The following is a 1,111,959-nucleotide window of genomic DNA, read 5'->3' on the forward strand; positions in this document are numbered from 1 at the left end:
CACTGTAATGCCACCGAATGGGGGACTTGGTTGAAACAGCCGAAATTCAGTCAAATCACCCATTCGTTTTTTTTTTTTAATGAATTGATACCCTGATGAAGAAAAATGCTTTTCGCATACAGTTTATTTATTTTACATTTTGAAAGCACTCACACAGCCCGCAGGCATCGAGGCGCTGTTACAGAAATTGTTTGTTTTTTTAGTTGCGTAATTGTGTTTTTGTGTCTTAGTTGCGTATTTATAACACGCATAAACACCCTCAGGTTACTAAGCGTGGACCCGGGATTGAACCTGTGTTGCTTCGTGTCGTCTTGCTTCCCAGGCGCGCACTTTGCCCCTGAGCCATCCTCCCGGGACTCTTATAAAAGGGGAATCTGATTAATTACCCTTTCTGCGATGGAATTACCTGCATCAAGCTGTCAAACCACCCCCTCTGTGAAAGCCTTTGCTACAACACTGACCACCTGCTGCCCCCCCACAAATACTTTAGTATTCTTTATTTCACTTATTGTAGAGGAACGATACATGGATCACAAATGCCATTGCCATGTGTGAGCTAAAAGGATGGTCAGCCTTTTAAAAGTAATATATGAATGGGAAATATTATTATATATACGGAGCAACAACCTTGCTTGAATAGTCCTTATGGAGAACTGATTGAATTCCTTGGGTTTACACTGATCAGTGACAGTGGAGAACTGCTGTATTTCTCCTGTGTAGTGCACACTTAAAAGAACCATTCCTAGGGATACCCAATGGTGACAGCTAAGTAAAATAAGGCTCACTGATGAAAAGGTATTTGCCCAGGATCATATAGTTTGGTCAAGTGGGAGATCTGGAATTTAACCCCAAATTTCTGATTCTACATTTGGTAATTTAGGTACTAGACTGCATCACATCCCGGCACACCTTTAGTTTTACAATAACCCACAAGGCATTCTGCATAGCTAAACTATTTCGTTGTTCAATAAAGCTGACTCGCAAAGCCCCAAATCACATGATAAATGAACCTGGCAATATGTATATATAAGCAGGGTAATTCATAGAATTCTCCGCACAAGTGGCACGCGCGGCTGGCGCACAGTGTGCGCTTGCGGCAGTCTGCACCATGCGTGCGCCAAAACCCATTTCAGCGTATTCATGGATTTCAACATCCATAACTAGCCGTGGCGCAGTGGCGCAGCGACCCTGCCGCAGCGCCAGTTACGCCCCCAACTCCGCCCCGTGCGCCATGAACAGCGCACAAATCCAGTACATGGCGCAAAGGCCAGTGGACCAGCACACAGCCCCCCAACCCACGAAAACGCGTGTAGAACTCCCTGCGCACACCCCAGAATACACGTACCCCGCTCGCGCTAGGCCAATAGCGTGTAAAAGTCCCCGTGCACACCCCAGAATACACGTACCCCGCTCGTGCCAGCGAAATCCTGTGTAAAACGTGGGAAAAGTCCACCCTGTGGAGTGGGCTGCCTGAGGGGCATGCCCAGGGGTGAAGGGTTGCCTGCGGGGTATAGGGAGGGTGGATGGGCTGCCTGCGGGGCATGCCCAGGGTGGATGGGCTGGCTGCGGGGCATGCCCAGGGGTGAAGGGCTGCCTGCGGGGAATGGGGAGGGTGGATGGGCTGCCTGCGCATTTTCTGGGGGTGCACGGGATGTGTTACACGCGATAGGCCTTGGCCGAGCGTGGTACGTGTATTTGGGGGTGCGTGGGGAGTTTCACACGCGATAGGCCTTGGCCGAGCGTGGTATGTGTATTTGAGGGGTGAGCGGGGAGTTTCACACTCAATACGCCTTGGCCGAGCGTGGTATGTGTAGTTTCACACGCGATAGGCCGAGTGGAGTACGTGTATTCCGAGGGGTGCGCGGGGAGAATCACACGCGATAGGCCCTGGGGAGTGGGGTACGTGTATTCCGAGAGGTGCGCGGGGAGAATCACACGCAATAGGCCTTGGGGAGTGGGGTACGTGGATTCCAAGGGGTGCGCGGGGAGAATCACACGCGATAGGCCTTGGGGAGCGGGGTACGTGTATTCCGAGAGGTGCACGGTTAGAATCACACGCGATAGGCCTTGGCCGAGCGTGGTACGTGTATTCCGAGGGGTGCGCGGGGAGAATCACACGCGATAGGCCTTGGTGAGTGGGGTACGTGTATTCCGAGGGGTGCGCGGGGAGAATCACACGCGATAGGCCTTGGGGAGCGGGGTACGTGTATTCCAAGGGGTGCGCGGGGAGAATCACACGCGATAGGCCTTGGGCAGCGGGGTAAGTGTACCCCTTGTGTGCCCCACCGCGAATTGGTAGTGTGTGTCCTCCCAGGTGTGCCCTCTCACCCCTCACCAGGCCCTGCAGGCAGCCCACAACACAGGGGACTACCCTGCACCCCTGGCCATGCCCCAAAGGCAGCCCACCCACCCTGGCCATGCCCCCCAGCCACCCCACATGACACCATGCACAAGTGAGCACCGACACATGTCCCCCTGCACCCCCGCCCACCCAGCAGTGAAAGGCACCTGCCAGCAGGCCCCGACTCATGTGCGCCCCCAACACGTCATCACAATCCACACTCATGGCCCTCATGCCCACCCAAATCCCACCCCACCCCAGTCCAAACAACCAAACAAGTATTCCATCCACTCCACATTGAAATCACCATGTCATGATAGATCCCAAATAAGAAGTATGCACATCAATACATGTCCGTCAGACACACACAATGGGGGCAAGTGAATGAGAAAAACGACATTGTGGCATACACAAACCAAATGAGAGAATACCACACAAATGAAGTATGAAATCAAAATGTATTACATACAAAATAAACGCAATGAAAGAAAATCACACAAGCAAAAAAGCAATCAAACAAAAGGCTGGATGTCCAAAATGTTTAAAATAAATATGAATGCAGAATACAAAAAATCCAAATGAAAATGGCTCCAAAGGGTACGTCCATCAAACAAAATCCAAAGGTAAAGAAAAAATGAAAAACCATTGCTCCATGGTAAAAAAATATTTGTAAAAAGTTAAATCCATTCCGGAACTATATACAATCAAAAAATTCAGGGTCCATGAGGCCAACAATCCAAAGGAAACCTACAAAATAGCCTACAGAATAAACAACTATTTACAAAAATGTGGGGCATAGTCCATGCGCCCCAAAGGAAAGAAAAAAAAGAAAGGAAACTTTACACTAATGAACTATATACAATGGCGGCGGGCAAGTCCAACAGCTCACTTCTTGATGTGCCAGGCCAGGGCATCATCAAACTCCTGTCCACTGGCCCCGAGGTCTCGCAGGAATGATGCCATGTTCTCCTCCAAATCCCTGCGAATTCCCTCGAGGCACTCAGCCCGCCTCAGCGCCCTGCGCGTGGAGTTCTCTGCCCTGACCATAGTGAGCCGTGCCTCTTCCGCCCGCTGCCGCTCCACATCTATGGCCTGGCTCAACCGCTGCCACACGGAAGACACTCCAAATCCAGGGTCCTCCTGCCCTTGGGCCGATGCCTGCACCTCTGATGTTGATGGCCCCGAGCCATCATCGCTCCCACCTTGAGCCTGCTGCTGCTGTGCATGTGTCCTGCCTTGCAGTGCCTGCACGTCCTCCTCCTGCTGGTGTCCAGTTGTTGGGGTGGCCACCCCTGCTGGACCTCCGACTCCCGACTGTGGCAGGGATGTCTCCTCCACCACCCGGCTGCTGGCTCAGGGGCAGCTCCACAGGGTTGCCTGGTGACATTTGGGCGGGTAGATGGCACAGAGGACGACTGGCGCATAGGGGGTTCAGTTGAGGAGGGGGTTGGCTGAAAACCCAACATACAGCGGAATCCAGTGGTGGTGGCCTATCCCAGTAGGTTGATGCGGTCAATGAGGCAAGCAAAATTACTTGCATTCTCCTCACGAGAACTCTGCAAGTCATCCTGCATGCCACGTTGACGCAACGTCATCCCAGATAGGACAGGCTCAACCCGTTCACGGACTGCCACGTCCGCAGGTAGAGGAAGGCCAGTTGTTGTCCGCGGATCCCCTCCCTGAGAACGGGTCTGGACGTAGGCATCCCTGGTGGAGCAGGATGATGCAGTCACAGGATCGGGGACAGTGCTGCCTCCTGTCCCTGCCCCTGGACTGCACCACTTGCACCACTGGAATCCCCACCTCCAGGCCATGTGCGGCCTCCTCCTCAACCAAAGCCTCCACCAACCTGGATGACTCTGTGCCCCTTCTGCTGCTGAGGAGTCCACCTCCGACCTCCCCCTCTTGGACCTCCCCTTGGCAGCTGCGGCCCCGGATGTGGCACCAGACTCCTCACTCCCCGAAGAGATAGAAACCTGGGAGGGGAGCTGGACCTTGCGTTTCTGGCTGGCACTGGGATCCCTGCAGCTTTGCTCCACAGCACCGTCTCCGCCCTCTTCATCAGTTGACGCTGCAGACAGGGAGAGACAGAACACAGGCATCAGGGCACTGTACAATGGTCTCATACACACATGACAGTTGCACATGTGGGCAGTCTCAAACTTCACACATAGCATCACAATACCCAACACATCTATCATCAGAACCCACACACATGCGCAAGTTAACAGGACTGTTGCATCTGGCAGCAGCATCCTGTTACGCTCACCTGGCTCCCACAGGGGCGTTGGTCGGACCCAGACTGCTGCGGCCTCCACCCACATGATGCATAGTGCAGCTGGACTGGATCTGCCCTCCTAATCTTGTCTGCTTTGCCCGTAGAAATATTCTTCTACAAGTGGAGAGATAGATTTAGCCACTTGTGGATTCAAGTGATAGCACCCCCACTGTCCTTCCCACTAATCACCTCTGAAGCGCCCTCAGCAATCTCACCTTATATTCTTGAAGGATGAGCCCTCCATCCTGCGAAGCACGCAGGGGCGCGTTGATGACCAGTTACTTCACTGGCCTGAAGATATTGGAAGAGTTGTAGACGAATCCTGACTCCAAAAGGTCCTGGCGAAGAGCCGTAAGTATATAGTTCGTAAGAGTTCAAAATGTCTGGAATTCACTCCTGTCCAATTCCTCTTTTATCTTGCAGCTTTAACCCAATAAGAAGATTGACAGCTGAAAGCGCTCCGGTAAAAGTCTGTGTTACCCAAAACTGTCTGGTAAATAATGCCAAGGGTTAAACTTGCTGCTTTCTACTTATCTTACAGGCGCGGTATTAGAAGATGTGGGGTGCTGATGAATTATACCTCCAGTGGTAAAATCAGGTAAGCATATGGCGGCTAAAGAGATTGTCCCTGTCTGTTCTCTCTGCTCACCTTGTTGTTTCTTGTCCCCCTTAGGTGCCGGGATTCGGCGATGTAAAGATGGAGACAGCGCCAGATCGAAGAGATGCTGCGTGGAACGGTGAGTATGGCGCGGCGCTGCTGCTGGCGATGCGACGCATTTAAAACAAAGTCTTTCCTCTGGTTTGAAGATGCGATGAATCCGGAATCCGGTAAGAAATCAGGTACTACTCGTTCTAATCTTTGCTTCTTTCCTTCTTTCTAGGTGCTCCAGGTTTGAGGCGGGCGTGGCAGAAGGCTGGATGCTGCTGCAGGCACGGTGAGTGTTACGCTGCTGGATGCAGAATAACGCGAAGCGTGTGCTGCTCTTCGGGCGTGGTCTAAATAGCCCCCAAAGTAGTCCCAGGTAGGTATTCCTGCCCGACCACAGCCGAATAACAAAATAGTCCCTAAGGTAAAGTAGTCCGTTCCAGGCCTCACATGGGCTTGGATCTTCTTGCAGCATGGTCTGCATCAGTTAAGTGTGCGCCTATCAGCCTGGCGCCTATGGCGCCAGGACTGATGTCCCATATGAGCCTGGCGCCATAGGCGCCAGGACTGAACCCAGACAGCCCCTAGCAGGGGTTGCTGGGTTTTCTCAAGGCGACATGATGCCTGCTCCCGGGGCTGATGGACGTGGTCTGGATGCCCGGGGGTATGCATCATGACACATCCATACACATACAACAGCATGAGCATCCGAAGGTAAACCTGACGTCACATGCAACACAGGGAGTGTCACACACATGCACACACGCCACCAGACATACATGCATCTGTACATCGGCACCACCTGTCGCAGTGAAATTATCCCCATCCATGTCACATCTGCCAATCAGCCTCCTACATGTCAGTGTCACATGCATCCATGACACATGTCAAATAAACGCAGAATGTACATTGTGCACATACATGACGGTGGAACCAGCATCCATGTGTCACACCACAACCATGCCACAGTACATACACAATTCCAAACATGTGTGTACCGACACATGTATTTGGCCACCATGCATTTTTTACACATACACCATTGATGTGCCTCACACATGACTGGACTCACAAGCGGCAGGCACCTGTCCCTGTACATACACATCCATACATGGGCCTTCCAAGACATATGTCCAACCTGCACACACCTGCCACACCTCAACATGCACAGCGTCCAATCAGTATGCATGTACACTTACCGCTCGACTCCGGACGGGTCTGCCTCTCAAGGACCTGGAGGTGGAGCGCTGGGCGTATGCGTTCCAGGACCCTCGTCTGCATGTTGGTCAGGCGGACCCGGAACCCCTCTGCCTTCAAGAGGCGCCAGGCCTTGGAGAGGGTCCTGGACCTGAAGTCCTCCCAGCACTTCCGGACGTGTTTCATGTCGCGGGCTGCCACCCCCTCCTCGTTGATGGCAGCCACAATGTCCTTCCAGATCCCCTTCCGTCCTTCATTGTTGGCACGTGAACTTCCATAGAGGGCATCATAATGCACCAGGACTTGCTCCAGCAGGATGCCAACTTCTTTGGCACTGAAGCTGGCAGCCCTCGCCTCTCTGCTGTGGGGTTGCCACTGGTGCCATATGGTGTTGTGTCGGACATGGCAACCCCCAAGACTGGTGTGGGTGGGAAACTGGGTCACAGTACTGGGCCGTGGAGCGATGGAATACCAGTCGGGAGTCTCTGTTCCATCAGGGGTGGTCAGAGCAACTGGACCGCTGCAGATGGCTGACGTGCAGGCACCAAAAAGCAGTGCAAGTGTTTTGCAGGCAGGCAGGCAGGCAGCAGCAGATGGCAGGTGGGAGCGTGCTCGGGGGTCTGGAGGGCAGGCAAATGGCCTTCAGGACAGGAGCGTCGTCTTCCGTGTGTTGTCGCATGGCCAGCTTGATACGGAGTGACTTGGCACGTGAAAAAAGTGCACGTCAGCGTGTAATTCGAGGAAAGGCCCTTAGCGCGTAAGCGCGTCTCTGACGTTACGCGCGCGGGTGTTTCCCTGGCACAGGTTGAGGGTCCCACGTGGGTTTCCATCGCTCTGTACGTGCTTTTCGTGGAAAGCAGTGTGTGTGTTTTCCAGGCATTGGGGTTCACACGCGATTACTTCACAGCGGGTGGGTGTTGGCTCCGCATTATTCTTCTACACGCAAGGCAGACGGTGAGTCGCACACACTATTTTTCCCTCTGCGGGTGTCCCTGTTTGTCGCGTACCCCATTTATTCTGGCCATACTAGCCTGCGTGTTGATCGTGTACGTATTTTTGGTGTTCCTGGCTGCCACAGCGTACTGCGTGTGTTTTTTTTTACACGCACGTGGGCTACAGGGGTCGCTTATCTGTTTTTATTGATTTTATGGGATGCCTGTGGGATGCGTGAGATGTCAATTCTCCTAGGGGGCCACAGAATGGTACATTCATGTAGCTGTATGTACGTGTTTGTTGTTTGCGCACACTTTTATAATGCGCGGGTACGCTACCGCCTGCCTTCGTGTGGCGGCCGTGTTTAGGCCTATGCGTGTATTTTGCCGTGCGCGGGTTTCCCGTTTTCAATTCCATGAATACATGTTGTTCGTGTGCGTGTGGGCGTTCTGTGTATTTCCCTGCAGTATTTCCCCAGTTACGCCTTCTTTTTCACGCGTTGTTGCCTATTCCCCGCGTTACGCCCCGTGTTCCGCCCACTTTTTGGTGTGTGCACTAAAGTTGTGCGCTTTCGCTGTGCGCATCGCGCACGGCGTTCAGGATGTTGCAATGGCGTGTGCGCCCGTGTGCGCCACGCAAGGGTTTGGCGCACATCCCGAGGAAAACACGCACAGGGACTTCCATGATTCACACGCGTGCGCGGTCACCTGTTTTTTCACGCTTGCGCCAAGATTTTCGGCGCACGTTTGTTCCATGAATCGGCCCCAAGATCTTTATAGAAATGTGTTAGGCAAAGTAAGTACAATACACTTTTAAAAGGCAAATGTGCACAACAGAGGACATAAATCAAAACTGCATGTGTATCATTCTTCATAATAGTTTATAATGACAATCATTAAAATATCTGTGTGAATGTTAAAATCACCAGAGTCCACTGATTTATCACAAGTAAATATTTGTAAAGCTGACAAACACGGTGTAAAAATAATGTCACATTTAATTATAAGTTGTGTGGTCAGATATGAGCTATACTTGAAGGGGGACCCATACTCTCACTAGGACCTTGGTAGAATCTTACATTTACAAAATAAAGTTCTACTGGGAGAATGATTGACACCTAATTTGAATAATTATTTCAAAATGTATGAAAAAAAGATTCATTTTGAATAAAACCTAAAACAATGATAGGCTGTATTGTGTACTAGATAGATGATTACATTATCTTTTTACTCTTAAGGATGAGTTTATGTTATTAATATGTTTGGTGTGCCAGATCATCACCATAGTAGTTTCAGAGCCCCAAGGCTTGTTCAAAAACAGGTGTACTGTGCCACCTGCCAGGGGTATTCAGATATGAGTCTGCTGGAGGAAAGAAATTAAGCAAGAGGATGGGAAAGTGTAAACCTGGTGCTACAAGCACAGCGAGGGGGGAGGGATGCAGGGGGGAACAATGTGTTGTGATTGCATGGGCGCATGTCAGTCATGTATATCATTGAGGATGTACATCAATACAAAATCTAAATCATGAAATGTATGAAAAAAAATATTTATTTATTGGTAAAATAAAATGTACTGTACAATATATACATTGAAAAATATAAGCATGGTATATAGAGAGAAGCTCTAATTCCCTATGAGCATATTATTCAATGTCACATGTAACAAAAGAAAAATATCGAATACAAAAAAAATCAATAAAAATTCTACGTATAAACACTTTACAAAACAGAACTATATATTTTGAATATACAATCCTACTATTATCAAATAGGTACAAAAACATACACCTTATTGTGCAAGACAATGATGGTAACGTAGCACACTGGATTGAGGCGTTGCTACGGAGAAGGTTTGAGTGTGCCATCTACTGGATCCAATCCCTCATGGCCCCGGACAGATCCCAGTCTACTTGGTATAATGAAGAACTGCTAGGTGCATATCTTAGCTATAACCTTTATCGTTTGTCATTTAATAATTAAGAGAATTCTCAACTAGCAATGTAGGGCAGAGGTGCCCTTTGTATTGTTTAGTCTAAAATAGTAGCCTAGTGTCATGATGCCTACCCCCGGGCATCAGGACCAAGCCCATCAGCTCCGGGAGCAGGCATCCAGATACTTATTAAAACCCCAACAGCCCCGGCTGGGGGCTGTTTGGGTTCAGTCCTGGCGCCTTAGGAGCCAGGCTCATCATAGAAATCAGTCCCGGCGCCATAGGCGCCAGGCTCATAGACTTTACTTACCTGATGCAGACCATGCTGCAAGTAAGTCCAAGCCAACGTGAGGCTTGGATGGGACTATTTTATTACAGGGAATATTTTTTACTCAGACGTGGTTCTGGGGAACTTCTTACCTGGAACTACTTTGGCGGCTATTTAAACCACGCCCGAACAGCAGCACACGCTTCGCGTTATTCTGCATCCAGCAGCGTAACGCTCACCGTGCCTGCAGTCTGCATCCAGTCTTCTGCCACGCCTGTCTCGAATCTGGAGCTCCTAAAACAAAGAGGAAAGAAAAGGACAAGGTTAGAAAACGAACTATTTTCGAATTCCTCACCTGATTCCGGATCCATCTCGCCTCCGGACCGGGAAAGAACATCATTTCTGTACGCTTCGCATCTCCAGCTGCTGCACCGCCGCGCCATACTCACCAGTCCTCGCAGCATCTTTCGATTCGGCGCTGCCTCCATCATTTCTTCGCCGAACTCCGGCACCTGGGGGACAAAAGAAAACAACAAGGTGAGCCGAGAAAACCAACAAATATAACTATTATCACCATAGACTTACCTGATTTACCACCAGAGGCATTATTCTATAACTCTCCACATCTTCATGTGCAGCACCTGCAAAGAGAGAGAAAACAACACGTTGAACACGTGCAACATTCACTGGACAGCGTCGGGTAATACAGACTCTAACCTGAGCGCCACCAGCTGCCACAGAGCATCTTCTCACGATCTCAGCTGCAAGACAAGGAAGGAAGGGGGGACAAGAGTGAAACATCGGACATATTGAACTCTTTGAACTTGATACTTACCGGACCCTGCCAGGAACCTCAGAGTCAATACTCTCCGGAACTCTCCCACGCCTTCAAACCAGTGAAGTAACTGGCATCAACGCGCCCCTGCAATCCATGCAGGATGGAGAGCTCATCTTTCAAGAATATAAGGTGAGATTGCTGAGAGGGCACTTCGGAGGTGATTAGTTGGGAGGACTGTCGGGGTGCCATCACTTGAATCCACGGGTGGCTAAATCAATCTCTCCACTAGGAGGGCCAGTCCAGTCAGTCATCTCTGCACTATGCATCACGTTGGTGGAGACCGCAGCCATCCGGATCCGACCGACGCTCCTGTGGGAGCCAGGTGAGCGTAACACCTAGATGCAAAGTAACTGCTGAGTAACAATATTGTGAAGGTCAGTGAAGCCCTGGCAAACTACTGGGCACTTTTGTCATCTACCATCACTCCCTCATTAACATCTATTTCACAGAAATGTGCAGAAACACAGCTCTTGTGGTGGCCCTTGCTTGATAGGTCAAGTTTGCCAGTCCTACTTTTTGGCTTATGCCATTTAGCTTTCTTTAACATTATTGAAGCGATTGTGGGGTTTAATCAGAGGCCCCAAACCAACAGTACTGAAGGGACCACTGGGAATATGACCTGCTAGCCTTCAAGAACCTTCACACTTAAAATGGTACTTTTTAGGCACACTATGTGGGTGTCTTTCTGCAGTTGAAATCCAGAAAAAGCTGAACAAAATGTGCAGACTGGATAGGCACATCACATTGCTGGCTGAGAGATAAATGCAGCATTATCACTGAAACTGCCACCCATCAAAAGGTGGTGGACTATGACAACTCAGACTCTCTTTTCAGCATAAAAACAAACCACTGATAATTAAAAATATATGTTATTAATGAATGAAATAAACTGCTCTGTACTTTAAGCTGTATTTAAAAACCAATGCTGTGTGAAAAGAAAGAAGAATTCCACCAATGCAAAAGTAAAGTGAACCCTGAGCAGTGAAATACACAGTATTTAAATAATAAAGGCTGATGTTAGGAAAGGCAATATGTGAGTTAATTCAGCCAAGGACAAGCTGTGGGTCTCTGGGCAGAATCTGCAAATGGCTTCCCTACTGCAAGCCTGTTGGCCTCTGGATCTGAAAAGGGAGTTCCTTTGAAGCTATTGCATTGCAGCTATTTTTACAACTGCAATAACGTGTGGCCTGTCCCTAAGGGTGTGGAAAACAAACTTCCCCCCAATGGCCAGACCTGTTGTTTTTGAAGGCACTTCTGTGCAGGGCATATGGCCCACCCAGAGCATGACTGGATTGTAGGACAGAGCTGTGAAAACAGGGGCTGCAATCAAGGGAAGCTGAACTCTGAAAAAAATACAAGAAAATAGAAGGTTCTCAGATTGAAATGGTGGTCACTTCAGATAACAGCACAGGATGCCATGTCACAAGGGCGTCATGACATCACAGGGCCAGCCTAGCTCACTGCAGTGGGGGATCTTTGTGTAGCTGATGCATCCCAATTATTTACGACCAGCAGCCTACAAACTTCAAACAAATGAATGGTAAATGGCCGGAAAGAAAGGAGAGGAGATGTGTATGCATATGAAGATTTCCCATTAGTTTAAATTGACTATCATAACTGATGCATTTTCCACAAGTTGCATTGCATTCACTTACTTACATGTTATTTATAAGATAATTACAAGGTGATTTTGTTGAAATAACATTTGTCCATATGCGACATAGCGAATTGTAATGGCAAGCTAAAATGTGTTCCTAGCTGCTCTGAACATGTCCCGAATTTAAGAATTGCCGTGCTGGTGGAGGGTACAATTTGGTATTCGGAGAGTAAATTGCATGTTCATAACTATTATACTTTTTGTTTAAACGGCAGGAAGTTGCCACACGCCCGTGCAACATGGGCGGAACCGGCTGTCATTTTATTGAATTTCCCATGATTAGCTGAGGCAGAATATATATACATTATGGCAGTTACTAGTAAATTACGAAGTTTTGCCATAAACTTTCTGGCTAAAGTTGACATAAGAAAAAAAGGGGAATTCCGAATGGGAATTGCAATATTTCTGCTCTAGACTCCTAAACCAATCCTTAAGAGAGAGGATGTAGTTGGGGGTTGGAGAGGAATGTGAAACACCAATCAAAGGCATGGGAATTCTTGCAGGACACTGCCCAATATTGAAATCTTGATGGTGTCATCACTAGTATATAAAGTTGGATGCACTATGAGAGAAGGGGTGAGCCGCTAAAAATTACTGACAGCCGCAAGGAAACACCAAAGGGTATTTACTGAAATTGCATATGGTTGGAGTTTGCTAGAGGGCTGGAGCCGTCTATTGCTGGGAGGACTAAAAGCTAACTGGGCCCTATTGTGAAGAGCGGGAGACTATCCTTGATAGTGGTGTAACCAGACCCCGGCACTGCCCTCAAAGAGGGCCTTGAAATGCAGCTGGCTTTCCTGAACTTTAAGCAGAGATTTAGAATGAAAGTTGAATTGAGCCTTTTGAAATCAAAAGGCGGGGGAATCTGCTTGCCTAAATCCTTTCTCTTTATAGAGGGTGGTGGGGTTGGACTGTGTAGATCCTTAGCCTATTTGACTGAATATTATTTTATTTAATTCCCCTTTAGCAACACACCAAGGTGTGTTTTTTGTTAACATTTGAAATTAACAAAGCTCATTCCCAGTCTATGCTAAAGACTGAAGCCTGTAATGTAATTTGGTAGTCCTTCTTTTATCCTGCTAACCCACATAGAGGGCGCTAGAAGGCCGACTAAGATAAGATGGCGGCTCCCTAAAGAGCTCTGTGCAGCTCCCAATTAATCCTGCAACATCAACGTTCTGTGGTGAACTTTTCGACTGCTTTTGCTGCCTGGAGTCTGCGGGAGACACCGCCATCCACACAGAGCCCACAACCATGGCTGACGGCCATGATTTTGCGCATCAGCGGTAAAGCCGACAGGGGCCTGCCCGCCCATGGTGCGTGGGAGTTCTCGATGGTGAAGGCCGTGCTGACGGCGCAGCCTGCGGGGGCTTGGACCGGCGTTGGAGGAAGGCGGCTGATGGATGCCGAGGACAACTTGCCGTGGACCTGGGAGACGAACGCGACCCAGGAGCACTCCTGTTGCTTGCAAGGAGCCCCGCCTGCCGGCCCATCGAGGAGTGTGGAGACGGCGTTGCTGTGCCCAGGAAGGCCCCGATGAAGTTGAGGTAGGAGCGCTCCAGGGCGTGCGCAGCTCCCCAGACATCCGCGCGCACTATCAGCCGGTCGGCAACCAATACGGCCGGCTCTGCAAACACCCCGGTCTGCCCGTATGGCATCTGCCCCTACCTGCAATTGCGAGGACGCGCTCCACCGTGGTCAGCGCTGACCCCCTGCCTGGGGTAAAAAGTACCATACGCAGGTCCCCTTCAGTGCACAACAGTGATACTGCCAACATCACACAAACTATACAGTGGCAGTGAACCGCCCTCTTCATCCATCCCTGACCGATGCGCACACCCAACCGTGCTCAACAAGCCATGTTGCCACTCCCCTGCCTCCTAGACTACAGAGGTGCATGCAGGCGGCAAGGCTAAACAGCACAACTGCGTCACAACAGGCTCCGTCCTCGCACGCATCACGGGGGTGGCCCCTTGCCCCAGGCAACAACCACAAACAGGCAAGACCGGCGTGGATTCACCTAAGCATTCTTCCTACCAAACGGGGTCAGAGGATAACAGTCCGTGCAAGAGCAGAGAGCCATACTCTCAGACACACCAGACCCTCCAAGAACTGAAGGTGGATCCCGGCTCTGCTTGGGAGCTACAACCTACACCCCATCGAAATCATTGCAAGCCCATATAAGTAATATTCGCTGACACAGCCAGACAACAGAGTTGCGACTCGCCCCAAATCCCCGGACGGCCACACTCTGAAGGCGCACATTTCTGGAATCAACTGCCCCAAGAGTCCCAACCCTGCCCCGTCCAGTGGCAATAGTCCTGCGCAATCTCCAGGCCTATCTCCAGGCCTATCCCAGGTACAGATTAACCAGAACACGCAACAACCGGAGACCAATCCTCACATCTCACCCACAACGCTGGTGCAAATCGCTATACGCTGGTGTCCACGCCAAGTCACTATCATCAGGACTATACTTAGCCGACAACCGCTTGCAAGCAGCAGTCACCTCAGAGCTGACCATGGGGAAGACCGACAAATCCCAAAGGAAACTAAATTTCGACTAAACCCAACAACAGACCACAGTCGCCTATACAAGAAGTCTCCCAGGTGGAGGAGGAATCGCAGAACTTTGACATCAGAGAACTCCTACTAGACCTGAAAGCTGGAATTGGGGGCCAGGGTAGCAAACTAGACACACTGTCCTCGAAGGCCTATCAACTCCAACATCGTCTGGACAAACATGCAGACAGGCTAGATGGTTGAACAGCGCGTGTCAGACCTAGACGATGGTGCAACATCCCTGACCTCCACGGTATCCTCGTTCTAGTCACAAATGAAAGCAGTGTGCGCCAAAAATGAAGATTAACAGGGGCGCTCTCCCAGAAATATTAGAATTGTCGGGGTCAGAGAGCAGCAGCTTCGAATCAAAAAGGAAGAGCATGTTGAAAAGATTTGCATGGAACTATTTGGAGCTGAGACCCTCTCCCTGTTGTTTGTCATTGAAAGTGCGCACAGGGTTCCCAATACTAGACCAATTCCAGGAGCAAATCCACACCCGATTATAGCGAAGCTCCTAAATTACAAGGACCGTGACACGAGACTCAGGGCGGCCAGAGAAAAAGGAGACCTCCAATATGAGGGAGACCAAATTCAATTCTTTCCAGACTTCTCCTCAGCTGTCCAGGCGCAAAGGAAGTCATACACAGCCGTCAAACACCAACTACAGGACAATCAAATACTGTACTCAATGCTCTTTCCCGCGAAACTTCGCATCCAGCATGAAGGTAATGCTCAATTTTTCAATACACCTGAGGAAGCCAATGATTACCTAGACCGAACCGGCTGCAGACCTGCCTCTAACAATGCGAGGCCACAGCGCAGAGACCGGATGAGGAGAGACCTGCCATAAACAACCCCGCAAGCAGCACATGGAGGGGGTACCAAGCCACCACCACTACTTAAAAACAATCACCACAGAATTACTATTCTATAAATCAAGGGAGCCCGTTCCCCTCTTGGAAGGCTACTAGCGCCCTGAGCGCAGAAATGTTAAATGTTTTGTTTACAAGGGAAGGTTCAGCGTGGGCCAGTTGGGGGTTGCCTACGCAGGGGAGGGGCAATAGTAACATGAATACGCCATCGACTACTCACCTACGCTCCATCACGGACACACCACAGACCCCCATCACGACGACGATAAGATCCAACAGATCCTCACACATGCCCAGGTTTCAGCCGAAACCTGCCGACCACGACAAGTCTGTCACCAACCATCCACCCATCCTCCTGTAGAACTGTTTAAAATAGCCACCTGGAATATTCATGGTGGCAATCAACCAGCAAAAACCAGGAGGATCCTCCAATACCTCAGAAGACACAAAATCAGCGTGGCCATGCTACAAGAGACCCATCTCCTACCAACCTCGGAACAACATTGGGCCAGGTCCTGGGGTTGTCATAGGTACTTTTCATCATACTCATCCTATGCAAGAGGGGTTGCAATCTTAATTGACAAGAGAGCCAATTTCAGTTTGATCGAATCGAAGAAAGACACAGAGGGAAGAGCCTTGCTGGTGAGATAGATCCTTGCGAGGAAAGAAATAGCCCTAGTGAACTTGTACGCCCCCAATACAGACGGACCGCACAATTTCAACTGGGTCATGTCACATCTGGGAGTGATCAATTCAGCGACGATCATTTGGGGAGCGGATCTTAACACACCAATGGACCCCAAGGCCGATAAATCACACAAAACAGCTGGAAAGCCCTCTAAAGCGAGTCTTCAGGTCAGGGAGATCTGCCATACATTTGATCTGTTTGACACGTGGAGACACTCCAACCAAAACGCAAGAGATTATACATTCCACTCAGCCGTCCACAACACCAGCCCTCGCATAGATTATATTTTGGCATCAGCTCGCAGCCCATTCTGCTGGGGGCCTGGTAAAATTCTCCCACGATCCTTTTCCGACCAATCCATGGTAACGCTTGAGTTAACTCTATCTAGCGCTAAGGCACCAGGGCTCAACTGGAGATTCAAGCCAGGATCACTATCAGACTCTGTGTTCGCAGCAGAGCTACAACAGGAAATTACGACATTCCTGGAGGCAAATCAAGACTCCGTCAGCTCTGCTGGCACCATGTGGGAAACACTAAAGTGCTACATACGTGGAGTGTGCATGGCAAAAGAGAGCAGTATCTTAAAACTGATAAGACGTGAACTGGCAAACAGTGAACAACGTCTGAAAGAGCACAAACTCAAGTGCACCACCTCTAACAAACCACAGACCCAAGCTGACCTAAAAGAAGAACTGCGAAAGTTTAAAGAAACGGCTGAGCGCGAGCTGAAGTTCCTGGGGCGCAGACATCAGATCTGTCAGTACGGTGAGGGCCAGAAACCTGGGGCGCTACCAGCCCGCTTAATAACAATCGACAAAAAACCTGCCCACGTGGAACACATTAGAGATACACAAGAAACCCTAGTCTACACAGAAAAAGAAATAGTTAACGTGTTCCGTAACTTCTATCAAGACCTATATAGCTCCAAAGGTACCACAAGTCCCGAGACACTGTAAAACGTCCTCAACGACACCAAACTGTATTGGGTACCCAACGAACTTCGTGAACCTCTAAATGCACCCATATCACAAGAAGAAATTCTGGAAGCAATCAAGCATCTACCGAACACCAAAGCACCAGGCCCGATGGTCTCACAGGAGAATTTTATAAAGCCTACGCAACCACCATATCCCCATTACTACTCCAAGTCTACGAAGAATCCATAGATCAGGGGATTCTCCCACCCACACTACGCAAAGCCAATGTGATACTACTACACAAAGCAGGTAAACCCCTCGAAGACTGCGCATCCTACAGACCGATCTTACGTTAGGACCTCATAAACTAGTGGTCTCCCTATATGCTGACAATGTCATTTTATTTGGTAACGATCCCCAAATTAACCTCAACCCAATAATGCGGGAAGTGATTAAGTTTAGTCATATCTCCGGCCTCAAAACCAATCATTCGAAATCAGTAATATTCCCCCTGACACTGAGTACCACTAAGTTTGCAGACGACCACGGCTTTAAGTGGGAAAGCTCACAGGTCCGGTACCTGGGTATTTACATGTCCCTTACTCATAACGACATATATAAAGATAACTATGAGACAACGTTAACCTCTCTCCACGAACACGTTCACAGGTGGAAGTCGCTCCCACTAACACTTTGGGGGAGAGCCTCACTGACCAAAATGGTTATTCTCCCCAAACTCCTTTATCTATTCACAAATATACCGCTACTCATGCCAACGTCCTTTTTCCAAAACGTCAAAAGCCTCATTCTGGAACTACTATGGGTGGGGAAACCAGCAAGGGTAGCCCACGCAACATTAATCCTACCAACGTCACGCGGCGGCCTCACACTCCCGATATAGGGAGATACTATTGGGCAGCCCAGGCACAATTTTTAAGTGACTGGTATACAACACACTTCATCCGCCCGCAAGTACAGGTTGAACGGGCCCTCGCATCCCCCAACTTGCTGAGAGCTGTCATTATTAGCCACATTCCAGTACCATACAACACTATTCACTTACGCCATCTGGAAGAAGATTGCACGGAAATACGATGCACACATAAGGTTCTCCCCCCTACTGCCAATCAAATGTATTCCAGGCATCCCCCTAACAGCTGAAAACGTATTTCTTTTATGGCTGGACAAAGTTAACTTCCAATCCCTTGGAGACCTCTTCCCCGAGGGCACATTTATAACTCTGCAGATGGCCAAAGAGAGAGGAGGTACTACACCACTCGACACGTTCCTCTACTTTAGGCTACGTTACACCCTGCAGTCTTGTTCCCATCATTCCCCAAACAGCCAGCGACATGGGACCTTTTGCATAATGCAATTCAGGCGAAAGGTGAGGGGAGATTAGTGTCAATGATATATAAGTCCTTATTAACAGACACGGTAACCACTGACTCCCGAGCTAAACTAAAATGGGAAGCAGCCATCCAAGCTACAATACCTGAAGAGGACTGGGCTTACATCCTCCGTCAAACTCAGAATGTTGCTATAAACACCCGTTTCAAGCAAATCCATTTTAATTTTGTGCACCAAACCTACTATACCCCTGCCAAAAAAGACAGACGCCATCCAGAACTATCGGCACAATGCAGAAGATGTGGCACCACAGCCTCAGACTTCTTCCACATCGCCTGGAACTGACCCGAGATATCCCAATTCTGGACTACAGTCCTACAAACAATTGCTGACATATTAGGAGAGGAGCTGTCCCCACTCCCGATGGCAGCGCTCTTAGGTCTGACCAAATATCTGCATCCCGCGTCAAGGAAACTCGCAACCCTTCTCCTGGTGTTGGCGCGCAGACGGATTGCTATGGCACGGAGTCACTGCCCAGTTCCCACTCTGGCAGCCTGGAAAAAAGACATTTCGTATTGTCAAGATATGGACACTGAATGTATACAGACACTACCACTGCATGCACGACCCCCCGACATCTGGGGTCCATATATAGCATACTTGCTAAACAGCTCTGATATCTCAGACTCGCAAACTCAGTCTACGCAAACACGGAGTGCGGACAAGAACTTTCCAGAAGAACCGCACGCGGCAGATTAAGATAACGGGGACAAGTAGACAATAAATAACCTTTAAGATGAGCGTCAGGGGTGGGGGAACTGGAGCAGAGAAGATTGAATGTCGAGATTGTTATGACTGCACCCGGTTGGTGCAAATGTGTTTGTTTGTGTATGTAAACTCCAAAAATAAAGTTTTGAAAAAATCCTGCTAACCCACACTTCTTTTTGGGTGTCCTTGATCCTAAACTCTTTATCTAACCAGACTTCCTACTTCTCTTACCCCTCTCTATATGACTCCAGCCTCAGCTCTACTAAACGCTCTTACTACTCTAACCTTCTAAACTCTCAAGCCTCTGATCCTCGTTGTATCTTTCAAACCCTCTCTCGCCTCCTCTCCCCCCTACTCATGAGCCCTCAACCTCATCTCCCTTATCCCCTTCTGACTTCTTCTCCTCGAAGATTCTCTCTCTTCGCCAAAACATCACTTCCTCCTCTTTCTGCTAAGATCCCCCCTTTTCCACCAGTCCCCCTACCTGTATCACTGACTTCTCTCCTGTCACTCCGTCTGAGGTTTCCATTCTCCTGTCCAAATCTCATCCCACTGCTGCCCCCTCTGATCCACTCCCTACCCTCCTTATTCCCAAGATCTACCCTCTCCTCATTCCTTACCTAACTTCCTTCTTCAATATCTGTCTCTCTTCTGCTACCTTCCCCTCTGCCTTCAAGCATGCTACCATCATCCCTATTCTGAAGAAACCTTCTGCTAATCCTCATCTTGTATCCAACTTCCATCCAATCTCTCTTCTACCATTCCTCTCTAAATTACTTGAATGTCTAGTCTACTCTCAGCTCTCTGCGTTTGTCCCAACTTTTCTCTCCTTCCCCCCCTTTCAATCTGGCTTTCGCCCTAAACACTCCCGAGACTGCCCTCACCCAGGTCCTCAACTCCCTCCTCACTGATCGCTACTCTAAGCAATCCTGTCCTTATCCTCCTTGATCTCTCTGCAGCCTTTGACACTGTTGATCACCCCTTACTGCTCAACACTCTTTCCTCTTTAGGTTTCAAAGGCTCTGTCCTCAACTGGCTCTCTTCTTACCTCTCCCACCGCTCTTTTACCGTCTCCTGGGGTGGTCGTACCTCTTCTATGCTCCCCTTGGACTATGGTGTACCCCAAGGCTCTGTCCTTGGCCCTTTTCTTTTCTCTCTTTACACCTCCCTTCTCGCCCCTATCATCTCTTCCTTCAGTATTTCTCACCACTTCTACGCTGATGACACCCAGCTTTTCCTCTCATTCTCTTTCTTCACTGCTGGCCTCCATCTTAAGCTCTCTTCTTGTCTTACTGCCATTAAAAACTGGATGTCATCCCACTTTCTATCTTTCAATACAGACAAGACTGAAGTCTTATTCTTTCCCTCCAACACTATTCCTCCTCCTTCTCCCCTCCTTCTATTCACTTTCCTCCTGCTAATCTTCCTCTCTCTGTCCATGCTCGTAATCTAGGCATTTACTTTGACTCCTCCCTCTCCTTCACCCACCATATTTCTCTCACTTCCTGTGCATGTCGCTACCACCTTTTCAATATTCGCAAAGTACGCTCCTCTCTAACCTTCAATGCCACTAAACTTTTAATCTCCTCCCTTTTCTTCTCTCGTCTTTTCTACTGTTCTTCTCTCCTCTTTGGACTCCCTGCTTCTCATCTTGCCCCCCTCAAATCCCTCTACAACTCTGCCATTCGCACCTCTGTCTTCTCTCTCCTCACGACTCCATCTCCTCCTCGCTCTCACAGCTTGGCTAGCTTTCCTTTCATTCACCAACTCAAATTTCACTTCCTCTGTTTTGTCTTTAAATCTCTTCATGATCTTGCTCCCCCAAATCTCTCCTCTCTCATCTCATTCTACACTCCCTCCCGTTCCCTCAGATCTGCAAATCACTTCCTTCTCCTTGTTCCCCAGTCCCCATGTGCCTCCTCTCGTTTTCGCTCCTTTCAGCTCCTTGCCCACCTCCACTGGAACTCCTTTCCCCTCTCTATCTGTTCCATCCCCACTTATTCCTCCTTTCGTGCCTCCTTAAAATCCCTTCTTCTACACTCTCCTCCCTGATACTCTCCCTCATCTTACCTCTCTCCCCCTGCCTTGTCTCCTCGTAAGTCCCCTCTCCTCCTCTCGCCTTCAGCTTATCTCACTTCCTGTTCCCCACCCCCTCCCCTCTCCACCCCTTCTTCCCTCATTTATCTCCACTGGCAAATTGTTCTAATTGCTGTATTCCTGGTTTGACTCATATTTTGTAATTGCTTCTACTGTTATTGTATTCTTGTTGTTATAATGTACAGCGCTTTGGCGTAAAGCGCAATATAAACACAATAAGCATAAACATAAACTAAAATCGCTAAAGTGTCAACTTCCCCCTAACACAGGCCTTTAAGTGGAGGGGGGATCAGAAAATCCAAAATTCCTTAAATCCCCATTTTCCTGCCCAACTTACCCCAGCAAGTGAGGGAGGTCGGAAAAACAAACCGCTAAATCACCCTGTGTTTATTTCAAAGCAAAAGTGTGGGTGAAATAATAATTGCCATATACATTTGTATAAATCTGTAAACCAAACTGCGAGCCATTTTAAGCCTGTAGGAAATTGAAATTGCTCAGCAGTGCATATGTAAATTGTGTTCATTGACCAGTGTTGATTATTCCTTGAATTGAAATCTGTATAAAGTAAAGTATTGTGATTTGAAATTTCCCCAACAAATATGTGTGATTTATGTATTTAAAAAGAAGTTAGTTGCGAGCCACGAAGAAAGTGGAGTGTATAGTTTTAGTACAATCTCTATTACCTATAATTCAAATAAATATAAATATATTTCCTGTACACCGGCCTGGTTCTTGGTCATCTTATCTTTGTTAAAGCGCTGCAGGTACTTGACCCCCTGAGTTCCAGGAGTGCCTATAGGTGAAAAATTAAGATTGAGTAAGAATTGATTTTGATTTGGCATTGTGGTGAGTGGACAAAGGCGGATGAAGGGAGCTGGCAAGCTAAAATGATGCAAGATGTTACATCAGACGGAATTGACATTTGGTGTGAAGGTGGGATATGGCACAAAGCATTAGAGGCATTTTATGTGACCCAAAATGCTCAAGAAGAACTGAGTCAAATGGCTCATCTCACAACCTATCTATACTTCCACTTGCAGTTAGTGGAAGAACGAGTGCAGATGAGTGAGGCGTGTGCACAGAGTCGAATGAGATTCTAAATGAGGCGCAGAAAGAACTTAAACAGTTAGAAGATCAAGCACAGCAGGGCCATATTTTCGAGATAAAACAAGAAATCATCATGGAACAACTAAAAAATGAGTTACAAACACAGCAGCAAGAGAGTGAAGAGCGTGGAACACAGTTTTCTGCACTGCAAGATGCACATAACGAGTGTGTGGAAAATGTGAGCACACTGCAACATAAGGTAAATGATCAGAATATTTAGAATAGAGAGCTGTTAGATGACGTCTTGCACTTTCAATTACAAATAAAGGAGTTAAAAAATGAAAACAGTCCGTTAACTATAAAAGGGGTTGATTCCCCAAATGACTTTGATCAAATATAACAGCAGATACATACTTTAAAACAGCAGAAAATACAACTGGTGAAGGAAAAAGACCTCTTGGACCAGGAGAATAGTGTCCTTGCACAGAAGGTGCATCAGTTGAAAATGGATGCAGAAAAGTGTCAGTTAGGATCTCAGGAACTGACTGGAAATAGGCAAGAATATATAGAAATCATGGAATGTGTGTGGCAAGCGGATACTGACCTGTTACAGGCAGCGCAGTGTAGACCCGCACAAGAGAAAGAGATTGGTCTTTTGAAAGCAAACCGCTTTGAATATGCGCGCACAATGCAGGCAGCACAAAATGAAAATGAGCCCATTCGGAATGAAATCTGGGAATTAAAAGATCGATTAATGGCCCATAGTAAAGTGCTCAAGGCCAATTGGGCCCTGTGATCTGATTTAAAAAGCCAGTTCTTTGAACACCATCCGCATATAAAGGCAGAGAGAAGTAGGTTTAAGAGTTTGACAAATTAAATTGAAAAATACAACAGGCATTGAGGCACCCTGACCAATCAGGGTATTGGGAAGAGCCCTCTTATCCAGGGGTGATGCCCGCCCCATCAGGAACCTCATGCCAGTTAACCACAACTTTCTATGGGCCAACTGCGATTGACCTCATGCCTTCCACCTACAAAGCAAAAGGAAACATGAGGCATTTAGACATACCCAGGCCTAACCAAACTGATCCAGAAGACCAGTCTTTATCTGAGATTGATGAGTGCTCACCTCTATCACACAGAAGGGAAGGTGGCCGGACCAGTGTGTCCTGAGAAGGTAAGAATAATCCTTTGAGTACTTCAGACCATGAAAACTCCCTTGAGGAGAAAATGAGGGAGTTGGACTTAAAAAAAATGAGATTGAAGAGAAATCACCTAGCTCACTTCGCTGGAGAAGAACATTCAATCCTTCAGCTCAGGAGGGCATATTAAATACCTCCTTACATTCAGGGGAACGGGTAAAATGTCCCTAGATCTGGAAGGGGGAAGACTATGCAGTTGAGTCAGTCTGAGGAGGGACTGAGTATTATCCTATGCCAAAAGATGACTACAGGGAAATGACCCTGAGAATTCACAGCGGCACAGGCAAGAGGAGTCCAGACCCTCTGGCTCTGCAAGGTATTCCCAGTCTCATGGAGATGGGGAGCGCCTAGAAGATAGGGAATGGAGTACCAAGAACGGCTCTAAGTCAGCAGGTGAATGGTCCTAGGTGCAGAGAAAAAGGTAGAGAGGGAAACAAAGAAAGGGTTTTGTCAGAGACCTAATTAGACAGATCAAGGTCCTAAAGATCTTCATGACCCCATATCATAAAGACGCTAAGTATTTGGTGTGGAAACATCTAGAATTGTATGAACAGATGATATCCTCATTGGAATTAAAAATGACATAAATGAAGTTTGTGAAATGGACATTCTCTCCTGAATACTCCAGTTTCTTTTCGGGATGGGAGGATGTTAGGCAGAAACCTGTGCAGTTCCCTCTGGGACCACTGCAAAAGATTTAGAACTACAGGTGTTTGGCAGTAAACCCACTTGGTAGCAGTCTGTACCACACACATTCACTTGGTAGCTGTGGCTGAGCAGTCAGACTTCCCACAAGAAGAGTTAGGCAGTATACAGAGTATTCACAATAGGTCAAAAGAACATAGTAGAACAAGTAAACATTGACCAGAGCTTGGTGTAAAAGAGATGTAATTATTTATTTAAAACCACATCTAGTAAAACACACAGGCACTAATGTTAAGCAGTTCAAAAACACGGTCACTAAAAGATATACACTCCCTTAAAAGAATATTAGACAATTCTTAAGTAAAGCCCCACTTATTTTCAGACAGCGGTGAGCGCTTAACGCAGATGGCACTCCAATAATTCGTTTTAAAAAGGGAGAGAAAGGTAGATATAAATTGAAACAGATCCCAACACTTCCACAAGAACACAACAAGAGAGGAAGGCAAAGTAAAACCGTGAAGTTAGAGTTACGAAGGCCGGATCCACTTTAAGAGGATCAGAACAAAATGTGTCCAAGATCACACGGTTGCTGTGCACAAAAATCTTGAAAAGGTTCAAAAACAGTTGGACCAAAGAAAGGGACCAGTTAGAGGGTCAAGGCGGCCAGCCCAGTCCAGAAGGTTAAGGGATTATTATTACCTTGTAGCAATCTTTAGAAAGGGAGGCCTGGCGGACACGGTACCTTATAGTGGTGAGAATACTCCAGCGGGGGCAGTTGTTCCTGGCAGCGGATGCAAGTCGGTGCTTCGTCCGGGGGAAGAGAGGATCTCGTCGGGGAGGCAGACAGGAGTCCGTTGCACTGCCAGGGAAGAAACCAGCCGCGGAGTTCTCAGGTAAAAGGAGCGGTCCTTTGATTCGCGGTCCAGTGGTAAGTGGCTATCCGGTTGCCGGCGTGCTTGGCACGGGCAATTCGACCACAAGACATCCTGGGATGCGAGGAAAAGAAGGTAAACTGGTTGTGCCCACCAGTCAGGGGAAGAAGACGCTCCGGCAGGGAGATCTTCTCTGTCGTCGGGAAGTGGTGAGTCGGTTCCGCAGGGCTCCACCGGAGGTGTCGTCGTAGCAGGTCGGCTCAGCTTCTCCCTCGTCGGATTCTCAGGTCCTGTGGCGACTTCTGAAGTTCCAGTCCCCAAAGCCCTGCTTTTATGCAGCACACCCCCATTCACTCAGCCTAGCTGTCAATCAAACATGCTAAGTGGTGAGCGGCTCACCACTTGGGCCAATCACACAAGAGTGCGACTTGAGTTACCAAAGTAACTCAGTCCAGGGTGCCTAAACCCCCTCCCACACTCCCTGTGGTACCCAGACAGATTGGCACCACTTTTGGAGGCTTCTGTGGAGAAGCCCGCCAAAAAGTGGAACAAAGGCTCGACTTGGGTTGGAGTCACAGAAGAGAACACAAACGCCATTTTAGAATCGAGTCCTGGCAAAAAATACCAACCGGCGAATTAATATTAATTAAATAAACCGGCGGTATGTTCGAGGCTATGAGAATTAAATAATTAAAGTTGGTAGCCTCAAACAATGGAAAAATCCCATAGGGATATATTCGCGGTCGGATATAAAAAGTAGTATCCACTGCCACCAGCCAAAACTCGATCAGGGGGGATGGAGACGTGCCCCCTCGACTAACAGACCCCGGGGCAATCGAATTGCCCCGACCAGTACGTCCACAATATGATGGTTTGTACCGGTTTCTGTTAATAATTTGGGACTAGTAAAGCCAATGGTGACTTTACATGCCCTGGGAGACAGTAGTCAGTCCCAGGGTATGGAGTCTATGGTGAGGTGTCACTATGACACCCCTGTGTCACTGCACGGAGGGTGCTGTGTAACACACATAGTAAAAACACATGAGACCCTATGGAGTAAAGGACCCCATAGCCCATAAAACACATACACAGTCAAAGGAAAACCATAAATCATGTCCAAGAGTGGGAGAAAAAGAGTCTCACTCTTGGCAGGAGAAAAGAAAACAAACTCCAGAAATCCAGCAAAGCTGCTGGGGGACTCACTAGGTTAGGAAATTCAGCCTAAAGAGAGAATTCTCCCTAACAGAGGACCAGAATCATTCTAAATGGTCCATATAAGGCGGCCATTTTGAAGCATTTTTCCAAACAGAAGAGGCCCGTAAGGCTGCATATAATTTGCAATGTGGGGGGGATCCGGTGCCTATGGAGTTTGTGCAGCAGTTCAATCTGGAATTTGCTCAGACTTCCCAGCAGGTGAACACAAATAGTAGGGAGTTCATAATACATATTTCCATGCGCTGCCCAAATACATAATGACTCAGTTGGTGCATGATTTTCACGAGCACAGGACGCTGAATTGGGTGATTGAACAGGCCACCAGGATCTATGAAGTCCAAAAGCCCACTGAGAGTAAAAACACCCCCAAACCATCTAACACCCCTGCTGCTGCGAAGTTGGCGGAGGTCAAAACTACATCTCCATTGTATCTGGAAACGGGGGGCCTAAAAGTAACCCTCCTGCCAACAAGTAAAATGGAAGACAGAAGGGACCCCCTGGCCCGGTCCAATAGAATGGTAGTCAGCAGGGGCCCAGAACAACGATCCTTGAGACCTGCCACCTATGTAAGCCCTAGGTACAAGGGTACCAAGCCAATCTTGGGGTATGTATACACTCCCCCGGACCAGGGGGGGAACCAATCAGGTAAATACTGCCCCGGTAAACTTCCCTCAAACCTTCCCTCAGGAGAGAAGTATCACTCCACCTCCCAATCTGAACTTTTTCCCCAGATACCCCCCGAACCAGAACTTCCAGAATAATCCTCCTTTCTCTCCCCGATTCCAGGACAATAGATCCCTGACCCGGGAGAAGGGCGATTCAGGATAGAAAATTATGTGGGAAATTTCCAGTACCCGAACTACACCAGGGGAAGGGACAGTTACCCTTTTTCGGGAGCAGCAGAGGTGTGACTTGGGACCTCCCTACCACCAAGAAAAAGTCTTGCAGATGGAGCTACAGTCCAGCAACTGACCCATGACCTAGGGCGCATGCTGAGGGCTCAGTCCAACCCTCAACCTAACCCTGCTTCCCAGAATTCCTCATCACCCAGGGCTGATGCCCCGAGGGGGAAATGACAGGAGGAAACCTCTGACAGCCCACAGGTTCCTCTCAGCCTGAAAGTGACTTTTCTACCCCGGGACAGTTAGTACCCAGTTAGTACCCAAAGAGCAAGGGGTAAGTGGGAGAGACCAAAGAAGAACCCACTTTGTGGAGGGGCTCAAGATTATTCCCTTTGAAAGAGAAGAGTCCCTGGAGGACTCAGGTAAACCAACCTTCTCTTTCAGAAACAGGAGGATCCCTCTCAAAGAAGCATGGGTTCTAAAAGACCCTGACTGGGACAGAGTAATTATGAAGACCGACACAGAACAAGAAACTATTCTACCACAAAAATGTGATTCAGACAGAATAGAAACTGAGGTCTCCTGCTGCCAAATAGGCTCCGAGTACTGCCTCCAGGTAAAGTGTGACAGCAAAGAATTGAGGGAGAAACAGGATTCCCCAAATCCACCCATTGTTCGTTTGACATTTTTTCTAACAGATTCCCGATCTCCGACATAGAAAATCACCCAAGATCACCCAGTGTCCGAGTTCAATATCAAGAAAATGACCACCGTGCTGTCAAATAATTCACACTTTCTCTGCACCTTGGAGGAGAAAAAAGAGGGTGGTGTCTCAGTAAACCGTTACACAGCAAACCCTGATGGTGGCTCATTACCGGGCCAGGCCAGTTAGAAGCCTGAGTGAAGCGAGGGCATTAACGATAGCCGGGGCATCACCTGCTCCGGTAATGCCCCCGCCAAGGGGGGGTTTATTGCTATTAGTATCCTGCTACATTGTACCGGGATGCTAATCCGTTTTTTTTTCAAGTTGAATAACAGCTTGTTTGCCGTTTCCCAGCTTGAAAAAAAAAATACAAAACAAGAAGGCCTCCAAGGATCAGGGAGAAGGGAACCACATGTAGTCCCTTCTCCCTTTGCATGGGGGTCATTGCCATCAGGGATGCCAGTGAGGAACTCTGGAGTGCCAGGTAAGTGGGACGGGGATCTAAATATGTGGAAAAGAGGGGTGTGGGGAAGAGGACCCGGGAGAGCACAGGGGCCACTTACCTTGGACCAGCGAGGGAAGATGCCAGCATTCAGCTCCAAGGAGGCTCGGAGCAGTGGTTTTACCATGTGGTAAATCCTCCATTCTGAGTCTCCAGATTGGCTGGGAGGCCAGGAGTAAAAGTAGAATATTTGCAGGGTGATATGAGCCAGGAGGATGGGTCTAGGTGAGTATTTTACGCTTGACATGGAATAGCCTGAGATATCTGAAGAGGGGGGTTTATTTCAACAAGGGTCTAAGTATCTCTGAGTCAGGGGTCTCCAGACGATTTGGACTACAGATTCCACCAGTTCTAGCCAGCATTGTCAATGGTGAGGGATCACGGGTGTCATAGTACAAAACATCTGGGGAGCCGCAGGTTGTACACCCCTGCTCTAAGTGTTTCCATGTCATGTCTGGCACCACCACCCGCCACTCCTTTTTTCATTCTACAGAAGTGTGCATTATGGGATTTGTAGTTTCTATCCACACATCATTACCTTAGGCCTACACATCTTCAAATGCAAGGTGCTGTTGGCTAAAGACTGACCACTTGTCACCTACTTTCATACTACGACCCACTCAGGCCATTTTAACCGTTTCTGGGGCCCAGACAGCCTTGGGGCCCCCCTCGAAACCCATGCCCCCTCCCAATGTGAAAAATAAAGGGATTACATACCTCTCCAAGAGGATGCTATATTAAGTTTCACCTCTCACCTTAGACTTGCAAAGTCCACTATTTCAGCCAGGCACTATAGGCAGGTGTGAGCATGCCTTGCCTTTAATGTTTGAGGTATTCAGCAGCTTACATGACTCCTTCACCACCTGGACTACGGCATCCCTAGAACCAGTAGGGGCGCCCTACCCAGGGACGGCCTGCCTCTTCTGCAGTGTATTCGCTGCATGTGCAGGAGGAGGGTGGAGATGGCAAACGGGTGGCGGGCCTCTATATCATAGACTTCTGTTGTGTGGGTACTCTGGGTTTATGTTCTCTGGCAGTCAACCCACCACCTTACTTCGACCTCTCCTCGACCCCGAAATTCATCTGAAGCAAAGAATGCGCTACAGTAAAGCTCCAGAAGTTATTGTTCACTAGAAACAAATATTTAGCTTTTTTTTGCAATGTATAACTACTTTTTAAGCTCTAAATAGCAATAAATGTGCTTTAAAATGTATGTTATTGACACGAGCTCCGACCTATGCCCCAATCAAAAACCGAGCGACTACAGAAAACTCACCGATCCGGGCAGACTTTGCGATTGGCAACCTTTCAGGGACCTATAGGTTGTCACTGAATATGTAACTACAGATGGAACAGGAAATGACGCTCATGCGATACTTCCATGACATCCTTTGAATCTTGAGCGAGGAAGACCTCATTGATTCACAAAGAATCTGTTCGACCAGGCCCCAAGACCACCGCCCACTCAGCACATTCTCCAAGTTACACCTGCCACTCCCATTACGCAGCCGACATACTCCTGGGACAGCAGAGCCATCTCTCATGTACTGGTAAAACTGCCTTACCTATGTCTTAGACATTAAAGAGCTACCACCAGGGCTTTAAGTGGGCCGGGGCCTGTAATCTCCACTGGCAGCCCAGACCACAAAAAAATGCCTTTAATCCATAATGGTGGCGCGGCACCTGCGAGGCATCACTTCAAGCAAGAGATGCCCGTGGTCCGGCCCCACCATTATGAGAAAACGTGAGGCCGCTGGAAGCAGAGGCTTTGTGTTCTAAACCCTGAAGCCCCCCGCATTCACAGGAGTTTCAGTCTTTAGGAAAAAGGCCTCAACTTCCAGCGGCTTCACCCTTTTAGCCTCAATGGTGACGCTGCCCCTCCCCAGCTGGCGAGGGGCAGAGCCACCATTAAGGCTGAATAGGCGCTGTCCCCTGCCAGGAAAGCCTATAGAAAATAAATGCAGAGATCAGCACCCTCTCCCGCATGGGCAGAGGGTGCTGATCTCTACAAAAGCCTGCCTGGCAGGGGTGCCAGTAGCCCATTGAGCCAGGGTCAAGGGGCGTGGCCTAATAAGCCAGTAGGTGACCCCCACCGTTAGGCAACGCGCCCTTGATGAGCCCCAGCTCATTTTGCAGTGCACTTAAGGCACTGGCTACCACTCGCAGTGCACAATATCCAAGGTAGGCAGCAAAGCTATCACCAAGTGACATGCCTTAGGCAGAAACCCCGATCTCTCTGTAAATCACTCCTCTGAGAGCAGAGCAAAAGCATCACCGAGCAGCCACCAGAGCGCACATCGGCAGTGCTATCAATTAGATGGAGAAAGAGAAGCCTACCTTGGACAGAAGCAGTATCGCTCACCCGGGATATAGCTCAGCTGGCCACTTGATGCTGATATGTGACCATGATCTGCAAGGTCGCAGGTTTGAATCCAGACTAGGCCTTTCAATCTTACCTTCGCAGGTCGATAAATGAGATGCAACTTTGGTTGGGTGATATTGAATGGAAATATGTTCTCTGTAAAGCGCTTAGGCGAAAGCGCTACATACATGATATATCACTATCATATGGAACGTCTCTAGCTCTTTCCTTGGTGGGATTCAAACTTCTCAGGGGACCCCTGTGCCCTGCACTATGTTCCATGTACAAATATGTATGTATTTTCATAGACAGCATATGTCCGAGGTACCCAGATGAGGGAGTTTTTTTTTTTTTTTACCGAAATGCGAGCTTGAAGCCTGCCGCCAGGGTGTGCCAGCTGCCCCCAGGCCGCAGCCCTCAGCGTGCACAGTGGGGCACTGGCTGTGCCCCCTCTGGTCCTGCTATATTGCCGCGCCACGCGCTCAAAAAGCAAGAAATACAGTTACCAACAACCACGGCCATGAGAATTCAAATTCCTATGAATAAACCACGCACATTGGGGGCTGTGGTGCTGCCCCGTGAGGGGATACGCACGCGGCGGCGTGACGTTGCACGTCGCCGCGTGCGCCTTAAATAAACGGGGCGTTCCCGGCCGCGTCAGAGCGACCGGGGAGCCCGAAGCGTACAGACGTGTTGGTGTCCAGTCTGTGCGTGCATGGGCTCGCGGGCACGCAGCGGGGGCACCCAGAGACCCCCAACAGGGGCCATGCAGTTACCGCGCAAGCAGCACAGCTCCCAGCCTCCCGGTTCAGCAGGGCTTCCGGGGGGGAGCGAGGGGGCGCCCTAGTTAGGCGGGGGGGCGCCCTAGTTAGGGGGGGGGGGCGCCCGGGTTAGGGGGGAGGGGGAGCGCCGGGTTGGGCCATTAGGCCGGGTGTGGGTGTTTAACGGCAGCAGCACGTGGGGCCTGGTGCAGAGCTTCACACTGCGCAGAAGCAAAAGAGGCGGGCCTCGAAGAAGCCACGCCCACAGGTTTCGACCAGACTTGCTGAGCATGGCAACAGGCTTTCGAGTCCTCATTGGTTGATGTGTTGTGGGGCAGAGGCAGAGCCAATCACAATTGTTTTATTCTTGTCAACAAAAGCCAAACACACTGGCACTAGGAGACCGATCACGTGGCTGTAAAGGCCTGTAAAATAAGAGCTGTAATTAATGCTGATGGGGTCGGGACACTGTTTGTGGCCACCTCATAGAATGCGTATTTTTCCAGTACATTACAAATCTAGTGCCGGATCCCTCATAGAGGGAAACAGAGGGTCATAAATCAAAAGACAAGATGTGAAGAATATAAAATATAAGTGAGGGATAGGGCTACATGTACAGGAGGAGCCACAACTGTTGAGTCAGGAACAACGCCACAAATGACTATAAAGTTATTTATTAATAAGTAAAGACGAACTAAACTGACAGCAGGCGTCCTCGTAGGAAGACTCCTCTAAACTGCCATCGACCACAAAAGTAAACAGTTCCATATTCTAAATGGAACTGACACACTCATCAAAACTCTACAAGGAAAACATTACATCATAGTGCATCATAATATTTGCTGAAAACATTTGCTGAGTTGCAGTAACATATATACAATTCAGAGACCAATCTCAACACATCTCCTTCCTTTAATAAACAAAAAATTCTAACCCACATAATAGTCATCTAACCTGATGGGTCTGTTCCTTACTCTGCTCACTTTCAGACCGGTGTTGTCACAACTGTTTCTGTCACATTCAACATCCACCACTCTGTCTGCACATGGTCCAAAGACTGAATTTTCTTCTGTTTCTAGATCCCTCTCACTACCCTCGGCAATGTCTATATTGCTTTTAGCTAATCTAGACATCGCCCAGCATTCACCACCCTCCATAATAACAACATTACCCCTTATGCTTGCAATCCTCTTGGGACCAATAAACTTACTAGTAATGCATTTGGGAGACGCTCTAGGATTTTTTACATAGACCCAATCCCCAACAGACCAAGTCGTCTCTCGTGCAGCTTTCTTGTCATCAAAACGAACCTTGTACTCGATCTGAGTTTCCTTAATTAAATCCATTATTTTCTTTCTGTCTACATTCACACTCCTAGCAAGATCCATCCATCCCGGACATAATTTTGTCCCCGGGTGTCTACCCTTGAGGGATGAAAAGGGAGAGACTCCAGTGATGGAATGTGGAGTTACACAGTAACTCCAAACCATTTCTCTTACAACTGTACGCCACTCAAGTCCCGATGCCATAGCCAACTGCAGACCACCTTTGATAAATCTATTCATCCTTTCAACCAAACCATTCGCTCTGGGTTGATACAACGCTGTCCTGTAATGTCTTATTCCGTACCTGTTCAAAAATTCCATCATTCTGTCCGAACAAAACTGGACACCGTTGTCTGAGACAAGCTCGGACGGGAACCCCTCCCTGTAAAACACTTCCTCAAGGAAAGTGATCATTTGGGACGTGGTCGCTTCCCTTATGGCTTTCCATTCAACCCATTTTGTGTGATAATCTACCAGTACAATGATATACTTGAACTCTTCTCCCAACTCCTGAATGGGTCCCATCAAATCTACTGCTAACTTCCTCCAAGGCTCTGTGGGAATACTAACAGGTCTTAACGGTGTTTCCCTGACACATTTGGACTTATCACTTCTCTCACACTCTTTACATTTCCTGACCGCTCTTTCTACTTCCCCATCAATACCAGGCCACCAAAACGATTGCCTTATATGTCTCTTAGTGCCTCCCATACCCAGATGACCCTGGTGAGCTATCTCCACAAGTTTAGCTCTCACAGCGGAGGGAGGTATAATCCTCAACCCTTTCCTAAGTTGAACCCCGTTCCCCGACAAGTTCAACTCCTCTTTGATATTATAGAATGTCTCAAATTTCTTTTCTACCAGATCCTTCCTGGGCCATCCCATTTTGACCCAGATCTTAACTTGGCCTAACATATCATCAATATTATCCGCCGACACCCACTCTTCTTCACATATGGCATTGTGCACCATTTCACAAATCCCTACAGAAGACTCTGTATCTGTATTATTGCATTCTTCACTTTGAATAGGCAATCTGGACAGACAGTCAGCAATAACATTATCCCCACCAGGAACATAGACCATTCTAAAATCATACCCCAAAAGATCCACCATCCACCGGGATATCCTGGGTGATCCTTTTGTCCAGTCGGCACTGCCTAACAACTGAACCAACGGTTTGTGATCCGTTTTGACCAGAAAGGATTGGCCCCAAAGAAAAAAATTAAAATGACTTACTGCCCATGAGACGGCTAACGCCTCTCTCTCAACTACAGAGTAATTGTTCTCTGCCCCCCTTAATGGGCGAGAGGCAAAGGCTATGACATTTTCAACGCTCCCTTCATATTGAAACAGGGCAGCTCCGAGCCCCAACATGCTTGCGTCTACAGCTAACACAGTCTTCCTTCCAGAAACAAACCCACCTAAGGAGGGAGCTCCAACTATGCCCTGCTTTATTTTAACAAAGGCTTCCTGGCATTGGTCTGACCACACATATCTGGAGCCCTTTTTCAATAATTCTCTCAAAGGAGACGAAATATTTGCAAACCCATCAACAAATTTGTGATAATATTCCGCCAACCCCATGAACGAACGTAACTGATCCTTATCATGGGGTTGTGGAGCATTCACAATGCTGTCCACCAAGGACTTCCTGGGAGAAATACCCTTATGAGAAATGTTGTGTCCCAAATAATCAACTTCTTTCATAGCGATTCTGCATTTACTTCTTTGTACTGTTAAACCGGCATTCCTAAGTCTAACCAAAACAGATCTTAACACATTGTCATGTTCGATCATGTCCTTAGCAAATATGAGAATGTCATCCTGAAATACGGTCACATTATTAAGACCTTTGAGGACCGTTTCCATCACTCTCTGGAAAACAGATGCTGCCGAAGCTAAACCAAAGGGCATGCGTTTATACATAAAAACCCCTTCCGGAGTGATAAACGCAGTTAAATGTTGACAATTTCCAGACAGTGGCACTTGGTGATACGCAGACGATAGGTCAATAATGGAGAACAGTTTGGGCTCTCCCAGAGTGGACAGGATCTCCGAAATGTTTGGCAATGGATGTCTCTCCACTACAATGTTCCTGCGTAAATCCACACACAACCTCAAGTTACCACTGGCCTTAGTAACTAACACCACAGGAGACAACCATTCTGTGGCTGCTACTGGCTCGATCACTCCCTTCTTCATCAGACAGTCAAGTTCTTCCTTGAGTTGTGCCCGCATCTTTAAAGGAACTTGACGAACCTTGTGTACAACAGATTGAGCATTTTTTTTTAATTTGATGTGATGTTCAAAATCCTTAAGTTTGCCAAGGTCCTCCGTAAACACCTCCGGAAACTCTTTGGTCCAGCAATCCTCCACTTCGGCAATCGATACAGGAACTGGTGCACTTCCTTGTACTATTATTCCCAATTTCTTCTGTTCTTCCCAGCCCAGCAACGATGCTCCCTTCTCTGCCACAAGGAACATGGCTTGACATGTTCTTCCTTTGTAACACACTTCTGAAGGAATTTGACCAACAATTTTTATGTCAGAGTTGGCATACCCGCATACTCTTATGCCAGTGGGAAGTATACTTGCATCATCTTTTTTGAGAACATTTCTAAAGGTTTCTCTTGATATAATGGACCACGGTGAGCAAGAGTCTACTTTCATAGACAGTTCAACTCCATCAATGCTGAACAGATCGACGGGGCCTTTATCATTAGCGGACACTTCCGATACTTGAAATACATGCTTAGGAGTCATCTCCTGCACGGCCAAATTTTGATGTGAGTAATACCCTGTTTTACTGTCAAGTTCTCCAGTATTGTCCGTTTTTTGTTCTACATAGTTGATCGACCTACTCCTGCAAACATTTGCAAAATGGCCTCTTCCCTTGCACTTGAAACAATCCGCGTTCTTGGCTGGACATGACGGATAGTTCATTCCATGCCTGAGGCTGCCACAACGAGGACACATATTCTTTGCAATCCAAGGCCCTTTCTTTGCCATGGGGTAATTACCCCTCTTCTTTTGATCCACAACACAAACCGGGGTTTGATCAACACTGAGCTTATCAATTTTGAGTTCCTTTACATATTCGGACGTTTGTTCAATGCTTCTTGCCATCTCGATAGCCTCTTGGAGAACCATATCTTTTGTCAATAGTTTCTCTTGAATTCTAGGGTTGTTTGTGCATCTGACAAGCTGATCCCTGATGAGCGAGTCTGTTAATTGCTCAAACTCGCACGTATAGCTTAGTGATCTGAGACAGGCAACATAAGATTCCACCGATTCTGATCTCTCTTGGACCCTCTGAAAGAACTTATGCCTTTCAAAACTGACATTCTTTTTGGGCTCAAAATGGTCTCGAGGTTGCTTTAGGGCAAATAAGTATTCATCCATATCCCCAGATCCTTGATCCCTATTTCTCGGAAGGCCATCATATATCCTGCGCCCTTCAGTGCCCAAGTTGTGAAGAAGTAATGCTTTTTTCCGTGCTGCAGGATACCTGTCTCCACCCATGGCCACTAGATAATTCTCAAAAATGTCTTTCCACCTATCCCATGGGATAACTGGGCGGCCTGGCTCGTTGACAAACGGCAGAGGAGGTGGTATGGAGGCCATGTCGAACAGGGGATGGGATGATTATGTTGTTAAAAGGAGAAATTTGAATTAAGCTCAGTAGTTGCTTTGAAACTACTATTTTGCATAAATAAAACAAAATTTTGCACCGTTTTGTCTTGATGGGAGTTATCAAAATTGAAGATCACCAATGGTTGACAGCAATATGTAAATTGTCACTTGGGAGACCAGGGTGTCCACTTGTACAGTTTTGTATAATGAGGCTGGCGAAGTCAGAAATAGATGTGAGACTTTGTGCACTTTATCTCATGAGGACACACACGGCTTGTTTGGTGTGCGTGTCCCTTTAAATATACTAGCACCAGTCTTCAACTCGCGCCTTCCTTTGATCTGATTGGCGCCGCGAGTGAAGCAAGACCGCCACTCCCCGCTCGCAAGCACACGTCTGCTCGCGAGCCTCCTTTGTCCATGGGCGGGGCTCGCGCTGTGAAGTATGCAGCACTGGCTTCGTTCGCGAGATCCAATCAGCTCGCGAGTCCCTTTCGCTCGAGCTGGGCTTGCGCTCGTTCACACTGTGGATGAGCGGCGCTGCTCGTTGTTTACATAAAAAAATGAGAGCGCTCTCCCACGCAGTACTTCCCCTTCAATCGGCTCACACATGCATCTGACCTGTTGGGGATGGCACCTCCCCGGTCTCCACTCCGACTCCCTCTCCTTCGGCGGCAGATGATCAAGCCTGCTGTCACGCCGCCGCAGGAATGCAACTTTGCTCTGGGTCTTCACTGCGAATCCTCGTCGCCAATGTTGAGTCAGGAACAACGCCACAAATGACTATAAAGTTATTTATTAATAAGTAAAGACGAACTAAACTGACAGCAGGCGTCCTCGTAGGAAGACTCCTCTAAACTGCCGTCGACCACAAAAGTAAACAGTTCCATATTCTAAATGGAACTGACACACTCATCAAAACTCTACAAGGAAAACATTACATCATAGTGCATCATAATATTTGCTGAAAACATTTGCTGAGTTGCAGTAACATATATACAATTCAGAGACCAATCTCAACAACAACATATGCATGAAATGCATGGATTATCAAGAGAAGAAGTCGTTGGCCATAATTGATTGGTACATGCTGATTCTGTTATGTGGTGTTAGTAAAAATAATGTCATTAGACTCTTTAATGAAGAGAACTGAATTTTTTGTTACAGAAGCATTCGATACATTGTTTATCTGTGCGGGGGGACACCAGTGTGTACCAAAGGTGGAGCATGCATTGCAGTGTAATGTTGCTACTGAGAAGAAGCAGAGTAAAGGGAATGGATGTGAAGAAAGAGGGAAAGTAAGAGTGGAATTGAAAGTAAGAGTGCAAAGGAAGGAAGGAGAAGGGAACTACTGGGTGGTTTACTATTGACTTTCAGAGGTTTCTTCTGAGGTCTGGCCATAGCTCTCGACCTTTCATGGCCCTTGGGCGGGTGAAAACACCTGATTTAGTATTTGGCGAGTGAAAGCCCATTGATTCCTATGGGCATGTAGGGAACTGGGCAGGTGAGTGAGCTGCTTAAATGGCGGGTGACACCCGCCAAAAGCGTGTGAGTTGAGAGGTATGGGCTGATGTGCCGGGGGAGCCGCTTTAGGAGGGATTATAGGGGGCGGGGGGAGCCCAGCCAGGAATGGTGATGATCTAGAATGAATTCGAGAAATAATTGAGTTATATGGAGTTGTCAGAAGCGCTCCGTAAAAGAGTTCTAATTAATGGAGGTTTGCAGATTTCTGGGGATGTGCAATTGGGCGTGGAGATGTGGGGGTCCGAGGGGGACTTGCAAAGGTACTTCTGCAAGGGGTTCCAGATTTCCAAGAATTTTATATTTTCGATGGTCTCTTTACATATTGTTTTTTTCTAAGCGGTGAGATAGACAGATGGAGTTCCACCAGAACGATGGGTGGGCGTGTCTTTTTGACCCAATTTGTGGTGATACCTTGAATGGCTGCAGCTAGAAAAGTATCAAGTAGGGAGATTTACCTAAGATTAAGAAGTCTATCTTTAGCGTTTGGTAGCTAATGAATTGGTGCGACGGTCTTTCAATGAGCGTATGGAGCCAATGTTGGTGACAAACTCACAGGTAGGTCCGAGGGCTACTACGAGTTTGCTGATTCTCGGAAGGCCCAACACCTTCCCCCAAAAGGAACATAGGCCCAGTCAGACAGCGGGCCTCATTACGAGGTTGGAGGTAATGGAAAAACGATGCCGGTAAAGGATTAACGGCATCGCTTACCGCTCCGGTGTATTATGACCAGGCAACCCGCTATTAGCCGCACCCTAAATAACGGTGCCTCTAATAGCGGCATGGGCGTGTACACGCGCCCCTTCGGGGAGCAAACGCCAGCATGCCGGTATTAGGAGGACATCCCAACCCACGCGGACATGCAAATACCGGCATCCAGAAGCCGGTAATCACGGGCTGCACGATGCCGGCCATACAGGCATCACAGACCACCCGCAAACAGCAATCAGCAATCAAGCCGACTGCCATAGGTGTACACAATCACCACAGGTGTAGTCAATGAAGGCTGGGCAAGTATAAAATGAGCACACCCACACACCACATCCCTTCCAACACTAAAATGCTACCACTAGCTGTTGCAATAATGGCGCTGGAGGACATGCCAATACTGCTACAACTACAGCAACAACACCAACAACAACAGCAGCAACAACAGGCAGCACAGAGGAGACGCAGGAGGAGAAGGAGGGTGAGACAGGCCCAGCAATTACCACCAGCGCAGCCAGCAGTGCCTCGTAGGCAGCCACCAATCCCTCGCATCAGACCCAGCCCATTCAACCTAACCCCTGAGCAGATCCACACCCTGTACCGGTTGGACCGGGACACCATCACCACCATAGTGGACATGATACACAACGACATTGCCAGCCTCATAGAAATACGAACTGCCATCCCCCCGCTACTAAAGGTGGTGTCCGTGCTCCACTTCCTGGCCACAGGCACCTATCAACACACAGTGGGGCAGCTGCATGGCATTTCACAACCACTTTTTTCACGCATGTTGAACCAAGTGCTGGATGCCCTCCTGAAGCACGCAAGCACCCACATATCCCTACCACGGACTGCCCAGGAGATAGCCGACACCAAAGTAGTTTTCCATGCACTGGCAGGCATGCCCAATTGTGTTGGTGGCCTGGACTGCACCAATGTTGAATTGGTAGTCCCCCATGCCATAGAGGCGGTGTACTGCAATCGCAAGCAATACCACTCCATCAATGTGCAGATGGTATGTGACTCCAGCAAGATCATCACATATTGCTGCGCCTGATATCCCGGATCAACATATGATGCCATGGTGCTGTGCAACTCCACGCTACCCCGTCACATGGAGCGACATGCTGGACCACGTGCCTGGCTTCTTGGTGAGTTGCCCAACTGGCTCATAGCAGTGCTTTGGGGCACTGATGTGTAGGGATGCATACTCCACCTGGGTGGGAAAGGGGATGGGGTGCATACTCCACCTGGGTGGGAAAGGGGCGGGATGCATACTCCACCTGGGTGGGAAAGGGGTGGGGATGCATACTCCACCTGGGTGGGAAAGGGGGGGGATGTATACTCCACCTGGGTGGGACATGTCAGTGATTGTAGAATACATGCGGAGCTAAACACTCCTGACCTGAACCTCCCAAACAGAACATGAGACATCACTGGCACACATTTTACCATCAATGCATATCCAACACAACAAGTAAGAGGCACGACCAGGCCACCATGGGTATGACAAGCAATGCATGACTGAACAGGATTGCAACTGTGCCAATGTGGCTAGTGTGATCATGCACAATGTAGAATGCACAACTTGAACGGGAGGCGAAACATTGGCGTACAACCACAGTACATCCACCTCAGCATGCATCATAACACCCTGCATCATCTATTGAACGCCATCCAGACTACCACACCTCATAACAGTATAGTATGCACCAACGTAACAATCTTGCATGCGTACAGGGACATGTGCATGTCCACACCGAATAGCTGCGGCCATGACTGTGCTTCCTGAAGGTGGCAGCTCAGAGTGACACACACGTATTTGTATTTGCTTGCAGGTGATGGAGGATATCCCTTGAGGCCGTGGCTACTTACCCCTGTGCGGAACCCGCAGAACACCCATGAAGAGGAGTACAAACTTGTTCACACCCGTACCCATGTTGTGATTGAGCAGACCTTTGGCCTGTTGAAGGCGCGTTTCCGCTGCCTAAGCAGGTCTGGTGGGGCATTCCTATTTAGTCTGAGAAGGTGGCAAAGATCACCATGGCCTGTGTCATGCTGCACAACATGTGCGTCCGGAGAAATGTACCACTGCCACCTGACATTGACATGCATGCACCGGGTGAGGATGATGAGGATGGAGACGGAGGTGAAGTAGCCCCCCTGCCAGTACATGATGCACGGGATGGGCATGCAGTACACCAAGCACTGATTCACGAATACCTCTGAACCACAGTGACTATGATAGACATGTGTCACAGACACACTGGGTCCATGTGGACATGCACACTGGGACTGTTTGGAGTTGGCCACTGAACAATGTCACACATTAAATGGATAAACACAAAGTGAACAATGTCCAGCCATTGAATTTTTTTAAACACAATGTGTGTATTTGTTCTAACAGAGAAAATGTTACCACTCCCCCCAACCCCCAGTGAACTCCCTAACCCACCCTACAAACCCCAAAAATCCCCAATGAACTCCCTAACCCACCCTACAAACCCCAATAATCCCCAGTGAACTCCCTAACCCACCCTACAAACCTCAAAAATCCCCAGTGAACTCCCTAACAAACCCTACAAACCCAAAAAGTCCCCAAATGTACTCCATGATATGGTTCACTTCACCCACAACCATGCGTCCCACTCCCATTGTCTGGGCACTCTACTTCCTGGGCTTTTTGTTGTCTGGGGGTGGCATCTCCGAGTGCCGTCCACTCCTCCGGGTCATCCGCACAGGGCTTGCGGGGACTGAGGATGCAGGTGTTGTGTCAGTGGATGTGTCCGAGGCAGGTCCCACGCCTGCTCCAAGGCGTGGCCGCTGCATATGGAGCAGGATGGAGGTTAGGACTTGGGTTACTGCCCCCAGACAGTCCTGCATGAGCACAGCCGACGCATTCACGGCAGATGTGTTCACTGCGATGGCCGCTGTGGTCCCCGCAATGGCAGTTGCAATGCCCCTCCTTCTTTCCTCCCCATCAGCAATATACTGCCGCAGGAGTTCCAGCATTGACTCCTGTCGTGCCTCTAACCTCGACAGGCATGACTCCAGGTTGTTGGTGGGAGCTGGAGTGGTGGAAGTTGTATCTGGAGTGGTGGATGGTTCATGCACGGGGCCTGCATTCTACATGAAGGCCAACTCGGAGGGGGTCAGGTCTGAGTTATGGAGGCAGGGATCGTCACTGCTGTAGGGCTCCATATGGGGGGGGGGAGAGGGCTTTGGGTGGGTGTAGAAGTCACAACTGTGACACCCTCGGGGTCCACATTGGCATCCACAACGTCCTTGGTGGTTGGTGGCGCAGGAAGGGATACCCCTCCGACTGTTGTGGGTGTGTGCTACTGGTCCTGATGTGTGTCGGCCACACTGGCGGCAGGTGTTGTTGGCTGGCTTTCCACCCGGTCAGGCATACTGCCTGCGGGTCTGGCCTGTTTGTCTGGCTGGTGGGTGGTGGCAGGGCCGGTCCTACAACAGATTGCACCCCAGACGGGAAGCATCGTTGGCGCCCTCCCTCCCCCGACCTGTGATCTCATGCATGTGTGATGGGCTGAGCAGCTGGAGTGGGGACTATGAGTTAACATAATTGTCAATGCTGGCATCTGCTGAATTTGATGAACCTCAGAAAAAAGCAATAAGAGGGGCAAACCCGAACAGGCCTGTTTATGTTAGTCATTCATTTTTAGTAACAATGACCAGTTTGCTGCTGTGACTCCGGTCAGAGAATCGACAATTTCAGATCTACACTAATGTCATTTGTATGACCTCAAACATTTAGCCACTCTTAAAAGGTGATGAACTGGTCTTGAACAGTGTTACTCGAACCTCCAAGTACAAGCCCCAGCAACTTACCCACCGATAGCTGTCCAAGCCCGTCTATCGCAGCATCAAAATACATGCATTTATGCAATATGTATTGTATCAAATATTTCACGGGAAGTTAAATATATTTAGGAGGGACACACGTAAACAATATCACTACTCCATGTGAGTGGTAAAGTCTACTTTAAACATATGCAGAGAGTTGACATGCATGTACAATTCAACATAGCTCCCAATGTTAATGTTGGAGAGGTGGCGTTCTAAAATGATGACATTACGATGTGGACTTTACATTGAAACACACTGCATTGCATTACCGCGGCAGAGAAATGGCAGTTCAAGTAATGGCGTTTTTTTTTCGCTTATGCTTGTGAACTCTCAAAATTCTTAAATGTTTCCTTCGTGATCACTCATTTTAGCTCCCGACATCACCATGAAAATGTAAGATCGCAAAGAAAAACAATGTCTACTATCCCAACATAAAAACAAAAACAATCAAATTCTTAAAGGGTGGAAGGCAACCTTTTCTTGGGACTCGTTAAGTTTACTTTTTGCAAATTACTAGTCGCGTGCTGCTTGAATAACAGCGGCCCTTTCATATTGTGCACTGTATAGACGAATTTCATTTCAAGGGACTTGGAGTACTGCGGGTATCAGGGGAAGCATCTCCAGTGTACCCCAAGCGTAGTGCGATTTTTCCTCCACCCTCACCCCCCCCAGCCTTGCAGCCCTGCGCTTTTTCACATTCTCCATTATGGTAAAAAACATTGTCCCCAGCTTGGGATTGAAATTGACTATTTAGAAGGAGCTGCCTCCCCAGGGTGTGTCTAGTTGCTGGCGTATCAAATGCAGAAAGGGGTGGCATCAAGAGCCCCACGCTCTGAAACATCTTTTGCACACTGGTTGGTCACACGACAGAAAGTGTGACCAGGTGATTCCCCAACACTTGAACCATTTTTTAGAGACCTGGCTTTGATTAATGTGGTGTTAGCTAGTCATGGCCATTTCCCAGCGTTAGTGTTAAAGGAGATCGGAAGCTGCACCGTGCGGGGTATTTTAAAGGCCATGAATTGATGCTACAGCATGTCGCCCCCAATGGAACAAAGAAAGTCTGGGTATTTGCATTATACGGAAGACAGGCCAACCGTCCACGGAGACGGTCTCTACTGTAATTGCTGAGTCACTTTCCCGAGCCAGCTGCTGTGCAGACTTCACTCAGCGTTTGGTCCAGCGCCTGCATCCATCCTTCACACCATCATTCACAAGGCGCGTTCGTGTAGGTGTTTGTTTATCTTGTTAGACTAGCGTGATTGCTATTCCAAACAGAAAAAGCACAACGACAAAGAAGAGTATAAGACAAGTCTGAGCGAACAGTGAAATGTATGAAACTCTTGCACTAAAATAAAGTCAGCAGTGCATGCCCAGGAAAGAGGGAACGATGAATAATATGCTCGGCAACTAGGGGGGCGTAGTAACCCCCAAACCGGCCCAAGCGTGGTACCGGCCCCCAGGGCCTCGCCCTCGAAGTGATTTTGGCCCGGCCACAGGCCGAATGGCCGACGGCAGACCAATCCAACCCCGCTGGAACGTGAAACTGTCTAAGATCTGCTGACGGTGACACTCTGCCCAGGTCTTCCAAGATCCGGCCTTTTGATCTCCCGAGGAGAGTCCACCCCCAGTGCTCGCTTCCTTTTTCATGAGTACTTGAGCCTTGACAAAAGTGTCTAGCTTTGTGGACTCCAGAGGCCGTTCTTGGTTGGTACAGTCATCTCTGCAATACCATTTAAAAATATATAAAACACCTATGCAGCAATAGGCCTCACCTGTGAGGACGGGAGCAGGAGGAAAGAAGTGTGCTTGCCTCGGCAGACTGTAGTTACTGCCTGATTTCCTGAAACAAGGCCCAATCAGCGAGGGCAGGATTCAGCAACGGTTTGTATTTGCTGATTCTGCTGCTGCTTGGCAGTGTGTGCTTGTGATGGGAAGAACTTCAGGATTTAGTGACCCAATCGCTCCTCTTTTCTGTTATGGCCGTGGCCGACAACACCAGCCAGCCCCAATCGATCCACACTTCAGTGTCAGTGCACGCCCATAGCTTGGAGGAGGGCACACCGCAAGTGTGCCCATGGGCCTGGCTGGCGCCAGTGGCACCAGTGCCACCTGGGGCCGAGGGAAGGTAATAAAGCAACAAATGTTGCTAATTTACTTGCCAATTGCCCTGCCCTGCCTGAGGGCCGAGGCCAGGCCCGTTTCTTGGCCCGGGCGAGGCAGGCAACTGCCCGGGGCGCAATAGCCCCACGGGTGCAATTGCCCCAGTCCCTGGAGCCTCTGGAGGGGATGGAATTCCCCAGTTTCTGGGGCGGCGCATTGACGTGGGGAAAGTCCCGCAGGTCAGGTGCTGGCGCTGCCCCTTCCGACTGTAATGTCACGTAGTACAAAAGTACTACGTGACATTACAGAAGTCAGAAGCTCCCACTGACCACTTTCGCGCCACTTGGGGTGGGGGGCATAAGCACACCAATAAAAACACTTTAGGTCCCCCTGCAGCTAAAACCAGCCCCTTCCATCGCAATGCCGGCAGGATACTGCTAATGGTGGCCCATTAGTCACTAAATGGTTTTGTGCTGGCATTGAGATGGGAGGGGAGGTGCAGTGGGCTGTGGGGAGTGGGCGTGCCTTGCAGGGATGCACCGTGGGCCCCGACACGGTACAAACGGAGACCCGTTTGGGCCCATGGTGTGTCCCTGCAAGCCCAGAAAATGGCCAAAATAATAGTTTAAAGCAGCGCTATTTCTTTCATGCCGCTTCTTTTCCAAGCTATATATCAATTACACTTTAAATCACTTCCGCGGCACTGGTGATGAGTTACTTCACTATGCGGATAATAGTTTTGACCAGTGTTGCCGAGTAAATATTCTTTAAGCCATGAACCAATTTATTTATTTATTTATGCAATGTTTGTCGGGTACATGGAGACAGATAATTTATTTATGCAATGTTTGTCGGATACCTGTATCCGACACACATTGCATAAATAAATAAATATGCAGGTACCCGGCAAACATTGCATGAATAAATAAATAATCCTGGTCCATGTATCCTTACAACAGTCAAGACTTACTGTATCAAAGCATACACTTGATTCCCATTCAAAGAATGTTAAAGTGATTGTTTATTGGGTTCAGGTGTCTCCTTGTCATTGCCCTTTTGGCTTAGGTTGCCTCCGAACCCCCTTCAGCATCTTGTCTTCTTTGTTGGTTGTATATACTGCATGCTGTGCCATATTCATGGTCTGTTGGTGTGCCCAGTCCTCATTATCTGCAGCCGAGGTGGGACTGGGGCATAAACTTGTCTTGGGTGACCAATGAAAAAGTGGCCCACCGTTGCAAATGTCAATTCATTCCTTGTGTGACGCACTGTTTGACTTTGGGTAGGAGTTCCTTAACGGTGTAGTTTGGGAATGGTGCGCAGGGTGCAGTGGGAGTGGTGCGCCGGGTGCGGTGGGAGTGGTGCGCGGGGTGCGGCGGGAGTGTCGCGCGGGGTGCGGTGGGAGTGGCGCATAGGACAGGGTGCGGGGGGGCGCATTCCTAGTGTTTCGCCCTGGGCAACAAATGGACTAGAAACTTCCCTGGCCGAGGCCACAGGCTGCAGCAGTGCCAGTGGTAGAATACACGTGTAACACGTTTGTTTCCTAACATTATAAAAATGAACAGGCACATTCATTTTTATAATGTTAGGAAACAAACGTGTTACACGTGTATTCTAGCACTGGCACTGTGGACTGCTGGTGCAGCGCCCCGTAGAGGCTGACTGATGTCAGGCAGCCGCCTGAGCTGCCTGACGCAAAGACCGGCCCTGGGTGGTGGTGGCGGTGGCCCTTGTCTCATAGCGTGATGTGGATGCCCTTGCGCACCTCTCCCGACTGGCATCTTCCTCATCGGTGCCTGGAGGTTAGAAGAGATGCAGGTCATCAGTGATGGTGTCACATGCCAGCGACATACAATTGTGCTGTTCAATATTCATACATTCATGCATCCATGTCTTACAGATGTGTGGCACTTGGTGTTCTGAGGGGGCATATTGGTAATCAATGCATAGCAGGTGGCATGCCGTTGATTTGGGGTTTGTGTGTTGGGTTACATGGACACGGTCCTGGTATGTTGCCCGTGTGTTGCTTATGGGATTGGCACTTAGCATGCATTTCTGTGTGGCAGGGTTTGGCCCGCAATGTTGACTTGGATATGTTGATGTGGGTGTAGGGACATGCATTGCCTTGCCTAGTCTCACTTCCACGTCACTTGTGCTACGTCATGGTTTCCCCTACAGGGATGTGCAGGATCACTCACCTCCTTCTGGGGATGATGCTGCACCCATCTCCATCTATCCGAATCCCTCTATTGACTCAGGATCGATGAATGTCCTGGCAGTCTCCTCCCAGGGCATCAGCTTTGCAGGTGAGTTGGGATCCCCGCCTGTCGCCATGGCCGCCTTCCTGTTGGTTGACAGGATGCTTCTCACCCTCAAGCGGAGGTCGTCCCACCTCTTGCGACAGTCACGCAGAGTACGTGGGGTGGTCCCCACGACCGACACCTTCCGGGCAAGCTCCTGCCAGATTTCCTTTTTCCTCATCTGGGCTTCACGCTTCATGTCATTGCCTTTCATTATCTCTGCATGTGCAGCCAGAGTGTCCGCCAGCATATTTAGCCCTGCGTCAGAGAAACGCTGTTTCCGCTGCCGGGGGGTCGTCTTCTGGGTGGCCTTGGACAACCTCAGGGTTTTCCAACACAGCACAACACGAATAGACTGGTGGTTAGGGAGGATGGCAATCGATTGTGTTTTTAAAAATGGCCGCCGGTCCATTTCCTGTTCCTGCGCGATGATGTTATTTCCGGGTCCGGTTTTACGAATCCGGTATTAGCATGGTGGTATTACCGGGTTGGTATTTAGGGGTTCCTCCTAGGTGGTGCCGGTATCGGCAGGTCCCGTGATGCCACTATCGGGGGGTTGGAGGGCCTTTAGCGGCATGCCAGTATGGCCATTACTGGCATGGAGGTTTGCGCGTGCTCGCGCACTCGTAATCACCCGCTATTAGCGGGTTCATACGAGCACGGACCCGCTCTTATCGGCATGCCGGTAATGACCCCGTTTTTACCGGGGTACTCATAATGAGTCCCAGCAAGTTCAAACTGTGGTTTATTACAGCCAAAACCAACAGGGGTCAGTACATGGATCAAAGAAATCCACAGACATCTCAAAGTCTCCTGGCTCGCAGGCCAGTTTTGTATCATAGTGACATCACAACCTGGGCCCTACTCCAGAAAATCTATCGGCCTACTGGTTTGGTCGTCAGGAGCCTAATAACCTATATAATTGCCTATATAAGTTACTCTACTGGCCCTCGCATGTCAGGTGGCTGGCCTGGTCCATCACCAAATTACTATCTCTAAACAATGTTGTAGTGTGAGGGTCTTACCATTGGTTCTTGCCAGTTGCTACCCACCCCTAGGATACGGAACTGTGGTTGGCTAGAGCTGTCATCCCCAGGCCTGGGATCCGCAATGGTTCTCAGCTCTTGGTGCACGATCTCAAGGTAATAAGAACGACTATGTGTCTGCATTGCAACTTGTGTGTACCACCATAGCCTATGAGAGTGCCTGTTCACTGTGGGTAATGACACAGGGGAGATAGTCAAGTCATGATCCCAATGTTTCTAAAAAGCTCCCCAACCACCACCACCAACACCATCTGGAGGGCCTGGAGAGGGGAATTTGTTCTGGCGCAAAAAGGGATTTAAGTGACCTAATCAGTCTCTAGGACCCAAAACTGGGGAAAGGGAGAAGTTAATGGTCAGTAATATCTTTTTGCGGTTCTTGGCGGTTCATCAGCATTGAACCTTGCTTCTTGGTGCTGTGTGAGCCGGTCAAGCCAAGTTCAGGTGCAGCGGTTGATGTAATGCAAGCAGGGCACGGGTATCGAGCTGTTTTGAAATGGTAGCTCAGAGCAGTTTGAGGGCAGTGTTTGAGCGATGCAGTTCAGATGGCTCACCAGGTCGGTTCGAAGATCGAGTCCAGTTTGAGACGTGGTAACTGCTGTTTAGGGTCAGCGAGTGACCCTCTAGTTATTCGGGTCAAGGTCTGGTGATGGTTCAAAGCTGTGAACCTGATAATCTGAGGTGCAGTTCAATGAGCCAAACAGGTGACAGGCTCTGCTAAGGATGCAATGGCGTCTAGTTGAATTTCGCTGCTGTTCGAAGAGATTCTCGATGGAGTGTAGGCGGGGATGGCTACCAGGGAGAGCTTGAGGCCAAGGATAAGTCTTGCAGTCCTATTCTGGATGAGATGAAGAGGGCGGAGGGAGGAAAGAGGTATATTAAGGAGGAGGCTGTTACAGTAATCATGCCTGGAGAGAACCAGAGCTTTCGAGACCTTGAGTTTCTGGGGTAAGGTGAGGAAAGATAATGCCTATGAGGAGGAGAAGTTGAAAGTGAGATTTCTTGACAAGGTGAGCGATGTGAGGTGAGAAGGAGAGAGAAGAGTCAGATATGACAGGTGAGGCAAGACCCAGGTTTTTGCCTCACAAGAGGGTGAGGGAGGGCGCCCAAGGAGAGCGGCTAGAGAGTAGGAGAGAGGGGGCAGGAGTTCCAGTGAGAAGGATTGCAGTCTTACTGGCATTAAGGCAGAGATTGTTGGAAGCACACCATGTCTGAATAGCAGTCAGACAGTCTGGAATGAGAGAGGAAGGAGAGAAGGCAGAGGAGGGAAAATTAAAGGAGAGCTGTGTCTCATCAGCATGAGGAGAGAAGGTGGAGATCAGGTGGGCTAGAGGGGCAAAGTAAATGTTGAAGAGCCACAGTGAGAGGATAGAGCCCTGAGGGATGCTGCAGGTGGAGAGTGAGATAGAGGAGAGAAGCGGACCAAGTTATACTTGGGAGGGCATATTTGAGAGGAAAGAAGTCAACTAATCCAGTGCCAGGTCAGTGATGCCAAGGGTATCACATAGCCAATTTATGAGGGTGAAATGATTGACTGTGTCAAAGGCGGAGGACAGATCGAGGAGGATGAGAACAGAAGGGGAGTTGGAATCAAGGTTTGAGAGCAGGCCATCACGGGTGTTCAGGAGAGCAGTTGCCGTGCCTCTTGCTGCTCTGAACCCAGAATGGTGGTCGTGGAGACAGCCAACGGATTCAGTTTGGTGAATTAGTTGGGAGATGACAAACGTCTCTAAAGGTTTGCCCAAGAAGGGGGTAGTGAAGATAGGGTGGTAGTTAGCCAGGCAGAAGGGTCAGCAGACAGCTTTGTTAGGAGGGGGTGTACAAGGGAGTGCTTGAGGGATGATGGAAAGGAGTGCTTACAGAACTCAGCCAAGGAGGGAGTGAGAGAAGTAATGTCCTTGATAGTTCTAGAGGAGCAGGGGAGCACCTGTTTGGATGAGACTTTCATAGAGCAGACTGCCTTGGTGACCTCATCTGGCACTATGGGTGAGAGGGAGGAGAGAAAGGGGAAAGTATAGAGGGGGGGGCCAAGGGAGGTCCGTGTACAGGAGGAGGAGAAGGGGGTAGAAGAGATAGAGCACAGAATGTCCTGAGTTTTGGTAGTGAAGTGGAGGGCCAAGGCCGTGCAGAGGGACCTGGGAAGGAAGAGGAGAAGTAGAGACAGAAGTAGGATTGGCAAGTTCCTTGCAGTTTTTGAAAAGTTCAGCCATGTTGTTTATGGCTCCAGAGATGCGGACTTGGATGTGGGCATGTTTCTTGAAGCGAATGGAGGGTCTGTATTGCCTTTGAAGCCAGGCGACAGGCAAATTTGTCAGAGGATGTGCTAGAAGCCAGACATTTTCATTCCGCGACTTTGCACTTGCGTTTAATCGAGGCTAGGTCAGAAACATACCAGCTATTGCACTAGGATGCAGGCTTCATGTGGATCCTCACGACAGAGGCAAGGATATCAAGAGTGTTAGAGATGGAGAGGTAAAGCTTATCAAGGGAAGAGTGAGTGTGGGATTCGATAGCCGGAATGGGGGAGGAATGAAGGAGGCAGCAAAAACAGCAACTGACACTCATTTCATTGGTCGATTGATGGACACAGAGACTTGCAGTGAAGGCAGAGGCTTAGCCGGGGAGCCAGGGAGCTTGAAATGGGAGGAGAGGAGGGCATGGTCAGACCAGGAAAGAGGGGTAGTGAGAGAAGGTTAGAGAGATATCAGCTGTTAATGAGCATATCCAGGGTGTTCCCGGCTGAATGGGTTGGACCAGAGGGAAGAATGGTGAGGGAAAGAGAGTCGTAAAAGTTGCAGAAGGGTAGAGTGGCTGCATCAGAAGAGTATAGGTGGATATTGAAGTCTCCAAGGATGAGAAGCTTAGAGGTAGAAGGCAGAAGAGAAGAGACAAGGTCGACCCACTCCCGGAGGAAGAGGGAGATCGACCCCGGGCTCCTGTAGATGGTAGCGAAAGTGAGCCAGACGGAATGAGAGACATAAAGCTTTCAAACAAGCCATTCAAATGAGCAGTATGATTGAGTGGGTATGACGGAGACAGGAGGGTATCAGGTAATAAAATTGCGGCAAAAATGTTGCAGTAAAAAAAAATCGCGACAAAAATGCTGTGGTTTGACCCGGTAAAGGTGTGCCCCATTATACCATTTAGGGGGAGCAGGGGTTGCGGGGGTGTCCCCCGATCCCCTTCAATGGTATAATGGGTCCAGGCGTTGCGGGGTCTCCCCCGCATGTTTTACATGTACCGCGGTGCAAAAACCACAGCATTTTTGCCGCGATATTTTGTTACCACAGCAATTTTTGCCTCGATTTTAGCACATGGAACCGACAGGAGCCCATTCAGGGAAGACAAGAGCCCCTCCGCCACCAGACCAAGTAGACCTGGGTTTGGAGAGGATCTTGTAGCCCTCGGGGGGAAGGAGAGTGTCAAAAGCAGTGGCAGGGAGGCCACCAGGGGGTGCAGGCAAGATGGCCGCCTGAGCCGATAGCTCTGCACCCAGCCCCGGGGGAATAGTGGAGTCGAGACGGAGTTAGGGACCCATCCTGCTGAAGAGCCGCAGATAATGCTGTTGGAAACTGTGGCCCCCGCAGGGTCCAACCCAGGAGTTCCTACGACACTCCAGTGCTGAGTTCGGCCATCTGAAAGCACCAGCGGCCCCTCCCCCACAGCCACGAGCAAGGCGCGGGTAAAGACCGCCAAAGTCGCGTTCTACGCGGGTCGCAGGGAACGCCTCAGCGGGTTGAGGCGAGCACCCGACCCGAGAAAGGAGAAGGCTACAGCCTCACATCGCGGAGGAACAACCACTGGCAGCCGGGACACTGAAGCCCCACGTCCTGGAACCCCGGGCGAGCACCTTGGAGGCACACCAATGCAGCCCCGCTTGCCGGGAGCAAACCGCCCTCCCCCGAGCCAAACACACGAGCTACACAGGTGGGGGCTGCCAACGAGAGGAGATCGCCGGGCCCTCTGTCCCAGGCAGTAAGGGGCAGCACGGGGCCGATGCGGGAGCGCGCCCCCCCTGCTACTGTGCTCATTGAAAGGGGGCACCTGGGGCACCAGAGGCAAACCCTCCATTGCCCCGGGAAGGCCAGAGGGACCGCGCCACACCACCCATGTACAGGCGGGACCTGAGCGGGCCCCCAATTCCACGGAGACACCACCAGCAAGTGGAGATTGCCGGGCCCTCATTGCCAGGCAGTAAGAAGCAGCACAAGGCCAACGCGGGAGCGCGCCTCCCCCCCGCTGCTGTGAACATTGGAAGGGGAGCGCCTGGGGCATCAGAGGCGGACCATCCAGTGCCTCGGGAAGGCCTGAGGCACCGCGCCACACCACTCATCCACAGGTTGGACCAGAGCAGGCCCCCAACCCTACGGAGACACCACAGTAAAAGGAGCCACAGAGGCCTCATCTGCCCCCACATCGGGGTTCCCCCCAGTCCGGGCCATCACGGGAGCGCACCCTCAACCGAATAGACTGGGGGACACACAAGGTCCCATGCTACAGGTGAGGGGCCCCCCAGGCCAAGACCCCTAACACCACCCCTCACGAGCGGGGCCCCCAGGGCAGTGCTATTTAGAGAGAGGCCTCGCCTCAAAGAACACCATAGAGGACACTGTGTCACGTGCCACGTTCGGCCCACGGACAGCCATCCAGCGCTCCCCCCCGACCCCCGGGGGCGAATCCACACCGCTACCACCATCTCAAGCCCAGAGCGGCCTCGGCCAAGCACCCAAAGACTGCAACCCCGGGGGGCCTGCACGCCCTAAGCAGATTTGATTCACCCCTGGAGCCAACGCTCACGAACATCACACCCCCCCCCATGAGCTCCAATACGGTTGCGGGCTATATAGTGGTCACTTTTGACATTCGTCCGGAACAGGCACCCCATGAGCTGGAAGGAGGCTCTCTCTAAATACCAATTTGCGGCCGACGAGGGAAACATGGCTGCCGGGGGCCCATCCACTCTGCCTCCCGACCTGGGCGCCATCCAGAACAATATCCAGATGATCCTGGAAGAGATTCGTGGGATAAGGACCGACATGGGTGCCAAACTGGCGGACCTTACAACTAAAGTCACCACCTTGGAGGACCGCATGGAGGGAGTAGAAAACAACCAACTTTCCACAGCGCTCCTGGAAACCCAAATGGAAGCTAGGTTCCAAGAGATGCAACGTCGTGAAGAAGAACTACGGCTCAAGGTGGACGACATGGAAAACAGGGAGAGGAGAAATAACCTGCACATTTTTGGCTTAGTAGAATCCGAGGGTGAAAGCCCACAAGGCCTCGAGGGCAAGGTACACGACATCATAAGGATTGTCATGGGGACAGATGCAGACGGTGAGATCAAATTTGACAGGTTCCACCGTGCGGGTGGGGGGGGCAGGGGCCCACGCTCAGTGCTGGCTCGCCTACACAATTACAAGGACAAAGCCAAGATCCTGGAAAACGCAAGGAACCTTGGTAATGTACAATATGGAGACTCCAAGGTGGCTATCTTTCAGGACCTCTCGGGCCTCACCCTGCTGATGAGGAAAAAGTGTGGCAACCTCACCAGATGGCTTCAGGGAAAGGGGGTTAGATATCGCTGGGGCCACCCCTTTTACCTGTCATTCGAATGGTCGGGGGAGAGACAGCACTTGGCGTCTGAGGAGGATATCTAACGGGTCACGGATGACCTAGTGGGCGACCGAGCTGGCTACTTCGGCAGCCGAGAAGGGGAAGCTCGGGACCCCCCACGGGGCCCTGACAGACAGGAAAAGCTTAGTGGTAAAGGTAAGGTAAAGGGAGCCTGCAAGTTTAAAAAAACTAGGCACCCATCAACGACCTCTGAGGGCCACCTGAAGTGACAACAAGACTACTTCTCTGGATTGGGACGAGGCTCTCTTGTGATCAACGACATCAGGCGGGGACACTGGTGGTCCGAGGGCCGGAGCCTTGAGGCATTATGGCCACGCGTCACGTTGGCGCCATGTTTAGCCCGCAAGGTTACAGGGCTGGTTGAAGTTTTCCAAGTGGTAACAAAATTGTTAAATGGATCCGCATACGGGGTCTCAGTTTGATGGCACAGGCAGAAGCAGGGGGTCACGGTTGAAAGATCCCACCTCGGACATTCGATCCGAGGCTAGCAGGGGATCATCCCACACAGAAAGACGATAATGGGAATCCCGATCACTTGAACTACCTGGGGCTGGGGTAGAGTCCTTGGTGGTTCGTTGACCAACCCCGACGAGCGTTGGGGGACGTAGACGAACGCCTTAAAATGAAGGGGAATGCGGGAGGGAGGGAACGGGGGTGGGGTTGGGGAGGGGTCGGGACAGGGGGGGAGGGCGGGGAAAGACTAATGAAAGGGATAAGATGGAGTCACTAGGAAAGGTTGTAGGGGGGGAGCCAGCCTGATCGAGGCGGAGCTCCATGTTTTCCAACGGGCTCCATATCAGAACCATACCAAGGAGCAGAAAGAGAACGATACCAAGGACGACAATGGTTGAAGGCAGTATAGGCACACCTAATGTCAAGGGCCTAAACTTCCAAAACAAAAGATCACTGACAAGCAACATGTTCCGCAAACAACAGCTAATGGTGCTCTTCTTACAGGAAACTCATTATAAACAGTGGAAAGAATCGCCCATCAGAGGAAACGAAATCGGGTCCAACTTTTGGGCCGCCCATAGAAGCTCAAAGAAGGAAGGGGTGGGTATTCTCCTGAATAAGACATTCCATCTCACAAACATAAAAACCAAGAGAGGCTTTGGGGGGCGGTTCCTGGGGATCAAAGGCACCTGTGAAGGCGAACGTGTCACTCTGGCCACCATATATGCACCTAATTCGGGCCAGATACGGTTTCTGACCCAGATCTTCGGGGTAATGGACGAGTGGGCAGAGGGATCCATGATACTAGGTGGTGATATTAATCTTATAATGGACCCCAAACTAGACTGGTGGACAGCGAGAGGGGTGGAGGCAAAAGGGATCACCAAAGATAACCTAGCGCTGCAGACCCTCCTAAAAGAACATTACTGGGTAGACGTCTGGCGTGCGGCATCTCCGGGCCCGGGGGGATACACCTTCTTCTCTCCCCCACACTACACCTACACGAGAATTGACTTGCTTTTGACCTCAGAGGAGGGGGGTGGGATGGCTACGATCCCAAAGGTGGAAACAATAACATGGTCCGATCACAAGCTATTGGTGGCAAGTTGGTCGCTGCCCCTGTCCCCGGGGGACAGGGGCACCGGCGGAGGAGGTAGAAGCAGCCATTAAGAGATTAAAAGTGGGAAAGGCCCCCGGGGGAGATCGGTATACGGCTGACTTTTACAAACAATTACAACCCACACTAATGGAGCCCCTAACTAAATTGTTCAACCAAATCAGAGATCAAGACACAATCCCGCCCACTTTCCTACAGGCCCTCATCACGGTAATCCCTAAGCCAGGTAGAGACCTGGCAGAGTGCGAATCGCACATACCCATTTCCCTCCTTAACCTCGACGCCAAGATCTTCGCCAGAGTTCTGGCAAGCTGCCTAGAGAAATGCCTAGCATGTCTGGTCCACCCAGATCAGGCGGGCTTCATACTTAACAGGCAGGCCTCTGACAGCATGCGTAAAACTCTCCACGTGTTAAACTCAAGGGTGACCCGAGACGAGGGGGCTCTATTGTTGGCTCTCGACGCAAAGAAGGCCTTCGATAGGGTTAGTTGGACATTCATGGAGGAGGTCTTCTCCGCGGTAGGGATGGGTCAGAGATGGCTGGGATGGATGTCAGCATTGTACTCTGCCCCCCTAGCCAGGGTAGTTGCGGATGGGACGGAATCGGAGACCTTCCTACTAGAGAGAGGTACAAGACAGGGCTGCCCGCTATCCCCCCTGATTTACGCCCTGGTCATGGAGCCCTGGCCGATCTCTGTGCGAAATGACGAAACGATTAACGGAGTGCGGATAGGCGATACCCACTGCAAGATCAGCCTTTTTGCCGATGACGCTCTCCTCTATGTCACTAAACCCTCACAAACGGTTCCCCATGTGCTCCGGGGTCTGGTGCGCTACGGGGATCTCTCGGGGTTCAAGATTAATCTGGGCAAATCGGTGGCATTTATAGGGGGTCATCTATCGGAAACGGGGACAAAATATGTGGAGGAACTCCCCCTCTGGCTTCAGTGAGATGGATTCACAAACCTTGGAGTCCAGATGACAGCCAACTCGATCAACCTCTTCCCTAATAACTTCACTCCACTACGGACAGAAATCAAGAGGGACATAGAGAGGTGGGCGGGCTCAGGGGTTTCTTGGATGGCACACCTTAATCTGATTATAATGGTAGTCCTCCCCAAATTCCTGTTTCCCTTCCAGATGCTGCCCATCCAGGTGCCCAAGACATTCTTACTTGCAACAAAGCGCACCCTGCTCAGGTTCCTCTGGGCGGGCAAGAAACACAGGATCTCATATGACGTACTAACAAGACCCAAGGAGGACGGAGGGGTGGGGTTGCCAGATCTTGAAACATACTACAAGGCGGCCCAGTTGAGGATCCTTGTGGATCACTTCAACCCCGGGACAGAAAAGCAATGGGTCGCATTGGACAATAGAGTACATGCCCCGGTCACGCTGGATGAGTGGTTATGGGTCCCGAGATCACGGGTTCCCAGACGGGTCTTAAACCACCCGGTGCTGGGAGTGTTCTGGTCTATCTGGAAGGAAGGAGGTTACTATAGATGGCTCACCACATGGCCCTCCCTGTTAAGCTGTATTTGGGCTCCCCCGTTTATAGACAAAGTGGCCGAACCAGCTGCCTATCAGCAGACGTACGAGGCGGGTCTAACCAGGGCGGGCCATCTGTGGGTTGGGGGGTCCTTTATGCCCCTATTGGACCTTGAGGAGGCCTTGGGGCTGGGAAAACTGTCACCGTTCCGTTACCTCCAGCTTAAGGGAGTCCTTACCGAGCCCACATGGGGTGACACCCTCAGGAGGGACCTAACAGACTTTGAGAAAATGATCATCTACACCCGGGGCTCCAAGGGGGTCATATCCCGCCTATACAAGCTCCTCCTGTTCTCGATCCCGAGGGAACCCCCAACAGCACGAACACAATGGGAAAAAGACTTGGGAGTGGCCATAGACGATAAAAGGTGGACAAAGATGTGCATCCGAGCCCATCGCTCAACGACCTCGCCTCAATATCGACACCAAGCCTTAAAAGTATTACACAGGTGGCACTACCCCCCACAGAGGATTGGCAGAATGAGGCCGGGCTATGACCCACACTGCTGGAAATGCCGCAAAACGAAAGGTGACTTTATACATATGTGATGGACATGCCCTAGGGTACAGTCATACTGGGGAGAGGTCCTATCCTGGATCAGGGGGGTGGATGGAGTGAGCAGGCCCCTGTGCCCTTGGCTGCTCCTCTTTGGGATTGAGGTGGGCTATAACCACGAGGATACCCAGGCCCACATGATACAGGTCATGTTGGTGGCGGCCAGGTGCTGCTTCGCCCAAAGATGGAAGAACCCACATATGCCGGGGGAGAAGGAATGGGTCACTAATGTTCGGGCCATTTATGACATGGAGTTCCTAACACATGTCCTCGATGAATCAAGGTCCAATAACGAAGAGCTCTGGCTCCCCTTTTTTGAAAAATACGAGCGCCCGACCTAAAGGGAGGAATCCAAATCTGAGGACCTACCCAACCATCAGGGAACAATGGGATTGAGGCCCCATAGACATGAGTTAAAGATCAGATGACCTTTCCAATGGGGTACCAACAAGCTGAGCCCAAGACATGTGTGCACAAGACCATTTGACAGTCTGGCTATAGGAAAGTTCTTTGCGGGTCTGTTGGACAAATCAGACATCAATGCTCGATCACTGGCTGAAGGGGGCGAGGGGGACAAGGGTTGTTGTTGAAATGTTCTTGGGAAATGTACATTGTTGAAACGGCAGACATGATGTAATAACCTAAAAATGTCAATAAAAAAGTATTTAAAAAAAAAAGCAGTGGCAGAGCTGGCCTTAAACCACATCTCAGTGAGAGCGAGGACGTTGAGGTCAAAGTGTTCAAGGAGGTGACAGATGTCAGAGGAATGTTTGACAGCAGAGCGAGAATAGAGGTTAGCGAAGTGAAGCAGGTTGCCACTTTTAAAGGTCTTCCGAGATAGGGTACAGGGGTGGGGTACAATTGTCGGTGGGGGCGAAGAGGCCCAGGGGGTGGCAGAAAGAGGAGTGGCAGGAGGAGGGAGGAAAGTTAATGAGAGAGCGAAGATGCCTGTCAAGAAGGAGGACGCTTGGCTGAGAGCCCTGTGCTATGATAGTGCCATTCTGGTAGACATTAATGATACACCTAGATGATAGGAAGTATGCCAAGCGAACTTCCCATCTGGTTCCACCATTAATGGTAGAGGAAGAAAAAGGAGAGAGCGCATCGATCATACATGGAATCCATTGGTCAGGAGAGGGTAAAGTAAAGAGGATGTCAGTAATAGTCTGCCTGAAGGAAGCATTGACATAGGTGTCAGCAGTGGGCAATCCTGGATTGGAGACCAGGAGTGCTTTCTTAAATGTTTTCCTTCCAGACTTTGAGAGAGGGGTAGGAAAGGCGATAGAGCAGCAGTTAGCATAGATGGGAGGGACAGAGAGCACCATAGTTATCGGGTGCGGGGTGGAGAGTACAAGAAGAGAATGCACAGTGCATGAGGAACTCACCAGGCAGCCTAGCAGGAAATCAGGTGAGGGAGAGTCACAAGCAACAAGTGAAACAGTACATCAAGGGTAATGAGGAATACAGGGCCTAGGTTGCAATACTGGATAAATGTGGGGCAGAGCCGTCAACAACGAGAGCATCCAGAAGAGATAATCAAGATAAAGTAAAAGGCCTAAAAATTGAACGGGAGTATTTTACAGATAGAACTTGAATTGAGTTCCACACACAGTAGATAAGCCATGCATATTGAACAGCCCGAGGAATTAGAGCAAAGGGATTTGATAGCAAGATGCAGCATTTGAGTAGGGCTAACTGTTATGAAGTGACTTCCAGACTTTCTTGTGTTACTTCTTAGGTTTATTACAGGAACTTAAGGACACAGTTACAGGAAGGATAAATACATGAGAGTATGGACTATATATCAGCACTGGCCCCATCACCCAGGCAGGGGAGCTCTAACTGCCTCAGTATGGAACCCTCAGATAAACATTCCACCATCCACACAGTGACATTCCATGTGACATCACAGGCTCACAGCAAGACAGCATTACACAGACAGCCACTACATAACACATCTCCTTTCCTTACCAGACACACACACAGAAGGTCACTACCCAACACATCTCCTTTCCTTACCAGACACCCACACAGAAGGTCACTACACAACACATCTCCTTTCCTTACCAGACACACACACAGAAGGTCATTACACAACACATCTCCTTCCCTTACCAAACACACCCACACACAGAGGCAAAACAATAAAGAGTTCCAAATAGACTCAGCCTATCAGGTGTAACCAGATTAGTCAATACGACCAAATACCACAGATCACCATGAGACACTGGCCAGACATCCCAAGTCCATCTGCGTACCAGTCATTTGACCACTGATGACCTAAAACAGCATTACAAGAGTACTATGCCAAACAGACTGTCTGGAGAAAACGCAGTCTTTGGCACAGCAAAATATAGGAAGAATATCGCAAAAAAAACGAAGGCGCTACCTCCTTTAAATATCTGTGGAAACAAACCAACGCGACACTAATCTACTAAGTTTCTAGCCCTACTCCATACTGGCAGAGGCGCTACCTCTCGCACAACAGAATGTTCCACACGCTTGAGGCGCTACCTCCCTCGCGTACACTAGGGTCCATGCTCACCAGAGGCGCTACCTCTCTTCAATACAATTCTTCGCATACGCACCGGAGGCGCTACCTCCTTCCAACACCCTGGTGACACGCACATCAGAGGCGCTACCTCACTTCAGCACTTATTTTGCCACATTAACTGGAGGCGCTACCTCCCTCTAATACCAATTGAGCCACACTCACCAGAGGCGCTACCTCTCTCACTCGTGACCCACATACCAGAGGCGCTACCTCTAAGTACTACTACAATGTCACTCAAACCAGAGGCGCTACCTCATCTTCATACCAATCGTGACACAGACACATCAGAGGCGCTACCTCTCATTATAACCACATCGGAGGCGCTACCTCCCTCAAATACCAATTGAGCCACACTCACCAGAGGCGCTACCTCTCTCACTCGTGACCCACATACCAGAGGCGCTACCTCTAAGTACTTACAAAATGCCATCCACATCAGAAGCGCTACTTCTTCAGTTACTGCCAGATCCATACCATCTACATGCCCACTATTGTGCAACTATTTTACTTCCAACTTAAACTGAATCAGGCAAAGACATTTTACAATTTACCATGTTATCACTGCAGTGTTATTAAGATAATCAACATTTTTGACCTAGAAGTCCATGGTCATCTCTTGACCTTAAGATAAATACTCTGCTCCTAAAAGTCCATGTTGCTTGTTAGCAACCTACACCTGAAAATCCTCAACAGGTTATTTTAGCTCAATCTTCCACACTTAATAAAAAGGATACATAACATGCAGCTTCGTGATGTACTGCACACTATTTCTATTCACCATCTCTCATTCTGCACCTTCCCAGCCAGGCAGAGACATACTCTCCACTCACTCATCACACATACTGAAATATCATTTCTCACCACCGTAAAACATCAACATATTTGAACCGGAGTAATATCATAGCCACAGTAAATCCTAGCACAATACATCTTATTATTATTATTTTTTTTTTTAACAAATACCGTATGACATTTGTTGCCATTGAACATGTTAAACAAAGTCATATCCAAAGTCCATAAATTACACATAGCTTTCTGTTTTACTTTTACCATAGTCATAAAAATACATCACTGAGATCACCCATTCCTTGTTAAAGCTTCAATGGCAAACATTCTGTGTAGATGCTTAAATGGCATTCCCTTTAAAAAACGTTGCAGCTACTCCTATTGCTGCCATACCGGAATAAAAAAACAGTACCTGTTTACTGAAAACAACCCTTTTTTTTTTTTCCGCCCACAATCCACACATCAGCATATGATGCTTTCTCTTTCATTACCGCCGTGTAAGCGATAACACTTCCATTCAATTGTTGCACGCAATGAATTCCTCATTGCAACCGCAGACCATTGCATCACTGCATCTAATATGTGAGGATAAACTCTTCTGGGAACGTCATCACGGTGTGGGCACGCCGATAGAGCCACTCCTCTAATGTATTCGCTTGTAATACGGCAAGGGAGAAGAAAAAAACGTTGCTCTGCATTCGTATCTTCATCAAACCCGTGCAGAATTCCATTACGTCATCATTAGCTTCTCCGCTCCTGATCCACACAGAACTCCTCAAAGGGGCATTTTCCCAACGGTCACACGATGCTCCAGTGAACTGCACTTCAGACCCTCAGCAGTTCAACACTCGCAAAACGAGCGCGCACATTTCCAAAACGCTATAACTAGGCAAAGATCATTAGGCTAAACAGCACAAGGCGATTTCACCATTTAAAAGTCTCATTAATGCAGAATAATTTCATTTCCTTTTTTTTTTAAAGTACCCATTTTACAGTGCTCTGCCGGACTTCATTTCACTGTAAGCTGGTAGCAGGAAAAAAAAACTTGCTGCATCTTCTTGGCTGCCATTCATCCTAGCAGTAATGCACACCATTTTTTACAGTACTTTAAACATCTTCTTCCTGTACTGCACTGCACTTGCTGCCCCCTTAATTCTGCTTACGACTTTCCTCTACTCTTCACATTTGCTCTTTTCAGTCATTCTTTCACAACATTACAGTACCTTATATTCCTTGTGAAAGGAAGGGGAAAGCAGGCATTTTCAGCTCACCACTTCTTTGGCTGCCTGCAAGGGCGAATGTGTCTTCCCATCCCCAACAGGACTTATGCCACGTCGAGTTCAGGGCATCATTTCCACAGCTTCCCTCACCAGCTTCACTTCTGTGGGCACTTTTCATAATTTCTGCTTCACCACAGGGCGCCATCACATCACTGGACTGCCAGCTGCCATCACTGGTCCTCTTCTAAAAGTATCACCTCTCAATTTGTTGATGCCTGAAGAAGTGGGTCTTCCTTGCTCCTCCCCACCTTGGCCCTGGGTGATGGGTCTCTTACTTGTATGTGGGGGCAGTGCTGACCACCACTTTGTCCTCCTCTCTCCTGCACCCCCAGCAGCAGGCTCCTGCAGACTTCAACTTCTTCTTATGTACGCAGGTTCTTCTTGAAAGATCCCATCCTCGTCGCCATTGTTATGAAGTGACTTCCAGACTTTCTTGTGTTACTTCTTAGGTTTATTACAGGAACTTAAGGACACAGTTACAGGAAGGATAAATACATGAGAGTATGGACTATATATCAGCACTGGCCCCATCACCCAGGCAGGGGAGCTCTAACTGCCTCAGTATGGAACCCTCAGATAAACATTCCACCATCCACACAGTGACATTCCATGTGACATCACAGGCTCACAGCAAGACAGCATTACACAGACAGCCACTACATAACACATCTCCTTTCCTTACCAGACACACACACAGAAGGTCACTACCCAACACTAACACCACTAGATTCAAATAATTTCTAGAAATATAGTAAAAATGCAGCAAAATGCAGTTTAAGGCAGACTAAAGCACATCTAGATTTTAATTTCCAGCAATACAGTAAAAATGCAACACAATTCAGTTGAAGGCAGATTAAAGAAAATCTTGATTCGATTTTCCAGCAACATAGTAAATGCAGCAATTAGGAAGGGCCAGCAGATACATAACGTAATCCAGCAGTCAGAAGGTGCAGGACATCATAAGAAGGTATAAGGCGAAAGAGGCCTCAGGTTACAAGCCATGACTGCAAGGGAGAGCGACACAGAAATCAGACTTACTTAGGACAGTCCACTAAGCAAAACAATGAGGGCAGATCCACAAAGGAACCCGTAGGAAAACAGAATAAGTGTCTGGTAGCTGCTAGTCTCTTTTGGGAGAAAAGGTTGATGGTGCGGCACATGGTAGGAGGCAGAAAGTATACTCACCTCTGGATTATGCAGGGTGAAAGAAAGAGACTGCCAACATTCTGTGTCTCTAATGGCGAAGTTGGGGGCGAGGAAGGCGGCAGTGAGAGCGTTGCGGCACCCATGGGGGGGGAGAATAAGAAGCACACAGAATGCTGAGGAAGGACTCAAGGACCGACAGTGCGAACCGTGGGGTGGGAGGGTGGAGGATAAATGCAGGTGCCAGATAGAGCAAAGAGCAAGGGGAGGGGTAGACCAGACCCAGCCACAGAGTTAGAGTGATGTATATAGGCCGCAAGGGCATCGGGTATAGAGTGCCAGCAACTGCTTTTTCCTACCAACAAAAGAACAATGAGGGCTGGCAGAGCATATAGGCAAAGTGGAAAGGCCCTGCGGCCATGGCCAGACAGGGGCCTTAGTAGTGGGCCATTGTCTGGGGCACGGCTCCCTGTATTAGCCTTAGGAAGAAGGCGGTGGCCAATCACAGCAGCGGTTGGGCGGGCTAACAAGGCACTCCAGTGCCTACGATGGCGGCAGCCATGTTTAAAGAAGGTTAAGGCCCCATGTTAAAACAGCTTTACTGGGCTAAACATTTGCTTTAGGTGTGATCGCTGCTTCATCAAAAGGGCAAGCCCATAAATAAAGATTTCTCACTCCTGTCGGTTCCATCTTTTCAATATTTGTAAATGTAGGGCTTTCCCTTACCTTCAGTGCTACTAAACATCTAATATATTCCCTAATTTTCTCACAACTATTCTATTGTTCTGCACTTCTCTTTGGCCTTCCTGCCTCTCGCTTAGCTCCTTTAAAGTCTGTCTTCAATTCTTTTATTCACCTCTTCTACCCTGTTCCTTTACGTAACTTTATTTCTACTTCTTTAGCCTATTTTCAATGGCTATCTTATTCTCGACTAAAATTCAACTTTCTCTGTATTGTTTTTGAGTCCCTCCATGGTCTTGTTCCTGTCTTTCTTTCATCCCTTGTCTCTTTCTATGCCCACTCTTGTGTTTTTCATTCCCCGTCTTATTTTTTAGTAACTGTACACCGTCCTCCTTGCGCGCAGTCGCGCTTTCGCTCTTTCTCTTTACATTGGAATGCTCTCCCTCTTTCTCTTTGATCTGTACATTCCTATTCTACCTTTCTTGTGGCTTTGAAAACCTTTCTACTTCAATTGTAATTGTGTATTTCAATTTTTTGTTACTGAAGCTATTTTTCTACTGTGTGTTGTACTATTCCTACTCTAATTATTGTACTGTATATTGGCATCTGTACAGCGCCATGGCTAAGGCGCTATCTAAATAACAAATAAAATACAAAATAAATGTGCATCTGGTGCCGTTCGGGTCGATGGTTCTCCCTGTGCTACACAGGCCCCCTCTCGTGCAGTAGATTCTGTATCAAATGTTACATTGCACCAGGTGTAACCAGCTGGATATGTTAGCCTCCCTTGCTGCAATGTGAGCTTCTATCCAATCCTCTTCCAGTGCACCCAGATCGATCTCCCATTTTCTTCTCAATGTTGTTAGTGGGGTTGGGGTGGAATTAATAATTATTTTTTATTTATTTATTTATATTTGTATAGCGCGCAAGCAGCCCAAGGGCATTGAGGCGATGTTACTTGCATGAGCTTAGTTACAGAGGTACAGACGTGGTAGCAGTAAATGGCACATTGCATACAAACACAGACATAGGTATCATTACAGCTTATTTGATTGGTCAATACAGATTAAGCAGTGGGTCCTATGCCTTGGGCTGCACGGAGAGCACTATTCTGGATGACTTGTAGCCTCTCCAGGTTTTTTTTTGATGTTCCTAGAAATAGTACATTGCAATAGTCTAGCCTGGAGCCGGTGATGGCTCTGGCTATGTTTGTGCAGTTCTCTTTGGAGAGAAAAGGCCTGACTGCGTTGATAAATTTAGCGTGATATGCAGCTGAGGAGGCAATTGCATTGACTTGTCTGTCCATGGATAGGTTGGAGTCCAAATAGACTCCAAGAGTTTTGACTGAGTCTGAGACAGGTATTTTGATGGTGTCGATGGTGTAGTGACTGAATTAGGAGTCAAGATTTTTTAGCGTGTCGGGGGAACCTACCAGTAGGAGTTCAGTCTTGTCAGAGTTGAGGCATAGTCCATTGTCTGCCATCCAGGCTTGGATGGTGTTGTAGAGATTGTTAAGGGTCAAAGAGTCAGTGTCATAGTTGCCGGTGAGGTTGAGGAGGATCTGGATCGCGTAGTTAGTGTAAGAGATACCCATAGCGTCGAGGATGAGGAAGAGGGGTCGTGTGAAGATGTTGTAGAGGGTGGGGGAGAGGCATGAGCCTTGGGGCACACCACATAGTATGATGGTGGTTGAGGCCGAAGCTAAGTCAGAGAATACTTGCATGGTTCTGTCTTGTAGGAAGGAGGTGATCCATGCTGTGGCGTCAGGGGAGAACTTGGCAGTGGAGGAGAGGTGATGGCATAGGACGTCATGATCAACGAGATAGATCGAACGCCACAGATAATTCAAGAAGTAGGAGAAGTGCTGGTTTGCCCATGACTCTAGCATCGTCCATCTGGTTTGTCAGATCAAGTAGGGCGGTTCCCATCCCATGTCTGGGGTGGAAGCCAGATTGGCGGAGTCCCAGGAGTTTGTTCTCTTCGATGAAGTGCTGAACCTGCAGGTAGGCTGCTTTGTCCAGTATTTTGAGGAGGAAAGGGACAGTGGTGATGGGTCTATAGTTGTTGGGGGAGGTGGGATCGAGAGTTGTTTTTTTTAAGAGGGGGCGGACCCATGCTTCCTTAAGGGAGGCGGGGGCTTCCCCTGTTGCAAAGGAGGCATTGACAAAGGCTGTCAGGAAAGGAGCAAGCGCTTCTGTGCAGTCCTTGATGAGAGTGGCTGGGCAGGCATCACCTTTACAGTTAGAGGGTTTGATATTCCTCATTATATTAATGATGTCTTTTTCCTGTATGGGTTTCAAGGAGAAGGGTTGAGGGGGGTCCGAGGTTGGTGGTGGGACAGGGATATGCATATTAGGCAGGGCTTGTTTAGTAGCTAGTATTTTGCTTTGGAGGCGGCTCAATTTGGTTTGCATGGCTATTTGAATTTCGTCGCACCAGGCTTTGTCTTTGTCAAGTTGGGAAGCACAAGAGGGCTGTGTACCTGGTTTCTTGGTCTTTGATCTTGCCGAGGTCGCCAGTCTGTATACAGTCGAAAGATGAGCTTGTGGCGCGAGAGACCAGCCTCTCCGCCACCCAAAAACTGATACTGGGTGGAGGATGGGCCGATTCCCAATGTCACGGAAAGCACTCACCTGATTAACGTGACGAAGGGACTGTGCAAGCACAGGCAGGAGAGGCTACGGTCTTGTTGCAGATCACGGGCAAGGATGGAGTCCGATGGAATAAAGTCCAAAGCACGTGAACTGAAGCGGAGGTCAAAGATTCCGGCGTGGCAGATATATTCTTGGTCCACAGGAACGGATGAAGAGGGTAAGGCCGGACAGGAAAGGAAGGAACCAAGGCTGAGCAGGAGACCAAACTGAAGGAGCCCGAAAGGTTACTCTAGGGCAGTAATCGCTGGGGACCTCGGTAAGTGTATGCTGGCAGACCCAGGGAGATCCAGGTAAAAGTATGCCGGCAGGTGCTGAGTTTATTCTGGTAAATTGCTGGCAGAGCCGGGGAATCCAGGTATGGTAAGCTGGCAGGCCCAGGGAGAACCCCGGTAAGGAATGCTGGCAGGCCCAGGGAGAACCCAGGTAAGGTATGCTGCAGGCCCAGGGAGGAACTCAGGTAAGGTATGCTGCAGGCCCCGGGAGAACCCAGGTAAGGTAAGCTGGCAGGCCCAGGGAGGAACTCAGGTAGGGAATACTGCAGGTCCAGGGAGGAATTCAGGTAAGGTATGCTGCAGGCCCAGGGAGGAACTCAGGTAAGATATGCTGCAGGCCCAGGGAGGAATTCAGGTAAGATATGCTGCAGGCCCAGGGAGGAATTCAGGTAAGGTATGCTGCAAGCCCAGGGAGGAACTCAGGTAAGATATACTGCAGGCCCAGGGAGGAATTCAGGTAAGGTATGCTGCAGGCCCAGGGAGGAATTCAGGTAAGGTAGCAGGCAGCCCAGAGCGGGCTCAGGTAAGTGGCAGGCAGCCCAGGTTGGAAAGCTCGCAGAACGAAGCAAACCGCGTTGAGACGCGGCTTGCCTCGATCTGCAGCTCCTTTTATGGGTCGCCGGCGCCCGTGAGGCTTGGAACGCAAGCCGCATCAACTCCGGGCGCCGGCGTACCCAAAGCGAGTCCTGGAAGGCCAGCCCTTCCTAGGACTCGAGCCCAGTCCACGGCGCAAGCGCGGAACCGAGACAGAGGTCTCACGCGCATGCGCCGTAGCCCTCTGGCCCCGACACCCAACGCTCTCCCTCTGGCGAGCCCCCAGGCGCGGAAGCGCGGGTAGACTCGCCAGGAGGTGAAGGGAAGAGCGGGTGCGGCGGACCCCGGTCTCGAATGTGGCGTGACAGTCTTTGGTGAAGTTTTGGGGGGTGGGCGTGGGAGTCTCTAGCTCCCTGAAAATGGCGAAGATTTATTTTGTGCTAGATTGGGCTTCCGAGATTCTGGATTCAAAAGATTTGGCTTTTGCTTGGGTGATTGCTTTTTTTGTAAACCGTAGAGCGGGCTTTAAAGATCAACTTATCTTTGTCAGTGTGGGATGTTTGCCACTGTGTAAGAGCTGCCTTTTTTTCATTTCGCAGTGTGTGCAAGTCTGGGGTGAACCAGGAGTTAGAGTGGGTGGTGGGTTTGGATTACGAGGAAGGTAAGCCGGGCAATGGAATTGATAGCTGCTTTGATGGCAACATCATAGGTTGATGCGAGAGTTTCTGGGTCTGAGGAGAAAGGCGGTGGTAGGGGTTGGGGTGGCAGAGTTGAGGAGCTGGTGGTGAGGATGCTAAAGGTGATGATATGGTGGTCAGACCGTGGGGTGGGAGTGTTTCCAGTGATGATGAGTGGGCAGTTGTGCTGAGCGATCCAGTCAAGTGTTCTGCCCTGGGTGTGAGTTGGGCTAAAGATGGTGTTCTTGTAGCCTAGTGTTTTGAGGGCTGAGTCAAGGGATTTGGCTGCTGGGTCTTTCCTGTCCAGGAGACCTAGGTTGACGTCCCCAAGGAGAATGGCTTTCGAGTGTTAGTGTTTTGTGGTAATCGCCTTCTCTGTCAATTCTTCAGCCAACAAGTTGACTTCTAGTGGTGTCTGTACAGGGATGTCCCAATTATCTTTCCCTCCCCATTTCTCGCGTTACATCTTTTCTTATCTCAATTGTTATTTGCCCTGCCGATGGTAGCACTTTCCTCCAGGGTCTTCCGTAAAGTATTTGTAGGTGGTGGGGGTGATCTTTCACCAGTTTCATCTCTAGTTTGGTACAGGCTATTTCCATTCCCCCGAAGACCCATTTGTTATCTGTCACCAGCTGGGCTGCCCAGTAATATTTTTATAGCTGCAGAATATACAGTGCAGACAGCCATCGGGTAGCTGAAAAGCTAATAATAGCTTTTTGCAGCCAGGTGCTAATTTGTGGGAATCCAGAGTAAAAAGTAAAAAGGCATTGAGTTGATAGGAACGTTGCTGATTACTTCAAGAGGCAAGAGGCTTGAGGTATAAAGTATGTTGCTGTGTCATAAGACTGTCAACATGGGACAGGTGCTCAGGGCCCACCTCAGGCCCTGTTTCAACTAAAATGGCTGAACGACTTTTGAAGTCGTCCCTATCTGCAGGGGAGATACATGTGTGTTTGTTTTTAGCATGTATTGTTTTTGCAGCTTCAAGAGATATTTGCAGTCACCATACTGGCATTTACTGTGTCTGCTTGTTCATGACAGTGATTTGGCAGTCCCCATACTGCCATACTGCCATAGATTGTGTCTGCAGCTTCATGAAATTTACTTACAGTGACCATTTCCTATCATAGAATTTCTCTTCAGTTTTTTTAGAGTTATTTGCTTTGCCCATTGCCGGCATATATGTTCTCTCCAGGTTTATGAGAGTTATTTACTGTGATCATTACTTGCATAGATTTTCTTTCCAGCTTTATGACAGTTATTTACATTGACCATTACTGGCATAGATTTTCCCTCCAGCTTTCTGGGAGTTATTTACTGTGACCATTGCTGGCATAGATGTTCTCTCCAGCTTCCTGAGAGTTATTTACTGTGACCATTACTGGCATAGATTTTCTCTCCAGCCTCCTGAGAGTTATTTACTGTCACCATTACTGCATAGATTTTCTCTCCAGCTTTCTGGGAGCTATTTACTGTGACCATCGCTGGCATAGATTTTCTCTCCAGTTTCCTGAGAGTTATTTACTGTGACCATTACTGGCATAGATTTTCTCTCCAGCTTCCTGAGAGTTATTTACTGTCACCATTAATGCATAGATTTTCTCTTCATCTTTGTGAAAGTTATTTACTGTCACCATTACTGGCATGGATAGATTGTTGTTGCAGCTTCATTGGCCTGACTTACAATGGCAGTGCTGGCATATCTTGTGGACACAGGCATCATGAAATTGTGGGGAAATACTCCCATGTACTGTTTGTGAAATAGCATCTACTGGATTTCTTATGTGTTAACCTAGAGAACTAATTGTATGGCTTTTTACCCAATTTTTCTCAAGCGTTTTGCAGTAAAAGGGACCATTTCAAAACATTATTTTTTTTGTTCATAGAGAACCCCCTGCCCCGACCCACATTCCTCCTACATTAATAGGGCACCTACACAATGCTTGTGTTGCTCAAACTAATTTGTGGGAGATGGTAATGCCCCTCCACTAAAACTATTCACTTGAAACCACTGACCTTAAATAGTTTATAATGCCAGTGCCCATCAGGACCCGTCCACGGACCCAGCACCAAAAAGTTGCCTCTACCATTAGCATGTGCTGTAAGGGAAGCATGGAATCACAAGTATGACACTGACACAAAAGGTACACTATGTAAAACCTTTATTCAATTTTCGGGGTTTGGAAAAACTCCTACTTTGCCCTATAGCTAGGATGGCAGAAGTCTCTACCATCAAATAATAAATAAAACAGTCATAGTTGAGTTTGCCAAAACAAAATGGCCTACACTAACAAAACCTAATGCCTGCCCTATTTCTTGTACATAAACATGTGTAAAGGAGAACATGGATGCAAAGGAAAATCAGTGTTAAAATATGAAGAATAAATGTGGCTGAGTCAGGTCTCCTCCCCACGTTAGACAGCACGGAGTAAGGCAGTCCCTGTAGACAGGATGACACACTCTGGCTCAGGTTCTAAAAAAAAAGGCAGTTGAAAATGTCGATTGAGGCCCGTCTGGCCTTCTGTGTTAAAGTCTCTCTTTCCATCTTTCAAAACACAGTTCAACAAAAAGTTCACGTTGGTCTCCCTCATTTGTGCTTGCACCTTTCAAAGTAAAATATTCACGCAGGTCTCCCTCGGTCAGGCTTGGCCCTTTCAAATACAACACTTGCAGGGAATCCCTTCTCCAAACTTAATTCACAGCCTTTAGGGGTTCCCCTAGCTCATCACAATTCCGGTCTCTCTCAGTCGAGCTCAGACCTTTTCCTGATGTTGAAGACTTTCGAATGTGTGTGGCCTTTACTATAGACCTCCACAGCACCACTTCTACTTTCACTTCAGCTCACACTCTTGTGTTATTTGCCCCAGTGTCTCTTGGTCTGGGTAGTTCATTGTCAAAAGCACAAATGTTTAATGTTCACCTTCCCCCGCCCCCCTTTTTCCCAGGGTTAATTTTGATCACTTCGCTTTTTATAGTTCATTCACTTTATCGCTTCATAACAAAAACATTTCACCTTTTACAGAGACTTTCGAGTGGGCTACTTCCTTTCACCGGACCACTCCGCTACTCAGCATCGCTGCTTTCACAGCTATCGTTAATTCAAAGTTCATCACAGGTCTGTCTTCTTTCGCGTCTCATCCACACGCGTGCAGCCTTCAACTGTGCTATATACTGTTGCAACTTTAATCATTCCCTAACACACACCAGTATTTCATGTCGCTTGCCAACTCACTGGCTGTGTGCATTTCTTTGTTCCCTTTGCAGTTTTTAATTCACAAGTCAAGGTTAATACCACAGGCTTATCCTCGCCTCCCCAACTGCCGTTCACCCGGGAGGGTCAATGGCGCCCTTGAAACACAATGCAGTCTTCTTGTCTGGGATTTGGCCTTCTCCACGTGTCTTTCACAGCCTTTTGGAGGCAACAACCCCCTGCAAGGAACTCTTGGGGTTCTCTACCCTTTGCTCTCGTCCCTCGGTCCGTCGCTCTGCTCCAGTAGGTTTGCCTTCGCCCCAGAAGTTCTGCTCTTGCTTGTGTTCCACCTTGAGTGTGTCTCTATGTTCCACCTTTTATCCAGGTGAGGAGAGCTAATTGGTATCCGACGTATGCACTTAAAGTCAAATGCCTGACTTTGCCTGACCCGATTAGCGGAACATGTCCAATGAGATATGTAAGGGTTAGGCTCTTCCTTGGCCCAGTGTTTGTGTAGAAAGGGGCGGGGGGAGCTGGGACATTGGAGAATCCTATAAAAGAGGATGGGTCATGTGTTTGGGAAAGGGGGGAATACTGCGTCTCACCATCGGTCACCTCACCCCCACGACCCGAAGACCCCTCACCCAGGTGATCCTCCCACACTGATCCAGCTCCAGGGTCTGGATCCAAAGGCAATGACTGTGCACTGGTCACCTGAGAGAGAGATCCCCGGGGATTAGTAGGTGAGACATCCTTTGGTTTCACACAGTGCATAATAATTTTACTGTTTAACGCACAGTGGTGGCTGTTACTTTTGGGTGCCAAAGACACCGCCACCCCCTTTTTCCTACGCATGAGGAAAGATGAAAGATTTGATTAAAAAAACATACATCTTTTATGTAGTGCAGTGCTCAGTGCCTTCCGCCGGCAGCATGGTCATCTGCACTTTGTGCATGCCTGATGGCCCAGTCGGCTCTTGGAGTCTGTGGTGAGGCCTGTGTTTCTTTAAGAAGCTTTGGGATCCCTCCTCAGCAAGATTCGCAGGGGGGGCACATTTTGTGCTATGCCACTGGTAGAGACTTGGCTGTCACTGCATCTCTCAAATGGGCCCTTGTGTTCTCTGAACCTGCTCTGTGACACTGTAGAGCAGGTGCTGCATATCAGACTACTGATGCAGGGATTACCGAGAAATGAACAAATCCGAAATGTCCGAAGGAGAAAAACGAAAGTTATTTTACCGAAAATAACTTTCATTTTTCTCTCCTGTGGACATTTCGGACTACCCCTTGCCCCCCCACACCCTTACTTACCTGTGGCCGACACACCTCTTTGTGTGCCGCCATGTCCTGCATCCCGCTGCAACGCTGGTTCCCTTCACTTGCGTGTATGCGAATCGGCGCCGCAGTGGCCTCTTTTTTATTTTAATTTTATTTTTTTAAAAACATTATTCTGATGGGTGCAGGGGTCACCCCTGCAGCACCCGCTGCCCTTGTTCACTGTAATGCCACCGAATGGGGGACTTGGTCAAAAAGGCCGACATTCAGCCAAATCTCCCATTCATTTTTTTTTGTTTTAATGTATGGATTCCCTGATGCAGCAAAAAGCTTTTGGCATAGAGTTTATGAGAGGTGAATCTGATTAGATTACCCTTTCTGAGATGGAATTACCCGCATCGAGCTGTCAAACCACCCGCTCTGTGAAAGCCCGTGCTTCAACACTGACCACCTGCTGCCCCCGCACCCCCGATAAACATTTTAGTGTTCTTTATTTCACTTATTGTAGAGGACTGCAACATGGATCACAAATGCCATTGCCATGTGTGAGCTAAAAGGATGGTCAGCCTTTTAAAAGTAATATATGAATGGGCAATATTATTATTATATATACGGAGCAACAACCTTGCTTGAATAGTCCTTGTGGAGGATTGATTGAATCCCTTGGGTTTACACTGATCAGTGACAGTGGAGAACTGCTGTATTTCTCCTGTGCAATGCACACTTAAAACAACCATTCCTAGGAATACCCAATGGTGACAGCGAAGTTAAATAAGGCTCACTGATGAAAAGTGATTTGCCTAGGATCACATAGTTTGGTCAAGTGGCAGAGCTATAATTTAACCCCAAATTTCTGATTCTACAGTTCGTAATGTAGGTATTAGACTGCATCACATTCCATTACACCTTTAGTTTTACAATAACCCACAAGGTATTCTGCATTTCTACACTAATTCTTTGTTCAATAAAGCTGACTCGCAAAGCCCCAAATCAAATGATAAATGAACCTGCCAATATTTATATTTATTTATTTTATTTATTTATTTAATACATTTGTTACTCGCCCAGACCCTGGGGTATCACGGCGAATGGATACAGAAGGTAGTCAATTAATACACAATGTTACAGTTTCAAGACAGTAATATTTTTACAGACGTTACAATGGAAAATATGGTCCTAAATCAGATTACAATTGGTGAGATAGTTCAATATTTATTGAATAACCAGGTTTTCAGAGCTTTTTTAAAGTTTTGTAAAGATTCCTCCTTTTTGATGCTTAGTGGAAGGGCGTTCCAATGCGAAGGGGCTAGAACTTTGAAACTACTTCCTCCTGCTCTGCTATATTTGAATGTGGGAACTTCTAAGAGGGCCAGATTGTTGGATCTCAGTGATCTGCAAGCCATTTTGTTTTTGATAGAGTTGTTGAGGTAGCTGGGCGCTTTGTTAGTGGTGCATTTGTAGACAATGCTAAGGGTTTTGAATATGATCCTTGCTTCAATAGGCAGCCAGTGATATATAAGATCTTTATAGAAATGTGTTAGGCAAAGTAAGTATGATACACTTTTAAAAGGCAAAAGTGTACAACAGGCAACATATATCAAAACTGTCATGTGTGTCATTCTTCATAATACAGTTTATAATGCAAATCATTAGAATACCTGTGTGAATGTTAAAATCACCAACGTCCACTGATGTATCACAAGTAAATATTTGAAAAGCTGACAATCATGGTGGAAAAATATTTTCACATTTAATGATAAGTTCATTAGAGTTGTGTGGTCAGATATGAACTATAATTGAAGGGGGACCCATAGTCTCACTAGGACCATGGGAGAATCTTTCATTTACAAAATAGTTTTCTACTGGGAGAATGATTGAGACCCAATTTGAATCATTATTTCAAAATGTATGAGAAAGAGGTTCATTTTGAATGAAACCTAAAACAATTAATGACAGGTTGTATTGTGTACTAGATAGATGATTATATCATCCTTTTTAATCTTTTTTTAACAATTTTTATTAACTTTTACAACATCCAAATCGAGAAAAACAAACCCAGCAGTGCATGTCAAACAGCTTTAAACATCATATACAATATCGAAAAAAATACACTGCCCTCCCCCTTAACTCGAGCCTACACCACTTCGCCCTCCACCGTTGTATCCTCTAGGATTACCTCCCCTTCTGTATTCCCAGTGGTATCATGTTCACTTGGCCAGGCCTGGGTGGATCCAGACAGTATGGCCACTAAGTGTCTCCAGGCCATCAGAGTTCCCGCGTCCTACTCCCCTCCCCTATTGGACGCTTCATTCCATACCGCCGTTTCCGCCTCTGCCCACTTCTGGAGAACATTCCACCAAACCTCTGCCTTTGGTCTGTTGCATGCTTTCCACCAAGCACTCCTGTGCTTGGCAAGTATATAAGCCAAGTCCTTAAGTTTTCTCACGTGTTTCAGTTTGCGTGGTCTAGGCAAACCCCCTACCATACATGCCCACACAGATTCCACGTCTAGCGTGATCCCTTTCTCAGTTAATAAGCGGGCTACTTCTCCCCATCATTTTCTAATTCCCGGGCATGCCCAGAACATATGTATCATCCCTGCATTCACTTCCCCACATTTGGGACATGTTTGTATTTCTGCGCTCTTGAATCGAGCAATACTCTGGGGGCTCCTGTACGCCCTGTGGGTTACATATAGCTGGATTTTTTGCAGCCTTGCATTCCTGGACACCTTTTTATGGTACCTCTGAACCCTCTCCCACAGTCCATCATACATGAGTTCCACTGCTTCCTCTTCCCAATCTCGCCTTAGCTGGGTCACTTCCTTTCCCACCCTGGACATCAGCAGTTCGTAGATTCAGGAAATCTCGTGCCCTCCCTCTGCGATATCATAAATTGTTTCTATGGCCGTATCGGGTTGATCTTCCAGCACTATTTCAGACCATGATTCTCTCACCCGCCGTACCAATCTGGTGTAAGTGATATACTGCCTTAGGTGTAGACCCGTTTCTTCTAACAGTGCATTAAATTCCATCACCTTCCCATCTTGCCATATGGTCTCCCATTGGTGCTATGTCCACCGGTTCCCAATGCTTACAGATCGTCTTCCTCAGTTGCCCATCCCCTCCGGTCAAAGCCACTAGCGGCACTTGCGGAGACCACGGGGTCGGGTTCTCCATGGCCTGGCAAGCCTTACGCCACATCCTCCACCCCAGTTCCAGCATCCCTGGGCGCCTTTTTAGCTCTGGTTTGGGCAGCCATATCCATTCTTTCAACAAAAAAAATGGAATACATTCAGACCTCAACAGTCTGGACTCCAATGTTGGGTCTTCCGTTAACCACTTAGCCACATACTGTAGTTGACTGGCCAAATGATAGATCTCAAAGTTGGGCAGTTTTATGCCCCCCTTGTCATACATGTTCTGTAGTTTCCACAGGGCTATTCTATTCCTGGTATTATTCCAAATGAAGCCTCTACATATGCTCTGAAGTTTAACAAAGAATTTCTTGGGTATCATGTATGGTATATTCCCAAAAAAGTATAACAGCCTCGGCAATATGACCATTGCCCAGAATCTCATGCTATTCTCAATGTTTGCCACTGCCTTCTCTGTGTTATATTTATATTCAGCCTCCACCGTGTGATAGATATCAATCCCCAGGTATCTAAAGGTTTTGGTCTCCGAGGGTATTTGTAGTATTGGTAGGTGTTCCAGCAGGATCCCTTTATATCTCCCCAGGGGGAATATACACGACTTCTTAGGATTAACTGCAATGCCTGAGAGCAACGCAAATCACTCCATTACTTCTAAGATGTACTGCAGGTTTTCCTCCGGATACCTCAAGTATAACAGCATATCATCGGCATACAATGATATTAAGTGTAGCCCTCCTTTCGTGTAGATCCCACCTCCTAATATTCTTGCCTCAGGTATACCGCTAAGGGTTCCAGTGCGAGAATGTACAGCATCGGGGATCAAGGGCATCCCTGTCTGGTGCCCCTACTGAGTTGCCACCTCTCTGAGATGATCGCTCCCGTCTTGACTCTGGCCAGTGTTGAGCTATACAGCAGTTTCACCCACTTCAGGTACCCAAGCCCTAGTCCATATTCTTTCAGGGCTGCCATCAGCCAAGGCCATTTGACAGAGTCGAAGGCCTTCACCGCGTCTAATGAAACAATTGCAACTTCGTGCAAGTCTCCTTCAGTTTGCTCTATGACACAGTGGAGCCTTCTGAGATTGTCGGATATGCTTCTGTGCGGAACATATCCGGTCTGATCAGGGTGTATAAGTCTGCTTATGACATGTCTCAGTCTATTTGCCAACACAGCCGAGAGTATCTTGCTGTCCTGGTTCAGCATGGATAGCGGTCTGTACGACCCGCAGCCCATGCTCGGCTTATTAGGTTTGAGAAGCAGAATAATGATCGCCTCTCTCAGGGATTCTGTCAATATCCCTGTTTCGAATGCTTCATTTAACATTGCCAGTAGCAGGTGAAGCACTTCCGTCCTATACGTTTTGTAAAACTCACTGTGGAGTCCGTCCGCTCCTGGGGCCTTACTAGTAGGTAATTGCTCAATCACTGCTTCTAGTTCCTCCAATGTGATTGGGGCATCTAGGTTCTCTCTCTCTTCAGCACTCAATTTAGGTCAGCCAATATCCCCTAGTGTTTCCACTATCTCGCTCCATTCACCCCCTTCTATGTCTCCATACAATTGTTTATAGAAATCGAGGAACCCTCCGTACACGCCCTCTTGGGTATCTAGTATTTGCCCACTCTCCCCCTGTATTGCTCTGATCGTTGATCTAGGTGTCTCATTTTTGTATAACCACGCTAGCAGACTCCCCAGCTTGTCTCCACCAGCGTGCTGCCTCTCTATGCATTTCTTGTAATATAAGTTACATAATCTCTCCCAGTGCCCTTCACACTCTTGTTGTAATTGGCTTATGGGTTCGGCCTCCTCCAGGGAGTTACCCCCTCATGACTGCCTCTAGTTTCGCCTCTGCCCTCTGTAGCTCCTGCAGTATGCCTCCTTGCAGCCTTTTAGATTTAGCTATAGCTGGTCCCCTCACTACCACCTTGAATGCCTCCCATTGGGTGCCGGCCGATTCTACACTTCCAGTGTTATTTTCAAAGTATTCTACAATTTCCTCCCTCAGGTCCCCTCTGAACACTGTGGCCCTCATTACGACCCTGGCGGAAAGTGACTGACCGGACCGCCACAGCGTAAATAGCGTTTCCGCCATTGCACGATGGAGCAAAGTGCGGCCCATTCCGACCCATCGGGCACGAGCACCACGCCATGGCGGAAGTGCAAAGTCCGCGATGGCGGAAATGACCCCAAAACGGCCCACACCGCCGCCGTACGGCGCCCTAGGTGCAATACAGCCACCCATCACAGCGGACACCGCAGTGAGCGCCAACCGGAAAGTACGGTGACCGTAAATATACGGAAACGGAAGTAAAAACATGGGCCCGGAACGGGAAACATCCCGCCGTACACCTATAAAACCACAAAATCCACACAACCACTAAAAACACTACCCTGAGACACACCCCAACCCGTCATCCACCCTAGCGAAACCAAGAAAAATGGGAAAAGTAGCGAAGAAAGCGTGCGACCGCAAGCGGCAGGTCCACTTCTCCCGTGAGGAACTCACCGTGCTAACAGAGACCCTCCAGGAGAATGCTGCCGTCGTCTTCTCCACGCAAATGACCAGGACGGCACTTGCGAACAAGAAGGCCATATGGGCTCTGGTGGCACAGCGTGTAAGTGCGGTGGGGACCGCACCTCGCAACCCACAGCAATGCAGAAAGCGATGGGACGACCTGCGGATACGCGTCCGCAGCATACTTTCTGCCAACCGCAACATTGCCACAGCCACCGGGGGAGGTCCTGAATCACCCATCAAGTTGACCCCCTGGGAAGAAATCTGTGCCTCCACCATCGGAATGGAGAGCATAGAGGGAGTCGGAGGGATGGAGAAAGGAGTGCAGACATCCGAAGATTCAGGTAGGTGGGCCAAATAAAACAATGCTAAATCCACAATGTCCAATCATGTGAAGTACCATGTGTCCACATAGTGCAACAGAAACACATGTCCAGGAGAACGTCCACACACATCGGCCTGATAGCGCACTTTAAAACTCACAATAAATACATAAATAATTAAAAACCCTTAAAACACCCACTACACGTGCAGCAGGCACACCCTAACTGCAGGCTGCCAAACAACTGCACCCTCACTCCACACACAAATGAAAGCACCTCCAAGGCCCCGACCCAAATCACCCTCAGGTACCACCCCAATGCATGAGATACAATGCCATTCCAATACCCACAGACCCATTAATAACCCTCGCCCTCCTTTACTCCACCACAGGGTCCGATCCAAACGACGAGCATCAGGACACCCCTACCAGCACACCTGCAAAGAGGGCCAAGACCAACGGCCAAAGACCCTCCACCTCAGCTGCACGCACCAAGACACGGCAGCAGCACAAATCAGGTGGCAGCACAGAGGAGGGAACATCAACAGGCACCCCAGCAGCCAGCATGCCCACAACACCACCACCACAGGTACCCCCAACGGATGCCACAGAAGGCACTGCCTCTGGTGGCAGCAGCACCATAGGTGACACCCCATTGATGGCAGCATGCTCCGACACAGAAGACGGGGATGTCGAAGTCAGATCCATCCATGACCTGTCCCAATCCCCCTGTCTGTCCCATCCCGTACAACATGAGGATACCACGCAGGGGCACCCACAAGACGACGACTGGCCATCCCCCACAAGCCCTGTGGCAAGGCAACATGAGGTCAACAGCCCCTCTGTGACACCCCCGCAAATGGCCATGGCCCAGCAGAGGCAACAGTCCCTCGACCAGTTAATCGTGCAACAGCAGCAACTGGCCACGCTCCTCAAGGACCATGCCGATGAATGTGGGGGCACTAAGGCAGACATAGAAACATCAACTGAGACACTTAGGGCAGAAATGGAGAGAAGTACAGAGACACTAAGGGCACAAATGGAGAGTAGCACCGAGAGCCTGAGAGTCCAAATGGAGAGTGGCACCGAGAGCCTGAGAGTCCAAATGGAGAGAAGCACCGAGAGCCTGAGGGGGGAACTGCATGCGACGTCCAAAGACGTATGTGCCGAACTTGCCGCAGTGCGCCGTGTGCTCACTGAGCTCTCACAAACACTTAGGGACATGCATGGACGTGAGCAGGCAGAGACATCATCCGTTGCAAGTTCCGTCCAGGGCAGCCCCCAACGTAGATCTGGGAGGAACCTGCGCTCCACAGGCAGGGGTGCCCCTGATACCCGCAGAGGGGGCTTGCAATAGCGACAGCCCACTGACAATGAGCATCTTTGGACACTGGTGTTCGGGGGGGAGGTAGGAGGGTGGAGGGGGTGTGTTGGGCTCACTTGGGTGGCGGGTCGATAGGGTGTTCAATATGATATCACATATGCCATAAACAGTGCACGATCAACCAATGAGATGTGTGGACAATGATCTTTGTGTACTAGGCCATCATAGGCGTACAGTCCATATTGTGCATGTACCAGACACACACAGTGCCACGAGTACCGTGTCCATGTATCAGCCACCAGGCGTGAGTGCTAGAAGCATGCATCAATGAGATGCTGACGAATGTCAGGGCCCTCCGGTGCCTCGCAGACTCCTTGAGGTGCTGCCACATCCCCACCCTCATCATGACCATCATCAGGTGCTTGCAGTTCTGCGTCAGGGGGCATGGGCACATTTCTACGTACGCACATGTTGTGGAGCATGACACATGCCATCACCATCTTTGCAACCTTCTCATGGCGGTACAGGAGTGCCCCGCCAGACCTGCTGAGGCAGCGGAAACGAGTCTTCAGTAGGCCGTTTGCCTGTTCAATGACTACACGGGTACGTGAGTGGGCATGGTTGTAGTCCTCCTCATGCTGGTCCCGTGGGTTCCGGACTGGTGTGAGGAGCCATCTCTTCAGTGGATATCCAGCATCACCTGTATGTGGACGATAAACGGATTATGTGGAATGCCATTGCTACGTACGCACACCCCCCCCTTCCTGCCAGGTCATTGCCGAATCACATACCCCACATTATCATGCATGTAATGAGACTCACCGAGTAGCCAGGATCTGTTCCCTGCGTGTCGCTCCATGTAGCGTGGTATTGTAGAGTTCCTCAAGACCATAGAATCATGGGTTGATCCAGGGAATCGGGCACAACAATGTGTAATGATCCTGTTGGAGTCACACACCATTTGTACATTCAGGGAATTAAATTGTTTTCGGTTGCGGTACTGGGCCTCCATGGCATGTGGGACGACCAATTCCACATGGGTGCAGTCGATGGCACCAATGCAACCCGGTATGCCGGCAAGTGCATGGAATCCCACTTTTGTGTTTGTAATTTCCTGCTCCGAGCGTGGTAGGGAGATGTAGTCGTCTGCGTGCTGCAGGAGGGCATCGAGCACTTGCAATAGTGTCCGTGAGAACAGTGGCTGAGAAATGCCATGCAACTGTCCGACTGTGTGCTGGTAGGTGCCTGTGGCCAGGAAGTGTAGTACAGACACCACCTTCAGTAGGGGTGGGATGGCGGTTGGGCTATCTATCATGCTGACAAGGTCAGCCTGTGTCATGTCCACAATGGCGGCTATGGTGTCCCGGTCCAAACGGTAGAGGGTGTGGATCTGCTCATCAGTGAGGTTGAACGGATGTGCTCGGAGGCGTGGGATTGCGGGCTGCCTGCGTGGTGGTAGTGGCTGTGCTGGCGGCCCTTGCTGGCCCTGCCTTGGCCTCCTCCTCCTCCTGCGTCCCCTCCGTGCGGCCGGTTGTAGTTGGTGTTCGTCTTCTTCTTGGAGTTGGAGTACTTGCAGTGCTATCAGGTCCCCCAGGGCCAACATCGCGAGTCCTGCCGGTAGCATTTCGGAGTGGGTGTGGTTGTGGGAGGAGACTGGGTGTGCAATTTATGTGTTTTCAGGCTGTATGGCCTCCACCTGTGGTGATTCATTCCACCTGTGCAAGCTGCTCTCCCCTTTGGCCGAGCACGTCCCGCACACAACGCTGCAATTCGAGTAATGGCATCTTGCTATTGCAATCATGTATTTGTACCCGATGGCCGTGTAACATTTGTTGATATGTACATTCGGCTATGGTCCCATTGTTTCACATACAATCTTTGCAGTCGCGAACAGACTTGTGAAGGGTCAGTGGAACGTAGTACTCGAGTAACGGTGGGCCCTCATGCATCACTGTACCGAGTTGCACTGACGGGCGGGGCGTCCCATTTGTGGGTGAAGGCAGTTGCCATTTTCACACACAGCCGCACTAGATGGATTAATTTGTGATTTCAAACGGCCACAGATGCCTTTTCGACGTGATGTTGCAAATGAGGAATTCGAAGGGCGGCGCTTTCGGTTTTCAGCTAGCGGCGAGGAGATGCCGACAGGTCTGACTGCAAATATAACGTTCTATTGTTCAATGTCCTTGAGACAGGGGCCATGGCGAGGATGCAATGATTGATATGAATAGTTTGGGATGCGCAATAGCGACGTGGGCGATGAGGCCGGACGTTCCCAAATACATGTTACTTCACAACACTGGAATTACGGGCTGGGGCACTGTGGATTTTGCAGGCTGCATAACGCACAGACTCAATGGATATTTCTAATGTTATGTGAGTAAATATTCAGGGGTTTTTATACCGGGATGAGGGAATGATGAATGGATGCATGGGCAGATGATTTGATACAGAGTTTGCCATGTACAGGGCTTCTTGGAATCTATCCGCCTCCCCTGCGCTATGTGATGCAGGGCTGCCATAGTGGGACCATCGTCTATCTGGCCTTGTTGAGCCCTCCCTTTCTCGACGCGCCTTCAGACACTTGTGTCCATGCACGTTAACATTCCCATCTGATGGATTCTGTTTTGACAGACGCATGCACAGGTACACTCGTTTGTGATGGTGTTTACACCTCGATATAGATGGTTATGAGTCGCAAGTGGTTTTGGGGTGGTGATGATCCTTTGGAGTGGGCTAGCATGCATATGGCTGTAGATTTAGTGTGATCATTGAAGTGAGTAGTTCGAATGTAGTTCTGATGGCCATTCTGTTCTTTTTCTTTTCTTTTGGTTGACAGGTATCTCCTCCCCTTTTGCCACTGCCATCTGTATGCCACTCCTGCAGATGGCTTTTACTCCCGACACCTGCTGCTTCGTGTTAATCAGTGGAGCAGCATTACGATCTTATGGGACGATCGCCAATGGGCCACATGCCCTTACGCAGTACTAGTGGCTCGGAGCAACATTTCGGCCTTTCAGCTGGACTAGTGTCTCCCCATTGGGACGGCCCTGCGGTTCTGTGCGCTTCCATGTTGCCTTTTCGTACGTGAATGTGGCTCTGTGTACCATGATGGAACAGGGCGTCACACAAGTAGTAGCTGGTCATTTCTTGCGGATGCAGCCCACAATGGTGAAATGTGTTTTGGAGTTCATGGCCTAATGGCTGTATGGGCTTGGTGATTTTGTTGTGCATTAAATTTCTATTCTGATATGGGCCGTGTAGCGTTCTTCTTTGCGAGTGATGTGGCATATTCCTATTTGGGGAGCGATGTATTGTGAGGAGATCTGCATTGGGTTCCAGCTTCGGAGTTTAGTTGCGTGGTACTGTGCTGGGCGCGTTTGCCTACGAAGCCCAGTGAGGTCAGGGATGGGGGCTGCCAATATGACAGTTTGAATGTTGTCATGCTCAGGGGCGGGGGATTGGGTTTTGTGTAACAGATGCCGGTCAGCCAGGTGGACTGGTGGAATGATGTGATTTTCGGAATATTGCTGGTCACAGGTGCCTGTGTTTGCGTGCGTTTCGGGGGGGGGGGACTGTGGTCATGTCCATTGGAATGGCTTCTGTATTCGTGCCATCTGTGCCCTGCAGCTCCCATTGGCCCCTCTTGTGAATCTTTTGTTCGTTGGCATGCATGGGTGACTTGTACATTTCACTGGTTGCATTGTGACTTCATTGCACCTACGGGGAGTTGTACTTTGTGGGCAGGGAGCGGTGTACAGGCACTCAGTGGGGCCGTTTACGGTTGATTCGCGATGCCGTACTTCTCACCATGGCGGAATGGTACTTTCCGCCATGCTTGATGGCGTTAGGTACATGTCCGCTAGGGTCGGAATTCGCGTACCCTTGCGCCATGGTGGTATTTACGGTTTGGCATGGCGCGCGCGCGTACTTGGTGCAGTTAGCGTTGGCGTTCACTACGGTGTCGCTAATGGCATCGTACTTTGCGGTGACGGGTCATAGTCGCACCGAGCGCTATTCGATGGTGGTATTGCATTTCCGCCATCGTTTTTCGATTTCCGCCAGGGTCGTAATGAGGGCCTGTGTCTTTCAATGCTTCGGCTCTGAGCCGCCACATTGGGATCCTAGCTCTATGAGGCAGATATTGCATGTTAAGACCAGTGGCGAGTGGTCCGAGAAAACCCTCGCTTTATATTCAGACCGCACTATCTCTCCCGTCATCTCTGGAGCAGCAAACATATAATCTAGCCGTGTATACAAATTATGTGGGGCCGAGTAGTGCGAGTAATGTCTATCATGTGGGTAATGTAGCCTCCATATATCCTCCAGTTTAAAGTCACCCAACAGGGTCCTCAAGGTTTTGGCTGCAGGGGCAGGTTTGTCTAATTTCCTGTCGGACCTATCCACCCTGGGGTCCAACAGTTAAAATCACTTCCCCATATAACCGCACTCCCCTTGTATGTTTCTAATTTTACTATATAAGGTTTTGAAATAAGCCACAGTAGCTTGGTTCGGGGCATATGTGTTGATAATACACAATTCTCTATTTTCTATTAATCCCTGTATCGCCACCATCCTCCCGTCAGACTCCACTGAGGACTGCAATAGCTGGAAGGGGACATGTGTTGCTACCCAGGTAATTAACCCTCTGTCGTATGCCGAATACATTGCCCCTATGGTGGATCCCTTCCATTTCTTCCTTATTATCAGTCAAATACACAGTATTTAAATAATAAAGGCTGCTGTTAGGAAAGGCAATATGTGAGTTAATTCAGCCAAGGATAAGCTGTGAGTCTCTGGGCAGAATCATCAAATGGCTTCCCTACTACAAGCCTGTTGGCCTCTGGATCTGAAGAGGGAATTCCTTTGAAACAATTACATCCAAGCTTTTTTTACAACTGCAGTAACGTGTGGCCTGGCCCTAAGGGGGTGGAAAGCAAACTTCCTCCAATGGCCAGACCTGTTGTTTCTGAAGGCATTTCTGTGCAGGGCAAAGGGCCTACCCAGTGCATGACTGGAATGTAGGAAGGAGCTGTGAAAACAGGAGCTGCAATCAAGGGAAACTGAACTCTGAAAAAAAACAAGAAAATAAAAGGTCCTCAGATCGAAATGGTATTCAACTTCAGATAACAGGACAGGATGCCACATGTCAGCAGGGCCTCATGACATCACATGGCCAGCCCAGCTCACTGCAGTGGGGGATCTCTGTGTAGCTGATGCATCCCAATTATTTATGACCAGCAGCCTACCAACTTCAAAAAACAGAATGGCAAATGGCCAAAAAGAAAGGAGAGAAGATTTGCAGGTAGATGAAGATGTCCCATTAATTTAAATGGACTATCATAACGGATGCATTTTCCACAAGTCGCATTGCATTCATTTACATGTCATGTATAAGATAATTTCAAGATGATTTTGTTGAAATAACATTTGTCCATATGCGATTTAGGGAATTGTAATGGCAAGCTAAAATGTGTTCTTGGCTGCTCTGAAAATATACCAAATTTAAGAATTGGCATGCTGGTGGAGCTTAAAATTAGGTATTCAGAGGGTAAATTGCAGGTTCATAACTATTATGCTTTTTGTATAAACTGCAGAAAATTGCCTCACGCCCGTGCAAGATGGTGCGGAACCAGCTGTCATTTTATTGAATTTCCCATGATTAGCTGCAGCGGAATATATATACATTATGGCAGTTACTAGAAAATTACAAAGTTTTGCCATATAACTACTTTCTGGCTAAAGTTGACATAAGAAAAAAAGGGGAATTTCAAATTGGAGTTGCAATATTTCTGCTCTAGACTCCTAAACCAATCCTTAGAGAGAGGCTGGACTTGGGGGTTGGAGAGGAATGTGAAAAACCAATCAAAAGCATGGGAATTCTTGCAGGGAACTGCCCAATATTGAAATCTTGATGGTGTCATCACTGGTATATACATTTGGATGCACTTTGAGAGAAGGGGAGAGCAGCAAAAAATTACTAACTGACAGCCGCAAGGAAACACCAAAGGGAATTTACTGAAATTGCATCTGGGTGGAGTTTGCAAGAGTGCTGGAGCCATCTATTTCTGTGGAGGCCTAAAAATGGACTGGGCCCTATTGTGAAGAGTGGGAGACCATCTGTGAGAGTGGTGTGACCATACGCCGGCCCTGTCCTCAAAGAGGGTTCTGAAATGCAGCTGGCTTTCTTGAACTTTAAACAGAGATTTAGAATGAAACTTGAATTGAGCCTTTTGAAAATATAAGGTGGTGGAATCTGCTTGCTTAAATTCTTTTTCTTTATGGTGGGTGGGGGATGGACTGCGTAGATCCTTAGCCTATTTGACTGAATATTAATTTAATTAATTCCTCTTTAGCAAGAGGTGATTTTTGTTAACATTCAAATTGACAGAGCTCATTCCCAATCTATGCTAAAAACTATAGCCTGTAATGTAATTGGGTAATCCTTTTTTTTCCTGCTAGCCTGACTTCTTTTTGGAAGAGGGTTGTCCTTGATCCTAAACTAACATCCTTAAAATGTCAACCTTCCCTAACACAGGCCTTTACGTGGAGGGGGGGGTCAGAAAAACCCAAATTCCATTTTCCTGTCCAACTTCCCCAAAACAGACCTTTAAGTGAGGGGGGTCTGAAAAACAAACCGCTAAATCACCCTGTGTTTATTTCAAAGCAAAAGTGTGGGTGGAATAATAATTGCCATATACATTTGTATAAATCTGTAAACCAAACTGCAAGCCTTTTTAAGCGTGTAGAAAATCGAAATTGCACAGCACTGCATTTGTAAATTGATTTTGTTCATTGACCAGTGTTGATTGTTCCTTGAATTGAAATCTGTATAAAGTAAAGTACTGTGATATGAGATTTCCCCAACAAATTTGTGTGATTTATGTATTTAAAAAGAAGTTAATTGTGAGCCACAAAGAAAGTGGAGTGTGTAGTTTTAGTGCGATCTCTATTACCTATAATTCAAATAAATATATTTCCTGTACACCGGCCTGGTTCTTGGTTCATTGGTGGCCCAGGGGAAGGGATCTAAGGGGCATGAGATGAATCTGAAATAGGGATGAGCAAAGAATTGACATTAAACAGTTTGTTGTATGACACCTTGATTGGGGAGGGAAGGAACTCCCTGTGTTGAGGGTGGCCTCTCAATAAACCGTTACATATTGGGGGCTCATCCGGGATTTGGCTGGCTATTTTTGGCTCATGACAAGTGCATTGTGGCAGACTATTCATTTTGATGAAATTGCATTAAGGTGGAGGGAAAGTCATATTTGCTTTATTAAAATGCCGTGAGTACTTGACTCCTGAGTTCCTGGGAGGTGCATAGGTGAAAAATTAAGAATGAGTACGAACTGATTTTGATTTGGCATTGTGAGTGGGAATTAAGCGGGCACAGGGTGATTGTTGCCCTTGTGCAAAGGAAATTCTACAAAAATTGCAAAAAGACACTTTTTAAAAATGGGTGCAGTTGAATTAGATGATGCCAGGAGACATTTCCTTACTAAGCTGTTCATTCGTGGTGAGTGAACAGAGGCGGATGAAGGGAGCTGGCAAGCTAAAATGATGCAAGATGTTACATCAGACGGAATTGATATTTGGTGTGAAGGTGGGATATGGCACAAAGCACTAGAGGCAATTTATATGATCCAAAATGCTCAGGAAATACTGACTCAAATGGCTCAGCTGACAACCTATTTATGCTTCCTCTTGCAGTTAGTGGAAGAACGTGTACAGAAGAATGAGGTTTGTGTAGAGAGTCAGATTGAGATTCTAAATGAGGTGCAGAAAGAACTTAAACAGTTAGAAGATTAAGCACAGCAGATCCATATTTTTGAGTTAAAACAAGAAAGACTTATGTAACAACTTAAATATTAGTTACAAACTTAGCAGCAAGAGAGTGCAGAGCATGAAACACAGTTTTCTGCACTGCAAGATGCACATAACTAGTGTGTGGAACATTTGAGCACACTGCAACATAAGTTAAATGATCAGACTATTTATAATAGAGGGCTGTTAGATGACATCTTGGACTTTCAATTACAAATAAAGGAGTTGAAAAATGAAAACAGTCAGTTAATTATATAAGGGGTTTATTCCCAAAATGACTTTGATCAGATATATAAGCGGATACATACTTTAAAAAAGCAGAAAATGCAACTGGTGAAGGAAAAGACCTCTTGAATCTGGAGAATAGCGTCCTTGCACAGGAGGTGCCTGAGTTGAAAATGGATGCAGAAAAGAGTCAGTCAGGTTCTCAGGAACTGGCTGGAAATAAGCAAACAAATTAAGAACTCATGGAGGGTGTGAGGCAAGCGGAAGCTGACCTGTTCCAGGGAGCGCAGTGTAGAAACCCACAAGAGAAAGAGATTAGTCTTTTGAAAGCAAACCGCAATGAATATGCCTGCACAGTGCAGGCCACACAAAATGAAAATATGTCAATTTGGAATTAAATCTGTGTATTGAAAAATCGATTAATGACCCAAAGTAAAGTGCTCGAGGCCAATCAGGCTCTGGTGTCCGAGTTAAAAAGCCAGCTCTCTGAACACCATTGGCAAATAAGGACAGAGAGAAGCAGGTGTAAGAGTTTGACAAATTGAATTGAAAAATACAACAGGCATTGAGGCACCCTGACCAATCACGTTATTGGGAAGGGCCCTCTTATCCAGGAGTGATGCCCTCCACATTACGAACCTCATGCCAGTTAACCACAACTTCCTATGGGCCGACTCTGACTGACCTCATGCCTTCCACCTATCAAGCAAAAGGAAACATGAGGCATGTAGACTTACCCAGGCCTAGCCAAATTGATCCTGAAGGCCAGTCCTTAACTGAGATTGATGAGTACTCACCTCTATTCACACAGAAGGGAAGGTGGCCAGACCAGTATGTCCTGGGAAGTCAGGAATAATCCTTTGAGTAAATCAGATCATGAAAACTCCCTTGATGAGAAAAGGAGATTGCAGAGAGATCACCTAGCTCGCTTCGCTGGAGAAGAACCTTCTACACTTCAGCCCAGAGGAGCATATTAAATACCTCCTTACATTCAGGGGAAGGGGTGAATTTCCCAAGATCTGGAAGGGGGAAGACTACACAGTTGAGTCAGTCTGAGGAAGAGACTGAGTATTATCCTGTGCCAAAAGTTGACTTCAGGGAAATTACCCTGAGAATTCACGGGGGCACAGGCAAGAGGAGCCCAGACCCTGTGGTTCTAGGAGGTATTCCCAGTCTCATAGAGATGGGGAGCGCCTAGAAGATGCCTCCTTACATTCAGGGGAAGGGGTGAATTTCCCTAGATCTAGAAGGGGGAAGACTACACAGTTGAGTCAGTCTGAGGAAGAGACTGAGTATTATCCTGTGCCAAAAGTTGACTTCAGGGAAATTACCCTGAGAATTCACGGGGGCACAGGCAAGAGGAGTCCGGACCCTGTGGTTCTGGGAGGTATTCCCAGTCTCATAGAGATGGGGAGCACCTAGAAGATGCCTCCTTACATTCAGGGGAAGGGGTGAATTTGCCTAGATCTGGAAGGGGGAAGACTACACAGTTGAGTCAGTCTGAGGAAGAGACTGAGTATTATCCTGTGCCAAAAGTTGACTTCAGGGAAATTACCCTGAGAATTCACGGGGGCACGGGCAAGAGGAGTCCAGACCCTGTGGTTCTGGGAGGTATTCCTAGTTTCATAGAGATGGGGAGCGCCTAGAAGATGCCTCCTTACATTCAGGGGAAGGGGTGAATTTCCCTAGATCTGGAAGGGGGAAGACTACACAGTTGAGTCAGTCTGAGGAAGAGACTGAGTATTATCCTGTGCCATAAGTTGACTTCAGGGAAATTATCCTGAGAATTCACAGGGGCACAGGCAAGAGGAGTCTGGACCCTGTGGTTCTGGGAGGTATTCCCAGTCTCATAGAGATGGGGAGCGCCTAGAAGATAGGAAATGGAGTACCACTAGCAGCTCTGAGTCAGCAGGTGAATGGTCTCAGGTGCAGAGACAAAGGTAGAGAGGGAAACAAAGAAAGGGTTTTGTCAAAGACCCAATTAGACAGCTCAAGGCCCTAAAGAGATTTGTGACCCTATACCATAAAAATGCTAAGTATTTGGTGTGGAAACATCTAGAATTGTATGAACAAATGATATCCTCATTGCAATTAAAAATTACGTAAATGGAGTTTGTGAAATGGACGTTCTCTCCTGAGTACTCCAGTTTCACTTCACGACGGGAGGACCAGAATCATTCTAAATGGTCTACCTATAAGGCAGCCATTTTGAAACATTTTTCCACATGGAGGAACCCACAAGAGGCCGTAAGGTTGCATATGATTTGCAATGTGTGGGGGGGAATCAGGTTCCTTGGGAGTTTGTGCAGGAGTTAAAGCGTGTATTTGCTCAGACTTCCCGGCGGGTGAACACAAATAGTAGGGAGTTCATAATGCATATTTCCATGTGCTCCCCAAATACATAATGGCTCAGTTGGTGCGTGATTTTCATGAGCACAGTACCCTGGATTGGGTGATTGACCTTGCTACCAGGATCTATAGTCCAGAAGCCCACTGAGAGTAAAAACACCACAAAACCATCCAACACCCCTGCTGCTGTGAGGGTGGCAGAGGTAAAACAACCTCTCCATTATATCTGGAGAAGGGGGGGCCTAAAGGTAACCCTCCTGCCAACAAGCAAAATGGAAGACAGACGGGGCCCCTTCCCCAGCCCAATCGAACGGTAGTCAGGCAGGGGCCCAGAACAATGATCCTTCAGGCCCTGCCACATATGTAAGGACTAGGTACTGTTGTGATGTTCATGTTTCAAACATCATATTAGAATGTTTATTTGTCATGGGTTGAGGGATTACATAATATTTGGAATGGGGAACGTGAGTTAATTCAGTTAAGAATATGTATTAAAAGATGTTGGCGTGATCGCGTTAGTCTCCTGGCTTAATGATTATATGATTATACAATACAAAACAATGGCGACGAGGATGAAGCAAGATAACAAGATTAATTAAATGAGCAGCGCGGAAGCGAAACGGAAAAACACGGAAGAAGAGCGCCGATAGTGAAGCTGAATAGGAATGAGAGAGGAGACGAAATCTTAAGAGGACTACACTTGGGCAGGTAAGTGAATGGTGGTAGAACGTGCATATTACTTAATGAAAATATATTACCACAGAACTTACAATATTGCAATTTGAAAGAAAGCGGAACAAACGTACTTAGAGCGAGATGCAGCTCGAGCAGAGCGCGAGCGACTTGTAGTCATTCTCTATGTGACGTATGCTTGCACACTCACGGGCACAGTTAGAGGAAGGCACCTACAGACGTGCTGGTGTGTACGCCCATTTTGGATAGCCCAAACGAAAACAGTAACGTTACTATGGCAACACAACACCGGAGCACTTAAACTGCTCGTCTGAATCACATACGGCAAAGAAACATTAACCATTTACAAAGGACGCTGAATTTTGCGAACTGAAACGTAAACAGACACATGATTGGGACAATCGTGATGAGAGAAAGCAAATGATTATATGCTTAGCGGTATATAATAAAACTGAAATTTCATAAACAGCACCGACAAGATACTAACATTGCTCAACCACAATTCTAGTCAAATAAAGGCATCATATATCTGATATTGAAAAAAATTAATTAAAAGATGTCTCATAACAATGAAAATAAAAGGGGTGATGCAAATGTGCCATCGCAAGCGACACCAGGAACATCAATTATATTGACTGATCCAACAAACTTTTTAAGAAAGCCCCCTCTGTTCATTTTAGAACCCCAAGACAACCAGGGACAGAGATGACAAGATAGGTTGGATGATTTTGAAGAGTTTCTGAGAGCTGTGGGCAGCCAAAATGCTGTGAATAAGCTGGACATCTTCACGAACCTAGTGGGAAGGGAGATGAAGAACGTCATCAGGACGATCCCTGAAGAAGAAAAGACCACATATACATTAGTGATAGCAGCAATAAATGCAAGAATAATTGTTCCACCGAATCGGGACTATGAAAGATATATTTTTAACCAGTGTACTCAGAGCCCAAGTGAGACATTTTCACAATTCGCATTGCGGCTGCAACGTAAAGCCATATATTGTGATTTTTCACATTACAACGACGATGTGGCAATCAGGTTAAGAATAATTGAGGGTTGTGTATCGTCACAATTCAGGAAACACCTGCTGAAGAAATCACTGCCTCTGAAGGAGGTGCTGGAACTAGCACGTATTTATGAGAGAATAGACACCCAGGCAGCCAGTATTGAGAATCCCAAAGGACTGGATACAATAGCAGCCATGGGTCAGAGGCAAAATATGCAGTGGCAGAGAAGGAGTCCAGGTGAGACACAGTGGCACAATGATCGTAGAAGCTATGGAGAAAGGCACTGCTACAGATGCGGATATGAGTTTCCGCATAGGGGCCAATGTCCGGCATTGGGACATATGTGTTCACGCTGTGGACAGGACAATCATTTTGATAACATGTGTCGAGAAAAACTGTTTTGGACACCTGCACAGAAGTTAAATGTACAAGGGACACAAAACAGAAGATACACAGAGCAGAGACAGTCTGATGAGGCAAGACCAAGGCTGAATCAGCCAAACTTGCGTTTGGGGCAGGCAAATTTGCGATCTGGTTTCGTGAGAACTATGGACATTCTAGGAACTGAGGAGAATGAACAAAGAGTCTCGGTGCAGATAAGATATAATGATCCTTATGAAAACCCCACTTTCACGGAAAACAATGAGAACATGAAGATGAGAGATAAAGATGAAGGAGTGGCCTATGACATGTATGGTAAATAATATGTGAGATTAATATATGAGACAACCGATGAAAAAAAGGCAATAAATGTAACCATAAGATTGGGCAATCGAAACATACCCTTTTTAGGGAGGCTGGGGCCACAGTGAATGTGATGAACAGCAGGATATATGAGGAGATAGCACATTTATATCCCTTGAAGTCGTCAAGAGCCAACATATTTCAATGGGGTGCAGACCATCCATTATCTGTGAAAGGGAAGTTTACATGTGATCTAATACACAAGGATATCCACATGCCCTCTGAGGTATTTGTCATTGATAGCCCAGTAGAAGGAAGATGTCTCATTAGTTGCAAGACCGCAACTGATTTAGAAATACTAAATGTGAACTACAACAAAAATGAAACGATAGAAGGTATTCCTCATCAAAAGCAAGAGACATTGAATATATTGAAGAGTGAAATGAACATTGATGTGATCAAAGGAAAGTTTCCTAGCTTATTCAAAGGAGTGGGGAAATTAAAAGGGGATACAATACATCTACACATTAATCCACAGGTCAAACCAACTCCACACAACATCCTAAGAAGATAGGTTTTTATCTTCAGGAGAAAGTGCCAAGAGAGCTAAAGCAATTAGTTGACAACGATATAATTGAAAAGGTAGAAGGTGGTCCGACGCCCTGGGTGTCTCCGTTAGTAGTAGTTCCAAAAGCAGATGGACGTATCCGCTTATGTGTGGACATGAGAATCCCTAACGTGGCAATACAAAGAGAAAGACATCCAGGACCCAGTTTAGAAGACATGATCATCAGACTAAACAGGGCAACAAGGTTTACAAAACTTGACTTGAATCAAGGATACCATCAACTAGAAATAGACCTTGACTCATGATCTATCACTACATTTGCAACTCATGAAGGATTATACAGGTATAAAGGCTGAGCTTTGGAGTGTCATCGGCGGCAGAGGTTTTCCAGGAAGCAATTAGAAAAGTAATATCTCCTGTGAAAAACACATTTAATTACAGTGACGACATATTGGTATATGGTGTAAATCAAAAGGAACATGATGAGGCGCTAATAGAAGTATGTCAAGCCTTACAAGATAGTGGTTTAACCCTAAATGAATGCAAATGTGAAGTGGGTAAAAGGAGTCTGAAATTTTTTGGGCACGTATTCTCTGAGAAAGGAATAAGAGCGGATTCCAGTAAAGTAAACACAATTATTGGCCTGAAACCGTCAAAGAATGTAACGGAAGTGAGGTAATTCCTGGGAATGACAGGGTATTGTGCCCGTTATGTGCCAAATTATGCGGTCTTAACAGACCCTTTACGACAATTATTGAAAAAGGAAACAATATTCACGTGGGATGATAAATGCATGACCAGCTTTGAGCTAATAAAAAAGGAGCTTGTAAATAGCAGACAATTGGCCTACTGCAATCCGGAATGGGAAACAGAAGTTATTGTAGATGTCAGTCCTGTAGGGCTGGGAGCAATTCTGGCACAAGTTGAGCCAATGAATCCGGAAAGGCATGTCATAATGTATGCTAGCCGTGCTTTGAACAGAATTGAAAAAGGATACTCGCAAGCAGAAAAAGAGAGTTTGGCTGTCGTATGGGCGTGTGAGAAGTTTCACCATTTCATAGCTCGGAGACCATTTGTGCTTATTACGAATCATCAGGCATTGATATCCCTTTTTGGGAACCCAAGGGTAAGGATGCCGCCACGGATAGAGAGGTGGGGCATACGACTACAAGAGTATGATTACACCATTGTGCATAAACCGGGTAAAGAGGCCAACCCCGCAGATTACTTATCTAGGCATCTGGAAATGGAGGAAGGAAATAAGATGCAAGTTGAAGCAGAAGATTATGTATCATATTTGTCTGCTAATGCCTTGCCACCAACGATTTTAAGGACACTGTTTATTGAGAAGAGTAAACATGATCTAACAATTCAAGAGGCAATACGTTTGACAACCACTGGTCAATGGAAAAAATTATCCGCACGACAAGAGATGAACAAGATTGATGGAAAAGTAGACATGAAGGAATTACAGAGATTGGCAAGGATCAGTGGAGAGTTAGTGTCAACAGGTGATGGCATGCTTTTGAGAGGCAACAGGTTGGTGGCACCTATGAGTCTGAGAAAAACGCTGGCACTGTTGGCACATAAAGGACATTACCAATACAAAGAAGATGTTAAGAAATCATGTCTGGTTCCCGTGGATGGATACAATGGTTGAAGAGACTGTAAAGAGATGTTTTGCATGTCAAGCATCCAAGTCGGATGATAGGGCATGCCCTCTCCAAATTGTGCCATTGCCAGATGCTCTGTGGAGTAGAGTGTCTATGGATTTTTATGGTCCCCTGGATGAGGGGGGATATCTGCTTGTAATAATAGACGAATATTCACGATTTCCATTGGTGAAACATGTCTTGTCAAGTGCATTTTCCGCATGTGGTCAGTGTGCTAGATGAGGTTTTCAGCGAATGGGGAATTCCCAAAATAGTCAAGACTAATAATGGGGCTCTTTTTCAGGGGCATCAATTTGTGAAGTTTGCTGCATATCTAGGATTCAAACATCAAACAATTACTCCATTGTAGCCGCAGGCAAACGGGATGGTTGAGAAATGTATGCTTAATTTGAAGAAAACAAGACAAAGGGCCTCATTACGACCCTGGCGGAAATGGAAAAATGATGGCGGAAATGCAATACCGCCATCGAACACCGCTCGTTGCGATTATGACCCGTCACCGTAAAGTACGATGCCATTAGCGACACCGCAGTGAACGGCAACGCTAACTGCACCAAGTACGCGCACGCGCGCCTTGCAAAACCGGAATCACCGCCATGGCGCAACGGTACGCGAATTCTGACCCTAGCGGACATGTACTGAACGCCATCAAGCACGTCGTAAAGTACCATTCCGCCATGGCGAGAAATACGGCATCGTGAACCAACCGTAAATGGCCCACTGAGTGCCTGTACTCCACTCCCTGGCCACATTGCACAACTCCTGGCAGGCGCAATGTACACACACTATGCAACCAGTGAAATCTACAATTCACCCATGCATGCCAACGTAGAAATGCCTGCAGGGGCTCAAAGCGCCCCGTGAGTGGGCATCCATGTACGGCATGTCACCATAGCCGTACTGATGCAGCACAGGCATGTGAAGGTACAATACATCAAAATGAAAATCAAGAACACATGACACAAAACAACAGTAGTCCCCCATCGCTTGCCACCAGGGCAAGGCAACATCCAAAACAGCATCCTGAGGGGGATTGCACCAGCCCTGTACTCTTGCCAGTAAACAAACCAACCATCAGCAGAAGCATGTACCACACAAGTTGGCAGAGTGACTGAGCAGCCAGGCTCATCCCAAGAGGGGCCGATGGGAGCTGCAGGGCACAGATGGCATGAATACAGAAGCTATTCCAATGGACATGACCCCAGTCCCCCTCCAACAAACGCACGCAAACACAGGCACCTGTGACCAGCCACATTCTGAACATCCCATCATTCCACCAATCGACCTGGCTGACAGGCACCAGTCGGCCAAAAGCCAATCCCCCGCCCCTGAACAGCACATCATGTAAACAGTCACAATGGCAGCCCCTATCCGTGACCATACTGTGCTACGTAGGCAAACGCGGCCAGTACTGTACCACACAACTCAACTCAGAAGGCGGAACACAATGCAGATCATCTCGCAATACATACCGCCACAAATCGAAAATCGCCACATCACCTGCAAAGAATAACGCAACACGCCAAATATCGGAATACAATTTAAATGCACATCCAAATGACAAAGGCCTCACAGCAATTTGCAAAATAACACCAAAACATCCATCATCACCGAGGGCTGCATCTGCAATAATTGACCAGCTTCCACTTGTGTGACGCCCTGTACCATCATGGCACACAGGGCCTACATCAACGTTCCAAAAGGCAACATGGAAGCGGCAAGAACCGCAGGTCCGTCCCATGAGGCAGGCACTAGTCGAGCTGAAAGGCCGAAATGTTGCACCTAGCCACCAGTACAGCGTAAGGGCATGTGGCCCATTGGCGATCGTCCCATAAGATCGTAATGGTGCTCCACTGATTCACCCGAAGCTGCAGGTGTCGAGAGTAAAACCCATCTGGAGGAGTGGCGTACAGATGGCATCTGCAATAGGGCAGGAGATACCTGTCACCCAAATGAAACACAAATTAACCGATTGCATTACGGGACTCATGATGCATTACAATCTTCATTCAACACACCAAATCCACACCCATATGCATGCTAGCCCACTCCAAAGGAATATACACACCCCTAAATCAGTATCGAATCATAACGAAATCAATCGAGGTAAATACACCATTGGCAACGTCGGTTACTGTGCATGCGTCCGTCAAGATAGAACCCATGACATGGGATTAGTAACGTGCCTAGACACAAGTGTATGAAGGCGCGTCGAGACAGGGAGGATCCGACAAGGGCAGATAGACGTAAGTCCCACTATAGCAGCCTTGCATCACATAGCGCAGGGGAAGGGGAGTGATTCAAAAAACCCATGTACATGGCAGACCCTAAATGGAATCATCTGTCCATGCATCCATTCATCATTCCCTCATCCCGCAATGAAAACGCATGAATATTCACTCACATAATATGTGAAACTTCCATCGCGTCTGTGCGTAATGCAGTCTGCAAAAACCACTGTGCTCCTGGCCGGATCTGTAGTGTTGTGAAGCAAGATGGATTTGGGAACGTCCTGCCTTATCGTCCACTACGCTATTGCGCATCCCATTCAATTCATATCATTCATTGCTTGCTCGTTATGGGCCATGTCCCAAGGACATTCTACAATAGAACGTTACATTTCCAGCCAGACCTGTGGGCGTATCCTCGCCGCTACTTCAAAACCAAAAATGCTGGCCTTCGAATTCCTCACTTGCAACATTACGTCGAAAAGGCTTCTGTGAACGCTTGCATTCACAATTACATCAATGTAGTGCGGCTGTGTGTCATAATGCTAACTGGCTGCAATCACAAATGGGACGCCACGCCCGTCGGTGAAGTACGTTACTGTGCTGCTTGAGGGTCGGCCATCGATCGAGCCCTACATACCACTGACTCTTCACAGGTATGTAAGCGGCTGCAATTATAGCATGTGTAACAATGGGAGCATAGCATGAAAATCAGTCAAAGTACATCACACTGCCATCGGGATTTGATACATGATTCCAATTCCAAGATGCCATGCGGCCAAATGCAGCCTTACGTGCGGGACGTGCTCGGCCAGAAGGGATTGCATCTGCCACAGATTCATTCAATCAGCACAGGTGGAGGCCATACAGGCCGACAGCACATATATAGCAGACCCAAACCCCTCCCACAACCACTCCCACTCCAAAATGCTACCGGCAGGACTAGCGATGTTGGGCCTGGGGGACCAGATAGCACTGCAAGTGCTACAACTACAAGAAGACGACGAACAACAACAGGTACAACAACCGGGCGCACAGGGGAGACGGAGGAGAAGGAGGAGGAGGAGGGCAAGGCAGGGTCAGCAAGGCCCACAAGCACTGCCACTACCACCACGCAGGCGGCCCGCAATCCCACGCCTCCGAGCTGATCCGTTCAACCTCACTGCTGAGCAGATCCACACCCTCTACCGTTTGGACCGGGACACCATAATCGCCATTGTGGACATGACACATGCTGACCTCGTGAGCATGATAGATAGCCCAACCGCCATCCCACCCCTACTGAAGGTGGTGTCTGTACTCCACTTCCTGGCCACAGGCACCTACCAGCACACAGTCGGACAGTTGCATGGCATTTCACAGCCACTGTTCTCACGGACACTCTTCCAAGTGCACGATGCCCTCCTGAAGCACGCCGACGACCACATCACACTACCACGCACGTACCAGGAGATTACCAACGCAAAAGTGGGATTCCATGCACTTGGCGGCATCCCGGGTTGCATTGGTGCCATCGACTGCACCCATGTTGAATTGGTTGTCCCACATGCCATGGAGGTCCAGTACCGCAACCGGAAACAATTTCATTCAATCAATGTGCAAATGGTGTGTGACTCCAACAAGATCTTTACGCATTGTTGTGCCAGATTTCCAGGATCTACCCATGATTCTATGGTCCTGAGGAACACAAGAATACCACGCTACATGGAGCGACACGCAGGGCACAGATCCTGGCTACTCGGTGAGTCTCATTCCATGCATGACATCGTGGCCCATTTGATGCGTCAATGACCTTGCAGGAGGGGGGGGGGGCTACTTAGCACTATCATTCCACTGACACCCTTTATTCGTCTCATACAGGTGATGCCGGGTATCCACTGAAGAGATGGCTCCTTACACCAATCCGGAACCCACAGAACGAGCATGAGGAGGACTACAACCATGCCCACTCACGTACCCGTGTGGTCATTGAACAGGCATTCGGCCTACTGAAGGCTCGTTTCCGCAGCCTCAGCAGGTCTGGCGGGGCACTCATGTACAGCCATGAGAAGGTTTCTAAGATGGTCATGGCATGTGTCATGCTGCACAACATGTGCATACGTAGGAATGTGCCCATGCCCCCTGACGCTGTACTGCATGCACCTGAAGATGATGATGATGAGGGTGGGGATGTGGAGGCACCTCAAGGAGTCCATGAGGCACAGGATGCACGTGCAATCCGACAGAGCATCATAGATGCATGCTTCTAGCAACCACGCATGGTGCCTATTACACGGAAAGGGGACCTGTGGCACTGTGTGTGTGTAGTACAGGCACATTGTGGACTGTACGCCTATGAAGGCCTCGTACGCAAATATCAATGTCCACACATGTCATTGGATGATAATGAGGTGCTGTATTGTTAATGTGATTTGATTTATACACCCTATGGACCCGCCACCCAGTGAAGCCCAACACACCCCCTCCACCCTACTACCTCCCCCCCCCAACACCAGTGTCCAAATATGCATGCTGTCCGTGGGTAGACGCTATTGCAAGCCCCCTCTACGGGTATCAGGGGCACCCCTGCCCGTGGAGCGCAGGTTCCTGCCAGATCTGCGTTGGGGGCTGCCCTGGACGGAACTTGCCACGGATGATGTCTCTGCCTGCTCGCGTCCATGCATGTCTCTGAGGGTTTGTGAGAGCTCCGAGAGCACACGGCGCACAGCAGCAAGTTCAGCACAAACGTCTTTGGACGTCGCATGCAGTTCCCCCCTCAGGCTCTCGGTGCTTTTCTCCATTTGTGCTCTCAGGCTCTCGGTGCTTCTCTCCATTTCTCCCCTGAGGCTCTCACTACTTTTCTCTATTTGTGCCCTGAGTGTCTCGGTGGATGTTTCCATGGCTGCCCTGGAACCCCCGCATTCATTTGCATGGTCCTTGAGTAGCGTGGACACTTCCTGCTGTTGCTCGATCAGCAGGTCGAGGGACTGTTGCCTCTGCTGGGCCATGGACATTTGCGGTGGTGTGACAGGGGGGCTGCTCAACACATGTTGCCTTGGCACAGGACTTGTGGGGGTTGGCCAGTCGTCGTCTTCAGGGTGCCCCTGCGTGGTTTCGTCATGGTGTAGGGGATGTAACATGCAGGGGGATTGGGAAAGGTCATGGATGGTACCTACGTCGCCAGCACTGTTTTCCGTGTCGGAGCATGCTGGCATGACAGCTGTGTCACCTATGGTGCTGCTACCACCAGAGGCAGTGCCATCAGATACGTTCTTTGGGGGGACCTGTGGTGCTGGGGTTGTGGACTTGCTGGCTGCTGGGGTGCCTGTTGCAGTCCCCTCCAGTGTGCTGCCACTTGATTCCTGCTGCTGCCGTGTCTTGATCCTTGCACCTGAGGTGGAGGCTCTTGGGACGTTGGTCCTGGCCCTCTTTGCAGGCGTGCTGGTAGGGGTGTCCTGCAGCTCGTCGTTGGTATCGGACCCTGTGGTGGAGTAAAGAGGGGCGAGCGTTAGTTATGGGTCTGTGGGATTTGGAATGGCAACGTATCAAATGCATTGGGGTGGTACATGAGGCTGATTTGGGACTGGGCCTTGGAGGTGGTCTCATTTTCGTGTGGATTGAGGATGCATTCATTTGGCTGCCTGCAGTTAGGGGGTGCATGCTGCACATGTAGGGGTTGTTTATGGCATCTTGATTAATTTGTTTATTCATTCTGACTTTTAGAGGGCGCTGTCAGGGCAAAGTATGTATTGCACTATGGGGTCACATGGTACTGCACATGTTCGTGCTTTGTGGATTTCGCATTGTTTCTCTTGGCCAACCTACCTGATTCTCCGGATGTCGGCACTCCTTTCTCCATCCCTCCGACTCCCTCTATGCTCTCCATTCCTATGGTGGAGGCGCAGATATCCTCCCAGGGGGTCAACTTGATGGGCGACTCTGATCCCCCCCCGGTAGCTGTGGCGATGTTCCTGTTCGCAGAAAGTATGCTGCGTACGCGGATCCGCAGGTCGTCCCACCGCTTGCGACATTGCTGTGGCGTGCGGGGTGTTGTCCCCACCGCACTTACGCGCTGTGCCACCAGGGCCCATATGGCCTTCTTGTTGGCAAGGGCCGTCCTGGTCATTTGACTGGAGAAGACGACGGCGGCATTTTCCTGGAGGGTCTCGGTGAGCACGGTCAGTTCCTCTCGGGAGAAGTGGACCTGCCGCTTGCGATCACACGCTTTCTTGGCTACCTTTCCCATATTTATTTTTTTAACTGGGGTTGCTTACGGGTTGGGATGTGTGTCAGGGTCGGATTTTTAATGGTTGTGTTGGGATTCGGATTTTATAGTTGTGCGGCGTGCTGTTTCCCGTTCCGGCCACATGCTTTTACTTCCGTTTCCGTATATTTACGGTGCCCGTAATTTGCGGTGCCCGCTCATTACGGTGACCGCTCATTACGGTGACCGCTAAGATGGGTGGCGGTATTGCACCTGGTGCAGCGTACGGCGGCGGTAAGGGCCGTTTTGGGGTCATTTCCGCCATCGCAGCCTTTCGGATTCCGCCATGGCGTAATGCTCGTGCCCGATGGGTCGTAATTAGCCGCACTTTGCTCCTTCGTGCAATGGCGGAAACGCTATTTACGCTGTTGCGGTCCGGTCAGTCACTTTCCGCAAGGGTCGTAATGAGGGCCAAAGGGCCAAAATGGATGATATGGCAATGAATCAAGCAGTGTCGCAAATGCTCAGGAGTTATCGAAATACTCCCAATGAGATAACAGGGCATACGCCGGCAGAATTGATGATTTGTTATAGACCTAAAACGAGAATGCTTCAAATGGAAGATTATACTTTGGAAGAGGATGGGGAAATAAGGAAACGTGATGAAGAAAAGAGAAAATAAATCAAAGACTGGACTGATCGCAAAAGGAGAGCCAGGGAAAGCGGCATTGGAGTGGGTGACAAGGTACTGGTTCATCAAAAAGAGCGATCTAAATTGGACACTAAATATAAACCAGTGGTTTGGAAAGTTAAGGAAGTAAAAGGACCAATGATCACTGCTGTGAATGAGGACAGTCATGAAGTTACACAGAATGCACTGTTTTTTAAGAGGATGTTCCAGGAAGACTCTCCTGATGATGAGCAGGGTACAAAGAGAGGTGGTCATGATGAACTGGATGATGACTCAATGTGGGTCCATATGTCAGTGGGGATCCGGGATAATGCAAAGATACAATACAAGTGGAAAATAGTGGTGGCCAAAGTGGTTTTGATGCTATAGCCAGTGATCAAATGTTACATCCGTGGGTTGGAGAAGATAATAGTGATGAATTTGATGATAATACCAGAGATAAAGCGGTAAGCAGTCGGCCTCATCAAGTAATACACAAGCCAGAGCGGCTTATTGAACAAATATAAGTTCAGGTCAAGTCAACGAACTGTACGTTATTTTATTCATGTAAATGTGTTATAATGGTAAAGTTGTAATAAGACAGTGGTAAGGTAAATTAGATGTTAAAAGATAAGTAAGGGGGGATTGTTGTGATGTTCATGTTTCAAAGGTCATATTAGAATGTTTATATTTGTCATGGGTTGAGGGATTACGTAAGATTTGGAATGGGGAACGTGAGTTAAGTCAGTTAAGAATATGTATTAAAAGATGTTGGTGTGATCGCATTAGTCTCCTGGCTAAATGATTATATGATTATACAATACAAAACAGTTACAAGGGTACCAAGCCAATCCTGGGGTATGTATACACTCCCCCTGCCCGGGGGAGGGGCGGTTATCAGGTAAATACTGCCCCGAGAAACTTCCCTCAAACCTTCCCTCAGGAGAGAAGTATCACTCCACCTCCCAATCTGAACTCTTTCCCCAGATACCCCCCAAACCAGAACTTCTAGAATAATCCTCCTCTCTCTCCCCGATTCCAGGACAATAGATCAGAAGGGAGATTCAGGATGGAAAATTATGGGGGAAATTTCCAGTACCCAAGCTACTCCGGGAGAAGGAACAGTTACCTTTTTCGGGAGCAGAAGAGGTATGACTCGAGACCACCCAGAAAAGGTCTCGCACTTGGAGCGACAGTCCAGCAACTGACCCACGATCTAGGGCACATGCTGAGGACTCAGTCCAACCCTCAACCTAACCCGGCTTCCCAGAATTACCCAACACACAGGGCTGATGCCCTGGGGGGGAAATGATAGGAGGAAATATCCGACAGCCCACAGGTTCCTGAGGAGGGGGCCCTGGTGGACAAAAGAGGCCAAGCCCTAGAGCAAGCTTCCTTTCTCATCCAGACAGAACCCCTAGAAACCTCTCAGCCTGAAAGTGACTCTTCTACCCCTGGAAAGTTAGAACCCACAGAGCAAAAGGTAAGTAATAATAATTTGGCATTTATATAGCGCTACGAACCCTCAGCTATCTGAGCACTGCTTATTATTACCCACGCGGTGTGGTGCTCATTTATCGACCTCGGAAGGATGAAAGGCTGAGTTTGGCCCTGCCGGGATTCGAACCTGCGTTAGCAAGCTCTGCACGGATGTCAAAGCGAGCGCTGTACTCGCTGTGCCACTTGACTGGCATAAGTGGGAGAGACCAAAGAAGAAACCACTTTTTGAAGGAGCTCAAGATTATTCCCTTTGAAAGAGAAGAGTCCCTGGAGGACTCAGGTAAGCCAACCTTCTCTTTCAGAAACAGGAGGATCGCTCTCAAAGAAGCATGGGTCCCAAAAGACCCTGACTGGGACAGGGTAATTATGGAGACGAACCCAGAACAAGAAACTATTCTACCCCAAAAATGTGAGTCAGACAGAATAGAAACTGAGGTGTCCTCCCCCCAAACAGGTTCTGAGAACTGCCTCCAGGTAAAGTGTGACAGCAAAGAATCGGGGGAGAAAGAGCATTCCCCAAAATCCACCCATTGTTAGTTTTCAATTTTTTCTTACAGATTCCTGATCTTCGACACAGAAAATCACCCAAGATCACCCAGTGTCGGAGTTCAATATCAAGAAAATGACCACCACAATAAACCCTATGATGCACATTTTTAGGGCACATTGAGAGGGGGTGATCTTCACAAGAGATTGCTCCAGAGGGAGATTGCTTGGATTGACCTTCTGGATTGCTTGAACCCAAGAGGAATGAACTGTGAATTTGACCTCATGTGTTTTCTTTAATGTTTTATTTTGTGGTTTTAATTGTTTGTGCTATGTTGCTTGCAGAATGTCATTATGAAAGTTGTGGTAATATTTCTCTCGCCTTTGTATCACCATACTCTCCACTCCGTATTGGCGTATAAGAGCACGTCTCTACGTTTGAGACCAGTATCAATGTGTATCCACATAACTAATAGATTGAATGCAATAATCTCTCTTCCCATTTTTCGACATCCAATTAATTTTGAACTCAACCTGAGCATTAATCTGGTGTAGTGATGACCAGATGCCTGTGGGAGGAGTACGCCGCGAGCCTTTCGTTACGGGCGGCCAGTCCCACACCAAGATGGAGGTCTGGAGTGGACACGAGTACGCGCGCCGACTCCATGACGACCATGTAAACAGAGCATTTTTGAGCAGCGCGTCTTGGCGACGGGCTGCTCGATCGTTCTCTGAGTTTTGTGGTCGCGAGAAAGTGAGTACCTTTGTTGAGATACCCTGTGTTTTGTACGCACGGTGACGGGCACGGTACACAGGGTGGACCCTGACTTTTAGAGAGCAGAGGTTTATGTCCTTAAACCCGATATCTCGTGCCAGCGTGCACGCTACGAGAATAGATTTTTCTAGATACCTGCACGATTGCCGTATCCCGCTGCAATTATGAACATCAATTAGTGGTCATATTAACTCACAACGGCAGTACTTCATTTATACCCTTATATCCTTTATGACAAACAGTATCTACTGCCAATACATTTATTCACACAGCATTAACGGTACACATCTGTTCTGTCTTTGCCTCCAGCCATTGCGCACTGGAAGTCACAGCCTATCACCATTCTTTCACCCGGGGAGAGATAGTTATCTTCCGTCCGGGTGAGTATGCCAAGAACGTATTTACATCATGTTACAAGCTCACTCATGTAATCAAAAAATAGGCGTCCCCGACCACATGAACCCAGGGGAGAACCAAATCAATATACACCAAGGGGAGAGAGAGGTTCACGTGTATTATACCAGAGAACAAATCAACGGAATAAACTGCAATTAGTACAAGAGTCAAATAAGGGGATAGATCAGGTCAAGGAGAGTAAGAATTCATCAATCTTTAATAAACACATATTCAATTACATCATACATAGTGCTGAAGTTACAATAAAAACAGCATAAAAACATACCATCAATACTACACATTTCCTATTAAAGTGCATATTAGTTTGATAGCGTTCCTAACATATTAGAGTGAATACACTGTGCAAAAATAGATAAAACTGCATGTTTGCATCAGAGCACAGCTTGGATCGCAATAGGATGCTAAATCTTTATCCAAATTCAACCTTGTGTAACCAAAATAAAGGAAAACATCAAAAAAAGAAGGAATTTTTTATAAATTGACAAATTATAATGATGATGTGAAATTAAATTAATGTAAAAGGAAAATAAGCAAAGAAATGAAAAAAGTAAAAAAGAAAAGAAAAAAAGGAAAACCGAAAAGAAGAGGGCACCCACCCAAGCAAGACAGAACACTCAGTGTTTCCTGCGGGGTGAATAAGGTTGTCCCCTGATCAAACCAATAAATTGTTATAGAAAACGGACAAGTGAAATTGCATCATGACTTGCTAGAACAGAAGCAATACTTGTCTCCAATCTGACCATGATAGTCAACAACCAGTACCTCGTACAGCAACCAACCGTCTCATGGGCTGTACTGGTATCTAACACAGGTGGTTTTGACGACTAATTAACACTGTCTAAGCAGTCTATCTCCTGACTTAGCAAGAGAGAGAAGGCCTGACAGTCGTCTCCCTCAGGACAGGACAGATTAGATAATTAATTGTACAGTATAGACATGTCATTTCTCCACATATCTCAAGACACAAAGCACTTAGTTACAAGCAATGTGAGAATGGTTTTAAAATTATTCCATGCAACCATTTTTCTTCATGTAGTTCTTCCGTAGTTCACAGAGATGATCAATATGTTCCATCTTAGTGGTACTCAAAACTAGCAATAACAAAAAAGGTATACATCGGAGAGAAAAGAAAAAAGGAAAAACAAATTAAGACAATATATGAATAAATTCAGTCATTAAAATTACTCACTACAATAATCCCTTGACCTGATCTAGCAGCCCCATACATAACTCTATCCATGCAGTTAAAAATCATATTCCCATATGTTTTGACTCAAGGAATAGCCCCACAATCTATTCTAAAAAAGAACTAGAGGTGAGCAGCTCCAGATCAATTTAGGGAGAATACCAGGAGACAGATCGTCCCTGCATATTATGCCGTGAATATGCAGTTAAGTCAATCCAACCAGGCAATAAGGGAGAGGGGAGCCTAAAGAAATCAGAGCTCCCACTGTCATCCCATTGGTCACAGAGCTAAGGAGCAGAGTGAATGACAGCCAAATAGTTCAATATAAAGAAATAAGACCCATACCTTCAATTCGAGGGTGAGCTCCTCTAGAATATATCCAAGGAAAAGAATGGGTCTTGACGATACAACCTCAAGTTCTTATCAGGGTGCAGTACACGGTCCAATCAGACGAAGAGAGATAGGACCACCTAGAGACCTTATGAGGTCCGTATCCTACAGGAAGGAAAAGGAAAGAAAACCACACAAGAGATGAAGGGAACAGGGGAAATGAGACAAATCCACGGACACTATACCATAGGGACCTGCACTCGAAAATCGAGTAACCAGCAGAAGAAAAATGTGTAGGAATACTACAGGAAATGAATAAGTAAAAGTCAAAAATTAAGAATTACTGCGTGATATATATAGAGAGGACTAGGGGGAGTCCCTATCAACACGGACTTCCCCCTGCTCTATGGTATTTCTCCCATTGCAAAGAAGGAGAGGTGGCAGAAAAAGACATCTGCTCACAATCAAAAGGCCATTGTATAGGAGCCTGCGCTCGACTAGCAAACGAACGCCAGACGAAACCGAAAGCAAAAAGGATAGAGCCTCCCACTCTTACCTGCCTACGGTGTGGTCATCCCCAGCTGTGAAGCTGTAGCCGCTGCGCAGGCCAAACTCGACTGACTGCTGCCGAGTACGTAAGTTCCTCCAGTGGCTTCGGCAGAATTGCCAGAAGTCAATGAGGGAGCTACTCGAACTTCCTGAAATACCGTCTCGACGTCCCATGTGACTAACGTCGATGATCACATGACGCCGACTAGCGGATCTCGTCCTTAAGGGGACAGTGCATGAAAAATAAATAAACTGCATGCAAAGGGATCCAAAAGTATCGATCCTAACTCGGTACATAAAAGAAAAGAGAACCCCAGAAAAAGAAAGGAAATGCTCAAATAGGCGCAGTGAAGGCAATAGCAGTCATGTGTGTCTAATTGCACTCTACAATAAAGACACTGATAACCCAAAGCTGGGGATTATCCACAAGTGACATAATCCTGTCATTAAGAGATAGATAAATGAAAAATGAAAAGCCTCCATTAACATATACGGCAAATGCCCATTCTCTAGGTACAATCGGAACAGAGATGAAAGCGATAGTCGCAGTCCCAGGATCGGCCCTCAGATAGCGCATTGGAGCCATTCCTCTTGATGGTTGAGTCCAGTGTGGTAGCTATCAGTGTGGTACATCCACCACTGCTCCCTTTGTGCTAGTTTAGATGCTGTGTTAAGGCGGTCAGTACCTTGGACTCGTTCCAATACCCACCATTTAAGCTCATCACAGCTGTGGCCCAGTTCCAAAAAGTGGGCCACTAGTAGAGCATTGTGAGTATTCGTCCGGATTCTAGATTTGTGCTCCGAAATTCTAGTTTTAATGGGTCTAGCTGTCTTCCCAATGTAAGATTTATTACATGGGCAGACAATAACATAGACCACATTGGAAGAGTTGCACGTAGTATGTTGTTTAAGCGACCAAACTCTACCATTGATGAATATGGTAGAGCATGCTGTAGTAAATTTGCAAGCATTGCAGAACCCGCATGGAAAATGTCCTACAATAGGAGGAATGCCCCACTGAGATGTCAATGTGGGTTGTCGAGGAGAAGGTTTAACTCGATCTGCCTGAGACAACCAATTTTTGAGATTTTTGGCTTTTTTGAACGCGAATAAAGGTCGTTCCAATTCTCGATTATTAAGTTGGAGGAGATGCCAGTGTTTATAAATCATTTTTGTTTTTTTTTTTGTTTTTCTTGGTGCATATTGACAAGCTCACTCATGCCACAGAACAAATTCTGATTTTGCACGTTTGCACATTTATTACACAGGTTGATACCGGTTTTTGACCATACACACAGGAATTAAGGTCAGTACTACCTACACCTCCTCTTAAGAGTTACTGGTGAAATCCCTTTATTTTCCCATAAGACTAACTAGTATATCCCTCCTTGTTGTAGGAGTTTATGGACATTCATGAAACTGTAACATACCCCGCCCTGAAGAAGGATTGTTTAATCCGAAACGCGTCGGCACACATGATTGACAGGAGTGTGTTTATAAAACTCTGAGCGGAAAGAATTGTATTGCTCAGAAGGACAATCAAACCAATGTTATTCAGCAATATATGAATTCCTTGTTTAACTGAAGATGTTACAATGTATATAATTTTCTGAATATACCTCTGTACCTGTGGGGACGGTTTTTCAACCCCATCTACTGCTAATATTTCTATATGCTATACGTTTTTGTTGTTGACAATGTTTTCCCACACTATTAGAAAATAGTGTGTTGTTAATTTAAATGGTTCTTAGTGAAACTGATATAAACAATACTTCTTCTGTTCAAATTCTGTCTCGTCTCAGTATTGTGGCGCCTGTTACGCTCACCTGGTTCCCACGGGGGCGTCGACCGGAACTGGGCCGCTGTTACTTCCACCAGCGTGACGTGTAGCGCCGAGATGACTGACTGGACTGGCCCGCTCAGCCTAGTTTGTCTGGCTTGCAAGAATATTCTTCTGCAAAGGAGAAGAGGAATTAACCACCCGTGGAATTGAGTGTCAACCCACCTTCCCCACTCCCGTTGTCTTCCCACTGATCACTCTTGCTGTCCCCTCCTTAGTCTCACCTGATGGTTTGGAAGGATGAGCTCTCCATCCTGCGTCGACCGCAGGGGCGCGTTGATGACCAGTTACTTCACTGGCGTAGAGGAATTGGTGAGTTCCAGTATTGACTCTAAAGTCCAATTGTTCATAAGAGTTCAAATGTCTGCTCTTCACTCTGTCCGATTCCTTGCAAGTTGCCGATTAATCCACTCGAAGATTTCCTAATGGCACTCGGTAAGATTCAGGTAAGTCTATTGTGTTTTTCCCCTTAGGGGCCGGGGTACGGCGATGAAGCAGAGTTGACTGCGACGACCCGAAATGAGGTGAGTACCTCCCGTGGTAAATCAGGTAAGTCCTTGGGGGTAGCTTGTATGGCCTTAGAGAGTCCCCTTGCTCATCTTGCTGTCTTTGTCTCCTTAGGTGTCGGAGGGCGGCCGCGAAAAGGAGAGAGCGTGATGGAATGCTGAAGTACCGCCAAGCAGGTGAGTTCAGCGCGGCGCCGTAGGAATGCGAAGCGATGCTTCAAAGACTTCTGTCTTTCAGTTCCGTGGCGAAATGGATTAGGATCCAGGTAAGGATTAAAGTTAAAACTCCTGTTCTAAACTTTATCCTTTTTGTCTTCTTGTTTCAGGAGTCCCTAGACTGAAGCGGGTGTGGCTGAAGACTGGAGCTGCTGAAAACACGGTGAGCGTTACGCTGCAGCAAGCAGAATAACGCGAAGCATGTGTGGCTGTCCGGGCGTGGTTTAAATAGCCTTGGAAGAAGATCCAGGTAAGTATTCTTCCACAGCCCCACCCAAGTAACAAAATAGTCCCTTCAGTAAAATAGTCCCTCCTAAGCCTCATTTGGCTTGCGCCTTCAAGCAGCATGGTCTGCCTCAGGTGAGTATGCAGCATGGTCTGCTTCAGGTAAGTTATCAATAATGAGCCTGGCGCCCATGGCGCCAGGACTGACTTTATCTTTATGAGCCTGGCGCCATAGGCGCCAGGACTGTACCCAAACAGCCCCTAACTGGGGCTTTTGGGCATGCTCCAAGTGGCATGATGCCTGCTTCCGGGGCTGCTGGGCCTGGTCTGGTCTTCCGGGGGCAGGCATCATGACAGCACTCCCCCTCAAGGCCCCTCCTAAAGTCGTTCTCTCCCTTGGCCGTGGTTTGTCTGGAAATTCCCGATGGAACCTCTTCACTAAACAAGGTGCATGCACGTGGTCACTAGGTTCTCAAGACCTTTCCTGTGGACCATAACCTTTCCAGTCAATTAGGTAAAAGAGTTTTGATCTCACTCTTTTTGAGTCCAAAATATTCTTGACTTCGAACTCGGGCTCCCCGTCTATGAGGATAGGTTCAGGTGGAGTGGTTAGCCTTGTTCCTGGTTGCACTGGCTTCAAAAGAGACATGTGGAAAACGGGATGGATTCGCATATGAGCAGGTAGGTCCAACTTGACGGCCACTGGGTTAATAATTGCCTTAACAGAAAAAGGTCCCAAATACCTGGGGTTAAAGGTCCGAGTCCCCTTGAGTGGTAAGTGCTTAGTGGCTAACCATACTTGGTCCCCTATTTGATATTGAGGAGCTTCACTTCTGTGCTGATCCGCATCCTTTTTGTATTTTTCCTTAGCCTTTTGCAAATGGATGGTTGCTTCTTTAAAGGCTTGTGTAATAACAGCGTGGAGATGGTCCACTGCGGGCATCTCTAAATGCTGAGGTGAGTCCAAATCCGAGGTTCGTGGATGGTGCCCATAATTGGTGAAAAAAGGACTTTGTCCAGTTCCTGAGTGTACGGAATTATTGTACGCATACTCTGCGATCCACAGAATGTCTTTCCAATTCCCCTCAGACTGATGTAGCATACAACGGAGGTACTGTTCAAGAGTCTGGTTGGTCCTCTCCATTTGACCGTCGGTCTGAGGGTGGTGACTGGTCGAAAGCCTAACATCAATTTGTGCCAGTTGGCAGCATTTCCTCCAAAAATGTGAAATGAATTGACTGCCCCGATCTGAAATTAACACTGAAGGAAAGCCATGCAGGCGGACAACATTTTCAAGGAATTCCTTGGCCAGGATTTAAGCTGAAGGTATCCCTTTTAAAGGAATGAAGTGGGCCATTTTAGAAAAAAAGATCTACAATAACTAGAATGGTATTGTAACCTTGGTACGGGGGTAAATCCGTGATGAAGTCTAATGACAAGGTATGCCAAGGGGTAGGTGGTATGTCTAATGGTTGCAATAATCCAGCAGGTTTTTTCTTTTGCCCTTTATTTTGTGCGCAAATGCCACAAGACATGACAAATGACTCGACATCCTTTCGCCAGGTAGGCCACCAAAATTGCTTCCTAATTTTAGCTTCGGTTTTTGCAATACCCGGATGCCCTTCTATTAAGGTGTCATGGTAATGGGAAATGACAAGTTCCTGTAGTTCCTTTTGCGGTAAAAATAGCCGGCCTTGGTAATAAGGTAAATCATCGATGACAGAGTACTCTGGACCTTTCTTTGCCCAGTCCTGTAGGGCAACGGAATCAAAGAGTTGGTGGATCTTGTTTTGAATGTTCTCCAGTGTCTGTATGGAAGTCAGGCCAAGGATTCTCTGTTGTGGAATTATGGGTACGGGTTCTAAAGTTTTTTCTGCTTCTCCCATTCCAATCCTGGACAAGGCGTCTGCTTTACCATTCTTACAACCTGGTCGATAGGTTATTATAAAATCAAACTCGGCGAAGAACAATGCCCAACGGAGTTGGTGCGAAGATTGGGCTTTGGCTGTCTTTAGGTATTGTAAGTTGTGGTGATCGGTGATGACCGTGATGGTATGTCTGGCACCCAGTAGATAGTGCCGCCAAGCCGACTTGATGGCCAGCAGCTCCTTGTCGGTTATGGCATAGTTTAATTCGGGGGCTGAAAATTTTCTTGACCAAAACGCCACTGGGTGAAGCTGGTTAGTTAAGGGATCCTTTTGGGAAAGGACGGCTCCCATGGCTGAACTGGATGCATATGTTTCCACTATTAGGGAAGCTCGGGGCGCGGGTGTCTTAATATGGGAGCAGATGTGAATTTAGCTTTTAACTCTTGGAAGGCGTTCTCGGCTTCCTCTGTCCACACAAAGCGTTTGTTTTTTCGCAATAGTGTTGTGATGGGATGTACAATGTGCGAGAAGTCCGGGATAAACCTGCGATAGAAATTGGCAGAGCCAAGCATGCTTTGAACTCCTTTGATTGAACTTGGCGAAGGCCAATTAAGAATGGCATCCACTTTTCGTGTATCCATCCGGATTCCTCTCGGGGTCAGAATAAATCCAAGGAATTCCACTTCCGTAGTGTGGAAGATGCATTTTTCCAGTTCAGCATATCATTTATGCTGGCGTAACTTCTCTAGGACTGCTCGGACGTGTTTTACATGCTCAGATTCTGATAAAGAGTATACTAAGATGTCGTCGATGTAAACAACCACACAAACGTCGATAAGCTCTCGGAGGACATCGTTCATGAAGAACTGGAAGGCTGCTGGTGCATTGCATAGTCCAAAGGGCATCACCTGGTACTCAAATAGTCCGTACTTGGTGCGAAAAGCAGTCTTCCATTCGTCACCCTCTTTGACACGTACCAGATGATATGCCCCCCGAAGGTCTAGTTTCGTGTATATACAAGCGTCCTTCACCTGGTCTAGTAGTTCTGGGATCAAAGGCAGTGGGTATCGATTCTTGATGGTTATCTGATTCAGTGCGCGGAAGTCTATACATGTTCTACGGTCGCCTTTCTTTTTCGGTACGAAGAACAAAGCTGAAGATGCAGGGGATTTGGACGAGCGAATGAAGCCATTAGCAAGGTACTGGTCTAGGTACTGGCGCAAATGAAGATTTTCGGGTTCCGTAAGGGCATAGATTCTGCTGCAAGGTGGTTGTGCTCCAGGTACAAGATCTACTTGACAATCATACGATCTGTGAGGTGGTAAGGTGTGTAGGGGAGGACTGGTCCAGGAGACCCCCCTCGCCTGCGCTTTCTCCCCAGGTGAGGGCTATGGCTCTTTTGTGTGTCCCCTCATGCCACCCGGGCCCAGGTGGTGGAGGGTTCACCCCCTGGAGACATTGCCCGCACGTATTAATTGCCCACATGTATTAAAAATTAGCTAGGCCCAGAAACCATTTTGTCTGGTAAAGATGGTGTGAGCTCAGCGCACTGTAGCGCGGCCCCCACCCTTGGAGGGTTTCAGTCATCCTTGTTGCCGCAGCACCCTGGCAGATCCGCTGCGAGCACGTTCCCACGAACAAGACGGACATGAGTTAGCGTAATACACTAACATTGTAACAGTTCACCTCCCGCAGTGTATCATCGCTCCCAGCATGACCCGGCCAGCAGGCCTGGGCAATGAAAAGAACAGTAAAATAGTCATCAGGTGGCAGACAGTCTTTATATATTAATGTTGAGACCACTTGCAAAGTATGCTTTCTTCTGCAAAATCCCTTATATTACAAAAACCTGTAAAATGTATAAACATAAGAAAGCATACTTCCATGATATAAGCAATGGCGAGCCCACACCATTGCAGTTGGGTGCTAATAATAAAGGAACGCACCAGGAATCTATTTTGTTACGTGTATCACTGGGAAACTTACACCCCATGGGCTTGCGCCATAACTGAACTAATGCTGCTAGAGGACACAAGAAGACGAATGTAACCATACAGAGGGCCCATGTGAAGGATGCACGAGAAGGCGCATGTTATGTGTGCATGTCTAGGCCCCACATGTGCCACCACCGTCACGAACAATGGCGGGTTACTTTCTATGTCCTCCACCAATCCTAATTCTACCTCACTTACTGCAAATATATATGCATATAACTAAATACTGTACTTGTTAAAACATAACGTATGAATAAGGTGCTCAGACTGGGTATAATCGAGACACATCCAGCAAAGTTTGAATGTATGTTTTGTATTGCCTTGAATAAGTATTATAGAGTGTTCAAATGTTTGTGATGTCTTTACCTAAATCGGCAACACACGAGGGAGATACCTTTGTGAAATACGTGCAAGGCCATTCCCCCTCCCACCCCGCGAAGGCTGCCAAGGCATGAGAGCAGAGGCCGCCCCGCGCTGCTTTACCTCCCCCAACCAGACTGGAGCCGCTTCAAAGATTCCTAACCCCCTCTGTAGCACCCAAGGCCGCCACCCGCCACCTGCATTATTTACAGCACAGCAGTAAACCTCTGCCTGAACACACGCGCCCCCTCGTAAACCTCACAACCCACCGGACCATCTCAGACTTATGGCCCTGTGCAATCAGGACACCTAACACTTTGACAACACACAGCGGAACATCTATAACAACTTCTAACAAGGCAGGAAGACCTGTACCGTCCGTCCCAGGCCCTGAAGCTTAGCCCCTTGACCTAAGGCCCCGGTCAACAGGACACTGGTAACCATGTCTTGACGTATTACCTCCAGACCCCTCACAAGGTGCATTCCTCCTGTGTTGCATTAACCTGCGGTATAACCTATTGAAAGATTTACTAAAGAAAATAATATTGAAATGACTGAATGACTGCGGTGTGCATGGCCTAGGGCAAATAAGTTAGGAAAAGACATTCATCTCTGACACTGGCCGCGATGGCACAACAACACCGCCCGGATGGACTCTGCCACCCTGCCAGGCCCAGCCCAACCCACGAGGCTGACCAGTGACGTCCTCCAGCCAAGGCCAACCACATCGCAGCAGCACCTATAGTTAGTCGTCGCCACCCAATCCCCGTGAACTTGTGCCCCCTATAGTGTGTAGGTTCTTATGACATTTTTTGTAAATATATACGCCTGTCTTTGCTATTGTCAGACAGAGCGCTCTCGGAGTTTGCAGAGTTCTTTGCATGCCCTATTCTGATTGATAAACTCCCATTTACGCTCACCCGCACTCTGTCTTGGCCTTATTCCCATTTTGGGAGAGTCCTTCATTGTCTCTCATTGCGGGGAGGATCGTGCTGTTTGGGGACGCTTGCTTTCAGTGGTGACCCCGATAGCGTGATTTTTATTTCTTCCTAACTCATTATAACCGTCCCCTTTTGGCACGAGAATCTCCGGTCGAAAAGGGATACGCACGGTGAGCCGGCTCCGGGAGGCTGCCCGCCAACGGCGACCGGTACACTAAGAAGTGCGCACTCAATCGAGAGAGGGTACGGGATCCCGGTTGAAAAATCCCCTTTGAGTACCGCTCGCCGGAGCCGGGGCTGACTGGTGAGCTGACGGCGACACTGCCTGGACGGACCCAGTTTCGGAGACTATCGGTTCAAGACGGGCACGTGAGTACTGAGTGTGAGCGATTGTAAAGCGAGCGGGGAGAGAAGTGTAGGACAGGGAACGAAGAGGGGGGTACGAAGATATACTAAGGATCATCCTAAAATTTCCTTGCTTTTCTTTGCATATGGCCATTAGGATTAAGAGGTGAATAAGAGATAAAAGTGACGGGAACCTAGCTCCGAAAGGGGGTGGAAGGCGGCGCCGCATAGTGCTATATTGACTAGTACTGGGAATATATGACGAAGTGAAATACAAGATAAAAGTGTTCAGCAAAAGGGGGCACTGAGAATATATTAGTGATCGCTATTACTTCTTTCTTTTCTTTTTCTTTAGGGGTAGGGGGGAATAAAAGAGCGAGATTAGCACGAACTTGGGAAGAAAGTAAGAGAAAAAGGGTCCTACTAGAAGGGGGAGAGGTTAAAACATATACATATATGCATATGCGCATCCATCTATCCAGATAAGACGGACAGGGACAGCCGGCTAGGGAGGAAAGGGAGGGCAGCTTGAATGGTGCATTGAGTGTTACCAAGAGGTGTGTGCACCTCGTATGTGTCAGGGGACAATTTGATGTTGTGAATGTGCATAACAGTTATAAATGTATAATAGTTAAATGGTCATGGTAAGTGTGACCGGATAAAATTTTTTTTTTGAAGGCAAAGTTGATACAGTGAAGTGAGTGTGTACCTTTTTTGATTTCCGGATTGATATTGTCGAAATAAATGATGGGTTGCCCTTGTATGTGCCCCCCCAAGAGAACAGAGTAGACGCTGTGTATAGCTAGTTTTGTATTGTGCAATCAGGGGAAGGGGGGAGAGCCCAAACGAGCCCAACATTGAATGTGAAGTAGCATAAAAAAAAATATATATATATTGATACTACATTTACATTGTAGTTGCAGACACACAGAGACGCACAAGCACTAGGAGGGCACAGAGATGGGGGCTGAAACACCCTTATCACATATTTGTAAGAATCTCCCAGGGTACGCGGAGCGGATTAAGAAATATCACGACCAATGGATAACTGAGTTGAAGGGAGAGGGGTTACCCCAGATATGGCCAGAGGGAGGGTCATTTGATAAAAGTGTTCTGGATATGGTGGCCACATGCATCTATTTGAAGTACAAAGGAAAGCAGTTGCAAAATAGGAGGGAAATATTAGATCTTTGGAGGTTATTTGAAGAGATACCACCGCCTAAAACACCAGTATTAAATCCTGATCTCCCATCCACCACAGACAATCCACTGATGATACAGAAAGATGTCAATGAATTGTCAAGTGTAGCGCCACCAGTAGAGGTAATAAGTTTGTACCCGATATTAAAAAAGCCTGTGCCCGCAGAAGGATACAGTGATCCGACGTATGTGCCTCCCCCGACAAACACTACACCCCACCGGCCCACTGCACCCCCACCATATGAAAGTACGAGAGAGCGAGGCCAGGAGAGTATACAAAGGGTGGACATAGAGAAACTCACAGATGATTTACAGTCAAGACTCTCAATAGCAAAAGATGAGCTCTCGAGGATAAAAGACATGTGCGGACAAACAGCACTTAATGCGACTAGATCAGGGCGCACGTCTAGAGCGCCAGGTGAGAATAGAAAACCTGAAGAAGGGTGGAAGAAAGGTGAGATACTGTTCAGAATTGAAGAAGAACCAACACGCATAATTGAAATAGAGACACGCGAGGGAGATACTGACAATGATGAAAGGCCTATGGGGGATAGAGAGGAATTACTATGCGACATAAGGGACGAGTTAGAAGAAAGTGACAGGTTGAGCATGGCAATGGGAGGGGGAAGCGAAGGGGGGGGTGGTACATGTTCAGTGAGAACACTGGATGATGAGTGGACGGGGCGACTAAGGAACAGAGTGGGGAAAATGGCATCACTGGGAACATCAGCAGCCAAAACGGGTCCGGATGCAACGACGAAAGGAAGGCTACAGCTCCCGTTGATACACAGGGGAGGAGGGAGGCCTAACTATATCCCATGGGCACAGATGGATAAAGCCAATTTATTAAAGCTATTGCCCCCATTATCAGGAGGGGGAAGTAAGTGGATATACGCCTTTGAGAAACATACTGCTGGGGTACCCCTAGCTATAGGAGATGTGAAAAGTCTGCTCGTATCAGCAGTGGGCGATCAGGCTGAAAGAGTATGGGTTAAAGCCGGTTTCCCGGGAGTAACGTTAGACTGTGACCGCCATGATGGGGCCTCCTTTAAAACAGTGCGTGCTAGGGTGTGGGATGCCTTACGCGAAACATTCCCAGACACACCGGACTTACAGTCAGTGATGCAGTGTACAATGAATGACGGGGAGGAGGCTATGGATTACATTTTTCGGGTCCAAGAGATGTGGAGAGCGGAAACGGGCACGCCCTGGTATCAATCGACATCTTTATTTTACTTCATTATAAAAAGAGGGCTCCCAAAGGAAGTGCAGAAAGCGCTCGACAAGATAGCAGGTATTGAAGCAAATGGATGGCCAGAAATTCAGAGCATAATAGTACACCATTGTAAACGAATAAAGGAGAGGGAGAAGGAGGTGGCGCAGAAAAGATTGGCAGACGAGGCGAAGTTAGTACAGACAAAGTTGGTGAAGGTCGCAGCAGCAGTAGCCGCGCTCCCACACAGTAGGGCGGGAGACGATGAGAAGGAGGGGCTGATAGCACTACAAGGAAGGGTGGCAACTAATTGGGCGGGAACAGGACAGCGGCAGTGGAATGAGCAGGAGCAAGGTGGAGGTCCGCAGTGGCAAGAGTGGACCCCTCGAGGGGGACGAGGTGGGTACAGGGGCCGAAGAGGAGGTGGAACGGGGTACGGGGGAATGGGAGGAAATGGATGGCAGGGTCCTAGAGGTGCACAAGGAAGTTGCTGGAACTGCGGGCGATGGGGGCATTATTCTAGAGAGTGCAGAAGCAGACCCAATAACGGGTTCCAAGAGGTAGAACAATATGGCCATCCCCACCCAGGAAGCCCATATGGCCTCCCAATGGGACAACAGCAACTAAGAAACCCAGGCCAAGGTAATGCTGGCCAGCAACAGGGACCCCAGTATAGAACACAGAACCACCCACAAAACAATGACAATATGCAATATATGCCAGGTAACCCTTTCGCGACAACAGCAAACGGGGCCCCTGCGCCAGCCCCTTACAACGGCATGTCAGTGGTTTCAGGAAATGTCTTTAATGAGGGGGGGGCGATGAGACACCCCGCATAGGACAGCCCACAGAGAACACTTGCGTGTCCAGTTCTATCTACCACCTACAATGCAGCAGAGGAACCATTGGTAGGGGCGCAGATAGGAGACAAGCAGTTTATATTCATGGTTGATTCGGGAGCGGAGAAATCATGTGTCAGAGAGGGCCGGTTCCCGTTATCTAACAGGAAGTTAGAGACGCAGGGGTTCTCTGGGGCTGTAATTGAAGTTCCTTACACAGAAGCTTTGGATGTAACAGTGGGGGGCAAGACTGTGAAGGCACCCTTACTGTATTACGAACAGTCCCCAATAAATTTGTTGGGGAGGGATCTTCTGAGTAAACTTAACATGACCATATCATTTACTGACAGAGGAATAGTGTGTTCTACACCCGGGATATGCCCCTTGCGTGCGATGTTGGTAGTGCAAGCCTACACAACCACACAGGAAATATGAGGGCTGCCACAAAATGAGGAAATGTTTATTGAAGGGCTAAAGACTTTGGCCCTCGTAATTCCAGAGCTAAGAAGCATGGACTGGATGATTCCAGCGGAGTTCCTCTTCCGCCCCATAGTGTGTCCCAACGCAGCACCAGGATCAGTGGTATCGTTGGACTTGCACGCTGTGCAGGTATCAGCGAAAAGGATCGCTGTGATTGGAGTGGACAGGGAAGGATGTGAGTGGCGCACCGTGCTGTGTACAAACGCCAACCTCGCCCTACGAAAGGTAACAGATGAGGATCTCTTTTCAGACACAGAAGGGGATGGTGAGATAGTAATGGAAATAGCGATGCCCTGTGACATTTTGATCCAAGCCAGGGAGATCCCCGTCCAATTGATAGCAGTGGTAGGAACACCACCGTCATTTTTTGATGACGACATGAGGCTCGTACCAAACAATTTATGGACAACAGGCCCCCATGATGTAGGGCTGTTGCAGGGAGTACACCCTGTGATAATAAAACTAAAGCAAGGAGCAATTTTACCCCGAGTTAAACAGTATCCATTGTCCCGTGAAGCTGAAGAAGGGATAAAAGAAACAATAAATGCACTACTAGCACAAGGAATAATAGTGCCTTCAAACTCCCCATGTAAAACATGTATTTATCCAATCAAAAAAGCGAAAGGAGGGTCTTGGAGGATGATACAGGACTTACGCCCCCTCAATGATGTAATTCAGAAAGAGTTCCCTCTAGTCCCGAACCCTGCATCAATACTATGCAGCATCCCAAAAGCGGCATCACATTTCACAGTAGTGGACTTGAAAAACGCATTTTCTCAATACCCCTGGCTGAAGAGAGTAGATACCTTACAGCCTTCACACTGGGGGGTAAGAGATATGAAAACTGCAGACTACCACAGGGATACTGTGAGAGCCCGAGCATATTCAACCGCATATTGCACGAAGACTTGGGAAACCTATCAGTTGAGAGTACGATTATTCAGTACGTAGATGATTTATTAGTGTGTGCACAAGACGAAGCAACATGTAGAAAAGATTCAACAACGCTCCTGACTTTACTGGCCAACAAGGGATACAAGGTAGACAAGGAGAAGCTACAGTACTGCCTGACTGAGGTCCTATACCTGGGACAGCTCATATCAAAAGATGGAAAAAGAATAATTCCTGACAGGGTAGAGGCAATAAGATCAGTAGTAGAACCCACAACAGTGAAAGATATGCAGAAATTCTTGGGGATGTGCAACTATTGCCGAGCATGGATACTAGACTATGCAGCATACACGAGGCCCCTCCTGCAAGCACTCAAGGAAGCACAACAGGAGAATGAAAAAATAAAATGGTCAGAAGAAATGAGCCTATCATTTCAATCATTGAAAGAGCTAATTTCAAGCGCTCCAGTACTAGCGAACCCTGATTATGGACGCGAATTTTACCTATTCTCACACTGCAAGGGAACACTCATGACAGCAGTACTGACACAAAAAACATCCTTAGGACACAAGCCATTGGCTTACTATAGTGGTACTTTAGATGCCGTGATGCAGGGTCATTTCGCGTGCGAACAATCACTCGCTGCAGCCGCATTCGCGATTGAGAAAAGTGCCACAATAGTAATGGGTTGCCCTGTGACATTGTTTGTGGAACATTCATTATTTGCAATACTTGAGAGATCAAAAAGCACACTGACCACACAGCGGGCAACAGCCTACGAGATTATATTGTCCAGCGCCAACATCCATATAGTGAGATGTAAGACAGTGAACCCCGCCACATTCATTACGGAAGCGTGCACATTAGAGGATATGCAGAACCACGATTGCGCAACATACACAGGAGAAGGAGGGGAGGACACAGTGGTGTGTGAGAACGCCCTGAGCGAGGGGGAAGTGTACTTTGTGGATGGGTCTGCGTCAATTGATGTGGACACGGGAGAAAAACACGTTGGCATGGCAGTAGTGAGGTTAGAAGACGGTGAGTATGAAACACTAGTACAGTACCGCCTCCCATCACATTACTCTGCACAGGCAGCAGAACTGATTGCGCTCGATGAAGCACTACATGCAGCAAAGGGTTGTGCAGTGACAATATACACAGACTCAGCTTACATGACGACGACAGTACATGGAGGTCTAGCAAGATGGGGGCGTAGGGGATTCAGACGGGCAGACGGAACACCAGTACAGCATGCAGAATTGTTGAAAGAGTTAATTGAGGCCCTACAAAACCCTACTGCAGTAGCAATAGTGAAGTGCCAAGCCCATACATCCAACACAGACGTTGTGTCTTTGGGGAACGCGGCAGCGGACGCTGCCGCCAAGGAGGCTTCCTATTTTCAGAAATATGACACAGGTGAGTACATGCTTAAGAACAAGAGAACGGAAGAGCCCCCAGAAGGGTACAGCATGTTGTCCATATCACAAATACTAGAATTGCAGGAAGGAGCTAGTGCAGAGGAAAAATTGACGTGGACAAAACGGGGGTGCAGCCAGTCGGGAACAGACCTACTGTGGCGGCAAAATAACTCAGGGAAAGTGGTAATGCCACTACAGTTACTAGAAGTTGCATTTCAACAGCTACACTTCCCTGCACATAATACCAAACAGCACATCGCAGCGGAAATACAGGAAGAATGGTTCGTGCCCTGTCTCCAGGAGCATGTGTCTCGATTGGCAATGGAGTGTACAACATGCCAAATATACAATTTGGGAATGACATTACGCACGCTCCGGGGAACAATTCCTAAACCCATTGGCCCATTCAGAGAACTGCATATAGATTACGCAGACATGGGAGAAAGGTGTAATGGCGCGCGGTACATGATCGTGGTTGTATGCCCATTCTCAAGGTGGGTGGAAGCAGGACCCTGTGCGCGACCTCACGCCAAAAGCACCGCCAAGTTCCTAGTAAGGGAAGTGTTCCCACGCTGGGGAATTTGTGACGTGATTCGCTCAGACAACGGCACTCATTTTGTGAATGAACTTTTCAAGGAAGTTACTACATTATTGGGAATAAAACATAAATTGTGTTCGATTTATCATCCCCAAAGTAATGGCGTAGTGGAAAAGATGAACGGACTGTTAAAGGGCAGGTTATCAAAACTATGCTTTTCATTGAAGAAGAATTGGATTTACTGTCTACCCCTGGCGCTATTTGAATTGAGAAATCAGCCAAGCAAAGACCACCATTTGTCCCCGCACGAGATCGTGACCGGGAGACGAATGAATACAGCACACTCTCCACTGCGCGAACACTCAGATGCTCACAGAAGCGCCGCAATATTGGGAGATGAGTTTACGGACTATTTAAGGAAATTGACAAGGGCAGCGCGCGCCATATCAAAGCAACTCTCCCCACCCTTCACTAGAGAAGAGGGAAATGTAACAGGATCTGTCACGGAGCCAGAGCAACAGCTACAGCTGATGCCAGGCGACTCAATTTATGTCAGGAGCTTTGTGCGTCGGTGGAATGCACCACGATTCCATGGCCCATACGAGGTAATATTTTGCACGCCCACGGCAGTGAAGGTGAAGGGCTTGAGGTACTGGGTGCACTTGACCGATGTACGGAAGGCATACAGCAATGTACAAGAGGAGATAGATGAGGAGGCACAGACAACAGCAAACGATGCAACTGAGTAGAATGTCTAAATATGAACTTGTGTGTGTGCGTTAGCACTGGACTTGAATGGGAGAATAACTGATAAGGATATTAAAAAAAAAAAAAAATGTTTTCTTTTTATCTTGTTGAGTTGTATGTAATTAATGAAATGATCAAATTATAGTCTGTATACACCCTTGTCTGTGAATACCCCTCCCCGCATCCCCACCCACTTCCATTCCCCGTCAAATATATATTGGCACCGATGGTGCTAGCAAAATGTTTACATGCATGCACTTAATGCACTTTTATATCTCAAACAGGAGCTTCCATGGCATCTAACGGACAGCCTGCAACGGATAGAATTAGTAGAATGAGAGAATTAGTACATGAGAGATGCAGATATTCGTATGAGTGTGGATTATCTGTATGCATCACATTGTTTTTTATGATAATGTTTGGCCTAGTTACATATTGGTTTATAGCGTTCATCTCTATCGAGATGAACGAGGGGGGAGGGAGTAACAGCACTACTGGGCGGATTAACAGCACTACCGGGCCAAATACAACTACAAGCGTCAATACTAGGGAAGGTGATTTTTTGATATGGGACGGAACTAAACTTGTATGGGGGTATCATACCACACCATCCAGTGTTGTCACCTTACAAAGAAAAAAGCCACAAGGTGGAATGCAGAACCACACAGTGTCTCCACCAGGGGTATCTAATTACAATGTCCACAGTCTAAATGACCGAAACCCGTCTGCCATATCATGGTTGTATAACACCCCCACCAGCCAGCCTGCCCCCATACTAAAAAACAACCTGCCAGATAACGTCAGGAAAGAAGACGAAAAGCTACTAGCAATGCACGAAATATTATATGATGAATGGGCCAAGGGGGGCGGGAATGAGAAAGGGGGGTCTAGTTTGTCCCTTGCCCAGGGAGTTGGGAAGTACATGAGGAACAAGAACAACAGACGGAAGAGGGAAGCAGGGAGGAGGAAGTATGATGAGTACTATGGGCTAGGTCTAGATAAGATGGAAGACCCACGACACCCCCATCAAACAAATAAGTGGTATGCAGATATGAGTGCCACAGCTAAACAGACAACAAACGAGAGCTGTTATGTCTGTTCCCTCATCCCTCACGCATCAGGTACACCCAAAGTATTGTTACCCAAAGAGTTGCCAATTGTAGATGCCCAGTGTCTCCTTCATCTCACGTTATGCAGGATTAAGAACACCTTCCAGGCACACGAAGTGACTTTTCAAATGCTGCAGAACGAGAAAACGTGTTACCCAAAAACGGCAGGGGTGGTATGTTTGAAAGAACCATTTTTTGTAATAGAAGGGACACTTTTTTCTGACAACAAGCGGAAGGATGAAGAAGTACTGTGCAAAGCGGAAGCACTGAGAGGTGTGGCACCGGAGAAATTGCAGTGGATAGAAGAAACATGTACACCAGTATGGAGAGAACACATTTCAAAACTAACTTGGGTGACTGCCATCGAAAAACCTTTCAAACTACAGAGCGAAATGGACTATGGACTGTGTTTTAAAGGAGAAGGGAGGACCCCCATGGGAACAAACAAGAACTGTAACAAGACCCTCACCATCCCAGATCTAAGAAAAGGGACTGCAGCCCTCATGGACACGTACTGGGTATGCGGCAACCAGGCATACCTACACCTCCCCCCGTCATGGAGTGGCAGCTGCTCAATGGCCACTCTGCACTCAGCCCTAATGGTGATACCAGAAAGCCACATCGATGGGAGCAAAAGGACACAGGAACGCATGCAACAGAGTGTGGCTCAACCAACTGCAGAGTCACAAATATATGTCCTGTCTTCCGGAAGCAAGGGAGAGGTGCTGACCCGTAACAGACGAGCATCAAATTACATATCAAAGGCATCATCAGAACTATTGGCTCAGATCCCAGACAAATATCGATTATTCAGCTCAGCAGAAACATTTTTTGCCTCGCTCGTCTCAAGTGTCCAAGCAAGGGCAAACGCAAAATGGCTCCAGATAACCCGCTGGGAATTGATTCAGCTGGCAAACGACACTGAAGAAGGATTCAATATAATAAAGGTGGAACTAAGAGCTTTACGACTGATGACCATGCAAAACAGGTATGTCCTAGACCTGTTGACGGCGATGGACGGCGGTGTTTGCCGAAAAATAGGAAGTGCCTGCTGCACTTTCGTACCTTCTGAGGACGCAGAGAACGGCTCCCTGTCCCATGTGATCGAAGCAGTCCACAACCTAGGAGAAAAAATGAAAATGGAAGGTGGAGCAGAAGACAGTACATGGTTCGACAACATCTTCTCCTGGGTCCCCTCATGGCTTGGAACAACTGTGAAATTTTTGATACCAGCTGTGGTGTTCCTCCTTTTAATTTTTTGCCTGTGCCAGGTGGGTCTTCGAGTTTGTGCTAACGCAGTACCAAATGGTGCAATGATGATGGTGACAATGGGCAACTCACACGGTACAATAAAAACGATGCAAGAAGCACAAGTACAAACAGGGATAGATAACACACCCAGGTACCAACTGGTGCCTATGTACCACGATAAGGATATTATAGATAAGTTGTGGCACACCACCATCAAAGAGCCCCGTATACTAGAATGGTATAAGGAAGTTTGGGTAGATTTGGAAGGAGATGGTGGATGTATATATCTAACGTGTACCCCAGATGAATACGCCCGGAGAGGTGAGAGTTTAAGGGGGGTGTGCAGAGCATGGATGCCCATCAAAGGAACTCCTGCATGGGATGAGGCGGTGATGGACGAAGCAGAATGTAGGAGGATAGAAGATTTAAAAAATTTGTTACTTTAGTAACGAAAGGGGGGAAATGTAGGGGAGGACTGGTCCAGGAGACCCCCCTCGCCTGCGCTTTCTCCCCAGGTGAGGGCTATGGCTCTTTTGTGTGTCCCCTCATGCCACCCGGGCCCAGGTGGTGGAGGGTTCACCCACTGGAGACATTGCCCGCACGTATTAATTGCCCACATGTATTAAAAATTAGCTAGGCCCAGAAACCATTTTGTCTGGTAAAGATGGTGTGAGCTCAGCGCACTGTAGCGCGGCCCCCACCCTTGGAGGGTTTCAGTCATCCTTGTTGCCGCAGCACCCTGGCAGATCCGCTGCGAGCACGTTCCCACGAACAAGACGGACATGAGTTAGCGTAATACACTAACATTGTAACAGTTCACCTCCCGCAGTGTATCATCGCTCCCAGCATGACCCGGCCAGCAGGCCTGGGCAATGAAAAGAACAGTAAAATAGTCATCAGGTGGCAGACAGTCTTTATATATTAATGTTAAGACCACTTGCAAAGTATGCTTTCTTCCACAAAATCCCTTATATTACAAAAACCTGTAAAATGTATAAACATAAGAAAGCATACTTCCATGATATAAGCAATGGCGAGCCCACACCATTGCAGTTGGGTGCTAATAATAAAGGAACGCACCAGGAATCTATTTTGTTACGTGTATCACTGGGAAACTTACACCCCATGGGCTTGCGCCATAACTGAACTAATGCTGCTAGAGGACACAAGAAGACGAATGTAACCATACAGAGGGCCCATGTGAAGGATGCACGAGAAGGCGCATGTTATGTGTGCATGTCTAGGCCCCACATGTGCCACCACCGTCACGAACAATGGCGGGTTACTTTCTATGTTCTCCACCAATCCTAATTCTACCTCACTTACTGCAAATATATATGCATATAACTAAATACTGTACTTGTTAAAACATAACGTATGAATAAGGTGCTCAGACTGGGTATAATCGAGACACATCCAGCAAAGTTTAAATGTATGTTTTGTATTGCCTTGAATAGGTATTATAGAGTGTTCAAATGTTTGTGATGTCTTTACCTAAATCGGCAACACACGAGGGAGCTACCTTTGTGAAATACGTGCAAGGCCATTCCCCCTCCCACCCTGCGAAGGCTGCCGAGGCATGAGAGCAGAGGCCGCGCCGCGCTGCTTTACCTCCCCCAACCAGACTGGAGCCGCTTCAAAGATTCCTAACCCCCTCTGTAGCACCCAAGGCCGCCACCCGCCACCTGCATTATTTACAGCACAGCAGTAAACCTCTGCCTGAACACACGCGCCCCCTCGTAAACCTCACAACCCACCGGACCATCTCAGACTTATGGCCCTGTGCAATCAGGACACCTAACACTTTGACAACACACAGCGGAACATCTATAACAACTTCTAACAAGGCAGGAAGACCTGTACCGTCCGTCCCAGGCCCTGAAGCTTAGCCCCTTGACCTAAGGCCCCGGTCAACAGGACACTGGTAACCATGTCTTGACGTATTACCTCCAGACCCCTCACAAGGTGCATTCCTCCTGTGTTGCATTAACCTGCGGTATAACCTATTGAAAGATTTACTAAAGAAAATAATATTGAAATGACTGAATGACTGCGGTGTGCATGGCCTAGGGCAAATAAGTCAGGAAAAGACATTCATCTCTGACACTGGCCGCGATGGCACAACAACACCGCCCGGATGGACTCTGCCACCCTGCCAGGCCCAGCCCAACCCACGAGGCTGACCAGTGACGTCCTCCAGCCAAGGCCAACCACATCGCAGCAGCACCTATAGTTAGTCGTCGCCACCCAATCCCCGTGAACTTGTGCCCCCTATAGTGTCTAGGTTCTTATGACGTTTTTTGTAAATATATACGCCTGTCTTTGCTATTGTCAGACAGAGCGCTCTCTGAGTTTGCAGAGTTCTTTGCATGCCCTATTCTGATTGATAAACTCCCATTTACGCTCACCCGCACTCTGTCTTGGCCTTATTCCCATTTTGGGAGGGTCTTTCATTGTCTCTCATTGCGGGGAGGATCGTGCTGTTTGGGGACGCTTGCTTTCAGGTGTTTGCCTGTTCCTTTTGGAAGACATCCTGAAAGTCTTGGTATTCAACAGGTAATTGCATGGCTACTGGAATTACTGGGGCCAGGACTGAGTTTTGAGTTTTCCTTGGGTAGCAGGTGTGAGCACATTCTGGGAAGGTTAGTCTCTTCTCTCGCCAATCAATACAGGGATTATGTTTTTCCAACCAAGGTATCCCCAGTATCAGCTGAAACTGTGGGGCCTTGATTAAGTCAAACATCATAGCCTCTCGATGCCCATCTTGACTCAGCAATGTCATCTCTGCAGTGGAATGAGTTACGGGTCCAGAGGCGATTTCCGTTCCATCTACAGTGGTGACAACATCGGCCGTGGTCTTGCGGGTGAGAGATAGATTCATCCTGGTAGCCAATTCCCAGTCCAAGTAATTTCCTATGGCTCCACTGTCTATGTACGCCTTTACCGCGTGCATGCGTGATGGCTGCTCTGGATCTACAAGGACCATGGGTATGGTGAAATGCGAGGTCAGAGTGTCCTTCTTTAAGCTCGGCAAGCGGACCTCTACGCTTGCCGGGCGTAGTCGTTTCCCGAGTCAGATTTCACATGGTTTTCGTCTGCTGCTCCTATAACTTTCTTGGGTGGTTTTACAGGGCAGTTCCGAAGAAAATGACCAGCAGTTCCGCAATATAAACATAATTGCAGTTGCCGTCTTCTATCTCTCTCCTTTTGGGTTAGGGGTCCTTTAACCCCCCCGATTTGCATTGGTTCTGAGACATCTACTCCCTTGGAGCTTACGTGGGTTTTAACCAACACCCTGTTCTCAAACATGGTTCGGTCAGCCTTCCTGGTTTGAAGTCTGTGATCGAGCTGGAACACTAGATCTATATATTCAGCACAGTCTTGAGGCGGGTTCACGATTTGGGCCAAAACATCTTTGAGTTCTCCTCGAAGTCCTCGATGGAATAATGTGATTCGCTTGGCTTCAGGCCATTCGGTTTCCACTACTAATCTATTGAAAGTTGCAATGTAAGATAAAAGATCTTGGTTACCTTGACGTAGGGATAAAAGTTTGTTGTCCAAAGCCTGTCCTCGGGAGTGTCGGGCGAATAGTCTTTCCATGCTTGTTCGAAAACCCTGGAAATCTCGAAGAATCGGGTCATCCTGGTTAACTAGTGGAATGGACCAATCCGCCGCCCTGCCGCTGAGATATGACAGTACAAAGGCTACCTTGGCCTGATCGTTTGGGAAAGCTCCAGGTCTACATAAAAAGTGCAAGCGGCATTGATTCATGAATGTTGCAAACCCTTTTGGGTCTCCAGCAAAGCGTTCAGGCGGAGTCAAAGGAACGGATCCAGGTAAATTTATCTGCACCGGGTTACTTGATGGTACAGGAGCTGGACTTGCCCCAAGTCCTGGTAGAGGTGTTTGTCCAGCCTGGCTCTGCAATAGTTGTCTGGCCAACTCATCAGTTTGTTCTTTTGACACTATCAGTTCCCTCCTGAGGGCATTGGTTTCTTGGCGGGCGGAATGCACTTTGGCCCTTAATTCCCCTAATAATTGGGCCAACTGATCAGTTTCCGAGGTCTCCATGACGCCCAGGTGGGTATTTGTGGGTAGTATTCGCGTTCTGTTACGCTCACCTGGTTCCCACGGGGGCGTCGACCGGAACTGGGCCGCTGTTACTTCCACCAGCGTGACGTTTAGCGCTGAGATGACTGACTGGACTGGCCCGCTCAGCCTAGTTTGTCTGGCTCGCAAGAATATTCTTCTGCAAAGGAGAAGAGGAATTAACCACCCGTGGAATTGAGTGTCAACCCACCTTCCCCACTCCCGTTGTCTTCCCACTGATCACTCTTGATGTCCCCTCCGTAGTCTCACCTGATGGTTTGGAAGGATGAGCTCTCCATCCTGCGTCGACCGCAGGGGCGCGTTGATGACCAGTTACTTCACTGGCGTAGAGGAATTGGTGAGTTCCAGTATTGACTCTAAAGTCCAATTGTTCATAAGAGTTCAAATGTCTGCTCTTCACTCTGTCCGATTCCTTGCAAGTTGCCGATTAATCCACTCGAAGATTTCCTAATGGCACTCGGCAAGATTCAGGTAAGTCTATTGTGTTTTTCCCCTTAGGGGCCGGGGTACGGCGATGAAGCAGAGTTGACTGCGGCGACCCGAAATGAGGTGAGTACCTCCCGTGGTAAATCAGGTAAGTCCTTGGGGGTAGCTTGTATGGCCTAAGAGAGTCCCCTTGCTCACCTTGCTGTCTTTGTCTCCTTAGGTGTCGGAGGGCAGCCGCGAGAAGGAGAGAGCGTGATGGAATGCTGAAGTACCGCCAAGCAGGTGAGTTCAGCGCGGCGCCGTAGGAATGCGAAGCAATGCTTCAAAGACTTCTGTCTTTCAGTTCCGTGGCGAAATGGATCAGGATCCAGGTGAGGATTAAAGTTAAAACTCCTGTTCTAACCTTTATCCTTTTTGTATTCTTGTTTCAGGATTCCCAGGACTGAAGCGGGCGTGGCTGAAGACTGGAGCTGCTGAAAACACGGTGAGCGTTACGCTGCAGCAAGCAGAATAACACGAAGCACGTGTGGCTGTCCGGGCGTGGTTTAAATAGCCTTGGAAGAAGATCCAGGTAAGTATTCTTCCACAGCCCCACCGAAGTAACAAAATAGTCCCTTCAGTAAAATAGTCCCTCCTAAGCCTCATTTGGCTTGAGCCTTCAAGCAGCATGGTCTGCCTCAGGTGAGTATGCAGCATGGTCTGCTTCAGGTAAGTTATCAATAATGAGCCTGGCGCCCATGGCGCCAGGACTGACTTTATCTTTATGAGCCTGGCGCCATAGGCGCCAGGACTGCACCCAAACAGCCCCTAACTGGGGCTTTTGGGCATGCTCCAAGTGGCATGATGCCTGCTTCCGGGGCTGCTGGGCCTGGTCTGGTCTTCTGGGGGCAGACATCATGACACCGCCTTGCTGGAGACGAGCTAATAGACAGAGATTTAAAACATCTTGATTAATGAATATATGATGTACTGAGTAAATGCTGATTGCATCGTAAGAATACTTACATTTCTGACTCTCGTGACCCAAAACCTCTCCGATAGGTAGTGGGATGAGACTCACGAGACTCTTCAAAATAACATTGGGGACTGTGTCCCATTAAGAGTGCAGCATAGGGCTACCAGCTGGCAACGGCTGGTGTGTGCCTAGCGCTTCCTTTTTCTGAATCCCGAGTGGCCTCGAGATTCTCCCTGCTGCACCAAAAATTCAGGAAACATCTCTGAGAATTATGAATATACCTCAACGTAACGGCCTAAACACGTATTATTGACACAGTTGTGCCTTCCACCTCTGCATATTTGAGTGATCATGGGAGTCATAGTACAAAACATCTGAGGAGCAGCAGGTTGTACACTCCTGCTCTAAGTGTTTCCATGTCATGTATGACACTTCCATCCGCCACTCTATTTTTCATTCTTCAGAAGTGTGCATTATGGGACTTGTAGTTTTTTTTCCAATGCATCATTACTTTAGGTCTACACATCTTCAAATGCAAGGTGCTGCTGTTGGCTAAAGACTGGCCACTTGTCAACTACGTTCAAACTACGACCCACTTTGTAATTTGTGAAGGAGAGATATGTTCCCTCACACCTTGTCAGGTGTCAGAGGTACACCTGCCCTGTTTCTGTCTCTCATTATTGTACATCTATGTCTATACTTTTGCGTTATACTTTTGTTATAACCAATGTAGAGCTGTAGGTACCAGAATGCAAATAAATAAGGTTCCATGTGATAATGTCGCTTGGAAAAGGTCACCAAGTAGGCAACTTGTTTTTCCTGACTGTTGTGTCTTGCGGACAGCAGATGCAGTGGGTTCTGGTGGGCAGCTATGCCGCACTGCTCAGTTTACGCAATGAAGACATGAACAAAGTTCCATCTTCATCAGTCCCCCACTCATGACTGCCTATACGGTGAGCGTGGGGCCGTCTTTATTTGGGAACGCAGTGACGTTCCTCTTCACTGCGTGTCTTTACGCAACATCAGACTCCTCCATTTTTATACAGAAACACAACTTGAACATTTGTTAACCGAATACATAACTGTTCACCAACTGGGCGACCTGTCCATTAATATTGTCGGATATGCTCAAGTGCTCGTATCATAGTCTTGCCGGTATGCCAGCTGGCACCTGGACTCACGCATAGGATATCGTCGCTCTCTTACCACCTCTGGCACCTCTCCCACCTGGTTGCTTGGGCATGGGTGTAATTATAGGGGGGGCAAGGGTGTTTGTCCCCCCCAAATTTCATTGTACACCAGTTTGTCCCTATTCATTTGGCAGGGGCATATTTGCTTGCAATGTCATGTTCCCCCCCCCAACAATTTCAGCAAAGCTACTCCACTGTGCTTGGGGCATCCATGTCCGGGTAATCCGCTCCATTCTGTGGTGGCCCTCCTTATTCATCATCGTCACCATCACTCATGTCCAGGCGTGGGGCGTGACCACTCGATCTCCTCCAGTGCTCTTCCTTTTTCTGGCTTGGTGATTCAGGCAGCTTATGGAAGAAACTTGAGTTCCTTGTAATTTGTCCTTGACTGACTTCCGCTGTCACTTTTGATCCGTGTACCTTTACCACCTGGCGTGGCATGGGCTTGTGGATGAGTGACATCTACCCTGCAGGGTTCCGGGTACGTACTAGGTCCAAGTCTCCTACAGATATCTTGTAGTCCCAGGGGTCTCTATGTACATTTTCCTGATCAATAAGCATCTGTCTATTTACACGTACTGCTTCATTGTCTATGGTGCCTGGGGTTCTCCCTTCTACCTTGGGGAGGAAGGTTCATGGGCACCATTGAAACAAGGCATCCGTAGGGGCCACCCCCGTTGAACAGTGTGGGGTGGTGCGGTATTCAAGTAGAAATTGGAAAAAGGGCCCTTTTCTGAAGGATTTGTTGAGGGTGGGCATTAGTCGCTCGGCCTGCCCATTTGACCGTGGCTACACAGGGGTGATGTTCCTGTGGCGTATTCATCGCTCTGTCAGAAATTCTTCCAGACCTGCGTTTTGGAAAGTGGGTCCGTTGTCTGAAAATATTTTCATTGGGAAACCATGCGTTGGTGAAGATTTTCTCAACACAGGCACTATGTGGTAGAGGGTCACAGAATTAATTAATAGTGTTCCGAAACACTTTGGCTACCAACGAGATTCCGAAGTTAAGCCTTTTGTACCAGAAAAGTCCGATATGGGTTGTAAATGTCGTTATGTAACTGGATTCTTGGTGGTTCACAAGCTGGTGATAGATCCATCATTGAAAATAAAGTAGCCCTTCCAGGTCAGCCATTCCGTCGATCATTGGCATTATATGGTGTTCTCTTTTGATTGCTTTTTTAGAAGCAACCACGTCGACACATATCCTTACACTGTCGGGTTGCTTTGGCTTCTGTGCAACGACTACCGGGGACACCCATGGTGTGGGTCCATCTACGGGCTCAATGACATCCAGATCAATGAGGTTCTGGATTTATTTCGCCACACGTTCTTGTAGGTGGAAAGGTACTCTCCTGTGTTACAGTGCCACGGGTTGCATCATTCAACTAGTGCTTCCACGTCTTCCACCAAGATTCTGTGTGCAAAATGAATTAGCTTGAGGGCCTCTGCCACTATACACCGTAGCATGGTTTGGTCACCTACTTTAGACACTAAAAATTGTGCTTTGAGGGTTTTGTCCTTGTACTGTACTGGGGTCACAAATACTCCTTCCAGAGGTAATGGAGTCTGGCTCCCAAATGTGAATATGTGTTCTGCAGTGGTTGGGGGGTCACGCAGTTTTCAGTAATGGGTTTCCGCCATTACGTTTACTGATGCCCCGGTGTCCATGAGTACGGGATGGTGGTGTTCAGTATCTTCACAAAGCACTTCGGCTGACGTTTCCTCTTTCTGCTGATGCTCAATACTGCCAATATGAGGACTATGTCTTCATCGTCCTCATCCCCCATTTGCCGTTCTTTCGCCTCCTCTGCGGATGCAGCATTTGCGTTTTGTGGTGCTTTGTCTGGCGCCGGTCCCCTGGGTCGTTCTTTTCCCCGGGGCACTATGGCTGGTGTCGGTGCCCTACACACTCGCGCAAAGTGATTTTGAGTGTCGCATCTGGTACACAAGTACCCTTTCATCAGACAGTCCTTGCTGTGAGGAAGGTCATAGCTGCATTGCAGGCATGGAGTTGGGGTGGCGCTATTTCTTTGCTTTCTTTGTCACCAAGTACCTCTGCCACCAGAGCTTCTTGTCGGGCGTTTTCCAGTGTGCACACCTCCTCTAGCTTGATGGACTTCAGTGCCGACTCCATACTGGATGCCCTGACGTCAGTCTGCTCATTCATGGGAGTGTCCCATCTCTAGGATTCTGGGTAGTGTGATCCTGGGTTCTCGAGGATCTGCCGGCGCAGTTTTACTGAAGAGCACCCAATAATGATTTGCAGTCTCACCTCCTCCTCTTCCTTAGTCCACGCGCAGGTAGATGCGAGTTGCCGTAGCTAGCAATGGTATGCATCCACACTCTCGTCACCTTTTTGTAATGTAGTTCTCATTACAGACTTGTCATAGTCCATGTTTACCATCGGCACGAAATATGCCGATAAGCCAGCAACTGCAGCTCCATATGATCCATCTGTTGGGCTCAACGTCTTGAATATTTTGTGTACAGCAGGGCCAGTTGAGTAGATCCGTGTGGACTTCTTGGCTCTGTCATGGCACTCACCAGTGGCATCAAAGTACATTTCTAGGCGTTTGTGGCAAAGTTCCCAGTGTGGGCCTAGACTAGCCAGGGCCCCATCGACATCAAATTCACTGAGTGGGGCCAAGGAGCCAAGATGACGGGATGATCTCACTCTGGGTGGTGGTGCTGGCGCACCTCCCTCTCCTTCGCACATGGCGAAATGCTATGACTTTACTTGGAGTTGAACAGCCACTATGTATACCCTTTACTGGTGGGCGCACCAGCACTCCAGGGGGGAGCCGCAGCCCTTTTTGCACCAGCCATGGTTGTCGGGTGTGTCCACAGGCAGTATACCTGTGCAGGTGGGCCCATGAGCACGCTTGCGAGAGAGCTGCACCCAATGCCCCTCTGGGGTGCATGGGGTGTTCCTACACCCAGCACTGAGGAAGAGCTGTGTCTTTATTCAACATCACACTGACCCCTCAAATACTTTCCCCAAATATTCTAGGAGGGGTATCATTATATATTATAAACTCCAATACTAGAATATTTACTGAGGGTGCATTTTTGGGGAAATGTCACCCCGTTGCAGCCATTTCCCAAGCGACTTTATCACTGGACACCATAAATAAGAGAATCTGACTGGGTGACAGAGGCGTTGCTAGGGGGGGGCTAAGGGGGCTATAGCCCCTGATCTTTTGGTTGTAGCCCCGGATAGAATCTCAGGAGGTACAGCCAAAAGACTAGATAGCCCCCAGTCCCAACAGTTCCGCCATCAGCTTAGCCCCGGGTCTTTTCCAGACCTAGCAACTCCCCTGCTGGGTGAGCTGCTCACACGTGATCATGGTGCAGGAGACAAGTTAAACCATGGTGTGTGCCACAGTTTGATAACGCCTGGATGTGCCCCATGCCAGGCCTGTGGGGAGAATCCTGGACAGTTCGTTTCCCTGCGTTCTGGTAGGCGTGGCTCTACTTCTCTATAAATGAGGGGCTATAGGTGAGAGGAAGCAAAGGCAGGACAGGGGCTCGATTCACTCTTTACACGTGACATGGGGTAGCCTGGCTAAGCAGTCTGCAAACTCTCCCCAGGGTTCTACAATGAAACCCACATGAACTGCTTGTATCAGGGTTCGAACCTGGCACTCAGATCGTTATTGCGAATGACAAGAATGAAATGTGCGGTTCCACAACAAAATGTAAAATATGTTTTGCTCATCAAACAAGCGTTTAGTCGTTAAACTATAAGAAATTAAACAACTCCCTGCTGTGGTGGCGATTGGGCTTTAAAATCCAGATGGGCAAAAACAGCGCTAACCTGAAAGTAGAGGAAGATAAGGCACTAGAAATGTGAGGGTCACCACACTGGATCCGTTCATTCATGAGTGTGACTCAGCTGCCTAGGACTGGGTCCTTGTGAGTTGGTGCCTTTCCATCTCGTTTCTTGGTTTAGACACTGTGGGTATTGAACCTGTGTCACAGTGGCGCTAGGTTGGTTGGTTGTTCACCTTTGATTACAGGGTTCTATAAAGTAGAAAAAGATTCAAATGTTTGACGTTTGTGATAGGAAACAGTGATAAGTAAACACGCTTAATGTTGTAATATATATTGGTGATTTTTAATTGCACAGTTTAGCCGACACATGTTTCGACCCAACAAGGGTCTTTTTCAAGGCTGTGGCAGACATACAGAGAATGCAATGTTAAACTACATGTTTATGTTAGCCCTGTAATCAAAGGGAAACTACCAACCAATCTAGCGCCACTATGACCCAGGTTCAATGCCCACACTGTCTAACTTGAAAGTAGCCCCTTTCATTAAGATTTAGAACTTTTCCCACTGAAGGGTCACTGAATATGAACTTGCGCTCGTGCCCCATGTCCCATTAATCGCTGCCTGCTGGGCAGCCCGGGCAGAGGAGAGAGCCATAGATTAAAGCAAAGCTGGGCGAATGGGTGCACCGAAGGAAGCTTCATGAACACCACTTCCATCCATAAAAGGCCCTCTACACCGGTCACCCAATAACATACCCCCACAAAGCTGCGCCCCTGGGTGCACATTATCAGTGCACTGCTACATAGAGAAAGACACGTTACACAAAAGTAATTGCGCGGCCAGCCAGATCCTGCAGTTCCAAGATGGCCGGAGACTTTGAGTGAGAAGTGAGTGGGGGGACAGGGACCAAAGGGCACATTTTGAATTTCTACGCTTCTTTCAATGCAGTGAGATCTAGAGGAGTCAATAAACTGCACTTAAACTGAAGAAGATGAGCGAGATGCAGTTCTAATCACTGGAAGAAGCAAAGGAATGAGTGAAATTCTGAAACGGCACTAACACCTGAACAAGGGAAAGGAAGGAGTGAGAAACTGCACAAACACCTAAAGAGCGAAGAAGAAGTCTGAAACTGCACTACCAACTGAACAAGGGAAAGGAAGGAGTGAGAAACTGCAAGAACACCAAGAACAGCAAGAACACCTAAAGAGGGAAGAAGTCTGAAACGGCACTAACACCTGAACAAGGGAAAGGAAGGAGTGAGAAACTGCACAAACACCTAAAGAGCGAAGAAGAAGTCTGAAACTGCACTACCAACTGAACAAGGGAAAGGAAGGAGTGAGAAACTGCAAGAACACCAAGAACAGCAAGAACACCTAAAGAGGGAAGAAGTCTGAAACGGCACTAACACCTGAACAAGGGAAAGGAAGGAGTGAGAAACTGCACAAACACCTAAAGAGGGAAGAAGTCTGAAACTGCACTAACACCTAAAGAAGGGAAAGGAAGGAGTGAGAAACTGCACAAACACCAAGTCTGAAACTGCACTAACACCTGAACAAGGTAAAGGAAGGAGTGAGAAACTGCACAAACACCTAAAGAGCGAAGAAGAAGTCTGAAACTGCACTACCAACTGAACAAGGGGAAGGAAGGAGTGAGAAACAGCAAGAACACCTAAAGAGGGAAGAAGTCTGAAACTGCACTACCAACTGAACAAGGGGAAGGAAGGAGCGAGAAACTGCACAAACACCTAAAGAGGGAAGAAGTCTCAAACTGCACTAACACCTGAACAAGGGAAATGAATGAGAGAGAAACTGCACAAACACCTAAAGAGGGAAGAAGTCTGAAACTGCACTAACACCTGAACAAGGGGAAGGAAGGCGTGAAAAACTGCAGGAACACCCAAAGAGGGAAGCAGAATGAGATACTAGTGTGACATGTCTGGAGCAGGAGGGTAGCTAGAGCAGAAACATGTTTTACCTGTTTCCTCCCAACACAACACGACCTGACACCTTTCAACGAATGGCACATCAAAGTTGAACACAATGACCAACACACCCTTTAAGGAACAGCACAACAAACCCTCAAAAACAAAGGAACATCACTGAACAGCTCTTACCATACGGCGCTCTGGAGCCTGGGGCGTATGGTAAGATCAATACATCTCCTCGACAAGAAGAGCCCAACACGAAGAGGCGGCCTGCACAGGCCTAGAGGCCATGCACAGGAAAGCCACCACTTATGTAGACATTTAAACAAGTCGCAGAACGAAAGTTCACCAAGCAAGCAACCAAGCAGAATCCTGGCAGGGTGGGCGGGCCTCAGAGCATTGCCGCAGTGGGTTGATAAGAGCAGCTGACCTGGCCCAATCCTTGCTGGCATCGAAACTTTCCTTTGGGTGCAAGGACGCCACTGGACCCAGCTCAGGTGCCTTGTGACTAGTGGGGCATCTGCCTGCTGCTAGAGCGCAGGGCTGGACTGCCCTACAGAGTACTCTGGAGATTTCCCAGTGGGCCTCTGCACCCTGGGCCGCTTTTGTATTTAATTTTCACATTCTGTCATAAGAAAAGGGTTGGGCTTGCTTAAAATCTGTAATATGGGACCACTTTGAAAATTATTTCCAGGGCCTCCTTTGGTTCCCAGTCCACCCCTGCTAGAGCGGCGGCAGTGGCCGGGGTCCATGGTGTGGGTGGCATTGGGTCTGGGGGAGAGACCCTCCTAGCAGTACTATTTGCAGGGTTCCCGCCAGGCTCTGCGGATACGACACTGCGAGGGGGCGGGAACTCTCTTGCTGCAACAAAGAAGGGGTTATTCACTTTGGACTTTTTCTGGGCCTCTTCTCGCCCATTCCTTGTTAGGCAGAAACCTGTGCAGTTCCCTTAGGGACCACTGCAAAAGGCTTAAGACTACAGGAGTTGGCAGTAAACCCAATTGGTAGCCGTCTGTACCACCCAGATTTACCTGTTAGCTGTGGCTGAGCAGCCAGACTTCTCTCAAGAAGAGTTAGACAGTATATAGAGTATACAAGGTAGGTACTAAAATACAGTAGCACACGCAAACACTGACCAGAGCTTGGGTATAAAAGTATATAATTAGTTATTTAAAAACACACTTTATAAAATACACTAACACTAATATGGCAAGCAAGTTCAATCACAGTCACTATTAATATATATACATCCCTGATTACTTATTGAACAAGTCTTAGTTAAAACACCACTTATTTGCAGACAGAGGTGAGCGCTTAACCTAAGATGGCACTCCAATAAGTTAGTTAAAAAGGGAGGGAAAAAGGCAGAATTAGGAAAATACACAATAACAACACTTTAAGAGAAACAGAGCAAGTCAAAAAAGCCAGAGTCTACTGAGGAACAAGAAGGTCATAGGCCAGGCCCACTCTTGGAGAGAGCAAGGTGGAATGTGTCCAAGATCACACAGTTGAATAGTACTTTAAAGAGTCTTTGCAGATAGTTCAAAAAAGGGTTGGATCAAGTCAGGAAAAGTTAGTTAGCAGGTCCCAGGTCACCCCAGGATAGAAAGTCAAGGATTTACGGGACACCTTGAACAGTCTGTTGCAAGGGCGACCAGGCGGGACACAGTACCTCAAATGGTGAGAAAGCTACAGCGGGGCCAGTTGTTCCTGGCAGCGGGTGCAAGTCGGTGCTCCGTTCAGGGGAAGAGAAGATCTCGACGTGGAGGAAAGATGGAGGTCGTTGCACTGCCAGGGAAGAAACCAGCCACAGAGTTTACCGGTTAAAAGGTACTACCCTATTATTCGCGGTAGTGGTGAAGCGTGGCTATCCGGCCGCCTGGGTGCTTGGCACGGGGGATTCGACCACAAGACGATCCAGGAAGGCAAAAAAGAGGGCAAACTGGTTATCCCCTCCAGTTCAGAGGAAGAAGACTCTCCGTGATGAAGATCTTCTCTGTCGTTGAGAAGTGGTGAGACGGTTCAGCAGGGCTCCACCGGTGGTGTCGTCATTGCAGGTCGGCTCAGCTTCTCCCTCTTCGGATTCTTTGGTCCTGTGGCGACTTCTGCAGTTCCAGTCCCCAAAGCCCTACTTTTATGCAGAAAACCCCCATTCATCAGTCCTACCTGCAGTGCTTAATTTGTAAAAAAATAAGTAGCAGTGCCCAAACAATATTGGCCCCATAATGGCGGGCGCCGCCATCAGTGCGGGCACAACATCACCCTCCGCACGGGCGTGCCGGCCGTGCCAGTTCAGTGCTAGACCTACCTAGGTCGGCCCACCACCAGCCCATCACACTGCTGCTGCTCCATGTCACATGTTTGACGCTGCAGCAACTGCTGGCACAGGCTAGTAGTAAATACGCAACTAATGCTCCGACTGTAACTGCGCCTCTATGCCTCCGGCTGTGTGAGCGCTTTAAAAATGCAAATAAATAAAAAAACATTCTGTTTCAGTCACTGTTGCATTGTATTTGTCTCCACCCCTTCTGCCCCATCTGACAGTCTGTTAAAGTACACCAAGTATTGTTAATCAGTTACCTCCAGGAAGGGCACCCTCCCCTCAGCCCGTTCTTCAGTCACCTCATCCAGGTGTTTTGTGTAATCAATTTACTCTCAAGCCCTTATCAGTCATCACATCTCATAAATGCATCCCCCTTCACCCTTCCTTCAAGCATGAGCATGGTGTGGTATAACTTGGAAAAAGTCATTTCTGCAAGACGTTGTGAAATCAAGGGCCTTTGCTACTTCTGCTTTAGGGCCTCTTTCCACCTTAACACACATTAAAAAAACTAAATATGTTTTGTCACCCAATATTAAGGAGCCAGAGGAGAATGCATATTCGGATTATCTCCTTCCCACTGACATGTTCTTGACATACTTCACTAAACTGTGGGGTGTAACAGACACCCACCTCCCTATCTGAGGATTGCATGTGCTCTCATTCGGAGCACATGCTCGGAGCATATTGTACCCAGGTTAAGGGGCCACATCTGGTGTATAAACCACACATCAGAATAGAAAACATGCGCTGCAATTATGTAAAAAAATGACAGCAAAAGACGGTTGAGAATTATACACGAATACCCAACTAGTGCTTTTATTTATGATGACAGGTTAGTGGGCACGTGCACCATGTTTATCCCCGTCTAGTTTCCCTGTGTGTATCTTTAAGCCTGAAATGGCATTTCAGAAGTTCGTCTTTGCATGGGCTTTTCTCGCGAAGTGCAGCCAGTTCGGTTTCGGCCCGTTACGTGCACCGCTCCGGGTACCCTCGCTGAAGCTCATTTGTGAACTAATGAGGCCGATAACATTAAAAGGAAGAACGGAAACACCCAGCCAAAAATTCACAGTTCATGTTTCGCTTAGATGAATGCTATCCAGAGTCGGGCTGGGGCATAAAATTGTCTCGAGTCGGGCTCGGCACCAATGAAAAAGTGGGCAAAGTTGCAAACGACAATTCATTCCTTTTGTGACAGACACTAGTTGGACCACGTTGCCACCCGTGTCCCGCCTGGTCCTGGGCTTTGCCCTGCCTTGCCTCAATCACGTAGGCTGCCTTCCGTGGGGCCATCACTGCCACGGCCATCCTGAGCCTGATGATGACAAAAATAGGTGCGTGGTGCAGCGGCCCTACGGAAGGTAAGATTTTAAAAGAAAAAACATATATTTGGGCGGCTGGGGCCCATCACTTTTGAAGTGATGGGCCACAGCCGCCACTCAAAATAAGTTATTTCTTTTAAAACCTACCTTCTGTGGGGCGGGGCCCTGGCCACCAGCCCCACAGAAGGTCAGGTTTTCAAAGAAAAAAGTAAAAAACATACTTTTGGGCACAATCCACAGGCCAGGCCGCCCGCAACAGAGTCATCCAACTCATCTGTGGCAGCTGGCAGCCCCTGATCACAGAAATTGGCCTGGGCATGGCACTGACTGCAGTCAGCAGCACACTGCACACAGGTCACACAGAAAGAAGCCTGGGCACGGACGGGCCCCTGGTGGGGTCCTGACTGCTAGGCAGTCAGGACACCACCTGGGGACTGTGCCGCGGCCCGGGCCCCGACCTGGGCCTTCCTTGCCTGATCACTTGACTGTGACAGGCTCAGGCTGCACCGCACGCAACAACAAGTGTTTTGCCTGCTTTGCCGGCTGGGGCTTGGTCTCCTGTCGGGCCTCGGGGGGGTGGGGGGGCGGCGGGTGTGCACACTGGCAAGCGCACAAATGAAAAAGCAGGCGGAGGGGGCCCCAGGAAGCAACTAGGCTGCACCACACAGTGCAGCAGGGCAGGCTCTCTCTCTCACAAGTCAGGACCGACGACGCCACGCCTCGACACCTTCACTTCACAGTAACTCGTGAAATGAAGGTGGCGCCGCGCTGCCTCCTGTGGCAACAACAACACGTCACCATGTAATTTCACTGGCTCAAAAGAACAGCCAATGAAAACTGCACATTCTGTGTTACTATACATAATGTATCAAATACTGCATAGTAACAACAGAATGGTAGTTTTCATTGGATGTTGTTTGTAACAGTTTGTTGTTCATTCCTATTGCTGGACCCTCCCAGGCCCAGCCAGCCATGGCCTGCAACCTGCACGCACGAGAGAGATTGAGATCAGAATGACAAATCCCAATGATTTATAATCGAAGCAAAGCGAAGTGGAAGAGCAAACAAAGCAATTGCACGTGCGCTGGCCCCGCATGAGTTCCGGTGCCCAAAAAAGAGTGCCGGTGTTGTGCACTGGCATCCACCCCCACAAATTAAGCACTGCCTAGCTGTCACTCAAACATGCTTAGTGGTGAGCCGGGCGGCTCACCACTGGGCCAATCAAGCAAGAGTGCAACTTGAGTTGCCGAGACAACTCAGTCCAGGGTGCCTAAACCCCCCCTCCCAGACATCCTGTAGACCCAGACAGAGTGGCATCACTTTTGGAGGCTTCTGTGTAGAAGCCCGCCAAAAAGTGAAACAAAGGGCTCGACTTGGGTTGGAGTTACAGAGGCGAACACAAACGCCATTTTAAAACCGAGTCCTGGCAAAAAGACCCAACCGGGGAATAAATATCAAATAAATAACCCGGCGGTATCTTTAACATTGCCCCAAAAAAGTGGTGCGTTTAAAATGAATGGGAAAATCCCATAGGAAATATTGCAGTGAAATATTTTGCGTGGTAACCACTGCCACCAGCCAGAAACTCGATGAGGGGGAACTGCACAGTGCCCCCTCGAAAAACAGATCCAGGGGCAATCTAATTACCCCTACCAGTACTTCCACAATATGATGGTTTGTACTGGTTCTGTTCACAATTTAAGACTAGTAAAGTCAATGGTGACTTTACATGCCCTGGGAGACAGTAGTCAGTCTCAGGGTATGGAGTCTATGTTTGGGGGTCACTATGACACCCCTGCGTTACTGCACTGAGGGTGCTGTGTAACACACTTACCAAAAATACATGAAACCCTATGGAGTAAAAGACCCCATAGCCCATAAAACACATTACAAAGTCAAAGGATATCTCAAATCATGTCTAAGAGTGGGAGAAAAAGAGTCTCACTCTTAGCAGGAGAAAAAAATAAACCCCAAAAATCCAGCAAAGCTGCTGGGGGACTCACTAGGTTTGGGAAATTAGCCTTAACAGAGAATTCTCGTTAACACTCGCCCCACCCCAGACTAAGGGACAGGAGAATTGTATCCACTCCTGGATGAATCTCATACCTCTAGTCGATGACATACATCCTAGAGAGATCATTAGCAATTTGGTGGTGACACCCTGACCTGTGCTCAATGGTGAAATCAAACCCTTGCAGGCAGATTGACCATCTCAATAGTTTTGGATTTTCCCCCTTCATTTGCATCAACCATCTCAAGGGTTGGTGGTCAGTCTGAATGACAAAAGTAGAACCATACAAGTATGGCCTAAAATTCTTCAGTGCCCACACAATAGCAAAACATTCTCTTTCAATTGTTGCCCACCTTGTCTCAGGATCCTTCAGCTTTCTGCTGATGAAGCAAATGGGGTGCCCCCTACCTTTATCATCCAGTTGGCTAAGGACTGCACCTATACCTACATTAGAAGCATCTGTCTGCACAATGAAAGTTTGGTGATAGTCAGGAGCTCTCAATACTGGTGCTTGGCAAAGAGCTTTCTTCAGGTTTTCAAAGGCCTGATTGCACTCCTCATTCCATTTCACCTTCTTAGGGAATTTTGAAGAGGAGATTACATTCAGTGGAGAAGCTATGGTCCCATAGTTCTCTATGAAATTCCTGTAATACCCAGTGAGGCCTGGGAAGGCTCTCACCTGGGTTTGAGTAGTAGGTGTTGTCCAATTTTGCACAGCTTCAATCTTACTGAGCAAAGGCCTTATTTCTCCACCTCCTACCTCATGCCCAAGGTAGACCACTTTACTCTGGCCAATCTGGCATTTACTTGCCTTTATGGTCAGATTGGCCTGTCCAAGAGCCTGCAAAACATGTCCTAGGTGGTTAACATGCTCTTCCCAGGATTGGCTGAATACTGCATTGTCATCCAAGGATGCCATGCAGATGTACTCCATCCCAGCCAGAACCTGATTTACCATCCTTTGGAATGTTGCAGGTGCATTCTTCAGTCCAAAAGGCATAACCTTAAATTGGTATAAGCCAACTGGGGTAGAAAATGCAGTTTTCTCTTTGGCATGGTCTGTCAGGGCTATTTGCCAATAGCCTGATGTAAGGTCAAATGTGCTGAGGAACTTGGCTGAACCAAGTCTATCCACCAACTAATCTGTCCTTGGCAAAGGGTGGGCATCAGTCTTGGTGACTGAATTAAGAGCTCTATAATCCACACAGAATCTCAATTCTTTGGATCCTGCCTTTGGTACTAACACAACTGGGCTAGACCATGGACTAGTAGAGGGCTCTATTACCCCGAGATCAAGCATCTTCTTGACCTCCCCTTTGATGTAGGTCCTTACATTTTCTGACATTCTATATCCTCTGCTTTTGACTGGCAGACAGTCACCAATGAGTATATCATGTTGGCCCTAAGGGGCAAGCCTGGTGAAAGTGAGAACAGAGAGGCAAACTGATTTAACATAGATTTGCACTCCTCTTGTTGCTCAGGTGTCAGATTTAAAGAGAGATTTACTCCTTCAATCTTTTCATCCAAGGGTAAGCCTCTGAGGAGATCAGGGAGAGCTTCACTCTCTTCTTCCTCTTCTGTTGAAGCTAGAAGCAAGGCTCCTACTTCAGGCCTGGAGACATACGCCTTTAGTCGGTTGGTGTGGAAGACTCTGGGCGCCTCCTTGGGATTGCCCAAGTCCACCAGATAGTTCACCTCTCCAAGTTTACCCACGACCTTGAAGGGTCCCATCCATTTATCTTGCAAGGCGCTCTGCGTTGTTGGGATCATAACTAGAACTAGCTGGTCTTGAGTGAAATCAACCATGTTAGCCTTTTGATCATGCCAATGCTTGACCAAAGCTTGCCCAGCTTTCAGGTTATCACTAGCTTCTGCCATCATGTGTGACATTCTCCTCCGGAGACCTATCACATAGTCAGTCACTGCGACTGGCTTGGGGGAAGGAGCACTCTCCAACCCCTCCTTAATCAGGGCCAATGGACCTCTGACTGGATGGCCATAAAGAAGTTCAAAGGGAGAATAACCTACTCCCTCCTGAGGGACTTCTCTATAAGCAAAGAGAAGGCATGGCAGTAGAAGGTCCCACTTTCTTTTAAGGGGATCTTCCAAAGCACCTATCATGCTCTTCATGGTTCTGTTGAACCTTTCTACCAACCCGTTTGTCTGAGGGTGGTAGGCGGTAGAGAACTTGTAAGTAACTCTGCAGGTTTTCCACATGGCTTTCATGTAGTGGGACATAAAATTTGACCCCCTGTCAGAGATTACTTCCTTAGGAAACCCAACCCTGGTAAAAATACCAAGGAGGGCCTTAGCCACAGCCTGAGCTGTAACAGTCCTCATAGGAATTGCCTCAGGGTATCTAGTAGCATGGTCTACTACAACAAGGATAAAACTGTTGCCTGAGGAGGTTGGAGGATCAAGGGGACCAACAATGTCAGTCCCTACCCTCTCAAATGGGACTCCCACAACTGAGAGAGGCACTAAAGGTGCCACATTCTTGGAACAAACCTTACCAGAAGTTTGGCAGGTGTGGCAGCTCTTGCAAAACTTATCTACCTCAGCCCCCATTTTTGGCCAATAAAAGTCGAGTGAGAGCCTTTCCTTGGTCTTCTTGAAACTCAAGTGACCAGGCAAAGGAATCTCGTGGGCCAGTTGCAAGAACTGTTGTCTGTTTTCTTGAGGTACTACAAGCCGCTTGTAGTCTCCAGGTGCAGACTCAGTCGGTTCACTGTAGAAGAGGCCATCTTCCCAGTGCAACCTATACTTCCCAGGCTCTTGCCCATCAGCAGAGAAGCTGCCTGTTGGCGAAGACCTTCCAGAGTTGGACATTCTCTCTGTCCCTTACTGAAGTCTGCCCTGTTGGATCCGCCTTCTGTCAGTAAAGACTGCAGCTCAGGATGGTCAACCGGATCCAGATCTCCAATGAGTTCTTGGCCTTCCACTAGCTCCTCTTCAGAGTCTAGCTCAACCACACAGGGTTGCACCTCCCTCTCAGCCTCAGCTGGAGGTGGAGTTACAGGTGTAACTTTGGACAACCTAGGGGAAGTCTTTGTTGGAAGCACTGGAGTGCTTGCTGCTGGCTGTTTCCCCTTTGCTTCTTGTTGTTCAGAGATAGCAAGTTGTAACTCCAGTGGAGTAGGAGTGATATCCTTCTTCATCATCTCCTTGGGAGTACCTCTCATGGTTCTCTCCCTTGCAGGTCTGGTGAGCTCCTGTAACCTTTTACTAGGGGGTATGAGGGTATGTGACACTACTCCAAGAGTCTTCAGGTCATTTCCCAACCGAGCCCTTACTGGTACCTCACTTTGTATGCTGACAGGTATCTTCACAGTCATGTCATTACACTGGATGAGAACTGGTAACTGGGGAAGCATCTGCACAGGCCCTCCAGCTAACTTGGTGAGGTGTTAGGGTGCCTTAGCAACATCCTCCGCCTGACAAAATGATTTATCCACCACAGTTTTGCTGGCCCCAGTGTCCCTAATGGCAGGAGTCTCCTGACCATTCACCTGGACACTGTCCTTATAATATTCTTTAGTATTGTCTGGGATAGAATTATATACATCTAAATTCTGTTGTTCCCACAACCCCAGAGACACTAAAGAAACACTAGCTGAGACTCCAATGGGTTCATCAGCTAGTAACAGAAAGTTTCCACTGGCCATCTGTACTTACTCCTCTGGAGCGAAGGCTAAGGAGACAGTGTGGACCCCTGAAGGTTTACCCTTGCATCTGGGATCCCCTTGCACATGGTCAAGCAAGCTACAAACATAGCATTTACCAAATGCTTTCTGGAATGGTAGCTTGCTCTGACCTCCTTCTGGTTTGGCACCAGAAGGTACACTAGCCTGATTCGGTTTCCCTTGTGGCTTACCCTTATTGTTTCTTTTGGGGCCCTCTTTGGGATTGGAATTATTAGAATTCTCTTTGGAGTCCTTTTTAGGCTGTTTCCCCTCATCCTTTTTCTGAGTTACACCAGAGTCCTTGTGAGTAGCCCTGTTGGCAACCCACAAGTCAGCAGCCTTAGCTAGCTTCCTGGAATCTAATTCCTTTGAATCAGCCAAGTGCTGTCTGAGCTCAGGAGAGCAGGCATCATAAATTGACTCCAACATCACAAGATTCTTCATTCCCTCATAAGTGTTCACCTTGTAACCCTTAATCCATCCCTCTAAGTTCTTCAATCTTTCACTCACCCAGGTAGCCCAAGGGGTACCATCATGCTTTTTGAGGGTCCTAAACCTCTTAAGGGACTGGGAAGGGGTCTTCCCAAATCTAGCTATCAAAGCTAGCTTCACACATTCATAATCCTTCTTATCCTCCTCCCCCAACTCCATTACCACATCAGTTGCAACAGGGGGGAGCCTAGAGAACAACCAGGAAAGTAACTAATTTCCTGTAATGTTCTGAAGCCCATGATTATACTCAAACAAACTCAACCAATCCAACACATCCAATTTAGGCTCATACATACCCACAAGCTCTTTAGGCATCCGGGGTCTTTTGGGACTGGAACTCCTAGAGAATCCGGAGAGAGAAGCATTTTCAACAGACATTTTCTTCATCTCTGACTCATGCTTGAGCTCCATTTCCCTGAGCCTTATTTCTTGATTCAGTTCTTGGTGTCTTTGTTCTGCTTGAGTATTAATTTTCTTAAAATCCAATTCCAGTTTCATTTTCTCTAGTTCCAGATATTGGGGACTAAATGTGGCACCTTGCAAAGGTCCAGTAGGTACAGCTGGCAGAGCAGATAGAGGCCTAGGGGGGACAACTTCACCATCTCACCCTCCTCTTCTGGTTCTGACTCAAGATTATCAATACTTGGATCAATATCAATCTCATTACTGTTATCTACATTTGCTGGAGTGGTAGGTTCCTCTGAACCACCATCCAGACTTTGGTTTGCTAACAATCTTTCTATTATCTCCATTTTCTTGCCTTTAGTCAGGAGATTCTTATGCTTACAGATAACTCTTAAACAATCAGCAGTTTTTGTAGCAAGGGACTCTTGACTACAACTTTCCATAGTTGACAGGTTAGAATATAAACTTTTTAGTGCTAAGCTTTGTGGTTAGTTGCACTAAGGTATCTATAAGCACACTAAAATGTATACTCAATACAAATCCCACCGCTGCCACCAGTGTTAGGCAGAAACCTGTGCAGTTCCCTTAGGGACCACTGCAAAAGGCTTAAGACTACAGGAGTTGGCATTAAACCCAATTGGTAGCAGTCTGTACCACCCAGATTTACCTGGTAGCTGTGGCTGAGCAGCCAGACTTCTCTCAAGAAGTGTTAGACAGTATATAGAGTATACAAGGTAGGAACTAAAATACATTAGCACAAGCAAACACTGACCAGAGCTTGGGTATAAAAGTATATAATTATTTATTTTAAAACACACTTTGTAAACTACACTAACATTAATATGGCAAGCAAGTTCAAACACAGTCACTATTAATATATATACATCCCTGATTACTTATTGAACAGAAACACCACTTTAAGTAGTTAAAACACCACTTATTTGCAGACAGAGGTGAGCGCTTAACCTAAGATGGCACTTCAATAAGTTAGTTAAAAAGGGAGGGAAAAAGGCAGAATTAGGAAAATACACAATACCAACACTTTAAGAGAACCAGAGCAAGTCAGAAAAGGCAGAGTATACTGAGGAGCAAGAAAGTCATAGGCCAGGCCCACTCTTGGAGAGAGCAAGGCGGAATGTGTCCAAGATCACATAGTTGAATAGTACTTTAAAGAGTCTTTGCAGATAGTTCAAAAAAAGGGTTGGATCAAGTCAGGAAACGTTAGTTAGCAGGTCCCAGGTCACCCCAGGATAGAAAGTCAAGGATTTACGGGACACCTTGAACATTCTGTTGCAAGGGAGACCAGGCGGGACACAGTACCTGAAATGGTGAGAAAGCTCCAGCGGGGCAGTTGTTCCTGGCAGCGAGTGCAAGTCAGTCCTTCGTCCAGGGGAAGAGAAGATCTCGACGTGGAGGAAAGCTGGAGGTCATTGCACTGCCAGGGAAGAAACCAGCCGCGGAGTTTCCCGGTTAAAAGGTACTACCCTTTTATTCGCGGTAGTGGTGAAGCGTGGCTATCCGGCCGCCGGGGTGCTTGGTACGGTCGATTCAACCACGAGACGATCCAGGAAGGCAAAAAAGAGGGCGAACTGGTTATCCCCACCAGTTCAGAGGAAGAAGACTCTCTGGGATGAAGATCTTCTCTGTCGTTGGGAAGTGGTGAGTTCATCAGGGCTCCACCGGTGGTGTCGTCGTTGCAGGTCGGCTCAGCTTCTCCCTCTTCGGATTCTTTGGTCCTGTGGCGACTTCTGCAGTTCCAGTCCCGAAAGCCCTGCTTTTATGCAGAAAACCCCCATTCATCAGTCCTAGCTGTCACTCAAACATGCTAAGTGGTGTGACGGGCGGCTCACCACTGGGCCAATCACACAAGAGTGCGACTTGAGTTGCCGAGGCAACTCAGTCCAGGGTGCCTAAACCCCCCTCCCACACATCCTGTAGACCCAGACAGAGTGGCACCACTTTTGGAGGCTTCTGTGTAGAAGCCCGCCAAAAAGTGGAAAAAGTTGAACAAAGGGCTCGACTTGGGTTGGAGTTACAGAGGCGAACACAACCGCCATTTTAAAGCTGAGACCTGGCAAAAAGACCCAACCGGGGAATAAATATTAAATAAAAAACCCGGCGGTATCTTTAACATTGCACCAAAAAAGTGGTGCTTTTAAAATGAATGGGAAAATCCCATAGGAAATATTCCGGTGGAATATTTCGCGTGGTAACCACTGCCACCAGCCAGAAACTCGACGAGGGGGGACTGCACAGTGCCCCCACAGAAAACAGACCCAGGGGCAATCTAATTACCCTTACCAGTACTTCCACAATGTGATGGTTTGTGCTGGTTCTGTTCACAATTTAAGACTAGTAAAGTCAATGGTGACTTTACATGCCCTGGGAGACAGTAGTCAGTCCTAGGGTATGGAGTCTATGTTTGGGGGTCACTATGACACCCCTGTGTTACTGCACTGAGTGGTGCTGTGTAACACACTTACCAAAAATACATGAAACCCTATGGAGTAAAAGACCCCATAGCCCATAAAGCACATTACAAAGTCAAAGGATATCTCAAATCATGTCTAAGAGTGGGAGAAAAAGAGTCTCACTCTTAGCAGGAGAAAATAATAAACCCCAAAAATCCAGCAAAGCTGCTGGGGGACTCACTAGGTTTGGGAAATTAGCCTTAACAGAGAATTCTCCCTAACACTCCTGCACCCACGTGTGATATGATATGATATAACGCACCTGTCCACAAGTGTTTCTAGGCGCGACAAGACAAGGATGGGAAACAAAGGGCGGACAAAAACAACGATCTTACTAGGCCTTGTGTCATTCAGATTACGCAAGTGCGGGGAAGAGGGAGGGGAGAAGTGCAGATAACTCAATAAGTGCAGCCAGCGGGTGGCTCATAAGTGCATTGAGAAGGGACTGTAGGGTTGCAGGTACAGACCCTTAAGTGCAGGGGAAGCCAGAGGCAGTGCAAGGGCAACTGGACATGCAGGAGCCTGCATGGGCCTGGCTTCAGAGGGTAGCTGGGCCATCATGATGACTGATGTCCTGCGGCTTTCTATTCTCATGCATTACTGAATAGTGTCAACGTGAGGAGTGTGACAGAGGCTCCATGTAAAAGTTAAAGGGGATCAGTGAGAGGGTTGAGCCTTGGGGGACTCTGCAGGAGACTGGGAGTCAGTTAGAATGCTGCACGCTCTTCTGGACGGCCTGGTGTCTGCCTGAGCAGTAGGAGGTAAACCAACTTAGGACAGTGCCAGTGAATGGTCGGCGAGGTGGGAGAAGAGGATGTGGTGCTTGACGGTGTCGAATGCAGATGAGAGGCCAAGGAGGGTGAGGGGTCTGGGTCACCCTTAACCGTGATTTGAAGGGCATCATCTACCACCTTAAGGGTGGCTGTTTCTTTGCTGAACATGGCGCAGCTCCCCGACTGAAAGTCGTGTAGGAGGTGTAGTTGTCGCTTAGAGAAATGAGGTTGGTGAGATCTCCTAGGTTACATTTTCTGTGCCACCATTTTCTGTGATTGAGCATTTGTTGGAAGCGAGCTCTGGAGTGTGCAAAGGGGCAGGTGGTTGGTCTGGTTTTTAGGGGGCATGAGTATCCACCAGTTGTATAGCAGAGTTGTTGAATAATTCTAGGAGGGCTAAGGCATTCCCTGTGGTCAGGAAGTCTGGAAGGTTTTCTCTTAGCTCATTGACCAAGAAGGTTTTGTATGAGCAGTGCTGAGTGAGGTGGTGTTTAACCCGATCTTTGTGGGCTGTGGTTGAGTAGGTGATCGACAGTGGGATGCTGGCGTGGTCAGACCTGTCGAGTGGAGTAGTTGTCTGTGCAGGGAGAATGATGTGAAAACTAGGTCTAAGGTTTTGTTTCTGTTTCGCTGGGGGGGAGAGCACAATTTTCTTATGGTCCACGGATCCAGTCACAAATAGCGCTCTTCGAGTGTGGTTATCAGCATGAGACTCAGGAGTTAAAAGCTCTGACAAAGACATTATTAGTGTTCGCTAATTTGGCAGAGAAGAGTAAGTTGGAGATTATATCAGTGAACGAGTCACTCAAGGGAGCTGGTCTGAAGATGAGCTGGAAGGTGATGGATGACTTGTGTAATAAAGGGAAATGGCAGGCGATTCATTCAAATGAGGGGATGATGGAGCATGACAATAGCTCCCGTGATTGACTGACACGCCCCCTCCTGCCCAGTCAGCAGATTGGATACAATAGCCAGGCAGTAGGGGGACGTTGCAAATGTGGTGGGGTGGAGTAAACCATTTTTTGGTGATGAAGAGGGCATCTAGATGTTTGTGTGAGATGAGGTCAGCAACCTCAGCGGTGTGAGCGACTGTTGAGTGAGCATTGGTCAGCATGAAGGGGTGTGGAGGTGTGGCCCTGGATGTTATATGGGCACAAGGGAGTTATTGATGAGGTTTGCTAGTGAGGGTGGAGGTGGGCTGTGGTGGGTGGAGACGCATGGTGATGTCTTTGGCGAGTAATTGCGTAGAGACTCATTTGTAGGTTAAAGTTCCTGCGCCTTCTGGCGCTCTCTAGCAATGTCAAGTGAGAAGGCAGGCAGTGAGCTGTGGGCATTACCAGCTGAGGTGGCCTTTAGAAATACTATGCCCAGCAGGTGTATTATGTTACTTCACACACAGATAACGATTGTGCTGCAAAGCACAGGCTTGCTAAGGGGTCCCGGGTATACAGGGTGGTACATGGGGATGTGGGCCTTGGTACATGAACGTATTTAAAGAAATCATTAAGATGACGCTTGTGGACACTCCTTGGTGGTCTTGGGTGGTCACTCAGAAGGCTCTTATAAGTTCTCCTCTAAGCCCCGCACCCTAAATGAATTGGTGAATGACTCTGCCTCCTGTCCATCAGCCTCTCACAAATGTAACGCTACTACATCTGAGATTTACAAAATATTCCATTCAAGATTTGGCCGGCCCTATTTTTGCTGGTTCGTCTTGTGTTTGCCTCTGAGGGTCAGCCCACACCCCTCTGGCTCGGCTCTGGCTCGGCTCTACCTTCTCTGGCCCCCTGACTTCTACTTGCAGTTGCAATGTTCAAGGAACCAATCATGGATCCCTCCATTCAGCCCTTTCTCGCCCTCTGAAGTTGCCCTCCTCCCGCTTCCCATACCAGCTCCTCTGCTAGCCCTGCACCCTAGCTGTCGTGCACTGGGTGCATCCCCTTTGCACAGTGCTCTGGGCAGCTCGGTTTCCGGCATTATAAATCCTACATGTGCCTACATGAAGTGACTCTCCATGAAGTAACCTGTTGGAGGAGCTCCTCTCTTACTGAAAGAAGAAGTACTTAATATGACGTGTAGCTGAGGCTGTCAATGCAAATTCCTAAATGTGGCCATCCTTCGGTGAGCAGGGAAATAAACCTGGCCCTGTGCTCCAGAATTCTGGCACTGAGAGCAGTTTTGCAGGAGCGCAGTGCATTATTCAACTGCTTAAAACATGACTATTTATAGTGATGCACATATACAACTGCCAGGGCTGGAATGCAATGAATGCAGTGCTAGAGACTAAATGATTTACTGTTGGATCCCACAAGAGATGAGGGGCTGGGGGTGCTCGGGAGATTTTTCTCAGCCCCCCCCCCATAAATAAACACTTGACACGTGCCTTTCAGGAGATTAATCAGTAACACTCGGTCAAATAACCCAAGATATGAGGAGCATTTCCTATAATGTTGTAAGTGATGTATAAAAGGTGCACACCTTTTAAACATGAAACGCTGTACTGAAAGGTAGCCCATACTTACAGGGGTACCCCTTAAATATGGGTACCCCTAATCACGCTCACACCAGATTAATAGTTCTCCCCTCTAGGGAATTAAGGACAAGAGTCTTTATCTTGCAAGGATAACAAATTTAATCTGTACAAAAATGAGGATGGGGGTGCAAAGGCATTCTGTCCTTCTTCCGAAGCCGGCTCCTCCTGACTGGTGCTAAGCAGGTGCCTTATATACTGTTTGACCTGGTCACTGGATACTGCCATACTCATCCAAAACTGTCCTGCTTCCTTACAAGGGATGCTGCAGTCTTCCTTCTTCCATGGCCGGGTTTCTATTTAGGCCAAACTACTTAGCATATTGCTAGCTATGCAAGAATAGATTGTAGCTCCTGTTTATCATCATTTTACTATCTTATAAACATTTATATATAAATACACCTTGCTGCCATACTCTCCACACTTCACTCAATATACTCATATTGTATCTTGTCCAGTATTTCCACTTAAAACCCTTGTTTTTCATACTTCTGCATTGTGTCCATTGTGCCTTTTAGCATGCATGGGCTTCTGATGGACAGGACACAGCTGCTGAGTTACTTCGTGTGCTCTGCCAGAGCTAGCAGACACCAGGCAATGCCTGTAGTCTATTTTTAGCACAGGCTGCATTCACCGTGCTTTGAGATTTTCACACTACATAGAATAAGACAATAACATTTACAAGTGTATTCGACTAATGGTTATTTTCACTCTATATTTAAATACTAACTTCATTTAGTGCCTGGCCATGCCAATGTGTGATTATTTGTGCATGAAAAAGCTTTCTCAGTGCTATAGTGCTTTGAGAATTCTTGCCTGATTGCAAAGTGCTTGGGGGTGCAGGAAGGAATTCATCCCCACCCGACATATCTACAATCCCAGAAATATTAGTTTGCGTTTCGCTGTTTATTGAATGGCAAGGTGTATTAGATCCCCCAATTGATACCATCATCTTTGCACTATTAAGGATTATATGAACACAACATCAGAGACCCAATTGGCATGGGCAGAAGAGGACCAAGAACACTACGATAACAGGGACCAGTATTTTTACTGCTGCCTTCAGCCATGACAGGACCCAATCAAAGGCAAGCGATAGCCAATCCGTGTTCTGAACTCCACCTTCTTTCTTCATTTGGACACCAAGATTGTGCACCGCCTTGATGAAATTGAAAAAAGATAAAAAAAGAAAAAACAATAAAAAATGAAAAAGAAAAGAAAGAAAAAAGAACAAATGAGGCATGTGCCAGTGCACACCACCCAGGCATGGATCCTTTAAAAAAAAAAAGAAAAAAAAAATCTTCTTTAGCTATGTCCTCACTTTTATAATTGAGCTTTGCCTTGTCTCAGGTGCTCTTCGGACATCCGAGAGATGCACCCAATTTCTAACTCCTTCATACAGATGGTGAGAGGAGTACAGAACACCACCTCACATGGACCTTTAAACCTGGGGCTGATCAGTTTCCCAGGTAATAATAGTCCAGTTGTAATATGGGCAATGCTGTAAATGGAACTATGGTCTCACGTTCTACAGGAGTGGTCACTATTTCTCCCCCGCTTTACCGTGCCCCACTACCATCCCTGTGTGCCTCCGTCCCGTCCTCTGGTCAATTATTTATGACCCATCAACATATAATATGTCTCCTTCTGTCAATGCATGAGCCATTTATCAGAGTGGAAAAATAAATAAAACTCCTGTATATAATCCGGGGTTGCTAAAATGGGCCGTGCAAATAGCTTCTTTTAAGGCCTCAAATTGTATAGTCATTTCTTCAGTCCATTCCAAGTCCTCTGTCCTTCCCTGAGACTTTGTAACTGTGGCCCTGTGTAGACTGTGTAGTTTAGGATCCATGCCCTACAATAATTACATAAGCCAAACAAACTGCTACATTTCCTTCACAGTACTGGGCCTAGGGGTGGCGCGTACTGCTGCCGCCCTATCTGGTAATATTTTTTCCCCATTGGAAAAATTATTTGTCCCAAGTATAGTACCTCCTGTTGTCTGTATTATAGCTTCTTTTTATCTGCCTTGTACCCTTCGTGAGCCAGCAATTTCAATAATGCAACAGAATCCCTCCTTTTTACTACATACCAACCGATCACCACATACTGAATGATTGTGTTAAGCACCAGACTTCAATGTAATCTGTACAGGGGTCACATCCCTCAGTATGATATGATATGATATGTTATTTATAATGCGCTTAATACCCAGAGGTTTCTAAGCGCGGACCCAGGGATCGAACCTATGTTGCTCCGTGTCGCCTTGCTTCCAAGACGAGCACCTTGCCCCTGAGCTATTGTCCCGAGATGACCCATCATTATGTGGATTAACAGTCAATACTTGTGCTGGAACATATCACATGTCCTCCTCAAAAAATAAAAATGACTAGGTCACCACTGCAGTCAGGGGGCACTGTACCTTCCTATACTGCACCATGATATCACAGCTGATCATCTGCCCCCAGGGAAGGGGCAAAATGAAAAAAAAAGTAATGAAAAAAACAAAACAAAATGGAGATTTGGGTGGGGAGGGGGGCACTAGCCACCAGGGATTTATTTTACGGAAAAGGGGGGTGGCCCTCTCCCCCTCACCCCAAAGGAAAACGGGGGCACCCCTTGTAGCCATTCCTGGGGGCAAATATCTGCTCCTAGGAAGGGGCATCTGAGCCAGGGAGGGCTGCATGAGAAGCCCCCCTCTTATCCACCCCCAGGGAGGGCTGATTGAGATGGCCCCCCTTTCATTTGATGTGAGGGGGAGAGGGACACCCCCCTTTACATTGGAAAATTTTCCAGAGGTTTAGGGTGCCCCTCAGCCCACCCATATTCCATGTTTTTCTTAGTTTACCAAACTTTCCTTGGTGGAGAGTGTAAAGACTGGAGGGGGGGTCTGTACCTCTGCTCTCTATATGGCAGAGGGGAGGCACAGAGGACCCCAGCCAAGATTCTCTATTATAGGTATCGAGCAATCAAGGCCTAGCTTCTCAGGAGGTGATGCAGGCTGGTTCTTAAGTACAGTGTAGTCCCCAAGCACCCACAAAGGAATGTCCACACACCGTATTAGTTAAAACACAGTCTTTATATAAATAATATTCAAGGTTATGTACATTATCACGATAACTCACTTTGTACTCTGTTATCTATAATGGCAAATCTATACAGTTCTACGTGGTACCACAATTACTATTCGATCTCTTTAAAGTGCATCAACTGTATGGTTAAATGTCACACAAATCAGTTTGTAAAGGAAACCAACAATAGATATAAGAGGAAAGCAGTTGGTTAGAACAATTGTCAGAATACTGGCCCCTACCGCTAGACACAGCTCTATGTGGAGATTCCCCCACCTGGGCAATCTGTAGAATAAAGATATATCACAAGCCCAGTCCATATATTGTTCACACAAGTCTTTCCAATAGTTCAGCAACCCCAAAGTACCTGGCGTTGTAGCGTTCCTTGTCAGGGAATCGACGGCCCTTCTTGAGTGTCCTCCCTTTAAGGCAGGAGTCACGGGTCGTCGAACATCCGGCAAAGAACAGGGTGAACTACGGCGGTGAAGTGGCAGCTTCTTTCCTAGCGGTGCTCGTATACAGGGAAGCGTAAACATCCTGCAAGGAAGAGGCGTGCGGGGATTCTCGATGTCGAATGTTCTGGACCGCAAAGAGTTTGAAGAACTGTGGCCCAGCAAGGGCATCGAGTCATCGGCGTCTCTGTGGACTTTGGGTGGTGGGAAACCCACCGGCAGATGCTCCTCGGCGCGTCGACGGCCTGGCCTTCTCCGACGGGATAAGGCGGGCGGCAGTGCGGAGGAGCGCGTCCGTGAATCAAAAGTTCTTAGGCAATAGGAGCATGGCGGCTCCGGTCGGCGATGGCGGTCGTCGATGGTGGCAGACAACAGTCCGGGAGCTTCTCTTTGGTATTCCGCAGCAGTCCCTGTCTCCGGTCATCAGCCTTTCGTAGGTCTGTCTACCAGGGAGATTTGGCAAAGATCGGCTGGTGCACGATGGTCCCTCGTAGCTCGGGAAGAGGGTGCCTTACCAGGTCCTCTCTGGGTCAGTCCTTGGAGACACAGCGGCTTCCAGATTGATGAAGAAGAGCAACAGCAATTCTTCTCTTCCAGCAGGGCTTCAAGGTCAAACTTCAGTTTCACTCCAGTTACTCTTCATATTTTGTAATCAGGTTATGAACACGATTCCTAGCAGTGAGAGGTCCCCAGATATACTGTTGATCTCCCATTCATTCTGCTGGGTCACACTCAGGCAGCCAATCACTTTGAAGGGCATTCAGCAGTCAGTCAGCCAATCAGGCACACAGTGTATTCAGGCCATTCTTCTCCATCCAGACACTCACAACTCAGAATATGGATTCGGACAAGTACCACGCCATTCAACACTACACACTGCATTCATACTAGTTTTGGGCAGTGCTGTCTCAGTCATTGTGTCAAACACCAGATACCAGACATCCACCACAAGAAGTGTAGATTCGTCACACGCTCCATTCACCCAGGTTTCACCCACAGGTGTACCCACAACATACGGTCGTTGGGAAGGCTCCAGCCAGTCTGGTCGGCACTTTCCCACACTACCATATATGGAACTTCCACCCAACAACCAGTCAGGGGGAAGGGACTGAGTCAGGGCTTCCCAGGACTTCGGGAAGATCAAGGTGACAGGCGATGGACGGCAAGAGGCCACGAGGGCCATCTTGTCTCCATCAGGAATCTACCGATTTCAATGACAGGGCCTGGGCATCCCAAAATGGAGGACGCTCAGGGCACCATTCACTTCAGCACGGAGCTGCCACCAGCCCGTACCCTGCTCTGTGGGCCACACACAGGTGCCCAAAAACATACACTAGGGGCAGAGGGTTGTACCCCCACCCATGGGTGCCATAAGGGTATCCCATGGGGCTGTACACCAAACCAAAAGAGAGAGCGGCACCACCAGGAGTCCTACATGAACGCCTGCATGGAAAACACAACAGAAAACACGATAAAAAGAAGTAAAGGACAAGGATACCGAGGCCCTTTCCCTCCGATGCATTTCCAGCATCACAGTAGCCCCCACCGAGATTGAGGTTTGGGTGCCTAGTCTCCCACGAGATAGACACCCTCATCCAGACGGTCAACATACCTCCTGGAAAGGCCATCTGCATTATCGTGACTCTTTGTTACGCTCGCCTGTTATCCACGGGGACGCCACCCAGCCCTGGTTGGATGATTTGCACTCTCAAACCCTCTCCCAGTTCCTTGGTAAGGCCTCTGGTTAAAGATGGGTCTGCAATATAGGAGAGCTGGATTCAATACCAGACTGTCTTTATGTTTTCTCACCTCCCTTGGCCTCAACTCCTTCCTCCCCATTGGGCCCTCTGCTCACCTTAATATTGTAGAAGGTGGATTCTCCGTCCTGCTCATTGTGGCAGGGGCGCGTAGATGTGGGGGCGAGCAGCCACCAAGTTACTTCACTGGTGCAAACCCCCACCTATGGGAATCCAGGCCTGCTTTACAGTCTTTATATGCAGCTCTTATGTTCCTCTTAGTTCGAATAATAATGTCTTGCTTCTTTCCTTTTAGGTATGGAAAGGTATTTTGGAGTTGTCATGCAGTTTGAAGATAAGCATGGGCCGGTAGGCGAAAGCGCGGTGTGTGCGATGCTGTCCGGTGAGTAATGCGCGATGCGCGGCGCTGTTTCGCCTTTTATATTGCTAACCTGTGTCTTTTCTCTCCTTGCAGGTTGCAATGTTCCTCGCCGAGTGCCGTAATGTTCCAGCAATGATACTGACCAGGAGATGACTACCCAGGTAAGAATTGTGTGGCTTTCTTCATTCGGAAGGAAACGTGAGTAAACACTTACTAATGCTGTCTTTCTTTCTCCTCTTTCCAGGTTATGGTATTCCAGGATTCATGCGGTGCCGGATGATGGAGTTCATACCTTCAGGTGAGTGGAACTGAAGTCAGCGATGGATTGAAGACAGGATACTGTTCCAGGTAAGTTTCGTAGTGTTCTTTTTCTATCTGCAGGTCCTTGGTTTCAGGTAAGCTGGCATCAAAGAACTGGACATTGTGAGCATTAGGCTGCCACAGCAGAATAAAGCAAAGCATGCTCTGCTGTTTGGGTGTGGTTTAATTAGACTCAGGTAAAGTAGTCCAGGTAAAATAGTCCCAGGCCTGCCACACCCAAAGTAGTTCAGGTAAAGTAGTCCCAGGCCTGCCACACCCAAATGACTAGACCGCATAGCTCAGTTCCTTGTAACTGAGCTATGTGTGTGCCTCCATGTTGGCTGAACCTACCGAAGTTAAATAGTCCCAAGTAAATTGTCCCATTCTAATGTTGGCCTTCATGATGGTTATGAGCTGACTCCAAGAGAGTCTTGGATGAGGTTTTAAGGCCTTTGACCTGGCCCTAACTGGAAGGCTGACTTGCCAGTGAGGGCCAGGAGCAAGGGTCATGACAGCACTCCCCCCCAAGGCCCCTCTCATGGTGGCACTTCTGCCTGGTCTTGGTTTGGCTGGGTAATTCTGATGGAACTTTTTAATTAAGCGAGGTGCATGGATGTATTCACTAGGTTCCCATGATCTGTCTTGAGGGCCGTATCCCTTCCAATCAACTAAGTAGTATAGTTTGGATCTGGTGTATTTTGAGTCTAGGATATCCTTTACTTCAAACTCTGGTTCTCTGTCAACTAATGCTGGTTTTGGTGGTGTTGTAACCCGAGTACTGGGTTGTACCGGTTTCAGGAGTGATACGTGAAACACAGGATGAATCTGCATAGTGGGTGGTAGGGCTAATTTAACTGCCACTGGATTATTTATGGATTCAATAGAATAAGGTCCCAGATATCGGGGACGAAAGGTCTGAGTCCCTTTTATGGGCACATATTTTGATGCTAACCAGACCTTGTCTTCAATTTGATAGTCGGGGGCTTTACTACGATGTTGGTCAGCAAATTTGTTTTGTCTGTTCTTGGTTTGGAGTAAATGTTCTGCTGCTTCTTTGAAGGCCTGGGAAATAGTCGTATGTAGGATCTTAACCACTGGCATTTCCAAAGGGTTTGGGAGATCCAATTCTGAAGTACGTGGATGTCTACCATATATAGTGTAGAAAGGGGTTTGTCCAGTGCTGGTGTGTAAAGAATTATTATAGGCATATTCAGCTATCCATAGCAAGTCCTTCCAATTTCTTTCCACTTGATGTAACATGCAACGTAAGTATTGCTGGAGGGTTTGGTTTGTTCTTTCTGTTTGGCCATCTGTTTGAGGATGGTGACTCGTGGATAGTCGAATGTCAATTTGGGCCATTGAACAGCATTTCCTCCAGAAGTTGGATACGAACTGACTACCTCGATCTGAGATCAAGACCGATGGAAAGCCATGTAGCCGTACGATATCCTCCAGGAATACTTTTGCTAAATTGGATGCATTTGGAAGACCCTTAAAAGGAATAAAGTGTGCCATTTTAGAGAACAAGTCTACAACTACTACGATGGTGTTGAACCCTTGACTGGGAGGTAGATCTGTAATGAAATAAAGGGACAGTGTGTGCCATGGTGTGGGAAGAATTTCCAATGGTTGGAGAAGACCAGCTGGTTTCTGCTTTTGGGACTTGCTTTGTGCACACACACCGCAAGATTGGATAAATTGTAAGATGTCTTTACGCCATGTGGGCCACCAATAATTTCGTTTTACTTTAGCTAGAGTTTTGGCAATTCCAGGATGACCTTCAATCAGGGAGTCGTGATAACCCGAAATAACCTGCTCTTGTAAATCTTTACTTGGCAAGTATAGACGGTTCCTAAAATATGGTAACTGGTCTTTAATGGTGTAATGTTCTCCTTGAGTACACCACTCTTGTGAGAAAGTGGGATCCATTAAGACTTGGATCTTGTTTTGGAGTTCACCCTCTGTCAATGTTGTCGTAAAACCCAGGAGTTTGTCTTCTGGAATGATGGCTACTGGATCTGGAGTTATGTATACCTTTCCATCAACACCCATGCGGGACAAGGCGTCAGCCTTTCCGTTTCAGACTCCTGGTCGGTAGGTGAACACATAGTCATATTCAGCGAAGAAAAGAGCGCACCGCAGTTGACGGGATGATTGAGGCTTTGCAGTTTTTAGGTATTGCAGGTTTCGATGATCAGTTATGACCGTGACAGTATGTCTAGTACCAAGGAGATAGTATCGCTATGCCTTGAAAGCTGATTTTATAGCCAAGAGGTCTTTGTCTGTGATAGCATAGTTGAGTTCGGGAGGTGAGAATTTTCGTGACCAGAAGGCCACAGGGTGTAACTGGCCAGTTCCTGGGTCCCTTTGCGAGAGAACAGCTCCCATAGCCATGCTAGAGGCATCTGTTTCAACTATATAAGGGAGGTCTGGGCGAGGATGCCGTAGAACTGGAGCAGACGTGAATTTTTTCTTAAGTTCTTGAAATACCTTCTCTGCTTCTTCAGTCTAATTGAACTTTTTATTGTTTTTTCTCAATAGTGATGTAATTGGATGCACTATTTGGGAAAAATCTGGGATGAATCGGCAGTAAAAGTTTGCAAAGCCCAACATACTCTGGATTCCTTTAAATGAAGTTGATGACGGCCAGTTAAGAATGGCATCTACCTTGTGCCTATCCATTCTGATACCTTTTGGTGTGAGGGTAAAACCGAGGAACTCCACTTCAGTGACATGAAAAGAGCATTTTTTGAGTTTAGCATACAGGTTATGTTGGCAGAGTTTAGTAAGTACGGAGCGGACATGCCTGACATGGTCTTCTTTTGTAGCAGAATACACTAAGATGTTATCAATGTAAACCAGGGCGCAAACGTCGATGAACTCCCGCAAAACATAATTCATACTGGACTGACGGACATAATTCATTCAGTACTGGAATGCAGCGGGAGCATTGCAAAGTGCAAAAGGCATTACCTGGTATTCATACAAGCCGTATTTGGTACAAAAGGCGGTTTTCCATTCGTCTCCTTTCTTCACTCGAACAAGATGGTACGCCCCCCTAAGGTCCAGTTTGGTATAGATTTGGACGTCTTTGACTTGATCCAATAATTCAGGAATAAGGGGCAGTGGATAACGTTTTTTTACTGTGATCTGGTTTAATGCGCGATAGTCGATGCAAGTCCTGAAATCTCCTTCCTTCTTAAGTACGAAGAATAAGGGACTGGCTGCCTGTGATTTAGACGGGCGAATAAATCCATTTGCCAGGTACATATCAAGATAAGATTTCAAATGGAGGTTTTCTGGTTCAGTAAGTGCATAGATTCGTCCACAAGGAATTTGTGCACCAGGTATGAGGTCGATCTGACAATTGTAGGGCCTGTGCGGTATTTGCATGTTCTTTCTGGAACACGTCTTGAAAATCTTGGTATTCATTTGGCAGAGTACTAGTCACACCTAGTACAATCGCCGCCGTACTGGGAGTAGCATATGTACATACGTCTGTTTTCCCCTTTTCTCGGTAATAACAGGTGCGAGCACAATCATCGGAAAAGGCCAACTTCTTGGCATGCCAATCTATTAGAGGGTTGTGATCTACCAACCATGGCATCCATAGGATTAGTGGAAACTGAGGAGCTTTGATGAGATCGAATGCAATAGATTCTCGGTGTCCATCCTGGCACGGTAGGGTTAGTGCTGCTGTACATTGGGTTACTGGTCCGGAAGCTATTTCTGTCCCATCAACAGTAGTAACTTTTTCAGTAGTCGACTTAGAGCATCTCTGCTGCCAGATCTTGGTCTACATAATTCCCAACTGCTCCGCTGTCTATGTACACTTCGACAGCATGCATCCGAGACGGTTGTTGGTGATTGATCAAAATTACTGGTAATGCAAAGTGTGAGGTCTGTGGCTCATCCTTCTTGCTCGACAAGCGGACCTCTACGCTTGCCGGGCTTGGTAGTTTTACGACTCCTTGTTATTATCTTCCTTCTCTGTGGCTCCAACAATTCTCCTTGGTGGTTTCACTGGACATTCTTTGAAGAAGTGGCCTGATTTTCTGCAATATAAGCATAATTGCTGTTGCCTTCTCTTGTCTCTTTCAGTTTTAGTTAAAGGGGGGCGTACACCTCCGATTTGAATGGGTTCTACCGTGTTTCCCAAAGTACATGGAACATTATCCTTTGACCGGACATACACAGCTCGAGTGTCTAACCTTATCCGGTCCGCTTTTCGGTCTTGTCATCTGTGATCTAATTGCACCACAAGGTTGATGAATTCTGCACAGTCTTTAGGTAGGTTAACCACTTGAGCAAGGACATCCTTTAGTTCACCTCGTAGACCCTGATGAAATAGTGTGGTCCTTTTTTCCTCAGGCCACCCAGCTACAACGACTAGTCTGTTAAATGTTGCTATATATGTAAGCAAGTCTTGACTTCCTTGACGGAGTGACAAAAGTTCGTTGTCTAATGCTTGGCCTTGAATATGACGAGCAAAGAGTTTTTCCATTTCCATCTGGAAACCCCCAAAGTCATGTAACAACGGGTCATCCTGACTTACCAATGGTACCGACCAATCTGCAGCGCTGCCGCTTAGATATGACAAAACAAATGCAACCCGCGCTTGGTTGTTGGGAAAAGCCCCAGGTCTGCAAAGGAAATGAAGACGCCACTGGTTCATGAACGTTGCATACTTTTTGTGGTCCCCTATAAATCGTTCAGGTGGAGCTAAAGTAACTGCTCCAGGAAGGGTTATTTGTACTGGATTGGTAGAAGTTGGTACAGGTGCTGGGGAATGTTACCAGGCAATGGGGTCTGTCCTGCCTGTGATTGGAGCAATTGTCTACTTATTTCGTCGGTATGATCCTTAAAACAATCAAATCCCTCCTAAGAGCATTGGTTTCTTGCCTGGCTGAATGTACTTCAGCGCGTAATTGTCCCAACAACTGAACTAACTGGTCAGTCTCTGAAGTCTCCAAGACGCCCAGGTGGATAATATTATTGAGGCTTTGCATTCTGTTACGCTCACCTGGTATCCACGGGGACACCACCCAGCCCTGGTTGGATGATTTGCACTCTCGAACCCTCTCCCTGTTCCTTGGTAAGGCCTCTGGTTAAAGATGGGTCTGCAATATAGGAGAGCTGGATTCAATACCAGATTGTCTTTATGTTTTCTCACCTCCATTGGCCTCAACTCCTTCCTCCCCCTTGGGCCCTCTCCTCACCTTAATATTGTAGAAGGTGGATTCTCCGTCCTACTCCTCGTGGCAGGGGCGCGTAGATGTGGGGCGTGAGCAGCGACCAAGTTACTTCACTGGTGCAAGCCCCACCTGTGGGAATCCAGGCCTGCTGCGACTCCCTAGGTTTACTGCTTTACAGTCTTTATATGCAGTTCTTATGTTCAAATAATAATGTCTTGCTTCTTTCCTTTTAGGTATGGAAAGGTATTTTGGAGTTGTCATACAGTTTGAAGATAAGCATGGGCCGGTAGGCGAAAGCGCGGTGTGCGCTATGCTGTCCGGTGAGTAATGCATGATGGACGTCGCTGTTTCCCCTTTTATGTTGCTAACCTGTGTCTTTTCTCTCCTTGCAGGTTGCGATGTTCCTCGCCGAGCACCGTAATGTTCCAGCAATGATACTGACCAGGAGATGACTACCCAGGTAAAAATTGTGCGGCTTTCTGCATTCGAAAGGAAGCGTGAGTAAACACTTACTAATGCTGTCTTTCTTTCTCCTCTTTCCAGGTTGCGGTATTCTAGGATGCATGGGGTGCCGGAGGATGGATTTCGCACCTTCAGGTGAGTGGAACTGAAGTCGGCGATGGATTGAAGACAGGATACTGTTCCAGGTAAGTTTCGTAGTGTTCTTTCTCTCTCTGCAGGGCCTTGGTTTCAGGTAAACTGGCATAAAAGAACTGGACACGGTGAGCGTTACGCTGCCCACAGCAGAATAACGCAAAGCATGTTATGCTGTTTGGGTGTAGTTTAAATAGTCTCAGGTAAAGTAGTCCAGGTAAAATAGTCCCAGGCCTGCCACACACAAAGTAGTCCAGGTAAATTAGTCCCAGGCCTGCCACACCCAAAAGACTAGACGGCATAGCTCAGTTCCTTGTAACTGAGCTATGTGTGTGCCTCCATGTTGGCTGAACCTACCGAAGTTAAATAGTCCCAAGTAAATTGTCCCATTCTAACGTTGGCCTTCATGATGGTTATGAGCCTGGCGCCAAAGGCACCAGGACTGACTCCAAGAGAGTCTTGGATGAGGTTTTAAGGCCTTTGACCTGGCTCTAACTGGAAGGCTGACTTGCCAGTGAGGGCCAGGAGCAAGGGTCATGACACTCCTCGCTGGTCTATGCTCTATGGTGAAGTCTAGCCCTTGCAGGCTAATGGACCACCTGAGCAGCTTCAGGTTTTCACCCTACATCTGCATAAACCACTTCAGGGGCTTATGATTTGTTTGGACCTTGAAGGTAGACCCGGTAAGGTAGGGTCTAAAATGCCTAAGGCTCCAAACTATACTAAAACATTCCTTTTCAACAGTAGCCCACCTAAGTTCTCTACCCTTGAGTTGTCTACTGATGAATATGATCGGATGTTCTCTTCCTTTGTCATCTAACTGGGATAAGACAGCTCCAATTCCTGTGTCGCAGGCGTCAGTTTGAACGATAAAGGGCTTGCTGTAATCAGGTGCACACAACACGGGTGCCCTACACAGACTTTCCTTCAAGCCATCAAAGGCCCTCTGACAGTCTCCAGTACAATTAACCTTCCTAGGCTGTTTGGGTGAAGTTAGAGCTGTCAGTGGTGCAGCTATGGTTCCATAGTCCGCCATGAAATTGCGATAATACCCAGTGAGGCCCAAACTTACTGGGGAGAGGTTGGATTTGACCCCCTCCTACCTCATGACCAAGATACGTGACTTTCCACTGAGCTATCTGGCACTTGGTGGCCTTGATAGTGAGGTTAGCCCTTTTCAAGGCCTGCAACACCTTATCCAGATGTATCAAATGCTCTTCCTAGGTGGAACTGTAGACGGCAATGTCGTCTAAGTAGGCCACACAAAGGTCCTCCAGCCCACTGAGCGCATGATTGACCAATCTCTGGAAGGTGGCAGGGGCATTCTTTAACCCAAAAGGCATGACCCTAAACTGGTAGAGTCCCTCAGGTGTTGAGAACGCTGTCTTTTCCTTGGCATGGTCCGTCAGAGCTATTTGCCAATAGCCTCAGGTAAGGTCAAAGGTGCTTACAAATTTGGCAGCACCTATGGTGTCCACGAGTTCATCAGCCCGGGGCAATGGGTGCGTGTCAGTTTTGGTGATGGCCTTGACACCTCGGTAGTCCAAACAGAACCTCCAATCCTTGGTGACTGCCTGGGAACCTGCCTTGTTGACAAGGACCACGGGACTGGACCAGGGACTGGTTGAGAGTTCAATAACACCCAGATCCAACATCTTGGCGACCTCAGCCAGGATTTGGTTCTTAACTGTATCTGACATACGGTAGCACCTGCTTTTGTCAGGCACACTGTCACCAGTGTCAATTTCGTGCCTACACCACGGTGTAAAGCCTGGTGTCAGTGAAAACAGAGAGGCATACTGGCGGAGCAAAGCCCTGCAGACCTTCTGCTGCTCTGTCAGATCTGGAGAGAGATGTACTCCCTCCACTGAGCCATCCTGAGGGTTGCTATGCAGCAAATCAGGAAGGGGCTCACTCTCATCCTCTTCTTGCTCGGAAGCTAGCAAGAGACATGAGACTTCTGGTCGCCGGTGGAAAGGCTTGAGCCTGTTGACATTGAATACCTGAGGGGCCATGTCAACCAGATAATTAACCTCGCCCATCTTGGAGATTATCCTGAAGGGTCCAGTCCATTTATCTGCCAAAGCTCGAGGCTTGGTAGGCTCCATCGCGAGGACCTGCTGTCCCGGAGTCCAATCCACTTTCGATGCTTTAAGGTCATGCCACTACTTATTCAATTCCTGGCTGGTCTTGAGATTTGCTGTCGCCTGACCCATCATCTGTGTCATCCTCCGTCTGAGGCCTAACACATAGTCCCCCACTTGCTTGGCGAGACCTGGAGGGGTGGATTCCAAACCTTCTCTGATCAAGGCAACGGGCCCCCTCACGGGATGTCCAAAGAGTAACTCAAAGGGGTGGAAACCAACACCCTCTTGAGGTACCTCTCTGTAAACGAACAGCAGGCATAGCAGGAGATCCCATTTCCTCCTTAGGGGCTCTTCCAAAGCGCCTAGCATGCCCTTGAGAGTTTTATTAAATCTCTCGACCAGACCGTTGGTCTGGATATGGTAAGAGGTGGGGGACTTGTAGGTTACTCCGTACTCTTTCCACATGGTTTTAATGTAACTAGACATGAAGTTGGATCCTCTGTCATAGACAACCTCGTTAGGGAATCCAACACGGGTGAAAATGCCCAGGACAGCCCTGGCAACCACCTTGGCAGTTACAGTCCGAATGGGTATAGCCTCAGGGTACCTGATGGCATGATCGACCAAGATCAGGATGATCTGAGGTCCACCTGAATTGGGAGGGTAAAGGGGACCGACAATGCCGATGCTCACCCTCTCAAACGGTATGCCAACCTCTGGCAATGGTTGCAGTGGGGCAATGACACTGCCTCCAGTCTTGCCAGACAACTGACAAGTTGGGCAGGTCCTGCAGTGGGACTCCACTGTCATGATCTCTGCTTCCAAAAGGTCAGGGTTTTCCCAACTCCCTTGGAAGCAAATCCATAACCCAGGTTCTGAGTGCCAACCAGTCCCAATTGGGACCTTTTGGACCCAGTCCTGGCGCCAGTGGCACCAGGCTCATAAATATGCCCAGTCCCAGCGCTGGAAGCGCCGGGCTCATAATGCTTGGGTGGACTTACCTGCAGCAGACGATGCTGCTTACTTGCCTGCCAGTTGAATCTCTGATCCTCTTCTGTTTGGAACTACTTTTCCTGTTGGGTGGGGCAGGAGCCACTCCCTAGATTCAGAACACTGGAACTCTTCTGGAAAGCAGGAACTCTTTTCTTACCTAGGCGTGGTTGTGGAAGGAGACACCTAAGCACTACAGGAGGCTATTTAAACCACACCCGATGGATGAATCTTGCTTTGCGTTATTCTGCATCCTCAGCAGCAGAACGCTCATCGTGTCTTCTGCATCTGATCCTGGGCCTAAGGAAAAAGGCTTACCATTCTGAATCCAGTCTTCAGCAACACCTATAAAGACAAGAAAGAACAGGTTAGCATTACGGTCTTCAGTGACAGCTCTTCACTTACCTGGTCCATCGGCTGTCACCAACGCCTCGCGCTGCATTCCGGCATCTGAAAGACAAAGGCTTACCTACTCTTCGTGCGCTCCGGAGGTCTTCACACTGCATTCCGGCATCTGAAAGACAAAAGCTTACCAACTCTTCGCACGCTCCGGAGGCCTTCGGCGCTGCATCCCGCATCTGAAAGACAAAACAAGGTGCGTTTAAAGACATTGGGGAACTTTAATACTCACGTGCCATTACTCCTTTCCACATCTAACCCAGTGGGTATTCCGGCACCCTGCAGCCGCCCCGAACTTGTATCTGCAAAATAAAAAGACAGTTAGAGCGCATCGTGAAGCAGGCAACAAGCGCTTACTTACGTGCTTCCAGGCGCTTCTATTCATCACACGGGCTCCATCTTCAACTCACTTCAGCCCACCATCCGCCATCGCCGGAACCCTGCAAAACAAGAGACATCATTACTAAAGACTTTAAAGACATTAGAATTACTCGAAACTTACCGTTCGTGCAGTAAACGACGGACAGCAGTCCTCTGAAGTCAAGAGGCCTGCTCCCCTTATCCAGTGAAGAAACTGGTTACAGCACCCTGCCTCGAGGCAGATGGAGAGCACGGCGTTCACTTACCTAAGGTGAGAGCGTTAACCTTTGGGGTTCTACAGGAGAAGAGAAAGGGAAGAAGAGAGAGACATTCAATAATCCAGGTCATTAATCCCACATTTTCTATCTGCAGACATCTTACCCTTCGAGCCAGACATACAGTGCACAGAGGTCCAGCCCAAAGAGCCAGCCGTGTGTTACACATCACCTTTGAAGATACGGTATACGCCCAGTCAAGACCGGCGCCTCTACGGGAATCAGGTGAGCGTTACAGAACGCAAAGCCTACCACAAAACTCCCGTCCAGGCGCTATTGAAACCTCGGATACCGACCAGCTAGCCCAGTTACTTGGGGAACTAAGGGCAGAAGTGCATGCAGCCCGTCAGGAAACGAACGCTCTAAGAAGGGAACTGATTATTTCCAAGGAGCGAACAGATGATCTCGCTAGACAATTGCTACAGTCACAAGCCGGACAGACCCCGTTACCCGCATCTGGGGGAAATCTTCCTTCTACATCCTCTATGAATCCAGTGCAGATCAACCTACCTGGGAATGTACCTCTGGCTCCGCCCGAACGATTTTCTGGTGACCCAAAGAGGTTTGCAGTATTTATCAATCAGTGCCGGTTGCATTTCTTATGCCGGCCAGCAGCCTTTCCAACTGATCAAGCTAAAGTAGCTTTCGTGCTTTCGTACCTTAGCGGCAATGCGGCAGACTGGTCGATCCCTCTAGTAAATCAAGATGATCCGGTCCTCCATGATTTTCAAGCTTTTCAGCTCAGTATGGAAAAACTGTTCGCAAGACATTCACAGGGGCAGGCCTTGGACAATGAGCTTCTTTCGTTGCGACAAGGTAATCAAGACCTTTTGGCTTATATTGCGTCTTTCAACAGACTGGTAGTGGAAACTCACTGGCCTGAGGACAAAAGGATTACGCTGTTTTATAGAGGTCTACGCGGAGAGCTCAAAGATGTGTTAGCCCAAGTAGTGAATCCCCCACAAGATTGTTCGGACTATATAGACTTAGTCGTTCAAATAGATCACAGACTGCAGAACAGGAAGGCCGATCGTTCCAAGTTTGATGCTCGAGTATTTTCCAAACCGCCAACTCCTTCCAAAGGAGTAGACTCCGGGGAACCCATGCAAATAGGCGGTCTGAAAGGTCCTCTAACACAAAAGGAGCGGGAAAGGAGAAAACAGTTGCAATTATGCCTCTATTGCGGAAACTCAGGGCACTTTCTTCGAGACTGTCCGGTGAAACCTGCCAAGAAGGCAGTAGGAGCTGCAGTTACCAAAGTTACAAACTCTGAGCAGGGAAACGACCTCGCCCGACAAGAATAGAGGTCCTCTTGCCGAGCGTGAAAACCAGTTCCGTGACCTCGCATTTCGTGATACCTATGGTCCTCATTAGCCCTGATAATCCGGATCGATTACATGCAATTGAAGCTTACGTCGACAGCGGTGCCATCGGCAATTATGTGGATCATGAAATGGTTTTGAGGATGAATCTAACTCTTTGTCCCAAGGCTGTAAAGGACGTCATTACTACGGTGGATGGTACGGAGATAGCCTCCGGGCCAGTAACGCATACCACTCAAGAAGTGACGCTAGTAAGTCAAGATGGACACCATGAGAAGATCGTGTTCGATGTGATCAAGGCCCCTCAGTTTCAGATTATTCTAGGAATACCTTGGTTAGAGAAACACAATCCTCTGATCGATTGGCGAGCAAGAACGGTCCAGTTTCCAGAATGTGTCTCTACTTGTCACCCTCCACCTGGTGTTGCACTGGCAGCAATTTCTTCAGAGACTCCCCAGTTACCTCCCGAATACCTAGAATACCAAGATGTTTTCCGGAAGGATCAGGCTAACTCTCTACCTCCTCATAGGTCTTATAACTGCCAGATCGACCTGATACCTGGATCTACTCCTCCTTGTAGTAGAATTTATGCCCTCACCGAGCCTGAGAACCTTCACCTTCGACAATACCTGGATCAATACCTGGCAAATGGGTTTATTCGTCCTTCCAAGTCCCCTGCTTCTTCAGCTTTGTTCTTCGTTCCAAAAAAGGAAGGAGACCTTAGAACTTGTATAGATTATCGCTCCCTGAACCAGATCACCGTTAAGAATAGATATCCGTTACCTTTGATCCCTGAACTCCTGGACCAAGTCAGAAAAGCATGCATATATACAAAGCTGGATCTTAGAGGAGCTTACCACTTGGTACGAGTAAAAGAGGGCGATGAATGGAAGACGGCCTTCCGCACCAAGTATGGGCTATTTGAATATCAGGTCATGCCCTTCGGACTTTGTAATGCCCCGGCCGCCTTTCAATATTTTATGAACGATGTCCTCAGAGAGCTCATAGATGTGTGTGTTGTTGTTTACATTGACGACATCCTCGTTTATTCTTCATCGGAATCTGAACATAGGAAACACGTGAAAATGGTCCTCGAAAGATTGCGTCAACACAAACTTTTCGCTAAGTTGGAAAAATGTGTTTTCAACGTGACTGAAGTTGAATTCTTGGGATTCATATTATCACCTGGCGGAGTGCGTATGGATTCAAAGAAGGTCGATGCAGTTCTCAAATGGCCATCACCATCCTCCGTAAAAGGTGTGCAAAGCATGTTAGGCTTCGCTAACTTTTACCGCAGGTTTATTCCCGAATTCTCTCGAATAGTCCAGCCCATCACTGCCTTGTTAAAGAAAAACAAACGTTTTGAATGGTCTACCGAGGCGGAACAAGCTTTCCAGGATTTGAAGACTAAATTTATCTCTGCACCAATTTTAAAACACCCTCGCCCCGAACTCCCCTACATCGTGGAAACTGATGCTTCAAGCCTTGCCATGGGGGGCAGTTCTATCACAAAAGGACCCGGTAACCAATCAGTTGCATCCCGTGGCATTTTGGTCCCGCAAATTCTCGCCTCCTGAAATCAATTACACGATTACTGACAAGGAACTTCTGGCTATCAAGTCTGCCTTTAAGGCTTGGCGGCATTATCTGCTGGGGGCCCGACACACCGTTACTGTGATTACGGATCACCGAAACCTGCAATATTTGAAAACCGCAAAAGCCCAATCCTCTAGACAACTCCGTTGGGCATTATTCTTTGCCGAGTTTGACTTCATAATTACCTATCGACCTGGTACAAAAAACGGTAAATCTGATGCCCTTTCTCGGATGGGAGTGGAAGAACACTTGATCAACCCTAAACCTGTACCAATCATTCCCGAACAAAGAATTCTGGGTGTAATCGCCACAGAATCCATAGAGGAAGTTAAGGATAAAGCCAGGCAACTTGTAACTCCAGCAGACATAGAGAATTGGCATCTGCAGGGAAAGGACTTTGCAGTAAAGGACAACTTATTGTATTTCCAAGAACGATTATACCTACCCAGCACAGATTTACAGAAAAAAGTAATCTCTTGTTATCACGATTCTTTAATGGAAGGACATCCCGGTATGGCCAAGACCTCAGAAAAGATCAAGCGCTACGTCTGGTGGCCGTCTTGGAAAAAAGATATCAGAGACTTTATAATGTCCTGTGGAGTATGCGCCCAAAACAAGAGTCAAAAGGAAAGACCAGCAGGCCTCTTACGCCCTATTGACATCCCACCTCGCCCTTGGCATACGCTTTCTATGGACTTCATCACCGATCTACCTCCATGCTCCGGATACAATACGATTCTAGTAATCGGGGACTTATTCTCCAAGATGGCGCATTTCATTCCGCTCAAAGGCTTGCCAACAGCAGCAACTCTGGCCCGAGAATTTCTCGAAAACATCGTCCGACTGCACGGTTTTCCTTCGGTTCTAATTTCGGATCGAGGTAGTCAATTTATTTCTCATTTTTGGCGAAGTTGCTGTCGGTCGGCTCAAATTGATGTGAGACTATCGACCAGTCACCACCCTCAGACCGACGGACAAACCGAGAGGACCAATCAAACTCTGGAACAGTATTTACGCTGCATGCTGCAACAAACTGAAAAAACTTCTAAAGACATCCTTTGGATAGCCGAATATGCCTACAATAACTCTGTCCATTCGGGAACTGGGAAAACCCCGTTTTTTCTTTTGTACGGCAGTCACCCTCGAACCTCGGAGTTGGATCCCCTCCAAGATCTTGAAACACCAGCAGTAGACGACCTGCATTCTACAATCACCCAAGCCTTTAAGGAAGCTGTTTCTCACCTTCAAAGGGCTAAAGAACAATACAAGAAAGGAGCAGATCAACATCGGAAGGAAGCCCCTCAATATCAAGTAGGGGATCAAGTCTGGTTATCCACCAAATATCTACCTCTAAAAGGGCCACGCACATTCAACCCAAGATACCTTGGTCCCTATTCCATCACTACCATAGTAAACACAGTAGCGGTCAAGTTGGACTTGCCCCCGCACATGAAGATACATCCGGTCTTCCACGTCTCTCTATTAAAACCCGTGCAACCTCAAACCCGACTAACCAAATCTCCAAAACCTATCCTAGTTGATGGAGAACTCGAGTTTGAAGTCAAAAGCATTCTGGACTCCAAGATCTCCAAATCTAAACTATTCTACCTAATTGACTGGAAAGGCTACGGCCCCCAAGAGAGATCCTGGGAACCTGCTGAATATGTCCACGCTCCTCGCCTAATCAAAAGATTTCACCGAACATTTCCTGACAAGCCAAAACCCCCGGAGAAGCCCGGTTTGGGAGGGGCCTTGAGGGGGGGTACTGTCATGATCTCTGCTTCCAAAAGGTCAGGGTTTTCCCAACTCCCTTGGAAGCAGATCCATAACCCAGGTTCCGAGTGCCAACCAGTCCCAATTGGGACCTTTTGGACCCAGTCCTGGCGCCAGTGGCACCAGGCTCATAAATATGCCCAGTCCCAGCGCTGGAAGCGCCGGGCTCATAATGCTTGGGTGGACTTACCTGCAGCAGACCATGCTGCTTACTTGCCTGCCAGTTGAGTCTCTGATCCTCTTCTGTTTGGAACTACTTTTCCTGTTGGGTGGGGCAGGAGCCACTCCCTAGATTCAGAACACTGGAACTCTTCTGGAAAGCAGGAACTCTTTTCTTACCTAGGCGTGGCTGTGGAAGGAGACACCTAAGCACTACAGGAGGCTATTTAAACCACACCCGATGGATGAATCTTGCTTTGCGTTATTCTGCATCCTCAGCAGCAGAACGCTCATCGTGTCTTCTGCATCTGATCCTGGGCCTAAGGAAAAAGGCTTACCATTCTGAATCCAGTCTTCAGCAACACCTATAAAGACAAGAAAGAACAGGTTAGCATTACGGTCTTCAGTGACAGCTCTTCACTTACCTGGTCCATCGGCTGTCACCAACGCCTCCGCTGCATTCCGGCATCTGAAAGACAAAGGCTTACCTACTCTTCGTGCGCTCCGGAGGTCTTCACACTGCATTCCGGCATCTGAAAGACAAAAGCTTACCAACTCTTCGCACGCTCCGGAGGCCTTCGGCGCTGCATCCCGCATCTGAAAGACAAAACAAGGTGCGTTTAAAGACATTGGGGAACTTTAATACTCACGTGCCATTACTCCTTTCCACATCTAACCCAGTGAGTATTCCGGCACCCTGCAGCCGCCCCGAACTTGTACCTGCAAAATAAAAAGACAGTTAGAGCGCATCGTGAAGCAGGCAACAAGCGCTTACTTACGTGCTTCCAGGCGCTTCTATTCATCACACGGGCTCCATCTTCAACTCACTTCAGCCCGCCATCCGCCATCGCCGGAACCCTGCAAAACAAGAGACATCATTACTAAAGACTTTAAAGACATTAGAATTGCTCGAAACTTACCGTTCGTGCAGTAAACGACGGACAGCAGTCCTCTGAAGTCAAGAGGCCTGCTCCCCTTATCCAGTGAAGAAACTGGTTACAGCACCCTGCCTCGAGGCAGATGGAGAGCACGGCGTTCACTTACCTAAGGTGAGAGCGTTAACCTTTGGGGTTCTACAGGAGAAGAGAAAGGGAAGAAGAGAGAGACATTCAATAACCCAGTTCATTAATCCCACATTTTCTATCTGCAGACATCTTACCCTTCGAGCCAGACATACAGTGCACAGAGGTCCAGCCCAAAGAGCCAGCCGTGTGTTACACATCACCTTTGAAGATACGGTATACCCCAGTCAAGACCGGCGCCTCTACGGGAATCAGGTGAGCGTTACATCCACTTCTACTCCCTTATGTGGCCAGTAGAAATGGGCAGAGAGCCTCTGCTTAGTCTTCTTGATACCAAGATAACCAGCTAAGGGCAACTCATGCGTCAACTGCAGCAGGAAGGGCCTGTAAACCTGGGGTACCACCAACATCTTGAGGGCAGCAGGTTCAGGCTAAGTGGGCTCACTAACAAGGAGGTCACCCTCGTAATAGATCCGGAATGTCCTAGGCACTTATCCTTGTGCCTGGGACAGGGCCTGTTTTCTCAGACCCTTTGAGAGAGTGGCACTCTCTCTGACCCTTACAAAAGTCCGCCCGGGAGGGTCCCCCTTCAGCTAACAAGCATTGAAGGTCGGGGTGGTCCTCCGGGTTGAGTACCTCTCCCACAGGAAAGCCTTCTGGCTCTTCTGCCACAGGAGTTGAGACAGGGTTCACCACTGGACCCAGCCTGTCCAGAGCTTGGATCCCAATGGGTGCTGTCGGAACAGCAGGAAGAGCAGGGGTCCCCTCCACAGTGGTAGCCTTCTTACTTTTCTGTTTCCTTCGTGCCTTGGGTTTCCCTGTCAGCGAGGGTACCGGGCTCGCAGCCAGACCCTGTGTGACCTGCCTGCGATCGGGTGACCGCCACAGTAGCCATGGGTAGACCATCCGTGATCACCCCCAACTCGACCAAATCGTTGCCTAAAAATGTTTTCGCGGGCACGTTGTCCTGAATCAGGACCGGAAGCTTTGCTGTCTTGTCTCCAATCGTGATGTGGACTAAGGCTACAGGCGATAATTTGGGAGGCCCACCAGCTAACCTGGTGGTTCTCAGAGGAGCACCTACATAGTCCTCTGGCTTGAGCAAGGTCCTGTCCACCACTGTCATGCTTGCCCCAGTGTCTTTCAAACCAGTAGAAGGCTGGCCATTCAAGAGGACACTTCTCAAAAACCTACGGGTGTTCTGTGGGATAGTTGCCAGTACTTCTGAGTACTGGTCCCAGGCCCCAAGGGACACTAAGGAAATCTCTACGGGAGCACCGAATGTGATCCCGGTAGAGGAGGGGAGGACAGTGGCCTCCACCTCAGTTACGGAGTAGGGGTAGGTCAGGCTGACAGCCTGGACTCCAAGTGCCTTACCCTTACACTTGGGGTCACCCCTTCGGTGTTCCAGAGCCCCACAATCCCAACAAGTGCCAGGAGTGTGGGGTGTGGTACTGGAACCACTGGTACCCTGCTTTGCAGCAGGCAGACCACTACTCTTACTCCCACCCACAACAGACTTATCCTCAAAAGGTTTTTGGGTCTTAGGAGAGGAAGGTTTTGGTTTACCCGACTGTGATTGCTTCTAGGACTCCTCAGCTTTCTGAGAGGTCCCATATTCTTTGTCCTTGTCCTTCCCACTGGAGTCCTTAGGGGACACCCTGTGGGAGACCCACTTGTAAGCCAACCTAGCCAGCTTAAAGGGGTCCAAAATGTTCTGGTCAGCAACATACTGATGCAGCTCCGGTGAACAGGCTTCCGGAAAATGCTCAAAAAACAAAAGGTGGGACAATTCAACAAACATTTTAACCTTGTATCCATCAATCCACCCCATCATGTTCATGTGCTCAGCACTCACCCAGTCAACCAAAGACACATTCTCTCTTTTCTTAAAATCCCTGAACCTTTTAAGGTATTGGGTAGGTGTCTTGCCAAACTTGGCAATTAAAGCAGACTTCATGCACTCATACTGACCCCTTTCTTCCACACTCAGTTTCAGAATACAGTCATATCCTGTCTGAGGCACTCTGCTTAACAAACACCTAGCCCACTTTCTTTTATCTACATCATGAATTGCGCAAGCCATCTCAAACACTTCAATCTATTGGAGGATATCAGAACCCTCCGCATACACACCAACCAAATCTTTCATAAACTTGGTTGCTGGGGACCTGACACTCTCAACTGGTTTAGCTGAAGTCTCCATTCAAGCTTTCTCTAACTGGATTCGCGGACATTCAGTGTCCCGGTTCTTGTGTTCAAGGTCCTTATCTTTGAGTTCAAGATCCCTATTCTTGAGATCCACTTGTTGTGCCAGCTCCTCTTTCTTAAGCTCAGCATCTATTTCCAACTTGCGATATTCTATGGCCAATTTCATCCTTAATAACTCAAGTTCCAAGGAATTGCTGGGGGTCGGAATAGAGGCAGCGGGAATGGTGACATTCCCAGAAACAGATTCAGTGACAACCCCCGGGGCAGAGTCCTCATTGGTTGCACCCCCCTCAAGACTTTCACCATCAATCTGGTAGTCCACTAGGGCAGCTATCAGCTCAGCCCTAGACTTATCCACAAAGTCTAAATCCCTGGCTTCACATGCACTCTGCAGAGCCTCTAAGCTTATCCGAGTCAATTTACCATTCGCAATAGATTCCATTGCTTGTAATGCTATTATCTTGTACACAACTAAACCTCAATTTAACAAAGTGCAGATATTTTGTAAGTGGCACGGTTATACACTGATTCTTAAAACCATAAGCATCCCACCGCTGCCACCAGTGTAAAGACTGGAGGGGTGGGGGTCTGTACTTCTGTTCTCTATATGGCAGAACAGAGGCACAGAGGACCCGAGCCAAGGTTCTCTATTATTGGTATCGTGGTCGAGCAATCAAGGCCTAGCTTCTCAGGAGGTGATGCGAGCTGGTTCTTAAGTACAGTGTAGTCCCCAAGCACCCACAAAGGAATGTCCACACCCTGTATTCGTTAAAACACAGTCTTTATATAATTAATATTCAAGGTTATGTACAATATCACGATAACTCACTTTGTACTCGATTATCTATAATGGCAAATCTTTACAGTTCTATGTGGACCACAATTACTATTCAATCTCTTTAAAGTGCATCAACTGTACGGTTAAATGTCACACAAATCAGTTTGTAAAGGAAACCAACAATAGATATAAGAAGAAAGCAGTTGGTGAGAACGATTGGCAGAATACTGGCCCCTACCGCTGGACACAGCTCTGTGTGGAGATTCCCACACCTGGGCAACCTGTAGAATAAAGATATATCACAAGCCCAGTCCATATATTGTTCACACAAGTCTTTCCAATAGTTCAGCAACCCCAAAGTACCTGGCATTGTAGCATTCCTCGTCGGGGAATCGACAGCCCTTCTTGAGTGTCCTCCCTTTAAGGCAGGAGTCATAGGTCGTCGAATGTCCGGCGAAGAACAGGGTGAACTACGGCAGTGAAGTGGAAGCTTCTTTCCCAGCGGTGCTCATCGACGGGGAAGCATAAACGTCCTGCAAGGAAGAGGCGTGCGGGGCACCTCAATTTCGAGTTCTGGACCGCAAAGAGTTTGAAGAACTGTGGCCCAGCAAGGGCGTCGAGTTGTCGGCATCTCTGTGGTCTTTGGGTGGCGGGAAACCCACCGGCGGATGCTCCTCGGCGCGTCGACGGCCTGGCCTTCTCTGACGGGATAAGGTGGGCAGTGGTGCAGACTAGCGTGTCCGTGAATCAAAAGTTCTTAGGCAACAGGAGCACAGCGGCTCTGGTCGGAGACGGCGGTCATCGACCGTGGCGGAAAACAGTCCGGGCGCTTCTCTTAGGGATTCCGCGGCAGTCCCCATCTCCGGTCGGCAGCCTTTCGTAGGTCTGTCTACCAGGGAGCTTTGGCAAAGATCGGCTGGTGCACGATGGTTCCTTGTAGCTCGGGAAGAGGGCGCCTTACCAGGTCCTCTCTGGGTCAGTCCTTGGAGACAAAGCGGCTTTCAGATTGATGAAGAAGAGCAACAACAATTCTTCTCTTCCAGCAGGGCTTCAAGGTCAAACTTCAGTTTCACTCCAGTTACTCTTCGTAGTTTGGACTTCAGCTTCTGAACACGATTCCTAGCAGTGAGAGGTCCCCAGATATACTGTTGATCACCCATTCATTCTGCTGGGCCACACTCAGGCAGCCAATCACTTCGGAGGGCATTCAGCAGTCAGTCAGCCAATCAGGCACACAGTGCATTCAGGCCATTCTTCTCCATCCAGACACTCACAACACAGAATTTGGATTCGGACAAGTACCACGCCATTCAACACTATACACTACATTCATACTAGTTTCGGGCAGGGCTGTCTCAGTCAGTGTGTCAAACGCCAGATACCAGACATCCACAACAAGAAGTGTAGATTCGTCACACACTCCATTCACCCAGGTCCCACCCACATAGGTACCCACAACATACGGTCGTTGGGAAGGCTCCAGCCAGAACTTCCCCACACTACCATGTATGGAACTTCCACCCAACAGCCAGTCAGGGGAAGGGACAGAGTCAGGGCTTCCCAGGACTTCGGGAAGATCAAGGTAACAGGCGATGGACGGCAAGAGGCCACGGGGGCCATCTTGTCTCCATCAGGAATCTACTGATTCCAATGACAGGGCCTGTGCATCACAAAATGGAGGACTCTCAGGGCACCAGTCAATTCAGCACGGAGCTACCACCAGCCAGTACCCTGCTCTGTGGGCCACACACAGGTGCCAAAAACATACACTAGGGGCACAGGGTTGTACCCCCAACCATGGGTGCCATAATGGTATCCCATGGGTCTGTACACCAAACCAAAAGAGAAAGCTGCACCACCAGGAGACCCACATGAACTCCTGCACAGAAAACACGACAGAACACACGATAAAAAGCAGTAAAGGACAAGGATACGGAGGCACTGTCCCTCCGATGCATTTCCGGCATCACACAGGGGGCACATTGGTGTGCCAATCTGGCCCCAGGGTGCCCAAACCTTACTAACTGCCCCACCCATTTGTTGGTGGCCCTCTCCTACCCCACCCCAAATGGAGGGGGGGTGTACTTCAAGCAGCCGTTTGTAGGAGGCCCAGGGAGGCCTGCATGAGGTGCCCCAGCCACCCATTTGGTGTGAGGGGGGAGAGGGCCACCACAAAATGTCGTACAGGCCCCCCAGTGAGTGGGGCAAAAAGGTCTGGGCACCCTGGGGCCAAATTGGCACACTATTGGGCCCATCTGCGCCAAGGGGAGTTGGGTTAGCAAAGGAAAAAAGTGAAAATGGTAGTCAGCATTTTGGGGGATGGGGGGCTGTGGGGCACCCCACACCGAGACACACCGACAGGGAAATTTCTAATGGGAAGGGGCGGTGGCCCCCTGCCCCCCACCCACAATGGAGTCGGGGCCATGTCATGCAGCCCTCCCTGGGGGCATATTGGTGTGCCAATCTGCCCCCAGGGTGCCCAAACCCTACTTCCCCATCCAAATGGAGTGTGGGGGGGCACCTCATGCAGCCCTCCCTGGGGGCAGATATCTGCCCGTAGGAAGGGGCAAATGGGTAATCACTTTGGGGGGGGTGAGGTTCAGTAGACCAGGGATGGCTTGCAAGGGGGGGCATGCTTGGAAAGTATTGATTTGTTTTTGCTGGTGTGACCGTAGGTCACACATGTTTTTTGTTTTGTTTACAGCTTTTTCTATGCGAGAAGCTGCAACGTTATGTGAGTACTGTTTTTCATTATTCTATGGTTAGGGCCCACTGTCAGTGGGGTGGGTGAGACTGGGGCTGGATTGTTGGTGGTGTGGGTGGGAATCGGTCATCTGGGCAGATATATTGGTGGGCTGGGACACAATTGCAGAGGCAGGTCACAAATTGCCCCCCATGCCAGCAGAACATTGGTGTTTCCCTGGGAGCGGATGCCTCCCATGTGGGTTGTCCATCTACAAGCCCAGGCTCCTGCTCTGGCTGTGCTATGTTACAGGTGTCACCTCCGGGGAGGAATTGGGATCCTGCCGGGGATCCCTGGAGCTGCCGCTGTGCTTAGGGGACGGTACACCCACATGGTGCATGGATGTCCAAGGCCGGGGACATCACCTCCAACCGTCCTGGAGTTGCGGCTGGGCTGCATTACAGCTTTTCCCTTCGGGGAGGTATTGGCACACTGCCGGGACTCCCTGGTGGGAGAAGCTGTAACGCAGGCCAGCCAGAGCTCCAGCAAAGTCAGCGGTAATATCCCTGGCCTTGGGCACCCTTCTCCCATGTGGGTCTTTGGTGGGTCTTGTGGGTAATACATTCTGGGGAGATTTGCGCAAGTCAGACATCTTTGGATTCCCACGGGTGTCTACTTTTCAGAAATGCATGGGGTTCCCTGTTTTCCTTGATGGCTTCGACACCCTAGGCCCAAATCTGTAGGTTGCCCACATGAACAAAATGTGCTGTGCCGAAAGGCTTTGGGTTACCAAAGGGTTACCCTTTTCCTTTTGCACCCCGCTAGGTGCACCCACACATGTGAGGTATCGTTTTCGTCGGGACGGCTTAGGGAACGCGGGAAGGTATGACATCTGTTGTTGGTGACGTGTTTCGGTGAGTGGTCAGAGGGAAATGTCTCTGAAATTGGCTGGAAATAAAGACAGTTCTCAGACATTTCGCTCTGGCCACCCACAAATTGCCTCTGTTTTTATTAGCCACAATCCCCGACAAAGTGTCATATTTGGTGGGGGAAAAACACAGTGTTCACTTTGTCTGGGGTTCTGGGTAATAAATTCTGGGCCGCTTCGTGCAAGTCAGACCTCTGTGGATTCCCACGGGTGTCCTCATTTGTTCCTATCTCTTACAAGGAAAAAACCACAGGCTTCTTTGTACATCATTTTATTGCCATTTTTTGAAAAAACGCAAAATGTTCCCCCTTTTTGCTTATTTTCTCTCACCCCCCTACAGCAACCTAGGATTCCTGGGTGGTGTTATGACCGACTACATATGGGGAAAAAAGGGGTCACATTTGGCTGAGATTTCTCATGTAACAAAAAAGTTACAAGGTATTGAATGGCGACATACCGAAATCACCAAAAAAGGCCTTGGCACTGGGGGAAAAACCCATGGCACTTAAAGGGTTAATTTATTATTTTAATATTCAATCAGAACACAAATATGACAGTAGCCACTAATGTTGTGGCAACACAATGCACAGGCTTCTAGAACATAACCAGGTTAAGAGAGACTTCAATGCCACACCAAATTTGTGTTGTGAAAAACAATGCCAAATACTTTCCCTCAACTGATTGCAGGAAGGTTAAGTGCTCCCTCCTGTGACAATGGAAAACTGAGTTTTAAATGATTCAATACTACTACCACAGAACAGCACACAAGAGACCTTTAGACTGCTTACACTAGAGAACAAATAGGGCTTCCAACCAAACTAGCTAGCACACATAGGAAATCTGATTTTTACACAGACAGCACATGAGAAAGAAAAATAAAAAAATAAAAGGGGATATAATTCGAATCCGTGATCAGGGTATGGTAGAGAAGGAAAGATAGAGTAGGAGAAACACATTTTTAAAGGTGAAAATAAAGACTTGGAAAAATGAAAATACAAATCCCACTACATTTAGCTGGAGCTGGAAATGACAGGCAAGCTCAAAACCATGAAAACGAAAGAAAGGCAATGCCAAATCCGAGTCCAGGACATGATAGAGGAAGGGGAATACTCTGGGGAAATCACTTGTTAAAGCATGAAAAGAAATATTTGGAAAAACGAAATTGGGAATTCCACCAAATTTGTCTGGGGCTGGAAATGACACACACGCTTTCAACAATGAGAAAGGCACATAGGGACCACGGTTTTCAGTGAAATGACAGGGGCAACTCACAGGTATGTTTTTGGCAAAGAGATTCTCACAGTGGGAATAACAGTTTGGGTTTAATATGACAGATGCAAAGGGGATTTGGTTTTAAACACAATTTAACACATGGACACATTCGGTTTTAGCTCATAATGGGAATAATTCTTTTGGGGCAACACTTTAATGACTATAACAATTAAATAACAACACTGGGCACAAGATGGTTGGTTTCGAATTGCAACAATCTTGATCCTTGAATTTCAATGGGGGAATTAATTGATTTACTAGGCAAAATACTAGGGGAAATAACTAACTTAACTATGCAAACAAACAAAGGACTTTTCAGGGGAAAGAGAACTATGATCGAAAAGGTACACAAGGGATGATTTTGTTCCATAGGAAAAATTACTTAAATGCACAGATGAACACAGTGGGCCTCATTAAGACCCTGGCGGTAGAGTGAAAACGGCGCCGGTAGTGCTGCCGGCGCCGTTATCACTCTACCGCCACATTACGAGTTCTGCTTGCGGGGCCGCTCTGTACGCCTGGTCAGACCAGAAGTACAGAGCGGCACCCGCTAGCAGAACAGGATGCTAACAACGACCCTGTTATTAACGGGACCGTTGTTAGCATCCTCCCCAATGGGAATGGGGACGTACTGGGTCCGAGTCCCGCGAATGGGAATTACCGGGCCCGCAAAGGTCGGAATGGCCCGATAATTCCTATTTTTCGGGACCCGGACCTGATTTTGGGGGCAGCCATGCCGCTAAAAACGGCATGGCTACCTCCAAACTCATAATGAGGCCCAGTATGTGTCAATGGGAGAGTTACCAAAATGCACAGACAAATAAAATACTTTGCAATAGAAAAATGACTAAATTTCACAAACAGATAGAATAGAGGACTTTCCTTATGGGGACACTCTAGGGTAGTGCTTAAATAGATAGGACTTGTTTCATCTATGGCTGCGGAGATCTATACTTACAGAAGAAAATGAATCTATAGTCATCAATGGCACCAGGGCTCCACTGCCAGGACCACCAAAGGGGTCAATTAAGGCCTCACTATGTCCTCCCAACCAGTTACTCCAGGTCCCTGCTTCACTCCAGGATGAGGCCCAATTTATGCAAGTATAGTTCCAGATTTCCAGTCAGCTGCCCACCTCAGATTTTGTAGAAAGAAGCCCCAGTTGAGGAGGAGTAACCTATTTATAAGCCAAATGGCATCACAGCTGTGTCATCCTCCTTGCACAACTGAGTGGGCAGTGGTAAAGGGTTCTCTCTCCCTCTGCAAGCTGGTAGGCCCAGAGAATGGAGGAGTGGTTTGAGCATCCAGAGGAGGATACCCCATCAATCATCTGGCAAAACAGGGGGTTGGATCTGGCTTTGGTACCTAGAAATCTCACATTTTAATAACTACCCTTTCTCATCATGTTATATCACCTATGGCCACATTTCTAGATACTATGTTTTTCAGGCAGTCACCTAACCTTTGTTTGATGACTGTGGGACCTACTGGTGCGAAGCTACAGTTTTCCCTCGTGTCCGCCCAAACAATATTACTGAAAAATCGGACATTCGATGGGCATAATACCTATCAACTGTTACACATTTCAACAAATTTGTATGATCGTCAACTCTATGCAGAGATCACGATACATTTTTTTCTAATAACATTTCTTATCTTGGGGCCACCAAGATCATTTTCGGGGAATTAGAGGCAACTTCCGTACAGCTTTCTAGAAATCGGCACATCAATATTCTGAGAGGGATTTGGGGGATTTTACAAGAAGAAAACAATATCTCTCAATTGTGTGCAATGGGACACCAACCCCCACCCTCTGCCTTGTGGTACTGTGATGTCACAAGGGTTGTTGTTCCTGCTTCAAAGGGCTGACCGCCAGCTGCGGCAGAGTTTATGATGTTCTTAAGTGCTTTTGGTTGTAAAACTGGGAAAGCAGAGAATTCCTCAACCCATCTCCCTGGCGATGGGGCTTGGACAGAGCCAGTATCAGACCTAATGAGCCCACAGCAGAAAGGAAAGTGAAACTCCAGCATTTACCCCCACTGCAAGCATTTTCTAAATCAACTATTAGAATGGCACAATTTCAATATGTAAAAACTCTCGCACAATGGTTGCCTGCAAACACTGATTCGAGACAGGTAACATGACGTATTTTACAAGACTTTGGGCCAAATCACGAGTTGGGTGGTAATCCCGGCGGTATTACCGCCGGAGCTATTAGTGTTACTGCCAAAGCCCGGGCGCTCTTAGCGCCGGATCACGGGTTTGGCGGAACGGTAAATTCCCATTCCCCATTGGGCCCATTCGGGTATTCCCCATTCACCATTGGGCCCAATGGTGAATGTTTGGCACTATTACTGCCGGTGCTATTACCGCAAGCAGTAATAGTGCCAAAAATCGGCAAAATCACAGCAGATTTGCCCCCAGCTCAGAGCTGGGGGTAAATCCGCCAAGCCCATGATTTGGCGGACCCTTAAATGCAGTGGTAATAGCGTTGCTAACGCATTTAAGGGTTACCGCCAAACCCGTGATGAGGCAGTTTAGCTGAACATGGGTTAACATTTAAAGCACCATTGCAATTTGACTGCAGAAAGTTCCAGTTTCACATTACTCCATGTGGATTCTGCGAATTATGTCTTTTCATGATGGGCTCATGATGCACACATGCACAGTTCCTTGATTTATACTTTTGCCCCCATTTTCCGGACATCTCTTTAATACGAAGGAAGGGACTTTAAAGGCGTTGCTTTTAGCCATAGGGAAAAACTCCATTCTGCAGTGCAAGTTTGTACAGAAATGTACATGCTGGATGCCACCGTTTTTCCCAAGATGGTCTCAGCCTTTCTGGATCTTTCTCAAAAGTGCCATGAGGTCTTCTCCTCATGTGTGGCAAGGAACATTTTCAGGCCTCACTAGGCTTAAATGCCTATATTTGCTCCTTCGTGTTTGGGCACGGGCCTCATTTTGCACATACTCATGTGCAGGCCTTTTGCTGAGGGGCATATCTCCCCCACTGGCTCCGGCCTGTAGTTATGTCATTTTAGGGCTATTTCACCCCACAGGGACCTTGCAATCCCTGCCCTGGAGGTGATGGCCCATAATTAAATCTCATCCCAGGCCTGTTCCTGCACTCCCTTGCGAAAATGCCCCCATTTCCCGCAATATTAGCACTGTGATGTTCCCAATCCTCCTCCCCGGGGCCTATCCTCCCAAAGCCTCCTGCTCGTGCTCCTCGAAATCCTCCTCTTCCCCTTGGTGCTCCTTCATACTGCCACTGTGGGTTGGGGTACTGTCCCCCCGACCCCATTGTCCCTGTCCTCCTTCACCACATAGTGACGCAATTGTGGCATTCCCGATTTGTTGAGTGTCTCCTGTGTTTTCCCCCTGAGCCGGTGCCGGCATTAGTGCTTGGACGACAACCTTATTTAGTTTCTTTTCCACTAGTTTTGCCTCGTCTGTTTGCTGCTTCTGGGCTGTCTCCCTGTCCTGCTCCTCGATTCTCTTTCAATTGTGGACTATTATACTTCGTATCTCTGCCCACCCTTTGGCTTCAATTCCCACAATTTTATCAAATGCCTTCTGGACCTCTTTTGGAAGTCCCCTCTTTACAATAAAATAGACAAATGGTACTGTCTCAACTCTCCACATTTCCCGTAACTTAAGAATAAACCTAACTGGGTCCTCATCCTCACCCATTGTGCACTGCATGTCAGGGGTATCTGGGTACATCCTTCATAGGGCATCCCATACCCTTGCCCTTACCTTATTAAAGGCTGTGCCATCATATTCATTAACTGCAAGACTCACCCCAGAGTAACCAGTCCTTGCCCATATGTCCCTAGCCTGCTCCTATGGTGACCAGTAGACTCTTAAAATCTAGTGCTAAGGCTACCCATGCTGTTTCTTTTCAAATTCATAGATCCATGTACTAGCTCTGGCTATAAGCTGGGGGAGAGCTTTAATCAAATTATTTTTGTCCATTTGAGGCAATGGCACATACTACGTTATCCCTACTCCTTAATGTATAAGAGGCATCTGCATATATATTTTGTCTTCTACCCCTCTTTTCTTCTAATCTTGTACTACCACCATTAAATCTGGTATATTTCTTGGTCTGTCCCTCCTCACTGCCTCTTGTGGAAGGGTTTCTCGCCACCTCCTCTCCTTGATCTCCTTCTTGTCCTGCCTCTTCATTATTCCTACCACCTTGATCTTCCCCTCCATTTTCCCTTGATTGTTCTACTTCTTGTCCCAGGACCGTCCATACCTTCTGCCCATCATCCTTTTCAACACAAACATTTCTTATTGCCCCAGGGTTTAATCTAACCAAAAACTCTCCTGACTTCCAATCCCCTATTTTCTGCACCGTTACCGTTATTTCTGGTGGTACTTCTTTGGGTTCTTGTAACCTGACCAAACCTTTCCCGCAATGCTCTTAACTCGTTGTCTATGTCTACTTGTGGACCCTCTGGGTACACCAATGCTACGGGCATATCAGCACTTGTGGATGAGTTATATGTAGGTGGAAAAGCTCTTGAGTTCCCCCCTAGTTGCTCATGCTGATATTCCTGTTGACACTCTCTCGACCACTGGAGGCTTATAGACTGGGTTTGTATACCCTACTGTAGGTTTAGGTGTTACGGGGTATATCCCCTTACATTGGATCTCTTTTTGACCTTCCTGATCTTCCATATGCTTGAATAATTCCCAGAGATCTAAAATCTCTTTTATTGTTTGGGACTTGTTCCCTTTATATTTTGGTGCTACAAAGATGGACATTTTGTCTTGCATGTTTCTGTTATGGGAGCCCAGCTCTGGCCAGGAGCAGGACGTCCCCCCTTCCTTTGTTTCTACTATCCATTGTTTATTTATTCTGTCACAATACAGTGGCAGAACCCTATGCATGTGTTTTATTGGCGTTTCTTCCTCCATAATGTTGCGCACGCCGTTAATCCTTCACTTAGACCCTACTGGTATGCTGCACACGCAACCATCTTTTACACAAAAATACAGATCAGCCCACTTTTTCCCCCACCCTTTTCTACTTTTTTCCACTTTGATTTCACACATTTTCCACTTTGATTTCACACATACACACCCACACCGCGACTCATCCACCTACCTTCCTTCCTTTTTTACCACAAAAGACAGCAAGATAAAATATACAAAAAATAATTGACTAAAAACCAGGCCCATTCCTTATACCGAGCCACTACTGTTTTTCCTTATATCATTTGTACTACCACCTATTGCTTCTATCGTCATAAAAGAATAATGCGTGGTACTAGCTTCTCAACCTGTCATGGCTGAGGATCCCTTACCTCCCAGTCCTTATAAGCTGGGGTTCCCTTCCATCTCAGTCTTTCATACGCTGTGGTTCCCTTTCATCTCAGTCTTTTATATGCTGAGGTTCCCTTTTCCATTATTAAAAGTAGAAAAACAGAAATACGTGACAACTTCAGTGAACGGAGAGGATTTCTTTTAAAATGGCTCCTACTAAAGTCGCTCAATATACTTGGGGTTTTTGATTAGGAGGACTGATCACTATAGATGGGCGTGGCTCTTTTCCTGGTGACTGGCCTAGGGCTTCGCAAAGTACGGGGGTGAAACTGACATCATGTCAAGGGGTCACTACTGAAAGGTAGCCCATACTTACAGGGGTACCCCTTAAATACAGGTACCACTAATCACACTCACACCGGATTAATAGTTCACCCCTCTAGGGAATTAAGGGCAAGAGTCTTTATCTTGCAAGGATAACAAAATGAATCTGTACAAAAATGAGGATACAGTGGGGCAAAGGACTCTGCTCCCCGACCTGCATTCTGTCCTTCTTCCGTGGCTGGCTCCTCCATACTGGTGCTAAGCAGGCACCTTATAAACTGATTGACTTGGTCACTAGATACTGCCATAGCTCATCCAAAACTGTCCTTCTTCCTTACAAGGGATTCTGCAGTCTTCCTTCCTGCTGGGCTGGGTTTCAGTTTGGGACAAACTACTTAACATATTGCTAGATATGCAAGAATGCATTGTAGGTCCTGTTTATAATCATTTTTCTATATTATAAACATTTATAAATAACACACCTTCCCGCCATACTCTCCACACTTCACTCAATATACTCATATTTTATCTGGTCCAGTAATTCCGCTTAAAACTCTTGTTTTTCATACTTCTGCATTGTGTGCATTGAGCCTTTTAGCCTGCATGGGCTTTTGATGGACAGGACACAGCTGCTGAGTTACTTTGTGTGGTCTGCCAGAGCTAGTGGACATCTGGCAATGCCTGTAGTCTATTTTTAGCACAGGCTGCATTCACTGTGCTTTGAGATTTTAAAACTACACAGCAGGGCCTCATCAAAAGTTGGGCGGTATCCCGGCGGTAATACCACCGGGGCTATAGCATTACCGCCAAACCCCCAGCACTATTAGCACCGGGTCACGGGTTTGGCGGAACAGTAATTCCCCATTCCCCATTGGGCCCATTCGGGAATTCCTCATTCCCCATTGGGCCCAATGAGGACATTTCGGCGCTACTACCACCGGCGGTATTAGCGCGCAGTAATAGCGCTGAAAATCGGCAAATTCACAGCAGATTTAAATCCTGCCAAACCTGTGATTTGGCAGACCCTTAAATGCGGCTGTAATAGCGTTACTGCCGCATTTAAGGATTACTGCCAAACTCGTGATGAGGCAGTAACTATCTTCATTTAGTGCCTGGCCACGGCTGTGTGTGATTATCTTTGCATGAAAAAAGCTTTCTCAGTGCTATAGTGCTTTAAGAAGTCTTACCTAATTGTAAGGCGCTTGGGGGGTGCAGGAAGGTGCTTGCCAAGGGGCTATCTCCTCCCAACAGTACCAACATATTTTCTGTGGCTTACAATCCTAACAAGCAATTTTACAGGCTTCCTGACCAGACGTTCAAGCTTGTGGGTAGTTGTCTTGACCCTGGACCTAACAACGTCTAAAGCCGATCAAAAACACTAGAAGCGTGCAGGTGGATTTCCTGGAGGTTGTTATGCCTGCCACTGTGATCACACGGTCCCGCCAGATCACTGTCGTGCTCACACAGGATTATTAGACACAGAGCTTTGAGCGCACAGCATTACCCAAAGTTTGAGATGGAGACGCGCTGTACAGTCATGCAGTCGGCAGACGTACTACTGCACGCGCCAAGCGCCGGCAATCTCAAGAAAGCCCCCCCACGCCTAGCCCCAGCATGCCGAACTCGGGCAGCCTTGTAGCTGAAGCTCTGCACAGTTACACGGACTGCCTGCAGGTGTTAAAACTTCCATAGTACTGACATCTGCAGACAGCCAGTGTAACCATGGCCTCAGCTACATACTGCCACGTGACTCTGAACTCCGAAACTGGAGGAGGGCTGTAGAGCACAGTCGCTACTTTTGTCTTTGAGCCATCACGCAGCCTGAAGACTCTGAAACGAGGCTTCATGATGCGTGATGACTCTTTACTCGGAAACAAAAGGAGAGACTGGGACCTCCATCCCTCCTCCTGTTTCAGAGTACAGAGTCATCACGCTACAGGCCACCCTTTCATTCAAGGAGCCCCTGGTTTTCAGCCATGCAGCGCCTTGAATGAAAGGGCTGCCTGCTGCGTGTGGGAGCTAGGGCACACTGGTGTCACACCTTTGGTGCTCTCAGCCGGAGGCACCAAAGGTAATGATGCCAGTGTCCCAGCTGCCCTGCTTTTACCAGTCCGCCTGCTCCCCATTGGCGAGGGGGGGCCCTTGTTAGGGGGTGTGGCCCATGCACACACATACTTAAGCCACGCCCCCTAATGAGAGTCACTCCCTCGATTTAGCATCCCACTTAATCCACTGACTTCATGACTCGCAGTTTTAATGGGGATATCACCACAGATGTGAGGATACAGGGAAATCCAGCAGTTGATCACGTGTTCGGACCTTCTCGCGAGATCTTCGAAGGCCTAGATTTATTTTGGCTGTCTGCTGATTTTCCCGGGACTGTCAAAATATCTTTTGTTTGATCAGAAAATCTGGCCCCCCACCCAGTGCTTTAAATTGTCCGGTCCTACCCGGCCCTCAGTACCTGCACTTCTCAACAGCTGAAAGAGAGTAACAGTACTAAACACTGTTGCAAAGTGAACATGAAAACGTTTAATTAAAGCATTAAGCTTCTGCAGCCTTTGCTGGGGAAAGCAGCGCCCTCTCCTTCCTCCCCCAGCCCCCCGTGCCCATAATGTTTCCTTCAGGCCCCACCTTCTAGAACAAAAGGAGAGTCCAACATGCTAAGTGGGCGTCACCTGTTACCATTGCTGTCCTTGGATGGAGCACGGATGCCTTCGGAAGTTTCCTTGTTATTAGCAGTGCCTGTTCTAACATGTAAATGTTTAAGTAATTGGAGTTGTGATGGAAGGTGTTGGACTGAAAATTCGCACACAGCTCCATTTACCCACCCAAGATCTTATTAGGCAATGGAACTCGGCAATAATACGATTTAGTTTACAGCTGTGATATCTGCTAGCTTGAAAGCAAAAAAGAAAGTCTAATTTAATATAGTCAAACTTTCTTAACACAAAGTATAAACTGGAAGTTGGTGTGAACAGATCTCAGATACACTGCTTTACCAAAGGGTGTACTCCTTGGCACATCATGTAATCTCACTGGGCATTGCCTGCAAACGACAGGCAGTGCCTAAAAGGGACTTGTGCCCAAGGTGCTGCGCTGAAAGTACTGCGCCGAAGACTGCGGCGGGATGGTTTGGTGAGTGCCTGCGCTTCTTTTTTCCATTTAAAGCACTGGTCTCCCTCATAACCAAAAAGCTGTGTATGGTGCCAACATGCGCGTGTGCCACGCCCTCCCGCCTACTCTCAAATGGTTAGCCTCCTGGAAAATGAGCCCCTCCTGTTCTATTGATATATCCAGTATTGGCTTTATTATAGCTGAGTTAATTTCTGGGACCTTTATTTTATGTTCATGTACTTTCAATCCTGCATTTCGGAAAATAACATCTATTATTACAGCACCTAGAAGCAAGAGGAATCCGGTATGGGACGCTATTTAAGAACGCAATGATGGTATCACATAGTATTGTTTTGGAATTAATCCCAAAAACAATTGATAGAGAAGAAACAGAGGGCTGTTGTGATTGGCCTTTCTTCCTGTGTATTCATCCTGCCTGGAGGAGGTATGTATGAGTGATGTCACATGTGGAATGTTTGCTTGTATGCCTGCAATGTCTGGGTCTGAATACAGTTCCACCCTAGGCAGTTGAGTTATGTGAGCCTGGGTGGTGGAAGCCAGTGGGTTCCTCTTATGAGTACCTCCTAATCTCCTGAGAAACCTGACTGCACCCCTCTCCCTCACCTTTTGTTTTTCTACCAGAAATGTCGTCAGGCCTAGTACGATAGTCGCCTGGTTGTTTCCATTTGCTTCCCACACTCCCCCTCCCTTCCTTTTCTATGTCTTAGCTCTTGCACTTTTGTTTTTCTACCAGAAATGTCGTCAGGCCTAGTACTGTAGTCGCCTGGTTGTTTCCATTTCCTTCCCACTCTCCCCCTCCCTTCCTTATCTATGTCTTAGCTCTTGCACTTTTGTTTTTCTACCAGAAATGTCGTCAGGCCTAGTACGATAGTCGCCTGGTTGTTTCCATTTCCTTCCCACTCTCCCCCTCCCTTCCTTATCTATGTCTTAGCTCTTGCACTTTTGTTTTTCTACCAGAAATGTCGTCAGGCCGAGTACGATAGTTAATTTCACATCCTTACTGTTCGTGGCCGGTAAGAATGTAATTGTATTTTCCCTTGTTCCCTCCCTTGCCTTGAAGCACTTTGAAACACCTTGTGTATAGGCGCTATATAAATAAACTATCATATCATATCGTATCATATCATATCGTATCATATCATATCGTATCATATCATATCATATCATATCATAAGGGGCGGAGTTCCTTCAGGCTAAATTCCTCTGCTATCAGCCTGAACGGTGTCTTTGCTCCTCCACCGCTGATCTTATTGCTGTCCCGAGGTTTCGCCTTACCAGGATAGGTGGCCGCGCTTTCTCCATAGTCGCTCCCAACCTATGGAATGGCCTGCCACCGCCAATGAGAAACATTTCTAATCATCAGGTCTTTCCCTGGCTAACATGGTCTCCCTCTCCAGCGCCATGATGCCTTCAGGCGACCGTGCGCTTTAGAAGTGAATATAACATAACTGAAGATTACTTTACAGCTTGACACCGTATCCTTTTAAGTATAAATACCTAAGAACCTGTCATAACAAGGGGGAAACTGGAGTCTATCTACTGGTGCCAGCAGCGAGCACAGAATCAGTGCTACGAAGCCTCGCATTGGCATCCTTGGCACCTGTGAGCACAGGGAGAGAGTGGTCGGAGGGATGAGTGGCTTGGGATGGCAGCAATGAGCTTGTAATCTTCTGGGCGAGTCCCGGTCCAAAAGTTGGGAAACCGGCTTCACTGGGTGTGTGCGGTGGGTAAGGTTCGGTGAAACGGAAAGAGTCCCCCAGCAGCGAGGGGAGGATTTGCGTACCTGTGTTGCTTCCTGCAGCCCAACATGGAGGTTGGGGGCGCCCTCCTCTTTCTCTTCTTCAGCTTTGCCTGTGAGTAGTGGACCCCCGCATCTGTCCTGCATGGGTTTCTCAGTGTACCCGCTTTGGAGGCTGAGTGATCGAGGTTGGGGAGGGAGAACCAGCCAGAAAGCGTGGGATGGGCTGGGCGGGTGGTAGGAGCGGCCGATTTAAGGGAAAGTGCCCCGGGTCGGAGAGCACAGTAGTGGGTAGGTAGGGCCTTTGCTTGGGTAAAGTGTGGGGAAGTCTTGAGTGTGACAGTGGCGTGTTCTAGGGGTAACCGTTTTAATCGGTTGGTTGTTCTAAGGCTTTTTGGTTTGGGCTATTAAGCCAAAACTATGGCATTGGAGAAGAGGTAGGGAGAAATTACATGTGAGGGACACAGAGTTTGTAGATGTTATTTGGTTGAATCTGCCCACCCATTGCCATGCTAATCTCTATGGCCATTCCCACCACTTCCTGCCCATCCCCCCACCCAAAACACCTAGGGTGGGCAACTTTACAGAAGGGCTTCACGTGGTACTTTAGGCGTGGTAGCCACCAGAAGCAGCCTGCAGTGCGCATCGTTTCATACTGTGTAAGTCGTGCCTTCTCCACCCCATCCACTTTTTGGGTACATTTGTGGTAGATGGCATTTTTAACACATACACAGCAATAAAAACCAGTAGGACCATTATAGAAGCAGGACACTTAAGGCGCTGCAAGAAGCATCTCCAGCCTTTGATACTTAGAAGGCGCCACGGGAAAGGACTTTAGAAGAAGGTGCCATGAGCAAGCCAAGTGGCGAATAACTTTGTGGCGTGAAATACATGAATGACACTATTATTATATATGAAGCAGCTCTCAAGTCATGAAACCTCGAGTGAGGATCTTTTTGGGTTCATATGTGCAGTTTGGGTTGCACTCGTGACATCTCTGTTACACATCTCTGTTACACACGTGCCGCTTTCCCGAAATGAGCTGATACAAATGTGTACCAAAAACATTTTTTGTTTTCCTGTGCATTTCTTTAACATTTGCAGATATACATTCAATGCAGCTTGTTCTAAAGCCACTGAATACAGTCTTTTTTTTTGCATTCAGTGCGTTTCTCACAAAACGTTTGAACATTTTTGCACTTTGCGTCACTGATGACACAGAGAGAAAAATGTATTTTTTCAGAATCATGTTCGGCTTTGGGCCAGTATGTTTTTATGATTTTCCATCTACCATCAACAAAATCCTTTGGAGGGCGCAAGCATCACATATGAGGCTCTCTGAAAAAATACACCCTCAATATTTTTTTACAAGCAAACTGGGGTTCAAATGAACGGCACTGTCCTAAAATATTAAAACACACTACTTATTTTTCTGGCCTTGAGTTGAAGGTCAGGCTATTAGGTTGACCTTGGGTTCATATGTGTAGGTTGGGTTGCACTCGTGACATCTCTGTTACACATGTGACGCTTTCCCGAAATGAGCTGATATACATGTGTATCAAAAACATTTTTTTTATTCCTGTACATTTTGAATGTAATAGTTTTCCTGCAAATCTGGCAATGCTATTCTTCTAGAACTGTCACGCCTATCACCGGTCTCTTTGTTTTATATGAATCATCAGCTGTACTGTGTAGCTGAAAAGGGGGCTAATGAGCAGCCCACTGCTTGAGTTGGTCAAATCCATTAGCCCCAGTGCCTTTGATGGATTTAGTTTCTGCGTCATTGATTCTAAAAGCCTGAGCCAATCACAGTGTCCGGGACCTCATCTTGATTCATGGGACTTTTCCAAGGGTCCTTGTATGCAATTGGTTGATTGATACAATTCCTTGGTCCTCCGACGCTTGAGTAAGTGACTCGTAGGCGGCTCTTTGACTACTGTACCAGTGAACTTTGAAACTCACAAAGCATTGTATGTCCTGTATCTTGAAGGTATCTTGTCATTTTAACCAATAATGTACTATTTGATGACGTTTTTCCTTTCTTAGAAGATTTGCATACTCATGGTTAATTACTTCGATCATTCGGAAGCAATCGCCAATGTCATGCTCATGTCCTTGCCATACTTCCTTCTTTGTTTTTATTCTACCCACCCTTGTCTCTTTGTCAAACCTTTCAGTTTAAATTCCACAATTTTGACCCTTTGAATTTAATCTGTAGGTTCCTTTGATACCAAATCATTATTTTTGATAAATAAATACATTCAAAATTGAAAAGTCATTAAATATCCTTAACATTCCATAAATGTCAGTGTCAACATATGCCTCACCATCCTCTACCCTTACGTACAAACAGGAATTTCATCTGTTAACTTTGTGTCATTTATCTTTTTGGTTTGGGTGTTTTTGATGCTGGTCGTTGACATGTTATCTATCGTTACCTCCCAATGTTCACTAAGTCCTTGTTTGAGTTTGCAGGACCCTTTTACCCAGAGGAGTGATAGTTTAATTAGATGTCACATTTATTTATTTATTTGCAACTTTTCTATGTACATTATTTTGTAGAATATTGTACTCCTCTTATTTATTGATTATTTATAGTAATATTGGGATATCATTTTTATTTACTGTATATTTTCACACCATTAGTTACAATGATTTTGTGGATAACAGTTTTTTTCTAGGTGCACAGTAGATGAGCCTGGTCACTACAATCCTTCTATTACACTAGCATGACAGATGCACTGGACTATACATCTGTTGACTTCAGGAGTCTGCAAAGGTGGTGAAAAAAGACAGGGCCCCCTCCAACCTATTTCTCCTACATTTCTTGGTCACATGGCCTGAAAATGAAAGTTACAAAAGCTGAATGCATGCACATACATTAGTGTCAAAACAAGTCTGAAGTCAATTAATTGCTGTATAGCCTGGTGCATAGGGAAACATAGTGACCTATCTGAGAAATGTATAATAGACATATGAATAATATTGACTTCTCATTTCTTAATATTAACACAAAGATTTAATGCATGCTAACAAATATATTTTTGACAAATATATATACAAATATATATTTATGTATACAGACTCCTATTTGGAAATCTATTGCAATCTTCACAACTCCATTTTGCCAACACGTGCTTTGACACAATTGCGCTTCTTCAGAAAAATTAGGTATAACAATTAAATTGTTACAGTAACCTCCCAATCAGCAAGCTAGCCCTTGTTTATTGTTTTCTTGTCTTTATGATTTTCCTTATAGTTAGATGTTTCTGCCTAAGTATTTTTAAAATAAATATATATTCTTATAGTAGCTATATCTTTTCTTTATGGGCCTTACATAAATTCAGCTTTGTAGTTGGTTACATAAAATTCGGAGTATTATCTGCCTCTAATCTTCTTTAAATATTTAGGTGCTTCTGATTGTCTTCAATTCTCTCCATGAGGTAAAAATCAGTTTATCACATGTTTGTGGCATTTTGGACATAATCGCCTATTTTTTGCAGACAGCTTGAAGAGGGATGGCCGAATTCGCCACCCTCCTATAAGGCACATGGCACGAAGGAAGAAACAGAGATATCATGACCACCCATACTATTTGGAACCCATTCCTAGTGCTCGACTCATTGATAATTACGTCGAGAGGTACCGACTAGGTCAGCTATATAGCCCAGGAGAAGTACGAACACTGCCCAGAGTGGATTAAGGACCTCAGGATGCAACCAAGGAGACCTCAGTTGACAGTATCGACTAAAGCGCCGAGAAGCAAAAACCACGGACGTCGTTAGAGACATCATGACATTGATGCATTAGACAGGAAGCACACGTGCCATCTGCACATCGGGACATAACCACACACCCGATTACATGAAGAACACATGCGTAACAGCTCTAAGTTGGAGGATGGTTACATATACATACAGTCATTGCTTTTATTATTTTGTCACTAGCTTAACGCAGCAGATGCAGAAACCACAAGCAGCAAGAGATCCTGAATGAGCTTTCAGATGCTTACGTGCAACTAACTCTATGGAGCTGCAGGAGCACCTTTGAGACCTGACAGAGCCAGTGTGACTAACATATGCAAAGTGTATAGTACAACCACGTAAGAGCCATGTTATGGCTTAGGAAAATTACAGAAGACCACAGACTCTCAGCAAGAGCTGAGCTGTGTTGAATTCAAGCGGAACAGGAGAAGGGAACATGTGGGACAGGGCCTGTAGCCAAGGCCACCAGATATAAGTGACATTCCATTCCCTGAACGGCACTAACCATCAGCAATAAAGATGAATAATTCTCCATAATTCAGAGTAATTCAGAGCTTCAGAGGCCAAAACACAGTCTCTGAACACGTGGTTCAGCCGACTCACATGATGAACCGAAACTGGCGCTGGGGGAAGAAGAGCGATCTCACGCTGCCAGACAAAGAAGCTTGCATCAAAGTTGTAACAATGGAGACAAGTGTTGCATGATGTGGACGGGCACTCTCATAGTCTATGGTGTTACACACAAGTTACAATGCAGACACATCATTGTTAGTATTACCTTGAGAAGGTACAGCGAGAGCTGAGAACCATTTCAGATCCCAGGCCTGGGGAACGTCAGCTCTAACCAATCACAGCCTAGTATCCTAGGGGAGGGTAGCAATAGGCAAAAACCAATGGTAGGACCCTCACACCACAAACATTGTAGAAGTAGTTACTTTTGGGGATCGGACAGGTCAGACACCTGACATGCGAGAGCCAGTGAACTAATATGTATAGGGTCCACTATAGGTGGACTATCATTCAGCGCCCAATCCCAGGGTGAGATAGGTTTGCTGGAGAAGGGCCCAGGTTGTGAGGTCACTCTGACGCATTGTGCCCACAAAACTATCCTGCGAGCCAGAGAACACTGAGATGGTCTTGGATCCTGTTCATCCCTGTACTGATCCCCGTTGGTTTTGGCTTTAATAAACCACAGTTTTGAACGTGCTGTCTGGCTGGGCTTGCGTTCCGTTGTTGTGTAACTAAGAGGCAAGGCTGCCATCAAACATGGAGAGGTCTTTGGGACGTGGTGTGTTGAAAATGTAAACCTTGTAATTATACATTTTTAGGGGATTGTGTTATAATGTATGTGTCCAATGAACTGTATGGGTTTTAGATTTTTCTGTACAGGACATGCATGGGTGCTATGTTTATTAGGCCAACTTTGTACAAATATCTTAATATTGCGGCAAATAGATGTGTACCTAATTCATTAAAACATTGTGAGCTGGTCTGCAGAGGTACTCCAGAACCCCATGCCCTCCATAGCTGGCCACAATGTTATGCAACCTGCTGTTCTGGTTCAGGTACCTCTCCACTTTGCTGGTGGGCTTTCGCCACGGATATATTCCTCATACACCTGGTCTCTACCCGTTCGTAGCAGACGTACTCCATCTGTAAATTTCCAGATTGTAGGATGGGTCATGCCAAACTTGGTCTGCACCCAGCGGTGGTCAGCTTCAGCAAAGTTATTTGTCCGTGCCTGGTCCTGGCAAGCTCTTTCATATACTGACCACATCTCTGGTGGGAACACACCACAGCGGTGGCTGCGGTCAGGGTTCTGGCGGCCCATGTAATTATGCTCAAACCAGCAAAGGACCGGCACCAAGGGCCTCATTACACAGAAGGCAGTAAGGGTTAACGCTCACCGGTAATGGTACCGGTGACCGTTTACCCATACCGCCTTACTAGGAGGTCCCTTTGCGGGTTGGTACTTTAACGCCTGCTTTTTAGCAGGCATTAAAAACCAACCCGCAAAGGGACCGGGGTGCTAATTACGGTACCGCAATTTGCAGTACCGTAATTAGCACCTTCCCCATTCCCATTATGCCTTATGGGGCAAAAATGGGAATGGGGAAGGGCAATGGGGGAAGGGGGAATTACCGCCCCGCCAACCTAGTAATAGGGCGGTAATTCCCCTTTCCTCCAAGGCAGTGCCGGTATTTTACCGGCATGGAGCAAGAAGCTAATAGCACCTTGGTCCACCGCCTACCGCGTAATGAGGTCCCAACTCATTTTGACCCCTGCTCTCTCTATGTCATGAAAAGGCATAAATGCAAGCGCAATGATCATGTGTGCTGCCATGGCAATTTCGGGATAACTATTGTACGTTGGGAGGAGACCTGCTGCAGCAAGCCTCTTGCAGACATTCTTGGCTAAATGAAATAGGCAGCCATACAATTGAGAGCCTGGACATGTTGCTCTTGCGGCCCCAATGACAGCCTGCTCAAAATCCATAGAAATGGGGGACGGATCAAGATTAGGCCACATGTCCTTGATCGCCTCAAACATGCGCTGCTAAGTGCTCCTTTCTATGTTGGGCACAAGACATAGAGGACCAGCAGCACAAATCCTCCCTGCACTGTCATCACCACATATCTGTGCTGAATGTTCAATCTACGTACAGCTTCTCCATTCCACCAGCCCATTCCCTTTGCGATTCACAGCCAAATATGAGAATGGGGTCCTGATGATTCTCCCCTGAATCCCAAACGAGAAAGCGCTCTGGCTGATTTGGTGTGGGATGGTAGATCCTGTAGGCTTCTGGTATAATGCTTGCTGCTCTGTGTTGTGGCTGGGGAGGTACTGCCTGGGCTGCATTGCGACATCTCTCGATCATCTTGTGGATTGCGTCCTTCCTTGGCATCTTCCCCTGCACAACTGCTGATGTCGCCTGTAGAGCTCCATTGATGATCGAAGCTGGCGACTCCACTGTCCTCACCACCCACCCCTTGATCCTCGACAGTACGAGGCATACTTGCCCATTTGCGGCATCACTCCCATGGCTATGCTCATGCCTCCGACTCAGCACCTGGTCATCCACTGTGGCCGTGTGGGGACGGGCTTTGTATTCTCCATTTTCCTTGCAGCGCTAGAATATCTTTGAGCGGTTGGCACTGTGCCTATCAAAGATGTACTGGTAACTCTCATGAAGAAACCTCTGCCTGCCATGTATATCATATGGCAATTGGTGGCTGGTTATGAACCTCTCTCTCCCTGGTCTTTGATGAGGATCCCTAGTGGGACAAAGACACACATTTCTTTAGTAAACTACACTGGGGGCCTCATTACGAATCTGGCAGTAACCCTGCCGATGCTTCCGGCGGGTTGCCACCGGACTCGCAACACTTTACCAGAGCCTGACTTCCCGGTGCCAATGGGACATTAAAAGTCCCGGCAGATCAGGAAGTTAACCACAGACAAAGGTAAATCCCCATTCCCATGGAGCTCCATAAGACTCCATGAAAGTGGGTAGACAGAAGCACTGGCAGCGTTGCTAATGGTGCCGGTGCTTCTGTGAAATCTCTGCGGGCGGGTGCCGTTGCGCCCGGTAGTTCAGACCTGCCAGGCGCAACGGCCCCCGGCCGCAATCATGAAGTGTGATGGTCCGGAATGGGTGCTGGCACATTGCTACCGGCACCCTTAATTCTGGACCGCTACACTTGTAATGAGGCCCCCTAGGGTCTAATTGCTAGACCTCCAAATTAACCCTTTCCCCAAGGTATACTCAACCATGATATATCTGAGTGGTTATCCTGAATATGCTTTAAAAAAAAACACCTGCAACCATTTGTGTTGCCATTAGCTGCCCTCCTGGTTCCAAAGGTAACAGCCTATCCTCCTCTTGCTATCTTGAAACATAGAAAATACAACCTTACTAGTTGTGTATTCATATATGACCTGCATATTCTCCCATATAAGTCCAACTCTTACCTCTCAGGGTAGCTGGAACTCACTTCAATGTTGTATCTTATCAGTGGTGAGAATTTTCTCTCTCAACTGTGTCTCAGTGTTAGCTAAAACACATGAGGAACATAAGATCAAAACGTATCCCCAAAATACTGGCTAGGAACCAACATCAGTCAGCCTAGAGACTGTGCATAACACCTACTTGTAGGAACAGGGAAATCCTCTTCTGATACAAAGGATTGTTGCTTTCCAAACCTTATAAGGGGGGAATGGCTGGAACCCAAAGTAGTAGTCCTTATAAACTGCTGGTATGGATTCTACAGGAATCGTCCTTGTTAGCCTCTGGGCCTTTTTTATTTTATAACCCAATGGGAAGACCCTATGGGGAAACCCAGAGGTAAGCTTGTCTCCGGGCCACCCCTTGCACTGGGGTCTGTATCTGTACCCATACAACCCCCACCCCTTTGTTTTGTTATTCCTGCACTTATCAGACCTACCCAGCCTGCTGCCTTAAACCCAGCACTGCCACTTGCAGGCTGCACTCCCTCTGTTTGTTGCCTTTTTATTTATTTATTTATTTATTTATTATTATTATTTATGTTTTTTTTCCTCCTTGCTCCGCACTCTCCTTTTGTTCCCCCTTCCATGCACTTCTCCCTCTCCCCCTCTACCATGCACTTGCGGGTTCTCAATGTCACTGGGCCTAGTAAGATCTTTGTTTTTGTTTCTCCTCTGTTCCCCTTCCCTTGCCTTGTTGCGCTCTGAAACACTTGTGTATGAGCACGATAGAAATAAAATATCAATATCAATATCAATATTGTGCATCTATAAATTATAATGAGATCTGTGGGCTTAAAGAGCATATTAGTTATCCACAAGGCTCTTACCACTTTCCTGGTGCTTCCGCTCTAAAATTCTGGACTCGCCAGTGGTCGCGCGGATGAAATGGACGACGCCTTAAAAGCACACTGTGATGTCATCACGGAACGCAATTACATCATCATGTAACATGGTGACATAATCTTGCACGCGTGACCGTAGAAACACTGACAGACTCTAATTAGATGTAAATATTTGTGCGAAAGCGAGGGTGCACACTTATTCTTAGTTCTTAATTATAAGAATGGACACAATGTACACAAAGAAATGCATAGTTACCATACTTAGATTAACTAAAGCCCTTGTGCTCAAGGGTGTCACCATGTTCCTAAATATATCACTCAATGTGCATCAGAGGTGATTTCAAGATAGACAAAGTTGCAAAAAACAGTAATGTCCTTACATGGGTAACATAGATTCTTACCACCATATGTTCTTACCAATAGTAACACAATAACTTAATATCTTATGACATGTTCAACCAGCTTATCTCAAATGGTGTTAGATAAACCATGAAGTGCTGTGATGTACGGTGGAGGAGAGCATTCCAGTGGTGAAAAGGAACAGGAGGCAGTGCAGAGAGGGTGGGACACAGCGAGCATGCTGCGAGCCCTGGAGCGGAGAGCCCAAGTAGGAGGAGAGGGGGATGCAATTGACCTGGTAAGAGCGAAGGCTAAGACAGGGCTAGATTTAAAGACTAGGAGTACGCATTTGAAGATGGATTTATTCTGCATCGGTAGCTACCTGGCTGGTCACAGTATGATCTAGCCAGGCTGCAGGGTGTGAGTGGCAAAGTTGAGCACTTTGTTAAGGGGAGCAACAGAGTAGAGTAAGAGTAGTCAGGCTGAAGAAGTAACCAGGTCTACCGAGGACCAAGGCAATGTATGGTCTTGTCAGCGTAGTGGGGTAGGATTCCATATATTGCCCAAGACAGAGGTGAAGAAACATCACCAAGCTCCAGGGGACCCTGCTGCCCTTTTGACTCCAGAGAGTTCAGCTTGACATGCATTATCATCATTGGCACCACCAGTGCCCTTTCCCCTCTTCCTCCTGCCGGGAATCCCTACAATGGGACAGTCTTGGGTGCAAGATATTTGCCTCTGGTAGCCTGGGGACCCACTCTGTTCATGCCACACGCACTTTGGCATGTTATAATCATATGCTGTATGCGGCATCCCCTAGAGCACATAGGTTGCTGATGGGAAGGAGGCAAGCACGTGCATTGTTAAGGCTGGCTTTGACACAGAGGTCTGTGTTGCAAGGTATCCGTCCACAGTGGTTCATAGGCACTCTTGTATGAAGTCATCTGGGGTTGCCAAAGATATGCTGACCCGGAAGTGCCCCGCAAGTGAAGGGCTGTTTGGCTGTTCGTGTGCGCGGAGCCCGGCGCAGGCAGACAGCGGAGGTGGTCTTATCATCAAGGTAATTGCTTATACAGTCTTAATTTAATGTTTGTTGGTCTATTGGGAAGCAGGAGAGTGATTTGGCTGCTTAATGGTGATGTGTTAAGAAATGAGTGTACGGCAGTGCTGTTTGGGAACATTCAATCCCATCTGTTTTCCCTTTGGATTTTAAACAAAACAACAGCAGCAACTCAACGCCGTTGTAGCAAGCTCTGCCGTGAGCACTAGCTTCCTAAGAAGCGGGAAATGTCTCCACAATTTGCCCCCAAAAATTCGAGCGGCCACTACTGTATCGGGGTCAGCTTTGCCGCAAACCCCAGTAAGGGGCAAACCCACAGACGCCAACATACAATTAGTACAGGATGTCCGAAGCGATAAACGTGTCTGTCTTCAAAGCCTCTAGCCCAGTGAACGCCTTAGATCAGATTGGATTTAGGGAAGGAGCCATCAACATCACCTAATCAATCTGCAAGTGTAATCTTGCCTCATATGCAGAAACTCTCAAACATCCCAATCAATGACCATTCTATGCTGGGGGCAGCAGTTGACGAAAGCTTCATGCCGATGGCGGACATTTCGCTAGTGGCTCCAGCTATTACAGCAGAATTACACAAACATGTACGGCTATCAACAGGGCCATCCACTCCTGCCTCAAAATCCGTGGGTATTTGTGAACAAGTACATTTTCATCAAACCCCCGGCATCACTCATGAAAATATAGATCATTGTGGGGCGACTGACATGTACAAAGACAATCCCCATGTGAAGGCAAGTTCTCCAACTGGGTTTCAACGGCAGTCCAATCATCCATTGTATCCACTTGAGGAATCATCGATTGATTTGAACGAACATGAATTACAACATTTTCCAGTTCTGACTCGTATCCTCAATCATTTGGATAGAGGACATGAACATACACATCTAGCCATCAATGCTCTTAACTTGTCTGCTTCCAACATGCTGGTTAAATTAAGCAGAATTGAAGGCTTCGTGCAATCATCTATCATAGCAAAATTAATACAGGAGCAACAATCGGATTTTGGGCTGTTAGGTTATCAATCACATGCATTTAAAACCCTCGAAGAAACCGTTTCTTTTATTGAATTCCAACCTCCCGTCTTATCACCGGTCAGTGTGCCAACTCTCTCTGATCAGCAGGCAGAAATAACACTAAATGCTCTAACGGAGCAATTAGACTCATTCTCAAGCATTATAAAGGGGATGGCTTGGCTTGAGGCTTTTATCAAAACATTATCTAGCGGTAATATGCAGATTGTCAATTCATAAAAGGCCGCCATTTCTATTTGCTCATGGAACTGTCGTGGGTTTAATAATCATTTTACATGGGACAAATGTCTTAGTGTGATAGACCAACCGGCAATTATACTTTTACAAGAAACAATGTCCTTATTTGATATTGTCTCGGATGGATTCATTTGTTATTCACAATGTGCAGAGAGAGGCAGCTTAGGGCGACCATACGGTGGCCTTGCCATATTGATTCAAAATAAATTAAAGGCCACCTCTCTGTTATTGTATTCCTCTCCTCAATTCATGATTGTGGAACTTATACTTACTTCCCTTCCCTCAGGGAGTAGACTTGTTATTTCATTATACTGGAATCCTGTATCAATATCAATTGAGTCAGTCATATACAACCTTTAATGCGTCTTTAACTGATGCTTTCATTAGTAACCCCAACTATGAAATCATAATTGGAGGTGACTCGAATTCATCTGTGAACACATTCAGCAAAGCCCTCACTTTACTGACTCATTCATAAGATGACCCCTGTGGTCTCTCTTTTTTGATGACTGGGACATTCAGACAATTCTGCCACAGCAACACACTTTCCAAATGACTTGGCAGAGGGGTAGTTCTAGTTCTTGTATTGATTATCTTGTACTCTCCGCTAATTTCTATAGGCGTTTTATCTCTGGGTTCTCGTCTCTAGTGGCGCCCCTTATTTCTTTGACGAGTCCTCGCACTCCTTTCCTGTGGACAGAGTCACACCAACGAGCCTTCGAGGCCCTCAAAACGGTCTTCACTACTGCCCCTATCCAACAACACCTGAACCTAGAACTGCCGTTCATCGTAGAGGCTGATGCCTCTTCCGTTGCCGAGTGTCGAACATCCGGGACATTTCCGTGACCAGTAAATCAAAATCATAAAGTGCTGGGTTGTCATTTTCCAGGAGCGGGTTAGCCCAGGCAACGGCTGTACCGGCTAGATGTGAGAGGGTGAATGCTGCTTTAGTGGTTGAGTCTGGAAAGGCTTGGGGCCTACACAAGAAATGCAGTTTGCATTGATTCAAGAAGGTTCTAAACTTACTAAGATCCCCATGAAACCTCTCGGGGGCAGCCAATGGAAAAGGAGAGGGGAGTACCACGGGTATGGGATTCGGAGGGGGTGGAATAGGAGGCTGGACAGGGTGTGGGGCTGGTGACACTGGTGAAGCATCCCCAAACTCAGCATCTGGAGGCAGGGGGTGTCTAGTGCTTTGGATGTTGTCTAAACGTTGGTGAATGGCAGTGTTTGCTGCGGCCATATCTGCACGTAACATGGTTATGGCTTGGACCATAGTGGCCAAGGGGTCATCCGCGGCTCCCTCCATTGACTACACGGCAGGATGGCTTCACAGTCTGTTGTGTCTTGACTGTTGTGTAGTCAGAAGAGTCCTCTGTCCACAAGTGCCGCACAGAGAGAATCTAAATCACTCACTGTACAACCTTTGAGGCCACAGGTGGGAGATGATCTTCCGGAACCGTGGATCTCTGGGAACCCCAAACCACTGTAAAGAAAGCACCGGTTAAGTAACAAGCGTAAGACAGCAATAACAAACCAGACAACAAGGAAGTGGAACAGTCTTACCAATAAGTGGTAGTGCTGTATCTGCTGCACCTATAGAGGAGGTTCCGGGACCCAGCAAGGCTATTTCCTTTTGTAGGGCAGTAGATGACACTGAGCTCCGTATGCCGGGCCCACCTGATGCCAAAATCCGGACAAGGAAGCTGAGCGGAACGTAGTACCAAAGGGTTAAGTAAGTAGAATGTCCAGAAGGCAGTCCGTGAATCGTAACAAGGAATCCAATGAAACAAAAGTCAGAAGCCAGGGGAAATCTGATAGCAGTCCGTAGTGTAATCCGAGGTCAGTGTCCAAGTAATCCGAAGGAATAAGTGTAGCGCCGAACAGGTGTCCAAATAAACAGCTGTGAAGCACTGAAGTGTTGCGATGCGTCTGTTTAAATACCAGCGCTGCCTATTACCTTCCGGTCACATGAGTCGCAAACGCATCACGTGAGCGTAACTTAGAAACACGTGAGCAGGAGATGCTGGTCATGTGACGCGGAAGAAGCGGGTCTCGCAATCGCCAAGGGACACGCCAATGGAACGGGCGTCTCCGCGAGTAGGCAGCATGTCGAACCATGCGTGATGGCACATGGGCACTCGGGGAAAGCACAAGTGAGTCCCGGAACCGGGCAAGAGGACGGGATGGGGTGGAGGTGGAAGGACAGGCAAGGGGAACACTAGGAACACTGAGGGGTGAGTGTGTGGAGTGTGTGACATATGGGCACTAATTAGAAATCCTTCTAGTAAGGATAATTCTGTGCTTCAGGCATCTATCCCGGGAGAAACCTGGATGAATTATTACAAGGCAAAATATTCCTTACCTCAGGGTTTTGCCTCGTTCTCTGCTCAGGAATATGCCAAATGTATACAACCGGAATTCCCATGGGAAGTGGAGGACGTGTTATGGGCCTTAAACAAAATATAATTAGTCTAAAGCTGCAGGTCCAGGTGGCCTTCCACCATGTGTGCTAAAAGACGACCCCCATTTTTGGGCACCAGTTCTTAAGCAGAGATTTGACATCACCTTCCAAACGAAGTCTATTCCTGATTCATGGCTGACGTCTATTATTATTACACTATTTAAGAAGGGTCCTGCTAATCTTCCATAGAATTATAGGCCCATTGCTATATTAGACGTAGCCGCCAAAGTATTTGCTGCGTTGGTTCTTCAAGATCTAAATCATATTATAGCTACTCACAAAATGTTATCCTGTTTTCAAATTGGCTTCAGGCAATGTATGGGTACCCAATTAAATACCACTATCATGGCTCATATTTTGGCATCTCCTCAGCAATCCAAAACTGGGCCAATATATATGGCACTTTAGGATTTATCCTCAGCTTTTGATAGTGTAATTAGGAGCATCCTCTGGAGGAAAATGCAAGAATATAACATCCCCTTGCATATTAAAGTCATCATTGCATTGCTGCATGATCGAACAAACTATCAAACCAGAATAGACCAAATGGGTTCCCTTACAGAAAAAATCCCCACAGTGATCGGGGTGAAACAAGGTTGTAACCTAGCATCTGTGTTATTTAATTTATATCTTGCTGACATTGATGACCTATGGTTTAATCAAGACATTGAAGGCAAGCGTCCCCAACCAGCACGATCCTCCCCTCAGTGAGAGACAATGAAGGACTCTCCCAGAATGGGAATAAGGCCAAGACAGAGTGCGGGTGAGCGTAAATGGGAGTTTATCAATCAGAATAGGGCATGCAAAGAACTCTGCAAACTCCGAGAGCGCTCTGTCTGACAATAGCAAAGACAGGCGTATATATTTACAAAAAACGTCATCAGAACCTACATACTATAAGGGGCACAAGTTCAATGGGATTGGGTGGTGATGACTAGCTATAGGCGCTGCTGCAATGTGGTTGGCCTTGGCTGGAGGACGTCACTGGTCAGCCTTGTGGGTTGGGCTGGGCCTGGTGGGTCAGCTGGGTCCATCTGAGCGGTGTTGTTGTGCCATTGTGGCCAGTGTCAGAGATGAATGTCTTTTCCTGGCTTCTTTGCCCTAGGCCATGCACACCGCAGTCATTCAGTTATTGCAATATTATCTTCTTTAGTAAATCTTTCAATAGGTTATTCTACATGTTAATGCAACACAGGAGGAATGCACCTTGAGAGGGGTTTGATGGTCATTCATCAGTGCGTAGTTACCAGTGTCCTATTGACCGGTACCATAGGTCGAGGGGCTAAGTCTCAGGGCATGGGACGGGCGGTACATGCCTTTCTGTCTTGTTAGAAGTCGTTATGAATGGGCTGCTGTATGTTGCCACAGTATTGGGTGTCCTAATTGCACAGGGCCATAAGTCTAAGGTGATCCGGTGGGTTGTGGGGTTTAAGAGGGGGCGCCTTTGGATTTGTGTATTCAGGCAGAGGTTTACTGCTGTGCTGTAAATAATGCAGGTGGCGGGCCGTGGCCTTGGGTGCTACAGAGGGGACTACAAATCTTTGAAGCGGCTCCAGCCTGGTTGGGGGAGGTGGAGCAGCGCGGCGCGGGCCTCTGCTCTCTTGTTTGGCAGTCTTCGCAGGGTGGGAGGGGGAATGGCCTTGCACATATTCACAAAGGTATTTTCCTCGTGTGTTGCCGACTTTAGGTGAAAACATCACAAACATTTGAACACTCTATAATACTCGTTTGGATCACTCGAAAGCATACATTTCAACTTTGCTAAATGTCTCTAAAATATAGCCAGTCTGAGCACCTTATTTGTACACTATGTTTTAACAACTACAGCATTTAGTTATATGCATATACATTTGTAGTAAGTGAGGTAGTAGTGTGGTTGGTGGAGCACAAAGAAAGGGATTCGCCACCGTGCGTGGTGGTAGTAGCACATAAGGGCTTAGACATACACACATGACGGGTGCATTCTCGCGCGTCTTTCACATGAGCCCTCTGTATGATTACACTTGTCTTCCCTTGTACTCTAGCAGCATTCATTCGGTTATGGCGCGGGACCGTGGAGTGTAAGCTTTTCAATGATACATATAACGAATAGTCCCCCACAGCGCTTTTTATTATTTGCACACAACTGCAGGGGTGTGGGTCCTTCATTGCTGGTGTCATGTGAACATGCGTTCTACCATAATCACACATTTTTACAGGTTTCTTTAATAGAAGAAGTTTTGTGAAGAGAATGCGCGTATTACAAGTAGTTTTGGCATTAGTATTTGGGGACTTTTCTGCTTTCATCCGATGACCATTTTACAGTTCTCTCCATCACCCAGGCCTCGCTGGCCGGGTCATGCTGGGAGCAGTGATACACTGCGGAAGGTGAAATGTTACAGTGTTAGTATCTTATGCTAGCTCATGTCCGTCTTGTTCGCGGGAACGGGCTCACAGCCGATCTGCCAGGGAGCTGCGGCAACAGGGATAATTGAAATTCTCCGAGGGTGGGGGCCGCGCTACAGTGCGCTGAGCTCACACCATCTTTGTCAGACAAAATGGTTTTTGAGGCCTAGCTAAATTCAATACGTGTGGGCAATGTCTTCAGCAGGTGAGCCCTCCACCACCTGGGCCCTGGTGGTGTGAGAGGACGCCCAATGAGCCATGGACCTCACCTGGGGAAGGGATGTAGGCAAGGGGGGTCTTTTGGACCAACCCTCCCCTACAACATCTTTCTAGCAAAGTTAGGCGATTTGCGATTAAACTGGCTCGCCTTTGCGGAAGATGTAATCTTATTTGATAGAACACTGTATGTCCTCCAGAGGAAATTAGAACTCTTTGATGGATTCAGCATCCAACATAATCTGGCCATCAATGCTAATAAATCCAACATCTTGGTCTTCTCAAACAAAAAAGATGTGTGAGGTACACTTGGACTTTAGGAGGTAATCCCATTCAATGTACGAGTGGAACCATTTATTTAGGTTACAATCTTACCACCACAAATTCACTTCCGAAATGGCCTAACTTTCTAATGATTGCTCCCCCTAATTGAGTTTTATTTGCTCAAAGTAGAATCTAGACTTTTATATGGTTTAGATCTTTGTTTACTAAACATAGGGGAATCTTAAATCAAATTCAAGGGATGATTTGGAAAAGGCATTGATGCTTCCTAAAAATCTGCCAAATGTAATTGTTATTCACGAATTATACTTATCATCACTAGCAATAAAGTAGCAATGGAGAAGACTTAGCAACTTTGGCAAAATGTTACTGCCGCCCACAAACTCCCTCTATGAAGATCTGGCTAATATGGTTGCAAAAGAGTCTTTTTCCTCAATAGCTCTGTTAAAAAAACAAATGTTGAATGTTCTTCTAACAATGGGCTTTGAAGGAAATGATCTAAGTCTACGCCCAGGAAGTGTTAAGAAAAAACTATATCAGCAAGACTGGGCGTGTACTGCAGATCGGATAGCGCAATACTCGACATATACTGAGTATGCCAAATTTAGGCATAAACAATCTCTGAGATTATCATATTTAGTTGTCAAAGAAGACAACTGCTTATGAGATTCAGATTAAATCTCTTTCACACAAAAGAACGAATGAAGAATTGGAAAAACAACATAGAAATTGAGAATGATCAATGTTGTCGTTTTTGTAATAATGCGACTGAAGCCGAAACGTTGAAACACTTGATTCTGTATTGCCAATGTTTTGAAACTCAAAGAGGGTGTGCATTTGGCCATTATGTAGAAAATAAATCCCCTGTTTCCTTAGAATTGTTACGGATATCCTGCATGTGGGGAGAAAGTAGATCACAACTTTTTCCATTAGTACAGCTATTAAGGCTCATTGAAATGAAATTGGAAGATGCACCACTATAGAATGTTACTTTGACATATAAAATTCTTTGCAGTCTGAATCATGGTAGACGTATAGGGTGCAACTTGTGATGATCAACTTGTTACAAGGATTGAGGCAACTACGTAGAATGTAGACCGTACTACAAGATGAGGAAAGAGCATCACAGGCCTCGGGGTCAGTGATACAATTGATAACGCATTATTATTATGCAATTAGCATTATGTTTTGCTGGAGCAAGTGAAGATGACTTATGTGTTAGGTTTGTAGAATTGTAATCTTATGTTAATGTCAATCTGCTTTCTTTTTATAATCATTACTTTTGTACATAATTGTATCATTTTTATGTAACATTCTTTTAAAACTTGCTTAATGAAATGTTTACTACTCTCTAAGTGTTGTATACTCTTATTGTAAAGGAGCTTTGCCCCAAATACAATAAACAAAAAATAAAAATATGCTGACTAAATGATTTGACATAGCCCTTGAAGGGGACAACCTAATTGGGGCAAAGACAGACATGTCTTTGAAAACCTTTAAGGCCTCCAGGGCCACTGTCAAACCCCTCGGACTGTCAGCTTCTTCAACTGCATCTTTCCAAAATGTAAGGAGGCATTTTCATTCATACTCGTTTGCAGGACAACAGGGAGTCTGCAGTTCTGCATTGCAAGTCCACCAGCAACTGTCTTCCCTCTAGAAGAATTAGAACAGAACAAGTCCACAAGTCTGACCATCTATCCATCAATGGGGGCAGCATTCCTCTGTTTCAAATGGAGTTAGAAGAAAACACTTCAGACCATTGGGTCCCTCAAATCCTTTTGGGTGGTTATTGTCTTCCATTCCGGTAGTGGCTAACCAGAATTCTCAACACCTTACCATGACTGAACTTGATTCGCCTTTGCTGGATAAGATCTCCCAGCTTTTGTGCAAATGGGCAGTAAATCTTATACCCCATATTGAAAGTGGCCAGGGTTGGTATTCCCAATACTTTTTGTTCATAGAGGATTGACCCATGGATCAGGGTATTTTGGTTCATCAGCTTGGAAATAAATAGAAGAGAAGGGGCCCTGCTTTAGCTTGGATTGCCTCCTTCCTGAAGGATAGAAGCCAGAGGGTGAAGCTTATTTGCCACAGGGTTAATCACGATCCCCTCTCCTTTTTAATATTTACATGCATCCATTAGACCCGGTGGTGGACGATTTCTGCTTTGAGTGACAGATTCATGCCAATGACACACAAGCCGTGGTCAATCTCCGAAGGGATTCAGAAGATGCATCTAGTGTGGAAGATTGCCTTGGGTCAGTTCAAGGTTGGGTGAAAGATATTTGCTTGCGTCATAATGGAGAAAAGACTGAAGTTATGTCAGCCATATGCTCTCCTGGCTCCTCCCTTCCATTCCAGTTACCAGCATCTCTCGGCTCTCTGTTGAAAGAAGTGGAATCAGTTAGGAACCTGGGTGTCCTGTTTGACAGCCGTCTATCATTCTCTCCTCGGGTGAAGGCTATATAATCTAAGTAAATGTAGTCACTTGTTAGATGAGAAGATTTATAAAACTTTAGTGCAGGCAATGTTTTTTTCTAGAATCCAATACTAAATAGAGCACTCAGAGAGATCAGGCTGTTAAGGAAACATGATCATGTTTGTCGAGCTGGAGGCTTGTTGAGCGGGATTTCGATCACGGACCAAATTCACACTAAAGATATGCTTCAAATTCAGAAAATCCTCAATGGGTTTACCCCAAACTATTTGTTAACTTTAATTGATTATTCTGTTCTAAAGCGGACACTTCGGTCTACCTCTCTGAATTCCCTTCCTGCGGGTAACACTGAGAGGTCACACTTGGGTGGAAAGTCATTGAGAGTGCTTGGGTGTCAATTATCGAACATGTTGCCCTTATCCGTGGAGCCGGTTCTTCTATTGACATTTTTAATTATTGTTTAAAGCAACATTTTTATTTATTACGAGTACCCTGATTTTATGCAGTAGTCTGGATTTTTTTTTATTTTGATTTAATTGATTTACACTTTTCCCATTTTAAAGTTTATCATTTCAGCCTCTCTTTGTTTGTTCAAACTTTTCTATCCAACATCCTTGTTTCGTCGGCTTATTTTCCAAAAGGCTTCCTGCTGAAACAACTTTGTTTTCCGGATCGTTATCCTGTTTAGTCAAGAGTCTGGTTTAACTGTTGATGGAGAATTCTATGTATGAAAGAAACTAAAGCTATCACCAGTGCTGTTTTGCCTGGATTATCAATCAATATATATATGGATTATTATTGTTTATATTTTTTTGTATTTAAATTGTCTGTTAGAGCACAATTGTTTTATTTGTTTATTGTATAGCACTGTGAAACTAGATCCTGGGAAATGTTGAGCTCAATAAATGTTCTTACCACTACTACTTATTCCTTCAAGATGATCATATACTCATATACTTGAGGTTTCCCAACAGATTATGTGGGAAGGACACATTCAAAATGGCCTCCCCATCCCATATCCTCCAGGTTCGGGAACATGAGGACTGATTGGTGTATGTCCCAATACCTGCAGGAGGCCTATGTCTATATTCTTACTGGTTGGAAAGCTGAGTGTTTCCTGTGGCTTTTGGTAGGTCATCTCTCACTACCAGTTCACTGCTCTACCTGTTTGATCTGACATCGGCTGAGGGTGTTTACAAAGATGCTAGATGTGGTGTGGTCCACCTGAGGAGAGTTGGATCAATGCCTTCCCTTACCTTGAAGATTGCCTTCTGAGGGCAAGGTCAGAGGAGAGGTTGCTGGAGGGCCTGTTCCTGTTTCAGTTGCTTGGAGTATACACTTCAAGGTGCAACCTACTAGCCAACCATAAAAAAGTCACTTGCCACCTCAATTCTATAACTACAGACAGCACACAATGGCCCTCATTACAACCTTGGCGGAGAACCATGGTGCTATTAGCAACATGGTCCATGCCGCTAAGGTTGCAATTCCGCCATGGTGGATGGCGGAATTACCGCCTCATTCCGACCTTGGCGGGGCGGTAATTCCCCAATCCCCATTTACCCTTCCCCATTCCCATTTTTGCCCCATAGGGCATAATGGGAGTGGGGAAGGCGTTAATTACGCCACCGTAAATTACGGTGGCGTAATTAACTCCATGGTCCCTTAGCACCATGGATTTTAACACCTGCTAAAAGCAGGTGTTAAAACCTCCATGGCGCTAAGGGACCTCGTAATCAGGCGGTAAGGGTCGGCGCTGTTTACGCTGCCGTAAACCCCTTACCGCCTGGGTCGTAATGAGGCCCAATGTCTCACTCCCTAAGTGTTAATTATCTTGGCGTATTCATTACATCTGATGGAATTCTTCCTGGTGTTATGCCAACACCTTCTAGCAACGAGCAGGCCTATCGTTTCACTAGTTACTAGCTTGCTAGGTTTATACAGTACCCTAAATGTGTTAGTATTGTCTCACAATTCACAGGCTCATTAGGTTCACTACAGGATCCAGCATGCCTTAGTAGTGTTTCATAAATCACTGCCTTAATAGGCTCACTACCTTTCAAACATAGTTTCACCATTTAGTGGTTCACTCCAAGAACCTGCTATCAGTTTCAGTTTCATCATTCACAGATTTAGATGCTACCAGTTCCAGGGTGCCCAGGAATCAGTTTCACAATTCATTGGGTCATTTGGTTCACTACAGGAACCATCATGCCTCACTGTCAGTTTCATAATTCACTGATTTGTTCACTTCACTAAAAGACACAGCATGCCTCATTACCGTTTCACAATTCACTGGCTCTCTAGGTTCACTACCAGCTCCAGCATGACCTGGAATCAGTTTCACAATTCATTGGTACATTTGGTTCACTAGAAGAACCAGCAAGCCTTACTAGCATGTATGTTCACAGCCCGCTGGTTCCTTTGGTTCATTACACGCCTTAGTACAATTTCAACAACCATTGGCTCCTTAGGTTCGCTACCAGTTTCAGAATGCCCTGGAGTCAGTGTCACAGTTCACTACTAAAGAGCAATCCTTATTATCAGTTTCACAGTGTCTTGCTGTCCCAAACAGATGCTCACACCATCTTCTTTGTTAGCCTGGTATTTATTCTTCAAATTAAATACTGTACACTTCAGCTGCAGCATAGAAGCTGAATCACCCTCCTTAAGTTAAGCCATACACAAAATTTACGATAAGCTGTCTCATATATTACACACAAGGACAACACAGCTTGAACCCTTGGTGCTTATTTGCAATAAATTTACTTATTTACGTGATCTTTTAGAGACATAAAAGGATTATCCAAACAGTAGGGTCTGGGTCAAGGGCTGAGGTACTCGGGGCAAGTGCATTCAGGGATTAACCTACAGGGTGTATAGTAGGTGTGAGCAGAGCTGTGCCACAGGCCCTTCCATCAGAGATCAGAGTGGGGAAAGAGCTCATCTGGACCCAGGCAATTGGGAGACCATTTCTTTCTCCTCTGGTCATCGGACACTGCAGCAGCCGGGGTGGGCAAAAGGCAGCCGTTGCGGGTCCGCCCTTCCTTCTCCTCACAGTTACCGGGAAGTCTCCAGTCCACAGGACACTCCTGCAGATCTTCTGTCTCTCTCCTTTGTCATTTCATCACCATTGGAGCTAAACTAGTTCCCTCACAGGGGGACTGCGGCTAAGAAAGAAGGGGACACAGCTACCTCAGCTGAGTTCCTACAACAGCAGTCAAAGTGTGGAAAGAACCGGACTAAGGGCAAAACATCCAGCAATATGGCTTCAGGGAAAGGTGCAGTTTAGAGCACAACTGGATGTAAGAGAACACAGTCTGGGAGAGGGTCTGCAAAGTGTAGGGTGACACAGCAACAGACTCCTATGGAAGGGGCAAAATAGGAGTGCCAAACCGGGGCATGGTACAGCTTTTAAAGGGGCTGGCTACATATGAAGGACAGGTGCCATGTGCTTTCATGAATGATGTGCCAAGTCTCAAACCTGCGAGGTTGGCGGGAGTGAAATACCTATACATTTTTAAAAACCTGGTGCAAAAGCTCTGAGACTGGAATTGAAATGATGAAAGTTTGAGCATGAGTAAGAGAGTCACACATTTTTGTATGATAACATAATGTGAATTCATTAAATCGTCTTCGCATACCAGGTGCACCTCAACACCAGCATCAGGTCAAAGGGGGGACCTTCTCCCCCTCCTCCAGGTGCCAGAAAGTCTGGGCAACCACTCAAGGTAAAGCTTAGGGGCACGGCGGGAGGCAGGAAGACAGATCTGCAACATGAGGGTTAGATTTGAGCTGAATGTACAAGCAAACACATGGTTGTATAAGATCAGGGGAGCTGATATCCTCCTCCTATTGCAGGAGCCAGGAAGTCTAAAAAACAGCTCAGTGCTAATGATACGAGAGCAAATGCTGGCAGGAGGAATGGTTTGCAACATGAAGGTTCCATTTGAGGCGACAAGCAAGCAAATACAGGATAGCACACTGTCAGCAGGGGGCTTCCGGAGACTGGATGGCTCTCAGGAGCTCCAGAGGCTGGAGCTGGGCAAAGTTGCAGCTTCGCGGGGTCATTGTCCATTGAAACACATTGCAGCCCACTGTCCATAGAGCGCAGTGTACATTTAGAGCACAGAATTTGTACTCATTCTCCATGTGAGGGAACATAGTTGTTACTGCCCACATACATGTTTCCTGCTCTTTTAGCAAGCCCTGCCTGACTGCGGTTTCAGGTTGTCTGAACAGGCACACTGCGGTATGTCTAGTCTGTCAGGGTCTCGGGTCCCACAAACCGCTATCTCTATATAGCAGACGTTCTGTTCCTACCACTTGCATTTCACGGGGGGGCTGCTTTCATGTAACATTTCAACATTGCAACTGTATCTCAAGTGCAACAGTCATTGTTTCTTTCCTCACTGCCGTGGTAAACAACCACAGACTCTCCAGGTGGATTGGTGAATATCTTTAATAGCAGTCGGCAAAGCCAGCAGACGCAGGACACGCAGCAACCCAACGGCAGAAGGAAACTCGGCACAGCGACCCCCCTCCCTCTGTGTACTGTTTTTATACAGTAGGAAACACATGCATTTCAACGCAAAGGCTACGTTCACAAGCCTGGGAAGGCATAAGCAGGGTGTTAACGGAAGACATTTTAAGATACATTACAATTCCTGCTGTGCACGCTACTTCCACAACTCCTGCACGGTTTAGGATGAGACAGCTGGCTTAGTTTGGCCACTAACGTCTACTTAAGCTGCTTTGCAAGGCGTCTCTCTAAAACACGCTTAGCTATGCCAAAAGGTAAGTGCATCAGAAGAAAGAACTATGGAAGCGAGCATAGTTATGCTGTAAAAGTGAAGCCTTAGTGATTAAGACATGCAGACTATAACATAGAGCAAAGTACGGCAATGGCAATAGGGCACTGTTAAACATAGTAGTTAGCAAGCTCTCATCCTAGCTAGCAGTGACAGCGCATCTGGGGAGTCAGTTGACATTTTAGTATTGTCCTGTTTTTCCCCACATCACACAAATCTCACCAGACCTTCTCTTTAATAAGCGAGGCGACTCAACTGGCAAATGTTTCGCAGAGCGCCCAGAACCTTCCCTTCTGCTCTGTGTCCCCGAGTTCAGTGCCTTCATGTTTCTGGAATCATTGAGTCTGGATGTGGGGTTCATGTCTCCTCCCCCGGAGATGCCTCACAGGCTGGTCTCTGCTCTGTAGCTCCAGTGAGCATTTTCTCTAGTCCTCTGAGTAGGGGGTTTCCACTCTAGCCCACATGTCCTCTGCTCTTGTTCTCTTTCTCGACTCGCCCATAGTGGCTGCGTGTACACCGTGTGGCTAGCTTTATGTGTTCCTCCTTTCTCAGTACTATGATTTCTCATGGTCTGTCCTCACCTGACATCCAAAAGGCCCATCAAGGAAACATATCATACATTGAGATGTAAGGTTTCATGATCTATATCTGAGAGAGGGGCCATCTGCAAGTGCCCAGATGTGTTCTCAAAGGAGAAATTAGAGAGATTTGGTCCTGCAAAAGATGAAGGAAATCCCAGACCATTGTGCAGAAAACTCTGGGTAAAAGATAAAGCAAAGTTAAGCAAGCCAGCAACCCTGAAACAGCAAGTGGGCCACAAGGCGCCCAACCTAGAGTTGCGGTGAAAGGAGGAGTGGTGGGACTGAAATTCCCTTAGTGAAATAGTAAAGACACATAAAAAGTGAGGGTCTTATACCAATTGGAAGATGTTGTATTTCTGGAATACCCAACATCAGTGTGAAGATGGAACAGAAACCTTCACAGTACCAGCAAAAAAGACTTAATTGAGTCACAGAATGTTCATTATATATTGGCTGACATACAAACTGGTTAATGCCTAACATGCAGGTCAGGATATCAGAAGGTGGACTGCCAGAATAAATAGGAACTCTTAACCATAGTGAGGACAGTCAACTGCTAATTATTGCCAAGCCTTTTGCGGTGGAAATAGGACCTTATCTGGGCTGACTGGAGAGCAAATGCAAATCACATGCGGGTAATAATGATTCTTGTAGTGTCCAATATGATGGCCTGGACTTGTCCTCTTATATCCAAGGGAAGGGTGATGATCTGCCAGATCGGGAAATGTGCACAGAAGGAGCAACCATCATGAGACCATGGCATCTGCAGGTGGATGTTGAAAATAAATGGCCTTTTCCCTCAAAGTTTGAACAGTCATGAGTGTAAAACAGGAAGTATATACCTCTAGGGATGAAAGAAGACTACCAACTCAGGTATGCTTAGAGGAACCTTCTGCAAACGACTGTTACGGCGGAACTGCTGACAACATTCTTGTGCTGTTTTAAGAATTGCCTCATTTGAGGGTTTTAACATCACAAGAAGTTTTACGGGTGGAATTGTTTTGGGGAAAATATCATCATTAGAATGTATTCATTTAAAATGATTGTCAATATGCAAATGTCTCCTAGATTCAGCAGACTAGTTACGTATTTTGTGTTATGAGATCCGGGCAATTGTGAATAAAAGTGAGATGCAGGATGCCAAGTCATCAAAGGAAATTACATTGATGGGAGAGGCTAAGACAATAGTTAATTTGGAGGGAAGTGAAATGGGGAAATTAATCATCGATCTTAAAAATGGAAGGAGGGCTGTTTTAATTAAAGAGCAACTTGTGCTCCTAAGCTAATATGACTGAACATTGGGCATGGCTGTCGACAGTGCTTCAGCCTAACCTCATTTAATGGCCCTAATAAAGAGCCTTTTAGCTTGCACCTGATCTCCTGGAACTCACAGGGCTGTAGTAGAGGTATGCAAGAGTTGGTTGAGAGCTCATTATTAAGGAATATAGATGCCATGTTGTGCCAGGCTGTATGGTTGCTAGAGGCACTGAGATTAGAGGGGTACAGATGTTTCCTATCTGCTGCTTGTAAAGGTCTTCAGGGACGCTCAAAAGGTGGGCTTTCATCAGCTGTGAAATGAGGTGTGGGCTATGGGGAGAGGAGTTAAGATAGGTTCTGAAAATGGAGTAGAGAGGTAGACATTGGTTGATAAGGTTAAAATCCACCCAGTAAGCAAAAGCATGCGATCACATTTAGAGAATGAAGGACTCTCTTCATTAAATGGCCAGTCACCTACTCTAATAAGAACACCATATTGTGTGTAACTTTTAACCACCACTGCTCAGACCTCTTCAACATGACTGTGAGTTGTTTACATATTCCTGATGCTGTAATTAGCAAAAAGTGATGGTGGAGGTCGCCTGGGGGCTGAAATGAAACTGGCATGCTGCTTAATAATATGGTGGAATGTAGAGCTAGTATTACCTGATACCAACATAAAAAATAAAATCATAAATGTGCTATTTTGTATTAGGAAATTTGTTTAAACAACTCGATCGTTTGAAGGAACTCAAGAGCAAGGCAAGTAGCCATGCAATGCTCTACTTGCGGTTAAATGGTATCTTTAGTCGAGAGGAACATTGTAGGCACTTGGGATAACTGGAAAACTGTCAGCCGTAGACCTGCGTGAGACTGTACCAGTGTAACACTACAGTCATTCAGCACTCTAAGGGGAATCATGACGACGAGGCTCTCACATCCAATGCAGTGGGACACACTCATGTACCCGCCTACTTCTCAGCGCTCATATTATACTGAAAAGTAAACCAGTTTCACCAGCATTGCAGGGAGATCTTACTTCTTGCATAAGATGATTCGATATTGCAAAAGACTGATGTGCAACGGATAGCAATCTGGGAGAAATGTTCAAAATGTAAGAAATTAATAATCCAAATGTTTAGAAACTGATGCATGAAGTGGCCGATGGTTGCTGCCAGATGGTGCATATGATTAAATTGGGTTTTATAGAGGAAAAAGGAAGTGAACAATTAATTCTGGAATATGGTTAATATTATTGCTTTTAAAGTGGGAAATCCAAAACTGGATACATAATGGAAACGGCCTGGAAGCAATATATTCCATGTGGCGAGATGGCCCGCCACAAATAACCACTATGACTCGGTAGCAAGTCCAAGGGTTGGTATTGAGGAATTCCCTGACGGATTTGCTATTGAGTTCCTGTGAGAGATCTTAGGGCCTGCCAGGTTCTTTAGGATGCTTGGCGCCGGGGCCGTCACTCGCTCTGTACTTCCCGCCGGTTTAACCCCTCCCTAGCCCAGGCGTTTTATTTTCTTTCTTTTACATTTTTAACATTTTTATTTTCCAAACAGTCAAACTATATCAACAATTGAACAGATGACAACAAGTTAAATTAAAAGCATCTAATAAATGTTAACAAGCACAAAAACATGTTAAGCTACATCAAGACCAAGGTCATTAATAATAAAATAAAAAAAGAGAAAAAAAATGTAAGAAATAAAGGAAGAAGAGAAAGAAAAAGAAAGAAAATGAAAAGAGATTAAGGATTAAAGAACCGAAACATAACTACATCACTATACATTGCTATCAGTTGATAAAGCATCATATAATAAATCAAAGAATTGAAAAAATGAACCATGTTGGCAATATAACTAACATTCCAGAGACCTTACAGTCCAGTTAATAGGTATACATCAACCATAGACCTCAAGGAAACTTCCCCAAATGTCCCAACATTTCTCAACGTCTCCTGTATTCTTGTAAATGGCCTTCTCGTAAGTGGAAATAGTGAGTAGTTCTTCCACCCACTCGTCAATGTTAAAGGAGCTGCTTGACTTCCACATTCTCAGTATCATGCTCTTGGCGATCATACACGCCCGGAGCAACCAAGTTTTCTTTTCAAAGGTAGAATTATCCAACGGAGATATATCTCTAAAATCAGAATGGAGCCAGATAGAGGGACTGTACAGTTCAAAACCAATCCAAGTCTCTCACATACATGTTCCCAAAAATGTTTTGTTTTCGGGCAAAACCACAACAAGTGACTGAGGGAGCCTCTCGCACCTTTGCACTTCCAGCAGAGATCATTCTCCAAGAGTTGCCTCCTAAATAACTTAGCTGGTGTCCAGTAGGATCTAAAGAGAATTTTTGTTTGCGAGGCACTAAGGCCCCAGTCCAAACTCATCAAGCGGGTATTCTCGCAACAACGTTGCCAACATTTTTGATCAGTACCCTCTCCTAGCTCTTCTGCCCAGACAACTGGTATCCTTGGATCCCCCTTTCGGCAAGCCTTCAAGAATCCGCACATGGTGGCAGCTGGATGAAAAGCACTTTAACACGTTTGTAGTGCCGACCAGGTGACATTTTGAGTTTGCAGTTGAGGCACTTCAAGACAATTTGCCACAATAGTTTTCAGTTTCCTGTATTCAGCGAATGTACAATCCAGCATGATATGAGATTGGCAAAGTCATGTGGATGAGATCCAATTTCCCCCTTCTATAAGATCATGGATGTACTTTTTGCCCGTCAGGAACCATTCTGACCAAAAAAAAGGGTTTTCCCTGACATTTCAAAGCGGAGTGAGCCAAACGGAGGCATTCAAGTGCCGGTAAGGATCCGCATTCATACGCTTGGATAGTTCACACCTGCAATACTGTAAGAAACTAGTCAAGGGGTTTGCCTCTTTGGATTTACTTTTCTTAGTGGTCAACAGAGCTTCCGGATCCAGTTGGGACACCGTGCCACACTCCCACACCGAATCGTGTGGTCGTTCGTTAAGAGAATCAATGATCTTGCATAGATGGCGTATAGAAAAAGATAGACGGTAGTCACTAAATTTCGGTAAATTCATCCCTTCCTGTTTCAGGGGAAGTTGTAGTTTCCATCCCAGATGAACCTTTGCATTGTCTATTTCTTTAAAAAAGTGCCCTGTATCCTGATTGGAAACGTTGACAAAATATAATTTATCCGAGGTGCTAGATTCATCTTTATACAATGTATTTTCCCCCACATAGTCAGTTTCAAGAGGCCCCATCTTTCCAAGTCTGATTTTAGCTTGGGGAGGAGCAATCCGAAGTTTATCGTTGGTAATTTCACCACCTCAGCACTAATCCATATGCCCAGATATTTCATTTTCTCCACACACCATCTGAACTGAAATTGGGCGCAAGTAGCTTGTTGACACAGATTGTTGATGGGAAGTATTTCAGATTTACCCCAGTTGATTTTATAGCCGGAAACTCTTGAAAACCGCTGAATATCATTCATTAAGTGAGGTATGCAGGTAGCCGGTTCTTGAAGGGCAATCAGTATATCATCTGCGTATAACCAGATCAAATTGTTACGATTCCAACCAATTATTGGTTGTAGATGAACATCTGCTCTCAAGCATATTGCTAGTGGTTCCATAGACAAGATGAACAACAGAGGTGAGAGCGGGCAGCCCTGTCTCGTAACTCTATGAAGTGTGAACTTATCAGAGATGAGGCCATTTGTGAGAACACTTGCAGACGGGTCATTGTACAATAAATGCACCCATTGTTGAAAGTTTTGACCAAATTTAATTCTCAACAGGCATGAAAATAAGAAGGTCCACTCTACACGATCAAACGCCTTCTCAGCGTCCAGCGAGATCACTGCATTGGCTACTGGCTGAGTATGTCCTTTTTCAATTGACAACAATAGGCGTCGCATGTTATCCGCTACAGCCCTTCCAGTGACAAAACCAACCTGGTTCTCATGAATAAGAGTTGTTATTACTTTTTCCAATCGTACCGCCAACATTTTTGCCAATATTTTGCAGTCACAATTAATCAGACTTATCGGTCCGTAGTTCTCAAATCTTGTAGCGGATTTATCTTTTTGTGGCAGTACTGTTATTAATTTATGGCGCATTGATTCAGGTAACAGGCCAGTTTCAAAAGCATTTTTGTATGCATCACATAAAAGCTGCAAGGCTGAATCAGGTAAAATTTTATAAAATTCACCAGGTAGGCCATCCGTTCTGGGAGATTTACCCATGGAAAGTTTTGAAATAGAAAATCGTAAATCCTCAATTGTGAATTGTCTTTCAAGACTAGCTGCTTGATCTTCTGACAAACAAGTCACCTCATATGAATTAAGATATGCATCAATCTCAGCCATGTCACATGTCAGTTCAGATTCATTGAGGTTACCATTTCTTTTTTTTATTCTTTTTTTTAAAGTTGTTTTAATCAAGTAAACTTGATTTTCCAACATAAAATCTTGCATTAAAAAATTTAAAACAAGAACATAATACATAAACATATACAAATTAAGATATTACATAATCTGTTACAATTTAAAATAGAAATATATTCATGAACTAAAAGAAACCAAACATATAAAATGTACGAGTAGCAAGATGTATGAACTAAAAATTGCCTAATTAGCTCCTTACATACGACTTAAAGTAAACACTTTTTCTTGAATCTCCAGGCTATATAGATAATTAAGTATTGCACATCTCACGATTTTTAGATTGCTATGAAATGACAAATTCCAACATCGTGTTTGAGATACAGTCATGTAACCAGAGAACACATGTTCAAAATTTAAAATTCGTTTCGACAATAACATAGGGCATTCAACACATAAATGTTTCATTGTTTCTGTGGCAAGCTGACAAAACCAACATCGTATCTCAATTTTTGTTATAATTCTGCTGGCACACAGAACTTCCATTGTGGGCCAAATATTAAGTCGAAATCTTAGGTAATCATTCCATTGTCGGGAATGTGGGAACATGATTAGATAACTTTCTGTTTCCCTATATCATTTTAAGGCAAAAGGGTTGTTCTTGAATTTTTGGTAAAAGTAGCATGCAGACCTAGTTTTTATCCAGTCGTCTTCCCATACTCGGTTTTTCACCTTATCAGGATTTTCTAACAATAATGCCAAAGAAAATCCGACATTGGTGATAATCTTTTTGACCTTGTTTCTCCATGATAGCGCAAATGCATCATCAGATTTTGGAAGGTATGCTGATATAAGACCTAACAGGCCAGGTTGATCCACACTCATTATACATTTACGATATAATGAACATAACTTCCATTTATAGATTGAGTAGAGAGATAGAAGTCCAAGCTCGTGTCTCAGGATACATATGGGTTCCGACAATGGAAGGTTTAAGGCAAGCTTCCAATAGCAGCCCTCTATAATTGCCCAATATTGATACGATTTACCCAAGATAGTCTCCTTGCCATACACAATAACTGGAACACTTTTTGTCTGTTATAGACCAGTAATGGAGTTATTGAGAATTTACAATACTTACTCCTAATTAGTCTGCTTTGCGAAATGGTGGTTGTTAATCGCTGCTTTCTATGCTGATGATTTGCGTGCTTATTTGTTGAGTTACTAATATAGACTCCCAGGTACACGTAGGAGGAACCTGAAACTATATTGACGTTTTGTAATGGCCATCTATACGTAATATTCTGCTGTTTATTTTTGCCAAATTGCATAATCTTTGTTTTGCTCAGATTAAATGTGATACAGTTTCTCTTTGTATAGTCGTCCAAGGCACTCAAAAGCGCAGGTAACCCCTTCGGAGTCTTGGAGAAAAGCACCATATCGTCAGCATAAAGCAATATTTTACATTGACCCCATTGATTTTTGGTGAATCTGCCACAATGTTATCAAAATTTAAACCAATATCTGAAATAAAAAAAGTAAATAAGGCTGAGGCTAACAGACAGCCTTGTTTCAACCCACACGCGGTCTTGATTGAATCAGACAAAAGACCATTGCTTGATAATTTGATTTGGATAGTGGCATCTGTATGTAAGTCAATATGTCACTTTACAATGGACCATGGACATTTTTTATCCATTAATTTCTTAAAAAGGAGCTCACGAGGAACAGCGTCAAACGCCATTTTAAAATCTATAAAGGCTGTACAAAGTGGCTGCTGCTGTTGATGCGCCTTCTAGATAATGCTGGTTAGGGTGATAGTGTTTACAGCCGTCCCATTACCTGGCAGAAACCCTGTCTGAAACCGATCACGAAACGTATTCTCATTCAGCGAACTGTTGAACTTATTGAACACTAAACGTGCAAAAAATGTTCCCGGGCAGTCCAAAAGCGCTATTGGGCGGTAGGATGCTGGGTCATCACGGTTCCCTTTTTAAAATATGGGTAGGATGATGGACTTCCTCCATGAATCAGGAATAACTCCTGTCACGAGTATTTGATTGCATATCTGATAAAGGGTCCTTGCCCATTCATTTGGATGATCTTTAAGTGCACCATTGTGAAGACCATCTGGGCCTACCGCCATCGAGCGACTCAAATTTTTAATGCACAGCTGGATGTCATCAATTAAGATGGTAAAGTGATGAGACATACCCGAAGATCCTGTATTTGGGGTCAAATTCGGGAATGGCGAAGAGTAAAGCTTGCCACAATAGGCCTTCCAGATCGCATTCGGGATGGCATTTATCTGGACTGCTTCCTGTGTTTTGTGTGTGGCCTCGTTCAAGCATGCCCATATGCCACTAGTGGACTTCTTGAGAATATGACATAACATTATCTCCCCATTGTGTTGGTAACGCAATGAACGCTGACCCTTGAGCCATGTTCTATATGAGGCCTTAAGTTGTTTTTTAGCTGAAGCGCAATTGGCCTCTGGCAGAAATCTTAAATTACTTAAGACTCTACTTAAGTCCGCTTTTTTGCACTGCAATGTAGGATCAAACGGGTGACAATGTTTGTGTCGGACGCTCAAGTCCGGCATTTTAAGCTGCTTGAACATTTGCATCACCGTAACATAACAATTTGTTGACCCAGATGACTGCAAGAGTGCATGATGAAACTGTTCCAATTTATTCGGATTCCATCTCACTCGTGTGCCACTATTATTAACGAGATTTGAATATGCATGGACATATTACAAGCGCGGCGTTGTACCTTGATGTATCAGATAGCACATGACAAACTGGTCATGATCGCTATAGTTGGTTGTGACCACCGACATGGATTGCACATTATTTAGGAAATTTTTATGCACAAAAATATAGTCCAGGATTGCTTGCTGAGACCCCCTACTCCAGGTTAAATGCGCTGGAAGATCCCCCACAATTGCACCGTTCAGCATAACAAATCCTCTCTCTTTCATGATGTTTAACCAATTCAGTTCATCAACAGCCCGCTCCTGTGCGCCTTGTTATATCAAGTGGAGATTTAGATCCCCTACTATTATAGTCTGGCAAATATTCCGCTCAAGAGCCAAGCAGTCAAGGATCGAATTCAAGTGCCCAAAATAGGAATCAGAAGTAATATTTCTTTTTCTCCAATAAATGTTGACAATCACTAAAATCTCGTTATTTCTATGCAGTCTTACAATTTGGAAATACATGGATGGGGAACTAGTTTCTCACTCACAAACCCGGAAGCTTTGCTGATAGCTAATAAAAGGCCACCACTGGGTCGAACCCTTCTGTTTTGTATAGCAGGTGTTATTATGATAGTGTGGGACGCCCAAATGGGGCATTCAGTAAGCCAGGTTTCCTGGAGGGATATGAGCTCCTATTGTTCCAGATCTTTACTCGCCAAATCAAACAAGTGCTTATGCCCTCTAGTGTTCCACGAAAGTAAGCTGCCTATACTAACAGTAGCATTATATTATGATCTTGGATTAAATTTGTGTGCTGTCAACATTTTAGGAGCAAAATTTGCAATCTGCTGTAATTCTCTATTCCTGATGGATTGATATGTCTTAATTTGTGTTTTTTCCACCATATTACTTGTGATGATTGGTTCTTGGAATAAATAAAAGCCCAGTTCGTATAGAGCTGCTTTAGACTGCCACAGAATATTCATCACAATTGTAGAATGGAGGTGGATTCTAGCCTCAGATGGATCATTTATATTAGTGAATTCAACCAAATTAATATCTGTTGATGATAGCGCTGACAAAGTGGGAATTTCACTACATATATTCAAAATGCTCGCCCGGTTTAGTACATATTTGGGGTATGCGTCTTCACAACATATGAGCACCAGACAGTGGGATTTAAGTTTGGTTTGTTGTTTATTTCCATCCATGAATTTAATATTGGTGCCTAGCAATGAGTGCTCAGTTAATAAACACATGCCAGAATGAGGAACACTCTCCTTACTGGACAGCATTTCTTGAGAATAGTATAGGCGAGTATCAGTTGAAAAATTGGGTCTGGAGCGTATACCATTTCCTAGTGCCACCCGATTAACTGACTGAACTGGCCCCTTTAATAACTGGCTCACATCTGAATATCGCTGTTTTTGACGGCTTTCAATACCACGAGAAAACTCACTGGTCTCAGCAATATATGCACCAATTGAGGATTTTATGATATCTTGCAGGTCCTGTGCCATAGGGACCTGGACAGGATTTTCAGCTGGAGGCACCTGGGCATGAACAAGTGTAACATTATGTTGCTGATGCAAAGGGACTCGTAGGGTATTTGATGAATATATGGGCATGGCTGAAATCAGGTGCATATCAGGTGAGGCAACTTGCAATATGGGCTCAGGGCATGGATTAGATGTTTGTGCTACTTGTGTGTAGCTCTCACCAGGAATTATCGTCTTTGAATTTTCCAATACAATAGCATTTATTCCCGCACCAGAACCCTGTGACATCAATGATCCTTTGCTACCCATTGGACTTCGAGACACCCCAGGAATGTGAGACATGTATGTCTTTATGGAGGTTCTAATTTCCTCTCTAGGTTCTGCAAGGGCCAATTGGCTCAGACAACCTTCGCTCACTCTAGTAGGTGACCCGGTCCGTGTATCATTGATGCCCACTTTACATGTTCTTGTGCTATTTTTTACGGTATCTCCAGACTCAGTGGTATTTAGTATTTTTTTATGATTATTACTCTGGGCAAAATGTGGGATACTCACACCACCTGAAAGAGTAACTAGCTCATCTAGTGGCCCATACGGCATGAAGGTTTGGATGGCCTGCTTAGGACCTGATATCACCAGCTCAACTTTTTTAGCATTAGGAACTTGTTCACGTCGGGATAATGTCTTGATAAACTTTCGCCCTGTTGCCCGTGTTTTAGTACCCCATCCCTTCTTGGATGATTTCCTGGGCATGGGTGGCGCAGAGTCGGTAACAACGGCTGTGATTTTACCAGCATTTGTCTTAACAGGTACAGAGGAGAAAAGTGTGTAGCTGGTCGGTACTACCGTAGTCACCGCAGCGATCCCCTGGACTTGAACATCAGTGTCGGTCTCGTTTTTTTTTTTCTCCACTTCCAATGATATTTTGTTGTTCATCACCTATGACATCATAAGCACTGTTTTCGGGACAGTGAATCACTAACGATGGCTGTTGGTTACATTCCTCGTGGTGTACAACACACATTCTTTCTTTGCATCCTGCGTCAGTCGGAGCACACACTTGCATACATGCGTTCTCCATAGAAACTTGGGAAACAAACAGGTTGGAGCCTTGGTCTATAGTTGGTCCCACCACTCTGACATCATGTAAACCAGGGGATGACGAAGTACCGGCTTGAACATCATCTACTTCAGCTTGGATGGTCACTTGCCTATTGAGCCGAGATTGTGTTAAAACCGCCAAGCCGCTGTAACATTGTTCCAATAAAGAGGTTTGGTGGTTAACTTTACCATCACGCACTTCATATAGTTTTGCTAGCGCTAGAAGCACAGTATTCATAGCGCCCAGGGTATTATTGAGCGCAGGGGCTTCCGGAAAAGAGAACCGCTTAGAGCAGTTTTTATTAATGAAAAAGTCAGACTCCCGATTTGGTTCCTTGAACCTTGTCCGCCGGGGAGTAGGGGCAATAAATGAGGGTGATTCCTCTATACAATTGGAATTGGGCACCTAATCAATGTCTGGCGAGGCCTGATGACAGGTTTGGGTTGGAGTCCCCCTACTCCAGTCTCAGCTGGTTGATTATCAGCAATCAAGGCGTTATCTCGCTGTAGCTGAATCAAGTCCCCTGTATTTGAGCAAATGTACAGAACATCAGCTGAGGATGAAATTGACTCTTCTGAAGTATTCATAAAGTCCTTTGCCTCCTCATCAATTTCCCCTGCCATTGTAAGCACCTAATGCGCCGCTCGTAATCGATGTTGAGCAGCCACAGAACAGCAAATAGGCTCCAGTATGCGTGTCCATATCAGCCAAAGGCAAGGGCTCCCCGCAGGGCATAAAACCATCCAGGGCACAGGCAGATACCATGGTCGTGTCCGTCACTTCAACTGACAAACTTGGGGCCACAGGCCTATCAGAGATAGACATAATGTCTACACTACCACTCTTGCTCACATTACTCACTTCAACTGACAAAGTTGGGGCCACGAGTACTCCAGAGACAGGCATAACATCAATACTACCACTCACGGTCACATCACTCATCAGGTTTTTTGGCTGTTCCGCCACATTCTCTGAGCACAACAAATGTTTGGGAGCATTTAGCAATGAGTGCTCAGTTAATAAACACATGCCAGAATGAGGAACACTCTCCTTACTGGACAGCATTTCTTGAGAATAGTATAGGCGAATATCAGACGAGAGAGACATTGAACGCTGAAGATTTTGTTTCTTGCGGCTAGGTCTACTGGCAATTTTAATCACCGTCATCTCAACATTAAATAATTGCCCAGGATTAATCACAGGCATACCTGAGGTCAATTTATATTTTTTACTAACCATTGTGGTCATTGCAGATTTGAAAGCAACAATTCAAACAGGCAGCCGCAGTCTGCTCGTACACGAGACAGCAAGACAGCCCACTCAGCAACCACTCTTGCCAAAAAAAGTTTATCATAAAAGTCACAAAACAACTTGTTTATCCCTTTTTTTTGAGTTTCAATGATATTATTTTGACACTCAATTGCACTAATGAAGCGATTACTTTCGGCTACCTTTAATCTGTGCGCCAACAACTTCCATGCTTTTTCTCCATTTTCAAAATAGTTAATTTTCTGTCTGAAAAGAGCATAATCTATTTGCGAGGAGATGAGTTTATTCAGTTCATATTTGGCTTTTCTCAATTCAGTCTTTGTCTCTTCTCTTCTCATGGCAGCAAATTGGGTGTCTAATCGCTTAGCTTCATCAGATAACCTCTGCATCTCTTGACCTCTTAGTTTATTTTGCCTGCCGGTTTTTTACATTAACACTCCACGGACAAAGCATTTCAAAGCTTCCAAGACACTAGAGAATTTAACATCATCAGTCTGATTTATTTTAATAAAGTTTTCAATTTCTTCTATAATCTCCTCTCTGAATTGGTCAATTTTGAGAATATTGGAGTTCATTCTCCATCTTGCGGATTTAGTCAAAGTATGCTGCAATGAAAGACTTATGGATATAGGAGCATGGTCTGACAGGGCAATTGGGCCAATCTTGGAATCGTAGCAGCTTGAGGTCACCTGTCTTGAGGTCAGGAAAAAGTCAATGCGGGAGTATGTATCGTGACGCTGAGAATGAAAAGTGTAGTCCCCGTCACACGGGTGTTCTAATCTCCATATGTCCGACAAGGTGAATTCCCTTATTAAACTCTGTAATGCTATATTGCTTCTCTTAGAGTTTCGGGAACAATCCCCATTTGAACGATCCAGTGCCGGATCTAGCACCTGATTGAAATCACCCGCCATGACAATTGAATCTACATTGTAGCTTTGGAGCAGTGCAGCAAGCTCATGAAAGAAAAGTGGATCATCCAGATTTGGTGCGTATACATTACACAAGAGTATTTTCGCATCTTGCACTTTGATTAAAACACATATAATTCTCCCCTTTATCCGACTTACTCGAGAGGATTGATATTGGCAGATTTCTCTTAATAAGAAATGAGACACCCCTTTTGCTTGAGTTAAAAGTGGAAAAAAAAGTTTCAGTAACCCATCCCCGTTTTAGCTTTTCAGCCTCAAGATCGTTCAGATGAGTTTCTTGGAGGAGGGCAATGTCACATGAATTCGATCTCAGGTAAGATAACATTTTGGACCTCATGGCCACAGTCTTTAGTCCGTTTACATTCCAAGAAACAATTTTTAGATGGTTCACAGTGTAAATACCAAATTCATGTAATTGCCATGTTTCTTTGCCTCAGCAAGACTTAAACCCATTGCCCATGTTATAGCATTATGTCCATGTTAAAGCAACTGCTTTTGTGTCCGCACACGAGGCCCAGGGTTTTCGCCTTGAACAGATATTACTCATAGGTTTAGGAATGTTCCCTCTGCTCTCCTTTCCTGTAAAGGCTACATAAATAATGTCTGTTAACGCTCTTGCACTTCCCGTCCTGTCTAAAGCTGCCGTGAAAGTCAGCATGCATTCACTGACCCTGGGGTCTCCTCTATGAATGATGATTGCTAGCATCCGCACTCTTTCCCGAAACATAAGCATAAAGCGTATCTATATTCGGAGTTGTTATTCTCTGCGATATGTGGGAAGGGGAACTTGTGTCAGACGCTCGTGCGTCATTCTGTAAAAAGATATGTCCTGCTATTGTCCAGCAGCCCATGAATGGATATTATTATCACTACCGCGGCAAGATATGTGTAGTTTGCAAATTCCCCACTGTGTCAAATGTGATGAATTAGCTTGTTTTTACGACCACACATGTTAAAGATTACACGTGCATCCTAATAATAATTAATAAGGATATTTTGACTTGCTTAGATAAGCTATATGAGTAATGACCATTTGCAATGACCGGCCTTTGTACCTTTGTAAAATGTCACTGCAAGGGCTGGAATAACAGCCAAAAGTGTTTTGGCAGGAAACTGTATGCCAGGAAGTGCCTGGGCTTTGCGCCAGTCATAAAACTCAATGTAGACGTTTTCCTATAAAGAGCATGCTCACTGTAATGTTAGTAGCTCACTCTAGATAGCATCCCTATGGCGGAAGCTTTGTATTGCAATAAATGATTGTTAAACTCACTTACTAGTGTGTTTATTGATGGAGACTTCCGCCTGGTGAATTTTAGCATTGACTGATTGGCGTCCCTGACTGGTGGGCCTTGCAGATGCAGTCCATCGCTTTGATGCGTGCCTTCCATTGAGCTCCCGTCTCCGGTTGACGACTTAACTGGGCCCAAACACTATCGCACCTTTGAATACAAAAAAACAGCGCGGTCCTCCCTTGAGACAGAGATCAAGAAGAAGGAGAGAACGACTGCTCTGCCAAGGACCAGACGAACCAGACAGAGGGGAGGTCTCCTTGGTGCGGTGAGTGCATTTGTGTCTGCAGAAAGTATTGGTGGATGGTAAGCCACATTGGTATCAGTTTTATGGTACGTATTATTTTTGATTGTAGTAAGGATATTGTAATTAATAATGGGGAATTTGTGCGATAGAAACAAGAATGAGGAACCTATGCATGCGCCTGCTGAAGGCACTCCATGTTACACTATGTTAACCAATTATGGGTTGGGGGCGGTACAGTTTTGTAAAAACTGTGAGGAATACACAAAGAAGTCCATTCAATTTAAATGGGCCAAAGCAGGCACTTTTTGTATACCCATAATCGAAAATCTTGAATTAGTGTTATTAAAAAGAAAGGTTCGCCCCGCCCAGCACAATGCTATTCGCCAGTGGCGAACAGAAGCGATAAAGCAGAAAATGTCCCAAGATAAAAAGGATAGGAAAAAGCAAAAGCGGACCTTATAGGAGAAGGCATGTGAATTAGATAACAAAGAGTTTGAACACCGGCTAGATGTAGAGGATCGGGCTGCATTGATAAAATTCAGTAAAGGCATGTACCCACCCCTCCCCAAGCCAGAGAAATAGATAGTCAGCCTTGACAGCGAGGCTGATCAGGATACAATCAGATTGACAGAGAACCTTTTGCGATTAACAACACCTGTCAGACCCCAGCCTAACGGCGCACACCTTGCCCCGACTGCACCCCCTCCCCCTGAATACCCACCCCCATATGGTACCCAGACTGGTACTATGGACCCAAATGGTGTCGAGGAGCAGGAAGTAGGGCGCTTATCTAGACAGGGGCCCTTCTTCCCCCCGGTTGAATATGCAAAATTAGAGCGCATGGCACAACAAGTGTTTGATAACCCGACCTCAGGGATAAAACAAAGGTTATATACCTGCCAAAAGAAGGAATTTCGACAGGTAATGAAAATGCTTTGTGACCTTCTTCATGCATGGCTGAAGAATGAGGCTAAACGCCAGTGGCCCGTGGGTTTGTTTGATATTTTTAAGGCCATTGACACTGAGAAAGATCGGGCAACCCTGTGGCACCAGTATGACCAAATCATTCACGAGGTAACAAAAGTTATGAAAGATTATGATGATCAGTAAAAAGTGGAAGAAGAGGAACGTTGTAGAAGAGAGCAGTCTTTGCATGATGCCAAACCGACGGGAAAGGTGTTGGTTAAAAGGATATATGATGAAAAGGAGCCTGGGAAGGTGGGATATTGGACGGATCTATTTACCACCCATAGCAAGGCAACCCGACTGGTATGCTTGCAAGAGCTCTTGAACAAAATGGGATCAGAATGTGAAACAGGAGGGTGGGAGGATGTTTGCGAAAAGGTGAGAGAGTGCCAGGCTGAATTGAAAACGTATAAACCGAACTGGGAAGCGGAGGATCTTAGGACGGGTAGATTGTTTAAAGAATTATTGGAAGTGTTTCTCCAAGGGGCCCAGCTGGTCCAAGTAATGGCACCACTGAGGAAATATGCGCCCATTGTTACAGCAGCCCACGACCCAAGTGACAAGACCCTCACAGTAACCAAAATATATGTCTATGTACCCCTCACTAGAGCAGAACTGTTCAGTATAATAAAAAGCACCCCAGACCCTAGGACCAATGCCGCGGGATTCTACAAAGAGTTGAGAGCGCTATTTAAAATGTGTACCCTGACTCTGCAGAACATTGATCATGTAATGTCCGCTGTGACCCCGGCTGATGTATGGGAACCTTTTAGATCTCGGGACCCCCCTGGGCATGCCATCGATTGGACAGAGTTAGAAAAACAGGATACAGACCGCAAACCAACTGACCCATTCCAGAGGACCTAAAAACGCTAGGGATAAGAATATTAAGGGCACTGAGTAGCGTGTTGCCAGAGGTGGATGTGAATGTAGAAAAAATGGATGCAGTTATACAAGGCCCTGCAGAAACAGTTGGGGACTATTTTCTGAAATTTGAAAATGCATTCAAGGCACACAGTACCCAGTCTGTTAGCAACCCCACGGGTCAGAGATATTTCGCCATGGGCTTTGTGAAGGGTTTACGAAAAGGAATTAAGAAACCACTTAAATTGGGTGAGAGTAGTTGGCAGGCAAGCACCCCATCCCAGATTCTAGAGATGGCTAAATATTACGAGCGACAGGAAGAGGAAGAAATGGAAGGTAAGAAACAGGCAGATAGGAATCTAAAAAATAAGGTGCTAATGCAACAATTGGTGCAACCGCCTTACAGTAAACCAAAGGGCCAGAAACCCCAGGTAAGAAACCCTACAGGTAACACTACTCAATGGACACCCCCGCGAATAGACCAATGCTCATTTTGCAAGCAGACGGGACATTGGAAAAATGAGTGTCCCATATTGATGGCATGGAATGGTGAACCGGCGGGTGGGAGAGGAAGGGGCCGAGGTGGACCCCCCGTGGGACCACCTCAAGGCCAGGGAAGATTTGTAAACCCCGAAAATAATGTATTCTCAAACAGCGCAGCGCAGCGACAAATGGTTAGAGTGGATGGCAATGAGTTTGTGGAGGATGAACTAAGTGGAATGATGTTCTTTGATAACACAGCAGCAATGAGTTGAAACGCCCCTAGTGAACCTGAGGAGACGGTGTCTGTTCCTATAGACCAGAAAGGACCGTATGTTAAATTGCAGATAGGACAGCACCCCACCGTTAGATGCTTGGTTGATACTTGAGCAGGTAACAGCTCGGTTGACACCAAGGCCGTCCCCTCTGTTCCACTATCGGGTGAAAACAAAGTTTCCGTAGGGTTTGGTGGGGAACCCATTTGTACTCCAGTGTCCCAGAGAGTTGAGACGTCTATATGTGGAGTGAAATTGACTAACAAATGGTTACTTACTAACAGGTGCCCCGAGAATCTCCTTGGGTTGGATCTTTTGAAAGCTTTAAATGCAACTATCTATTGTTCCCCAACAGGCGTTCGTATGACCATATGTAAATTCAAAATTGGTGGTTGTTATTTGGTTGAACCATTGCCACCAGAGTTACAGGAACTGCCCGCAGAGCTTTGGGCTGCTGGTAGTAATGATGTAGGTGTTTTGAACATTCCCCCTGTTGTGATCAAGGTAAAACATGGGGTCCCTCTACCCCGAACCCCGCAGTACAAAATATCTCCAGAAGGAGAAGCAGCATTGGTAAGGATTGCACAGGATTTAATGCGACATGGGGTTGTTGAAGAGTGTGATGACAGCCCATGTAACTCCCGATTCTCCCGGTTCATAAGAAAGGAGATGAAGTGACCCCGTATAGATTTGTCATTGATTTTAGGAGAATTAATAAGGTTGTGGACCCCAGGTATCCAGTTGTCCCTAGTGTAACAAGTATTCTCACTATGGTCCCTCCCACGGCCACTCACTTAAGTGTCGTGGATTTAAAAAACGCCTTTTTCTCCATACCCATAGCTGAAGAATCTAGATACCTCTTCTCCTTTGTGTTAGCACAGCGACAATACAGGTTTTGTCGAGCACCCCAAGGTTACACAGAGAGCCCGGCTATCTTTAGCCAAGCACTAAAAGAGCAGTTGGATGAAATTCTGTTACCCTCTGGTGTGATGCTCATACAATATGTGGATGATATTCTCATTTGTGGAGATACTGAATTAAGTTGTAAAGAAGGTACCCTGATTGTGTTACAGCATTTGACATACCATGGCCACAAAGTGTCGCTTAAGAAAATGCAGTATGTACAGTCCAAGGTTGATTATTTGGGATATGTCCTCACTGCAGAGGGTCGATCACTGTCACCTGAGAGGGTACGGTTGATACAGGAAATGGCCTATCCCAGTACCTTTAAAGAATTGAGACGACTGTTAGGTATTACCTCATATTGCCGTCATTGGGTCCCAGAGTTCTCCCTGATAGCTAAGCCCCTGTTACAATGTTTGAAAACAGAAAAGGATCAGACACCCTTCACTTGCACGCAAGAAATGAGAGAGGCCTGCGATGCTCTGAAAAGCGCATCGTGCAGTGCCCCAGGGCTCGGGACACCCAATTACGGCAAGCCTTTTACTCTTTTTGTACATGAACAGCAAGGTTGTGCCCTATCTGTATTGACACAGGAACAAAATGGAAGGCAAAGGCCTTGTGCTTATTTTTCTGGCACCTTGGATAGCGTGGCTGCAGCGCTTCCCCCATGTATGCGAGCAGTTGCTGCAGCAGCAGTACCTCTTAAGCAAAGCGCTGGTTTAGTGTTGGGAACTGCCGTCATTGTAAGAGTTCCCTATGCTGTGAATGTATTGCTCAATAGAACTCAGACTCAGCACCTCACAGCTGCCCGCTTAACGCAATATGAACTGACATTGTTTGCACCAAATGTAACTATCATGAGATGTAATACTTTGAACCCGGCTTCCCTTTTGCCCTTGCCGAGTGGTGAGGGAGATCAAGACATGCATGATTGCCTTATACGCACTGATGAACAGACCTGAGGTAGGGTCGATCTGAGTGACCTTCCCCTAGAGGGAGGTGATGGGATTCTATTTTGTGATGGCCCATGTTACAAACTGGAAAGTGGGGAGACAGTGGCTGGGTACGCAATAACAACTGAAAGTGAAATTGTGCATATGGAACGCATACCCGAGTTATCAGCGCAAGCTGCAGGATTAAGGGCATTAACAAAGGCTCTGGAATTAAGCAAAGAGTTAGCTGTGACCATCTATACGGATTCAGCTTATGCACATGGCGTGGCCTTTAATTTTGGTCTACTATGGAAAGAGCGAGGGTTTCTTACCTCGCATGGAACAAAAATAAAACATGGTAATTTGATAAACAAACTATTAGCGGCATTGGCTGAACCCGCCCAGGTGGCTTTAGTGAAATGCTCCGCCCATAAAAAGGTGGTAGATTTTGTGGGGCAGGGGAATGATTTAGCAGACCAGGTGGCTAAATATGCTGCAGAACACTGTAAATTGCCCATTCCAGAGTGTAACATGCTGCAAAGGGATGTGGAAGGGAAAGGGGATGAGGGCGGATGGGAAAAGGGCCCTGAGGAGATAGTAAAGGACATTCAAAAGGAAGCGGCAGATTGCGAATTAAAGTTTGGACTAAAGACAGTAACAATGGACAAACTCCTAAAGGGGTGTGGCTGGACAAAATCAAAATGAGGTGGTTGCTCCCTGACAGTTATTTACCCATGGTAGTCGATATGGCACATGGGAATGCCCATGTTAAATCAGGTGCAATGGAGGACATTCTGAGCAAAGTATGGAAAAACCGGAAAACTGGATCCTATTGCAGGAGATGGGCAGCACAGTGTGCTGTCTGCCTCCAGCATAATGTGGGCAAATCTGTGAAAGTACCAGCAGGTCATAGCAGACTTCCTACACAGCCATTTGAGGTGGTGCATATGGACTTTATACAAATGGAACCAGTTGCTAAATTAAAATATTGTCTTGTTATGAGGTGTGGGTTCTCTGGTTGGACGGATGCTTACCCCCTAAGAGACAACACTGCTATTTCCACAGCTAAATGCATCCTGAAATACTGGGTGCCCCAGTACACAGTGCCCAGCCTTCTGTATTCCGACAACGGAGTACACTTTACAGGTCAAGTTGTGAAGTATGTATGTACTGCCTTGGGTATCGATCAGCGATTCCATTCCGTCTATCATCCCAAGAGTGCTGGAATTATTGAACGATCGAATGCCGTAGTCAAAAACAAACTGGCAAAAATATGTGCCTCTACAAACCTGAAGTGGCCAGATGCCCTTCCCTTGGCATTGTTGAGTATGCGGACCACTCCAAAGGGGACAAACAAATTGTCCCCTTTTGAAATTGTAATGGGCCGCCCTCCAAGTGCATGGTCCGTCCCAAAGCCAAGAGTTATTGGTAATATTGAACAACCGCTGTTGAGGGATTATTGTGCTGAGCTCACGCATAAACTGTCTATTATCCATCAACAGGTGAAAGACGCAGCACCGTCAGCTTTGTAAGGAGAAGGCCACACCATCAAACCAGGGGACTACGTCCTCGTGAAGAGTTTTGATCGCACCAATTGCCTGCAGGCCCGCTGGAAGGGGCCATTTTTGGTCCTACTGGCGACGCAAACTGCTGTGAAGGTTGCTGGCCACAAAACGTGGATCCATGCCAACCATCTTAAAAAGGCACCACCTCAGATAGTCCACCCCCCGACCAAGGACACAGACCACTTCGCAGCCGAACCTACGGAGGACACTCCCAGGTATCATCTACACCCTAGGAAGCAACATTGATTGCCTATGTTTGAACTCTGACATCTGGCTGAGAAAGGACTTGGTAAAGGGTCGGAACAAACAAAGGACAACCGAGACACAGATGAAGTGGCCTCAGCAGCCCCTCCTGGGTATGAAGTAGCCCCACCAAGACACAGATGAAACGGCCTCAGCATCCCCTCAAGGGTAGGAAGTAGCCTCAACGAGACGTGTCAAGGTAAGGTGCCAGAAGCGGTGACTGCAGGACGGGTTATACTGTGCAACCCTTGCGATCTAGCGCATAAAGGGACGGCACCGTTAGGGTAATTGTTAGGGACTTTTGAACATTTTTGTGTAAATATATAATATATATAACGAGTGACATTTAACGGCCAAGTTCCGGAACTCAGCCATTTGGGATTAGGCCTGTGCGAGGGAACAAAACAGGTTGTTACAATGAATGACGAGGACGCAGGGCAGAGGCGTCCACGAGTTGACAGATATGCATGCACCCCAAAGGAAAAGCTCTTCTTATCCCTTGTCTGTATTGTTATAACAGTAGGGTCCGCAATATTCCTCTGGTACCTTGAGCACCATGATATTTATGCTGCCAATAATTTGCTGCCTCCCACGCCTCAGCCTCCAACACCAGAACTAGTAACTATTCCCCATATAGATCAGGAGTATCGGAAAAAGCACCCTAGGAATAGCATCCTCACATGGATGAATGAAACAAACCATATACTAAATAAAACCAACTGTTACATATGTACATATGTTCCCCACAGCCATGAAAGCGGACTCGAATGGTACGTGACTCCTGCTACAAGTGATAAATGCGTGCCTTGGCGAGATTATCTTTTGCGTGCCTCCCGAAACTATACCGAAAATGTGACACTCACATTTGTGAACAGGAAAAATGAGACAAGCACTCAGACTAGACTACAGGAGGAATTTATATTCCTCTAACACCCAATGTAACTAGGTGTCTTAATAGATCCATTTCCTGCCCATCTAAAGAAATAGAAATGATTCCTCTAACCGACTATATGAGAGACAACAAAGCAGTGCTACCACACCCAATCCCTGTACAAAATATAGCTCGTAGGGCCCCCTTTTGCTACCAGCGAAACAAAAGGCTGTTTTCATGGGTAGACACAACTGCCAGAATATAGTAGATTTGAATAGTATATCTGCACCCTTCAGTCCCCCTAAGGGGGCAATGTTTATTTGCAGGGAAGAAGCATACCTCTGGTTACCCCGCTATTGGAAAGGTAGATGTACCGTTGGATATGTAATGTTAGGCTTGCATTACAAATCTGTGGAGGAAGTGAACTTAAAACCCAAGGCAAAGAGAATACAATTAGGTACACGGGATTACCAGCGAAGGCAAAGAGGAGTTATTACTAAAGAAGACACCACTTGGGATGAATTCTTTGATTTCCTAAAGGGCATAGTGATGCCCATGGGAATAGTTATGAATTCCAGAAGCATTAGGCACTTGGCTAGATTAGTAGAAAAGGAACTAAATGTGACCGGTGACATACTGGCAAACCTCACTAAAGAAGTACAAGCAGTCCGGATGGTCGCATTACAAAACCGACTAGTATTAGACACAATGCTGGCAGAGGTAGGAGGGGCTTGTAAAATAATTGGCACTTCCTGCTGCACTTTTATACCTGATTATAGCACCGATATCTTTAACGGGATCGATGAAATGCATAAAATGGCAGCTCAAATACATTCTGAATTTGGGCCTGGGGATGGGACATCCTGGTTCTGGGATCTATTACGGAGCTGGGGATGGAAGCTCCTCACCCCTCTTCTTGTCATAGGAGGATTAATAGCTGCTTGCTGCTGTTGCATTCAGTGCTTTCCCTTATGTATGTCCGTTATAGGAGATTGCTGCAGGAAAATGATGGGAGCACTGGCACCCAAACCCACTAATGCCATGGCCACCAACGAGATGATAAAGTTAGAGGAGGCAATGGAGGGGTTACAAAGGATTGATGTGTCGGACAACAACAATGAAAGAATGAATGAATACAAACTAAACCATGTGTATAACTGATAACGTCTTGCTGACGCAAAAGGGTCGTTTGTAAATACCAAATTCATGTAATTGCCATGTTTCTTTGCCTCAGCAAGACTTAAACCCATTGCCCATGTTATAGCATTATGTCCATGTTAAAGCAACTGCTTTTGTATCCGCACACGAGGCCCAGGGTTTTCGCCTTGAACAGATATTACTCATAGGTTTAGGAATGTTCTCTCTGCTCTCCTTTCCTGTAAAGGCTACATAAATAATTTCTGTTAACGCTCTTGCACTTCCCGTCCTGTCTAAAGCTGCCGTGCGAGTCAGCATGCATTCACTGACCCTGGGGTCTCCTCTATGAATGATGATTGCTAGCATCCGCACTCTTTCCCGAAACATAAGCATAAAGCGTATCTATATTCGGAGTTGTTATTCTCTGGGATATGTGGGAAGGGGAACTTGTGTCAGACGCTCGTGCGTCATTCTGTAAAAAGATATGTCCTGCTATTGTCCAGCAGCCCATGAATGGATATTATTATCACTACCGCGGCAAGATATGTGTAGTTTGCAAATTCCCCACTGTGTTAAATGTGATGAATTAGCTTGTTTTTACGACCACACATGTTAAAGATTACACGTGCATCCTGAAGGATATTTTGACTTGCTTAGATAAGCTATATGAGTAATGACCATTTGCAATGACCGGCCTTTGTAAAATGTCACCGCAAGGGCTGGAATAACAGCCAAAAGTGTTTTGGCAGGAAACTGTATGTCAGGAAGTGCCTGGGCTTTGCGCCAGTCATAAAACTCAATGTAAATGTTTTCCTATAAAGAGCATGCTCACTGTAATGTTAGTAGCTCACTCTAGATAGCATCCCTATGGTGTATCTTGCAGTCAGCCCTTCTGCGGAATCTTTGTATTGCAATAAATGATTGTTAAACTCACTTACTAGTGTGTTTATTGATGGAGACCTCTGCCTGGTGAATTTTAGCATTGACTACAGTCCTAGCATTCATTGTAAACAATTTGTTTTGGTTCTCACAAAAATTATTATGTTTAAGCTGGAAAAATAGAAAAAGCATAGAGAATAAAGAGGAAAGAAGAAAAAGACGGAAACCCAAGCCCCAGGAGGGCATAAGGGAGACATGTATTGTAGGTTACAAATAGATGGTTCACCACAAAGTCGAAACAACAAAGTAGCACGTTAATGTTCTAAGAAAACACTTCAAAGTTGAGAATACAATAAAACCCAACCCCAACACTCCCACCCCCACACTACAAATCTATTAACAACCTATAAAAACTAGATTTTAACATTTAAAACTGGTACCTATATTCACTTTACCTAAACCGGCCGTCCAAATGATTTAGATGTCACTCGTTGTGCAAGTGGTCAAAATGACCAGAAAGCCTTGCTTATATAGCCCAGTATTAAGTCATAAATCACGTGATCACATTTCAGGTATAAAATATTCATACCTCTATATAGCTGCCTCCACTAATGCATTAGCAAATGTGAAAAACATTACTCCTTAAAATCACTGTTAGTTTGTTATAATCATATCACCAAAAGCAGAATCAGCTGTATGTTATGGACTACAAAAGTGAAAGTCATTCTAGAAGAGCAAAGCAAACATCGAGAGCAAAAATATTAACAACAGCACCACCCACAATGTATTAACTTAAGATATCAATCCGTTAGATTGAGGTAAGTTGTTCCTGCTTCTGACCTCTGCTATCACATGCATGAAGGCAAAACAGTTGTAGCCCAGCGTGAAAAGATGGCTGCTGCTACGTGGTATGTGTTTAATACAAAGCGTACAAGCTAAACACTCCCCAACTCCACCATATTCTTATTCTGTACACAGAGCATTGACCACTGGAACTTAAGGCAAAGCGTGGATCCCATGACTTATACTAAACACTGCTCTGAACCATCGTACTCAATAAAGGCAAAGGTGTCAATACCCTTCCTGCTGCATTTTTAGTATAAGCCTGGGCAGTCCATGCCCTTCCAGCTGCAGTCTAGTATGGAGTCTGGGCATCACATATGCCTGGGCAGTCCATACCCTTCCTGCTGCATTTTTAGTATGGAGTTTGGGCACCCCATATCCTTCCTGCTGCATTTTTAGTATGGAGCCTGAGCAGTCCATACCCTTTCTGCTGCAATTTTAGTATGGAGCCTGGGCAGTCCATACCCTTCCTGCTGCAGTCTAGTATGGAGTCTGGGCATCCCATACCCTTCATGCAGCAGTTCTAGTATGGAGCTCGGGCAGTCCATACCCTTCCTGCTGCATTTTTAGCATGGAGCCTGGACAGTTCATACCCTTCCTGCTGCAGTTTTAGTATGGAGCCTGGGCAGTCCATACCCTTCCTGCTGCAGTTTTAGTGTGGAGCTTGGGCAGTCCATACCCTTCCTGCAGCATTTTTAGTATGGAACCTGGGCATCCCGTACCCTTCCCGCTGCATTTATAGTATGGAGCCTGGGCTGTCCATACCCTTCCTGCTGCAGTTTTAGTATGGAGCCTGGGCAGTCCATACCTTTCCTTCTGCAGTTTAGTATGGAGCCTGGGCATCCCATACCATTCCTGCTGCAGTTTTAGTATGGAGCCTGGGCAGTCCATACCCTTCCTGCTGCATTTTTAGTATGGAGCCTGGGCAGTCCATACCCTTCCTGCTGCAGTTTTAGTATGGAGGCTGGGCAGTCCATACCCTTCCTGCTGCAGTTTATATGGAGCCTGTGCATCCTATATAATTCCGGCTGCAGTTTTAGTATTGAGCCAGCCAGTCCATACCCTTCCTGCTGCCTTTTTAGTATGGAGCCTGGGCAGTCCATACCCTTCCTGCTGCATTTTTAGTATTGAGCCTGGACAGTCCATACCCTTCCTGCTGCATTTTTTGTATGGAGCCTGGGAAGTCCATACCCTTCCTGCTGCAGTTTTAGTATGGAGCCTGGGGATCCCATACGCTTCCTGCTGCAGCTTTAGTATGGAGCCTGGGCAGTCCATACCCTTCCTGTTGCATTTTTAGAATGGAGTCTGGGCAGTCCATACCCTACCTGATGCATTTTTAGTTTGGAGCCTGGGCAGTCCATACCCTTCCTGCTGCATTTTTAGTTTGGAGCCTGGGCAGTCCATACCCTTCCTTCTGCAGTTTTAGTATGGAGCCTGGGCAGTACCTAATGGACTGTTGCTTTTCTTTCCTAGACCTTGCAGGTCTTTTAAAATAATGATAATGCCGGGTGGACAAGTGGGGGTTGTAAGACCTGTCTGGAGGCCTTTATTGTTTTCAAAATCAAAGCAACTCCCTGGTAGCCGAGCGGGGCTCCTTACTCATGTGGCCTCAAGCTGACAATGTCAGCTGCAGCCGTAGTACTTTGGCGGGGGCTGGTATGGTTGCGCTCGCCACATCCCACAGCAAAGTGCAACATGCCCTTCTTCTGGGGCTCCAGCAGCATCTTCCGGCTTCCTGAGGTGGTGCTCTGGTTTTGATGGGGTCCTCCATGGCCCCATTGCCGACATCCTCCAGGTAAGAAGGAGTGGTAGGGGGTCTGCCTCCTAACTGGCACTCGAAAAGGGTTAAAGGAGGTGGGCTCCCCCATCCCCCATGACCAGGCCTGCTGACGGGCCTTGTCACATACCCCCACCCTCTCTTTGGAGTTCGCCTCTAAGGGCTGCTGTCACTGTTCTTCATCTCTCTTACTGGGTCTTGGCACTTTGAGCATTGTGTCAAGGATAGGGGCTCTTGATGCCGAAGTGTCTGTGGCCTTTTGGGCCTCTTATAGGATCTCCAACAATGTTTCCATAGATGTTCTCTTTACTCTGGAAGGTCCATCTCTCATTGTGAATTGCCAATCTCTTCGCTGGATATGATCATGGCTCCAGGTTGAATGGGTGTTACGGGTACTCTGGATTTTCCTGTGCACTGAAATGATGCTTACCCGCGGACTCGACAGGCATAACCCTTGGTGGCTTTACTTAGAAAGGGGTTTGGCTTTACCTTGGTTTGTGCTTGGCAGCATAGGGACTTCACCTATTGGTCGAATGCCAGGACTCTCTTCTGAATGACTAGATCTTGGGGAGATTTGGATTCACAGCGCCCTCTACCTCTCAACAAGATTCTGCAAGTTGTTGAAGGATATGATACCAATCCCCATGGATGCAACACGCCAGGTTCCATCTTCCTTTTCCCCAACTGTTAGCGTTCAATAACTCTGATTGAACGCAGTGTAAGTACTTCCAAACTTGAAGTCCCTTGGGTGTATAGCTTCTGATATATGGGTCTTCCTGGAGGGGTTGTTCCTCATTTCCTCTGGGTTTTTCTCACCTTCTGGTCTCGGAGCATAGGTTTGGAGACTACCTCTATGTCAATTTCTGTAGACCCTCCTTCCTGGAACCAGATCTCATTGATCGCATTGTCATCTGCCTTGCCTTCTTCTGACAATTGCCAGTAAAACATGGCTATACCTCTAGCAATATCCTTTTCAGAGGAGTCCTCTTTCTCCTCATTGGAAAAGGGCTATGGCCTGCATGATGTTTGCCTATCGCGTGCCTTGGGTTCGGTTCCTCAGTAACAGACTTCTCGGGAGGGGTTTGTTGAGTTTTCTGTCACCTTCTGATTCACCCCAACAACGCTTTCTTCTCTTGGTAGGATTGTGTTATTTTTTATTTATGTTTAATTCTTATTAAGTGCTGCTCACCCATGGGCCTAAGAAGGTCTTGAGTTCCTTTTTAAATTTCACATAACCAGAGCCCAAGCATCAAAGCCAGTTGCACCAAATTTTACAGGTTTGGGGCATGGTTCAAAGAGGATAATACTCTTATTAGATCGTGCAGTTCTCAAAGAGGTTTTAGTGAGAATCCGATCTTTTTTTTATTGCAGGGCAGATCCGGTAATGTATTTGTGCGTAAAAGAATAAGAATAAGGTGTTCTTTTACCCTTTTGAAAGCCTGAGTAATGGTTGTGTGTAGAGTCTTTACCGCTGGCATTTCCAAACTGGCTGGAATGTCTAGTTCAGAGGTACGTGGATGTCTGCCATGAAGGGTAAAGAAGGGCGTTTGTCCCGTGCTTGAATGCAAGGAATTGTTATATGCATATTTGGCTATCCATAGTAGGTCTTTCCAATTCCTTTGTTTGTGGTGCAGCATGCACCGTAAATATTGCTCGAGTGTCTGATTGGTTCTCTCTGTTTGGCCGTCTGTTTGGGGATGGTGACTGGTAGATAGCCGAATGTTGATCTGCGCCATTGCACAGCATTTTTTCCAGAAGTTTGAAACAAACTGGCTGCCTCGATCAGAGACCAGAACCGAAGAGAAGCCATGTAGCTTAACCACCCCCTCCAGGAACACTTTTGCTAAAGTGGCTGCGTCTGGGAGGCCTTTGAGAGGAATAAAATGGGCCATCTTTGAGAATAAATCCACAACTAAAAGGATGGTGTTGAACCCTTGGCTTGGAGGTAAATCAGTGATGAAGTCAAGGGAAAGAGTGTGCCATGGAACTGGAGGAATGTCCAATGATTGTAGGAGACCAGATGGTTTTTGTTTCTGTGATTTATTTTGTTCGCAGACACCGCAGACTGAATATACTGAATGATGTCCTTACTCCAGGTAGGCCACCAAAAGTTCTCTTTCACCTTAGCTAGGGTTTTCACGATCCCAGGATGCTCTTCGATCAGTGAATCGTGATAGTTTGAAATAATATGCTGTTGTAATTCCCTCTTGGGTACATATAGGCGATCCCTAAAAAAGGGTAGGTGGTCCTTGATGGTATATTGTTCTCCTTGAGTTTGCCATGCGAGGTAGGCATCAGGATTCATTGTCTGTTGGATTTCTTTTTGTAGTTCTGATTGTGTTAAGGCTGTCGTGATACCCAAGAGTTTGTCTTCCGGTATAATAGGCACTGGGTCTGGAGTCGTATATACTATTTCATCTATGCCCATGCGAGATAAGGCATCCGCCTTTCCGTTTCTGACTCCTGGTCGAAATGTGATTACATAATCATATTCAGCAAAGAAAAGGGCCCACCGTAATTGGCGCAAGGACTGGGCCTTGGCTGTTTTGAGATATTGCAGGTTTCGGCGGTCTGTGATGACTGTAATGGTATGTCTGGCCCCCAGAAGCTAGTGCCTCCAGGCTTTAAAGGCGGATTTGATAGCCAGGAGTTTCTTGTCCGTGATAGCATAATTAATCTCTGGATGGGAGAACCTTATCGACCAGAAGGCCATAAGATGTAGCTGGCCGGTTTCTGGGTCTCTCTGTGAAAGGACAGCCCCCATTGCGAGACTGGACGCATCAGTTTCAACGACATAAGGGAGGTCTGGACGAGGATGTCGCAGGATTGGAGCGGAGGTAAACCTTTGTTTAAGTTCCTGAAAGGCTTCTTCTGCTTCTTCGGTCCAAGCAAACTTTTTATTGTTTTTTCGTAATAGTACTGTGATTGGGTGCACAACCTGAGAGAAGTCTGAGATGAACCGGCGGTAGAGGTTTGCAAAGCCTGGCATGCTTTGTACCCCTTTCAGAGACGTCGGTGAAGGCCATTTCAGAATGGCATCTACATTGTGCACGTCCATCCTGATGCCTCCTGGAGTAAGGATAAAACCAAGAAATTCTACTTCGGTGACGTGAAAAAAGCATTTTTCAAGCTTTGCAAACAAGCGATGTTGACGGAGCTTGGTGAGGACTGAACGAACATGCATGACATGATCTTGTTCCGAGGCTGAGTATACTAAGATGTCGTCTATGTACACTAAGGCGCACACATCAATTAACTGTTATGCTCACCTGACTCCCACAGGGGGCGATGATCGGACCCGGACAGCTGCGACCTCCTCCAACGTGAAGCGTAGTGCAGAGATGACAGACTGGACCGCCTAATCTCGTCTGCTTGACCCGTAGAAATATTCTCCTTATGTTTGTAAATGATGAGCTCTACATCCTGCGTGGAATGCAGGGGCGCGTAGATACCTGTTACTTCACTGGTTTGAGGGCGTTGGAAGAGTTCCGGATGAATATTGACTCCGAGGTTCCAGGAGAGAACCCGTAAGTATAAAGTTCAAAGAGTTCAATATGTCCGATGTTCACTCTTGTACATTCCTTTCTTGTGTTGCAGCTGGGTCCAAGGGAAGATTGTCTTGTGGCAGCTGATGGTGTTGAGGTAAGAGTCTGTATTACCCAACACTGTCCGGCAAAAGATGCATGTGTATAAATTGCTGGTTTCTCACTCCTTACAGGTGCGGCGTAAGAAGTTGTGGTTTGTTACAGAATAATGCCTCCGGTTGTTAATCAGGTAAGTCTATGGTGGAGAGGTTGTATTTGTTGGCTCTCTCGGCTCACCTTATGTTTCTTTTGTCCCCTAGATGGTGGAATTCGGCGGAGAAAATGATGGAGGCTGCTCCGGATCGAAAAAAGCTGTGAGGACTGGTGAGTATGGTGCTGCGCTGCAGCTGGCGATGCGACGCGTGTAGAATAATGTCCTTTTCAAGTTCGAAGACGTGATGGATCCGGAATTCAGGTAAGGATTGAAATAATATCTGTTTTCTAACCTTTCCTTCTTCTTTCATCTATTGCTAGGAGCTCTGGATTTGAGACGGGAGTGGCTGAAGACTGGATGCTAACTGCAGGCACGGTGAGCGTTATGCTGAATAACACGAAGCATGTGCTGCTGTTCGGGCGAGGTTTAAATAGCCTCCAAAGTAGTTCCAGGTAAGAAGTCCCTAGAACCACACGCGAGTAAAAAATAGTCCCTGTAGAAAAATAGTCCCATCCAGGCCTCACGTTGGCTTGGATTCATTTGCAGCATGGTCTGTATGAGGTAAGTAAAGTCTATGAGCCTGGCGCCTATGGCGCCAGGACTGATTTCTATTATGAGCCTGGAGCCTAAGGCGCCAGGACTGAACCCAGACAGCCCCCAGCCGGGGCTGCTGGGGTTTTATTAAATACCTGGATGTCTGCTCCCGGGGCTGATGGGCTTGATCCGGATGCCCGGCGGTAGGCATCATGACAGCACTCCCCCCAAAGCCCCTCCTAAAGTTGCTTTTCCCCTTGATCCTGGTTTGTCTGGGAAGTTCAGATGGAATTTCTTCACCAACTGAAGTGCATGAACGTGGTCACTAAGTTCCCATGACCTTTCTTGTGGTCCGTAACCCTTCCAGTCGATTAAATAAAAAAGTCTTGATTTAACCATCTTAGAGGCCAGGATATTCTTTACCTCGGATTCAGGTTCTCCATCTATTAGGATGGGGTCAGGTGGTTTGGTTAATCTTGTCCCAGGTTGAACTGGTTTTAGAAGTGAAACATGAAAGACAGGATGAATCCGCAAATTAGAGGGTAATTCCAATTTGACAGCCACCGGGTTGATAATGGCCTTAATGGTGTAAGGTCCCAAATATCTAGGATTGAAAGTTCGAGTTCCCTTTAGAGGTATGTTTTGTAGCTAGCCAAACTTGATCTCCAATCTGGTATTGTGGAGTTTCACTTCTACGTCGATCAGCATTTTTCTTGTATTTCTCCTTTGCTTGTTTCAAGTGTTCTATTGCTTCCTTAAAGGCTTGTGTAATAGTAGAGTGCAGATGAGTCACTGCAGGCATTTCTAAGTGTTGAGGTGAATCGAGTTCTGAGGTTCGAGGATGATGTCCATATATGGTATAAAAGGGGCTTTGTCCGGTTCCTGAATGTACAGAGTTATTGTATGCGTATTCGGAAATCCATAAAATATCTTTCCAATTGCTTTCGGTTTGGTGTAGCATACAACGTAGGTATTGTTCAAGAGTCTGGTTGGTCCTCTCCGTCTGACCATCAGTTTGGGGGTGGTGACTCTTTGATAGCCTTACGTCGATTTGCGCCAATTGACAGCATTTCTTCCAAAATTGCGAAATTAATTGACTACCTATGTCAGAGAGCTATACGGAAGGAAATCCATGGATTCGAACAATGTTTTCGAGAAATTCCTTGGCCAAAATCGAAGCAGAAGGTAATCCTTTTAAAGGAATAAAGTGGGCCATTTTGGAAAAAAGATCCACAATAACTAGAATGGTGTTAAATCCATTACACAGAGGTAGATCTGTAATGAAGTCTAAAGACAAGGTGTGCCATGGTGTAGGTGGAAAGGTTGTAAAAGGCCCGCAGTTTTTTTCTTCTGACTTTTGTTTTGGGCGCAGATACCACAAGACATCACAAATGACTTTACGTCCTTTTGTCAGGTGGGCCACCGGAATTGTCTTTTAATTTTAGCTTCAGTTTTTGCGATACCTGGGTGTCCTTCCATAAGGGCGTCATGATAATTGGAGATGACTAGTTCTTGTAGTTCCCTGTGTGGTAGAAATAGATGTCCTTGATAGTAAGGCAGGTCATTGATAACTGAATAATCTTGGCCTTTCTTTACCCAGTCCTGCAGGGCTGCTGGATCGAAAAGTTGTTGGATTTTTAAATGAATGTCTTCTAGAGTCTGTAGAATAGTTATGCCAAGAATTCTTTGTTCTGAAATTATAGGCACCGGTTCCGGGTTCGAATATACTTCTCCCATCCCTATTCGGGATAGGGCATCTGCCTTGCCGTTTTTACAACCTGGTCGATAAGTGATCACGAAATCGAATTCGGCAAAGAATAATGCCCACCCAAGTTGACGCGATGATTGGGCCTTGGCTGTTTTCAAATGCTGCAGATTCCTGTGATCTGTGATTACAGTGATGGTATGCCTGGCATCGAGAAGATAATGCCGCCAAGCCTTGAAGGCGGTCTTGATGGCTAATAACTCCTTATCAGTAACCGCATAGTTTAATTCGGGTGCTGAGAACTTTCTTGACCAGAATGCTACTGGATGAAGTTGACCGGTTTCGGGATCCTTCTGGGACAGGACAGCTCCCATTGCTAAACTGGATGCATCGGTTTCAACTATGTATGGAAGCTCAGGGCGTGGATGCTTTAAGACAGGTGCAGACGTGAATTTCGATTTTAGCTGTTGGAAGGCTCTTTCAGCCTCTTCAGTTCACAAAAAACATTTGTTTTTTCGCAAAAGTACTGTGATGGGGTGTACAATATGTATGAATTCAGGAATAAATCTGCTATTGAAATTAGCAAATCCAAGCATGCTTTGTACCCCTTTAACAGAACTGGGTGATGGCCACTTGAGGATTGCGTCCACCTTTCGAGAGTCCATTCGAACTCCTTTTGGAGTCAGGATAAATCCCAGGAATTCAACTTCTGTAGAATGAAAAACATATTTCTCCAATTTTGCGTATAATTTGTGCTGGCGTAGTTTCTCTAGGACTGCACGAACATGCTTCACAAGGTCTGATTCTGAGTACACTAGAATATCGTCTATGTAAATGACAACACAGACGTCAATGAGTTCACGAAGGACATCGTTCATAAAATACTGGAAGGCTGCTGGTGCATTGCACAACCCGAAGGGCATCACCTGGTATTCGAATAACCCGTACTTGGTGAGAAAGGCAGACCTCCATTCATCGCCTTTCTTTACACGTACCAGATGATATGCCCCTTGGATGTCTAACTTAGTGTAGATACAAGCATCCTTTACTTGGTCTAGTAATTCGGGGATCAGAGGCAATGGGTATCGTTTTTTTACTGTAATCTGATTTAATGCGCGGTAGTCTATGCACGTTCCAAGGTCACCTTCCTTTTTAGGCACGAAGAATAGAGCTGAGGATGCAGGAGATTTGGATGGACGAATTAAGCCATTAGCAAGGTATTGGTCCAGATATGGTTGTAGGTGAAGATTTTCGGGTACCGTAAGGGCGTAGATTCTACTGCATGGAGGTTGTCAGAAAAACATTTGTTTGGAGCAAAAAACAGCGCGTTACAGCTAGAAAATAGGCTGTTCTGGGATTAAACTACGTTTCCCAGCATGTCTAGGGAATTCAGTAGTCCGGGTTTTTCGCGCGATGCAGCAGCTGGTAATTAAGGAAGGAATAAAACTCCAACCGCCCGTGACTCGGTGCAGATAATTAATGATTATGTGCACGGGCGGCAGGTTGGAGAGCTAGTGAACCAGGCAATTTCCCTCAGACGCCGAAGGACTGATTGGGCGTAACACGAAGTCCAGAGCAAGATCAGCATGCATCCCGGGCCGCTATGGTGATTCACAAGCGGCTGGGACGTGTTTTTGAAGCAACAATCTTCAGGGCTCGGGTGTCCTCGCGAGGCGCCCGGCCATCAGCTAAGTGCATTTTTCCCTGATGTTCTGTTAAATGGTTACGAAACTCTTGATGTCTTTAGTTAGGGAAACACACGACCACGTGGATATGCACAAGCATATTATATAAGGACATTGTGTTTGTTTGTTACATGTATTTTCTGTGCACCATTGGTTCGTTCTTTCATTGTGAAAATTGGGTTCATGAGTACAGTTTGTTTCATTCCAACGTACGTGCTAAGTCCAATGTACGTGCTAAGTCAATGTGGTGCAAAGTGTTCCTTCATGTTTTGCTCTTACGTTTGAGTTTCTAAACTCACTTACATGTGTTCAAAAGTCAAGCTAGGGGTTCGTGTTTGGAAAGATATATGAATAGGAATATACAGTTCGGAGAACAGGTTAGGAGCAGGATTTATTATATTGTTGTATGTTGTGTTTTCCCCTTGTTTCCCTTTGTCACTCCACCCCCTTTTCCTAACTCCTTCTTCCCCCCATTGGCTGCCACGTGGCGTCTTGTGTGACTAGTTCAAGCGCCCGTGCTAACCAAGGTGGGAGGGTCGAATCTATTCGGCTTCCGTGGTTCGGGAGAGAGGGTCGAGACCCTTATCCCTTTGCTTGCATTGACAGAATTATCTGCCCCCGATTTCGGGATAATAGAACCACCCAGGCCAAATGGATACGAACCCTCCTTCGTTAGCCGATGTGCTAAAAGCACTACAAGATATTCAAGTGGAGTTAGTACAAACTAGACAAGAATCCAACACATTAAAGGTTCAAGTACAGGGTTTGGTCGCGCAAAATGTTCCGTTGGATGGGACGGGACCATCTACAAGTACGCCTACAAATAGAGTTCCTGCCACGGTGATAGTACAACCACCCAGTAGTGTGCCTTTAGCGGCACCCGAAAGATTCACGGGGGACCCCAGGAAATATATGACCTTTTTAACCCAGTGCCGTTTACATTTTTTATGTAAACCTACAGCCTTTGAGACCATACAGGCCAGAACAGCATTCGTCATCTCATATCTTACGGGAGATGCGGCCGCGTGGGCAATGCCTCTAGTACAGAAGGATGATCCGTTACTATACAATTGGGATGGGTTCTTGGGTGAATTTGGAAGGTTGTTTGACCGCCGTGAAGTTTCTCTGGCACAAGATAAAGAGTTGTTGGCTTTAAGACAGGGAACACGTGATTTAGTGACATATGTTACCCAATTTAACAGATTAGTTATTGAAACAGATTGGCCCGAGAATAAGCAGACTGTGTTATTTTATCAAGGGTTAAAGGAAGAATTGAAGGATGCTATTGCGCAAGTGGAACCTCAACCATCTACTTGTACTGCCATGATAGATTTAGCGTTAAGACTAGATCATCGTATTAATGAGCGTAAAGGAGACAAGAAAAAACCCGAAGTAACACCCTTCGCTCGACTGGATCGGGGAAGAGGCAATAGGAGTATAGAAGAACCCATGCAGATTGGTGGAGTGAGAGGGCCCTTGTCAATGGCAGAAAAGGAACAACGCAAAGTGAACAACTTGTGTTTGTATTGTGGGCAACCAGGACACTATATTAGGACATGCCCGAATACTCCCAAGAAAGGAGTAAGTGGTGAGCAGAATAAAGGGGAATCGGGAAAAGGATGGGGCCGACCTTAGGGGGAACTAAGGTGACAGGCCCGAAGGAGACTAGGTTCCCCAATTGGATAGCTAACACGACAGGAAACAGAAAATCTCATGTGTATATTCTAGTGACTTTAATTTTTGCCTGTAACAAACAGATTGTATCGGCCATGGTTGACTCAGGAGCCACAGGTAATTTCATTGATATTGGGCTGGCCAAGAGATTACGTTTACCCTTAAGAGAAAAGTCACAGGCGGAGGGGGTGCAGTCGGTGGATGGGTCACCCTTGATTTCTGGGCCCATTTGTCAGCAGACTCAACCTATTACCATGAAGTGTGGGTCGGGGCATTCTGAAACAATTGTGTTTGATTTGATAGCGGCACCTCAGTTTGGACTCATTTTGGGCATGCCTTGGTTAATGAAACACAATCCTAGGATTGATTGGGTTAAACACGAGGTGAAATTTGAAGATTCAGGGTGTGTGAGTCACATGGAGGAGGAGATTGGCCCCGCATTGTTGCTGGCAGAACAAACGGCTGAACCCCACAAGGTGGGAGCGGTGGAAAAAAATATTCCAACACAATACCAAGATTTGTCTAAAGTATTTGATAAAGGAGGAGCGGACAGGTTACCACCCCATCGAGCATATGATTGTGTAATTGAATTGGAGCCAGGGGCCAAGTTACCTTGCAGCAGAGTTTATGCTTTGACGGAAACTGAAAATCAATATTTAAGGGAATATTTGGATGACATGTTAAAGAAGGGGTTTATTAGACACTCTACTTCGCCTGTTTCGTCTCCTTTATTCTTTGTCCCCAAAAAAGAAGGAACTCTAAGGACATGTATTGATTACCGAGCACTGAATAAGGTAACAGTTAAGAACAGATACCCTTTGCCTTTGATTTCTGTGTTATTAGATCAGGTAAAAACTGCAGTGGTATACACTAAACTAGACTTGAGAGGAGCTTACCATTTGATCCGGGTAAAGGAGGGAGATGAGTGGAAGACGGCTTTCAGAACTAAGTTTGGTTTGTTTGAGTACCTTGTCATGCCTTTCGGCCTGTGTAATGCCCCTGCAGCATTTCAGTACTTCATGCAGGAGGTGTTGAGTGATTTTCTGGATGTGTTTGTCATTGTCTATATAGACGATATTCTAATTTACTCAACTACTGAAGAGTTACACATTGGTCACGTTAGAGCAGTGTTGGAACGGTTACAAGCTTATCAGTTGTATGTCAAACTAGAGAAATGTGCATTTCATACCACTCAAGTAGAATTCCTTGGGTTCATTTTGACCCCTTCTGGTATAGTGATGGATAAGAAAAAGGTTCAAGCAGTGACTGAATGGCCAGCACCTCAATGTATCAAAGACATTCAATCATTTTTGGGTTTTGCTAACTTTTACAGAAGATTTATTTCTAATTTTTCACAAATTGTTACACCCATCACGAAACTGTTAAAGAAGGCCACTAGATTTTGTTGGAATTCTGAGGCAGAAATAGCCTTTCAAGAACTGAAAAAGGCGTTTACATCAGCTCCGGTGCTAAGACATCCGAATCCGGAGAATCCTTTTCAGGTGGAGACAGATGCATCTAATCTTGCAGTTGGGGCAGTTTTGTCACAACGGGATGAAGCAGGGGTGTGGCATCCAGTAGCTTTCTATTCTCGCAAGCTTACTAACTGTGAACAAAACTATTCTATTACTGATAAAGAACTACTGGCCATTCGAGCAGCCTTTCTGGAGTGGCGACATTACTTGATGGGGGGCAAACATCAGGTGGTGGTTGTCACTGACCATAAGAACCTACAGTATTTCAAGACTGCCAATACGTTGAGTCCCAGGCAATTACGGTGGTCACAATACTTTAATGAATTTGACTTTTTGGTAACCTTTAGACCAGGTACAAAGAATGGGAAAGCGGATGCTTTGTCTAGGCAGCAAAATCTAGAAAATACTATAAGTGAAACTAAAACCATTATTCCAGTGGAAAGAGTGGTGGGAGCGGTTATGACACAGTTATTGAGACAAGTGAAACAGGAAATGCGGAAACCCGAAAAGGTGCAATGGGGAAAGGAGAATCCTTTAGAAACTTTTCGCGATGGTCTTCCGTATTATGCTGGTAGATTGTATTTACCCACACTCAAATTACAAAAGAAAGCGTTGCATTGGTGTCATGATTCTCCTTTGGCAGGGCATTCAGGAAATAAAAAGACACAGAGAATGCTGGAAAAATACTTTTGGTGGCCAGGATTGAGACAGGACACTATGAAATATATCCAAGAGTGTGAAACCTGTGTACGTAGTAAAGCAGACCACAATAAAAAAGCAGGGCTGCTCCAACCTTTACAAACACCTGAGAAAGTGTGGACACATATATCCATGGATTTTATCACTGATCTACCTCCAGAGGATGGGTATGATACCATTTGGGTGGTGGTGGACTATTTATCAAAACAAGCTCATTTTGTGCCTTGTCAAGGTATTCCAGGAGCAGGAAGATTGGCTGAATTGTTCTTGCAGCATGTGGTGCGATTACATGGGTTACCTCAGAAGATTGTATCGGACCGAGGTCCTCAATTCACTTCTAAATTTTGGCGTGCATTCTGTCTGATGCTAGGAATTGATTGTGCCTTGTCCACCAGCTATCATCCACAGACGGATGGACAAACGGAGAGGGTCAATCAGACGCTGGAGCAATATCTGCGCTGTTATTTACATGACGGTCGTGATTCTTGGGTACAATCATTATGGTTGGCGGAATTCACGTATAATAATACCGAACACACATCATTGGGTATGGCGCCTAATGAATGTCTGTATGGCCAAGTGCAAAACATGATACCTGAATATTTACCTGATGTTGAGAATATGCCCATGCTACAGGAAAGAAAACAGTTACTTCTGAACATCAGACAGACAGCAAAAGCCAATTTAGAACAGGCTAAGGAACAGTATAAAAAACATGCAGACAAGAAAAGAAGAGAGGCTCCTCAATACAAGGTGGGGGATAGAGTATGGTTGTCGACTCACAATCTGTTGTTAAGAGGTCCTCGAAAATTTGCACCTAGATTTATTGGACCCTATGAGGTGATTAAATGTATATCTAAGGTGGCGGTTAAATTACAATTGCCACAATCATTGAAGATCCATCCAGTATTCCATGTGTCTTTGCTTAAACCCGCAGCTCCGGGAACGCGAACAAAGAAACCCCCAGCAATCATCAAGGATGGGCAATCGGAATACGAGGTGCAGAAGATACTGGACTCCAGACGCAGACAGAACAAATTGTGGTATCTTGTCCAATGGGTGGGATATGGATCTGAGGATTGTTCATGGGAACCAGCTTCTGCGGTTCACGCACCTCGGTTGGTGCGGCAATTTCATCTGCGTCATCCGGAGAAAGCAAGACTTGGAAGGGGCCCTGAGAGAGGAGGTACTGTCAGAAAAACATTTGTTTGGAGCAAAAAACAGCGCGTTACAGCTAGAAAATAGGCTGTTCTGGGATTAAACTACGTTTCCCAGCATGTCTAGGGAATTCAGTAGTCCGGGTTTTTCGCGCGATGCAGCAGCTGGTAATTAAGGAAGGAATAAAACTCCAACCGCCCGTGACTCGGTGCAGATAATTAATGATTATGTGCACGGGCGGCAGGTTGGAGAGCTAGTGAACCAGGCAATTTCCCTCAGACGCCGAAGGACTGATTGGGCGTAACACGAAGTCCAGAGCAAGATCAGCATGCATCCCGGGCCGCTATGGTGATTCACAAGCGGCTGGGACGTGTTTTTGAAGCAACAATCTTCAGGGCTCGGGTGTCCTCGCGAGGCGCCCGGCCATCAGCTAAGTGCATTTTTCCCTGATGTTCTGTTAAATGGTTACGAAACTCTTGATGTCTTTAGTTAGGGAAACACACGACCACGTGGATATGCACAAGCATATTATATAAGGACATTGTGTTTGTTTGTTACATGTATTTTCTGTGCACCATTGGTTCGTTCTTTCATTGTGAAAATTGGGTTCATGAGTACAGTTTGTTTCATTCCAACGTACGTGCTAAGTCCAATGTACGTGCTAAGTCAATGTGGTGCAAAGTGTTCCTTCATGTTTTGCTCTTACGTTTGAGTTTCTAAACTCACTTACATGTGTTCAAAAGTCAAGCTAGGGGTTCGTGTTTGGAAAGATATATGAATAGGAATATACAGTTCGGAGAACAGGTTAGGAGCAGGATTTATTATATTGTTGTATGTTGTGTTTTCCCCTTGTTTCCCTTTGTCACTCCACCCCCTTTTCCTAACTCCTTCTTCCCCCCATTGGCTGCCACGTGGCGTCTTGTGTGACTAGTTCAAGCGCCCGTGCTAACCAAGGTGGGAGGGTCGAATCTATTCGGCTTCCGTGGTTCGGGAGAGAGGGTCGAGACCCTTATCCCTTTGCTTGCATTGACAGAGGTTGTGCACTGGGTACTAGGTCAATTTGACAATCGTATGATCTGTGAGAGGGTACGGTATTTGCCTGTTCTTTTTGAAAAACATCCTGAAATTCTTGATATTCCTGAGGTAACTGCACAACTGGATTAGTAACGGTGGCCAGGCTTTTGTTCAAGGTTTTTTCCAGGTAACAGGTGTGTGCACAATCTGGGAAGGTCACTCTCTTCTCTCGCCAATCAATACAAGGATTATGTGTTTCCAACCATGGCATTCTCAGAATTATTTGGAATTGTGGGGCCTTGATTAAATCAAACACAATAGTTTCTCGATGCCCACCTTGACCCAACAGTGTCAGCTCAGTAGTGGAATGAGTTACAGGCACAGAGGCAATTTCAGTTCCATCAACTGTGGTGATGACATCCGAAGCAGTCTTTTTGCAAAGGGATAGATTCATCCTTGGGGCCAATTCGTGGTCCATGTAGTTTCCTTCGGCCCCGCTATCAATGTATACCCTTACTGCGTGCATACGTGATGGCTGCCTTGGATCAATTAGGACCATTGGTATAATTAGGTGGGAGGTCTGAGTGTCCTTCTTTAAGCTCGGCAAGCGGACCTCTACGCTTGTCGGGCGTGGTGGTTTCCCGAATCAGGCTCTATTTGACTTTTGTCAGCAACTCCTACTACTTTCTTGGGTGGTTTTATAGGGCAATCCCGTAGAAAATGTCCTGCGGTTCCACAGTACAGACACAATTGCATCTGCCGTCTCTTTTCTCTTTCCTTTTGAGTCAAGGGACCTTTAACCCCCCCCCGATCAGCATAGGTTCTGATGCATCTGTTCCTTTGGGGGTGACATTGGGTTTAACCCATACCCGACTCTCGAACTTAGCTCGCTCAGCCTTTCTATTCTGAAGTCGGTGGTCTAACTGGACCACTAAGTCTATATATTCTGAGCAATCCTGAGGGGGGTTCACAACTTGAGCCAAAACATCTTTGAGTTCTCCCCGAAGGCCACGATGAAATAATGTAATTCGTTTCTCCTCAGGCCATCCGGTTTACACCACCAACCTATTGAAGGTTGCAATATAGGTTAGCAGATCCTGATTACCCTGTCGAAGGGATAAAAGTTTGTTATCCAGGGCCTGTCCCTGTGAATGTCTGGCGAATAGTCTTTCCATGCTTCTTTGAAAACCCTGAAAATCCCGAAGAAAAAGATCATCCTGGGTGACTAGTGGAATTGATCAGTCAGCTGCGCTGCCACTAAGATATGATAGTACAAAGGCTACTTTGGCTTGGTCATTTGGAAAAGCTCCAGGTCTGCATAAAAAGTGCAAGCGGCATTGATTCATAAACACTGTGAACCTTTTTGGGTCCCCAGCAAAGCGTTCGGGTGGAGCTAAAGGAATACCCCCTGGTAGGATTACTTGCACAGGATTGCTCGATGAAACAGGAGCTGGGTTTCCCCCGAGTCCAGGTAGGGGTGTTTGCCCAGCTTGATTTTGCAGCAGTTGTCTAGCAAGATCATCTGTGCGTTCCTTTGACACAATCAGTTCTCTCCTGAGGGCATTAGTCTCTTGGCATGCAGAGTGCACTTCCGCCCTAAGTTTCCCTAATAATTGGGCTAGTTGGTCTGTTTCGTAGGTTTCCATAACTCCCGGGTGGGAATTTGTAGATAGGCTTTGTTTTCTGTTACGCTCACCTGGCTCCCACAGGGGCGTCGATCGGACCCGGACAGCTGCGATCTCCTCCAACGTGAAGCGTAGTGCAGAGATGACAGACTGGACCGCCTAATCTCGTCTGCTTGACCCGTAGAAATATTCTCCTTATGTTTGTAAATGATGAGCTCTCCATCCTGCGTGGACTGCAGGGGCGCGTAGATACCAGTTACTTCACTGGTTTGAGGGCGTTGGAAGAGTTCCGGATGAATATTGACTCCGAGGTTACAGGCGAGAACCCGTAAGTATAAAGTTCAAAGAGTTCAATATGTCCGATGTTCACTCTTGTACATTCCTTTCTTGTGTTGCAGCTGGGTCCAAGGGAAGATTGTCTTGTGGCAGATGATGGTGTTGAGGTAAGAGTCTGTATTACCCAACACTGTCCGGGGATTGATGCGTGTGTTTAAATTGCTGATTTCTCTCTCCTTACAGGTGCGGCGTAAGAAGTTGTGGTTTGTTACAGAATAATGCCTCCGGTTGTTAATCAGGTAAGTCTATGGTGAAAAGGTTGTATTTGTTGGCTCTCTCGGCTCACCTTATGTTTCTTTTGTCCCCTAGATGGTGGAATTCAGCAGAGAAAATGAAGGAGGCTGCGCCGGATCGAAAAATGCTGTGAGGACTGGTGAGTATGGCACGGCGCTGCAGCTGGCGATGCGACGCGTGTAGAATAATGTCCTTTTCAAGTTCGAAGACGTGATGGATCCGGAATTCAGGTAAGGATTGAAATAATATCTGTTTTCTAACCTTTCCTTCTTCTTTCTTCTATTGCTAGGAGCTCTGGATTCGAGACGGGCGTGGCTGAAGACTGGATGCTGACTGCAGGCACGGTGAGCGTTACGCTGCTGGATGCAGAATAACACGAAGCATGTGCTGCTGTTCGGGCGTGGTTTAAATAGCCTCCAAAGTAGTTCCAGGTAAGAAGTCCCTAGAACCACACCCGAGTAAAAAATAGTCCCTGTAGAAAAATAGTCCCATCCAGGCCTCACGTTGGCTTGGATTCATTTGCAGCATGGTCTGCATGAGGTAAGTAAAGTCTATGAGGCTGGCGCCTATGGCGCCAGGACTGATTTCTATAATGAGCCTGGTGCCTAAGGCGCCAGGACTGAACCCAGACAGCCCCCAGCTGGGGCTGCTGGGTTTTATTAAATACCTGGATGCCTGCTCCCGGGGCTGATGGGCTTGATCCGGATGCCCGGGGGTAGGCATCATGACATTAACTCCCTTAAGAGGTCATTCATGAAATATTGGAATGCCGCATGAGCGTTGCATAACCCAAAGGGCATGACTTGATATTCAAGCAAGCCGTACGGAAGGCGGTTTTCCATTCATCTCCTTTTCTCACTCAGACCAGGTGGTACACTCCTCGAAGGTCCAATTTGGTATAAATCTGGGCATCTTTAACTTGGTCTAGCATCTCAGGGATAAGTGGCAAGGGGTAGCGGTTCTTCACGGTGATCTGGTTCAATGCACGGTAGTCAATACAGGTTCTCAAGTCTCCTTCCTTTTTCGGTACGAAGAACAAAGGACTGGCTGCGGGGGACTTCGAAGGGCGGATAAATCTGTTTGCAAGGTACTGGTCCAAATTTGATTTCAAATGAAGGTTTTCTGGTTCTGTGAGAGCGTAGATCCTGCCGCAAGGGATTTGTGCACCAGGAACAAGGTCGATCTGACAGTCATAGGGCCTGTGCGGTGGCAATGTATTGGCTTGGTCCTTTCGGAAAACATCCTGGAAATCATGGTATTCACTTAGCAAGGTATTAGTTGCTCCCAGGGTTGATACTATCACTCCGGGAGTCATGGGGATACAGACGTCAGGTTTCTCCTCTTGGTAATAGCAGGCAGGGGAGCAGTCACCGGGGAAGATCAATTTTCACGCCCGCCAGTCTATCAAAGGGTTGTGAGCAACCAACCATGGCATCCCTAGTATTAGCCTGAACTGAGGTGCCTTGATGAGATCGAATGAAATAGACTCCCGATGTCCATCCTGACACAGCAAGGTTACCCTGCCTGTGCACTGGATTACTGGTCCGGAAGCGATTTCTGTCCCATCCACGGTGGTTACCTTGTCCATAGTTGGCTTAGAACACAAAGGAAGCCCCATCTCTGCTGCCAGTTCTTGATCAATATAATTTCCAACTGCTCCGCTATCAATGTATGCTTCAACTGCATGCATTCTTGACGACTGTTGGTGGTTAATTAAGATCACTGGTCAAAGTACGAGGTCAGCAACTCTTTCTTTTCACTCGACAAACTGACCTCTACGTTTGTCGAGCTTGGTAGTTTCCCGATTCCTTAGATTCATCCTTCTCTGTGGCCCTGACTGTTCTTCTTGGGGGTTTTACTGGACAGTCCTTCAGGAAATGTCCTGGTTTCCCACAATACAAACAAAGCTGTTGTTGTCTTCTTTTGTCCCGCTTTTGTTTTGTTAATGGAGGCCGTATCCCTCCAATCTGCATGGGTTCTACAGCATTTTCAGGTACACGGGGTGTGTTTTCCCTTGGTCGAACATACACGGTCCGAGGGTCCGTCTTAGACCGGTCTGCCTTTCGGTCCTGCAGCCAGTGGTCTAGCTGCACGACCAGATTTATGAATTCTGCACAGTCTCTGGGTGGATCAACCACCTGGGCTAAGAAGTCCTTTAATTCGCCTCGTAAACCTCAATGGAATAACGTGGTTCTTTTGTTTTCTGGCCACCTAGCTTCGGCAACCAGTCTGTTGAAGGTAGCAATGTACGTTAACAAGTCCTGATTCCCCTGTTGGAGGGACAAGAGTGCATTGTCTACTGCTTGTTCCTGGGCATGGCGAGCAAAACGTTTTTCCATTTCTCTCTGGAACCCCCCAAAGTCATGTAATAGAGGATCGTCATGGGTTACCAACGGCACCGACCAATCTGCTGCACTACCACTCAGGTATGATAAGACGAAAGCTACCCGAGTTTGGTCGTTTGTAAATGCTCCAGGCCTACAAAGAAAATGAAGGCGGCACTGATTGATGAATGCTGCATACTTCCGTGGGTCACCTGAGAACCTTTCTGATGGTGCCAGGGGCACTGTTCCAGGTAACGTGATCTGTACCAGAGTGGGTGGTATGGCGGGGGTTTGCATCGTTGGATTGCTTCCAGGTAGAGGCGTCTGTCCTGCCTGTGATTGCAAGTATTGCCTGCTAATCTCTTCAGTGCGTTCTTTGGTAACTATTAGGTCTCTGTGGAGGGCATTAGTCTCTTGTCAGGCAGAATGAACCTCAGCACGAAGCTCTCCTAGTAATTGGGCCAATTGGTCCATTTCTGATGTTTCCATGGCCCCCAGGTGGATTTGTTATGGTAGGCTTTGTGTTCTGTTACACTCACCTGGTATCCACAGGGACGCCACCCAGCTGGGTTACTCGCTGGTATGCTTCTCAGCTTTGCCCTGGTGTGGTCTGCGGGGAAGGTTCTGCCTGATAATACAGAAGGACTGTGTTCAACACTGACCGACTGGGGTAAGTATCCTCCCTCCACCCCCGTATGCTTTCAGTCCCTCTGGCGCCCTCTCCTCACCTTGTGGTAGAATTAGGCGTGCTCTCCATCCTGCCTTCTTTGCAGGGGCGCGTTGTCTTTCATGGGCGAGTGCTGTCCAGTTACTTCACTGATGCCGGCTCGTTTGATATTGTTCAGGTAGGTCTTATTGCTGTTCTTTAGTTTTGTTGCTATCCTGCATGCCTTTCCTTGTTTAAAATGTCTCTTTTTTCTCCCTTAGGTATGCAGAGCGCCAGCGTGGCGAACTGGCTTGGTTGAGCCCCGCTGGTAAATGATGGCGCATTAAGAGCGCTATGATGCGGTAAGTAAGCGCTATTATGTCATTCGACTTTATGACTATAAACCTTCATGGACATCGCAGTAAAAACATATAAAGAAAATATAAAAAAACACAACATTCCACTTGTCAAACTTATCAAATATTCTCTGGGGAGGTGAGGGGTGATGAGGATGGGATGTGATATGGCCATAAGAAGCCAAAAAACAGGCGTTTTTCACCGTAAAAGTCTGCGAACTGTGTGATGTTCGTGAACAGTCCTGTGAGGTTCTGCATTACAGGGTTGGTGAAAAGCAGTTCTCAGATGGCTTATAACTTTGGCACCACTCAATGAAACTGCATGAAATGTGGGATTCTATTCTAGACATAGCTCTGAAAGGTTTTGCAAAGTTTGGTGGGATTCTGTGAAGAGGGGACAAAATGAGAGGGAGGGTCCCAAAATAATGTAAAGGCTTATAAATGTGGTGCAATTTGACGAATCTGCACAAAAGTTTGCAAAACAATTTTAAATCTAGACATACATGTTTTCTGTAAATTTGGTGGGATCTTCTCAAGAGGGGGCTAAATTAGAGGGGGGTCGCAACATTTTTAGATGGCTTATAACTTGCCGTTTGACAAATGTGGGCAAAGGTTTTCAGAAAGATTATAGACCCAACCTTGAATGTTTGTGTAAAGTCTGAATGGATTTTGTCAAGCTGGGGGCTAAGCTATATGACCTTTGTATGTGCATACATTTTGACTCTTTTGAAAAAATAAAACATGGGTGGATTTCAAGCAAACTCGTGTAAGGAGCATTGGCAAAAACCTGAAAGCATGGTTTTGCAAATGTGCCCGGTTTTTTTTGTTGAAAAGTGTCATAATGTAGGTACAAAAAATAGTAATATTTCTTTGCTGACTGAGGTATAGCCTGTGGCCATGGGCAGTGGCCAGTGGCCAGATTGTCTGGGTCATGGTATAAGGTCATGACCCAGACAATCTGGCTATGACCGCGAGAGACGAAAAATGGGGTTAAAGTGGCCATGTCCACCGGGGACCGGCTATCTATAGTTTTTCGAAAGTGGGATAGGTTTGAAAGGGAAAAAATGTGCCTGTGGTAATATGGTCACAGGGTTCTGTCTTCGCCTTCTGCAGGCTGCCATGGAAAGTGAAGATGGAAAAAAAATGTGCTTGTGGTAATATGGTCATAGGGTTCTGTCTTTGCCTTTTGCCGGATGCCATGGAAAGGGAAGAGGGGCTCTGTATGGAGCCCCGCCTTCCCTTTACATGGTGGCCATCTTGGAAAAGGATTTTCCTTCCTACGTCCCGCTGTAGGAAGAAAAATCTGCTTTTTAGCACCCTGGGTTCCCGCTTTGGGAACCAGGGGTGCTAATGGGCTTTATCCCCCATTGCAGGGCCTGGAATGGAGGATAATGGTCCAGAGCCCTCGTTATTTATTTATGTTTCTCATGCTCCTTGATTACAGTTTCAAAAGCACTTCGAAATTGCTTCCCCCTGCGGATTGGTGTGTTGCAGTATATACAGAGGACTGTTGTCTTCGAAAGATATGGATCAACAGCCTCTTATATTGCTTGCAAGGTAGCTGGTGGGATTTTGTGTCCCACAGAAGTAGGCTATGTGGTTACAGCATTGGTTGAGGAAGATGATGTGGAGGAAGACAGCCTACTACTTGCTAAGAAAGGAACAATCTTTCTGAGAGCATTGCGGTGGTTGCATTTGCTGTGGCGGCACATGGAGGTGGTCCCGTAGGAGTAATGTGCAGGTAATCCGCGACTGAGTGCAAGTTGCACTCAGTGCATTTCACTTTTGTAGCTTTAGCCTTTGGTACATTCCCAACAGTGGTAAAGAACGTCCACACCCATGATTCTCTCTGGATGCTAGAGGTAGGCACTTCCTCTGCCCCATCTTCTTGGTTCTCTTCATTGGCTTTGGAAATACTTCATTTTTTTGTTGTGTGGGTCCTCCAGCTGGTGATGGTGGTGGCTCTTGGGGAGGAGGGATGGCAATGTCTGATGCCATTTTTAAGATAAATAACAGTTTTGCTACTATTCTTCCAAGTATGTGCTTTGTATTAGATTGTTAATGGATAATGAGTACGAATAAATGTAGGAGCTGTGCAAGGGTACATTTTGAGCTTGAAAGTTCCTAGATCAGTAGAAAATGCAGTTCCGAATTGTCTTCGAAGCAAGGACCCGAACGTGAAGCGCAAACGCGTTCATGGACACGTCATCATGTCACGCGCGAGCGCATGGTCACGTGGCACTGTCCGGAAGGTCCGCGATGACATCAGACATTCACGGACGTCGACGGAAGCAAAAACAGTGGGAAAAGTATAGAAGTGTTTAAAATGATGATAGAAGGTGGGAAATGGCAGAGTTTTAAGGTGAAATGTTGTAAAGTGGACAAAAATGTTGCTATATTGGGTACGTGTGATAGCATGCACTGGTACGAACCCATGACATTCTCTGAAAAAAGCTTTGTTAAAGAGACTTAATGGTTAAGTTGCAAAAATAAAAACCCATAAAATTCACTGACAATACTTTTTTATTTGGGACGCTATGGTTAAGTTGCACTAATAAAAACCTATGAAATTCAATGAAAGATCTTTGTTAAAGGGATGTTATGGTTAAATTGCACAAATAAAAACCTATGAAATTCAATGAAAAAACATTATGGTTAAGTTGCACCAATACAAACCTATAAAATTCACTGAAAAAACATTATTAAAGGGACGTTAAGTTGCACTAATAAAAACCAATGAAATTCAATGAAGAAACTTTGTTAAACTGACGTTATGGTTAGGTTACACTAATAAAAACCTATGAAATTCAATGAAAAAACTTTGTTAAAGGGATATTATGTTACAAGTAAAACCGGAAAACCTCAGAAATTCGCCAGTTATGGTAACGTAAGCAACCATAACTCGCGCCACCACCGTGCACTGCTAAGACTAACACACAGGACATCAAAGATGACATCACAAATGTCATTGATGACATCCCATATCTGGCCCACTTGTTTTTGTTCACTGACATATCTAGGCCAGGTGGTTTTGTTCACTGACAGTCAGAATATTAAAATTCAAAAGGTGCTGTATATCTTCCTTGTCATATGTTCTTAAACTACTTTCCTTAGGGTTTGGTCTCAGCTCATGGTGCACATACATGGGGCAATAGCCAAGCCTCAAACACACAATTCATTTGTATACATGAAGATAAACTTTAATGCTATTAACATTTTCTGATGATGCTGTTCCTTTCTTCCTTACTTTAGTTTCCCTGTATGTGCCTCTGATGTATATGTATTGTGGGTCTTCATATGTATTGTTTGTACTAGTACAAGTGTGTAGTAAGTATTTAATTGTTAGCTAGTTATTACATGTTTAACATTACACAATCACCCCTGACATCTTGTTACCAAGATTATAAACACAACCCCTTGTAGGGACTTTTCATCAAAATTAATTTCACATGTGATGCCATCACTGATGTAATCAATGACATTTGTGATGTCATCTTTGATGTCTTGGGTGTTAGTCTTAGCAGTACATGGTGGTGGCGTGAGTTATGGTTGCTTAGCTTACCATAACTGGTGAATCTCTGAGGTTTTTCAGTTTTACTTGTAACGATAACGTCCCTTTAACAATGTTTTTTCATTGAATTTCATAGGTTTTTATTAGTGCAACTTAACCATAATGTTCCTTTAACAAAGCTTTTCCATTGAATATATATATGAGTGTAGGTGCAAGGCAGGATCCCTGAGGGACACCACACTCCAGCACAACAGGATACGCCTGTGAGTCGGCCACTGCCACTCTTACTGACCTGGGACCCAAGAAAGATTTAAACCAGGAGGCCGAGTCTTCCTAACAATTAGCTACCCCCATTAATCTCTTGGTTAAAAGAGAGTAGTCGACCAGTTTGAATGCCCCTGATGGGTCAAAGAGAAGAATGAGTGCTGCATGTCCGTCATCAATGATCTTAGAACATGACTTGGCATTGCATATTCTTTGATGGTATGAATGCTTTTTTTCAGTGAGAATTGCTTGTTTATAATCCATCACAGAAGATATATAGATTAGCAACAACTCTTCACCTGGATTTTGCCGCTATGCTTTTTCTTCCTGTCTCTTGATCTGTCTTCATTTAATTATACCATCATTAAACTGCACTTGTTTACAGATTTGTACTTTAACTCTTTTTAATTTGATGAGAGCAAGTGTGTTTATCGCAACATCCAATGCCTGTTGAAAATGTTGAACCGTAGCGCTGACATCTGAACAGATGGTGAATTCTGAAAGCGCTAGGGGCCACTAGAGGAGCCATAAGCACTGGCTTTATCTTTTTCAGATTCCTTACATCCCTAAACCTTCGGGAATCAGATTTAGCACAGATAGGAGTTCCTGGAATGGTTACCTCGAAGGAAAGTAGGTGATGGCCAGACCATGCACAGGGGGTGATTGATGGATTAACAATATCAAGACTGAGTGATAATCCCCAATCCAAACAACGATCACCCTTATGTATGGCAGCTTGGATGCGCTGTTGGAGTCCCCTAGCTGCTTATGCAGCCGCTATTGAATCTCCTGTGGGATCAGATTTGTTGTTAAGCCAATGATTGAAATTCCCTAATACCAAAACATAAGAATGGGTTTTCATATTTTCAGATCAGCTGTAAATTATTCCTCAAAGTCGAGGGTAATGATGGGGGGTCTGTATAGTGCATAGATGCTAATAGTAGTTGTAGGATTCACACTCAGTTTGACCAATAAAACCTTGGAATGATCAATAACTAGTGTTTTGAAGTGTGAAACTTTAGACCATTGTGAACGATTATAGCCACTCCGCCAACTCTCGACAGAGCCTGTTAGTGTGCAGTAAACTATATCCCTCTGGAGTGGCTGTAGAGGCAGCATGGGAAGTTGCCTCACCAAGCCACGTCTCTGTAATAGCTAGCACGTCGATGTCGTGTTCCATAATAGCATGTGTTATCTCTAGTGCATGCGCATCCAGGGAGCGGGTGTTAAGGAAAAGAAACATCAAAGCATCTTTTTGACAGCCACCAACACAGTAAGAGTAGAGTGGGCCTTACATCCAACTTGAATGGTATTATCTATATCAATCAAATGATCCAAGCTGTCCGTGTTACTAATAGAACCTGTTATTGGGGCAATATTCCTCCCTTTCACACTGGCCTCTACTCTAATATTCTCTGCGACAGTGGATATCAGATTAGGTAATGCTAGATCTAATCCCTGCTAGGAGTAATTCCTCAAGTTGTATTTAGAGGACTGTCTTGGTCTGCCCGATCTTGTCTCAGGGTCTCGACCCTAGATCCAAAGGGTTGGCAGGAGGGCTCTTCTGGAGATACCAGACTTTTCCTTTCCACTGGCCACTTGGTTCTCTCAGTGCAAGACTCTGCTAATGCCTTTACCTCCAAAGACTCCTGTCTACTTTCTTCCTTGCGTCGAATCTTGGTCTTCATTTTGGAATAGGGACCCCCACCCTGTGTCACTAGGTCTTCTACTCTTGGGCAGAGTTAGGTTTCCCAGATTGTGTCTAAGTAGAAAAGACCAAATACCTCCCCTTTTGAAAGCTGTAGAGGTTCAGGGGTGAGATTAATCAGGAGAGCCCACACTGCGCTGAGTTGGTAACAGCAAGTAATTCATGTCGGGATTTCTGATGGACTGGAGCAAAATTCCCAGTGCAATCCTGGAGAAGATCTACCTAGAGATCTGTCTCAGGTGGGGCTTTCTCCTAATTGGAATCCAGTAGTCATAGGCACTCCAAACCTCAGAAGCATTCTAGAAGGCATATATGCCTGGCGGCAGAGGGGATGCAAGATGAACACTGCAATCCCGTTTCCTGGTAATAAATGTCTAAATAGCTGCCCCTGGGGATACCTATCTTCTGTGTGGTTCTTCTTCTTCTGGTCAGTCTGGACGACCTCTGTATCTGGTTCCCACCTATTCCACCTCTGACACCACTTATGATGGGGTGGCCCACCACAAATAACCATTATGACTCAGATAGAAAGTCCACGGGTCTTTATTGATGATTTGCCAGATCGATTGGGTATAGAGTTCCTCTTACTGATCTTAGGGCCTACCAGGTTCTTTATGATGTTTGGCACTAGGGCTGTCAGTAACTCTCTACTTCCCGCCGGTTTACTCCCTCACTAGCCCAGGCGTTCCTTAATGCGATTTTGTTACTACCAAAAGGGAACACCTATCTATCTCTCTCTTACTTGTACTACTTGTGATTTTCCTAAAACTATTACTAATGGACTCCCTAACGGCCTTCGCTCTTTCATGGACCTAGCTCGCTTAAGGTCCTTAGGGACGGTGCCTTCTTCCACACACTGTCATCTGTTCTTCTTGCACACACAATCTTACATGACCCTGGGTACACTGGCCTTCAAATTTTCTCTTGCCACCATACTATTGTCCTCCCAATCTCTCACTCTGCCTTTCCACCTCCACCCTTTGATCTGACTTCTCTTACTTCTAAACTCCTTCAATTCTTACTGTCGCTACCTCCTGATACCTCCCTTCTTATCCCTTCCTCCTCCCTCACAATCTACTTCCTTGCCTCTTTCAGTTGTTCTGTTATAATCCTTCTCTGTTCCTACCACTGCCCATATTCTCCCACTCCCTCCCTCTTTACTACCTTTACTTCTTCTGCTACTACTACTGTCAGTCTACTAATGCTTCTACCCACTAGGGTTCACGATCACCATCCTCTAACAACTACTGCTCTACTACCTATTCCCCTCACTCCCTACCTATCTGTATTCCCAACTAATACTACTACCTCTGCCACTACTACCAATATCTCTGAAACTCCTACTCTATCTCTACTCCTCTCGCTCTCCACTCTAACACTAACAATCCACAGCCCCCCTCTCTCCAATAGCCTCAATACTCCTTGCGCTCTCTCCTCTACCTTGTGTCCACACCAAACTAACCCACATGCAAGCATTCACACCCTTTCCTAAATACCTCTGCCCCTCCAAGGATTGGACAACTTAACTTACCAATCACTTACCTTCCTTGACGGGGTGTGATGGGCAGGGGTTTCCGGAGGCTTCATAGGGGTTAGTAAGCCGCGCCCCCTTCCTGCAGCATTGTTAGTATGGAGCTCGGGCAGTGCCTTCCGTTCCCCAAAGGAAACCCAAAACTGTTGGCTTTTTCCACTGCTTGTTTAGTGTCTGTGGCCGGCAAAGGAAAAAAGGGAAACTGAAGTCACAGGACTCATACGGTTCTGGATAAATGCAGTGTGTATATAGATCGAGGAGGAGTGGCTGTGAAAAATGGTTTGGCCAATCAACCAAAGATGTGGAATCTGTGGAGCCATACATTGTTTTTATGCTTACATCCTCATCACCCTTATTTTCAGAACCCTCTTCTCTGAGAGAGGCTTTGCCCAGCAACCTAGATGGCACCCATCCTCTGAACATTTTAAACAATGGTACATTTCACCTGAAAGTAGTTTCTCCTGTTTTGATCAGTACCATGGTACCATTGTGTTCAATGGGTTTGCCTCATCCAGACGTTCCGATATGGGGGTGATCAGATACTAGCATGTACCCGAACCTGTAGGTAGTACTGTAAATTGAAGCAGAAACAGTATTGTGTAAGATTATCGTGGTAAATTCCAACACAAAGATTTTGGCAGCCCATTCGATTGCTTCCAACCCTTCCTGATGGGGGATAGAGATGTACAGACTACGTACATCATAGGAAACTAGTATACAGTCCGGTGGTAATGTGCCTACCTCCGTCATGTGTTTTAGGAAATCAGATGTATCTTGGAGGTATGTAGATGTACTCTGTACAACCGGTTGTAGAACTTTGTCCAGGTAGATGGCTAGAGGGTCAAATATACTGCCTGTGCCCGCTACTATTGATCTCAGTGGTGGATTTCTCAAATCTTTATGTATTTTAGGCAGGCCTTAGAACACTGGGGTAATCAGGAACTCTCTGGCTAGGAAGGCTTTGGTCTTTTGGTTAATCCATTCATTGTGGAGAGCTTTATCAAGTGTCTCTTTGACCAGTGCTGTGATCATAGATGTGGGATACTAATCTTGTAAGATCTGCCTGCCTTTGGGGATAGTCACCATACAGTACTGTTTTGAACTGAATGTTTTCGTACTATCTACCACGACACATAGATCACAGATTATGACACATGTCCAGGACGGGCTAATTCTGAGTGTACTATGCACAACAGGTACGACATTCCCGCAGAATGATGAGAATGTGAACATGATCAATGAGCATTCATACAACTGGATATCCATCTACTGATTATAATTGGGTTTATTGCTACCGTCCCATTGAGCTGTAGACAGCTTCTGCTTACTCGCGCCCTACTTGCCGCAGCTTTCTGCGTTGGTGCACATACTCTAAACATTAGGAGTAGCAGCCAGTCATTTCCTATTTATGGGCATCTTTGACACAACCTCCTCACTATAAATATTCACTGGCGACTGAACAATTGTTAGTCTTATATATGGGATGTAGTTCCCCATTGAGTCTCTCCTAGTATGTGAACTCCCTGCACTTAGAATGACATTCTAAGATAGCATGCATGCCACCAGCGTCTTACTTTAACGGCCGGCCATTGCTGTTTACATTGTGACATCATCACGCTGTGACGTGATAACGTCATACACCTCGCTGTAAATAAAACAGGCCATTTTGGTGCACATGCACGAACGTAGTTTCCAAGAAGAGGGATAAGAACGCTGTGGCGCTATATGTAAGTCAGACATAGATCCTTGGGACTGCTTTATCTGTATTCTTTCACCTGTCCTTCACTATTTTAGGTCATTTGTTGAACTGGTTAGCAGCCCCATTAATGCAGCCCTTGCATTTATCTAATTCACAGCCTCAAGCTTATACATACAACGGGTGATGATTATTGAAAGGGATTCTACACTACCCTCAGTCTTGTGCGCAGTCTTCTAAATTGATGACCAACTACTGAACATACCCGTGCTAGATTTCAGTCTATACATATCCCAAACTAATCTAGAGGTAAGATCCCCTTTTGGCCTTATGGATGCAGGAAAAGATTAGTGACATGTGTCTATTGAGCCATGATATAGGCCCCTGATCCTAATCATGTCATACCATGTACACTCCTCTTCCCAGATTGCTAGATATCACAGCGACCACTCACCTTGACGAGGTTTTTTCCTCTGAGAAATCTGCATTCATCGTGTTTTGACTCATTCCAGAATCCAGGTGAATAATGCTTATTGAACATGGGAGAATATATAGATCAGATAATTGGAAATGTGATTAATTTTGTACAGCGAGATTGACATGTTTAAATCCAGTTAATTATAATTTATTGTATTTACCTTGTAGAACATGAAGATTGAAATGTACTGGAATCATGAAATAAGTTTGCTCCTGACGAAGGGGGAATCCCGAAATGTGTAAATGTGTAGAGCTCTGTTTGACATGTTTGACCAAATACAAGTGTTGCCTTGTTTCTTTATACAAACTGAATATTTATAGACTTTTTTTGACTATATTGCAGTATAGTGGTGTGCAGGGGACGCGAGGGTCCTTAGTTTGGGACTCTCTCCCTTATTCTCTCGCAAAGGAATGTAGCACATTCTCTGTGCTCATTCCATTTATTTCAGGCAGAGGCAAAGCTAGGATTGTCTAATAAGTGGGGCCTGAAGCTAAGGTAGTTGTGCCCAATGCAGGAACATAGACATCTGTAAATGCCCTGCAGAACTGCTGAGTGGGCATTTACAGATTTGCCCACTCAGGCCCTACCCTGTCTACGCCTCTGATTTCAGGTACAAAGACCAACAAAAGACCATCACATAACACAATACAATGCACATACATCTAAAAAATACATCCAAATTCATCATCATTTACATCACATTAAATATGATTTCTTTGTTGTGCCTGAGCGTGGGGCTGTGTTTCCAGCCGCCCAGCCGGCTGGCGCCAATGGCAATCGCACCCTGGGGTGCTTAGCTCAGATGGTCCCTGCATGTTTCCTGCCTCTCCTGTCCCGGTGTTGCTTACACCTTGCCCTTTATTGTTCCTGTTTGTGCTGGCGACGGCGTGGTTGCCTTTAGGAAGGACATGAAAGGGGCGAGTGGGGCGACGGGGAACATCTGCGTGTGGTGTTCCAGCGCTGGTGTTGCCCCTTCCCTCTCCCTGCTCTGACCCTGGTACCTGGTCCCTGGTACCTGGTCCCTGGTACCCATGCGGCGCTGGCCAGACCTCTGTGTTGTTTAAAATTGTGACCCCCCCTTGGAACCTCAAAAATGTATTACGTTTGCTGAATTTAAATTGGATGGCTGCAGTGGCATGGTACTAGTGAGCTCACAGATGAATTGTCAGCACTCTAAGGGCCTCATCAAGAGTTTGGCGGTAACCCTCAAATGCGGCGGTAACGCTATTACCGCTGCCTTTAAGGGTCCGCCAAATCACGGGCTTGCTGGATTTACTCCCGGCTCTGAGTTGGGGTAAATCTGTTGTGATTTTGCCGATTTTCGGAGCTATTACCTCGGGCGGTATAGTGTCGAGTATTCCCCATTGGGCCTAATGGGGAATGGGAAATTCCCGAAAGGGCCCAATGGGTAATGGGGACTTACCTTTGCGCCAAACACGTGATCTGGCGCTAATAGCACCGGGGGATTTGGCAGTAGGGCTAATAGCCCCGGCAGTAATACCGCTGGGGCTAGCGCCCAACTCGTGATGAGGCCCTTAGACATTACAGATACAATATGGAAAAATATGTGTTCCCATACACGTAAGGTCTCCCTTAATTTCCGGTTCCGGTGCATACAGTACAAACTACTGATCCGGTTATACCACACCCCTCACAGACTCAATAGATTCTCCCGACACCCGACCCACACTTACCCAAGATGCCACGCAACAGAGGCCCATCATATACATATGTTTTTGACTTGTACCAAACTCCAAGACTTTTGGGAAGAGATCCTGCAGGCACTCTCTGAGATGGCGGACACCACTATCAACCCGAATCCAACCGGGGTCCTATTTGGGATGTGGGAGGATAATAGAAATAAGAAAATGTTGACCTTTCTGAATGTGAGTTGTACGGTGGCTAAAAAAGGTATTCTTCAACACTGGAAACAATCCCCCCCCCCAACTTTTGCAATGCGGTTGAATGCACTAACCTGGACTCAAACTTGTGAGGAGGAATATGTAAATTCACTGCCCCCCCCCGATCCCGCCCAAAAAATGTATGGACTGAATTCCACACTTACCTCTCCAATCACTCGCATGATAACCTTTGATCACTTGAATTGTGCCTAATTGGTTGCTCCCGCAGCCCACAATATGCAACTCAGTGGCGTCTCTGTATAGCTATATCACGCCCTACAATTGTTGACTAACCATATGCAACATGTCTGTATATATACATGGAAAAAATGCCTAACCATGTATGCTGTCAGCTTTTGCCAATAAATGAAAGTTTTTTAAAAAAATTACATACAACGCTATATACGCAATATAATCTGACATCCTGACTAGACGATCACAGTAAAAGCCTAAACACGTGTGTGGGTTTTTAAAACTGTATTCACTGTGAAAGAAAATGCCACCCAATACAAGAGCCTGCTAGAGTCTTTAGGCCTCATTATAAATTTGGCGGTATTCTGGTGGTAGACATCCACTGGAATATCGCCAAATGGAATTACCGTTAATGGCACTCAGTCTGGCACAATAACCGCTGCATTACAAGTGGGTTATGGCAGTGTTAGTCCCCATTTATGGACTCCATGGGGATTTTGGTGAAATTACCACTGGTGGTAATTGTGCCAGTGGTAATTCTGCAGATGTATCTGGGTATTGGCGGGAAGGCGGCAGATTTTCCTCCATCTTTTTGCTGGAGGTTTTTCCTCCAGCTCACCGCCAAAGTTGTAGTACAGCGGTGCAGTAATACGGCGGTAATGCAGTGGTAACATAGTCTAGGTTTTTGCCAAGTAAAATAAATAAATTAAATAAGAAATAAACTGCATTTATAGAAGCCACCAGTTGCTTCAAAGGATGAGCTGTCACTCTCCCACCAAATGAAGACCCACATGTTCCTTCCTCTGGCCAACAGGGATAACATGTCTTAATTAATGGAGGAATGGCACCTCTTAATGAAAGGAACAGCAATCTGCCCCAGAGCAGAAAGGAAGCGAGGGTCTCTGGGGTGCAGACATTTGCCTTTGCTTTGCTATGTGTCTGCACAGAGCTATATTATCCGTGGCCTTCCCTGCTTTTGAGTGCTACACGGATTGAGGTGTGATATGCTATGCTGTGTTATGCTATGCAATGTCATGTTTTAAGCTGTAGAAACATGTTGTGTACTGTCTTCATCTGCTGGCATGAATGTGTTTGTTTCCCAAAACTAAATGCACGTCTGCTAGAATCTACCTGAGTGCTAATGTATTTACTTACCCCTTCACCCCTTTCTGGAGAGAAGGACAAACTATGATGTTGCTTTCCTTTTATACTAGTTGGGTAGGTCATGGTCAAGCACTTTTGAAGCAACCATAAGACAGCAAGTGGCAACCACCTAAACACGCAAAAACAGAAAGAAAACCTAGAAGATTAGACTTGGAAATCTTATCTGCTAACTAGAGCAGACTCACCTGCTTTGACATAACAGTCACATGATATTAATAGGACACAGTAACTGCAGCCCAGGGTGAGAAGGCTAGTGAAAGTCTGGATTATTCAAATTAACTCCCATAAGCACCCGGCCTTAGCCTCAGAGGACTGATGCCTCACACAGCAATATAACCATTACCTTAAAGGCCCTAGCACGACACAGGAACCTCGAAGAAGGCTGGACTGGGCTTCTGCTCCAATGGAAGCCATGGTTGAAATCCCACCCTCAGTTAAATGAGCCTGTATTTCCTTCCAGCTTTTTCCGTCTGCAGAACCAGGCTGTTCGGGGCTTAAGGGAGTAAGTGCACTGGCCTTGCATGCACTGTTTTTTTGGGCAAGCACAAGCCTAGGGATTTGGTAACCATAACATAAATGAGACTACAACAAAAAAGATGAGTTTTTTTTGGGCTCGCTTTTCATGGGGCGTGGGGAAGTAGGTGTAAGAACTTTGCCACCTGTGTTTTCTTGGGAATGGCTTCAACATACCCAGGCTCACCATACAGTGAGTAGAATTCTGACATACCCCCTGGCGCAGTGACGATGTCTTCCCCAGCTCCATCTCCCTTCTGTGCTGCGCCCCATAGAATACAGTTCAGTCCCACAATAAATGTAGTCCAATCGTACTCATAGCTCCTCTACCTTTTCCTTCTCATGCCGTCCTGGGCGTCTTATCTATCCCTCGCCCTCATCCCAACTCTGCACCCGCCTTTGTTTCTCCCTATCACTACTGAATGTTCTATCGTTCACCTCCTCGTTCACCTCCTGTGCCTCTCTGACAGGCAAAAGCGCTTCAATGCCATAAACAGGAGGCGCTATGCAAATGAAAGGTAACATAACATGTAACATACATGGAGAGAACATCGGCCAGAGTTGATGGTCTTCTGCTGCAGAGATTTGTGCATAACCTGAAGGCTACAGGCTACATTCCTAGTATCCTAGATCAGAGGGTTGAGCACTGACTACAGAAGTGTACCGCGTAAGCCAGTGAATTCAATACCATTGCCATAGCTGAGTGGGGTTATGCAAATGGTGCAGGTATTTATGTGTACAGTGATCATTGTTCATGGCCAGACATACATGTGGTGTCCTCAAGGGTGCAACAAAACCTACATTTCCGGAGGAGACTAAATGATGATAGGAGGGGCCACTTCTGAAAATCGGTGGGTACAGTTGGAGGCTCTGCCCCCACTGTTGTACCCCATCCCCCCCATGGTCTGGTGTGGGGAGCAACTATCAAATAGTATATTTTAAAACGCAATATGTAGAGAGGTGATGGAAGTCTTTCTTGAAAGTAGCAGCTTTAAAGTTTTACTGCAAGTGCATTTTTCGGGACAAACACAGTAAAACCTTAACACCGCCAGTTATGGGATACATATCCAGGGGTGTTCCTAGGCTAAAATGTAGGTGGGGCTAAACCTTAGGGTGTTGGGAGAGGTGCTAACTTCAGACAGTGGAGGAGTGGCAAGCTTACTTGTGTAGGGGCATCTAACTTTTTTAACTAATGTAATGAGGCTATTCTAGTGAAGCTTCAATGTTACAATCAGTTAACTCTCTCCTTTAAGTTTGAAAACATCCACTTCTTGCAGATCCTGAAGGTCCTAGAACGTGTGAAAATGGCAGATGGTGTGCAATGAGAGACTCAATATCATAGTATAACAGGACATAGCAGTGTCTGGGGCAGTACTCTGGACGGCCCAAGCAACTTCAGTGGCTGTGAGCAACAGGGGAGAAAATGTAATGTTGTTTCTACCACAGTTAGTCCATTTCTGGTGCACTGACGGGCTGTTCAGACTATGTCTGCCTGTCAAATCAAGTGATACGAGACTGGGGGAGGGCCCGTGCAGCAACAATGCAATTCTATGTGACAGTATTGGAGCTACTAGCAGAGGAGCACCAGGGTACACCAATGACTTATTAAAACTGTCCTATTGTAAGGATGTAAAATGATCACTTATAACCCCTCTAATTGTTGAAGTCAGGGTGAGATTACATTATTTGCCCGGGATCACACACTTACGCTAAACAGCGAAGCAGGGACTTTATCCAACTCTGCAATTTGCAAAACTATACGATGCAAAAGGCAAAATATCAATTTACTCCCTTTAATTTTCAGTGCTTTAAGACACACAATAAAAGAAGTTGTGTAATAAACTTACTTAGGTTTGGAGATTCGTCACAAACCTCTTCGTGGTGTTATGTATGGTTTTAAGAACATTTCACTAAAGACATCAAAGCAAACTTTACTTTTTAGCATATCAAGCCATTAGACATTATGGGTATGAACACATTTTCAAAGGGTGCTTTATTGTGTTGCTCGCTTTAACTATCACAGATTTGCAAGGTGACTGGTGGTCTTTCAGTTGGAAATTCACCATCATGCATAAGTAAGGCTATGCTGCTGATGACAAAAGAAAGGTGTTCTGAGTTCATTACAGCACTGGCTGCAGCGCCAGGGACACAGCCTGTGTGTCTCAGGGGGGCTGTGACTCGGGGAACCGCAGTGCTTGATCATCCTACCCGTTTTCTCTACCCGTGCCTGCATCGGGTGGGCAGGGGTTCAACCCGCCTCCTCAGACCAGCTAATCTGACCTCCACACTGCCGTAGCAGCCAGAGCCGCTTCTATTGGCCTAGAAGAATCGACCAGACCAGCACGCTCCTTTACCCTCACCCGCGCCTAGGAGGGCACAGGTACAGGTGATCTACCACCTCAACGTACCTCTTGAAATGTATCTGTTTTATCGGCTGCATCTCGCTGCAACCACGAGGAGCCAACAAAATGGCAGACGCTGATGACTGCATCCTGCAGGTTGCCTAGCAACCACCCACTGCCGTTATTGGTCAGACCCCACCTTATCTCGAGCACGACCCCGCCGGAAGGCGTGAGCCCTTGCCGCCGTTGCCCAGAGACTCTGTCACTACTATGTTCGCAACATACAACATGTGAGTACCACCACCACTAAAACTAACAATCATTCACACACCTTTACCTTCATCTAACTGCAGTTTGCCTACTGAAGCTGCTCGTGCACAAAACTATACCTCTGTATTGGTTCCTGCTTTCTTCTTGTACTCGCAGTACAAACCTGCCCCCAGCACGCTACCTTGATCGAATGCAACAAGCACTGTACTCCCGACTGCGTGTATACATTCAAACCAGTGACTGTGCCTGCCGTAATTGTCCTAGCCCTACTGCTGCCGCTTAACAGCCCAGCCTAGTGCGAGTGGACTGGAACTAGCCTACTGTTATTGCCATTGCTGATAGTCTATTCTTGGCACATACACGACGTGCCCATGAGAAACTGACCCAACCTGCTTAAATATGCAGGGTTAAACTAGCCTACTTTTTGCTTCATAAATGAGAAACTAGACCTGCCTATCTATACGCGGTGTGTGCGCAGCACCTATTATTGCTATCCCAATCATGCTCTGTGTGTCTATGCCTCAACGAGATATTGCAGCCTAGTGCTATGCAGACTGCCTCCCTTCCATACTTAGCTCATAACTACATGGCTCTGCTTGCCACTGCTTGTACACTCACTGCCTCTGCACTATCTGCCACCTTACTCCCTTCAGCTCCCACTAGCACTGCCTCACTGCCTGTTTGAATCTGTGCATCTGTGTCTACACTGTACCGCTCCAACTGACCTTGCTGGTGTGTGAACATTTAACGCCCATTGCCTATTGATGCCTATATTGCCATTGATGCCTACACTGTGCCTTGATACCTGTACTGTGCTTATATGGCATTGTCCCCACCTGTATGTCGGTGCGCCACCGCCTTCTGAGAACCCCATGCAAGTCGAGCTCAGCTACCCTATGCATATTTGATTTTAGCCCACCTATGTACCAATAGAAAGTGATTACATGCCCTCCATTTCAAGGTGACTTCTCCTATTCTATTCAAAGTTGATCTTAGTCTACACCTGTAAAGTTGATTCCAGCTAAATATATGCAAAGTTGATTCTAGCCTACCCTCGCAAAGTTGATCCTAGGCCCTCCATACAAGTTGATCTCAGCTATAGTATGCTAAATTGATTTTAGCCCACCCATGTACCAATGGAAAGTTGATTATAGGCCCTCCATGCAAGCTGATTTCAGCTAATCTATGTAAAGTTGAATCTTGCCTACCCCAGCAAAGTTATTTCTAGGCCCCCCACGCAGGTTGATTTCAGCCAATCTATGCAAAGTTGATTCTAGCCTACCCTCGCAAAGTTGATCCTAGGCCCTTCATACAAGTTGACCTCAGCTAATCTATGCACAATTGTTCTTAACCCGCCCATGTAAGTTGTTTTAGCCTACCCGCGGAAATTGAACCTCATCCGCACTGTACTCAGCACACTGCGTCAGCGCTAAGCTCAGCCTCCTGTGAACACCCTGCACTCAACCTATCGCCCTCATTCCCTGCAACCGGCCTTAAGCGCCGCTTTATGTACGTTAGCACCTCTCTGCTGCCACCTGCCCTCCTGCTCCTCTCACACTTAACAGTGGTAATCATAGACCAAATCAAATACGATCCCTGCCCTATTATGTCTAGAAACATTAGGCTTCGTGCCAGATTCTCCCCCCTCCATGAACCCAAACTGCCCAATACGCAACTAAACCGCCGTACCAACCCCAAAAATACTTCTAGGAATCAGCCGCAAGCAACTCCACAAACCTCTGCTACTGTTGTTTTGAATGAACCCACCCCAACAACTTTGAATACCAAATGCCCGCCAAAAACCACGACAATAGTAGGATCCTTAATTAACGCCAGATCGATCGTGCCCCGTGGCACCGAAATCGCTGATATCCTAACCTCAGACAATCTTGACCTCCTAGCGTTCACAGAAACCTGGTTACATCATGCAGCAGGCCCAGCATTGTTACTGGCTATTCCAAATGAGTACCAAGTCCTAAGAATGGACAGACCAAACGCTAGAGGTGGTGACTTAGCCATTATTGCCAAATCCAACATGGAACTACGACTCTCAACGCTACAACCACTAAAATCATGTGAATGACTATCTGCTAAACTGCCCATATACCCATGCCGCACCCTGACTACCTCATCTGATAGCCAGCAATACCAAAGAATCATCTCAAATAATGATCCTTGGTGACCTCAACCTAGGACTTAGCGACCCAGACAACAAACAAGCACAAGCTATAGCCACCATGCTTAATAAACATGGGCTCTCCCAAAATGTCATCACCCCCACCCATGACAAAGGCAGAACCCTTGACTGGGTAACTACCTCAAACTGCCCAACCAGAATCACGATAATTACACCCCAAACATGGACCGACCACTTCTTGATTGAATTTAGCCTAACACTCAATAAAGAAGTAAACAAAGAAAAAATAATGGCACCCCCTCTCCCTACCAGATCAAGAAAAAACATCACAACTAATAACATCCTACCCTGTCTCCTTCCAGTGATTAATGCCCTACCAAGCAACTCTAACCCAGACACGCTGGTTGACCACTATAACAAAGCTATGACTAAGATCTTAGACTCCATCGCCCCACTCAAGAATTGTAAGAGTAAACAACAAGCTCACCTGAACACTTGGTTCACCCCTCACCTAAAAGAGCTTAGATTGGAAAAAAGGAAGTTAGAAACTATATGGCAACATACCCCAACGGATGAAAACAAATTAATACTCAAACTCTTTGCCACTAAATACAAAAATGAAATCATCCAAACTAAAAAGAAGTTTATAATGAAAGGATTTCCAAAGCATCCTCCAACACCAAGGAACTATTCACGATTCTACGTGAACTAGAAACCCCTGTACCTCCTCTGGATAATCTACCAAAAGATAAACAATTGTGTACCAACATCCAAAATGCCTTAGCAAAAGAAATATAAACACTGCAAACCAAATTTGCGTTAAAAAGAGCCTCACTCCCACTCACGGAAATCCCTAATGTCCCCCCTCCTAGTAACAAACCTGATTTAGCTCCATTCAAATTCTCCAAAATATCTATCCAGGAAACAGAAAAAATCATTGCCTCACTAAAGCCCTCAAATTGCAAAGGCGACAGTTGTCCTGCCCAAATAATCAAGGATGCAGCCAGAGATTTAGCTCCCTTTATCACCAAACTCATTAACGCTTCCTTTATGTCAAGCACCGTCCCAAGTAGCTTAAAAGAATCCTGGGTCTTACCCCTTCTTAAAAAACATACCTTAGACCCATCTATTCCAACAAATTACAGACCTATTACCACTGTCCCTTTTCTCCTGAAGATAATTGACAGAGTGGCCTACTTACCAATTCAAAAATACCTTGAAACGAACCAACTATTAGGCTCTCGCCAATCGGGGTTCAGACCCCAACATGGCACAGAGACAGCCCTAATAGATCTTAAAGTCCAAATTGATGAACTTAACGATAAAGGAAACACAGTTATGCTACTCCTCCTTGACCTGTCGGCGACCTTTGACTTGGTGGACCATGCAGTTTTATGCAAACACCTAGCTTCGGCAGCGCACTTTTCAAGTGAAGCTATAGCCTGGGTCCAATCATTTCTTGACAATAGAAGCATGAGAGTCTTCTCCACGGCAGCCTCCGCTGACCCAGTCATAACAACATGTGGAGTCCCCCAAGGCTCATGTGTCTCGCCCACCATGTATAATATCTTCACTAAGCCTTTATTTGATAAATTGGACAGGTTGGGTATCACCTACACAAACTATGCTGATGATACCCAGATCCTTATCCCCCTTACGGGCAATTTCACATCAGATACAGCCTTAGTGAATGAAATATACATCCTCATTCAGGCATGGATGGCAACCCACGACCTCTGCCTGAATTACGATAAAACAGAGATCCTAATCCTTGGCTCAGCCAACAATTTAAAAAAACGTAATGACAACTACAGTGCCTTCAACATCGACGGCAATATAATTACAGTTGCCAAAGAAGTGAAGACTTTAGGCTTTTACCTGGTTCCACACTCTCCCTAAAAAAACAAGTAAACTCCTTGGCCTTATCCACTGCCTACACCGGAAAGCTTATCAAAGCATGTAGACCTTTCCTCTCACCAGCTAGCTGTATCATCCTAGCTAATGCCCTCATCCTCTCTAAGTTGGACTACTGCAATGCACTTTATGCAGGAGCTGATAAATGTATCACAAACAAACAACAAACGTTGCAAAACAATGCACTCAGAACAGCCCTGAAGCTCCCTACTAGAGAGCATATCTCCAGCGCCAGAAGAAATCACAACTGGCTAACAATTACCGATTGGATCCTCCTCAAATTGGTTATTTGAACCTTGAAATGCCTAAATAACGCAGCACCACCATACCTGAAGGAAAGAATAACCAGAAAACCTTCCACACGCCCAACTAGAACAGTCAACTCCTACTGTCTCCAAATTCCCAGATTCCGTCCTACAAAAAACAGGTGGAAATAGCTTCCCAGTAAAAGCAGCTCAGCAATGGAAGGATTGCTTTACCAGTCGAGGTAAGAAAAGACCAATCCTCTAATAGCTTCAGGCGCAGCACCCGCAACTGGCTACGTCACAAAGACCAATACACCATAGCCACATATGCTCGCTCTCCCCTCTTTCTTCTCAGTCAGTAATCACGCACTAACGATTGTCACTCATGCACATGTACATATCTGTAACTATGCAAAATGTGATTATTACTGTAACTACCCATGCACATGTATTTACTGTATATACTGCAACTATGTCAACTTTAGCTTTGTATGCACCTGTATATACCTACCTAAGAAAATGTAACCAAGCTATATATGCACCTGTATATACCTACCTAAGAAAATGTAACCAAGCTATATATGCACCTGTATATACCTACCTATGAAAATGTAACCAAGCTATATATGCACCTGTATATACCTACCTATGAAAATGTAACCAAGCTATATATGCACCTGTATATACCTACCTATGAAAATGTAACCAAGCTATATATGCACCTGTATATACCTACCTATGAAAATGTAACCAAGCTATATATGCACCTGTATATACCTACCTATGAAAATGTAACCAAGCTATATATGCACCTGTATATACCTACCTATGAAAATGTAACCAAGCTATATATGCACCTGTATATACCTACCTATGAAAATGTAACCAAGCTATATATGCACCTGTATATACCTACCTAAGAAAATGTAACCAAGCTATATATGCACCTGTATATACCTACCTATGAAAATGTAACCAAGCTATATATGCACCTGTATATACCTACCTATGAAAATGTAACCAAGCTATATATGCACCTGTATATACCTACCTATGAAAATGTAACCAAGCTATATATGCACCTGTATATACCTACCTAAGAAAATGTAACCAAGCTATATATGCACCTGTATATACCTACCTATGAAAATGTAACCAAGCTATATATGCACCTGTATATACCTACCTATGAAAATGTAACCAAGCTATATATGCACCTGTATATACCTACCTATGAAAATGTAACCAAGCTATATATGCACCTGTATATACCTACCTAAGAAAATGTAACCAAGCTATATATGCACCTGTATATACCTACCTATGAAAATGTAACCAAGCTATATATGCACCTGTATATACCTACCTATGAAAATGTAACCAAGCTATATATGCACCTGTATATACCTACCTATGAAAATGTAACCAAGCTATATATGCACCTGTATATACCTACCTATGAAAATGTAACCAAGCTATATATGCACCTGTATATACCTACCTATGAAAATGTAGCCAAGCTATATATGCACCTGTATATACCTACCTATGAAAATGTAACCAAGCTATATATGCACCTGTATATACCTACCTATGAAAATGTAACCAAGCTATATATGCACCTGTATATACCTACCTATGAAAATGTAACCAAGCTATATATGCACCTGTATATACCTACCTAAGAAAATGTAACCAAGCTATATATGCACCTGTATATACCTACCTATGAAAATGTAACCAAGCTATATATGCACCTGTATATACCTACCTATGAAAATGTAACCAAGCTATATATGCACCTGTATATACCTACCTATGAAAATGTAACCAAGCTATATATGCACCTGTATATACCTACCTATGAAAATGTAACCAAGCTATATATGCACCTGTATATACCTACCTAAGAAAATGTAACCAAGCTATATATGCACCTGTATATACCTACCTATGAAAATGTAACCAAGCTATATATGCACCTGTATATACCTACCTATGAAAATGTAACCAAGCTATATATGCACCTGTATATACCTACCTATGAAAATGTAACCAAGCTATATATGCACCTGTATATACCTACCTATGAAAATGTAGCCAAGCTATATATGCACCTGTATATACCTACCTATGAAAATGTAACCAAGCTATATATGCACCTGTATATACCTACCTATGAAAATGTAACCAAGCTATATATGCACCTGTATATACCTACCTATGAAAATGTAACCAAGCTATATATGCACCTGTATATACCTACCTATGAAAATGTAACCAAGCTATATATGCACCTGTATATACCTACCTATGAAAATGTAACCAAGCTATAAGTAATCTTGCTATGATGTGCTCCCAGCTACCTAAGGGTTTGGGGCACCCTACAAATAATAAACAAACAAACAAAACAAACAAACTGTAAATACGTAATGTCTTGGACATTTTCCTCCTTGTTGTATGTATATATTGTATCTACCTATGTCATTCTCCGCAGTGGCATCTCACTTGGAACGTTAAGCTGGAAGTATTCTTGTATCTTCTTGCATTCTGCACCCTGATACCTCTGGGTCTGGTGCGCATTACTAATTAATAAACAAACAAACAAATGCGAACCGAGCCGAGCAGATTTGCCCTGGAAGAAAGAAAATGCTCCAACAGGACCATGTTCCTGATGCTTTGACCTGTTAAATGCTCAGCACGGAAGCCGCTCCCCCCAGCTTACATTTGGGGTGTGGGGGGCTTCAGCCGGTCAGCTCAATGACGTCACACGCCTGCATAATTGCTAACATGTCCCTTTCCACGTTCCAATCTGTAGGTGCTTAGCCAGTCCTGCTTTTTGCTTTGCATCCTGGGACTTGTAGTCCGAGTTTCATAATGGTTAAAGCAGGACTACATGTCCCAGAATACAAAGAAAACAGGACTGGATAAGCACCTAGAGATTGGAATGGGTCATGCTGGCAAGTATGCACCTGGGGGTACTGCTGTAGCTAAATATAAGGAATTCCTGGCACCCAAAAGACACCCACCTTCCCTGCACACGTACACACCACACTGGACATGTGACAGGGCTGCAGGTGGGGAGGGCTGCAACAGCCCCCCCCCCCTGCGCCCATCCTGGTGAACATGGAGGCCTTTGCAGAGAAAGGGTGTGATTCCACACAGCTCAAAACCACTATCATAGCTCAGTGGGTTAATGCAGCTTCTCACTCTGGGCACCAAAGGGCTTTCATTTCAAACGGAGAACCCCACTACTATTCCTGAACCCCGAAGAAAAGAAAGGGGGGGGGATCTCACCAAGGAGAGAAGAAAGTGAGTGGGAGGAAGCGGGTGAGACTTGAGAGTGAGGACAGCGAGGGGGGGCGGGGGGAAACCAGAAGTGATGGAAGGGGGTGAATATCAGACAGACATAGAGGAGAGGGAGGCACCGATGCTCAAGAGGGACAGGGAGGCACGGGGTGTAAGGAGGAATGGGGGACAGTGAATAGAGACAGGGAAAGTTGGAGAAAGGGAAAGTGGAGGAAATAGCGCACAGAAGCAAGCGCGAGACATAATGACGCACAGAGGGAGTGACAGTCGAGGAGGGGCAGGTGATGGCGGGGGAGGGCCTACACTTTATAAAACAGCAAAAAGGGGCGGTGGAGAAAGCAAAGCAGCTGGGAAGGGGCGTGCCGCCCGCCACCCCGCCCTTTACCTGGCTCAGGTCCTGCCCAGTAGATAACAGGCTGCCCACCCCCACAGGGAAGGAGCAGTGCAGAAAGAGCACCCACAGGGAGACGGTGGCCAGCGCCGAGACGCAGGCAAGCCGCAGCCAGCAGGGTCACTCTAAACCCACTGAGCTAGAGGATGCATGCCAAGGACCCGTGCTCACCGGCTACACCGAGCGGATGGCGCTCCAGATGAGGACCAGATGTCTGGGGCGCCCCTCCTCGGGTGTGTGCACGCTGACAGTCAGTGTTTCCCGCGGCCTCTGTCCGTGGAGAGGAGAGGCCAGGGCTGGCAAGCACAGAGAGAGGGCTAGGTTACTCAGCACAGGCCCTAGCCCCTCCTCGGGCCGGAGAGCACAGCCCGGCGCCTTAACCCAAGCTTCCAAGAGCTAGCTAGCTCAGATGGATGGGGGGGGTGCATGTGTCTAGGGTGGGGGGAACCCGTGTCAGAAAGAGAGAAACACAACTTCACATTCTGCAGCCCTGTGCAATTGTGCACAGTTCTTACATCAAATATGTCCTGCACTCATTAAAAAGACTGCTGTATACATGTTTAAATCCTTATTAACTTTTATTGTACATTGTTCAAGTCTAAAGATGATTCAATGACAGCCACTTTTAGGTCAGGAGAAAGGCAGCCCAGAACCAAAATTTCAATGATCACCATGTATAATGACGTCACTGTATTAACTATCTTATGTAACTCTTACCATACCTGTATTGCATGTAGCGTCCATCTATAACCAAGAGACCTTTGGTCACCCGTTAACAAATGAATCAAAATTCCTACACATTTCTTGTAACAGCGCCTCGATGCCTCCGGGCTGCAAGTGCGCTATACAAATGCGAATAAATAAAAAATACATAAATGAGTACATTAATAGACCGTAATGGCCCGTTCCTGAAAATAAGAGACTGTGAAGATGACACAATGTTAAAATATATAAAGGGGGGCGCTGTTGCCAGAGCCTTAAGTGGCACTACAAAATGAGCCAGGGCTCATCAAGGGGCGTGGCCTAAAGGCGGGTGTTGCCTGCTGGCTCGTTAGGCCACACCCCCGTATCGAGTCACGGCTCAATGGGCTACTGGCACCCCTGCCTTTTCAGCCTTAATGGTGGGTCTGCCCCTCGCCAGCTGGGGATGGCCAGCGTCGCCATTACGGCCGCTGGAAGCAGAGGCCGTTTTCCTGAAGACTGAAACTCCCATGAATGCGCAGGAGCTTCAGGATTTCGAAAACAAGGCCTCTGCTTTCAGCGGTCTCACGTTTTCTCCATAATGGTGGTGCCGGCACACGGGCATCTCCTACTTAAAGGGATGCCTCGCAGGTGCAGCGCCACCATTATGGCTGAAAGCCATTTTTTTCTGAAACCTGAATCTCTCACACAAGAGCAAGAGCTTCAGGCTTTAGAAAAAAGCCTTTTCGTGTAGTGGCCGGGGCTGCCAGGGGACATTAGTGGGCCATGGAAGGGCCCCATCTCAAAATGAAATTTCGGAGCCTGTTGGGACTCAGCACCAGCAGGCCCCGGCCCACTTAAAGCCCTGGCTGTTGCGCTCGAGAAGTATGGCTGCCTGAGTGAGAGGTCCGTGCTGGGAGAAATCCTAATCTTCAAAATCTGCGGTGTTACAGGAAATTCCTCTGAAAAAAAGCTGTCAGCTACCTGTTGTATACCTTCTCCAGCAACTGTTAGAATGTCAAGCTGCGGGAACATATTGAGACAGAGATATTGCCGCCCGAGTAGGCCGTGAAACCTCCTCACGTCGATCCGTACTTCGCCTCCAGTGAAGGAGGCCCGCTACTGGCGCGAGTACTGTGGCGCCTAAGGCCTGCTGGGGGGAGGGGCGACCCCTGCCCTGTCTTGTGTGTCTTGCCGCCACGGAGGGAGAGCGGCGACCAATGCTTGACTAGGACTCTATCCGATGAGCAGACCCTTGCTCGTACTGCATCAGCGTCCTCCTCGACCACGACCCGGCGAGCTTGGATCCTGGCGCCGGTGTGCAGTAGGCCAATTTGCACCAGCCCGGCGCACACATTCCAGTGGCCCCCCCAGCACCATCCGGGCTTGGTGACTCCGCCCATCACTCGGGGGCGAGGCGCCCCGTGCCGGTGAGCTGAATGATTGAGCCCTCATACGACCGATGCGGAATGCGATGTCCGTGACTCCTGGAAGGCGGGCGGACGCTGACCGTTGATTTCTGCACTTACCATGTGTTCAGTCCGCTTGCAAGGTACCCTTTGGGAATCATTCAAAGTCTACATAAGGGGCATAGCAATCTCTAAGGAGTCGGGGATTCTCAGAGTGATCCAGAGCGACATTTCAAAGAGTGAATCTCTACTCTCCTCCCTTGAAACCCAATACGGCTCTTCACAGCCTCCCGATATCCTCTCCAATATCGGCATAGAACTAGATACATTCCGCACCCATGGGGAACGGGAAAGGACATTTCTAGATGACCCCCACTTTGCTTGCAGGTATGGTGAGGGGGAGCCTCTTGGCCGTGTCTTGGCTAGGCTCCTCCGCCAGGAGACTGGCTCACCCCACATCCCGGCTAAAGAGAGGTCTGATGGCACCCTGGCCCTGTCATCGCAAGCTATTAATGCAGAATTCTGCTTATTCTATGAATCCCTCTCTTCTAATGTTGATAGTATCCCTATGGCTGAAGTCGACACATACTTAGACAGCCTCCCACTCTCCGTCCTTTCCGCTGAGACTAGGGACTGTCTCGATATACCAATTACTGCTGAAGACATATATAAGGCCATTGACTCCCTGGCCTCTGGTAAGGCCCCTGAATCTGACGGCCTCCTGGTCTAATTTTACAAGCAATATAAATCTCACCTGGTCCCCCAACTACATGCGCTGTGGGAGAAATCCTGTGAGATGGGTGTTCGGCCCCCTCCCCCTGGGAAGCTATAATCTCTTTGCTTCTTAAACCAGGCAAACCCCCCCACTCAATGCGGCTCATACCGGCCCCTCTCCCTCATCAACTGTGATGTTAAGATCTCTGCTGAAGTGTTATCCCTGAGACTGGCCCCATACATGTCTTACATTATTCACCCAGACCAGGTCGGATTTATTCCCGGGCGCTCCACTTCCCTCAATTTGCGTTGACTGTTCAATATTCACAGCCAGATTGACCCGAACGTACAGGCAGTGGCACCCTTGATATGCAAAAAACATTTGATTCTGTCTCCTGGAGCTACCTATGGTGAGCCCTGGAGAAGTGCAACTTCGGGCCGCGCTTCCAGTCCTGGGTCAGACTACTTTATTCTGATCCAATGGCCAGGGTCCGCACTGAGGAGAGGGGTTCGACCCTCTTCCACATACCCAGAGGTACGAAGCAGGGCTGCCCCTTCTCTCCTCTGATTTTTTGCTATAGCCATAGAACCCCTAGCTTATAGGATACGCCAAATGCATACACATAGAGGACTGAGATTGTCCGGATCTCCTGAAATCATTTCCCTGTATGCTGACAACACCCTACTTTTAATTCACACACCTGCAGACAACCTTGCCCCTATTCTGGACAATGTCATCCACTTTGGAGAGATTTCAGGACTCAAAGTGAATTTCTCTAAATCTACCCTATTTACACTTACTGAAGTCACGCTCCCCCCCTCAGACCTCTTGGGTTTCACATGGTCACAGACCAAGATCACCTATCTCAGAGTAGTGGTTGCTTGCCAATCTAATCTGCTGTACGCGGCCAACTTTGGAAAATACTTGACTACACTTACCAGGAAATGTACAGGCTGGGCTAAACTGCCAATTTCCCTGGCGGGTAAAATCGGTATTCTAAAAATGGTCGTACTTCCCCAACTCCTATACAGGTTCCTTAATATTCCATTATTATGTGGCTCTCTGGCGCGGTCCGTCTTAAACTAGACACATTAACTACCCCCATGTCTGGAGGCGGCTTCGGTGCCTCCAACTTTAAAAGTTATTGGTTAATTGCTCAAGCGCAATATGCTTCGTACTGGTTTGACCTCACAAACCCTCCTCCGCATACTAGGTTTGAGCATCTTGCTGTAGAGGGCCGTGGTATCCGTTCCTTAGTCCTCTCTTCTCAACATGTCCAGTTTCACCCCCTCGACCCCGTAGGCTCCACATCACTGTCCTTGTCTAAACTATGGAAGCTGGCTAATGTCTCCCATTCCTTTCATGGCAACCTTCCTCTTTGGAACTTCCTCCCGTAGGCTCCCTGTATACCCCTGCTTGCAGTGCGTCTCTGGGCCGATACGGGTTTTGAAACTACCCGAGATGTCTTCGACTAAGGTAATTTCCTTGAATGGCCAGATCTACCTGTATCCCTGCGGGGGAAGCCCTCCCTCTGGCTGCAATATAAGGGTCTTCGCCGTTCCCTTAAGAAAAGATACCCGGACTTTCCTGCCATACCCACAGATGGCCCTATACTCGCTGAACTCCTAAGTACCATATCTTCTAAGGGAAAGGTTTCCAGATTATATACCTTACTGCAGTCCAAGACTATTACCCGATTTGACAAACTCAGATGCACCTGGAGCGAGGACCTAGAAATTGAAATAACTGATCAACATTGGGATCGTATGTGCACCCGGATCCATGAAAGTCGTTAACCTACCGCTTCAAACTGATCCAATTTAAAGTACTCCATAGGTTCCATTATACCCCGATCAGATTACATCATATGTCAAAGGACCACCCCCCCTAGGTGCCCCAGATGTGGTTCTGAGGATGCAAAATACATACATATGATGTGGTCTTGTCCGCGTCTTTCTCAGTTTTGGGGAGAGGTTTGCACTACTATGTCTGACATCCTGAACTATATTATCACCCCATCCCCACTGACATGCCTCTTTCACGAGCTCCCTGGTCTCATCCGGGACTCCAGGAAACTGGCGGGGCTCTGCATGCTCCTAGCAGTGCATTGTTTCTTGTGCTGGCTCCGCCTCGGGGCTCCCACACATGCCCAATAGCTCTGTGCTGTGACTTGGGCTTCGGACACTGAGGAAGCCTGGACAGGTCAGCAGCCACTGGTGTCGAGGCCCAGGAATATTTGGTCCCCATTCCGTTCCTACATCTCCTCTATATCCGCTGACACTGATGACAACCCTGATGAACCCTCCTCCCCCACCCCTACATCTACTTAAGTTAGACACATTGATTATTACTGCAATATATGAGCTTTGATTGCTGTACTGTTTGCTGGTCCCTCTGACTCTCTGTATGTACCACTTTCCATCTGTGTATGCTCATTGTATATCCGCCTTCTATTGTATGCTGCTCGATCTCTTGTTGTAATGTCAAGCACAATAAACAAAGTAAAAAAAATAATATATATATATACATATATATATATATATACACATACATATATATATAGTAGTTATGGTTAAGTTGGTGTTTCCATAGGAAGAGCATTTTTTGGGTGGCTTATAACTTTGCTCCCTCTGGACAAATTCTCACTAAACTATGCAAAAACAGTATATCGCCCACACTGAATTTTTTTGCAAAGTTTGGAGAGGTTTGGTCCAGGGGGGGGCAAAGTTATAGGGGGGGTCCCAAAACCTTTGTTTTTTCCCATAGACATAATGGGAAAAAACTTTGCGCACGCCTACAGCCCAAACCGTTGGACGGATTTACACCAGGGGCTTGTTCCCGAAAGCGTGCTTTTGCAAATTTGGTGTAAATCCGTCCAGTAGTTTTTTTTGAAAATGACCAAAATGTAAGGCAAAAAAATGAGTGATATCTCAGTTCGCTCCGCAGATGGACTTCCCTGTTCGCTCCGCGGACAGCGCCCCGATTGGCCAAGCGGCTTGCGTGATGTCCGCGGACATGCAACTTGTTTGCTGATTGGACAGCGTGGTGCGTGAAGCGCGTCAGATTTTTTGTGGCGCCCGCAATCTTGCATTCGCCGACGACCGTGGACAGTGCGGTGAAACTTGGATTAGAAATTGTATTTAGTGGAGTGTGTTGGTGTGTAAGAGTGTTTGGGGAGGGTGGGGGAGTATGAGATAGGTTCAATGTTCTGTTTTTTTTATGTGCTAGACGCTTTTGTTGTGTTTGATTTGTCTGCGGACAACACGGCTGTTCTGAAATTTTCTATATAAACTAAATGGTGGGGTGTTCTGGGGACGGAGTATGTGTCCTTTTTGTTCGCAAGCGAGCTAAAATTGAGCTAAGAACACTTGCAGTGTCCTTAAATGTTCGTACATAAAAAAAATGGGGGTGTCCTGAGGATGCTGTCCGTATTGTACTCTGGCAAGTTGAATGTGTTCTAAGAACACTCGCGGTGTCCTGAAATGTTTGCAATTAAACAAAATGGGGGTGTTCTGAGAACGCTGTTCGTATTGTTCGTTGTCAGGTTGAAAGTGTTCTATGAACCCTCCTTATGTCCGCTGACATTACAATTTCCTATGGGCCTTACCCGACTTTTTGTCCACTAAACAAACGATAAATCAGGCTGCTGTGCGCCGACATTATGTGATAATCCTATCACTTGCCCCATCGACCTGGCTGACCTGTTTTTGCGACACTAAATCATATCTCCTGCCCCTAAACCTGCCATTATCAAAGCATTCATATTCCCCGTCTCTCTCCGTGACGTTACAGGGTGCGTAGCCAAACGCGCTCAGTCATCTCCAGTCCTACGCGACATTACACAGAATCCGGAAACCAACACACATCATCTCACAACACAGCGCGCCACAATTCGGAATATGAAACTGTGATTTAAAAGCAAACAGCAACATTGTACATTTCGTAAAGTACATTTATTTGACATCAAATGTTTAGAGAATATTCAGCGATTTGCATTTGTCTTTGCTGTCGATCCGCAAAAGTTCATCTTGAGTCACGCGCTGTTCCTTTGCGCTACACAGGGTGTTGGTTTATGATAAAAGAAGCACTATGGTCGCACTGATAATCGGAAGGCTGTTCCAACAACAAGGCATTAGACCACCATAACGGTTGATATGTTGCTTCTAGCCGCTAGTACCGCGTAAGGGCATATTGGTCCTTGGCGATTGTCCCATAAAATGGTGAGAGTCATGAAGTTGTTCACTAGGAGCTGCACCTGGCAGTTAAAAAATCAGTCGGCCGGGGTCTGAAAATCGTGGCATTGACAGTAGGGAAGGATGTACCTGTTTTAAAAACATAAATTAGTCTCCTGTGCTCTGAATGGTTTTAACTTTGAGGAACATAGGGACACCCAGGAACCATTAGCATAAGCGTTGTATGTCCCAACAGGAGGAAGATGACATTTCCGGAGCATGTTTACTTCCCAGAATTCCTCAGTGGCAGCCAAGGTTGCTGGGTTTATGTTCATCCAGTTCAACACTGCTAAGATCCAATGTCACCTCGCAGGTGGAGGAAGGATGAGAACTCAAGTGAGAGGGGCATGATCTGAGATGACTATTGGAAGGATGGTACTATGGATGTTTAAGGCGTAGACCACAAGTCGAGAGAATGTAGCAGGCTTTGACAAAAAACAGGTGAGGTCTAATTCTGTTGGATGCTTGACCCTCCATACCCACATCATGTTGAGCTTTCCCGTCATTTCTGAGAGCGCATTGGGGGCACGGGACTGTTTTGGTTGTGATAGGGGTTGTGTCTCCAAAGATGGATATAGCGTCCAATTGAAGTCCAAACCGATAACTTTAATATAAGATCAATGAAGTGCACATTTCATAAAACAACTGAGTGAAAAAGTAGGGTCTATCTCCTACTGCGGCACAGACATTGAGTAAAGTGACATTGTGTGTATGAAGTGCGCAATGGAGTAGTGTATATCTCCCCTCTGGATCTGCAGTTTTAGCATCTCCCACATAAGGCATGGATCCCACTACAGGAAGAGCAACAACCCTGTTTTTGCTGTAAATATGGCACATGAAGGAATTGCTGAACCCAGCCTCTAGGGTTCTCCTGCGACTCTATAATGGAGCTATGCAGCGCCTGCATCCATGCACATTCAGTCTTGAAACCAGACAATTATTTATCTCTATACTGGGCAGCCTGCGCCCTTACCATTCCATTTCATCAATGTGTATTCAGCCCACGGACGGCATCAGAGGTCAAGGGTCATGTCATGTGATGTCACTTCGCTACCCCAGGCAATTTGGTGAAATGATGTCCCTGATTCAGCCATGCAGATACTCCTATAGGAAGGAGTAGCTAATTTCAGCAGCATGCCTGCTTGAGGTAGTGCCTGTGATGCAAATGGTGACCCATGTCCCTGTAAGGGAGAGAAATAAATGACGGGCTGTTGAGCTAGTTTGCCAAAAAAACACCAAACCATCTAAGTGTCCTGCTTGTCGCTGTGAACAATAGTCCTGGGGCAGGTCAAGCAGAAACTTGGACCTGCAAATAATAATGTAGGTCCATCCTGGGACAAAAAGGTCATATATAAATGGCCTCATGGGAGGGAATGGTAGGAGCTTTACCCCTTAGGGGAGATTACACTGAAGGACAACCGCTCACCCAGGGGCGGTTTTTCCCCAACTTCCATCTTAATTCCCATAACATTTTAGAGATAATCCAAAATATTTTCTGTACAAGAGCATGTTTCGGACTAAATGGGAACCATTGCAGGTACTGGGATATTCAGCAATCAAGGAAGTCCATAGCAGTTTGTACCAACACATATTGGGGAAACTCTCTAAATTCGCACCAAATGCCCCTTCTTGTTTATCACGCTGGAGCCCCTCTAGCATCCTGCTGTACCCCGACAGAATCGGAGGCCTTCTCTGCTTGGATTTGCCTGGAGGTTTCTTGGTTGAGTGGATTGTGGTGGAAAGTCTTCCACTATTCTTGCTTTTTATCATTTACATGGACACCAGAGTCCTTGGATCTCAGATTGTCTCAAATAGTTCTTCATTGTTCCTGTTCTCACAGGAATGTTTTTGGTAAGAAGGTATGAGAGTGCCTTGGGGGGATCTTCAGATCTGTGCCAGGTCGGGATGCATTTAAGAGAAAAGATTGCTGGAAATGTCAAATAGTATAGTTTGACGGACCCCATGTTGAATTGTTTTGAGGTCGCTTCTGGGCATTTGGCTTCTAGCAAGAATCTGCAGCCTCTCACAATGGTAAGTTTGTGTTAGCTTAACTTGTTATTAGGATTGGCCTGGGCCATTTCTCTTTCAGGGGCTTGGAAATGGGTACTCTTTGGGTTTATTCATTATCTCGTTGACATCTGTGGTGTTACACATTTTGTGAAATATAATCTTTATGAGGGAAATAGAGCCTTGGCCCTCTTCCCCTCTGTTAGACCAAGCAGGCTGTGTTTTATGCATCTGAAATGCTTTTCTTGGTCTTCATGCTTGTCGGAGAAGGGTTGGTTTTCACTGATTGACCAGTCCCTTTCTTTATTGAGGGATTTTTCTCATCTGTTCTTGGTGTGGAGGGGTCAATGTTGGCTTGCTAGGTTTCGTCTTGTATCTGCTCTGGTTGGCCGCATTGGTAGAGTGTCTCTCCTATGAACTGACTAATTCCGATTCAGTGGATGCCAGCAGTTGCAGTGTGTTCTTGGTGCCGGGCACTGCAGCTGTGCTCCTCAGCGCCTATTCCTTGTCATGTATTCTTCCATTTTAGGGTGTCACTTTATGCAAGGAGGAGAAGGCAGATAGACATGTTCCCCGACGTGGGATCTTCTTGCTGTATGTTTCTAATAGGCGCAGATCCGAGAAGGCAGATAGACGTGTTCCCCGAAGTGGGATCTTCTTGCTGTGGGTTTCTAACAGGTGCAGACCAGGGAAGGCAGATAGATGTGTTCCCCGAGGTGGGATCTTCTTGCTGGGGGTTTCTAGCAGGTGAAGATCCAGGGAAGCAGATAGACGTGTTCCCCAAAGTGGGATCTTATTGCTGTGGGTTTCTAGCAGGTGCAGATCCGGGAAGGCAGATAGACATGTTCCCCGAATTGGGATCTTCTTGCTGTGGGTTTCTAACAGGTGCAGCCCAGGGAAGGCAGATAGACGTGTTCCCCGAAGTGGGATGTTCTTGCTGGGGGTTTCTAACAGGTGCAGATCCGGGAAAGCAGAAAGGGGTGTTCCCCAAAGTGGGATCTTCTTGCTGTGGGTTTCTAACAGGTGCAGACCAGGGAAGGCAGATAGACATGTTCCCCGAAGTGGGATGTTCTTGCTGGGGGTTTCTAACAGGTGCAGATCCGGGAAAGCAGAAAGGGGTGTTCCCAAAGTGGGATCTTCTTGCTGTGTGTTTCTAACAGGTGCAGACCAGGGAAGGCAGATAGACGTGTTCCCCGAAGTGGGATGTTCTTGCTGGGGGTTTCTAACAGGTGCAGACCAGGGAAGGCAGATAGACGTGTTCCCCGAAGTGGGATGTTCTTGCTGGGGGTTTCTAACAGGTGCAGATCCGGGAAAGCAGAAAAGGGTGTTCCCCAAAGTGGGATCGTATTGCTGTGGGTTTCTAAAAGGTGCAGACCAGGGAAGGCAGATAGACGTGTTCCCCGAAGTGGGATGTTCTTGCTGGGGGTTTCTAACAGGTGCAGACCAGGGAAGGCAGATAGACGTGTTCCCCCAAGTGGGATGTTCTTGCTGGGGGTTTCTAACAGGTGCAGATCCAGGAAAGCAGAAAGGGGTGTTATCCAAAGTGGGATCTTCTTGCTGTGGGTTTCTAACAGGTGCAGACCAGGGAAGGCAGATAGACGTGTTCCCCGAAGTGGGATGTTCTTGCTGGGGGTTTCTAACAGGTGCAGGTCCGCGAAAGCAGAAAGGGGTGTTCCCCAAAGTGGGATCTTCTTGCTGTGGGTTTCTAACAGGTGCCGATCGGGGAAGGCAGATAGACGTGTTCCCCGAAGTGGGATCTTCTTGCTGTGGGTTTCTAACAGGTGCAGATCGGGGAAAGCAGATAGAGGTACTTGTGATACTTCTGAAGAGTCCCTGCAGGCCCTGTGTGAAAGGATGATATGACTAAAAAGGGCAGATGCAAGAATAACACAACTCATCCAGGTTGGGGAATGGCAGGTCTGGTCCGTTGACGGCCGCACGGATGGGTCGTGCTGTATGTCTTGCCTGCCACGCTTCACATCATACTTTTGACTCCAGCCCAAGGGCAGCTCCACACACTAGCGACTTATGACATGTGTCAGCAGGAATGAAGACAAGACCAAGGAATGAGGAGAGTGCTTTTTTTGTTTATGCTTGAAAAGTGTGTGATTGACAAACAGAGTCATCCCTCCTTTCCTCCCCCCTGCCGGCGAGCTGCCAGTGAGGCTTGGCTAATATGACTATAACCCTCTCATTTCACCCCTCATGGAGGCCAATTCTGTGATCAGGAGATGAGTAGTCTAGACAGTCGACTTTCACCCTCCCAGTTTCCAGCACCACCATCCTGAGATGGGTGGAAGGATTGGCAGGGAGCTGTTGTGCTTTCCAGCAGAAAACTTAAATCTATCCTTGTGGGGGCGCCGTGTGCCCCAGTGTCACTGCAATAATTTCCAAAAAGTCTGCCCCTTTCCTATTTTACGACAGTCAGCCTTGAGCCTGGGAAATTCCTTTCTCATGAAAGGAAAGAATGTGCACCAGATGTTAAGGGCACCTCACAGATGTCTTACTTTAACTTCCTTCTTGCAGGCAACACTAGGGCTTTGCAAGGAGAAGGCCCTGGCAGTGCCTGCCCTGCATCACTGAGCATTGCTTCAGGTGTTGCCAAGCCTAAATCAGGCACATGCAAAAGTCCAGGCTCTGATGCCAGGCTGACACATTCTTACTTTAACAAAATGTGGTGCTTTTACAAAAGTGATTTCTTTCATGGAACAACACTTTTCTATTTTCGCATGCACCTCAGAATCGGGCGCTGAATCAGGTCTGGACCAGTGCGGATGTCTGGTCTCCCCTCCCCACCTTCTCACATAACACAGACTCCTCCATAGGCACACACAAGAGCTTGGCCCATAATAATGGAGCAAGCAGCCAATGAAGGGCCCACAACTTGGCATGGGATTAAAAAGGCCTGAACCAGTCTGTTATTTATTTTTATGAGAGGGCATGTGTAGGGGAAATCCCCCATGAAGAGAGACCTGCTTTCATCAGCCGTTGAGGCCCAGCTGTGCGTGGAAGCTCGGACTCCACCCCACCTCTCATCCTCTTGCACCCCACCCCACCTGCTGCCACCTCTAAACTGTGCAGCGGAAACCGACACCCAATTGAAGAGTGGCGGACGGGGGAAAGCAGGTGACAACACCTATTTTATTAATCATCCCTGCCATCCCGGGAAATTCCCAAAGTTTCCATTGGGTCCAGATGGTGAGACGGGGAAAGGAGCTCTCCCTGGCAATCTCATGTGGTAGCATAGCTTTTTTAGAGTCACCCTGTGAGTCTGGAGAGCCAACCAGCGTGGCACAGCATCTACCTGGCTGGGCACTGCTACGGGTCCCGCCTCTCTACCTGGGGGTGGACTGCTATGGGTCCCGCCTCTCTATCTGGCGGGGGACTGCTATGGGTCCCGCCTCTCTACCTGGCGGTGGGCTGCTACGGGTCCCGCCTCTCTACCTGGCGGTGGGCTGCTACGTGTCCTGCCTCTCTACCTGGTGATGGACTGCTACGGGTCCCGCCTCTCTACCTGGCGGTGGACTGCTAAGGGTCCCACCTCTCTACCTGGCGGTGGACTGCTACGGGTCCCTTCTCTCTACCTGGCGGTGGACCGCTACGGGTCCAGCCTCTCTACCTGGTGGGGGACTGCTACAGGTCCCGCCTCTCTACCTGACGGGGGACTGCTACGGGTCCCGCCTCTCTACCTGGCGGGGGACTCCTACGGGTCCCTTCTCTACCTGGTGGTGGGCTGCTACGGGTCCCGCCTCTCTACCTGGCGGTGGGCTGCTACGCATCCTGCCTCTTTACCTGGCGGGGGACTGCTACGGGTCCCGCCTCTCTACCTGGCGGTGGACTGCTACGGGTCCCGCCTCTCTACCTGGCGGAGGGCTCCTATGGGTCTCGCCTCTCTACCTGTCGGGGGACTGCTACGGGTCCCACCTCTCTACCTGGTGGTGGGCTGCTACAGGGCCCGCCTCTCTACCTGGCGTGGACTGCTACGGATCCTGCCACTCTACCTGGCATGGACTGCTACGGGTCCCGCCTCTCTGCCTGGCGGTGGGCTGCTACGGGTCCCGCCTCTCTACTTGGCAGTCGGCTGCTACAGGTCCCGCCTCTCTACCTGGTTGTTGGCTGCTACGGGTCCCGCCTCTCTACCTGGTTGTGGGCTGCTACGGGTCCCGCCTCTCTACCTGGCGGTGTACTGCTATGGGTCCCGCCTCGCTACCTGGCGGGGGACTGCTATGGGTCCCGCCTCTCTACCTGGCGGGGACTGCTACGGGTCCCGCCTCTCTAGCTGGCAGTGGACTGCTACAGGTCCCGCCTCTCTACCTGGTGGTGGACTGCTACGGGTCCCGCCTCTCTACCTGGCTGTGGACTGCTATGGGTCCCGCCTCTCTATCTGGCGGGGGTCTGCTATGGGTCCCGCCTCTCTACCTGGCGGTGGGCTGCTACGGGTCCCGCCTCTCTACCTGACGGTGGGCTGCTACGTGTCCTGCCTCTCTACCTGGTGGTGGACTGCTACGGGTCCCGCCTCTCTACCTGGCGGTGGGCTGCTACGGGTCCCGCCTCTTGTTCCTGGCGGTGGACTGCTAAGGGTCCCACCTCTCTACCTGGCGGTGGACTGCTACGGGTCCCTTCTCTCTACCTGGCGGTGGACCGCTACGGGTCCAGCCTCTCTACCTGGTGGGGGACTGCTACAGGTCCCGCCTCTCTACCTGACGGGGGACTGCTACGGGTCCCGCCTCTCTACCTGGCGGGGGACTCCTACGGGTCCCTTCTCTACCTGGTGGTGGGCTGCTACGGGTCCCGCCTCTCTACCTGGCGGTGGGCTGCTACGCATCCTGCCTCTTTACCTGGCGGTGGACTGCTACGGGTCCCGCCTCTCTACTTGGCGGTGGACTGCTCCGGGTCCCGCCTCTCTACCTGGCGGAGGGCTCCTATGGGTCTCGCCTCGCTACCTGTCGGGGGACTGCTACGGGTCCCACCTCTCTACCTGGTGGTGGGCTGCTACAGGGCCCGCCTCTCTACCTGGCGTGGACTGCTACGGATCCTGCCACTCTACCTGGCATGGACTGCTACGGGTCCCGCCTCTCTGCCTGGCGGTGGGCTGCTACGGGTCCCGCCTCTCTACTTGGCAGTCGGCTGCTACAGGTCCCGCCTCTCTACCTGGTTGTGGGCTGCTAGGGGTCCCGCCTCTCTACCTGGCGGTGTACTGCTACGGGTCCCGCCTCGCTGCCTGGCGGGGGACTGCTATGGGTCCCGCCTCTCTACCTGGCGGGGACTGCTACGGGTCCCGCCTCTCTAGCTGGCAGTGGACTGCTACAGGTCCCGCCTCTCTACCTGGTGGTGGACTGCTACGGGTCCCGCCTCTCTAACTGGCGGTGGACTGCTATGGGTCCCGCCTCTCTACCTGGCGGTGAACTGCTACCAGTCCCGCCTCTCTACCTGGCGGGGAACTGCTTTGGGTCCCACCTCTCTACCTGTCGGTGGGCTGCTACGCGTCCCGCCTCTCTACCTGGCGGGAGACTGCAAAAGGTCTGCTACGGGTCCCGCATCTCTACCTGGCGGTGGGCTGCTACAGGTCCCGCCTCTTGTTCCTGGCGGTGGACTGCTAAGGGTCCCACCTCTCTACCTGGTGGTGGACTGCTACGGGTCCCTTCTCTCTACCTGGCGGTGGACTGCTATGGGTCCCGCCTCTCTACCTGGCGGGGGACTCCTACGGGTCCCGTCTCTCTACCTGGTGGTGGGCTGCTACGGATCCCGCCTCTCTACCTGGCGGTGGGCTGCTACGCGTCCTGCCTCTTTACCTGGCGGTGGACTGCTACGGGTCCCACCTCTCTACCTGGCGGTGGACTGCTACGGGTCCCGCCTCTCTACCTGGCGGGGGGCTCCTACGGGTCCCGCCTCTCTACCTGCCGAGGGACTGCTACGGGTCCCACCTCTCTACCTGGCGGTGGGCTGCTACAGGGCCGACCTCTCTACCTGGTGTGGACTGCTACGGGTCCCGCCACTCTACCTGGCATGGACTGCTACGGGTCCCGCCTCTCTGCCTGGCGGTGGGCTGCTACCGGTCCCGCCTCTCTACTTGGCAGTGGGCTGCTACAGGTCCCGCCTCTCTACCTGGTGGTGGGCTGCTACGGGTCCTGCCTCTCTACCTGGTGGTGTACTGCTACGGGTCCCGCCTCTCTACCTGGCGGGGGACTGCTATGGGTCCCGCCTCTCTACCTGGCGGGGGACTGCTACGGGTCCCACCTCTCTACCTGGCAGTGGGCTGCTACAGGTCCCGCCTCTCTACCTGGCGGTGGACTGCTACGGCTCCCGCCTCTCTACCTGGCGGTGGACTGCTACGGGTCCCGCCTCTCTACCTGGCGATGAACTGCTACCGGTCCCACCTCTCTACCTGGCGGGGAACTGCTATGGGTCCCACCTCTCTACCTGTCGGTGGGCTGCTATGGGTCCCGCCTCTCTACCTGGCGGGAGACTGCAACGGGTCTGCTATGGGTCCCGCCTCTCTACCTGGCGGTGGATTGCTATGGGTCCCACCTCTCTACCTGGCGGGGGACTGCTATGGGTCCCGCCTCTCTACCTGGCGGGGGACTGCTACGGGTTCCGCCTCTCTACCTGCCGGGGGACTCCTACGGGTCCCGTCTCTCTACCTGGTGGTGGGCTGCTACGGGTCCCGCCTCTCTACCTGGCGGTGGGCTGCTACGCGTCCTGCCTCTTTACCTGGCGGTGGACTGCTACGGGTCCTACCTCTCTACCTGGCGGTGGACTGCTACGGGTCCCCCCTCTCTACCTGGCGGGGGGCTCCTACGGGTCCCGCCTCTCTACCTGCCGAGGGACTGCTATGGGTCCCACCTCTCTACCTGGTGTGGACTGCTACGGGTCCCGCCACTCTACCTGGCATAGACTGCTACGGGTCCCGCCTCTCTGCCTGGCGGTGGGCTGCTACCGGTCCCGCCTCTCCTTGGCAGTGGGCTGCTACAGGTCCCGCCTTTCTACCTGGTGGTGGGCTGCTACGGGTCCTGCCTCTCTACCTGGCGGTGTACTGCTACGGGTCCCGCCTCTCTACCTGGCGGGGGACTGCTATGGGTCCCGCCTCTCTACCTGGCGGGGGACTGCTACGGGTCCCACCTCTCTACCTGGCAGTGGGCTGCTACAGGTCCCGCCTCTCTACCTGGCGGTGGACTGCTACGGCTCCCGCCTCTCTACCTGGCGGTGGACTGCTACGGGTCCCGCCTCTCTACCTGGCGATGAACTGCTACCGGTCCCATCTCTCTACCTGGCGGGGAACTGCTAAGGGTCCCACCTCTCTACCTGTCGGTGGGCTGCTACGGGTCCCGTCTCTCTACCTGGCGGGAGACTGCAACGGGTCTGCTATGGGTCCCGCCTCTCTACCTGGCGGTGGATTGCTATGGGTCCCACCTCTCTACCTGGCGGTGGACTGCTACGGGTCCCGCCTCTCTACCTGGCGGTGGACTGCTACGGGTCCCGCCTCTCTACCTGTCGGTGGCTGCTACGGGTCCCGCCTCTCTACCTGGCGGGAGACTGCAACGGGTCTGCTACGGGTCCCGCCTCTTTAACTGGCGGTGGACTGCTATGGGTCCCACCTTTCTACCTGGCGGGGGACTGCTATGGGTCCCGCCTCTCTACCTGGCGGGGGACTGCTACGGATCACTCTCGTTCACTTTGGCAACTAAACTCTGAATAAGATTTGACAGGAAAAAGACGTGGGAGGAGCCCCACACTACTTAGGGGTGCAGAGTAGGACATTTGTAGGATAGACCTGCGCTTATTTTAAGTCTCCATGGTGGGGTGTCCAAAGGGGACGAGTTTGAGCGAGGGAATTAGTGATGGAGTGTTTTGGGGGATTTTGTGAAGTCAGAAGGTGAGAGATGGGATGATTTTGGGTCTGTGCAATTAATGGGGTGGATTATGAGGGAGGTTGATGATGGGGTTAATGCTGAGTGGTGGGATGAATGGGCTGATGAGGGTGGATGGTGAGGGAGTGGTGATGAGGGGTCAGGTAGGTGTAGATTAATGTTGTGCCTAGTCTCATATACCATTCCCAAACCCAATCAGTATCCAAAAATCAAAAAGGACAGATCTGTACCCACAACACTATCAGCATTTTCTGTGAGACCCTTATAAGAAAAGCATGCCCCAGGAACAAGCCACATGCATACACACATACACACACACCCCTAGCTCTCCCCTCCCCTAATCTCCTCTTTACCTGACCCACTTCCGTTATGCGCAGTAAATGCATGCGCAGTTCCACAACAAGCCGCCTCGCGATGAAAGCGGCCTTTTAGAGAAATGGATGCGAGGAAAGTGGGCTAATCGGCCTCCCCCCTGGGGAGAGGTGACGAACTCCAAGGGTTTGTCACACAGACTAACAGGCAAAGTAAATGCAAAAGATACATAATAAGGCAGAATAATATAGACGGTGAACGCAAATAATATGCAGCAAGGTCGAATAATAGCAGATTTCTCTGACATGGGAAGGACGATATGAAAGCAGCATTTACACATTTCAATGGGCAACATTTTAATGAGGTGAAATATCACACAGGTGGAATACATTCAGGCAGTTTCAAATATGCAGTGGATATTCTATATACAGAGGCAACTGTTCAAAAGAAATACTGTACACTTAACTCCATCAGGGAATCTTTATAATGCGCCTATACACAAGTGTTTCAATGCACAACCAGGCAGGAAAGGGAAAACAGGGTGGGACACAACAAGCGATCTTACTAGGTCTAGTATCATTTAGATCATGCAAGTGCGCAAACAAGAGTTCCAGGGGAGGGAAAGAGTGCACCCAGTGGAACAGTGCCCTGCGTTAAGTGCGAGGGGGGCAGGGTCTCCAAGGTGAACATACCCTGGTAGTGCAAGGAGGGCCAGATGGCAGTGCAGGAGGGCCCGAAGGCAAGTGCTGGTGACTGGGCAGGGGGGGGCAGGTATCCTATAAGAATCAGGGAGCACCCGGCAGCCATTCAACGTAACTGAGCAGGAGGAAGGGAAGGATATCAGGGAGGCAGCGAGAAGGAAGAAGAGAAAAGGAAGGTCTTGAAGAGCTTCCGGAAGGTAAGGAGGTCTGGCTCAAGGCGGAGAGAGGCAGGGAATCCATTCCAAAGGGAGGCACTTGCAGAGGAAAGAGCTCTACCACCCAGTCTCTGCTTGGAGAAGTGACTCCTCCGCAGAGAATTGGAAGTAGACGAGCGGAAGGCTCAGGAAGGAAGGTACGGAGGACGATAGCGTTGGAGATAGTACAGCCCCATGGACCCACAAGGCCTTGTGGGCGATGCAGAGGGTCTGGAACTTGATCTGGGAGGCAGTGGAGGGAATTCAGAGAGATGCAATCCCTGGGCTTGAGGCCAAGGATAAGTGTCACAGTCCTGTTTTGGATGAGTTGCAGAGGGCGGAGGGTAGAGTTTGGTAGATTGAGAAAGAGGCTGTTGCAGTAGTGATGCCTAAAGAGAATCAGGGGACTGGAGACATTGAGCTTCTGGGGGAAGGTGAGAAAAGGTAGAATACTTCTGAGGAGGTGCAGTAGGAAATGGGACTTTTTGGAGATGTACGTTATGGGTGGAGAGAAGGAGACCCAGAGGTTTTTTGCCTCACAAGAGGGTGAGGGCAAAGGGCCAAGGGGGGACAGTCAGAGTGAAAGGGGAAAAGTGGGAGCAGGGGTCTCAGTGAGAAGGATCTCTGTCTTATTGACATCAAGGCAGAGATCATTAGAGGCGCACCATGCCTGAATAGCAGAAAGACAGTCAGGAATGAGCGAGGAGGAGGCGGCAGAGGATATCCCGAAAGAGAGCTGTTTGTCATCCGCATAACACTGAAATTTAGAGGAAAAGGTAGAGATCAGGCGGGCCAAGGGGGCCAGATAGACATTGAAAAACCAAGGCGAGAGGATAGCTCTCTGGGGAACGGTATCCAGATAAAATTTCGAATGCACAATTTCGAATGCATTAATGTCGAAAACAAAATGTAGAAAAAAAATGTTGAATATATATTTCTTTATTTTATAGGAATTTTTTGGAGTTTAGTTAGTAAAAAAAGGGTCAATAAAAAAAACAAGGGGTTAGGGGGAACCCCCCCATTAAAAAAAAAAATCAAAAAAAATATTGACATTTTTTTTCGACATTTTTCATTCGACATTAAGGCATTCGAAATTATTACATTCGAAAAAATGTCACTATAAGCCCTGGGGAACACCACAGAGTGTGATGGAGGAGAGGAAGGGTCCATGTTGAACCTGGGAAGGTCGATCCAAGAGGAAAGAGTGAAGACACACCAGCGCCTGATCCGTGATGCCTAGGGTATCTCGGAGACGGGTGATCAGGATGCTCTGGTTCACAGTGTCAAAGGCAGAGGGAAGGTCGAGGAGGATGAGGACAGAGGGAGAGTTAGAGTCAAGGTTAGAGAGCAAATCTTCACGGGTTTTCAGGAGAGCAGTTTCAGTGCCTCTGGCTGCTCTGAAGCCAGACAGCTGGTCATGGAGACAACCAACAGATTCAGTGTGGAGGGTTAGCTGGAGATAGCCAATTTCTCCAGGAGATTGCCCAGGAAAGGAGTTATAGAAATTGGGCAATAGTTTGCTGGAATGGAGGGGTCAGCAGAAGGCTTTTTGAGCAGGGGCTATACAAGAGTGTGCTTGAGAGGAGAGGGGAAACTCCAGTGGCAAAGGAATGGATACAGAGATCGACCAAGGCTGGAGCAAGAGAGTCAATGTTGTCCTTAATGGTTCTGGTGGGGCAGGGAGACGCCCGTTTGGAGGAGACTCTCATAGACCAGACTTGTCTGGAAACCTCCTCAGGTGTGACAGGAGAAAGGGGGGAGGGGAGGAGGGGAGACAGGATGAACAAGGCAGGCCTGAGACAGCTAGAGGGAGGGAGGGGATCAGACGAGAGTGAGGACAGGATGGCCTGAGTTTTTGTGGGGAAATGAGAGGCCAGGGCCGAGCAGAGGGCCTGGGTGGTTGTGATAGAGGAAGATACTGCAGTAGGATTGGCCAGCTCCTGGCAGATTTTGAAGAGTTTGGCCATGTTGTTAGATGCTGTGGAGATGCAGGCTTGAATGGAGACTCTATTTTTAGAGAGGATGCAGAGCCTATATTGCCTTTGAAGTAGGCGGCAGGCCAGTTTGTCAGAGGGTGAACCTGAAGCTCCCTATTTCCCTTCAGCTGCTCTGCACTTGCATTTCAGTGCAGCCAAGACAGAGTCGTACCACTTTTTGGAAGGCTTCAGCCAGATCCGAATGACAGGGGCAATGATGTAAAGAGTGTTAGAGACGGAAAGATAAAAGTCAGAAAGTGCTGTGTCAGCATGGGAGTCAGCCGCTGGAGTAGGTGGAGGCAAAGGCTGCCACTGACACTCTCTTCATGGGTCGGATAACTGGGAAGGAGGGTGGCAGTGCTGTGTGGGCCAATGCCAGGGGAACACGAAGCTTCAAGTGAGAAGAGAGAATAAAGTGATCAGTCCAAGAGAGAGGAGCAGTGAGACGGTTAGATAGCGGGATGTCAGAGGAGATGAGAGCATCCAGGGTGTGTCCGGCAGAGTGGGTCGGACCAGAGGGTAGAATGGAAAGGGAGAGAGAGTGGCAGAGGTTGCAGAAAAGCCCTAAGGAGTCAGGAGAGTACAGGTGGATTTAGTTGTGTGTGTAGATATACACTCAATGCAGCTTGTTGTAATTCCCTTCAATACAGTATTTTTTGTGCATTTCTCATAAAAATGTTGAACATTTTCGCACTTTGTGTCACTGCTGACACAGAGATACACGTATGTTTTTCTTGGCAAAGGAAACACTTAAAGTGCTGAAAATTCATTTGTGAACTCACTAGTAGCGTGCCATTGCAGCCATCCAATTTAAATTCAGCAAACATGTAATACATTTTTGAGGCTCTAAGGGGGACGAACTCAAAATGGTACCCGACACAGAGTTCCATGGCATCAGACCAAAAAAGCCCTTCGACACAAAAAGTTGATTTTTTTTCCTGTGCACTTATAAACATTCAATGCAGCATGTTCTAAATCCACTGAATAGTCTTTTTTGTGCATTTCTCATAAAGCCCCGTACATCATCAGCAGGGCCTGATCGTATGTGAGACTGCCCATTACGGGAATGCGGCACAAGTGATGCACACACATCACTCAGAAACAAAAGGCGACTCCCATAAATCCTGACCTTTGACTCAAGTCCATAAAGAAAGGTGTGTTTTGCTTTAGGACACCCTTGTTCATTTGAAGCTCACTTGGTTTAAAAATATTCAGAGGTGGATTTGTCCAGAGATCATTGTTGTTTCTCTGACCTTAGGTCTAGTGCTTTTAAACAAGACGATTTTTGTAAAAATCGTCAAATGTATGAATTTACTGCAAACTTTTTATTTTCCCTGAAAAAAGTGAAAAAAAGTGAGTTTTGTGTAAAAAAGTGATTTGACATGCTTTTTTCACCAGACCAAGTTTATTTTGCTCCGAATCATGTTAGGCTTTGGGCAGTATGTTTTTATGATTTTCCATCTATCAACAAAATCCTTTGGAGGGCGCAAGCATCACATAAGAGGCTCTCTGAAAAAATACACCCTCAATATTTTTTTACAAACAAACTGAACGGGGGTGTCCTAAAACATTAAAAAACACTACTTATTTTTCTGGGCTTGAGTTGGAGGTCAGACTATTAGGTTGACCTTGGGTTCATATGTGTAGTTTGGGTTGCACTCGTGACATCTCTGTTACACATGTGCCGCTTTCCCGAAATGAGTGGATAGACATGCGTATCAAAACATTTTTTTTGTATCCCTGTGCATTTTTTTAACATGATCAATAACTAGTGTTTTGAAGTGTGAAACTTTAGAGCATTGCGAATGATTATAGCCACTCCGCCAACTCTCGACAGATGCCTGTTAGTGTGCAGTAAACTATATCCCTCTGGAGTGGCTGTAGAGGCAGCATGGGAAGTTGCCTCACTAAGCCACGTCTCTGTAGTAGCTAGCACTTCGATGTCCTGTTCCATAATAGCATGTGCTATCTCTAGTGCATGCGCATCCAGGGAGCGGGTGTTAAGGAAAAAAGTCAAAGCATCTTTTTGACAGCCACCGACACAGTACTAGTAGAGAGGGCCTTACATCCAACTTGTATGGTAATATCTATATCAATCAAATGATCCAAGCTGTCCGTGTTACTAATAGAACCTGCTATTGGGGCAATATTCCTCCCTTTCACACTGGCCTCTACTCTAATATTCTCTGCGTCAGGGGATATCAGATTAGGTAATGCTAGATCTAATCCCTGCTAGGAGTGATTCCTCAAGTTGTACTTAGAGGACTGTCTTTGTCTGCCCGATCTTGTCTCAGGGTCTCGACCCTAGATCCAAAGGGTTGGCAGGAGGGCTCTTCTGGAGATACCAGACTTTTCCTTTCTTCTGGCCACTTGCTTCTCTTGGTGCAAGTCTCTGCTAATGCCTTTACCTCCAAAGACTCCTGTCTACTTTCCTCCTTGCGTTTAAACTTGGTCTTCATTTCGGAATAGGGCCCACCCCCTTGTGTCACTAGGTCTTCATCACTTGGGTAGAGTTTGATTTCCCAGATTGTGTCTAAGTAGAAAAGACCAAAGACCTCACCTTTTGAAAGCTGTAGAGGTTCAGGGGTCAGATTAATCAGGAGAGCCCACACTGCGCTGAGTTGGTAACAGCAAGTAATTCATGTCGGGATTTCTGGTGAACTGGAGCAAAATTCCCAATGCAATCCTGGAGAAGATCTACCTAGAGATCTGTCTCAGTTGGGGCTTTCTCCTAATTGGAATCCAGTAGTCATAGGCACTTCAAACCACAAAAGCATTCTAGAAGGCATATATGCCTGGCGGCAGAGAGGATGGAAGATGAACACTGCAATCCTGTTTCCTGTTATAAGTGTCTAAATAGCTGCCCCGGAGGATACCCATCTTCAGTGCGGTTCTTCATGTGGTTCTTCATCTTCTGGACAGTGTGGGCAACCTCTGTATCTGTTTCCAACCTATCCGACTCTGACACCACATATGATGGGTTGGCCCACCACAAATAACCACTATGACTCAGATAGAAAGTCCACGGGTCTTTATTGATGATTTGACAGATTGATTGGGTATAGAGTTCCTCTTACTGATCTTAGGGCCTACCAGGTTCTTTAGGATGTTTGGCACTAGGCCTGTCAGTCACTCTCTACTTCCCGCCGGTTTACTCCGTCACTTGCCCAGGCGTCCTTAACGTGATGTTGATACTACCGAAAGCAGACCCCTAGCTGTCTCTCTCTTCCTTGTACTACTTGTGATTTTCCTAACATAATGGCTAATGGACTCCCTATCGGTCTTCTCTCTTTCCTGGACCTAGCTCGCTTAATGTCCTTAGGGACGGTGCCTTCTTCCACACAGTGTCAGCTGTTCTTCTTGCACACACTATCTTACATGACCCTGGCCTTCAAATTTACCCTTGCCACCTTACTATTGTCTTCCCAATCTCTCACTCTGCTTTTCCACCTCCACCCTTTGATCTGACTTCTCAACTCCTTCACTTCTTAGTGTCACTACCTCCTGATACATCCTTTCTTATCCCTTCCTCCTTCCTCACAATCAACCTCCTTGCCATTTTTATTTCTTCTGTTATAATTCTTCTCTGTTCCTACCACTGCTCATATTTTCCCACTCCCTCCCTCTTTACTACCTTTACCTCCGCTGCTACTACTATTGTCAGTCTACTAATGTTTCTACTCACTAGGGTTCACGATCACCCTCCTCTCCAACTACCGCTCTACTACCTATTCCTCTCACTCGCTACCTACTATCTGTAATCTAACAGACCGATTCAATGACAAAGCAGCCTCCACAGACCCTCAACCAACCAGAGTCAATATAGAAGCACCCCAAATGGATACCCACAAAACAAAACAGGGAACAACAAATAAATCAAACCACACCAAAAAGATACACTGCAACCTAATAAATGCAAGGTTAATGTCCAAACATGCCACCGAAATCTACAACCTCCTAAGTGACGGAGGCATCGACATCCTATTCATAACTGAAACATGGCTAGATGACAACTACAAAATCACTCTCAGCACCTGCCTGCCTGATACCTTCAAGTGCGTCCAAGCAAACAGAAAACAAAAAGAGGTGGTGGACTGGCAATCATCCACAAGGAACACCTGGAAATTAAAGTGGAAGACCCATTAAACATCGATAAATGTGAATCTCTAATCCTCCACCTATCAACAAACCCCAGAACTAACCTGAAATTCATACTGGTATATAGACCACCAACTTATAATTCAGCCTCCGTAGACACCTTTACAGAAGCAATCACCAACCTAGCTATTGAGCATAATCACCTATTTATACTCAGAGACTTCAACATCTAGTTCGATGAAGCAACCACAACCACACAAAAATCTCTTGAAAGCCAACTAGCAACAATGAAACTACATCAGCTATTCAAAGGAGCAACTCACATGGCAGGACATACACAATCCTCTCACAATATTTACCAACAAAAAACTAATTACCACGACGCGCCCTATTCAGATCCTCTGGAGCGACCACCTCATCATCCCCTTCATAATCGCACTGCCCACCCCAATAACCAAGCAACAGGGAAAGTTGCCGATCATCATGAAAAGAAACTGGAGAACCATAAAAAACTCCAATTTAACTGAACTACTGGAGATCACCAAACCAAAAGCAACAACTATGGACGAAGCTGACCTGGACACTAAAATAGATCTACTTTGCAATTGGATCACTACAATGACGAGATCACCAAAGAAAAACCTTTTAGTCCATCCCGCAAAAGAGCAACAGCAAAATAGTTCACCCCACTACTCGGCGCCATGAAAAGGAAAAACCGAAAACTTGAACTAGAATGGAGGATCAATAAAGACTGCAGAAAGAAATTCAAACTTAACAACATACTGTTCATACAAAAAGGAAATACAAAAAGCGAAAAGGAAATACTACGACAAGAGAATCCTCAGAGTACCAAACATCCAAAAAGAACTCTTTAAAATCATAAATGAAATAAAAACCCACTCAGCTGCAACAACGCTCCAATACCATCGAAGAAAGTATGCAATGACCTTGCAGACCATTTCAAAAACAAAATCATGACCATCCAACAGACCATACAAAACAGACCATGCAACCACAATATTGAAGATACCCACCACTATGAGGAAAGCCGGAACAAACTCCAAAGCTTGCCGTATATGTCAGTGGAGACATTCGCCAAACTGGTAAATCAAAGCAACAAATCAGGTTTCCCTGCGGATCCCTGCCCCCCTGACATTTACAGATCAATCCTCTCACAAGGAACACCCATGGAATACTACCGGAAAGTCCTTAACCAATTAATCACAACAGGGAAAGTGCCACAAGCCTTCAAATCAGCATACATCAAGCCGCTCCTCAAGGATACAGTAGGAAACGTAGAGGACCTCTCCAATTACAGACCCATCTCCAACATCCTGTACCCAGCTAAACTCCTGGAAACACACATATATAGAACCCAAGAATTCATAGAAGAGAACCACATATTAAACCAGGCACACGTAGGCTTTAGACCAATGAGAGGAACGGAAATAGCACTTCTCTCAATCTGGGATGTTGATAATTATGTGTTATTTATATAGCGCCTTAATCCAACGCGCTTTACAAAGCATATATATACATACAATATCACCCAACCGAAATTGGTACTCATTTATCCACCTCCGAAGGATGAAAGCCTGAGTTGGCCTTGCCGGGATCCGAACCTGCACCCCACAGATCAGGCGCAGATCGCAGCAGCGAGCGCTCAACCCGACAATAGCACTGCTTTGATACGTCTAGACCTCTCTGCAAAATTCGACACAGTTAACCACGACAGCCTCATGAGACTGGAAGAATTTGGAATCACTGACAACGCCTTACTATGGATCAAATCCTTCCTAACAAACAGAACAGAAACGATATGGATGAAACCTTTCAAATCAAACCCAAGAGAATCGTCATGCGGAATCCCACAAGGATCATCCTTCTCCCCACTATTATTCAACATCTACTTGTCTCAACTAATCAAAATCATTGAAAGACACAGCCTCACCTGTTACAACTATGCTGACACACAAATAGTCTATAAAATACAAGACTCAACATTAGAGAACTGCCTTCATGAAATATACAACTGGATGAACTCAAACTACCTCAAACTTAACCCAGGCAAAACAGAAATAATGTCCTTCACATAAAATGGAGACAACAACCACTACATTCCCTGGCCAACAGAACTTGGTGAAACCCCAGCCCCATCGTCGATTGTAAAAAACCTGGGAGTCCTGATGGACAACAAACCTACTCTAGATCCACAAGTAAATGCCCTAATCAAGAAATGCTTCTTTCTTCTTCGAGCGGTAAAAAGGATCCTACTATTCTTGTCATTCACTAACAAAACAATTACCATCATCGCTCTCGTCATGTCCATGTTAGACTATGTCAAAAGCTTCTATCTAGGCATGCCTGAACGACTACTAAAAAAACTCCAATGCCTACAAAATGCTGCGGCCAGACTGCTCCTTAAACTAGCTCAAAGAGAACACATTACACCAGCGCTGAAAATGCTACACTGGCTACCCATCAATCAGCGAATCAAGGGGCAATACACAGCTGAAACAATGCTGAGAGAGGAAACCTATCACCTATTCCCTAAGCCATCGACCCTCAAATGAAGTTAGGGATATACCAATCTACAACATATCAACTTACCAATTGAAAGATAGACAACCTAAAATCATACCAAAGAACGACTACAGATCGATCGGGATGGAAGGGTACGGATGACCTATCAATAACACTTTGGCCCACAGTGTAATCAGAGGCAGCAATTGACCGCCGATAGTAAATAGATATGAAGGGAGCAGGTGAATGTAAATACATCACCATTATCAGAGTGGGGGATAATGCTCGCCAAACTGGGTGTACTAAGCTCAATAACATAACTTGGAACCAGCCACGCCATTGCCCTAGAAACTAGACAGTCAGGAAAGAAAAGAGAAGACCATACCTACCCCGTATGATAACCGGATACATAGAACAAGAATAACAAGGATTAAGAGACATATAACCCACTAACCCAAAGCTAAAATTTCTGCATACTTAACTCACACAAAAACCCACACAACCACTTCTCGCACAGCAAACCACACACATTTCACCACACAGCAACAACAATCAACACATAAATCGCAACAAAAGCATACGAGGACTGGCATCAATCTGATATTCAAACCCAAGCTCATCGCACGGTGAAAACTGAACTGAAAGTACCAACAGGACACCACCTTCTCACTTTCCTACGCCCTCTTCACCCACTAACCCACCCCCACCTCCTTGTTTCCAGATCCACTTGAGCACCTGGGGACCAATTCCGTTGGTGACGGTGCGCTATATAAAAACCTTTAACATTAACATGTATTCCCAACTACTACTACTACCTCTGCCACTACTACCACTATCTCTGCTACTCCTACTCTATCTCTACTACTCCTGCTCTCCACTCTAACACACAAACAATCCACAGCCCCGGTCTCTTCAATAGCCTCCATACTCCTTGTGCTCTGGGAGGTCCTCCTCTACCTCGTGCCCTCATCCAACTAACCCACAAAAACGCATTCACACCCTTTCCTAAATACCCCTCCCCTCCCAGGATCGGCCAACTTACCTTACCAATCACTTACCTTCCTTGACAGGGTGTGATGGGGAGGGGTTTCATGAGGCTTCATAGCGGCTAGTAAGCCCTGCCCCCCTTCCTGCTGCATTGTTAGTATGGAGCCTGGGCAGTGCCTACCCGTTCCCCAAAGGAAACCCAAAACTGTTGGCTTTTTCCTCTGCTTGTTTAGTGTCTGTGGCCGGCAAATGAAAAAAGGGAAACTGAAGTCATATGACTCATGCGGTTCTGTACAAATGCATTGTGTACATAGATAGAGCCGGAGTGGCCGTGACAAATGATTCGGACCAATTAACAAAAGATGCAGAATTTGTGGAGCAATACGTTGTTTTTATGCTAACTTCCACATCACTCTTACTTTCAGAACCCTCTTCTCTGAGAGAGGCTTTGCCCAGCAACCTAGATGGCACCCATCCTCTGAACCTTTTAAACAATGGTACATTTCACCTGACAGTCGTTTCTCCTGTTTTGATCAGTACCATGGTACCATTGTGTTCTGTGTCAATCAATGGGTTTGCATCATCCTGAAGTTACTATATGGGGGTGATCACACGCTAGTTATGTTATGTTATGTTATATAAACTTGATAAAGCGCACGTACACCCAAAGGCATCTTGGCGCTAGTTACAGAAGGGGAATACAATCAGAAAACGGCCAACAACCACAATAAGCAGACCTAGAACAAAGTGGTTTTCAGCAGCCGGCGAAAGGTAAGATGGTCTTCAGTTGCACGAAGAGCAGTAGGCAGCTTATTCCAGGCTGTAGCAGCCGCGACTGAAAAGGCACGGCCTCCCATACGTGACAACTGATAGCAAGGAACAATGAGAAGACACGCAGACTGAGAGCGCAGCAAACGGGAAGGAGTATAATGAACAAATTTAGCTTGGAGATACTCAGCACCCACGCCATAAAAGGCACGGTGCACCAGACAGAGCGATTTGAACAAGATTCGGCTGGCCACAGGAAGCCAGTGAAGTTTCTTGAGCAGAGGAGAAATGTGGGATCCAAAAGGAGGACGAAATATAGAACGAACGGCAGCATTTTGCAGTAGTTGAAGCCTTTGGATGAGATAGCGAGGCTGGACCAAATAAAGAGAGTTGCAATAGCCGAGAGTGCTGAGGACCAAAGCTGCCACTACCGGACCCTGGCATTCAGCAGGGACAAAAGACAGGACTTTCCGCAGAATGCGGAGTTTAAAGTGCCCAGCACTACACACGCTAGCCACTTGGTTGTCAAGGGACAAAGAGGCAGAGATCTTGACGCCAAAGTTGCGGACCGATTGAACCGGAAAAGAGGAAGAGGGCCGAGGCTCGGTGGCCAGAATTGCAGGGTCCAAAAAAGAAGGGGGGACGAAGTACCCACGACCAGGACCTCGACCTTACTGCCATTCAGTTTTAGCCAATTGGTCATCATCCAATGCCCCAGATCCTCCAAACAGTTCCTGAGTCGTGCAGCAGTCTCAGCTTGAGTAAGATCCAGGCGGACAAGAATCTGAGCATCGTCCGCATAAGAGTAGTAACGGAAACCATGTGAGTGAATAAGAAGCAGAAGAAATCTGATATAGATATTAAAAAGAATAGGAGAAAGTGCAGAGCCCTGTGGAACGCCACAAAGAAGTGTAACCAACTTAGATCGGAAAGGGGGAAGAGAAATACACTACATGTACAAGTACACTAGCATGTACCCGTACCTGTAGGTAGTACTGTAAATTGAAGCAGAAACAGTATTGTGTAAGATGATCTTGCTCAATTCTAACACAAAGGTTTTGGCAGCCCATTCGAGTGCTTCCAACCCTTCCTGATGGGGGATAGAGATGTAGAGACTCTATACATCAAAGGAAACTAGTATACAGTCCGGTGGTAATGTGCCTACCTCCTTCATATTTTAGGAAATCAGATGTATCTCGGAGGTATGTAGATGTACTCTGTACAACCGGTTGCACAGCTTTGTCCATGTAGATGGCCTGAAAGTCATAACTACTGCCTGTGCCCGCTACTATTGGTCTCAGTGGTGGATTTCTGAAATCTTTATGTATTTTAGGCAGACTGTAGAACACAGGGGTAATCAGGAAGTTGGTTAGGAAGGCTTTGGTCTTTTGGTTAATCCATTAATTGTGGAGAGCTTTATCAAGTGTCTCTTTGAGCAGTGCTGTGATCATAGATGTGGGATACTAATCTTGTAAGATATGTCTGCATTTGGGGATAGTCATCATACAGTACTGTTTTGAAATGAATTTTTTCGTAATATTTACCATGACACCATAGATCACAGATTATGACATGTCCAGGACGGGCTAATTTTGAGTGTGCTATGCACAACAGGCACGACATTTCTGTCGAATGATGAGAATGTGAACATGATCAATGAGCATTCATACAACTGGATATCCATCTACTGATTGAAATTGGGTTTATTGCTACCGTCCCATTGAGCTGCAGACAGCTTCTGTTTACTCGCGCCCTTACTTGCCGCCTGCATTCTGCGTTGGTGCACATACTCTAAACATTAGGAGTAGCAGCCAGACATTTCCTATTTATGGGCATCTTTGACACAACTTCCTCACTATAAATATTCACTGGCGACTGAACAATTGTTAATCTTATATATGGGATGTAGTTCCCCATTGAGTCTCTCCTAATATGTGAACTCCCTGCACTTAGAATGACATTCTAAGATAGCATGCATGCTGCCAGCCGTCTTACTTTAACGGCTGGCCATTGCTGTTTACATTGTGATGCCATCACGCTGTGATGTGATGACGTCATACACCTCGTTGTAAGTAAAAGCATATGTGAACGTGGTTTCCAAGAAGAGGGATAAGAACACTGTGGTGCTATATGTAAGTCAGACATAGATCCTTGGGACTGCTATATCTGTATTCTTTCACCTGTCCTTCGCTATTTGAGGTAATGTGTTGAACTGGTTAGCAGCCCCATTAAGGCAGCCCTTGCATTTATCTAATGTGGTCACAGCCTCGAGCTTACACATACAACGCGTTATGAATATTGAAAGGGATTCTACACTACCCTCAGTCTTGTGCGCAGTCTTCTAAATTGATGACCAACTACTGAACATACCCGTGCTAGATTTCAGCCTGTACATATCCCGAAATAATTTAGAGGTAAGATCCCCTTTTGGCCTTATGGATGCAGGAAAATATTTGTCACATGTGTCTATTGAGCCATGATATAGGCCCCTGATCCTAATCATGTCATACCATGTACACTCCTCTTCCCAGATTGCTAGATACCACAGTGACCACTCACCTTCATGAGGTTTCCTCCTCTGAGAAATCTGCATTCGTCATGTTTTGACTTATTTCAGAATCCAGGTGAATAATGCTTATTGATCATGGGAGAATATATAGATTAGATAATTGGAAATGAGATTTTGACATGTTGAAATCCAGTTGATTATAATTTATTGTATTTACCTTGTAGAACATGAAGATTGAAATGTACTGGAATCATGAAATAAGTTTGCTCCTGAAGAAGGGGGAATCCTGAAACACATAGAGCTCTGTTTGACATAAACTTGATTTATATAAATATTTCTTTGAACAAATGCAAGTGTTGTCTTGGTTTTATATCTATAGACTTTATCACATTTGGACTGTATTGCAGTATAGTGGTGTGCAGGGGACGCGAGGGTCCTTAGTTTGGGTCTCTCTCCCTTATTCTCTGGCAAAGGAAACCAGCACATTCTCTGTGCTCATTTAATTTATTTTGGGCAGAGGCAAAGCTAGGATTGTCTAACAGGTGGGGCCTGAAGCTAATGTAGTTGGGCCCAATGCAGGAACATAGACATCTGTAAATACCCCGCAGAACTGCTGAGTGGGCAATTACAGATTTTCGGTGGGCCTTGCCCACCCAGGCACTACCTTGTCAACGCCTCTGATTCCGGGTACAAAGACCAACAAAACATCATCACATACCACAATAGAATACAAATACATCTGAAAAATACATCCAAATTCATACCCATTTACATCACATTAAATATGATTTATTTTTATTTGTATTGGTGTTTTGCAGTTTACAATGAAACTTTTAGAGCAGTTAACTGTAAAATACTTCAAACAATATGACTTAAAACAATTCAATTATAAAATGCTAAAAGCCAGGAACACTATCCAAGATGCAGATAGAGTATCTTAAAATACGTTCTAGATGAAATGGGAGGAGAACGCCAGGTTCTTGAGCCCACCGTGGTTGGACAATCATATCACTTCCCCCTGCTGAGATCCAAGCCTTGGGGATCTAGGGTACGCGCCACCCACATGTCAGGTCGCATGCAAGCAGTCAACCCAAAACAATTACCAACCTGGAACCCTGCCCTTTGGAAAATATTAAAACAGTGGGCACATAGTGGAATCAGGAAAGCCCATGTTTTGTTTCTGTAGCCTTTTATGCTGCGCTAAGGAATACAGGCAGCCTATGCAGGTCAATCTGGGGCGCGAGGTTCAGTAATGCCCCTAGTGTTCACTCGGTGTCCCACAGTTACTCCTATGCAAAACCGGGGCCAGCCATGCCCCCCTCAGACCTCGATATCATTTTATGTTCTGCTGATTTATACCGCCTACTGTTACCACCCAGGGGCAGTCACCAGGCGTTCTCATGGGAATGCCAGGAGCCAATGGGTCCTGCCCTCGTTCCATCTGTTTTCATGGGGCCTGAAGCCAAGACTTGCTATGTTCCCTTCCCACGTTGCCACGTTGTGGTTAGCACACAAGCGCCCATCCAAGCCCGCTGCTTAGCCTATCTGCTATTGCATTGCCACAACACTCGTCCACCATACCGGCAAATTTTAATTTTATTTAAAAAAAATAACACTCATGCCATTCGCTGGCAAACCATGTGGGTACAGGAGCATATGATGGCAATGCCTGGCATGTACCATGGCATATTACAATCCCAAGCAAATGATGTGGCTTCCTCGCTATAGAGTGCCAAGACCTGGCAAATAGTGTGAGTACCTGGGCTTCTGATGGCAGTATCTGGCAAATGATTGGTGTGAGCTTCTGGGGATATGAGGTCAATAACTGGGAAGGCTCTATGTTCATTCATCCCCGGACTTTATTTCGTAGCGTTTTTGCCGAACTTCTTGTGCCGAAAAAACGAATAGAATTTCTTTTGTTTTTTTTAGGGGGTTACCCCTCCAGATAACCCGCTCCCCTTAATTTATTATCTATCCTCAAACCACCCCTACTTCTTATATACCCATACCAACCCCCCCAAAATTTTCGGCAAATAACTGCGTCCCCCTGTTAACTGTCTCTGTTTACAAAGGGAAAACCTATTGCTTTGCCAATGCTTGTTGATTTTGGTAATCCCTGCACGTGGCGTAATCCCTGCACGTGCCGCACTCTCTGTGCTCTGCGTCCCCCTATTAACTGTCCCTGAGTTGCCCTTTCTTCCTCTTGACCAGTTTTAATCATATCTCATTGAAGACAGCGTGAATATTGCCAGGCGCTAGACCTCATTCCTTCTTCCTTTCTTGCTCATCAGCCTCCTTCAGCATTTCCCAACCTTTGCCCTTTCCTTTATATTGAGCCAACACTTCTAGAGCTTCGTCCAGTGCCTTATCGGCCTCCTTTTGCAGTCCCCAACCTTTGCCCTTTCCCTTATAATGAGCGGCCACTTTTAGAGCTTTGTCCAGGGCCTCGTGTTGGATGATCACTGTTATTATTCCGTGCTCTTTCATCTTCTTTCTCATGCTTTTGTCTGGCTCACAGGTGCTCTTTGCGGTGTGGGTTCCATCTTGATTGGGTGTCATGTGGAGTTTGGAAGGCAGCACCCCTGTAGGGACACAAACCCACCAGATGTCCTTTCCGCCAGGAATAAAATAATCTACTTCCAGGCTCAGGGTCTTAGCGTTGGATGTTGATGTCATTGTCCTAATCTCCCAAGGATTCACTGTGGGGACACCTGAAAATTAAAAGCGGAAGTCAGTTCACATAGAAAGATGGCATCAAGGTGCATGACGGGTATGCAAGAACATGGGAATAAACGGTACAGTATGATGGGGAAATAGGGTGGCAGAGAGAGCACAGAAGCAGTGGGGAAGAAGGGATGGGCAACAAGAGGGACAAGACCGGCACAACATTTTTCTTCCTGTACACTTTTCTTTTAACATTTGGAGATATACATGTAATGCAGCTTGTTCTAAAGCCACTGAATGGTCTTTTTTGCATTTAGTGAATTCTCCCCCAAAAATGTAATCTTTTTCACACTTTGCATCACTGTTGACACAGAGAGAAAAGTGTGTTTTTCTCAGTGAAGGATACCCTAGAGTGCTGAACATTCATCTGGGAGCTCACTAGTACCATGCCATTGCAGCCATCTAATTTAAATTCAGGAAAAATGTAATACATGTTTGAGGCTCCAAGGTAAAGACAAACAAGGACAGTGACTGCCTCCTGCACACCCTGCATTCTATATCTAGCCTGTGAAGGCGGACAGCAGTGTGAAAAAGAGATAAAGACAAACAAGGACAGTGGCTGCCTCAGTCCTACTCCACATGCTGCGTTCCACCTCCAGTCCCTGAAGGTGGACAGCAGTGTAAGAGTGGGGGAACGAGGAAAAGACATTCATGGACAGTGACTGCCTCTATCCTCTTCTACATGGTGCATTCTGTCTCTAGCCCCTGAAGGTGGACAGCAGTGTAACAGAGGGAGAAAGAGCTAAAGACATACAGGGACAATGGCTGCCTCCACCCTACTCCACATGCTGTGCTCTGTCCCCAGCCCCTGAAGGCAGACAGCAGTGTGAGAAAGAGGTAAAGACATCGGGGGGGGGGGAGGGGGTGACTGCCTCCATCCGCCTCCACATGCTGCTTCTATTGCCAGGCCCTGATAGTGGACAGCAGTGTAAGAGGGGGAGAAAGAGCTAAAGACATACAGGGACAGTGACTGCCTCCATCCTCCGCCACATGCTGTGTTTAATCTCGAGTCCCTGAAGGTGGACAGCAGTGTAACAGAGGGAGAAAGAGCTAAAGACATACAGGGGCAGTGACCATGCTACTCCACATGCTGTGCTCTGTCTCCAATCCCTGAAGGTGGACAGAAGTGTAACAGAGGGAGAAAGAGCTAAAGACATACAGGGGCAGTGACTGCCTCCATGCTACTCCACATGCTGTGCTCTGTCTCCAATCCCTGAAGGTGGACAGAAGTGTAACAAAGGGAGAAAGAGCTAAAGACATACAGGGACAGTGATTGCCTCCATGCTACTCCACATGCTGTGCTCTGTCTCCAGTCCCTGAAGGTGGACAGTAGTGTAACAGAAGGAGAAAGAGGTAAGGACATCCAGGAGGTTGGGGGGTGAGACTGCCTCCATCCAGGATGAGAACCAGGCAGTGGAATACGAGGCAGCAACCAGAATGGTAGCGCCAATTTTCAATTTTACCAACCACATTTTGACTGATGGCGAAACTAGCGTTCTCAGCAAAGGGTTACATTTTGTTTTGAGCACACCTGACAGACTGAGGTAGAGTTGAGAAATGTTTTCCAAATTCTCACACTAAAATCCTTCTTTAGGGATCCTTCACAAGAAAAGCCTAGAGAAGAGAATTTAACAGGTCTAAAACCGCCCTCCACTTTTTTTCCCATCTGCAGCTGTGATAAGTTCAGAAATCATCACGTTTGAGAATACAATCCTCTGTGAAACGGAAAAATGTATGCTCTTTAAAAATCATTATCGTCACAATTGTACCAAAACAGAAAAAGCTGCTTTAAAGAATCTATATTCCCACCCGGACTGTAACATAAAACCTGCCGATAATGGTGGTGGGATTGATTTATGGTCCCGGGAAGCATATAACACAGAAGTATTGAAAGATCTAAACAACTCCTCTTTCTATACCAAATTGGACATAAATCCCAGACAAAGGTTAAAAGAAGAAATTGAGATCGGGCCACCAGGGGGCACATGGATGAACTCATCTACTGTGTGAGCTGCGTACACCGCGGCCCTACAAGTGACCTGAGCCCCCACTTGTAGACACCCCCCCCTCCCAGGAAAACATAGCAGGATTTCTGTGGGAACGTGCCCCCTCCAGAGGGCGAAAGTCTGATGAGAATCGGTGAAGTTTTCATGTATAAACTCGATGTGAAGGACCGCTCCCCTCCTCCGGCCAGAGATGGTGCTTCGCAGTGAAAGAGAAAGTAGAAATGAACCCAGGAGCGTGAAGGAGGCCGCTGCGCGATTCAGGGCGTGGGGGACAAAGGAATCACCGATTTCCCCTGGTGAAACAGGCGGAGTGAGGCGGTTCCCCGTGAGGCATATGGGCGTGGAGGCCCACGATAAGTGCTCCGTGAACCAAGAGGGGCAGCGGAGGTGAGTGCGGCCAGACTGTTGCGTACTGAACTAGCATGAGAAGTGCAACGTTGAGGTCCCCCGATCATCTGGGACCCCTGCAGAGAAACCCCCTGCCCACTTCCCACACCGTCCCAAGTGCCGTAATACTAGGGACACCTTAATGCGAGAACCGCCCACAAGGGTGCAGTGAACAGATCCTTCCTGTGAATCATAAAACAGCCCGTATTATAAGTGCCTCGGATTCTCAGACGCCACGCAACGAACTGGCTGCTCGACGTGACGCACCCACAAAGCCTGGTTGCTCCCGTATGTGCGGCCCACTGAATGCGATTGGCGGGCGTAGCACCACCGAAACTACTCTACGCTCTCAATCCGCTCCCAACAACAGATTGGACAGCTGGTGCCCGTTTAGCAGTGCAGCTCCAAACACGTGCTAACAAACAGAGGTAAAGCTGACAATACAAGGATTCTGAGAAGACAAAACAGCTCGCCCCCAGGTGTCCCATCATAGAACTTTGGTGATACATAAATCCTGGCTGGCAAACCATCAGAGGTGTACCCACCAGTTCCCCACACCCAGTGGGAACACAGTGCGCTACGTCAAACAGCACACATGTACTGATACCCCCCATATGATATTCCTAGTGGGAGTCGGGCACAGCAAAAGTGGAATGGAGGAGGTCCATGATACTGAAAATTGAAAGGGACTATAAAGAGAAGAGAAGGGCCCAACCACCGGTGATTTATTTGTGTATAAAAGTGCATCTGATATTGCGAGGCGCTCCGGGAACCATCCTGAGGCCATCTGAATCGGATACGGATAAGGCCTATCTTTGGTAGGTGGCCTGTGATAACTTATAAAGTGGTGATTGACGCCAAGGAATTTATAAATCACCCCAGGGGGAGATTAGTGACAGCACCAGCGGAGAGCTCAACCCGGCTGAGGTGGTGAAACTGTACTTTCCTCAGATACTGTAGACCCCCCCACCCTATCGGTATAAAGAGAGAGCACACAAAGTCCGGAACGGTGTAACCAGATACAGGACTCCAAACATCCCAGAGGGAAACACAGACTTTATGCCCCACAGTGAACACAACGGAACGCACCATATGGAAAACTGTTAGAAAGTCTCTAAATGTCACCACCAATTTTACTATGCCTATATGAGCGCAAAGCAAATGTTAGCAACTTTCGCCTATGCCCCAGCACCTCTCTACATTACTAATCCCTATATGGCAACATGGAAATAACAAGAATGGACTCAGCCGCCACGAAAGGAAACATTGCAGCTCTTTTGAGTGAAATCAAGAATATGGGGGCCAACATGGGCGGGAAGATAGACAAAATTACACAGCGCCTAGACAACATTGAGGAAAGGCTTGACGGAGTGGAAAACAACTAAACATTGATAGACACTCTCGAGGCACAGTTTGAACACAGGATAGCCGACTTGGAGCAGCGGCAGGAGGACTTCAAGCTCAAAATGGATGACTTGGAAAACCAGGAAAGACGGAATAAGCTACGCTTTTTTGGGATCCCGGAACAAGAAGGAGAAACGGAGGGTGACCTCAGGAAAACGCTCCCTGACATCATTAAGCTCCTGGTCGCTGATGATGCGATTGATGAACCCAAAACCGAACGGATTAACAGAGCCGTAGGTCCGTCTGGGGGTCCGAGATCAGTCCTTGCCCGTTTTCTCTGTTACAAGGACAAGACCAGGGTGCTCAAAAAGGCAAGGAGCGGTGGGGCGATTACTCTTGGAGGCACACAGATAACGATTTATCAGGATTTATCCTCTTTGATGTTGTCTCTCAGGCGGATGTGTGGCCCGCTCACGAGATGGCTGAAAGAATGAGACATTTGATACAGATGGGGTTATCCTTTCTCTCTCGCCTTTGAATACGAAGTTACGAAGACACGGCTGAGATCGGAGAAAGAAATGAAAGCATGTACTTCCGAGCTAACTGAACCGCAGGGAGAGGGAGGAGACCGAGAAGAACTGAGACAAGACGGAAGGAGATGGCGCATCCAATGCTCCAGGAGAAAGCGGGTGAAAGGCTTGATAAAATACCAGAGAGGCAATGTCTCTCCAGAGGGGGACAATTAAGCCTGGTCAGACCCAGTCTCCTTAAGATTCTCCTATTGCAAAAAGTGAGGTTTGACCAACCAATAAGCCCAGTAAATGTTGTTTTGTTATGAGAAAGAAGTGTGGGTTGGAAGGGTGGCAATGGGGCCTCATTTGACATTGTGGTTTTTCTATAAAAGGGGCCGTGAAGTAACGGTCTCCACTGGCGGTCCGATGAAGGGCCGGTATTTTTCACGATCGGACGCCATCAACTGGGAAATGGGATGGTGGGTGAGGAGGGCGGTCGGGGCAGGGGGTGAAAAAGGGTAAAGGGTCAGAGCTACATCCTTAATGGTTAAAAAAGTGAGACATGGTGTGATGCATAATGAGCGGACGACATGCTGGTTGTGGTTGAAAGGCTTTCATACACCAATGCTATACAATGGCGAAGATTTCTGATTCAAGGGGGAGGGACTCCCTTAGGGTGGGAATGCTTAATGTCAAGGGTCTCAACTCACGAACTAAGAGATCCTTAGTATCCAGAGAATTTCGTAGGGCAGAGATTGACGTTCTCCTTTTGCAGGAGACTAAATATGTGAGAGGGGAAGAACGACAAATCCTTGGGAAGCGTATGGGAACAGAGTTCTAGGGTTCCGGGACACTGAGGAGAGGGGCAGTGGGGATACTCATTAGGAAGGGAATAGAGTTTAAGGTTGCCAAGACATGGTCAGATGTGGAAGGTCGGTCTCTGTTGGTGACGAGATCCATTGGAAGGCAAATGTAACAACCACTACAATATACTCCCCTGACTCAGGGCAAGTTCGGTTTCTTGCTAAAACGATTTCCAAAATAATGTTTGAGGCCACAGGTCATATTATTTTAGGAGGAAACTTCAACCTGTGGGCAGATCCTACCAAAGACCGAAAGTCTGGAAACCCTGATAGGAAAGATCGAACCAAGGGTGAGCATAATTAATTTTCTGACATGATGGATGTGTACGGTTTGAGTCATGTGTGGAGGGGGATGCACTCAAATGAGCGGGGTTACACCTTTTACTCTATCCCGCACAACACCTTCACTTGGATTGACTACATATACTTTTCTAAAGACCTTTACAACATCACAACACAACATCACAACAGGATCTGAGATTGTCCCGGTCACATGCTCGGATCACAATATGGTCGTGGCTGACACCCAGTGGGAGAACTTACCAGTCGCAGGAGGTAAATGGAGATGTAATGAGGCTCTCTGGAAGGATCCTGTCTTTAAGGCAGAGATGGAGATAGAAATTAGCGAATACTTGAAGTTGAATAATACCGGGGAGATTTCCAAACAAGTAGTGTGGGAAGCGGGGAAGGCAACTTGTAGAGGTGTCCTGATAAGAGAAGGGTCCCGTAAAAAAAGAGAAAGGAAACTAACTGAAAATAGACTTAGAAAGGAGAGATGATAGAGTTGAGCCCAATAAAATCAATGAAGCAAAACAGAAACGGGAGGAACTCCGCCTCTTGGAACTCAACCAAACAGTGTGAAAGCTGCGACTCCTGAAGCAGAAATGTTATGAAAAAGGTGACAAAGCGATGCACTGTTAGCAGCCGGATTTAGGGAACAAAGGGCTGAGCAAAAAGTGCTGGATATAGTTGGGGAAGGGCCTTCCCCAGTCACAACTATACCCATCATTCCGGAGGCTTTCGCCACTTTTTATGAGACACTGTACACCTCAGAGGTAGACCCAGACCTACCAGACACAGAGACTTATTTGTCCTCTATTAGCATGCCAAAGATATCAGGCGTGGACTCACAGCTATTAGAATCCCCCACAACTGAACAAGAAATCCAAAATGCAATTAAAAGGTTGGTTTTAGGCAGATCCGCGGGAGAAGACGGCTATAAAGCCGGATTCTACAAATCCTACAGTGTCTACCTACTACCATTCATGGTTGAACTTTTTAATGAAATCCTAGACTCAGGGAAGGCCCCAGATTCCTTTGTTCGAGCTCTTGTCACTGTGATAAGTGCAGATCATATTACCCCATATCTCTTCTCAATCTAGATGCCAAAATGTATATTCGGGCCTAGCCTCCAGATTAGAGACGCTCAGGCCCAAACTCATCCATTCTGACCAGGTGGGTTTTATACTTGGGAGACACGGGGCCGACACAATGCGAAAGACTTTACACCTTATCAACGCATCCCAGAACATGATCAATGACTCTGTCTTGCTTTCAATTGACACTGAGAAGGCCTTCGATAGGGTAGAAGAACTAGTTACTCTTACCTTGTAACGTTCTTTCGATGGGATGTTCCTCCGACGTATTCCTTATCTTAGATAGAAATCCTTCAGCTTTGCTGGCCTCGGAAAATTTTTTCGCCAGAGGGCGCTGCGCGTCGATGATCGCCGAGTCGATGACCCTCGACGGCCTCCGTGCCGACGTCGACGTCCTCCTGCCTATAAAGGCCGCGCGCAGCGTCCGTTGCTCAGTTCCGTTTTGTAGTCCCCAGTAATGTTTTTGGATTAGACTAATCACCTTGAAGGAGCATAGGCTGCAAACCCACAGGAAGTCATACTGCGGGGATGGATGGGAGGGTCGATAAGGAATACGTCGGAGGAACATCCCATCGAAAGAACGTTACAAGGTAAGAGTAACTAGTTCTTCGAAGGGATTGTGTCCTCCGACGTATTCCTTATCTTAGATAGACTCCCATAGCAGTGGTATTGTGACTGGAGGCGGGAGTAATAAAAGTTATGTTACCCTTCCAGAATGGACAGAGTGTAACACAGCCTTGCCGAATCTAGTTTCTTGACTAGAGGAGGAATCCAGGCTATAGAATTTGGTAAATGTATGTGCGGACGACCATGTGGCAGCCGCACATATATCTCGAATTGGCACCCCTCTTTGAAGGGCTGAGGATGTTGCGATACCCCTGGTAGAATGAGCCCTTAGATTTTGAGGAGGCTCCTTTCCTGCCAATTTGTAGCACTCCAGAATGGCTAAAATAATCCATCTGGAGATGGTTTGTTTTGTTATTGGAAGGCCCAACTTATGTCCTGCATAACCTACAAAGAGTTGGTCTGCTTGTCTGATCTTAGCCAATCTGCTGATATAGAAGCTCAAGGCTCGCTTAGGGTCCAGCCTGTGCAGTCTCTCTTCCTCCTTCCCCGGATGAGGAGGAGGGTAGAAAGAAGGTAATATAATCTTCTGAGTGATGTGAAACTCCGAGACTACCTTCGGGAGGAAGTTAGGCTTCACCTGAAGAACAACTTTGTCCTTGTAAAAGATTGTATGTGGAGGTTTACACGATAAGGCTTGCAACTCGCTAACCCTTCTAGCAGATGTCAATGCTATTAGCAAAACAGTTTTGAGGGTGAGAAGCTTCAATGAACAAGAGTGTAGTGGTTCAAAAGGGGCACCCTTTAGGAAGTTTAAAATTAGGTTTAAATCCCATAAGGGAACTTGAAAAGGTTTCGGGGGATAAACATTAGTTAATCCTTTTAGGTATTGTATTACCAATGGAATTTTGAAGTATGAAGGCTCCTCTGCAGTGCGCTTAAAGATTGATAGCGCTGCGAGATAGCCCTTAATTGTGCCAACCTGTAGGCCTGAATTAGCCAGGTAAAGTAAGAATGACAACACCATAGGTGTACCACAAGAAAAGGGTTCAATATTCTTTTCTCTGCACCAGCTGCAAAATTTGTTCCAACGGCAGCGGTATAGAGTTTTAGTTGCCGGCCTTCTGGCCGAAAGCAACACCTCCATAACATCATCCGGAAGGTCCCAATCCTTGTACCTCAACCTTTCAGACACCAAGCGTGAAGGTTGAGGGTCTTGATGGCTGGATGGAGAACCTGACCTTCCTTCTGCGAGAGAAGATCCTCTCTGTATGGCAGTCGAATTGGAGGGCAGATGGACATGTCTAGAAGGTCCGGGTACCACGTTCTCCTGGCCCAATCCGGGGCAATTAGGATCATGGTCTTCCGAAACCTTCTCAACCTCCTGATCATTTGAGGAATGACAGGGACCGGAGGGAACGCGTACAGAAGTGGGAACTCCCAGTCCACTACGAACGCATCTCCTAGAGCTCCTCTCGGGGGAAATTCCCTTGAGCAAAATCTGTCGCACTTCCTGTTGATACTGGTGGCGAACAGATCCACTTGAGGGGTTCCCCAAAGGGCGAAGATCTCTTGAAGGACTTCCTGAGCTATCTCCCACTCGTGAGAGACTGTGCTCTGCCTGCTCAGAGCGTCCGCTGTCAAGTTCTTCTCTCCGGCTAGGTGAATTGCCGATAGAGAGATTCCTTCCTGAATTGCCCAAAACCAGAGCTGCATCGCCTCTCTGCACAGTGGTAGTGAGCCTACGCCTCCTCTTTTGTTGAGGTAGTGCATGGCCACTGTATTGTCCGTCATTATTAGGACGTTTCTTCCCCGTACAGACGGCAGAAAAGCCTTCAGCGCTAGTCTGATGGCTCTCAGCTCCAACAGGTTGATATGTAGTTTGGACTCCGATGGAGACCAACGACCGCTGATGGTCAAGTCGTTGGCGTGAGCTCCCCACCCCGTGAGTGAGGCATCCGTGACTACTGTTATCTCCGGCCATGGTTGCCAAAACATTTCTCCTTTCAGGATGTTCTCCCGACAGGCCCACCACTGAAGGTCTCGGGCTACTTTGACCGGGATCCGAAGGAGATCTGTCATCCTTCCTGAGAACTGTGACCACTGAGTTCTCAGTGCCCACTGGAGGGATCTCATTCTCAGGCGAGCCTCCGGCACGAGGAATATGCAGGATGCCATGAGGCCTAGCAACCTCAGAAAGTCGTAGGCTGGGAGATATTGGGCATTCTGAAATCTGATGACCATCTGCAGAATATCTCGAGCCCTCACCTCTGGTGGCAAGGCTTTTCCCAGGGAAGTGTCCAGGACTGCTCCAATGAATTGGAGTCTCTGTGATGGTATCATCTGTGACTTCTTTAAATTGAGGGAGAAGCCCAGCTTGTGAAGGAAGTGGCAAACATAATCTAGTTGTCTCTGAGCCTGTTCCGAAGATACAGCTCTGATCAACCAATCGTCTAGGTAAGGGTAGACATGAATCCCTTCCCTCCTTAGACTTGCAGCCACAACCGACATTAGCTTGGTAAAGACCCTCGGGGCGGAGGTTAGCCCAAATGGCAGAACTCGAAATTGATAATGAGAGCTGCCAATTGCGAACCTCAGGTATCTCCTGTGCCTGGGATGGATCGGCACATGGAAATAAGCGTCCTGGAGGTCTAGAGATACCAACCAGTCCTGAAGCTGGAGGGCCTGAAGGATCTGAGAGAGAGTCACCATCTTGAACTTGTCCTTTCGGAGGAATTTGTTCAATTCCCGTAAGTCTAAGATGGGTCTCAGTCCTCCGTCCTTCTTCGGTATTATGAAGTAGGGGGAGTACCAACCCTTGTTCCTTTCCGCTACAGGTACCAGTTCTATGGCACCTTTCTCTAGCAGGTCTAAAACCTCCTGCAAGAGGAGCGGATCTGGAAGCTTCAAAGGGTTGTTCCCCGGTGGATGACTCTGAGGGATATGTAGGAAGGGCAGGCAGTAACCTTGGGCCACTGTCTCCAGAGCCCAAGCATCTGACGTAATAGCCTGCCATTCCGTCAGATGGTGAGTTAACCTGCCCCCTACTGGTGTTCTGTGAGGGGAGACCTCAGAGTGGTTTTGAAGCGGCTGATGCAGTTGCCGAAGGTAAAGTGGCTCCTGCTCCTGCGGGTGCGGCTTTCTTTCCCCTACCCCGTCCACCACGGGTAAATCTTCCTTGGCCTCTTTGAGCCGGTCGTCCCCTGCCCCTTCCATATGAGGAATAGTAACGAAAGGACCGTCCTCTCCACGATGATCCCGAAGGACGAAAGGTATTCTGACGGATAGCAGCTCCCAATGACTTGGCTGCTGCCTTGGACGTTTGCAGTTTCTCCAAACTGTCATCCGCCTTCTTTCCAAAGAGGGTAGAACCGTCAAAGGGCATATTCAAAAGCCTGGTCTGCACGTCAGAGGCAAAACCAGACTTCCTCAACCACGCATGCCTGCGGATTGTGGTACTTGCCGCCATGGCCCTGCTGATACTGTCAGCAGAATCTAGGCCAGTTTGTAGGGTCTCGCACATCGCATCTTTACCATCCCTGATGATGTTTAAAAATGCGTCCCTTTCCTCTCCTTCTTGGAGGCAGTCAGCCGCTGATGAAGCGCACTCCCAAAGGGTGTGGCTGAACCTAGCGAGCGTACAGGTCGCGTTAATAGACTTTAACGCCATGCTACAGGCAGAAAAAACCTTCTTAGCCATGGCATCATACTTTTTGTCATCCCTATCCTGCGGAGCAGTGGGGTATGCAGATGTGCTGCCTGATGAGGTTGCAGCCTGTACAACCAAGCTCTCAGGAGTAGGGTGTTTTGACAAATATTCAGGGTCAGAACTAGCCACCCTGTATTTTGTTGACAGTTTTTTATTTACTGCCGGGATAATTTCTGGCGTTTCCCAGTTTGTCAAAATCCTTCTCTGTAGAGCAGAGTGAAATGGAACCACAGGATCCTCCTGTGGGCCCTTGTCCAGTATGTCAGTGAGGTCATCCTGCTGAAAGGCAGGAGAAGGTGCAGACCAACCCATAAATTCTATGATTCTAGACATCAGAGCTCTATATGGAGTCTCCGCATGTTCTCCTGGGTCTGGTTTGATAAATTCTGCTTCAGGAGAAGTGTCCAAGCCACTAGCTTCCTGAAGTGCATCCTGAAGATTTTTTAATCTTCCTTCCTCAGAGGCGAAAGTCTCTGGCTCTGGTGATGTGGTCCTCTGTAAATCAATATCTTGGTCTGAATCCTCCCTTTCCTCAAAAATCGAGGTTAAAGGGGGATACATTGGTTTTTGGAATGGTATAAACCCCATTTCCAATGCAGAAGGAGCCATCATCACAGGCCTTGAAAACGTCGATGTCGTCGACACCGACGTGAAAGTACTCGAAGGCGCCGTGAAAAGCGTCGAGAAATGTGTACTAGGCCTCGAAGAACTCGAAAGGATCGGAGTCCTGCTCGAGAACGACGTCGACGTTCTCGGCGTCGAGTCGGAGGTCTTTTGTCTAACCGTTGGCTGTGGAGTAGCCGTGGTTATTTCCTTCACCGGCGTCGATATCGGCGTCGACGTCGGCGTCGACTCGATCGACTGATGCGCCGATGAATCCTTCGACAACGGCGTCGATGGCGCCGACCTCTGTTTCGAAGGAGTTTTCGACGATGGCGTCGATGATGCTTTATCTCCCGATGGCTCGAGGCGCTTTCGGGTTGACTTTTCCGCCGGGTACTGCGACTCGCGGCGTTTAGATTTTTTTGGGTTTTTTACCCGGGGTATCACCCTCAGCTGTCTTCGAGGGGGACGAGGCCGCTTTCTCGAAGACGCTTAGCATCTTTTTCCTGAATTCCTCCCACTCAGCTTGCGAGCTGCGTTTTGTGGGGCAATGAACTCTCTCAGGAGAACTCGACGAAGATGACGAAGGGGATCTCCTACGTCTCTTCTTCGAGTGTCTCGATGTCGACGAGTGGTGGGAGCCACTTCGTGATCTAGATCGAGAGTGTTTTTTATGGTGAGGAGACGAACGTCTCGACTCTACCGAAGAAGCTTTCGAGGAAGTTAAAGTTGACCTACCTCTCTCGAGCTTCCCCCTACGCTCCTTCAAGGCTTTCGCCGTCATGGAAAGGCATTCCTCACACTCCGAACTCTGGTGCGTGATTCCCAGACACCACAAACAGACCCTGTGAGGGTCCGTCAACGACATTTTCTTCCCGCAGTCTCGGCACTTTTTGAAACCGGACCGAGGGGTCGTCGGGTCGGAGGAGGATGCCATCGATATCGAGGTAAATAGTAGTTATTATATACGTTATCTTGACGAGAACTGAGCAACGGTGTTCCGAGGCACAACGAAGCGCGGAAAAACGGAACTGAGCAACGGACGCTGCGCGCGGCCTTTATAGGCAGGAGGACGTCGACGTCGGCACGGAGGCCGTCGAGGGTCATCGACTCGGCGATCATCGACGCGCAGCGCCCTCTGGCGAAAAAATTTTCCGAGGCCAGCAAAGCTGAAGGATTTCTATCTAAGATAAGGAATACGTCGGAGGACACAATCCCTTCGAATGGGGCTTTTTAATGGCGGTTCTATGCAAGGTGGGAATAGGCTCAAAGTTCAGAAGGACTATGGCGAACTCTCTGGCTTTAAAATAAACAAAGCCAAGCCTATCTTGCTCCCCTTACAAGGTTCTGCAGAGATAAATGAAGTTATGAAGTTAAGTTCTCCTCACTGGGCCTCACGATTGAACATTGTAAACTGAAATACTTGGACATACAAATCACACGAGAATTAGATGAACTATACAAAGCCAACTTCCCTCCGGTTCTCCAAAGGTTCCATGCACTAAGTGGGATAAACTGACAATATCCTAGTTAGGATGACTCAATGCAATTAAAATGGTTTGTCTTCCCCGGTTCCTGTATCCCTTCCAAATGCTCCCTATAAAGATGCCAGGAAACTTCTTCCATGAAGCCAAAGAGCTATTGCACGGTTCTTTTGGCAGGGGAAAAAGGCTAGAGTGGCGTATGACACCCTGACATTACCGAAGGACAATGGTGGGGTAGGTCTCCCAGACTTTAAGAAATACTATGAAGCGGCCCAACTACGAGTTCTAATTCCTCACCTTCGGAATCACTAAAAAAGTCATCTGATATTGGGAACCATCTGGGAAATTTGGAGGGAGGGTACATGGATGCGGAAAGTCTCCACCTGGCCGTCCCCATTGAGCCACCTATGGTCCCCCGGTATTTGAGAATACATCCCCAATGTAGAAAGATTTCAATCATGGTACGAAGCAGGCCTAGAGCGGGTGGGCCAACTATTGAAAAATGACTCCTTCATCACACTCCCGGAGTTGGAAGAGGCCCTGGGAATAGGTACGTTATCTACCTTTCATTTTCTGCAGATTAAAGGCATTTTGGCGAGAGCAGAGTGGAAGGATAAGCTGAAGAGAGACCTAACCCCCTTTGAAATGTTATTGAATTCAAGGACAGAGATGCAAGGTCCGATATCCGCCATGTACAAAGAACTGGTAGCGGCACGGAAAGGGACTACTGAACCACTAAGGGGAAGATGGGAGAGAGATCTTGGTGAACATATTGAACCAGGCATGTGGAGGAAGATATGCAGAGCGGCCTCACAAACATCCATATCATGTCAATATAAACTGCACGCTATCAATTTATTGCACCGGTGGCAGTACGATCCACATAGGCTTGCTAAGATGTTCCAATCAACTAGCCCACGATGCTGGCGTGAATGTGGTGGAATTGCTGATTATTGGCATATGTGGTGGGGGTGTCCCCGGATTAGGGTTTACTGGGATAAGGTCCTGGGCCGGATTAGAGACTTGGATGGTGTCCACAGGATTGCAGACCCCTATCTTATTTTGTTTGATTTTGAGAAATGTGAAGATGAATGGATAAAGATCAAAGGTCTGGTTCCTCAGTTATTGCTGGCTGCCCGTGCCCTGCTGGTCATGAAGTGGAAATACACTACGGTCCCGAGTATGAGTGAATGGGTTAATGTAGCCTCAAATATATGCATCATGGAAAAAATAACATCATCCCTACATGGGCGATCTACGCAATGCAATGTGCTATGGATGGATTTCATAAGCAAATATATGTCAGGAGTACCAAATTAATATGTAGAAGTGCTGACAGGGGATTACCCCGCCTCAAGGGCTCACCTGGGCCAACCTGTATGCTGTACGATGCTGTATAACACGAACATGGAAAGGATAAGAAGAAAGGTAAAAAGACACTTTCCCATTAAGGGAGTCCCTCGAAGTTCAAACCGTGATAATTTAAAAGTCGTATTCACACATGTCTCTTATAAGGTCTGCTTGACTCAGGGGGGGGGTGGAGGGTGGGAGATGGGGAAAGTCACTTTCAAGACTTTCAGTTCGAAGCTGTTTGAATTTACGTGATTCACATTTAAATGATAATTGAAAGAGTCTCCAACTCTTTTCTGTATTTCCTTGCTTGCATTCTTTTTGTGACGTGTATTCATAAAAACTTAATAAAATTGAATTTTAAAAAAAGAAGAAATTGAGAGCCTAAGCGCCCTCGCATTTCTACAAGGCTGAATAGATTCGGATGAAAGGATTTTTCTCACCAGATTCCACCCAACCACATCAGCTTTTCACATCTTATCTAAGGTGCATAAGAACAATAAAGTACCACCAGGCAGACCCATTGCATTCAGCATTCGGTTCAATACTGGAGCACCTGTCAATCTACTTCTTGAGGCCTTTTGTGAAAATTGTGAGATTGTTTGTACACACTTGGGTAACAGGGGCTCCTGCAGCTCCCGCAGTGTGGAGGGCCTTATGATGCCCATGCCCAGTGGGGGGCCCCAGTGTGCAGTGGGGGCCCCCTCAGGAGGGCTTGCAGGGGTGCCCCCACATTTTGTGTTATGCCACTGTCTGTACAAGATACTACTGCCATGACACATATCTTGTCAGAAGTCAGCATCCATCCAGATGACCTTTTAGTCACCCTTGATGTAGAATCTCTACACGAGGGTTTATAGTCAAAAAGTCGAAAACATAATGTCGAATAGCAAAAATGTCGAAAAAAATGTCGAATGTAAAAAAGTCGAAAAAACATACATATAATAGGAAAAGTCATAATTTCGAAAAAAAAATGTCGAAAAAAAAAATCGAAAACCCAAAACACTTTTTTTTTTTTTTACCCAGATAGTAACATTTATTAAGGGGGGGGTACCCCCCAACCCCCCCATCCCAAACCCCTACCCCAACCCCCCCTCCTCCCCATGCCCCCCACCCCCCATAGATATACCTTTAATTATTTTAAAAAAATCTTTAATATAATATTAAATAATTAATTAATTATTAAAAAATCCATCCCAAACCCCTATCCCCAACCCCCCCCATCCTCCCCATCACCCCCACCCCCCATGGAAATACCTTTAATTATTTTTTAAAAAAAGTTTAATAAAATATTTATTATTAACACATAAAATCGAAAAAAGTCGAAAAAAAGTCGACATTTTTGTTTTTCGACATTTTTGTTTTTCGACTAAATATTTTCGACATTTTTACTTTCGAATATATTGTATTCGAAATTATGACTGGATACCCTACACGAGTATACCACACATAGCAAGCATAGAGGTCATGAGACGTGTGCTGGTCCCGAAACGATGCTGGTAAGCTTACCAGCACTGTTGTTTCCGGACCGGCACACTACAACTCTGTGGGTGGGTGCCTTCCCGCCCGACAGGTCAGATCTGCCGGGCGGGATGGCACCCACCCGCAGAGTTTTCATGGAAGCACCAGCACCATTATTAACGGTGCCGGTGCTTCCATGGACCCCACTCTCATAGAGTCCTAATGGGGACTTACCATTTACAGGCGCCTGACTTTCGGCAGTCAGGGACTTGTAAATATTTACGGGTGTGGCGGCAACCCGCCGGTATCACCAGCACAGTTACCGTCTGACCCGTAATGAGACCCTATATCTCAATTAATGGACAAGTACAGTAAGACATGCATTACTCACCGTAATAACATTTCTGATAATTGTATCTGCTTAGATTCACAAGCTGTGCATACGGTCGGACATTCAGTGGTAACAGAAAAGTATTGCATCTTGTCTTTCGAGGATCGAAAGGGGACGTCGGCATAGATGTGTCTGTTACACGATCCCTATTGTGATGTGTAGTTTACCCATGAACCATCACGCACCAAGGTCCCTATTGTGCGCGAGTGAGTACATAAAAGAGAGAGAAGTAGTAAGACGTCTATGTTCCTTCCACCCGAGCGGGGAGGAAGGGTGGGCGCATGTAAATCTAAGCAGATACAATCATCAGAAATGCTATTACGGTGAGTAATGCGTGTCTTCTGATGCTTGTTAATCTGCTTAGAATCACAAGCTGGGCATAGACTAGCGAGCAGTCCCCGGAGTTGGAGGTGGGTTGTGAGAAAGAACAGTGGTGAAAAGATGTCTTAGTACTGCTTGTCCCACCTGAGAATCAGACCTAGAATGAGTGTCTAGGCAATAATAGTGTTTTGTAAATGTGTGTACAGAACTCCAGGTTGCCGCTTTGCAAATGGACTCCAAGGGAACATTTGCAATGAATGCTATGGAAGCCCCAGTGCCTCGAGTAGAATGTGCTCTAGGCTTGAAGGGTAGTTCTCTCTGCGCAAGAGTGTAACAGAGTGTGATGCATTTGACAATCCACTTAGAGATGGCTGACTTAGAGACAGGATCCCCTTCTCTACCAGCTGCCACTGAAACGAAAAAATGGTTTAGCTCTTTCCAGGTAAAACATGACTGCCCTGCACACATCTACTGTGTGTAGGCTTCTTTCGGCCATATTAGTGGGAATCTGGAAGAAAGTAGGTAGTTCTATTGATTGATTTACGTGGAACTTTGAAATGAATTTAGGCGCAAATCGAGGATGAGTGCAGAGAACCACATTTTCTCTGTGAACTGTAATGAAAGCGTCTAGAACTGAAAGGGCCTGTAGTTCACTAACCCTTCTAATAGAAGTGATAGCCACTAGAAAGGCCGTCTTATAGGTAAGATCTTTGTGGCTTGCCTTATGCATAGGTTCAAAGGGGGACCCCATGAGCCTGGTTAAAACCACATTTAGGTCCCATCCGAGAGCTGGGTTAGAAATGGGGGGTGAATCCTCTTAACCCCTTCCATGAAGGCCTTAATAACTGGTATTTTCCACCACACCTTTTGTTGTGACGTGGTGTAGGCTGAGAGGGCAGCTAAGTGAACCTTTAAGGAATTAAACACCAGGCCTGAGTCTAATAAGTGAGTCAGGTATAGTACAATGTGAGTAGGAGAGCAGTCGATGGGATTGACACCCTTAGCTTTGCACCAGATAACAAAGCGTTTCCATTTACTGGAACAGCAATAATGGGTGTAAGGTTTCCTAGCTTCCCTAAGTATGTTAATGAACCTCTGAGGGAGTGGAAGATGCCCGATCTCTATGACCTCAGGAGCCAGGCCGCTAAATTCAGAATTTGCGGGCATGGGTGCAGTGTGTCTCCCCTGTCATGAGATAACATGTTGTATGGGCAGGGAAGTCTCATTGGAGGAGATTTGAACATCTCCATCATATGAGAGAACCAAGGTTGGCGTGCTCACATGGGGGCCACCAGTATCATGGTAACTGGTTCAGGTAGTACATGGCTGTGGTGCTGTCTGTCAAGATCAGTACTTTTTTTCCCTGAAGCAGGTGAGCCCACCACCCTGTGATAGAAGTGTCTGTCATGAGAGTGGCTTCTACTTCGGGGGTGGTGAAGGTCTTCCCCTTCAAGAGGTTTTCCCTCAACCACCACTGCAGAGAGAGAACGAGAGCTAGTGAGACAACTTCCAGATCTTCCCATAGTCCACTGGCCTGACACCACTGGCTGTTGACCCACTCTTGCATGGGATGCATGCTCAGCCGCGCTTGAGGAACTAAGTGAATGCATGATGCCATCATTCCTAGCAGTCGCATGGCCTTGCGAACCGTCACTTCCCGACTGGCTACGTATTGAGGGATCTGAAAAAGCATGTTTTGAACCCTCACGTTGGTGGGGAAGACGTGGCCGTCTTTCGTCCGAATTAGAGCCCCTAGAAACCGTTTGACTTGACTGGGGTCTAAACTGGATTTCTTCTCGTTGATGGAGAATCCCAGACTGAATAAGTGGTCTATAGTCTTCTGAGTATTCAGTAGGCATGTTTCGTAGGAGTCCCCTGTTATGAGCAAGTCGTCGATGTAAGGGTAAACCGGGACTGACAGTCTGCGTAGGTGTGCTGCTGCTACTGCCAGGACCTTTCTAAACACCCTTGGCGCCGAGGCAATGCCGAAGGGGAGTACCTCGAATTGATAGTGTTTGTCCTCTATTCTGAACCTTAGGTATTTACTGTGTGCTGGCAACATTGAAATATGAAAGTATGCATCTTTCATGTCCAGTGTCGCCATTTAATCCCCCTGTTTCAACAGCGTTCCTGTAGAGTAACCATACAAAACTTTTGAGGCTTGACAAATCTGTTCGCTAGGTGCAAGTCTAGTACAGGGCGCATGGTGAGATCCTTTTTGGGTACAAGGAAGTACACTGAATAAATACCTTCGTTTACCTGTAGAATAGGGACGACTTCTATGGCATCCTTTTCCAGAAGTGTTTCCAACTCTTGTAGCAGGATTCGCAGTTGGTCCGGCGTTAGGCGTCTTGCTTTTGGCAGTCTGAATTGTGGCGGTCAGGTGAATTCTATGCAGTACCTGTGGGCGACCGTCTTGAGAACCCTCTGGTCTGACGTAATCCCCTCCCATGCAGAAAGGAAAGATGTTAAATACCCCCCGACCGGGGGGGGCATGGGAGGGGACCTGGATCCGAAGGTCATTTCCGACCAGAGGCCAGGGCCCCTCTGGGGTTGGAACCTCTGCCTCTACCTTTCCCACGCAGCTGTCCTCTGGGTGGATAGTTGGTGAGAGTGTTAGATGTCTGTCTTGAGTTCCAGGTATTTCCCACATTATACTGGTTCTGGGAGGAATGAAATTGCCCCTGAAAGGACCGGCGGGAGCCACCCCCTCTCTGGGGAGAGGATTTCTGGGTGATTTGCTGGAGGGACTTTAGTGTCTCATGCCCTTTTTTGGCAGTTTCAAGAGCATCGTCCACTGCCTTGCCAAATAGGTTGGTCTCCTCAACAGGTTTATTTATGAGATCTGCTTGGGTCTAAGGCTCAAAGCCGGAATTCCTCAGCCATGCATGTAGTTTGAGCAGAGTACCTTGTGCCAAGGATCTTCCCGCTGTCTCTGCAGCGTTCAGGGTATTCTTTAGTACACTCTGGTTGACTTGTCTGCCCTCCGACAAGATGGCGAGCAACTTGGTCCTTGCAGGCTCTGGCACTTCCTGGAGACCTTCTTGTAGCAGGTTCCACTGCACATCAGCATAGCTGGCCAACAGTGTGGTGTTATTTGCTATCCGAGTAGAAAACGCAGCTGCAGTGGTGACCCTTTTACCCAGTGCATACAGTCTTTTAGACTCTTTATCGGGTGGCACTTCTCCTGTAGAGAGGGGCGCACCCGCCCGTTTTCTGGTAGTGTTAACCACTAAGGAATCAGGAGTGGCATGGCCCTTGATGTAAGCAGGGTCAGTAGGAGAGGGCCAAAATAACTTTTCCACTCTAGGGTTTACCGCCCTGGTTTGGGCTGGTGTAACCAAGGAAGGTGCCAATCTCCTCTTAATTGAATTTAACAGAGGGATGGCCTGGCTGGAGGTTTTTCCTTAAGGATATCCTCCACGAAGTCCGGTTTTGGTAAGGCTTCCTGGCTGGCGATCTGAAAATGGTCTGCTGCCTTTCTGCGTTGAACGCCATCTGATCGTCCCCTGGGGATGCTTGGCGGGCTGGAGTGGAGGGACGGGAATCTATGCACAGGGCATCGTGGTCCTGGGTGGGAGTAGGTAGCGTCCAAGGTTCAGCATCAACCTGGCAGCCATCTTCCCAGTTGTCTATGGGATCTGTCTGGTCCTCCACATTGTAGTCTTCTAGAAAGGTGGTATCCTCATCCTGGTCATATATGTCTTGATATGTGTCCATAGGGATGTCATCATCAGAGAGGACACAGGTGAAGTCTTCATGTGGATCCTCCAAAGTCCTTTGGAACTTGGATAGAGGCGTAGAAGGAAGGTCTTCCCAAGGTCTTTTGGGGGCAAGCTGCTCTGAAAAAGAGAAAACATTTTCTAACCTGTCCATGCACCCCTCAAATTTTCTCCTGGTCCATGTGGATGGTCCGGGAGGTGGAGGGGGGTACTTTTCATTTTCGTCCCTATAGGGTCGAGATTTGTCTCCTACCGAGCTTGACAAAGGCACAGGACTCTCCACGTAGTGTTTGCGAGTCTCAGGGCGACCGTTCCTTTAGCCCTACTGCCGAGGCAATTCTAGCCATGCTGTCGCTAATGCTCGGCGAAACGGGGCGATGTGCCGGCTGACTGGCAGGCCTAGCAGTAGATTTTTCCCCTATCAGTGACCTCAGTGGCATCGGCACGTCAACTAGGAGCGTTTCGACGGCCGCATGAGTTTTAGGAGGCCCAGTCGCAAGACGCTGCTGCGGTTGTGGGGAAGGCTGCTAATCGCAAACACAGACGGATCCTGTTCAGGTTTTCGACAGGTTCGTTGGCGCTTTGACCGGCTTTGACGGTACCGCTGAAACTGGACCTAGGGTTGTGTTTTTAGTTTTGCGATCATGTACGCCCCTGTCGCCGGGTGTTTTCCCCACAGCTGATTTGCTTCAGGCCTGGTGGGGTCGGGAACGGGCATGATGGACCGAGTACTGTCCGTCGTAAGGTCAATGGCTTCCGGTAAGGATGCCTGGTCATCGCTGGTACCCCCATAGCTTTTGGCGGGTGCAGCGGCGGGGGAAGAAGAATCAGCCTGCGACATGCCATAGGCTGCCCACCCCTTTACACAGCGATCCTTAATCGTCTTGGGGCGCAGGAGTATACAGTCCGCATACTGCGCTTCGTTGTGGTCAAGGGGCATACTATTTGTTGCACCGAGAGTGCTTGTCCTTCTAAGGATATTTGGCCCTGCACAAAAGGCAAGTAAAGCGATGAAAAGACCCAGGGAGCAAAGAGGGTGATAGAGGAAAAGCATACTTGTAAGAATATGGCCACCCCGACCCCACTCTCCCTACTGTGTAGGCCGGCCAGAGGGCACAGCCACATGGATGGCTTCGCCACCGGATCACAGGCGTCGAAAGTCCTCCATAGTCTTCGGCGTTGTACAGGAATCACCCGTTGAAGTGACTTAAGGGGTAAATCGACAAAGTCAATAATTAAGGCAATAATGATATCTCATATCGAAGAGCTCCGCAATAGAGCAACCAGTTATCTGGGCAGAAAAAAACAATCTGAGGGATCTCTGCATGTGAGAGATCTTGGGTATGTGCAGGAGGGACCTCAGCCGGCCCATAGGACTGGGGTTTTCCCAAACAGCACTTTAAGATGGAATAGCAGCACCCGTGAGATGCAAGCATCAAATCAATAACGGCAACTAAATGGTTTGGCAAAGGGAGTCCGTTTTATGACAAGTACAAAAAACGGTGAGTTATGAACATCAGCGGTTGCTCGATTTTCCTTCTCGCTTCAACTCCAATGAACTTCACAAAAATGACATCCTTTATACTAAAACCTTGTCATCGCTGACATGAAACGCTAAAAATGTTGCATGCAATTCTATTGGTTATAGGAAGGTAACTTTACTATAGGTACTGTATCTGTATACGGTAACGGGAAGAGGGGATTGGATAACTAGTGTCAGGTGGGGCATCTAAACCCTTCCTTCAGAATGACTACTGTGGACGTCACTAAGAGTACGACGGACTATAGGATCCTAGATTACTTGGTACATTGTGATTGGGTTGATACCGCATCACCTTGTACTTTTCCACTTTGCTTAGTAGCATGCAGAATGGTCTGCCAGGTGCAGGGTGCCCATCAGATCCCCTAGCCTCCCACCAACACGTACCATCATCCATCACTGACCCACTGGCCATGTGTCAATTAGTTTCTAATTTGAAGGCCTCGATGCTGCCTCTCTGTCTGGGAAAACTCAGATATCTGTGCATGGCTCTAGGCTGCGCGTAGGTGTGAAGGCCTCAACTCTTCTTGCTTGCCAGGTCACTTGTTTTAGGCACCGTGAAATTGTCTCCGTCTCCATGTAATTCGTGTATTTGATTTTAGCTTTCTGTCCACTGAATGCCTTCTGCTGCTTATCTAGACTCCTTTGAACAGGATACTCTGCTCTTGGCATCATAAATTGTATTAGCCCGTGTCAGCTAAAATGACCTTGGTTTCTTTGCACGGGTCTCATGCATCTGAGTTTCGTTGCTGCCTTTTGCTTTTAATTCCCGTGTTTGAGTCTCTATTTACTTGCGGTTTGGTTCTGCCCTTTTGCAAAGCGGACATACACATCATATAAAGTGGTCCTTTTGAGGTAGATATGTGTATGTGGCGCTTGCCGCACTATACGTTTCTACTAAGCATAGCAAGCCACACGATTTCCTCAGCTTTCTTGCGTTTCCAAGCATATGTACACGTGTAAATCGGTTGCATATCTTCATCGCTCATATGGCATAAACTTCTTATACTTGACATCGTCCTTTTAACTTCAACTCAGGATGTCGCTTATCCATGGTGTTTTGTCTCTTTTCGTCATTCACAGGTCGTCGTTTTCTTTATCTGAGAGTCAGTCTGAGTTCTTGTGATGTCACCATTCATCTTCTTTTAGGACTTTCTTGAGCTCTACAGGGACTGTACTCAGACGATCTTCATTCCGTTTTATTTGTTGATATGGTTTCCTCAATGGGTACTTTACTGTCCATGTTTTCTTTGGTGTCGGTACTTCAATAGGTGCTGTCTGTCTGATCGGTACCTGGCAGAGCCCCAATGCGGCTCTCTGCTGGTTTATTTTCTCATCGTACGTCACGTATCTCGGCGTGCACGTTCCTGGCACTTCAAAATGGGTGCTTTGAATGCGGGTCGTGCTTGGGACCTCCTCTACACTCCCCCCTCTGGGCGATTCATTGACCACTTTCACTTTTCCCTTGGTATCCACCTTTTCTGCATCTTCTGCATTCAATTTCACTTCATTGTCTGGGCCTATACATGACGGCCTGAAGAAATGTCTCTTTGGGGGTCCATATTTTTTAGCTTCCTGCTGTTCATCTTTGTTCCATGTCATAAGGTGACATTGCCCATTTGGGCTGCAATAAATCCATTTCCCCACATAATTTCTATGTCTCCTTGGATATCTAAACTTTGTTCCTTCTGGTGCGTGAATGCTAGCTTTTACAAAGTCTCTTATTTCTTCATCAGTCAGGTCTTTGGGTTTCCATTCTGACTCGACATCAATCATGATCTTCATCCCTATGGCTTTTTTCGGAGTTTTCAGACATTGAGAGATTATTATCTTGATAACACAAAATCCAAGCAATATCATCACTAGCAGGGCTCCTAGGAAATTGAAATGGTCTGTCATCCATTATGGAACCCATGAAAACAGTTATCAAAACCAACTGTCATTGTCTACTTCGTCGGTTTTGTCAAACATTTGATTCTGTAGTTTCGACAGCATATCTATGGCTTCTGTTAGAGTTCCGTTTTCTTCATCATGAGACTGTATAAATGTGCAACATGATTCTCCGATTTTTGCACAAACTCCTCCATCCATGGCTGTGATCATGTCAAGGACGTATAGGTTCTGAAGAGTCATTAGTCGATTTGCTCTTAATTCTTCCTTGATCACGTTGAATCCCTTTATGGTTGCATTGATTGTCTGCAGTAATTCCCATCTGGTTATTTGTAACCATTTAGTATTTGCTCCAACTTGGATTCTCGGCATGAAGATTGTCGTTAACACTGATGAGGTCTGACTGAACAGCTTGTGTTCATATTGAATCGTGTCAAAAGCTTCTATTGATTTGGCAGAGAAATAATTTTATCTTTTCATTCTGCTTCTTACTTCTATAGATCTCTTCTTCCTCAGGTGAGCATTTGCTTTCGGGAAACTGTCAATGTTCAAATCACTTTTTGGAATCACCAGCGCTGGAACATGAACATTTACTAATGTGCATATACCTCCCCAGATTTTCGGCAGTCTGATATATGCCTTGGAGCCACATGCCCAATAATGATCCATGGTCACTTCAGTATTGTGTACCATTCCTGGAGCGTCACAGATTCATCCACAGTTCGAATTTTCTCCCATTTTTCTTGTACCATTGTTTCTGAAGCACAGTTTCGGATTCTCCAATGGCACTATCTGTAGGGGTCCTCCTCTGTCTTCGACCCATGTCAATAGTTTTTCAAGTTTCGGCCATAATGGTTTGCATATCTTCTGGCCATTTTCAATTGCTTCTTTGCAGGCTCCGGTGACCATCCATGCTCTGCAGATCACTACTCCTTTCTCCCATCCGTCTGATGAAAGCATTGTTCCCCATATTTGCATTTGGCCTCTGTTCTTCCATTTTCTGGCCTCTTCTGCAGATTTTCCTTTGACATCAAGTTTTTTATTCACTTCCCATCTAATGCCAGCTCCTTTCACTCCTGGCTTCTCATATGTGATCACATGATTTCTTGTATGGGCTCTGTTTCTTGTCTTTATATCTTGTATGTATTCATCTTCATCTGGATCTGTCTTTTCAGTTGCCCATTTAATGGAAGCAGCACTTCATATAAATTGACCTCTTGTCTTGCACATTGCTACATGTGATAGACAGTGTGCTATCTGGACGTCAATTTCTACTGCTACAAAGATCTTTGATTTCCCCATGCTGGAGGGTAGGAGTGCGCAAACAAAGCATTCACCCCTGAGCTCCGTCTTCCCACTTCTTTCATGTGTTGATACCATATGTTGTTTCCCAAGTGTGCTGTGCTGTTCAGGTAATCGGTTAGTTCACTGTCATCTCCTTGTATGCTTCTCTTGATTCTCAAGGTTTTCATGTAGTTTGCTATCATCACACCTTTAATAACATCCGTGTAGCTTCTTCTCACTGGGGGATTCGCAGGCACTTCCATCAATAGTTCAGGCCTCTTCATCTGTACCAATGATGTAGGCGAAAGTCTTGCAATTCTTTCTCTGATCTCCTGTCTGTCCTTGGCTCTGGTTATGAATGGCCAAATTGATTCTACCACTATCTCTGCATGTGATGGTTTTGCGGAACTTGTGCTTGTTCTCTTCATTGGATCGGGTGTGTTTGTCAATACTGTCTCTGTTGGATCGTTCTTCAGCTCTTCTTGTCTTTTCAAAAGTTCAGCTTCTCCATTTCGTTTTTTCTCTTCACTTTGTGGGGTAGCTTCTCACAGTTGGTTGCCCTAACTTCTCCCCTTCTTTGGCCTGTGGTTCTGTAGCCATTGAAATTAGATCTAGTGTAGGTGCACTCGTCGTTTGCATGCGTGTGGTTGTAAGTGACCTGTTTTCACTCACATTTTGACAACCCTGTCTCAGGCTTGTTAATATGCTTGTTACTGCAACTATGTGTGTGTCATTGCTACTCACATCCATCTCAAGTTCACTCACTCCATTGTCAGACATTCTAGGGACTGGAATGACTACATAGGGTATGGGTGCCTTCGTGGGCCTCATGTGTGTATCGTTAGGTGGGTGCACTGGATTCTGAACACTTTTTCTACCAATACAAAATGCAGTTCTAATCGTCAGTGACAATAAAACAATGATGAATATAATGCATAGGTACATGATACCCTTATAGGTTAGCCTGAAACATTTACTCCTGGAAAAATACGGGTGTCTCTCCTCCTGCGGGAGAACATGGTTGCTATTTTGATTTCTCATCTCGAACATTTTAAGGAAAACACTAACGCTTTAATTCAATCTTAGGAAATATTATTTCTGGATTCTGCTGGTTCCTCTTACGGGTTACATGTGAGGAAATAATTATCCCTCTTGCCTGGACACTGGATTGTCTGTTATCTCTGGATACAGTTCTCTTTTTCTACGTATGAGGAAATGTCGAAATTGGGTAATGCGGTCAACCCGTCTCTTTACTGTGCATGTTTAAAGTACACGAGTTCCCAGTTGATGCCTCTTATTTGCTTCATCCCAGACGACATGTCGCGTCCTTGTCGGTGTAACAAGAGTGAGGTCTCTGGCAACGCTTTCTCGATCTGTCCCTCGGCGGGAAGCTTCAAGGTTTCTTCCGGAAACTCTGGTGGAGATTGGAGAGCTTAATATGTACTACAATATCATGCAGGGGCATGCTTAGCTGGGTAGATTTTGCTAGGTCTCTGATGAATGTGAGGACGTCAACACCGGCAGGTCTCCCTAAAAGTTCTAGAAATTCCTCAATTAGGCGAAAGAAGACATTGTTCGTCAATCTGCTATCTTCTGGTGACAGAGGCATTCGCCAGCCTTTGCTGAATTCTGGAACAGTTCGGTACTCACTGTGAGTAGCTTCTACGATCTAGGTTGATGTGGAGAGTGACCTAGATGATGATGCTGTTCAAGATTATGCTCAAGCATTCTGTGTTTGCCAGATCTCGAAGAAATCTTAATACATCAGTGTGTCTTCCGGCAAAGTTTGGGTGCTCTTCAATTAGACTAAAAAATATCACGTTGATGAGTGTATTCGCTTCTTCTTCCGCTTGGGACATTTGTTTTTTCCTCTCTGTATTCTGGAAGTCAGAAGAACTGCTCGGTGATCACGGTGACCCGCCTTCTTATTATCTTGTTGTTTTCAGGATCTTGCAGAAATTTGGGGATGCTAGTGAGCCTTCCCACTAGTGATGGGTGTGACCTCAAGACTAGGTGAAAGTAGTTCACAACATCTTCAATGATGTCGCGACTGTGGGTCGCCATTTGTGAGTCCAAACAATGTTCCTGTCTTGAATGAGTCTGGATACTGTATTTTCTTCCAACTCGTGTGTCTGCGATTGGGATTTGACATGTTCTTTTCTTATCAAGGCTTCAGTGTGCCTCAGTCTAAAGTTCAAAGTCAATAACCTACGTTGTGGCTTGCATATGCACTTCTCTTCTTCACCCTGCAACTAGGATGCACGGAGTGTCCGTATTTCTTATGTCCTTATCCTCTTCTCTTTTTGCTCAGAGGAATGTCCATTGTTAAACCACAAATTTGCACAAAAATTCTTTGTCTTTGCTTTGCTGCTGGTCATGCGTCCTTCTTCCTCGTCATGGATCTCGTCTGCACGTGCTGTGGTTCTTCCCCGTTGTCTGTAGTCTCTTCACAGTGGGGTGCAAGCAGGGGTATTTCTCCGACGTATGGCTTGATATCACCCAGGAAGATCCAAGCTCTTCTTCCTTGTAGCTTGACTGCAGATGGAGTGACGTTGAACCTTGGCTTGTCCCACTTTTTCCTTGTGTGATTCCTCACCAGGACGGTGTCTCCAGGGAAGATTGAAGGAACACAGACTCTGAACTGTGTCTGCAGTAGCATCTCCTTATGTGCTCTGTGCTGCCCGCAGCCTTTTCATCGTTGCTGCAGATGGCCTGCAATTACAGTAAGACAAGATGTCATGCAGTTCAAGTAATTTTGCATTTCAGACCCTAAGATTTCACTTGTCTGCTGAGCATCAAACATAGCTCTGCCTCGGGCTGTCAGGGGAGTGTGCATCCTTCTTCCTGTCGCTATTTCATGCGACGTAAGTTGATGGTCAGAACCCGGTTGGTTACTGAGTGCATACAGTGCTAGTGGAAGGCAGTGCAGCCATTCTTTCTTTAGAGTAAGCTTCAACTTGGCTATCCTTTCCTTTAACAAGCTGTTGCCGCAAGATTCTCTTTTGTCATGTGTGCTGGATAGTGTAACTGCTCCAGTGCTAATTTTAACAGATGTATATAAGCATTACTGGTTTACCAGTGCTGTCTTGTCGCCACAAGCTTTCGGAGGAGTTTGAAGAACACCCTCACGGCTTCCAGAGATTCTTCTCTTCCTGTGGTGCCTCCCCTTGGAGTTCCATTAACTGGGTGTGCCCCATGTTATTGTAGCTTTCAGGTTCATTTCGTGCAACAATCATCTTTTCGTTTACATCAGTTATTTCTAAGTCCATTATGGGTTCACCCTTGGACGCCATACGCTTGGCCTCTGTGTCTGCTGCTTGATTTCCTCGTGAGATAAAATCTGTCCCCTCCGTGTGGGCAGCGTATTTCACGACCGCTATGCCCACTGGGAGCTATAGTGCCTTGATGAGCCTGTCCAATAAGGCTGCGTGCTGCATTGGCGTGCCATCCGCTTGGAGGTAGACCCTCCTCTTCCAGCGCGCTATGCCTGCATGACTGTTGATTTCACATAGGCGGAATCACTGTACACCGTCACTTCCTGGTCTGCGTGATTCTCAATCGCAAGTATCAACACCAATAAGTCTGCAGCCTTTGCTCAATAGTGAGATGGTAATCGTGCACTGAGGAGCACTCGAAACTCTCCATTTGCTGTGTGCTTCATCACAGCGGTGCCTGTATATCTTTGCCCATCGTTTTAATCGATTCTCGAGGAACCTTCAACAAAGACAATTTCTCCTCCTCCCAATGCATTTTCTTTCACTCTGGGAATCTCACCATAGAATTCTTCATAGTTTGCGCAGTCATGTATTGGCTCTCCTTCAGTGACTGGCTCTGGTATAAACATAGCTGGATTCACTATCTTGCATTGAATGATCTTAATCGACAGACTCAATATGATCACTTCATAGGCAGAAGCTCTCTGAGATGTCAACGTGCCCTTTGGCTTCTCTAGAATGGCAAATAGCGCTTGCTCGACGTACAACATCATTGAGCAACCCATCACAATGGTTGTCGCTTTGTCTATGGTGAACGCTGCGGCAGCTAAACTTTGTTTGCACAGGGAAGTGGCCTCTCATCACTGGGTCCAAATTCCCACTGTAGTATGCCAGGGGCTTATACCCCAATGTGGTTCTTTGTGTGAGTACTGCCGTCATGACGCTGCCATTCGTGTGTGAGAACATAGTTGGGACTCCCTAAAACTGGTGCAGAGCAAATGGCTTTCTTGAGCTCAGTAAAACCTTCCTCCATGGTGTCGGACCACACGATTTTTTCTTTCGTCACCTGTGCCTTCTTTAGGGCCTGTAACAAGGGCTTGGTATATGAGCTGTAGTCAAAGACCCACGCTCTGACATAATTGCAAAGACCTAGAAAGCTCTGCATCTGTTTTATCGTGTGTGGCTTGGCTATGTTCAGTATGGCTTCAGCCCTTTCTGGGGTAACTCTTTTGCCCTCGTGTGAGATCAGCTGACCTATATACAACACTTCATGCTGACAATATTGTAACTTTTCTTTGTCCACTTTATATCCTTTCTCAGCCAGTATAGTCAATAGCTGAATAGAATCGTGTCTGCACTTTTCCTCTGTGGTGCTGCAAATTAAGATGTCATCTACATATTGCAAGACAACACTCTCTAATGCGATATTGCTTAAATCCATCTGTAGGATTCTATTGAAAATTGAGGGAGACTCACAGTACCCCTGGGGTAAACTCGTGCTTTTCAGATGCATCTATCTGAAGGTAAATGACGTCAGATCTCGGTGCAATAGGATTGAGAAAAACGCATTTTTCAAGTCAATCACCGTGAAATATTTTGCCTCAACAGGTATATTACATAATTGTGGCCGCGTTCGGGACTAAAGGGAACTCGACCTCTACAATATCGTTTATCAGGCGTAGATCTTGAATTAGCTTCCAAGACCCTCCCTTTGATTTCTTGACAGGATAAACTGCAGTATTGCATGACGACTCTGATGTCACTAAGATGCCCTGTTCAATCCTAGCCGAAATTGTCGTGAACATTGCCTCATCTGCCTCCCTAGACATGGGATACTGTTGTGCTTTTGGTTAAATGAGCTCCTGGCATCAGTTTAATTGTGACTTCTCCTACTCGTTTCAATAGACCTACATCATAGGGGCCTGTGGTCCCTACTGAGACAGGCACCTGGCCATATCGACCTCAAAATATTCAGGACGGTTCTGTGCTAACATCATTCTCTGGGGCACTTCTCTTTTGATCATCTTCGCCCAAAAAGTGAGATTCCCTTCAACTGTTATTTCCTCAGCGTCCATTCGTCGAACAGATCGTCATCTGTGACGTCAGTCAGCCTGTACCCTTCTTCAATGGTGATCACTGTGCACCACTGTCAGCCTTCATCATCAAACCCATCTATCAAAGCCATTTTTCCCCGTATTATAGCTGCATGCATCATCAAGGGAAATACTTGTCCCTTCTCCTCATGCATAGGTATCCTTGGCCTAAATCGAAATTCATCTGGGGTCCTCATGGTTTTGTCTGCAAGGCCTGATAGCCATGCCATCAGCACCCGTACTCCATATGCAAATATTTCTGGCTCCAATGGGATAGCTCTCATGGCTGTGTGTCCTGCGTTTGCTCAAATTATCTCGCATATGTTCAAATAGCGCATTCCTGGAGTCAAGCATACTATGCCCTTCTCCGTGAACGAGATTGTCATGTTTAACTTTGTCATTAAGTCTCGTCCCAATATGTTTACTGGGATTTGCCTTGAATATAACAGTGGCACATTCATGTCACATTCTCCTATAGAGACTAGAAGTGTGTCTGTAAAAGGAACACGACTTGTTGCTCCTGTGAAGCCCTGAGTGTTTATAGCATCGCCGGACAAGGAAAACTTGCCTTCACGTATGCACGAGCGTGTCGCACCCGTGTCAACTAAGAAGGAATATTCTCGATCCCCTATTATGACATCCACCCTTGGTTCCTGGTGAGGGTCTGGTGTCACTGATAGGATAGAACACATCAGGTTTCCCAGTGAGCTGTCCTAGTCCATATACAATGTTGTCTCATTTTGCGTGAATGGTCTTCCCCCATCACCAGTGTTGACTTTTATCCCATCGTTCACAGCCTGACCTATACTTGTTGTTTGGGACACTTGCATCGGTGACTGTTGGGACTGTCCCTGTGGACAATTTATCAAGTTCTGTGGTTGTGAGCTTTGCTGTGCTCCTGGCGTTTGCGGTTGCACAGTGTGATTTTGTGCAACTCCATTTCCTCCCTGTTGTACTAACACAGGTGGATTCACAATACCCGCTCTGGTTCCTTGGTCCTTTTGCACCATGCCTTGACTTCTGCATGTGCGTGCTAGGTGCCCTGTCATCCCACTTCTGATATTGAAGATTGCGTGCTCTCTGTCTTCGCTTACGTTCTATGTCGTCATTGCATTCTCTGCACTTCCTTGCTTGTTCTCTGACTCTATCCACTTCCTCTTTCTTTCCATTTCTACGTTCATTTGCCCTTCATATTTCCCCATCACTTCGTCTCTTTATTCTTATCTCCCATATCTCTTGCTCATCTTCTATTCGCCTTCATTCCTGTCTGTCTTGATCATTAGATGTTCTCTGTTTATGATCTCATCTTTTTTGCTCTTTGCGATATAACTGCTCTCGTCTCTGCCTATCTTTTGTCCCACGTTTTTCATCTCTCAATCCTTTTTCGTGTTCCTTCTCCGTTCTCTGTACATCGTCTAAATTCTCTTTTCGATTCGTGTCATCAATGCTTTTACCATCGAGTTGCTATAGAATCTGACCTCCCATCCATTCGTTCTGTGCGAATGCTATCTCATCAATTCTATCCTCATTTCCTTTCCATCTCTTGCCTTCTCTCTCTGTATCTGGAGATGCACTTGTTTGTACTTGGTCTTTCCTCTTGTTTTTGCGTCTCTCCTTGTCCCTTGGGACCTTGGAGGCGATATCTCTACCTCTGTCTTTGTCTGGGCTTTTGTCACTACTTTGCGTAGGTGACTCATATGCTGGCTTGCTGTATCCTGCGGCTGCTTTAAGCTCCCTTAGCGGGTATAATCCTTCGCCCTTACTGACTTAGATTTTTGTTTCAGACGGGACAGGTGGCGCGGAAGGCATCTCCTCCCCCTCTGTACATACGTTAAGTATCCAATCTAACGGTGGCTCTTCCTCCTTATCTTCTTGATACATCTTCCAAAGCTCTAAACTAGCTAGGCATTTATCTAACTTTTTACCTTTGTATGTGGTGTGCAAATATGTCGTCATGTGCTGTAGGACCGCTTTAGACAGCAATCCACCCTGGGGCCACGGCATAAACATTTTGTTTGCGGTTCCTTTAACCCATTCCGCACTGTACTTTTTCAGCTTGGGTGCATGTTTTGGCAACTGTTTGCACAGGTGTACTAATGGAGTCATATCCTCCATGCTTAAATCTGTTCCCTTTTCCTTCATGTAACACTTGTTATGCCCTACTGTTTCTTAAAATAGCTCCAACAATATGAGTGAGCACCAATCGTTGCAAGCTCCAATCCCGTTTTTTTTCCACACAAATGATACTTCTTTTTTCAACCAACAAATATCAATTCGTAGTCCACAATATCTCAGTTACTCAATCGCGTAATTTTTTATGCTTGTTCCTTAAGGGAAACATTTCATCCTATTATATCACAACACATAAGACAGGCGTTAACGGACTAGACAAATTCCAGCTGGCTACACAGATTTCTGCCCCTAATCTTACCCCGACATCGGGTGTAAGCCCATCCCTTTCACAGCATCTTAAACCACTGTGGTCTCCTATTTATTCCTGTTTTATTCAGTACTATGGTCGCAGGCTTCTTCTAACTGCTATATTAAGGGCCTCATTACACGGAAGGCGGTAAGGGTTAACGGTCACCGGTAATGGTACCGGTGACCGCTAACCCTTACCGCCTTACTACGAGGTCCCTTTGCGGGTTGGTACTTTAACGCCTGCTTTTTAGCAGGCGTTAAAAACCAACCCGCAAAGGGACCAGGGTGCCAATTACGGTACTGCAATTTGCGGTACCGTAATTAGCACCTTCCCCATTCCCATTATGCCCTATGGGGCAAAAATGGCAATGGGGAAGGGCAATGGGGAAGGGGGAATTACCGCCCCGCCAACCTTGGAATAGGGCAGTAATTCCCCTTTCCTCCAAGGCGGTGCCGGTATTTTACCGGCATGGACCAAGGTGCAAATAGCACCTTGGTCCACCGCCTACCGTGTAATGAGGCCCTAAGTGTACATATTGGGGCGTATCCTTTCTCTTCTCGGGTGTCCTCCCCGGTATTCCCCTCTTTTCTCAGGTATCCTCCTGGTATTCCCCTCTTCTCTCAGGTATCCTCCTGGTATTCCCCTCTTCTCAGTTTGTCTTCCCGGTATTCTTATCCACTACTTGGTCACCCCTTGAGTCTCTATTTCCTTCCCCATATATATATACATTCTACTCTACTTCTAACTACATTTTGCTTTCTTTTCTTCCTCCTCCGTTACCTTCCCTTACTTGTTCTAAGGCATGCACTTTTGCCAAAGTATTCAGTTTTTTTCACTCAGCGGTCGCATGTTTCCTCTCTGGATGCTCGGGATCACCGCGTTTGTCACTGCCTCTCCTGCCGTGCGCCTGCTCAGCTGCCCGTAGAAGTGGGAAGAGGTTTGTAGGGGAAAGTACAGGTCCCTTCAGGCCTTCACCTGCAGGTTTTGCTCTTTACTCTAACCACTATCTACGGGGAGCTTCACAGTCTACTTACCCGGATGGCAAAGGACTTGTGATATTGCCGAGGACCTAGAGTTACTTTATGTTGACGGTCAATGGGTGTCTTATCTAATCGATAATCAATAACCATCAATCTCTGCTACCAAGTGTGCAGGAGGGACCCCAGCCGGCCCATAGGACTGGGGTTTTCCCAAACAGCACTTTAAGATGGAATAGCAGCACCCGTGAGATGGATGGGGATGCAGATTAGTACTCAAGCATCAAATCAATAATGACAACCCAATGGTTTGGCAAAGGGAGTCCATTTAATGACAAGTACAAAAAGCAGGGAGTTATGAACATCAGCGGTTGCTCAATCTTCCTTCTCGCTTCAACTCCAATGAACTTCACAAAAATGACATCCTTTATACTAAAACCTTGTCATCGCTGACGTGAAACGCAAAAAATGTTGCATGCAATTCTATTGGTTATAGGAAGGCAACTTTATTATAGGTACTTTATCTATATACGGTAATGGGAAGAGGGGATTGGATAACTAGTGTCAGGTGGGGCATCTAAGCCCTTCCTTCAGAATGACTGCTGTGGACGTCACTAAGAGTACGACGGACTATAGGATCCTAGATTACTTGATACATTGTGATTGAGTTGATGCCACATCACCTTGTACTTCTCCATTTTGTTTAGCAGCATGCAGACTGGTCGGCCAGGTGCAGGGTGCCCGTCAACTCCCCTAGCCACCCACCAACCAGTACCATCATCCACCACTGACCCACTGGCCATGTGTCAATTGCTTTCTAATTTGAAGGCCTTGATGCTGCTTCTCTGTCTGGGAGAACTCGGATATCTGTGCATGGCTCAAGGCTGCGCGTAGGTGTGAAGGCCCCAGCTCTTCTTGCTTGGCAGGTCACGTGTTTTAGGCACTGTGAAATTGTCTCTGTCTCCATGTAATTCGTGTATTTGATTTTAGCTTTCTGTCCACCAAATGCCTTCTGCTGCTTATCTCGACTCCTTTGAATAGGATACTATGCTCTTGGCGTCATAAATTGTATAAGCCTGTGTCAGCTAAGATGACCTTGGTTTCTTTGCACGGATCTCATGCATCTAAGTTCCGTTTCTGTCTTTGGCTTTCGATTCCCGTGTTTGAGGGCCTTCGCTCCTGGGCCTCTATTAACTTGCGGTTGGTTCTGCCCTTTTACAAAGTGGACATACACGTCATATAAAGTGCTCCTTTTGAGGTAGATATGTGCATGTGGTGCTTACCGCACTATACGTTTCTACTAAGCATAGCAAGCTGCACGATTTCCTCAGCTTTCTTGCGTTTCCAAGTTTATGTACACGTGTAAACTGGTTGCACATCTTCATCGCTCTTATGGCAAAGCTTCTTATACCTGACATCGTCCTTTTAACTTCAACTCAGGATGTCGCTTATTCATGGTATTTTGTCTCTTTTCGTCATTCACAGGTCGTCCTTTTCTTTATCTGAGAGTCAGTCTGAGTTCTTGTGACGTCACCACTCATCTTCTTTTAGGACTTTCTTGGCCTCTTCAGGGACTGAACTCAGATGATCTTCATTCCGTTTTATTTGTTGATATGGTTTCCTCAATGGGTACTTTACTGCCATGTTTTTTTTGGTGTCGTTACTTCAATGAGTGCTTTCCGTCTGATTGGTACCGGGCAGAGCCCCACTGCAGCTCTCTGCTGGTTTATTTGCTCATCGTACGTCAAATATCTCGGCTGGAACGTTTTTGGCACTTCAAAATGGGCGCTTTCAGTGCGACTCGTGCTTGGGACCTCCTCTACATGTACACTACACGTCACGATAGGGATAGTGTTACAGACACGCTTATGCCGACGTCCCCTTTCGATCCTCGAAAGACAAGATGCAATATTCTGCGGTTACCACTGAATGTCGGACCATATGCACAGTGTGTGATTCTAAGCAGATTAACAAGCATCAGACACCTAGTTGCATCAGACGTTATACTCGAGTGCATCAGACTAACGGAGAACTACTTCTTGTTTGAAGATACTTTTTATAATAAAAAACATGGTCCAAGCATGGGTGCCACGTTCACACCTGATATTGCGAACCTTCAGATGGACCACTTCAAGCATCTTTCAATATACGGTGAAGAAAACCCATTTACCAAAAACATTGGGTGTTGGCACCGATATATTGATGACGTGTTCATGATTTAGAAAGGATCAGAAGCTTTATTTTCCTTGCTCACATGGTTGAACACTCAGATCAGTACATAACATTTACCATGTCATTTGATCGCACATTTATGGCTTTTTGGGATTTTAAAATTCTAAAATCCACCAAAGGCACTCTGGAAACTACATTATTTAGAAAGCCAACTATCAAAAATGCCCTCCTAAACTATATGAAAGCTTTCATCCATTAAGTCTGAAAGAGAATTTACCCGTCAGGCAGTTCCTAAAGATCTGTAGGAATTATGGGACCATGACAGGCTTCAATCTCCATAGTAGAGATCTTACTACCAAACTGAAACAACGTGGGTATCCACATAAAATAATCTGTAATGTCAGGAAAATAGCGCATAACACCAACAGAGAGACATGCTTCACGAAACCGGAAAGAAGAACAGCTGAGAAAATTACGTGTATCACCACATTTTGTCCTATCAGCAACTCCCTTACGAGCTTAGGAGAATTAGCCTTCACAATTGGAATACTGCAAAAACATCTGATTTCAATCCAGAAAAGCCTAGATTTGTGTTCAAAAGACAAAGCAACCTCAAGAACACACTTGTCCACACATATGAACAACTAAGGCAGCAACTTCCTGCCCAAAACACCTCATCAGTCCTTCCACCGGTCATCGGCCATTTTAGAAGTGGCCGATGTTCAGTCTGTTCACTTATGAAAGATTTAAAGCACATTGATTTTTATGGCTTAAATTGAAAACTGCAAAATTTTACGAACTGAAAAACACAATGGTCTATTTACAGGATAAAATATCCGTGTAGATTGATTTACATAGGGAAGACCAAACATGAGATCAGGCAGAGGATTTGTGAAAACCGATCATGTCTCAAAAACAAAGTGGCAGAGAAACCTACGGTAGCATCACAAACCCGCAGATATGTTCTGGTTCATTATTCTAACAATAAAGGAACGAGCTAGAGGAGGAGTCTGCAACGTGACACCCTGGAAAGCAGAACAAAAATGGACTATAGATTAGACTCAGTCAACAAAGGTCTAAACACATCCATTGAATGGCGATTGTTCATGCATTAAGGAATTGCCCTTTATATAGTCCTTTCCATGGTGAAATCCTTCCAGCTCAGTCTGTGACTGCGGGTGTTTGGTTTACCCTCAATGACACATGATTTAGCCAGCCTGTTAAAAAACTTAAAAATCAAACAATCTAATAATTGATACTCACCCTAACTCTTTGCTTTTTAACATGGGATGGGGTGTGAGCTGCAACATTAACATTTCCTTTGCTCATTGTTGTGACATGACCACATTAAACTGATCAACCATCTCAATCATAAAAATTTGACTAATAAATAAGATTGCAAATCTTTAAAAACATGTTAGGCAATCACCTAGCCAATGCTATTCAATGGACTAAAACTCCCTTCCAAAATGGAGATTCTAAATTCCAACACAACATGGCAACCTTAGTCATGTGCCAACTTGTGTAGTTATCTATAGCAACAGTCCGGTACTCGGTACTAACGCTGCTACCCTAACTGTTTGTAGAGAGACAGAAAAAACGCGGGGACGAAAAGAAAAGGTAAGCAAGCGGAAGCATATGCGGCACTGTGTTGCAATGGCCAGCACCAGGCTTGGTTTTTTAAATATTCGGGCGATGTGTGGAGAGTCAATTTCGAAGTCCCATGCAGTCGGTTTAATAATAAATGGAATAATAAATCAGACATCCAAAAGAGTTTGGATAGGCGCTACACTGCTTTTTCCAGCTTGAGATACAGACAAGAACACACCCATATTTGTGAACATGTTATATTGAGGCCTAGTACCCCCTACCTCTTCAGGCATCCACCTATAACCCTAGGGTGTCTTTGTTATCATATCAGGCAACCTTGTTGATTAGGTTTTTTCACTTCACGATACAATGTTATCAGTTAATTTTACCTAAAAGTGAGCCCACCATTAGTTTTTCTTTTCTTTCTTCTCTCTCCCAAGGTTTATATATTTTTTCGGGACTGGCCTGGTTGAAGACACAGTTGTTTGGAGACAATTACGATATATGAAGTAGAGCAAACTCATTGTACCAATCCCTTTAATAACTGGGTAGACAGTCCAGATCTTCCATTTTGGGACCAGACATTCCAGCCAGCACTACACTCAACGGGATGGCAGAGAACGCTACTTTTAGTTTTACGGAACAACAAATACAGTACACGATACAGGGCTCATAATTTCTTGATCCATTAGGCAACAATCCACCTACAGGCACTACGAATACTGGGGATGGTATCCTACGATTAAAAAAGAAAACTTTCCACACAGAACTTCATGCCCATTTTTTAAGGGAATACCTCAAAGTGAGTATTATACCAAATGGCCTCACAGTAAGAAATACTCCTAGACGACAAAGAATACGTTACAAACTTTAGTTTTATCGCCACAAAATGTAGCCGCGACCTAATGGTCCTCACGATTACTACGGCCCAAAGAAGGAGCCAACAGATGCAAAAAGAGTTGGACACAGAAGAGGCCAAATTTCAAACCAGCACTACTATTACAGATGCTAGGAATCTATTAGCAGATCTGAATAAACAATTTGAGGAATTTAAATCCGCAACACTTACCAGAAAGACTAACAATCTTCAAAAGGACATCAAAGATTTTCAACTTGATTTGGTGTATCCCTACATCTCAGATAACTATATTCCAAACCAGAACCAGGGAGGCCCCTCAGGTACGTTTCCATCCAGAACACAGAAAAATCGACGCAGAGGGGTCACATTCTCTGGATCAAGTAGTGGACCATCCTCGTATGATCAATTAAGGCAACATATAGGCCAAGCGCAGACAAATTTCACTTATCCACCACCCCCGTTCTTTCCTTTTTTAGGAGGGGGCGGGTTTGGCAATCCCCAATGGGGCCACCCACAATGAGGCCCACCCCAGAGAGGAGGCAGCCCAGGCTCCCGTCCGCACCGCCGGAGACAGACATATTAAGACCCAACACCGACCCTCAAATAACACCCATATTCAACTGACCTCTCAGAGGCGCAAATATCCATTCTGGCAAAGGGACTCTCCTTCGTCCCAACAAAACAGACTGATTGCACACCCCCCGGATACCGACGATCAGGAGGTGGACACAGGTTTACAGAAACCTTCAACCTTTACTCCTTCGGACAATCAAGTGCCACCGGAACTCCTCACATTTCAAAAATGGGCCTGGTCTCACTAGCATCAGTAGTTGATCAAAGTGCCCTCCAACTATATAGAAAGACTCTCCTGCCAAATTCTCTTTCGGTTTTCAAGGTGGTACATATGAAATAAAGAAGGGGGGGTGTAATCCTCTCAACATATGGGTCAAAAAACTACAAGGAAATTTGAATGCAATAGCCATTACAGAGGAGCAGCTAATCGCAAACCCAACTAAGGTAAAAAAAAAAGATAGAGCAACAAGATTGGATCGCTACCAATGAAAACATTCTGACCTACAAATCCCTTAAAGATCTTCCCCTAAGCTACAACAAATTGAAAACTCCTTTGAGATACTGTGAAAAATTTCCGGAGAAGGAATTGAGAAAAACTTTCATGAGAGCGCGGCTAAATATTCTCCAAACTAGAGAAATTTTGGCGAAAAGATCACAGACTCTTGCCGCTTGTGCGAAAATTTAGAGCAAATAGAATCAGTGAAACATCTCCTTATGACTTGTCCGGAAATGTCAAAGGAAAGAGAGGCGTACTTGGCACCACTTATAACCCAACCATCAGTAGTTGACGAACAAATGGGTTGGAGTCAGCTTATGGCAAGTGACTCGGCACGCTGGTCCAGAGCCGCGGCTAAATTACTGGACATAGCGTTGAAAAGAGCAAATTTACCTAAACCAGTATCAAACCAATAAAACCCAATTACAAAATACAAAGCCCAATTGAACATTTTTCAGACGGACTTTGTACAGTTCGGACAATGTAAGTGGTGTCCTAAGTACTGCCAACATTTTCGGAAACTTGCGAATGTAAAAATGGGATTTTGTAAAAATCTTTTATGATTAAACACAAATAAAAAAAATAAAAAAATGTATTTTACAAGATCTAGCCAAATTAAAAACCAAGATGAAAATGCACAATAATCTTACCTTGAGTGAGAACTTACATCATTACAAAACAACAAGGACATTGTGATCACACAGGCAGATAAAGGGGGTGGAGTAGTTATGTCCACCGCCCAATACAAAGAAATGGTACTTGTACGGCTGGATGACAGTGAATGTTACTCTATCCTCCGGAAGGATCCCACGAAGGATTTAGGACAAGAAATCACAGAAGCAGTAGGCTTTGCATTGCAACGGGACTGGATATCCTGTAAAGAAGCAGAGTTCCTTACAACACCTGGAGGTAGAACTCCCTGCTTCTATGCTCTGCCGAAGATCCATAAAGATCCTTATAACCCACCAGGCAGACCAATAGTGTCGGGGTGCGGGTCCATCCTAGAGTCTCTCTGTAAATTTGTAGATACCTTTTTACAACCATTGAGCATGAAAACCACTAGGTATTTAAGGGATACCACGCACACCATCATGATTTTTGAGGACATGCCATTTCACTCTTCCACACAGATTTTGGTCGCTATGGACATCAAGTCCCTGTATTCAAATATATCACAGGAGACGGCCATAGAATGCGTACACAAATGGTTGACTAAGAATCCCCTACAACACCGGGTGGCTACAAACTTCATTTTGGAGCTCATGTCCATAGCTTTATGTAAAAACCTTTTTACATTTGACAGAAAAATATATTTGCAGACTAAGGGGATGGGGGCAGCTTTTGTACCTAGCCTAGCAATACTATACATGGCGAAATATGAAGAAGAACATGTGTTCTCTCCACTTAATAACTGGCGGGACAAGGTGAGCCAGTGGTACAGATATATTGATGATGTGATCTTCATTTGGGCTGGCCACCTGGACCATTTATTACAGTTTTAGGAGTGGCTCAACACATGCAACCAGGATATTCAGTTTCGAATAGAGCACAGCACAGTACAAGTTCCATTTTTGGACTTGATTATTCATCACAACGGTGGAGTACTTGAATGTGATCTTCACTGCAAGCCTACAGACAGGAACACATTGCTATACCATACCTGCAACCATCCTGACTACACAAAAGATAATTTGCCCTATGGGCAATTTCTACGGATTTGTAGGAATTGCACATCCAAGGAAGACTTTAAGAGACACTCGACATCTTTATCCACTAGATTAAGGACAAGAGGCTATCCCAAACAAATACTGGGATGAGCGGTTAAAAGAGCACTAAATGCAAACAGAGAACTGCTATTGCAACCTCTCGATACAACGTGTACCAACAGTGAAGACCGCTTAACCTGCGTAGTCACACATGGCACGCACAAATCACAGATTAAGTAAATCATCACCCAACATTGGCACATAGCCCGCCTCAACTTGCCTGAAGATTTGCCACCTAGATTCGCATATGAATGTGGGAAGAACATCAAAGAACATCTGGTCACTCACTTTTTCAACCGGACTCGAGGTACATCGGGCAAAGAACACTACGTCCACTGCAAGGACATCATCCTTGCGGGAATTGTGTGGCCTGCAAGTTTACTAAAAAGATCAAATCCTTCCCAATTGGCCAGCGGGAATGGACACTCAAAGATTTCACGAATTGTAAAAGCTCAAATGTGATTTACTGTATCCAGTGCCCATGAGGCCTAAGATATGTTGGACAGACCACACAAGCTATTCAACTTAGAATATCGGAACATCGCTCTAAGATCTGGTGCAAGACGTTGATAGCACCCTTAGTTTCACATTTCTTAGAGGCTAGACATACGCCAAATGACTTTCTCTGGTGGGCCCTGGAGAGAATCAAAGGCGGACCAGATATACAGCAAAGTCTCTTACACACAGAATCCAGGTGGATTCATCGTCTTGAGACATACCACCATGGCCTCAATGAGATTTTCCAACCTATAACATTTTGAAGTCTTGGGTACAATGTGCACTGACCTCCATTTTTAGGATTTCACGGAAAATAAATAGAAACAACTATGTGCCATTGACAGACTTGTCACCAGGTAACCACTAGGTCACAACAAAAATGAACTACTCGTTTACAGTATAGTTTCGAGATAGGGCTTTGAAGTACAGACATTTAGTGCAGTAATTGGGAGCACCCCGACGTAGCGGGAGTTATAACTGCTTTTTCCAATTTGAGATACAGACAGGGGCACACCCATATTTATGAACATATTTATGAACACGTCGGTTTAAATAAAAACAAAAGCAAATGAATCCTGTTTTCGAAACCCAGAATTACGCGGCACAGGCTTAAATGGCAATGTAAGGCACCTCTATTTGGGTAAATTGCCATACAAAGAAGAGGGAAAGCAACACCGGCCCAGCCCAATAAGCTCTCTGGGGGTCATTTAAAGAAATTGTAAGCGGCATCGTATAATGACGAGGAGATCCACAGTAGTCTAGCCATCACTAATGAAGTGCAGCAGAATTAGTGCTTTACGAAAGGTGCCAGTCTTCTATGATGGAGGTTTAAGTCCCTCTGTACCGTTTTGTTGTGTGTGTAAATATATCAAACACTTGAAAGGAGAATTAACATCTAGCCTTCTGTCATGATGCCTACCCCCAGGCATCCGGACCAAGCCCATCAGCCCCTGGAGCAGGCATCTAGAAATTTAGTAAAACCTCAGCAGCCCCGGCTAGGGGCTATCTGGGTTCAGTCCTGGCGCCTTAGGCGCCAGGCTCATAGTAGAAATCAGTCCTGGCGCCTAAGGCGCCAGGCTCATAGTCATTACTTACCTCAGGCAGACCATGCTGCATATGACTCCAATCCAACATGAAGCCTGAAAGGGACTATTTTTCTACAGGGCTATTTTGTAATCGGGTGTGGTTCTAGGGACTTCTTACCTGGAACTACTTTTGAGGCTATTTAAACCACGCCCGACCAGCAACACATGCTTCGTGTTATTCTGCATCCAGCAGCGTAACGCTCACCGTGCCTGCAGCCTGCATCCAGTCTTCTGCCACGCCCAACTCGAATCCGGAGCTCCTAAAACAAAGAGGAAAGAAAGGGACAAGGTTAGAAAACAAACTTATTTCTATTCCACACCTGATTCTGGATCCATCTCGTCTCCGGACCTGTAAAGAACATCACTTCTGCATGCGCCGCACCTCCAGCTGCAGCGCCGCGCCATACTCACCAGTCTTCAAGCATCCTTCGGGTCGGCGCTGCCTCCATCATTTCTTCGCCAAACTTCGGCACCTAGGAAACAAAAGAAAACCACAAGGTGAGCCGAGGGAACCAACAAATATAATTCTTACCACCTGATTTACCACCGGAGGCATCCTTTTGTGACTCTCCATATTTTCAAGTGCCGCATCTGTAAAGAGAGCAAAACAACACGTTTTCCACGTGCAACATTTACCGGACAGCGCCGGGTAATACAGACTCTTACCTGAGCGCCATCAGCTGCCACAAGAGCATCTTTTCACGAGCCAGCTGCAAGACAAGAAAGGAAGGGGGGAACAAGAGTGAACATCGGACATTTTGAACACTATGAACTTAATACTTACTGGTCCTCACCAGGAACCTAAGAGTCAATACTCTCCGGGACTCTCCCGAGCCTTCAAACCAGTGAAGTAACTGGAATCGATGCGCCCCTGCAAATCCACGCAGGATGGAGAGCTCATCTTTCAAGAATATAAGGTGAGATTGCTGTGAGGGCATTTCGGAGGTGATTAGTTGGGGAGGACTGTGGGGGTGCCATCACTTGAATCCACAAGTGGCTAAATCCATCTCTCCACTTGCAGGAGAATATTTCTACGGGTTAAGCAGCCAAGATTAGGAGGGCAGATCCAGTCTGTCATCGCTGCACTACGCATCACGTGGGTGGAGACCGTCGCTGTCCGGGTCCGACCGACGCCCCTGTGGGAGCCAGGTGAGCGTAACACCTCCGCATCTAACCATGCTGGGGGTCCCAAAAACGTATCCACACAATAGATATGTTTGAAATTAATCCGTAACCACTTTGGATAGAATGGCTCGGCCTTTATTTCATTCATGCTTTCAGCCCACTACCTGGCACAAAAAGAAGTAGGCAAACATTGAGAACCATCCAGCAGCCTGGACATCTGTGATTTCTCCAATATGCCCACAAAAAGGTCAGTAAAAATAACTTTTACAATCATAGTAACAGTGTTCCAATAGAGATTCTGTCATGATTAATCTGGCAAGCCACTGATAGGTCGTTATCCCTTTTCTTTTTTTGAAGGGGTGGAAGACAACAGTTCTCCTGATTCGTTTAAAAAAAAAAAGAGACGATTAAAGAAAGAACTAGCCCTACACGTGTCTCAACAAGACTAAGGGGTCATTGCCCACCCCCCCTGGAGTCTTTGGAGACGTTGGAGGATATGCCATTAATGTTCGTCAGCTTTGCCCAGATGCCATCACCGCTCTAGTCTTTTTCCAAGATGGTGCCTCTGTGTTCTTTTTCAACCGGCTCCTTTCAGCAGCGCGTCACATTGCAACCTGCTTTTCTGCTTTGGGTAAGACTCTAGCGCTTTCACCTCAGCGGCTTCCATGCTCCTGTTTTTTCTGTTGGGATCTGCCTTTCCTGGTCACCCCTGTCTTCTGGGCCCAGCCCCTGACATGCCTCCATTTTCTGTAGCACTCTCCGCTGCTGTGCATTTCTCAGCTCCTTCCTTCTTGGTTTTCGGAGTGGCGTGTCCTGCTCATTCTCCTCCTACTAGCAGCTCCGACCTCTTCTTCCTTCAAGTTTTGCCTGCCTTTGTCCTGACTGCTCTCTGGCAACTTCTCACCTAAGCCATATCTTGTGTAGCCAAATTCCACTTACCAACCTTTTGATTATCCACTGGGAGAGGATTCCAGTCGCATTACCATCTGGCGTCCTGGTTTTTGCTACATTTTACCATCGATTTGTCTACAATTCGCAAGGATCAGCCACCAAGGACTGAAGGTTTATTTTATGCCTTTTGACTTTTCCTTTTGGGCCTATCCATAGTAGGGGTCTCTTGTCATTGCTGTATCATTTTCAGGCAAACTGGCTTCCCCCCGGAATAGGCCATTTCTCAACAAGCAAAGAAGACCCACCGGGAAAAAAAGTGTTGTCTCCTCCTCCAGAAGACCAATCCTCCCAAACCTTGGATGAAGAACCCAGTGAGGGGGAATAGTCTAAAGCTGACAGTTTGCAATGCCTACAGCCTAAGTGAACCTGGCATCAACAGAACAGGGGCAGGAATGGATTACTGCAGTTCAAGTTCTTTCTTTGGAGGTTCAAAGATAAAAGACGGAAAAGGCTGTGCTCAGGCAATTGGTAGCTACCAGGGACGAACGCCCAGCTGACCTTCCTGCCATGGGATTAGCATCAGGCAAATATTATAAGTTACACACTGTAGTGACTAACGTACTCTTAGTCCATAGTCCCCTTTCCTCCATGCTGCACGGGAGACAGAACCTTTTTCACCAGAAAAAACCTTCTTCCCCTTTAAATTTAGAGGCGCACAGGGGCTCGGCACAGGGAGCATGCGCTGCCCTCACTCCGTCCTCTGGCGCCACACCTCAGTCCCCATTGATGCGTCAACAATAGGTTTAACATTGCCTAATGACAGCAGTATTATTAGGGGGGAGATTGGTGGGACGTATGGAGGAAAGGGGACTATGTACTAAGAGTACGTTAGTCACTAACATTAGTCACTACGGTGAGTAACTTACAATTACTCTTATGTCCCGTCCTCTTTCCTCCATACTGCATGGGCGATTACAACTGAAAGTAGCCCCAGGGGGGAGAGGAGACACTCCTTAAGCAAACATGTTCCGGAGGACCGCTGTCCGAAAGCCGCATCTGCTCTGGAGCCGGCATCCAAACAGTAATGCTTACAGAAAGCCGAGGGAGTGGCCCATGTGGCCGCTCTGCTTATGACCTGCCAGGAGACATGGCGCTGAAAGGCGATGGCCGTTGCCTTGGCCCTAACTGCATGGACATGCATGTTCGCCGGAAGGGGTCTATGCTGGCCCTCATATGCTTCCTTGATGGCAAAGACCATCCAGCGGGAGATGGAGGCTTTGGAGGCCTGATAGCCTGGCGCCTCCAAAGGTGATGGAACAGGGCATCTAACTTGCGGAAGCCCTTGGTCCTGTCTAGGTAGAATTTCAGGGCACGTCTGACATCCAGGCAGTGCAGAACTCTCTGAGGCTCGTACTTCGGGTCAGCAAAGAATGTAGGAAGGACGATCTCGTTTAAGTGAAAAGCTGATGGCACCTTAGGTAAAAATGCCGGATGGGTCCGCAGGACCACCTTGTTCTTGTGAAAGGTGGTATACGGCTTTGAGACGACTAGGGCCTGGATCTCACTGACCCTGCGCGCTGATGTGAGGCTGACTAGCAGGGCCGTCTTGATGGTGACCAGCCTGATGTCCGCAGTCGCCATACGCTCAAAAGGCTTGTGCGCGAGGGCGCCCAAGACCAGATTCAAATCCCACACGGGGTGTGGCTTCCTGACGGGCGGGTAGAGCCTAGCGAGGCTGGCCAGATACCTCCTGACGATCGGGTTGGAGGAGGCGAAGATCCCTTCCTCCGATTTCCTGTAGGCCCCAATGGCTGAGAGGTGTGTGCGGCAGGTGTCCACCTGCACGCCCGAGTTGGTGAGGTGAGCTGAGAATGACAGCATGTCGTCCAATGAGCAAGCCAGCGGGTTGATGTCCTTGGAGTGCGCCCAGTGGCAGAACCTGGTCCATTTGCTTTTATACTGGGCTCTGGTAGCCTTGCTCCTAGCCCCTTGTATGATCTCCAGATTGGCTTGAAGTGGCTGAGCGTTACCTGCTCAGGAATCACGCTGTGAGGCCCAGCTTCTGGGGGGGCGTGGTGGAGGACCCTGCCCCCCTGCTGTGTCAGAAGATGTGCTGGGCCTGTCGGGAGGTGGATTGGAGGGACCGCCAAGATACTGAGCAGCTCCGAGAACCATGGCCTGGCTGGCCACCACGGAGCTATCAGAATGAGGTTGAGCTGGCGAGACTCCTTGAACTTGCAAAGTACTCTGTGAATCAGTGGAGTGGGCGGAAAGGCGTATGCTGACATGCTGTTCCACTGGATCCACAAGGCGTCGCCCAGGGAGCCTAGGCCCTGCGCCTGCCAGGAGGCGAACTGGGGGCACTTCTTGTTGTGCCTGGTGGCAAAGAGATCCACCTGAGGGAAGCCCCAACAGTGGAAGATCTCCTGTGCAATGAGGTTGTTCAGCTGCCACTCGTAGTTGTCCACTCCCAACCTGCTGACCCTGTCCGCTTCCAGGTTGGATTTCCCCGGAAGGTTCACTGCCGTGAGGTAGATGTCGTTCTCCAAGGCCCATTCCCACATGTTGATCGCCAGTCTGCACAGGGAAGGGGACCTGGACCCCCCTGCTTGTTGATGTAGTACATACTGGTCGAGTTGTCTGTCTGGATGAGGACAACCCTTACCTCGAGACGTGGGAGGAAGGCTCTGAGCACTAACCAGATGGCGTTCAGTTCCAGCCAATTGATATGGTATTCTTGTTCTTGACAGGTCCATGTGCCATCATGTGAGGTCCGGGCAGAGAGAGAGATGGGGATCTTGATAATGTCGGCCTGAGAGCCCCTCTCCTGGTCCCATGATGCTGCAAAGTGTACCTGAATCCTCCTCATCATGAGTCCTGTGTGGGGGACAGCCAACAGTACCGCTGCAAAAAGGCCCAGCAGATGCTGGTACCAACAAACCGCAGTAGCGCCCCTGCTGAGAAAGTGGCACGTGGCCATCCTGATGGCCGCGATCTTGTCCCCCAAGGGGAAGACTGTCTTGGAGCACGTGTCCCAGATGAGGCCCAGGAAGGTCAACGACTGTGTGAGTTGCAGTTGTGACTTCTTGAGATTGAGCGAAAAGCCCAGGTCGTGTAGCGTGTTCATCAGTGCATGGGAGGAGTGGTGAACTGCTTTTTGAGATGTAGCCCTGACGAGCCAGTCGTCTAGGTAGGGGTATATATGGAGGCCCTGAGCTCGGAGTAGGGCTGCCACCGCGTTAATGAGCCTGGTAAAGACCCTGGGGGCCGAGTTGAAGCCAAAAGGGAGGACCTTGTATTGAAAATGGCAGTCCATGATCCTGAACCGGAGGAAAGACCGATGGGGTTGCCAGATCGGGACGTGCAGATAGGCGTCCTTCAGATCAAGGGAGCACATCTAGTCTCCCTTGCATAATGTCTCAGTAATAAAAGCTGGTGTCACCATCTTGAACTTCTGGAGAGGTAAGGGGAGGTTGAGGGTGGAAAGGTCCAGAACAACTCTCAGGCCAGCCTGGTTCTTTTTCTGAATGGCAAAGATCCTGGAGTAGAAGCCTGAGCCCCGGTCGTAGGCTGGGACTTCCTCCATGGCCTGTCTCAGGACGAGCGACCGAATATCTGCCAAAAAAGTTGCTGTTCCAACTTGCGGAAGAGGAGGAGAGGAGGGAGAGGCAGGAATAGGTAGACGGAACACTGAGGATACTACTGACAGGATCCAGGGGTCCACGAAGTTCTGTAGCCAAAAGTGTGCGTGTAGAGCAAGCCTGCCCCCCACTGGCGACACATGGACCCGAGTGGGTCTGTCATGACTTCTTACCCTCGGAGGCAGAGGCGGAAAAGAGTACTGGAAAAAGCCCTTGCCCCCTCCCCTTTTTGATGCTTGCGCCGACTAGTGGTCGGCGAGCGTTCCGGCTGCCTAGATCTCCATTCCTGGAAGCCGCCGAAGCCTCCAGATGAGCGACCCTTATCCGAGCGTTGCTGAGACTGAGAGTACGCTTTGGGCATGCTCTTTGTCAGAATGGATAAATACTTAGCCGTCTGAGAGCTATTCTTCTTCTTGTCCAGCACTTCGTCTGTGTTGGAGTGAAAGAGGTCACTGCCCTCGAAGGGCAGGTCAAGAATACGTTCCTGAACATCAAGGTTCAACTTGGTTGCCCAGAGCCAGGCCATCCTTCTCTTGTCCGTGGCAATACAGATGGCACGTCTAGAGGTATCAATGTGTGCCAGAGTGGACTCCATGATATCCTGAGCCACAAGCTTGGCTTCGGCTAGCCCCTCCTTGAAGCGTGATTGGCTGTGGACGGGGCCTTCCGGGAGGAAGTTGGCACTTTCCCGCCATTATCTTTGTTTAGCGACTGCCAGCTGGGCATCTGTGTTGGCCTATCGCAGGTGCAAGGAAGCATTGGAATACAGCTTCTTACAGTATGCATCCAAGGTTTTCTCCTTCTTGCCTAACAGCGCAGCAGATGACGAAGACGACTGAGGCTTGGAGTACAGTGATTCTGCAGCGATCAACGAGGAGTGTGGCTGAGGGTGGGAGGAGAGCAAGAGTGTATCTCCCCCCATCTGCCTGTACTTGGCGTCCAGGCGGCAGTTGACTGGCTGAACAGAGCGGCATTTGAGCCACCCCTTCTTGGCGAGAGATACCACGTCGGTCTGCAGTGGAATTCTCATTCTGGCAGAAGGACACCTTGTGAGAACTTCAGCGAGGACGCCCTCTGCCGGCTGATCAACCTGGGGCTGTGGGAGGCCCAGGTATTCTGCCAGGCCCGAGATACTTTCGTGGAAGGCTCTGGCCGATGATGGTGTGTCAGGATCCTCCTCCATATCAGTATCTTGATGGTCTGGAGGATCCTGTGGAGGAGGAGGAGTATCCGGAGCCAGAGGCTGGGGCACGGGGACCACCGCCGGAGGCTGAGGAAGAGGAGGAGGCTGGTATGGAACCGCCTGTGGAGTAGGCTGAGGAGCCGGAGGTGGTGGCTGTGCCAGGCCCAGAGGCGTCGGCGGAGGCATCTGTGGTGCCGCTAGCATAGCAGGAAGGATTTACCTGACTGCGTCCTTGATGATAGCCCCCATATCTGGAGATTTCATGAGGCCGAGGAACCTCTCAAAGATCCAGTACTCGCTGGCCGAAGAGGAGGAAGGCACTGAAGGGGTTATTAGAGGCAACTGAGGACGCTGCCGACCCTGTACATACGGACGCAAGGGAAAACAGCCTTGCGCATAAGAAGGGTCGGCCATAGGCCACGTACCTAGTTGATGCCAGTCCCACCTCGATACTCGTTCTTCGGCGAAGTCCTGCAGAGGAGTTGAACGGGTGTCCTTTTCTGGCACATCGGCCATTTTGTTGGGCTGTGTACCACGTGGCTGCGACGTGTTGCTCGGCTTATGTGAGCGGCGGCGACTTGCTCCGATCTTCGGGCCCGTGCCCGTTAGGTGTATCCACCTCTACCCGGGGGTCGTTATGGCTGCGTTCAGGCGCCCCCTCGGATGTGACTCTGGAAATAGGGCGTAGCCCCTCGGCCATGATGCCGGTACAAGGGCGGAGCCTATCGGCACAAGCCCGGTAATAGAGCCTATTGGCCACTCAACCTTTGCACTGGCAGGATCCGAGGACCCCTCAGCCCGAAGGCCGGTAATTGTGACAGACTCGGTGCGTGAGTTGGTATAAGGACCTGACCGGTCCCGCCCGCGTAGGAGAGTCCCTGGGAAGGAGTCTCCCTTGCGAGGTGCGGATGAAAATATAGGCCCTACCTCGGGCCTGGATCGTCTCACGAAACTCTTAAGGTCCTCCAAAGGAGACCGATGAAAGAGCTCCCTCCACCTGGCTAGTCTGTTCTTCAGCCCTTTCAAGGTCAGCGAGCTGCACGCCGAAGGGGCTTGCCAACCATGCTCTGGGCCAAGGCAACGTAGGCAGAGGGCATGGGCGTCTGAAGTTGGAAAGGGCCCGTTGCAGGATGGGCACCTTCTGAACCCTGTCGAAGTCGACATGCGCCGGGGAGGAGCTATGGCGTCTGAGGACCGAGTACCATTGAATTACATGGCCAAAGCCAAACCCAGGAGCGCTGGTGAATTCGGCCCGTTCCCGTCTGCGTGGAAAAGGGGACTGAGGTGTGGCCCCGGAGGGCGGAGTCAGGGCAGCACATGCTCCCTAGGCCGCGCCTCCGTGCGCCTCTAAATTTAAAGGGGAAGAAGGTTTTTTCAGGTGAAAAAGGTTCTGTCTCCCATCCATCGCAAGGGACGCCCATGCAGTATGGAGGAAAGGGGATGGGACGTAAGAGGAATGATGGATCTCTAAAGAGGTTGAAGGAATTCCTTTATGCTTGCGTGGTCCACTTTACTTTTCGGGTTACCACCCATGCTACAGATCCCGAGTGGTCTTGAAAGTATCCAATATGGTGGGTAATGCCATGGCTTGGGCCACACCTTTGGTCACCTCTGCCAATCCTGTGCTACATGACTATCAGGCTTTTGTGGCTCTTATGAGACAGACATTCGAGAGACCCGAAGTAATCTATTCCACCTGCAAAATGTTATTGGACATCTGTCAGGGCTCCTCTGATTTGATGTCCTACATTAGCAACTTCAAACGTACCACCACTGTGGCTGGATGGTCGGAAGCAGCTCAGTACTCAGGGCCTCATCACGAGTTGGGTGGTATCCCGACTGGGATTCCGCCCAACTTTATTTGCGTTTTTGCCCACCCGTCCGGTAGTATTACTGCCAGATCACGGGTTGGGGGCTAAACGTTACTCCCCATTCCCCATTAGTTCCAACAAACCTTTGGCGTAATTACCGTGCAGTAAAACCGCCGGTGATAAACATGCCAGGCTTGAGATTGGCAGAGCAGTAAATGAAGCGGTAACCCTGTTACTGCCACATTTAAGGGCTACCGCCCAACTCGTGATGAGGCCCTCAATCCTCAGACGTGGACTTCATGAAAATCTGAAGTATGAACTAGCTTGCGTTGCTCGTCCAGCTACCCTTTCTGATTTGATTTTGTTCACCTTACAGATCGACTATCAACAAGCACCAGAGCAAGAGATTCTCTCCTTCCTTTCCGATTACCACCCCCCCCGCCGGTGGGGGAAACATCCAAGGATGAACCGATGCAGATCGGTTCTAATAGAGGACCGTTTTCCACCTCCAAAAGACGAAGGAGGAGGTATGACGGCTTGTGCATGTATTGTGTTCAGGCTCTCATCTTCATCGTGATTGTCCTGATGTACCACAAAGGAGGTCGGAAAACAAAAGACTGTGGTCCTAGGGGGGACCTCATTCTGGGGAAAGAAGGAAGGTCCCATGATCGCTACCCATACCAGCTCTGAACAAAACGACTCACGTCTTTTGTTGGTTCGCTTAGTCCTACACTTACCCGGGATGACTATCGAAGCCCTGGCACTTATTGATAGCAGAGCTGCAGGCAACTTCATGAATATCATCTTGGCAGAAAGGGAGTGCATTCCCAAAGAAGAGCACAAGGAGAACCAGGAAGTGGAAGGGATTGACAGAAAGCCTCTTAGTTCGGGTCTCATTACACAGACGTCTGTTCCCATGGTTCTTTCCATTTTTGAACACCAGAAGTCCATTAGATCGATTATATTCAAATGCTCAGTCTCTTAGTCTATAGAAGGGGTGCATAGAGTTCCTAAGAGATATCAGGGATTTGTTGATGTCTTTCTGGATAAGATCCCTAAGGAGCTTCCTCCTCATCGCCCTGATGATTGTTCCATTGATTTGGTGCAGGAAGCTATTGTACCCTTTGACCATATGTATTCCTCGGCGCTCCCTGAAAAGAAGGCCTTAAAGGAATACCTCAAAGAGAATTTTCAAAGCTAACTTATTAGACCATCCAAGTCACGTGCAGGCACGTCCTTGTTTTTCATCCCCAAAAAAGACTTGCAAGAAATGTGCCCTTGTATCGACTATAGAGGCCTAAACAGAGTAACTATTTGGGATAGATACCCCATGCCCTTGATTAAGGACATCTTGGAGGCGGTACAGGGTGCAGTAATTCTTTCCAAGCTTTATCTCTGAGGGGCATACCACCTTCTACGGATACAGGACGGGGATGAATGGAAGACAGCTTACAGGACCCCATATGATTCCCTACAAGTATAAGGTTATGCCATTTGGGTTTGTTAATGCTCCCGCTATCTTTCAGTGATTTATGGACCAGTTGCTCTCTGATTTACTGTTCCACTCAGTTATCATTTATCTGCATGACATCTTGATGTTTTCACAGTTCAGGGAGTCAAACCAGGAGCACCTGTCTGCAGTCCTTGACCGATTGCAAAAGAACCACCTTCCTGTCAAACAAGAAAAATGCCTCTTAGAAGTTTATTCTGTTCCTTATTTAGGGTTTGTTCTTTGTCACCAAGGCATTAAGATGGACCGGCACAAGGTTTCAGCTGTACTTCAGTGGCCCTCACCAACTTCTGTAAAGGAAGTCTAGTGGTTATTGGGACTGGCAAACCTTTATCAGAAGTTTATTCCAGAGTTCTCAAAAACCCGCCTCCCCATCACTGCGTTACTGAAAAAAGATGTGCCTTTCTATTGGAATCAGGAAGCTGCAGGCGCGTTTCAACAACTCAAGGCCTTGTTCTGTTCAGCTCCCGTACTGAAATAACCAGATCAGAATCTACCATTCATTGTAGAAGCGGATGTCCCCGCTGGGGCACTGGGAGCAGTTCTTAAAGAACCAATCAAGGGTCAGGAATACCCCATTGCTTATCTCTCCAAGACCTTTATCTCCAGTGAACTGAACTATTCAGTCATTGAGAAGGAGCTTCTGGCTATGAAGCATGTCTGTGCCGAATGGCGTCATTTATTGCAAGAGGCCATGCATCCATTTGAGATGCAGACCGATCACAGGAACTTAACAGATGGAGTGTGTCAGTGCGGCAAACTAGGTGGGCGTATTCTTTGCACAGTTTGACTTCTCCATCACTTACATTCCTGGAAGCGAGAATGTCCTAGCCAACAGCTTGTCATGGTATCATTCTACTGGGTCCTCTTTAGCCTCCACCACAGAGCCGCAATTTCCAAGGAAAAAGTTCCTGTTTGGCACTTCCTCTTTTCTGCAGGAAGTCTCCTCGGGTTTGGCTCCATTTCAGTTTGGTCGTCCCCCTAACCAAGAAGAAGGTGTTACTCTTCTATGAACATAGGTTGGTTGTGCCTGAAAGTACCCTTCAAAGCCGGGCACAAGGGCTATGATGCCACCTTAGTACTCATCAGATGGACTTTTTGGTGACCAGCTGTTTGTAAGGACGTTAAGGCTTATGTTCTTTCATTTCCAGTATGCCCCCAATGCAATTATAGCACCAGAAGACCTACTAGACCTTGGAGCCATATATCTACAGGCTTTGTTGTGGACTTGCCACCTTCACGTGGGTGCACAGCTGTCATGGTGACCATATACTATTAGCAAGATGGTACATTTTGTACCCCTTCCAGGCCTACCTACTGATTCAGAGATGGGTCAAGTTTTTTTTTCAGGACACTTGGCACTTCCTCTTTTCTGCAGGAAGTCTCCTCGGGTTTGGCTCCATTTCAGTTTGGTCGTCCCCCTAACCAAGAAGAAGGGGTTACTCTTCTATGAACATAGGTTGGTTGTGCCTGAAAGTGTAACAGAGGGAGAAAGAGCTAAAGCCATCCAGGGACAGTGACTGCGCCCATCCCACTCCACATGCTGTGTTCTGTCTCCAGCCCCTGAAGGTGGACAGCAGTGTAATAGATGGAGAAAGAGCTAAAGACATACAGGGACAGTGACTGCCTCCATGCTACTCCACATGCTCCTTTCTCCAGACCCTGAAGGTGGACAGCAGTGTAACAGAGGGAGAAAGAGCTAAAGACATCCAGGGACAGTGACTGCCTCATCCTACGTCACATGCTGTGTTCTGTCTCCAGCCCCTGAAAGTGGACAGCAGTGTAACAGAGGGAGAAAGAGATACAGGGACAGTGACTGCCTCCATGCTACTCCACATGCTCCTTTCTCCAGCCCCTGAAAGTGGACAGCAGTGTAACAGAGGGAGAAAGAGCTAAAGACATCCAGGGACAGTGACTGCCTCCATCCCACTCCACATGCTGTGTTCTGTCTCCAGCCCCTGTAAGTGGACAGAAGTGTAACAGAGGGAGAAAGAGCTAAAGACATACAGGGACAGTGACTGCCTCCATCCTACACCACATGCTGTGCTCTATCTCCAGCCCCTGAAGGTGGACAGCAGTGTAACAGAGGGAGAAAGAGCTAAAGACATACAGGGGCAGTGACTGCCTCCATGCTGTTCCACATGCTGTGTTTTGTCTACAGTCCCTGAAGGTGGACAGAAGTGTAACAGAGGGAGAAAGAGCTAAAGACATACAGGAGTAGTGACTGCCTACATGCTACTCCACATGCTGTGCTCTGTCTCCAGCCCCTGGAAAGCAGTGTAACAGTGGGAGAAAGATACAGGGACAGTGGCTGCCTCCGTTCTGCTCCACATGCTGCTCCACTCTATCTCCAGCACCTGTAGGTGCACATTTACTCAGAGACCATCTACACTTACCAAGGACAGTCAGCATCCCTGTGGTTTTCTCCAGCGCCCTCTGCAGGCTGGGGTGGGACACTCTGCAGATGATATCTGACCCCCGGTCTCTGTGCAGGTCAGGGGTGAATGTCAGCCGTGCAGTGCAGGAATGGCCTTTGTCAGGCTCATGGCGACAGTCTGTGATGTCCTGTTTCCAGACAGTGCTCTCAGCATCGCCCTGGGTAGTGAGCCGGGCATCACTTCCTGTCTCCATCCTCAGCCAGTCCACCTTTAATTCCTTGGGGAAATAACCTGACACCTGGCACTGGAGAGAGACTTCTTTCCCATGGATTAGCTTTGGCACCAGAATGTCCTGCAGGTCGGGGCGCCCTGGGAAAGATGTGAGAAAAAGATAAACAATAGCCCATGACTACAAATAACCAAATCTATGTCATTCCAGTTGAAGACAACTCATTGCAATGAAACTCCATGCATTTATTTCACTTTTTACAATGGAATGTGGTTTTATTTATGTACATTTCAACTCAATACACCCTAGTGTTTTTTTAAAAAGTGGGCTCTGTTTTTCCTTTTATTAGTGTTTTATTTGGAAACACTTTGTGCCCCTTTTTGGATGCCGCTTTCTAATCCTTTTTCTTTGTTTCCCCTTTTTTATGCTCTTTTACATAAATACTAATTTTTTAACTATCAATGTCCATGAACCACTTAATAATTTCAGTATGTCCTGGTAAGTGACGGCTCGGCCCACTCAGGTACACGCCCACTGGCAGGAGCATAGTAACAATTTGCCCTCTTCTGATCTACGCAATCCTTTGACTATTCCACACTGACTCTGCTGGCATGACCACCACCACAAACTGGTTCTGTGTCATTTCATGGAATTGTTTTATCGAAGTAAATTTCGGATTTCTTCTGTTTTTTTAACGGTTGATTTTGCCGAAAATATATGCAGGGGTCCCCGTTCCCCCACAAACCCCACCCCTTTTTCCCCTTAAATTAATTATTATCCTAAAGCCAGCCCCCACACATTTTTGGCAAAATATGTTGTAAAATATTTGATTAAATTTACTTGGATTAATTCTGCTGTGGCCAAAACTGCTGTCACCCACAAACTCCATCCCTACCCCTCATTTCCTTTCTCAGCTGTAGGAATATTCCCTGTGTGTTTAACCTTTCTCCCTTTCCCCTTTCCCCTCGTCTACTGCCCTTTCTATTCTCTTGCAGAGCAAGGTCTGGATACCCCTGGTGGCGGCATAATACATGGCCCGCTGGACAAGCTTTGACTCCATGGCAGTGACAGGCGCAGTGTAAAAAACAACTCTTACAGCAAAACATGCATTTTTCTTAATTAAAATGTTTTGTTCTTTTTGCCATGACTGGTGGATGCAACTCAAAGAGTGCATTTTTAGTGAAACCTACTTTCATAGAGTTTTTGTTGCATTGGATTTTTTTCAAATAACCTAATGCATGCTGAATAAGCAACATAGGACGCTGAATAAAAAAGGACCATAACATACACACCAAAGCACCATAACATACGCACCATAACATACACACCAAAGCACCATAACATACACACCAAAGCACCATAACATACACACCAAAGAAATACTTAACAGGGACGTCATTTCACCAAAATGCCAGGGGCAGCGGAAGTGACATCACACGACCCTTGACCCCACCCCAAAGTGACATCACGGGAAGCGATGGAACATGGCATGTCACCCCTTTAATGAGTCTTGCAATTATTGTATAGAATTCCAGAAAGACAAATTATTTGTTATTCCTATTCTTTCTTGTTTAGTGTCAATGCTCAAAGTGTTACAGTGCAGGGGATAAAATCACTTCCACACAGAGCAATTAGTCAAACAATAACACCAGCACCAAACAATGTTCAAACAAGCATAAGACGACAAAACTACAAGGCACACTGTCCCACTCACCGGAGAATCGCAACGCAGCAGTCATAGCATATAGCAACAGCGACCCCTACTGTATGACAGGTCCGGATGCACCGCCACCTACTGTGTTTCTTTTCTAAATATACTTTTTATTGATTTTCATTACAAGCAATGACATAATATAAGAGCCTGGTAAGACTGCCATGCATAATCAAGCCGAATAACGTGCAGGTAGGTAGGTATGCAAGCATGCATAGCTCATGATATATGTCCCCTTTCATTTCATAGCAAGCCCTAGTTCTGTTCATCTTCTAAACTTGAGCCCACGCTCCGACTCCCGCCCCCTTTGCTATAGAACCTTATGCTTCCCGGGTGGTCGGGCTGAAGTCCCCAGTGGTATTCACGATCCCAAGGAAATGTTCTAGATACCTGTGCGTTCTCTGCAAGCCCCTGTGGATACCAAGTTCCGTAGACCTCCGTGTGCTGGGCTATCAACCGCATTTAGAGATCTCAGTTTACAAACATCCTCAGAGAGAAATAGGGCTTCGCCATGAGCTAGGAAACAATACAAAAAAACTAACCAACATAACTGTCTCCCATTCCCTAATGTGTTTCTAGCATTATGAAAAATCATCCCAGGGCAGCAGCCATGGAAGAGCAAGGAAGACGCCACTCCTTGGACACTGGGAAGACGTCACTCCTTGCACACTGGGAAGACGCCACTCCTTGCACACTGGGAAGACGTCACTCCTTGCACACTGGGAAGACGCCACTCCTTGCACACTGGGAAGACGTCACTCCTTGCACACTGGGAAGACGTCACTCCTTGCACACTGGGAAGACGCCACTCCTTGCTCACTGGGAAGACGCCACTCCTTGCACACTGGGAAGACGCCACTCCTTGCACACTGGGAAGACGTCACTCCTTGCTCACTGCCTGGGATCACGAGGACGAGATAAATGAAGAGCCAGTCACCGCTCAGCGCCTTAGAAGCGAGACAACTCAAAACATATGGGAAGCATTGAAGCAGCTAGAGGAAGACTATGAGATGAAGGTAAGCACCACGCCAGGAAGTTGCACCACAAGGGACCAATAGAAGAATGCGGCAAAGCAGAGCAAATACATCATGCTATTCAGAAGCCGAGCAGCAATCTTTCATTTCAGAACTGAAGCAGCAAAAGATCTGTCATCTGTTTTTCCTAGTGGTAAAAACATTTAAGTGCAACACTTATCACCAGCACCAAACCAGCTTCAAGGCACTATACAAACACAACTTAAAAGATCACATACAAAAAATAAACAAACACTCAATTAACCTACAACCATACGACATGCATTACTTACCATAAAAGTATTTCTGATGATAGTATCTGCTTAGATTCACATGCTGTGCATATAGTCTGACATCCAGTGGTAACCACGGAGTATTGCATCTTGTCTTTCGAGAATCGAAAGGGGACGTCGAAATGGGCGTGCCTGTAACACTATCCCTAACATGACATGTAGTGTACCCAAAATCCCTCACGCGTCAAGGTCCCTCCGATTGTATTTTTTCTGTCATGCGGGAGCCTTGTGACTATCGTGAGTGAGTACAGAAAAGAGAGAAAGTAGTAAGACGTCTATGTTCCTTCCAACCGAACGGGGAGGAAGGGTGGGCGCATGTGAATCTAAGCAGATACAACCATCAGAAATGCTATTACGGTGAGTAATGCATGTCTTCTGATGCTTGTTAATCTGCTTAGAATCACATGCTGTGCATAGACTAGCGAGCAGTACCCGGAGTTGGAGGTGGGTTGTGAGAAGGAACAGTAATGAAAAGATGTCTTAGTACTGCTTGTCCCACCTGAGAATCAGACCTAGAGTGTGTATCAAGGCAATAGTGTTTTGTAAAAGTGTGTACAGAACTCCAGGTTGCTGCTTTGCAAATAGACTCTAGGGGAACATTTGCAATTAATGCTATGGATGCCCCAGTGCCTCGAGTAGAATGTGCTCTAGGCTTGAAGGGCAGTTCTCTCTTTGCAAGAGTGTAACATAGTGTGATGCATTTCACAATCCACCTTGATATTGCTGATTTAGAGACAGGGTCCCCGTCTCTACCAGCTGCCACTGAAACAAAAAACTGGTTTGTCTTTCTCAGAGGTTTAGTTCTGTCCAGATAAAACATGACTGCCCTGCGCACATCCAGTGTGTGTAGGCTTCTTTCGGCCACGTTAGTAGGGTTCGGGAAGAAGGTGGGTAGTTTGATTGATTGGTTAACATGAAACTTGGAAATAAATTTAGGCGCAAACCGTGGGTGAGTGCGCAGAACCACCTTTTCTCTGTGGATTGTAATGAAAGGGTGTAACACTGAAATTGCCTGTAGTTCGCTAACCCTCCTAACAGAAGTGATAGCCACTAGGAAGGCTGTCTTAAGGGTAAGATCTTTGAGACTTGCCCTATTCATGGGTTCAAATGGAGGCCACATAAGTCTGGTTAATACCACATTCAGGTCCCATCCGAGAGCTGGGTTAGAAATGTGAGGATGGATTCTCTTGACTCCTTCCATAAAGGCCTTAATCACTGGTATCTTCCACCTTGACACTTTCTGTTGTGAAGTAGAGTAGGCTGAGAGGGCAGCTAGGTGAACCTTAAGGAAGTTAAAAACCAGCCCTGAGTCAAGCAGGTGAGTCAGGTACAACACAATGTGGGTAGGAGAGCAGTCAATGGGATTGACGCTCTTGGCATTGCACCAGATAACGAAGTGACTCCACTTACTGGCGTAGCAGTATCTAGTGTTTGGTTTTCTTGCTTCCCTAAGAATGGGAAGAAAAGGAACAAACCAGACTGACTACCCCTCTCTCAAAGGTCTATTGAAGACATAGGTGCAGGTGCTAAGGTACTGCTTCGTAAATCTACAGTGACAAACACCTTTAGGGAGCCAAGTACTTGACTGAGACCGGTGGTTACAAATGTATAAATCTCTTTAATAGTTGCTTAAAAAACCACATCTTAAAAAACATTTGTAGGGTTTTTCATACACCAATCATACCTTTCATTCCAATTCATACATTTCTGTGAACTAAGGGTTCAACAATTTACATCTTCTTTAAGCATATTTGATTTTTACAGTATGCGTGAAATCGGAAAAAACATTTGATTTTCCTTTAGGTCGACATATGTTTCGGCCCTCTTGAAAGTACCATCGTTGTCTGCGGTGGTCAAAACGGTAGTTATTGGGCCATCTTCAGGACAGTTGTAATTTTATTGAAGCTTAGTTTCGTCACCCTTTTCTCATACGAAAAGCCAAATCTAAAAACACAAATTACACATATATTACATTGTTGGCTGGTCTGCATCCATTTTGTTGTTTACAAGATGATGGCCAAATTCATGCGCCAAGGCAGAGCAACCACTATGGTCGACGTGTATTATTGTAGACCATGGAGCTATGGATACTAGATATCTTCTGTATTTCCCAGTATCTGGAACCCTATGTACAGTGAACACAGGGAAGGTAATCAATAAACTTCCCACTTCTTTCATGTGTTGATACCATATGTTGTTTCCCAAGTGTGCTGTGCTGTTCAGGTAATCGGTTAGTTTACTGTCATCTCCTTGTATGCTTCTCTTGATTCTCAAGGTTTTCATGTAGTTTGCTATTATCACATCTTTAATAACATCCATGTAGCTTCTTCTCACTGGGGGATTCGCAGGCACTTCCATCAATGGTTCAGGCCTCTTCATCTGTACCAATGATGTAGGCGAAAGTCTTGCAATTCTTTCTCTGATCGCCTGTCTGTCCTTGGCTCTGGTTATGAATGGCCAAATTGATTCTACCACTATCTCTGCATGTGATGGTTTTGCGGAACTTGTGCTTGTTCTCTTCATTGGAAAGTTCAGCTTCTCCATTTCGTTTTTTCTCTTCACTTTGTGGGGTAGCTTCTCACAGTTGGTTGCCCTAACTTCTCCCCTTCTTTGGCCTGTGGTTCTGTAGCCATTGAAATTAGATCTAGTGTATGTGCACTCGTCGTTTGCATGCGTGTGGTTGTAAGTGACCTGTTTTCACTCACATTTTGACAACCCTGTCTCAGGCTTGTTAATATGCTTGTTACTGCAACTATGTGTGTGTCATTGCTACTCACATCCATCTCAAGTTCACTCACTCCATTGTCAGACATTCTAGGGACTGGAATGACTACATAGGGTATGGGTGCCTTCGTGGGCCTCATGTGTGTATCGTTAGGTGGGTGCACTGGACTCTGAACACTTTTTCTACCAATACAAAATGCAGTTCTAATCGTCAGTGACAATAAAACAATGATGAATATAATGCATAGGTACATGATACCCTTATAGGTTAGCCTGAAACATTTACTCCTGGAAAAATACGGGTGTCTCTCCTCCTATGGGAGAACATGGTTGCTATTTTGATTTCTCATCTCGAACATTTTAAGGAAAACACTAACGCTTTAATTCAATCTTAGGAAATATTATTTCTGGATTCTGCTGGTTCCTCTTAAGGGTTACATGTGAGGAAATAATTATCCCTCTTGCCTGGACACTGGATTGTCTGTTATCTCTGGATACAGTTCTCTTTTTCTACGTATGAGGAAATGTCGAAATTGGGTAATGCGGTCAACCCGTCTCTTTACTGTGCATGTTTAAAGTACACGAGTTCCCAGTTGATGCCTCTTATTTGCTTCATCCCAGACGACATGTCGCGTCCTTGTCGGTGTAACAAGAGTGAGGTCTCTGGCAACGCTTTCTCGATCTGTCCCTCGGCGGGAAGCTTCAAGGTTTCTTCCGGAAACTCTGGTGGAGATTGGAGAGCTTAATATGTACTACAATATCATGCAGGGGCATGCTTAGCTGGGTAGATTTTGCTAGGTCTCTGATGAATGTGAGGACGTCAACACCGGCAGGTCTCCCTAAAAGTTCTAGAAATTCCTCAATTAGGCGAAAGAAGACATTGTTCGTCAATCTGCTATCTTCTGGTGACAGAGACATTCGCCAGCCTTTGCTGAATTCTGGAACAGTTCGGTACTCACTGTGAGTAGCTTCTACGATCTAGGTTGATGTGGAGAGTGACCTAGATGATGATGCTGTTCAAGATTATGCTCAAGCATTCTGTGTTTGCCAGATCTCGAAGAAATCTTAATACATCATTGTGTCTTCCGGCAAAGTTTGGGTGCTCTTCAATTAGACTAAAAAATATCACGTTGATGAGTGTATTCGCTTCTTCTTCCGCTTGGGACATTTGTTTTTTCCTCTCTGTATTCTGGAAGTCAGAAGAACTGCTCGGTGATCACGGTGACCCGCCTTCTTATTATCTTGTTGTTTTCAGGATCTTGCAGAAATTTGGGGATGCTAGTGAGCCTTCCCACTAGTGATGGGTGTGACCTCAAGACTAGGTGAAAGTAGTTCACAACATCTTCAATGATGTCGCGACTGTGGGTCGCCATTTGTGAGTCCAAACAATGTTCCTGTCTTGAATGAGTCTGGATACTGTATTTTCTTCCAACTCGTGTGTCTGCGATTGGGATTTGACATGTTCTTTTCTTATCAAGGCTTCAGTGTGCCTCAGTCTAAAGTTCAAAGTCAATAACCTACGTTGTGGCTTGCATATGCACTTCTCTTCTTCACCCTGCAACTAGGATGCACGGAGTGTCCGTATTTCTTATGTCCTTATCCTCTTCTCTTTTTGCTCAGAGGAATTTCCATTGTTAAACCACAAATTTGCACAAAAATTCTTTGTCTTTGCTTTGCTGCTGGTCATGCGTCCTTCTTCCTCATCATGAATCTCGTCTGCACGTGCTGTGGTTCTTCCCCGTTGTCTGTAGTCTCTTCGCAGTGGGGTGCAAGCAGGGGTATTTCTCCGATGTATGGCTTGATATCACCCAGGAAGATCCAAGCTCTTCTTCCTTGTAGCTTGACTGCAGATGGAGTGACGTTGAACCTTGGCTTGTCCCACTTTTTCCTTGTGTGATTCCTCACCAGGACGGTGTCTCCAGGGAAGATTGAAGGAACACAGACTCTGAACTGTGTCTGCAGTAGCATCTCCTTATGTGCTCTGTGCTGCCCGCAGCCTTTTCATCGTCGCTGCAGATGGCCTGCAATTACAGTAAGACAAGATGTCATGCAGTTCAAGTAATTTTGCATTTCAGACCCTAAGATTTCACTTGTCTGCTGAGCATCAAACATAGCTCTGCCTCGGGGTGTCAGGGGAGTGTGCATCCTTCTTCCTGTCGCTATTTCATGCGACGTAAGGTGATGGTCAGAACCCGGTTGGTTACTGAGTGCATACAGTGCCAGTGGAAGGCAGTGCAGCCATTCTTTCTTTAGAGTAAGCTTCAACTTGGCTATCCTTTCCTTTAACAAGCCGTTGCCGCAGGATTCTCTTTTGTCATGTGTGCTGGATAGTGTAACTGCTCCAATGCTAATTTTAACAGGGATATAGGCATTACTGGTTTACCAGTGCTGTCTTGTCGCCACAAGCTTTCGGAGGAGTTTGAAGAACACCCTCGCGGCTTCCAGAGATTCTTCTCTTCCTGTGGTGCCTCCCCTTGGAGTTCCATTAACTGGGTGTGCCCCATGTTATTGTAGCTTTCAGGTTCACTTCGTGCAACAATCATCTTTTCGTTTACATCAGTTATTTCTAAGTCCATTATGGGTTCACCCTTGGACGCCATACGCTTGGCCTCTGTGTCTGCTGCTTGATTTCCTCGTGAGATAAAATCTGTCCCCTTCGTGTGGGCGGCGTATTTCACGACCGCTATGCCCACTGGGAGCTATAGTGCCTTGATGAGCCTGTCCAATAAGGCTGCGTGCTGCATTGGCGTGCCATCCGCTTGGAGGTAGACCCTCCTCTTCCAGCGCGCTATGCCTGCATGCACTGTTGATTTCACATAGGCGGAATCACTGTACACCGTCACTTCCTGGTCTGCGTGATCCTCAATCGCAAGTATCAACGCCAATAAGTCTGCAGCCTTTGCTCAATAGTGAGATGGTAATCGTGCACTGAGGAGCACTCGAAACTCTCCATTTGCTGTGTGCTTCATCACAGCGGTGCCTGTATATCTTTGCCCATCGTTTTAATCGATTCTCGAGGAACCTTCAACAAAGACAATTTCTCCTCCTGCCAATGCATTTTCTTTCACTCTGGGAACCTCATCATAGAATTCTTCATAGTTTGCGCAGTCATGTATTGGCTCTCCTTCAGTGACTGGCTCTGGTATAAACATAGCTGGATTCACTATCTTGCATTGAATGATCTTAATCGACGGATTCAATATGATCACTTCATAGGCAGAAGCTCTCTGAGATGTCAACGTGCCCTTTGGCTTCTCTAGAATGGCAAATAGCGCTTGCTCGACGTACAACATCATTGAGCAACCCATCACAATGGTTGTCGCTTTGGCTATGGTGAACGCTGCGGCAGCTAAACTTTGTTTGCACAGGGAAGTGGCCTCTCATCACTGGGTCCAAATTCCCACTGTAGTATGCCAGGGGCTTATACCCCAATGTGGTTCTCTGTGTGAGTACTGCCGTCATGACGCTGCCATTCGTGTGTGAGAACATAGTTGGGACTCCCTAAAACTGGTGCCGAGCAAATGGCTTTCTTGAGCTCAGTAAAACCTTCCTCCATGGTGTCGGACCACACGATGTTTTCTTTCGTCACCTGTGCCTTCTTTAGGGTCTGTAACAAGGGCTTGGTATATGAGCTGTAGTCAAAGACCCACGCTCTGACATAATTGCAAAGACCTAGAAAGCTCTGCATCTGTTTTATCGTGTGTGGCTTGGCTGTGTTCAGTATGGCTTCAGCCCTTTCTGGGGTAACTCTTTTCCCCTGGTGTGAGATCAGCTGACCTATATACAATACTTCATGCTGACAATATTGTAACTTTTCCTTGTCCACTTTATATCCTTTCTCAGCCAGTATAGTCAATAGCTGAATAGAATCGTGTCTGCACTTTTCCTCTGTGGTGCTGCAAATTAAGATGCCATCTACATATTGCAAGACAACACTCTCTAATGCGATATTGCTTAAATCCATCTGTAGGATTCTATTGAAAATTGAGGGAGACTCACAGTACCCCTGGGGTAAACTCGTGCTTTTCAGATGCATCTATCTGAAGGTAAATGACGTCAGATCTCGGTGCAATAGGATTGAGAAAAACGCATTTTTCAAGTCAATCACCGTGAAATATTTTGCCTCAACAGGTATATTACATAATTGTGGCCGCGTTCGGGACTAAAGGGAACTCGACCTCTACAATATCGTTTATCAGGCGTAGATCTTGAATTAGCCTCCAAGACCCTCCCTTTGATTTCTTGACAGGATAAACTGCAGTATTGCATGACGACTCTGATGTCACTAAGATGCCCTGTTCAATCCTAGCCGAAATTGTCTTGAAAATTGCCTCATCTGCCTCCCTAGACATGGGATACTGTTGTGCTTTTGGTTAAATTAGCTCCTGTCATCAGTTTAATTGTGACTTCTCCTACTCGTTTCAATAGACCTACGTCATAGGGGCCTGTGGTCCATACTGAGACAGGCACCTGGCCATATCGACCTCAAAATATTCAGGACGGTTCTGTGCTAACATCATTCTCTGGGGCACTTCTCTTTTGATCAACTTCGCCCAAAAAGTGAGATTCCCTTCAACTGTTATTTCCTCAGCGTCCATTCGTCGAACAGATCGTCATCTGTGACGTCAGTCAGCCTGTACCCTTCTTCAATGGTGATCACTGTGCACCACTGTCAGCCTTCATCATCAAACCCATCTATCAAAGCCATTTTTCCCCGTGTTATAGCTGCATGCATCATCAAGGGAAATACTTGTCCCTTCTCCTCATGCATAGGTATCCTTGGCCTAAATCGAAATTCATCTGGGGTCCTCATGGTTTTGTCTGCAAGGCCTGATAGCCATGCCATCAGCACCCGTACTCTGTATGCAAATATTTCTGGCTCCAATGGGATAGCTCTCATGGCTGTGTGTCCTGCGTTTGCTCAAATTATCTCGCATATGTTCAAATAGTGCATTCCTGGAGTCAAGCATACTATGCCCTTCTCCGTGAACGAGATTGTCATGTTTAGCTTTGTCAATAAGTCTCGTCCCAATATGTTTACTGGGATTTGCCTTGAATATAACAGTGGCACATTCATGTCACATTCTCCTATAGAGACTGGAAGTGCGTCTGTAAAAGGAACACGACTTGTTGCTCCTGTGAAGCCCTGAGTGTTTATAGCATCGCCGGACAAGGAAAACTTGCCTTCACGTATTCACGAGCGTGTCGCACCCGTGTCAACTAAGAAGGAATATTCTCGATCCCCTATTATGACATCCACCCTTGGTTCCTGGTGAGGGTCTGGTGTCACTGATAGGATAGAACACATCAGGTTTCCCAGTGAGCTGTCCTAGTCCATATACAATGTTGTCTCATTTTGCGTGAATGGTCTTCCCCCATCACCAGTGTTGACTTTTATCCCATCGTTCACAGCCTGACCTATACTTGTTGTTTGGGACACTTGCATCGGTGACTGTTGGGACTGTCCCTGTGGACAATTTATCAAGTTCTGTGGTTGTGAGCTTTGCTGTGCTCCTGGCGTTTGCGGTTGCACAGTGTGATTTTGTGCAACTCCATTTCCTCCCTGTTGTACTAACACAGGTGGATTCACAATACCTGCTCTGGTTCCTTGGTCCTTTTGCACCATGCCTTGACTTCTGCATGTGCGTGCTAGGTGCCCTGTCATCCTACTTCTGATATTGAAGATCGCGTGCTCTCTGTCTTCGCTTACGTTCTATGTCGTCATTGCATTCTCTGCACTTCCTTGCTTGTTCTCTGACTCTATCCACTTCCTCTTTCTTTCCATTTCTACGTTCATTTGCTCTTCGTATTTCCCCATCACTTCATCTCTTTATTCTTATCTCCCATATCTCTTGCTCATCTTCTATTCGCCTTCATTCCTGTCTGTCTTGATTATTAGATGTTCTCTGTTTATGATCTCATCTTTTTTGCTCTTTGCGATATAACTGCTCTCGTCTCTGCCTATCTTTTGTCCCACGTTTTTCATCTCTCAATCCTTTTTCGTGTTCCTTCTCCGTTCTCTGTACATCATCTAAATTCTCTTTTCGATTCGTGTCATCAATGCTTTTACCATCGAGTTTCAATAGAATCTGACCTCCCATCCATTCGTTCTGCGCGAATGCTATCTCATCAGTTCTATCCTCATTTCCTTTCCATCTCTTGCCTTCTCTCTCTGTATCTGGAGATGCACTTGTTTGTACTTGGTCTTTCCTCTCGTTTTTGCGTCTCTCCTTGTCCCTTGGGACCTTGGAGGCGATATCTCTACCTCTGTCTTTGTCTGGGCTTTTGTCACTACTTTGCGTAGGTGACTCATATGCTGGCTTGCTGTATCCCGCGGCTGCTTTAAGCTCCCTTAGCGGGTATAATCCTTCGCCCTTACTGACTTCGATTTTTGTTTCAGAAGGGGCGGTGGCGCGGAAGGCATCTCCTCCCCCTCTGTACATACGTTAAGTATCCAATCTAACGGTGGCTCTTCCTCCTTATCTTCTTGATACATCTTCCAAAATCTAAACTAGCTAGGCATTTATCTAACTTTTTACCTTTGTATGTGGTGTGCAAATATGTCGTCATGTGCTGTAGGACCGCTTTAGACAGCAATCCACCCTGGGGCCACGGCATAAACATTTTGTTTGCGGTTCCTTTAACCCATTCCGCACTGTACTTTTTCAGCTTGGGTGCATGTTTTGGCAACTGTTTGCACAGGTGTATAAATGGAGGCATATCCTCCATGCTTAAATCTGTTCCCTTTTCCTTCATGTAACACTTGTTATGCCCTACTGTTTCTTAAAATAGCTCCAACAATATGAGTGAGCACCAATCGTTGCAAGCTCCAATCCCGTTTTTTTTCCACACAAATGATACTTCTTTTTTCAACCAACAAATATCAATTCGTAGTCCACAATATCTCAATTACTCAATCGCGTAATTTTTTATGCTTGTTCCTTAAGGGAAACATTTCATCCTATTGTATCACAACACATAAAACAGGCGTTAACGGACTAGACAAATTCCAGCTGGCTACACAGATTTCTGCCCCTAATCTTACCCCGACATCGGGTGTAAGCCCATCCCTTTCACAGCATCTTAAACCACTGTGGTCTCCTATTTATTCCTGTTTTATTCAGTACTATGGTCGCAGGCTTCTTCTAACTGCTATATTAAGGGCCTCATTACACGGAAGGCGGTAAGGGTTAACGGTCACCGGTAATGGTACCGGTGACCGTTAACCCTTACCGCCTTACAACGAGGTCCCTTTGCGGGTTGGTACTTTAACGCCTGCTTTTTAGCAGGTGTTAAAAACCAACCCGCAAAGGGACCAGGGTGCTAATTACGGTACCGCAATTTGCGGTACCGTAATTAGCACCTTCCCCATTCCCATTATGCCCTATGGGGCAAAAATGGCAATGGGGAAGGGCAATGGGGAAGGGGGAATTACCCCCCCGCCAACCTTGGAATAGGGCGGTAATTCCCCTTTCCTCCAAGGCGGTGCCGGTATTTTACCGGCATGGACCAAGGTGCAAATAGCACCTTGGTCCACCGCCTACCGTGTAATGAGGCCCTAAGTGTACATATTGGGGCGTATCCTTTCTCTTCTCGGGTGTCCTCCCCGGTATTCCCCTCTTTTCTCAGGTATCCTCCTGGTATGCCCCTCTTCTCTCAAGTATCCTCCTGGTATTCCCCTCTTCTCAGTGTGTCTTCCCGGTATTCTTATCCACTACTTGGTCACCCCTTGAGACTCTATTTCCTTCCCCACATATATATACATTCTACTCTACTTCTAACTACATTTTGCTTTCTTTTCTTCCTCCTCCGTTACCTTCCCTTACTTGTTCTAAGGCATGCACTTTTGCCAAAGTATTCAGTTTTTTTCACTCACCGGTCGCATGTTTCCTCTCTGGATGCTCGGGATCACCGCCTTCGTCACTGCCTCTCCTGCCGTGCGCCTGCTCAGCTGCCCGTAGAAGTGGGAAGAGGTTTGTAGGGGAAAGTACAGGTCCCTTCAGGCCTTCACCTGCAGGTTTTGCTCTTTACTCTAACCACTATCTACGGGGAGCTTCACAGTCTACTTAGCCGGATGGCAAAGGACTTGTGATATTGCCGAGGACCTAGAGTTACTTTATGTTGACGGTCAATGGGTGTCTTATCTAATCGATAATCAATAACCATCAATCTCTGCTATCAAGTGTGCAGGAGGGACCCCAGCCGGCCCATAGGACTGGGGTTTTCCCAAACAGCACTTTAAGATGGAATAGCAGCACCCGTGAGATGGATGGGGATGCAGATTAGTACTCAAGCATCAAATCAATAATGACAACCCAATGGTTTGGCAAAGGGAGTCCATTTAATGACAAGTACAAAAAGCAGGGAGTTATGAACATCAGCGGTTGCTCAATCTTCCTTCTCGCTTCAACTCCAATGAACTTCACAAAAATGACTTCCTTTATACTAAAACCTTGTCATCGCTGACGTGAAACGCAAAAAATGTTGCATGCAATTCTATTGGTTATAGGAAGGCAACTTTATTATAGGTACTTTATCTATATACGGTAACGGGAAGAGGGGATTGGATAACTAGTGTTAGGTGGGGCATCTAAGCCCTTCCTTCAGAATGACTGCTGTGGACGTCACTAAGAGTACGACAGACTATAGGATCCTAGATTACTTGGTACATTGTGATTGAGTTGATGCCACAAATGTACTTCTCCATTTTGTTTAGCAGCATGCAGACTGGTCGGCCAGGTGCAGGGTGCCCGTCAACTCCCCTAGCCACACACCAACCAGTACCATCATCCACCACTGACCCACTGGCCATGTGTCAATTGCTTTCTAATTTGAAGGCCTTGATGCTGCTTCTCTGTCTGGGAGAACTAGGATATCTGTGCATGGCTCAAGGCTGCGCGTAGGTGTGAAGGCCCCAGCTCTTCTTGCTGGGCAGGTCACGTATTTTAGGCACTGTGAAATTGTCTCCGTCTCCATGTAATTCGTGTATTTGATTTTAGCTTTCTGTCCACCTAATGCCTTCTGCTGCTTATCTCGACTCCTTTGAATAGGATACTCTGCTCTTGGCGTCATAAATTGTATAAGCCTGTGTCAGCTAAGATGACCTTGGTTTCTTTGCAAGGATCTCATGCATCTAAGTTCCGTTTCTGTCTTTGGCTTTCGATTCCCGTGTTTGAGGGCCTTTGCTCCTGGGCCTCTATTAACTTGCGGTTGGTTCTGCCCTTTTACAAAGTGGACATACACGTCATATAAAGTGCTCCTTTTGAGGTAGATATGTATATGTGGTGCTTACCGCACTATACGTTTCTACTAAGCATAGCAAGCTGCACGATTTCCTCAGCTTTCTTGCGTTTCCAAGTTTATGTACACGTGTAAACTGGTTGCACATCTTCATCGCTCTTATGGAAAAGCTTCTTATACCTGACATCGTCCTTTTAACTTCAACTCAGGATGTCGCTTATTCATGGTATTTTGTCTCTTTTCGTCATTCACAGGTCGTCCTTTTCTTTATCTGAGAGTCAGTCTGAGTTCTTGTGACGTCACCACTCATCTTCTTTTAGGACTTTCTTGGCCTCTTCAGGGACTGAACTCAGATGATCTTCATTCCGTTTTATTTGTTGATATAGTTTCCTCAATGGGTACTTTACTGCCATGTTTTTTTTGGTGTCGTTTCTTCAATAAGTGCTTTCCGTCTGATTGGTACCGGGCAGAGCCCCACTGCAGCTCTCTGCTGGTTTATTTGCTCATCGTACGGCAAGTATCTCGGCGGGAAAGTTTTTGGCACTTCAAAATGGGCGCTTTCAGTGCGACTCGTGCTTGGGACCTCCTCTACATGTACACTACACGTCACGATAGGGATAGTGTTACAGACACGCTTATGCCGACGTCCCCTTTCGATCCTCGAAAGACAAGATGCAATATTCCGCGGTTACCACTGAATGTCGGACCATATGCACAGTGTGTGATTCTAAGCAGATTAACAAGCATCAGACACCTAGTTGCATCAGACGTTATACTCGAGTGCATCAGACTAACGGAGAACTACTTCTTGTTTGAAGATACTTTTTATAATAAAAAACATGGTCCAAGCATGGGTGCCACGTTCGCACCTGATATTGCGAACCTTCACATGGACCACTTCAAGCATCTTTCAATATACGGTGAAGAAAACCCATTTACCAAAAACATTGGGTGTTGGCACCGATATATTGATGACGTGTTCATGATTTAGAAAGGATCAGAAGCTTTATTTTCCTTGAACACTCAGATCAGTACATAACATTTACCATGTCATTTGATCGCACATTTATGGCTTTTTGGGATTTTAAAATTCTAAAATCCACCAAAGGCACTTTGGAAACTACATTATTTAGAAAGCCAACTATCAAAAATGCCCTCCTAAACTATATGAAAGCTTTCATCCATTAAGTCTGAAAGAGAATTTACCCGTCAGGCAGTTCCTAAAGATCTGTAGGAATTAAGGGACCATGACAGGCTTCAATCTCCATAGTAGAGATCTTACTACCAAACTGAAACAACGTGGGTATCCACATAAAATAATCTGTAATGTCAGGAAAATAGCGCATAACACCAACAGAGAGACATGCTTCACGAAACCGGAAAGAAGAACAGCTGAGAAAATTACGTGTATCACCACATTTTGTCCTATCAGCAACTCCCTTACGAGCTTAGGAGAATTAGCCTTCACAATTGGAATACTGCAAAAACATCTGATTTCAATCCAGAAAAGCCTAGATTTGTGTTCAAAAGACAAAGCAACCTCAAGAACACACTTGTCCACACATATGAACAACTAAGGCAGCAACTTCCTGCCCAAAACATCTTATCAGTCCTTCCACCGGTCATCGGCCATTTTAGAAGTGGCCGATGTTCAGTCTGTTCACTTATGAAAGATTTAAAGCACATTGATTTTTATGGCTTAAATTGAAAACTGCAAAATTTTACGAACTGAAAAACACAATGGTCTATTTACAGGATAAAATATCCGTGTAGATTGATTTACATAGGGAAGACCAAACATGAGATCAGGCAGAGGATTTGTGAAAACCGATCATGTCTCAAAAACAAAGTGGCAGAGAAACCTACGGTAGCATCACAAACCCGCAGATATGTTCTGGTTCATTATTCTAACAATAAAGGAACGAGCTAGAGGAGGAGTCTGCAACGTGACACCCTGGAAAGCAGAACAAAAATGGACTATAGAATAGACTCAGTCAACAAAGGTCTAAACACATCCATTGAATGGCGATTGTTCATGCATTAAGGAATTGCCCTTTATATAGTCCTTTTCATGGTGAAATCCTTCCAGCTCAGTCTGTGACTGCGGGCGTTTGGTTTACCCTCAATGACACATGATTTAGCCAGCCTGTTAAAAAACTTAAAAATCAAACAATCTAATAATTGATACTCACCCTAACTCTTTGCTTTTTAACATGGGATGGGGTGTGAGCTGCAACATTAACATTTCCTTTGCTCATTGTTGTGACATGACCACATTAAACTGATCAACCATCTCAATCATAAAAATTTGACTAATAAATAAGATTGCAAATCTTTAAAAACATGTTAGGCAATCACCTAGCCAATGCTATTCAATGGACTAAAACTCCCTTCCAAAATGGAGATTCTAAATTCCAACACAACATGGCAACCTTAGTCATGTGCCAACTTGTGTTGTTATCTATAGCAACAGTCCGGTACTCGGTACTAACGCTGCTACCCTAACTGTTTGTAGAGAGACAGAAAAAACGCAGGAACGAAAAGAAAAGGTAAGCAAGCGGAAGCATATGCGGCACTGTGTTGCAATGGCCAGCACCAGGCTTGGTTTTTTAAATATTCGGGCGATGTGTGGAGAGTCAATTTCGAAGTGCCATGCAGTCGGTTTAATAATAAATGGAATAATAAATCAGACATCCAAAAGAGTGTGGATAGGCGCTACACTGCTTTTTCCAGCTTGAGATACAGACAGGGACACACCCATATTTGTGAACATGTTATATTGAGGCCCAGTACCCCCTACCTCTTCAGGCATCCACCTATAACCCTAGGGTGTCTTTGTTATCATATCAGGCAACCTTGTTGATTAGGTTTTTTCACTTCACGATACAATGTTATCAGTTAATTTTACCTAAAAGTGAGCCCACCATTAGTTTTTCTTTTCTTTCTTCTCTCTCCCAAGGTTTATATATTTTTTCGGGACTGGCCTGGTTGAAGACACAGTTGTTTGGAGACAATTACGATATATGAAGTAGAGCAAACTCATTGTACCAATCCCTTTAATAACTGGGTAGACAGTCCAGATCTTCCATTTTGGGACCAGACATTCCAGCCAGCACTACACTCAACGGGATGGCAGAGAACGCTACTTTTAGTTTTACGGAACAACAAATACAGTACACGATACAGGGCTCATAATTTCTTGATCCATTAGGCAACAATCCACCTACAGGCACTACGAATACTGGGGATGGTATCCTACGATTAAAAAAGAAAACTTTCCACACAGAACTTCATGCCCATTTTTTAAGGGAATACCTCAAAGTGAGTATTATACCAAATGGCCTCACAGTAAGAAATACTCCTTGACGATAAAGAATACGTTACGAACTTTAGTTTTATCGCCACAAAATGTAGCCGCGACCTAATGTTCCTCACGATTACTACGGCCCAAAGAAGGAGCCAACAGATGCAAAAAGAGTTGGACACAGAAGAGGCCAAATTTCAAACCAGCACTACTATTACAGATGCTAGGAATCTATTAGCAGATCTGAATAAACAATTTGAGGAATTTAAATCCGCAACACTTACCAGAAAGACTAACAATCTTCAAAAGGACATCAAAGATTTTCAACTTGATTTGGTGTATCCCTACATCTCAGATAACTATATTCCAAACAAGAACCAGGGAGGCCCCTCAGGTACGTTTCCATCCAGAACACAGAAAAATCGACACAGAGGGGTCACATTCTCTGGATCAAGTAGTGGACCATCCTCGTATGATCAATTAAGGCAACATATAGGCCAACCACAGACGAATTTCACTTATCCACCACCCCCGTTCTTTCCTTTTTTAGGAGGGGGCAGGTTTGGCAATCCCCAATGGGGCCACCCACAATGGGGCCCACCCCAGAGAGGAGGCAGCCCATGCTCCCGTCCGCACCGCCGGAGACAGACATATTAAGACCCAACAGCGACCCTCAAATAACACCCATATTCAACTGACCTCTCAGAGGCGCAAATATCCATTCTGGCAAAGGGACTCTCCTTCGTCCCAACAAAACAGACTGATTGCACACCCCCCGGATACCGACGATTAGGAGGTGGACACAGGTTTACAGAAACCTTCAACATTTACTCCTTCGGACAATCAAGTGCTACCTGAACTCCTCACATTTCAAAAATGGGCCTGGTCTCACTAGCATCAGTAGTTGATCAAAGTGCCCTCCAACTATATAGAAAGACTCTCCTGCCAAATTCTCTTTCGGTTTTCAAGGTGGTAGCATATGAAATAAAGAAGGGGGGGATGCAATCCTCTCAACATATGGGTCAAAAAACTACAAGGAAAATTGAATGCAATAGCCATTACAGAGGAGCAGCTGATCGCAAACCCAACTAAGGTAAAAAAAAGATAGAGCAACAAGATTGGATCGCTACCAATGAAAACATTCTGACCTACAAATCCCTTAAAGATCTTCCCCCTAGCTACAACAAATTGAAAACTCCTTTGAGATACTGTGAAAAATTTCCGGAAAAGGAATTGAGAAAAACTTTCATGAGAGCGCGGCTAAATATTCTCCAAACTAGAGAAATTTTGACGAAAAGATCACAGACTCTTGCCGTCTGTGCGAAAATTTGGAGCAAATAGAATCAGTGAAACATCGCCTTATGACTTGTCCGGAAATGTCAAAGGAAAGAGAGGCGTACTTGACACCACTTATATCCCAACCATCAGTAGTTGACCAACAAATGGGTTGGAGTCAGCTTATGGCAAGTGACTCGGCACGCTGGTCCAGAGCCGCGGCTAAATTACTGGACATAGCGTTGAAAAGAGCAAATTTACCTAAACCAGTATCAAACCAATAAAACCCAATTACAAAATACAAAGCCAAATTGAACATTTCTCAGACGGACTTTGTACAGTTCGGACAATGTAAGTGGTGTCCTAAGTACTGCCAACATTTTCGGAAACTTGCGAATGTAAAAATGGGATTTTGTAAAAATCTTTTATGATTAAACACAAATAAAAAAAATAAAAAAATGTATTTTACAAGATCTAGCCAAATTAAAAACCAAGATGAAAATGCACAATAATCTTACCTTGAGTGAGAACTTACATCATTACAAAACAACAAGGACATTGTGATCACACAGGCAGATAAAGGGGGTGGAGTAGTTATCATGTCCACCGCCCAATACAAAGAAATGGTACTTGTACGGCTGGATGACAGAGAATGTTACTCTATCCTCCGGAAGGATCCCACGAAGGATTTAGGACAAGAAATCACAGAAGCAGTAGGCTTTGCATTGCAACGGGACTGGATATCCTGTAAAGAAGCAGAGTTCCTTACAACACCTGGAGGTAGAACTCCCTGCTTCTATGCTCTGCCGAAGATCCATAAAGATCCTTATAACCCACCAGGCAGACCAATAGTGTCGGGGTGCGGGTCCATCCTAGAGTCTCTCTGTAAATTTGTAGATACCTTTTTACAACCATTGAGCATGAAAACCACTAGGTATTTAAGGGATACCACGCACACCATCATGATTTTTGAGGACATGCCATTTCACTCTTCCTCACAGATTTTGGTCGCTATGGACATCAAGTCCCTGTATTCAAATATATCACAGGAGACGGCCATAGAATGCGTACACAAATGGTTGACTAAGAATCCCCTACAACACCGGGTGGCTACAAACTTCATTTTGGAGCTCATGTCCATAGCTTTATGTAAAAACCTTTTTACATTTGACAGAAAAATATATTTGCAGACTAAGGGGATGGGGGCAGCTTTTGTACCTAGCCTAGCAATACTATACATGGCGAAATATGAAGAAGAACATGTGTTCTCTCCACTTAATAACTGGCGGGACAAGGTGAGCCAGTGGTACAGATATATTGATGATGTGATCTTCATTTGGGCTGGCCACCTGGACCATTTATTACAGTTTTAGGAGTGGCTCAACACATGCAACCAGGATATTCAGTTTCGAATAGAGCACAGCACAGTACAAGTTCCATTTTTGGACTTGATTATTCATCACAACGGTGGAGTACTTGAATGTGATCTTCACTGCAAGCCTACAGACAGGAACGCATTGCTATACCATACCTGCAACCATCCTGACTACACAAAAGATAATTTGCCCTATGGGCAATTTGTATGGATTTGTAGGAATTGCACATCCAAGGAAGACTTTAAGAGACACTCGACATCTTTATCCACTAGATTAAGGACAAGAGGCTATCCCAAACAAATACTGGGACGAGCGATTAAAAGAGCACTAAATGCAAACAGAGAAATGCTATTGCAACCTCTCGATACAACGTGTACCAACAGTGAAGACCGCTTAACCTGCGTAGTCACACATGGCACGCACAAATCACAGATTAAGAAAATCATCACCCAACATTGGCACATAGCCCGCCTCAACTTGCCTGAAGATTTGCCACCTAGATTCGCATATGAATGTGGGAAGAACATCAAAGAACATCTGGTCACTCACTTTTTCAACCGGACTCGAGGTACATCGGGCAAAGAACACTACGTCCACTGCAAGGACATCATCCTTGCGGGAATTGTGTGGCCTGCAAGTTTACTAAAAAGATCAAATCCTTCCCAATTGGCCAGCGGGAATGGACACTCAAAGATTTCACGAATTGTAAAAGCTCAAATGTGATTTACTGTATCCAGTGCCCATGAGGCCTAAGATTTGTTGGACAGACCACACAAGCTATTCAACTTAGAATATCGGAACATCGCTCTAAGATCTGGTGCAAGACGTTGATAGCACCCTTAGTTTCACATTTCTTAGAGGCTAGACATACGCCAAATGACTTTCTCTGGTGGGCCCTGGAGAGAATCAAAGGCGGACCAGATATACAGCAAAGTCTCTTACACACAGAATCCAGGTGGATTCATCGTCTTGAGACATACCACCATGGCCTCAATGAGATTTTACAACCTATAACATTTTGAAGTCTTGGGTACAATGTGCACTGACCTCCATTTTTAGGATTTCACGGAAAGTAAATAGAAACAACTATGTGCCATTGACAGACTTGTCACCAGGTAACCACTAGGTCACAACAAAAATGAACTACTCGTTTACAGTATAGTTTCGAGATAGGGCTTTGAAGTACAGACATTTAGTGCAGTAATTGGGAGCACCCCGACGTAGGGGGAGTTATAACTGCTTTTTCCAATTTGAGATACAGACAGGGGCACACCCATATTTATGAACATATTTATGAACACGTCGGTTTAAATAAAAACAAAAGCAAATGAATCCTGTTTTCGAAACCCAGAATTACACAGCACAGGCTTAAATGGCAATGTAAGGCACCTCTATTTGGGTAAATTGCCATACAAAGAAGAGGGAAAGCAACACCGGCCCAGCCCAATAAGCTCTCTGGGGGTCATTTAAAAAAATTGTAAGCGGCATCGTATAATGTCGAGGAGATCCACAGTAGTCTAGCCATCACTAATGAAGTGCAGCAGAATTACTGTTTTACGAAAGGTGCCAGTCTTCTATGATGGAGGTTTAAGTCCCTCTGTACCGTTTTGTTGTGTGTGTAAATATATCAAACACTTGAAAGGAGAATTAACATCTAGCCTTCTGTCATGATGCCTACCCCAGGCATCCGGACCAAGCCCATCAGCCCCTGGAGCAGGCATCTAGACATTTAGTAAAACCTCAGCAGCCCCGGCTAGGGGCTATCTGGGTTCAGTCCTGGCACCTTAGGCGCCAGGCTCATAGTAGAAATCAGTCCTGGCGCCTAAGGCGCCAGGCTCATAGTCATTACTTACCTCAGGCAGACCATGCTGCATATGACTCCAATCCAACATGAAGCCTGAAAGGGACTATTTTTCTACAGGGCTATTTTGTACTCGGGTGTGGTTCTAGGGACTTCTTACCTGGAACTACTTTTGAGGCTATTTAAACCATGCCCGACCAGCAACACATGCTTCGTGTTATTCTGCATCCAGCAGCGTAATGCTCACCGTGCCTGCAGCCTGCATCCAGTCTGCTGCCACGCCCACCTCGAATCCGGAGCTCCTAAAACAAAGAGGAAAGAAAGGGACAAGGTTAGAAAACAAACTTATTTCTATTCCACACCTGATTCTGGATCCATCTCGTCTCCGGACCTGTAAAGAACATCACTTCTGCATGCGCCGCACCTCCAGCTGCAGCGCCGCGCCATACTCACCAGTCTTCAAGCATCCTTCGGGTCGGCGCTGCCTCCATCATTTCTTCGCCAAACTTCGGCACCTAGGAAACAAAAGAAAACCACAAGGTGAGCCGAGGGAACCAACAAATATAATTCTTACCACCTGATTTACCACCGGAGGCATCCTTTTGTGACTCTCCATATTTTCACGTGCCGCATCTGTAAAGAGAGCAAAACAACACGTTTTCCACGTGCAACATTTACCGGACAGCGCCGGGTAATACAGACTCTTACCTGAGCGCCATCAGCTGCCACAAGAGCATCTTTTCACGAGCCAGCTGCAAGACAAGAAAGGAAGGGGGGAACAAGAGTGAACATCGGACATTTTGAACTCTATGAACTTAATACTTACTGGTCCTCACCAGGAACCTAAGAGTCAATACTCTCCGGAACTCTCCCGAGCCTTCAAACCAGTGAAGTAACTGGAATCGATGCGCCCCTGCAAATCCATGCAGGATGGAGAGCTCATCTTTCAAGAATATAAGGTGAGATTGCTGTGAGGGCATTTCGGAGGTGATTAGTTGGGGAGGACTGTGGGGGTGCCATCACTTGAATCCACAAGTGGCTAAATCCATCTCTCCACTTGCAGGAGAATATTTCTACGGGTTAAGCAGCCAAGATTAAGCAGCCAAGATTAGGAGGGCAGATCCAGTCTGTCATCGCTGCACTACGCATCACGTGGGTGGAGACCGTCGCTGTCCGGGTCCGACCGACGCCCCTGTGGGAGCCAGGTGAGCGTAACACCTCCGCATCTAACCATGCTGGGGGTCCCAAAAACGTATCCACACAATAGATATGTTTGAAATTAATCCGTAACCACTTTGGATAGAATGGCTCAAAGCCTTTATTTCATTCATGCTTTCAGCCCACTACCTGGCACAAAAAGAAGTAGGCAAACATTGAGAACCATCCAGCAGCCTGGACATCTGTGATTTCTCCAATATGCCCACAAAAAGGTCAGTAAAAATAACTTTTACAATCATAGTAACAGTGTTCCAATAGAGATTCTGTCATGATTAATCTGGCAAGCCACTGATAGGTCGTTATCCCTTTTCTTTTTTTTAAGGGGTGGAAGACAACAGTTCTCCTGATTCGTTTTAAAAAAAAAAGAGACGATTAAAGAAAGAACTAGCCCTACACGTGTCTCAACAAGACTAAGGGGTCATTGCCCACCCCCCTGGAGTCTTTGGAGACGTTGGAGAATATGCCATTAATGTTCGTCAGCTTTGCCCAGATGCCATCACCGCTCTAGTCTTTTTCCAAGATGGTGCCTCTGTGTTCTTTTTCAACCGGCTCCTTTCAGCAGCGCGTCACATTGCAACCTGCTTTTCTGCTTTGGGTAAGACTCTAGCGCTTTCACCTCAGCGGCTTCCATGCTCCTGTTTTCTCTGTTGGGATCTGCCTTTCCTGGTCACCCCTGTCTTCTGGGCCCAGCCCCTGACATGCCTCCATTTTCTGTAGCACTCTCCGCTGCTGTGCATTTCTCAGCTCCTTCCTTCTTGGTTTTCGGAGTGGCATGTCCCGCTCATTCTCCTCCTACCAGCAGCTCCGACCTCTTCTTCCTTCAAGTTTTGCCTGCCTTTGTCCTGACTGCTCTCTGGCAACTTCTCACCTAAGCCATATCTTGTGTAGCCAAATTCCACTTACCAACCTTATGATTATCCACTGGGAGAGGATTCCAGTCGCATTACCATCTGGCGTCCTGGTTTTTGCTACATTTTACCATCGATTTGTCTACAATTCGCAAGGATCAGCCACCAAGGACTGAAGGTTTATTTTATGCCTTTTGACTTTTCCTTTTGGGCCTATCCATAGTAGGGGTCTCTTGTCATTGCTGTATCATTTTCAGGCAAACTGGCTTCCCCCCGGAATAGGCCATTTCTCAACAAGCACAGAAGACCCACCAGGAAAAAAAGTGTTGTCCCCTCCTCCAGAAGACCAATCATCCCAAACCTTGGATGAAGAACCCAGTGAGGGGGAACAGTCTAAAGCTGACAGTTTGCAATGCCTACAGCCTAAGTGAACCTGGCATCAACAGAACAGGGGCAGGAACGGATTGCTGCAGTTCAAGGTCTTTCTTTGGAGGTTCAAAGATAAAAGACGGAAAAGGCTGTGCTCAGGCAATTGGTAGCTACCAGGGACGAACGCCCAGCTGACCTTCCTGCCATGGGATTAGCATCAGGCAAATATTATAAGTTACACACTGTAGTGACTAACGTACTCTTAGGCCATAGTCCCCTTTCCTCCATACTGCACGGGAGACAGAACCTTTTTCACCAGAAAAAACCTTCTTCCCCTTTAAATTTAGAGGCGCACAGGGGCTCGGCACAGGGAGCATGCGCTGCCCTCACTCCGTCCTCTGGCGCCACACCTCAGTCCCCATTGATGCGTCAACAATAGGTTTAACATTGCCTAATGACAGCAGTATTATTAGGGGGGAGATTGGTGGGACGTATGGAGGAAAGGGGACTATGTACTAAGAGTACGTTAGTCACTAACATTAGTCACTACGGTGAGTAACTTACAATTACTCTTATGTCCCGTCCTCTTTCCTCCATACTGCATGGGCGATTACAACTGAAAGTAGCCCCAGGGGGGAGAGGAGACACTCCTTAAGCAAACATGTTCCGGAGGACCGCCTGTCCGAAAGCCGCATCTGCTCTGGAGCCGGCATCCAAACAGTAATGCTTACAGAAAGCCGAGGGAGTGGCCCATGTGGCCGCTCTGCTTATGACCTGCCAGGAGACATGGCGCTGAAAGGCGATGGCCGTTGCCTTGGCCCTAACTGCATGGACATGCATGTTCGCCGGAAGGGGTCTATGCTGGCCCTCATATGCTTCCTTGATGGCCGAGACCATCCAGCGGGAGATAGAGGCTTTGGAGGCCTGATAACCTGGCGCCTCCAAAGGTGATGGAACAGGGCATCTAACTTGCGGAAGCCCTTGGTCCTGTCTAGGTAGAATTTCAGGGCACGCCTGACATCCAGGCAGTGCAGAACTCTCTGAGGCTCGTACTTCGGGTCAGCAAAGAATGTAGGAAGGACGATCTTGTTTAAGTGAAAAGCTGATGGCACCTTAGGTAAAAATGCCGGATGGGTCCGCAGGACCACCTTGTTCTTGTGAAAGGTGGTATACGGCTCTGAGACGACTAGGGCCTGGATCTCACTGACCCTGCGCGCTGGTGTGAGGCTGACTAGCAGGGCCGTCTAGATGGTGACCAGCCTGATGTCCGCAGTCGCCATACGCTCAAAAGGCTTGTGCGCGAGGGCGCCCAAGACCAGATTCAAATCCCACACGGGGTGTGGCTTCCTGATGGGCGGGTAGAGCCTAGCGAGGCTGGCCAGATACCTCCTGACGATCGGGTTGGAGGAGGCGAAGATCCCTTCCTCCGAGTTCCTGTAGGCCCCAATGGCTGAGAGGCGTGTGCGGCAGGTGTCCACCTGCACGCCCGAGTTGGTGAGGTGAGCTGAGAATGATAGCATGTCGTCCAATGAGCAAGCCAGCGAGTTGATGTCCTTGGAGTGCGCCCAGTGGCAGAACCTGGTCCATTTGCTTTTATACTGGGCTCTGGTAGCCTTGCTCCTAGCCCCTTGTATGATCTCCAGATTGGCTTGAGGTGGCTGAGCGTTACCTGCTCAGGAATCACGCTGTGAGGCCCAGCTTCTGGGGGGGCGTGGTGGAGGACCCTGCCCCCCTGCTGTGTCAGAAGATGTGCTGGGCCCGTCTGGAGGTGGATTGGAGGGACCGCCAAGATGCTGAGCAGCTCCGAGAACCATGGCCTGGCTGGCCACCACAGAGCTATCGGAATGAGGTTGAGCTGGCGAGACTCCTTGAACTTGCAAAGTACTCTGTGAATCAGTGGAGTGGGCGGGAAGGCGTATGCTGACATGCTGTTCCACTGGATCCACAAGGCGTCGCCCAGGGAGCCTAGGCCCTGCGCCTGCCAGGAGGCGAACTGGGGGCACTTCTTGTTGTGCCTGGTGGCAAAGAGATCCACCTGAGGGAAGCCCCAACAGTGGAAGATCTCCTGTGCAATGAGGTTGTTCAGCTGCCACTCGTAGTTGTCCACTCCCAACCTGCTGAGCCTGTCCGCTTCCAGGTTGGATTTCCCCGGAAGGTTCACTGCCGTGAGGTAGATGTCGTTCTCCAAGGCCCATTCCCACATGTTGATCGCCAGTCTGCACAGGGAAGGGGACCTGGACCCCCCTGCTTGTTGATGTAGTACATACTGGCCGAGTTGTCTGTCTGGATGAGGACAAGCCTTACCTCGAGACGTGGGAGGAAGGCTCTGAGCACTAACCAGATGGCGTTCAGTTCCAGCCAATTGATATGGTATTCTTGTTCTTGACAGGTCCATGTGCCATCATGTGAGGTCCGGGCAGAGAGAGAGATGGGGATCTTGATAATGTCGGCCTGAGAGCCCCTCTCCTGGTCCCATGATGCTGCAAAGTGTACCTGAATCCTCCTCATCATGAGTCCTGTGTGGGGGACAGCCAACAGTACCGCTGCAAAAAGGCCCAGCAGATGCTGGTACCAACAAACCGCAGTAGCGCCCCTGCTGAGAAAGTGGCACGTGGCCATCCTGATGGCTGCAATCTTGTCCCCCAAGGGGAAAACTGTCTTGGAGCACGTGTCCCAGATGAGGCCCAGGAAGGTCAACGACTGTGTGAGTTGCAGTTGTGACTTCTTGAGATTGAGCGAAAAGCCCAGGTCGTGTAGCGTGTTCATCAGTGCATGGGAGGAGTGGTGAACTGCTTTTTGAGATGTAGCCCCGACGAGCCAGTCGTCTAGGTAGGGGTATATATGGAGGCCCTGAGCTCGGAGTAGGGCTGCCACAGCGTTAATGAGCCTGGTAAAGACCCTGGGGGCCGAGTTGAAGCCAAAAGGGAGGACCTTGTATTGAAAATGGCAGTCCATGATCCTGAACCGGAGGAAAGACCGATGGGGCTGCCAGATCGGGATGTGCAGATAGGCGTCCTTCAGATAAAGGGAGCACATCCAGTCTCCCTTGCATAATGTCTCAGTAATAAAAGCTGGTGTCACCATCTTGAACTTCTGGAGAGGTAAGGGGAGGTTGAGGGTGGAAAGGTCCAGAACAACTCTCAGGCCAGCCTGGTTCTTTTTCTGAATGGCAAAGATCCTGGAGTAGAAGCCCGAGCCCCGGTCGTAGGCTGGGACTTCCTCCATGGCCTGTCTCAGGACGAGCGACTGAATATCTGCCAAAAAAGTTGCTGTCCCAAATTGCGGAAGAGGAGGAGAGGAGGGAGAGGCAGGAATAGGTAGACGGAACACTGAGGATACTACTGACAGGATCCAGGGGTCCACGAAGTTCTGTAGCCAAAAGTATGCGTGTAGAGCAAGCCTGCCCCCCACTGGCGACACGTGGACCCGAGTGGGTCTGTCATGACTTCTTACCCTCGGTGGCAGAGGCGGAAAAGAGTACTGGAAAAAGCCCTTGCCCCCTCCCCTCTTTGATGCTTGCGCCGACTAGGGGTCGGCGAGCGTTCCGGCTGCCTAGATCTCCGTTCCTGGAAGCCGCCGAAGCCTCCAGATGAGCGACCCTTATCCGAGTGTTGCTGAGACTGAGAGTACGCTTTGGGCATGCTCTTTGTCAGAATGGATAAATACTTAGCCGTCTGAGAGCTATTCTTCTTCTTGTCCAGCACTTCGTCTGTGTTGGAGTGAAAGAGGTCACTGCCCTCGAAGGGCAGGTCAAGAATACGTTCCTGAACATCAAGGTTCAACTTGGTTGCCCAGAGCCAGGCCATCCTTCTCTTGTCCGTGGCAATACAGATGGCACGTCCAGAGGTATCAATGTGTGCCAGAGTGGACTCCATGATATCCTGAGCCACAAGCTTGGCTTCGGCTAGCCCCACCTTGAAGCATGATTGGCTGTGGACGGGGCCTTCCGGGAGGAAGTTGGCACTTTCCCGCCATTATCTTTGTTTAGCGACTGCCAGCTGGGCATCTGTGTTGGCCTATCACAGGTGCAAGGAAGCATTGGAATACAGCTTCTTACAGTATGCATCCAAGGTTTTCTCCTTCTTGCCTAACAGCGCCGCAGATGACGAAGACGACTGAGGCTTGGAGTACAGTGATTCTGCAGTGATCACCGAGGAGTGTGGCAGAGGGTGGGAGGAGAGCAAGAGTGCATCTCCCCCCATCTGCCTGTACTTGGCGTCCAGGCGGCAGTTGACTGGCTGAACAGAGCGGCATTTGAGCCACCCCTTCTTGGCGAGAGATACCACGTCGGTCTGCAGTGGAATTCTCATTCTGGCAGAAGGACACCTTGTGAGGACTTCAGCGAGGACGCCCTCTGCCGGCTGATCAACCTGGGGCTGTGGGAGGCCCAGGTATTCTGCCAGGCCCGAGATACTTTCGTGGAAGGCCCTGGCCGATGATGGTGTGTCAGGATCCTCCTCCATATCAGTATCTTGATGGTCTGGAGGATCCTGTGGAGGAGGAGGAGTATCCGGAGCCAGAGGCTGGGGCACGGGGACCACCGCCGGAGGCTGAGGAAGAGGAGGAGGCTGGTATGGAACCACCTGTGGAGTAGGCTGAGGAGCCGGAGGTGGTGGCTGTGCCGGGCCCAGAGGTGTCGGCGGAGGCATCTGTGGTGCCGCTAGCATAGCAGGAAGGACTTACCTGACTGCGTCCTTGATGATAGCCCCCATATCTGGAGACTTCATGAGGCCGAGGAACCTCTCAAAGATCCGGTACTCGCTGGCCGAAGAGGAGGAAGGCACTGAAGGGGTTATTAGAGGCAACTGAGGACGCTGCTGACCCTGTACATACGGATGCAAGGGAAAACAGCCTTGCGCATAAGAAGGGTCGGCCATAGGCCACGTACCTAGTTGATGCCAGTCCCACCTCGATACTCGTTCTTCGGCGAAGTCCTGCAGAGGAGTTGAACGGGTGTCCTTTTCTGGCACATCGGCCATTTTGTTGGGCTGTGTACCACGTGGCTGCGACGTGTTGCTCGGCTTATGTGAGCGGTGGCGACTTGCTCCGATCTTCGGGCCCGTGCCCGTTAGGTGTATCCACCTCTACCCGGGGGTCGTTATAGCTGCGTTCAGGCGCCCCCTCGGATGTGACTCTGGAAATAGGGCATAGCCCCTCGGCCATGATGCCGGTACAAGGGCGGAGCCTATCGGCACAAGCCCGGTAATAGAGCCTATTGGCCACTCAACCTTTGCACTGGCAGGATCCGAGGACCCCTCAGCCCGAAGGCCGGTAATTGTGACAGACTCGGTGCGTGAGTTGGTATAAGGACCTGACCGGTCCCGCCCGCGTAGGAGAGTCCCTGGGAAGGAGTCTCCCTTGCGAGGTGCGGATGAAAATATAGGCCCTACCTCGGGCCTGGATCGTCTCACGAAACTCTTAAGGTCCTCCGAAGGAGACCGATGAAAGAGCTCCCTCCACCTGGCTAGTCTGTTCTTCAGCCCTTTCAAGGACAGCGAGCTGCACGCCGAAGGGGCTTGCCAACCATGCTCTGGGCCAAGGCAACGTAGGCAGAGGGCATGAGCGTCTGAAGTTGGAAAGGGCCCGTTGCAGGATGGGCACCTTCTGAACCCTGTCGAAGTCGACATGCGCCGGGGAGGAGCTATGGCGTCTGAGGACCGAGTACCATTGAATTACATGGCCAAAGCCAAACCCAGGAGCGCTGGTGAATTCGGCCCGTTCCCGTCTGCGTGGAAAAGGGGACTGAGGTGTGGCCCCGGAGGGCGGAGTCAGGGCAGCACATGCTCCCTAGGCCGCGCCTCCGTGCGCCTCTAAATTTAAAGGGGAAGAAGGTTTCTTCAGGTGAAAAAGGTTCTGTCTCCCATCCATCGCAAGGGACGCCCATGCAGTATGGAGGAAAGGGGACGGGACGTAAGAGGAATGATGGATCTCTAAAGAGGTTGAAGGAATTCCTTTATGCTTGCGTGGTCCACTTTACTTTTCGGGTTACCACCTATGCTACACATCCCGAGTGGTCTTCAAAGTATCCAATATGGTGGGTAATGCCATGGCTTGGGCCACACCTTTGGTCACCTCTGCCAATCCTGTGCTACATGACTATCAGGCTTTTGTGGCTCTTATGAGACAGACATTCGAGAGACCCGAAGTAATCTATTCCACCTGCAAAATGTTATTGGACATCTGTCAGGGCTCCTCTGATTTGATGTCCTACATTAGCAACTTCAAACGTACCACCACTTTGGCTGGATGGTCGGAAGCAGCTCAGTACTCAGGGCCTCATCACGAGTTGGGTGGTATCCCGACTGGGACTCCGCCCAACTTTATTTGCGTTTGTGCCCACCCGTCCGGTAGTATTACCGCCAGATCACGGGTTGGGGGCTAAACGTTACTCCCCATTCCCCATTAGTTCCAAGAAACCTTTGGCGTAATTACCGTGCAGTAAAACCGCCGGTGATAAACATGCCGGGCTTGAGATTGGCAGAGCAGTAAATGAAGCGGTAACCCTGTTACTGCCACATTTAAGGGCTACCGCCCAACTCGTGATGAGGCCCTCAATCCTCAGACGTGGACTTCATGAAAATCTGAAGTATGAACTAGCTTGCGTTGCTCGTCCAGCTACCCTTTCTGATTTGATTTTATTCACCTTACAGATCGACTATCAACAAGCACCAGAGCAAGAGATTCTCTCCTTCCTTTCCGATTCCCACCCCCCCCCGCCGGTGGGGGAAACATCCAAGGATGAACCGATGCAGATCGGTTCTAATAGAGGACCGTTTTCCACCTCCAAAAGACGAAGGAGGAGGTATGACGGCTTGTGCATGTATTGTGTTCAGGCTCTCATCTTCTTCGTGATTGTCCTGATGTACCACAAAGGAGGTCGGAAAACAAAAGACTGTGGTCCTAGGGGGGACCTCATTCTGGGGAAAGAAGGAAGGTCCCATGATCGCTACCCATACCAGCTCTGAACAAAACGACTCACGTCTTTTGGTGGTTCGCTTAGTCCTACACTTACCCGGGAGGACTATCGAAGCCCTGGCACTTATTGATAGCAGAGCTGCAGGCAACTTCATGAATATCATCTTGGCAGAAAGGGAGTGCATTCCCAAAGAAGAGCACAAGGAGAACCAGGCAGTGGAAGGGATTGACAGAAAGCCTCTTAGTTCGGGTCTCATTACACAGACGTCTGTTCCCATGGTTCTTCCCATTTTTGAACACCAGAAGTCCATTAGCTTTGACATCATTAGAGACGTCCACTTCCCCATAGTTTTTGCCATTCCCTGGCCTTAAGATCTCTGAAGAAGGATCGATTATATTCAAATGCTCAGTCTCTTGGTCTATAGAAGGGGTGCATAGAGTTCCTAAGAGATATCAGGGATTTGTTGATGTCTTTCTGGATAAGATCCCTAAGGAGCTTCCTCCTCATCGCCCTGAGGATTGTTCCATTGATTTGGTGCAGGAAGCTATTGTACCCTTTGACCATATGTATTCCTCGGCACTCCCTGAAAATAAGGCCTTAAAGGAATACCTCAAAGAGAATTTTCAAAGCTAACTTATTAGACCATCCAAGTCACGTGCAGGCACGTCCTTGTTTTTCATCCCCAAATAAGACTTGCAAGAAATGTGGCCTTGTATCGACTATAGAGGCCTAAACAGAGTAACTATTTGGGATAGATACCCCATGCCCTTGATTAAGGACATCTTGGAGGCGGTACAGGGTGCAGTAATTCTTTCCAAGCTTTATCTCTGAGGGGCATACCACCTTCTACGGATACAGGACGGGGATGAATGGAAGACAGCTTACAGGACCCCATATGATTCCCTACAAGTATAAGGTTATGCCATTTGGGTGTGTTAATGCTCCCGCTATCTTTCAGTGATTTATGGACCAGTTGCTCTCTGATTTACTGTTCCACTCAGTTATCATTTATCTGCATGACATCTTGATGTTTTCACAGTTCAGGGAGTCTAACCAGGAGCACCTGTCTGCAGTCCTTGACCGATTGCAAAAGAACCACCTTCCTGTCAAACCAGAAAAATGCCTCTTAGAAGTTTATTCTGTTCCTTATTTAGGGTTTGTTCTTTGTCACCAAGGGATTAAGATGGACCGGCACAAGGTTTCAGCTGTACTTCAGTGGCCCTCACCAACTTCTGTAAAGGAAGTCTAGTGGTTATTGGGACTGGCAAACCTTTATCAGAAGTTTATTCCAGAGTTCTCAAAAACCTGCCTTCCCATCACTGCGTTACTGAAAAAAGATGTGCCTTTCTATTGGAATCAGGAAGCTGCAGGCGCGTTTCAACGACTCAAGGCCTTGTTCTGTTCAGCTCCCATACTGAAATAACCAGATCAGAATCTACCATTCATTGTAGAAGCGGATGCCCCCGCTGGGGCACTGGGAGCAGTTCTTAAAGAACCAATCAAGGGTCAGGAATACCCCATTGCTTATCTCTCCAAGACCTTTATCTCCAGTGAACTGAACTATTCAGTCATTGAGAAGGAGCTTCTGGCTATGAAGCATGTCTGTGCCGAATGGCGTCATTTATTGCAAGAGGCCATGCATCCATTTGAGATGCAGACCGATCACAGGAACTTAACAGATGGAGTGTGTCAGTGCGGCAAACTAGGTGGGCGTATTCTTTGCACAGTTTGACTTCTCCATCACTTACATTCCTGGAAGCGAGAATGTCCTAGCCAACAGCTTGTCATGGTATCATTCTACTGGTTCCTCTTTAGCCTCCACCACAAAGCCGCAATTTCCAAAGAACAAGTTCCTGTTTGGCACTTCCTCTTTTCTGCAGGAAGTTTCCTTGGGTTTGGCTCCATTTCAGTTTGGTCGTCCCCCTAACCAAGAAGAAGGGGTTACTCTTCTATGAACATAGGTTGGTTGTCCCTGAAAGTACCCTTCAAAGCCGGACACAAGGGCTATGATGCCACCTTAGTACTCATCAGATGGACTTTTTGGTGACCAGCTGTTTGTAAGGACGTTAAGGCTTATGTTCTTTCATTTCCAGTATGCCCCCAATGCAATTATAGCACCAGAAGACCTACTAGACCTTGGAGCCATATATCTACAGGCTTTGTTGTGGACTTGCCACCTTCACGTGGGTGCACAGCTGTCATGGTGACCATATACTATTAGCAAGATGGTACATTTTGTACCCCTTCCAGGCCTGCCTACTGATTCAGAGATGGGTCAAGTTTTTTTTTCCGGACATCTTTCGACTACACAAAATCTATGAATTCCTACCGAGGCTTTCAGTATGCCTCAATGTTCTGGAGAACGTTATGCAAGGTTATTGGAATTGAACAAGCTCTCATCAGGGTACCACCCGCAAAGTAATGGGCAGACGGAGAGACTCAATTACAACATGGAACAATATCTTTGCTGTTTCATCAACACTCGACAGGACAATTGGGTGGATCTCCTACTGACTGTGGAATACGCCTTTAACATCATCGTACACACAGCGACAGGCATGAGCCCTTTCTAGTGTACTTACGGCCTACATCCAAGATCCTTACCCAATATGGCCAATCCATCTTCTACTGTTCCCTCTATCGATTCTCTGTTGATAGCACAAGCTCATAAATAATCATACAAGCATCTCAGAGACAGCAAGGAGTACAAGAAACAATCTGATATACCCATAAGATCCATATCCGGCTGGGAAGTCGGATCCAAGGTATGGCTGTTTACTAACTATCTATCCAGTTGAGTCCGACCCTCCAAGTTTCGCCAAGATTAATCGGGCCATTCGAAATACACAACAAAATCAATCCGGTGACTTTTTTGGCTTAAGTTACCACCTACCTTAAGCAGGCTCCACCCTGTTTTTCATTCCTCTTTGTTATGTCATGATGTTCCATATTCCTTTGGTAGACAGAGGCAGAAGCACAAGATCTTACATACAAGGAAAATTAGTAGTACAAGGTTTTGTGCATCTGTGATTCACGCTACCACAAAAGAAGCCTTCAGATTCTGGTACAAAGGAAGGGGTACTTCTGAGCATTCTTAGGAGCCCGAGTTATACATCAAGGCACCTTTGTTGGTCCGACGTTTTCACCATCTGCACCCAAGTAAACACGGAACGTCCAGGCATAAGGGGGGCATACTGTCACCCGCTCGCCACTCCTGAAGTCATTCAAGACTTTGGAAGGCTACGCGATTGATGTTCTGTCACGCTTTGCCCAGATGCCATTGCTGCTCTAGTCTTTTTCCAAGATGGCACCTCCCCATTCTTTTTCAACCGGCTCCTTTCAGCAGCGTGTCGCATTGCAACCTGCTTTTCTGCTTTGGGATCTGCCTTTCCCAGTCGCCCCCGTCTCCTGGGCCCGGCCCCTGACATGCCTTCCTTTTTTGCAGCACTCTCTGCTGCTGTGCTTTTCTCTGGCTCCATTCTTCTTGGCTTTCGGAGTGGCATGTGCCACTCGCTCTCCTCCTCTTAGTAGCTCCTACCTCTCCTTCCTTCAAGTTTTGTCTGCCTTTGTCCTCACTGCTCTCTGGCAACTTCTCCTTATTTCTCACCTCAGCCATATTTTGTGAAGCCAAATTCCACTTACCAACCTTTTGATTATCCACTGGGAGAGGATTCCAGTCACATTACCATTTGGCTTGCTGGTTTTTGCTACATTTTACCATTGATTTTTCTACAATTCGCAAGGATCAGCCACCAAGGACTGAAGGGTTTTTCTGCATTTTGGCGTTTCCCCTTCCTTTAGGGCCTATCCAGGTCTCTTGCCTGTGCTGTATCATCTGCGGGCATAGTGGCTTCCCCAGGAATTGGCCATTTCTCTACAAGGACAGAACATCCACCAGGAAAAAAGGCATCGCTCCCTCCTCCAGAAGACCAATCATCCCAAACCACGACAGAAGAATCGGGTGAGGAGTAAGCCTAAAGCTGACATAAGGTTTGTTACAGGTTACAACCTCCACTTAATAAATACTTGATGTAAACTCAAGTAGCCCAAAGATTAGTTTTAAATATATTTATATTGTGTTTGTTTTTCAGTTCTCTACATAAGGAAAACGGGGTTGTTATATCTAGACACACACCTAAAGAAATATATTGTCCTGATGAAGTCCCCTCTCGAAATTCTACAAGGACGTCCTACGATAGACGTATCTTAAATATGGGGCTGAAACACAGTGCGTCGACCAGTAGTCTGACTAGATATTGTATGTGTACTACTCTGTTCCAATACGGACGAATATTTACTTCCACAATGCACCAGATTTCTAAACTGTATAATGAATTACTAATCATTAGAAAGAGTACTGAAATAGGACACACAGAATCCATGGTTACACTCAGTACATGGCAATTGTAACCTGTGGTTCTCTGTTATTGTTTAATGTAATTGTGATGATGTGCGGTATTCAATAAATATGTTGACACTTTTTTAGTGCACTAACCCCCTAGGTGTGAAGATTATAATATTTTGTTTGCTTTTTGATGTGTGTAACCTGCACAAACGCTCATATGTTTTTCTATATGAACCTTTTGGAAAATTAATGAATCATTAAATGGCTTTTAATAGACTTCTGGTATATGTGCAGATGATTTAATTACCTTCTGGCACTTGAGGCTGTACTTGAAATTAACAAAGGCGTATAAAGGGAGGGGTAACCTGTTTCCCAGTGTTTGTGCTGACTACATCCTACTCCACATGCTGTGCTCTGTCTCCAGCACCTGAAGGTGAACAGCAGTGTAACAGAGAGAGAAAGAGCTAAAGACATACAGGGACAGTGACTGCCTCCATCCTAATCCACATGCAGTGTTCTGTTCCTGCCCCTGAAGGTGAACAGCAGTGTAACAGAGAGAGAAAGAGCTAGAGACATACAGGGACAGTGACTGCCTCCATCCTAATCCACATGCAGTGTTCTGTTCCTGCCCCTGAAGGTGGGCAGAAGTGTAACAGAGGGAGAAAGAGCTAAAGACATACAGGGACATACAGGACATACAGGGACAGTGACTGCCTCCATCCTACACCACATGCTGTGTTCTATCTCCAGCACCTGAAGGTGGACAGCAGTGTAACAGGGGGAGAAAGAGCTAAAGACATACAGGGACAGTGACTGCCTCCATCCTACACCACATGCTGTGTTCTATCTCCAGCACCTGATGGTGGACAGCAGTGTAACAGAGGGAGAAAGGGCTAAAGACATACAGGGACAGTGACTGCCTCCATCCTACACCACATGCTGTGTTCTATCTCCAGCAACTGAAGGTGGACAGCAGTGTAAGAGAGGGAGAAATAGCTAAAGACATACAGGGACAGTGACTGCCTCCATGCTACTCCACATGCCATGCTCTATCTCCAGCACCTGAAGGTGGGCAGAAGTGCAACAGGACAGCAGTGTAACAGAGGGAGAAAGAGCTAAAGACATACAAGGACAGTGACTGCCTCCATCCTACACCACATGCTGTGTTCTATCTCCAGCACCTGAAGGTGGACAGCAGTGTAACAGAGGGAGAAAGAGCTAAAGAGATACAGGGACAGTGACTGCCTCCATCCTACGCCACACACTGTGTTCTGTCTCCAGCCCTGAAGGTGGACAGCAGTGTAATAGATGGAGAAAGAGCTAAAGACATACAGGGACAGTGACTGCCTCCATGCTACTCCACATGCTCCTTTCTCCAGACCCTGAAGGTGGACAGCAGTGTAACAGAGGGAGAAAGAGCTAAAGACATCCAGGGACAGTGACTGCCTCATCCTACGTCACATGCTGTGTTCTGTCTCCAGCCCCTGAAAGTGGACAGCAGTGTAACAGAGGGAGAAAGAGATACAGGGACAGTGACTGCCTCCATGCTACTCCACATGCTCCTTTATCCAGCCCCTGAAGGTGGACAGCAGTGTAACAGAGGGAGAAAGAGCTAAAGACATCCAGGACTGCCTCCATCCCACTCCACATGCTGTGTTCTGTCTCCAGCCCCTGTAAGTGGACAGAAGTGTAACAGAGGGAGAAAGAGCTAAAGAGAAACAGGGACAGTGATTGCCTCCAGCCCACCCACATGCTGTGTTCTGTCTCCAGCCCCTGAAGGTGGACAGCAGTGTAACAGAGGGAGAAAGAGCTAAAAAGATACAATGGCAGTGACTGCCTCCATGCTGTTCCACATGCTGTGTTTTGTCTACAGTCCCTGAAGGTGGACAGAAGTGTAACAGAGGGAGAAAGAGCTAAAGACATACAGGGGTAGTGACTGCCTCCATGCTACTCCACATGCTGTGCTCTGTCTCCAGCCCCTGGAAAGCAGTGTAACAGAGGGAGAAAGATACAGGGACAGTGGCTGCCTCCGTTCTGCTCCACATGCTGCTCCACTCTATCTCCAGCACCTGTAGGTGCACATTTACTCAAAGACCATCTACACTTACCAAGGACAGTCAGCATCCCTGTGGTTTTCTCCAGCGCCCTCTGCAGGCTGGGGTGGGACACTCTGCAGATGATATCTGACCCCCGGTCTCTGTGCAGGTCAGGGGTGAATGTCAGCCGTGCAGTGCAGGAATGGCCTTTGTCAGGCTCATGGCGACAGTCTGTGATGTCCTGTTTCCAGACAGTGCTCTCAGCATCGCCCTGGGTAGTGAGCCGGGCATCACTTCCTGTCTCCATCCTCAGCCACTCCACCTTTAATTCCATGGGGAAATAACCTGACACCTGGCACTGGAGAGAGACTTCTTTCCCATGGATTAGCTTTGGCACCAGAATGTCCTGCAGGTCGGGGCGCCCTGGGAAAGATGTGAGAAAAAGATAAACAATAGCCCATGACTACAAATAACCAAATCTATGTCATTCCAGTTGAAGACAACTCATTGCAATGAAACTCCATGCATTTATTTCACTTTTTACAATGGAATGTGGTTTTATTTATGTACATTTCAACTCAATACACCCTAGTGTTTTTTTTAAAAAGTGGGCTCTGTTTTTCCTTTTATTAGTGTTTTATTTGGAAACACTTTGTGCCCCTTTTTGGATGCCGCTTTCTAATCCTTTTTCTTTGTTTCCCCTTTGTTATGCTCTTTTACATAAATACTAATTTTTTAACTATCAATGTCCATGAACCACTTAATAATTTCAGTATGTCCTGGTAAGTGACGGCTCGGCCCACTCAGGTACACGCCCACTGGCAGGAGCATAGTAACAATTTGCCCTCTTCTGATCTACGCAATCCTTTGACTATTCCAGACTGACTCTACTGGCATGACCACCATCACAAACTGGTTCTGTGTCATTTCATGGAATTGTTTTATCGAAGTAAATTTCGGATTTCTTCTGTTTTTTTAACGGTTGATTTTGCCGAAAATATATGCAGGGGTCCCCGTTCCCCCACAAACCCCACCCCTTTTTCCCCTTAAATTAATTATTATCCTAAAGCCAGCCCCCACACATTTTTGGCAAAATATGTTGTAAAATATTTGATTAAATTTACTTGGATTAATTCTACTGTGGCCAAAACTGCTGTCACCCACAAACTCCATCCCTACCCCTCATTTCCTTTCTCAGCTGTAGGAATATTCCCTGTGTGTTTAACCTTTCTCCCTTTCCCCTTTCCCCTCGTCTACTGCCCTTTCTATTCTCTTGCAGAGCAAGGTCTGGATACCCCTGGTGGCGGCATAATACATGCCCCGCTGGACAAGCTTTGACTCCCTGAGGCCACCATGGCAGTGACAGGCGCAGTGTAAAAAACAACTCTTACCGCAAAACATGCATTTTTCTTAATTAAAATGTTTTGTTCTTTTTGCCATGACTGGTGGATGCAACTCAAAGAGTGCATTTTTAGTGAAACCTACTTTCATAGAGTTTTTGTTGCATTGGATTTTTTTCAAATAACCTAATGCATGCTGAATAAGCAACATAGGACGCTGAATAAAAAAGGACCATAACATACACACCAAAGCACCATAACATACGCACCATAACATACACACCAAAGCACCATAACATACACACCAAAGCACCATAACATACACACCAAAGAAATACTTAACAAGGACGTCATTTCACCAAAATGCCAGGGGCAGCGGAAGTGACATCACACGACCCTTGACCCCACCCCAAAGTGACATCACGGGAAGCGATGGAACATGGCATGTCACCCCTTTAATGAGTCTTGCAATTATTGTATAGAATTCCAGAAAGACAAATTATTTGTTATTCCTATTCTTTCCTGTTTAATGTCAATGCTCAAAGTGTTACAGTGCAGGGGATAAAATCACTTCCACACAGAGCAATTAGTCAAACAATAACACCAGCACCAAACAATGTTCAAGCAAGCATAAGACGACAAAACTACAAGGCACACTGTCCCACTCACCGGAGAATCGCAACGCAGCAGTCATAGCATATAGCAACAGCGACCCCTACTGTATGACAGGTCCGGATGCACCGCCACCTACTGTGTTTCTTTTCTAAATATACTTTTTATTGATTTTCATTGCAAGCAATGACATAATATAAGAGCCTGGTAAGACTGCCATGCATAATCAAGCCGAATAACGTGCAGGTAGGTAGGTATGCAAGCATGCATAGCTCATGATATATGTCCCCTTTCATTTCATAGCAAGCCCTAGTTCTGTTCACCTTCTAAACCTGAGCCCACGCTCCGACTCCCGCTCCCTTTGCTATAGAACCTTATGCTTCCCGGGTGGTCGGGCTGAAGTCCCCAGTGGTATTCACGATCCCAAGGAAATGTTCTAGATACCTGTGCATTCTCTGCAAGCCCCTGTCGATACCAAGTTCCGTAGACCTCCGTGTGCTGGGCTATCAACCGCATTTAGAGATCTCAGTTTACAAACATCCTCAGAGAGAAATAGGAATTCGCCATGAGCTAGGAAACAATACAAAAAAACTAACCAACATAACTGTCTCCCATTCCCTAATGTGTTTCTAGCATTATGAAAAATCATCCCAGGGCAGCAGCCATGGAAGAGCAAGGAAGACGCCACTCCTTGCACACTGGGAAGACGCCACTCCTTGCACACTGGGAAGACGTCACTCCTTGCACACTGGGAAGACGCCACTCCTTGCACACTGGGAAGACGTCACTCCTTGCACACTGGGAAGAGGCCACTCCTTGCACACTGGGAAGACGTCACTCCTTGCACACTGGGAAGACGCCACTCCTTGCACACTGGGAAGACGTCACTCCTTGCACACTGGGAAGACGCCACTCCTTGCACACTGGGAAGACGCCACTCCTTGCACACTGGGAAGACGTCACTCCTTGCACACTGGGAAGACGCCACTCCTTGCACACTGGGAAGACGCCACTCCTTGCACACTGGGAAGACGTCACTCCTTGCACACTGGGAAGACGCCACTCCTTGCACACTGGGAAGACGTCACTCCTTGCACACTGGGAAGACGCCACTCCTTGCACACTGGGAAGACGTCACTCCTTGCACACTGGGAAGACGCCACTCCTTGCACACTGGGAAGACGTCACTCCTTGCACACTGGGAAGACGCCACTCCTTGCACACTGGGAAGACGCCACTCCTTGCACACTGGGAAGACGTCACTCCTTGCTCACTGCCCGGGGACAAGAGGACGAGATAAATGAAGAGCCAGTCAACGCTCAGCGCCTTAGAAGCGAGACAACTCAAAACATATGGGAAGCATTGAAGCAGCTAGAGGAAGACTATGAGATGAAGGTAAGCACCACGCCAGAAAGTTGCACCACAAGGGACCAATAGAAGAATGCGACACGTAGAGCCAATCCATCATGCTATTCAGAAGCCGAGCAGCAATCTTTCATTTCAGAACTGAAGCAGCAAAAGATCTGTTATCTGTTTTTCCTAGTGGTAAAAACATTTAAGTGCAACACTTATCACCAGCACCAAACCAGCTTCAAGGCACTATACAAACACAACTTAAAAGATCACATACAAAAAATAAACAAACACTCAATTAACCTACAACCATACGACATGCATTACTTACCATAAAAGTATTTCTGATGATAGTATCTGCTTAGATTCACATGCTGTGCATATAGTCTGACATCCAGTGGTAACCACGGAGTATTGCATCTTGTCTTTCGAGAATCGAAAGGGAACGTCGAAATGGGCGTGCCTGTAACACTATCCCTAACGTGACATGTAGTGTACCCAAAATCCCTCACGCGTCAAGGTCCCTCCGATTGTATTTTTTCTGTCGTGCGGGAGCCTTGTGACTATCGTGAGTGAGTACAGAAAAGAGAGAAAGTAGTAAGACGTCTATGCTCCTTCCAACCGAACGGGGAGGAAGGGTGGGCGCATGTGAATCTAAACAGATACAACCATCAGAAATGCTATTACGGTGAGTAATGCATGTCTTCTGATGCTTGTTAATCTGCTTAGAATCACATGCTGTGCATAGACTAGCGAGCAGTACCCGGAGTTGGAGGTGGGTTGTGAGAAGAACAGTAATGAAAAGATGTCTTAGTACTGCTTGTCCCACTTGAGAATCAGACCTAGAGTGTGTATCAAGGCAATAGTGTTTTGTAAAGGTGTGTACAGAACTCCAGGTTGCTGCTTTGCAAATAGACTCTAGGGGAACATTTGCAATTAATGCTATGGAGCCCCAGTGCCTCGAGTAGAATGTGCTCTAGGCTTGAAGGGCAGTTCTCTCTTTGCAAGAGTGTAACATAGTGTGATGCATTTCACAATCCACCTTGATATTGCTGATTTAGAGACAGGGTCCCCGTCTCTACCAGCTGCCACTGAAACAAAAAACTGGTTTGTCTTTCTCAGAGGTTTAGTTCTGTCCAGATAAAACATGACTGCCCTGCGCACATCCAGTGTGTGTAGGCTTCTTTCGGCCACGTTAGTAGGGTTCGGGAAGAAGGTGGGTAGTTTGATTGATTGGTTAACATGAAACTTGGAAATAAATTTAGGCGCAAACCGTAAGTGAGTGCGCAGAACCACCTTTTCTCTGTGGATTGTATTGAACAAGTGTAACACTGAAATTGCCTGTAGTTCGATAACCCTCCTAACAGAAGTGATAGCCACTAGGAAGGCTGTCTTAAGGGTAAGATCTTTGAGACTTGCCCTATTCATGGGTTCAAATGGAGGCCACATAAGTCTGGTTAATACCACATTCAGGTCCCATCCGAGAGCTGGGTTAGAAATGTGAGGGTGGATTCTCTTGACTCCTTCCATAAAGGCCTTAATCACTGGTATCTTCCACCTTGACACTTTCTGTTGTGAAGTAGAGTAGGCTGAGAGGGCAGCTAGGTGAACCTTAAGGAAGTTAAAAACCAGCCCTGAGTCAAGCAGGTGAGTCAGGTACAACACAATGTGGGTAGGAGAGCGGTCAATGGGATTGACGCTCTTGGCATTGCACCAGATAACGAAGTGACTCCACTTACTGGCGTAGCAGTATCTAGTGTTTGGTTTTCTTGCTTCCCTAAGAATGGGAAGAAAAGGAACAAACCAGACTGACTACCCCTCTCTCAAAGGTCTATCGAAGACATAGGTGCAGGTGCTAAGGTACTGCTTCGTAAATCTACAGTGACAAACACCTTTAGGGAGCCAAGTACTTGACTGAGACCGGTGGTTACAAATGTATAAATCTCTTTAATAGTTGCTTAAAAAACCACATCTTAAAAAACATTTGTAGGCTTTTTCATACACCAATCATACCTTTCATTCCAATTCATACGTTCTGTGAACTAAGGGTTCAACAATTTACATCTTCTTTAAGCATATTTGATTTTTACAGTATGCGTGACATCGGAAAAAACATTAGATTTTCCTTTAGGTCGACATATGTTTCGGCCCTCTTGAAAGTACCATCGTTGTCTGCGGTGGTCAAAACGGTAGTTATTGGGCCATCTTCAGGACAGTTGTAATTTTATTGAAGCTTAGTTTCGTCACCCTTTTCTCATACGAAAAGCCAAATCTAAAAACACAAATTACACATATATTACATTGTTGGCTGGTCTGCATCCATTTTGTTGTTTACAAGATGATGGCCAAATTCATGCGCCAAGGCAGAGCAACCACTATGGTCGACGTGTATTATTGTAGACCATGGAGCTATGGATACTAGATATCTTCTGTATTTCCCAGTATCTGGAACCCTATGTACAGGGAACACAGGGAAGGTAATCAATAAACTTGGCATTTTTATTAAGCAAGGAAAGAAAAGAAAAAGTCCTATCATCAAAATGTTGCAAGGACTTACGGAGGACACCTCGTGTAGGTGAATCTTCAGAGTCTGTTATTTGAAAACCATGTTATCCGCTGTCGTTAGTAAAAGCTGATTTCATCTGAATCGTCCGGTGTAATGCCTGAAAATGAGGCACAATAGATTACTTAGATGCTATTGATGCTAGCATCACTTTTACTGATGTTTAGAACTACTACACCCGGTAACTGGTGCTGGGTTCGCTATGACTTAATCAGGATAGAAAATGCTGAACATTGGGCACAATAGATTACTAACACGCTGAAAGGTGCTAGCCTCCCTTGTGCTAATGTTGTAAACAGCTATTTTAGTTTTCTCAGAAGCTAGTGCTATGTTAGCTTATTTTACACTGGATGAAATGTGCTGTTTCATCGGAAGCTCGCATCTTGCAGCTTACGAATGTCTCAGGTTCACCTAACACCCCCGCCTTTAATTGCGAAGACAATTGGACCTGATTTTCTATTGTATCTACAATGTAGCGTGGCTGGCAGATATTGCACTACTTGCTGACGGTACAATTGCGTATTAATAATCTTGGGAGGCCACTGAAAGTGTGTACTGTCTTTGCATACTTATGAGCAAAGCCAACTGAAGCAAAGTACTCGAACGCTGACTTATATTATTTACCCCAGATGGAGTGTCTGACAGGGTCCCTTCGTGGCTACACTCGTTACTCGCCGAGTGGAACGGGCGTCAGTTATTTTTGAAGTGAAGCTGGGCTCAGCCTGGCTACAAGCGGAGCACGCTTCGAAGCAAGCTCAACCCACAGGCTTACCTGTTGTTCCGCTCGAGTTATTAAAGGGGAGGGCTCTCTTTCAAGCCCACACCGTTCACATCAGGTGACCTTGATAATCACCTAGGCCCCTCCCCCTTCGCAACTGAGCGATTGGCGAAGAGGACGCTACTTCCCACGGCTCCCCGATTTGAGACAAAAAAATAAGTTTCTGTTCAATATGCAATAGTTTCCTGTTAATGACCATTTGTGATTCACCCTTGATCTGTTTCAAAATGTACCACTCAAAATCATTGCATGAATGTTTCATTTCTATGAAATGTTTAACCAACGGTGCCTGCTCCACCTTGTTCCTAATACAACTCTTATGCTCAATCATTCTGGTTTTGCATTTCCTATTCGTCTTGCCAATATATATCCGTTTGCATGGGCATACAATCAAATAAATCACATTGTTCGTGTTACAGTGGATCCGGCTAGTGACCATATTGCAGGTATCTCGTGGATGGCAGGAAATAGAAAGACCCAAATGTGAGTGAGGGAATGCCCCACGTGGTTTTCTTGGATGGGGGGTTTTTCCTTATTTTTAAACAATGCAGAAATTAAATGCAATTGCATGGGATTTATGTCTTTCAGACTGTGACCCATATAAGGATAGTGGAGTTGTTGCTAACCTGCATATAAGAGAAGTTCTCTAGGGAACATTTGATATGGGACAGAGAGATGTTACAGCCATACTAAAACATAATCCTGCATTAAGATAGGTAAGACTTACTACTGTTTTCTAACCAACTTTTGTGGTAATAAATAGGAACAGGAATTTTTGGAAATTTTCCCTGATATATTTCGTGCTATTTTGTGCCACTTTTCACACACTGTAGAGAAGAGAGGAATAGGAAACGCAAGAATTCCTGAAGAGATTGGGAATCTGAGGCTATTTAAACCACGCCCGACCAACAACACATGCTTCGCGTTATTCTGCATCCAGCAGCGTAACGCTCACCGTGCCTGCAGCCTGCATCCAGTCTTCTGCCACGCCCACCTCAAATCCGGAGCTCCTAAAACAAAGAGAAAAGAAAGGGACAAGGTTAGAAAACAAGCTTATTTCTATTCCACAACTGATTCTGGATCCATCTCGTCTCCGGACCTGTAAAGAACATCACTTCTGCATGCGCCGCACCTCCAGCTGCAGCGCCGCGCCATACTCACCAGTCTTCAAGCATCCTTCGGGTCGGCGCTGCCTCAATCATTTCTTCGCCAAACTTCGGCACCTAGGAGTCAAAAGAAAACCACAAGGTGAGCCGAGGGAACCAACAAATATAATTCTTACCACCTGATTTACCACCAGAGGCATCCTTTTGTGACTCTCCATATTTTCACGTGCCGCATCTGTAAAGAGAGACAAAACAACACGTTTTCCACGTGCAACATTTACCGGACAGCGCCGGGTAATACAGACTCTTACCTGAGCGCCATCAGCTGCCACAAGAGCATCTTTTCACGAGCCAGCTGCAAGACAAGAAAGGAAGGGGGGAACAAGAGTGAACATCGGACATTTTGAACTCTATGAACTTAATACTTACTGGTCCTCACCAGGAACCTAAGAGTCAATACTCTCCGGAACTCTCCCGAGCCTTCAAACCAGTGAAGTAACTGGAACCGATGCGCCCCTGCAAATCCACGCAGGATGGAGAGCTCATCTTTCAAGAATATAAGGTGAGATTGCTGTGAGGGCATTTCGGAGGTGATTAGTTGGGGAGGACTGTAGGGGTGCCATCACTTGAATCGACAAGTGGCTAAATCCATCTCTCCACTTGCAGGAGAATATTTCTACGGGTTAGGCAGCCAAGATTAGGAGGGCAGATCCAGTCTGTCATCGCTGCACTACGCATCAAGTGGGTGGAGACCGTCGCTGTCCGGGTCCGACCGACGCCCCTGTGGGAGCCAGGTGAGCGTAACACCTCCGCATCTAACCATGCTGGGGGTCCCAAAAACGTATCCACACAATAGATATGTTTGAAATTAATCCGTAACCACTTTGGATAGAATGGCTCAAAGCCTTTATTTCATTCATGCTTTCAGCCCACTACCTGGCACAAAAAGAAGTAGCCAGACATTGAGAACCAGGCAGCAGCCTGGACATCTGTGTTTTCTCCAATATGCCCCCAAAAAGGTCAGTAAAAATAACTTTTACAATCATAGTAACAATGTTCCAATAGAGATTCTGTGATGATTAATCTGGCAAGCCACTGATAGGTCGTTATCCCTTTTCTTTTTTTTAAGGGGTGGAAGACAACAGTTCTCCTGATTCGTTTAAAAAAAAAAGAGATGATTAAAGAAAGAACTAGCCCTACACGTGTCTCAACAAGACTAAGGGGTCATTGCCCACCCCCCCTGGAGTCTTTGGAGACGTTGGAGGATATGCCATTAATGTTCGTCAGCTTTGCCCAGATGCCATCACCGCTCTAGTCTTTTTCCAAGATGGTGCCTCTGTGTTCTTTTTCAACCGGCTCCTTTCAGCAGCGCGTCACATTGCAACCTGCTTTTCTGCTTTGGGTAAGACTCTAGCGCTTTCACCTCAGCGGCTTCCATGCTCCTGTTTTTTCTGTTGGGATCTGCCTTTCCTGGTCACCCCTGTCTTCTGGGCCCAGCCCCTGACATGCCTCCATTTTCTGTAGCACTCTCCGCTGCTGTGCATTTCTCAGCTCCTTCCTTCTTGGTTTTCGGAGTGGCATGTCCCGCTCATTCTCCTCCTACTAGCAGCTCCGACCTCTTCTTCCTTCAAGTTTTGCCTGCCTTTGTCCTGACTGCTCTCTGGCAACTTCTCACCTAAGCCATATCTTGTGTAGCCAAATTCCACTTACCAACCTTTTGATTATCCACTGGGAGAGGATTCCAGTCGCATTACCATCTGGCGTCCTGGTTTTTGCTACATTTTACCATCGATTTGTCTACAATTCGCAAGGATCAGCCACCAAGGACTGAAGGTTTATTTTATGCCTTTTGACTTTTCCTTTTGGGCCTATCCATAGTAGGGGTCTCTTGTCATTGCTGTATCATTTTCAGGCAAACTGGCTTCCCCCCGGAATAGGCCATTTCTCAACAATCACAGAAGACCCACCAGGAAAAAAAGTGTCGTCCCCTCCTCCAGAAGACCAATCATCCCAAACCTTGGATGAAGAATCCAGTGAGGGGGAACAGTCTAAAGCTGACAGTTTGCAATGCCTACAGCCTAAGTGAACCTGGCATCAACAGAACAGGGGCATGAACGGATTGCTGCAGTTCAAGGTCTTTCTTTGGAGGTTCAAAGATAAAAGGCGGAAAAGGCTGTGCTCAGGCAATTGGTAGCTACCAGGGACGAACGCCCAGCTGACCTTCCTGCCATGGGATTAGCATCAGGCAAATATTATAAGTTACACACTGTAGTGACTAACGTACTCTTAGTCCATAGTCCCCTTTCCTCCATACTGCACGGGAGACAGAACCTTTTTCACCAGAAAAAACCTTCTTCCCCTTTAAATTTAGAGGCGCACAGGGGTTCGGCACAGGGAGCATGCGCTGCCCTCACTCCGTCCTCTGGCGCCACACCTCAGTCCCCATTGATGTGTCAACAATAGGTTTAACATTGCCTAATGACAGCAGTATTATTAGGGGGGAGATTGGTGGGACGTATGGAGGAAAGGGGACTATGTACTAAGAGTACGTTAGTCACTAACATTAGTCACTACGGTGAGTAACTTACAATTACTCTTATGTCCTGTCCTCTTTCCTCCATACTGCATGGGCGATTACAACTGAAAGTAGCCCCAGGGGGGAGAGGAGACACTCCTTAAGCAAACATGTTCCGGAGGACCGCCTGTCCGAAAGCCGCATCTGCTCTGGAGCCGGCATCCAAACAGTAATGCTTACAGAAAGCCGAGGGAGTGGCCCATGTGGCCGCTCTGCTTATGACCTGCCAGGAGACATGGCGCTGAAAGGCGATGGCCGTTGCCTTGGCCCTGACTGCATGGACATGCATGTTCGCCGGAAGGGGTCTATGCTGGCCCTCATATGCTTCCTTGATGGCCGAGACCATCCAGCGGGAGATGGAGGCTTTGGAGGCCTGATAGCCTGGCGCCTCCAAAGGTGATGGAACAGGGCATCTAACTTGCGGAAGCCCTTGGTCCTGTCTAGGTAGAATTTCAGGGCACGCCTGACATCCAGGCAGTGCAGAACTCTCTGAGGCTCGTACTTCGGGTCAGCAAAGAATGTAGGAAGGACGATCTCGTTTAAGTAAAAAGCTGATGGCACCTTAGGTAAAAATGCCGGATGGGTCCGCAGGACCACCTTGTTCTTGTGAAAGGTGGTATACGGCTCTGAGACGACTAGGGCCTGGATCTCACTGACCCTGCGCGCTGATGTGAGGCTGACTAGCAGGGCCGTCTTGATGGTGACCAGCCTGATGTCCGCAGTCGCCATACGCTCAAAAGGCTTGTGCGCGAGGGCGCCCAAGACCAGATTCAAATCCCACACGGGGTGTGGCTTCCTGATGGGCGGGTAGAGCCTAGCGAGGCTGGCCAGATACCTCCTGACGATCGGGTTGGAGGAGGCGAAGATCCCTTCCTCCGAGTTCCTGTAGGCCCCAATGGCTGAGAGGTGTGTGCGGCAGATGTCCACCTGCACGCCCGAGTTGGTGAGGTGAGCTGAGAATGACAGCATGTCGTCCAATGAGCAAGCCAGCGGGTTGATGTCCTTGGAGTGCGCCCAGTGGCAGAACCTGGTCCATTTGCTTTTATACTGGGCTCTGGTAGCCTTGCTCCTAGCCCCTTGTATGATCTCCAGATTGGCTTGAGGTGGCTGAGCGTTACCTGCTCAGGAATCACGCTGTGAGGCTCAGCTTCTGGGGCGGGGTGGTGGAGGACCCTGCCCCCCTGCTGTGTCAGAAGATGTGCTGGGCCCGTCGGGAGGTGGATTGGAGGGACCGCCAAGATGCTGAGCAGCTCCGAGAACCATGGCCTGGCTGGCCACCACGGAGCTATCAGAATGAGGTTGAGCTGGCGAGACTCCTTGAACTTGCAAAGTACTCTGTGAATCAGTGGAGTGGGCGGGAAGGCGTATGCTGACATGCTGTTCCACTGGATCCACAAGGCGTCGCCCAGGGAGCCTAGGCCCTGCACCTGCCAGGAGGCGAACTGGGGGCACTTCTTGTTGTGCCTGGTGGCAAAGAGATCCACCTGAGGGAAGACCCAACAGTGGAAGATCTCCTGTGCAATGAGGTTGTTCAGCTGCCACTCGTAGTTGTCCACTCCCAACCTGCTGAGCCTGTCCGCTTCCAGGTTGGATTTCCCCGGAAGGTTCACTGCCGTGAGGTAGATGTCGTTCTCCAAGGCCCATTCCCACATGTTGATCGCCAGTCTGCACAGGAAGGGGACCTGGACCCCCCTGCTTGTTGATGTAGTACATACTGGCCGAGTTGTCTGTCTGGATGAGGACAACCCTTACCTCGAGACGTGGGAGGAAGGCTCTGAGCACTAACCAGATGGCGTTCAGTTCCAGCCAATTGATATGGTATTCTTGTTCTTGACAGGTCCATGTGCCATCATGTGAGGTCCGGGCAGAGAGAGAGATGGGGATCTTGATAATGTCGGCCTGAGAGCCCCTCTCCTGGTCCCATGATGCTGCAAAGTGTACCTGAATCCTCCTCATCATGAGTCCTGTGTGGGGGACAGCCAACAGTACCGCTGCAAAAAGGCCCAGCAGATGCTGGTACCAACAAACCGCAGTAGCGCCCCTGCTGAGAAAGTGGCACGTGGCCATCCTGATGGCCGCGATCTTGTCCCCCAAGGGGAAGACTGTCTTGGAGCACGTGTCCCAGATTAGGCCCAGGAAGGTCAACGACTGTGTGAGTTGCAGTTGTGACTTCTTGAGATTGAGCGAAAAGCCCAGGTCGTGTAGCGTGTTCATCAGTGCATGGGAGGAGTGGTGAACTGCTTTTTGAGATGTAGCCCTGATGAGCCAGTCGTCTAGGTAGGGGTATATATGGAGGCCCTGAGCTCGGAGTAGGGCTGCCACCGCGTTAATGAGCCTGGTAAAGACCCTGGGGGCCGAGTTGAAGCCAAAAGGGAGGACCTTGTATTGAAAATGGCAGTCCATGATCCTGAACCGGAGGAAAGACCGATGGGGTTGCCAGATCGGGACGTGCAGATAGGCGTCCTTCAGATCAAGGGAGCACATCCAGTCTCCCTTGCATAATGTCTCAGTAATAAAAGCTGGTGTCACCATCTTGAACTTCTGGAGAGGTAAGGGGAGGTTGAGGGTGGAAAGGTCCAGAACAACTCTCAGGCCAGCCTGGTTCTTTTTCTGAATGGCAAAGATCCTGGAGTAGAAGCCCGAGCCCCGGTCGTAGGCTGGGACTTCCTCCATGGCCTGTCTCAGGACGAGCGACCGAATATCTGCCAAAAAAGTTGCTGTCCCAACTTGCGGAAGAGGAGGAGAGGAGGGCGAGGCAGGAATAGGTAGACGGAACACTGAGGATACTACTGACAGGATCCAGGGGTCCACGAAGTTCTGTAGCCAAAAGTGTGCGTGTAGAGCAAGCCTGCCCCCCACTGGCGACACAGGGACCCGAGTGGGTCTGTCATGACTTCTTACCCTCGGAGGCAGAGGCGGAAGAGAGTACTGGAAAAAGCCCTTGCCCCCTCCCCTTTTTGATGCTTGCACCGACTAGGGGTCGGCGAGCGTTCCGGCTGCCTAGATCTCCGTTCCTGGAAGCCGCCGAAGCCTCCAGATGAGCGACCCTTATCCGAGCGTTGCTGAGACTGAGAGTACGCTTTGGGCATGGTCTTTGTCAGAATGGATAAATACTTAGCCGTCTGAGAGCTATTCTTCTTCTTGTCCAGCACTTCGTCTGTGTTGGAGTGAAAGAGGTCACTGCCCTCGAAGGGCAGGTCAAGAATACGTTCCTGAACATCAAGGTTCAACTTGGTTGCCCAGAGCCAGGCCATCCTTCTCTTGTCCGTGGCAATACAGATGGCACGTCCAGAGGTATCAATGTGTGCCAGAGTGGACTCCATGATATCCTGAGCCACAAGCTTGGCTTCGGCTAGCCCCACCTTGAAGCGTGATTGGCTGTGGACGGGGCCTTCCGGGAGGAAGTTGGCACTTTCCCGCCATTATCTTTGTTTAGCGACTGCCAGCTGGGCATCTGTGTTGGCCTATCGCAGGTGCAAGGAAGCATTGGAATACAGCTTCTTACAGTATGCATCCAAGGTTTTCTCCTTCTTGCCTAACAGCGCCGCAGATGACGAAGACGACTGAGGCTTGGAGTACAGTGATTCTGCAGCGATCAACGAGGAGTGTGGCTGAGGGTGGGAGGAGAGCAAGAGTGTATCTCCCCCCATCTGCCTGTACTTGGCGTCCAGGCGGCAGTTGACTGGCTGAACAGAGCGGCATTTGAACCACCCCTTCTTGGCGAGAGATACCACGTCGGTCTGCAGTGGAATTCTCATTCTGGCAGAAGGACACCTTGTGAGGACTTCAGCAAGGACGCCCTCTGCCGGCTGTTCAACCTGGGGCTGTGGGAGGCCCAGGTATTCTGCCAGGTCCGAGATACTTTCGTGGAAGGCCCTGGCCGATGATGGTGTGTCAGGATCCTCCTCCATATCAGTATCTTGATGGTCTGGAGGATCCTGTGGAGGAGGAGGAGTATCCGGAGCCAGAGGCTGGGGCACGGGGACCACCGCCGGAGGCTGAGGAAGAGGAGGAGGCTGGTATGGAACCGCCTGTGGAGTAGGCTGAGGAGCTGGAGGTGGTGGCTGTGCCGGGCCCAGAGGCGTCGGCGGAGGCACCTGTGGTGCCGCTAGCATAGCAGGAAGGACTTACCTGACTGCGTCCTTGATGATAGCCCCCATATCTGGAGACTTCATGAGGCCGAGGAACCTCTCAAAGATCCGGTACTCGCTGGCCGAAGAGGAGGAAGGCACTGAAGGGGTTATTAGAGGCAACTGAGGACGCTGCCGACCCAGTACATACGGATGCAAGGGAAAACAGCCTTGCGCATAAGAAGGGTTGGCCATAGGCCACGTACCTAGTTGATGCCAGTCCCACCTCGATACTCGTTCTTCGGCGAAGTCCTGCAGAGGAGTTGAACGGGTGTCCTTTTCTGGCACATCGGCCATTTTGTTGGGCTGTCTACCACGTGGCTGCGACGTGTTGCTCGGCTTATGTGAGCGGCGGCGACTTGCTCCGATCTTCGGGCCCGTGCCCGTTAGGTGTATCCACCTCTACCCGGGGGTCGTTATAGCTGCGTTCAGGCGCCCCCTCGGACGTGACTCTGGAAATAGGGCATAGCCCCTCGGCCATGATGCCGGTACAAGGGCGGAGCCTATCGGCACAAGCCCGGTAATAGAGCCTATCGGCCACTCAACCTTTGCACTGGCAGCATCCGAGGACCCCTCAGCCCGAAGGCCGGTAATTGTGACAGACTCGGTGCGTGAGTTGGTATAAGGACCTGACCGGTCCCGCCCGCGTAGGAGAGTCCCTGGGAAGGAGTCTCCCTTGCGAGGTGCGGATGAAAATATAGGCCCTACCTCGGGCCTGGATCGTCTCACGCAACTCTTAAGGTCCTCCGAAGGAGACCGATGAAAGAGCTCCCTCCACCTGGCTAGTCTGTTCTTCAGCCCTTTCAAGGACAGCGTGCTGCACGCCGAAGGGGCTTGCCAACCATGCTCTGGGCCAAGGCAACGTAGGCAGAGGGCATGGGCGTCTGAAGTTGGAAAGGGCCCGTTGCAGGATGGGCAACTTCTGAACCCTGTCGAAGTCGACATGCGCCGGGGAGGAGCTATGGCGTCTGAGGACCGAGTACCATTGAATTACATGGCCAAAGCCAAACCCAGGAGCGCTGGTGAATTCGGCCCGTTCCCGTCTGCGTGGAAAAGGGGACTGAGGTGTGGCCCTGGAGGGCGGAGTCAGGGCAGCACATGCTCTCTAGGCCGCGCCTCCGTGCGCCTCTAAATTTAAAGGGGAAGAAGGTTTTTTCAGGTGAAAAAGGTTCTGTCTCCCATCCATCGCAAGGGACGCACATGCAGTATGGAGGAAAGGTGACGGGACGTAAGAGGAATGATGGATCTCTAAAGAGGTTGAAGGAATTCCTTTATGCTTGCGTGGTCCACTTTACTTTTCGGGTTACCACCTATGCTACAGATCCCGAGTGGTCTTGAAAGTATCCAATATGGTGGGTAATGCCATGGCTTGGGCCACACCTTTGGTCACCTCTGCCAATCCTGTGCTACATGACTATCAGGCTTTTGTGGCTCTTATGAGACAGACATTTGAGGGACCCGAAGTAATCTATTCCACCTGCAAAATGTTATTGGACATCTGTCAGGGCTCCTCTGATTTGATGTCCTACATTAGCAACTTCAAATGTACCACCACTGTGGCTGGATGGTCGGAAGCAGCTCAGTACTCAGGGCCTCATCACGAGTTGGGTGGTATCCCGACTGGGATTCCGCCCAACTTTATTTGCGTTTGTGCCCACCCGTCCGGAAGTATTACCGCCAGATCACGGGTTGGGGGCTAAACGTTACTCCCCATTCCCCATTAGTTCCAACAAATCTTTGGCGTAATTACCGTGCAGTAAAACCGCCGGTGATAAACATGCCGGGCTTGAGATTGGCAGAGCAGTAAATGAAGCGGTAACCCTGTTACTGCCACATTTAAGGGCTACCGCCCAACTCGTGATGAGGCCCTCAATCCTCAGACGTGGACTTCATGAAAATCTGAAGTATGAACTAGCTTGCGTTGCTCGTCCAGCTACCCTTTCTGATTTGATTTTGTTCACCTTACAGATCGACTATCAACAAGCACCAGAGCAAGAGATTCTCACCTTCCTTTCCGATTTCCACCCCCCCGCCGGTGGGGGAAACATCCAAGGATGAACCGATGCAGATCGGTTCTAATAGAGGACCGTTTTCCACCTCCAAAAGACGAAGGAGGAGGTATGACGGCTTGTGCATGTATTGTGTTCAGGCTCTCATCTTCTTCGTGATTGTCCTGATGTACCACAAAGGAGGTCGGAAAACAAAAGACTGTGGTCCTAGGGGGGACCTCATTCTGGGGAAAGAAGGAAGGTCCCATGATCGCTACCCATACCAGCTCTGAACAAAACGACTCACGTCTTTTGGTGGTTCGCTTAGTCCTACACTTACCCGGGAGGACTATCGAAGCCCTGGCACTTATTGATAGCAGAGCTGCAGGCAACTTCATGAATATCATCTTGGCAGAAAGGGAAAGCATTCCCAAAGAAGAGCACAAGGAGAACCAGGCAGTGGAAGGGATTGACAGAAAGCCTCTTAGTTCGGGTCTCATTACACAGACGTCTGTTCCCATGGTTCTTTCCATTTTTGAACACCAGAAGTCCATTAGCTTTCACATCATTAGAGACGTCCACTTCCCCATAGTTTTTGCCATTCCCTGGCCTTAAGATCTCTGAAGAAGGATCGATTATATTCAAATGCTCAGTCTCTTGGTCTATAGAAGGGGTGCATAGAGTTCCTAAGAGATATCAGGGATTTGTTGATGTCTTTCTGGATAAGATCCCTAAGGAGCTTCCTCCTCATCGCCCTGAGGATTGTTCCATTGATTTGGTGCAGGAAGCTATTGTACCCTTTGACCATATGTATTCCTCGGCGCTCCCTGAAAAGAAGGCCTTAAAGGAATACCTCAAAGAGAATTTTCAAAGCTAACTTATTAGACCATCCAAGTCACGTGCAGGCACGTCCTTGTTTTTCATCCCCAAAAAAGACTTGCAAGAAATGTGCCTTTGTATCGACTATAGAGGCCTAAACAGAGTAACTATTTGGGATAGATACCCCATGCCCTTGATTAAGGACATCTTGGAGGCGGTACAGGGTGCAGTAATTCTTTCCAAGCTTTATCTCTGAGGGGCATACCACCTTCTACGGATACAGGACGGGGATTTATGGAAGACAGCTTACAGGACCCCATATGATTCCCTACAAGTATAAGGTTATGCCATTTGGGTTTGTTAATGCTCCCGCTATCTTTCAGTGATTTATGGACCAGTTGCTCTCTGATTTACTGTTCCACTCAGTTATCATTTATCTGCATGACATCTTGATGTTTTCACAGTTCAGGGAGTGTAACCAGGAGCACCTGTCTGCAGTCCTTGACCGATTGCAAAAGAACCACCTTCCTGTCAAACCAGAAAAATGCCTCTTAGAAGTTTATTCTGTTCCTTATTTAGGGTTTGTTCTTTGTCACCAAGGCATTAAGATTGACCAGCACAAAGTTTCAGCTGTACTTCAGTGGCCCTCACCAACTTCTGTAAAGGAAGTCTAGTGGTTATTGGGACTGGCAAACCTTTATCAGAAGTTTATTCCAGAGTTCTCAAAAACCTGCCTTCCCATCACTGCGTTACTGAAAAAAGATGTGCCTTTCTATTGGAATCAGGAAGCTGCAGGCGCGTTTCAACAACTCGAGGCCTTGTTCTGTTCATCTCCCGTACTGAAATAACCAGATCAGAATCTACCATTCATTGTAGAAGCGGATGCCCCTGCTGGGGCACTGGGAGCAGTTCTTAAAGAACCAATCAAGGGTCAGGAATACCCCATTGCTTATCTCTCCAAGACCTTTATCTCCAGTGAACTGAACTATTCAGTCATTGAGAAGGAGCTTCTGGCTATGAAGCATGTCTGTGCCGAATGGCGTCATTTATTGCAAGAGGCCATGCATCCATTTGAGATGCAGACCGATCACAGGAACTTAACAGATGGAGTGTGTCAGTGCGGCAAACTAGGTGGGCGTATTCTTTGCACAGTTTGACTTCTCCATCACTTACATTCCTGGACGCGAGAATGTCCTAGCCAACAGCTTGTCATGGTATCATTCTACTGGGTCCTCTTTAGCCTCCACCACAGAGCCGCAATTTCCAAGGAACAAGTTCCTGTTTGGCACTTCCTCTTTTCTGCAGGAAGTCTCCTCGGGTTTGGCTCCATTTCAGTTTGGTCGTCCCCCTAACCAAGAAGAAGGGGTTACTCTTCTATGAACATAGGTTGGTTGTCCCTGTAAGTACCCTTCAAAGCCGGGCACAAGGGCTATGATGCCACCTTAGTACTCATCAGATGGACTTTCTGGTGGCCAGCTGTTTGTAAGGACGTTAAGGCTTATGTTCTTTCATTTCCAGTATGCCCCCAATGCAATTATAGCACCAGAAGACCTACTAGACCTTGGAGCCATATATCTACAGGCTTTGTTGTGGACTTGCCACCTTCATGTGGGTGCACAGCTGTCATGGTGACCATATACTATTAGCAAGATGGTACATTTTGTACCCCTTCCAGGCCTGCCTACTGATTCAGAGATGGGTCAAGTTTTTTTTTCAGGACATCTTTCGACTACACAAAATCTATGAATTCCGACCAAGGCTTTCAGCATGCCTCAATGTTTTGGAGAACTTTATGCAAGGTTATTTGAATTGAACAAGCTCTCATCAGGATACCACCCGCAAAGTAATGGGCAGACGGAGAGACTCAATTACAACATGGAACAATATCTTTGCTGTTTCATCAACACTCGACAGGACAATTGGGTGGATCTCCTACTGACTGTGGAATACGCCTATAACATCATCGTACACACAGCGACAGGCATGAGCCCTTTCTAGTGTACTTACGGCCTACATCCAAGATCCTTACCCAATATGGCCAATCCATCTTCTACTGTTCCCTCTATCGATTCTCTGTTGATAGCACAAGCTCATAAAGAATCATACAAGCGTCTCAGAGACAGCAAGAAGGAGTACAAGAAACAATCTGATTTACCCATAAGATCCATATCCGGCTGGGAAGTCGGATCCAAGGTATGGCTGTTTACTAACTATCTATCCAGTTGAGTCCGACCCTCCAAGTTTCGCCAAGATTAATCGGGCCATTCGAAATACACAACAAAATCAATCCGGTGACTTTTTTGGCTTAAGTTACCACCTACCTTAAGCAGGCTCCACCCTGTTTTTCATTCCTCTTTGTTATGTCATGATGTTCCATATTCCTTTGGTAGACAGAGGCAGAAGCACAAGATCTTACATACAAGGAAAATTAGTAGAACAAGGTTTTGTGCATCTGTGATTCACGCTACCACAAAAGAAGCCTTCAGATTCTGGTACAAAGGAAGGGGTACTTCTGAGCATTCTTAGGAGCCCGAGTCATACATCAAGGCACCTTTGTTGGTCCGACGTTTTCACCATCTGCACCCAGGTAAACACGGAACGTCCAGGCATAAGGGGGGCATACTGTCACCCGCTCGCCACTCCTGAAGTCATTCAAGACTTTGGAAGGCTACGCGATTGATTTTTGGTCACGCTTTGCCCAGATGCCATTGCTGCTCTAGTCTTTTTCCAAGATGGCACCTCCCCATTCTTTTTCAACTGGCTTCTTTCAGCAGCGTGTCGCATTGCAACCCGCTTTTCTGCTTTGGGATCTGCCTTTCCCAGTCACCCCCGTCTCCTGGGCCCGGCCCCTGACATGCCTTCCTTTTTTGCAGCACTCTCTGCTGCTGTGCTTTTCTCTGGCTCCATTCTTCTTGGCTTTCGGAGTGGCATGTGCCACTCGCTCTCCTCCTCTTAGTAGCTCCTACCTCTCCTTCCTTCAAGTTTTGTCTGCCTTTGTCCTCACTGCTCTCTGGCAACTTCTCCTTATTTCTCACCTCAGCCATATTTTGTGAAGCCAAATTCCACTTACCAACCTTTTGATTATCCACTGGGAGAGGATTCCAGTCACATTACCATTTGGCTTGCTGATTTTTGCTACATTTTACCATTGATTTTTCTACAATTCGCAAGGATCAGCCACCAAGGACTGAAGGGTTTTTCTGCATTTTGGCTTTTCCCCTTCCTTTAGGGCCTATCCAGGTCTCTTGCCTTTGCTGTATCATCTGCGGGCATAGTGGCTTCCCCAGGAATTGGCCATTTCTCTACAAGGACAGAACATCCACCAGGAAAAAAGGCATCGCTCCCTCCTCCAGAAGACCAATCTGTCACGATTGTCGGTTATGTCTCCTTCTTCTGATGAGATGACAAGTTCTCCCCCTTCCCCCAACTCCTCACCTTCCTCTTTCTGCTTAATCCTTCCGTCCTTATGTCGTGGAGGCTTCTCTTTTTTCTTGTGAAGATAAGGACGCCCTCGATAGGATGCCACCGTGCCACTAAGATAGGGGCAACGGGGGTTATCCTACCGAGAACGCCTAACAGGGGGAAAAAAGCCGGAAGGCACAAAAAACCCCTAGACGTAGTATTGCAGGTGGAGGATCCCAGAAGATGAGTTAGCTGAAGAGAGTGCAATCCGATGAGCAGGCACCGAATCTGGAATAAGGTAGATCCAACGGACTCAGGGGATAATTACAGGCAGTCCAGTAGGCAGGCAAAAGGTCTGGCAACAGGTAGAATCAAGTAGATACCGGGGATAATCACAGGCAGTCCGGTAGGCAGGTAAAAGGTCTGACAACAGGTAGAATGAAGTAGATACCGGGGATAATCACAGGCAGTCCGGTAGGCAGGCAGGGGTCTGGCAACAGGTAGAATCAAGTTGAAAAGAAGGGGAAAAATTAGCAAGGAGAAAAGGAAGGAAAAGGAAAATAAGGAGAAAAAGGCTAGACAAGGACGAGACCAAGCACTGGGCAGGGTGGAAAACAGCTGAGTGGAAAACAGCGAAACTAAATGCAGAAAGTCAAGAATATCACCGGGGGATGGAGCGGCAGCAACACAGGAGGAAACCCGGAAACGTTGCAATGCGTATGCGACCCGGAAGTGAGGATTTTTATACTTCCGGGTCACGGACGTGTACAACGACTAGAGCGGTAAACGGAAGACGAGGAGCGGAATGCTACGGCGGACCGAACCGCCAGCGATTCCACTACCGCCAACCCTGCCGCGGCATGACAGTATGCCCCCTCCTATGGAGACCTCCCCCCGGTTTCCCCGGATGAGAGCGAAAAAACTTGCGGACCAACAGTGGGGCATGTACCTGAGAGGCTGGTTCCCAAGAGTTTTCCGACCAGTGATACCCCTTCCACCGTATAAGGAATTCCAACCTTCCCCGGTGATACCGGGAGTCACAGATTTGGGCTACCTCAAATTCCTCCTGGGTCGAAGTAGCAGGCAAGGGGGTTTTCTTCTTTTTGCGAGACCAGATGTCTGCAAGAAAAGGTTTGAGTTGTGAGGCATGAAACACCGGGTGGACTCTTTGAAGGCTTTTGGGTAATTTAAGACGAAAGGCCACCGGATTGATGACTTGTGTGACTTCGTATGGGCCCAGAAATTTAGGGGAGAGTTTGGAAGGGTGTGCCCATCGTGGTAGATACCTTGTGGACAACATGACCTGAGATCCTACTCCCCAGTCAGGCACCGCTTTTCAATGTTTGTCGGCCTGGTCCTTATATCTCATTTGAGCCTTGCTAAGATTGTGTTTAGCCTGTAGGTGGACGTCTTTCAACAAGGCGAGAGTGGAGTCAACTGTGGGTAAAGAGGTGGAGACATTAGAGACCGGTAGTATAGCCCGGGGATGGTAGCCATAGTTACAGAAAAAAGGGGTGAAACCGAGAGTAGATTGGAAAGAGTTATTGTAGGAGAACTCTGCCAGGGGTAGTAGTGAAACCCAGTTGTCCTGTTGAAGGTTCACATAACATCGTAGGTACTGTTCTAGGGTGGCATTTAAACGTTCCGTCTGTCCGTTTGACTGAGGGTGGAAACCTGATGATAAAGCTCTCTCTATACTCAAACGGTTGCAGAGATGTTTCCAGAAACGAGAAGTGTACTGGCTACCTCGATCTGAGATGATCTTCTTTGGTATTCCATGGAGACGAAAGACATCTTTGATGAATGTCTCGGCCATGGCTGCTGCTGTTGGTACCCCAAGTGAGCCATTTTTGTGAAGTAATCGATCACCACCATGATGCATGTGCTTCCTTCAGAAGGAGGTAAGTCCACGATGAAATCAGTAGATACAACTTCCCAAGGACCGTCGGGAACAGGATTAGGCCTCAAAAGGCCCAAAGGTCGTAGACGAGAACTCTTGCTGCGAAGACAGGTCACACAGGATTGTACGTAACTGGCCACGTCTTGGCGCATCACTGGCCAATAAAAGTGCCTCTGTAGAAATTCCAATGTGCCCTTAATACCTCGATGACCCGCCAACTTGGAGTCGTGACACCATTTTAATGCCAATCTCCGAAATTCTGAAGTGGGTAAATATAATTTTCCTTTCACAAAGTAGAGTCCTTCCTTGACTTCATAGACGAGGTCTTGTGGGTGACTCTCCGACTCAAAACCCCCCTTTGAAGTTTCTTTCACTTGTCTCAAGAAAGTGGACAGAACACCTATTCTCCTCGTCAAGGGGAACATAAGATCCGGCGTCCTGTCGGATTCGGTCACATAGTCTCCTCTGCGAGACAAAGCATCCGCGACTATATTCTGTGGCCCTGGGATGTAGGTAATGTTGAAATCGAACTGGGCAAAGAAGTGAGCCCAGCGGGCCTGTCTTGTGTTGTAGCACTCGAACTGTCGCAGAACTTGTAGATTTCTGTGATCTGTTCTGATGGAGAATGGGTGTTTACCTCCTTGTAGGAGATGACGCCACTCTAAACAGGCTGACTTCATGGCCAATAATTCACGCTCTATGACTGAGTAGTTCCTTTGGCTGTCATTTAGTGTCTTGGAGAAATAGGAGACTGGATGTTCCTCACCTTGATGTTCCTGCAAAAGAACTGCCCCCATAGCTGATGAAGATGCATCCGTCTCGACGATGAAAGGCCGGTCTTGATCTGGCTGCTGAAGAATGGGGCGGTACAGAAGGCTTCCTTGAGATTGTGGAAGCTATCCTCAGCTTCGCTGGACCAAAAGAATGGTTTGGAGCTCTTCTTAAGTAGCGTGGTAATAGGTACAATCCGGTGGGAAAAGTTGGATATAAATTTCCGGTAAAAGTTTGCCAGACCTAAAAATCTTTGTACCTCCTTGATGGATTTAGGTGAAGGCCATTCCAAAATGGCAGAAACTTTGCGGGGATCCATGGCGACACCCTGACTTGATAATATGAAACCCAAATATGGGATGGATGTTGCAGAAAAAACACACTTGTCTATTTTGACTGAGAGGTGATTTTCTCTTAGTCTCTGGAAGACCTCTTTGACATGGACAACATGTTCCTCCGGAGTTCTTGAATAAACCAGTATGTCATCGAGATAGACAATCGTGGTCTGACACAGCAGGTCCGAAAAAAAGCCGGTCCATAAAGCGCTGGAACACAGATGGGGCATTCACAAGCCCAAAGGGCATCACTTGGTATTCGTACAACCCGTAAGGGGTCCTAAACGCGGTCTTCCATTCATCCCCTTGGTGGATCCGGAGGAGATGGTATGCATTCCGAAGATCCAATTTTGTGAAAATTGTGGCGCCATGAACAGCTTGAATAATTTCGGTGATAAGAGGCATGGGATATCTGTCCTTTATGGTCACCTTGTTTAGACCCCTGTAGTCAATACAGGGTCTCAGTTCTTGTGTGTCCTTCTTCGGGATGAAAAACAGTGAAGCTCCAGCTGGTGACTTTGAAGGTCTTACAAGTCCGTTGGCCAGGTTGTTATCCAAATATTCCCGGAGGAAGTGTTTTTCTCTGAGGGATAAAGGGAACATCCTACCAAACGGTACCAGTGCATCAGGAACAAGATCCAGACAACAGTCTTCTGGTCTGTGTGGAGGAAGATCACTAGGCGTCTTTTCTGTTACTACCTCTGTATATTCTTGTAGATGGCGTGGAACACAATGGATGAGTCTGGAGTCGTAAACATTGGTAGTTTGTACTGTCTCAAACTTTGGTTCAGGCAGACATTCGGATCTACAAAAGGTGGACTGAAAACAGAGTACGTTCTTTGCCCAATCAATGTGAGGGTTGTGCTTTCGTAGCCAGCTTATCCCTAGTATGATAGGAAAATGGGCTGCTCGGATTATGTCAAACGAGATCCTTTCGGTATGTTGCTGGATACATAGTTGTAATTCCTCAGTGGTATGCGTGATCATGCCGGAAATCAAAGGTTCCCCATCCACTCCTTCGACTTTCTGATCCTCCTGTTTGGCCAGACGAGTTATACCTTTTTGCTTAGCCCACAAGGTATCTATGAAGTTGCCGGCTGCACCACAGTCTAGTAAAGCCTGAGTTGGGACTTCGGTCCTGCCTACAGTAAGAGTGACTGACAGAACCATCAACCTAGAATCCTCTAGTAAACCAGAAGAGGCTATTGACAATGTTGCATAAGGACTAGGAATGGCCCCTCGGGAGTGCGTCCCCATACTCACCGAGGGCGCTCGTTTCCCGAACGCCTCGGAGGAACGTTAGGACAGTTCCGTAACAGATGGTCAGAGGCTCCACAATACATGCACATGTTGCCATTCCGTCGTCTTTTCCGTTCTTCCGGGGTGAGTGGTGCACGAGCAGTACCGATCTGCATCGGTTCTTCTTTGCCTTGGCGTGAAGGTGGTTGAGAAGATGGTATCTGGGCTTCTAAGGGAGGGAGACTGTAGAGTCTGTTCTTCTTTCTTTCTGACCGTCGTTCCGAGAGTCGGAAATCGATCCGAAGAGTGGCCGTGATGAGATCTGCAAAGGAGGATGGACGGTCGATACGAGCTAGTTCGTCCTTGAGTTCCTCTCTCAACCCTCGACGGAAGATGGCATATTGGGCTTGTTCCTGCCAGCCAGCTTCGGCGGCTATCTGTTTGAACGTAGTGATATAGGAGAGAAGATCTGTGTTTCCCTGGCGGATATCTAAGAGGTCCTCCGAGGCCATAAAAGTACTTTCTGTGAGTAGAAATGTTTGCTGCAGCAGGGTCTTGAAATCATTGTAGTTCTGCAGCACAGGATCTGGCTGATTAACCAAAGGGGTGGCCCACGCCAGGGCATTACCCGTCATATGGGTAATCATGAATCCTACTTTGGCATAATCTGATGTGAAGGTCTGCGGACGGAAGGAAAAGTGAAGATTGCAGGCATCTAAGAACTCCTTGACTCGTTTCGGTGATCCATCAAACTTGCCTGAAACCAAAGGGTATGAAGGTAGGTCTGCAGAGGGTCGCTCCCGTTCATTCATTCTTAGTTGCAATGCTGCGTTGGTTGTCTTAAGATTCTGGACCTCCAAATTAAGGTTTTGGACTGCGGCTACTAGTTCCTGAACTTGTTGGGGGGTAGCCATCTCAGTTTCTTGTAGGCGTTGCAAACTGTCACGATTGTCGGTTATGTCTCCTTCTTCTGATGAGATGACAAGTTCTCCCCCTTCCCCCAACTCCTCACCTTCCTCTTTCTGCTTAATCCTTCCGTCCTTATGTCGTGGAGGCTTCTCTTTTTTCTTGTGAAGATAAGGACGCCCTCGATAGGATGCCACTGTGCCACTAAGATAGGGGCAACGGTGGTTATCCTACCGAGAACGCCTAACAGGGGGGAAAAAAGCCGGAAGGCACAAAAAACCCCTAGACGTAGTATTGCAGGTGGAGGATCCCAGAAGATGAGTTAGCTGAGTGCAATCCGATGAGCAGGCACCGAATCTGGAATAAGGTAGATCCAACGGACTCAGGGGATAATTACAGGCAGTCCAGTAGGCAGGCAAAAGGTCTGGCAACAGGTAGAATCAAGTAGATACCGGGGATAATCACAGGCAGTCCGGTAGGCAGGTAAAAGGTCTGGCAACAGGTAGAATCAAGTAGATACCTGGGATAATCACAGGCAGTCCGGTAGGCAGGCAGGGGTCTGGCAACAGGTAGAATCAAGTTGAAAAGAAGGGGAAAAATTAGCAAGGAGAAAAGGAAGGAAAAGGAAAATAAGGAGAAAAAGGCTAGACAAGGACGAGACCAAGCACTGGGCAGGGTGGAAAACAGCTGAGTGGAAAACAGCGAAACTAAATGCAGAAAGTCAAGAATATCACCGGGGGATGGAGCGGCAGCAACACAGGAGGAAACCCGGAAACGTTGCAACGCGTATGCGACCCGGAAGTGAGGATTTTTATACTTCCGGGTCACGGACGCGTACAACGACTAGAGCGGTAAACGGAAGACGAGGAGCGGAATGCTACGGCGGACCGAACCGCCAGCGATTCCACTTCCGCCAACCCTGCCGCGGCATGACACAATCATCCCAAACCACAACAGAAGAATCGGGTGAGGAGTAAGCCTAAAGCTGACATAAGGTTTGTTACAGGTTACAACCTCCATTTAATAAATACTTGATGTAAACTCAAGTAGCCCAAAGATTAGTTTTAAATATATTTATATTGTGTTTGTTTTTCAGTTCTCTACATAAGGAAAACGGGGTTGTTATATCTAGACACACACCTAAAGAAATATATTGTCCTGATGAAGTCCCCTCTCGAAATTCTACAAGGACGTCCTACGATAGACGTATCTTAAATATGGGGCTGAAACACAGTGCGTCGACCAGTAGTCTGACTAGATATTGTATGTGTACTACTCTGTTCCAATACGGATGAATATTTACTTCCACAATGCACCAGATTTCTAAACTGTATAATGAATTACTAATCATTAAAAAGAGTACTGAAATAGGACACACAGAATCCATGGTTACACTCAGTACATGGCAATTGTAACCTGTGGTTCTCTGTTATTATTTAATGTAATTGTGATGATGTGCGGTATTCAATAAATATGTTGACACTTTTTTAGTGCACTAACCCCCTAGGTGTGAACATTATAATATTTTGTTTGCTTTTTGATGTGTGTAACCTGCACAAACGCTCATATGTTTTTCTATATGTACCTTTTGAAAAATTAATGAATCATTAAATGGCTTTTAATAGACTTCTGGTATATGTGCAGATGATTTAATTACCTTCTGCCACTTGAGGTTGTACTTGAAATTAACAAAGGCGTATAAAGGGAGGGGGTAACCTGTTTCCCAATGTTTGTGCTGACTACATCCTACTCCACATGCTGTGCTCTGTCTCCAGCACCTGAAGGTGAACAGCAGTGTAACAGAGAGAGAAAGAGCTAAAGACATACAGGAACAGTGACTGCCTCCATCCTAATCCACATGCAGTGTTCTGTTCCTGCCCCTGAAGGTGGGCAGAAGTGTAACAGAGGGAGAAAGAGCTAAAGACATACAGGGACAGTGACTGCCTCCATGCTACTCCACATGCCGTGCTCTATCTCCAGCACCTGAAGGTGGGCAGAAGTGCAACAGGACAGCAGTATAACAGAGGGAGAAAGAGCTAAAGACATACAAGGACAGTGACTGCCTCCATCCTACACCACATGCTGTGTTCTATCTCCAGCACCTGAAGGTGGACAGCAGTGTAACAGAGGGAGAAAGAGCTAAAGAGATACAGGGACAGTGACTGCCTCCATCCTACGCCACACGCTGTGTTCTGTCTCCAGCACCTGAAGGTGGACAGCAATGTAACAGAGGGAGAAAGAGCTAAAGACATACAGGGACAGTGACCGCCTCCATGCTACTCCACGTGCTCCTGTCTCCAGCCCCTGAAGTTGGACAGCAGTGTAACAGAGGGAGAAAGAGCTAAAGCCATCCAGGTACAGTGACTGCGCCCATCCCACTCCACATGCTGTGTTCTGTCTCCAGCCCCTGAAGGTGGACAGCAGTGTAATAGATGGAGAAAGAGCTAAAGACATACATGGACAGTGACTGCCTCCATGCTACTCCACATGCTCCTTTCTCCAGACCCTGAAGGTGGACAGCAGTGTAACAGAGGGAGAAAGAGCTAAAGACATCCAGGGACAGTGACTGCCTCACCCTACGTCACATGCTGTGTTCTGTCTCCAGCCCCTGAAAGTGGACAGCAGTGTAACAGAGGGAGAAAGAGATACAGGGACAGTGACTGCCTCCATGCTACTCCACATGCTCCTTTCTCCAGCCCCTGAAGGTGGACAGCAGTGTAACAGAGGGAGAAAGAGCTAAAGACATACAGGGACAGTGACTGCCTCCATGCTACTCCACATGCTGTGTTCTGTCTCCAGCCCCTGTAAGTGGACAGAAGTGTAACAGAGGGAGAAAGAGCTAAAGAGATACAGGGACAGTGATTGCCTCCAGCCCACTCCACATGCTGTGTTCTGTCTCCAGCCCCTGAAGGTGGACAGCGGTGTAACAGAGGGAGAAAGAGCTAAAAAGATACAATGGCAGTGACTGCCTGCATGCTACTCCACATGCTGTGCTCTATCTCCAGCCCCTGAAGGTGGACAGCAGTGTAACAGAGGGAGAAAGAGCTAAAGACATACAGGGGCAGTGACTGCCTCCATGCTGTTCCACATGCTGTGTTTTGTCTACAGTCCCTGAAGGTGGACAGAAGTGTAACAGAGGGAGAAAGAGCTAAAGACATACAGGGGTAGTGACTGCCTCCATGCTACTCCACATGCTGTGCTCTGTCTCCAGCCCCTGGAAAGCAGTGTAACAGAGGGAGAAAGATACAGGGACAGTGGCTGCCTCCGTTCTGCTCCACATGCTGCTCCACTCTATCTCCAGCACCTGTATGTGCACATTTACTCAGAGACCATCTACACTTACCAAGGACAGTCAGCATCCCTGTGGTTTTCTCCAGCGCCCTCTGCAGGCTGGGGTGGGACACTCTGCAGATGATATCTGACCCCCGGTCTCTGTGCAGGTCAGGGGTGAATGTCAGCCGTGCAGTGCAGGAATGGCCTTTGTCAGGCTCATGGCGACAGTCTGTGATGTCCTGTTTCCAGACAGTGCTCTCAGCATCGCCCTGGGTAGTGAGCCGGGCATCACTTCCTGTCTCCATCCTCAGCCACTCCACCTTTAATTCCTTGGGGAAATAACCTGACACCTGGCACTGGAGAGAGACTTCTTTCCCATGGATTAGCTTTGGCACCAGAATGTCCTGCAGGTCGGGGCACCCTGGGAAAGCTGTGAGAAAAAGATAAACAATAGCCCATGACTACAAATAACCAAATCTATGTCATTCCAGTTGAAGACAACTCATTGCAATGAAACTCCATGCATTTATTTCACTTTTTACAATGGAATGTGGTTTTATTTATGTACATTTCAACTCAATACACCCTAGTGTTTTTTTTTAAAAAGTGGGCTCTGTTTTTCCTTTTATTAGTGTTTTATTTGGAAACACTTTGTGCCCCTTTTTGGATGCCGCTTTCTAATCCTTTTTCTTTGTTTCCCCTTTTCTATACTCTTTTACATAAATACTAATTTTTTAACTATCAATGCCCACGAACCACTTAATAATTTCAGTATGTCCTGGTAAGTGACGGCTCGGCCCACTCAGGTACACGCCCACTGGCAGGAGCATAGTAACAATTTGCCCTCTTCTGATCTACGCAATCCTTTGACTATTCCACACTGACTCTGCTGGCATGACCACCATCACAAACTGGTTCTGTGTCATTTCATGGAATTGTTTTATCGAAGTAAATTTCGGATTTCTTCTGTTTTTTTAACGGTTGATTTTGCCGAAAATATATGCGGGGGGCCCCGTTCCCCCACAAACCCCAACCCTTTTTCCCCTTAAATTAATTATTATCCTAAAGCCAGCCCCCACACATTTTTGGCAAAATATGTTGTAAAATATTTGATTAAATCTACTTGGATTCATTCTGCTGTGGCCAAAACTGCTGTCACCCACAAACTCCATCCCTACCCCTCATTTCCTTTCTCAGCTGTAGGAATATTCCCTGTGTGTTTAACCTTTCTCCCTTTCCCCTTTCCCCTCGTCTACTGCCCTTTCTATTCTCTTGCAGAGCAAGGTCTGGATACCCCTGGTGGCGGCATAATACATGGCCCGCTGGACAAGCTTTGACTCCATGGCAGTGACAGGCGCAGTGTAAAAAACAACTCTTACAGCAAAACATGCATTTTTCTTAATTAAAATGTTTTGTTCTTTTTGCCATGACTGGTGGATGCAACTCAAAGAGTGCATTTTTAGTGAAACCTACTTTCATAGAGTTTTTGTTGCATTGGATTTTTTTCAAATAACCTAATGCATGCTGAATAAGCAACATAGGACGCTGAATAAAAAAGGACCATAACATACACACCAAAGCACCATAACATACGCACCATAACATACACACCAAAGCACCATAACATACACACCAAAGCACCATAACATACACACCAAAGAAATACTTAACAGGGACGTCATTTCACCAAAATGCCAGGGGCAGCGGAAGTGACATCACACGACCCTTGACCCAACCCCAAAGTGACATCACGGGAAGCGATGGAACATGGCATGTCACCCCTTTAATGAGTCTTGCAATTATTGTATAGAATTCAGAAAGACTAATTATTTGTTATTCCTATTCTTTCCTGTTTAGTGTCAATGCTCAAAGTGTTACAGTGCAGGGGATAAAATCACTTCCACACAGAGCAATTAGTCAAACAATAACACCAGCACCAAACAATGTTCAAACAAGCATAAGACGACAAAACTACAAGGCACACTGTCCCACTCACCGGAGAATCGCAACGCAGCAGTCATAGCATATAGCAACAGCGACCCCTACTGTATGACAGGTCCGGATGCACCGCCACCTACTGTGTTTCTTTTCTAAATATACTTTTTATTGATTTTCATTGCAAGCAATGACATAATATAAGAGCCTGGTAAGACTGCCATGCATAATCAAGCCGAATAACGTGCAGGTAGGTAGGTATGCAAGCATGCATAGCTCATGATATATGTCCCCTTTCATTTCATAGCAAGCCCTAGTTCTGTTCACCTTCTAAACCTGAGCCCACGCTCCGACTCCCGCCCCCTTTGCTATAGAACCTTATGCTTCCCGGGTGGTCGGGCTGAAGTCCCCAGTGGTATTCACGATCCCAAGGAAATGTTCTAGATACCTGTGCATTCTCTGCAAGCCCCTGTGGATACCAAGTTCCGTAGACCTCCGTGTGCTGGGCTATCAACCGCATTTAGAGATCTCAGTTTACAAACATCCTCAGAGAGAAATAGGGCTTCGCCATGAGCTAGGAAACAATACAAAAAAACTAACTAACATAACTGTCTCCCATTCCCTAATGTGTTTCTACCATTATGAAAAATCATCCCAGGGCAGCAGCCATGGAGGAGCAAGGAAGACGCCACTCCTTGCACACTGAGAAGACGTCACTCCTTGCACACTGGGAAGACGCCACTCCTTGCACACTGGGAAGACGCCACTCCTTGCACACTGGGAAGACGTCACTCCTTGCACACTGGGAAGACGCCACTCCTTGCACACTGGGAAGACGTCACTCCTTGCACACTGGGAAGACGCCACTCCTTGCACACTGGGAAGACGGCACTCCTTGCACACTGGGAAGACGTCACTCCTTGCACACTGGGAAGACACCGGGAAGACGTCACTCCTTGCACACTGGGAAGACGTCACTCCTTGCACACTGGGAAGACGCCACTCCTTGCACACTGGGAAGACGCCACTCCTTGCACACTGGGAAGACGTGACTCCTTTCACACTGGGAAGACGCGACTCCTTGCACACTGGGAAGACGCCACTCCTTGCTCACTGGGAAGACGCCACTCCTTGCACACTGGGAAGACGCCACTCCTTGCACACTGGGAAGACGTCACTCCTTGCACAGTGGGAAGACGCCACTCCTTGCACACTGGGAAGACGTCACTCCTTGCACACTGGGAAGACGCCACTCCTTGCACACTGGGAAGACGTCACTCCTTGCACACTGGGAAGACGCCACTCCTTGCACACTGGGAAGACGTCACTCCTTGCACACTGGGAAGACGCCACTCCTTGCACACTGGGAAGACGTCACTCCTTGCACACTGGGAAGACGCCACTCCTTGCACACTGGGAAGACGCCACTCCTTGCACACTGGGAAGACGCCACTCCTTGCACACTGGGAAGACGCCACTCCTTGCACACTGGGAAGACGTCACTCCTTGCACACTGGGAAGACGTGACTCCTTTCACACTGGGAAGACGTCACTCCTTGCACACTGGGAAGACGCCACTCCTTGCTCACTGGGAAGACGCCACTCCTTGCACACTGGGAAGACGCCACTCCTTGCACACTGGGAAGACGTCACTCCTTGCTCACTGCCCGGGGACAAGAGGACGAGATAAATGAAGAGCCAGTCAACGCTCAGCGCCTTAGAAGCGAGACAACTCAAAACATATGGGAAGCATTGAAGCAGCTAGAGGAAGACTATGAGATGAAGGTAAGCACCACGCCAGGAAGTTGCACCACAAGGGACCAATAGAAGAATGCGGCAAAGCAGAGCAAATACATCATGCTATTCAGAAGCCGAGCAGCAATCTTTCATTTCAGAACTGAAGCAGCAAAAGATCTGTTATCTGTTTTTCCTAGTGGTAAAAACATTTAAGTGCAACACTTATCACCAGCACCAAACCAGCTTCAAGGCACTATACAAACACAACTTAAAAGATCACATACAAAAAATAAACAAACACTCAATTAACCTACAACCATACGACATGCATTACTTACCATAAAAGTATTTCTGATGATAGTATCTGCTTAGATTCACATGCTGTGCATATAGTCTGACATCCAGTGGTAACCACAGAGTATTGCATCTTGTCTTTCGAGAATCGAAAGGGGACGTCGAAATGGGCGTGCCTGTAACACTATCCCTAACGTGACATGTAGTGTACCCAAAATCCCTCACGCGTCAAGGTCCCTCCGATTGTATTTTTTCTGTCGTGCGGGAGCCTTGTGACTATCGTGAGTGAGTACAGAAAAGAGAGAAAGTAGTAAGACGTATATGCTCCTTCCAACCGAACGGGGAGGAAGGGTGGGCGCATGTGAATCTAAACAGATACAACCATCAGAAATGCTATTACGGTGAGTAATGCATGTCTTCTGATGCTTGTTAATCTGCTTAGAATCACATGCTGTGCATAGACTAGCGAGCAGTACCCGGAGTTGGAGGTGGGTTGTGAGAAGAACAGTAATGAAAAGATGTCTTAGTACTGCTTGTCCCACTTGAGAATCAGACCTAGAGTGTGTATCAAGGCAATAGTGTTTTGTAAAGGTGTGTACAGAACTCCAGGTTGCTGCTTTGCAAATAGACTCTAGGGGAACATTTGCAATTAATGCTATGGAGCCCCAGTGCCTCGAGTAGAATGTGCTCTAGGCTTGAAGGGCAGTTCTCTCTTTGCAAGAGTGTAACATAGTGTGATGCATTTCACAATCCACCTTGATATTGCTGATTTAGAGACAGGGTCCCCGTCTCTACCAGCTGCCACTGAAACAAAAAACTGGTTTGTCTTTCTCAGAGGTTTAGTTCTGTCCAGATAAAACATGACTGCCCTGCGCACATCCAGTGTGTGTAGGCTTCTTTCGGCCACGTTAGTAGGGTTCGGGAAGAAGGTGGGTAGTTTGATTGATTGGTTAACATGAAACTTGGAAATAAATTTAGGCGCAAACCGTGGGTGAGTGCGCAGAACCACCTTTTCTCTGTGGATTGTAATGAACGGGTGTAACACTGAAATTGCCTGTAGTTCGCTAACCCTCCTAACAGAAGTGATAGCCACTAGGAAGGCTGTCTTAAGGGTAAGATCTTTGAGACTTGCCCTATTCATGGGTTCAAATGGAGGCCACATAAGTCTGGTTAATACCACATTCAGGTCCCATCCGAGAGCTGGGTTAGAAATGTGAGGATGGATTCTCTTGACTCCTTCCATAAAGGCCTTAATCACTGGTATCTTCCATCTTGACACTTTCTGTTGTGAAGTAGAGTAGGCTGAGAGGGCAGCTAGGTGAACCTTAAGGAAGTTAAAAACCAGCCCTGAGTCAAGCAGGTGAGTCAGGTACAACACAATGTGGGTAGGAGAGCAGTCAATGGGATTGACGCTCTTGGCATTGCACCAGATAACGAAGTGACTCCACTTACTGGCGTAGCAGTATCTAGTGTTTGGTTGTCTTGCTTCCCTAAGAATGGGAAGAAAAGGAACAAACCAGACTGACTACCCCTCTCTCAAAGGTCTATCGAAGACATAGGTGCAGGTGCTAAGGTACTGCTTCGTAAATCTACAGTGACAAACACCTTTAGGGAGCCAAGTACTTGACTGAGACCGGTGGTTACAAATGTATAAATCTCTTTAATAGTTGCTTAAAAAACCACATCTTAAAAAACATTTGTAGGCTTTTTCATACACCAATCATACCTTTCATTCCAATTCATATGTTCTGTGAACTAAGGGTTCAACAATTTACATCTTCTTTAAGCATATTTGATTTTTACAGTATGCGTGACATCGGAAAAAACATTAGATTTTCCTTTAGGTCGACATATGTTTCGGCCCTCTTGAAAGTACCATCGTTGTCTGCGGTGGTCAAAACGGTAGTTATTGGGCCATCTTCAGGACAGTTGTAATTTTATTGAAGCTTAGTTTCGTCACCCTTTTCTCATACGAAAAGCCAAATCTAAAAACACAAATTACACATATATTACATTGTTGGCTGGTCTGCATCCATTTTGTTGTTTACAAGATGATGGCCAAATTCATGTGCCAAGGCAGAGCAACCACTATGGTCGACGTGTATTATTGTAGACCATGGAGCTATGGATACTAGATATCTTCTGTATTTCCCAGTATCTGGAACCCTATGTACAGGGAACACAGGGAAGGTAATCAATAAACTTCGCATTTTTATTAAGCAAGGAAAGAAAAGAAAAAGTCCTATCATCAAAATGTTGCAAGGATTTACGGAGGACACCTCGGTGTAGGTGAATCTTCAGAGTCTGTTATTTGAAAACCATGTTATCCGCTGTCGTTAGTAAAAGCTGATTTCATCTGAATCGTCCGGTGTAATGCCTGAAAATGAGGCACAATAGATTACTTAGATGCTATTGATGCTAGCATCACTTTTACTGATGTTTAGAACTACTACACCCGGTAACTGGTGCTGGGTTCGCTATGACTTAATCAGGATAGAAAATGCTGAACATGGGGCACAATAGATTACTAACACGCTGAAAGGTGCTAGCTTCCCTTGTGCTAATGTTGTAAACAGCTATTTTAGTTTTCTCAGAAGCTAGTGCTATGTTAGCTTATTTTACACTGGATGAAATGTGCTGTTTCATCGGAAGCTCGCATCTTGCAGCTTACGAATGTCTCAGGTTCACCTGACACCCCCGCCTTTAATTGCGAAGACAATTGGACCTGATTTTCTATTGTATCTACAATGTAGCGTGGCTGGCAGATATTGCACTACTTGCTGACGGTACAATTGCGTATTAATAATCTTGGGAGGCCACTGAAAGTGTGTACTGTCTTTGCATACTTATGAGCAAAACCAACTGAAGCAAAGTACTCGAACGCTGACTTCTATTATTTACCCCAGATGGAGTGTCTGACAGGGTCCCTTCGTGGCTACACTCGTTACTCGCCGAGTGGAACGGGCGTCAGTTATTTTTGAAGTGAAGCTGGGCTCAGCCTGGCTACAAGCAGAGCACGCTTCGAAGCAAGCTCAACCCACAGGCTTACCTGTTGTTCCGCTCGAGTTATTAAAGGGGAGGGCTCTCTTTCAAGCCCACACCGTTCACATCAGGTGACCTTGATAATCACCTAGGCCCCTCCCCCTTCGCAACTGAGCGATTGGCGAAGAGGACGCTACTTCCCACGGCTCCCCGATTTGAGACAAAAAAATAAGTTCCTGTTCAATATGCAATAGTTTCCTGTTAATGACCATTTGTGATTCACCCTTGATCTGTTTCAAAATGTACCACTCAAAATCATTGCATGAATGTTTCATTTCTATGAAATGTTTAACCAACGGTTCCTGCTCCACCTTGTTCCTAATACAACTCTTATGCTCAATCATTCTGGTTTTGCATTTCCTATTCGTCTTGCCAATATATATCCGTTTGCATGGGCATACAATCAAATAAATCACATTGTTCGTGTTACAGTGGATCCGGCTAGTGACCATATTGCAGGTATCTCGTGGATGGCAGGAAATAGAAAGACCCAAAAGTGAGTGAGGGAATGCCCCACGTGGTTTTCTTGGATGGGGGGTTTTTCCTTATTTTTAAACGATGCAGAAATTAAATGCAATTGCATGGGATTTATGTCTTTCAGACTGTGACCCATATAAGGATAGTGGAGTTGTTGCTAACCTGCATATAAGAGAAGTTCTCTAGGGAACATTTGATATGGGACAGAGAGATGTTACAGCCATACTAAAACATAATCCTGCATTAAGATAGGTAAGACTTACTACTGTTTTCTAACCAACTTTTGTGGTAATAAATAGGAACGGGAATTTTTGGAAATTTTCCCTGATATATTTCGTGCTATTTTGTGCCACTTTTCACACACTGTAGAGAAGAGAGGAATAGGAAACGCAAGAATTCCTGAAGAGATTGGGAATCTGCAGCTAATAACAGACCAGGCCCATGATTCATTAGTGGGAAGAAAGGTATGCAATTATAAACATACTATTTTTTCTGCCCTTTTAGGGATAAGGGCCAATTTTATGTAAATGAAGATTGATACTTGGTTATCAGATACTAATAGGGTGTTTATTTCTTTGTTCAATAGGGTTCTCCCATAAAGAAGAATTTTTTAACACAGCACAAGGCAATTTCCCCTGAAGAATGTCCTACATTATTGTATATCAAGGACAGAAACTTGTACAAGTCGGGTTGTTGGTATTGCACCTATAGGAAATAGACCATGAGTGGTGTGACCTAGGAATCAGAGTGTGATATGTACACACAGTGTATGATCCTAATGAAGTTATTGCAACAGTACTCACTTACCGTGTATTCTACTAGTGTGGTTTTAACATAATGTATATGTTTTATGTACTATGATCATTTTTATGATGAAATGTATTGAATCTTAATAAAATTTTGTGATATTGTGTATCCTCTTTTGATGTGGGAAGAGTGTTGAGTGACACCTGTGGAAAACCTCTCTACCAGCCCATTGGTTTGGGGTGGTAGGCAGTTGAGAACTTGTAGGTGACTCCACAGGTTTTCCACATGGTTGGCATGTAGTGGGACATACAATTTGATCCCTTGTCAGATATCACATCCTTAGGAAAACCTACTCTGGTAAAAATACCAAGTAGGGCCTTAGCCACAGCCGGAGCCGTAACAGTCCTCATAGGCATAGCTTCAGGAAATCTAGTGACATGATCCCCTACAACCAGGATAAACCTCTTGCCTGAAGTTGTGGGAGGGTCAAGAGGACCAACAATGTCAATCCCAACCCTCTCAAAAGGAATCCCCACCACTGGGAGAGGCACTAAGGGTGCCACATTCTGGGACCCACTCTTGCCAGAGGTTTGACAAGTGTGCAGCTTCTGCAGAACTTGTCTACTTCTGTACCCATCTTAGGCCAGTAGAAGTGCAGAGATAGCCTTTCCTTGGTCTTCTTAAAACTTAAGTGACCAGCCAAAGGTACCTCATGGGCTAACTGCAGAACCTGGAGTCGGTTCACTAGAGGTACTACAAATCTGTTGTAGTCTCCAGGGGTTGACTCAGTTGGTTCACTGTAGAAGAGGCCATCTTCCCAGTGCAACCTATACTTCCCAGGCTCAGTCCCATTGAGCTGAGAAGCTGCCTGTGTCATGATCTCTGCATCCAAAAGATCAGGACTTGCCCGACTCCCTTGGAAGCAGACCCATAACCCCGGTTCCGAGTGCCAGCCAGTCCCAATTGGGACCTTTTGGACCCTGTCCTGGCGCCAGTGGCACCAGGCTCATAAAGATGCCCAGTCCCAGCGCTGGAAGCGCCGGGCTCATAATGCTTGGGTGGACTTACCTGCAGCAGACCATGCTGCTTACTTACCTGCCAGTTGAACCCCTGATCCTCTTCTGTTTGGGACTACTTTTCCTGTTGGGTGGGGCAGGAGCCACTCCCTAGGTTCAGAACACTGGAACTCTTCTGGAAAGCAGGAACTCTTTTCTTACCTAGGCGTGGCTGTGGAAGGAGACACCTAAGCACTACAGGAGGCTATTTAAACCACACCCGATGGATGAATCTTGCTTTGCGTTATTCTGCATTCTCTGCAGCAGAACGCTCATCGTGTCTTCTGCTTCTGATCCTGGGCCTAAGGGAACAAAGGCTTACCATCCTGGAATCCAGTCTTCAGCAGCACCTGTAAAGACAAAGAAAGAACAGGTTAGCACTACGGTCTTCAGTGGCAGCGCATCTCTTACCTGGTCCATCGGCTGTCACCAACGCCTCACGCTGCATTCCGGCATCTGAAAGACAAAGGCTTACCTACTCTTCGCACGCTCCGGAGGCCTTCGGCGCTGCATCCCGCATCTGAAAGACAAAAGAAGGTGCGTTTAAAGACATTGGGCAACTTTATTACTCACGTGCCATTACTCCTTCCCACGCCGAATCCAGTGGGTATTCCAGCACCCTTCAGCTTCTCTAAAGCTCCGAACTTGTACCTGCAAGATAAAAGGGACAGTTAGTGCGCATCGTGAAGCAGGCTACAAGCGCTTACTTACGTGCTTCCAGGCGCTTCTATTCCTCACGCGGGTTCGATCCTCAACTCTCATCAGCCCGCCATCCGCCATCGCCGGAACCCTGCAAAACAAGAGATATCATTACAAAAGACTTTTAAGACATTTGAAGTGCCCAGAACTTACCGTTCGTGCAGTTAACGACGGACAGCAGTCCTCTGAGGTCAAGAGGCCTGCACCCTTATCCAGTGAAGAAACTGGTTACGGCACCCTGCCCCGAGGCAGATGGAGAGCTCGGCGTTCACTTACCTAAGGTGAGGGCGTTAACCTTTGGGGTTCTACAGGAGAAGAGAAAGGGAAGAGGAGAGAGGCACCCAATAACCCCAGTTCATTAATCCCATATTTTCTATCTGCAGACATCTTACTCTTCGAGTCAGACATACAGTGCACAGAGGTCCAGCCCAAAGAGCCAACCGTGTGTTACACCTCACCTTTGAAGATACGGCATTCACCCAGTCAAGACCGGCGCCTCTGCGGGAATCAGGTGAGCGTTACAGAACGCAAAGCCTACCGCAAAACTCCCACCCAGGCGCTATGGAAACCTCGGATACCGACCAGCTAGCCCAGTTACTTGGGGAACTAAGAGCAGAAGTGCATGCAGCCCGTCAGGAAACGAATGCTCTAAGAAGGGAACTGATTATTTCCAAGGAGCGAACAGACGATCTCGCTAGACAATTGCTACACAAGCCACACAAGCCGGACAAACTCCGTTACCCGCATCAGGGGCAAATCTTCCTTCAACATGCTCTACGAACCCAGTGCAGATCAACCTACCTGGGAATGTACCTCTGGCTCCGCCCGAACGATTTTCTGGTGACCCAAAGAGGTTTGCAGTATTTATTAATCAGTGCCGGTTGCACTTCTTATGCCGGCCAGCAGCCTTTCCAACTGATCAAGCTAAGGTAGCTTTCGTGCTTTCGTACCTTAGTGGCAATGCGGCAGACTGGTCGATCCCTCTAGTTAATCAAGATGATCCGGTTCTCCATGATTTTCAAGCTTTTCAGCTCAGTATGGAAAAACTGTTTGCAAGACATTCACAGGGGCAGGCCTTGGACAATGAGCTCCTTTCATTGCGACAGGGTAATCAAGACCTTTTGGCTTATATTGCGTCTTTCAACAGACTGATAGTGGAAACTCGATGGCCTGAGGACAAAAGGATTACGCTGTTTTATAGAGGTCTACGTGGAGAGCTCAAAGATGTGTTGGCCCAAGTAGTGAATCCCCCGCAAGACTGTTCGGACTATATTGACTTAGTCGTTCATATTGACCACAGACTGCAGAACAGAAAGGCCGATCGTTCCAAGTTTGATGCTCGAGTATTTTCCAAACCACCAACTCCTACCAAAGGAGTAGACTCCGGGGAACCCATGCAAATAGGGGGCCTGAAAGGACCACTAACACAAAAGGAGCGGGAAAGGAGAAAACAGCTGCAATTATGCCTCTATTGCGGAAACTCGGGGCACTTTCTTCGAGACTGTCCGGTGAAACCAGCCAAGAAGGCAGTAGGAGCTGCAGTTACCAGGGTCACAAACTCTGAGCAGGGAAACAAACTCGCCCGACAAGATTAGAGGTCCTCTTGCCGAGCGTTAAAACCAGTTCCGCGACCTCGCATTTCGTGATACCTATGGTCCTCATTAGCCCTGAACATCCGGATCGATTACATGCGATTGAAGCTTACGTCGACAGCGGTGCCATCGGCAATTATGTGGATCATGAAATGGTTTTGAGGATGAATCTGACTCTTTGTCCAAAGGCTGTAAAGGACATCATTACTACGGTGGATGGTACGGAGATAGCCTCTGGACCAGTAACGCATACCACCCAAGAAGTGACGCTAGTAAGTCAAGATGGACACCATGAGAAGATCGTGTTCGATGTGATCAAGGCCCCTCAGTTCCAGATTATTCTAGGAATTCCTTGGTTAGAGAAGCACAATCCTCAGATCGATTGGCGAGCAAGAACGGTTCAGTTTCCAGAATGTGTCTCTACTTGTCACCCTCGACCTGGTGTTGCACTGGCAGCAATTTCCTTGGAGGCTCCCCAGTTACCTCCTGAATACCTAGAATTCCAAAATGTTTTCCGGAAGGATCAGGCTAACTCTCTACCTCCTCATAGGTCTTATGACTGCCAGATAGACCTGATACCTGGATCTACTCCTCCTTGTAGTAGAATTTATGCCTTCACCGAGCCTGAGAATCTTCACCTCCGACAATACCTGGATCAATACCTAGCGAATGGGTTTATTCGTCCTTCCAAGTCCCCTGCTTCCTCAGCTTTGTTCTTCGTTCCAAAAAAAGAAGGGGACCTTAGAACTTGTATAGATTATCGCGCCCTGAACAGATCACCGTTAAGAATAGATATCCGTTACCTTTGATCCATGAACTCCTGGACCAAGTCAGAAAAGCATGCATATATACAAAGCTGGATCTTAGAGGAGCCTACCACTTGGTACGAGTAAAAGAGGGCGATGAATGGAAGACGGCCTTCCGCACCAAGTATGGGCTATTTGAATATCAGGTCATGCCCTTCGGACTTTGCAATGCCCCGGCCGCCTTTCAATATTTTATGAATGATGTCCTCAGAGAGCTCAGAGATGTGTGTGTTGTTGTTTACATTGACGACATCCTCGTTTATTCTTCATCGGAAACTGAACATCGGAAACACGTGAAAATGGTCCTCGAGAGATTGCGTAAACACAAACTTTTCGCTAAATTGGAAAAATGTGTTTTCAACGTGACTGAAGTTGAATTCTTGGGATTCATATTATCATCTAGCGGAGTGCGTATGGATTCAAAGAAGGCAATTCTCAAATGGCCATCTCCATCCTCCGTAAAAGGTGTTCAAAGCATGTTAGGCTTCGCTAACTTTTACCGCAGGTTTATCCCCGAATTCTCTCGAATAGTCCAGCCCATCACCGCCTTGTTAAGGAAAAACAAACGTTTTGAATGGTCTAGCGAGGCGGAACAAGCTTTCCAGAATTTGAAGACTAGATTTATCTCTGCACCGATCTTAAAACATCCTCGCCCAGAACTCCCCTACATCGTTGAAACTGATGCTTCGAGCCTTGCCATGGGGGCAGTTCTATCACAAAAGGACCCAGTAACCAATCAGTTGCATCCCGTGGCATTTTGGTCCCGCAAATTCTCGCTATCTGAAATCAATTACACTATTACTGATAAGGAACTTCTAGCTATCAAGTCCGCCTTTAAGGCTTGGCGGCATTATCTTCTGGGGGCCCGACACACTGTTACTGTGATTACAGATCACCGAAACCTGCAATATTTGAAAACCGCAAAAGCTCAATCCTCTAGGCAACTCCGTTGGGCACTATTCTTTGCCGAGTTTGACTTCATAATTACCTATCGACCTGGTACAAAAAACGGTAAAGCTGATGCCCTTTCTCGGATGGGAGTGGAAGAACATTTGATCAATCCTAAACCTGTACCTATCATTCCCGAACAAAGAATTCTAGGTGTAATCGCCACACAATCCATAGAGGAAGTTAAGGATAAAGCCAGGCTACTGGTAACTCCAGCAGACATACAGAATTGGCATCTGCAGGGAAAGGACTTTACGGTGAAGGACAACCTATTATATTTCCAAGAACGGTTATACCTGCCCAGCACAGATTTACAGAAAAAGGTAATCTCTTGTTATCACGATTCTTTAATGGAAGGACATCCCGGTATGACCAAGACCTCGGAAAAGATCAAGCGCTACTTCTGGTGGCCGTCTTGGAAAAAAGATATCAGAGACTTTATAATGTCCTGTGGAGTATGCGCCCAAAACAAGAGTCAAAAGGAAAAACCAGCCGGCCTCTTACACCCTATTGACATCCCGCCTCGCCCTTGGCATACGCTTTCTATGGACTTCATCACCGATCTACCTCCATGCTCCGGATACAATACGATCCTAGTAATCGTGGACCTATTCTCCAAGATGGCGCATTTCATTCCACTCAAAGGCTTACCAACAGCAGCAACTCTGGCCCGAGAATTTCTCGAAAACATCGTCCGACTGCACAGTTTTCCTTCAGTTCTAATTTCGGATCGAGGTAGTCAATTTATTTCTCATTTTTGGCGAAGTTGCTGTCGGTCGGCTCAAATTGATGTGAGACTTTCGACCAGCCACCACCCTCAAACCGACGGACAAACCGAGAGGACCAATCAAACTCTGGAACAGTATTTGCGCTGCATGCTACAACAAACTGAAAAAACTTGGAAAGATATCCTTTGGATAGCCGAATATGCCTACAATAACTCTGTCCACTCGGGAACTGGGAAGACCCCGTTTTTTCTTTTATACGGTAGTCACCCTCGAACCTCGGAGTTGGATCCACTCCAAGATCTTGGAACACCAGCAGTAGACCACCTGCATTCTACAATCACCCAAGCCTTTAAGGAAGCCGTTTCTCACCTTCAAAGGGCTAAAGAACAATACAAGAAAGGAGCAGACCAACATCGGAAAGAAGCCCCCCAATATCAAGTAGGAGATCAAGTCTGGTTATCCACCAAATATCTACCTCTAAAAGGACCACGCACATTCAACCCAAGATACCTTGGTCCCTATTCCATCACTACCATAGTAAATCCAGTAGCGGTCAAGTTGGACTTGCCCCCTCACATGAAGATACATCCGGTCTTCCACGTCTCTCTATTAAAACCCGTGCAACCTCAAACCCGACTAACTACATCTCCAAAACCTATTCTAGTTGATGGAGAACTCGAGTTTGAAGTCAAAAGCATCCTGGATTCCAAGATCTCCAAATCTAAACTATTTTACCTGATTGACTGGAAAGGCTATGGTCCCCAAGAAAGATCCTGGGAACCTGCAGAATATGTCCACGCGCCTCGTCTAATCAAAAGATTTCATCGAACATTTCCTAACAAGCCCAAACCCCCGAAGAAGCCCGGTTTGGGAGGGGCCTTGAGGGGGGGTGCTGTCATGATCTCTGCTTCCAAAAGATCAGGACTTGCCCGACTCCCTTGGAAGCAGACCCATAACCCCGGTTCAGAGTGCCAGCCAGTCCCAATTGGGACCTTTTGGACCCTGTCCTGGCGCCAGTGGCACCAGGCTCATAAAGATGCCCAGTCCCAGCGCTGGAAGCGCCGGGGCTCATAATGCTTGGGTGGACTTACCTGCAGCAGACCATGCTGCTTACTTACCTGCCAGTTGAACCCCTGATCCTCTTCTGTTTGGGACTACTTTTCCTGTTGGGTGGGGCAGGAGCCACTCCCTAGGTTCAGAACACTGGAACTCCTCTGGAAAGCAGGAACTCTTTTCTTACCTAGGCGTGGCTGTGGAAGGAGACACCTAAGCACTACAGGAGGCTATTTAAACCACACCCGATGGATGAATCTTGCTTTGCGTTATTCTGCATTCTCTGCAGCAGAACGCTCATCGTGTCTTCTGCTTCTGATCCTGGGCCTAAGGGAACAAAGGCTTACCATCCTGGAATCCAGTCTTCAGCAGCACCTGTAAAGACAAAGAAAGAACAGGTTAGCACTACGGTCTTCAGTGGCAGCGCATCTCTTACCTGGTCCATCGGCTGTCACCAACGCCTCACGCTGCATTCCGGCATCTGAAAGACAAAGGCTTACGTACTCTTCGCACGCTCCGGTGGCCTTCGGCGCTGCATCCCGCATCTGAAAGACAAAAGAAGGTGCGTTTAAAGACATTGGGCAACTTTATTACTCACGTGCCATTACTCCTTCCCACGCCGAATCCAGTGCATCCCGCATCTGAAAGACAAAAGAAGGTGCGTTTAAAGACATTGGGCAACTTTATTACTCACGTGCCATTACTCCTTCCCACGCCGAATCCAGTGGGTATTCCAGCACCCTTCAGCTTCTCTAAAGCTCCGAACTTGTACCTGCAAGATAAAAGGGACAGTTAGTGCGCATCGTGAAGCAGGCTACAAGCGCTTACTTACGTGCTTCCAGGCGCTTCTATTCCTCACGCGGGTTCGATCCTCAACTCTCATCAGCCCGCCATCCGCCATCGCCGGAACCCTGCAAAACAAGAGATATCATTACAAAAGACTTTTAAGACATTTGAAGTGCCCAGAACTTACCGTTCGTGCAGTTAACGACGGACAGCAGTCCTCTGAGGTCAAGAGGCCTGCACCCTTATCCAGTGAAGAAACTGGTTACGGCACCCTGCCCCGAGGCAGATGGAGAGCTCGGCGTTCACATACCTAAGGTGAGGGCGTTAACCTTTGGGGTTCTACAGGAGAAGAGAAAGGGAAGAGGAGAGAGGCACCCAATAACCCCAGTTCATTAATCCCATATTTTCTATCTGCAGACATCTTACTCTTCGAGTCAGACATACAGTGCACAGAGGTCCAGCCCAAAGAGCCAACCGTGTGTTACACCTCACCTTTGAAGATACGGCATTCACCCAGTCAAGACCGGCGCCTCTGCGGGAATCAGGTGAGCGTTACAGCCTGTTGGCGAAGACCTTCCAAGGTAGGACACTCTCTTTGTCTCTTACTGAAATCTTCCCTGTTGGGTCCACCTTCTGCCAGTAAAGGCTGCAGTTCAGGATGGTCAACAGGGTCAACATCTCCTACCAAGGTAAGATCCTCTTCTAAATCTGATTCCTCAGTATCTAGTTTGACCATACAGGGTTGAATCTCACACTCAGCCTCAGCTGGTGTGGGAGTCACAGGTGTGCCTTTGGACAGTCTCGGAGATGTCCTTCTGGGCACATGAGTGCTTGCTGTTTTCTTGCTGGCAGACTTAGGTTTCCCCTTGGTCATTTCTTGCCCTGCAATGGCAGTAAGTCAGTCCTGTGGACTTGGGGTGATAGCTTCCTCTATCATGTCCCCAGGAGAGCCTCTTAAGGTTCTCTCCCTCGCAGACCTTGTGAGCTCCTGATTCCTATTGCTGAGGGGCATGGGGGTGCTGGACACAACTCCAAGAGTTTTAAGGTAATTACTCAACAGGACCCTTCCAGGTACGTTATTTTGCACACTTACAGGTATTCTGACAGTCATGACATTACACTGGATGAGAGCTGGTAACTGGGGAACCATTTGCACAGGGCCTCCAGCTAACTTGGTTAAGTGTTTGGGTGCCTTAGCAACATCTTCCACTTTGAAAAAACATCCATCAACCACAGTTATGCTGGCTCCAGTGTCTCTGATGGCAGGGGTCTCCTGACCATTCACAAGAACACTATCTTTATAATACTCTTTAGTATTATCTGGGATTGAGTTATAGACATCTAAGTTCTGTTGTTCCCAAAGACCCAAGGACACTAAAGAAACACTAGCTGAGACTCTCATGGGCTCATCAGCTAGTAGCTGAAAGTTTCCACTGGTCATAGGTACTTCATCCACCTGGGAGAAGGCTAAGGAGACAGTGTTGATCCCTGAAGGTTTACCCTTACACTTGGGATCTCCTTTCACATGGCCAGGCAACCCACAAACAAAACATTTTCCAAATGCTCTCTAGAATGGGGGTTTGCCCTGGCCCCCATCTGGTGTGGAACCAGGTGGTACACTAGCCTGATTCGGTTTACCTTGTGGCTCACCCTGGTTATGTTTTGGCCCTCTTTTGGATTAGAATTATTGGAATTCTCTTTGTTATCTTTCTTTGGCTGCTTCCCCTCATTCTTCTTCTGAGTAGCCCCAGAATCCTTTTGAGTGGCCCTGTTGGCAACCCACAAGTCAGCAGCCTTATCTAGCTTCTTAGGATCTATCTCCTTTGAATCAGCCAAGTGCTGTCTAAGCTCAGGAGAGCAGACATCAAAAATAGACTCCAACATTACAAGATTCCTCAAACCTTCATAAGTGTTCATTTTGTAACCCTTAACCCAACCATCTACGTTTTTCAAACATTCACACACCCAAGTAGCCCAAGTGGTACCATCATGCTTCTTGAGGGTTCTAAACCTCTCAAGATACTGGGAAGGGGTCTTCTCAAACCTAGCTATTAATGCTAGTTTCACACATTCATAATCCTGTTTATCCTCCTCCCCCAACTCCATTACAGCATCACTTGCAACAGGGGGAGCCTAGAGAAAAGCCAAGGAATCAACTGATTCCCGGAGATACCTTGAATCCCATGATTGTACTCAAACAGTGCTAACCAATCCAAAACATCAAGTTTAGTCTCATACATACCAATCATTTCCTTTGGCATACAGGGTCTCTTAGGGCTGGAAGACCTAGAAGACTCAGGGAGAGAAGCATTTTCTAGAGACAGTTTCTTCATTTCTAGTTCATGGTTCAGCTCCATTTCTCTGAGCCTTAAATTTTGATGTTTCATGGCAGTTTGTGCATCAATATGTTTTACTTCCAATTCAAGTCTCATTTTCTCAAGTGCAATAAATTCAGGAGTAAGCGTAGGACCTTTGGGGGTTCCTGTGGACAGAGGTTGTGCATTCTGAGCAGGCCAGGGAGTTGCAGGGTTTCCTAGCAAGGACTCATCTACTTCTTCACAATTAACACTCTCAGAATCAGAAACATCAAAATCCACATTTGCTGGAGGGGTAGGTCCTTATGACCCACTCTCCAGGCTTTTCCCCATTAACTTTGCAACCAGTTCAGATTTCTTTCCTTTACCAGAGATATTTTTATCCCTACACATGGTTCTCAGAACCTCAGCAGTATAGAGTAAAAGACTCTCTTCAGTGTAGCTTTCCATATTTGACATGATTTCTAAGTTAAACAGAAGTAGTGGTGTTAGCCTTCTGGTTAGTTGAACCCAAGCAACAGTAGCACTCTAAGTGTAATAACTCTACTTCGAAATCCTCACCGCTGTACACCAGTGTTAGGCAGAATCCCGTGCAGTGCCTTTAGGGACCACTACACACAATTAAGACTACAGGTAGCAATACAAGTTTTACCTTTGGTACAAGCCTGTATTACTATGTCAGAGTGTAGCAGTGGTGGAGCAGCCAGGCCTATCTCAAGAGTATATGAGCAGTAGCAGTGATTACACAAAGGGACCACAATTACTGCGACTCAAGCAGACACTGACTCAAGGTTTCAGGTAAAAAATATAAGTACATTTATTTTCAAACCATTCGTTATAAACACAACACTTCTATTAAACTCAAATAAAAACCACACATTAAATATACCACAACTAACCAATTCACTTTGTACAGTATGTGTCAAGGTAAGTACCCTGTGTTTGAATGAACCGGTGTTACGAACAAAACATGTTACCGTGAATACGATTGTGATCACTTTTTGACAGTTCGGTCTACTTAATAAACACGTATCCGTGACATGAAATGATACCGGGGCAAAAACACACTTAGCACCTGAGATACCCAGAGGGAGTTGGAGGCAGAAATCACAGGCAATATTTTGGTTAGGTAGGCAGAATCAAGAAACACTCAAGAGACAGGAGTTCAAAAGTCAAAGGGCCAGAGCCAGGGTCGAAAGACACCGGGGCCTGTTGCCGAAGATCACACAGTCAGACAATTCACGATTCAACGTAGCCAAAAGTACTTCAATATTGTCAATGTTCGGAAGCAAAAGTTATAAGAAGGAGGGAAGACAAGGGCAAGCCTTGGAAATGAAGAAAAGAGATTCACCCAGTTTCCTCAAGTAGAACACAGTACCTTGTTCCAATGGTGCAGCTGGTGCCCTGGCAGTTGTTCCTGTTGGTTTCCCACAGATCCACGATTCCTGGAGCTTCGTTGTGAAGGAGGACATCTGAAGGGGGTCTGCACCACACAGGGATGAAGCCGGCAGCAGCGACAAGGAAGAAAAGGTTTGCTCCTTAAAAACAGGAGAGGCTCTTCAGGTGGCTACCCGGACCACTACAGCAGTGTGCAGCAATTTCGACCACCAAGGAAGAGGATCCTCTGGCTGTAGAAGTTGAGCTGGTTATCCCCACCAAGCTCAAGGGAAGAAGACTCCGGACTGGATCTTCTCTAACTCGTTGAAGGGAAAATAGCTCAGGACTGCAGCAGGGCTTCACCGAGACGGGGTAGTTGCAGCAGCCGTCGTTCTCTCTGCTTCTCTTCAGTTCCTTGTAGTTCCAGTGGCGACTCTCTGACTTCTAGCCCAAGGGACCTGCCTTTTATGCGAAAACCCCCCATTCACACAGCCTGGCTGTCAATCACCCAGTGGGGGGTTGTCCAGCCCGGACAACTACCCTGGCCAATCATGACAAAGTGTGACTTGGGTTTCCTAGGATACCTTGTGCAGGGGGTGACTACAGCCCTCCCTCACATTCAGCCCACCTAGACACCCAGGCGCCTTGAGGAGGGCTTCTGAGCAGAAACCTGCCAAAAGACAGTGAACAAAGAAGGCGAACCTAGTTTGCCACGTAAAGTAAAATACAAGAAGGACTTTAGCAAAAAGAAATGGCGAATAAACCCAACCGGAGCCAAAAGAAAGACGATTTGTTCAAGCGGGTTTATGTTCGAGGCTGATATAATAGCCAAGAACAGTACCACGTTTATCTAATATAATCGCGGTAGAAAAGTTAGGGCAGATACCACTGCCACCAGCCAAGTCTAAATGTTAAAAGAACGAAACAATGCTCTAGGAGGTACAGATAAAAAGGGATACGAATTAACCCTTCCCAGTAATCCATTGAAGATGGGGTGTACTGAATCTGTGGTAGATTGACTAAGTAAAGTTAATGGTAACTTTACCCTTTTTTGGGGGACGGTAGTCACCTCAGAAATGGAGTCGAGGGAAGTCTCAAAGACAACCCTGTGCCATGGCACTGAAGGTGCTGTGTGACACACAAAAAGAAGAGGGCTACTGAAGTGGTGTACTTCAGAGTCCACAATCACAAAAACAGGCAGAAACACAAAGCAAAAGACAGGTAAGAGTGGGGAAAAGCTCTCACTCTTACCAGGTGGAAAAAAAATAAACTCCAGAAGTCCAGCAAAGCTGCTGGGGGACTCACTAGGTGAGGGAAATTAGCCATAGATGAGAATTCTCCCTAACACTCCCCGGTGGTAATCTCCTCCCATGTGAGATCCTCTCTAACCTAACCACCCCGAGGGTCATGATCAGGCAGCGGCTGCCTTCCCCAGCCCCCAGGGGAGGAGGCGCCGACTGGGTAATCCATGATGACTCCATTGGATTCAGCACAACATCCAGGGAGGTCTGTTCACTGTAGCAATGCAGGACAATTCCTGCAGACAGCTGCACTCACGCTACTCCCACGCCTTTGATCTATTCTGTAAAGGTGGGGTAGATTACCAACCCTGCTCTGTGGTCGCCACTCCAGGGCAAAACCCTACACCAACATTTTGGAAATTCAGTGTAGTGACAAACTGGATTAGAAAGCATTGATGATCCAGTTCAGGTGTCCTACTCCTTCTTATGTCGGGTCTGCCAGCTCATATAGCTGCACTCTGCGATAGGAGTAGCCACAGGCGAGTTAAAGTGGGGTTTGGGACGTGTTAACACCACGGGTGAAGAGAGCTGACAAGATTTTAAAGATTTGAAGGATTAAATCTTACATCAGCGAGCAGAGAAAACACACAACATAGCCCTTCCTTCTACCGCTACCTCTGTCCCTGTCTCAGCACCTTGGCCCTTATGTCACCTAACCCGGTCTCATGGAGCTGAGCACCGACAGTGCTGGAGGTCACACCATACTCCTGCTGGACTCCCACTTGCCATCCCTGCTTTCACTGACCTGTTACAGCACAGCATACTGAAATTCCGAACTACAGGCTCCCTCTTCCCTCTGTAGCTACTCGTCCAGCTCCGGCTTACGACTGCACGGGAGAACAGCAATGTCACCACATCACATGTTGTACTCACTCTGTCTCACACTCTTCCTGGACTCAAGCCACACCACAAGGGCCGCCGCTGAATGAGACACTAATCACCATGACATGCGCTCTCCTTTGTCTTGCTCCTTTGTCTTGCTCTGTCCCCAACTTTGTGATCAGTACCATTCATCTACGACACGTGGCACAAAAGGGGCCAGTATTTGAGTAAGTGCAGGAATCAATTTTCTAAAAGCAAGTAATCCCTAGAACAAGCTTCTCCACTGAGGAATTACAAGTTTGTCAGGAGGACTATCATATCCACAGATGCAAGCAATACAGGACTGAAAGCAGTCCCCATTCAAGTGAAAGGAACTCAAGAAGATGTAATCACATTTGCATCCAGAGTACGGAAGGGTGTTGCAATGATATATTCTACCATAGAAAAGGAAATGCTGATGATAAAGTGGGCCATTGGAAAATGGAGGTCCTTCATATGGGGTGTGAGATTTAAGGTCTGCAAAGACTATAAAACTTTATCAGAAGTCTTTATCACCAGAAACATGGAGAGTTACATGTTCTCAGAATAAGAAACACGGCTGATAAAAGAAATTCAAAGAAAGAGAGGTAGAAGAGGATCAGATGATGTTGGTGGAGCAAGACGCAATAACAAATTGTATTGGGAAGAAGCCATGGAGGAAGAGAGCATACTGACCAGGGTCACGAGGGGCTGGAAGAGAACAAGTGCCACTACATGCGGCTAAAAGCAATGGGGTGTGAGGCATTATAGACAAAACGTGATGGTGAAGCAGGGTTGGCAAAGAGAGGAGTTAGGATGATTTTGCCTACAAGGATAGAGCTCAAAGTCATAGCCCTGGACCACAAGGGACACTGAGGCATAATGTAAACTAAGCAAAGCATTAGAGCCAGTTACTGGTGGTTACAATGTAAATCCCTAGACCTACTCACATATCCCAAGGTTGGCCAACATGTCGATTCCCAACCTCCAATGGGAATGAGTAGGACTAGACAAATTGGGCCTGATCGCAGTGGAAGTGGCAGCATGTACTTAATGGTACTGGTAGACCTATTGTCTAGGTGGATGAATGTAGCGCACACCAACACCACAATAACCTCTCGCTGTCTCTGCTGGACTCTTCCCTGCCTCCTTAAAATCTGCACCTGTTTTACACCTTTCAAGAAACCCTCTTCTGGCCCAAATGCCCCAGTGAACTAGTGTCCATTTTCCCTCCTCCGTTATTCAAAGGTCCTTTTGCCGGTGGTCTTCAACTGGGTCTCCAAGTAACCTGAGGATAACAGACTTGGAGATCCACTTTAATCTGGCTTTGGTAGTAAACACTCCACAGAGACAGTACTCATGCATTTCTAAATGTTTGTCTCTGTTGCTCAACACTCCAAACCCTCTTATATACTCATCATTTGGAGCTCTCTGGCACTTTTGACACTGCCGACCACTCTCTCTTCCTCACTCTCCAAGACCTTGGGTTTTCGCAAATCTGCTATTGCCTGGAATGCCTCCTACCTGGAATGTTGATCCTTGAAAACCATCTGGAACTCACAAACCTCTGCAAACAAGCCTTTCATTGTCAGCATTCATCAAGGGTCAGTCCCTGGACCTCTGCTCTTCACCCTCTATTCCACTGCCTTAAGAAGACTTATCTCATCCTTTGGCTTTCACTATCACCTCTTTGCGTATGACACTCACGTTTATTCTCCTTTCTCCCCTTCACCCAGGGGCGTCATTTCTAGAAAATGCCATGGGTAGCGAAAGTGACATCAAACAACCCTTGACCTCTGATGATATCACAGGAAGTGATGTCATTTGACCCCACCCCAAAGTGACATCACAGGAAGCGATGGAACAGAACCTTTCACCGGTTGACAAAACAGAAGTGGCATCACATAGCATTGTTTCTAAGTACACTAGGAAAAATATTGTTACAATATCACTGTAAAGTAATATACATTTCATACAAGAATGGATCACCATATGTATCGTTATATCAGCGCGTATAGGCCCATACTACCAGATTACTGTGAATGCAAGCATACGTCTAAGGCCAAACGATAATGAGGTGTTATTATATAACACGCTTAAGCGCTTCATATAAAATAAATATACATACAATATCACCCAACCTGTGTTGGTACTCATTTATCAACCTCAGCAGGATGAAAGGCTGAGTTGACCTTGCTGTGAGTCGAACCTGCATCCTGCAGGTCACACACACATTGAAGCAGTGAGCGCTCAACCCACTGAGCTATCTTACTGGCTATAGCTATCATAAAACTAGCCACTCCAGAAACAAAGAGCCACATCCTGCTGGCCACAGCCCAGAAGCCTCAATTTAAGGGAGCACAGGGGTAGCAAGACAGACCACAGGTGCGACTCCTAGTAACCCCTAAATGACATCCCTGCCTTCACCTCAGCCATCTTGGAATGGATTACCAACTGTCTCACTGCAAGTCGCAGGGTGGCTCTCCACAGCGTCATGCGTAACTCTTCAAAAACAGAAGCCATCTTTCTTCTGTCTTCCAATTCCATCACTATTCTCCCCTCTTCTATCTTTTTCTGGCCTGAACCTCTTGCTCTCTTGCCCAAGGCTTGCAGCCTTGGTGTCCTCTTTGATAGCGACCTCTGACTGCAACAATTCATTGCTACCACCACCTCGGCTGCCTGTATTAACCTAATGAACATTTGGAACATTCATCCATTTCTTACCACTATACGAAAACATGAATCTCGACCCTTGTGCTCTGCAAACTCGGCTACTGGTCATGCCTACTCATTGGCCTTCCTCCCTCTCCACAAAGTCCTCAACTTTGCTACCCTCACTCTCTGCCGCCAACTTGAACCCCGCCCACTTCTTCCATCTGACACCATGCCGGTTGTCTCTCCATGCATAACCTGTTCATTTTCCTAGCCTACAAAGCTATCAATGATCTTGTTACGGAGTACCTTTCTGATTGTATATGTCTACTCACCAACTCATTATCCTACTACATTTGAACCTGCTGCCATCACAATTAAAGGCAGCCAAACAGTGGATCTCTCTAAAAATCAGCTTTAACTTCACCTACTTGTCAAAGAGGGTGCTCCCCCTTCCATCTTCCCTACACTCTCTACGCCCCATCTACCTCCCACCACTTATTCAAATGCTGCGTAATAAAGTATTTTGCATATTTGTACAGTACTCTTTAGTTTGAAGCATTTGCCCCATTAGGTTAATGTTACTTTTGTATGTCACCTGTTTCTTATATTTTTGGTGGTTTGTTTTTACCCTTTGCTCTTGGACCTGGGTAAGAGAAGCAGCAGGATATAGTGGGATGTCGGGAACATCTGACTATATCCCGTTGCTTCTCTTACCCGGGTCTGTCACAGACATCCCACTATATCCCGTTGCTTCTCTTACCCAGGTCTGTCACAGACATCCCACTATATCCCATTGCTTCTCTCGCCCGGGTCTGTCACAGTTGCCATGTCCCACTATATCCCGTTGCTTCTTTTACCCGGGTCTGTCACAGATGTCACACTATATCCCGTTGCTTCTCTTACCTGGGTCTGTGGCAGATGTCCCACTATATCCCGTTGCTTCTTTTGCCCAGCTTGGTCACGGACGTCCTACTATATCCCGTTGCTTCTCTCGCCCAGGTCTGTCACAGACATCACACTATATCCCGTAGCTTCTCTTACCCGGGTCAGTCACAGACATCCCACTATATCCCGTTGCTTCTTTTACCCGGGTCAGTCACAGACATCCCACTATATTCCGTTGCTTCTTTTACCCGGGTCTGTCACAGTTGGCCCACCATATCCTGTTGCTTCTCTCGCCCGGGTCTGTCACAGATGTCCCACTATTTCCCGTTGCTTTTACCTAGCTCGGTCACAGACGTCCTACTATATCCCGTTGCTTCTCTTGCCCAGGTCTGTCACAGACGTCACACTATATCCCGCTGTTTCTCTTACCCGGGTCGGTCACAGACATCCCACTATATCCCGTTGCTTCTCTTAGCTGTCACAGGCGTCCCACTATATCCCTTTGCTTCTCTTACTCGGGTCTGTCAGAGACGTCACACTATATCCTTTTGCTTCTTTTACCCGGGTCTGTCACAGACGTTCCACCATATCCCGTTGCTTCTCTCGCCCGGGTCTGTCACAGATGTCCCACTATATCCCGTTGCATCTCTTACCTGGGTCTGTGGAAGATGTCCCACTATATCCCGTTGCTTTTACCCAGCTTGGTCACAGATACCACACTATATCCCGTGGCTTCTCTTACCCGGGTCGGTCACAGACATCCCACTATATCCCGTTGCTTCTCTTACCCGGGTCTGTCACAGGTGTCCCACTATATCCCGTTGCTTCTCTTACCCGGGTCTGTCACCGAGATCTCTTTGTATTCCGGTTCGTCGAGTGAGCTGTGCTCCCAAGTCACGCGAATCTTGAAGTTAGGGTCTCTGAAGGCGTCTTCATTAATCACACACGTGCTTCTGATGCTGAAGCCTGCTGCTTCCCCCATCTCATGCTCCTCACAGGGGACATCTTTTAAACTCCCAGTGCCAGAGTTCCATTTAAGCTGGATTCCCTTTGGGTAAAATTGAAGCAGTTCCAACGAGCACCCCACGTTATTTCCATCACGGGGGACACACTTAATTTCCGTGGCCTGTGGCTTCCCTGGAAATAAAACAAGGACATTCAGTCAAAGCTACATTAAAGCTCACCTTCCAAGTTACATTCTTAGGTAGGAGGTTTAAAACACCATGTATGCACTTTTAGAAACTAAATAACATGAAAACGATCAATAATTTGAGGAAGTAGTAACTAAGACAGAACAGAGAGATGGGGTGCTCTCTTAAGCCCAGAATGGATACAAACACACTGACCAACTGATTTTTTTGTAGTTGATTTTTCAGTCCAAAGTATTGACATCTTACAACTTTTACCCGCCTGAAACGGACTTGCCTCCACTGCAGGTCAATGAGAAAAAACAAACCTCACCCTTTCTGGTGAAGGAGCTCCCTCTTAAGCAGGGTGGGAAATGGCTGAAACAAGACTGAGCGGGGCTCCGGTTTCTCCGTCCACAGGCTCAGGGGGTGCAGCAGGAAACTCCCAGATCTGTCAGGCGAGTTCTCGCAAGAACGAGCAGCCCACGTTTCAATGAGCAGACCGCTTTCAGAAGACTCCCAACAGGAGACTGCATACAGAAACAGCCAAAGCCTCACATACTGTTTTGTTAGGGTGAGTAACATAGGCAGTCGGGTACTGTACGCCCCCGCCCCGCCAAGGTAAATACCATCCCACTGTAGCCCACCTTGGCTAAATAACTGAGGCCAGACCAGCTCTTCTTAATGTGGCACAACAATGGCACAGTTTATACTTACACATTTCACACCATAAATTCAAACCATAGTTTAAATAACGCCAGACGATCGGCAGCACCTTCCTGTGTATCCTTCTTTCTCATCGGCACCCCATGTTTCCTTCTGTCTTTATTTACAGTCCGCTCTCTTTCTCTCTTCATTCATTCTTTTTCCAGCATACTTGGGTCTCACTCCCTAAACCTCCCTGAGCCTCCCGCTGTGGGTGAAACAGATTGTCACCTGCAGTGATGGGCTGCAGGGAGCGCGGTTATGCTTTCATTTCCACCAGCCCAGGCTGGAAGCTGACGATGACGGGGGTGCACCTCCTTTTTAACCTTGCTGACCCTCACCGTGCTAGTCTAACGGGGCAAATTACTCTTGGTCCTCTTTACCCTCATCAGGAGGTTAGTTGTGGCACTACTTGATCGTCTGAGTTACTGCCACAGCAAAAAGGGGTTTTTGCCCCTTCTGCCACCCCCAACAGTGCAAAAATTGTTTATTATTCACAGCCTCGCCCTTTTAGGGCAATCTCCATATTCATCAAAAAGAGTTCTTTATTTATTTATTTGACATTATAGAGCGCACAAAGACCGTGAAGTATCGAGGTGCTAGAGGGTGAGAGGGGGCAGGTCGGTAGAACTAAAACAGAACGGCTTTTAAAGCCTTGCGGAACGGAAGGAACTCATGGAGCTTACGAAGGTCTAAAGGCAAAGTCTTCCAAAGTGTAGGGGCAAGAAGCAAGAAGGATCTTCCTCCAGATCTGGTGCGGAGAAATCTGGGGACATGTAGCAAGAGTTTATTAGCTGAGCGCAGTGATCGATTAGGATTGTAAGGCAGAATCCGTGACCGCAAGAATTTAGGCCCTACATTATGAATTGCCTGATTAACCAGAGAACCTTGAACCTAATTCGGCTTCTGATGGGGAGCCAGTGTAGTTGGTGTAAAAGTTCACGAGAGTTTGCATGTCTGGGGGCTCCAAGGGCAGGAGGCGCTGCAGCATTCTGGAGGGTTTGGAGGCGTTGAAGTAACCTCTCTGGTTGCATTACAATAATCAAGAGAGCTCATGATTGAAGCTGTGACAATTTTTGACCTAAGAGCGGGTGGAAGCATAAGTAGAACTTTTTTAAGGACCTTAAGTTTAAGACAGCCCGTCTGACAAACTGCTGAGACCTGAGCTTCCCGCGAGCCAGTGGTCGGTTTGTCCGATAGCCACCTGGCCACATACTGCAACTGGCTAGCTATAAAGTACACCTCAAAGTTGGGCAATTTAATACCTCCTTTTTCGTATGCGTTCTGGAGCTTCCATAGTGCCACCCTATCCCTCGATATGTGCCAAATGAAGCCCCGGCATACGCTGTCTAATTTACAGAAAAACTTTCTGGGTATCGCGAATAGGACACTGGCTAAATAATGCAGAAGTCTCTGCAACACCACCATCTTCAATAGTGCCGCCCGTCCCATCATGGTTAGTTGTAACCTCTCCCAGAATGTTATACTCCTCTCTATCCTCTCCATCGCCTTTTCTGTGTTGTGTTTGTGTTCCTCCTTGGGGTTGTGATAGATATCTTTTCCCAGGTATCTAAACGTGACCAGCTCACATTTGATGGGCAGCACCAGCAGACTTTGGGGGGACTTCCCTTTGTAACCCCCTAGAGGGTAGAGGCTAGATTTCTGGGGGTTCACCGATATACCCGACCCAATGCGTATCGTTTCAGCACCCCCAGGACATATTGTAGGTTTTCTTCTGGATAGCTCAGATACAGCAGCATATCGTCTGTATACAGCAAGACCAGGTGCCTCCCATCTTGTGTGTTTACACCCACCTCTCCGAATTCCTCCTTTAAATAAGCCGCTAATGGTTCCAGCACTAGTATGAAAAGCATTGGGGACCATGGACACCCCTGTCTTGTACCCTTGCCTAACTGCCATCGTTCCGAGATCACAGAGCCCGTTTTGACTCTAGCCATTGGGGCATTATACAATGTTTCCACCCACCGTGTATCCGTAGGTCCCATGCTGAAGGCCTTCAGGACCGCCAGTAACCAGTGCCACTTAACGGAGTCAAATGCTTTCACTGCATCGAGTGATACCACTATCATCTCATCTGTTTTCCCCTTTGTATCATCTATTATGTGGTGCAACCTCCTCAAGTTACTAGTAATCTTCCTGTGTGGGACATACCCTGTCTGGTCTGGGTGGATTATTTTACTTATCATCGGCTTCAGTCTCATTGCCATGACCGCTGTAAGGATCTTCCTGTCTTGGTTTAATAGTGACAAAGGTCTGTACGACCCACAGTCAGTATCTACCTTATTAGGAGGACAATTACTGAGGAGGGGGACAATTACTGATTCTCTTAGTGATTCAGGTAGTTCTCCTTTTTCTACCACTTTGTTTAACATTGTCAACAATGGGGGGAGGATGTCTGCTCTGTACTCCTTGTAGAACTCAGTGGGGAGCCCATCCGTCCCCAGAGCCTTGTTAGTGGGCAGATCTCTAACCACATTTTCTAGTTCCTCTATCGTAATCGGGCCTTCCAATCTGTCCCTATCCTCCACTGCAAGTCGGGGGAGATTTAACTCTGATAGTGCCCCATGTATATCTACCTCCTTCTCCTCCTCCTCCTCCTCCTCCATGGGTACACTATACAAATTTCTATAAAAAGTCATAAAAATACTTGTTAGCCTCTTCTTGGGTATCTAGCACGCGACCATCTGCACCCTGCACAGCTCGTATAGGTAGCTGTGTGACTTAATTCTTATATACCCACGCAAGTAGGAGGCCTGGCTTATCTCCTTCTGCGTGCTGGCGCTCAATGTACCTCTAATAGCTTAGGTTACCCAGCCTCTCCCATTGCGCTATACATTCCTGTTGAAGGCGCAGCGATTCCTTAGCTTCCTCCAATGTCCCACTCCCATTCTTCATTATGTCTTCCAGTTTCCGCTCCATCTCTTGCGATTCCTGCTCTATTTCCCCTTGTAACCCTTTAGACTTGGCTATTGCCTCTCCCCGCACCACCACCTTAAATGCCTCCCACAGTAAACCTGCTGAACTCATGCTACCAGTGTTATGCTTAAAGTACTCCTTCAACACCGACCCCATATAGTCCCTGAACCCCACATCTTTAAGGGTGCTTGCTCTAAGTCAACAGGTAGGGATCCTCGCACGGGGAGGCCTTGTTTGCCAGGGGCGCATGGTCAGACAAGATCCTCGCTTTATATTCTGCTTGTGTGAACTCATGCCTCACTTCTTCCGCAGCCAATATGTAATCCTGTCTTGTATACAAGTTTTGTGGGGCTGAACAATGTGCGTATGTTCGCTCTAGTGGGTGCAATTCCCTCCACATGTCTACCAGCTTCAGGTCTTGCATCAATGCCTTCAAAGCCTTGGCCGCTGGGGTCGGATTAGGAGACTTATCATCAGACCTATCTTTAGACGGGTCTAACGTACAATTAGAATCCCCTCCCCATATGAACTCACAGTCCCCATGTGGACTGATCTTGCGGTATAGTGCCTTAAAATAAGCTGTGGTGTTCTGATTTGGAGCATACGTATTTATAACACATATCTCTTTGTTCTCAACCATGCCTCTGATTATAGCCATCCTGCCCTCATTATTGACTACAGTCTGGAGGACCTTAAACGGGACCCTTGGTGCCATCCAAATCAAGACTCCCCTCGCATAAGTCGAGTAGGCCATACCCATCATGATACCTCTCCATTTCCTTGTCAATGGGCCTCATTCTGAGTTGGGCGGTAAGGGATTACCGGCACCGGTAAGGACACTGGTGCTGGTAAACCCTTACCGCCCAATTCTGAGGTCCCTTAGCGGGAACCGCAAAGGACGTGTGGTCTGACCACACGTTCTTTGTGGGTCCCGCTAAGGGACCAGGGCGCTAATAACGGGCCCGCAAATAGCGCCTTCCCATTCCCATTGAGCCCTATGGGGGCTCAAATGGGAATGTGGAATGGTCTACAGAATGGGGATTTACTGGGTCCTCCAAAGTCGGAATGACCCAATAAGTCCCCACTCTGCCAGTCTGGACCCGGACCCGGGTTTGGAGGCAGCCATGGCGCTAATAGTGCCATGGCTGTCTCCAAACTCGTAATGACACCCAATGTGTCTAATTTATCTTTGGCTAGGTGAGTCTCTTGTAAGAGCGCTATATCGACTTTCTGTCACTTGAGGTATGTCATTATTCTATTTCTTTTTATATAGCTATTCAGCCGCCTGACGTTCCATGTCACAATTCTCAAATCACCCATTTTCACAAGCTGTTTTGAAGTCACCTTGCTTCTCCCTTCTCTCCCCTGCATCCTTTGTGTGTGTATGTAGGACACCATCCCTCCCAAACCCCCAACTCCCATTGCCCCCGTTCCCCAACTAACCCCAACTGATGCCCAGCTCCATCCCTGGATCTCAGGCTACCCCACCTCTCGCCTCTTCCCCGGCTAACCGGTGTGCAAAGCGCAGCAGGAGGATGCTGCGCTACCAATATCCCAACTAAAATAACCTACCGGGGGTGATAGCGTGCTTCCCAATGCTTGTCCGTAAGGAAAGGCTTCGGTGTCTCCTGCATTTTGACTATTTCTTATTGCCATGTGCGTCTGACAGTTAGATATCTATGCAAGCTTATTGCAAGCATCTATGCTTCCCAAGAACCCACACTAGCTTCCCGTTCAATGACGCCAGAGTCACATCTCCTCACAGCCTGCTTCTGCTCCCGTAATGGGTCATAGGAGGTATGTATACTCACTTATCCCTTCGTTTCTCCACCTGGTCATCCGCTTCAGCTGGGCAGTTCATCGAGTCCAACCATTTTGTCGCCTCGTCCGGGGTCTCGAAGAACAACGGGTTGTCTTTGTGCAGGATCTTCAGCTTTGCCGGATACAGTAACATATATTTGTAGCCGGCATCCCGTAATCTGCTTTTCACCGACACATAGCTCAGTCGTTGTTTCTGCACCAGGAAAGTATAATCCGGATATGCTGTGATGGTCGCCGATGCCCTGTTTATAGTGCCCCCCTTGCGGAAATGCTTCAAGATCTTTTCTCTGTCTTTGTAGTACAGTATCTTGGCAATGATGGACCGTTGAGGGGCTGCTGGTCGTGGTATCCTGGTAAGGGCTCTGTGCGCGCTCTCCACTGTGAAGCCTTGCGTGAGTTTGCTTACACCAATTTCTTGCAGCAACACGTTTTCGACGTGGTTAGTCGGGCCATCCTCCCCCTCTGGCAGCTCGATAATCCGTATATTATTCCTGCGCGCCCTTCCTTCTGCTTCATCCGCTCTGCATTCCAGGTTACGCACCTGTTGTTGCAATGCAGAGACGTCTCTGGTGTTAGCAGCACAGCTGCTCGTGTTTCGCTTCACCTCCTTTTCTAGCCCTCCTGTGCGCTACGCAAGTGCCTGTACATCTTGCTGCAGTAGGTTGATGTCTACAGTCACAGCGTCAATTTTGCACTCCAGAGAGGTCTTCAATTCTGCAATGGCCGTATCTATCTTGGCCACCCACGATGTCTTCAATTCCGGAATGGTGTCCAAGATCTGATGGTCGTATCGTGGCGGAGCTGCTACACCTTGTGCACTCTTTTGTGCCGTTTTGGGGGACTCTTCTGCTTGTGTAGGTTTGGTGAAAATGTCAATTGACGGTTGCTTCCTCTTTAGTTTATTTAGTTTCGACGCCATAGTTCCCTCTGTGGGTCAATGGGGATCACCCTTCCTTCAGCACTCCTCGTTTCCTATCTTTTGCCGGCCCACAGCTGTGAAAGTGCCTCTTAGACTTCTACTAAAATGACCATGTGAACCCTCCCCCGGCGTCCACTCGCCTACCGAGGCCTCCAGTCCCGCTGGGGGGCAGCGTTTCAACCACAGATATTTAGTTCTGCTGGTGCACTCGTTCTTATATCTGTGTGTGAGATCTAGGTGCACTGTGTGCCCCCCTGCAGCTTTGTCAGTGTCCCAGTGTACTCCTACTGACCAGCACCCCACTCACAGGCGCAGATCTCAGCCCCTGTGTTCCTGTCAAATTGCGATTCAAGTTGTGGGCTCATGGGTATAAAGGGCTTTATTCATTCAGGGGAGCTCCCCCAATGGCCTACATAGGACTGTGCAATGTCTGCCACCTCACCATGCTTTATTGCTTAATCCAGATGCCTTCCCTGGGCTTGTGGCCAGATAACCCCACCCGTGCTGGCTCCTGCTCCTCTTGTGGCCCTAAAGCTGTGCTTACACTCTGGGGGTTGTCTCTGCCACTGCAATCTGCAGAGAACCTATCTTGTAATGTTGCAATTCGGGCCCCTCCACTGGATCAATGTTCGAGGCGTTGTTGGGTGTGAGCCCCTTCCTTTTCGGTCTTGTGTTGTCTCACTCCGTGGTGTCTCCTTCAATACAGTGTCCCCATTGTGGTTGCCGTGTACAGCTGCAATGTTCTTATCTTTCCCTGCTACCAATATTCGGCCCTAGTGCAGTACAGTAATGTATCCATATAGAGCTTCACGTTTTGGCTGTATTTAATTTTAATCGCCTTTCCACACTCTGTATTCAGGGCCTTTACTCCGGGTTTGTACTCACAACCCACCCTTGCTGTTGGGTAGGTCACTGCCTCAAGAGCAGCAGTGGGACTAACCCGCTCACGAGGGTCACAGCTCCGCGGGGCCCCGCCATGCTTAATTCGCATGCTTCCCGTGTCCTGCAGACTCCATAGCGTGCCAATGCCATGTTCAACTTTTACCTCGACTTCTCCACTGCTGAGTTTGAATAAGCCCCTTTCGAAGTGAACCTAGGAATCATCTCGGACCAAATCAATTCGCAAGCCCCCAGGTCCTTGCTCAATGCCCACAATCTGCAACGCATTTCGCTGCGCATTTGCCCTCTGCCCAGTTGGTCCAAGTCGTTCCTGCCTAGATTATGTCAGGGGGATCTTCGTCCTTGATCAATCTCCCCATTGTTCTCTCCGGTTCATCTCATTTTATTCCTTTCTCACCAAACCAAAGAATGCCGGTCTTAATCAAGGCCCTCTTTCTTCCAATCCTCCTGATGTTTGCCCATTCTGCTGCTCTCACTACGAATGAGCAGCCAACCACCCATGCTACCTTTCTGCTACACGTGGCATCCTCTAGCATTGGGGGAGAAGAATATATCCATCAGTCATTGGCATGCTCTACATCTCATTGGTCCTAATGTACTTCCTACAGGCCCGCAATTTCAATCGCCCAATCTCCTTAATCCCCTGGACGCTTGCCCCTGCTGCCGTGGTGGTTGCTCCTATTCTGAAAGGGCGGGTGCTGTACTGCTTAAGGTCCCTACCCACTCCTCTCAACAGCATGCCCAGTACTGCCCAGAACTGAAAGACTGTTAGGAGCAGCACGTTCATGTGGACCAACAGGTTCCTTGCACCGCTGGGTCTAACGGCCCAACAATTGCTTAGCAGATATACCAGGCAGCAGCTGCTATCTCTTATGCAGTGCAGCTGGACCCATTGCCCTTTACCTGCCTGATATGTCTTTGACCTTCTCAGTAATATGGCCACCTCCTGCACCTCTACATCAGCCTCCCTGAGGCCCCCTTGGACATCACCTGCCTTGTTTGCTGCAGCAAGCTCTCTAACCATAAAGGCCCAAAAAATGCTAAGCTAACGCTGCCCTGAAGAGTTTGGTCTCGTATTCACCTTCGCATGCAAGTGTGGTCTTGCTCATCTTACCTACCAGATCCTGGAAAGTAATGGGGTGCCTCTGATCTGGCTCCCTGCCTTCCAGCCTCCACCAGCCTTTCATGGCTGCCCTTATAACCTCGCTTTTTGTGGGGTCATTTACTCCTCTGGTCCCGCTGAAGAATGCCACTGCTGCTAAGGTCGTTGCTGCCCATGCCCTGCTCTTCTTTGCCTTGGACTACTTTATTAATTTTTCCACATCCTGCTCTACATTTATTCCATTGTGCTTCGTTATTGCCAGGCAGTTATCAAAGTGCACCTTGTAGCACTGCAACATACCTGGGGCCAACACTTTCTCCACAAGTGTCATTAGCGCATCCTCTCTATCCCCCAGAGCCACTTTGGCATTACTGACATCTCCTCTTCTGCCCCCAGTGTGAGCTGTCGGAATCTCTTCCACAGCAAACAAGACAAAGTGTCAGCTATGCTGTTCTACACACCTGATAAGTGTAAGAAAAATGCAGCAGGGCAGGCACCGTCAGGCAATTTGCTGCGCTGCTATTCACCACATGCACTACTGCTTGGTCTTCTTCTTGGCCAACCTCTCCTGCCAGATGTAGAAGCTAACTGCAATGGGAAACCGCTCCAGGAATGCTATATTCCCTGTTAGCTTCTACTTCTACCTTCCATGCCCCTGGCCATGTGCTCACACACCAGTTTCCTGTCAGAAAAGCTCCACATCCCACACCTGACGCATATGTGAAGCCCTCTAACGCATATGTGAGAGACCTCCAGACTGGGAGGTCTCTCTTCACTCCCGCCCCCTAGGCATAGGTGGTGATGTGACGGCACCAATCTCCAGCTTTTCGGGCAAGCCTTCTTGCAAACACCCTGCTAGCCGGGATGACCCTCCCGGCAAAGTTAAGTTGCCCCATCAGTTTCTGCAGTTCCACTAAGGTTGCTTTCTCCTTCTCCCTCATGACCTTCTTAAACTGCTGTACTTTCTCCATGGGGCGCCTGATGAGACCCTCAATGGTGTCAATTTCGATACTGAGGAATGTCATGTTTGTAGTTGGCCTCACCATTTTATCCTTTGCAAGTAGGACGCCTAGCTGCTCTGCCAGTTGCTCGAAAGCACTTAACGCTGCCACGCATCTGTCTTCACCTTCCTTACCTACAAACAGAAAATCGTCCAGGTAATGTGCCAACCTTGCCCCAGCATATCTCTTCCTCGCTGCCCATTCAATGAAGGTGCTGAAAAGCTCCAAGTAGTGGCACGAGATAGGGCAGCTCATAGGCATGCATTTGTCGAAGTAGAGCTTATCTTGAAACTGGAGCCCCATCAACCTCAAGGTCTCTGGGTGGACTGGCATTACTCAGAATGTAGACTCAATGTCCAGTTTCGCCAACAGAGCTCCTATGCCCGCCTCCTTCACCAGGTCGAGTGCTTCGTCAAAGGAAGTGTACCCCACTGAACCCTGCTCTGGGTCCAGCCCGCCATTTCCAGACGCTCCCTTGGGGTATGAGAGATGGTGATTTAATCTGAATTGCCCTGCTTCCTTCTTTGGAACCACCCCTAGGGGAGAAACCACCCAAATGGGGCCACATCGAATGGCCCGCTATCCTGCCTAGCTTTATCTCCTTTTTAATTTTTTGATCCACTATCTCTGGTTTGATGGCTGCTGATTTCAGGTTTTTGGCGAACGTCCCACTGAAGGCACTGTGGCTTGGTATCTTGAACCCCTTCGAGAAACCTTTCAACAGTGTCTCGGCTGCTATTCTGTCGTGATATGTATTTATCAGCAGCCGCAATGTCTAGAGTTTAATCGGGTTGGGTTGTTTCCCTCAACCTTGGTCTCCACTACCTTCTGCTTTGTCTGCTCCCACTGCTTAGAGACTTGTTGCTTCTTAGTCCGACACCTGGCATCCGTGTAGTCTCGGCCACATTTGCTGCATGCATGCCTGATCTTGCAGTTGACTCCCCAAGTGCAGTTCCCCTTTTCAAAGTTCCAGCAGGTGGTGTCTTTCCCTGATCCGAAACCCCGGGACCAGGCTCCACCACCGCGCCAAAAGGGGTACCTTTCGCTTTCGCTATTCTGATAACTCCTGCCCCTTCAACTGAGTTACTGATTCCTAAATGGCTGCTGCTCACCCCCTGAAATGCTTTTGTGCCCATTACTGCATATTATCTTGTGTATGTACCCTGACACGTTCTCTTCATCCCAATTCATGCTGCAATACATTTGCATTTTTAGCCTGAAACCCTCCTCATACTTGAGCCATGCGACACCCCCGTTACTCTTCGTGCGCCTCATGGATGCGCTGCTCATACGTTATCAGTGCAACGGCATCACCCAGGTATTTTTCAATCATTATGGAGGTGTACCTCCTGAAGGCATACAGCCAATTCATAATTTTCCTCTCCTTCCGCACTCTCTTTCTGCCTTTCGTCCTGTCATCCTCCTTCTTGGCCCCTTTCACTATGTCCAGCCCGAACTGCTCAAACTTGAGCAATGGTAACAAGTCAATAAACACAATATCATGTTTGTCCCTTCCAAGGGTAAGTGCCATACTAGACCCGCTGCCCTTGTGTCCATGGGTGTTTACCGTGGGTCCCTTCTGACCGCTACATGTCTCCTTGCCTGTCTACCCCTTGGTTGCCCATCCTCTTGAGCTCCCAGTCTTCCCTTGGAAAACCCATTGATAGAGGACTGGCTATGTCCTTTTTCTCTTCGTCAAAACCACTCAGTACAGGAGCTACGCTCCTTTCATGCGGCAAACGACTCAGTGCCTCTCTGTCCTCCGACTGTGCGTCCTTCCCCAATGTTGCTGGATCATTTCCCACTGTAGAGACCCTCCTTGCTTACCCCAGGGCTATGTTAGTGCAGCCTTTCATTCTTGTCCCTGCTTGCAACCCATAAGTCGCTCACATAGCACAGTGGGGTACGCACCCGCCCCATATCTGTGCACAGCCTGCTGTGGCAGGTTCGAATCCCGGCAGGGTTAACTCAGCCTTTCATCCATCTCAGGTCGATAAATTGAGTACCTCTACGTGGGTAAATGTCTTCTGTTATTTTAGCGCTCTGAGACCTATGGGTGTGTAGCACTATATAAGAAATAAATTATTATTATAGTTGTCCCTGCAGGAATTCACTTTATTGATGCACAACTTTTCATTATTATTATTTGAAAATGTATAAAGTGCAACTAAGGCCCAAGGGCGTCTAGGCGCCCATGTCGACAGGTGCGTGAGGACGTCTCCGACTCAAATTCATGCAATCCTTTCAGCGCTTTTTCAACATGCATTTCCATCATTTTTGCAAATTCTCACCTATGCATCCTGCTCCGTGGCCACTGTAGAGGCCACCAGTGGCTTTCTAAACATGAGCGTTTCTGCTGCCTCTGCTTCGGTGTTTCCCTCTCGCCATTCACTTCAGCCACCTTCACAGATGACTTCCCCACTCTTTGAGACCTCTTGGGTGCTGGAGGGTCATCATCTTCTTCTGTGCATTTCCTTTTCAGGGTATCCTCCAATCTGTATGGTGCTTCAGAATATTCCCCCATCGACTCGCTCTTCTTTTCTTTGGACTGCGACCACCCAATCTGCAGAGGCGTATCTGGGATGAACTCTTCCCCCTCTGTATCTTCCAGCACCAATATGCCTTGTTGCACCTTCTCTTCCTTAGCTGTGGCTTGAGCTATAAGCCATTCCATGCCTTTCTCCCTAATGGCCGCTTGGATCCTCTTCAATAAATCTGCCATCTCGTCTGCATTCTCCATTCCCACTGCTTGCAAACTCTGCGACAAAGAGGATCGGCTTGGCCAGGTCGTTCCCCAGTCAATTGACCCTCTTGATGGGCCTTTGCGCCTTCCTCTGTCAAATGACCTTCTTGATGGGCTCCTGCAATGCTGCTGCTGGCTGGCCGGTGCTTTGCCTCTTGTGTCCTTCCCCGCTGCTCCTGCTGTCCCAGCCATTACTGCGCCGAAGAAAATGACTCTTTCACTGAGACGAGGAAGAGCATGCTGCACTACACTCGCCTGCTCCCGGGCACTCGCGTTGATGTCCGCTTGCTGCTGTTATTATCCTTTGTTTATGTTAAAGCGCGGTGCTGCTGGGCGTTAGAACAGGCATTTGTTTCATGTTTGTATACAGGCTGCAATGTCAAAAATACATATGTTTTGTCCGGATAATCAAGCTTCACTGAGACGAGAAAGAGCGTGTTGCCACTCTACTCGCCTCCTCCCAGGCACTGGAATTGCTGCTGCTTTCTGCTGTTATAACCCTTTGTTTATGTTAAAGCACAGTGCTGCCGGGGATTAGAATCAGTGGTGACCTGACCCAAGATGGCCACCACGCTTTCCGATGCTAGCAGCCACCTTTCTTTCTGTACGCGAGTACCCCAATTGCTCGCTTACCCCTCCCTTCAAGCTTCTCTGCGGGCTCTTTTCTGCTCCCCGATTCAGCCCCCAGGGGTCCCGCTCACACTTGGTCCTCCAGCTGCTATGGTTTCCTCTCCCCCTGATGGCTGACAGCTCCCACAGCACAGCAGCACTTACCCATGTGCAACCTGCACTGACACCCTCACTGCATCAGACCTGCCATGGTAAGCGCCCTCACAACTACACAAACGACAATCCGCAAGTCCAAGGTAAGCTTCCTCATGCCGGCTAATGGCTGCTGTGAGACAGGCATGGTACGAAGAGATGAAACAGACAAGAGATGTAGTTTCTCATATTTCAAGGTCCCCCCCAACCTGTTTCGGTTGAGCTGTATCCCACTTTGGCACCATATATGAGACAGGCATGGTAGCCAAAGATGGCACAGACAACAGATGTAACAGTATCTGAAAACCTTTATTAAAATATCAGGATGGGTGTAACGCCTAACTTGCTCTATAGCTATGGTGGGAATTACCCCACCTAAAAAAACTAATGAATGCTTATGTTCAGAGGTCCAATACAGAAGCTCACCAAAACAAAGTTCTAAAGGAGCTTAGGGTTCCCTTCCCCAAGCTTGAAGCATGTATTCATAAAACAATGTTCAAAAGGTACTGTTCCCAAGAAACTCAGGATTCTCTTCTCCAATTTTCAAGCACTAGTTCACAACACAAGGCTTGGGCCTCCTCCCCCAAGTCGCAGCTGCTGGTACACTCAAATAAAGTTCCAAAGATATTGTTCTGCTAGATCTTCCTTGCTCAGGTTTGTAGCCTGGCTACACCAAATATTCTCACAGTGTTCAGTAGGAGCTCAGGTTTCTCTTTCCCAAGCTGGTTGCACTGATTCAAAGCCAATATTGTGCACTTCCTGGTTTCATTAGTTGGGGCTCCCTGGTCTAGGCGCAGTTGACAGACCACACGGTCCACCCACTACACATCGCACAACAAGTTACCCAACCCAAGCACGCCAGCTCTTGACTTGGGATTGTTGGGTTATTCACACTTAGAAGGTTCAAATGCAGTTTAAACTTTCAGTTCAGTATTTTGCTCATACTTTGCTGCCCCCCTCGGCTGCTCACTAGCAGAGAAACGCTCTCTCATCATTTCACTTTATCACGTGGCTCAGGAATTGCTATTCTCACTTGGAAGGTTCAAATTCAGTTTTAAACTTTCACTTTGGTATTTTGCTCACACATTGCTTCTCAACCCGCTTGCTCACTTGCAGAAAACTCTCATAATTTCACTAGCTCCCGTTGCTTTAGAATTGTTATTCACACTTGGAAGGTTCAGATGCAGCTTTAAACTTTCACTTCGGTATTTTGCTCTCACTTTGCTGCTCCACTCGGCTGCTCATTTGCACAAACTGCTTTCCCATCATTTGGATCTCATCAGAAGCTTTCGAGAACATGCTGCCTGCACGCGACCACTTCGATACAATATAGCTTCCACTCTCTCTCCAACGCACAACGGCTTTCTTTCATTCATTGACACCCACCGGCTGCATAACAATCCTTTCCCAGCTTCTTGGATCGGACGATACTGCCTGCCCCACAGATACCCTTAGACTAGTACTTCCAGCCCTGGAACAAGCACCTCTCTGCCTTCCCCTCAGACATCCCTACACTGTGGCTTCCATTCAGATAACGAGCACCTCTTTTCCACAGCATAAGTGCCACCGGCTACCGTGGCCCCCCTCTCTCGCTCTCCGGATCCTTGGAGACATGGCTCCCTCCCCATACAGAGACACTCTGCCGCACTGAGGAATCACCTTCACCATGTCCTTGTCTGAAGGTCAATAATGTCTGCTACGGTGGTGAAGGGATGATTATAATCACCTTTATCATTTCCTTGTCTGAGGGTCAATAATGTCTGCTACGGTGGTGAAGTCTGAGAGTCAATGTCTGCTGCGGTGGTGAAGGAATGACTATAATCACCTTCATCATTTCCTTGTCTGAGGGTCAATAATGTCTGCTACGGTGGTGAAGGGATGATTATAATCACCTTCATTATTTCCTTGTCTCAGGTTCAGTATTTTCTGCTATGGAGGCAAAGTGATGACTATAACCACATGGGAATGTGGGGGAGAGGGAGTGATGCCTCCACCCTGAGACCTACATGTGCATAAGAGGGATGTTTTTAAAGAGCCTCTGAAAGATGGAGACTCTTACTGGCTGCAAAGGGAAACGAGAAACAAACGAGGGCACAATTGGTCTAATCAAATGCATCCTACTAACAGTGGGCACATAGACCTATGTAAGACATAAGGGTTAAGGCTCACCCTGAATCTTGAAGTCCTTGAATTCTTTCTCTTCATTTATTTTTTTTGAGTCTTTGGTGAAAAACCGGCATTTGAACACGGCTCCCTCGTCCTCACCCATCGTTGGCGTGACGACGACAGCACTGTTGATAGTTACGTAGCCTCTTCTTTCTTTAACTTTGAAGTTTGCAGCTTTGTGCCCTTCTTCGCCCAATAGTGGCTCTGTATCCTGGCAGTCAGTCATGGGATTGGGGTTGATCATGGTCACGAGGCCCTTGTGCAATTTTGTCCACTTTATCTCAGTGCCTTTGGGGCAGTGAAACCCAACGCACACTAATTGCACAGGTTCTCCCAATGTCCAGACTCTGGGCCCTCTGATCTCAGACATCGTTAGTTTCTCCTGCTCCTCTGAAAGACAAAAACAGTAAGTATATAAGCATATATGTCCAAACAAGTGTACAGTCCCGTGTACACGGGCCAAAGTGCAGGTTTTCATTAACACTGTAGGACCACTATAGATCGTAAGGCTGAAGCTTTTCTCTAGCTGTGATAACAGGCGAAGCAATGCAAATTAAACCACTGTATATCCTTAGGCACCAGCTCCCTCTAGCGAAGCATTCTGTACGTTCGGGCAGCCTCTACTGCGCAAGACGGCATTGGACAAACATACATCTGGCCTTTTATTGTATAGTATGATTTATACACCTTGTGAGGCCAGTATTCCCTACATTACATCCATTTCTCAGCAACTACTAATTTAGCAAATCAAATATCAATTTGCCTTTAAAAATTGAAATTCAGATCGTATTTGCTAGCTTTTTAAGCCTCATCAGTTAAAGCTTCCAAGCGTTTTATTTGGCGTTAAGACCTTATTCCAAGGGCTGGAACGGTGGGTATTGGCACGGCAGCCCACGTTACCCACTTGGAATGGGGGTTTAAGGCCATTAGCACCCCAGGCGCAAAAGCGGAAACCAAGGGCTGCGAAAAAAGGTTTTCCTTCGTTCAACGGGACGCGTGTGGCGTCCTGTTGTATGAAGGAAAAGCCTCTACAAAGATGGCCACCATGGAAAGGGCAGGCGGGGCTCCATACGGAGCCCCTCTTCCCTTTCTATGGGAGCCTGCGGGAGGCAAGGGGAAGGAGCGGAGGCGGCACCCGCTGCAGACAAAATACAGTAACTTGGAGTGTGGGGGGGAAGAAGAAAATAAAGTGACAGAGGGTGGGGGGAAGATGGCTGCAGGGGGAGGCGGACAACAGCCGGCATTGAACACAGGCTTTCACCAGCAGTTCAAGCCTGCGTTGCTTGCCACCCGATTGGCTGGCACCCCTCAACAGGGTGCTGATGGGCTTTACAGACTTGTTCTTTTTCATTTTGTCACCTTGGCCAGGCATCTAATAGAATCGGATACCATGGGCTCCTTTGTCTGGGAGTGTGCCTGTAATCGCTCCATGTACCTAGATGTTCCAGTTCGAGCCGGCTCTCCTACTAACAAAAAATGTACATATGCTTTACCGAACAAACGATTAATTGTCACCCACACCAGATATCCTTCATCATAATAAACATCACAGAGGCTCAAGTAAAAGATCAAGTGTAGAATCTTTAAGATATGCTGAGTCAGGCAGGTCTTGCACCCAAGATGGCATCTGCTGTTTATTAATGTATGATTAATAAAGGGAACACGGGTCAACCCTACATACTACATAAGTCAGTGCCACAGGCATTGGTAGGCCCTACAATGGAAAACTCACCTAGAAAGACACTGGAACATGGGAGTGCTTGATCCTAGTAGATTTGTCAGGGCCATTTGAAATATGACATAAAGAAGGAAGCAGCCTGGCAGATCCCCCACCTTGGGATTCTGCTCCCACTGCTCCCTGCATTGAGGGTGACCATCTCCCTCCTTTGAACTCACACGAGAGAGGATATCGCTCTAGAAAGGCAGCCGATTTTGACCCACTTGCTTTGTCCTTATCACAGACTGAGCCAGCAGCAAGAACCACTCTTCCCACTGCAGCATCTATGGCTGCCATCCCGGCTAATCAGATGAGCTCTTACTTGTCACAAGCCCAGGAAGTGAGCCGGTAGGCAAAGCCGGCTCACCCCGAAGGACCACATCAAAGGGCCCTTCCTATCTGCACCTATGGAGGAGCACAAAACGCCTCTTTTTAGCTGACCCACACGCTACGACCAGCACCTGATTCTGTATGCTGTGCCTATCCAAACTCCCATTAAGCCTATGTGTCTGGCAACTGTTGGTAAAATGTACTGTTCCCATGTGATTTCCATCCCACCCCTATTGTGCTTCCTCCCCATCACTCGATATAACCCAACTCATCCGACATCACCTCCTGAAATGCATAGCGCCACCCAAAATATGCCACAGCCCCACACACCCTACCTGCTCATCCCCTATCTTCCTTCCTTCCTCCATGTACGCTCACTCACAGTGAGGGATGAAGCACCACCCACCATTTCGAGATGACTACCTCAAGCCACTACCAAAACCTGAGATACCCACCCCTGCGTGTCACTGCATCCGGGTATTGCCACACCATCATGCGCCCACCCTTGAACATGCACATGCATTTGCGGCACGGCAGACAGCCTGGTCGCCTCCTTGGTCTGCCAACACCTATGTGCTGGCAAACTAGCACACGCTCCCCTCTAGGAAGCCCCTTGCCATGTCACATGCGCTGATCCGCCTGCAAGTGCCCTTGACCTACTCACCGCGGCCACCTGTGGAGTCACATGGGCTGTCTTGTATGCGCTTGACCCCCTCCCCACGACTGGACTCATCTCACCCACACTTCTCAGACTCCATCCACCTCCCACCACTTCTTGCACTGGCTTGCTCAGAATCAAACATTTACGAGCCTGCACCATCCTGACACCCATTCACCATGCCTCTCGTTCTTCACCCCATGTTGACACCTGCCCTGCCCCCACTGTAACATTCTTGCCACTAAACACATCCTTGACCAAACCACCACATCTCGGGCCACCGTCAACACCTCCCCAGATGCAGACCTTAGCCAAAAGACCACTAAGCACTAAGCCCAATGAGCGGCCTCCACATACTAACACACACCCCAAGCGTAACGATTACTTCACACAACCATTAGTGCCTAGCACCCTAAGCCACACCACCACTTGTCATGTACTCCCGAAACCTGCCACCTCCCTACCCCCTCCTGAGCACTCTAACAGCTATCGCTGATCGAGCTGTGGGCCTAAACAAACTCCCTCTGATGAGTCAATCAATGGCATTCCCAATAGTACTGGGATACATCAGGGAGTCTTGCTCAGACCCCAGTCACATGCACTACCTGACCTGGCGGCCCCAAGCTGCACTGTCCTCCAGGAGTCACATTTCCTACACTACACCTCACTCCCGCAAATCACCAACAAAAGAAACATTTGCCTAGGGGATCGGATAGCAACCTCCCTTAGACCCAGAACAAAGCTTACTGCAACCTGCAACACCCACAAGCCAACAAAGCCCATCACCCAACAGAAGGACACCACTAAGATCCCATCTAGCCAGCAGACTGGGCGTGCACCCACCCTACGTCTGAAATGCACCCTACTCATGCGGTCCATCCCTGTGGATGCTCTTGATATCAACAACCTTATCACTATCCTCAACCTTGACATCTTAGCAACCTCAGAAACATGGCTGCATGCCGCATCCGGCCCTACCGTCTCTATTGGCCTTCCCCCTGGATGCACCATCTACCGTACTGATGGACCAAACACCAGAGGCGGAGGAGTTGCACTCATAGCAAAGGACCATTAGAGAATTGAACATCACCCCGCCGATAACTGCAACATACTGTCTGTTAAACTGACCCTCACTTATTCGGACACCATTACTCTGCATACCATCTACTGCCCCCCAGGTTCAGCCATGTCCTTAGAAGAGAACCTCCTACACACCTTGGGTGCCTACATTAAACCCACCTCTAAATCGACCTCCTGGGTGACCTCAACTGAGGCTATAATGACCCTGATGATCCAGCAGCCGCATCGCTCTTCAACTCGCTTAGCACTCTTGGCTTCCAACAATGTATCAGCACCCCCACACACAACAAAGGCAGCATCCTAGACTGGATTGCAGATCTCAATTGTCAGGTGGCTATCCATTCTAACAGCCCTTGCCTTTTGTCTGACCTGTCATGATGCCTACCCCCGGGCATCCGGATCGAGTCCATCAGCCCCGGGAGCAGGCATCCAGATACTTATTAAAACCCCAGCAGCCCCGGCTGGGGGCTGTTTGGATTCAGTCCTGGCGCCTTAGGCGCCAGGCTCATAGACTTTACTTACCTTATGCAGAACATGCTGCAAATGAGTCCAAGCCAACATGAGGCCTGGATGGGACTATTTTATTACTGGGACTAATTTTCACTCGGGTGTGGTTCTGGGTAACTTCTTACCTGGGACTACTTTGCAGGCTATTTAAACCATGGCTGAACAGCAGCCCATGCTTCGTGTTATTCTGCATCCAGCAGCGTAACGCTCACCGTGTCTGCAAGTCAGCATCCAGTCTTCTGCCACGCCCGCCTCGAATCCGGAGCTCCTAGACAAAAGGAAAAGAAAGGAGAAGAGATTAGATTACGGACATTATTTGATTCCTTACCTGATTCCAGACCCAACACAGCTCTGAGCCTGGAAAGGACATTATTTCAGCATGCGTCGCTTCGCCAGCAGCAACGCCACGTTATACTCACCAGTCCACCGCATCTTTCGACTGAGCGTTGCCTCCATCATTTTCTTTGTCGAAACCCAGCACCTGGGGGAAAACAAAAGGAATAACAAGGTGAGCGGAGAAAACCGACAAAGACAATCTCTTGCCACCATAGGCTTACCTGCTTTACCACCGGAGGTATTATCCTTTAATTCGCCGCATCTTCCTATGCCGCACCTATAAAGGGAGAGAAAACAGCACGTTAAACTCCTTCAACTTTTACCGGACAGTGTTTGGTAATACAGACTCTTACCTGAACGCCATCAGCTGCCTCCAGGCAATATTCTTTTGGACGCAGCTGCAACCTAACGAGGGAATGGAACAAGAGTGAACATCGGACATATTGAACTCTTTGAACTTTATAGACACTGGAGTCAATATTCCTCCGGAACTCCTCCAGTACCTTCAAACCAGTGAAGTAACTGGTAACTACGCGCCCCTGCATGCCATGCAGGATGGAGAGCTCATCATTTAAAAACATAAGGTGAGGTTACCAAGAGGGGATATCGGAGGTGATTAGTAGGGAGAACGAGAACAGTTGGGGGGCCATCACTAAAGTCCACGGGTGGCTAAATCCCTTTCTCCACTTGCAGGAGAATACTTCTACGAGTCCAGCAGACAAGATTAGGTGGGCCAGTCCAGACAGTCATCTCTGCACTACGCATCACGTTGGTGGAGACCGCAGCTGTCCGGGTCCGATCGAAGCCCATGTGGGAACCAGGTGAGCGTAACATGACCACCTCATAGTGCAGTTCTCCATTGCACCAACTGGACACGCTTCACCTATCGCATTCCCGTTGCCCCCCCACTCTTGCCCACAGCTCTAAAAACCTCACAAAGGAATGTCTCGCTCCCTTGCTCAGCTCACTCTTACCCAAACTATCCTTCGACAACGACCCCAACACACTTGCAGACTTGTACGCAAAAACCCTAACTGCCGCCATTGCCACCATAATCCAGCTCAAGCCACGCAAACTCAAACTATCTACACAGAGAAACTCGATGTTCACCCCAGAACTCCGAACACTCTGCTCAAACAAATGGCTAGCTGAAGCTAACTGGAATAAATTACCCTCAGAAGCCACAAGGCTACTGTTCACGCTAACTGCCAAACACTAGAAAAAAGCTGTCCTCTCTGCTAAATCCTCCACCTACAATGCCCGCATTGCCAATGCCAAATCCAACACCCATGAGATATTCATTATTCTCGGGGAAGTAGAAACCCCTACCATCCCCCGATCCCTATAGCCAAAGACGATTTGTGGTGTACCAATATTCAAAACGCCATGCTCGTCAAAATGTACAACCTGCACAGAAATATTGACAACAACCAATCCCTGATCAACCCCTTTCAAGCATCCCTGACAGCCTCATCCTCCCCTACTACCAGCCCCCAAAATCCCCACATGTTCTACTTTTCCAACATGTCGGAAGATGAAGTCAAAACCATTTTAAACGGACTTAAACCATCTCGATGCAAAGGAGATACCCGCCCTGCGAGTCTTATTAAAGACTGCTCTGACATCCTAGCACCCCTCATTGCCTCCTTCTTTAACGCCTCCTTTTCTACTGGCACAGACCCCACCAACATCAAGGAAGCCTGGAAACCCTCTCAGTAAAAAACGTTTTTACGAGAACCCACTTTCCCTACAAACTACTGTCCCATCACAACTGTCCCTTTCGTGCTAAAAATTCTTGATAGAGCAGCCTACTTGCAAATCCAGTGATTCCATGAAGCCAATCATTTCTTGGGTATGCGTCAGTCGGGTTTCCGCCCAGGCCACGGGACAGAGTCAGCACTACTCGACCTAAAGATCCAAATTGATGATATCAGGGATGAAGGCAAAGCCTGCCCTGCTGCTTCTCCTTGACCTATAAGCAGTGTTCAACCTAGTGGACCCAAAATCCTAGGCCAGCACCTATCCTCCTCAGCCAACTTCTCTCCTGAGGCCTTATCCTGGATTATCTCCTTCTAAGGGGACAGATCCCTCAGAGTATTTGTGGAGAATGCCAATGCCACACGAGCACCTATAACCTGCGGTGTGCCCCAAGGATCCTGCATGTCCCCAACTTTGCATAGCATATTCACAATACCACTATTTGTCCTCCTGGACTCTATCGGTATATCCTATACAAACTATGCTGGCGACACACAACTCCTACTGCAACTACCATGATGACTCCACCACTCTGTCTACATGACCATCCATGCCTGGAGGGCCATTCGCTGTCTATGCCTGAACGACGAGAAGACAGAGATACTTCTGGTAGGACCCCCATCAGTGACCAAGAAGCTGGATCCCAAATAACCCTCCTTCAACATTGACGGTATCCCAATTCCAGTCTGACCTTTTGTGAAAACGCTTGGTATATATCTTGACGGCACACTATATCTCTCAAGGCATGTTAGCGCCATTGTCTCCTCTGCTGCATACACGGCTAAGCTAATAAACACATCCAGACCCTTCATCTCCCCGGACAGCTGCCTTACCATAGCTCGAGCCACTGTAGGATCCAGGCTTGACTATTGAAATGCCCTTTTTGCAGGCACCACTGATATCAATATTCTGAAAATTAAGGTTATCCAGAATAATGCACTAAGAGCAGGACTGAGTATCCCTAAAGCTGAACATATCACGGCAGCAAGGACAAAATCCAGCCGGGTCCCTATTCGTGAACAAATTCTCTTCAAAACACTCATCACTCACAGATTTTTGTCCAAGGATGCCCCGCCATACTTTTCTCAAGAAAGCACAAAAGCATCATGCTCCAGACCCACCAGAGTAGCGTACGCCCACTGCATCACAATGCTCACATTTAAATGGGCCAGAGAGCTGAGTGTCATCTGCATAACACTGCAAGTTCGAGGAGAAGGTAGAGATCAGGTGGGCTGATAGGGCCTGGTAGACATTGAAGAGCCAGGGTGAGAGGATAGAGGCAAGGGGAACACCACATGATGAGAGAAAGGACCCAAGTTGGGCTTGTGAGGGTCGGTCCAGGTGGAAGGAGGTCAACCACTCCAGGGCCTGATCCGTCATGCCCAGGTTCTCACAAAGTCGATTGATCAGGATGGCGTGATTAACCATGTCAAAAGCAGAGGAAAGGTCAAGGAGGATGAGGACAGAAGGAGGGCTGGAGTCAAGATTAGAGAGCAGATCTTCATGGGTGTTCAGGAGAGCAATTTTGGTGCCTCTGGCAGCTCTGAAGCCAGACTAATGGTCATGGAGACAACCAACAGATTCAGTGTAGAGAGTAAGCTGGGAGATGGCCAGCTTTTCCAGGAGTTTCTCGAGGGTGCACAAGAGAGTGCTTGGGGGCGGGGGAGAGATACAGTGGCGAAGGAGTGGTTGCAGAAATCGGCCAAGGCTGGAGCGACAGTGTCAATGTGGTCCTTGATCGTTCTGGAGGAGTAGGGGAGAACCTGTTTGGATGACACTTTCATAGATCGAACTTCTCTAGAAACATTGTCAGGCCCTGTCAGAGAGAAAGAGGAGAAAGGAGGAGGAGAGGGGGAGGCGACCAGAGGGGGTCCAAGAGAGGGAGAGGAATAGGAGAGCAAGGACAGGATGTCCTGAGTTTTAGTGGTGAAGTGAGAAGTCAGAGCCGTACAGAGGGTCTGGGAGGGAACAGGAGAGGTGGAGACTGCAAAAGGATTGGCCAGCTCTTTGCAGATTTTAAAGAGTTTGGCCGTGTTGCTAGTGGCCACAGAGACGCGGGCTTGGATGTGGACTCTTTTCTTGGACAGGACAGAGAGTCTGTATTGCCTATTGCCTTTGGAGCAGGCAGCAGGCCAGTTTGTCAGAGAATGTGCGCAAGGCCACCGTGCACTTGCGTTTCTAGGCAATGAGGTCAGAGTCATAACAAGTGTAGCACTCAGAGGTAGGCTTCTGATGGATTCTCATGACAGGGGAAAGGATGTCTAGAGTGTTGGAGATGCAGGTTAGAGAGGGCTGTGTCAGAGTGTGAGTCAGCCACAGGAGTAGGAGGAGCAGAGAAAGTAGCGGCAAAGGCATCCACTGAAACACGCTTCATGGATCAAATGAAAGAGAAGGTAGGTGTCAGTGCGGCGCGGGCTTTGCCTAAGGGACAGACAGTTTCACGTGAGAGGGAAGCAGAAAGTAGTCAGTCCAAGAGAGAGGAGTGGTGAGAGGGTTAGAGAGGGGGATGTCCGAGGAGATGAGAACATCCAAGGTGTGACCGGCAGAATGTGTCGGACCTGAGGGTAGTATGGAGAGAGAGAGAGAGTGTCTCAGAGGTTGGGGAAGAGCGCAGAGGAGGGATTAGGAGCATCCAGGTGGATGTTGAGGTCTCCGAGGAGGAGAAGTTGAGAGGTAGAGGCAAGGAGAGAAGAGGAGAGGTCAGCCCATTCTGAGAGGAAGAGGGTGACCTGGCCAGGTGGCCTGTAGATGGTGGCAACAGTCAGAGAGAGGCCATGAGAGAGAGAGAGCCTGCAGACCAGGCATTCAAATGAGGAGTAAGCCTGTGTAGGAATGACAGAAGCAGGGACCCACTCCGGAAACATCAGTGCAACTCCACCTCTGGGTCAGTTGGTTCTGGGCTCGGAGAGGATCTTCTAGCCATCAAGGAGGAGAGTTTAAAAAACTTGTGACAGAGCTGGCCGTGAACCATGTCTCGGTGAGGGGGGCGTGGCTTGGACGCCATGTGAAAGGACGTGCCTGAACGGGAGCTCCCGCTGATCCGAACATTATCCGGCTGAATCCGCGCAACGGCCGCTACGATGTGGCATAGACGGTGATGACTGTAAATGCGAAGCTCGGCTGCACATGTGGATGCATTTTCATACGGGATTGTGCAGCGCTTGTGTACTCAGGAGCCGCGCGAAGTTTTGGGGCCGGAGCTTCGCCGGCAGACAAAATGGCTGCCGTCGCTTGATGTTGGGACAAAGGATCGGGGACCGGGATTCTGGAGGCGATTCCCTCAGTTCACGTTCAGCGCGATCCAGCGAGAGCAAGCCTGACTGGAGGTAGCCGAAACTGTGTGGCGACGGGGGGACATAGTGCCCCCAGGCCTGGGGCCTAAGCGAGATCGAAGGGACGCTCCTGATCGAAGATATGTCGAGCAAGCTCCTGAGGGCGAAGAATAAACAGCCCACGCTCGACGAATTTGCCAAGACATCGCCTGGCACCGAGGGGACCAGGAGCAAAGAGAAGGCCCAGCCCAAGGAGATGGCCGCAGGAGGAACGAACCAAGAGGTCCTGGCAGCGATCGCAGATCTGAAGGCGACATGGGAGACCAAACTCCAACTTGCGGTGGCCGAACTGAAAACTGCGATGGAACTTCAGGTCGGGGCGGTACAGGAGGACGTGAACCTCCTGAGACAAGATGTGCGAACCCTGGCCGAGCGCACAGAGACCCTGGAGAAGGAGATGGGCCCGACTGTGGCGGAATGCACCGCGCACAAACGAGAGATCCATGCCCTGGTGCAGAGGGTAGGCAACCTGGAAAGCAGGGCTGAAGAGGCAGAAGGTCGGGCCCGCAGAAACAACATCCGGATTGTGGGCCTACCGGAGGGAGCTGAGGGCCAGAATCCCACAGATTTTATTGAGACTTTGCTGCTGCAGGAGATCACCGGAGGTGCCCTAACGCAGGGATTAGCAGTGGAGAGGGCACATAGGGCCGTGATCAGAAGGCCACCGCCGGGTAATCCTCCCAGGCCCGTGATCGCCAAGATCCTCAACTACAAAGACCGGGAGAAGATTCTGGAACATTTTCGTAAAGGGGGCACCATACGGCGAGGGGAGGCAACCATCACTGCTTACCCCGACTACACTCTACAAGTGCAGCGCAGTCGGATGAACTTTGGGGCGGTCAAAAGGCGCCTGCGGACGGCCGGTTTCAAGTATATGTTACTCTACCCAGCCAAACTTAAGGTCTTCTTCAAGGCTAAGACGCTGTTTTTCGACACCCCTGAGGAGGCCATGGAATGGCTCGATGCGCAGAACTGCCCTCAGGAGCCTGATGAGCAGATGGCGGACGGAGCAGGGAGAGTTAAGTGAAACAGTGGGCCCGGCGGACTTTGAACATTTGGACTGGAATATAGTCTTTGCCACTTTGTGATGGGGATGCACTTTTTAACTGTTTCGAACATGGTCCGCGAGCGCGGATATAAATGTGTAGGGGGCATCCGAGGGCCGTTTTATTCGTACCCCAGTGTGTGGTTAGGTTAGTCACTGTGTGGGGTGTGACACCCTGTCGGGTTCTCTACACGGGCTTCCGAAGAGAACCGAACACGGGGATGCCTGAGATCCAGGGATGGAGCTGGGCAGTTGGTTGGGTTAGGGGGGTGGGGGGTGTTAGTTGTTATGTGAGCCTGGGGAAGAAACTGAGAAGGGATGTAGTCGGGACTGGGGGGAGGCGATCAGACCAGAGGGGGAAGTGGGAGCTACGGATAAATCATGGGAGACCTTAAGGTATTGACATGGAATGTTAGAGGGTTGAATAGCTACCTGAAGCGTAATAAGGTCATGTTGTATTTGAAGAGGCAGAGGATAGACGTGGCCTTGTTACAGGAGACGCATTTGACACGGGATAAACTTGAAATGGTGCGGAGAAAATGGAGGGGGACAGTGGTTGGATCCACATTCTCTGCGTATGCCAGGGGTGTGCTGGTTTGGGTTGCACCACATGTCCCGTTCAAGCTCTTGGGGGAGGTTGTGGAGTCGGACGGGCGGCTGGCCATGGTTCGGGGGATTGTGGAAGGTAGAGTTGTCTGTATCATAAACACTTATGCGCCCAACCAGGACTCAGCGACTTACTTTAAGACACTGTGCGCGAGACTCGGTGAAGGGATGGGGAGCACAGTAATCTGGGGTGGAGACTTTAATTGTGTGCTTAACCCCAGGGAGGACAGGTCGGATGACAAAATGGTTAGGCCCAGCCTAGCGGCCAAGGTGTTGCAGTCGCTGCTAGCGGATCTAGGCCTGGTAGACGTGTGGAGAGCGAGACACCCGGGTGGGAGGCAGTATTTGCACTATTCGGCTCCGCACCAACTGCATACGAGGCTCGACTACTTTTTTGCCACTCCAGACATTCTTACGGAGTGTGAACAGATTGACTACAGGGCGAGGGTCCTCTCGGACCACTCGCCCCTAATCATGCATTGGCGGCTGCGCCCCCCACGTGCACGGATTCCAACATGGCGCCTTCGGGCGGAAGCGCTACGGGATCCGGTATTCAAGGAGGACATGAGGGAGGAGATAGTCGCGTACTTTGAGTCGAACACAGGGAGTGTCAAATCGGCTGGTACTTTGTGGGAGGCTTTTAAGGTGGTGATGAGGGGAGTTGCTATCGCGAAGTCCAAGGGATTAATGGGCGGAATCCTGACCGACCTGCGAGAGGCCGAGATCGAGCTGGAAAAAGAATTGGAGAAGGGTGGGACTGATATGGAAGTAGTTACTGAGCTGCAGCAGCGGTGCTCTGGGCATTGGGACAGACTTTGTAACCTGAATTATACGAAGTACATTGAGAGGTTGCATGCGGGTGGGGACAAGACAGGCAGGCTCCTCGCTTGGCTATATAAGAGTGAAACCCCTAGGGCTCCGATCCGATCGGTCATCACCGAAGGGGGTGCGGAGATCGATACGCAAGAAGGGGTAAATGGGGCATTCGCAGAATACTACCAAACATTGTACGAAGATCGGGAAGGGGGAGCCGAGAGGAGATAGATGAAGTACTCGGGGATATAGGCCTGCCCAGAATCAGCGATGAAGAGCGAGAGGAGATGGATGCTCCGATCACTCTGGAAGAGCTCAGAGAGATAGTGCGACAGCTGCCCACTTGCAAGGCCCTGGGGGCGGACGGGTTCCCCAGCGAGTTTTATAAGGCGTATGGGGAGGAGGTACTCCCACCCATGCTGGACATGTTTAATGAGGCGTTTGAGCTGGGACAGCTACCAGAATCACTCAGGGAAGCGGTCATAGTGCCACTCCCCAAGCACAATACACCGGGACACGGTTGCGGCTCCTATCGACCCTTGTCGATGCTGAACCAGGACAGCAAGATCCTAACAGCTGTCTTGGCGGCTAGAATGAGGAGAGTGATAGGCAAGCTGATTCACCCTGACCAGACGGGCTATGTCCCGGACAGGAACATTACCCACAACCATAGACGCCTACACAGAGTGGTCGAATGGGGATGTAGCAAAGACGGCGAAATGGCGATAGTGGCGCTGGATGCGGTCAAGGCGTTCGACTCTGTTCGTTGGCCGTGGCTGTTGGCGGCACTGGATCACTTCGGAATGGGGCCAGGGTACAGGAGGTGGGCCGAATTATTATATAGCGCGCCTCTAGCCAGAGTTCGTACGGGGGCAGTAGTGTCGGATAGGTGGCAGTTAGGTAGAGGCACCAGGCAGGGATGTCCTTGGTCCCCAATGTTGTACATCCTGGCCCTTGAGCCCTTGGCAATTTACCTCCGGCAACAGTATGACCCGGTGGGCATAGAGGTGGGGGGGAGAGCCATCTGATATCCCTGTATGCCGACGAAATGCTGTTGTACCTCCAATACCCTGAAGAGAACTTGCAATATGTCTTGGAGGTGATGGAGAGGTTTGCTTGGCTTTCTGGTATAGCGGTCAACCCTCGGAAATCCACTCTGTTCCCGCTGGGCGGCTATGTGGGGATACCGGCTGAGAGGTTGCCAGTATTGCGAATCCCATGGGCGACAAGCACCTTTCGGTACCTTGGCATAGACGTATACCACACGACCGGGGAGGAACACAGGCACAATACTGAATTGGCAGTGGGGAGGATCGAGAAGTGCATGAGGTTTTGGGAGAAACTACCCTTAGCGATGATGGGCCGGGGTGCTATGCTTAAGATGGTCGTGCTACCTAGGCTGCTGCATTATTTCAATAACATTCCATACATGATACCCAAGGGGTTTTTTGCTAGACTACATAGGGTATGTAGAGATTTCTTATGGCAGGGCACGCGTAACAGGGTCGCATTGTGGAAATTGCAGAAGGCTTATGAGAAAGGCGGCGTGAGGCTGCCGAACTTTGAGGCCTACTACGTGGCAGCGCAGCTGCAGTACGTGGCCAAGTGGCTTTCGGACGACGAAACCCCGGAACATAGACTGTTGGGAAAGGACTGCTCCCCCTTCTACCTGCGAGAGATTATTTGGGTATCCAGCACATGGATGAGGGGGCGTCCTAAGATGCTAGCGTTGGGCAGGAACATGTGGCGAAGAGCCTGCCGGATGATGGGGGATCCCCTGCCGTGCATGCCTCAGCTGCCGCTGGTGGCCTTGGCAAGGGAAGACGGACAGCTTAGGGCCATCCTGCGAACATACTGGGAGTCAGTGGGGCTGGTCACTTTGGGTGACATTTGGCAGGATGGGGCCTTGGCGGAGTTCGCAGATCTAGAGGCGGGGGCGGGGCTGCATGCGGGGCAATACATGACGTTCCACAGAGTGGTCGGGGAGGTCCGGAGCACTTGGCCCGAGACCGTATTGGCTGACGAGCCGGATGCGACGCTGGAGATTATGTATGACGCATCCGAGGGCGGGCATGAGGTCTCCAGGCTGTACGAGATGCTGATGGCAAAGGTTGGGAAGGATTTGGGGTACCTGAGGTTGGAATGGGAAACAGAGATGGGGGCCCCGATGGCGGATGGGCAGTGGGAGCGCGCCCTGGGGTACCACAAAAAAGTATCGAGGAATGCCAGGTTTAAACAGATACAACTATATATCACGCATAGGGCATACATGACCCCCCTGAGAATTTCCAGATTTCGAGACGCTGGGCGCCAGGCGTGTCCCAAGTGTAACACAGAGAACGCTGATATGATTCACATGTTCTGGGCCTGCCCTGTGATTGCAACCTACTGGAGTGAAGTGGCGCAGAAGCTGGCAGGGAGGGGCATTGTACTTAAGATAGATTCGGCCTGGGCCTGTTTGCTTGGAGGGTACCCCAGGGCGCGCAAGCTTCGGCACGTGGAGAAGCTTAAAGATTTGGCTTATGTACTTGCCAAACGCAGAATAGCCATGGGATGGAAGAATTGTCAGAGGCCACGGGTGGAGGTATGGTGGCGTGACCTCCAGAAATGGGCTGCCGCCGAGACGACAGCATGGTGGCCAGCAGGGCGGGAGGGGAGGAAGAGGTGAGCTCCCTCACGGCATGGAAGGTGCTATTGGTTGAATTGTTTAGTACGGGGTCGACCTCGGCTGGATCTGAGAGCGACGGAACCCCACCACACGGAACGGACAATGATGGTGGACACCCTACAGGCTCATAGGGGGGAGGGAAGGGGATTGTTAAGTTAATTCTGTTCTGTTTTTTCTTTCTTTTCTTTTTCATATCTGTTGTTTGGCCTTTGTTGTGGCTTGATGTGTTCTATTTATGTTCTGTTGCACTGTGTGGTCGTTATAAAATAAAATACATTCTTAAAAAAAAAAAACCATGTCTCGGTGAGAGCAAGGACATCCAGGTCAAATTCTTCGAGGATGTGGCAGAGGTCAGAGGAGTGTTTGACAGCAGAGCAAGAGTTTAGAGTACCGCCATGGAGCAGGTTACCACATTTGAAAGACTTCCGGGGTGGGGTACAGGCTTGAGGTACACTCAGCAGAGGTCGTAGAGGGGCCCAAGAGTGAACAGATGTGATAGCAGGAGGTGGCATAGTAGCCAGAGAGGAGGAGGAAGGTGCCAGAGGGGTGGCGGAAGAAGGAAGTGGCAGAGGAGTCTGAGAGGTACTAGGAGGAGTAGCGGGAGAAGGAAAGAAGTTGATAAGATGCGGGAGATGCCTATCTGAGAAGGAGGATATTGGGCTGAGGGCACTGGACCAAGAAGGTGCCATTCAGATCAACATTTGTATTTGTATTTTTATTTATTTGTTATTTATATAGCGCCTTAAGCCAAGGCACTGTACATGACCAATTTTACAGTACAATTAAAATTGAGCAAATGGTTACAATTAAACAATATAGTTTACAGTGAAGCTACCAATACAATTAATGCAGAAGTAAGAAGGTCTTTAAGGCAGAACGGAAGGTGGGGTAAGATTGAATAGACCGGAGAGAGAGGAAGAGCATTCCAGTTAAGAGGAGACAGAAGAGAAAAAGAACAGAAACAAGAGGAAGCACAAGGGGAACGAGGAACAGTTAAAAGAAAGTGGGTTTGGGAACAAAGCGTGTGAGAGGAGACATAGAAGGAAACAAGAGAGGCAAGATGAATAGGAGCAAGTCCATAAAGAGATTTTAATCCGATAGAGAAAATTGAATTTCAGTTGAGAGTGAAAAGGTAGCCAGCGGAGAGAGGTCAAGAGGAAGGGGAAACGGAATCACAAATAGGTAAGAAACTCAAAAGACGAATAGAGGAATTAGATTTAAGGGGAGCTAGACGGGAGCCGGGAAGACCAAAAAGAAGAACAGAGCAGTAAAATAATCGAGAGAAAATTAAAGAAGAAATGAGGAGCTTCATGGCACTGAAGGTAAGGAGAGGTCTAACTTTCCAGATGTTAAAAAGGTGAAAGCGGCAGGAATGAGCTGTAATTGATATATGATGAGCAAAGGAAAGATTAGTATCGAGATGAAGCCCAAGGTTGTGGGCTGCCAGGGAAAGGGCAGATGCAAAGGGAAAAAAGAACAAATGAGGGGAAACACGAGGAGGGATAGTATTGGCATGGAAAAAGAGAACTTCCGTTTTGGATCGATTAAGAACGAGAAAATGATACGACATCCAAGTTCTGATCGCAGAAAGACTGGCTGAAAGATTTGAATGAATGTTAGACGTGAAAGAAGAGAAGGATAGAAAAAGTTGGGTGTCATCAGCATAAAATGATGAGACAGCCTAAAAGAAGAAATAATCTTAGCTAACAGAGAAGTATACAAAGAGAAGAGACATGGACCAAGGACAGGCCCTTGTGGGACACCATGAAGGAGAGGAATGGAATCAGAATTAACACCAGCCCAGGATACGGATTAAATACTATTAGCAAGATAGGATTGAAACCATGAAATTACAGAGCAAGAAAAACCTACGGAAGAAAGAGAAAGGAGGAGTAATGAGTGATCCACTGTGTCATAAACAGCGTATAGGTCCAAAAGAATAAGAATAGAAGAGTGTTTTGCATAGCGGGCAGAAAGGAGAGAGTCGCAAACAGATAAGATCAGTTTCAGTAGAGTGAAGAGCTCGGAAACCAGACTGAAAGCGAGGTAGAATAGAATTAAGAGTGACAAAGGAAGAAACCTGAGAGTAGATAAGATGTTCCAGTAATTTAGAAAGATAGGGCAGGAGAGTAATAGGACGGAAATTCAAAGGAATGGCAGGATCCAAAGAAGGTTTTTTCAGAACCGGAAGACTAATGGCATGCTTAAATAGAAGAGGAAATGTAGAAGTAGTGATAGAAATGCTAAGAAGACTAGTAATGTAAGAATTAAGAGAAGGATAGACTCTAGAAATGAGAGCAGATGGAACAGGCAGGGACGTCATTTAGGGGTCGCCCGAGGTCGCAACTGTGACCTCTGAGGTCTCCCTTGCGACCTCTGTGGTCTCCCTTGCAACCTCTAAAAAAAAACGAAATACATTTAAAAAATAAAAAATTGTAATGCAAGCTCCTGGGCTGTGGCCAGCACCATGTGGCTCTCTACCTCTGGAGCAGCTGGCTTTCTTGTTCAGGCCCCTTAAAAAAAGAATAAAAATGAGAACAGGAGTGCCACACGTCTAACACTTTCAGCACTGACCCTAAATAAGAAAGAATAGCAATACCAAATAATGTGTCTTTCTGGAATTCTTTACAATAATTGCTAGACTCATTAAAGGTTTATTTCAGGCACACTTGAGGGGGTGAGTCACTGATTTAGTCTGTTCTTAAACGCCTCAACTCAGCCTTTCATCCTTCTGAGGTCGATAAATGAGTACCAACACAGGTTGGGTGAGATTAATTTGGTAATATGGGACTACACACACTGATCTTAATGATACATATGGTGATCCATTCTTGTATGAAATGTACATTACATTATAGTGATATCGTAACCATATTTTTCGTAGTGTACAATGCTATATGATGCCACTTCCTGTTTTGTCAACGGGTGAAAGGTTGTGTTCCATCGCTTCCCGTGATAACACTTCGGGGTGGGGTCAAATGATATCACTTCCGGTGATGTCATCAGGGGGTCAAGGGTTTGTGTGATGTCACTTCCTCTACCCCTGGCATTTTGGTGAAATGACGTCCCTGGGAACAGGGTCTTGAGGAGACGCAGTGGGACATTAATGATGGTCTTGGAGGAGTGGAAGGAGGCCAAGAGGACCTCCCACCGAGTGCCACCATTAATGGGCGAGTTAGAGATAGGAGAGGGAGCCGAGACCATAAAATCAGATTGCTGTTTAGAGCTTGACTTTTACCTTGAAATAGTCATGAAGGTCAGCATAACATCTTTGCCATAAAACAGTTTACTGAGAAATAAATACCTTTTCAGTGCTTTTCTAAAAGTAAACAAATCAGCAGAAGTTCTCATATTTACAAGCAACGTCGTCCACAGACAGTAAAAGGTATATCTGTGTGCCCAGGTACCAGACTGTCTTTCTATCCCTCTGCTGCGACTTACTTGCTCTAATGTACTTTCAGATGTTAGGAGGGCCACCCTTTGCTACTAACCTCTGCTATATGATCGTGCAGACCTCCCTTGGCCCTTCACCAGGCCCCCATTGTGTTCCATTTGGTCCTTTAGTCTTTCCTGCCCAGGGCCATCTTAAGCACTTTGGGGGCCCGGAGCACAGACACCTCTGGGGCCCCCCTCCAACAGACCAAAGAAATTAAGGGATATAGAATATCTAGTGCGCCGTACCCCGTGTCACGATAACAACCCATAGATTGATATGCTGCCTCGCAGAGATCAAAGTAAGCATTCTAAACTCCCTTTCAGATACCTTACCCTCTTCATTCTTGTTGTAATCAGACTGATAAACCTGGAGCATTTCAAGAGCAACGTTACCATTCTACAACAAGAGTACTTGTGTTCAAGAACAGGTACAGCAAACATTTCATCAATAGCAGCCACGTGGAAGGTACACTGGGCATAATATAACTGCAGAACACAGATTTTATGACACATAATCCAGAATAGTCAAACGACTCAGATTAGCTGCCTGGGAGACAGCAGAAGTGCTCAAGCATGGATACAGGCGACCAATGGGAAGCAAAAATAAAACTACACATACCATAGCATAGAGAGTGTATGACAATTTGAAGATACCAGGAAGGGGTCTGTATCCAGACAGACTGAGATTAGAAGTGAGACGTGGTTTTGAAGCAGTGTTGCCATTTGAGAGCAAAGAAACAGGTGGCTGTGACATGTAATATATCAATGCTCACTATCATTATAGAGGAAGCAACACTGTATATAGCCAGTGAAACCATGAGTGATTATTTTTTAAAGATCACACCCTGAGAACAAAATCAATCTGAAGGGCTGACAATTTTGAAAGGTTTTGGGACTTGCAATTTTGACAGGTGAGGAAATACAAGATTAAATGAGATACCCAGGATCACACATTGATTAAGAGGTGAAGCTGGGATTCGTACCCACTCTGCAATTTCTGATATTTACCAATTTCTTTTCTAGTTTTTACCCTGTACTAAAATAATCCCATTTTACAGAACCGACTTGGAAAATATGAAAATCACATAACCGAATATAAACATTTAAAAAAAAGTTATAGAAACATATTATGCAAAATGGGAATGATTTTTGCTTCATTGTCTCCATCATCAAGGAAAGTTAATAAATACCAGCATACTAATGGATGTGATCTTACAAGATTTCAGATAGGTTTCTCTTTTGTATTTTAAACCTTTGAATACACCTGAAACACAGGCTTGGTGTTTAAAAACGTGCTGAAAAACCTTTGAATTGTACAAAACAGCAAACCGTTTTGTTGTCACATAATTAGACCTTAAAATATGCTTGTAAGAAGCCTGCAATATCTGGTCTGAATTCTTCTGTCTAGAAAGCCTTCCACTCAAATGGCCTACATGATGGGAAAGATCAGGTAATTGGCCAAACAATGCCACCAGTATGTGAGAAGCAAACCTTTTCATAGAAGGCTGTACGGTACTGCAGTGATATAAGATTTGTCCAGGATCAGTGTATCATCTGCTGGCAAAGCCAGGATCCAAGCATGAACGTTTTGGTTCCACAGTCTGGAATTTGGCTATAAAAACACCACTAACACTTTATTGTCATCATTGGAGGTGCCTGTCTAGGTTTTACAACTCCCCATCTAAACAAACAAATTTCTAGACCTTCACCATACTGACGCTATGTTAGTTTCTATAGCAACCGCTATTTGGTGTAGGTACATTGGTGATGCTAACACCTGGAGTGCTATAAAACAAAGTACATATATATGCAGGCTTAACAACTTCATATTTTTGAAATGCTGAGTCGGCCTTGCTGGCATTTGGTATTATAATCTTGTATATGAACGCATATCTCTGCAATGACTGCTTAACACACTGAGCTATCCTCTGAACCATCGGGGCACTCAAATGTATCAATATGTATTTCAACTTTGGCTATTGCATATGATCAAAATAATCCCAACAGAAAGGTGAGAAGGCTACAAGTGTTGTGCCACGCAAACTATGTATACCACAGTGAACATAGCATTACAGGATGAAAAGATCAGAACAAAATGTACTTGTCAACAACAGATAGAAAATAGGTTTAGCCTTCGCAGCACACCATCGAAAATCCTGATGTGTAATACTTAATTTTATTGACTATGGGAAACTGACTATTTTTTTAATAATTCTCCTTCTTGGGGCCCCCTCCAAGGTGGAGGCCCGGGGCAAGTGCCCCTTTTACCCCCCCTTCCCATAAAGACGTCTCTGTTCCTGCCGCGTTTGGGCCTACTGCAGATCCAGACTATACCCTCCTGTAAATCTACTACCACCGTCCTGATTACATCTCAGGACTCGCTTAGTCCAGCTTCACTTATTAATGTAGGCACACTCTCTAAACAAATTATTATTTAATATCGGATGTTTCATGTAACATAGCTCAGAGACTCGACATTCAGCCATAACCTCTGAGTCTGCTATTCTTAGTCTAGACTGTGGCCAGTCCACGGGAGGTGGTGTGGCTGTTTTTTCTTGCACCTTCCTTTCTTTTGTCGCTAGTCCCTTACCTATACTTCCAAATATTGAAGCGCTGACCCTTACACCTCAGGTGGCAAATGTCACTTCTATTTCATGTGTTTGTCTATTTTGTCCCCCACCCAAAAACAGGATCCCGCATTTCCCTGCACTATTGCTGGTGCACTCTTCTTTTACACTCACTTGATCTGACCTAGAAGCCCCTTGTGATTTTACCAACTGACAGACTGTCCCCACAGGCCCATGGTGGAAGCTACAGCAGACCCCATGGCCCTTTTCAATCTTACCTGGTATCCTGTTCATTCATTCATCAACAGTAATTACTCTGTGGTAATTACAAAGTAATTACTTTGAAATTACTTTGACAAATATGGTATTTAAGGGTTAAGGGGTCAAAAAGGGGGTGGGTAGGGTTTTCGGAAGGGGTAGTAATTAAGGGGAAGCGGTGGGAATGGGGTGGTGGGGCCTGAAAAAATATTAGAAAAATAATTCAAAGTCAAATTTCAAAGTAATTATTTCGTAGTAAATTACCACAAAGTAATTACTGTCGATGAAATGCCATGAAACCCTCTTGCCCAGTTGGTGCCTGGCAGCACTCATTCGGCCAGCCACATTCTTGACCTGATTCAAACCTCCTCAATCCTTTCTCTGGGCTGGATCAATCATTTCTTATTCCCATTTTACAATAGTCCCCCCCCTGCAAATCCTTCTTCTACTTCTCTGCTTGCTCTCACTTCTACTTGTAAACAAACTCAACCCTCTTTCCTTTGAAGGCCTTCTCATTTCTCAATCCCTCTTTGTACCACCCTTCGTGTCCCTGCTAGTACAGTGGGGTTTAACAGCTGGATTTACTCTACTCTTGATTCTCTTATGCCACCTAAAATGGTTCTTCCTAAGCATAAGCCTTACCATCCTAAATGGTTTCTGTAATACTTTGCTGCCATTGAATCCGCCAGGGAACACGCAGAATGACGACTCTGGCGCTGGTCGTATGATCTTTTAGCTACAGCTGCTTACCTTTCCCTGCTCTCATCAGGCAGAAAAGCTATTCATGAGGTCCAACATATATTGTATTCCTCTCATGTTGAGCTGGCAGGCAACATGCAGAAGGAGATAATTACCATTCTGGAGGACTTTCCTTCCTGTCGGCAGCCTCATTCCGTTATTCCATCTCTTGACTTATGCAAGGCAAACTCTCTTGTTTTCTTGAGGGTAAGGCGGTAGCTCTCTGGATAGCTGGACGGCATATTGGCTGCTCCTCTGAATTAATGTCTTTACCCTTGTGTTCTCCTGCTGTTTCTCATCCACTTTAGTGCACTCTTAGTTCTCACGAGGACCCTGACTCTCTTCTGTGTACATTTTCTAAAATCACATCTGCCTCCCTTGTCCAGATCTTTGGATCTTTGCCCAGTAAAAAATGTTTACCTCTGCCCAGCCTTCTCTTGTGAGAGTTTCTGCTTGGCTCCTGACCGTTACCCCTGTTCCAGCCCTAGGGACGGGGGTTTAAGGCCATTAGCACCCCGGATTACCAAAGCGGATAAAAGTGGGTGCTAAAAAAAAAGCTATTATTTTCAGTCATTGAACGGGACGCCTTTCAATGACTGAAAATACTGTGCTAAAATGGCTACCATGAAAAGGGAAGGCAGGGCACTGTAGGGAGCCCCACATCCCTTTCCATAGCAGCCGGAGAAACTGCTGCAGTGGCCAAGACTGCAACACACAGGTAAGTGGGTATGGGGAAGGGGTTGGAAATAGGCAACAAAAAAGAAAGGAGACAGAGGGTGGGAGGAAGATGGTGGCTGGGGTAACCAGCCGGCAGGCGGCTTCGAACATGTGCTAAAATTGTAGGTTTCAGTCCGTGTTTCTAGACACCTTGAACTGGATATTCCAGCCCCTTTGATGAGTTGCAATTACCCTGGAGATGGATGGGGATGCAGACTTTATTCATACATCAATATTAGAGACGACTCAGGTAGTTGGCAAAAGGAAGGCGGTTTTAATGTCAATTATCTAAAACAGGGAGCATAACGAACATCAACGAATTGCTCGATCCTCTTACTCAAACATTCGTAGTAAAAACTGAGATCTTATAAGCAATACTCATCATCAATGACATTAACCTACTTCCCACGTGGCAAACTACAAAATCTTACGGGCATGGGTGGTTGGCTCTGAGTGAACATCTACGTATACGATCCATACTAGTCTAAAAAAGTGTGAATATGTGATTGGTTACTTAACATCAGGTGGGGCAACTAAGCCCTTCCCTAAAAATGATCACTATGAACGTCACTAAATACACGACTTCCCATTTGGTCTACATAACTATAGGAACCCCTAATTACACGGTTGTCTACAATTGGTTGGCACTCTAAACTCCGTCAGTACTTTCCACTTATGTCTAGCAGCCTGCATGCTGGCCATCCAGGTGCTGGTGAGTTTGCCTTAACCATTGCTTCCCACCAATTAGCATATCAATCCATCATCACCTCAGTGGTCTACTGTCAATTAAGCTTTGAAGCTCGTCCTTCTGAGTGGTCGTAGCTCTGAGAAATTTAGGGAGTGAAAAGCACGGTCTGCCCTTGTGCATAGGTTTGACCATCTCGTTCGTCCAACTTCATGCTTCCATGTGACTGGAGACCATAGAATCGAGCCTTTTCGTGCATTTAATACTATTTTTTTAATAAACCCTCTGATGTCTTCCTTGTTATGTTCATGCCTTCTGAACAGGAGTTTTATTCTTTCACACGATTTGTATCCAATGTCAATTCACTCCAGTTTGATAAGACCTTGGCTTCTTGGCTCGTCCAGCCTCATCTGCTGAGATTCACTTTGTAATTCAATTTGCTTTTTAACTGCGACACACGAGAAATGAGGCCTTCTTGCTACTGTCCAGTACTGCTATCATACGTAGTGGAAACATCCATCATTCACTTGTCCCTATGCATATATATATATATATATATATATATATATATATATATATATATATATATGCTTACGTTTCTTTTGCATCTGTACATGTGCCTTATAGAATATCTGCATTCTCTGGGCTCTGCATCTCTTCTATGTATGTCATCTCAGCTCTGTGTGACGTATACTGGCGATGGTTAGTGACGTTACCATTCGTCCTTGCCATTTATTGGCTCTGCTTCTTCAGGGATTTCATTCAAATGGTCATCATATTTTCTTGTATGTAGGTATGGTTTTCTCAATGGGTACCTTGCCTCCCAGATTCTCTTAGGTATTGGTACTTTCACTGGTACTGCACAGAGTCCATACTCTGCTCTTTGTCTGTTCAACTGCTACGTGTATGTCTCATACTCTGGTTTCCAACAGACAGGTAATATGGGTGGGACGAATGACGTGGGGGTACTTAGCTCCTTCTCTACATCCCCCTTCTGGGTGATTCATCGACCACTCTCTCATCATCCTTCACATCCAGGCATTTAGGTCTGAAGAAAAGCTTCTTTGGGACCCATATATTTATCACTCCCTTCAGGCATCCTGCTGATTTAACATGCTCATCTTTGTTCCATGTCATGAGACTACATTGTCCACTTGGACTGCAGTAAATCCATCTTCCTACATACTTCTTATGGTTCTTTGGATACAGGAACTTCGTCCCCTCAGGTGCATGGCTACTGGCCTTCACAAAGTCTGTGATTTCTTCATCTGTCAAGTCTCTGGCTTTCCATCCTGATTCGACATCAATCATGATCTTCATCCCTATGGCTTTCTTTGCTGTCTTCTTACATTATTATCTTGATCACACAAAATCCAAGCAACACCAACACGATCAGGGCTCCAAGAAACTTGAACATATCTGCCATCCATTGTTTAACCCAAGAGAAGAGTGATCCAAACCAGCTGTCATCAGAAATGTCTTCTACTTCGTCTATCATTTGACCATGGAGCATGTCTATGGCCTCTGTCAAGGTACCATTCTCATCATCATGAGAAGGTATAAATGTGCAACATGATTCACCTCCATCCATTGCTGTAATCATATCCAGGACGTATCTGTTCTGAAGAGTCATCAGTCTTATGGCTCTCGTCTCTTCTCTGATAGCATTGAATCCCTTTATAGTTGTGTTAATTGTCTGCAGCAATTCCCATCTGCTGATTTGAAGTCATTTTGTATTTGCTCCAACTTGGATTCTCGGCATGAAGATCAACGTGAACACTGACGAGGTCTGGCTGAACAGCCTGTGTTCATAAGGAATAGAGTCAAAAGCTTCTGTTGACTTAGCTGAAAAATTGTTCTCCGTCTTTATCCTTTTCATGAGCTCCACAGATCTCTTCTTCCTCAAGTGAGCACCTGCTTTTGGAAAACTGTTGAGGCTTAGATCACTTTTTGGAATCACCAGTGCTGGAACATGGACATTTACCAATGTGCATATCCCTCCCCAATCCTTGGGTAACTTCATGTATGCCTTGGATCCACAAGCCCAATAATGATCTACTGCTGTCCCAATTTTCATATCTGGTGCTTCGAATATACATGTGTATTGTGGCAACTGCTTCCTCACTAAGGATTATTAGTGATAGCTTTTTGTTTGAACTACTATGGATAAATCATTTTTTATGAATCAGAAAGACTCATCTTCCTTTTTCTAAGAAGTATGGTATATTATGGATACTTGAACATATTGTCGTGAATCAGATATAAATACGTGCCCATCTTGGGCCCCATATGAGAGCGGTTGTGTGACCCAGTATTTTTACTTGGTCTCCAGCGTGTGTTGCTTCGAATATTCTCCCACAATTCTGGTTCTCTCCAACTTTTCTTGTGCCATTGTTTCTGAAACACAGCTTTGCACTCGCCAAAGGCACTATCTGCAAGGGTCCTCCTCTGTCTTCGACCCATGTCAGTAGCTTAGCAAGTTTCGACCATAGAGGCTTACACAACATCTGTGCATTCTCAATAGTTGGTTGGTAGTGAACCAATATCACCCAGTCTCTGCAGATCACTACACCTTCTTCCCAGCCATCTGGTGATAGCACAGTTCCCCAAATCTGCATCTGGCCTCTGTTCTTCCATTGACAAATATCTTCTGCAGTTTTCCCTGGAACTTCCAGTTTTTTATTTACTTCCCATATGATTCCAGCTCCTTTTACCCCAGGTTTTTCGTATCTGATCACATGATTCTTAGTATGGGCTCTGTTTTTTGTCTTTGTGTCCGGGATATAGTCATCTTCATCTGGATCTGCCCATTTGAGGTAGGCTGTTCGACCCATGAACTAGCCTCTCGTACTACAGAATGCTAGATGTAATATGCAGTGTGCAGTCAGAACATCTATTTCAATGGCTATAAAGATCTTAGATTTCCCCATATTGCATGGCAGGAGTGCACATACGAAGCATTCCTCCTTTGAAGTTCTTCTTTATGTTGATACCATATGTTATTTCCCAGGTGCGCTGTACTGTCCAGGTAATCATTTAATTCAAAATCATCTTCTTGGGTGCTTCTTTTTGGTCTCATCCTTCTCATGTGACCTTCCATAATCGTGTCATGAAGTGTGTTAGCATAGCCCCTTCTGATTGGATCAATTACAAGAACACCTATCAGTTCTCCGCGTAGGAGAAGGTTCAACAAGTTTCATCCTCTCAACATACCATTTAGGCGTGAAAAATGCCTTGCAAAATCTCCATGTATGTCTGTCTTCTAGGGATCATCTTTGGGTCATCTATTGCAGGACCAGGTGTGCTTGCATGCATTATCTGTATAAACTCACCGTCTAACAATCTTGTCTTACCTGTCTTGCCAAGCCTGTTTCTTGTGTCCAAACAGAGTTTCTAAGACACTTTTTGCATGTGAACAATTATTAGTGACACTTATCTCAAGTGCAGGTAATTTATCATCTTTCTTTGGGACAGGAATAACTACATAGGGTCTTGGCTGCCTAAAAGTTTCCACAATTGAAACCTCCTGCTCAGGAAAATTTACTGGAGCCCTAGCTCCATGTACATCAAGGTAGTACAATGTGTATAATGTCAGTGAAAGCAGTATGATTATGAACACAATGCAAGCGTAAATAACACAAAGGTATGTGAATTTACATCATCTACTTCGTGGACAATGTGGACGTCCCTCTGCATCTGGCATTATTATATTACTGCTGATACTACACATTTTTATTTTCTAAGGAAGGAAAAGTAATCTTTAATACATGCATTATGTACTGTTTCTGGAAGCTGCTGTCTTGATTCAGCAATTCCGTCCTCAATCTGCTGTCTGCTTTCTAGATGAGACGAGCAAACTCTCGATGTCTCCTTGGAACCAATCTTTAACCAGACAAAAATATGAATGCCCCTCCAGCAAGATGAAAACCGCTCTAAGTATGTCTAGACAATGTCAGATGCGCTCTTGCACTCGTAGTGTAGCCGAGGAATTCTTCTCGCCAATCTACTGAACTAACTGATACAAAGGACAACCAGAACAGTTGATTGGCGGAAAGATGGAATGCTAACGGTGAACCCAGAACAACAAGGAACAGGATACTGGGAAGAGATGTCTTCCCAAAGTGTACAGGCAAGGCCCCAGACAACTGCAAGAAGAGCAACAATCAGAATAATGCAATTCGTGGCAGTAATCAAAAACCAAGAGTGAAACTAAACACTAACCTGTGCAGTATAAAGAGTTCTTGAAATCACCAGATAGTAGAGGAAATTGAGCCTGTATCTTCGTGGCAAAATCAATGTTCAAAGTGTAAACAAGATGGTTAAAACAGAAAAAAAGGGGGAGAAATCCAGCAGAGGTCCAAAGTACACACAACCTAACTCGACGGCACGCAGACGCCTAAAGGTACACCAAGGCAGTCTCTAGTCCGTGTACCGGAGGTGTAAAAGTTCCCAAAGCAATCCAAAGCAAGAAAGAGTTCCAAGGTCCAAATGCGGGGAGAAGAGCAGTAAATAGTCGGAGGTGGACGAGGTCAGAAGAACGATGAACTCTGAGCAGTACTAAGACAAAACAGCAAGATTCACAACGGGTGCAGGAATCAGCCAAGCCGGATGAGTTCTTTGTAGGCTCCGCTGTAGTGCAGGAATCAGCCGAGCCAGAAGAGTACAGTGTGGGCTCCGCTGTGTCACTGACAAACAAAAAACTATCCAGAGGCAGTTCGGGGAGGAACCGCAAAGCGGGAAGCAAGAGTACAAGGGCACGGCTAGGCAATCCGATGGCGGTCCGAGGTCGGAAAACAATGCAGCAGCAAAAGTACAAAGGGCAGAGCTAGGCAATTCTGATGATGGTCTGGGTCAAAATAAGAGGAAACAAAGCAGAGGTAACAGGGACAGAAACCTGGATACGAGGGATAGTAACACACCGATAGAATACAAGATTCAGAAGCGCCGGCACAACGTAGAGGTGGGGCTTAAATAAGGAGTCACATGACAAATACAAAAACTGCCCTCAGCGTGCGTGGCGAAACCAGAAAGCAGTGAGAGTACGCCAACGTCTGCATGCCAACCTCCAAGCTCCCGGCAGACAAGGTCTTAAAGGAGAAGTAGCCATAGTTCCTTGGCATGTACGAGATCCATAAACCCCACGTCTAGTGGAAGCCTGATAATGATTGCATCCTAACACAGGCGAATGTTGCCAATACCTGACAGACAAGTTCAACGACATACACTAGCTCCCAGTCCACTTGTCGAATCTGCCTTAAACCAGACTACATGATGAACTTCTTTCAGCATGAAACAAAAAGTTCTGTCTCGACCAGCAACTTCTCGATCTGCCCCTCGAAGGAAAGTTTCACTCTGATCTCAGATTTCTCGCAGAATATAAACTTACTTGGATTATGATGCCTTCCAAGATTATATTCAAGTTTGCAGTGCTTCTAGGATCCCTTAGAAATGTGAGCACATCCGTGTGTCTTCCGATAAGATCCGGGTACTCTTCAATTAGACAAAAGAACACCCTAATTACTAGTCTGTGTGCGGCATCAATTAATAGGGGCATTTGTGCTCTCTCCACTTTACTCGGGTAACTGCGAAACTTGCTCGATGATTGCTGTGAATAGTCTCCTTACAATGGGACAATTATTAGGTTCTTGCAGAAAAACACCAATATTAGAAGTTCTCCCCACAATAACCGGATATGTGCGCAAAATGAAGAGAAAGATGCCAAATATGATCCATGAAACGGTGTCATTGGGTATCACCATAGGCAAATCCAAACAGAAACTCAGTGTGGAATGAATCAGGATACTGTACTCTTTTCCAATTGTCAAAACCAAAATCAGAATCTGGCATATTTCTCTTCTTATCAAGGCTTAAGCGTGCCTCAGTCCAAAGTTTAACAAGCTCCTGTGACTTTAAGAACCAACAATTTTTCTTTCACCTTGAAATGACAGCACAGTTTGTTCGCATTAGCTTCCTTTAACCCTTTCAGAGACGGCTAGAAGAGTGTCCCGAACCAGGCCACAGTCCAATTAAATCTTCTCTTTTATTCAACAGTCTCTGCGTCCTTCTTCCTTGTCATAGACCTTGTCTGCATTTGCTGAGGTTCTTCCCCGATGCTTGCTTCCGTTGGGGGTATGGGCAGAGGGGTTTCTCCAGTGTAAAGTCTGACAGTGCCTAAGATAGTCAAGCACGTCTAATTTGCACTCTGACGGCAGACGGCGTGACATCTTCCACAATGAAAGGGACGTTGAAGCGGGGTTGGTTCCACTTCTTCCTTGTGTGGTTGCGAATTAGGACTGCATCTCCAGTGAATAGTTGGGGTACACAACGTTATTGAACACTACTTGTTTAAGCATCTCCTTCTGTGTTCTGTACTGCCCCCACAACCTTTTCACCGTAGCTGACCTGAAATGACAGATACTTGAAGTCATACATGTAAGATACTCACGTAGCTCCATTCCTAACAGTCCACATGTAGGCTGACTCTGGATGGAGGTGTGAGGGGTATCCTCATCCGTCTCCCTGTCACTATCTCATGGGTGGGTGAGAAGGTGGTCCGATCCTGGTTGGTTCCGCAATGCATATAATGCCAGTGGTAGGCAATGCAACCACCCTTTCTTCAAGGTATGTTTCAACTTGGCTATCCTTTCTTTAGGCAAGCCGTTGAGCCATTCACAAATCCCATTTTCTTGTGGATGATAGGCTGAAGAAAACTTGTGCTTTATACCAAGCAACAAGCTGATCTGCTCAAATGTTTGATTCACAAAATGTGGGCCATTGTCTGACCTCATTACTTCACACAATCCCCATCTGCGAAACACTTCCCATACTAAAAATGTTGCTGCACAGGTAGAGTCCGGGTGCGTACATGGACCAGCCTCAATCCACTGTGAAAAGGGACAAACTACAACAATCATGTATCTATATAAATTACATACTTGCAGCATGTCGACATAGTCCATATGCAAATGCTGAAAGGGGCCAGTGGGTCTCGGAATAACTCCCCTAACTGTGCGCATTGTATGCCCAGCCGTATATTTGTGACATGATGCATTTCACTACATAGAACGCAACCTGCTCTATCTAACAAGTTTGGTATGAACCAATCCTCTGCAATAGTTGCAGCGAGGTTCTCTCTAGTTGTGTACGCAGGGTAGTGTAGCTATTCCAGCGCCACCCTTTATAAAGCTACAGGCATCACTGGTTTACCAGTGCTGTTTTGTCGCCACAATGCTTCAGAGGGGTTTAAAGAACACCCTCTTTGCGTCCACAAATCCTCTCATCTTGAGGTGCTTCCCCCTGAACCTTCATTAGCTGCGTTTTTGACAGATCACTATATTTTCCGGCACATTCATTTTCTCATTTACATCAGGTGTTTCAAAGGTCATTACATTTTCTGAACATGCAGCGAGTTTCGCTTCATCATCTGCTACTTGGGTTCCACGTGAGATAAAGTCTAACCTTTTAGTGTAAGCTGCACATTTAAGGACTGCGATGGCCACTGGGAGTTGCGGTGCCTTAATAAGCCGTTCCAGTAAGCCCATGTGCTGCACTGGCGTGCCATCCACTCAGAGGTAGCTCCTCCTTTTCCAACGTGCTAACCCTGTGTGCACCATTGACATCACAAAGGCGGAGTGCGCTGTACACTGTTACTTCCTGGTCTGCATGATTCTCGAGCGCGACTAACAGTGCCACTAACTCTGCAGCCTGAGCGGAATAGTGAGACGGGAGTCGTGCACTTACCAATGTCTGAAACTCCCCATTGGCACCCATATATCTCTGTCCATCATTTTGATTGTTTCTTAAAGAACCACCAATAAAAAAATTCCTCCACCTGTCAAGGCATTTTCTATTATCATAGAGATTTCGTCATAGAACTCTTCATAGTTTGAACAATCATGCACATGCTCATCCTCTGCCAGTGGTTCATTTTGCATCGAACTATTTTGATCGCTGGATTTGATATGACTACCTCGTAGGCAGAAGCCCTTTGAGAAGTCAATGGGCCTCATTACGACCCAGGCGGTAAGTTACCGCCTGGGTCGTACCTTTACCACCATGGCGTAAACTACGTTTACGCCATGGTGGTTGGCGGATTTACCGCCCCATTCCGAGGTGAGTGGGGCGGTAAGTCCCCATTAAACTAAAAAAATAAAATCCATGGCGCTAAGGGACCTCGGAATCAGGCGGTAAGGGTCGGCGCTGTTTACGCCGCCGTAAACCCCTTACCGCCTGGGTCCTAATGAGGCCCAATGTGTCTTTTGGTTTCTCTAGAATGGCGAATAGTGCGTGCTCAACAAACAGCGTCATAGAGCATCCCATCACTATGCTTGCAGCTTCCTCTATAGCGAACGCGGTGGCTGCGAGCGATTGTTCGCACGGAACATGACCTCTCATCACTGGATCTAAAATCCCACTGTAATATGCAAGGGGTTTGTATACCAATGTGGTTCTCTGCGTAAGGATTGCTGTCATAACAGTGCCATCTGTATGCGAGAATAAAAATAATTCCTCAGCATAATTAGGAATCCCTAAAACTGGAGCTGTGCAAATTTCTTTTTTCAACTCTACATATCCTTCTTCCATTCCCTCAGTCCACATGATTCTTTCCTGAGTTACCTGTGCTTTCTTTAAGGCCTGCAATAAAGGCCTTATATATGAGCTGTAGTCAAAGACCCATGCTCTGACATAGTTACATAATCCCAGAAATCTCTGCATGTGTTTTATCGTGTGTGGCTTTGTGGTTTTCAGAATAGCCTCAGCTCTTTCAGGAGGAACCTTCTTTCCTTCATGTGAAATCAATTGGCCTATGTATAATACTTGTTGTTGACGATACTGTAACTTCTCTTTGTCAACCTTATATCCTTTGTCAGCAAACCGAGCTTCTGCTGATTGGCTCCCCGTCCACCCTGGGCAAGCTGGACAAGCAATACAACTCCTTCACCATAGATAACATTCATATCCCTGTATCCCAAACAGTCAAGACCTTGGGTGTCTACCTGGACTCGAACCTGAACATGAACAGGCAGGTCAATGCCATTGCATCCTCCTCAGCCTACTACTCCAAACTGCTCAACGCAATCAGACCGTACCTCTCCCAACAGAATTGCCTAACTATCGCCAGGGCAATCATTGGCTCAAGAGTGGACTACTGCAACGCCCTTCTAATAGGTACGTCTGGAAAAAACCTAGCGAAACTCCAACTAGTCCAAAACAATGCCCTAAGGGCCGCCACTGGACTATCACGCAGGGACCACATCTCTGACCTCAGGCGTCAGGTCCATTGGCTCCCAGTCAAGGAAAGAATCCTGTTCAAAACCCTTGCCCTCACGCACAAATGTCTTCACGATCTGGCCCCCATATATCTCGCCCAGAGATTTTCTAAACCTTGTGCTTCCAGGCCCTCCAGAGTGGCCTACTCCAATTTACTAACTGTGCCAAAAACCCGCTGAGTACGTGCTGGTGGCACAAGCTTTCCCACCATGGCATCCACCCTCTGGAACTCCCTTCCACCGCACATCAGACGACTCGACTCTCACACGGCCTTTCGCAAGGCCATCAAGACTAGTCTCTTCAATTAATGTGCCTGTTCTCTGTTTCGCTACCTTGGACCTATGTATCTGTAACTCTGTTTGTATACTCTAAGATCCCCTCTGGGGTGGCTTTTTTGTAACCCTTAATCAAGCCTTCTTAAGCACCACTTATCAGCGCCTCTATGCCTCAGGGCTGCAGTGCGCTTTACAAATGTAAAAAATAAAAAAATAAATAAAGTGTAATCATCAGCTGAACAGAATCGCGCCTTCACTCTTCCTCTGAAGTGCTGCATACTAGAATGTCATCTACATATTGCAATACAACACTTTCTAAAGCAATATTGCTCAAGTCCATATGCAGGACTCTATTGAAAATCGATGGAGACTCACAATACCCTTGAGGTAATCTTGTGCTTTTTAACTAAGTCTGCCTGAACGTGAATGATGTCAGATCTTGAGAGTCTTTGTGCAATGGGATTGAGAAAAATGCATTTTTCAAATCAATCACAGTGAAATATCATGCTCCAACAGATATATTACATAAGATTGTAGCCGGATTAGGAACTAAAGGGAACTCAGCTTCTACAATCTGGTTTATCGACCTTAAATCTTGAATTTGCCTACAAGACCCCCCTTTCCCTTTTTTCACAGGATAAATTGCTGTATTACAGTGTAACTCTGACGTCCCTAAGATACCCTGATCCACCGTGGCAGAAAATATCTTCATCTGTCTCTCGAGACATGGTATACTGTCGTGCTTCATTTCTCCGATCCCCTTTAGCAGGCTTACATCATAGGGACATGTAGTCCATAAGGAGGTTGGCACTTTTGCCATGTCTTCATCAAAATACTCAGGACATTGTCATGCTAACATCATTTTCTGAGGAACCTCTGATCTGATTGCTCTCACCCAATAAGTAATACTGATGTCAAATATCGTCATCAGATGAATGATCGCCAAATAAATCGTCATCAGTGACATCAGTTAATCTGTAACCATCCCTGATGGCAATTACTGCACACCATTGTCTGCCTTTGTCATCATTTCACCTCGCACTATGGCTGTTTGTAACTCTAAGGGAAAAACGTGTCCCTCTTCTTCATGCATAGGTATCTTTGGCCTAAACAAAAAATCATCAGGTATTCTCCTCGTTCTGCCTACTAGTCCTGGCAGCCATATCAATAGAATATGTACACCATAATGGAAAACCTCTGGTTCTAACGGCATGGCCCTCATGGCTATTTGTCCTGAAAATGCCATAATACATTTGCTCATGTTTAAATAATGCATTCCTGGAGTTGAACACACTATGCCTTCATTGGTAAACGAGATTGTCATATTTAATTTTGTCCTCAAATCTCAACCCAATATATTGACAGGTATCTGCCTGGAATATATCAAAGGCACCTTCATGTCACATTCTCCTATAGAGACTGGTAATTTTTCAGTGAAAGGAACTCTACTTGTAGCTCCTGAAAAACCTTGCGTATTTATGGCATTGCCAGACATTGAAAACCTTCCCTCTCGTATACATGAGCGCTTTGCACCCGTGTCTACTAAAAACGAAAAACCTTTGCCTCCTATATTGACGACTACCCTCGGTCCCTCGTGAGGATTCGGCGTCACAGATAGTACTGAACACATCAAATCTCCCAGTGAGCTGTCCTATTGTGGGTACAGCCTCATTCTGTTACCTGTAAAAGGATTCCCTCCATCGACAGTGACATCCCCTATTCTAGGAGTCATGAAATGTCCTGTACTTGTACTCTGCTGAATCTGCACAGGTGAATGCTGTGACTGCCCTTGTGGCAGAGCCACTGCTACCTGCTGTGCCTGCAAGCCTTGCTGCACTCTCGGCGCTTGCTGCTGCATCGTTTGATTCTGAGCAAACCCGTCACCACTCTGCTGTGAATACGCAGGCAGGTTTGAAGTCCCCCCTCTTAAAAACTGGCCACTTTGCATGAATCCTTGATTTAGAGCAAAATGTCCTGACATCCCGCAATTCCAACATGTAGGTGGTCTCCTAATCTGCCCATCCTACATGTTTTGACCGTCATTCTTCATATTTTGAAACCCACATTGATTGTTCTGGAAGCTTCCCTGATTATTCTGCCAATTCCCTTTATTATTTTGAAAACCTCTTCCTCGAAATCCACCCCTTCCTCGTGGAGTAAACCCATAATTGCTCTGATCAACCTGCATTTGGTTATTCACCTGTGGCATATTTGCAATCTGCTGTGAATTTGGTCCATATACACCAGTCAACATTGCCCCTTCAATGACATATTTAGACAATTTCTTTTGTACTCATTTTGCCTCTTAGCTTTTCCTAGCATCGTCTGTTTTGCGATTTGTTTCCTGCAAGAGTCTGTATTAATGTGCAATGGCCAGCTGAATCTCCGACTGCTGTTTGGCTTCTATACCCACTCACTTTTTCTGCTGCTTTTGTACAGGGTCTGGCAGCCCTTGGCACAATATATGATAGAACACAGGTATAGATTTTCCCAAAGATTTGCGCGTTTCCAAGGTCCACTGCTCTTGAAAATTCTCAATGTAAACAAGCGGATCATCTCCGTCCTGCATCTTTTTCATTATAGCTCCCATATCGGACGTTTCTGGATACAGTATTCTAAGCGCTTTCCAGACTGCTGCTCTACAGTTATTAAAGTGTGCTCCATTGTGAGCAGTGTTAACTGTAGTAACACCAGCATATCCTGCCCTTTTCCATACATCATCAGCTCTCTCACCAAGTATGGCGATCAGGAAACCCTTAATGTCCCCTATGGCTAACGTGTTTCCTCTCGTCATTTTTTCTAACTCATGTATCCATTTCCCAGCGCCAGAAGTTAAACTCAGGAGTTTACACCTTAAATGATACTTGTCCATCTGGGGCCATGGTATATACTGTGGTCTGACCCCTCCTTTTTCCAACAATGGTAAATGTTCAAACTCATAATTTGTCTGTCCACCACAGGGACAACATTCTCACATCGCCTTCTTCCTAGTAGCAATTTTAATCTGCTCGAATAAGGCGGCGACTCCCCCCTCTCACCATGGAGTTACCCTTTAGGTCGGTCTGACTGTGTCAATGGTTCTGATGCCCTAGATATAGGTATGTTTAAATCTGACCATCTAACTTCTTTCTCCATTGAAAACATCTCTCAGGACCACATACGTTCCCTCTCTCTCCCCTATGTATGGTATCTCTGTCCTTGTCCGACATTTCTTGTGCCCAACTCGTGCAACTTCTCTCCTTGTCATCTTTATTTAGAGTCAGCCTATCTGGAGACAACTCCTTTTGCCTCGTACTACATGAGGCTCCCTCTGTGTCATACAACTGAGTGCTCTCGAGTCGATAATTTTTTCCCTTCCCCTTTAACTCTTTCTGGTTTTTCATGTCATGATATACTTTATCGATCACATCCCCAATGCTCCTAGAGCCAAAGTCGTCTTCTAGATTTACTCTTGAAGGACCTGGTAATGATTCGTATTCTGGGAAGAAATCCTCTACGTCCTCCCATGCTACTTCTGGCTCAGGATCTCTTATCTCCTTTTCCAGGCGATCGAGATTGCATGCGCTCTGCCTTCTTTTACGTTCCATATCATCGTCAAATTCTCTTTGTTTCCTTGCTTCCTCTCTGACTCTGTCTTCTTTTTTCTTCATATCCTTTCTCTCATTTGCCCTACGTATCTCCTCATCCTTTCGTCTTTGTATTCTCTTATCCATTAACTTCTGTTCCTCTGCTTCTATCTTTTTCGTTCTGCTCATCGATCGCTCTCTGTCTGTTATCACATTTTCTTTACTCCTATGGTCTCTCTTTTTTTCTTGACTGCTCCTCTTGATATAACTGCTCTCGTCTTTGCCTATCCCTCCTTTTCGCTCCTTCGTCTTTCAATCGTTCCTCTCTTTCTTTATCTTTTTTATCTTGCTCGTCTTGATCTTCCCTTTGTCTTACCTCCTCGATGCCTTTACCATCGAGTTTGAGCAAAATCTGACCACCCATCCATGTTCTGTAAGAGCTCTATCTCACCAGCTTTGTCTCTTTCTCCCTTCCGTCTCTTTATTTCTCTTCCTATATCTAGATATGTGCTTTCTCGATCACTTCTCTCTTTATCACATCTCTCCCTGTCCCTCGGGACCTTAGAGATTGCATCTCTCGCCGTACTTTTCTCTGGACCCTCATCACTACTTTGCATAAGTAACCCATATGCCGGGTTGCTATACCCTGTCGCTGTCTTAAGCTCCCTCAATGGGTATAACCCAATGTCTTTCTTGCTCTCGTCTCCTATTTCAGCTGGGGGGGGGAGCAGAGGTCTCCTCACCCCCCTCTTTGCATACATTAATTATCCAGTCTATAGAATGCGGTTCATCTCGCTCATGTTGGGACATCTTCCAGAGCTCTAGACAAGCTAATCGCTTGTCTAGCTTCTTCCCAGTATATGCTGCATGCAAATATGTGTCATGATGCCTACCTCTAAGGAGCCAGGACGGGCCCAGCAACCCCAGAGGCAGACATCATTTTCCCCAGGGAAGTCTCAGCGGGCCCAAGTCGGGGCCCTTTGGACTCAGTCCTGGCGCCTTAGGCGCCAGGCTCATAGCGGACCCGAGTCCTGGCGCCTTAGGCGCCAGGCTCATAGAAGAGGATATGTGTTTAAGTGCTTGGGTGCACACTTACCTGATGCAGACCTTGCTGCTTCATCCAGGCCCTCTTGAGGCCTGAATGGGACTACTTAACCTGTAGGACTACTTCACCACCCGGGTGTGGTCGGGGAAGGATACATACCTGATTGGTGGAAGGATACATACCAGGAACTTCTTCCAAGGCTATTTAAACCCCACCCGAACAGCCCCACATGCTTCGCGTTGTTCTGCACCTAGCAGCTGGACGCTCACCATGTCAGCTCCTGCATCCTGACTTCAGCCACGCCTGCCAGCACCCTGGAACACCTGCAAGGGGAGAAAGGAAGAGAATAGGAGAAGAAAAGCCCTTACCTGCTAAATCTGCATCCCGGAGTCATTTCTCCAACGGCCCTGAAAAGGAAGACATCATTTTAAAGGCATTTAGTTTCGATCGCTGCAGCGCTGCATTTTACTCACCTTTGAAAGGCGCTTCCATCTTCAGCAGCGATCTTCCGGATTCAGCTACGCCCCGGCGCCTAGAGGAAAAAAGACAAGAACAAAGGTGAGAGGGAGAAAAGGAATAAGGAAAGCTCAGTTTCCTTTTAAGTCTTACCTGTTGGATTATTCCCACTGCATTTCGGGTCCTGCCGCTTCCTGGCATCTCCGGACCCCGGCCCCTATGGGGAAAAAAGACAAAGACATTGAATGAGCGAATGCAAAGACATTACCTGAGCGCTCATCCAGAACTGTTTCACTTCGGGTCGGTGCCATATCTCCGGCACTCCGAACCCCGGCCCCTAAGGGGAAAAAGACATAAGCATTAGCGCTTGCTGCAATTAGACAACGAACATTATTATTAAGCTTGAACTTTTGAACAGAACTTTTACAACGCCTTATCTGAACAGTCAAGCTTACCTGAACTCCCATCAATCCTCAACCCAGTGAAGTAACTGGGTTTCAACGCGCCCCTGCATCAGAAGCAGGATGGAGAGCTCATCCTTCCAAACCCTAAGGTGAGGCTTCACGGGGAATCGTGGAGGAGGTATCGTGGAGGGTTGGAAAGGAGTGGGAGGCTTGAGCATTGTTCCACAGTTGGTAATACTCCCTTTTCACGCACAGGAGGGTATCCAACGAGCCAAGGAAGCCAGAATAGAGGGGCCCTTCCTGTCCATCTTCAGAGTTCCTCGCCTTCGACGCCGCGCCTCCGTGGGAACCAGGTGAGCGTTACAGAACGCGAAGCCTTACCACAATTTCCCACCTGGGCGCTATGGAGACTTCCGAGACAGATCAGCTGGCCCATCTTTTAGGGGAATTACGGGCAGAAGTGCACTCAGCCCGCCAGGAGACTAATGCTCTCAGAAGGGAACTAATCCTATCCAAGGAAAGAACTGATGATCTGGCCAAAAGGTTATTGCAGGGCCAGGCAGAGCACACTCCTTTACCTGTTTCCGGAGATATTTCTACAACAATGGGTTCGAATAACCCGGTACAAATCAATCTACCTGGACACATGCCTTTGGCCCCGCCGGAACGTTTTGCGGGGGATCCCAAGAAATATGCCGTTTTTATGAACCAATGCCGTTTACACTTTTTATGCAGGCCCGGGGCCTTCCCCAACGACCAAACCAAAGTAGCCTTTGTACTATCTTACGTCAGTGGCTGTGCTGCCGATTGGTCTATTCCATTGGTAAATCAGGATGATCCCATTCTCCAGGATTTCCAGGGCTTCCAGGCCAGCATGGAAAGATTGTTCGCTCGACACTCGCAGGGACAGGCCCTTGACAACAAACTGCTATCCTTATGACAAGGTAATCAGGATCTTTTGTCCTATATCGCCACCTTTAATAGACTAGTTGTGGAAACCGGATGGCCTGAAAATAAAAGGATCACATTGTTTCATCGAGGCCTGCGCGGAGAGCTTAAAGATGTTATAGCTCAGATAGTAGATCCACCCCAGGCCTGCGCAGACTACATAGACTTAGTGGTTCAACTTGATCACAGTCTTCAAAATAGAAAAGCAGATCGGCTCAAGTATGAAACCAGAGTACCTATCAAGACCCACGTTAACTCCAAGAGTACTGACGTTTCCGAACCTATGCAAATTGGCAGTGTTAAAGGACCATTAACGCAGAAGGAACGAGAGAGAAGGCGACAAATGCAACTTTGTCTGTATTGCAGAACTTCCGGTCACTTTCTTCAAAGTTGTCCAGTTAAACCACCCAAGAAGGTGGTTGGAGCCACTGATAACGAGTTATTGACACCAGGTTCGGGAAACGACCTAGCCCGACAAGCGTAGGGGTCCACTTGCCGAGCTTGAAAACAAACTCTTTGACCTCGCATTTTGTCATGCCAATGGTGCTTGTGAACCCAAAACAGCCTCAGCAGTTGCATGCTATAAAAGCATACATAGACAGTGGAGCTATTGGAAATTACATAGACCGTGAATTGGCTTCCAGGATTAAGCTTCCTCTCCGCCCGAAAGTAACCCAAGATGTAATTACTACAGTTGATGGAACCGAAATAGCCTCAGGGCCTGTAACGCATTCCACAGTTGAAATCACTCTGGTGGGTCAGGACGGACATCGGGAAGCAATCGTGTTTGATGTGATCAAGGCCCCACAATTTCAAGTACTTCTTGGAATCCCTTGGTTAAAAACACATAATCCGAGAATAGACTGGCGAGCAAAGAAGATAACTTTTCCTGATTGTGAACCAACCTGTTACCCAAGGAATCCAGCTATGGGTCTAGCCTCTGTAACTTCCACCCCTGTACAGCTACCATCTGAATACCAAGAATTCCAAGACGTTTTTCAGAAAGAGCAGGCTAACACCTTACCTCCCCATCGATCTTACGATTGCCAAATCGACTTGGTACCCAATGCACAACTACCTTCTAGTAGGATTTATGCTCTTACTGAACCTGAGAACCTGCATTTGCGCCAGTATTTGGATCAATACCTGGCCAATGGTTTCATTCGCCCATCAAAGTCACCAGTCTCTTCCGCTTTGTTCTTCGTACCTAAAAAGGAAGGAGACCTTAGGGCCTGTATTGACTACCGCGCCCTAAATCAGATAACGATTAAGAATCGTTACCCTTTGCCCCTGATACCTGAGCTTATTGACCAAGTAAAAGATGCTCGTGTGTACACCAAGCTAGATCTCCGAGGAGCTTACCACCTGGTACGTATAAAAGAGGGCGACGAGTGGAAGACTGCATTCCGCACCAAATTTGGGCTCTTCGAAAATCAAGTAATGCCCTTCGGTTTGTGCAACGCACCTGCCGCCTTTCAGTACTTCATGAATGATGTTCTTCGGGAACTTATCGATGTTTGTGTCATCGTTTATATTGACGACATCCTGGTGTATTCCTCCTCAGAATCTGATCACAGAAACCATGTTAGGGCAGTTCTTGAGAAATTGCGCCAGCACAAATTATTTGCCAAGCTCGAAAAATGCGTTTTTCATACCATAGAAGTGGAATTTCTCGGATTCATCCTGACACCTCAAGGAATCCGAATGGACTCGCGGAAAGTGGACGCCATTCTCAAATGGCCATCTCCTAGCTCTGTGAAGGGAGTGCAAAGCATGCTTGGCTTTGCCAATTTCTATCGAAGGTTCATCCCGGAATTTTCTCGAACTGTTCAACCCATCACAGCTCTCCTAAAGAAAAACAAACGCTTTGAATGGACTCTTGAGGCTGAACAAGCCTTTCAGGACCTGAAAACTAAATTCACCTCTGCACCTGTATTGAAGCACCCGTGCCCAGATCTCCCTTACATCGTGGAAACCGATGCATCCAGTTCGGCCATGGGAGCTGTCCTGTCGCAAAGAGACCCAGAAACTAACCAACTACACCCTGTAGCCTTTTGGTCCAGAAAATTCTCTCCACCTGAACTCAATTACGCAATTACCGACAAAGAACTACTGGCTATTAAATCAGCTTTCAAGGCTTGGCGTCACTACCTTCTCGGTGCAAGACACACCATCACCGTAATTACGGACCACAGAAATTTGCAGTATTTAAAGACGGCCAAAGCTCAATCTTCACGACAACTCCGATGGGCTTTATTCTTTGCGGAATTTGATTTTGTAATTACCTATCGCCCTGGCTGCAAGAATGGTAAGGCAGATGCCTTATCCCGGATAGGCATGGAAGAACCCAATTCGAGTTTAGAACCTGTGCCAATCATACCGGAACAAAGAATTCTGGGCTTGACTTCATTGCAAACCATTGAGGACATCCAAGCTCAAGTAAAACAGCTTTTTGACTCTTCTGCCTTACTGGAATGGAGTCAAAAGGGTCCTCACTACACCGTTAAGGATGATTTACCCTACTTCCAAGAGCGGTTATTTCTGCCAAGTAAAGAATTGCAGGAACTTGTCATTACCCGTCATCATTAATCATTAATGGAAGGACACCCCGGTATCACGAAAACAGAAGAAAAGATCAAACGCCACTTCTGGTGGCCTTCTTGGAGAAAAGACATAGTCATTTGTGTTGTCTTGCGGAATCTGTGCCCAAAATAAGAGTCAAAAGAAAAGGCCAGCCGGCCTACTTCAACCTTTGGACATTCCACCAGCACCTTGGCACACCTTGTCAATGGACTTTATAACTGACCTGCCTCCTTGTGGTGGTTACAACACGATTCTCGTAATAGTGGATCTATTCTCCAAAATGGCCCATTTTATCCCTTTAAAAGGATTGCCGTCAGCTTCCACCTTGGCCAAGGAATTTATGGAAAATATAGTGCGGTTACATGGTTTCCCTTCCATATTAGTCTCAGACCGTGGAAGTCAATTTATCTCCCACTTTTGGAAGAAATGTTGCCAACTAGCACAAATAGACGTGCAGTTATCCACCAGCCACCACCCCCAGACCGACGGACAAACCGAGAGAACCAATCAGACTCTCGAGCAATATCTGCGGTGCATGTTACACCAATCCGAGTTGAATTGGAAGGACATCCTTTGGATTGCAGAATATGCATACAACAATTCAGTGCATTCTGGAACCGGACAGACTCCTTTTTATACCCTGTATGGTCACCATCCTCGGACCTCTGACCTAGATCCACCTCTGACCCTGGAGATGCCTGCAGTAAATCACCTACATTCCACAATAACCCAAGCCTTCAAAGAAGCTACAACCCACTTACAGCAAGCCAAGAAAAAGTATAAAGAAAAAGCTGATTTGCACCGAAGTAAAACTCCTCCTTACCAAGTATGAGATCAGGTATGGCTAGCAACTAAACATCTACCCCTCAAGGGTCAGCGAACTTTTAATCCCAGATTCATTGGGCCTTACCCCATCAAAGCTATTATCAACCCAGTGGCCTTTAAACTCGATTTACCATCCAACATGCGTATTCATCCCGTTTTTCACGCATCTCTTCTAAAACCAGTACAACCTGGAACCAGACTGTCTGAGCCCCCAGGCCCTGTCCAAATTGATGGAGAATTAGAATTCGAAGTGAAAGACATTTTAGATTCCAAGATAGTTAAGTCGAAACTCTTCTATCTTGTTGATTGGAAAGGATATGGACCTCAGGAAAGATCTTGGGAACCCAGTAACTATGTTCACGCACCACGATTAATTCAAAGATTCCATCGAAGATTCCCGCACAAACCAAAACCCCCGGAGGAAAAGACCTTGGGAGGGGCCTTGAGGGGGGGTACTGTCATGGTGCCTACCTCTAAGGAGCCAGGCCGGGCCCAGCAACCCCAGAGGCAGACATCATTTCCCCCAGGGAAGTCTCAGCGGGCCCAAGTCGGGGCCCTTTGGACTCAGTCCTGGCGCCTTAGGCGCCAGGCTCATAGCGGACCCGAGTCCTGGCGCCTTAGGCACCAGGCTCATAGAAGAGGATATGTGTTTAAGTGCTTGGGTGCACACTTACCTGATGCAGCCCTTGCTGCTTCATCCAGGCCCTCTTGAGGCCTGAATGGGACTACTTAACCTGTAGGACTACTTCACCACCTGGGTGTGGTCGGGGAAGGATACATACCTGATTGGTGGAAGGATACATACCAGGAACTTCTTCCAAGGCTATTTAAACCCCACCCGAACAGCCACACATGCTTCGCGTTGTTCTGCACCTAGCAGCTGGACGCTCACCATGTCAGCTCCTGCATCCTGACTTCAGCCACGCCTGCCAGCACCCTGGAACACCTGCAAGGGGAGAAAGGAAGAGAATAGGAGAAGAAAAGCCCTTACCTGCTAAATCTGCATCCCGGAGTCATTTCTCCAACGGCCCTGAAAAGGAAGACATCATTTTAAAGGCATTTTGTTTCGATCGCTGTAGCGCTGCATTTTACTCACCTTTGCAAGGCGCTTCCATCTTCAGCAGCGATCTTCCGGATTCAGCTACGCCCCGGTGCCTAGAGGAAAAAAGACAAGAACAAAGGTGAGAGGGAGAAAAGGAATAAGGAAAGCTCAGTTTCCTTTTAAGTCTTACCTGTTGGATTATTCCCACTGCATTTCGGGTCCTGCCGCTTCCTGGCATCTCCGGACCCCGGCCCCTATGGGGAAAAAAGACAAAGACATTGAATGAGCGAATGCAAAGACATTACCTGAGCGCTCATCCAGAACTGTTTCACTTCGGGTCGGCGCCATATCTCCGGCACTCCGAACCCCGGCCCCTAAGGGGAGAAAGACATAAGCATTAGCGCTTGCTGCAATTAGACAACGAACATTATTATTAAGCTTGAACTTTTGAACAGAACTTTTACAGCGCCTTACCTGAACAGTCAAGCTTACCTGAACTCCCATCAATCCTCAATCCAGTGAAGTAACTGGGTTTCAACGCGCCCCTGCATCAGAAGCAGGATGGAGAGCTCATCCTTCCAAACCCTAAGGTGAGGCTTCACGGGGAATCGTGGAGGAGGTATCGTGGAGGGTTGGAAGGGAGTGGGAGGCTTGAGCATTGTTCCACAGTTGGTAATACTCCCTTTTCACGCACAGGAGGGTATCCAACGAGCCAGGGATGCCAGAATAGAGGGGCCCTTCCTGTCCATCTTCAGAGTTCTGCGCCTTCGACGCCGCGCCTCCGTGGGAACCAGGTGAGCGTTACAATATGTCATTATATGCTGCAGGACTGCATTCGATAGTGACACTCCTTGCGGTCACGGCATAAACATTTTATCTGCGCTGTACTGTCTAAGCTTGAGTGCATGTTTCGGCAACTGCTTGCAGAGATGCACAAGTGGAGTAATATCCTCGATTCTCGATTCGTCTACTCTTAACCTGTTTGACACTCGCATGCTTTAATCACAGATTTTAAAAGTATGTTTCAGAAAAATAACATAACATGAGTGAGCACCAATCATCGCAAGCTCCAACTGCTTGCAGAGATGCACAAGTGGAGTAATATCCTCCATTCTCGATTTGTCTACTCTTAACCTGTTTGACACTTGCATGCTTTAATCACAGATTTAAAAAGTATGTTTCAGAAAAATAACATAACATGAGCGAGCACCAATCATCGCACGCTCCAATCCTGTTAACCACTATTTTTACTTTAATCTTGCTAAAAAACAACCACCAAGTTCAATTTAGACAATAATTTTGTTTTTCCGTCTATGACGTCATCATTTTTCAAAACCACATAAAACAAACAGACAAACTCGACCGGCCAAATAAATCTTCTACGATCTCCTGTTTAAGACTCATCTTGCCCTCTAAAATACTTCATACAAAGTGTAAATTAACCTTTTAGATTCGCCTTCAATCGAATCTGTTTTCTACATGTTCCGCTACAGGACTCTAGGTTCAAATTTCTTCTGTCACGTTTGTAAAAAATGCAGGCCAGGGCATATTCTCTTATCGTGGCCTCCCTCACGATTTACTTATTGCTTGGCCAAGTCAATATCTCTCATTATATATATATATATATATATATATATATATATATATATCTATTACTCTCACATTATGTTTATCCTGCCACCATCCGTTACTCACTTCTTTTCTTCACTCATCATCCATGCTTTTGCCAACCCACTCAGTTTTTTACTCACCGCTATCATTTTCATTTGTGCCAGTAATACTATCCCTAGTGTGACGTACCCTGTTGTCACGTCTCCCGTTGCTCGCTCTACCAGGAATCACACAATCACACGCCCGCACCACACCTACCCGCAAGAGCAGTCCCTCCACACAGAGGGAACCGGCAGTTCACCCAGCGTGGGAGGACACCAGCCTGCAGCCCCGGCGTCTACCGTCCTTCGTTTCGCTGGCAGTTGCCGTGGAAGCGCACTCACGGCGGGCCACGCCCACGGAGACTCCCACAGCAACCCCGAACATCCGGCGTCTCTTGACCACGTGATCACGTCACGCCTCGCATGTCCGTGGGATCACGTGACTGCCTAACGAGTTCAAAAGCATCCTGACAACATGGGTGCAGCGCTTCAAAGCTGATCTCTTGAGGATTGTTTAGTGATTCTGGTTTACCTTTTTTGATCACGGACCTTGCGACCTCGGACTGCTCAACGGACTTGTCTTGCCTGCTCCTTGGATTTCTGCCTCTTGGATCCCCGCCTTGTTTCCCCCGGCTCCTCGACCTTGGAACACTCTCTCTCGGACTGCCTTTGATCAACCCCTTTGAACCTTGAATCTTGGAACTTGTTTTCGACTTCCTTTGCCTTGCTGGTCCATCTCATCAAACCCAGGTGTGACACACCCACGAGCCGTGCAGAACGTCTCTTCTACCACCATCAACAGACTGTTGTCCTCGCCACGCTTAGGGTACTGCCTACAACACACTTGGGTAAGCCTTGTTACTACTGATTGTTACCTGTACCAACCGCACTGCTCCTATTTAACCCTCACCCATTGCCTTACAGTGGTCAGGGGGTCCTTCCGGCGTTCCTGCTACCTGATTGACGGCTCACCACACCTGTGGCCTCAAAGATTGCACAGGCAGTGTACATTTCTGCCTGTGCGGTACTTGGGGACGGAGGTACATTAATCTGCACGACCATCAAGATCAGAACACCTGTACCCATGATCCCTCGCGCAGGTAGGACCCTCAGATTGTATTTTTTTTCTGACATGAGGTAGCATGAGGAGTAGCGTGTGTACAGAGTATCCAAGCAGATAAGATAGATAAGACTGCAAGCATCCATGCGCCTTCTCTCAGAGGGGAGGAAGGGCGGGCGCATGTGAATCTAAGCAGATACAAGCCTCATAAATATGATTACGGTGAGTAATGTATCCCTTCTGATGTTTGTGAATCTGCTTAGATCACATGCTGTGCATAGATTAGAGAGCAGTGTTAGAAGAAGGAGGTTGGATGTGAGACGGGTCATGAATGAACAAATGTCTTAGAACCGCTTGTCGCACTTGTGTATCTGTCTTGGAATGAGTGTCAATGCAGTAGTGCTGAGTAAAGGTGTGAACAGAGCTCCATGTAGCTGCTTTGCAAATGCTGTCCAGGGGTACATTTGCAATGAAAGCCAGAGTGGCTCCAGTACCTCTTGTAGAGTGGGCCCTTCGCATAAAAGGCAGTGTTTTATCTGAAAGGGAATAGCACAGTTGGATACATCTGACTATCCACCTAGAGATGGCATTTTTAGAGATGCAATATCCTTCTCTGCCTGGCGCTATGGAGACGAACAGTTGATCTGTCTTTCTTAGAGGTCTGGTTTTGTCTACGTAGAAGAGGACTGCCCTCCTCAAATCTAGTGTGTGGAGTTTTACTTCAGCAGAGCTTTTGGGTTCCTGGAAGAAAGCCGGTAGCTCGATAGACTGGTTAACATGGAATTTGGAAATTAACTTAGGTGAGAACCTAGGGTGAGTTTGTAAAACCAGTTTCTCCTTATGTATAGTAAAGAAAGGATCCTGCACTGACAGAGCTTGGATTTCACTGACCCTTCTTATAGAAGTGATGGCTAGTAAGAAGTCAGTTTTATATTTATAAGTCAGGTGTTTGAGACTAGACTTGTGCATGGGTTCAAAGGGTGGACCCATGAGCTTAGCGAGTACCACATTAAGGTCCCAACTTGGTGGTGGGTTACAAATTGGAGGGTGGAGTCTCTTTACCCCTTCCAGAAATGCTTTGACGACTGGTACCTTCCGCCATGACACCTTGTTATGGGAAGTGGTGTAGGCTGACAAAGCTGCCAGGTGTACCTTTAGCGAGTTAAACACTAACCCTGAATCCAGTAGGTGGAGCATATAGGTTAGAACATTAGAAGGGGTACAATCAACGGGGCTGATTTGCTTATTCTGGCACCAAATTACGAATTATTTCCATTTATCATAGTAACAGTGCCTCGTGTTCAGTTTTCTTGACTCTTTCAAGATATCCATACATCTCTGCGGTAAATTCAGATATCCGAACTCTATGACTTCAGGAGCCATGCTGCCAAGTTCATTGAGTTGGGCTGAGGATTCACTCTTAGCCCCTCGTGCTGGGAGAGTAGGTTGTACCGGCACGGTTGTTTGATGGGGTCGCACACCGCCAGTTTGCACAGGTGTGGATACCATGGTTGTCTCGCCCACATAGGAGCAATCAGGATGAGCATCATCGGTTCCCTGCAGATCTTGTTCACCACTTTCCTCATCAGAGGGGTTGGTGGAAAGGCGTAGGCAAATATCCCTAACCAATTCATCCATAGGGCGTTCCCCTTGGAGCCTGGCTGGGGGAACCTGGATGCGAAGTCTGGGTATTGCCTGTTTTTTCTTGTGGTGAATAGGTCTATATTGGGGAAACCCCAATGAGAGAAGAGGTCTCCTACGACCTCTTTGTGTAGTCGCCACTCGTGTTCCTCTGGGAGGGGATCTCTGTTTAGAGCGTCAGCTAGTGAGCTGAGTTCCCCCGGAGCATGTTGGGATAACAGGCATATCTTCCGTTTGAGTGCCCATTTCCAAATTTTCTGGGGAAGCTTGGACAGATTTTGAGAACGAGTGCCCCCCGTTTGTTTAAGTAAAACGTTGCAGTCGTGCTGTCTGTTAGGATCTGCACTGGCTGGTTGGATAGGAGGGGTTTGAATACCCAAAGCGCTCTGAAGACTGCCAGAAAGTTCTAGCAGATTGATGTGCTTCTGAGCCAATGTGTGAGACCAGAGACCCTGAGCTGTGTGGTGAAGGTAGTGAGCTCCCCACCCTGCCAGGGAGGTGTCTGTTGTGACAACGGCCTGTATCTCTGGGCCGTAGAAGGGTTTTCCCTTTGTAAGATTCTCTCTATTCCACCAGCAAAGACTCTGTACTAGTGTTGGCAAAACGACCACTAGATCGTCCAACTGATCACTTGCCTGAGACCACTGTTTCGCCAACCATTCCTGCATGGATCGCATGCACAGGCGCGCTTGGTGACAAGGTAAATGCAAGATGCCATCATGTCTAGCAAACGCATAGCTTTGCACACCCTTATTTGGCGACCGGCCTGATATTGAGGAATTTGCAGCAACACATTTCGTCCAGGTAAGGGTACACTGGGATTGCATCCCTGCGTAGGTGCGCCGCCACCGCCGCCAGTACCTTGTTGAATAACCTTGGAGCCGAAGCTATTCCGAAGGGCAGCACCTTGAATTGGTAGTGATGGTTGTCTATCTTGAAACGCAAGAATCTTCTGTGCGCTGGGAACATTGGAATATGAAACTAGGCATCTTTCATATGCAATGTTGCCATGTTTTAGTAGAGGGAGTACCTCTTGTAGTGTAGTCATGCAGAATTTTTGTGGCTTGACATACTTGTTTGCAGGGCGCAAATCTAATCTGGGCGCCATTGTCAGATATTTTTTTGGCACAAGGAAGTAGGTTGAATAAATACCCCTGTTTACCTGATTGACCGGGATGACTTCTATGGCGTCATTTGCTAGCAGAACGGCAATCTCCTTGAGAAGGATCTTCTGATGTTCCAGCGAGTGTACTCTTTGTCGCGAAGGATGGTCGTGGGGGCGTCCTAGCAACTCTATGCAGTATCCTCCGGACACTGTGCACAGCACCTATCTGTCCGAAGTGATCCCCTCCCATGTGTGGATGAAGGTGGAAATGCGCCCCCCCTACTGGGGATGCATAGGAGGGGACCCGAAGCAGAACGTCACTGCTTGTTGGGTGGCTTACCACCTCTGGCGGGGCTGCCTCTACCCCGAGTGCGACCCCTACGCTGCCCTCTGGGGTAGCCCTGTGAGGATTGGGATTGGTTGTTACCCCATGAGGTTCCCTGGTTTGGGTAATAATTGGTAATAATTCCCTTTGGGAATTTTGGCCCCGAAAGCTGCGAAAATTGTTGTTACTGCTCTGTCCAGAGGGTTTGTTGGTGAGTTGGCCAAGAGATTTCAGGGTCTCGTACTTATCCTTTGCCGTTTTTAAAGCTTCCTCAATTGCCTTGCCGAATAGTATGTTCGGCTCCACAGGCATATCTATTAGGGTTTCCTGGGTTTCAGGTTTGAAACCCGACTGTCTAAGCCAAGCGTGACACTTGATAACAGTACCCTCAGCGATTAACCTCCCAGCATTATCTGCTGCATCAAAGTTAGTTTTTAACATGCAGCCTGACACAGATCTGCCTTCTGCTGCTACCCGAGCCAACTGGCTCTTTAAGGGGTCGGTGCGGAGGAAACGAAAGCGGACACTTCCTCCCACTGATGGCAATTGTAGCTTGCCAAAAGGGTGGCACTGTTGGCAATCCTTGCCTGATAGGCCGCAGTGGAGGCAACCTTTCTTCCCAGGCCATATAGACGTTTGCTCTCCTTATAAGGAGGTGCTTCCGAGGAAGCAAGCAGGGTGCCTGCCCTCTTCCTGGTGGTTGTTACAACCAGGGAACCAGGTTTTAATTGACCCCTAATGTACAGGGGATCGGAGAGTGCGGCACGGAACAATTTCTCGACCCGCGGATTAACCACTTAAGTGAGATTTGGGGTTTACAGCGAGGGATCAATTCTGCGCTGGATGGATTTTAGCAATGGGATAGCCTGAGTAATGGCTTTCTTATCCCCTAGGATTTCTTCAGCGAAATCCCTGTCTTCCTGGACATCCTGTGTGTCAGTACTAAAGTGGGCCTCCGCCTTAGCCAGCACCTCATTAAGGAGGGGTTGGTTCTCAACAGGCGAGTCATGCACCGGGGGGTCTTTAGGAAACGGGGAGTCAATGTTGTAAGCGTCAGCTTCATCATCCTCCTCCTGGTCTTCGTCACCCCCATAATAAGGGTCACCTGGTCATCAACATATTGAGGTTCTGTTTCGTCGCAATATGAATCAGGTGGTAAGGCTCCACCACAAAGGGGTCTGTGACCAAGCCCTGGAAAGGGGCGTCTGAGCGGGGTCTTTTAGTAGGGGGTTGAGAGGACCCAGGTGTTACCTTGGACCCAGAAGAGGCATATGTAGGAGGGGTGTTAGAGTAACTACGAAAGTAGTTAGGGTGCTTTTCATAAAAGTTAGCCATGAATGTTAACCTTTTCATGACCCTGTCAATTTCTTCTGAGCTCTACTCTTTAGAGCTAGGAATAATAACTGGTTCTGGTTCCTCATCAGTGCCCATATCCTTAGCAGTGGGAGGAATGAGTTTTGTTTTTGGGGTAGGTTCCGGAACTTTGGACTTCTCTGTTACCTTTGGGGCCTTATGCTTCTCCCTATGAACATGGGGACCTGAAGATTTCTTTTTCTGTTGTTTATCCCCTTTCCCATGGCTAGAGGAGTGTTTCCCAGTGTTTTTAGGGGCCTCCAAGGGGTCTGACGCCTCGCGTCGATTTTCGGAGGTGGGATTCGAAGAAGGGCATTGAATCTCGGTGGATAGTCAGATGCATTGCGTCTAGCCTCTTGAGGGTGCCGGGCAGTATCGTCATCCGACGATAGGGCCTCGAGGACTGTTGATCGGGCGACACCTTTCTCACCCGAAGACGGTTGGGCCTTGCCATGAGGTGAACGCGAACGCTCAGAGGACAAAGATTCATTGGACCGCTCTCGTGGTGTCGTCCGGTGCCGATCGCTCAACACGCGGGTCTAGTCACGGCCGGGTCTGATGTGCTTAGTGGTGGTAGAATGTGTAGCGCTTTTGCTGCCGAGTGTTGTCCCCACAACGTGGCCACCGGTCAGTCCTTCGGGGCTGGGGTCCTGCGCGTTGGTGCCCAAAGTCACTCCTTGCCGTCCGATTCAGCGGCGTTGCTGCCATCGCTGAATGTCCCCCTCCATGTCCATGGCCTCTAGTTGCCTGGTGTAGTGGGCCCAGCGCCTAGTTGAGCGGTCCTTAAGGGTCTTCAGCTTGAAGAGCTTGCCAGGTAGCCTCGGGGTGGTCTCGTGGGAGACACAGATTGCACGTAAGGTGCTTATCCACCCAGGGAAACTTCCTATTACATTTAGGGCAGAACTTGAATGGGGTACTCTTGAATATTAACGTTAATTAAAGTAAAAAACTGTTTAGCAACGAAAGAAAACTCCGCAACATGCGTCCGACTAGTATGGCGGAAAAAAACAATCTGAGGGTCCTACACGCGTGGGGGATCATGGGTACAGGGGACATCACACTAGGGATAGTATTACTGGCAAGCCCTGTTCGACGTCCCGTTTCGAGTCTCGAAAAACAAACTGTAATACTCTGTAGCTTCCACTAGATGTCAGTTTATGCACAGCATGTGATCTAAGCAGATTCACAAACATCAGAAATAAATATATATATATATATATGTACATATATATATATATATATATATATATATATGCGCTTTCCGCAATCTATTCACTACAAAAGCCAGCCTTAAGATAACTTTGTCTGCTTGCGTTTCTTTTGCATCTGTACACGTGTAAATGTCTTCATATGTTTCTCTGGCATAAGTTTCTTCACCTTGATCCCAAGATGTCACTTACCCTTGATACTTTCTTGATGCCTTATAGAATATCAGCATTCTCTCGGCTCTGCACCTCTTCTATGTACGTCATCTCAGCTCTGTGTGGCATATACTAGCGATGGTTAGTGACATTACCATTCGTCCTTGCCATTTATTAGCCCTGCTTCTTCAGGGATTTCATTCAAATGGTCATCATATTTTCTTGTATGTAGGTGTGGTTTTCTCAATGGGTACCTTGCCTACCAGATTCTCTTAGGTATTGGTACTTTCACTAGTACTGCACAGAGTCCATACTCTGCTCTTTGTCTGTTCAACTGCACTGTGTATGTCTCATACTCTTGTTTCCAACAGACAGGTAATGTGGGCGGGATGATTGACGTGGGGGTACTTAGCTCCTTCTCTACAACCTGATTGGCTAGTCCCCCCCCTCCCGGGCTGGGTGCTAATGCTAATTCTGTACTGGACCTATTCAAGAGCGTGGTTTTAACCCCTTCCTTGATCCCTGACATCTGTTCTAACTGTAAACGCACATTTCCTGTGGGTTTTCCGTGTGCATGGAATATGTGTCACATTACTATGGCTGTCATGTTTGTTTACACTCTCGTATCATTTTTTCATGCATACAGGAGTTTTTCGTCTTGGAGCGCATGAAAGGGTTGAGAACGTGGATGGTAGTCTCCACTAACAGGGGGAGCGGGGTTGTCTGTGAGGTGATTTCACCTCAGGACTGTCGTGGGCCCCCCTGCTGGCAGTGTTGGAGAGTTTGTGCAGAGGATAAGTGGCCGGAGGGGATCGGTAGGGGGAGGTCAACGGAGAGGCGAATGAAGAGAGGAGCTTGAGCCTGCCAATGAGGGCATCCCGGCCCTCTGGAGTCCAGTAACGGTCCCTTTCGCTAGGCCGTCCGCTTGGCATAAGCCAGTCTCTTTTGCCCACCCGGGGTCGAGGGAGTGTGCGGAGTCTGTTAGTTAAGGGCGCGCTTGGCGAGTGTTTTCCGCCAGCACGCGCCCGCTATGTAGAGAGAGCGGGGCAGTACTGCGCGAAGAATATTGAGTCAGGTAGGAAAGGGAAACACTAAGAACAGGCCACCAAGCCCTGCGTGAGCCGTCTGCCGGCGTACACGTGGGCTGTGGAATGCCCTAACGGATGGTACATTTATCCTCTCGGGTTCCATGTGGGATGCTGAGAGGGATGTAAGGTAACCGACACTCCGTGTATAAGGGGTTTTGGAGGACTTTGAGTAAGCTGTGAAGAAGGTGCTGTTGGACCCTGAGGGGGTTGGGCCACCCTAATGCTTGAGGGATCCCTCGTATTTCTCAGATGGCCAGTCCTTGGCCCATGCTCGTATAGTGGGGGATTGACTCGGGTCTCAAGTGACACATTATCCTGAGGGGGACTGTGATTTACATGCCCCATTAGTGGTACTCTTCACCCGCCCTGAGGGCAGAAGGCAATACTTCCCTCTGGCATGATTTATACAAGGGGCCCTGTCCCAACGTGGCACTGAGGAAGGGATACAGCCTGGTATCTAGACTGGGGAGTTGTGACAAAATGCTGTGGGAGTGTGGTACCTCCCAGTGGTAGTCTTTATCTACCTGTGTGTGGGAGGAGTGGATTCAATCAAGTGGAATATTTATTTAGCAAAGGTGATTGCGCACTTCCTCATTTGATATACATGCTATAATTGAATATGTATTTACCAAAGCTGAAAGGGCACTTTCTCATGTGATCTACAGGATATATTTGAATATATTTGAATATTTATTTACCAAAGGGGAATGCACACTGTTTCATGTGGCCTACTGCCTACTGCATATATGTGAATATTTATTTACCAAAGGGGAATGCACACAGTCTCAGGGGATCTCTCTGAGTTATATGAAGATTAATTGAACCAAGGTGTATGCCAAACTTCCCAGGTGTTAACGTTTAAATATAGGAATAGTTATTCATCAAATGGGAATGAATCGGGTGCCAAGGGCCCTACAGGGCCCACTGAGAAAAACCTGAGACAGAAAATGTATAATTTATGATACCAAAAGTGATGAAATGAAGACTGTTGAACATTGTTACTTTCCTGTATTATTCGAGAGAGCCTCAGTTAGGATGCTCAGTAATGTAATATGGTTAAATGTAACAAGGATGTGTTTGACTGAATCAAATATAAATATAAAGGAAAGCATTTCCCGCTTGTTAAAAGAAGCCAGACTATGGGCCTCATTACACGGATGGCGGAGAACCATGGCGCTATTAGCGCCATGGTTCATGCCGGTAAAATACCGGCACCGCCTTGGCGGAAAGGGGAATTACCGCCCCATTCCAAGGTTGGTGGGGCGGTAATTCCCCCTTCCACCATTGCCCTTCCCCATTCCCATTTTTGCCCCATAGGGCATAATGGGAATGGGGAAGGTGCTAATTACGGTACCGCAAATTGCGGTACCGTAATTAGCTCCCTGGGTCCCTTTGCGGGTTGGTTTTCAACGCCTGCAAAAAGCAGGCGTTAAATCCCCCAACCCGCAAAGGGACCTCGTAGTAAGGCGGTAAGGATTTACCGGTACCGGTATATTACCGGTACCGGTAAATCCTTACCGCCATCCGTGTAATGAGGCCCTTTGTCTGTTTAATCAGGGGCCCTGGTGTAGCTGTCTCGCATATGGGTGAACCTCCCCTTGGCCCTTACTAAGGTCCATCCAACTTTCCCCCTGGGTACTCCTGGTATGCACATGTGTGCAGTTAGGTGTCACACTCCTTTGCTCAGGTCTCCCACAGGTTGCAGTCCACTCATACATATACAGAAATCAAATATACAAGGAAGAGGCACCTTACATAACTTTCGCCCACTCTCTCTTCCTCTTTTCCCTGATAAGGTCATGAAAATACCACTAATTCACAACTTCAAAATGTTATAAAGCCCCTGCGGCTTACTACATTGTCACCCGATCCAGACATGGGACTGAGTCTCTCTCCGTTGACCTCTCTTGATGATATCAGACTGGTCACTGATGCGGGTGCAGTCATTGGTCATGTGATGCTTGAACCCTTCCCTACGTTTGACAGGGTTTATCAGAGCAAACTCCTGAGCAAGCTCTGGTTTGGCTCTTTTTTTTCCTGTTAGGACGCTCACAGGCAGCGACTCACCCGCCCCTTTGCTTCTTCATACGGGCTTCCTCCCTTGAGGTGTGGCTCAGCTCTCTCCTATTTCACCTCTTCTGTTTAATCTTCATGTCCAACCTGCTGGCTCTCCTATTTCTCCTTTTATTAAATAAAATGTAAAGTAATTTGTATTCGCATTTGTTTTATTATAACATAAACAAGCTCTCTCCTGTCCGGACAGCTGCCCTTCTTCTGATTTAGTTCATTTACCATTCCTTAATGTACCAAGTCCCATCCTTAAAACAAGTCTAGTAAGCATATTCGTTGTGGACACCAGTTCACTAGATAGTCTTTGCGGAGGAAGCCCAGTACCAAATCCCAATATTCCTTAAACATCCTTTGTTCTCCTTGAACCACGTCCGTCACCCATTCTAGTGAAGCATAGTGGCAAATCCTTGGCAGCCATTCATGTTCAGTAGGTTTGATGTCTGTTTCCATCTCTGGGCAATAAGGGATAATCCCGACACACTGAGAATTATGTATGCCTTTCTCTGAGGCTCTGTTGCTAAAATATCCAACACATCTCCCAAACGCAACATTGCCTCCCCAAAGTCTCCACATATCTGAGGCCCCAATATAACTTTCATTGCCGTATTGATACATTTCCAAAATGATTTTAAAATTGGACAATCCCACCATATGTGCCCCCATGTCCCAATGTCTTCACAACCCCTCCCACACTTCCCAGACACTTTAGGGTAAAATCTATGTAGTTTCTCATGCGTTAAGTGCCATTGTACCATGACTTTAACCCACATTTCTCAAATCTGAATTTCCCTCATAAGTTTTGGAATCCCCTGCCACACTTCCTGCCATTGCTTGTCTGATATAGGGCTACTTAAGACTTTTTTCCATCGTTTCATATACCCCACGTGCGGATGAGTGGTTGGAGAGTCCATAAATAGCCTTTACACTGCACCAACCACTTGGGGGTCACCTGAATTTGTAATTAAATAATTTTCAAATGGGGTAAGATCCCAATGTCTCAACTGTGAATATCTAAACCGTTCCTTTTCAGGCAACGCAAATGCCTGCTTACATTGTTGAAATGTCTTTGGGGGTCATTACGAGTATGGCGGTAAGGGGTTAACGGCACCGGTAAGGATGCCGGTGCCATTCACCCCCTACCGCTGCCTTCCGAGGTCCCTTAGCGTGTCCCACTAAGGCCGGCTGGTTTTACCAGCCGCCCTTAGTGGGAGCTGCTAAGGGACCATGGAGCTAATAACGGGCCTGCTATTTGCGGGCCCGTTATTAGCTCCTTCCCCATTCCCATTGAGCCCTATGGGGGCTCGAATGGGAATGGGGAATGGTTTTCAGAATGGGGACTTACCGGGTCCTCCAAGGTTGGAATGACCCGGTAAGTCCCCATTCCGACTACCAGGACCCGGACACAGGTTTGGAGACAGCCTTGGTCCTAACAGCACCATGGCTGCCTCCAAACTCGTAATGACCCCCTTTATCCCCATATGAAAGTACTCACTATCTGATTTAAGGTTTGAAAAATATCGACGGGGCTGCTAATGGTAAGACTTGAAAATAATATAATTCCATTTTGGTTACATTAATCCTACCTATCCATGAAATTGGCATTGGGTTTGTTCCTCCAACCACTTTTTAATGGAGTCTAATAACGGGGGATAATTGGCCTGATACATGGATTCGATTGAATTGGTTAACTTCACTCCCAAATATCTTAACCCTTTATCTGTCCTGAAATACTGACTTACGTCGAAAGACCGGTCCAATCATTTCTGATATATGTGTGTTCATTTTCAATCCTGCCACTTCACTGAATTTGTAAGTTCTGTAGTCAATCCTGGCAATGCCTTAACCGATTCCATTACCATAATAAGCAAATTGTTGGCAAACGCCATCACTTTATGTACTGCTCCTCCAAACTGTATAACTCATATGTTCTTTCCATGGCAGAACTTGGATAAAAACGACTCCAAATGCATCGCATACAACACTGGGGACAACAGGCATCCCTGTTTTGTACCCTGCGACACCCTGATTCCTTGTGAAACATAACCAATGACAGCCATCAAGGTACACGAGGTACCCCACACTCCAAGATGGCCGATTGCCCAGTGCACACAGCACCTTCCACCTAATCCAGGCCCCTGATGCGATCCGATTGGCCACTGGGACCATAACCATCCCCATTGGTCGCCGGCAGGCAAAGCCGGCCCACTCCCTCCAAGGCCCACGGGAGGCAAGGCCAGCTCCTGTTTTGTGCCTGTTTTGCCATGTCTGCGGTCTGCCAGAACCCCTGCCCCTCACATGCTAAGGTAACCTGTATGTTGCTACTGTACACTACCAACATCCACAACCGACACGCTCAAAGTAATGCAGACATTCTGCTACCACTGGCTCCGGCCCCTGTACATCTGCCCGTGCACTACCAGTGACTACCACCGCTCTATCCCACCATACAGCTAAATGTCTCAACCTTCGCATCTTGATGCCCAGCTCAATGCATGACATGGTTCCCAGAGGCACTACACTCCTAGCCTAATGTGTCTGTGGGCCTCATTACACGGATGGCGGTAGGGATTTACCGGTACCGGTAAAATACCGGTACTGGTAAATCCCTACCGCCTTACTACGAGGTCCCTTTGCGGGTTGGGGGATTTAACGCCTGCTTTTTGCAGGCGTTAAAATCCAACCCGCTAAGGGACCTCAGAGCTAATTACAGCACCGCAAAATTGCGGTACCGTAATTAGCGCCTTCCCCATTCCCATAGAGCCCTATGGGGCAGAAATGGGAATGGGAAAGGGCAATGGCGGAAAGGGGATTTACCGCCCCTCCAACCCTGGAATGGGGCGGTAAATCTCCTTTCCGCCAAGGCGGTGCCGGTATTTTACCGGCATGAGCCATGGCGTTAATAGCGCCATGGCTCACCGCCTACCGGGTAATGAGGCCCTGTAACTCTCTAACTTAGCACAAGCTAATGCTCCATTCTTAATTGGACGCTGACCAATTGTACTGTTGAATCTTGTTGTCGCTTGTTGAGTACTGTTGTCGCTTTTCTAGCCAAATATACTCCGAAACCCAGGTATATTTTAACCTATGTTCAATTTTTTTTCGAATCTAGCTGTGTTTTTAACCCATGTGCAATTTCGAATCTAGCTGTGTTTTAACCTAGATACTATAGCGCTCCTAGGCGCACTCTGACCAATTGTGCTGTTGAATCTGGTGGTGTCTTTAACCTAGTGTGCAATTTCAAAGCTAGTAGTGTTTTTAACCTATGTGCAATCTCAAATCAAGTTATGTTTTAACCTAGATACTATAGCGCTCCTAGGCGCACTCTGACCAATTGTGTAACCACTACCGCCTCTAGCCTCCGGTAGTACCCACCGCTATCACCAGACCATGACCTTCTGGATGGCCCTAATCATGTTCCCTTTCTGCATAACGCTGGACAACGTACCCTGTAGCAACAATAGCTACATAGCCCACCTGGACGGCATGGCTAAATTTGGGTGCCCCAGACACCACCCCATCCCCTGCCCCACTCCGTTCCTACCCTCCGCATCCCCCTTCCCTCCCACCCACCACCACCCTCCCACCTCCATTGTCAACCAAGGCCTACCCACCAACACTACACGCAGCCACCCCAGGCCCATCGCTAAGTCTAACCAAACTAAACTGACTACCAAACAGCCCACCCACTCTAGGCCCCCCGGCCTAACCCCCCCTCCCTTACCCCCAACCTCAACCCGCAACGACAGATTAGGCACCAGGCTCCCCACCACAACTACCAGACCCATCTCCAAACCCAACACCAAAACTTATACTAAGCACAATGTGCCGAATAAGCCCACACCTCCCCCCCTAAAAGGCGCCCTACTCAACGTCAGATCCCTGGCTGCCCACCCCACAGAAATTGCAGACATCATCCTTACCAACGACCTCGACTTCATAGCCCTAACAGAAACCTGGCTTCATGAGGTATCTGGACCACATTTATCGCTAGCCATCCCAGACTAATACTCCATCCTCAGAGCTGATAGACCTAATGCCAGAGGTGGAGGAGTAGCGATCATTTCCAAATCCTCCCTAGCCCTCGGACTAGCTGCTACAGTCTCACTCACATCCTGCGAGCTACTCAAAGCCAAATTACAAACCTCCCCCACAACCACGATCACCATCCACCTCATATATAGACCCCCAGGCCCTCCTGGGACCTTTGAAGAAGACATCTCATCCCCCATCACCGAAAATACCAAACGATCAGCACAAATCATGATCCTCGGGGACTTCAACCTCGGCTACAAAGACCCAAACGATGTACATGCTGCATCCCTAGCCAATGTCCTAGCCGATCATGATCTCACTCAACTCATTGTCCTCCCCACCCACCAAAAAGGCAGAACCCTTGATTGGGTAGCAACCTACAATTGCAATACAACCTGTAAAGACCCCCAACCTCTGGCATGGACCGATCATCACATGATCCCCCTCGAGGTCAACACCAATCAGATACTGCCCAATAAACACACACTGGCACCAGCCTGTCCCACCAGGAATAAACGCAGCATTACTGCTGAAGCCCTACTACCACTAGTCCTACCTACCCTAAATGCTCTCCCAGCCAACGCAGACCTTAACCTGCTGATCGACACCTTTAACAACTCAATGACCAGAGCAATGGACACCGTTGCCCCCCTGAAAATACGCAAAGTCAAACCCAAAGCTCACCTGAACTCGTGGTACACCCCTGAGCTCAAACTACTAAGAAAAGAGAAAGCCAAGGCACAACACATTTGGAAGACTAACCCCACCATGGAAAACAAATCCAACCTCACAAATCTATCCTCACTTTACAAAAGCGAGATAATCCGCACCAAAAAAGATGTATACAACATCAGGATTGTTCAGGCAGGATCCTCCACTAAAGAATTATTTAAAATTCTGAAGGAACTAGAAAACCCCATCTCACCTCCAGACACCTGCCTGAAAGACAAATCCTGGTGCACCAGCATCCAAAACGCCCTTAACAACAAAGTTTCAGGACTCCAAACAAAAATAGAAGACAAACGCCAACAACTCTCCAATAACAAGGCCACCAACCCTATCCTACCCCACGCCCAACAATACTAGCTCTGGCTTCTCGTTTAAGAAAGTCACTATCCCAGAAGTTCAAAAAATCATCACTTCCTTGAAACCCTCAAACTGCAAAGGAGACAGCTGCCCGGCACAGATCATAAAAGATGCAGCCAGAGAGCTCTCCCCCTTCATCACCAAACTCATCAACCTATCCTTCACCAATAACTCGATCCCTAGCAACTTAAAACAATCATGGGTTCTCCCACTCCTAAAAAAACAATCTCTCGACCCGGCCATTCCCACCAACTACAGACCCATCACCACAGTCCCCTTCCTACTAAAAATCCTGGACAGAGTTGCCTATATCCAAATTCAGGAATACTTGGAATCCAACCAACTGCTAGGAATACGCCAATCTGGCTTCAGACCTCAACACGGAACAGAAACCGCCCTTGTTGATCTCAAAAGCCAGATTGATGAAATTAAAGACAAAGGCAATGCCGCAATCCTTCTCCTACTAGACCTCTCAGCGGCTTTTGACCTGGTCAGCCATGAAATCCTCTGCAATCACCTTGCCACCGCAGCCCACTTCTCCTCCTCTGCCATCACATGGATACAATCCTTCCTGGCAAACAGAACCATGCGGGTCTTCTCCACAACAGCTGCAGCAGACCTCATCCCCATCACATGCGGGGTCCCACAGGGATCCTGTGTATCACTTTGTACAACATATTTACAAAGCCTCTATTTGACCAACTGAACCGTCTGGGTGTCACCTACACAAACTACGCAGATGACACCCAGATACTCTTTTCACCATCACAGGTAACTATCAAGCAGACTCTGCCCAGATCAACAAAATATTCTCCATCATTCAGGCATGGATGGCCTCACATGGTCTCTGCCTGAATGATGAGAAGACAGAGCTCCTAATCGTCGGCTCCCCTAACACCCTAGCTAAACTCAACCCTAGCTATAATAACATCACCATCGATGGCCACTCCATCCCTATAGCCAAAAGCGTAAAAACCCTTGGCTTCTACCAAGATGCCAACACCAACCTCACCAAAGACACCAATATGACCGCCTCAGCAGCTGTCTACACCGGCAAGCTCATCAGGGCCAGCAGACCATTTCTATCACCCAACAGCTGCCTCACCCTTGCAAGGGCCCTCATACAATCCAAACTGGATTACTGCAACAGCCTGTACCTAGGTGCCAACCAATCCGTTCTCAACAAGCTGCAGGTAATACAAAATAACGCCATGCGTGCAGCACTCAACATTCCTAGACGAGAGCATATCTCCGCTACTAGTAAAGCCTGCAAATGGCTATCCATACGCCAAAAAAATCGACCTAAAAACCATTTGCCTCACGTACAAGTCCCTCAATCACCTAGCACCACCATATCTAGCTAATAAATTCACCATGAAACCTGCTACCAGATCCACGAGATCCTCCAACACTCTATGCTTGACAGTGCCCAGGTTCCACCTAAAAAGAGCTGGAGGGGCAAGCTTCACAGTACTTGCCCCCAACTCTGGAACACCCTACCTCTCAACATCAAAACTATCGAATCCTTCCAGATCTTCAGGAAGCAGGTCATCAGGTGGCTTCTAAACAAAGAATAGCCCATTAACACCAGACCTTACTCCCCTGTGCGGTAACAGGTTTAAGTACTGTATTTATACTGAAAATTGTATATTGTGCGTTTTGTATGTGCTCTGTTTATTGATGACTGTATATATATGTATATATTATAAGTATGTACGAAGTATGTAACACAAAGATACTTCTCAACGCTGTAACCATATTCTCAAGTGCCCTTCTACCCCTGGGTTTGGAGTGCTATACAAATAAAATAAACAAACAAACAAAGCCAAACACAATATCGGTGAATGATAATTTGCCTGAACCATGCACAAAGATCTAGGCCCGAACCCCATAGCCTCCATGGGATGAAATAAAAAAGACCACTCCATCTGGCCAAACGCTTTTTCCGTGTCTAATGTTATTATCCTTGTAGCCAGCCTTGCATTGTTTACCTTCTCAACCAAATGACTCACCCTCCTTATATAGTCAAAGTTTTTCCTTCCCTTAACAAAACCGGACTGATCCGGGTGAATAGGTTTGGGTAATAATTTTTCCATTCTCATTGCTAATATTTTAGTAACTATTTTTGCATCTATATTGATGAGAGCTATGGTCGATATGACCCACAATGTGTTCTATCTTTTTTTTTTTTTATTTGTTTTTATTAAGTTTTCAACATTAACAATTCTCGCATTAAAGCAGAACAAAAAAAGGTTACATATGTAAGCACAAAAAATACATATTAGCAACACGCTTTTTCACATCTCGTATTAACATCAGTAAATGGTGCTTACTACTAATAATGCCCAGACATTAAGCAGAACCTTTCTCAATCCTCGCATATGTAAACATTACCTCCCCCCCGGGAATGAGAGTCGTGTCGCGTAGGGGTTGAGGTGTCATGGTAAAGCGCGCATCTTCAGGGGCTGAGATTTATGTAGTAAGATGTGTTCAAGGGGTCGCCATGGGGGGGGACTTATTTTGATCTCGTGAGTGGCATCCCTGGCAATGAAGCGGAAGAGGGCCCGAGCCAGGTGGAGGGAGACCACACACGGGAAACAGGGAGTCAGGTACATCTCCATCAAGGTGGGGGTGCTTCATTGTCCAATGGTGTGTGTTTATTAGATGTGTGTGTATTTAGGAATTCCGACCATAGAAGCTCACATTGTGTCGCCCTACCATGTAGGGATGCAGTAATTTTCTCCATGGTACATATATTCAGTACCACATTAACCCACTCCTTCTTAGTCGGGGTCGTGGACAATTTCCATTTAGTCGCAATTAGAGCTCGCGCTGCCAATAACTGATGGGGGGTTATGCCACGGACCCTCATCCATTCATCGTCTATTCTCTCGAGGCTAAACAGGACCAGATGTGGGTCGGCAGTTCTATGTATCCCGTCCATGTGTCTGATCCACCCCAGGACCTCATCCCAGAAAATCTTAATCTTGGGGCATCCCCACCACATGTGCCAGTAGTCAGCTACCTGCCCACAGTTGCGCCAACAGGTGGGGGAGGAGGATTGGTACATCTTGGATAATTTATACGGGTCATATTGCCAACGGTGCAAAAGTTTGATGGAGTGGAGCTTATATCGACATGATATGGAGGTACGTGTAGCCATAATACACATTTTGTCCCACTCGTCATCCTCTATTTCTGTCCCCATATCAGTCTCCCATCGCCTTCTGAGTTTCTGCGTTGACCCACTACCCCCTTCGAGAATGAGTTTATACATGAGGGAAATCAGGCCCTTCCTATCAGTCTTGGAGTCTAACATTTTCTCAAAGGGGGTGAGCTCTCGACTCAATTTTTTAATCCATTCTGCTTGTGTCAGTACCCCTTTGATTTGTAAGTAATGGAAAGTGGACAGTACTCCGATGTTTAGAGCATCCGTTAGTTCTGGGAGAGTAATGAAAGAATCACTGCGGAGAAGCTGGCCAACCCTCTCTAGGCCCGCCTCATACCATGCCTGAAATCTGTTGACATTAGGGATGTGGTTGTTGATGCCCGGGGACCATAGGTGACTCAATGGGGACGGCCATGTTGTGATTCCCTTCATTCCTGGGCCTTCCCTCCATATATCCCATATAGTGGCAAAGAGTGGGTGTTCCCTCGTTTTCTTTAGCACCGTCTTCCTCGGAGCCCATATCCATTCCCCAAGTGTCGCTGGGTCTAAGTAGTGATTGCCCATTGCTATCCACTGTGGCTCTTTGTGGCTGCGTAGGTGAGGGACAAACACTCGCAGCTGGGCTGCGGCATAGTATACTTTGATGTCAGGGAGGCCCACCCCACCTTTATCTTTGGGCAGGGTCGGCGTGGTATAGGCGATCCTGGCCTTTTTCCCCTGCCACAAGAATTTCAGGATCTCCCTCTTAACCTGTGTAAAGTATTGTTCGGGTATTTTGATAGGGAGCATCTGAAAGGGATAGAGAAACCTCAGGAGGCACGTCATTTTTATGGCATTCAGCCTGCCAAGCCATGAGATCGTCAGTTTATCCCATCTGGCCAGATCCGCACGAAGTTTGATAAGAAGCTAGGGGAAATTCGCTTCGTATAGGGAATCTAATCGTTTTGTGATGTTTATCCCCAAGTATTGCATTGTATTATGCTCGATTGTCAGTCCCAGAGAGGAGTATTTTGCGATATTTGCTTCTGCATCCCCTTGAAGGGGGAAGAGCGTGGATTTGGCGCGGTTGATCTTAAACCCCGATAGCCGACTGTAGTTTTCTAAGAGGGAGATAGCTCGGGGGACAGATCTCTCAGGGTTGACCACGTGTAAGAGTATGTCGTCGGCATACAAGGCCAGTTTGTATTCTGTGAGCCCTAGGTGGATCCCTTCTACGCCAGCGTCCCTTCTGATATTGTGTGCCAACGGTTCAAGAGATAGGGCAAAGAGAATGGCTGACAGGGGGCATCCCTGTCTGGTGCCCCGCGCCAGTCGAAACCACCTCAAGTATTCCCCGTTCACAAGTACTGAGGCCGTAGGTGACGAGTAAATTGCCTGAATTCCTTTCCGAATGTTTGGGCCCAATCCGAATTTCTGAAGGACCTCCAATAGGAAGTCCCACTCTACCCTGTCGAACGCTTTTTCTGCGTCGATGGAAAACAGTGCAGGGGCAGTGTTTAGGCTGTGAGAGGCACGCACTAAGTGTAATGTCTTGCGCATGGTATCTGCGCCCTGACGGCCAAGTATAAAACCTACTTGGTCGGGGTGAATAAGGCGAGGCAAAAAGGATTCAATCCTAGCCGCCAGGACCCTAGAGCATATTTTGGCGTCTATGTTAATCAAAGAAATGGGACGGTACGACCCACATTTTTTAGGGTCTTTTCCCTCTTTCGGGATAACCGCTATGAGTGCTTTGGCAAACGAGTCCGGGGGGTTCCCTGTTTCTAGGATTTGATTGAATAGATCGACAAGAAAGGGAATAAGTTGTGGGGCGAATGTCTTGTAGAAACCTGCTGTATACCCATCTTCTCCCGGGGATTTGCCTAACGTGAGTCTCTTAATGGCTTCCAGGATCTCTTCCCCCGATATAGGGGCATCTATGGTTTCTGATTCAGTGCGTGTCAGTGTGGGCATGTCGATATCGTCTAGATAGGCTCGAATACCAGATATATCTGGGTCCTTCTCCGGAGTCTACAGAGCTTCATAATAGTCTGCAAAGATTTCCGGGATAGAGGATCGATTCGCTTCCGAGCCGGATCCTCCGCTGCATATTTCCTGCACCCTGCGTTCCGCCTGTTGGGCTCGTAATCTGGCCGCCAACAGCACGTCCGCTTTGTCCCCCTTCTCGTAATATTTTTGCTTCAAGAGGAGGAGTTTGCGGGCTACTTGTTCATGTTCTAGAAGGCGCATCGCTTCTCTCTTTTTCTTGGCTTCTACAACTTTTTCGGGGTCAATGACATCCCCCCCCCTCCCGTTCCTCTCCAGTTGGGTAATTTCCTTGCAGAGTTTATTTTCAATTAAAGACCTCTCTCTTTTTTTGTTGGCACCCCCCCTCATGAGAATTCCCCTGCACGTTGCCTTACCAGCTTCCCAGACTCCCTGTTTGGAAACCTCCCCAGTGTCATTTAATCGAAAATATTCCTCGATTTCAGTCGCCATCTCTAGCTTGAATACGGGATCCTTCCATAACGTCTCATTACACCTCCATCTTCTGCATCTAACGGGCAGGGACCGCCAATCTAAGTCAACGGTCACCATATTGTGGTCTGACTATGAGATCGTCGTAATCTCAGAATGTGAGGCCGTGTCATATAGGTCTCTTGAGGAATAGAGGTAATCAATGCGAGTGAGCGTGTTGTGCGGCGCCGAGTAAAAGGTGTACTCCCTCCCCATAGGGTGCATACATCGCCACATATCAACCAGGCCATACAATTCCATTAGTGTTTTGAATTGGGCGTGATCTCCACCAAATTTATCTCGCGTTTCAGGGTTACCAGGATGCCAATCTACCTCAGGGTCAGCCCACAAGTTGAAATCTCCACCAAGGACGACATGCCCCGTCGCCTCTAGCATGATTTTGGGGATCGTTTTGGAAAGGAACCTGAGCTGCCCTACATTGGGGGAGTAAATCGTGGCTATGGTTATAGACACTTTCCCAATGGTCCCTGCAACCAGGAGGGCTCACCCCTCCGCATCTGACCAGACCTTCGTGGCCTTAAAGTCTATCCCCTTTTTGATGAGTATTCCCACCCCTCCCTTCTTCAGTGGCCCAGAACCCCAGAACTCCAACCCGGATCGTTTTCCCAGAATTGCTCTTTCCTCTCCTCTCATGTACTTGGTCTCTTGTAAAAAAAGTATGTCCATTTTTGACCTTCGGAATTCTCTAAGGACAAGTGATCTCTTTGTGGGTGAATTAAGACCTTTAACATTCAGCGTTCCCACCCTCATGGCACCCCTGCAGCGTGAATCAGCGGTCATGACAAGAGCTGTATGTGTGCCCGTATGAACTCATTGACCATTTCAATCGCTCCCCTTGATATGCAAACAACCATGCAACCACTCCCCCTTGTAGAACTTCAAATTGTAACTTTAGTATGACACGTATCCCTGTCTCTACCCCCCGCCCACCCTCTCCCCTCCCTCCCTGAGTTCGGTGGCGTCCGATTGGGTCCAGTTGGAAGCACTAGCCCGAAACCGAACCACCAGTGGAGACCGTTACCTCACGGTCCCCTTACACAATAAACATCAGTGAATTACTAATGAGCCCCCTACAACCTCTCCCCCAGATTGTGCATATTGGTGCATTGTAAGCGGGAGAGATGAACACAATCCCCCAACATTCTCCCTTTAAACCCTCATATTAGCGTTCAATTCAATTGGGTTGTACCATTTCTGTCCAATGTCAACTGCCCCCCTCCGGGGAGCCATTTCCCCTACGATATTTTCTCGAGCCTTTCACCTTCCTTCTTTTCGGGCCCTGTGTCTGCCATTCCCCCTCCTTCCTGGGGTGTTGGTCAGGAGAACCCTCCTGATCGTGCGGGCCTAGTAGGTCTGCAATGCAAGCCTTTATGTCCTGTTCAGAGTTTAGTCTAATTCTCGTGTCCTCATGCTCAAAGGAAAGATAGAAGGGGTATCCCCATCTGTAGCGCGTGTTCGAGTTTTGAGCCATGTGGTAAGTGGTTTGCACATCTTTCTCAAGGCCAAGGTCAGGGTGGAAAGGTCCTGATAGATGGTTATTTGAGCTCCACACAAAGTGATGGTGCCTCCGCTCCTCGCTTTTTCCAGCACTCTCATCCTGTCCTGGTAACGGTGGAATCACGCCAGGACAGATCGCGGACCTCCAGGCGGCCCCCCCACTCTGTGAATGCGCTCCGTCTTAGGTTCGTCAATATTGTCGTCGGCGACAAGGAGCTTGATAATGTCATGTAAGGTTGATTTCAGGTCTTCTTCCGTTTCCCCCTCTTTCTCCGGGATCCCAAAAAAGCGCAAGTTATTCCTCCTTTCCCGATTTTCCAAATCGTCCATCTTGAGTTTACACTCCTGCTCCCTCCGTTCCAGCTCAGTTATTCTGAGATTCAGCAGTGTTTCGAGGACGTCAATGGAGGCCTGGTTGTTCTCAACTCCCTCGACCCTGTCCTCTATACTGTCCAGGCGCTGCGTGAGTTTGTCAATTTTCCCCCCAATGTTGGCCCCCATGTTCCTTATTTCTGCAAGCAGTCCTGCAATGTCTCCTTTGGTGGCAGCCGTATCAGTATCAGTGGCGGGAGTTGGTGGGGTCGCCATGTTGGGGTTATCGCCAGGTCGGGGCGGGGAACCATAAGCGTAGACGGCCAGTTTCTGTTGGAGGTTCATCCACCTGTTACCTTCTGTACTAGGCCCTGGACGACGGATATATTCGTTGCCACAGAGGAGGCACACGTCCCTTTATGATGGTTTTCAAAGCGGGTGAAGCCGCCTCAGGGGGCCTTACCCTCTGTGGTATAAGGCAGTCTTTTAATGGAGCCTAGACGAGGTAGTCCAGTCGTGCTGGCAGCCTTGAGCCGTATCAAGGGCAGCTCTGGGCAGCCCCGGGCTATTACACGACCATCTCTTCGTGGTGGCTCGCAGTTTGTGTGGGGAAAGTCACTTTTAGTGTAACCGGTGCCGTGAGATTGTCGTAGGGGGAGATCAGAGTCCCCGTGCACTCCGGGGGACCAGGGCAGACTTCCAGATCTTTCGTGCAGCCCACACGTGGAACTGCTGATACTAGCGGGGTAACTGTCACAAAGCTTGTACAGTGGGGGGGGGCACACTTGTAACGGGGCTTGTGATTTTCGCGCCTCTACGCGACTGGTCCCGACCGTGGTGCGATGGGTTAGGCCTCCGATCCCGTAGGAGCCAGGCCCAGGTAACGGGCGACGGGCGAGGCCGCTGTAGTGTTCTGGGACCACCGTAAGAGTGCAGGTAGCGGGAAGAGGATCAATGGGAGGCACTTACTTCTACTAGTGTCCCTCGGGGAGCGGCAGCGCCTCACCCATCGACCACCGGGACGCGTCCTTCCCCAGAATCGCGCTGCTAAGTCTCGGGGCTCACACCGCTTCTTCCCTTAGGGGGTGCCGCCGTGTCATTCGGCAGATTCTCTCCTATCTCCTCTCTCCTCCGCGGGCAGCAGTGCGGGAACGTAGAGAAGGCAGCTTCCGGGTCACGCTCCACGGAGCACAGACGCACTGCTGACTCCGTCGAGGCCTGGGCAGAGCCGAGGCCGGCTCAGAGTTTGCCGATGGATAGCTAAGGGAAGCCGGGTCCGTTTTTCCTCGGGTTTTCTGCCGCAGGTGGGGGCGACCTTCCCACGCCTCCTCCACAGTTTCCAACTCCAGGGGGGGTCCAAAAGCGGGGGCTCATTTCGCCTTTGGGGACCTCGGGACGGGAGCTCACTCAGGAGAGGTCCTCATCCGCGCACCCCCTGGTGGCCACCTGTGTTCTATCTATATTAGGCTTGGGATATATCACTACCTTGGCCTCTTCCATAGAGAGTTATATGACCCGATTCGATAAAGGAATTAAAAAGGGATGTCATTACCGGGGCTAATATGTCCATATAGGTTCTGTAAAAGAATGTCAGAAAACTGTCCGGTCCAGGAGCCTTATTTATAGGTAAAGACCCGATTGGTGCACAAACTTCCTCTAAAGTAATCTCCCCTTCTAGCTCCTCCCTTTCCCCTGAATCAATTCTATTAAGGTGGTATTGTTTCAAGTATTCCTCCTGGGCTTCTTCATCCGGTAAATTGGTAGTATTCAACGTAGAGTAATACTCTGTGAACACCTGTATTATATCTTCTGATGAAGAGCTAAAGGTTTCTTGTCCCATTTTAATACAAAGAATGGCCCTTACTTTCTCCTTCTTTCTCACTTGCCGCGCTAACATACGGTCGGTTTATTTACCTTAATATAGTACCTGTTTTAAAAATAATAATTACTTCTCAGGCTGTCTAGTTTGTAATAATTTAAATTATCTCCTATTATGTCTATATTCCCTCCTCAGGGTCACCCCCTATCTAATTCCATTCTACTGATTGTCCCCTGCGATTGGGATTCTAACTTACTTTGCATTAAGGTAAGTTGTCTTTCTCTTAGGGACATCCTTGCAATTAGCTCCCCCCTCCTTGGCGCCTTAAAAACATGCCACACCGTCTGTTCATGCGTTCCCGGTGTCTTATTTGTTTAAAAAGAACTCCTCGATTTTACCCCACATCTCGTTGCTTATGACCGGGTCGCCTAGTAACTGATTTGGACATTTCCACCACCACAGCCCGGAGCCACCTCTTTCCTGCAGGATTTCTATTGATAAGCGAGCATGATCTGATAGACTAATTGGCCCTAGTACGATCTTGCAGACTTGCCCCAATAATGTAGCTGACATCCATATTTAGTTTATCCGAGAAAATGACCAATAGACATGGGAGTAAAAAGTGTATGCTTTAGTTCCCTTCTGAATTTCCTTCCAAGAATCGACCATAGCTAGTCCGGTCATACTTGCCCTGAGTTAATGCGAGGGACCCCTGTGAATGAGGTTAACTGTCGTACTCCTGTCTACAAGCGTGTCCCAAGCTACAATGAAGTCCCCAGTTATTATGATTTGCCCTGTACATTTTTCAAGTTTGTTTAGCATTACCCGGAGGAATCCATCTTGACCCGTATTAGGTGCATAAAGGGTGGCTATCGTATACCTTGATCTCCCAAGCTGAATACATGCTAAAATGTATCTACCCTCCTGATCCATTTCTTTTGCAATTATTTTCAATACTACCATTCCCTTAAAAGCTATTAGGGCCCCTCCCATCTTCCCCCTATTATTAGATTGCAGTATATGTGGGTAGCCCTTGACCCATCATTTATGCCGATCTTTCTTAGCTATATGGGACTCTTGCAGGGACACAATATCTGGCTTACCCCACCTTAGCAATTCTTCTACCTTGCATCTTTTAACCGGGGTATTCAAGCCCCTAATGTTCAGCAACAGAAGTCGAAGCCCTCGTTTTGTACCCCATCAACCTTTTAGCATGTTAATTCTTTCCTTGGCAGCTGTACCCCCTGTAACCCCTTCTCCCTTCACACTCTGGTCAGACTCACCAAAACCTCCCCCTCCCATGCAACGAGCCACAGGGCAGAGTCTTACTATTCTCCTGGAGACAAGTGTGGGCCTACTAGGACCCATAGGACCCATACCCTCCCCTATTCCAAGTGCCGGGATCACCTCACACCGACCATAGCACCCCCACACCAATGTTGGTTACCCCACAGATATATACACATTCTTTACCTAAAATGTTTCAGAATGTTCCCCCTTAGAACCCTGAACATCATATACCTTTTTATCTTCGCAACTTGGTTCAGTTGTCGATTGTACACCAGGTCCACTCGGAACCTTCTTTTTTGACGGTAGTCCTTGTATTTGTCTCCATTCCCAACGTTTAGCCTTTGCTGTCTCTCTTGATGGCCGCAGATCTAGTTGCTCACCTCCATCTTCCTTGAATTTCAAAATTCCAAGTCCTTCTTCACAGGAGGTAAAACAATCTTGTTGTCCCTCCCATGAAAACAACAATCCAAATGGAAATGTCCATCTATATCTTATTTGAGCCTGCGACAGAGCTTTGACTACTGGTCCCATCGATCTCCGCTTCACCAAAGAAGATTGCGCTAAATCATAGTATAGCTGTATTTCAACACCATTCACTTTGATATGACTTGCCTTTCTAGCCGTCAGCAAGATCGCTTCCTTTTTTCCATACCTTTGGAGCGCTGTTACAACATCACAGGGTCTGGCACCTGGTTCCACTCTTCTAGGACCCACTCAATGTATACGATCAAGGAAGACCTCTCCTCCTGCCTTATGCTCAAGCAGATCAGCAAACACCTCTCGCATCGTAGCCTTCAGGTCACGGTCCTCCACTCCCTCAGGAAGCCCTTTCACCCTAATGTTAGATCTCCTCGACTGATTTTCGAGATCTTTAGTCTGAATCTCTAAATTATGCGTGGCTGTTGTAAGTTATTCAGATAAGCCATATATCTTACATGTGTCCTCCGCCAGCTCTTGAATGTCATTTTCGGTGGTATGCATTCTTTCCCCTAATTTCCCCTATCACCTCCTGAAGGGATTGAGCCAATTCTGATCTGATCAAACTCAGCTGTGATTGTATGGTCGCTGTCATTTGATCACTAAAATCTTTAAATCATTTTTGAAATACTTCCTTAGTGATCGCTTGTCCTGTTTTCAAACTTGGGGATCCAACAGGACCCTCCTGCTCCTGGGAGGTACGTTCTTCAGCCATCCCCTTCCTTCCATCAAAGCTTTTGCAGCACCCCATCTTGCTATTTTTTGCCACTTTAGCGGTAGGGGCTCCTTCCTGGGTTCTTTTAACTTATTCCTTGACATCTTCAAAGAGGCGTATGATTTACTTTCTTTTCCCGACTGCATTCATGACTAATTAGCAGGGATTTTTCTTCCTTAATCCTATATTTCGCTTTTCTACTGAATTTTAGTCTTTAAAACTCACAAAAACCCCTTCACATTTGCTGTGGCCACACCTTTTTCACAGATCACCATGCCATCCCTTTACCTACTGTCGGATGTAGCAGTCCTCATTGAGCCCCCCTCCTTTGCTTTTGGGTTCCACCTCAAATGTAGCAATTGTTGGGTGGGTTGTTACTGTCCACTAAGCTCCACTGTGTATTCACTGCCACACCCAACTGCACTTATGCTCTCTTGCAGTATGTTGCAATCAACTCAGATTATCCCATAAGTAAATACCTTTAGATGTACTGCTGTACAGTCTGCTGCCCAATGTTGTCCGGCACAGACCGCTATTACTGTGTAGAAAAGGGGGTCAGATCTGTCCTCCGTTTTCTTTCAAAGGCCTTGTTTCCAAAATGGCGACCGGATCAGTCAACTCTGGGACCAGTTGCTTATCCCTCAAGAACTGAGATCCATCGCAATCCTGTGGGTTTCTGGTTACAAAATCTTCCAGAGGTTGCTCCGCTGATTCACCTTCTCCCCATTAGAGTGCAGGATGCCTTTCTTTATTGTTCTGGCGGCGCCAGGTGGGAGCCCTATCCTCACGATGCGAGCGTCCCGGCAGCCATCTTGGAATTCTGTTTCTTCTTTTAATGTCACTTTTTACAATTATGGTGATGACACCCAGTTATTTGTCAACCTGGATGCAGAGCTTGAAACTCAACTTTCAATTTAAATCATGTATGACTCTTATTGCCAGATGGACAAGTCATAATGCACGTAGACTCAGAAAAGACGGAGGTGTCCTCTTTGGCGGCCACCTAATTTGTTGTTCTCCCAGCTCTGGCTCCACTTCTCTGCATCTGTCCCACCTTAATTTTGGTAGTGAAGAACCTTGGTTTGAAACGGGATGTACCACTCTTTCTCCCCCCAGATAGACTCTATTTGAACCATCGGTAGGAATCATCTTCATGATGTTCTGTTTCTCTCATTCTGCTGCTCTCTTATCTTCTGCTGCACTCATCCAATCTCGCTTTTACTGCTCTGATTCTCTCTATGGGTGCCCTCCTGCTACAAAGACTCCAGATCCGTGAGAATTCAGTTGTGTACCTGGTTTTTGGTCTTAGACGCTTTTCCCATATCATCACTCACTGCCAATTAAGCAGTGTATAAAGTTTAAAATCTTCTATATTGTCTTTTGTTGCCTTGCCGGAACTATGCCTCCTTTTCTGTCAATGAGAATCTCGACCTGACCAACTTGCATAAAACCTAAGCTCCGCTAATCATTGGCTTCACACAGCTTCAAAATACAACTTCTCCCACAAAGGAGGCTGTTCCTTCTCAGCCATGGCCCCCTTGCTCTGGAATTCTCTTCCTCTTCATATACATTCCAGTCCCTCTGTTGTCACTTTCTGCTGCAAACTCAAAACCTGGGTCTTTGCCCAGGCATTTGGCTGATAGCATTATTTCTGAACCCAGCACAAAGAAATCACCATGTGGTGTGTTGCACTTTACAAATTGCACAACATTGAAAGACACTGAGATAAGAACAGCAAAACTAGGAGGGAAGCGTAACTATATGATAAAACAGACTATTATAATTATTTAGTGCATACTTGATCAAGCTTTGTCAACCAGGTCATTTTCCAGTGAGCATGCAGGCTCTCCTCTTCAATTGCATTTGAACTGATAAAACACCCACCAGTTTCAATGTTATTCAAGATGCCCAAGCCACCGCAGATATAGGGATAGTGAGGACTGACTTCATTTCCGCTAACAAGCAGGGGTCAGAAGTAATGGGCTGGTCTAAAGCACACCTCAAATAGCGACAGAGGGTAGGTAGTGAGTGGTCTTTGATACCCCAACCTGCTCTTTGTCATGCTGTCCAGAGCCCATACTCCAAAGTATATTTCTTTGACAAGCCATATGGCTTGGGATTAGGGTTTGCAGGGTGGGGAGTCATAATGTCGAAAAATAAATGTCGACAGACAAAAATGTCGACAAAATAATGTCGAAAAAAAAAATGTCGACTTTCGTTTTTTATATTTATTTTAGGGGTTCGGGAGTAAAAAAAAAAGGGAAAAATAAAAAAAGGGGGGCTGGGGAGGAACCCCCCCATTTCGAAAAAAAAATGCATTGAAAAAAAAGTCGACATTTTTTTTTTCGACATTTTTTTTCGACTTTTTGACTGTCGACATTTTTGTTGTCGACATTATGACTATAAACCGGGTTTGCAGTGGGGTTGTAGGCCAGACCCTGAAGCCTCCAGGAGGTGAGGAGGCACAGAAACATAAATTAGTTCTATTTCTTGGGAAGCTTGACACCCTAGCACCGACCATTCAGGAAATAAACAAATTCAGACAGAAAATCTTAACATGCAGAGAAAGATTTTACGAATTTTAGAACACAGGTGGAGGTATTCCAGTTCTGTAGCAGAGTGCCTCCCATGGAAGGTATAGACAAGGGGGTATCATGCCATGATGAAATAAGATCTTCTTTCAGAACAGAGTTAACACAGCCATAAACAGTTCCTCTGACGTAATCAAAATGTATAAAGATTCGAACGCTCCTCATCAATTATCCATGGATCTCACTCCAATGCATGAACTTATCGACATGTTAGACCAAGCTTTTAATTCAGGACAACATCACTAGGAAAAAGTCTAATTTTGGCAACCCCCATGCCCCTCTGTAGAAATCATTCCACATTTTCTGTATACAGTCCGATCTCGCCGAAAAGATCTGCTTGCTTTTAAGGGCATGGTGAGCTCAGGAGTCATCTCACCCCTTGCCCTGCACAATGTATTATAGACACACCTCGGCACCAGACAGCTCTGTTACCTGCAAAGCATCTCTCAGAACTGCCATTATGCCTGGTCCCTTCGAACACACTCCCTTGTCAACAATGACCCAACCAACTAGTGCCCCATATCTAACGTCCTGTACTGTAGAGTGCCGAGAAGGGACACACAGGAGTCTTTGAAAATGTTGCAAAGGGAAGGATTACATGAAAGTAGGGTTTGATTGTTTTTGTACTCACACTCAAAGGTGACTATCTTGTTCACAACACAAATGTCAGAAACCAACCAATCTCCTCTGGTAGTACGACCAGTATCCAGGATGCTTCTGGCTTAAACTTTACGTGAAATGAGTTTAAAAAAGACAGCAAGGTCCTTCACAGGGGTAACTTGAGAGTGTGCATTGCTACCACAATTAAAAAATGTGAGTGAGCTGCAGAACTGGTAATTGTAGGTCCTACCAACCTAGGAACATAGAGAAAGGTATATATGATAAACCATTATCCCGCGCTCACCAATATATTCAAATTTCCTATGGGGGACTGAAGGGGTTGGACGACATCCCAAGCTATAGTGTGAAGGGAAAGGTATATGTGATAAAGCATTATCCCGCGCTCACCATTCAAAGTGACTTCCTATCGACTTGATCGAATGTAAATGAGATATAATAATATTCTTTCTTCTTAGAGTTAGTAGTCTAATAGTAATCAAAAAACAATTTGTGATTCTCAGCAGTGTGTTTTAATTGTCATTGCCACAGCCAACACGTGTTTGTGAAGTGCAGGTAATTGTTAGATTACACCAAAGAATCTTGGGTGCGAAATACATGCGGGCCCCCAGGAGGATTCCAAAAGGGACATCCTCTCATATAATAAGTTACTAATCCAGAACTGAACAACTTTATATTGAATATGCAACTACCCGACTAGAATGACAACAGACCACCCAAGGGGTAGTTTTCAAGAAGATTCTTTGGGGTAATTTCACAATTACCTCCACTTTGCAATAAGGAGTGGAACTCATATACCTATGGAGTACCTCAAGCACGTGTCGGCTGTGGCAATGACATTTAAAACACACTTCTGAGAATCTTGTTTTTTTTATTACTATTATACTAACTCTGAGAAGAAAGAATATTGTTAATGGTTACTAGATCAAGTCGATAGGAAGTCACTTTGAATGGTGAGCGCGAGATAATGGTTGATCACATATACCTTTCCCTTTACACCATTACATAGGATGTCGTCCAACCCCTTCCCGCCCCCGTAGGGCATGTACCTCCCCACCAAACTATCTAATTTATTGCTAGACAAGTAATCTCTCCTCCCTCACCCGAGGGACCTTATCAGGCCGGCACATTCACCATCCTGCCAAGGGCTTTGGTAAGTTGGACTTTTTCCTGGGCTTCAATTTTCAGGTGGTCTGGTGCCCCTTTTGCCGGCTATATTCTTTTTCTCAATTCAGAAAGGATGATAGTGCCCCCCAACAGTATAGCACAATAATAGATACCCTCTCCCCCTCCACCGTGGCAGATTTAAATTTGTACTTTCTCCTCGCCCCATTACTGGATTGATGAATAGATGAGTATCCCACTCCCCTAACTTGAGCGTGCTTGTCAGGCCATCGATTTGAGCCTCTTGTCAAAGGTCTTTCCTGATACTATCTTTCTCCCCTTTTGGTTTTACTTGTGGAAAATGTAGGCCACAGGCTCTTCTGTCCCCCTCCTCCAGTCTATACTTTGTTGGGGTTGTCCAGTACCCAATTATATCCTTAACAGTTGGCTAGGTGTGTCTCTCATACTCTGCACACTCTTTTTTTGAACATTTGGTTTTATTGGAGTTTTACAATTATGACTTATTTCACAAAATAATGCAAAAATTGGTGTATATCAAAGTGAGGTCACAACTTTTTCCCCCCTTACCCCACCTCCCACACCCGCCCCCCCCATCCCAAGCCATGGTTTAATGGTCGATAACAACAACAGGGTCCAGCACAACATCTGAAGATGCAATGCGAGCATAGGTTTGCTTCCAAAAGAAAGACGGTGCTCAAAAAACAAGGTCCAACCAACATATAAAAGTCACATTTCATGTAACAACCAATCTCTTCCCACTCCAAGGGGGTCGCCCCGATAGTATTGTTCCCATCGAGAGGACCGTCTGAGCTGATTACTTATGTCTCAGGCTATTTTCCCATATTTATCAAAAAATGGCAGCCATAGGGCCTCGATGTTAGATTTGGATTCGTCGATCAGGTGGGTAAGATACTCCATATCATAGATTGCCCGTGTTTTCGCTACCCACTCCCCCTCCCCAGGAGGTTGGGGTGGTTTCCATTTTTGGGCCCAGCAGCATCTAGCCGCGACTAGCATGACCTGCAACATATGGTCGTGTTTCACCTTGGGGCCCCCCTCGACCTCAATGCCGAACAACACCAGCCAGGGGGACAGAGTTCTCACCATTCCGTCCTCTCTTCTTATCCATGACAGGACCTCACTCCAGTAGGTCTGTGCCACCTGGCACTTCCACCACATATGGAGATAATCCCCCTTTTCAACATGGAATTTCCAGCAGTGGGGGTCATAACCTTTTCTCCTTCTGGCTATCCTCTGTGGGGGGTAGTGCCATCTGTGTATCAACTTCAGGGCCTGGTGGCGGTATTGGGGCGCAGTTGTGTAACAGTGTGCCTGCCTACAAATCTTGGTCCATCTTTTTCCCGTTATGGGGTGCCTAAATCCTTCCCCCATTGTACTTGGGAAGATGGGGGGTCCCGTGGGGTAGAGAACAACAAAAAGCTATAAAGCCGCGATATCACCCCCTTGGTACCTTTGTGTGTTATGAGGAATTTCTCAAAATCGGTTAGGTCCCGGCTGAGTGTCACCCCATCTGCTCTCGGTAAGGGCACCCTTAAGATGTAGGTATCGAAAGGGGGAGAGGTTAGGGAGACCCAGGGCATCCTTCAGGTCACCTAGAGATATAAACACCCCATCCACCCAAAGCTGTCCGGCCCTACAAAGACCCACCTCGTACCATTACTGGAAGGCTAGTGGTTCGTTGATCCCTTCCCAAAGTGGCGGAGCCCAGATGCAGCTTAAAGGTGAGGGCCACGTTGTGAGCCATCTTAGGTAACCCCCTTACTTCCAAATAGACCACAACACTGGATGTTTTAGAACCCTTCTCGGAATAGATGTCTTGGGGACCCATAGCCACTCGTCCAATGTGACCGGAGAGAAGAGTGTGTTATCCAGTGTTACCCATTGTTTCTCTGGGCCAGTCGTCAGATGATCAACAAGGACGCGCAATTGTGATGCCTTGTATTAAGTGTTTAGATCTGGGAAATTAACTCCACCCTCGTCCTTGGGTCTAGTGGGAGTGTCATAAGCAATCCTGTGGGATTTACCGGCCCATAGATAGCGGAGAAGGGCCCGCTTGATCTCTAGGAGAAATGAGTTCGGTATCTGGGTTGGCAGCATTTGAAACAGATATAAGAATTTGGGGAGGATGACCATTTTGATGGAGTTGAAGCGATCCATCCATGAGAGGCCGGATTTTGACCAGCGTCCCAGGTCATGTTTGATTGACCTCCATAGGGGCGGGTAGTTTACCTTAAAGAGATCTTCTACGTGTGATGTAATTCGGATCCCAAGGTGAGAGAGTCCCTCTGTTTGTTTACAAAACGGGAGGTTATCGATGTATTGTCCCTCGGTCTCGTTGAGCTGGCCTGCCGGGAAAGCCACTGATTTATCTACGTTGACCTTATAGCCTGCCAGGGAACCATATCGCTCCAGACTATTCAACACCTCTGGGACTGATTGGGATGGTTTGGAGAGGTACAGGAGGACATCGTTGGCAAACAGGGTTATTTTGTAGTCAGTTCCCCCTATTTTAACACCCTGGATCTGATCATTAGTTCTGATTGCTATGGCCCAGGGTTCCATCACCAGGGAGTATATGAGGGGAGACAGTGGGCATCCCTGTCTTGTGCCTCTCTCTAAAGGAAAGGACTCCGACTCTCCTCCATTGACCACTACTTTGGTGCAAGGGCGGGAGTAAAGGGCCGTCATCCATCCCCGCCACCTGGGTCCCATCCCCAAGGATGACAGAACCCCCTCCATGAAGGCCCAGCTCACCCTGTCAAACGCCTTCTCTGCGTCTAGAGACAAGAGAAGAGCACCGTCGGATTTCAATCCATTTGAGCTCAGTATGTGCAGGGTTTTATGCATGCTGTCTGCTCCTTGTCTATTTACTACAAAGCCTACCTGATCGGGATGGATCAGTCGGGGGAGACACATTTCTAGACGTGTCGCCAGGATCCTGGTGAAGATCTTGGCATCTGTGTTCAGAAGCGAGATGGGCCTGTATGAGCCACACTCCGCTGGGTCTCTGCCTGGCTTAGGGATGACTGTGATTATGGCCTGCAGGAATGTCGGTGGAATGGTTTCTATGGTTTTGATTTGGTTAAATAATTTGGTCAGTGGTTGAGTTAGTTCGGACTGAAATGGTTTATAGAAATCCGCTGTGTACCCATCTTCTCCCAGGGTCTTGCCTGTTTTAAGCTTTTTGATGGCTTCTTCCACCTCCTCCTCTGTTATCTCCTTGTCTAGTGTCTCCCTCTCTAGGTCTGTGAGCTTGGGTAGGGGGTAGTCTTCAAGATATTTTCGAATTTCATCCAGTGATTCACCCTCTTGTTTAGTGTAAAGGGCCTTATAGAAGGCCGCAAATGATTCGGCTACGTGTTCAGTTTTTATCTGGGCGTTGCGCGCCCCGTCACTTGACCTTTTCTATGTGTCTGCCTGCCCTGTTTCCCCTCAGCCTATGTGCCAGAAGAGTTCCAACCCTGTCACCCCTCTCATAGTATCTCTGCTTCGTGTATCTCATTTTTTTAACTACCTCTCCAATCAGGATTGTATGCAGAGCTTGTCTCTTCTCTCTCATTTCACTCAGGAGGTTTTCGCGCTCTATGTTTCCCTTGGTGAGCTGTGCCCTCATGGCCCGCAGGTCTTCCCGGATTCTGGATTCTATCAGGGCCCTCTCTCGCTTCTTGCTCGAACCCTCTGCGATGAGGAGACCCCTGAAGGTGGCCTTCGCTGCCTCCCAAACTGTAACCATTGGGACTTCCCCTGTGTCGTTTGATAAGAAGAAGGCTTCTATTTCATTCTTAAGGAATTCCCTAAACACCTGGTCCCTCATGAGGGTGTCGTTACAGCTCCACCTACGTGATTTCACAGCGGCTTGCGGCCGCCATTCCATAACGAGGAGTTCATGATCCGACCAGGTCACAGATTCAACCGTGGGGTTTCCAACCTCTCCCCCTCCCTCCTCCGACACCAGCAGCAAATCAACTCTGGTATTTGTGTGGTGGGGAGGGGAGAAGAACGTGTAACCCCCAGGGGTTTGCCAGCATTTGCGCCATACGTCAACCCAGTAGTACTCTTGTAGGAGGTCCCTCAGGGCGAGATCATCTTTTGTGGGGGCTTTTGGTCCTGTCCGTTTGGCCGACCACTAGTCAAGATGGGGGTCTGTAATGAGATTGAAGTCTCCGGCCAGGATTGTGGCTCCCTCGGCCCACCCGTCCATGACCCCAAGAACCTTGTGGATAAACTTGACTTGGCCGGCGTTGGGCGCTTACAGGGTGGCTAGTGTGACTCGTGTGCCCTGGGATGAAACCTTGATCGCAAGAAATCTACCTCCAAAGCCCCTTTTCGTTTCTACATCAGTGAGATGCAGCGATTTACCCAAGTGGATATCCACTCCCTCCTTCTTTGAGGATTTGTGCGAGGCCCAAAAGTTTCTACCTCTCTCCTTTCCTTTGATCGTTGACTCGGCCCCCCTTCTATAGTGGGTTTCTTGTAAGAAGAGGGCCAGTAATTTCTGTTTGCGGAATAAGTTACTTGTGAGAGACCGCTTGTTTTGCGAGTTGAGACCTTTCACGTTGAGCGTACCGATCCAACATTCAACCATGGTCGTCGCTATCCTTGCCCTGTAAAGCCTCAGTGAGTGCCCCCGTTATCATCCGTAGACTTGAACCCCAGAACCATGGCATGGCGTTCCCTATTTCTTTCCCCTCCCCCCTCCCCGGTTCCCCATTTCCCTTACCCATTTTGGTAGGCGTCCGTCTCCATCACCCGACATACATCGGGTTTAGTCAACGAACCACCAGGGCCGCTACCTGGGCCCCGAGAGAGAAATAGTGTTGATCGTACCCTCCAGGTTATACCCATAGGAACATTTTACAGGTTAAGTCGGAGTCCAATCCTTCTACAAGACCTCCCCCGCCCCAGCCCCCTATACTCCCGCTGCGTGTCTTGTGTCTCATAGGGGCAGGGTTCCACCATGAACTAGCTTCCAGTGTGAATTGGGGGGGTTTTCAAAGGTCTCGGGGGACGCACCTGGGCACCTTTTGACAACCGAGAACACCAACACTCCGTGTTTCAGACAGGTGGGACCCGAAACCTTCAACCATCAATTTCGGCATAAGCCTCGCCAACCGTGGCAACATCACAATACAACATAACACGCCCCCAAACATGGAGGGGCCCATGAGGGCCCTGCGGGCAAATGCAATACAATACAATAACATCACATTTCTTAACTTTCTCCCCTTCCCTCTTAATCATTCGGATCCATCGCGCGGGCCTTTGGCGTCAACAAAAGTGGAACAAATGTTTCTCCCCAATTCGCCAACGGCCACGGAGGGCGAGTGAGCGAGTGAACCACAACAGATCGGCACTGCATTCCTTTTAACTTCTCCTCTATCCGATAATCATGCAGGTCCTCCACGTCCCTCCGAGGGGTGCCTGGTTTTTCTGAATTTCCGGATGCCCTTCACTTTGTGTTTCCCCTGGCCGAGGTCAGGACCCCGTGGGGCGCTGCTTGGGCCTCTGTCGGATCCGCCGTTCTCCCCCGAGGGCCCTGGGGGGACCCCGATCAGTTCGTCGACGCCTCTCTGGATGTCCTCTTCTGTAACGAGCTGAAAGTTTTCCTCTTGCCAATCAAAGGATAGGTAGAATGGGTGTCCCCAGCGGTACCAGACCCCCTTCTCCTGCAGCCACCTAGTGATCGGACTGCATTTTTTCCTCATTTGTAGCGTGAGGGCAGATTGCCACCCTGGAGTTGTCGTATTGTATCTCTCTTAGAGTTCTAGCTCTTTCAAGTATTTTTGCTTTGTCTCTGTAATAGTGGAACTTCGCAAGCACGGAGCGTGGGCCCCTACCGCCTCCGCCAGCTCGATGAACCCTATCAATCAGGATGGTTTCCCCAGAGTCAATTCCCAAGACAATCCTAATGATCTCCTGAACTTTGCCCTCCAGGCCGGTCTGGGTCTCCCCCTCCACCTTCGTCAGGCCGAAGAATCGCAGGTTACATCTCCGTTCATGATTTTCCATGTCATCAACTTTGAGGCGGAGTTCCCCCTCGCGCCGCTGCATCTCTTTAAACCTTGCCTCCATCTGGGTCTCCAAGAAGACGGCGGACGCCTGGTTATTCTCTACCCCCTCCATTCTGTCCTCCAACGTGGAGACCTTGGTGGTGAGGTCAGCTAGCTTGGCTCCCATGTCCGTTCTCATCCCCCTGATTTTGTCTAGGATTGTCTGGATATTGTTCTGTATGGTGTTCATGTCGGGGGTTGGCATAGGTAGGGAGTTGATCTCCATCTCTTGTTTTCGGGGAGTGAATTGGTATCCTGCAGGGTTTCTTTCCAACTCATGGGGGTGTCTCCACCTCTAGATCTTTGTGGTTTCCCAATGTTCCTTGAGGTCTCTCCCCGGTTCCATACCAACTCCGATGAGGTGTGGTGGTTAGGACGGGCAGGTCGGGCCCCAAACCCCCCCGACAGCCAGTACTCACGGTTACTCCGACGTGGGGCCGGTGGGTGCGTTCAAAGGTCGCCGGGGTGGTGGTTGCTGTGGATGGCAAGTAGTATGCCCCTAAATAGGGTGGTGAACCCCACGATGGGCCCTGCACTCCGCAGAGGGGCCCAGGCGCGCTCCCGTGTCGGCCCAGGCCTATTAGGTGTAGGCCTCCGAGGGTCGTGTTGCAGCAGCAGCCGGGGGGAGATGTTGCAACGATGTTCCCCAGCGCCGGGGGGCGAGAAGAGGAAGGGGTCCAGGCGAGACACACAGACGCGTGTGCGTACTGTCGTCCAAAACTGCCGCAGCGGGAGCCGAGGGTGGGCTCGTCGGACGAGGGCTCCGGTCTCCGAGGCACTCCCACGAGCTTTCAGCGATGCCGGCAGAGGCGCGGGGTCTCGATTCCTCAGATTGATCCCGGTGCAGCGCCCATCTGCGGGGAGGAAGGGCCCGGCCACGGAGCTTCACCTCGTGCGCGGCACGGGCCTGGAGGGGGCAGGGGGAGCGCGGAAGCTCCAAGCCAAATATCTCGGGGACCCGGGGACCCCCAGAGCTTGGGAAGGTATCGCCGGAATCCCCAGGAATTCCCCCACCTGGATTCAGCCTTTGTAGGAGGATAACGTTCCTCTTATCGCAGTTTACTCCACAAATCTCTTGGGGCTTCAGGGGAGCCGAACGATCAGGCAGCCATCACGCCTGCGCCCCCTGGTGGCCTCCTCTGCACAGTCTTTTAAAACACCCACATCCTTCCTCCCTGTAGTAGTCTCTTCTGCTGTCCACGGAGTGAAGTTGGCTATCACCCTGCCCACCCATGGGTTTCCATGGGTGTCATGGTTCCATGTGTATTCTCTCTTCTTCATCTGGGGGATCTTTTTGTCAGGCAGCCAATTTCACAAACTGTCCCAAGACTTATTTTTTTCTCTCTTTCTCTCCCTTGTGTTGGTATTGGAAAGCCCCATGCTTCAGTTCTGTCCAGGGAGTTGGTAGTTAGTTGAGGGGAGTCTAAGCCCCAATATCAGCCTTAGCCGTCCACCTCTCACTGGGCTAAAGTGTTTTCCCAAACTCTTCCGAGTCACTCTCAACGGGGCCTCCAAATATCCACAACCTTTCTCCAGGTGGGGCTTTCCTTGTCCATGCAGGGATTTCTGAACAGCATGTCTGCTTCCTCTGGTTCAGCGGCCTTACTGACGTTTCCAAGCCCCATTTATACCCATCAAGCTGTGAGACTCTCTGTAATCCTTCTTGATATTAGTTCTTTCTTAACATGACCTGCTCCATGCGCTCAGAGTGGTCATGTCTGCTAGATGTTTTTACATGTATATATTAAGTAGATCTTGCAGGTGTTCCTTTGATTACTTACCTTTTAAATTAGGGTGTTTGCTTCTATCATGTGCCTATTGGAAGTGTGCAAGACTTTATATGTGTTTAATGCTGTCAGCATCATCGTGGAATTGGGGAAATGCAGTGTCTTTGTTCTGCTGTGTTCCGCGGGTCACCAAAAGAACACAGAAGGAGTGCTGCCTTTTTATCCAGCCACGAGGTGAGCAAGCGGCTTGATCTCTGAGGTACTCATTTTTCCTCATCCATACTTTCAGTGGTGGGAGAACCATCTTAGTCAGTGTTAACAAGTGAAACAACTTTCAGTGTTATGCGGCTGACACCCAGCTCTCTTCCTTCAGGCTTTCCTCAGCCACCTCTGCTCCTTCTCTCATACCAAACTGTTTGGCCGCAATTCGGGAATGGTGTCGAAGCATTGATCTCTGCCTTATTGCCAGTAAGACTAAGATCCTCCTCATCAGGACACCTGCTCCCTCCTTTCCTCTCTCTCTCTGGCTGCCCACCCTGGGCCCTCTTCCTGCTCCTTCCTGTGAGGGTACGAATCTTGGTGTCATCTTCGACTCCAGCCCTCCCCTTCTCTCCTCACATCTCTGACGTCTCTAAGAAGTCACACTATCAGCTGCACCTTCTCCGAGGTATTCTGCCTTTTCTCACTTTCCCCCAGAAGCTCACTGTCTCCGGAACCCTGGTCCTCTCTAGGCTGGACTATTGCAACAGCTTCTTTCTAAATATGCCTGACTCTACTCTTTGACCTTTTCAACTTATCCAAAACAGGACTCCAAGACTTGTCATTGGCATCCAACCCAGGGATTGTATCTCTCCACCTCTGAAATCTCTCCACTGGCTCCCTGTGGCTGCAAGGATCAACTTCAAGACCCTTTGCATTGCCCACAAGGCTTTCTGGGGCCTGGAACCGCACTATCTCCAACTTTCTCTTCCTCAACATCTTCCTTCTTGAGCCCTCTGCTCATCCACCTCCAACTCTGAGGGTCAGATGCTTCTCCAAGTAGAGAGTGGGGGGTAAATATCTTTCCTTGGCTGGGGCCTTCCTCTGGAACAGCCTCCCTGCCTCTCTCAAACTTGAGCAGAACCACCTCCGGTTCCAGAAGCAACTCAAGACCTTCCTTTTCGCTTCTACTTTCTTTCTTCCTCTCCCATGCTGATGTCCCTGACTACTCCGCACAATGATCACCTGGCCACCCACTGAAAATCAAGCCCAGGCTCCTGCATGTCCAGTTGCCCTCGTACTGCCTCTGGGTTCCTCCAGCACTTAAGGGTCTGTATCTGCAACCCTACAGTTCCTTGTCTCTCTGCACTTATGAGTCACCCTCCGGCAGCACTTATTGAGTTACCTGCACTTCCCACCTCTACACTCCCCTAGGCACTTCTTCCCTCCCCCCTCCCCACACGTGTACAATCTGAATGACACAGGGCCTAGCAAGATTGTTGCTGTGTCCTCCTTCTGTCCCCCCCTTTTATTATATATTGCATTTGTTGTACGCCCAAACCCATGGGTATCACGGCGTAGTTAAAGGGAAGGCTTGACTTGATGGTTGCATGTAAAAATACTACGAATACTTAATCTTGGTTGTTACAAATACAGTGGTTACAAGAGTTATATACAGAGGTTATAAGAGTTATATACAATATTTACGTCAGTCATGCAAGGTAGCATTACAAGAGTTACCAAGGTGCTCAGTAATTATTAAAGAGCAAGTTTTGAGGAGTTTCTTAAATTGATTCAGTGTAGGTTCGTTACTGATTACTGATTACTGATGTTGGCAGGGAGTGAATTTCAAATTCCAGGGGCTACTACAGTGAAACTAGAGCTGCCTGTTCTTGCGTTGTTAAAGTGTGGGACGTGTAGCTGTAAGTTAACATTGAATCTAAGGCATCTGGCTGTGGCTTTGCGGTTTAGACAGTTGTTGAGGTAGATTGGGGCATTGCCTGTGACACATTTATGAGTGACTGAGTTTTATGTGGAGTATCCTGGCTTGGATGGGTAGCCAATGTGCCTCTCCCATGTGGTGCGATATATGATCCCTTTTGCTGATACCTAGGGCTGATCTCATTGCTTTGTTCTGGAATAACTGCATTTTGTTGATGTTTTTTTTCGAGGGGCCTAGTAGGAGTATGTTACAGTTGTCTAATTTGGTTAAGATAAGGGCTCTTGCTAGTGTGATGCAGTTCTGTTGCGTGAGGAATGAGCGGCTTAGTCAGATAAGTTTGGTGGTATAGGCTGTGGTTGAGGCAAGGGCGCTGCGGTGCTTGCACATGGTGAGGCTTGAGTCCAAATAGTGTCCTAGGGTTTTTACGTGATTGGAGATTGGGATGGGCGTTTTGTCGATGACTATAGAAGTGTAAAGTGGATGCAGCTTGTTTAGACGGGCTGGAGAGCCTAATATGAGGATCTCCGTTTTTCTCCATTTAGGCATAAACTATTTACAGCCATCTAGTTTTGGATGATGGCGTAGATTTTATTCGCACAGATGGTGTCCTGTCCTAAATTGCCTGAGATAGAAGAACAAGTTACTTCTTACCTTGTAACGTTCTTTCGACGGGATGTTCCTCCGACGTATTCCTCATCTTAGATATCTCCTTCCAGCTCTGCTGGCCTCGGAAAAATTTTTCTCTAGAGGGCGCTGCGCGTCGACGTCCTTCGAGTCGATGTCCCTCGACAGCCGCCGTATCGACGTTCGACGTCATCCTGCCTATAAAGGCCGCGCGCAGTGTCCGTTGCTCAGTTCCGTTTTGTAGCCCACAGTATTACTGTCTGGACTAGACTAATCACCCTGAAGGAGCGTAAGCTGCAACAACAAGGGAAGTAGAACTGCGGGGATGGATGGGAGGGTCGATGAGGAATACGTCGGAGGAACATCCCGTCGAAAGAACGTTACAAGGTAAGAAGTAACTTGTTCTTCGAAGGGATTGTGTCCTCCGACGTATTCCTCATCTTAGATAGGCTCCCATAGCAGTATTCTATATTCGGAGGAGGGAGTACTGACTTCACGCTGTCTTCTATTGATGAATAGAATGCAGTACAGCCCTTCCAAACCTAGTCTCTTGACTGGAGGAGGAATCCAGATTGTAAAAACGTGTAAAGGTATGGACAGACGACCATGTAGCGGCCGCACATATGTCTTTAACCGGCACGCCTCTTTTGAGGGCCGATGAAGCAGCAATACCTCTGGTCGAATGAGCCCTAAGGTTTTGAGGGGGCTCTTTCCTGCCAGTTTATAACATTCCAGAATGGCTAGAATGATCCATCTGGAAATGGTCTGCTTAGTTATTGGTAACCCCAGCTTGTGACCTGTGTAACCTACAAACAGCTGGTCTGCCTGTCTTATCCTGGCAAGTCTACTAATGTAAAAACTTAAAGCCCTACTAGGGTCTAGTCTGTGTAACCTCTCTTCCTCTTTCCCCGGGTGAGGAGGAGGATAGAAAGATGGTAGGGTAATCTTCTGAGTGATATGGAATTCAGAAACCACCTTTGGGAGGAAATTAGGCTTCACTTGCAGGACAACTTTGTCTTTGTGAAAGATTGTATGAGGGGGTTTACAAGAAAGAGCTTGTAATTCGCTCACCCTTCTAGCAGATGTAAGTGCTATTAATAAAACAGTTTTAAGGGTAAGGAATCTTAACGAACAAGAATGGAGAGGTTCGAAAGGTGTACCCATCAGGAAAGTTAGTACTAAGTTTAAATCCCATAGGGGAACTTGGAATGGTCTTGGGGGATAAACATTGGTTAACCCCTTTAGAAACTGTATTACCAAGGGTAATTTGAAATAGGATGGTTCTTCCGCAGTACGCTTAAAGATGGATAGCGCTGCGAGATAGCCCTTAATGGTGCCAACTTGAAGGCCTGAATTTGCCAAATATAGTAGGAAGGACAAAACCATTGGTGTACCACATGAAAATGGGTCGATATTCTGTTCTCTACACCAGCTGCAAAATCTGTTCCAACGGCAGCGGTATAAAGACTTTGTTGCTGGCCTCCTTGCCGAAAGCAACACCTCCATAACATCATCAGGGAGGTCCCAATCCTTGTACCTCAGCCGTTCAGAAGCCAAGCGTGAAGGTTGAGGGTTTTGATGTCTGGATGGAGAACCTGACCTCCCTTCTGTGAGAGTAGGTTCTCTCTGAGTGGAAGTCGAATTGGAGGGCAGATGGACAAGTCTAGAAGGTCCGGGTACCACGTTCTCCTGGCCCAATCCGGGGCAATTAGGATCATGGTTCGCCGGAATCTTCTCAACCTCCTGATCATTTGAGGAATGACAGGGACCGGTGGGAACGCGTACAGAAGCGGAAACTCCCAGTCCACTATGAACGCGTCTCCCAGAGCTCCTCTCGAAGGAAATTCCCTTGAGCAGAACAGGTCGCATTTCCTGTTTAGGCTGGTGGCGAACAGATCTACCTGAGGGGTTCCCCAAAGGGCGAAGATCTCTTGAAGGACTTCCTGAGCTAGCTCCCACTCGTGGGAGACTGTGTTCTGCCTGCTCAGAGCGTCCGCTGTCAAGTTCTTCTCTCCGGCTAGGTGAACTGCCGATAGAGAGATTCCTTCTTGGATTGCCGAAAACCAGAGCTGCATCGCCTCTCTGCACAGGGGTAGTGATCCTACGCCTCCTCTTTTGTTGAGGTAATGCATGGCCACCGTGTTGTCCGTCATTACCAGGACGTTCTTCCCTTGTACAGCTGGCAGGAAAGCCTTCAGCGCAAGTCTGATGGCTCTCAGCTCTAACAGGTTGATGTGTAGTCTGGACTCCGATGGAGACCAACGACCACTGATGGTCAAGTCGTTGGCGTGGGCTCCCCACCCCGTGAGTGAGGCATCCGTGACTACTGTTATCTCCGGCCAGGGTTGCCAAAACTGTTCTCCTTTCAGAAAGTTCTCCTGACAGGCCCACCACTGAAGGTCTCGAGCCACCCTGCCGGGAACCTGAAGAAGATCTGTCATTCTCCCTGAGAATTGTGACCACTGAGTCCTCAGTGCCCACTGGAGGGATCTCATTCTCAGGCGAGCCTCTGGCACAAGGAAAATGGAGGATGCCATGAGGCCTAGCAACCTCAAAAAGTCGAAGGCTTGGAGACGTTGGGCATGCTGGAACTTGGTAACCATCTGTAGAATATCTTGAGCCCTCACCTCTGGTGGCGAGGCTTTTCCCAGGGAAGTATCCAGGATCGCTCCTTTGAACTGGAGTCTCTGCGATGGTATCATTTGTGACTTCTTTAAATTGAGGGAGAAACCCAGTCTGTGAAGGAAGTGGCACACGTGATTTAGCTGGATCTGAGCTTGTTCCGGAGAAACAGCCCTGATCAGCCAATCGTCCAGGTAGGGGTAGACGTGAATCCCTTCCCTCCTTAGACTTGCAGCCACTACCGACATTAACTTGGTGAAGACCCTCGGGGCGGAGGTCAGCCCAAATGGCAGCACTCGAAATTGATAGTGAGAGTTGCCAATTGCGAACCTCAGGTATTTCCTGTGTTTGAGATGGATAGGCACATGGAAATAAGCGTCCTGAAGGTCCAGAGATACCAACCAGTCCTGGAACTGAAGGGCCTGGAGGATCTGAGAAAGTGTTACCATCTTGAATTTGTCTTTTCTGAGGAATTTGTTCAATTCTCGCAAGTCCAAGATGGGTCTCAGTCCTCCGTCTTTCTTCGGAATGAGTAAGTAAGGGGAGTACCAGCTCTTGTTCCTCTCCGCTACAGGTACCAGTTCTATGGCACCTTTCTCTAGCAGGTCCAAAATTTCCTGCAAGAGGAGCGGATCTGGAGCTTTCTGAGAGCTGATCCCCGGTGGATGACTCTGAGGTATACGTAGGAAAGGCAGGCAGTAACCTTGGCCGACTGGTTCCAATGCCCAAGCATCTGACGTGATAGCCTGCCATACCGTCAGATGTTGAGTCAACCTGCCTCCTACAGGTGTCCTGTGAGGGGAGTCCTCAGAGTGGTTTTGGGGCGGCTGATGCAGATGCCGATGGTAAAGAGGCACCTGCTGTTGCTGCGGCTTTAGAATATCTACCCCGTCCACCTCGGGTAGTTCTTCTTTGACCCCTTTGAGCCGGTCGTCCTCTACCTCTTCCGAATGCGGAGTAGAAGCGAAAGGACTTGCCCCTCGCAGAGGTTCCAGTGGGACGAAAAGGAGTCTGACGGATTGCAGCTCCTAGGGATTTTGCTGCAGCTTTTGAAGTTTGCAGTTTCTCTAAACTGTCATCCGCCTTTTTCCCGAACAAAGAAGAGCCATCGAATGGCATGTTCAAGAGCCTGGCTTGCACATCTGGGGCAAAACCCGACTTTCTCCACCAAGCGAATCTCCTGGTTGATGTACTTGCCGCCATTGCTCTGCTGATACTGTCAGCCGAATCAATGCCCGTTTGGAGGGATTCGCACATAGCGTCTTTACCGTCCTGTATAATATTCAGGAACGCATCCCTTTCTTCTCCCTCCGGGATGCAGTCAGCCGCTGTAGAAGCACACTCCCAAAGTGTATGGCTGAACCTAGCAAGGGTGCAAGTAGCGTTAACAGACTTTAATGCCATGCTACATGCTGAAAAGACTTTCTTTGCCATAGCATCATATTTTTTATCGTCCCTGTCCTGTGGGACTGTAGGATAAGCCGTCTTGACATCGGTAGAGGATGTTGCTTGTACCACCAGACTTTCTGGGGATGGGTATTTAGACAAAAACTCTGGGTCTGTGGAAGATACCCTGTACTTTGCAGACAGTTTTTTATTTACTGCTGGTATTACATCTGGGGTTTCCCAGTTTGTCATGATCTTTCTCTGAAGAGCTTTATGAAGGGGCACCACAGGATCCTCTTGTGGGCCTTTGTCAAGAATATCCGTGAGGTCATCTTGTTGGAAAGATTGTGAAGGTGCAGACCACCCCATGAACTCTGTAATCCTGGCCATTAAGGCTCTGTAGGGGGTTTCAGCATGCTCCCCCGGGTCTGGCTTAGCAAACTCCACCTCAGGGGAAGTGTCTAACCCACTTGCCTCATGTAAAGAATCATGAAGATCCTTTAATCTGCGCTCTTCAGAGGAAAATTCCTCTCTAACTGGGGTTACAGGTCCCTGTAACTCAAATGTGTCTTGTTCAGACAAATCACCCTCTTCTAAAATTGAGGATATAGTTCTCAATTGTTCTGAACTCATAAAGGGAGTAAATCCCATTTCCAAGGCAGAGGGTGCCGAACTTGTCATTATTGGCCTCGAAAGCGTCGATGTCGTCGACGCCGACGTCGAAGGCTTCGAGCGTGGCGTCGAAAACAGAGCTGGAGGCCTCGAGGACCTCGACAGAATTGGAATTCTACTCGACAATATTGACGCCATCGACGTCGAGGGCCTGGGGATAGTCACTGGATGTGTGGTAACCGTGACTTTTCTTGGTGTCGACGCCGGTGTCGAGGCCGGCGTCGAGTCGACAGACCCGTGTGTCGAAGGTCCCCTCGACAACGGCGTCGAAGACATCGACCTCGACGTCGACGGGACCTTCGTCGACAGCGTCGATGGAACCTTCGAGGAAGGTTTGGAGGTCATAGTCCTGCTCGAGGGTTCGAAACGCGCTCGAGAGGTGACTTTCGCCGGGTACTGCGACTCGCGGCGTTTTTGACCTTCGGGTCTTTCGACCAGAGCATCGCTCTCGGCAATCTTCGAGGGGGTCGAGGCCGCTTTCTCGAAGACGCTCATCATATTCTTTCGGAATTCCTCCCATTCAGCCCGGGAACTATGTTTCGTGGGGCAAGGGATTCTTTTTGGCGAAACAGAGGAAGAGGAAGACGGAGAAGGGGATCTTCGACGTCTCCTCTTCGAGTGCTTCGATCTCGAGGAGTGATGAGACCCACTCTGAGACCTGGAGCGCGAATGGTGACGAGGAGACGAATGTCTCGACTTCGTCGACGCAGAAGAAGCTTTAAAAGTCTTACCTTTCTCCAGCTTCCCCCTACGCTCCTTCAGGGCCTTAGTTGTCATGGACATACAGTCCTCGCATTCCGAACAATGGTGTTCAGCTCCCAAGCACCACAGACAAATTCTGTGAGGATCGGTCAACGACATCTTTTTCCCACAATCTCGACATTTTTTGAAGCCGGATCGAGGAGTTTTCGGTTCCGACGAGGAAGCCATCGAGTACGGATCGAATAACTCGAGGTAAATAGGATTAATCTGACTAAGAACTGAGCAATGGTATTCCGAGGCACTGAGTAAGCGCGGAAAAACGGAACTGAGCAACGGACGCTGCGCGCGGCCTTTATAGGCAGGATGACGTCGAACGTCGATACGGCAGCTGTCGAGGGACATCGACTCGAAAGACGTCGACGCGCAGCGCCCTCTAGAGAAAAAGTTTTCCGAGGCCAGCAGAGCTGGAAGGAGATATCTAAGATGAGGAATACGTCGGAGGACACAATCCCTTCGAAATATGCATTTGTGTGTCATCGGCAAATTTTGTGTAAATTACTCCCATTGCGCCTAGTGCTGCAAAGAGTAATTTGGTATCAGCGTTGTATAGAGTGGGAGAGAGGCAGGATCCTTGGGGGACTCCCAGAGGGATGAAACGGGGTCAGCTGTTGTATCTCCTATGGCTACTCTTGAGGTGCGGTCTGAGACAAGATTTGATCCAAGAAGTCGCTTCCTTAGAGAAATGAAAGTTATTTGCAAGGGTTTGGCATAATTTGTTGTGGTCTACTAAGTTGAATGCCGCAGACAGATCAAGCAGGAGCAGAATGCACAGGTTTCCTGATTCCCTGACCGCGTCCATTTGGTTTTTTAGGTCCAGTAGAGCTGTTTCGGTACTGTGACCAGGGCAGAAACGTGATTGTCTATCACCTAATAGTTTGTTATCTTCAAGGTGGGCTTGTACTTGGGTAGAAGCAATTCTATCTATAATTTTCAGAAGGAAGGGTACTGTGGTGATGGGTCTATAATTAGTGGGGATGGGGGCATCTAATGAGGGTTTTTTGAGGAGGGGGGTGGCCCATGCTTCCTTAATGCTGGGTGGGATGGTGTTAGTAGTGAATGAGTCTTGTTGCACCTAGAAATATCATGGCTTCTTGTCTCACCCTACTTATGGGTGCTGGATTTGATGTAGCATTGATACAGGCACGAGGGGTTAAAGTCACCAGGGAATCCAGCTTCATATGCCAGTCTCGTGGAACTCGTCCTCCTCACATAAAAAGATGGACAGTTGCTCATGCACACCATAAAATAAGGGAAAAAACACTATAGTGAAGCGACCATAACTTAGTAAAAGGGGTAACTTACTCCATGACAACTATTCAGGTTTCAGACCTTTTAGGAGTTCAGGCACTGCTCTTATTTGTATGCAGGAACACACCCTCAAAACCTTTGATCACAAATAATTCTGCTACACCTCTCAGCAGCCTATGATACTGTGGCCCACACTAACCTCATTAAAAGACTAAACCCCACCATGGACATAAAAGGTCCCCCCCTCAAATGGATAGCATCTTTCATGGCTTATCGCCCGAGCTGTGTTAAATTAGAAGAGACTAAGCCTAGGCATCTCACAGGGATCTGCACTCTCCCCCCTGGCTTTTCAATGCATACATCAGAACCGTGGCCTCCATCCCGAACCACTTCTCACAGAGATGCTCAAACAGCCTTTAACCTGGACTCTAACAGCTCTCTCTATGACAAGATCTCTAATTGTTTTTGGGCCGTGCACGAGCGGCTGTGCCTAACAAGCCTCTGCCTTCTCAACGCTAAGATAAAATTCCTTCCTTATGTTTGGGTACCCTGTCCCACACAGCCTTTCCTTCAAGTAGGTAATCTCACTAGGTCCCACCCTCCACCACACCCTCCCTGCCTAATCACTAAAAGATTGTGGCGTCATCTTCGATTCTCAGATGCCCTGCAACCCACAAATCAATCTCCTGCAAAGACCATTTAAAAACTCTACATCTTATGCAAAATCACACCGTACCTGGGAATTGGCCAGAAGGTAGAGGTGACCCTAGACTACTGCAACTCTATGTAGTAGGACTCACTCAATTCCAGTCACATCAACTCAGCGTCTTCCAAAACCATGCTGTGAGACCGGCCCTAAACCTTTGCAAGAGTGAATCCATCAAGCCAGGAAGCCATGCCCTAAAATAGATGATTGTTGTCTGTGTTGCAGACACCAGAGTAGCACATTAGAGGCCCGCCCTGGGCCCCTTGCCCTATACCCCAACCAGACATTTGAGATCTGCAGCAGACAACCTGTGGATCCACCACATTAAATTTGCTGTGTTCACATCTAAACTGTAGAACGATCTTCCTGCATCTGAAAACTGAATCAAATTACAAAGGTTTGATCGAAGCTGATCTGTTACAGTCAGAGTTCCCAGAATTCTGAACCACAAATGACCTCTTAAAATACTCAGGCCACCTTTTTTGACTCTGTCAATGCCTGAGACCCCTTCATGCTTGCCTGCTTTTTAGTGTTGGCTAATAGGGAGCACTAAAAAAATAAATGGCGTGAAGTGAGGTTAGCAGCAAGAGGACATGTGTGGGAGTGATGCAAAACCTGTGCGTGCTGTTTAACTGCCCATGGCCAAGCCAAATCCTATGGGCATTGTCACCCAAGACCGGCATCTCCCTGCTAGCTCTATCAAGCCGTAACATCAAGCTTTGTTCTGTGATATACTTGTCGGTGTTATTGCAAAGTAGTCTTCTGAGAGTTATTGGTTTGATTGCAGCTGTAAAAAAACTACTGGTGTAATTAAAATATATTAACCAAGTGTACCTTGCGCCACTTGATTTATAAGCACTATGTGTGTCCTCGCTGCTGAAATCTTCTTAAAAAAAAGAATTGGAAAAACCAACAGTTTTGGCTGTTGTTCAAGCATTCCTCAGTCCCTGCTATCATATGCCCAAGTACTAACACCATTTTCATGATGTTCCTTATTATGGCCATGTATTATCATTATGGGAGTGTCGAGAGGTTCTAGGTCAAATGTTCGAATCAAAATGACCGAAAACCAAAGGGTCAAATTATTATATGTTTTTTGGTGCTAAAACCACATTTTTTTGCACTTTGTTTTTTTTTTTACAATACGAAAACCAAAAAAAATATATTTTTTTTAAAAAAAAATTCGACCCTTTGGTTTTCGGTCCTATTACCTCGACCCTTTGGTCATTCGATCATTTTGGTGTCGAAACTTTGACCAGACACCGTGTCGGGAAAATGCCTACCCACGCATACACAAAAGGCAGAAGTGTTTGCTTTGCCAATGCTTGTTTATAATAGCTCTTTGAGCCACCCTGCTGCCTATTGCGTTTGCCTAGTTGCTTGTGGTGATTCGTATGCTATGGTTGTCTACTAAGACTGTGCACTCCCCTGTACTCGACCATTATTGCTCGATTGCATTTCCCTACATGGCCAACACTCCCCTGCCTCAGGCGCTTTTAAATATTGTTGTAAATTTGGCGCATTATAAAACACACATGAAATAACATTTTAAAAATCAAATAAAACACCCCTGTCACATTGGAAACCATCACTGTGTGTCTTTCCAGTGCCCACTCTTCAGGTGATAACACCTTTACATACTAGTCTATCACGTGTGATGGTATTTTACTTTCTGGCACAGGAATTCGGATAGGCCATTGGCCCACCACTTCACATACAATGGTCACTGTTTACGTAGGTAAAATGGCACTAAGACGTGGTCTCTGAGAATACGTTGAGTTGGGCTAGGATGTTTTGGTGTTCGGCATAGCAAGATTTAATCTGTGTGATAAACTTTATAACTATCAAACCCTTCACAGTGGCTCATGGGATTTCAAGATAATTTCATTTTCCACTGGGGGTCAGGGCAGGGACGTCATTTCACCAAAATACCTGGGGTGGCAGAGGAGACATCAACACCCGATGACATCACCTGTTTGATGTCATGTGACCTTTGACCTCAACACTATCCCATGACATACGACCCCGTTGTTAGCCCCTAAAGTAACTGACGGGTATAAAAACACACAAAAGCTTACATTTTATGATATACAAAACCGGTGCAAACATACAACTTTTTTAGATACCAACCACATTTTAAGAATGGACCTGCCTTAAAATGTCATAGAGGGGGTCAAGAAGTATAGATGTTCCCTATCAGAGATGAGCCACCCAACCAGACCTCGACATCCAAAATGACAGAGTGGCAAAGCTATGCAAGGTGGCTGGAAGCATCATTTGTGAGGGCATGTAGGTGGGGTCAGACCACCCTTCTACCCTGGCAGCATTTCATTGCATATGTCGACCTACACCTAAGGTACACCTCGGGTAGCTCAAGGAATGAATACTCCTTCTGAAGCCTTTGGTCCCCCTTTTCTCTATATCAGCCATGATCCAGGTGTGAGTTAAATGGCTTTTATACATTTCTCCAGTTCAGGATTGGAGCATTTTCTAGCAGGCATGCTTAGAGCAAATCAGGTGTGCGTTTTTTGTGACTATACCTTCTTTTCCTTCCTTCTGCAACTGTGAGGATTTATTTTTTGCATTGCTGATGTAATTACATGGCCACTCCATATTTCAACCAGTATTCTGTTTGTTCGGTTGGTCTCCACCCTCTTACTACCTTTTGGGGTATATTTTGCCCTTTCTTTTGCTCATTTTATTTGCACTTCCACACCTCAGGCCTGGGCACATTATTTGGATCGTTTCTGCATCGCTAATTCACACAGAAGTGGGATACACTTGCACATTTTCTGAGATCCACAATCTCATTTTCCACATGTGCTTAAATGTTTTGTGACTCAGCATTAAGCCACTGATATTGGTTTGCCCATTGAGAAGGCCTAAAATTCCCAGAATGTAAGTTCCTATTTGCTAAATATCCAGGTCTGGCTGAAGGTTTCAAACAGGACATGGGGGACGTGCCAGCTATAAAATAGAGTGTTGAAAAGTGTATTGTTTCTGTGCCCTGATGTCCATCACTTCCCAGGAAGCCTTTGTGGTCTCCACCGGCCTGGTGACCGAGGGAGCCATGGTTCTCTTGGTCAACTTTTGTTTGAATCCTGATTTTGGCTGGAGGTCCGCTTGACGGTCTATGGAGGCCCTAAATAAATATCCCACTGGGATGGGACTACAAGCAAAACAAAGCACTACGGCAGCAGGACAAGTAGCATAAAGGGCCAGGACAGAACTATCAGCCAAAGAATGCACTATGTCAGCATTAAAACTAGTCCATGCCATTTAATGTTAGTTACTTGTATATACGGCTGTGCGTTTGAGTCAGCCGCCCTCTTTCATGTCCCAATTCACCTTGCTTCTTAAGCTAGATACTCAGTAAAGTCTAAAACCACAAGTCCCAGAGTGCATGGTCCTTTGTTCGTGAACAAGTGCATGGTCCTGTTGTTCGTGAACAAGATCCTACTTGATTTTGCAGAAGGGTGTGCCGGTGCACAGAGGAAGCAAACTCTTCAATTCACATTCCCTAACAGACATTGGGCCTCATTCCGAGGTTGGCGGTAAGTGGTTAACGGTGCCGGTAAAGGTGCCGGTGCCGTTAACCCCTTACCGCCGCATTACGAGGTCCTTTAGCGGGTCCCGCTAAGGGCGGCTGGTTTTACCAGGCGCCCTTAGTGGGAGCCGCTAAAGGACCAGCATGCTAACAACGGGCCCGTTATTTAGATCCCTCCCCATTCCCATTGAGCCCTATGGGGGCTCGAATGGAATGGGTTCCCTGAATGGGGAAATACCGGGTCCTCCAAGGTTGGAATGGCCTGGTAATTCCCCATTCAGGGAACCCGGACCCGGTATGCTGTAAGGGGGTAGCCATGGCGCTAATAGCGCCATGGCTACCTTCAACCTTGTAATGACCCCCATGGAGTGTTGCCTTGCCAGAAGTCTCCAACTCACCCGACCCTGATGACTTTTGCAATGCACTCTAGTACTTGTAGTTGCAGACCAGGCTGAGCTTTTCCTGCCATCTCGGAATTCCGTTTTTTTGTTTGAAAAAATGAAAAAATGAAGAAAAAAAATGTTATTAAAAACACTTTTTTAATAGGGGTCGCAGAGGCCTTGCCAGGGGTCACAGATGCGATGCCTAGCGACCCCCAAATGATGTCCCTGTGTCAGGGCAGTGATGGGATGTCAGCATAATAGGCCATTCAAGATTCTAGTTGTTTGGATGCCTCTGGATCCTCAGTAGAGGTTAGGGCCTGAGTCCAGCTGATAGGGGCTTCAGTTGCTCACATTGGAGTTTACTCAGGAGCTGAAAACTGCTACATATGTTTGCCGGTTCTGGTAGAGAGAAAGCTGGAAAGCATTTTGGGTTGGAAGAAGACACATGTATCTTTTAAAAATGCTTTGTATCTGTTTTATCCCCAAAACTTAACACATATCATATGAATAAGGAACAAGTTACTTACCTGTAACTGTTGTTCTCCAGCGTGGGTCTGGCATGGATTCACATGCTCATGAATATCTCCCATCGTCAGTCTGTGAATCCTCGGTAAAGAAAAAATCAGTATCAGTATCGTTTCTGATCTGTCTTTCTTAGTAGTAACCAATCACCGGTCTCTGGGTCATACTGCCCCCAGCCAATGACTGCCCTCTCCCAAAGCCCCGCCCTCGGCAGCCATCCTCAGATTTGGTAGCACGTAAAGTGGCAGTATGACCAAGTGAAGAGCCGCAGAGGGGACGGAGGGAGGGTTCGCATGTGAATCCATGCCAGACCCATGCTGGAGAACAACAGTTACAAGTAAATAACTTGTTCCTTCTCCAGCATGGGGTCTGGCATGGATTCACATGCTCATGAATATAAGAATACATAGCAGTACACACATGCACAACCACGGGAGGTGGCAAGGCTCAACATTAAGCATTACATAAAATTCAACATTAAGCATCTCTTACCTCCTCACCAGGCTCACCTTAAGCGAACAGTTTGCGCAGCACTGCCTGGCCGACTCTGGACTCCTCCTTGGAATCCCGGTCGACGCAGTAGAATCTCGTGAAGGTGTGCGTCGACCTCCACGTAGCAGCCCTGCAGATGTCCAGCAGGGGCACACCAGACAAGAACGCCGTGGTAGCAGCGATTGCTCTGGTCGAATGGGCTCTCGGCCGGACGGGCAACGGTCGGTTTGCCAACCGATGACAGTGCATGATGCAGCTGGAGAGCCATCTGGAAATGGAAGCCTTCGAGAGAGCCTTCCCTTGGTTCACAGGTCCAAAGTTCACAAACAGCTGTGATGTCATCCGAAAACTCTTCCTTTGGTCCACGTAGAACTTCGGCACTCTAGCTACATCCAGCGAGTGCAAAGTCCTCTCGGCCGGCGACGAAGGCGACGGGAAAAAGACTGGTAACACCAAGGGCTCGTTGAGATGGAAGTCCGACGACACCTTGGGCATGAAGGAGGGGTGCGTCCTCAGCACCACCCTCGTCTTGTGGAAAGTCAAGTATGGAGGCTTGCAGGAAAGGGCCTGAATCTCTCCCCACACGTCGTGCAGAGGTGATGGCCACAAGGAACGCTGTCTTCCACGACAGAAACTTCAACAAAGCCGAATGCAAGGGCTCGAATGGCGGGCCCATGAGCCTTGTCAGCACCACGTTGAGTTCCCACGCTGGGGCTGGAGTCTTCACCGGCGGGAACGATTGGAACAGTCCTTTCATAGACTCCTTCACCAGGAGATGAGACCACAGGGACGACCTTCCTGCAGTTCTGGTGTATCGGGAAATCGATGCCAGATGTATCTTGAAGGAAGCATGAGCTAGTCCAGCTTTGGCCAGTGACAGTAAGTACGGTAGCACTTGAGGGGCTGTAATCCGTAGAGGGTTAATCTTCTGTGTACGTCACCAGACAGAGAACCTCTTCCACTTGTGTCCGTAGCACTTGAGAGTTGAGGATGCCCTGGCCTTTGCAAGAACCTCTCTGCAGTCAGCCGGGATATCATACCCTCCAAACTCTAGTGCTGCAGGAGCCAGGCCTGCAAGTTCAGCGACTCTGGGTCGTGATGAAGAATGGCGCCTCCTTCTCTGGAGAGAAGATCTGCGTCCGTCGACAGTTTGACTGGTCGGGATGCTGACAAGTCCAGAAGGTCCGGGAACCATATCTGTCTCGGCCACCTCGGTGCGACGAGGATCATCCTGCACCGGGACCTCTTGAGTTGGTTGATGAGCCTGAGCAGCAACGGCAATGGTGGGAACGCATATAGGAACAGGCCATCCCAGGGGAACGAGAAAGCGTTGCCCATGCTCCTTGGCTGGGGGAACCTGCTGGCGAATCTCTGGGACTTGGAGTTCGTCGCCATCGTGAACAGGTTTGGGGTTTGCTTCATCGCCGGAAGAGTTGATCCACTTGATCCTGGCATAGTTCCCACTCATGGCAAAAGCGCAGCTCCCTGCTGAGCGAGTTGGCAATGGTGTCTTTTATCCCTGCTAGGTGAAAAGGCACCAGAAACATCCCCTGGGCAACGGCCCAGTGCCACAGATCCTGGGCTTCCTTGGATAGGGCTGGGGATCTGGTTCCTCCCTGCTTCCAGATGTAGAACATCGTGGTGGTGTTGTCGGTGAAGATCCTCACCACCTTTCCCTTGAGGGACGGGAGGAATGACTTGAGGGCCCAGAACACTGCTCGGAGCTCCACTATGTTGATGTGGAGCGGCCTCTCCTCTGGGAGCCACAAGTTTCTCGCGTGAAGATCTCCGGTTTGTGCTCCCCACCCCTCCACGGAGGCACAGTCTTTGCCGTGTGTTCGACGGCGAGTTCCCTAGCCCCTGCTCGGATGAGCTAGTCGTCCAGGTAGGGGTAGACGTGGATCCCCTGCAGGCGCAGCCGTGCCGCCACTGGTGCTAGGCACTTGGTGAAAGCCCTGGGCGCCGACTTCGATCTGAATGGGAGGGCCTTGAACTGGTAGTGCCCCCCTTGGACTACGAAGCTGAGAAACTTTCTGTGTCCTTTTAAGATGGGGATGTGAAAGTACACATCCTCCAGATCCAACGACACAACAAAGTCGCCTTCCTCCAGCTGTTCCAGCACGTGCTGGAGGGTGACCATCCGGAACTTCTGTGCCTTGATGTATTTGTTTAGCCGATGCAAGTCCAGGATGGGACGCCAACCTCCTGTCTTCTTTCTGATGAGGAAGTATCTTGAGTATACTCCGGAGCCCCGGAGCCTCTTTGGGACAAGCTTGATGGCTCCTTTCTTGAGCATCGCCCTTACCTCTAACAGCAGTTGAGGGATGTGGTTTTCCTTCCTGGCCACGGCGGAATTCGGGGGCACTTCTTTAGAAATTCCAGTGTGTGCCCGTGGGCCAGGGCATCCAGCACCCAACAGTGGGTGGAGATGGATTCCCACACGCTGACGAACTTTGTCAGCTGGCCTCCCACCGGGGTGCTTTGGTGGGGGCCCGACGTGGCGACCGGTTCAGTCTTGCTTGGAAGCAGCCTTGCCGCCTTGACCTCCCTAGACACGACGGCGAGACCCACCTGACTTGCCTCGTCCCCTGTAGGCTTCTTGCGACGAGGAGCGGGCCGCCTGACGGTAGGTCGAGGCGCTGCTGCAGAACTCCCAAGGCCCGAGCCGTCTCTGTGTCGGTCTTGATGGCCTGCAGCGACTCATTCACAGTCTTTCCAAACAGATTGTTCCCATCGAAAACCTTGGCTTGCACGTCCTGGCGGAAATCCGTCGCCTTGAGCCACCCCCGCCGTCGCCCAACTAGTGGAAACCGGTGTCGGCAAGGTCCGTGGCCACAGTTATGGCGTGCTCCGACGCCACCTCACCCTCCTGTAGGATTGCCAGGGCCTCTGCCCTCCTATTGTCCGGGAGGAAGTCCAACAGGGGGGCGATCTTGTACCACAATTCCCTGTCGTAGCGGGCCACAATCACTAGGGCGTTGGCCGCCTTAATCATCGTCGCCGCCGACGAGATGACTCATCGTCCCACGGCGTCCAGCTTCTTTCCCTCACCGTCAGGTGGGGAAGTTGAGGATGAAGCCGATGCCCCCCCCGCTTTCTTCCTGGCCGCTGCTGAGACGACCGAATCCGGGGTCGGCTGCGCCGTAAGGCACAACGGGGCGGCGTCAGGGACCCTGTACTTCTTCTCATACCGGTCCCTCTTGGCAGGTGTCGTGGACGGGTTCTTGATGAGGGCAAGTCCCTCATCCCAGATGTCATCCAGCAAAGACACCGCGAGGACCGTTTTCCTCTTGGCCTTGCGCCGTTGTTAGAGGAAGCCTTCCTTCTTCTTCTCCTCAGGGCAGAGCTGAAAAAGCTCGGGTGCCCTGGCAATCATGGCGTGGAAGGAGCCAATCTCGTTGGGCGGGGACGCACGAGGAATCGGAGACAGGAGGCCAGTCCCGTCGTCACCGCCGTCGTCATCCGTCCCCGTCGTGGCCGTGTCCGTTCCTGTGTCGTCCCTCGGGATCGGGGAAGGCGACAAAGGCTGAGAAGGCCGTGACGGCTGAAGGGGCACTTGATGTATTCTCCTCCTCTTGTTCAGAGGGCTTCCCGACGGACCCAGCACAGCTGGGTCGTCCGCCGGGGTTAGGGGCAGTCTCGTACTTATCTCCGTGCATAAGGCTTGGAATGCCATCAAAATGGCCGCCGAGTTGTCCCGAGGCTCGAGTTGCGACGGGCGTGCCGGGAGCGATGGTTGTTCCTCCACGGGAACCTCGTCGTCGTTGCCACCCTCGCTCTCGTCGTCCCCCTCCTCGGGATTCCTCCCGTGGGGCTGGGCCTCTTCCAGATTCTCGGCCAGCTCCTCCTCGGAGGTTGTGTCCGTGTCCGTAACTGTTACGCTCACCTGGCTCCCACAGGGGCGTCGGTCAGTATTAGGCAGAAACCTGTGCAGTTCCCTCTGGGACCACTGCAAAAGATTTAAGACTACAGGTGTTTGGCAGTAAACCCACTTGGTAGCAGTCTGTACCACACAGATTCACTTGGTAGCTGTGGCTGAGCAATCAGACTTCCCTCAAGAAGAGTTAGGCAGTATACAGAGTATTCACAATAGGTCAAAAGAACACAGTAGAACAAGCAAACACTGACCAGAGCTTGGTGTAAAAGAGATACAATTATTTATTTAAAACACATCTAATAAAACTCACTGGCACTAATATCAAGCAGTTCAAAAACACGGTCACTAAAAGATATACACTCCCTTCAACGATTAGTTAGACAAGTCTTAAGTAAAGCAACACTTATTTTCAGACAGCGGTGAGCGCTTAACGAAGATGGCACGCTAATCAATTAGTTTAAAAGGGAGAGAAAGGCAGAGCAAAGATAGGAACAGATCCCAACACTTTCGGAAGAACACTGTAGGAGAAGAAGGCAGGTTAAAACCGTAAAGTCAAAGTTAACAAGGCCGGACCCACTTTAAGAGGCTCTGGTCGAAATGTGTCCAAGGTCACACGGTTCAAAGTGCCCAAAAGTCTCGCCATCAGTTCAGAAAGAGTTGGACCAAACAGAAAGGGACCGATTAGATGGTCAAGGCGGCCAGCCCAGTCCAGAAGGTTAAGGGATTATTATTACCTTATAGCAATCTTTAGAAAGGGAGGCCTGGCGGACACGGTACCTTAAAATGGTGAGAATACTCCAGCAGGGAAAGTTGTTCCTGGCAACTGGTGCAAGTGGTGATTTCGTCCGGAGGAAGAGAGGATCTCGTCGAGGAGGAAAGCAGGAGTCCGTTGCACTGCTTGGGAAGAAACCAGCCGCGGAGTTCTCAGTTAAAAGGAACGGTCCTTTTATTCGCGGTCCAGTGGTAAGTGGCTATCCGGTTGGCGGCAATTCGACCACAAGACGTCCTGGGATGCGAGAAGAAGAAGGTAAACTGGTTGTGCCCACCAGTCAGGGGAAGAAGACTCTCCAGCCGGGAGATCTTCTCTGTCGTTGGGAAGTGGTGAGTCGGTTCAGCAGGGCCCCACCGGTGGTGTCGTCGTAGCAGGTCGGCTCAGCTTCTCCCTCGTCGGATTTTCAGGTCCTGTGGCGACTTCTGAAGTTCCTGTCCCCAAAGCACTGCTTTTATGCAGCACACCCCCATTCACTCAGCCTAGCTGTCAATCAAACATGCTAAGTGGTGAGCCGGCCGGCTCACCACTTGGGCCAATCACACCAGAGTGCGACTTGAGTTACCAAGGTAACTCAGTCCAGGGTGCCTAAATCCCCCACCCCCCCACATTATGGGATGTTTTTACCCATGCATCCAAGCCCTACCATAAAACTGTGCAGTACTGGCATGGAAAACATCATGATGGCCAGAACTCCCCAGAGAGTGCACAGGGAAAACATGAAGAATAGGCTGCCACCCATTTTTGCCTATGTTGTGAACACAAGAGGGCACTGCCTAAAACCACCATTGGGCTACACACACAGTAGCCTGAAACCATTGGGAATGGCAATGCTGATTGCCAAAAAGCAACTCAGAACTGTGGGGAATTCATTTTCTTAATCCCAAAAATGGTTGCATTACCAGTACTCACCACTATCAGAAAGCCGGCGTTTTAAAACCACCAGACTTTTGTGTAAAACTGAACAAATGAAACAAAACCAGACCAAGGAAAGACTTGCTAAGAGGTGGATACAATTTAAAACTATATTCTGAAATGACTTGAAGGAAGTAATTATTTAATGTATAGGTAAAAATTGTCAGTTTGATTTGAATGTAGAAAACTGGGAACAAAAAGTGACATTTAGCTGAAACCTGGCTTAATGAAACTGAATTCTGCCTGACAACTACCCCGACAGAAGTTGAAACTGGATCAACAGCCACTCTTCCCAGGCCTAGCTGCATTCTGCCGCCCCTTTCCAAAAGGAGTTGTCACCTCTCTGATTAGATTAGGGGTGGAGCACCTGGGAACTGGAAGGGACAGAACAATGCAACTTCCTTGACTCAGGCAAATGTTATATTGGGGGCGTCGTAAAATAGCTTCCTCTTGGGAGAAACTGGGGGGCAGCTGTGCCTCTGTGAACAAGCTGGCTTGGGGGAAGTGGATAAACCAGTTATTCCACCATGTGATGTGGGAAGCCACAACCCTTTTTGACCAGGGCATAATTTAAAAAAAGATGGATAATTCATAGTGCGGACTTGTCAGAATTATATAAGTAATATCATTATTTTTGTGATTTTTCTGTGAACATTTTAAGAGGCGTTAGGACCCTGTGGTGTATTCTGGGGGGTTGCTAGCAGAAAATAGGGTCTCACTCCAAATGTATGCATGTTAAAAATCTGACACTTTATCATCTGTAACCCATATCCCTGGTGCACATTTGTGTAAAATCTGGAAAGGTTTAGAGGTCGTTATCTGGATGAAAAGGGGAGAATTCTGTCATCAGTGGACACGACATCGTACAAAGACAGGGATCAGATGGTTTGGTGCTACAGAAAATATGTTAACTGGACCTATAATATTAGAAAAATGGTACATAGATAAATATGTATTTGGGTCAGAAATAGACTTTTGTGCAATCTGACAAGGGGAGGTTCCTCTGACCATAAAACCTACAGCATCACTCTGACTCACATTTCCTTCCCCCAATCAAGGGAGAGAGTAGGAATTGGCCAATAATAAGTGAGAGGGGCAGGTTTAGTTATGACCAACGCACACACCCACTTTCCAAAACACATAAAAAGAGATTTGCTGCAGAGCATGCTGACCGACGACTTCACATCCAGAGATCCGGACTTCAAATCCATCAATCTCCAGAACCTGTAGCAGAAATTAACTCCAGAATTTGTAGCAGAGAGGCCTGAATCCACCAGCTGAATCCTCATCAGCAGGCCTCAAAACTAACCAAACTATTCAACAGCCGGGCGAGCTGTTTGAATTTTTGCCGAGAATTCTTGCAAGAACCTGTAGCAGTACCCAGAAAGCCGTGTTACATCCAGAATCCAGAGAGGCTAGACCAGCAGAGCAGAGCTGACCCAGATCGCTGTGAGCAGAACCGGTGCCTGATTGACCCGCCGAGCAGACAGAACCGCGGCCGGACGTGTTGACCAGATCCGTGACGAGGCCTAGTTCAAATTTATATTGTGAGTACCTAGCAGAACTGTGCAGAACCAATCTCTTAGTTAAAATAATTTAATCCAAACTATTTTAACCTAAGTAGACCTGCCTCCTAGAAATCGTGTCATCTGTCATTTCTAAAGCTGCACAACTGTCACCTGTCAATTCTGCAGCTGCAAGCTGTCACCTGTCATTTTGAGTTTTACTTTAAATCCGAAAATCTACCTTTATTAAATCGTCCGTATCTCTTGAACCGTTTGGGCTAGGAACGAAATTTAACTTTCATCTGAAAGCTTAGAATCTAGGCTTTCCTAGAACCAACTTCCTACTCCCTATACTTTTCCCGTAATCGCAAGACACGCACTCGCGAAATTTACCGCAATTTGCGATTTGGCCCGATTTCTTCATCTGTAGAAATCAGCAGCTTTTTGCTTCTCTTTGCTAAAATTCGTTTGCAATCTGCTAATCATTCATAGAGTATTGTTAAAGTGAGCCTGAACTAATATAAAGTAGCCATCACCTACCCTGAACCTCTAGAGGGAATTAAAAGCAATTTTAGCACCTTTTCACTTCCTTGCAAACCACATTAAAGTAATTTGCCTGTGTTTAAAACTCATCCCTGTTTTCTCCAAGCTTGCTGGCAGAACTAGAACTGTGTATTGCATTATAAAGTGTGATTTGTTGGGATTCTTGAAGACTGTGTGCTCTCCTTCCATTTCTTGTATTGCATAGGGGGGGAGTGAATTGTCAAAAGAAAAAGTGATCATATTACCGTTTGCTAAAATCATAACAAGTTATTTCTGTACTGCATTTTATTCCACCTTGCGTTTCCTTGAACCATATAAAGCATTCTTTCCCACCTTGTTCTTCTGTTCCTATTCATAGTTACCTCTTGCTGATTACTGCTCATATTCACAAGTGTAATATCCATTATCAATTTATTTATAGAAGTGTGATATATATATTGTTTAAATGTTCAAATAAACCTTTTAATTTGCAAAACAAACCTACTCCTTGGCTCAGTGGGGTCAGGGGGATTCTAAGAGGGGGGGTGTTATACAAGGGTTGTCATCCAGAGTACTGAACTGGATATAAAAATACATCAATAAGGGCTTTCCTCAGCATCCCAGACTAGGCATTGACTTAGCTGTAGTGTTGATTGAATATCGCTTACAACATCCCCTGTGGTACCCAGACAGAGTGGCACCACTTTTGGAGGCTTCTGTGGAGAAACCCGCCAAAAAGTGGAACAAAGGGCTCGACTTGGGTTGGAGTCACAGAAGAGAACACAAACGCCATTTTAGAATCGAGTTCTGGCAAAAAATACCAACCGGCGAATTAATATTAAATAAATAAACCGGCGGTATGTTCGAGGCTATAAGAATTAAATAATTAAAGTTGGTAGCCTCGAACAATGGGAAAATCCCATAGAGATATATTTGCGGTCGAATATAAAAAGTAGTATCCACTGCCACCAGCCAAAACTCGATCAGGGGGGACGGAGACGTGCCCCCTCGAATAACAGACCCTGGGGCAATCGAATTGCCCCGACCAGTATGTCCACAATATGATGGTTTGTACTGGTTTCTGTTCATAATTTGGGACTAGTAAAGCCAATGGTGACTTTACATGCCCTGGAAGACAGTAGTCAGTCCCAGGGTATGGAGTCTATGGTGGGGTGTCACTATGACACCCCTGTGTCACTGCACTGAGGGTGCTGTGTAACACACATAGTAAAAACACATGAGACCCTATGGAGTAAAAGACCCCATAGCCCATAGCCCATAAAACACATTAACAGTCAAAGGAACCCCTCAAATCATGGGGGACTCACTAGGTTAGGAAATTCAGCCTAAACAGAGAATTCTCCCTAACAGTCAGACCCGGACAGCTGCGGTCTCCACCCACGTGATGCGTAGTGCAGCGATGACTGAATGAATATGCCCTCCTAATCTTGTCTGCTTAACCCGTAGAAATATTCTCCTGCGAGTGGAGAGATGGATTTAGCCACTTGTGGATTCAAGTGATGGCACCCCCACAGTCCTCCCCAACTAATCACCTCCGAAATGCCTTCACAGCAATCTCACCTAATATTCTTGAAAGATGAGCTCTCCATTCTGCGTGGATTTGCAGGGGCGCGTCGATTCCAGTTACTTCACTGGTTTGAAGGCTCGGGAGAGTTCCGGAGAGTATTGACTCTGAGGTTCCTGGTGAGGACCAGTAAGTATTAAGTTCATAGAGTTCAATATGTCCGATGTTCACTCTTGTTCCCCCCTTCCTTTCTTGCCTTGCAGCTGGCTCGTGAAAAGATGCTCTTGTGGCAGCTGGTGGCGCTCAGGTAAGAGTCTGTATTACCCGGCGCTGTCCAGTAAATGTTGCACGAGGAAAACGTGTTGTTTTGTCTCTATTTACAGATGCGCTACGTGAAAATATGGAGAGTCACAAAAGGATGCCTCTGGTGGTAAATCAGGTAAGTCTATGGTGGCTTATATTTGTTGGTTCCCTCGGCTCACCTTGTGGTTTTCTTTTGTCGCCTAGGTGCCGAAGTTCGGCGAAGAAATGATGGAGGCAGCGCCGACCCGAAGGATGCTGTGAAGACTGGTGAGTATGGCGCGGCGTTGCAGCTGGAGGTGCGGCACGTGCAGAAATGATGTTCTTTACAGGTCCGGAGACAAGATGGATCCAGAATCAGGTGTGGAATAGAAATAAGTTTGTTTTCTAACCTTGTCCCTTTCTTTCCTCTTTGTTTTAGGAGCTCCGGATTCGAGGCGGGAGTGGCAGAAGACTGGACGCTGGCTGCAGGCACGGTGAGTGTTACGCTGCTGGCGATGCGTGTGTTGCTGGTCGGGTGTGGTTTAAATAGCCTCAAAAGTAGTCCCAGGTAAGAAGTCCCTAGAACCACACCCGAGTAAAAAATAGTCCCTGTAGAAAAATAGTCCCTTTCAGGCTTCATGTTGGATTGGAGTCATTTGCAGCATGGTCTGCCTGAGGTAAGTAATGACTATGAGCCTGGCGCCTTAGGCGCCAGGACTGATTCCTACTATGAGCCTGGCGCCTGAGGCGCCAGGACTGAACCCAGATAGCCCCTAGCCGGGGCTGCTGAGGTTTTACTAAATGTCTAGATGCCTGCTCCTGGGACTGATGGGCTTGGTCCGGATGCCTGGGGGTAGGCATCATGACAGTAACGGACACCACCCCCCCCTCTTTTCCCACTGGGGTCTTCACGGGGGTCTTCTCGATGGGCTTAAAAGAGGATTCCCTCCGCAGAGGCAGGGAAACTCTGAGCCCTGAGGCCAACTCCACTGGGATAGCCTCCACGGGCTTTGCCAGGGCTGCAGCGACTCCCTCGATAGAGGCCTTAGCCGGGTGGATCAGAGCCTTCACCGCCTAAGGCGCGCTTGAGGGAGTTGGTGAAGGTGCGCCCTGCCTGGCAGCCAAGGAGCCTGACCGTTCGGCGCTCCCGGTGCCCGCGGACTCGCAGTGCTTTGCCTTCTGTTGGGCCCCTGTCGCTGGGGCACCTTCACAGGACTTAGAAGACCGCTCAGACTTCTTCTTCTTCTCACCTGCTGGGCTCTTGCCTTCCAGCCAGTTGGAGAGGCGGGTCCGGCGATCCCTCATAGTCCGATCCGACATGTTCATGCAAAATGCACAGTCCTTCTCCACGTGTGTTTTGTCCTCGTGGAGGCAATAAAGGCATTTCGAATGCTCGTCCTCCTTGAACACATTTTGTAGGTTGCATCCAGGGCAGATCCTGAACAGTTTGCCAGGAGTCAAGCTTCCCTTATCCTGGGCCATGTTCTTCTCGTCCACGAGGTAGGCCTCAGAAACCTTTGGAATCCTCCAAGAAGCAAAATGAAAACTTCACCCTTGAGGGGCATAGATTAATCCAAAACGGGTCCCCGTTGATTGGAAGTAGAAACGGTGGAGCTTGAGACTCGATTAGACAGAAAAATGAGATAAATCTCTTTGAAAAAGCGCAAAACGCAGTAAAAGCTTGAGAGCTATAGCACGAGGACTGCCAACACTTGAGCGTGCTGTAAAAATCTGAGGATGGCTGCCAAGGGCGGGGCTTAGGGAGAGGGCAGTCATTGGCTGTGGGCAGTATGACCCAGAGACCAGTGATTGGTTACTACTAAGAAAGACAGATCAGAAATGAAACTGATACTGATTTTCTTTCTTTACCTAGGATTCCCAGCCTGACGACGGGGAATATTCATGAGCATATGAATCCATGCCAGACCCCATGCTGGAGAAATATATCAACACTTACTTTCAAACAGTCACCTTAAATATATAGGTCTTTCCCATTACATAAGGATCATCTATTATTGTGTTACAACCTCACTGGTGTCATTTACTGCCAGCGTCGCACTTACACTTTTCCAAACCATGTATGCAGAGTTTGTAATAACATTCGATTGAGCACTTATAACTGTGGCCCAAAACTGATCTTCTGCAATACGTCTCAAATGGATTATTCCAAATCCTACATCGGCTTTCTTCTATGAAAGTATGTTCCCAAGCACCTCCAACCATGCGAGTGGGAAGCGAGTTAAAATGGAGAAGCATGGTAAAGCGGCACAGGTTCTGATCAATAGTGGGACGTGCAAACTCTGTGTATGTTTTTTTCCCATGAACGTATGCAAAAGCTCTTTGCTCTGTATAACAATCAAAGGCTTTATCTGTCAAGGCTTTAGGCGCTACAACAATATCAGTGGCAACAAAGTCATCAAGGACCAATCGATCAGCTTGTGGACTTCCAAGCAAGAAGCATGCAACACCTTCATGGATTGCATGGATTGCGACAAATAGATTCCCTTTTCGCCTTACACGGCATGCCAGCTTAGTATTGTATTGCTGCCATCTGTTAATATTTGTATTGGCAGCAAACTTCTTTTTATTTATTTATTTGAGTTTTTGTAAAGTGCCAACTCACCCGTAGGTGGGAGAGAGCTACCACAATACAAACAATACGATACACAATACAAGAAAACAAAACAAAATGATAAACTAGAAAAAATAAAAAAGGAGAAAGTGATAGAAGAAGGAACAAGTTACTTAGCTGTAACTGTTGTTCTCCAGCATGGGTCTGGCATGGATTCACATGCTCATGAATATTCCCCGTCATCAGGCTGGGAATCCTCGGTAAAGAAAAAAATCAGTATCAGTTTCGTTTCTGATCTGTCTTTCTTAGTAGTAACCAATCACTGGTCTCTGGGTCATACTGCCCCAGCCAATGACTGCCCTCTCCCTAAGCCCGGCCCTCAGCAGCCATCCTCAGATTTGGTAGCACGTAAAGTGGCAGTATGACCAAGTGAAGAGCCGCAGAGGGGACGGAGGGAGGGTTTGCATGTGAATCCATGCCAGACCCATGCTGGAGAACAACAGTTACAAGTAAATAACTTGTTCCTTCTCCAGCATGGGGTCTGGCATGGATTCACATGCTCATGAATATAAGAATACATAGCAGTACACACATGCACAACCACGGGAGGTGGCAAGGCTCAACATTAAGCATTACATAAAATTCAACATTAAGCATCTCTTACCTCCTCACCAGGCTCACCTTAAGCGAACAGGTTGCGCAGCACTGCCTGGCCGACTCTGGACTCCTCCCTGAAATCCCGGTCGACGCAGTAGAATCTCGTGAAGGTGTGCGTCGACCTCCACGTAGGAGCCCTGCAGATGTCCAGCAGGGGCACACCAGACAAGAACGCTGTGGTAGCAGCGATCGCTCTGGTCGAATGGGCTCTCGGACGGCCGGGCAACTGTCGGTTTGCCAACCGATGAACCGGAGAGCCATCTGGAAATGGAAGCCTTCGAGAGAGCCTTCCCTTGGTTCACAGGTCCAAAGTTCACAAACAGCTGTGATGTCTTCCAAAAACTCTTCCTTTGGTCCACGTAGAACTTGAGCTCTCTAGCTACATCCAGCGAGTGCAAAGTCCTCTCGGCCGGCGACGAAGGCGACGGGAAAAAGACTGGTAACATCAAGGGCTCGTTGAGATGGAAGTCCGACGGCACCTTGGGCATGAAGGAGGGGTACGTCCTCAGCACCAACCTCGTCTCGTGGAAAGTCAAGTATGGAGGCTTGCAGGAAAGGGCCTGAATCTCTCCCATGCGTCGTGCAGAGGTTATGGCCACAAGGAACGCTGTCTTCCACGACAGAAACTTCAACGGAGCCGAATGCAAGGGCTCGAATGGCGAGCTCATGAGCCTTGTCAGCACCACGTTGAGTTCCCACGCTGGGGCTGGAGACTTCACCGGCGAGAACCATCGGAACAGTCCTTTCATAAACTCCTTCACCAGGCGATGAGACCACAGGGACGACCGTCCTGCAGTTCTGGTGTTTCGGGAAATCGCTGCCAGATGTATCTTGATGGAAGCGTGAGCTAGTCCAGTTTTGGCCAGCGACAGTAAGTACGGTAGCACTTAAGGGGCTGTAATCCATAGAGGCTTAATCTTCTGTGCACGGCACCAGACAGAGAACCTCTTCCACTTGTGTCCATAGCACTTGAGGATGCCCTGGCCTTTGCAAGAACCTCTCTGCAGTCAGCTGGGATATCGTACCCTCCAAACTCTAGTGCTGCAGGAGCCAGGCCTGCAAGTTCAGCGACTCCGGGTCGTGATGAAGACTGGCGCCTCCTTCTCTGGAGAGAAGATCTGTGCCATGATGCCTGCTCCCGAGGAGCCAGGTCAGGCCCAGCGTCCCCGGAAGCAGACTTCATACTCACCAAGCAGGACCCAGCAAACCCCTATAGGGGCTGTTTGGACCTTGTCCTGGCGCCTTTGGCGCCAGGCTCATAAAAGCCATCTGTCCTGGCGCCATAGGCACCAGGCTCATCAAGGCAGAACATATGGTAATGCTTGGGTGAACTCACCTGAGGCAGACCATGCTGCATACTCACCCGAGGCAGACCATGCTGTCTGAAGCTCCAAGCCAACTAAGGCTGGGGAGGAACTATTTTCTTTCAGGAACACTTTTCTTACTCGGGTGGGGCCAGTGGAAGAACACTCACCTGAAGCTCTTCCAAGGCTATTTAAACCACGCCCGGATGGCCACACGTGCTTCGTGTTATTCTGCATCTGCAGCAGGACGCACACCGAGTCGGCTCCTGCATCCTGCCTCCTGCCACACCCGCCAGCACCTGGAACACCTGCAAGGAGAGAAAGGCAAGCATTAGGACATTACCTACCTTCATCCAGCATCCGGATTCTTCACTCCGTCGATCCTGCAAAAGAAAGTCAAGGGTTAGAAACGCATCTCATCGCTCGCTGCAGCGCCGCTTCCACTTACCTTCATGTGGCGCTGTCTAGCTCTTCAGCGGTCATAGGCGACATCGGCCGCATCCCAGCACCTACGGAAAAGAAAGACAATAGTTAGAAGCGCTCCGCTTCTCACGCTGCCGCACCGCTTCCACTTACCTTCACGTGGCGCCGGCAACCTTTTCAGCGCCCATAGGCGACATCGGTCGCATTCAAGACCTACGGAGAAAAAGGACAAAACAAGGTGAGCAACAAACTAATTGCAAAAGGACAGATTACTCACCTTAAGTCTTACCTGAATTTTGTTGGGACCTCAGTTCCCTTTTTGGGTCGGAGCGGCTTTTCTGGCTTTTCCGTACCCCAGCCCCTATGGGGAAATAAGACACACTCATTAAGGTGTCGGAGCAAACCACTACGGCACACCTTCATTAAAAGTACTCACCTGAGCTTACCTCGGCGAATCCATTCCTCTACACGGATTCCTCACCTAGTCCCTGAAAATTAAACAAAGGCCAAGGGACAAATAAGACTTGATCTTTTGAACTATATACTTACGGCAGCATTTTGGTAAAGGCAAGCAGACATCGAACCCTCGCCAAATCCGAGATCCAGTGAAGTAACTGGAAATCTATGCGCCCCTGCATCAGAAGCAGGATGGAGAGCTCGTCCATACAGAAATTAAGGTGAGAGTCTGCGGAAAGCACAGCTAGGGTTCGAGGAGGGTGAGAAGGGGAAAAAGGGGGGAATCTCACACACAATCTAGCAGACAGTTAACTCCCTTTTCCCATCTACAGAAGGATTATTCTACGGGCCAGACAGACGAGGTTTGGGGGTCCAGTCCAGTCCATCTTCCAAGCACTACGCTTTACCGTGGAAGAAGTTGTAGCAGTCCAGAACGGGTCGACGCCTCCATGGGAATCAGGTGAGCGTTACAATCTGCGTCCGTCGACATTTTGACTGGTCAGGACGCTGACAAGTCCAGAAGGTCCGGGAACCATATCTGTCTCGGCCACCTCGGTGCGACGAGGATCTTCCTGCACTGGGACCTCTGGAGTTGGATGAGCCTGAGCAGCAACGGCAACGGCGGGAACGCATACAGGAACAGGCCGTCTCAGGGGAACGAGAAAGCATCGCCCATGCTCCTCGGCTGGGGGAACCTGCTGGTGAACCTCTGGCACTTGGAGTTCGTCGCCGTCGCAAACAGGTCGATTTGGGGTTTGCCCCATCGCCGGAAGAGTTGATCCACTTGATCCTGGTGTAGTTCCCACTCCTGCTAGATGAAAAGGCACCAGAAACATCCCCTGGACAACGGCCCAGTGCCACAGATGCTTGGCCTCCTTAGATAGGGCTGGGGTTCTGGTTCCTCCCTGCTTCCGGATGTAGAACATCGTGGTGGTGTTGTCGGTGAAGATCCTCACCACCTTGCCCTTGAGGGACGGGAGGAATGACTTGAGGGCCCAGAACACTGCTCGGAACTCCAGTATGTTGATGTGGAGCGGCCTCTCCTCCGGGAGCCACAGGCCTCTCCCGTGAAGATCTCTGGTGTGCGCTCTCCACCCCTCCAAGGAGGCATCCGTCGTCACCGTCACCTGGTATGCTGGGGTCTGAAAGTCCATGCCTGTGGCGAGATGCGCACAGGCGCCCCACCATCGAATTGCCTGGTGGAATACTTTGTTGAGTGTGATCTTGTCCTCGTAGCTGTCCGTCGCTTGTGTCCAACGTGCGTCGAGGAACTCCTGCAGAGGATGCATCCGAAGCCTGCACAGGCGCACCAGATATATGCAAGATGACGTCATCCCGAGAAGAAACTTGATGGACCTCACTCTGGCCACGTCCATGGCCAGTAGACGCTGCACCTTGCCCAGGATGGCCTGCGTTCTTTCCTCCGACGGCGAGGCCAACTGTGCTACTGTATCGAGCTTGGCTCCCAGAAACAGCGCGGCGTGCGACGGAACCAGGTGGTATTTGGGGAAGTTGATGGAGAATCCCAGGTCCGTGAGCAGCCGGACAGTCTTTGCCGTGTTTTCGGCGGCAAGTTCACTTGTCCCTGCTCGGGTGAGCCAGTCGTCCAGGTAGGGGTAGACGTGGATCCCCTGCAGGTGCACCCGCGTCGCCACTGGTGCTAGGCAATTGGTGAACACCCTGGGCGCCGACTTCAATCCGAATGGGAGGGCCTTGAACTGGTAGTGCCGCCCTTGGACTACGAACCTGAGAAACTTTCAGTGTCCTTTTAAGATGGGGATGTGAAAGTACGCATTCTCCAGATCCAACAACGCTAGGAAGTCTCCTTCCTCCAGCTGTCCCAGCACGTGCTGGAGGGTGACCATCCAGAACTTCTGTGCCTTGATGTATTTGTTTAGCCGACGCAAGTCCAGGATGGGACGCCAACTCCTGTCTTCTTTCTGATGAGGAAGTATCTTGAGTATATTCCGGAGCCCCGGAGCCTCTTTGGGACGAGTTTGATGGCTCCTTTCTTGAGCATCGCCCTTACCTCTAACAGCAGTTGAGGGATGTGGTTTTCCTTCCTGGCCACGGGCGGAATTCGGGGGCACTTCTTTAGAAATTCCAGTGTGTGCCCGTGGGCCAGGGCATCCAGCACCCAACGGTCGGTGGAGATGGATTCCCACACGCTGACGAACTTTGTCAGCCGGCCTCCCACCAGGGTGCTTCGGTGGGGGACCGACGCAGCGGCCGGTTCAGTCTTGCTTGGAAGCGCCTTGCCACCTTGGCCTCCCTGGTCACGACGGCGAGATCCACCTGACTTGCCTCGTCCCCTGTAGGCTTCTTGCGACGAGGAGCGGGCCGCCTGACGGTAGGTCGAGGAGCTGCCACTGAATCCTTTGGAGGCACCTTGCTTGCCTCCGGAGTTCCGAAATGGCGGCCGCCACTGCTGCAGAACTCCCAAGGCCCGAGCTGTCTCCCTGTCGGTCTTGAAGGCCTGTAGCGACTCATCCACAGTCTTTCCAAACAGATTGTTCCCGTCGAAGGGCATGTCCAAAACCTTGGCTTGCACTTTCTGGCGGAAATCCGTCGCCTTGAGCCACCCCTGCCGTTGAAGGCAAACGCTGTTGCCCAACTGGCAGAAACCGGTGTCGGCAATGTCCGTGGCCACAGTCGTGGCATGGTCCGACGACACCTCATCCTCCTGTAGGATCACCAGGGCCTCTGCCCTCTTATCGTCCGGGAGGAAGTCCAACAGGGGGGAGATCTTGTACCACAATTCCCTGTTGTAGCGGGCCACAATCGCTAGGGCGTTGGCCGCCTTAATCGTCGTCGCCGCCGACGAGATGACTTGTCGTCCCATGGCATCCAGCTTCTTTCCCTCACCGTCTGGTGGAAAGTTGAGGATGAAGCCGATGCCCCCCCGCTTTCTTCTTGGCCGCTGCTGAGATGACCGAATCCGGGGTCGGCTGCGCGGTAAGGCACAACGGGGCGTCGGGGACCCGGTATTTCTTCTCATACCGGTCCCTCTTGGCAGGTGTCGTGGATGGGTTCTTGATGAGGGTAAGTCCCTCGTCCCAGATGTCATCCAGCAACGTCACTGCGAGGACCGTCTTCCTCTTGGCCTTGCGCCGTTGGTAGAGAAAGCCTTCCTTCTTCTTATCCTCAGGGCAGAGCTGAAAATCTTCGGATGCCCTGGCAATCATGGCGTGGAAGGAGCCAAACTCGTCGGGCGGGGACGCCCGAGGAATCGGAGACAGGAGGCCAGTCCCGTCGTCACCGCCGTCATCATCCGTCCCCGTCGTGGCCGTATCCGTTCCCGTGTCGTCCCTCGGGATCGGGGAAGGCGACAAAGGCTGAGAAGGCCATGAGGGCTGAAGGGGCACTGGATGAATTCTCCTCCTCTTGTTCGGAGGGCTTCCCGACGGACCCAGCAAAGCTGGGTCGTCTGCCGGTGGTAGGGGCAGTCTCGTCCTTATCTCCGTGCATAGGGCTTGGATTGCCGTCAAAATGGCCGCTGAGTTGTCCTGAGGCTCAGGTTGCGACGGGAGTGCCAGGAGCGACAGTTGTTCCTCCACGGGAACCTCGTTGTCGTTACCACCCTCGCTCTCGTTGCCCCCCTCCTCGGAATTCCTCCCGTGGGGCTGGGCCACTTCCAGATTCTCGGCCAGCTGCTCCTCGGAGGTTGTGTCCGTGTCCGTAACGGACACCGCCCCCCCTCTTTTTCCACCGGGGTCTTCACGGGGGTCTTCTCGATGGGCTTAAAAGAGGATTCACTCCACGGAAGCAGTGAAACTCTGGGCCCCAAGGTCGCCTCCACTGGGATAGCCTCCACAGGCTTTGCCAGGGCAGCAGCGACTCCCTCGATAGAGGCCTTAGCCGGGTGGATCAGGGCCTTCACCGCCTTAGGAGCGCTTGAGGCCTTCACCTTAGGGGGAGGGTCACTGCTTCGCTCCCCCTCGGCCGGTTCCTTCGAGATGAACCGGGGCTTCTGCAGAAGCTTACCTTAGTTCTCGGATTTTCTCTTCCCTGAGCCAGAGCATTGGCTCGCGGTTGATGGCGTCGGTGAAGGTGCGCCCTGCCTGGCAGCCAAGGAGTCCGACCGTTTGGCCCCCCCTGGTGCCCGCGGACTTGTGGTGCTTTGCCTTCTGTTGGGCCCCTGTCGCCGGGGCTCCCTCACAGGACTTAGAAGACCGCTCGGACTTCTTCTTCTTCTCACCTGCTGGGCTCTTTCCTTCCAGCCAGTTGGAGAGGCGGGTCCGGCGATCCCTCATAGTCTGATCCGACATGTTCATGCAAAACGCACAGTCCTTCTCCACGTGCGTTTTGTCCTCGTGGAGGCAATAAAGGCATTTCGAATGCTCGTCCTCCTTGAACACATTTTGTAGGTTGCATCCAGGGCAGATCCTGAACAGTTTGCCGGGAGTCGAGCTTCCCTTATCCTGGGCCATGTTCTTCTTGTCCACGAGGTAGGCCTCAGAAACTTCTGGAATCCTCCAAGAAGCGTAACTCGACGACAACTTCACCCTTGAGGAGCGTAGATAAATCCGAAACGGGTCCCCGTTGATCGGAAGTAGAAACGGTGGAGATTGAGGCTCGATTAGACCAAAAAATGAGATAAATCTCTTTGAAAAAGCGCAAAACGCAGTAAAAGCTCTAGAGCTATAGCACGAGGACTCCCAAACTGAGCGTGAAGTAAAAATCTGAGGATGGCTGCCGAGGGCAGAGCTTAGGCAGAGGGCAGTTATTGGCTGGGGGCAGTATGACCCAGAGACCAGTGATTGGTTACTACGACGGGGAATATTCATGAGCATGTGAACCCATGCCAGACCCCATGCTGGAGAACAGACAATCCTTGAAGTCAGCGCAATCCAAGGACCAGGGAAAGAAGCAAAAAGGAGAAAAGAAACTTGGCAAAAAAAGAAGTTCCCAATTCAACATTCCTTACTATATTAGGAACCGACTAAAGGTCCACTACAAGAGTCAAATCAGATGAATCTTCAGGAAGATCCCTGCAGATGGATAAGAAGAATGTGAGATTACTACTGCCACACCCTATGAGTATACAATCCTTGTCACTCTGAGTGCACCATTGGTCTATTTTGATCCTGCAGATGAATTTAAGGTGTGAGGTTCTTGATCCAGTCTTCTGTCGAGGCCAGGCCAGTACTTTATATCTCAGGGCTTCTTTGGGTACATACCCAGCTGGTGACTCAACATCAGTAATAATAAAATTACGTTGATCCCTAACAGTCCCCCTTAAGATGTTATCCTTGATATGCGGCATATGACTTTTGCCGATAAGCAAACTGCTGGACATGCCAAATTTAGATTTGAAGTTGTCATGTCGTGCCCGACAATGAGATGCCTGAACGAGCTCCCCATTTTCAACATGCGATGTAGGTGTGTAACAGTTTATTGAGAGGTCACGCTCAACGCAAAGAGTTTCTCCCCCCCAAGCTAAGTGTCACACAATAAACGCTTAATGTAGTTCTTTTATTCAACCCTATCTCAGCCTCTTATCAAACCCCTTGGATCCCTCAAGCTGAGCTACCCATGTGCCAAGAACCAAACCGGTGTACAAGAAATATATTTGAATTTATTTGAATTATAGGTCATAGAAATCACACTAAACTACGTATGTCACCTTCTTTGTGGCTCACAATTAACTTCTTGTTACACAAAGAAATCACACCAATGCGTTGGGAAAAACACAAATTACAAAACTTTTCTTTCTACAGATTTCACTTCAAGAAATAATTAGCCCTGGTCGGTGAATGCCATCAATTTACAAATGTAGTGCTGTGCAATTTCGATTTTCCTGCATGCCTTAAAGGCTAGCAGTTTGGTTTACAGATTTGGACAAATGCATATGGCAATTACTATTTTACCCACACCTTTGCTCAAAATAAACACGCAGTGGATTTTGCAGACCCCGAACCCCCGACTTTGGTCTTTGTGGGGGAAGCTGGACAGAAAAATTGGAATGATTGAAGAATGTTTATGGAAAGATGAGCATGGCATTAGAGAGATAATATTTACATAGATATAGACATCAATTTTAAGACTTCCATTCGAAAGAGGAAAACATTACATAAAAATATACACAATATTTGATAACATCAATTTTACACATTTTTTTATTACATTTTTTTACATTTCCAAAGAATATGAATGAATCTATCCGCTCAATTACCTCCTACTCCTCCTTCCGTGCCTCCTTAAAATCTTTTCTCCTTTCCCCAACCTGATTTTCTTCTTCACTTCCCTTTCACTTCTCCCTCACCCCCCTCTCACACTTCCACACTTCCCTTGCTCATTTGAAATTCCATCTTATTCCATCTCCTCTCCTAATCTCCCCCTCTCTCCTCCACCCTCCTTCAATCGTTCTTTATCCTAGGAAAATTGTTCTACTTACTGTTTTTTAAAGGCTTGTCTCATGTTTGCAAATATGCTTCTGGTTTATATATGCTATGTATTCTTGTTGTTATATTGTAAAGCGCTTTGGCGTAAAGCGCTATATAAACTGAATAAATACAAATACAAATAAATACAAATACAAATACAAATACAATACTTGCGTGTTATAATGATCCCTCCGGGGTTTTCACCCCTCGGATGGTTCCTCTGCTCAACTTTCATTTGGCTCCTTAATCATTTCTAAAGCATTTAAGGGATGACAGCTTTGCAACTGATTGATGTGAACCCAATTTTTTTCTGTCTGTTCTCCTTTTGGGATGCGGATCTTGCAGGCAACAGGCGATATTTTGTCTACAACTTCAAAGGCACCACGCCAAGACGGGAGAAACTTCTGCTCCTTGGTCCGATTCCTTTGAACATTGTACAGGTAAACCTTGTCCCCTACTACATACAATTTCTTGGTTGTCTGTAGGTCATAATAGGTCTTCATTCCTTCTGCCGACTTTTCTAAATTGCGCTGAGCAAAAGCAAAAGCGTGCTGGAGGTGCTTCCTTAAATTTTCAATGTACTCATGAGTAGTGGATGAATTTATCATTGTCTGCTCCTGAGTTCTGTAGAGCAGATGCGGAGGTAACACCATTTTTTATCCGGTCATGAGCTCAAATGGAGACATCTTTGTTGCAGAAGATGATGTTGACCTAACAGCCATCAGGGCAAGCAGTAATTGGATGTCCCAACTGGGTCCAGAGTCTGCCACAAACTTTTTTAAGATACTCATAGTTGTCTTGTTGTATCTCTATACCCCGCCCCACTGGAGGCCAGGCAGTAGGCAATGCAGAGTTTTCTTTTGACCCATAGAATCTCCCACATCTTCGCCATCACCTCACTGGTAAAATAGCTTCCTCGATCTGACTCAATTCTCTGCGGGAGGACAGCACGAGAGAAGATTTGATTAATCATTAGTGCAGCAGCTGTCTCAGCCTTACAATTCGGGGCTGGAAAATATTCTACCCACTTTGTGAAAAAGCATGTCACAGTCAACATGTACTTGTTTCCGCTAGAGGAGCGAATCACTGGCCCGATGAAATCGACTTGCACATCTGACCAAGGCAGTGTCATTCCCCTTTTTTTGTAGGTGAGCTTTGTGTGTGAGTGAACCTGGTTGCAATTGAGCACACACAAGATACCCCTTTAGGTAAGTGTTGAGGTTCAGGCCCATGTGTGGCCAGTAGCCAACGTTGTGCAAGATTTCTAATGTCGTGTGAAACCCCCTATGACTGGCAGTCGCTGCGTCATGGGTGTGGTTCAACATCAGGTTTCGGAATGAGGTGTGTACCACCCACTGGTCACAGCCAGATAGGGCTCTCCTTACCAACAAACCATCTTGGATCCGGAACATCTTGCAAAATTCATCAACACCCGGAGATCCTCTTTGCCGGTACAATCCGACACTCTTAGGGTCTTCAAAAACTCACAGGGTCTTCAATTTGTTGATAACATTTCCCAATTATCGGGTCCTCTTTCTGTGCAGTGATCAAATCTGCATCTGGGGTATCTATACTCCACTGGGCAGTAGACAGTTCACTATTCGCACAAGCTCGTGACCTGGTGATAGCAGCAATTTTGGATTTCTCCCAGCAGGGATTTGGTTTCTATGAAATCCCCTGGCAGAGCTCCAGTTTTAGCCAGGTAATTCCCGGTCCTATCTGGCCCCTCTATCTTGGCTTGACCTCTTATGTTCTTCCAATAGATGGTCATCTCATTGGAGGCCACCAGATCGTCAATTTATTGGATCAGTTTGGTATGCTTTGACACAAAGCATGACTCTAACGCTCACCTGATTCCCGTAGAGGCGCCGGTCTTGACTGGGCGTATACCGTATCTTCAAAGGTGATGTGTAACACACGGCTGGCTCTTTGGGCTGGACCTCTGTGCACTGTATGTCTGACTCGAAGGGTAAGATGTCTTAGGTAAGTGAACGCCGTGCTCTCCATCTGCCTCGGGGTAGGGTGCTGTAACCAGTTTCTTCACTGGATAAGGGGAGCAGGCCTCTTGACTTCAGAGGACTGCTGTCCGTCGTTTACTGCACGAACGGTAAGTTTCGAGTAATTCTAATGTCTTTAAAAGTCTTTAGTAATGATGTCTCTTGTTTTGCAGGGTTCCGGCGATGGCGGATGACGGGCTGAAGTGAGTTGAAGACGGAGCCCGTGTGATGAATAGAAGCGCCTGGAAGCACGTAAGTAAGCGCTTGTTGCCTGCTTCACGATGCGCTCTAACTGTCTTTTTATTTTGCAGGTACAAGTTCGGGGCGGCTGCAGGGTGCCGGAATACCCACTGGGTTAGATGTGGAAAGGAGTAATGGCACGTGAGTATTAAAGTTCCCCAATGTCTTTAAACGCACCTTGTTTTGTCTTTCAGATGCGGGATGCAGCGCCGAAGACCTCCGGAGCGTGAAAAGAGTTGGTAAACTTTTGTCTTTCAGATGCCGGAATGCAATGCGAAGACCTCCGGAGCGCACGAAGAGTAGGTAAGCCTTTGTCTTTCAGATGCCGGAATGCAGCGCGAGGCGTTGGTGACAGCCGATGGACCAGGTAAGTGAAGCGCTGTCACTGAAGACCGTAATGCTAACCTGTTCTTTCTTGTCTTTATAGGTGTTGCTGAAGACTGGATTCAGGATGGTAAGCCTTTTTCCTTAGTCCCAGGATCAGATGCAGAAGACAAGATGAGCGTTCTGCTGCAGAGGATGCAGAATAACGCAAAGCAAGATTCATCCATCGGGTGTGGTTTAAATAGCCTCCTGTAGTGCTTAGGTGTCTCCTTCCACAGCCACGCCTAGGTAAGAAAAGAGTTCCTGCTTTCCAGAAGAGTTCCAGTGTTCTGAACCTAGGGAGTGGCTCCTGCCCCACCCAACAGGAAAAGTAGTTCCAAACAGAAGAGGATCAGAGGCTCAACTGGCAGGCAAGTAAGCAGCATGGTCTGCTGCAGGTAAGTCCACCCAAGCATTATGAGCCGGGCGCTTCCAGCGCTGGGACTGGGCATATTTATGAGCCTGGTGCCACTGGCGCCAGGACTGGTTCCAAAAGGTCCCAATTGGGACTGGTTGGCACTCGGAACCTGGGTTATGGATCTGCTTCCAAGGGAGTTGGGAAAACCCTGACCTTTTGGAAGCAGAGATCATGACAGACTCGATTCTTCCAGTTTATCTGGTGCTCCACGAACCAATTCCTGACATAATCAGAGTCAGTGATTATAACCCGTTCATTGAGTTGGTGGTGCACGGCAGTGAGGATGGCTTCATGAACGGCAATCAACTCTGAAACCTGAGTACTACTGGGTCCTATTTCATACCAGCAGATGGTTCTGGGGTATCCTTCACCAAGGCATTCCCAATGCCAGCCACCAGTTCTTTTTCCCTGTTGTTGTCAACACCCATCCACATAAACTGTGGGTATCCCCTGATACGTGTCCTAGTCATAGACCTTGTGGGGGAGGTCAATTATGCCTCCACCCTCTGAAAGACCAATTTTGTTGAATCCATTGGGGCCACACAGCGCACCCAATTGGTAACAGTCTAGGAGACACCCAGTTGTATTCCTGGAACCATGCAGTAACGGTTTCTGTAGAGGGATTTATCCCCATTACTTCTTGCCTTGAGGACGACCCCTTGGGTCGAAACACGTGTCGGCTGAAAACACAATTAAAAATCTCCATTCACAAATCTGGATGGCCATTCCTTTGAACACTGTATAATATTGCGACTTGAGAATTTGAACTTGGTGTCCCTTGCGCAGTAGTACTACACACCCACCAATCCTACAATTATGCCTCCATGTTGTTGTTGGTCTTCAGACTTTCGTCCTAGAGACAGTTTTCTTGAACACAATTATGCAAGTCTGCTAACCTTTGCGCCAGGGGACTCTTCTTGTTTTGGCCATATCTGACCTCCACAGGAAAGCCATGCATGGACAGAATCCAGGAAGTAATTCTGGAATTACTAACATTTCACGTACGGGTTCTGTCACTATGGAGTTATTGCAAGGGTTGGTGAGGAGTCTCGACAATGATGTGCTCTCCTTAATGAATAGGCAGTCATTCTTCCACTCCCATACCGTTGGCAGGAGTGCCTTATCACAGTCATTGAATTTTTCCTCCACACAGGACAAAGTCCTGCTCGCGTATCAGGTGATATAATACGGAAATGCTGTTAGGCAAATATCTGAGAGTCCTGTCTCCAAGGAGATCTCCTTGTTCTTTATGGGGTAACCAAAACAAGGAGCCTGTGAAAGGCTCCTTTTCAGTTGTTTAACTGCCTCAGATTGTTGTGGACCCCACTCCAACTTGACTCTGGCCTTTAATAAATGGACCAAGGATCGAGTGACCTCTGTGTAGTCTTCAATGAACTTCTGACTATAATTAGTGAGTCCAAGAAGGCTTCTTAATTCTCACAGAGTAGTAGGGTCTTTAATTTCAATAAGGCTGCCACCTTCTTCGCCTGGGGATTAAGACCCTCAGGGATGATCTCGTGTCCTAAGAAGTTCACTCAGGTCTTACACCACTGTGACTTCTGAAAGGACAGTTTTGCTCCAGCTTTCTGCAACTGGATTAGAAAATAGCTGATTTATGCTATATGTTCCTCCACAGTTGAGCTCTTGATCAGAACATCATCTACATAGACCAGGTTTCCCCTTTCGTCCAAGACAGGCATAGCCTTATGTATAAAGATGTTAAACTCATTGCCAGAGTTTATGTATCAAAAGGGGTTTTGGGTCCACATATACTGCTGCCCCCGAAGGAAAAGGCAAGTTTATACTGGTCTTCCCTACTCACAGGTAGTGTCCAGTATCTGTTAGTCAGGTCAATAGCAGTGTACACTTTGAACCTTGGATCTGAGCAAGTCCCTGATCGATGTAGGGAAGGGGCCATCTTGACATGTGGACCCGTTTGTTCTACTCCCTCAGGTCTGCACATAATCTCCATTGGCAGTTTGGTTTGAGTATCCCCAGTATCGGATTGTTGAAGGTACTGTGGATCGGACAAATTAGTTCTTAATAATCTCTGTGAGGGGTTCCATGGACGCGAGAGGTAACTGGTATTGGTTCATAAATACTGGAGCTATTTTGGGGGCCCTGGGTATGGTGATTGAATGATATCATATGTGTCCACAGTCGTATGAGCCCACTGAAAAGATATCTTGGAATTCCGGGAAGACCTGTTTCAGCTTTTGTCTTTGCTCCTCGGTCTCACAGGCATCCGCAAGATTGATCCTTTCCTCAACCATCTGCTTGAAACCTGGAAAGACCTTGGGCATGGCAATTTCAGCTGTATCCTCCAGTTGGGTGGAGATATCTCTTTTGATGGTTTAGACCTGGACAGTAGGTTTCAGGGTTTTGAGGTAATGGTCCTTGATTCTGAACACTACGTCCTCTCTCCTAATGTCACAGGTCACCTCATCCTCCCCGAAGGGGCAGGAAGAGTACACCATGAAATTCCCCCCATGCCTAGTAAAAATCTTTTCTGGAGGAATACCATTGTTGATGTCGAAACAGTCGTTTGGGATTGGTCCCATAATTTCATTACCAAAATCAATAGAATAATGTTGGGCATCAACTATCATTCCAATAAAGGTGTCTGCACCCAAATTGATACTTCTAGGGTCACTGTTGTAGAGGAGCAGCTGTATACATCTGCAGGAGATCCCGCCCCCTACCTCCCCTGTATTGGAGACATGAGACTGTGCCTTGCCTGGCACCAGAATTCGTACCAATACTGCAGCGTGTATTCGGAGGAAGATACCCATTGAGACAGCCCTATCGAATGTACTCCCCCGAAGTGATGACAATCTGCAGGACGAACTCCTTGAAGGATTATAAGGAAGAGCTAAGTAAATGAACTGATGACGTTATGAGAGAGAGTGTGCACGACGTCCCGGGATACTGAATGAAGACAATTTATGGATCCTATAGGACAAATGATGACGTAAAGAATCGAGTGAACTATCAACGTGGAAAAGAAGATTACATGTTAATAAAGTGCTGCAGAAAACAGAAGTTAAAAAAATGTACAGACGCTGAAACACAAGGTAGATCAAGTCAACATAGAGGTTAGCTATGAGTAGTAAATAGAATGCAGGCAAAGCCATCATTGTACAGAAACTGGACATTGGTATCATGAAATAAATGAGCCAGAAACCATGAAAGGAGAATGGAAAGCTGTGTCGTAGCAGAATAGCAGTCTCATGGAGCTGCGTAGCGAGGCTGCCTGGCCCGAAGTCGAGATCTTAGAAATCGAGGTCTGCTATATACTCTGAAGAAGAACGAGTGTAAGGAGGATTAATCTTCTCACATTCAGGTGCAAAAAACAACACAAAGGATGCCAAGTTTTAATTCATTTAGAGCATTTAAAAACTGCAATATGGACCAGAACCTGGTCCCCTGTCACATGAACAAGGGAAGGAAATAGAGCTTGAACTTGGAGTTCCAGACACAATAGCGAGTGCCCTCATGCCTGTGCATTCCCAAAGACGAGAATACTCTACAAGGCCAAGTAAAAAGACAATTTCATGGCAGAAGGCAAGGGTGATGAGAGATGCTAGGCTAATTAGGTGGTGAGGTAGATTCATGTCCTATTTCCCTGCACCTGGGTCTGGGCTTAAGTGCTGCTAAATGAACCGAATGTTCCAGACATGGCACAAGCGTGCCAACCAAGTGAATTAGTCTGTATAACTAAGGGCCTTATAGCTTGTAAAACCAATGAGGAACTGTGTATCTAATGTTTCTAAAATGACATGTTATAAGAGGTAGGCATAAATTGTCCACCTGATGCCAATTAAAAACCTAGCTCCGATACAATTGTATATCTAGATGTTTCCCTTAACCAATCCCGACCCATGATAGGTTTTTCACTATTGCCACATAGTATGACATCACTCTGACGCATAATTGAGTAAGAGAATTGTATTTTTTGTGGAGATCATTGAGAGACTGAGCGTACGTCCTTTGATGTTCGTTGTAACCTCCCTGTTTTAGAGAATTGTTAATAAAATGGTAACTTGCCAACTTCTTGAGTTTGTGCGGTTATTTGAACTCAGAATTATTCTGGTGTAATCCTATCCATTAGTTATGCACGTTCCTAAGAGCATAAGCTCACTGTTATCCAACAATATTCGAATGGTGCTGTGATCTAGGTCTACTAGAGGTGTTGGGTTTAAATACAAACCTTGTTGTTGGAAATGGGAATTTAAATTTATATAGGCGTCCTGATGTTTGGGGTTCTGTCTTCACTTAATTTTGAGAGGAACAGTGAATTGTTGCAACTATCCTGGGATGGTAACCTCTTCTCGCACTTGAACTTCAATGGCATAAGGCAGCCACTGAGCTGACCGAAATGCTTTTTCAGTGTTGTCAAAGCCCATGGGATTACCCCTCAGTCGGGACCATGCTTTATTATTAATAAGGTCCAAATTGATTGCAAATCCGTTGAGAATATCACTTCCCAGATAATAAGCGGAAGGGACATCTCTCACGACCCAACAATTAATGTTCTATGCTTTTGTCGCCAATGGAACATTTTTAGCATACCCCTGCGAAGCCGGGGGCGCTCGAGAGCCCGTTGCCAAGATGGCCGCTTTTATGTGATCTCCGAGTGGCCTGAAACGGGAGGAGGATGATCCTGGCTCCATCGGGCGAGAAAACAGCTGAAAATCAGGTACGATCTGTCCTTGTGGCTTGAGGGGCGAGGAGCGAAGTTTGGGGTACTTTGAAGACCCTGAACCCTTGGCGCGACCTGGTGCATGGCGGCCGCTGGAGGGCCGGCACACAGGGCGACCGAAGGCACTGTCCATCCTGGAGGCTTGTGAGGGGAGGAGCGAAGCTCAGGGTGCCCTGGAGCCCCAGAACCCCCAGAGCGATCTGGTACGTGGAGGCCGAGAGCACGGCTCGCTATACTGTCCTACCAAGTGTCTGTGCGCATCCCGGCGTGCGGCCCTGAAGGGGACTGTGGGAGTGGAACACCCAAGCTGGCACGACTGCCGGAGCCACCCGAACACCGGGCCAGAGAGTGGTGGGTCTGGGCGAAGCTCCGGAGCTAGGCGAACCACCCGGAGGACAGACGAGAGGGCCCAGCGAGGAAGGGAGGGGCAGGTAGATGGGTCAGTGAGGGAGAGAGAGGGCCCCCTCCTGTAGCCATCAAACAGTGGATGTGCACTTAAAAGTCCCGCCAGCACCATCAGCGATCCGGGGAAGGAGGGCCGACAGACCGGATCACGGGGTGCAGAGCAGCTGGAGCAAGCAGAGAACTGTACGGAGACCGGCTCTGGACCACAGTCCCTTTGCGGCAATAGCCCCATGGGCTGCACAAGTAAGCCGCGCCCCCCCTGCACCTGGGGGGGTCCTGAGACACTCATTGCACTGGCAGACAGGGTGTCCCCCTGCCACCGTAACAAGCGGGAGCCCACAGAGTGCTGAGGAGGCACGCAGTAACAAACACCTGTGTAATAGTGATTGGGAAGCACTGAGGATAAGCATAAGCAGGTCCTTCCTCCTGTGCTGCGTTCTGAAGCGGGCACAGAGCGAGAGCAGCAGGGACCAGGCCTGCCACGAGCGCAAAAACTGAGGCCCCATAGGAGGTCTCGGCTCTCACACAAAATCGATCTGTTGTGGGCATCTAATGCAACAGGACACAGTGTGCTGACCTGGAGGGCAATTTCCAACGAGGGAGGTACTGGGCACCGACCTGAAATCTCCAACCAACGGCACCCCCCTATAATACTGAGCCCTTACACATGTACACCCATATGTAGCCCCAACAGGGGTGCAGAGGGAGAGGGGAATGGTGTGCAACCCACGAAAGCAAACAAAAGGGAAGCAAGGAGAGCCATCAGCGCATGACAGAAGCAGAGGTGACCACGGCGGAGAAAGAAGTTGCTGCATTGGGTGACCTGTGGTTCCACAGGCGCTGGAGGGGGGGACCAGCTACGACTGGCATGCAGGGGAGGAGATCAGACTAGGGTCTGGGTGGAGGGCGAGGGCCGCCCCCTTGCTTTGCCCGACAGCACAACGAGCAGCGGAGAGGGGGTGGCGGCGGAACTGAGCTTATCATCCCGGCGTCCCGGGGGCCTCTGAGGGACGCAGCAGGAGTAGACTAGAAGGAACCCAACAACAACAAATTACCGTAATATGTGAACCAGCAGGTGCCAAGGACGGTGGGGGCACGCAGAAGCTTTACTTTACTTTACTTTATGCTTGTTACGCGCCAAAAGCCCGCAGGCATCAGGGCGCAGCGGAGCGCAAAGAGTTACCACTTGCGGATTGTAATTTACAGTGGTTTGCTGGGAAAAGGACTACGTGGGATGAAAGAACTAGGCTGCACTAATTATTGGAAAAGTCTGGTTTTCAGGGCTTTTCTGAAAGTGGAGTAGTTTTCCTGTTGTCTTAAATTAGCAGGGAGCTCGTTCCAATATTTGGCTGCCTTGAAAGGGAAAGATTTGCCCTTTCCCGTAGCCCGTTTGGCTTCTGGGATATTAAGCAGGCCTGTATCTGCTGATCTTAAACCTCTACGGGGGGCATATCAGGCGAAGTGCTTTTTAAAGTAGGCTGGCGCCTTTCCGAAGAGGCATCTGTGGACAATCGTTAGTGCTTTAAACCTGACTCTGTCCTCAATTCTGAGCCAATGTAGTTCTCTCCTACTATCAGATATATGGTCCCTTTGTTTGTAGATGGCGAGGGCAATAAAAGACAGACCCGATTACTATTCACACAGAAGGAAGGGCTGCAGAAGAACATCTACAGGCTGGTAGCCACGCCAGAGACCCCCACCATGGCGACTGGCTCCCCACAAGGGGGACCAGCAGCGGGCCCTAGCATGGACACCCCCGCGTCGGAACTAAGCCTGGTCCTCGCAGAAATGCGCAGAGGCTTTGCCGCCATCAACTCTAAATTGGATGGCTTGACATACAAAGTGGACAGGATGTAGGAGCGTATAGACAAAGAAAGTAGTAGGTCCTCGGAAGTAGAAACCAGAGTCAGCACACTAGAGGACCCCAGCAACGACACTGTACAGGCGGTTCAAGAGCTGCGGAGGGAGGTGAAAGCAATAAAGGATAAACATGAAGACCTCGAGGAGGAATAACATTAGGGTGGTGGCAATCCCAGAGACGGTCCCGCAAAAGAACATGCAAACGTTCATGGAGACTTTTATAAAGGATGTGCTGCAGGGCACGACCCTGTCCTCCCAGTTCCTGGTCGAAAGGGCACACAGAATAGCGCAACTGGCCCCGAGGCCAGGCCAAAAATCTACACCGAGTGATAGCGAAGCTGCTCAATTACCGTTATCGTGATGCCATATTGAAGAGGGCGAGTGAGCTTGGAGACCTCACATTTGAAAATAGCAAGGTGTCCTTTTACCCAGACTTCACCCCTGCTGTTCAGAAGGCTTGCATGTCGTTCGCAGCAGCGAAAAGGGCGCTTCGCGACCGGGCCTTACAATACTCTATGCAATATCCCTCCAAACTGAGGGTCCAGCACAATGAGAGGGCCCACTTCTTCACCAACCCGGAAGCAGTGCATAAATTCATTGAATCGCCACCGAAATGACAACACTCCAGAGGAGACAGGCGCTTGACCGCTGAGTGCCGGTGCAGGAATGGCAGCTAGTCAAGCACTCAGGATTAAGGCTGAACAACTGTGCAGCACAGTGCACTGTAGCCCCGAAGTGCAGCAATATACTAGCGCTATAAATGTAATGAATCAGCACAGCAGCGTTGAGTAAAAGTTATATGAGGTCTGTCCTCCTCTCTTGGCTCAGGGAAATAGTGGCCACTTGGGTGATGGTATCCGGCCCCCATGGGCTGTTGCTCATGCTGACGTTAGAGTTGGGAAATTATGCGGGGAGGGATGTTTCCACTGCAGGTTGGGCAGTATGGGAGGAGGGAGGTACAGTTGGGGCGAGATGGGGTGGGGCGGGGGCGAGACAAGTTGCCCATGTGGCGCATATGGCGACACATAAAAAGGTTCACATCATCTCAATAGGTCTACGAGTCCGCCGGCTGACCAAGTAAGAAAACGGGAAGGACTAGCCTTACTCTACAGCCCTCACCCAAGCGATGGCATATAAGGTTATCAGCTGGAATGTGAGGGGGCTGAATGACCCACGAAAAGCATGAAAAGTAATGCAATTCTGCAAGAGACATGGGGCGAGGATAGTCATGCTTCAGGAGACCCATCTCAGAGGCAAGGGGAACAAAGAGGTGGCCAGGAGCTGAGGTGCTTGCAAATATTTCACAACATACTCTGCCTACGCAACTGGTGTAATGACGCTGGTGCACAAGTCGCTGGGGTTCCGGGTCAGCGACACCGTAATCGACTCAGGGGGAAGGTTTGTCATTGTGTCGGGATTGGTAGGAAACACACTGCTGACATTGGTCACCGTATATGGGCCGGATGTGGACAATCCCGACTTCTTTCATACACTGCTAGGGCATTGCCAAAAATTCCTACATACAAACCTATTGTGGGCAGGAGAACTAAATGTAGTTTTGGATCCCAGGGTGGACAGGCCGGGGGGGGAAAGACGGCGCTCGAAGGCCTTCAAGGCAGTGCTGAACGCTATGGAGGCGCTTGATAAGCAAGATGTCTGGCCATTGCTGCACCCCGGGGTGGAGGGATTCTCGCACCATACCACAGCACACAACACCTCATCTAGACTGGACTACATTCTTGGGTGCCCACATCTAGTACACTGTACAGAGGATTGCACACTTCTCTCGAGGACACTCTCGGATCACTCTCCAGTATTATGGTCTGTATGACTGGAGGTGGTACCGCCGCGCCCCGCTGGAGGTTTGAGCCTGCGGCACTGCTGGACATTGTATTCAAGAGCGAAGTACACCCGTGGCACTGCTGGACATAGTATTCAAGAGCGAAGTACACAGTTATTAAACACTATTTTGAAGAAAACCAGGGCATGGTGTCGGGCAAGGGGACGCTGTGGGAAGCCTTCAAGGTGGTACCACGGGGGTGGGGGTGTCTGTCCACTGAATTGGGGGTACTCAAGCTGATCCGTAGGAAACTAAATGAGACAGAACTTGAAATAAAATCCTGAGAGGAAGAGGTGGTGAGGTTGAACACACCGGACTTGCTTGCCAAGCTAAATGAGGGATTGGATCGCTTCCACAAGCTGGCTGAGCAGGAGGTGAAATACTTTGGCCGACCCGCAATGGCGCGTAGATATGGAGAGGAGGGGAGGCCGGGTAGAGAACTAGCGCTTCTGGCACGACATGAACGGGGGCATAAGGGAATCACTGCGGTGAAGTCGATGGATGGGGGGTAGTGGGGAGACCAGGTGAGATAGCAGAAGTATTTTGCAAGTATTATGAATCCCTGTATTCAACGAGGGGTACCCTACCGAAAACCGAGCGTACAGAATATATCAGGGCGGCAGCCCTTCCCAGACTCAGTTCCGAGGCAGCAGAGGCCCTTGCAGGCCCTTCTCACAGTAGAGGACATACTGACAGCGATAAAGGATCTCCCCTCTTCCAAAGCGCCTGGATCCAATGGTATAACAGCCGAATTTTATAAAGAATGGGGCCCGGAAGTGGCACGCCATATGCTGGGAGCCTGGGAGGAGGGAATGGAGTCAGCCCAACTTCCACCTACAATGAGGGAAGCAGTGATACCCTAATCCTTAAACCAGGGATAGATCCGCTGGACTGCTCATTTTATCGGCCGATATCACTGCTGAATCTGGATATAAAAATCTTTGCTAAAATACTAGCTGATCGTCTGCTTCCGCGCATCACACAGATAGTGCACAGGGACCAGTCATGGTTTATCCCGTGGAGGTCGACCTCGTTGAACCTTAGGATATTGTTTGCGATACTGGCTCAGATAGATCCTTCCAAACAGGCAGTAGCAGCCCTATTGGACATGGAAAAGGCATTCGACTCCATCGAGTGGTCCTACCTGTTTGAGGTCCTGCTCTAAGTAGAGATCCCCATGCACTTTCTGAGAGCGGTGAGACTGCTGTACACAAGCTCCAGCGCCCAGATCACCATCGAGGGCACACTGTCGGGTCTGTTCATACTTGGTAGGGGAACAAGACAGGGGTGCCCACTCTCCCCGTTAATTTTTGCTCTTGCAATTGAAGTTCTGGCATGTTGGCTGCAGAGATTTCATGGACACAGAGGCTAGCCCATGGGAGGACCGAGTAAACTAATCTCGTTATATGCAGATGATGCAATTATTTACATAAAAAACCCAGAGGACAACCTGGCCCCACTGATACAGGAAATAGCGGAATTTGGAGGGGCCTCCGGACTCCGACTGAACTGCGCTAAGTCCACGTTGTTCCCTGTGAACAAGAAGACCACATGCCCGCCTAACACAGAGGGGTTCGGGTGGGAGCAGTTAACAGTCACTTACTTAGGAATCAAGGTCAGTATGGAGACCCAGTCATTATTAAGGGACAACCACTTGAACTACCTCCAGACCTTAAAGAGAAATGTAGACAGATGGTGTAGACTTCCGCTCACTCTCATAAGCAGGGTGGCTGTGGCAAAAATGGTAGTGGTCAAAACATTCCGGTGTGGCCGGGGGTCAGTTACTTCCAAGAAGTGCGCTCTCAACTGATCAAGCTGTCCTGGTATCCATAAACCTCGCGCATAAATTGGGAAGGATTAACACTGATGTGGGATGAGGGTGGGGTGGGTGCCCCGGAAATCGAAGCCTACTTCCTGGCGGCTCAATTATCATTTGCGCGATATTGGATACCGTGAGCGCAGATTGTACCCCATGTAAGTATGGTACGGGGCTCTGTGAAACTGCACTCCCTGCAGGGCATGCTGATATCGGGTAGTGATGAGGATAAGTGCGGGATAGACCATGTGGCATGCACAGTACACGCTTGGAGGAGTGCTCTGAAAAGACTTGGGCTGGGACACCCGTTACACCCGGGCCTCTCACTATGGCACATAGAAGTTTTGGCACCAACGTGCAATATGTCCTTGGCACGAGACTGGGAGGGGGTGGGGATTGAGCGGTTGGAAGACATGTATCCGGATGGGGTGCTTGTCTCGCAGGAGACATTTATTGACAAGATGGGCAGTGGTCCCCAACGCAGGTTGCAGTACTTTAGAATGACGGCAGCGTTTATTCCCTTCTATACCACGCGCTACACCGCTATTGAATTACATTAAAAACTCCCCAGGATGCAGATGAGTGATATCATCAATATATAAAATTCTTCAGGCGGGCACGCAACGCAAGCCCCTCTGTTGTAAAAGCAGGTGGGAGGAAGACACAGGGGAAGTATTTAGCAACAAACAATGGAAGGTGCTGTGTGGCACTACACACACCTGAGCTATCAGTTCCAGGTTGCAGCTGATACAACTTAAAACTCTACACAGGGCATATATCCCCCCTGCACGGGTTCACAAATATGATAACACCAAGATGGCTAAGTGCCCGAGATGCAACGCAGAGTCAGCAGATATTATACACATGTTGTGGGAATGTGACAAGTTGCAATCCTATTGGGAAGGGGTGGTAAAGATCATGTCAGAGATGCTGGGGCAGGAAAAACCGTGCACAATGCTGTGTGGCATGTTTGGGTGGTCGCTCGGGGTACCAAAGTGGCGCCGTAAACTGTTGGTGACCTGTATGATAGCCACCAGTCAGTGCATTTGATGAAGTGGACTAGTGATTCTCCGCCAGGGACGTGTAAATGGCTGAAGGACTTAGTCTGGCTGAGTGACACTGATAGAGACTACGCTGCTCTCTGCGGACCCCACAATAAACCAAAGAACAAATGGCATCCTCTCACGGCCTACCTGTTGTCACAAGACGGTGTGTTAAATTAATAAGGAACACTCAAGTGAGATGAGACTATTTTAAGATGTGGTCAGAACCTTCTGGAGTTGCAACCCCTAAGTCATATTCGGGTTAATGCATGTATCCTCACTGTGGTAGAAAATTCCTTACAAGGCAAATGTATGCAAATATAAGTCGTATCACATGTTGTACAGTGGTCTGATGATGTGTTGATGTGAACCGGTTAATACAGACATGTTTAAAAAAAGAAAATACACCTGCTAAGCCGGAGATGTTTGAAATTTGGGGTTTCCAGACCTACTTCCCATTTGTCAATCAATTTAAATGTGGCAATGGTCTGATCTTTTGGGAGTTTCCTGAATAATCCTTCACTGATGAAGCTCCTTCCGTTATTCAGGCATACTCTGTAGAGCACTGGTTCCTCCCCCACATTTACCTAAATGGGAAGAAACAACTGTTCACCCTTTTTCTGAATGTCTGTCAGACTTTGAGCAGGTTCTTCCTTGTCTGGTTTCAAGGGACTCAAGGTTTCTTCTGATTTTGGAATGGTGTTGCCACTTAAAACTGGGAGGAAGGCTGGTTTTCAAGAATGGAGAAGGGTTCCCATCACAAGTTTGTTCTACTACAGAGATGACAGTGATGTCTGGGACATGGCTGTCCTTGAAATGGAATTCTACTTTCTCAGAAAGTCGATCAATAAAATGACAGGCACAATTCAAGCTCAAATAATTGGTACTCATTTTAAATGTTATGGCCCTGTTAGTCTGGATCCAGAGGACCTTGTTTACTGAGGTGATAGCCTCCTAAGGATATCTTTCCCCAGTAAACAAGGTGTGGCCTCTGGAGTCACGACTATCACTGGATGTTTCACTCGATGATGCTCAATTTTTATTTAAAGATCCGCAGTCCCTTCGACAGAAATGTCTTTCCCGTCGTAATTTTGGAGTTGTCCGGGAAGTGGTGTGAGGGGAATTCGGTGGCCCTCCCCCATCCTGAGTTTAGTTGGTTGAAGTCCTTTTTGGACAGGAGGGTGGCTTGGGATCCAGTATCCACCAGAGATGATAATTCACACTGACCCTGCATCCTTAACGGTGTGTAAAATCTGGTGCTCATTTTCTTAATATTGAAGTCTGACACCATGTGATCTTGGGCAATTTTCTGTGTCGTAGATCGGGAATATGTACCTTTTACAGCTGGCAATGGGTGGATTTGGGGAATCCACTTTCTCCTCCGATTCTTTGCTGGCCCCCTTTTCCGGAGGGCAGTTTCTCAGAACCTGTTTGGGGAAAGGACACATCAGTTTCTATTCTATCTGACACACATTTGGAGGGTTGAATAGTTTCTTGCTCTGGGTCAATCTCCATACTTACCCTGTCCCACTCAGGGTCTTTTGGGACCCATTTTTCTTTGGGAGGGGAACCTCTGTTTCTGAAAGAGAAGGTCTGCTTACCTGAATACTCCAGGGATTCTTCTCTTTCAAAGGGGATGATCCGGAGGTCCTCAACAAAGTGGGTTCTTCTTTGGCCTCTCCTACTTAACCTATGCTCCTTGGGTTCTAAAATGTTGGGGGTAGAAGAGACACTTTCAGACTGAGAGGTTTTACTGGGTTATGTCTGGGTGAGAAAGGAAGCTTCCGCTAGGGCTTGGCATCTCCCCTCCACCCGGGTGCTCTCCTCAGGAACTTGTAGCTTGTCAGATGTTTCCTCCCATCATTTCCCCCCTGAGGCATCAGACCTGGGTGTTGGGGAATGCTGGGAAGTAGGGTTAGGTTGAGGGTTGGACTGAGCCCTTTGCATGCGCCCCAGATCATCAGTCAGTTGCTGGACCTGTCGCTCCAGCTGCAAGACCTTTCCTGGGTGGCAGGGAGGTCTCAAGTCATACCTCTCTTGCTCCTGAAAAGGATAACTGTCCCTTCTCCCAGAGTAGCTCGGGTACTGGACATTTCCCCGATAATTGTCCACCCTGAATCTCCTTTCTTCCGGGTTCAGGGATCTATTGTCCTGGAACTGGGGAGAGAGGGAGTTTATTGTGGAAGTTATGGTTTGGGTGCTATCTGGAGAAAGGTTCAAATTGGGAGGCAGAGTGATACTTCTCTCCTGAGGGAAGTTTGGGGTGAAGTTTCCCGGGAGGTACTTACCTGATTGGTTTCCCCACTTGGACCAGGGAAGTGTATACATACCCCAGGATTGGTTTGGTACCATTGTACGTAGGAAGTATTTAGGTGGCAGGGCCAGAGGGATCATTGTACTGGGCCCTTGCCTGATTACCAGTCGAATTGAGCCGGGTTGGGGGGGGTCCCTTCTGCCTTTCGTTTTGCTTGTTGGCAGAAGGAGTATTTTTAGGCCCCCCATCTCAAGATGCAATTGGGGGTAGTTTTTACCTCTGCCACCTTCTCAGCAGCAGGAGTGTTAGTTAGTTTGGTGTTTTTGTGGGTGTTTTTACTCTCAGTGGGCTTCTGGACTTCATAGATCCAGAAAATAATGCACCAACTGATCAATTATGTACTTGGGGAGCGCATGGAAATATGTAGTTATAAACTCCTTACTATTTGTGTTCACCCGCTGGGAAGTCTGTGCAAATGCCTACTTTAACTCCTGCACAAACTCCTTAGGCGAGTGATCTTCCCCACACTGCGAGTTATATGCAATCTTACTGGCCTCTTGTGGGTTCCTATGGGTGGATAAATACTTCAATATTGCCGCCTTATAGGTTGACCATTTATAATGATCCTGGTCCTCCAGTCCGGCAAAGAAACTGGAGAACTCAGATGAGAACGTCCATTTAGCAAATGCTATACAATGCACATCATTCCTGATCTGGAATGATGCCATCATTTGCTCAGAAAGTTCCAGGTGGTCCCATACCGAATACTTGGCATTATTGTGGTATGGGGTCAGGAAGCTCTTTTGGCCTTGATTTGTCTTATTAGGTATTTCACAAAACCCTTGCTCTGTTTCCCTGTCATTTTCATCTTCTGCACCAGAGTCCATCCACCTTCTCACTCTGAACTGCTACTGGTACTCCCTTCCCTGTCTTCTAGGTGCTCCCTATCTCTATGGGACTGGGAATATCTCCCAGAACCACGGGGTCTGGACTCCTCTCGCCTGGGCCAAAGTGAACTCTCAGGGTGACTCTCCCTGCAGTTATCTTTAGGCCTAGTATAGAACCCAGTTTCTTCATCCCTCCTTTCAGAGAGCTAGGTGGTCTATCTGCAATCTAATTTTTTTTAAGTCCAACTCCCTTATTTTCTCATCAAGGGAGTTTTCATGGTCTGATGGTACTCAACGGGTTATTCTTAACTTCCCAGTCCAGGACACACTGGTCCGGCCATCTTCCCTTCTGTGTAAGAGGTGAGCACTCCTCTATCTCAGATAAAGACTGGCATTCAGGATCAGTTTGGCTAGACCTGGGTAAGTCTAGTACAGGTAATGGGGAAATGTGTATGTCTGTGTGCCTTTCTATGTTGTGTGGGGGTAGGTGTTCACTGTGTGTGTAACATGAATCTGTCGGCTGCAAGACCCTAACTATGACTAATATTCCCCTAATCAGTCAGGGTAGAGAAACAAGTGTGTATTAGTCAGGTTCTGCGCCACAGAAAATACACTATTGATCATATTTGTTTATATAAACACATTGGGCCTCATTAGGACCCAGGCGGTAAGGGGTTTACGCCGGCGTAAACCATGGCGCCCCTTACCGCCTGAGTACGAGTTCCCTTAGCGCCATGGTGATTTTAACGCCTGCTTTTAGCAGGCGTTAAAATCCATGGCGCTAAGGGACCTTGTTGTTAATTACGCCACCGTAATTTACGGTGGCGTAATTAACGGCTTCCCCACTCCCATTATGCCCTATGGGGCCAGAAATGGGAATGGGGAAGGGTAAATGGGGATTGGGGACTTACCGCCCCGCCAACCTCGGAATGGGGCGGTAAGTCCGCCAACCCCCATGGCGGAGTTGGCAGCTTAGCGCCATGGACCATGGTGCTAATAGCGCCATGGTCCTCCGCCAAGGTCCTAATGAGGGCCATTGTTTATTGATTTGCGATATGATAATACTTTGTGCAAGTTTGTTTCTGAGCCAACATTAACCTGATGGTGGCACATGCTAATGTTTCGCCCTGTTGATGGGCTTTGTCAAGGCGCAGCATTATGCATAGGCAACTTTGGAACAAATAATTATACATTCAGAAACCCGTTAGTAATCACAAGCAGTCCTGGGTTAGTATCATTGAGCGTACCTTTTTTGCATGTTATTAGTTCCCTTAATCCTTAGTTGCGATTGGTACCCTCCGTTAAAATGGTAGCAACCTGTGTTGATCAAAGTTTCACAAGTAATTGTTTACCAACAATAATATGTTCTTATATAAGCAGTTTGTGTTTTTTCAACAAGAAGAATATTTTACAAGTACTTTTAGGTTATTGCTCATTACATGAGATTTCCTTTAGTGCACAACAGCTTTGTACGGTTGGGATCAAATGTCCAATGATTGCAGTCATGGTTGCAGAAGTGGTATCTAGGTCTCTTACTAGCGTTCACTATATCCCTCCAGTTGGCTTGTGCATTAGGCAATGGGTTCTTGAATTTTCCTGTGATTCTAGTATGTGGTCTGGATTATGGATGGCAGCGGTTCTCTGTCTGCATTGAATCCTTGCAGACAGTGGAGCGCCGGAGCGCCGCCATCTAGAATCCAGACCACCTAGACCCACCCAATCCTAACCAGGAGTACACATACCAGAATTACAGAAAATTATAATAGTCTTTATAAATTAATAGTAAATCTTCATGTTAATGAAAATAGCAGTACTGCTTCCTCCAAGCCATTTGTCCGTCTGGGCCAGCCTGTGACCAGAGTTTTTATTAGTCTCTTTGTTGTCTGAAGTTGGTTGTTTGACGTTGGTGGCTGCGGATCCTAAAAGGGGGATGCATTGGCTACACCGAGATCTCCCACTGCAGCTAAAGAGCTGGGCCGGCCCTGTGATGTCTCAAAGCCTGTCCTCTTATGACCATCATTCCGATCTAAAAGGCTTCCATTTCTTGTATTTCTTTCAAAGTTTCAGCTTCCCTTGATTGTAGATCCTGTTTTCACACTTCCCCCCTGCATTACAGTCATGCCCCAGCCAGGGCCAATTGTCCTGCAGTGATAGCAAGTCTAGAGAAAGTTTGCTTTCCAACACCCTTCAGGAAGGACACATTGTATTGCAGTTGTAAACAGTTGGGATGCACAAACCAGGCTGGCATTGGGAAAAGCCACTTGTGAATTATTTCCATTGTACCTGGCTGACATGAACTCCCATAATGCAATTTCTAACATCAGCCTTTATTCTTTGACACCTGGTGTGTTTTACTGATCAGAGTTCACTTTGCTTTTGCACTGAAAGTGCAGGGCTGTTTCGATCAATCATTAACAAAATACACTTTTAATTACTTGCTGTTTGTTTTTCTGCTGAAAATTGGGTCTGAATTGTCACAGTGCACCCCCTTTTGATGGGTGACAGTTTCAGTGGAAGAATTGCTGCGTTTATTTCTCATCCGGCAATGTGATGTGCTTTTGCAATCTGCACTCAGATTACATTTATATTTTAGCCTTCTCTGGATTTCCCTTACAGAAAGACACCCGCATAGTCTGCCTAAATAGGCCCAATATTTCAGTGTGCAGGTTTCTGAATGCTAGCAGGTCAGTTTACCAGTGGGCCCTCCAGTTCCATTGCTTTGGTCCCTTTGATTACACCCCACATGTGCTTCGTCTTCCGTGAACAAAGATGTAATCATAACTATGGTATGGTGTACCTTTGCAGTTTTTTTTCTTTCGAGGGTTGGACCATACTCAAAATGTCCAGAACCGTCTGACTGGATTTGTCCCTGGTGCCTACCCTATCCTCACTCTTACCACCATTCGACGGTTAGTTTTTAGCTGTAGGCACCAAACTGCTGGTTTCATTTGGCATAGTTTGGCAACTCTGAGTCACCATATCTGGGTAGTGGTCTGTTTGGCTGGATTCATCTACCTTAACTGGGTGAAATTGTACTGCATACTTGTCGAATAGATCCACCCAAACACAGAAATCCACAAAATGTCTGCATTGGTTAAGCTTGCAAATAATTTGTTCCTTGACCTGATGCCACTGCATAGAGATAATCTGTTCTAAGAGGTTGGATTGCTCATTATTTGGCCCCACAGGTCCCGCAAGAGACTGCAGTGGAGGCTCCGGGATAGCTTTCTCCACCCCTTGCCTCCTCTCAACTAGAGGGAGGGAAGACACAGATAAGGATGAAGATAAACCATCAATCCATCCACAATGGCGTCTAATAGCCACATGCCTTGGTGAGCGGCTGTGATCTTTCTGGTTGGCAAGTTCCTCTAATGCCGATTCCTCGCTTACTGCCGGGATATCCAGTGACAAACCAGTGTCATTCTCATCAACACTGAGAGTACCAGTTCTCAAAGCCTGCAGCCCCTGTAGGGCCAGTACTTGCTTTAAACGGCTCCTATTTGACATAGGGGTAGCACATGGGCTACCTGGGATGCTATACTTTGTGGGAGAAGAAGCCAGCTTCCTAGAATTAGGACTTTTTTGCGAGAGTTCTTTATTTCTACCCGGAAAAAGAGGCTCAGGTTGATAACATGGGGCATGGAAACACCTTCTGCTGCTTCAAAGGCCTTAATAATGGTAAAATAATTCTTATAAAAGATCATTGATTAAGGCAGTGGCAGACACGTTTCAATTTATCCTTTAAGATTTTTTCATTCACGAGAAATCTATTGGACTGTATGTACTGCAGTGGCTGCAATGTGAGGTTTGGGATGGTAAACCAGCATCTCGGAGCAGCCATATTGAACTGCGCAGCTGTAATGGCACTCAGAGGCATAGAAGTGCATCAGGATACGCAGCATACTACGTGCCATTTACTTGATACCTGGCATGTACCGCTGTAAGACATTATATCGAACATACATACATATGCGAGGAAGGCCCCTCCCCACTCAAAATCGAGCTGTATGCGGACGATGTCCTATTGACCATCTCTGAGCCCCACTTTTCGCTGTCACATGCCCTGGCAGAAATAGACAGCTACGGTAGAGTAACTGGATTATCGATCAATTTTAACAAGTCAGCGGCCTTGAGGATAGGTTTAACTCCGGCAGACAAGGAGACCCTAGCCCCCATGTGTCCAATCTAATGGAAAACAAAGGCTATCGCCGATCTGGGAGTTCATATCCCGGATGAGCCAAAGATGGTCTACCTAGTAAACTTCCCCCCACTCTTTAAAGAACTGGAAGCCAACCTAAAACGCTGGGCATCTCAAGAAATATCACTGATGGGCTGGAGTACAGCCTGCAAAATGAACCTGCTTCCCAGATTCCTATACGCTTGCTCAACACTCCTAACCATGATTCCGACGCCTGCCCTTCGCGGCCTACAGAGGAAAATGCTACAGTTCATTTGGACGGGGAGGAAATCCCGGATCCCTAGGGGAACAATGCTAGGCAGTGCAAAACTGGGCGGCCTGAGGGTCCCAAACCTGCAAAGATATCAAATGGCGGCGCAACTAGCATGCACACAAGCATGGCAGACCCTCATGAACTGCACCAGATGAGTGGAACTAGAACAGTCACACCTCCCCCTCCCCCTACGCTTCCTCACACACATCCCACCCCTGATACGGAGGTGCTGGCAGGGTCTCCTCATGTCCACCAAGCATACAGTGAACATTTGGGACAGAGCCCTGAAACAGAAAAGGATTCCGAGAGGACTGAGCCCCTCATCTCCAATATTCCTGAACCCGGCTTTCTCACCTGGAGCCCACCCCCAAAACTTTCAAAACGGGATCAAGGGGGGCCTGGAAGCCCTAGGTCAGCTCTTTGAGGGAGGATCACCCCGCACTTTCGAACAATGCAAAGAAACCTTCCGGCTCCAAGAGAGTGACAGATTTACTTATATTCAGCTGCGTCACTGGTGCTCTCACCCATATAGACGGCAAGCAGCGACCCGGGCTCCCACAGCCCTGGAACTAACTCTCAAAGATCTCCCGACCCGGGGCAAAATATCAATCCTGTACAAGCGCTTCCAAACGGATTTCCTAGCCTCAAGAACCAGAGCTATGGCACAATGGGAAGCAGACCTAGGGCACTCAATAGAGGACCAAACTTGGGAGGACATCTGGACTTGCACCCACTCCGCATCGACATGTATCACTAACAGAGAATGCTCCTACAAGATCCTGCTACGCTGGTACTATGCCACCTTTAGACTCCATCACATGAACCTAACGTGAACACGACCCAATCTGCTGGAGACGGTGCGGCCGAGTGGGATCCTTTTTTCATATGTGTTGGACCTGCCTTAAGGTCCAGAATTTTTGGAAACAATGTTTAACTGTCATCACAGAGATCCCCCAAATGACAATTCCTCTGGAACCTGAACCTATTCTCCTGGGGTCTCCCGTTCCAGGAATCTACCCACGATCAGGAACCAAAGCCAAGTTACTATCTCAGTGTTTCCTAGCGGGTAGAATAGTGGTCGCCCGCACATGCAAGTCCGTTGAGGGCCCGCTTATGCCCATCTGGTGGGTAAAAATATGGGACGTGCTGATAGCGGAGAGGGTAACAGCAGCCAGAGCGAGCCGGCTCCATCGCTTCCAAAACATTTGAGGACCAATAATTGACTATGACCAGGAGTTTCCGGCCCTGACCTACAAACCGCAACTGGCCAGAAGGATCCTCGAGGGCGGACTTACGTCCTAGGCACTGGGGGAAAGAACGGGGACCTTAGATATCTACCCGGGATAACCAACTGTGGGGGGAGGGTGGACAGAGAGGAAATGTGAGACGTCTCCATAATAAGGTTTTACATGTTTTGTATGGTTACCATTCTGCTTGTTCCAAAAATAAACATATTTTTTTTAAAAAGAGACTGCAGTAGAGGCTCCAGGATAGTTTTCTCCAACTCTTGCCCCCGCTCTACTAGAGGGAGGGAAGACACGGATAAGGATGAAGATAAACCATCAATCCATCCAAAATGGCATAGCCCCATCCCTTAGTGAGCGGCTGTGATCTTTCTGGTTGGCAAGTTCCTCTAATGCCGATTCCTCGCTTACTGCCGGGATATCCATTGACAAATCAGTGTCATTCACATCAACACTGAGAGTACCAGTTCTCAAAGCCTGCAGCCCCTGTAGGGCCAGTACTTGCTTTAAACGGCTCCTATTTGACCTAGGGGTAGGACATGGGATACCTGCAATGCTAAACTTTGTGGGAGAAGAAGCCAGCTTCCTAGAATTAGGACTTTTTTGCGAGAGTTCTTTATTTCTACCCGGAAAAAGAGGCTCAGATTGATAACATGGGGCATGGAAACACCTTCTGCTGCTTCAAAGTCAACAATCACGGTAATAAGAATTCTTATAAAAGATCATTGATTAAGGCAGTGGCGGCCACTTTTTGATTTATCCTTTAAGATTTTTTCATTCACGAGAAATCTATTGGACTGTATGTACTGCAGTGGCTGCAATGTGAGGTTTGGGATGGTAAACCAGTATCCCTGAGCAGCCATATTGAACTGCGCAGACGCAATGGCACTCAGAGACATAGAAGTGCATCAGGATACGCATCATACTAGGTGCCGTTTACTTGATACCTGGCATGTACCGCTGTAAGACATTATATCCGACATGCATACATATGCGAGGAAGGATAGCTCAGGGGCAACGCGCTTGTCTTGGAAGCAAGACAACTCAGTGCAACACAGGTTTGAAACCCGATCCTGGCTTAGAAACCAATCTCTGGTATTAAGCACATTATCAAAGAACAATAATAATATGGCTCTGGGCAGTTAAAGAATGTTAGCACCCAAGGCCCTCAGTGCCTAACGAATATGATGGATTTGAATCAAGCCGTCTTAGACAGTGCACAGGCCAGATCTGCTTTACCCATGCTAACGAGCAGGGCAAAGGACACGGTTTATGGATGCATCGCATACGTTCCTCTGTCTAAGTCTTAATAAAGATCATAACTGCTTGGGTTTTATAAGAATTGCCTCATGGAACATCGTTGGGCTTAGAAGCCGACTTAAAGATCCCGAATTTGCGGCATTCCTGAACCAAGCAGACATTCTGGTAAGACATGGGTTTTGGATACAATTTATTTGGACAATTTTAGTGTTAAGGCGTCACCTACCGAAAGAGGTGGGAACTGCGGTGGCCTGGCAACATGTGTGTCGAGAGCTCTGAAACATAAGAACCGAATATTCTTCACCTCGCCCATGCTAGTGATTATAGACGTTGAACTAGTAAAGGGCTCTCTGTGTGGTAATGCCAGAGGTGGGCCCTTATTAGGGTTAGTAAATGTAATACATGAAGCAGGAGACCCTGTAGACCCCAAACAAATATCAAATTGTTAGTGGGTGGTGATTTTAACCTAAGAATGGGAAACCTCAGTGGTGATGCTGATGGCGCTGGAGAAGAGGAGACAGCCTTTGGTATTCATCCATCGGCTTAAATAGAGGTCAGCACTGACAGTGGGGGCAAGACATCTGCGGACACTCTGATTGAACTTGGGTTTAAGGTGGTAAATGAGCGATTTCCATCTGATATACAAGGAAAGTACACCTTTGTAAACGTTAGACACCGTTCAACGATAAATTAATTTATACTAGGTGCAGGAAATTGGTGCTGGGCTTAAGACTTTGAGGTGGTTGCCAGGATCAAAAGCGGGGAGGAATCCCCTCTGTCTGGAGGGAATGGGGATGAACATGGAGGGTATAGAACAATACGCTGGGAAAATGCTGCTGACCCGGAGTAACAGGTAGCCAGGCTCATACATGTAACTATGGACGATATAGAGACATGCCTGCATATTGGCAGCTCTGATGAAGGCAAAAGGCTGGCCTGGGAAAATATAATAACTAGCCAGATTTTTAAGAAAATGCCTGCCAGACCAAAAAGTAAAACAAGGAGAGCGCTGTGGTTTAATGCAAGATGGCTAAGCAAATGCTCCTGACTGCACTGAGAGGACAAAGTAGATTCTAGTAGGAAATAGCTATAGCCAGGGCTTTCTATAGGAAGCCCTTAAAAATCAGGAAATGAGAAGTTGCAGAACAGGCTTGCTTGCAGCTAGAAAGGGCAGAGGTCACAGGCGACTTCAAAGTATATTGGAGAACGATTGCTGACGGACTAAGCATTAATGGCAAATCCATGAAGGACCATACAGATCTGGTAGGTGAAGTCAAATGGATTCAACACTTCTTTGCATTATATCACATATTAAGTGTTATGTCCGGGATATATGATCTGGACACTGATCAAGCATACTCCTTTAAGTACGATTTAGGGCGTAGTAGTATTAATCGCGATGAGCTCTGGAAAGCTTTACGTACATTGGGTATGCCAGAGGCGATCTTGCAATTTCTGGTTGCAATGCACTCAAATCTATCAATTGCTAGATAAATTCACTACCAAGTGCACAGTTCAATTTGCCGAGCAATATTCCCAAGATGGCAGGACAGAGGACGTGTGCTTCTGTATGCAGATGATGCAGTCTTCATAGCAAGAACAACGCATGCCCTACAAATATTGGTTAATGGGTTTAATGATTGCATGGGACAGAGACTTAAATATTAACATAGAAAAATCAAAGGCAATGTGCATCGGTAGTAGCAAACCTTCAGGGAACGCAGTATTGATTGAAGGTAGGTAATTGGACAAGGTCAGTACCTTCCGATACTTGGGTGTAACTATTTCCTGTGATATGAGGTGGGACTTGCATATTAAACAACAAATAGCGAAGGAGTCACAGATTAATGGTTCCATCGTGAGATGTGGTATGAAACTGGGTCGGTTGCCACTAGATCACACTGTCCGGATTTATCAGGCCAAATCGGTAGCATTGTTGACCGATGGTGCAGCCATCGTGGGGTACCATTCCACAGAGGCAGCTCGAGTCAACGGAAATCAATTTTTAAGGAAAATTATGGATGTGTTTCAGGGCTTCCCAGGATATCTCTTACACGAAGAAAGTGACTGACATATATTGTGGGCCATATATCATTGCAACCATTAGTTTATTGGCTATGTTTACTAGACGTCTAGTAGAAGATGTCATGTCCTCAAATATTTGCAGCACATCTCCTTGGTTAAAGTATATAATATCTTCCTTGAGCATCCTTGGCCTTGAACGCTTTTTCATTAAGGAACTATTTGTTAGTAATGAGGAGGGAAGGCTATTGGTCGATAGCTTCCCTTTGTATAAAGCAAACTTCAGGAAGGAAAAATAATTAAAAATATTATCACAAGAATGATCCTCTTGTTAATAAGCCAGGTTATCTCCACTCCAATGGTTCATAAATCCGAGGAAAAGGGCAATTATTCTTTGTTTTAAAACAAATGTATGATTTATCAAAGATAGGCCCTCATTATATGTTTTCCAGTATGCCGCTGATAATTCCGGCGGGATACCAGCAAACTGCCCTACCATTTCCACCGCCTGACATCCCAGTATCTCTATGGAGGGGATTGCAGGTGATGAGTGGGCCCGGAGGTTCCTGGTTTGCTAGAGGTACTGGGATTACTCCGAGCCAAACTCAATGATGAAGTAGACAAAGTGCAAGGCAAGGTTCAGCTTTATTTTCATCCAAATAAAGCAGTGACAGCAAACAAGCATCAACATCTTGAGACTCTCTCCGAATTCATACAAAACAACACTTTAAGTACCTCCAACGCGTCATCTCTCGTGTCATACATCATCACAATATTACAAAACCCTGTGGGGATGGGGATTGGTTAAGGGATGTGGCTACATATGGGTCATATAGGGGTTACACAGTTAAATGGGTAAATGATATCTGATGGCTCCTCCTAAGACAATCCCAATGTTGATAAAAGTACAAATACATCACTTCTCAGAAACCAAATTGGCTGGCATACTACATGGTGGGCGCCATGACACTAAGGGATTCGATTGGTTGGCTTCTTGCTAGCCAACCTTGGACATTTTGACAGGTTGTCAAGATATGCACCAAACAGGTAGTAGTAGGGGCAGAGAGGCCCATGAACTGTCTTAGTAATGACCATTTCTCATTCCTTAGACCATGAGCTTGGGCAATCTCTATGTGCTTGACCTTGGATCTGTGTGCGCTTTTAGGGAGTACCACAGATGTAATATCTTCTGCCGGCACCTAATGACTAGCCAGTGTTTTCCAATTACAAGTCCAGGGCTAGAGGACCATGCATGAAGAGGAATCACCTCCTATTTATTGATATTTTAGCTATTATTAATGCACGTTTACTGTTCCCTCTAAGGACACTCTTGTGTTATCCTCCATGGGGTCAGCTAACAAAGGTCAGTTGTGCACTTATAAGCTTGGATTAATTGGGGAGTATGCTACCTATGTCCTGGGAATGGCTATCTTGTGCCTTTGATCTGCCGTTCCCATCCAACCTATCTCCTGCTGACCTTGCCACTAACTGCCTACTACTGCCTGACCTCTGCACTTCTATATTTCTGCAGATTCAGCCTTTTGAGTTCTCTGAATGTCTCAAGGCTTTTGTCTATTTAAAAGCATGTGGTGGCATCCATTTTAAAGAAGATGGCTGCCCTTTTTCACTCTTATTTCTATATTAAAGAGCTATACTCGCGTGTTGTTCGTGTTGCATTCAGCTTACACATCGGTTTATGTAAGTGTTCTTCATGTATTGTGGTTGCTATGTTAATATTTTTCATGTATACATGTACATTTGACCTAGTGTGCGTGTCCCTCATGTGGAGTGCATTTCTACTTTGTGTCTAGTGCATGTGCCTATTGATGTTAAGTCGTCAGCTGGACTGCTTGTGCCATCTTCAGCTTAGAATGTCTCTATATCTTGTTGTGCCTGGCTGGGATACGGGCGGTACGGTTGCCTGATGGAGTAACGGTTCTCACCTGCGTGGTATTGGACTGGGAGCGGGACAGTAGCTATGGATGACGTATGCATCTGCCCCCCCAACACAGGCATTAACGGCACCGCCAAGCCTGCAGTGTGGCAGTGCGGTAAGTGCTGGTACCCTATTTACCAGCACTTTTACAGGCACTTTTATAATGACTTATAATGACCCCGCATTGTGCCCCCCCCAAAGGGTGGCCCCATCATCTTCCTTCGCTGTCTTAAGGAAGACATTTCTCTTCCCAATACGGATGACCTGGAGGGGTGAGACAAGTCCTAACAGCTTTTAGACTTCTCTTATCAACTCCTGACATGTTTACTACACGTGCACTTATTCTTATATTGAAAGTTCCCTCCAGTTGTTGCAAATCAAATAGGGCATGCTTCATTTATTTGTTTTAAAATTGTATTACTAATGCTGTATGTTTTAATTCTATTTAATTGTATATATGTATTATTGATGATCTACACATTGTGGTTTTTGTGTTGTACTCTTTGATGGAAATGTCTATTTTCCGAATAAATGAGATAAAAGTGAAGTACTTCTCAGGTTTGTAAGGCCATCGGGCCAGGGGCCCTAGAGGATTTTATCCTGTAAATCCTGCCCAGTATATCCTGAAAGGTCATAGAGGTCCCTCTGTTTTATCACCCGATTATATTCAATAAATTCCTTGGCCTCTTGCTAGCCATAAAGGGTTGTTGTACAGGATTAACTTCACCCTACGCATGCAAGGACGAATCAGAGCGAGTAGAGGGAGTCTGACAGCCCAATGAGTGTAAAGTAAGAGGAAGGAGTAGACATGAGCAGCATGTGCTGGCCACCAGCGCAGATGGCATCCCTTCCCAACTGCAGAGACCACAGGGGAGTGAGTGAAAGAGAAGAAGAGGGAGGGAGGGGCCGGCGCTCTACAGATGGGAGTCCCACCCCTGGAGCGCCCGAGTCCCCTCCCGTGGGAATAACTTACCAAAGAGTGCTATGGGTCTGTATAAGGATTGCACGGAAGATAATATGCTAGTAGCCGGGTTCTTACTGTATTTTAGAACACCGATTTATTTTAATTCTGCTTGTTACAAACATCAGTTTTTCCAACTCATTGTTTTTAGAATCCCCTCTGTCGATTTATGGGAGGGGACCCCCAATGTCTTCCCCAACCTCCACCCTCACCCCATCTTCTAATTAAACCTTTCCCGCATCCATCATGTATGTTTGGCACGCTCTCGTTATTGGATTTCGGAATTCATTTTGTTTTTTATAATCTGGGAGTTTTTGCTTTTTTTGTTACATTTTTCACGTTAGAAAAAAAATTCATACTCGCGTATCTTCTGAACAGCAACAATCCAACTGCGATGAAGAGCAAGAGCACAACCATGGACACGACGAACGCCGCAACGCTGACTCCTTTCTCCTCCTCTGTGGAAAGAAAAGCAGAAAGAAGAGCTCTTGAGCAAACCGTAGGTGGTGCATATCACCAGCACTTCTCACTGGAGTGTACACTTCTCTGTGATCAAAAGCAAGTCCAGGGCTGCAACATATTGCATCTAGTGTGTGACTGTGACACTAAGGCAGCTACTGACAGGGGGGGAAGTGGTTTAATCCATGATAGCCGCCCTCACTGCCCAGCAAGTGCCACCCATGGAGGACCAATACTGTGTATAGGCCTTCGGTTCCTCGTGGCACCTGAGGGTATATTGGGTCAGGTAACCTAGGGTGGAGTGATAGGGGGGGTCATAATGAAACCCACTGATCAGAGCAGTTTGTAGGATTCACACGTAGGGCCTCATTTTGCAAGTCCCTGGAGCGCAAAACAGGTGCAAAAACAGGTGTAAAAGGTTTCTGCCAGGGATGTTGTATGATTTTCCACTTTCTGGTATTTTTAATATTTGAGCAGTTAGAGGAGGGGCATGGAATTTCTGCTTGCCCCTTATGCTCCCCTATGAGAAACAATGTGCGTTAACGTCACCAGGTCATTGGAATCCTATGGCATTTGCATGATCTTAGCACCAGGAAAAAGCAGGCAGATTCCACAATGTACACTTTTAAGAACATTTAGTAATTATTTTTTTTTGTTTGTTTTTTTAAAAGAATTTTTTATTTTGAAAAATAAACAATATAAACCAAACTTGCAGCATTATTTACAATAAACTCGTGAATATCAATTAACGCTCATTACTTCTCCCCAAATCCCACCCCCCTCAGGAGCTTATTTGCATTTCTAGTTCTGTATCCGCTGCGTGTGGCTGGGTATCACTTCCTTCCGAAGCTGCAGGATCCACTACTGTGCCAAACAGTACTGTTATTAACATTCTCCAAGCCATCAGGTTACCTACATCTTCCTCCCCGCAATTGCTACATGCCTCCTGCCACACCACCGTTTCAGCCTCCGCCCATTTTTGCAAGTCCTGCCACCATACCTCTACCCGTGGCTTGTGGCATTGCTTCCAGCCCATGGCTATCCTTCTTTTAGCAAGCACATATGCCAGGTCCCTCAGTTTCCCAAGGTGTTTAGTGTTCCGTGGTCTGGGAAACCCTCCCAACAGGCAGGCCCAGGCTGTATCTATGTTGAGCGGGACCCCTTTATCCGCTAGTTTCCGTGCCACTTCCCCCCAAAAAGCTTCAATCACTGGGCAAGACCAGAACATGTGTGTCATATCAGCGTCTTCCTTATCGCATTTTGGGCATGCTCGTCTTCCTGCGTTTGCAAACTTAGATATTCTCGTTGGGGTCATATAGGCTCTATGCGTTATGTATAACTGTATCTGCTGCAATCTAGCATTTCTGGACACTTTCTTGTGGTATCCTATGGCACGTTCCCACATTCCATCGGTCATCTTTGCCCCCACCTCCGCTTCCCAGTCCAGCCTCAGATCAGTCAAATCCTTCCCCACCCGGGTCATCACCATCTCATATAGTCTAGAGATCTCGTGCCCTCCCTCCGATATGTCATATATTGTTCCCATTAGAACGTCTGGCTCTTCTGCCAGTACAGTCTCTGGCCAGGTTTTGCGAATAGTCTGCACTAGCCTAAGATATGTGACATATTGGCCTCCATGCAAGCCTGTCTCTTCTCCCAGGTCTTCGAAATCTTTAATAGCCCCTTCTTGCCATATGTCTCCCAATGTGGCCAGCCCAACCGATTCCCAATCGGTCCTGATTATCATCCTGAGCTGGTTGTCTCCCCTAGCCAAGGTAACCAGTGGCACCTGTGTGGAACACGGGCACGGGTTTGCCATCAGTTGGCATACTCTGTGCCACATCTTCCACCCAAGCAACAGCATACCCGGGCGTTCTTTCATTTCAAGTCTAGGAACCCAGATAATCTCTTTTAGGTAAAACAGGGTACAGTCCTGCCCAAACAGCCTAGATTCAGGAGTTTCTTCATCTGAGAGCCATTTGGTTACATATTGCAACTGACTGTCTACATAATAGGCCTCAAAGTTCGGCAGCTTAATGCCCCCTCTATCATGGAAGTTCTGTAGCTTCCATAGCGCCACTCTATTGCGAGTGCCGTGCCACAGGAAGTCCCTACACATGCTGTTCAGTTTGACAAAAAACTTTTTGGGTATCAGGTATGGTATATTACTGAAGAAATGTAACAGCCTAGGCAGGACCACCATTTTGAGCATCGCCCCCCGCCCTATCATCGCCAGCGGCAGCTTCTCCCAAAACTTCATATTTGTGCGGATTTTTTTCACACCCACCTCGGTGTTATGCAAGTGTTCCCCCTCCACAGTATGATACACATCTATTCCGAAGTAGTGGAAGGAATCAGCCGCCCAAGGTACGGACAACACTGGCAGCCGTTCCAGAGGGACTCCTATTTAGCTCCCCAATGGGAACATGCTCGATTTTTGGGGGTTCACCGGTATGCCGGACAGTTCTGCATACTTTTCCATGACCTCTCGAATATACTGAAGATTTTCTCCCGGATATTTCAAATACAGTAGCAAATCGTCAGCATATAAGGATATTAGGTGTTTCTCTCCCCCTGCTTCAATACCAACCATGTCATATTGTTGTCTGAGGTACACTGCCAGGGGCTCTAGGGCCAGAATGTATAACATCGGGGACCAGGGGCACCCTTGTCTGGTGCCTCTACTGAGTTGCCACCTCTCAGATATCACCAATCCTGTGCGTACTCTGGCCAGTGGTTCACTGTACAACAATTTCGGCCACCTAACGTAACCCGGCCCCATCCTGTATTCTTCCAGGGCCGCCAGCAACCATGGCCACCTCACTGAATCAAAAGCCTTGACTGCATCTAGGGACACCACCGCCATTTCCCCATCGCTTCCGTTTCCCTCTTCAATGACCCGGTGGAGTCGCCTGTGGTTGTGGGTTATATTTCTGTTGGGGACATAACCTGTCTGATCCCAGTGTATCAGTTTACTGATGACCCTTCGTAGCCTATTAGCCAGGACCGCCGTCAAGATCTTGCTGTCCTGGTTCAACATTGACAACGGCCTTTCGGAGCCGCAGCAATGCCCTGGCTTGTTGGGCTTTGGAAGCGGCACGATTAGTGCTTCTCTGAGCGTGTCCGGTAGCCGACCCTTCTCAAAAGACTCATTGAGCATCTCTAGCATAGGAGGGAGTACTTCTGCTTTATAAATTTTGTAAAACTCGCCCGGGAATCCGTCCGTACCCGGGGTCTTGCAGGTGGGCAGCTGTTTTACCACCTCCTCTAATTCCTCCAGGGTAATCGGTGGGTCTAGTTCCTCCCTTTCTTCATCACTAATCTTAGGTAATTCCATGTCTTTTAGTGTTTCTCTAATCTCCTCCTGATTGTCCCCTCCCCTGTCCTCATATAATGTTCTATAATAGTCCAAGAATGCCTCGTTGACTCCTTCCTGGGTGTCAACCACCTCCCCGTCCTCTCTGGTTATTATCCTAATCGGGGGCCTGGGGGTTTCGCTCTTATATAACCACGCCAACAAGCGGCCAGTTTTATCCCCACCTGCATGTTGCCTCTCGACATACTTTTTGTAGTTAAGGTTGCAGAGCCTTTCCCAAAGCTCCGCACACCTCTGCTGCAACTCGAGTACAAGTTCCGCGTCCCCTCCTGCCCTGTCGCTTTCGCGCTCCAGTTTCTCTTCCGCTTCCTCTAGTTCTGTTAGGACCCCACCCTGTAGGCCTTTTGACTTAGCAATAGCAGCACCCCGCAACACCACCTTAAAGGCCTCCCAGAGTGTGCACGCTGAATCTACGCTGCCTGTGTTCACCTCAAAGTATTGTCAGATCGCATCCCTGATGTCTTCCCTGAAGACTGGGTCTCTGAGCGCCTCCGCCCGGAGGTGCCACGTCGGTATCGGCGCCCTGGGGCGGCAGTGCTGCCACGTCAGCACCAGAGGCGAGTGGTCTGACAGGACCCTTGCCCTATATTCTATTTGGGTGGTCTCTATCATCACATCTGGCATGGCAAAAAACATAATCCAGCCTCGTGTGCAGGTGCTGCGGAGCTGAATAGTGTGAGTACTGTGTTTCATTAGGGTGTTTCAGTCTCCAAACATCCGCCAGCCCAAAGTCATCTAGTAATGTCTGTAATACCCTGGCCGCCGGGGTGGGCCGATCAATCTTCCCATCAGATCTGTCTGCCTTTGGGTCGAGCGCACAGTTAAAGTCCCCTCCCCAGATAACCGCTCCCCCACACACGCGCCCAGATGAGTACATAGGGTTCTAAAATACGTAGCAGTGATTTGGTTGGGGGCATATGTATTTATAATGCACACCTCTTTATTCTCTACCAAGGCCTTCAATATGACCAACCTACCCTCCGTGTCCACCACCTCTTGTGTGAGTTGGAGCGGAATGTGCGGTGCCACCCAGACCAGCATTCCCCTAGCATAGGCAGAGTACGGAGAGCCCACTACAGTGCCTCTCCACTTCTTCCCCACCAGTTCCAATTTTTGCTGGGTCAGATGTGTTTCCTGCAACAGCGCAATATCAATCCTCTGTCTTTTTAGGTACATCATGACTTTGTTCCTTTTTAAGTAGCTGCTAAGTCCCCTGACATTCCATGTTACCATCTTAAGGTCTCCCATGGCTCATGAGTGTCTTCCTGCCTCCCATGTAGCGACTCCCCTTTGCCCACGTGATACAGCCCTCCATTTTTGCTTGTAGCTTCTCGTACCAGCTCAAACTCCCCATAACTATGTACACAATAAATCCCCAACTTCCCTCCCCCCACCCGTCCTTTCCCCAACATCACACACCCCAACTGCTGCCCAGCTCCATCCACGGAGCTCAGGCACCCCCACATCTAGCCCTGCAAGCACCGAACGATGCACAGAGCTCAGTAGGGTGAAGTCGCCCTAATGGCCACTTAACTAAAACTGTTGTGGGGTAGAGAGAATCGCTCCATAAGGCTCCCGTTAAGTCAACATTAACCACAGTGCTTATGACAAATAGTGCAATAGTCTGACCTTCTCTACTGAAGGCTGCGCAAGCGACTATATTCAAGTCCCACGTGCCGCGCCATCTTGCGGCACCTTCTTCATGCATCACTTAACTCTTCCGAGCTCTTTCTCTGTACGAACTTCTGACTCCTGGGGACATCCTTGCGCATCGAGCCATCCCATGGCATCCTCCGGGGTCTCAAAAAACAAAGTTTTATGTTTATGAATGACTTTCAATTTTGCCGGATACAGTAACATATTTGTGGCCCGCCTCTCTCAATCTCCGCTTTACCGTCCCAAAGTTCATGCGGCTACGCTGTACAGACAGGGTGTAGTCCGGGTAAGCCGTGATGTTTGCCGCTCCTCGTGTGATCGTTCCTCCCTTACGAGAGTGTTCCAATATCCTCTCCCGGTCACGGTAATTAAGAATTTTGCCTATCACAGGCCTAGGCGGGTTCCTCGGTGGCGGCCTCCTCGTTAGGGCTCTGTGTGCCCTTTCCACTGCAAATCCTTGGGATAGGGCTCCTCTGGGTATCTCTTGCAGTAGCATGGATTCAATGAATTCCGTGGGATTGTGGCCCTCCAATCCCTCCGGCAGGCCCACGATGCGGATGTTGTTTCGTCGGGCTCGTCCTTCCGCCTCCTCCGCTTTGCTCTCCAAGTTGCCCACTCTTTGTATCAGGGCATGCAGTTCGGCTTTATGGGAGGCGCAATCCGCAGTGTCCGGCCCAATAATGATCCATGATTACTGCTGTTCCATGTACCATTCCTGGCACATCAAATATTCGGACACTATTCTGATTCTCTCCAACTTTTCTTGTTCCATTATATCTGAAACACAGTTTTGAACTTTCCAAAGGCACTATCTGCAGAGGTCCTCCTCTGTCTTCGACCCATGTTAATAGTTTAGCAAGTCTTGGCCATAATGGCTTACAGCCATTCTGCACTATGTCAATGGCAGGTTTGTAACAACCAATGACCACCCAGGCTCTGCAGATCACCACTCCTTCTTCTCATCCATATGGTGATAACACTGATCCCCAGATCTGCATCTGTCCTCTGTTCTTCCATCTATGAATTTCTTCTGCAGATTTTCCTGTGATCTCAAGTTTTTTGTTCACTTCCCATCTGATTTCAGCTCCTTTTACTTTAGGTTTTTCATATCTGATCACAAGATTCCTTGTCTTGGCGTTGTTTCTTGTCTTTATATCTTGAATATAGTCATCTTCATCTGGATCTGGCCGTTCAGTTGCCCATTTGAGAGAAGCATCATGACCCATGAACTGGCCTCTGGTTTTGCAAAGTGCTACGTGTGAAAGACAATGTGCTGTTCGGATATCTATTTCAACAGCTATGAAGATTTTCGACTTCCCCATGCTGTATGGCAGGAGTGCACATAAAAAGTATTCCTCCTTTGAAGTTCTTCTCCCAACTTCCTTCATATGATGGAACCATATGTTGTTTCCCCTAGTGCGCTGTGCTGCCCAGGTAATCATTTAATTCATCATCATCTTCCTGGGTGCTTCTTTTAGTTCTCATCCTCCTCATGTGACCTTCCATAATCATGTCATGAATTGTACCAACATAGCTTCTTCTTTCTGGATAAATCATAAGTACATCTACCAGTGAACGCGGTACACCTACATGTGCTCCTTGAGTCGGAGAAAGCTCAGAACGTCTCATCTGCTCAGCAGCCCATTTAGGCATGAAAATGTCTCGCATAATTTCCATTTGGGATCTTCTTTTAGATACTGCTTTTGGGTCAATTGTCACTGGGCCAGGTGTATTTGCATGCATTACTTGTGTCGGCTCACCCTTTAACAACCCCTTGTCATGCCTGTCTTGCCAAGCCTGTCCTGGCATCCAAAAACAAGTTCTAAGACACTCTTTGCATTCGAATAATTGTTAGTGACATCCATCTCAAGCTCAGGCACTTTGCCATCTTTCTTTGGAACAGGAATGACTACATAGGGTCCAGGCTGCCTAGTAGTTGCCACGCGTACATCATGCACAGGAGTCTTAGCTCCATTTGCACCAATATAGAATGTTGTTCGTACAGTCAGTGAAAGCAGTATGATTATGAACACAATGCAAGTGTAAATGACACAGTGATATGTTAACCTACAACATTTACTTCTTGGACAACGTGAGCGTCTCTCTTCATGCGGTAGTATTATGTTGCTACTTAGATTCCCCATCTTGATTACCTAAGGAAGGAAAAACTCAAACTTTAATACATCAGCATTGTAAACTGCCTCTGGAAGCTGCTGTCTTTTGACTCAGCAATTCGTCTTCAATCAGTTCTACTTACTGGATGACAAAAACGGTATCAGGTAATAAAATCGCGGCAAAAATGTCTCTGGTAAAAGAAATCACGGCAAAAATGCTGTGGTTTGACCCGGTAGAGGTGTACCCCATTGAACCATTTAAGGGGAGCGAAGGTGTCCCCTGCATCCTTTACAGGATTGAGGCACACTGCATTTTTGCCGCAATATTTTGTATTCACAGCCATTTTTGCTGTGATTTTAAGGCATGGAACCAACAAAAACCACTTTCTCTGTATCTCTGCAATCAGTCTTTCACCAGCCAAAATGTAGATGCCTCTTTAGTATGAAGAAAAACAACCTACATAAGTCTAAATGAGCTCAATGACAGATTAGCTCCCAATCCTATGCCCCAAATCTGCTTCAGCCCAGACGACATGTCGAATTTTTTTCAGCATGAACCAAGAGTCCTTTTTATCAGCAACCTTTCGATCTGTCCCTCAAAGGAAAGTTTCACACCGATCTGTGATTTCACTCAGAATAGATTCTCACTTGGATGATAATGCCTTCGAAAATCACGTTCAGGTTTGCAGTGTTTCTAGGATCTCTTAGAAAGGTGAGCACATCAGTGTGCCTTACAACAAGATATGGGTATTCCTCAATCAGACGAAGGAACACCACACTGAATAGTCTGTAAACTGCATCATTTGATAGGGGTTTTTTGAACTCTCCTCGTTGTACTCGGGTAATTGCAAGAATTGTTCAGTGATGACTATAAGCAATCTTCTTATAACTTCATAATTCTTAGGATCTTGTAAAAAAGCTGGAATGCGAGTAGTTTTCCCCACCAGCGAAGGGAAAGAGCGCAGCACCAACTCAAAATAAGTAAGCACGTGCCTAGAAAGGTAATCACTGGGTAACACCATAGGTAAATCCAAACAGGAACTCAGTACGGAATGAATCAGGGTATTGTACCATTTCCAATTGCTATAACCACGATCAGAATCTGGCATAATTCTTTTCTTATCAAGGCTTAAACATGCCTCAGTCCAAAGTTTATGACCCCTTATAACTTTCTTCTTATGAAGGCTTTAAGCATGCCTCAGTCCAAAGTCAATAAGCTACTGTGGCTTTAAGAACAAAAAATCTTTTCACCCTGAAATGACAGCATAGAGTGTTCGAACTAGCTTTCCTTAACTCTTTTATAAATGGCATAAAAGGAATGACCCAAACCAAGCCACAGTCCAATGAATTTCTTTAGCCTTTTCACTTGTCAACTTCTGCGTCCTCTTTCCTCGTCATAGACCTCGTCTGCACATGCTGTGGTTCTTCCCTGATGCTTGTACTTGCTTCGCGTAGGAGGTGCAGGCAGAGGAGTTCCTCCAACAAAGAATTTAACGTCCCCCAAGAAGATCCAAGCACACCTGGCCTGCACTTTGACAGCAAACGGCGTGATGTCTTCCACAATGAACAGACCGTTAAAACAGGGTTCGTCCCACTTTTTCCTTGCGTGGTTGCGGATTAAGACCGTATTTCCGAGGAAAAGTTGGGGAACACGAAATTCTTTGATTTGTTGCAGCATCTCCTTCTGTGTTCTGTACTGCCCTACACCCTTGTTGTTACAGCTGTGCTGAAATGACAGAGATACTAGAAGTCATACAGTTCAAATAGTCTCCCTGTCACTATTTCGTGGGGTGTGAGATGGTGGTCAGAACCCGGTTGGTTCCTTAAAGCATATAATGCCATTGGTAGGTAATGCAACCAGCCTTTCTTCGAAGTAAGCTTCAGCTTGGCTATTCTTTCTTTAAGCAAGCCGTTGAGCCTCTCAAAGATCCAATTTCCTTGTGGATGATAAGCCGAAAAAAACCTGTGCTTTATACCAAGCAACAAGCTGATCGGTTCAAATATCTGATTCACAAAATGAGAACCATTATCTAACCTCATAACTTCACATACTCTCCATCTAGGAAATACTTCCTGCACTAAGAATTTTGCTGCACAGATAGAATCTGGGTGTGTACATGGACCTGCTTTTATCCATCTTGAGAAGGGACACACCACTACGATCAGGTATCTATAGCCATTATATACTTGTATCATGTCGACATAGTCGATATGCAAGTGCTGAAATAGGCCATTAGGTCTCGGAATGACTCCCCTAACTGTGCGCAGTGTATGCCCAGCCGTGAATTGTTGACACACAATACAGTTCACTATATAAAATACAACATGTTCCATTAAATTTGCCCAGCAAACCGTTCCTCTGCAATAGTTGCAGCAAGATTCTCCCTAGTTCTATGCGCGGGGTAGGGTAGCTGTTCCAGCGCCACCCTTAATAAGGCTATAGGTATCACCGGTTTACCAGTGCTGTCTTGTCGCCACAATGCTTCAGAGGGGTTTAAAGAACACCCTCTTCGCATCCACAAATTCTTTTCCTCTTGAGGTGCTTCCCCCTGGAACTCCACTAACGGCGTTTTTGACAAGTGGTTGTACCATTCAGATACTGTCATCATAATAATAATTTTTTTATTCACATCAAGAGTCTCAACATTCATCATCTCTTTATCTGTAATTTCTACGCGCTTGGCCTCAGCATCTGCTGCTTGATTTCCACGTGAGATAAAATCTGCCCCTTTAGTATGGGCTGCGCATTTAATGACTGCAATGCCTACTGGGACTCATAGTGCCTTAATGAGCCTATCCAATAAGGCGGCATGCTGCACTCGGTGTGCCGTCCGCTCGGAGGTAGCCCCTCCTTTTTCAAAGTGCTAACCATGCGTGCACTGTCGCCGTCACATAGGCGGAGTCACTGTACACTTTTACTTCCTGGTCTGCGTGATTCTCAATCGCGAGAATCAACGCCAATAATTCTGCAGCCTGTGCTGAATAATGAGATGGCAATCGAGTACTAATAAGCACCCGAAATTCCCCATTAGCCATGTGCTTCACCACAGCGGCACCTGTATATCTCTGCCCGTCATTTTGATCGATCCTTGAAGAACCGTCAATAAAAACAATCTCTCCTCCTGCTAATGCATTCTCCTTTATTCTAGGGAGCTCATCACAGAACTCTTCATAGTTCGCGCAATCGTGTACAGGTTCTCCCTCTGTCATTGGCTCAGCTATAAACATAGCAGGATTCACTATTTTGCATCGAACGATTTTGATCGCTGGATTTGATATAACTACCTCATAAGAAGAAGCCCTTTGAGGAGTCAACATGCTTTTTGGTTTTTCTAGAATGGCAAATAGTGCATGCTCAACAAATAACGTCCCATCACTATGCTTGCAGCTTTTTCTATGGCGAACGCAGCGGCTGCTAAACTTTGTTCGCACAGAAAATCACCTCTTATTACTGGGTCTAAGATTCCACTGTAATATGCAAGGGGCTTGTATTCCAACGTGATTCTCTGTGTAAGGACTGCTGTCATACCAGTGCCATCTGTATGTGAAAACAAAATAATTTCCTCAGCATAATTGGGAATCCCTAAAACTGGAGCCGTTCAAATTGCTTTTTTCAATTCATCAAACCCCATCTTCCATTTCCTCAGTCCACACAATTTTTTCCTGCGTTGCCTGCGCTTTCTTTAGAGCCTGCAATAAAGGCCTTATATATGAGCTGTTGTCAAAGACGCATCCTCTGACGTAATTACATAATCCCAGAAACCCCTGCATGTGTTTTATCGTGTGAGTGGCTTGGCTGTTTTTAAAATAGACTCAGCTCTTTCAGGGGTAACCTTTTTTTCCTCATGTGAAATCAATTGGCCTATGTACAACACTTCTTGTTGACAATATTGTAATTTTTCTTTGTCAACTTAATAGCGAATATAATCATCAGCTGGACAGAATCGTGCCTGCACTCTTCCTCTGAGGTGCTGCAAACTAAAATGTCATCTACGTATTGCAACACAACACTTTCTAAAGCAATATTGCTTAAGTCCATCTGAAGGACTCTATTGAAAATCGATGGGGACTCACAGTACCCCTGGGTAAACGAGTGCTTTACAGGCGAGTTTGCCTAAAATTAAACAACGTCAGATCCTGCAAGTCTTTGTGCAATGGGATTGAGAAAAATGCATTTTTCCAATCAATCACAGTGAATTATTGTGCTTCAACAGGCATATTACACAGAATCATAGACGGGTTAGGAACTAGAGGGATCTCGGCCTCTACAATTTGGTTCATCAGGCGAAGATCTTGCACTAAACACCACAAACCCCCCTTACTTTTTTCACTGGGTACACTAACGTATTACACAGTGACTCTGACATCACTAAAATGCCTCGATCCTTCATGGCGGAAATCGTCTTAAAAATACCTTCATCTGCCTCAGATGGCCATGGCGAAACAAAGAGGTGATGGCTGGAAGGTTTAGACTTAATCTTAACCACTGGCATTGCCAGAGGTCAAGATTTATTCTAAACCTTCCAGCCATCAACTCTTTTGTTTTGCTATTGTCACCCCGAGTGGGAAGGGTATGCCCAGATGTGGGTCCCTTGCCTGCTGGGCCTAGAGACCCAAGCTATTCCTCACTGATGACGCCCAACAAGGCCGAAACATGTCTGGGGATGCTTGTGGTCTCATGCAAAAGGGATGTGACCTAGCGGTTCGGGATGGACTACCGCTTTGGGGGTGGGACCCAGCCCGAATTGCAAATGGTTTTTCCCCTTTTGTAATGGCTTGGCAGGAGAAGAACGATGGTCTGGAGGGTTGCCCAGAGCAATGCCAGGGGTCAAGATTTATTCTAAACCTTCCAGCCATCAACTCTTTTGTTTTGCTATTGCGGGTACAGCCTCATTACATTACTTGTGAAAGGATTCCCTCCATTGGCAGTGACATCCCCTGTCCCAGGAGTCATTAACTGACCTGTGTTTGTGCTCTGCTGAAGCTGCATAGGTGATTGCTGCGACTGTCCTTGTGGTGGATTAACTGCCACCTGCTGTGGTTGCAAGCCTTGCTGCACTCTCGGCGCTTGCTGCTGCACTGTTTGATTCTGTGCAAATCCATCTCCATTCTGCTTCGAATATGCAGGTGGATTTGACATTCCTCCTCTTGAAAACTGGCCATTTTGCACCATCCCTTGACTTTGCCCCTTCGATAGCATATTTAGACAGTTTTTTCTGCACTAACTTTGCGTCCTCGCCTTTTCGGATATCGTCTTTTTGCAATTCTTTTCCTGCAAAAGTCTGCAGTAATGCGCAATGGTAAGCTGAATTTCCGACCACAGTTTAGCTTCTATACCCACTAATTTTTTGAGCTGTACTGGCTCTGGCAGCCCTTGGCATAATATATGATAGAATACCGGTATAGATTTTCCCCAAGATTCACGTGTTTCCAAAGCCCAAGATTCCTGAAAATGTTGAATGTAAAACAACAGATCATCTCCTTCCTTCATCTTTTTCGTCATTATAGCTCCCATATCGGATGTGTCCGGATACAGTACCCGAAGCGCTTTCCAGACTGCCACCCTACAGTTATTGAATGGTGCTTCATTGCATTGCATGAATGGAGCAGTGTTGACTGTAGTCACAACAGGGTAACCTGCCGTTGTCCACACGTCATCAGCTCTCTCAACAAGTATGGCGATTAAAAGACCCTTGATGTCCCCTATTACCAATGTATTTCCTCCTGTCATTTTTTCTAATTCATGTATCCATTTCCCAGTGCCGGAAGTTAAACTCTGGAGTTTACATTTTAGATTATCTCTATATACTGTGGTTTCGTTCCTCCTTTCTCTAGCAAGGGAAACTGTGAAGCTCCAAACTCGTTCTCATTTCTCATCATTTTGTCTATCTACCACAGGGGTAATATTACCACATCGTCGTCTACCTGGCAATGATCTTAACCTGCTTATAAAATGCGGTGACTCCCCCTCTCACCATGGGGTTGCCCCCTAGGTGGGTCTGACTGTGTCAATGGCTCTGACGCCTTAGAAACAGGTGCGTTTAAATCCAACCATCTTACTTCCTTATCCATAGAAAAGCATCCCTCAGGACCACATGCGTCATCTCTCTCTTCCCCATGGAAGTCTTCCCTCTCTTCGTCTGACATTCCTTGTGCCCAACTCGTGCAACTTCTCTCTTCTTCATTTCTATTCAGAGTCAGTCTAAAGACAGCTCCTTATGTCTCGCGCTACATGAGGCTTCCTCCGTGTCATACAACTTAGTGCTCTCGAGACGGTCATTTTTTCCCTTCCCCTTTAATTCTTTCTGAGCTATCATTTCATGGTATACTTTATCGATAGCTTCCCCAATGCTCCTTGATTGAAGCTCGTCTTCTAGATTTGCTCTAGACGTGCCCGGTAATGACTCGTATTATGGAAAAGATTGCTCTATATCCTCCCATGCTACTTTTGGATCAGGATTTCTTACTTCCTTTTACAAGTAATCCAGATCACGTGCTCTCTGCCTCCTTTTGTGTTCCATATCTTTGTCAAATTCTCTTTGCTTTCTCGCTTCCTCTGTCACTCTGTCTTCCTCCTTTCATTCTCAAATCCCTTCTTTCATTTGCCCTTCGTGTCTCATCATCCCTTCATCTCTGTATTCTTTTTTCTCTTAACTTCTGCTCTTCCTCTTCTATTCTTTTTCTTTCAATCCTCTCTTGTTCATCAGCTGTTCTTCGTCTATTGTCGCGTTTTCTTTGCTCTTCTGCTCTCTTTTGATTTTTGGCTTGCTTGTCTTGATATAACTGTTCTCGTCTCTGTCATCTTTCCTTTTCGCACCTTTGTCCTTCAATCGTTCCTCCCTTTCTTTGTCTTTTTTATCTTGCTCGTCTTTATCTCCCCTTTGTCTTACATCCTCAATGCCTTTACCATCCAGTATAAGCAAAATCTGACCTCCCATCACTTCGTTCTGTAAGAGCGCTATCTCATCAGTTTTATCTCTTTCTCCCTTCCATCTCTTTATTTCTCTTCCTATATCTGGAGATGTACTTGGTCGATCGCTTATTTCCTTATTGCGTCTCTCCTTGTCCCTCGGGACATTGGAAATCAAATCTTTTTCAGTATTTTTTTCTGTGCCCTCGTCACTACTTTTCGTATGTGACTCATATGCCGGAATGCTATATCCGGCCGCTGCTATAAGTTCCCTTAATGGGTATAACCCATCGTCTTTCTTATTCTCGTCTTCTATTTCAGATGGGGCGTGTGGAGCAGGGGGCTCTTCACCCCCCTCTTTGCATACATTAAGTATCCAATCTAAATGATTCTCCTCATCTTCCTCTTGTTGGTACATTTTCCAGAACTCTAAGCTCGCTAGGCGCTTGCCTAGCTTCTTCCCAGTATATGCTGCATGCAAATATGTTGTCATATGCTGCAAGACTGCCTTCGATAGTGACCAGCTTTGGGCCACGGCTTAAACATTTTGTCTGCAGTTCTTTTAACCCATTCTGCACTGTAATGTCTAAGCTTAGGTGCATGTTTCGGTAACTGCTTGCAGAGATGCACTAATGGAGTAACATCCTCTATTCTCGATTTGTCTACTCTTAACTTGTGCGACACTCGTTTTCTTTTAATCACAGAAAAAATACGTTTCAAGAAAATAACACAATATGAGCGGGCACCAACCGTCACAAGCTCCAATTCTGTTAATCACAGTTTTACTTTAATCTTGCTAAAAAACAACTATCAAATATAATTAAAAATCAATCCATTTCTTCTTCAACATCACGCTTCTTTAGTTATCATACATTTTTCTTCAGTTTATGATGCTATCATTCTTTCAAAATCACATAAAACAAACAGACAAACTTGACCGGTCACATACATCTCCTATGATCTTCTCTTTAAGACTTGTCTTGCCCTCTAAAATACTTCATACGAAGTGTAAATTAACCCCTTTGGATTTGTCTTTAATCAAATCCGTTTTCTATGTGTTCCACTATGGAACTCTGGGTTCAATGTTTCTTTAAAAATGTAGGTATGGGCGTATCCTCTTTATCGTGGCCTCTCTCTTGATATTACTTATTATATTGCTCGGCCACACTCAAGTCAATATCTCATTCCCCATATGGGATACATTACTCACCGTAATCGTATTTTTGATGCTTGTATCTGCATAAATTCACATGCTGTGCATAGGCCGACATCTAGTGGAAGCTGCAGAGTATTACAGTTGTTGTTTTCGAAACTTGAAAAGGGACGTCGACAGGGCGTGCCAGTAATACAATCCCTAGTGTGACATCCACTGTACCCATGATCCCTCACGCGTCGAGGTCCCTCAGATTGTTATTTATCTGACATGAGGTAGCATGAGGTGTAGCGTGAGTACAGTTGTATCCAAGCAGATACGTATCAGACAAGCTCATAAGCATCCATGCGCCTTCTCTCCGAGGGGAGGAAGGGTGGGTCGCATGTGAATCTAAGCAGATACAAGCATCAGAAATATGATTACGGTAAGTAATATATCCCTTCTGAGGCTTGTGGGATCTGCTTAGATCACATGCTGAGCATAGATTAGCGAGCAGTGGTAGAAGGAGGTGGGATGTGAGAAGGTTCATAAGCGAATAAATGACTTAGAATGCTTGTCCCACTTGTGTATCTGTCTTGGAATGAGTGTCAATGCAGTTGTGCTGAGTGAAAGTATGTACAGAGCTCCATGTAGCTGCCTTGCAAATACTGCCTAAGGGGACATTTGCAGTGAAAGCCAGAGTGGCTCCAGTACCTCTTGTGGAGTGAGCGTGGGCGTAATAGGCAGTGCTTTATCTGATAGGGAATAGCACAGTTGGATACATCTGACTATCCACCTAGAGATAGCATTCTCAGAAATGTGGTCACCTTCTCTGCCTGGCGCTATGGAAACAAACAATTGATCTGCTTTTCTTAGCGGTCTGGTCTTGTCTACGTAGTAGAGGACCGCTCTCCTCACATCTAGTGTGTGGAGTTTTACCTCAGCTGAGCTGTTGGGTTCCTGGAAGAAAGCCGGTAGCTCAACTGACTGGTTTACATGAAATTTAGGGGAGAACCTAGGGTGAGTATCTAAAACCAGCTTGTCTTTGTATACAACTAAGAAAGGATCCTGCACTGACAATGAATGAATTTCACTAACCCTTCTTATGGAAGTGATGGCCACTAAGAAGGTAGTTTTATGAGTCAGGTGTTTGAGACTAGACTTGTGCATATACCCGAAAGGGGGTCCCATGAGCTTAGCGAGTACCACATTGAGATCCCAACCCGGCGGCGGGTTAGAAATTGGAGTGTGGAGTCTCTTTACTCCTTCCATAAATTCCTTGATGACTGGTACTTTTCACCATGAGACCTTATTATGAACGGTCGTGTAGGCTGACAAAGCCGCCAGGTGGACCTTTAGGTAGTTGAATACTAACCCTGCATCTAGCAAATGGAGCATACAAGTTAGAATGTGGTATGGAGTACAATCTATGGGGTTGATCTGTTTAGACTGGCACCAAATAACAAATCTTCTCCATTTGTCAAAGTAACAGTGCCTAGTGTTTGGTTTTCTTGATTCTTTAAAGATGTCCATGCATCTCTGTGGCAGGTTGAGATGTCCGAGCTCAATGACCTCAGGAGCCATGCTGCCAGGTTCATTGAGTGCGGCTGCGGTGCACTGCTAGTCCCTCGTGCTGGGTGAGTAGGTTGCACTGGCATGGGAGTTTGATGGGATCGCACATCACCAGTTTGCACAGATGTGGATACCATGGTTGTCTTGCCAACATAGGAGCAACTAGGATAAGTGTCATCGGTTTCTTGTGTATCTTGTTCACCACCTTCCTCATTAGAGGTGTTGGGGGAAAAGCGTAAGCAAATGTCCCTGACCAGTTCATCCATAGGGCGTTCCCCTTGGAACCTGGCTGGGGGAACCTGGACGCGAAGTCTGGGCATTGACTGTTTTGCTTGTGGCGAATAAGCCTATATTTGGGAAACCCCATTGAGAGAAGAGGTGTTCTACGACTCCTTCGTGTAGACGCCACTCGTGTTCCTCTGGTAGGGGATCTCTGCTCAATGAGTCCGCTAGAGAGTTGAGTTCCCCTGGAACATGTTGTGACGACAGGAACATCTTCCGTTTGAGTGCCCATTTTCAAATTTGCTGCGCGAGTTTGGACAGATTTGGAGAAAGTGTACCCCCCCCCGTTTGTTGATATAAAACATTGCTGTAGTGCTGTCTGTTAGGATCTGCACAGATAGGTTTCTTAAATGGGGTTTGAATGCCTGAAGGGCTTTGAATACTGCCAGAAGTTCCAGCAGATTGATGTGATTCTGAGCTACAGTGCGAGACCACAGACCCTGAGCTGTGTGGTGAAGGTAGTGAGCCCCCCACCCTGCCAGTGAGGCATCCGTCGTGACAATCGCCTGTACCTCTGGATCGTAGAAGGGTTTTCCTTCCGTTAGATTTTTCCTTGTCCACCAGCGAAGATTTTGTACAAGTGTTGGCGAAACTACCATTAGATCGTCCCACTGACCATTTACCTGAGACCACTGTTTCGCCAACCACTTCTTCATGGGTCGCATGGACAGGTGCGCGTGAGGAACCAGGTAAATGCAAGATGCCATCATGCCTATTAAACACATAGCTTTGCGCACTCCTATCTGGTGGCCGGCCTGATAATGTGGTATTTGCAGTAACAAATGTTGTACTCTTTCCTCTGATGGAAAGACCAACCCCTCTTCTGTGTTTAAGACAGCTCCTAGGAACTGTTTTGAAGTGCTTGGCACTATGCTTGACTTTTTCTCATTGATGGAGAAGCCCAATTGAAAGAGAAGGTTGCTTGTTCTCTGAATGTTTTGTCTGCAAATTAGGGGGGATTCCCCTGTAATGAGCCTGTCGTCCAGGTAAGGGTACACTGGGATTGCCTCCACCGCCAGTACCTTTGTGAATACCCTTGGAGCAGAGGCTATTCCGAAGGGCAGCACCCTGAATTGGTAGTGCTGGTTCGCTATCTTGAAACGCAAGAATCTTCTGTGCGCTGGGAACATTGAAATATGAAAATAACATCTTTCATATCCAGTGTTGCCATGTAATCCCCCTTTTTTAGTAGAGGGATTACCTCTTGTAGCGTAGTCATGAAGAACTTTTGTGGTTTGACATACTTCTTTGCAGGGCGCACATTTCATACTGGGCGCATTGTTAGATCTTTCTTTGGCACAAGGAAGTAAGTTGAATAAATACCCCTGTTTACCTGGTTGGCCGGCACGACTTTCGATGGCGTCCTTTAATAGAAGTGTGGCTATCTCTTCGAGAAGGATACGCTCGTGTTCTCTTGAGTGGATTTTTTGTCGTGGGGGGTGGTTGTGGGGACGTAGGAGAAGTTCTATCGAGTATCCACCTGATACTGTGGACAGCACCCATCTGTCTGAGGTGATTCCCTCCCATGCGTGGGTGAAGCTGGAAATGCGTCCTCCTACTGGAGAAGCATGGGAGGGCACCTGAAGCAGAATGTCACTGTTTCTGAGGTGGTGTGCCACCTCGAGCAGGGCTGCCCCCCCTGACCAAGACCTCTGTGTTGTCCTCTAGGATAGCCCTGGGAGGATTGGCCTTGATTATTTTCCCAGGAGGAACCCTGGCCTTGACTGTAGTTGGATCCCCGTTGAGAATTTTGGCCGCGAAAATAGCAAACATTGCCATTACCCCTCTGCCCGGAAGGCTTGTTGGTGAGTTGACCCAAAGATTTAAGTGTGTCATACTCGTCCTTTACTGTCTTAAGGGCGTCTTCGACGGCCTTACTGAAGGGCACATTGGGTTCAATAGGCATGTTTATTAGGGTGGCCTGCGTCTCTGGTCTAAACCCTGACTGGCGCAGCCACGCATGCCTTTTAATAACAGTCCCCTACGCAATGATTCTTCCGGCATTGTCCGCCGCTTCAAAGTTGGTCTTAAGAAGACAGCTAGACACTGCCCTTCCATCTGCAGCCCCCTGTGCTAGCTGGGACTTCAGTGGCTCTGGGGCAGACAAAAGTAAAGCCGACATTTCTTCCCACTTGTGGCAGTTGTAACTGGCCAAAAGTGTTGCGTTGTTCGCTATTCTGGTCTGATAAGCCACCGAGGAGGCAACCTTTCTAGCCATGCCGTAAATCTTTTTGTTTTCCTTGTCAGGTGGGGCCTCAGAGGAAGCAAGGGGTGTGCCCGCTCTTTTTCTAGCTGCAGTCACAACTAATGAGTCTGGCTTCAGCTGCCCTCTAATATATAATGGGTCTGAATGTGCAGGTCTAAATAGTTTCTCTACACTTGGGTTTACAGCCTGTGTGAGGTTGGGGGCTTCTAAAGATGGTTGTATTCTGCGCTGCACCGACTTCAGTAGCGGGATAAACTGCACCACAGTCTTCTTGTCCCCAAGGATTTGTTCTGCAAAGTCTTTATCCTCCTGTACCTCCTGGGTGTCAATCTGAAAGTGCTCGGCTGCCTTGGCTAGCACCTCATTAAGGAGGGCTTGATTATCAATAGGAGAATCGACAACTGGAGTGTCTTGGTTAAGAGGGGAGTCTATAGAGTACATATTGGCTTCTTGGTCAGCCTCTTGGTCCTCGTCATACCCATAATAAGGGTCTGCTGTATCCTCATCACCAAATTGAGGGTCAGCTGCCTCTACAAAAGAGAGATCTTCGTGGTCTGATTCTGGGTCATAGAGTTCTATGACTGTACTCTGTAATGGAACATTAGTACAAGACCTCTTAGAAGGGGGTTGAGTAGGTAGAGCAGAGGTTTGTGAACCAGAGGGAGCTGAGGTGGGGGGAGTGGAGTGGAAACTCTGAAAGTAATCAGGGATCTTCTCGTAAAAATTGGCCATGAAGGTCATTCTTCGCATCACTTTGTCTATGTCTTGTGAAGACCATTCTTTGGAACTTGGGATTACCAACAGTTGAGGGGAAAGTCCCAAATCCTCATCTGTGGGAGGTACTACCTTAGATTTTTCTTTATGAGATATAGGCCTAGATTCTCTAGGTTTCTATATGGGCCTGGATTCTCTAGGTTTTTTGTTCTGAGGTGTTTTATCCCTAAGAGGGCTTTTGTCCCTATGAGGTGTTTTAGAGGATTTCTTGTGATGTTTTCCCCCTCTCTGTGGCCCAGAGGTGTGTTTAACTGACTTTTTGGGGCCTACAACTTCATCTGACGCCGTGTGTCGATTTTCGGATGCGGGTAGGGCCGAGGGAGTTTTACGAGCGACACCCTCACCGTCTTTCGCCGGTTGATCCCTGTCGTGCAGCGATCTCGAGCCAGATTGCCCAGAGGACCGGGACTCAGCGGACCTTTCCCGGGGTGTCGAACGTTGTCAATCGCTCGACCCATGTGTCGAGTCCCGACCTGGGCTTGTGTGTTTAGTGGTGTGTGTCTTTGTAGCGCTTCCGCCGCCGGGTGTAGTCCCCACAACATGGCCGCCGGCTTGTCCTCCGGGGTCGGGGGCCTGCGCTTGGGTAGCTGGAGCTACTCAGTCGCCCTCTCTGTCCGAAAAGGCGGCGTTGCTGCCATCGCTCAAGGCGCCTTCTACCTCCATGGCCTCGAGCTGCCTGGCGTAGTGGGCCCAGTGTTTTGTAGAGCGGTCCTTTAACGTCTTGGGCTTGAAGAGTCTGCACGCTCGACAAGACGTTTCGACGTGGTCTCTTGGGAGACGCAAGTTGCAGACTAAATTTTATCTACCCACGGGAATTTACGATTACACTTGGGGCAGAATTTAAATGGGGTATTTTCCATAATTACAGACTATGGCAGCAGGGCGAAAAAAGTGTGGCGAAACAAGTGTAGGAAGGGGGATATATACATCCTAAAATGATCTCCCCCCTCTCTCCCTACTATCTGTGGCGAGGCCTGGGGCGGCCTTGCAAGGCCGAACGGTCCGTCATGGTAGTCCTTCTCTGTCTTCACCGGCGTGATGTTTCGGAGTTCTGTGAAGAAAAGGATAGAAAGAAATACTATCGATAATTGAAATGGCTTCATGCCGAAAGAGGAACTCTGCTATACGTGTCCGTCTAGAATGGCGGAACAAAACAATCTGAGGGACCTCGAAGCATGAGGGATCATGGGCACAGTGGAAGTCACACTAGGGATAGTATTACTGGCACGTCCTGTCGACGTCCCTTTTTTCGAATTTCGAAAACAACAACTGTAATAATCTGCAGCTTCCACTAGATGTCGGCCTATGCAAAGCAGATTCCACAAGCCTCAGAAATATATGACATGCATTACTTACCGTAATAGCATTTCTGATGATTGTATCTGCTTTGATTTACATGCTGTGCATATGGTCCGACATCCAGTGGTAACCGCAGAGTATTGCATCTTGTCTTTCGCAGACCGAAACGGGACGTCGGCATAGGCGTGTCTGTAACATTATCCCTATCGTGACGTGTGTAGTACCCAAATTCCCTCACCCACCGAGGTCCCTCCGATTGTATTTTTTCTGCCATGTGGGAGCCCAAGGTTATAGTGAGTGAGTACATAAAGTAGTAAGACGTCTATGTTCCTTCCACCCCGAGCGGGGATGTAGGGAGGGCGCATGTGAATCTAAGCAAATAGAATCATCAGAAATGCTATTACGCTAAGTAATGCATGTCTTCTGATGCTTGTTAATCTGCTTAGAATCCCATGCTGTGCATAGACTAGCGAGCAGTACCCGGAGTTGGGGGTGGGTTGTGAGAAGGAACAGTAGAGAAAGGATGTCTTAGTACTGCTTGTCCCACCTGAGAATCAGACCTAGAATGAGTGTCTAGACAATAGTGTTTTGTAAAGGTGTGTACTGAACTCCAGGTTGCTGCTTTGCAAACGTACTCAAGGGGAATATTTGCAATGAATGCTATGGATGCCCCAGTGCCCCAAGTAGAATGTGCTCTAGGCTTGAAGGGCAGTTCTGTCTTAGCAAGAGTGTAACATAGTGTGATGCATTTAACAATCCACCTTGAGATAGCTGATTTAGAGACAAGATCCCATTCTCTACCTGCCGCCACTGAAATGAAAAATTGGTTTGTTTTCCACAGTGCTTTAGTTCTTTCCAGGTAGAACATGACTGCCCTGCGCACATCTAGTGGGTGTAGGCTTCTTTAGGCCAGGCTAGTGGGATTTTGGAAAAAGGTAGGTAGTTCAATCAATTGGTTCACATGGAACTTTGAGATGAATTTAGGTGCAAATCTGGGGTGAGTGCGCAGAACTACCTTATCCCTGTGGACTGTAACAAAGGGGTCTAGAACAGAAAGTGCCTGTAGTTCACTAACCCTTCTAGTAGAAGTGATAGCCACTAGGAAGGCCGTCTTATAAGTCAGGTCTTTTAGACTTGCTTTATGCATTGGCTCAAAGGGAGATCCCATGAGCCTGGTTAAAACTACATTGAGATCCCATCCAGGAGCTGAGTGGGAGATGGGAGTATAGATCCTCTTAACCCCTTCTATAAAGGCCTTAATCACCAGTATCTTCCACCACAACACCTTTTGTTGTGATGTGGTGTAGGCTGAAAAAGCTTTTAGGGAATTGAAGATCAACCCAGTGTCTAACAGATGGGTTAGGTACAGCACAATGTGTGTGGGTGAGCAATCGATGGGATTGATGCCTTTGGAATTACACCAGATGACAAAACGTTTCCATTTGCTGGCATAGCAATAACGTTTGTTAGGTTCTCTAGCTTCCCTGAGTATGTCCATGCACCTCTGAGGGAGCTGTAGGTGTCCAAACTCTATGACCTCAGGTGCAAAGCTGCTAAGTTCAGAGTTTGTGGGCATGGGTGTAGGGTCTCCCCCCTGTCCTGAGACAACATGTTGTGCGGGCTGGGTAGTTTTACTGGTGGGGAGAGGGACATTTCCATTAGATGAGCGAACCAGAGTTGGCGGGCCCACATGGGGGCCACCAGTATCATGGTAACTGGTTCCTGGTGCATCTTGTGCGCTATCTTGTTGAGAAGGGGAGTCGGGGGGAAAATGTCCTTCCCTGACCATGTTATCCAGAGACCGTTCCCCTTGGAGCGGTTCTGGTGGTACCTGGAGGCATAGTCTTGGCATTGGGCGTTCTCCTGACTTGCAAACAGGTCGATCTCTGGGAAGCCCCATTCTGCGAAGACGTTGGACACAATGGGCCTCATTACAAAGTTGGTGGTAAGGCAAAAACGATGCCGGTATCGTTGATCCCCTTTGGGGAGCAAATACCGGCATGCCGGTAATAGGGGGACATCCCAACCCACGCGGACATGCAAATACCGGCATCACGAAGCCGGTAATCACGGGCTGCACGATGCCGGCCATACAGGCATCGCGGACCACCCGCAAACAGCAATCAGGATACAAGGCAACTGCCACAGGTGCACACAATCCCCACAGGTGGAGTCAATGGAGGCTGGGCCAGTATAAAATGAGCACACCCACACACCACACCCCTTCGATCCCACCAAAATGCTACCACTAGCTGTTGCAATCATGGCGCTGGAGGACATGCACATTCTGCTACAACTACAGCAACAAGAGCAATAACAACAACAACTACAGCAGCAACAACAGGCAGCACAGAGGAGACGCAGGAGGAGAAGGAGGGTGAGACAGGCCCAGCAATTACCACCAGCGCAGCCAGCAGTGCCTCGTAGGCAACCACCAATCCCTCGCACCAGACCCAGCCCTTTTAACCTAACCCCTGAGCAGATCCACACCCTGTACCGGTTGGACCGTGACACCATCACCACCATAGTGGACATGATACAGAACGACATTGCCAGCCTCATTGAAATACGCACTGCCATCACCCCGCTACTAAAGGTGGTGTCTGTGCTAGACTTCCTGGCCACAGGCACCTACCAACACACAGTGGGCCAGCTGCATGGCATTTCACAGCCACTGTTTACACGCATGTTGAACCAAGTGCTGGATGCACTCCTGAAGCACGCAAGCAGCCACATATCCCTACCACGGACTGCCCAGGAGATAGCCGACACCAAAGTAGGCTTTCATGCACTGGCAGGCATGCCCAATTGTGTTGGTGCCCTCGACTGCACCCATGTGGAATTGGTAGTCCCCCATGCCATAGAGGCGGTGTACCGCAATCGCAAGCAATACCACTCCATCAATGTGAAAATGGTATGTGACTCCAGCAAGATCATCACACATTGCTGCGCCCGATTTCCCAGATCAACACATGATGCCATGGTGCTGAGTAACTCCACGCTACCCCGTCACATGGAGCGACATGCTGGACCACGTGCCTGGCTGCTTGGTGAGTTGCACAACTGTCCCACGGCAGTGCTTTGGGGTACTGATGTGTAGGGATGCATAAGGGGGAGGGCATACTGCACCCGGGTGGGAAAGGGGGGGCATACTGCACCTGGGTGGAAAGGGGGGGGCATACTCCACCTGGGTTGCAATTGCCGGTGATTGGAGAATGCATGCAGAGCTAAACACTCCTGACTTGAACCGGCCAAATGGAACATGACACATCACTGGGCCGCATTTCACAAATTATGCATATCGATGACAACAAGTAAGAGGCACAACCAGGCCACCATGGTGATGGCAAGCAATGCATGAATGAACAGGATGGCAACTGTGGCAATGTGGTCAGTGTGACCATGCATAGTGAAGAATGAACAGCATGAATTGGAAGCTAAACATTGTTGATCTACCACAGCACATCTGCCTCAGCATGCATGATTACACCCTGCATCATCTATTGAATGCCATCCAGACTACCACACCTCATAACAGTTTAGAATGCATCAAGGTGACAATTTTGCATACGTAGGGACATGTGCATGTCCACACAAAATATCTGCCACCGTGACTGTGCTTCCTGAAGGTGCCAGCTCAGAGTGACACACACATATTTGTATTTGCTTGCAGGTGACGGAGGATATCCCTTGAGGCCGTGGCAACTTACCCCTGTGCGGAACCCGCAGAACAGCCATGAGGAGGAGTACATTCGTGTGCACACCCGCACCCGTGTTGTGATAGAGCAGACCTTTGGCCTGTTGAAGGCGCGTTTCCGCTGCCTAAGCAGGTCTGGTGGGGCACTCCTATATAGGCCTGAGAAGGTGGCAAAGATCACCATGGCCTGTGTCATGCTGCACAACATGTGCATCCGGAGAAATGTACCACTGCCACCTGACATTGACATGCATGCCCCGGGTGAGGATGATGAGGATGGAGACGGAGGTGAAGTAGCCCCCCTGCTAGTACATGATGCATGGGATGGCCATGCAGTACGCCAAGCATAGATTCACGAATACTCCTGACCCACAGGGACTATGAAAGACATGTGTCAGTCAGACACTGGGCCAATGTGGACATGCACACAGGGAATGTAGGGAGTTGGGCACTGAACACCGTAACACATTAAATGGATGCACACGAAAATAACAATGTCCAGCCATGGATTTTTCTTATCACAACGTGTGTATTATTCACAACAGCAAAAATGTGCCCACTCCCCCCTTGCTAACCTCCCCAACAAACTCCCAGACCCCCCCAACAAACTCCTAGACCCCCCCAACAAACCCCCCTAACCAACACCAATACCCCAATAGACTCCACAAGATGCACCCCTTCACCCCCAACCTTGTGTCCCACTCCCATTGTCCGCCCACACTACTTCCGGGACTTCTTCCTGTCTGGAGGCGGCATTTCAGTGTGCCTTGCACTCCTACGTGTCTGGAGCACTGGGCTGGTGGGGACAGATGAAGCTGGTGTGGAGGTAGTAGGTGAGTCGTTGGCAGGTTCCACACCTCCTACAAGCCGTGGCGCTGCATATGGAGCAGCATTGCAGTCAGCACCTATGTCACGGACCCCAGGCAGTCCCTCATTAGCCGAGCCGATGCATTAACAGCGGCTGTGTTGGCTTCGATGGCCGCTGTGGTCCCCGCAATTGCTGTGACAATACCCCGCCTGGTTTCCTCCCCGTCCACTATGTACTGGCAGAGTAGGTCTAACATGGCCTCCTGTCGGGCCTCCACCATCGACAATCGTGTCTCCAGGGTTTTGGAGGGGGGTGGAGTGGTGGGTTGTGCAGTCACGTGGACGGCATTTTCACGACTGTACTCCGCATAGGTGGGTAGGTCACAGTCACGGAGGCAGGGATCAGCTTCACTGCAGGTGGGTGACTGCAGGTGTTGGGGTGAGGCGGTGGGCACGGGGCTCGGGGTGGCCGGGCATGTCACCTCGGTGTCTCCCTCAGGATCCACACTGGCATCAGGTTCTTCCCCAATGGAGGCGGGTGCTTCCAGGGACTCCCCTTGGTTAGGTGTGGCCTGCTGGGTCAGTAGTGTGTCAGGCACACTGGCAGCAGGTGTTGCTGGCTGTGTCCCAGCTCGCACAGGCACACTGGCAGTGGCTGTGGCCTGCTTGCCTCCAGCAGAGGTGGTGGTGGTGGTGGTTGCCCTCTTCTCAGGGTGTGAGGTGGATGCCCTCGCGGTGGTCTCCTGGGTTGCTTCTTCCTCATCAGTGCCTGGGGGGTAGAAGAGATGCAGGGCATCAGTGATGGTGTGACATGGCAGAGGCATAAAATGGTGCTGTTCATTATTCATTTGATCATGCATTTATGTCTTACAGGTGTGTTACGCAGGGTATTCAGAGGGGGCATGTTAGCATTCACTGCATGGCAGGTGGCATGCCGTTGACTTGGGGTTTGTGTGATGTATCACATGGGCAAGGTCCAGGTGTGTTGGCTGTGTGTTGGTTATGGGATTGGCACTCAGCATGCATTTCAGTGTGGCAGCATGTGGCCCACCATCTGGACTTGGATATGGTCATGTGGGTGTTGGCTCTGCCTAGACTCTCTACCACTTCACTTGTGCTACGTCATGGTCTCCCCTACAGGGGTCTGCAAGACTCACCTCCTTCTGCGCTTGATGCCGCACCCGTCTCTATCTCGTAAAATCCCTCGATGGACTCAGGACTGATGAATCTGCTAGCCGTCTCCTCCCAGGGCATCAACTTGGCAGGGGGGTGGGCACCCCCGCCTGTGGACATGGCCTCCCTCCGATTGCTGGCCATGATAGCCTACGGGTGGAAAAGCGTCGTCTTCCACCTTTTGGCACTGAAAATTGTCTCTCAGGGTTTTGGAAAGAGGCTCCTGACTGTCCTCATAGGTCTCACGAGAATCGGGGCACCGTGGCGTATCTAGAGATTTGTCCGCGGCCTGCCCCATGTTTTTTGACGGAACAGGAATAAGCCCAACTGCCGAAGTAATTCTTGCGATACTGTGTTCAATTACCGCTGAATCGGCGTGAGTTAGTGGGTCCTAAGGTCTATCTGTAGACTTACTGCCTACAGCGACGTCAGAGGGTCTAGTGGTCGGTTTTTCGCCTTGAGGCCTAGTCGTAATTTTTGGGCCTACCTGGCCTTTTGGGACCGCCGGAGCGTTGGATTTCCGCGCTTCGACGTGTAAACCTGATTTAGGGGTAGCGCCCTTGTTTGTTTTGGAATGCCCAGTCGCAAAACGCTGCTGCGGATGCGGGGAAGGCTGTTGATCTGAACGATCAGAGTAATCCGCCGAAATTTTCACCTGCCCTGCTGCCACTTTCACCTTTTTCAACGTACCCGTCGAAATAGGTGTAGGGGTTGTGTGTTTATTGTAATGCGCTTGTACGCCCCTGTCGCCGGGTGTTGTCCCTGAAGCGAGACCAGAGTCAGGCCTTAAAGGTTCAGGGACGGGCGTGGCGGACCTAGAAGTGTCCGCCTCGAGGTCTATCACATCCGCAACGGATGTTTGCGCCTGTCACTTTCGGCAGATGTGGCGGTGGGGGAAGAGGGTTCTGCCCGCGACATACCGTACGCAGCCCACCGCTTTACACAGCGCTCCTTAAGGGTCCTATTATTATTATTTTGCATTTTTAAAGCGCTCACACAGCCCGTGGGCATCAAGGTGCTGTTACAGGATTTTTTGTTGTTTTTTTATTGCGTAATTGTTTTTTTTTTGTTTGTCTTAGTTGCGAATTTATAACGCGCTTAAATACTCAGACGTTTCTAAGCGCGGACCCGGACCCGGGGATCGAACCTGTGTTGCTTCGTGTCGTATTGCTTCCAAGGTGAGAACGTTGCCGCCGAGCTATCCTCCAAGGACGTTTTAGGCCAAAGGAGTTTACAAGCCGCACACTGCATCTCGTCATGATCTAAGAGGAGATAGGAGTTGCACGTCCTGTGTTTATCCTTCCACGGGTATCTGACCCTACACTTTGGGAAGAACCTAAAAGGAATCCTTTCCATAGCAAAAGGGAAAGATGATCAGACCTAAAGGGTAAAGAGGGGGAAAGAGGAAAGACATAACGGAAATATGGCCACCCCGACCCCACTCTCCCTACTGTAAAGGCCGGCCACGTGGATGCTTCAGCTGCCGGATCTTAGGTGCCGAAATCCACTGCCGTAGACAAGTCCCCCGCAGTCTTCGTAGAAGCTGTTCTTGCCGTAGAAATGACTTAAGGGGGAATAACCGACAAGTCTGTTTAGGATAAACAATGTCTCTTATGAAAGAGCACCGCTATAGGGCGACCAGTTATCTGGGCGGAAAAACACAATCTAAGGGACCTCGGCGCGTTAGGATTTTGGGTACACTACACGTCACTATAGGGATATTGTTACAGACACACCCATGCTGACGTGCCCTTTCGGTCCCTGAAAGACAAGATGCAATACTCTGCGGTTACCACTGGATGTCGGACCATATGCACATCATGTGATTCTAAGCAGATTAACAAGCATCAGAAATATATCATACTCTTACTCTCACGTTATGTTTACCCCGCCACCATTCGCATATTTTCTTCTTCTGACCCTCGGGATCGTACGCCTCCGTTACTGCCTCTTCAAACTGTTGTCCGATCAGCTTCGTGTAGACGTGGGAGAGGATTCTTTGGAAACTAGGGGACCCGTCACACCCCCCTTGCAAGAGTTTTTTCAATTACACGAATCACTATCTACGGGGAGCTTCACGTCCTGTCAGCCGAATGGCAAAGGTCGTGCAATATTACCAAGACTCTTAAGTTTACTTATGTCGATGGTCGATGGACTTTTTAAAGAACCATCATCTCTCTGCTACCATGTGAACTGGGTTGCCCAGTCCCTTTGATGAGTAGCAATACCCTGGAGATGGATGGGGATGCAGATTTTATTCATACATCAATAATCAAGACGACTCAGGTAGTTTGGCAAAAGGAAGTCTGTTTTAATGTCAAATATCTAAAACAGGGAGTACAATGAACATCAGCACTCGCTTGATGCTCTTACTCAATTTATCTTAGTAGAAACTTAGGTTATGTCATGTAAAATCGTTATCAGTAACGTGTTGACCTGCGTCACTACCAACGTCATCCTGCGTGGCAAACTACAAAACCTATTGGAGAAAGTGATCGGCTCTAAGTGAATATCTAAGTATAAGTTCCATATCAGTATAGAACAGTGAAGGAAAGTGATAGGGTACTTAATAGGTGGGGCAACTAAGCCCTCCCCTCAAAATGGCCACTATGAACGTCACTAAATTGTCGATGTTTCATTGGCTACACAAACTATAGGACCCTTAATTACGCGGTCCTCTACAATTGGTTGGCTTCTAACCCCCGTCAGTACTTTTCCACCTACGTCTAGCAGCATGCAGACTGAACATCCAGGTGCTAGAGGGCTTGTCTTAACATTAGCTTCCCTCCAATTAAAGTATCAATCCATCATCACCTCAATGGTCCAGTGTCAATGAGATCTTTGAAGATCTGCCTTCAGTTTGTACTGTGCTCTGAGAATTTTAAGGAGTGCGGGCACAGCCTGCCCTCGTGCGTAGATGTGACCATCTCGATCGTCCAACTTCCTTCTTCCACGTGACTGGAGACCATGGAATCGAGCCTTTTCGTATATTTAATATTATTTTCTGATAGTCCTCTGATGTCTTTTGTTTTGCTGAAGCCTTTTGAACAGGAGTCTCTGTTCTTTCACAAGATTTGTATCCAATGTCAGCCAATTCCAGTTTTGATAAGACCTTTGCCTCTTGGCTCATCCAACTCCTTCTACTGAGATTAATTTGTAATATAAGGAACAAGTTACTTACCTGTAACTGTTGTTCTCCAGCATGGGTCTGGCATGGATTCACATGCTCATGAATATTCCCCGTCGTCAGGCTGGGAATCCTCGGTAAAGAAAAAACCAGTATCAGTTTCGTTTCTGATCTGTCTTTCGTAGCAATAACCAATCACTGGTCTCTGCGTCATACTGACCACAGCCAATGACTGCCCTCTACCTAAGCACCGCCTCTGGCAGCCATCTTCAGATTTGGAAGCACGTGAAGTGGCAGTATGACCAAGTGAAGAGCCGCAGAGGGGTAGGCGGGAGGGTTCGCATGTGAATCCATGCCAGACCCATGCTGGAGAACAACAGTTACAGGTAAGTAACTTGTTCCTTCTCCAGCATGGGGTCTGGCATGGATTCACATGCTCATGAATAAAGAATACATAGCAGTACACACATGCACAACCACGGGAGGTGGCAAAGGCTCAACATTAAGCATCACATCAACTCAACATTAAGCATCTTACCTCCTCACCAGGCTCACCTCAGGCGAACAGGTTGCGCAGCACTGCTTGGCCGACCCTGGACTCCTCCCTGGAATCCCGGTCGACGCAGTAGAATTTCGTGAAGGTGTGCGTCGACCTCCACGTAGCAGCCCTGCATATGTCCAGCAGGGGCACACCAGATAGGAACGCCGTGGTAGCTGCGATCGCTCTGGTGGAATGGGCTCTCGGACGGCCAGGCAGCGGTCGGTTTGCCAACCGGTGACAGCACATGATACAGCCGGAGAGCCATCTGGAGATGGAAGCCTTCAAGAGAGCCTTCCCCTGATTGACAGGTCCAAAGTTCACAAAGAGTTGTGACGTCTTCCGAAAACCCTTCGTGCGGTCCACGTAGAACTTCAGCGCTCTGGCTACATCCAGCGAGTGCAAAGTCCTCTCAGCCGACGACGAAGGCGACGGGAAGAACACAGGTAACACCAAGGGTTCGTTGAGATGGAAGTCCGACGGTACCTTGGGCATGAAGGAGGGGTGCGTCCTGAGCACTACCCTCGTGTCGTGGAAAGTCAAGTACGGGGCCTTGCAGGAAAGGGCCTGGATCTCTCCCACTCGTCGTGCGGAGGTGATGGCCACAAGAAAAGCTGTTTTCCACGATAGAAACTTCAACGGGGCCGAGTGCAGAGGCTCGAACGGAGGTCCCATGAGCTTGGTCAGCACCACGTTGAGCTCCCACGCCGGGGCTGGAGCCTTCACCGGCGGGAACGATCTGAACAGTCCCTTCATGAACTCTTTCACCAGACGATGAGACCACAAGGACGTCCGCCCCGTGGTTCTGGTGTATCGGGAGATCGCAGCAAGATGAATCTTGATGGACGCGTGTGCCAGACCAGCTTTGGCCAGCGTCAGCAGGTACGGCAGTACTTGGGGAGCCGTAATCCGTAGAGGGTTAATCTTCTGTGCGTGGCACCAGACAGAGAACCTCTTCCATTTGTGTCCGTAGCATTTAAGAGTCGAGGACGCCCTGGCCTTTGCAAGAACCTCTCTGCAATCGGCCGGTATGTCGTATCCTCCAAACTCTAGCGCTGCAGGAGCCAGGCCTGCAAGTTCAGCGACTTCGGGTCGTGGTGGAGGATGGCGCCTCCTTCCCTGGAGAGTAGATCCGCGTCCGCCGGCAGCTTGATCGGCGGGGACGCTGACAAGTCCAGAAGGTCCGGGAACCATATCTGCCTCGGCCACGCAGGTGCGACGAGGATCATCCTGCACCGTGACCTCTTGAGCTGGTTGACGAGCCGGATTAGCAGAGGCAAGGGAGGGAACGCGTAGAGGAACAGGCCCTCCCAGGGGAACGAGAAAGCATCGCCCATGCTCCTCGTCTGGGGAAACCTGCTGGCGAACCTCCGGCACTTGGTGTTCGTCGCCGTCGCGAACAGGTCGATCTGGGGTGTGCCCCACCGTCGGAAGAGGCGATCCACCAGATCCTGCCGTAGTTCCCACTCGTGGCACGAGCGCAGCTCCCTGCTGAGTGAGTCGGCGATGGTGTTTTTTATCCCTGCCAGATGAAACGGCACCAGAGAAATCCCTTGGGCGACGGCCCAATGCCACAGGTCCTGCGCCTCCTTGGACAGCGCTGGGGACCTGGTTCCGCCCTGTTTCCTGATGTAAAACATGGTGGTGGTGTTGTCGGTGAAGATCCTCACCACCTTGCCCTTGAGGGACGGAAGGAAGGACCTGAGGGCCCAAAACACTGCACGGAGCTCCAGGACGTTGATATGCAGGGACTTCTCCGTCGGGAGCCAGAGTCCCCTTGCGTGCAGATTTTCGGTGTGCGCTCCCCACCCTTCCAGGGAGGCATCCGTGGTCACAGTCTCCTGGTGGGCTGGGGTCTGGAAGTCCATGCCCGCCGTCAGATGCGCGCGGGTGCCCCACCACCGTATCGCTCGTCGGAAACTCTCGTCGAGCTTGATCCTTTCCTCGAAGCTGCCCGTCGTCTGGATCCAGCGCGCATCCAGGAATTCTTGCAACGGGCGCATCCGGAGCCTGCACATGGGAATGAGGTAGATGCAGGAAGACATCATCCCGAGGAGGGACTTGATGGACCTCACTTTGGCCGCGTCGGCCACCAACATCCGTTGCACCTTGCCCAAGATGGTCCTGGTCCTCTCCTCCGACGGGGAGGCCAGAAGGGACACTGTGTCGAGCCTCGCTCCCAGAAACAGTGCGACTTGCGCGGGCACCAGGTGGGATTTGGCGTAGTTCACGGAGAATCCCAGGTCCGTGAGGAGTTGGACGGTCCTTGCCGTGTGGACCACGGCGAGCTCCCTCGTCTTGGCGCGGATGAGCCAGTCGTCCAGGTAGGGGTAGACGTGAATCCCCTCGCGGCGCAGCTGCGCCGCCACCGGTGCGAGGCACTTGGTGAATACCCTGGGTGCCGACCGTAGTCCGAAGGGAAGGGCTTTGAACTGGTAATGACGCCCTTGGACCACGAATCTGAGGAATTTTCGGTGCCCCTTTAGGATGGGAATGTGGAAGTAGGCATCCTCCAAATCCAACGACGATAGGAAGTCTCCTTCCTCCAGCTGACCCAGGACGTGCTGGAGGGTGACCATCCGGAACTTCTGCGCCTTGATGAACTTGTTCAGACGTCGCAGGTCTAGGATGGGGCGCCATCCTCCCGTCTTCTTCTTCACGAGGAAGTATCTCGAGTAGACTCCGGAGCCCCGAAGCCTCTTTGGGACGAGTTCGATGGCGCCCTTTCTGAGCATCGCCTTTACCTCCAGGAGAAGTTGAGGGACGTGAAGTTCTTTCCTGGCCACGGGGGGGACGCGCGGGCACCTTCTTTGAAACTCGAGCGCGTGGCCCTGGGCCAGGGCGTCCAGCACCCAACGGTCGGTGGAGATGGACTCCCACACGCTGACGAAGCCCGCCAGCCGGCCTCCCACCGGGGTGCTTCGGTGGGGGCCCGACCCCACGGCCGGTTCAATCCTGCTTGGACGCGGCCTTGCCGCCTTGACCTCCTTGGCGACGACGGCGGGGTCCGCTAGACTTGCCTCGTCCTCTGTAGGCCTCTTGCGACGACGAGCGGGCCGCTTGACGGTAGGAAGCGAAACCGCCGCCGGAACCTTTGGAGGCGCCCTTGCCTCCGCCGCTCCGAAAGGGCGTCCGTCGTTGCAGGACTCCAAGGGCCCGGGCCGTCTCAGTATCCGCCTTGATGGCCTGAAGGGAATCGTCCACTGTCTTCCCAAACAGGTTGTTCCCGTCGAAGGGCATGTCCAGGACTCTGGTCTGGACGTCCTGCCGGAAGTCCGTAGCTTTGAGCCATCCACGACGTCGAAGGCAAACGCCGTTACCCAGCTGGCGGAACCCAGTGTCGGCGATGTCCGTCGCCACGGTGATGGCGTGGTCCGAGGCCACCTCACCTTCCTGCAGGATCTCAAGGGCCTCTGCCCTCTTGTCGTCCGGCAGAAAATCCAGCAGGGGAGCTATCTTGTACCAGAGCTCCCTGTCGTAGCGGGCCACGATAGCCAAGGCGTTGGCCGCTTTAATCGTCGTCGCTGCCGACGAGATGACTCTACGTCCCATAGCATCCAACTTCTTTCCCTCGCCGTCCGGCGGGGAAGTCGATGTGGAGGCCGCACCCCCCCCCCGCTTTCTTCCTGGCTGCCGCGGAGACGACAGAGTCCGGGGTAGGCTGCGCCCGGAGGCATAGGGGGGCCGTGTCCGGGACCCGGTACTTTTTCTCGTACCGGTCTCTTCTAGCTGGCGTCGTGGAAGGGTTCTTGAGGAGGGAAAGGCCCTCATCCCAAATGTCGTCCAACAGAGGCACTGCGAGGACCGTCTTCCTCTTGGCCTCGCGCCGCTGATAAAGGAAGCCTTCCTTTTTCTTCTCCTCAGGGCAGAGTTGGAAAAGCTCGGAAGCCCTGGAGATCATGGAGTGGAAAGATCCGATCTCGTCGGGCGGAGAAGCCCTGGTGGGAGGCGACGACGGAAAATCCTCGTCGTATGCCTCGTCGTCCGTACCCGTCGCTGCCGTGTCAGTCCCCGTATCATCCCCTCGGGTGGACGGGGAGGAGGGCTGGACGGGGCGCGACGGTTGAAAAGGAGGTGGTGGATGGATCCTTCTTTTCTTGGTAGGGGGAACACCAAAAGGTCCCGGTTCTGGATCCCCCGACGGGAGAGGTTCCTCCGTCGGTAACGGTAGCCTCGTCCTTATCTCGGAGCATAAGGACTGTATGGCCAACAAAATGGCCGCCGAGTTGTCTTGCGGCGCTGGCAGAGGGGAATCCGACGGGCGAGCAGGGGCCCCGTCGGTATCCTCGACGATGTCGTCGTCGTCACCTGCGTCGGGGTCCATTCCGACGGGCTGGCCTTCTTCCACGCCTAGGCCGTGGCTTAAGACCTCGATCAGCTCCTCTTCTGAGGTTGAGGCCGAATCTACGACGACGCCCTGCCCCCCCTTCCTCTTCCCCACGGAGGGTTTCACGGGGGTCCTATCGATGGGCACAAAGGAAGACTCCCTCCGAGGAGGCAGGGAGATTCTGGGCCCTGAGGTCGCCACCACTGGTGCAGCCACCACAGGCTGAGCCAGGGCCGCCGCGACCGTTTCGATAGAGGGCTTGGTCGGATGGATCAAGGCCTTCACCACCTTAGGTGCGCTCACCGCCTTATCCTTGAGGGAGGGGGCACTGCCACGCTCCTCCTCTGCCTTAGAGCTCGACCGGGGCCTCTCCAGGAGCTTCGCCGGGTGCTCGGCCTTCCTCTTACCCGACCCAGAGCGTTGGCTCGTGGTTGATGGTGCCGGGGAGGGTGCGCCCTGCCTGGCGCCCGTAGAGCCCGACCGTTCGGCGCTTCCGGTGCCAGCGGACTCGCGGTGCTTGGCCTTATGTTGGGCCCCCGTCGCCGGGGCGCCCTCAAAGGTCTTAGAAGACCGCTCGGATTTCTTCTTCTTCTCGCCAGACGGGCTCTTACCCTCCAGCCAGTTGGCGAGACGTTGATGGCGGTCCTTCATGGTCCGTTCCGACATGTTGCCGCAAAACGCACAGTCCTTCTCCACGTGCGTCTTGTCCTCATGAAGGCAGTAAAGGCAGAAAGAGTGTTCGTCCTCCTTGAAGACGTTCTGCAGCTGGCATCCAGGGCAGACCCTGAACAGCTTTCCGGGCGTCGAGCTTCCCTTCTCCTGGGCCATCTCCGAGACCGGGCCTGAGAAGCTTCTGGAGTCTTCCGAAGTGTAGCTCGACGAAATCTTCACCCTTGAGGGGCACAGATGAATCCGACACGGGTCCCCGTTGATCGGATGTAGGATCGGTGGAGCTTGAGGCTCTTTTGACCGAAAGAATTGAAGTTTTTGTGAAAAAGCGCGAAAAATAGCACTAACGCTCGAGAGCAATAGCACGAGGATCCCAACACATGAACGTGCGGTAAAAATCTGAAGATGGCTGCCAGAGGCGGTGCTTAGGTAGAGGGCAGTCATTGGCTGTGGTCAGTATGACGCAGAGACCAGTGATTGGTTATTGCTACGAAAGACAGATCAGAAACGAAACTGATACTGGTTTTTTCTTTACCGAGGATTCCCAGCCTGACGACGGGGAATATTCATGAGCATGTGAATCCATGCCAGACCCCATGCTGGAGAATTTGCTTTTTAACTGCGACACGTAAATGAAGCCTTCTTGCTAATGTTCAGCACTTCTTATAATGCGTAGTGGAAACATCTATCTTTTACTCGTCCATATGCATCTATACAGATTGGCGCTTAACGCAATATTTTTACTATAAAGCTAGCCTCACAATTACTTTTCCTGCTTGCGTTTCTGTTGCATCTGTACATGTATAAACTAGCTTAATATCTTAATCTGTTTCTGTGGCATAAGCTTCTTCACCTTGATCCCAAGATGTCACTTATCCATAGTACTTTCTGGATACCTTATAGAATATCTGCATTCACTGGTCTCTGCATCTTTTCTGTGTGCGTCATCTATCTTTATGTGACGTCACCATTCATCTTTACCATTTATCTGCTCTGCTTCTTCAGGAATCTTATTCAAATGACCATCATATTGTCTTGTATGCAGGTACGGTTTTCTCAATGGGTACCTTGCCTCCCACCAATTCTTATTGGTACTGCACAAGAGTCCACGTTCTGCTCTTCATTGGTTCAACTGTTCTGCATACGTCACATACTTTGGTTCTCACTCTATAGGTAATGAGAGCGGGGCGGTTGGAGTAGGGGTACTTGGTTCGTCCTCTATACTACTATTGGTCATTAATGATAGCAGCTTGAAAATGGCACAAGTAACTGGGCATATAATAGCAGCGCCTGGCGAATACCTTTCTAATACTTATAGACAAGCCAAAACAGTTGGCTTTACCAATACTTGCTTTTAACAGGACTTCAGTGAAGGACACGGCATACTGCTTACAAATTAAGCGGCTGAAGGCACACTTGGTTAAGGTATTTTTATTACACCAGTAGCATAATGACAGCTCCAATTAGGCCTGCTGCTTGCCTCAGGGATATAGACGCTGCCCCTTCTGCTGCAGGAGCATGCTGGAAGGAGCGTGTGTACTTGAGCTCGGCAGGCTGAATGTATTGCTTTGTGGTTTCCCATAAATTCTGTTTAGGGAGAGCTGTGTTTTTTTCTTGTTTTTGGTGGTAATCACGTAATGAGGTACATCAGGTCCTCTCCACTTCCTGCCTTCGTGCCTGCAGCACCCCTTCCCTGCTCCTCCACCTTGGGGAGGTAAGAAACCTTACTGTGCTGTAATTTAGCAGCGCACGCTGCCTTTGCATTTTATTTATTTTTAAACTGCAAATCTTGATGTCCACGTGGCTTACTTGCCGTGACCCGCATTGTGTGTGCATTCCTGGGGAAGGGGTCTATCCAACTCCCCTTGCTCTACCGGCGACGAGGCTGCACCGACACATATTTTCTCTGCTGGCTTCTTTTTTCTTCAACATCTCAGCTGGCTGGTGCCTGCCCTTCCATGATGGCTGCCCTCTCATAGGGCCTGGAGCCTTCCGCTTGCCTGGGCCACTACACCTCTCTGATTGGCTGCCTGCCAGTTTGACCGGGAGGCGGGAGCCGGCCCAAGCCAATCAAAGGCCCGCATCTGTGCCACTGTCTGCTCCCTGTCCGCTGCCTGGACGTTCAACGGGACTGGCGCTCCTGCTCTCCGATGTGGAGCCGGAACTGCTGTACGCCTACATTATAACAGCCATGGGTTAGCTGCTTCTCCCTACACAGCTCCACTGACTTTCCCCCTGACTTTCCGAACTTCACTACCACCCTCCTTTTTGTGGGAGTGGCTCTTAGCTTTTCTGGCAGTTGCTGCTCTTTATTTAACATGCTGCCAACATTCAAGCACTTTTCTGTGCCCTGTGGCTGATTTCATCTGCTGCCAATTCAAACTTTGCTGTGCCCTTGTGGCTGTACTGTGCGCTTTTCTCTTGATTTTGGCTCTGCCCAGTGACTGCATTGTGCTACTCTTTTCCTGTTCCTATCCTGATCTACCTCCCCGGCTTCCCCCAATCTCTCTCCACTTACCCTCCTCCACTTCACCCATGGCGCTCTCTGTTTCTCCTATCTGCTCTAACTGTTGCTCCATCGACTATCCTTCCCTTCTCACTAAGTCTGGCAGGAAGAAGCTCAAAAAAGATATCTTGGTCTCCAACCCTGGTTTCCCTATCATTGACACCTATTCAAGCGCTTCCTCCAGACAGACCCTCAAAGACATCCTCTTTGTCGTTCCTTCGCCAGACCTATGGACTCCCCATATGGCCTCTGTGCTCTCTCCTTTCTCTTCTTCTCCCATTAATGGTGGTACCTGGTGGGAGGTCCTCCTGGCCCCCTTTCACTCCTATAAGGTCATCATTAATGTTTACCTGAATGGCACCGTCTTGGTCCAGGGCCCTCAGGCCAACCTTCTACTCTTTAATAGACGCTTCCCGCGCCTCATCAATTTCCTTTCTTCTCCTGCTGTCCCTTCTCTCCCTTCCTCGGCTTCCTTGCCTCCCCATCTGCCTCCTCCTTGGCTACCTTGCCCTCTCCTTCTTCCTCTTCTGCCCCCCTTTGGTTCCTTCTACACCTCCGCAGGGCGTGCCTCTGATTTTCACCCCTCGCTGGAAGTCCTTCAAGGATGGCAACCTTCTCCATATTTCCACTCTCAAATCTCGCTCAGCTGTCAAACACTCCTCTGACATCTGCCGCCTCCTGGAAGAACTCGACCTCGATGTCCGCGATCTCACCGAGACATGGTTCACGGCCAGCTCTGCCACAAGCTTTGACACTCTCCTCCCCGATGGCTACAAAATCCTCTTCGTGCCAAGATCCAACTGTTCTGCAGGGGGTGTAGCCTTGATTCGCCCGGAGTGGATTCCTGCCTCTGTCATTCCTATGCAGGCCTACTCCTCTTTCGAATGCCTTGTCTGCAGACTTTCTCTCTCTCCTGGCCAATCTCTTACTGTGGCGACTATCTATCGGCCACCTGGTCAGATCTCCTCCTTCCTCTCTGAGTGGGCAGACCACTCCTCCTCCCTCCTGGCCTCGACCACTCAACTCCTCCTTCTTGGAAACTTTAACATCCATCTTGACGCTTCCTGTCCCTCCTCTGGACTATTTCGTGACCTCTGCGACTCTCTCTTTCTATTCTCCCCTCTGGCACAACACACTCTGCAGGGCACACTCTGGATGTTCTGATCTCTTCAGACCTCCCCCTCTCTATCCCTCTGACCAATCCTCTCTCCTGGAGTGATCAATCTCTCCTTTCCTCCCATCTCTCCCTCTCTACCCCTCAGGCCAAGCCAACTCTGGCACTGCCACCTACCTTCTCAGTCATCCGACCCATCAAGCGTGTCTCTGTTGAGGCTTTCGCTACCACTTTCTCTCCCCCTCCTCCACCTCTGGCTGACTCACATCCTGACTCAGCCCTCTCCATGCTCATCTCTTCTAGCTCTGATACTCTTAATGTTCTTGCCCCTGTCATGAGGATCCGCTTGAAGCCCAAAGCCAAGTGCAACTCTTGGTACAACTCTGACCTAGTTACCCTTAAACGCAAGTGTAGGGTGGCTGAGAGGAAATGGCTGGCTTCTTGAGCATCCTCTGACAAAATGGCCTGCCACCTGTTCCAAAAGCAATACCATCTCCTTGTCCGCACTAAGAGAGCCCACATCCAAGCCCGCCTCTCTGCGGCATCTAACAACCCGGCCGAGCTCTTTAAAATCTACAAGAAGCTGGCCAATCCTGCTGCAGTCTCTACCTCTCCAGTCGCCTCCAAGGCCCTCTGCAGGGCCCTTGCCTCTCACTTCATCAAAAAAAGAGGACATCCTGTCCACCCTCTCGTCCTCTCGCCTCTCCGCTCTCTTTCTCATCCTTTCCAGACAAGTCCGATCTATGAAAGTCTTGTCAAAACAGGTTCTTCCCTGTACGTCCCAAACCATCAAGGACCACATCTCTCTGGCCGACCTCTGCAACCACTCCTTCGCCTCTGGAGCCTTCCCCTCGCCTGTGAAAAAACTCTCTTTTGCACCCTCTTCTCGTGAAACTCACAGCCGACCCCTCTTGCCCGGCTAACTATCGCCTGATCTCTATCACTCCTTTCTTGGGCAAACTCCTGGAAAAGCTGGCCATCTCCCAGCTTAATCTTCACAGCGATTCTGTTGGTTGTCTCCATGACCATCAGTCTGGCTTCAGAGCTGCCAGAAGTATGGAAACTGCTCTCCTGAACATCCGTTAAGATCTACTCTCCAACCTTGATTCTAATATCCCATCTGTTCTCATCCTACTCGATCTTCTGTCTTTGATACGGTCAACCATGTCATCCTGCTCAATTGCCTCTGTGATAACCTGGGTATCACTAATCATGCCCTGGCCTGGCTGACCTCCTTTCTCTCCAACCAATCCTCCCAGGTCCAACTCCAAACCTCTCTCCCTGGCTTTTCAACCAATACCTTGCACTGCTCTCTGCTCAAACATTCAGTGCTATGCGGATGACACCCAACTTATTTTCAGGATCCCCTCTGTCACCTCTTCTCCCTCTCTCATTTCTGACTGTCTGTCTGCAATCAGGAGTGGTGTTCCACCAACGACTTCTGCCTTAATGCCAGTAAGACAGAGACCCTCCTCATCGGCACACCTGCACCTTCCTTTCCTGTCACTCTCTGGCCGGCCTCCCTTGGCCCTCTCCCTGCTCCCACTTGCGAGGCTAAGAACCTTGGGATTATCTTCGACTCCATGCTTTCCTTTTCTCCACACACCTCTGACGTCTCAAAAAAAAGTCTAACTACCAAATGCACCGCCTCAGAGGTATTCTTCCTTTCCTCTCCTTCCCCCAGATGCTCACTGTCTCCAGAGCTCTGGTTCTCTCTAGGCTGGACTATTGCAATAGCCTCTTTCTAAATCTGCCTGCAACCACTCTCTGCAGCTCACCCAGAACAGGACTGCAAGACTTGTCCTTGGCCTCAAGCCCAGGGATCGCAAGGATCAAATTCAAAACGCTTTGCATTCTCCACAAGGCTTTCTTAGGCCTGGGTTCACAATACCTTTAACTCTCCCTCCATAAATACCTTTCTACTTGAGCTCTTCGCTCCTTCACCTCCAACTCCTTCAGGGTCAGTTGCTTCTCCAAGCAACAAGTTGGTGGTAGATCCCTTTCCTCGGCTGGCGGCTCCCTCTGGAACAGCTTCCCTGCCTCTCTGATACTTGAGGAGCACCATCTCCGGTTTCGGAAGCACCTCAAGATCTTCCTCTTTGCTTCTGCCTTCGCTCTTCCACTCTCCTGCTAATCTGTCTCCTTTGGCATCGGGCACCTGGTTACCCTCCGATTTCGGGCCCAGATCCCTTCCTGCCCAGCTACACACCCGCACCTCCCGTGGCAACCCTTGCACTTGGGTCTGTATCTGCTACAATACAGTCCCCTTCCAGCACTTATCACACAACCGTTGTCTACACCTTATGCTTGCACTTAGCACCTGCTGGCCGCACTACCTGTTGTCCTATCACCTGTTAGCACTTTCCACTCCTCCCCCGAACCTCGCACATTCCCCCTTCCCCTCCCCTGCACTTGCACATTCTAAATGCCACTAGGCCTATTAAAATCGTTGTTTCGTCTTCCCTTGTTTCCCCTCCCTTGCCTCGTTGCTTTCTGAAACACTTGTGTATGGGTGCGATACAAATCAAATATCATATAATATATCATAGCATATCACCATGGGCAATGCTTTGGAAGACTAGCAGCTGAAGAAGCCCTTCATTGTGCCAGCCATCAGTCGCATCTCTATAAATCAATATCCGGATGGGAAAGCAGGAGCACAAATAAAACAAGAGGGGGTGGGGCACAGACAAATAAGGGTCAACAGGCCAAACTGGTTTAAGTAAACACATTTTACCACGCTGGTTTTTATTCATTAAAAATGTGAACTATATGTTGTGGTATTGTCAGAGAGTGTTGACCTTTTGGCGAGGAGTATTGGATAGATTAGACATTACTCTGCCAATCTCATTCCCAAGAAAACCGTTTCAAGTTTTGTTGTTGGCGAAAAGTAGGCGATGCTTGAAGGCTCGCTCATATGGAGTCTGGATTGATAAGGTTTTAGTGATAGCAATAAAACAGATCTTAAAAGCATGGAAATCCAGGAAAAAAACAATAGTAGAAGGCTGGATCAATGATGTGATTGTATTATCTGAATTTGAATTGGTTATGTTTCGTAAACAAGACAAAGAGGACAGCTATTGGTCTTTGTGGAAACCTTTCATTGATTTATATGGTAATGATATGCATAATGATGGTCAAGATGAGCGATTTATTTATTTATTTACTCTGACCTTTGTCTTGTCCTTGTGTCTAAATGTTGAGCGAACTAGATGAATCTTGTACAATACTATGTAAATATTGTTGTGGTGTAGTATTGTTGAGGGAAATGTTAAAACTCTGTATTACTGTATTCATTTCTTTGTATTCACAATCTATTTGTAATTGTTAAAATCAAAATAAATATAATTAAGAAAAAAATGTGAACTATGCAAGTTCAGAGTAGGTGTAAGAAAATAAAATATTTACATCTAGTTAGTATAGACCCTGAAAAGGTAAGTTATGTTCAAAGGTTGAAAAAAAAGCCTAAAAAAAAAGATCCAAGGGCATTTGGTCCTAAAAAGTGTTATACTGTGTGTTTTTCATTGAACACCTTTGACCATATTTTGTTGCAGTAGCTTTAAACCAATTAATGAGCAAATACATAACAAATTAAATTAACAGCCTGCATTTATCCCACTCTTCCCCTTCATCAGATACCTTCAAGGTGTGATGCTGGAAATGCATTGGAGGGGCAGGGCCTCTGTATCCTTGTCCTTTACTGTTTTTTATTGTGTGTTCTGTCGTGTTTTCCACATAGGAGTTCATGTGGGTCTCCTGGCGGTGCAGCTCTCTCTTTTGGTTTGGTGAACAGACCCATGGGATACCCTTATGGCACCCATGGGTGGCGGTACAACCCTGTGCCCCTAGTGTATGTTTTTGGGCACCTGTGGGTGGCCCACACAGCAGGGTACGGGCTGGTGGCAGCTCCGTGCTGAAATGACTGGTGCCCTGAGTGTCCTCCATTTTGGGATGCCCAGGCCCTGTCATTGGAATCGGTAGATTCCTGATGGAGACAAGATGGCCCCCGGGGCCTCCTGCCTTCCATCGCCTGTTACCTTCATCTTCCCGAAGTCCCGGGAAGCCCTGACTCTGTCCCTTCCCCCTGACTGGCTGTTGGGTGGAAGTTCCATATATGGTAGTGTGGGGAAGGGCCGACCAGACTGTCTGGAGGCTTTCCAACGACCGTATGTTGTGGGTACACCTGTGGGTGGGACCTGGGTGAATGGGTGTGTGACGAATATGTACTTCTTGTTGTGGATGTCTGGTTTCTGGTGTTTGACACATTGACTGAGGCAGCCCTGCCCGAAACTGGCATGAATGCAGTGTGTAGTGTTGAAAGGCGTGGTACTTGTCCCAATACACATAACTTGGTTTGAGTGTCTGGAGAGAAGTGAATGACCTGAATGCACTGTGTGCCTGATTGGCTGACAGACTGCTGAATGCCCTTCGTAGTGATTGGATGCTCGAGTGTGACCCAGCGGTATGAATGGGAGATCAACAGTATATCTGGGACCCTCTCACTGCTAGGAATCGTGTTCAGAAGTGTTCAGAGCTGAGGTCCAACCTATGAAGAGTAACTGGAGTGAAACTGATGCTTGACCTGGAAGCCCTGCTGGAAGAGAAGAATTGCTGTTTCTCTTCTTTATCGATCTGAAAGCTGCTGTGTCTCCAAGGACTGACCTGAGCTACGAGGGACCATCGTGTACTAGCTGATCTTTGCCAAAGCTCCCTGGTAGACAAACCTACAACAGGCTGCCGACCCGAGACGGGGACTGCCGCGGAAACCCAAGGAGAAGCGCCCGGACTGTTGTCCACCACCGTCGACGATCGCCATCGCCGACCGGAGCCGCCGTGCTCCCGTTTGCCTAAGAACTCTTAATCCCAGGATGCTCTCGTCCGCATCGTCGCCCGCTTTACCCCACTGGAGAAGGCCAGACCGTCGACGCGCCGAGGAGTATCTGCCGGTGGGTTTCCCGCCACCCAAAGACCACAGAGACGCCGACGACTCAACGCCCTTGCTGGGCCACAGTTCTTCAAACTCTTTGCTGTCCAGAACTATCAACATCGAGGTGCCCCGCACGATTCTTCCTTGCAGGATGTTTACGCTTCCCTGTCGAGGAGCACCGCTAGGAAAGAAGCTGCCACTTCACCGCCGTAGTTCACCCTGTTCCCCGTCGGACGCTCGACGACCTGTGACTCCTGCTTTAAGGGGAGGGCACTCAAGAAGGGCCGTCGATTCCCTGACGAGGAACGCTACAACGCCAGGTACTTTGGGGTTGCAGAACTATTGGAAAGACTCTTATGAACAATATAAGGACTGGGCTTGTGATATATCTTTATTCTACAGGTTGCCCAGGTGGGGGGGATCTCCACACAGAACTGTGTCTAACGGTAGGGGCCAGTATTCTGCCAATTGTTCTAACCAACTGTTTTCCCCTTATATCTATTGTTGGTTTCCTTTACAAACTGATTTGTGTGACATTTAACCGTAAAGTGGATCCACTTTAAAGAGATCGAATAGTAATTGTGGTATCACGTAGAACTGTATATTTGCCATTATAGATAACCGAGTACAAAGTGAGTTATCGTGATATTGTACATAACCTTGAATATTAATTATATAAAGACTGTGTTTTAACTAATACAGTGTGCGGACATTCCTTTGTGGGTACTTGGGGACTACACTGTACTTAAGAACCAGCCTGCATCACCTCCTGAGAAGCTAGGCCTTGATTTCTTGTCCATTGCTACCTTATAGAGAATCTTGGCTGGGGTCGTCTGTGCCTCTCCTCTACCATATAGAGAGCGGATGTACAGATCCCCCCCTCCGGTCCTTTACAAAGGTCACCTTGAATTGCACCTCAGCCAAACAAGCACATATTACAAGCCCAGCATGACAGTGCAATCGCCTTCCATATAAAGGCCCTGTCACTCTTTTTAACAGATAGCCCCTAACCATGTTCCATGTCAGCCTTCTTCATGATTTATGTCCATTTAACAGAGGAGAGGCACAGAGTATATTGGCAGAAAGGAGGCAACTGCTCCTTAGTTATGTAGCAATGGGGGCTCACTTTGCTCCAAAACAGATGTTTATAGTTTTCTGCTTGACTCTGCATCCTCTGAGGACTATGCATCCTCTGAGCACTATGCATCCTCTGAGGACTATGCATCCTCTGAGCACTATGCAAGCTCCGAGGACTATGCAAGCTCCGAGGACTATGCAAGCTCCGAGGACTATGCAAGCTCCGAGGACTATGGGTCCTCTGAGCACTATGCATCCTCTGAAGACTCTGATCGGAGGGAAGAAGTTAAGAAGCCCCATCTAGCAAGCCCATAAACCAGAAATAGTGCATTAGGAACTGCGTTTGTTTAACAGAAGCGCTCCTGCGCACGTGTTATTCACTCCCCTCCCCTGCTTTAGAGACCTGCTGCAGTCCCTCCCTGCTTGCGCCGCCCCCCACTAGGCCCCAGGCCCACTCCCTCCTCCTCTGATTTCTGTGATCGGAGGGAAGAAGGTAAGAAGTCCCATCTAGCAAGCCCATAAACCAGAAATAGTGCATTAGGAACTGCGTTTGTTTAACAGAAGCGCTCCTGCGCATGTGTTATTCACTCCCCTCCCCTGCTTTAGAGACCTGCTGCAGTCCCTCCCTGCTTGCGCCGCCCCCCACTAGGCCCCAGGCCCACTCCCTCCTCCTCTGATTTCTGTGATCGGAGGGAAGAAGGTAAGAAGTCCCATCTAGCAAGCCCATAAACCAGAAATAGTGCATTAGGAACTGCGTTTGTTTAACAGAAGCGCTCCTGCGCACGTGTTATTCACTCCCCTCCCCTGCTTTAGAGCCCAGCCGCAGTCCCTCCCTCCTTGCTCCCGCCCCCTCCCCTGTTTTTTTCCTTCTTCCTTTTAACAGTACCCCCAGGGCAGCCCTCTGCCCGTTGCAGCACTGCGGCTAAGGGTCAAGGCAAAGGGCGGCTCCTGAATTAGCGGCTCCAGTCAGTGTCTGCAGGTGTCAGCAGGGGAAGCCAGGGGCCTCCCTCAAACACCCTCTAGTACACCCTCCTTTTCCGACTCCTGTGGCTTCCACGTAAGAAGCGGGTCCTTTTACCTAGCTAGCCCTGTTAAAAAGCGCAAGACTAATCCACAGACCCACTACTACAGCCATCTAACAGTGGCTGCATAGTCACCTCACCAAACCAGCAATTGCAACAGGCCACAGCACCCGACAAGACCCATAACAGGTAGGCTGCCAACTGGCATCAACAGATAAGGTAGGAACAGTCTATCATCAACATATACTGACACCATCGAGAACCTCTAATACCATACTGCATTGTGAAACTTAGGCCTCCTAGGCCTTTAACTGATTTTAAAATTGCACTTTCTACTTAGGCCTCTTTCCCACTGTACAGGACCCCTCCTAGTGTGCCCCCTGTATTTGGGAGGGCACTGAAACTGTTCTTATACTGCATTTGAACTGCACTTCGCGTCACATCTGAAATTGCATTTCTACTTAGGCCTCTCTCCCACTTACAGGACCCTTCCTAGTGTTCCCCTGTTTATGAAAGGGCTCTGAAAGTGCATGCACTGAAACTGCTTTTATACTTTATTTGAACTGCATTTGGTATCACATCTGAAATGCATTTCTACTTAGGCCTCTTTCTCACTATACAGGACCCTTCCAGGTATGCCCCTGTATTTGAAAGTGCACTGAAACTGCTTTTATACTGTATCAGAACTGCATTTGGAATTCGCTTTTCTACTTAGGCCTCTCTCCCACTTACAGGACACCTCCTAGTGTGCCCCCTGTATTTGGGAGTGCACTGAAACTGTTCTTATACTGCATTTGAACTGCATTTGGTATCACATCTGAAATTGCATTTCTACTTAGGCCTCTTTCCCACTATACAGGAACCTTCCTAGTGTGCCCCTGTTTATAAAAGTGCTCTGAAAGTGCATGCACTGAAACTGCTTTTATACTGTATCAGAACTGCATTTGGAATTCCCTCTACTACTTTATACTTTATTTGAACTGCATTTGGTATCACATCTGAAATGCATTTCTACTTAGGCCTCTATCCCACTATACAGGACCCTTCCTAGTGTGCACCTGTTTATCAAGTGTAGGGTGGCTGAGAGGAAATGGCTGGCTTCTTGAGCATCCTCTGACAAACTGGCCTGCCACCTGTTCCAAAAGCAATACCATCTCCTTGTCCGCACTAAGAGAGCCCACATCCAAGCCCGCCTCTCTGCGGCATCTAACAACCCGGCCGAGCTCTTTAAAATCTACAAGAAGCTGGCCAATCCTGCTGCAGTCTCTACCTCTCCAGTCGCCTCCAAGGCCCTCTGCAGGGCCCTTGCCTCTCACTTCATCAAAAAAAGAGGACATCCTGTCCACCCTCTCGTCCTCTCGCCTCTCCGCTCTCTTTCTCATCCTTTCGAGACCAGTCCGATCTATGAAAGTCTTGTCAAAACAGGTTCTTCCCTGTACGTCCCAAACCATCAAGGACCATATCTCTCTGGCCGACCTCTGCAACCACTCCTTTGCCTCTGGAGCCTTCCCCTCCCCTGTGAAAAAACTCTCTTTTGCACCCTCTTCTCGTGAAACTCACAGCCGACCCCTCTTGCCCGGCTAACTATCGCCTGATCTCTATCACTCCTTTCTTGGGCAAACTCCTGGAAAAGCTGGCCATCTCCCAGCTTAATCTTCACAGCGATTCTGTTGGTTGTCTCCATGACCATCAGTCTGGCTTCAGAGCTGCCAGAAGTATGGAAACTGCTCTCCTGAACATCCGTTAAGATCTACTCTCCAACCTTGATTCTAATATCCCATCTGTTCTCATCCTACTCGATCTTCTGTCTTTGATACGGTCAACCATGTCATCCTGCTCAATTGCCTCTGTGATAACCTGGGTATCACTAATCATGCCCTGGCCTGGCTGACCTCCTTTCTCTCCAACCAATCCTCCCAGGTCCAACTCCAAACCTCTCTCCCTGGCTTTTCAACCAATACCTTGCACTGCTCTCTGCTCAAACATTCAGTGCTATGCGGATGACACCCAACTTATTTTCAGGATCCCCTCTGTCACCTCTTCTCCCTCTCTCATTTCTGACTGTCTGTCTGCAATCAGGAGTGGTGTTCCACCAACGACTTCTGCCTTAATGCCAGTAAGACAGAGACCCTCCTCATCGGCACACCTGCACCTTCCTTTCCTGTCACTCTCTGGCCGGCCTCCCTTGGCCCTCTCCCTGCTCCCACTTGCGAGGCTAAGAACCTTGGGATTATCTTCGACTCCATGCTTTCCTTTTCTCCACACACCTCTGACGTCTCAAAAAAAAGTCTAACTACCAAATGCACCGCCTCAGAGGTATTCTTCCTTTCCTCTCCTTCCCCCAGATGCTCACTGTCTCCAGAGCTCTGGTTCTCTCTAGGCTGGACTATTGCAATAGCCTCTTTCTAAATCTGCCTGCAACCACTCTCTGCAGCTCACCCAGAACAGGACTGCAAGACTTGTCCTTGGCCTCAAGCCCAGGGATCGCAAGGATCAAATTCAAAACGCTTTGCATTCTCCACAAGGCTTTCTTAGGCCTGGGTTCACAATACCTTTAACTCTCCCTCCATAAATACCTTTCTACTTGAGCTCTTCGCTCCTTCACCTCCAACTCCTTCAGGGTCAGTTGCTTCTCCAAGCAACAAGTTGGTGGTAGATCCCTTTCCTCGGCTGGCGGCTCCCTCTGGAACAGCTTCCCTGCCTCTCTGATACTTGAGGAGCACCATCTTCGGTTTCGGAAGCACCTCAAGATCTTCCTCTTTGCTTCTGCCTTCGCTCTTCCACTCTCCTGCTAATCTGTCTCCTTTGGCACCGGGCACCTGGTTACCCTCCGATTTCGGGCCCAGATCCCTTCCTGCCCAGCTACACACCCGCACCTCCCGTGGCAACCCTTGCACTTGGGTCTGTATCTGCTACAATACAGTCCCCTTCCAGCACTTATCACACAACCGTTGTCTACACCTTATGCTTGCACTTAGCACCTGCTGGCCGCACTACCTGTTGTCCTATCACCTGTTAGCACTTTCCACTCCTCCCCCGAACCTCGCACATTCCCCCTTCCCCTCCCCTGCACTTGCACATTCTAAATGCCACTGGGCCTAGTAAAATCGTTGTTTCGTCTTCCCTTGTTTCCCCTCCCTTGCCTCGTTGCGTTCTGAAACACTTGTGTATGGGTGCGATACAAATCAAATATCATATAATATATCATAGCATATCACCATGGGCAATGCTTTGGAAGACTAGCAGCTGAAGAAGCCCTTCATTGTGCCAGCCATCAGTCGCATCTCTATAAATCAATATCCGGATGGGAAAGCAGGAGCACAAATAAAACAAGAGGGGGTGGGGCACAGACAAATAAGGGTCAACAGGCCAAACTGGTTTAAGTAAACACATTTTACCACGCTGGTTTTTATTCATTAAAAATGTGAACTATATGTTGTGGTATTGTCAGAGAGTGTTGACCTTTTGGCGAGAAGTATTGGATAGATTAGACATTACTCTGCCAATCTCATTCCCAAGAAAGCCGTTTCAAGTTTTGTTGTTGGCGAAAAGTGGGCGATGCTTGAAGGCTCGCTCATATGGAGTCTGGATTGATAAGGTTTTAGTGATAGCAATAAAACAGATCTTAAAAGCATGGGAATCCAGGAAAAAAACAATAGTAGAAGGCTGGATCAATGATGTGATTGTATTATCGGAATTTGAATTGGTTATGTTTCGTAAACAAGACAAAGAGGACAGCTATTGGTCTTTGTGGAAACCTTTCATTGATTTATATGGTAATGATATGCATAATGATGGTCAAGATGAGCGATTTATTTATTTATTTATTTATTTACTCTGACCTTTGTCTTGTCCTTGTGTCTAAATGTTGAGCGAACTAGATGAATCTTGTACAATACTATGTAAATATTGTTGTGGTGTAGTATTGTTGAGGGAAATGTTTAAACTCTGTATTACTGTATTCATTTCTTTGTATTCACAATCTATTTGTAATTGTTAAAATCAAAATAAATATAATTAAGAAAAAAATGTGAACTATGCAAGTTCAGAGTAGGTGTAAGAAAATAAAATATTTACATCTAGTTAGTATAGACCCTGAAAAGGTAAGTTATGTTCAAAGGTTGAAAAAAAAGCCTAAAAAAAAAGATCCAAGGGCATTTGGTCCTAAAAAGTGTTTTACTGTGTGTTTTTCATTGAACACCTTTGACCATATTTTGTTGCAGTAGCTTTAAAGCAATTAATGAGCAAATACATAACAAATTAAATTAACAGCCTGCATTTATCCCACTCTTCCCCTTCATCAGATACCTTCAAGGTGTGATGCTGGAAATGCATTGGAGGGGCAGGGCCTCTGTATCCTTGTCCTTTACTGTTTTTTATTGTGTGTTCTGTCGTGTTTTCCACGTAGGAGTTCATGTGGGTCTCCTGGCGGTGCAGCTCTCTCTTTTGGTTTGGTGAACAGACCCATGGGATACCCTTATGGCACCCATGGGTGGGGGTACAACCCTGTGCCCCTAGTGTATGTTTTTGGGCACCTGTGGGTGGCCCACACAGCAGGGTACGGGCTGGTGGCAGCTCCGTGCTGAAATGACTGGTGCCCTGAGCGTCCTCCATTTTGGGATGCCCAGGCCCTGTCATTGGAATCGGTAGATTCCTGATGGAGACAAGATGGCCCCCGGGGCCTCCTGCCTTCCATCGCCTGTTACCTTCATCTTCCCGAAGTCCCGGGAAGCCCTGACTCTGTCCCTTCCCCCTGACTGGCTGTTGGGTGGAAGTTCCATATATGGTAGTGTGGGGAATGGCCGACCAGACTGTCTGGAGGCTTTCCAACGACCGTATGTTGTGGGTACACCTGTGGGTGGGACCTGGGTGAATGGGTGTGTGACGAATATGTACTTCTTGTTGTGGATGTCTGGTTTCTGGTGTTTGACACAATGACTGAGGCAGCCCTGCCCGAAACTGGCATGAATGCAGGGTGTAGTGTTGAAAGGCGTGGTACTTGTCCCAATACACATAACTTGGTTTGAGTGTCTGGAGAGAAGTGAATGACCTGAATGCACTGTGTGCCTGATTGGCTGACAGACTGCTGAATGCCCTTCGTAGTGATTGGATGCTCGAGTGTGACCCAGCGGTATGAATGGGAGATCAACAGTATATCTGGGGACCTCTCACTGCTAGGAATCGTGTTCAGAAGTGTTCAGAGCTGAGGTCCAACCTATGAAGAGTAACTGGAGTGAAACTGATGCTTGACCTGGAAGCCCTGCTAGAAGAGAAGAATTGCTGTTGCTCTTCTTTATCGATCTGAAAGCTGCTGTGTCTCCAAGGACTGACCTGAGCTACGAGGGACCATCGTGTACTAGCTGATCTTTGCCAAAGCTCCCTGGTAGACAAACCTACAACAGGCTGCCGACCCGAGACGGGGACTGCCGCGGAATCCCAAGGAGAAGCGCCCGGACTGTTGTCCACCACCGTCGACGATCGCCATCGCCGACCGGAGCCGCCATGCTCCCGTTTGCCTAAGAACTCTTAATCCCAGGATGCTCTCGTCCGCATCGTCGCTCGCTTTACCCCACTGGAGAAGGCCAGACCGTCGACGCGCCGAGGAGTATCTGCCGGTGGGTTTCCCGCCACCCAAAGACCACAGAGACGCCGACGACTCAACGCCCTTGCTGGGCCACAGTTCTTCAAACTCTTTGCGGTCCAGAACTATCAACATCGAGGTGCCCCGCACGATTCTTCCTTGCAGGATGTTTACGCTTCCCCGTCGAGGAGCACCGCTAGGAAAGAAGCTGCCACTTCACCGCCGTAGTTCACCCTGTTCCCCGTCGGACGCTCGACGACCTGTGACTCCTGCTTTAAGGGGAGGGCACTCAAGAAGGGCCGTCGATTCCCTGACGAGGAACGCTACAACGCCAGGTACTTTGGGGTTGCAGAACTATTGGAAAGACTCTTATGAACAATATAAGGACTGGGCTTGTGATATATCTTTATTCTACAGGTTGCCCAGGTGGGGGGGATCTCCACACAGAACTGTGTCTAACGGTAGGGGCCAGTATTCTGCCAATTGTTCTAACCAACTGCTTTCCCCTTATATCTATTGTTGGTTTCCTTTACAAACTGATTTGTGTGACATTTAACCGTAAAGTGGATCCACTTTAAAGAGATCGAATAGTAATTGTGGTATCACGTAGAACTGTATATTTGCCATTATAGATAACCGAGTACAAAGTGAGTTATCGTGATATTGTACATAACCTTGAATATTAATTATATAAAGACTGTGTTTTAACTAATACAGTGTGCGGACATTCCTTTGTGGGTACTTGGGGACTACACTGTACTTATGAACCAGCCTGCATCACCTCCTGAGAAGCTAGGCCTTGATTTCTTGTCCATTGCTACCTTATAGAGAATCTTGGCTGGGGTCGTCTGTGCCTCTCCTCTACCATATAGAGAGCGGATGTACAGATCCCCCCTCCGGTCCTTTACAAAGGTCACCCTGAATTGCACCTCCGCCAAACAAGCACATATTACAAGCCCAGCATGACAGTGCAATCGCCTTCCATATAAAGGCCCTGTCACTCTTTTTAACAGATAGCCCCTAACCATGTTCCATGTCAGCCTTCTTCATGATTTATGTCCATTTAACAGAGGAGAGGCACAGCGTATATTGGCAGAAAGGAGGCAACTGCTCCTTAGTTATGTAGCAATGGGGGCTCACTTTGCTCCAAAACAGATGTTTATAGTTTTCTGCTTGACTCTGCATCCTCTGAGGACTATGCATCCTCTGAGCACTATGCATCCTCTGAGGACTATGCATCCTCTGAGCACTATGCAAGCTCCGAGGACTATGCAAGCTCCGAGGACTATGCAAGCTCCGAGGACTATGGGTCCTCTGAGCACTATGCATCCTCTGAAGACTCTGATCGGAGGGAAGAAGTTAAAAAGCCCCATCTAGCAAGCCCATAAACCAGAAATAGTGCATTAGGAACTGCGTTTGTTTAACAGAAGCGCTCCTGCGCATGTGTTATTCACTCTCTTCCCCTGCTTTAGAGACCTGCTGCAGTCCCTCCCTGCTTGCGCCGCCCCCCACTAGGCCCCAGGCCCACTCCCTCCTCCTCTGATTTCTGTGATCGGAGGGAAGAAGGTAAGAAGTCCCATCTAGCAAGCCCATAAACCAGAAATAGTGCATTAGGAACTGCGTTTGTTTAACAGAAGCGCTCCTGCGCACGTGTTATTCACTCCCCTCCCCTGCTTTAGAGCCCAGCCGCAGTCCCTCCCTCCTTGCTCCCGCCCCCTCCCCTGTTTTTTTCCTTCTTCCTTTTAACAGTACCCCCAGGGCAGCCCTCTGCCCGTTGCAGCACTGCGGCTAAGGGTCAAGGCAAAGGGCGGCTCCTGAATTAGCGGCTCCAGTCAGTGTCTGCAGGTGTCAGCAGGGGAAGCCAGGGGCCTCCCTCAAACACCCTCTAGTACACCCTCCTTTTCCGACTCCTGTGGCTTCCACGTAAGAAGCGGGTCCTTTTACCTAGCTAGCCCTGTTAAAAAGCGCAAGACTAATCCACAGACCCACTACTACAGCCATCTAACAGCAGCTGTATACTCACCTCACCAAACCAGCAATTGCAACAGGCCACAGCACCCGACAAGACCCATAACAGGTAGGCTGCCAACCAGCATCAACAGATAAGGTAGGAACAGTCTATCATCAACATATGCTGACACCATCGAGCAAACCTCTAATACCATACTGCATTGTGAAACTTAGGCCTCCTAGGCCTTTAACTGATTTTAAAATTGCACTTTCTACTTAGGCCTCTTTCTCACTATACAGGACCCTTCCAGGTATGCCCCTGTATTTGAAAGTGCACTGAAACTGCTTTTATACTGCATCTGAACTGCATTTGGAATTCGCTTTTCTACTTAGGCCTCTCTCCCACTTACAGGACCGCTCCTAGTGTGCCCCCTGTATTTGGGAGTGCACTGAAACTGTTCTTATACTGCATTTGAACTGCATTTGGTATCACATCTGAAATTGCATTTCTACTTAGGCCTCTTTCCCACTATACAGGAACCTTCCTAGTGTGCCCCTGTTTATAAAAGTGCTCTGAAAGTGCATGCACTGAAACTGCTTTTATACTGTATCAGAACTGCATTTGGAATTCCCTCTACTACTTTATACTTTATTTGAACTGCATTTGGTATCACATCTGAAATGCATTTCTACTTAGGCCTCTATCCCACTATACAGGACCCTTCCTAGTGTGCACCTGTTTATCAAAGTGCTCTGAAAGTGCATGCACTGAAACTGCTTTTATACTGCATCTGAACTGCATTTGGAATTTGCTTTTCTACTTAGGCCTCTCTCCCATTATACACGACCCCTCCTAGGGTGCCCCCTGTATTTGAAAGTGTGCTGAAACTAATCTTTATACTGCATTTGAAGTGCATTTGGTATCACATCTGAAATTGCACTTCTACTTAAGCCTCTCTCCCACTATACAGGATCCTTCCAGGTGTACCCCTGTATTTAAAAGTGCACTGAAACTGCTTTTATACTGCATTTGAACTGCATTTGGAATTCGAGTTTCTACTTAGGCCTCTCTCCCACTTAAAGGACCCCTCCTAGTGTACCCCCTGTATTTGAAAGTGCGCTGAAACTAATCTTTATACTGCATTTGAACTGCATTTGGTATCACATCTGAAATTGTATTTCCACTTAGGCCTCTCTCCCACTACACAGGACCCTTCCTAGTGTGCCCTCTGTATTTGGGAGTACACTGAGACTGCTTTTATACTGCTAAAACCTATAACCTGAAACCTAGGCCTCTCCACCTCACTACTAGAACTTTGGGTCCAATTTCCCTCCTGCATCAAAGCATACTGTGAAAGAATACTCTAGGTGTGCCCACCTCCACCTCATCACTTAAACCTGCCACATTATGAGGCCGGTGCCTCTCCTGCTATCCAGGTACTCCAGTCTAGGCACTTTGATTGCTGCCTGGGTCTCCCAGTCTAGCCTTGATCCTTCCTCCCGATATCTAGACATCAATTTGGCCTTAATTACCACCACCCTCCTTTCATACCTAAACCTCCCCTTTCACCCAGGCATATCCTACCTGATACTTGACCACCCCTGCCATCAGCGAAGCCAAACCCCCTCACGATAGATTAAGGTCCCAATCTTGATCACAGCCTGCCTTGCGGAACTGAACCTACCCACTACCGTCCAAGGATCAGAATCAAACCGTTCAAGCAACTTTGGATCCCGCCGAAACCCACTTCGCTTTGTACTGATAACCCTCTCCCAGAATACATTCTCATTGTAATTCACCTGTAAAATGTTCTGAACTCTCTACCTCTTGTCCGTTAGTCGTCTAGGTACTATCAGTAGCTGCTACTACTGAATCCTAGGAACCTGACCCCCAGGACATCCAGGAAGCACCGAAGCCTGTTACTAGTACCATAATCCCCTCCACTGTTACCTGCACCCTCAGCCCAATCCATACACCTTCCCTCAAATGTTCCATAACCTAGGACATCCCTCTAATTGTAATAGAAACAACCTATCCAACTGACTGAACAAAGACAATCCCTCGAAAACCTCCAGACAGAACAATTTAAGGATTGGAAACAACTGACAGAACAAAGTCCCACTGACCCAATACCCAACTGACCGGAAAGACACACCCTCAGAAACTATCAGACGGAACAATTGAAGATTAAAATCTACACTAGCCTGGCACGAGGAACCACAATTGGAAACTGTCCTTATAAACATAACACCTAGACCTACTCCTCCCAACTAAGACCAAAATGACCTGACGCAGACAAAGAGAAAAGGAACATGGTACAAGAAACACGGATACACAAGCTCAAAAGGCCCCAGCAGAAGACGCCTTCAATAGAGAACACACCCCGCAAAACAATACTATCGACAGAACAAACTTCACAACAGAATAATTCTTATACCTTACACCGTACCTCGCACCAACCAAAGAACCTAGATACTCAAACGGCACCAACACTACCAGATGGATAAATAAAACACCAGAACAACAGAACAAAAGAAGAGAAGACCAGAGAAGAGAATGGGATGACACCAACCCCCTTACTCCCTACATCACAAGAACAGATGGGCACTATCGATACCCACACCAAATGACAAGAGATGAAGATACAATAGAAGCCAGCGACCCAATTATCAATCTCACAGACCGATTCAACGACGAAGCCGCCTTCACAGAACCTCTACTGCTCGGAGGCAACCTAAATACACCCCGACTGAACACCCACAAACCAAAACCGGGAACAAAAATAAACCAAATGACACCAAAAAGATCTACTGCAATCTAATCAATGCAGGATCAATGTCCAAACATGCCACCAAAATCTACGATCTCCTAAGTGACGGAGGCATCAACATGCTTTTCGTAACAGAAACATGGCTAGATGACAACTACAAGATCACCCTCAATAACTGCCTGCCCGATACCTTCAAGTACATCCAAGTAAACAGGAAAACCAAAAGAGGTGGTGGACTGGCAATCATACACAAGGAACACCTGGAAATTAAAACAGAAGACCCATTAAACATCAACAAATGTGAATCCCTAATCACACGTCTATCAACTCATCCCAAAACAAACCTGAAATTCATACTGATATACAGACCACCAACGTACGATGCGGCCTTCATAGACAGCTTCATAGGAGCAATCACCAACCTGGCCATCGAGCATAACCAACTGATTATCCTCGGAGACTTCAACATCTGGTTCGATGAAGTAACCACAACCTCACAAAAATCACTTACCGGCCAGCTAACAATAATGGAACTATATCAACTGGTCAAAGGAGCAACCCACACGGCAGCACAAACACTAGACGCAATCGCCAACAGAAAACTAATTACCACAGCACCACCGATTCAGATCATCTGGAGCGACCACCTCATCATCCCATTAGTAATCACATTGCCCTCCCCAATTACCAAGAAACAAGAAAAACTACCAACCATCATGAAAAGAAACTGGAGAACCATAAAGAATTCCAACTTAACGGAACGACTGGAGATCACCAAACCACAATCAACGACCATGAGCGAAGCTGACCTAGATACTAAAATAGATATACTTCACAACTTCAACTGGATAACCACAACAATTGACAAGATTGCAAAAGAAAAACCCTTCAAACCATCTCACAAAAGAGCAACGGCAAAATGGTTCACCCCACTACTAGGTGCCTTGAAAATGAAAAAACGAAAACTAGAACTAGTATGGAGGATCAATAAAGACTGCAGAAAAAAATTCAGACTTCAACAACATACCCGGTCATACAAAAAGGAATTACAAAAAGCAAAAAGAAAATATTACGCTAACAGAATCCTCAAAGCACCAAACACCCAAAAAGAACTCTTTAAAATCATAAACTAAAGAAAAACCCCACCCGGCTGCAACAACACTCCAATACCATCCAAGAAATGATGCAATGACCTCGCAGACCCCTTCAAAATAAAATCATGACCATCCAACAGACCATACAAAACAGACCATGCAACCACTACACTGAAGACACTAACCGATGCAAGGAACACCAGAACAAACTCCGGTACGTCCCGTACATATCAGTGGAGACTTTCATCAAACTCATAAACCAAAGCAACAAATCTGGCTCCCCTGCGGAACCCTGCCCGCCTAACATCTACAAATCAATCCTCGCACAAGGAACACCAATGCAATATTACAGGATCGTCCTCGACCAATCAATCTCAACAGGAAGAGTGCCTCAAGCCTTGAAAACAGCATACATCAAACTACTCATCAAGGACCCAACAGGAAACATAGACAACCTCTCCAACTACAGACCCATCTCCAACATCTCATACCCAGCTAAACTTCTGGAAACGCACACATACAGAACAACCCAAGACTTCATAGAAGAACATCACCTATTAAACCAGGCACAAGTAGGCTTCACACCAATGAGAGGAACAGAAACAGCACTTATTTCAATCTGGGATGATCTAAATGCGGACGCAGACACAAACAACAGCACCGCTGTGATACTTCTAGACCTCTCTGCAGCATTCGACACAGTCAACCACAACATCCTCATCATGAGATTGGAAGAATTTGGAATCCCTGACAACGCCTTACTTTGGGTCAGATCCTTCAGAACGAATAGAACTGAAACAATATGGATGAAACCTTACAAATCGAGCCCTCGAGAATCATCATGCGGAGTCCCACAAGGATCATCCTTCTCGCATTAAACATCTATCTGTCACAGCTAATTAACTTCATTGAAGGACATGGCCTCACCTGCTACAACTACACTGATGACACACAAATAATCTACAAAATTCAAGACTTACAAGAAGACAACGCAACACTAGAGAACTGCCTTTATGAAATATACAACTGGATGAATTTAAACTACCTCAAACTCAACCCAGGCAAAACAGAAATAATGATCATCACAAAAAACGGAGAAGACAACCTCTACATCCCATGGCCAACTGAACTTGGTGTTACCCCAACTCCATCCTCAACGGTAAAAAACCTGCGAGTCCTGATGGACAACAAACTCACTCTAGAGCCACAAGTAAACACCCTAATCAAGAAATCCTTCTTTTTCCTGTGATCGGTTAAAAGGATCCTACCGTTCCTCTCCTACCAACAAAACAACTTCTGTCATCGCCCTCATCATGTCCAGACTAGACTATGCCAACAGCCTATATCTAGGCTTGCCTGAACGACTTCTAAATAAACTCCAACGCATACACAATGCGGCGGCCAGACTACTCCTTAAACTGCCTTGAAGAGAACACATTACACCAGCGCTGAAAACGCTACACTGGCTACCCATCAAACAGCAAATCAAGTTCAAATCAATGTGCATAACCCACAGAGCAATTCACGACCAAGGTGCAGAGTTCATCAGAAGAAAACAAAACATACATCACACTGCAAGGCCACTCAGGTCCAGCAGCGACATCCGTTTGAAACACAAATTATACAGCAAGAGAAAACTCTGAGGATCTTCCTTTTCTCACCTCGTCCCTAAAACCTGCAACGAACTACCAAAGAACATAAGGAACACAAGAGATCACCTACAATGTAGGAAACTCCTTAAATCATGGCTCTTCACCCCACAACCAGAAAGAATGCCCATAAGGACATACACTGAGGAACCAGGCCGAGAGAATGCCTACTCTAACTCCCTAAATCAACAACCCTTATCAATAAGGATATATGGCCATGCAACATATCTACTTATCAATTAAAACAATCCTCACCAATTATAACTAGAACTCCCACCATTTAAATTGTTAGGGAGTGCAAGGTATCACTCAGCAATGGCACCTGGCAACTCGGGGGCACAGGCAGCAATGGAACATAGACAGTAATGCATAGGAAAGAACGGGGAGAAATAATATAACTCCACCACCTAAGCAGGACTTATGCCCGGACCCTGGATGCACCAAGCTCAACAGTTTAGCTGGGGTCAACCTCTTCCCCGACCCTGAAACTAGACAGTCGGGAAAGGGAAGACTATCGACAGTAAATAGATAGAAAGAAGCTGAGTAATGATAACAAAACCCCACTATCCTTCTAGGGACAATGCTCACCGAATCTGGGGTTTTATTCCATTTTCTCTGCTGAAATAGCCAAAGTATCACCACAGAAACTAGAGAATCATTATACCTGGAGAGAATATCCCAACCCACTTTGACTACCTGATACATAAACTAAACTCATTTCTGCTTACTTAATTTACACAAAACCAACACAACCACCTCTCTCACAGCAAACCGCACAGACTTCACCACACCGCAACAACAAACCACCAACACATAGATTGCAACAACAGCACGCAAGGTCCTGCTTCGATCCTATTTGCACACCAAAGCTCAGCGCATTGTGAAAACCGAACTGAAGCTGGCAACAGTACACCATCTCTCACTTTCCTGCGCCCTCTTCACCCACTAACCAACCCCGTCCGCCTTTCTTTACAGATCCGCCCGAGCGCCTGGAGACCAACTCTGTGGATGACGGTGTGCTATATAAACACCTTTAACATTGACATCCTCTGAGGATTATGCATCCTCTGAGGACTATGCAAAAGGAAGTGCTATTGGCATTAAAGTAATTGGCATTTAAAGCCATAGTATTGGAGCCCCCCTACCGAGAACTAACATGCACCAAATAACCTGTTCTATGGAATTCCTTCCACCCAGGTGGGTCTACAGCCACATTTAAGCTCACCACGTTTAAGCTCTTTGGCCCGTCACAGAAGAGAAATATCCATTTCCATATCAGTCTGGTCCCACCCACTTGGGCAGTCCAGCACCGAAATGCTAGGCAATTCTCCTCAGAACAAGGGTACAAACAGCAACCCCAGACCTGTGTGTCAGCCTGGTTGGGCCTCCTCAGTGAGGTGAAACCAAACCCCTCTAAGGCAGAGTGAGCAGGGGCTCCATGCCTGGATTCCCCATGGTTACTTAGGGTGAAACCCCAAGTTTTACACATTTAGCAAGAGTGTGGGAGCCCCTCTACTGGGAACGAACATGGTCCAAATAACCTGTTCTATGGGTATTCTCTTTCCCTGTGTCTCTCGAAGTGAAACCAGTCCAACAAGCGTATCTTAACAGGGTACCTCAGATTCTGGCAGTCTCTTCTTGCCTCTCACAGGAACGGTGACCAACGGCTGTAGAATAGTAATGCTTTGCCTTGGAGAATGTATGTCGGCTTTGCATGCACTGATTCTTACACTAGGACTGAGATTTTGGCTTTATTTTCTATTACGGCTTTGCTGAAATCAGTTCTCAGTGATGCCATTTCCCCCAAAGCCCCTTAAGCAGCCCTCTCAAGTTATCTTTGAAATGTTATAGTGACTCTTCTAGTACCTCTTTAGTAACAGGGCTGGTGCAAGGATTTTTGGCACCTTCGGCGACAGATAATTTTGCCGCCTCCACTACCCACCCCGTGTGTCCTGACTATACAATCCCCACATCTCAGATGTGTCCTCACCACTTCACATACATGTCTTGCTCACCGTATTCAGAAGCTGCAGTTGCTCCATCATGCTGTAGACCTTTTTATAACAAGGAAAAAGGGAATCATTCTCTCTTACACACACAATATACAATATACAGGCTGCATTGGAAACGATGTCCATATAAGGAAGGATTAGCAATACAAATAAGACAGAAGCATGAAGAATCTATATCAGAAGAACTGAAAGAATGACCCTCGGACATCCCCTTCCCTCAAACCACCATTCTATCACCCTCACAGACACACACACACACAGACACACACACACGCGTGCCTCTGTGAGACAGTTTTCTGAGCTATTGTGAGCATGCCCATCAGTGGTCTCAGGGTGCCCCAGCGTGGTCCCCGTCCTTCCCGGAATGGAAAAGCTCTAATGTGCCACAGCCAGAGTTCCAGGACGACCGGGGGTGCTGCTCCCTCCCTTGGTAGTCTGCCTTGCACCTGGTTGATAAGAGAATCTTGGCTGACTTGCACGCACACTGTAGGGCGGCCTATCCACGTGCCTCCCCGCAATCCATGGTATTGATGTGGTGTACTTGGTCCGTCTAGGGTTGGACTCCTTGGCCAGCCTCGCCGTTGTTTCAAGCAATTAGCTTCCACCCGCCTTGGGACAGTGGCGACTCAAAGGTTTTGTGCCCTCTGAGAGGGCCTTCTTATGTGGGCGGCTTTCTCTCTGAGTAGAGCAAAGGCAGAGGAGCCTGGTATCTCCCTAGTGGTCAGATCAGAGTGGACGGGGTCAGATGGGACAGCCCCGGCCGCCACATGGTGTTGTGGGACATGTAAGCCATGATTTGCCCTTTATCCACAGAGCACGATTCTCCAGCAGTTTATAACGATGTTCCATGGGGTGCTGACCCCTGTGCTACCACACCGGTGGTGGGGTGTGTCAAACCCCCCCCCCCACTTTAAGTTGTGCCTGGGCCCAGCCTCTCCCCTTCCAGCCCACCGCTGTGGTGCAGCAAACTGGGCCACCAGTGTCCATGTGGATGTCCTGTCCACCGACCCCCCAAGTATTGGGGCACGCTCTAATGCTTGGGTCACACAGACAACCAAGGGTGTGAAGGCTGGCCTGATACAGGGTTGCTGCTCCCCTCTTTGCCACACTCCAGCAGGTGCAGCTACCTGATTGATCCTGCCAGTAGCATATGCTTGTATCAAAGATTATGCCATGAACATGTAAGGACACACCCCCATGAAGTGAAACTGTGAATGGCTCATTAAATTAGCTTTGGTTCCTTTGATCACTCCATCTGTTACTTGGATATCTGTGGTAATTGTAGAGCTACTACATGCCAATGAGCGCTGACCTCCTGGAAATTGATTCATTTATCAGACCAAGACTAATCCGGGCTTGCCCGGCTGCTTTGGGGACTCCAGATAACCTCGGACTGATTGCACGTCTTCGTGACATTCAGATTTCTGTCCTATCCACTTTCTATGGTACTTTCTGTGCCTACCATGATGACCACGGGTACCAGGGAATCAGGGTTCGATTCCGGAGAAGAGGCCTGAGAACCGTCTACCATGTCCAAGGAATGCAGCAGTTGTGCACATTACCCACTCCCGGTTCAGGGAGGTAGTGACAAGGAACAAGTTACTTACCTGTAACTGTTGCTCTCCAGCATGGGTCTGGCATGGATTCACATGCTCATGAATATTCCCCGTCGTAAGGCTGGGAATCCTCGGTAAAGAAAAAATCAGTTTCAGTTTAGTTTCTGAACTGTCTTTCTACTAATAAGCAATCACTGGTCTCTGGGTCATACTGACCCCAGCCAATGACTGCCCTCCACCTAAACCCCTCCTGTAGCAGCCATCTTCAGATTTGGTAGCTCATAAAGTGGCAGTAGGACCAAGCGAAGAGCCGCAGAGGGGTTGGAGGGAGGGTTCGCATGTGAATCCATGCCAGACCCATGCTGGAGAACAACAGTTACAGGTAAGTAACTTGTTCCTTCTCCAGCATGGGCTCTGGCATGGATTCACATGCTCATGAATACAAGAATACATAGCAGTACTCACATGCACAACCACAGGAGGTGGCAAGGCTCAACATTAAGCATTTCAACAACTCAACATTAAGCATCTCTTACCTCCTCACCAGGCTCACCTTCAAGCGAACAGGTTGCGCAGCACTGCCTGGAAGACTCTGGACTCCTCCCTGGAATCCGGGTCGACGCAGTAAAATCTTGTGAAGGTGTGCATCGAACTCCATGTCGCAGCCCTGCAGATGTCCAGCAGGGGCACACCAGACAGGAATGCCGTGGTAGCAGTGATTGCTCTGGTTGAATGGGCTCTCGGACGGCCGGGCAATGGTCGGTTTGCCAACCGGTGACAGTGCATGATGCAGCCGGAGAGCCATCTGGAAATGGAAGCCTTCGAGAGGGCCTTCCCTTGGTTCACAGGGCCAAAGTTCACAAACAGCTGTGATGTCTTCCGAAAACTCTTTGTGCCGTCCATGTAGAACTTCAGCGCTCTAGCCACATCCAGCGAGTGCAAAGTCCTCTCAGCCAGCGACGAAGGCGACGGGAAGAAAACAGGTAACACCAAGTGCTCGTTGAGATGGAAGTCCGACGGCACCTTCGGCATGAAGGAGGGGTGCGTCCTCAGCACTACCCTCGTCTCTTGGAATGTCAGATATGGAGGTTGTAAAGACTGGTAGGGGGTGTCTGTACTTCTGCTCTCTATATGGTAGAGGAGAGGCACAGAGGACCCCAGCCAAGATTCTCTATAAGGTAGCAATGGACGAGCAATCAAGGCCTAGCTTCTCAGGAGGTGATGCAGGCTGGTTCTTAAGTACAGTGTAGTCCCCGAATCCCCACAAAGGAATGTCCATACACTGTATTACTGAAAACACAGTCTTTATATGATTAATATTCAAAGGTATGTACACGATCACAATAACGCACTTCATACTCAGAAGTCAATAATGATAAATATATACAATTCTAAAGTGGTACCACCAATGTTATCGAATCTCATTAAAGTGCATCAACTGTACGGTTAAAATGTCACACAGATCAATAATGAGGAAACCAGCAAAAGAGATAGGCAGGAACGTAAGATGGTTGAAACAATAGGCAGAATGCTGACCCCTACCGCTAGGCACAGTTCTGTGTGGAGATCCCCCCACCTAGGCGACCTGTAAAATAAAGATATATAGCACAAGCCCAGTCCATATATTGTTCAATAGTCTTAGTTCCTCCTATTAAGGTTTTACCCCCCCCCAATGTACCTGGTGGAGTAGAGTCCTCCGAAGATGCGTCGACCAATCCTTCTTGAGTGACTCCCTTTAAAGCAGGAGCCACGGATCGCTGAGAGGCGTCGAGGAACTTGGCGTTCGGTGTCGGGAAATCGACGGCCCTTCTTGAGTGCCCACCCTCTAAGGCAGGGGTCACGGGTCGTCGAACGTCCAACGGTGAACAGGTTGAACTACGGCAGTGAAGTGGCAGCTTCGTTCCTAGCGGTGCTCGTCGACGACAGAGCGTTGGCGTCCTGCAAGGAAGAGGCGTGCGGGGCCCCTCGGTGACAATAGTTCTGGACCAACAACAACAAAAGAAGAGACCATGGGCTAGTTTCAAGACACAGAGGTTCTGCCCTTTTGAACAAAGAAATCAGAAACCAAGGAACCAATGTGTCACTCATTCTTAGTGCCTTCTCTCCTCAATCTCCCCTCCTCACTACCTCAAAACAAAACAAGAACTCCCAGACCATGAACCAAATAGGTACTGGGTAACACACGGGTAGAATCTTAAAACACATTTTTTATTTAATATATATTTCAATCACTTCAATTCACATATAAAGTTCTAAAACACAACATTTTATACACAGTCTAGTATTGTTAAAAACAATCATCAACAAACATACAAAAATTCATATTTATAACTGTAATACAGGTCAATCTTTCAAAATGGTTGATGCAACCTCAGTGGTCAATTGTCCACTTATGGTAAAACGACCTTGTAGTACAAAAGTGCAAAGAGTGCAAAGTGCAAAAAAGTGCAAACTAACCACATTAATACCTCAAAAACAATTTGAACAAAAGCAAATACAATTGTAGTGTAAACACTGTGTTGGCTTTTTTTTGTATACAATTTTTTCTAATGTATAGTTCCGGACTGCAAAGAGATGATGAAGAACTGTGGCCCAGCAAGGGCGTCGAGTCGTCAGCGTCTCTGTGGTCTTTAGGAGGCGGGAAACCCACTGGCGGATGCTCCTCAGCGTGTCGATGGTCAGGCCTTCTCCAGCGGGATAAAGCGACGATGCAGATGAGAGCGTCCGATGATCAAATGAAGTTCTTAGGCAAACGGGAGCACGGCGGCTCAGGTCGGCGACTGCGGTCGTCGACAGTGGCGGACAACAGTCCGAGTGCTTCTCTTTGAGATTCCGCGGCAGTCCCGTCTTGGGTCGGCAGCCTGTCGTAGGTTTGTCTACCAGGGAGCTTTGACAAAGATCAGCTGTGCACGATGGTCCCTCGTAGCTCGGGAAGAGGGCGCCTTACCAAGTCCTCTCTGGGTCAGTACTTGGAGGCACAGCAGCTTTCAGATTGTGAGGGGAGCAACAGCAATTCTTCTTGTCCAGCAGGGCTTCAAAATCAAGCTTCAGTTACTCCAGTTACTCGTCGTAGTGGACTTCAGCTTCTGAACACGATTCCTAGCAGTGAGATGTCCCCAGATATATTGTTGATCTCCCATTCATTCCGCTGGGTCACACTCAAGCATCCAATCATGACTAGGGGCATTCATGCAGTCAGGCAGCCAATCAGGCACACAAGGTATTCAGGCCATTCACTTCTCTCCAGACACTCACAACAAGTTATGTGTATTGGGACAAGCACCGAGCCATTCAACACTCCAAGCTGCATTCATACCGGTTTCGGGCAGGGCTGTCTCAGTCATTGTGTCAACCACCAGATACTAGACATCCACAACACAGAATGCATATTCGTCACACACTCTATTCACCCAGGTCCCACCCACAAGAGGTACCCACAACATACATCACCGGGAAGGCTCCAGCTAGTCTGGCCGGGCCTTCACAACACCACCATATATGGCACTTCCACCCATCAGCCAGTCAGGGGGAAGGGACAGAGTCAGGGCTTCCTAGAACTTTGGGAAAACAAGGTAATGGGTAATAGAAAGCAAGAGGCCACCAGGGCCATCTTGTTTTCCATCAGGAATCAACTGATCCCAATGGCAGGGCCGGGGTATCCCAAAATGGAGGATACTCTGCGCACCTGTCAAATTCAGCATGGAGCTGCCACCAGCCCGTACCCTGCTCTGCGGGCCACCCACAGGTGCCCAAAAACATACACTAGGGGCACAGGGTTGTACCCCCACCCATGGGTGCCATAAGAGTATCCCACGGGTCCGTTCACCAAACCAAAAGAGAGAGAGCTGCACCACCTGGAGTCTCACATAAACTCCTGCGCGGAAAACACGACAGAACACACGATTAAAAGCAGTAAAGGACAAGGGTACGGAGGCCCTGTCCCTCCGATGCATTTCCAGCATCACAGAGGTTTACAGGAGAGGGCCTGGATCTCTCCCACTCGTCATGCGGAGGTGATGGCCACAAGAAACGCCGTCTTCCACAATATGAACTTCAACGGTGCCGAATGCAGAGGCTCGAATGGCGGGCCCATGAGCCTGGTCAGCACCACGTTGAGCTCCCACACCGGCGGGAACTCCTTCACCAGGCGATGAGACCACAAAGATGACTGCCCTGGAATTCTGGTGTAGCGGGAGATCGCCGCCAGATGGATTTTGATGGAGGTGTGCTCAAGCCCCGCCTTGGCCAGCGACAGCAAGTGCGGCAGCACTTGAGGGGCCGTAATCCGCAGAGGGTTGATCTTCTGTGCACAGCACCAGACAGAGAACCTCTTCCATTTGTGTCCATAGAACTTAAGAGTCGAGGATGCCCTGACCTTTACAAGCACCTCCTTGCAGTCCGCCGGGATGCCGTACCCACCGAACTCTAGTGCTGCAGGAGCCAGGCCTGCAGGTTCAGCGATCCCGGGTCATGATGTAGGATGGCGCCTCCTTCCCTGGAGAGAAGATCCGCGTCCGTCAGCAGCTTGACTGGGGGGACGCTGACATGTCCAGAAGGTCCGGGATCCAAATCTGCCTCGGCCACGCCGGTGCGACGAGGATCATCCTGCACCGTTACCGTCTGAGTTGACTGATGAGTCGCAGCAGCAACGGCAACGGTGGGAACGCATACAGGAACAGGTCATCCCAGGAGAATGAGAATGCGTCGCACATGCTCCCCGGCTCGGGAAACCTGCTGGCGAACCTCCGGCACTTGGTGTTCGTCGCCGTCGTAAATAGATCCATCTGGGGATTGCCCCATCGTCGGAACAGGAGATCCACTTGATCCTGCCGAAGCTCCCACTCGTGGCAAGAGCACAGCTCCCTGCTGAGTGAGTCGGCAATGGTGTTCTTTATTCCTGCCAGATGGAAGGGTACCAGGAAGATCCCGTGGGCAACGGCCCAGTGCCACAGTCCCTGCGCTTCCTTGGATAGGGCTGGGGATCTGGTGCCCCCCTGTTTCCGGATGTAGAACATTGTGGTGGTGTTGTTGGTGAAGACCCTCACCACCTTGCCCTAGAGCGACGGGAGGAACGACCTGAGGGCCCAGAACACGGCTCGGAGCACCAGGACGTTGATGTGTAGTGACCTCTCCTCCGGGAGCCAAAGGCCTCTTGTGTGGAGATCTCTGGTGTGCGCTCCCCATCCTTCCAGGGAGGCATCCGTAGTCACCGTTACCTGATGTGCCGGGGTCTGGAAGTCCATGCCCGCCACTAGATGCGTGCGGTTGCCCCACCATTGGATCGTTTGACGGAAAGTCTTGTTGAGGGAGAACTTGTCTTCGAAGCTGCCCGCCGCTTGCCTCCAACAGGCGTCGAGGAACTCTGCAGTGGCCGCATCTGCAACCTGCACAGACGCACAAGGTAGATGCAAGATGACATCATGTCGAGCAGGGACTTGATGGACCTCACCCTGGCCACTTCCATGGCCAACAGCCGTTGTACCTTGCTCAGGATGGCTTTCGTTCTCTCCTCCGACGGTAAAGCCAACCGTGCCACTGTGTCGAGTCTGGCTCCCAGGAGCAGGGCGTCCTGCGACAGTACCAAGTGGGACTTTGCAAAGGTGATCGAGAATCCCAGTTCCTTGAGCAGGTGGACGGTCTTCGCTTTGTGATCGACGACGAGTTCTCTTGACTTTGCTCTGATGAGCCAATCATCCAGATAGGGGTATACGCGGATCCCCTGCAGGCGCAGCCGCGCCGCCACCGGTGCCAGGCACTTGGTGAAGAACCTTGGCGCTGACTTCAACCCAAAGGGCAGGGCCTTGAACTGATAGTGCCGCCCTTGGACCACGAACCGTAGGAACTTTCGATGTCCTTTTCGTATGGGGATGTGTAAGTAAGCGCCCTCCAAGTCCAGTGACGACAGGAAGTCGCTTTCCTCCAATTGTCCCAGTACGTGCTGAAGGGTGACCATCCAAAACTTCTGGGACTTGATGCATTTGTTGAGGCGGCGAAGGTCTAGGATGGGCCGCCAGCCGGCAGTCTTCTTTCGGACAAGCAAGTACCACAGGTATACCCCAGAACCCCGGAGCCTCTTTGGGACGAGTTCTATCAAGCCCTTTCTCAGCATTGCTCGTACCTCCAGAAGCAGCTGTGGCACGTGGTTTTCCTTCCTGGCCACAGGTGGGAAACGGGAACACTTTCTTTGGAACTCCATGGAGTGCCCGTTGGCCAGGGCGTCCAGTACCCAACGGTCGGTGGAGATGGACTCCCACACGCTGACGAATTTCACCAGCCGTCCTCCCACCGGGGTACTCGGGTGGGGGCCCGACGTCACGGCCGGTTCAGTCTTGTTTCACCGAGGCCTTGGCACCTTGGCCTACTTGGCGACGACGATTCCCTCCTGTCTTGTTGTGGCCTCTGTAGGCTTCCTGCATGAGGAGCAGGCTGCCTGGCGGTACGACGAGGCACTGCCGCCAAATCCATTGGCACCTTGTGACTTGCCTCCAGAGGTCTCCGGAGGTCCGAAAGGACAGCCGTCGCTGATGGAGAGAACCCAGGGCCCGGACCGTCTCAGACTCCGCCTTGATGGCCTGCAGTGACTCGTCCACTGACTTGCCGAGCAGGTTGTTCCCGTCGAAGGACATGTCCAGTACCCTGGTCTGCACGTCCTGACGGAAATCAGTGGCCCTGAGCCAACCGCGGCGGCAAACGCTGTTGCCCATCTGGTGAAAGCCGGTGTCAGCGATGTCCGTGGCCACCGTGATGGTGAGGTCCGATGCCACCTCACCTTCCTGCAGGATTTCAAGGGATTCTGCCTTCTTGCCCTCTGGGAGGAAGTCCAGGTTGGGAGCGAACTTGAACCACAGCTCCCTGTCATAGTGTGCCACGATCGCGAGGGCGTTGGCCACCTTGATGGTCGTCGCTGCGACGAGTTGACCCATCGCCCCATGGTATGCAGCTTCTTCCCCTCGGTGTCCGGCGGGGAAGTGGATGTTGATGCCGTCGCCCCTGCCGATTTCTTCTTGGCCGCCGCAGAGACTACCGAATCCGGGGATGGCTGTGCCCTGAGGCACATAAGAGCGGAGTCCGGGACCCGGAACTTCTTCCCGTACTGGTCCCTCTTCGCCGGGCCCCGTGGACGGGTTCTTCAGAAGGGACAGTCCTTCGTCCCAGATGTCATCCAATAGGGGGACTGAGAGGACGCTCTTCCTCTTGGCCTCCCGTCGTTGGTAGAGGAACCCTTCCTTCTTCTGCTCTTCGGGGCATAGCTGGAAAAGGTCCGATGCCCTGGTGATCATGGAGTGAAAGGAGCCAATTTCGTCGGGAGGGGAGGCCTGGGCAGGGGGTGATGAGAGATCCATCCCGTCGTCACCACCGTCGTCATCGTCCGTCCCCGTCTCGTCCCTCGGAGGAGGGGGTGGGGTGAAGGCTCGAAGGGAGGTGGAGGATGCACTCGCCTTTGCTTGTTCGGTGGGCTCCCCGGCGGTCAAGGCGCCGCTGGATCGTCCGCTTCTGGTAAGGGCAACCTTGTCCTTATCTCCATACACAGGGTCTGCAAAGCTATCAAGATTGCTCCCGAATTGTCTTGTGGTATCGGTTGCGACGGAAGCGAAGGCTGGGGAGCGGGTTCTTCCGCTTCCTCGCCGGTCCGTGGATCCTCGTCGGTCCCACCGTCGCTCTCTACGCCCGCCTTGTCGGGATCCCTCCCGTAGGTTCTGGCCTCCTAGAACTTCTTGTCCAGATCTTTTTGACACCAGCCAGCTCATCCTCGGAGGTGGTATCTGTGTCAGTTAGGGCTACCGTGCCCGCCTCTTTCTCATCCCGGGGTTTCACAGGGGTCTCCTCGATAGGCTGGAAAGATGTTTCCCTCCTTAGCGGGAGGGAAACTCTAGGCCCGAAGGTCGTCTCCTCTGGGGTAGCCTATGCAGGCTGCTCCAGGGCTGCCACGACTCCTTCAATCGAGGCCTTAGCAGGGTGAATCTGGGCCTTCACCGTGAGGGGAGGGTCACTGCCTCGCTCCCCCTTGGTTGTCTTCGTCGGGATCGACCAGGGATTCTCCCGAAACTTACCTTGTTTCTCCGACTTCCTTTTCACCGAGCCAGAGCGTTGGCTCATGGATGATGGCGTCTGTGACATTGCGCCCTGCCTGGCAGCCGAGGAGTCCGAACCAACGGCGCTCCCAGTGCCCACGGACTCGCGGTGCTTAGCCTTTTGTTGGGCCCCCGTCAGAGCACCCTCAAAGGTCTTAGAAGACCGCTCAGACTTATTCTTATCACCTGCTGCTGGGTTCTTCCCCTCCAGCCAGTTGGTGAGTCGAATACGACGATCCTTCATTGTCCGGACGGACATGTTCTTACAGAATGCACAGTCCTTCTCCACGTGCGATTTGTCATCGTGAAGGCAGTAGAGGCACCGGGAGTGCTCATCTTCCTTGAAGACATTCTGTAATCCACATTCAGGGCAGATCCTAAACAGCTTGGATCCAACAGGCGTTGTGTCTCCTTTGTCCTGGGCAATAACCACATCGGGTAGGCCTCAAAGATCTTCCTGAATCCTCCAAGAAGTGAAAACACAATGAAAATTTGCCCTTAAGGGGCGTAGAGAATTCCGAAACGGGTCCCCGTTGATCGGAAGTAGAATCGGTGGAGCTTGAGGCTCGATTGACCGAAAAAAATAAGAGTAAACTCTTCGAAAAAACGCAATACGCAGTAAAAGCTCGAGAGCTACAGCACGAGGACTCCCAACACTTGAATGTGCGGTAAAAATCTGAAGATGGCTGCCAGAGGAGGGACTTAGGAGGAGGGCAGTCATTGGCTGGGGGCAGTATGACCCAGAGACCAGTGATTGGTCATTAGTAGAAAGACAGTTCAGAAACGAAACTGAAACTGATTTTTTCTTTACCGAGTATTCCCAGCCTGACGACGGGGAATATTCATGAGCATGTGAATCCATGCCAGACACCATGCTGGAGAAAAAAATAACAATACAGGACTCTTGATTGGCCTTGTAATTGGAATGAGTACAATTTAAATCCTTTCAGGAGGATCCATATAAGGATACGTCTGTTGCCAGCAGCTGCAGTAATTCCAGCTTCAATAGCATATATTAAAGTTGCTGCAGTGAAAAAGCTTGTAGTTGGATCTTGGGATCGAGCTGGCAGTCTGCCAGGAGGCGAGCTACTGCTTGTCCCATCCCCTGCCTCTTGACGCCCCACTTGATGCTATTGACTGAGTGTCCTGGGGTACAGAAGTGTTTACTTTGAAAAAAGCAGAGTGTTCAAAGCAGGTTGGTCGCCTGCATACTTCAGGTAGGAATAATGGAATCTGACCCAAGTTCTATTTTGTTTGTTTTCGTAACGGGGGCCATGATTAAGAGGGACGGCCAGGGGCATTCATATTGTGCCGTTCGATATGACATTCTTGGACTGGCGCAAGACTAACCAAAGTGAAACCATTTGCCAAGAATGTTTTCATTAATCAAAAACAAAAGTAGGAGGTTCGAAGACGATCAGATACCGTTGTAGTTCTGGCCATGAAGGATGCTGACTAGCAATCCGACAGCGTTATTCCCATGACCTGCAGAGCAATTTCCGGGAAACCAAAGGCTTTGTCTTTTGCAAAGCTGAAACTTAAAGCAAATGACGGAAGGGCACTGCCAGAAGTGGAGCCCATGGCTTAATTTGAATCCATACAGGAAACCTGCCCTAGCCCGGACATGGAAAGGATTGTCAGATCCATAGTCCTTTCTCAGTTCGGTGGGTGGTGGTCCATTGCCGTTCTTGTTATGTCATGTTATTTGGTTTTGTACAGTAAAGCGTATGCCAGCCAGCATCATGGTGCTAAACCAGACCAGGCAACGCCGAAAAGCAGGCAAAGAACCAAGGAGTGCAAACAGTAAAGTTTTCAGTTGATTGCGGAAGATCAAGTGGTCTTTAATTACTCAGAGGTTAAGGGGTAGTTTATTCTAGAGTAAGGCAGCCGCCACCTAAAAAGTCATGACTGCCAGTTCTGGTGCAATGAACTCTAGGAGCCTAGATCGAGAAACTGGAAACAGATCGAAGAGGTCTGTTAGGATTGTAGTCATTGAACTTAGTCCGTAAATACTCTGCTCGCGCAGTGCACAATGCATAAAGATTAAACTTTACTTCTTGGTTAACGGGCCACCATTGAAAGCATGCGAAGAACAGGCGAGATGTGCTCAAATGAAGAGAGCCCAGAGACCACCCTCACGGCAAAATTCTGAAGCACCTGAAGACGATTACGGAGGTAAGCAGATTGGGACAGGAAAAGAGCATTACAGAAATCTAGCATATCAAATACGGAGGACGCTACCACTGGTGCTCCAAGATGTGCTGGCAGAAAGGGGAGAGCCTTCCACAGCACTTCGATTTTAAAGTGGCTTGTTTGACAGAACAAACTGATTTGTTTTTCCATAGGGAGAGATGTAGAGATTTTAACGCCTAGCTCATTAATAGCTGAGACAGGCTGAGGAATCGGCCCAAGGGTAAGAGGCCAGAAGTCAGGTGTCCAACAAGCGGCAGCCGATGGGGGGCCAATCACTAAAACCTCAGTTTTCTCACAGTTCATTTTAAGCCAGTTTTTACTTATCCAGTCTCTGACAGCCATCAGACAGATCTTAAGTTGGGAAGCGCCCTCAACACCGAAAGTTGTAGAACTGGATGAGCCTGGCTAATGGTTGCACATATGTGTTAACCAGAAAAGGCGAGAGAGCTGAGCCCTGAGGGACTCTGCAAGTGACATAAAGGGTGGAAAAACGGAAAGCAGGTAACAAAAGGGACAGAGCAGTTGGCTAAGAATGAACACAACCAGGCCAATACCAAGCCTGAGATCCCAGCCCCGGCTAATCTGTCGACCAGGATGCATGGTCGATGGTATCGACACACAGCTGATGGATCATGAAGGATCAGTGTACAAATGCCATCCTGGTCAGAAAGCCGGACTAGGTCGTCCACCACTGAGACTAAAACAGATTCCGTACTCCATCCTGGACGAAAACAGGGTTGGAAGGCGTCCAGAAAGCCAGAGTTCTCCAAGTACGAGCATAAAAAAGGAGCAGAAGGGCAAAAGCTTGCTTGATCTCGATTTTCAGTATGAATACAGACCGTGAAAGCAGGGCCTCAAGATCCTTCTGAATTTTGGGATTTCAAGCAGGAGGTGTCAGAGAAGTTACCACAGGGATAACTGTCTTGGGGCAGCCAAGTGTTCATCAGGATGTCCACCCCAAGGTGGCCATGGGGCCCCAGTGCAGGCATTGGCCTGAGCTTAGGGCATGGCCAGCGGCTCAGGCCCATGCGAGAGCTGGGGTTCGGCAGGAGTCCTAGGGGGCAGCAGAGTAGCCCCATACTTCTAGCAAGGGCTAAGCTCTAATGCCTCCAGGCCACAGCCCGGGGGCCCACCATCTGAGGCAACCTCTTTCCCCCGACCATCGGTGCCCTCCCTTCCGGGTTTCCCGGTTCCAAGCATGACACCTCCAACTTGTAGTTTTGTTTTTTTCATTGCAAAGGTGGGCCTACAAGTCCCAGCAGGCAATGCAGAAACAAAACAGGACTGGCTCAAAGATTCTGTGTGGAACAGGGAAACTAGGCAGCTATGCATGCACTGTCTGTGATAACCATTCCCCAGATGTCTGACCACCTTGTTACGGTTGCCAGTGTGACCAATAACTATAAGATGCCTGATGATCTGTTTTCTCCTTCCCTGCCAGCACATATTCCAGGCTACACATTACCTCACTTTGTGAAATAAGACAGCAGTAAACTCTTATCACCTTGGTTTTGCTGTTCGTGCCTTGTGCCCCATTTTACCTGATGGGGTTGATAGGTGAATTGCTACCCTTATCTTCATTTATGGCATGTTTTCTGCTCGGCGATTACTTACCAATAATCTTCATTACACGTAGTCCTACTCTTCCTTGTCCCAGTATTCACCCTAAAAACGAAGGCCACCTGCCTACCCATCAAAATCCATATACATTTTTAGATTTAAATCCTTCCTCCCATAAAGAAGAAAACTTAAATCAACCCTACATGACATACCAACATGTTGAAGCGATGCCCCCAGCTCGGCGAGGGTGGGTGGGCCGAAGTACTGGGATAAGGAAGAGTAGGACAAGGTGTAATGAAGATTACTGGTTTGTAATGGTTTGTAAACTGTAAGATTACTGGTTTGTAAACCCCCAAGTCCCTTTTCCTCATTCCAGACCTTACTCTATGAAGTATACCCAAGAAGGAGTATACAAGAAGTAAGCAAAATTGTTGCACACTCAGTGAATTTTAATGTTAAACATGGAGCATTAAGCAGACACTGACCTTAAAGCAGTATGGACACACTCTCCCTCCCTTTGACAGGCCAAATGTAAACGATAATGAAAGTCAAAGTCAATTGGCCACCCGACAGACCTCTAAGGTGGAGGCACCCCTTGCCTTAGTCCAGGAGGTCACGATCCCTCTTGTAGAGTGCCCCTGTACCTCTGGAGGAGGCAAAAGACCATTCACGGATTAAGCCAGGGAGATAGTGACTCTTATCTAATGACTGATGGTCAACAAGGAAGCCTTTCTCCCAATCCTTGAGATCCCAAAGGTGAAAAACAAACTTTTGGATCTCAGAAAGGTTGCAGTTCTGTCCAGGCAACCCAACATAATTTCCCTTACATCTAAATGAGCCAAGGTATGGCCTCATTAGCGGGAAGGTCCCCTGGCAGAAATGGGATGACAATCTCCTGGGATAATTGAAAAGATGAGACAACCTTGGATCTTAAGGTCAGGTCACAACAGAGCTTAATAGCCTCCTAAGATATTACCAAATGGGGAGGGGAGCATTTCTTCAACTGTATTTACTAATTCCCACGAGGAGATGGACACTAAAAAGGCTGCCTTCAAGCGGAGAAATCTTAAGTCAACTGACTCCAAGGGACCAAATGGGTGTGGGGGGCAGGTTCTGTGGAGCCCTCAACACCTTCGGCAACTCTCAGGAAGGGGAACAGTATCTAACCCTTGGATGGGCCAAGGAAAACCTTTCAAAAGCCTGGCCATGATGGAATATACACCTTCAATCCATCCCCAAGGCTCACTGGAGGCCTTCCTTCATCCCCATAGAGCAAGGAGGGAAGGAGGGGCCAGACCCTAATGTTACCCATCCTGTAGGAACTGAGAAAGTTCTGGACACCCACAGCCCTGGTGAAGATCCTCATGAGCACTGCACAAAGAAACAAAGGACCTCCAGTGGGCTCATAAGAGTGAATGGTCTTGCCCTTACAGGTGGCATGCAAGGATAAGGTAATCTCCCTGCTAAATCCTTGTTGCCTAAGTCCTTCCCGTTCAGCAATGAGCCTTTGGGTGAGAGGACAGTATAAGGAACTAATGGAAAGATCAGTGGAGGGTCCAATGACTTAACTTTCAGATAGTAGAACTAGGTTTGTCGTGGCCACCAAGGAGTGATCATGCCCGCCATGGCCTTGCTGTAATATATCCACTGGATCGTCTGGGGAATCAGAGGGACTGGGGGTAACGCCAGAAAGAAAATCCCCCGGCCAAAGGAGTGATAGTGCATCCACCCCTCAGACCGTTCCTCCTTGGTCCAGGAGTAAAATAGAGACAAGGGATTTCTCCCTGGACGTGAATATGTCTATCCTGGAAGGCCCCAGGTTTTTTAGACAGTCTTCTTTTCAATGATGATGAAAAAGATCAGCTCAGATTGTCTGCCAGCCCATTGCCCACTCCCCTCAGATGCGTTGTCCAGAGGGATAGAAACTTGGCCCATCTTCAAAGCAAAAGCTTACAAGTGCCTGGATCTGGTGGTGCCCCCCAGCCTGTTCACATAAGCAACTGCTAAGAAACTGCCCATGTGGATGAGGAACCTGGTGATTCTTCTAGAAGACAAACAGAGCCCTGAAGATGGTCTCCATTTCCCTGCAACTGGAGGACATCCTTTTCTCTGTGAGAGATTAGTGGCCCTGACACAATCTGGACTCTATCAGGCCCCCCCCACCATGTCACACTGGCATCTCTAGTTAGAACTGTTGGGATGGGGGATTCAAGGGGAAACAAAGACTGATGCAGAGACATGACATTGTCCGACATTGGAATCTGTACCTTGAAATTCTGGGAGCAAGGTTGCCAGGTGCTGTGCCAATGGGACATCAGAGGACGACGATGAAGGTGAGCCCACGGGTGATTGATGCTTCCACTCCGAACTGGAAGGACCTCTGAAACAACCGGTCATCTAGGTATGGATATAGACTTACCCCTGCCTTGTGTTACAGACACACTAAGACGGCCAAGGTCTTGATGAACACTTGGTGAAGCTATTGTGAGCCAAAGTGAAGGCTCACAATAGAGAGATGCTTCAGGTCCACAACAAACTGTACGAAACAATGCTAAGCCGCAGGTGTTGGGCTGTGTAGATAAGCATCAATCATGTCCACTACTGACATAAACCAGTCTCCTTTGGATATCAGGGGGCTGATCCATTGTAAAGTCTCCGTCTTCAAAGGGATCTGCTTCACAAAGTCATAGACTCTCTTTAGGTCGATCCCCAATCTGAAACATTCCATAGCTTTTGGTGCCAAAACATCCTGAATGGCCCCCTTCATGCAAAAGACCTTCAGTTCCCCCAGCAGCGCAGAACATTTTACCACATTTCAGGGAATAAGGGTGATCAGAGGACCAGTTTCTTGAATGATCTCTGATAATTATCTAGCAGTTGTCTTGGACAATCAACAGAGCAAGGGTTCTGAGATATCTGCTACTCATTGGTGGGGGAAATGAGTCAATCTTGCCCCAACCTGTGGGGAGTAGCTCCAGACAGGATTGCTGAGGTTTTGAAGGGGCTTGTTTGGTGAGGCGGAGGTCTGAGCCTCCCTTTCAAGATGGGGTGGCCTCGTCTAACTGAGGTATGGTAGAGGGGCCTGTTAATCTGGTCCGGCTGGTACTTCTGGGATGTTAGCGTGATTTGCATCATAGTGTATAGGCATGATTATCCTGTTTGTGGAATTTGTCCGCTCTGTCTTCAAGATCATCACTGAAAGGTTTGGCTCTCAGAAAGGTAGATGCAAGACCACTGACCTCTGAGCACTGTCCATCTTCCAATAAAGTATGTGGAGCTGCCTTTGGGCCATTATGTAGGATCCCATAGTGACGGCTACTGCCCGAGCCCCATCAAATGTAGGATTCAACAAAGATTCTGGCTCAAGTGTATCTTCAACCAACCTTGAGCAATCTTCTCCACTCTCCATTGAATCGTATGAATGCTGGAAATATTAGAGGAGGAAATGATGTGAGCTGGAACTGACGCTGCAGGGTCAGGAGAGGCAGCGGACGTGGAAAAGGTAAGTTGGGGCCTGGGGGACGTATTCAGGGGCTCAGTGGACAAAGATTGGGTGAGTTTGGCCTCAGTAAAATTGTATTTGCAGCAAAATTGACTACGGTCAATTCCACCGTGAACAATTCTGCCACGGCCAAACAACAAAGATCCACAGGCTGCTACATGTGACAGGATGTTTGATACAACATTGCATTCAAGCATCTTACACATGGGTTTAGATGGTTCATCTGACTCCGGTGATGAAGAGGAGGACGAGGAGGAGGACGAGGATGAAGTGAGATCATTCTACTTTCTTTTGGACTGTCTCCTGGCTGACCGTTCCGCTGTGGGGTTCCTGGTCAAGATTTTGAGCTGAACTGCTTTTTTTCCTTCCCTCTGTCTTTTGCTTCCCCGAGGAGACTCAGATGATTCTGAGGAGGGTGAGGAAGGCCAAATATGTTTTGACTTTTCCTTTGCCTTGCCGATTACTATGTTGTGGAATGCCATTTGTCAAGACAACAAGCAGTGTGTAGACTACAGGTCCATTTAAATAGGCCATGTAGCACATGGGCCACGGAGCTGGGAGGGACCATGCGGGCCCAGACCTCATGTATACTCCCTTACCCTCCTATCCCGCCGTCGCTCTAACCAATGACTGGAAGGGTCGTGGTGGCCAGGTAGCTCTGCTAAACCCCCAGAGGGGGAGCATTGTTTGATTCTTCGCAGTACAGTCCACAAAATGACGATTCTGCTTTTAGGCACAGCGTTGCAGGTCCACCAACTCCCTCTTCAACCTAACCTTGCCTCACTTGTTCCTCCCGGAGTCTGCTTCCCTGGGGGAGAGAGGTTCTGTCGCCACTTCTGTGAGGTACGACTGCCAGCTGACCATGGGTGCAGTGTCGCTATAGAGGACAGGCATAAAAGGGAACTCTGATCTCTCACCTTTGGGACCTCCCAGCTCAGTGTGGTAGGCCAAGGGGAAACCTACTTACCTGGGCCAGGTCCATGAACTCCACTACCGCCCCAATCCTAGATTTTAGGTGATCCTTCCTCTATTGAGAAGACCAGCCCAGCAGGACTTCTGGTAAACATCCTTTTGGGCAGAAAAATAACAGGAAGGGTTGAGGTAAGCAGCCTCCTTTATGGGGAGAGGGGTTAAAGTTAACAAAAACAATAGGGATTGGGTCTGAAGACTGATGGTCTTCATAGAGTAAGGACTGGGGCGACGAAGAGGGATTTGGGGGTAATGCGCTCCTTAAAGGTCGAGGTATGCTGATAAGGCTGGAAATTCCTGCAGAAACTTGCTTTGAGGGTTTAAAGAAACCTGATAACTCTTACTCATTTGGTTGTCCAAATCTTGCCTGATACTTCAATAAAGCAGCTTCTGCCGTCTGCTTCCATCTGCTTAATTCACCCAGACGACACATAATTGCTTTCACTGATTGGGTGGGAATGGATTCCAGAGGGAAAAGTAGAGCTTGCGGCACGGATTTCCATTTGCATGCTGGGTTCTTGCCAGAGTATAGAAAGGTGTGATCTTGGGAAGATGCACATGTTGGATCTATCGGCACCTTTAATTAATTAAGCCGTGTTAAACCAAACTAACTTTAGGCCAGTAAATAGCATTTTAACAAAACTCTAATCGCAGATTTCATAAACAATCTAGTGATGAGAGACGTGCACTGGACACCAGCAAGATACCAGTAGTGTAACGTAAAAGTTGGAGGCCACACTGAGGGCGCCCGCCAAACTCCTAAGAAAAGCATGGGTTGCGTCACACTCCGGGCCACCCTTAACCACCACACATGGGAGATGCCCCTGGTGATCATGGTCCTACAAGGGCATGTACACATTGCGCTATGTGAAAGATGTAAGTATAAGTCTTCCACCTAGTGGAGAAACAAGGGGCGGTGCTAGTACCCCTATGTACGAACATACTCCTGTTGGCTTTGCTATTAATAATTCTATGCCACAATAAGAAAACAGATCCAAACTGGCTCCAATGCAGGGCAGTTTAGACACATAATACTCATCATGTTCGCTTTATCATAAATGCCCAGTAAAATATACCATGCCACAGTGAGCAATGGCTAGACTGAAAGCACCAAAATGCCAGTCTAGTCATATGATAATACTTAAAATTTCTGCTTTATCATAAATGGCCAGTAAAAAATGTGATGCCACAGTAAGAAATGGCTAGACTGGCTGCACCAAAATGCCAGTCTGGCCACACAATAACACGTATCATGCTTACTGTATCATAGATGGCCAGTAAACAAATGTCATGCAACAGTAAGAAATGGCTAGGCTGGATGTACAAACATGCCAGTCTAGTTACTTATGAACACTTATCACGCTTGCTTGCTATATGTTATGTTATGTTATGTTACTTTGCATTTATATAGCGCCTTATGTACCATTGGTATGGTCTGAAGGCGGTGCTAGGTTGAACGCCCTTGGGAACCGAAGTTCAAGTCAATAGAGAGAGTAGAGAGGGTCAAAATGCGTGTGAGCACCGGATATGTGTGCAGCTGGTGTGGCATTTGTGTAATAGCTGCTTCTTAGCGGTAGGTGTGGTGGTTGAGAGATCGAGAGTATGTGTTCGTTCTGGCAGGATTTATCCAGACCGATTGTGGCTGTGTTAGGCCTGAGGAGAACGCCTGGCTGGGGGGGGGTGTAACCAGCAGTGTTTAGTTAGAGTGATGGGGAGTATGCCGCACATGTTGCTATGAGAACAGCTATACCGAATGGTGTCATAGTATCTCTGTGTTCTAGTTGAATGGTGGTGTAAAGAAGAGAGTAAGTGTGGTGATGTGATATGATGGGTATTATATAGGTAATATCATAGATGCCCAGTACAAAATGTCATGACACAGTAAGAAAAAGCTAGACTGGCTGCTCCAAAATACTAGTACATCCACGTAATAACCCTCATCAATTTGGCTTTGTCCAGAAATGGCAGTAAAACATGCCATGTAAACAATGCTTTAGTGCACACTGGCCCCCAGTGCTTCACATGCACATAACCACATTTATACCTATTCACCCACCAGTCTCTCATCCATACATCGTCGCTCACATTCACTCACACACACATCCAGAACATTCACACATTTTCCACAGGTGCACCCACCCAGAACATTCACATACACTGCATTATCATTCACACAGTGATACACACACTCACCCATATATACTGTGGTAAGTCAGAGATAGGAGACGGACAACTGTAGATTTTTGGTTCGATGTCAGATTTGATTAAACATAAAGAAAATCTTCACCTGAGCCTTTCTCTATTGTGGATGTTCCCTAGTCTACAAAACAACAAACAGTGCTTGTCAGGATATCAGACAATCACAATGAATGATTTCTCCAAACCGATCCTTATCTCACTGGCCCTACCACTAAATCACAAAGACAAAACTTGGCCTAGAGATGTGGTTGTCTTTCCCCTTTCTTGGCTCCTGCTTGTTGGTGCCTGACCCCTCGCCAAAGTGTCTCTTGAGAAAGTCTCTCAGAATCTTGTGTTTAGATACAGGTGAAACAGAAATAGTGTGTTCCTGACATGTTTCACAACATTTTAAAGAAAAGAATGTTCATCTTAGCCCACTAGGCTTTGGCTTTCTTGTATAGTTCCATTAAGTCACCAAGTCATTTTATGTAACAAGAGCACAAAGGATAAACTCCTGCTTCTTCCACAACGCGTGGCTCAATTCTGATAGTTCGGCTTTTAACTGGCAAACGTGATCTTGTAACTGTTTCATCTTTCCTTGCGCTGTTTCTGGTATAATTTATAAGGGTGATTGGGTATCAGGTATCATATAGGCTACATTTGTTGGTCGTTCTGCGGGGTCCGAGTGCTTCTGCTTCATGTAATTGCTTACAGTTTTCCGCCCACAATGTGTGGCTGCGGTGTGTAACCCGGACTGGGCTCAGACATCTTGGGTTAAAGTTTCCTTCTTGAGCAATGTATCTTTCGTTACAACCCTTGGCAGTTCTTGCTGTTTCAATTAGGCTTTCGATTACACCTTTTAGGGTATCTGCTCTGGTTTCAGCCCAGGGTGGTTTGCTTACTCTTTGCTTTATGGTATCCTCCTCTACCCCCTTGTTATACCGTAAATGCAATTGCATAGCCCGAATGATATGAATCGTATGTTGACCAGAAGCAAATCGCATTATGTGACAAACATTGCAAACCATGAAACCTGAATGTGACCATTGGGGGTCCATTTTGTAAATACGGCCATTTTCTTTTCTGTGACGCCTTGCAAATATGTTCTGCGCTTCAGATCCACACACGGTGCGAGGCCACAGCCTGAACTCTGAAGACTAACGTAGACAGGAATGTAAAACCCTACAGATATACATCGTTTTCCTCTTCGTAAGGCCTTGAAGCCTGGGCAAGAGCCGCCATTAATCAACAACCGAGGTGCCGGTTTGTCCCACAAGCACTGTTGTAAAAGGCAGTTAAATCTGAATTATATGCAACTAATGGTGCTCCTTGACAAAGGATGGTCTTTTTCTCTGCTTTAGAACTATCTGACCATTACCTCATGAGCGCAGTGAACAGATAACGTTGGTTGGAATGTCTCCCTGCAAGAACATGATATCCTTTCCTGTGCCAGTGCATTGTGTTCCCCATAACAGAAAACTGTCTCTGCAGCCTTTGCTAGAATGCTAATGTTTAGACTGACTGAAGTTACATGCATAGCTGTCAATTACCAAGCTCTAGCTTGGATCTATGTGATCACTGCGACAGCCAAAAATGGCGACTTTTTCTTTTTTTAACCCTTTACACCACATATATATGACCCCTGCAGCCCCCTCATGTTAATATCATACTCTAAACCCCCCCACATATATATATATATGTTGTAAGGGAGGGGTTAAAAAGAAAAAGAAAAGTCGGCATTTTCGGCCGTCGCAGTTCCCAGGTCGAAATTTTTGTACGATTCCCTCTAGCTTGTATGTCATGTATAAGGGCGGGCCAAATGGTATTGTAAAGGATGATGTATTATGTATATATATGACTGCCTTAGCGCTGCTCGCTATCTCTCATCTCACGGTGTCTGGGAACACACGTCGTGAGGCGTTGAGACCCAGTCGGCCGACTGTGATACTCTATGAATAAACCAGACTTGTTTGGAAAACGAACCTCATGATTGGCGTGTCATTAGTATATGGTTATGGTGCCTTATTCCCCATATGGTCTTACAAAAATGCCGCCCGAATAGGGACCCTCCTTGTGATGCTCCATCACGTACGTTGAAGGCAAGGACAAGTCCAGGACGAAGCTGTCAGTCTGGGATCGGAAGGTCTTCGGGGCACCCCTGCAGAAGTGATTAGAGACTCCTCCGCAGATCTGTACACAGCCGGTCCCTGATCGACGAGCAGCGCCCAGAGAGCATCGATGCGAGGGTCCTGGAAGCAAGGCAAATTGTGCCAGACATGCGATTGTGACGATTCTTGGTTGCGCCTGTATATGGGTGAATTGCTTCCTGAGAGACGAACAGATTGATCAGGTGAGTCGTGCCCCTTTCTTCTTAAACGTCCTGATATTGGTTGAGTGTTGCACTTGCAAGTACAAATGCCCAGGTAAAAACGGTAAGAGTTAACCATGCCTGAGAAATTGTCTTCCTGTCTAGTGAGATTTTTTCACTGCGGTAGACAGTCTTTGGAAATTGGCCAGGCCGCGCCACCCGAGGGGTCGCCAGCATATGATATGTACATTAAATACAGAATAGGGGCAACAGTGTTTAATGCGGTTTGGCATAGGCAGACCAGACGTGTACCAGACCTTCTGTGGCTGAATAATGGGAGCTTCAAATTAGAGCGTATGGAACATTTGGAATCAGTTTTGCTACACAAAAAGGCCAGTCCTACAGCGTTCAACATTGTAAGGGACTGGAGAAAGGAAGAAAATCAACGCTTAAAAAATAAAAAGGGAAACATGCACGTAGACATAAATCAAACATAGAGAAAGCGCTAGAGCATGATCAGCAGAAGCAGACAGAAGCCATTAGGAACATGGATAGGGCCTTCTAATTAGACATATAGAAAATATATCTTTCACAAGATTTGCATACATCAGACGAATTGATAAATAAAATACTAAATGGGCGAAGAAATTAGCATCCAAGTACTGACCCAGTTGCACCACCTCCCTATGTATCTCCTCCTGTTGCTATTCCCACGCTTCCATCTGCACCTGCAGTAGCCGTCCCATCTGTGCCCATGACATCATTTCCTCCACCTCCTACAGAGCATGAGTTATACGCTTTAGCTGGCAGTTTTGCATCAATGGGGCCTGAGAAAGGAAGTATTAGACTGACTTGTAGTACGATTAGCAAGGAACGGAAAGAAGAAATAAAACAGTGGGCTGAGACATATATTGATGATGGCAACGAAGTGGCTGTGCAAAGTTCCATATCTGATCATAGAGGCCTTGGTGAACAGCAGGTATTGTTAGAATGTATGGGAGATTATCTTGTTAAGGTATGGAGTGACTTAACTGATACAGTGGTACCGCAAGAGTTGCGTAATTTGATTTTCCTTTCTAATTCACAAGATAATGCGGCGAAAATACGAGAACATGTAGGGCGAACATTTGTGTTCAAGTGAGAACTTGATCGATTGCATAAAGAGATAACGAGTAAACGTGAACCGCATATGTCATATGTCCAGAAACGATTTCTTCTGCTGTTCAATCCTGTTAGTGAAGAGATGCGAATTTGTACGCGAGATGCTCTTAGATGGATTACGGATGCCACCATTTCCCTGATTGAAGTGCATGATATGTTTAGTCACACCAGAAATGCAGAGAAAAGTGTTACAGGTTATGGTGGAATATTTACAGGATGAATGCATGAAGAAGATTTGTTGTCCTGCTGATTTGATGACGATTTATAAAACAGCATTTTCGCCTGACACCGGAACGACTGCTTTTTCCCTTGATCTGGCTTTGCTGCTTAATAGACGCACAGATGTAGAATCCCCTCCCACGTTTGTCCCGAATGTAGAAGTTGCTGCCGAAGGGGCAAGTCCAGCGCAAATGACAGAAGCCCATTATATTACACAGTTTGTACATGTTCCCTTTTCTAGGCAAGAAGTGAACACTATAAAACAGACGATCCCTGAAATTAGGAAAAATCCTGCTGGTTTTTATAAGGAAATTGAATCTGTTTTGAATTCATCTGTTTTTACACTGAGTGACATTGATGTATTGTTCTCTGTGATTCTTCCTGCTGATATATGGAAACAAATTAGAGGTATAAATGATGCGCCGATGTTAGGGGATAGATGGGAAACTTTAATCAGAGTTGATAGTGAGAGAAAGGCTGGAGAAAAACCTCTGCAAGTAATTCTAGCTTTGCCCTCACTAATATTAGCTAAATTAAAGAATGTAGTACCTGAGAAGAGAATAGTTTGGGATAAATTGACTGCTTGTCTACAAGGCAAATCGGAAGGTGCGACTGATTTTTTTAACCGGTTCGAAGATGTATTTGCAGATTTTAGTGGTCAAGATCTAAGTACTGAACCTGGGAAGAGATTATTTGTTGATAAGTTTGTGCGAGGATTGTTACCAGAAATTCAGACATAATAAATGACATCTTAAAGTGCATGGAAAGCAAAATCACAAAGCAAAGTATTAGATATGGCCCAACATTATGAGAACCGAGTAAATTCAGAAAAGCGTAAGAAAATAAGGAAGAAAGTAGATTTAGAAACAAGAGTGTTACCGCAGCAGGTTGCCAAAAATAATAGAGGTGGCGGGAACGCACCGGCTAGAGTACAATTTGCATTATCGTCCAACATACATGGGGGTCCGATAGGTATAAATCAATGTGCCTATTGCAGACAAAGAAGCCATTGGCAAGCACAGTGCCCGTGATTACAGAGGATGAATGGGACGATTTCGAGAAGACCATTTATAGGTCGTCCAGGAATAGCGTGACAGAACCGAAGTCAGATGCAGCCACAATTCCAGGATAATCAGGTTAATCAGAATCAACAACAGAACACCATGAATGGTGGGCATGTTTTTGATAATCCCTCCAATGCATATTACTCTTGAGACTTCACATCTGATGATGTACTCTTTCTCTAGGACAGCCCGAAGCAGGGCTTGGAACCAGTGCCTATTCCCGTTTACCAGAAAGGGCCTTAAGTAGAAATGAAAGTTGGGAATAGGGAGCACATTTTTTTAGTGGACACAGGTGCACAGAAATGTTCGATCAACCATCAGCGGGTTCCAAATATACCACTGTCAAGGCATAGCAATGTTTCAGTAGGGTTCTCAGGTACACCAGTAATTAGTCCGGTTTCACAACCAGTGCCAATCACACTAGGTCCTTTCACTGAATCCTGTCCTCTTCTTTTGACGACGAATTGCGTGAACATTTGTTGGGATTTAATCTATTAAAGAAATTGAATGCAGTAATTTATTTTTCTCCTGATGGTGTGTACTTGACGATTTCACTGCAACAAACTCCTGTATCGCGATTTGTATCTCTGCCATTACCGATTGAATTGTGTAAAGTACTGACTTGTATATGGGCAGTGAACGATAATGATGTAGGATGTTTCAAAGTAGAACCAGTAAAAATAATTTTGAAGGAAGGAATTACATTACCGCGTATTCCGATATACAAAATTTCAAGTGAAGGTGAAAGAGCTTTGAAATGCATTGTGTCTGATTTAATTTCCAGAAATGTAATTGAGGAGATTTGTGGCAGTATTTGTAATAGCCCGATTCTTCGAGTTCCCAAGAAAGGAGGTAATGAAATCCCTTACTGTTTTATAATTGATGTACGCGCTGTGTACAAAGTTGTTGCTCCCCAATTCCCATTAGTCCCTGATGTCACCACAATTCTAACTATGATTCCAGCTTCTGCATCACACTTCAGTGTAATTGATTTGAAAAATGCATTTTATAGTATTGCCGTTCATCCAGACAGTAGATATTTGTTTGCATTTACATTAGGAGGGCGCTCATTCACATTTACACGTATTCCACAAGGTTACACATAAAGTCCAAGTATTTACAGTAGAGCATTGAAGGAACTGCTAGATATGCTTGAATTACCGGCAGGATGCATATTGTGGCAGTACATTGACGATCTGCTTCTAGCAGCAGATTCGGAGGACATTTGCAAAGAAAGCACTGTCGCACTATTGACACATTTAGCGGCACACGGTCACAAGGCTTCATTGAAGAAATTCCAGTATTGTCGAGAGGATGTGGCCTATTTGGACTACCAACTATCGAAGGAGAGAAGAAGATTGACACCTGAGCGCATAGAAAGCATCTCTGATATGCCTATTCCAAAAACGCAAAAGGAAGCCAGGGCTTTAATTGGCATGGCTTCATATTGTAGGCAGTGGATTGCCAATTTCTCAATAATCGTGTAACCCATGGTGGCATTGACAAGGAAGGATGTTGCCTTACCTTTGCCATGGAACATGGAGTGTCAAAAAGCTTTGAGTGAGAAACAATTATCACATGATTGATTAATTATTACTGAGCAAGAGACCAAAGGAAGAATTGATTTAGCCGATACACCCCTGAAGGAGCCAGATGGAGAATTGTTTTGTGATGGCTCTTGTTTCAATTGTCATTACTACAATGAAGACTATTGTAGAGAGCAAACGAATCGCATATAACATAGTGCGAACATATACACTGACAATCAATATTCTTTTGGGGTGGTCCACAATTTTGGCTGATTATGGGCTGAAAGGAGCTTTCTGACGTCTCATGGAACTAAGATTCAACATGGCTTTTTAATAGTGAGACTGAGGTCAGCACTTGCACTTCCCAAGCAATTAGCAATAATGAAATACAATGCTCATAAAAAGATAACGTGTAACGTAGGAAAGGGAAACACAGTTGCAGACAGGAACGTGAAGCAAACTGCCACTGATTTGCACACAAAAATGTATGTTGAAACAACAGAGAGAGAGACCTGCATGATAGGGGATGGAATTGAGACTGTTAAAGATGTACAAGCAGAAGCCACTCCTGGTGAAATAAAACAATGGTTCGAGGGTCCAGCAGAATTAGATCCCGAGGGTTGTTGGATAGACAAAGAAAATGATAGATGGATGTTGCCGAATGCATATGTCATGGCAATGGGTACAATGGCCCATGGTCCAACACATGTATGTGCGAAAAAGATTTTTCAGCACCTTCATTCTGTATGGTACAATGACAACATTAAGAAAACTGCCGAGAGATTGGTTCAGAATTGCATGACTTTTTTACAACACAACATTGGAAAAGGCACATTGACATCAGTGGGAAGTTTTGGTCCTCCCTCAATGCCTTTTGAGGTCATTCATTTTGACTTCATAGAATTGGAGAGATGCCACAACTTTAAATATGTCCTTGTAGTGGTCTGTGCATTCAGCAAATGGGTGGAGGCCTATCCCCTGAAAGATTGTTCAGCTATGTCAACAGCGAAATCCATGTTAAAGGAATACTTTCCCAGGCTTGGGCTGCCCCGTGTCATATGGTCAGACAATGGCCCGCATCTTATAGCGGCCGTGATATTACAGATTTGTGAATGCCAAAACGGTATCTTGAAAAACAAGTTGGCGAAAATATGCGCTGAATGTAATTTGAAATGGCCCGATGCATTACCACTAGCATTACTGTGCATGTGCACGTCTGTGCAGGCAAGGACTGGTCTCTCCCCATATGAAATAGTTATGGGGAGACCAGCCAATGTCTGGATTGTACCACGTCCGAAAAAATGGAAGGATATTGAATATCCGCTACGTACTGATTATTGTAGACAGTTGACTCAAAACTTGCGTTTGATTCATCAGCAGGTGCAGGAGGCTCTTCCTATCAGATACACGGGTCCAGGATATTGTCTGCAACCAGGAGACTGGACCTTAGTGAAACATTTTGAGAGAAAATCTTCGCTTGCACCGTGGTGCAAGGGACCGTATCAGGTGCTCCTGGCCACGCAGACTACAGTCCGAAAGCACTGGATCCACGTAACGCACACGAAAAGAATCCAGTTTCCTTTGCCACATGAGAAAGAGGCCAATAATCCTGACGTGCAGAGAAAACCAGCCCTGATCGATCACAAACACATCGCCAAAATTCAGCTGGAACTACTTCCTAAACCCGCAAAGTGGCCTGGGGAGATTGCAACAAGAATTGAAACATCAGGTTTACCTCAACTTTTCGTCTGCTGAATCATCATCACTGATTGCATCGCCGGTTGGCACTTTTTTTCTGTATCTGCTGCGAACATCGACAGCGTATCGTTCATCGATCACACGGTACCTGGAGCTTTAAGGTACAATCTGCGTTCACGAAATCGGAAGTAATCAGCAGCCTTTGTTTCTAGCTCACGGACAGAGCTGGAAACGGAGGCCTAGGGAAAGGGAGCGTATGAGCTATATCGGATGAGAGCTCTGACACGCAATTTCCCGGTGCTATCTTTGAAAGTGAAGGGCTTTTGCAACCTTGCATGGACAAGCAGGGGCAAAGGTACCGACACTATGAAAAATTGATATTGATACTTGCTCCTGCCTTTTGGAACCGTTGAGGTAAACACCAGCTAACTGCCATCTTAAGCAGGCTGAACTGAACTTGCTTGAACTCTGCTGAATAGATGTGTGTTGCCAAGGGGGACTTTTTCGACGGACGCTAAGGAACTTTTTGAAAATATCCCTTTTTGAAATAATCCCTTATAATAATCCATACCTCTATCTAAATCTGCCTGCCTCTACTCTCCGCCCTCTGCAATCTATCCAGAACAGGACTGCGAGACTTGTCCTTGGCCTCAAGCTCAGGGATCATATCTCTCCAGGACAGAAATCTCTGCATTGGCTCCCAGTGGCTGCAAGGATTAAGTTCAAAACCCTCTGCATTGTCCACAAGGCCTTCTAGGGCTTGGGGCTGCAATACCTTCAACTCTCTCTTCTCAAATATCTTCCTTCTCGAGCTCTTCGCTCATCCACCTCCAACTCCCTCAGGGTTCGTCGCTTCTCCAAGCAACGAGTTGGTGGTTTTTCTCTCTCCTCGGCAGGGGCCTCCCTCTGGAACAGCCTTCCTGCCTCCCTGAAACTTGAGGAGAACCATCTACGGTTCCGGAAGCACCTCAAAACCTTTCTCTTTGCGTCTGCCTTCTCTCCTCCTCTCCCCTGCTGAATTCCTGGCTGAAACTGCACTGGCTACCTGGCCACCCTTTGTGACCTTGGGTCCAGGCCCACCATTTGCACACCTGCACTGCCTCCCTGGCAACCCCCACACCTTGGGACTGTATTCTGTATCCCTACAGTCCCCCACCAGCACTTATGTCTGCTCTTACCTTGCACTTGCCAGCATCCGGCCGTTTATTTATCTTATTTATTCTACTATCTCATGTACTGCACTTTTTCCTCTCCCATGTACTACACTTTCCCCTCTCCCTTCCCCCTCGCACTTTTCCCTTTCCCCCTTCTCATGCACTTGGGCGATCTGAATGACACCTGGCCTAGTAAGATCGCTGTCTGTCTTCCCTCTGTTCCTCCTCCCTTTCCTCGTCACGCCTCAAAATCCCTGTGTATAGGCGCGTTATAAATGCCATATCATATCATATCATATCATTATAGATCATGCCTGTATTCGCTCCTGCTACGTCCTGCGCGATTGAAGACATTCATAGAGCTATAAACACTGACATTGAATCTGCTCTGAGAAAGACTTGATCTACAAAGACCAAACTGCTCCTGGTCATCATATCTATCTGTATTGTATCTGCATTAATTCCAATGTTTTGGTATTTAGAAACTATGCATCCCATGAACACGATATAACCCACTGTCAATGCTCCAACTATGAATACCCCAGCTTATTACACTCTTCCGCCACGAGATGTGAAACACAGAATAGGTTATGATAACAATACTCTATTACTGATTATGAATATGACACATGCGATCCTAAATAGATCTAACTGCTGGGTGTGTTTGCATTTACCCCAGCATGGGGAAAGAGGAATGGGTTGGTATATACATCCTCTACCCCTCAGTACTGCCTGCTATGCATCATTAAGAGCTCTATTTTTTGGGAGATGGAATGATAGTGCTACTGGAAACTTTGATGGAACGAACATAAATGAATTCAAAAGATTGGTATTAACACCGCTAGGTTGTTCTGTGTTTACAAATAGAAGTCAAAAGAACACTGTTTCGACTAGTCCCATTGATAGACTCTCTAGGCCTTACCAGTCCCTAATTACTTTCAAAATGGCCCCAGTTGGAAACAAAGATGCAATGCCTCTCTCCTATACTATTAATCAAAGTCCACATTCTGTTCCATTTTGACTGTGGAAAAAAGGTTCCCACACCCGATTGGTGCTGCTGGAGGTCATGTGAGCCAAACAGCAGCACCAGGGAAAACAAACAGAACAACGGGAGAGAAGCCCATTTGCTTCCTGCCGCCTCGTTCGGAAGACCCTTGCCCACCGAGCAAAAGTTAAGGCCCATCTCCTAAAGCCCCTTCCCCTTTATTTAACTTTAACCCATCCCCTTCCCCTTAATTTGTAATTAATCTTAACATGACATCCTTCCCCTTAATTTTTAATTAATTGTAACCCGACCTCTTCCCCTTAGTTTTAATGAATTTTAACCTGAAACTTCCTCTTAATTTTGAATTGATTTAATTTAAACAAAGACCTCAATCCCACTTCCCCGTTCCAAAACGTGAGATTCCACAGACCTACCCAAACCCTGTTTGAGTATGCTGGGGGTCATGTGACCCAAACAGCACTCCTACTTGACCTTGCCGAAGCAGCCTTGCCCGGGCATCGATGAGGCCAATTCCTGTTGGTCTGTTCACTTGGCGCCCTGCATTACAGCCTCCCTCCACTATCCAGAGCACTACAGAAAGGAGAAAAAGGGACATTGCAATACAATTCTCACAGATTCGGTTACCCCTGCTTTTGTGATTTAGTCACGCTAGAACCGTAATGATTTAGTTCACACGCTTTTGAATTTAGCCACACCAGAACTGTACTGATTTGGATCGTGCTGCTTTTGAAGTAAGCCATCGTAGAACTGTACTGATCTGTCACCTTCTGCTTTTGAACTTAGCCGCACTAGTACTGTACTGATTTGGTTCACGTGCTTTTGAATTTAGCCACGCTAGAACTCTACTGCTTTGGATCGCGCTGCTTTTGAAGTTAGGCACACTAGAACTGTACTGATCAGGCACCTTCTGCTTTTGAACTTAGCTGCGCTAGAACTGTACTGATTTGGTTCACGTTGCTTTTGAATTTAGCTACACTTCAACTGTACTGATCTGGTTTCCCACTGCCTCTGAATTTAGCCATACTAGAACTGTACCGATTTGGTTCACACACTTTTGAATTTAGCCACACCAGAACTTTACTGATTTGGATCGCGCTGCTTTTGAAGTTAGCCATAGTAGGACTTTACTGATCAGTCACATTCTGCTTTTGAACGTAGCCGCCCTAGAACTGTACTGATTTGGTTCACGTTGCTTTTGAATTTCACCACAGTAGAAGTGTACTGATCTGGTTTCCCACTGCCTCTGAATTTAGCCATATTAGGACTGTCACCGATTTGGTTTGTGCCGCCTTTGAATTTAGCCAAACCAAAACATGCACTGGTTCCATCTCTGCTGCTTTTGCATTTGGCCACACTAAAACGGTACTGGTTTAAACCATGCGGATTTTGAATTTAACCACACTAGAGCTAAGCTGAAGCCCCCTGTGCTGCTTTGGAATTTGGGCATATTAATTCTATGCTGATTTGGTTTTAGCTGTTTTTGAAAATCGCCACTTTAGGGCTCTATTGATTTAGCCCCTGCTGCACCCGGATTTAGCCACTCTGAAACAACACTAACTTGCTTTCATCTCGGCTGCTCTGAACTTGGCCATCTTTAGGACAGTGCTGATCTGATTTCTGCTACTTTGAATTCAGCCTTTTTTGGGGCTGTACTGGCTTAATCCTGGCCGCTACTGAATTTGGCCACTTTGGAGCTGTACTGGTTTGGACTCCACGGCCACCCAACCTCGCCTCTTTAAACTATACTGATTTGATTACTACTGATTTGAACCTAGCCACAAGGAATTGTACCAGTTTGAATTTCTACGGCTCTGAATTTTGCCATCCTGAACTCTGCCGCCTTCTGAATTTAACCAATTTAAACCCACATGCTTCTACTGTTGCTGCTTCTGAATTTTGCTAATCCTAACTTCTGTCTCTTTGCCGATTTCAACTTTTAATGCCAAGGATGAGCTATCTCATCCTTGCCATTACGTATGCAGTGCTAAGGATGAGATAGCTCATCCTTTTTGGCATTCTCTTTTGTGCGATTCCTGCAAAAGAGGGATAGCAAAAAAAAGAAATCCAAACCCCGGGCTTTCCTCCCCACGACCCAAGGGGTTGGATTTCTGTCAGTTAAACGGCAGCACGCGTAATGCGTGCTGACGTGAAACTGAAAGTAATTTTCACAGCGGCAGCCAAAATGTCTGCAGGGGTGAAAATAAAAGGTGAGTTTCCACCTTTATGCCCTTGATCCGTGGCACTATTGTGACGTTCAGATTGAGGGAGGTGTCGTTGGAAAGGGGAGACTGTCTCCTTTCCAGGGGTAGATTTCTGCCCCTAGGAAGGGGCATCTGCCCCCAGGGAGGGCTACATGAGATGCCCCCCATCCATTTGGGGTGGCGGATGGGGGAGAGCCACAAGCAAGGCCCCACCAAAGCATGGGGCAACATGTATTGGCCCCCGGTGGGGGCAGATGGGTCCCCATCTGCCCCTAGGGAGGGGAACATTATTAATTATTTTAATAATAAATACAGATGGGGGTGGGCCCACTAGACCACCAGGCTTTTATATTTATGAAAGAGAGGTGGCCCTCTTCCTCCCAACCTTAGTGGATGGGGGGGCACCTCATGAAGCCCTCCCTGGGGGCAGATTTCTGCCGCTAGGAAGGGGCATCTGCTCCCAGGGAGGACTACATGAGATGCCCCCCCATCCATTTGGGCTGGGGGGGAAGGGCCACCAGAAAGGCCCCCCAATGCATGGGGCTGCAGGTTTGGGCCCCCCTGGGAAGGGGCACAAACAAAACAAAAACAATAATAATAAAAGTTTTGTTTTGAGGTGGGACGGGTGCCCAAGGCAGGTATGTGATCCCCAACCATCCTGGTATTCTGGCTGGCCTGTGTTACAGCTTCTCCCTCCGGTAAAGGACAGAGAATTTCCCGGGTCTCCTAGGAACCACCGATGGGCTTGGGGACGCTCAACCCACATGGGAGGCCGGGGATATGACCCACTACCATCCTGGAGCTCTGGCAGGGGTGCATTACAGCTTCTCCTCTCGTGGAATGGATGGGACCCTGCCGAGGCTCCCTGGGACTGCCGCTGCACTTGGGGATGGTCAACCCTCATGGGAGACAGCCGCCGAATGCCAGGGACATTACCCCTGACAAACCCTGGAGTTCTGGCTGGCCTGCCTTACAGCTTTTTTCTTCGGGGAGGTATTGGCACACTGCCCAGACTCTGTGGTGGGGAAAAGCTGTAACACAGACCAGCAAGAACTCCAGGGCAGTTGGAGGTGATGTCCCCGGTGGTGGGCACCTGTCTCCCATGTGGGTCTTTGCCGGGGCTTTTGGGTAATAAATTCTGGGGCGATTCGCACGAGTCAGACATGTCATTCCCACGGGTGTCTTCTTTTCTGAAATGCATGGGTTTCGCTGTTTTCCTTGGTGGCTACGACACCCCAGGCCTAAATTTGTAGGTTGGCTCCCCGAACCCTTTGGTGGATAGCAGTGGTTTAGCCTTTTCCCTTTGCACCCAGGTAGGAGCACCCACACATGTGAAGTACCATTTTTGTCGGGACACCTGTGGGTACGCGGGAAGGTAGGACATGTGGTGTTGCCGGTGTGTTTCAGTGGGTTGGCAAGGGGAAATGTCTGAAAATTGTGTTTTTCCCCCCAAATTTCAGACTTTGCCAGGGATTGGGGGTAATAGATTCTGGGCCGATTGGCACATGTCAGACCTCAGTGGATTCCCACGGATGTCTTCTTTTCGGAAACGCATGGGGTATTTTTTTCGCCCTATTTGGGACTTTGCCGATGATTGGGGTAATACATTCTAGGCCAATTGCCGTAAAATCACCCCTCCCTTCCTGAACTCTGAATTTTGTCCACTTTTCATAAATGTATGCCTTTCTGTCTTCCCATTCAGCCTTCCTACCCTCCTCTTTCATTCTGTCCACGCATGTCCTATTGGAAAAAAAGGCCCAAATTGATTCCCTCTCACAAAACTGTAACAAGGGGGTTGTCCTACCCTCTATGAATCTAAAGGGTGTACAAGGTGAATTCAGTGTACACTGGTTTTAGACCCTTTTGGGAGCCTATACAATTTGGGCAACCGTTTTTGAAAACAACATGCTTGCTGTTGTCAAACAAATAACTCAAACTCATGTAAAAATTTTAGCTTTTTATTATTAGTTCGCTAATGCTTTTTTCTTTATGCAAAATATTTAGGTTATTTTTTATACATGACAATACATAATGTCCATTGTGGAAAACAAACACATAGTTAAAGATTCACTATGGCATAATTACGAATGGCATGGGATGTGGATGAATCACTTATACATTTGACAAACAACTTGTTTGGAAGTAGAGTGTCCCATGTGATTGGGTGTAAAAAACACAAGATGAAAGTGCAAGTGGAGGAGACCATGGTGGTAGGTCTCCTATGCCCGGCTAAAGTCTGACCTCATATTTGGTCTACGTCTGGGTATGATGTTAGAAATGGAAGAGCAGCACAAGGTAAAGCCCGTGGAAAATCTTGGTCAATATGCTGCTGACGTTTCGGCAGAATGGATGGTAGCCATCTTCTGGGGCCAAAAAAGTCAGGAGACTCTGTGTTAAGAGAGACAGAAAAGGTAAAGAGAATAATATAAGTGAGAGCAGTGTTTTAAGACAGCAGCAGGGTGCTGGAGCGGGTCAGTATGGTGTATCCAATACATAAAAACATGTCCTGAAGGGTTTCCAGAAGAGGACTCCACTCACCACTGGTCGTGCTTCCAGTCGGAGCAGATGAACACAGAGGGTTTCATCGTAGGGCAGATGGTAACGCAGGAGTGGTCTGTGTGGGCGTAGGTAGAAAGGGCGGCCAGAGTGGAGGTGGGCGGCCCGTGGGCAACTGGTGCGGGACCCCTGGTGCTGGGTGCGGGGTCCAATGGAGGTCCGAAGGGATCGAACCTGGGGTGCACAAAGAAGGGAGGAAGGAAGATGGCAGCACTAGTCATAGAGTGGCTCTGGGCATAGAATCAGGCAGAACGACTATGTTGATACATTCTCTCTGGTATGGAAATGAGAATGGAAATGTACCTGAAACTAGTTGGTGAACGCAGCCCAAGTCAGAAGGAGGGGGGCCGAGTCAGGAGGCAGCCAGGAGCGAAGTCATCAGGGCTGAGTGGCTCGGAGTGGGTTGCCGTCTTGTATGCCCTGTAGGCAAAATGTAGATAAAACATGGCGAAAGGGTACATGAATAAAGACCCTAGCATCCAGGAGGGACGCTATCAGAGGTCGGAGGGAGCGAGGGGCTCTCCATCCGGTGTAAAAAATGAGGAAGGGAGACATACCTGCAGAAAGTCACGGCGAGCAGCAGAGGGACCGGCGTCTCGAAATGGCGCCTGTGCTGGCTCTAAGAAGAAGAGCTGCATATATGCGCTGTTGATCGGGACGCTGCAGCGCATGCGTGGGAGACTAGTGTCTCATTGAGAACACGGCAACATTGCAAAATGTCAAGCGGGTAGTGGCTCGCTGCTCGGGGAGCTACACGGGACAGTAAGAGAGGGTCTCCAGTGTAGCAAAGAGTGGACTGCCCATGGAGTCTGCCGGTTCATAAAGAAAGATGGAAAACCACAAGGTCAACATCCCCGGCGTCGAGGTGGGAGGTGGGGGGAGGGTTTGTGTGTCACTGTGAAGGGAGAAGGGCCTGAGCTGGCTGGGAGGCTGAAGTCGAATCGGCCAATGTAAAAAAATATATATAAATATATAACGGCAATGGAACGGGCCGTAGCAAGGACAGGCAGAGTTGGTGTGTGCTAAACATGCATTGGGATGAAGCGTAACTAGGGACAGGCCGGGTTGGAGACTGACAGGCCGGTTTTTGTAACTCCAATGCATCTATAGTTACATCATTATCAAGTATATACACAAAGTACACCAGTTCAACAAATTCTTTTGTATACATACAAGATGATCTGTGTGACATAGTGGGAACAGAAAATACAGCATTCTCAGTAGAGAGTTCGGACATGAGTCACAAGACATAGTAGTAGACATGAAGGAGTCTAGAAAAAGGTACAAGTGCAGCCACAGAGAAGCATGTATCAGTAACTCGGAGCATGGCAAGTGCTGGTCTCTATTAAATGCAGATACATGAGTTTATAGCACTGAAACAAGAGAGTAGTAGTATAGCCACAGGTTGCAGGAAACAAAAAATGTCATGAGAGATGTATGAAATCATGTATAAAGTGGCAACTTAACATTGTGATTGCTATCTCATCAGATCTGTGAATTACATTGTTACAGGAATATTAATGGACTTGTGCATGTGCTGCACCCTCGTGCAGAAAAACAGCGTTATTTTGGGAGTTCTGTCTGGGTTGCAAAAAAGTAACATGTGACATGGTCTGAGGTTCAGGGAAAATGTCTGGACGATTTAGATGTTGAACGGTCCCGGTAGGGCCTCATCGAGGCCAGTGGTGGTGGATTTTAGTTTATGCATCCACCATGCTTATTTAAAATTCAGGGCGTTGGCAATGTTGGTTTTATTCTGGACTTTGTCCACCACCCATCAGGAAAATGAATCTTGATCATGATGGAGTTCAATGAAATGATGGACCAGAGGAGCAGTGAGTGTTTTACAGCGTATCCTTGATCTGTGTTCGCTGATGCGTTTATGAACAGGTCTTGAGGTTTGACCTACACACCGTAGGCCGCAGGGGCATTGAATCACATAGATGACGTTGGTGGATTTACTGTTAGAGAAGTGTCTAAGTTTCCACTCTTTTCCTTCTATCATAAAAGAATTGAGTTTCTTAGTTTGCCTACAACCCGTGCATTGACCGCACGGGTGGTGTCCAATGATCTCTCTCATGTCCCACAGCGTGGAGCGAACCGGAATTTTGTTGGATTTGGCACTGGTGAGGAATTCTTTTAGGTTTTTGGACCTCCTGAGTGCCATACGTGGTTTAGGTTCATCTGGAAGGTTGAGTTGAACAAGAGGCCAGAATTTCTTGATGAGGGATTTGAGTTTGGAAGTGGTGGGGCTGAAGGTGGTGACACAAGTCATAATGTTCTCAGATGTAGCAGTTTGGTCTTTGGGTGACAGGAGGGCCTCTCTCGGTGTAAATCTTGCGCTCTTCTGGGTGTTTTTTATAAGTTTTGTGTGGTATCCTCTTGCCATCAATTTTAGCTGTAGGTCACTGGACTGTTTCTGAAAGTCATCCATTTGGGTGCAATTGCGGCGGATCCTCAAGAATTGACCATATGGGAGATTATCTCGTAGGCTCTTGGGCTGGTGACTGCTGTAATGCAGGACCGTATTACGGTCCGTGGTTTTTTTGAAAATTGAGCATTCAAGTTTGTTATTCTTGGATGTTATGGTAAGGTCCAGGAAGTTCATCTTCTGGTTGCTCTTATCTATGGTGAATTGAATTTCTGTGGTACGTAGGTTTAGCCATTGAAAAAATTCCATCAGGATGTTGTCTTCCCCTTTCCAGAGGAAGATAATATCATCAATGTACCGAAACCATAAGGTGACAGAGTTAAGGTACGGGTTGGTCATGTTGAGGACGCGTGTCAGTTCAAATTCGGACATAAAAATGATGGCCATGCTGGGGGCAAACACAGCACCCATGGCTGTTCCACAAGTTTGAAGGTAGAAGATGTTATACTCAAAAAAGTTGTTGGGGAGTGCTATTTCAAGAAGTTCAATGATAAAGTTGATGGGCACCCGTCTCTGTGTCATGTGTTGAGTCAAATGATGTCTGATACATTCCAGCGCTTGTTGTTGTGGAATAGAAGTGTAAAGGCTTTTGATGTCTAATGATGGCAGGAGATCTTCAGAGGAATGGAATGGTTGGTTTTCGAATTTGGTAATTGTATCCATAGTGTCTCTCAGGTAAGTTGGAGTCTGCTGGCTCAGGGGTTTCAAAAAGTAATCAATGAAAGTTCCAATGGGCTCCAGAATGGAGCCACACCCCGATACAATGGGTCTGCCAGGGGGTGTGTGGCTGTTCTTGTGGATTTTGGGAAGGGCGTAGAGGACAGGGGTTCTTCCTTCTGATGTATTGAGAAAGGCCTCTTCCTTATCGGTGATCCAGTTGTGTTCCAATGCGTATCTTGTTGTTTCTTGGATCTTGTTTTTTATTTCTGATGTGGGGTCCTTTTTCAGTTTCTTGTAGTTGCCTTCCTCTTCAAGGAGGGACATCACCATGGTATTGTACTGGATGTTTTTTTGTATAACGATGCCACCTCCCTTGTCGGCTGGTTTAATCACAAGTGTTTTGTTGGCACTGAGAGTGGCGAGGGCTTTCCTTTCCCCTGAAGTTAGGTTCTGCCTATGTTCATCCGTGGTGGAGTGTAATTTGCCAATTTCTTGCCGGATGCATTTCTCGAAAGAGAGGATGGAAGCAGGTGTCTCAGAGTCTCTCGGTTGGAAATCTGATTTGGGTCTCAAGCCGGTGTCCTCGGGTCCCATCGGGATGTCTTTGTCGAGAAAATAGACCTTTCTTCTGATGTTGTGAAAAAAGTTGGAAAGTTCGAGGTCCAGTTTAAACCAATCGGTGTGATTGGTGGGCACGAAAGATAATCCTTTTGCTAATTATGAGTTTTCATCTTTGGATAATAGGGAACCGGAGAGATTAAAGATGGGGGTCATTGTTAGCGACTCCGGTTGTTCCTGCGGTGTCTGCTCGGATAACCCCATTGGGGGAAGTTGTAAAAGGGAAATTGAGGAGGGTGGGGTGGGCCCCAGTACCCTCCTCTGGGAACCTTTTGCCTAAAAAAGGCATGTTGGAAGGTTGTAGGAAGGGTTGATTTTGGCCAAAGTTGGCTAGATGTCCTCTTGCCTGTGGTTGATCACTGCTTGAGGAGTCTGAGCTAGAAGTATCAGAAAAAGATACACCCCTGCGTCTGTTCCTTGAGGCCCCTCCTTGTTTGGCCATGCGTTCTTTGTCCTTGGTGTCTTTATAATCAGCAGCAAGGTAAGGATAGGTATGCTCTATCTTGAAATTCGTGATGTCCTTTGCAAGTTTTGTATGCTTTTTTTCTAAGGTTGATGCCATAAAGGTGTCTAGTTCTTTGTCAATTTCTTTAAGTTTCTCACGTGCGTTGGTTAGATTTTCATCAGCGAGAAGTTTTGTCTCTTCCGTCTTGAGATCTTTGAGACTATGAGAATATATTATCTGTGCAGTGGTGATTATGAGGGCCATGAGGTCTCGGCTGCATTTAGTTGCTATTTTGCTAAATCCCTGGAGGTATTCTTGATCATCTAAAAATAGTGCTGGTTCGTTCCGTACTATGAGACCAAGGGGGATCATGTTAACGCAGAGGTGTTCTCTGAGAAAGTGCCCGTGCACCTCGGTCCTAAAGCAGCGTTTCTTGAGGTTCAGAAGATCTTCTCCTCTGGCTGTCGATGCTAGGTGCTGTTGGGCCCCTTCCATGTTGAACATGGATGGGCCTTGTATGATGTCATTAATTTCTGTTTCTGAAAAACTGAATGTTTGCTCCATGGTGGTCAGATTGGAACAAGGTATGAGGCTGTGAGTAAAGAAAGGGAGCACGATAGGTGAAAGAGAGGAGTGCCAGAATGGAACTCTAGGAATAGGAGATGTGGGAGCTCTATCTAAATAGGGGGTAACCGTGAAGGGGACCTCTAAAGACAAACATTGTGATTTGTAGGCCTCTATTATAGCAAGTGCTATATCATGACACGGTAAAACAAAAAGAGGCTGCCCTGAATCGGGAAGGACTGGAGGGCTGGAGAAGCTGTAACAAGGTGGTTGTCCTACCCTCTATGAATCTAAAGGGTGTACAAGGTGAATTCAGTGTACACTGGTTTTAGACCCTTTTGGGAGCCCATACAATTTGGGCAACCGTTGTTGAAAACAACATGCTTGCTGTTGTCAAACACATAACTCAAACTCATGTAAACATTTTAGCTTTTTATTATTAGTTCGCTAATGCTTTTTTCTTTATGCAAAATATTTAGGTTATTTTTTATACATGACAATACATAATGTCCATTGTGGAAAACAAACACATAGTTAAAGATTCACTATGGCATAATTACGACTTGCATGGGATGTGGATGAATCACTTAATACATATGACAGACAAACAACTTGTATGTAAGCAGAGTGTCCCATGTCATTGGGTGTAAAAAACACAAGATGAAAGGGCAAGTGGAGGAGACGATGGTGGTAGGTCTCCTATGCCCGGCTAAAATCTGACCTCATATTTGGTCTACGTCTGGGTATGATGTTAGAAATGGAAGAGCAGCACAAGGTAAAGCCCGTGGAAAATCTGGGTCAATATGCTGCTGACGTTTCGGCAGAATGGACGGTAGCCTTCTTCTGGGGCCAAAAAAGTCAGGAGACTCTGTGTTAAGAGAGACAGAAAAGGTAAAGAGAATAATATAAGAGAGAGCAGTGTTTTAAAACAGCAGCAGGGTGCTGGAGCGGGTCAGTATGGTGTATCCAATACATAAAAACATGTCCTGAAGGGGTTCCAGAAGAGGACTCCACTCACCACTGGTCGTGCTTCCACTCGGAGCAGATGAACACAGAGGGTTTCATCGTAGGGCAGATGGTAACGCAGGTGTGGTCTGCGTGGGCGTAGGTAGAAAGGGCGGCCAGAGTGGAGGTGGGCGGCCCGTGGGCAACTGGTGCGGGACCCCTGGTGCTGGGTGCGGGGTCCAATGGAGGTCCAAAGGGATCGAAACTGGGGTGCACAAAGAAGGGAAGAAGCAAGATGGCAGCACTAGTCATAGAGTGACTAGTGACACCTCTCACAAAACACCTTGTAACCATATCAAAATATGATTCTTTGGTTTCCAATCAACCTGTTCTTGAAAGCCTGGTAAATGGCGAATTCAGCACAGCAAACCATTTGTTCCTAGCTCTTACAAGGAAAAAACCACAGGCTTCTTTGTACATCATTTTATTGGCATTTATTTAAAAACCCAACATTTTCTGATTTTTTGGTTATTTTCTGTCACCCCCTTACAGCGAACTAGGATTCCATGATGGCATTATGACCGCCTACATGTGGGAAAAAAGGGGCCAAATTTGGCTGAGATATCTCATGTAACAAAAACTTGAAGGCATACTCTAGTAAAAAATTTTATTGACCCTATGGGTCAGCCATGTTTTTTTAAGGCTAAGTGGCTCGATTTTAGAAAACTTTCCTATGGACCTTACCCGAGTTTTCGTCCATTAAACGCATGCGAAAACAAGCACCTGGGAGCCGCCATTTTCTGATAATCCTATCTTTTCCCTGATCGCCCTGGCTCACCTGCTTTTGCGGCACTAAATCAATTCCCCCGCCCCTGAGACTGACATTATCAAAACATTCATATTCCCCGCCTCTCCCCGTGACGTTACTGTGCTGCGTAGGCAAACGCGCCCAGTCGTCTTCTGCGCGACTCCACACAGAACCCGGAAACCAACACAGATCAACTCACAACACAGCGCGCCACAATTCGGAATATGAAACTGTACTTTACAATGAAACAGCAACACGGTACATTTGGTAAAGTACATTTATTTGGCATCAAATGTTTAGAGAATATTCATATGAACTCCGGAAGACATTTATTTTCTTTTATCTGTATCCGCAATAACTGTTCCGTTTCATCTTGGGTCACGCGCTGTTCCATTATGGCACACAGGGTGTTCATTTTCGTAAAAAGAATCACTTTGGAAGCGCGGTGAACCGCAAGGCTGTTCCATCAACTAGGCACTAGTCCAGCCTAAAGTTTGTTATGTTACTTCTAGCCACTAGTACAGCGTAAGGGCATGTGGGCCCTTGGCGATCGTCCCATAATATGGTGATCGTGCTCCAGTTGTTGAAACGAAGCTGCAGGTGTCTGCTGAAGAATCCGTCTGCCGGTGTCTCAAACAGGTGGCAGTTGCAGAACGGGATCAAATACCTGTTAAGAAAACAAATAAATGATAATTAGTCTCACTAGCCAAACTTCATTAATATTACTCATTTCATTCATTACGGCCGATCAGAAACTATTTGCTTGCAAGGGTAGTTCAATGGAGTATGTTCTTCTCTAACATAAATGCGAAAAGTAACGAGATAAATCTAGGGCAACACACAATGATAAACGACACTCTACATGCATGAGGAATGATATGATATATGATATGGCATTTGTAACGCGCGTATACTCAAGTGTATAGTGATACTGAGTGTCAAGTGTATACTGATCGCGCATGGGGATGGGCTGTACAAGGATAGTTGAATACAAATTAAATAATAGGGCCAGCTGGTGGCAAGTGCAAGGTAAATGCCGGGACAAGGGGCTGAAGGATACAGAGACAGTCCCGTAGTGCAGGGAAAAGTGGCTGGGCCAAGGAGCGAGATCGGTGACACCAGTGAACCTGCATGCCCATGTGCCCACTACGAACAGTTTTAACATCTTTTACAGTCTTCATTCATTCATTTATTCATGCATCCATTCACTAAATCTTCATTCCGGTATAAAAGCGTGTAAAGATTTACTTACATTATATTTGAAATTTCCATTGTGTCTCTTCGTAATGCAGTCTGTAAAACGGAGCGTGCTCTTGACAATGATTTTTCGTATACTGACCTAAAACTGAAACTCGGTCTAGTTTCTGAATTTTCTGCCTTATCGTCTCTTACATTATTGCGCACTCCCTTCAAATGTAGTTCTTTCTGCATGGTCCCTGTCTCAAGGTCAAAAAACAATACACCCTTATACTTCCAGTGCGACTTGTGGGCCTCATCTGTGCACTGTCCTTCGCATGCTTTATTTGCAACATCACGTAGTATAGGCATCTGTGAGAACTTGAAGTTTAGAATCCGTCTATGTAGTGCGCCTCAATGTGCAAATGCGAACTGGCTTCTCTCCCAAATGCCACGGCCTGCTTGGCTGGCGCGTTCTAAGTGCCCCAATTTTGTCCCCGTTGTCTGCGAGCTTTGCAGCCCAAATTGAAACATTTAATTTTTTGCGGAAGGTCAGGGAAAGCATAAAGTACCACAGGAGTTGAGTTAAAAGTGAGATTTATTGTTTGTTTGTTTGTGTTATTTTTTGCAATACTCAAGCCTCCCCTCCGTTAACAGTGCGCAGCATTTACATTTACATGAGATGAGACATGAGAAAAATATATACATACACATATGTGAGGTGAATAGAGAGAATTCAAAGATGACACCCAGCTTCTTCGCCACCCATGATGGTGAAGTTGGGGGTTAGGTTTACTGGTACACTGTACAATAACATTTATTTACAAAAATACAAGCCTATTGCAATTATTTAAACCGCGATTTGTACTTTACAATCAGCTGTGCATCGGGTGGGCATGGCACAGTCGCAATGTTTGGTGGCAATGGATCACTGCTCTGTACAGAAACGTCCAAAATTCCACATCTGTGCTTCTCTAACACAGCAACAATAAGGCCTTTCACAAAGTCAAACTGCATTTCATCATAGACTGGTTTGATCACCCATTGCTTACTTCGTTTTGAAAACACCTTGGTGTAGCGAGGCATCCTTACTTTGCCCCTAGTCCTAGATTGTTCACGTCCGACATTGCTGTTATGGGCCAAGACGGCTAGTAGAGTGCGATGTTTCATGCCCCGAAAGCTAAAATGCAAGCGCTTTGGCCTGTACTTTAGGCACATATTGTGGAACACCTCCAAATCTCCAGTGTGACAGAATTCTGTCAGTCCTCTCAAATCTCTTGATAGAGTTTTGTCGAAAACAATCTTCTCAATGGCTTTGTGTGTCGGTGATGATAGAATCAACCACTTCTTCTTCCGTGCCTCCTCTGGGGACAAAGGGCCATGTTCACATTGGTGGAAATGTTCATTTGCTGTCCAGCGGTGAACGTTGGTACAGTGGTGCATCAGTGACCGCCATTTTTCAAGTAGTATTTCCACTGACCCCTCGCAAGTTTTTGAGCTCCACCAAAGATGGTTGGTGATAGAATGTGACCACTGCAAAATACTTTCAAAACCTTTTTTTTTTCCTGCAGCCGAGATTTTCTTATTGATTGATTTAGCAAGATGCCATACGTCAAATTGATGTTTAATATGTGGGAACTGCTCTCTCATTGTCTTGGCAATTGAAACGTGTCTATCCGTGGCTATGAGCTCGATGTCCATCCCCCTCGATTGTAGATGTTCCACTGATTTTATAAATCCTAGTTTCTCCATGGCCACTGAGGATGTACATTGTGTTACCTGCACGACCTCCGAACTCACAATTTTCTTACTATCCATGTCCTGAAAGTGGTAGGTGCAGTACTTGGCAGAAAACCCAGGGCTATCGCACTGTCCATCGCCGGCTAGCCTGAATCGTTTGCCTTCGAATGTACTTGCTAGAGACAATTGTTCAATTCTCCAAGCATCACTAATGGCCGGAAACAGATAATCACGTTGGTATGTGTAGTACAGCGCACTAGAAATGAAATGGAGTCCCACAAACTGAAAAAAAGCCTGTAACTTTCTAAAACTGGAGCCACTAAAAAGTGATGCAGCTGCACACAGTAGATTGCCTGCTGGCAGTTTCCCCAGCATCGGTTGTGCAGACCATGAGAACCTATGATTTAATCTACAGGCGGCATTTATTTTGACGTTAGTGCCTTTCATTTTACGAGTCACATTAATCAATGGCTTCCCAAATACTTTCTCTCTAACGGAATGCACACATTTCAGCATACTTATAATTTCCATCAAGCAACTGTCGAATACAATGTATTTGCTCTCTTTCATTAGACTGTCATCCTGCGTCAACGTTGTTTCAGCTTTTGACGCTGTGGAGATGTCAACACATTGGAAAGTAATATCGCTGCTATCAAGTATTGTTGCGTCTATGGATGCTGCGGCTGGTTCATTCTCTCTCATTTCAACATCTGCTAATTCAACATTGATGGGAGAACACAACAATGTCGACATGTTTTTTGGTGGCAATTTTTTGGCTGGTGTAGATTGTGTAAATTGATCTGCAACTACTTCAGAGCTATCTCCAATACATTCAATAACATCTTCTTGTGGTGGTCCGGTCGCACAGTAGCTATGGTCCAATGCAACTTTGCTGTAGTCTCCAAACAGAGCTAATTCATGTTCTGGCCATTGGACATGAGCATCTCGAGCCTGAACACGCCTCGCCTCAATTAATAGTTCCTCCATAGTGTACATGGTCTGGCAAGCCACATCTCTCATTCGCTTCAATGTCTGTGTGTGTATAGTTCTGATGCCCACGGGTAACTGGAGGAGAGATTGGAAAAGGGATGTCCAGTTTAAACACAAGATGGAGTGTAGTAGAATTGACTAGAAAAAAACATAAAATAGTCCCCACCACAAAATTGTTTTTAAAGTTATTAACTGTTTGTAACTAACCTTTTTTTGTTTTTTTTTCTTTGCAACTTTTTTGACTCAACCTTCAACATCTGCACGCTGTAGCTCTGATTCGTTTCCGCATGTCCTCCCTTCCTCTTGCGCTGCAACGAGTATATTTTCTGTATCCGCATAGACAGCAAGGAATGAGGCTCCATCGTCTCCCTGAAACATAGTACTTTCATTACTATGTATCAAAATATTGTTAGCATAAAACACGTGAGGACGAACACACAGGTACATCTCAATAGCCAAATACGATTTAAACATTGTGTGCAACAATGAAACGACAAGTATTCGGCCAGTGATGATCTATTTCGATGGAACTGTCAGTATCCATACCTCCGGCTCTGCATGGACAGCCATGAATGGTTGTATTGGAGAGGAGGCATCCGCATCTCCCTGAAACACAATACTTGCATTAGTATGCTTTTCAATATTGGAAACATAACACACACTTGGGGTCGACGGCACAGGTACATATAAAGAGATAACTGCAAATGATGCATTGTCCAAAAGAATCAAGGAAAATCCAAATATGATCACATTTCATCGACTTATTTCAACGATTCCTTTACATCTGCATCATCTAAATGAGATGTTGTGATTGGGGTGGAAGCTCCGTCGTCTCCCTGAAACACAGCACTTGCGTTTATAGGAAAGAAAGTATAGCAAATGGAATCACGTCATATGATCACGCATGATGGAGCTGTCAGTATCCATACCTCGTGCTGCTGAAGAATATCTATGGATGTTGCAAATGTAGTGCGCACTTCCGAAAGCTGTTGCGCCGATTTGTATACGCATGGTCCCGCTTCCACTTCCCCTGGAATTACTTGAATGTCAGGCTCTGCATCAAGTGCAGGGGTTGACGCTCCATCAACTGCCTGAAACATAGTACTTGCATTAGTGAGGATTACAATTGTGAAAACATAACACACACCTGGGGTCGACAGCACAGGTACATATCAACGGCTAACCACGAATGAAACATTGTGTAGAACAATCAAACGACAAGAATTCCAGCTCTGATGATGATGCTCGATGGAGCTGTCAGTATCCATACCTCCTGATGTTGAAAAACATCTAGAAATGTTGTAGATGTGGCAGACGCTTCAGCATCTCCCTGAAAGACAGTACTTGCATTAGTATGGATAACACTAATTATAACTGAAAACAAACACCAGTGGACGATACCTAAGGTGTATATCAATTGGAAAGCAGTAACCAAACATTCGGTAAAATAATTACACGATAGAATAAAACTATTACTTGACATGCATAAAACAAGTATGTAGCGGATTAGCCTAATAAGATTATCTGATACGCGCTAGAAGTTGTTGATAACTGCGACCACGTCAAGGATGTAGAATGTTCTTGCTTCAGATTCAAGGGATAGTCAAGAAGTTGTAAAGGTAAATTAATGATTGATAATGAAATGCCAATATTAAAAATAGCCATGTAAACCGACAGAATACTTGAAAAATGCTCAATACAGCACAGTTCCCTGTTCCCATATATATACACATTTCGTTTGTGGGTTATGAAATCGAAAAAGAATATATTGATGAATGTCATTATTCAAAAAACTATACACTCATATCAATATCGAAATTATTACAAGGGATAGAACACCAACAATATCAATTAATACTTTCGGCTACATACTACCGCAAGGCCTAAAGCTAAATCCGGACACTTGACTCACCGGTGGCGGAATGTGGACGAATAGAGTGGGAATAGCGTTTGAGCAATTTCCGTGTAGTTCGCCGTTTATTCTTCTTTGTTACCCAAGAAGTTGTGTACATGTCCAAGGAAAAGTGCCGGCTGCAGATGCGGTATCGATCGCCCCTCTTGTCCTCTAAGACTTGTTGGACTCTACTTTCCAGCTCATCCAGTGGATATCCGCAATGTCTGACCCATTCTCTTATTCGATCGACAGTTTTCGGGAATACATGCATTGTAGTTCCTTCAGATTTCGCATGGGTCTTCGAAGGGCAACCGCTAATCGAACAGGCAGGCATTGTTGATAAATCTGAAAAGTAAATATCGACATTATTATACAATCTTCAAGAATAAAGATTTGATACAAAAGTCAATGAATCATACAAAGATCAATGCAAGGTTTGTTTTGGTCGCAGGAACTGTACCAGTTCATTATGTGCAGCTTAGTATTTGCATAAGTTGCAGAAATGTATAAATGATGTGACTAAAATGTGAACATGTGACTCATCCCTTGGATGTTCTGTATTGCACGAGAAGGAAACATGCTTACATCATAGACTAGATCCCCAAAGGATGCAATTCGATGACAATAGACACAGATGAAAATAAATAGATCTATTGATAGCATAGCAATGGAAACTATAGTCAATAGCAATGAGACCAATGAACATAGCACTATTGTGTACTCTACTCGCAAATAGATAGAAATTTAAAAATCTGCGAAATATGACTAGGATACATGGCCTTACCTTGACCAACAAACAGTCGGATTCAGCAAGCAGAGCAGTATGTTGCAGGAGAATCGGTGGGTGGCCACAGGTAGCACACTGATGGGTTTGCTCTAAGCGGTCACAGAAGTTCACGGATAGCACGACGACGACCAGATTAGCGTAGATCTCGGTGGTTGCCAGGTAACACAATCAGGAGTTGACTTGCAAAGCACAAAGATGTTCTCATGAGACATATCAAGTGGTTTATAAAGTATTTGGAACAGGGGTGTGTTTGTGAATGAATGACGTATGTATGTCGTGGTCTTAGGGGGGCGGCCTGCTTCAAGGGGAGGCCTGGCTGGAGACACGGGGTCTGAGGAGGCCATGTGACCGATGGCCCCTTGGCGTGGGACACCTTTTGAAGTGTACATGTAGTTTGGCACCTTGGCCTTTCACGCCCCGGACAGCCCCCCCGATGCCAGTGCTCATCCCCGGGTGCGAACCGCCTTTGATAGAGGGGGTGGGATGGATGGGCCTGGGGCGTGCAGATAAGGCACAGGAAGACTGCTGAATGGAGACACACTTATGTGGATTGTAGGGGGGCGGCCTGCCTCAGAGGGGGCCTGCCTGGAGACACGGGGTCTGAGGAGGCCATGTGAGCGATGGCCCCTGGGCGTGGGATACCTTTTGAAGTGTACATGCTGTTTGGCACCTTGGCCGTTTGCGCCCGTCACAGCCCCCCATGCCAGCGCTCATCCCCGGGTGCGAACCGCCTTTGATAGAGGGGGTGGGATGGATGGCCTTGGGGCGTGCAGATAAGGCACAGGAAGACTGCTGAATGGAGACACACTTATGTGGATTGTAGGGGGGCGGCCTGCCTCAGGGGGGGCCTGCCTGGAGACACGGGGTCTGAGGAGGCCATGTGAGCGATGGCCCCTGGGCGTGGGATACCTTTTGAAGTGTACATGCTGTTTGGCACCTTGGCCGTTTGCGCCCGTCACAGCCCCCCATGCCAGCGCTCATCCCCGGGTGCGAACCGCCTTTGATAGAGGGGGTGGAATGGATGGGCCTGGGGCGTGCAGATAAGGCACAGGAAGACTGCTGAATGGAGACACACTTATGTGGATTGTAGGGGGGCGGCCTGCCTCAGGGGGGGCCTGCCTGGAGACACGGGGTCTGAGGAGGCCATGTGAGCGATGGCCCCTGGGCGTGGGATACCTTTTGAAGTGTACATGCTGTTTGGCACCTTGGCCTTTCGCGCCCCGGACAGCCCCCCCCATGCCAGCGAGCATCCACCGGCACGAACCGCCTTATATCAATATACAGTATATCGCCTTTATATGAATGATAGTATATCGTTGCTTATCAATAACAAATGCCACATACCGCAGATTTTTGTGAGCACAGACCCACACTTCAACCAGTGTATTATAGTGGCCAAGACCCGAAGGTCTGTATAATCCAATGGTAATTGATAGTATAGATATATGTGATTCATTTAAAAAATCGAGACAAACGTTGTTAAAATAAATGTGGTGTTTTATTTTGTATCTTATTTTCATGACACAAAAATACAAGACTTTAAAGATTATACAGGTCAGGTTGCAGCACAGCGAGAGAAAATCCCCTGTACTGACCGCTGTCACTCGGGAACGTTTCTCTAATGGCACGAACGGCACAGGCGGGTATCACTCTTCGAACGCGGTGTCCAAGCCTCCCGTGAAGCCACCATGTATAGGAACGATAGGCCACCAGCCTGTACCACCTGTGAAAAGGAATGAAACAAACTGTTTTTAAATGACCCAGATAAGTTTAATAAACGTTTGTTGTCAATGACAATTCTTGTAACTAATGGCATTTTACACGGACAAATGCTATCTAGACAATGCACACTATTCAACGCCTTACATGCATTACAATGATATGTAGATGTAATTTTGGATATAGTAGAAGAACATGAAATAGGAGTGGCATGACAAGCAGAGTATACTTACTCGTTACTCGGATTACGAGGACGAACAGTTGCTCGAAGTTCGTGCATAAGCACCATCAAGATTCTCAACACGGCCCGTGTGAGGCAGGCTGCCCTGAAGTCTGGCTGCTCGGTGATGCATTGCGGTCGTGGCTCGCCTTCCGAAATGTAGGCCAGGCACCCCGAGTTTTCTCGGCAGCAGCGGTTCTCGTCCTCGGTTGGCATCAGCTCGCACCGATTGCATGTGCAACAGGTGGAGACGCCGTCCATGCGACTAGGCCCAGGCTCTTCATCTGTTGAATCGTCCTCCCAACTGCCGTCCGAATCCCCATCGTTTTCGCGTGCTTCCCTTTCCAGTAGTTCCTCCTCGGTATACTCAGGCTCGTACATGTAAGGCATTATTGTAGCCATTGTGTGGTAAACAGAGTAAAATAATTTACCGAGATGGTACAGGTGTTCACACGGGCTACAAGCGGCGAAGGTAGCTGACCAGAGCACTGAAACGAGTCACAAAATACTCAAAGTAACACAGAGAGAGGAATGGAATCGAAAATCTGCTGCTGTGTGTTGTGAAACGGTCTGTTTATACTTATTGAGGAAAGAGGCGTCCTGCCATTTCCATGGCGACACGTCATTAGCTGAAGCGCAGCGAATGTTGACACGAGACGTGCTATGGCGTTGTGAAATGGGCGGTACGAGTCTGCTGATGACAGGCTCAGGGGCGGGGGAATTGATTTAGTGCTGCAAAAGCAGGTGAGCCAGGGCGATCGGGGAAAAGATAGGATTATCAGAAAATGGTGGCTCCCAGGTGCTTGTTTTCGCGTGCGTTTAATGGACGAAAACTCGGGTAAGGTCCATAGGAAAGTTTTCTAAAATCGAGCCACTTAGCCTTAAAAAAACATGGCCGACCCATAGGGTCAATAACATTTTTTACTAGAGTATGCCTTTAACTTCGCCAACTCAAATCCTGTCACTTGAACTCACTGCCTTTCGAACCTAGTCTTTGTGAACTAGATTCAGACTCTTTACCTCTCTGAATTTCCCTGCTTTTTCCAAAAAATCCCTGTGCTTCGACCCTCAGAATCTACTTCTTCCAAGCCCTACTACTTTAATTCCCACGAACCTTACCAATCCTAACAACGCCACCACTGAGTTTAGTCACTTCGAACCTCTGAACTTAGACGTCCAGAATTCACCTTTTGAATATTCATGACCACTGAATTTAGGCACCTTGACCCTAAACACCTTGGACTGTGTGCCTTTGACCTCAGCCCCTGGAAACCCAACCTTAGCCACTACAACTACAACTGCTTCCGAAGCTTATGACTACGAATCTCAGAAAACTCTAAATAGCAAGAACCAACTCACAACAAGAGGGCATTCGCCCCTCTAACGAAGGAGCGCGGGAGGCTCTGACAAACATCGGCCTCCCCAACCTATAAACACAGAGAGGCATTCGCCACTATGTTAAGCCAACAAATGCAGTCGACTCCATTTTGAATATACTCAACAACACAGCATAACTGGTGTAATTAGATTCAAGCAATACTTACGAATGCCAGGTTAGACTACTGTAATTGCCTTCTCATGGGGGCCCACAAATGTGAAACCAAAAGATTACAGGTTACCCACAACTCTGCCATTAAGTTAATATTTTCATTACCTACAAAGACAGCTATCTCGCAACACCAGAGGAATCTCTACTGGCTCCCAGTTCAGCAAAGAATTATGTTTGGCAAGCGAGGCGGGACGGACGTCTGCAGGCTGTCCAGCACGGCAGCTCGGGGCCAAGTATCGTTGTCTCTGTGCTGGTTAGCGGATCTGGAATGCTGGCCGAGGCATCTCGGATGGCTCTGGTGACTGTGGCATGACAACAGTCAGCGGTGCAGCCTGATGCGGTTGGAGGACTCGACTGTTTTGAAATTGTCCTTAAAAAGATGGACGCTAGATGATGCTTGTGTGGCACTTCTTTTAGCTTCTTTGCAGGGCTCGTGTCCTTTCAAGGCAGACGGCCCAAAGCTGAGGAGGGTGTTAGCAAGCAATGGCCTTGTCCTTTGTCCAGAGACTCTCTGGCAATTCCCACCTAGGAAGTTTGCTGTCAGAACCTAGCTGTGTGCTGGCTGGGTACAGATTCTGGAGCTGCTGGACAGGGGCTCGGTGTCCATTATCTCCCTGTGAGTTGTTTAGGGGAGGGATCGTGATTCCCTCTTGGAACTCCTGGCCTTCCTTCACTGGCAGAAGATGTAAGGTAGACTGTACCTTCAGCCTGGGTCCAAATGAGTCCTTCTTCTTACTCCTTGCAAAGTCTTCAGATGATCTGCTAATTGAGGGGTTCAGCCCTCTTTTAAAACCAAATGGGCCCCAGCGATTGGTGTAGGCTAAGCCCACCTTAACGAACCAATCCCGGGTCCCCATCAACACTCTTCTGTTATGCATGAGGTCAGGACCAGAGTGCTCTGCAACAGGACAGACAAGGGGGTGACAAAATATACCTAAGTCCCACCCATCTTCCTGTCTGTTGTAGATCAAAGTGTCTCTCTGGTTAACTGAGTCCTCTGTGACTCTTGATTAAAGCACTGGTTTTCCCTTGAAGTATGTGCTGGGAGCAGACTTCCCATCTCCCCCAAATCACATAATTTTCCCCTCTGAAAGGGGTCAGCTCTGCAGGGGTTTGCCTACGGTACATAGAGGACCCAGACATGCATTTCACTGCCTTTCATACAGAGGGGTGGGAACTAGCTTCAAGCTGACACATTGCACACCAAAGGAGTGTTAGTCCCGCCTACCTGTTTTCTCTCCTGCAACCAAGCCCACTCAGCAGGCTTGCCTCAATTATCTCTCATTAGTATGCACATCCATGGAGTCTTTGATATTTTAATGAGGCTCTGTTCATGGCTGGAGGAAGCTGTGCCTTCCCCTTTCTTGGGATGCTTTGATGTACCCAGAGCTGTTACATTCCATGTGACTATGACAGGAAAAGATGACGCCTGTAGACTGTGTCTTCCCAGAGTACAGGTGACTATGTGTTTGGTGCGGGAAGCAGAGGAAATGGGTGCAGAATGGCCGCACTCATTTCTTGGCAGTTGGTCTCCCGTCATTCTCCCGTCATTCATTTTCATATAAAAAAATCAAAAGCCCAGGTGAGCGCCGTCTCCCTGTGTCGATGGTCGAATTCCTCACACCGATACAACAAGGACAAGTGAACAAGGATGGAAAACAGAACAAAAAATACATAAGAAACCACAACCCCACCCAAACACAGGAACAACCTACCAGAATTCACAACACCCCTGAATCGCCACAAATGTGCCCTAAACTAACTAAAGATCAGGACTAAGACATCATACATCTCCCGCTACCCCTCCACCTACAAGCCAGCCACACCAGAAATTAAGCAGCCCACAAAAAAGGGCCAAGGGAACAATGGAGAAGACCCCATCACAACAGAGATTCTAAGTACTGATGAACGCTGCTCCCAACGAAACACCTGAAATAACTCCTAACAAAGAACAAGCCAAACCGCACTCAATAGAATGCAGCCTACCCAACGTGCGAACAGAAATGTACAACCTCCTAAGTGAAGGAGGTATGGGGGTTTTATTCTTCACAGAAACATTGCTCTCAGACAACTACAAAGTAATCGCTCATGAAACCATATCCGACAATTGTAAACTATTACAATCTAACAGAAAAAAACAGAAGAGGAGTAGGAATCGCTCTAGCACACTTCCTGAGTAAATTATATTCTCCAGAACATATTTTAATTGGAGTCAAGCACATTAGGTCTCCTCTTCCCTTCCTCTTCCACTTACCTCATGTTTTCCCATGTCTTTCCCATGTATACATTTATACATGCCCAACCCTTACTGCTGACCGTTCTGTCAGCTGACTTTGTCGGTCCTAGATGCCCCGGGGTTGCAGGTTAAAACACTTCTCGGGTCGGCAACAAATGCAGGTGCAAAGTCTTCAGGTTGGAGCGTACACCCAAATCCACACACAAAGCAAGCAATTGTCTAGTCCTCTCTGGAGGAGCAGCAGGAGCCAGTAGGGTGCAGGAAAGTGGAAGGAAGCAGACCACGATGCCAAGAGGGGAGAATGAAGGATATGGGCCAGTCCAGAGTGGAAGAGAGAAGCTCTTGGTGTTCCTGAAGCCTGGAAAGCGCATGAAGGGAAGACCACGCTGCTCAGAGGAAGATTGAGAGTGCAGTGTTCCGGGGTGGACCAGAGCCCATTGCAAGGCTTCCTAGAGCTAGCGGGAGCACTCGGGTTGGCTGGTAGGAAACTAAGACAGTGCAGTCAGCATCTTCATAGTCACAGTAACTGGCCGGCAAGTGAACCAGGTCTGTACCGCAACAAGAGAAGCTTAAGAGTATGTGACCCACCAAACGAAAGCAAGACAAGTCATCTTCCTTGTGGCAGTACTTGGAAGGAGAGGCCTCAAAGTGCCCGATGTTAGGAAAGATTTCTCTTTACTGCACCTTTCCTTCCATTTTTATGGACCCCCAAATATTTTGCTTTTATTTTTGATCCTGACCTGTACGTTGTGCAGTGAAGACTTAAGCTTCAATACACTGGGCATCATTACAGGCCCGGCGGTAACCATGCCGGTGATACCGGCGGGTTGCCGCCGAACCCGTAAATATTTACTGACGCCTGAATTCCTGGTAACACCGGGGGATAACCCTGGCGGTCCGGACAGTCAGGTGCCGGTAAATTGTAAGTCCCCATTCCCATAGAGTCCTAAAGGACTCTATGGGAAGGGGGACCACAGAAGCACCGGCACCTTTGTTAATGGTGCCAGTGCTTCCGTGACAGCTTGCCTACCGTGACTGCTGTGCCTGGCAGGGGGACACCTGTCGGGCACAGTTGCTCTGGCAGGCAAACCCTTAGTGTGCTGGTCCGGTAACAACGGTGCCGGTAAACTTACCGGCACCATTGTTTCCGGACCGGCCCACTTATAATGAGACCCAATGTCCTTTGCTCATCTGTTATGGGGAAATTGACATGTCGTTCAGGCTGTCAGTACTGGGAAACATTGTTACCCTTAGTCTTGTGACTTTACTACTTTTAGTAACTTGTTATCACTTGTGGTAACTTTTATGATTGTACAATGCACCTTACCATGCAGTACAATGGGGTACACTTTTTGTTTTGCCCTAGACTAACACTCAAAGGACTATGACACAATTCGGTTGTGCTGTTCACAAAATTCTCTGCCTACCCACACCAGACTACTCCTCAAGACCTCTGACATGAGAATGCAGTGCAGACCTATGCAATTTCAGGCATGCTGAACACATACAGAGACTCTAGCACTGACGCCATCCCAACTCCTCCCAGCACCCATTCACATGCCCGACCGCATGGGTTGCTTCTCTACCAGAGCTTGGCCAGCCCTGTTAAGACTTTCTTTCAAAATGCACACACACATCCTAAACGTACCCCATGACCTCCAACATTCCGAACTTCGGTCCACAGAGGGCGTTTCCACTAACAGCGCATTGAAACTTTAATAATGGTAAAAGGCGCTATACAAATGACAAGTACAATATAATACAATACAACCCATTTCTGGCCCTGATACAGGGAATGTTTCTAACAAACTAATCTGGGGAAATTCTCCACAATACTAGGGCCCACGTGAGCACATTTCAAGTCCACCACGAAATCACACACTAGCTACATCTAGCACCTAGCAGTATCACAATGAAGACCTGCTTTAAACTTAACCGTATATTATGTACATTTTCTCTAATGCTGACTGATATCCATTTCCAGTTAAAAGTATGCATCTATACTACCACAACCAATTATCCTTACCCTAAGTATTTTCTCCCACGCAAGTGTTGCGTCCATTGTCTAATCCCCATTTTCCTTTCCCATTGTCCCCAACCCTCTTCTTTTCTACCCACAGACCAAGGTCTGGCGATAGCCTGGCAAAGTCCCAATACTCCATCTCTCGGACCAGAGCATATACCGTAAGACAACTACGGTGCTGACGGGGTAAGTATACATATTAGATAACATAGCATAACTTTAACTCTTAGAATACTGCTTTGAAATAACACTCACAGGCATTTTGCGGACACAGTTTGATGTTGTTGCTTGATAACGTTAGCTCAAAGAGAAAACATGAGGATGTGTTTTGGGCAGAGAGAGCCAATAAGTTTGTGAGAATGTCCATAGGGATTAGCATGGCCATGAGCAGTCAACGTGTGGGTAAATAACCAAACAATACCTACAAGCTTCCCATCCCTCCTGACATCCCATCTTCCCCCTAGCAGTACTTAATTGCAATAGTTTCAGGTAATAGCCAAAACCTAAAAATGACATCAGATTGGGTTTTCACTGTTTTAACTGTTTTTAATCGAATGCCACTACAACAAAACTATATCACAAGGCCATGAGGATATACATTCAAATAAGGGTTAAATAACGGGTGCTCTCTCTTAAAGGCACCAGAGGCTGTTGGAATTAATTTGATTCCATCAGGCTGTTTAGGGAATGCCCATGTTACTGCCAGGTTGCTAAACCACACTGCAAGTGCTAATGTGTCGATTGACATGGCCCAGCAAAACACAAATATGCTATACATGTTAACATGGAGCACTGGAAAGTGAGATCTGTTTAGCCAAGCTCAATTTCTGAGAGAAAACCAGCAAAAGTCAGAAAAGCTCAGGACTGCAGATGGCATTTTGTCACATCAAGTTAGCAATGTTAGTAACACCAGGCACCAATGTTACAACTGACAGCACACTACACATCCCATCTCGCAAAACCACAACTACTTGGATAACGTTCAGGATGGAAGACCTCACTGCCACTCTGGCATCCCTCAAGGCCACATCATAGGTGGACGACAGGCTTGATGCCTCCACACTGAAGGCCCTTCCTACTGAAGCACTCTTCCCTTAACTGATAATCATCAATAGCTTCCTAATTTAGGGCACCTTCTCCTCGACCCTGAAGGCCGGACACATCCTCCCACTTCTCAAGAAACCAACAATGAATCACATGACGACCTCAGCAGCTACAGCTACATCACCCATCGTCCCTTCTTAGTTAAGATCTTCGAGAAAACAGTAGCCACGCAACTCCTCCAACACATAGAAGCTAACAACCTCTTTCAGTCCTGGCCTCAAGACCCTGATATAGCACAGAAACGGCTACCATCATGGTGCTCGACAAAGCCCTTAAAATGCTCGATGATAGCCATCCTTTCTGCCTGGTTCTCCTTGACCTCTGACAACATTTGGCACAGTAGACCACCAGACACTCGCCGATAATCTACATTGTTGTATTGGGATCAGCGAGATCGTCCTTCACTGGTTCAAATCGTGCCTTGCTAATTGCCACCAGTTTGGACAAATGGATTGCTCCAGATCACAAACTCTACCCACCACATCAAAAAATAAAGTTGGTACCCTTTAGTGCGCTCCTTGGGAAGAATTACTCAATCACTTGGTTATGTTAATTCCAATTTGTTTATTCAGTATAGGTTCTGGATACTCAATGCACTTAAAGTTTCAATAAATAAACTTTGTCTCCCAGATTGTCTCCCAACACGTGTTTCCCCATGACTTTAGCCACGGTTCCTCAGGGGAGATTCTAAAATGAAAAAAGAACCCAAATTCATACATTCTATGTAAATAAACAGAGACTTAAGTGCATAAAACCTCTAGTTTCATAACCACTTCTATCTGAGAAGAGGACATACACTCACCCTTGTCATGTTTTTCATAATTCTGATTAAGTATTGATTGGTATTCAATTTTCTCTCTCAAACATTGGGAAGAAATGGGCCTACTGACGGAAGAAGAAACAAAGTATCTGGTAATAGACAAACCTGTCATGCCAATAATATATTTCCTTCCAAAAATACACAAAAAGTACAAGACGTTTCCACCATGTAGACCCATCATTAATGGGATGGGTTCTTTAACAGAAAGAATCTCAGAATATATAGACTTATATCTACAGCCCCTAACAACAGGGCTAGCCTCTTATTTACGAGACACGAAACACGTGATACAACAAATGGAGTGTATACCGTGGGAAGCAGAATATTTATTTGTGACGTTGGATGTGGTGTCACTTTACACCAGCATCCAACACACAAAAGGAATGGAAACAACGGAATTCTTCTTGAAAACAAGGTCTATTTCATTTCTTAATCAGAATAATATGATTCTAGAGATGCTAAACTTCGTTCTGTCAAACAACATTTTTTTGTTTAATCAAGTCCTATATAAGCAGGAACAAGGAACTGCCATGGGGGCGAAATTTGCCCCATCATATGCGAATTTATTTATGGGCCATTTTGAATTAATCCATGCCTGGCAACATGAGGTATTCATAGAAAACAAAATTGTCTACTGGGGTCGTTACATAGACGATATCCTTGTGATATGGCATGGAAACAAAACAAGCCTCCTGAAATACATTGCCTATCTTAATGATAATAATCACAATATCAAATTCACAGAAAAAATCAGCTCAGAAGAAATAGAATTTTTAGATCTACTATTGTACACAGATGGTGACAAGATACTAACAGACTTGTATATTAAACCCACAGCAGTCAACAACAAGCTACATGCACAAAGCAACCATCCAAAATACACCATAAAGAACATCCCATATGGAGAAATGCTTAGAATAAAACGCAATTGCAGCTTGGATACCAGGTACCAAAAACATCTAACAGATCTAAAAGAAAACTTTATACAGAGAGGATATAAAGAAGATTCTCTTAACCATGCAATTCGGAAAGCAGAAAAAGTAACAAGAACCAGCCTATTAATTGAAAAACGGAAAGTAAAGAATAAAGAAATGAAAACCCATTTCATTACAACATTCAGTAGTGAAATATACAACATAAAGAAAACTTTGAATAAACATTGGAACATTCTATTCACAGATGATACACTCAGCACCATTATTGAAGAAAAACCATCAATGGTATTAGAAAAGCTCCAACTTTGAAAAAGAAATTAAGTCCGAGTCATCCAAGGAACCCAGTAAAGGTCTGCTTGAGTAGTTTTTTGAAAGTGCCGGCACCAACAGGATCCTACAAATGCAGCAAATGTTTAATTTGTTCACACATGATAAATGGAATCAAACAAATTAAATTACCCACTGGAAAAACGATTGACATCAAACAATTTATAAACTGCAGAAGCCAATATGTAATCTATGCTATACAATGCATTTGCAACAAGAAATACATCGGAAGTACGATAAGAGAAATTAGAATACGGATATTGGAACATCTTAGAGCAATCAAGAACGGGGATGCAAGGTACCCAATGGCCATACACTTTGCAAAAGAACATCAACAATCAGACATCAAGGACATCAAAATCATTGGACTGGAAAAAAATCGAGCAACCTGAAAGAGGAGGAGACAGAGAACTTATATTAAGGAGAATGGAGTCAAAATGGATTTGTATAATGGATACATGCCATACTGGTCTAAACACAGATCCAGAGATGGCAAACTGGTTATAAAAACACCATTGATTGTATATGTGCATTATCCTAAGTACCTCTCTGTCTACCACTGAAAGCATGTATAAGCAACTTGTTGTACATTTATACATAGAGTCTATATACACTATACCACATACACTGAAATATAGCAAATGGAAAGTTGGATCCAACGTGTTGATGCCATCACACACGCATAGATATAACAACATTTAGAGACAGAACTAAATTAAAGAAGACATTAGTGTTAGCTTAGGGGTTCTTTGAAAATAAATCCATTCTTTTGCAAATTAGCAATGCTACCTGAAAAATTGAAATCCAAGATGGCCGCCGCACGTTTTTTGACGCATATGACGTCATCGCGGCACATTACGCGATGACGTCATCACGCGACGTGCTCCGCGATATATAAACAGAAGCAGATTTGAGGTAAGATGCATCCGGGAACCACGGATGCACAGAGGCAATCGTACCGAGAGAAAGGAACATCTTTGAATCCATAAGAATCTACACACAAGGTAAACACTATAGCAATTTATAATAATTTTTTCTAGAAATGTAAAGGGCTATCTCATAGAGGGTGCATATATTCAATCATAAACTGTATACCAAAGCAAAAGCAGAATTCATACTAGTAATAATGGACTAATGCTAAAATGCCAGTATATATAAGCTAGGATGGATACAGCACACTGTCTAGGACAGCAAAGACTGCTTTGCTGTTCAGAAATATAACACATTAATAGGCAGTATTAGAGTGTGAACCAAAGCATGTGAGCTTTGTGCATTTTTCTTATAGAAAAACAGAAGAAAAAAGGGATAAAGAACAAAAGGAAGACCTGAATCTCAACCCCTCCAGGACTGAATTCCTACTCCTGACCAACAACACTGAACACCCTGACACCCAGACCTTGTTCTCGGCTACGTACCTCAAGAGCATCAAACTGCAGATAGGCACCTGTGCTATGTTCCTTGGGTTCGATATCAACAGACACCTCTCCTTGAAATAGCACATAGCAAGGAAGACAGAAACAGCTTGGTTCCAACTTTATCTCCTACCATAAATCAAGCCCTTCATCCCATAAATAAATTTCAGATCTGCGATCCAAGCCTTCTCCCACCTTGAGAGTGGCAATGCCCTTTTGGAAGGCCTTCCGGCGACTATCCTGGCACCACAGCATGGGTCCTGCATGCTGCAGCATGACTCATCAACCGACTGAACATTTGACCACATTCCTCAGACCTTCATTGAACTATACTGGCTCCCGCTGCAAGCCTGTATCATCGTCAAATCCTGCTGCATCATCTACAAGGCTGTCCCCCTGAAGTCCCCAAGCTCCCTCACTGAGAAAGTAAGCATCTCTGGAGGCCTACGATTCCCCCTAAGTAAGGACATGCACAGACTGGAAGGAAGGACGGAAAGACCAGAAGACAAGCCTTCTCTTTCTACGAACCTAAGACTCTTGAACCTCCTACCATCAACATCAGACTAGCCTCCCTCGCTTCTACAGTTCAGGAAGAAGCTCAAGACCATCTTCTTCAAGGAATGGCTCCTCCCTAACACGAAGGTCCAGACTCCTTCAGCTCCCCACACTACCTGATGTTGAGTGATATAATCCCCACTCTTTTCTACCCTGGTTGCTTGTAGATCTCTTGCTGACAAATTGCCCACCTTCCCTCTCCCCTGTTAGCACCATACTCCCTTGTTTCTCTGCTCCCCTCACCATGTTCTTCTACCTATGATTGTAAAGCACGCCGTTGCTTCTCAAAGCTAGGTCTGCGTGCAATAAATACCTTCATAATAATAACAATGATAATAATAGTACAATTAAATGAATTCCTTTTTTTAATAGCTTTTATTGCTGAGAAAACACACAATTTTGTCACTTAAAATGGCCTTCCTTTTTTGAAAGGGTAGTACCCAGATTAAAACCAATCCTCTGTTTCTTCTGTGATTACCAATGCAATGTTTAATTTAGTGGGCTGGGCACTGATGGGTGGGTAGTGCTGCTGAATCCCTACATTTTTTACAGAATGCACCAAGTTTATAATTAACAAGATCTGTCAGAATTCTGAACCCCACGCCAAGGTTATCCACATCCCCCTCCATACAGACAATAGTACTTCAGGGTGATGGCAGTATTATTTTATTTATTTGTATTTTATTTGAATTTTTTTTTAGCACTGGCCCTATCTGGAGAGTCTCGGAGTGCCGTACATGGTTGAAAGGTTGAAAAGGTGGGATGTTAAACAGAAGTTAGAACATATTTTCGGGATAGGATAGGAAAGTTAGGATCGACAAGTGGTAGCAGGGAAGGAGGGGAGGATTATGTGTGGGGAGACAAGTATATTTTTGAGGCTCATTCTGAAAGTGGTGATGGAGGGTGCAGTGCAGATGTGAAGAGGTAGACCATGCTCAGAGTTCCCACTGGGTAAATGCTTGTTTGCGTGTGAATGCTAATTTGCAGATTGGAATGTGTATAAGATAATGGCTGGTCTGTCTGGTGTTTGTGTGGGTTATCGGTTTGAGTTTGTCGTAAGATGATGTTTTGTGGTAGATTGCTTTGAACACAATGCAGAGTCCTTTGAAGGTAATTGTCTGGGGTACAAACAGCCAGTGGAGTGGGGCGAGAGCTGTGATGTGGTGTGAATGTTTGGTTAAGTGGTGGATGAGTCTCGCTGCTGCGTTTTGTTTGGCTTGCGTGAGGACAAGTGTGCTGTTGGGAAGTCCGGTGATGAGAGCATTTATATATTCTTGCTTTAACAGAACCAGTCATTGGACTGCAGCGCGGGAGTCGCCAGTGGGAAGGATGTGTCTGATCTTGCGCAGGAGGTGTAGTTGTAGATTGCATGATTTGGTGAGAGCAGCTATGTGGTGAGTGAAGGAAAGGTGGGGGGGTGTCTATGGTGAAGCCGGAGGACTTGAACGGTGTAGAGAGGGATATGTGTGGGTTCAATGTGGAGAGTTCTGTGATCCAGGGGGTGAGGTTGGGTTTGTGCCTGTGGAGGTGGAGGGGCAGATAAGGTATGCTGTGTTTTAAGGGTTGAGCTTGAGGAAGTAGATGACCATCCACTTGTTGCTGGCAGAGAGACACCTTTTGAGGTTGGTAGATTTGGAAGTATATTTGTGTGTCGTCTGTGGATTGGTGAAAATAGATATTGTTTGTGTTAAGGATCTGTCCAAGTGATTCTACATATAGTTCGAAGAGGCGTGGAGACAGGGAACAGCCGTGCAGGAATCTGTACTTGACCGGGTGGGGGTCTGATCGATAAGGGGGCATGGAGACAAAGTGTGTTCTGTCAGTGAGGAAGGAGGTGAACTAGTCGAGAACAGTGCCAGAGAGTTGCCTTCTGTGGGATAGGATTTTCAGTTAGGGTGTGGTTGATAGTCTTGAAGGCGGCAGAGAGGTCAAGGAGCATGAGTAGTGCTGTGTGTCATTTGTCTGTGATGTTGTAGAGGTAATTGAGGATGTGGCGGGTAGCATTCTCAGTGCAGTGACCAGGTCAAAGACCAGATTGGAAGTGGTTGAGGAGGTTGTTTGTGGTGATGTGTTGTCACAGTTGGGTAGTGAAAAGCATTCCATGATTCAGGTGAGGTAGGGCAGGATAGTAATGGGGCAATCGTTTTCAGGTAGTGTTGGTTTGAGAGTTGTTGTTTTGAAGCTCACTCACTTCCTTGACACACACAACCTCCAGGATCCTCTTCAATTTGGCTTCCGACCTCTGAACTCTTCTGAGTCAAGTGGGAGTTCTGTTTATGAAAAAGAAAGAAGTGTTCACAAAAATGATATATCTGGATGTTCAGGCCGTCGGCTTCCCTTCCCTACGTTTTCAGCACGGGACAAGGCAGTTCACTCGAGCATAGCACAATCTCTGGCTTCTTTAGCACGAGGATGCAGTTCAGTCATTAGCATCAGGGCCTTCTGTTCCCAAGTCTCTTTGCCTATCAAAGTCTCTTCATGCAGTTGGCCTGATGCGACCAAGCAAACAAAATGTTATTTCCCTCTTACAAGTTAGTCTCCCTTAGCCGGGTTTTGACCAATTTCAGTTAGCATCAACTATCGAAGACTTTCGAATGTGCACAGGGTTTGGCTTGACCCGTTGCAGGACCACTTTGATTTCACAATTCCTTTTTACATTTGCCACCTTTCAGTTGTATACCTAACAGAGACCTTCAAATGAGCACACACGTGGTGCCGGACCACTCTGTTTACAGTATCTGTCTTAAGTGCAGTCACTCATCCGCTGTTTAATTATATTCGCATCACTTGTCACATAAGCTTCACACATCTATGCTGCTTGCAACCTTGGCTTCAACACAGACCGGTCTGGTATCAGTCTCCCAAACTCACCGGCTGTGCTGACTTTACTGACGCTGCTTTGTAGTAGGAGCCAAGAACAGTACCACAGCAGCAAACGATCCCCCCCCCTTGTGTTAAGATGGATTTCTAAACTCTGACCTGGTGGGCAGAGGTTCAGAAGGCCAGCCTAGTTTCTTGGAACAGGGGAACCTCTGGACAAGCCAGAACAATCAAGGTAGCTATGGCAGGCGGTCAAGACGAGGTCTCAGGAGGGGTGAGGGTGATTGAAAGATCTCAATGAGCATACAGAGCAAGGACACTTACAAATTACTCCCAGAAATGTGTATATATCAGAAATATAAACACATTTATTACAAGGCCTTTGTAACTCAAAACACAGTAAAAGAATCAAAGCAATACTACTAAACTAACACAACACAATCAATACAGTGTATATACAAGACCATTGGGGTCTAAAGGGTTAAAAGGCACGAAATATGTCCACAACCTAGAAAGGAAGGAAACAGGCAGTGCAGGTAGTCTGCCGACCCCTTCAACATCAAACACTCACCTAACTAAGAGGCAGTCCAAGCCCTAAGAAGAGAGGAGCCTTGTGCTCAATAGTACATGCAGGGCAAGCGCACGCGGTTGTTCCAATGGGCAAAACGGTGTCTCTTCAGGGGTCTCTAGCAGCTCAGGAAGGTGGGTGAAGCGATGAAGAATAGATTCCCACTATTCAGGGATTACTTCCACTTGAAGGCAAAAGTGATTCCAAGGTTCGGGAATAGTTCGCACTAGCTGTGGAAAGGAGAGGGGCCCCCAGGCGACACTTGTGCATAAAAAGAGCTGGATGCGCTAGGGGCCACCGGTTAGGGATGCAATTACTCACCGACCCCAGGCGCAAACCAGACCAAACTTCGCCAGTCGGGTTCCTTTCAGTTGTAGGTTCAAATGCGACAAAAAAGACGTCTCTGCGGCTTTCAGTTCCGAAGATACAGTGGTGATTCCCAAACGGGACTGTGGCGATTTCTCCGCTCCTGATGGATGGATCAGGTCAGTTTCACTGCAGCAGGCTTCAGGGGCAAGAGGGTCACAAATGCAGCACACCTGCAAAGATCGTTGCCGCAGCTCGGCAACACAGTAACTGTGTTTACTCTAGTCATGGAGCACTCGTCTCACTTCAGACCTGGGAACTCCAAGTGTACAAAATTCAGTCTGAGGGTGCCAGGGACACAGAGCTAGCAGTATACCAAGTTTCGAGGGCCTCCTCGAAACTGCGGCGGGGACAGAGCAAAGGTCTTGTGTAAACTGGTCAGCCCATTGGTTGGCCCAGGGACACTTCCGAGAAGGCTTACTTGCAGGTTTTGTTGAAGGTGCAGAGAATAGTTGGTCCCACTATTACAATGGGTCGAAACGCCTGCGCAGACTGTCTAGGACGACCAGATGCAGAGGGGTCCCACAGGACGAAAGCTGTACAACTGGAGGCAAAATTACATATAAAATGAAATCTTTCCTAACACTCGCCCCTCCCAGACTAATGACAGAGGGAACTAATACACCCCTGGATGAGTCTCATGTTCAGGTCGGTTAAACATTCTGGACACTTGGGTCTGAGTAGTGGGGGTAGGCCAGTCTTGTACTGCTTGTACTTTACTGGGTAGAGGCTGTATCCTCCCTCCACCTACTTCATGTCCAAGGTAGACCACTGATCCTTCTCCAATCTGGCACTTACTGGCCTTTAGGGTCAAGTTGGCCTTCTGAAGAGCCTGTAACACAATCTTAAGGTGTTTCACATGGTTTTCCCAGGTGGCAATGAAAACTGCTATATCATCCAGAAATGCAAGACAGGATTCATTCAAAGCATTCATCACATGATTCACAAGCCTCTGGAAAGTGGCAGGTGCATTCTTCAACCCAAAAGGCATTACCCTGAACTGGTAAAGACCCTTTGGTGTTGAGAAGAACTAGTTACTCTTACCTTGTAACGTTCTTTCGATGGGATGTTCCTCCGACGTATTCCTTATCTTAGATAGATAGAAATCCTTCAGCTTTGCTGGCCTCGGAAAATTTTTTCGCCAGAGGGCGCTGCGCGTCGATGATCGCCGAGTCGATGACCCTCGACGGCCTCCGTGCCGACGTCGACGTCATCCTGCCTATAAAGGCCGCGCGCAGCGTCCGTTGCTCAGTTCCGTTTTGTAGTCCCCAGTAATGTTTTTGGATTAGACTAATCACCTTGAAGGAGCATAGGCTGCAAACCCACAGGAAGTCATACTGCGGGGATGGATGGGAGGGTCGATAAGGAATACGTCGGAGGAACATCCCATCGAAAGAACGTTACAAGGTAAGAGTAACTAGTTCTTCGAAGGGATTGTGTCCTCCGACGTATTCCTTATCTTAGATAGACTCCCATAGCAGTGGTATTGTGACTGGAGGCGGGAGTAATAAAAGTTATGTTACCCTTCCAGAATGGACAGAGTGTAACACAGCCTTGCCGAATCTAGTTTCTTGACTAGAGGAGGAATCCAGGCTATAGAATTTGGTAAATGTATGTGCGGACGACCATGTGGCAGCCGCACATATATCTCGAATTGGCACCCCTCTTTGAAGGGCTGAGGATGTTGCGATACCCCTGGTAGAATGAGCCCTTAGATTTTGAGGAGGCTCCTTTCCTGCCAATTTGTAGCACTCCAGAATGGCTAAAATAATCCATCTGGAGATGGTTTGTTTTGTTATTGGAAGGCCCAACTTATGTCCTGCATAACCTACAAAGAGTTGGTCTGCTTGTCTGATCTTAGCCAATCTGCTGATATAGAAGCTCAAGGCTCGCTTAGGGTCCAGCCTGTGCAGTCTCTCTTCCTCCTTCCCCGGATGAGGAGGAGGGTAGAAAGAAGGTAATATAATCTTCTGAGTGATGTGAAACTCCGAGACTACCTTCGGGAGGAAGTTAGGCTTCACCTGAAGAACAACTTTGTCCTTGTAAAAGATTGTATGTGGAGGTTTACACGATAAGGCTTGCAACTCGCTAACCCTTCTAGCAGATGTCAATGCTATTAGCAAAACAGTTTTGAGGGTGAGAAGCTTCAATGAACAAGAGTGTAGTGGTTCAAAAGGGGCACCCTTTAGGAAGTTTAAAATTAGGTTTAAATCCCATAAGGGAACTTGAAAAGGTTTCGGGGGATAAACATTAGTTAATCCTTTTAGGTATTGTATTACCAATGGAATTTTGAAGTATGAAGGCTCCTCTGCAGTGCGCTTAAAGATTGATAGCGCTGCGAGATAGCCCTTAATTGTGCCAACCTGTAGGCCTGAATTAGCCAGGTAAAGTAAGAATGACAACACCATAGGTGTACCACAAGAAAAGGGTTCAATATTCTTTTCTCTGCACCAGCTGCAAAATTTGTTCCAACGGCAGCGGTATAGAGTTTTAGTTGCCGGCCTTCTGGCCGAAAGCAACACCTCCATAACATCATCCGGAAGGTCCCAATCCTTGTACCTCAACCTTTCAGACACCAAGCGTGAAGGTTGAGGGTCTTGATGGCTGGATGGAGAACCTGACCTTCCTTCTGCGAGAGAAGATCCTCTCTGTATGGCAGTCGAATTGGAGGGCAGATGGACATGTCTAGAAGGTCCGGGTACCACGTTCTCCTGGCCCAATCCGGGGCAATTAGGATCATGGTCTTCCGAAACCTTCTCAACCTCCTGATCATTTGAGGAATGACAGGGACCGGAGGGAACGCGTACAGAAGTGGGAACTCCCAGTCCACTACGAACGCATCTCCTAGAGCTCCTCTCGGGGGAAATTCCCTTGAGCAAAATCTGTCGCACTTCCTGTTGATACTGGTGGCGAACAGATCCACTTGAGGGGTTCCCCAAAGGGCGAAGATCTCTTGAAGGACTTCCTGAGCTATCTCCCACTCGTGAGAGACTGTGCTCTGCCTGCTCAGAGCGTCCGCTGTCAAGTTCTTCTCTCCGGCTAGGTGAATTGCCGATAGAGAGATTCCTTCCTGAATTGCCCAAAACCAGAGCTGCATCGCCTCTCTGCACAGTGGTAGTGAGCCTACGCCTCCTCTTTTGTTGAGGTAGTGCATGGCCACTGTATTGTCCGTCATTATTAGGACGTTTCTTCCCCGTACAGACGGCAGAAAAGCCTTCAGCGCTAGTCTGATGGCTCTCAGCTCCAACAGGTTGATATGTAGTCTGGACTCCGATGGAGACCAACGACCGCTGATGGTCAAGTCGTTGGCGTGAGCTCCCCACCCCGTGAGTGAGGCATCCGTGACTACTGTTATCTCCGGCCATGGTTGCCAAAACATTTCTCCTTTCAGGATGTTCTCCCGACAGGCCCACCACTGAAGGTCTCGGGCTACTTTGACCGGGATCCGAAGGAGATCTGTCATCCTTCCTGAGAACTGTGACCACTGAGTTCTCAGTGCCCACTGGAGGGATCTCATTCTCAGGCGAGCCTCCGGCACGAGGAATATGCAGGATGCCATGAGGCCTAGCAACCTCAGAAAGTCGTAGGCTGGGAGATATTGGGCATTCTGAAATCTGATGACCATCTGCAGAATATCTCGAGCCCTCACCTCTGGTGGCAAGGCTTTTCCCAGGGAAGTGTCCAGGACTGCTCCAATGAATTGGAGTCTCTGTGATGGTATCATCTGTGACTTCTTTAAATTGAGGGAGAAGCCCAGCTTGTGAAGGAAGTGGCAAACATAATCTAGTTGTCTCTGAGCCTGTTCCGAAGATACAGCTCTGATCAACCAATCGTCTAGGTAAGGGTAGACATGAATCCCTTCCCTCCTTAGACTTGCAGCCACAACCGACATTAGCTTGGTAAAGACCCTCGGGGCGGAGGTTAGCCCAAATGGCAGAACTCGAAATTGATAATGAGAGCTGCCAATTGCGAACCTCAGGTATCTCCTGTGCCTGGGATGGATCGGCACATGGAAATAAGCGTCCTGGAGGTCTAGAGATACCAACCAGTCCTGAAGCTGGAGGGCCTGAAGGATCTGAGAGAGAGTCACCATCTTGAACTTGTCCTTTCGGAGGAATTTGTTCAATTCCCGTAAGTCTAAGATGGGTCTCAGTCCTCCGTCCTTCTTCGGTATTATGAAGTAGGGGGAGTACCAACCCTTGTTCCTTTCCGCTACAGGTACCAGTTCTATGGCACCTTTCTCTAGCAGGTCTAAAACCTCCTGCAAGAGGAGCGGATCTGGAAGCTTCAAAGGGTTGTTCCCCGGTGGATGACTCTGAGGGATATGTAGGAAGGGCAGGCAGTAACCTTGGGCCACTGTCTCCAGAGCCCAAGCATCTGACGTAATAGCCTGCCATTCCGTCAGATGGTGAGTTAACCTGCCCCCTACTGGTGTTCTGTGAGGGGAGACCTCAGAGTGGTTTTGAAGCGGCTGATGCAGTTGCCGAAGGTAAAGTGGCTCCTGCTCCTGCGGGTGCGGCTTTCTTTCCCCTACCCCGTCCACCACGGGTAAATCTTCCTTGGCCTCTTTGAGCCGGTCGTCCCCTGCCCCTTCCATATGAGGAATAGTAACGAAAGGACCGTCCTCTCCACGATGATCCCGAAGGACGAAAGGTATTCTGACGGATAGCAGCTCCCAATGACTTGGCTGCTGCCTTGGACGTTTGCAGTTTCTCCAAACTGTCATCCGCCTTCTTTCCAAAGAGGGTAGAACCGTCAAAGGGCATATTCAAAAGCCTGGTCTGCACGTCAGAGGCAAAACCAGACTTCCTCAACCACGCATGCCTGCGGATTGTGGTACTTGCCGCCATGGCCCTGCTGATACTGTCAGCAGAATCTAGGCCAGTTTGTAGGGTCTCGCACATCGCATCTTTACCATCCCTGATGATGTTTAAAAATGCGTCCCTTTCCTCTCCTTCTTGGAGGCAGTCAGCCGCTGATGAAGCGCACTCCCAAAGGGTGTGGCTGAACCTAGCGAGCGTACAGGTCGCGTTAATAGACTTTAACGCCATGCTACAGGCAGAAAAAACCTTCTTAGCCATGGCATCATACTTTTTGTCATCCCTATCCTGCGGAGCAGTGGGGTATGCAGATGTGCTGCCTGATGAGGTTGCAGCCTGTACAACCAAGCTCTCAGGAGTAGGGTGTTTTGACAAATATTCAGGGTCAGAACTAGCCACCCTGTATTTTGTTGACAGTTTTTTATTTACTGCCGGGATAATTTCTGGCGTTTCCCAGTTTGTCAAAATCCTTCTCTGTAGAGCAGAGTGAAATGGAACCACAGGATCCTCCTGTGGGCCCTTGTCCAGTATGTCAGTGAGGTCATCCTGCTGAAAGGCAGGAGAAGGTGCAGACCAACCCATAAATTCTATGATTCTAGACATCAGAGCTCTATATGGAGTCTCCGCATGTTCTCCTGGGTCTGGTTTGATAAATTCTGCTTCAGGAGAAGTGTCCAAGCCACTAGCTTCCTGAAGTGCATCCTGAAGATTTTTTAATCTTCCTTCCTCAGAGGCGAAAGTCTCTGGCTCTGGTGATGTGGTCCTCTGTAAATCAATATCTTGGTCTGAATCCTCCCTTTCCTCAAAAATCGAGGTTAAAGGGGGATACATTGGTTTTTGGAATGGTATAAACCCCATTTCCAATGCAGAAGGAGCCATCATCACAGGCCTTGAAAACGTCGATGTCGTCGACACCGACGTGAAAGTACTCGAAGGCGCCGTGAAAAGCGTCGAGAAATGTGTACTAGGCCTCGAAGAACTCGAAAGGATCGGAGTCTTGCTTGAGAACTACGTCGACGTTCTCGGCGTCGAGTCGGAGGTCTTTTGTCTAACCGTTGGCTGTGGAGTAGCCGTGGTTCTTTCCTTCACCGGCGTCGATATCGGCGTCGACGTCGGCGTCGACTCGATCGACTGATGCGCCGATGAATCCTTCGACAACGGCGTCGATGGCGCCGACCTCTGTTTCGAAGGAGTTTTCGACGATGGCGTCGATGATGCTTTATCTCCCGATGGCTCGAGGCGCTTTCGGGTTGACTTTTCCGCCGGGTACTGCGACTCGCGGCGTTTAGATTTTTTGGGTTTTTTACCCGGGGTATCACCCTCAGCTGTCTTCGAGGGGGACGAGGCCGCTTTCTCGAAGACGCTTAGCATCTTTTTCCTGAATTCCTCCCACTCAGCTTGCGAGCTGCGTTTTGTGGGGCAATGAACTCTCTCAGGAGAACTCGACGAAGATGACGAAGGGGATCTCCTACGTCTCTTCTTCGAGTGTCTCGATGTCGACGAGTGGTGGGAGCCACTTCGTGATCTAGATCGAGAGTGTTTTTTATGGTGAGGAGACGAACGTCTCGACTCTACCGAAGAAGCTTTCGAGGAAGTTAAAGTTGACCTACCTCTCTCGAGCTTCCCCCTACGCTCCTTCAAGGCTTTCGCCGTCATGGAAAGGCATTCCTCACACTCCGAACTCTGGTGCGTGATTCCCAGACACCACAAACAGACCCTGTGAGGGTCCGTCAACGACATTTTCTTCCCGCAGTCTCGGCACTTTTTGAAACCGGACCGAGGGGTCGTCGGGTCGGAGGAGGATGCCATCGATATCGAGGTAAATAGTAGTTATTATATACGTTATCTTGACGAGAACTGAGCAACGGTGTTCCGAGGCACAACGAAGCGCGGAAAAACGGAACTGAGCAACGGACGCTGCGCGCGGCCTTTATAGGCAGGATGACGTCGACGTCGGCACGGAGGCCGTCGAGGGTCATCGACTCGGCGATCATCGACGCGCAGCGCCCTCTGGCGAAAAAATTTTCCGAGGCCAGCAAAGCTGAAGGATTTCTATCTATCTAAGATAAGGAATACGTCGGAGGACACAATCCCTTCGAAAGATGTCTTCTCCTTGGAATGTTCTGAAGAGCTATTTTCCAATAGCCTGCAGTGAGGTCAAATGTGCAGAGGTATTTGGAGGCACCCAAAGTATGCACCAGATCATCTGTTCTAGGCAAGGAGTGTGCATCTGTCTTGGTGACAGCATTTAGAGCCCTGTAATCCACAGAGAACCTCAGTTCATAAGTACCTGCTCTTGGAACCAATACCACTGTGCTGGATCAAGGACTACTAGAGGGTTCAATCACCCCTAGATCCAACATTTTGTTGACCTCTGTCTTAATGTAAGACCTTACTTTGTCTGACATTCTGTATCCCCTACTTTTGGTAGGTACACTGTCGCCTGTGTCAATGTCATGTTTACACCAAGGTGTCAAACCAGGGGACTATGAAAACAAGGGGGAAAACTGCCTAAGCATACTTTTCACCTCAGCTTGCTGAACAGAAGTCAGGTGAGGGGCCACTTGGACACCCTCAATGGAGCTGTCTGAAGGACTGCTTTGGAACAGGTCAGGGAGAGGTTCTGACTCCTCTTCCTCAACATCTGAAGCCAGCAGCAGTGCAGCGATTTCAACCCTTGGGATGAGAGCCTTCAGTCTATTCACATGGAACACTTTTGGAGCCTGTCCAGCCCTTCCAAGGTCCACTAAATAGTTGACCTCGCCGAGTGACTCCACCACTGTGTAAGGGCCTGACCATTTGTCCTGTAAAGCTCTAGGCCTTATAGGATTCATGATCAGGACTTGCTGACCAGGTGTGAAATTGATGAGGGAAGCCTTCTGGTCATACAAGTGTTTCACCAGTGCTTGCCCTGCCTTCAGTTTCTCACTAGCCAGACCCATCAGGAGTACCATCCTTTTTCTAAGCCCTAGCACATAGACCACTAAGTTGGTAGTAATAGGGAGTGGTCATCTCCCATCCCTCTTTGAATATGGCGAAGGGTCCCCTTACAGGGTGACCAAACAGAAGTTCAAAGGGGCTGAAGCCAACACCCTCTTGTGGTACCTCTATGTAGGCAAACAGTAAGCATGGTAGCAGAAGATCCCATTTTCTTTTTTGGGGTTCTTCCAGAGCCCCAATCATACTTTTCAATGTCCTGTTAAACCTTTCCACTAGACCATTGGTTTGTGGGTGATATGCAGATGAAAACTTATAGGTGACACCACATTCCTTCCACATGGCCTGCATATACTTTGACATAAAGTTGCTGCCCCTATCAGACACAACTTCTTTAGGGAAGCCAACCCTAGTAAAGATGCCAAGTAAGGCTTTTGCAACTGACTTGGCAATGGGATGGCCTCAAGATACCTGATGGCATGGTCGACCAGCCCCAGGATAAACCTATTGCCTGAGGATGTTGGGGGTCAAGGGGACCAACAATGTCCATCCCTACCCTCTCAAATGGTACCCCTACAACTGGGAGTGGTACCAATGGTTCTTGGATTGTTGAGCCACTCTTACCAGATAACTGGCAGGTGGCACAACTCATGCAGTGACTTTCTACTTGCACCCCCATCTTGGGCCAGTAGAAGTGCAAAGATAACATTTGCTTGGTTTTCTAGATGCCAAGGTGACCAGCAAGGGGCACTTCATATGCCAGCTGCAGGAGGAAGGGTCTTACAGCAAGGGGAACCACCAACCTCCTATGGTCATCTTCTGTAAACTCTGTAGGCTCACTGTACAGGAGCCCACCTTCCCAATAAATCCTGTGCTTCCCAGGAGGTTCACCCTCAAGCTGGAAGCAGGCCTGTCTCCTTAGGCCTTCAAAGATGGGCACTCACGTTGGCCTTTACTGAATTCCTCTCTGTCAGGACCACCTTCTACTAACAAGTTGTTTAGTTCAGGATGGTAATTTGGATGAAATACTTCAGGCAACACCTCTACCTCGTCAGGTCCTGGTGTTTGACCAACTACCTCCACCTCAGCGGTAGGTGAGTTAGAGGGAATATTTTCTTTCCCTCTCTTGGTTTTTCTGACTCTTTTAGCCTTGGGTTTCCCCTTTGGCTTGGGCACTGCAGTGGTCTTGGCCAATGCTGCCCTCATTTGAGACCTTGTGTAGGGTCTTTCAGCTGTATCTCCCACAAGCCCTAAATCTCTGAGATAATTTCCCAGCAAGACCTTTCCTGGGACATCTCTCTGAATGATCACTGGAATCCTGACTACTGTACCATTTATAGTAAGATTTACAGGTATTACTGGGTAATGAAGGTGGGTCATGAGCCAATTTAGTGGGCATCAGAGGAGATCTGGCAACTTCCTCTGGGTCTAGCAAGGTAGAGTCCACTACAGTTTGACTACACCCACTATACCTAAGAGCAGGAGTATCTACTCCATTGATCAGCACACTGTCTTTATAGTAGTGCGTGGTATTGTCTGGAATCCTAGCAAACACCTCTGAGACTTTAGGCTCCCAGAAACCCAGGGAAACTAATACTACCTCAGAATCTATCCCACTGGGGAATTAATCTGAGGAGAAGGGTGCCCCTGTAATCTCTTCTTCCTCATAGGAGGAGAAGGCCAGATTATCTGGGGTCCCCCTTCACATGGTCACTTGCTCCACAAGCCACACAAGATCCACTGGGTCTGTTGACATAGGGAGGCTTACTGTAACCAGAGTTCTGTTTTGGAGGATAACTTCCACTACCCTGTGAGTTCTCTTGTGACTTACCCTTATTTTTCTTTTTGTGGCCCTTCTGGGAGGAATTGTTGTTGGATCCCACACCCTCCTTATCTTTGGGCTTTTTCCCCTCCTTCTGCTTACCAGGATGAGTCTTGTCCTTATGGGACACTCTATGTGACACCCACAAATCTGCTGCTATGGCCAGCTTCTTGGGATCTAACTCCTTGGAATCTGCCAAATGCTGCTGGAGCTCAGGGGAACAAGATTCAAAAATATGTTCAAACATGACAAGACATATCATACACTCAAAGGTGGAGACCTTATAACCTTCAACCCAGCCAGTCAAGTTTTTTAAGGATTCAGTTACATAAGACACCCAAGTACCCCCTTCTTTCTTTTTGTACTCTCTGAATCTCTTCAAGTATTGGGCAGGAGTCTTTCCAAACTTTAAGGTGAGAGTTTGCTTCAACATTGCAAAATCTGCTCTCTCAGCTTTTACGACATTTCCATAATGGCACTGCAGCCAGAATGGGGCAATCTGCTAAGTAACCATACAACTTTATCATCATTGTCAACCAGCATACTCAAAAGTATTCAGCCAGTCCATAATGTCATTCTTTTCCTCATGCACACTGAGCAGATCTTTAGCCAACCTTGTATGAGAGGAGGACCCAGACCCATATCCAGGCCCAGTGGATCCATTGGCAACTTGAACCTTGGCCAGTTCCAACTGGTGATCCCTGTCTTTCTGTTTTACTGCCTGCTCTATCTTCAGCTTGGCCATGTTAAATTAAAGCTCCTTCTGCCTAAACAGCAGCTCTTGCTTCTTGAATTCAAGCATGGCCTCAGCATCAGCACTGGCAGATGAAACATTGGACATCACATCATCTAAATCCTCATGGGTCCCATGGAGAAGTGCAGCAACAGACTTGTCAGTTCTGCCAGTGAGAGCAGCCTCACCACCTTTTGCACTTCCCTCAGGAGCTATGGCACCAAGTTGTGACCCTTGCCATTCCATGATTCGTTGACTCATTTCAATTTTTGTGGCTTGAGCCGGTAAACCCCTCTCAGCACACAGCTTTCTTAATGTTTCAGATTTAGAAGCATTTAAGGTTAACAAGGTACTTGTTTCCATTCTGTTAGATAGGTCTATGGCCTTTTACAGTTATGCTACAACAATACACTGTGTCCTGGGTAGGAATAACTTGAAATGCCTTCACTAGTGTGCAACACTGGAAACCTTCAGTCCTATCCCACTGCTGGCACCAATTTGTTAAGACAGATTTCTGAACTCTGACCTTGTGGGCAGAGGTTCAGAAGGCCAGCCTAGTTTGCTGGAACAGGGCAACCTCTGTACAAGCCAGACCAATCAAGGTAGCTATGGCAGGCGGTCAAGACTAGGTCTCAGGAGGGGTGAGGGTGACTGAAAGACCTCAATGAGCACACAGAGCAAGGACACTTACAAATTACTCCCAGACAGGTGTATATATCAATAATATAAACAGTTTATTACAAGGCCTTTGTAACTCAACACACAGTAAAAGAATCAAAGCAATACTACTAAACCAACCCAACACAATCAATGCAGTCTATATACAATACCATTGGGGTCTAAAGGGTTAAATGTACGAAATATGCCCACAACCTAGAAGGGAAGGAAACAGGCAGTGCAATAGTCTTTATTCCCCTTCAACATCAAACACTCACCTAAGAGGCAGTCCAAGCCCTAAGAAGAGAGGAGCCTTGTGCTCAATAGTACATGCAGTGCAAGCGCACGCGGTTGTTCCAATGGGCAAAACAGGGTCTCTTCAGGGGTCTCTAGCAGCTCGGGAAGGTGGTTGAGGCGATGAAGAATAGATTCCCACTATTCAGGGAGGACCTCCACTTGAAGGCAGAAGTGAGTCTAAGGTTCGGGAATCGTTCGCACTAGCTGTGCAAAGGAGAGGGGGCCCCCAGGGGCCACTTGTGCTTAAAAAGGGATGGATGCGATGGGGGCACCGGTTAGGTATGCAATTACTCACCGTCTCCAGGTGCAGTCCAGACCAAACTTCGTCAGTCGGGATCCTTTCGGTTGCAGGTTCAAATACGACAAAAGAGACGTCTCTGCGGCTTTCAGTTCCGAAGATACAGTGGTGATTCCCAAATGGGACAGTGGCGATTTCTCCGCTCCTGATGGATGGATCAGGCCAGTTTCACTGCAGCAGGCTTCAGGAGCAAGAGGGTCATAAAGGCAGCGCACCTGCAAAGATCGTTGCCGCAGCTCGGCAATATGGTAACCGCATTTACACTGGTCCTGGCGCACTCGTTTCACTTGAGACCTGGGAATGCCAAGTATACGAAATGCTGTGTGAGGGTGCCGGGGACACAGAGCTAGCAGTATACCAAATTTTGAGGGCCTCCTCGATACGGCGGCGGGGACAGAGCAAAGGTCCTGCGTAAATTGGTCAGCCCATTGGTTGGCCCAGGGACACTTCCGAGAAGGCTTTCTTGCAGGTTTTGTTGAAGGTGCCGAGAATAGTTGGTCCCACTATTCCAATGGGTCAAAGTGCCTTCGCAGACCTTCTAGGACGACGAGATGCAGAGGGGTCCCACAGGACGACAGCGGACTCAGGGTGCCAAACCTTCCAGCGGGTCACCAGCGATTCCTCGACTCAGCTTCGTAGTTTCAGAATACTTGGATCCTATCCTTCGTTCAGTGGGAACTCAGGAGATTGACATGGTATGGGTGTTTTTGGCCTCCTCTTATCCAAAGTAACCTTTGCGCCAAAACGAAGTGGACCCAATGGGAGATCTGTTCACAAGCACACACTCCATGCATGGACCACGGTGGTCCCAGGCATTCACAGCACTCCATACTCTCTAGCACCCAGGATGTGTATTGGGGACAGACACCCCAGCCCACATCCTGGAGACACACACACAAGGCATGTAGAAGCCCGCAAAAGCTTGGCATTTTGCGGGAAACTGCATGGCGAAATAAGAACTGTCCGGGGTCGGCTCGGCCTGGGGAAAGCAAGGGGCATGATGGCCAAAGGACAGGACAAAGAACCTCGTGGCATGGCCATTTTGGAGCCACGCCACCTATTCGTGCCAAACGCGGTTAACTCAGCAGGAAAGGGTTAAAATTACTTGAAAAGATAAGCTGCCACCAGCCCTGTCAATGACACATCTGCACATCTCCTAAAAAGTCCTAGGGTCTTTGGAAATGACTATGAGACCCAAGTGTACTGTACTGTAAGGTACATTGTGCACTTGTTACATGTTGCAGATAAGTTGTAACATTGGTAAAGGACTAAGGGAAACAAAGTCTCCAAGTACTGACTGTCTTAAGGGCATGTCAGTTTCCCCATAAAAAGTGAGTGAAAGCCCAGAGGAGTGTAGCTGAAGGCTGTGCTCCCCTGGCAAAGTCAGACTAAGGTGTTTAAACAGCAGCAACACTTTTGGGGGTGTACAACTGGAGGGAAAATTACATATAAAATGAAATCTTTCCTAACACTTGGTTATCGACACGAGAGAGGCCCGGGTACCTACGACACACAATGCAGGTTTCTTAAGCTTTGATTCCGGGTCTTACGTTTCTTATTCTCAGAAGCTCATGAAAGTAATGGTCTTCCTCTGAAAAGGTCAAGGCCCTTCCCTCTTTCCCTCTTTGCAACTCTCTTCCGTCTTGCCATCTTTCTCCTTGATTAAACTGCCATCTTGGAACTACTGCTACTTCGTGTGCTTTGCCTTGCTCAGGGTGTGCTTTCATGCTCCGCCTTTTATCCGTGTGGGGAAGTGTAATGGAAGTCAGGTGTGTGTAATGATCAGTAATTGCCTGACCCTGCATGACCATTGTATTGGGACATGTCAGGTATGCAGCTCGGGTGTTAGCCCATTTTCTGTCCATGAGAAAGTGTTTGTGTTGGAAAAGGGGGGGGAGGGGTTGAGTTCCTAAGTGTCCTACTTTGTAGGATGGGGGAAAGGTGTTACAGGGACGGGGATACTGCGTCTCACCGTTCGGTGTCCCACTTCTACTCCCCAAAGACCCTCATCATGGTGATCCTCCCGCACTGATCCACCCGCAAGAACTGGATCCAAAAGCGATGGCCGTGTCCTGGACACCTGGATGACAAATCGCCGGGGACTAGCGGGTGACACACCTTCAAGTTTCTCACAGTCATCTGCCTCAATGTCAGTAACTACTCTCTTCCACTCGTCATGCTAACCGTTCATCTGTTCTTATTCTTCACAACCTCTCTGCTGCCTTCAATACCATCAACCATTCGGACCTTCACTCAATAGTATATCTCCTAGGCATCTGAGACAAGGCCTTTGAACGATTTGCTTCATATCTCTCCCCCAGACACTTCCAGGTGTCCTGGAACAGCCTTACCTCCCCACTCACCTCACTTACTGTTGGTGTGCCCCATGGGTCAGTCTTGTGTCCACTTTTCCTCATTCTCTATACTTCTGCTTTTGGCACCTTGATCTCTGCCTATGCTTCGTCTATCAACTCTTTGTTGATGACACTCAGATCTTCTTCTCCTTTCCCTTCTTATCTGATGAACTATCTGACAAACTGTCTCTCCACCATCAAATACTGGATGGCATCTCACTCATGCTCAACTCCGCCATGACTGAAATTCTCTACTTCCCATCCAAACAGGCTATCTCTTCCTCTCTCCTTCTATTCTTCTCTCCTGACTACCTTCCCTACTCTGCTTCTTCTTACAACCTTGGTGTCATCTTCAACACATCTCACAACTTCTCGCTATTCATCTCCAAATTCGCCACTGCGGCCAGATTTCATCTCCTCGACATCAGAAAAAGAAGACATCTGTTTTCTTTTAACAAAGCTAAGCACCTAAGCTCCTATTTAGTACTTGCTCGATCTGACTACTGTGCCAGTCTACTCTATGGCCTTCCCAACTATGCTTTTTCACCTCTCGTCAAAGTTCTCAAATTTCCTGTCCGTACACTCTTCAGCATTCCCCATTTCCCCCGTCCATCGTCAGTTAGGCTGGTTATCTATGAGACAGAGAGTAAAGTATAAACTCATTCTCATCATCTTCAAAACTATACACTGACTTGCCCTACCCTACCTATCAGTCCATCTCTCTCCCTACTCTCCATCTCGCTGCCTAGGATCATCCCCTAGTCACCTCTTTTACACCTTGCGCTCCCTCTCATTTCCCCTCTCTTCCTCTACTCGCTCCTTTACTCTAGAATGCTCTTCCTCTCCCTCTCCACACTGTTCCTAAACTATTTAAATCCAACCTCCTTTCTGAAGAACCAGTTCCATAGCATTCTATGCCACCACATCTCCCTGTTCTCCTCTCCACCTACCTCTCTACGATAACCCAATGGCAATTATCCATCACCCCTTCACCCTTAAATGTAGCACTTTCTCCACTGTCACCTTCCTATATCATGCACTACTGTCCTTGTCCCTGGTTGATGTTTCTACCTACCCTGCATCATCTGGTTTTATATCCACATCCTCTCACCTATTGTTAAGGACACCGGTGCTCTGCTGTTTAAATCAATGTTAAAAGGTACTGTAAGCATTTTTGTGTACAAAATTCATTGTTTTCCCTGTAATAGTCATTAAATAAATATATAAATGTGTCCAGTTTTCAGAGGGGATAGTACCATGTGAGAGACAGGAGTTGATAATGTTGAGCCAGTGCAGATCAGGGACGGTGATTCAATTGGATGTGGCTTGAGGTGGGCATGCATCATCCTGGTATGGGAGAGCGGAGGGAAGGGCTTGCCTGATGGTGTCTATTAGTTGTAGTAGTTTGAGTGAGTTGCAAATAGAAGTGGATGGGGCTGTGGAGAGGGATTTGATGATGTTAAATAATTTCTGTGTACAATTGGTGGCAGATTGGCGTTCTTGGAGGGTGGTGGGTGGCATTGCAGTTGGCTGTTTTGTATTTGTTACTGCTATGTCTGAGGAGTGTACTGGTGTCAGGGTATGGGTTCTTTAGCCCTTCCCTTTCTAGGTATCTGGCTTTCTGCTTCATAGAGAGGAGGGAACTGTTGAACCATGGTTTAATGTGGTAGTTGCCGAGTTTTTGTGCTTCAAGGGGCAATTTTGTCGAGTGCCTGTGTGATGATGGTGTTGTGTTGTGATTATTGAGGAGAACAGGTGAAGCAGCAAGAGGCATCAGAATGAAGCAGTGACTGAGGACACTGCTCTCGGCACAGAGGAAAGCCATGCGGAGAGCCTGGAGAAGGTTGGAATCCTTAATGTATGCAGAGGCCACGCAGCGGAAGCGGTATTGGTGTCGGTGACCCAGAGGGAGAGAGAAGCTCCCTGTGTCCTACAACTGGCTCCAGCGTATGGTGTTAGCCGGTGAGTATTCAGGGTTGTGCAGGTTCCAGCAACAGACAGCGTGAGCCGTGGCATGCTGACAGGAGCTGTCAAACTCTGCAGAAGTCCTGGCGAACGAAGAAGCAGTGTCAGCGTGTCAGAAGGAGACGCCAGGAAAGACAGTGAGTTTGCCTAGTTCAGGTGACCCCGGGACGCTCTGAGGGAGACTGCTGAATCCTTTTGAATACTGAACAGTTGAATGCAAGTGAATTGGGCTCTACTCTCCTATTATTAGATGTCAAATTGGAGATAATTGTAACCCGCATTGCCAAAGCCAAACTGGGGGATATCCAGCTAAATAATATTTTACCCTGCATTGCCCAAGCAAGAGAGGGGCAATACTAAATCAAAGGTGATACAACTTCCCTGAAGAGGGACAAATAAAAAGGGCATATTGTAGCATGCATTGCCAAAGCCAACCTAAGCTGAGGGTGACATCAAGGCAAATGAAATTCAATAATCCCATTTCAAGATACCCGAGGGAGTTGTAAAACCACACTACCAACAGCCAAGAGGTTATGTTAAAGAAAGACAGATACAGGAGGAGAAAAGCCCTCCTTGTGGCAAAGAACAAAGGGGGAGAGAAGCATATCCTGCACTGCCTATGGCAAACAGATTCATTTGAAAACTGTTGTCTGTGTTGCATGTTGAAGAAACAAACTATATGTCAATTGTGTTAACAAGCCTTACCACAGAATACAAGTTATAGAAGTAGGAGTTTTGTTTATCCTGGCAGAAAAGTAAACCAGGAGAGGGATAATTAGTGGTAGTCCTGGCAGGCGAGTGCACCAGGAAGAAGATAACTTGAAGTCTAAAGAATGTGGTACAAAGCTGTAACAGAGAAGAAGTGGACATTCTATTATTGTGTTTGATGAACTATGACAGAAAAGAAATGGTAATACCATTATTGTGTTTGAAGAACTATGGCATAATCATCCTGACTAAGAAGCTGTTTCCAAGGAGGAAATTGTGTTTGACCTTCAGAGAACAATCATGTTTGCCAAGTACAGACTATATTGAATGAACAGGAACATTTATTTTTTATTGGAGTGAAACTTGGTTAATGAAAGGAACTTTACTGAAACTGAACTTTAATTGGACTCATCCTAAATTATTCCAGGGGAAGGGGATCTAACCCTGGTCACAAGGATTCTTGGTTATACCTGTTGTGTTTTGAATTTCAATGCTATTTTTGTGAAATTAAATCGCCAAATGATTCCTGTATGATATGTAGTGTGTATCAGTGTGAGGGACAGATATTTTGGACATTGGGTCAATTTCCTTTAGCTTTAGTTTGTTAGGTAGTGAAACCTCTGTTAGGCTAGGGAAAGATAGGCATTTGTCTCACCACTTTTATTCAATAAAATGGCGACTCGTGACAAACGTATACCTAAGTGTCCGTCTCACATGTCTTACTCCTCACATGTTGCAGTTGACAAAGAAGTTATTGACGCAGGGAGAGCTGGGGTTGTTAGTTGTGGAGTCAATCCAGTCAGTGTGGAAGTTGGGTTTGTGTGTTGGGGGCAGTAAATGAGATGGAGAAAGGTGAGTGTGATGGAGAGAAGCAAGCAAGACAGAGCACTTCCAAGGAAGTGTATGGGGGTTTGTGTAGTTGTTAAGTGTGAGTGAATCTTCGGATGACTAGCTGATATACCCAGCATTGCCCAGGCTTTCATTCTATCATAGGTACATGCAACTCTGCAAAATTTGGTGCATATTGGTGAAACAGTGTGGAATTGTATAGGGAAAATTCTCAAAGCCACAAACCCACACTCACATTTTCACTTTTGCTGAAATCCAGGGAAAGGGGTGGGATGTGCAGATGTCATGTAGCCAGTAATTTCCAGAGGGTCCTAACATGTGAGTGTGCAACATCTGGTGAAGATTGGTGAAACAGTGTGGAAATGTACAGGGAACATACGCGAAGCCACAAACACACACCCAATTTGTCACTTTCGCTGAAATCCAGGTTAAGTGGTGGGGTGTCCAGAAGTCATGTAGCCAGTAATGTCCGGAGGGTCCTAACAGGTGACTGTGCAACATGTGATGCAGATTGCTGAAACAATGTGGAATTATATAGGGAACATATGCTTTGCCACAAACCCCCACATTTTCACTTTTATATATATATATATGTAGATGGCAATGCCACCACCTTGTTTGATTGAGCGATATCTCTGGTGAATGCATGTCAGGGACAATAGGTGTGTCGTGGCGTTTCACTCATTTCTCTTCTAGAAGCAGTATGTCTGGGGAGTGAGTGCTAAGTAGCTCATTGATTTCATATGTGTGTTTACAGGTGCAGAGTGACAGTTGAGCAGAAGGCAGGTGTATGTGAATAGGTGCTTGATTTGTGTACTGGTTTGGAATTTCACGTGAATGTTGCTTTTGCTTTCTATGAGGCCTTTTTGTGGCACACAGAATGAAATAGAGAAATATATTGTTTTAAGAATCCTTAGCTCTGTCTGCCTTTTGCTCTGGATGCTGTGGTGAATCCTCGGATATCGTCCCTTCTCCCTAGAGGGAACCCCTTACTATGTGGCCAGGGACGTGCGGCCGCTATCCGATAGTCCCCCGAGGGGTGGTACTCAGCGGAAGGATCACATGGGTGGGGATCCTCCCTGTGGGACCAGGGACGATTGATAGAGGTGAACATGGTACAACTCCTGGTTCCCTTCACATAACGCTCTTTTACCCTGTCTCCCCATGTACATATCTCACACACATAGCATTAACAGTACTGGGGCTATGAAGAGTACAACCGATCCAAGGGAGATCAAGGGTAGAAGTACTGAGACGAAGAAAAACTCCATTGACTGTCAGGAGAACCTGCAGATTAAACTTACTGAGATGCGGAGGTGGTGTGGAGTCATGAAGAGTACGCCTAGAAACCATAATGAGCAGCCTAGTTTGCTGCCAGCTGCTCATTGGTCAATGTATATTAGAAAAGGAAAAAAGACTCAGGAAACAATTGTCTAGTCCTCCCTGGAGGATCTGCAGGAGCCAGTACAGTGCACCAAGGTGACAGGAAGCAGATCAGGACGCCAAGAGGGGAGCTGGAAGGATCAGGGCCAGTCCAGAGTGGAAGGACCAGAAGGTGAGCTGGCAGAGACGAGCTCCTGGTATTCCTGGTTCACAGGATGCAGGTAAGGAGAGGGAGGGATGGCTGCAAAGGGGGCGTCGGGCCACAAAATGGTACCAATTCAGCCCTAGCTGAGGTTGAAAGAAAGACAGAATTCATTGCTGCATGACACATGCTATGGCAAGATATGCCTCCCGATACCAGAATTCGACACACCTCAGGCATGAGTATATCACTGCTGCTCTCATTCTATTTGTAACCATCTGAAACACAACTGGGGTGGCTCTATCAAACAGTACCACGCAATGTATCAGAGAAAGTGGGGTCGGTGGGGGCAATGAGGGTGGAGTTCAGGGGAACTGCAGACACCACCCTTCCTTCCCCATTCAACCATGATAAGAATGCCCATTTCGGACTACTACTGCCATTGCCTCTCTGTCTGCACATCTCCCAGATTCAATTCAATTCAATTACGCTTTAATGGCATGATTTGAAGTTGGACAAATAGGTTTTCAAATTCAGGTGCCCTTAATTAGCATTCCAAGTTTCTGTATGTAATCTCTGCCACAGTTATTCCTTACAAACCAGAGAACATCCTTTGCCCAACCTCGTCCCACCATACTAACGGAGTATTAGCCAACCTCGTCCCACCATACTAACGGAGTATTGGCCAACCTCGTCCCACCATACTAACGGAGTATTGGCCACCCTCGTCCCGCCATACTAACGGAGTATTGGTCTACTGATGTATTAGCAGCCATTGTCAAACTGTAGTCTTACTTTGAGTTGAGATGGTGACGTGCTCTGGGTTTTGCTTCTGTAGCTCTGTTCAACCTACATATACAGCCCCAGCTCACTATCTAAGCCAGTCCTTTCCCAAAGTCAGAGAGGCTCTGTCTCTTACATGCCTCACCAGAAAAGATTATTAAAACATAACGATGGTCTCAGGACAGATACAGCAGCACATTTGCTCACATCCTCGGATGCCCGGACAAGGCAAGGGAGGGTAACAGGGGAGAACAAAACAACGATCTTACTAGGCCCAGTGACATTGAGAACGTCAAGTGCATGGGAGACGGAGAGGGGAAAAGTGCTTGGAAGGGGGAAGAAGTGGAAAGTACGGAGCAAAGGAGAAGCAGATAAATAATAATAAATAAATAATAAAGGCAAAAAACAGTTGTAGCGCAGCCAGCAAGTAGCAAGAGCTGGGTTTAAGGAAGCAGACAGGGTAGGTCTGATAAGTGCAGGAAGAAAAATGGCGGGGCTGTATGGGTAAAGATAAAGACCACAGTGCAAGGGGTGGGCGGGAGGCAGTGCGGGAGAGTGCCATGGTGAGCAGGTACCTGGGCCCGGAGGACAGAGGGTGGCCAGGTGCACGGTGCCAAGAGAGAACAGATCAGCAGGGAGAGTGGGGGCGAAGGCAGACGCAAAGAGGATGGTCTTGAGGTGCTTCCGGAACCGGAGATGGTTCTCCTCACGTTTCAGAGAGGCAGGGAGGCTATTCCAGAGGGAGGCCCCAGCCGAGGACAGATCTAGCCCTTGCTTGTTTCTTTGAAAAACAACTGACCCTGAGTAAGTTAGAGGTAGAGGAGCAAAGAGCTCCAGAGGGGAAGTATTTGCAGAGTGATAGCTGAAGGTATTTTGGACCCAGGCCCCAGAAAGCCTTCCCTTAACCTACCCCTCAGACTTTCACGATGACTGGGCCCCTTCCATGGACTCCTCAAGTCAAGGACCAGTCAGATATACCTTGCGATTGTCCCTTTCAATGTTGACAAGTCTGCGATGCTTGCTAGGACCCATATCCTGGCAGACATATGTCACAAACATCAGGCAGCCATTGGGTAGTCCCACAGGTTAATTGTTTACCTATGCCAAGTACTCACTCTGCCCTCTCTGACACAAACCACCTCACCCTCAGTAAGAAGATGGAGGGTGTCACAGACACCCTGTCCCTATATCTGAAACAGTGAGATGTAAATCACGCAGCCCAAGCATTTTACCCACCAAACCAAAGATTTAATGTGTGTACACGTCATAGGTGTACCATATAAATGCCAACTAACATAATATAACAAGCATTAGACCCATGGAAGAGACATCTTTGGTGTTAAATGATGGAGCAGACTGCATTCTTGGGAATTAAAATTCAGACAAAAAAGTGCAGAAGTTACTGGTGTGCCTATCCCCCTCATTGCAGCACACTGCTAGGATACCCGTACCTACCCCATTTACTAAGAAAAGAGCATTTTGGACAAAGCATATGAATTGGAAGCATGTACGCAGGGGTTGCTGAATCCACCAGCAAACACAGCCCCTCTTATGCATGAACCCAATTCCATACCTCGCCACTTCACTGCACTTGGATTTATACGATATTTCATGCCGAGTTAGAATCCACCCGTTTCTGCCCGGTCTTTCAGTTTGGTTTATGCCTGAAAAGAGTGCCGTCAAACAGTGCTCAAGGTGTTATAGGCTCTTTTCTGGAGTGTAGCTGCATACATTCCATCTCCTGTACCTCACATTCCATGCAACATTGGCTCTGTGACTCTGTGGTCTTCCAGACATGTCTCGGGAGGATAGCTCAGGGGCAACATGCTCACCGTAGAAGCAAGACAACACAGAGCAACACAGGTTCGATCCCCAGGTCTGCACTAAGAAACCTCTGGGAATTAAGCAGGTTATAAATAACCTATCATATTTATATTATTATATTAATCCTTAGCTTGTGAGGACTTAGTAGAGAGTAAGCAGATGGTGTACACTGTGTACTTTTTGGACGTACCACTGGACTTCCCTTACAGCCGGAGCTCGCTCTGAAGCACCCTCATGTCATAGTCGCAAGGTTCCTAAATGCCCAAGATCACTTTGAAGTGCCATCCCCACAGTGGGACACATTCACATTAAAGTTTTTGCACTAAGAAGGTGTTTATAAAATACAGACTTTTCAGTAGGAAGACCCATATTCTTAGAATAACGCAGCTGCCTTGGCTAAAGAGATTAGAACTAAGTCCTCAATAGCTTTGATCCCGGAGCACTCAGTTCTAACCCACCACAGGGGTATGGTTGAGGCCTTCTCATATGTTCTCAAATGAAGGCATCTGGGGTCATTTTGGCTCTGTGCTGGCCTAATCCGCACTAGTTCATTTTAGAAAAATGACATAAAGCCAAGGTCACCGGGACCAAACATGACTGACAAACCTTCCCCAAGGCTTCAGTTGGGGTCACTTGGGTATCAGTTACCACACCAGTTCTTCAACTTCTAGTCTTTAGACCACAGTCATTTAGGATGTCTTCCCTAATTATGATGTTGAAATCTTCCTCCTCCAGTGAATCAAGTGTTTAGACCATACTCATTTATGAAGTCTTACCTAATTATGATGTTGAAACCTTCCGCCTCTAGTGAATCTAGTGTTTAGACCATACTCATTTAGGAAGTCTTACCTAATTATGATGTTGAAACCTTCCTCCTCCAGTGAATCTAGTGTTTAGACCATACTCATTTAGGAAGTCTTACCTAATTATGATGTTGAAACCTTCCTCCTCCAGTGAATCTAGTGTTTAGGTAAGACTTCCTAAATGAGTATGGTCTAATTATGATGTTGAAACCTTCCTCCTCCAGTGAATCGGGGGCCTTTGCTTATATAGACCAGTCATGAGCAATCCATATAATGCTGCCAAACACTGTCTAACCAATTGGTGGGAACCTCCTGATGAAATCATAAGTATGACCCTGATTGGTTGTTTCGTAAACATCGAGGTCACAGATTATCTCCTGCACCTCTTCAGTTGTGGGCACGCTAAAGGGACTCAGAACCAGAGAGCACAACTCAAAAAAGTTATGACATCACTCAAAATTACAGCTAATTTAGGGCATAAGACTCTGCCACTGAGACATGGGAGAAAACGTTATTCAACTAGTAAAACACTGTTTGAGAAATTGAATCTTAATCTTGCCCAGAATTTGCCAAATTCTACACTGAGTGAATCTCAGCCATTTCACCCATCCCTAGTGATGAGCAACCAGTTTGAAAGGAAATTCTCAATATGACCACACAGGCATAGAAAAAACCTTTCTGCCCCAAACAGCCAGTATTGTTTTGGAAACAAAGTACAAAGTTAATCCAGAAGAAACCTGTAGTCTTACTTTTTTCCAATGCCAGGTCATTTGTGATGGATGTGGCCTTGCACAAAACATGGAGCATTTACGGCCAGAGCTCTTCACAGAGCACAAGCAGATAGATAACACTGGGAAAAAGATCCTACCAAATATGATCTCCTCTTGAGACAAGCTACCATCAATATGATGCTCGCAGGATGTAAAACAGACGCAGTGGTCTATTTTGCTTCACATCCAATATCCTTAAAGAGAAGTTCAAGTAGTTGACAGCGTCAAGCAATAATGGGGAAAACAGATTTGCATGGCTCTCTTGGGATGGTCCATCAACTACCTGGATAGAATTCAAGGTGCACAATCATTGAAGTTGTGGAACTATGTCAGCTGACGTCCAATCATTTCCTCCAGACGCCCAGAGGCTCATGACAAGGTCCTACAACTCACTTAACAGCAAACCCCTTTTTGGAGCCAAGGCGCAGAAGCAGATGTGCAAATGTAAAAACTCCAGTTAGTGGAAGGGCAGGGCATCACAATAACACTTGAAACACTTGTGTATAGGCGCGTTATAAATGCCATATCATATCATATCATATCAATAAGTGTTGTTTTGGGCCTTTCTGGCCAGATGCCAAAGTCAGGGGTGAATATATACCGGGCTAGAAATTCCTTGGCTCAGGAGCCTCCTGTAGTATAGGAACATTATCTAGGGGAGTGTGGCATTATAACTGCAAGCTTGGCAACACATCACACAGGCCCCTGCGGGTGTATGGATTGTAGCCACTCGGTACAGACATTCCCTCCATCCCTGATGTTCTTGGATTCTTCCTATCCATCAAGCAGTGTCTTCTTACTGGCATTGGCCAAAACCCAGCCCTGCCCTATTTATTCCTGAGCACATGAGGACATCTCTTAAAGCCTAGGGCTCCTAGATAGGGTCTCACTTGGGAGTTGCAATGTTAATGCCAGTGAACCGGTGAAGAAGGGAATTGCACATCAGTTGCCACAGATGTCTGTCCCATATATAGAAGATGCTAAATGTGGTGTTCTATATATATATCTTAATCCCTGTCCATGCAAATAGGCCTCAGAATGTTATAGCAGCCATGTTCTGCAATAATATTTACTGTCTATGTTCCAACAGAGCTTTCCGCCATATGTCACCGGTCAATCTCCTCCTCAGTCAATTGACGGCTGGCGTTTCCATAAAGATTATGGGCTTCATTATGAGTCCGGCAGTAACCGTGGCGGTAAAACTGCCTGGTTACCGCCGGACTCGTATTACCATTCCGCCTTTCCCGGAATGGTGTTAATCTGCATTCCCATCGAGTCCTATGGGACTCGATGGGAATGGGGATCATGGAAACACTGGCAGCATCTCGTAATGCTGCCGGTGTTTCCTCGTCCGCCTGCAGGCGGGCGGTGTTAAACCCGCCAGGTCAGACCGGAAACAACGGTGGCGGCGGGTTTACCGCCACCGTTATTTCCGGACCGCCTGAGTTATAATGAGGCCCTATATATTTGATACAGATCTGCTTTTTCCCAAAACACCATCAATTTAGTTTAGCCAACTTTAAAGTTTTTTTAAAAGTTTTACAATATTTAATACATTTTCCAAAGAATACCAGAAGATCATTTTTAGTTTGCACTTTTAGAGGTGGCACACTGGTCTTGAGGACATGTACTACGAGGCTATGGCTCCCATCCCTCCCTTTGGTTCTCCTCCGCTCACCATCCATCAAACAGTGCCACCAGAGCTCACACTGAAGGTCCAGAAGCTCCTGGAAATGGGAGCTCTGTATTTATGTATGGAATTCTATAAACACACAGCACGCTAAAACAAGTCACTTCAGAGCCAGAAAAGAGAAATGGGTGTACGATTCCATTCTCGCCTTGTTTTTTATTGTTGAGAAAACAGTACCATTCCAAGCCTACTCCAGTTCAACCTGTATTTCCATATGATCTCTTTGGCCCTCATTACGACCCTGGCGGCAAGGGTGGACTGGCCTATAGGGAACTCTGGAGATTTCCCGGTGGGCCTCTGCACCCTGGGCCTCTTTTCTGTGGTACTTCCAAATTTTCTCATAGGAAAAGCATTGGGCTTGCTGAAAATTAGTCATATGGGGCCACTTTTAAGTTTATTGCCAGGGCCTCTTTTGGTCCCCAGTAATTGTTTCCAGGGCCTTTTTTAGCTCCCAGTCCAGCCCTGCCTGGCGGAGAGGGGTTTACGCCAGCGTAATGCATGGCGTACCTCTCCGCCAGATTAGGACTTTTCGTAGCGCCATGGTGATTTTTACGCCCGGATTTTCCGGGCGGAAAAATCCATGGCGCTACGGGACCCCTCGTTAATTACGCCACCGTATTCTACGGTGGCGTAATTAACGCCTTCCCCACTCCCATTATACCCTATGGGGCAAAAATGGGAATGGGGAAGGGTAAATGGGGATTGGGGACTTACCGCCCCGCCAAGGTCGGAATGGGGCGGTAAGTCCGCCAACCCCCATGGCGGAGTTGGCAGCTCTGCGCCATGGTCCATGGTGCAAATTGCACCATGGATCTCCGCCAGGGTCGTAATGAGGGCCTTTGTAATGATCCCCATTCAGAACATGCTTTCATCCCACTTGCAGGGAGACTTGATGTTACTGAGGATCTGAAGGGGAATGGCTGCATATGCCCGTGAATCCTGACAGATTCCGCCTGAGGTTCCTAGTGGGGCAAGAGGATTACCACTAAAGGAGATTCTATTGGATGGTTGACCAAGATAAAGGAGGTGGTTCATGGCCTCATATTTGTGTTAACAGATAACACATTATCCTTTATTCTTGACTGGTAGATTCATGCAGCATCCCGAGAGCAGGATTATAGACCACCTATTTCATTTGGGTCTGTCAGTGAACCCTCCAAAATCTACTTTTACCCCAATTCAGAGAATTCAATTCAAAATCATCATTCTGAAGACTTCACATGCCGTCCTGCTCAACGCGTTCCTTGCGTCACTGAGAAAGATGTGTCACCACATTGCGGGTAGGCTTTCTACTGCAGCTGTTTGGTGTCGTATTGTGTCACATCGGTCCCTCATATGCAGATATATGTGAGAAGGTGCCATTTGCAGTCAATAAAGAATTAGGATCAATCCACAGGTCTCCATTCCCAAGACCATTCCTGTAAGACGTGTTGTAGCGCCTGGAATTGTGGACAAAGGTATCCCACCGCTTAATGTGTGTTTCTTTATCACTACGGTAGCGGGATATCTCCATAACAACAGATGTAACTTTGAAGAGGTAAAAAAGTCCTTTTTCTTTATTATAGTTTGTAGTACATTGTGTGTGCACTACACAGTGTGAAAGTCCCCCATCTGCTGGCATTGGCATGGAATGTGAAGTGACTGGGATCTCCTGTATGAATGCCATTGTATATGTTCTAGTGGTTCTAGTAGTTCTACTCCCTGCCCTATTATTTATTCACTATAACCCGCCCCGACCTACCCGTTATATGCCCTTACCCCTCGACCCCCCTCCATATTTTCCGATGATTTTCTTGGCAAAACATTTTCGCCAAAAAGTGCAGCGGAAAAAAAAACGAGCGATGGATAAACATTGTACCATTTTGGTGATGATCTCATAAAAACAAAAGCAAGAAAGAAAATCTTCTTGATATGCTTGTACAATGTAAATTATTGTTTCGCTAAACACTAGATCCATTTGTCATCTTGTCCATCTTTGTAACATCACTCTACTTGCGTTTTGTGCCATCAGATGGACTGAATGTTTAATAACTATTGCAGTATCCAGAATGACAGGCTATGTGCCGGCTCTGTGTAGCCAATTTGGCATTATGCTGCTATCATGAGAAACTAGCTGCAAGACATTCTAGCTTTGTGTATTTTGAGGCCATCTCCAAAACATTTATAGCAGATGGGGGGATATCTCAGATTGCCCAGAACCAAGTTGAATGGTCTGTGTTCTGTAGGCTATGTCAGGATATCTATAAGATGAATATGGTGCTTCGTCTAGAGTCTTTCTATATGTGAAGAAGCTTGATTGCGTCTCTTAACTTTGCAGCAGTTGATTTCATGTGTTTCACCAAGCAAATGTTAACATTTATTTTACCTCCTTCCTCTACCCATCTTTTTACATCTACATGGCAGGTATTTGAATATCAATGTGCACCATTATAATATCTTTATGCTAGTTGTAGGCATATTGTTGTATTTTTAGGCTTAATAACAGTTATAAGCCCTCTCCATTGGGAGATTACTATACAAAAACCTAAAAAGGCTTTCAAATTGATTTGCACTAAAACACTTTTGAAGGTCTTTGTAGATTCTAAGCCCTAGTGAAAGGCACCACATTGAATGCCACCTGCTATGACCCTAACCTCAACCAAGAGGCAGTAAGAATGCCCTACTGAGTTTTGCAGCAGAGAATATTTACATAACGGATTCAAGGCTACAGAGAGTTAGATCACTGTGCTTAATGGCAAGAGCACGCGCTGCCCTCATCTGGCAGGTTTACTATTAAGAAATAAGCAGACGTGGGACAGAGTGGTCTGTGAATCTGTGGCATTCCTCTGTGCTGCTGAGCTGGTGGATCCTCTAGGGGTTGCTTTCGAAGCAGGCTGTGGGTTTCATTTGTGCTTCCTACGCTTACTATTATCACTTTAAGAAAATCGAGGTGACTGACGCGGAAAGATCTGTCCCGCTATTTAACAACACTTGTGGCGCAATGCGTGCGCAGAAGTGGGACGAAGTGGTCTGTGGTCTATGGGGCCGTGGGACTGTGAGCCGGGAGCCAAGCCTTCTGCTTTCTAAAGTGTATACAGTGAACACTAATAACATCATCAAGGATAACAAGTGGTGTCAGGGAATTCATGATGCCTTTCTTCTCAAGATTGATTGTCACAAAGAAAAAATCAGTAAAGCCTTAGGCAACGTAACTTCCACACAATCTCTCACCGATACCACTTCACTTAACACCCATGAAAACATTATCTCTCAATTTTCATTCACGCACATTACGGAAGACAAAGTATTCAAAATCATACAGGACCTCAAAGCCACGTCCTGTCCCGCTGACGACTGCCCCACTAGTATTCTTAAGGAATCCTTGGACTCCCTGGTTCCATGGATCACCAAACTGGTTAACCTTTTCTTTGATGAGGGTCTGGTGCCGGACATGCTAAAGTCGGCATGGGTCACTCCTCTATTGAAAAAGGAAAACCTTGATCCAGCCAACAATGACAACTACAGGCCCATAACCAACGTGCCCTATGTGCTCAAGATACTTAACAAACTTGCCTACTTACAGCTACAGGCCCATGTTGAAAAACACAACATCGTGTGTACCAGTCAGTCGGGATACAGAGCTGGTCACGGGACTGAGACAGCTATGTTGGATCTCAAATCTACACTTGCCAGCATAGCTGATAAAAACCAAGCTGCTTTGCTCATGCTATTGGACCTCTCTGCAGCCTTTGACCTGGTTGATCACAGTTTACTGGTGTCAAGGCTCGGAGAGGTCGCCAACTGCTCTGCGATTGCATCCAAATGGATTGCTTCCTGTCTGGGTCCCAGAATGGTAAGGGTCTGCGTTGGTGATAATCAATCTTCTCCAATCTCGCAGACTTGTGGAGTTCCTCAGGGCTCCTGTCTGTCGCCGCTGCTCTTCAATCTTTACATCCGGCCCCTTCTTGATCTCTTGAACAATTTAGGAGTGCAACATACAAATTACTCCGATGATACTCAGGTTGTTATACAGCTGAGTGGCTCATATAGCAGTGACACGGAAACCATCAACAAAATATAGAAAGCCATACAAGATCGGATGGCCTGCAATTATCTTGCCTTGAACGATAAAAAGACCGAACTCCTTATCGTGGCATCTAAAAACACTTGAGCGAAACTTGATTCTAAATACGACAGTTTCCACATAGCCAACAACACCATTATCATTCTATAGAAAGTTAAGACATTAGGAGTAGTTCTTGATGAAGAACTCTCCATAGAATCTCATGTTTCCAGCATTAAATCCAGCTGTGGTCTTATAAACAAGAGAATAAGATATATTCGACCATTCATCTCAGAAGAGAACTGTGCTCTTTTGTCCACTGCGCTGGTTAATTCAAGATTGGACTATTGTAACAGTCTCTTAGCGGGCACCTCAGTCTCTAATATCCGATCTCTACAAGTGGCGAAGAATAATGCCGTGCGTAACATTTTCAATCAGTCTCGTCGTACACACATTTCCACCTTCAGGAAAAAACTCCACTGGCTTCCAGTCAAACACCGCATAACACATAAGATGCTTACCACGACCCACAAATGCCTCAGTCTAAGCAGCCCCATCTATCTGTCATCCCACATTAGCACCAAACCCAATGTGAGGAACCTTCGCTCTTCCTCTGCGATCATTCTCAAATATCCTAAATTCAGGACAGCCAAATTTGGAGGTACTACCCTTGATGCTCAGGGTCCCCTTCTTTGGAACACACTTCCAGCAAGGTTACGGCAGATCCAAAGCTATACTGTGTTCAAACGTGCTATAAAGACTCACTTCTTCAACTTGGAATAATCTGACACTTCTATCCTTCTGTCTTCTTGCCTGTTGTGGTTGTCCTTGTTTTGTTCTGTGTGCGCCCTGAGGCCTGCGGGCATGTTGGCGCGTTACTAAAATTAAAATAAATAAATAAATAAATAAATAAAAATAGAAGCCGAGTGATCCATTTGTGCTCACTGCAGTGCCTGAAAGAGGTGGTGAGTGTCCTACAACTCTAATAGTTAAATCAAAGTACATGGAGTGGGGGGGTGACCGTGGCAGAAATTTGTTTTTTTTTGCTCCCCCCTTTTCGCTGCTCCCACTTGATTGGCTAGGACCTTGATTGTCTATACATTAACGGGGTCACTGTACCCCCAGGTAAACGGGTCCGGTATTGAGCACTTGTTAAGACTTGCGAAGATTTTAAAGTGACTTCTTTTCTCATAGTGAAATGAGAACTAGGGATAAACAACCTGCAGTCCCTTGACGGACAAGGCGCTTTATTGAGAGGAAGGTGTCTTGGATGAAAACATTTCAATCGATAATAATGGTTCTTTGCTAAAAGTATATCACGTGATCAAGAGAAACTCAATGGCCACGGGTGACTTTGATTTTCAAAATGTATTGCCATCAAACCTTTCCGCGACCCCGAATTTGGAAAATGTATTGACTACCTCAGAGTCACTTGGGAGTGATAGTGACTCGGAGGAAAGTCTTTTGGTAAACCATAATCCTACGGTGATGACAAAGAAGGGGATGGAGGGACATGAAGCAAAGATCGATGCACTTTTTGCTCTTTGTGCCAAGATGGCTGAGGAACAAAGAGGGGTCAAGGAGGGGATGCAAAATATTCTTGAAATTATTCTGAGGCCAAGAGAGGAACAAGAATTGGGCAAAGACAAAGGTAAAGGCCAAAAGGGCCTAAAGGTGACAAAGGACTCTACCCCAATGGTTAGGAGGGGGGCTAATCCTTTGAACCTGGGAAATGGGAAGCCCTTGGTTCGTGGCAAATTGTGAACGGTGGGTACCACAAGGGCCTCATCATCCCCCATCCTGGTAGAGTCAGTGGATTCTACAGCACATGTGGTGGCGGAATTGGAGAGTGGGGCTCTGGAGGCTATCTGTGCCGAACGTTCCCTTATGAACAATTCCATCTCCTCTCCCCCCTCCAGGAAAGTATAAACAATGTGTGAAAATGGCCCCTCCTGAGAGATACCCGACGCTGGAAACTCAGAACTGTAAGCAGTCAAAAGTTGGTGCTCCCAAGGTCTCCAGTGTAAATTCGAGGGGAATGAAAATGATTAAACCCATGGGAGATGGGGCGGTGAGGGAGGTATGCTTGAGAGGCCCTATTGATGGGTGGTTGGGGAAAGCACCAGCAAAACCCACTTTTGAAACCTGGAAGGTACTGCCGGCCTTGGGTAGAAACTCTGAAGCAATAGACAGACCAATGTCTACCCAGATAAACCCATCAGAAACCCACCGACCCCAAATAAAGAGATTCCACATCCTCATCCTGATTCCGTGAGGAACTTGGGTGAAACGGGGTACTTGGGGTCATGTGGATCAGTATGTTGTTGCCAAAAAGTCCAGGTAAGGTATCTGGAGGTGGTGGGCGGAATAATGGAAAGGACACAATGTGGCGGGTATGCTGGGGTTGACGAGGAGCAAGGGGCACGTACTCAGGAACCTCACAAACAAGTGACGTGGCTTGATCGGTAGAACAAAGACCCAAGGCAGGACCTATTCTGGGGGAGAAAAGCAATTCGGCCTGGAATATGGATCGTTACCATATTAAATGTGTGCAGATGAATTCCACTGCCCATAGACCTTTTCTAAATCGAACATGGCTACTAGAACTGGTTTTCAGAAAGGCTATGTGACCACCCATTCTATCTGGACCCTACTAACGCTAATCTTGGACACCCATTGCTATGTAGGATCGACTTTGTATCTCTGTTTTGTAGATTATACGTCAGCATTTAACAGTGCAAATAGATCCAAGCTCTGGGAAATGCTGGCCAGCTGGGATATTGACCCTTCTTTACTGTATTGTATCAAGGTCTATACAGTGAGACCAAAGTTAGAGTTAGATTGTCTCAAGAAGGTGAGCTGTCAGGGTTTTTTCCTACTAACCAGGGATTGAAGCAGGGATGTTCCCTGGCATCTCTAATTTTTAATTTATATACTTCAGAATTGCCATCCGTTATGAAAACAGTTAAGAATACCCCACTGTGTTATGGTTATGAAGGTTTACCATGTTTGTCCTATGCTGATGATACAGTGATTTTGGACCATACTCTGATGGGACTCCAGCCGTCCCTATGGGCTCTGTGTCTTTATGCTAGAGAATTGGGTTTGAGCCCTAACACAGCAAAGACCAAGATTATCACTGACTGGATCATAAACAACAAACAAAAACGTAATGCTTCAAAGCAACTGAGTAGCCATTTAGTATTCACCCCCTATCATTCAGCTCTGATGGTAAAGAATCCAGAGGGCGATTAACAGAGAAGTTACTATAACTTACTCATTCTTACTTTACGCTTTACAGAAAACTAAAAATATAACATCCATTAAAGACTCAGCTGGTTGCCAGATCAGTTTAAACAGTTATTCTGGAGTCCTGATTAACAGTGGTAGAAATACAGATATTGCTATATCTTCCCCTGTTCAAGACATCCCCTCTATCCCCAAGCGGACCTTTTCCGCCCGCACCTTTACCTATGGGGTGAAGGCTTTGCAGAATGGGTGCGTGTCTTCCTTTCTAGTCTGCTTCCACCCTCTCTTGTGCCTACACTTAGAGATTTCCACTTTTGTATAATCCTCCCAGTATTCCCTCCGCCACCGAATAGTTACAGACAGTTCATTATTACCTTGTTTCTGGCAGTAGTAATGGAAACTGACAGGACCAGAAATACAGCCCACAATTAATGAAAATCCACTAAAGATGTGTATCATCAGTGTTCTGGTGACAGCACTCACATTGACTTTCCCAAGTGTCCTGGTAAAATGTTAGCAACCCTGCCAACAAAATAAATCCCTGACTCAGAGAGGGCGGGACATTGGGAGGTGTTTTGGGAGTTGCAAGTGCCCAGAGAGATACTAGACATGCCCCATGAAGGATTAGACCCATGGCAGTATCTGCATCTGTCCTAACAAGCATTGAGAAAGGCAGATAAGGTGGCAATGATCAAGGTGTATCCCTGCTCAGGGAGCGAGAGTGTGAGGAGGGAGCATCAATAGAGCCTTAAGGAGCTGAGCCCCTATTCTCCAGGCATATCATGATAACGGGAAGGCAGGTTAGAAACCATCTTGAAAAGTGAGGTAAGCCCACAGCATCTTTGTTTGCGAAGAACATCCACTAGGCAGAATACAGGTGGCTACAGCTCTAAGCCACAAATAAAGCAGTAAAAATAAGTACCAAGATTCCAAGCATGTTTGTAACATTTGGATTATTTTTCCAATATGTTTCCTGGAAGGTGAGGATGAAAATAAGTGATACTTGGGAAAAGGATTAGGATTCAAATGTTCTGGGTAGTCACAGACTCCTAGGCTTGCCACTCTTGCAAATCTTGCCTTTACCTGTAAGCAGCAGCTCCACATCCTTCTGAAGGGGCCCTGGAAGAGATGGGTGCTGGACGAGGCAGGAGAGGGTGAGGTTGGCATCGCTGTCTCCAACGAGGACGGTAACAGAGCTGGTAACCTTGAAGGTGCCATCTTCATCCCTCAGTGGTTTGCTTGTGCTGGACCCTGGCAGGATTTGACCATTCTTCAGCCAGGAGACATGGATTTCCATCGGATAGAAGTCGAATACATAGCATCTCATCAGGGTCTCCTTCCCTCTGAAGGCCACCTGATCAGGGATGATAACCTTGGGTTTGGCTGCAAGATCGAAGAAAGACAGGGTTACATGTCAGATATGTAAGTCACGCCCCTTAACTGTAGACTGTCAAGTTTATTGAGGGGGTACACAGAGGATTGTCTGGGAACACTGCAAAGAAAAGTAGATGTCTGTGCTTAAGAGATGCGAGGAAGGCACATGTTGGGTCACAGGATCAGACATGGCACTGCATAACTATGCAGGATTGAGAGACCTGCAGAGAGGGTGCCTGATATGAGGTATGATTGTGTAGGGAAGAGAAGCACACGCAACACTATTCCAAGGTGTGCAGCAACAGCTAGGAATGTAGTGGCTTGCACGGATGGGAATACAGTTTGATTGCAAACGATCGGGAGGTTGCAAATGCTACCTTACAAGTTACTCAGGTTGGTGATGGCTATCTAGGCGCCTAGATGCCTCCTGGTTGGGAGCATTATACAAATGACAAAAATAAATAAATACATACATATCTTCTCCATACACAAGTAATGGTGACCCCACCAGCAAAGCCATCTAATCATAAGGCAGAGACCACTGACTGTACTACAGTCTAACAAATGGCTAACCAAACCCACAACACTACAACTGGCACTCAAAACCACCACTCACAGAGGATCTTAGTTTGACCCTTCAGCCCTTCACCGCTTTGAAGTCAAGTTGGCTCCAGCCTGAGGACTGCCAAGAACTTCAGAAAGAACAATCAGTTAGCCCAGGAATGAACACCAAAGCAGTGAACCAAAATATCAAAAACCTGTTAGCCTTCCTCCTGAAAAGTCTACAATACTCCAATCCATTAAGATGGATCCAATAACGGCCAAGACTAAGGGCTCAGTGTCAATGAACAGCAAGGGTCCTCAATAGCCTTGGCAGAGGCCATCAGGTGTGTCTTGTTCAATGTCCCTCAGCGCCATGACCAGGAAAGACAGATTCTCTCTTCAGTCTCGGGAGGATAGCTCAGGGGCAACGCGCTAGCCTTGGAAGCAAGAGGACGTGTAGCAACACAAGTTCGATCCCCTGGTATTAAGCGCGATATAAATAACCAATTCCAATTCATCAATAAACCAATGACATCAAGTTGTTGGATACAATTTGTACAATTAGAAACACTTGTGCAACTATAATTACATGGAAACGGGAACGTGAAACCATTTTTAAAAGTGCAAGCAAACAAGTTGCCTGCAGCCGTGACTCGAAAAAGAGGATTTCATCTGGGTCCTCCCTCTTTTTCATCAGGGTCCTTCCACTTTCTCCTACCTTAGTATGTTGATCCCTACACACATCTGACAATGGACAATATCAAAGCCATGGCGGTCCTGCATGTGCCAGGCACTCTGTGATCCACCTACTCTGCATGCTGTGAGGACCATAAACATCACACATTTATTTTTATTATTTTTATTTATAAAGTGCTAAATGCCTGGCTCTATTAAAGTGCTATAACACAGTATTATAATAGATGAAAGTAATTGATAGGTAAAGACCTATTAATCAGTACAATATGCTTAACAAGGGGGGTGAGGGTTTCCACAAAAGATGTTCACAGACATTCTGCAATATTTCTAAACCTTAGACGTTCTGTAAGGACTCTACTCAGTTCTGCTAATGTCACTCTGCATGGATAGGTATGCCCAGATGTGGGGTTCGAACCTGCTGTGCCTACAGCCCCAAGCCACACCTCCCTGACAAAGCCCAATGAAGCTGAAACATGTCTCAGGTCGTGTGTGGTCTCCTGCACAAGGGAATTGTGCTGTAGCGGTTTGGGCTAAAATGTCCATTTTGAGATGGGACAAAGCCAAATTTGCATATGGCCTTCCAAATTCTGTAATGGCATTGCAGGCTGAAAAGAGCATTGCGAGACGTTATGATTAATAAAAAAAATCCTTCCTGAGCTCTACCTACAGTTTATTCTACTTGGACCTACCCGCTGGAAGCGTGCAGTCAATTCCATAGTCCAATTCTGCCCATTCTTGATTCACCTGTCAATTACCTAATCAGAGTCTTGGACACCATGAACCAACAACAACCCACCAACCAACATATAGCTAACACACACACTTGGACCTCAGTATGAGTTTTCTCGTGTTCTGCCTTGGATGTCTGCATGCAGTGCCGGCTTTCCGAAGATTTATGAGTTTACAGTAAGAAAGATGGGGCATTTCAGAAATACTGCTTGCAGTTTTCTGAAGCACTGCATGTCATGCTTTGAAAACTTTACAAATATACATTCACATCACTGTTGGCTAGAGAGGCATATGGTACAGAAGCCATTGTCGCTGCTACTGTTCCATGAAGAGAGATTTGCAGAGGGATCCTTACTGGCCCTTCTGGGTGCTATGCAGTAATGTGAGTGAGCTTCTCTGCTTCTAGTGTAATAACTCCCTAGGGCTTCACAGCATCTTTTTTCCTCTTAGGTTTAAGGATTATGTTAGCGCACCCCTTCACTTAAAGGTCAAAACGTTTCTACCTTTGTGGAGGGGTGAACAAATGTTCATCATTCTATCTGAGAGGGTTGATCATTTGTGGCATTCCAGTGCAGAATGTAAACTCAATCGTGTAGTGTTGACTGCATCTGGGATTCCTGGAGTACACCTTCAGCTAAATAACCCATGCATCCATAATTAGGGTAATGGTAAAAATAGGCATATACATGTTATGTTACTGAGTATATATAGCTCCCGTCAGCACCGCCGCGGTCTTAGGGTTCCAAAGCATGTCTGCAGATGTGGTATACCCTGGCCCCTCCAGGGATTAACCAGATCCCGATGTGTGGAGCAGGGAGATGAGGAAAGACAGAGGAGGAAAATCTTCCACACAGATGGTAACATATAATGCGAATGTGGGAAAGGGGGGGCTTGATTGTGCATGTATGAGTGCATGATTAGCCATGTAGGCTGATCAGACAAAGTCCTAGTCAGAAGAGAGGCAATTAAGCCCTGTTGAGTGTTTGAACCTCATTGTTCAATTAAGTGTTCCAGTACATTGCCAAAAGGAGCCAGATAGATCCACTGCGTGGCTGGAAAATGGACTCATGATGATATGATATATGATCGTTTATTTATATAGCGCCTATACACAATGTGTTTCAAAGCGCTTCAAGGCAAGGGAGGGAACAAGGGAAAAAAACAATGACATTCTTACAGGCCATGAACAGTAAGGATGTGAAATTAACTATCGTACTCGGCCTGACGACATTTCAGATAGTGCAAGAGCTAAAACATAGATAAGGAAGGGAGGGCGAGAGTGGGAAGGAAATGGAAACAGACAGGCGACTACCGTACTAGGCCTGACGACATTTCTGGTAGAGCCGGAAAACAAACACGAGGTGAGGGAGAGGGGTGCAGAAAGGTAGGGGAGGAACAAAACAAGCGACTATCATATTAGGACTGACGACATTTCAGATAGTGCTGGAGGGGGGTTTGGGGAGGAAAAAACCAGTAAGGGGAGGGGGGAGGAGACAGACGAGGTTGCTATCATACTAGGTCCAGGGACAATTCTGATAGAATAAGTGCATAGAAGAAAGTAAGGGGAGGAGATAGGAAAAGGGAGAAGGGAAAGGAGGAGAGAACAGGGAGTTAGCAGTCAAAAGAGTGGAGAAGCAAGAGGGGAGAGCGAAAACAATTGCAGAAGTCAGTAGTAACACATAATGTTGCAAGCCAGGATACAAGATGAAGATGGGAACAGCATGATTCAGGGCCACCATGAGTACAAGATGCAAAAGAGGTTCAGCATGAGAGTTGAGAAAGGGTGACGCACCATGAATGAATGAGTCCATAAAAGTCAAATCCAGCATTGTCCACAAGACGGTGATGGTGAAACCAGAATGTATCAGGACAGACTCCTGCAGAAATAGGCTTGAGAGGGCGAGGGGGGAGGAGGGTAGAAGAATCAAGCAAAACAGGCAACACCTGTGTGCGAGAATGAGGGGGCACAAGGGAACATCACGGGGGACCAGAGGGAGTAACATAAGTTGGTGCATGCCTACCTGCTGTCTGAGCAGGGGGTCGGGCCCCGGGTCCTCCTGGTCCGAACAGGTCCAAACAGGAATTCCCCTTTTCTTCATCTGCCCTTCGCTTAGGACGCCCAGGCGAGACACGGCCTTGATCTAATAGTTAGGAGCAGGAAGGAAGAGGCAGGGCTAAGAAGGTGGGTGGTGCTTGCTAAGTGGTGAAAAAGAGCGGCAAACAGGAAGGCACCAGGTGGGCGGGGCTTAGGCCAGGTGACCTAGATCTACTTGCACCTGCTCCCCATCTGCAAAGGAAAAGAGGCTGGAGGGCTCCTTAAGTGAGAAAAAAGAGCGGCAAACAGGAAGGCACCAGGAGTAAGTAGTGACATTTCAAAGTGAGCTTTGAAATATGCACCTTCCCACTAGAGGGCGCTTAATAAAATGCCCACCCTGTAACAGGGAGGACAGGCTGGAGGCGAAGAGCCAGCTGACAGAAGTGTAAGGAGCAAAGGCCAGCCATATACAGGTGGACAATGGGAAACAAGAGGAGACATTGAATGGGGACATAAAGGCCAGATCCGTCAACTTGTAGGGACAAATCTGCTTGGCACCTTGGAGAGGCAGGCGTACTAGTAGATACATGAGGATGGTGATATATCATGTGTAATTAACAATGTTAATTATAGCAGCAGCGTCAACCTGCTGCGACTGGTCCGGAAAGTTGATTCTTGGTGTTTGGCATTGCTGCTGTGTTAAAAACTAGGCCTTTTTCTCTAGGAAAGTTGAATCTGGGTGTTTTGCATGGCTGCTTTGTTTAACAACTAGGCCTTTTTCACATATTCTAGGAAAGTTTAATCTGGGTGTTTGGCATTGCTGCTGTGTTTAAAAACTCAGCCTTTTCCCCTCTTCTAGGAAAGTTGAATCTGGGTGTTTTGCATTGCTGCTGTGTTTAAAAACGAGGCCTTTTTCCCCTCTTCTAGGAAAGTTGAATCTGGGTGTTTTGCATTGCTGCTGTGTTAAAAACTAGGCACGTTTACCCTCTTCTAGGAAAGTTGAATCTGGGTGTTTTGCATTGCTGCTGTGTTTAAAAACTAGGCCTTTTTCCCCTATTCTAGGAAAGTTTAATCTGGGTGTTTTGCATTGCTGCTATGTTTAAAAACTAGGCACGTTTTCCCTCCTCTAGGAAAGTTGAATCTGGGTGTTTTGCATTGCTGCTATGTTTACAAACTAGGCCTTTTCCCCCTTTTCTAGGAAAGTTGAAAATGGGTGTTTTGCATTGCTGCTGTGTATAAAAACTAGGCCTTTTTCCCTTCTTCTAGGAAAGTTGAATCTAGGTATTTTGCATTGCTGCTGTGTTTAAAAACCAAGCCCTTTTCCCCTCTACTAGAAAATAATCTGGGTGTTTGGCATTGCTGCTGTGTTTAAAAACTAGGCTTGCTTCCCCTCTTCTATGAAAGTTGAATCTGGGTGTTTTGCATTGTTGCTGTGTTTAAAAAGTAGGCCTTTTTCCCCTATTCTAGGAAAGTTGAAAATGGGTGTTTTGCATTGCTGCTGTGTTTAAAAACTAGGCCTTTTTCCCTTCTTCTAGGAAAGTTGAATCTGGGTGTTTTGCATGGCTGCTGTGTTAAAAACGAGGCCTGTTTCCCCTCTTCTAGGAAAGTTGAATCTGGGTGTTTTGCATGGCTGCTGTGTTAAAAACTAGGCACGTTTACCCTCTTCTAGGAAAGTTGCATCTGGGTGTTTTGCATTCTGCTGTGTTTAAAAACTAGGCCTTTTTCCCCTATTCTAGGAAAGTTTAATCTGGGTGTTTGGCATTGCTGCTGTGTTTAAAAACTAGGCCCTTTCCCCCCTTTTCTAGGAAAGTTGAATCTGGGGGTTTTGCATTGCTGCTGTGTTTAAAAACGGGGCCTTTTTCCCCTCTTCTAGGAAAGTTGAATCTGGGTGTTTTGCATTGTTGCTGTGTTTAAAAACTAGGCATTTTTCCCCTCTTCTAGGAAAGTTGAAAATGGGTGTTTTGCATTGCTGCTGTGTTTAAAAACTAGGCCTTTTTCCCTTCTTCTAGGAAAGTTGAATCTAGGTGTTTTGCATTGCTGCTGTGTTTAAAAACCAAGCTCTTTTCCCCTCTACTAGGAAAGAATCTGGGTGTTTGGCATTGCTGCTGTGTTTAAAAACAAGTCCTTTTTCCCTACACGTAGGTAAGTCAAATCTGGTTTTGCATTCGGTAATTGTGGTACTGATAACTGTATCCCATTAGGCTCTCTATCCCTCTCTAGGTCCTTACCCCGTGGGAGTACCTTGTACTGCTGAGTATACCTGTCTGCTCCTTCTGCGTGTTTTTTATGTGTGATCCCCCCGCCCGCCCCTCACCTCCATGGTTCAGACCCTGCGCTGAGCGGCACTGGGTTTGCATCCAGCCTCTCCTTCTGCTCCCTCCTCCTACTACTTCCTCCTTGAACCCTCTATGGTGCTTTCTGTCTCCCCCATCTTCTTAAACTGCTACTCTATCTCCTATCCTATCCCTCTCACTAAGTCCAGGAGGAAGAAGTTCGAGAGGGACATCCTGTTCTTCAACCCAGGCCTCCCAATCGCTGACACCTACATCTGTTCTTCCTCTAGACAGACTTGCACCGACATCCTCTTTGCTGTTCCCTCACCAGACCTATGGACCCCTCATATGGTCTTGGCTCTCTCTCCTTTCTCCTCCTCTCCCATTAATGGTGGCCCTCCTGTCCTCCTTCCACTCTTCCAAGATCATCATTAATGTTTATCTGAATGGCATTGTCTTCGTACAGGGCCCTCATTTTTGATAGGCGTCTCCCTCGTCTTATCAACGTCCTTCCTTCTGCTACTCCTTCCAGCACCTGTCTGGCTCCTCTGCCACCTCCTTCTTCCACCCCCTCTCTGGCACCTTCCTCCTCCTTCCTGGCTACAATGCCACCTCCTGCTACCACTTCAGCCCATTCTCTGGCCCTTCTGCGACCTCCGCTAGGCGTACCTCGTGCCTGTACCCCAGCCGGAAGTCTTTCAAATGTGGCAACCTGCTCCACGTCGTTACTCTCAACTGTTGTTCTGCTGTCAAACACTGCTCTGACATCTGCCATCTCCTGGAAGAATTTGACCTGGATGTCCTAGCTCTCACCGAGAGATGGTTCACGGACAGCTCTGTCCCAAGTTTTGAGACTCGCCTCCATGATGGCTACAAGATCCTCTCTGAATCCAGAACCAACCGACCTGGAGGTGGAGTAGCTCTGATCTTTCCGGAGTGGGTCCTTGCCTCTGTCATTCCTACGCCGGCCTACTCCTCCTTTCAATGCCTGGTCTGCAGGCTTGCTGTCTCTCCTGGCCTCTTTCTGACTGTGGCCACCATCTACAGGCCACCTGGCCAGGTTTCCCTCTTCCTCTCAGAGTGGGCTGACCTCTCCTCTTCTCTCATTGCCTCTACCTCTCAACTTCTCCTCCTCGGAGACCTCACCATCCATCTGGTGCTTCTAATCCCTCCTCTGGGCTCTTCTGCAACCTCTGCAACACTCTCTCTATTTCCATTCTACCCCGTGGTCTGACACACTCTGCCGGACATACCTTGATGTTCTCATCTCCTCAGACATCCCCCTCTGTAGCCCTCTCACCACACCTCTCTCTTGGACTGATCACTTTCTGCTCTCCTCTGACCTGAAAAACTCAATCACTCAGGCTAAGCCTTCCCCAGCACTGCCACCTACCTTCTCGGTCATTCAGCGCCTGCAACGTATGTCAGAGGAGACCTGTACTGCTACTTTCTCTGCTCCTCCTGCGGCTGACTCAAACTCTGACACAGCCCTTTCTAATCTGCATCTTTTTATCTCCAACACTCTGGACGTCCTTGCCCCCGTCATGAGAATCCATCTGAAGCCTACCTTCAAGTGCAACTCTTGGTATGACTCCGACCTTGCCGCCCTAAAATGCAAGTGCAAGGGGGCTGAGAGGAAGTGGGGGGCTTCAGGCGCATCCTCTGACAAACTGGCCTGCCGCCTGTTCCAAAGGCAATACGGACCCTCTGTCCTATCCAAAAAGAGAGCCCACATCTAGGCCTGCATCTCTGCGGCCTCTAACAACACAGCTGAACTCTTTAAAATCTGCAAGGATCTAGCCAATCCTGCTGCAGTCTCCACCGCTCCTGTTCCATACCAAGCCCTCTGCACAGCTCTGGCTTCTCACTTCACTACTAAAACTCAGGACATCCTGTCTTCTCTCTCCTCTTCCTCTACCTCTACTGCCCCCCCTCTGGCCACCTCTCCCTGGACTCCTCCCTTCTCCTCTTTCTCGTTGGCAACACTTTACTTTATTTACTTTACTTTAATTACGCACAACGTGACCCTGAGGCTTAAGGGCGCAAACAAATAACAAGAAAGCAGACAAGACAGTCCAGCGGAAGACATGAAAAGTGGAAGACGAATTCCAATAGGAGGCAGAGGAAATCCATTTAGCAAAATCAGCCAAAAACAGTAGGGTCTTCAGTTTCTTTCTCAGTTGTTCAGTCAATGTCACTATTCTAATATCTGGGAGTAGAGCATTCCATGCCTTAGAAGCAGCAAATAAAAAGCTCCTTTCGTGGCCTGTGTGAGCTTGTGAGCTGGTATTAGCAGATGATTAGTATGACTGGACCTCAGAGAACTTGCACGTGATTTGTGCATCAGGGATTTCCTCAGGTATAAAGGGCACACACCAGTCAAACATTTATGGGGCATAACTAGTAAGCAAAAGTGTAGTATTGCTTTAATGGAAAGCCAGTGCAGACTGCGGCTTGCATCAGAGACATGATCTTGTCTTTTTAAGCCCGTGATCACCCTAACTACATTATTTTGTATAGTTTGTAATCTTGCACACTCAGAATTTGCTATGCACACTAAGAGGCTACTGCAGTAATCTATTTTTGAGCCCACAATAGCCGTACCTAAAGTCTCACAGTTTACACACGATATATAAGGGTGAATCTGCGCCAAAAATTTAATATAGTACGCCGTGGAGACCAAGCTACTGACCTGCGCTTTCATATTCAATTTCTGATCCAGATATACAAGCTTTAATACTACAACCTGCTACATCGAACTACTTGTATTGCACACCCAAATTGTGTAATTTATATTCAGTGCCTACAATCATCAATTCTGTTTTTTCTTTAAGTGTCAGGCCATTGGTCACCATCCAAGTTTGAATGAGTTCATAGGTTTTATTTACAGTATGTTCATCTTCAGTATGATTACCAGACGACAAGTAGTTGGTAAAAGCGACACGATTCGCTTCCAGAAGGTCAAAAAATGGAACGGTGAAAATATTAATATTAAATAATGAAGGAGACAAACAAGCTCCCTGAGCTACACCAAATTTGAGGCAAGAGGGTTGAGCTTTGGCCTCCATACTAAACACCCTACATAGTTGATTACTTAGCAAGGAACCAATCCACAGTGTGGCATTGTCTGAGAAATGGGCTACTTCTTGTAGTCTGGCGACCAACAGTGAGTGGTCGAGCAGATCAAAGGCTGTGGATAAGTCCAGCAGCATGAGTAACGCTGATTGACCCTTATCCATTGTCTTTAACAAGATCAAGAAGTGCAGTCTCTGTGCCATGGCTCTGCCTAAAACTTCATTGCCATTTATTTAAAATCAAAAGCGTATTCAAATAATCTGAGATTTGCAGGTAGGCTACCAGATCTAACATTTTGAAAAGAAATGGTGCATTGGTGATTGGCCTATAATTTGTAGGTATGTCAGGAGATAGGCCGGGTATTTCCGAAAGGGGGGTTGTCCAGGCTTCTTCGGAACATTTGGAATGTGATTTTCCATAAATGAGGCATTTATAAACTTACAGAGAGCCACTATCAACAGGGGAGTACAGGCCTTAATGATAACTGCCAGGTATATATCACCTGTACAGATGGTTGTCTTGAAATTAGCAATAATCACAGCTAATTCGGACTCCTACACAGGCTTAAAATTGAACTGCTGAGCTTGCGGCATGCAGTCCCTCTGATTTGTGATATTCACAGGCAGCCCCAAGGATTTCTTGCATTATCAATGGTCTCTTAAATAAACTAAAATTAAGACTCAATTTGACAAACTGCCTAAAGACACACCACCAGCATCTAAGCCCTCTGCCACCTCACCAGGCGCAGACGCTCCACATGGCACTAACAAACCTACTCAATTTGCCTTCAGGGAAGTTACAATCCCCGAAGTCCTACATATCATGAAGCGTATCAAACCTTTGTTATGTAAGGGGGACATATGCCCAGCCAATCTAATCAAAGACTGGACGCCGGCTCTAGCCCCATTTATCACTACCTTTATAAATGCCTCCTTCATTAACAGTACCGTCCCACTCGCCCTCAATGAAGCCTGAGTATGGCCACTATTAAAGAAACCTACCCTTGACCCTGACTCCCCTAACAACTACCGTCCAATTACCACTGTGCCATTCCTGCTGAAAATTCTTGACAAAGCTGCCTACTTACAGATTCAGGCATACCTGGAAATTCACAACATCTTAGGCAAAAGACAATTGGGCTTCCGCCCGCGCCACGGTACAAAATCAGCCCTACTGGACCTCAAGAACCAATTACTCGAAGCCATGGACAAAGGCAAATCCTCACTACTCCTACTCTTGGATCTCTCGGCGGCCTTCGACTTGATTAACCATAAGAGCTTGTGTAAACACCTCACCGAAACAGCTCACTTCTCCCCCGAAGCCACAGCTTGGATCACCTCCTTCTTGGAGGGCCGAGCTATGAGGGTCTTTATAAATCCAAATAAATAAATATCTCGCGCACAGCCCCATCTGTGCACATAAAGTAAAACACACACAGAGGCGAAGACAGGGGTGGGCATGAGAGGGCAATGCCCACCAAAAATCTGTAAATACCACTCAACAGCACAGTGTGGACATTTACAGATGTTAACGTCACTGTGGTGGGCCCAACTATATAAGCTTCACGCCCCATTGTTAGACATTCCTGGCATCGAAGCAAACACTTAAACCTTTTAGCGTTATCTCCAGCCTGGCTGGAACAACATATTAAAATGCATGAAGCAGGCACAATCATAAAAACTGAAGTGTTGGCGTGCCTGGGCATGTATGCAAAGCCCAACACAGCAACAAGTGGTGCACCAAAAAACAAAACAAACTTCACCTTAAGGAAATGCTAAACTAATTCCAAACACGTGGTCGCATGACCATGATAGAAAATAAATAACTATATAAATAAATACAATTAATGTAATATATATGCAAGGAATTTGGAACTGCACAAAGCAGAACAGGAAGGTGGAATCTGCAAAATGGCGGTAGACATGGTCCTGCCATAAACGCTAACAGCCAAAAGGAAATGCTGCTACCCTGAAGTTACAAAGCTTTGATAAATCGACAAATAAAACATAAAATAAAAGCAGAGGGCTAATTGTTAAACACTTAGAAAAAACTGCATATGCCTCGAGTGGGTGGAAGCTGCAGCTCGAGTTGTGAAGCTTCCCAGGCAGCGACAAACTGACATAGTGGTGACAACCCACACACAGCCACTCTGAACATTTTAGGTACCCTGTCCCTGCTGTCTGGCCCACCTTCAGAGAACCTTCCCTGCCCACCGCCAGTAACTACACAATTATTGACATACAACCCCTTTAGTATGCCAACGAGTTCCGCAGTTGCTTTATTGGCAAGAGGTAATGCAGGTGCATCAGGCATTTTTACAACCTGAGGGTGCCAGCATTGGGCATGGGTTTTATGCAGTAGTACAGGGCTGTTGGTAGAGTGAGGCCGTGATTTGTATTTGTCTGGCAGGTATTGATGAAAGAGCCACGTTTTTAATTTTTTGTAGAACTGGAGGATGGTTGGGGGCATTTTGAGCCTCTAGTCGGGTTGAGTTCCTGATGGTCGGGGCGTGACAAGAGAGGGACTGCTTACGAGTCTTCTCTTTACGGGCTACTAGCTTACACTTTTGACTAGCCAGCCACCAGAGGCACACTGAGCTGGTGGCAGACTGTGGCCCAATGGGAATGGTGTCCAAGAAGCAAATAAATGTCAGTTTCTTAATCATTTCAGCTTTTCCCTTCTTGCTATTCCACAAGGCCGTCTGGGGACTTGGACCACGCTATCTATAACTTGCCCTCCCTAAATTCTCCCCTTCTAGAGCCCTACGCTCCTCTAACTCCAAATCTTTGACTGTCAAATGCTTCTCCAAGCATAGAGTGGTGGGCAGGTCTCTCTCATTGGTTGGCGCCTCCCTGTGGAACAGACTCCCTGACCCACTCAGATTTGAGCCGGACCTCCTTACGTTGCGGAAACGGCTCAAAACGACCTCTTTCCCTTCCCTGTTAATCACCCCGCTGTGACTGGGGGCCTGATCCTCATGAATTTCACAGGATTCCAGGCGCTTCTTCCCAGTCGATACTAGCACCCTCCCCCCACTGCACTGCCATTGCAGGCCCCTGCTCGGCAGCCCTGCACCCCTTCCTGGGAGCCGCCTGCACTAGCACTTAGCCTGAGGTTCTCCTCCTTGGCTCCCCTTAGCACTTCCCACTTACCTCCCAGGCCCTCCTCCAGCCCTTGCCCACTCCTCTGCTCCCCTCCCTCGCCCTTCGCTATCTCCTGCACTTTTCTTCACAGCACTTGCACCTCTGAATGCCACATGGCCTTGTAGGACCATGTCTGTATTTCACTGCTTTCTGCCATTGTTAGTTCCTCTGTTCCCTTCCCTTTCAGCCTTGTGGCGCTTTGAAACACAATTCTGTTGTATAAAGTGCCTAGCAAATACTCAATAAACTAAACTAAACTAAACAGCAATATTTTCCCTTCAATTTCCTTATGATTGTTTGCAACTGCAAGTCACATTTGCTTTCAACAGCAAGTCTTTCCTTCTCCTGTTCCCACTTTGCTGTTCCTCTTTGATTCCTCTGGGCCAGCCTTCCCCAATGCCTTGCACCCCAGAGTGCTGCACACATGACCCCACTCCCCCGCATGACACGGAACTGTTAGGCCGTGACATTTGCCCCTGGACAGACCAGGAAACTGGCAAGACTCCATGGCGCTATTGCTGCTGCCAAGTTCCCCCACCTTCCTCCTTTGTTCTACTCTTTGTTAATGTTAAATATTGACAACTATATAATTCCGTTCTTGCTTTTATTTGTGTGAGACATATCTTGCCACTTAGATCCCACTTATATGGGCATACTGGGTCTGTGCACCATTTCTTTCATCTCCTGTGGTCACGTGTCTGTTCTTTTTTCTATCTTACTTTGGCTTCGAACTTGCCTGCCTTTTCACTCTGGAATGCCATTGGTGCATCATGTCCCCCCTTTTGATCAACCCAGACCAGAGCCCTCCGCCCGTTATGCGTTAGTCCGTGCCCCGGACCAAACAACAGTGCCAGCCTCCCAGTTTTTTTTTGTTTTTTTTATGTCAGGAGCTCCTTTTGCTACCCAGATCAGAGCACTTATCTCCTTATGGGTCAAACGTATTGTGTATTATCGGATCCAGCCGAGTCTGCAAATTACCTGCAGGCAAGGGTGTGTCTCCAGTAGTGCAGGTTCTAGGTCCCCACCAGCGTAACATTATATTTATTAATTGAAAATAGAATGCCCAACACAGGGCCGGTCTTACAACAGATTGTACCCCAGGCGGGAAGCATCGTTGGCGGCCCCCTCCCCTGACCTGTGATCTCAGGCATGTGTCATGGGCTGAGCAGCGGGAGAGGGGACTATGAGTTAACAAAATTGTCAATGCTGTCATCTGCTGAATTTCGGTTCCATGTAATAATGTCGCCACAAAAATATCGCCATGCAAAAATATCGCCGAAAAATTGTCGTTTTTTGTGGCGACATTATTGCATGGAACATGCGGGGGACACCCCCGCAACCCCCATTTTTTTTTTTTTTTAAAAACATTTTTTTGCCCCTGTCGCCATATATATGGTCACCCAAATAATATCGCCACGACATTTTCCCGGTGATATTATTTACGCCGACCATATATGTGGCGATATTAATGCCTGATACCTGAATTTCATGAACCTCAGAAAATAACAATAAGAGGGTCAAACCCGAACAGGCCTGGTTATGTTAGTCTGCTTTTGCTCTTCATTTTTAGTAACAATGACCAGTTTGCTGCTGTGACTCAGGTCAGAGAATCGACAATTTCAGATCTACACTAATGTCATTCGTATGACCTCAAACATTTAGCCACTCTTAAAAGGCGATGAACTGGTCTTGAACAGTGTTACTGAAACCTCCAAGAACAAGCACCAGCAACTTACCCACCGATAGCTGTCCAAGCCCGTCTATCTCAGCATTAAAATACAGGAGGGACACACGTAAACAATATCACTACTCCATGTAAGTGGTAAATTCTACTTTAAACATATGCAGAGAGTTAACATGCATGTGCAATTCAACATAGCTCCCAATGTCAATGTTGGAGAGGTGGTGTTCTAAAATTATGAGATTAAAATGTGGACTTTACATTGAAACACACTGCAGTGCATTACTGCGGCAGAGAAATGGCAGTTTGAGTATTGGGGTTTGTTTCGCTCATGCTTGTGAACTCTCAAAATTCTTAAATATTTCCTTTGTGATCACTCATTTTAGCTCCCGACAGCACCATGAAACTGTAAGATCGCAAAGAAAAACGATGTCTACCATCCCAACATAAAAACAAAAACAATCAAATTCTTAAAGGGTGGGAGATGACCTTTTCTTGGGACTCGTTAAGTTTACTTTTTGCAAATTACTAGTCGCGTGCTGCTTGAATAACAGCGGCCCTTGCATATTGTGCAGTGTATAAATGAATTTCATTTAAAGGGCCTTGGAGTACTGCGGGTATCATGGGAAGCATCTCCAGTGTACCCCAAGCGTATTGCGCTTTGCCCTCCACACTCACCCCCCAGCCTTGCAGCCCTGCGCTTTTTCACATTCTCCATTATGGTAAATAACATTGTCCCGAGCCTGGGAGAGAAATGGACTATGCAGAAGGAGCTGCCTCACCAGGGTGTGTTTAGCTGCTGGTGAATCAAATGCAGAAATGGGTAGCATCAAGAGCCCCACGCTCTGAAACTGGGTATTTGCATTATACAGAAGACTGGCCAACCGTCCACGGAGACGCTTTCCCAATCAAGCTGCTGTGCAGACTTCGCTCAGCTTTTGGTCCAGCACCTGCATCCATCCTTCACACCATCATTCACAAGGCGCGTTCGTGTAGGTGTTTGTTTATCTCGTTAGACTAGCGTGATTGCTATTCCAAACAAAAGAAGCACAACGACAAAGAAGAGTATAAAACAAGTCTGAGCGAACAGTGAAATATATGAAACTCTTGCACTAAAATAAAGTCAGCAGGGCATGCCCAGGAAAGAGGGAACGACGAACAATGTGCTCGGGAGCGGGAACTAGGGGGGCGTAGTAACCCCCAAACCGGCCCAAGCGTTGTACTGGCTCCTAGGGCCTCGCCCTCGAAGTGATTTTGGCCCAGCCAACGGACCGACCAATCCAACCCCGCTGGAACGTGCAACTGTCTAAGATCTGCTGACGGTGACACTCTGCCCAGGTCTTCCGAGAACCAGCCTTTTGATCTCCTGAGGAGAGTCCACCACCAGTGCTCGCTTCCTTTTTCATGACTGCTTGAGCCTTGACAAAAGTGTCCAGCTTTGTGGCCTCCAGAGGCTGTTCTTGGATGGGCCAGTCATCTCCGCAATACCATTTTAAAATAAATAAAATGCCTATGCGGCAATAGGCCTCACCTGCGAGGACGGGAGCAGGAGGAAAGAAGTGTGCTTGCCTCGGCAGGCTGCAGTTACTGCCAGGTTTCCTGAAACAAGGCCAATCAGCGAGTGCAGGATGCAGCAACTGTTTGTATTTGCTGATTCTGCTGCTGCTTGGCAGTGTGTGCTTGTGATGAGAACAACTTCAGGATTTAGTGACCCACTCGCTCCTCTTTTCTGTAATGGCCGGGCCCGACAACACCACCCGGGGCCGGGGAAAGGTAATAAAGCAACAAATGTTGCTAATTTATTTGCCAATTGCCCTGCCCTGCCTTGCCAAAAGGCCAGGCCCGTTTCGTGGCCCGGACGACCCGGGCAACCGCCCGGGGGCGCAATAGCCCCGGTCCCTGGAGCCTCTGGAGGGGATGGAATTCCCCAGTTTGTCGGGAGGCGCATTGACGTGGGAAAAATTCCACAGGTCAGGTGCTGGCGCTGCCCCTTCCAACTGTAATCACTTTTGCGCCACTTGGGGTGGGGGGCATAAGCACACCAATAAAAACACTTTAGGTCCCCCTGCAGCTAAGACCAGCCCCTTTCATCACAATGCCGGCAGGATACTGCTAATGGTGGCCCATTAGTCACTAAATGGTTTTGTGCTGCCATTGAGATGGGAGGGGAGGTGCAGTGGGCTGTGGGGAGTGGGCGTGCCTTGCAGGGACGCACCGTGGGCCCCGACACGGTACAAACGGAGACCCGTTTGGGCCCATGGTGTGTCCCTGCAAGCCCAGAAAATGGCCAAAATAATAGTTTAAAGCAGCGCTATTTCTTTCATGCCGCTTCTTTTCAAAGCTATATATCAATTACACTTTAAATCACTTCCATGGCACTGGTGATTAGTTACTTCACTATGCGGATAATAGTTATGACCAGTGTTGCCGAGTAAATATTCTTTAAGCTACGAACCGGTTTATTTATTTATTTATGCAATGTTTGTCGGGTACATGGAGACAGATAATTTATTTATTTATGCAATGTGTGTCGGATACCTGTATCCAACACACATTGTATAAATAAATAAATATGCAGGTACCCGGCAAACATTGCATGAATAAATAAATAATCCTGGTCCATGTATCCTTACAACAGTCAAGACTTTACTGTATCAAAGCATAACACTTGATTCCCATTCAAAGAATGTTAAAGTGATTGTTTATTGGGTTCAGGTGTCTCCTTGTCATTGCCCTTTTGGCTTAGGTTGCCTCTAAACCTTCTTCAGCATCTTGTGTTCTTTGTTGGTTGTATATACTGCATCCTGTGCCATATTCATGGTCTCTTGGTTGATGTGCCCGGTCCTCATTATCTGCAGCCTAAGTGGGACTTGGGCATAAAATTGTCTTGGGCACCAGTGAAAAAGTGGCACACTGTTGCAAATGGCAATTCATTCCTTGTGTGATGGTCTGTTTGACTTTGGGTAGGAGTTCCTTAACGGTGTAGTTTGGGAATGGCGCGCAGGGTGCAGTGGGAGTGGTGTGCGTGGTACGGTGGGAGTGGTGCGCGGGGTGCGGCGGGAGTGGCGCATGGGATGGGGTGCGGGGGGGGCACATTCCTAGTGTTTCGCCCTGGGAACCAAATGGACTAGAAATTGCCCTGGCCGAGGCCACAGCCTGCAGCAGTGCCAGTGGTAGAATACACGTGTAACACGCTTGTTTCCTAACATTATAAAAATAAACAGGCACATTCATATTTATAATGTTAGGAAACTAACGTGTTACACGTGTATTCTAGCACTGTGGACTGCTGGTGCAGCGCCCCCTAGAGGCTGATTGACGTCCGGCCGTAGGGGGGAGGGAGGGAGGAGAGAGAGAAAGAGAGAGAAAGAGAGAAAGAGAGACAGAGAGAGAGGGAGAAAGAGACAGAGAGAGAGAGAGAGAGAGAGAGAGAGAGAGAGAGAAAAAAATGAACGTTATATCGACTCCCCTTTCAGAATCACTGCAGGGGGTGTTCCCAGCAATGCGATTGGAAGCAGAAATTTAGTAGCACACATTTGCAGAAAATCTGAAAAAGACAAATGCACTCACAAAACAACGAACGTGCGCAGTCACAAAAAGTAAATTGGCACAAACTATTAAAGGCCCGATTCATGGCATTATTTGTGCAGTAAATAGGAACTTTGCGTGCGAAATCTCGTTTGTCGATTAATTTAATTGTCTGTGCAGCACTTTTCCATACTTTGTGGGGACTTGCGCAGAGGGCAGGGAAGGGGGCGGAACTCGTAAAATGAGGAAGAACAAGGGAAAATGTGGGTGCTATGGGAGACAACCCGCACGCAGTCCATTGAATGCTCAAAATTGCGCAGATCGAAGCGTATTCATGGATCCGACCACGCAAACTCTCGGCAGGGAAATGGCCACGCAAAGCCCTCATTCTATCCACCACTCGAGGGCAGGCGTACAGACACTTGCGCATAGGGTTCACTGTGCAGAGGTAAGATCGGGTGTCAGATTTAGGGGTGTGTGTACGCAGCCGGGGTTCCGATCTGACTTAGGGGTCCGCATACGCAGTGTAGTGGGGAGCAGGAACGGTTTAAAAGGGTTTTAGGAGTTCTACCTGAGTTACAATAAATGGTATGCATGTTGTCGGGGTGCCGGAAACAGGGGTGCCGGAAACAGTTGCGGGGACCCGCACACCGGGTCCCCGAGATGCAGGTCTGCTTGCGGCAGAACCCACACACTGTTTTAAGGGTGCGTGTATTCATGCCCAGGGAGCACCCAAATGTAGCTGTTTTTGCTTTGCACAGGGGGCGTGTCGGGGACCCTCCAGCCGCGATTTGTGTATATGGTTACTTTGCGCATACAATTCCATGAATAAGCAGACCGCGCAGATGAACATCTGCGCGCAGGCTCGTGCAGAGTCGTTCTCGGCGCAAGGGATTACGAGTTCTCTGCGCACTATTCCATGAATCAGGCCCTAAATGTGCACAAATTGGCAAAGGATATGTGCGACCGGACTCCCTTGTGGTGCATGCCTGTAGGCGCGTGCACGGGCTGATAATCTCCAAATGCTGATTGACACATACACACTGATACACACATACATGCACGCACGCACACAAGACACTGACGAATTGACACTCTCTGGAAGTGACACTTGCAGCTGTAAATGCACGAGGAGGATACACCAGCATGCATACCGACACTCCTAGGCCCAGAGCAAAGTTCACACAGGTGGGAAAATACAGCACCTCACACTTCTTTCTGTCGCACGATTGGCTTTTAAGCCATGCACATGAACTGCACTGTTGATAGTGCAGTGACTATGAGCAGTATCAGGGATCCACCTGCGAGTTCATTAAAGATGTGTGATATTCACCAAAGCAGAAAGCTGCAAGGTAGCACAGCAAGTTGGGACACTGTTGCCGAGATCGTATGGGTCCGTTCGTTTTTTCAAATTCCTTCAAATTCCTTCTGTAAAATGTGTTCTAAAATGCCCCATGGAAGGGGCGTCGAGCTCAGTCGCGTGCTCACCTTCAGGATGATGGAGTTTTGCCCCGGCAGTGAACATCCAAAGTAGGCCATCATGATGGCATTCCTCGACACTTTCAGGCTCCACAGTATTGAGGCCCCTGTCTGGTGCCGCAGCTGCCACACGTGAAATCCCAGTCGGGTTTGGGAGAGGAGACAGAGGGGCGACAGGTACACTGTAGGAGTGGCTTAATTTGCATCATCTGTTCTGGGTCAAATTGATCCTGCAGAACCACACGAGGTTGCCTACACTTGCCAATGCACAGGTTCACTCCCCTCCTACATGTAAAGGTTATACGGGCTGGAATGCTGTCGGTGTGGTTCATTCTGCACCAGGGTGCGGGGGAGCAGCGGTGTCCCCCGCACCCTTGTTCATTACAATGGCATCAAGGGTTAAAGGGGTGGCCCACGCTCAGTCAAAGATAAAATACAAGAATAAAAAGAGATACACTGCGGGGCCGGTATCCATGAACAGAAGTGAAGGGAACCAGCGTTGCCGAGGGATGGAGGAGTTGGCAGCACACAGCGACGTGTGCCCCCAAAATGTAAGTAGGGGGCGGGTTAAAAGAAATGTCCGGGGGAGACAGAACCGAAAGCCATTTTCGTTTAAATTACTTTCGTTTTTTACTCTCCCCCGGACATTTCTGATTCAGTTATATCATGGACAACCCTTTTTTGGCATTTTCCTCTCTCCGAGTGGAATGGTATATATATGCCTTGAAGAAAGTAGTCATACTGCCCATTACTCCTCCCATTGAAGATCCAATCCTCTTTAGTTGGAAGCATTAAATTTTCATCACTTACAGGGCATATACAACCTTTTGAAGAAAGTGTATAGACTAAAAGGTTAGTCATTTTGTTCAAATACATGCAAACTCAACTTCCTGGGTAGTACAGGACGGTGGTGGGGCAAAACATTTCAATGGTTTATTGGGTGATCTTTGCAGGAGGGATGTTGTCTCTGATGATGATCTCCATGGACCTAGCACATGATGCAGCAGACCCTTTATATACAAACAGTCCGATTCATGGAATCAACGTGCGCCGAAATAGCGTGAAATAGCGAAAATCGCAGTGCAAGTGCGATTATCGCAGTGCAAGTGCGATTGTCGCACAGAAAACATCGCACATCTATTCATGGAAGTCCGTGCACACGCAAAATGTGGGATGTGCGCTGAAAAAGTGCACGGCGCATGCTGGCGCACGCTGGCGCACAGGTCTCCGAACGCCGTGCGATAAGGCCACAGCGAATTCGCACATAGCGCGGCGCACATAACAAAAGTAGGCGTAACACGGGGCGTCACACGCAGAATGGGGAACAACTTGTGAAAATGTGGGCGTCACGGGGGAAGTACAGGAGGCAAGTGCGCAGAACGCCCACACGCTCGCCTACAACACGTATTCATGGAATCGAATATGGAAAAACAGCGCACGCCAAAGATGCGCACAGGCCCATACATGTCCGCCACACGAAAGCAGGCGGTAGCGTCCCTGCGCAGGAAGAAAATGTGCGCCAGAGAAGGACCACACGCGATCGGACCTGGGGGAGCGTGTGCGTGTAATCCAGGGGTGCGCGAGAAGTTCCACACGTGATTGGCGTGGGGGCGTGTATTTCAGGGGTGCGCGAGAAGTTCCACACGCGATCGGGCCTGTGGGAGCGTGTGCGTGAAAAGTTCCACACGCGATTTGCCTGGGCGCGTGTATTTCAGGGGTGCGCGAGAAGTTTACATGCAATTGGCCTGGGCGCGTGTATTTCAGAGGTGCGCAAGAAGTTCCACACGCGATTGGCCTGGGCGTGTGTATTTCAGGGGTGCGCGAGAAGTTCCACACGCGATCGGGCCTGGGGGAGCGTGGTCGTGTATTCCAGAGGTGCGCGAGAAGTTCCACACGCGATTTGCCTGGGTGCGTGTATTTCAGGGGTGCGCGAGAAGTTTCACAGGCGATTGTCCTGGGCGCGTGTATTTCAGAGGTGCGCGAGAAGTTCCACACGCGATTGGCCTGGGCGCGTGTATTTCAGGGGTGCGCGAGAAGTTCCACACGTGATTGGCCTGGGCACGTGTATTTCAGGGGTGTGCGAGAAGTTCCACACGCGATCGGGCCTGGGGGAGCGTGTGCGTGTATTTCTGAGGTGCGCGAGAAGTTCCACACGCGATTGGCCTGGGCGCGTGTATTTCAGGGGTGCGCGAGAAGTTCCACACGTGATTGGCCTGGGCGCGTGTATTTCAGGGGTGTGCGAGAAGTTCCACACGCGATCGGGCCTGGGGGAGCGTGTGCGTGTATTTCTGAGGTGCGCGAGAAGTTCCACACGTGATTTGCCTGGGCGCGTGTATTTCAGGGGTGTGCGAGAAGTTTCACACGCGATTGGCCTGGGCACGTGTATTTCAGGGGTGCGCGAGAAGTTTCATACGCGATCGGGCCTGGGGGAGCGTGTGCGCCTATTCCAGAGGTGCGGGAGAAGTTCCACACGCGATTGGCCTGTGTACGCGATTCCATTGGACCAAAGGCCCTGACAGCGCAGGTGCGTCTGTGACGTGACACGCGCGGGCGTGTCCCTGTACCCGGGGGAATGTTACAAGACCAAAAACTGCACGTCCGAGTCTCAGCCCGCGTAATTGGAGGATAGTGCCTCAGTGCGTATACGCAGAAGTGACGTTGGATGTGTGGTGCGGTTTAAAAGGTGCGTGTAGTACGTCATTTCCTTGTACGTGCTTCCCGTGGACAGCGAGTGGGTGAAATCTGTACTTCTTGTCGGTTCACACGCGATTTACCTCACAGCGTTTCTAGTTCGTACTCTCTGTTACCTCTGTCAGTATTTTTCTGATTTTCTCTTTGACCTGTTTCCTCAAACAGTGTTGACTTCTCCTTTTGTCCTGTCTCCTCAGACAGTGTACAATTCTTCTTTTGGCGGGGGTGTTGCCAACGCTCACACGCGCATATTTTTCACGCTCTTTTCCCAGGCAGACAGTGAGTCGGGCACGTATTTACCAACTGTGCTAGCCCCGTGTGTAGCATACCCCTTCAGAGGTCATTGTAGGCTGCGTGTGACACGCATACGTTCATTTTTGTGTTTCTGGGTGCCACAGCGTAGTGCAGGTTCCTTTTCCAACGCACGTGGTCTACGAGGGGTCGCGTGCACGTCATTTTCTGTTTTAGGGGTGCCTGTGCGTTGCGTGACCCGTCATCTTTCCCCAGGGGTTCTATACAGCCTTGCTAGAGCACTTGCGTACGAATTCCATCTAGTACCCTACCCCTTTGACCCCCAATTGCCCAGGACAATTGTCCACTGCAACTCTCATACGCACAACTCCATCAGTGCCATGGCTGGGAGGCGAGCAAGTGGTAAGGGTGGCAAAGGTGGCCGAGCCTCAAGAGGTGGGCGTGGTGGGCGCGGTAGGGGACGTGGCCAGGATTTGGAGACTCCTCCTAGCCCCCCACGTGTGGCCGACCAGTCAGGGACACACCCCCCCCCCATGGTTGAGGGAAACGTGGCTGACACCATCCCTGCTCAGCCCTTGTTGGACCGGCCCATTGTGGCACCTGACCTAGCACAGGGTGACTCCCAGGCTGACTTCCAGGTCGCCAAGTCTAGGCCACGGGTGGCGGCGCAAGCCAGTGTCACCAGGCCACGTGGTACAGGGGCAGCCATGTCATCTGCTGCCCCGAGTAGGCGGGGTGGGAAGGCTGCAGGGGCAGCTGCAGCTCTGTCCACCCCAGCTCTGACTCCCCCAGCAAGGACAGTGTTGGTCCCGGTACATCAGACTGTGGTTCCCCCTGCCATCATCACACTTCAGCTAATGCCTGCAGAAAGTCATGTGGTCAGTGTGCCATTGCACACTACTACTACACAGTCCACCGGTGCTCCTGCCCCTAGTGTCCAGAGCGGCGTAGGGCACTCCGGATCCCCACCACCCACAAAAAGAAAGAGGAAGAGTGCTCGTCCAGTATAGGCTGATGACCCCGACACGGCTACATGGTCCGTCACGCCAAGGAAGCCTAGCTTCAATGATGCCGAACTGGATGCACTTGTGCAATATGTGTCCGAACATGACGCCGAAATGTTGGTCACTTCAGGGTGTAGGGTTACACCTGCTCGACGTCAGGCACACTGGCAGTCCATCGCGGACAGCATAAGTGCCCTTGGGTTTATGAGGCGCACAGCTGTTGAGTGCTACAAGCGCTGGAACGACCTTAAGCGTAGGGCTAAGAAAAAGCTGGCCTCAAGTCATGCTGCAACTCTGGTGACTGGAGGTGGGTCTCCACAAGAGGACATAGAACTCACTCTACATGAACATGTTGCTGGGACCTACGTCACAGAGGAGCAGATCCAAGGTGTGGGAGAACTGCCAGATTACGAGGCATTGTCCGGTGAGTGCACATGCATTTGTGTGTGATCCATGTGTATGTTGTTAGTGGGAGGGGTTCTGGTTGAGTGCCAGGTCAGGGTGTGTGTGCCTGAGTGTTTTGGCCCACCCATGTGCTTCATCCAATGCATTCGGCGCCCCGGGATTTGGGTATTACAGTATCCCTTCTGGCCACAGTAGGCGTTTTGCACTACATCGCGCCAGTTGCCCTTGAAGTGGCATCTTGCTACAACATTGTTCCGTATTTAGCTGTGTTCATTCAGGCTGATTGTAGGAATTCACCTGGTTCTACTGCGCATCACTCTGCCCTATTGTAACATATATGACATGCCTATGGTACATGCCATCTGTGTCATGGCATGTGTCATGTATGTGTATTGGACATGCCACTCACAGGCCAATGTGTGATGGCACTGCTAGCCAGCATGCAGCTGATGTGTTCCTCTCCCATCTTGGTGTCATCAGTGTCTGACATTTTCCTCCCCTTCCAACTCATGGACAGTGCATGTATGGGAGGGTTATAGTCATGTGGGACATGTGTAAATCAAGTACTGGTACTGTAGCTTGTCCGGCCTAATAGCATGCCATGGTGCTAATGCCTGTTCACATTTTTTGTCTTTCATGTTTTTGCAGAGGATGACGCACCTGATGCTGTTGAGGGAGAGGAGATGGTGCAGGCCCAGGAGGGATCTGAAGCAAGACCAGGCACCAGTGGGGGACGTGGTTTGGTGGTGGGGGAGGACCCTCTCTTGCTGCAGGCCATAAAGTCCAGAGGTGTCCCTGGCTGCACCTCCCCAGAACTCTTTTCAGGTGTTGATTCGGATGAGGCCTATGTGGATTCGCAGGTATGTGTTCATGGAAGGGATACTGTTCTGTCCGACCCACCTGCACCAGGGGTAGAGCCCACTATGGGGATGTCAGTGTTGGTAGGTGCGCCTGTGGTGGTTACGGATGCAGGGCCACACTCTGCAACATCTGATCCTGTTCCTGGGCCAGCAGTTCAGAGGGGAAATGCAGTCCTGCAGCCTCAGGCAGTGCCGACACAGCAAGGCGCAGTTCGCCTTGCCCCAGACAGGTGTGGTGCCCGCCAACGCGGTGGCCGTCCGCCACCAGGCAATACCACATGGGAGCAATCCATTTATGGTATGGCCAACCAACAGGCAGCATCATCAGAAATGATTGCTCAAGCCATGGAGAGGGTGGCCACTTCCATTGTCCCCCCAGAAAGGCAGATGGAGCTACTACAGCAGGCAACAGACTCCATTTGCCAATCAGTCAGGGAGGACATGTTGGCGTCCAACAGGGACAGACAGGCGGCCCTGGACAATCTGAGGGAATCAATTTCTATAGATGCCCAGGGACAGAGGGAAGCCCTGAGGGGAGAGGTCCGGCACCTCAGGCAGACTCTTGTGGACCTTGAGACTTCCACTGTCACCAGGACGGAACAGCTGCTGGAGCGCGTCACCCGTACGCTCTCAGCAGAGATGCAGGCAACTCGGGCGGAGGTCTGGGCAACACGTCGGATGTTGCATGGGGATCTCCGCACCATATCCCTCCAGAACGAGGCCTTCCAGACCCGCATGCTTGCTTCCATGGAGGACCAAACTAGGGCTTTGCGTGGGCTGCCTCCCATAGCACCACCACCTCCTGTGGCAGCAGCAGCAGAGGTTGAGGAGAGCAAATCCAGCAGTGAATCTCCCACTATTTAGTAGCCGTGCAGGCCATGAGCCCATGGAGGTGTTTTTTTTTCGCAACATTCACGCAGGTGGCTGTTGTTGGGCACCCTGTCCTCAGACCTCCTGGGTGGCCTCCCCCACACCCCCTGGCCCACACATGGCCATTTTTGATTTTTGATTTTTTGTTGCAGTGTGTTGCCTTGTGTGGCTCCCGTGGGCATCCACTGTATTCCGGCTGGGCACATGCAGGCTTGTCCTGAGTTTGGGTAAGATGCTTGCGTTCGTGAGACACACACCACTCCTGCTTCCCGTTTCCATGGGCTTGCAAAGGGTGTGCCCAAATGACAGTGAATTACACAGTGACGTTGGACTCCCATGAGCTGTGTGGGCAGTCTGTAGTCAATACTGTGTATACATTCCTAGTGCATATTGTTGTTGTATTGTGCACTGCATGGTGTATTGATGTGTGCTTGTGCATCCATGTCTCCCTCCTAATTTGCAGGTTCATTCCTCATGTCTTCACAAGGCCGTCCACTTTGGAGGTGGAGCTCATGTTGTGAGCAGTGGACTTCCAGATGTGCATGGCAACAACACTGTACAGTTGGAGGTGGTGGATGTGCTGGCATTCTCATGTTGTAAGACTACGTATCCTTTGCCTTAGTACTGTCATGTTTATGCTATGTCGATTGTATTGTGGTAAGTATTTGGTCATGTGTGTTGTTGTTTCTACATTTATGTGGGCATATTGTGTGTGGCCAGTTTCCATTAGGGACACTGTACTTTGTGACACGTGTCATGTTTGGGGGATGACTTTGTTTGCTCTCACATGGCATGTCATGCCATGGTGTGTTGGGTGGCGGAGCTGGGGAGGGGTTTGGGTGAAATGGCACTGTTGTCATGTTGTGTCTTGCATGGGGGTAATGATTTTAGCAGCGTAGAAGTGTGTCTATTGAACACAGCATTGGTGGTGTTTGTGTAGGTAGGGAAGCACATAATGGAACACTTCCAGATGTACAATCTCAGGCTGGTATGGTTGTGACAGTTGACTGTCCATTGACACATCATAATTGTCAGTTACAATCATCATTGATTGTCAGCTGGTATGTGCCAGGGTTGTGTGCACTCCACAGGGGTGTGATTTTATGTGAAGTAATTAGCCACGAGCTGCGTACGGGCTGCCTCACCCGTGCCCTTTCCCCTCCCATGCGCAGTGGGCATGCATGTGGTTGGGGATGTGGGGGCACCGCCATGTCCACGGCCAGGCCCCGGCGTGTTGCAACGTTGTGCAGGACACATGCTGCCACTATGATCCTGCACACTACTGGGGGAGCGTATAACAGCTGCCCGCCAGAACGGTCAAGGGAGCGGAAGCGTGACTTGAGCACTCCGAAATGTGCGCTCCACGATGCCTCGGGTTGCAATGTGGGCTGTGTTGTATCTTACCTGGGGTGGCGTGGTGGGGTTCCGAATTGGCATCATCATGTGGGTGCTGAGAGGGTAGGCACTGTCCCCTGGGGAGGTGGTGATGGGTATCATCAGTGGGGTTGTGACATTACTCAGTATCTGACATGCATGCATGCGAAGTGGCATTTATACTCACCGAGCAGCCATGTATCGCCATGTCGCCCAGCTTCTATGTCCCGGTTAGGGTAGACATTCTGTAGATGAAACTGTCGTGGGTGGAGCCTGGATAGTTGGCGTATACTGAGGTGATGATTCCCTTGGCATCACATACTACCTGGGCGTTGATGGAATGCCAGTGCTTGCGGTTTCTATAGATGTGCTCAGTTGCCCTTGGGGGACGTAGAGCCACATGGGTGCAATCAATGGCACCTAGCACTTTGGGGAATTGTGCCACCCTGTAGAAATCCTGGGCAACAGCCTGCCTTTCTGCAGGTGTTCTGGGCACGTATATGTGCCTGCGGACTGATGGGCGTGCAATGATGATGGCCAAGACCTGGTGTAGGCAGCGTGACTGCGTGGCCTGTGACACCCCCCCCCACTATGGCACTTGTCCGCTGGAATGATCCAGTGGCCAGGAAGTGCAGTACATTGAGGACCTTCTCCAGGGGGCTGAGTGCTTGGGAGCACAGGGTGGTTGATTTGAGGTCATCCTCCCACTCACTGACCAGGTCAAGAATTATGTGAGGTGGAAACCTGTACCTCCCATACACATGGTCATCAGGCATCCCAAGAAGGCTGGTTCTGGGTGTAAAAATTCTGGCCGGACTATCCTCCTCCTCCTCCTGCGGTATCCCACGGCCACTGCTGCTAGGAACGGTATGTTCATCCTGGCGTCTGAGCTTGTTTGTTGTTTGCGTGCACTTTTATGCTGTGCGGGTGGACGTACGCCTACTTCCTGCTGGCGTACGTGTTTCCGGATTGGCCACGTTCGTTTCCATGAATACGTGTTGTAGGCGAGCGTGTAAAACTTCCTGCGCAGCCCTGGAATACCCGCACCCAGCCCAATCGCGTGTGGAACTTCTCGCGCACCCCTGAAATACACGCACACGCTCCCCCAGGCCCGATCGCGTGTGGAACTTCTCGCGCACCTCTGAACTACACACGCCCAGGCCAATCGCATGTGGAACTTCTCGCGCAAACCTGAAATACACGCATACGCGTGTCCCAGGCCCGATCGCGTGTGGAACGTCTCGCGCACCTCTGAACTACACGCGCCCAGGCCAATCGCGTGTGGATGTTCTCGCGCACCCCTGAAATAAACGCACACGCTCCCCCAGGCCCGATCGCGTGTGGAACTTCGCGCGCACCCCTGAAATACACGCACACGCTCCCCAAGGCCCGATCGTGTGTGGAACTTCTCGCGCACCTCTGAACTACATGCGCCCAGGCCAATCGCGTGTGGAACTTCTCGCGCACCCCTGAAATACATGCACACGCTCCGCCAGGCCCGATCGCGTGTGGAACTTCTCGCGCACCTCTGAACTACACGCGCCCAGGCCAATCGCGTGTGGAACTTCTTGCGCATCCCTGAAATACACGCACACGCTCCCCAGGCCCAATCGCGTGTGGAACTTCGCGCGCACCCCTGAAATACACGCACACCCTCCCCAAGGCCCGATCGCGTGTGGAACTTCTCGCGCACCTCTTAACTACACGCGCCCAGGCCAGTCGCGTGTGGAACTTCTCGCGCATCCCTGAAATACACGCACACGCTCTCCCAGGCCCGATCGCGTGTCGAACTTCTCGCGCACCTCTGAACTACACGCGCCCCGGCCAATCGTGTGTGGATCTTCTCGCGCACCCCTGAAATACACGCACACGCTCCACCAGGCCCGATCGCGTGTGGAACTTCTCGCGCACCCCTGAAATACATGCACACGCTCCCCCAGGCCCGATCGCATGTGGAACTTCTCGCGCACCCCTGAAATACACGCACCCCGCTCCCCCAGGCCCGATCGCGTGTGGGACTTCTCGCGCACCCCTGAAATACACCCGCCCAGGGCAATCGCGTGTGGAATATCTCGCGCACCCCTGAAATACACGCACACGTTCCCCCAGGCCCGATCGCGTGCGAATCTTCTCGAGCACGTGTGTTCCCGACACCCGTAATACGCGTTCCCCGCTTTGCGTTTGCTGTTTGCCAGTCCGGTAAACTGGTACAGTGTTGGCACAGCCCTTTGCGATGGTTTTGCGATCTTGATGGCTTTTCCTTGCGTCAGGGCGTTCTTGGGGGCGTAACTGGCGCTGCTGCAGGGTCGCTGCACCACTCTGCACCACGTCTGCTTTTGGAGGCGAGAATCCATGAATACGCTGTACGCGGAAATTGATTTTATCGCACGCGGCTGGCGCAGACATTCGCACGGGCACGCTGTGCGCCAGCCGCGTGCAACACTTTTGAGAGGAATTACATGAATCGGCCTGTAAATGTATTGCTGCACTGAGATTGTCAAAGTGAGCAGAACCCATTCCACACTGTTTAGCACAAGGTTATTTAAACAGCGCCTCATGCCAGATTTCTCCTGCTTCAGTGCCCTATAATAATAGCTATTATAGTTGCCAATGTTAACGGTTCTCAATTCATCAAACTATTAAGGATGAAGGGCTGAGTGAATCACGCTGGGCATTTGAACTTGCAAAATGCTGGCTGGGCCCTGTGTTAGAAGTAATTGCTTAACCAGTGGCCTCTCTACAACATTTTGGATCCCTACAGAAACCAAGGTAACAGGCAGTGGGAGGAGAGTGGGAAATAGAAGCTAGAAGGTAGAAAAGGATAAGGGAAACAATCACAGAGAAGTCTAGGACAGCCCGTGAACCAATTTTTGCTCTTTGACTCATTAAGCTGGAGCCGGCTTTTGGCCTCCAGTTGTTTATGGAACAAACACTCTCCTGGGGATAGTGGATAAGAAGGAAAATTGAGAGATACCAAATTAAAGTTGAGTATCATTTGCATATGATGGATAGATCAATCTCAGACTTGTCTAGAATTGGTTAATGTGAGTTCTGACAGAAATTGAATAAAAGAGAGGAAAAAGGGAACCGTGTGGGGCTCTGGAAAACAGCAAGTAGGAAATAGGAAATTGTCTGAGAAGGATTTGCTGAGATCTATTTGACAAAAAGGAGTAACACATCTTGGGGCATTTACAGAAAGGTGATCCTCCGAGAGTGGATGCTCCAAGAGATGCCATGGTCTACAGTATCAAAGACCACCCACAGTCTGAGATGGCAGATCGAGGTAATGTGCCATTGTCTGTGGATGGAAGTACATCATTCCACAAAGAAAGCGGCGCAACCTCTGTGCTGTGCTGTGTGCGGGATGGAAACACGGCTGATCGTTGTCAAAAAGAGGGTAACTATGTATCTGGTGGATGACAAAGATTATTCGTTTTTGGGAAAATTTCGGCAGGAAGGAAATGCATTTGTAGTTCAGAGGATGGGCTCTAGGGTCCAAAGATGGCATCGAAATAGGCACAAAAAGTACCTGCTGAGAAGAAATTATTGAAGAGATTGCACAGAAATGAAGAAGATCCAGGTGGGCTTTAACTACCATACCAGAGATCGGCTGTCGGTTTTATGGGTTTGACAGCACAGATGACTTCCTAAATAGAAAGGAATTTTCAAAAAAAGCAGTCTTCACCAGGAAGAGAGGCCGAAGTCAGGGGAAGTCCCTCCACGATAACAATTGCAGAGAGAGAAGCACTTTTGTCAAGAATATTTTTGTGATTCAGAAATATCATTGCATAGGCACGTGAGAGGAGGAGGCATCAACATGGGCTGCAGAAGGGGTGCTAAGCTCCTTTACTACTCTGTAGAGCTGTAGAGCTCTTGTGGTTATTAGAGAGGGCACAGCGTTTGAGAAGAACTCTTGTATAGAGGAATCAATCCATTGATGGTACAGAGAGAACCATGATGGATCCCTAGCTCCCCCCACTGATGCTCCTTCACTCATTTGAATTCTAAACTCCGGTTTTGAAATTAAGTTGTCCGAGAACGAGGAGGAGTTACGATGCTTGTCTTCGAAGAGCTTATTGGGCACTAGGGCATCACATATGGGGGAGCAAGATGGTTATACTGGGAGGCTAGCAGGTTACACAGGACTGCGTTGGGCAGAAGGGTGAGGAGAGGAAGCAAGGGAATGATAGTCGCCTTTTGTCTAGCAGAAATAATGTGTTCAGTTCTCCATTGCTTCCCAGTCGGGATTGCTCTCTATAACACACAAGACATACATACAATGTCTGCTGAGCTATCTGCAGGTCGGCGGGGCATGACCACTACAGGAGTGGAAAATAACAGTAGATGTTGGTTCTTCCATGTAAATGGAAGCATCAGTGAGTCAGCTATGTCGAAACCCTTGCATAAAGAGTTGTCTAGTGTGTGACCCCTATTGCGAGTGGCGTCAATCCCCAAAGAGACCAGACTGAGTGATCTGATGAGGAGGTCCAGGCCTTTAATCTTTTGCTGTCACTGTTGCCCTGGTGGATATTATATCAGTACCCAAATGGAAGAGAGAGCGCAACTCTTCTCGCTGAGATACTTCCTTCAGCGAAGCAGAAGAATGTACCAACCTAGAAATGTAAGGCAGAGATGGGTATTAGGCTGACGTGTGATAATCAGGAGGCCACACCCCGGACTGTCTGGACCAGAGCAAAAAATGTGCACTTGCCACAAGCCATTGGTTACTGTTAGTTGACTCTTGGTAAATAAAAAACAGGGTGCATTCTATATGTGGAGAGTTGAGGGGGCAAGTGACTTTGTGCCTGGCTAGTACCTTGCAACTCAACGTTTTTACCCATACCCTAGTGTGGCCACAATATCTGTAGTCTTTTGAGAGCGCTGAAGAATCAGGATGGGATTGAAGGAGTCACTATAACAAGCCCTCGTCATTGCCGGAATCCGGAGGCACTAGCCCAGATGCTGAGCAGCCACGATAAGGGCACAACTGAGGAGCTTTGAAGCAGGCTCTTTTCGTCCGCGCTCCAGCTCCAAGATTTATTGATTTGTGGAATGCCAACTAATTAATTTTCAAAGTTTCTCTTAAGATTGTAGCCATAGAAACGTTAATTTTAGCCTGAAAGATGAACACTTGTGAAAGCATTGCTGAGCTTGAGCAGGTACATGCTGGTATTCCACTTATCAATGACAAAAGGCGGCAGATGTTCATGATAAGGAGACAACACCATCATGTCAATGACCTTTTCTGGAGACATTGATTTGGTACTAACATGAGGTGTTCCTGTCTACCAGGGCCTGGACTAGGAAATCTAAACAGTTTACACATTTTATACTTTTTGCAACAGTTAAAACACTCCCACATATTTTAATACAAGTCATCCCCCATACATGATTGGTCCACCCTATACAAAGAAATCGAATTCCCCACTGTTCCCAGGGTCTCAGTGGACACATTTCTTTTTTTTTTGTTTTTTTTTAAATTTATATAGCACTAAGAACCCTCGGGGATCTGAGCGCTGCTTATTTCCCACGGTGTGTGCTGCTCATTTATCGACCTCGGAAGGATGAAAGGCTGAATTTGGCCCTGCCGGGGTTCGAACCTGCGTCAGCAGGCACTGCACTGATGTCAAAGCGAGCGCTCTACTCGCTGTGCTATCTGACCAGTTAGATTAGTGTTTTAACCACCATCTTGTTTCAACTTACATTTTCATCAGCTCGTATTTAGAGCACACCCCTTTTTGGAATCTTTCCGTAGTTGGTAGGGCCTTTACATAGTTACACATTCACACAACAAACATAATACATTTCAAGTCCCAACTAGCTAGGGACCTCTCACCCCGAACATGATGCACATGGTCTTTGCAAGGGCACTTCGACAATATGAGGAAGGGAGAAATAAAACAAGCTCCCTTTGAACTGGTGATAAATATCTTACCGCCCAGACTTGCTGGCATCCTTATTTCACACTAATCTACATGACTACCATTTCAACACGCATAGCCTCTGGTCACATCCTTATCATTCCTGAGAACCTGATCATAACCCATAAACCATATGTTCACTAAGCAACCCTTGCCCAGAGTTTATTACTCAGCCCCAAACTGACCTTATCAGGTGGACGGATTTCCCTGGACAATAAATAACAGGCTCCCATGTACGTAGAAAGATTGCATGTCCTCTGCACAATAGTACCAAGTAGTTAAAAACTCGAGCATGGCCGTAGCTGACCAGTTGATGTTATTGCAGCTGCCTGCTGCCTTCCCTCAGCCTGCAACCTTGCTCAACCAGCTTTAGTCACACAGAGTTTATCTTGCCACCCTAGGTTTCTCGGCCTGCACAATCCCTAGCTATGAGATGACTCACAGCATACAGATTTGTGTATTCGCCATGTACACTGTGTACTCCAACTGCCCCAAACACATGTCCCTTAAAACCCCCATGTATGTTTGTCTGTGCATGTATGTTCAAAACTACTGTGTCCCCTCACAATAATTTCTCCATCTTCAAATCTCTTTTCTCACTTGCGCTTATGAAGCTCCTTGATGCCCAACTTTTAGGAACATTGTGGCATGCCACACACCTACAATGTTTTCCTATTGCATCAGCAGATTTGACATTACGTTTCTACATATGTGCAATCTGAAATGTATCAACTAAACACAAAGTAACACTAATAGTAACACTTATCCCTTCATTATTGACTACACTATATACATGCTAAATCTCAACATCGCTGTCAACCCAGTAACCAATTTGGCGCATGCAACGCAAACCCTTCTTTCCCAATTGGAACCTTTATCGTCCACCCCATCAATATCTATGACTTTCGACAAAGTCCGTCGGCACTATTTATGGAAGAAGTTGAAAGCTTTGGGATTGTCAGCCGGACTAATAACTATTTTAATTTACTTGTATACAGGAAGTAACCTCAAAATTAGATTAAACTGACGAGGTGGAACCCGGCAATGGTTTAAGACAGAATTGTGTTATGGCTCCTGCCTGCTTAACCTGCATGCCAGTGATATGGGTGTGGAATTGAGTAAGGTGGCTTTGGCTCCTCCACAGGGAAGTTAGTTGGCTCGTGTACACAGATGATGTCTTGCTGCTAGACCACACCCCAATCGGGTTACAGCGACTCTTGAATACCTTTTCTGTATGCGCAACCAAAAATGACCTAAGGCTGAATACTACAAAAACAAAAATGATAAAGTTTGGTAATGCCAGATGCAGGAGATTTGAGAGCTCCATTCGGATAAAGCACCAATTCACCCTTAAATTTGTATAACTTTTGTTGTCAAAGTTCTGTTTACCGTACACCGCAATGACGCCAGAAGTAGGTGTGTCCACACTATATGCAAATCAACCCTATAGAAATAATCTGTAAGGCCACCTTTTTAATTTTGTAGCTTACATCTTTGAAAACAAAACAATGTCTATGTCTTATGAGTGTTTACTACATATCTGGATTTATCCTGCCAATAATTGCATTTAGAAGAAGTGCATGAAAAGGAAGATTGAGGACATGAAGATAAAAGGGAGTAGGGAGAGATGTAGAAAGTTTCTTATTTCCTAATCTGGAGGTCCTTACCTTGAGGATTCAATGTGACAAATTTTTTTCTCTTTGTTGGGGTATAAATGACAGAACACTCGTACATTCCTTCGTCTTGGACTGTCACATTGGACATCAGCAAACTTGCATCTCCGTTCTGTATCTCTGTCTCGTTGATGCTTGCCCGTGGTTCCAAGACTTTCAACCCATGAACAAACCTTAGCAATTCTTTTCCCCTAAAGCTCCAGATGATCGCAAGGTACTTGAGATCCACTGGGAATTTGCCCACGATGAAGGTGCACTCCAAGAGAGCATCAGATCCTAGCGTGGCCGTCACCGGAGAGATTGCAGAGATCTTGAGGTCTGCACCTGAAAGAGGAAAGAGAAGCACTGAGAACAGAATGCTTAGATATTTAAAGCATCTCAGTTATGAAGAGCTCAAGCAACAGAGCTACATTTAGTATGCTAGGCAGATGTGTGGGTCATTATTAAGAATACTGCTACAGATGTTATTACCGGTATTATAATACATGGAAACCTAAAAAAGACTGTACATGTGTTCTTATTCGAGTCAAGTTATGATATAAATTCTAACCCACAATAAGAAAATGATCTTACTACTGAACTCTAAAAACTAATTACGGCTGTGTTGTGATGACGCAACGTCTACGGCAAGAGTCAGAAAAGAGGGTGAAAGGCATCCCTCTGCCCAATTTCATCTGGCACTTGATGAAGTGCTTCATAACTTTTCAGCATCTTTTCTTAGGGGCTTTCCTTCTCCGACAATGCATCATTAGTTAATAAGGAGACATTTATAGAAGTGTAAGCAGTACATTGTCTCTGGCAAATCTCAGATTTCTTTCATGCCGCTTCTTTTCCAAACTATATATCAATTACACTTTAAACCACTTCCATGGCACTGGTGATGAGTTACTTCACTATGCGGATAATAGTTTTGACCAGTGTTGCCGAGTAAATATTCTTTAAGCCACAAACCGATTTATTTATTTATTTATGCAATGTTTGTCGGGTACATGGAGACAGATAATTTATTTATTTATGCAATGTGTGTCGGATACCTGTATCCAACACACATTGTATAAATAAATAAATATGCAGGTACCCGGCAAACATTGCATGAATAAATAAATAATCCTGGTCCATGTATCCTTACAACAGTCAAGACTTTACTGTATCAAAGCATAACACTTGATTCCCATTCAAAGAATGTTAAAGTGATTGTTTATTGGGTTCAGGTGTCTCCTTGTCATTGCCCTTTTGGCTTAGGTTGCCTCTAAACCCCCTTTAGCATCTTGTGTTCTTTGTTGGTTGTATATGCTGCATCCTGTGCCATATTCATGGTCTCTTGGTCGGTGTGCCCAGTTCTCATTATCTGCAGCCTAAGTGGGGCTGGGGCATAAAATTGTCTTGGGCACCAGTGAAAAAGTGGCCCACCGTTGCAAATGGCAATTCATTCCTTGTGTAACGGTCTGTTTGACTTTGGGTAGGAGTTCCTTAACGGTGTAGTTTGGGAATGGCAAGCAGGGTGCAGTGGGAGTGGTGTGCGTGGTGCGGCGGGAGTGGCGCATGGGATGGGGTGCGGGGGGGCGCATTCCTAGTGTTTTGCCCTCGGCACCAAATGGACTAGAAACTGCCCTGGCCGAGGCCACAGCCTGCAGCAGTGCCAGTGGTAGAATACACGTGTAACACGTTAGTTTCCTAACATTATAAAAATGAACAGGCACATTCATATTTATAATGTTAGGAAACTAACGTGTTACAAGTGTATTCTAGCACTGTGGACTGCTGGTGCAGTGCTCCCTAGAGGCTGATTGACGTCAGGCAGCCGCCTGGGCTGCCTTGCGCAAAGACGGGCCGTGGGGGGGAGGGAGGAGAGAGGGGAGAGGGGGAGAGGGAGAGAGAGAGAAAAACGAACGTTATATCGACTCCCCTTTCAGAATCACTGCAGGGGGTGTTCCCAGCAAAGCGATTGGAAGCAGCAATTTAGTAGCACACATTTGTAGAAAATCTGAAAAAGACAAATGCACTCACAAAACAAGGAACGTGCGCAGTCACAAAAAGTAAATTGCCACAAACTATTAAAGGCCCGATTCATGGCATTATTTGTGCAGTAAATAGGAACTTTGCGTGCGAAATCCCGTTTGTCGATTAATTTAATTGTCTGTGCAGCACTTTTCCATACTTTGTGGGGACCTGGTGTGCCAGGTGGTTCATTCTTTTATAAATTGTATCATTACAAAAACAAATGCTGTTCTTCATGGACACTCAGCATATGCTAGCCTTTTAAAGAGTCCTAGTATTGCTATATCTATTTTAGGCATGTTAAACTTAAAATTAGGACTACAAGTGGACTGTGGAAGCCAACACAAAGGTAGGACTGACACTTAAGTAGAGTGAGAGTAGGTGGTTACATATCGCATTTATTTTAGTTTTCTAATATCATAACTTTGGCAGAAATCGCATAGCATCATTGCATTGAATTGAATGTAAATGTTCGGAACACAATTTATTTGCCCTGTTATTCGAGGAGACGTGCAGGGATAGAGTCACTGGCATCAGTCATTTGAAGTGGAAGTTCTTATTGGGCTCCACGTGGGGGTGGGTGGTTAATGCAGATCTCGTGCAACCCATCGTCTCCTTCTCGACCCATTTTCCTCCAACACATTGATTGTTCATGTTAACTAAATGCAGACCAGGTGTGGCTGACCAGAGCGCGACCAGAGCAAAGACAGATCGATTGAATTGAGGGGTTCAGTGTTTTTAATTGTTCAAAGTAGAATTCAAACAGCAGCGAAAGAGGCATTACACAGGAGGTTGGAGTTGGTGGGGGTGAAGATAGGCTATTTGGCGGGGGGGGCGGTGCTGGGAATTTAATAAACCTTGTTAAATATCAGTGTTTGTACAAACCGTAACAAATCAATAGCTTCGGCTGTGCTACCCACCAATTATTGGTCAGCTCGCAAAGTTATACAATCCCTTGCTGCTCACAGGTGTAACAGATCATTGGTTTAATTTGAGCGCAACCCTTCCAAGAAGAAAGGACCTTTGAGTGGCAAAATGGTGTGCATTCTCCGCAAAAGAGACTGTTAAATATAAGGACATTTTCTAATTGTACTTTGTTGTAAACTGACTTTTTAAAATTGGACAATGCCCATTTCTAATGATCAGTTCCGGTATATGCTGTAGTTAGAATAAGAATGCAACATTGTCTTACTATTGTAATGGGACCACCGCTGGCTACCCCAGCTTCCATATCAGAGGAAGAGCGACTGGCATCTTCCTTAGAGACTATGCCACTGCGGCACGCTCCGGAGTCAGTTTCCCTATGAGTCGTGGGATTGGAGGTTGGCCGCTGCACATGCAGTGACGTCAGCATGCCCCCAGTCCTCCAGTGTCGAGCAGCTCATAAGCCGCTAGTTTCTTCAGCACAGTGCTCCTCAATGGATCTCCTGTTTCCTGAGTAGCGTGTTTTCTTGGTTCTTGGATTTCATTCTTTGTGCAATTGACCCAGACTGCCTTTAGTATTTTCCCTGGATTTGTTTGCCTTGGATTGATACTTGGATTTTGGACTTGGACTGCCTTTGGTTTTCCCTATTGGATTTTCCCTTATCTGCTGGCCTTGTATTTCGTGTTTGGGATTCCTCCTTTACTACTCCTTGAGGACCCCTGTAAAGCTTCCGCTTGGACCTTCTTACCTTCCCTGCTCAGGTAAACCAGATTCATGGTGTGTTGTTGGGATTGGCGAAAGTCTGGGAACCTTTCTGACTGCTTCTCCCTTCTCTTTCAACTTCATGCAGGGGGCTCCTTTTGCACCCCTTTCTCGACCCTTTAAGGGTACACAGTCAACCCCAGTTTCTGTCATCATCTCAGGCACTTTTGTGGTCAGGAAGATTTTGGCATTACCAGGTCGAGTGACGCCTATGCTCTCACAGCTCTATGAGAGGGCTCAGAAATGAGAGGCAGACACAAAGTTGTCATGTTAACATCAGACATCTTTATTAAAATATAGGGGTTGGATAAATGCTTTTCTGTCCCTAGACTAAAGAAAGTTTCCCTGCCTAGGAAACAAAAAATAAAGGTAAGTCTGTATCTTTGTCCTAAAAATTATGCAAATTGTCCTTGTGTCCAAAAGTACCTGACCCTCATACTTGAAATGAAAAATTTAAGGTGAATGGTAAATGTCTTGGATTTTAATTTAGCAAAAAGTGTACATAAATCAAATATGAACACAGAACATATAATCCTTGAACCCAGGGGTTGGTTCCCTTCCCTGGGATAATTTCAGGTAAGATAGTGAAAGTGTCCTTCTCAAACAATGATTCCTTAAGAGGAACAGAAATGTCTCTTTCACACAACACGTTCTTAAGGATGTCTCTTCTTCAGTAAAGTCTTTAGATCGCCTGGTGTACTCTCCTGCCAGATATCTTTTCACAATGTCTTTTCCTTTCATATGTTTTATATGGATTACCTGGTATACTCCTCTGCCAGGAATCCTTACCTCTGGGTCTTGCAGATCCCCTGGTATACTCTCCTGCCAGGTATCGTTCCCCCAAAAGGGCTCACTGCCTGATGTGCTTCTTTCAACATGACATCCGACAATGTTCTCTTTCCCCCATTTTGACATCTCATATATGGAGACTTGTTCAAGTTCTGTCTGTTAACATCTTCACTAGTATTCATTTGCTTTTGGTAATGCTTGTTACAATTTTCCTCAAATTGACATCTCATATAAAGAAACTTGTACAGATTTTGTTTTTCATCTTCTTCATTAATTGTCATCTGCTGATGATAATATTTACTCCAACTGTTCACATATTGACTTCCCTTATATGAGGATTTGTGTAAATTGTGTCTTTTTAATTTACTTGGTCGGTATTCAAAATAAGTGTTCAATTCTTCATTTGACTGTCGACATGCCCCGCGGTCCCCAAAACCTATTGGCAGACTTACCAGTGTTGGATGGTGTTTCTGGACCAAGGCACGCTGCTGCAGCAAAGTTTTGACTCTAGGAAGGCTTCCCCTGCTTTGCAGACCCTCATTCGAGTTCTCACGCGGGCTTCGCATTCATTGAACCGAAGATAGCACAGGAGCAACGTGCTGGTCTTGGAAGCAAGACCACACAGAGCAACAGAGGTTTGAATCCCGGATCTGCGTTTAGAAACCAAACTCAGGTATGGTATTCGGTGTGTTATAATAAAAACAATTAAATAAATAAATGGCCAGTGGAACTGAAGTTGTTAATAAGACCGTGGGGGTCATTACGAGGTTGGCGGTAAGGGGTTAACGGCGCCGGTAATGGTGCCAGCGCTGTTAACCCCTTACCGCCCTATTACGGGTCTGCTCGCGGGACCAGGGAGCTAACAACGGGCACCGCTATTAACGGGCCCGTTGTTAGCTCCCTCCCCATTCCCACTGAGCCCTATGGGGGCTCAAATGGGAATGGGGATGTACCGGGTCCAGGTTCCTTGAATGAGGAATTACCAGGTCCTCCAAGGTTGGAATGACCCAGTAAGTCCTCATTTGAGGAACCTAGACCCAGTACCCGGTAAGGAGGCAACCATGCCGCAAATTGTGGCATGGTTACCTCCAACCTTGTAATGACCCCCGTGTCTCCAACAGCCTTGCTGCTGCTGTCTGCCTTTTAGCGGTTCCTCCAGGGCATCCGCTGCATGTTTCACGTCACTCTGGTAAAGTATGCTCACAAGCGGTTGCTTGTAAGCATCGGTCTCTCCCAGCATGGCCCTGTCTTCGTAAGTCTGCTTCCTTCCGTCGGTTCTGCTTTCCGATTTGCCCACTCTGCATCTCATTTCTCCTCTCCTTATTTGAAGATGTTCAACCTGTTTAAATGTCTGTGCAGCTGATTTCCGTTGGGGCATGTAGTCCGCATGTTAAGCTTGGTGTTTCAATCAATCCACATTGACTACTTCTTCCTCTTCCTCATCTCAGTACTTGAGGCTTTATGGGAGTTGAAGTCCATTTGTAGTTTTAGACTTTTTAAAGTTATATTGCACATGATCCACCATTACAATACCACCACCGGGGTCAGGATCAGGTAGCGGCTGCCTTCCCCTGGCCATGTGGGAGGAGATCATCACCGGGGAATCAGTGATGGCTCCTCAGGATTCATCGCATACCCTTGCCCTAATGTTGCTGGTTTTCATAGCCCCTATTGGGAACCAGGAAAGGAAATCCACATTACCCTGTTGTTTCCCTTTTTGATGTTCTACGGTGAAACAATAGGGCTGTAGCATGATTTCCTTATTGAAGTCAGCTACACATGTTCACTACACAAGATATGTATATGTTTCTGTTTATTAAGAATAACATATACATTATTTCCTATTGTACTCTTTAGAACAATTACATATAAGAAATGAGAAGAGGACAAAAGACTCCAATGTTGGTTGCTGATTGGTTTTCATAAAATCAAATGGCATTTTAGGTACATAAGAAGGACCACAGATCTTTAAATCTGAAAAATATGTCTGTGATAAAAGGGTTGTATGGTTAAATCTCTTAGCACATAATTTAAACTGGGCACAACACTGATCCTAACATTAACGTTTTTGCAACCATGAACCATATACATTCAGACATCGTCATGATTTAGATGTGTGGACCAAATTCAGAAGACCAAGAAAAAGACGCATCAAATACAACCGAGTCAAAAGAAGGACAGGGTTTTTTAAACCAGATAAGGAGATATAAGAAAGGGAACAGACTCACCTACCAAAATCAAAAACAAGTGTGTTTTTTATTAACAGGCAACACAGCAACAACCACCCAGAGGCGGAGGGGGAAACGCGGAAATAGTAGACACAGGAAATCCAGAAGCATTAGAAGACTTCAGGAGACTAACAAGAGCAAGAGCCAGAGAAGCAGTGAAAAAGAACAAGTGAAAGACCTGGTTTTGAATATATCTAATCATCAACTCAAATCTGAAGAAACATCATTATTAAATAAAGGATTTACCTTGCACCTACAACAAACTTCAACAACACAGAAGTACATATAGAGCTATTCAAATTTGTGAGAAAGTTGAAACTAAAGAAATAATTTGACACACAATAAAACACCATACTAAGGAATTACTGGTACAGGAAAGTGAAATAACCATTGAAGATTTGGCCAATATAAATATACTAAAATCTTTACAAGAAACAGAAGAAAGACCAATTCATGAGACACTACATGAGCTTCAAATAAAACAAACCAGCCTCTCCGTAAAAGAATGAAAACCTAAATCAAAGTTTACGCCACAGCTCATGCCAGACAACTTAGTGGATACCTTTTACAAGACGGTTACAAAAGATCTAAATGACTACAATGACGCTAAATCTACAAACAAACACAAACTAAAATATCAATATGATAACCTAACAAGGATGGAAAGAAAAGCCCTTTTTCAACTCAAAAAAGATCACAATTTGGTAACTAAAGGAGCAGATAAAGGAGGAAAAATAGTAGTAATGGACAGAGTGGACTATGTTGAAATGGCAATGAATAATTTGAATACACCACATTGCTACATCAAACTGAAAACAAATCCAAAATTGGAGATACTATCAGAACTGAAAGAAGCCATCACAACGTGGCATAGACAAGGCATCATCACTGATGATGAAAAGTAGTTTTTGGAAATAAAACAACCAATATTACCAAAAGTATACTTTTTACCCAAAATACATAAAGAATATGCAAAGATTCCAGAGGGAAGACCTATCCTAAGCGGAATAGGTTGGCCAACTATGAACATGGCACATTACATTGACAATGGGCCTCATTACGACCCAGGCGGTAAGTTACCGCCTGGGTCGTACATTTACCACCATGGCGTAAACTACGTTTACGCCATGGTGGTTGGCGGACTTACCGCCCCATTCCGAGGTTTGCAGGGCGGTAAGTCCCCAATCCCCATTTACCCTTCCCCATTCCCATTTTTGCCCCATAGGGCATAATGGGAGTGGGGAAGGCGTTAATTACGCCACCGTAAATTACGGTGGCGTAATTAACATCAAGGTCCCTTAGCGCCATGGATTTTAACACCTGCTAAAAGCAGGTGTTAAAACATCCATGGCGCTAAGGGACCTCGGAATCAGGCGGTAAGGGTCGGCGCTGTTTACGCCGCCGTAAACCCCTTACCGCCTGAGTCGTAATGAGGCCCAATATCTTAAGACCCATGGCGATCAAAACTAAATCTTACCTGAGAGATACAACTGAGGTAATAAACTGGCAACGATAGAATGGCAGCAAGACTATCGTTTGGCTACTTGGGACGTACGTTCCCTATACACATCAATCAGACATGATACCGCCATAGAGGCTATGGACTACTCATTTGCAAAGGAAACAGCATCCAATTACCAATCTGTAAGTATGTTGAAAGAAATGCTCCTATTGACACTACAAAACAATGTATTTATCTTCAATGGTCAATTTTTCAAGCAGACCCAAGGAGTGGCAATGGGGATCAAAAACGCCCCAGCCCTTGCGAATTTGACAATGGCAATGTACGAGGACAAATACATTTACACAGACAAAGACTACCAAACAAATGTAAGATTATGGACGCGGTACATAGATGATGTACTGATCATTTGGAAAGGGGAGGAAGGACCTCTGGAGGATTTCAGACAGAGGGCAAACCAGAACACAATGGGGATAGAATTCACAGGAACTGTTAGTACAAATGAAATTAACTTCTTGGATTTGAAGATCTATGTGGAAGATAACTATCTGAAAACCAAAACCTTCAGGAAAAGTACTGGGGAGAGTTCCACGCTATTCTCCACAAGCTGCCATCATAACTCTGTGATCAGGAACATACCAAAGGGTGAATATATTAGAGCTTGTAGAAACTGCTCCGAACAGAGCAGTTTTGAAGATGAATGTAAACTACTGACCAGCAGATTCAAAACAAGAGGCTATGGAAACAAAACAATAACACAAGCAAGAGAAAAAGCCTAAAAAATGAATAGGGAAAGCACCCTTAGGCCACGAAACCTACACAGGATGAAAGACAAGAAATCAGTTTCATCACCAGCTATTGTGCAGATAATAAAGTGTTGAGAAAGATATTAAGGAAGAACTGGCATTTGTTACAATTGGACGAAAATGTGAAGAAGTATATAGGCGACAACCCCACTTTAACCTATAGACGAGCCAAAACTATTAAAAACATTCTGAGCTCTTCACTCATTCCAGAAGGGAAAAAAGAAACCTCAACCACCTGGCTTCCGCCACTACCAACAGGTTTTCGGAAATGCTTCAAATAATACAGTGATCTTCAAAGACAAATATGGCACAACTCACAAGATTATGGATTGCATTAATTGTAAAACCAAGTTTGTGGTATATGCAATAATCTGTCATTTTGAGGAAAGCTACTTAGGCAGTACCATTAGGGAACTCAGGATAAGAATAAGGGAACATTTATCACACATTGGAAGTCAAGACACTAACTTACCTTTAGCCCAACATTGGCAAAGAAAACATCAAATGGGCGATAAAAAACAATTGAAATTTATTGGACTTAAAAAAGTGACCCTAGGACCAAGAGGAGGAGACCATGAAGTGAAATTAAGGCAAGAAGAAGCAAAACTAATTTGTAAATTCCACACCGTGGAAAGAGGCATGAACTCTGACCATGAGATGGCCTCATTTCTTTAATGACAAGTCAAAATACATTTTTTAAAAAGTCAGCAAGAACATTTCAGCATTTAATTTTCATTATTTCTAACTTCTATCATCTTTAATGTCGGAGGATAATGTATAACAAAAGAATATCATATATACCATTGTTTGTAGTGTATACAGACTAAAGTTATTTATGCCCTATACTATTGTAAAGTGTTTACAGACATTTTTTATGTCCTGATTACGTTAATGGGTTCCACGAACAACAATAATTGAAGAGAAATCACAGACCATTTCACACTTTAACATTATTAATATTTAATACTTGACATTGAATGATGGAACCTTCCCTGCGTTAAAAACCCTGTATGCCTAATGTTTTTACGTTTATTGCAAAACACATGATATGACACCTCCAGATTGCCATTGCGCCGTAATTGAATCGAGGGAGCGTAACTGACGTGTTGTACAATCATGGCTTGCCCATAACATGGCCGCGGCCATAGAAACAGTAGAGGGACTAATAGAGACGCCGAGGTATTCCCTAGGTTTACAGCACTTTCAATAATAATCACTGACATTTGGAACAATGCACGACAACTAGAACACACATGTATTTTAAGAGAAATTGCATTGCTATTTAAATCATATAATTGGAAATACTAAAAATCGCGTTTCGATCACTAACGCAATTAGATTTGCTATTCATATTCCTAATTTCATCGAACAAATAAGGAAACACTCAAATTTTACACGTTATGCTCAACATAAGGTATCTTGCATCAAAACAAGTTAACACGATCATTGTAGGAAAAACAGAAGTAGGACTTAGCCAACTAGTTACCATGGCTACTACAATAACAGAAACGCAGCGAATATCGAACAGGGATTTTTGACACGGAACACGCCGCCACAGGTAAGCATGCTAGAGGGGCTCCCGCAGGGGGGGGATGTCTCGCATAATGTGGACACACGTGGGAACGCGTGGTGACACGAGCTTCAAGGAATAATGTTATTACTCTTACACAAGAGTGCCAGCGCATTTTGAGTTCAAAGCAACAAGGTTAATATTTGTACGTACGAGTGCAAGTGGATTTTGCTTGCACCTCTCCTCACTATCAGACCATGGATGATATAAACAGACACTGGGTCTAACACCGTTTTCCCAACTAAACCCTAACGTACCCAGAATGATTATAATTAATTTGTTTTAAGTAAACAACATTGAATTCAAATGGCAAGTCATCTGTAATTTTCGGAACAGACTTCAGTGCAATTGGTTCACCCTTAAGTGAACATCACTAAGTGACAGCAAGGAAGCTCACTAATAGGGCACATGATGTTTTTATTTCAGGGATTTAACCCATGACCAATTAACTCAAACTACATTTTCATGAACATTGAATCAACAACACTAGGTAAGAGGTAAACAACTCCAATATTTAAATCACCAGCTCATTTTTGTTTTGTCATATATTGGAAATTTTGAATAATGAAATGGGACATTAATTTCTAATCAATTGCTTTCTCATGTTTTCTTTATTGTTTCATCATTTGGTGTTTTCTCTCTTTTGTCAACCATCCTGAACACTCCTACCCTTTCCCCTCCCCCAATGGCCATCCTTTTAACATGTATTCATGGAACTGATATGGAAATGGAAATGATTTTTTTCGAAATGTGTGTACAACTATTTGGGTTTTTTGTTTTTTGTTTTTGCAAATGTAATGCTAATTTTGTAAATGAAACTTGAACAGCCCTGATTTGAAAAAGACGCTGGAGACGTCGAAACACGTGTAATCACAAAGGGCACCGCTAGAATTTATGCACAATTAAAAGTCCATGACAAATTGGAGATAAAGAGTTATTGATTTGCTTTTTGTTTTTCCTCAACGAAAAGGGCGCATGTCATTACTTCGAGTAACTCAGTTTGTTGTTTTCTCAAACGGAGTAAGGGAGCCAATGAAACTCCGTTGTTACGCAGTCATGCGACCCTGACCAGTCAGCTAGCAACTATCAAGTAGGGCGCTGAGGTCCACCTGGAGGGGAACCCAACAAAACAGGCTCCTCACATATAAAAACAAATTCATGTGATGGTTGCGTAGATATATTTTGAAGAGTGGAGCAGTTCCATTGCACAAACAACCTCAGATAATTATATTACATGGCTGCGGTATCGGCCATGTAGTTATGGTTAAGTTGCTCAACCCATAGGAAGAGCACTGCCCCCTGGACAAATCCTCACCGGTTTGCAAAATAAATGTATGGCCCACTCTGTATTTTCCTGCACATTTTGGTGAGGTTTGGTCAAGAGGGGGGCAAAACTATAGGGAGGGTCCCAAAATGTATTTTTTCCCATAGACTGAATGGAGAAAAAACGTTGGTCACGCCTACAGCCCAAAGCGCTGGATGGATTTTCACCAAATTTACGGCAGGAGCGGCGGCTTGGTCCCGAAAGCATGCTTTTGTAATTTAGGTGGAAATCCGTCCAGTAGTTTATTTTAAAACGACCAAAAAGTAGGTCTAAAGAAATTAGTGATATCTATGTCCGCGGACACACTTCCATGTTGGCTCCGCGGACAGGACATTGATTGGGCAATTGGCTTACGTCATGTGCACGGACAGACCACATGTTCGCTGATTGGTTGAAGTGAAGTGTGAGGTGTGTCACATTTTCTCGATGCGCCCGCCATCTTGGATTCGCTAACTTTGGCCAATGTCCGCAGACATTGCGGTAAAAACACAACTTTGCACTTGTCAAACTTATCAAATAATCTCTGGGGAGGTGAGGGGTGATGAGGATGGGATATGGCTGCAAGAATGAAAAAAGCGGGTGTTTTTTGCAGAAAAAAATGAGCGAACAGTCCGGATGTTCGCGAACAGCCCTGTCAAGTTCGCGGACACCTCTGCATTTCAGGGCTGGTGAAAAGCAGTTCTTGAATGGCTTATAACTTTGGGGTCACTTAATGAAACTGCATGAGATTTTGCATTTATATTCTTAACCCGATTCCGAATGGCTTTACAAAGTTTAGTGGGATTCGGTCAAGAAGGAGCAAAATTAGAAGGGGGGTCCCAGAATATTGTAAAGGCTTATAAATGAGGTGCCATTTGACGAATCTACACAAAAGTTTGCAAAAAGATTTTAGGTCTAGATATAAATGGTTTTGTAAAGTCTGAATGGATTTTGTCAAGTGGGGCCGAAATTAGAGTGGGGGTCACAAAATATTGTAAAGGCTTATAAATGAGGTGCCATTTGACGAATCTACACTTACATTGGCAAAATGCTTATAGATCAAGGGATGAATGTTTTTACAAAGTTTGGTGGGCTTCTGTCAAGAGGGGGCAAAATTAGAGGGGGGTCCCAAAATATTGTAAAGGCTTATAAATGTGTTGCAATTTGACGAATCTACACAAACGTTTGCAAAATGATTATAGATCTAGATATGTATGTTCTTGCAAAGTTTGGTGGGATTCTGTCAAGAGGGGGCAAAATAAGAGGGGGGGTCCAAAAATGTTGGAAAGACTTATAAATGTGGTGCAATTTGACGAATCTACACAAACTTTTGCAAAAAGATGTTAGATCTAGATCTAAATGTTTTTGTAAAGTCTGAATCAATTTTGCCAAGTGGGGGCTAAATTATATGACTTTTGTATGTGCATGCATTTGACACTTTTGAAAAAATTAAATATGGGTGAATTTCCAGCAAACTTGCGTAAGGAGTATTGGCAAGGACGTTTTGCAAATGTGCCTGTGTTTTATTTTTTGACAAGTGTCATAATGTAGGTACAAAAAATGTTGATAGATCTTTGGTGACTGAGGTATAGCCTGTGGCCATGGGCAGTGGCCAGATTGTCCGGGTCATGGTATAAGGTCATGACGCAGACAATGTGGCTACTGGCCATGACCGCTAGGGACGAAAAATGGTGTTAAAGTGGCCATGTCCACTTGGGACCGGCTATGTGCTAAAGTTATTCGAAGATAGGATAGGTTTGAAAGGGAAAAAAGTGCTTGTGGTAATATGTTCATAGGGTTTTTCAGGCTGCCATAGCAAGGACAGAGGGGCTGTGTACAGAGCCCCGCCTTCTCTTTCCATGTTGGCTGTCTTGGTAAAGGATTTTCCTTTCTTCTTACAGCGGAAGATGAGGTGGAGGAAGACAGCTTACTACTTGCTGAGAAAGGAACAACCTTTCTGAGAGCCTTGCGGTCATTGGATTTGGTATGGCGGTGCATGGAATTGGTCCCGTAGGAGAATTGTCCAGGTAGTCTGCGACTGATTGCACTCAGTGCATTTCACTTTGGTTGCTTTAGCCTTTGGTACAATCCCAACAGTAGTAAAGAACTGGCACACCCATGATTCGATCTTGCTGCTAGAAGTAGGCACTTCCTCTACCTCATCTTCTTGGTCCTCTTCATTGTCTTTGGAAGTACTGTGCTTTTTTTGTTGTGAAGGTTCTCCAGCTGGTGGTGGTGGTGGCTCTTGGGGAGGAGGGATGGCAATAACTGATGCCATTTTTAAGATAAATAGCAGTTTTGATAAAATTCTTCCAAGTATGTACTGTGCACTAAATTGTTAATGGATACTGAGTAAGAAGAGGTTTAGGAGGTGTGCAAGGGAAATTTTGAAGTTGAAAGATCCTAGATCAGTAGAAAATGCAGTTCCGAACTGTCTTCGAAGCACTGATCCGATCCCGAAATGCAGATGCCTTTGCGAACAAGTCACCATGCCGCACACAAGTGTAGGGTCACGTGGCACTGTCCAGAAGGTCTGCGATGAAGTCAGACGTTCCCGGATGTCTACGGATGCAAAATTATTTCAAAAAGTTGCAAAAAGTGTATAGACGTGTAAAAAATGATGCTACAAGGTGGGAAATGGCAGAGTTTTAAGGTGAAACATTGTAAATTGGAGAAAAATATTGCTTATTGAGTAAGTATCATATTAGTAAGTTGTAGGAACATAGCATGCATTGGTAAAACCCATGAAATTCACTGAAAAAACTTTGTTAAAGGGACATTATGGTTAAGTTGCACTACTAAAAACCTATGAAATTCAATGAAAAAACTTTGTTAAAGGGATGTTATAGTTAAGTTGCACTAATAAAAACCTATGAAATTCAATGGAAAAACATTGTTACAGGGATGTTATAGTTAAGTTGCACTAATAAAAACCTATGAAATTTAATGGAAAAACATTGTTACAGGGACGTTATGGTTACAGGTAAAACCGAAAAACCTCAGAAATTCACCAGTTATGGTAAGCTAAGCAACCATAACTCACGCCACCACAGAGCACTGCTAAGACTAACACCAGGACATCAAAGATGACATCACAAATGTCACTGATGACATCACATATCTGGCTCACTTATTTTGGTTCACTGAAAAATCTAGGCCAGGTGGTTTTATTCACTGACAATCAGAATATTAAAATTCAAAAGGTGCTGTATATCAAAACATTAACCTTGTCGTATGTTCTTAAAGTGCTTTCCTTAGGGTTTGGTCTCAGCTCATGGTGCACATACATGCAAGAGAATTGTAGTGCCCCTTGCTAACAGACTGCAGTTCCTACAGTTAGCCCATGAGATACCTTTGGCTGGTCACTTGAGTTTCAAGAAGACCAAGGAAAGGCTCTCTCTTTACTTCTACTGGCCTAAGATGGGTTCAGAAGTTGACAAATTCTGTAGGAGCTGTCACACTTGCCAAACCTCTGGCAAGAGTGGAGCCAAGAATGCGGCACCCTGGTGCCTCTCCCAGTGGTGGGAGTTCCTTTTGAGAGGGTGGGCATTGACATTGTCGGTCCCCTTGGCCCTCCCACATCTTCAGGGAACAGGTATATCCTGGTTGTAGTAGGCCATGCTACAAGATACCCAGAAGCCATACCTATGAGAACTGTTACGGCTCAGGCTGTGGCTAAGGCTCTACTTGGTATTTTTACTAGAGTAGGGTTTCCTAAGGAAGTGATATCCGACAGGGGATCCAACTTTATGTCCCACTACATTCAAGCCATGTGGAAAAACTGTGATGTCACTTACAAGTTCCCTACAGCCTACCAACCACAGACAAATGGATTGGTAGAGAGGTTTAATGGTACTATGAAGAGCATGCTAGGTGCTTTAGAGGAACCCCTTAAGAAAAAGTGGCACCTTCTACTGCCATGCCTTCTCTTTGCCTATAGAGAGGTCCCTCAGGACGGAGTTGGTTATAGTCCCTTTGAACTTCTCTATGGCCATCCAGTCAGCGGTCCATTGGCCCTGATCAAGGAGAGGTTGGAGAGTGCTCCTTCCCCCAAGCCAGTCAGAGTGACTGACTATGTGATAGGTCTCCGAGGAGAATGTCACACATGATGGCAGAAGCAAGGGATAACTTAAAAGCAAGTCAGGCTCTGGTCAAACATTGGCATGACCAGAAGTCCAACATGGTTGAGTTTACTCAAGACCAGCTGGTATTAGTTATGGTGCCAACAAGGCAGAGGGCCTTGCAGGACAAGTAGATAGGACTCTTCAAGGTTGTGGGCAAACTTGGAGAGGTTAACTATTTGGTGGACTTAGGCAGACCTAAGGAGGCTCCGAGAGTCTTTCACACCAACCGTTTAAAGACTTATGACTTGAGACCAGAAGTGGGAGCTTTGCTTCTAGCTTCAGCTCAAGAGGAAGAGGAGAGTGAACCTCTACCTGACCTCCTCAGAGGCCAATCTTTATATGAACAGATAGAAGGAGTTAATCTCTCTTCTCAGCTGACTTCTGAACAACAGGAGGAGTGCAAAGTTCTGTTGAATCAGTTTGCCTCACTGTTTTCACTATCACCAGGCTTGACCCCTTGGGGCCAGCATGATACTCTCACTGGTGACTGTTTACCTGTCAAAAGCAGGGGGTACAGAATGTCAGAACATGTGAGATGCCACATCAAACGAGAGGTCAACAAGATGCTTGATCTCGGGGTTATAGAGCCCTCTACAAGTCCATGGTCTAGTCCAGTTGTTCTAGTACCAAAGGCAGGATCCAAAAAGTTGAGATTCTGTGTGGACTATAGAGCTCTAAATGCAGTCACTAAGACTGATGCCCATCCTTTGCCAAGGACAGATGAACTGGTGGATAGACTTGGTTCAGCCAAGTACCTCAGTACATTTGATCTAGCCTCAGGCTGTTGGCAAATAGCCCCAACAGACCATGCCAAGGAGAGCATTCTCCACCCCAACAGGCCTCTACCAGTTTAAGGTAATGCCTTTTGGAATACAGAATACACCTGCTACATTTCAAAGGATGGTTAATCAAGTTCTGAATGGGATGGAGGACATCTGCATGGCATACTTGGATGACATTGCAGTGTTCAGCCCTACATGGAAAGAACATATTGATCACCTGGGATATGTTTTGCAGGCTCTTGAGCAGGCCCATCTGACCATAAAGGCAAACAAATATCAAATTGGTCAAAGTAAAGTGGTCTACCTTGGTCATGAGGTAGGAGGAGGTGAGATAAGGCCATTGTCCAGCAAAGTACAAGCTGTGCAAAACTGGGCCACTCATACTACTCAAACCCAAGTGAGAGCTTTCCTAGGTCTCACTGGGTACTACAGGAATTTCATTGAAAACTATGGAACCATAGCTTCTCCATTGAATGTGATCTCCTCTCCAACACTCCCTAAAAAGGTCAGATGGACTGAAGAGTGCACTCAAGCCTTTGAAAGCCGAAAACAAGCCCTTTGTCAAGCTCCAGTCCTAAGAGCTCCTGATTACCACCAACCCTTCATTGTGCAGACAGATGCCTCCAATATAGGTATAGGAGCAGTCCTTAGTCAACTGAATGAGAAAGGTAGGGAGCACCCCATTTGCTTCATCAGAAGGAAACTGAAGGAACCAGAAACAAGGTTGGCAACCATAGAGTGTGAATGTTTTGCCATTGTGTGGTCTTTGAAGAGGTTTAGACCATACTTGTATGAATCTACCTTTGTGATTCAAATGGACCACCAACTCTTGAGATGGTTAATGCAAATGAAAGGCGGAGAACCCAAAACTACTAAGATGGTCAATCTGCCTGCAAGGGTTTGATTTTACCATTGAGCACAGGATGTCACCACCAAAATGCTGATGTCTCTCTGGGATGTTTATAACCAACTAGAGGTAGAGATTCATCCAGGAGTGGATTACATCCTCCTGTCCCTTAGTCTGGGGGGGGGGTGCGAGTGTTAGGGAGAATTCTCATAAATGGCTGATTTCCCTTACCTAATGAGTCCCTCGGCAGCTTTGCTGGATTTCTAGGATTTATTTTGTTCACCTGGTGAGCCTTTTTCCCACTCTTACATGTGTTTTTACCATTTGTGTGTTCTTGGGCTCTGGAGCCTCACCTACTCCATGAGTACCCCTTTTTGTGTGTGTTACACAGCACCTTCAGTGCAGTGACACAGGGTTGTCTTTTAGACTTCCCACCGACTCCATTTTCTGGGACTGACTACTGTCCCCCAGAAAAGGGTAAAGTTGCCATTAACTTTACTTTAGTCACTTTAAACCACAGACCCAGTACACCCCATCTTACATGGAGTATTGGAAAGGGTTAACTCTTTTCCCTTTTTGTCTGTGTCTCTTGGAGCCCTCCCTTTACATTAAGACTTGGCTGGTGGCAGTGGTAACTACCCTAACTTTTCTACCGCAATTATCTTATTTAAACATGGTAATTTGTTTTAGGCTATTATATTAGCCTCGAACATAAACCCGCTTGACCAAATCATTTTATTTTGGTTCCGGCTGGGTTTATTCGCCATTTCTTTTTGTTAAAGTCTTTCTCGTGTTTTCTCTGTGCGCCAAACCGGGGATGATTCCTTTGTTCGCTGTCTTTTCGTGGGCTTCTGCACAGAAGCCCTCCTTAAGGCGCCCGAAAGTCTAGGTAGGCAGGATGTGAGGGAGGGGTCTTCGGACCCCTGCCCTGGGTTCCCATGGTAACCCAAGTTGCACTCCTGTTTGATTGGCTAAGGGGGCTGTCCTTGGCAGGACAGCCACCCTGCTGTGTGATTGACAGCCATGCTGTAGGAATGGGGGAAAACTGCATAAAAAGCAGGTCTCTGTGACTGGAAAGGCAGAGGCGCCACTGGAACGAAAGAACCAATGAGGAACTGGAAGAAGAGGACCCCTACAATGACTGAACCGCCCGGTGAGCCCTGCTGCAGGTCCGAGTCTCCAGAATCCGACGACAGAGAAGATCTTCCAGGAAACTTCTTCCCTTGAGCTGGTGGGACCAACCAGTTCACCCAAACTACAAGCCAGGACCCCTCCTCTGGTCGAATTAGCTGTACAGAACTACAGTGGGCCGGATAGCCAGGAAGGTCGGACCCTGCTTGGGTTTTAAAGAGCGCACCTTTTATTCATTGCTTTGCTCTGCGGCTGCTTTCATCCCTAGGTGGTGCAGGACCCTCCAGTCTTCCTACTTCATGTCAGTCCGACAGTCGCTTCGGGAACCGTGAGCCTGCAGGAACCACCAGGAACGTCCGCTTCAGCTCCCTCTCTGTTTTAAGGTACTGTGCAAATCCGGTTGCCCGTTTCGTTCAACCGCAGTAAAAGTGTTTTAAATCTTTTGCCAATCCGAGGGCTTGTCCTTCTCTTCTCTTTGAACTAACTTTTCTACCAACCAACCTCGTCTGGAATCTGTGTCACGAACTTTACCGCAAACTACCCTGAACTGTCTGATCTTGAGCAAAAGACTTGACCCATTGACTTTGGCCCTAAGCCTTTTCTAGCTGATGATCTTACAGAAGTTCCTCTTGTTCAATTGCCTTGAGTACTTACCTGTTGGTTTGCCTAATTTCTAATAACTTTGTCTTTCCCTCCCTTTTAAATTGCTGGAGTTCCATTTTGCTCCCACTTCATTTTGTGAGCTTAACTTGTCTGGAATTTAAGGGAAGTGATGTGGTGTATTTATGATTGTGATTCTTTAACTTGCTTATAATTTTTTTTATTTTTTTTATTGTGTTTAACTGTTATTAGCAGTTTTTACAAAAGAAGCATGCCTGTTTCCAACTGAATTTGTCCAGGTACTTGTCCAAAACGGGCTAACTCCTTTAGTGCTCATTCTAGTTGGTCGCATATGACGTCCAGCTTCAGACTATGCACAATATTTGCCACTGCGATTACTGGTCTTCGATTTAGCCCGTTCATTAGGTATGACCACCAATAGCCCTCATCCAGTTTAGAAAAAATGGACTGGAGGTGGCCCAAGTGGGTTCCCCTTTTGTCACTGGTTCCCGGACACTGGAGGATCAAATGTTTTAGGCTCTCCTTGGCCTCTTGGTTCCGGCAGAATCGGCACGAATCCGATGCTGCTTTTCCTCTGATTTTCAGAACCTCATTGGTTTTTAAAGTATTCATTCTAGCTCTCAGGAACGTCGAACGGGCAGATTTGTTCGGGAATTTCAAGAGGTAGCTGACTGGCTCATTTAGTTTTTGGGCAAAAGGTGGAAGAAGTGCCGTAGCCTTGTAATTTGCTGCTTTCAGTTGTGTTTCAAACCAGTCCTGCTCTTTCAGTTTTTTTGCAGTTTTTTTTGGATTATCCAGGAGCTCCTCTTCTGAGCTACCTATTGTCTTTAGCAGCGTTTGTTTTTTTTCCATCCAGGCTTTTAGCGTTTTGTTTGACCCTTTCCAGATTTCTTCCTGAATCAGGGTGTAGATTTTTTCCACCGATAACCTAACTTCTCTATAGAACATCAGGCTGTTTAGAGATATTGAGCCTTGGAGTGAGGTAAGACCCAATTCCCTTCTGATGAGGGTTATCGGAGTCGAGATAGGCAGTCGCAGAACTTTTTTCCAAAGTGAGCCTTCCAGTTTCGGCCAAATTGAGTCTGGAATACCAAACATTGCGGCCATGCCGTAAGTAAGCGCTGGAACTGCTTTCATCCTGTAGAAATTTATCGCCGCCTTGACCGAAAAGCGGCCATATTTTTGGTCCATGATGATCAATTGGTTTGACAGGGTATTGGCTTTGTTGATCAAGAAGTTTAGCATTGGCTGCTCATTCTTTTTATTACTGAACATGATTCCCAGGTATCTGAAGGCATCTACCTCTTCAAGGCGGGTGTTGTTAAAGAACCAAGCCTCTGGAGTTTTTCGTTTGGCCACTTTGGTTAGTTGCATCACTTTGGTTTTTGCGGTGTTACTTTCTAGGTCATTTACTTGAAGGTATTCATTTAAGTTGTCCAATTTTCGTTGGAGCCCGATCTTCGTTTGATCTATTAAAATGATGTTGTCCGCGTACAGCAGTCTGCTCACTTTTTCCGACCCAAGAGAGAGGGGGAAAGCCTTTGCCTTCCTTTCTGTGTGTTGAAAATCACCTATGTAGGCGTTGTAGAGTGCCGGTGCAAGGGGGCAACCCTGCTTTACTCCACCAGTTGTGCTGATTGAGGAGGAGAGTTGCCCTAAGCCGTTAAGTCTCACTCTCATGGATGTTTCCGAGTAGAGCTCCTGTATTGGTTCCAATAAGGAAGGGGGGCAATTCCAGTTAGTAAGTTTTGTCTAAAGCTTCTCTCTGTTTACTTTATCGAATGCTTTTGATAAGTCGATAAAGGCTATACAGAGAGATGGCCCCCCTTCCTGGGCTCTGGCTTTCAGTATGTTGATGGTGAATATGTTGGCCATGGTGTTCATATTCTTTCTAAAGCCAGTTTGGAAAGTATCCCACCCTTCTGTGGAGGGCATCCATTTTTCGAAGCTGTCCAGGAGAAAGGAACCAAAAAGTTTGCTGATGCAGTCAAGAAGTGTAATCGGGCGATAGTTGTTTGGGTCGCTTCTATCCCCCGATTTATATATAGGCACCACGTTTCCTGTCTTCCAGGACTTCGGAATGGATTTAGCTGTTGTGCATGATTCGAAAATTTCAGCTATCAAAATGGACCAACTATCTGGGTTGGATTTTAGGTCCATGTTTGATAGGCCGTCCGGGCCAGGTGCACGTGATGATTTTAATTTCTTGATTTTTGCTTCGATGTCGGTCGGTGTAGGATCAGTCTCCCATCGAGATCCTTGATGTTTCAGATGTTCCGTCCTTTTGACCGACGGACCGAAGAGGGCAGAGAAGTGAGTGATCCAGGCTTCTTCTGGCACACTCGATGATAAATGGTCATCGCTTGCTGGACTTTTAGAGTTGACCAGTGACCAAAATGCCTTGGTTTGTTTGCTGGCCAATACTCGCAGCATTTGTTCCGAGTCCTCCTGATATAGTTCAAGTTTGAAGCCCTTTAGCCAGTTCTTGTAGGCCTTTGTGGAGGTCCTGGCTGTTTCTATGTTGGTGATAGAGGGGGCCCGTCTTGCCCCCTCTATCACCAACATAGTGAAATGTTATACAACTGTTGAGTAAATAAATATATATTCTTTTACTTAGAAAACTTGAGTCAGTGTTTGCCTGAATCATAGTTATTGCTGTCCTTTGTGTAACTATTTGATACTGCTCACTTACTCTTGAGATAAGTCTCACTGCTCTGCTACTGCTACCACTTTACTGTGTAGTACAGGCTTGTACCAAAGGTGAAATTGTACTGTCACTTGTAGTCTTAATTGTGTGTGGTGTTCCCAAAGGGTACTGCATATAATTCTGCCTAATATAGCCGGAGACCATGTACCCAAGAGTCTTTCCACTGGTTCCTATCTTATGTGTGTGGGTTTTGAACACTGGCCAGATTCTTAGGTGCATGGCTGTATTATGCTGTGATGGTTGTGGTCTGCTCCTAGACATTTGGGTGCATGGCCGGAGGCCATGGACCCAAGAGTGTGTGCACTGGTTGCAAGTACTCTAATAGTATGTGTACAGAAGTGGACAGGGCCTCTGGTGGCTGGTTTATGTATGTGGGTTGTGGGCATTGGTCACATTCTTGGGTGAATGGCTGTATTCTACTGTGGTGGTTGTGGCTTGCCCCATGACTCTTGGGTGCATGCCCGGAGGCCATGGACCCAAGAGTCTGCCCACTGGCTGCAAATAGTGTAATAGTGTGTGTATAGAATAGGTCAGGGCTTGTGGTGGTTCTGGCCAGGCCCTAGATTCTTGGGTGCATAGCCGGAGTCCATGGCCCCAAGAGTCTGCGCACTGGCTGCAAGTACTGTAATAGTATGTGTAAGGAAATAGACAGGGCCTCGGGTGGCTGGATAATGTGTGTGGGTTGCGGTCACTGGCCAGATTCTTGGGTGCATGGCTGTATTATGCTGTGGTGGTTGTGGCCTGCTCCTAGACATTTGGGTGAATGGCTGGCGGCCATTGATCCACGAGCCTGTGCACAGGTTGCAAGTAGTGTAATTGTATGTGTTACAGAAGTGGTCATGGCCTGTGGTGGTTGTGGCCAGCCACTAGACACTTGGGTGCATGGCCAGAGGCATGGACCCAAGAATGTACACACTGGCTGTAAGTATTGTAACAGTATTTGTACAGATGTGGAGAGGGCCTCGGGCGGATGGATTATTTGTGTGGGTTTTTGCCACTGGCCAGATTCTTGGGTGCATGGCCATATTATGCTGTGGTGACTACGGCCTCCGGACAAGCACCCAAGAGTCTAGCGACTGGCCACAACCACCACAGCATAATACGCCCATGCACCCAAGATTGTGGACAGTGGATTAAGCATTGCACAAGCATGTGTATTGAAATGCCATTTGGCCATTACAAAGAAGCATGACAGCAACAATTGTATACTCACTGTACATATTGTTGAGGCTCTGCATACCTTTTGGAAGAAAGTGGCAGGATACCATTGAAGTGGAAATAGCTAATCTGAATATTGTGCCACTGCTGCACACAGTTGGTTTGTTGAATGTGGAAATGCAGGAGAAATCTTTGTTTCATTGTCTGTGATAAAAAAACATAACATGTTAGGGAAGGTACTTTGTAATGTTGTATTGTACACTATTTCAGACATTCGTGTACTTTGTGGACCCTCATAATTAGTACATTATAAGTACTCTGCTTCAAACAAGTGTACTGTGCAATGTGGTCAGTTCCTGTTTTGGTTGCATAATCATTGGGTCTGTGGGAAAAAACATCAATGCAGGATAAAAAAAAACGAGTACATTTATTTGATGTTGTGTCACACTATGTATCATTGAAGTGTGCAGTACTTGCAGGAATGTTTAAGGTGCACATCTATGTGGTTTTGCTGTTACAAGCATTGTTGCAGTAGGAGGAATTAAAATGGTGTATGTGTTTTGCTTTTTGGAAGTGGTGGTGGTGTGGTTGCAGTTATACACCAGTTGGTGTAGTCTAATTGTTTATCCGTTTCCACTTTTTAACTCTATCTGTCTATGTAGTTTGATTCGTGTTGGTGTATTGTAAGTACAGTACTATTGAAAACTAATATTGCAGTATTGTGGGGACGGTTAGATACCTGTTAGCGTATTCAAACTGTTGCTAGTTTCACAGTTCTCGAGGGTATCTTTTGAAGCAGTTTTATTGTTGAAGGAGGATGTTAGCAGTTGCACTGCTGGAAGTAACATTGCAGTACTGTGGGTGTACTGAGATAGCAGGTGGTGTATTCTGCCTGTTCATTGTTTATGGGTCTTGAAGGGCATCTTCAGAAGAACTTTTATTTTTGCAGGTGGATAATAATGTGTATAGGCGCGTTACAAATGCCATATCATATCATATCAATAATGGGAAGTAATATTGTAGTATTATGGTTGCAGTTAGATACCAGTTGGCAGTGCTCTAACTGTTCACAGTTTCACGATTTTGCAGGGTTTGTTTTGAAGCAGCTTCATTCCTGTTGGTGGATTTAAGTTTTGCACTATTGTCAGGTGACATTGCAGTATTATGGGTGCAGTTAGATGGTAGTTGCCATATTCATTGCAGTGGTATGGGCACAGTTAGAGAGCAGTTGGCTTATTTTAACAGTTGATAGTGTTACAGGTTAGTAAGGATAGTTTGTAGACCCTCATACTCAGCACTTTTTAAGTACTATGGGTGAAACAATATTAGTGTGTGTTTTCCACAGTTGTTGTTTCTGTGTGTATAACCATTGGCTCATAGGGGAAACAAATTGGACAGCAGCGCAACTGATGTATTCACAGGCCAGTTAATGTATGCTAAGTTGTTACACGTTCACAGGCTAGAAGGATATTTTTCGTTTGCAGTTAGATACCTGTTGGTGGCTATTGGGTAGTAAGCAATGCTATTTTTGTAGGTCAGTCAGTACATTTTGGTTTCAGGAATATTAAGTAGGTATTTGCTAGATTTGCTGGTAATCTCTGCTTCGGAGTAATGGAAGGATAATTACATTCAAACCACCCATATTTTTTAAATGTATGCAGTACAGTGAGCTGCGGTGGTTGTGGCACCTGTGTGGTAGATTATGCATACTGTTGTAAAGGTTTTCTTGCAAAGCGATACTTGCCCGTATGTGAAGCTAGCAAGCTTGCAGTTGTTTTTGGTACCATCTGCGTTGTATCTTAAAAGCATTACTATGACGTATTGGCTATGTGCGTTTATGTGTAAGGTGGAATGATTGTCTGAATTGCAAAAAGTGCATAATATGCCATGGTTTGCATAGTGCAGCAGCTGCTGAAATGGAATGGATTCACAATTAGGTATAGATACATATACAAAGCGTTCATTAGGGATTTCCTCCTGCGTCACATGGCTGCAGAGAGTGCATGTGTGTTTCCGCATGTATGCAATCTGAAAGATTTCATTTATAGGTATGTTTTTCCTTTCGAGCACTTGCTGTAAGTACATTAGAAATTCTTGTGGAAATTCTTGTGTGTTTATGGTGAATCTCACCATTCCCGCATAGTAGTCCAATTCCTGCCTTATTCCTGAGACACTAAGTGTTGTCAGGATTGCTTGATGCATTTCTAAGTAGGAGGAGCATTTGCAAACAACTGGTCTGAGCCGTTCAAGTAAATGCTTTGAACAATTGGTGGTAATTGAAACAGAATATGTATTGCTACATTTGCATAGCAATTTACACCACTTGTGTTGGGAAATTTGAATGGACCTGAGAGTTCTGCGTCTTGCTGGAGCTCCACTTGTTTTTTTTTTAAGACATACCTTTCTTTTTTAGTGCTGTTGGATGTGCATTTGCATTTTCACTTCATTGTTTTGTGGTTGTGCTATTTGATAGAGTAGCAGTTGTCTTCAATTTCTTTAGTAGTACTGTTGGGAACTCTCTTTTAAGTTCTGTTTGCATTAATTTTCTTTTAACCTTTTTGAGGAGAAGGGTACATATTGAGATGGGGTGTTTAGAGTGCACATAGTCTGTTGTACTCTACGATGCAAGGAATGTCAGCCTTGACTTTGCATCAAAATTGACTAGAAATAGTCCTTCAAGTGTACGTAGACATGACAGTGCTACATAACTCATACATTCTTTAACGACTGTGCTGCCAATGTCAATCAATGCCTTATCTAGGGTTAGACCTTGTGACTTATGAATAGTGACTGCATAAGCGAGGCAGAGAAAACTGTTCTCTACGAACATACATGTCTTTGAAAAGAAGGAATCGGGCTGTTGAGCATCCTATCCTTTTAACTTCGGAAAGTTTGTCAAAGTGGATGTTGACAAACTGAATGTTGTTGTCACAGGGATATGTCTGGAAGCCAACAACTGCACCAAGTGCTCCATCCATTTACTAAACCTTGCTCCACGTCAATGTTAATACAGTTTAAACACAATGTTAACATTTTCTCCAAACCAGCTGTGTTGGAGATAGAGTTTTCTAAGCTATTTAGTCGTGCTGTGGCTTGTTGACACATAGGCAGTGCCTTACCATGCACGTCAAATTTGTTTGAGGAGTTAATTTGCACTATTGGTTGCATTTCTTTTTTCAACATTGTTTCATTGAATTGTGCACAGCTTGCTAGGGTTGGCATTAAGGACATATATTTCACATTTTTGTGTGCTAATTGTTCCATGACATCAGTAGCAGATGGGTTATGCCCGTATAGCTCACGGATGAGCCTACTATTTTAGAAAGGATACCAATCCGAATGCTTTTCAAAATGTTTGCATAGATGAGGTCTGCACACTGACGCATGTTTTTAGTTAGTTCTCTGTATTGGAAATGTTGCCAGAGATTTACATTTCCTATGCTGCCAAGTGTGTTACGCCACAGTTTGTGTCCTAAGGTTTTAAAAATAGGTTCACCTTTCATTGCTGTTAATTGAAGAAGATCTCTGAAAACAATAACATGTTTTCCTCCAAAGAGTTCTTTGTAGATCGTTTTAAGGACATCTTGCAATCTGAGGTGAATTAAAGTCAACATTAGGTAGGAGACCAAGCTCATCTCATCTATTAGGAGCATTTTCATTTGTTTTTGAATTCTGCATAGCTCCATAGCAGCTTCTGCTGAAAGTTTGTAGTATTCTACTTTGTTTTGGTGTTCTACTGGAAGGAGTAGCAATCAGGGTAAAGTAACACCACCTATGTTGTAGGCATCTAAACCTGTGGGGGCTGTTACAACAGCTGAAAGCTTGTTTGTTAATTTTTGGAGGAACTTGCAGATGATTTTTATTAAGGATGTTTTGCCTGAACCAGCTTTGCCACTTACATACAGTACATGTTTATAATTTTTACAGCTACAACTTTTATTTTCGTGCTGTATACCATGTTCAATTTCTTTAGTTACTTCCAGGAAAATGCTACGTTGTTCATCATTGAGTTGTGATTTAATTAGAGCAAAGTTTTCTTCAGATTCCTCATACTGACACATGGTGTTTTCTACTTTAGTCATGGCTAATTCTACTTCATTTACCATGAGTGCCTCTACAAGTGGTTCTTGGCTTTCTCTAAGAGAAGGTTGACTGCCCTCAGGAGTGTCTTCATTTAGTTGTGCTTGGACCCCTTCCTCTTGTTGGCGTTCATTGTCCAGCATGTTTTTATACTGATTGAAATTCATATCTGTTATACTGCTTTCACTTGCATTGAAATATGAGTGTCCAATAAATCTTCTTCTTTCTCTGTGGTGTAAAAAGTTGGGTTTAGGGCCATGTAGTACATTTCTATATTTTGAGGAGTTTTAAATGATAGCTTCATTTGATTAATCAGGCTGGGTTTGGTAAGTTTAACCAGACTGCCTTCACAACTTGTGACTACGTATTCACCTTTTTAAAATCTGTTTTAATATTATTCTTGTATGACAAATTTTGGGCTATGGGGTACAGACACATGGTTTCCAAAGCAGTACTCCTGTTTGGGTAGTATGTGTCCAATAAATAGTTTTTCAAAATGTCCTGGCTGTTGTGATTGTTTTTGGCTATTGTTTCTACGTCTTGGTATGATTTGAGCACTCCTTTTCTGGATGTAGCAGGATCAAGGCTTAGCCAGACTTTGTTTTCAGATTTGCCATATATGGCTGTGCCTGGTAAACGGTCTGCAGCTTCCTAGGAACCACATTCTCTGTGGGAGACCATTTTTATACCAAAGCTGTACAATCTTTGTGACAGTGTTTTGTCAGATGATATGTCATCCCAGAGGTCTTTCAGCTCTGTTTTCTCACCTTTGGTTAAGTAGGCTGTGACATATTGTGCAACAGCAGTGGAATTGTCTGCAATGTACTGCACATCTATGTTTGCATTCCACAAGAGAGCAATGATTGCACTGTAATCATTGATGTACTTTGATGCTTCGCTTCTTTTAATGTAGTATGTGTTCTTAGGTTATTCGCCTTTCACAATGTGTCTAACAGAAGACATGAAGCTGTTTACTTGTCCTTTTGCTGAAACTGGTGTAGGGAAACCAAAGCAGCATTTGGTGTAGTATTTGCTTTTGTTTTTAAATCTGCGTCGACAATACTTGCCACATTTTTGTCTTTGAAAACGCAAAATGTGTGCATGTCGTTCACTATATGTGCTTTCAGAAGGGATTTCGCAAGTGACATATTTGTGAATGAACTGTAAAACAGTGGCATCACTGTCATGACCAAATTTAGGAGCATCCTTTATCCACAAAAGCATGTTGATGTGTGGTGCTCCTCTGGATTGATATTCTTTACTCCAAAAGAAGTGTTGCACTTCTCAGAGGGGAGAAATTGTTTTTATTACAGATGAAGTGCAGCATGGCAATAAAGAGGTGATGGAAGTACCTTGACACATTTACAGGGTCAAGAAAGCAGCATTCCCCTGGTGTTTTCATGTCTATCCCTGCTTTGTTTTAGTTTGCTATGTGCAGGAAGTCATTTAAGTCTTCCCATGCATGCTCTGCACAACTTAAAGTTTCAAACCATGTGGGTGGTCCAATGTTGTGTAGCATACACTGTACATCTGTGTGCCTTCGGAACCAGTATTCTTTCGTACCATACATGTTTGCCAAGAGATTTGTGATACTTAACTACAAAAACCTCTCCTTTATCTTGCACCTTCTTAAAGAGATGTGTGGTACACATGTTTAAAAAATTGGAACCTGTTTTCAATGTGTGTGCAACTCCGTAACGTAGAGTTGCTAGTTCACTTTCAAACAGGAGATGGAATATGCATTCAACGTTTTGTCTGAATCTGGGGTCTTCAGAATACATTCGTATAGAGCGGTATTCTCATGCTGTTATTTGTGTGCATCTTTCATCATATCTACCCCCTTTTCCAGTAGGAATAGGGAGAGGAAAGGCTTGTGCTTCTACACTTTTTACCCAGATGCTGATAAGAGATCATTTGGCTTGCCGCATTTGATATGTTTCTAGTGCATCGTCTATGCTGTCTTTGGAGTGCAGTGGGTGAATTGTATACTGGTCAAAAATAGTGGATGCTGTAATAGGATCTACAAGTTCAAATTGGCCAGTTGATGAGGAATCCTGAATTGTTTCGGTGGTTTCTCTCAGGTTTTCTTCAGTCTTTGTAGTATGCATTGTTCTGTTTAAGATATTCTAGGGCTTCTATAACTTTGTTTAAGTCTACTAATTGCTACCACATTTTTTGTCTTTTGTAGGTACACCATTGACTAGGATAATCACAGATTGATCTATTGGCTGTTGCACTCCATGAAGGAGGTAACTTGGCTGTTTTAGATTGAAGGTGTATTATTGCTTGAAATGGGTGTACTGTTAGGATTACAATGCTCTCATACAAATGTAGCTGTTGGAGTGGTTTTGGAGTTGAAATATTTCCAAGTTGTTCGTTATAGCCGTGAAGGCATTTGGTTATTATCAAGCTTTGCAGTGCAATATGTGCAAAGTATTGAGGGGTTAGTAATTTCATATTTGTTTTCTGCTATGAGGTAGAGAGCTAATTGGAACCATTGGATTCCTCATTGTCTTCTATTTTGTATCCTATATCTACAGTTTTGGTGCTCTTTGTATAAAACTTTCTGCGACAACACACACATACCTGGTTTGGTACTCCAGCAGATGTGCTTTTACACTTTGCTATTTCTTTTTTGTACGTGTGTATTAGAAGGTTGCCGTCTGTTGGGCTGTTGGTAATCTTTTCTAAAGTTACTGGATTTTGTAAGTGTTCTTCACTTCCAAAATATTTGGTTTGGATGTGGTCTATTTCTTCCAGGAGTTGTTTGGCTGTTCCATATAGGAGAATGTGATGTAAATGCTCCAGTTTAAAGCAGGACGTTTTGCATAGTTTAGTCTGTGGATGAGATTTCGTACAGTGGAATGGTGTGTTGCTATCATTTTTATGTGGTAGAAATTGCTTTTGCAAGCAGGCCCGGAAACACAGGCTAATAAATGGCCTCGCAGTCCTGTGTATTTGCGCACTGGACAGGAGTCAATGGTTTGCAACATTTTCATTCTCATTTTCTGTTTTGCTTTCACATAGAGGAATTGCCGTAAAGATTTGAAGGATTGTTTTCGTACTTTACAGATTTAGGTGCATAGCCATTTGTAGACGGGACGGATTGGTTTGGTGCAATGGAGAGTTGATTGTAAGTTATTATTTCAATGAATCTTTCTTCTGCCATAATGTTGTCGTCTACGACTTCATACCCTCGGCCACTTCTATGTATGGCTATTGGGGGTCTTTGCTATTGTTTGTATGCTTCTTCATTGAAATATGGCTCTGTGCTGATTGTATGAATCCACTCACCTGCACAGAAGTTTGCAAAGGTATCTATGTTGCCATTGGGGGCCATTACAAGTTTGCCGGTCTGGGAACTACGGGACTGGTAAGCTTGCCGGTACCATAGTTCCCGGACCGGCAAACTACGAGTTCTGTGGGCGGGCGCCCTCCCGCCCGCCAGGTCTCACCTGGCGGGCTGAATGGCACCAGCCCACAGACACATAGGTAGCACCAGCACTATTGTGAAATGGTGGCGTTGCTACCATGCTCCCCATTCCCATTAAGACCTATGCGGAATGGGGAGCATTTAATTACGGCGCCTGATAATTAACCATCCGCGGGTGCCGGAAAAAATTGCAAGTTTGGTGGCAAACTGCCGGTTTTACCGGCAAGGCTACCAACAAACTTGTAATGAGGCCCATTGCGGATGTTTCGAAGTACTTTTTGTAGTTTACTAATTAATTTTGTTAGTCAGACCCTCCAGCTTATACTGATTTTGCGATCCCGCAAAATGCCACGAAAACGGCCATTTTGCGCAAAATGTCACGAAAGGAACAAGTTACTTACCTGTAACTGTTGTTCTCCAGCATGGGTCTGGCATGGATTCACATGCTCATGAATATTCCCCGTCGTCAGGCTGGGAATCCTCGGTAAAGAAAAAACCAGTATCAGTTTCGTTTCTGATCTGTCTTTCGTAGTAATAACCAATCACTGGTCTCTGCGTCATACTGACCACAGCCAATGACTGCCCTCTACCTAAGCACCTCCTCCGGCAGCCATCTTCAGATTTGGAAGCACGTGAAGTGGCAGTATGACCAAGTGAAGAGCCGCAGAGGGGTAGGCGGGAGGGTTCGCATGTGAATCCATGCCAGACCCATGCTGGAGAACAACAGTTACAGGTAAGTAACTTGTTCCTTCTCCAGCATGGGGTCTGGCATGGATTCACATGCTCATGAATAAAGAATACATAGCAGTACACACATGCACAACCACGGGAGGTGGCAAAGGCTCAACATTAAGCATCACATTACTCAACATTAAGCATCTTACCTCCTCACCAGGCTCACCTCAGGCGAACAGGTTGCGCAGCACTGCTTGGCCGACCCTGGACTCCTCCCTGGAATCCCGGTCGACGCAGTAGAATTTCGTGAAGGTGTGCGTCGACCTCCACGTAGCAGCCCTGCATATGTCCAGCAGGGGCACACCAGATAGGAACGCCGTGGTAGCTGCGATCGCTCTGGTGGAATGGGCTCTCGGACGGCCAGGCAGCGGTCGGTTTGCCAACCGGTGACAGTACATGATACAGCCGGAGAGCCATCTGGAGATGGAAGCCTTCGAGAGAGCCTTCCCCTGATTGACAGGTCCAAAGTTCACAAAGAGTTGTGACGTCTTCCGAAAACCCTTCGTGCGGTCCACGTAGAACTTCAGCGCTCTAGCTACATCCAGCGAGTGCAAAGACCTCTCAGCCGGCGACGAAGGCGACGGGAAAAACACAGGTAACACCAAGGGTTCGTTGAGATGGAAGTCCGACGGTACCTTGGGCATGAAGGAGGGGTGCGTCCTGAGCACTACCCTCGTGTCGTGGAAAGTCAAGTACGGGGCCTTGCAGGAAAGGGCCTGGATCTCTCCCACTCGTCGTGCGGAGGTGATGGCCACAAGAAAAGCTGTTTTCCACGATAGAAACTTCAACGGGGCCGAGTGCAGAGGCTCGAACGGAGATCCCATGAGCTTGGTCAGCACCACGTTGAGCTCCCACGCCGGGGCCGGAGCCTTCACCGGCGGGAACGATCTGAACAGTCCCTTCATGAACTCTTTCACCAGACGATGAGACCACAAGGACGTCCGCCCCGTGGTTCTGGTGTATCGGGAGATCGCAGCAAGATGAATCTTGATGGACGCGTGTGCCAAACCAGCTTCGGCCAGCGTCAGCAGGTACGGCAGTACTTGGGGAGCCGTAATCCGTAGAGGGTTAATCTTCTGTGCGTGGCACCAGACAGAGAACCTCTTCCATTTGTGTCCGTAGCATTTAAGAGTCGAGGACGCCCTGGCCTTTGCAAGAACCTCTCTGCAATCGGCCGGTATGTCGTATCCTCCAAACTCTAGCGCTGCAGGAGCCAGGCCTGCAAGTTCAGCGACTTCGGGTCGTGGTGGAGGATGGCACCTCCTTCCCTGGAGAGTAGATCCGCGTCCGCCGGCAGCTTGATCGGCGGGGACGCTGACAAGTCCAGAAGGTCCGGGAACCATATCTGCCTCGGCCACGCAGGTGCGACGAGGATCATCCTGCACCGTGACCTCTTGAGCTGGTTGACGAGCCGGATTAGCAGAGGCAAGGGAGGGAACGCGTAGAGGAACAGGCCCTCCCAGGGGAACGAGAAAGCATCGCCCATGCTCCTCGTCTGGGGAAACCTGCTGGCGAACCTCCGGCACTTGGTGTTCGTCGCCGTCGCGAACAGGTCGATCTGGGGTGTGCCCCACCGTCGGAAGAGGCAATCCACCAGATCCTGCCGTAGTTCCCACTCGTGGCACGAGCGCAGCTCCCTGCTGAGTGAGTCGGCGATGGTGTTTTTTATCCCTGCCAGATGAAACGGCACCAGAAAAATCCCTTGGGCGACGGCCCAATGCCACAGATCCTGCGCCTCCTTGGACAGCGCTGGGGACCTGGTTCCGCCCTGTTTCCTGATGTAAAACATGGTGGTGGTGTTGTCGGTGAAGATCCTCACCACCTTGCCCTTGAGGGACGGAAGGAAGGACCTGAGGGCCCAAAACACTGCACAGAGCTCCAGGACGTTGATATGCAGGGACTTCTCCGTCGGGAGCCAGAGTCCCCTCGCGTGCAGATTTTCGGTGTGCGCTCCCCACCCTTCCAGGGAGGCATCCGTGGTCACAGTCTCCTGGTGGGCTGGGGTCTGGAAGTCCATGCCCGCCGTCAGATGCGCGCGGGTGCCCCACCACCGTATCGCTCGTCGGAAACTCTCGTCGAGCATGATCCTTTCCTCGAAGCTGCCCGTCGTCTGGATCCAGCGCGCATCCAGGAATTCTTGCAACGGGCGCATCCGGAGCCTGCACATGGGAATGAGGTAGATGCAGGAAGACATCATCCCGAGGAGGGACTTGATGGATCTCACTTTGGCCGCGTCGGCCACCAACATCCGTTGCACCTTGCCCAAGATGGTCCTGGTCCTCTCCTCCGACGGGGAGGCCAGAAGGGACACTGTGTCGAGCCTCGCTCCCAGAAACAGTGCGACTTGCGCGGGCACCAGGTGGGATTTGGCGTAGTTCACAGAGAATCCCAGGTCCGTGAGGAGTTGGACGGTCCTTGCCGTGTGGACCACGGCGAGCTCCTTCGTCTTGGCGCGGATGAGCCAGTCGTCCAGGTAGGGGTAGACGTGAATCCCCTCGCGGCGCAGCTGCGCCGCCACCGGTGCGAGGCACTTGGTGAATACCCTGGGTGCCGACCGTAGTCCGAAGGGAAGGGCTTTGAACTGGTAATGACGCCCTTGGACCACGAACCTGAGGAATTTTCGGTGCCCCTTTAGGATGGGAATGTGGAAGTAGGCATCCTCCAAATCCAACGACGATAGGAAGTCTCCTTCCTCCAGTTGACCCAGGACGTGCTGGAGGGTGACCATCCGAAACTTCTGCGCCTTGATGAACTTGTTCAGCCGTCGCAGGTCTAGGATGGGGCGCCATCCTCCCGTCTTCTTCTTCACGAGGAAGTATCGCGAATAGACTCCGGAGCCCCGAAGCCTCTTTGGGACGAGTTCGATGGCGCCCTTTCTGAGCATCGCCTTTACCTCCCGGAGAAGTTGAGGGACGTGAAGTTCTTTCCTGGCCACGGGGGGGACGCGCGGGCACCTTCTTTGAAACTCGAGCGCGTGGCCCCGGGCCAGGGCGTCCAGCACCCAACGGTCGGTGGAGATGGACTCCCACACGCTGACGAAGCCCGCCAGCCGGCCTCCCACCGGGGTGCTTCGGTGGGGGCCCGACCCCACGGCCGGTTCAATCCTGCTTGGACGCGGCCTTGCCGCCTTGACCTCCTTGGCGACGACGGCGGGGTCCGCTAGACTTGCCTCGTCCTCTGTAGGCCTCTTGCGACGACGAGCGGGCCGCTTGAAGGTAGGAAGCGAAACCGCCGCCGGAACCTTTGGAGGCGCCCTTGCCTCCGCCGCTCCGAAAGGGCGTCCGTCGCTGCTGCAGGACTCCAAGGGCCCGGGCCGTCTCAGTATCCGCCTTGATGGCCTGAAGGGAATCGTCCACTGTCTTCCCAAACAGGTTGTTCCCGTCGAAGGGCATGTCCAGGACTCTGGTCTGGACGTCCTGCCGAAAGTCCGTAGCTTTGAGCCATCCACGACGTCGAAGGCAAACGCCGTTGCCCAGCTGGCGGAACCCAGTGTCGGCGATGTCCGTCGCCACGGTGATGGCGTGGTCCGACGCCACTTCACCTTCCTGTAGGATCTCAAGGGCCTCCGCCCTCTTGTCGTCCGGCAGAAAATCCAGCAGGGGAGCCATCTTGTACCAGAGCTCCCTGTCGTAGCGGGCCACGATAGCCAAGGCGTTGGCCGCTTTAATCGTCGTCGCTGCTGACGAGATGACTCTACGTCCCATAGTATCCAATTTCTTTCCCTCGCCGTCCGGCGGGGAAGTCGATGTGGAGGCCGCACCCCCCCCCGCTTTCTTCCTGGCTGCCGCGGAGACGACGGAGTCCGGGGTAGGCTGCGCCCGGAGGCACAGGGGGGCCGTGTCCGGGACCCGGTACTTCTTCTCGTACCGGTCTCTTCTAGCTGGTGTCGTGGAAGGGTTCTTGAGGAGGGAAAGGCCCTCATCCCAAATGTCGTCCAACAGAGGCACTGCGAGGACCGTCTTCCTCTTGGCCTCGCGCCGCTGATAAAGGAAGCCTTCCTTTTTCTTCTCCTCAGGGCAGAGTTGGAAAAGCTCGGAAGCCCTGGAGATCATGGAGTGGAAAGATCCAATCTCGTCGGGCGGAGAAGCCCTGGTGGGAGGCGACGACGGAAAATCCTCGTCGTATGCCTCGTCGTCCGTACCCGTCGCCGCCGTGTCAGTCCCCGTATCATCCCCTCGGGTGGATGGGGAGGAGGGCTGGACGGGGCGCGACGGTTGAAAAGGAGGTGGAGGATGGATCCTTCTTTTCTTGGTAGGGGGAACACCAGAAGGTCCCGGTTCTGGATCCCCCGACGGGAGAGGTTCCTCCGTCGGTAACGGTAGCCTCGTCCTTATCTCCGTGCATAAGGACTGTATGGCCAACAAAATGGCCGCCGAGTTGTCTCGCGGCGCTGGCAGAGGGGAATCCGACGGGAGAGCAGGGGCCCCGTCGGTATCCTCGACGATGTCGTCGTCGTCACCTGCGTCGGGGCCCATTCCGACGGGCTGGTCTTGTTCCACGCCTAGGCCGTGGCTTAAGACCTCGATCAGCTCCTCTTCTGAGGTTGAGGCCGAATCTACGACGACGCCCTGCCCCCCTTCTTCCCCACGGAGGGTTTCACGGGGGTCTTATCGATGGGCACAAAAGAAGACTCCCTCCGAGGAGGCAGGGAGATTCTGGGCCCTGAGGTCGCCACCACTGGTGCAGCCTCCACAGGCTGGGCCAGGGCCGCCGCGACCGTTTCGATAGAGGGCTTGGTCGGATGGATCAAGGCCTTCACCACCTTAGGTGCGCTCACCGCCTTATCCTTGAGGGAGGGGGCACTGCCACGCTCCTCCTCTGCCTTAGAGCTCGACCGGGGCCTCTCCAGGAGCTTCGCCGGGTGCTCGACCTTCCTCTTACCCGACCCAGAGCGTTGGCTCGTGGTTGATGGTGCCGGGGAGGGTGCGCCCTGCCTGGCGCCCGTAGAGCCCGACCGTTCGGCGCTCCCGGTGCCAGCGGACTCGCGGTGCTTGGCCTTATGTTGGGCCCCCGTCGCCGGGGCGCCCTCAAAGGTCTTAGAAGACCGCTCGGATTTCTTCTTCTTCTCGCCAGACGGGCTCTTACCCTCCAGCCAGTTGGCGAGACGTTGATGACGGTCCTTCATGGTCCGTTCCGACATGTTGCCGCAAAACGCACAGTCCTTCTCCACGTGCGTTTTGTCCTCATGAAGGCAGTAAAGGCAGAAAGAGTGTTCGTCCTCCTTAAAGACGTTCTGCAGCTGGCATCCAGGGCAAACCCTGAACAGCTTTCCGGGCGTCGAGCTTCCCTTCTCCTGGGCCATCTCCGAGACCGGGCCTGAGAAGCTTCTGGAGTCCTCCGAAGTGTAGCTCGACGAATCTTCACCCTTGAGGGGCACAGACGAATCCGACACGGGTCCCCGTTGATCGGATGTAGGATCGGTGGAGCTTGAGGCTCTTTTGACCGAAAGAATCGAAGTCTTTTGTGAAAAAGCGCGAAAAAATAGCACTAACGCTCGAGAGCAATAGCACGAGGATCCCAACACATGAACGTGCGGTAAAAATCTGAAGATGGCTGCCGGAGGAGGTGCTTAGGTAGAGGGCAGTCATTGGCTGTGGTCAGTATGACGCAGAGACCAGTGATTGGTTATTACTACGAAAGACAGATCAGAAACGAAACTGATACTGGTTTTTTCTTTACCGAGGATTCCCAGCCTGACGACGGGAAATATTCATGAGCATGTGAATCCATGCCAGACCCCATGCTGGAGAAACAGCATTTTGCGCAAGAACTGCTGTTTTTGAAAAAACATCTGCAAAATCTACAGTGTAAAAAAAAAATTCTCAGGGTGCCAGGTTCTAAAAACTTTTAACGCAAGAAATGAAATGCGCTAACACATCTCATCACTTGCGCCAAAAATAAAGAGCAGCGCAACCCACAAGGGACACCTGAATGGGCACATTTTATTTGCACGCCCATCCAGATGGCTTTTTCACCTCCTCAAACAAATCAGGGTGTGTTTCTGCCAATTTCAAAGCACATCCCAAATTTCCAAGCAAGATGCACTTTTAGATGTGCAGAAATTGTAGGCAGCCCTACGCGCACAGGATGTGTGGGTGCCACAGCATGACAGGGTCTTTCTGCACCCTGTCATGCATTTATTTTAAGGTATGAACCGCTGCTGTGTCACTTGCATTTCTGTTCCTCAAACAGGATCGAAATGCGTTTTTCGGGTCGCATTATACAGTGGCAGGTCCATGAAGGGCCTGTCACTGTGAAAGGCGCTGAGAGCTTGCAGAACACTGTCGGGAGAGCGCTTCTATTCAAGTTACTACCCATTTTGACTGACAAAAATCAATCGAATGGTACAATTTGACCTATTTTGGCCAGTACCATTCGATCGATTTTTATAAATACCAAATATTTGGAGCAGTAGTTGCGGGGGTGTCACCTGCTCTTTATGTTCGGTATTTCTGGGCTTGAGGGTTGCAGGGATGTCCCCTGCTTCCTCAAAATTGGAGTTGGGGGACAAAAACAATAAAAGGGACCCTGTGCCATCAGAGCCGACCCACGTTAGAGGGACGGATCTGACACAACAGGGTTGCAGGGGAAGCAGCAGTGACCAAGCAGTAGGGGAGTGGGTGGGGTGGTGGTGAAAGTTACATTTTGGGTTGTTTGGCTGAAGTGCAAATCTCTTTGCGGCGTAATTGACTATGGTCAATTCTGCCACAAATAATTACACTTCGGCCAAACAACCCAGAACCCTATTCAAGGCAGCAGGCTAGCAATTGCCCTACAGCTGAAGTGTAAAGGGAAGAAGGGCTGCCCTTGTGTTACGGGGTCTGCGGACACTGCAGTCGTCCGTGGACAGGGCGTGCCACATCCGGGGCTTCTCAGCATGCCTGGCATGGAAATGGGACTGTGGGGATCAGGTTGTGATTCAAAGGGAGAGTGTGCAATACCTGTTTTCATTGCTATGTGCAGTGAAGGTGGCAGAGGTGCAGAGAGTTAGGGTGTTGGTGGTTGGTGATTTATTTTTAAATGTTTTGGAGAGGTATGCCAAGTTAAGAGATGTTGCTGCCAATTTTGGTTTTGAAGGAGTGGAGGTTTTGTGGTGCAGAGTGCGTGGCCGCAATTTGCAAGCATTGCTTGCAGTTTGTAAATATATGGCCACTTTCAACACTCCTTATGTAGTAGTGCTGCATTGTGGTGCAATGTATTTGGGATATATCAGTGCTCCCAGTTTGCTGAGTGCACTTAAGGAGTTGGTAAAGGAATTGATGCTGCTTTTGCCCCTGTGCAAAGGTGGTTTTCACATACATACCACCTAGAACAGTATGGTACAACCCCAATGTACTCTGTCACCAGCAAGATGCCGGAAGGTCTCTTGTAAACAGAGGCATGTCTGCATTTTTGGTTAGTGCTGGGATGTTCTCTTTTGACAATGAGAACACTAATTTGAACTTTCCTGCAATGGCATTTCTTTGTTCACCATTGGAAATGCCATTTTGTTCTACCAAGGGATGATTTGAAGAGGTCCATGTAAGATTGTAAGGAGGAGAAGAAGAGACAAAAATAAAATACAAAATAAAAGGTGTTTGTTTACAAGCACCTTTTGAAAAAAAAGTCTCTTTTCAGAGCCACCACTAAAGGGTTGAAATTTCTTTCCCCGACCCCATGAATTGGACGATATGTCCGCGGACACCACGGGAGTCCGCGGATCGGATGTGCCACATCCAAGGCTTTTCAGGATGGCAGGCATGGCAATGGGACTGTGGAGGCCAGGGGATTGGTCAATAACATTTCCTGGGTGTGGTGTGCAAGGAGAGACTGTGGCAGAAGGTCTATTTGCTAGGAGGAGTGCAGATGGTTATGGCTATGGCTGTATCTTTCAAGAGGTAGAGTGTGTGGGCTTTGGGGGACTCGTGGATATATTGATTGCAGGTGTATGCACTGTGGAGTGCAGCACATCTTGGATTCCCTCATGTGGATTGCACTGGTATGGAGTGTGTGGCGTGAAGTGGCTGGATTTGCTTCCCCTTTGTGCCACTTTGGTGACGCAGCATCATCCAGCCATTATTATTGCTCATTGTGGAGGGAACAGTTTAGGACATGTTACCGGAATCTCATTGCAGTTTGTGATGAAGGAGGCACCTGGGAAAGTCATGGACAGATGTGGCTGCGCTCTTCTTCATTTGGTAAGCAAATGAAGAAAGCGAGGCACAATGTCAACAAGGCTGTTTCCGCCTTTTTGAGAGATGTTGGCATGTCCTCCTTCCACAATGAAAATATTACATTTCGTAGCACCAACATTTTTCGCAGAGATGGAGTCCATCTCCCTGATGCTGTTAATCAGCTTTTTTGCGAAATATCAAAAATGCATTGCAGCCCTGTTTGCAACTATAGCAAGCATTTTTGCAGTTGGTGTTGCCCACTTCAATCCTTCCAAAAACAAACAAACAACACAAAAAGGCTCTTTCCAGAGCCACCACTTTCTCCCGGAAAAGAGTGCAATGTTTATGATGGTGCCACCACCCACTTTTTTTCAAAAGTCAGCAGACTACCTCGCTTTCTGTGGACTTCACGGACTGCGCAGGGGCCTGCATCATTTTTTTGGCACTTCTATTTTTGAACTGTGAAAGGTGGCTCTGAAAAGAGCATTTTTTTGGGGGGGTTTTGGTTTTATATTTGTTTGGGTGTTTTTTAACATGACACACAAGGAAGGGAAGGGAAAGAGAGGGTAGGGAAAAGGCATCAACCACAGGGATAAGAAGGGGAAGGTGGATAGAGGAAGATGTTGGGAGGGCGTCACTTAGGTAGGGGGCAGTTTTTCTCATGCTCCCCGACTGTAGCCTCGAAAGCACTTCGAAATTGCTCCACCCTGCAGAGTACTGCTTTGCAGTACATGCACAATACAGTGACCCTCGAAAGGTAAGGGTCTGCTGCGGTGCGTATGGCCTGCGAGGCCGGTTCAGGGATCTGCTGTCCCACAGGAGTGTCCCTTGTGGTGACAGGAGCAGCTACAGAGAATGTTGCTGAGGAACTCATCCTGCTACCCTGTTCAAAGGGGACGACCCTCCGAACTGCCGCCTTGTGGTTCGACCTCAGGTGTCGCAGCATGGATGTGGTGCCATAGCTGTACAGCCCAGGTATGCCGCGACTGGCACTCATTGCAGCTCACCTTGTCAGCACAAGTGTCGGCTACCCCCCAATGGTGGTAAATAGCCTTCACACCCAAGACTCACGCTGGCAGCTGTTAGTGGGGACTTCCACTACCTCATTCTCCTCCTCTTCTTAAGCCCCCTCTACATCACCACGCCTGTTCTCCTCCCCAGGCCCTTGGAAAGGTGGTGGTGGTGGGGAGGGGTGGGACTGGTGCTGAGGCAGAGACAGCAGCAGAAGTAGACATGGATGCCATTATCCAAGAAAAAGTAATCTGGAACAGGAACACAGCAATCTGCAAAAGAGCAGGAATTCATCAATCTGCCAAAAAGCCAAATAGTAACCTGCAGCAGTGCTCAGTATTCCTGGTCACCAGAAAGAGCAGCAGTGGGGTGTGGTCTTTTATAGGGGTGTTGGCAGACACTTCAGACCCAAACTGGGCTCAAAAAGTTGCAAAAAGTCTCTAGATCACCAGGGGCATTGCCTTGCCCTGGAATGGTAAAAGAAAAATCCTTTTTAGGTATCCAGGGCCTGAACAGTGTCCATGGATACAGACCGACGAACAACGTGGGTGCGGTCACATGGTGATGTGGCGGACGTCTGCGGGTAGGACGGACGTCCATAGGACACCTATTACGCAGGATGCAGTGTGTGCATGCGCCCAGGTGTCCGTAGGACAGGGCCCGGATCCCTGAACTAATTAAAAGTGCAACACGTGATACAGACAGATCTAGACAGGCACGCTGTTCGGAGGGCCCAGGGGCTCGAATGCACATTCGCACAGACATCCGCAGGGCTGGGAACCCCAAACTAATTAAAAATGTGCCACAACTTTAAAGACCTTGCGGACAGGCACAGTGTTTGTAGGGCACAGGGGTTCAAATGCGCATGTGCCCAGGTGTCCGTAGAACAGGGCAGGGATCCCTGAAATAATTGAAATTGGGCACACCTTTACAGAACTTGCGGACAGCAACAGTGTTCATAGGGCACAGGGGTTCAAATGCGCATGCGCCCAGATGTCCGTAGAACAGAGCCAGGATCCCCGAACTAATTGAAATTGCAACACAACTTTATGGACATTGCGGACAGGGACGTTGTTTGGAGGGCACAGGGGTTCAAATGCGCATGCGCCCAGGTGTCTGTAGAACAGGAGCTGGGTCCCTGAACTAATTAAAATTGTGACACACGTTTACGGACCTTGCAAACAGGTGCAGTGTCCACAGGACACCTCCATCTTGATTGCGGACGTCCTGGACAGGGGAGGTGTCCATAGGACACCTCCATTTTGATTACGGACAGGCCGGACCGTCGCGTGCTCCGTGGACTCATAGCGGGGCTTTAAAAAAAAAAAACACACACACACAGCAACAGTAAACACACAGCAATTTATTAAATACATTCAATTAGGAAAGGGAAGGGGTAGCGGATTGGGTAACATATACAGGGGAATTGGGGTTATGCAGAGGCTGGTTATCAGGGGAGGAAGGGTTGGAGATCTCATCATGGCATCTCTGTCTACAGGGAATTGGTGGGGATGGTTGGCTGGGACAGGGGGAAGGGGAACAGGTACAGGAGGGGCAGTGGTACTTTATATTTGTCTTTATACAAATAATTTTAAGTCGGCAAAGCTGTTGCTCAATTGGTTCATTTTTGCCCCCAGGCTCATCACTTAATTTGCCACAGTTAGTTTGGGTCTGTATTTGCCCATCCACTGGCAGAGTAGATGGTGCGTCTGGGTCATTCCCTTTATTTGGCGTATGTACTGTTGGAAAAAAAACATGTTTCATTTACATGTGTAGTGTAGTGCATTAATTGTCCTACTTTTCAACTAGTACTGTGTACCATTAGAGTTGCTATCATCACTCATTTCATCGTGAGGGAAATTTTCCTCAAGCCACTCCAGGGTGCCTGCCATTTCCCGGTAAAAAAAAGAATACTTTTTATTAGTCATATACACAGAACAAACTCCATACTTACAAGAAGAAATATAGTTTACTTACTACTTTTGTGTATGGTATGTTACGTGTGGCAGTTCCTTGTCAGTGTGTATGGAAAGCAGCACTGAAGTAATACTGTTGGATGCACAGGTTTTTTCAGCGTGGTGCATTCCATTATGTGGAACAACGTATGTAAATGCATTGCTACTTACATAAGTACTGAATTTGAAAATGTATTTCACTTTTCCTTACACTATACATGTTCTCTTTGTCAGCTGCATGCTACAACAATGTAGGGTAACCCCTGTGCTTTTGGGCAGTATGGATGCTGCCCGAGGTCCATGGACAGTCGGACAGTGTCACAGTCCGCGGACCTTTGGGCCTCACGTTGGTCCAAGGGGGTCAGTATGTTGTTTGGTACATGTACTCAAATTAAGGGTATCCTGGTAAAAACATATGCAATTCATTGGAAAAACATTGTTAAAGAGACGTTATGGTGAAGTTGCGCTAACAAAAACCTATCAAATTCAGTGAAAAAACTTTCTTAAAAGGGAGGTTATAGTTACTTTGCACTAATATAAACCTATCAAAACCAGTGGAAAAAGTGTGCTAAAACAATATTATGGTTACAAGTAAAATCGAACAACCCCAGAAATTCGCCAGTTACCGTAAGCAAAGCAACCATAACTCACACCACCACTGTGTACTGCTAAGATTAACAACTATGACATCAAAGATGACATCACAAATGTCATTGATGACATCACCGATGACATTACTTCGGTGGCCCCTTTTTTTTGTTCACTGACATATGTAGGCCAGGTGGTTTTCTTCACAGACAGTCAGAAACTGAAAATGTAAAAGGTATTATATTTGTAGACGTGAATATGTACAGTGTGCACAATGCCTACAGTAGTAGCATGTGTATTATAATTATAGGTATATAGTAGGAGTAAGGCTAGAATGATCATAGTAGCAATATGTGTAAAGTAACTGTCTGTAATGTAGTGGGATTATAAAGTGTTCGTAATATGAGGTATTATGAAATTAGGTCACTTGGGGGAAAAAACGAACTGGATAACAAAACCAAATATGATATATGATACACCTCAGCTGGTGACGAGACTGACGAAACACACTGTGTCGACTTTTTCAGGCAACAATGAACTGCAATATGACACTGTAACTCAACAGTGTCCTGATTGCATGTGCCTAGAACCATGTTTTTTTAATCTGTCTTTCGTAAGTGCCATGTTCGAAGACCTATGTTTTGTTTGGCAAAATGAATGTTTGAAAATGAACTGTGTAGAAAGAAACTTGTTATAAAAGAAAGATCCACACAGGATTGGTTTGTACCAAAACAATAAAACAGACATATATTTAATATGAAATAACCATCTAGAATGCCTGGGTACTTACTACATAACTGAAGAGAGGAGAATGTGACCTAAAAGCAGCCTTGACGATTTTCTGTTTGTTTATATCTGTGACTATTGTGGAAATGGACACAGCAGTGCTGGTGTGTGGAGACTCTCCTTTGAAGACCTTGTTCCTGCAATTAACATATGTATGAGTCCATTGAATGTTGTCCCAGGCCTATTGAGCTTACACTATACGCTGAGGAGCAGCGATGGTCCCCTTGGCCATTTATGTTTTTACCCCCTACTCCCAACCTTGTTAGGTTGTTTTCCCAACGACTACTGACAAAATTGTATGTAGTGTTGGCAATAAAAGGCTGTGAACTGTACTGCACAACTACGATATCATAATAATAATTCTTCGAGAACATTTTGCATTAAACACATGAAAAAGTCTTTTTGGGCACGAGGGCAGTGGGTGTACCCCTGGCCCGTGCCGCTTTCGTGTCCCGCGACTGTGTGACAACGTTCGTTGTACTGTCATTCATTTTTGTGTCCATGTTTCGTTTTTTGCATTCTTATTTTTCCGGGTGAGTGGGTTAGTTGAAAAAGTAGAAGTGTGCTGCGGTCACAAAACATCTCCTTTGCGCTCCGTTCGGAGGGATGTGCGAATTGGAGACACTGCTGGCAGGGTTCCCTTTATTTGCTTTTTGTGGACTTAGGCCATTTGTTTGGTCATGGCCTTGCTGCCCTTGCCATCTGGCTGGCACCAGAAATGTGGCATATGCGTGTGTTACCCCCCCATTGTCCTATGCCGCACTTGCTTCCCTTGCTTTCTTGTTCTGCAAAGTTACACCTGGGCCCTTTTGGCACCATGGTGTGAGATCCTAACTTGCCTTTTGGTTCCCCCGGTGGTCCCCTTTTTGTATTGTGGCTAAAGGAAAGGGGAGGGGAAGACAAGAAAACTGGAACTTAGGCAGGAAAAAGGGAATAACAACCACTGTCGGTGTTGTGTACTTATTGTGCTGTACTAATATTGTACAGCTTCAGTGCTGCTGTACTCGCCTGATGGGTGCCCGCAGCCCCCGCTCATGTTCCTGCATCTTCTAGCTACATATGGTGCCCTTATTTCGCGGCGGTGGTCCTTGTTATAGTCAACCTTTAACTTTTATCTAGAAGCTGAATGTGTGCATAGCAATGGTATTGTGCAGGTGGCCTTGGTGGTTGTTTTAAGGATGAAATTGAAAATGATTGTATTATTGACAAGTCTGTGTGGCATGTGTTGTCCAGTAACAAAACCGACTCGGGCACGCTGTGAACGGTAAATGAAGGGTGGCATTGTTATGTGGCCTACAAAACAGTCGAAAATGAATTTGTGGCAGTAAATGTGTCAACAATCCGCAAAGAAATGATAAGATTCACTATATTAAAGGCAGACATTGGGAAGTAAAGTTTGTATTTTAGAAAACTGTGCTGTGAAGCAGTTAATCGTGTACAACATTGGAAAAATAGATTCGCAAAACGCAATGTAAGCAACATTTTACATGAAAGCTATTGAAGTGTGGAAAGTGAACTGTCTGCCATATGATGAACGCTGTGACGCATGAATGTTGAATGTGCTGCAAAGAGTAGACGTAGTACATGTTAGGAGAAACTTGAATTTATAGCCAAAATATGAATGTATTTGTATATTGAATTGTAAAGTGGTTACTGAAATATGCTTTTCTGTCCTCTATTTCACATAGTTATATACTCCCGCTGTATGCGTGTCATGGGTTCAGTCTACCGATCGACAGTGTTTTCAACAGTGTTTGGACAATAATTATCAACAAAGTATGGGTCATAAACATAGTGTGGGATGATCGTCAGACAACAATTTTTCCTTTTGCCGTTGCAGTTCAAGAACAACGCTGTTGCATATAGCTTCTAGAAAAGTGCAGATGTGAAAGAATTGCATTTAATTGAATTTAAAAGCAGTATTTTGTCCTGCATAATGGAGTGGCATCTGCACAGATTACAGCTTCAAAAGCAGTTCAAAAGTGGTCCCCCCCTGCAGAGTGGTGTGTTGCAGTATATAAAGAGGACTGTTGTCTTTCGAAAGATATGGATCAACAGCCTCTTTTATTGCTGGCAAGGTAGCTGGGGGAATTTTGTGTCCCACAGAACTAGGCTGTGTGGTTATAGTACTGGTTGACGAAGATGAGGTGGAGGCAGACAGGCTACTACTTTCTAAGAAAGGAACAGCCTTTCTGAGAGAATTGCAGTGGTTGGATTGGGTGTGGCGGTGGATGAATGTGGTCCGTAGGAGTACTGTTCAGGTAGATCGCTACTGAGAACAACGTTGCACTCAATGCATTTCACTTTGGTAGCTTTAGTCTTTGGTACATTCCCAAAAGTGGTAAAGAACTGCCACACCCATGATTCTCTTGGTGGTAGAGGTAGGCACTTCCTCTACCTAATTTTCTTGGTCCTTTTCTTTATCTTTGGAAGTGCAGCATTCTTTTTGTAGTGCTCGTCCTGCAGTTGTTAGTGGTGATGGTGGGTCTTGGGGAGGAGACTCTGGCAGTAGATTATGCCATTTTTAAGATAAATACCAGTTTTGCTAATGTTCTTCCAAGGATGTGCTGCGTGCTAAATTGTTAGTGGATAATGAGTAAGAATAGGTTTAGGAGCTGTGCTATGGTACATTATGAGGTTCAAAATTGCTAGATCAATAGAAAGTGCAGTACTGAACTGTCCCCGAAGCATGGACCTTACGGCGAAGTTCGGACGTGTACCCCCGAATGGTCAGCATGCCGTGCACGATCGCGTGGTCACGTGACACTGTCCAGAACGTCAGCGATGATCTAAGATGTCCGCAAACGTTGATGGACACAAAAACAGTGGAAAAAGTTGCAAAAAAGTGTATAGAAGTTTTCAAAATGATGCTAGAAGGTGGGAAATGGCAGAGTTTTAAGGTGAAACTTTGTAAATTGGATAGAAATGTTGCTATATTGGGGTAAGTATGATATTAATAAGTTGTAGGAAATAAACATGCAGTGGTAAAAACCCATGAAATTCACAGAACAAACTTTGTTAAAGGAACGTTATGGTTAAGTTGCACTAATAAAAACCCATGACATTCAATGAAAAAACTTGGTTAAAGGGACGTTATGGTTACAAGTAAAACCGAAAAACCTCAGAAATTCACCAGTTATTGTAAGGTAAGCAACCACAACTTTCGCCACCACTGTGCACTGCTAAGACTAACACCCATGACATCAAACTACCAACTACCCCCACCCCTTTGAATACCTTACCCCACCCCATACATACCTTTGCTAAAAAATGCAACTTTTTTGTCCTTATTCAGGTGTCGTTTAAAATGTGTGCCATTATGAACACTGCATACCGCTCAAATGATGCGCAAGGTGAGTGGAAAGCATGCAAATACACCAAATTAAGGATCGAAAAGGTAACCACAGAAAGTGGCCTGTTATGTTTGACTCTCTCAGATGGCACGGTCTTAATCCAATCTTTTCTAGATTTATCAAAAGTCTCTATTCCACTCCTACTACACGCCTTTATATTAATAATGACATATCACAATCTTTCCCCATACTGAGCGGCACTCATTGACCTTTATTGCCCATGTTGTTTATTTTAGCTCTTGAACCTCTTTTACAAAGCATTAGAACAAATGGGAATATGATGGGTATCTCTATCAGTAACAACTCTGTTAAACTATCAGCATATGCTGATGAAATTTGACTGTCTTTTTCTAATCCTGCTCATTCTATTCATATTTGTTAACAATGATTAACGACTTCTCTTTAGCCTCTGATTATAAACTAAATTATGACTAATCTGAAATCTTACCTTTACCTAAAAAATGCTTGCTCTCTAATATACCTTTATTTGGGATGACTTGGTACCCTAATTCCATCGAATAACTCAGTATTCATGTATCCAAAGTTATTGCTGCTACTTTTTCATCAAATATTTCCTTAGTCCTGAACAAAGTCGAAGATTTTATTACTAGATGGTCGGCATTATTAATAACTTGGGTGTCGTCTTGACTCTATTAAAATGACTATCTGTCCTATAGTTTTATTATCTTTGATACCAGTTGCACTACCTTCCTTTTTCTTATACCAAGCTTGACTCCCTCTTATCATGATTCCTCTGGTACAATAAACTCCTAGAATTGCACTAAACACACTCAAACTTCCAAAGAATGCAGGGGTGTCCAATTCCCAGACTTCAGTGCCTGTCAGAGCTTTTATTCATCTACAAATCGTTATTTTGCTGATGACAACCAGTTAATCAACGCTTGTCTAAAAACTCAATTTATTGCTCCATCTGCCTATTATACTTCCTCCAAACTACATCTTGGCCTAACATTAAATGTTTCCTTTATTACACCTCTTTAAGATCACTTGGAACACAATTTCAGAATAATTTTATAAATATGTGTTCCCTTCAAATTTCCCACATTCCCATTATACATAGATGGTATTGTGTTCCCTTCAAATTTCCCACATTCCCATTATACATAGATGGTATTTTAAAGGCATTTTCCTAATGAGTCATTTATTTCAGAATTTGGTTGCCATCTCATTTCCACAATTGTGTGTTAGATTTAATGTAATTCCTTCATCCCTTACTTTTCATAATTCTCTTATCTAATCTATTTCTAAATCTTTGCCTAATATTTCCCAGACATTTCCATTGAAACTCCTAATACTTTCAATAAACAATTTTTCCTCCAAAGCTGCCTCATTTTATACTATTATGAATGAGACTCCGGATAGAAATCTCTCGAATGCTTAAACCTCCAGAGATTGGGAGGAGATGTTGAACCTGCACATCTCATAGGATAGTTGGGAACAAATTTGGAGACAATGCTACACCACTTCAATTGCAGCCAACCTACCTCAAACCAACTTTTTCATTTTATACTTTGCTTATCTTACTCCCTGCAGAATTTCTCAAATTTCACTTCATTTTACTAATGTATCTTGGTCATACAGTTCTCCTAATGCCGATTTAATACATTTGATTTATGATTGCAAATTTGTTGTGGCTTTTTGGAATGAAGTGTGGTACTGCTTACAAGCTGTTTTAAATTTGCATCAACCATTAACTCTATGCAATCTAATGACTGGTAACCTTCTTAATCCTTTTCTCGCCCATATTCCATCTCCCAATTTATTTAATCTTTTTACTTCTATTGGTTTTCACTGTATATCCTCTAATTGGAAAAATGTAGATACATTATCCCTTATGATGTGGTGGATTTTCATTTGTTCTGTTTATAGACTTGAACGATTTCAAGCTTTTTCCGGCAACAATGTTCCTCGTTTTATATAAAAAATTGAGGTTTTCATGATGTTTTTTTAAATCGGCTTTTATTGCTGATTTTGCATGGTAACTATTTAATACTGCACATTGCACGACTGAAAAAGTGTTAATTCACCTTTCAAATTTGTTGTGTTTTTCTCCCCGACCCCAACAAAAATCTGTTTAAACATCCCAACACCACCCCCCCAACCCACCCTGTCCCCCAGTTAGTCTCTGGAGACTCCAGAACCAACACTTCCTTGGTGGTCTCTCTACGTCACGTGTTCACACCCTGTCAGGTATATCCTTTAGTCCATTATATCATTTCCCAAGTCTTGAACATAGCGCACCCGTAGTTCATTTCAACTCTTTCCCCAAGCCCACTTTTGTCCCTCTCTTGTGACATGGATACCTTCACTGGCGGGGGGGGGTGCTCTGCCTGCACCTTCCCCCCTCGGTCCTCTTCTTCCCACACTTCTTGCCTTCGTCTCCCCCGTGTGGGTTCTCCGGGTCATATTTTGCCAGGAATGCGGCCCATTCTATGGCTTTCGTCAGGGTTTGTTCGTGTATTTGCCTGGTCAGTTCCTCCATTCTGTACAGGTCCAGTGCTTTAGATGCCCATTCTTTCTCACTTGGAAGTCTCTCCCTCTTCCAACCCCCTGCTATGCACGCCCTGGCTGCCGGGAGGAAGTAGTGCGGCATATGCGGGAGCTTCACCCATTCCCCCTCAGTCGTTTCCATGCCAAATAGGACCATTTGAGGGTCCATGCTCCTATCTATCCCCTCTAGGCCCTTTATCCACCCCAGCACCTCCTTCCAGAACTGTTGTACCTTCTCACAGATCCACCACATATGCCAGTAGTCAGCTATTTGTCTGCATTTCCTCCAACAGTCAGTGTCCGCACCTGGGAACATTTTCCCTATCCTCGCTTGGTCCCACTGCCACCTGTAAAGGAGCTTGAGTCCATGCAGTTTGAACTGACAGGACACTGATGTACAGTGGCCGTTCAGACATAGCTTCCTCCACCATTCCGTTTCCATCTCTAGTCACAGGTCCCTATCCCATTTCCCTCTAAGAGTGGACATGTCCTCCCCCTTCGCGGCTAGTAGAGCCTGATACATTTTTGAAATAAGACCCCTGGTAACTCCCTCCGTATCCAGCAGTTTCTCAGTGTTAGTTCCCTCTGGAGCCCCGCCTTCCACTCTTCCGACATCAGCACTCCCTTCAACTGCAGATACTTGAAGACTGAAATGTTCCCTATCCCCAAGGCTTCTTTATGTTGTTTAATAATAAGTAATCAATTTAATATGAATCTTATAATTGCTGTTATTAATTGTAACTATAACCTTCCTCCCTCCTTTTCCCTTTGTCTCCTTGTTTGTCTAGTGTGTATGTCTTGTTTGTCTCATATTGCTAACTTTAATTAATCTAATCACGACCGTAAGTATTTTTTCACCAAATTCCTTTAAACTGGTTTATGTTTTACTTTGTTGAATTCTTTACTTGAGTATACTTATGTAATTGTTTAAAATAAAATGTACTAAACTGAAGAAAAAAATGCAGACTTATTTGACCAGGCCTACTTTAAACTTGTACGACTAGCCACATTTGAGAATATTAATTCTTAGCCTGAGGACCAAATGTGGACTCATAAAATAAGAGTCTAGGAAGGTGAATTGTTACAGACAACAGAGGCAGGGATGGGGAAGTATGATCCGATGAACAAATTCCAGTTAATGTTAATACATACAGAAAATAATTCTATCTTACTCCATTAAATGTGAGAAGTACTCGAGATCAGATTTGATTGAGCAGTATTGGACCGGAGTATATGGTACAAGCATCATGGTTTTTGACCTTTGATCTTTCATCTGCATACCACCAGATTGAACTGCATGGATCGTCCTGTCATTTAACATCTTTTGGTACACCTGATGGGGCGTACATGTTTCTCCAAATTCCCTTTGGGCTGGCAGCTGTGGTATTTCAGCGACTTATGCAAGAAACATTTAGAAGATTAGAAGGAAAGTTATTTTCAGGATGACATATTGGTGTGGGGGAACACCGAGTTAGAACATGATCAGAGAGTGCATTGGGTGTTGAGAAATGGGTTTGACTGTGAAGATGTCTAAATGCCAAGTGAAGGTGCGGGTGTCACATATTTTGGACATACTATTGATATCAATGGAATCAAACCTAGGGAAGGTTTGTTAAGTGTCACGAGGAAAACACCTGCACAAAAATCAAAGCAGCAGTTATGGTTGTTCCTGGGAATGGCAGAATATTATGTGAAATTCATTACAGGGTACGCAGAAAAGGTGATTCACGTGAGGAAATTACTCAAGAGAAATTTGGTTTTCGTGTGGTCAGAGGAATGTCAACAAGAATTTGATATAGTGATGATAAATGTTGATGAGGCTCCGTATTTGACAGCTTTTGATGTGAGAGCAAAGATGTATTGGCGGTGAATGCCAGTGAAGTGGGTGTTGGGTCTGTGTTGTCACAAAGGAAGGTGGAGGAGTACAGGCTTATAGCTTTTGCATCAAGGATTTTGATATTCTGTGATTGAAAGAGAGGCATTAACCATGTGCTGGGCATCCCAAAAATGTTGCAGTTTATTGTGGGGTTTGTCTTATGTAATAAGGATAGATCACAAACTGCTGGTACATGTTTTGGCTACTAGGGGTCGGGGTTCAGTGTCACCCAGGGTTGGTAGGTGGATGGCGGATTTACAAGACTACAACTTTGTGGTGGAGTATGTTCCTGGTCAAAGACACTTTGTGGCTGATTGTTTGTCTAGGTGGCCAGCACAGGATGGAAAAACACAATTTGATGGGGGCCGGGCACAAGTAGCATGTGTGATACCGGCAGTGGATAAGAAGGAATGTTGGGAGAAGAGTGATAAGGACCCAGAGTTGGGGTGCATTTGCAAGGGTTTGAAGGAATGATGGACCGAGGTTCAAGACTGTGTGGAGGGAAATAAATATGGGGTAGTTCGTAATGACTTGGCAGATGGTCCTCTGGGAATGACATGTTGAATCCTCAGTTGGCCATGCAGAGTAGGCGGGATGCCCTTGCCCATGAGGGGCATTTAGGAAGGACTGTCACTATGAAAATACCAAGAGAGTCCTAATGGTGGTCAACTATGGACAGCATCAGGGGTTGCGTGCTGTGCCTGTAAGTAATAAGAGTGAAGTGGTGAGAGATCAACCCATACATCCAGTTGCGGTACCGGATAAAGTCTGGTGTAAAGGGGCATTGGACATTATGGGTCCATTCGAGGTGTTGGGTGAGAATGCCAGATACATTTTGGTGTTGGTGGACTTTACCTCAAGGTTCATTGAAGTTACGTCTGTGCAGCCGGTAACCACTCGGAAGGTTATAGAGTTTTTTCTTAATGATTTTTGACAGGGAGGGTGTGCCAGGAAGCATTGTTAACGACAATGGTGTGCAATTTGTGTCACAGGAAATGTTTGAATTCTTGAGAGAAAGGGAGCTTGAACATCATAGAATGGCATTGTAAAGCCCCAGTGCAAATGGTTTGGTTTGGTTGAGCGCATCAACAGGTTCATCAAAGAAGTGATATAATTGGCATTAGCTAACCGTTTGGATTGGAGGATAGCGTTGGTGGATGCTGTTAGGGTGCATAGAGATACGCCCAACTGTGTTACGGGGTGTGCACCTTTTGAACTGATATAGGGAAGAAAGCCTAGAGAAAGTTGAGACCTGTGTGGTTAGGTGGTGGTGTGCTATCTAAGGTGGACTGGAGATGATTGTGTGGAAGGCAAGGGAGAGGCAAGAGGTTTTGGTGGAAAAGCACAATAAGAGGTGTGGGAAGGAGTGACAGGTACAGATAGGAGATGTAGTAAGTGTAAAGAGTCCCCGTTTTGTGAGAACGGGTTTGGCAGTGTGTTTAGCACCTTTTGAAGGTAAGAGGAGTGGGGCTGAGGTATGTTAAATTGAGTGATGGTACTGTGTGGAGCAAGAGGAGAATTTCTGTTCAGGATTGTTCGGTGCATGGTGGGTTGATGATGTGCCCTGTGTGAGCTTGAGGATACAAATCAACAGTGGAGCAGAGTGGTTTGTGGACAAGTTTGTCAGGGGAAATATGGGACTGCATAGTGATATATTTGGAAGGGGAGAGCGCAGTGAGGGTATGCCTGATGAAAGAAGGGCCAATGATGTTGGAGTGGGGGAAGTGCGTGGTGGGTACGATGTGGTGCAAAATGTCAGCAACAGAACACCAGGAGATATGGAAGCGTCTGATGATATCACTGCATGGGGGTTATAGGATGGAGGGTGTAGCAAGGTGTTCGAGTAGAGTCAAAATGTTACCCAAGAAATGTAATGATTATGTGTGTGGTTAGCAGCATTGTGCTTTGTTTTATGTTCGTATGTTTCTTTTACTTGTGTTATCCCTGTTGTGGGAAATGTGAAGTAAGGGAGGGAGGTGTGTTATAGTGTGCTAGGTGGGAGGCTGTTCTACTTCACCTAGCTCCATAGCATGGTGTGTATGTTAATGTTTGCACCACAGGTCTACGTAACCTTATGTAGTCTCCAGGAATGACCATTGGGGTCATTCCTGGAGAAGATAAACCTGGGGTGCCACAGATCAAACCCTGTTACATGACACAGTGTGGTGAGTCTCCTTCATTTGCCTGGTATTTACCACACATAGCCAGGTGCCACATACAGGTTAAAGATTGAGCCTCAATGATAACCTTGATGTTCCTGCAGGTGCACAGCCACCATTGGGCAATGGTCACTGAGAAATGGTTTGATCTGCTTAAGCAGTGGCTCAAGAATCCAAAAATACCACAGTTGTTCTAAGATAATGGCATGGTTGGAGGCATCAAATGCTGCAGAGAGGTCCTGGCGGACCAAGGACGTGACACCCCTCCACCCCAAAGATCACATAGCCGCGAACAACACAATCAATTAGTGCATAAAACCAGCCTGAAATTATTAAGGATCCCACAGTTCTCTTCCAGGAGTTTACTTGGAAAGGTAGCGGCAAAACATATCTTTCTTAATTTGGCAACAGCACTAAAACCTTGTCTGGGCGTATTATTGGTGGAGAATGCTCTGAGGCGTACCATGGGCTTCTGTTTGAGACACAACACACGGCTCTGCCAGGAGCTGACACCTGGAATATTCCTGAAGGTATTCAGGGCGTATTTTCCTGGGGCAGGGAGGTAGAGACATGTCTGGTGCTGTCTGTGTTCCCATGCTGTAGAGAGAGGGAGCCACCTGTTAGGATGGGACTAAGATTGAGTTGCATATGCACCAAAGAGTGCAAATTGACTAACATATATGAAAGCAAGCTGCATGGAACACATGTGAGTGGTTATGGTTAACACACAGCTACCATCCATCTTTTACCCCCTTGCCCACCTCTAAAAACAGCCAGACACTGGTAATGACATGGACCCAGTAAAAATAAAATCAAAGAGTACATTGTGACAGGGAGTCTTGTCTCTGCTTTATGATGTCGTGGCTTAAAGGACCAAACATTGTCTTAGTTTACATAATTGACCCAGGTTTGTCCTCTAAATCAGAGGAATCTTGTTGGCACAGCTATGCAATTTGACTTCTAGGGGTGGCCAACCAGAACTGGAAAAGGCCTTTCTTGGGCCCTATAACAAAGTCAAAGCTTAAAGGCAGTTTGCAAAGCACCTGGTGATCTGGCCGGCCTGTTTTTTATTTCACTGCCTGTTTTCGGACTTTGTCCTTACAACTGCGCTACAAAAAAACAGGAGATTTGCTGCTGCGACATTGCAACTCAATTTAGACAATAGACGCAAAATGATTTAAGATAATCAAACACTGATGTCCTACTTGTTGACTGAAAAAGTTAGTAATGAAAGCATGTGCCAGCATACAGTGCAGACCTTCGCATGAAAGAGAAAAAGCGTCCTGGGCAACTATGAGAAAGAGTAAATGTGTTTCCATCTCCCTACTGGGGGTGCACTTTGCCACCTGGATGCCGCCTCATGGGGTAACTGGCCTGGCTTTAATCTAAATATCTGCTCCAGCAGGTTCATGATGAGGTCCTAAATTTAACCTCTGGATCAAGGAGTTTTTTGAGGGTGATGAAGATGGCTAGATTGGCAAGTGTAAAACACATTCAACATCTCTGAAAGATTTCGGATGTAATGTTAAACCCAAACCAAGCACTTCTTCTCAGTAAAATGAAATGTCATGGTAACATATTGCCCTTGGAGCCTTTCAGGATTGGTTAAAAAGGCAGGGATAACATGTGGGGATTGCTAGGGTGAAGGACTGATATCTCTGGTGGCTCCCTTGCTACCCCTTGATCTTCCCGTCACCCTTGATTCAGGAATGGCAGGATCAGTGCTGTAAACTAAAGTAAATGTTGCTCTGATGGGAGCAGTGTTTACGTTCCTCCCTTGCCACCCCTTGTCCCTTCCCCATCCCTTCAGCAGCCTCTTTTGCTTAGATGGGAGCAGTGTTTATGTTCCTCCCTTGCCACCCCTTGTCCCTTCCCCATCCATTCAGCAGCCTCTTTTGCTCTGATGGGAGCAGTGTTTACGTTCCTCCCTTGCCATCCCTTCAGCAGCCTCTTTTGCTGACGGGAGCAGTGTTTATGTTCCTCCCTTGCCACCCCTTGTCCCTTCCCCATCCCTTCAGCAGCCCCTTTTGCTTAGATGGGAGCAGTGTTTATGTTCCTCCCTTGCCACCCCTTGTCCCTTCCCCATCCATTCAGCAGCCTCTTTTGCTGATGGGAGCAGTGTTTACGTTCCTCCCTTGCCATCCCTTCAGCAGCCTCTTTTGCTGACGGGAGCAGGGTTTATGTTCCTCCCTACCACCCCTTGTCCCATCACCATCCCTTCAGCAGCCTCTTCTGCTCTGATGGGAGCAGTGTTTACGTTCCTCCCTTGCCATCCCTTCAGCAGCCTCTTTTGCTTAGATGGGAGTAGTGTTTATGTTCCTCCCTTGCCACCCCTTGTCCCTTCCCCATCCCTTCAGCAGCCTCTTTTGCTCTGATGGCAACAGTGTTTACCTTCCTCCCTTGCCCCCCCTTGTCCCTTCCCCATCCCTTCAGCAGCCTCTTTTGCTCTGATGGGAGCAGCGTTTGCATTCCTCCCTTGCCACCCCTTGTCCCTTCAGCAGTGTATTTTGCTCTGATGGGAGCAGCGTTTACGTTCCTCCCTTGCCACCCCTTGTCCCTTCCCCATCCCTTAAGCAGCCTATTTTGCTTTGATGGGAGCAGTGTTTACGTTCCTCCCTTGCTACCCCTTGTCCCTGCCCCATCCCTTCAGCAGCCTATTTTGCTCTGATAGGAGCAGTATTTACGTTCCTCCCTTGCCATCCCTTCAGCAGCCTCTTTTGCTCTGACGGGAGCAGTGTTTACGTTCCTCCCTTGCCACTCCTTGTCCCTTCCCCATCCCTTTCGCAACCTCTTTTGCTCTGATGGGAGCAGCGTTTGCGTTCCTCCCTTGCCACCGCTTGTCCCTTCAGCAGCGTATTTTGCTCTGATGGGAGCAGCGTTTACGTTCCTCCCTTGCCACCCCTTGTCCCTTCCCCATCCCTTAAGCAGCCTCTTTTGCTTTGATGGGAGCAGTGTTTACGTTCCTCCCTTGCTACCCCTTGTCCCTGCCCCATCCCTTCAGCAGCCTATTTTGCTCTGATAGTGTAATGTCCTATGTTCATTGTTATTAATGTACTTGAAGGGGACAGTCCTCTCTCTATTGCAGTTACGAGTGGGCTGCGACCCACGTGGTTATGAAGGCAGGCTTACCGCCAGTTCGGCAGTTCGAGTTACATTAAAGTCCAGTCAAGACGCATTTGTCTCCGCTCCTGATTTATTGGCCTGCTTCATTTAATGAATATAGCGCGTCCTGCTTACCGCGAGGTGCCTCGCGATACCTTCAGCTTAACCTACAACAATGGCGACGAGTTTTCTGCTGAACAGCACCGGGGCCCAGAGAGTCGTATAGCCACCAACACAGCTTTTCACGCTTGAATCAGCATCCGGAGCTGTTTCCAACCCACGCAACGCAAGAATTTTGAACAAGTAAGAGTCACCGCCTGTCTAACGGCATCCGCGCTGCGGCCTGTGCCAAGAGATTACCGTGCTACACTCTCCGCCTAACGCACGTGGAAACTGGCGTATCAATACGCGTGCGCGTGCGCCCCACGTATAAGGCCTCATTTCCATCCGTGAGCAACCAAGCATGTCGGACGACAATCCAGACAGCGGAACACTGAGCCCTTCCTCCAGCTCCACACCTCGCCAAGCCGCTCACGTAGATGATAGCGGTTCAGAATCATTACAACTACAAGCGGTGCCACCGTTTGACATGGCGGACACTAGTAGCCTTGTCCCTAGATGGAACAGATGGCTCAAAGAACTACACATCTACATTGACGCATCGGGGGTGAGGGAGGAACGCCGTCTGAGAGGCATCCTGCTCCATTCACTAGGCCCGGTGGTCCGGGACATCGTTTTCGAAATGCCTGAATCTAACACGGACACATTCCAAGGCATCATTGACGCTCTGAACGCCTACTTTGCACCGCTGCGATACGTGGATTACGAACGACACATTTTCCACACATCGACACAAGAGAGCGGCGAAACCATGGACAATTTTGTAATGCGACTAAGGAAAAGAGCAAAGTATTGTGATTTCGACAGATATTCGACGGATGAAGCCCTAAAATCTCAAACCATTGCCGGCTGCGCGTCTCATGAATTCAGGAGAAAGCTACTTCAGAAAAGCAGAACACTTGAAGAAATTCTGCAACTCGCACGTGCTGACTCCGCACTCATGCAGCAGACAGAATCCCTAGGTAACATCAAAATTACTCAGTCTGCCTCCACTGCTTCAGTATGCCCCATCAGGACATCAAGGGACCCTCACCCTGCGGAACAAAAAAAGTGTTACAGGTGTGGCTTTAAATTTCCACATGTTGGTCCATGTCCCGCCATCGGACACAACTGCGACAAGTGCGGTGGCGAAAATCACTTTAAATCAGTATGCAGAAACATCAATTTCTCCCAGTCAGGGGACAATAACAGGGACACACGGAGGCAGCAGGACCAACATCCAGTAAGGGAAAGCTCAAGATCCCGCAAGAGACATTCACCCACAGTCTCCAGACACGATTCTCGATATTCGTCAAGGGACACCCCTCGGGAGGAGAAAAGGCGGGAAGAAAGAAGAGATTATTCAAGACACGCCAGCACCAGACATGACTCACAACGACGACACTCCCGACAAAAAATCAGATATCTAGAAGATTCGCCTCACAGAAGACGGGAGTCTCAGTCGTCCTCCTCCAGCGGAGACAGAAAAAGGGGATATGTACACGCTATTGGAAATAGCATTGCCGCAGAATATAGCCCCACTCTGCTACTACAAGTTAATGGACAAAACAGAGAATTTCTGATCGATACGGGAGTGACAGTCAATGTCATAAACGATGAAACATACACATTACTCACCCACAAGAAGGCTCTGAAAGAAGCAGACACATTAATATACCCATACGGCTCCAACAAGCCACTCAATTGTCAAGGGATGTTTACGGCCCACTGTCAATATAAGGACAAAAGTCAAAGGATCAAAATTTACGTCATAAAAGGGGAGGTACCAGGTGGCAGCATTCTCAGTTTCAAATCAGCAATTCAAATGGGTCTCATTCAAATAATGTATCAAATAATGTCAGCATACACCACGAGCCTGTTATGACCGGCTCTTGGTCATAGGGTTCACTCCAAGGGACACTCAGGATACACAGGCCAGGTACGCATAGTGGTTACTTTATTAGCTTCTTAGGTTACAGGATCAGATGTCAACAAGTCATTAGGAGATAAAGAGGAAAGGGACAGGAGCCCACTGGCTCCCACCACCCAGGCTCACATAATCTAACTGCCTGGGTTAGAACCCATTCAACCCCAAACATTCTAATCTCACACTCCAGACTCACAGCCTACATTCTGATGGTGACATCAATCCTGGCTCAGCACACATGCAAGCATAAGAGCCAACCCTAACAGAGCCCAAAGGACATGATGACAAAAATGTTCCCGTCCCTATTCAGAGGTTTAGGAAAACAGAAGGACAAACAAGTCAAGTTGCATATCAACCCGCAGATCCCGCCTACAGCACAACATTATAGGGGCATACCCCTCAACATACAAAAGCATGTAGAGGATGAAATTCAATCGCTGTTAAATCAGGACATCATAGAGCCAGCATCGGGACCAACTCCGTGGGTGTCCCCCATCGTGCCGGTGCCGAAAAAGGACAGCAAAGACAGCATTCGCATATGCGTTGATATGAGGGCCCCAAACATGGCCATAGAGCGGGAACGACACCTGGCCCCAAGAATGACTGATATGATGCACCTATTACACGGCTCCAAAGTATTTTCCAAGCTAGACCTGAATAAAGGGTACCACCAGCTGGAGTTACACCCCGACTCAAGATATATCACCACCTTCTCGACTCACCTAGGTCTTTTCAGATATAAAAGACTCAGCTTTGGGGTATCGTCAGCTGCAGAAATCTTCCAAAACAAAATACATCAGGTGATCAAACACATCCCCAATTGCCTAAATTACTCGGACGACATACTGGTATTTGGCACTACGCAAGACAGTCATGATGACACATTACGGAGAGTCTGCATGGCGTTAGAGAACGCCCATCTCACCCTCAATCCAGACAAATGTGAGATTAGTAAATCCACTCTCAAATTCTTCGGACATATCTTCTCAAAAGATGGACTAAAACCTGACCCGGAAAAGGTCCAAGCACTAGTAGAGACCCCTACACCCACGTCAGTATCAGCAGTACGCTCATTCTTGGGAATGGCGAGCTATTCTACCAGATATATCCAGGACTTCGCCTCCGTGAGTACGCCCCTACGTCTGCTCACTGGGAAGAGCCAGGAGTTCCAATGGTCTGACACCTGCGAAGAAGCATTTCAAGAAATCAAAAGAAGGATTGCAACCGCTTCCTGCATGGCGTACTACGACCCCGAGCTGGACACGGAACTCACAGTAGATGCCAGCCCGGTTGGTTTAGGAGCCATATTAGCACAATCAAAACGTGGAGCACCACCCGACTCTCCGAAGAAAATAGTAGCCTATGCAAGCCGAAGTCTCTCTGCTACAGAATGTGCGTACTCCCAACCGGAGAAGGAAAGCCTGGCAGTAGTGTGGGCATGCAAACACTACCACTTATTCCTATATGGGCGACCATTCACCATAATCACAGACCACCAGGCCCTTACCACTATCTACGGTAAACCTACAGCCAAAATGCCACCACTCATCGCCAGATGGGGTTTAAGACTACAAGAGTACTCTTTCAAAATAATACACCGCCCTGGCAAGGACAACAATCCCGCAGATTTCCTGTCACGATATCGTCTCCCGGCGCAAGATGAACGACAGTCACAGAAAGCAAATCAATATCTACGCTATCTGATCAACAGTGCGCTACCCAAGTCCGTCACCACAGCACAGCTTCTGGAGGCAACACAGAAAGACCACCTACTCCAAATGATACAAACATGCCTAAAATCCAACCAGTGGCAGAACAGACAAAGAGGTGCATCACTCTTGTCCGCGGAAGAGGAACAACACTTTCGCACATTTAAACTTGTCCGTGATACCCTGTCCACATCACCGGAAGGCCTACTGCTCAAAGAAAACAGAATAGTCATCCCTGCTGCCCTGCAAGACCAGATATTAGACATTGCACACGCGGGACACAGGGGAATAGTATCAACCAAAAGACAATTAAGAACAAAAGTATGGTTCCCATCCATAGACGAGCGGGTGGAACAATTACTAAAGAAATGCCTACCATGCCAGGCAGTGGCACCTCGCACATTTCCGGAACCAGTTCAAGCATCTGTGATGCCTCTACAAGTGTGGGACGAAGTTGCGGTGGACATGTTTGGGCCACTGGCAAATGGCAAATACGTGCTAGTGATCATAGATGAAATGTCAAGATTCCCAGAGGTTCACCTGATTCACTCGACTAGTGCACAAGCAGTCATACCAGCACTGGACAAGACCTTTGCGGACTATGGCATTCCATCCAGAGTCAAATCAGACAATGGACCCCCCTACACTGGACATGATTTTGCAATGTTTGCAGAACACCTAGGATTTCAGCACCACAAAGTCACACCACTGTGGCCACAGGCAAATGGAATGGTGGAACGCTTTATGGGAAACCTCAAACGCACGCTCCAGATCTGCTCCATCACAAATGGGTCCTTCATGCAAGCCACCTGCACCTTGCTGCGAGAATACCGGAACACGCCTCACAGTTCAACGGGGGAATGTCCATCAATGTTAATGTTCGGGCGCGTCATCAAAACAAGACTCCCTCACCACACACGAGCCAAGGCTGACCACTTGCATACAAGGAAGGCCAGAAGCAAGGACAGAGAGAGCAAAGACAAAATGAAAAAGTATGCAGACACCAGAAGACAGGCCAGACAAAGTCAAATCGGAGTAGGGGATCAAGTCTTGGTAAGACAAAAACAAATCACGAAGGACATGCCTGCCTTCAAGCCAGACCCCCTGACAGTAACCCACATCCAGGGCTCGATGATAACGGCAGCTAATGCACGAGCTACAGTCACACGGAATTCATCTTTCTTCAGAACATTTGACAACACGGATAACCCCATCAACACTCCAACAACCTTGCCAGATGCCTCTTCAGAGACAGACTCTGAGTATCAGGAAGAGGACAGAGATGCTGACGATAGCCGCAGTGATAGTGACGGCCCGGCAGTAAACCAGGTCCCACGTTTGCGCAGCCCATCCAAACGGGTCATTCGCAAACCCACAAGATGGATTGAGGAGGCCAACTGAACAATAGTGAAGTGTGTGATAAGGGGGGGGGAGATGTAATGTCCTATGTTCATTGTTATTAATGTACTTGAAGGGGACAGTCCTCTCTCTATTGCAGTTACGAGTGGGCTGCGACCCACGTGGTTATGAAGGCGGGCTTACCGCCAGTTCGGCAGTTCGAGTTACATTAAAGTCCAGTCAAGACGCATTTGTCTCCGCTCCTGATTTATTGGCCTGCTTCATTTAATGAATACAGCGCGTCCTGCTTACCGCGAGGTGCCTCGCGATACCTTCAGCTTAACCTACAACAGATAGGAGCAGTGTTTACGTTCCTCCCTTGCCATCCCTTCAGCAGCCTCTTTTGCTCTGATGGGAGCAGTGTTTATGTTCCTCCCTTGCCACCCCTTGTCCCATCCCCATCCCTTCAGCAGCCTATTTTCCTCTGATAGGAGCAGTGTTTACGTTCCTCCCTTGCCATCCCTTCAGCAGCCTCTTTTGCTCTGATGGGAGCAGGGTTTATGTTCCTCCCTACCACCCCTTGTCCCATCCCCACCCCTTCAGCAGCCTCTTCTGCTCTGATGGGAGCAGTGTTTACGTTCCTCCCTTGCCATCCCTTCAGCAGCCTCTTTTGCTCTGACGGGAGCAGTGTTTACGTTCCTCCCTTGCCATCCCTTCAGCAGCCTCTTTTGTTGACGGGAGCAGTGTTTATGTTCCTCCCTACCACCCCTTGTCCCTTCCCCATCCCTTCAGCAGCCTCTTCTGCTCTGATGGGAGCAGGGTTTACGTTCCTCCCTTGCCACCCCTTGTCCCTTCCCCATCCCTTCAGCAGCATCTTATTGGTTACTGAGGAGCAAGGGAAAGACAAGGGATGGGAACCTCTCCTCCCATGTACACCGGATCATGACATCCCTACTGTGGTGTGAAAGGGAAGATCAAAGCCCTGGATGATGCAGGTGCTGCACAGACTTCAAGGTCTACAAGAAAATCAAGACACTGGCGCAAAGGAAAATGAGGGCAGTGCATTTCCTGACTTTGCAGCGTTACCAGCAGAAAGTCGGAACTTTGCGGGTGCCACCGGAAGCAGTCCAGAAGGAGCTGCATGCTGATTGAGGCAAGGGCCTGAAAAGGAGGGTAGGAAAATCTGCACATATTGTGTCTATGCCATGCATTTCAGGAAATAACTGGAATAAGACCGTATTGCTGGGCACTTATCATGGCTCTTGCAGTATTAACTGTTACTGGATTATCACTGGGGCATTTGAAGGTGCACTTGGCATATTATGGCAGGACCTGCATACGTGAGTATGTACATCATACATGGTAACTGTACCATGCATTTGAGACCTTAACAGGCGCCGCGTAGAAAGACTGAGGCATTTTAAGATGCACTTGACAAATGAGGGCAGTACGTGTATGTGTGAGACTCTACCTCACATATTTGTATTTTATTTATTTATATAGCGCACCAGGCCCAGGGGCTACCGGGCGCATCACTTAGTTACAGCAAGATAAATACAAACAGGCAGTACTTACAGAATGACAGGTATATTACAAAATATGCAAGCAAAAATAATAATAAGAGGACAAGCAGGTATATACAAGGTAAGTCTGAGTACAAGTTAAGCAGTGAGTCCAGTGTTAGATGTCTTGGGAGGACAACCAAGTTTTGGTAAGGTGTTTGAATCTCAGGAAGGAGGGTTCTGCTCTGAGCTCATTGGGGAGTGAGTTCAATAGTTTAGCTGCCATGATGGGGAAGCTGGTTCCACCTGATCTTTGGAGATTAAAACGAGGGATGACAAGGCAGTTGGCTTTGGCCATTCTGCGGGGTCTAGTGGAACTGTTGAGGGCAAATCTGTTGGCCAGGTAGCAAGGCGTTTGGTTGTGGAGGCATTTATGGGTAAGAGTCAGGGATTTCAAAGAAATTCGGTGTGGGATTGAAAGCCAGTGGAGGTTGCGTCTAGTGTCAGCTATATGTTGGCGCCTGGGTATGTTAAGGGCCGCCCAGATCGCATTGTTTTGGACAATTTGTAGCTTGTTTCAGTTACAACGATTAGTGCCTAGGTACAGGGCGTTACAGTAATCAACTTTAGGGTCCTAGCCAGGGTCACGCAGTTGGCTTTAGAGAGAAAAGGGCGGCAAGCTTTAAATTTTGAACGCAGGGTCAAGCTTGGTGAGTTTTTGAGGAGAGCCAAGGATGAGGAGCTCTGTCTTTTCGTCATTTAGACAGAGTCCGTGTTGAGCCATCCACGCTTGGATGACCAGGTAGATGGCATTGATAGCACGGGAGTCAGCAGTGTGGTCACCTGTGATAGGGATTAGTATCTGGGTGTCGTCGGTGTAGTTGGTGTAAGTGATACCCAGATAGTCCAGAATATCGAATAAGGGCTTGGTGAACACGTTATATAACGTGGGTGAAACACACGATCCTTGTGGCACGCCACAGGAGACAGGTGCTGGTAGGGCGGCTGCTAGTGGAGAGAACACGCGCATAGATCTGTTGTCTAGGAAGGACCTAATCCAGGTTGTAGCTTTGTCTGAGAAGTGAGCTGCAGATTTGAGGTGGTGGCAGAGAATTTCGTGGTTGACAAGATCAAAGCTGCCGATAGGTCGAAAAGGAGTAACACTGCAAGTTTACCTTTGTCTTTTAGATCTTCGATCTGTGTTTTTAAATCAATAAGGGCCGTTTCAATACCGTGGCGTGGGCGAAACCCAGATTGCCTAAGTCCCAGAAGTTTGTTTGATTCAAGGTAATCTTGGATTTGTAGATAGGCAGCTCGGTCGAGGATTTTTAGAAGAAATGGGACAGTAGTGATTGGCCTGTAGTTTGTGGGTATGCTAGGGTCCAAGGTAGGTTTTTCAGAACAGGGATGACCCACGCGTCCTTTAGGTTGTCAGGAACAATCCCAGATCTAAAGGAAGAGTTGATGAACGTGGTAATGAATGGTGCCAGGTCATGAGCTGCTTCCTTAATAATAGGCGTAGGACAAAGGTCGCCTTGACAGTTGGATGGTTTAAGGCTAGCAATGATCTTTTCCACATCAGAGATGGAAAGTGGGGAGAAGCTAAATGGAGTCAGAGAATCTGGGATGTGGTGATTTAGGGTGGGGATGAGGTTAGGTTGAGGTTTAGATTGTAGGCTGGTTTGTTTGTTGTTAATTTTGATTTGTAAAGTGGCAATCTTACCTAGGAGAGCCTCTTGGATTTTGGTGCACCAAGTGCTATCTTTGGTGCAGGTGTCTGGTGCAGAGACCGGAGTTTCGAGTTCTTTTAGGATTTTGAACAATTCTTTAGTGTTAGATTTGGCTTGTTCGATGCGTTTGTTGTAAGTGTCCTTTTTGGCTTGGAGTATGGCTTCCTTGTAGTTGAGGGTAGCCAGGAATAGACACGATTTGTTGTCTGGAGACTGGTTACTTTTCCAATGTGATTCCGAAATTCGTTTTTCTTTGCGCAAGGTTCTAAGCTGGGGTGTGAACCAGGAGTTTAGGAGGGCTCGAGGTTTGGATTTTCTCAGTTTAGATGGGGCGATGATGTCTAAGGCATTTTGCATAGCGCGGTTAAATGTGTCAATCAGCGCCGTAGGGTCAGAGCATGTGCGAACCTGGTCGTTAAGAACTGGGAGGAGGCGTGGGAGAAGTCTGTCACATGTAATGCCGCGTTTGTTGCGGGTGTCCGTAGCAGGGGAAATGCTAGGCAAGAAGCTGCTAGGTTTGGACTGGATATTGACGTAATTAGGTTGTGGTCAGTCCAAGAACACTGATGGTTGGAGGTGATATTGATAGGACAGTTATGGGCGGCTAGCCAGTCAAGGGTTCTGCCCTTGGCATGGGTAGGTTGGTTTATGAAACTATTTTTCAAGGAACCTGGGATTGGTAACCCTAGGTCTCCTGGGGGCAACCAGACGTGGTCTCCCTCTCACTGTGCTTAGAGAGGCATCAGCTTCACCTCACTGATGATCCCCAACAAGGGTGAAACACGTGTATGGGGTTGCTGGTGGTACTCTCGTTCAGGTTGGAATTGCCATTGCATTTCGGTGCTGGACTGCCCCTGGGCAGGACAAAGACTGATATGCAAATGGATATTTCCCATCTGTGAAAGGCACAGTGAGTAAAAGCAGTGGCTGCGAACTCTCAAGTGGTTAATAACCACTGAACAGGTTATCAAGTCTGTTCTTTCGAGAGAGGGGCGCCCGCTACCTTTGCAAAACAATTTTTCAAGGAACCTGGGATTGGTAACCCTAGGTCTCCTGGGGGCAACCAGACGTGGTCTCCCTCTCAATGTGCTTAGAGAAGCATCAGCTTCACCTCACTGATGATCCCCAACAAGGGTGAAACACGTGTATGGGGTTGCTGGTGGTACTCTCGTTCAGGTTGGAAATGCCATTGCATTTCGGTGCTGGACTGCCCCTGGGCAGGACAAAGACTGATATGCAAATGGATATTTCCCATCTGTGAAAGGCACAGTGAGTAAAAGCACTGGCTGCGAACTCTCAAGTGGTTAATAACCACTGAACAGGTTATCAAGTCTGTTCTTTCGAGAGAGGGGCGCCCGCTACCTTTGCAAAAAAAATGTTTTATGAAATGTGTGAATCCTGCATTCGTGAGCATATTGTCAATAGCCATGGCCGCGGTGTCGTTGGGGTCAGAGAGGCCTAAGTTGAAATCGCCCATTATCAAGGCTTGGGATTTGGATTTGGTGTTGTAGGTGATGATGTTAGAGAGGTCCTCAGCGAAGGTGGATAACGGCCCAGGAGGCCGGTAGAGTAGATGGAAGGTGATAGAGTGGTTAGGGGTAATGGCTAGTTTGGCTGTCAGTGGTTCCATCGCGGAAAAGTGATGTGTGGAGGAAAGGTGGAAGTTTAAAGTATTTTTATGGATAATGGCAATGCCACCACTTTGGATGATTAGAATTACGGTCGTGTCTGATAATTTTATAACCTGGGGGGATGGCCAGGGAGAGTAGTGGGCCTGAGGCTACGTGAAGCCAAGTTTCGGTGATTGCTATGAAGTCAAGGTCAAGGTCGAGGTCGAGGATGAGGTCCGCCACTTATAGAGCGTGTGCCGTGAGTGATCTGACGTTAATTAATGCACCCTTGATATTACTCGTGTTGGGGAGGTTAGAGCGGGGTGATGATGGGTTTGGAGAGGGTGAGGACGAGGAGGAGGTCAGTGGCTGTTTGTTAAAATGCGCCGAGTGGTGGGAAGCGTGAGTGAGTCGCAACCCGAGTCTGGCATTTCTCGGGGCGATAGAGCAAGGTATGTTTGGTTGAGGTCTCGATGCAAAGTGTTGGATCCATAGGGCTGGGTTGTTGAGATAAAGGTTGGTATGGTCCGCAAGGGATGGCATGGTGATGGAGTGGTATGGAAGTGTGAAGTGGGGGGGCAGTGTTGTGGTTGGGTGTGATCCCACCAGTGTGCCGTGTAAGCGAGAGGAGGGTGGGCAGTAATCTAACAAGTATGAGAGTGTATTTGGGTGAATTTGTGGCTATTAGGCTGTTGGAGAGGGGCATGTTGGCCTGATACAGACTAGGAGTAGATGTCTATTGGAGCTACAGGGAGGATGTTGGGGTAGATATGCTATTCTGGGTGATTACACACAGTAGCAAGCACATAGTATTGATAAGCCCAAATGGGCAGTGGCACGGTGGTCTCTAGGCGAACAGGAGCACAGGACAATGGCACAGTCTCTAGGCGACCATAGGGCACAACACAATGTCACAGTGGTCTTCTAGGCGACCATAATACAACACAATGGCACAGTGGTCTCTAGGCGACCATAAGGCACAGCACAATGTCACAGTGGTCTTCTAGGCGACCATAATACAACACAATGGCACAGTGGTCTCTAGGCGACCATAAGGCACAACACAATGTCACAGTGGTCTCTAGGCGACCATAAGGCACAACACAATGTCACAGTGGTCTCAAGGCGCCCATAAGGCACAACACAATGTCACAGTGGTCTCAAGGCGACCATGAGGCACAACACAATGTCACAGTGGTCATTAGGCGACCATGAGGCACAATACAATGTCGCAGTGGTCTCTAGGCGACCCTAAGGCACAACGCAGTTGCATGGTAGACTCTGGCGACCTAGATTAGAATATTGCAATTAGTCAGAGAGGCAGCTATATAAGCTGAATGGTGTGTGTCTATCGATATTGCAGTCAGTAAACCCGTGAATGAGCACAATAGCAGCAAGTGCGGAAAAGTGTAGCGTTTGAGACTGTGTTGCTGTTGTCAGATGGAGGATGAAATTTCAGGTATTGGCGGTCACGGATATACGTATAGGCAGTGCTGTTAAGTCAAAGAACACTGCCAATTAAGTTTCATTTGCCAGGGACTTCATACAGTATGTGTGGGCTGATGGGCCACCTGACCGACAGTGCAGGTGGTATTGGGTGTTTTAGTGCAAAGTGGGAGCAAGGTTTAGAACGGATGCAGTACGCATCAGCATGCTACAGGTGCAGGAGTGCAACATGTATATCAACAGGCTTTTCAAATTGGGGGAGTCATAAAGTACTTACGAGGGGTGCAGCTCACTGCGGCCCGACGCGGGAAGGCCCTTTTCCGCGGCCCTTCACCTTAGGTTGGCTTCCGCCTTCCGGTCTGTGGGCAGGCGGATGAGTAGGCGTGCCGCCAATTACGTACTGCGTGGTGCCAAATTTAAGAAATTTTCGATGTCGGAGCTGAAATGCTCGTTGCGGCCAATGCCGTTAGGTGCAGGCAAATGCAGAGCTTGGGTGCCTGGATCACGGCGGACTTCTAAGCTGTTAGCACTCGTCGGGTGAAGCGGGTACATGAGCTCGAAGGCGATGGTGTGCAGCGGCACGACAGGGTGACGGAGAGGGGGCACAAGGTAGATTTGAGCCGGTGGGGGAGGAATGAAATTCCGCTAAGCACTAAAGTCCTGTGCAGGGGCATGTAATGATCGCCATGCGCCGCCCATCGGCGAACAGGGGCAAACAGGGCCTTAGATGGGCTTCGATGAGGCCGGCTCTTCCGCCTGCCGGCGGAAACAGGCGGATAAAAACACTGGTTGCTTAGCAACCACGAGGACGCTCAGCCTCGTTGTGGCGCCTCAGCGCGCCCGACATTTTGTTTCTTTGATCTGATGTCGGCGCTGATGCAGGTATGCAACCCGGGCTGCCCAGGGTGAAATGAAGTCGCTGAAGGTGGCGATTCTGTAGAGGGGCCTGAATTAGGTGGATCAGGCAATGGGTTCTCCTCGATGGGGCGGATTGCACCGGACTGCAGGTGCAGGATCGGCGTGGCTCGTCTGGTGGGCCAGAAGAGCTTCGGTGCTGTTGAGGGTAGATGGGGGCTCTTGCCCTCGCCACCGGATGGGGAATACTGCGGATTTCAGGGGCAAACAGGGCCTTAGATGGTCTTCGATGAGGCCGGCTTTTCCGCCTGCCGGCGGAAACAGGTGAATAAAAACAATGGTTGCTTAGCAACCACGAGGACGCTCAGCCTCGTTGTGGCGCCGCATCGCGCCCGACATTTTGTTTCTTGGATCTGATGTCGGCGCTGATGCAGGTATGCAACCCGGGCTGCCCAGGGTGAAATGAAGTCGCTGAAGGTGGCGATTCTGTAGAGGGGCCTGAATTAGGTGGATCAGGCAATGGGTTCTCCTCGATGGGGCGGATTGCACCGGACTGCAGGTGCAGGATCGGCGCGGCTCGTCTGGTGGGCCAGAAGAGCTTCGGTGCTGTTGAGGGTAGATGGGTGCTCCTGTCCTCGCCACCGGATGGGGAATACTGCGGATTTCATGGGCAAACAGGGCCTTAGATGGCCTTCGATGAGGCCGGCTCTTCCGCCTGCCGGCGGAAACAGGCGAATAAAAACACTGGTTGCTTAGCAACCACGAGGACACTCAGCCTCGTTGTGGCGCTGCATCGCGCCCGACATTTTGTTTCTTTGATCTGATGTCGGCGCTGATGCAGGTATGCAACCCGAGCTGCCCAGGGTGAAATGAAGTTGCTGAAGGTGGCGATTCTGTAGAGGGGCCTGAATTAGGTGGATCAGGCAATGGGTTCTCCACGATGGGGCGGATTGCACCGGACTGCAGGTGCAGGATCGGCGCGGCTCGTCTGGTGGGCCAGAAGAGCTTCGGTGCTGTTGAGGGTAGGTGTTTGTGTTGTAGTGATTCATCAGAGATAAGTGGAGAATGCCCTCCATGATGTTTCTGTGTGCTGGATCTAAGTATGATGTCATGGAATGTTGATGACAATGTTCTTGGTTGATTATCTAAGAGTTCTAATTTGGAGTTGGGGAGAGAGCTGAAGGAGAGGAGTCTCTACATGTTGGGGGTCTTCTTCCTTTGTCAATTACTAATAAAACCTTTAATATATCTTACCTGTCTGCGCCAGCCTCTTCATAACAATGGCGACGAGGATGGGATGATTTGGCCACAGCGGATAGGTGAAAGGAGACCTCCAGCAGCCAGCCGTGTTTGTTTTGCTCCTGAAGGCCGCTGAGAGACCCACCCTGAGAGACCCCCAGACGTACCCCAGCAAATCAATCTTTTCTTGGTTGTACCCCCCTGGACTTATGTCTGGCACCAATAATGTCGACACTGCCCCTTTAGTCTTAAGGGACAAGGTAAAGAAGGAATTGGAGAAACTTCTCAAGTCAGGTGTGATTGAAAGAGCAGGGGGGGTCGAGTGGGTTTCCCCGGTCGTCATTGTGAAGAATGGAGGTCATCAGAAGATGACACTGTAATGACTTTGCAAAATGTCATTGTTAACACTGTTAATGTTATTGGTAGGGATGATATCCCGGATGATTGTGAGCGCCCATATACTGTTGTGACGGTGAACGGATGTAAAGTGTCGATGATGGCTGATTCGGGGTCAAAGATCACTTTGATATCCAAAAGCGCATTTGAGGATGAAATGAAAGGGGCAGTGTCGACATTATTGGTGCCAGACATAAGTCCAGGGGGGGGGGTACAACCAAGAAAAGATTGATTTGCTGGGGTATGTCTGGAGTAAGTTTGAATTTAAAGGACGATGCTGTGAGGGGAAGGTGTATGTGACAAAGAAGGGCCAATCTTTGCTAGGATGGATAGAGCAAAAGAATTTGGGAATCAGATTGGATCCAAACCATCCTGATCAAGTTTTACATGTAGCAGAAGTGTGTTCGGCGTATAGCAAGTATGTGAGAGAGCATGGGAAGGTATTTGATGAGACGTTGGGAAGGGTGAAGGGATTTCAGCATCAGATATTGTTGAAGAGAGGCAGTGTTCCCACCGTGGCGAAACTCAGGCCCGTCCCTTTAGTCTTAAGGGACAAGGTAAAGAAGGAATTGGAGAAACTTCTCAAGTCAGGTGTGATTGAAAGAGCAGGGGGGTCGAGTGGGTTTCCCCGGTCGTCATTGTGAAGAAAAGTTCAGGGGATCTGAGGTTGTGCGTTGATATGCGCGAGTTGAATAAGTGTATATTGGTGGATAGGCACCCACTGCCCAACATGGGTGAATTGTTAACCATGGTGGGTGGAGGGAAGTACTTTTCTAAATTGGATATGACGTCAGCCTATCATCAAGTGGAGTTGGAGGAGGGATGTAGGAAAGTCACGGCGTTTGTGACACATGAAGGTGTATTTCAATTCAGGAGGATGCCCTTTGGGTTAGCATCCGCTTCTTCAGTGTTCCAGAAGATTATGGATCGTTTGTTGAAGGGGGTGAAGGGTGTTTTCTGTTTCCAGGATGATGTGCTGGTGAGTGGAGTGACATTGGAGGAGCATGACAGGAATTTGGATGAGGTGTTGAAGATATTCGAGGAAAGAGGGATCACACTTAAGGAGGAGAAATGCAAATTTGCTGTGACTAAAGTGGACTATTTGGGACATGAAGTGTCGGGGAGTGGTATCAAACCGAAGGAGGAAATGGTGAATGCCATAAAGAGGATAGAAAGACCGATTGATAAGAGTGAGTTACGCTCTTTTTTGGGAATGACAGAATTTTACCAGAAATTTGTTGTAAATTATGCTGACAAGGTGCATGAGATGAGAAAAATTCTGAGGAAAGGTGCTGAGTTTGCGTGGAATAGTCAGTGCGAGGCGGAATTTAAAGGTATAAAAGAAGAGATAAACTTAGCCCAACCCTTAGGTTGCTTTGACACAAGAAAGCCATCCATCATCACAGTGGATGCCAGTGAGTGTGGCTTAGGTGCGGTTTTATCTCAGAAACAAGACGATGGGTCTGAGGAAGTGATTGCCCATGCATCAAGGGGCCTCAAGGGAGCGGAAGTGAGATATTCTGTTCTCGAGAAGGAGGCGTTGGCATGTTTCTGGGCAGCGGAACGATTCAAAAACTTTGTGTGGGGTGTAGAGTTCGTAATTCGGACTGATCACAAACCACTTAAAGCCATATTGAGAACAAGGGCCTTGATAAGGTTTCCCGCAGGGTGGCAGGATGGGTCACCAGAATGCAAACACATTCTTTCAAGATGGAGGTCATTCCTGGGAAGGACAACGTATTGGCTGATAATCTGTCGAGGATGAGAGTAAGTGATTCTGGAGTTGTGGAAGATGAAGAAATGGAATTGGTGTTTGTCAACACAGATGGTATAGTGTCCAAACAGGAGTGGTTGGAAGGGATGAGGAGCGATGAGAATATGCATAAAATAGTTCCGTATGTTGTTTCTGCTGCATGGCCGAAGAAAGTGGAAATAGCGGAAGGCGCGAGGCCGTATTGGGAAGTGAAGGATGAATTGTCGGTCATCGGCGGGGTATTGTTCAGATGGGGAAGGGCTGTGGTTCCAGTTGGATTGAGGAAGAGAGTGATAGAGTTGGCACACAGTGGCCACATAGGAGTTACCAAAACCAAAAGTGTATTGAGGGAAGATTATTGGTGGCCGGGTTTTGACAGGGAAATAGAAAATTGTTTAGAAAATTGTCAGTTTTGTATCAGAAGTGGGAAGGGATCGGTAGCTAAGAAGCAACCGTTTGTGGACGTAGGTCTTCCGTCCAGGATATGGAGTGATCTCGCAATGGATATCCTGGGTCCTGTGGAATTGGGGTATGGACGTGGAAAATTCGTAGTGCTGGTGGTGGATCTGTTCTCCAGGTGGGTGAATTTTAAAATTGTGAGAGATGTGACAGGAGAAAGCATGATAAAAACTTTGCAGGAGATATTTTCCAATGAAGGTCTACCGGAGAGTCTGTTGACGGATAATGGTCCCCAATTTGTGGGTGGAAATTTCACCAACTATTTAAGGAAGTGTGGAGTGCGTCATAAAAGGACTTCATTATATCATCCTGAATCCAATGGTGTAGTTGAGAGGATGAATAGGTGTGTGATGGAGAGTATTCGCATGGGGGAAGAATGCGGATTGGACAAGTTGGCTGTGATACAGAATAGGATCTGGGCCCTAAGGATGGCGCCTCATTCTACGACAGGTTTGTGCCCGTTTGAGCTGATGAGAGGCAGGAAGCCCTATTCGATGGCGTGTCCGCCGTGGCTGGGCAGGAGTCGGGAAACAGATCTGGTTGTTGATGAAGTAAGAAAGTCATTGGTGAGAAAGAAGTCTGAATGGGTGGCGCGTGAAAACTTGAAGAGAGGTAAGAAGGTGTTGCACGTAGAGTGTGGAGATTGGGTTAGGATCAAGAAAGGAATTGTGAAGAAGAAAGGAGAGACTCTTTTCTTCGGATCCAGTCAGAGTTGTGGCGGTCATGAAAGGGGCCGTACGTGTGACTGGAGGGCAAGTGTGGAATAAAGAGAGGATTGCTGCGGTCAAGAGAGGGCATATGTAGTATGTGTGTGAGGACTGGACCAATTTATGTGAGTTATTGCGGTCATCTACGTGACACCTTTGAGTTATGGGTGTGATTGGATGTTAGGTTATATAAATGAAGTTAAAAAAAAAAAGGGGAAGATGTGTTGTAGTGATTCATCAGAGATAAGTGGAGAATGCCCTCCATGATGTTTCTGTGTGCTGGATCTAAGTATGATGTCATGGAATGTTGATGACAATGTTCTTGGTTGATTATCTAAGAGTTCTAATTTGGAGTTGGGGAGAGCTGAAGGAGAGGAGTCTCTACATGTTGGGGGTCTTCTTCCTTTGTCAATTACTAATAAAACCTTTAATATATCTTACCTGTCTGCGCCAGCCTCTTCATAACAGTTGGCAATAGTATGCAGATGAGGAACTGACTAGCATTGGATGATATTACTGAGGCATTTGAGGCTGCACTTGGGATATGACGACAGGACATGCACATGCGAGCAAACACATTGCATCGGCAACTATGAGGCACTAACTGGCATTAGTTGGCATTACTGAGGCATTTCAAGTAGCAGACAAATGTTCCAGGACCCTCACTCGAGGGCACGGATGACAGAAGTTATGTAAATAGTGGATTTCCTGTGGGTTGGGCATTTTAGCTCAGGTCATAGATGACAGTATCCCCGTAAGGTTTAGCAAGGGACTGGACCTAGATTGCGGAAGGTGATTCGACTGGTTAAGTCTCGAGGTGACGTTTTGCTTGTTAGGCGACGAAACAGGTACAGATCGAACACAGAAGAATAGTGCTATACTCTGCTAGGGGTTTGTGGTGGGATTGTGTGTATTTTTGGGCTACTGGAATTTAGCATTGTGCGCGCTCTAATTGATTTCTTAGCACAACCTTGTTTAGTAAATTGGTGACGTCACCCATAGGTTTGCACATAGGACTTAGAGAACACGAGACGGTGAGGAGCTAGCTTTGGAAAGCTTGAGTTTGACAGAAAAGGTGCAACAGTTACGGTGCGCAGAAGGCGCATGCGCAAGAGTTGTGGTTGTGCCTGAGAATGGGCGGTGCTCCAGCACGGAATATTGAAATCCTCGATTTGAGGTCAGGTAAAGGCAAGAGCAATCGTAAAGTATCAAGGGAAGTGCAGGGCTGACACGCCCCTACAGCACCTGTGTAAGACCCTCCCAGTTTACAAAGACAAGATCTGTAAATATAGCGTAGAATGGACCAAAGGCACACAGGGAAAATTAGTTAAATTAAACCATGGCCACCATGCGGATGTTTCTCCAAAGATGTGCAGAAATCACTTCTGACACACATACAGGGTACGTAAAAGGGGAAGAAGCTAGCAAGCCGAATGGCAGTATTCGAATTATGGAGAATGTTTACAGAGGGCGAGGGGAATGCAGCGAAGTGTCAGTGGATGCTGAGCCAGCAGGAGGTGCAGGGGCCCGCTCCCCCACCCGAGGTCTCCCCGAAGACACAGACGATGAGCAGGGGATGTACCCATTACGAGAGCTAAAAGCAGCCGAGGGGTTTTCAAATCCGATATATAAACCACCACCAAAATACCAGAAAAGAGGGACAGAAAGGTACAGGGCAGCAAACCAGCGAAAGGGGAGCGAGCAGTGAGGGGCATAAGGGCACGAAGGATGGGATAGGGAGCGTAACCACGAACCAGTGGCTAGGGGGACAGATCCTCCTAAAACTGAAAGGTAAGACGAATGGGAAGGAAGAGGGAGAAACCAAAGCAATTGAAGGTCTTAAGGAGAGCAGTGAAGCAAGCAACTTGGCAGAGATAATGGAGGAGATGGACAGAAAGGAGAGGGAAAGAGAAGAGAGACTAGAGAGAGAATGCAGGGAGAGGAAGAGGGAGGAAGAGAAAGAGCGGGCGCAGCAGGAAAGAAGGAGGAGATCAAGAAGAGATCGAGAGACAGAGGGAATCAGAGGAGAAGGAAAAATGCATGTTAATTGACAGGAAACGAAGGAAGTTGCAGGTAGCGAGAATAGTAAGAGAGCGCATGCAAGGCAGAGGAGGAGGTGTGCGCAGTAAGGGAAATAAAGACATGATGGACAGTGAGCATGGAAAATGATAGAAGAGGAGGGGGCGGACGAGCAGAGCCAGACAGCACGACTACACAGGGTAGGACTACCACTTTAGTAGACAGAGCAGGCCTAGGGTCCTGCGGGGGAGGGAGTAGACATGACTTGCGTGACATCGACTTTACTATGAAGCCTAACAAAGACACCACTACTAGAAGACTGAGCTTCGTGGATGACTTTTGCAGTAATATGGGCTCTGGTTCAGACAATGAAGGAAGGGATAGTGGGGACAAGGCAAGTGAGCGATTCAAGCCTTAGTCCACAGGGAAGGGTGCAGTCAAATGTGTGACATGGCAACGGGGGACAGATACAGGGGGAACCCAGGGAGGCAAGTACGATCGAACACCATGGTCAGCAGACGAGTTATGTAATCTTGATGACCTAGTACCATACATTGAGAGATTAGAGATCTCCCAGGATGAAGGAAGGGGGAGACAGCAATACTATGTCCTAGAGAAAGGATCACGGAGATCCGACAACTGTGCTCGAATACCCATAGGAGAACCAAATGATGTGTACCCCAACATTAGAAACGCAGACAGGCAGATCAGATTGACTAGATGAGCGAGTGGGGAGGTAGGGTTCGCGCAAATGCCCCTGCTGAAAAAGAGAGTGGGGTGACCTCAATATATACCATGAAGGCATAAAGACAAGGAGAACGTGAGATGTAAGTTACCTTCGTTGACCGTGGGTGCAGGGAAATGGATATATTAGATGACAGCGGGACAGAGACTTGAAATTGGGGAAGCAAAAGGAATATTAGTGGCAATCCACGGAGAAGCCGCTGATGACATATGGTAGAGGGCAGGGTTTCCCAGAGTGACTACCCAGGACACAGTGCACAATGGTTCACCGTTTGCAAATTGCAGAGCTGCCGTATGGCAATTCTTAAAGACACAATACCCCGACACTTCAGGCATTGGTGCAATTATGTCCCGCAAGACGGGGCCAGATGAAGACCCGTTACAATATATTCAGGCGATCCAATAGCTTTGACGCTGTGAAACACGAGAATCGTGGGACAAAACAGTAGCCGTATTTTACCACATATTATGTCAGGGACTACCAGAACTGGCTCAGAAACAGCTGAAGAAATTAGTAGGCATGGATACAAAACCTTGGCCAGAAATACAGCTTATAATAGTACACCACTGTAGGCTATTGCAGGAGAAAATTCAGAAAAAGGGTGAGGAAAGAAAGCTAGAAGATGCATAATTAGTGCAGAAGAAACTATCAAAGTATGCATTGGAAGGGGCGGTACTAAAAAGCACAGGCGCCCAGGGCACACAGCAGCAGCCGTACACACTGCCACCCGTGGGGGGAGTATTCATGGGATGGGGAAATTCGCAGCATAGGTTTTGAGGGAGAGGGGGCCAGCCAGGGTTTTGATGGTGAGGGGGGACATCCAGAGGACGTGGGTATGCACCAGAGATACATCACAAGCAAGGGGGTTTCCCAGGAGGGTTTCGAGATTACGGGCCACAGGTGCAGCAGTATCCAGGGGACTAGGCAGGGGGTTTCCAAGGGCAAGGGAGGGAGCCACCACAGTGCTGGTCATGCAGGCAGATGGGGCACATTTCGAGAGTGTGCAGAAACAGGGGTATGCAGCAGAATTGGGGAGCACAGTACCAGCAAGCATATCAGGGGACCAAGATGACTATTACACACAAGACCAACCACAGCTGCAGCAAGGACAGACACAGAGTGCACATCCAGAGGCACACCAGCACATGACACAGATAACACAGATGCAAGCACCCATACCACAGTATTTGCAATCACCCCAGTGATGCCGCAGCATGCCGCAGGTGCCACAGATACAAAACAGTGTGCAGTCACATGACGACACAGTATCACATGGACTTCATGGCAATGGTCCCAGGTAGAAACCTGGGGGGGTCCCCATGGTGAGGAACAACCCATTTTCAGGGAATGGGATGTCCTTAAATCCCCAATAGGACAGCCCACAGACATACTTGCTGTGTCCCATCCTGTCGATCACACCCTCCCTGCGTTGCAACCTCGCTTAGGGTTGGCGATAGTGGACAAAACATTTTTCTTTCTTGTAGACACAGGAGGGACTCGGTTCTGCATTTGAGAGGGAACGTTTAGGTTGTCAGGCGTTGCCATGAATACTCAAGGATTCTCTGGGGCTAGGGAAGTCGTTCTTTTACAGACAATGGGCCTCATTACAAGCTTGGCGTTCCGGTAATAACGATCCCGGTAAGGGAATACCGGCATCGTTTACCAGACCGGACTATTATGACCCTTAAGGGAGGCGTTACCGGCACCGGCACCTCCGTGAGCGTCATCCCTGATGCCGGCAGGAGCCCTGCCAGATGCCTGCCGTGCCCTCGATACCGGCATGCTGCAGAGCAGTGCACATTCCGAGGTGGACATACATGCAAATACCGGCATGAACATACCGATAATAAGGCCATAAATGATGCATTAAATACCGACATCGTGGGACTGGGGTTAACAGGGATCAGGTGAGCATAAACCTGCCACAGGAGTACTAAATCAGCACAGGTGGACACCATTGAAACCCAGGCACAGCTTAAAGGCAGCCCACCCACACACCACACCCCTCCCAAAGGAAATATGCTACCACTAGCACTAGCACTGCTGGAGCAGGAGTACATGCAGGAACAGTTACTCTATGAGGAGGCAGTGGGGCAGGCCATGCTACAAATGCGCAGGAGGAGAAGGATTGCGAGAAGGGCACAGCACATGCCCAATGTTCAGGCCATTGTGCCCTGCAGGCACCCAACAATACCCCCGCAACGTGTGAGCCCATTTACACTAACCCCAGCACAAATCCATACCCTCTACCGGCTGGACAGGTACAGCATCACAGCAATAGTGGACCTCATACACGAAGACCTCGTGAGTGTCATCAATATACGCACAGCCATCCCCCCCTTGCTGAAGGTAGTGTGTGTGCGCCACTTCTTGGCGACAGGAACCTATCAGCATACAGTGGCCCAACTGCACGGGATATCCCAGCCCTGCTTCTCCCATGGGCTGATGCAGGTACTACAGGCACTCCTCAAACATGTATGTGACCACATCAGCATGCCACGGACTGCAGGAGAGCTAAACGCTACCAAAGTAGCATTCCATGAGATAGCAGGCATGCTGAACTTAATTGGAATGATAGACTGCACACATGTTGAGCTAGTGGTGCGGCATCCCGTTGAGGGGGTATACAGCAATAGGAAGCAGTACCATTCACTAAACATCCAGATGGTGTGTGATGCCAGCCAAATTATAACACACTGCTGTGCCAGGTAACCAGGCTCCACACACAACGCAATGGTCCTGCGGAACTCAACGCTTCCCTGCTACATGGATCGACATGCTGGACCCCATACCTGGCTGTTGGGTGAGTCTGACCACAGTGCCACAAGCATTGATGAGGGGGGGTTGTTGCCAGTGCTGGGAACCTGCCTGCTGGGTGGGTGTTAGGATCAGCCTTCCTTGTTATGGTTTCACCTTCTGAATGCTGTATGTATGTGGTGATGTCATTTGTGGAATTTATGAGGTATCTTGGAGTGTTTGTGTATGAAAGGGTTCTAACCCAGGCAGTTGATCTAAGGAAGCCTGGGTGGTGGGAGCCAGTGGGTTTCCCTCATGATTTCCTCCTATCTTCTTATGGACTTGATGAGACCTGATTTTGTACCTGTAACTGAAGAACCTGAATAAAAGCAACCATTAAGCATACCTGCAACTGCATCCTGATTATATCACTATGACCCAGACCGGGTCATAACAGTGGGCCATGTCCATATATTGCATCAGTGCACCATCCTGGGGCCAGGTGCACACTGCACGAATGGAAACCCTGTGCATTCTGGCAAAACACTATTGTTACAACCATGTTGGTCAAAAGATGCAAGACATCACAGCTACCCTTTCTCATGCCAACATGCAGGTGATGCTGGGTATCCACTGATGGGCTGGCTGCTGACCCCAATCAGGCGTCCACGCAACCGATATGAAGAGGCATACAATCGAACCCATGCAAAGACTCGCGTGACTATAGAACAGACATTTGGACTACTGAAGAGTCGTTTCCGCTGCCTGAGCAGGTCTGGGGGTGCACTCATCTATGGCCCCGAGAGGGTGGGACATATTGTGATGGTCTGTGCAATGCTGCACAATATGTGCATCCGTCGCAATGTACCCCTCCCCCCGGCAACGTACCCCCACATGATGCCACAGGAGGATGATGACGATGATGATGAGGATGCTGGGATCCCTCACCATCACCATGGGCATGATCGGAAGGCTACACGACAAGCTTTGGTTGCAAATTATTTCTGATGAATTCATCACACATGGGTATGGATGTGGTCACACTGGGTGATGTGCACTGTGTAACAATGAATACTTAAACACTACAGAAAAGAATAGCCAGACAACTGTTTTTTGATGCAACACAAGTATATTAATTTTATAGTGAACTATGTACATTATGAAACAGGTTGAACATGGACATCTGTCCAATCCTGACCAGTTGAACTACCCACACCAAAAGGTCCCCATTATATTCCCCAACACACCCTGTCCCTGCGTAACACAATTGCACCCACCCACTACACAGACAACACCTCAAAGTCCAACTCAAGAACAAACATTGCCCCAACATCCCTTCCCCAACTGATTCCCCCACCACGCACTCTAGACCAAGACCTACTTCTGCCCCCTCTTTTCTGCAGGTGGATGGGCCCCCATCTGACATGTCAACCTAACAGAACACTGCACGGGCTACCATGTGTGGATGGGCTAGGAGTGGCACTGGCAGATTCTACCGGCGGCGTGATGATGTGCCTTTGTTCTGCGATGGCAGTCACAAGGAGGTTTATTGATTCTGCCATGGAGGACATGACCTTGTTGCCCTCACGCACCCTTCTGGCCAGTTGATAGACCGCCTCTGTCGCCCGCCATAGCATCCGTGGTATGTTCCTGGTGCTGTCCTGCATGGTTTGCCACGTATTTTCTGCCATGGTGATGTATCGGTCTAGTAGGGCATGTGTTGCCTCCTGGTGCTGCTCGGTGCGGGTGAGGCGGGCCTCAATGTCGTGGATGTGGCGTATTCCGGCAAGGGGCATGGGTGGTGGGCTGCAGGGGCCAGGTGGGGTGAATACAGGGTCCGGTTCCTGGCGGTCATCTGCATCATCTGCGTGAGCAGTGGCCTCTGCGGTGCCACGTGCAGCTGTTGCATGCCCTGTACTCCGCCTGTCTGGAGTATGTGTGGGTGTACCTGATTCCTCGAGCTCAGGCATGCTACGTATTGGCAAAGAGGATCGGGGGGCATGCGTACTGATGGTGATTGTGGCAGATCTGCAATGTCCATTTGCGGTGATGCTGCTTCAGCTTCTTGTGCCGCTAGCCCCATGCATGGTGTACTGGCACGGCATGGCACGTCTGCCACTGATGTTTGGCCATGCTGCTGCTGGCCCTTTTCTGCATGTGTTGTTGCCTTCTTTTTGAGGCTGGCAGGTGTGCAGGGGTGGCTCGGAGTATGTGAAGTGGAGGCCGTGGACCCATGTCTACTGTCGCTGCATCCAGGTTCCTGGGGGTCTTCTTCTGTGTGTTGCGCCGTGCAGTGGTGGTTGGTGTAGTGGCAAGCTCGCCCTCGCTGTCTGATGTGGTGCCTGTGGGCGACAATGCAGGGGTACATTATTGTTGTTGTCATTGTCCATGTGACAGCCATCGCACTTTGTACATTTTCTGTCATGTACATCTTCATGCTCATGGTGGGGCCCCTATTCTGCGGCACACATGTGTGGGGGGGGAGCAGAGTAGGTACATCCTGATGTGTGTGCACATTGTGGGATGTGCATGTCGGTTGGGTAGCAGTTAGGTTCCGCGACGGATGTCATGTATATACTGCCCTGGCTTGTGGACGTGTGTGGGCTGCCTGTGAGGGGGAAGTAGTATGCTTGTGTAGGTGTGGTCATTGGTGTGTTGGCAGCGGGAAGGGGCAAGGGGGGGCTTTTGTGTATGGTGTTAATGGTGCATGGTTCTTGGACTGGGGTTGATTTGCCATGTACAGGGGACATGTGGGACTCGGTGATGTGTATTGATGCATGCTGCCGGTGTGTCTGTCTGCATTGCAGGGGACATGTGGTGTGTACCTTTGTTGCTTGTTGGCATTCTTCATGGTAGGAATTGGTTTCTGTCGGAGGGTCAGGTCGGTGTCTTGCAGGCCGGCAGGTGTCTGGGGACTGTCATGCACTATTGTCCATTAGGGGATAAATGGAGTACATGGGATGTCACTCACCTGCTTCTCCAGACGTTGTGGCACCGTGCTCTGCATCTCCAACGCCCTCTATGCTGTCCATGTTCATGATGGAGGCACATTTTTCTTCCCATGTGTGCAGTTTCAGTGGTGAACATCGTCCGCCTCCAGTGGCCTGCACCTGGCTGCGCTCTGCTGACAACAGGTTGCGCACTCTGAGGCGCAGGTCATCCCATCATTTCCGACAGTCCCTGACAGTCCTCAGTGTCGTGCCCACTGCTGAGACTTTGTTGGCCACTTGAGTCTATATGTCTTTCTTGCGCATGTCCCCTCCAAAGACTTCCTCCGCATTTTCCACAATGGTGTCGGCGAGCATGTTTAGTTCAGGCTCACGGAACCTTGGTTTGCGCCGTTGGATGTTTCCACGTGCTGCAGACATGTTCCTTGATGCTCCTTCACTGGACAACTCTTGTATGTGGAGGTTTGCAATGGATTGTGTTTTTAAATATGGCCGCCGGTGAGTTTCCTGTTCCGGCGTGATGACGTTACTTCTGGTTCCGGTGTTGACAGTACCGTTGTTTACGGGTTGTTGATGCCGGTGTTGTTGTTAATGGCATTGATAGTGCTGTTATGTGGGTTTCTGGCAGCTTCACCGGTATGCCGATGCTACCGTTACCGGCATGCCAATTAATGCGGCATTGCATGCTCGGAATGAGCCGTTGTATCCACACATGGAGCATGCCGGTATCGGTGGCTACGGCATACAGTTATTTTTGGATTATTAACGGCAATCTCGTAATGAGGCCCAATATCTCCCTTTCTATATGGGAAAATGATTTATCTTTGCCTTTACTTTACTCTCGACAGACCCCTGTAAATATACATTATGAGCAAACTAAACGTGACCATTTCATTCTCAGACAAAGGGATAGTGTGTTGTACACCACAGATACATTTTCTAAACATAAGAGAGATCAGTCTAGCCTATTGTGGACGAAAGGTACAGAGGAGGGTGCCGGTAGACGAGGAGCTGTTCCAGTATGGGACTGAGATTGCAATTGCATGGCTCCCAGGGATCCAAGGGAAGATGTGGTGCCTTCCAAACGGGATGACCATGGTGAGCAGTGATTGCCGCATTTGAAGGGTACAAGCTAATCACAGTGACAGACAAAGAACTATTCAGAGACAAACGATCCGAGCATGAGATGGTGTTCGAGATGAGTGTGACATATTGGTTGAAGATATGCTACAGAGAGGTACCACAGAGGATGGCAATGGCGCTGGAAGCACCACCATCCTTCTGCAGGAAGGATTTGGCCCAGGTGCCCAGCATCTTATGGACCACAAAGTCCCTATGATGTGGGGTTTTGGAAAGGAGTGGGGGGAGTGAAGATAAATCTGAAACCAGGAGCAATTTTACCCAAAGTCAAACAGTACCCATTATCAAAAGAAGCAAAGGCATTTATGAGACGATTGCAGCACTAGTGGAGAGAGGAATTCTAATCACCATGCAATACTGCTGTGTACCCACTGAAGAAAGCAAAAGGGGGCTCAAGGCATTTTATCCAGGACTTGCGCCCCCTTAATCACATTGTAGAAGCATAGTATCCTCTGGCCTCGAATCCAGTGACAATTTTGTGCTGCATTCCAGCAGAAGCCGCCTGTTTCAAGGTCATAGATTTGAAGAATGCCTTCTTCTCTATTTCACTACTCCCGGACTCACAAGATTTGACTTCCTTTATATATAGAAACAAGAAGTGGAAACATAAAAGACTTCCTCAAGGGTACTGTAAGTCATCCTCCATATTCAATAGGGTCCTCCAGATGGACGTAGGCAATGTACAGCTGGAGAGCACTGTTATACAGTGCATAGATGACATTCTGATCTGCAACACGACATAAGATCAGTGTAGAAATGACTTGGTGCACATGCTGACAGTGTTAGCTGACAAGGGATACAAGGTGGACAAAGCAAAACTATAATACTCTCAGAAAGAAGTGCTATACATTGGAGAGATGATCTCACAAAATGGCCGACAGGTGATGCCAGAAAGGGTGGAGGCAATACACAGCACAGCAAAAACCACAACAGTGAGATAGATGCAGCAATTTCTGGGGTTGAGTAATTCCCAGTGTTAGGTATCCCAGACTACAAAAGGGAATTCTTTGCATTCTCACACACCGATGGGGTGGTAATGAATGCAGTACTGACACAGAAGACAAGTTTGGCCCACAAGCCAATAGCCTAATACAATGGAAAGCTGGACCCAGCAATGAGAGGACACTACCCTTGCAAAGACGTTTTGGCTGCTGATGCTGCATTCGCAGTGGACAAATCAGCAAGTACTACCATGAGGTGCAGCACCAACCTCTACATGTAGCATGCCCTCTTTGCAGTATTGGAGAAACCAAAGAGCACACTGACAACACAGAGAGTATCAGGGTATAAGGTGTTACTATCTAACCCATCACTTAAAGTGGTGAGGTGCAGAGTGATTAACCCGGCAATTTTCCTAGCAGACATCTTACAGGAAGGTGACTACGCACATGACTGCACATAAAACATACAGGAGTTCAGTGACACCCGTAAGGTACAGGAGGATGCACTTGAGGGGGGAAGACGTGTTTTACGTTGACGGTTCTTCCACAATTGATCAGGCAGATGGGGCCAGGCATCCAGGAACAGCAGTGGTAAGGTTGAGAGAGGATGGAACAAGTGAGGCAGTGGTCAATGCGCGAATGCCATCATATTATTCAGCACAGGCAGTAGAACTAGTGGCCTTAATTTTGGCATTGGAACACAGCAGAGGAAAGGAGGTGACTGTATACTCAGATTCCGCATACGTGACGTCAACAGTACACTCAGGACTGTCATGGTGTATAAGGAGGGGCTTCAGGAGGGATGATGGGTCTCCAGTACAGCATGCACTCTTATTGGACAGATTAACTGAAGTTATACAATAACCTGTGCAGATAGCCATAGTTAAGTGCCAAGCACACACGCAAGGGCAGAATCTATTTCAAGGGGAAATGAAGTAGCAGACTCAGAAGCAAAATGTGCTGCATATTTTGGAGAGCTCCTAGAAATGGAGGCGTTGTCACATGCCCATGACTATGCAAGGACGATGGTACTAAAGGAAGGATACAATGTATTACCAGAAACACAGATAATGGAGCGGCCAGGAGCTGCTCCCAGGGAGGAGAAAGACTTAGGAGGGGATGTACAGTTTCTCCCACAGACGCCCTATGGCAGCAGAACAGCACAGGGAAGGTTGTCATGCCATTAGCATTATTGCACACTGCACTGACACAGTTACATTACCCAACACATGCAGGGAGGGAGGTCATTGCTGCCCATATTAGAGAAACATGGTTCTGTCCTAATTTGGCGGAACACGTGGCTGAATTAGTGAGTAACTGGTGGACATGCAAACAGTTTACTGCAGGGCATACGTTGAGAGTTGTGAAAGGAGCTATATCTCGCCCAGCTGGTCCATTTCAACATCTCCATGCCAAGGATACTTATTGATGAAGGTAGTTGTGTGACCATTCTCTCAGCGGATTAAGGCAGTCCCCTGTTCACATCCTGATGCCCTCACATTCAAATCTTGAGATGACAAGGGGACAAGCTGCAGAGAAACTGAATAAATCCTCATAAATGCAAGCTCAGGAGCTCGATTTTGTGGTCCCTAGGCACGTGATACAGCTGAACGAGACAATGGGCATTAACCCGTGGTGGGAAAGGAGAGCGGACCCTAGCAAAGCCAGACAAAAGAAGCAACAAGTACACATAATTGTTCACATCACCTTGCGGTGCACAGAGGGCTGAGAACTGAATCGGGTCCCAGGCCTGGGGAGATCAGCTCTAGTCAATGACAGCATAGAAACTCAGGGGTGGATGGCAAGGGCCAAGAACTAATGATCAGCCTGTTACTCTGCATTAATGTAATAGATATTTTCTTGGGGTCAGGACAGGCCAGCCACCTGACATGCAAGAGCCTGTAGAATAACCTCTAAAGGTTACCTCCATAGGTAATAGTACTCTTGATACCAATCCTGTGACGATAGGTTTTTTGGGGAAGAACCCAGGTGATGATGTAATACTTGTACAAATGTGGCGCACACACCATGGAGAGCTGAGAAGTACCAGATAATCTTGATTGTCTTGTATGATCCCTGTTGGTTTTTGCAATAAACCGCAGTTCTAACTTGCCGTTGGCTGAGTCCTCCGTTTATTCTGTGGAAGGGAATTGGGTCCCTGTGAGTCAGGCGGAGCCCGAGCCATCTTCTAGTATACCTGGGGGAAAACTACCCCAACATTGTTAATGTAGCAAGCTTCACCAGCTGGTGGCAATAGTTGTCCAGTATGTGGCCGGGATGCAGAAACAATGGTTCATTTTGTGTTATTCTGTAATGGATACAAGGCTCTAAGAATGAAATACTTGAAGCCACTATTTAATGTATCAAATATCCGTAGCACTAATCAGGCTATGCTGTTCATTAAAGAAACAGCAGATTTGAATACAGTGTTCTTTGTCAATAAATATGTTTATCGGACCTGGCACTTCACAGCCAGGACTCAAAACCTTTAGAGCTTATTATCCTGGTGTATGCATTTGGTTTAAGATCCTTTCATTAGTCGTAAGATTAATTTGTACTTCGCACCTTGTTTTAGAAGTTGTTATTGTCGAGATGTTGTTTGTATGAATTTAATTTGTTTAGCCTTTGTTCGTCTTACAGACAAATACCTCTGATTTGTGGTTTTTAGCTACTTATCTTTTCTGAATGTCATTACTTTTTAATTGTTGTATTTGTATTTGTGCTGAAATGACTAAAAGTCGAATAAAGGCATTTGATGATGATGAGAAGGCATTAGTGAGACTGTTGTGGGGGCATTTGGCATAGGATAGCAGCACATGCACACGTGAAGGAAAATATTACATATGGTGGCTGTACATTGTATATGAGACATTCTTTCAAACTACACAGTATTTCTAAGGCAGTTGAGACTGCACTCAGAACATAGAGCATATTTATGCTTTGCTTGTGTAACTAGCATAAGGGGACAGTAACAGGCCATAGGTGCAAATACGGGACCTTGGCCTATATTAGTTCTACTGTGTGCATCTCTTTCCTATCATGACCCCACCAATAGGAAATTAATTTAGCATCTAGGTTAAAATGTGATCGGCAACTAAAATTGCCTTTTTTGTTTTAGTAAGTATGCCTTGTTTTAGCAATCTAAACGTTATTCAGGTCCAGAACATGCTATCAATCAGGGTTATGACACTGGGACCCAGAGCTTCTTCTCAAGCGACTGATCCCGGTGCATAACCCGCATCAAAATGCCCCAAAAAGACTGTATGGAGTGAAAACAATCTCCTATTGTTTTCACAACAGATCTAACAAAAAGACTGTTTGTTGCATGCCAAAGAAAAACAAATCATTAAAAATCTACCGGCCAAGTGTGGAAGGTGTTTGGAAGAACACTGCAATTTTGTATCAGTGAAACTGAAGGTCAAAGGTACTTTCAATCTACATTTTTGAGAAACACGTAATGAGTATTCTGAAACACTGAGTGAACAATGATACTTACTAGAACCCTTTTCTATTTAAATTACAGAAATTGATTTATTGGAACTTGTGAATAAGTCGCACCTGATGAAGGGCTAGAAGAGCCCGAAACGCGTTGTGCATTAAAAATCAACACAAAGGCAATCAAATTGAAAGAAACGAAGTCACACATTTGGACTACCCCATCTGTAAAAGACAGGGAATAGGAAATTGTGGACTAATTATGTTAATTTGAGTGGCTAACCTTACCGTCACATTTTGTATGCATGTGTAAAGAATCACAATGGGACAATTTGATCCCTTGAAAGTATATTTTGTGTTTATGTAAGCAATGAATTTATGTACACAACAATCTGCAATGCTAAATTAATTGCGAGTAAGATATAAATTCCGTTTTTGGTAATTCACTTTATTTTGAAATATTAAAAAAACTAATACAAAAAGTCCTGACTATTGAAGAGTACATCACAATTGAAAAGTAAGTTTTAATTTGCATGGTTACATGCACAAGAGTGTGCACGGAGAATAGGTCACTCTGGTGTAGAGTGGCCCTGTTTATTTTGCCTGTTTAGATTGGATTCTGTAGCCCAGAATCAGTCTCTGTTAGCACCTGAGTTTATATTTAGTAATTGTATAATTTCCTTGAGCATTTAATGCAAACTAGATTGAAACAGGAGTGCTCCTCTACACCCATATTTCCACAGTGTTCACAATTAGAGGCTACTCCATTACTAGTAGGAGCACCCATCAATAGGCATCTACAAGGACATGTCATTTTCAAAGATTGAATCCTTAACGACCAATGGAGTTGAAACTCTCGGATTTTCAGCAGAGGAAGCTACGAAAATTCTAGGTTTAATCAAAGAGACCAACATTGACCTCAGTACCTCTGATGACCCAGAAACACTGATACATCAACTGGAGCGACTCATAAGAAGGGAGATAAGTCAGAAACTTCACGCCACAACATTAGCCCAATACTATAAAGTGCAACTAACTCCACGTGGTCTTAGAATAGACTTGGAACTGACCTTGTGTAAAGAGAACCCAGACTTCATGAAAAGGTGGAGATACATCCTCAATAAGTGTTCGTTAGACTTGATCCTTACTATAGAGGAACTATCAAAATCTCTAATTAATATTGAATTAGACTTAGAGAAATTGAAATAAACATTATCTAAGTTAAGCACAAAGGAAGAACTAGTGACCATATTAGAAGAAACAAATAGAAAACTCGACGGATACAAGAAGGAAATTGAGGCTAAAAAAAATCAGAAAATTCAGAAGAGATACTTTGGATTATCAACTGGACATAGTCTATTCCTGGAAAGAATATTATCAACAAAAAGACAACTCCAGAAACAGGAGAACACCTTTCAATAAGAAAGCGCCAACTACAGGCAGTGCTTCCTCTGAACCCTCAAGTGCTGAATCAGAAATACCAGAACAAGAACAACAAATACCTACAGAAAGAGAAGAGCTTATACCATCAACATCTAAAACAAAGAAATCACCATCGGATAATATTGCATCTTTTTTAGACAGAGCAAAACTAGAAGAGGCAAGAAGAAAAAACCCATCCCGGAAAGTGAACTTCCCACCAAAGAAAAATTAGTTATAAATATCTCGGACCACAGACTGAGTAAGTTCGAAGAAAAAACACTACAAAAAGGCATCTCATTTGTTCCTTACCATAACAGTTCTCTTCTAAAAGAAAAAAATGTTTTTTTCAAATTAACACGCAAAATGAAATTGAAATTGTTCTTTGACACTTGTGAGTGGGGAACACCCAAAGAGGACTGCAAATACCTTGAAATGAAACCAAAGAGCACATGTATACCTCCAATACACAATCCAGTGATTGAGGTGTTTCAGAAACAAGTTTTAAAAGATCTGGAAAAACTTAATTACCGAAGAACATGCAGAACTAATTTCACAAAAAGAGAACAACACGTTCTAAAAAGAATTATGGGAAAATCAGAAAATAATATTTAAACCGGCAGATAAGGGAGGAGCCCTAGTGATGATGAACTCTGAACATTATAAGAAAGAAGTGGAAAGACAATTAGCAGATGAGGACACCTATCTGCAAATTCACGAAGACCCGACAGAGAAAGTTCAGAAATTAATTAAAACTATACTGGATGAAGCAGAAACTGATGAACTGATAAGCCACCGCACAAAGAACTTCTTGATGAATGCACATCCATCTATTCCAATCATATACATGCTACCGAAAGTGCTCAAGAACTTGACCAATCCGCCAGGGAGACCTATTATTGCAGCCAACAACAGTGTGTTGGAACCATTAGCGCAAGACATAGACCGAGCAATTCAACCTCTAACTCGCAAATTCAAAACCTACATAAAAGACACTAATGATTTTTTGAACAAACTAAATTCAATTGAAATAAATGAAAAGCAAGATATCCTGTTTACTATGGGCGTCGTAAGCCTGTACACGAACATCACCCATGAAGGAGGGCTAGAAGCCATGGAATGGCTACTTCTAAAACCTGATTCTGATTGTAGAGCTGATAAACTGTTCATCCTTAAATTGTTGAAGATTGTATTACAGAATAACTTCTTAATGTTTGAAGAAAAATACTTTATACAAACATCCGGAACATCGATGGCAGCCGCGATGGCCCCAAGTTACGCAACAACATACATGGCCTACTTGGAAGAAACCAACATCTTTAATGATTTAAGATGGACTCAACAACTGAAATGCATCTACAGATTTATAGATGACATATTTGGGATTTGGAGAGGCACACACGAAGAGCTCGGAATCTTCTTTCAACATCTGAACCAGATGGCACCAAGGATCAAACTAACATCAAAAACAAGCAAAGAAACGATAGAATTTCTAGATGTACAAATATATAAGAAAAGAGGGAAATTGGACACCACCATTTACACGAAAGAAACAGACAGAAACAGCACAGTGCATGCCAGCAGCTTTCACCCAAAAACCCCCCAAAAAAACAGTATAAAGCATACCATTCAGCCAATTTTTAAGATACAGAAGAATTATCTCTGAAGAAGGTGAATACAACAAAAAATCACAAGTTTTGAAACAAACATTCGAGAAAAGAGGCTACCAAGCAGAACACATAACCACAAGTGCAGAAAAAGTCAGCAAAATCAGCAGAAAAGAAGCTCTAGATTACAAACCCAAGGATAAAGGAGACAATTTGGTATATGTCACCACCTTTTTAGAACAAAGTCCGAAGATCAAAAAAATCATTAAAAAAAACTGGACAACTCTTACATTGGATCCCGTAATGAAAAGACTATTCCCTGAATCTCCACTCTTTCACTACAACAAAGGGAGATCGATTAAAGATCAGTTAATAAAAGCAGACTTTTCAGCAGCACGGGAAATACAGAAAGACCACAAAGGGACGATTCCTTGTTACAATTGCAACAACTGTAACAATTTAATCAAAGGCAACATAATCACTCATCCCCACAAGGGATATAAGATAAATCTTCAACATTCGGCCACATGCGACTCGAAAAATTTAATATACGGCATAAGATGCCCGTGTGGGATATATTATGTCGGGATGACAACGAGAAAAGCTAAAACAAGATGGGCTGAACATAAGTCGAACATAAGAACAGGGGCCATCAAATCGCCAGTTACGCAACATTTTAAAGAAGAGAGACACAACATCGCTCAGATGAGGTTCATCATCCTGGAACAGGTGAAAACCCCAAGAAGGGGAAGCAACCTTAATAAAATGTTGCTGCAAAGGGAAACTTACTGGATTGAAAAATTGAATTCTATGCAACCCAACGGCATGAATGCTGATTGGGATTTAAGCTGTTTTTTATAACAACTGAACAAATGAAGAAAGATTGAAGATCTCAATAGGATCACACAACCAGCAAGGAAATGTTAAAATGGCGCCCATGGAATACAAGTAATAAGTCACCTCATCTAGTTCCCCAACAAAACTGTTACCATAACAACCAAAGGGAACGGGAACGCGGAGTCACAGTGGAACGCTCCACACATACGGAAACATCAAGCGGCGGACGCCGGAGTAGGAGAGAAGTAAAACGAGACGAGCAAAAGATCGGTGAGCAGTCTTATTCAACACAGACGGCGACCCCAGTACAGCCAAAGAAAAACAAATCATTAAAAATCTACCGGCCAAGTGTGGAAGGTGTTTGGAAGAACACTGGATTTTTGTATCAGTGAAACTGAAGATCAGAGGTATTTTCAATCTACATTTTTGAGAAACACGTAATGAGTATTCTGAAACACTGAGTGAACAATGATACTTACTAGAACCCTTTTCTACTTAAATTACAGAAATTGATTTATTGGAACTTGTGAATAAGTCGCACCTGATGAAGGGCTAGAAGAGCCTGCAACGCGTTGTGCATTAAAAATCAACACAAAGGCAATCAAATTGAAAGAAACAAAGCCACACATTTGGACTACCCCATCTGTAAAAGACAGGGAATAGGAAATTGTGGACTAATTATGTTAATTTGAGTGGCTAACCTTACCGTCACATTTTGTATGCATGTTATTGTTATTGTTATTTTGCACTTATATAGCGCCTTATATACCATTGGTATGGTCTGAAGGCGCTTGTAGGTTGAACGCCCTTGGGAACCGAAGTTCAGATCAGTAGAGAGAGTAGGGAGAGTCAAAAGGTGCGTGTGAGCACCGGGTATGTGTGCAGCTCGTGCGGTACTCGTGTAATAGCTGCTTCTTAGCAGTAGGTGTGGTGGTTGAGAGATCAGGAGAATGTGTTCGTTCTGGCAGGATTTATCCGGAACGGATGTGGCTGCGTTAGGCCTGAGGAAAACGCCTGGCTGGGGGTGTGGAACCAGCAGTGATTACATAGAATGATGTGGAGTAAGCGGCGGAATGTTGGTATGAGAACAGTTATACCGAATGGTGTCATAGTATCTCTGTGTTCTAGTTGAGTGGTGATGTAAGGAGAGAGTAAGCATGGTGGTGTGGTATGATCGGTTATATGCTCTTTCACTGAGCACACTTCTAATTGCAACTTTCCCAGAGAGGGTACTGGGCGCACTTCTAAATACAGTTTTCCACAGAGAGGCTATTGGGCACACTTCTAGATTCAGTTTACTAGAGGCTATTGGGCACACTTATAAATGAAACTTTCCAGAGTGTCTATAGGATACAATTCTATAGTCAACGTTCACAGATGCTATTGGGAACACTTCTAAATTCAACTTCACAGAGCGACTATTGGGAGCACTTCTAAATTCAACTTCACAGAGCGACTATTGGGAGCACTTCTAAATTCAACTTCACAGAGCGACTATTGGGAACACTTCTATAATCAACTTTCACAGAGGGTATTGGTTACACTTCTAAATGCAACCTTCACAGCGATGCTATTGGGCGCAATTCTAAATTCCATTTTCTACGTAGTGGATTCTGGGCGCACTATTAAGTCAATTTTCAGAGAGGCTTTTCCAGAGAGGGTGTTGGGAACACTTCTAAATTCAATTTACTAGAGAGACTATTGGGCACACTTCTAAATGCAACTTTCCAGAGTGTCTATAGCATACATTTCTATAGTCAACTTTCACAGATGCAATTGGGAACACTTCTAAATTCAACTTTACAGAGCGTCTATTGGATACGCTTCTATAATCAACTTTCACAGAGGGTATTGGTTACACTTCTAAAATGCAACCTTCACAGCGATGCTATTGGGCGCATTTCTAAATTCCATTTTCTACGGAGAGGCTACTGGGCGCACTATTAAGTCAATTTTTCAGAGAGGCTTTTCTAGAGAGGGTGTTGGGAACATTTCTAAATTCAATTTACTAGAGAGACTATTGGGCACACTTCTAAATGCAACTCTCAGGGAGGCTATGGGTACACTTCTAAATTTCACTGAGGGGATAATGGACATACTTCTAAATGCAACTTTCATAGAGTGTCTGTTGGGAACCCTACTAAATTCACAGCGAGGTTATTGGGCACACTTCTAGATGCAACTTTCCAGAGTGTCTATTGGGCACACTTCTAAATGCAACTGTCACAGAGGATCTTGGGTACACTTCTAAATTCAGTTTACCAGACAGGCTATTGGGAACATTCTAAATTCATGGAGAGGCTATAGGGCACGCTTTCTTAATGCATCTTTCACATGTTAACATTTACAATTCCATCTAGATGCGACGCAGGCCGATATTCACAATTCCATCTAAGTGTGGATATGCTAACATTCACAATTCTATCCAAGTGTGGACATGCTAACATTCACAATTCTATCCAAGTGTGGACATGCTAACATTCACAATTCTATCCAAATGTGGACATGCTAACATTCACAACTCCATCTAAGAGTGGACATGCCAACTTTCACAATTCTGTCTAAGTGTGGACATGCTAACATTCACAATTCTATCCAAGTGTGGACATGCTAACATTCACAATTCTATCCAAGTGTGGACATGCTAACATTCACAATTCTATCCAAATGTGGACATGCTAACATTCACAACTCCATCTAAGAGTGGACATGCCAACTTTCACAATTCTGTCTAAGTGTGGACATGCTAACATTCACAATTCTATCCAAGTGTGGACATGCTAACATTCACAATTCTATCCAAATGTGGACATGCTAACATTCACAACTCCATCTAAGAGTGGACATGCCAACTTTCACAATTCTGTCTAAGTGTGGACATGCTAACATTCACAATTCTATCCAAGTGTGGACATGCTAACATTCACAATTCTATCCAAGTGTGGACATGCTAACATTCACAATTCTATCCAAATGTGGACATGCTAACATTCACAACTCCATCTAAGAGTGGACATGCCAACTTTCACAATTCTGTCTAAGTGTGGACATGCTAACATTCACAATTCTATCCAAGTGTGGACATGCTAACATTCACAATTCTATCCAAGTGTGGACATGCTAACATTCACAATTCTATCCAAATGTGGACATGCTAACATTCACAACTCCATCCAAGAGTGGACATGCCAACATTCACAATTCTATCCAAGTGTGGACATGCTAACTTTCACAATTCTATCCAAGTGTGACATGCTAACATTCACAATTCTATCCAAGTGTGGACATGCTAACATTCACAATTCTATCCAAATGTGGACATGCTAACATTCACAACTCCATCCAAGAGTGGACATGCCAACATTCACAATTCTGTCTAAGTGTGGACATGCTAACATTCACAATTCTATCCAAGTGTGGACATGCTAACATTCACAATTCTATCCAAGTGTGGACATGCTAACATTCACAATTCTATCCAAATGTGGACATGCTAACATTCACAATTCTATCTAGGTGTGGACATGCCAGTATTCACAATTCCATCTGAGAGTGGGCATGCTAACAATCACAATTCTATCCAAATGTGGACATGCTAGGATTCATAAAACTTGAGAATCCATGCTAACAATCATATTTCTGTCTAGATTTGGCGCAGGCTAGTCTTTGTGGTTCACTCGTGGTATGGTTAGCATTATACTGCAGGCAGTGTTTGATGTCCCGCCATTAATAGGTTTGGGCTGGTGGTCACATCTTTCTAATAATGCATGGTGCGGGTCTGTAGCGGTCTAGGCCATTGATAGGTAAGTTAGAGTGGCAGGAACTTTCTGGAGTAGAGTGATTGCTCTACTCCCCACCCATGCCACACTCACGGTTTTTGTTGGTGTCTGTTGGTTGCTGGCTTCCTTGGCGTCCCCTGCGGACACCTGCAGACACTTTCTGGAGCCGCCTCTGTTGGAGCCGCCCTTGGCCTCGGGGCCCTTAGCCGCTGGGGCTGCCGGGCAGAGGGCTGCCCTGGGAGGACCAGTGATGAAGGTAGGGGATGGGCGGGTCGGGAGGCGGGAGCGGGACCTTGATGGGCGTGGGGCGAGCGAGGGAGAAACCAGGAAGGGGAGGCCGGGAAAGCACGGGGCAACGCGGGGCCCGGGGGAGCAAATCAACCCCAAAATCACTCAAATGGGGTCGCTCATGGGGGGGAACACTCACCTGCTCCTCAGAAGTGAAAGAGGAGTGGGTGCACTGAACGGGTCGCTAGACCCAGGCGGCCCCGCTGGGGCTGCCCTGGGAGGACAAGTGATGAAGGGCTCACGGTCCAATCAGAGCGGGGATGGGCGGGTTGGGAGGCGGGAGAGGAGCGGGAATCAGGAAGAGGGTGCGGGGTGGGAGAGGGACGCTCGGAGGGCCTGGGGGCCCAGTTGGCTCCCGAAAAATAGGCGGCGTGCCCGGATGGGCTTCCTCACCTCGCGCCGGCTGCCTGCAGTGAATGCAGGGGCCGGTGCGAGGAGGGTTGCTAGACCCTTTCAACCTGGGCTCACGGCCCAATCAGAGCGGGGATGGGCGGGTTGGGAGGCGGGAGGGGAGCGGGAATCAGGAAGAGGGTGCGGGGTGGGAGAGGGACGCTCGGAGGGCCTGGGGGCCCAGTTGGCTCCCGAAAAATAGGCGGCGTGCCCGGATGGGCTTCCTCACCTCGCGCCGGCTGCCTGCAGTGAATGCAGGGGCCGGTGCGAGGAGGGTCGCTAGACCCTTTCAACCTGGGCTCACGGCCCAATCAGAGCGGGGATGGGCGGGTTGGGAGGCGGGAGGGGAGCGGGAATCAGGAAGAGGGTGCGGGGAGGGAGAGGGACGCTCGGAGGGCCTGGGGGCCCAGTTGGCTCCCGAGAAATAGGCGGCGTGCCCGGATGGGCTTCCTCACCTTGCGCCGGCTGCCTGCAGTGAATGCAGGGGCCGGTGCGAGGAGGGTCGCTAGACCCTTTCAACCTGGGCTCACGGCCCAATCAGAGCGGGGATGGGCGGGTTGGGAGGCGGGAGGGGAGCGGGAATCAGGAAGAGGGTGCGGGGTGGGAGAGGGACGCTCGGAGGGCCTGGGGGCCCAGTTGGCTCCCGCAAAATAGGCGGCGTGCCCGGATGGGCTTCCTCACCTCGCGCCGGCTGCCTGCAGTGAATGTCCTTGAAAGGATACAATCTTTCTGAACAGATGGATTGGTTTCTTGTGGAATTTGATCTTCTTGAATGTCAAAGCCCATTGATAAAAGAACAGTAGCAGAGTCCAAAAGGATGTTACGTATGATCCCAGAATCGATATGCAAACGGACAATATCGTTTTGTGGTTCTTTACAGAATTCCACAGTTCTAATATCCCCCGTTTCAATTGTCCGAAGATTGGGTACATAATGGAGTAAACGGAGGACGTTGTTCCTATTTAGTGTAAGACCATCATTATTCGACGCTATACGTTCCAAAATCAGTTGGTATTTAGAAGTCGGCTTTTTAAAGAATGGCAGTTTAGTTTGATTCTTCGAGGAAGATGCTGGTGTTAAGGCGTGCTCATTTGTTAGAGCTCTTGAAAAATGATCCTTCCTGTTTTCACTTTCTTGTTTGTTAACAGACAGTGTCAAAGGGAGTAATTGTAGAACTCCCTACCCGACTGTACACATCATTGGCAGTTGAGTCCTTCAGTTTGCCATGTTCGTACATTGATAGGTTTTTCCATCTTTCTCCCAGAGTAAGAACCCTCGAGCTTTCAGGTTTCAAATTACCAACGAGTTGTGATTCTTTCGTGGGCACAATGACGCACAGTCTTGAATTCTGCAAGGGTTCAGATAAGATGATGTTAGGAACAGAAGTTACAGCCAAGTTAACCTGGTTTGTGTCATTTGAACCTTTTGATTGAATTTCTGTCACAATTTCAGCGTCATCATTATGATCATGTGTTGAAAGATCTAACAAATCCACATCAGATTCAGGTAAGTTAGTCACAGGTTTATCGGAGATGACACAAACTGCAGACTTTTCAGGCTCAACTAAGTTATCATTTTGTTCTTTGTTGATTGTAACAGGATTGAGGGTAAAGCTTATAGCTTTTAGGTTTCGCAAGAACTTGCGAGAACCATTCATAGCACGAGGCTTCCTCTTAGTTATATTCTTTGATTTTTTTTGCTGGTTTACTTTCACACTCTGATGTTTAGCATCCGATTTAATCTTGATGTTAAATATATCAAACAAAGCCTCTTGTTCATCGGAAATAGCAACGGGCTCTGTAGTAGTCTTATCTGCCAATGCTTCCCGGATAACAACCTTTTCGGCAACCTCGAGTGCTACATTAGAGGTTGAAGGCTCCTGGATATCTTGGTTTGCACCATTATCAGGTTGCTTAAGACTTTGTAAAGCAGAAGAAAAGGAATAAACTTTACTTACTGGTACAACACTTCCCATAACAGTCCTTAACAGTAACGGGTAAATCAATGGGCTGTGTTTTATTTGCCGGATCTGAAATTTCCACAGCATAGACTTTGCCAGCGTCTGGTAGAAGAGTGAGATCTGGGGGCAATAAGTCACTGGGTGCTGATGGAGAAATAGTAATTACTTCAGAAACATTTAGTCGGCCACTCGAAGAATTACAAGGCCTTGTAAATGGTGCTTCAACCCTAGGAAATGAGGCAGATTTCAAACTTTGTCGTTGTAGGATACTTAGCGCCTGTTTGGCCACTTCAGCAAGTAATTTCTTGTCATCAGCATCTTTTAACCGTTGGTCGTTCGTGTTTGTTAAACTGCTGTCCATTTTATCTGACATTTTACCTAACAACTGTGTGGACGACATACTTGCATGTCAATTGCACACATTTTTGTATTCAAAAGTGCAACTAACATTGTCAAATCTTTCACACCATCTTGGACCTGCTCATATAATTTGACAATCGGTGAAAGTGTTATAGACATAGAAGACATCAGGATCAGTAAAAGTTCTTTTGACATTTTTTCCATAATCTGGCTCACAAGGAATTCGAGCTGCTGTTTTATAATAAGTTCTTGGAACTTTAGGAAATGCGCGTTCCATGATTGACGATTCAGAGGATTCATCATCAGAAGAGCAGTCTGTTGTCTGACTCTCAACATTCTCAGTATTTGTTGGAATGGTTAATATATTGCCATTTCTGCTTACACCAATAGGCTGATAAGACTGAACCTTAGAGAAAGAGGACTCAGGACTATTTGCAGACTTGCTATTAGAAAGTCTAGGTCTCGATTGTGAACAATGTATTTCTGGAGATTTACTGACTTCAATCCTACTTCGTTTGATGGAGCCAGAAAAACAATTATTATCCGACTCAACCATCAGAGTACCTTGACTATTACTTGTATTTGAAGCTTGTGTTGACTCAACAGGTAGGGTCTTATTATGTTTAAGACTAGCACGAGCAATGTTGATTTGTTCTAGATCAACCAAAAGTTTGTTTACAATTTCGATAGAATTCCGCCTGTTGGGAGGATCAGGTAACGAAGAAGGAAGTGGAACAGGATCCATTACAAAACCACACTGACCAGAGCAGTGGTTAAATTCCTCACAAGGCGCGTCTAAAACAGACACTGGTTCCAAAATGCTCTCATACGACAGATGAGCTTGCAATTTCTCGGTCGCTATGCGAGCCAAAATATCCAACCTAGGAACAGCAAACACAGCAGAAAGACTAACAGGAACAACATTAGGCCCATAGTCATTCACAGCCTTCATATATATTTTTATCTCTTTTGCCAAGACGCTGTCATGTGATAATAAATTCAATTTGTCAGCAAGAGCAATCTGGCAAGGGGTGGTCAAGTCCAAGACACCCGCTCCTACCCCTAACCTACTTGAAGAAAAAGGGTCTGCATTATATTGCGTATCAATAGGCTCTTCGAATTTCTCTTCCTCTACAGATCTTAATTGACTTGCTTCAATCACTCAAGGCAACTGGGGAGTGAGCGGTAATAGGTGTTTAACGTTCCTCTCATCCTCCCGACGTTGTTGCAGACGTGTAGATGGATAAGACAAGGTCCTTATTTTCCGACGGGTGCCTTCTGTAGAAGCTGGCAGCAGAGGTTTAGAGAGCAAGTCATTTGCCAGAGAGACAGGCTGCATTTTGACGCCCTACTGCCAAACAGCAAAACAGAATCTCCTCGCCCTTGCTCCTAAGGGCTTTGGCCGCAAGGGTGGTTCGCGGCTCAATTTAAGGTCACGTGACTTGCCTCAGGACCGCCTCCTACAGGAAGCGGCAGCAGCGTCCAGCAAGAGCTCAATGCAGCTCGCAGTGCTGGAAATGTAAAACGAAGGTAAAGCGAAGCAGATTAGCAATTCAAGCTTTCAAGGCAGAAGAAACACCTTGGGCATATTCTTCACGAACTTCGCAGATACGCAACTGGTATTAGAACTAACTGGCTGCCACACCACGGGCAATAGTAGGCTCAATTCGGTCTACAACTCAGTTGAGGCATGGATGAAGCACAGGAAGCATTCCTTAAACGGAAATGTCAATACCACCAAAGACTCTTAAAACAAATCAATCCCCACCGAGCCAACAAAATAGCTCCAATATCGCTAGAGCTATCATATTATCCAGACTAGATTATGGAAACTCCATAATGCTTGGTGCCAGCAAAAAGTGCCTTAGGCAATGCCAAGTCATCCAAAATAATAAAGGGTTGTTCAAAACTGGACAAATAAAACCAATGGCTTGGGCCGACCTTTCACCAGCCTAGCCACGAATAAATGGAATAGACTCCCACTCGATCTCCGACTTGATCACAACTATTCGACATTCAAAAAAACCTGAAAACGGCACTGTTTAAGTAAACGCCCCCTCTACTTAGCTGCGTCCCACTAACTGACTGAACCATCCCGCTTGTCCTGTCCTCCTATGCTGTCCTGCCTCTCTTAGCCCCCCCCCCCCTGATGCCTACGGGCTGCAGCGTGCTATAAATACATAAAGAAGTGATTAGAAAAGGATCTGGGATCCATTGCGTCAGAAAATACATGTTGGGAAAAACGTGCAACAGGTAGACTGAAAAGATCTGGTTAATGAGAGTATCAGGCAAAGTCAAATGTGTATAAAGTTTACTATATAAAGGAAGTCCTGGCAGGAGAGTATACCAGGTAAAGCCAAGAAGGTGAAGTGAACTACAGTGAATGTAAAAAAGCTGGCAGGGGAGTGTACCAGTTCGTGTTGTGCAAGTCGGAGAATCCCTAAGGAAGATTCATGCCCTTAGGATTGTTGGATTATGTTGAATGTGAGAAGGACTTGGTGAAAGGGAGACCATTTCCTCTGGAACATCAAGAGGAGAGGGGCAATTTCCTTTTAAATTACAGAGAAGGTGGTTATTCTTTTGTTTGGTGGAGAGAAACCTGGGGAAGGGAGTGAATCCCTGCGACTGAACATTATTAATTTGGAACTTTGTTGGATTTACACCTGTGTGTTGAACTTGAACATTTGCACACTTTGCAAACGAGACATATTACCTGTAGCACCTTAGAGTTACTTTTAGAGTGTGAGGACTAGGATAGGATATCTGACAGGACATTTTTGCTTTTGGACATCTTGACACACGACAGGCCCTTGGGGCCAGTGAGGCATTTTTCATTCCAGTTGTGTAAGGAATCACACTGGGAAAATTTGATCCCTTGAAGGTATATTTTGTGTTTATGTAAGCAATGAATTTATTTACACAACAATCTGCAATGCTAAATTAATTGCGAGTAAGATATAAATTCCGTTTTTGGTAATTCACTTTATTGTGAAATATTAAAAAAACTAATACAAAAAGTCCTGACTATTGAAGAGTACATCATAATTGAAAAGTAAGTTTTAATTTGCATGGTTACATGCACAAGAGTGTTTAGGGAGAATAGGTCACTCTGGTGTAGAGTGACCCTGTTTATTTTGCCTGTTCAGATTGGATTCTGTAGCCCACAATCAGTCTCTGTTAGCACCTGAGTTTATATTTAGTAATTGTATAATTTCCTTGAGCATTTGACGCAAACTAGATTGAAACAGGAGTGCTCCTCTACACCCATATTTCCACGTTCAGAGGGAAGAGGCCGGGGCCTATTCCCATTTCACTTACTATTTTCTGTGTTATTTGTATTGAATGCTTTTTTAGCACGTTAACATAAATCACACAAACATGCAAAGTTTAAAATTCAAGATAATATTCACACTTCTCAGGGACCAAACACCAAAACTGTACAGGCAAACCACCCTCAGATGGTCCATATCGCCGACAATGCCATTCTCAACCAACAAGAGAACGGGAATGGGTCAGGGAAATTAAATGTTCCCATCAAGGATCAGGAGACCATAGAAAAACCCTTCAGGGACAGGAAGACCCTGGGGAAAATCAAACAGCCACGGAACCCCCGAGCACACTTGCCTTCCCAACCGCAGCACAGCAGGATTTCCTCCACACAAGTGGCCTATTCAGACTCTCAATGCACGAAGAGTTTCAAAATGGCCAGTCCCTGCATCCTCATTCTGACTATCAGGAAACAAGAGAGCCAAGGCAGTCACAACCCTCATACCCTTTATGCCCACACCTGCAGACAATCAGCACCAGTTCCAATCAGGGGGACGGGCATTTTACTTTATGAGCCAGGCAGCCTGATCCAGTCTGATGGCAGACAGGAGCAGATCGCTCCTGTTTGGAGAAGGTTGGGTAGGGACATCTGCTGGAAAAGAGAGGTGCTGCAGAGCCTTTGGAGAAGACTGGAGACAGGAGACTGTTACAGAGGCAAGTTGGCAGCAGGAGAGAGGAGAAGGTGATCTCTACAAAAGACAAGAAAGTGGTAAGAGATAAATGGAAGGGAAAGAAGGAGGTATGAAACCAGGAGTAGAGTAGAAGGTGATAGTGGGAACAGGAGAAAGGAGGAAGGAAGCAAAACCAGGAGTGAAGTAGAAGGTGATGGCAGGAAGAGGGGCAAGGGGAGAGGAAGCAAAACCACAAGTGGAAGGTAGAGACAGTAATTAAGGATATGGAGGTGATAGGCGACAAGGTGACTGTGGTAGAGGAGGTGGGTAGACTAGAGTCGAACATAGCTGTAAGATAAAGAGAAAAGGAAATGTGTTGTAAGATACATTTTTGGTGGAAGGCTGTCCTATGTTTGGTTATTTCTTTGGGGAAGATTCTATTTTATTCAAGTTGAATCAGCCTGCGTCTTGTACCTCCGTTAATTTGGTGGTCCCCCGCGCCCTCCCTGACCTGGCCGCACGAGCACTGTCTTGAGGAAAGCCGTGGCCAGGTTAACCCTTATGCACCAATGACGGGACCAGTCCAATGTCTTGGAGGTGGTGGAAGGGCTTGTAGGGCGTACCAGCTGGCAGGACTGCTGACCCGTGTGTGGGCAGCGTGAGACTGCTCTTCCTCCTGCGTGTGCGTGTCTTTCCTCGCTTGGGCCGGATGAGCAGGGTGCTCTCCGTGTCCTGCAGCGCTGGCTCAGGAATTTGTAGGCCGTGTGGAGGCCAGTGAAACTCTTGTTTTCCTCTTTTCTCATTGACAGGCCCAGGCAGGGCCCCTTCCTGCCAGGTACCACAGCACGGTCGCATAGGTCGCTGTGTGGTCTTGCTGTGGTGGTGCGCCTCTCAGATTGCCGTTGTGCCCTTATTCTGGGAGGGAGGAGGCACTGAAGCAGGGGACATTGGGGATGCCGACGGCATGTGCACGCAGATGAGGGGCACCGGATAGGTGCACGTCAGGGAGGCCGACTGCGTGTGCCCGCCATTGAGGTACACTGGATATATGCACATTGGGGAGGCCAGCAGCATGTGCCCGCCATTGAGGGGCACCGGATTGGGTGCATGTGGACGCAGGGGGTAACGGCGCAGTGGATTCTGGCACCCTTAGTTGCCAATGTAAAGTGCTCCGCTGGGCAGGCCTTGGACTGCCCGCTAACAATCAGTAATGATGCAAGTGATGCAGGAGTCATTAGCCAACTAGTGAGGGGGCAATGATGAGAGAACTTTGTCTTGCTGACAGTTTTGCTCTGTCATTGGGGGAAGTTGGATACCAAGGCTGTGCCTCATTACTCCAATTTCTCTGGTTGAGAGTGTAGTCACGGATTGAAATGCTTCTTGATCTGTGTTCTTAGAGAGCGGGTTACCGCTTGCCTCTTTTTATTTATTACTTCCATGTACCACGCACCCTCTGGTGACATGCTGTGGTCACCACACTCCCTACCTGTTGGGAAGTTGAAGAAAGGACTGACTGTCACTCTGTGCTGCTGCCCTGCTTCACTGCCGCCACTGCAGGGTGGCGCACCGCCCTGTCCACCCACTACAGGCTCCTGCAATCATATGGCGGTTTTGTCACGCCCACTTATGACTTCCTCTTGGAGCGCCTTAGTCCCCTCAAAGGGCGTTGCTTTTAAGGGTTTTAGCGTCTCCTGTTTTGTTCCCATTTGGGAGCGGCGGGACTGTTTTCATGCTGCAATTTCATTCACTGCTCAATCTTTCCTATCCTGTCCCCCAATCTTTAGCAGCCTCAGTGTACGCTTACCCACTGCCTGCCTTTAAGGGCACATTTTCCTTCTTGTAATATCTGGTGGCTTGAACCTCATTATTTTCTAAGGCTTCACTTATTCAGTGCTATTCTGCTATTCACTTTCATGGCTTCCCTTATTCCTTGTCTTCTCACACATACATCCAGTGTCTCTCACAACCATGCTAACCTCATACCAGTTTCATGCAAATCCCCTGTCCTTCCTTCCACCTCCATCAGCCTACTAAACGCTTGGCCAATCTGTAATAAATCTCACCTGATTCTTTATACTTTTCCCAGGCTAAATTAGCAAATTCTCTGCTTAACAGAGACCTGAATCACCCTTCTTATTCTGTCACTCCAGCCTCTCTTGCCTCCTCTTCCACCAGCTTTATCCACACCACACGCTCTACCCGGAAAGGAGGCGACATTGGGCTCCTGTTACACTTTTCTTGCGTCCCTTCTCAGTCCCCTCCACCGCTCACGTTTTCTTCCCTTGAACATCAGTGCTCAGTTTTTTTCTCCTTTCCCCCCAGCTTTCCTAATTGTCTACCGTCCTCCTGGTCCTATTTCCTCTTTTTTACTGACCTGGACTCTTTCTCTCTTCTTTGCGTGCACCTGGAAGTGCCTCTGAAGTGCTAAGGCTGTTGTGCTGAAACACTGTCTCTCCCTCTCTCAAACCGCTTTCTGGGACATTAAGGATACTGTGGAACGAGTTGCCAAGTGGAAGCTCCACGTGCACAGCAACACGGATTTACGGACTCATAAGTAAATACCTGATACTCGTATAGGAAACAGAGCTGGTTCTCGTTTTGTGCACTATTGACTTTGTGTCTGTTCTCGTTTTGTGCACTACTGACTTGGCTGTTATACCGAGACATACGCCGCAATCTTACTCTCCTTTCTGCTTCCCTTGCAGCCCCACCCACCGCCACGCCCACTGATACACCTCTTCGCAGCCTCGTTCTTGCACGACAGCTATAGGTACTCCGGGGCACGCGCATCGCGCGCGTATCCGGAAGTGCCTCTGAAGTGCTAAGGCTGTTCGGCTGGCGGGGGGAGGGGGAGGTCCAACACTGGAGGGAATAGCTCATTGAAATTACTCAATAGCTGCTAATCTGCATAAGTAACGTGGTGTGTTTATAGGTATACAATAGCTTCTTGTTTTTTATTCCTTGTTTTTTGGCATTGAATTGATTATATTCAGCTATGAGGAGAAACAAAATGCCCCCAATTAGAAAAGAGTGGATTTTTTTGCCGCAGTAAATACAAGACGGGCCAGTTTAGCGAGAGCTATGGCATTACCTCTCCCGGAGTATAATGACGATGAGGAGGCCCTACTACAGTGTGCTCAAGATTGCTCTCTAATGGGCAAACCAGCTGAGGAGACTATTGACCCCTCCCAACCACTATTCGTGGAAGAGGAGGCAATCGACCCAACAAAAAACACACAGGATAGTTGGCCTGCTCTGGAGGAGTTGTGTAAACCCAAAAATCCTAACCATGACCAACTCACTGATACACCAAGCATTTTTCTTCGACAATCTGACTACATGTTTGATTGTAATACTGACCCCTTGGAGTCAGACTGCGCACAACCAGCAATGAATGCCAATACATCAGCCATGCTGGGTATTTTTAACCGGTTGATTTTGTTTGGATTAAGGAAACAGACGGCGGCTATTCTTAACTTAGCTGCTGAAGTGGGCAAGTTACCTGTAATAAATGGGGGATGCAGTATTTCGTGCATCCAAAGATATTTGTATTGACTCCCATACTAAAGAATTGGACGACATCATAAAGAAATTAACTAGTGACACAAGGAAATCTCAAACTACTGATGAAATTATAATAATATCCGCCACTCAGGATATCGATAGTTTTGCTCCTATAGAAGATAGAGTGGATGGAAATAAGACTACGGGCGTTAAAGACAATCAGTCTAGCTGTGATGTTGGGATTCCAAACCTGGAGTCAATGGATGACTTCGAAATTAAAATATCTAAAAGACAGGGCAAAAAACTAGCTAAAAGAAAAAAGAAAAACGAAGCCATTAACACATCTTCTAGAAAATTACTAAGAAGACTTAAGAGTCAACATTTTGAATGCTGACGACACTACTTTGTTACCCGAAAAGAAATCAGAAAAACCAAGGAAGGGCACCATTGGTGCTGATTCCCAATATTGTCCCAAAGTGACCCTAGATCAAGCCTCACAGAGTGTATACTCAGAGGGTGATTATGCACACTATGAGGTAATGAAAAAGAAAAGGGACAATGTTTTTGAAATGTTCAAGGGATCCATCCAAACCTCCCATAATCCAGAGATAGTTAGCCACAATTATCAATCGGGGTTCAAAGGCACGGAGTTCAAAGGCTCGGACTTCCCTCCATTGGGGCCTACTCTGAATGTAAAAAGGATCGAACCCAATATCGACACAGGCAAACTATCTACTTTGGCCAAAAGGGTAGGCAAAACCACTGTCAATACGCGTCTTGGTAGTTCCGAATGGGAAACTTCAAAAAGTATATCTTAAATAAACCAGAAGAATGTACCTTGTCCTCCGTGTATGACCTCTGTGGGCACCAAGGAATATCTGTCAACCTCAAATATGACCAAAGTAACTAGTAAGGGGTTGGCTAACTCTGATCCTCTTTACAAGGAAGATGGCATACGCCAATTGATCCTTAAAATATTTACAGAAAATTATATTCCAGTAGAGAAGAGGCGTAATATGGGTGACCCAACTGCTCCAACTTTAAACAACTCATATAAAAAGATGGAACAAGAGGCCAAATAAACAGAGGAGGATGGGTACTAGGAGAATCTTAATGTACTTGAGGGTGGCAGGGAACCCATGGATACTGACTTAACAAAATTGGCTCACCCAGAATTACCTGGGATGATTATGAGTTGCTTGTTTAACGACAGCGGCAATGTATCGCTGAATAGATCTTACATTTTATCGGTATTTGCATCCATCCCTGAGTTAAGGTTAATCACCTCAACAGACATATTCTTAGTCGACTGCATACACAAATTCAGATATGACTATGTACGCCTGGTTATTCCATCACCACTGGTTAGGTCACTTCTTTTGAAAGAAGCTGAACAGCTCCAATGTAGAGGTTTTGATATTTTGGAACATAATTACACAATAACTAACTCCCTTGCAAATACACCCAGGGTTGCAGGTTACGAACGGGAGAAAGCCTGCAGTACTGAAAAACCAACAGGTGATCCTGATCTCTATTTTGACAAACAAGATTGGAGATGGTTGGCCCTCTCTCTGCGTGAATTAATCGTTACACTGAAGCGGCTGGGCAAGCCTCTTTAGTGCTCCAAATAATATAAAGTTGCTTAGCTGGAACTCTAGGGGTTGTTTTAATTTGAGGAACAATGAGAACCTGATGCTTCTGTTGGCACAGTATGATTTATTCTTATTCAAGAATCTTGGTCTACAGTGGGAACTTCATTGGGAAGGTTATGATATGTCAACACTTACTGCCAAAGGAGGAAAGAAGGGCCGACCTAGTGGTGGTCTTTTAATAGCAGCCAAGTGTTCTAGTCATTTAATCAAAACTGGGGATTGGTGTGTTTCCAAATGTTTTCTCTTGGCTTCTTATATGGTCTAGCCAATAGAAGAAGGTATTACTTTGCTTATTGTTAACGTTTATTGGAACCCCTGTCAGCACTCGGATCAGCAAATAGATGTTGAAATGTCCAATTTAGGGGCTGAAATTGAAACTTGGGTGCAAGAAAACCCCGGGGGGCAACTTGTTATTGCTGGAGATATGAATGCCGATTGTAAATGTGATCGTATGTCTGGTGATGTTATTTACTCGTCCATCGGTATACAGGTTAGCATAGGTGGGAATGCCAAATTGAGAGGTAGAATGTGGACACACTTTGCTAAAGTATTAGGTCTTGACTTGTTATATAATGACCACTTTACTTGGAAAGCTAGGGGGCATCAGTCAACAATACGCTATATTTTTCTGTTTTATGGATTGTCGAAACGTTTGCTGAAATTTGAAATTAATGAGTCTTCTAGCAGTGATCACTGTATGCTTTCTATTGAACTATTGGGTTGTCTTCAACGCCCCTTAGTTAAAACTTATAACCATGGTATAATGTCTAATGTTAAGGGAAGTAGAATAAAATGGACACGGTAAAAACTGAAAAATGTACAGAACTATGGTAAGTGAGTATGATGCACTGTCTCACTATCAACGTGTAGATCACTACTCAGTTTATAATTTCACACCGAACATTTTAACAACCATTATCAAGCTTGAGGATAGTCTACCTCTAAGGATCTGTGGATACAAAATTTAGTAATTCCATGCACATGTTGTAGCAAGATGAATCCTGTAGAGCCCCAGAGTAGAAAAGGGAGATTATGTGCGACTAGGCAGTATTGCAAAATTTGTTTTCTTGTTAATCAGATGTCAAATTCTAAGAAGAAGGGAAGGGCAGAGGGTGGTAAAAGCCTGGCACGACAGATACAAGATAGTCATGAGCAGCAGAAGTGGATTTCCTGAAGAGGGCCCCTGTGATGCCGAGAAGGGTGTAATGACTGTGCAGTTTTAGGCTTAGCAGCTCACCCCAGGAGTGTGTTTACGAGGAGCTCTTCTACACGAAGGAGGGATGGGCGGGGGAAGGTTACGTGACTAACTGCTATGCTTATGTAAACTCCTTCTTTGTGCACGTGCTAGAGATGGAACCAAAGATATTTTGAAAATGTATTTAAACCCTGCAGACCTAATGCTTATCAGCTCACTTCCCCGTTCTCTCATGGACGCTGAAGTCATGCCCTTCCGCGGAAGATTGACAAATAAACCTTTGTGACTTCACCAGCCGTCTGAGTCTTTTTGGAGTGGGGTCCCCTTTGACGGAAGTGGGGTGAGCGAAAGTGTGCCCCAAGATCAGGTTATGTAAAAATAATAACTACTCAACCGATCGTGAGGTACATGAACGCAAATGTTTGTTGAGGAAAGAACTAAGGTCTGTGCACAAATCTGGGCTACCCTTAACCATTATTTTGAACAAGAAAAAAAAAATTAAACACAGATACAAAAACTGGTTAATTAATCATAGAGGGATCCGCTCTCAACGTGATGGTGAGGCAATGCTGAATTCTGAATGCTGAACTTGATTAACGATCTGGAAAGACTACCGAAGGATCTAACATTGAATGTGATCACTGAAGATATGTGGCTGGGCCACTTTTGCAAACTCTATACCAACAATAAGACAATAGTGAGTATAAAAAGAGATACGGGCATAGCTTGAACACTTGACCATTCAGTTGGAAATATTGTGGGTCTGATTAAAAAATAAAAGAATTCGGGTGCTCCTGGTCCCAAAGACTTATCCAACAAACTACTGAAACTTAATCCAGTATTGTGGGCCAAAATGTGTATCTGTTGTTCAACAACGTTTTGTCTCTCAAATATATTCCTCTGTCTTGGAGTGTCCATTGTTATACCGATTTTTAAAAAAGGTTCTAGATTGAGTCCCAAAAGCTATAGGCCAATTGCCATCGCAGATCCTGAGTCTAAATTGTTTGCTTCTCTGGTTCTTGTTGACATTCAAAAATGGATTCTGAATAATCAAATACTAGACCCCAAACAAATTGGGTTAAAAAAGAAAATTGGTACCGATTGTGGTGGTTTAATCTTAAATTGTCTGATTGCGAAATCAATGGAATTAGGTACAAGGCCTCTCTTCGTCGCATCCATGGACTTAAGTATTGCATTTGAGTTGTAGACGGAAATACCCTACGGCCAATATTGAAAATTCTGAACATGGCAAGACATCTTTTAGACATTGTTATAGCACTTTATTCAGATATCAGATTGAGTGTCTGATTGAATTCTGAAGGTCATCTCTCAAAAGAAATAATAATTCCTAACGTCCTTTGCCAAGGCTGCATGCTGGCTCCCACCATATCTAACTTATATGTAAGTGGGGCAGATACTGCAATGTCCAATAAAGGTCTGCTCTCTCCGAAATTGAACAATGTTAGCCTTTCCTGGATGGCTTATGCAAATGATTTTTTATTAATGGACAATACTAAGTTGGGTCTCCAACGGCTAATCAAAGTTTTTGAAAAATGTGTATGTGACCTATCTCTAAAAATTAATCCAGTCAAAACAATTATTGTTCGCTTCGGTCGATCTAATAAAAGGGAGAGTGCTTTTACTTGGCTATTTGAAGGGAAATTGATTAGATCCCAAGCGGCATTCAAATATCTGGGATATTTCTTTTCTGGAGTAGGTTCAACTACCCGCATGAAAAACCAACTAAAAGTTAAGGCGGAAGTCGCCATAAGGCAAATGCGAACTATCGAAAGGAAATTTGGGACATTTTCTATGGTACCGTTGCAGCAATTCTATATCATGAAGGTTATACCAAGACTGGTTTACGGTATGGAATTGTTCTCCAACGAATTGAAGGAATACCTTAAGTCCTTGGAGAGTAAAATCTGGAGGTCGGTGTTATTTTTTTTGCCTAAATGTATCCCGATTGAACTAATTAAATATGAATTTGGTCTACAATCTCTTGCAACCTATGTAGTCTGGAAAAGAATGTGTTTGTGGAGAAAATGCAAAATGTCCTGTGAAGGTGAATTATATATATATATGTGTGCCAATAAGGAACAAACAAACCCTTTTATGAACATGCTACACTTAGAGACGATGCAGTGTCTTAGTTATCTAGGAATGTCTGTTACATTGTTGCTTAATAAGCCCACTAGAATCAAAGAAAGCCTTATATGCTTTGACTGGCAGAACACCAAGAATCAAATTTTAACAATCAAAATGTATAAACAGGTTTGCTCAACATGGAAGTGGTATCCAGTCATGGAAGGATACTTCTTAAAATATCCTTGCAAGACTTTATGCGTTACAGGTTCAATGTGCTTCTAACTAATCAAAATAAATCTAGAAGAAATTGTAATCAGGATGACTGGAAATGGTGCCTTTTTTGTAAATTGAGGGTGTGGTTGAATCATTGCAACACATATTTCTCATTTGTACGCCACTAAGGAGTCAAAGGATTTTGTACTTTGCAAGATTTGTACGATCTACAGAAAATGTTGACAGAGAATTCATCTGGAATAGAACGCTACGTGATAACAATACCTGTTGAAACATACGTATAACTTCATTTTTGAGAAACGTTTGTAAACTGTGTCAAATATGGTTTATTTATCAAAACTGCATTTTGCTTTAATCATTCCGGAATGGTATTTAGTTTTCCCAAATAGTAAGATACTCAAGTGATAGATACTGAATCCTTAATGCACTTTAAATAGAGAAAAACCTATAATGTATAGGTGAATGTTTATCAAAGCATTTTTTAGTAAAAAAATCAAATGAATAGTTAGCAGATTCCGCTAAGCTTTTTGCGAGAGTTATACATTTTGGTGATATTTTGGGTTTTCTTCTTTCTTGTTTTTAGCTGTATTTGAAATGTTTGTCTTTTTGTACAGATGGGTTTTGAATTTTTCTTTTTCTGTTTTATTCTGAAATATTATGGATTGTTTTTCTTTATTATGGTTTTGAAAATGTAGGTGTTAGACTAAGAATATTTGTATTTCTGATTTTGTGTTAAGGTTTTTGCTGTATTTTCTGTATATAGTTTCGTATTGTAATGATAGCTTTATACTCTATTTTTGTAAAGGTTTATAATAAACCAAAACAAATAATACAAACATATATATATATATATATATATTGATATAATGGTCATTAGGGAGCCTAAAGAAGAGGGAAAAGGGCATTTTCTATAAAATGAACACATCTTCCACATAAACGAGCTATACAACGAGAGGAGGCCCAACTCGTGCCTTAAAATGCACATGGGAAGACTAAGGGGCAAGGATAAGACTTGTTTCCAAACGAAACCCTCAGTTTGTTACCAAAAGCTTTCTGAGCGCCAACTTTGAGATTCAGCACCATATAAAATGGTTGCCGCCACTTTCTGTTTATAAAGAGTTAATACTGGTAATAATGAGAACGTCCCATTTTTTGCGTGCAGAATGCGTGCTTGTGCCGTTGCTGCCTTGATCTTTCCATTTATTTCAACTAAGTATGGCCGATAAGATGCTTGGTTGTTGGAATTTAAACCCAAATATTTATATTCGTCAACAATCTGTAAGGGTTTCTCTTGCAAGAGCCATGTTGTAGAATTGCAGGTCTCAGTATCTTGGATTTTCCCAGGTTCACAGCAAGCAAGTTCAACTCAATGTATTTGCCCAATTGAAACAGTTGTTGCCGGCCCCAGAAGTTTTCACCAGCAAAACAAGGTCGTCAGCGTAAAACAACCATGGGACCGCATGTTGGCCTAGTTTTAGGGAATTAGAGATAATATTGAGGAAGTGTAATTTCATGTCAGAAATGAAATAAATCAAAAGAGCAGAGGTCAAAATGCAGCCTTGTTACGAGCCCCTGTAGGTTGTAATTGGGGCTGTTAGTTTCCCATCAAGGGTCCGCCGTACTTGGATGGTTGTACTTGAGTTGAATTGGAGTATCCAATGTTGTATGTGCAATGGACAAGCTGCCTTAATCAACTTAGCCTGAAGTAGATGGTGTGAGACCGAGTCAAAGGCTGTTTGGAAATCTATGAAGGCAAAGTATACCGGCTGTTTCATCTGGATCTCGTGGTATTTGATAGCATGCAGTTTGTAAATTAACAGTGGTGCCTCAGCCCGGTATAAAACCTGATTGAAATTGATCTTGGAGATTGTTTTCTAGGATCCAATGGTTGAAATCCTTGAGTACCAAACAAGCAAATATTTTGTCGGGGACAGAAAGGAGAGCAATCGGTCTATAGTTTCCTGGCTGATGTCGATCTCCTTTTTTATATATTGGCACAACAATGGACTTTCGCCATGATGGAGGGATTTGGCGATCGTGCAGAACTCTCCTAAAGATGATGTAAAGGATCTTGGCCCATGATTCAGGATATAGCTTGAGTATTGCATTGCTAAATCCGTCTGGCTGGGCGCTCTCGGTATGCTAAGTTTCGATATGTGAAATATGACTTCTTCTATACTAAAGCTGATGTCACCTTGACTGTGATTGGCATAATTGACAGTTGGGATGGTTAAAGGGGCTGCTGCCTCTAGAGTTTTATAATAAATCTTCCAAGTTTCTTCTGATACTGCGTTCACCTGTACAATTGTTTGTGTGGACTTTTATGCCTAGAATAAAATATCAGCGCACTGATTGATAATTGTATATTCACTCGTAGCGAACACTTGAAAGTTCATAAGAGTTGATAATTATCCCAAGAGGCTGTTCACCAAGGTAGTTTTCTTTTCACAAGTACCGGAGGGGTCAGCAGAGGTACCAGCCAAACAGCACTTGTAAAAAGCACTTCGAAATTCTCACTTTTTCTTCACCCTTATCACCTTCTCCAATATCCACCTCCCCTTCCTGTGTTTCAGGGTCCATGCTTGACCTAATCTTCTCTTCTCACTCTTCTAAATCCCCTATTACTATGTTTCCATTCTTCTCCTCTGATCATTGCTCCTCCCACTTTGCTTACTTTGTCCATCCGGTTATCTCCATTCTTCCCACTCTTGCACATTTATCCCAACTCTCCGTTGACTTTGCCTTAACATTTCTCAACTCTGTCCTAACCTCTACTTTAGATCTACTCCTCCCTTCTCAACCGTTTCGCCCTTCGCATAAACCTCAACGTTGGTTCTCACCAGATCCTTTGTCTTTTCGTATCTCACTTCCATGGCCCAAACGACTCCATTGCTGATCTTCAATCACTTACTTCTCTACACTCTTCGTATGACTATTCTCTGCTAAATGCTTCTCTTTCTCCTCATACTTACTTGTTGCCTACTCCAGACCTTGAACCGTATTAGTTCTCCCCCAACTCCTTCCTTCAATCTTCCCATAACACTGCAGATTTTGTGAACTTCTTCATGGACAAAGTCCTTAATTTACTCTCTTCCACACAATCTGCTTCCCCTCCTACTCATACCCCTTCGCCTCTTTCCTCCCCAGTCACTTACTCTTTGTCCTGTTTCTCTCATAATTCTGATTCAGACATTGCCTGTTTTATTGCACATGCCCACCCCATTGCATCCCCACTTGATCCACTTCCTTCCTCTCTTATCTTGCAAATGTATCCTTTTGTTCTTCCTTTCCTCACTACTATTCCTAATCTTTCCCTCTCTTCTTCCTGCTTCCCGTCCTCTTTCAAGCATGCAGTAGTTCTCCCCATTCTTAAAAAATCTTTCATTGATCCCAAATATCCCGCTAATTTTGGACCCATTTACATTCTTCCTTGTCTCTCTTTAGTGCTGTAGCCCATAATACCAAGCAGACTGCAAAGTTCAAACAGGATATAAGGGGGGTGGCACGAGCCATGGGCATGTTTAAGGCTAAACCGAGCTGGTGCTCAAGGTTTATAGGTGTCTCACCCAATGGTCCCAGGGGATCTGTCAACCAGGTGGCCAGGACACGGCCATCACTTTTGGATCCAGTTCCTGGGGGTGGACCAGTGTGCGAGGATTTGGGGGGTGGGGGTGGTAGTGGGACACTGGATGGTGAGACACGGTATCCCCTTCTGTAACACCTTTACCCCATCCTACCAGGTAGGATACTTAGGAACTCAAACCCCCCCTTTCACAACACAAACACTTTCTCACGGATAGCCCGCTATGAGAGAAAACAGACTAACACCTGAGCCGCATACCTGACGTGTCCCAATGCAGTAGTCAGGCAGGGTCAGGCTATTACTGACTACCACGCACACTTGACTTCCATTACACTTCCCCACACAGGTAAAAGGTGGAGCACGAGAGTACCCCCTGAGCGAGGCAATGCACACGAGGAAACCACAGTGCCAAGATTAACACAAGGAGAAAGACTGCGAACCCAAAGGAGATCACAAGGAAGGAAGTGCCCTTACCCTTCTCGACAAGGAACTGTTACTTTCATGACGCCTCGAGAATAGAAAGCTTAAGACCAGGAAAATAGGCTGAGGAATCCTGCATTGTGTGTTGAAGGTATCTGGGGCCCTCCCACATCGATAAGCCCAGCAGGGAGAATCGCCAGCTACTGTGGTACTGTCCTTTGCTGCAACAACAAAGCAGAGTCAGTGAAATCAACACAGCCGTTGAGTTGGGGCGACCAATAGAAGACCGGTCTGTGTCGAAGCCAAGGTTGCAAGCAGCACAATTGTATGGCGAACACTGGAACAAACATTGTATGAAACGCGTGTGATTTTTACGTAATACTGTCAAAAGTATTCCCTGTGTTTTTCTAAAACATTGCGATGGCTTTTTGCTTTAAACCTTTTTATTAGTGTCAAACTATGACGGACTGATGATGTCCAATTGTGTTCTCGTGATATCTCCTATAAAAAAACTTTTCAATGATATAATTCAAACCCAATAAAATTACGGTTTTTACATAGTTTGAGTGTGTTCCCTACAACCTTCTTCATGTGGAATATGAGTATATTTGCCCATATGTGTTAAGTGTGTAAACAATGTTCTAGTGGCACAGTAGCGTAAAGTGGGGTAATCAGTCTCAACTTTCTGTTTGTATCTTTCACGAGGTAAGGATTGGCAATAGGTTTATTAGTATAGGCCCTTTTATTTTGACAAGACACCACCAGGACTGCGTTATTATTATTTGATGGTCGTAGCTTGCTCCCATCTTCAGATTTAGGATTAGATAGGCATTATTCAAACCCAATTGAAGTTTAATAAACACCCTTGAACTGTGGTTACTTGTGTCTGTCTTACTGTTGATATCATGCCTTCCTTACAGAAAGTTATTTCTGTTGCCAGGTATTGCATGGAGCTGTGGGGATACAGCAATGTTGAGCCCATCCAGGTGGTAGAGAACACTTTTTTGAAATGAATATTGCCCCTTATTTTGCAGTCCACCAGGAATTGGGCTGCAGATTCATCAGTGACTCTCATCGCAGCTCAGCCCGTAAATCATTGGTTTAGAGTCTGGGGAAACAGCAAAGCTGGTTTAACTCAAGAGTTCATCAAACACTTGGTTCCTAGGGATCCATACCTGAAGATTCCCTGGTTTAGGTATGTAAGGGCAATGTTGTCAGAAAGAGATATGGATCAATATTTTCTTATGAGAGATGTTGTGCCTTACAAGGTTCTGAAAGCTAAAAAGTAAGGGTATTCCAGCGTATTCTGGATAAGAGGGAGTCATCGGAGATCCAGAAGCACGCTAATAGGAAACATGAGACCATTGCGAACCCAGGTCTGAAGAAATATTTGCGATGGGCACAGAACCCTTCTCACTGTGTTATTGCCTGGGCAAGCTTTAATTGCATCTATCTAAGAGCAGTGATGGTGACCTGGTCTATTGGCAAGGAAAATCAATCATGTATTTTTTTTTCGCCGCGCCCAAAGAATACTTGGCCCATTTTTTACTACTGTGCTACCTGGTATGGGTGGACTCAGTCTGTGTGGGTTGGGGATTATTATCATTTTTAAAGAATGCGCTAACTTTGAGGAAACTTTTTACGTACATGGTTTGAATTGAAGATTTCTGTATTTTAAAATATTGCATTGTTTTATGAGGGTGGAATGTATATTCTTTTATTTTGGGATGTGTAATTATGTTATTTATTGCTGTTGTTTTTATGGGTACTTTTTGTACTTTCTATTACTACTTATCTCTCTAAAACTCTTGAACGTGTGATATATGATATGATATGGCATTTATAACGTGCCTCTACACAAGTGTTTCAAGGCGCGACAAGGCAAGGGAGGGGCAACAGAGGGAGGACAGAGACAACGATCCTACGAGGCCAGGTGACTTTGAGATTGCGCAGGTGCAGGGGTTGGGGGAGGGAAAAGTGCGGGGGGAGGAGGCAGTGCAATACATAGGATAACAGTAAAATAAATAAAGACAATAAATAAGACAATAAAATTGCAGCCAGCTGGTGGCAAGTGCGGGGTAAGTGCAGACATTAGGGGTCAAGTGCTAGTAGGGGCTGTAGGGATACAGAAACAGTCTCCGAGTGCAAGGGTTGCCAGGGGGGGCAGTGCAGGTGTGCAACTGGTGGGAAGGGGACCGGTGCCCAAGATCAGAGGGTAGCCAGGAAACCAGTGCAGTTTAGATTCAGCCAGGAGATAGATTCAGCCAGGAGATCAACAGGGGAGAGGAATAGAGAAAGCACAAGCAAAGAGGAAGGTCTTGAGGTGCTTCCAGAACCGGAGATGGTTCTCCTCAAGTTTCAGAGAGGCAGGGAGGCTGTTCCAGAGGGAGGCCCTAGCAGAGGAAAGAGGTCTACCACCCACTCGCTGCTTGGAGAAGCGACTAACCCTGAGGGAGTTGGAGGCGGATGAGCGAAGAGCTCGAGATGGATGATACTTAGGAAGAGATATATACCCAGCTCTCTATCTGGATCTCAATTCTTGGCTTCCATCCTCTCAATCTGGATTTAGCCCCCTCTCCAATCCACGGCAACTCCCCTTCTCTCTGTGTCTAACTCTGTGCTAGCTATGCCATGCAATCTTCCATCTTGACCTCTCGTTGGCTTTCGACACTGTCAACCACCACCTTCTTCTCACTTCCCTCACTTCTCTAGCTCTTTCTGGTTCTGTTCTTGCTTGGTTGCACTCTTATTTCTCGGATTTCTCAGTCACTTGGGCTAACAAATCTTCGTCCCCTTTTCCACTACAATATGGATTTCCTCCATGGGTCAGTCCTAGTCCCCTTCCCTTTCTCTCTCTATAACTCTTCACTCCTGTAAAACTGAAATTCTCTATTTTCCCTCTACCTCTATACTTCCTCCTCTACCCCATTCTCCAATCTCTTTTCCCCTTTCCAATTTCTCTACACATCCGTAATCTTGGTGTTTACTGACAACTCTGAATAGTATTGAGCTCTGTACCACACAATCCCGACTGCGATGGTGCAGAATGCCTTAATTGGCTTTGCAGTGAGCAGCAGCCCCTGCCCCAGAGGGCAATTCATGAGTCAAGCCCAAATTCAGGGTTTGTCGAGCAGTTGTTCCACCTACAGTGCTGTTATCCAGGCCCCTCAGTGTACAGTGCTCCTCAGCCATTTCAAAAGGAAGCCAGGTTACCCCAGCAGCCCTCACACCACCTGGAGGCCAGAGCCCCCACGCTGCATCCTGCACCACAACTCCACCGGATCTCTCCCCTGCCCTCCACCATCCGGCCCTTGCTTACCAGGCAGTAGTTTCTGCAGTTTCTAGAGTGCTCACAGTACAGCCAGCCTGCAGGGAGAAAAAACAAATCGGCCACCGGGCTCACCTCCTCTTCTCCTATGCTCAGGCAGCCTGGAAGAGCAACCGCCCACCAATGCTCCAATTCAGGTCCCAGGCTGCTTACCCAAAGCCCCCACAACACCAGCTTTCAATGGGAGCCTCCTATGAACATGCCCCATTAGCGCTACAAGCAATGCAGACCGGGTCCCTTTTCTCGCCACTCTGCCGAAAGCCTCACATCAGGTCCTCCGTTGTCCTCCAAGGTCTCCGGGCCTTAGCCTCCAAGTAAGCGCCCCCAGCCCGGGCTGTAACATACACCGGTGCCCTGCGGCAGCAGGTCTCAGGGCTACTACCAACCCCTCTCGGCTGACTCCGGGTCCACTACTGAATGATCCTCATTACCGGGGGCAAGGCCGAGCACATACATCCTCCCCCAGCAACCGGGTACCAGCAAACATTGGCGGTCCCAAAACCCACCGCCTCACCAATTGATCTCGGCAGTGAACACCGGCCTCCCCCTTCTTGCTGGAATATAACAGCAGGGATTCACAGCGTGAACCCATGGCCCGCCCCCTCTACTGCTCTGTTATGCAGATGCCACTATACCAGGCATTGTGTCATTCACACCAGTCTCGTATGTCTCTCACTGGCATTCAGGACCACAGGACCCCGGCTTTCAGCTCACCAGGCATTATGGGCAGTCACAGTCTGTTCTGTGAGGAGGATATCAGTCTGCAGGATATTTGCTGGATTGTCGCTGGCTTATCCAGAGCTCAGTTCACATCTGCCATCTTGGCGTGGCTCTCGAGTGCCCACTTAAATAGATCTTTCTATGATCAGCCTGCACAAAAAGTGCCAGGTGTTCTTGGTCAGTGTTAAGATGGATTTCTGATATCAATCATGGGGGCACACATCTATACCTCAAGATCGACTCCATCAAGGACATCCACAGGGTCAAAACCTGCCTCTCGCTGATCTAGTCTTGGATGTCCAGTGCATACTTGAAGCTCAACCCCTGCAAGACCGAATTTCTACTCCTCACCAACAACACTGAACAACCAGACATACAAACCTGGCTATCAACCATGAACCCTGAGGGCTTCATACCCAACCTCACCTCCTGTGCCGGTTGCACATCGACAAACTCCTCTCCTTCAAGACACACATAGCTAAGAAAACTCAGAAAGCTTTGTATCAGCTCTCCCTCCTGCGTAAGGTCAAGCCCTTCCTCTCTCCAGGCAACTTTAGATCCAGCGGTCAAGCACTGATCCTATCCCACCTGGATGTGGGCAATGCCCTCCATGAAGGTCTCCCGTCGTCCTCCCATGTGCCCTTAAGAGGAGTCCTACATGCGGCCGCACCCCTCACAAAGGCTCTATGCAGATACGACCAAATCACCCCGGCCCTCATCGACCTTCACTGGCTCCTACTGCACGCACATATCCCCTTCAAGTCTTGCTGCATCATCTATAAGGCAGTCGCCCTCAAGTCACCTAGCTATCTTGTGGAGAAACTCAGCATCTCCGGCGGACAGCGCACCACCAGAAGCCAGGACACATGCAGACTTTAAATCCACCGCTGAAAAAAGGAAATAATCGAAAACAATCCTTCTCTGCCAATGCCCCAAGACTATGGAACCTCCTCCCAGTCAGCATCACCACACTTGCCCCCACGTGCCGACAATTCAGAAAAGAACTCAAGACCCACCTCTTCAAGGAGTCTCTCCTCCTCAGCAGCTAGGACATCATGCCACTCTTCGTGCCACCTGAATCGCTAGACGCCGTCAGCGCAGCTGTACCCCTCCTTTTGTCCCTCTGAATCCTACCCCCCACTGTATATCTGTTCTGTTGTTACCTCTGAAAAGAGCTCCATTATGCATCTGTACTGTTGTATACCTCTGTAAAGCGCTCTGTGGCTTCTCGAAGCTAGGCCCGTGTTCAATAAATACAATCATGATAATAATAAGAGTTTAGGAGGACACTAGTTATGGTGAAGAGGGAGTCTCTAATAGTTTAGCCAAAACCCAATCAAGGTGTTGTGGGACAGCAGTCAAGGCTTACTCTTAGGAGTGGGTGAGAGTGATCTAGGGCCCCAATGAGTTCACACAGAATAGCATGAAATAATTCAGCTTAGACTGTATGTATAAAAATACACTTATTTATTAGGCCTTTGAGAACGCACTGGGAAATGAAATGAAACTAGCAGGTAATATTGTCACACAAAAACATATATCACAAATATATACATTCAGCAGAAGGTTCACGTACAATGCATCAGTCAATAATGTAACCAGGTAGGTAATTCAGATGCAGGTAAAATCATTAGAACTAATCACAAATGCAATTCCTTTTACTTAAGAATTCCACACCCAAGATGTACAGGCCATAATGTCAAAAAGTCACAGGTTCGAAGACAAGGTTCTCATGGGAAGGCATTCCCCGAAATAATGCAATGTGCTTGTTGTGGGGATTTCAAACAGTAACTATTTTAAAGTGGAATTACTATTTGTCCAAAGACAGGTAAGTTCTCATCTCTCTTCCAGTCCCAACGCTAGCCCAGGGGTAGGATACTTGAACCAGATTTGACGACCAAAGACCAAAGGTGACTAAAGAGGGTAGGAGACAAAGGGACTTGCACCAAATGTTATCTTATTGAGGACAGTTGCGTTTACTTACCCCTCTGACTCCAATTTTCTCCGGTCACATGATTGATCATCTGGGGGTCACTGGGAACACGACCTTCCATACTTTGTTCAAGTGAGGGGTGCCCAGGGGTTGCAGGTTTGAGTGCTTCTTTCGGTTTATTCCAACTTCACGATGCAACACCAGAGGAAGAAGAAATGCAGATTCCATGGTGCGGACCCTTCAGGGCACTTAACAGGATGGGGAAAGGCAAGTTCCACTGACGATCACCCTTTGCAGGCGGCCTTCCAGTCGCTGTCACAGAAACAGCTCCAGGACAGGTTCCCTTAATGCTAGGAAACTGACATTTCAGGAGAAGACGACTTATGGCACCAGCTGGCAACCACCAATGTTCCGGGCTTGAATGCAGAACATCGACGTCTCTGTCGAGGTCGCCCCTGTGAGATAGCTGGACAGTCCACTGGGCATTCCAGACATGTGCATAATGTCAGAGGGGGCAAGGGTGTTCGTCCCCTCCAACTTTCGTGGCACACCATTTTGTCCCCCTCATTTGGCAAGGACGCCTCTTATTTAGATGTCATGTCCCCCCAACATTTTCAGCAATGTTACCCCACTGAGTCCATTTCCGAAGGCACATTGGGAATGCAACCTTGAGTAGGCATCAAGGCTAATTGTTTCCACTTATCGAAGATCTGAAGCACCAACGCGGGTCTTTTCAGATCTTGCAATGGAGCAGGGCTCCACAGGGCTTCACAGGGCCAGTGACTTCACAGGATAATGGTCCACTGCACATGTCGTCCTGGGGTAGTCAGTGGACTGCTCTTTGTGGTTGGATTCTTGGCTCTAACATAGATCTCAAGAATGTCTGTAGGTGTCTTCCTCTTGTCAATATTAGGAGCAGGAAGCAAGTCCAAGCCCACCAATGGAAAGGTTCTGCCACATTCAAAGAGCCAGTAGTTGTCAATCAGGGACAACTACTGGTTTCACACCCACCTAGCAGCAGACTCTCTGGCACCAAGGGATGTGGACTGGGACCAGCCCCACACCCCTCCTTTGGGCTCACACACATAAAGGCTCACTAGCCCGCAAAAGTAGAAGCTTTCCCGGGCAAGTGTATGACCTTATATGGGATTTCCTGACCTGTGAGGGCGGGATGAAGGCCAAACTTCAATATGGCCAAAGAAGTGAAAAACGTTGTGGCACAGCCTTCTTAGGTTGCTAGCCACCTCTAGTAGCCATTTGAGGTAAACCCGAAACTGCGCAAGGAAAATAAAGTAAAAACAGTAGAAATGTGACTGCTGCCACCAACTTGTCTTAGGCTCATATAAAAAGAAAGCAAAACCCCATAATAAACGTTATGGGGATAACAAATATCTCCATTGCACTGCACTGAAAGGTAATTGCCAAAATACAAAAATTGCAAAGAGAAACCAAGTTTCTCAGTAGTGACCATCTGAAGGACTAGTCAGTTTCCCCATAACAATGAGCAAAAGGGAAGTGAAGCAAAGCCAAATGGTTTACTTCCCTTCAAAAGGTCAGGGCAGGTTAAAGAATCAGCAAACAGAAGGGTGTCCCTTTAAATTCAATGGAGGGAAAGGTACAGAACAGGACATCTTTCCTAACAATTGGCAAAAAGGGATGGAATGGCGTTGTGGTGAAATGATCAGAGAAGTTGTGTTATTCCTTTGCCTGCTCTCACTGAACCGCAGGCTCCACCAGGGATGACGGATAACGTGCCCCTAAATGTGAGCATAAATCGCCCTCTGTCACATGTGCTCAACCCCTTTACACATTCAATGGGCCACATTACGACCCGGACGGTCAGGGATTACCGGTACCGGTAAGGGCACTGGTGGCAGTAATCCCTTACTGCCCAATTCCGAGGTCCCTTTGCGGATCCTCCCTCAACGGCTGGTTTTACCAGCCGTTAAGGACGGGACCCGCAAAGGGGCCTTGGAGGTAATTACGGTACCGCAATTTGCGGTACCGTAATTATCGCCTTCCCCATTTCCATTGAGCCCTATGGGGGCAAAAATGGGAATGGGGAAGGGCCAATGGTGAATGGGGAATTACCTCCCCGCCAACCTTGGAATGGGGCGGTAATTCCGCCATTCACCATAGCGGAATCGGTAAGGTACTGGCGTCAACCATGGCGCTAATAGCGCCATGGTTAACGCCTGGGTCGTAATGAGGTCCAATGACTTTTGGAAGCCTAGGAGAAAGGCTCTCCTGCTGGGCAGACCTTGGAAAAGCTCTGGTTCACACTCCACACATCCTGCCAAGTATCCTCTTGCACACAGGGCAACTCATTCCCCTGAGGGATCCCTTACCACGGGAGCACCTTTTTGAGGACGCAGTGTGAACAACCTATGCCACTTGTCCCTCATAGTAATTAGCCCGTATAGTGCAATCACTGGAGCCATATCTGGCCAGCATCTGGCCGTGGCCAATCCAATGCGAATCGTGCATACATTGTGTCAGATCCTCCTCACAGAATCCCTGTTCCAGGGAGATCAAAAGCCCATTCTCTGGCTGTTGTCCTACACTGTACACTTACCGCAGTGATAACATGTAGGGTACTCGGGAGGATGGAGAGAAAGTGCGGGATCAGCTGTTCCCAGCTCTCAGAGATTACCTTCCAAACTCAGATTGGCAGCTCTGCTCCGGTTTACCCTTTTCCATTTTATATGTCAAAATGAAAGAAAGAAAGAAAGAAAGAAAGAAAGAAAGAAAGAAAGAAAGAAAGAAAGAAAGAAAGAAAGAAAGAAAGAAAGAAAGAAAGAAAGAAAGAAAGAAAGAAAGAAAGAAAGAAAGAAAGAAAGAAAGAAAGAAAGAAAGAAAGAAAAAAACAGGGCGGTACTTGGCCTCACCTTGGGGTCAGTCACATGCCTTTTTGACAGGCCTCGTTCAGCAAAGCCTTTGAAACAGAAAGCTTTAAGTGGCAGATGGCCTCGGACACAGCAGTGATTGGATAATTGGCAGTGGCTGCCCCCTGAGAAATGTTAATGTTGGGTGATTAGAAATGGGAGGGTGGTCTGTATGTAACGAGGACTACAAACAGGTGACATTATCATGCATTTATTTCAGTATGTCTTTGGGTCCCTTTACGTACCATAAATAATGGTTGACTGTGGTATAGTGCTGCATTATGTACCATGTCTTTTCTTTTGTGTTGCCATATTTTCTTTGTTGGTTGTTGCCTTGAAATTAGTTTTACTGGTAATTGTTTGCGCTTGATAAACTACTACTGCTACTGCATCTTGACAATACAGTTGAATCAACCAGAGGAGATTGTTTTTATGACTTGCATTACTTTGCATGCTGGTAGTTCCATTCAGGGTGAAGAAAATGAAGCTACACCCATGTTATTTTCGTCAATGTGTTACTGTCTCGGTATTGCTCTTGTCAGTTTGGGTTGTTATGTGATGTTTCTCAAGTACTCCCTAGGAAAGAGATTATAATTTTTTCTTGTGTTTTACACTTTTTCAAGCTTATCACATTCCTGCCTTGACTCCATCATTAGCCTTGTCCCAACACAAGGGTTAGGCAGTCAGGCAATTACTGCTAATTACTCGCACCTGACTTCCATCACACTTCCCCACACGGATAAAAGACGGAGCACGAAAGCACACTCTGAGTGAGGAAAACACACGGGAAGCAGCTATTCCAGGATGGCAGTTTAAATCGAGGAGAAAGGCAGCGAAACCAGAAAGGACGACAAGGAGGGAATTGCACTTGCCATTTTCAAGGATGGGACTTTCAGGAAACCTCAAGGAAAAGAAACAAAAGACCAGGAATACCAACTAACGAACAATGCAGCCTTTTTCAAAGGTACACAGGGCCCTCCCGCATTGATGGCCAAGGTGGGGAGAAGACGTTGCCCCTGTGGTACTGTCCTTGACTTTGACAAAAAAGCAACGACAAAGAGCTCAGCACAGCCGGTGAGTCGGGAGAAGCTGATAACGAGAAGGGCTTTGTGATGCTCAAGGTTGCAAGCAGCAACATTGTATGAACAAAGAACTTGTGTACGATTGAACTTTAAGAAACTAAGAACGGTATCAGAAACAGAGTGGTCCGGCACCACGTGGGTGCTTACTCAAAGCTCTCTGTTTGGTGTAAAAAGAATACAAAAAGGTGAATTGAAGTGGTCCTGCAATGGGTTGAGTGGAATACTGTGCCTCACTTCTGAGTCAGCCTAACCCTGGGCTGGAGCCCCAAAGCTTCCCCCTCAGCTGCAGGAGCAGCTGTACATCCACACAGCATTGGAGCTGCAGGGGCAGCACGACGAGAGATCCTTCTACACTCGACGACGTGAAGCCGTGTGTGCAGCTTTTGAAATCTATCCCCGTGTGAGTCAACTCTCTTCTGCCTTTCTACCAGTCTTGCTGTGTGCAACATTGTACCCCCCCCACACGTGGAGCAGTTATTCCGAATCCCCTGCTCCTAAGATGGCCGCCGCACAAAGTGCAATATTTTTGTTTATAGCGGTTGTCTTGCAACCTGATCAGCGCGTCTACTTGTCCAATCGTGGGTGACCGGAGGCGGAAGCCGGCACCACTTGACTAAGGCCCTCTGAACAAGGCCCGCCTGTCTGTGCCTGTGGGTCCCCGGGAGGGAAAAGTGGATCTAAGTTCATCATAACGCACAAAGGGTAAGAGGCACCTTATCCGTATTGCCCGCTTTCAGACACTATATTATATAGTTTGTTTCGTCTTTAATCGCACGATCGCATTCAAAGCCCTGCGAACAGGACACCCAGGGCTGGTCTTTGCGTCAGGCAGATCAGGTGGCTGCCTGATGACAGTCAGTTTGTAGGTGGGGGCCGTACCAGCAGTCCGCTAGTCTGCATTTCATTAAAAAAAAGAAGTTGAAAGTAAATTAGTGAAAAGATTATCTTTCACTGTTTACCATCCGTACCTTTTTATGACACGCACACTGGCTGCGCCACGTGGCACCACGGGATTTAAACTTGCAATGTGAAGGTTTGCCCCGTGTCTGAGCCTCAAGTGCTTAGATAATTCACAGTTCGCAGTTAAATTACCTGAAAATATTTGTTAAAAGTGAAGAAACTAAATGGTTTCAATGAAAATAAATGGTTCAAGGAAGCTTCAGCTCATTTGAACTCCCGCCGACCTTCCTTGGGAGTGAAGAAAAATTATGTAAAAATGGGGCTGAACCATGAAACCAATCAGGCATTTCCTTAATAACGTTGGGTAGAAGGATGCTCTCCCCTCCGCCCCAGTGCTTCCAGAACTTCATCCCCGTCTTTCTTTGTTGTCACAGGTATCTCGAGGTAATATGGAAAAAGCACAACACAAAACGCAAAGCAGCAAACATTCCTCAATTTACAAATGCAAGTAATGCCCATTAATCATTGCTTTGCTGCATGTTTCCAATCTGAAAAAAGAAACACTCGCCGTCCCCTCCAGAAGGAAGGCACTAGCTGGCAAACCATTGCATGTCACGTGTGATGCCTTCACACAGCTCTAGAAGTTTAAGCCATCTGCACTCGCATTTCTGTAGTTGCCATTTTCTATTTCCCATCCGTGTGCATCTGCACAATCACACATGCCTAAAAACACAGTACCGACTAATCTCACATGACGGGACACAGTCATCATTTCATGGCTTTAATTTTGCGAAGAATCTTTCGGCGGCTCTCATTACTATATACTGAAGCCACCAGAGACCACTAGCTCAGCACGGCAGTCTGGACACTGAACATGGGGAGTGGAGGAAAGGGAAAGGGAGCATGGTCACGGAGAGGAAGCAGGGTCACGGTTAACAACGGAACAGATGGTGGCTGACAGACCACTGGGGAGGGGCAGTGACTGCGAGAATAAGTGGAACCAAGTCATGTTCCGTGGAAAAGTGCCCGTGGAAGCAAAACCCCGATCCCTCATGAAAGCTTAATAGGTTTGATTTTGTGACATGAGACACCTCTATGCCAGCAGTCTTTCATCATGGCTGCTGAATCTTCATTTGACACCGTAGGTCTCAACAAACTCGGCCGGCCTACCACCACCACCCATACAGGGCCGGTCTGAGTGGCGAGCGCATGCAAGCAGAGACAGCAGTCTTTCTCTGCATTATTTCATCTCCTGCAGCTACATTCATTTTTACATAAATTATAATGTATTGCTAGCACTGCAGTCTCAGCTCAGGCCAGCAAATAGCAATATTTGTTGCTTCATTTCAGTTCCCCGGGTGGCGCTGGCGCCACACAACCAGGCCCCATGCCCGAGCACGTGCCCTCCTCCAAATGGGGGATACCATGTCTCACCTAAGGACGTCCTCTCCTCACTCCCCAATTCTCCTCCATCCAGGTGATCCTCACTCGCATATCCACCCCAGGGTCAGGATCCAAGAGCGAAGGCCTTTCCCTGGCCACCTTACAGGAGGATACAGGGGGAAAAGAAGTGAGGACGCCCTCAGGTTCCTCACAGTAATCGTTTGCTCCCTTGCACCTCTTAGCCCTTGTTGTTGTGTAATCAGGAGAAAAACGTTCAATGCACTTGACTGACACCCGCACACTGTTAAGAAGGATTTCTGAATTCTGACCAGGAGGGGCAGAGGTTCAGAAGGCCAACCTAGTTTCTTGGAACAGGGTAAGACAAGCCAGACCAATCAGGGTAGCTATGGCAGGCGGTCAAGACTAAGGGCCTCATTACACGGATGGCGGTGGACCAAGGTGCTTTTAGCACCTTGGACCATGCCGGTAAAATACCGGCACCGCCTTGGTGGAAAGGAGAATTACCGCCCTATTCCAAGGTTGGTGGGGCCATTGCCCTTCCCCATTCCCATTTTTGCCCCATAGGGCTCTAAGGGAATTGGGAAGGCGCTAATTACGGCACCGCAAATTGCGGTACCATAATTAGCTCCCTGGTCCCTTTGCGGGTTGGTTTTTAACGCCTGCAAAAAGCAGGCGTTAAATTCCCCAACCCACAAAGGGACCTCGTAGTAGGGCGGTAAGGGTTTACCGGTACCGGTAAAATACCGGTACCGGTAAACCCTTACTGCCTACCGTGTAATGAGGCCCTAAGTCTCAGGAGGGGTGAGGGTGACTGAAGGACCTCAATGAGCACACAGAGCAAGGGCACTTAAAAATTACTCCAGACAGGTGTTATATTAAAAATATAGACACATTTATTACAAGGCCTTTGTAACATAGACCATAGCAAAGAATCACAGGAACACTAAGTAAACCAATACATCACACTCAATACAATATATATACAAGACCAGGGGGGTCTAAAAGGGTGAATGCACAAAATATGTCGACAACCTAGATGGGAAGGAAACAGGCAGTGCAGTTAATCTTTAGACCCAGTTCAACATCAGTTATTCACCTGACTAAGCCCTAAGAAGAGAGGAGCTTTGTGCTCAATAGTACATGTAGTGCAAACGCATGCGGTTGTTCCAATGGGCAAAACAGGGTCTCTTCAGGGGTCTCTAGCAGCTCAGGAAGGTGGATAAGGCGATGAAGAATAAGTTCCCACTATTCAAGAAGGACCTTCACTTGAAGGCAGAGGCAGTTCGTGAGTTCGGGATGGAGTCGCTATTTCGCAATAGCAGTGGACAGGAGAGGGGCCCCTTGTGCGTAAAAATGGGCTCTTGCGCTAGGGGCCACCGGTTGGGGTATTGATTACTCACCGGGCCCTGATGCAAGGAGACCCAAATGTCGGCAGGTTAGTCCAATTCGGTTGCAGGTTTGAATGCGGCAAAAAGGACGTCTCAGCACCTTTTAGTTCCTGAGATCCAGCGAGGATTCCCAAACGGGACAGTGGCGATTTCTCCGCAGACTTCAGAGGCAAAAGGGTCACAAATGCAGCAGACTTGCAAAGGACGTTGCTGCAGCAGGGCAACGCGGTAACCGCGTTTACTCCGGTCCGGGCGCACTCGTCTCACTTCAGACCTGGGAATGACAAGTGTACGAAATTCAGTGTGAGGGTGCCGTGGACCCAGAGCTAGCAGTATACCAAGTTTTGAGGGCCTCCTCGAAACGACAGCAGAGACAGAGCAAAGTTCCTGCGTAAGCTGGTCAGCCCACTAGTTGGCCCAGGAGCACTTCTGAGAAAGCTTACTTGCAGGTTTTGTTGAAGGTGCTGAGAATAGTTGATCCCACTATTCCAATGGGTTGAAGCGTCTTCGCAGACCTTCTCGGATGACCAGATGCAGAGGGGTCCCACGGGACAACAGCGGGCTCAGGATGCTAAACCTTCCAGCGGGTCACCCTCGGTTCCTCGACTCAGCTTTGTAGTTGCACGATACTTGGATCCTATCCTTTGTTCAGTGAGAACTCAGGAGATCGACGTGGTAGTGGTGTTTCCAGCCTCCTCTTATCCAAAGTTCCCTTTGTGCCAAAATGGAGAGGACCCAATGGGAGATCTGCTCACAAACACACACTCCATACGTGGACCAATCACAGACCACGTTGGTCTCAGGCATTCAGGACACTCCAGACTCTCTGGCACCCAGGATGTGTATTGGAATCAGACATCCCAACCCACATCCAGGAGGCGCACACACAAGGCACGCAGAGCCCGGGAAAGCATTGGGATTCGCGGGAAAATGCATGACCAAATGACTGGCCGGGGTCGACTTGACCTGGGGAAGGTGAAGGGGCAAGATGGCCAAAGGACAGGACAAAGAAACTTGTGGCATGGCCATTTTAGTGCAAGGCCATCTATTCGTGCCAAACGCGGTTATCGCAGTTAACATGGCAGGAAAGGGTTACAAATAATGCGAAACGATAGCTGCCACCAGTCCTGACCATGACACATCTGCACAGTTCATAAAAAGTCCAGCGAGAGTATCTAGGGCCTTTGGAAATGACTAGAGACCCAAGGGTGCTGTATGGTAAGATACATTGCACACTTGTTACATGTTGCACAAGTTGCAACATGAGAAAAGGACTAAGGGAAACAAAGTCTCCCAGTACTGACTGTCTTAAGAGCATGTCAGTTTCCCCATAAAAAGTGAGCGAAAGCCCAGAGGAGTGTAGCTAAAGGCTGTGCTTCTCTGGCAAAGTCAGTCAATGGTGTCTAAACAGCAGCAAAATGTTTGGGGGTTGACATATGGAGGGAAAATTACATACAATTATGAAATCTTTCCTTACACGCACCATGCAGGGAAAAGTGGTGTTCCTGCCAATCAAACTAGGATGGATTTGAAGATCAAGTCGAGATGGGGAAAGTAACTGCCCCGTAGAGTGGGTAATCCCAGGCACTTATAAATTATTCTTATTTTTGTATTTTCTTTATTTACGTGCTCATGGTTAATTAAAACCTTATGCACGATACAAACATATAAAACAATTATACAATACAGAGTTCATAGACCAATTATTAATAAATAAGCTAAGAGCCATACAACACGGTAAAAGAACAGATTACAAAATGATCAACAGACACAACAATAAATGTTCATATTAACGCCCAATTACAACACATCATAAGAACTCTTTTCCAAATACAGTATGCAACACCGACAGTAACACGAGAATCGGCAGCAGAGACAGCAGCCCAAAATTGATCAGAGTCAGCCATGGATTGCTGACTAACCAGACTCTTACAACCCCTATAATAAGAGTATGACAGGCAAGGGCATGAAGTAAGCATGTGCCTAGCCGTTACAGAAGGGGCACTTTCTATCTTCATATGGTATAGCCAACCAGGCTGCAAAATAGTAATTACAGGTGAAAATGGTAAAACGAAGAAATATAATAAATTGTTTAAAATCATAATGACAAGGTTTCAATAAATATTCACAGGGTTTCCCTGTAATTAATCCCTGAGTGGAATAAAGTGCACAGCGTTCCTTGGTACATGGAGGGTCCAGGTTATTAATCTTGTCCCACTCTGGTGCTTTACTTTTCAATTGTACATAAGGGTCAGGGGAGGTCACTTAGTTTTCCTGTGGTATGGTTCGGTTAATCTCCTGCGAGAAGGATGGTACCACAGAGCGTAAGGCCAGCATCAAAGAGTTGTAATGGCCTCAACTCTTGTTGAGGCCCTTTGCCTGTTTCACCACCAGGTGTCTCCTTGTCATTCAACGGGTATTTTAGCACCCGCACAAGCATGACCGGTTGTGAGTAGTCAGTAATGTGAGACTCACGACTGTGTTGAGTTTTCTCAGGATTTGCCATTTTATTATACACACAATTATAAAGGAAATCCTAACAAACTACTCTACCAGGGGATTCTCTACCTGTTCTGAGATCTATGGGAAAATCTCCCAGCATTCACAAAACTAACCCTCACACTAAACATAAACATTCATAGCAACATAAATACAACATAAATGAAAAAGGTTACCAAACACCCAGTGTCTTGGGTGACTTCTCGTGGTCCAGGGAAAATTCTGTGTAACAAAGCCTCATTACTTATGCTACTCGATCTTTCGGCGGCTTTCGACCTGGTGGACCATGATATCATGGCCACCAGGTTGTGTGAAGTCGCTAATTTCTCTCCCCTTGTATGTAAATGGGTCTCATCATTCCTTAATAACCGTGATAGCAGGGTCTTTTGTGGCAGAATCCGAATCCATCACAATCACCTGCAGTGTTCCTCAGGGTGCCTGCACCTCCCCCTGTTTTTATAATATCTTCAAAGCTCCTCTATTCGCAATGCTTGACCATGAGAATATAATATTCACCAACTACGCGGATGACACTCAATGTGTCATCCCGCTCTCTGGTTCTCATAGCGCAGATGAACTTGCCATCAATAGAGCCTTTGACTTAATTGAAACGTGGATGGTCCTTAATAAGCTGGCTCTGAACAAATCAACAATTGAGTTGCTTGTCATAGGATCCTCACACACACTAAACAAACTTGGCCCACAGTATGATGGTTTTCAACTGGGAGAAGAATCTATCATGCCACTAAAAAAGGTGAAAACACTGGGGGTGGCCTTTGACCAATGTCTGACTATGAGGCAACATGTCAGTAGCTTGGTATCATCATGTGCTTATTATATTAACCTTCTAGCGCACCTAAGGCCCCTTATGTCCCAAGAAAATGCGGAAACCATTGCGAGAGCGATAATAGGATCAAAAATAGATTATTGTTCTAGTATCCTCATGGGACTTAATATGACTGATTGCAACAGACTGCAAGTATGCCAAAACAGAGCAATCAGAACTGTTATGAAACTTAAACATAAAGATCACGTCACGACTGCAAGACGAGAACTCCACTGGTTGCCCGTAGAGTCCAGAATCCTGTTCCGGACTCTGACCCTAGTACAAAAATGTAGACTTGCCAACATACCTGAATACCTAAAACAGCTCCTTATCATGAGAAACAATACTAGAACACTAAGGTCTAATAATCAGCACCTACTTTGCGTACCGAAATGTCGAACTAATAAAGTGGCCAATGCTCCCCCCTTGGACATGAGATGCATCGAGTCACTTGAAATTTTTAAGAAAAGTTTGAAGACCCGCCTTTTTAATTAACATATATAGTTTTTATCTGACGAGTAAGGGAAAAGTTTCTTACCTGTAACTCCATTTCTCCAGCATTGGTATCTTTCATGGATTCACATGCTTAGAATATTCCCGTCGTCAGACTGGGAACCCTCTGTACATTTATAAAGCTGTTTCTCCATAGGAAAACTATGACACTTTTGTGTCCTATCCACGTCGTTTTTGGGCTGCTTACGCATGCCCCAATAGGACGTGGCGGTATAAATGCCCCGCCCCCGCGGCTCCCTTCAGATTTTAACCCCTCCAAAGTAGTATGGGGGATACGGTATGTACATTGCATTCAGGGGAGGCCGGCGGGCGCATGTGAATCCATGAAAGATACCAATGCTGGAGAAATGGAGTTACAGGTTAGAAACTTTTCCCTTTTCCAGCATTGGATCTTTCATGGATTCACATGCTTAGAATAGATTGCACAGCAGTAACTCTGTTATGGCGGTGTGAATGCAATCCAACATTATTATAAGCACACACTTTATATACCAATATGTATAAATATATAGAACGACCACAACAGTAATCGTCATAAACACCATATACACTTAGGCACAAGTATATATGCACATATATTCATACATATCTACACGTATATAAAAAAGCACGAAAATATATATATATATATATATATATATATATATATATATATATATGCATATGTAAGGTCATTCCCCCTGGACGGGGCTTACCTCACTGAAAGAGATGACGCAAGACTGCTCTTCCCATCTGCACATCATCTGCATATTGCCTTTCGGGGCAGTAATGGTGGGTAAACGAGTGTGGCACCGACCAGGACGCCGCTTGGCAAATGTCTGTCAGTGGAATCCCTGCCCACAGCGCTGCTGAAGAGGAGGTTGATCTCGTGGAATGAGCTCTCGGACGACCTTCTAGCGGTTTTTCCGCCTTGGAGTGACAAAAAGAAATCGTCAATGAGACCCATCTAGCTAGTCCTTGCTTTGAGATTGCCTTTCCTCTCGTCGACGGACCATAAGCCACAAACAGTTGCTGCGTAGTCCTGATTTGCTGAGACCGATGAAGGTAGAATTTCAGAGCTCTCTTCACGTCAAGAGTATGGAGGGCCCTTTCTGCAGCCGATGAAGGAGTTGCGAAAAAGGTAGGTAAAACAATTGACGAGCGTTTATGATAAACAGTAGGAACTTTTGGGATAAAATGAGGATTAGTCGACTGAACCACTTTGTCCTTAAAGAACCTCAGGTACGGCGGATCTATTACCAATGCGTGTATCTCCGAGAGACGTCGAGCTGACGTAATAGCTATTAGAAAAGCCAACTTCCACGATAAGAACTTAATTGACGAGGAAGCCATCGGTTCAAAGGGAACTTTCATTAGCCCCGCTAACACCAAGTTAAGACTCCATGTGGTGGAAAACGCTTAATCGGTGGGAATGTACGGAATAGACCCCTCATGAAGTGCTTTATCAGCCTATCACTAAACAAAGGAGACTGCCTTTTCCTCGTGAACCTTCAGATGGCCGCTAGGTGTACCTTTATCGACGAAAAAGACAACCCGCTCTCCGCCAAATGCAGCAGATATGGGAGAAGCTGCTCTGGCGTTATATTCAAGGGTTGCAATCCCGGCTGACTTTGACACCATCCACAGAATCTCTTCCATTTGCATGTATACGACGTGTTCGTGGAAGGGGCCCGTGCGGCCTGCAGGATTCTCCGACAATCCGACGAAATACTCAGGGTACCAAATTCCGAAAAGTCAGGAGCCAAGCTGTGAGACTGAGACTGTCCGGGTCGTGATGCCACACTGTCCCTTTGTCCCGGGACAAGAGGTTCGGGACTTTCCAAAATGTTATCGGCTGCTCTATTGACAGTTGAAGCAGGTCGGAAAATCACGCTTGCCTCGGCCAATACGGAGCCACGAGGATGACTCGACAACTGTATCTGCGAATCCATTGCAGGTTTCTCCGTATGAGAGGAAATGTGGGAAAGGCGTAAAGAAACTTGTCCGTCCACGGGAAGGAAAACACCTCCCCCACGGAGCCCCTCTGTGGCCACCTGCTGGCAAACAGCTTGCATTGTTTATTTTCCCTTGTTGCAAAGAGGTCCAGAGGAGGTTGCCCCCACTTCTTGAAGATCTTCGATAACTGAAGACTGTATCTCCCATTCGTGTATTTGGTCCATTTTCCTGCTGAGGGAGTCCGCTTGCTCGTTCCTTACTCCCGGGAGATGGTGAGCTACGATGGTTATATCGTGTTTCAGAGCCCATTGCCATACTTTTTGAGCCTCGGTGGAAAGGGTTCTGGACCGCGTGCCTCCCTGTTTTCTCAAGTAAAACATGGCTGTCGTGTTTTCTGACAATATTCTCACTACCGAGCCTTGTATGTGAGGTAGGAAAGATTTTAGGGCCCAGCGCACTGCTCTCAACTCCAGAACGTTGATGTGCAGGAGCGATTCCTTCGGAGACTATCAACCTTGCGTTTGGAGAGTGCCCATATGTGCTCCCCAGCCCGTCAGCGACGCGTCCGTCACTATGTTCACGCGAAATTCCGGCTCCTGCAGGGGTACCCTCCTGGATAGGTTCTGAAAGCTCTGCCACCATCGAAGAGCTCGTAGAAGCTCATAGACGTCGATAACCAGTTTGTCAGACCAGAGTCCTTGGGTCTGGGTCCACCGGTCCACCAGGAACTCTTGAATTGGCCTCATGAACAGGCGGCAATTGTTCACCAGAGGAATGCACGACGCCATAGCGCCCAGTATCAACATATATTTCCGCACCGATACCCTGGTATTGATCCTCCACTGACTTGCTAGCTAGTTGAGTTTGTGGATTCTGTCGACTGATGGCCTCACCAATCCTGACTGGGTTTCGAACTGAGCACCCAAGAACACTAAGCTTCTCGACGGAGTCAACAAAGACTTTTCGAAGTTTACTGCGAATCCTAGCCTTCGTAAAAATTGCATGGTGCCTTGCAAACTTGTTTGAGTTGCCATAGGGGAGGATCCTCTCACTAACCAGTCGTCGAGATACGGGTACACGTGATGGCCTTGCTTTCTCAACCATGCTGCAACTGGAAGTAAACATTTCGTGAACGTCCTGGGAGAGGACTTCAGTCCAAAAGGAAGCACTGTGAACTGGTAGTGAGTCCGTCCTACCACAAACCTTAGGAACTTTCTGTATATTCGACGCATTGGTATGTGGAAGTAAGCATCTTGAAGGTCCAGCAACGCCAGAAAATCCCCTTCTTGCACAGACCGGATCACTTCCTGGAGTGTGAGCATCTTGAATTTTAGGCTTTTCAATGCTTTGTAGAGGTCTCGACGGTCGAGAATGGGACGCCATTTTCCGTTTGGCTTTTTCACTACGAAGTATCGGGAATAAACCCCTTTTCCGCTCTGCGATGCAGGAACCAATTCTATAGCCCCTTTTTGCAGCATAAGTACCACCTCCTGCTGCAACACGCTCAGGTGGGTTTGAGCCAAGAACACTGGTGGAACATGCGGAGGGTTGCTCTTGAATTGCAGGGAATGACCAAATCTTACAGTGTCCAGTACCCACTGATCTGTGGTTATTTGCTCCCATTCGTCGACCCAATGCGATAGCCTGCCTCCCAGGACGTTCTGACACCCCTCATTGCTGGTCTTTGACCTGCTTATCTCTCGACGATGACAAGTAGCCTGTCCTTTTCCTGGAGGTCTGGTAGTCTCAGTGTCGTTTCTGTAGCCCTGCGAGGAGTACGCCGGCCTATTGAAAGACCTGTCTTCCTGCGGTATCTCCGTCGACGAGGCTAAAGTTGGGCCAGCCGTCGTCATCGTCGCCACCATCTGTGGCATAACAATAGATGAAACCAACTGCGTCATTGGTAGCGAGGGATTTGACGACCGATCTGCCGTCGACGGCGGTGGTTGCTGAGGCGTTTCCGACTTTTTTGAACTTGACCTGTGTTTCTCAGACTCTCGACTCGAGGATGATCTATGGTGATCACCTGAGGAGGATCTCGACTTTTCCTTTCTCTCCTTTTTTGACGACGATGAAGACTATGAGGTTTTCTTCATCGAGGATTCCCTTGCGGAATGGCTTCCCGAAGACCCCTTCTCCGCAGGGTGAGGTTTCTTCACCGGGGGTTCAGCCGATGCCAAACGGCGGGGGGCCCCTGAGGATTTTGATGCTGAGGCCACACTGCGCATGGAGCCTACCTCCGAAGGTGGGTACGCACCCGCTCCATCGTTCAACCAGGGCACCAACCGCCGACTCCGGTCTTTAAGAGTCTTTTGGGAGAAGCCCTTACATATGTCGCACTTGTTTGCCGAGTGGTGAGGGTGTAGACAATATATGCAGTCCATATGTCCTTCCCCCTCATACACTTTCTTCAGCCCGCACGTAGTGCACGGGCGGAACAGAGCTTTTCCAGACATCAGGAAAAAATACAACGAACAACCTTGACAAAATAGTAGATGACGCGAGATGATCCCACTACTTTGGAAGACGGTTGAAATCTGAAGGGAGCCACGGGGCTGGGGCATTTATACTGCCACGTCCTATTGGGGCATGCGTGAGCAGCCCAAAAACGACATGGATAGGACACAAAGTGTCGAAGTTTTCCTATGGAAAAACGTCTTTATAAATGTACCAAAGGTTCCCAGTCTGACGACGGGGAATATTCTAAGCATGTGAATCCATGAAAGATCCAATGCTGGAAAATATGCCTTTTTTAGAATTTACACATTCTTCTCTATGATCATTGTTATGTGTTGTTTGTGTCTTGGAGCGCCCTCACGCCTTAGGGTCTATGGCCGTGCTATATAAATGTAATAAAGTAAAAAGTAAAGTAAAAGATAGCATAGGCGATGATGCCGACCACGTTTCTTGAGTCGTTTGAGCATGCACGATCGTTATATACAATTGAATGCAGCAGATTTTCCAAAGGTCGGCGAGCAACGTAAGACCCACCTGGCATCTGATTGCTTCCAATAGGTCAGAGCGAGGTAGTCATAATACGGGTCTCCACAATTTCCCCTCAAACTTACTAAACCATGATACATATTTAACTTTGAGGGTTTCCAAGGCGAGTAACACACCAGGAATTGTACTACTTTTATACATTTCAAGTAAAATTATAAACTTACAAATTATAACACACAGGCAACACACCTAAGATCAAAATGTGCTTCGTGAGCTACGAAGTGCGGATATGCCACTAATATGCCCCCTTCAAATTGGCACTGAAGTTCTATAAAACCCAAGGGTCAGTCATTTCATTCTACCTGTAATTTAAAACAAGCATTGGCAAGGGCAACAGTTTGGGGTTTTCTGTAGGCATGGCAAAGGCACTTGCCAGGCAAAGCCGTAGTGGTAGTCACTACCCATTGTTGGTAGGAGGTGCAAAAGGATGTCTGGCAAAAGCTTAAAACGTATTGACAGGCCAAAAACGTTGGCTTTGCCAATGCTTGTTTTAAACAGGAGTTCAGTGGCTTTGCAAATGCTTGTTTTTAACAGGACTGATTATAAATTGAGTGGCTGAAGTCAGGCGTGCTTAGACATTTCTATTACAGCATTAGCGTGTTTACAACTCCAATGAAGTCAATAATGGGTCTCATTACAAGTATGCCGGTCTGGAATTAATGTGCCAGTAATTTTGTCCATCGGCACATTTCTGCACTGGCATTGTCCGAGTTGCCAGTGGGTGAACCTGATTTACCTCTAGCTCAGAGCTGGAGGTAAGTCAGGCATCCACTGGCAAAAAACAGCCAGAATTTCCAGCACCAGTATTACCGGTGCCGGTAATACCGGCAGTCCCCATTCCATGGAGTCTTATGGGATACCACCAAACTTATAATGAGGGCCATTAACTCTCAGAATACTGCTTTTGACTGACAAACACTGGCAGACAGTTTGAATGCAAAGCCTGATGGTAAGGCCTGACTGATTAAAGCGAGCACAGAGTTCTCATAAGGAGATGTTTTAAACTAGGGAGCCAACCATCCCGTATTTTGCTGGATTTACTCACATTAATGGTTTTGTTCTGCGCTGAGCAGACCCCCTCTGCGGGAAGCCAAAAGGCCAGAGTTTGCTTCACGCCCTGGCCTGATGAAAGTCTTTATAGCTTTCCTCACACTTTCGTGTGAAAGTGGGACCTCAGCATGGCAGCAGAGCTGCGCACCCTGGCGCGGGCGGGGGGGGGGGGAGGGTACAAAACATGCTTCTTTGGCAATTTATATATGTAAGGTTAGTTTATTAAGACATGCTAGTTTATTATGTTGTGTCCGTTATTTTAAAGTCATTTCTTTAAACAACTGCTTAATAAAGATATGAACTAAACATGGACTTCATCCATTCACGATGCGTCACCCTTTCTCAGCTCTCATGCTGGACTTCCTTTGCATCTTGTACTCATGGTGGCCCTGAATCATGCTGTTCCCATCTTCATCTTGTAATCCAGGCTTGCTACATTATGTGTTACTACTGACTTCTGCAATTGTATTCGCTCTCCACTCTTGCTTCTCCACTCTTTTTGACGGCTTACTCTCTTTTCTCTCCTCCCTTTTCACATCTCCTCCCCTTACTTTCTTCTATGCACGTACCCTATCAGAATTGTCCCTGGACCTAATATGATAGCAACCTCGTCTGTTTCCTCCACCCTCCCATTATTGTTTTTTTCCTCCCCACCACCCCTCCAGCACTATCTGAAATGTCGTCAGTCGCTTGTTTTGTTCCTCCCCTCCCTTTCTGCACCCCTCTCCCTCACCTTTTGTTTTTCTACCAGTAATGTCGTCAGGCCTAGTACGGCAGTCGCCTGTCTGTTTCCTTTTCCTTCCCATTCTCCCCCTCCCTTCCTTATCTATGTCTTAGCTCTTGCACTATCTGAAATGTCTTCAGGCCGAGTACGATAGTTAACTTCACACCCTTACTGTTCATGGCCTGTAAGAAGTCATTGTATTTTCCCTTGTTCCCTCCCTTGCCTTGAAGCGCTTTGAAACACATTGTGTATAGGCGCTATATAAATAAACTATCATATCATTTTATATCATATCAAAGCTATGCGGTCAACTGCTTAAATGGCCCACGTCCTGTTTTTACCCCTAAGTGTGTGATCCTAGGCACACCATTTAATCTCACTATCGGCAGTCCTTGTAAGGGATTCAGCTCATAGTCTGTTATTATAGTAGATTTGCTTCATGTATAATAAAATTGTCATTCATGCATTTCACACCACTTGGCTTGCTCATGACACCTTCTTCTAAAGTCCTTTCCCTTGGCGCCTTCTAAGTATCAAAGGCTGGAGATGCTTCTTGCAGCGCCTTGAGTGTCCTGCTTCTATAATGGTCCATGTGTAAAAAATGCCATCTACCACAAATGTACCCACAAAGTGGATGGGGGTGGAGAGGGCATGACACGATGCGCACTGCAGGCCGCTTCTGGTGGCTACCGCGTCTAAAGTGCCTCGTGAAGCCATTCTGTAAAGTTGGCCCCCCTAGGGCGGGCAGAGGCAGGAATGGCCCTGGGGATTAGCATGGCCATGGGCAGTCAGTGGGTGGGCACATTACCAACCAAGCAACACCTACAGACTCTGTGTCCCTCCTCCCTACCTGCGCCCCAATGCCAGAGTTTCCGCTTAAAAGCCTTAGAACAACAAAGCGATTGCAACGGTTACCCCTAAAACGCGGCACTGCCACACTCAAGACTCCCCACACTTTGCCCAAGCAAAGGCCCACCACTACCCACCACCGCGCTCCCCGACCCGGGGCACTTTTTCTTAAATCGGCCGCTCCTACCACCCGCCATGCCCAGCCCCGGCTTTCTGGCTGGTTCTCCCCCGCACCCCCCAAACTCTATCCCTCAGCCTCCAAGGCGGATACACTGAGAAACCCATGCAGGACAGATGCGGGGGTCCCCTACTCACAGGCAGAGCTGAAGAGGAGAAAAAGGAGGGCGCCCCCAACCTCCATGTCGGGAGCGGGGAGCAGCACGGGTCCGCGAATCCTTCCCTCGCTGCTGGGGGACTCTTTCGGTTTCACCGAACCTTACCCACTGCACACACCCAGTGAAGCCGGCGTTCCCAACCTTTGGACCGGGACTTGCCCGGAAGATGAGATTACACGCTCATTACTGCCATCCCAAGCCCCTCCCCCTGCTACCACACCCTCCCTGTGCTTACAGGTGCCAAGGATGCCAGTGCGAGGCCTCGCAGCCCGGCTTCTGCGGGCGCTGCTGGCACCAGTACGTGGACCCCCCTTTCAACCTCTGTTTCTTCTCTATCAATTGTTGTTTGGATTAATTCCATCATCACCTTCTGAAATAGCGCCGCATGCCGGATTCCTCTTGCTTCTAGGCGCTGTAATAATAGAGATTCTTTTCCGAAATGCAGGCTGGAAAGTACATGACCGAAAAATAAAGGTCCCAGAAATGAACACCACTATAATAAAGTCATTACTGGAAATATCAATTGAACAGGATGGGCTAATTTCCCAGGAGGCTACACATTTGAGAGTAGGGGGGAGGGCGGGGCACACGCTCATGCTGTACTTGCATGTTGGCGCCATACACGGCTTTTCGGTTCTGAGGGAGACCGTGCTTTACTCACCAAACCCACCCTACCGCAGCGCTTTAGGCGCCCACCTTGGTCACTGGTCCCTTTTAGGCACACCCTAATGCCCAGTGAGATTGTGCAAGGAGCACACCCTTTGGTAAAGCAGTGTATCTGAGATCTGTTCACACAAACTTCCAGTTTATTCTTTGTGTTAAGAAAGTTTGACTATATTAAATTAGACTTTCTTTTTTGTGTTTCAAGCTAGCAGATATCACAGCTGTAAACTAAGTTTTATTATTGCCGGCTTGCATTGCCTAATCAGAACTTGGGTGGGTAACTGGAGCTGTTTGCGAGTTTTCAGTCCAACACGTTCCATCACAACTCCAATCACTTAAAGTTTTACATGTTAGACTAGGCACTGCTAATAGCAAAGACACTTCTTGAAAAAGTAATAAGGCTTCCCAAATGCATCCCTGCTCCATCCAAGGACAGCAATGGTAACAGGTGACAGACACCCACTTATCATGTTGGACTCTCCTTTTGTTCTAGAGGGTGGGGCCTGACGGAGACATTAAGGGCACGCCAGGGTGGGTGGGGGGGAGGAGAGGGCTTTACAAAACTTTGAAAAAGCCACAAAATTAGAGATTATTTCATCAAATAACATCAAAACATTTTCACTACAAATTACAATTTACAGAGAGAACAAAGAAAAAATGAACTTAACAAAAGTGATATCAAGGAGAACATGCATGTAAATGATTTTTACATCTCAACAGTTACTTTTGATTGCAATCATTCACCTCTACTACTCTTTTTGTCATGTCTTCCAAGAAAAAGGTTATAGCAATGATTATTTTTCTATGAGATTCATCAGAAAGCACCCCAGTCCTCAGCATTTAGTGTCTGGTTCTCAGCCATTATGCGCCCCAGGTGCTTTGTTCTTTCTGGCCGGAGGGCCGTGCAGAATAAAGTAAGATGCTTTAAGGTTTTATCTTGTTGATTGCAGAGCCTACACATATGTTTGGTGTCAGCGTGATTTGTCCATGAACTTGATGTCTCATTGGTCCTCAACAAGTTGAGTCGAAATTTCACATAACAGTCTGCGATGTAAATCGGGAAATGTCACCAGATATTTTTGTGTTTCATTCAATGCTTTTGCTTCACTCGGTACAAATGTCATTATCTTATGCTTCAATCTCTGTTCTCCGTTGCAATTCAATCTTGCAGTCAAAGTTTTTTTTGGGCTAAATTTGGATTGTACTGAATAACATTGATGTCCATGTCGAGATATTTCATTATTTCTTTACATCGGTCTGCCCACATTGACAACATGCCCTGTTTCACTCCACTGTTTGGATCTTGCAAGATTTTGAATGGAGGTAAAACTTCCTCCATGACCATTTTGAGGTAAAGAGTGAGCATGTTCCAGAGAATTCTGGCGTTTATTGATAGAAGATTTAACTCATACCGAATACAAGCGGTTGGTGTTCCATTGGGGAGCTATAAGACTTTTGACCAGAACATGTTTTCTAACATGGCCCATAGTGCAAAAGAGCAACCTCGAGCGCACTCTGCTCCAGAGATCAGAGCAGGAACGGCTTTTTGCTTGTAAAAGTCAATCACTGGTTTTATTGAGAACTTTCCATATTTCTTGTTCAACGCAGCAGCTTTTGCATTTGTCTTTCACATTTTCGATCCAGGGCACATCATTCTGAATTGAGCTGATGGTCATACGCAAGTATCTAATATGAGGTGCAGTCTTCAAGTTCTCTTTTCCTAGATGCCAATGGAATATCATTTTTGAACATGCTTTGTTCTTCCTTAGATCTTGCACGTTAGAATTTCTGATTTATTGATGTTAATGAACAGCCCATTGGTGTTAACATATTGTTCAAGGGGATGAAGGTTACATTGAAGCCCTATTGGTGTCACATCAAGCAGAACTAAATTGTCTGGACTAAATTTGACTGTTTTTTGGCCATTCCAAGATGGCTGCCGTGGTTTACTTTGTTGTTCTGTGCTGAACCACCTCTCCCTGTGCTGCACCCCCATTGGTTGCTAAGTGTTTTCTTCCATCGAATCAGGGACCGGAAGGCTTCAGACGGCCCTCTCAGCATCCGCTTCCGGAACACTAATTGGGGTCCTCCCTGCACCTTGACCACAGTGATGCTGCCACCTCACTCCTCTAAGAAATCTGGACTGCCTTGACTTTGCCACCTCCAGAACTATGGGTTAGTTCCCTCCTTATGGACTCACTACTGCCTTTGACTATCATTGTTCTTTCTGCTTGTTACTCCCATTTTGTCATCCTGCTGCGCAGTGCTTCCTAAAACCCTTTGCTAACATCCGATTCCAAGATTGAAAAAGTCAAATCTTGCTGTTTTTGCTTTGTGCTTAAAAGTCAAATCTTGCTGTTTTTGCTTTGCTCTAAAAAGTCAAACCTTGCTGTTTTTACTTTGCCATAAAAAGTCAAATCTTGCAGTTTTTGCTTTGTGCTTAAAAGTCAAATGTTGCTGTTTTTGCTTTGTGCTAAAAAGTCAAATCTTGCTGTGTTTGCTTTGCTCTAAACAGTCAAATCTTGCTGCCCATTACGAAATTCTCTGTATTTGCTTGTATACTGTTTCTTCTCTGTAACTTTCTAGCCCAGTGACCTCACCACTCTCTTTTGTCCCACACCTACCTGCCTTAGCCCCCCCCAGTATCTCCATCCTCTCCTTACTTCCACCCCAATGCCGCTTTCTGTTTCTCCTATCTACTCCAACTGCTTCTCCATTGACTATCCTTCCCTTCTCACTAAGCCTGGTAGGAAGAAGTTCAAAAAGGATATCTTGGCCTCTTACCCTGGTCTTCCTATCGCAGACACCTACTCCAATGCTTCGGCCAGACAGACCCTCACCGACATCCTCTTTGTCGTTCCTTCGCCAGATCTATGGACTCCTCATATGGTCTCTGTGCTCTGCCCTATCTCCACCTCTCCCATTAATGGTGGCACTCGCTCGGAAGTTCTCATGGCTTCCTTCGACTCCTCTAAAGTCATCATTAATGCCTATCTAAATGGCACTGTCATGGTCCAATATCCTCCTCTTTGATAGGCGCTTCCCTCGCCTAATTAATTTCCTCTCATCTCCTGCTGTCCCCTCCTCTCGCCCCTTGGCTACCTTGCCCTCTCTCTCCTCCTCCTCTGCCCCTCCTAGGGCTCTTTCTCCTCCGCAGGGCGTACCTCTGATCTGTACCCCTCCCCGGAAGGTCTTTAAGGCTGGCAACCTTCTTCATATTGCCACTCTCAACTCTCGCTCTGCCGTCAAACACTCCTCTGACATCTGCCACCACCTTGAAGAACTAGACCTTGATGTCCTTGGTTTTACTGAGACATGGTTCACGGCCAACTCTGTCACAAGCTTTGACACTCTCCTCCCTGATGGCTACAAGATCCTCTCAGCACCCAGATCCTCTCGGTCCTGTGGGCGGGTAGCCCTGATCTTTCCTGAGTGGATTCCTGCCTCTATCATTCCCACTCAGACCTACTCCTCTTTTGAATGCCTTGTCTGTAGGCTTTCTCTCTCGCCTACCCATTCTCTTACTGTGGTTACCATCTACCGGCCTCCTGGTCAAATCACCTCATTTCTCTCTGAGTGGGCAGACCTCAACTCCTCCCTCCTGACCTCTACCATTCAACTCCTCCTCTTCGGTGACCTAAATATGCATTTAGACTCTCCTTGCTCCTCCTTTGTACTCTTCCGTGACGTCTGTGACTCCCTCTCCCTGTTCATCCTCCCCTCTGGCCCGACTCACTCTGCAGGGCACACACTCGATGTCTTGATCTCCTCTGACCTCCCCCTCTCCATCCCTCTGACCACTCCTCTCTCCTGGAGCGATCACTTCCTCCTCCCATCTCATCTCTCCCTCTCTTCCCCCCAAGCCAAGCCTACACCAACACTGCCACCTACCTTCTCGGACACCCGGCCCATGAAGCGTGTCAGTTGAGGCTTTTGCCACCAGTTTCTCCCCCCCCCCCCTCCACCTTTGGCTATCTCACATCCTGACACAGCCCTGTCTCTGCTCTACTCTTCAATTTCTGATACGCTTGATGCTCTTGCCCCTGTCATGAGGATCCGTTTGAAGTCCAAAGCCAAGTGCAATTCCTGGTATGACTCTGACCTAGCTACACTTAAACCTAAGTGTATGGCAGCTGAGAGGAAATGGAGGACTTCCTGTTCATCCTCTGACAAACTTGTCTGTCGCCTGCTACAAAGGCAATACGGACTCTCTGTCCTCACCAAGAAGAGAGTCCACATTCAAGCTCGTGTCTCTGCGGCATCTAACAACTCGGCCGAACTCTTTAAAATCTGCAAGGAGCTGGCCAACCCTGCTGCAGTCTCTACCACTCCTGTTGGCTCCCAGGCTCTTTGCAATGCCCTTGCCTCTCACTTCATTTCAAAAGCCCAGGACATCCTGTCCGCCCTGTCCACCCACACCCCTCCTCTCCCTCTCCATCTGTGCTTGCTGACCCTCCTTTAGCCACCCTCCCGCCATGCTTCTCGTCCTTTCCTCTTTTCACCCCTGACGAGGTCGCTAGACAAGTCCGATCTATGAAAGCTTCGTCAAAACAGGTTCATCCCTGTTCCTCTAAAACCATCAAGGACCACATTGACACCCTCGCTCCAGCCCTTGCTGATTTTTGCAACCACTCCTTTGCCTCGGGATCCTTCCCCTCCCCTCTGAAGCGCTCCTTTGTGCATCCTTAAATGGAACATAACTTGTGCTTAATGTTGTTACATCTTTGAATAGATCATTTACAAAGTGCGTGCCATTATCTGACCTTATAAAATTACATTTGGCCCACCTCGGGAACACTTCCTGCACTAGGAACTTTGCGGCACACCTCGCGTCCGGGTGGGGGCATGGTCCAGCTTCCACCCACCTTGGTAATGGACAAACTATCACAATCAGATATCTCGCTCCATTACATCTTTCCCCTAAATCCGCGTAGTCAATGTGGAGCTCTCTAAATGGACCCACAGAACGCTGCAGCATTCCTCGCAACGTCCTCACGGTCATTGCTGAATTGTATGTCTGGCACATTGTGCATTCTACTGTGAATTTTGACAAGTGTTCCTGCAAATTTGGAACAAGCCAATGTTCCTGTATTTCAGCTGAAATGTGTTGTTTAGTCACATTTGTTGGGAAGTGTAGTTGTTGAAATCCTATTTCTAATAACTCCACTGGCATTACTACCTTCCCTGTTAGTTACTGTCTCCATATTAAATCTGTCAGGGACTGTTTACAACCTCTCTTCCCCCACAACTCCTGTTCTTCTGTAGGTGCACGTTTCTGGAGCTCTATTATTTGGGCAATTGGTGTATGGCTATATCCCTCCTCTGGTGTATCTGTTCTGGCCATTTTAACAATGCACTCTATTGCTTGGGGAATATTGAAATATGCAGCGTCTTTCGCGGGAGCGTAGGCTTGCGAGATTGCGTCCGTGTTGTTGGTATGTGCTTGGCATTTTACCAACGCTACCACTGATGGTTCTGCTAGTGCTTCTATCAGTTCATTTAGTAGGGTTGCATGTTGTACTGGTGAACCATCTGCCCTTCAAAACCCTCTTTGTCGCCATCGTGACAATCCTGAGTGCACTGTTGTTGTAGCATATGTTGAATCAGAGTATATTGTGAAAGCACATCCTTTTGCTGTATGCAGCGCTTCAATAAGCGCTGTCAGTTCCGCTGCTTGAGTCGAGTAATGCGAGGGGAGGCGTTTCTATACAATAATCTCATACCCTTCTTCCTCCATCCTTACAACTGCCGCCCCTATGTGTTTTTCTCCTGTCTCACTGTCTATTGATGCTGACCCATCTACAAACCATCTCACTCGCTTTGGGAATATCATCTTCCTCTCCCTCATATATAGTGCAATCATGCGCTTGCATGTCTTCTACTGTACATGGTTCGGTAATAAATATAGCTGGGTTTACTGTCTTGCATCTCACTACATGAACGTTTGGGCTGCATATTATAATTTCATATGCCGTTGCATTTGTGTTGTTAAGGTAGATTTTGAACGTTCTAAAATCGCAATTAGTGAGTGTTCTGCGTATTGTGTCACTGAGCATCCCATCACGATGGTGGCGCTTTTTTCTATTGCAAAGGCCGCTACAACAAGAGCTTGTTCGCATGCGAAGTGGCCCTGCATTACTGAATCTAATGTACCACTGTAGTAGGCCAATGGCTTGTGACCTAATGATATTTTCTGAGTCAAAACTGCAGTCATTAAAATGTCATTGCAGTGTGAAAACAGATAAAACTCCTGATCATAATCAGGGTTCGCTAAAACTGGTGTGTGCGCAATAAGGTCCTGTAATTTGAAATATTGTGTCATCATCTCATCTGTCCACTTCAACGGAACATTATTCTTTTGCGCTTCCTTTAGGGCTTGTAACAGTGGGGGTGTGTATGCTGCATAATCAAGTATCCAGGCACGGCAGTAATTACAGATGGCGAGAAATGTTTGCATGTCCTTCACTGTCTTTGGTATTATCAGGTGGCGTATTGCTGCTGCTCTATCTGGTAAAATTCTCTCACCATCTTTTGAAATTAGCGGTCCTAAGTAGAGCACCTGTGCTAGGCATCATTGCAGCTTACCTGTGTCCAACGTATATTCTTTTGTGGCTAGTAAATTGAACAATGTTATTGAATCGGCCCTGCACTGTTCTTCACTTTAACTGCAGATGAGTAGATTGTCCACGTACTGTATTATCGTGCTCTCTACATCAATGTTGCCAAGATCTTCGTGCTAAATTCTATTGAAAATGCTTGGGCTTTCACAATATACCTGTGGTAACCTACAATGTTCATATCTTTTTTATTTTTTATTTGGTTGGCTGATTAAATCAACCTTTCAAATACAAAAGTAAAATTCAATGGCTAAAATTCAACTTAGCAACTAAATTTACAGTTTGATATTTACATAAAGGGAATAAAATCATTTATAAAAAGCATCACAGTATAAATTTGTACGACATATTTTGAAATGTAAGATTATCATGATTTCTTCTAGCTCATAATCCAATTATTCAATATATTGCATTAAGCCACCATTCAAGATACTATTGATAGTTTTTCATCATTCACTGGATAAATAGTATCTTAAAATTGTACTGTAGCAACTCTTATTCCCAGTTTTCTGTTTGTAAAAATCTTATACCAAATTTCATCTTCGTTCATTGGGGTATATATCTGTAACAATTTTTTGAGGTGATTATGTCTCACTAACTCCATAGCTGGACAAGTCACCATCACATGTTTTAATGTCTCTCGACACTGCTTATTTTGGCAAAATCGACAATAATTCAATTAATTTGGAATCATCCCTCTCCTGGACATGATTTCGGTTGTTGGTATTAGGTTAAACCTAAATCTCAAGTACTGGTGTCTTGTATGAGGTGATGGAAACGTTACCAGGTAATCAGACATAACTCGAAATTTTTTGTAACCAAACATTTGGGTATCAAAGTCCCTGTAAGTACCACATTTTGCCCGAGTACAAATCCAATCACATTGATACAGTTTTGTCTTAGCACGATTTGGATTTCATAATAAGAGATCCAGTGTTATTGAGGCATCAGATAAGGCATTTAAGACACAATGGGCCTCATTACAACCTGCCAGTCCGGGACCGTGCAAAATCCGTGACGGCGGTAAAAACGTTTCTGTGTCCGCAAGGTTGCGGAAAAACCGTCCGATTACACGCTGTCGGTCGCGCGCACCACACGGACTCGGAAAGGTTGTTACCGCCGTCACGGAAAACCCCACGGAAATGGAAATAACGCAGCCACAAGTGTCGCAAAACCTGTGTCCGCCTCCGCCGCCACGGACACGGAACCGGAAATACCATGATCGCCAAAACAGGAAACAGAGTGGCGGCCATCATATGAAAGCACAATCCATTGCCATCCAGAGTCAGCACAAGCACAATCCTAACTCTGAGAAGCCAAAAGGGACCACCAGCATGTCTGCCAGGATTCCTGCTCAGAGGCAGCGCAAACAGCGCTTCAGCAAGACGGAGCTAACCGTCTTGGTGGAGCACATTGTGGACAATGCAGAGATGCTGTTCAGCGCCGACCAACGGCGTGCCACACAGCAGCGGAGGAAGGAGGTGTGGGCCGAAGCTGCACGCAAGTGCACCGCTGTGGGCGTGACAGTGAGGAGCGTGAAGGACTGCCACAAGCGGTGGGACGACCTGAGGCTGAGGGTACGCAACCTCATTTCCACGCACCGCCAACACAGCAGTGGGACAGGCAGAGGACCCCCTTCCCCACTGAGGCTGCAAGCATGGGAGGAGCGTTGCAGCAGCGTCCTCCACCTTGAGGCAATCCATGGGATCGGGGAGGCTGAGGCAGGAGTGAGCCCACCTGCAGATGCCGGTAAGTGCCCAAACATGAATGCCACATGAAAATATGCAGTTGCGAGTACTGGGCCAAAGGACCCATTAACAACCCCTCCCCCAGGCAGTGCATGTGTGGGCCAAAGGACCCATTAACAACCCCCCCCAGGCAGTGCATGTGTGGGCCAAAAGGACCCATTAACAACCCCCCCCCAGGCAGTGCATGTGTGGGCCAAAGGACCCATTAACAACCCCCCCAGGCAGTGCATGCCCTTTGTGTCCCCACAGCTGTTTCAAGTGACAGTGATACTGCACAACAGGCTAGCCAATCTGCACCGGCAAGTACACAAGCCAGCGCCACCACACAGGAGGATGCTGCCAGCAGTTCTGCACCTCTGGCCACATTACCAGCCACTACAGATGTGCCGCCCACCACCACCACCAACATCCCCACCGTCTCCACACTGCCTGAGTCTAGACAGCTGCCACGGGAACCTATCATGGCGACCCAACACAACACCGAAGGCAGCAGCACTGCAGAGGGGGCGGCCTGCAGTGATTACAGTGCCCCGCAAGAGCACTCGGAAACGGGGCCACAGGGGGAGATGGCCACATTGGAAGACCTTGGCTCCTTCCATGAGCTGGAGTTCAGCCCCACATCACTGATGAGTCCCATGAGGTCGCCCACCCCATCCATGGCCGAACTGAATGCCCGCATGCAGCGGATGGAGGAGCAGCAGGCTACACTCACCCAGCTGGTGGAGAGGCAGCTATAGGAATCCAGGCTGCAGAGGGAGAGCTACAGCGCCTCAGTGCGTCGCCTGTCGAGGTCCATCGGACGCTTTGCGAGCACTATAGTAACCCTTGCACGCCATGTGCGGGAGGGCAATGACCACACCTGCAGGCTTGTAGAGGCCATGTTGGTTGGCCAACAGGCAAATCTGGCACGGATGCCCTCAAACCCAGATTCTGCGCAATCAAACACCACCACCCCATCCAGCTCCACTATTGCCAGTCCAAGGAGGCGCTCGAGTAGGCTAACGGGTCCCTCGGGCAAGGTTGCACAGGCACAGAAGCGCACACGGAAGTGATGGCATGTGTGTGGGGCAGTGCAGGACACATGTGGACTACAAGGGTGTGAGAGGGGTGGGCACGTTTGGGTGGTGGGGTAGGTAGTTTTGGGGGTTTGAACAATGGGGCCTGGGTGGGGGTGGGCACGTTTGGGTGGTGGGGTAGGTAGTTTTGGGGGTTTGAACAATGGGGCCTGGGTGGGGGTGGGCACGTTTGGGTGGTGGGGTGGGTAGTTTTGGGGGTTTGAACAATGGGGCCTGGGTGGGGGTGGGCACGTTTGGGTGGTGGGGTGGGTAGTTTTGGGGGTTTGAACAATGGGGCCTGGGTGGGGGTGGGCACGTTTGGGTGGTGGGGTAGGTAGTTTTGGGGGTTTGAACAATGGGGCCTGGGTGGGGGTGGGCACGTTTGGGTGGTGGGCGGCCCCGGGTGTACAGCTTCCCTAACCAATGCACCTCCTTCCCTGTTATTACATCAATACATCACCATTTCGAATCAAGACATACATGTGTGGACATTGATCATTTATTTTGCAGTGCAACTATTAATTCATTGTCGTCACCATGTTCGTGCATTTCTGTGAATGTGCTGTGACTCAAAAGTAAATGCGAATCAGGGCATCCCGTGCTCTCTGGCCATCATGTGGACCCCCAGGGGGAGGCGGTGCAATCCCATCCCCATCCCCATCCCCATCCCCATCCACATCCACATCCCCATCTTCCTCATCTGCGTCTGGTGGCATTGGGATGTTCCTGCCCAGGCATATATTGTGCAGCATGGCACATACGAGCGTGATTTTACCCGTCTTCACTGGGCTGTACAGCAGTGATCCGCCAGATCTGCTCAGACAGCAGAAACCGGCCTTCAGCAGTCCAAATGTCCTCTCAATCATTCCACGTGTGCGGATATGTGCCCTATTGTATGCCTCTTCATGCCTGTTCCTTGGTTTCCGTACAGGTGTCATCATCCATGGCGTGAGTGCATATCCCGCATCACCTACATGGGATGTAGATGGGGAAACATGTCAGTGTTTGTGGCATCATGCCCTCATCTGCTGCTGTGCAATCTTGTATCATCATTCATTCATGCATATGTACCATGCAGTGTATGGAGGTATGTTTTGGGCATCACGATGTATGTCGCTAACTGGATATGGGCCTACACATTAACTTGCATGTTTACTGTGCCTGCGGGTGACATTTGATTGTGTGCATGTCACGGTGCAGTGCTGTCCATACATGGCAGAGTGACTCCACTGTACGGCAGTAGTAAATACACGTCGTCTCATTTACACGCCTCTCGTGCCTTTTGAGGCAGTGTTTCAATTGAGGGTGGGTGTCTGCAGTGGCACAAGGTTCATGGGACAGTGACGGGATTGGCTGTGCCAGCGTGTGCACGGGCACATTGTGGTGCCCTGTCATGTCTTCCTTCATGATGTTTGGCATCCGCTGTGTATTTGGTAGATGGAAGGGGGGTGATGCATGTGCGGTCACAGCGGCACACTCACAATGCTCATTGGCCTGGACACACACACACTACTTCGACAGGGTTGTAGCATTGTCAGCTGTACTCACCCAATAGCCATGTGCTTTGTCCGGCATAGCGTTCCATGTACCGTGGCAACATGGAATTCCGCAGTACCATTGAGTCATGTGATGAGCCTGGGAAACGTGCACAGCAGTGTGTAATCAGTTGCATAGCATCACAAACCATCTGGACATTCAAAGAGTGATACTGTTTCCTATTGCGGAACACCGCCTCAATTGCACGTGGTACTGTCAGCTCAACGTGGGTGCAGTAAACTGCGCCTATGCAATTTGGCATGCCTGCTATGGCATGGAAGGCCCACTTGGTGGCAATGACCTCGGGGAGGGTGCGGGGTAGGGCTATGTGTTCTGACACATGGCGCAACAGGGCATCCAGTACCTGTACCAGGATTTTTGAGAAATAGGGTTGTGGTATGCCGTGCAGCTCACCAACCGTGTGTTGATAGGTGCCAGTGCCAAGGAAATGCAGTACTGAGACAACCTTCAAGAGGGGGGGATGGCGGTGGGGGTGTCAATTTGGCTGCTGATGTTGTCCTCAATCATGGCGGTGATGTGCAGGATTGTTGCACTGTCCAGCCGGTATAGTGTGTGGATCTGTCCTGGGGTGAGGTTCCAGGGTGAGGCCCTGATGCGTGGTATTGCTGGCTGGCGGCGGGGTCGGACTGGCTGGGCAATGGGGTTTGCCATAGCTGCAGGGTTGGCTGGTTGCCGCCTGCGCCTCCTCCGCCTACGCCTCCTCCTCTGCGCCATTACTGCCACCATGTGCAGTGCTGCCTGTTGGTTGAGTAGGCCCAGTCCCAGTGCTACTAGACCTGCTGCCTGCATGGTTCTGTGTTGTGTTGGGCTGGGTGTGGCCCTTTTGTAGGCTCCCAGTGGCCTGCTAGGTCCAGCTGGGCTGATTTGGTGCACCTGTGCCCTGATTCAGTTCAGCAGGCAGTGTATAACGCCATGTTCGCGGTGGCTGCGGTTCCGCAACCGTGATCACGGTATTTACGCCATTTTTTTGCCGGTATTTCCGTGTCCGCGCTAGTTGTGATGCTCATGGTGTTTCGTGTTGACGGTAATGGAGGGGTTTCCGTGCAGACGGACTTAACGGGACCCCTATTTCCGCGGTGGTGGTTGAGGGTGGTGCTATTACCGGGGCCGCGCGTCATGATTGGGCGGACATGGAAACGGTGCCGGTATGGTTTTACGGGCAGTGTTAATTCCGGACCAGAGTACTTGTAATGAGGCCCAATTTCTCCATGTACAAGGAAAATAATGAGTGGAATTTACAAGATAAAATGTGACAGTGCTTAGAATGTTGTTATTCTCGAGACCTAATAAGCATTTCTAAAAAAAAAACGCACATCTTCCATATCAGTTGCACATACAAGGAAAGCAAACCAAGTCTAATTATAGGTAACGGGACACAGTTAGGTAATTTCAACACCGATCTCCAGAATCTGGACTCAAATAGATCCCATGATTTTGACCTAAACACCAACTTGGTTTCGGCACCATACAATAACATTGGGACCACTTTCACTTGATAAAAAGTCATAACATGCTGATATGAAAATTTGTCATACTTTGATGTTAGTATTGTAGCCTGAGATTTCAACGCTTGCAACTTACAGTCTAGTGATGTTATATATGCAGTGTGATAATGTTCATATCTGTTCCCCCTAGTGTGAAAGAAGAAGGCGTTCTTCAAATCCACTACTGTGAAACAAGTAGCATCGTTAGGTATGCTACACAAAATGGATGCAGGGTTAGGCACTAATGGAAACTCCTTCTGTAGGATGTCATTAAGTGGGCATAGGTCCTGGATCATCCTCCAAGCCCCGGCCCTTGCTTTTTTGATTGGAAAAACTGCTGTGTTACATGGTGAATTGGATGGCACCATTATCCCTTGTTGCAGTAATGCATTTATTGTTTCTCTTATCCCTTCCTCTGCCTCCCTTGATAGTGGGTATTGTTTTACTCTAGGCGGTATTGCACCTGGTTTCAGTTTTATTTTGATGGGCGTGACCTCTTGTAAGAGCCCTACATCATGGGGGCCTGTGGTCCATATTTCTGGCAGGACCTTTTCCGTATCTTCCTCAAATATAGTGGGTGGCACACTAACACTTGCCATGAGAGGATTGTGTATTTCCCTGTGTTGGATCATGATGTCACATGGTACACTTATTTCCATTATTATTTACCCATCACTCTCATTGTCAGTGAACAATTCTTCATCAGTTAAATCATGCAAAATTATATTTGGGTCTATGCACAGCACTGTTCTCCATTCGCATGCGTGTCCAGTCCTATCACTGCGATACGTTTACTCGAAACCTGTACCCCTTCCAGATCAATAGACAAAATTGTGCCTGGTACAACATCTGTATTCACAATTGGGCGGAAGACAAAATCTGAGGGTACTTTCTATTCTTTTGTTGTTATCTCTGGCACCACTCTGGCAAGTATTCTGATACCATATATGAACATGTCTATGGGCACCCCTCTTACGGCAATTTCACTGGTCATGGTGCTAATCATCAGCATTGCCCTTACTGGGCACACTCCTGGGGTGGAACACACTATTCCCCGCTCAGTAAAGGAAATGGTCATATTCAATTTGCTCAGGAGGTCTCTTCCCAACAAATGTATTGGCAAGTCTTCATGGTATAGTAGAGTAGAGGTGCTCGCACCGTTTTTCCCCCCACCGTTATGTCAAGATCTTTTGTGCAAGGAACTTTTAAAATAGCCCCAGAGAACCCTTGCATTTCCAAATTCTTTCCCAAGAGTGGGAACCGGCCTTCCATGAGACACGATATTTCAGCTCCCGAGTCCACCATAAAGATTAACTGTTTGTTGCCTATCTCCGCCCCCACTAGTGGTTACTCTTCTGCACAAAGGGGTAGTGGATAGGACTGGACACGCAAATGCTTTCTGTGGGATGTCCTAGTCTGCATATGTCTCAGTTCCTGGAGTAGAGAATACATTGTCCCCTACTACTGCTGTGCCGTGAAAAGGTGCCGACGCGCCGTTTGCAGACGTTGCAAAAATGTTAGTGTTTGCATTACCCATAGTGTTCTGTCTTGCCATTTATTGCTGCATACCTCTCTGCTGTGGTTGTTGTCTTTGTTGCATTTGTGGTTCTCTCTGCTGTGGTTCATTATAGCATTGTTCGTTCTGCCCATTCCCTCCCATAGCTAACACATAGGGACTTCCTGGGTGTGGGTGACCATACGGCTGCTCGTTTCCCATGGGGGGCCTGCCCTTGAAAATAACCCATATGTCGCATTCTACACTCTCTTGAAAAATGGCCCCACCTCCCGCAATTCCAACATGACTCTTGTGGTCCTCCCCTTGTCCCTGGCCCACCAAATCCTCTGCTGCCCATTCCTCCAAATCCCCCTCTCTATCCTCGGTACCCACCTCATCCTCTTGTGGGCCTTCCTTGCCACTGGGGCCCTCCGTACTGCTCCTCTCCGTCCCATTGCTGCTGTCCATTTGCAGCCCATGTTGCGGCCATCCTTGCTGGAATGTTTCCTACCCCCTCCTCTCCTTCCCCCTGTCTGTCAGTTGATGTTGTGGCATTCATCAGTTATTTTGTACTAACTTTGCTTCGTCTGCCAACCTTCTATGTGCTATCTCCCTTTCTCTTTGTTTGATTCTTCTACAATGGTGCCCAATTATACTCTGAATCTCTGGCAAGCCTTTGGCATCTATCCCAGCTGTTTTATCCAAGGCCTTCTGTACCTCCTCTGGAGCCCTTTTTTAATTATAAAGTATTTGTATTTTGTATTTGTTTTATTTATAACGCGCACCAGGACCAGGGGCAACCGGGCACAACAAACTTGGTAAAACCATGTTTACCTAAGTTAAATAGATATTGTTGCATATAAATATTACATGTAAATCATATTAACAGATATTCTTCGATTTGTACAGAAGTCCTTAGGGCAGATTTTACAAAAATGGTACAATAGTGAACATACAATTTACAAAGTACCAGGAAGCAGCGGCATATACATGATGTATGCTTATCCTATTTACATATATTCTGGGCAAGTACCAAGCATTAGAGCATAAACTTTACAGTAAGGGAGCAGAAGAGATAGAGATCACAATGAGTTATCATCATAGAAACATAAAAGATGGGGCCCAAATGGTCGGGAGGCATATTGCTCAGGTGATTACTGGGGTCGAGGCTCCCTCTCAGATTTGAGCGAAAAGCCATGATTTGGTTTTTTGTTTGAAGGAGTTGAAGGAGGGCTCAATCCTGATGACTGATGGGAGAGAGTTCCAAAGCTTAGTGGCAAGAACAGGGAAGCTAGAGCCTCCCGCTTTTTAGAGTCTGAATCTAGGCATGGATAGGCAGTGTTGCTGGGCAGTTCTTTGTGGTCGAGAGGAGGTGTGTAAGGAGAGGCGGTTAGATAGGTAGGGGGGCCTTGTTGGTCAGGCATTTATGGGTAAGGGCCAAAGTTTTCAGGGCAATTCTTTGTTTGACAGGGAGCCAAGGCAGGTTGGTCCTTGTATCTGAAATGTGTTGGTGTCTAGGAATATTCAACGCCGCTCTAATGGCGTTATTCTGGGTAATTTGCAGTTTATGCATGTTAGGATGAGACTGTAGGGGGTGGTCAGAAAAGGTCTGCTGGCCGCAATGAGTTTGCAGGTATATGCTGACGCTGATCTGACAGCATTTGTTTGTCTTGACAAGGATAAGGTGGAGTCGAGATAGAAGCCCAAGGTTTTGGTGTCCTTGGACACATTAATGACATTGCCATCGATGGTGAAGGACTGATAGCGATGGTCGAGTTTGTTAAGTCGTTGTGCGGAGCCCAGGATGAGTAGCTCTGTCTTGTCAACGTTGAGACAAAGTTCATGTTGGGCCATCCAGGCCTGGATTACCAAATATATTTCGTTCAGTGCCTTGGTGTCAGCAATGTGATCACCTGTAATGGGGATGAGTATCTGGGTGTCATCGGCATAGTTAGTGTACGAGACACCCATATAATCCAGCACATCAAAGAGTGGTTTGGTGAACACATTGTAGAGAGTGGGTGACACACATGAGCCTTGTGGGACGCCACAATGGATAGGGGCTGGGTCTGCCGCCGCAGAAGGGGAGAAGACCCTCACGTGTCTGTTGCTGAGAAAGGAGCTTATCCAGGCAGTGGCTGAATCGGAAAAGTGGGTGGAGGAACGGAGGCGCTGGCAAAGGATTTTGTGATTGACCAAATCGAATGCCGCAGACAGGTCAAGGAGTAGAAGCAAGGCCAGTTTTCCCTTAACTTTCAGGACTTCAATTTGGGTTTTCAGATCTAACCGGGCAGTCTCCGTCCCGTGTCTAGGGCGGAAGCCAGATTGTCTTAGTCCAAGGAGGTTGTTGAGTTCTCGGTAATCTTGAATCTGCAGGTAGGCCGGACGATCCAAGATTTGGAGCATGAACGGGACAGTTGTGATAGGCCTGTAGTTTATTGGTATACTTGGGTCTAGTGAAGGTTTTTTGAGCAGAAGGATCACCCAAGCATCATTCAGATTGTCAGGGACTATACCAGTTTTGAAAGAGGAGTTTATAAATGCAGTTATGTAGGGGGCAAGGTCGTCAGCCGACTCCTTGATGACGAGGCAGGGCAGGAATCGCCTTGACAGTTAGACGGTTTCATTCTATTGATGATAACTTCAACTTCCGCTATGGAAAGTGGGGAGAATGCAAACGGTTTGGTAATGGGTGCTACTGGCGGAGGAGTCGTGATAAGGGTGGACTGGCGGTTATCATGCTTCAATCCATTTTGTTTATCTTTAATTTTGGATTGGAGGGAGGCAATTTTATTCAGTAGGGCAGACTGAATATTGGCGCACCAAGTGCTGTCTTTGATGCTCGTGTCAGGAGGTGTTGCAGGCGATTCCAGTTCCTTAAGGATCTTAAAAAGTTCTCTGGTGTTGGAGTCTGCTTGCGAAATGCGATTTTGAATGACTCTTTTTTGGCCTGGAGGATGGCTTCTTTATAATTAAGGGTGGCTAGGATGAGGCCATCCTTATGGGCATCTGATTGATAGTTTCTCCAACGTTTTTCTGCGCACCGCTTAGTTTTATGGAGCATTCTCAGCTGCGGTGTAAACCAGGAGTTAAGGTGCGCTGGCTGTTTAGGTTTTCTCAATTTAGTGGGGGCAATAGAATTTAAAGCTGATAGCATGGCTTGATTGTAAGTATCAGCTAAGATGGTGGGGTCAGAGCATGAGTGAGTGACTTTGTTTAGGGAGGGGAGTAGGAGGGGGAGCAGTTTCCCTTTAGTTATGTCTTTTTTGTTTTGCGTGTGTATGGCTGGAGCCAAGGTGGAAGGGGGTCGTGTGGCTGACTCGATGGTAAAGATAATGATGTGGTGGTCAGACCAAAGGCACGGTGAATTCGATAGGACCTTAATATTGCAATTCGAGTCGGCTAGCCAGTCCAGTGTCCTGCTTTTGATGTGGGTAGGTTCAGAGATGTGTTGAGTGAATCCGAGGTCAGTTAGAGTATTATCTAAGTCGATGGCGGTAGTGTCATTAGGGTCACGGAATCCGAAGTTGAGATCACCTAGGAGAATGATTTGTGAGTTTGTTTTAGTTTTGTCAAGTAGTAGGGTAGAGATGTCATCCACGAAGCAGGAGGCTGGGCCAGGTGGTCTGTTGCTAAGGTGTATGGTGGCTGTTAGGTTGGGTGTTAATGGAAGTTTGACTGAGATTAACTCTGCCGACTTCAGGTTGACATGAGGTATCGCTCTAAGACCTAGCAAATGTTTGTGGATAAAGGCAACTCCACCCCCTCTAGATTGGGTGGTGTTGCGATCGCATTGCGTAATGCTATAGTCAGGGGGAATGGCCAGCGATAGTGTGGGGCCGGAGGCTGCATGTAACCATGTCTCAGATATGGCAATGAAGTCAAGCTCTTGAGTGGTGCTCAGGTCCGCAATGTTTAGTGCGTGGGCTGTGATCGATCTAGCATTAAGATAAGTGCGCCTTTAATGTGAGAGTTTTTGGCTGCTGGTGTTGCAGTTGAGGGGTTGTTGCTGGTGGGGGGTGTGCATGTAGCGAGGGAGCTGAGACTAGGTGGGGAGCGTGCAGGAAGGGTGTGGGCGTAGTGACGTTTCTTAGCGTGACAGAACCTAGAACCTAGTCTCTTATTTCTCATAGGGATGGCACAGGGTTGATTCAGTGTAGGTTTCTTAGCAAAGTGTTCTAACCAGAGTGCAGGGGCATTATGGTACTGGTTGGTAGGGGGATTCGTCAGATTCAGCTCATTGGTCACTGGCCGAGAACAAACCATAATGTACCTCGGCGAGTAAAGTGGCTGATGGTGAGCGAGGTATGCTGGAGCGACAATGGGTCCAGAAGGGGAGGTGCGATGGATGAGTAATATAAGAGTGGTCAGTCTAACTGCAAGGGACCGGAATAAGAGCGATAGAAGGCCAAAGTTTAATAACATGTGGGAGCGCATGGTATAAGTAGTGTAGCAGCTGGAGAACCCGGGAACAGAGCATACTTCAGGGTTAATAGGTGACAAGAAGGAGACAGTCTAGTCTAAATACAGAGTCCATGCTAGATGGGAAAGCCAGCCCAGGGTGGCTAGGGTAAGTCGTGTGCTGGAGCTGGGCAGCGTACAATAGTGATGTTAAGAGCATAGACAGGGCCATGGTAGGTAGCAATGCCTGGTAGACAGAATGTTCCGTAATAGGCAAAAGCAGTATCCCGCCCAAACACAGAAGCAAGCTAAATGCAGGTCTGATTGGCGACCGTGAGGCATATGGAATTCAGAGATAGGCTAAATGCAGTATCACGTTTTCACAGCAATATCAGGCTAAATACAAAGTCAGCTTAACTAGATGTGGTGGCTATAATACGATAGGCTCGGGTGAAGGACAACTGGCGGCGTTATTTAAAGTGAGAGAGAGGCAGTCAACGTAGTGGTAAAGCATGCTCGATGTGATGACTAAGCACAATACCGGGATCAGTACCGGCTAATCAGAGGGTGCAGATGCAGTATCGATGTGCTATCGGTGCGCATGTGTCAATACATACAATTATTAGATAGATGCGCTACGAGGAGCGGCATAATGCTGTGCAATGGTATATGCAACGGAAAACTGATGGCTTAATAGTCTCAATAATAGTGTCTATGATGGGCCGGAACACAGCAAATGAAGGGCTGGGGTGGGCACGGTCAAGGACTAGGAGAAGGAGGGTAGGCGCTGGAATCAATGGTGGCCTACCCGAATAGAGCCAGGGTCCATGGCCTTCGACTTCTCCAGACAGGCTCCAGACAGGTATGGATCCTTGTGTGGAGGATCCTTAGGTGGAAGGGCTGGCTTTCGCCTGCTGGTGCGTGATTGGCCTTGATAGGCAAGGCCTGGCCAATAGATTCACTCGCTGTATAGGTGGACGCTGAGAAGGTGCCGGTGGCCATTTTGGATAGGGCGCCCCTCGTGGGTTCCAAAGGTGGCCAAGAGAATGCTGAAAAAGGCTTCAAAGGCTTGGTACGGAGCCTGGAAGGCTTTTGCCCTTCAAAACCAATAATTGTGTTGCTCAATCATGCGGTTGCCGAGTTGGGGGGTGAAATCAGTCGGATGAATGAAAATGAGGCAGGGTGACTACCTCTGTAGGGGTGAGATCAGCAGGACTGCTGATCCACTGCTCCAGCAGTGGTGGGTGCTCCTGCACCTCCGGAGTCCTAAGCAGTCTGCAGAAGAACAAGGTGGTTGATTGGTCCCACGCCATGCCCGTTTCAGATCTCCACAGGTCTTGCACCCGGAGGATGAATTGCGTAGGCTCCTCCTCCTCTCCCATAGTGCATTGCATCACTAAGTGTAAATCAGGCGTGTCTGGAAAAGTTCCCCCCAATGCATCCCATACTTGTGCTCTGACGTTATTAAATGATGACCCATCATGGCGGACACAATTCATTGTAACTCCCGGGAATCCTGCCTTCACCCACACTGCGTCTGCTTGGTCACCAACGGCGGACACTAGTAAACTTTTCACATCCCCTATAGCTAATGGTACTCCTGCTGTGTTTTTCGAATGCATGTATCCATTTCCCCGCCCCACCCAAAAGTGGAGGGAGAAGTTTCAACAAGTTATTCTTGTCCATCTGTGCCCATGGTATGTAATGCGGTCTCCCTGCTCCCTTATGTATCAGAGGCATTTGTAGTTTTGCATTTCTTCCTTTCTTACTTATCGTTCCCTTCTTTGTCTTACTCACCAGCATGTTCCCTACTCTTTGCCTTAACCTCCCTTGCCACCTTGGTGCAGCTCTTTCATCGTCTTGGTCGAAGGGGAATGGCAGCGGAGATCCCACTGCTGCCACTCCCTCTTCATATTCATCTAGGTCACTCCGTACTTCCTCTATCTCCTTTTTTGACTCCCTTTCTCCTTGTCCCTCCCCTCTTTGGCTGTCTGGGGTTGCAGGTCTTATTATTCTCACAGGTTTGCCATTTAAATGGAACAGGAACTCTCCTGATTGGCACTCCTGTTCCTGCCCTTTTGGTATGGGTGCCGGCGGCGGGGATGGTGTGGATCCTCCGGTGACACTTGGTGGAGGTGTGAGGTTAACTGCTGTCAATGGTGGTACTTCCCCTCCCCCTGGCAACATCTGGCCCCTATCACACAAGGCTCTTAATCGTGTTATTTCCATTTGTGTATGTGCGAGCTGTCTGTCTAAGTCTAACGTTAGCCGCACTAAGTTCACTGAGGGGCACTAGTTGGCCCGTATAACCCTCCCGTTTCATTTGGTGGCAGATGCAGTTGCCTGGGTAGTTGGTGTGGTGGGTGCTGGCACATACAGGGGCTCACTGTAGACCACTGCGGGCCTTGTCAACAGCGGGTAAATTCTAGTGAGATCATTCTCTCTCGTTGATATTGTGCATTCTTCCCCTGCAGCACCCTCTCCCTCCTCCGGGATTTTCTCTTTCTCGGTTAGTGTGTCTTTACTTACCTTGCCGCTAGGCACTACTTCTTCGAACATTCGCCACAGATCTAGTACCTCCCTTCTGTTATGCAATTGTTTTCCCCTATATTTTGCTAACAGATGTGTTGACACAAGGTCCAATACACGTTTCTCAAAGGACCCTCCTTCAGGCCATATAGGCGATACACCCTCTCCTTTTATTTCCGATACCCACTGATCGTGGTATTTCTGTATTTTCTGCTGACAGATATGTGCTAATGGTGTAGTCCCTCCCATAATACTGTATTTCTTGCTCTTACTTGTGTTCACTTCTTTTTCTGGGCATAATTACATAATGTCAATCACCCAGTAACCTCCTTTCTTTAACACCTCTGTTCAACCTTATTTCACTGTAAACATCAAAAAATATCACAACCTCTTTTACTTACACCATTTTGCAGGAATCACAAATTATTAACCAACATAAATCACCAATTATTTACCAATATTTCTCATCAGACCTTATTTTGGTGAATACACAGATACATATGTACTTACTGACAAACCAACACAAAAAACTTTAACATGTTTGACGAAAAGCCTTAACACATTGAACATGTAACATATGCTCCCTTTCTCTTTTACCCCCTCTTTTGAATTACTTTAGTTTATTGTCCCTCGTTCTTATTTTCTCAGGCACTCCCCACCTCTCAGCCCCCTTAGGCTACCTCTCCAAGAATTCTGCTCACACGGAAAAAGAATATTCTAAATTACTACTCGAGTCTACTAAATATATGAGACTCCTACTTCTTTCTCTTTATCTCCACTTATTCCCTGCACTGGTCGAGACAATGCTATGCGGCGCTGCTTTCTACCCCCCCCTTCGGAGCTAGGATCCCGTATGCTTTTTATCTCTATTTCCACAACAACCTAATGGCCATATAAAGGATAGGTAAGAAAAAGCCTCAGTCACATTCACACAGACCCTAAACTATACTCTCAGTTTCTGTTTTTATTTTCCTCTATTTTATCCCATTTACTTTTTTACAACCCCTGTCCCAATTTTTCCTTCCTCCCCTGAGAGTCTCACAACCAGTACTCACGTGTTCAGTAGGGTGGTCCGAGAGCCACCGTTCACGGTCTATCCACAATCTGGTCCGCCCCCCAACCAAGCCGTGACCCGCCTTGGCGAGCAGTTTGGGTATTTGGAAAATGGGAACCCTTGGAACCTCTTGTTTGTGCGTGTGAACTGGCCAACCGCGGAGGCAATGGTTTTGCTGGGGGCGTCCCGGATCTCACAGCACTGCACGGGGCCTCGGGGCACCTGTCCCAATCACGTTGCGGGGGTCACGAAATGTATAGGCCCACTCCCCGTCTTGCACGTGCAGTAGCAATAAATGTGACACACCCAAATGGGAAATGAGACTAAGAGAACAGGCTGCAAGTGTTAAGTTTCTTTCATGTAAAATTAGCATGCAGAGAACCCTGCTGCCCGAGAGCGCTCTGGCAAACAAAACACTTACAATTGATTAAAAGAACAAAAAACATCATCAGTGATGTCAGATACGAATGTTACAAAAGTTAATTATGATTGGACATAAGACCACAATGTATAGGTGCATGTAGGCGCTGCTCTTCCGTGGTTGGCTACTTGGTTGGCGGGAGGGTGAGCGTCACAAGGTCCATCTGTCTGTGTCCAGGCGGGGTGAGGGTCAAGTCACTGTGAGGTAGGGCGGGCCCTAAGCTAACGTGAGATACTACCATTAGGCATGCACTAAATAATGGTCACTACAGTTCCTTTGGGTATATCATCATAACTCTATAAATCGTGCCCATATAATCACAGCATTATTCATTGGGACTTATATGAAGTACCGAGCTTATGGTCTTGATCAGTAAAATAACACTGACAGTGGGGTGGGCCCAGGCGCCTCAAAGAGGCTATAAGACATTCTGACATTTGTTAGTTCTAGGGTGCAATATACTGTGACAGAGGTCTGATGTTAGTTGGGGGCACACTGGGCTGGGCTTCACAGCAGGGTCACATGTCTGTTACATCAAGAAAATACCTTACGAGGGCACTGGGTTATAGCGGCAGTAATTTTCCAACAGCAGGGGTAATAGGGTAATAGGACACGGCAGGTTTGTGGAGATGGATGGACTAAACGTCATGTTCCAGGCCGGTTCACACACAGGACAGTGATCTCAGAGGAAGAGTGAAAATGTTACATTGGTGTATTTGTTTCAATTATCTCCGGCTCATCCGTGAGAATGGAGCTGCGAAGCTTTCAGACACAGTGAGAAAAGGTGGGGGCCATGAGCGCGGTGTGCGTGGTGCTGCAGAGGGGAGAGAAGCCTTTTCGTATCATCACAAGACTCATAGAGGCCTAGTCCAAAGATGAGTCGAGGGTAGACAAAATGGAAGCCCAAGTGTCCCACACAACAACCCTGCATCTGCTACTGTTAGCATGCCTACGAGCAATGGAAGCGTCGCCCATCATTGTGCGAGCAAGTGGTTTACATTGTGCTGAATGTATGAAGGGGGTCTAAATGACCCCTCATTTCCACACAACACTGACACAAAAAGTACAATATGTAAAACCTTCATTCAATTTTCGGGGTTTGGAAAAACTCCTACTTTGCCCTATAGCTAAGATGGGAGAAGTCTCTACCATCAAATAATAAATAAAACAGTCATAGTTGAAGTTGCCAAATCAAAATGTACTACACTAACAAAACCTAATGCCTGCCCTATTTCTTGTACAAAAATGTGTAAACATGGATGCAAAGTAAAATCAGTGTTAAAATATGAAGAATAGATATGGCTGAGTCAGGTCTCCTCCCCACGTTAGACAGCACGGAGTAAGGCAGTCCTTGTAGACAGGATGACCCACTCTGGCTCAGGTTCTAAAAAAATAAAAAAGGCAGTTGAAAATGTTGATTAAGGCCCGTCTGGCCTTTCGTGTTAAAGTCTCTCTTTCCAGCATTCAAAACACAGTTCAGCAAAATGTTCACGTCGGTCTCCCTCATTTGTGCTCGGACCTTTCAAAGTTAAATGTTCACATAAGTCTCCCTCAGTCGGGCTCGAACCTTTCAAAGCAGAATGTTCATGTAGGTCTCCCTCAGTCAGGCTTGGACCTTTCAAACACAACACTTGCAGGGAATCCCTTCTCCAAACTTAATTCACAGCATTTAGGGGTTCCCCTCCCCTAGATTATCACACTTCTGGTCTCTCTCAGTCGAGCTCGAACCTTTTCCTGATGTCGAAGACTTTCGAATGTGTTTGGCATTAACTATAGAACTCCACAGGACCACTTCTACTTCCCTTCCGCTCGCACTCTTGTGTTATTTGCCCCAGTGTCTCTTGGTCTGGATAGTTCATTGTCACAAGCACAAATGTTCCATGTTCACCTCCCCCCGCCCCCTTTTTCCCAGGGTTAATTTTGATCACTATGCTTTTTTATAGTTCATTCACTTTATCACTTCATAACAAAAACATTTCACCTTTTACAGAGACTTTCGAGTGGGCTACTTCCTTTCACCGGACCACTCCACTACTCATCATCGCTGGTTTCACAGCTATCGTTAATTCAAAGTTCATCACAGGTCTGTCTTCCTTCCGTCTCATCCACACGTGTGCAGCCTTCAACTGTGCTATATACCATTGCAAATTCAATCATTCCCTAACACACACCAGTCTTTCATGTCGCTTGCCAACTCACCGGCTGTGTGCATTTCTTTCTTGCCTTTGCAGTTTTTAATTCACGAGTCAAGGTTAATACCACAGGCTTATCCTCACCACCCCAAGTGCCATTCACCCGGGAGAATCAATGGCGCCCATGAAACACGATGCAGTTTCTTGTCTGGGATTTGTCCTTCTCCATGTGTATTTCACAGCCTTTTGGAGGCAACAAACTCGTGCAGGGATCTCCTGGGGTTCTCTACCTTTGCTCTCGTCCCTCGGTCCGTCGCTCTGCTCCAGTAGGTTTGCCTTCGCCCCGGAAGTTCTGCTCTTGCTTGTGTTCCAACTTGAGTGTGTCTCTATGTTCCACCTTTTATCCGTGTGCTGAGAGCTAATTGATATCCGATGTATGCACTTAAAGTCGAGTGCCTGACTTTGCCTGACCCGATTAGCGGGACTTGTCCAATGAGATATGTAAGGGTTAGCCTCTTTACTCTCAGTCGCCATCTTCCTTGACCCAGTGTTTGTGTAGAAAGGGGCGGGGGGAGCTGGGACAGTGGAGAATCCTATCAAATAGGATGGGTCATGTGTTTGGGAAAGGGGGAATACTGCGTCTCACCATCGGTCGCCTCACCCCCACTACCCGAAGACCCCTCACCCAGGTGATCCTCTCACACTGATGCAGCTCCAGGGTCTGGATCCAAAGGCAATGACTGTGCACTGATCACCTGAGAGAGAATCCCCCGGGGACTAGTAGTGAGAAATCCTTTGGTTTCTCAGAGTGCATAATAATTTTACTGTTTAACGCACAGTGGTGGCTTGTACTTTTGGGTGCCAAAGACACCGCCACCCCCTTTTTCCTACGCATGAGGAAAGATGAAAGATTTGATTAAAAAAACATACATCTTTTATGTAGTGCAGTGCTCAGCGCCTTCCGCCGGCAGCATGGTCATCTGCACTTTGTGCATGCCTGATGGCCCTGTTGGCTCTTGGAGTTTGTGATGGGGACTATGCTTCTTTTAGAAGCTTGGGGGTCCCTCCTCAGCAGGATTCACAGGGGGGGGGCACATTTTGTGTTATGCCACTGGTAGAGACTTGGCTGTCACTGCATCTCTCAAATGGGCCCTTGTGTTCTCTGAACCTGCTCTGTGACACTGTAGAGCAGGTGCTGCAGATCAGACTACTGATGCAGGGATTACCGAGAAATGAACAAATCCGAAATGTCCGAAGGAGAAAAAAATGAAAGTTATTTTACCGAAAATAACTTTCATTTTTCTCTCCTGTGGACATTTCGGACTAACCCTTGCCCCCCGCCACACCCTTACTTACCTGTGGCCGACACCTCCCTGTGTGCCACCATGTGCTGCATCCCTCTGCAACACTGGTTCCCTTCACTTGCGTGTATGGGAATCGGCGCTGAGGGGGCCTCTTTTCTTTTTTTATAAACATTATTCTGATGGGTGCAGGGGTCACCCCTGCAGCACCAGCTGCCCTTGTTCACTGTAATGCCACCGAATGGGGGACTTGGTCGAAAAGGCCGAAATTCAGTCAAATCTCCCATTCGTTTTTTTTTGTTTTAATGTATGGATTCAATGATGCAGCAAAAAGCTTTTGGCATAGAGTTTATGAGAGGGGAATCTGATTAGATTACCCTTTCTGAGATGGAATTACCCGCATCGAGCTGTCAAACCACCCGCTCTGTGAAAGCCCGTGCTTCAACACCGACTACCTGCTAACCCCCTCACAAACATTTTAGTATTCTTTATTTCACTTATTGTAGAGGACCGCAACATGGAACACAAATGCCATTGCCATGTGTGAGCTAAAAGGATGGTCAGCCTTTTATAAGTAATATATGAAAGAGAAATATTATTATTATATATACGGAGCAACAACCTTGCTCGAATGAGTCCTTGTGCAGAACTGATTGAATCCCTTGGGTTTACACTAATCAGTGACAGTGGTGAACTGCTGTATTTCTCCTGTGTTTTGCACACTTAAAAGAACCATTCCTAGGAATACCCAATGGTGACAGCGAAGTAAAATAAGGATCACTGATGTAAAGTGATTAGCCTAGGATCATATAGTTTGGTCAAGTGGGAGATCTAGAATTTAACCCCAAATTTCTGATTCTACAGTTTGTAATGTAGGTATTAGACTGCATCACATTTCAACACACCTTTAGTTTTACAATAGCCCACAAGGCATTCTGCATTGCTACACTATTTCTTTGTTCAATAAAGCTGACTCGCAAAGTCCCAAATCAAATGATAAATGAATAATAGTTTATAATGCAAATCATTAAAATACCTGTGTGAATGTTAAAATCACCAAAGTCCACTGATTTATCACAAGTAACTATTTGAAAAGCTGACAAACATGGTGGAAAAATAATTTCACATTTAATTATAAGTTGATTAGAGTTGTGTAGTCAGATACGAACTATAATTGAAGGGGGACTCATAGTCTCACTAGGACCATGGGAGAATCTTTCATTTACAAAATAGTTTTCTACTGGGAGAATGATTGACACCCAATTTGAATCATTATTTCAAAATGTATGAGAAAGAGGTTCATTTTGAATGAAACCTAAAACAATTAATGACAGGCTGTAATGTGTACTAGATAGATGATTATATTATCCTTTTTAATCTTAAGGATGAGTTTGTTATTAATATGTTTTTATAGTGCGCCGGAACACCACCATAGTAGTTTCAGAGCCCCTAGGCTTGTCCAAAAACAGGGGTACTGTGCCCCCTGCCAAGGGTGTTCAGATTTGAGTCTGCTGGAGAAAAGAAATTAAGCAGATGGACGATAAGAGAATAGGATAGTGGAAACCTGGTGCTACAAGCACAGGGAGGGGGGAGGGATGCAGGGGGGAACAATGTTGTGTGATTGCATGGGCACATGTCAGTCATGTACATCATTGAGGATGTACATCAATACAAAATCAAAATCATGAAATGTATGAAACAAATATGTATTTATTGGTAAATTAAAAAATACAAAAACATGTATTGTACAATATATACATTTAAAATAGATAAGCATGGTATATAGAATGAATCTCTAATTCCCAATAAGCATATAATTCAATGTCACATGTAACAAAAGAAAAACATCTAATACAAAAAGAAATAAAAAAATCAACATATAAACACTTTACAAAACAGAACTATATATTTTGAGTATACAATCCTACTATTATCAAATATGTACAAAAACATACGCCTTATCGTGCAAGACAATGATGGTAACATAGCTCAGTGGATTGAGGCCCTGCTGCGGAGAAGGTTTGTGTGTGACATATACTGGATCCAATCCCTCATGGCCCTGGACAGATCCCAGTCTACTGGGTAATAAAGTACTGCTCGGTGCATATCTTAGCTATATCCTTTGTCGTCAAATAATTAAGAGAATTCCCCAACTAACAATGTAGGGCAGAGGTGCCCTTTGTATTTTTGTGTCTAAAATAGTAGCCTGCATGCAAAGTAACTGCTGGGTAACAATATTGTGAAGGTCAGTGAAGCCCTGGCAAACCATTGGATACTTTTGTCATCCAACATCACTTCCTCATTAACATCTATTTCACAGAAATGTGCAGAAACACAGCTCCTGTGGTGGACCTTGCTTCATAGGTAGGTCAAGTTTGCCAGTCCTACTTTTTGGCTTACACCATTTAGCTTTCTTTAACATTATTGAAGTGATTGTGGGGTTTAATCAGAGGCCCCAAACCAACAGTACTGAAGGGCCCACTGGGAATATGACCTGCTCGCCTTCAAGAAACTTCACACTTTAAATGGGCCTTTTAGGCACACCATGTGGGTGTCTTTCTGCAGCTTAAATCCAGAGGAAGCTGCACAAAATGTGCAGACTGGATAGGCACATCACATTGCTGGCTGAGAGATAAATGCAGCATTGTCAATGAAACTGCCACCCATCAAAAGGTGGTGGACTATGAAAACTCAGACTCTCGTTTCAGCATAAAAATAAACCACTGATCATTAAAAATATATTTGATTAATGACTGAAATAAACTGCTCTGTACCTCAGCTGTCCTATTTAAAAACCAATGCTGTGTGAAAAGAAAGAAGAATTCCACCGATGCAAAAGCAAAGTGAATCCTGATCAGTGAAATACACAGTATTTCAATAATAAAGGCTGATGTTAGGAAAGGCAATATGTGAGTTAATTCAACCAAGGACAAGCTGTGGGTCTCTGGGCAGAATCTGCCAATGGCTTTCCTACTGCAAGCCTGTTGGTGTCTGGATCTGAACAGGGAGTTCCTTTGAAGCTATTGCATTGCAGCTATTTTTACAACTGCAATAACGTGTGGCCTGGCCCTAATGGTGTGGAAAACAAACGTCCTCCCATGGCCAGACCTGTTGTTTCTGAAGGCACGTCTGTGCAGGGCAAAGGGCCTACCCAGAGCGTGACTGTGATGTAGGAAAGAGCTGTGAAAACAGGGGTTGTAATCAAGGGAAGCTGAACTCTGAAATAAAATACAAGAAAATAGAAGATTCTCAGATCAAAATGGTGGTCAACTTCAGATAACAGGACAGGATGCCAGATGTCAGCAGGGCCTCATGACATCACAGGGCCAGCCTAGCTCACTGCAGTGGGGGATATCTGTATAGCCGATGCAACCCACTTATTTACGACCAGCAGCCTGCAAGCTTCAAACAAATGAATGGCAAATGGCCGGAAAGAAAAAAGAGGAGATTTGCATGCATATGAAGATTTCCCATTAGTTTAAATTGACTATCATAACTGATGCATTTTCCACAAGTCGCATTGCATTCATTTACATGTTATTTATAAGATAATTACAAGGTGATTTTGTTGAAATAACATGTGTCCATATGCGACTTAGGGAATTGTAATGGCAAGCTAAAGTGTGTTCCTAACTGCTCTGAACATGTCCCGAATTTAAGAATTGGCGTGCTGCTGGAGGGGGAAATTTGGTATTCGGTGAGTAAATTGCATGTTAATAACTATTATACTTTTTGTGTAAACAGCAGAAAATTGCCACACGCCCGTGCAACATGGGCGGAACCGGCTGTCATTTTATTGAATTTTCCATGATTAGCTGAAGCAGAATATATATACATTGTGGCAGTTACTAGTAAATTAAGAAGTGTTGCCATATAGCTACTTTCTGGCTAAAGTTGACATAAGAAAAAAAGGGGAATTCCGAATGGGAATTGCAATATTTCTGCTCTAGACTCCTAAACCAATCCTTAAGAGAGAGGATGTAGTTGGGGGTTGGAGAGGAATGTGAAACACCAATCAAAGGCATGGGAATTCTTGCAGGACACTGCCCAATATTGAAATCTTAATGGTGTCATCACTAGTATATAAAGTTGGATGCACTATGAGAGAAGGGGTGAGCCGCTAAAAATTACTGACAGCCGCAAGGAAACACCAAAGGGTATTTACTGAAATTGCATATGGTTGGAGTTTGCTAGAGGGCTGGAACGGTCTATTGCTGGGAGGACTAAAAGCTAACTGGGCCCTATTGTGAAGAGCGGGAGACTATCCTTGATAGTGGTGTGACCAGACCCCGGCACTGCCCTCAAAGAGGGCCTTGAAATGCAGCTGGCTTTCCTGAACTTTAAGCAGAGATTTAGAATGAAAGTTGAATTGAGCCTTTTGAAACCAAAAGGCGGGGGAATCTGCTTGCCTAAATCCTTTCTCTTTATAGTGGGCGGGGGGTGGACTGTGTAGATCCTTAGCCTATTTGACTGAATATTAATTTAATTAATTCCGCTTTAGCAAAACGCCAAGGGGTGATTTTTGTTAACATTTGAAATTAACAAAGCTCATTCCCAGGATATGCTAAAAACTGAAGCCTGTAATGTAATTTGGTAATCTTTCTTTTATCCTGCTAATCCATACTTCTTGTTGGGTGTTCTTGACCCTAAACTAAAATTGCTAAAGTGTCAACTTCCCCCTAACAGAGGCCTCTAAGTGGAGTAGGGGGGAGAAAATCCCAAATTCCCTAAGTCCCCACTTTCCTGTCCAACTTCCCCAACAGAGACCTTTAAGTGAGGGAGGTCGGGAAAACAAACCGCTAAATCACCCTGTGTTTATTTCAAAGCAAAAGTGTGGGTGAAATAATAATTGCCATATACATTTGTATAAATCTGTAAACCAAACTTTGAGCCATTTTAAGCCTGTAGGAAATCGAAATTGCTCAGCACTGCATATGTAAATTGATTGTGTTCATTGCCCAGTGTTGATTATTCCTTGAATTGAAATCTGTATAAGAAGTTAATTGTGAGCCACAAAGAAAGTGGAGTGTGTAGTTTTAGTGCAATCTCTATTACCTAAAATTCAAATAAATATTTCCAGGACACCGGCCTGGTTCTTGGTCATCTTTGCTTTGTTAAAGTGCTGCAGATACTTGACCCTGAGTTCCAGGAAGGTGTATAAGTGAAAAATTAAGACTGAGTAAGAATGATTTTGATTTGGCCTTGTGGTGAGTGGACAAAGGCATCTGAACGGAGCTGGCAAGCTAAAATGATGCAAAATGTTACATCAGACGGAATTGACATTTGGTGTGCAGGTGGGATATGGCACAAAGCATTAGAGACATTTTATGTGACCCAAAATGCTCAAGAAGAGCTGAGTCAAATGGCTCAGCTCACAACCTATCATCTATACTTCCACTTGCAGTTAGTGGAAGAACGAGTGCAGATGAGTGAGGCCTGTGTACCGAGTCGACTGAGATTCTAAATGAGGCGCAGAAAGAACTTAAACAGTTAAATGAAGCCCAGCATATTTTCAAGCTAAAACAAGAAATCCTCATGGAACAACTAAAAAATGAGTTACAAACCCAGCAGCAAGAGAGTGCAGAGCGTGGAAAACAGTCTTCTGCACTGCAAGATGCACATAACGAGTGTGTGGAAAATGTGAGCACACTGTAACATAAGGTAATTGATCAGAATATTTAGGATAGAGGGCTGTTAGATGACATCTTGGACTTTCAATTACAAATAAATGAGTTCAAAAATGAAAACAGCCCGGTAATTATATAAGGGGTTGATTCCCCAAATGAATTCAATCAAATATATCAGCAGATACATACTTTAAAACAGCAGAACATACAACTGGTGAAGGAAAAATACCTCTTGGACCAGGAGAATAGTGTCCTTTCACAGGAGGTGCATCAGCTGAAAATGGATGCAGAAAGGTGTGAGTCAGGTCCTCAGGAACTGACTGGAAATAGGCAAGAAAATATAGAACTCATAGAGCATGTGAGGCAAGCGGATGCTGACCTGTTACAGGCAGTGCAGTGTAGAAAGGCACAAGAGAAAGAGATTGGTCTTTTGAAAGCAAACCACTTTGAATATGCGCACACAATGCAGGCAGCACAAAATTAAAATGAGCCCATTCGGAATGAAATCTGGGAATTGAAAGATCGATTAATGGCCCAGAGTAAAGTGCTCTATGCCAATTAGTCTTAGTTGCATATTTATTTAGGCCCTGGGGTCCGAGTTGAAAAGCCAGTTCTCAGAACACTATTGGCAAATAAAGTCAGAGAGAAGCAGGTTTAAGAGTTTGACACATTAAATTGAAAAATACAACAGGCATTGAGGCACCCTGACCAATCAGGGTATTGGGAAGAGCCCTCTTATCCAGGGGTGATGCCTGCCCCATCAGGAACCTCATGCCAGTTAACCATAACTTCCTATGTGCCGACTGCGATTGACCTCATGCCTTCCACCTACAAAGCAAAAGGAAACATGAGGCATTTAGACTTACCCAGGCCTAACCAAACTGATCCAGAAGACCAGTCCATATCTGAGATTGATGAGTAGTCACCTCTATCACACAGAAGGGAAGGTGGCCGGACAAGTTTGTCCTGGGAAGTCAAGAATAATCCTTTGAGCACTTCAGATCATGAAAACTCCCTTGAGGAGAAAATGAGGGAGTTGGACTTAAAAATAATTAGATTGAAGAGATATCACCTAGCTCGCTTCGCTGGAGAAGAACATTCAACCCTTCAGCCCAGGAGGGGCATATTAAATACCTCCTTACATTCAGGGGAAGAGATAAAATTTCCCTAGATCTGGAAGACAGAAGACTACGCAGTTGAGTCAGTCTGAGGAGGGACTATTATCCTATGCCAAAAGATGACTACAGGGAAATGACCCTGAGAATTCACTGCGGCACAGGCAAGAGGAGTCCAGACCCTCTGGTTCTGCAATGTATTCCCAGTCTCATAGAGGTGGGGAGTGCCTAGAAGATAGGGAATGGAGTACCACGAACAGCTCCGAGACAGAAGGTGAATGGACTCAGGTGCAGAGAAAAAAGTAGAGAGGGAAAGAAAGAAAGGGTTTTGTCAAAGACCCAATTAGACAGATCAAGGTCCTAAAGAACTTCATGACTCCATACCATAAAAACACTTATTTGGTGTGGAAACATCTAGAGTTGTATGAACAAATGATATCCTCATTGGAATTAAAATGACATAAATGAAGTTTGTGGAATGGACATTCTCTCCTGAGTACTCCAGTTTCTTTTTGGGATGAGAGGACCAGAATCATTCTAAATGGTCCACCTATAAGGCGGCCATTTTGAAACATTTTTCCAAACACAGGTACCCAGAAGAAGCCCGTAAGGCTGCATATAATTTGCAATGTAGGGGGGGGATCAGGTGCCTAGGGAGTTTGTGCAGCAGTTCAATCTGGAATTTTCTCAGACTTCCCAGCAGGTAAACACAAATAGTAGGGAGTTCATAATACACATTTCCATGCGCTGCCAAATACATAATGACTCAGTTGGTGCATGATTTTCACGAGGACAGGACGCTGAATTGGGTGACTGAACAGGCCAACAGGATCTATGAGGTCCAAAAGCCCACTGAGAGTAAAAACAACCCCAAACCATCTAACACCCCTGCTGCTGCGAAGGTGGGGGAGGTAAAACCTACCTCTCCATTGTATCTGGAGATGGTGGCATAAAAGTAACCCTCCTGCCAACAAGTAAAATGGAAGACAGAAGGGACCCCAAAAAACTGGTAGTCAGGCAGGGGCCCAGAACAACGATCCTTGAGACCTGCCACCTATGTAAGCCCTAGATACCAGAGTACCAGGCCAATTTTGGGGTATGTACACACTCCCCCAGACCAGGCGGGAAACCAATCAAGTAAATACTGCCCAGGGAAACTTTCCTCAAACCTTCCCTCAGGAGAGAAGTATCACTCCACCTCCCAATCTGAACTTTTTCCCCAGATACCCCCTCAACCAGAACTTCCAGAATAATCCCACTCTCTCTCCCTGATCGATCCATGACCTGGGAGAAGGGCGATTCAGGATGGAAAATTATATGCGAAATTTCCAGTACCCAAGCTACTCCAGGAGAAGGGACAGTGACCCTTTTTCGGGAGCAGCAGAGGTGTGACTTGGGACCTCCCTACCACCCAGAAAATGTCTTGCAGCTGGAGCGACAGTCCAGCAACTGACCAACGACCTAGGGCGCGTGCTGAGGGCTCAGTCCAACCCTCAACCTAACCCTGCTTCCCAGAATTCCTCAACAGCCAGGGCTGATGCTACGGGTGGGGGGGGGGATGACAGGAGGAAACCTCTGACAGCCCACAGGTTCATGAGGGGGCCCGGGTGGAGGGAAGAGGCCAAGCCATAGAACAGCTTCCTTTCTCAGACAGAACCCCTAGAAACCTCTCATCCTGAAAGTGACTGTTCTACCCCGGGAAAGATAGTACCCAAAGAGAAAGGGGTACGTGGGAGAGACCAAAGAAGAACCCACTTTGTGCAGGGGCTCAATATTATTATTGTTTTTATTTTATTTTTATTTTTTTGTTGTATTTGGTAAGATTACAAACCTTTACAATTTACACAAGAGTTTAAACATATATTTACAACAGTATAAAAAAATATTTCTGATTCCTTGCAAATAAACACAATTCTTTTGCTACAATTCATATGTGATAGGTCACATTTCCTTATTTAAAAATAAATTAATCATTTATTTGACAAAACTAAAAGTGAACTTATTCAGATCATAAAATCCTTATTAACCTTAGTAGTTTAGTACCTTCATACTATGTACATAAAAGATTCATATCCTTTAATTTCTTGTCAATTTCACACAGTAACATAATCAAATTCATAGTCATTTTGGCATCAACGGTGCTGCACATGGTTCCGAGTCCGCAGACGGCAGCGCCATCACTCCGGGCACAGACCTTACACACTCTGCAGGCAGCCGAGCAACCACCAAGAGCGCACACTGGCAGTGCTATAACTTAGATTGCTATCACTCCCGGACACAGACTTTACACACTCCGCAGGCAGCCCAGCAACCACCCAGAGCGCACACCAGCAGTGCTATCACTTAGATTGCTATCACTCGCCTGTGGAGCAGCCACCCAGAGTGCACACCGGCAGTGCTATCACTTAGATTGCTATCACTCGCCTGTGGAGCAGCCACCCAGAGTGCACACCGGCAGTGCTATCACTTAGATTGCTATCACTCCCGGATAAAGACCTTACACACTCCGCAGGCAGCCGAGCAGCCACCCAGAACGCACACCGGCAGTGCTATCACTTAGATTGCTATCACTCCCGGACACAGACCTTACACACTCCGCAGGCAGCCGAGCAGCCACCCAGAGCACACACCGGCAGTGCTATCACTTAGATTGCTATCATTCCCGGACACAGACCTTACACACTCCGCAGGCAGCCGAGCAGCCACCCAGAGCGCACACCGGCAGTGCTATCACTTAGATTGCTATCACTCATGGACACAGAGCTTACATACTCTTCAGGCAGCCGAGCAGCCACCCAGAGCTCACACCGGCAGTGCTATCACTTAGATTGCTATCACTCGCCTGCGGAGCAGCCACCCAGAGTGCACACCGGCAGTGCTATCACTTAGATTGCTATCACTCGCCTGCGGAGCAGCCATCCAGAGTGCACACCGGCAGTGCTATCACTTAGATTGCTATCACTCGCCTGCGGAGCAGCCACCAAGAGTGCACACCGGCAGTGCTATCACTTAGATGGAGAAAGAGGATCCTGCCTTGGACAGAAGCATCGCTCGCATGAGATATAGCTCAACTGTCCAAGGCACCAGTGAGCTGTGCATAAAAGGTACGGACTGTTCTTGCCACTTGGACAGTAGAACTATCTCTCAAGAACACACAGCAGCCCGCCTCCTTAGACCACTATCATTTTGATAGCACTTCATGACTGGTTCCTCGAACGTACGAGCACTTTAATAATAACTGCTACAGATGCCAGTAAGATGGCTAAGCGGGTTGAGCACTTGCTGCTGCTATCTGACCATGATCTGCAGGTCGCAGGTTTGAATCCCAGCAAGGACTTTCTTTCTTAGCTTCAGAGGTCGAGGCCCTGCACTATGTTCCATGTAAACAAGTTATGCGTTTTCATAGACAGCATATCTCCGAGGTACCCAGATGAGTGAGGTTCATAACGACACAGAGCTCGAGACACCCCCTTGCATCAGAAAGCACGTTCTTTTATTTTTTTTTTTTACCGAAATGCGAGCTTGAAGCCTGCCGCCAGGGTGTGCCCCCTGCCCCCAGGCCGCAGCCCTCAGCGTGCACAGTGGGGCACTGGCTGTGCCCCCCCTGGTCCTGCTATATTGCCGCGCCACGCGCTCAAAAATCAAGACATACAGTTACCAACAACCGCGGCTATGAGAATTCAAATTCCTATGAATAAACCACGCACATTGAGGGCCATGCAGTTACCGCGCAGGCAGCACAGCTCCGGGCTCAGCAGGGCTTCCGGGGGGGGAGGGTTTGGAGAGGGTGCATCGGTTACGCTGGGTTTGGGTAATTAACCTCGGGAGGCCTCCCAGAGCAGCCGCACGTGGGGCCTCCGCAGAGCCTCACACTGCGCAGAAGCAAGAGGCGGGCCTCGAAGAAGCCACGCCCACAAGTTTCAATCAAACTGCTGCACGCATGGCAACAGGCTTTTGATTCGCATGGCAACAGGCTTCTGAGTCTTCATTGGTTGACGTGTTGTGGGAGGCAGAGGCAGAGCCAATCACAATCGTTTTTTTCTTGTCAACAAAAGCCAAACACACTGGCCCTAGGAGACCGATCACGTGGCTGTAAAAGGCCTGTAAAATACGAGCTGTAATTAATGCTGATGGGGTGGGGACACTGTTTGTGGCCACCTCATAGAATGCATATTTTTCAGTACATTACTGTTGTGGGCGAGCCTGTGCCTCGGGCTACCCCGTGCTCACACACACGCACTCGCATTCATGCAATGTGACGCGGGACACGCGCGTGTGCCTTACGGATTCCCGGCGGCAACTCCCGCACGGACGTAGTTTATTTCGAACGCGCATGTGCGAACCAAAACGAGGCTCGCGCATGCGTCGTTCGTGATCGTAACATCACATCCCTTTTTTCTTTAATTAAAACAAACAACATAACCATTAAATGCCCTTGTAATGTCTAGATTAGACTATTGTAACGCTCTCTACTCAGGTGCCAACAAAAATATCATTGACAAATTACAAATAATGCAAAATAATGCCCTAAGAGCTGCACTGAATATCCGTAGGAGAGAACACATCTCTGACGCTAGAAGAGAGGTTCATTGGCTAAAAATATCTGACAGAATACTTCTAAATACAGCCTCCCTCACCTCCAAATGCTTAAACAACTTGGCCCCACCCTACCTTGCTGAAAGGATAAATAGAAGATCGTCCAACGAGAACAGCCAATGCCCACACTCTGGAAACGCCTAGATTTAAACGTGCCACAGCAGGAGGATCTAGCTTCCCAGTCATTGCAGCACAAACGTGGAACGCTCTACCGCACGAACTTAGAAAGGAACAACCATATCCGAAATTTAGACTCAATATAATTAAATGGCTACGAACAAATGACTGTTAACTCACCTTCCAAGCACCACCTACTCTTGTCTCTGCTGCTTGTTTTTTAACTTGCTTTTCCTTTGCATGCCACTGTAACTATCCCGGCAGCCTATCCTTCTAACTGTTTTGTATATTATATGCTTCTTTGTACACATCATGTAACCATTATATGCTTCTTTGTACACATTATGTAACCAAGCTTAAGCTGTCTTGACTTCTACTGCACCCGGCTACCTAATGGGTTTGGCGCGCATTATCAAATAAATAAACAAACAAACAAACAAACTACTTCAGAACAGTGAAACCTGCAAATACAAACATATGACCCAAAGTGGGTTGTGGAGCCGCTGGGAACTTGGCTCATCCTTCAGAGTCCAGGACATAGTCCTTGAGGCGAGCAGGCGGTCTGCGGTCTCTCCGCACAGGGTACCGCGGGGTACTTTGCGGAACTGTGCTGGGATCATCGGCATCGGGACAGCGCCCTGTGGGGCATCGGCCACTGGATTTTCTCGTACATCCGCAGAGGGGGCACCTTCGCCATGATCAATGGCTTCCGTTGAAGTGTCCACCTTCTTGAAGAATGATCTGTTACGAGTGACCGTCCCACGTTCACACGCCGCCGTGACCATTGTGCCCTTCACGTGCGTGACTGTCCACGGGTGAGGCTCATAGGGGAGGGACAGTTTGCTTTCCGGTCGGCGGTTCCGGACGAGCACAGAGTCGCCTACAGCGACTTCCTTGTCTTGGAGACACCGTCTCTCACTCTCTCTCTGGTTGCGTGCTTCTCGGTCTTCCCTCACTTTCTCATTATCAATGACCCCAGGTCCCTGGCCTTCTAGCTCAGGTATCATCCCATGGGGGCAGCGCCCGAACAGCGCTTCCGCGGGGGCCACGCCCGTTGACTGATGAGGGGTGGTCCTGTACTCTCTCAGGAATTCCACAAGCTTTTCCTGTAGATTTTCCCCTCCACTTGCCGATATTCTCAGCACCTTGTTGAAAGTGCGCATAAATCTTTCGGCCTCCCCATTTGCCCGCGGCCACAAAGGCGACACTCTCCTGTGATGGATGCCCCTTTCTTTGAGATACTGGCCGAATTGGCTGCCGGTAAAGGGAGGGCCGTTGTCTGAACACAGTAGCTCCGGAACACCATGTGTCGCAAACATTTTGTCGAGGGCTCTGGTGGTGTACACGGTCGCAGTGGATTCCACTACCTCCACCTCCGGATACCTCGACCATTGGTCCACCACCACCAGAAAATACATGCCTCGACCCGTCGATCCAAAATCCACATGGACAGTTCCCCAGGGCTCCCGTTCCATAGAGCTGATTGGTGGAGCCCTCTCCCCCGGACTCGCTGCTTGACACGGCAAGCACCTTCTCACAAACAGCTCAACCATCCCTTCTAGGTCGGGAACCATACCTTGGGTCGGAGTCTCGCCTTGGTCTTGGCGACCCCTTGATGCCCTATGTGGGCCAATTCCAGTACACGCTTCCTCAGTGCCTGTGGAATCACTATTTGCCTCCCCCTCAGCAGTAGGCCGTCGTCTGAAATGGACAGCTCGTCCCTCACCCTCCAGAGTGCCTGAAGGTCTTTTTGGGTTTCTGCCTGCTGCCTGGAATTGTTCTGGAGCACCTCTCTCCAATCCCCACTTCTCACAGCCGTTCTGATGATGTGGAATACCTCATCCTTGGACGACTCTGTCGCTATGGTGAGTCTGGACAGCGCTACCGGCAAAGCACTGTCCACGACGTGGCAGAGCAGCCCTGGGCAATCATACACCTCTTTGGTCTGTTCTGCCTTCTCATGATTTGGGTGTCGAGACAAAAAGTCCGCCGGGTTATTGGTCCCCGGCCTGTACACCAGCTTGACCCCATATTCCATACGAGCCAACATCCACCGCTCGATTCTGGGTGGTGGCTTTGATGACACACCCGCCAGGATGGGCAGCAGGGGCTTGTGATCGGTCACGGCCGGCTTGCCCAGGATGTAAAGACGAAAATAAAATGGCGACAGCCCCACAGAATGGCCAAGGCCTCTCTTTCTATCTGCAAATATCGCCTTTCCGTGTCCGTGAGCGCCTTGCTCGCGTAAGCGATGGGTTGCATGTCCCCTCTTCTGTCCGCTTGCATCAATACAGCCCCTACACCTACCGGGCTAGCGTCAACAACAATCTCCGACTCATCGGTAGGGTCAAAGTACGCCATGGTGTTCCTGTCGGACATGGCATTTTTTATGGCCTGAAAGGCCTCCTGCTCCTTCCTTTCCCACACCCAGACGGCATCATTCTTGGTCAACGGCCTGAGGGGTTCCGACAGGGAGGCCAGACCCTTGATTAAACGCCCACAGTAATTGACCATCCCCAAGAAACTCCTTACCTCCGTGGGGGACTGTGGTGCTGTGGCCTCACAAATGTCCTTGACCTTTGCAGGATCGGGCGACACGCCGCTGGCTTGAAAAATGAATCCAAAAAACCCGATCTTGTCTTTGAAAAATTCACACTTTTCACGGTGCAGGGTGAGACCCAATGCCTCCAACCTCTTCAGTGTGAGTTCCAGTCTTCTCAGGTGTTCTGTCTCGGATTCGGCGAATACCAGGATGTCATCACTCATATTTAATACGCCTTTCAGTCCTGCTAGCGCCCCCCTGATGGAATTTTGGAAGACCTCTGCAGCTGATGAAATGCCGAAGCTCAGGCGCTTGAACTGATAGAGGCCATCATGAGTCGTAAACGTCGTGATATAGCGAGAATCTGGGTGGAGCTCAAGCTGGTGATAGCCCGCCCTCAGATCTAGCTTCGAGAACACTCTCGCCCCTTGTAGTTCTCCAATAATGTCATCAAGAGTGGGTGTAATATGCCTCTCTCTCTTGATAGCCGCATTCGGGAGGCACATATCTACACAGATGCGCACTGCACCCGGCTGTTTTGGCTTGGGGGCCACCACTATGGACGAGACCCAGGGTGTCGGGCCTTCCACCCTTTCAATGATGTCCATCCGGACTAGTGAACAGAGCTCTTCCTCCACCTGCTCGCGGAGGTGAAACGGGATCCGCCTATGTTTGAGGGCTGTAGGCCTGATGGTGTCATCGATATGCAAGCGTACCAGAGGAGCTTTCAATTTTCCTACCCCTGTAAAAATTCCTGAGAATCTGGACAATAGCTGCTCAATGTCTACTTGATAGACTTCAAACGCAAAATGCACGAGGCCCAACGCCTCTGACGCCGCACAGCTGAGCAGGGAGTGGGGACTCACGTCAGTGATGAAAAATCGTGCTTTTATGGTTTTGTTGTCTCTGGAAACAGGTGCCACAAACACACCCTGAATGGGGAGTGGTATGTCTCCGCCAAACGTGAAGATCTTTGCCATGGAAGTGTCCAACGGTGGTGGTCCCGGTATTGACTAGTAGTGATCGGAGGCAAGCACGCACACCGAGGCTTCCGTGTCTATTAGCACTTGTGTCGGCACCCCATGAATGTCCACAACACACTTGGGCTGCCTCTTTTTCTTTGTCCCTGTTGCCAAACTCGATATGAAGAACACCTCATCATCCTCCTCTTCTTCCTCAGCGATGTTTAGCATCTGCATCTTCTGCTCTACTGTCGCAATGCTTCTTTGCCTCCTCGAACTGCCGCCGATTAATCTGGCTGGCCCCTTTGCGTGGCAACTGGCGCTGGAGCATGACACATTCGGGCATAGTGTCTGGGCCCGTTGCACCTGCCACAGGATCTCGATTTAGCAGGACATTCCTCGGAGTGCGGTAAATCATACCCGCAATATTGACATATGGACGCGGCCCCTGGCGTTGGACCACCTTCCTGGCGTTTCTGGCTCCACCTCGTCTTCGACGACATCTGCTTCCCCACCGCAAACACCTCTTCTGACCTGCCGGGGCACACTGTTGCGTCCATTTTGGCACCCCTTGATTCAGCCAGCTCATAGGTCCTTCCGCTGTCCAGGATCTGCACAAGAGTCCAACCCGGCTCCCTCAACACCTGTCTGCGGAGCTTGCCTGAGCTGCACTCTTGGATTACTTGATTTCTGATCATGGTCTCTTCGTTGTCCCATCTACATGTCGTGGCCATTTGACGTAGGCGAGCGCAGAATTGGTCAAGTAACTCCTCTTCCCGCTGTTTTTCACTACAGAAAAGGAATCTTTCATAGTCTGCATTGGACAACAGAATGAAATAATTCTTTAAGGTGGTTTTGACCGCGTCATAGGTGACCCCTTGCAGGTTGAGGGACTCATAAATGCGTAGGACGTCCATGCCCGCAGAGTACAGCAGAGTCGCCCTTTTTGCGTCGTCATTGGTTTCTCCTGTTGCTGTAAAGTACATCTCCAATTTTTTTATCCACAACAACCATCTTGGGCCGAATTTCGAGGGGGAGCCCGACGTGTAGAATTATTGCATGGGTAACAAAGACCCCTGTTGTCTCCGTACCACCACCTGCGCTTCCCTGCTTCTCTGTCACTCTCCGCCATGTTCACAGGTCGCACAGGCACCTCCTCTGGGTTCAGAGGCCGCAAACCTGACTAGGACAGACAGCAGACGTACCTCGGGCGGCTGTGCGGTGATGAGCGATGTAGCTGTAGAGCTTTCAGTTGTTGGGCCTTCCTCTATACGTTTGTGGTCATCCAGTCACCACTCGTTCCTTGGCCACTGATCACAGTACAGTCCTCTTGGATTCAAGGACTGTCAGGGTTCCAAAAATTGGTGTGATGCTGTTTCTTTAAAATGTGGGAGCGCACCAGCACCTTTCCAGGCCGCTACTGCCACACACTTTGCTTGAAAGCACATCCGCTTTGCTCGCGCTGGATTCGGGAAATGGCGGAACGTCGTAACGGCTGAAACGCTGCGTTGTGTCAGCAAAATGCTCCGCTCTCGTCCCGCCTCGTCGCCAGATGTTGTGGGCAAGCCTGTGCCTCGGGCTACCCCGTGCTCACACACACGCACTCGCATTCATGCAATGAGACGCGGGACACGCGTGTGTGCCTTCCGGAGTCCCGGCGGCAACTCCTGCACGGACGTAGTTTATTCTGAACGCGCATGTGCGAACCAAAACGAGGCTCGCGCATGCGTCGTTCGTGATCGTAACATTACAATTACAAATCTAGTGCCAGATCCTTCCTAGGGGGAACACAGGGCCATAAATCAAATGACAAGATTGTGAAGTATATTAAATATAAGTGAGGGATAGGGCTACAGGTACACAAGAGGAGCCACAACATATGAATGAAATGTATGGTTTATCAAGAGAAGTCGTTGGCCATAATTCGTTGGTACATGACATTATGTAATGTTAGTACAAATAATGTGATTAGACTCTTTAATGAAGAGAACTGAATTTTTTGTTACAGAAGCATTCGATAAATTGTTTATCTATGCAGGTGAACACCAGTGTGTACCAAAAGTGGAGCATGCATTGGAGTGTAATGTTGCTACTGAGAAGAAGCCGAGTAAAGGGAATGGATGTGAAAAAAGAGGGAAAGTAAGTGTGGAATCGAAAGTAAGAGTGCAAAGGAAGTAAAGAGAAGGAAACTATGGAGTGGTTCACTATTGACTTTCAGAGGTTTCTTCTGAGGTGTGGCCATAGCTCTCAACCTTTCATGGCCCTTGGGCGCATGAAAACACCCGATTCAGTATTTGGCAAGTGAACGCCCATTGATTCCTATGGGCACGTAGGGAGCTGGGCGGGTGAGTGAGCTGCTTAAATGTCGGGTGACACCCGCCAAAAGCGTGTGAGTTGAGAGGTATGGGCTGATGTGCCAGGGGGAGACCCTTTTGGAGGGATTATAGAGGGAGGGGGGAGCCAGGCCAGGAATGGTGATGATCTAGAATGTATTAGAGAAATAAGTGTGTTATATGGAGCTGTCAGAAGCGCTCTGAAAAAAAGTTCTAATTAATGGAGGTATGCAGATTTCTGTGGATGTGCAATTGGGTGTGGAGATGTGGGGGTGTGAGGGGGACTTGCAAAGGTATCTCTCCAAGGGGTTCCAGATTTCCAAGAATTTTATATTTTCGATGGTGTCTTTACATATTGTTTTTTCTAAGCGGTGAGATAGACAGATGGAGTTCCACCAGACAAGATGGGTTGGCAGGTCTTTTTTTCCAATTTGTGGTGATACCTTGAATGGCTGCAGCTAGAGAAGTAGGGAAATGTACCTAAGATTTAGAAGTCTATCTTTAGCGTTTGGTAGATAATGAATTGGTGCGAAGGTTTTTCAATGAGCGTATGGAGCCAATTTTGGGGACAAACTCCCAGGTAGGTCCGAGGACTACCACGAGTTTGCTGATTCTCGGAAGGCCCAACACCTTCCCCCAAAAGGAACATAGGCCCAGTCAGATAGCAAGTTCAAACTGTGGTTTATTACGGCCAAAACCAACAGGAGTCAGTACAAGGATCAAAGAAATCCACAGACATCTCAATGTCTCCTGGCTCGCAGGCCAGTTTTGTATCATAGTGACATCACAACCTGGGCCCTACTCCAGAAAATCTATCGGCCTACTGGTTTGGTCGTCGGGAGCCTAATAACCTATATAATCGCCTATAAGAGTTACTCTACTGGCCCACGCATGTCAGGTGGCTGGCCTGGTCCATCACTAAATTACTATCTCTAAACAATGTTGTAGTGTGAGGGTCTTACCATTAGTTCTTGCCCGTTGCTACCCACCCCTAGGATACAGAACTGTGGTTGGTTAGAGCTGTCATCCCCAGGTCTGGGATCTGCAATGGTTCTCAGCTCTTGGTGCACCATCTCAAGGTAATAAGAACGACTATGTGTCTGCATTGTAACTTGTGTGTACCACCATAGTCTATGAGAGTGCCTGTTCACTGTATAGAGGGGGGCCAAGGGAGGACTGGGTACAGGAGGAGGAGAGGGGGGTAGAAGAGAGAGGGCACAGAATGCCCTGACACAGGGGAGATAGTCAAGTAATGATCACAATGTTTGTAAAAAGCTCCCCAACCACCACCACCAACACCATCTGGAGGGCCTGGAGAGGGGAATATGTTCTGGCACAAAAAGGGATTTAAGTGACCTATTCAGTCTCTAGGGCCCAAAATTGGGGTAAGGGGTAAGTTAATGGTCAGTAATACCTTTTTGCGGATCTTGGCGGTTCATCAGCATTGAACCATGCGTCTTGGTGCTGTGCGAGCCGGTCAAGCCAAATTCAGGTGCAGCGGTTGATGTAATCCAAGCAGGGGACTGGAATCGAGCTGCTTTGAAATGGTAGCTCAGAGCAGGTTGAGGGCAGTGTTTGAGCGATGCAGTTCAGATGGCTCATCAGGGTCGGTTTGAAGATCGAGTCCAGTTTGAGACATGGTAACTGCTGTTTAGGGTCAGCGAGTGACCCTCCAGTTATTCGGGTCAAGGTCTGGTGATGGTTCAAAGCTGTGAACCTGATGATCTGAGGTGCAGTTCAATGAGCCAAACAGGTGACAGGCTCTGCTAAGGATGTAATGGTGTCGAGTTCAAGTTTGCTGCTGTTCAAAGAGATTTGCGATGGAGTTTAGGCAGTGATGGCTACAAGGGAGAGATTTTAGGGCTGGAGAGATTCGGCCCCTGGGCTTGCGGCCAAGGATAAATCGTGCAGTCCTATTCTGGATTAGATGAAGAGGGGGCGGAAGGACAAAAAAGGTATGTTAAGGAGGAGGCTGTTACAGTAGTTATGCCTGGAGAGAACCAGAGCTTTCGAGACCTTGGGCCTCATTATGAGCATGGAGGTAATGAAAAAAGGAAGGCAGAATGATATTACCGGCATCGATAACGGGTCCGGGCCATTACGAGCCAACAACCCGGCAATACCGTCACCGCCCATACCGTGCCCCTTCTTACAGGCATGCGCGCGTACACGCGCCCCTTCGCGGCGGAAATACCGGGATGCCGCTAATAGGAGGACATCAAAAGTTACGCGGGCAGGCACTTACCAGCATCTCGAAGGTGGTAATTAGGGCCTGCACGACAGCTGCAATACAGGCATCGCGGACCACCCATAAATAGCAACCTGCAGTGTAGGCAACTGCCACAAGTGCACACATTCACCACAGGTGGGGTCAATGGAGCCTGTCCCAGTACAAAAGGAGCACACCCACACACCACACCCCCTCCTACACCAAAATGATCCCACTAGCTGTTGCAATCATGGGGCTGGAAGACATGCCTGTACTGCTACAACAGCAACAAAAACAACTACAACAACAGGCAGCACAGAGGAGATGCAGGAGGAGAAGGAGGGTGAGACAGGCCCAGCAAGTCCCACCAGTGCAGCCAGTGGTACCACGTAGGCAGCCACTAATCCCTCGCATCAGACCCAGTCCATTCAATCTAACCCCTGAGCAGATTCACACCCTGTACAGGTTGGACTGGAACACCATCACCACCATAGTGGACATGATACGCGACGACATCGTCAGCCTGATAGAAATCCGCACTGCCATCCCCCCTCCACTAAAGGTGGTGTCTGTGCTCCACTTCCTGGCCACAGGCACCTACCAGCACACAGTAGGGCAGCTGCATGGCATATCACAACCACTCTTTTCTCGCATGCTGACCCAAGTGCTTGATGCCCTCCTGAAGCATGCAAGCATCCACATTTCCCTACCACGGACTGGGCAGGAGCTCGCTGACACCAAAGTGGGCTTCCATGCACTGGCAGGCATGCCCAATTGCGTTGGTGCCCTCAAATGCACCCATGTAGAATTGGTGGCCCCTTGTCATGACCCTTGCCCCTGGCCCTCACTGGCAAGTCAGCCTTCCAGTTAGGGCCAGGTCAAAGGCCTTAAAACCTCATCCAAGACTCTCTTGGAGTCAGTCCTGGCGCCTTTGGCACCAGGCTCATAACGATCATGAAGACCAACATTAGAATGGGACTATTTACTTGGGACTATTTAACTTGGAGGGGTTCAGCCAACATGGAGGCACACACATAGCTCAGTTACAAGGAACTGAGCTATGCAGTCTAGTCTTTTGGGTGTGGCAGGCCTGGGACTACTTTACCTGGACTACTTTGGGTGTGGCAGGCAGGCCTATTTTACCTGGACTACTTTACCTGAGACTATTTAAACCACACCCAAACAGCAGAACATGCTTTGCGTTATACTGCTGTGGGCAGCGTAACGCTCGCCGTGTCCAGCTCTTTGATGCCAGCTTACCTGAAACCAAGGACCTGCAGAGAGAGAAAGAACACTACAAAACTTACCTGGAACAGTATCCTGTCTTCAATCCATCGCTGACTTCAGTTCCACTCACCTGAAGGTATGAACTCCATCATCCGTCACTGCATGCATCCTGGAATACCTTAACCTGAAAAGAGGAGAAAGAAAGACATCATTAGTAAGCGTTTACTCACGTTTCCTCCCGAATGAAGAAAGCCACACAATTCTTACCTGGGTAGTCATCTCCTGGTCAGTATCATTGCTGGAACATTACGGCGCTCGACGAGGAACATCGCAACCTGCAAGGAGAGAAAAGACACAGGTTAGCAATATAAAAGGCGAAACAGCGCCGCGCATCGCGCATTACTCACCGGACAGCATCGCGCACACCGTGCTTTTGCCTACCGGCCCATGCTCATCTTCAAACTGCATGACAACACCAAAATACCTTTCCATACCTAAAAGGAAAGAAGCAAGACATTATTATACGAACTAAGAGGAACATAAGAGCTGCATATCAAGACTGTAAAGCAGCAAACCTACAGAGTCGAAGCAGGCCTGGATTCCCACATGGGGCTTGCACCAGTGAAGTAACTTGGACGCTGCTCGCCCCCCACATCTACGCGCCCCTGCCATGTGGAGCAGGACGGAGAATCCACCTTTTACAATATTAAGACCCATCTTTAACCAGAGGCCTTACCAAGGGACCAGGAGAGGGTTTGAGAGTGCAAATCATCCAACCAGGGCTGGGTGGCGTCCGCGTGGATACCAGGTGAGCGTAACACCCCTCATGCCAATGAGGCGGTGTACCACAATCGCAAGCAATACCACTCCATCAATGTGCAGATGGTATGTGACTCCAGCAAGATCATTACACATTGTTGTGCCGGATATCCCGGCGGATCTACACATAATGCCATGGTGCTGCGTAACTCCACGCTACCCCGCTACATGAGGCGACATGTTGGACGACGTGCCAGGCTGCTTGGTAAGTTGCCTGACTGGGCCATGGCAGTGCGTTGGGGTTGTGAGGTGGGGGGATGCATACTCCACCTGTGTGGGATGGGGGGGGCATACTCCACCTGTGTGCGATTGGGGGGGATGCATACTCCACCTGTGTGGGGTGGGGGGTGCATACTCCACCTGTGTGGGATTGGGGGGGATGCATACTCCACCTGTGTGGGATTGGGGGGATGCTTTCTCCACCTGTGTGGGATTGGGGGGGGTTGCATACTCCACCTGGGTGTGATTGGGCGGTGAGTGGACAATGCACTCACAGCTAAACACTGTTGTCCTGAACATCCCAACCTGATCATGACACATCAATGCCATACATAAGACCAATGCCGCACATCAATGACAACATGCCAGACGCACAAGCAGGCCACCATGGGTATGTCAAGTGATGGATGACTAAGCATGATTACACCTGTGGCTTGTGTGAATAGGTACAGAGTAGCATACATTGCAATTATTGGTGGCAAGACATTATTCAGCATCCACAGTACATCCGCATTAGCATGCAAGTGAACACCCTGCATCATCTGTACAATGCAATCCACACCAGCAGACCATAGTGCAGTACACAATGCATCAAATGAACCTGTGTGCATACATCCAGGGACATGTGCATGTCAACACCAAATAGCTGCAGCCATGGGCGTTTATCCTAAAGGTGTCAGCTTAGATATTGACTCACACATACCTCTTTGTGCTCCCATACAGGTGATGGTGGTTCATACCCGTACCCGTGTTGTGATTGAGCAGACCTTTGGCCTGTTGAAGGCACGGTTCCGCTACCTAAGCAGGTCTGGTGGAGCCCTCCTTTATGGGCCTGAGAAGGTAGCAAAGATCACCATGGTCTGTGTCATGCTGCACAACATGTGCATCCGGAGAAACGTACCACTGCCACCTGACATTGACATGCATGCACCGGGTGAGGATGAAGAGGATGATGATGGAGGAGAAGCAGCACCCCTGGCAGTATGTGATGCACAAGATGGCCATGCTGTACGCCAATCACTGATTGACGATTACTTCTGAACCACAGGGGCGTTGATGGTTATGTGTCAATACTACACTGAGCACTGGGACCGTGTGGACATGGACACAGGGTGTGTGAGGAGTTGGGCACCGTGCGCTGTCATGAATAGAATGAACACACACGAAATGAACAATGTCCAGTCATGAAATGATTTTGAACACAACGGGTGTATTAAGACAAATAACAATATAGTGTTTCCTCCCTCCACCACTCACATGCCCTCCCCCTCCCCCAAAAACACCCAAACACCCCATACCCCCCAAACACCCCATACCCCCAAACACCCCATAACACCCCAAATATCCCATACCCCCAAACACCCCATACCCCCCAATAGACACCCCCACAACTCCCTCAACACCACCAACACCACCTCACCCATTGTCATCCCACACACGATGTGGTTGGACCCGCTATTTCCGGCCTCTTTTCGTGTCGGGGGGCAGCATTTCTGTGTGCCTTACAATGTGCCTCATCATCTGCACAGGGCTTGAGGGAGTCCTGCTTGCAGGTGTGGTCGATGGGGTGGAGCTGGATGGAATTGGCACCGCTGGTGCAGGTTGTTGCTGCTGCATGTGTTCCAGCATCCTGCTAAGGAAATGTGTCACCGCCCCTAAACTGTCACGAATGAGTATGGCACTCGAATTGATGGCCGTAACGGTAGCAGCATTCGCCTCCCAAATTTCACGGCATGTTTGTTCACCCTCGGCCACATACTGGCGCACCAGTTCTATCATTGAGTCCTGCCGGGCATCTACCCTCGACAGCCGTGCCTCCATGTCAGTGGGGTCTGTGGAGGTGGATGGTGCTGTGGCTGGCTGGACCATTGCATGGCTGGCCTCTGAGGTGCTGGACAGATGCGGACTCCGCATTAGAACCGCTGGTTCCTGCATGGGGCTTGCTGGTGTGCCCTGTGTGGAGTGGTGGGGGGTGAACTGAGGGCTTGGTGTATGGGGACATTCGACATGGATGGTGCTGTCAATGTCCTCATATTCCTCCATGTGCACATCCACATCGCTGAGGGGGCTGTACCTGCTCCCTCACCCACAGAACTGGTGGCAGCAGACTGCATACCATCAGCCTCTCCCTCTGCAATTGTTGCCGATTCTGTATTTTCAGTCTCGTCGGCTGCTGTGATCTCCTCCTCAGCCGGCCCGCCCTGTACTGGTGCCCTGGGTTGCACTCTGGCCCGTGGTGCTGCCCCAGAGGTGGAAGGCCCAGTGCCCTCTGTTCTGGCCCTGGATGACTTGGAGTGTGTTGGAGCCCTTGGGGCAGGGTCTTGCCCTTTACTTTCACCATCAGTACCTGTGGGGGAACAAGAGATGCAGGGCATCAGCGATGGTGTTACATGCAAGATGCATGAGTTGCTGCTGTACAGTATTTCATTTCTCATCCATTGCATTCTTATAGGTGTGTCACACAGGGTAATTTCAGGGGGGGCATATTGGCATAGGCCGTGGCATCTCCATTCGGTACTGATGTGTACCAGGTGGCATACCGTTGTATTGCGGTTTGTGTGATGTGTGACATGTGAATGATACCTGTGTGTTGGGTGTCTGTTGGTAGTGGGATTGGCACGCAGCATGCATTTCATTGTGCCAGGGTTTGGGCCGCCATCTGGACATGGATCTGTATATGTGTGTATGATGGGCCATGCATTGGCTTGGCTCACTTTCACATCTCTTGTACAATGTCATGTTTTGGCCTAGTGGGGTTTGCGGGGTCACTCACCTCCATCTCCCGATGTCGCCGCACCCATCTCCATTTCACCAAAGCCCTCAATGGACTCCATATTTATAGTGGTGCTGCAGGTCTCTTGCCAATGCATCAATTTTACCGGTGAGTTGGCACCCGCGCCTGTGGCCATGGCCTCCTTGCGATTTCATGCCAGGATGTTACGCATCCAGAGACGTAGGTCATCCCATCGCTTCTTACAGTCTTTGACCGTGCGGGGGGTGGTGCCAACCGCTGTCACCTTACGCGCAACCTCCTCCCATATTTCTTCTTTTCTGAGTTGAACTTCTTTTTTGAGGTTATTTGCGAACACCTCATCTGCATGGGCTGCAAGAGTATCAGCAAACATGTTGAGCTCCTCGTCGGAGAAGCGCTTCTTGCGCAGGCTGGGGGTGGTCTTGCGGGTTGCCTTGGACATGCTGGATGGTATGGCCCTGCTCTCAACTCTGTAGCACTGCTGGATTGAGACGATTGCAATGGATTGTGTTTTTAAAGATGGCCGCCGGCGCATTTCCCGTTCCGACTCGATGACGTTACTTCCGGGTCCGGTATTATGAGCCTGGTATTTGCATGATGTTATTACTGGGTCGTTATTAAGGGGTTGCTCCATGGCGGAGGCGGTATCGGCATGTCCCGTGATGGCGCTATCAGGGGGTTGGAGGGCCTTTAGCGGCATGGCGGTGCAGCCATTACCGGCATGGTGGTTCGCGCATGCTTGCGCACTCGTAATCAGCTGCTATTAGCGACGTCAAGGGTGCACAGACGCACTATTACCACCATACCGGTAATGACTCCGATTTTACCTCTATGCTCGTAATGAGGCCCCTTGAGTTTCTGGGGGAAGGTGAGGAAAGAGAATGCCTCTGAGGAGGTGAAGTTGAAAGTGAGATTTCTTGACAAGGTGAGCAATGTGAGGTGAGAAGGAGAGAGAACAGTCAAAGATGACAGGTGAGGCAAGACCCAGGTTTTTACCTCACAAGAGAGTAGTAGGGAAGGTGGGGGAAGGAGTCCCAATGAGAAGGATTGCAGTCTTGGTGGCATTAAGGCAGAGATCGTTAGAAGCACACCATGTCTGAATAGCAGTCAGACAGTCGGGAATGAGAGAGGAAGGAGAGAAGGCAGATGAGGGAAGCTTAAAGGAGAGCTGTGTGTCATCAGCATGAGGAGAGAAGGTGGAGATGAGTTGGGTGAGAGGGGCAAGGTAAATGTTGAAGAGCCACAGTGAGAGGATAGAGCCCTGAGGGGTGTTGCAGGTGGAGATTGAGATAGAGGAGAGAAGCGGACCAACTTGTACTTGGGAGGGCCTATTTGAGAGGAAGGAGGTCAACTAATCCAGTGCCAGGTCAGTGATACCAAGGGTATCACATAGCCGATTTATGAGGGTGGAATGATTGACCGTGTCAAATGCAGAAGACAGATCGAGGAGGATGAGAACAGAAGGGGAATCTGAATCAAGGTTTGAGAGCAGGCCATCACAGCTGTTCAGGAGAGCAGTTTCCATGCCTCTTGCTGCTCTGAGCCCAGACTGGTGGTCATGGAGACAGCCAACACATTCAGTGTGGTGAATTAGTTGGGAGATGACAAACGTCTCCACAGGTTTGCCCAAGAAGGGGGTAGTGGAGATAGGGCAGTGGTTAGCCAGGCAGGAATGGTCCGCAGACAGCTTTTTTAGGAGGGGGTGCACAAGGGAGTGCTTGAGCAGTGATGGAAAGGAACCAGTGACAAAAGAGTGGTTACAGAACTCAGCCAAGGAGGGAGCAAGAGAGGTCCTTGATAGTTCTAGAGGAGCAGGGGAGCACCTGTTTGGACGAGACTTTGATAGAGCAGACTGACTTCGTGACCTTATCTGGCGCTATGGGTGAGAAGGAGGAGAGAAAGGGGAAGGTATAGAGGGGGGCCAAGGGAGGACTGGGTACAGGAGGAGGAGAGGGGGGTAGAAGAGAGAGGGCACAGAATGCCCTGAGTTTTGGTAGTGAAGTGGATGGCCAAGGCCGTGCAGAGAGCCTGGGAAGGAAGAGGAGAAGTAGAGACAGAAGTAGGATTGAAAAGTTCAGCCATGTTGTTTGTGGCCCCAGAGATGTGGACTTGGATGTGGGCATGTTTCTTGGAGCGGATGGAGGGTCTGTATTGCCTTTGGAGACAGGCGACAGGCCAGTTTGTCAGAGGATGTGCTAGAAGCCAGACATTTCCATTCAGCGACTTTGCCCTTGCGTTTAATCGAGGCTAGGTCAGAATCATACCAGCTATTCCACTAGGAGGCAGGCTTCATGTGGATCCTCACGGCAGGGGCAAGGATATCAAGAGTGTTAGAGATGAGATGGAGAGGTGAAGGTTATCAAGGGAAGAGTCAGTGTAGGAGTCAATAGCCAGAATGGGGGAGGAATGAAGGAGGCAGCAAAAGCAGCAACTGACACTCGTTTCATTGGTCTATTGATGGACACAGAGACTTGCAGTGAAGGCAGAGGATGAGCTGGGGAGCCACGGAGCTTGAGCTGGGAGGAGAGGAGAGCATGGTCAGACCAGGAAAGTGGGGTTGTGAGAGGAGGTTAGAGAGATATCAGCTGTGATGAGCACATCCAGGGTGTTCCCGGCTGAATGGGTTGGACCAGAGGGAAGAATGGTGAGGTAAAGAGAGTCGTAAAGGTTGCAGAAGGATAGAGTGGCTGGATCAGAAGAGTATAGGTGGATGTTGAAGTCTCCAAGGACGAGAAGCTTAGAGGTAGTAGTCAGAAGAGAAGAGACAGGGTCGCCCACTCCGGGAGGAAGAGGGAGATCGGCCCTGGGGTCCTGTAGATGGTAGCGAAAGTGAGCCAGAGGGAATGAGAGAAACAAAGCATACAAACAAGTAATTCAAAGGAGGAGTAGGATTGAGTGGCTATGACGGAGACAGGAGCCCATTCAGGGAAGAAAAGAGCAACTCTGCCACCAGACCGAGTGGACCTGGGTTTGGAGAGGATCTTGTAGCCCTCGGGGGGAAGGGGAGTGTAAAAAGCAGTGGCAGAGCTGGCCTTGAATCACATCTCAGTGAGGGCGAGGACGTTGAGGTCAAAGTCTTCAAGGAGGTGACAGATGTCAGAGGAATGTTTGACAGCAGAGCGAGAATTGAGGGTAGCGAGGGGAAGCAGGTTGCCACTTTTAAAGGTCTTCCGAGATAGCGTACAGGGACGGGGTATAACTATCGGTGGGGGTGAAGAGGCCCAGGGGGTGGCAGAAAGAGGAGTGGCAGAAAGAGGGCGGAAGTTAATGAGAGAGGGAAGATGCCTATCAAGAAGGAGGAGACTTGGCTGAGAGCCCTGTCCTCTGATAGTGCCATTCTGATAGACATTAATGATGCACCTAGATGATAGGAATCATACCAAGCAAACTTTCCATCTGGTGACAGCATTAATGGGTGAGGAAGAAAAAGGAGAGAGAGAGTAGCGATCATAAATGGAATCCATAGGTCAGGAGAGGGGACAGTAAAGAGGATGTCAGTAATAGTCTGCCTGAAGGAAGCATTGACATAGGTGTCAGCAACGGGCAATCCGGGATTGGAGACCATGAGTCTTAAATGTTTTCCTTCCAGACTTTGAGAGAGGGGTAGGAAAGGCGATAGAGCAGCAGTTAGAATAGATGTGAGAGATAGAGGGCACCAGAGGTATGGGGTGGGGGTGGAGAGTACAAGAAGAGAATGCACAGTGCACAGGGAACTCACCAGGCGGCCTAGCAGAAAATCAGGTGAGGGAGAGTCACAAGCAACAAGTGAAACAGTACATCAAGGGTAATGAGGAATACAGGGCCTAGGTTGCAATACTGGATAAATGTGGGGCAGAGCCGTCAACAACGAGAGCATCCAGAAGAGATAATCAAGATAAAGTAAAAGGCCTAGAAATTGAACGGGAGTATTTTACAGATAGAACTTGAATTGAGTTCCACACACAGTAGATAAGCCATGCATATTGAACAGACCGAGGAATTAGAGCAAAGGGATTTGATATCAAGATGCAGCATTTAAGTAGGACTAACACCACTAGATTCAAATAATTTCTAGTAATACAGTAAAACTGCAGCAAAATGCAGTTGAAGGCAGGCTAAAGCACATCTTGATTCGGTTTTCCAGCAATACAGTAAAAATGCAAACAAATGCAGTTGAAGGCAGATTAAAGCACATCTTGATTCTATTTTCCAGCAATACAGTAAATGCAGCAATTAGGAAGGGCCAGCAGATACATAACGTAATCCAGCAGTCAGAAGGTGCAGGACATCATAAGAAGGTATAAGGCGAAAGAGGCCTCAGGTTACAAGCCATGACTGCAAGAGGGAGCGACACAGAAATCAGACTTACTTAGGATAGTCCAGTAAGCAAAACAATGAGGGCAGATCCACAAAGGAACCGGTAGGAAAACGGAATAAGTGTCTGGTAGCTGCTAGTCTCTTTTGGGAGAAAAAGTTGGTGGTGCAGAAAATATACTCACCTCTGGATAATGCAGGGTGAAAGAAAGAGACTGCCAAAACTCTGTGTCTCTAATGGCGAGGTTGGGGGCGAGGAAGGTGGCAGAGAGAGTGTTGCGGCACCCATGGAGGGGAGGTAGAATAAGGGGCACACAGAATGTTGAGGAAGGACTCAAGGACCGACAGTGCGAACCGAGGGGGGGTGGAGGATGAACGCAGGTGCAAGATAGAGGAAAGAGCAAGGGGAGGGGTTGACCAGACCCAGCCACGGAGTTAGAGTGATGTATGTAGGCCGCGAGGGCATTGGGTGTAGAGTGCCAGCAACTGCGCTTACCTACCAACAAAAGAACAATTAGGGCCGGCAGAGCATATAGGCAAAGCGGAGTGGCCCGGCGGCCATGGCCGGACAGGGGTCTTAGTAGTGGGCCTTTGTCTGGGGCACGGCTCCCTGGATTGGCCTTAGGAAGAAGGCGGTGGCGAATCACAGCAGCGGCTGGGTGGGCTAAGAAGGCACTCCAGTGCCTACGATGGTGGCAAACAAGTTTAAAGAAGGTAAAGGCCCCATGTTAAAACAGCTTTACTGGGCTAAACAGTTGTTTCAGGTGCAATCGCTGTTTCATCAAAAGGGAAAGCCCATTAATAAAGATTTCTCGCTCCTGTCGGTTCCATCTTTTCAATATTTGTAAATGTAGGGCTTTTCCTTACCTTCAGTGCTACCAAACGTCTAATATCTTCCCTAATTTTCTCATGACTATTCTATTGTTCTGCACTTCTCTTTGGCCTTCCTGCCTCTCGCTTAGCTCCTTTTAAGTCTGTCTTCAATTCCTTTATACGCCTCTTTTACTCTGTTCCTTTTCGTAACTCTATTTCTACTTCTTTAGCCTCTTTTCAATGGCTATCTTATTTTCGACTAAAATTCAACTTTCTCTGTATTGTTTTCTAGTCCCTCCATGGTCTTGCTCCTGTCTATCTTTTATCCCTTGTCTCTTTCCATGCCCACTCTCGTGTTTTCATCCCACTCTTATTTTTTTTTAACTGTACCCCGTCCGCCTTGCGCGCGATTGCGCTTTTGCTCTTTCTCTCTACATTGGAATGCTCTCCCTCTTTCACTTCAATCTGTTGATTCCTATTCTACCTTTCTTGTGGTTTTGAAAAACTTTCTACTTCAATTGTAATTGTGTATTTCAGTTTTTTGTTACTGAAGCTTTTTTCTACTGTGTGTGTTGTACTATTCCTACTCTAATTATTATACTGTATATTGGCATCTGTACAGTGCCTTGGCATAAGGCGCTATCTAAATAACAAATAAAATACAAAATAAATGTGCATCTGGTGTCGTTCGGGTCTACGGTTCTCCCCGTGCTACACAGGGCCCCTCTGGTGTAGTAGATTATGTGCCAAATCTTACATTGTACCAGGTGTAGCCAGCTGGATATGTTAGCCTGCCTTGCTCCAATGTGTGCTTCTATCCAATCCTCTTCCAGTGCGCCCAGATTGATCTCCCATTTCCTTCTCAATGTTGTTAGTGGGGTTTGGGTGGAATTAATAATGACTTAGTGTTGCGTGGTAATCGCCTTCTCTGTCAATTCTTCAGCCAACAAGTTGACTTCTAGTGGTGTTTGTTCAGCGATGCCCCAATTATCTTTCCCTCCGCATTGCTTGCTTTACGTCTTTTCTTATCTCAATTGTTATTTGCCCTGCCGATGGTAGCACTTTCCTCCAGGGGCTTCCGTAAAGTATTTGTAGGTGGTGGGGGTGATCTTTCACCAGTTTCAGCTCTAGTTTGGTTCAGGCTATTTCCATTCCCTCAAAGACCCATTTGTTAGCTGTCACCAGCTGGGCTGCCAAGCAATATTTTTATGGCTGCAGATTATAACAGTTCAGACAGCCATTGGGTAGCTGAAAAGCTAATAATTGCATTTTGCAGCCAGGTGCTAATTTGTGAAAAGTAAAAAGGCATTCAATTGATAGGAACGTTGCTGATTACTTTAAGAGGCTTGAGGTATAAAGTATGTTGCTGTGTCATAAGACTGCCAACCTGGGACAGCTGCTCAGGGCCCACCTCAGGCCCTGTTTCAACTAAAAAGGCTAAACGACTTTTGAAGTCGTCCCTATCTGCAGGGGAGATACATGTGTGTGTGTTTTTAGCATATATTGTGTTTGCAGCTTCAAGAGATATTTGCAGTCAATATACTGGCATTTACTGTATCTGCTTGTTGATGACAGTGATCTGGCAGTTCCCATACTGCCATACAGCCATAGATTGTGTCCGCATCTTCATGAAATTTACTTACAGTGAACATTTCCAATCATAGAATTTCTCTCCAGTTTTTTTAGAGTTATTTACTTTGCCCATTACCGGCATATATGTTCTCTCCAGGTTTATGAGAGTTATTTACTGTGATCATTACTGGCATAGATTTTCTTCCCAGCTTTATGACAGTTATTTACATTGACCATTACTGGCATAGATTGTCTCTCCAGCTTTATGGGAGTTATTTACTGTGACCATTACTGGTATAGATTTTCTCTCCAGCTTTATGAAAGTTATTTACTGTGACCATTACTGGCATGGATAGATTGTGGTTGCAGCTTGATTGGCCTGATTTACAATGGCAATACTGGCATTTCTTGTGGACACAGGCATCATGAAATTGCAGTGAAATACTCTCATGTACTGTTTGTGAAATAACATCTACTGGATTTCTTATGTGTTAACCTAGAGAACTAATTGTATGGCTTTTTACCCTATTTTTCTCAAGCGTTTTGCAGTAAAAGGGTCCATTTCAAAACATTATTTTAAACATTTTGTTCATAGAGAACCCCCTCCCCCAACCCACATTCCTCCTACATTACTAGGGCACCTACACAATGCTTGTGTCACTCAAAGTAATTTGTGGGAGATGGTAATGCCCCTCTGCTAAAACTATTCACTTGAAACCACTGACTTTAAATAGTTTATAATGCCAGTGCCCCTCAGGACCCGTCCACGGACCCAGCACCAAAAAGTTGCCTCTACCATTACCATGTGCTGTAATGGAAGCATGGAATCACAAGTATGACACTGTATAGGCCCACTCCCCGTCTTGCACGTGCAGTAGCAATAAATGTGACACACCCAAATGGGGAATGAGACTAAGAGAACAGGCTGCAAGTGTTAAGTTTCTTTCATGTAAAATTAGCATGCAGAGAACCCTGCTGCCCGAGAGCGCTCTGGCAAACAAAACACTTACAATTGATTAAAAGGGCAAAAAACATCATCAGTGATGTCAGATACGAATGTTACAAAAGTTAATTATGATTGGACACAAGACTACAATGTATAGGTGCATGTAGGTGCTGCTCCTCCGTGGTTGGATGCTTGCTTGGCGGGAGGGTGAGCGTCACAAGGTCCATCTATCTCTGTCCAGGCGGGGTGAGGGTCAGGTCGCAGTGAGGTAGGGCAGGCTCTAACTAAGCTAACGTGAGATACTACCATTAAACATGCACTAAATAATGGTCACTACAGTTACTTTGATTATATAATTATAACTCTATAAATCATACCCATTTAATCACAACATTATTCATTGGGACTTATATGAAGTACCAAGCTTAGGGTCTTGGTCTTAGGGTCTTGGTCAGTAAGATAACACTGACAGTGGGGTGGGTCCAGGCGGTTCAAAGAGGCTATAAGACATTCAGACATTTGTTAGTTCTAGGGTGCAATATACTCTGATGTTAGTTGGGGGCACACTACCTCATAAGGGCCATGGAAACGGGGCGCATTCCACCTTCGCACAAAACTTCTGACATATATAAAATCACCTGGCATTAGCTGTAATTGTTTGTCAGGCAGTGTTACTGTTTCTGTTGTATTCCCCTCCTCTCTTGTAGAGGGGGGGCGAGTTGTTTCGCTATCATGCGCGCTGCCCGTGTCAGTTTTTTCAAGTACTCTGTGAACTCCTCTCCCAATACCGCTGCGCTTCTGTGTGCATCAGAACGTTCACGGAGAGGTGAATGTGCTGTGTGCATTCTCCTTCCCGTGACGATCTCATGCGGGGACAAATGGTGGTCTTTACTTGGCTGATTGCGCAATTCGAACAGGGCCAGAGGTAGGCAGTACATCCAGGTCTTTTTAAGGGAAAAACATAATTTTGACAATCTGCTTTTTAACAGGCCGTTCATCTTTTCCACTACGCCATTACTTTGAGGATGATAAATCGAGCATAACTTGTGTTTTATTCCCAATAACGTAGTCACTTCTTTGAATAGTTCATTAACAAAGTGTGTACCGTTGTCTGAGCGAATGACCTCGCAAATTCCCCAGCGCGGGAATACTTCCCTTACTAGGAACTTTGCGGCGCTCTTCGCATCAGGACGCGCACAGGGACCTGCCTCCACCCACCTCGAAAAGGGACATACAACCACAATCATGTAGCGAGCCCCATTGCATCTTTCTCCCATGTCTACATAATCGATGTGGAGCTCTCTGAATGGGCCATTTGGTTTTGGTATCGTACCTCTCAATGTGCGCAATGTCATACCTGAGTTGTAAATTTGACATGTCGTGCATTCCAATGTCAGCCTTGTGATGTGTTCCTGGAGGCAAGGTGCAAACCAATCTTCTTGTATCTCCGCCGTTATGTGTTGTTTTGCATTATGTGCAGGGAAGTGTAGTTGTTGAAATGCTATTTCTAACAATGTAACTGGCATCACGGCTTTTCCCGAACTTTCTTGTCGCCACAATAAATCTGTCGGCGATTTGCTGCATCCCCTCTTAGTCCACAGCAATTTTTCTTCTGCACTAGCTCCCTCTTGCAGCTCTATTATTTCTTGTGTAGGCATCATGTTGTATCCTGTGGGGACCTCTTGGCTTGTTGTGTTGTGCAACATGTACTCTCCTACCTCACCTTTCTGAAAATATGAAGCTTCTTTGGCGGCGGCGTCTGCTGCTGCGTTTCCCAAAGATATAAGATCTGTGTTTGTAGTGTGGGCTTGGCATTTTACGATGGCCACTGCCGTGGGGTCTTGCAGGGCCTCAATCAGTTCTTTCAATAATTCTGCATGCTGAACCGGTGTTCCATCTGCTCGTCGAAACCCTCTCCGCCCCCACCGTGCCAGCCCTCCGTGTACTGTTGTTGTCATGTATGCTGAGTCTGTATATATTGTTACTGCGCACCCCTTAGCTGCATGCAATGCTTCTATTAGTGCTATTAGTTCTGCTGCTTGGGCTGAATAGTGTGATGGGAGGCGGTATTGCACTAGTGTCTCGTATTCACCTTCCTCTAATCGTACCACTGCCATACCCACATGTTTCTCTCCTGTCTCCATGTCTATTGAGGCTGACCCGTCCACAAAATACACCTCTCCCTCGTTCAGGGCATTTTCAAAAACCACCTGGTCCTGACCTTCGTCACCTGTGTACGTTGCACAGTTGTGGTTCTGCATGTCTTCTATGGTGCACGCCTCTGTGATGAATGTGGCTGGGTTCACTGTTTTGCATCTTACTATATGGATGTTTGCACTGGACAATATTATTTCATATGCTGTGGCGCGTTGTGTTGTCAATGTGCTCTTTGATCGCTCTAATATTGCAAAGAGTGAATGTTCCACAAACAGTGTCACTGGACAGCCCATTACTATCGTGGCACTTTTTTCAATAGCGAACGCGGCTGCAGCTAGTGATTGCTCGCACGCGAAGTGTCCTTGCATTACTGCGTCCAAAGTGCCACTATAGTAAGCCAGTGGCTTGTGCCCTAACGATGTCTTTTGTGTCAGTACTGCTGTCATCAGTGTTCCTTTGCAGTGTGAAAATAAGAAGAATTCGCGCCCATAATCTGGATTCGCCAGTACTGGAGCGCTTGATATCAGCTCTTTCAGTGAGTTAAATGATGTGTTCATTTCTTCTGTCCATTCTATGTGTTTGTTTTCCTGCTGGGCTTCTTTTAGTGCCTGTAATAGGGGCCTTGTGTATGCTGCATAGTCTAATATCCATGCTCGGCAGTAGTTGCACATACCCAGGAATTTCTGCATTTCTTTTACTGTTTTGGGCTCCCCAACTGCTCTAATTGCCTCTGCCCTGTCTGGTATGATCCGCTTGCCATCCTTTGATATCAGCTGTCCCAAGTATAGGACCTCTGTCAGGCAGTATTGTAACTTACCCTTGTCCACCTTGTACCTTTTATTGGCCAATAATGTCAGGAGTGCTATTGAATCCTTTCTACACTCTTCCTCAGTTTGTGCACAAACCAATAAATCGTCAACGTACTGAATCACCGTACTTTCTACAGACAAGTTCCCCAGATCTTCATGTAGTATCCTGTTGAATATGCTTGGGCTCTCGCAATATCCTTGTGGTAATCTGCAATGTTCGAACCTCCTCCCCCCTAGTGTAAACGCTGTTAAGTACCTGCTCTCTTCTGCTAAGGGAATTGAGAAAAATGCATTTTTCAAGTCAATAACTGTGAAGTGGGATGCCGTTTTTGGAATGTTGCATAGTATTGTTGCCGGGTTCGGCACTAGAGGGAACTCCTTCTGAATCACATCATTGAGTGGGCGTGAATCTTGTATCATCCTCCAGGAACCTCCCTTCGCCTTTTTAATCGGGTAAATGCATGTGTTACATGGGGAGTTTGAAGGCACTATTATCCCTTGCGCTAGCAGGGCATCTATTGTCTCTCTGATACCTTCTTCTGCTTCGCGTGACAATGGATATTGTTTTACCCGGGGTAGAATTGCTCCCTTTTTCAGTTTTATTACCACAGGCTGAACCCCATGTAGTAGCCCCACATCGTGGGGGCCATTTGTCCATATGTTAGTTGGTACTACCCTCATGTCGTCTTCAAAAAATGTATGTGGTGCTCCTACCACTGCCATTAATTCAACTCGAGTTTCTCTGGCTGTAACTACAATGTCGCACGGCATTGCTAGCTCCATCACTATCTCGCCATCTGTCTCAGTGTCGGAGAATAGCTCCTCGTCCGATAGCTCCCGCAGTGGGATATTTGCATTTGTACACAGTACTGTCCGCCACTCACATCCTTCCATGTCAATGCCAATCACACATATTCTGTTTGCTGATACGTGTACTGCGTGTAAATCCAACGATAGCACTGACCCGGGAGCTGTGTCGGGGCACACTATGGGGCGGAAGAGGAATTCGGCTGGGATCCTCCAATCCATCCTTTTTAGTTCTGGTACTATGAGAGCCAATGTTCTCATGCCCTCAATAAACATCTCCTCGTTTCTTGGTAACCCTCTAATCTCTTGCATGATTGTGTGGCCCTGTATTACTGCCATTATGCGGAGGGGACATATGCCAGGTGTTGAACATACTATACCACTTTCTGTGAATGATATTGTCATATTTAGTTTGCTTAAGAGATCCTTCCCCAGCAAATTAATGGGAGAGCGTTCATAGTACAGTAAGGGTGCTTTCACTGTTTTACCCCCCACTGTTACATCTAATGCTTCTGTGTAAGGAACTTCAATTACAGCCCCAGAGAACCCCTGCGTCTCTAACGTTTTATTAGATAACGGGAACCGGCCCTCTTTAATACATGATTTTTCCGCTCCCGAATCCACCATGAATATGAATTGCTTGTCTCCTATCTGCGCTCCTATCAATGGTTCCTCTGATGCATTGTGGGTCGTAGATAGTACTGGACACGCAAGTGTTCTCTGTGGGCTGTCCTATGCGGGGTGTCTCATTGCCCCCCCTTGGTCAAAAATGTTCCCCGAAACTACTGACACGCCGCTATAGGGCGCGGGGGCAGGCGCTCCATTTGCTACTGTGGCGTAAGTGTTACCTGGCGTGTACTGTATATTGTCATTATTGTGTGGGTGGTTCTGTGTTCTGTACTGATGTCCATGTAGTTGTGCGTTACCTCTTTGCCCTGCATTTTCTGGTTGTTGGTGCTGTCCCATGGGGAGGCCGTATGGGCTCCCTGGGTGGGGGTGACCGTACTGCTCTGTCTCCTGAAACCCGTTGTTTTGTCTGTTTCTGCACTCCCTTGAGTAATGTCCCCACCTCCCACAATTCCAGCAGCTCCCCTGCGGACCTCTGGGACCCTGCCACCCATTACCTCCCATTCTTCCATACCCTTGTCCGCCTCTTCGGCCCCTGTACCCACCTCTTCCCCCTCGTGGGGCCCACTCTTGCCACATTGGACCTCCGTTCTGCTCTTGTTCATTCCACTGTCGCTGTCCTTGTCCTGCCCAATTAGCTGCTATTCTCCCTTGTATTGCTATCTGCCCCTCCTCCCCTTCGTCTCCCTCCCTCATGAGTGGGAGCCCTGCTACCGCTGCTGCAACCTTCACTAGCTTTGATTGTACCAACTTCGCTTCGTCTGCCAACCTTTTCTGTGCTACTTCCCTCTCTCTTTCTTTTATTCTTTTGCAATGGTGCACTATTATGCTTTGGATCTCTGGCCACCCCTTCGCCTCAACACCTGCTATTTTGTCGAGTGCCTTCTGCACCTCTTTTGGGAGCCCTCTCTTGATGATAAAATAAAACAGAGACGTTGACTGATGCCAGGGCGTGCCCGTTTCCGCTCTCCACATCTCCTGCACCCGGAGAATGTAATCCATAGCATCCTCCCCGTCGTTCATTGTACATTGCATTACCGACTGTAAATCTGGAGTGTCGGGGAAAGTCTCCCGCAGTGCGTCCCACACCCTTGCTCGCACTGTATTAAAGGAAGCCCCATCATGGCGGTCACAATCTAACGTCACGCCCGGGAAACCAGCCTTAGCCCATACTCTGTCTGCTTGATCTCCTACTGCTGATACTAGTAGGCTTTTCACATCGCCTACTGCCAATGGTATGCCGGCGGTATGTTTCTCAAATGCATATATCCACTTGCTCGCCCCTCCTGACAACGGGGGCAATAACTTCATTAAATTAGCCTTGTCCATCTGGGCCCAGGGTATATAGTTTGGTCTCCCTCCCCCTCTGTGTATCAGCGGAAGTTGTAACTTCCCCTTTGGAGTCGCACCCTCTCCCACTTTAGTCGTTGCTGACTCCAATGACGCCATCTTCCCCACTCTATTTCTTAGTCGTCCCATCCATTCATCATCTATAGTCCCTAGCGAGCATGCACCGTCCACCTCCTCGCTTTCCCCTCCTACTGCCATACTCAACCTATCACTCTCATCCATCTCTCCTCTAACATCACATAGCAAGTCCTCTCTGATCCCTCTCTGCCGCGATACGTCACCAATGCTCCCCTCTGCTGCTCCCACCTCGATTATTCGTGTCGGCTCTTCCTCAATTCTGAACAGTATTTCCCCCTTTTTCCATCCTTCCTCAATTCCTCTACTTTCGCTTGACGCTCTAGACGTGCGTCCTGATCGTGTAGGAGCGCATGCTGTGCGCTCACATATGTCCTTTATTCTCGAAAGTTCATCCCTGGCTACAGAAAGCCTCGATTCTAAGTCACTCGTTAGCTTTTCTATATCCACTCTCTGTGTGCTTGTCTGGGCACGCTCTCTAGTGCTTTCATATGGTGGGGGGGCTGTTGGTCTTTGGGGTGTAATAGTTGTGGGGGGAGGCACATAAGTAGGATCACTATACCCTGCTGCGGGGGCTGGTTTGTTCAGTATTGGGTACAAACTAATCACCTCCGTAGGTTGTCCTGTATTTAACTGTTCCTTTTCCTCTCTTGGAATCATGAGTGGGTTGTCTGTTGTGGACGGTAGATCGACATTTAGTACCGGGTCTTTGGGTGGGGGTACTTCCTCAAACAGTCTCCAGAGATCTAATATCTCCTTCCTGTTTTGCCACTGTTTTCCCTTATACTTGATGCTAATGCATGTTCGTACCATATCTAGAACGCTTTTGTCAAAAGACCCTCCCTCGGGCCAAATCTGGGGCAATCCCTCCCCTTTCAATTCTGTTACCCATTGATCGTGATATTTATTGATTCGTTCAGCGTACCCCGGTAGGCTCTTACAAATATGTGACAAGGGAGTTTCTGCCCCCATATTCTAGATCACTAGCAACGACCGTGTCCAACTCCTTTACTTTTAGTTAGGTGTAGATATATGTATGTATACCGTTATGGCACAGACAAGAGCGGACGTCTCAGCGATATCACCCAAATTTATTCACTACGCAAATTCTTTCTTACTCACCACAACTCATCTCCTTCCCATTCCCATACAATCTCATGTGATTTCACTCACGATCAATCAACTACTAGTTATGGCCAACACTCTCTGGCACCCCCTCGCGGTCAACCGTTCATCTCCAATACTCACACGATGCGCACACCCCTCACAATGCTTTCCCACTCACACCTCGCTTTTTTCCTCCCTTTCCTCCCTGGCCAGCTGTCCCTGTTTTTCTGCTAAAGTTACTGTGTTCACGTCTGTACGTGCCACTACTTAATCCCCACTCCTACAAATGTGCTCCCTATTTTATAGTTCTTCTACAAGTATATTTATCTTATGCCCCTTTCGCTTTTGACCCTTGCCCCGTGAAATGAAAAAAAGAAATAGAAAGAGTAGCAATCACTAAAAATCTTCTCCGTGTCTCCCTTTGCCAGACACCAATAACTTATTTTTTACTTCTTCATATATTCCCAGTACTAGTTTAGATAGCACTATGCGGCGCCGCCTTCCACCCCCTTTCGGAGCTAGGTTCCCGTCACTTCTACTTCTTCATTTACTTCTTACTCCTAATGGCCATATGCAAAGAAAAGATAAAGAAAGTTTTAAGACCTGTCTTTAGTAGACACCCGTGATTTCCTCCTCTACCTGTCCACGTTTTCCTGTTCTCAAGTTCCCCTCCCTCTCCCTTTATGATCACTCGCACTCGGTACTCACGTGCCCGTCTTGAACCGATAGTCTCCGAAACTGGGTCCGTCCAGGCGGTGTTGCCTTTCTGCTCAACAGTCAGCCCCGGCTCCGGCGAGCGGTACTCAAAGGGGATTTTGCAACCGGGATCCCGTACCCCTTCTAGTTTGAGTGCGCACTTCTAAGCGTACCGGTCGCCGTTGGCGGGTGGCTTCCCGGAGCCGGCTCACCGTGCGTTTCCCTTTTTGACCGGAGATTCTCGTGCCAAAAGGGGGTCGTTAAAAGGAGTTTAGGAAAAATAATTTGGAAATATCACGCTATCGGGGTCACCACTGAATGGAAGCGCCCCCAGGTTAGCACGATCCTCCCCGCAATGGGAGACAATAATGGACACTCCCGCAATGGGAATAAGGCCAAGACAGAGTGCGGGTGAGCGTAAGTGGGAGTTTATCAAAAGAATATGGCATGCAAAGAACTCTGCAACCTCCGAGAGCGCTCTGCCTGACAATCGCAAAGGCAGGCGTATTTCTAATACAAAAAGCGTCATCAGAACCTACACACTATAGGGGGCACAAGTTAATTGGGATTGGGTGGCGTCGACTAACTATAGGTGTTGCTGCAGCGTGGTTGGTCCGGGCGGGAGGACGTCACTGGTCAGCCTCGTGGGTTGGGTTGGGCCTGGCAGGCCGGCTTGAGGTCATCCGGGCGGTGTTGGTACGCTGGGGCAGCCTGTGACAAAGATGAATACCTTCCCTGACTTGGGTGCCCTAGATCATGCACATTGCAGTTACTTAAAACCCAATATCTAACTTCTACAGTAAATCTTTCAATCAATGAAATACAACACAGGAGGAATGCACCGTGTGAGGGGTCTGGTGGTCATCTATTGGATTTACCGGTGCTCTGACGCCCGGTATTTCAGGTCGAGGGGCTGGGCTCCGGGGCTTGGGCCGGGTGGTACATGTTTTATGTGAGGCTACTATAAAGGGGGCTCTGTGTCTTGTCCCATTGTCGGGGGTAGTGTTTGTGCGGGGTCAGACTTCTTGGGGTGGTCTGGGGGATTGTGAGATTTACGAGAGGGTGCTGGTAGATCAATGGATTCAAACGTGAGTTTATTACCGTGCTGTAAATAACACAGGTGGCGGCCGGTGGCCTTGGATGCTGTGTTGGGGCCTCTGACTCTCTGAAGCGGTTCCAGCTTGGTCGGGGGAGGTGGGGGAGCACGGCACAGGCCTTAGCTTTTTTCTATTTGGCAGGCTTCGTAGGGTAGGAGGGAGAATGGCCTTGCATATATTCACAAAAGGTATTTTCCTCGTGTGTTGCCTACTTTTGAATACAAAACTTTTATATCATTTGTCTTATTTTAATCTACTGTACCATACATATATACTTCAAGTTCATTAAACATTTCGTTAATATATTCAGTCTGAGTACCTTTTCGTTACCTAACATTATATTCACTACGGGGTTTGATTATTTTATGTTACATTAGACGTTACATGAGGTAGTTCTAGGTTATGGACTACAGAGATTGATACTCGCCGCTACGGGTGACTAAGAAAACATATACGAGCTCAGGTTTCTACATAAAACTGAAAGAACACTTATACAGATAAAGGTTATACGTTTCGTCGACATCTTTCTCTGTGGTTATAGCAGCATTAGTCCAGACATGGGGTGACATCATATAAACGTTACATCTTTATGGTTAATTCACAGTGTACAGAATCTGTTTAAAAAGAGGTAGTTCATTAATACCAATACTTGAATTATTTTCTACTTTCTTCAGATAGTGATGCTACAGTTTCTTCCCCGTCGCCCCGGCCTCGCGGACCAGGTCATGCGGGGTGCAGTATTACATTGTGAACGATGAAATGTTACAGTGTTAGCATCTCGGGTTAGCTCATACCCGGCTTTCTCATGGGAACGCGCTCGCAGCGGATCTACCATGGTGCTAAGGCGGCAGGGATGCTTGGAAAACCCTCCAAAGGTGGGGGCCGCGCTACAGTGCGCTGAACTCACGCCATCTTTGCTGGGCAAGATGGCTTCTAGGCCTGTCTAAACTTTAGTGTGTGTGGATGATGGATACGTGGGGGCAATGTGATCGGTGGGCGAGCCCTCCTCCACCTGGGCCCGGGTGGCATGAGGGGACGCTCAGCGAGCCATGGTCCTCACCTGGGGAGAATAATGCAGGAGAGGGGGGCCTTCAAGGCCTGTCCTCCCCTACAGGGGGTAAGAGGGCAGGGCACGTTTGTGGAGATGGATGGACTAAAACTCATGTTCCAGGTCGGTTCACACACAGGACAGTGATCTCAGAGGAAGAGTGAAAATGTCACATTGGTGTATTTGTTTCAATTATCTCCGGCTCATCCGTGAGAATGGAGCTGCGAAGCTTTCAAACACAGTGACAAAATGTGGGGGGCATGAGCGTGGTGTGTGCGGCTTTCCAGAGGGGAGAGAAGCCTTTTTGTATTATCGCAGTGAGGCCTAGTCCAAAGATGGAGTCAAGGGTACACAAAATGGAAGCCCAAGTGTCCCGCACAACAACCCCACATCTGCTACTGTTAGCATGGCTACGAGCAATGGAAGCATCCCCCATTATTGTGCGAGCAAGTGCATCATGCTGAATGCCTAAACGACCCCTCACTCCCACACATTCCCCCCTTTCGTACATCTAAAGTAACAAACTACTTTTTATTATTATTCTCATTCCGATAATACTCTGCTTCTGCTACTGCCTCATCCCATGCAGGTGTACCCTTTATTGGCATCCAAGCCCTACATACACCTCCAAGGCTCTGCCCTCGTCTTGCGTACTCATCCGTTGTGCATGTCATATATATTCCTCCATCCCCATCCAGGTCCACCCACACTTCCCTGTACCATTGCAGCTCCAGTGGTTCTTTAATTGTTGTGTGTTATAGACTATCTACCCTATCCCCATGTTGGTGATAGACAGCTGTCATGCGGTATTTTGGTGAGTTTTGTTCTCCAGTCTATATTTGTGCATCTATCATGGTTGCTACCGTTGTCTGCCCATTGTACCATCATCGTTGTTGAACTAGGCATTGATTTCACACAGAATCGGATTCCTAGTTGGCACACAAAGAAAAATAGTAAAATAAAAACGACGACTGGAACAAAGATTTTCATCATGATGCTGAACCAGGATGGTATCCAATTGAACATGTTGTCGTACCAGTTGCTCGGCTCTATTACTCCTTCCTTCAGCATTCTCTCCCCTAGGCTGTGTACTGCCGAGATGACGTGGGAGAGGGTTCCATTATCTGCATCTTCAGAAGGTACGAATGTACAACATGTGCTCCAAATTTTTCGGCAAACGCTGCGTCCATTGCTGTGAGAAGGTCCAGGACGTACCGGTTCTGCATTGTCATTAGGAGCAAGGCGCAAAGTTCCACCTTGATCATGTTGAATCCCTCTTCATTGTCGTTGGCCAGTTGGATCAGTTCCCAGCGTACTATTTGCAGCCATTTTGCGTTAGTTCTCGCCTGAAGTCCTGGCCTTAGGAGGGAGGCAAAGAAGGTTTCTGCTGAATTGAACAACTTGAATTTTGCAGGAATATCAGCGGGAAGGTTGGATGACTCGCTGGAGATATAGTTTGATGACCTCCTTTTGCGGGACACTCCGTCTTGTAGCTCATTTTCAGACATAATGTTGTATATGGATGGCTCTGTGGTTGCTGGTTGGAGTGCTGCCGATGTGTCAGCCGAATCTCCTACTACCGATTTGCCAGCTGAGTGCCCTGCTGCTGGTATGCCAGCCGAACCTTTCCCCCCTTGGATATTACTTTCTGGAATCACCATTAGTGCTGAATGCAGGGTGGCCAGGGCGCAAGTACCCTTCCATGATGCCGGTAGATGCAGGTAGGCTTGTTTGCCACACACCCAGTACATGTCCATAAGCGCTGCTGTACCTTTTTCATATCTGGGATGATGATTGTTTTGTTGCATTGCTCGTTGGAACCCATCTGCACTTTTCCTTCCCCATGAAAACAAAGTTAATGCAGAATTTCCTTATGTGTTTTGATAGGTTTCTCGAGAGCAGTAACCCACGTAAGTTTTGCAACATGCTGGGACCAGACTGGAGCACACGTTTCTTTGACCCATTGAAAGTTTTCTTCAGTTAGTCCTCATAGTGCCTCAGCTTTGCACGTGATCGTCTCGTCATGCCACTTATTCTCTGTAAACCTTGTCCCTTTGATGACAAAAAAATGTTCTTTGATGCAAATCACTCCTTGCGGCTTGCTCGTGCAGGTTTTCTCATTCTGCGGCATTTCTATTGTAACTGTGTGTGACTGGAAGGTTCTCAGAATTTTACATAATACGAGATGAATTAAACATTGGGCATCTGACAAGGGCCCTTCTTGAAGTACAAGTATTTTAGGTGTGCCTGATGCGTGTGGTATGAGCGAGCAAACATAGCAGCTCTCGTTCGTGGCTTGTTTTGCTGTTGCACTCATGTCTGAGTACCATTTGTTTGATTGGTCTGGTTGGAGGAGGTCTTCAATTTCGTCTATTCCCAGGCCATGGTGCACATCATATCTTTTCCCTCCCGTCCCCCTTTTCCGTCTCCTCCTCTCCCCTTCCCTGTTATTTATCAGTTTCGCCCTTCTATAGTTTATGGGAAAGACATCTGCCCATGTTGTGTCATTGGATACACTAGCAGCTTGCCAGGCCTGTGGTTCTGGAGTCTCTTGTGTAACTGTAGTAGCAGGATTAAAGTGCATTATAGTGCCTTGTGAGGTAGGTTCTGTGGTTGTTTGCACATCAGTATTTAACAGGTCAGGCTCACCCTCCCAGGAGTAATCCCCATCATACTGATTTGCCTCGTTATCTTTAATTGGTTTAATAGCAGGAAGTGAAAAAATTGGGGTTGTGACAGTACGATTTTTACGCAACCTATTAAGATTGCTATTTGCAGAATGGTTATGTTTCCATATAGTCTTAACTCCAGCCCATATGAGCGTTGAGCCCTCTCGTATCCGGTTTATCCTGCTCCCCCCCTTTTATATCCTTAATTATGAAAGCCACAGTCCAGCAGCAGACCACAAAAAATACCATCACAGAAAACATTATTGCTGCAAATTTAAGGCCACACTCCAGGCTATACCACATGCTTATTCTACTATCTACTCTACCACTATCTACATTTAGGGCGATATTAAATTGTTAAGTGACATGCATACATTTTATTATTACTCACATTCATTTCTGTTTCATTGGCATCACATTACTTTTCAACTTATTTATTATTTAATTCATAACACTCTTAGTGTGCACACTTCCATTCTGCTACTGTCCTTTAAATTGTATGAACATAAACTCAATCTTACATCACAGAAAATGTAATAATGATAGTCACTTTTCTGTGCATAATGTCAATCACGATAATGCGGGAAACAGAGAGAAAGAGAGAGAGAGAGAGATAGAAAGAGAGAGAGAAAAAGAGAACTCTACTTCTTCTTTACATACACATAAGTATTCCCATGTGTACATTTCTCTTTTCTTCTGTCATGCAATGTTTCTTATTCACCACTTTCAATTTTGTCCTTTTGTTTTTTGCACACCTGTGTTTTATCCACTTGCAACTTTGTTGCTAGTGTTTTGGTGACATTGAGGGATTGCACTATCACACGCTCTTCTTACATCTGACAGATGCACCCAATATTTCAATCCCTTTACCTTAACTGCAGTAGGTGTGCAATAGATAACCTTGTAGGGACCATGTTCCATCTCTGCACAAAACTTCACACGTACACATTTTCACCTGGCATTAATTGATACTTTGGGCTGTCTTGTGCTGGCATTGTAGTATCTGTCTCAGCATTTTGTGTAAATGGTGGTGCGATCTGTCTTGCTATGATACGCACTGCGCGTGTCAGTTGGGTAAGGTAATCCTTAAATTCATCCCCCAGCACCGTGGCAGCTCTGTGAGTGTCTGAGGCTCCACTCACTGGGGAAAGTGGCATATGGATGCGCCGACCCGTCACTATTTTGTGCGGGCTCAAATGATGGTCTTTACTTGGTTGCGTTCTGAGTCGGAACAGTGCTAGGAGTAAGCAATACACCCAGTTCTTCTTAAGGGTGTTACACAGCTTTGATAGTTTGTTTTTGAGCAGGCCATTGATTTTTTTCCACCAATTCCGTTCGCCTGCGGGTGATAAATCGAACATATCTTGTGCTTAACACCCAGTAATGTCGTTACTTCTTTGAATAGATCATTTACAAAGTGCATGCCTTTATCTGACCTTATAAAATCATATATGGCCCACCTCGAGAACACTTTCTGCACTAGGAACTTTGCGGCACACCTCGCGTCCGGGTGGGGGCATGGTCCAGCTTCCACCCACCTTGGTATTGGACAAACTATCACAATCAGATATCTCGCTCCATTACATCTTTCCCCTAAATCCGCGTAGTCAATGTGGAGCTCTCTAAATGGGCCCACAGAACGTTGCAGCGTTCCACGCAACGTCCTCACAGTCATTGCTGAATTGTATGTCTGGCACATTGTGCATTCTACTGTGAATTTTGACAAGTGTTCCTGCAAATTTGGAACAAGCCAATGTTCCTGTATTTCAGCAGCAATGTGTTGTTTAGTCACATTTGTTGGGAAGTGTAGTTGTTGAAATCCTATTTCTAATAACTCCACTGGCAAGGAAGGACTGCCACAAGCGGTGGGACGACCTGAGGCTGAGGGTACGCAACCTCATTTCCACGCACCGTCAACGCAGCAGTGGGACAGGCGGAGGACCCCCTTCCCCACTGAGGCTGCAAGCATGGGAGGAGCGTTGCAGCAGCGTCCTCCACCTTGAGGCAATCCATGGGATCGCGGAGGCTGAGGCAGGAGTGAGCCCACCTGCAGATGCCGGTAAGTGCCCAAACATGAATGCCACATGAAAATATGCAGTTGTGAGTACTGGGCCAAAGGACCCATTAACAACCCCCCCCCAGCCACCCCAATTCTGATGTTGTCCTCAATCATGGCCGTGATGTGCAGGATTATTGCACGGTCCAGCCGGTATAGTGTGTGGATCTGTCCTGGGGTGAGGTTCCAGGGTGAGGCCCTGATGCGTGGTATTGCTGGCTGGCGGCAGGGTCAGGCTGGCTGGGCAATGGGGTTTGCCATAGCTGCAGGGTTGGCTGGTTGCCGCCTGCGCCTCCTCCGCCTACGCCTCCTCCACTGCGCCATTACTGCCACCATGTGCAGTGCTGCCTGTTGGTTGAGTAGGCCCAGTCCCAGTGCTACTAGACCTGCTGCCTGCATGGTTCTGTGTTGTGTTGGGCTGGATGTGGCCCTTTTGTAGGCTCCCAGTGGCCTGCTAGGTCCAGCTGGGCTGATTTGGTGCACCTGTGCCATGATTCAGTTCAGCAGGCAGTGTATAACGCCATGTTCGTGGTGGCGGCGGTTTCGCAACCGTGATCACGGTATTTACGCAATTCTTTTGCCGGTATTTCCGTGTCCGCGCTAGTTGTGATGCTCACAGTGTTTCGTGTTGATGGTAACGGAGGGGTTTCCGTGCAGACGGACTTAACAGGACCCCTATTTCCACGGTGACGGTTGAGGGTGGTGCTATTACCAGGGCCGCGGGTCATGATTGGGCGGACATGGAAACAGTGCCGGTATGGTTTTACCGGCAGTGTTAATTCCGGACCGGAGTACTTGTAATGAGGCCCAATTTCTCCATGTACAAGGAAAATAATGAGTGGAATTTACGAGATAATATGTGACAGTGCTTAGAATGTTGTTATTCTCGAGACCTAATAAGCATTTCTAAAAAAAAAACGCACATTTTCCATATCAGTTGCACATACAAGGAAAGCAAACCAAGTCTAATTATAGGTAACGGGACACAGTTAGGTAATTTCAACACCGATCTCCAGAATCTGGACTGAAGTAGATCCCATGATTTTGACCTAAACACCAACTTGATTTCGGCACCATACAATAACATTGGGACCACTTTCACTTGATAAAAAGTCATAACATGCTGATATGAAAATTTGTCATACTTTGATGCTAGTATTGTGGCCTGGGATTTCAACGCTTGCAACTTACAGTCTAGTGATGTTATATATGCAGTGTGATAATGTTCATATCTGTTCCCCCTAGTGTGAACGCTGTGAGGTACTGACAACTTGGGTCAAGTGGTATTGAGAAGAAGGCGTTCTTCAAATCCACTACTGTGAAACAAGTAGCATCGTTAGGTATGCTACACAAAATGGATGCAGGTTAAGGCACTAATGGAAACTCCATCTGTAGGACGTCATTAAGTGGGCATAGGTCCTGGATCATCCTCCAAGCCCCGGCTCTTGCTTTTTTGATTGGAAAAATTGCTGTGTTACATGGTGAATTGGATGGCACTATTATCCCTTGTTGCAGTAATGCATTTATTGTTTCTCTTATCCCTTCCTCTGCCTCCCTTGATAGTGGGTATTGTTTTACTCTAGGCGGTATTGCACCTGGTTTCAGTTTTATTTTGATGGGCGTGACCTCTTGTAAGAGCCCTACATCATGGGGGCCTGTGGTCCATATTTCTGGCAGGACCTTTTCCGTATCTTCCTCAAATATAGTGGGTGGCACACTAACACTTGCCATGAGAGGATTGTGTATTTACCTGTGTTGGATCATGATGTCACATGGTACACTTATTTCCATTATTATTTACCCATCACTCTCATTGTCAGTGAACAATTCTTCATCAGTTAAATCATGCAAAATTATATTTGGGTCTATGCACAGCACTGTTCTCCATTCGCATGCGTGTCCAGTCCAATCACTGCGATACGTTTACTCGAAACCTGTACCCCTTCCAGATCAATAGACAAAATTGTGCCTGGTACAACATCTGTATTCACAATTGGGCGGAAGACAAAATCTGAGGGTACTTTCTATTCTTTTGTTGTTATCTCTGGCACCACTCTGGCAAGTATTCTGATACCATATATGAACATGTCTATGGGCACCCCTCTTACGGCAATTTCACTGGTCATGGTGCTAATCATCAGCATTGCCCTTACTGGGCACACTCCTGGGGTGGAACACACTATTCCCCGCTCAGTAAATGAAATGGTCATATTCAATTTACTCAGGAGGTCTCTTCCCAACAAATGTATTAGCAAGTCTTCATGGTATAGTAGAGTAGAGGTGCTCGCACCGTTTTTCCCCCCACCGTTATGTCAAGATCTTTTGTGCAAGGAACTTTTAAAATAGCCCCAGAGAACCCTTGCATTTCCAAATTCTTTCCCAAGAGTGGGAACCGGCCTTCCATGAGACACGATATTTCAGCTCCCGAGTCCACCATAAAGATTAACTGTTTGTTGCCTATCTCCGCCCCCACTAGTGGTTACTCTTCTGCACAAAGGGGTAGTGGATAGGACTGGACACGCAAATGCTTTCTGTGGGATGTCCTAGTCTGCATATGTCTCCGTTCCTGGAATAGAGAATACATTGTCCCCTACTACTGCTGTGCCGTGAAAAGGTGCCGACGCGCCGTTTGCAGACGTTGCAAAAATGTTAGTGTTTGCATTACCCATAGTGTTCTGTCTTGCCATTTATTGCTGCATACCTCTCTGCTGTGGTTGTTGTCTTTGTTGCATTTGTGGTCTCTCTGCTGTGGTTCATTATAGCATTGTTCGTTCTGCCCATTCCCTCCCATAGGTAACACATAGGGACTTCCTGGGTGTGGGTGACCATACGGCTGCTCGTTTCCCATGGGGGGCCTGCCCTTGAAAATAACCCATATGTCGCATTCTACACTCTCTTGAAAAATGGCCCCTCCTCCCGCAATTCCAACATGACTCTTGTGGTCCTCCCCTTGTCCCTGGCCCACCAAATCCTCTGCTGCCCATTCCTCCAAATCCCCCTCTCGATCCTCGGTACCCACCTCATCCTCTTGTGGGCCTTCCTTGCCACTGGGGCCCTCCGTACTGCTCCTCTCCGTCCCATTGCTGCTGTCCATTTGCAGCCTATGTTGCGGCCATCCTTGCTGGAATGTTTCCTACCCCCTCCTCTCCTTCCCCCTGTCTGTCAGTTGATGTTTTGGCATTCATCAGTTATTTTGTACTAACTTTGCTTCGTCTGCCAACCTTCTATGTGCTATCTCTCTTTCTCTTTGTTTGATTCTTCTACAATGGTGCCCAATTATACTCTGAATCTCTGGCAAGCCTTTGTCATCTATCCTAGCTGTTTTATCCAAGGCCTTCTGTACCTCCTCGGGAGCCCTTTTTTAATTATAAAGTATTTGTATTTTGTATTTGTTTTATTTATAACGCGCACCAGGCCCAGGGGCAACCGGGCACAAAAAACTTGGTAAAACCATATTTACCTAAGTTAAATAGATATTGTTGAATATAAATATTACATGTAAATCATATTAACAGATATTCTTCGATTTGTACAGAAGTCCTTAGGGCAGATTTTACAAAAATGGTACAATAGTGAACATACAATTTGCAAAGTTCCAGGAAGCAGCGGCATATACATGATGTATTCTTATCCCATTTACATATATTCTGGGCAAGTACCAAGCATTAGAGCATAAACTTTACAGTAAGGGAGCAGAAGAGATAGAGATCACAATGAGTTATCATCATAGTAACATAAAAGATGGGGCCCAAATGGTCGGGAGGCATATTGCTCAGGTGATTACTGGGGTCGAGGCTCCCTCTCAGATTTGAGCGAAACGCCATGATTTGGTTTTTTGTTTGAAGGAGTTAAAGGAGGGCTCAATCCTGATGACTGATGGGAGAGAGTTCCAAAGCTTAGTGGCAAGAACAGGGAAGCTAGAGCCTCCCGCTTTTTAGAGTCTGAATCTAGGCATGGATAGGCAGTGTTGCTGGGCAGTTCTTTGTGGTCGAGAGGAGGTGTGTAAGGAGAGGCGGTTAGATAGGTAGGGGGGCCTTGTTGGTCAGGCATTTATGGGTGAGGGCCAAAGTTTTCAGGGCAATTCTTTGTTTGACAGGGAGCCAATGCAGGTTGGTCCTTGTATCTGAAATGTGTTGGTGTCTAGGAATATTCAACGCCGCTCTAATGGCGTTATTCTGGGTAATTTGCATTTATGCATGTTAGGATGAGACTGTTGGGGGTGGTCAGAAAAGGTCTGCTGGCCGCAATGAGTTTGCAGGTATATGCTGATGCTGATCTGACAGCATTTGTTTGTCTTGACAAGGATAAGGTGGAGTCGAGATAGAAGCCCAAGGTTTTGGTGTCCTTGGACACATTAATGACATTGCCATCGATGGTGAAGGACTGATAGCGGTGGTCGAGTTTGTTAAGTCGTTGTGCGGAGCCCAGGATGAGTAGCTCTGTCTTGTCAACGTTGAGACAAAGTTCATGTTGGGCCATCCAGGCCTGGATTACCAAATATATTTCGTTCAGTGCCTTGGTGTCAGCAATGTGATCACCTGTAATGGGGATGAGTATCTGGGTGTCATCGGCATAGTTAGTGTACGAGACACCCAGATAATCCAGCACATCAAAGAGTGGTTTGGTGAACACATTGTAGAGAGTGGGTGACACACATGAGCCTTGTGGGACGCCACAATGGATAGGGGCTGGGTCTGCCACCGCAGAAGGGGAGAAGACCCTCATGTGTCTGTTGCTGAGAAAGGAGCTTATCCAGGCAGTGGCTGAATCGGAAAAGTGGGTGGAGGAACGGAGGCGCTGGCAAAAGATTTTGTGATTGACCAAATCGAATGCCGCAGACAGGTCAAGGAGTAGAAGCAAGGCCAGTTTTCCCTTAACTTTCAGGACTTCAATTTGGGTTTTCAGATCTAACCGGGCAGTCTCCGTCCCGTGTCTAGGGCTGAAGCCAGATTGTCTTAGTCCAAGGAGGTTGTTGAGTTCTCGGTAATCTTGAATCTGCAGGTAGGCCGCACGATTCAAGATTTGGAGCATGAACGGGACAGTTGTGATAGGCCTGTAGTTTGTTGGTATACTTGGGTCTAGTGAAGGTTTTATGAGCAGAGGGATCACCCAAGCATCATTCAGATTGTCAGGGACTATACCAGTTTTGAAAGAGGAGTTTATAAATGCAGTTATGTAGGGGGCAAGGTCGTGAGCCGACTCCTTGATGACGAGGCAGGGCAGGAATCTCCTTGACAGTTAGACGGTTTCATTCTATTGATGATAACTTCAACTTCCGCTATGGAAAGTGGGGAGAATGCAAACGGTTTGGTAATGGGTGCTACTGGCGGAGGAGTCGTGATAAGGGTGGACTGGCGGTTATCATGCTTCAATCCGTTTTGTTTATCTTTAATATTGGATTGCAGGGAGGCAATTGTATTCAGTAGGGCAGACTGAATATTGGCGCACCAAGTGCTGTCTTTGATGCTCGTGTCAGGAGGTGTTGCAGGCGATTCCAGTTCCTTTAGGATCTTAAAAAGTTCTCTGGTGTTGGAGTCTGCTTGTGAAATGCGATTTTGAATGACTCTTTTTTGGCCTGGAGGATGGCTTCTTTATAATTAAGGGTGGCTAGGATGAGGCCATCCTTATGGGCATCTGATTGATAGTTTCTCCAACGGTTTTCTGCGCACCGTTTAGTTTTACGGAGCATTCTCAGCTGCGGTGTAAACCAGGAGTTAAGGTGCACTGGCTGTTTAGGTTTTCTCAATTTAGTGGGGGCAATAGAATTTAAAGCTGATAGCATGGCTTGATTGTAAGTATCAGCTAAGATGGAGGGGTCAGAGCATGAGTGAGTGACTTTGTTTAGGGAGGGGAGTAGGAGGGGGAGCAGTTTCTCTTTAGTTATGTCTTTTTTGTTTCGCGTGTGTGTGGCCGGAGCCAAGGTGGAAGGGGGTCGTGTGGCTGACTCGATGGTAAAGATGATGATGTGGTGGTCAGACCAAAGGCACGGTGAATTCTATAGGACCTTAATATTGCAATTCGAGTCGGCTAGCCAGTCCAGTGTCCTGCCTTTGATGTGGGTAGGTTTAGAGATGTGTTGAGTGAATCCGAGGTCAGTTAGAGTATTATCTAAGTCGATGGCGGTAGGGTCATTAGGGTCACGGAATCCTAACTTGAGATCACCTAGGAGAATGATTTGTGAGTTTGTTTTAGTTTTGTCCAGTAGTAGGGTAGAGATGTCATCCACAAAGGAGGAGGCTGGGCCAGGTGGTCTGTAGGTAAGGTGTATGGTGGCTGTTAGGTTGGGTGTTAATGGAAGTTTGACTGAGATTAACTCTGCCGACTTCAGGTTGACATTAGGTATCGCTCTAAGAGCTAGCAAATTTTTGTGGATAAAGGCAACCCCACCCCCTCTAGATTGGGTGGTGTTGCGATCGCATCGCGTAATGCTATAGTCAGGGGGAATGGCCAGCGATTGTGTGGGGCCGGCCCGGAGGCTGCATGTAACCATGTCTCAGATATGGCAATGAAGTCAAGCTCTTGAGTGGTGATCAGGTCCGCAATGTCTAGTGCGTGGGCTGTGATCGAACTTGCATTGATAAGTGCGCCTTTAATGTGAGAGTCTTTGGCTGCTGGTGTTGCAGTTGAGGGGTTGTTGCTGGTGGGGGGTGTGCATGTAGCGAGGGGGCTGAGACTAGGTGGGGAGCGTGCGGGAAGGGTGTGGGCCTAGTGTTGTTTCTTAGCGTGACAGAACCTAGAACCTAGTCTCTTATTTCTCATAGGGATGGCACAGGGTTGATTCAGTGTAGGTTTCTTAGCGAAGTGTTCTAACCAGAGTGCAGGGGCATTATGGTACTGGTTGGTAGGGGGATTCGTCAGATTCAGCTCATTGGTCACTGGCCGAGAACAAACCATAATGTACCTCGGCGAGTAAAGTGGCTGATGGTGAGCGAGGTATGCTGGAGCGACAATGGGTCCAGAAGGGGAGGTGCGATGGATGAGTAATATAAGAGTGGTCAGTCTAACTGCAAGGGACCGGAATGAGAGCGATAGAAGGCCGAAGTTTAATAACATGTGGGAGCGCATGGTATAAGTAGTGTAGCAGCTGGAGAACCCTGGAACATAGCATACTTCAGGGTTAATAGGTGACAAGAAGGAGACAGTTTAGTCTAAATACAGAGTCCATGCTAGATGGGAAAGCCGGCCCAGGGAGGCTAGGGTAAGTCGTGTGCTGGAGCTGGGCAGCGTACAATAGTGATGTTAAGAGCATAGACAGGGCCAAGGTAGGTAGCAATGCCTGGTAGACAGAATGTTCCGCAATAGGCAAAAGCAGTATCCCGCCCAAACACAGAAGCAAGCTAAATGCAGGTCTGATTGGCGACCGTGAGGCATATGGAATTCAGAGATAGACTAAATGCAGTATCACGTTTTCACAGCAATATCAGGCTAAATGCAGGTCTGATTGGCGACCGTGAGGCATATGGAATTCAGAGAGAGGCTAAATGCAGTATCACGTTTTCACAGCAATATCAGGCTAAATACAAAGTCAGCTTAACTAGATGTGGTGGCTATAATACGATAGGCTCGGGTGAAGGACAACTGGCGGCGTTATTTAAAGTGAGAGAGAGAGAGGCAGTCAACGTAGTGGTAAAGCATGCTCGATGTGATGAACTAAGCACAATAGCGGGATCAGTACCGGCTAATCAGAGGGTGCAGATGCAGTATCGATGTGCTATCGGTGCGCATGTGTCAATACATACAATTATTAGATAGATGCGCTACGAGGAGCGGCATAATGCTGTGCAATGGTATATGCAACGGAAAACCGATGGCTTAATAGTCTCAATAATAGTGTCTATGACGGGCCGGAACACAGCAAATGAAGGGCTGGGGTGGGCACGGTCAAGGACTAGGAGAAGGAGGGTAGGCGCTGGAATCAATGGTGGCCTACCCGAATAGGGCCAGGGTCCATGGCCTTGGACGTCTCCGGACAGGCTCCAGACAGGTATGGATCCTTGTATGGGGGATCCTTAGGTGGAAGGGCTGGCGTTCGCCTGCTGGCACGTGATTGGCCTTGATAGGCAAGGCCTGGCCAATAGATTCACTCGCTGTAGTAGGTGGACTCTGAGAAGGTGCCGGTGGCCATTTTTGATAGGGCGCCCCTCGTGGGTTCCAAAGGTGGCCAAGAGAAAGCTGAAAAAGGCTTCAAAGGCTCAGTACGGAGCCTGGAAGGCTTTTGCCCTTCAAAACCAATAATTGTGTTGCTCAATCGTGCGGTCGCCGAGTTGGGGGGTGAAATCAGTCGGATGAATGGAAATGAGGCAGGGTGCCTACCTCTGTAGGGGTGAGATCAGCAGGACTGCTGATCCACTGCTCCAGCAGTGGTGGGTGCTCCTGCACCTCTGGGGTCCTAAGCAGTCTGCAGAAGAACAAGGCGGTTGATTGGTCCCACGCCATGCCCGTTTCAGATCTCCACTGGTCTTGCACCCGGAGGATGAATTGTGTAGGCTCCTCCTCCTCTCCCATAGTGCATTGCATCACTAAGTGTAAATCAGGAGTGTCTGGAAAAGTTCTCCCCAATGCATCCCATACTTGTGCTCTGACGTTACTAAATGATGACCCATCATGGCGGACACAATTCATTGTAACTCCCGGGAATCCTGCCTTCACCCACACTGCGTCTGCTTGGTCACCAACGGCGGACACTAGTAAACTTTTCACTTCCCCTATAGCTAATGGTACTCCTGCTGTGTGTTTTTCGAATGCATGTATCCACTTCCCCGCCCCACCCGAAAGTGGAGGGAGAAGTTTCAACAAGTTATTCTTGTCCATCTGTGCCCATGGTATGTAATGCGGTCTCCCTGCTCCCTTATGTATCAGAGGCATTTGTAGTTTTACTTTTCTTCCTTTCTTACTTACCGTTCCCTTCTTTGTCTTACTCACCAGCATGTTCCCTACTCTTTGCCTTAACCTCCCTTGCCACCTTGGCGCGGCTCTTTCATCCTCTTGGTCGAAGGGGAATGGCAGCGGAGATCCCACTGCTGCCACTCCCTCTTCATATTCATCTAGGTCACTCTGTACTTCCTCTATCTCCTATTTTGACTCCCTTTCTCCTTGTCCCTCCCCTCTTTGGCTGTCTGGGGTTGCAGGTCTTATTATTCTCACAGATTTGCCATTTAAATGGAACAGGAACTCTCCTGATTGGCACTCCTGTTCCTGCCCTTTTGGTATGGGTGCCGGCAGAGGCGGGCATGGTGTGGATCCCCCGGCGACACTTGGTGGAGGTGTGAGGTTAACTGCTGTCAATGGTGGTACTTCCCCTCCCCCTGGCAACATCTGGCCCCTAGCACACAAGGCTCTTAATTGCGTTATTTCCATTTATGTATGTGCGAGCTGTCTGTCTAAGACTAACGTTAGCCGCACTAAGTTCACTGGAGGGGCACTAGTTGGCCCGTATAACCCTCCCGTTTCATATGGTGGCAGATGCAGTTGCCTGGGTAGTTGGTGTGGTGGGTGCTGGCACATACAGGGGCTCACTGTAGACCACTGCGGGCCTTGCCAACAGCGGGTAAATTCTAGTGAGGTCATTCTCTCTCGTTGTTATTGTGCATTCTTCCCCTGCAGCACCCTCTCCCTCCTCCGGGACTTTCTCTTTCTCGGTTAGTGTGTCTTTACTTACCTTGCCGCTAGGCACTACTTCTTCGAACATTCGCAACAGATCTAGTACCTCCCTTCTGTTCTGCAATTGTTTTCCCCTATATTTTGCTAACAGATGTGTTGACACAAGGTCCAATACACGTTTCTCAAAGGACCCTCCTTCAGGCCATATAGGCGATACACCCTCTCCTTTTATTTCCGATACCCACTGATCATGGTATTTCTGTATTTTCTACTGACAGATATGTGCTAATGGTGTAGTCCCTCCCATAATACTGTATTTCTTGCTCTTACTTGTGTTCACTTCTTTTTCTGGGTATAATTACACAATGTCAATCACCCAGTAACCTACTTTCTTTAACACCTCTGTTCAACCTTATTTCACTGTAAACATCAAAAAATATTACAACCTCTTTTACTTACACCATTTTGCAGGAATCACAAATTATTAACCAACATAAATCACCAATTATTTACCAATATTTATCATCAGACCTTATTTTGGTGAATACACAGATACATATGTACTTACTGACAAACCAACACAAAAAACTTTAACATGGTTGACGAAAAGCCTTAACACATTGAACATGTAACATATGCTCCCTTTCTCTTTTACCCCCTCTTTTGAATTACTTTAGTTTATTGTCCCTCGTTCTTATTTTCTCAGGCACTCCCCACCTCTCAGCCCCCTTAGGCTACCTCTCCAAGAATTCTGCTCACACGGGAAAAGAATATTCTAAATTACTACTCGAGTCTACTAAATATATGAGACTCACTCCTACTTTTTTCTCTTTATCTCCACTTATTCCCTGCACTGGTCGAGACAATGCCATGCGACGCTGCTTTCTACCCCCCCCTTCGGCGCTAGGATCCCGTATGCTTTTTATCTCTATTTCCACAACAACCTAATGGCCATATAAAGGATAGGTAAGAAAAAGCCTCAGTCATATTCACACAGACCCTAACCCATACTCTCAGTTTCTGTTTTTATTTTCCCCTATTTTATCCCATTTACTTTTTTATACCCCTGTCCCAATTTTTCCTTCCTCCCCTGAGAGTCTCACAACCAGTACTCACGTGTTCAGTAGGGTGGTCCGAGAGCCACCGTTCACGGTCTATCCACAATTTGGTCCGCACCCCAACCAAGCCGTGACCTTCCTTGGCGAGCAGTTTGGGTATTTGGAAAATGGGAACCCTTGGAACCTCTTGTTTGTGCGTGTGAACTGGTCAACCGCGGAGGCAATGGTTTTGCTCGGGGCGTCCCGGATCTCACCGCACTGCACGGGGCCTCGGGGCACCTGTCCCAATCACGTTGCGGGGGTCACCAAATGTATAGGCCCACTCTCTGTCTTGCACGTGCAGTACCAATAAATGTGACACACCCAAATGGGGAATGAGACTAAGAGAACAGGCTGCAAGTGTTAAGTTTCTTTCATGTAAAATTAGCATCCAGAGAACTCTGCTGCCCGAGAGCGCTCTGGCAAACAAAACACAATTGATTAAAAGGGCAATAAACGTCATCAGTGATGTCAGATACGAATGTTACAAAAGTTCATTATGATTGGACACAAGACCACATTGTATAGGTGCCTGTAGGCGCTGCTCCTCCGTGGTTGGATGCTTGCTTGGCGGGAGGGTGAGCGTCACAAGGTCCATCTGTCTGTGTCCAGGCGGGGTGAGGGTCAAGTCACTGTGAGGTAGGGCAGGCCCTAACTAAGCTAACGTGAGATACTACCATTAGGCATGCACTAAATAATGGTCACTACAGTTCCTTTGGGTATATCCTCATAACTCTATAAATCGTGCCCATATAATCACAGCATTATTCATTGGGACTTATGTGAAGTACCGAGCTTAGGGTCTTGGTCAGTAAAATAACACTGACAGTGGGGTGGGCCCAGGCACATCAAAGAGGCTATAAGACATTCTGACATTTGTTAGTTCTAGGGTGCAATATACTGTGACAGAGGTCTGATGTTAGTTGGGGGCACACTGGGGTGGGCTTCACAGCAGGGTCACACGTCTGTTACATCAAGAAAATACCTTACGAGGGCACTGGGTTATAGCGGCAGTAATTTTCCAACAGCGGGCGTAATAGGGTAATAGGGCACGGCAGGTTTGTGGAGATGGATGGACTAAACGTCATGTTCCAGGCCGGTTCACACACAGGACAGTGATCTCAGATGAAGAGTGAAAATGTTACATTGGTGTATTTGTTTCAATTATCTCCGGCTCATCCGTGAGAATGGAGCTGCAAAGCTTTCAGACACAGTGAGAAAATGTGGGGGCCATGAGCGCGGTGTGCGTGGTGCTGCAGAGGGGAGAGAAGCCTTTTCGTATTATCACAGTGAGGCCTAGTCCAAAGATGAGTCGAGGGTAGACAAAACGGAAGCCCAAGTGTCCCGCACAACAACCCTGCATCTGCTACTGTTAGCATGCCTACGAGCAATGGAAGCGTCGCCCATTATTGTGCGAGCAAGTGGTTTACATTGTGCTGAATGTATGAAGGGGGTCTAAATGACCCCTCACTCCCACACAACACTGACACAAAAAGTACAATATATAAAACCTTCATTCAATTTTCGGGGTTTGGAAAAACTCCTACTTTGCCCTATAGCTAAGATGGGAGAAGTCTCTACCATCAAATAATAAATAAAACAGTCATAGTTGAATTTGCCAAATCAAAATGGACTACACTAACAAAACCAAATGCCTGCCCAATTTCTTGTACAAAAATGTGTAAACATGGATGCAAAGGAAAATCAGTGTTAAAATATGAAGAATAGATGTGGCTGAGTCAGGTCTCCTCCCCACGTTAGACAGCACGGAGTAAGGCAGTCCCTGTAGACAGGATGACCCACTCTGGCTCAGGTTCTAAAAAAATAAAAAAGGCAGTCGAACATGTCGATTGAGGCCCGTCTGGCCTTCCGTGTTAAAGTCTCTCTTTCCAGCTTTCAAAACACAGTTCAGCAAAAAGTTCACGTCGGTCTCCCTCATTTGTGCTCGGACCTTTCAAAGTTAAATGTTCACATAAGTCTCCCTCAGTCGGGCTCGAACCTTTCAAAGCAGAATGTTCACGTAGGTCTCCCTCAGTCAGGCTTGGACCTTTCAAACACAACACTTGCAGGGAATCCCTTCTCCAAACTTAATTCACAGCATTTAGGGGTTCCCCTCCCCTAGCTTATCACACTTCTGGTCTCTCTCAGTCGAGCTCGAACCTTTTCCTGATGTCGAAGACTTTCGAATGTGTTTGGCATTAACTGTAGAACTCCACAGGACCACTTCTACTTCCCTTCCGCTCACACTCTTGTGTTATTTGCCCCAGTGTCTCTTGGTCTGGGTAGTTCATTGTCACAAGCACAAATGTTCAATGTTCACCTTCCCCCGCCCCCTTTTTCCCAGGGTTAATTTTGATCACTACGCTTTTTATAGTTCATTCACTTTATCACTTCATAACAAAAACATTTCACCTTTTACAGAGACTTTCGAGTGGGCTACTTCCTTTCACCGGACCACTCCACTACTCATCATCGCTGGTTTCACAGCTATCATTAATTCAAAGTTCATCACAGGTCTGTCTTCCTTCCGTCTCATCCACACGCGTTCAGCCTTCAACTGTGCTATATACTATTGCAACTTCAATCATTCCCTAACACACACCAGTCTTTCATGTCGCTTGCCAGCTCACCGGCTGTGTGCATTTCTTTCTTGCCTTTGCAGTTTTTAATTCACGAGTCAAGGTTAATACCACAGGCTTATCCTCGCCTCCCCAAGTGCCGTTCACCCGGGAGAATCAATGGCGCCCATGAAACACGATGCAGTTTCTTGTCTGGGATTTGTCCTTCTCCATGTGTATTTCACAGCCTTTTGGAGGCAACAAACTCCTGCAGGGATCTCCTGGGGTTCTCTACCTTTGCTCTCGTCCCTCGGTCCGTCGCTCTGCTCCAGTAGGTTTGCCTTCGCCCCGGAAGTTCTGCTCTTGCTTGTGTTCCACCTTGAGTGTATCTCTATGTTCCACCTTTTATCCGTGTGCTGAGAGCTAATTGATATCCGATGTATGTGCCTGACTTTGCCTGACCCGATTAGCGGGACTTGTCCAATGAGATATGTAAGGGTTAGCCTCTTTACTCTCAGTCGCCATCTTTCTTGACCCAGGGGGGAGCTGGGACATTGGAGAATCCTATATAATAGGATGGGTCATGTGTTTGGGAAAGGGGGAATACTGCGTCTCACCATCGGTCGCCTCACCCCCACTACCCGAAGACCCCTCACCCAGGTGATCCTCTCACACTGATGCAGCTCAAGGGTATGGATCCAAAGGCAATGACTGTGCACTGATCACCTGAGAGAGAGATCCTCAGGGACTAGTAGGTGAGAAATCCTTTGGTTTCTCAGAGTGCATAATAATTTTACTGTTTAACGCACAGTGGTGGCTGGTACTTTTGGGTGCCAAAGACACGGCCACCCCCTTTTTCCTACGCATGAGGAAAGATGAAAGATTTGATTAAAAAAACATACATCTTTTATCTAGTGCAGTGCTCAGCGCCTTCCGCCGGCAGCATGGTCATCTGCACTTTGTGCATGCCTGATGGCCCTGTTGGCTCTTGGAGTCTGTGGTGGGGACTATGCTTCTTTTAGAAGCTTGGGGGTCCCTCCTCAGCAGGATTCACAGGGGGGGGCACATTTTGTGTTATGCCACTGGTAGAGACTTGGCTGTCACTGCATCTCTCAAATGGGCCCTTGTGTTCTCTGAACCTGCTCTGTGACACTGTAGAGCAGGTGCTGCAGATCAGACTACTGATGCAGGGATTACCGAGAAATGAACAAATCCGAAATGTCCGAAGGAGAAAAAAATGAAAGTTATTTTACCGAAAATAACTTTCATTTTTCTCTCCTGTGGACATTTCGGACTAACCCTTGCCCCCGGCCACACCCTTACTTACCTGTGGCCGACACCGCCCTGTGTGCCACCATGTGCTGCATCCCTCTGCAACACTGGTTCCCTTCACTTGCGTGTATGGGAATCGGCGCTGAGGGGGCCTCTTTTCTTTTTTTATAAACATTATTCTGATGGGTGCAGGGGTCACCCCTGCAGCACCCGCTGCCCTTGTTCACTGTAATGCCACCGAATGGGGGACTTGGTCGAAAAGGCCGAAATTCAGTCAAATCTCCCATTCGTTTTTTTTTGTTTTAATGTATGGATTCACTGATGCAGCAAAAAGCTTTTGGCATAGAGTTTATGAGAGGGGAATCTGATTAGATTACCCTTTCTGAGATGGAATTACCCGCATCGAGCTGTCAAACCACCCGCTCTGTGAAAGCCTGTGCTTCAACACCGACTACCTGCTAACCCCCTCACAAACATTTTAGTATTCTTCATTTCACTTATTGTAGAGGACCGCAACATGGAACACAAATGCCATTGCCATGTGTGAGCTAAAAGGATGGTCAGCCTTTTATAAGTAATATATGAATGAGAAATATTATTATTATATATGCGGAGCAACAACCTTGCTCGAATGAGTCCTTGTGCAGAACTGATTGAATCCCTTGGGTTTACACTAATCAGTGACAGTGGTGAACTGCTGTATTTCTCCTGTGTTTTGCACACTTAAAAGAACCATTCCTAGGAATACCCAATGGTGACAGCGAAGTAAAATAAGGATCACTGATGTAAAGTGATTAGCCTAGGATCATATAGTTTGGTCAAGTGGGAGATCTAGAATTTAACCCCAAATGTCTGATTCTACAGTTTGTAATGTAGGTATTAGACTGCATCACATTTCAACACACCTTTAGTTTTACAATAGCCCACAAGGCATTCTGCATTGCTACACTATTTCTTTGTTCAATAAAGCTGACTCGCAAAGTCCCAAATCAAATGATAAATGAATAATAGTTTATAATGCAAATCACTAAAATACCTGTGTGAATGTTAAAATCACCAAAGTCCACTGATTTATCACAAGTAACTATTTGAAAAGCTGACAAACATGGTGGAAAAATAATTTCACATTTAATTATAAGTTGATTAGAGTTGTGTGGTCAGATATGAACTATAATTGAAGGGGGACCCATAGTCTCACTAGGACCATGGGAGAATCTTTCATTTTCAAAATAGTTTTCTACTGGGAGAATGATTGACACCTAATTTGAATCATTATTTCAAAATGTATGAGAAAGAGGTTCATTTTGAATGAAACCTAAAACAATTAATGAGAGGCTGTAATGTGTACTAGATAGATGATTATATTATCCTTTTTAATCTTAAGGATGAGTTTGTTATTAATATGTTTTTATAGTGCGCCAGAACACCACCATAATAGTTTCAGAGCCCCTAGGCTTGTCCAAAAACAGGGGTACTGTGCCCCCTGCCAAGGGTGTTCAGATTTGAGTCTGCTGGAGGAAAGAAATTAAGCGAGATGGACGATAAGAGAATAGGATAGTGGAAACCTGGTGCTACAAGCACAGGGAGGGGGGAGGGATGCAGGGGGGAACAATGTTGTGTGATTGCATGGGCACATGTCAGTCATGTACATCATTGAGGATGTACATCAATACAAAATCAAAATCATGAAATGTATGAAACAAATATGTATTTATTGGTAAATTAAAAAATACAAAAACATTTATTGTACAATATATACATTTAAAATAGATAAGCATGGTATATAGAGTAAATCTCTAATTCCCAATAAGCATATAATTCTATGTCACATGTAACAAAAGAAAAATATCTAATACAAAAAGAAATTAAAAAATCAACATATAAACACTTTACAAAACAGAACTATATATTTTGAGTATACAATCCTACTATTATCAAATATGTACAAAAACATACGCCTTATCGTGCAAGACAATGATGGTAACATAGCTCAGTGGATTGAGGCCCTGCTGCGGAGAAGGTTTGTGTGTGACATATACTGGATCCAATCCCTCATGGCCCTGGACAGATCCCAGTCTACTGGGTAATAAAGAACTGCTAGGTGCAGATCTTAGCTATATCCTTTGTCGTGTAATAATTAAGAGAATTCTCAACTAGCAATGTAGGACAGAGGTGCCCTTTGAATTGTTTAGTCTAAAATAGTAGTTTACATGAAAAGTAACTGCTAAGTAACAATATTGTGAAGGTCAGTGAAGCCAGTATTGCTGGCAAACTACTGGCCACTTTTGTCATCTAACATCACTCCCTCATTAACATCTATTTATTAGAAATATGCAGAAACACAGCTCCTGTGGTGGCCCTTGCTTGATAGGACAGGTTCTGCCAGCCCTACGTTTTGGCTTACGCCATTTAGCTTTCTTTAACATTATTTAAACAACTGTGTGGTTTAATCAGAGGCCACAACCAACAGAACTGAAGGGCCCACTGGGACGATGACCTGCTAGCCTTTAAGAACCAAACTGCTGATATTAAAAATATATTTTATTAATGGCTGAAATAAACTGCCCTGTACTTTCAGTTGTCCTATTGAAAACCAATGCTGCGGGAAAAGAAAGAAGAAATCCACTGATGCAAAAGCAAAGTGAATCCAGATCAGTCAAATACACAGTATTTAAATAATAAAGGCAAATGTTAAGAAAGGCAATATGTAAGTTAATACAGCCAAGGATAAGCTGTGGGTCTCTGGGCAGAATCAGCAAATGGCTTCCCTACTGGAAGCCTGTTGGCCTCTGGATCTGAAGAGGGAATTCCTTTTAAACAATTGCATCCAAGCTATTTTTTACAACTGCAATAATGTTTGGCCTGGCCCTAAGGGGGTGGAAACAAACTTCCTCCCATGGCCAGACCTGTTGTTTATGAAGGCATTTCTGTGCAGGGCAAAGGGCCTACCGAGTGTGTGAATGGAATGTAGGAAGGAGCTGTGAAAACAGGGGCTGCAATCAAGGGAAACTGAACTCTGGAAAATAAGAAAATAGAAGGTTCTCAGAGCGAAATGGTATTCAACTTCAGATAACAGGACAGGATGCCACATGTCAGCAGGGCTTGATGCCATTACAGGGCCCGCCCAGCTCACTGCAGTGGGGGATCTCTGTGTAGCTGATGCATCCCAATTATTTAAGACCAGCAGCCTACTAACTTCAAACAACAGAATGGCAAATGGCCGAAAAGAAAGGGGAGAAGATTTGCATGCAGACGAAGATTTCTGACTAATTTAAATGGACTATCATAGCTGAGTTACCTATACAAAGGTAATCTCCCAAAATGTTTTGTTTTAGGGGGGGTCAGTATCTCAAAACGGGAGAACAGAAACTAAAACAGTATATTAGGGCGAGACAACTGACTACCCCGCTCAATGTCGATGCAGGCCAGGTTTGGTGATCTACAATATTGTCTTAATTATTGCTTCCGTCTTCTAAATAGGTGAACCAGATTAGTGTGACACAAGCCACATACTCTTGAGAGGAAAAAGGACCATCCCGCTTATATACACTCAAAAAACATTACAACAATACCATTCTTAAATGAGTCCATACAATTTTTTTTATTATTTAAGACCAATTTAGAAAAATTAAAAAAGAGAGAGGGAGCAAGATAACATAGATATGAAACCAATCAGTAATACATGATCTTTTCAATCTATTCTTAAACACAGTATCATCTGTAAGGGGTTAATTGCATTGATGAAAACAAGTTGTTTAAGACAATGAATTAAGACAATATTGCAGATCACCAAACTTGGCCTGCATCGACATCGAGCGTGGTAGTCAGTTGTCTCGCCCTAGTATACTGCTATCATAGCTGATGCATTTTCCACAAGTCGCATTGCATTAATTAACATGTCATGTATGAGATAATTCCAAGACGATTTTGTTGAAATAACATTTGCTCATATGCGACTTAGGGAATTGTAATGGCAAGCTAAAATGTGTTCTTGGCTGCTCTGAACATGTCCCAAATGTAAGAATTGGCGTGCTGGTGGAGTGTAAAATTAGGATTTCAGAGAGTAAATTGCATGTTCATAACTATTATGCTTTTTGTATAAATGGCAGAAAATTGCCACACGCCCGGTCAAGATAGTGCGGAACCAGCCGTCATTTTATTGAATTTCCCATGATTAGCTGCAGTGGAATATAAATACATTATGGCAGTTACTAGCAAAAAGTTTTGCCATATAGCTACTTTCTGGCTAAAGTTGACATATGGAAAAAAAAGGGGAATTTCAAATTGGAGTTGCAATATTTCTGCTTTAGACTCCTAAACCAATCCTTAGAGAGAGGCTGGACTTGGGGGTTGGAGAGGAATGTGAAAGACAAATCAAAAGCATGGGAATTCTTGCAGGGCACTGGCAAATATTGAAATATTGATGGTGTCATCACTGGTATATAAATTCTGATGCGCTATGAGAGAAGGGGAGAGCAGCTAAAAATTACTAACTGACAGCGGCAAGGAAACACCAAAGGGAATTTACTGAAATTGCATCTGGGTGGAGTTTGCAAGAGGGGTGGAGCCATCTATTGCTGGGGAGGCCTAAAAACGGACTGGGCCCTATTGTGAAGAGCGGGAGACCAATCCTGAGAGTGGTATGACAAGTCCCCGGCCCTGTCCTCAAAAAGGGTTCTGAAATGCAGCTGGCTTTCCTGAACTTTAAACAAAGATTTAGAATGAAAGTTGAATTGAGCCTTTTGAAACCAAAAGGTGGGGAAATCTGCTTGCCTAAATCCTTTCTCTTTATAGTGGGTGGGGTGTGGACTGCGTAGATCCTTAGCCTATTTCACTGAATATTAATTTAGTTAATTCCCCTTTATCAAAACACCAAGGGGTGATTTTTGTTAACATTCAAATTAACTGAGCTCATTCCCTATCTATGCTAAAAACTATAGCCTGTAATTGGGTAATCCTTTTTCCCCTGCTAGCCCAACTTCTTTTTGGAAGAGGGGTGTCCTTGATCCTAAACTAAAATCCTTAAAATGTCAACTTTCCCCTAAGACAGGCCTTTAAGTGGGGGTGGGGGGTCCGAAAATCCAAAATTCTATTTTCCTGTCCAACTTCCCCAACACAGACCTTTAAGTGAGGAGGGTCTGAAAAACAAACTGGTAAATCACCCATGTTTATTTCAAAGCAAAAGTGTGGGTGAAATAATAATTGCCATATACATTTGTATAAATCTGTAAACCAAACTGCAAGCCTTTTTAAGCGTGTAGGAAATCGAAATTGCACAGCACTGCATATGTAAATTGATTTTGTTCATTGACCAGTGTTAATTGTTCCTTGAATTGAAATCTGTATAAAGTAAAGTATTGTGATTTGAGATTTCCCCAACAAATTTGTGTGGTTTATCTATTTAAAAAGAAGTTAATTGTGAGCCACAAAGAAAGTGGAGTGTGTAGTTTTAGTGTGATCTCTATTACCTATAAGTCAAATAAATATATTTCCTGTACACCAGCCTGGTTCTTGGTTCATTGCTGGCCCAGGGGAAGGGATCTAAAGGGCATGAGATGAATCTGAAATAGGGCTGAGCAAAGAATTGACATTAAACAGTTTGTTGTGTGATTCCTTGATTGGGGAGGGAAGGAACTCCCTGTGTTGAGGCTGACCTCTCAATAAACTGTTACATATTGGGGGCTCGTCCGGGATTTGGCTAGCTATTTGTGGCTCATGACAAGTGCATTGTGGCAGACTATTCATTTTGATGTAATTGCATTAAGGTGGAGGGAAAGTCATGTTTGCTTTGTTAAATTGCCGTGAGTACTTGACTCCTGAGTTCCAGGGAGGTGTATAGTTGAAAAATTAAGAATGAGTACGAAATGATTTTGATTTGGCATTGTGAGTGGGAATTAAGCGGGCAAAGGATGATTGTTGCCCTTGCGCGAAGGAAATTCTACAGAAATTGCAAAAAGGCACTTTTTTAAAATGGGTTCAGTTGAATTAGATGATGCCAGAGACATTTCCTTACTAAGCTGTTCATTCGTAGTGAGTGAACTGCTGGCAAGCTAAAATGATGCAAACTGTTACATCAGACGGAATTGATATTTGGTGTGAAGGTGGGATATGGCAAAAAGCATTAGAGGCATTTTATTTGACCCAAAATGCTCAGGAGGAAATGAGTCAAATGGCTCAGCTCACAGCCTAGCTATACTTCCACTTGCAGTTAGTGGAAGAACGTGTACAGAAGAGTGAGGCTTATGTAGAGAGTCAGACTGAGATTCTAAATGAGGTGCAGAAAGAAGTTAAACAGTTAGAAGAGTAAGCACAGCAGAGACATATTTTCAAGTTAAAACAAGAAAGACTCATGTAACAACTCAAATATCTGTTGCAAACCCAGCAGCAACAGAGGGCAGAGCATGAAAGGCAGTTTTCTGCACTGCAAGATGCACATAACCAGTGTGTGGAACATTTGACCATACTGCAACATAAGGTAAATGATCAAACTATTTATAATAGAGTGCTGTTAGATGACATCTTGGACTTTCAATTACAAATAAAGGAGTTGAAAAATGAAAACAGTCAGTTAATTATAAAAGGGGTTGATTCCCAAAACGAATCTGATCAGATATATAAGCAGATACATACTTTAAAACAGCAGAAAATGCAACTGATGAAGGAAAAATACCTCTTGAATCTGGAGAATAGTGTCCTTGCACAGGAGGTGCATCGCTTGAAAATGGATGCTGAAAAGAGTCAGTCAGTTCCTCAGGAACTGGCTGGAAATAAGCAAAAAAATGAATAACTCACGTGTGAGTCAAGCGGAAGCTGACCTGTTACAGGGAGCGCAATGTAGAAACGCAGAAGAGAAAGAGATTAGTCTTTTGAAAGCAAAACCGCTTTGATATGCATGCGCAATGCAGGCAGCACAAAATGAAAATTAGTCAATACGGAATGAAATCTGGGAATTGAAAAAAACAATTAATGACCCAGAGTAAAGTGCTCGAGGCCAATCAGGCCGTGGTGTCCAAGTTAGAAAGCCAGCTCTCTGAACACCATCGGCAAATAAGGACAGAGAGAAGCAGGTGTAAGAGTTTGACAAATTGAATTGAAAAATACAACAGGCCTTGAGGCATCCTGACCAATCAGGGTGTTGGGAAGATCCCTCTTATCCAGGGGTGATGCCCTTCACATTAGGAACCTCGTGCCAGTTAACTCCAACTTCCTATGGGCCGACTGCGACTGACTTCATGCCTTCCACCTATAAAGCCCAAGGAAACATGAGGCATGTAGACTTACCCAGGCCTAGCCAAACTGATCCAGAAGACCAGTCCTTATCTGAGATTGATGAGCACCCACCTCTATCACACAGAAGGGAAGGTGGCCGACCAGTGTGTCCTGGGAAGTCAAGAATAATCCTTTGAGTACTTCAGATCATGAACACTCCCTTTATAAGAAAATGAGGGAGTTGGACTTAAATAAAATGAGATTTCAGAGTGTCCACCTAGCTCGCTTCGCTGAAGAAGAGCATTTAAAGCTTCAGCCCAGGCGGGCATATTAAATACCTCCTTACATTTAGGGGAAGGGGTACAATTTCCCTAGATCTGGAAGGTAGAAGACTACGCAGTTGAGTCAGTATGAGGAGGGACTGAGTATCATCCTATGCCAAAAGGTGACTGCAGGGAAATGACCCTGAAAATTCACGGCGGCACAGGCAAGACGAGTCCAGACCCTGTGGTTCTGGGAGGTATTCCTAGTCTCATAGAGATGGGGAGAGTCTAGAAGATAGGGAATGGAGTACCAATAGCAGCTCTGAGTCAGAAGGTGAATGGACCAAGGTGCAGAGAAAAAGGTAGAGAGGGAAACAAAGAAAGGGTTTTGTCAAAGACCCAATTAGACAGATCAAGGCCCTAAAGAGCTTCATGACCTCATACCATAAAAACGCTAAGTATTTGGTGTGGAAACATCTAGAATTGTATGAACAAATGATATCCTCATTGCAATTAAAAAATGACGTAAATGGAGTTTGTGAAATGTACGTTCTCTTCTGAGTACTCCAGTTTCTTTTCGGGATGGGAAGACCAGAATCATTCTAAATGGTCCACCTATAAGGCAGCCATTTTGAAAAAAAATCCACATGGAGGAACCCACAAGAGGCCCATACGGCTGCATATGATTTGCAATGTGGGGGGGAATCAGGTTCCATGGGAGTTTGTGCAGGTGTTAAAGCGCGCATTTGCTCAGACTTCCCAGCGGGTGAACACAACTAGTAGGGAGTTCATAATGCATATTTCCATGCACTCCCCAAATACATAATGACTCAGTTGATGCGCGATTTTCATGAGCACAGGACCCTGGATTGGGTGATTACCCTGCTACCAGGATCTATAGTCCAGAAGCGCACTGAGAGTAAAAACACCCCAAACCATCTAACACTGCTGCTGTGGGGTGGTGGAGGTATAACTACCTCTCCATTGTATCTGGAGAAGGGGGGCTTAAAAGTAACCCTCCTGCCAACAAGCAAAATGGAAGACAGAAGGGATCCCTTCCACAGCCCAATCTAACGGTAGTCAGGCAGGGGCCCAGAAGAATGATCCTTCAGACCCTGCCACATATGTAAGCCCTAGGTACAAGTGTACCAAGCCAATCTTGGGGTATGTATACACTCCCCCTGCCCAGGATGGGGGCCGGCAATCAGGTAAATACTGCCCCGGGAAACTTCCCTCAAACCGTCCCTCAGGAGAGAAGGATCACTCCACCTCCCAATCTGAACTTTTTCCCCAGATACCCCCGAACCAGAACTTCCAGATTAATCCTCCTATCTGTCAAGATCCGAGTCTACCTCCCCTTTCTCCTCACCTGACTCCCCTGAGATAGATCCTTGAAGGTCAGTCTCGGTCTTCTGGGGTCTCCTCTTCATCCTTGAACCCTTGACTCCAGGTACTCGAACCTTCTTTTCGTGTAGGTAAGGTCTGGCCCCTCCGGAGGCCACCTTGGCAGAGGTGAAGACCTGCCCCAGGCGAACACCAGGGGGCCAGCCTCAGTTCTAGGGAAAAAGCTCGAAGGCAGAAAAAACCCTAGTCCATAGATGGGTTCAGATGATGAGTTCAAGAGATGACTCAGATCTTCAGGTGCAATGTCCGGGATACTAGTAATCGTGGAATACACAATCCGAAGAGAGGACACTATTAACAATGTGCAATGAGAAAGAAGAGAGAGCAAAGAAGAAGAACAACAAAAGTAAGAAAGAAGGAATAACGACAAAAGGTGTAGAATACAAAGAATGAAGAAAGTAGCGGAGAGCAGAATACAAGGAGGAAGAAAGTTAACGGTAATACACACAAGAGGTGAAGCAAAAGAAAGGCAACACCCTATTCAGCACCGCTGAACGCGGCGCAGAGAAACGACACCGAAGCCGTCAGCAAGATGGAAGCAGGCAGCCGAGCGGACAGGGAGGTAAGCAAGGAGTACGGATGGGTTCCGTGAAAGAGGAGCTGCCGCCGACTACACCGAGTGGTAGGCGAGCTTGTGTAGCCGGAAGGAGAGGAGGAAAACCAACAGCTGGAAAATTAAGGAAGGCGGAATAATATAAGTACGGAGATAAGGAGGATAGATAGGAAGAGAGGGATAATAACGTAGTACAGGCTACTACAGGAGGGCTAAAGAGGAATCAACAGCACGGGAAGGAAGAACAAGTACACAGGTCTAGGAGCGTTGAATGAAAACAAACACAGATACAACGCGCCGAGTAGTGGGCGGGGCCTAGATTTATAGGCACCGGCGCCATGTTGGGTGAGGACTAGAAAGTTCATCGAAGTCGGAACTTCCAGCGACTCCAGCATTTCCAATCCTGGTTCCTGACAGTATGCCCCCTTCCTCTCGGGGGACCCCCAGGTTTGCCCGGGTGGAGACGATGGAACCTTCTCAGAAGTCTGGAGGCATGAATATGGCTTACCGGTTCCCAGGACCTTTCTTCCACTGGATAGCCTTTCCAGTGAACCAGGTATTGGAGTCGACCCTTGCGGTATCTGGAATCCACCAGGTATGCCACTTCATATTCTTCTGGAATCGGTCTTACCTGGGCACGACCCTTGTGAATGAGTCTAAGGAACGAATCTTCCTTATATTCTTTGAGCAAGGAGACATGAAAAACCAGATGAACTCTCTTGAGATAGTCCAGAAGTTTGAGCTTATAAGCAACAGGGTTTATTTGTTGTAGAATAGGAAATGGTCTGAGAAACCGAGGGGAAAACTTTCCAGCATGAACCCATCTGGGTAGAAATCTGGTAGATAACCAGACTAATTGTCCTAATCCCCAGTTGGGATTAGATCCCCTGTTCTTATCTGCCCATCTCTTCTGAATTTGTTGACTGACCTGGTGTGCCTTCCTGGCAAGTTCATGAACTTCATGTATTTCATGCAGGATACCATCCAAGACATGGATCTTCGTGGTTGGAGAGCTTAGCCCAGGTAAGTGTTGGGGATGAAATCCATAGGTGCACACAAAAGGACTCATTTGAATTGAAGTATGCAGTGAATTATTGTACGCAAACTCTGCTTGCGAAAGGAAATGGTGCCACTTTTCTTGTTGTGGACTGCAGAAACACCTCAAGTATTGCTCCAGGCTGGCATTTAACCTTTCCGTCTGCCCATTACTCTGAGGGTGGTAACCCGAGGAAAGGGCTCGGTGAATACCCAAAGTCTGACAAAGCGAAGCCCAGAATTTAGACGTGAACTGGGGTCCCCGATCGGATACTATAGTCCGGGCTAACCCATGCAGACGGACTATGTCTCGGAGAAAGACATCTGCGGACTCTGAAGTGGAAGGTATTTGTTTGAAGGCAGAAAAGTGGGCCAGTTTACTGAAAGAGTCAATTGTGACCATGATTACCGCCATGCCGTCAGAAGGTGGGAGATCGACAATGAAGTCCGTAGAGATATGTTCCCATGGTCGTGACGGTAAGGAATGTTGCTGCAAGAGACCGAGCGGCTTACCCGTTCGGTATTTATTAGAGGCACAAATCGAGCATGAAGTAACATACTGGTACACATCCGTTCTTAAATTTGGCCACCAGAAACCTCTTTGTAGTAGTTCATAGGTCTTTCTAATGCCAGGATGTCCCGTCAAGTGAGAATCATGACACCAGGATAGGATGAGTTTCTGGAGTTCTTGGTAGGAATGAAAAGGGCTTCTCCATGGTAATATAATCCATCACTACCTTGGCTGACCGTAGAAGGGAGCTCTGTGCAAGTCTGATATTGAGGTATCAGATCTTGGAGGAAAGAAACCGTGGACGCTAAGACCTTGAGATTGGGGAAAATACAGTCATGTCCTTCGTAATTCCCTAAGCTGTTCCCAATGCTTCGTGACAAGGCATCCGCCTTCTTATTTTCAGAGCCAGGAATGTATGTTAATACAAAATCGAACTGCAAAGAAAAATAAGCCCATCGAGCATGACGGGCATTGGTACACTCCATCTGTTGGAGAACCCGGAGGTTCCGATGGTCAGTTCTGATCACAAAACAATGGGTTGCACCCTGTAGGAGATGACGCCACTCTTGGCAAGCTAATTTGATGGCCAAAAGCTCTCTTTCCAGGACTGAGTAATTTCGTTCGCTACTGGTAAGAGTCTTGGAGAAATATGCCACAAGGTGTTCGTAGTTATCAGCCGCCTTCTGCAAGAGGATGGCACCTATTGCCCCTATAGATGCATCAGTTTCTAAAATGTAAGGTTTAGTCTGATCCGGCTGTACCAAAATGGGAGCAGAGGAGAAACACTCCTTAAGGGTTTGAATAGCCCTCTGTTGTTCCTCTCCAAAGATGAACTTGACACCCTTTTTTAGCAGGGAAGTAAGAGGAAGCACCACGTTGGAGAAATTGGGAATGAACCTCCTATAAAAGTTGGCTAATCCTAAGAAGCTTTGCAGCTCCTTGACAGTGCTGGGTTCTCTCCATTCCCTGATAGCCTTCACCTTTATGGGATCCATCTCTATGCCCTTACCGGACAGAATGAATCCTAGGTAGGATACCGAAGTGGCTTTGAATTGGCATTTCTCGGGTTTAACCAAAAGCTTGTGATCCTGAAGTCGCTGTAGTACCCTCTTAACCAATAACCTATGCTCAGGTAACATCTGGGAGAATACCAGGATATAATCCAGATACACCACAACCGATACGAACAACATATCGGCAAATACCTTGTCCATGTACCTCTGAAAAACGGCTTGGGCGTTGACAAGGCCAAATGGCATTACCCTGTATTCGAATAGTCCAAAAGGGGTGCGGAATGCCGTCTTCCATTCATCCCCTTGTCTTATTCTTAAGAGGTGGTACGCGCCCCTTAAGTCCAGCTTGGTGAAGTAAATAGCCCCCTGTACCGCCTCCAGGATATCTCGGATCAATGGCATGGGATACCTGTCCCTGATAGTCACCTTATTTAGCCCTCTATAGTCGATGCATGGGTGTAATTCAGCGCTATCCTTCTTCGGAATGAAGAACAATGAGGCTCCACAAGCGGATCTTGACTCCTGGATGAGCCCATTCTGTAGATTGGAGTCCAGATAGTTTCGCAGGACTTTCCTTTCAGGGAGAGACAAAGGGTACATCCGCCCGAATGGAACCACAGCGTCAGGAACCAGGTCAATCCCACACTCTTCTGCTCTGTGGGGAGGCAAATCTCGGGGTTGGATGTCTAAAAACACCTCAGAAAACTCCTGATACTGAGTGGGAATTGAGGTGATTAGAGCCGGACCTAGGGATGGACCCGACGTCATTTCTTGGTATGTGGAGAATACAGACTGGTTCATACAGGTCGACTTACAAAAGAGTGAATTAATACTCACCTTATTGGCCTTCCAGTCTATGTGAGGATTGTGTTTTCTTAACCAAGGGATTCCAATGACCACAGCAAAATGCGCAGCTCTGATCTGATCGAATACCAAATATTCTGAATGATGACTCAGTTCCATTCTTAAGGGTATCGTCTCTCTGGTGATTGGTCTGGAGGACAAAGGCCTGCCATCCACACCTTCCACGGGAATGGGAGTAACCTTCGGGTTAGTGGATACTTGATGTTCCCGTGCCCAGTTGGAGTCCATAAAGTTCCCGGCTGCTCCACAGTCTAACATGGCAAGCACCTCAGTGGGACCCGCGTCGGATAGCCACAATCTGACTCGGAACACCATCAGACTGTTCTCCTCAGGGTTGTTCATGGTTCTTGAGTGGTTGCAAGGGTACTTGGCACTTTCCCCGAACCTTCCCTTGCAGTAGATCGGGGGCTGAAGTTTTCCTTCCGCCTAGGAGGCACTTCCGGACAGTTTCTTAATAAGTGTTTAGAGGATCCGCAATACATACATAATACGGCTTCCCTTCTACGTTTGTGTTCCTCAGGAGTGAGAGGCCCTCGGTTGGCCCCTATTTGCATGGGTTCTTCAGGAGTGAAATTTGTCCTGGTTGTGGGAGAATGGTTAGGTAGACTGACAGATTGAGGGGTACCTCTGTTTCGTCTTCTTTCTTGTTGCCGTTCTGTCAAACGGAATTCTATCTGTAGAGACAAGGTCATCAATTCTTGGCAGGATACTGGTCGGGTCACACGACCCAACTCATCTTTGATTTCATCGCAAAGTCCTCTTCTAAATATGGTCTGTTGAGCAGAGTCTGGCCAATCTGCCTTAGCCACCAATCTCTGGAAGCGGGATATGTATGTTTGGACGTCTGTATTCCCTTGTATGACATCCAAAATGGCTTCTAGAGAAGAGTAGAATACTTCGGGTCTGTCAAATATTTCCTTGAGGTTTGCTACAAAACGATCATAGTCATTCAAGGAGAGGTCGTTTCTGGCGACCAGTGGGGTGGCCCAGGCTAGTGCGTTCCCTGTGAGATTGGCTATTATAAATCCGACTCTAGATTTCGCTGATTCAAAAGCATGGGTTTGAAAGGCAAAATAAACATTACAGGCGTCCAGGAAGTCCTTCAATCCTCCCGGATGACCATCATACTTGCCGAAAGAAAGGGGCATAGCTGGTAGATCGCCGTGGTCATCTCTATGTAAGACGACCTGCTGTCGGAGAGCGATATTCTCTGTTCTTAGTGCCTGGACTTCGGCCGTAAGGTTCTGCATAGCTGCCACTAATTCTTGGTATTGTTCCAATGAGGCCATGGTAGGTGCTGGGCGTTGTATGCTGTCAAGATCCGAGTCTACCTCCCCTTTCTCCTCACCTGACTCCCCTGAGATAGATCCTTGAAGGTCAGTCTCGGTCTTCTGGGGTCTCCTCTTCGTCCTTGAACCCTTGACTCCAGGTACTCGAACCTTCTTTTCATGTAGGTAAGGTCTGGCCCCTCCGGAGGCCACCTTGGCAGAGGTGAAGACCTGCCCCAGGGGAACCCCAGGGGGCCAGCCTCAGTTCTAGGGAAAAAGCTTGAAGGCAGAAAAAACCCTAGTCCATAGATGGGTTCAGATGATGAGTTCAAGAGATGACTCAGATCTTCAGGTACAATGTCCGGGATACTAGTAATCGTGGAATACACAATCCGAAGAGAGGACACTAATAGCAATGTGCAATGAGAAAGAAGAGAGAGCAAAGAAGAACAACAACAAACATAAGAAAGAAGGAATAACGACAAAAGGTGTAGAATACAAAGAATGAAGAAAGTAGCGGAGAGCAGAATACAAGGAGGAAGAAAGTTAACGGTAATACACACAAGAGGTGAAGCAAAAGAAAGGCAACACCCTATTAAGCACCGCAGAGAAACGACACCGAAGCCGTCAGCAAGATGGAAGCAGGCAGTCGAGCAGACAGGGAGGTAAGCAAGGAGTACGGAAGGGTTCTGTGAAAAAGGAGCCGCTGCTGACTACACCGAGTGTTAGGCGAGCTTGTGTAGTCAGAAGGAGAGGAGGAAAACCAACAGCTGGAAAATTAAGGAAGGCGGAATAATATAAGTACGGAGATAAGGAGGATAGATAGGAAGAGAGGGATAATAACGTAGTACAGGCTACTACAGCAGGGCTAAAGAGGAATCAACAGCACGGGAAGGAAGAACGAGTACACAGGTCTAGGAGCGTTGAATGAAAACAAACACAGATACAACGCGCCGAGTAGTGGGCGGGGCCTAGATTTATAGGCACCGGCGCCATGTTGGGTGAGGACTAGAAAGTTCATCGAAGTCGGAACTTCCAGCGACTCCAGCATTTCCAATCCTGGTTCCTGACAGTATGCCCCCTTCCTCTCGGGGGACCCCCAGGTTTGCCCGGGTGGAGACGATGGAACCTTCTCAGAAGTCTGGGGGCATGAATATGGCTTACCGGTTCCCAGGACCTTTCTTCCACTGGATAGCCTTTCCAGTGAACCAGGTATTGGAGTCGACCCTTGCGGTATCTGGAATCCACCAGGTATGCCACTTCATATTCTTCTGGAATCGGTAATACACACAAGAGGTGAAGCAAAAGAAAGGCAACACCCTATTAAGCACCGCAGAGAAACGACACCAAAGCCGTCAGCAAGATGGAAGCAGGCAGCCGAGCGGACAGGGAGGTAAGCAAGGAGTACGGATGGGTTCCGTGAAAGAGGAGCTGCCGCCGACTACACCGAGTGGTAGGCGAGCTTGTGTAGCCGGAAGGAGAGGAGGAAAACCAACAGCTGGAAAATTAAGGAAGGCGGAATAATATAAGTACGGAGATAAGGAGGATAGATAGGAAGAGAGGGATAATAACGTAGTACAGGCTACTACAGCAGGGCTAAAGAGGAATCAACAGCACGGGAATGAAGAACGAGTACACAGGTCTCGGAGCGTTGAATGAAAACAAACACAGATACAACGCGCAGAGTAGTGGGCGGGGCCTAGATTTATAGGCACCGGCGCCATGTTGGGTGAGGACTAGAAAGTTCATTGAAGTCGGAACTTCCAGCGACTCCAGCATTTCCAATCCTGGTTCCTGACACTATCTCTCCCCGATTCCAGGACAATAGATCAGAAGGGAGATTCAGGATGGAAAATTATGGGGGAAATTTCCAGTACCCAAGCTACTCCGGGAGGAGGGACTGTTACCCTTTTCGGGAGCAGCAGAGGTATGACTTGAGACCACCCAGAAAAGGTCTCGCAAATGGAGTGACAGTCCAGCAACGGACCCACGATGTAGGGCGCATGCTGAGGGCTCATTCCAACCCTCAACCTAACCCTGCTTCCTAGAATTACCCAACACACAGGGCTGATGCCCCGGGGGGGGGATGATGGGAGGAAACGTCCCACAGGCCACAGGTTCCTGAGGAGGGGGCCCGGGTGGAGAAAAGAGGCCAAACCCTAGAGCAAGCTTCCTTTCTCATCCAGACAGAACCCCAGACAGAACCCCTAGAAACCTCTCAGCATGAAAGTGACTCTTCTGCCCCCGGAAAGTTAGAACCCAAAGAGCAAAGGGTAAGTGGGAAAGACCAAAGAAGAATGCACTTTGTGAAGAGTCTCAAGATTATTCCCTTTGAAAGAGAAGAGTCCCTCGAGGACTCAAGTAAGCAGATCTTCTCTTTCAGAAACAGGAGGATCCCTCTCAAAGAAGTATGGGTCCCAAAAGACCCTGACTGGGACAGGGTAATTATGAAGACCGTCCCAGAACAAGACACTATTCTACCCAAAAAATGTGAGTCAGACAGAATAGAAACTGAGGTGGCCTCCCCCCAAACAGGTTCTGAGAACTGCCTCCAGGTCAAGTGAGACAGCAAAGAATCGGGGGACAAAGAGGATTCCCCAAAATCCACCCATTGTTACTTTTCAATTTTTTCTTACAGATTCCTGATCTCCGACACAGAAAATCACCCAAGATCACCCAGAGTTCAATATCAAGAAAATTACCACTTGGCTGTCAAATAATTCATACTTTCTCTGCACCTTGGAGGAGAAAGAAGAGAATGGCCTCTCAGTAAACCGTTACACAATAAACCCTGATGGTAGCTCATTACTGGGGCCAGGCCAACTAGAAGCCTGAATGAAGTGAGAGCATTAACAATAGCCTGGTGCATTACCTGCCCCGGTAATGCCCCCACCAAGAGGGATTTATTGATTGCTATTAGTATCATGGCACGTTGAAACGGGATACTAATCGTTTCTTTTTACAAGTTGAGAAACAGCATGTTTGACATTTCTCAACTTGGGAATTAAATTACAAAACAAGATGGCCTCCATGGATCAGGGAGAAAGGAACAACTTGTAGTCCCTTCTCCCTTTCCATCGGGGTCGTTGTCATCAGGGATCCGCCGGGAACACTAGCATTCTCAGTGGCAGTGAGGAACTCTGGAGCACCAGGTAAATAGGGTGGCGGTTGAGAGATCTAAATATGTGGAAAAGAGGGGAGCGGGGAAGAGTACCCAGGAGAGCACAGGGGCCACTTACCTTGCCCCTGTGCCCTCTCGGGTAGATGGCAGCCTCCAGCTCCAAGGATGCTCAGAGGCTGGAGGCTGCCATCTTCCCGGCAGAGGAAGATGGCAGCCTCCAGCTCCAAGGATGCTCTGAGCGGTGGTTTTACCACGTGGCAAAGCCCCCATTCTGAGCCTCCTGATTGGCTGGGAGGCCAGGAGTAAAAGTAGCATATTTGCAGGGTGATATGAGCCTGGAGGATGGGTCTAGGTGAGTATTTTACGCTTGACATGGAATAGCCTGAGATATCTGAAGAGGGGGGTTTATTTCAACAAGGGTGTAAGTATCTCTAAGTCAGGGGTCTCCAGACGTTTTGGACTACAGATTCCACCAGTTCTAGCCAGCATCGTCAATGGTGAGTGATCATGGGTGTCATAGTACAAAACATCTGAGGAGCAGCAGGTTGTACACTCCTGCTCTAAGTGTTTCCATGTCATGTATGACACTTCCATCCGCCACTCTATTTTTCATTCTTCAGAAGTGTGCATTATGGGACTTGTAGTTTTTTTTCCCATGCATCATTACTTTAGGTCTACACATCTTCAAATGCAAGGTGCTGCTGTTGGCTAAAGACTGGCCACTTGTCAACTACGTTCAAACTACGACCCACTTTGTAATTTGTGAAGGAGAGATATGTTCCCTCACACCCTGTCAGGTGTCAGAGGTACACCTGCCCTGTTTCTGTCTCTGCATTATTGTACATCTATGTCTATACTTTTGCTTTATGCTTTTGTTATAACCAATGTAGAGCTGTAGGTACCAGAATGCAAATAAATAAGGTTCCATGTGATAATGCCGCTTGGAAAAAGTCACCAAGTAGGCAACTTGTTTTTCCTGACTGTTGTGTCTTGCGGACAGCACATGCAGTGGGTTCTGGTGGGCAGCTATGCCGCACTGCTCAGTACCCGCAATGAAGACATGAACAAAGGTTCCATCTTCATCAGTCCCCCACTCATGACTGCCTATACGGTGAGCGTGGGGCCGTCTTTATTTGGGAACGCAGTGACGTTCCTCTTCACTGCGTGTCTTTACGCAACATCAGACTCCTCCATTTTTATACAGAAACACAACTTGAACATTTGTTAACCGAATACATAACTGTTCACCAACTGGGCGACCTCTCCATTAATATTGTCAGATATGCTCAAGTGTTCGTATCATAGTCTTGCCGGTATGCCAGCTGGCACCTGGACTCACGCATAGGATATCGTCGCTCTCTTACCACCTCTGGCACCTCTCCCACCTGGTTGCTTGGGCATGGGTGTAATTATAGGGGGGGCAAGGGTGTTTGTCCCCCCCAACTTTCATTGTACACCAGTTTGTCCCTATTCATTTGGCAGGGGCATATTTACTTGCAATGTCATGTCCCCCCCAACCAGTGGCAGCTGGTGAGTTTGAAAGCTGGTGGGGCGTAATTTTCCTAGGGCGAATTTGGGAGCGAGCATGCTCAGCGCTTGAGCCCACACCACACAAAAGGGTGTGGCTGGGGTTCTCCCCCATAAACATTTTGAAAAATGGCCTCCAAAATGTGCAATTTACTGTCCAAACCCACCGAAATATGACATAAAAAGCATTAGGTTTTACAGACTAATGGTGGTACATAAGTGTGCAAGTGTGGTGTATTTTACAGCAGCTTGTATTAAAATTGTCTGGTACTATGATGCATGCATAACGTTTAGAGTACAATTAATAAACCATCAGCAGTGCACATATGCTTTGGCCCAGTGCTTTATTGACCGCACATAACACTAAAACCACTGTCACTTTCCCAAATCTGGAGTTGCTCAGACTGCCCCATGCCTGTCGCTAAGGGGCTCTGTGGGGTCCCATGCCACACCACCACCTCTTTCTGTTCCAAGGATATGTGCCTACTGTTAAGGGAGCAGGGGGCAGGGATGGCACCAGGGCCTTTCAACATTTTTCAATTGAAAGGGGCCTCAAGGCCCAGCAACTACCACCATGTGACAGTCATTAGTCATATAACATGGCAATAGATAATTTTCTATAATGTTTTCATTCTGGGACATTAAATGTGCGGTTTGCAGAGCTCGCATTACAAAATTCATTTGCTGCAGCCCTTCAGGCTGTCACCTGGACTGGCCTATAGGGCATTAGCCCCATGGCTCAAACAAAAACACAAAATGCTGGTGTGGGCCAGTTTTTGGGTCTAAGTGGGTCACTTTGTTGGCTAATGTGTTACTTCAACACACAGCTATTAGTTTTGACCAGAGTTGCTGAATAAATATTCTTTAAAATGCACAATTTGCACCACATGTTATCAAACATACGCCCCCTTGGGTGATATTCAAACAGTGTCATAAAAGGAATGAATTGCCATTTGCAACTGTGGTGGGCAACTTTTTCAATGGTGCCCGAGACAATTGTATGGCCCAGTTGTGTGCAGACGCCTCTCGCAGTAAAAGGGCCTCTGGGAATACAGCACAGACAACACTGCATTCAAGACCAAATGCCTTCTCTTGCGCTTATATTTCCGGTGAACATTTGTATTGTTTCTAACTTAGAAACAACATGAATGTTCACTGAAAAGATCAACGCAAGTCTTGAGAAGGCATTTGTCACATCACACAAGTGCTAGTCCCGCACTTGGGTGAGAGCTCAGCCCACCACCACCACAGAGCCTCAATGCAGTCACAGGGGCCTAACCAGCCTGTCGACCAGTACAGTCCAACAACGTTTGCCTAGGGGCCCAGTGCAGGGCTCCAGGACGGTCCTGGAGCCAGGGCTGTTGCTAGGGGGGCTGTCTAGATATTTATAGTATGCTGTCTGATAATCCATACAAGGTTGGTAAGCGGCATGCTTCAGATTCCTCACATTAAGCACTGCGGTGAGGTTCCTAATACCATTACAGTTACAGTCACTAAAGTAACGCCACGTTAGAACAAACCATTGAGTACAACCCCAACCATGTTGGCTTATCGGAGTGTCTCGGAGAGAGATAGAGAGAGTCGAAATCGAGGTCACCTCAGAGACAAACAAAAAGCAGGCAAGAAGAAACAAGGAGCCTCTGGTAAAGATGACCACATTGAATCCTCTAAAGCTACAGTTGAGACTAACTCCCCACTACAGCAAGGGAAAGGAGCACTTTTCATTACAATAGGGCGCTGATGCTAAACCAGCATGGGGCAGCCTTTGAAAGACTGCCCCATGCTGCTTTAGCATCTGCGCCCTAATGAAGTAATTAACTCCAGCATGGGAGCGGGGAGTTAATCACTTAAAGAGCCGCCACCCACTAAACCGGCCTTGACAGGGGAGGGTGCCACATTTTTTTTTTTCCTCACCCTGCAACTTCTGCAAGAGCCATGGCCGGCCCTGGTAGCAACATGGTGTTATTGCTTTGTAAAGAAAAGGACAAGCCCAGTAACCTGGCATTTAGTTTCTCAGCATCATTTGTAATATGTAGAGGTTCCAAAGGTAAAAATAGATGAATGGGGCAACATGTCTGAGTATTAAAATAAAAAGCGTGGCTTTGCCAATGTGTGTTAGGGTATTGGCCACTTCATCCAACGGCCTCTTTTCTCCCACTCTCTGCTTTCGCTACCTGTCCTCCCTCGCCGTGCTCCCCCTCTGTCTTGTGTAGGCCTGCCTACGCAGTTACTTATTTATGTGCATTTTTAACGCGCTCACACAGCCCGGGGTCATCGAGGCGCTGTTACAGGAGAGGTTTCTAAGTGATCGAACCTGTGTTGTTTCGTGACGTCGTTTGCAATGCGAGCACGTTGCCGCTGAGCTACCCTCCCGGGACGTTTTATGTCATGCTCTCATATCACACAGCAGGCAGAGCATTTTTCTGTGTGCACGTGGATTCCCTCTTGCAACCAGCGCCAATCTGTGAATGCAAACAGCACTTGCATTTCCTCAAAGCCTTCACAGGGTCCTGCTAATTGGGGCACTCAATGACGAGAAGATTGGAGGACACAGATCAAACATTGATTGATGGATGGGCAGATGTGCCCCCTCGGGAGTTAAAGTTGTTGGACCCAATAATATCTATGCCCCCAGGCAGGTGACAAGCTGTCTGCCCTTGGCCACCACAGACCCCTGTCATCATGACTCCTGCATTCCCCAGTGCAGGGCTCCAGGACCGTCTGCCCTGGGGAATGAAGGCTGTACTGCAGCCAGCACACTTGACCGTGGTCCTTACATCAAACTTCAAATTTACCGGAGTTGGCAAGGCCAGGCCGTGCATGTGGGCCCTCTGCTTTCAGCTTCTCTGGGTGCTGACCACGCACTGGCTCTTCCACACGGCAAACTCCAACACGAAGTGAGAAGGTTGCACGTGGTGGCAGTTGACGCATGCGCCCATCACCCAACCCCACTCACACTCATGAATGTCATTGGCTGGCACACAGCCAATGAACATTCAGTTACATTTTGTTGCTCTGCTAGTGAGATCAGAGCCTACAGTAACACTGCGCTGTTTGCGCACAGATTAATGCTGGCGGGGCCACCCCTCCAGCGCCCCGCCAGCCTCCTAGATTATCTAATAGATAATCTGTTCCGCAAAGTGCGTGGAGCTAGTTGCTCCATGCAGCATACACTATAAAAAATTACGTAAAATGGGACGCTCCCCTCTGCAGGCCCAGCCACGAGTTGAAGCAAAGCAGATGATTTATTTTGCTGCTGTGCAGCTCCTAATAAAACAAACAATGAAAAGAACATTGAACAGAAAAGAACACAGTTTTCTCTGCACACTCCCTGGGCCCTGGGTGGGGGGGGGGGGCGGTGCCCCCCCGCCCTAAGTAAGCAGCCGCCACTGCCCCCAACAATTTCAGCAAAGCTACTCCACTGTGTTTGGGGCAACCATGTCCGGGTCATCCGCTCCATTCTGTGGTGGCCCTCCTTGATCATCATCGTCACCATCACTCATGTCCAGGCGTGGGGCGTGACCACTCGATCTCCTCCAGTGCTCTTCCTTTTCCTGGCTTGGTGATTCAGGCAGCTTATGGAAGAAACTTGAGTTCCTTGTAATTTGTCCATGACTGACTGCCGCTGTCACTTGTGATGCGTGTACCTTTACCACCTGGCGTGGCATGGGCTTGTGGATGAGCGACATCTACCCTGCAGGGTTCTGGGTACGTACTAGGTCCAAGTCTCCTACAGATATCTTGTAGTCCCAGGGGCCTCTATGTACATTTTCCTGATCAATAAGCATCTGTCTATTTACACGTACTGCTTCATTGTCTATGGTGCCTGGGGTTCTCCCTTCTACCTTGGGGAGGAAGGTTCGTGGGCACCATTGAAACAGGGCTTCCCGAGGGCCACCCCCATTGAACAGTGTGGGGTGGTGCGGTATTCAAGTAGAAATTGGAAAAAGGGCCCTTTTCTGAAGGATTTGTTGAGGGTGGGCATTAGTCGCTCTGCCTGCCCATTTGACCGTGGCTACACAGGGGTGATCTTCCTGTGTCGTATTCATCGTTCTGTCAGAAATTCTTCCAGACCTGCGTTTTGGAAAGGGGGTCAGTTGTCTGAACATATTGTCATTGGGAAACCATGCGTGGTGAAGATTTTCTCAACACAGGCACTATGTCGTGGAGGGCCACAGAATGAATCAATAGTGTTCTGAAACACTTTGGCTACCAATGAGATTCCGAAGTTAAGTATTTTGTACCAGAATAGGACGATATGGGTTGTGACTGTCGTTAAGTAACTGGATTCTTGATGGAGAACGAGCTGATGATACCCGGCTCATAGATTCAGCTTAGAAAATAAAGTAGCGCCTTCCAGGTCAGCCCCGATTCTGTCGATCGTCGATCGTTGATGTTATATGGCGTTCTCTTTTGATGGCTTTATTCGAAGCAACCACGTCGACGCACTGTTGGGTTGCTTGGGCTTCTGTGCAACGACTATCGAGGACATCCATGGTGTGGGTCCATCTATGGGCTCAATGTCATCCAGATCAATGAGGTTCTGGTTTTCTTTCTCCAAACGTTCTCGTAGGTGGAAAGGTACTCTCCTGTGTTACAGTACCAGGGGTTGGAAAGTTTTGTCTATGTGAAGGTGTATGGACTCCCCTGTCATATAGCAAACGCCTGTAAGAATCATTCAACTAGTGCTTCCACGTCTTCCACAAAGACTCCATGTGCAAACTGAATTAGCTTGAGGGCCTCTGCCGCTGTACACCGTAGCAGGGTTTGGTCACCAACTTTTTTGTGATTTGAGCGTTTTTTCCTTGTACTGTACTGGGGTCAAAAATGCTCCTTCCAGAGGTAATGGAGTCTGGCTCCCAAATGTGAATATTCGCACCCCGTGTTCTGCAGTGGTGGGGGGGGGTCACGCAGTTTTCAGTAATGGGTTTCCGCCATTACGTTTACTGATGCCCCAGTGTTCAGGAGGACGGGATGGTGGTGTTCAGTATCTTCACAAAGCACTTCGGCTGACGTTTCCTCTTTCTGCTGATGCTCAATACTGCCGATATGAAGACTATGGGCCTCATTACGAACCTGGCGGAATGGGTTAAACGGCGCCGTAAAAGGCTGCAGCGCCATTCAACCCGTTCCACCACATTACGAGGTCCCCTCGCGGGACACGTTAAGCACGCCTGGGAAAACCAGGCGTGCATACCGGGTCCCGCGAGGGGAAGAGGGAGCAAACAACGGGCCATCTCGTTACGGCCCGTTGTTTGCTCCCTCTCCCATTCCCACTCAGCCCTATGGCGGCTGAAATGGGAATGGGGATGAACCGTGTCCGTGTCCGTGTCCTCGAGTGAGGAATTACCGGGCCATCCGAACTCGGAATGGTCCGGTAAGTCCTCATTCCGAGGACACGGACACGGATGCGGTTTTGCCGGCAGCCATGCCGCAAATAGCGGCATGGCTATCGGCATACCTCATAATGAGGCCCTATGTCTTCATCTTCCTCATCACTCATTTGCGGTTCTCTCTACTCCTCTGCGGATGCAGCATTTGCGTTTTGTGGTGCTTTGTCTGGCGCCTGTCCCCTGGGTCGTTCTTTTCCCCGGGGCACTATGGCTGGTGTCGGTGCCCTGCACACTCGCGCAAAGTGATTTTGAGTGCCGCATCTGGTACACATGTACCCTTTCATCAGACAGTCGTTGCTGTGAGGAAGGTTATAGCTGCATTGCAGGCATGGAATTGGGGTGGCGCTATTTCGTTGCTTTCTTTGTCACCAAGTACCTCTGCCACAAGAGCTTCTTGTCGGGCGTTTTCCAGTGCGCACACCTCCTCTAGCTTGATGGTCTTCAGTGCCGACTCCATACTGGATGCCCTGACGTCAGTCTGCTCATTCATGGGAGTGTCCCATCTCTAGGATTCTGGGTAGTGTGATCCTGGGTTCGCTGAGGATCTGCTGGCGCAGTTTTACTGAAGTGCACCTAATAATGATTTGCAGTCTCACCTCCTCCTCTTCCTTAGTCCATGCGCAGGTAGATGTGAGTTGCCGTAGGTGGCTATGGTATGCATCCAGATTCTCATCACCTTTTTGTATTGTAGTTCTCATTACAAACTTGTCGTAGTCCGTGTTTACCATCAGCACGAAATATGCTGATACGCCAGCAACTGCAGCTCCATATGATCCATCTGTTGGGCTCAACGTCTTGAATATTTTGTGTACAGCGGGGCCAGCTGAGTAGATCAGTATGGACTTGTTGGCTCTGTCATGGCACTCACCAGTGGCATCAAAGTAAATTTCTAGGCGTTTGTGCCAAAGTTCCCAGCGTGGGACTAGACTAGCCAGGGCCCCATCGACATCAAATTCACTGAGTGGGGCCAAGGAGCCAAGATGACGGGATGATCTCACTCTGGGTGGTGGTGCTGGCGCACCTTCCTCTCATTCGGACATGGACATGCTATTACTTTACTTGGAGTTGAACAGCCACTATGTATACCCCTTATTGGTGGGTGCACCAGCACTCCACGGGGGAGCCACAACCCTTTTGCACCAGCCATGGTTGTTGGGTGTGTCGACAGGCGGTATACCTGTGCAGGTGGGCCCATGAGCACGCTTGCGAGAGAGCGGCACCCAATGCCCCTCTGGGGTGGATGGGGTGTTCCTACACCCAGCACTGAGGAAGAGCAGGCCAGTGTGGGTACCAATGGTAGGAAATCCGGCATGCGGATCTGAGAGCACCAAAAATTTAGGTGGGGCCCCTCTAAAGAGTGTGGAAAAGCATGACCATGAGGATGGCCTGGGGGCTCTTACCGGTGGGATACCGCAGAACGGGGGATCCACCAAACTCGGCATGGCTGCACAAGTGTGAACGGTCCGATGCCGGACACCCGCTAGAAATTATGTAAATGAGCGGGTTCGCGCTCGGATCAGCCTTGTTGCCATTGGTTGTATCTTGCCGACAGCACATGCAGCAGAGTGTGGTGTGCAGCTAGGCGGCACTGCGCAGTATGCGCAATGAAGACACAGACAATGGTTCCGTCTTCATCGGTCCTCCGCTCGTGACTGTCTTTACGGCGAGCGTGGGGCCGTCTTTATTTGGGCATGTAGTGACGTGCCTCGTAACTGTGTGCCTTTATGCAACACCACACGGACCCCTCAAATACTTTCCCCAAATATTCTAAGAAGGGTATCATTTTACATTATAAACTCCAATGCTAGAATATTTGGGGAAAGTATTTGATTTTACTGAGGGTGCATTTTTGGGGACATGTCACCCCCTTGCGAGAGGAAGCAAAGACAGTATGTAACTGGGGGTGTGGTAGCCGCTGGTTTAGAATTGTAACATTTCTAAAGTGTAGTACGTAGTATAATTCTGATATAACTAGGATCAGTGTTGCTAACAATCACCAGGAGCCCAACATTCAAGTGATTTGAATAGTGCTTCTCATGCAAAGAGATTCTGGGGCTAGTTTGGAATAAATCACAAATCTATTTGCAGTCCCATAGGTCTCAAAAACAAGGGGTTCATGTGTTTATTTACATGTGATCTGAGTAAAGGTAAAAGTCAAGTAGATTGACATAAGAGCAACTAAGGTAACATATTTGAATTTGCAAACAAAAAAGGTTGAAAACAGTATTCATATCTACATAGAAAAGGGCATTACTGTTGCCCAGAGAGACAAAACTTTGATCTTTTTGAAAAACAAATGAAGAAACAATTAATTGTCTTGTAATTCTTGTGGTCCAATGGTAAATTAAAATGAAAACAGTATTTACAAAAGCAGATTCAGTGGAATAAATTAAACGCAGCAACAATACTCGAAGTTTGTAAGTGCTGGGGAGAAATGTTGCTGTCTAATAGTGGGTTAGACGTATGACAAAATACTGAATCTATGTGGTCTTTAAGGTCCACTGTCCTAAACAAACATCACTTTGATTGATTGATAGGAGCGTTGGCAAACTTCTTATTCCAAAGGGTGAAGTAAGAAGGTTGAGGAACAAGTAAAATAGATGTTACACATGAATTGGGTAATGGCCAATCCTTGGAGGAAGCAGAGGCAGGACAGGGGCTCGATTCACTCTTCACACGTGACATGGGGCAGCCCGGCTGAGCAGTCTGCAAACTCTCCCCAGGGTTCTACAATGAAACCCACATGAACTGCTTGTATCAGGGTTCGAACCTGGCACTCAGATCGTTATTGCGAATGACAAGAATGAAATGTGCAGTCCCACAACAAAATGTAAAATATGTTTTCCTCATCAAACAAGCTAATAGTCGTTAATCTATAACAAATTAAACAACTGCCTGCTGTGGTGGTGATTGGGCTTTAAAATCCAGATGGAAAAAAACAGCGCTAAACTGAAAGTAGAGGAAGATAAGGCACTAGAAATGTGAGGGTCACTGCGCTAGATCTGTGCATTCGTGAGTGTGACTCAGCTGCCTATGACTGGGTTCTTGTGAGTTGGTGCCTTTCAATCTCGTTTCTTGGTTTAGACACTGTGGGTATTGAACCTGTGTCACAGTGGCACTAGGTTGGTTGGTAGTTTCCCGTTGATTGCCTTGACAAGGGGATGGATTTTCCAACAAGTGAGTGATTACTTAGTGGTAAAGAACCCAACAATACCGAAGTTCTACATCCTCCCAAAATCCATAAAGCATTGGTAAACCCACTGGGTCGTCCAATTGTTTCGGGAACAGGAGCGCATCTAGAACCACTGTCCAAGTTTGCGGATAGATATTTGAAACCATGTGTGTCAACGATGTACTCTTTTGTACAAGATACCACCAAAATCATCAATATGGTACAAGACATGCAGTTTGATCCAAATAAACAACTTCTAGTGAGTCTCGATATTGTGTCTCTCTACACGTGTGTACCTCAGCAAGAGACTTTACAAGTGTTAGAGGAGATCCTACTCTCTAAAAGATTTGTGCTGAGATGGCATTGACCGAAAATTATTTCGGTTTTAAAGGCCAACTATACCATCAGTCCCGTGGGACAGCAATGGGGTCATCTGTAGCCCCATCAGCAGCGAATTTGTTTGTTGAAAGTTTTGAATGGCGAGTAATCTGTAGATCCACAAACCCTTATTTTTCGAAAATGGGTTTGTGGCACCGCTACATTGATGACATATTGATTGTGTGGAATGGCTCCTCCTCTCTATTTAATGAATTCATGGAGTGGATTAATTGCCAAAACCGTTATCTCAAATTTATCTCCACACAGAGCAATACGGAAATCAATTTTCTAGATATCACAATCTGGGTTGATACTGGTTCCAATATTCTCAAAGTTAAACCATTCCACTAACCCACCAACCGTAATTCTGTCTTGGTTTTAGACAGTTGCCATCCACATCACACCAGGGAGAACCTTCCGTTTCGGCCAATTTTTACGCCTGACACTAAATAGTTCGACACAAGAGATCTTTCAGTCAGAAGCTAAAACCCTAAGTTCTAAACTTAAAGCCAGGCAATAGCCAAAGAAAATAATAAGACGGGCACTGAAAAGGTCCACGAATAACAACCGTGAGGCACTTCTGGAATACCGAGACAGAACCGAAGAGAAGAAAAATTTAGTTTTTGTCAGCACGTTTACCCCCCTAGCCAATCAAGTTGTTAAGATCATTAGAAAGACTGCCATATTTTAATGGGTGGAGAATGCCCTTTGGAACCCCCATTGTGTGCGTTCAAAAGAGGGTCTAATTTAAAAGATCTCCTCACGAGTAATGACATTTCTAGAGGTATTCCACAACAGAGGAGCGTCACAGAGATGTGGGGCCTACCGCAAATATCAGGACATGCACCCTGTGGGCATTGCGCGAATTGCCATCTAACAAGAAGAACCACACAAGTGGACCTAGGCTTAGGAAAACTGTGGTCACAAATAACATTTACCAATGGCAATACTAGCAATGTAATATATGCAATATGGTGCCCATGCATGAAATTGTATATAGGGATGACAAAACTCAAAATCAAAGTGAGAATTTCGGAGCACAAAAGCTGTATTAAAAACAAGGTGTCTACAGCCCCAATGGTTAATCATGTTTTAATGATGGACCATGGAATGAATGATTTTAGATGGACAGTGTTACTACATGTGTCACCATCACATGACGGCGAGTCCATAATCAAAAGACTACAAGCGAAAGAATTATGGTTGATCTTGAATGAGGCGATTGATTGGAATAGCTTGGTATGAAATATGTGGCCTGCTAAACCCCTGTATATTTTATTGATGCAAACTGGGTTAATAACTTGCAGCCAAAAGAGACATATATTTGTATTTACAGAACATATGAGAACCTGATCCAAGTAGCTTGCCTAATTGGGCAGCGTAACTGAATTATAGACACTTTTGTATGAGTTTTAGTGTTTGAACTTGATCGGCCCAAGACTAACTGCGTTTGACGTTCCCAGCATCAACGTAGAGGAGGGACCTAACCATTTGTGTACCGAGCCGGAACGTTGCTGGTTCAAAATTGATCATGTATGCAGTTCCATCATTTAACATAAATGAGTGACTTTCTTACCTGTCTATTTAGCCGTGACGTTGCCACTGCATCACGCGTAACGTATCATGAAGGGAATTGTTCTCAGATAATCAATCTTGTTCGGTTTACCTAATAACCGTGTGCAATGTGACACACGCCTTTAATTGTAAGCAGCTGCACAGGACCTGTCGCCGTTATAAACACTCCTGCCACGATACGCCGTATGATCAGGTGACCGACAACGTGATTAAGGCAGGTGGAAGTGACGTGATACTCGAGACGCTGTTCGAGTAAGTATGAAGTTGGAACCTGGCTAGCATATTTGTCTGACTTGCTTCCATCCCCCTGTAGTGCATCTTTTGTATCTGTGTTGCCTTGCCTCGCCACTCCATTGGAGTCCGGGTGTCGCCGAGCATTATGCCGGAGAAGGAATATTGACAATGGGCCTCATTACGAGGTTGGAGGTAGCCATGGCGCCTTTAGCGCCATGGCTGCCTCCAAAATCGTACCGACTCCGGTCTGGTGGATGGAGCAATTACGGTCCATTCCGAGGTCGGAGGGACCGGTAATTTCCCATTCACCAGAGCCATTCCCCATTCCCATTTGAGCCTGCATAGGGCTCAATGGGAAGGGGGAAGGCGGCAATAATGATACCGCAAATTACGGTACCGTTATTGACCCCGGTATCCCTTTGCGGGTCCCGTCCTTAACGCCTGGTAAAACCAGGCGTTGGGGAAGGACCAGCAAAGGGAACTCATAGTAGGGCGCTAAGGGATTACCGGCACCAGTGCCCTTACCGGTGCCGTCCACCTCGTAATGAGGCCCAATGTCAGTTTTTTTGTACGAAGGTTCGGATGTTGCGAGGGATCCTACAGCGCATTCCACAGCAACCACTGACAGAGCATTTATAGCTCTTGAGCGCAGATACACTACGACTCTACACCAGGAGCGACTTTTTACCGCGGTAGAGCATAGGTGTAACGCTCACCTGATTCCCGCAGAGGCGCCGGTCTTGACTGGGTGAATGCCGTATCTTCAAAGGTGATGTGTAACACACGGTTGGCTCTTTGGGCTGGACCTCTGTGCGCTGTATGTCTGACTCGAGGAGTAAGATGTCTGCAGATAGAAAATATGGGATTAATGAACTGGGGTTATTGGGTGCCTCTCTCCTCTTCCCTTTCTCTTCTCCTGTAGAACCCCAAAGGTTAACGCCCTCACTTTAGGTAAGTGAACGCCGAACTCTCCATCTGCCTCGGGGCAGGGTGCCGTAACCAGTTTCTTCACTGGATAAGGGTGCAGGCCTCTTGACCTCAGAGGACTGCTGTCCGTCGTTAACTGCACGAACGGTAAGTTCTGGGCACTTCAAATGTCTTAAAAGTCTTTTGTAATGATATCCCTTGTTTTGCAGGGTTCCGGCGATGGCGGATGGCGGGCTGATGAGAGTTGAGGATCGAACCCGCGTGAGGAATAGAAGCGCCTGGAAGCACGTAAGTAAGCGCTTGTAGCCTGCTTCACGATGCGCACTAACTGTCCCTTTTATCTTGCAGGTACAAGTTCAGAGCTTTAGAGAAGCTGAAGGGTGCTGGAAAACCCACTGGATTCGGCGTGGGAAGGAGTAATGGCACGTGAGTAATAAAGTTGCCCAATGTCTTTAAACGCACCTTCTTTTGTCTTTCAGATGCGGGATGCAGCGCCGAAGGCCTCCGGAGCGTGCGAAGAGCTGGTAAGTTTTGTCTTTCAGATGCCGGAATGCAGTGCGAAGACCTCCGGAGCCTGCGAAGAGTAGGTAAGCCTTTGTCTTTCAGATGCCGGAATGCAGCGCGAGGCGTTGGTGACAGCCGATGGACCAGGTAAGAGATGCGCTGCCACTGAAGACCGTAGTGCTAACCTGTTCTTTCTTTGTCTTTACAGGTGCTGCTGAAGACTGGATTCCAGGATGGTAAGCCTTTGTTCCCTTAGGCCCAGGATCAGAAGCAGAAGACACGATGAGCGTTCTGCTGCAGAGAATGCAGAATAACGCAAAGCAAGATTCATCCATCGGGTGTGGTTTAAATAGCCTCCTGTAGTGCTTAGGTGTCTCCTTCCACAGCCACGCCTAGGTAAGAAAAGAGTTCCTGCTTTCCAGAAGAGTTCCTGTGTTCTGAACCTAGGGAGTGGCTCCTGCCCCACCCAACAGGAAAAGTAGTCCCAAACAGAAGAGGATCAGGGGTTCAACTGGCAGGTAAGTAAGCAGCATGGTCTGCTGCAGGTAAGTCCACCCAAGCATTATGAGCCCGGCGCTTCCAGCGCTGGGACTGGGCATCTTTATGAGCCTGGTGCCACTGGCGCCAGGACAGGGTCCAACAGGTCCCAATTGGGACTGGCTGGCACTCGGAACCGGGGTTATGGGTCTGCTTCCAAGGGAGTCGGGCAAGTCCTGATCTTTTGTAAGCAGAGATCATGACAGCACCCCCCCTCAAGGCCCCTCCCAAACCGGGCTTCTCCGGGGGTTTGGGCTTGTTAGGAAATGTTTGATGAAATCTTTTGATTAGACGAGGCGGGTGGACATATTCTGCAGATTCCCAGGATCTTTCTTGGGGACCGTAGCCTTTCCAGTCAATCAGGTAAAATAGTTTAGATTTGGATATCTTGGAATCCAGGATGCTTTTGACTTCAAACTCGAGTTCTCCATCAACTAGAATAGGTTTTGGAGATGTAGTTAGTCGGGTTTGAGGTTGCACGGGTTTTAATAGAGAGACGTGGAAGACCGGATGTATCTTCATGTGATGGGGCAAGTCCAACTTGACCGCTACTGGATTTACTATGGTAGTGATGGAATAGGGACCAAGGTATCTTGGGTTGAATGTGCGTGGTCCTTTTAGAGGTAGATATTTGGTGGATAACCAGACTTGATCTCCTTCTTGATATTGGGGGGCTTCCTTCCGATGTTGGTCTGCTCCTTTCTTGTATTGTTCTTTAGCCCTTTGAAGGTGAGAAACGGCTTCCTTAAAGGCTTGGGTGATTGTAGAATGCAGGTGGTCTACTGCTGGTGTTCCAAGATCTTGGAGTGGATCTAACTCCGAGGTTCGAGGGTGACTACCGTATAAAAGAAAAAACGGGGTCTTCCCAGTTCCCGAGTGGACAGAGTTATTGTAGGCATATTCGGCTATCCAAAGGATATCTTTCCAAGTTTTTTCAGTTTGTTGTAGCATGCAGCGCAAATACTGTTCCAGAGTTTGATTGGTCCTCTCGGTTTGTCCGTCGGTTTGAGGGTGGTGGCTGGTCGAAAGTCTCACATCAATTTGAGCCGACCGACAGCAACTTCGCCAAAAATGAGAAATAAATTGACTACCTCGATCCGAAATTAGAACTGAAGGAAAACCGTGCAGTCAGACGATGTTTACGAGAAATTCTCGGGCCAGAGTTGCTGCTGTTGGTAAGCCTTTGAGTGGAATGAAATGCTCCATCTTGGAGAATAGGTCCACGATTACTAGGATCGTATTGTATCCGGAGCATGGAGGTAGATCGGTGATGAAGTCCATAGAAAGCGTATGCCAAGGGCGAGGCGGGATGTCAATAGGGCGTAAGAGGCCGGCTGGTTTTTCCTTTTGACTCTTGTTTTGGGCGCATACTCCACAGGACATTATAAAGTCTCTGATATCTTTTTTCCAAGACGGCCACCAGAAGTAGCGCTTGATCTTTTCCGAGGTCTTGGTCATACCGGGATGTCCTTCCATTAAAGAATCGTGATAACAAGAGATTACCTTTTTCTGTAAATCTGTGCTGAGCAGGTATAACCGTTCTTGGAAATATAATAGGTTGTCCTTCACCGTAAAGTCCTTTCCCTGCAGATGCCAATTCTGTATGTCTGCTGGAGTTACCAGTAGCCTGGCTTTATCCTTAACTTCCTCTATGGATTGTGTGGCGATTACACCTAGAATTCTTTGTTCGGGAGTGATAGGTACAGGTTTAGGATTGATCAAATGTTCCTCCACTCCCATCCGAGAAAGGGCATCAGCTTTACCGTTTTTTGTACCAGGTCGATAGGTAATTATGAAGTCAAACTCGGCAAAGAATAGTGCCCAACGGAGTTGCCTAGAGGATTGAGCTTTTGCGGTTTTCAAATATTGCAGGTTTCGGTGATCTGTAATCACAGTAACGGTGTGTCGGGCCCCCAGAAGATAATGCCGCCAAGCCTTAAAGGCGGACTTGATAGCTAGAAGTTCCTTATCAGTAATAGTGTAATTGATTTCAGGAGGCGAGAATTTGCGGGACCAAAATGCCACGGGATGCAACTGATTGGTTACTGGGTCCTTTTGTGATAGAACTGCCCCCATGGCAAGGCTCGAAGCATCAGTTTCAACGATGTAGGGGAGTTCTGGGCGAGGATGTTTTAAGATCGGTGCAGAGATAAATCTAGTCTTCAAATTCTGGAAAGCTTGTTCCGCCTCAGTAGACCATTCAAAACGTTTGTTTTTCTTTAACAAGGTGGTGATGGGCTGGACTATTCGAGAGAATTCGGGGATAAACCTGCGGTAAAAGTTAGCGAAGCCTAACATGCTTTGAACACCTTTTACGGAGGATGGCGATGGCCATTTGAGAATTGCATCGACCTTCTTTGAATCCATACGCACTCCGCTAGGTGATAATATGAATCCTAAGAATTCAACTTCAGTCACATTGAAAACACATTTTTCCAACTTAGCGAAAAGTTTGTGTTGACGCAATCTCTCGAGGACCATTTTCACGTGTTTCCGATGTTCAGTTTCCGATGAAGAATAAACGAGGATGTCGTCAATGTAAACAACAACACACACATCTATGAGCTCTCTGAGGACATCGTTCATAAAATATTGAAAGGCGGCCGGGGCATTGCAAAGTCCGAAGGGCATGACCTGATATTCAAATAGCCCATACTTGGTGCGGAAGGCCGTCTTCCATTCATCGCCCTCTTTTACTCGTACCAAGTGGTAGGCTCCTCTAAGATCCAACTTTGTATATATGCATGCTTTTCTGACTTGGTCCAGGAGTTCAGGGATCAAAGGTAACGGATATCTATTCTTAACGGTGATCTGGTTCAGGGCGCGATAATCTATACAAGTTCTAAGGTCCCCTTCTTTTTTTGGAACGAAGAACAAAGCTGAGGAAGCAGGGGACTTGGAAGGACGAATAAACCCATTCGCTAGGTATTGATCCAGGTATTGTCGGAGGTGAAGATTCTCAGGCTCGGTGAGGGCATAAATTCTACTACAAGGAGGAGTAGATCCAGGTATCAGGTCTATCTGGCAGTCATAAGACCTATGAGGAGGTAGAGAGTTAGCCTGATCCTTCCGGAAAACATCTTGGAATTCTAGGTATTCAGGAGGTAACTGGGGAGCCTCCGAGGAAATTGCTGCCAGTGCAACACCAGGTCGAGGGTGACAAGTAGAGACACGTTCTGGAAACTGAACCGTTCTTGCTCGCCAATCGATCTGAGGATTGTGCTTCTCTAACCAAGGAATTCCTAGAATAATCTGGAACTGAGGGGCCTTGATCACATCGAACACGATCTTCTCATGGTGTCCATCTTGATTTACTAGCGTCACTTCTTGGGTGGTATGCGTTACTGGTCCGGAGGCTATCTCCGTACCATCCACCGTAGTAATGACGTTCTTTACAGCCTTTGGACAAAGAGTCAGATTCATCCTCAAAACCATTTCATGATCCACATAATTGCCGATGGCACCGATGTCGACGTAAGCTTCAATCGCATGTAATCGATCCGAATGTTCAGGGCTAATGAGGACCATAGGTATCATGAAATGCGAGGTCACGGAACTGGTTTTAACGCTCGACAAGAGGACCTCTATTCTTGTCGGGCGAGGTCGTTTCCCTGCTCAGAGTTTGTGACCCTGGTAACTGCAGCTCCTACTGCCTTCTTGGCTGGTGTCACCGGACATTCTCGAAGAAAGTGCCCCGAGTTTCTGCAATAGAGGCATAATTGCAGCTGTTTTCTCCTTTCCCGCTCCTTTTGTGTTAGTGGTCCTTTCAGGCCCCCTATTTGCATGGGTTCCCCGGAGTCTACTCCTTTGGTAGGAGTTGGTGGTTTGGAAAATACTCGAGCATCAAACTTGGAACGATCGGCCTTCCTGTTCTGCAGTCTGTGGTCAATTTGAACGACTAAGTCAATATAGTCCGAACAGTCTTGCGGGGGATTCACTACTTGGGCTAACACATCTTTGAGCTCTCCACGTAGACCTCTATAAAACAGCGTAATCCTTTTGTCCTCAGGCCATCGAGTTTCCACTATCAGTCTGTTGAAAGACGCAATATAAGCCAAAAGGTCTTGATTACCCTGTCGCAATGAAAGGAGCTCATTGTCCAAGGCCTGCCCCTGTGAATGTCTTGCAAACAGTTTTTCCATACTGAGCTGAAAAGCTTGAAAATCATGGAGAACCGGATCATCTTGATTAACTAGAGGGATCGACCAGTCTGCCGCATTGCCACTAAGGTACGAAAGCACGAAAGCTACCTTAGCTTGATCAGTTGGAAAGGCTGCTGGCCGGCATAAGAAGTGCAACCGGCACTGATTAATAAATACTGCAAACCTCTTTGGGTCATCAGAAAATCGTTCGGGCTGAGCCAGAGGTACATTCCCAGGTAGGTTGATCTGCACTGGGTTCGTAAAGGATGTTGAAGGAAGATTTGCCCTTGATGCGGGTAACGGAGTTTGTCCGGCTTGTGACTGTAGCAATTGTCTAGCGAGATCGTCTGTTCGCTCCTTGGAAATAATCAGTTCCCTTCTTAGAGCATTCGTTTCCTGACGGGCTGCATGCACTTCTGCTCTTAGTTCCCCAAGTAACTGGGCTAGCTGGTCGGTATCCGAGGTTTCCATAGCGCCTGGGTGGGAGTTTTGCGCTCACCTGATTCCCGCAGAGGCGCCGGTCTTGACTGGGTGAATGCCGTATCTTCAAACTAGAATAACACACGGTTGGCTCTTTGGGCTGGACCTCTGTGCGCTGTATGTCTGACTCGAGGAGTAAGATGTCTGCAGATAGAAAATATGGGATTAATGAACTGGGGTTATTGGGTGCCTCTCTCCTCTTCCCTTTCTCTTCTCCTGTAGAACCCCAAAGGTTAACGCCCTCACCTTAGGTAAGTGAACGCCGAACTCTCCATCTGCCTCGGGGCAGGGTGCCGTAACCAGTTTCTTCACTGGATAAGGGTGCAGGCCTCTTGACCTCAGAGGACTGCTGTCCGTCGTTAACTGCACGAACGGTAAGTTCTGGGCACTTCAAATGTCTTAAAAGTCTTTTGTAATGATATCCCTTGTTTTGCAGGGTTCCGGCGATGGCTGATGGCGGGCTGATGAGAGTTGAGGATCGAACCCGCGTGAGGAATAGAAGCGCCTGGAAGCACGTAAGTAAGCGCTTGTAGCCTGCTTCACGATGCGCACTAACTGTCCCTTTTATCTTGCAGGTACAAGTTCGGAGCTTTAGAGAAGCTGAAGGGTGCTGGAAAACCCACTGGATTCGGCGTGGGAAGGAGTAATGGCACGTGAGTAATAAAGTTGCCCAATGTCTTTAAACGCACCTTCTTTTGTCTTTCAGATGCGGGATGCAGCGCCGAAGGCCTCCGGAGCGTGCGAAGAGCTGGTAAGCTTTTGTCTTTCAGATGCCGGAATGCAGTGCGAAGACCTCCGGAGCCTGCGAAGAGTAGGTAAGCCTTTGTCTTTCAGATGCCGGAATGCAGCGCGAGGCGTTGGTGACAGCCGATGGACCAGGTAAGAGATGCGCTGCCACTGAAGACCGTAGTGCTAACCTGTTCTTTCTTTGTCTTTACAGGTGCTGCTGAAGACTGGATTCCAGGATGGTAAGCCTTTGTTCCCTTAGGCCCAGGATCAGAAGCAGAAGACACGATGAGCGTTCTGCTGCAGAGAATGCAGAATAACGCAAAGCAAGATTCATCCATCGGGTGTGGTTTAAATAGACTCCTGTAGTGCTTAGGTGTCTCCTTCCACAGCCACGCCTAGGTAAGAAAAGAGTTCCTGCTTTCCAGAAGAGTTCCTGTGTTCTGAACCTAGGGAGTGGCTCCTGCCCCACCCAACAGGAAAAGTAGTCCCAAACAGAAGAGGATCAGGGGTTCAACTGGCAGGTAAGTAAGCAGCATGGTCTGCTGCAGGTAAGTCCACCCAAGCATTATGAGCCCGGCGCTTCCAGCGCTGGGACTGGGCATCTTTATGAGCCTGGTGCCACTGGCGCCAGGACAGGGTCCAACAGGTCCCAATTGGGACTGGCTGGCACTCGGAACCGGGGTTATGGGTCTGCTTCCAAGGGAGTCGGGCAAGTCCTGATCTTTTGTAAGCAGAGATCATGACAGCACCCCCCCTCAAGGCCCCTCCCAAACCGGGCTTCTCCGGGGGTTTGGGCTTGTTAGGAAATGTTCGATGAAATCTTTTGATTAGACGAGGCGGGTGGACATATTCTGCAGATTCCCAGGATCTTTCTTGGGGACCGTAGCCTTTCCAGTCAATCAGGTAAAATAGTTTAGATTTGGATATCTTGGAATCCAGGATGCTTTTGACTTCAAACTCGAGTTCTCCATCAACTAGAATAGGTTTTGGAGATGTAGTTAGTCGGGTTTGAGGTTGCACGGGTTTTAATAGAGAGACGTGGAAGACCGGATGTATCTTCATGTGATGGGGCAAGTCCAACTTGACCGCTACTGGATTTACTATGGTAGTGATGGAATAGGGACCAAGGTATCTTGGGTTGAATGTGTGTGGTCCTTTTAGAGGTAGATATTTGGTGGATAACCAGACTTGATCTCCTTCTTGATATTGGGGGGCTTCCTTCCGATGTTGGTCTGCTCCTTTCTTGTATTGTTCTTTAGCCCTTTGAAGGTGAGAAACGGCTTCCTTAAAGGCTTGGGTGATTGTAGAATGCAGGTGGTCTACTGCTGGTGTTCCAAGATCTTGGAGTGGATCTAACTCCGAGGTTCGAGGGTGACTACCGTATAAAAGAAAAAACGGGGTCTTCCCAGTTCCCGAGTGGACAGAGTTATTGTAGGCATATTCGGCTATCCAAAGGATATCTTTCCAAGTTTTTTCAGTTTGTTGTAGCATGCAGCGCAAATACTGTTCCAGAGTTTGATTGGTCCTCTCGGTTTGTCCGTCGGTTTGAGGGTGGTGGCTGGTCGAAAGTCTCACATCAATTTGAGCCGACCGACAGCAACTTCGCCAAAAATGAGAAATAAATTGACTACCTCGATCCGAAATTAGAACTGAAGGAAAACCGTGCAGTCAGACGATGTTTACGAGAAATTCTCGGGCCAGAGTTGCTGCTGTTGGTAAGCCTTTGAGTGGAATGAAATGCTCCATCTTGGAGAATAGGTCCACGATTACTAGGATCGTATTGTATCCGGAGCATGGAGGTAGATCGGTGATGAAGTCCATAGAAAGCGTATGCCAAGGGCGAGGCGGGATGTCAATAGGGCGTAAGAGGCCGGCTGGTTTTTCTTTTGACTCTTGTTTTGGGCGCATACTCCACAGGACATTATAAAGTCTCTGATATCTTTTTTCCAAGACGGCCACCAGAAGTAGCGCTTGATCTTTTCCGAGGTCTTGGTCATACCGGGATGTCCTTCCATTAAAGAATCGTGATAACAAGAGATTACCTTTTTCTGTAAATCTGTGCTGAGCAGGTATAACCGTTCTTGGAAATATAATAGGTTGTCCTTCACCGTAAAGTCCTTTCCCTGCAGATGCCAATTCTGTATGTCTGCTGGAGTTACCAGTAGCCTGGCTTTATCCTTAACTTCCTCTATGGATTGTGTGGCGATTACACCTAGAATTCTTTGTTCGGGAGTGATAGGTACAGGTTTAGGATTGATCAAATGTTCCTCCACTCCCATCCGAGAAAGGGCATCAGCTTTACCGTTTTTTGTACCAGGTCGATAGGTAATTATGAAGTCAAACTCGGCAAAGAATAGTGCCAAACGGAGTTGCCTAGAGGATTGAGCTTTTGCGGTTTTCAAATATTGCAGGTTTCGGTGATCTGTAATCACAGTAACCGTGTGTCGGGCCCCCAGAAGATAATGCCGCCAAGCCTTAAAGGCGGACTTGATAGCTAGAAGTTCCTTATCAGTAATAGTGTAATTGATTTCAGGAGGCGAGAATTTGCGGGACCAAAATGCCACGGGATGCAACTGATTGGTTACTGGGTCCTTTTGTGATAGAACTGCCCCCATGGCAAGGCTCGAAGCATCAGTTTCAACGATGTAGGGGAGTTCTGGGCGAGGATGTTTTAAGATCGGTGCAGAGATAAATCTAGTCTTCAAATTCTGGAAAGCTTGTTCCGCCTCAGTAGACCATTCAAAACGTTTGTTTTTCTTTAACAAGGTGGTGATGGGCTGGACTATTCGAGAGAATTCGGGGATAAACCTGCGGTAAAAGTTAGCGAAGCCTAACATGCTTTGAACACCTTTTACGGAGGATGGCGATGGCCATTTGAGAATTGCATCGACCTTCTTTGAATCCATACGCACTCCGCTAGGTGATAATATGAATCCTAAGAATTCAACTTCAGTCACATTGAAAACACATTTTTCCAACTTAGCGAAAAGTTTGTGTTGACGCAATCTCTCGAGGACCATTTTCACGTGTTTCCGATGTTCAGTTTCCGATGAAGAATAAACGAGGATGTCGTCAATGTAAACAACAACACACACATCTATGAGCTCTCTGAGGACATCGTTCATAAAATATTGAAAGGCGGCCGGGGCATTGCAAAGTCCGAAGGGCATGACCTGATATTCAAATAGCCCATACTTGGTGCGGAAGGCCGTCTTCCATTCATCGCCCTCTTTTACTCGTACCAAGTGGTAGGCTCCTCTAAGATCCAACTTTGTATATATGCATGCTTTTCTGACTTGGTCCAGGAGTTCAGGGATCAAAGGTAACGGATATCTATTCTTAACGGTGATCTGGTTCAGGGCGCGATAATCTATACAAGTTCTAAGGTCCCCTTCTTTTTTTGGAACGAAGAACAAAGCTGAGGAAGCAGGGGACTTGGAAGGACGAATAAACCCATTCGCTAGGTATTGATCCAGGTATTGTCGGAGGTGAAGATTCTCAGGCTCGGTGAGGGCATAAATTCTACTACAAGGAGGAGTAGATCCAGGTATCAGGTCTATCTGGCAGTCATAAGACCTATGAGGAGGTAGAGAGTTAGCCTGATCCTTCCGGAAAACATCTTGGAATTCTAGGTATTCAGGAGGTAACTGGGGAGCCTCCGAGGAAATTGCTGCCAGTGCAACACCAGGTCGAGGGTGACAAGTAGAGACACATTCTGGAAACTGAACCGTTCTTGCTCGCCAATCGATCTGAGGATTGTGCTTCTCTAACCAAGGAATTCCTAGAATAATCTGGAACTGAGGGGCCTTGATCACATCGAACACGATCTTCTCATGGTGTCCATCTTGATTTACTAGCGTCACTTCTTGGGTGGTATGCGTTACTGGTCCGGAGGCTATCTCCGTACCATCCACCGTAGTAATGACGTTCTTTACAGCCTTTGGACAAAGAGTCAGATTCATCCTCAAAACCATTTCATGATCCACATAATTGCCGATGGCACCGATGTCGACGTAAGCTTCAATCGCATGTAATCGATCCGAATGTTCAGGGCTAATGAGGACCATAGGTATCATGAAATGCGAGGTCACGGAACTGGTTTTAACGCTCGACAAGAGGACCTCTATTCTTGTCGGGCGAGGTCGTTTCCCTGCTCAGAGTTTGTGACCCTGGTAACTGCAGCTCCTACTGCCTTCTTGGCTGGTGTCACCGGACATTCTCGAAGAAAGTGCCCCGAGTTTCTGCAATAGAGGCATAATTGCAGCTGTTTTCTCCTTTCCCGCTCCTTTTGTGTTAGTGGTCCTTTCAGGCCCCCTATTTGCATGGGTTCCCCGGAGTCTACTCCTTTGGTAGGAGTTGGTGGTTTGGAAAATACTCGAGCATCAAACTTGGAACGATCGGCCTTCCTGTTCTGCAGTCTGTGGTCAATTTGAACGACTAAGTCAATATAGTCCGAACAGTCTTGCGGGGGATTCACTACTTGGGCTAACACATCTTTGAGCTCTCCACGTAGACCTCTATAAAACAGCGTAATCCTTTTGTCCTCAGGCCATCGAGTTTCCACTATCAGTCTGTTGAAAGACGCAATATAAGCCAAAAGGTCTTTATTACCCTGTCGCAATGAAAGGAGCTCATTGTCCAAGGCCTGCCCCTGTGAATGTCTTGCAAACAGTTTTTCCATACTGAGCTGAAAAGCTTGAAAATCATGGAGAACCGGATCATCTTGATTAACTAGAGGGATCGACCAGTCTGCCGCATTGCCACTAAGGTACGAAAGCACGAAAGCTACCTTAGCTTGATCAGTTGGAAAGGCTGCTGGCCGGCATAAGAAGTGCAACCGGCACTGATTAATAAATACTGCAAACCTCTTTGGGTCATCAGAAAATCGTTCGGGCTGAGCCAGAGGTACATTCCCAGGTAGGTTGATCTGCACTGGGTTCGTAAAGGATGTTGAAGGAAGATTTGCCCTTGATGCGGGTAACGGAGTTTGTCAGGCTTGTGACTGTAGCAATTGTCTAGCGAGATCGTCTGTTCGCTCCTTGGAAATAATCAGTTCCCTTCTTAGAGCATTCGTTTCCTGACGGGCTGCATGCACTTCTGCTCTTAGTTCCCCAAGTAACTGGGCTAGCTGGTCGGTATCCAAGGTTTCCATAGCGCCTGGGTGGGAGTTTTGCGCTCACCTGATTCCCGCAGAGGCGCCGGTCTTGACTGGGTGAATGCCGTATCTTCAAAGGTGATGTGTAACACACGGTTGGCTCTTTGGGCTGGACCTCTGTGCGCTGTATGTCTGACTCGAGGAGTAAGATGTCTGCAGATAGAAAATATGGGATTAATGAACTGGGGTTATTGGGTGCCTCTCTCCTCTTCCCTTTCTCTTCTCCTGTAGAACCCCAAAGGTTAACGCCCTCACCTTAGGTAAGTGAACGCCGAACTCTCCATCTGCCTCGGGGCAGGGTGCCGTAACCAGTTTCTTCACTGGATAAGGGTGCAGGCCTCTTGACCTCAGAGGACTGCTGTCCGTCGTTAACTGCACGAACGGTAAGTTCTGGGCACTTCAAATGTCTTAAAAGTCTTTTGTAATGATATCCCTTGTTTTGCAGGGTTCCGGCGATGGCTGATGGCGGGCTGATGAGAGTTGAGGATCGAACCCGCGTGAGGAATAGAAGCGCCTGGAAGCACGTAAGTAAGCGCTTGTAGCCTGCTTCACAATGCGCACTAACTGTCCCTTTTATCTTGCAGGTACAAGTTCGGAGCTTTAGAGAAGCTGAAGGGTGCTGGAATACCCACTGGATTCGGCGTGGGAAGGAGTAATGGCACGTGAGTAATAAAGTTGCCCAATGTCTTTAAACGCACCTTCTTTTGTCTTTCAGATGCGGGATGCAGCGCCGAAGGCCTCCGGAGCGTGCGAAGAGCTGGTAAGCTTTTGTCTTTCAGATGCCGGAATGCAGTGCGAAGACCTCCGGAGCCTGCGAAGAGTAGGTAAGCCTTTGTCTTTCAGATGCCGGAATGCAGCGCGAGGCGTTGGTGACAGCCGATGAACCAGGTAAGAGATGCGCTGCCACTGAAGACCGTAGTGCTAACCTGTTCTTTCTTTGTCTTTACAGGTGCTGCTGAAGACTGGATTCCAGGATGGTAAGCCTTTGTTCCCTTAGGCCCAGGATCAGAAGCAGAAGACACGATGAGCGTTCTGCTGCAGAGAATGCAGAATAACGCAAAGCAAGATTCATCCATCGGGTGTGGTTTAAATAGCCTCCTGTAGTGCTTAGGTGTCTCCTTCCACAGCCACGCCTAGGTAAGAAAAGAGTTCCTGCTTTCCAGAAGAGTTCCAGTGTTCTGAACCTAGGGAGTGGCTCCTGCCCCACCCAACAGGAAAAATAGTCCCAAACAGAAGAGGATCAGGGGTTGAACTGGCAGGTAAGTAAGCAGCATGGTCTGCTGCAGGTAAGTCCACCCAAGCATTATGAGCCCGGCGCTTCCAGCGCTGGGACTGGGCATCTTTATGAGCCTGGTGCCACTGGCACCAGGACAGGGTCCAAAAGGTCCCAATTGGGACTGGCTGGCACTCGGAACCGGGGTTATGGGTGAAGGCAAGCGTCCCCAACCAGCACGATCCTACCCTCAATGAGAGACAATAAAGGACTCTCCCAAATTGGGAATCAAGCCAAGACAGAGTGCGGGTGAGATTAAATGGGAGTTTATCAATCAGAATAGGGCATGCAAAGAACTCTGCAAAACTCCAAGAGCGCTCTGTCTGACAATAGCAAAGACAGGCGTATATATTTACAGAAAACGTCATGAGAACCTACACACTATAGGGGGCACAAGTTCAGTGGGATTGGGTGGCGACGACTAACTATAGGTGCTGCTGCGATGTGGTTGGCTTTGGCTGGAAGACGTCACTGCTCAGCCTCGCGGGTTGGGCTGGGCCTGGCAGGTTGGCTGGGTTCATCCGGGCGGTGTTGTTGTGCCATCGTGGCCAGTGTCAGAGATGAATGTCCTTTCCTGACTTATTTGCCCTGGGCCATGCACACCGCAGTCATTGCAATATTATCTCCTTTAGTAAATCTTCCAATAGGTTATTCTACAGGTTAATGCAGCACAGGAGGAATATACCTTGTGAGGGGTCTGGAGGTAATACGTCAGGACATGGTTACCAGTGTCCTGTTGACCGGGCCTATAGGTCGAGGGGCTAAGCTTCAGGGCCTGGGACGGGCGGTACAAGTTTTTCTGCCTTGTTAGAAGTTGTTATGGATGTTCCGCTGTGTGTTGTCAAAGTGTTGGGTGTCCTGATTGCACAGGGCCATAAGTCTAAGATGATCCGGTGGGCTGTGGGGTTTACGAGGGGGCGCCGTTAGAAGTGTGTGTTCAGGCAGAGGTTTACTGCTGTGCTGTAAATAGTGCAGGTGGCGGGCCGTGGCCTTGGGTGCTGCAAAGGGGGCTACAAATCTTTGAAGCGGCTCCAGTCTGGTTGGGGGAGGCGGAGTAGCGCAGCGCGGGTCTCTGCTCTCATGTCTTGGCAGCCTTCGCAGGGTGGGAGGGGGAACGGCCTTGCATGCAGTTCACAAAGGTATCTCCCTCGTGTGTTGCTGATTTTAGGTAAAAACATCACAAACAGTTGAACACTCTATAATACTTATTCAAATCATTTTGAAACATGCATTTAAACTTCGCTGGATGTGTTTCGATTATACCCAGTCCGAGCACCTTATTCATACACTATGTCTTAACAACTACAGTATTTAGTTATATGCATATACAGTTGCAGTGAGTGAGGTAGTTTTAGGGTTGGTGGAGTACATAGAAAGTAACCCGCCACTGTACGTGGCGGCGATGGCACATGAGGGGCCTAGACATACACGTGTGACGAGTGCATTCTCGCACACTCTTCACATGTGTCATGGGTATGGTTACATTCGTTTTCTTGTGTACTCTAGCAGCATCAGTTCAGTTGTGTTGTGGGACCGCGGGCCGTGGGGCTTTCAGTGGTACTTATGAAGAATAATCCCCCGGAAATTCTTTTTAACATTTGTACACCCCTGCAGGGGTGTGGGTCCTTCACGGCTGGTGTCATGTACGATAATTACACTATTTCACAGATTTCTTTAGTAAGAGTGGTTGTATGGAGAGAATACATGTGTTAAAAGTGGCTTCTTACATTCATACTTGGGTACCTGTCCGCTTTCAGCAGATGACCATTCTACAGATTTTCCCATCGCCCAGGCCTTGCTGACCGGGTCATTGTGGAAGCAGTGATACACTGCGGAAGGTGAACTGTTACAATGTTAATGTATTACGCTAGATCATGCCCGTCTTGTTCGTGGGAACGTGCTTGCAGCGGATCTACCATGGTGCTGCGGAGACAGGGAGGACTGGAACTCTCTGAAGGTGGGGGCCGCGCTGCAGCGCGCTGGGCTCACACCATCTTTAGCAGACAGAAAATGGTTTCTGAGGCCTAGCTAGATTTAATACATGCGGGCAATGTCTTCAGCAGGTGAGCCATCCACCACCTGGGCCCTGGTGGTAGGAGGGAACGCCTGATGAGCCATGGCCCTCACCCGGGGTGGAGATGTAGGCAAGGGGGGGTCTTTTGGACCACTCCTCCCCTACATTTCCCCCTTTCGTTACTTAAGTAACGAATACTTTAACTCCTCCAACCTCCTACACTCCGCTTCGTCCATCACTGCCTCATCCCATGCAGGTGTGCCTTTTATGGGCATCCATGCTCTGCACACCCCCCGTAAGCTATCCCCTCTTCTGGCATATTCATCTGGGGTACATCTGCCATCTCCCGCCAAGTCTACCCACACCTCCTGGTACCATTCTAATACACGGGGCTCTCTAATGGTGGTGTGCCATGCTTTATCTATGATATCTTTGTCGTGATAGATAGGCACTAGCTGATATCTTGGTGTGTCATCTGTTCCTGTTTGGACCTGTACTTCCTGCATGTTTTGTATTGTCCCACGGGTGTTGCCCATTGTCACCATCATCATTGCACCATTTGGTACTGCGTTAGCACAAACCCGAAGACCCACCTGGCACAGGCAAAAAATTAAAAGGAGGAACACCACAGCTGGCATCAAAAACTTCACAGTTGTTCCAAGCCATGAGGGGACCCAGGAGAAGATGTTATTGAACCATGTACTGTCTTCTGCTCCGCCTTCCATTCTCATTTTTTCTCCTAGGTTGTGGACTGCTTCGATCACATGGGACAGGGAGCCATTTTCTGCATCTTCGGAAGGTACGAAAGTGCAGCAGGCACTTCCGATTTCTCGGCAAACACCCCCATCCATCGCCGTCAACAGGTCCAGGACATACCTGTTTTGCATGGTCATCAGTCGTAAAGCCCTTAGTTCCACTTTGATTACGTTAAACCCTTCTTCAGTGTCGTTCGCCAGCTGAATCAGTTCCCAGCGTGTTATCTGGAGCCATTTTGCATTTGCTCTTGCTTGGACACTTGAGATCAGTGAGGCAAAGAATGTCTCTGCTGAGCTGAATAATCGATATTTATCTGGGATCTGGGCCAATAGTTCTGATGATTCCTTTGATATGTAATTTGATGCACGTCTGTTACGGGTGAGCACTTCTCCCTTGCTTCCGGAAGATAGGACGTACATTTGCGACTCCGCAGTTGGCTGGGCTGCACTCTGTTGCCGGCGTTCCTGTGTCTTTTTGCTTCCGTCGATGTGGCTCTCCGGTATTACCATTAGGGCTGAGTGTAGAGTGGCCATTGAGCAGCTGCCACTCCACGACGGGGGGAGGTGTAGGTATGCCTGGTTGCCGCATACCCAGTACGTGTCCATGAGGGCCGCTGTCCCTTTCCTCAGATCTGGGATGGTTAGGGTCTTGTTACAGTTCTTGTTTGTTCCCATGGAGGTCTTCCCCTCTCCTTTAAAACATAGTTCATAGTCTATTTCGCTCTGTAGCTTGAAAGGTTTTTCAATGGCGGTTACCCAAGTTAGTTTTGAAATGTGTTCTTTCCATACTGGTGTGCATGTTTCTTCTATCCACTGCAATTTCTCTGGTGCCACACCTCTCAGTGCTTCCGCCTTGCACATTACTTCTTCATCTTTCCACTTGTTATCAGAAAAAGGTTTCCCTTGAATTACAAAAAATGGTTCTTTCAGACATACCACCCCTGCTGTTTTTGGGTAGCACGTTTTCTCGTTCTGCAGCATTTGAAAAATAACTTCGTGTGCCTGGAAGGTGTTCTTAATTCTGCATAACGTGAGATGAAGGAGACATTGGTCATCTATAATTGGCAACTCTCTGGGTAACAATACTTTGGATGTACCTGAAGCGTGAGGGATGAGGGAGCAGACATAACAGCTCTCGTTTGTTGTTTGTTTAGCTGTGGCACTCATATCTGCATACCACTTATTTGTTTGGTGGGGATGTCGTGGGTCTTCCATCTTATCTAGACCTAACCCATAGTACTCATCATACTTCCTCCTCCCTGCTTCCCTCTTTCGTCTTTTGTTCCTGTTCCTCATGTACTTCCCAACTTCCTGGGCGAAGGATAAAATAGACCCCCCTTTCTCATTCCCGCCCCCCGTGGCCCATTCATCATATAAAATTTCGTGTGCTGCTATCACCTTTTCCTTTTCGTCCCTGAGTTTCTCTTGCAGGTTGTTTTTTAAGACTCGGGCAGGTTGACTGGTGGGGGTATCATACAACCACGATATTGCAGATGGATTTCGGTCATTTAAACTGCGAGCATTATACCTATACATCACTGGTGGAGACACTGCGTTGTTTTGCATTCCACCCTGTGGCTCTTTCTTTTCTGATACGACAGCATTGGATGGTGTGGTGTGATAACCCCATACAAGTTTAGTTCCATCCCATACCAGAAAATCACCTTCTCTCGTATTGTCACTTGTAGTTACATTGGTCCCAGTAGTGTTGTTAGTCCTAGTGCTGTTAATCCCTCCCCCCTCGTTCATCTCGATAGAGATGAACGCTATAAACCAATATGTAACCAAGCCAAAAATTAGCATAAAAAACATCGTAATGCATATAGATAATCCGCACTCATACGAATATCTGCATCTCTCATTTAATATTTCTCTCATTCTACTTATTCTATCCGTTGCAGGCTGCCTGTTAGATGCCATGGTAGTTCCTGTTTAAGATACAAAAGTGCATTAAGTGCATGCATGTAAATGTTTTGTTGGCACTATTAGTGCCGTTATATGTTGACGGGTAATGGAAGCGGGTAGGGTTGTAGGGAGGGGAATTCACAGACAAGGGTGTTAACAAGTCATAATTTTGATCATTTCATTAATCATATAATAGGGCAAAACAAAAAACAAATAAACAAGAGAATGCAACAATACTTCATCAGCCACTTTCCCATTCGTGTTCATTGCTGCCACACACACACAAGTAGATGTTCAGATATTTTATTCAGTTAAATTGATTGCTGTTGTCTGTGCCTCCTCATCTGCCTCCTCTTGCACATTATTATAAGCTCTTCGCACATCTGTCAAGTGTATCCAGTACCGCAAGCCCTTCACTTTTACAGCTGTGGGCGTGCAGAACACTACCTCGTATGGGCCGTGGAACCATGGTGCATTCCATCGACGCACAAAACTCCTGACATAAATTAGTTCGCCAGGCATTAGCTGTAGCTGCTGCTCAGGTTCTGTGACAGACCCTGTTATGTTTCCCTCCTCTCTAGTGAAGGGTGGGGAGAGCTGCTTTGATATTACGCGCGCTGCTCTTGTTAGTTTTTTCAAATAGTCCGTGAATTCTTCTCCTAATATCGCGGCGCTTCTGTGTGCATCTGAGTGTTCGCACAGCGGGGAGTGTGCTGTGTGCATTCGTCTCCCAGTCACTATTTCGTGCGGGGACAAATGGTGATCTTTACTTGGCTGATTTCTCAGTTCAAATAGCGCAAGGGGCAGACAGTAGATCCAGTTCTTTTTCAATGGAAAGCAGAGTTTTGATAGCCTGCTCTTTAGCAGTCCGTTCATCTTTTCCACTACGCCATTACTTTGAGGATGATAAATCGAGCACAATTTGTGTTTTATTCCCAATAATGCAGTTACTTCCTTGAAAAGTTCATTTACAAAATGAGTGCCATAGTCTGAGCGAATCACGTCACAAATTCCCCAGCGCGGGAATATTTCCCTCACTAGGAACTTGGCGGCGCTTTTGGCATCAGGCCGTGCACATGGTCCAGCTTCCACCCATCTTGAGAATGGGCACACAACCACAATCATGTACCGTGCGCCATTACACCTTTCCCCCATGTCTGCGTAATCTATATGCAGTTCTCTGAATGGACCAATGGGCTTAGGGATTGTTCCCCGGAGCGTGCGTAATGTCATTCCTGAATTGTATATTTGGCATGATGTACATTCCGTTGCTAATCGAGACACATGCTCCTGGAGACAGGGCACGAACCATTCTTCCTGTATTTCTGCTGCGATGTGCTGTTTGGTATTATGTGCAGGGAAGTGTAGCTGTTGAAATGCAATTTCTAGTAACTGTATTGGCATTACCACTTTCCCTGAGTTATTTTGTCGCCACAGCAGGTCGGTTCCCGACTTGCTGCACCCCCGTTTTGTCCACATCAATTTTTCCTCTGCACTAGCTCCTTCCTGCAATTCTAGTATTTGTGATATGGGCATCATGTTGTACCCTTCCGGGGGCTCTTCGTTTCTCCTATGCTGAAGCATGTACTCACCTGCGTCATATTTCTGAAAATAGGAAGCCTCCTTGGCGGCAGCGTCCGCTGCGGCATTCCCCAAAGACACAACGTCTGTGTTGGATGTATGTGCTTGGCATTTTACTATTGCTACTGCAGTAGGGTTTTGTAGGGCCTCAATTAGCTCTTTCAATAATTCTGCATGCTGTACTGGTGTTCCGTCTGCCCGTCGAAATCCCCTACGCCCCCATCTTGCTAGACCTCCATGTACTGTCGTCGTCATGTAAGCGGAGTCTGTGTATATTGTCACTGCACAACCCTTTGCTGCATGTAGTGCTTCTATGAGCGCAATCAGTTCTGCTGTCTGTGCAGAGTAATGTGATGGGAGGCGGTATTGTACTAGTGTTTCATACTCACCGTCTTCTAACCTCACTACTGCCATGCCAACGTGTTTCTCTCCCGTGTCCACGTCAATTGATGCAGACCCATCCACAAAGTACACTTCCCCCTCGCTTAGAGCGTTCTCACACACCACTGTGTCCTCCCCTCTTTCTCCTGTGTAGGTTGCGCAATCGTGGTTCTGCATGTCCTCTAGTGTGCACGCTTCTGTAATGAATGTGGCGGGGTTCACTGTCTTGCATCTCACTATATGGATATTGGCGCTAGACAATATAATCTCGTAGGCTGTCGCCCGCTGTGTTGTCAGTGTGCTCTTTGACCTCTCAAGTATTGCAAATAATGAATGTTCCACAAACAATGTCACAGGGCAACCCATTACTATTGTGGCACTTTTCTCAATCGCGAACGCGGCTGCAGCGAGTGATTGCTCGCACGCGAAATGGCCTTGCATCACGGCATCCAAAGTACCACTATAGTATGCCAATGGCTTGTGTCCTAGGGACGTCTTTTGTGTCAGTACAGCTGTCATGAGTGTTCCCTTGCAGTGTGAGAATAGGTAAAATTTGCGTCCATAATCAGGGTTTGCTAGCACTGGAGCGCTTGAAATTAGCTCTTTCAATGATTGAAATGATGTGCTCATTTCTTCTGACCATTGTATTTTTTTATTCTCCTGTTGTGCTTCCTTGAGTGCTTGTAGGAGGGGCCTCGTGTATGCTGCATAATCTAATATCCATGCTCGGCAGTAGTTGCACATCCCCAAAAATGTCTGCATGTCTTTCACTGTTGTGGGTTCTCCTACTGATCTTATTGCTTCTACCCTGTCGGGAATTATTCTTTTTCCATCTTTTGATATGAGCTGTCCCAAGTATAAGACCTCTGTCAGGCAGTACTGTAACTTCTCCTTGTCTACCTTGTACCCCTTGTTTGCCAGCAGGGTCAGGAGCGTTGTTGAATCCTTTCTGCATGTTACCTCATCATGTGCACACACTAATAAATCGTCTATGTACTGAATAATCGTACTCTCAACTGATATGTTTCCCAAGTCTTCATGCAATATGCGGTTGAATATACTCGGGCTCTCACAGTATCCTTGTGGTAGTCTGCAGTGTTCATATCTCTTACCCACCAGTGTGAATGCTGTGAGGTATCTACTCTCTTCAGCCAGGGGTATCGAAAAAAATGCGTTTTTCAAATCTACTACTGTGAAATGTGATGCCACTTTCGGGATGCTGCATAGTATTGATGCAGGGTTCGGGACTAGAGGGAACTCCTTCTGAATTATATCATTGAGGGGGAGTAAGTCCTGTATCATCCTCCAAGACCCTCCTTTCACTTTTTTGATTGGATAAATACATGTGTTACATGGGGAGTTTGAAGGCACTATTATCCCTTGTTCTAGTAGTGCATTTATTGTTTCTTTTATCCCTTCTTCAGCTTCACGGGACAATGGATATTGTTTAACTCGGGGTAAAATTGCTCCTTGCTTTAGTTTTATTACCACAGGTTGTACTCCGTGTAACAGCCCCACATCATGGGGGCCTGTTGTCCATAAATTGTTTGGTACAAGCCTCATGTCGTCATCAAAAAATGACGGCGGTGCTCCTACCACTGCCATCAATTGGACAGGGGCTTCCCTGGCTTGAATCAAAATGTCACAGGGCATTGCTATTTCCATTACTATCTCACCATCCCCTTCTGTTTCTGAAAAGAGATCCTCATCTGTTAACTCTCGTAGGGCGAGGTTGGCGTTTGTACACAGTACTGTACGCCACTCACACCCTTCCCTGTCCACTCCAATCACAGCGATCCTTTTCGCTGATACTTGTACAGCGTGCAAGTCTAATGATACCATTGACCCTGGTGCTGCGTTGGGACACACTATAGGGCGGAAAAGGAACTCCGCTGGAACCCTCCAATCCATTCTTCTTAGCTCTGGAATTATGAGGGCCAAAGTCTTTAGCCCTTCAATAAACATTTCCTCATTTTGTGGCAGCCCTCGTATTTCCTGTGTGGTTGTGTAGGCTTGCACTACCAACATCGCACGCAAGGGGCAGATCGCGGGTGTAGAACACACTATTCCTCTCTCGGTAAATGATATGGTCATGTTAAGTTTACTCAGGAGATCCCTCCCTAACAAATTTATTGGTGAATGTTCGTAATACCGTAAGGGTGCCTTCACAGTTTTACCCCCCACTGTTACATCCAAAGCTTCTGTGTAAGGAACTTCAATTACAGCCCCAGAGAACCCCTGCGTCTCTAACTTCCGGTTAGATAACGGGAACCGGCCCTCTCTGATACATGATTTCTCCGCTCCCAAATCAACCATGAATATGAACTGCTTGTCTCCTATCTGCGCCCCTACCAATGGTTCCTCTGCTGCATTGTAGGTGGTAGATAGAACTGGACACGCAAGTGTTCTCTGTGGGCTGTCCTATGCGGGGTGTCTCATTGCCCCCCCTCATTAAAGACACTTCCTGAAACCACTGACATACCGTTGTAAGGTGCTGGTGCGGGGGCCCCGTTTGCTGTTGTCGCGAAAGGGTTACCTTGCGTATTGCATACTGTCATTGTTTTGTGGGTGGTTCTGTGTTCTATACTGGGGTCCCTGTTGCTGGCCAGCATTACCTTGGCCTGGGCTTCTTAGTTGCTGTTGTCCCATTGGTAGACCATATGGGCTTCCCGGGTGGGGATGGCCATATTGTTCTACCTCTTGGAACCCGTTGTTGGGTCTGCTTCTGCACTCTCTGGAGTAATGCCCCCATCTCCCGCAGTTCCAGCAACTTCCTTGCGCACCTCTAGGACCTTGCCATCCATTTCCCCCCATTCCCCCGTACCCTGGTCCACCTCCTCTTCGGCCCCTGTACCCACCTCGTCCCCCTCGAGGGGTCCACTCTTGCCACTGCGGACCTCCGCCTTGCTCCTGCTCATTCCACTGCCGCTGTCCTGCTCCCGCCCAATTAGTTGCCACCCTTCCTTGTAGTGCTATCAGCCCCTCCTCCTCATCATCTCCCTCCCTGCTGTGTGGGAGCGCGGCTACTGCTGCTGCAACCTTCACCAACTTTGTCTGTACTAACTTCGCCTCGTCTGCCAATCTTTTCTGCGCCACCTCCTTCTCCCTCTCCTTGATTCATTTACAATGGTGTACTATTATGCTCTGAATCTCTGGCCATCCCTTTGCTTCAATACCTGCTATCTTGTCGAGCGCCTTCTGCACTTCCTTTGGGAGCCCTCTTTTTATAATGAAGTAAAATAAAGATGTCGATTGATACCAGGGCGTGCCCGTTTCAGCTCTCCACATCTCTTGGACCCAAAAAATGTAATCCATAGCCTCCTCCCCGTCATTCATTTACACTGCATCACTGACTGTAAGTCTGGTGTATCTGGGAATGTTTCGCGTAAGGCATCCCACACCCTGGCACGCACTGTGTTAAAGGAGGCCCCATCATGGCGGTCACAGTCTAACGCTACTCCCGGGAAACCGGCTTTAACCCATACTCTTTCAGCCTGATCACCCACTGCTGATACGAGCAAACTCTTCACATCTCCTATAGCTAGGGGTACCCCGGCAGTGTGTTTCTCAAAGGCGTATATCCACTTACTTGCCCCTCCTGATAACGGGGGCAATAGCTTTAATAAGTTGGCTTTATCCATCTGAGCCCATGGGATGGAGTTAGGCCTCCCTCCTCCCCTATGTATCAATGGGAGCTGTAGCCTTCCTTTTGTCGTTGCCTCTACACCCGTTCTTGCTGCTGAGGTTCCTAGTGATGCCATTTTCCCCACTCTGTTCCTTAATCGCCCCGTCCATTCATCATCCAGGTTTCTCATTGAACATGTACCATCCCCCCCTTCGCTTCCCCCTCCCATTGCCATGCTCAACCTGTCACTTTCTTCTAACTCGTCCCTTATGTCACATAGTAATTCCTCTCTGTCCCCCATAGGCCTTTCTTCATTGTCAGTATCTCCCTCTCGTGTCCCTATTTCAATTATTCGTGTCGGTTCTTCTTCAATTCTAAACAGTATCTCACCTTTTGTCCACCCCTCCTCAGGTTTTCTATTCTCACTTGGCGCTCTAGATGTGCGCCCTGATCTAGCCGCATTAAGTGCTGTTTGTCCACACATGTCTTTTATCCTCGAGAGCTCATCTTTTGCTATTGACAGCCTGGACTGTAAATCATCTGTGAGTTTCTCTATGTCCACCCTTTGTGTACTCGCCTGGCCTCGCTCTCTCGTACTTTCATATGGTGGGGGTGCCGTGGGCCGGTGGGGTGTAGTAGTTGAGGCACATATGTGGGGTCACTGTATCCTTCTGCGGGTTCAGGCTTGTTTAATATCGGGTACAAACTTATTACCTCTACTGGTGGCGCTACACTTGACAATTCTTTGACATCTTTCTGTATCATTAGTGGATTGTCTGTGGTGGACGGGAGATCAGGATTTAATGCTGGTGTTTTAGGCGGTGGTATCTCTTCAAATATCCTCCAAAGATCTAATATTTCCCTCCTATTTTGCAACTGCTTCCCCTTGTACTTCAAATAAATGCATGTGGCCACCATATCCAGAACACTTTTATCAAATGACCCTCCCTCGGGCCATATCTGGGGTAACCCCTCTCCCTTCAACTCGGTTATCCATTGGTCGTGATATTTCTTAATCCGCTCC

The 1,111,959-nt window shown here is 47.1% G+C and overlaps 2 protein-coding genes across 2 annotated transcripts; both read right to left on the reverse strand.

The window, feature by feature from the left end:
* Positions 1 to 319,019: 319,019 nt before the first annotated feature.
* Positions 319,020 to 376,227, reverse strand: LOC138498709 (uncharacterized). The gene is made up of 2 exons (XM_069622354.1): positions 375,909 to 376,227; positions 319,020 to 320,785 (listed from the first exon to the last, which is right to left on the reverse strand). Exons 1-2 carry the CDS (start codon positions 376,141 to 376,143, stop codon positions 320,337 to 320,339), a joined length of 684 nt encoding a protein of 227 aa, XP_069478455.1. The 5' UTR covers positions 376,144 to 376,227; the 3' UTR covers positions 319,020 to 320,336.
* A 108,766-nt stretch (positions 376,228 to 484,993) lies between these two features.
* Positions 484,994 to 969,896, reverse strand: LOC138498040 (natural cytotoxicity triggering receptor 3 ligand 1-like). The gene is made up of 5 exons (XM_069621878.1): positions 969,764 to 969,896; positions 829,461 to 829,790; positions 794,944 to 795,243; positions 635,635 to 635,733; positions 484,994 to 485,523 (listed from the first exon to the last, which is right to left on the reverse strand). Exons 1-5 carry the CDS (start codon positions 969,807 to 969,809, stop codon positions 485,126 to 485,128), a joined length of 1,173 nt encoding a protein of 390 aa, XP_069477979.1. The 5' UTR covers positions 969,810 to 969,896; the 3' UTR covers positions 484,994 to 485,125.
* Positions 969,897 to 1,111,959: the final 142,063 nt, after the last annotated feature.

The sequence above is a fragment of the Ambystoma mexicanum genome, chromosome 5q (assembly GCF_040938575.1).
Source record: "Ambystoma mexicanum isolate Mex_15411 chromosome 5q, UKY_AmexF1_1, whole genome shotgun sequence".
Taxonomy (NCBI): domain Eukaryota; kingdom Metazoa; phylum Chordata; class Amphibia; order Caudata; family Ambystomatidae; genus Ambystoma; species Ambystoma mexicanum.

Excerpts from the sequence above, each read along its gene's own strand:
- LOC138498709 (XM_069622354.1), bottom strand. The coding sequence starts at position 376,143 with ATGGAGACAGGAAGTGATGCCCGGCTCACTACCCAGGGCGATGCTGAG. Across the intron at positions 320,786-375,908 it reads AGGGATGCTGACTGTCCTTG|GTGTCCCCACAGTGAATCCT; the intron begins GTAAGTGTAGAT and ends TTTAATTTTCAG.
- LOC138498040 (XM_069621878.1), bottom strand. The coding sequence starts at position 969,809 with ATGGAGGTTGGGGGCGCCCTCCTTTTTCTCCTCTTCAGCTCTGCCT. Across the intron at positions 829,791-969,763 it reads TCTCCTCTTCAGCTCTGCCT|GTGCAGACCTCAAGATCTCT; the intron begins GTGAGTAGGGGA and ends TTCCTCTTTCAG. Across the intron at positions 485,524-635,634 it reads GCTGTTCAGAAGATACGCGA|AGGAGCAGGAGAAACTAACG; the intron begins GTATGAATTTTT and ends TTTGTCTTTCAG.